Here is a 968,443-nt window from a genome sequence, read left to right as displayed (position 1 = left end):
TGGCTGGCATCACAGACTCAATGGAGATGGGTTTGGGTAGACTCCAGGAGTTGGTGATGGACAGAGAGGCCTGGTTTGCTGTGGTTCATGGGACTGCAAAGATTCAAACATGACTGAGCAACTGAACTGAACTGAACTGAATGTGATTTTCTGGCTTTAAATTAGTCAGGTGCTTTCTTTTCACTAATTTTGATGATGAAGTGCTTAAATGCATTCTTTTGGCATTTGTGAATAACAGATTTTTAGGCAGGCAGGGATTAACCTAAATTTCATGTGAATATCTGAGACTGAATACTACTAATTGGAACTTAAAATGTTGATAACAATATAACAGAATTTTATCTTGTAGATATCAAGTAAATGTATTATAGTATATAGAGCTTGAAACAGATAAAAATGTTGTGACATTTGGGAGACATCCAAGCCCCAGCTTTTATAACTCTTTCAAAGATACCTGCTGACCTATTCAGAAGAGTGAGTATCCTGATTCACAGCCCAAATATCATAAATTCCCTTTCCATGTCCTCAAGCACTAAAGAGAAGCAACATTCGTGTTAATAGAAATTTTCTTTGCCACCTTCCAAACTTTATGACCTCTCCATCCTTGACCTAATTATATAAGACAAACAGTAATTATTTTGCCTGTAGCTTTGCTTATCTCCTGGAATTGCACAGAGAGAATGGGTAATCATAAATGTAAGAATAGAGAGCAGAAGGCATGGGAAGGACACTGAAAGTGGTTATTTGCTTCACAAAAGCATTCGTTAAAAATAATTTTTAAAAGTCTTACCTTATTTTATTCTGAAAAGAATGGTTGAATTTAATCACAGAATTTCTTTTAAACTAGTAAAATGAGGGATATTGGATTTGGAATTACAGTGTGTTTACAATCTATCTGGTCTGCTTATTCAAGAAATATTTATTGAGTTAAGTTGTTTCTTATTTGAGAAATATTTTTATTGCATTATCTTTTATAAACACTTTTAAGCAAGTATGCTGTGCACTTAGTTGCCCAGTCCTGTCTGACTCTTTGTAACCCCCATGGACTGTAGCCTTCAAGGCTACTCTGTCCGTGGGGATTCTCCAGGCAATAATACTGGATTGGGTTGTCATACCTTCCTCCAGGGGATCTTCCCAACTCAGGGATCAAACCCAGGTCTCCCACATTGCATACTGTCTGAGCCACCAGGGAAGCCAAGAATACTGGAGTGGATAGCCATCCCTTCTCCAGGGTATCTTCCTGACCCTGGAATTGAACCAGGGTCTCCTGCATTATCGGTGGATTCTTTACCACCTGAGCTATGGGAGAAGCTCTTAAGCAAATACAGTTGCCTTATTTGCGGCTCAGTTCAGTTCAGTCGCTCAGTCGTGTCTGACTCTTTGCGACCCCATGAGCTGCAGCACACCAGGCCTCCCTGTCCATCACCAACTCCTGGAGTTTACCCAAACCCAGGTCTGTTGGATGGCTTCACCAACTCAGTGGAGTGGAGGCATTGTTTAATACTGGTGGCTCAGATGGTAAAGAATCTGCCTGCAATGCAGGAAACCCAGATTCAATCCCTGGGTCAGGAAGATCCCCTGAAGAAATGAATGGCAACTCATTCCAGTGTTCTTGCCTGGAGAATTCCATGGACAGAGGAGACAGGCAGGCTACAGTCTATGGGGTCCCAAAGAGCTGGATATGACTAACACTTTCACATTCACTTTTCATATCACCATTACTGACAACCAATTGTGGTGAGTTTTGTAGTAAGACTTGTTTCAAAATTGTTCCAGATTTTCTCCTTGGGGCATGGGATTAAGCACTGAGCCAAGGTGGCTGAATTGATATTTTTTTAGACAAAATATTATTGTTTTTTCCCATAGCCCAAGAAATTATCTAGGAAAGTAACATTGTCTAATATGTTCTGAGAAAATATTACTTTATATTTTATTTTTTATTATCTTACTTTGGAGGGTTTAGAAAGAAAAAGTTGAAAATGATCAACTTTTGTGTAGGGATTTCTTTCTCAAGTTTTCTCTCCCTTGGAAAATATAGAAAAGACTGTATCAATATTTAAATAATAAGCATATTTTGAATCAAAATGTGTTCATGATCTGAAGGTAACTTTATGCTGGTTCAAAAGATCCCAGTCAAGAATGTTCTCATATATTAAATCTGTCTCTTGAAGTCACTGAAAAGGTTTTGAACCAACAAGTCTTAGAAGGAAATACATGAAAGAGTAATAAAAACACTTTATCTGCTGCTTCTGAGGTAGTGACATTGAATTGAGAGGCTGATTGAGAAGTTAATTTTGCTTTTATATAGTCTTGAGGGGTTGTAATAGAAGTCAGCTACCTATGAAAACTTTGTTGAAATTAGTTACTAAGTCATTTTATAACAGCCAGATATTCTATAGGACAAAGTCAGCTAAGACTTAGGGAAAGGTCAAATAAGAAATGTTTGTCCTTAAATAGCCTAAATTCTGCAAAGGAAACAAAAAATGATGACCATGATGTCACACAGTACAAAATGTTATGTTATGTTATCTGTCTATCTATTAGTCAATCATTTACCATCATCTATCTATCTATATCAACTTAGAACAATAGACAGAATCCTACTGGGTTGATTTTTAAAAGGCTTTGGGAAGAAGGGTACACTGGTGAGGGGATAAACATAAATAAGCTAAATAAGTAAGAGGGAGAAGCATAAACTTTTCCATAATGCCATGAGAACATGTGTTGGGGATCATGAACCTTTGAAGCTACAAAACTGTGACACAAGATCTCTAAGTAAGTATGAGAGAGAGAGAGGCACTGAAACTGAGAATGGTAGTCAGAAGAACAGATTCTGGAGGAGTATTGCTTATAGATCCAGTAGATCCAATACAGTGACTGACTTTACTTTTGGGGGGCTCCAGAATCATTGCAGATGGTGACTGCGGCCATGAAATTAAGACATTTGCTCCTTGGAAGAAAAGTTATGACCAACCTAGACAACAGATTAAAAAGCAGAGACATTATTTTGCCAACAAAGGTCCATTTAGTCAAAGCTATGGTTTTTCCAGTAGTCATGTATGGATGTGAGAGTTGGACCATAAAGAAAGCTAAGTGCCAAAGAATTGATGCTTTTGAACTGTGGTGTTGGAGAAGATTCTTGAGAGTCCCTTGCACTGCAAGGAGATCCAACCAGTCCATCCTAAAGGAAATCAGTCCTGAATATTCATTGGAAGGATGATGCTGAACCTGAAACTCCAATACTTTGGCCACCTGATGTGAAGAACTGACTCCTTGGAAAAGACTCTGATGCTGGGAGACATTGAAAGCTGGAAGAGAAGGGGATGAAGAGAGGGTGAGATGGTTGGATGGCATCACCAACTCAATGGACATGAGTTAGAGCAAGCTCTGTGAGTTGGTGTTGGACAGGGAGGCCTGGTGTGCTGCAGTCTATCGGGTTGCAAATAGGTGGACACAACTGAGCGACCGAACTGAGTGGTTATAGATAAAGATTTCACATTTTATCCTTACATCTCTAGGAGGGGCTTCCCTGGTGGCTCAGTGGTAAAGAATCTGCCTGCTATGCAGGAGATGCAAATTTGATCCTTGGTTCAGGAAGATCCCGTGGAGTAGGAAATGGCTACCCACTCCAATATTCTTGTCTGGAAAATTTCATGGAAAGAGGAGCCTGGCAGGCTACAGTCCATGGGGTATTCATGAACATTTTCTACATAGTTTTATCTGATTAAGCTGTGTCATTGTGTTGCTTATTGATCTGCCTAGTTTATTTAGTTGAAAATAGCAAAATAGCACTTCAGAAGCAAGCACTGTATATTACAATAAATTTAAATACACCCATGGCTGATTCATGTCAGCGTATGGCAAAAACCACCACAATATTGTGAAGTAATTAGCCTCCAATTATAATAAATAATTAAAAAAATAGGAAAATTTATAGACAATCCATAATATGTATACAGTTTACTGTGCATTTACACACACACCCTATAAATATGTGTACATAATGTTGAATGTTTTCTTTTTTAAACACTTGTTAATTTTTTCCTAATGTGTTTGTTCAAACTCTTAGTAATTTATTCAGTTGCATTTGATAAATGACTCATGAAATTACATTTTTTATCATTTAGATACAGTATTCCCCTAGGTTAATTTACTATATCCAGTAATTTTTAGTAGAACAATGCCTCCTGGCTAACAAATATTTTAGGCTGATTTCCATTTCTGTATAATCTACTCTTCTTTTGAATAGTCATTATATAAGAAATATGTAGTAAATCAGTCTCTGGAAATGGGGAACCAGCAATAAAAATATGATATTTGCAGAGTTTTTTCAATTTGAGAAGTTGTTTCAGTCAGTATTTTATAGAGATTTTTAGTTCATCATTTTAAAATATTTTAAGTAAAAAATAGCTTCCATTTATTGAGTACCTATGTAAAAATCCTTTTTGCACTACTTATTAGCTATATAAACTTGGAAAAATTTCATAATATCTGTATATTTAAATTCCAGTATCTGTAAATCAGGGATGATCATACTAATGATGTCATAGATTTTGTGAAGATTGTATAAATTATACATTGAAAATAATTGTTGATGAATAACAAGCACTTAGTATTTATCATATTGTTATTTTACATGATTAAGTAACTAGGCTTCTGTCTTGTAAGTGTTAGGGCAAGTTAGTTGCATCTAATTCCAACTTCATGTGTGCAATAAATATTATCTGTTTGGATTTTCTGCAAGCTGTAACATTATAACCCTTTTCCCTTGCTTCACTGGTTTTAAATATACTACTAAACTTCCAAGGATTCACATCTGTTAAAGTTTGTCTAAACATCTCCTCCTATGAAGCTCATTCCTTGTAGGCATCTTTCTTTTTAACATATCTTCTCAACAAAAATATTTTAATGTCAGAAAAATTTATAATTACCCAACCCTTTGCAGAGTATGTGCTTGATAATGTGGTTGATAATTCTGTTTCTTCCTCTTCATCATCATTCCATAAATGAAACACTGGATTACTTGGATCATAGACATACTGAGTGAATTATTATTCAAATTATCTTACTCTTTCCAATGTGTCACCTTTGTTAGCCATAACTCACCCATCCTTCCATTTATATTCAGCTTTAATTGTTTTATAAATTTTATATACCTTAGTAGCTAAAGTTATATTGGAAGGATTACTGAAATGCATAATTTTTTAAAAGTGCTACAAATGATTTGCATTAGTCTTTTCCTAAATCACCTACTCGTTCTAGGAAAATTAAAATTTGATTGGCACAATTTTCATCTCTCAGAAAAAAAGCAACTTTCAACTAGGAAAAGTGAAGTTTCATTCTACTGAGTATCATTACAGAACTCTTGCCCAGAACTGAAGCTTCCTAAAATTCTAGGAAAGCTTAACTGAATGTCTGTCCTGCAATGATAATGAGAGAGTTGAGTCTTTCCTGATACTCAAAGTGACTTGGTTTTTTGTCTTAAACATCTTGATAAAGCAATATTTATGCATTCAGAAATGAATTTATACTTTTAAGATATATATTTTGATTCAAAATCAAAATATAGGAACAAAATCCAACTTATTTTATTATAACTATAATGTAAACTTAGTAAAATTTTAATAGATCTTTTAGCATTTCAAAGAGTAACCTTCCTGAATAGAATCAGTTCAGTTCAGTCCAGTCGTTCAGTGGTGTCTGACTCTTTGCGACCCCATGGACTGCAGCACACCAGGCCTCCCTGTCCATCACCAGCTCCTGGAGTTTACTCAAACTCATGTCCATTGAATCGGTGATGCCATACAACCATCTCATCCTCTGTCATCCCCTTCTCCTCCTGCCTTCAGTCTTTCCCAGCATCAGGGTCTTTTCAAATGAGCCAGCTCTTCGCATCAGGTGGCCAAAGTATTGGAGTTTCAGGTTCAGTACCATCCTTCCAATGAATATTCAGGACTGATTTCCTTTAGGATGGGTTGGTTGGCTCTCCTTGCAGTCCAAGGGACTCTTCAGAGTAGTCTTCATCACCACAGTTCAAAAGCATCAATTCTTCGGCACTCAACTTTCTTTATAGTCCAACTCTCAAATCCATATATGACTACTGGAAAAACCATAGCTTTGACTAGATGATCTTTGTTGGCAAAGTAATGTCTCTGCTTTTTAATATGCTGTTTATGTTTGTAATAGATTTTGTTTGCAGAAGCAAGCGTCTTTTAATTTCATGGCTGCAGTCACCATCTGCAGTGATTTTGGAGCCCCCCCAAAATAAAGTCAGCCACTGTTTCCACTGTTTTCCATCTATTTGCCATGAAGTGATGGGACTTGATGCTATGATCTTAGTTTTCTGAATGTTGAGTTTTAAGCCAACTTTTTCCCTCTCCTCGTTCACTTTCATCAAGAGGTTCTTTAATTCTTTGCTTTTTGCAAAGGTGATGTCATCTGCATATCTGACATTATTGATATTTCTCCTGGCAATCTTGATTCCAGCTTGTGCTACATCCAGCCCAGCATTTCTCATGATTTACTCTGCATATAAGTTAAATAAGCAGGGTGACAATATACAGCATTGACGTACTCCTTTCCTGATTTGGAACCAATCTGTTGTTCCATGTCCAGTTCTGTTGCTTCACTACAGCTGATTCTTTTATCTTTCCATTTTGGGAATATAAAAATTTGGATTATTCAGGATAAATGAAGGTGAAAATTACAAAGCACTTTGCATCAGAGAATCTGCCTGCTTCTATGAATAGTTTGTGACACTCCAAATAGTGTATACCGAAGTATCAAGACTTTGGAGTGGCCATGTAGAGGGAAGTTATCTCCATTTTGATCAAAAAAAAAAAAAAAAAAAAGTCAGCTTCAGCATATTTGGAGTCACTGGGATTGCCAGGAATCAGAAAGCTGAAAGCAAAACTCTAAGAGATTTGTTGAATTTTACCTACTTTAATTAAAAAAAAAAATAGTATGCTTTTTACCTAATTGTGGTGCATTAAAGATCTCTCTCTCTCTTTTTACTTCACTCTTCTCTGTACACTTTGGTATACCTTCATGGTGGTTTTCCATCCTGTATCTTATTTTAGAGTTTTTTCTTAAAATAAACTGCCTTTATAAAATTGAGATACCTATGTTCTCTGACTTATGTTCTGACTTGGCACTTATACAGGGGCTATTCATGGACAGTGCTTCATGGATCACAGCCTTATCATGGCAAAGGCCCTACATAACTTGACGAAGCTATGAGTCAGGCCATGCAGAGTCACCCAAGTTGGACAAGTCATAGTGAAGAGTTCTGACAAAACATGGTCCACTGGAGGAGGAAATGACAGCTCTGTATGCTTGCATGGAGAATCTAATGAGCAGTATGAAAAGCAAAACATATGACACTGGGCGATGAGCCCCCCTAGTTGGAAGGTGTCCAATATGCTACTGGGGGAGAGCAAAGGGCAATTACTAATATCTCCAGAAAGAATGAAGTGGCTGAGCTGAAGCAGAAACGTCACTCAGGTGATGCATCCACTCAGGTGTGGACGCATCTGGTGGTGAAAGTGAAGTCTGATGCTGTAAAGAACAATATTGCATAGGTGGAATCTTAGGTCCATGAACCAAGTCAAATTGGATATTTTCAAGCAGGAGATAGCAATATTTTAGGAATCAGTGAACTAAAATGTAAGGGAGTGGGCAAATTTAATGCAGATGACTATTAGTCTTCTACTGTGGACAAGAAACCTTTAGAAAAAAAGAGTAGCCCTCATAGTCAACAGAATAATTGGAAATGCAGTACTTGAGTGCAACCTCAAAAATGACAGAATGATCTCAGGTCATTTCCAAGGCAAACCATTCAACATTATGGTAATCCAAGTCTATGCCCCAACCACTAATACCAAAGAAGCTGAAGTTGATCAGTTCTATGAAGACATGCAACACTTTCTGGAGCTAACACCAAAACAAACAAACAAAAAAAAACATATTTTTTCAGCAAAGGGGATTGGAATGCAAAAGTAGGAAGACAAGTATTACTCAGAATAACTGGTGACTTTGGCCTTGGAGTACAAAATGAAGCAGAACAAAGGCTAACAGTATTTCATCAATGGAAACTGCTGGTCACAGTATGAAAACTACAGGAAAAAACACCTTTTTCAGCAACCCAAGAGATGACTGTATACATGGACATCACCAGACGGTCAATACCAAAATCAGATTGATTATATTCTTTGCAGCCAAAGATGGAGAAGCTCTATGCAGTCAGCAAAAACATGACCTGGAGCTAACTATGTCTCAGATCATGAATTTCTTATTGAAAATTCAGACCTAAATTGAATAAAGGAGGGAAAACCCCTAGGCCATTAAGGTATGACCTAAATAAAATCTCTTATAGTTATACAGTGGAGGTGACAAATAGATTCAAAGGACTAGATCTCATAGACAGAGTGCCTGGAGAACTATGGACAGAGCTTTGTAGCACTAAACAGGGGGCAATGACCCAAATCATCCCAAAGAAAAAGAAATTCTAGAAGGCAAATCGTTGTCTGAGGAGGCTTTACAAATAGCTGAAGAAAGAGAAGTGAAAGGCAGAAAGGAGGAGAAAAATATACCCAACTGAATGTACAGTTCCAGGGAATAGCAAAGAAAGATAAGAAGACTTTCTTTAATGAACAATGCAAAGAAATAGAGGAAAACAATAGAATGGGAAAGACTAGAGATCTCTTCAAGAAAATTGCAGATATTAAGGGAATATTCCATGTGAGCATAGATATAATAAAGGACAGAAACAGTAGGAACCTAACAGAAGCAGAAAAGATTAAAAATGGGTGGCAAGAATACACAGAAGAACTAAACAGAGAAGATCTTAATTACCTGGATAACCATGATGGTGTAGTCAATCATTTAGAGCTGGACATTCCAGAGTATGAAGTCAGATGGGCCTTAGAAAGCAGTACCATGAACAAAGCTAGAAGAGATGACAAAACTCCAGCTGAGCAATTTCAAACACTAAATGATGATGCTGTTAAAGTGCTGTACTCAATATGCCAGCAAATTTACAAAACTCAGCAGTGGCCACATGACTGGAAAAGGTCAGTTTTCATTCCAATTCCAAAGGGCAATGCCAAAGAATGTTCAAAGTACTGTATAATTGCACTCATTTCACATGCTAGCAAGGTAATGCTGAAAATCCTTCAAGCTGGACTTTAGCAATATGTGAACCAGGAACTCCCATATGTTTAGGAAGGTAAGCTGGATTTAGAGAAGGTGGAGCAACAAGAGATCAAATTGCCAACATTCGTTGGATCATAAAGCAAGCGAGCAAACTCAGGAAAAAACATTTACTTCTGCTTCACTAACTGTGCTAAAGCCTTTGACTGTGTGGATCACAACAAACTGTAGAAAATTTTTAAAGAGATGGGAACACCAGGCCACATTGCCTGTCTCCTAAGTATTGTAGGCAGGTCAAGAAGCAACAGTTAGAAATGGACATTGAACAACTGACTATTTCAAAATTGTGAAAGGAGTACAACAGGCTGTATATTTTCACCCTGCTTCTTTCACTTCTATGCAGAGTATATCGTGTGAAACACTAGGCTGGATGAAACAAGCTGGAATCAAGATTGTCTGGAGAAATATTATCAACCTCAGATATGTAGAAGATAACACTCTAATGGCAAAAGTGAAGATAAACTAAAGAGTCTCTTGATGAGGGTGAAAGAGGAGACTGAAAAAGCTGTTTTGGAATTCAACATTCAAAAAAACTAAGATCATAGCACTGGGTCCCATCAATTTATGGCAAATAGAAGGGGAAAAGTGGAAACTGACAGATTTTATTTTCTTGGGTTCTAAAACCACTGTGGATGGTCATTGCAGCCATGAAAATAAAAGAGGTTTGCTCTTTGGAAGGAAAGCTATGATAAACCTAAACAGAGTATTAAAAAGCAGAGTTATCACTTTGCTGGCAAAAGTTTGTATAGCCAAAGCTTTGCTTTTTCCAGTAGTCAGGTACGGATGTGAGAGTTGGATCATAAAGAAAGCTGAGAACTGAAGACTTGATACTTTCAAATTGTGGTGCTTGAGAAGACTCTTGAGAGTCCCTTAGACTGCCAGGAGATCAAACCAGTCAATCCTAAAGTAAATCAACCCTGAACATTTATTGGAAGGACTGATGCTGAAGCTGAAGCTCCAATACTTTGGCCACCTGATAGGAAGGGTCAACTCATTGGAAAAGACACTGATGCTGGGGAAGATTGAAGGCAAAGGAGAATTGGGTGGTAGAGGATGATGGGTAAGATAATGTCACCAACTCAATGGACTTGAATTTGAGTGAACTCTGGGAGTTAGTGAAGGACAAGGGAGCCTGACATGCTGCAGTCCACGGGATTGTAAAGTCAGACACAACTGAGCGACTGAATAACAACAAATTCATGGACAAGTATTTTGACCTATTCCATTATTCCATTTCCTAATCTGTAGAGGAGGCTTCTGAATTAGATAGCATCAGGTGTCTTCAAACTTCCAGATTCTATAACTTTAGCATGTTTTATCAATCTTTCAACATTTCTCCTTCACTGTTTCCCTTCCTTCCTTGCTTCTCTCCTTCGTCTTGATGTCAGAAACTATTCTTGGAGTAAAATATACAACCCCTCTGCTTTTATAGAGTTAATAATAACCATAAGTTGAAGGAAAATAAGTCTATGAGTATATAATGGTGGTGGGAGCATAGGATCAGTGCAGTACCCCAGAGAAGATGCACAGTCTGGCAAAAGACATACCAATTATGGTCAATTAACCATGTGTTCTAAGGAAATAAAATTGACTGTTTCTACTTGATTTAACTAACTAAGACCTACTTAATTTGCAGGAAACTTAAAAATTTCAATCTGAAACAACCAAAGACCTATTTTATTACTGCATACTCATTTTATTACCTAATTTTGTGAGCTGACCATCTCCTTTCTGGAACAAGAAGAAGCTTAATAAAATGATGCTATTATAACACTAAATATATGAGTTTTAAATGTTTTAATCTTTGTTCCAATTGATGGTTTAATTTAGTAAATATATAGAAAAAGATATTTAAAAGATTGGGGGGGATTATTGGATCCTGGCTTGGTGCTTATAATAATTCCTGATGTTACAGAATATCACTGATGTCTACTAATAAAGGGAGGTATTGAGGGTAAGATAATAAATGAAAATTAGCTAAATATGCCTAGAGAGACAACCAATCAGGCTTAAAACTCCTGAATTTCCCAAATTCCTGATTGTATGATTATATAGGTGTGCTGGAGCCAGTTCGCATTTACTTACAGAGTTGATTATATATGTCTCTTTCCAGCTCTGCAATTCTGTGACTTTACATTGGTAGCTCAAAGTTGACCATGGTAGAAATGTTTATAGAAATTTGCAAACATTGTAAGTTAAGACATCTCTCCTACCAGAATGCAGTTTTTAACAATTTACTGTCAAAAGGCAAACAGCAAATCCCTATACTGGTTCCCTTTAATTTTTAATATGAGTTATTAGGTTGGAAAGGCAGTGGGGAAGTTTGGGATATGGCTATAGGAGAAAGAATTCTGGTTGAGTTGCAGGATATAAACTAGAAATTGTGTTCTGGTGGGGAAGAGGAAGTACTTGTGCGTGGGAGAGTTTAGATCTTATTAGATGATGACATTTTGGGATTAAGGAAACAAAAATGTTTGTGTGTGTCTGTGTGTGTGTGCACATGCATGCATGTGTTCATGTCCTCATGTACATGTGTTGAGAATCAACATAAAAAACCAACATAATGGAAAAAGAACATAATGGATTAAAGTAGAGTGACAGTTCATGGGCTCAGTGATGCCCCAGTGATTATTACCAAGCCTTGTTTCTGGCCATGATTGATTAATTCTAGGATAGATACCAGAGACACATTTGAATAATCAAATTTACTATCACTGGATTTGAATGTGAACTGAGACATCTGTAAGATGGAGGTCACCAGGGAGATATATACTCTATGGCAGAATGACATTTTGTTTCTGTAGGGTAATAACACCATCTTGGCCTCACTGGGCTTGGCTTATTTCAACACTAGTAAGATCAAGGATCACATTTTTATTCTTCCCTTGTTCACAAGAATTATCAGCCTAGTAAAGTGTTTTTCAAAAAAACTAGAACTTCCACCACCACTTTGTTCCTAAATTGAAAAGTAGAATGAATAATTGTTTAAACCCTGGCAATGAACGCAGTGAGGGGGATATATGGGTGAAATGTACAAGATGTATCCAATCTAATATCACTTTTTCCTGTAGTCTTTGAATTCTTTCTTTGACATCAACTAAAGGCTTTCTGACTTTTTAATATTACCTAACATGGGTCACCTTTTCATATAGTTTTGCTTTAACTAAACCAACAAATTGTTGGCATAATGGTTATCTGCCTGCAAGCTGCTGAGTTCCAAATTGCTCTGTGCTCACCAATAGCAAAAAATTAAGCCTTATCCAAAATCATACTCTATTCTTCATGATTGAGAGCTACCAAAATACTTCTGTACAAATTTCCATTTTTAATGATATAATATTTTAAATCCATGAAACTTTTTCTGGATTTAATTATTTTATTCTCTACTCTGATTTTGCATTTCAGTGACTGGGGAAATTGAGAGGCTATGAATGTTAATTAGGTAAGTTATTAGATCCATAGAGCAAGAAAGATACAATGGGGACATTGTAGAGCAGTTTTATGGGTTGGGGTTCTCCAAATCCTAAGAATACTCCTGATATGTTAATTTCAATGGATTGTCTAATTTTCTTGTTTCAGAATTCCCTAATTTCCTACGCATAATCATATATTGCATAAAAATTAGTGATGTTGTGAATTTAACTAATTTCTTAGTTAAGCATCCCCTGGAATCAGTTTCTATGACATTTAGCAATTTCATTCTATGGCTACAAGAGATAAAAGATTTTTTTTTAGCATGGTAACATATAGAAACTGAGTATCAGTCATCACATTGAGGTAGGATTTTCAAGAATTGCTTTTTATGGTTCTCTTATTTTAAGCTACACTTTGCTATTAGATGTAACAAAGATCCTACCATAGCCCTGGGCTTTTTCATCCTTGGTTGTTTTTCCAGTAGCCAGAGTTACCAACTTGACTGTCAAATTCACTACTCTGTGCCATGGGCTGGCACTTTCCTAATGGGAAAGTATCCCAGTGGTTTTGTTTGTTTGTTTTATGTCAACCTGATGACAAATTCCCAAAAGATAAATTTATTCGAGGATCTATGGCCCTTCTACTACTCCTAGTTGACAATTCTGTGTTGTTGGGGTGTTTGTGGTTGTAAGTAGTGAACTCAGTTGCTTGCCTCAGACCTGCCAGCATTACATAGTATGATGCATAGAATATTAACACAAAAATATGTTTTTATTACTTTATATCTGCAGAGATAGCTTTGGAGACATAATACAAAATTATATGTAAAACTTGGTTATTAGAATATACATGACCTGGCCTGCTAAATGATTTCACAGTCACAAAAGATCATCATTTACAGTTTCAGGGTTATGAAATGGATGGCATAGGAGGCCTGTAAGCCTGTAGTAAGCTTTCTTATGGCTTCTTATGACTAGTTAGGATCTAGGGCCTGAGTAAAAGAATACCATCCCTACAACCTAAATGTACTGTCTAAGACTACCTGGAGAGTCTTGAAAAACAACACTCACCCCAAAGCTTCTTTGCTCCTTCTTTGTACCTTCTGTAAGAAAAATATATCAGAATTCTTTCTTTCTTCTAAAAGACTAAGCCTCCGACCTAAACTTTTTAGAAGCTTGATTCACAAACTTTGGTAAATATGAGGAAAAGAGAAATGCTTCATAGGAGGAAAGTGGTAGAGTTTACAGACAAAATAGCTGGATAGTTTTGGGTCTCAGGAAGGACAGAAAATTCAACTGAAACTGCCTTAAGGGATGAAAAAAATTCATTAACTATTAGGGCTACTAGTTGACAGTGATTGCAGCCATGAAATTAAAAGATGCTTGCTCCTTGGAAAGAAAGTTATGACCAACCTAGACAGCATATTAAAAAGCAGAGACATTACTTTGCCAACACAGTCCGTCTAGTCAAGGCTATGTTTTTTTCCATTAGTCATGTATGGATGTGAGAGTTGGACTATAAAGAAAGCTGAGTGCAGAAGAATTGATGCTTTTGAACTGTGGTGTTGGAGAAGACTCTTCAGAGTCCCTTGGACTGCAAGGAGATCCAACCAGTCCATCCTAAGGGAGATCAGTCCTGAGTGTTCATTGGAAGGACTGATGTTGAAGCTGAAACTCCAATCCTTTGGCCACCTCATGTGGAGAACTGACTCATTTGAAAAGATCCTGATGCTGGGAAAGATTGAAGGCAAGAGGAGAAGGGGACGACAGAGGATGAGATGGTTGGATTGCATCACTGACATAATGGACATGAGTTTGGGTGGACTCTGGGAGTTGGTGATAGACAGGGAGGCCTGGTGTGCTGCAGCGCATGGGGTCACAGAGTCAGACACGACTGAGCGATGGAACTGAACTGAACTGATAGTGTCAGTTTGACCCAGCAACTCAAAACTTTCAACAAGAAATTAGCTTCTTTCTTTTCTCTTACCTGCTTTTTGTATCCTAAAACTGACTCCTTTGTCATGTCATGTGTGCTTAGTCACTCAGTCATGTCTAACTCTTTGCAACTCCACAGACTGTAGTCCACCAGGCTCCTCTGTCCATGGGGATACTCCAGGTAAGAATTCTGGAGTCGGTTGCCATGCCCTCCTCCAGGTGATCTTCCCAACTCAGGGATTAAACCCAGGTCTCCAGCGTTGCAGGTGGATTCTTTACCATCTGAACCACCAGGGGAGCTCATTTGTAGTGTCATCATACCACAATTATAGGCTCATAAGTCTTCTTTCTTCCTTGTTTATGTTGAGAGTGAGTGATTGTGTATCTGTGTGTGTGGAAGGGAAACAGCTTCAGAGTTTTAGAGAGATAGAAATGTCTGTTTCAGTCATTAAAAAAAATGTCCCAAGCTTCTCTGGGGTTGAACTAATTTGACCCATGTTCATTCATGGAAAGTCATGTACCAACTAGCTGGCTTAGACATGGGTTTCTGGGTAAATGATGAAAATCAGTTCTCTGAAAAAAAATGTAAGCATGTTCTAAATGTACATGAGATTATTATGAACTTTATTTGTGTAAAGGATGTTTAGCACATAATTTATAAATAATAAGCATACAATACTTTTCAATATGAATTTCATATGACCAATTAATTTTCACATAGTACTTCTGTTAACTTTTGCCAGACTCAGGTCTGTAGCCAATGTATAGTTGCAGTCTAGTCATGATTTGAAGATATTCTAGCTGCTCGGAAACCTTACTGATTCATTCATTGATTATGGTAATTATTTGCTCATTTGGACAATACTTTTCAAATACTGGAAGAATATATATTATTTGGCTATTAATGTGCTGTCACTGACTACAGAGTCAGGAAAAGGTATGCACTTGCATGGGCTTTGCTGGCGGCTCAGTCAGTAAAGCATCTGCCGGCAATGCAGGAAACCCAGGTTCTGCCCCTGGGTTTGGAAGATCCCCTGGAGAAGGAAGTGGCAACCCATTTCAGTATTCTTGCCTGGGAAATCCCATGGATGGAGGAGCCTGGCAGGCTATTGTCCATGGGGTTATAAGATTTGAACATGACTTAGCAACTAAACCACCACCACCACCATGCAGTTGCACATCATTATATAGAATTTCCATCTTTACAGTAAATATGAATAATCTCAAGTACATGGATCCTTATAAAGTGTCATAAAATCACACAAAACACTTAGAAATGGATCTGGTTTGAGTATTTATTATATTTTCATGAGTTTATATAATTTACTTTTTAATAATTGTGGTGTTAGTAAATGACTGCACATTTTCAAGAAATTTAGCAGCTGGCTCTTCAGAGCTGGTATGAAACAGCTCCTGCACATCCCAGGCTGAGGTCTAGGCTACACATTCCTAATTCATAAATGGTGACATAGGGATGGATTATGCTAATGGCTTCAGCAAATTAGGACAGATCCTGAATGACGTATCAAATACCACTCAAACTACATAAATGAGGCCTTAGGGTACTGTTACAACTGGGAAAGGGCAAGTGAATGCTAGTATCGTGTGACCAGTGTGTGCATGCATGCTCAGTCATGTCCAACTCTTTGTGAGCCCGTGGACTGTAGCCCACCAGGCTCCTCTGTCCATGGAATTTTCCAGGCAAGAATACTGGAGTGAGTTGCCATTTCCTTCTCTAAGGGATATTCCCAACCCAGGGATTGAACTCACGTCTTCTGCATTTCCTGCATTGGCAGGCGGATTCTTTACCACTGTGCTACTTGGGAAGCCCTGAATGCTAGAAAGGTGACCAAAAATTTGTGCCACCAAGAGCCTGAGCTTCCTGATATCAGCAGCAGCAGGAACAAAGGGACTTTTGCTACAGTGCTGCTCTAGTATGCCCAGCTACTTCACTTTTCAATTCTGTGTGCCTTATCCCAACCTTCTAATTCCTGGGGGAAAAATATGATTGGTCTGCTTAGATCACCAGGAGTCAACATTTCAACTCTGAATAAAATTGCTAGATGCAATGGAAGTAGGCAAATATATATGCCTCTAGTATATACTGCATGAAATGTGAAGTAATTGTCTCATTTTAATTCTCAGAGTTGATAATGGATTCCAGATTTAAATGAAATCTCAAATTATTATATCTTTGGAGGTTTTACAACTAAGTCATGGATAAGAATTTCAGGGACCTTGTATAGCCCTTGCTATTAGATTTACAAAGTTCTTTAAAAAAAAATAAAAAACCAGAATGTAGAAATGAATAACAATCTGATTGCTTATGATCATGTGATAATTGAATATAGATTTGGTTACAGGTAACAGAAAATCCCACACAACACTGGTTTTTATAAATAAGAAGTTTATTTCTTTCTTAAGAGTCTGAAAGTAGTCAGTTAAGAGATGCTGTGACACTCGAGTCTGAAAACCTCATGACTTCCATTTTTGCTTTGCAAAGACCTAGTTTCCATGATGTTATCATGGAATGAGATGAATGCTTTCATTCTAACTTTTATCCTCATCCCATCCAGTAGTAAAAAGGATATGTTCTGAAAGTTTTATATTTGCTGCTGTTTATATTTCTTTATTGAGAACTTGCAGGACTACTTTGTATTGCTGCAATGTATACTGAGAAATGTAGCCTCTATTGTAGGACACCACAGTCCATCAAAATATTGAGAAAAAATAGGTATCAAAGGCCAAGGAGATATTGAGAGTAAAATAACCATTTCTGTCCCAGAATTCTGCTAACCTCTTCTTTTTAGTAACCTGATATTTTTTTCTCCAGTGTTAACACTCTTGTTTATGGTTCCTGAAAAATCCCTTTTGATACAATGTTTCCTTACCTAAAATATTTTTCATGTTATCTTAATTTGCTGAAATTACAGTGAGGCCCCCCCAACACTATTATTTTAGAAAAATACACATGGTTTTACATTTTTACATAATATTATACACACAAGAGGAAATTTTATGTTACAGTCATACATGGAAAATCCATCATCATTTTCCAAAACTAGAAAACAACCATACACACATGTAAAGTGTAAGTAATGTTACACTTATCCAGATGACAGTTGTACTCTGAAGCAGTCTAGACAATTCCCTTTTTGTTATTTGTTTTGTTTTATGCAGCTTTAATTCATTCAATTCTTTTATCTCCTCTTCTTTCTTTCTTTTTAAATGTTACACAATGGTCTTAACTTTCTTTTAAAATATATTTAACATGTATTCAAATGTAATTAATAGATATGTGTATTAAAAGAAGAACATGTAAAGACCTTTGTGAACCTACCATGCAATCTAAGTACTGTAGCATCACCAATAACTTTCACCCCCTTATGATCCTCCCTTCCATTACTCTGCCACTTCCTTAGGGGAACCACTTACCAAATTTTGTGTTTATCCTCTCATGAATTCTTATGGTTCATCACATGTTTATGTTTCCCTGAACAGTCAATTGCTTAATTTTCTTGTTTTTAGTTTTATTAAATGTTATACTTTTCACTCAAGTTATTGTTCATATTTATTGGCTCACCCATTGTTTTTCCACTGTGAACTTAAAAAAAAAAATCAGTAATATACTTGCATGTTTGTGTTGTGGAAAAAAATCATACAGAGGCTATAGTCAAAACAAAAGACAGTTGTAAGAGCTGAATTTCTGTAGCAATATGCATTTTCTGAAAGATTTTTCAGAGATATCTGGCTTTGTCATATATAGATATTAAACATAAATTTTCAATGTGAATTAGGTTTTGTGATTTTAAGCCATTATTTATATCAATCACAATAAAATGAATGAAGCAAGTAGGCATTGGGTCTTAGTTTACCTTATCTTTTTTTTTCATAGAATAATTTAAGAAATTAAAGCCATATATCTTTTGAAATATTAAGAGAATAATATTCTCTTTATAAGTTTTATAAACTCAGCATACAATACTGAAAAGAAGGGATATTTGGACCATTCTAAGGAAAATCCATCAATGGAAAGAACTGTTTGTAGTATATGTAAGATGAAAAGGAAATCTATATTTCAGTAGTAGATATGCATTCATTCATTCATTCATTTACCCATAATGAAATTGTGCATCAATGATATAGAGATACTCTAATCTGAGTGTGCAAGGTAAATAAAACACACATATAGGTATCTGAAATTTTAATGATAGACCCTAAATAGGTTAGTCAACAAAGAAACATTTGCTTATAATTTATGATGAAGACTATGATGAAAATAAGCAGATAGCCATATAAGGGGGAAACTTGTCAGTAAAGTCAATGGTAGAAATTAATTTCCTTAAGAAGCAAAATAAATAAATTTGGGAGAGCTTCCTAGAGAGGCTTTTGATGGAATAATAGAATTTGTAAAGATTAATAAGCTGGCAATAACCTTAGAAAGGGTATTTAAATATATGGAAAATATAAGAAAAATAACAGATATCCAAAAATGTGGGATTTATTCAGAGGATTATACAGTCCTGTTTGTTGAAGTTGCATGTGTGAGTAGTATTAGTTATAAACTAACACTTAAGCAGCATGTTCTCTATTTTGAATGCTGTTATGAGTTTATCTTAATTCATTTACTCTGCACAGCTACCATTTCAGGTAGGTTCTATTATTTTTTCCATTTTCAGATGAGCAAATTGAGGCAGGCAGAGGATAAGTAACTTGCTTACATTCACAGAACTCTGACTTTAGAAGGTCCGTCTCTGGACTCTACTCTTAACCCTTGGACTATATTGCTTTAAAATAGGATAGTTGTCTCTATGAAGGAGGTCCTTGATGGTTGTACTCAATAACTTAGACTTTATTCTGCAGACAGAGGAAGCCACTGAAGACTTTGAGTAGAGATAAATGACATATTTGGACTTGTGTTTGGGAGATATGGGTCTTGTACTTGTGGATAGGACAGATATTAAATAGTCCAAGAAAGAAGTGTTATTTGAGGGGAGTGATATAAATGACCTAAAGAAAATCAGTGTGAACCTTGACTGAATAATAATTAAAGCCTAGGAGAGGCTTTCTGAGGCTGTAGTTTTCTTATCTATTATGCATATTCAGAATAGAATAAAACAGAAGGAAGTTTTGGCTATTTTTCAGCCATGAGGTTTATGGATTATTAATCCTCTCTGCAATGGAAGGGTGAATTCAGAAGGGAGACAGGAATGTTTATCAAATATCTACTTTGTGCCTGGAATCAACTTTGGTTCATATTGTTTTCAGTTCTCACAATGGAATCATATGAAATATGGCTTCTCACTGAGTTTCACTCATCCTGCAGATGAGGATAGCAGTACTAATTTTTGACTAGCTTTGTCAGCAAGTAGTAGAAATGGAATTTGGAGTCAAGTCATTTTTGTCCCTTACACTAGATAGCACTGATGGCTGTGCTCAACTCAGAAGGTAAGTTATCAGTCACACAGCCTCCAAAGACTTGGCTATGTGCTCATCGTGAGAAATGTTTTGAAATAAATGCTCCTTTGAAGTAATCTTCTCTGAGATTGCCTTCATTTTATATATAAAGAACAACAGATTGAGGCACGATTAAAGAAATCTTCATCTATTTCTGAGTTACTCACATGATTAACTTATAGGTGCAAGTTCAAAGACCTCTTTATTAAGAGGAAGATGTTAAATACTTCTTGAGATTACTAAGCTTTCTTGTTTTGTTGAATCTTTAGTGTCTCAAACGTCACCACTATGTCCTATGGCCAAAAGAAAAACTTAAGAGTTCCACTTAAATAACTCAGTAAGCATTTATGTTCTATCACTTAATAGATGTTTGAAGAAAATTATATGCATACATATATTATTTTTAGATAAGCACAATTACTTACTAGTGGAATCTATGCATCAGTTGAGGACTGCACAACTCTCAGATCCTGGAACTAAACTAGATATCACCAGGACCCTCATTTTACTCATTCCACATTGATTTTTGCTTGCTATTTGTTTTTTTTTTTTTTTTTTTTTATCACAGCAGTCACTTCAAAACCAGTTACACAAAGATATGCCATTAAGGGGGAGGTAGCACAATCTACTTCTGAAACTGAACTTCCTCAAGTTAGTAGTTTGCAGTAATCTGACAGATGTTGAGTTTCACTGTCACCCTTAAAATTTAAAGTATCCTGTATTGCCTGGTAAATTTGCCGTGATATCCTCGGGCACAGATGTAGTTTGGGAAACATGGGTATACATTATGTGACACACAACAAGAATGTTAACCTGAACACATTACAATTTGCATTCAAGCATGGTTAATTCAAGATGTGTTTTTCACACTTGATGTTTCTATTACAAATACAAGATTATTTTATAGAAGCATCCAGTTGCTGGGGGTGGGGGGAAAGGCATGGATTTGAAGTCAATGTTTCAAATCCTTGTTTCATTATTAACCAGCAGTTTGTCTTTAATCAAGTTACCTGACAACTGTGAGCCTTTTTTTTTTAATCTTTAACATAGAAATAATAATAATAAGTACTTCTCATGGTGGTTGTCAGAATTTGAGTAAATACTGTATCTGAAATACCTACCACAATATTTGATGCCTCATGGGCTTCAGTGAATATGGTTTTCCTTCTGTCTTCCTCTATACAGGGAGAATATCTCATAAAATTGACCATGTTTCTTTCCTACATAACACATACTTAAAATGAGAAATCCCTCTGTAAAATCTGTGAAGGGCAATGGTTTTTTAAATTAGCATAAGGAAGCTAATACAGAAGAGATCAGATGTTTAATTCTGGAGAATTTTTGCTGCCAGAACCATTAACAATCTCCTTTCCAGGAACAATTATCTCAGCAGCAAAGTAAGCACTGAGTGAATAAGAAGGAAGAAGTAGTCAAGCGAAAGACAGATGAGACAAAGAAGGATGAACAGATAGGTGTTCTGTAACAAAATATGTATGTTTCATGTGCTCCTAAAACATAGCTTTTAGGGAATATTATTCATTTGATTTTTTCCTTTATGTTGTGTGCCATTGATCAACATTCTCATTGAGATGAATAATTCCTAATATATAATTTATCTGTGTGTATGTCATGGCCGACTGTGGTTGAGAGAGACTGAACCACTGAATTTCCTTGTCCCCTCCACCAATCTTTCTTTTGGATCAGCCGCATGCAATTGGGAAAGCTATTTATACTGGAGAGAAATCTCTTACTCATTCAACATTCTTCAGAGCTACATCAGATCATTAACAAGGATTTTCTCAATTAACTACTAAATCAGCAATTAAGGCTTAAGAGATATATACTTCAAATAAAAGGGTTATTGATTTTAATTCAGTCACATTTTATAATTATGGATATTAATCACTCAATATTTAACTGTAAACTATTACTCTTCCCACCAGTTAACATGATAAAAGGAAGAAAAATCAAATGATTCCAAGTGGAAACATAGCCATGATTTAGGAATGAGATTGTACTGTATGACATTAAATTAAAAATAAAAATGTGTATGCCTTACAACATAATTTTTAAATGACTTAGAATTTATATTTAGGTTTAGTTAAAATTTATCAGGCATATAATACATAAGCACATTCATTGAAGGACCATATGCAATTATAACATGATATATGAATAGTTAAAACTACACTCTGTGCTTGTACAGACCAGTACATATGCCAAACCATTTTCATTATATTACATGGAAGTGTAATTTGTTAAGTACAGTAACCTATAATTATTTTATATTTAAATTTATTAAAATGACAGTGCAGGTTTTCTCTATGGATATAATCATTTTAGTCTTTGAGAACATGTAAAGTTTCATAAAAAATAGAAAAAAGTCTGCAGCCCACCTCTCTTTCTCTTTTACCAGATGGCAAGATTTTCTTTAGCATTCTTTCATATTTGTCAAAGCTCCAGCTATCAGCCATGTGTTAAATTTTGGCAACCTGGAAAAGACTATTCTGATTCTAGTGGACAGTGATACAATTATCCACAAAAATTTTCCTTGCCCAAGACCAATTCTATTTAGGCTTTGTTTAAATTAGTAATCCCAAACTTAATGCTAATTTATGTAAGTGACAGCAGACTTTTCACAAAAAGATAGTTTCTGATTATATTTTGTATCAAATGCTGCTTCTTCTAATCTGCCTTTTCATGATTGCAAATTGGAAGTATTTTTTTTTTCCTGTTTGAAAATGTTTCACAAGTGTTAAACAGCTTAGGAAGGCTTTATTCAAGATTTTGTTTATTGAAATAGAATGGGCCAGACTAAAGTCTGAATTGAGTTCCACTGAACAAAGGGTGGGAAGACTTTTTAAGCATTGAGGTGAGATGGAGAGTACAGGATATCTGCATTGACTAACTGGTTTTACCTGAAAGAAAAGTAAACTTTCTCATGTCTTTGTAAAAGGAAACAGTTTCACAACTTGGAGTAAGGCATCCACTGCAGCTAGCCTCTTAACTTCCCACAGAGATTGGGGGATTGGACTACTGTGCCTTCCTTGATGTTGACATATCAAAGCAAGGGCTCCCAGGTCTGGAGAAAGACAGTCCTGGTTTGTCAAACTGACATGATTTTTAAAATTTTACATCACAAATGAGCAGAGAAGGAATTTACATTTTTTTAAAGTAAATGCTCCAAGAAAGGGATATCAAAGGCCTAGAGTCAAGAATAAGCTGTCTAAAGTTTAATCAAGTTGACAAGTACTTTCAGTTCAGTTCAGTTGCTCTGTCGTGTCCGACTCTTTGCGACCCCATGAATCGCAGCATGCCAGGCCTCCCTGTCCATCACCAACTCCCAGAGTTTACTCAAACTCATGTCCATCAAGTCAGTGATGCCATCCAGTCATCTCATCCTCTGTCGGCCTCTTCTCCTCCTGCCCCCAACCCCTCCCAGCATCAGGATCTTTTCCAATGAGTCAACTTTTCGCATGAGGTGGCCAAAGTACTGGAGTTTCAGCTTCAGCATCAGTCCTTCCAATGAACACCCAAGACTGATCTCCTTTAGGATGGACTGGTTGGATCTCCTTGTAGTCCAAGGGACTCTCAAGAGTCTTCTCCAACACTGCAGTTCAAAAGCATCAATCTTCACAGTCCAACTCTCACATCCATACATGACCACTTGAAAAACCATAGCCTTGACTAGACGGACTTTGTTGGCAAAGTAATGTCTCTTCTTTTTAATATGCTGTCTAGAATGGTCATAACTTTCCTTCCAAGGAGTAGGTGTCTTTTAATTTCATGGCTGCAATCACCATCTGCAGTGATTTTGGAGCCCCCAAAAATAAAGTCTGACACTGTTTCCATCCTTTCCCCATCTATTTCCCATGAAGTGATGGGACCAGATGCCATGATCTTAGTTTTCTGGATGTTAAGTTTTAAGCCAACTTTTTCACTCTCCTCTTTCACTTTCATCAAGAGGCTTTTTAGTTCCTCTTCACTTTCTGCCATAAGGGTGGTGTCATCTGCATATCTGAGGTTATTGATATTTCTCCCGGCAACCTTGATTCCAGCTTGTGCTTCTTCCAGCCCAGCGTTTCTCATGATGTACTCTGCATAGAAGTTAAATAAGCAGAGTGACAATATACAGGAACTTCAAGTTCCTTAAATGACAGGAACTTGAAGTCTGTCTTAATCACAGGTATTATTGGGAGTCTATTGTAAGAACTGATGTGAATGATGAAAACCTCAAAATAATGGCAAATGGTTAGATGAATTTCAAATTTTAGTAACTACCATATTCCAGTGTTTATTCCTTGTAGAGTCAGTTATGGTTATGATGATGTACTCATTTAGCACACTTTTCAAATCACTATGAAACCCATTCAGAAGGTGTTGATTTTGTTCCCATTTGTATAAGTCATATTCCTCATTCATTCTCACTCTCTCACAGAAGTGTATATGATTGAAATCCAGAACCTGTCATTATTTCCCCTGAAGTCATGACCTTTCTATGTATTTAACTGATTTTGGCATTTGAAAAAGCAGGTTATATAGTAAGATTCTGACATAGCCATGCGTCAACCATGTGATAGGGTTTATAGTTTCAAAAGTACTTTCTTATTCTTTTTTCATTTGATCTGTACAAGAATATCTTGAAGCGGAAGGGAACAGATATGATGACCGCCTTTTTAAAAGAGACAAAATAAAGATTCCCAGAAGCTAAGCAACTTATCCAAGGATATAGAAAGCAATTAGTAGAGCTACCTTTTACTTTTATATCCAAGTTAAGTCTTCCCAAATACTACTACTTTAATCCTCTACTTGTAACTCAGCCAAAGTGAGATTTTCTGAGGCATATATATTGCTTTTGTTTTGGGGGGTTTTCAGCAAATCTGTCTTACTATTAAAGAGATAATGTCCAAATAATTGAGCAAACATTAGGCTGAATAATGTTGTCATTCCTGTGTCTTTTGGATGCTCCTCCTAATTGCTTTTTCAAAACCTCATCAAATATTAAGATAACAAAAAACATTTAATTTCTTTATTGTAAATAGGTAGACACCTTATATTTCTTGTACATCCATATGTATCTATTTATTTTCATCAGCAAAGCTTTAATTTTATATGTCTCAAATTATTCCTTGATTTCTAATGTTTGTAAAATATTATTTCATCATTAACACTTTCATAGTTTATGTTAGAGTCAGTTTCCTTATTTGGGGTCCAAACTGGCAGTTCTCAAAGTATGTTCTATTATGTTTCCTCTTGAAATAAAGTGCAGAATACAAGTAATATATGAGAATCTGTGGGAGTGGGTGCAAAGAATCTGCATTAAAGAAGGTTCCAGAGGATTCTGTGTACATTGTGGTTTAAGATACAGTGGCTCAGATTTTTAGTTCTTCTATCTCATCTTAACAAGCTCTTTTTTATTCTTATGCAAATCCTCATGAAAAAGCTAGTCTATCAATGCTACCACCACTATAATTTACTATAACTTATGACATTATACCAATAATGTCAGTGATTTTACAGTAGCTTTTCTCAAAATATTTTTATCTTCTTATTAATACCTTATGACAACATTGTATGGCAAAAGAAAATAAGTTCCTCAGAAACTTTCCAAATGAAAATAAAAGTCAAACTAAAATTATAGACACAGAAGAAAGTTTTTGGAAAGTATTTTCTTAACCTTCACTGTGTCAATGCCCTTAAATGAGCTAATTTGTACCCCAAATCCTTCGGACACATAATATTCATTGTGGACACATGTCTTATAGCAGACTTGTGACACTCCATATCATGCTTTGGATTAATTATTTGAATTACTATTGATTCCTGATATAGCCAGAGTGAAAGTGCATACACACTGAGGAAACCAGATCTGAAAGAGACACGTGCACCTCAATGTTCATCGCAGCACTGTTTATAATAGCCAGGACATGGAAGCAACCTAGATGCCCATCAGCAGATGAATGGATAAGGAAGCTGTGGTACATATACACCATGGAATATTACTAGCCATTAAAACGAATTCATTTGAATCAGTTCTAATGAGATGGATGAAACTGGAGCCTATTATACAGAGTGAAGTAAGCCAGAAAGATAAAGAACATTACAGCATACTAACATATATATATGGAATTTATAAAGATGGTAATGATAACCCTATATGCAAAACAGAAGAAGAGACACAGATGTACAGAACAGACTTTTAGACTCTGTGGGAGAAGGCGAGGGTGGGATGTTTCAAGAGAACAGCTTCGAAGCATGTATATTATCTATGGTGAAACAGATCACCAGCCCAGGTTGGATGCATGAGACAAGTGCTTGGGCCTGGTACACTGGGAAGACTCTTAGGGATTGGGTAGAGAGGGAGGTGGGAGTGGGGATCGGGATGGGGAATACATGTAAATCCATGGCTGATTCATGTCAATGTATGACAAAACCCACTACAATATTGTAAAGTAATTAGCCTCCAACTAAAAAAATAAATGAAAAATAAATAAATACTGAAAACTTTTTTTTAAAAAAAAGTGAAAGTGAAAGGAAAGGTTTAGTCTCTCAATCGTGTAAGACTCTGCAAACCCATGGACTATAGCCCGCCAGGCTCCTCTGTCCATGGGATTCTCCAGGCAAGAATCCTGGAGTGGGTTTCCATTCCCTTTTCCAGGGAATCTTCCCAACCCAGAGATCAAACCCAGGTCTCCTGCATTGCAGGCAGATTCTTTACTCTCTGGGCCAACAGGGAAGCCCAATCCAGAATTTAAAGTAAGAAACATAAGGAAGCATTATGAATAGATTTATATCTTTTCCAAAAGACTTTTATAACATTTAGAATGTTCCAAAGATAGAATTTACTGGCATGGGAGGTAGAGAAGTGAAGTGAAATGAAAGTCATTCAGTCATGTCTGACTCTTGCGACCCCATGGAGTGTAGCCCCAAAGGCTCCTTCATCCATGGAATTCTCCAGGTAAGAATACTGGAGTGGGTTGCCATTCCCTTCTCCAAGGGATCTTCACAACCCAGGGATGGAATCGAGATCTCCCGCATTGCAAGTGGGTACTTTACTGTCTGAGCCACCAGGTAGAGAACTCCTTGTTAACTAGTGGAAACTGAAAGGAATCCCTGTACTGGGTGAAAAGGCAGACTATTTGATTTATAAAGCCCTTTTAAATACTCTTCTTAATCTCAGAGTATTTAGCTTTGCCATCTGTCCAGCCAGAGCTATTACTACTATCCCATTTAATTACTATTCCTTGAATGCTAGTTGTAATTGACTTCACTTTCTCATTTTTGTGGGGCGAAATATGTGAGATAATGTTAAATGAAGTATTATGCCCTGAACATCCTTGTCCTGAACATAGCCAAAACAAAAATTGAAATTCTTCTATTTGCCCAACTTTAAAATACAGTTTAGTCAGTTCTCATAATTGATAAGTCATGTAAAACCATAGTAATTCTGAAGGTCTATGGGTTCTTCAAAGAAAATTTAAATTTGAAATTATCATTGGTATATTTCTATATACAAAGTTTTCTCTGATAATTTTCCAGTGATTAGTTTTTTCAATTTGTAAGGAGGTTTTAAGTTGAGTTTTTAATATATTATTTTGTCAAATTTTTTGGGGGCAATTTGGCTGATTTTTTTATTGATAGTAAAATACACAAGTTAAAAATTGTCTGTTTACAGTCAATTGTCTGGTTACCTTGTCCTTGTTTTGAAAAGGACCCTGAAATTTCTAAATGTTTCTAAATTTCTAAATGTCTAAAGGGTGTAAGCACACCCTTTAATTTCCCATGCAACAGTACTGCATGAAAAACTCTCAAAAGACTGGAAGGGAATAGGTATTCCTTCTTTTCTCCTCCCCCCCCCTTATTAAAATTGTATTTTTCCTTTACTAGCCATTTTTGACAGATAAAAAGCATTTGGTATGTTTTTAAGATACTTTGTAGCATTTACTCTCAGCATAGCCATTTCCCCATGGGAAGCTTTCTGAAGACAGCGTTTGGCAGCTACTTAAAAATGATTGAATTATAGTCTAAATGTTTATCTGCTGCTCATCTTATATTTTTACCTAACAGAGAAGTGCATTGAAGATAGGCTAATTTACAGTTCAAAAGAAACTAATAGAAACAGTTGCTTTGGCACAAACACTAAATTTAATTTCCTGAATTAATTGATTTGGGAATTAGCAAACTGGAACTGTAATTCTGACTTCTAAGAAATAATGCATGTAAATTACACAGAGGATCTTGTTCTGAACCGTGTGGCCAATGAAATAAAATAAAAAGAATGCAGTTTTGGAAAATGTGTTAAAGGTGGTATTGTTGTCTAATTCTTTTTGCAAATCTTTTTTACCTTTAGGCAGAGGAGAATGTGCTTAATTTTGCAAGTGTGACTCTGATAGAACAAAATTGCCTTAGTATAGAGGTGATTGTTAAGGGCACACAACTACTAAAGCAAGGAAAAGTGAAAGCTAGTCACTCAGTCATGTCTGACTCTTTGCATTCCCATGAATTGTAGTTTGCCAATCTCCTCTGTCCGTGGAAGTCTCCAGGCAAGAATGCTACAGTGGGTTGCCAATTCCTTCTCCAAGGAGTCTTCCTGACCCAGGGATTGAATCCGAATTTCCCACACTGCAAGCAGATTCTTTACAGTTTGAGCTACCAGAAAAGCCCAGGGAAGCACTAACTAGTTCTAAATGTAGAGCATTTGTATAGTCTATGAAGTTGTGGGGAAATTTCCATAGTAGTCTAGTAAATGTTTTACATGACTCACCATACTTTAAAACTTATAAGTGATTTTTATTGTTAAGCTATATACAGTTTATTCCTAATTTGTTGAAAAGTTTGTGTGGCAAGTTTTAAAGTCAGGTGTTTGGAGTTCAGAATAAGATTTTCTGTAGAAATTACATTATACATGATGGTTAAATCTTTGGGCTAATTCATCATGTGTCAGAGAGATCTGTAGAATTCAACAGGGTATCAAAGAAATCTAGCTACCATCTTAAGGGCAATGATTTACAGTTTTGACCTACAGTTCTGAACTACATTTGCTCCCTTCAGTAGGGTCCTGCATTGCCTATGTGTTCACTTTTCCACTTGAAACACAAGAGGATGAAATGGCAAGGTGGCTGAAGATGCATTCAAAGAAAATAAGTGAGAGATGATAATAGAAGATACAAAATGCAAGAGGAGGAAAATATTTTTGGAATTAGATTACCCAAATAACTAAGTATTGTTTAGGTAATGGCAGCTTATCTTCTATTCTGTCCATTGTTTATGGCATGTAAAGTTTCAGACTATTGGGACAGATAAAATTGTGGTAGCTACTAGACAAATACAGCTATTTAAATTAGATTAATTAAAATTAAATGCAATTAAAATCCATTTCCTCAGTTGTGCTGGCCATATTTGAAATATTCAATAGCTGCATGAGTTTTATGACTACCATTCTGGGACAGCAGAGATACAGAATATTTCCATCATCATAGACAGTTCTACTAGACAGAGGTGCTCTAAAGGAGGGATTGACAAACTTTTTCCAGAGGGTTGTAGAGTGAATATTCTAGGCTTAGTGGTCGTGCATGGTCTATGTCTTATATTTTTATAACCTTTTAAAAACATAAAAAACATTCTTTGCTCATGGATTGTACAATAGTTGGCTTCAGGCAGAACACAGTTGGTTTCTCCCACTCTAGAGCATCCCATTCCTTTCTTCTGATAAATGCAGGTTAGGAGATCAGAAAGAGAGTCGTAGTAAAAAGTTTTGCTCTAAGATGGGTACTTGTGTTTCAGGTGGAAGCTTAAGCAAGAAATGGTTTCTCTGCTAAGGAACATGATGTGGTCTGTAGTTTCTATGCTGTACCCAGATAAGCCAGATCATATCCTTTATTTCAGTGATCCTGGATGATGGAACTTGAAAAAATGTATTACATTATCATAATTTGTTTGCTCTGGAAGCATCAGTCTTTGCATACTTGGCAATTTTATGTCAATAAATTAATGAAAATATGTATTGATGAAATGTTTCTATGCTCTGATGCAATCTCATTGTAATTAGTCTAAAATTTTTTTCTCTGGGCTTTCTATTCTGTTCCATTGATCTATATTTCTGTCTTTGTGCCAGTACCATACTGTCTTGATGACTGTGGCTTTGTAGTAGAGTCTGAAGTCAGGCAGATTGATTCCTCCAGTTCCATTCTTCTTTCTCAGGATTACTTTGGCTATTCGAGGTTTTTTGTATTTCCATACAAATTGTGAAATTATTTGTTCTAGTTCTGTGAAAAATACCGTTGGTAGTTTGATAGGGATTGCACTGAATCTATAGATTGCTTTGGCTCGTATAGCCATTTTGACGATATTGATTCTTCCAATCCATGAACACGGTATATTTCTCCATCTGTTTGTGTCCTCTTTGATTTCTTTCATCAGTGTTTTATAGTTTTCTATGTATAGGTCTTTTGTTTCCTTAGGTAGATATACTCCTAAGTATTTTATTCTTTTTGTTGCAATGGTGAATGGTATTGTTTCCTTAATTTCTCTTTCTGTTTTCTCATTGTTAGTGTATAGGAATGCAAGAGATTTCTCTGTGTTAATTTTATATCCTGCAACTTTACTGTATTCATTGATTAGCTCTAGTAATTTTCTGGTAGAGTCTTTAGGGTTTTCTATGTAGAGGATCATGTCATCTGCAAACAGAGAGAGTTTCACTTCTTCTTTTCCTATCTGGATTCCTTTTAGTTCTTTTTCTGCCCTGATTGCTGTGGCCAAAACTTCCAAAACTATGTTGAATAGTAGTGGTGAGAGTGGGCACCCTGACCCAGCAATCCCACTTCTGGGCATACACACCAAGGAAACCAGATCTGAAAGAGACATGTGCACCCCAATGTTCATTGCAGCACTGTTTATAATAGCCAGGACATGGAAGCAACCCAGATGCCCATCAGCAGACGAATGGATGAGGAAGCTGTGGTACATATACACCATGGAATATTACTCAGCCATTAAAAAGAATTCATTTGAATCAGTTCTAATGAGATGGATGAAACTGGAGCCCATGATACAGAGCAAAGTAAGCCAGAAAGATAAAGACCATTACAGTATACTAACACATATATATGGACTTTAGAAAGATGGTAATGATAACCCTATATACAAAACAGAAAAAGAGACTCAGATGTATAGAACAGACTTGTGGACTCTGGGAGAAGGCGAGGGTGGGATGTTTCAAGAGAACAGCATTGAAACATGTATATTATCTAGGGTGAAACAGATCACCAGCCCAGATTGGGTGCATGAGACAGGTGCTCGGGCCTGGTGCACTGGGAAGACCCAGAAGGATCGGGTGGAGAGGGAGGTGGGAGGGGGGACTGGGATGGGGAATACATGTAAATCCATGGCTGATTCATTTCAATGTATGACAAAAACTACTGTAATGATGTAAAGTAATTAGCCTATTAAAAAAAATAATAATAAAATAAAAAAAATAAAAAAAAAAATAAAAAATTTTTTCTAAATGTTTAATGTGGTAAAGTAGAATCTCATAGAGTATTTAGTATCTTTTAAAAAAATATTTTTTATACTTGCAGTAATGATTGAAGTTTATGTAAATATTTGTGTCATGAAAATGTGAACATCTATTTTTTATTATTACATTTCAAAATATTTTATATTTCTTCCTTAGTCATCACCATTTGTAAAAGTAACCTTAGGTTTTAAATCTTTACCTGCTTTAAAAACAGAAAACTAAAATTTAGGAGTATTATATAAAATATTTATGTCTACAATTTAACAAGATTTTTGAATAACAATTATGTGCCAAATATTATGCTAAGCACTGTGGGTAAAAATCAATTATGTAATTCCTGATCTCAAGGAACTCACATGTAGCAGGAAGGCAGGCACATAAATCTATAAAGTAGTATATGAAATGCAATATAAGTTATTCAAGAAAGAAGTGTGGAGGACTGGAGCAAAGAACTGTACCAGAGTAATGCCTGTAAAATCTTTAGAAGGGACGAGGCATCTCTTTTGGGCTTTTTTGGACTTATGGATGAATGAGATATTTTGGAAATGAGGGAGCCAAGTCCTGCTGTATAAAACAAATAACATGAATACATATATGCATCACAGACACACATACACACACTTGGAATAAGTACTCAGAGAAAGGAGAGTATAATTTTGCTTGAGTAGCGATTGTGAATGTAGGATGGTAATATATGTGTCGAGATTTGTGGTTACTCTGTGTGACTTACTAAAATTACTGAATGCTATAATAAAATAGGCAGAGAGATGAATTTAAGCATAGCCTTGGCTTTATTCAGAAATATGTTTCTGGCAGCATGGTATAAAAATGATTGGATATAAAGATTAAGGGAGGATGATGCCATAAGAAGATTTCTATAGATAAGGTAAATATATGAAATACATAAAATTAAACAAGTAATACAACAATACAAGGGACTCTTAGAATTCTAAAGTAGTTGGGAATAAATTTGGGCAGAATTTGATCATTTGATTTGGGATAAGGAAGAAGTTAAAAAATGAAACCACATTTTATAGCTTGCTATCCAAGCCAGCTTTGAAACTCTTAAAGGAGAAGGATAACGTGAAAGAGAATAGGTTTTAAAAATGGAAATAGAGATTTTAGTTTGAAAAGATTAATTGTGAAGAACCAATGTATCATACAGATAGAAATGTCTAATTGTAGTATAGTTTATTAGTATAGAAAAAGAGAATTCAACCATCATATGCTATCACCTAATCAACACATTATATGTTTGTAAAGTGTTAAGTATTGTGTTAAATGTTTAGCATTCACTGCACAATTTAGTCACAAAAACTTTGTGGGGAGCATTGTTATTATCACTCATTTTAGAATGAAACAGATTTGCTTATTTCTACCAGCAGTATCTTTTGTCCTCTTATATAATTCAGAAAAATGAGACAATATGTTTGAAAACATCTAACAATGTCTGGTTCACAGTTGAAATTCAAGCAATTCAGATATAGTAGAATGTAGTAGTTAAGAGCATGAGTTCTGCAATCAGACTATGGTTTCAAAATGCACTCCAGTGCCAAAACTGGACAAAGATATTATAAGAGAGGAAAACTATAGACCAATATCTCCAATGAGCTTAACATGTCAACACCCCTAACAAAATGTTAGCAAATCAAATCCAGCAATGTGGAAAAAAATTATACATCATGACTGAGTAGATTTATCCTGAGTAGGCAAGGTTGGTTCAAAATTCCAAAATCAATGGCTATAACTTATCACGAGCCTGTGTGCTTAGTAGCTCAGTCATGTTTGACTCTATGACCCCATGAACTGTATCCTGGAGGCTCCTCTATCCAGGGGATTTTCCAGGTAAGAATATTGGAGTGGGATGACATTTCCTCCTCCAGGGGATCTTTCTAACCAAGAAATAGAACATGTGTCTGCTGCATTTCCTGCATTGGCAGGGCTGATTCTTTACCACTGAGCAATCTAGGAAGCCCTTACATAACTCATCACATTAATAGGTTAACAGAGAAAAAACATAACCAATAGTTGTATAAAATGTATTCAAAAGAAGTTTAACACCTATTCATGACCAAAAACTCAGCAAATGAGGAAGATAGGTAAACTTCTTCAACTTGATAGACAAAATCTGCAAAAAACCCTACACCTAACATTATATTTACATTATGAGAAATTAGAAACCTCCCTAAGATCAGGAACATAGCAAGAATGTCCCTTCTCACTACTCCTTCAACATTGTAATGAAAGTCCTAGCTAATGCAATAAGACCAGAAAAGGAATTAAAAATTAGACAAAATGGAAGGAAACAGTAATGTTCTCTTTGTTTATAGATGATGTTTTTATATAGAAATACCAAAGAACCAAGAAAACAGTTCCAGAAACTACTAAGAAATTATAGCAATGTTGCAGGATGCAGCAATAATTATCTTAATATTAAAATATCAGCTGTTTTCTATATAATAGCAGTGAAGAACTGTATTTTAAATTAAAAAGATAATGCTACTTGTATGGAAATAAAAATACAACATCACTTGTGTTTCAAGAAATGAAATATTTAAGTATAATATAACAAAATGATAGATCTGCATAAGAAAACATAGGATAACAAAATTAATGATAGATCTGCATGAGAAAACATAGGAAACTCTGATGAATGAAGTCAAATAAGACATGAGGAAATCGAAAGATATTCTGTGTTCATGCATAGGAAGATTTAAGCTGCTAAAATGTCAATTCTTCTTAACTTTATTTATAGATTCAGTGCAATGCCAATTAAAATCCCAGCAAATTATTCTGTGAATACTATCACACTGATTTGCAAAATATCCAAATTAGCAAAACAGTATTGAAGAAGGATGACGCTGAAAGACTGGCACTATTTGACTTATTATACTTACTACAGAACTAAACAAGAGTGTGTGGTAATGGTAAAACAGTAGACAAATAGATCAATGGAACAGAATTACAGCCTAGAAATAGACTCACAAAAATTAGTCAGCTGATATTTGACAAAGAATCTAAGACAATTAAAAAAAAAATCTACCACCAAGTCATGACAAAAACTCAATAGAGAAAGGATAAATTTTTCAAGAAATGGCCCTGGAACTACTGGACATCCACATCCAAAAATTAGTAAACTAAATAATCCTACACTTTTGGGACTTCCCTTGCAATCCAGTGGGTAAGACTCTGCACTCCCAATGCAGGAAGCTGGGTTCTATCCTTGGTCAGGAAACTAGTTCCCATATGCTGCAACTACGAGTTCTCTTGCTGCAATGAAGATCGAAGATCCTGCATGCCACAACTAAAACCCAGTGCTGTCAAATAAATAAATTAATAACCTTTAAAAAATAATCTTACACTTTTGCAGAAGTTTACTAAAAGTATCTCATAGACCTACACGTAAAACACAAAACTATAAAACTTTGAGAAGATAACAAAGGAAAAAATCTAGGTGACCTTGGATTTAGTGATGACTTCTTATAGACAAATGAAAATCATGACCTAAGAAAGGAAAAAATGATGTTCAACTTCATTAAAGTTATATGCTTTTGCTCTATGAAAGTCACTGTTAAGAGAATTAAAAAACAAGGCATAGACTTAGAGAAAATCTTTGCAACACATGCATCATTTAATAATAAAATAGTGTCTCCAAATATACAAGAAACACTTAAAGCTCAATAATAAAAAAAATACCCAATTTAAATATGAACAAATAACTCCATGAAAAAATATGTAGATAACAAGTAAGCATATAAAATATGTTCAACATCCTATTTCATCAGGGAATTGCAAATTAAAACAAGATACCACTGTACACCAATTCGAATTACTAAAATCCAGGACACTGCCAACACTAAATGCTCATGAGGATCTGAAGCAACAGGAACTCTCATTTATTGCTGGTGGCAATGCAAAAATGGTACAAACGTTATGCAAGAAAGTTTGGTATTTAAAAAAAAAAAGCTAAGCCTAATCTTACAATATGCTCCAGCAATTACCATTGTTGTAGATTGATTTGCATTGCCCAAGAAAGATAAATTGAAATCTTAACTCCTAGTATTTCACAGTGGGATCTTGTTTCAAAACAGAGTGTTGTAGAAAGGTTGTTAAGTTAAAAATGAGTTCCTTGAATTGAGCCCTAATCCAGCATGACCGGTGTGCTTATAAAATGGGGGAAAGAGAACACAGAGAGACACATCACTGTAAATATGAAATGATGGCGTAGAGGAAAACACCACATGCAGAAGGCAGAGATTGGAGTAAATCTTTCCAGGAACACCAAAGATTGCCAGCACCTCACCTAGGAGAGCTGCGTGAAGCAGATCCTTCCTTACAGCTGTCAGAAGGAACCCATCCTGTTCTCATCTTAGTTTCAGACTTCTAGCTTCTAGAACTGTGATAAATTTCTGTTGTTTGTAGGGACCCAGTTTGTGGTACTTTGTTTCAGCAGCCCTAGGAAACTAATACAGAATTCTTCGTAAATATTCAGATGAATAAAAAATTTATGTCCACACAAAAACCTGTATATGAGTGTTTGAATGTGAAAGTCGCTCAGTCGTGTCTGACTCCCTGCGACCCCATGGACTTTATACAGTCCATGGAATTCTCCAGGCAAGAATACTGGAGTGGGTAGACTATCCCTTCTCCAGTGATCTTCCCAACCCAGGAATCAAACCAGGGTCTCCTGCATTGTAGGCATATTCTTTTCCAGCTGAGCTACCAGGGAAGCCCTCATGTGAATGTTTATAGCAGCTTTATCCATGATCTCCAAAATTTGGGAGCATCCAAGATGTACTTCAGTAGGTGAATGAATAAATAAACTTTGATGCATCTAAGCAAAGGAATATTTTTCAGTGATTAAAAAAATGAGCTATCAAACCATGAAGACACATGGAGGAACTTTAAATGCATAGTTGCTAAGTGAGAGAAATCAGTTTGAAAAGACTGCATTCTGTATGATTCCAATGATACGACATTCTGGTAAAGGCACAACTATAGATACAGTAAATGATCAGTGGTTGCTAGGGATCTGGCAAGAGGGAAAAAGGATGAAAATGTGGAGTACAGGTTATTTTTCAGGAAGTGAAACCACTGTCTGATACTGTTATGGGAAATATATGACTTTATGCATTTGTCTCCATGAAATGATATAACACAAACAGTGAACCCTAATGTAAGCTATGATTTTATTAATGTATATGTATCATTATGTAACAAATGTACCATAATAGCAAGGTGTTAATAATAGGGTTATTGTGCAGGATGGTTGTGAGAGAGTATGTGGGAGTTCTCTGTACTTTCTGCTCGGTTTTCTATAGACCTTAAACTGCTCTAAAAATTGGTCTATTAATTAAGAAAAATACACTTTAACCTTTAGTAGTTGTGAGGTCTGTGCCTCAGTTTTCTTTTCTGCAAAAAAGGACTAATAATAGAACTACTTTATAGAGTTGTGAAAATTAAATGTGATAAGACATGTAAATCACTTAGCATAGTGCCTTGTGTGTAGCAGGTAGCCAAGCATGTTCTATCTATTTAAAGAGATGTTGGAGTTTCATAAATATCACATATTTGCATTTGTTTTTAAAATGGAAATTTTTGACATAGCTGGACACTAGCCTGTTAGAAATTTAATATATACATCGGCATAGGGCTTAATTTCATTACATTTGTGATTTGTGACTGGTACATAGTGTTGAGACAATCATCTTAAATGAGAGAATCTTCTGGTAATATGTGTTTTCCAATAAGGGCTAAAGAACTTATGCAGCTTCTTGGCTTTATGCAGCAGATGCAAACATTACATGAAATTTACTAAATGGAGTGAGTTACTGTAACAGATAGCTGTCAACACATCTTAAATGTCTCATCCCTAGTGCTCTGTTAAAACAATCCTTCAGACAAATAAAAAATTAGAACAATATTAGTGCACATATGAGATCCTTAGAGACATTTAATAATGGCTATTTCTTCTTATCTTATTAGAAAATTGCTTTTATTAGCAGGTGAGGTTGAAAATCAGCTTTATGTTGTCTAACTCAATTTTCAATCTCCAGCAACATAAAGCTTACAGGCTGGTAGCATTATTTTTAAATTAAAGATTGCTTTAATCTTCAGTGGCAAAGATTTAAGAAATATTGCTTTAAATTTGTGGCTTCATGTAGTATAGGAAATTGAATTTATTTTATAGACAAAAGCAACTTGAAGAAACCCATAGATTACTTTGGCCACTGAAGAGTATAAATTATGTCTAACTAAATTTTGTCAGTACTGTATGTTGAGCTATTTAGATAAAACATGTTTTTGACATTTATTGCAAAATGATACCTTCCTCTAGACTCTTAAATTCTCTGGAGTATGTGAATCATTAAGGGAATTAGTAATCTTTCTGTTGACATGAATCACATTATACAAGATGTAAAAATTTAAATGCATTTTTCTAAGTAAATTATTGTGAAAAGGTATCCAAACCTATTATGATGAATTTGAGGCATGCCAAAACATTATACAAATCACATGTGTAACTTCTAGGCAAATTCATTGCCATTATTTAGGATTTTTAATGTATATTTATTCCCACAGGGTGTAATCCCACAAAGAGGCATTGTGATGGTAGTACCTGCTTGTTTGAAGTAAAAGCATTCTTACAGAGTGTGAGGCTTTCTAGTGGACACCCCACCACCAATGTTGGTCAATGTTTTATTCTTCGCTAGAAACAGCATAAAGACATCCACTATGAACAAAGCTTTGCACTAGAAAGAAAAAAAACATATATGTTTTAAGACTCCAAGGAACAAAACATTTAATGGGAAAAAGATATATGTATATATGTGTGTAAACATTAAAACACAGACAACCAACCATAGGGCTCAACAACTGGGGGGAATGAAAGATAAAGCATAAGTAGATGGTTTTAAAAAAACCACTGTAACTGGGTCCAGAGAAACTACTATTTGGTAATATTTATAATCAAATTAGTGTTAACACTAAAATTTGTCTGTATGGCAAATGCCACTGAATAGCATTTCAATTCAATAATTTAATTATGAACTATATTGACTGTCATTAATTTGGAAGGAGATAATGAGTCTTTGGTTCACAATTGTTCATCTTTTTCTTGCAAAAAGTGTTTGTCTACACAAACCTAACCCAAAACATTGCAACCTATATTTGTTATTTATATCAAACTCTGGTGGCCCTGACGTGCTTAGTAGGTAGTGCTCTCCCCTACCATTATGTACTGCTCCACAAAGAAAGAACCACTTTGGTGATTCTTCAGTGGACTTCTTTGTATATTAAAGTTGACATATTTCATATTTGGAGATGCTCTTTCAATGCTTTTACTGAGTAAACCAGATTTTGAAAGGAACTCAAAATAAGACAAGGATCTGTAACAGGTAGAGATTTCAGGATAACCTATTTTAAATCCAACAGATCCACTTGCACTTAAAGGATAGAAAGGTTGCTGCATGGAGCCTCTGCTTCATCCCAAAGAGAAGATAATGCAGACACCTAAGGGTTTTGGAGAAAGCTTCTCCTGTGTGCTGTGTTCTGTAGCCTATTGTTTAGTCACTAAGTTGTGTCTGATTATTTTGTGACCCCCATGGACTGTAGCCCACCAGTCTCCTCTGTCCATAGGATTTTCAAGGCAGGAATACTGGAATGAGTTGCCATTTCCTTCTCTAGTCTGTGGCCTATATGGAGCATGATAAAAAAAATTCCATACCAGAAATAGACTATTGTATTTCTGACTCAGTGAAGAGGGTTTTATTTGGATGATAACCTGGGTATTACAGTGGAAAATAGAAAATCATCCCTAAAATAGAACAATATCCCTAAAGCTGGAACTATATTATGGTGTATCTACAATTGCATAGGCACTGCTTCTGCAAATCAGAGGCCCCTGGCCACCCTTTTGAACTAATAATTTAATGACCTTAATCTCATAGGGAGAGGCTGTAGTTTTTAAATCCCTTTTGTCTTCATTTCTGGGAAGTTCTGAGCCCTCTCCTTGTAAGTATTAATTAGTTCAATTCCACACACTTCTTTGTCAATTGAAAGAAGCCCCCATCCCTACCTATCAATACTTTATTTTGTTAATCTAATTTATTGTATTTTTAATTTAATCTATTTCACATAAATTAGAATTGGGAACATCATCATCTTTTTTAGCTTTTTTTTTAATCTATAAGCTATTATACATAGCCTTATAAGAGGAAGATTCTTTAGAAGAATCTATCTAGTGACTCTGTTAGGTTACTTGGTACCCTTGGATGTTACCTGTTTTTCTGGGAGGAGGTGTAGTTACCCAAGCCATGCATTTTAGGCATTTTCTATTTTCATTTCTTTTTACACAGAATAACTAGCACCCTGGAAACACTATCCTGTCTTGGACTAATACACTTAGATTCAGAGGAAAGTGAAAGATGAAAGAATAAAAGCATCATTCCTCCTGAATAGTTTAGCAAGTTGTAACACTTTGCCTGCTCCTCTTCATGGAGCCTGCTTATTTCTGGCAAACTCCCTTAGAGACCATTAATGACAAAGAAAGAATATTATCCTTGGTCTCTGGTTCATGATACAGTCAACACAGGAGATAAGTGGCAATTAGTGACCTGCAATTTGGATCTTTGTCATTGTTGAATCTTACTACTCCCAGAAAAGTACTTTCTTTTTAATTATTTTTTTTAAATGTAAACCTTTTATTTTGTATTGGGCTATAACTGATTAACAATGTTGTGATAGTTTCAGGTAAACAGTAAAGAGACTCAGCCATGCATATACATGTATCCATTTTCCCTCCCAACTCCCTTCCCATCCAGGCTGCCATGTAACGATGAGCAGAGTTCCATGTGTTATACAGTCCTTGTGGATGTGGTCCTTGTTGGTTATTCAGTTTGAAAATAGCAATGCACACATGTCTATCCCAAACATCCTACCTCTCTCTTCTCCCTAGCAACCATAAATTTGTTCTCTATGTCTGTGAGCTTGTTTCTGTTTCCTAAGTAAGTCCATTTGTTTAATTTCTTTTTAGATTTCATATATAAAGGTTATCATACATTTCTCTTTCTCTGTCTCACTTACTGCTCTGTCTTTGACAATCTATAGGTCCATCCATGTTGCTACAAATGACATTATTTCATTTTTTATGGCTGAGTAATATTCCATTGTGTGTGTGTGTGTGTGTGTGTGTGTGTGTGTGTACGACATCTTCTTTACTCATCCTTCTGTTGATGCACATTTAGGTTGCTTCCATGGCTTGGCTATTGTAAATAGTGCTGCTGTGAACCAGTGGCACAGTGGTAAAGAATCCGCCTGCCAATGCAGGAGACACAAGAGACACGAGTTTGATCCCTGGGTTGGGAAAATCCCCTGGAGAAAGATATGGCTACCCACTCTAGCATTCTTGCCTGGAAAATTCCATGGACAGAGGAGCTTGGTGGGCTACAGTCCCTGGGATCACAAAGAATCAGACACAACTCAGCGACTAAGCACACACACATGCTGCAATGAACACTGGGGTGCATGTGTCCTTTCAGAGGATATTTTTCTCCAGATATACACCTAAGGAGTGAGATTGCAGGGTCATATGGTAGCTCTATTTTCAGGTTTTAAGGAACTTTCACACTCTTCTCCATAGTGGCTGTACCAATTTACATTCCCACCAATGGTGTAGGAGGGTTCCCTTCTCTCCACACTCTCTCCAGCATTTTCTGTTTATGCATTTCTTTTATGATAGCCATTCTGGCAGGTGTAAGGTGATACCTCAATGTAGTTTTGATTTTTATTTCTCTAATAATTAGTGATATTGGACATCTTTTCGTGTGCCTCTTGGCCATCTGTATGTCTTCCTTCGAGAAATATTTGTTTAGGTATTCTACCCATTTATTGATTAGCCTTTTTTTTGTTTTTTTTTTAAATGCTGTTAAGCCTCATGTGCTGTGTGTAAATTTTGGAGACTAATCCCTTGCCAGGTACATAATTTGAAAATATTTTCTCCCAATCTGTGGGTTGTTTTTTGTTTTGTTTATTGTTTTCTTTGTTGTGGAAAAGCTTTTGAGTTTAAGTAGGTTCTATTGTTTATTTTTGTTTTTACTTCCCTTATTCTACAATCATCAAAAATGTATGGTACTGGCACAAACATAGAAATATATATCAGTGGAGTAGGATAGAAGACAGAAAAATAAATCCATGCACTTATGGTCAGTTAATCTGTGGCAAAGGAGCTAAGATTACACAGTGTTGGAAAGACAGTTTCTTCAACAAGTGGTGCTGGGAAAACTGGACAGCTACATGTTAAAAAAATGAAACTAGGTCATTCCTTGATGCCATCCACAAAAATAAGCTGTAAGTGATTTAAAGACCTAAATGTGAGATCAGACTTTGTAAAACTCCTAGAGGAAAACATAGGCAGAACACTCTCTGACATAGATTGCAGCAATATTCTTTTTTCAGTACAGACTACTTTCTTAACCTTTCATTGAAATGTTTTTGATCTTTAATTACTAGGCTCCGTTTGAAGGTTATAATGGGTTTGGCTATCTGCACCAAATTGTCAAACAAGTGAGAACAAGTAACCCAATAATACACACATCAGACATGGAGTGATATTTCTAAAGAGAAATTTCTAATATAGGAGAATTAATGGATTTGTAGTTCCTTGTAATGGTAATGGAACAGCACATAGGAATATAAGGCATCTAGATACCATGATCAGAGATGGTCCCCAGACTGAAGAACCATCGCAAGACCTGGACCTTGGGCTGAGGATTGTAGTCACAGCTCTATTAAGTGATAGAGTTTTGCTCATCAGCCCTGCTCTGCCACAGTAATATTTTCCCTTAGGAGAGCACAGTGATCAGAGACCCCATGATCAGAGACTGGGGTCCGTGCTTTGCCGTAGTAAATACAGGATATAACAAACCCCTGGCTTCCAACCCTAATCCACATCACCTCAGCTTTCTCACAGAATTCAGTTCTTTACTGCTTGTCTGTACCTCTTTTCTGTGGAGCAGTTTGAGTTTTTATTAATCCTGCTCTACATTTACCCAACATGCTCAGGAAGACCAGGCTGCATGGAATCAGCCTTGGAAAAGTTAATTCTTTTTACCTCTCATTTAGAATATCTGAAAGAAAATGTTGAGAAAAAAAAATATGTGATTTGAAAGAAACAATAGAGTAAACTTTAGAGATGACATACTCACATGTAGATGAACCCTTTGTAAACAAAATAGCAGCATGTTGAAACACTGCAAAAGTTTGTGTGTTAATGGTGCAGCAGCGATGTGGAAGGTTTATACATTAAGTTCAATTTGAAAACTCTGAAACTGAAGTATTACATTTTTCTTTTCAGAGAATCTCTTATATATAAAGGCTTGCCTGGAGTTCTAAAGTCCACATTAAATAATGTTGTCAAAATGATGAATCTATTAAAATATAAGCTTCAATATTCCAATTCTATCTTCAGCTTTATTTAAAGAAATAGGATCAGAACACCACACTCTACTGCTTCATACTGAAATATGCTGATTATAAAAAGAAAGAAATTTTGTCAAGAGTTTGCAAATTAAAAGAACTGGTATGTGTATATTTGTGGGTGGTGAATGCATCAGTGTGATTTTTACAATATATGATTGAAAGAGAGTTATGGCTTTCAGAAATGACTTACCTAATGAAAAGTTTGTAACATTCAAATAAAATTACAGACAAGTACAAAGATTATACATGTATATTGAAAATTCTTGTGGATTTAGCTTTGGAAAAATGAAGTTTAAAGTGCTTTCTAATAAGATTGAATTTGGATTGGAATTTTTAAATGTTAATTTAAAAACAATTTAGATTTTTGCTCCTGTGGAAGGAAAAAAAAGTAACTTTATCAACTCTGGAATAGTGCTTGTGTACTGTCCATTTTGACTTTAGTCTTACTGCCTCTGCTCATTTGGAAAATTATTCAATACTTAGGTGAGCATAATTTTTCCCAATCCACTTCAGTGAGATTGTTTTGTACTTTTGTGATGGTGTGTGTGTGTGTTGAGTCACTGCAGTCATGTCCGACTCTTTGCAACCCCATGGACTATAGCTCTCCAGATTTCTCTGTTTATGGAGTTCTCCAGGCAAGAGTATTGGAGTGAGTTACCATGCCCTCCTCCAGGGGATCTTCCCAACCCGTGTCCCTTATGTCTCCTGTATTAGCGGGCAGGTTCTTTGCCACTAGTGCCACCTGGGAAACCTCACACTTGTGACATACTTAGATTATTTTGTCACTGTCTGTATTCTCTCCTGGGATTCCCCCAACCTCCTAAATAATTTTTTAAAGTATATATCCATTAGGGTTCACTCTGTGCTGTATGCTGTGAAGTACTATGGGTTTTTCATGAATCCGTGTGTGAAGCTACATTACAGTACCACACAGAAGAGTTTTACCACCTGAAAAAGATCCCGTGTTCCACCTGTTCATCCCTCCTCTCTTCCATTGAACCCCTGCGGTCACTGATTATTCACCATCCCTATTGTTTACTTTTCCCCAAACATCATATGAATGGAGTCACACAGTATGCAACCTTTTCAGACTGGCTTCTTTTACTAGAAATATGCAGCTGAGACTCATCTTTGTTATTTACATGGCTTGATAGCTCATTTATTTTAATTGCTGACTAATATTCTGTATATTCCATTATATGTATGTACCATAATTTGCTTATTCATTCACCCATTAAAGAACATCTTGCCTGCTACTAATTTTTGACAACTATGAATAAAGCTGCTATAAACATTCTAGTGCAGGATTTTGTGTGGAATTAAGTTTTCAGAACAGTAGGGTGAGTAACTAGGAGCACAATTACTTGATCACATGGTAAAATTGTTTGGCTTTGTAAGAAACAGATAAATGATCTTTCAAAGTAGCTATGCACGTTTGCATTCCAACAGCAAGGAATGAGAGTTCTTGTCACTCTACATCATCTGTTGCTCTACACCTTTGACAGTTTAGCATTGTCAAATGTATTTTAGCAAGTGTTAACAGTTTTTAGTGCCATCTTGATATTTTAGTTTTAAGTTTTATGATGACAAATGATATTTTTTAATATCTTTTTTAAGGAGCTGTATTTTTAGACCTTTTGCCTGTTTTTCAATTTGGTTGTTTGCTTTCTTATTGTTGAGTTTCAAGTGTTCTTTTTATAATTTGTATATAAGTTTTTGAAATCAAATTGGTATTTTACAAATATTTTCTCTCAGTCTGTGGCTTACCTTTTCATTTTCTAAGCAGTATCTATTACATAGCAGAAGCTTTAGTTTTAACAAAGTCCAAATTACTAGTTTTTTTCTTAATTGGATTGTGCTTTTGATATTTTACCTAAAAACTCATAATCAAACCCAAGGTAAAAGGTTCTTTCCCAAGTTTCTTCTAGAAGTTTTATAGTTTTTTTTTGTTGTTGTTCATTTGTTTTACATTTTGGTCTAAAATTCATTGTGAGTTAATTTTTGTGTAAGAGGTAAGGGCTGTGTCAAAGGCATGTAAAAGTTGAAAAATTTTGTTTATTTATGGATGTCCAGTTGTTCTAGCATCAGATTTTGAAAAAAGGACTATCCTTTCTCCATTGAATTGCAGTTTTATATCTGGGCTTTCTTTTCTGTTCCATTGATTTTTCTATTTGTTCTTTCTCCAGTGACATGCTGTCTCAATTCCTAGAGCTTTATATTAAGTATTTAAATCAAGTAGTGTTAAGTTCCTCAACTGCATTTTTCTTCAGTATTGTGTTAACGATTCTAGATCCTTTGCTTTTCCATAGAAGTTTTAGAATTACTTTATGAGTATCTACAAAGTACCCAACTAGAATTCTGATTGGGATTCAATTAAATCTATAGATCAAGTTGGGAAAAACTTAGCTGTGTAAGTTATAGCTATGATGTGCTATCTTAATTGATACTGAATCTTCCAATCCATAAATATAGAATATTTTTCCAGCAATATAAATTTCCCTCAACTTCTTTCTTGAACATTTTTCTTTTAGTTTTCTTTACAGACCATGTGCTATTCTATTAGATTTATAACAAAGTACTTCCACTTTTAAATGTTATGGTAAATGGTAAAAAAGTGGAAGTGTTAAATGCTCAGTCATGTCTGACTCTTTGCAACCCCATGGTAAATGGTATTGCTTATTAAACTTCAAATTCCAATTGTTACTGAAATCCAGTAAAGGAATTGAATTTTGTTTGTTCACTTTGTATCATTAGGTTTTGCATTCTTGCTTATTAGTTCCAGGAGTTTTTGGTAGATTCTTAGGGATTGTATCCATAAACAATCGTGCTGTCTTTAAATAAAAATGGTCTAATTTTTTAACTTTCTAAACTGTATAACTTGTACTTCTCTTTGTTGTTTTAGTGGACAAGCTAGGATCATTCAGCCTTTATCAAAATTACTGATATTTGCCTCTGCAGGCATCTGCTTTCAGTAAGCAGATCAAGTCTGTGTTTCTTAGTACACATATCTCTTCAGATATCAGGGTTTTAGTTTGTCTTGTGATATGACGTCATTTCTCTAATGGTCCAAAGCAAGTCGTTCATTTTCGGTGTGCCTAGCTTTCTTGTTGTTACAATGGGAGTGACGATTTCCAATCACATTGCATGTCAGAACTGATCCTGGAAGTCTCTTCATCATTATTTTAAATATTTAATATGAAAAACTTCTCTTGCAATTTAAATCCATTTTGAATTATCTCAAGATTTTCTTCTAATATTTCATGTTTCACTGAAAAACAAGAACTAGAAAAGCTGAAGAATGATCACACTCTGAAATACAATGATAGGAGATAAAATGATCAGAAATCATGTTACTGGAAAAAAAATATTCATCAACAAAGCAGTAAAGCAATAAATACAATTCTGCAATTTGCTATCATGTGTGCAAAAATATCTCATCAGTGTTGACTACAATAAATTAGAAGACATCATCATTAAAATATGTCAATCAGGAATTGTGTGTAGACATTCCAAGCATTAGAAAAAATTATGAATATGAAAACAATCCCAAGTTTCTCCCTTAAATTTGAATTTAAGATTTTGTTTGGAAGTTTTATTTAAATTCAAAGTTTAACTTGTCTATTAATTACTTATCATTTATTTTTATTCTAATTATTTAATATAAAGAACACCTAATGAATTTTTGTACCAAGTTCCTCCTACCTATTCTACAATCCATCCCAATTTGGTTCAGCATATAGTATAGGTATTATCATTTTCTCTGTGTGCCATGGAGTAAAATTGTTTGTGAAGGATGTAAGATGAAGGCTATAAAATGAAGAATCAGGAGCAGAAACAAATGGTCATTATTTATTGCAGTATGCATAGATTCAGAAGTTCATAACTTGTCATTCTGAAAAATGTCTTTCTGTGAGAGAAACTAGCATCAAGAAATAATTTTTCTGGGGTCAATAAAACAGGTCAATTCATCAGTACTGAAACTGAACCTGGGAATGGTATATTTTTTAATTGGGGTAAGAAAGTGATGGATTTTTGTGTTCCTGAGACCATCGTCTTCCTTTCCATTGTTTTATTTTGGTGGCTTGATGGAGGTTTTTACAAAGAGAAACAAAGGTTCTGTCTAATGTCAGTAGTGGGGCCATTATAAGATCTTGAGTAACCTTGAGACTATTTCCTGAGTTAGAAAATTTGAGATCTCTTCATTACACAGAAAACTGGATGTCCCATTCCCCCTCCTTCTGTTCAGTCGCTCAGTCGTGTCCAACTCTTTTTGACCCCATGGACAGCAGCACTCCAGGACTCCCTGTCCTTCACCATCTCCCGGAGTTTACTCAAACTCATGTCCATCTAGTTGGTGATGTGCCCAACCATCTCATCCTCTGTCATCCCCTTCTCCTCCCGCCTTCACTCTTTGCCAGCATCAGGGTCTTTTCAAATGAGTCAGTTCTTCGTATCAGGTGGCTACAGTATTGCAGTTTCAGCTTCAGTATCATCCTTCCAATGAATATTCAGGACTGGACTGATTTCCTTTAAGATTGACGGGTTTGATCTTTTTGCAGTCCAAGGGACACTCCTTGTTAGCTGTCCCATAAACATGGAAAGTAGCATGAAGCTGTGTTCCCCTTATCAGCAGGTCCGGCTCTGCAGCCCAAGCACCTCTGTCTGTGGAATAGCAGAGCAGGACCAGGGAGTCCTTCTGTTATGGTCTTGAGCTGTCGTTGATGACTCTTACCAGGCAATCATGTGCATTGATAGTGGTGTGTGTTACTGGGCATCCTCAACATTTTCTGAACCATAGCTGAGGTTAATTAAGAAGATTCCATTGAAAGGTCTGATTTCCTATTTCTCTCTTTTCACTTGTGTTCCTGGTGTAGTAAAGTGAACAAAATAATTCTGTACCTGATTACTTGTTACATCCTTTATTTTTGTTACCTTGATGGTTAACACCTCAGTGAAAGAACAATCATTTCAGAATCCTAGAAAACCTTGATGAGAATACAAAAGATAACAGATATTACAATGTGAAATATTTAAGTTTGGAATGTTCCTTGGTGAGAGATAATTTAGCACCTGCAGAAGCAGCCTTGATGACAAGTTCTTCATAGGTTGGTCATACTTAATAATGAAAATACATTTCTCCTGGGAAAATAGAACACTTGATTGAATATGGCCTGTGGACATAGTTCACACATAAGAGCCTTATTTGTAGTTCACTCAAAGCCTTTACTATATTCTTATCTTTTAACTATGATGTGACTGTACTTGGAAAGAGCACAGGATTAGGAGTCTCTACAAGGACACCTTTGAGTGACTTTGATCTTTTTCTCCTAGACATTGATGGCCATATCAGCAAATTCCCCAATTTTCTGTTATAGCTTGCTCTGGATGCTTTGAAATATGATACCTGGGTATCACTCTACTGTGAAAATATGTCATTATCTGATGATTAAATATGGTAAAATGCCATGACAGTTTCTTTATTTGATAAGGAGTTTTGAATGACATATGTCTCTCTAAATTGACCTTTGAGACTGTATTCCTAATTAGCAGACTGGATATTAGCATCATTTTATAAAGTGCATACCTTTCTTTTAAAACCCCACATTCTCTGTGTTGCCCTAATGGGAGTCTATTTGTGTTATGAAACGATGTAGTATATAGCTCAAGAAGATATAACAAATTCGTCTTTTCTTGCTTCAACGTTTGTTTGGACAAATCTATCACAAACCTAAACGCCACCCCCCCCACCAAAAAAAAAAAAAAAGTGAAACTCGGAAAAATTGCCCACTGACATACATAAATTTACCAGAAGACATCTTGCCACAAAAAGAAAATGAACATTAGAGTTGGTTTTTAGGTTGCATCAAAAATTGTGTAGGAGACAGACTCTTCTTACTATAGCATATTTGACCAGGAAGAGTTGGCCAGAATGAACTAAAAAGATTATATGATGTGGATGCAAGAGATCCTAACTTTATTTTTTTTAATTTTTAAAAATTAATTTATTGATTTTAATTGGAGGCTAATTACTTTATTTCTTATCACTCCTAGACCTAGTCTTAGCCCTGACATCTCTTCTCCTGGCTGTCTAGAGGCATGCTGTGCTTCCATCCTCCTGGAGGGGCCTTGAGCAGTTTACTTGCAGTCATCTTGTCTAAAAATATAGGCAAGCAGTGGACAGCCTATTGATTGATTCATTCATACATTCACTTATTCATTCATTTATCCATTTCTAACAACTGAAGGGCTAGAAATAAAACTTGCGTATTCATTTTGAAATGAGTTCAAGACACTGAATTTAAAATTCATTTAGTTTCAAATATTCAGGTTCATTAAAAGTATAAGGGCAAGTGATCAGCAGCAGGCCTTCTACACGACTCTTTGAAAACCTCTCGTCCTTTCAGTGCTAATAAGAGTGTGGGCTTTAGAAATAGCAGCAGGAAAACAAGCCCAAATGGTTAGAAACAAAGATTAGAATCTCACAAATGCTTGGGTTGACCCCATGACATTTCTAACTGTTCTATTTATTGTGCTATATGTTAGCCAATTTATTTGAACGGGCTTATTAGTAACAGACTCATGCACAATCACATTGAGTGTATGAAGCTATTAGCGTTGCCAGATCATTTACACGCAGCAAATGCAGCAGGAGGTTTTCATACACTGCTGTCTACTTTTAATTGGAATTTTGTATTGAAAGTTCCCCTATGAAGGAAATATTTAGCTTCAATTGGACAGACAAAAGAAAAATAATCTGATGCCATTTTTATCCTTATGCTCAATTCAACTTATATTTATTTATTCCACAAATACTGATATAAAACTTAAAATCTTCTGTGTGTATATATAGTACACATAAACTTAATATGTTTAAATTTATATGTATAAATATAAATTTAACTATATATGTGTACATATATACACATACAAATAAACTTAATATGAAGGAAGGATTGTAAAAGAGTGTCTATGGCTGCATTTTTTAAGTAAATGATATTGAGAAATTTTGTTCTAGAGAAATTCAAAATAAAATTTCACATCATACCATACTCTAATTTCCAGATGGAGAACTAAAGAAAAATTTTAAATCATAGAATACTGGAGAAAATATAGAAGCATAAAGTGGATTTTACAACACACATTTTAAAAAAAATTTGGTACATTACAAATATAATACATGGTAGCTATGAACAAATGATGTAACTAATTAGAGAAATATTTTTAATAAGTATGTGAAGAGTTAATCTCAATATATATGTTTCTTACAAATGAATAGGTAATGATGAAGGACTTAAATAGATGAATTAAAAAGGAGTGAAAATGGTCAAGAAATCAAGTTATTCAATATCATTTATAATCAAAGAAGTATGTGGAGTAGTATCACTTTTCCCCCATATTTGTAAACATTTGAAATGTACACAAATAATATTGAATTTTACTTTCTTCCCATTCTCAGCTAGCATTTATACATACTAAATATTTGCTAGGCACTTTCCTAAACACTTTGCATGTATTCACTCAATGTAATTTTCATGATACACCTATGGGTTTGGTACCATTATTATCTTCTTTTTATAACTAAAAAAAATTAAAGCATTAAGATATTATGTAAGTTTCCCAAAGTCACAAAGTTAATAAGTGGTGACCTGAGACTTGAATGTGGATGTTCTGGCTTTGACTTTTGAGCTGTCAGCCACTCCTACTACTTTGCCTCTCAATTCTCAGTAAGGTCAAGGTGAGACAGTGTCCATCAAAGTGTATATTGATGGATCACTTCTAGAAAGCAGTTGGTATGGAAGCACTCATACATCCACACATGTATTAGTTTCCAAGAACTTTAAGTATATAACACAAAGGAAAACCTAATAATAGGCAGTGAAATCAGGGCATACAATTTTTCTGTATAGTATGACACTCACATGGAGATGTTAGCCATGGATAAATATAGCTGATTTTTTTAAAGCATTATTTAATGTTTTAAAATTTTTCCTAAAATGATTTGTATAACCTTTTAGTTCAAAATCTCAGTAAAACCCTATTCAAATGTTAAAAGAAAAAATAGTAACACATGGGCTCCTTAAACCTTAGAGGGGTTACAAGTTACACTCACTGACTACAAAAAAGGGTTATCTCATCAATATTTATCCTTTGTTTACTTGTTCACTTAAGTAGGCTAAAAAATAAAATAAAACCTAAGCCCGTATCATCTGCATTTAACTCAGTAATTTAACAAATACTGACTGTGGGCATACTATATGCCAGGCTTTCCTCTAGGGATATTGCAGCAAACAAAATATAACAAATTTCTGCACTTGTGGAATTTTCATTCCAGCAGGGTGAGACAAACAAGAAACAACCATATATGTGATAAACAAAGAAGAAGAAAGCAATAATAGGACTAGAGATTTATGGGGGATGCTATTTTTATAGGATAGTTAGAAAAAGACATCCACATTTAGTGACATTTATGCAAAGACAAAAACATATGAGAGAAGAAGTTATTTAAGGAAGAACATTCCACGCAGAAAGAACAGTAAACATGAAACCCTGGGGTGGGAGTGTGCTTAGTTTGCTGGGGAATGGCAAGGAGGTGATATGATAGATGTAAAGTTGGAATGGGAAATGGGGAGGAAGTAGAGACAAATGTACTCTATGTAGGGCTTTAGAGGGCATTGTTAGAACTTTGCATTATACTCTCAATGAGTGTAGGTTTTGACCAGTAGAGTTAATTCTCACTTAACTTTGGAAGGCTTGTTCTGAATATTGGGTGGAAAATAGATGCTAGGACATCAAAGATGGAGGCAAGAGACCAGTGAGAAGACTGTTACAATAATCCACATGTGAGATTATTGAAACTCAAGCTAGGTTCCTATATAGCCATGGAGAATGTGAGAAAAAAATCCAGTTTGGTACAGGTTGCGAAAGTAGACCCATTAAGATTCTCTCATGGATTGGAAATTAGGTATAATTAAAGAGAGAAGTTTAAAAAAAATGAGTCTAGGGTGAGAGAGAAAGAACGAAGTTAATGTCACTTAAACTATAAGAACATTTTTTATTTTTCCACATCAGAGTCCTGCACACTTTTTGTCTTGCCCAATTCTGAGGTGACATGGGAAAGTGCCTCCTCTTTGTGATTTCCTAGCACCCCAAAGTTACCTTTTTGACCAATCCATGAGCCTCTTGGGGAGGGATATTGTTTTACTTTTATTTCTATCTTCAGTACCTAGTACAATATCTGGCATGCAGTAAATAGCACATGTAATATTTGTTGAATGAATATGCTATTTGCTTAAGTAAGTAAGTAAAGTCACTCAGTCGTGTCTGACTCTTTGTGACCCCGTGGATGGTAGCCTACCAGGCTCCTCTGTCCATGGGATTTTCCAGGCAAGCATACTGGAATGGGTTGCCATTTCCTTCTCCAGGGGATCTTCCCAACCCAGGGATCGAACCCAGGTCTCCGGCATTGTAGGCAGACAGTTTACCATCTGAGCCACCAGGGAAGTGCTTAAATGAGTGATTAATTAGATGAATAAATAATAATTGGATTTTCCGTGTAATTCACTATGACATTTTATTCTCTTTTCCAGGGTAGGTTCAAATTAATAAATTAATTATATTTATGTGTGTGATAAAATTTCTTTCATTCCAGGCAGTCTTGAGTTTATTTTTTAAGTTTGTTTACCTAAATCACATATACTAAGCAACATGTAATTATTAAACTGGTCTCCAGATCCTCTGGCAAAGATCCCAGAATTACAAGCTGAGTCCAGATCAAAATACTAATTCATTTAGAGGGGTATGGAGACTCTCCTGTGGGGATGGTTAAGATGTTATATATCCTGGGACTTCCCTGGTGATGCAGTGGTTAAAACTCTGTGCCTCCACTGAAGGGGGCACAGGTTCAGTTCCTGGTCATTTGGAAACATTTGTTTCCTGGTCAGGAAACCAAGGTCCCACATGCCACACCACCATAAAAAATGTTGTTATATATCCTGAGTGTTGAGAGCTTCATAAATATTTCTGATGACTTAATTTGAAAACCCAAAAGCTACTTTTACATTTTATTTATTTTTTTTTACCAGCCATAAAACCTAATTCTTCCTTTATAGAAAATTTTCCATTTCTTCATTTTCATGTATCTAGGTAGTTATAACCTAAACTCACATTTCTATATTTTTCTCCTAACTGATATCAGCTGTGATATCAGCCCTTCTTTCTAATTATTCCTTCATATTACTTTCTAATTATTTTTCCCCCATAAACCTCAGGATTCATTAGATCATTCCTTGTAGAAAGAACTTAAGATCTTCAGTCAAGGGATACTGCCCATGTTCCTCAGCCTGATTTCTAGGCATCTTCAATTCTGGCCAATATTTACAGAATGGTTCCCTGTGCAAGACATTTTTCCATATTACCTTGCCTTTCTTCTCCAACTGTATTCCTCACATTCTCCTGTTATAGGTAGAGTCCTCTTTGTTGTTTCCCTTCTCTGCACTGCAATTGTATTATTATCATTTCTGTCTTTTATTTGATATCTTTTCCTGATGAGCAAACCTTTGAACTCCTTTTCATCAATCTGAAAGCTGCATAAACTTTCAGACTGTGTTCCACTAGCCATGTCAGTCTATTCCTGCCTCAGCTCTCCTAAAGACATGATATACTGCAGGCACTTCAAAACTTTAACTTTTATGATATTGTAAAGTTCCTACATTTTTTCATTTTTATTTCCAATTAGACTGTAAGTGCCTTGAAGGCAGAGGATACATATCTTCTTTATTTTCTATACACAATTTTTTGTTGGGACCTCACATGGTTTAACATACTATGAACTGTTAATAAATGTATATTGCCTTGATTTAAGAAGTATAATAGTAGATATTAAACAGCTTTTATATCAAATTATGTGTGACACTCAGGAGCAGGGTTGTATATTTTAGGGTTGGTGATTAGCAGCCACTACCCAAGCATCACCTTGTGACCACAAGATTTATTTTTATTGAGCTTCTTGTCAAAGAGTCTATCTTAGTCTGTCACCTCGAATGTTATGAACCAAGTTTTATAAATTATATGGAAATCCAATGATGATACCCATTGTCCATTTATGACTTTTAGTATGATGATTTGCAGAGTCAGTATAGACTGGTAAAGGGAGAATAGAGATTTTAGACAAAGACTGGAAGTAAAATCCAAGATACATGTTTATTTACTCTAAAACAGGTGATATTGTTTCTCTAGTCCACTGTTTTCTTTTCTGTACCATAGTACAGATGATAATACTTGCTACTTTTTAAGATTTAATAAAGTAGGATTGTAATGAAACATGCATGTAAGGCATGTGAAACAATGCTTGACACTTGGGAGTCATCAATAAATTTTAGGAATTATTATTTCTGTCATTGTTATCATCTTTATTATTGTTATTAAGGTACAACAAGGCCTAATTTAGTCAGACTATATTATAATGATGCAAATCACATTAAAAATAATTGTCAACTCACAAGTCAAGAGAATGAGAATTGAGGATGATGGACCTCCAAAAATGTAACTATCAAAAACTTTCTTTATGCCTTATTCCTTTGTAGAGCCAACCTAATTTTGAATGTTGTATGTAAAATAAGGTAGACTAGAACGCACAAGTTCATCCTGTTGGTAATGATACATTACAAAAATTGATTAAAAATAAAGAATTAGAGAAGTAAAAAAAAAACAAGAAAATTAGAAAAATTGGAGATCATTTAGTATAAGTAGCATTGTATATTATGAAATAAAATCTTGAGGATATCATTTCTTATACCAAAACAGTATAATTGATGCATTAAACTACCATGAATTCTCAGGAAAAGTAAAATTATTTATGATAAACACTGCTTAAGAAGATAAAGAAAACATAATAGATATTTCTGCCAAATAGATTAAGAACATTTTATTAACTTGGAAAGCATCTAGCATATCCACCTAAAACTGACACTGAGCACACAAATTTGTATCATCTCCTGAAATGCCACTAAAATAATAATAATGGGATTTTTTAAATGGGTATAACACAAGTGGACAAAAAGCTGGGAGAGGAGAGAGAAAAAATATCAGAATTTTATTAACTGGAAAGTACATAGACAAGTGGTAATGACCTAGCAGACTCAAGAAAGTTGACTTCTATTATCAGTTGTGGTAAAGACAACTGATTTGCAAATAAAATTTCTCCAAAGTGTCAGGTTTTAGATACTTCTTGATATCAACTTGTTATCTCTAGTTGTAGAGGTAACCCCGTTATCTATTTATCTATTTTTATTGGAGTATAATTGCTGTAAAATGTTCTGTTAGTTTCCATTATAGAACGAGGTGAATCAGCTCTATGTGTACATATGTCTTCTCCCTCTCGAACCTCCCTTCAGCCGTCCCCTCCATCCTACCCCTCTAAGTCATCACAGAGCACCGAGTTGAGCTCCCTGTGCTATGCAGCAGCTTCTGGTTATCTATTAATATTTTACACACAGTAGTACAAAAAGATCTTCACAACCCAGATAATCATGATGATGTGATCACTCACCTAGAGCCAGACATCCTGGAATGTGAAGTCAAGTGGGTCTTAGGAACCATCACTACGAACAAAGCTAGTGGATGTGATGGAATTCCAGTTGAGCTATTTCAAATCCTAAAAGATGATGCATGAAAATGCTGCACTGAATATGTCAGCAAATTTGGAAAACTCAGCAGTGGCCACAGGACTGGAAAAGCTCAGTTTTCATTCCACTCCCAAAGAAAGGCAATGCCAAAGAATGCTCAAACTACCGCACACTTGAATTCATCTCACATGCTAGTAAAATAATGCTCAAAATTCTCCAAGCCAGGCTCAACAATATGTGAACCATGAACTTCCAGATGTTCAGGCTGGATTTAGAAAAGGCAGAGGAACCAGAGATCAAATTGCCAACATCTGCTGGATCATCGAAAAAGCAAGAGAGTTACATGAAAACATCTATTTCTTATTTATTGACTATGCCAAAGCCTTTGACTGTGTGGATCACAATAAATTGTGGAAAATTCTAAAAGAGATGGGAAGATCAGACCACCTGACGTGCCTCTTGAGAAATCTGCATGCAGGTCAGGAAGCAACAGTTAGAACTGGACATGGAACAACAGACTGGTTCCAAATAGTAAAAGGAGTACATCAAGGCTGTATATTGTTACCCTGCTTATTTAACTTCTATGCAGAGTACATCATGAGAAACGCTGGGCTGGAAGAAGCACAAGCTAGAATCAAGATTGCCGGGAGAAATATCAATAACCTCAGATATGCAGATAACACCACCCTTACAGCAGAAAGTGAAGAAGAACTAAAGAGCCTCTTGATGAAAGTGAAAGAGGAGAGTGAAAAAGTTGGCTTAAATCTTAAAATTCAGAAAACTAAGATCATGGCTTCTGGTCCCATCATTCATGGCAAATAGATGGGGAAGAGTAGAAACAGTGGCTGACTATTTTGGGGGGCTCCAAAATCACTGGAGATGGTGACTGCAGCCTTGAAATTAAAAGATGCTTACTTATTGGAAGGAAAGTTATGGCCAACCTAGACAGCATATTAAAAAGCAGAGACATTACTTTGTCAACAAATGTCCATCAATTCAAGGCTATGGTTTTTCCAGTAGTCATGTATGGATATGAAAGTTGGACTATAAAGAAAACCGAGCACCAAAGAATTAATGGGTTTGAACTATGGTGTTGGAGAAGACTCTTCAGAGTCCCTCTGACTGCAAGGAGATCCAACCAGTCCATCCTAAAGGAGACCAGTCCTGGTTGTTCATTGGAGGGACTGATGTTGAAGCTGAAACTCCAATACTTTGGCCACCTGAGGCGAAGAACTGACTCATTTGAAAAGACCCTGATGCTGGGATAGATTGAAGGCAGGAGGAGAAGAGGACGACAGAGGATGAGATGGATGAATGGCATCACTGACTCAATGGACATGGGTTTGGGTGGACTCCAGGAGTTGGTGGTAGACAGGGAGGCCTGGCGTGCTCAGTTCATGGGGTCACAAAGAATTGGACACGACTGAGCGACTGAACTGCGCTGAACACAGTAGTGCATATACTGTGTCCCAATTTGTCTCATCCTCCCCTTCCCCTTCTGTGTCCATTCTCCATATCTGTGTCTCTTTTCCAGTTGTTCAATGTTAGCCCTGGAAAGTTAACCCCTCTATTCTGGCCCATATTTGGGAGTAGGCTAAGGTACCAAGTCAGAGGACAGAAAGACATGCAAAGAGAACATGACATGGAATGATATCAGTGCAAGGTAAGTCTGAGATCACAGGCCACATTTTATCCCACTTTAGCTGAAATCAGAGAAGTAGAAAGACTTTGAATTAAGACAGCAGTGGCGGCCACTATAGATTCCTACGGCTCAGGGCTAGAGAGCTCTTACCCGAGATTGTAGCAAGTCATAATTCTTCAGAAGAGTTCTTCAAGAAGATGAAATGGATAGATTATCTTGACTTTTTAACATAACTGAAGACACAACTGATGGGACAGGGTAGGCTTGGAAAATGTATTTATAGATTATATCTGTAAAAAAATAGAAAACTAAGGAAAAATATTAATTCCAAAAATACTATTATTGGGCATTAAATTGAAATTTTCCAAGCTAGAATGTTGGAGTGGGTTGCCATTTCCTTCTCCAGGGGATCTTTCCGACTTAGGGATAGACCCACATCTCTTGCATCTCTTGCATTGGCAGGAAGATTCTTTACCACTAGTGCCATCTGGGAACCCAAAGGATAACCATCATAAACATGCATGCACATGCATGCCTCAATAGTGAGTATTATTTGCATGGTAATAACAGTATACATACTAAATACTGAGCTAACTAAAATTATTATATAACTACATTAAGAGTTGTAGGTAATGGGAGTATTCATTTGGGTGGTGAGTGAAAGAATAAGGTGCCAATAGTAGTAACTAAAATGTTAGAAGTTAGAAGTAGCAGAATAAATACAGCTTCCCTGGTGGCTCAGATAGTAAAGGATCCGCCTGCAATGCAGGAGGCCCAGATTCAATCCCTGGGTCAGGAAGATCCCCTGGAGAAGGAAATGGCAACCCACTCCAATATTCTTGCCTGGAGAATCCCATGGACAGAGGTTGCAAAGAGTCAGACATGAATATTTCAGCTGGGGGGGAGCTGGGGAGAGGTGTTAGAGGTACTTATCCTCCCCACAGTTAAAAGTCATGTATAACTCATAGTCAGTCCCCTGCATCCTTGATTTCTCCACATCCATTCCAGATTTAACCAACTGTGGATCCTGTAAACCCCCATTGTTTAAGGGTCAACTGTATGTCATTTAGAAATATGGGATACATTAGGAAGTAATGTGAATATTTTCATTTGTCTGCATGGCCAAGGCTTTCTGAACAGTGTAACAGAAGATAGAAAATGCTTTTTTCCCAAACTGCTCTCATACCGTTAAGGGTAGAAGCCACTTGTCCTTCATCTTGGAACTCTGCTCCCACTAAAAGGCAATTAGGGCAATAAAACTTTATCTCCCACAAAGACAAGAACCTCTATTTGAGGGTAGATACCTTCCTCTCTTTCCTTATGAAAGGTTCTTTGTCTTTATTACTGTCTCTCCCTCTGTCTCTCGCTGGAGGGGAGGAGGAATATGTGTGTATCTCCTATATAATCTCCCCATTTCATAATTTCTGGAATCAGATATACAGATACCTCCTGCCCCCAACACACACACACACACAGACACACAGACACACACACACACACACACACACACACACGCACGCGCGCAGCAAAGTGATGTCTCCCATCATCTTGTTGCCCTGTGAATGAAAATAGAATGTGGAGAACTGAGGCAAGGTATTCTGTAGGGAAATAATAGGTCTGCCTCTGGTACTAAAACCTAATGTTTACTGTTAGGATAAAATGAATTTGTATAAGTGAAAAAACTTTTAAGAATCATCTAAAATAATTGAATTTGGTTATTTCAAGATTGGTTAATAGAATTGATATCAGTGATATCAAGGCCCTTTTTCTTATTACAAGCCTTTATATCTCTTTGACTCAAAACTGTGTGTGTAATTTTAATAGTGAACTTTGAGTTAAAATTTTAAATGATCACCTATAAACCTCATTGTCACAAAAAAGGGGTAACTAGTTGACATTGACCTTAAAATCAGCACTTGTACAATGTTTACATAGCAGTTTGGTTTTACTTTTACTGAATTGTTTTCTATATCTTACCAAGAATGAATTAACCTGCATTACACACTTGTGGTTCAACACATGAATTCAAGACCTTTATGGTTAAAGGAGCTGAGCTCATACTGTAATTATTTAAGTATGGACACAAATAGCCTTTGAAGAGTGCCTTGGGATTTTTCATTTTCACTGGGTCAAACCTTTCCTCTCCAGGACCTTTTGCTGCAAATGTAATTGCAGTTTATCAAGGCAGGTAGTCATACACAAAGGATTTCTGAGATAACCGTTTGAGAAGGTCTGCACAGTATTTTTCTAGCTGCTATCAGCTATATAACTTGGTGACACAAAGATTTTATCTTTCTCCCACATTTTTTCTTCTTAACCTTGAATAGTACTTCTTTGTGTATTACAGTTATCTCAACAGCTTTCGTTGAAAAATAGATGAAAATTGTCTAAGGAACTGTTAATACATTTTGATATTAACATGAAATCTGCTGTTTCAAAGATGGAGATTGCTAAGTAATGAATAATGTGAATTTCCAAAATTTGCTGCCAATCTGAAGTTATTACATATACAGAACTTATTGCTCTTTGCATAAGTGCTATTTCTTTCTATAACTAAGATATTTGATAGATATTTGACTTTATTTGGGGGAGTCTTGAAGACTAAATTTTGGGGATGTTTTCTTCAGTGATATCCCATTTTCTCTGCAAAATTTAATATTGCTTTTTAAATTTATATTTCCATGTAGTAGCTGTGATTAAAAATATTCTGAGAAAAATTTATTTTAAAATATTGTATCATCATTACCATGATTTATTTGTCAGGTAGAGAGTAGAGATGATAGCTAGGGGTGTAGTAGACTAAAACAAATGTTAAAAAAATTTCTTTTTCTTTTGGGGTAATTTTAGATTTACAGGAAAAATTTAAATAGAGAGCAGAGACTTGTGTTGGCTGAAATAAAAATGTACAACATGAGAGCTATGAGTCTTAGTTTTATGCTGAGGACTACCCCGTGAGTGGCAGCCTCTCAGATAGCTCTGAGGAACTCCTCCAAAAAGGTAAAGGGAAACGGTTGATGTATATATGATTTTGATGAAGGAGTGCATGCAATCAAGCATACATCTCAGTAAAAAAATACTGGTAATCACCAGCAACTCATTTAATGATGTTAGTGCTTTTCTTGTATGGGAAGATACAAGAATCCAGGTTCATAAAAAATTTTCTCCTGAAATATTTCTAGTTATCTAAGGATTTGTTTTAACAAAGCACAGAGTGCCTCATCCTGATCTTTCCCTGAATTCCTTTCAGGGTGTATTGTAGGTCAGTGACAGCTGTGGCTAATGACTTCATTCTTATGGAACCACATTCTTTGTTTTACAGTTGCTATAAACCCTGCATCCCATTTCAGTTTCCCCTACTGTTGGTAGCTTCCGTTGCCATGTACCTTTTTCAAAATAAGAAAATGGTACTGATACTTTGTGCTGTGCTTAGTCGCTCAGTCATGTCTGACTCTTTGCAACCCCATGGACTGTAGCCAGCCAGGCTCCTCTGTCCATGGGGATTCTTCATGAAAGAATACTGGAGGGGGTTACCATGCGCTCCTCCAGGGGATCTTCCAGAACCCAGGGATCGAACCTAAGTCTCCCACACTGCAGGTTGATTCTTTACTATCTGAGCCACCAGGGAAGCCCAGGAATACTGGAGTGGGTAGCCTGTCCCTTCTCCAGGGGATCTTCCTGACCCAGGAATCTAACTGGGGTCTCCTTCATTGCAGGTGGATTCTTTACCAGCTGAGCTACCAGGGAAGCCCACTAATATTTTACTATTAACTAAATACTTCATTTTATTTGGATTTTACCATTTTTTCCATTATATGCTTTTTTCTCTTCCAGAAAGCAATCCAGTCTAACATATGCCATTTAGTAATCTTGTCTCCTTAGTTTCCTCTGATCTTTAATGGTTTCTCAGTCTTTGCTGTATTTGGTGACCTGGACAGTTTTAAAGAGTGCCAGTCAAGTATTTTGTAGAGTTTCCATCAGTTTGGTTTTGTCTGATATATCATTTCTCATGATTAGACTGGAGTTATGTACCGTCAGAAAGAATGCAATAGCGATGATATGTGCTTTTCATCCCTTTGTATTAGGAGTACATGATATCCACATGACATCATTGGTCATGTTTTTTAGGTAGATAGACTTTGCTAGGGTTTTGTGCTATAAAGTTACCAGTCTTCCCTTTCCAGTTTCTATTACTTAGAATTGAGTCATTAAGTCCAGCCCATACTCAATGGAAATACAGGTATGAGAATTAAACTCCACCTCCAATTATGACAACTTTGTTTAAAAGAGACAAAGCTTTTCTAAAAGAAAAGCTTTTTATTTATTTATTCAATAAATGTATTTAATAAATACAGACTCATGTATGTTTATTTTACCATTTAAGTTATAATCCAATACTACATTTCCCCCTAACTTTGTCCATTAAGAGCTCTTTTACGATTTGCTCAGTGTCTTCTTAACATGGACAAATGGAGTTACTTTTTAAGCATTTTCTTACTTTGTGATACTTCAAGGCACCCTAGGCCCTTGTTATATTTTTACTGTTCAACTCTACCCTCAAGCAAGAAGCCCTGGGTTTTTGAAATGGAGAATGGTACTAGAAACCAAAATCTGAGCATTGGGTATAAAATGATTGTCTTAAAAGATATGGACAATAAGTACATTTGGTAAAGAGAGAAAAGTTGCAGTAGAGGAGACTAAAATAATAAAAGAAAATGGTACAACTGAATGTATAAACAATAGGTAATAGGAATTAATAGATAGCAAAAATAGTCGGGGAGACATTAAGTAAAAGGCATCACTCATGTTTCTGGTATTCAAAGAAAGAATGAGTGAGTCAGACATAGCTTGAAATGGAATTGATGGCAAGAAAGAAAACACATATGAAGTTTCCTTATTATTTATTTTATTAATTCATTTCATTTCATTTCATTTCAGAGATTAGATTCTATCCAAAACCACTGAAGTTGAATATGGGATTGAAGGCTTGACTTGATTGGAAAGGATTTTGAACAGTTGATGGAATGATTATGTTAAGTAGCAGGAGTTGTGTCCATTTGAAGTTAGAAAAGCTAGCAGTCAAATTAGTTTGTTTGTTTCTCCGAGAATGCTCTGTAGGATACAAGAAAAAGAAGGTAAAAGGTGAATTTAATGGTGTGATTTTGGTAATGGTAGATGATAAGTATTTGTAAACATAATGAAGTATTTTCCAAAACAGAATTTTTAAACCCTGTCACTTTTACATTTTCAGGAAATTTGCATGCTGGTTTACAACCTCTTGGTAGCTTGGAATCCATCCTGGTGTGGGAGTGTTTATATCACAGGCATTGGAAAAAAATAAATCAGGCCTTTATTTCTCCAGAGATGGTTGTTGAACACATACCACTGCTTTTGCTCCTCTCACCTACTTTTAAAAAGGTTATCTGTATTTTTGCTCAATTTTGCCAACCTGAAGAAACCACCAAGATAGAGTAACGGTATTCCCATGAAACAAACAGGGAATTTACAACTTAATATCATTCTGGGGGGTGGTAGATGGACTTGTTTATAAATCAGTTGTACTTAGAGGATTAGATGAAATAAGACTTTGGGGGAGAAGGGAAAACTCAAGGATCTGGGGAGATTCTAACACTTCTCTGGTCCCAAGTTCAGTGGTCATAGTCCTGAACTGATGGCAGATACTTGAGGTGAAGATAAAAATTGAGGCTCAACACCCATGAAAAAGCAGAAGTTTTACTTTGGGTTAAAATCAGATCAGTAATTGACAATGAATTAAAGTGTGTTAATAATTAACTAAAAACAGGAGCTTTTGTGGTAATAGTTATTCTATGTCTTGGTTGTATTGGTGGCAACATTATTTTATTGTTATTGTTCAGTCACTGAGTTGTGTCTGACTCTTTATGACCCCATGGACTGTAGCACACCAGACTTCCCTGTCCTTCACTATTTCTCGGAGTTTGCTCAAACACATGTCCATTGAGTCCATGATGCTATTTGACCACCTCATCCTCTACTGCCTCCTTCTCCTCCTGCCTTTTCAACCTTTCCCAGCATCAGGGTGTTTTCCAATGAGTCAGTTTTTCACATCAGATGGCCCAAGTATTGGAGTTTCAGCTTCAGCATCAGTCTTTCCAAAGAATATGCAGTGTTGATTTCCTTTAGGATTGACTGGCTTGATATCCTTGCAGTCCAGGGCACTCTTAAGAGTCTTTACCAGCACCACAATTTGAGAACATTTTATAGTGCTCAGCCTTCTTTATGGTCCAACTCTCACATCTGTACAAGACCATTGGAAAAACCATAGCCTTGACTATACAGACATTTGTCAGCAAAGTGATGTCTCTACTTTTTAATATACTGTCTAGATTTGTCATAGCTTTCCTTCCAAGGAGCAAGCCTCTTTTAATTTAATGGCTACAGTCATAATCCTCCATGATTTTGGAGCCCAAGAAAATAAAATCTGTCACTGTTTCTAATTTTTTCCCATCTATTTGCCATGAAGTGATGGGACAGGATGCCATGATCTTAGTTTTTCGAATATTGAGTTTTAAGCCAGCTTTTTCACTCTCCTCTTTCACCCTCACCAAGAGGCTCTTTAATTCCTCTTAACTTTCTGCTATGAGAGTGGTTATCATCTGCATATCTGAGGCTGTTGATATTTCTCCTGGTAATCTTGATTTCAAATTGTGATTCATTCAGACTGGCATTTTGCATGATATACTCTGCATATAAGTTAAAATAAGCAATATGATGATATACAGCCTTGTTCTATGCCTTTCCCAATTTGAAACCAGTCAATTGTTCCATGTCCAAGTCTAACTGTTGCTTCTTAACCTGCATACAGTTTTCTCAGGAGGAAGGTAAGGTGGTCTGGTATTCCCATCTCCTTAAGAATTTTCCAGTTTGTTGTGATCCACAAAGTTATTTTCTTATCTTGATTGTGTCTGTGGCAACATGACTACAGCTGTCCAAATTCATATAACTGTCCAGCTAACAAGGGTGAATTTTACTATATGTGAATTTTTTCTTGAACCTATTTGGAAATAATAAAACATGGGCAAAGGTATACTACTAGGTGATAGCAGATTGAAAGAAAGCAGAGCACATAATCATACCTCTCAAGGCAGAAATCAGATTAAAAATCAAAGAGATAAATAAGCATACTTAAAAATCCTAGAGGCTATATATCACAAACTTTTTAAGAGAGGAATACTTATGTGTAAACTAACATAGCAATAGTTCTCATAAGGCATGAAATAAAAAAATTCAAAGGAAAATACACAGGAATACAACTTATAAACAAAAGAATAATGACACCCCTCCCCCTGAAGATAAGACTCAAATAGAATATTCTAGCAGAAAACAACAACAACAAAATGTTAAGAAATGTTTGGGTGAACATTGAAGAGTAAAATTTTAAAATTCTTTCAAACTAATGATACAGTATGATATATAAAAATCTGTTGGGTAGCAGTAGAACAACCACCAAAAAAATATAAAGACCTATATAAGTAAAACAAACTCCATCAAAAGAATTAAATGCTCCGTGCAATAAGCTAAAAAAAAAAAAGTAAACTTTAAGAAAGTAGAAAGAATTAATAAAGATAAAAGTTAACGAGTTGGAAAACATAAAAGCAATAGAATTAATGAATAAATGTAAAAGCTGGTTTCTTTCAGAAAAGATATACAAAACAGTTAAACCACTAGCTAATTTATCAAAAGAAAAACTGAAACCAAGGGAGGGTAATTCATATTGTGATAAAATCTTCAGGAAAAAATAACTATTTCTACCAACACACAAATAATTGCAAGGAGAAAAAACAAACAAGGGGTACTTAGATGGTTAAAAAGCACCTTTTAACCATTTAAACCAAAGAACTTCATTTGATATCTACCTTAAGCAAGCAGCCAACCAACCAACCAAACAACAAACAAAACTGGAAAAAAATGAGAAAAGTAGGACATTTGTACAAACACTAAATAAATATGAAATTATTTTTAGGTATGATGATAGCATTTAAAATTATATTTCAAGATGAGTCATTGTTTTCTGAGTTCAACACTGAAATATTTATGAGGTGAAGTGATAATCCCACATTGTGGAGTGAAGAGGGAAAGGCAAGTGAAATTGTAGATGAAACAGGAATTCCTGTGTTGATAAAATTATTGACAGTAGATGAGGGCTACATGTAAGTTCATTACATCAGTCTCTCTACTTTTGTATAATATATGCTTGTTGATTTCCATAATAAGTTGACAAGCGTATGGAATTTAAGACTTCACAAGTTTAAGCATGCTACAAAGATGAGGTAGAATTAGGATATCCACACATTTGGGAGGCAGAAAATACAGATTTGTCTATAACTAGTCTCACACCCTAAAAGCTGAGCTGACCATATTCAATAACATAGATAAATCTCATAAGCCTAATATTAAGCAAAATAAATTGTACTGTGACTCCATTTATATTTCAGGCAAAGTGAAGCTGTGGTTTAAAATTGTGCTCTGCTCTGTTTAGTCACTAAGTCACGTCTGACACTTTTGTGACCCTATAGACTGGCCCGCCAGGCTCCTCAGTCCATGGAATTTCTCAGACAAGAATCCTGGGGTGGTTTGCTATTTCCTTTTCCAGGGGATCTTCCCCACCATGGATTGGACCTGCATTTCCTGCATTGGCAGGTGGATTCTTTACCACTGAGCCCCCAGGGAAAGAGAGTGATTGTGCCTTTGGGAGCAGTGACCAGAACGTTAGTTCACAAGGGGCTGTTGACGCACTGGTGATTTTGCCTGTCTTGCTATTGTACAGGCAAATTAAATTTGTGGCAATGCATTGAGTTATATTCTAATCATTTGTATATGTCTCTGTATACATGTTACATGTCTCTGTATACTTCCATATAAAGGTAAGAACAGGGCAAAGGTGGGAACAGGTGTTCTAAGTTTTCTCATAGTGTCCACTGGCATTGATATTATCTAATCATAATTCTGGGCTTCCCTGGTAGCTCAGCTGGTAAAGAATCTGCCTGCAACACAGGAGATTCTGGTTTGATTCCTGGGTTGGGAAGATCCCCTGGAGAAGGGATAGACTACCCACTCCAATATTCTTGGGCTTCCCTGCTGGCTCAGACAGTAAAATCTGCCCACAATGCGGGAGACCTGGGTTCGATCCCTGGGTTGGGAAGATCCTGGGGAGGAGGGCATGGCAACGCACTCCAGAATTCTTGCCTGGAGAATCTCCATGGGCAGAGGAGCCTGGCGGGCTACAATCCGAGGGGTTGCAAAGAGTCAGACACGCCTGAGCAACTCAGCACAGCGCAGTCATAATTCCATCACTTCACGTGAAACAGGCTGAGCAGTCCCACCCTGCTCTGTAAGAACACTGTTTAAAAGCAACTAAGCACTGTTTTTGACAAATTGCTTCTAATTGTAATTTTGTGAACTTGTTGAAATAGCTTAAATTTTATTTTTCTGAGAAATGTATCCTGTCAAAATGGTACATATACTTGAGAGAATGAAAAACACAGTGAATTGGTTATTTCCATCTTCCAACTTACAGAAAAGCAGTGAATGAATTTCTGGGTATTAAGAGGACTTAAAACCTAGAAGGGAAATTGACTAAGAATTGTGCTGAACTGGAGATATGATATAGACGGGAAAAAAAATGTGTGGCACAAAATTCCGATCCTCAACAGAATATCAGTAATCAAGATATCTGTAATCAGATGATAAAGGAGAAGCTTAAAATGTTCTATTTAGACAGCAAAATCTTGACATCAAATAACTAAGGTCAATAGAGTTTTTTATAAGAGACTAATATAAAACAGGGCTTCCCTTTTGTCTCAGCTGGTAAAGAATCCGCCTGCAACACGGGAGATGTGGGTTAGATCCCTGGGTTGGGAAGATCCCTTGGAGAAGGGAAAGGCTACCAACTTCAGTGTTCTGGCCTAGAAATTCCCAAACAGAAAGTCTTAAAAAAGCAATAGTCCCTCTTGAAAAAACAAAAATAAAATATTCAGACCAAATTAGACTTGTACCTCCTCCAAACTTTAAGTTTTATAAAGAAAGCCTGATTTGAAACCAGGCAGATTTGCAACCATGCAGCAATATGAAAATCTACTGATTTATTATAATTAGAAACTTTCTCTCCATCAAATGATGATAGTAATTGCAAACCTGAAAAGTAAAAGGTACGAGTATTATCAGTATTAACAGAAAAGGTCATTAGCCCAGGTTCAGTCATTCAAGAAATCTGAGAGTGAATCATACTCCCCTGAGTTTCCAGCATATTTTCAGATTCAGCACTGCTCAACTAAAATGTAATTTTCACTTTTTGATATCTAATTAATTTCTGTTATTTTATGGAAAGGTTTTGAAATTTATTAATAATTAAAGTCTATTAGCTTATTAAAGCTTTCAAAAATAGGTCTAAAAGACATAGATTTATTTTTATTTTTTGCCCTTTAACCTAGAAACGTGTTTGATCACCCTATGAGATGGTGATACATGTCCTATAACTGAACACTTTCCTGTTTGTTTATATATTTTTATAAACTCGATTTGATTCCTTTCTTTCTCCAGTAATATGTCTGTCATTGCTATTACTTCAGTGAGGAGAAGCAATTTGATTGAACACTTATTTTTCATCTTTTTGCTGATTTGGCAGCTTGCAATACCACAGGGAGCTCTCTCTTAATATTTTTCCTATGTCTGTCATCTTCCGTATTTATGACTGAAGCTGAAAATTACAAGTGATTTTATGTTCTTCCATACTGCTGACTATCCACCTTTGTTCAAAACAATGATATCCCTGTTGTCCCACATTTCACTTCAAAGACTTTCCAGAACCAGGGAAGTATGGGAGGAGTGACTTCAGAAGGATAAGGAACAATATTTGTTGAGTGTCTGTGAGTTGGAGGCTGTGATGAGCATCTTAAATCCAGTATCTCACTTCATCCTCATGGCCTCATTATTTCACAGAAGGCATCACTTTGTGTCAGAGACATTAAGTAAGCCATCCAAGAGCAAACTCAAGTTTATCTCACTCCATAGCTCAGAGGTATAAGGGTTTCGATGAGAAAATGCAAGCAAATTCTAGGCACTCTTCTAAATGATTTCTAAGCTTGGTAAATCCAGCCTTTCCTATCCTAAGGTCATTGTACTCTCTTGCTTTGGGAGAGGGTTGAGGGTGGCAGGGACTGTTTTGTTTAGATTTATCAGATCTACTTGAGGAGTTATAAAATAATGAAGTTGCTAATGACTATGTAGTGAGGGAAGAGAGTCTTTGTGACTGCCCCTTCTTCAGAAATATGGTCTAGCTACACTGAGTTCCCCCTTCCTGACCATCTTTAGCAACTATTATCTGATCTAAAAATCTTAGCACTAGTCTAGTTTGGGTGTATATTTTTGTCTTGTCCCACTGGGGGAAAAAGTCAGTTCTTAAAGGCAGTCTTAGTATCCTCAAATGCCCAAGAAAGAGGGGTAACTGAATACAATTAAGCTTTTTGATCTAAATTGGCCCAGGTCTCAACCTCTGTCTTTTCTGATTTTTACTCGTTCCAAATTCTGTGTTGTAGACTGCAGCAACATTTTATAGTACTGTTCCTTTCTTTGTTGATATTATTTTGGAAGCAGTTGTAATGTTTGCAGGGATAAGGCACCACTCTCCTGCAACTTTTAGAAAAGGCATACACAATTCCAAATGAAGCATTTTAAAATTAAAACCTTTGACTTGCCAGGGAAATTTCTTCACGTTGACTGTTGTGTGTGTGTGTGTGTATGTCTGTGTGTGTGTGTAATATGTGTATTTATGGATTCTGTGTATGTTTACATGAAATACATATATATGAAGTGAAAGTGAGGTGAAAGTGTTAGTTACTCAGTGGTATCTGACTTTTTGCAACCCCATGGACTGTAGTTTGCCAGCCTCTGTCCATAGGATTCTCCAGGCAAGAATACTGGATTGGATTGCCATTCCCTTATCCAGGGGATCTTGCCAACCCAGGGACTGGACCCAGATCTCCCACATTGCAGGCAGATTCTTTAATGTCTTTAAGCTCCTATACACACAGACACACACATAGAAATAGGAATAGGAAGTGTCTGGGTCAGGAAAAAAGAGTTCTGTATTGATACTTACAACTAGATTCACCTTAACATTGCAGCATTGGTTCACCAGAGCTAGTCTACCCACATCTAAATGAGCTCCCATGAAAACCTTCAAGGCTAGTGTTGAGTTTCACTCTGTAGAGAGGAAATGGGGAACAAAGGATTTATTCACCAGAAAGACAGCTGCCCCTCTCCCCTTCTGAAGAGAGAAAAAAAAAATGTTTTTTGATCTTTTGAAATGGGATGGAAATGATCCTAGATTCTCACTCGCTCTAACCTTTGTAATGTAAATACTTCTTTTCAGGAACAAGTTACCCTGGGGTCTATAGCATTTATGACCTGAAGATATAACCAAGGTCTTGGTTTCATCCTTTTGAATTGTAAAGTCCTAGGGAGAAGCACTTTTTGGTAGTAACTTGATAACTTAACCTAGGGCCCTAATTCAGACTGTAGCTGTTTGCTCTCTAGGAGAGATACGAGAGAATTTTTATCATACTTTTGGATCAGAGCAATTAATTCTACAGATAAGTACAGATCTAATCCTTATGAGATGTGGAAATTAAAAATGTTACTAGGGAAAGTGAAAACAAGCATTTTTATATTTCCATGTCTCAGGAAGGCAGGACTTTTTACAGCAACACTGAGAAATCAAGGGAATTTTAATTCACTATGTGCTTTCACTATCCCCCTACTATTATTATCACTCAAGTTTCTCCTTCATATGTAGCATGTTTTGCCAATGGAACTATTTTCTGGACCTGGTATATGTCTCAGACATCTTTTCCTTCTGCAGCTTTGCCTGTGATATTCCCTTGATGGAGAATGTCCTCCTATGCACAACTACTTTTTTTCCCCCTACATGGAATATGGCAAATTTCTTAACTGGATAGTTTCTCTTTCTTCTTATAATCTAGTCCTTTTTCATGGCATTTAATCGTGTTCTATTTTGTATTATAGCTATTTAGATATCAGTGATTTTTTTCTAGTAGACTGTGCACTTGTTGAAGTAAAGCTTATGATTCTGGTTTAAGGTAATTCTGAATGTTAACTTTTTTTTTCCCAAGCTGAAGGCATCTCATTTATTTATTCATTTTTCTCTGATGACCTCTTATGTTTGTCTTCAAGAATAATATTTTTATTGAAAGATAAACTGTTTACTTTTGAAAGATAGGTAACTAATTCCTACTCTATCACAGGCAGTCTAAGAACTAAACTTCATAGAAATAAGCATTTTGAAACCACATTAGAGACTTATTTATTATATAATACTCAATATAATTATTTATTGTATTAATGTGCTTGTGTTTGTGCTAAATAACTTCAGTTGTGTCTGACTCTTTGCGACCTTATGGACTTGCTAGCCTCCTCTGCCCATGGGATTCTCTAGGTAAGAATACTAGATTGCCATTCCCTCCTCCAGGGAATCTTCCTGACCCAGGGATCAAACCCACATCCTTATGTCTCTGGCATTGGCAGGCAGGTTCTTTACCTCTAGTACTGTCTGGGAAGCTCTATTATATTATAGTTAATTATGATTTTATTATATTATTTATTTATAGTAGGGGGGTGCAAACATAATCATGCTTTCAGACTGTAAGTTTTAAATGATTAAAGCTAGGCTCAAACAATTCTTTATTAATCAAAATAGGAACCACTGCAATCAACATATTTTTGCCAATGAGAAATAAGTTTATTCATGTAGTATAAAAATCCACGTTTTCGGATTTGACAAGTTCTTGGAAAGCGCTTTCTGTGTCCTCCTGGTTGTGGAAGCATTTTCCCTGCAAAAAGTTATTGAGATGCTTGAAACAAACGGTAGTCAGTTGGCGAGAGGTCGCGTGAATACGGTGGATGAGGCAAAACTTTGTAACCCAATTCTTTCAACTTTTGAAGCATTGGTTATGCAACATGGGATTGGATGTTGTCATAGAAGAGTTGGGCCCTTTCTATTGACCAATGCCAGATGCAGGCATTGCAGTTTTTAGTGCATCTCATTGATTTGCTGAGCATACCTCTCAGATGTAATGATTTCGTTGGGACTCAGAAAGCTGTAGTAGATCAGATGGGCAGCAGACCACCAAATAGTGACCATGCCTTTTTTTGGTGTCAGATTGTCTTTGGGAAGTGCTTTGGAGCTTCTCAGTCCAGCCGCTGAGCTGGCCATCACCAGTTGTTGTGTATCTTTTGTCACACTTTTTGTCACACATGACAATTCAATGAAGAAATAGTTCATTTTTGTCGCATGTAGTAAGAAAAGACAGCACTTCAAAATGATTTTTTGATTTTTGGTTAGCTCATGAGGCACCCACTTATCAAGCTGCTTCACCTTTCCAATTTGCTTCCAATGCAAAACAACTGTAGAATGATCAACACTGAGTTCTTCAGCAACTTCTCATGTAATTATAAGAGGATCAGCTTCGATGATACTCTTAGTTGTCATCAACTTCCGACGCTGGTCACTATGCTCCTCATCTACAGGGCTGTCGTCTCGTTTGCAAAACTTCTTGAACCACCACTGTGCTGTATGTTTGTTAACAGTTCCTGGGCCAAGTGCATTGTTGATGCTGTGAGTTGTGTCTGCTGCTTTATGACCCATTTTGAACTCAAATAAGAAAACTTGCTTTTTGTCTAACGTCATTTCCATAGCCTAAAATAAATATAAAATAAACAGCAAGTAGTAAGTCATTAGTAAAAAACATAAAGAGAGAAATGCATATTAAAATAATGTATAACATAACCACATTTATTTAAAATACATTCCATATCAAATGGCTAATTTCAACAATGCAAAAACTACAATTACTTTTCAGTTCAATTCAGACTCAGTCATGTCAGACTCTTTGTGACCTCATGGACTGCAGCAAGCCAGGCTTTATTGTCCATCACTAACTCCCAGAGCTTTCTCAAACTCATGTCCATCGAGTCAGTGATGCCATCCAACCACCTCACCCTCTGTAGTCCCTTTCTCCTATCTTCAGTCTTTCCCAGCATCAGGGTCTTTTCCAATTACATTTGCACCGACCTAATGATATTTATTATATTATACCTAATATATTTATATTGATTGATATTAGTTGGTACTTATTAATATGTGTGTGTGCTAGGTCATTTCAGTCGTGTCTGACTCTTTGCGACCTGACCTCATAGATTCTAGGCCACCAGGCTCCTCTGTGCATGGAATTCTCCAGGCAAAAATACTGGAATGGGTTGTCATGCCCTCCTCCAAGGGATATTGCTGACATAGCGGTCAAAGCCTCTTTTTTTGGTCTCCTGCATTAGCATGCAGGTTATTTACCACTAGCACCACCTGGAAAGCCCTTGTATTAACATATTAATGTAACTCTTGTATTTGAATTATGATTTAATAAATATTAAATAAAGTACATTTTAATTTATTGCTAATATTACACCTTCTGAATTACTCTCAATCATTTTTGAAGGAATCATTTTACAGGATCAAACTAAGATAAAAACAAGAATAAGGGTTTGGAAAAAAGAAAACTTTGAATTATTTTGATTCTTAGCTGTTTATTTTAAATATTGCTAAAAGTAGTTGACTAATACTAGCAGCAAATATTTAAACATAGACTACAGGCTGAATTTGAACTTTCCACTTCCATTTAACTACTAGAGACTTGATTTGGCCTAAATTTTGAGGGAGAGTTAGAACTGTACACGATCTTGCTGATATCTATATTTTGTTCTCTGCTTTAATTCTGATCTACCTTTATTGCAATTATAACCCTTAAGTGCTGTATAGTAGACCATTCAAAAAACTGTGAAACTGGATTTTCTAAGTATGTATCGAAGATCAGCATTCTTTGGCAAAACTGTCAGAGGGATGCAAATGGGATTGTGTGAGTGAAGATCATCTGGGGGGTTGTAACACGATTATTTTTATATTGTCTGACTACATGTGTGGTATTAGACAACCTACTTTCCTATTAGGACTTCCAAAGAGAAAATTTCAAGATTCAACCCTAAACATATTTTTGGAAAAGTTTTTGTCTCCCTCTCAGTTGAAGGGAAAAAATTATGCTAGTGAAATCAATTAAAGTTTAAAAATTTGAGCTAGGGTTAAATGCATCAGAAAAACATGAGTCCTTTTCTTTTGAAAAATGTGTTTGAAAATTATAGAATAATGTTTTTTTATTTTTTATTTATTTATTTTTCATTTACTTTTATTAGTTGGAGGCTAATTACTTTACAATATTGTAGTGGGTTTTGTCATACATTGACATAAATCAGCCATGGACTTACATGTATTCCCTATCCCGATTCCCCCTCCCACTTCCCTCTCTACCCAATCCCTCTGAGTCTTCCCAGATGGAGAAACATACCGTGTTCATGGATTGGAAGAATCAATATTGTCAAAATGGCTATTCTACCCAAAGCAATCTATAGATTCAATGCAATCCCTATTAAGCTACCAACGGTATTTTTCACAGAACTAGAACAAATAATTTCTCAATTTGTATGGAAATACAAAAAACCTTGAATAGCCAAAGTAATCTTGAGAAAGAAGAATGGAACTGGAGGAATCAACCTGCCTGACTTCAGGCTCTACTACAAAGCCACAGTCATCAAGACAGTATGGTACTGGCACAAAGACAGAAATATAGATCAATGGAACAGAATAGAAAGCCCAGAGATAAATCCATGAACCTATGGACACCTTATCTTTGACAAAGGAGGCAAGGATATACAATGGAAAAAAGACAACCTCTTTAACAAATGGTTCTGGGAAAACTGGTCAACCACTTGTAAAAGAATGAAACTAGAACACTTTCTAACACCATACACAAAAATAAACTCAAAATGGAGTAAAGATCTAAATGAAAGACCACAAACTATAAAACTCCTAGAGGAGAACATAGGCAAAACCCTCTCTGACAGAATAATGTTTTTTTAAAATTGATTTTCATTGTCAAACCCATCAAATATTTGAAAACCATAAATCACTATATTGTCTCTATGAATTCCAAAATAAGCATATCCATAATACTTATTTTTAATAAAAATAATAAAAATTATTCCTACTCCATATTTTTGATTGCTGTGAAATTTTAAAAAATGTTACATATAATTTCTGATCAATTTGAAAATTCTTTCTGTGTTTGTGAGAGACAAATTTCATTTATATAAATAAAGCTTTTAACTTCATTTTCTTTAATTCTTTTTCTTTGTTGGTTTGTGCATAAGCAGTTGTGACGATAGAGCAACAATAAGAACTAAATATGTACCTGTTCCAGGAGAAATCTTTTGTGATTTACCAATTTGAGTGGGTTGAATTGTATTGTTCTCTTGTATTACATTTAAGAGGAGTGAGTGTTTAGAAGTGTTCTGCTGTGTGTAGCAATCAGAACACTTGAACAACAATCTTAGATAAAACTTATTTACATTGAGACTCTCAAATGCTTGCATGTATATATCTTGTCTTACTTTTAGAATTCCCTTAGAGACAATGTGACTCTTTTTTTGTATGAAGAATATTTGCTGTAGGTTATGATTAAACTTTCTTTTTTTCTGCTTTAAAAATGTAAACAGCAACATTTTTTGTTGTTGTTATTGTTCCTATTATACTCTGCCCTTGAAATGGAAAGCCTTGATGAATTTACAATGAAGTGTTTTCCCCCTTGGAATGTATTTTATACAAAATCGGAGGCAACTGAACCAAACCACTCTGAGGAGAGTATCACAGCTGGACGGTGGTAATAAAGTTAGGCATAGGTCCCCTGTCCCATGACTGTTGTCTTGAAATAGTTTTAGAATCTGTCTCATCTCTATTTCAACTCCATCTATTTCTAGATTGTTCCTATCCTTTCAGCTGGACTCCAAATTATTCTTGATTTATCTCTGAGTTCATGAACCCTTTCATTTACCTCATATTTTCTAATTTACCATCTCAAATATTTCCCCATTTATCCTTTATTTGTTTCATCATAAACTAATTTTTCAAAGTTAAAAGTATTACTCAATACTTTATTCATAACACAAATTCTGTTAGAGAACTGAGATTATAATTCAGTGGCTATTTTCATGGGGCTTAGTAATTCATCTTTCTATATGCATGCTACTTAGTTTTCCTAATGCACAAGGTCAATCCAAACGCTTTCATTTTTCCCAAGTTATCTGCGTCATAGCCCCCATAAGTTAACCAAATCATTCAGTTGTAATACATGTGTTTATTAAACAACTGTGGCACTCAAAGAATTGTGCTCTCTGATATTCTTTCCTAATATGACTTAATATGTTTCCTTTTGGAAAGCCAGATTTAAAAAAAAAAATACAGGCTACCCTGTTAGTCTGAATTTCAGATAAGCAATACCTTTTTCATATAAGAGTATTAATGCAATATTTGGGACATACTTATCCTAAAAGTATTCATTGTTTATATCATAAATTTTGACTGAGCAATATATGTTTTTATTTGCTATATCTGGCAAGGAGCATCTTAGAAACTTCCTTCCCTTTGTGGAGACTGAGTTCTTCACTCTGGATTTCTTGGTGATGATATAATATTCTTAGTGTTTTACATGTCTTAACTCAGGTAATCCTCAGAACTACCCAATGATGTAAGAACCAGATTGTCCCCAGTTTAGTTATGAAGGTGTTGAGAAGCAATAGTCAATAAACTTGCCCAAAGTCACCCAACCCAGCTAATAAATATCATTTCTGACTCTGAGCCAGCAACTCTGGAGCAAGAGCTTGAAATATATATGTGTGTATGTGTGTGTATGTGTGTGTATATAGGTATGTGTATATATATATATATATATATATATATATATATATATGTATATATATAGAGAGAGATAGATATGTATATGTATTCTTTTTCATTATGGTTTATTGCAGGATATTGAATATGGTTCCCTGTACTATACCTATGAGGACCTTGTTTATCCATTCTATACTATATCTTATATATACTATGGAGTCTTAATCATTACATATTACAGCTTCTGTGGAAGAACAGCCTTTTATTGGTGTATAAAGTTGCTCCAGGAAATATACTTGATAGTGACACCTGCTATGACACTTTTATAATCATTCCTTCTTAGAAGTGTTAAGCATATTTTTCAAGTGTCAGTCTATTTATTTTTCCGGGCATTTCTAGACCCTGAGTGCGTAGACACCACTCTTATCTGTTACCTGGTGACTCTGAAAAGAAAGTGATGCTGTAAGGAGCCTATCAAACAGGAGATGGGCTTGTTCCAATGATCACTTCTCCAGGTGCCGAAGTATTAGGACATGAACTCTTTCCGAGTCCTGTAGTTACACATTCTGAAATCTACTGAGAAAAATTCCATTCCCCCTTCCTCTGTAAAATTGGGCTAAATCTCCTGCAGATCCATCCATAGTGAGTCAGTATTTTGGTGTGTGCCAAATTCTTCAGTGATGTTCAGAGACTGTTCCCTATATGCATCATTTTAGCTAAGAATCTTTCCCTTTCTTTTACACTGTGGTCTTGGACTGGGCAATAATAAAGCTTGTAGTACATAATCTGTCTCTGTGAATCTGTGTATTCATGCAAAGGCAATATGGGCAGAATTGTATCATCCCCAAATTCATATGTTGAAGTCTTAACCCCTCATACTTCAGAATGTGATTGTATTTGAAGGTCTTTAAAGAGGTGATTAAATTAAGACAAGGAGTCTAGGGTAGGCCATAATCCAATGTGACTGGAACCCTTATGTGAATAGGAAATTTGGATGTACAGATACTGGACACATGCACACACAGAAACAACCAATTAAACACATAAGGAGGCAATTATCTGCAAGCCAAGGAGAGAAGCCTCAGAAGGAATTAAATCTGCTTACAACTTTATCTTTGAGTGCTACCCACCAGAACTGTGATAAAATACATTTCTGTGTTTGATATCACTGTAGTACTTTGTTATGACAGCCTTAGAAAATAAATACAAAAGGCTACTTCATTTAGGAGAAAAAAGAACTTGATTCTAGCTCTACTTCTGAAAATAGACATCAAACTAATATTGATTAATGCTTCCATGAACATGCACTCCCACTTGACCTTATAGGTTTAAACTACTGAAAATTTAGCTGTCCATACTACATATGCTGCTGTCATTAGCCATATTACTAGTTATTATTTATTGAGCTTGTCTGTGTGCTAATATATGGGACTTCCCTATAGCTCAGATGATAAAGAATTTGCCTGCATGCAGGAGACCTGGGTTCTATCCCTGGGTCAGGAAGATCCCCTGGAGAAGGAAATGGAAATCCACTCCAGTATTCTTGCCTGTAGAATCCAATGGGCAGAGGAGCCTAGTGGGCTACAGTCCATGGGGCCACAAAGAGTCAGACACGACTAAGTGACTAACACAACAAAATGTGCTAGGCAATGCACTAGTGATTTTCATATGATGCCTCAACTAATCCTCACAGATCTGGAGGTTATTATATATTCCTACAGATAAAGGACTTGAGTCCAAGGACCATTATTCATTTAAACAATGTTCATTGTTTCTTGGGCAGACTGTTGGCATTCAATTAAATTGCAAGCTAATTAAGATCAGGTTAAAAAAAAAAAAAATCAGTTTCAATATCATGGATTACCCAGAGACCCAGTACATGATTGGTGCTTAAATACACATTGAGACTCTCCTCTTAAGATGGCAGAGGAATAGGAAGGGGAGACCACTTTCTCCCCCACAGATTCATCAAAAGATCGTTTGAATGCTGAGCAAATACCACAAAACAACTTCTGAATGCTGGCGGAGGACACCAGGCACCCAGAAAGGCAGCGCTTTGTCTTCGAAAGGAGATAGGACAAAATGTAAAAGATAAAAAGAGAGACAAAAGAGTTAGGGATGAAGACCCATCCCGGGGAGGGAGTCGTAAAAGAGGACAAGTTTCCAAACACCAGGAAACCCTCTTACCAGCAGGTTTGTGGGGAGTTTTGGAATCTCAGAGGGCAACATAACCGGGAGGAATAAATTAAATAAAACCCACAGGTTATGCTCCTAACTGCAACTCCCGGCAGAGAAGTAGCCCAGTTGCTTGCGTCAGCCACCAGCAAGCGGGGGCTGAACAGAGAGGACTGGGCTGCATGCTCCGGTGAGGACCGGGCCTGAATGCCCTGAGGGCAATCTGAGGGAGCTAATGTGAGATAGCAGCCCAACCTGTGGGATAGCCAGAGAGAGAAAAAAGAAAAAGAGGAAAAGAGAGAGAACTTTCCCAGGAAAAGCTCTAACCTAAGGCACTGCCAGGCCCACTCACAGAACAAAGGACTGAGAGAATACCAGAAGAGAGCTAGCCAGCTGTGGAAGGCCCATCCTCTGCCAGAGGCAGGGAGGCAGGTGGGCAACAGCCAGAGCCAGAAGGCAGGGGTAAACTTGGCCCCAGAGATGGCATTTTCTACCAAACTGCAAGCAGACTCCCAGTTGCTAACCAAGTCTTCCTGGGATCCTGGACAGTTGACATCCGCCAGAAGGGTCGCATCCAGAGATCAGCTCCCGAGGAGACACACAGCACACCTGTGACTGCGTCCCATTGCTCACCCAGGAAACTGAGCGGTTTGGGTAGAGGAGGGGATAAGATGCTCCGCCCCACCCGGGGAGTGTGAGCTTGCCAAGCACCTGGTTGCCTGAGCTGCTTGGACCTGGGAAGGGCACAAAACACAGGCCCAACTGAGGCTGTGCCTTTGTGGAGTACCCGAGAACCTGAACCCCAGTGGCTTAGACCTGGGAAGTACACGCAACCCAGGGCCTGCCTTAGACATCTCCCCTGCAGAGCAACCTGGAGCCTCAGCAGGATAGACTGGGAAAGCACACACACCATGAGTGGGGGCAAACCCAGTGTGGCCCAGACACTGCAAGCATTCCCCTCACAAGCCAGTGATATTTATTTGCGGTGTTCCTCCCTTCCCTCAGCACAATTGAAGAAGTGAGCCTAAATAAATGACCACCTTCACCCCCTTGTGTCAGGGCAGAAGTTAGATACTGAAGAGATTTGCAAACAGAGGAAGTCAAAATAAACAAAGAAGAGGGAACTGCTTTGGAAGTGACAGGTGCAACAGATTAAAACCCTGTAGTTAGCATTGGCTACATTAGGAAGGGACCTATATAGAGCTTGAGATGAAGTATAAGCTGGAACAAGGAACTATCTGAAACTGAACTGACCCCACACTGCCCTCAGCAGCTCCAGAGAAATTCCTAGATATATTTGACTATTGTCATTTTTAAATTTAAAGATTTAAAAAAAAATTTAAGTTCTGTATTACTCCTTTTTCATTTTTAAAACCTAGTATTACCTTGCAAAAAAAAAAGACCTTTTTTTTAAAAGCAAATTTCATATATTTTTAAATAACTTTTGCCATTTTGCTGTGTTTTTTTAATATAGTATTTTTGAAAGTCTAACCGCTACTTTAGACTTTTAATCTTTGCTTTTTGGTGTTTGTTATCAATTCTGTACCTTTAAGAATTCAATCTGCAGTACCCATTTTTACTTAGAAGTATGATTACTGGCTTGATTGCTTTCTCCCCTTTTGACTCTCATTTCTCTCCCCCAGGTCACCTCTATCTCCTCCCTCCCCCTTCTCTTCTCTGCTTAACTCTATGAATATCTTTGGGTGTTCTGGGCTGTGGAGAATGCTTAGGGAACTGATCACAGGCTAGATTGGTCTCTCTCCTTTTGACTCCCCCTCCTCTCCTCCTGGTCACCTCTATCTTCTTCCTCCCTCTTCTCTTCTCTATGGAACTCTGAACCTTTCTGAGTGTTCCAGATTGTGGACAGCAAATAGGAAATTGATTACTTGCTAGATTGCTCTCTCCCTTTTGATTCCCCCTCTTCTCCGCCTGGTCACCTCCATCTCCCTCCTCCCTCTTCTCCTCTCCATGTAACTCTGCGAACCTCTCTGGCTGTCCTTGACTGTGCTGAACCTTTTCACCATTAACCTAGATGTTTTATCATCAGTGCTGTATGGGTGGGGAAACCTTGAGGCTACTATAAGAGTAAGACTGAAAGTCAGAGGCAGAAGGCTTAAATCCAACACTTGAGAACACCAGAAAACTCCTGATTCCAGGGAACATTAATTGGCAAGACCTCATCCAAAAGCCTCCATACCTACACTGAAACCAAGCCCCACCCAAGAGTCAACAAGTTTCAGAGCAAGACATACCAAGCTAATTCTCCAACAACACAGGAAAATAACCCTGAGCACAAAAATACAGGCGGCCAAAAGTCACACCAAACCCATAGACACCTCAAAACTCACTACTGGACAATTCATTGCACTCCAGAGAGAAGAAATCCAGTTCCACCCACCAGAACACCGATGCAAGCTTCCCTAACTAGGAAACCATGACAAGCCACTCATCCAACCCCACCCACAGGGAAGAACCTCCATAATAAAGAGGAACCACAAACTTCCAGCATACAGAAAGGCTACCCCAAACACAGCAAGCTAAACAAGATGAAAAGGCAGAGAAATATTCAGCAGGTAAAGGAACATGATAAAAGCCCACCAAACCAAACAAAAGAGGAGGAAATAGGGAGTCTACCTGAAAAAGAATTCAGAATAATGATAGTAAAAATCATCCAAAATCTTGAAAACAAAATGGAGCTACAGATAAATAGTCTGGAGACAAGGATTGAGAAGGTGCAAGAAAAGTTTACTAAAGACCTAGAAGAAATAAAAAAGAGCCAATCAGTAATGAATAATGCAATAACTGAGATCCAAAGCACTCTGGAAGGAACCAACAGTAGAATAACTGAGTCAGAAGATAGGATAAGTGAGGTGGAAGATAGAATGGTGTAAATAAATGAAGCAGAGAGGAGAAAAGAAAAAAAGAATTAAAAGAAATGAGGACAACCTCATAGACCTCTGGGACAATGTTAAATGTCCCAACATTCGAATCATAGGAATCCCAGAAGAAGAAGACAAAAAGAAAGGCCATGAGAAAATACTTGAGGAGATAACAGTTGAAAAATTCCCTAAAATGGGGAAGGAAATAGCTACCCAAGTCCAAGAAACACAGAGAGTCCCAAACAGGATAAACCCAAGGCAAAACACCCCAAGACACATAATAATCAAATTAAAAAGATCAAACACAAAGAACAAATATTAAAAGCAGCAAGGGAAAAACAACAAACAACTCACAAGGGGATCCCCATAAGGATAACAGCTGATCTTTCAATAGAAGCTCTTCAAGCCAGAAGGGAATGGCAGGACATAAAGTGATGAAAGAGAACAACCCACAACCCAGCAACCTACAACCCCAGATTACTGTACCCAGCAAGAATCTCACTTAAATATGAAGGAGAAATCAAAAGATTTACAGACAAGCAAAAGCTGAGAGAATTCAGCACCACCAAACCAGCTCTTCAGCAAATTCTAAAGGATATTCTCTAGACAGGAAACACAGAAAAGGTTTATAAACTCGAACCCAAAACAACAAAGTAAATGTTAATGGGATCATACTTATCAATAATAGCCTTAAATGTAATTGGGTTGAATGTCCCAACCAAAAGACAAAGACTGGCTGAATGGATACAAAAAAGACCCCTATATATGCTGCCTACAAGAGACCCAACTCAAACCTAGGGACACATACAGACTGAAAATGAAGGGCTGGAAAAATATATTTCATGCAAATGGAGACCAAAAGAAAGCAGGAGTAGCAATACTCTAATCAGATAAAATAGACTTTGAAATAAAGGCTGTGAAAAGAGACAAAGAAGGACACTACATAATGATCAAAGGATCAATCCAAGAAGAAGATATAACAGTTATATATGCACCCAACATAGGAGCACCACAATATGTAAGACAAATGCTAACAAGTATGAAAGGGGAAATTAACAGTAACACAATAATAGTGGGAGACTATAATACCCCACTCACACCAATAGATAGATCAACTAAACCGAAAATTAGCAAGGAAACACAAACTTTAAGTGATATAATGGACCAGTTAGAACTAATTGATATCTATAGGACATTTCACCCTAAAACAATGAATTTCACCTTTTTCTCAAGTGCACATGGAACCTTCTCCAGGATAGATCACATCCTGGGCCATAAATCCAGCCTTGGTAAATTCAAAAAAATTGAAATCATCTCAAGCATCTTTTCTTATTAGATTAGATGTCAACTACAAGAAAAAAAAAACTATTAAAAATACAAACATATGGAGGCTAAACTTCTGAATAACCAACTTCTGAATAACCAACAAATCACAGAATAAATCAAAAAAGAAATCAAAATATGCATAGAAACAAATGAAAATGAAAACACAACAACCCAAACTTATAGGATTCAATAAAAGCAGTGCTAAAGGGAAGGTTCATAGCAATAAAAGCCTACCTCAAGAAACAGGAGAAAAATCAAATAAATAACTTAACTCTACACCCAAAGCAACTAGAAAAAGAAGAAATGAAGCACCCCAGGGTTAGTAGAAAGAAAAGAAATTTAAGGCAGAAATAAATGCAAAAGAAACAAAGGAGATCAGAGCCAAAATAAACAAAGCTAAAAGCTGGTTCTTTGAGAAGATAAATAATATAGACAAACCATTAGCCAGACTCATCAAGAAAAAAAGGGAGAAGAATCAAATCAACAAAATTAGAAATTAAAATGGAGAAATCACAACAGACAACACAGAAATACAAAGGATCATAAGAGACTACTACCAGCAGATATATGCCAATAAAATGGACAACTTGGAAGAAATGGACAAATTCTTGTAGAAGTATAACTTTCCAAAACTGAACCAGAAAGAAATAGAAAATCTTAACAGACACATCACAAGCACAGAAGTCAAAACTGTAATCAGAAATCTTCCAACAAACAAAAGCCCAGGACCAGATGGCTTCACAGCTGAATTCTACCAAAAATTTAGAGAAGAGTTAACACCTATGTTGCTGAAACTCTTCCAGAAAATTACAGAGGAAGGTAAACTTCCAAACTCATTCTATGAGGCCACCATCACCCTAATACCAAAACCAGACAAAGATGCCACAAAAGAAGAAAACTACAGGCCAATATCACTGATGAACATAGATGCAAAAATCCTTAACAGAATTCTAGCAAACAGAATCCAACAACATATTAAAAAGATCATACATCATGACCAAGTGGGCTTTATCCCAGGGATGCAAGGATTCTTCAATATTCACAATTCAATCAATGTTATACACCACATTAACAAATTGAAAGATAAAAACCATATGATTATCTCAATAGATGCAGGGAAAGCCTTTGACAAAATTCAGAATCCATTTATGATAAAAACCCTCCAGAATGCAGGCATAGGAGGAACATACCTCAACATAATAAAAGCCATATATGATAAACCCACAGTCAACATTATCTTAAATGTTGAGAAATTTAAACCATTTCCTTTAAAGTCAGGAACAAGACAAGGATGTCCACTCTCACCACTACTATTCAACATAGTTTTGGAACTTTTGGCCACCACAGTCAGAGAAGAAAAATAAATAAAAGGAATCCAGATTGGAAAAGAAGAAGTAAAACTCTCACTGTTTGCAGATGATTTAATCCTCTACATAGAAAACCCTAAAGACTCCACCAGAAAATTACTAGAGCTAATCAATGAATATAGTGAAGTTGCAGGATATAAAATTAACACACAGGAATCCCTTGCATTCCTATACACTAACAATGAGAAAACAGAAAGAGAAATTAAGGAAACAATCCCTTTCATCATTGCAACAAAAATAATAAAATACTTAGGAATAAATCTACCTAAAGAAACAAAAGATCTATCTATCTATATATATAAAACTATAAAACACTGATGAAAGAAACCAAGGATGACACAGACAGAAGGAGAATTATACCATGTTCATGGATTAGAAAAATCAGTATAGTCAAAATGAGTATACTACCCAAAGCAATCTATAGATTCAATGCAATCCCTATCAAGCTACCAACAGTATTTTTCAGAGAACTAGAACAAATAATTTCACAATTTGTATGGAAATACAAAAAACCTTAAATAGCCAAAGCAATCTTGAGAAAGAAGAATGGAACTGGAGGAATCAACCTGCCTGACTTTAGCCTCTATTACAAAGCAACTGACAAGGAATTAATCTCAAAAATATACAAGCAACTCCTGAAGCTCAATTCTAGAAAAATAAGTGACCCAATCAAAACATGGGCCAAAGAACTAAGCAGACATTTCTCCAAAGAAGACATACAGATGGCTAACAAACATATTGAAAGATGCTCAACATCACTCATTATCAGGGAAATGCAATCAAAACCAAAATGAGGTATCATCTCACGCCAGTCAGAATGGCCACTATCAAAAAATCTACAAAGAATAAATGCTGGAGAGGGCGTGGAGAAAAGGGAACCCTCTTACACTGTTGGTGAGAATGCCACTATGGAGAAGCGTGGAGATTCCTTAAACAATTGGAAATAGAATTGTCATACGACACAGAAATCCCACTGCTGGGCATATACACCAAGGAAACCAGAATTGAAAGAGATACGTGTACCCCAATGTTCATCGCAGCACTGTTTACAATAGCCAGGACATGGAAGCAACCTAGATGTCCACCGGCAGACAAATGGATAAGAAAGCTGTGGTACATATACACAATGGAATATTACTCAGCTATGAAAAGAGGTGGATGAAACTATAGTCTATTACACAGAGAGAAGTAAGTCAGAAAGAAAAACACCAATACGGTATGTTAACGCACATATACGGAATTTAGAAAGATGGTAATGATGACCCTATATGCAAGACAGCAAAAGAGACACAGATATAAAGAACAGACTTTTGGACTCTGTGGGAGAAGGCGAGGGTGGGATGATTTAAGAGAATAGCATTGAAATATGTGTATTATCATATGTGAACAATATCATCAGTCCAGGTTCTATGCGTGAGATAGGGTGCTCAGGGCTGGTGCACTGGGATAACTCTGAAGGATGGAATGGGGAGGGAGGTGGGAGGGAGGATCAGGATGGGGAATACACGTACACCCATGGCTGATTCATGTGAATGTATCGCAAAACCACCACAATATTGTAAAATAATTAGCTTCCAATTAAATTAAAATAAAATAAAGTGAAATAATCTCGCACCCCCCACCCCCCCCAAAAAAAACCCCACATATTGAAAGAGAGGTTGGAGGAGGTAGTAGTCTGCTATCTTCCTGGAAATACATCTTTTACATCATCCCTCCTGTGTTACTCTGTGCCATTTTGATGGGGAGACTGCCCATCCATGGACTCACATTAATGATACTACATTGACCTCATAGATAATTTAATCTTGACCCAGGAATGGACTTTTTAAGGCTTTGATATAAACCCCTGTGCATATATGAGAACTTTGAGTAGTAGAAAGAACATTTGACAAGAGGCTATAAGGTCTTGTTTCTAGTGTCAGTTCTATTCCATACTGAAAGAAAACCATGAGAAGGATTTAATCTTTTTGAGTCTGAGTCTTCAGCATTCTAATGAGGACAATCATGGAAGCTCTCAGTCAGTTCAGTTCAGTGACTCAGTCGTGTCTGACTCTTTGCAGCACGCCAGGCCTCCCTGTCCATCACCAACTCCCGGAGTCCACCCAAACCCATGTCCATTGAGTCGGTGATGCCATCCAACCATCCATCTTCCATCATCCCCTTCTCCGCCTGCCCTCAATCTTTCCCATCATCAGGGTCTTTTCCAGTGAGTCAGTTCTTCGCATCAGGTGGCCAAAGTATTGGAGTTTCAGCTTCAGCATCAGTCATTCCAACGAACACCCAGGACTGATCTTTAGGATGGACTTTAGAGTCCAAGGAACTCTCAAGAGTCTTCTCCAACACCACAGTTCAAAAGCATCAATTCTTCTGCACTCAGCTTTCTTTATAGTCCAACTGTCACATCCATACATGACCTCTGGAAAAACCATAGCCTTGACTAGATGGACCTTTTTTGGCAAAGAAATGTCTCTGCTTTTTAATATGCTGTCTAGGTTGGTCATAACTTTCCTTCCATGGAAGCTTTACTTTGCTCATAGGAGTGATGGAAGGACCAAATAAAGCAATATGAATATGCTTTGAAACACTTGCTTCCTGGAATATGGGTTATCTTTCAGAAAAATGTGGGTTATCTTCTTTCACTTTCATCCAAATTTTCTATCCTTCACACTCTTCTTCACAGTTATTGATGGATAATGTGAACTAACTTGGTTATTAATGCTGTATTATATTGAACATATAAGAGACAATGTTTTAATTTTTGCAGATTTTTTTTGTTTTGCTGATTTAAAATTTTTTTCTTGTCAAAAATAGTGATTAAATGGGCTTTGCTAATATTCTACAGTCACTGTACTTTGATGGCAGCTGATATATCTTAGCATTTCTTGTCAAAATTCAACTAGTTTTCTAACAGCAGGGCCTAAACATATTGACAATCATAGATGGCACTTATTCAACAGTTTGAAAGAGGAACTCACCTGAGATCTTTTCATATATTATAACACCAACAACTGTATGTGGTAGATATCATTATCTTTCTTACTCTAAATATGAGAAAAATGAAGACTAGTTAAGGAAGACTTGCCCAAAGTCACATAGTAATTGTGAAGTTAGGATTTTAATGTCGGTGGTCTGACTCTGTGTTCTTAACCACAGCTTTGGATTGGAGGAGTAGCATGTAAACAGAAAACCAAAATGATAAAGTATTCCAGGCAGAAGAGACCATGTGGACAACAAGGAGATGCATTTCAAGCACTTGTCCTTCTACTTATATACATTATTCCATCCTCAGTACCTGGCATGCTGTCTGACAAAGAGTAGGTATTTAATAAATATTAACGAATTTAATACCTGAGACTTGGAGTTTCCAGGAACTGCAAGGAGATTTACATACTTGCAAATTAGAATATGATGGGGAAAATAGCAAAAAGTCAGTATATGCAAATAAATGAATAAAGATTTCTGGATAAAATATTGTTTGAAGCAAGTTTAATCATTCATTCATTCATTTGTTCATTCTTTAAAAATGTATTAACCTCTATTATATAAAATATTTAGGAATAAGATATATAAATAATGAAGCTAGAATCCCTGCCTTACAGAGATACACTTTAAATATTTCAAACAAGAGCTTTGAAGAAGACAGACACAGAAATTATCACTTTTATTTGCAGCACTTCTAGAAATAAAAGCTAGTAAACTCATACCTAGATAATACAATCAAGCAATTATCTCTGTTATGTACTAATAGCATTCTACATAAGAACTTTTTATTTCTACCAATCAAATCTCCAGTATTGATTATGATATTTGCATGCCAGGAATCATTCTTTTAAAATAAGTTAGGTAAAAGAATTTACTATCATTTCATAATAAAGTAAAAGACATGTATATGAGTTAATAGATTTTGTAACTGAAATGTGATTTTTGCCCAATCAGTAATAACAACTTGTCATGATAAACTTACTGATGAGATTTAAGCATTTAATATAAAGGAAACATACAACAATAAACAACTAATAATATTTTCTGTATATCCCAAACATGTAATTTCAAGTTTGAAGGTAAATAATAGGTAGAAAGCAGTTTATCCTTGACAAAAATACAAAAATAAAAGAAAAAAGTGGAATAAAATGAAGAGAAAACTATGTTAGTGAATGTGAACTTTATAAACACATATATTTTACTGGCTAATTGTTCATTTATTGTGTATAGCATTGAATAAAACATAACTGGTACTATTCCAGCCTTTAAACCTTGTATTTGTCAATGTAACACCTGTTCACACTGGTTGCCATAGGATGGGTTTCCTGAGAAACATACAACTTAGCATACAACTTGTTTATTACTGAGCATTCTTGAGATTAAGCCTTGTAGAAAGGAATCAAAGGAAAGTCGAAGGAGAAACCAAGCTGTGGTGGAGTTCCAAGGACAGTATCAGCTGACCTCCAGGAGCTAGAATGTCCCTTAAGAGTTATTTGTCCCAAGTTGGGTTGAGATGACCCCGCCCAACTTCAGTCCATCATTAAATGCAGGCTGACTGGGAAGCTACTTTACTTTGGAAGAAACGATTCTTTTCAGCTAAGACCATCGCAGAAAAGCCTGATAGTTGAAGGCAGACTGTCAGCAGCCCTGCTGGCAGCCAGTACTATCTATAGATGGTTCAGAAAGTATTTCAGGAAAAGGACAGTCTCCTCCTGTACCCCCATCCTCTCACTAGTACTACTTCCCTCAGCCAATATTTTTTCTGTGATTTCTGTTTAGGTATTTTCTAGTGATTACTTCTGAGTTCTAGATTATATACTTTTATATACTCTGTTTCTTCAGTCATGGTCAGATGCTATGCTTTTAAGCATGGATTTGTTTTGGAGGGAGAGACATTTGCCAGAAGAGAAAATAATAAAATATTCTAGGCAGAGGAGAAAGGGAAAACAGCAGTGAGATGCCTCTAAAGCATCAGTCTCTTCTTCCCCCTCCCATGTGCAATACTGTGTCCTCAGCACCTGGCATAGTGCCTGGCAATGAATAGGTATTTAAAAAACATAAGGAGAGGGAGGTGGGAGGGGGGACTGGGATGGGGAATACATGTAAATCCATGGCTAATTCATATCAATGTATAACAAAAACTACTGTAATGATGTAAAGTAATTAGCCTCCAACTAATAAAAATTTAAAAAATAAAAAAAAAATAAAAAAAAAAAAAAATAATAAAAAACATTATTGACTCCTTTGCTGAAAGGTGGGGTTTGGCTCACTTTTTCCTCCCTCTCCTCTCAGATGTTTAAAGTTTAATTATTTTAAGTTTTTCTGTTTATCTCCACTGCAATTCTAATGCTATGTTTAGTCTTCTTCTTCGTTTTTTTTTTTTAAATGTACTCTCAACTACCAATACCTCTTAGCTCTCACTAATGAGAAAAGGACTCTAGTGTCCCTACCCTTTCCTTCATCTCTCCCACTTTTTGCTTCCTATTGTCAATCAACTATAGTTTACTTGTGTATTGTTCAGTGTGTTGACATTTTATATTCTTTTTCTGAACCACAATCGTGTTATCTAATGTTTTTCCTCCCTGGCCTGACTCCCAGAATCAAGTGTAATAACAGCTACCAACTGCTCAGATAAATAAAACTTCTGAAAACCTCTGGCTGAAGACCACCATTTTGGAGGTTCTGTCAGCTGATGGTTTCCATATAATGGTTGTCAGCTGGTGCCTATAGCCTGGACTTATGCTGTATGTGTGTTTTATTTGGTCTGTGAATATTTTATATATTTAGGCCAGTGTTTAAAAACCAGATGATTTTAGGTTGACTCTAAAAGTGAAGAATCCGTGAACAGCATTTATATTGCATTCTAGACGAGTGTTCTCTGAGTTGGCTGCATTTAAGCATATTCTCTTATTCAGAGGCTGTATCTCTTGGATTGGCCTTTTATTTTCCTCTTTTCATTCATATTTTATGTCCATATTTTATTCTCTGCACTTTAAGATATTTTATGCTGTTTAATTTCAGCAATTTTAATATAAATCTCTGAGTGCTTTAAAAAATTCTCTAAGTGACACTTTACTCAGAATCCTAGTTTGTCTAATTTCTCTGATCATGTCAGAGGTTTCTCTTCTGATTCCTGAATAATTTTAAATTTTTGTCATTGTCTTTCACAATGTTGGTTCTCCTCTTTTAATTAAGAATTATTGGTTATCATTAATAGTCATCAGGTGAAGGGTTGAGTAGGTGGTGTGGTGTTTCTTACTATTGTGTAAATAGGTGTATTTTCCTTTCAGATCTTTGCTGCAGGTGGTATTCTGACTGTGAACTCTCCATAGCATAAGGCATAGAGCACCAATGTATGTGCAAGGCTCTTGGGAGATGAGTGGTAGATGTGGTCTAATCACTTTCAGCATCAGGATCCACTTCCTTCTAAGTGAACTTTTTTTTTTTCCCACTGTCTGGAAAGCTAGAGACTTTTTATTCCCTAGACTCCCCAGCAACCAGGATTCTGGGAGTGAAGTTGGTTCTACACATTAGGAAAAAGACCTTCTTCCTGCTGTCTTTTGGCTGTTTTCTGCTGGCAATAAAGGCATCAGAAATGTACCTCTGCAGGAAGGTTTCAGTTTCTCATCTCCAGTGTTCTGAAGCTTGTCAGGTTGTAGGCAGCAACTCTTTTCTAATCTCTGTTTTCTAATCTGTATGCTCACAACTTCAGTTGTTTCTGTTTGCAGAAGCAGCAACTGTTTTAGTGATCAGGATCAGTTCTATACTGTTCTGAGAGTCATGTTTAAAACCTGACTGTATATACTACTGCTCCATAACTTCCATTGAGTTTGCTACTACTTTGCTGCTAAGTCACTTCAGTCATGTCCGACTCTGTGCAACCCCATCCCTGGGATTCTCCAGGCAAGAACACTGGAGTGGGTTGCCATTTCCTTCTCCAATGCATAAAAGTGAAAAGTGAAAGTGAAGTCGCTCAGTCATGTCTGACTCTTCGCGACCCATGGACTGCAGCCTACCAGGCTCCTCCATCCATGGGATTTTCCAGGCAAGAGTACTGGAGTGGGGTGCCATTGCCTTCTCCTCCATTGAGTTTAGAATCACCTAATTCCCATTGTTTGATCCTGTCTTGCTTAAAACAAACAAAAGCAAAGAAGATCATAGTGTTTTTATTCCTTTACTGACTCCAGACAGACAGAATAAATAAATGGGGAGCTGGGGATCAGGCTATAGACCCTGAAATGTCAATGGGAAGGAGATTATTCTGGGAAGTTTATACTAGCTTTCTTGATAATTTTTTTTTTTTTTTAAGAGAAGGACCTTTTAGGATTGAAATAAGGCTAGGATAAATGCCACATGTTTGTGCCCTGAGTTGATGTGGGGAGAAGAGCAAGGAAATAACCTGCTCCTATTGTTATGTGGCTAGATACTTAGATCTTCAGCTAATTTCACTATTTTCAGACCCCACCTCAAACCATCCTCCATTACATCTGCTGCCTTTGGGGTTTAAATGGACAGACTGAGAAACTCTGGAGCTGTGATTCCCATGTAATATACTCTCAACCTCTTGTTTTTACCAACAGCGATGTTCCAATATGTTTTCTCTCTTCCAGAAATGTTTTTGATTTCTTGACCTACTGCAGACACCCCACACCTATATTCCTAATGATTACTTCAATACTTTTTACTTCAATACAATATTTCATTAGAATCTCTGAGATAAATGAGAGACTTATGAGATAAATAAATTAGAGATGCATGAGATAAATGAGAACAAACAAGCTTGATTTCAGAGTGGATCTTTAGGCAAGTTCTCATCTGAAGTACCTGCTTCACCAGTTTCAAAAGCAGAGGTTGAAAGAGAAATGCTTTCTATCATATAAGTGATCTATCTGGCCATTTTATATTAGTAGTGACTTTCCTACATTTTCATAACAGTTGTAAAGTTTTGTAAACCAGTATTTATTAAATGTATGACCTCTTTCCGATTAGAAGGAAAATATCTAAAACATTTGAATGTTGTGTTAGTTGCAGCCAAGCAGACATCATCATATTCTATTTAAATCTACTCATCAAAAGTGGGAAAGCATAAGAATCTGAGTTAAAACTAGTATGTAAATTCTGATGTTGCCATTTATAACTTGAAAAGTAGGTCAAATTACTTAATCTCTCTGAGCTTTCAGTTTTTAAAATTTGTCAAAATGTTGATAAGGAGATTTAATGAGGGGTATTCAAGTAGTAGAAAGTGAAGGTGAACTAAAAAGCCTCTTGATGAAAGTGAAAGAGGAGAGCAAAAAAGTTGGCTTAAAGCTAACATTCAGAAAACTAAGATCATGGCATCTGGTCCCATCACTCCATGGGAAATAGATGGGGAGACAGTGGAAACAGTGACAGACTTTATTTTTTGGGGGCTCCAAAATCACTGCGGATGGTGACTGCAGCCATGAAATTAAAAGACGCTTACTCCTTGGAAGGAAAGTTATGAACAACCTAGATAGCATATTGAAAAGCAGAGGCATGCCTTTGCCAACAAAGGTCCATCTGGTCAAGGCTATAGTTTTTCCAGTGGTCATGTATGGATGTGAGAATTGGACTGAGAAGAAAGCTGAGTGCCGAAAAATTGATGCTTTTTAACCATGGTGTTGAAGACTCTTGAGAGTCCCTTGGACTGCAAGGAGATCCAACCAGTCCATCGTAAAGGAGGTCAGTCCTGAGTGTTCATTGGAAGGACTGATGCTGAAGCTGAAACTCCAGTACTTTGGCCACCTCATGCAAAGAGTTGACTCATTGGAAAAAGCCCTGATGCTGGGAGGGATTGGGCACAGGAGGAGAAGGGAACGACAGAGGATGAGATGGCTGGATGGCATCACCAACTCAATGGACATGGGTTTGAGTAAACTCTGGGAGTTGGTGATGGACAGGGAGGCCTGGCGTACTGTGATTCATGGGGTCGCAAAGAGTCGGACACGACTGAGCAACTGAACTGAACTGAACTGAACTGAACTGATTCAAGTGGTAATTAAATAGTATGATGTGAACCAATGAAGATGACATATATAGTTCCTATTGTATAGTATTTGTTCAACTCAAAAAACAAAAGAAAATTTCTCTGGAAAACTGGAAAAATTCCCCGATGTGAATTCCTTAATGTTACCTCATGAATATAAAGATATCAGTGAAGCATCAGGAAAATGTTATAGGAAACATACATAGAAAATTCTGCACAAATCTGCAAAGAGAATAGGGTTCATTGTTTTGCCCCCAAAGTTATAATGACAATAGTAATACAGACAGAAGATAATATGGTTAATGTCTTTAAATTATGCTAGATAATGAAGACAACACTGGTTATGACTTCTGAAGAATATTTCAAACCTCTAGCCTGAATTTTTCAAAAGAATACTGCTAATAAAGGGAATACAATACATTCAATCTGAAAGATATATCTTGATTTTCTTTTAACTCATTACCTTGATCAATTCAAATAGCTTTTGAAACCATGAATAAAGTCCATAATTTTGGAGACAGAATTGAGAAAAGGATGATATAAACAAATATCCTGGGCCTTTATCTAGATAATCATCTTTTTCATTCCTTTCTGTGTTTTCTTTTTAACTCTTTTTGAAATTTCTCTTTGGGACAAGACTCTGAAACTCATCATCAGCATATTGTGATTATGATGATTTTGAAATAGTTTTTTATTGGTTAACATGACTGGTCACTTAAATGAAATATTAGCTTCCAGTATTATAAAGTTTTATGTCTCCAGGGTCTTTTCCTCTGGATTTTAAGATTAAATAAACCAATGAAATGAAGTCCCAACTCCCACAGTTACAGCCCTGTGGGAGGTCAACCCCTGAAGAACAAGCCATGGTTTTGATGGTGAGGAGAATTGGGGCACATTCTAAATGAAGCCCTGACCAGGATGTGTTGCTTCTGAGAATACTGCTTTTCTGGGGTTTATGAGTTGGGTTTTTTTGGTTATGAAATGTTTAAGACATAAATTAACTCCTTTGGTTTCTCTCTTTAAGTACACAAACATTTTGAGAAAGCTGAAAGATATAAAGTCTTCAGCTAGAGAGACACTTGATGTCCTTTTTTTTGTTTGTTTTGTTCCATCTGTCCAAGTGAGAAAACCTGAGCCATGAGGAGGTTGTACAGATTTCCAGAGAAACATACGTTTCCCTCAAGAGATTAAGAATCAGAATAATACTGGACTTCTTAGTAGTGCTGTAAGCTCAAAGACTGTTTAAAAAATTTCCAGTGAAAATTACATCTAATCTAGAATTTTTATACTATCAATAAAATATAGGAATGAAAATATAGTATTCTGGACATGCTGGATAATATATATATATATATATATATATATATATATATATATATACACACACACACACACACATATATATGTGTATATATATATGTATCTTGAGAATTCTCTGGCAATCCAGTGGTTAAAATTCCACACTTCTACTTTAGGGGGCATGGGTGCAGTCCCTGGTTGGGGAGCTAAGATCCCACATACTGGACGGCAGGACAAAAAAAAAAAAATCTCTCATGCATTCTTTTCTAGGAAGCTATTGAAGGATATACTTTCCCTAAACCAGGGAGTAAATAAAAAAAAGAGAATATATGGAACCTAGGAAATGGGAGTCTAATACAAGCAAGAAGTGAAGGGAATCCCAGGATGATGACAAAAGAGTTTATAAAGAAAATAACTACAGAGCAATGTGACTAGACTGAGCAAGTCAGAGATGTCTAGGAAAAATTTATCTGTGAAGATAGATTGTTAGGATTTCTGATGTGTTTAGATACATTGGAGCTTCCTAGGTAGCACAAGTGGTAAAGAATCCACCTGCCAATTCAAGATACTCAAGAGATGCAAGTTCGATACCTGGGTTGAGAAGATCCCCTGGAGTAGGGAATGGCACCCCCTTCCAGTATTCTTGTCTGGAAATTTCTGTGGACCAAGGAGGATGGTGGGCTACAGTCCATGGGGTCACAAACATTTGGACACGACTGAGCAGACACACACATGGATACACTGAGTGAAGGTTTACATAATTGAGGTATTGTTTGGGGATGACAAATGATGAATATATAGAGTATTAGGCCAATAAAGATTGCCAGGAGATATATCAACAACCTCAGATATGCAGATGATGCCACTCTAACAGTAGAAAGTGAAGAGGAACTAAAGAACCTCTTGATGAGAGTAAAGAAGAAGAGTAAAAAAGTCCGCTTAAAGCTAACTATTAAAAAAAAATTAAAATCATGGCATCTGGTCCCATCACTTCATGGCAAGTAGAAGGGGAAAATGTGAAAGCAGTGAAAGATTTCCTCTTCTTGAGCTCTAAAGTCATTGTAGATGGTGAATACAGCCTTAAAATTAGAAGACAATTGCTTCTTGGCAGAAAAGCTATGACAAACCTAAGATAGTGTGTTAAAAAGCCAAGACATCACTTTGCTGACAAGGGTCCATATGGTCAAGGCTATCGTCTTTCCAGTAGTCATGTATGGTCATGAGAGCTGGACCGTAACAGAGTGCTGAAGAATTGATCTTTCAAATTGTGGTCCTGGAGAAGACTCTTGAGAGTCCCTTGGACTCTTGATCTTAGATTGACTGAGATCAAATCAGTCAATCTTAAAGGAAATCAACCCTGAATATTCATTGGAAGGACTGATGCTGAAGCTAAAGCTCCAATATTTGGCCACCTGTTGTGAACAGCCAACTCACTGGAAAAGACCCTGATGCTGGGAAAGATTGAAGGCAAAAGGAGAAGGAGACAGAGGATGAGATGCTTGGATGGCATCAGTGATGCAGTGGACATGAACTTGGGCAACCTCTGGGAGATGGTGGAGGACAGGGAAGCCTCAGTTCAGTTCAGTTCAGTCTCTCAGTCATGTCCGACTCTTTGCGAACCCATGAATCGAGCACACCAGGCTTCCCTGTCCATCACAAACTCCTGGAGTTTACTCAAACTAATGTCCATCGAGTCGGTGATGCCATCCAGCCATCTCATTCTCAGTCGTCCCCTTCTCCTCCTGCCCCTAATCAGTTCCAGCATCATGGCCTTTTCCAATGAGTCAACTATTTGCATGAGGTGGCCAAAGTATTGAAGTTTCAGCTTCAGCATCAGTCCTTCCAATGAACACCCAGGACTGATCTCCTTTAGGATGGACTAGTTGGATCTCCTTGCAGTCCAAGGGACTCTCAAGAGTCTTCTCCAACACCACAGTTCAAAAGCATCAATTTTTCAGTGCTCAGCTTTTTTTCACAGTCCAACTCTCACATCCATACATGACCACTGGAAAAACCATAGCCTTGACTAGACGGACCTTTGTGGGCGAAGCAATGTCTCTGCTTTTTAATATGTTGTCTGCGTTGGTCATAACTTTCCTTCCAAGGAGTAAGCTTCTTTTAATTTTAGTTTCATGGCTGCAATCACCATCTGCAGTGATTTTGGAGACCAAAAAAGTGAAGTCTGACACTGCATCCACTGTTTCCCCATCTATTTACCATGAAGTGATGGGACCAGATGCCATGATCTTAGTTTTCTGAATGTTGAGCTTTAAGCCAACTTTTTCACTCTCCTCTTTCACTTTCATCAAGAGGCTTTTTTCTGCCATAAGGGTGGTACCATCTGCATATCTGAGGTTATTGATATTTCTCCCAGCAATCTTGATTCCAGCTTGTGCTTCCTCCAGCCCAGTGTTTCTCATGATGTACTCTGTATATAAGTTAAATAAGCAGGGTGACAATATACAGCCTTGATGTACTCCTTTTTCTATTTGTAACCAGTCTGTTGGTCCATGTCCAGTTCTTACTGTTGCTTCCTGACCTGCATATAGGTTTCTCAAGAGGTAGGTCAGGTGGTCTGGTATTCCCATCTCTTTCAGAATTTCCTACAGTTTATTGTGATCCACACAGTCAAAGGCTTAGCATGCTGCAATCCATGGGGTTGGATATGACTTGGCTACTGAACAACAACAGGCCAATAAGAACAATATTTTGTTCAAGAAGGAAAAGTAGATGTAGTATACTTTACTACATAGGTCTGTCATAAATAGGATTTGCCTAATTGTTGTACATTTACTAACTAAATGACTCAAGAAATGATGACAGGCATCAATTTGTCATAATCTGGTTTATTAATAGGTCAAACTTCACTACTAATGGTTTGCAAAATGCTGAGCATATTTCCATTGTCTCTATATGTAAAATAATATTTGTATCAATAATTGCTCATTATTTCTCAAGATATAAACATAATTTTTAGAGATATCAAATCAGTGACAATTTTTCAAGAATCTGGGTTACAAAATGAACCTGGAAAATTTCATTGCAAATTATAAAATATAATAAGTAATTGCTAGCAAATAAAAATATGTTTTAAGTGTGTGTTTGCTCAGTCTTGTCTAACTCTTTGCAGCCACATGGACTGTAGCCCGCCAGGCTTCTGTACCCATGGTATTTTCCAGGCAAGAATACTTGAGTGGGGTACCATTTCCTACTCCAGGGTCTCTTCCCTATCCAGGAGTCTGAGTCTCTTGCGTCTATTGCATATACAGGAGGATTCTTTACCTCTAGCACCACCTGGGAAGCCATGTTTTAAGTGGATAGTCCAAAAATAATGTATGCTTGTATTATGCACCTTCATCAAAATGATCTCTCTTTGAAAATAGTCATGGGTTTCAATTATGCACATAGATGAACATTGTCATTTGCTACATCAGATAGAATAAAAAATTGTAAATAGTTTTCATTAAGGAACTGGTTTAAGGAGAAAGTACTATAATGTGATGTTCTACTGACTAGTGAATTAGAGAAGAGCAACCATATACATGGCTGATGGGTATCAAGTAAAGGGGATAAAAATCTCACCTTTATGCCTAAAGTGATCTAATCATTAAGCACAATACTACTACTGTAAGAAAGTTATTTTTTACTGCTATGTTTAACTAGGCTTCTCAGGTGGCTCAGTGGTGAAGAATCACCTACAATGCAGGAGATGTGCTTCAGGAGACACAGGTTTATTTCCTTGGTTAGGAAGATACCCTGGAGAAGGAAATGGCAACCCACTCCAGTATTCTTGCCTGGGAAATCCCATGGACAGAGGAGTCTGGAAGACTAGTCCAAAGTGTTGCAAAGAGTCAGACATGACTTAGCAACTAATCAACAACATTTAACTTTATCTCCTTTGACTATCTATTTTTAAAATGTAGTAAATTAAAGCAATATAAAAAAGTGGATTTAGAATGCCAAAGTATCATAATTAACTTGTAAATCTAACTGGTTTGACCATTTTCATTTTAAGCAAGACTGCATTGGTTAACTTCCTAAAAAAAGACATTTCCATTTTTTATTTTTAATTTTTTCTTCTAATGTTATTGAGCTAAAATTGACATACAATGCTGTATATATTTAACATGTTTAGCATAATTATTTGCTTATGTATATAATGAAATGATTATTACAGTAAGTTTAGTGAGCATCTATTATTTCCTTAGATACAAAATTATAGAAGTCAAACATTTTTTTCCATATGTTGAAACCTCTTAGGATATGTGCTCATAACAGCTTTCATATATAATGTATAGCAGTATTAATTATATTTATCATATTGTACCTTACACTCGAGCACTTATTTATCTTATAACTGGAAATTTGTACCTTTTTACTACCTTCATCCAATCCTCCCCTCCCCCTGCCTGGGTACTCACAAATCAAATATCTTTTTCTATGAATTTGTGTTTGAAATGTAATTGACCTATAACATTATATCAGTTCCTGGTATACAGCATAGTGATTTAATATTTCTATACACTTCACAAGGATCAGCATAATAAGTCTAGTTCCCATCTGTCCCCATACGAACATATTACATAATTATTGACTATATTCTCCACACTGTGCATTTCATACCTATATTTATTTATTTTGTAACTGAAAATTTGCACCTCTTTATCTCCCTCATCTAATTCTCTTGTCATGTTACCCTCTCTGTTGAGAGGGTATATGACTCTGTTTTTGTTCAGTATTTGTATTTCTCTGTCTGACTTATTTCACTTAGCATAGTACCCTCTAGGTCCATTCAGATTAGTTGCAAATAGCAAAATTCCCTTCTTTTTATGGCTGAGTAATATTCTTTTGTTTATATATACCACATCTGCATTTCTATTAATTTACTGATAGTCATCTAGGTTTTTCCATCATTTGGCTATTGCAAATAATGCTGCAATGAATGTAGGATTGCACATATCCTTTTGAAATAGTATTTTCATTTAGATAAACACCCAGAAGAATTGCTGGATTTTATGGTAGTTCTATTTTTAATTTTTTAAGGGAGCTGATACTGTTTTCCATAGAGGCTCCACCAATTTTCACTCCCACCAAGAGTATACAATTCCTTCTTCGACACTTGTCAACACTTGTTATTTGTTATCCTTTTAATAATAGCCATTTTAACAGGTGTGAGATAATATCTCACTGTGGTTTTGATTTGTATTTCCCTGATGATCAGTGAGCAATATTGAACAACTTTTCTTGTTCCAGTTGGCCACCTGTATATCTTTTTTGAGTAAAATTGTCTATTCAGATACTATGCCAATTTTTTAACTGAGTATATATATGTACTGAGCTGCAAGAGTACTGTGAATCTTGGATATTAATTCCTTATCAGATACATCATTTATAAATATCTTTACTAATTCAGTAGGGAGCCTTTTTATTTTGTTGATAGCTTCGTTCAATGTGCAAATGCATTTTAGCTGATGACCTCTGTTTCTTCATTTTTGCTTTTGTTTCCCTTGCCTGAGGAGACATATAAAAAAAAAAATTGCTAAGACCAGTTTCAGCAAGTATACTGCCTATATTTTCATGAAAATTTTATGGTTTTAAGCATTATGCTTATCTAATAAGTTTTTCACTCATTCTGATTGTATTTTTGTATATAGTGTGAGAAAGAAGGCCAGTTTGATTCTTTTGTATGCCACTGCCGTTTCCCCAACACAAATTACTGATGAGTCTTTTTTTCCCAATGATTACTCTTGCCATTTTTGTCATAGATTAATTGCTCACATAAGTGTAGATTAATTTCTGGGTTCTCCATTTGTTACATTGGTCTATGTATCTGTTTTTGTATCTGTACTGTGCTGTTTTGATTACTGCAGTTTTGTAGTATAGTTTGAGATCAGGGAAATTGATACCTCTAGCTTTATTTTTCTTTATCAAGATTGCTTTGGCTACTCAGTTTCTTTTTGCTTCCCATACAAATTTTAGAGTTATTTATTCTAGTTTTGTGAAAAATGTCATTAAATTTTTGATAGGTATTTCATTGATTCTGTAGATTGCCTTGGGTATTACGATCATTTTAACAATATTCTTTATTCCAATCCTTGAACACAGTATTGTCTTTCTATCTGCTTGTGTTGCCTTCAGTTTATTTCATCAGTGTCTTATACTTCTCAGAGTACAAATCTTTTACCTCATCACTTAGATTCATTCCCAGGTATTTTATTCTTTTTGATGCTTTGGTAAATGGAAATGTTTTCTTAGTTTCTCTTTCTGATAGTTCACTGTAAGTGTGTAGAACTGCCACAGGTTTCTATTAATATGGTATCTTGAAACTTTACAAAATTTATTGATGAGCTCCTCTTGTTTTTTAGTGGTGATGTTAGGATTTTCTGTGTATAGTTCATGTCATCAGCAAACATTGACAGTTTTACTTCTTCCTTCCCAACTTGGATTACTTTTATTTCTTTTTCTTGTCTGATTATTGTGGCTAGGACTTCTAATACTATGTTGAATAAAAGTGATGAGAATGCATCTCCTTGTCCTATTCCTGATTTTAGAGGAAGTCAAGAAATGTTTCATGACTGAATATGCTACTGGCTATGGTATATCTCTTTTTGCGTGTGATGTCCTTTATTTTTGGATCAAGGTGATGCTGACCTCATAGAATGAATCCAGAAGCATCCCTTCTTCTGCAGTTTTTTTTGGGAATCATTTGAGAAAGATAGGTGTTAAGTTTTCTATAAATGTTTGGTAGACTTTATACCTGACAACCTGTGAAGTTGTCAGGTTCTAGACTTTTGTTTGTTGGAAGTTTTTCTTTTTGGTTATTATTATTACTGATTTATATCACTGGTAATTAATCTGTAATTTTTAAATTTTTTTTCTGATTCAGTTTAGGAGCTTGCACCTCTCTATGAATATGTCCATTTCTTCTAGGCTGTCCATTTTATTGGTGTATAATTGTTCCTAGTCATCTCTTAGGGTCCTTTGTATTTCTGCGATATTGGCTGTAACTTCTCCTTTCTCATTTCTGATTTTGTTTATTTGGGCCTTATCACTTTTGTCCTGGATGAGTCTGGCTAAATATTTATCACTTTTATTTGTCTTTTTAAAGATATATTTCTTTGAAAAGAACTCCCAAATCTTAAATACCAAAAATGATGTATAGATTTTTAGGAAAATATTGAGAACATTTACTTGAGAATGTGCAATAACAAAGTATTTTGAGTAATTATATAACTAATGCCTCTTGAAGTATTATTTAAGGAAAATATGTGTATTTTCTTTCTCTTAAGGACATATCTATGGTAAGATGTATGGCTTTTTCAAAAAAAAAAGCAGTAGGAACATGGAGAAAAGTGCAATGTTTATGCTGAAATACACATTTTCTTAAGAAAATCCAATGGCTCTAATGCTTTTAGTGGCCTTCTGTTTCACAATTAAAAAAAAAAAAAAGGCAGCTTAGAATGAAGTAACTACTATATACATTTAAGCTCTTTGAAAGCTATGTTTCTCTCTTCTGGGCTATGGTTTCTGCTTCATAATTCACTTTCTGTGTGAAATTTAGACAAGTCATTTAACCCTTCTTCACCTCATTCCTCTGTGCTGTAAATAGCAATTATAAAAACTCTATAGTATTTTTTCTATGAATAAGCCATAATAGGGTAGTGGAAGTAAATTCAGATGCTATAAAGAGCAATACTGCATAGGAACCTGGAATGTTAGGTTCATGAATCAAGGCAAAGTAGAAGTGGTCAAACAGGAGATGGCAAGGGTAAACATCAACATTTTAGGAATCAGTGAACTAAAATGGGCTGGAATGGATGAATTTAACTCAGATGACCATTATATCTACTACCATGGGCAAGAATCCCTTAGAAGAAATGGGGTAGCCATCACAGTAACAACAGTCTGAAATGGAGTACTTGGATGCAATCTCAAAAATGATAGAATGATCTCTGTTTATTTCCAAGGCAAACCATTCAACATCACAGTAATCCAAGTCTATGCCCCGGCCAGTAATGCTGAAGAAACTGAAGTTGAATAGTTGTATAAGGATCTACAAGACCTTCTAGAACTAACACCCAAAAGAGATGTCCTTTTCATTATAGGGGACTGGAATGCAAAGGTAGGAAGTCAAGAGATACCTGGAGTAACAGGAAAATTATGCCTTGGAGTACAGAATGAAGCAGGGTGAAAGCTAATAGAATTTTGCCAAGAGAAAGCACTGGTCATAGCAAGCACCCTCTTCCAACAACATAAGAGAAGACTACACATGGACATCACCAGATGGTCAATACTGAAATCAGACTGAGTATATTCTTTGCAGCCAAAGATGGAGAAGCTCTACATACTCATCAAAAACAAGATTGGGAGCTGACTGTGCCTCAGATCATGAACCCCTTTTGCCAAATTCAGACTGAAATTGAAGAAAGTAGGGAAAACCACTAGACCATTCAGGTATGCCCTAAATCAAATCCCTTACGATTATACAATGGAAGTGAGAAATAGATCCCACGGACTAGATCGGATAGACAGAGTGCCTGAAGAACTATAGATGGAGGTTTGTGACATTGTACAGGAGGCAGTGATCAAGACCATCCCCAAGAAAAAGAAATGCAAAAAGGCAAAATGGTTGTCAGATGAGGCCTTACAAATAGCTGAGTAAAGAAGAGAAGTGAAAGGCAAAGGAGAAAAGAAAAGATACATCAATTTGAATGCAGAGTTCCAAAGACTGGCAAGGAGAGATAATAAAGCCTTCCTCAGTAATCAGTGCAAATAGAGGAAAACAATAGAATGGGAAAGACTAGAGATCTCTTCAAGACAGTTACAGATACCAAGGAAACATTTCATGCAAAGATGAGCACAATAAAGGACAGAAATGATATGGACCTAACAGAAGCAGAAGATATTAAGAAGAGGTGGCAAGAATACACAGAAGAACTATACAAAAGTGATCTTCATGACCCAGATAATCACAGTGGTGTGATCACTCACCTAGAGCCAGACATCCTGGAATGTGAAATAAAATGGGCCTTAGGAAGCATCACTATGAACAAAGCTAGTGGAAGTGATAGAATTCCACTTGAGCTATTTCAAATCCTAAAAGATGATGCCGTGAAAGCGCTGCACTCAATATGCCAGCAAATTTGGAAAATTTAACAGTGACTACAGGACTGGAAAAGGTCAATTTTCATTCCAATCCCTAAGAAAGGCAATCCCAAAGAATGCTCAAACTATGGCACAATTGCACTCATTTCACATCCTAGCAAAGTAATACTCAAAATTCTCCAAGCCAGGCTTCAATAGTATGTAAACCATGAACTTCCAGATATTCAATCTGGATTTTAGAAAAGGCAGAGGAACCAGAGATCAAATTGCCAACATCCGTTGGATCATCGAAGAAGCACAAGAGTTCCAGAAAAATATCTACTTCTACTTTATTGATTATGCCAAAGCCTTTGATTGTGTGGATCATAACAAGCTGTGGAAAATTCTTAAAGAGATGGGAATCCCGGACAACTTTACCTGCCTCCTGAGAAATCTGTATGCAGGTAAAGAAGCAACAGTTAGAACCGGACATGCAACAACAGACTAGTTCCAAATCAGAAAAGGAGTACGTCAAGGCTATATATTGTCACCCTGCTTATTTAACTTATATGCAAAGTCCATCATGAGAAATGCTGGGCTGGATGAAGCACAGGCTGAAATCAAGATTGCTGGGAGAAATATCAACAACCTCAGTTATGCAGATGACACCACACTTATGGCAGAAAGTGACGAAGAATTAAAGAGCCTCTTGATGAAAGTGAGAGAAGAGTGAAAAAGTTGGCTTAAAACTCAGCATTCAGAAAACCAAGATCATGGAGTGCAGTCCCATCACTTCATGGCAAAAAGATGGGGAAACAGTGTAAACTGTTTTTTTTTTTTTTTTTTTTTTTACTTCAAAATCACTGCAGATGGTAACTACAGCCATGAAATTAAAAGACACTTACTACTTGGAAGAAAAGTCACGACCAACCTAGACCGCATATTAAAAAGCAGAGACATTACTTTATCAACAAATGTCCATCTATTCAAAGCTATGGTTTTTCCGTTAGTCATGTATGGATGTGAGAGTTGGACTACAAAAGAAAGTTGAACATGAAAGAACTGATGCTTTTGAACTGTGGTATTGGAGAAGACTCTTGAGAGTCCCTTGGACTGCAAGGACATTCAACCAGTCCCTCCTAAAGGAAATCAGTCTGGAATATTCATTGGAAGGACTGATGCTGAAGCTGAGACTCCAATACTTTGGCCACCTGATGTGAAGAACTGACTCATTGGAAAAGACCCTGATGCTAGGAAAGATTGAAGGCAGGAGAAGGGGACGGCAGGATGAGATGGTTGGATGGCATCACCAACTCAGTGGAAATGAGTTAGAGTAAGCTCTGGGGGTTGGTGATGGACAGGGAGGTCTGGCGTGCTGCAGTCCATGGGGTCGCAAAGAGTCAGACACGACTGAGTGACTGAACTGAACTGAACTGAAGCTATTATATTAGATATGGAAATGCCCCTATTGTTGGCACTACCTGCAGTTCTATGTAAAGTGCTCAGTGATTTACTTATAATCTAGCCTTTTGCTCAGTGAATATCAGTCATAACTATGGAGTCCTTACTAACATGGTACTGATTCTGCCCCTTAGGTTGGCTGATGTTTATAATCAAACATAGCCATTCAATTTATGGTTACTGCTTGTCAGTATGGTCTATTAGTGACACTTTTAAGAAATTTCAAAAACCACCTTAATAGGATCAAGTGATTCTTTTGTAGACTTTTAAGCCCATGTAAAAGTATAAAGTTTTCCCATTGACCATATTTAGGATAATCCTATTTCATTCATCATTGGGCAAGGGAGTATCATCACATTATTGCCCTTTTGCTTGACATTAATATCACTAAGGGATTTTTTTTCTGTAGTTTTGGAACTAATCTGAGGCAGAGAATCACAATGGCTTATGTATATGTTAGATGGAAATCTATTGATTATTTTCAAGGACAGTTTTAAGTTGCCAACTATAGGAGAAATAATAGAAGTCCTGATGACAGAACTGCATTATTTTTTGCTTATAATTACTCACTAAATCATGTATTTTTTCACTGCAAGTTAATAAGCCATTAATACTAATATACTAAAATTAAATATGGTAGAATTATAATTTTTACATTTAATAAATAATCCAAATTCATGAAGAATTTGGCATAGGCTTGATTTTTTACTTGGTCATAGCTAGACGCTGAGTTATTACTGAAGCTAGTATTATTTTACACTTTTATAGCAGGTGATAGTATGCTCAGCACTTTGCCAAACATTGGAATGAAATTTGGCCTATCAGAAAATCAGAATATGACAGGTTGATGTATGTGTTTCTTTTCAGAGGTCTCTCAGAAGTTGCATGTATGTCAGGTAATTATCTTTTCTGTAGAAAAGTAAAGATTGCCTTATGAAAACTTTTAAGTTTCTAGAAACATCAGGAATATTTGTTTAACATGTAAGTCTTAGTTCTTTTCATTAATGCTGAATTTTTATTATTTTACTCAAATGGAATATCAGAAATGACTGTGCAATAGGAATACATGTACTACCTTTTGTTAGCAACATCCTTTTTAGAAAATGCAGTTGTCATATGCACCATCCTTGAAAAGAAAGAAATATTATGAAGATGTGCTATGCTATTCTTGACTGCTAGGAACATTAGACTTCTACCTACTGTTTTCAGGTGGAGGGTCACCCAAGTCAGATATACAGGTATATCAATAATAGGCTCAATTCTCTTTATTGGAAATTTCTTAAATGAACAAAAATAGTACTTGAGAACAAACATGTATTTAGGAATTGAACCATGCATTTTTTTTTAGTATGTATTGATACATTTGAAAACACATGCAATGTTTATATAAATATTGTAAAACACTTTCTGACATCAGTCCTGAGTCTTCTTAGCTTTCAAATGTAGTACTGCCAGAGTTACAGACTCTATATTTATCGACGGCATTTCTCCTTGAGTTAACCTATCCTCCTCATCCCACATGTGTATGCCCCATGTCTTTATTGTACCACAGTTTGATACTGTGATAGTCATTATTTTTGGTTAATTCCTAAAAATTCTCATTTTTGAGTTAATAAGTATTCAAAGTTGACTTTACACATCATTGCTTAGGTAAATTCTACAGTGATTTTGTTCCCTGCCATTATGTTCTACAGAATGCTAGCTGCATTTTGCAGGACTGGCTTCTATCTGTCAGGTTATATAGCTTTCACTTTTTCTTAAATGTGTGTTCTTTTGTTAACTTCTGATAGACAAATGTGACCAAGAGTATCCTTTTCTTGGGAAATTTCCTTTTATCTTGAAATCTCAGTTAAGGAATAGATGCAAAGGGCCATGTAGCTTCTTAACAATACTACTAAAGACTATGGATACCTCTGCCCTAGCAATAGTTTCACCAGTGCTACTGTTTAACATCCTTTTTTTTTTTTTTTTTTTGCCCTGGAACAGTATCTTAGTTCTGAGATCTTAGTTTCCCAACCGGAATCAAATCCAGGCTCCTTGCAGTGAAAGCATGAAGTCCTAACCACGGAACCACGAGAGAATGCCCTAACATGTTATTTACTGTTTTAATAGCCTGAAATTCTCACCTTGATTTAGGCTCTGATTAGAATAGGGGAGAATTCTGACTCAAGAAATATGCTAAGTGTTTCTTAGGTCCCATTGAGGTAACTAGAAGCTATCCTAGGTCTTTCACTTTCATTACTGAAAGTGAATGCGTTAGTTGCTCAGTTGTCTGACCCACTTTGTGACCCCATTAACTGTAGTCCGCCAGGTTCCTCTATCCATGTAATTCTCCAAGCATAAACACTGGAGAGCCATTCCCTTCTCCAGGGGATGTTGGCAACGCAGGGATTGAACTCAGATCTCCTGTATTATAAGCAGATTCTTTACCATCTGAGCCACAAGGGAAGCCTTTCATTATTCGCACTCTTGAAATCTATTCTGATAATATCTGCCTTTTAATTGGCATGTCTAGCTCATTTGTTTCTGTTTGCCCTTATTTTTTTGACCCTCTATTCTTTTCTTGACGTCTCTTGGATTATTTGAGTAATTTTTACATACTTGATTAACTCTTGATTTTTTAAGCTGTAACTTGTACATTATATTTTGTAGTTTCTCTAGAGATTCCCATATGCATTTATGTATAAATACTAATATATCATTTAATATAAGATGTAGTAACTATAAAGACCTTTATAGTTACTTTCTCTTATAGTTGCTTCACCATCTACACTATGGCTGTTATGTTTTATATTTATATCAAATATATGTAATATTTGTTTTAAACAACCCTATGGATTTTAATGTAGAGAAAAGGAAATACAGCCTTTTCTATTTGCCTTGTCCACATTGAAAAAAAAAACAAACAGAAAATCTTTTCTAGGTTTTTCATTCCTTCCTACTTCCCAAAGAACTGAGTTTTCACTTGGTATGATTTGCCTTCAGGCTGAGGACTCCATTTGACATTTCTTATAGTAATGAATTTCAGATAGCAGTGAATTGTCTTGTTTTTAACTTAGAATATTTTGTTTCATTAAATGTTTTTATTAATATAAAATTCAAAGTTGGTAGCTCTTATTTTACTACTTTAATGATGCCATTCCTCTGCTTTTTGGCCACAGTGATTTCTGATGAAGAGTTATTAGTAATTCAACCTGTTGTTTATCATTTTTCATTGGCTGCTTTCAAGATTTCTCTTTCAGAACTTTGGCCGTGATGTGCTTTGACCTGTTTCTACATGAATATTTGTGTTGCTTGGGATTCACATAGCTGCTTGAATCTGTAAATTTCTCTTTTACTAAATTCAGAAAAATTTTAGCTATTATCTCTTTAAATTTTATGTGCTGCTTCTTTTTTTTTTTTTAATCATCTCTTCTCATGGGACTGCAACTGCACATATATTTAGATCTTTTGCTTTCATTCAAGAGTTCTTCAAGGTATGGCTCATTTCATTTTCAATCTTTTTTTATTTATTTACATTAGGTAATTAGATCATATTGATCAATTCTTATATTCAATGACTTTTCTGTCTTCTCTATCCTGCTTTACAGTAAATTTAGTTTTTTTTTAATCTCAAATATTATTCTCTTCAGTTCTAGAATCTCATTTCTTTCATTAAAGAAAAGACATTACTGTGGTAAAATGCACATAATGGAAATTTTACCATTTAAGTATTTTAAAGTGTACCCTTCATCCTAAACAATGACGCTGTTAAAGTGCTGCACTCAATATATCAGCAAATTTGGAAAACTCAGCAGTGGCCACAGGGTGGGAAAAGGTCAGTTTTCATTCCAATACCAAAGAAAGACAATGCCAAAGAATGTACAAACTACCGCATAATTGCACTCTTTTCACATGCTAGCAAGATTATGCTCAAAATCCTTCAAGCTAGGCTTCAGCAGTACATAAACCAAGAATGTCCAGATGTTCAATCTGGATTTAGAAAAGGCAGAGGAACCAGAGATCAAATTGCCAACATCCATTGGATCATAGGAAAAGCAAGAGAATTTTTTTAAAAAATCTATTTCATCTTCACTGACTATGCTAAAACCTTTTACTGTGTGGATCACAACAAACTGTGGAAAATTCTTGAAGAGATGGGAATCCTGGACCACCTTGCCTGCCTCCTGAGAAATCTGTATGCAGGTTAAGAAGCAACAGTTACAATCGGACATGGAACAACAGACTGGTTCCAAATTGAGAAAGGAAAAGGTCAAGGCTATATATTGTCATTCTGCTTATTTAACTTATATGTAGAATACATCATGCAAAATGCGGGGCTGGATGAAGCACAAGTGGGAGTCAAGATTGCCAGGAGAAATATCAATAACCTCAGATATGCAGATGACACCACCCTTATGACAGAAAGTGAAGAGGAACTAAAGAGCCTCTTGATGAAAGTGAAAGAGGAGAGTGAAAAAGGTGGCTTAAAACTCAGCCTTCAAAAAACGGAGATCATGGCATCCGGTCCTATCACTTCATGGCAAATAGATGGGAAACAGTGGAAATTGAGAGACTTTACTTCTTTGGGCTCCAAAATCACTGCAGATGGTGACTGCAGCCATGAAATTAAGACTCTTGTTCTTTGGAAGGAAAGCAGTGACACACCTAGACAGATATATTATTGCTTCTGTTATTGTCTAGCATCCTTTTACTTCCCCTTGCAGGACTCTCTCAAACCATTTTCTGAAGGGCAGTTCTAGTGATAATGGATTCCTTCAGCTTTTGTTTATCTGTAAATATCTTCATTTTACTCTCACTCTTAAGTAGTTTTTCAATATATAGTATTCTTAGTTGGAAGTGTTTGTTTTTCCTTTTAGCGCTTTGAATGTATCAGACTTTGCTTTCTGGCCTCCAAAGTTTCTGATGAGAAATCTGAAACAGTCTGATGACAGTCTTACTGGGGATACCTAAAGCTTGCTCATCCTGTCTCCCGCAAACTATGTGCTGGCTTACTTAGGAATATGTGCACAGCTACCTGTCACCAGGTGTGGAGTGGATTTGAGTAGATGCTACTGTGCTAAGGGCTGAAATTACCTGCAATTTCCTATTCAGGCCTTTCCTTGAAGTTGCAAACCTTCTAGGCACTAAAGTTCCAAAACAGTTATATCAGATTCTTCAAGTGTAATGTTGTCTAGTTGGAGAAACAGATTCCTGATGCTTCCTACTTTACCATCTTTCCAGAATCCTCTCTTATTTGGTTCTTTTTTGTAGCTTTTTATTTCTTCTCCAATATTTGATTTTCTTTTCTCATCGTGATCATATTTTTTATGGAACATAGTTATAGCAGTTATTTTATATCATCTTCTTGTAATTTCAGTACCTGATTTTTCTTGGGATGGATTTTAGTTGATTTTTTTTTTCCCCGCAGAATCTGAGTTATGCATTCCTGATACTTCATGAGTAAAGCAGTTTTTAATTGTTACCTGTGCATCATGGATTTTATCTTATGGAGTCTCTGGACTTTGTTATATTTCTCAGAAGTATGTTGGTGACTTGTTTTAGGTGGTCATTCCTTTGGTTGAAGTCAAATTACACACTTTGTCTCTTGGCTGGCAACTTAGATATCAGTTCGGTTATTTTATCTTTAACTGTATATTCTTGAGTTTTCCCAGTACATGTGTAGTTCAGCGGTCAGTTAAGTATATCAACAGAGTTTAAAAGCATAAATTTGGATTCACAACTATGACTTTGTTATTTCTTTAATTTCACCTTTGCTTTTGAATATCTGTGAGTTTCCTGAACTTTTCTCTCATCTTCTAGTATAGAAAGACAGTGGCTTTTGTATTGAAATCTCAGCCACTTTTATGGTGCTAACTTCAGTCTGCCCTCAGGATAAAAGCTGTAATAACCAAAAACTTACTCCAACCTAACCCCTTCTAGTCCTGTAGAAACTTAGTTATTACGGAAGACTGGTTTTGCAGTATCTCCTAAAATTTTGTGGACTTTAAAATTATTTTAATATCATAATTTAGAGTTTTATATTATCACCTCATTTTATATTCAAATGCTGAATATTTCATGATGATTAAATCTTTCTGAACACTCCTTCACTTTCCAAAATTGAATTTTCCCAAATTATATTCAGATACTGATAGAGTGATTTTACAACTACGAAAATAGAACGTTTTTCACTTTGGGCATTTAAATTAACCAACAATATGATTAAACTCTATTGGGATGCTGAATATTGTGAAGCAAACTAAAAGTCTATGAAGCAGGTATTTCAGTATTCAGAGGGCTTCAGTGGGAATTTTGTCTCTGTAAAGTCCAAAGGTTTGTGACCTATGTTGGTGGTGACCTTAGGAAAAAATCAAGGGAATAAATTACTGTGTCAAAATTACCTTTATAGGCGATGTTTTTTATGTCAGAGGGCAATCTCTGCTTCCCTTTCTTCTTATAATAGTATCAGTTTCTCAATGTTAAAGAATTCCTCATCCCAAGCTACTCTATTATTTCTGGAATTTGTAGAAAGGTCAGTGAGTCTCAGGAGTTGTGATTACTTTTTCTAGCTGACATTTATTGATCTCATTACCTTCATGCTCATATTTCAAAAACTTTTTTTTCATTCTGTTACCATTTCAAAGATGACAGAAATGCTGCAGTGCTCACTGTATTAGAACTGTATGTAATTAAAATTGGTACTCTGTTTCATCATAGCTTCACTGTCAGAACCACAGCATGCATTGTTTATAAATTAGATTGTAATAATTAGAATACATAATGTGCATAAAATCAAGGCTGAACACATATTATAGCATATGTATTTTATTTCTTTTCAAGGAAGTGAATGTTGTAAAATCTTTGGGCATAAACATTTTGTTAACACTGAATAACAAATTCACTTGATTCTTACCTTTACTTGCACTTAGTTTTAAATGACTACTTTCAAAAAAGTTTACTTTTGCATAAGCAGTTATTTCCTATAAAATCCTAAAGACAATGGTAATAAAAAGATGGGAATAGAGATGATTAAATAAAAATAGGCATAAACACCTTTCAAACATCCTTACTAAGACTGAATCATAAATAGATACATTTATTAAATAAATGTATATCTATTTCTAAATAGTTAACAATTCAGCCCAATTCAATTTGTCTACATCAGACATTATTTAAAGCGATGGCAAAAAAATTTTTAATTTACATTTGGATAAGAAGTAATAAGAGTATATATGTAAAAGTAGTCTTATCTTTTGTCTGTTTAAACCTCAGTTATACATACTTAGGGAGTCTGTCCTACCTATTTGCCAGGAGTCCATTCAACCAGAAAGATTTAAGGAGTTTCTCTATGAGAATCAAAAATAGACCCAGGGCATTCAGCTGTCATGATGAATCAGAAATCTAATATATGAATCATTTTCCACAGTTTATGTTTTAGATTGACTCATTAACAAATGGCTCTGATTTACAGAAGTTAATAAATTGTACCTGATATTTGGGACTAAAACCACTCTTGAGTAAGTATGCCATCGTTTATTATGTAATTTTAGTCCTGTTTAGACTTGATTCCTATTAAATCATTTCTGAGAATGACTGATTTCTTTATTCTTCCTACTAACTTGAGGGATAAGTTTCAGAGAAGCAGGGTCTTCCTCTCACTGCCATGCATGATTTTGAGTGATCTATTAAGATTTTTAATTAAAAAATCTTGTCCATGTTTCTTATAAACACACAGTCTCTTGCTTTACTCATATCTATATAATGATCACTGACACACTGTATTTGTCAGGTAAATGTCGATCATAAAGTTTGCCGAAAACAAAGAAATAGTAATTTTGACTTTCCCATTAGGCTCCCCGCCAACAAAAATAAAGAAAGAAAATCTAGATTGAAGTCTTTACTAGCCATAATAGAATATGCTAATTTCAGGAAATAAGTGTTTTGATGGACTATTTTATCAAGTAAGCTTGGCATTTTCTTGGAAAATCTGACTTTTTATTATTTTAATGACAAGTATGTTTTATAATACATGAATTATATATGTAATGTTGAGATAGTCTCTATAATAATTGAATTCAGCTAGGTGGGCCATAAACCAGTTTAAAAAAAAAATGATCTGTTTTAATTATGGGGCTTCCCTTGTGGCTCAGCTGGTAAAGAATCTGCCTGCAGTGCGGGAGACCTGGATTCTATCCCTGGGTTGGGAAGATCCCCTAGAGAAGGGAAAGGCTATCCACTCCAGTATTCTGGTCTAGGGAATTCCATGGACTGTATAGTCCATGGGGTTGCAAAGAGTCGGACACAACTGAGCCACTTTCATTTCATTTTCATTTCATTTTAATTATATCCATGTCTTCAAATGTTGCAGGCCACAATTCTACTTGTCACCATCAAGAAGCTTTTTCTATGAAATTTGTTATGATTAAAGCTGATTATTTGAAATCCAATCAACATATTCATTGAATAGTACATTAGTTAGGATCCATGCTATCTTTAGTAGAAAATATGAGAAAGGTTCTGGTACCAAGTACTGGGTTAGCCAATTACAAACATTATTTTATTTATTCCTAGAAAGATAGAAAATTATATGTTTCATTTTATGGTGATGAAACAGGTTCTTGGTTACTAAGTAGGATAGAAATTATTAGATTTCAGAAATGCAAAAATACAAAGTTCCTTGCTCTATGGTAATGCCTTCAAATTTCTTTGCTCACATAGCCTTTGAATGAATTGTTAAAAATATGCTCCCCATGTAGGTTTAAGCTGATAGGTAAAAATCTTAGTTGAAATTTTCAATAGTCATAAAAGTACCATTTTACATATTATATTTTCACATAAAAATTGATCTCCAGATCACTCTCTTAAAAGTGTGTCTAATTAAACCTAAGTACCACAATGCTTTGGTGCTTTCAGTCTGTTTTTAAAAGCACACAGACATTATGTTTGGTGGTGCTAGTGTTAAAGAACCGCCTGCCAGTCCAGGGAACATAAGAAATGCAGGTCCAATCCCTGAGTTAGGAAGAACCCCTGGGGGAGGAAATGACAACCCACTCCAGTATTCTTGCCTGAAGAATTCCATGGACAGAAGACCCGGGTGGGCCATAGTCCATGGGGTTGCAAAGAGTCAGACATGACTGAGCGTCTGAGTACTTCACATAATACCTTTTTCTCCTCAATCTTTGAGTTTGATTTTACAACCCTCAAAAAATTTTGTCTTTAAGTAATACTTTTACATTTGATATCTTTTATTGATCATCCTATTATATTTCTTTATAATAAAAACATGTATCAGTTCAGTTCAGTCACTCAGTTGTGTCTGACTCTTTGCGACCCCATGAATCACAGCACTCCAGGCCTCCCTGTCCATCACCAATGCCTGGAGTTTACTCAGACTCATGTCCATCAAGTCAGTGATGCCATCCAGCCATCTCATCCTCTGCCATACCCTTCTCCTCCCACCTTCAATCTTTCTCAGCATCAGGGTTTTTTCCAATGAGTCAGTTCTTCGCATCAGGTGGCCAAAGTATTGGAGTTTCAGCTTCAGCATCAGCCCTTCCAATGAACACCCAGGACTTATCTCCTTCAGGATGGACTGGTTGGATCTCCTTGCAGTCCAAGGGACTCTCAAGAGTCTTCTTCCAACACCACATTTCAAAAGCATCAATTCTTCAGCATTCAGCTTTCTTTATAGTCCAAATCTCACATCCATACATGACTACTGGAAAAACCATAGCTTTCACTAGACGGACCTTTGTTGACAAAGTAATGTCTCTGCTTTTTAATATGCTATCTAGGTTGGTCATAACTTTGTATAATTAACAATTAATTTTTAATTTCCTATAATCATAAGGCACTAAGGTACTAAAAATACCTTCATAAATAATCTGTCAATACAATTTTTATTAGTTCTAATGTGATCAGAACAATATATATATAAGATTAATAATTATTGCATGTGAAAATTAAGATTTATTGGTCATACATTTCTAAATGAGAAAGATAAAACTTTTCAATTCCTGTAGCTATGGATGAATATTAAGAATCATTAGAATAAGCTGTAGTTCAATCAAGTTTGTTGGTCTTAATTTCTGCTTTTATGAATGTGATTGCTGAGAATCCATTTCACATAATTAAGTGGATGGGAGTAGAAGTATCAATGTTTTTCAATTTTTTTGAAATTTTTATAGATATGCCAAAAGGCACAAAAATTGTTTTTAATAGCATTGATTGTTGATTTGACAGGACACGCTGTCAATTTTGTTGACAGCAAATAATTTAAATTCAACTGACTTGCAAAACAAGCTGTTAAACAGTCATTAGAGTCATTCACTTGGTCAACATAAGCACCAATATTTTAATCAAACTGGACTTATTGCAGAGAGAAGTCTATTCTGACTCCATGTTGGAACTATTTCTTTGACTTGTTTTCCATTGCTTTTGTTATTATTAATTTAATCATACATAATGACTGGCCTCAGAGAATCCTACTCCTCAGCCTGACAATTAAGCTAAAGTTCAGAATCCTGTCTACCTGTCAATGCCATACTAGGAAATGTTTTCAAGATTGATGGCCTTTTTACTTTGTTTCTTCACTCCCCTCTTCCCCATCTCTGATCCATAAAAGGACCTCGCATCCAGACCCCACAAGATGGTTGTTTTGAGACATTTGTTTGTCATCTTGGTCAGTCAGCTTTCTGAATAGTTACATTCCTTACCTCAACTTCTCTTTCAGATTCATTGGCCTGTCATGTGACAAGCAGAGTGAGCTTGGACTTAGTAACAGTCTTTCATTTAATGCCTGGGCTAGTTTTATTTGCCTGGGTTACACTTCATAGGAAGATTCTGGATGGTAGGAGAGAGTCATTTCTTGTGTAAAGTGGGAGAAAGGATTACAAAAGGGGAGTTGGGAATAAAGAATCTGCAAAATCTATATCTTCCTAAGATCATTATTGGAAGAATTCACACAGAAGCTAAGGATATGAAAAGGATCAATGTTCTTTGAAAAATTTAACCCTTTGGAAAAGCTTTGTGTGTCCTCTGATATATATATATTCATATATATATATATATGTGATATATGTATATATATATATATGAAAACCAGTATGAAAACCTGGTGTGTGTGTGTGTGTGTATATATATATATATATATATATATATATATATATATATATCCTCTGATGTATACACATGTCATATATATATATATATATCTCCAACCAGTATCAAAACCAGTGCTCTACCCCACACTATGGAAGTTGCAGTCTGATTGAAAAGAATGAACAGGTATTTAATTTCAATAAAACTATGCTAAGTCACTCCAGTCATGTGTGATTGTTTGCATCCAGGACTGCAGCCCACCAGGCTTCACTGTCCATGGAGTTCTCCAGGCAAAATTACTGGAGTGGGTTGCCATTCCATCCTCCCTGGGATCTTCCCGCCCCAGGGACTGAATCCACATTTTCTGTGGTTCCTGCATTGCAGGCGGATTCTTTGCCGCTGAGCCACTGGGGAAGCTCCAATAAAACAATACAAATTTTAATTAAAAAAGTTGAAGTACACAATAAACAAATGTCACAAGATTTGTTTCTGATTAGGTTGAAATCACACTGTATGTAATTTTTTTATCCCGAATTTTGTCAGTAATGGTCTTCCAAACACTGACATAACTATGCATAAGCCAGGATACAGTATAAAATTAAGTCAAAGAAATGCACGTTTTTTCTTATTTGGTTAAAACACTCAACTTTTTGTATACCTTATCAAATAAGGGGAAAAGAGCAAGAAATTGTTATTCCTTCAGGCTGTCTCACCTCAAGGCTGCCCTAGAACTAAGGGCAGAACTGAAATGCTATTTCTCAGTTTGTCGATATTGTTTCTTATCTGTTCTTGCTGCCATGGGCCGCCAAGCTCCCTTAAACATAATAAACTCTGTGAGTCCCATCTGAGCTTGACAAAGGGGTACTACCAACTCTCAGAAATCTTTCTATCAATTCTTCTTGTACGCCTCACGTTTGACTTTATGTATTTTATGTAGCAGATACAAATGTATGGCCGCTACAGCTATAGGGTAGATTATAACTCTTTGGTCAATGTAGTTAATCCTAGTTGCCTCTGCAGTTTTAAAATATCTATGCTGTTAATGTTGAGACTTCTGCTTTTTTCTTTCTCACAGGGTCCAGGAGAACAGCATTCAGTAAATGTTAGCTATTTGTATTCTCCTTCAGTTACATTAAAGATACTTATCCTGTTTTAAAACCTACCAGATTTCTATTATACATTGAAACTGTATTTCTCTAATTACATACAATATCTATTTGTATGTAATGTCTAATGATAAGTCTGTCAAGCGAGTATATGCTCCTCGGTTCTTTGTCTCATCACAACAAAGATTTGGAGTGACGGACATTAAATCCCCTCGACGTGTCACAGCTTTCAGGTCTTGGATAAACCATGTCATAGCTCTTAGACAAATCAGTGTTACAGCTCTATTTTATTTAGAAGATAGCTGGAGAATCCATCCTTGAAGAAGAGAAGAGAGTGGAGGAGCGCACCAGTGCATGGGGTGGTGGTGGTGGGGAGCGGGTACAGAGAGAGAGAGAGAAAGAACGTATGCATGTGTGGGACAGAGAGAGAGAAAGAACGTATGCATGTGTGGGGGGAGAGAGAGAGAGAGAGAGAAAGAACGTATGCATGTGTGGGAGAGAGAGAGAGAAAGAACGTATGCATGCGTGGGAGAGAGAGGGAGAGAGAAGAACGTATGCATGCGTGGGAGAGAGAGAGAGAGAGAGAGAGAGAGAGAGAACGTATGCATGCGTGGGAGAGAGAGGGAGAGAGTCCGTTTGGCTCCTCTTTTTATATGATTCCGCCCCACCCACCCACCCACGGCCTGCCCTATGCAACTGGGCTTAGGCAGGAGCGCTGTTCTACCTAAAGTCATCACTCCAGTCCTTGGATCTTCTTTGACCTTCCTCTGTTCTATTTTTTCGGGCTTTTCCCTTCCTTGTCTTTTAGCCACCGCCATTTTGGACTCCTTTTCCCTATTCTAACTACCTAACATTCCCCCCTCAAGAGATGGGAGGCCTAATTCTTTGGGAATAGGGGCGTCGGGGTCTTTCTCGCTACTTTCTGCTAAACTGGGATGGCGAGGGGTATTGGGCCTCCCCTTCTTGCTAGTCTCAGGCCTCAGAGTCCTCATAGCGGTGTCAATCTAAGGGTGAGTGATATTTTCCATGGTTGGCTGTAGTTTTGTATCTTTGTTGAACTGGCACTGCATGTTGTAGCTTGTTGACCTGAGCAGAGACAAAACAGGTTAGTCAACTGATAATACATGGAGCAATCATAAGCAGCATCATATGGTGTAACAGGGACTAGTAGGGGCATTAGCCAATTCTAAATTCACATTGCCAGGATGGCTCATGTCCCCCCTTGTTCAGGGATCAGAAGATCTATCTCCTGTCTGTTTTGGAGTACAATCTCTGTCAAGCTGTGTTGGCTCTTCAGAGCTATCCTGAGAAATCTTATCCCCCAAAACCAGATTTTGGGGGTGTTCATTAGAATGGCACTCATTTGTAGTCCTGAATAGGTATCTGAGATCTCCCAGGGACTCACAGGTGCATTGAGTGTCCTCTTCAGTTTTCTTCCATGGCTTGACTCATGAGTAGTGAATCCAGGAGTCATGTCCTGGTACCTTGACTGCTATGGGGGTGGCAAACATTACAGGGTAGGGGCCCTTCCATGTGGGCTGGAGTTGAGCCTTTGGGGACCCATCTTTTCAGACTTTAACTAGGACCTGAGTCCCTGGAGCACATAGTAGTGACTCCTTAGAGTCTTTTGGGTCCTGGTTCATACCCCACAAGCATATGTCCTGTTGGAATTGCCCAATGGCCGTGGTATAAGACTGGAGGGTCTGAACCTCTGGATTTTTAGGAAGAGGTCATTGACTTAAACAAGAAGTCTCCCATATAGCATCTCATAAGGACTAAGACCAACCTGTTCCTTAGGGGCAATACAGGTGCAGAGGAGAGCTATTGGTAAAGCTTCCTTCCATCTCAGGGAGGTCTCCTGGGTTATCTTTTTTTATTACTGATTTTAAGAATTGATTGGCTCTTTCTATTTTTCCTGAAGACTGAGGCCTCCAGGGCATAATGGAAATAATAAGTAATGCCCAATGCTTTAGAGATTCTTTGGGTGACCCTAGAAGAAAATGATGTCCCATTGTCACTTTGTAATGACCTGGGCAGACCAAATCTTGGAATGATTTCATGGAGTAGTTTTTTTTACTACCTCCTCAGCCTTCTCAGTCCGGGTGGGAAAGCCTTCAATTCATCCTGGGAACGTATCTATCATGACTAATAGGTATTTATACCCTTGAGAAACAGGCATCTGGGTGAAGTCCATCTGCCAGTCCTCTCCTGGATAAGTCCCACTTCGTTGGACGGGCTGGGCCAGCTGGGGTCTTCGAGCTCCTTGGGGGTTGTTTAATTGGCAAGTGGGACAAGAGGAGACCACTTGTCTTATAGTTGTTTGGAGTCCTGTCCTCTGAAGGACCTTTCTAGTAATCTTTGGAGGACCTTTTCTCCTAAATGAGTGGTGGCATGTAAGGAGTAAACCAACTTCCATTGGAGATTCCCAGGCAGAAAAAGGAGTCCCCCCTTTTGCAACCACCCTGTATGATCTTCTTGAAAGCCCTCACTCTTAGCTTTAAGAGTCTCACCTTCAGTATATGAAGAAGTTTCTGGCAAATTAGTCTGTGGAACTAGGGTGGCAATCCCTATTAGGTCATTGTTCTGTAATGCTGCTCTCTTTTAGCTGCCTGATCAGCTGCTTGGTTCCCTCATGCCACTTCCGTGATCCCTGTTTGGTGTCCTTTACAGTAGGAGACTGAAACCTTAGTGGGCAGATGGACTGCCTCCAAGAGTCTAAGGATTTGATCGCCATATTTGATTGGGAACCCTCAGGTGGTCAAGTGGCCCCTTTCTTTCCAAATAGCCACATGTGCTTGTAGCACCAGAAAGGCATACTTAGAGTCAGTGTAAATGTCTATTCTTTTTCCTTTTCCCAGCTCTAGAGCTCGGGTCAGGGCTATGAGATCAGCTAATTGGGCTGAAGTACCTGGTGACAGAGGCTTAGCCTCTATGATCTCAAGATTGGAGACTACTGCATATCCGGCTCTTCTTTTTCCATCTAAGACAAAGCTGCTTCTATCAGTGTACCAGATTTCCTCAGGATTGGTCAGAGAATCTTCTGACAATCCCTCTTGGGGTTTTATCCAGTGGTCCAATGTTTCTAGACAAGAGTGAAAGGGGAGAGAGCCCTCGGGGGTAGTCAGGAGGGTGGCTGGGTTAAGAACCTCACAAGGGGATATAATGAGGCCTGGATTTTCCATCAGCATTATTTGTTATCTGAGGATTCTTTGATCAGATTATCCATAAATTGCCTTTCCCATTTAGGAGTTGTTTTACTTGGTGACTTCTAAAAATAGTTAGTTTGCCCCCAAAGGAGAGTTTTAAAGCATCTTCTATCATGATTGCAATAGCTGCAAGATTTTGAAGGCAGGGGGGCCAGCCTTGGGAGGTTGGATCGAGTTTCTTGGATATTAAGTTACAGGCTGGGTCTCAGATCCCAACCTTTGAGTTAACACTCCCAAGGCTATTCCCTCTCTTTCATAGACATAAAGTTGGAATGCTTTTTCTGGGCCTGGCAGCCTCAAGGCAGGTGCCCGAGTTAAGGCTTGTTTTAGTGTAGCCTCTGCCTTCTTTTGAAGAGTTCCCCACATCAGTGGGATTGAATCATCCTGTCCCTTTAAGCTTTCATATAAGGGCTGGGCAATTAGACCATAGTTGGGTATCCAGATTCTACAATACCCAGTTAGCCCCAGGAAAGCTCGCAATTGTTTTTGAGTCATGGGGGAGGGCAACTGGAGGATTCCTTGTACCCAATCCTAAGACCTGTGTATAATCCTAGGACCTGTGTATCCTCCAAGACCTGTGTGTAATCTGAACTCCTAGGTAAGTGACTTTTGTCTCGACCATCTGTGCCTTAGCATGGGAGACTTTATATCCCCTTTCTGCCGAAAAGTTTAGAACCTGAATTTCATGTGGTTGGGCATTTTCCTTATCTGGAGAGCAGATTAGTAGGTCATCTACATATTGTTATATTTTCCCATTAGGTCCCAGGTCCAGATCTAGGCGATCCTGGCTAAGGGCCTGTCCAAACAAGTGGGGACTGTCTCTGAACCCCTAAGGTAACACTGTCCAAGTCATCTGTTGGTGTTTTTCTCCTGGGGCTTCCCACTCAAAGGCAAAAAGATATTGGGATTCCTTAGCCAGTGGTATGCAAAAAAAAAAAAAAAAAAAAAAATCATCTTTGAAAACCAAGACTGTAAACCACTTGGCACTGGGTGGGATTTCTCCCAAGATTACATAGGTATTGGGTACTGTGGGATGGAGGGTGACTACAGCTTCATTTATGATCTGGAGATCTTGAACCATTCACCAGGTTCCGTCCTTTTTCTTTACTGAGAGGATTGGGGTGTTACATGGCAAACTGGTGGGGACCAATAAGCCCACAAGCAAGGAATTTATTTATTAAAGGCTGTAGTCCCTCCCGAGCCTCTCTTTTACTATTGTGTATGTCCTAGTTTTTATTAATATTCTATATGATGTCTGGTCTCTATGATAAATTACCAGAAAATTGAAGACAGTGAAGAAGACTGCAGTGCTGATTTCCCTAGAAAGAAGATTCATAGGCAAAGAGAACACAGACTCCTGGGATGAATGAGGGCCAGATGTATTCTAGAAAATAGAAAATATGCCACTGTGACTAGAGGTAAGCAGGACGAAATGCTGAGAGATGGAGTCAGAGAGAGATCTTATTGGGCTAGATGGTGAGGAGCTTACAAACCATGGCAAGGACTTAGGCTTTTATTCTGAGCATGTTGGAAAGCCATGGGATGAGGAACATGAACTGACTTTTTTAAAAAAAGGATGGCTTAAAAAAAAAAAAAAGGCTAAGGATACTGTGTGAAGAAGAGACTGCAAGGAGATAAGAAAAAGATAGTGACTTGGACCAGGGTGATAGCCATAGAGGTAATAAGAGTTAGTTTCCCCAGAATTATTAAATTATGGACCAATTTTGAAGAATTGGTTCTATATAGTTATAAGGAAAGGAGAGAACTCAGGTCTGCCTCTAATGTTTTGATCTGAACAACCTGAAAAAGTGGAATTACCATTTTCTGAGAAGTGGAACAGTGGGAGGAAATGCTATGAGGGAGGTCAAGAGTCCACTTTTAAATATGTTAAAGATGCCTCTTCTTTATGTAGCTGGAGAGTTTTAGTAAGCTATTTGAATACATTAATTTAGAGTTCAGGAGTGAGGTTTGGCTTTGAGATGCAAATAAGGAATTTTCAGTCGACTGTATTTAAAGACAAGAATTTGTATAAGATCATTTAGGAAGTGGATATAAATCAAGATTAAAAGAGTACAAGGACAAAGCCCTTGGGCAGGCCCTAGGATAAGAGCCTTACTACTGTCAAATAGCAGGAAGGCTGAGCACACTTATCTTGTTTAATAGGACCTTAACACTCAAAAGAAGAATACCTCAAGGCTTCCCCCATTAAAGTCAAATGTCCAATGTGTTTTCAAGATCATCACATACTTGTCTGAAGTTGTCATCTCATACCAGGGGCCAAATGATATACTTATGAAATTAGATTAGAAATGTTTACTTTTGTTAGTAATATTGTGGATGATTATGGATAGGTCTACCCCACCCTCATTCCAAAATAAAAGAAGAGAAATATAGTTTGTTGGAGAGGAGGTATGTGTTTGACAAATATCATACTCAAATTAGAGTGAAATTACTGACACTAAATACAAACAGAAATATTTATAACTGTTTCTTACTGACAAAAATGTGAATAATTTGATGAGTTGTGGAAGTTTTTAAGTGTAATAAGACAGAAATATCCAAACACATTGCTCTACAGTGACTAAATAACCAATCTTAACCAGGTGGGCTTAACTGACCAAGCAGTACAATTTTGACACTCTACTGGAATATATTAAACTTTACTTGTGTGTTTTTAAGACTGTCTTTCTGGACATTCCCTCTACCTGACCTTAAATTACACATCATTATATGTCAAAGAGAATTTTCAGAGGAAAAAATAAAAAATGGTTGACAATTTATGAAAAGAAATACAATTTGAAATAAAATGAGATAGAATATTTGAGTTCACAAATTGGCAAAAGTTAAAAATATTGACCTTATCTCTCATGGAGAGAGCATGAAGAATAGATACTATCATTTAATCTTCGCTAGCGTTTAAATTGACTCAGCATTTTTGAAGAGTAATGTGGTGCACTGTATGTTAAAACTGTAGGGTCATCAATTCAATTTCTAGGGATTTATCCACACAGAACACTACCACAAGTGTGCAAAGATGAGTGTTCAAGTAAATTGAATAGAGCATTGTTTGTATCCGGGAACATTGGAAATAGCTTAAATATTTATCATGTAGGATTTATTAAATAAGTTACAACGCAACCTATAACCTCTAGACAACAGTTAATATTAATTAGAAAAAAAATCCAACATATGCAGTTATATTTTCCACTTAAGATACAGAATAGGAGACTTCCCGAATGGTCCAGTGATTAAGACTTCACCATATAATCAGGTGATGCAGGTTCAATCCTTGGTTGTAGAGCTAAGACTGTAGGTGCCTCCTGGCCAAAACACCAAAGCATAAAACAGAAGCAATACTGTAACAAATTCAGTAAAGACTGTAAAAATGGTCCACATTTAAAAAAAAAAAAAAAAGATGCAGAAGATAATGCTACACTGGAAGGCAAGCACCGTGATAACGGTCCGAGTGCAGGCAATATGAGCAATAAAAATGATAGAGAATTTCAGTTCAATAGTAAAACCAACTAAAAGTGGTCTGTCTTTAATTGTTACCATGAGCTGGTGATTTACACAATATAAGTAAAAGAATATTCTTTCCTCTGAGTTTGCTGTTTGTAGTTCAGTCACTAAGCTGCGTCTGACTCTTTGTGACCCCATGGACTTCAGTATGACAGTCTCCTCAGTATCTCCCTTGGGGTCATCATTCCAATTCCACTTTTGGAACCCTGCCCTTGGTTGGCTACTGCAGAAGATGAAAAGTGTGAGTAAGAGATGGGGAGGGGAAAGAGAATGTTAACAAGTTGTTAACTGGGGCATGGATTCAAATGTGGACTCTTAATGTATTTGCTGTTTTGTGAAGAGCTTTATATGCCATTACAGGGGATTTAGCAAACATAGTCTTTGTACATAAGTTTTATTGCAACACAAATACATTCTTTTATGCTTGTCTAGATTGCTTTCTTCCTACAATGACGAGATTGAGCAGTTGTAACAGAAACTGTTTAAGAACTGAAAAGCCTAAAATATTAACCATTTGATCATTTACAGAAAAAATCTTATGGACCCTTGTCATAAGCAATGGAATATTTAAATTATATTTAAGAACAATTATTGCTTTTTAGGTTTGAATTACTTTACTCAACTATTGACTTAGATGTTAATGGCTGTTTTGGCTACCAGCAATTTCTTTCACTTTTAATAAATGCTTCATGTCAATTCCTCATTTATATATTTTAGAATTTTTGTGTGATTTATGAGCAATTTATGGAAAAACTGTCAGCCTTTTAACTAAATAATTGAGACCTTTCTGTTCAGTAAGTAGTCCTTGTTTACAGAGCTTTGTTCGAATACTTGGGGTTTTATGTCTCCTGAATCTTTAGAAGTAATATATAAAAATTATATTTTCCTTGCCCCTTTCCCTAAATATATGTAGAATGCATGTGACCAGGTTGCTACATAGTTTTGGTGAATATATCTTCCCTGTGCTCATTAGGTTCCAGGAACAGAACTACTGTGTTTATTCAAAACATAACATAATTTAAATTAGAAAATCATCCTCTGAAAGAGGTCCATGTGATTTATACAGGGCTACTTTTTAAACATATATTCTCATTTGCAAGTCTATTTTTTTTTTTTATGAACCTCTTCCCCCAAGGGTTTAAAGGTATCTTACATATCTTTCTTAACAGAATGTTTGCTGATAGTAGCCATTCTCTAAACCTCAATCAATTGAATTGTGTCTTTTCTTCTGATCCCACATTGAAATGTTTATTGAATGGAGTGATAGGAAACCAAAACTCCTGGAATACAAGGCAAAAAGAGATTGTTGTTATTTGATAGCATGTTATCAGAGAAGACCAAGTTAAGGACTTGGTGGTGGTGGTATTTTTTTTTCTTTTTTACCAAATCTGCCTTGAATTTAGGCCTGTCCAATTTTGATCAACTTTATTTATTAGAGATTTATTTATTTCATAATTTAAACTTATAAATGACACAGCATGCCTTTAGCATGCATGAGGCTGTTTTCTAAACACACAGGAATAATAGTATCTATTCTTTTCAAATTCTTTTCTTATATAGGTTATCACAGAATATTAAACAGAATTCTCTCTGATATAATTAGGTCCTTGTTGGTTATATGTTTTAAATATAGCAGTGTGTACATGTCAATCCCAAGCTCCTAATCTTCCCCTCCCCCAACCTCTTCCTCAGTAACCATAAATTTGTTCTCTAAGCCTATGATTCCATTTCTGTTTTGTAAATAAGTTCATCTGTATCATTTTTTAAAGATTTCACCTATAAACAATAGCATGTAATACTCATCTTTCTCATTTAGTATGATGATCTCCAGGTCCATCCATATTGCTGCAAATGGCATTATTTCACCCTTTTTATGGTTGAATAATATTCCATTGTGTATATGTACCACATCTTTGTTATCCATTCATCTGTCAATGGGCATTTAGGTTGCTTCCATATCTTGTCTATTGTAAACAGTGCTGCAATGAACATTGGGGTGCATTATCATTTTGAATGACATTTTTCTCCAGATATATGTCTAGTAGTATATTGCTGTATTTTTAAGGAACTTCCATACTCTTCTCCATAGTGGCTGTACCAGTTTAAATTCCTATCAACAGTGTAGGAGTGTTTCCTTTTATCCACACCCTTTCCAGCATTTATTGTGTGTAGAATTTTTGATGATGGCCATTCTGACTGGTGTGAGGTGATTGATATATTATTGTAGTTTTGATTTGCATTTCGAGTGACTGAACTGAACTGAACTGAATCATCAGCAATGTTGAGCCTCTCAGTCATCTGTATGTTCCTTTTTGGAGAAATGTCTGTTTTGGTCTTATGCTCATGATATTGAGTCCCATGAGTTGTTTTGGAGATTAGCCCCTTTTAGGCTGTATTGTTTGCAAATATTTTCTCCTATTCTGTAATTTGTCTTTCCATTTTGTTTATGGTTTCCTTTGCTGTGCAAAAGCTTTTGAAAATTAAACTGAATAAAATCTCTGTCCTCAAAGGAGTGTATGTTCTATATTCAAATGTTGATATTCTCATATATATTCTCTTTTTCACCCCTTCCCCTTCTTGTGTCTTCAAACTTTATTTTTACTAAACTAAACCTTTTGCAAAAGGATTCTGAGGAGAACGGCAGCCTGAATGCTCGCCAACACTCCACCTCTCAATTGTTGCTTTGTTGAGGGAGGCAGCAAGAATACTCTACCAGTCCCAGAGAGGTTCAACACTTGATGATCTGTGATATCCCTGGGGGAGAGTAGTGCCCACCTGCCCATGAAGAGTCCTGGGAGTATAGCCACTGTCCTGCTGACCCTCAGGACCTGCAGCAAAATTAAAAGCTGAGAGGGCTGCCTTTTAAGTGTAAGACACTAGAAAGATTCTCAGTAGTTGATATCTGGTCTGTAGTTTTGTTTTGCCATCATTTTGTTTGTTGTTTCTGTTGACTTCAAACAGACTGCCAGATATTTGTCCAACAAAGATGGGTTTATTGAGGACCAGCAGAGAACTGCACTTGGGGATCTGCAAATATGGCAAGCTATGTGCAAATCCCCACATGGCAAGGGAAGGAAAAAGCTTTTATAGAGAGGAAAATAAGGTTGGGAAAACAACAAGTCTTTGGCTTTTCACTAGTTGGGTCCTTGCCAGGAAAGAAGAGGAACTTTCTTCTTCCTGTTGGGCTCTGTAACTGTAGCAGGGTGTGAGAGCACCCTCTTCTGGTCTCCTAACTCTATTTAATTGAGACCTGTTCATTAATTTTTGCATTTCAAAATCACATACCCCAGTAGGTGATGTATGGAAAAAATGAGACAAGAATAGGAACATTGAGTGATAAAGTAGATAGTTTTATTAAGCAGCAAGCACATATAAAAAATATAACTTCAAAGAGTATGTGTAAAGAAGTAATCTAAAAACTTTAGAGTGTTATTGGGAAAAGTTATATGCGGAATAACCAGGTAATGACTTGAGAAGACATATTGGAAAAATAATTGAATTTGACTGAGATTTGGAGATATCAATTTAGTGAGGGATTGTGTTTAGATGAATAGAAACTAAAAAGATAACTTGAGTGAAGCTAAACTAAATTTCATGAAAAATGTTCATGTGTTTTGTACATATAATTTGAACTTGGACAAAATTGTGGTGTTGGCATCTACCAAAATCATTTCTACTTTAGACTGAAATTTAAAATAATTTCAACAATTTTTTTCATTCTACATATCTGATACAAATTGTACTTTTTATGCTTTTTAGAACACAAATCAACTAAAGCAGATTTTGCTCCTATAACTCACACATATACACATATAAATAAATATATATGTGTGTATACACACACACACACATATATATATAATGATGATTTTGCATAGAGTCTAAAAAATTACCTTTTCTTAAATACTCACAAATTAAAGAGATTTGATCACTGTTTTGGAAATGTCCACAAAATAATGAAACCTTCTCTGGGGACGTTATTAATAGGCCAATCTGATGAAAATGAAAAGACACATTGAAATGCAGAACATGTTCTTCTTGAAAAGATTGGTGTATTAAATATTTATGCAAACACATTAAATTGGCAAGTGTATGAAAACATTATTACATATTCATCACCTTCACATCTCATCTTTTTGTAAGAACTTCTTTCCTATAAAACTAAAAGGGATGACTGTAAGTTTTCCAAAGTCACATTTTTCAAATTTTATAACATGGAATAGTTTGTTTTTCAGAGTTTATATTAATTCACATAAATAACAAAATGAATGTTGGAATTAGAAAAGACCAATAATTTACTCAAAACAGGAGTCAAGCGCTATTTCATCCTCAGCTTTCTCCTGCATTGCTCCAACCCTGCCAAAGTGAATATTCACTTTGAGGAAGAAATGAGCTCTTTGAGCTCATGAAGTCATTTAGCAAACACTGGTTCTATGGCAAAAGCTAAACATCAAAAGGGAATTAATGTATTTCCAAAGTACCTAACTTCTCTTAGAGTGTGGTAAGTCCAAAATTCTATGGTCTTTGGAAAGTGGTACTTAAAATTTAAATTGACTACACCTCTCATTAAAAGCCAGAAAGTTGAAATGATTCTATATAGGCTCTAAAAATATTCGAGTTTAATATAAACTGCCATATTCTGCTGATACAATATTCTGTATTCTAAGCCTTCTTTCATCTCCATTTCTACCTTTTTTTTTTTTCATTATGAACTTTCTTTTCATCCCTTACAACTTTTCCTGACTTTTCACTGTTTATTTGATTTTTACCCTACTTTTATTATTATTTCACTCCTATATCATCCTACTTTTTCATCCCTCTACCCATTTCCACAAGCTTCTCTCGCTTTACTGTTCCCTTCTGCTTGTATTTCTTTCCTTTCCTACCTTTTCCCTGATCTTTGATGTTTTTTAAAAATTAATTTATTTTAATTGAAGGCTAATTACATTACAACATGTACACCCATGGCTGATTCATGTCAGTATATGGCAAAAACTGCTCTTTGGTGTTTTAAAGACTTCCATTTTAATTTTTTTTTCCCCCCTCTGAGGTTGAGTCCTCACCATCTCTGTTATTTGATAGTTTGTTTTGGTAACAACCCTCGAGTTGGGTAATAAGTCATTGGTATTGGCCCTATTTAATTTAACTTGACTGTTCCTACCATACATCATAGTAAAAAATAGTCTATATTGTAACATGGAAAAGAAGGAGGAGGAAGAAAAAGGTCAGAGTGTGGCCTTAGTTCGCTAATTTTAAAAGAAACTTGGAACTTAATTCTGGCTGCAATTGACTTCTTGTATAAGCCAAACCTCCATTTGTCTGTGTGTGGCCATTCTGTGGCCAGTTTTCCTTTTTTCTCCAAATGTACTCACTGGAGCCCCATCCTATGTACTATATGAATGGTCCCCTGCCTCCTCCAAATCCCTGAAGATTTCCGGGTTTTTGTTTCTGCTGCTCACTGCCCATGACTATCCACATGCTGCTGCTGAAGCCTGGATTCCTACCCTGTTTCTCCCCTTGCACTGCTTTCTCTTCCCTGTCCTGTCTCTCCACAGACATGAAGTGCACACCATGGTCACGCAATCCCTGAAGCACCATTATTTTAAGAAAAACAAGCAAACAAAAAAAACCACTTACTGAAGAATAAGGGGTAAAAGATAGTGATTAAGCTCAGAACATCACAGCAGCAGATAATAACCTCAAAGTAAAACAAGGTTGTTTAGTTTGACAGCTGCTTGCTCATCCCTGCCTTGGTCTAGCTTGCATTTTGTACTGCATTATTCTCTCCCAAGAGATTGGTTTCCCTCATCCTCCTCTTCCTCCCATTCAGGGACCCCCAAACATGCTTTCCTGTGGTCAGGAAAATATTCTATATTCTTGCTATTTTATTATGCATAGTGATTTATTTCATTTTATATAACCACTATGCATGTATTTCCCATGGATGCTGTACCAATTTACCCCAGACTGTGGCTTAAAACAACAGAAACTGTCTCACAGTTTTCGAGGTCAGAAGTCTGAAATCAAGGTGTCAGCAAGGCCAAGCTCTCTCCCATGTTCTGGGGGAGATTCCTTGCCTCGCCTCTTCCCAGTCTCTGGTGAGGCCAAGCATTCCTTGGTGTTCCTTGGTTTCTGGCTGCATCACTGATTTCTGCCTCTTTCTTCACATGACCTTCTCTGTCTCTTACAAAGATTCTTGTCACTGAATTTAGGGCTCACTTGAGTCATCCAAATGGTTTCATCTCAGGATCCTTAGGGCCTATCTTTTGGCAAGCCATCATTCAGCCCATTACACAGTCTGTCTAAGCAGACTAATTCTCTCAACCCTCACAACAAAAGACAGACTAAATTTCCCAATTTAATTTAAAGAAGAAAAAATAATACTGTTTCTCACAATAATTCTATAGTCCTTCTAGGGCTTTTAGAGTGAATTAATGTTAGATTTTAAGTGATGTTTGTCTTCTCATAAAAATACTCCAACCTTCAAAATATGGTTAAAAGAGCATAATAGTTAAAAATAGGAGAAAATTATTTATAATACCAGAAACTTAAATAAAATTCTGTATATGTATTTATATAAATGCCTTTATAATTTATATTTTTACATGTGCTTGTGTATATATGTATTTGTAAAAATACATACTTGTAATCATGACATATTTACAGCTCTATACTGTTTTTAATCTTAACATATAATAAATCTCTTCAGTATTTTAGCATATTTAATTTACTATTTTTTATTTTTCATTTTAATGAGGAAATATTTAATAATTGTAGAAAATACAAATGGAAAAATTAATCATTTAAAATTATACCCCCAAAAATAATCGATTTGGGGACACGTACATCCTTATTTTTCTCATGCAATTATGTCTCCATAAACATATACCTGTAACAGGTACATGAATCTATACCTGTAATTAAATCTACATTTATTTATAGTTTTAATTAGAACAAAAATCATATCATACTTTTCTAGACTTGATTTTTAAAAAATTTTTCCAGTTAATGTTATGGTACACTTTTTATTTTAAATTACTTTATAATAGTATTATTATTCTATATACTATATATGTATATATATGGTATATCATTTGATGCTCTATTAATTATTTTCATTTGAGATTATTTTCACTATTAAAATGAACACTTAATAAACATACTTTATTACAGTCTTTATAAATATATGTAATTATTGTCTTAAAATTAATTGTGTATAATCTTTATAAATGTATATAATTATTTCTTTAGGATTCTCATAGGTGAATTTGCTGAGTCATAGAGTATGTATGTTGTGGCAGAGACTGGTAGTCAGTCATCCATCCAAATTTCTGTTCTCTGCTGCTTAGGTACCAGGAATTTTATTTCCCAGTTTCATGTACAGTTGCATGTGACCACGTGACTGAGTTCTAACCAATGGATAGAAGAGTGTTATTTCACACCATCTGTGGGCTAACTTCATTACAAGCAGATGTGCTTCCTCTGGGCTCTCTTTCCCCTAGGCTGCCTGTAAGCATCAGAGAAAGAGGTCTGAAGGACAAAAGAAAGCTGTGTCCCTTAGTCACCATGTGGAGAGTGTGACCCTTTTACTGGACCAGGAATGTCTTCCTCAAAGATTACTCAATTGCAAAATTAACTTCTATTGTGGTTGAGCCATTACACATTTTGCCTCTTTTAAAAATTATTGTTCCAGGCTAAGTAATACACTTGGTTTTAGAAGTTTTGATCCTTGATGTTAAGTTGCATTTCCCAAAGTCTAAGCAGTGAGTCTATCCTTGCTGCTTTTCAACAAAGTTATACTCACATGTTTATTATCAATTTTAATATTTATAGAAAAGGCCTGTCAACACTTTCTAGAGATTCTCTTACATTTATTCTTGGACATGACCATTATAATCATGTTGGCAATTTTTTTAAAAAGTCTTAAGAGAGATTTTTAAGGCTGCAGCTGAAGTAAGATTATTAACTCTAGCATTTTTTTTTCAGGGTTAACCCTTATATATTCTTCTAATTATTCATTGCTATGTTGCTGTCATAGAATATTTTCTACATAGAAATTTCTAATGGTAAATTAAATGCTTGTATGAATTTCCCAGAAATGTGGAAATTCAGAAAAATAGTAGGAATAAATCTGCAATTTTTTATATGGGTTGTAGTTTCAGGTACAAGTGATGATAAAAATGATTACAACAATAAGTCCAGTTAGCATTCATCACCCATATAGTTATAGCATTTTTTTTCTTGTGATGAAAACTTTCAAGATCCATTCTCCTAGTTACTTTCAAATATGCAACACAGTATTATTAACTAGAGTCACCATGTTGTACATTATATCCGTATGAGTTATTCACTTTATAACTGGAAATTTGTACATTTTGAACCTCTTCCCACTACCCTACCTCAGGCAACCACTGATCTGTATTCTATATCCATGAGCTCTTTTTTTTTTAATTTGAAAAACAGGTATTTTTGAGAACTAAAAATATGTTATTTATTGCTTAAAATGAAATTAAAATAAATAGTAGTATATGAAGTGTTCTCCTTTATTTTAAATTCAAATATACATGTATATTCCAGGGATTTTGCCTTGAAATATCACCATAACAGAAAAAAAGCTATGTTAAAAAAATTATGACATAAAAGCCCCATCAGGGCTTCCCTGGTGGCTCAGTGGTAAAGAACCAGCCTGCAGGAGTTGCAGGAGACATGTGTTCGGTTCAATCCTTGGGTTGGGAAGATCCCCTGGAAGAGGGCATGGCAACCCATTCCAGTATTCTTGCCAGGGCAATTCCAGGGGCAGAGGAGCCTGGCGGGCTATAGTCCATGTGGTTTCAAAGATTTGGACACAAATGAGCTACTGAGTATGCACACATGCATGCCCATCATCCATGATAACTGCATTGTTCTCACATTCTGCATTTCCTTTAATATGGAAATCTAGAAATCTATAAGGAGATTAGCTGCAATGACTCAGACAGTAGTACACAATCTGCTGCAATGTAGGAGACCTGGGTTCAATCCCTGGGTTGGGAAGATTTCCTGGAGAAGGGAATGGCAACCCACTCCAATATTCTTGCTGGGAGCTTCCCACCAACAGGGGAGCCTGGCGGGGTCGCAAAGAGTCTGACACCACTGAGCAACTAACACTTTCACAGTTCAAGGGTTAAAATGCAATGTTCAATATTGAAGGAAATTCAGAAATAAAGCTCTTTGAGGGGGGAATGGAACTATATTTATATTTAGAAGTTAATTAGATATTATGTCTTATAACTAGTGTAGTTTGATTCATAATGAAAGTATTTCATTAAAAAATGTTTAAATTTTCATTAAGACTTTTGGTGTTGGCATTTTGCCTGTGTAGTTGATTTGCATGAAGTGTGATTAATGATAAGTAAAGAAACAGTCTTACAGGTAGAGGGAGATGAAAAATTACCCTAGTAAAAGAAAATTTTATAGGATAACCATTTCAACAACAACAACAACAACAAAAAACCTCGATTTATTAAAATTTTATGACATAAAAAAGCTATGTGAAATGTTAATGAGATAAACTTATTAGTCAGTGTTAGTTTGAGTTGTTTACCCCAGGAATGAGTTTTCTAGGAGAAAGGCTCACAGTCCCACTCCTTTTTAGAAACTGCACAAAGTCACAAGGCAAATAACCAGTTCAGCACAATTTAACAGCACAAATGGAAACATTACAAACCATTTCATCTGTAAATAATTTAAAATATGAAAATAAACATAGTAAAAACTGAAGTCTTCTGGTATATCATTATTCTGTTGCTAGATTACATTCTCTGTTTCCTTTTGTTTGAAAGCAGGAATACTTTTAAGAAGACAAGATCCCTTTTAAAACTCATACGGGACTTTTTATATAGCTAATGGCATAACTGCTTTTATATGACTTTCATAAAATATAAGATATAAGAGCCCTGGGTCATGTGATATGAATGATAAATATATAAAATTATATTTTAAATATAATATGTGTGTGTGTACCCTAAATTGCTTCAGTTGTCTCCAACTTTTTGCAACCCCATGGACTATAGACTACCAGGCTCCTCTGTTCATGGGATTCTCCAGACAAGAATACTGGAGTGGGTTGCCATGCCCTCCTCCAGGGGATCTTCTTGATCAAGGATTGAAATCTTATTTATGTCTCCTGCATTGGCAGGTGGGTTCTTTACCACTAGTACCATCTGGTTTCCCCAAAGTCCTATATAGATTTTTATAAAACCTAGCTTAAAATGCAGAATTACGATTGGTTCTCATGCTCCAAATTTAGTAAAAACATCCACATTTGCTAATCTTCCTCCAGAGGATTTCCAGCTTGATAAAAGTAGGAGCCCATGGCTTATTCTTCTCTGATCATCCAAAGGCTGAATGATGCAGGATAAAAAGACAGCATAGGTGTAAAGAGCCTAGGCTTTGAGTCAGACACACATGATTTCTTGCTCTATCACTTACTTAACTCTGTGACCTTAGATAAAATCTTTAAATTTTTGGAGCTTCAGTTATGTTACCTGCATTAAAGCAATTGGTGCAGACATGAAATGGCATGATGAATATAAAGTAACTGGCAAATGGATGGCACTCCATAAATATTTTCTCAACTCGCTTTCCTTAATTTATGCTGATACTGAGATTCTGGTATTGTTTCCTTTTTTCAATATGCATAGTGGGATTGAGAAGAAGAAAAAAGGGAAATGTTCTGTATTCTTAAGTATATATATGTCTTGTATCATCTCTAAAGTGATGAGAAGCAATTTTATAACAGAACTGTGGTGTAGGAGAAGACTCTTGAGAGTCCCTTCGATGGCAAGGAGATCCAACCAGTCCCTGATAAAGGAAATCAGTCCTGAATATTCACTGGAAGGACCGATGTTGAAGCTGAAACTCCAATACTGGCCACCTGATGTGAAGAACTGACTCATTGGAAAAGACCCTGATGCTGAGAAAGATTGAAGGTGGGAGGAGAAGGGAATGACAGAGGATGAGATGGTTGGATGGCATCACTGACTCAATGGACAAGAGTTTGAGTAAACTCCAGAAGTTGGTGATGGACAGGGAGGCCTGGTGTGCTGCAGTCCATGGGGTTGCAAAGAGTTGGACATGACTGAGTGACTGAACTGAACTGAACTGATACTAAGATTCATTTTAAATTTGAACAGTACATACAATCAGGTTGTATTTTAGAAATGTGGTCCTGGGAAATCAAGAATGGTCAAGTCTGGAAAAGGCTCCTTGTGTTTAAATGAATTGTTCTTGCCTTTGAATATGAGAGGGCCATGTTCTAGGAAAAGCAAAAGGGGGTCAGAGTTATAATGAATTGCACTACCATCCATCCTTCCAGACCCTACTGGGATTCTGAGCACCAGCAGACAGGATAGTAGCTGTTTTTCTTGGCATTTGCAGGCAGCAGGGCTCATTTCTCTCTCTACAGTGTTGTCAGATTAGTGGCATAGCTTTGGGAAACTGTGAAATGAACAAAATGCTAGGTAAGCAGCAAGGACTCCTGTTTTGTTTGCTTGCTTGCATGTGTGTGTGTGTGTGTGTATGATTCTGTAATCTAAAGTTTTTCTTCCACCTCCTATATACTTCAGAGACTCATCCTTGAGGAGAGGAAAGAGTGTAGAATGAATATGGTGCTCTGCAGTTGGAGAGTTTTGGATAGGTCATATTTGACTGATTGTGTATCTCTGAATTATGGTGGAGCTATTTTGTCCTTCTCTTGATGACTCAGGGCAACATCAGTCAGTATCAATCATTTCTCTATGATGTAGTTTTAATTAATCCAAATGACTAAACTGATTCTTTACTTGAATGCTTGTCTTGGAAAATAATTTTAACGAATTCCATGAAGTCAGTTTGGTTTCATATCCTTTGCCCTGTATTCTTATAGTTCACAGTATAGATTTAGCTGTATGACTTACTGTTGTCTTCTTGCCAGATTAGATGTTGAAGTCTGAAGGAATCTTATCCTGTTTTCTTGACTTTGATTAATTCATCAGCACAGTCTTTGTTATTTGATTTGTTAGGAGATAGTAGTCAAAATGCTATACCTTATGTGTTAATAGAGAAAGGGCCCCTTAATCTCTCTTAACCCAGTTTTAAACTCCTGTAGGTTCATTTCAGAGAGGAAATATCACTATCTCACTATGTTAAGGGTTTTAAAGTTGCTGCAGTAAAAGAAGACTTTCTCATCTTCTCTCCTCACCTTTCTTCCTCTCTTCTTTTCTCCCTGCTCCCCACCTTCCCCTTTTTTTCTTTCTGGCAGTATCTCTTTCTTGGAATGCCTTAAGCATAAATGGGACTTTACCTCTGTAAATTTGTATTTAGTCATATAATCAGAATGATTAATTTTAATGAAAGAATCAAGGGTATCTGTGGTCTTGCATACATGTACATCTGACAAAGCTAAGAAATTCTTTCTTTTTTCCCCCTGGCTCTGTGGTGGCCCAGGTTAGCATTGTTGGGGCAGCAGGGTGCTAGACTTCTGTGCTGCCAGTTCTGTTCCCCCCATGGAAGGGGGCAGCCTAATTCATTTCTGTTGAGTGAAGCCCACAGTGGGTCCCACAGAGCTAAACATCTTAGGAATCTGTGAACTAAAATGGATGGGAATGGGCAAATTTAATTCAGATGGCCATTATATCTACTACTATGGACAAGAATCCCTTAGAAGAAATGGAATAGCAGTCATAGTCAACAATAGAGTTGGAAATACAGTTCTTGGGTACAGTGTCAAAAATGACAGAATGATCTCTGTTCATTTCCATGGCAAACTGTTCAACATTAAAGGAATCCAAGTCTATGCTCCTACCACTGATGCCAAAGAAACTGAAGTTGACCAGTTCCATGAAAACCTACAAGAACTTCTAGAAATGACACCAAAAATAGATGTCATCATAGGGGACTGGAATGCAAAAGTAGGAAGTCAAGAGATACCCTGAATAACAGGTAAATTGGATCTTGGAGTACAAAATGAAGCAGAGCAAAAGCTAACAAAGTGTTTATCAAGAGAATATGCTGGCCATAACAAATACCTCTTACCAACAACCTAAGAGATGGCTCTACACATGGACATCACCAGATGATCAATACTGAAATTAGATTGATTATGTTCTTTACAGCTGAAGATGGAGAAGCTCTGTACAGTCAGTAAAAACAAGACCTGGAGGTGACTGTGGCTCAGATCATGAACTCCTTATTTCAAAATTCAGGCTTAAATTGAAGAAAGTAGGGGAAACCACTAGGCCATTCAGATATGACCTAAATCAAATCCTTTATAATTATATAGTGGAGGTGACAAATAGACTCAAGAGATTAGATCTGGTAGGCGGATTGTATGAAGAACTATGGATGGAGGCTTATAACATTGTATAGGAGATGGTGACCAAAATCATCCCAAAGAAAATGAAATGCAAGAAGGCAAAGTGGTTGTCTAAGGAGGCTTTACAAACAGCTGAGGAAAGAAGAGAAGTGAAGAGCAATGGAGAAAGGGAAAGATACACTCAACAGAATGCAGAATTCCAGAAAATAGCAAGGAGAGATAAGAAGGCCTTCTTAAAGGAACAATGCAAAGAAATAGAGAAAAACAATAGAATGGGAAAGGCTAGAAATCTCTTCAAGAAAATTGGAGATATCAAAGGAACATTTAATGTAAGGATGGGCATTATAAAGAGTATTAAATGGTAAGAACCTAACTGAAGCAGAAAAGGTTAAGAAGAGGTGACAAGAATACACAGAACTAATATACAGAAAGGGCATCATTAAGATGATCCAGATAACCAGGATGGTGTGGTCACTCACCTAGATTTGGATATCCTGGAGTGTGAAGTAAAGTGGGCCTTAGGAACCATTATTATGAGCAAAGCTCCTGGAGGTGATAGAATTCCAGCTGAGCAGTTTAAAATCTTAAAAGTGATCCTGTTAAAGTGCTTCACTTTAACTTTAAATTTGCTGCATGTCAACAAATTTGGAAAACTCAGCAGTGGCCACAGGACTGGAAAAGGTCAGTTTTCAATTCCAATCCCAAAGAAGGGCAATGCCAAAGAATGCTTAAAGTAGCATATAATTGCACTAATGTCACATGCTAGCATGGTTATGCTCAAAATTCTTCAAATGAGGCTTCAGCAGTACATGAACTGAAAACTTCCAGATATACAAACAAGTTGGGTTTATAAAAGGCAGAGAAACCAGAGATCAAATTGCCAACATCTGTTGGATAATAAAGAAAGCAAGAGCATTCCTGAAAAACATCTACTTCTGCTTCACTGACTACACTAAATCCTTTGACTGTGTGGGTCACAACAAATTGTGGGAAATTCTTAGAGATAGGAGAACCAGAGATCAACTTGCCAACATCCATTGGATCATAAAGAAAGCAAGAGAATTGCAGAAAAAAATCTACTTCTGCTTCACTGACTCTGCTAAAGCTTTTGACTGTGTGGATCACAACAAATTGTGGAAAATTCTTAAAGAGATAGGAGTACCAGACCACCTTTCTTGTCTCCTGAGAAACCTTTATGTGGGTCAAGAAGCAACAGGTAGAACTGGAGATGGAACAACTGACTGGTTCAAAATTGGGAAGGATTTTATTGTCATCCTGTTTATTTAACTTATATACAGAGACATCATGCAAAATGCCAGGTTGGATAAATCACAAGTTGTAATCAAGATTGCTGGGAAAAATATCAACTACCTCAGATATGCAGATGACACCACTCTAATGGCAGAAACTGAAGAAGAACTGAAGAGCTTCTTGACCAAGGTGAAAGAGGAGAGTGAAAAAGCTGACCTGAAACTCAACATTCAAAAAACTAAGATCATGGCATCCTGTCCCATCACTTCATGGCAAATAGAAGAGGAAAAAATGGAAACAATGACATATTTTACTTTCTTGGACTCCAAAATCACTACAGATGGTGACTACAGCCATGAAATTAAAAGATACGTGCTCCTTGGAAGAAAATCTATAACAAACCTAGACAGTATATTAAAAAGCAAAGACATCACTTTGCTGAAAAAAGTCCATCTAATCAAAGCTGTGGATTTTCCAGTAGTCATGTATGGCTATGAGAGTTGGACCATAAAGAAGGCTGAGAACAGAAGATTCAATGCTTTCAAATTGTGGTGCTGTTGAAGACTATTAAAAGTTCTTTGGACTGCAAGGAGATCAAATCACTCAATCCTAAAGGAAATCAGTCCTGAATATTCATTGGAAGGACTGATGCTGAAACTGAAGCTCCAATACTTGGGCCACCTGATGTGAAGAGCTGACTCATTGGAAAAGATTCTGATGCTGGAAAAGAATGAGGGCAAATGAAAAGGGATAGTAGAGGATGAGATGGTTAGATAGCATCATAGACTTAATGGACGTGAATTTGAGCAAACTCCATGAGATAGTGAAGGACAGGGGAGCCTGACTTGCTGAAGTCCATGGGATCAGAGTCAGACACAATTTAGAAACTAAAGAAAACAAACTATACTGGATTAAGGCTCACCCTAATGACCCCATCTTAACCTTGTCATCTTCAAAAAATTTATTTCCAGATAAGGTCATGTTCAAAAAGGAGTTAGGACATCAACATTGCGGGGGGGGTGGTTATTGGGGGCACAATTCCATGTAATGAAATACCATAAAACTCTTCCAGCAATAAAAATGAATGTGATATCAAGTCACTGAGAATCATGAAGGAAGTCTAAACTGCATGTTGCTAAATGAAAGAAGCCAATTTGCAGATGACATGATCCTCTACATAGAAAACCCTAAAGACTCTACCAGAAAATTACTAGAGCTAATCAATGAATATAGTAAAGTTGCAGGATATAAAATTAACACACAGAAATCCCTTGCATTCCTATACACTAACAATGAGAAAACAGAAAGAGAAATTAAGGAAACAATACCATTCACCATTGCAACAAAAAGAATAAAATACTTAGGAGTATATCTACCTAAGTAAACAAAAGACCTATACATAGAAAACTATAAAACACTGGTGAAAGAAATCAAAGAGGACACAAACAGATGGAGAAACATACCGTGTTCATGGATTGAAAGAATCAATATTGTCAAAATGGCTATACTACCCAAAGCAATCTATAGATTCAATGCAATCCCTATCAAGCTACCAACGGTATTTTTCACAGAACTAGAACAAATAATTTCACAATTTGTATGGAAATACAAAACACCTCGAATAGCCAAAGTAATCTTGAGAAAGAAGAATGGAACTGGAGGAATCAACCTGCCTGACTTCAGGCTCTACTACAAAGCCACAGTCATCAAGACAGTATGGTACTGGCACAAAGACAGAAATATAGATCAATGGAACAGAGTAGAAAGCCCAGAGATAAATCCACGAACCTATGGACACCTTATCTTTGACAAAGGAGTCAAGGATATACAATGGAAAAAAAGACAACCTCTTTAACAAGTGGTGCTGGGAAAACTGCTCAACCACTTGTAAAAGAATGAAACTAGAACATTTTCTAACACCATACACAAAGATAAACTCAAAATGGATTAAAGATCTAAATGAAAGACCATAAACTATAAAACTCCTAGAGGAGAACATAGGCAAAACACTCTCCGACATAAATCACAGCAGGATCCTCTATGACCCACCTCCCAGAATATTGGAAATAAAAGCAAAAAGAAACAAATGGGGCCTAATGAAATTTAAAAGCTTTTGCACAACGAAGAAAACTATAAGTAAGGTGAAAAGACAGCCCTCAGATTGGGAGAAAATAATAGCAAATGAAGCAACAGACAAAGGATTAATCTAAAAAATGTACAAGCAACTCCTGCAGCTCAATTCCAGAAAAATAAATGACCCAATCAAAAAATGGGCCAAAGAACTAAACAGACTTTTCTCCAAAGAAGACATACAGATGGCTAACAAACACATGAAAAGATGCTCAACACCACTCATTATCAGAGAAATGCAAATCAAAACCTCAATGAGATATCATTACATGCCAGTCAGAATGGCTGCTTTCCAAAAGTCTAGAAGCAATAAATGCTGGAGAGGGTGTGGAGAATAGGGAACCCTCTTACACTGTTGGTGAGAATGCAAACTAGTACAGCCACTATGGAGAACAGTGTGGAGATTTCTTAAAAAGCTGGAAATAGAACTGCCATATGACCCAGCAATCCCACTTCTGGGCATACACACCGAGGAAACCAGATCTGAAAGAGACACGTGCACCCCAATGTTCATCGCAGCATCTTTATAATAGCCAGGACATGGAAACAACCTAGATGCCCATCAGCAGACGAATGGATAAGGAAGCTGTGGTACATACACACCATGGAATATTACTCAGCCATTAAAAAGAATTCATTTGAATCAGTTCTAATGAGATGGATGAAACTGGAGCCCATTATACAGAGTGAAGTAAGCCAGAAAGATAAAGAACATTACAGCATACTAACACATATATATGGAATTTAGAAAGATGGTAATGATAACCCTATATGCGAAACAGAAAAAGAGACACAGATGTACAGAACAGACTTTTGGACTCTGTGGGAGAAGGCGAGGTGGGATGTTTTGAGAGAACAGCATGTATATTATCTATAGTAAAACAGATCACCATCCCAGGTGGGATGCATGAGGCAAGTGCTCGGGCCTGGTGCACTGGGAAGACCCAGAGGGATCGGGTGGAGAGGGAGGTGGGAGGGGGGATCGGGATGGGGAATACATGTAACTCCATGACTGATTCATGTCAATGTATGACAAAACCCACTGCAATGTTGTGAAGTAATTAGCCTCCAACTAATAAAAATAAATGGAAAAAATAAAAAATTAAAAAAAAAGAAGCCAATCTGAAAAACTATTATACAATTCCAAATATATGACATTCTTCAAATGACATGAAAAAGACACAGTAAAAAGATTACTGTTCGATAGGGATTCAGAGGAATTGGAGGAGAGATGAATAGGTGGAACACAGATGATTTTTAGAGCAGTAAAACTATTCTGCATGCAACTATAATGATAGATACATGTCATTATATATTTTTTCAAAACTCATAGAATACACAACTCCAAGAATGAACCCTAATGTAAACTATGGCCTTTAGTTAATAACATGTATTAATACTGACTCATCAATTGTAACAAATGTACCACACAAAAGCAAGACATTGATAAAGGGAAAACTGTGTGGGGAAGGGGGAAAAAAAATATGGGCCCTCTATACTTTCTGCTCAATTTTTCTATAAATCTGATAATATGAAACCAACAGATAATTTAATAGGGATGGATTAAGATATGCTCTATGTTTTTAAAATATCACTCTGGCTGTGAGATACAAAGAATAAATTTTATATGGAGGCAACATTGAAAACAGGAGATTAGCTAAAAAGATAATGCAATGATTCAAGCAAAAAGTAATGGTGGTTTGGGCTAAGGTGGGGGTTTTGGATATGGAGATAAGGGAATCAATTTGGGATATGTTGATAAAGAGTGGGTTTCTCATGATATCAAGCATCTATGACACAGCCATGAACCTGGAATCATGTGAAATATCATTTGGTTATAGGCTGAAATCTATTTTGCCATTCATATCCCTTTCCTTAGAATAAGAATTTATCATATCAGATATTGTTTTTAATAAAAGGGCCTTGTAAAACTGTGCAAGATGTTTGCTTTTCACACTTGTAATAGGATTTGACTTGTATCTATAATTCATTTAATATAGCCTTAAAGTGTTTTCCTTTTCTTTCACCTTTTCTGAAAATTTTTAATTACTGAAATTGGAAGGAATCTCCTTTGATAAGTCAATGCTACTGGTCAAGTTTGTATTTATAGCAACTCTGCAAACAAAAGCACACATTTCTGTTGTTTAGATTGGGCAAGACACATTTAAAGTAGAGGCCAAGAGTGATGGAGAATTGTTGCATATGATGACATCACACTAATAGACATCAGTCACAATCTGTCAAGGAAAAGGGAATTATTCCTTTAAAGACTATTATTTTAAAGACTATTATTAAATTTAAAGACTATTTGTTTTAAAGACTATTATTTGATTCTTTTAAAGACTATTATTAAAATTGGCTGAGAATAACAACTGTGTCAGTTTTTTTTTTTTTTTTTTTTTGCCTAAATATTTTAAGATGGGTGGCAAAAAAATTAGAAAGCCAAGAACAACCATGGTGGTGGTTTAGTCTGAGTTGTGTCTGACTGACTCTTGTGACCCCTATGGCCTGTAGCCCTCCAGGTTCCTCTGTCCGTGAGGTTTCCTAGGTGAATATACTGGAGTGTATTGCCATTTCCTCCTCCAGGGAATCTTCCTGACTCAGGGATTAAACCTGCAGACCTGCATTGCAGGTGGATTCTCTACCTCTGAGATACCAGGAAAGCCTGCCCTAAATGATTTTAAAAAACATGGCAAATTAACAGAATTGGTATCATTCATTTCTAACAGAGAAGGATCTCAAAAAGTAAATAATTTTTAATAAATTAATATTTTTTAAAGAATTATAAAAATGACTCCAGTCTTTGAAACTTACTATAAAAAGGGGTTAGATTACTTTGTTTCCTATGGGAAAACTCAAATGCACATAATAATTAAATGAACAAGACTGTCAGGATAGCTAATGGATACTTTGAATAAAAAATAATAATAATAGGATGGTATATTTGAATTATATACTTTTTCATTACTTAAGTCCCTAATTCTTAAAAAAAATCAAGCATTATTAGGAATCATATTTACTTAATGAAGAAGGCAAAGCATCCTTGGAATTGTTATTCATAGCATGTGACATCATTCATTTTTCTATTCCATTCAAGAATGTATACATTTAGGTCCTGAATGCTGTTTGCTACTTATGTTTATGAAGAGTGAGACTGTAATTATAGACTGAGCCACACGATCTCCTTTTAAAATCCCCCCTTTTTTTATGGCAAAGATTTCACCTGATTTTGAAATTTCACTCTTTATGAACACATTTTCTTTGAATAGAATATGTCTGAAAGTATATGTATGAGCAGCATTACTCACTTTCAGCTTTGGAAACATTTTACAACTCTAAGTCAAATAAATACAACATTATTAAGTAAACACATCTTAGTAGAAAAGGAAAAGTGTTTATATTGTATCTATTGTTTCTGTAATTTTTTTTTTAATTTCAAAAGTTCTTCCCAACAAGATAGTTACAAAATAATTAACCTGCAAGATTTACATTGCAATACCTTATTATCAGTAATTTTCAACTAGAAGTTTGAAAGAAATTGGTATTTTCACATTATATACTAAGTCACTTTCTAGCATGTAAACACTTTTAAAACGCTTGAAAGATATTATATGAAACCTTTAAAATGAGAAATACATCTGTGTGTTTCTTAATAAAACATTAAGTATACTGCAATAATGTAAACAAAAATCAAGCCTTTATTGGGCAGTTACAGAGGTTATATTCATGGGACTATTTTTAAGAGTTTTATGAGTTACCAGAGTGGGAGAATTTTAATTTCCTGCTTGCTTTTTTACCGGCCATTTTTGAGAGGTCTTCAATGTTATCCAGGATGCAGATGGGGATTATGTTAGAAGAGGAGAAAACTGGGGAGTCCTGGGTACATTAGCCTTAATCTTGCGATTAATTCTGCGCTAAGGCAAAAGAGGGAAAACGGATGACCTTTCCTTTTCTCCCAACACAGATCAGAGGCGGATAAGAGAGATCACCTAACTCCGGAAGATCAGCTAGCGGGTGGGGGAGAGGGCGTACTGATACCTGACTCTGCAAGAGCCTCCTTCTCCTTCCAGAGCTCATTTCTGCACGAGTCTTTAATTCTCAGTGCGGCTTCCTGCCTGGTGACTTTATTTGCCCTAAATGATACAACGTCCATTAAAAAAACAAACAACAAAACAAAACACTTTTTAAGGGTGATTGTTCAAGCTTGTGAAGAAACAAACGTCCTATAAAGAGCAAAAATATCTGCCTCTTTAAGGAAACAAGAAAGACTTGTTAAGTGCATGTTTATAACTCTGAAGACAGATAAATAGATGGAAAGAGACACACGTCTGTGTGTTTCGTTTCTATTCCTTATATAAGTTTTCTATCTAAAACTTACTTCCTCCTCCATCCATTACCTACTATAGCGCCTCTAATCTGCCCTATTTGGGGCTGCGTAGCACATCCCTACAGCCGGGTGGGGAGCTGTTGCTTTGGCCAGCGCGGCCGGCAGCCGGAGCGCGGAAGAAATGCTGAAGGCGAGCAGGCGGGGAAGAGTAAAGAAAAGGCTCTCCTCCCGCTCAGGTCCTCCACCGTGCACCGCTCCCCACCCCGCAGGACCCCGCCCCCAACACAGCACAAAGTTGGCCCAGAGACACAGGGCAGAGAGGGACAGGGGCTCTGGGCGGCTGACGGCGGGATGCTGGAGCGGCGCCTCCCGCACCCGGGAGAGCCTCCTGACGCCGCCGCAGCTGTCACCGCCGCGCCGAGCCACTGGCGAGCCCCCCGCCTCCCAGGTGGCTCCCAGCCGTCCCGTTGACAGCCCCCACTCACAAGTCTCCGCGTCCCCAACTCCCAGTTCTCCCCCCAGCCCGCCCGTCCCTCCCCACCCGCTTCCCGCCACTGCAGCGGGGGCAGCGATCTGGCGCTCCGAGGACTCCCCGCCACTGTCCCCGCGAAGGCTGCCGCTGCTGCTGATTCGCGGCGCCGCAGACACAGCCCCGCCGCGGACGCCCGGGCCAGACCGTGGGGACCCGCGCCTGAGCATCCCCTGAGCGCGCACGGAGTGCGAAGGCGGGGGCGGGAGGGAAAGGGAGGAGGAGTTGCTGATCCCCTAGCGGACCCAGGAAGTTGTCCTTAAAAAATATACATCGTCGATCGGCGGTTGAGCAGCCACCTGGCCAGAGCAGCATGTGGACTGGCTCGCCGGGTCCCCTAAGTGCTCTGTGGCTGCCGCTGCCGCCACCGCCGCCGTCAGAGCAGCTGCTGCTGACAGCAGGAGCCCCGCGCGGGGCAAGGAGCCGGGACGCGCCGCCGCAGCGTCCCCTGCTTACTGCTGGCCGCTTCGTCTCGGGAGGTGGCAGTCACTGTTGCTGCTGAGAAACCAGCCCGCATTTCCGAGGCTGGTCGCCTGGTGAGGAGTTGAGACTCTACACCTCCCGCCCGGACCCCACATGGCTTGTTACCTGGTCATCAGTTCAAGACATCTCAGCAATGGTCACTACCGGGGCATTAAAGGAGTCTTCAGAGGGCCCCTCTGCAAGAATGGATCTCCCTCTCCGGTAACCTGCACACACGCGCGCGCAGACACACACACATACCACCATCAGAGTTAATATAAATAGAAATGCTGTCCTGGCACAATGAAGGGGAGATGGGTATCTACCTTGCTCATAAGTATATTGTGTCTGTTTATGCAGTTTGTTGAGAGGCTTGCTCATGGGGGTGTGGGTTCACATGTGTATTTTCAACACAGTCATTAATATCTGTAGTGGTTAGGATGCAACTATTTACAGAATTTAGTGAAGTGCGGGATTGTGAAAGTAGCTCTTGAGTGTTGTGTCAAGTTATGAATCTGCTGATTTGGGCAGTATAGAAAGTTTGAGTGGCACTTTATAGCCATGCTTTGTGAAATTATCAGTTGGGATTAGTTTAACCATGCTGCACTACTTTATAAGAAAATAAACTCTTTGAAGCTTTTTGCATCAGAGTTCTAGCCAAAGGAAAAGTGTTGGATGCCCATATGGTGCAATATAATGTTTCACTATGCAGGTACTTTAAGAAAAGCCAAAGAGTTCTTTGTGGCAATAATTAGTCTTTTTTGTATTATGTATAGATGGATTGATATGCAAATTTGAGTGACTGCTACTTAATTTAGTAAACTATTCAATTTAGTCTCCTATTTGTTTTAGTATTTTTTGTTAAATGATTTTGATTAGAATTTATGGCTTCAGTATATATTTTAGTTCATTCTTAGTACATATTATAGATGAATTTTTTAAGGATTCAAATGTTTTTCAAAAAAGTCATGATTTACTTTTTAAAGTGTTGAATTATTAGTAAGTGACTAAGGATCTAAACTTGAAGAACATTTTTTTTTCCAGTTTAATGTGAAAAGCCAGTACCTTCATGTATAATATAAAGAGGGAAAACTGAAGTGGTTTGATTTTTATTTTCATTTTTTGGTACTTTCTATTGGTTTTTAATTCTTCATTAGCATGAACTATTCAAAACTGCAATATATTATAAAAACCTGTGATTAAAGACAGTGTGTGATTTGCATGAGAAATCTGAAATCAGAAAGTGCAGGTACCAGAGATATCACTAGGACTCCTGACTGTGACAAACTATTTTTTTTCACGCACTGTAAAAAGTAGGTCATTGCAATCCCCCTGCAACTATTTAGCACTGAGTCAAAAGTGTAAGATGGAATATACTGTTCATACTGGCATTTACAATTAAATTCATAGAGTTAAAAGGGTCTTGGAGAGCTTTAGTTGAATAAAGCCCATATTCAGTGTTTCTGAGCAGTTGGTCTGAATCCTTCCTGTTTGTAAAGATTCTCAGAACTAGAGTTTCTGCAGTCTCAGCAAACCACCTTATTATTTAACAACCCATGGTGTCAGAATCTTCCATAGAGCAGACTTAAATCCTTCAAACTTTTCTTTAAGTTCATTTCATCTAGAAAACCTAGAATGTTCCATCTGCCTCACAGGTGTTATTTTTTTTCCACCCTTTGATAATCTCTGTGGCTGTCTTCCCAAACTCTCTGATTGTAGAAATCTGAACTGGATAGTGCATTAGGTGTATGTCCCTTAATCACTCAAGGAATAAAGGGAGAATTACTTCATAGTTCTTTTATTGTTTAGTTCTATTTAAGTTGGTTAGAATATGGAAGTGTTAATCTTCCAAAATCTGAAGGGCTTGCAAAGAAAATTTCTGTTATATGGTCAAAAAGAGTCCTTCCTCTCCCCACACCCCCCATCCCACTTTGCTCATTCATTTTCCTAGGAGCCTGAATGACCCCATAGGGACCAGACATATGAATGTGGATGTAAGAAAATAGCCCATAATCCACATGGCTCTCCTGCTGACCAGAGCTCACACCTACATGACATTATTTATTATTGAGCTGATTTTCACGAAAATACTGATTTGTTTACTTTTACCTAGGTGTCATATTTTGACTCACTGGACTGTTCTCTCCAATGTTTACAGTTTACACGTTTGACTATACTTAAATTACATTTGCATCATTTAAAAATATCTGAATTAGTTTGTGTATTTCCTAAACCTGATATATTTTTTCTTCTTTTGCATTTTACTGTGGGATTCGAATGATTATTTCAAGGTTTGAAAAGTTTCTCACATGAGATGAGCATACGTGAAAACTGGTGTTTATTCATTCTCTGTCACTGGCAGATTGTTGAGACAAGTCAGAATTTCCTTCACCTTGCATAACATTTAATCTTTCTCCTTAAATTGAAATAGGTCACTATCTTCTGGACCCTAGACCCTTGAGAACTTAAGTAACAGTTTCCTGGTCCAGATGAGTTTATATATGCCTTCTTCATTAATGAGTTGTGAAGCATAAAGGTGAAAACAGGTTACACATCTTTTTTTACTTTCAGTTACTTTCAGGTTAGCAGAAGTTTATTGATTTTTTTCATCAGCATATGTAATGAGTATTTGTAAGTATTTATCATCAGCAAACTCATGGTATACAATCACTTATTTTTTATTAAAACATAGCTACTCAGAAGGTATGTTTTTCAAATTTAATGCCCAGAATGGTCTCAAATTGACCTCTGTGTCAATAATTTAGTTATTTCTACTCACTAAAACTCAGCTTATCTGGGACTGTGGATTGGGGTATTTAACTCATTTTCACTTAGTTCTACAATAATTTAAATATTGGTTCTTATTTTCTTAATCTGTCTTTCCTATTTTAATCCATGTTTTTCTGTTTTAGTAGAGCTGTTTGAAAGTAGCACATAACAGAATCATTGAATAAGATTATTTTGTAACTTTGTTTAGAATGGAGAATAGCCACAATTCCTTTTTTGATGTAATAAGAGTTTCTTTCTTTGATAGTTCTGATATAAATTTTCCTGGGTAGTATGAATTTAACATTTCAATGTTTTATAGATATAATTCTTCAGTTATAAATTTAAAGTAGTTGTATAATTTGTCATATTAAAATGACATGTCTATAGAATTTGAACACATGATATATTAAACTGACAGTAAAAAGGGGGTGCTTATATTTATATACATTTTTATTTCAAAAGATTTCATTTAGAAAACATTGAATCATTACATGGAACTCTTGTAATAAATACTTAATGGGATACTTGAGAAATAAATAAAGCATTTTACCCCTAAACATTTTTCACAGATCAGTAAACTAAAAATCCTAGAGTGAAATTCAGTTCCTATCATCAAAGTGAAAACATGAAAATGTCTTATCTGTTGCATCTCTGTTCTTTTTGGTGACTTGGCATGAAGAAATAGCTTCTTGCTTTTTATCCTAATTAAGATGTGAATAATTGATTTGAGAGAGTTTACGTTACTTTAAATAGAGGAATAGATTAGAGAAAAAAATGACAGAGCATCACATAGTGCATATTGGTAAAAGTCTCCAACTTTAGAAAATATTCTAACTCCCACATTTTAGTATATTTATCTCCCACCATATTCCAAATATATAATAAGATTGAATGATGACTTTAAAAATCACAGATGCATACACACACACACACACATGCCCGCACATGCCTGCATATATTTATGCATAAATATATAGATACATGGGCTTCATAGTTGGCGCTAGCTGTGAAGAACCTGCCTGCCAATGTAGGAGACATAAGAGATACAGTTTTATCCCTGTGTCAGTACGATGATCCCCTGGAGGAGGGCATGGCAACCCACTCCAGTATCCTTGCCTGGAGAATCCCATGGACAGAGGAGCCTGGAGGGCTCCAGTCCATAGGGTCCCACAGAGCCGGACACGACTGAAGCAGCTTAGCACACGTGCGTACAGATACACACTAGTTACCAGTGCTCAAGTACAAGAAGCTACCTATATACTAAGTTATAACCTTTACTGTCAGAGCTGTTAAAAGTTCAACTTTCTTACAACTCAGGAACCTGAAAGTTCTTCTACCACCATGTTTGAATTCAAATGAACAAGTAATATCCTCTATGTAGTGTCAAAAATATTTGACTATATTCTTAGCTATCTTAAGTAATGTAAAATATGATATCACATTTAAGAGCTGTGTATAGTTCATTACAGTTTATTTCATCTGTGTGTGAACAATAGTAAGACTGTCATTCAGTTTATCTAGTGATTAAATGTTAACAATAATCATAGTTTTATCTGTGGTACGTGGTCAGCTTATTACCATTCTTTGGAAGCTTAGATAAAATGATACTTCTTCAAAAGTACTTATTCCTAGGAACTCTATAGACACCCAGGAATATCTGTTTCTGGGAATATCTGTTGTCTACCCCTGAAACATTTGATGTGAAGAAAATTCTTGGGATTTTCATCTCAGCAACATATCAGGATCCTTGGATGATGATATTGTTTAATTTAATTCTTGTTTTGTTTAGTGATCTTATTCTAAGTTGTATGACTGACTGCATTACCTAATTGAAAGAGGTGACATATAAATGAGTGAGCATTTTAAATGGACTAAACATTTCTATAAAGTTCTCTTTTAAAAATTATCAATGCATATGTGTAAATGAATGAAGTTCTAGTACAGATTAATTACCTTGAGCATGCATTTATTCAGAGAACCCCTTATGAAGGAATGAGTGCAATTACGACCTTGCTCTTTTTTAAATGACTATAATAAATGTATGTATTTCCATTATGTTTAATAAGTACATGGTTAAACATATCCAAAAATGTTCTCAAATTGTTGCACTTTTCATGTGCCAAGAATAATTATGAGGATATGTTCTCCAATAGAGAAGTCACCTGCCTCTTCTTGAATTCATGAATACATATACTGCCTTTCATATTGAAACTTTCAGATGTTTTCCTAAAGGAAGATGCAGTTACAATTCTTACAGAGCATGTTTTCTTTGCTATGTCAAATATTGTATTAAGCAATCTCCTTTCCTCTCATAACCTTTTCAACCCATTTCTTCTCTTTCCCAACTAAATGATTATAGAAACTTGTAGTTGGCATTTGTGCTTTCCAGAATAACTCTCAACTTTCTAGGACTTAATTCATGTTTCTGTAACTTCAGGAAGTTTTCACAATAAGAAGAACCCAATGAATATTTGAGTGCTATAACTTGTGGCTTTATTAGCTCATACTGCATTTATCTCACAGTTATAATTTAATGGGTCAATTTCTTGATTTGTTTCTTTTAGATTAACAATTAACATAAACTCTATTTTAGGTTTATTTCCCATATTTTGGAAACAGAATAAAAGATACTTTCATCATGTGGCTAAATGGGGATGTTATTTAACATAGAACTTAATCATTTGTACTTTTGTTAAAAAAAAAAAAAACTTATAACTGTGATATCTTTGTTGTGTAAGATTTCACTTAGAGACATAGTTTTCATGTGTTAAATATTAATAGGGCTTGAGATGTCAATAGGATTAAAGCTGTACTGAGAGCAAAGATTGAGAAGAGTAATATGTATTTTGAATAACTTTATGAAGTGCATTTCAGTATGAATTTGGTTTGTTAAACTACGCAATGCTAGAATAATTCTTTAGGATACACATACATATTGTGTAGAAAATAATTTGAATCAAAATTGAGATAAAAATGCTACTTTTCTTAAAAATATCTTTTGGTTTTAACAGAGTTTTCCAGGTAATTCTTATAAAATGACAAGCAGCAGTCTTGTAGATAGATCAGGCTTACTTAGTGGATAAGGTCTAGAGAGAGATATTAAATATTTGATATACTCTCATAAAATGCAGAGTTCTGATGATAATAGGAATATATCAGTCACCAAGTTCCAGAGTCTTTCTTGCATTGGAAATGCTTATTGGATATGAAAAGAAACTGTGGAAAGGTGAACTGTGTAATAGGTAGACAGCATTCTCATTTGTAACTAAGACATTGTTAGCTTATTGAACACAAGAATGCAAGGGAATATTATATACTATTTAAAATGGAAAGGACTTTTAAAAGTAATCACTAATGATCTTGCTTTTCCTGAGATGAATCCCTAATAGCATACATTGAATTAAAAGTGAACACTTCTTTCCTTTAAATTTGATACCTAAAATTTAAACATTACCTTCTAAAAAACTGATAATATAATTTTCCTTGAGAGATAAAGAGAGCTGTATCATGATCTATATTCCCTTTCTTCTTGGACTGTTAGGAAACCTAGAGACCAATCTCTGGCTTCCCAGAGTGATGGGGATTAATGCTGACCTTCAACGCAACATGAGATTCTCACTCCTACTTACCTCTTATTCCTGGTCTAGCTTTTATTTTTAGTTTATTTTCTGTAACTCTCATTCTTTTACATTTATTGTTTTAATGTATAAAGTTTCTTTTAGATGACTTAAGTCTGTTGTGAAAGCAAGTCAGGCTATAAAAAAATAATAAAATATAGACTATCCAACTATCAGGATGCTACTCAGGATTTTAGACTAGACAGCTTTGAATGTGATTCATGGAGAGTATTCATTTTATTCATTTGTAGCAAGTATAATTAGAGCTGCCAATTTTTTGCTTTGACAATTGGCAAATTCCTTTTGGCAAGTTTGATTTCACTTTTGTGTGGGTGTAAGAAGCAGAATATAGTTTATTTTGAAAGGAGTACTGCCAATTAGCTTTTTTTTCTTAACAGTCTTTTACCTCCCTGTTATTCTTCTTGCCATTGATCCTTATTCCTTTCATTAGCATGGTTACTAGTTTCTTCAACATCTTTTTTGGTTCATGACTAAATGTTGGCATATACTTCTAACTTCAGAGACATAGGTCTCTGCAAATTTTAAGAACCATCCCATTCTGTCTGCTCCCCAACCTGAGCATGCATGTTCCTTCTCTGTTCATCAATCATACATATTAATAATTTTCATCTCCAGCTGAAAATTTAGAGCTTCCCCCATATCATCTTTCAGAACCCACATACCATTGCTATTCCCCTGCCTTTTCCCCTGCCTTTTCCCCTGCCATGCTGTGTCAGTTACTCAGTCATGTCTGACTCTTTGTGACCCCGTGGAATATAGCCTGCCAGGCTCCTTTGTCCAAGAGATTCTCTAGGAAGGAATACTGGCTGCTGCTGCTGCTGCTGCTAAGTTGCTTCAGTCATGTCCGACTCTGTGCTACCCCAGAGACGGCAGCCCACCAGGTCCCCTGTCCCTGGGATTCTCCAGGCAAGAACACTGGAGTGGGTTGCCATTTCCTTCTCCAATGCATGAAAGTGAGAAGTGAAAGTGAAGTCGCTCAGTTGTGTCCAACTCTTAGTGACCCCATGGACTGCAGCCCACCAGGCTCCTCTGTCCATGGGATTTTCCAGGCAAGAGTACTGGAGTGGGGCGCCATTGCCTTCTCCAAGGACTACTGGAGTGGGTTGCCTTTCCCTTCTCCAGAGGATCTTTCCGACCCAGGGATCGAACTCAAGTCTTCTGCATCTCCTGCATTGGCAAGCAGATTTTTTACCACTGAGCTATTTGGGAAGCCTTTCCCACAGTTACGCAGCAGTTCATTTGTCTCATATTATCTCCTCAATAGCAGAAAAATACTGTCAGTTTCTCCCTACATATGATATCCTTTTCAGGTCCCCATTTTGCTATGAATAATTTTATTCTGTAACATGTTCCCTGGCAAGCAAAGGTGATAGGCATTTCCTCTTTGTGAATAATATAAATACCATTTGTAAAGAGAAAGTAACTATTGAGCCCCTTACTGAATGATGGAGAGAATGGAGGAGGCTCCATTGAAATCTGACCCTTCTTGTTGATTTGCTTCATCTGAATATGAAGAGACAAGAGGTGTCCATATTACTTACATTCACATTATCTGAACATGTTCATAGTCCTTGGGTGGTATCTAAGAGTTTTCATGATCTAGCCCCTTTGGACATCTTCAGCTTTAACTCTTCTGCCGAATCCTATGGTCCAGTCGTACTGAACTACTCAAAATTCTTTACTGTGACATGTGTTTGTGGACCTTTTTGTCATTGCACATGCTATTCTGTTTGTTACAAATCCTTTTTTCTTGGGATATGTTTAAATTATTCTTTCAAATGGAAACAGTTGTGTTCTCATGTGAATCTACACGAAGTCCCAGGGATCGGTGCTTCTGTTTCAGGCCACAGTCACATCATTGCTCATAATCACTGTGTTTATTTGTCTCCATTTCTCCATGAGTTGTGAGATCCTTGAAGTCATGTTTGTCATTTTCTTTATATTCTCAGAGCTGGGCATAGCTTCTGGTTTATTATTGGTTTCAATAGAAAACAAAAGAATTTCAATAGAAATTTAATTGTTATATATATTCCCTTTGGTCCTTCTGGTAGCTCCAAGAAGAAAATATTTTCTTAGAGAATTGTTTTTCCCCAAGTTAGTTATAATCTGTTAGAATGCAAACTGTTCTACTGGATTTTGTGGTCACTCTTTTCATGGTGATGCTTCTTACTTCAAATTCTACCAAGATGCTTTGGTCAATTGCCTCAAGTATAATATAATACTTCCTATTATTTCAAATTGCAAAGTGCTTTATTCCATGTAACTGTTCCAGAACATCTTTTGTTAAAGGCCACAAGAGGCTGAAGAATGGCTATATATAAATGGATGAAATTCATACCTGAGTTAGTTGAGCCATATTTTTCATTGGCACATATTTAATAGCCTCTGTGAAATGAATTATGTTAGGAACTTGACCGTTCCCTTCCCATTTAGAAGTGTGTAGTAAGAAGGAAAGATAGTTGTTTTCACACCATTTCTCTCTATCTTGTTCTCATTTTCTTTCTTTTGAAAAAGAGACAATCATTTCCTTGTCACTGGCCACTGTAGCCTTTGAGAAAGCACCATCCTGGAGCAGCTGCAAAGTGGTGGTTTCATAATTGCCTGCCCTCTCCAGTGGTTTAAACTTATCAATCACAGTTTCCAATAAGGTTTTGCTAGTACTGATACTTTTTTTTGTCTTGGATAAGTCAGGATGTGGTCACTATCCTCAAAAGAATCTTGGACTTTTTTCTAAATAATGAGTTTTTATTAAAATATCCAGCCATTTCAACTAGACATACAGAAAGACAGTAATACTCTCTGGAGTGGAGAGAATCAGGCCTTTCGTATGGTCAGTTTTTTTTTTTTCTTCTTTTTTCCAGTTGTTAACAAATATTTGACTTATTTATCTTATTTAGAGGATATAAAAATTGGAAGGAATTTTAACAATCTGGTTTAGCCAGCCACTATATACATTTTAAGATATCATTATGATAGAATAATGACTTCTCAAAGATGCCCACATTATAATCCTTAAAACCTTTGGCTTTAACTTAACATAGCAAAAAAGACTATACAGATGTGACTAAATTAAGGATGTTGAGAAAATTTTCCTGGATTATGCAGGTGAACTCAGTAGAATCACAAGGACCTTTATAAGAGGAAGGCAGAAGTGTCAGAGTCAGAGAGAGAGCTTTGAGATGTTATGCTGCTGGCTTTGAAGATAGAGGAAGAGGCCACAAGTCAAGGAATGCATATGACTTCTTGAAGCAAGACAAGGCAAGTAAATAGATTCTCCTGTAGAGTCTCCAGAAAAAATCACAGCCCTGCTAACACATTGATTTTAGCCTAGTAAGACTTCTGAATTAACAGACTGTAAGATAATAAATGTGTTATCTTTTAAGCCAGTAAGTTTGTGGTCATTTGCCAGAATACCCATAGGAAATGAATACAGCTACTCTTAACATGGGCAAACATTTCCAGTGGTAGGGTGCTTCTCTGCTTACCAAAGTGACTGATCCTCTAGTGAGACTGTGTCTCCTTCTGCCCTCCCCCAATGTCTCTGCCTCTATTTACTCAGTTTTCTTCCTCAGTGTGCCCCTTGGAAACAAGAGGATAGATCTACCCTGTCTTCAGTATTATGTCCTTTCAACTATTCAGAGATAGTTGGTGATTTTTCAGTAGAGGACTGAAAAATTTGTGAGAACTAACCTTCTTCATGTATATTACTTACATTATTTTCTTATTTATTAGTTGAATTTTGTGCAACTCAAAATACTTTATTACACTGTTTAATGTAATAGATGTTTTGAAATACAGTATGCTGTTTCTTTTTTTAATGGCTGATATTCTTGAAAGGTGATAATAAACTCAGTAAAATATTATCATATATTTAGAAAAATATCCACACTTTTAAATCATGTCTATTTTTTTAATAGTTCCTTTTCATACTGTATACATCCTTTAAACAGAAAATAAACTTAAGACTACAAACCAGATCACTTTAAAAGCATATTTTTTCTTGGTTTGTTGAGTCTTTGATTTAGATATCTGCAAATTTCCTAGGTTATGAAAAATATTAACTTTAAATAAAAAGTAATGGGATGAGTCAAAATAACAATTATAATTTCATAAAATCTTCAACATTCCTATTCTAGACATAGCAGTATCTAAATAGAAAGTTACTTTTTACATTTTGTATTAAAGAATAACATAATATATAAATTATCACAAATTGTAAATGTATAGCCATTTAATACCCCAGATGTGGATATATTACAATTTCCTGGAAGCACCAGGTGTGCCTCTTATCAAGCATCACCGAAACCAAAAGCGACTATTGTCCTAATCCCAGATCATAAACTGTCTTATTTTTTTAAAAAATGATATTAGAAAGAGTTATAGTAGGAAATACATATTCTTGCAGCTCAGCTGACAGCAAAGTCCTCTTTCTGGGTAGGTGTAGGTAACTAGACAATGTTTTAGCTGCTTACTATCCTACTTCACTTTGACTGACACAGCTAACTTGTTAACTATTTGAAATGAACAAAAGAATACTGATCTGTAAGAATGAATGGATTCATGCTAATACAACACACGGATCATATCCAGGGTGAAATTTGTGAAGTATTTCATTATTGTTCCTTCAATAGTACAAGTTGAAATTCAAAGATCTGACCATCATGTAGATTTCAATATCTTTGGTTAGGAATGGCTCTGTTGAATTCTCATTATTTGAGGATATGTGAATTATGTATTTAGTGGCAAGCTAGTAAATGATTAAAGGAAAGAAACCTCTATCTTGGACTTCTCATAAAAAATGAAATTTATGTGCAAATGATATGTAAACTTTATTACAAAAGTTGTTATAATCTCACACACATGCATAAGGATAAAATACAAGCCTGTGTTGCTATGGAAACAGGATTATTGCCAAGAAGATTATAGATAAAACCCAAACAATGCTCATATTAATCAATCCTAAATTAAATGAATTTAAATATGTTTAAAGAACTGATCATGTGCTTTCAATAAAATGCTCATCTTCCAGTATCCATATGCTACATACTGTGAGTTCAAGAGCTCTGCATGATATTGCTGGAGCAACCTTTAGTGGCAATCACTGATGATTTGTTTTCTTATCTTTATAGATGAAAGATTTGTGAAATTGCATTATAAGGGAAAAGTAATAAACTGCAATAAATTTTCTTTATGTGTTCCTACCAATAGTAAGTCACTTTGCTGTAAACTTTTTAATAATCGTATTCAGTTACATCCTCTGTGATCATCAGGATAGACTCCATCCCTGAAAATTATAGAGAAAATCAGTTTTCTACAAGAAATAGAACAGGTGAGAAAGCATACATGCATGTGTGCTCGATCGCTAAGTCGCATTTGATTCTTTGCAACCTCATGGACTGTAGCCTACCAGGCTCCTCTGTCCATGGGATTTTTCCAAGCAAGAATACTGGAATGGGTTGTCATTTCCTCCTTCAGGGGATATTCCTGACACAGAGATCGAACCCATGTCTCCTGCATTAGCAGGGGGATTCTTTTACCACTGAGCCTCCTGGGAAGTCCTGAGAAGGCATATCTGGAACAAAATTATAATTGACATAAACATATTCATAGGGAATATTAGGTGAACTTATATAAGCATCACTGAATCTGAAGATCATAGAATTAGATCCAATAGACAGTAACTGGAGTACAACTTGTGATCTACTTGTGTGACACCGATTTGGGTACATAAAGTTTTAAATTATTCATTAAGTTGTGAATATAAGGCTAGCTCTAAGATTCAGTTTCTGATTATGATGAGCACTGTGTTTGATGAAATATGGGAGGAACCTACAACCTCACAATTTCTTACCAGCCTGTTCGGAAACAACTCACTAATGTTTGATCAGTGGTTTTCATGTTGTAGTTGTTTTTATTTTTTCGTATATTATTAGTTCAAAGGAAATCTTTGGAGCCAGGCAAAATAGATGGATGCATGCATGTACACTCGGTCACTTCAGTTGTGTCCAACTCTTTGCGACCCTATGGACTGTAGCCTGCCAGACTCCTTTGTCCAGGGAATTCTCCAGGCAAGAAGGCTGGAGTGGGTTGTCATGCTCTCCTCCAGGGGATCTTTCCCACCCAGGGATTGAACCTGCATCTCCTGTGTCTCCTGCATTGCAGGCAGATTCTTTACATCAGAATCACCTGGGAAGCCCAAAATAGATTGACCCTTTGGCTAAAGCTGGGGGGAAGCTTGAATAGTGAAAATCTTCTCTTTTTCCTCTGGGCAGAGATGCTGGGAAGGGAAAATACATCTAGGCATAAGCCCTGGAACTTTATGATTTGAATACCACTTAGATGGACCACAAGGGGCAAGTATCTGCTGTTTCCAAAACATAATTAAAATGCGTATATCTTATCCAGAGTAACTTAATTAACTATTTGACACATTGCCAGTTAATTCCATCACTAGACATTGATTATCTATTACATTCACTCTAAGTTTGAAGTTTTTATAAAAAACAGTAAGGTGACTTTGGGATTTCAGGAACACCTTCATGAATAAACTCAAGGAAGCTCAAGTTTTTTCCTAAACTGAGTCCCTGAGCAGACTTTAGAGTCAGTGGGAAATAACCATTGTGTGGGACAGAAATCTGGATATAGGAACCTGGTCTGGGAGAAGCCTAAGGTTTCTAGAACTGGAGACAGAAGAACATTTTAATTGGGAAGTCAGTGTCATTAATTCATTTATTCGTCCAGTCATGTTTAACAAGTATTGTAAGGGTCTGCTATGTGTCCAACCCTTATTGGCTATGTAGAAAAACTGAAAGATAAATCACACTATGAGAAATGAAGGTATATTTTCCAAATATACCAAACAAGCAGCAAATACACTTGAAAGTAATTCTATCTGCATGCTTTGGTAAGTGACCAAATTCATTTGGATAAAGCAGAAGAAAGAAGGTGAGGGGGGCACCTGAATTGTATGAAGAGAGAGGATGGTTGGTTGGCCCATGGCACTGAGCACTGAGGTCAGAGCTTAAAAGTAATTTTTGCCTAGACAGTTCTAAACTTATCTGTAGATTTTACCATTTTGTTCTTTTTGTTTTGTTTTATTTTGGATCTTAGTACACTTTTTGGTTGTTTTTTGAAACTTTGGCTGCTTACGTGAGACTGAGGGAATGACAGCAATTGAAGGCAGTGTTTCTGTGACCCTGCTGATGTCATTGTGGGATGTAGCCCACTAGACCAGCATTGAAAGTATAACTGGCTGAGGGATGAACGGATGTGGTAGAGAGAGTTCCTAGAGGGGAGACTGCATCAGAGCACTAGACAGGACTTTGTGTGGGGGTGTGGGGATCTGAGTGCTTCCCTTTCCCTTGGGAGAAGGCATGGTTGGCCACCTCCTTAGAGAAGATGCTGTTTCTATTCTGTGGAGAACCTTCTGTTTTCAGTGGCTAATGCCAGACATTCCCATTATACAAATTGGAGTGTGTGTGTGTGTGTGTGTGTGTGTGTTCAGTCATGTCCAACTCTTTGTGACCCCATGGATTATAGCCTGCCAGGCTCATCTGTCCATGGGATTCTCCAAGCAAGAATACTGGAGTGGGTTGCCATTTCTTTCTTCAGGGATCTTCCCAACCCAGGGATTGAACCCAGGTCTTCTGCATTGCAGGAACAACCAGATGCAAATATATATAAGAAATATCCTTTACCCTGCTACTGATGTACTCTTTGATGTAAATGAAGGAGCTGGAAAAAGTTCTTCTCTTAATCCAATAACTCAGGTGTTAGGTACCCAAAAGAAAATGAAGACCAATGTGGAAATGAAAGCGTAAGAAGGGAGCAGTAAAGATGAGTCTTAATTCAAAGTTCTGCTTTGAAAGGTCTTTACATGCCCCTTGAGCATGGAGACCTCTAAGAGGAAGGCCCTAAGAGAAATAAGAAGACTTAACAGGTCCTGGAAGAGCTCTTTGCTATCCTGCATAGACGATAAACTCACCTGTAACCCAGGTTCCCAAAGAAAGATTCTCAGGGCAGTTATAACTGTCTTCAGAGCTATAGCCATAGGGCTGGAAAAGGTCAGTTTTCATTCCAGTCCCAAAGAAACGCAATGCCAACAAATGTTTAACTACCATATGATCGTGCTTATTTCACATGCTAGTAAGGTTATGCTCCAGATCCTTTAATCTAGGCTTCAGCAGTATGTGACCTGAAAACTTCCAGATGTAGAAAGAAGCTGAGTTTAGAAAAGACAGAGGAACCAGAGGTCAAATTGCCAGAATGCATTGGATCATGGAGAAAACAAGGGAATTCCAGAAACACACCTACTTCTGCTTCATTGATTATGCTAAATTAGCTTTTAATTGTGTGGATCACAACAAACTGTGGAAAATTCTTAAAGAAATGGGAGTACCAAACCACTTTTCCTGTCTCCTGAGAAACCTGTATGCAGGTCAAGAAGCAACAGTTAGAACCAGACATGGTACAATGGACTGGTTCAAAATTGGAAAAGATGTAGAAGAAGGCTATATATCATCACCCTGCTTATTTCATTTATATGCAGAGTACATCATGCAAAATGCCAGGTTGGATGAATCACAAGGCGGAATCAAGATGGTCAGGAGAAATATCAGCAGCCTCAGATATGGCAGATAATACCACTCTAATGGCAGAAACTAAAGGGGAACTAAAAAATCTCTTGATGACGGTGAGAGAGGAGAGTGAAAAAGCTTAAAACTCAACATTGAAAAAGATCATGGCATCTGGTCCCATCACAAAGGTCTGTATAGTCAAAACTATGGTTTTTCCAGTAGTCATGCATGGATGTGACAGTTGTTGTTGTTGCCCAGTTCCAAACAGAAGGCTGAGCACCAAAGTATTGATGCTTTCAAACTGTGGTGCTAGAGAAGACTCTTGAGAGGCCCTTGGACTGCAAGAAGATCAAACTAGTCAACCTAAAAGGAAATCAGCCCTGGATATTCATTGGAAGGACTGATGCTGAAGCTGAAGTTCCAATACTTTGGTTACCTGATGCGAAGAGCTGACTCATAGGAAAAGACCCTGATTCAGGGGACAATTGAAGGCAAAAGGAGAAAGGGGTACAGAGGATGAGATGGTTAAATGGCATCACTGACTCAGTGGATATGAATTTGAGCAAACTCTGTGAGATAGTGAATATCAAGGGAGCCTTGCAGGTGCAGTCCATCAAGTCGCAAAGAATCAGACAAGACTGAGCAACTGAGCAACAACAAAACCTCAAAACCCATGAAGTTCAGATCCTGTTTTCACATATCATTTGGGACCCTTACAACATGCTGTGCGGGCACTGTCCAAGGTGCTGATGAGAGTGAGGTAAACACAACAGACGTGGTATCTAAGGGACTTGGAGGTGATTTAGTTGCTCTCATGTCCAATTCTTGTGACCCCCAAGGACTGTAGCCTGCCAGGCTCCTCTGTTCATGGGATTCTCCAGGCAAGAATACTGGAGTGGGTTTCCATTTCTTTCTCTAGAGGATCTTCCCAACCCAGAAATTGAACCCAGGTCTCCTGTATTGCAGGCAGATTCTTTACTAACTGAGCTATGAGGAAAGCCCCATCTAAGGGGCTTAAGGGGTGCAAAATAAGGGAGGACTGGCAGGTAAGGGCCAACCATATAAGCTCCTGTAGGCCGTGTGACAAGGAAATAAAGATACCATCTCAGTTGGAAATATGGTTTTTAATCTTAGTACAGAACCAGACACTCTGTGGTCCTGAGATGGGTACTCCTAATTACTCCTTGTGGGTTTTACCAAATGAGATAGGAACCATGGCTTCTTATGTTGTTACAAATAAAAATCAGAAATGATTTACAAATAAGAAAATGAGAGTATGGGAGTTGGATCATCATTAATCATTTGTGTAAGTCAATTAAAAATAGGCCTTATAAGGGAAGAAGAACTGAGGATTGACTTTATAGATCTATACGGAAAAATGATATCGTGATTTCAGCTTCACCCAAAATACTCTTCTTTGTTGTTTTAGGGTAACCTGGGGTGGTCTGGCCAAATGAACATTTTCTTGTCTTATGGATATATAGCATTTTTCTATCCAGAAAGCAAAGGAAAATAGAAGGTTTTTAGAATGTTTTGAATTAATTATAGAAACTCATTTTGTCTTTTTTAGGAAAATTCAATCAAATGGTATTAGAAACAAGACAATAACATTAAAGACCCAAAGTAATAATCACTGACTTCCTTAGATGAGGTGCCTCTGCATCTCTGAAATACATGTGCGGTCGCTAAAAGAGGAGTTCCTTCCAGTGTTTCTTGGTGACGAAGGTTGCATGTTTTTATATCTATTTAAAATTTTAAAATAAAAACCATGATGTGTGTAGGGTTTTATGGTGTTGTCTGTATACCTATTTTGCCTTGTTTTCTCCATGTCTGTACTCTCCACCCACTAGACTTTTAAGGTGAGAGCATAGACATTTTCCCTTCCTGTATTTAGTATAGAGAAGTAGTTAAACATATAGATGAGTTGGACTGAACTGGTTTGACCTCCAACTCCAGTTCTAACTTGCTATATGACTGCTTCAGCACTAAGAGCCTCAGCTTGTTCACCCGTGATGATAGTCACCTTATGGGGCCTCTGAAAGATGTGAATGAGCTAATGAATGCTAAGTTCTTAGCAAAGTGTTGGGTGTATAGTAAGTGTGCAGTGAAAGGCAGGTGATGGTTACTTCTAGAGCACTTGGCTTGTTCTGTTACAAACAGATTTCCTTGACCTCTTAAACTCTTTTAAGCACAGACTGGGAACTCTGCACTCAAACAACTTGTTGAAACTGTTGCTGTTTTGAATGGTCTTTTAAGATGGCTTTTTACTGTAGCTGTGTTTTCTTGAAGACAAGTGCAGGCTGGTTAGCTTTCTGTTTAAAAGAACTGTTGCAAGTCGAAGTCCTGTGTTTTCACAACTTTTATCATGAAAATGCCCAGTATGCCCTGCTTTCCTGATACAGCTTTAATTCAAGACAATGATACATTTGAAGTTGTTTTTCCATTTTTCTTGTTTTCATCAAAGTGAATTGTGTTAAACATGAATTGTTTTTATGATTTTGCTGCCATGTATAATTTTCCTCTTCTATAGAGATAGATATTTAATCTCAAATTACTAACTCTGTGGTGATAAGCATTTCACACTCTTACTATTTAAATATCTTTATTTTACTTCCTTTGAAAATTCTGATGGGCCAATCATGTGATTTTCCCTTCCATTATTTTCTCTCCCCAGGAACAACCTGCTTTAATAGTAAACTATTTGAAGTGAAGACATATTAGGTAACTAAATGTTATATATGTTATGTCTATGTTCTATGTTGCTTTATCAGTAAATATTAAAGTCCTTGTGTAGGTATAAGCTTTTATGCACATATATTCTCTTCTTAGGGGGAAAAAACATTCTCAGCTTTTCAAACAGAGGGAATACAATGCAAGGAATTGTTTATAAATGTGTTGAAAAGGCTGAGGGAGAGAAAAGGGAAGATGCTATTACCAAGAGGTTAGTAACTACAAGAAATCACTGCAGCTCCTAGGGCTGGAGAAACAAAGGGGAAAGTGGTGCCTAAACTGTACAAGCCTTTCTCTGGTTGTGATTCTGCTTCTGACACCATGTCACCACTGCTCTGGAATCATCCCAGAGCTGACAGCCCCGCTGGTGCTGGTGGGTTTGCTGCCTGAGTGACTTGTATCTACAACTGCTGGCTGCTGGCACCACTGTGCTCCTACTGCAGAGGCTGGCAGTTGTCTGAGGCTGCTGCCACCACTACTAGAACCTCTGAGTGCTAAGTGCTAAGGTCTCAGGAGACAGAGCCAAGGAAGAAAATCATGGCTCCCTTCCTTTTGCCAACTTCCACTCTTATACCTCTCTGATTAGGCTTGCTCTTTCCATTGGTAGACCTAACCAGAAACCAACTGGCAAGGAGTTATGGGATACACAATTTATGTTCCTAGGGAGAGAGGAATGGTTAGGATAGAAAACTGACTGGCAACAGAGAAATACCCAGCATTACATTTACATCACTTACTTCAAGATTGCAGAAAGTAAGAGGGAGGGGCATTAAATAATAGAGGAAATTATACTGTATCTTTTATATAGAAACCTGAAGGATGTATATGTTCAACCCAGACTTTATGTGTATTAGTTTCCTATTGCTGTTGTAATAAATTACCACAAACTTAGTGGTTTCAAACAACAGGAATTTCTTATTCTTCAGTTCTGTAGGTCAGAATTCCCACAGAGGTCTCACTAGGATAAAATCGAGGTGTAGGTAGGGCTGCTTTTCTTTCAGGAGTCTTTAAAGAAGAACCAATTTATTTGTCTCTTCCAGCTTTTAGAATTTTCCTATGTTCCCTGGATCATGGCTTCCCATCTCTATTTTCAAAGCCAGCAAGTTCTTCTCCGGCTGCCATCTCTCTGATTCTCTGTAACTAGAAAAAACTCTGTGCTTTAAAGGATTTATGGAATTATATTGGACCCACCTGGACAACCCAATCTCCTCTCCTCATCTGAAGGCTCTTAGTTTTAAAGTTTTAATCACATCTGCAAAGTCCCTTTTGACATGAAGATAGTATTCACAGGTTCTGAGAATTAAATTATGGGCATCTATGGGACCATTATTCTGTTTACCACAACACATAATTTTAGATTCATAGACATCTGTGGTTATTCATTAGTCATTATCTCCCATAGATATCTTAAATGCATAATATCCAAAACTAAGTTAATCCTCTACTGAATGCATGCTTTCTTGGCTGGGGATATCATTGAACAGTCTAGGCTTGAATTTTGAGAATATTTTTCTTTAATCCCTCAACAGATTAGTACATCTGCTCATTTTAGTTCCTAACTATTTCTCCATTCTATCCCTTCCATCTTTCCTACCACTCCCATTTCCTGGCATGGAAGCATTTTACATTTTCCTGAAAATAATTCTTGATTAACTGTGTCTGGCATTGTGATAGTAAAGTTATTGATATGAATGAGTCCCCATGTTATCTGTTATGGAATTTACATTCTAGAATGGATAGCACACATTAGACAAATAAACTTGTATGATATATGTTTTGGAAGTGGACTTTTCTCATCTTTGATTCATTTTTCAATAATTGGCATTAAAGTATTGTGAGTATTCTAGAGAGAGACCATCATTTTGTCTGATTTAAATGCAGTCAGTAATGAGAACCTTTGGCGTATGTATGTTACTTTGTCCTGATTCTGGAAGATTAAGAGGGAAAATAAATTGCATGTCAAATATGGCAACTGGGTTAATTGTAGTAAAAATCAAGCTTGTCGTTGCTGTTCAGTCACTAAGTCATGTCTGACTCTTTGTAGCCCCATGAACTGCAGCATGCCAGGCTCCTCTCTCCTCCACTATTTCCCAGAGTTTGCTCAGATTCATGTCCAGTGAGTCAGTGATGTTATCTAACCATCTCATCCTCTGCCGCCCACCTTTCCTTTTGCCTTTAATCATTCCCAGCACCAGTGTCTTTCCCGTGAGTTGGCTCTTTGCATCAGGTGGCCAGAGTATTGGAGTTTCAGCTTCAGTAACAGAATGGCCTAGCAAAATCAAGCTAGAATGGCCTTACGAGCTCATCTTAGTTGGTTATTGTCCAAAGGGGATTAAGCTGCAGATTTAAAGAATCACTGTACCTTGAGTCAGGTCTGAATGTATAGTTTAAACAAGCAGCCCATGAGTTTGTTGTATATATTAACATTTTGTAAAATTATTGAACCAATGTGAACTTGCAAATACTCCTGTAGTTTAGAACTTCAGAGGCCAGCACTGAGGAAGGTTTTATGACTTGCTCTTTTTCCTCTTCTCCACTGATAACTCTTAGGGATCCTCTGTAGTGCTTTCCTGGAATTCAAAACACCTCTCTAATGCCCAGTACATCGTCATGGTAACAGATCGGGAGCACTCACTCTACATCAGATGCACTGTTCCCAAATACACCTTTCACACATTGTCTTATTTAATTTTTAAAAGTCTTAAGATGGTGTCACTATTCTATTTGCAAATGAGATGAGGCTCCACATTTTACAGCTACTGAGGGGGAGAGAGTTGTATTAGGACCCTGTATCTTCAGAATCCAAGCTCAAGTGTGAAACCACTTGACTGTCATGCCACCATGACAGTTTTCATATTCCTTTATTAAAAGAGAATCGTGTTTTAATTGTTGGCTCACATGCTTGATTCTCTTTCTTTGAGTCTCCTGGAAGTAGGATATGTGTCTTCTTCATCCAGGTAAATGACAGCACTTGAATGCTGCAGGGTTTGGTGCTTAGTAGGCACTTAATAAACCTGTAACCCCTTGGTCATTTTTTTATGCACTCATTCAATCTTAGTTGATTAGAATGGGTAAAAATGAAAATATTAACATGAGGTAAATGTAAGATTTGAGTATCTACACATACATAAAAATTAAATTTTGACAAAACATTCATTTGAACAGCAATGTGTTCAGTTAAGTTCAGTTCAATCTCTCTGTCATGTCCAACACTTTGTGACCCCATGGACTGCAGCACACCAGACTTTCCTGTCCATCACCAACTCCTGGAGCTTACTCAAACTCATGTCCATAGAGTCGGTGATGCCATCCAACCATTTCATCTTCTGTCGTCCCCTTCTCCTGCCTTCAATCTTTTCCAGCATCAGGGTCTTTTCAAATGAGTCAGTTCTTCACTTCAGGTGGCCAAAGTATTGGAGTTTCAGCTTCAGCATCAGTCCTTCCAATGAATATTCAGGACTGATCTCCCTTAGGATGGACTGGTTGGATCTCCTTGCAGTCCAAGGGACTCTCAAGAGTCTTCTCCAACACCACAGTTCAAAAATATCAATTCTTTGGTGCTCAACTTTCTTTATAGTCCAACTCTCACATCCATACATGACTACTGGAAAAACCATAGCTCTGACTAGATGAATCTTTGTTGACAAAGTAATGTCTCTGCTTTTTAATATGCTGTCTAGGTTGGTCACAGCTTTTCTTCCACGGAGCAAACATCTTTTAATTTCATGGTGGCAGTCACCATCTGCAGTGATTTTGGAGCCCCCCAAAATAATGTATCTCACTGTTTCCATTTTTTCCCCCATTTGCCATGAAGTGATGGGACCGGATGCTGATCTTAGTTTTCTGAATGTTGAGCTTGAAGTCAACTTTTTCACTCTCCTCTTTCACTTTCATCAAGAGGCTCTCTTGTCATCTGCATACCTGAGATTATTGATATTTCTCCTGGTGATCTTGATTCCAGCTTGTGCTTCATCCAGCCCAGCATTTCTCATGATGTACTCTGCATATAAGTTAAATAAGCAGGGTAACAATAACAGCCTTGATGTACTCCTTTTCCTATTTGGGACCAGTCTGATGTTCCATGTCCAGTTCTAACTGTTGCTTCTTGACCTCCACACAAATTTTTCAGGAGACAGGCCAATGTGTAAGTGTAATTAATAAATGTCCTGACTTAAACTCTTGTTATTGTCAATTACACAAAACTATAAAGCACTTTCCAAGAACCCAAAGACACTAAGAATGCATAATAATTCAAAAGTGAAGGAATTTTCAGAAATTTTATCTCATATAAATAATTGAAAATAACACAATTTTTCAAGGTGAAACCCCCAAATTATCTGTCCATAGAAGGAGATTAAAAATGTATGTATTGCTTACACTCCTATTATGTAGTTTTCTAATTTTGTCCCATACTAATTCTGCTCATGTAGTTGTAGTTCAGTTGCCAAGTCCTGTCTGACCCTTTGCCAACTCATGGGCTGTAGCATGCCAGGCCTCCCTGTCCCTCATCATCTCTTGGAGTTTGCCCTGCCCAAGTTCATATCCCTTGAATTAGTGCTGCCATCCAACTATCTCATCCTCTGTCACTTTCCTCTCCTTCTGCCTTCAATTCTGCTCATAGGTGTGAATATTAACTATCAATTTTATATGTCAGGTAACAAGGCACAGTGGGGTTATTACCTTATTTCTATCAGGTACATTAAGTAACCAATTTCTTGTTAGAAACATAATGGAAACAAACCCCCAGAAAACCAACAGAAATTCATTTTCATCTTACTAGAATTTGAGCTTCTTGAAATAAAAAAAAAAATTCCTTTGTATGTATATTAAGCCATTTAATTACAATGGTTTGTGATATTTTTAATGTTCTTATTATTAGTAAAGAATTAAATTGGGTATTCACAACACATATTAATAAAAGTTAATTAACTGATCAGGGCTACAGTTTTCTGAATTGGTATTTGAGCATTTATCAAAGGGTAGTTCAGATTCTTCCCATGGATATGAAAAGCAGCAGCAAAAGCCTGCTAGAGCTCTTACCCTGTGGTTCACCCTGCTGGAAGGTTTTCTAAAGTATGTCTAGACCACCTGACTCTTGCTATGAAAGCATTATATAACAACAGCTTGGCTAATTGGCCCAGCATTCCTGAACTATCCCAAGGCTGTGGGTCAGAATTCAAACCATCTCAAGCCCTTGTCTCAAAGCTTATTGTCATAACTGGCAAATTTGCTGTATGGAAATGGCAAATTTGCAGAGCACTCTCTAAAATAACATTTATTGAGCTGCTGGTTATTTTCACATGCATTTTCTCTCATTGAATATTTGGGTGCTCATTCAATTTATAGGTGACAAAATGAAAACCCAGAGAGGTATAATTTTCTCAAGGTTTCAGTCAGCCAGCAGAAATTAGGAGATTTGAACATGAATCTTCTAACGTGAAACTGAGAACTCCTTGCCCTGTGTATGAGTAGGTTGCTTTGACAAATATTTCTCAGGCTGCTAAGGAATTGTTTGCTTCAAGAGGGAAACAGATATCCGTTCCCCACCCCTACCCCTGATCCCACCAACACCACTTCAGCTGACCTGAGCAAAAGATAAGATTATTGGAAGGATTCAGACATAGCAAATGCCACCAGGCCTCAGCCAGGGCTGGAGAATGAATCAGGAGCTGAAGTGCTTTTGTTTCTCTAATATTCTTAGGCATCTCATCTCTGCTTCTGATTTTAGCTTCATCATTTGCCGCCGTACACATGGGATTTCTGTGCTCCTGGTAGATAGTACTAGTCCAGCCTCTCTGCTGTATGTGTACAGAAGGAGAGAGATTAGAAGGGGAGGATAACAGTCACACAGTTGTGACCCATACTCAGAACATCTCATATGGGAGTCAGTAGAGGTGAGGAGGACATAATTGGTAGAGAAACGATCTGCTTTATTTATTCAAAGCTTTTCTTGTACTGTAGGTATTAAACTTTGATAGTTAAATCTCTGATTCTCCAACTTGATTTGGAGCAATTTTATGAATATTAATAGGTTTCTCTTGTGTGGGTTTGTGTGTGAGTTAAGTCGTTTCAGTTGAGTCTGAGAATCCCATGGACAGAGGAGCTTGTGAGCTACAGTCCATAGGGTCACAAAGAGTTGGACAAGACTGAAGGGGCTTAATATGCATGCATGAATATATACAGTGATGTCTCTATGTCTGTGATTATATTCTGAAAATGCACATAATTCTATTTATGCAAACATTTTATTCCTACTAGTCAACTGAGAGTCATCTTCATTAAAGAGATATTTTGATGTCTCTTAAAAATACAATGGGGAAAACATTGTCTTATTATCATTTGTAGACTAATTACTTGTGCTTATACAACTATCATTTGGTTAATATTAGCAAGAAGAACAAAGTAGTGCCAAAGATAAGAAATGACACTTCTGTTAGTGGAACATGTCCACCTGAAACTGTGGGTTTCCAGCTCCCCTGACATAATAAAATACTCTGAGTACCATCTTTAGCAACAGACATGGGTGAGTGGTCCTCTGAAGAATTATCCTTCAAAGAGGATTTTATGGGCAAGAGGACCCTTGAGGAAACCATCATAACTCTTTTCAAGTTAATGCTGTATGAAAGCCTTAAATTTTCAGTTTCTAGAAACTTGTATTTGTATTTGAAGGTCAAAAGTGAAAATGTCAAACCCATAATTACCTTCCCTTGTATGTGGTGAAAATAATACAGGAACCTCTGAAGTCATCCCTTTATAAAAATCATCTTATCTTTCTAATGAAAGTGAAAGAAAGTGAAAGTGAAAGTCACTAGGTTATGTCCTAATCTTTGCAACCTCATGGATTTCAGTCCACGGAATTCTCCAGGCCAGAATACTGGAGCAGGTAGCCTTTCCCTTCTCAATGGGATCTCTTCTCCTGGGATCTTCCCAACCGAGGGATCAAACCCAGGTCTCCTGCATTTCAGGAATCTTTACCCACTAAGCCATAAGGGAAGCCCAAGGATACTGGAGTGGGTAGCCTGTGCCTCTCCAGTGGATCTTCCTGACCTAGGAATCGAACCAGGGTCTCCTGCATGCAGGTGGATTATTTACCAATCAAGCTATTAGGGAAGCCCATCATTCTAATAAACATAGATATTGAGTACATTCTTGCTTGACATCCTGGTTAAAAAAATATCCAAGGTAAGAACCTTCTTTGTTTCTTACAACTGATCACTGAGCTGTTCACCCCTCAAAATTCAACTCAATGATCATGTGACTAATGTATCAAACTTTAAATACTTTACATTTTTGCATGTTATTTGTGCTTTGTATGACTGTAGAAAGTAACAGCTGTTATTATGTGGATCTGGAGAAATATTGTGTTCCAAGAATAAGGCAGTAGAGCTGTAGTCTTGATTTTACCAGAGGGCGTAAGATAGATGTGGACAATGTCTAGTTCTTGCTTTATTATCAGTCAGTGCTGTGCTTTATTAAGTCCCTACTTGCTCATTTTCCTTACTGAGAGACCTAGGCTGGGATGGACAATATTTAATTAGCTCCTTATAACTCTAGTATTGATATGCATTCTTTTGAGAGGGGGTTGCTTTCTTGATTTTTTTTTTTAAATTTAAGTATAGTTGATTTATAGTGTTGTATTAATTTCAGGTGTGCATCAAAATAATTCAATTATACATACATATATATATATATATATACTTTTTTTCAGATTCTTTTCCTTCATAGGTTATTACAAAGTACTAAGTACAATTCCATGTGCTTATACAGTAGGTTCTTATTGGTTATCGATTTTATATATAGTAGTCACATGTTTTCCTAACATATATTATCTTAGTTAATAGTCATGTTCTTGATAAGCAATAGATTTTGTTTTTCTTTTTTGCTACACTTACATGACTTGTGGGATCTCAACTCTCAGACCAGAGATTGAATCCAGGTCACAGGAGTGAAAGCCCAGAATCCTAACCACTTCACCATCAGGAAACTCCCAACAAACTATAGATTTTAAAGAGGTGTTGGTCTTTGTTGAAGGTGGGTAGTTGATATATGGGTTCATTTTACTTTTTTGAATGATACTTTCTAGAGAGAGAAAGAGGGACATAGCTGTAAAAATAGTGGCAATGATAAGGAAATGCTGCAAGGAGAAGATGAAACATCTTCATCCTAAAAATTGTGGTATGTTCATTTTTATGGGCACCTAAGCATGAGAGGTTATAGAAGTGACAAGATGTAGTAGGAAGCAGAAATAGAGAAATTGGAAAACTTTGCAAGTCTCCTTGAATCATTTCAGTTGAAATGCTTTATCATTTTGTTGTGAATGCCATATGAGATGTACTTAGAGTCAAGTTTAATGAATATACATTACAGAGATAAATGGTTCATGAATTCACCATCATTTTGGATTATGCATTATTGCTCTTTAAAATCATTAGTTTGGAAAATTGAGATTTGATTGTAATTTGCAATTTCTTAGCATGCTCTGACCGGGCAAAAAAGGAAGCAATCTGGATAAGGGCCAGATTTCAGAGCAAAATTTACAGATGCAAAGTGCTTGATCCATAAAGTAGATAAAGCACATAATCTGCAATCAACTATAAAGTTTGACCATGGAAATGGTTGTTGAACCCAAGTCCATGTACCCAAAGTACAGTGAAGCCAGACCAATGGGAATATCAAAGTTTCGAGCAGAAAAAGGTTTATTAATCACAGAGGCACCAGCCTAGAAGGTGGGAGACCCAGATTGATCTCAGATCCATCTTGCTGACTGATTAGGGTGTAAGATTGTTAAAGGCAAATGGGGAGGAGAGGGTCTCTATAATCTTGAGTTCAGATAAGATGCTGCAGGATTTCTGGCACCACTTCTTGGCTTCCTTTGCCCCCAGTGATGGTGGTTATCCTACTTGTTCCTAGTTTGGTCTCGTGATCCTTCAATTTTCCCCTAGAAGAGAGCAGAGACAGTAGTTGAGGCGTTTCACTGTCTGTTCAGGGACTATATGATGGTTCAGGAGTTTCAGTTCTCAAGTGACCCTATTTTTAAGTCTGCTTGGGGCCAGCTGGTTGAAGCCACAGGGTGTTACCTCATCAGTCTGTGGTCATAAATCAAGGCATTGGCTTAAGCTAATAATCATGGAAAAGATTACATTGCACTTGCTTTCTCTTTTAATTTTGAGTTCTCTCACTTCACGGTTTGAATCCATTCTTTGGAACTGAGTGAAGTTCTAGGACTCTTAAGTCTTTTTTCTATAAACAGAAAGGCATATTTACTTGGGACTGTCTCTCAGGGTTCTGCTTGGCTTCAGTCCCCCCTTTGAAACTCATCAATCTTGACAGAAACAGGAGTCGGACAAGAAAGGGAATAGAGATTAATCATAAACGTGGCAAGGGAACTTGATTTAAGGTAGACTTAGTTTCAGAAATACCAATAAAATAACCCAAACTTTGAGTTCTAACATCAGAGCTCACACATATTCTAAAGTTGCTTTCTGTGCATATAGGTTTTTTCTAGAGATTAGTGCAATTCTTTATCTAACCCAAATGTTTATTGAGCAAAATTTCTTGTCCAGAACTGTATAAAGAGTCACTTGAAGACCTTTATGGTACAAGACTGTAATTTTGCATTTTGAAACTGAATAGAGCTTTTTACCCCTTGGGCCATGATTGGATGTTTAATTTCACATAAAATCACAGATTCTTTCCTTGAAACCTGTATAAATCGGTGGTCTTCCTTTTAACAAGGGCTTCCTTGGTAGCTCAGATGGTAAAGCGTCTACCTACAATGTGGGAGACCCAGGTTCGATCCCTGGGGTGGGAAGATCCCCTGGAGAAGGAAATGGCAACTGACTCCAGTATTCTTGCCTGGAAAATCCTATGGACTGAGGATCCTGGTAGGCTACAGTCCATGGGGTCGCAAAGAGTCGGCTACAACCGAGCAACTTCACTTCACTTCACTTCCTTTTAACACAAAGGATTTTTAAAAAGGGCTATTATATTCCCCATTTGATGCTACAAATTCACTAACAACTCAACACCCAAGCCTTTAGAAATGCTGTGTGTAACTTAGTCTATTTTTTCACCTAGTACTCACTCCTGAGCCTGGTACATCATTCTTTTGCCTCCTAAACTATGTACGTCACTCTTTCCAAGTCACCAATGACCTCCTTGTCATAAAATCTACCTTTTTAGTCCATTTCTCACTTGACTTTGGGACAGTAGTTGATGCTGATAAGTACTCTCTTCTTTAGGAAATATTATTTTCCTTTGGCATCCTTGACACTACTGCCCTCTTCTGCTCTTCTTTTGTCTGCTTCTGGGCAATTTAAATAATGAGCTCTTAGGCTTCTTTGTGAGTCCATATTCTTCTCCCCTTTGCCTTCCTTGGGATTTTGAAGTAGGCTGTCTTCTCTTGCACTCTGTATACTTGTCCCGGATGAGAGTATTACTCTTGAAGCATCAGTCATTGTCTTTGTGATTTTCAAATCTCTATCTCCAAGCATGATCTATCTCCTGAGCTTCAGGACAACATATCTACTTCTCTTATTGAGAGTTTCATATTGATGTTTCTCATACACTTCAAATTCAACACAGTCCGAATGGAAAACTTCATCTTACTCCCTGTGCCCCTCCAGCTTGCTTCTCTTCCAGTATTATTGTCTCAGAGCATGGCGCCACCATCCATCAACTGCTTTTTGTCCTTGATGCTTTTCTCTTCACACTTTCCTCTTTCAATCAAATATCAAGATATGATCTCTTGATTTTTGCTTCCTCTTTCTATTCTTGTTGCCATTATCTTTGCATTTCCTATCATTATCTTAGCTTTCCTATCATTCCTTTCCTTAAATACTGTAATGGTCTCCTCATTAGCGTATCTATCCTGGCTAGTTCCCTAGTTCACTTCCAGGCTCTTCTCTCAATTCCAAGTGGTCCTTCTCTAATGCATTTCGAATCAGGGCACTTCCATGATTAAACCGTGTCTGTATCCTGTTTCACTTGAGAAGAAATCATGGTAATTATGTAACTTTAAGTGTCTGTATAATCTGATCCATTGCCCAAATACTAAGGGCTTCCCAGCTGGAGCTAAAGAACCCATCTGTCAATACAGGAGACAGGAGACACGGGTTTGATTCCTGGGTTGGAAAGATCCCCTGGAGAAGGGCATGGCAACCCACTTCAGTGTTCTTGCCTGAAGAATCCCATGGATAGACGGGCTTGGTGCACCACGGTCCATATGGTCGCAGGGTCAGACATGACTGAAGCGACTTGGCACGCACACATGCATGCATGCCTAACTACTATCTAGTCTCATCTCTTGTGATTTCCCTTCATATTTCAGGTCTTCACTTATGGAAATTCTTTCCATTCTCCTAGCACACTATGACTCTTCTTGTCTTTATGTTTTAGAACATCCCTCTGCTAGGATATATATATATATCCTCTGCCAGGAACACTCCTCTCCTACTCCTTGCCTTTTATTTGGCTCACTTCTATTTAACTTTCAGAAATCCTTGTATTTTTTTTCCCCCTCAGAAGTATCCCCTGATCCTTTAAACAAGGTAAAGTTAGGAAAGGAAACCATTGCAATTTGTATACCCACTATGATAACAATTATCATAATTGTTTCATTTTCTTTTATGTGTTTGGGGTAGTGGGAGACAGAGACTGCGTACTCTCTAAGGTAGAAATGATATGTATTTGCTTGTGATTACATTGCACCCCTGAGCCCCCATGACTGACAAACTGTCTGATGCAGCTTTCCAGTTCATACTTGCTGAATGACAAATGCAGAGAGAGAATAAAATTCATTGTATGAGTAAAGCAAGAGGCAAGTCATTTCAATAAAATGCCAAAGGATACATTTTCACTTAAATTTTTATTGCAAATGGAGTAAATGGTATGCCAATGGATCTGGAGGGGGCTCTACCAACCTTTTATGTTTGTGGCTTACATGGCTCCTAACACATGACTGCATCTATAGAAGGCAATAAATAATTAAGGAATTAAACGTTTGCAATGACTTTTATTTGAATAAGGGAAGGAATTAAGCTCAATAAGTGCTGTTTATTTTTGGCTCCACTAAATATAGATATAAGATTCAGGGGAGTTGTGGTGGTGAATATTAGAATGTAGGGTAATTTGGGGGGTAATTTCTTCTTCAGCTTTTTTTTTTTAATTTACCACACTGTTTTCATTCACTTTGCTTTCCTAGAAGTTACTTACTTATATCAGAAAACATACCTTACTATTTAACTATTTAACTATTTCAACAAAGTATCAGATTTAATATAATGCATATGTATCAGATTTAATATAATGCATATGCTCTAAAGTTCATCCAAAGATATTAATAATGGAAATATCAAGCAAAGATTGTTCCAGTCTGATGTGGTTACATGTCATTAATTAAATGAACAATATTTTCCTACAAACTCTATACTCCTTGTATATTTTCTAACTTAGGGATAGTTCTATCCTGTTGAAAAAACTATAAAAACTAATGTATTTGACACTTTTCTCTCCCTCATAACCTATGTTCATTTACCTCTTGATTAGCTCTCAAATTGGTCTCCTAGATCCATTTCACTGTCATTAATCTAGTCCAGGCTATTATCTTCTCCTGCTAGAAGATTTGTTACAACCTGCTAAGGAGTCTATCTGCACCACCATGTCCCCTGCCAGCTCACTCTCTACTCAGCAGCCAAACCAATCTGATTATGCTCTGCTTAATGTCTTCAGTGACTTCTCATCAACCTTAAATAAAAATGTCCCACTCTTCACTGTATCTTCTGACTCCACAATGCTACCACACTTAACATTTAGATGTCATAATCTCATATATCAATTCCTGACTTTTCAAAGTCCCATCCATCTTTTCACTTAAATGAGTGCAATAAGATAGATTTTTTTTTTTTAAAGAAAGATGTTGGTATTTCACCACAAATACTCTCTGATAGAGATAGTATAGCAGCAATAATTCAGAAGACTTGCCAAAATGTGGTTGAGGATCATGTACAATGAAGACAGAAAAGAGTATCTTGAATTCACCAGGATTCACAGAGGAAATAAGATTTAATCAATAAGCAGAATTTTGCTAAGAGAAGTGAGAAAGTTAGACAAAAAGCATAAAAATATTAGGAAATCATTACAGAACAACGTGTGAGAAAGAGGATGGTTACAGATGAGGGTGGGTCACTTAGTAAGCAAGGATCAGAGAATCAAGGCTTTGGAGATCATTTTAGAATTTTGCTATTAATCTTGATGAAATTGAAGAATTTTGATCAGAAAAATAATGTTTATTATTACTTACTGTATGCTAGGATCTTTACACCATTACTTCATGCAGTATCCATAACCAATCTTATAATGTACCAAATTTGCCATGAAGTGATGGGACTGGATGCTGATCTTAGTTTTCTGAATGTTGAGCTTTAAGTCAACTTTTTCACTCTCCTCTTTCACTTTCCTCAAGAGGCTCTTTTGTCATCTGCATACCTGAGATTATTGATATTTCTACTGGTGATCTTGATTCCAGCTTGTGCTTCATCCAGCCCAGCATTTCTCATGATGTACTCTGCATATAAGTTAAATAAGCAGGGTGACAATAACAGCCTTGACGTACTCCTTTTCCTATTTGGAACCAGTCTGATGTTCCATGTCCAGTTCTAACTGTTGCTTCTTGACCTCCACACAAATTTACTGCACTCACTTTGTAGATGAGAAAACTGAGGTGCAAAAAGGTAAAGAAGCAAATTATGGCTCTACAAACTGTCAGACCCAGCCTTCAATACAGCAGTTCAGTGCCATAGGTGGCTTCTCTGCCTCTCCTGCTAACTCCCTTTAACTCTGAGAGACATACTACACAGAGTAGAAAGAGAGAGAGGAGGAAGAAAGATTGGAGTGAGGGAGATCCCTAAGGATGTCACAAAAACAAGGCCAGGCATGAAACACTGTGGAAAAAGTGGGTGGGCCTTGGACTGATTGCCTGTCAGTGAGATAAAAGGAAGGGAGGAGCTTAGGGCAACACTCAAGTTCTGATTTTTTTTTCTTTTTTTGCTTCTCTGATAGCTCAGTTAGTAAAGAATCCACCTACAATGGAAGAGACCCCATTTTGTTTCCTGGGTCCGGAAGAGTCTTTGGTGAAGGGAGAGGCCACAAACTTCTGTATTCTTGGACATTTCCCTGTGGCTCAGCTGGTAAAGAATCTGCCTGCAACACGGGAGACCTGGGTGCGACCCCTGGATTGGGAAGATCCCGTGGAGAAGGAAAAAGCTACCCACTCCAGTATTCTGGCCTGGAGAATTCCATGGACGGTATAGTCCATGGGGTCACAAAGAGTCAGACCCAAATGAGCAACTTTCACTTTCAAGTTCTGATTTAGCAACTGTGTGGAGAGTGTCCATTTTATAGTAATGGGGAATGCAGGGAGCAGACTGAAGGGATAACAGAGACAAGGAATGATGAATTCTATCCAGAACACGTGGAGATGGAGATGTCAGTCAGATGTTTAGAAAAGGCATTATGTGAGGTCTGGAGCACAGAAGGGGTGCGGCATAGTAGTGAAGAGACCTGTGTTTGTGTTAAAATCGCTTCAGTGGTGTCTGACTTTTAGTGATCGTCTGGACTGTAGCCTGCCAGACTCCTCTGTCCGTGGGATTCTCCAGGCAAGAATGCTGGAGTGAGGATCTTCCTGACCCAGGGATCATCGAACACACATCTAAGTCCCTTGCATTGGCACCAGGTTCTTTGCCACTCGCGCCACTAGCACTTAGAGTCAAATCTAGAGCACTAGCCGTGACTACGTGCCTGACTACAGTTAATTACTTAAAGAGATGAAGTGGAGATCGGGGACTAGTGTTACCAACTATTGCTTTTACTGTGGGCAAAATGCTTAATGTCTTTTTCTGCAAAACAGTGAGGGGTTGTGGGGAAGGGTAGAACAGACATTTGACAGACACCTTTGAGGTTTCTCTTTATATTTTCTTGAAAACTATGCACTGTGTTTATTGTATAAATCCTGTCAGCAGGTAATCTGGAAATTTACATAATTGACCACAAGGGGGAGAACTCTAAGTCTACATTAAGTCGCTACAACTGTAAAATAGCCTTAAAGTAGTACTTGCTTTTTTCAGTTGGTGTTAAGCTGTCCCATTTCCACTTCCTCATGGAAGTTTGGGGAGTTCTCTGCTAGAGATAGGTTTCACTGAATTGAAATGTGGTGTTATGGTGTTAAAGTTATGATAAAATCACTGAATGTAAAAATCTCTTTGTATTAAGCAATAATTCTCCAGGAAGGAATCCAGATGCTTCTTTAATTAAAATGAAGACAGTATGAATTTTAAAATTCACCCTGGGAGAGTTTTTCCTTCCAAATAACATTATTTCAGTTGTCCTTCAAGAAAACTATAATCTTTCTGAAAGTCCTCGGTCACATTGAAACAAGAAGAAAGCCAACCTGTCACTCTGTTGTAAAGTTATAGGTATCAAAACAAATGGATTAGAATGGTGCTGGCCATATAAATGTCATATGTTCCTTGACTATATATGAGTACGTGTTACATGGTCATTGTTACATGGACAGTGAACATTGTATGTTCCATATTTAAATGCTCATTTTCTTTTCAGTTTAACTTCTGTGCCCTGGTTTTATGTAAAGTGTGATTGTAAGGAAACTATAATCCCCATTGGGGTGAAAATTACCTTATGAGACTTTCTAATGTTTAATGAGCTACATTTTTGGATTTGATCAAATTAAATCACATTTGTAAGATATGAGTATAGTATTTCTGCATTCTATCATTATACTGAAACAGACACAGCTAAATGAGTGTTGTCCCCTTTAAAGATATGATATGGGTGAGCTCTATAGGACTCTCAATAATGCAGCTGTTATTGGAAACTTATTTGTGCTTCCCCTTGGAGGCAGTGTCACACCCTTTTAATATGTTCAGTGTCAGCAGATTTTCCTTTGAGAGGGAGTTCAATATTTAAAAACAAGTCTTTCTATGAATGAAGGTTGAATATTAAGTGAAAGTGGCTCAGTTGTGTCCGACTCTTTGTGACCCCAAATGGACTATACCCTCCATGGAATTCTCCAGGCCAGAGTACTGGAGTAGGTAGCCATTTCCTTCTCCAGGGGATCTTCCCACTGGAGGGATTGAACCCAGGTCTCCCATGTTGCAGGCAGGTTCTTTACCAGCTGAGCCACAAAGGAAGCCCAAGAATACTGGAGTGGGTAGCCTATCCCCTCTCCAGCGGATCTTCCTGACCCAGGAATCAAACCGGATTCTCCTGCATTGTAGGCAGATTCTTTATCAACTGAACTGTTAGGGAAGCAGGTCACCAGTCAAATTGGAAGATATATTATTTGGGGTCCAAAAAACTAGATATCACTAAGATGTTTTAACTCCCTTTGATTCATGAACCTTCTTATCTGTCATAAAAGAGTCACACAATGTTTTTAGTAATGATGCTGTCACTGAAATGAGTTTAAACTCTACTGAAGGTAACTACTTTCATATGAATAAACTCATTCTAAAATATTCACTTAACAAATAAGTAGTTTTATTTATACTCACTTTGTGCTTATTTTCCAGTTTTCACAACTGATACTTCAAAAATCCTTTAAATGTAAAATGATAGTCTACTAAGTAAATCAGTGTTTTCATTTAGAAATTTTCTATAACTTCTTTCAAAAATGACTCAGGTTTTTTATGTTTTTCTTTGACTAGATGAATTAAGTTTCTGTCAGTATGTTTCACACCAGAAAGTATTATAGATCAATAAAAGGTCTATGCTAGGAAGTCTCAAAAAGTAATTCTCACCCCAATGAAGGTTATAATTTTCTTATGATTACACACATCTTACTTCTGCTTCTATACCCAGTGACTAGCACAGTGCTTGGTCCCCTAGTAAATATTTAAAAAATATTAGTTGCATACATGAGTGAATAAATACATGTGTACATATATAAATAAACAAATATATAAAAATACATATATAAACACATATATATAAATAAAGTATACATATAAAATTATTCCTGTTATATATTGGTGTTCTAGACTGCTATTATAAACATCCACTCAAAAGTTAGTAGCTTGAGTCAACACAAGAATTTCTGCTGTTCACAGATCTACAGCTTAGACAGGGCCCAGTGGGAACAGTCCATCTCTATGCCACTCCTCCACGCAGTGTCAGCTGCTCTGGCTTGAAGTCCAGGGTTGGCTGGGAGCCTAGATTCTGGAATTACCCGAAGGTTCACTCAGTCGCATGTCTAGTGATGATACTGGCTGTTGGCTGGAACCTCAGCTGGGGATGTTATCTAGAAACCTGCTTGGATTGCTCACAGCATATTTTAGGTTCCATTCACGTGATCAAGGCAGAGTGCAAGGTGATTTTTAAGACCTTGGAGGTCACATTGGATCACTTCTGTTGTAGTGTTAGTCTAGGCAGTCACAAACGTCTACCTGATTTCAAGGAGAAGGGACTCAGAACCCACCAGGCGATGAGAAGTGTTTAAGGTCATATTCCAAGAGCATATGGGGTGAGATATATTGCAGTGGTCTTTTTTTTTTTTTTTTTTTGAGAACATAATATGCCATACTTTTATATACTCAGGTAGTTTTACTTGTAAACTACTTCTATTCACTTTAGAAAATATTGTTCCCAAACAAAATTTACCCTGTTAAATGGATTCATCTGCTCTAATGAACATTTATGGTTCATTTTCTCTCTCCTGCTTTTGCTTGTATCTGTTCACTTAAATATGCTCATTTGCCCTTCAAAACCTCTTCCTCACATGCATTCAAAGACTAAGACTGAACCTTACTCGCTTTCTTTTTTTCCTCCCTACCTCTCTTCCTTTCTTCTTCTGGTTTTTTCTTTCTTTCTTTTCTTTCTTTCTTTCTTTCTTTCTTTTTTTTTTTTTGTGGGCTGGAGAGCTTTTACTCTAAACTCATTTTGTCAAGTAAACACTTAGTATCTAATAGGTGACTTCTCATAGTTCAAAGAGTAAAAGCACATTGCTGAATATTAGGTGTTTAATATTTACCAAATTGATAAAATGTTTATAAATTATGTATTCTTTCTAATTGAAAGGGTTTTTTTCTCTAAATACAGTTTTTGTAATTAAATTTAAATGAAAGGAACTTCAAGTTCAGCTTAAAGTGAAAAATGCCATCCTTTTTCTAAACCTATTTTACTAAATTAAAAAATAGGAATGATCTTTCCTGAAATTTGATTCTGATATGGAACAAATCATATTTTCTGCATATGACAAATCTGAGGTGAGTACTGAAATGGCTTTTTTCCCAAAAAGTGACTGAAATAAACAGTAAACTAAAATGATATAACAATATTTCCTCTATTCAGTCCAAAGTCTATTTCATAGGATATTGAAGCAATCTGGGGATACATATCATTGAAGTAGTAAGACATTTGTGTTGTTTAATTGCTTAAACTAGAAAATTTTAAATAGTGCAAAAAAGCATTAACCTTAGTAAAGGAAGGGGGAGACCAACTTGAAATAGGTTGTATAGGAACTGCATATAATTAACTGCTATCCATGGAGAAGGAAATGGCAATCCACTCTAGTATTCTTGCCTGGAAGATCCTATTTACAAAGGAGCTTGGTGGGCTATAGTCCATTGGGTTGCAAAAGAGTTGGACACAACTCTTAACAACTAGAAACAAAGAAAACAAACTTGAACCTAATAAAACCCCTTAACCCTTTGTTGTCTAATTTGTAGTTTGACTTGGGGTTTTGGTTCCAGTTGCCAATACATATTTATTAACTTTCTGACTGTCCCACTTTTACACAAAACTCCTGTGCTGTTCATTTGAGCTATATTAAACAAGTATGTTGACCCTTCTCCAGCTACAATGAAGTTACAATCAATGCTTTAAAAAAATTGTTTTGAACTTAGTTAATGGGGACTTCCCCAGTGGCTCAGGGGTAAAGAATCTGCCTGCCAATGTAGGAGACAAGGGTTTGATCCCTGGTCCTGGAAGATCCCACATGGCACAGGGCAACTTAGCCTGTGTACCAGAACTACGGAGCCCACACTCTACAACCCAGGAACCACAAGTGCAGAAACTCCCATGGGCTAGAGCCTGTGCTCTGCAAAAAGAGAGGCTTCCACCAGGAGAAGCCTGCATATTACAACCAGAGAGCAGCCCCCACTCAGCACAACTAGAGAAAAGCCCGAGCCGCTGTGAAGACCCAGCACAGCCAGAAATAAATAATTAATTTGAAAATTAATTGATATCTAGAAATTAAATGGAAAAATAACCAATTTGTTTATCTTACGAAGACTTTCCAAGGGAGGAATCATCCTCACATATCCCTGTCATAAGTGTCTGTCCTGTGAATGGTGCTCAGTAAATGATTTGCATGAAAGAATTCAGTGCTTTCTGACAGTGTATTTTCTGGTCATTTCCAAAAACTATTGTGTTCTTTAGCTTTATAGTTGCCTCAATATTCTTGATTATGTCATCTAGAATATGAGAGTTTGAAACGATTTTGAAAGTTTAGGTTTTGTTTTCTGAGTTCAGGGATCATACATATAGAGATTATTCCCTCACTTATGCTGTTACAGTCTTTCCTACATACTGCTACTGAAATAGCAATCACATATCATATCATAAACCATATTTAGTTATACACATATTTGCCTCCAACTTTAGGTTGAAATCAACTGAAGGGCTGTATTTTTCCCTGAAAGAGTATACTCTTAGAACACATTACTATGTGGTGACAGCTTCTCATTGATGGTTGAGGGAATGAATGAGAATCTGAATCTAGTGTTTATCCTCTTTCATCTCTATTTTTCATTAAAAAATTAAGTTTTTCCATCAAAATGATACAAGCCTTTGAGAAACATAACCTTAATAAAACCCATCACCTTTGAAAATAATGCGTTAAATTTAATATTAGACCAGATAAATTTTCAAGTTTAATTAAACATATTTTTAAAAGATTAATCTATTACCTTTGTGTAGATATCCATGTTGTTTCTTTTTTAAGGAGAGAACTTTAGGCATATTTTCCTTTTATTTAAGCAGCATACATTCCTTAAGAGATTTGACCACATTGACCACACCATCTCTCTTCATCCTAGAAACGCGAAGGAGCGGGCCATACCACCTCAGAATCCAATGTGACATGTATGGGCTTATTGTACATGTTTATAAAACCTTCTGGGTCCATTAATTCTGCAGAGTTGCACAAGTACTTTATTATTTGTTCTGGGAGGAGTAATTCAGGTGCAGCTTGGTGCAAACTGTCGCCTGGTCCTTTAGGGCTCAATTTCACAGTCTTAAAAAGGTGAAGTGCTAGTTTGTGTGTTTGGATGAGAAATTCTGTCATGACCTCTTCTAGGGACTGTGTCTGTGTCACATCATCTAGATACATGACCGGCGCTTTTACTACTGAAACATGCCACTGCATAAACAGCCTTGTTGGGATATTGTGGGACATGACTATAATCTTCATTCCTTGGATAAAAAATTCCATTTCATCCTTTTTATGGCTCAGGTAATCTAAAAGAATTTGGTATAAAGTACCACTGGAGGACTCCAGGATATGCAGAATGGATGTAGGATATATGAGCAATAATCCTGTCACTGCTTCTCCTAGGTGATATTTCAAAATTGACTGAAACAATTGTTCGTAGTAGTCAGCAATATCTTTTTTTTCTATGTTTGCTGTTATCCTGGCCACTAGGAACATCCTATGAAGAAGGAATTTCTTTAGTTGTAGTCTTTGCTTTTCTTCCTGAAACTGCAAGTAATTGCTACGTGGAACTTGTGGCATTAGAGTTTCCAGTGGCAAATTCTTTTTGTTGGCCTTTCGGGGATGGGCTCCGGAGGACATGATGAGTCTTATTTATTCTGCCAGATGATACCAGTTTTTAGCTTATTACAATAGTTACATTACCAGGCTACTTCTTTGGTGATAAACTCATTTTTGTTTCTTGTGACAAAAAAAAAAAGCTTAGTTGTTCAAATGCTTCCAAGTGTTATCAATAAATAGTGTCTTTGGAATAAAAGAGACTGTTGAAACAAGAATAATATTATAGAATTTTGTTTTAAAATTTACAATGAGATAACTAACACTCATATCCTAGGAAGAAACTTTCCAACAAACTGGGTGGTAGGAAGAAGATAGAGCTTAATCTAGAATAAGTTCACTGTATCATTGTTTACATTATTATTATTACTTTTTAATTTATAGAATTTTTTTCTCCCCATCTTCAGCCATATACACACACACAAAGATGAATGTATACACTCATACTAACAGTAGCCTTGGCATTACATTAAAATGTTTTTTCATTTATGTAATGGTAAATACAGATTCTTTTTGGTCAAAATTTTTAAAGGATATCTTTTATGACAATTCCTCAATTTATACATTTAACTGATCAATAAATTTTTAAAAATCTTGGGATCTCTTAATTACTAATTGGCTTCTTTAACCTTTACTCAGTACAGTGAAAGTTAGTAGTATTGCTTGGATAACTAGAGTGAACTTTTGAAGTAAGTAGTTTGGGTTCTTTTTTTTTTTTAACTCATATCAATAGACCTCAGAAATGGCTCTTTTTCTTTTGTTGTTGTTGTAGGGGTGAGATAAAAAATTCTGTTACTTTTGACTTAGTCTTCTTACCAATCTTTTTCTCTTCCCTGCACGTCAACTTAACATTTCCTTTTTTCTCCGAGTGCCTCTCCCTTTTACCTGTCCTCGAGGTCCCACTGGTCCTCCATCACTCTTGCAACTGCCAGTATCCTGGTGCTCTCAGGTTTCCATGGTGCCCTGGGAAATCAGAATGTCAATGGTATTAAAGGGCCAAAGTACACTGGCAACTCAGCTAGATGGTAGACCTGGAAATCCCAGACATTTTCTCTTCTTTTTGTCCACAATTTATAGAAGAGGAAACCAAAGCATGGATTAGTTATGTACCTTGAGTGCAATTAGCCGAACTTGATTTCTACATGGAATATCAGATTATAGAATTTTGTTTTAAAATTTCTTTCTAACCTTTCACTTTAGAACACTCTAGATTCCTTCTGCTATTTTTCTCAGCATGCACCTTTAGCTCTGGAACCAAATGTTTCTGAAGAAACAATCTCCCAATGTCCTCTTGTCTTTGTAAGACAAGTAGAACAGGTTAAATACCGTTAATTGGTTATTGCCCTGTGCCATGTAAGCATCTAGTCAAGAGCATCTGTGCTGTGCTTTCTAGTTTCAGCCGTGTCTGACTCTGCAACCCCATGGACTGTAGCCCCCCCAGGCTCCTCTGTCCATGGGGAGTCTCCAGGCAAGAATACTGCAGATCCCTCAGGGATCTTCCCAACCCAGGGATTGAACTCAAGTCTCCCCCATTGCAGGCAGATTCTTTACCATCTGAGCTCCTAGGGAATCCCCCCCTAATAGCATACACTGAATTAAAAGTGAACACTTCTTTCATTTAAATTTGATACCTAAAATTTAAATGCTACCCTCTGAAAAACTGATAATGTAATTTTCCTTGAGAGATATAGAGAGCTGTATCATGAACTATATTCCCTTTCTTCTTCGACTGTCAGGAAACCTAGAGACCAATCTCTGGCTTCCCAGAATAGGAGATAAGTAGGGGTGGGAACATCATTCTGCTTTGATGCTGAGTTTCAAAGCAGGATGATGTTCCTACCCCTACTTATCTCCTATTCATGGTCTAGCTTTTATTTTTATTTTATGTAACCCTCACTCTTTTAAATTTATTGTTTTAATTTACAAAATTTTTTTAGATGATTTGAGTCTGTTGTGAAAGCAAGTCAGGCTATAAAAAAATAATAAAATATAGACTATCCAACTATTGGGATGCTACTCAGGATTTTAGACAGCTTTGAATGTGATTCATGAAGAGTATTCATTTTGTTCATTTGTAGCAAGTATAACTAGAGCTGCCAATTTTTTGCTTTGACAATTGGCAAATTCCTTTTGGCAAGTTTGATTTCACTTTTATGTGGGTGTAAGAAGCAGAATATAGTTTATTTTTAAATGAGTACTGCCAATTAGCTTTTTTTTTTCTAAGCAATCTTTTACCTCCCTTTTATTCTTCCTGCCATTGGTCTTTATGTCTTTCATTAGCATGGTTACCATTTCTTCAACATCTTTTTTGGTTCATGACTAAATGTTGGCGTATACTTCTTATTTCAGAGGCACAGGTCTCTGAAAACTGTAAGAACCACTCCATTCTGTCTGCTCCCCAACCCAAGCACACATGTTCCCTCTCTGTCCATCAATCACACATATTAATAAATTTCATCTCTAGCTGAAAATTTAGAGCTTCCCGCATATCTTCTTTCAGACTCCACATACCACTGTTATTCCCCTGCCCTCTTTCCCACAGCTGTGTTATGTGCTGTCATTCAGTGTCCAACTATCTGTGCCCCCAGGGATTGTAGCCCGCCAGGCTCCTCTGTCCAAGAGATTCTCCAGGCAAGAATACAGGAGTTGCCATGTCCTCTTTGAGGGGATCTTCTCAACCCAGGGATCCAACCCAGGTCTCCCACATTGCAGGTGGATTCTTTACCATCTGAACCACCAGGGAAGCCCCCAAGAACATCTAATTTTGCCAGGAATTTGTAGAAGAGGAAACTAAGGTATGGGGTATGCAAGTACCTTGCACACAATTTAACCATGCTCTCAACAGCCTCTCTAATCTGTATACCTGAAGTAAAGAGAAGATGAATTATTCCTTCTTTTCATGATCAGAGGGTCATTCTTTGCTCCTCTATGACATGAAAGTTCCACTGCAAATGGAAGTTAGCATATGGTTTTAATAAAGTAAATTGAAGGGAAAACTATATTGTACCTGTGATCCAAAAAAATTGATGTACTGCCTTTAATTTCTCACTCACTTTGGATTTATCTACACCTTTGATGCACCAGATAATATAATTTTAACTGTAAGAATCACAAATGTGGAAAGCACCTGGTTGCTAATTTTAGGGGTTTAGAGTCCATTGGGGTGGGAGATGTCTATGAAAAACATAATAAAACCAGACAAATGTTTGTGCTTTAGAACACCAAGGTAGAAAGGTGGCTGGGATATCTTAGAAAGTTTAATGAGAGAGTTCATATTTGGGCATGGCCTTCAGGGAAACAACTGGGGAGCGGCTTTGTGTAAGCTTTTTGAATTCATTACTTTATTTTTTTTTAATGTTAAATGTGAGTTTATTTTTTTTCCATTTATTTTTATTAGTTGGAGGCTAATTACTTTACAATATTGTAGAGAACAGCATTGAATTCATTACTTTAGAATGTCAGGATTAGCTGAACTTGATTTCTACCTGGAATATCAGATCCCACTCTAACCTTTCACTTGTGCTCATGTACTTGGGAAATAGAACACTCTAAATGCCTTCTACCGTTTCTCTCAGTGTGTTGACCCATCTATACATTTAGTGCAAGAGAATCAATGGTCATTAAAAAATGGCTAACAACTTGGGTATAACTTTTCACTAAGCATTTTATTACTATTTTTTTTTGATTGAAGTATAGTTAATTTGGGCTTTCCAGGTGGCACTGTGGTAAAGAATCTTCCTGCGAATGTGGGAGACATGGGTTCAGTCCTGGCTTGGGAAGATCCTCTGGAGTAAGAAATGGCAACCCACTCCAGTATTCTTGCCTGGAAAATCCTATGGACAAAGTAGCCTGTAAGGCTACAGTCCATTGGGGTTGCAAAGAGCTGAACAAGACTGAGCAAACATCCATGTGGTACATAGTTGATTTATTTTTACAGTAGTTCAGGTATACCTAAGTTATTAAGTAGACAAAGCATACTTGATTTAGCAGAGCAAACCAGAGTAAGCTTAGTTACCAAGAGAATATTTAGGTGTTTTAAGATTTACAAAAAATAAAAGGAAAACTAGTTTAATTCTCAAGTGTTTTTTCTCTTGGCAAAAACATTATGGAACAGTGTTTGGTAGTTATTTATCAAGGAGATTCAGGCTAGAAATACTTTGTTGTTTAGTATAAACATTTAACAGATGTCTAGTCTTTGTAGAAAAATATGCCAGACAGTGTGGAGGTATTTTTGTGAGTCAGATATTGTACCTGCACATGAAAAACTCAATCCTCTTAGTGGAGCTTAAAGTCTACACAATTACATTTAATACAGGGCTGGAGAGAAGAAATGCTACAGCAAAGACAAACAATGAACATGGAAACACAAATGCCAGGACAATTAAATGCTGCTGGAAGAATAAGCAAAGCCAGGCATGCAAAAAGATGTGATTTGTATGTCTGGTGGGTGGTGGTAGAGTAGAGATGGGGGTCAGGGAGGGTTTGGAAAAGACTGTAAGATTGAAGCATAGAGAGCAGAATACATACATTCACTGCATTAAGAAAATGAGAATAGTCTGGCTTGGCTAGAGTAGTTCTCGACCACAGAATCTGCAGGTTTGTTAAATTGTTGATTCCTGGTCTCTAGCCCTAAAAGGTGTGAGTTAGTCCACTTAAAGTGAGGTCTGCTAAAAGTAAAGTGACTTTCAGACAGGTTCTCCCACTAGCTCTGTCTATTTCACTTTAAGGCAGAATGGTCTGGCTTGAGGTGATTTAAACCTTGGCTATTAGAATCTTCTTGTGGAGAACTTTTTTTTTTTAAAGCTGACTCCTGTTCTTATTTAATTAAGTAGAATGGAACTCTATATATTTGCAAAAGCCTCTCCTGGAGGAGATTTGCTGGCATAGACTTGAGGGTAAGCAGAAGAAGGGAGTGGAAAACAAGAAAGGAATTTGCATCTAGTGTTTGGAGAACCCGGACACATGCTCAGAGGTAGGAGAGAATCGTTGAGCATAATCCTAACTGTGTTTTAGAAAGTTGCCTGTGAAGTACAGAGGAATTAGAGGTGGGGGATACTGGAGGCAGCCAGAGCACTTGTCAGAATTCCGCAGTTGGCAAATTAGTGCCATTACTGTCTGCCAGTTGACAACTTTGGTTTAGCTTTTCTGGAAAGCAATTTGATGGTATAGATCACAAGCTTAAAAACTCATACTCTTTGATTAAGCCTTCCAGATACATGTCATAAAGAAATAAAATTGGCAAAGATTTTAATGTAAAGATGGTTATTATGGAATTAAAAGAAAACTTTGAAAATTGAATAGATGTATTAATTGTGGATTACTATGGTGCCATGAAACCATTTCTGGAGAATATTTTAAATGGAGGGAAAATGGCATTCTCTAAAGTAAATGATATAATATACAAAATTATATGTACTATGTGATCCTAACTTTAGTTTAAAATATAGAAACCAGAGTAGAGAGAAATCTAGCCAAATGTTAAAATTAGTGGAATTTGGTGGTGATATTTGCATTGTATATTCATAATATTCTGTTTGTCTACATTATTGCTCTGTTTAGAAAAAGAAATTAACACTAAAAAAAAAAGGCTGTGGTGATGATTCGATGAAAGGTAATGCATGTTTTTTTCTGCTTGTGACTCTGGGATAGGCTCACTTATCAGCCCACTGATGGACAGAATTTGTAAAATGTTGGATCCTGAATCAGGCTCAACAAGAGGTGTTTGGGTCTAATGATTGAGACAAGATAGGAAGACATAGAGATGAAAGATGGAGTAGTTATCAGGACACAGTGCAGGAATCCAGAAAAACCTTACATGAAGTGAAATGTTTGCATAACTAACCTAAGGCATGCTACTGAGAGAAAGGTAGGACTTTAAAAATTTTAGCCCAGTTGGACAGTTAGAATCTCAACTAAAGGAGTTGCTGAGATGGAGGAAATACACATGTCATCACCAAGGTTTTCATGACTTGACTTGAGACGTGAGAGATGCAAGGATATAAAGATGCTGTGTGGGTTTGAATGTCAGTAAGTACAAAGTCTATGTTTTGTTGTTGTTGGTTTTTTTTTTAATAGAGATGGAGGATAAAGGAGAAAACCTAGATTTTGGAAGAAAAATAGTTCCTATGTATTTGAAATGGAGTTGCCATAGAAAGGTGAAGGTATAAATGCAATTAGAGTCTGGAGAAATGGGGAAGTCTGGATTGTGATGCAAATTAGATAGTCTTCTGCTTTGGGGGGAAGAGTTGAAACCATGGGAACCATAATGATTGTGAGATAATGAAAGGAAATGAGACAGTGTAGGTGGAGAAGAGAACCATGTAAACCTAATTTTAAGAAGTGGGCAAATGGGACTCAGTGAAAGAGGTGGCAGAGCATTACAGGTGCAGAACAAAGGAAACACAGGGCCATGAAGGTCAATATAAGAGAGAGGTATAAAAGTAGATGGTAGAGTAAAATTCTAGAGAGGTCAAAAAACTTGAGGACTGAGGTGACCTACTAATGTTGGCGATTACAGGTTTCCTGGAGCCTTGAAAAAATAGTAAAATGGCTGAGAAAAACCAGTTTGCAATTGATCAGTTAGTCAACGTGGTCAGAGTAGACTACTCTTCAAAACATTTGGCGGTAAAGAATGAAAGTATCTGATAGTAAATTACAGAGGAGGAAGATTATAGGGTAATTATGCTTCAGTGATCCTAGGTTTTTCTCTATTAAAAACTAAAATGCTGTGTTTTACTAAATTGCTGTTGTGTCCAGCCGGTAAAGTGGAGCCTGAGAATGGAATCCATGTGTTGTATGCTTTGAAAATATTTTAGGACACCCCTTCTATACAGAGATGTGGAGACTGTTAAACTAAACTCTGAGCTTTGTCACTTTTCCTCCAAGATATATTTTCTGGTTATTTGACGTTTGGAAGAATTACAAAGATATATGGCTTACTTAAACTTGCTGTGCGCTCTATGTCATGTGACATCAACACAACAAATCACAATTTAGTTTTTCAAAAATCTCTGATAATGGATCTTTGAGTATTAAAAATATATGAGTATCTTTCTGTACACAAAGATAATTATGATTCACTTCAGTTTACTTTCTCAGTCATGTCCAACTCTTTGTGACCCCATTGACTTCAGCACGCCAGGCTTCCCTGTCTATCGCCAACTTCCAGAGCATACTCAATCTCATGTCCATTGCGTCAGTGATGTCATCCAACCATCTCTTCTGCTGTCCCCTTCTCCTCTTGCCTTCAATCTTTCCCAGCATCAGGGCCTTCCAATGAGTCGGTTCTTCGCATCAGGTAGCCAAAGTATTGGATATAATTATGATTGGAGTAATCTTTATAATTTCAGTACAAATATTTACTCTGGTCTATATATATTTACTAGAACACAGCATCAATGAGATAATGTCTACTTTGGTTCTTGCTTTTGGTTTAACTCTGATCAGTGTGCTGTGGGGAATGAACAAAATGAACTCTAAACAAAGTTTAGAGTTGAGAAGGAATTTACAATTGCTGACATAACAAATTCCTCTTGCTGTTAAGGAAGACATAGGACAAAAAGGCTAATTAGTAATATGACACTTCAGTTGCTTATCTTATAGGAAGGATGACAAGAACACGTGTACATGAAATACTGAAAGAGGGAAATGATATTTCTTCCTAGAGTACTTTTGAGGAAATATGATAGATGTTTCAATGAGTAAAGTGGTGCTAGAGCTATTCAAGAAAGTTATAGGAATCTGAATTTAGTGATGCTCAATAGAGAACCATTACATATTTTTACATAGAGAAATAATATGTGGATGCCACATTTAGTGGTGTAAATAACTGTATTCAAGATGTTTGGAAAGGCACAATTTCAGAGTCAGAAATGCCTGCTAAAATATTGTTGTATTCCATAAATGTAATGAAGATTTAGGCTACAATGATACTTTTAAAGGGAGCATTTAAAAAGCACCTGTTTTTAAAGGGAGAGTATTATTATTCCAAGTCTAAGTAATCATATATTTTTAAGTAACCAGAGAAACAAGGTAAATAGTAAAAGAAAGAATAGTGAAATATTTTAAAAAATTGGCTGTCCTAGACATGTAAATGGATTTTTGTTAATTTAGCCAACAAATCTTTATTATTGTGCAACCCTTTCAGCCTATGCTGAATTCACAGCTCTTTTGCTCATTCTAATTCAGGAAAATATAATATTTCTTCAGAAACATATGAACAATAGCAGTTTTGGACATTTCAGAGCCTTATGGGATACTAAATATCGTTGTTTTAATACATGTGATTATAAATGCCACTTTATTTGTGAAGTGAGTTACAGAAAATGAAAGTTTACTAAGGTGACTACTTTGGAGGACAGATTCCCAGAGTCTTCAGTAATATGACAGTGGGGGCAGTGTAGGCATCTGGTTCTCCATCACCATTTTTCAGTGTTGGCATCTGCTGGAGATGCATAAGAGCCATTTTGGTCCATGCCTCACATGTCACTATGCTTCCTTGTTTCTACGACAGAGACCTCTCAGCTATATATATGCCGCTGTTGACCTCATAGGAAAACCATTTCAGTATGGGTACTTATTCTTGGAGGGATCCTAGGCAAATCTGTCCTGGACTTGGTGTGTCGTTGTATGCTGAAATATTGATAAATAATTATATTGTGCCTCTTTCAGCCTTGAGAGGTTCTGAGACTTAACATTTTGTAAGATATTGGCAGAACTAACTAGAAGGTCTTAACTCCTAACCCAATAGGATCTAGTTAGTAGAAACAATTATGATTTTTGTGTGATTATTTTGTATTCTTGTAAAACTTTTCAACTGGCTATGCCATTTTTGTTCATTTGTGATATACTCAGAAAAATCCAGCTATCATTATAAGATGCCTAAAAACATAACTATAAACACAAAACTCTCAGAATCATATCGCAAATTTTAGGATCAAATATTGAGGCCCTTTGGATCACCTACTCCTTAGAATTATCAACTCTTTGGCCAAACAACTTGTTGTTTGTGTTATAATTACTGTGATTATACCTGTTTACAATGATAATTTTTATTAAATTTTATTTTAAAGTCTGCACTTTTTGGATTTGACTTGATGAGAAGGGTAACTTTGTTTTCATCATAAACAGTGCTAAAGGTATAAGATTACTTTCATATCTGGCAGTTTTATAGAGTCTTTCACAAGGTAGAGAAATAGCCTGCCTAGTCATTGCTTGAAAAGTTAAATCTCTATTTATTTCATAAAATATTACACCTAATTACCATGGACACATATTCAATTACCATGGACCCATATCTCATTTGTGTGTGTGTGTGTGTGTGTGTGTGTGTGTGTGTGACTTTTCAGTAAGACAGCACTATGGTAAAAAGAAACCATACTTTTAAGCTTCATCTCTTGACTAAAGGCTCACAGGACTGTGGGGAGTGATATTTAATGAGTTTCCATATGTGAAGACAAGTAGTGTGATGTGTATTCAGTGATCATCCTTAGTTGTTAGAATTTGCTTTCAGTGATATATTTAAGGATCAGAATAGCCTTAGATTTTTTATAAGGTCATTCTCTAAGATCTGTGTCTCATAAAAGGAGGAAAATTGTTCTAGGTCATGTTCTTATTGTATCAAAAAAAATACTGGCTAGTACATATCCTCTTTGCCTTTAACAAACTGAATTAAAGAAATTTAAAAATGTAATAGCCTTTTGGAATGAAGACAACTTTACACTTATAAGGTATACTTTAAAAAAGTGGATCTTTAGAATAAAAATCTTTTCAGAGAAAACTAGAGTGTACTCATGCTCTGCAAAATTTTGAAATTAAATGATCAGATTGTGACTGCTATTTTCTACTTGACTTATTTGTTTTGAGTGGCATACTTTTACTATCATCCTTTATAGTTAAGCCATTTTTCTACAAGGAAATAGAAAGGGAAAAAAAAGAAGTTTATGCTATGAAAAGTTAAAAAAGAGATTTGTATTGGTAGGGGTGATGGTAAAGTGGAAAAAAAAAAGTTTCAACCACATCGTACAGGGAGCTAGATTAAATCTTGAATGCTTTGTGTTTTGTGAGTAGGAAAGAGCCATCCTCTGAATACTAGATAACATCTGAGTGGAGAGAGTGTTGCTACAGCAGTATCTGGGAAATACAATCAGGGTGTCTGAAGCCAGCATCTATTTATCTTAAATTAATCATTTTTCCGAGTAGGCAGATGATAATCCTGGTGCTGGATGCCAGTGTCTTTTTATTCATGACACAGATAAAATGGGAGCTCTTTTTAGATTGGTGAGAACTATATAAGGATTTCCAGCTGTAACTCTTCTGCAAGATCATGAACTGCTTTATTTTTTTTTTACTTTCTGACATTCTTTTGGCATTGAGAATCAGTAAATACTAGTTTCTAGAATAACTTCTTGAGCACAGCTAAGTCTATTGTACCATTTTGACTTCAGGAGATTATAAACAAGGTATTCTAAATATGAGGAGGCAGCAATTTTTTTCCTTCACTTTTAAATTCTATAGTCAATGGTGCTCCTATGGCTGAAGTGAAAATAACTTCACTAGGTGCTAGGTTCTCCAGGTGTTGGGACTCTGCTATCAGTGGGAGCTATAGGGTGAGTTGTAACTGGTGGCCTTGATGCAGCTGAACTCCTATGCCCATGTGACATCACACTGTGGGCCACGCAATTGAGCTTGCGCTTTAAACTCTCTTTTCCAAAGAAGTAGGCTGGAGAAGTGATCTGATTCTTTAGAAATAAATAATAAATTTTTAAGAAGTAGAACTTACTTCCTAAGCTTTGTCAGTTAGACATTATATTATCAACTTGCCTGGATTAGAAAATAAGATAGCAAAAAGACAGCAAAATTTCTTTGCCCCTAAACTGACCAGTTTACCAGCAATTTAACCATCTTTTCACTCCTGCTTTCTCTACAAAATACATGTGCATACATACATATTCATCAGAAGAAAGACTTTATGCATTATGACTGCTTGGTGTGAGAGATCTAACTTGTAATCAAATGTTATAGAATATATGCAAATGTAGGAATTGTAGTCCTAAGGGAAAGAATCTAAAAATAATTCAGAACTGAATGAAGTGGTGACTCACATTGTTGGATTCCATTAAATATCATAGTTAACGGGATGAAAGTTAATCTAACTTAAAAATTTGGGAAGGGTATGAGTAAATCTATAATATGGGCTATGTCACCTTCAAGGCTTTTCAACTCAACTCTCATTAAATCCCTGTAACAGACCATGCTTCCCTTGATTGTGGCTCATTTGGTAAAGAATCTGCCTGCAATGCGGGGTTCGATCCCTGGGTTGGGAAGATCCCCTGGAGAAGGGAAAGGCCACCCACTCTAGTATTCTGGCCTGGAGAATTCCATGGACTGTATAGTCCCTGGGGTCGCAAAGAGTCAGACACGACTGAGCGACTTTCACTTCCCTTCAGTAGACCATGAATAGAGCCTTAGTGGCACTGACCAAAATCCAGTCAGCAGCGTGATTGAAATCTCCAACCAACATACAGCTTCAATTGATTGAGAAGGGAACCTCAAAACTATTTTTAGTGATATCCATTCCTTCATAGATAAAGTGTTTTTAACCCTGGAAGATTTATAATTTACAGTAAAAATATTTAAAATAGTTAAATGTTTTAGCAGTAATATTTTTGTGTAAAGAAGAGATCTGTGTGTATGTGGTATTTAAGAATTTCTAGTGTGTAAGAGAATTTGGCCTACCAAGTAACATCTTAAAATGATTGTCTTAAAATGTGTAATAGAGTAAATGATTTAGATTTTTAGATTGACTCATTTTAAGTTGAAATCTTACCAACTTACATATAGTATTGGATCATTCAAGATTTTATCTTGAGTGCATGCTCCTGCTCAGTCATGTCCAACTCTTTGTGACCCCATGGACTGTATCCTGCCAGGTTCCTCTGTCCATGGGATTTTCTGGCAAGAATACTGGAGTGGGTGGCCATTTCCTCCTCCAGGGTATCTTCCCAACCCAGGGATGGAACTCACATCTCTTGCATCTCCTGTATTAGCAAGCAGATTCTTTACTGCTGTGCCACCTGGGAATCCTTTAAGATTTTATATATGTATCTATATCTATCCATCTGTTTATCTATCTATCTAACCTATTCAGTTTATCAGACAGACAATTTTTAAAGAGATTGCTTTTAAAATAATTATTTTTAAAAACTGGACAAGTGATTAAACAAAATCTTTTAAGTTACTATTAAAATATTTTACACTAATAATTTGTAAATTGGTCTAAAATCGTAAAGGTGAGTTATGCTTTTAGATTTGCACCTTGAATAGATCTAACTTTAAACTTTAAAACCAAAGGAAACCAAGGAATGATCTTTCTGTACATAAAGTCTTCTCTTAAGGACACAGAAACACTCTTCATTGACAACATTGATTTGTCTTCTCCCTTATCAGATTGTGAAGAGGGAGCAGTCAACACTTTCAGTGAATGCTTCCTGCCCAGGTGTTTTCAGCCTCTCAGCTTCGTTGCTTTCTCTGGCAGCAGAAGGTTGCCATTTTTAATAATGGTGATTAGCCCAGAGTCTCAGAGACCAAGGCTAAGCAGGATGAACCAACTTGAGAAATGGCTCACATGCATTCTGGCACGGCTTCCACTTCTTTATTATTTTATATAACCAGGTGGTATACATTTCTTATAGAAAATGTGGAAAACAAAGAAAAGGAAAATGATATTTACCTGAATATCATAATTTAAGAAATTAACAATTATACATATTCTGTGATTCTCTTTTTCTAGTTGCAGTTGCGTGTAGGTATGTTTAGTTTCATATATAATGAGTTTACACAATAAACATCACTGATCTTACACACACACACGCTTTTCACACTATGTTATTATTGTATGGGTTTCTACTTTGTTTTCACCACTCAGCAATATATTATGAATGCCTTTGAGTTAATAAAACATAAATAAGTACAAAGTACAAAAAATATATATTTTAAAAACCTGTGTAAAAGTATACAAAAGCATATAATGTGTTCATAAAATATAAATCAATAAAATTTTGGTTAATGTCTATATAGGCCCTTACTAACCAAACCTCGACTCTTGAGCATTTTGTTTACATCTTTGTTAAAATAAGCAAAACTAAGTATACATCTTGGAATCATGCCAATGGACAGATTTCATTCTTGTTAATTCATTTCATAATTTCATTAAGATACTTACAGATGTGAAATATCTGGAGAAATTATATATTCTTTAAGGATTTAGAATCATATTATCAAGTTCCCCTCCAAAAATATGAACCAGTTACTACCCAGTTATTACTCTAAAGGGCCCTAGTTTCTTTTAGTTAAGAATGATGTTTAGAAATTAATATCTGGGCACTAGATCTACTAGTTACTATTGAAGTAAAACTGAACCCAGGTCATTCTCGGTGAGCAGGGCACACACACACACACACACTTACACTGATATTTTTATGCATATATTGAAAACCATTGTTCACGCTGAAACCTCCAATTCTAATTCATTGCCACAGCATGGTGTTCAAATTTTATTTCTTTCCACATTTGTAACTCTTTAACAGCAGGACATCGGGTGCCTTCTCTCTATGTGATTACCTATTCACCACACTTGAACGTCATCCTTCCTTAACAAGCTGCCCTCTACATAGGCAGTTGGCACTTCCCCATCCAGTGGCTCTATGACTGAAATATCCATGAAGGGGAAGGAATGAAAGGGAAAGGGTACAAAGAATATATTAGGGCCATTTTTTTTCTGTTTAAAAACTTTTATTCATGATTCTATTTATAAAAATAAATATTTAAAATAGTTTTAGGCTTAGTGAAAAATTGCAAAGATAATACAGAGAGTTCTGGTTTACCCCACATCCTTCTTACCTGTTGTTAAGATCATACATTGTATATTTGTCACAACTAATGAACTGACATTGATATATTTTAATTAAATATAATACATACATGATTAACATTTCTAGTAACATTTTTAAAGGAAAAAATGATTTTATCCCTGTATCTCCAATATTCTATTTTCACTGCAATCCCCACCCCGCTCTGAACTTATTGTTATTTAAATAGAGAACACTAAAATTGCTGGTGTGGTAGAAATTCCTAGGAGATCATCCTCCTAATTTATAGATTTTCTGGGGTTTGCTGCAGCAACCTATTGTCTGTAGCTCAGCATGCTTTTTTTTTCTTTTTTTTTTTTTTTGCTGGACAGATAATCTTATGAGGTAAGGTCTGCAAAGTGCCTGGCACAGTGCCCCAGGTCACTTTACTTATCAGACACCAGACACACAGCATTAGGGGGCTACAGGTTTTTCAGTGGTCTGCAAAAAATAGGCTTGAAACCAAGAAAGAAAAGTCTCTGGAGATTATGATAAAAAGGCAAAATCTAAATGAATACATGTTTTATTAAATGTCTATGAAACATAACATTATTGTCAACTTCATATGCATAAAAATGTCATATTTGAAAATAATCTGTAGACTAGATTTTCTACAAAATGATTGCTGAGAAATCAGAGCTTATCCTAATTAAATGAAAGACTTGTAGCCAATAATTTCAAAAGCAAAATGATAATAGTAATTATGTCTTTTTTTCCCAGCTAAAATTATTTTAATGTGGGACAGGAATAAATTTTAATATGCTTGTTAGCTTGTTAGAATATCTATGACAATCATAAAAATGTCCCACCTAGTAAATAGTGAGTCACTAGTGAATGTTATTTTTCTTTCCTGGTTTTTCTCTCTTTGAATGAATAATTTATACTATAGGGAATAATGACTTGATAATGTATAAAATATATTCACTGGCAAATTTCAACAGATTTTAATTCATTTTGAAGAATATAGTAAAAATAGGATACAGTGAGAAGAAACCCAGACTTGTAGGCTGAAGCTTTTGCTGACTTGCTTGCTCTGCCATTTATTTGCCCTAAATATCAATCTGGTTTCCATTGCATCATCTGAAAATGGGGATAATAATTGTACCTGTGTATCTACATGGAAGTAATGCTTGTGAAATCGCTTAGTGTGAACAGTCAGGTAAGCAATTTACCTGACTTACCTGACTATCAAAATGTTAAATGAAATTACTGATCATAATTCTTATTGTTGACCCCACTATGGTGTTGATTGGATATATGTTAGAGATGATAAAGTTGCCATAATCAGAGTATTTTAGGCTCTCCCCATAGTTTTAAATGACAGTTTTTACAAAGTACAGAGTTTGTAAGTAAACAACAGCAGGAAATAGTAGAGTGCTTGGCTATATTCTCTCCACTCACCTTTGTAATTCCCTCTGAAAGTGCATCCCCACCTTCTCTGTGTTCTTGATTTATTCTTGGTTCCAGTGAAAAGTGTGATGCCTGAGGCATTTTAGGACCATCACCCAGTGATAAATTTCATCAACTGTATTAGATGATAAGCACTCACCTAGAATACTTTCTCCATACTGATTTGTCCCAGAGACAACAATAGTGCTATGGCTTTAGCCTTTCTCATAGGTTTTAGAGATCGATAAAGATGGGAAAATAACTGTTAAATTTTCCTTTATGAACAATTATATGAAGAACCTGAATTTTTAGGTTGTGAGTCATTATAAAAACCTATAAACTGAAAAATGACTATTTACCAATAAGTTTAGCAAAATAGTTTTAAAAGACAAAAAAAAGATACAGTTCTCTTGTTTAATTGACAGACTGACATTTATTGAAGATTTTATTCCTCAAAATGGTTGATCCTTATGTCTTGGCAAGCTCAAGAAACTGATCCAAGTTTTGCTCAGGAAGTATAGTTTGTCATGTTAAGCTTTTAAAGGTAACTTTTGAAGATCCTCCACTAATTTTTCATCACTTTTCTGAACTTAGTATCATTTTAAGTCATAATGAAAGCTCTATCCCAAATGTTGTATGGAAGGACAAGTAATAACTCCTTTTTCCTATTTCCTTTAATGGTACAGCCATGACCTTTTCTTTTAGTTCCAAGCTAATTTAAGAGCTCTAAGGTGGGCATATTGATTCTTAATTGGTGATATCTTTTGCAGGATAGATACTTTATTATGGACTTGCTGTCTAGGCTTATCATAGCTTTTCTTGGGAGAAAAGCTTGCTCCTTGAAAGAAAAGCTATGAAAAACCTAGGCAGTGTTTTTAAAAGCAGAGACATCACTCTACTGGTGAAGGTCTGTATAATCAAAGCTATGGCATTCCCCAGTAGTAATGTATGGATGTGACAGTTGGACCATAAAGAATGCTGAATGCTGTAAAGAATTGAGGCTTTTGAACTGTGACATTGGAGAAGACCCTTGAGAGTCCCTTGGACTGCAATGAGATAAAGCCAGTCCATCTGAAAACTTTGAATATTCATTGGAAGGACTCAAGAGCTAAAGAGCCTCTTGATGAAAGTGAAAGAGGACATCTTTCTAAATTCCATATATATGTGTTAGTATACTGTAATGGTCTTTATCTTTCTGGCTTACTTCACTCTGTATAATGGGCTCCGCAGTGAAAAAGCGAGTTTAAAACTCAACATTCAAAAAATTAAGATCATGGCATCTAGTCCCATCACTTCTTAGCAGACAGTTGGGGAAAGAGTGACAGACTTTATTTTCTTGGGCTCCAAAATCACTGCAGATGGTGACTGTAGCCATGAAATTAAAAGATGCTCCTTGGAAGGAAAGCTATGACAAACCTACACAATGTGTTAAAAAGCAGAGACTTCACTGAGCCAACAAAGGTCCATATAGTTCAAGTTATAGTTTTTCCAGTAGTCATATATGGATGTAAGAATTGGACCATAAAGAAGGCTGAGTGCCATAGAATTGGTGCTTTTGAACTGTGGTACTGGAGAGGACTTTTGAGAGTCCCTTGGACTGCATGGAGATCAAACCAGTCAATCCTAGAGGAAATCAATCCTGAGTATTGATTGCAAGAGCTGATGCTGAAGCTGAAACTCCGATACTTTGACCACCTGATGCAAAGAGCCGACTTATTGGAAAAGACCCTAATTCTGGGAAAGATTGAGGGCAGGAGGAGAAGGGGGTGGCAGAGGATGAGATGACTGGACAGCACCACCAACTCCATGGACAAGAGTTTGAGCAAACTCCGGGAGATGGTGAAGGACAGTGTAGCCTGGCGTGCTGCAGTCCATGGGGTCTTAAAGAGTTGGTCATGACTTAGTGATTGAACAACAACATAGTTTAGTATATAATATATTATTGACAAATATATTTGAGAAATTGAATGTTTGAAAAAGAAACAAAATACTTGATTTTTTTAGTGATGTGTGTGTAGTGTTCCATTTTTGGAAAACTAAAAATTAGCACTATTTTGTTAAATACCTTCCCTGCAGGCATTCCAGTGGGTGGGTGTGAACTTTTGCAGGACAAGGGGAAATAGCAGCAGAATGGAATCCTGCCAGCTCCCTCCTAGAAAACAGAGACATCAATCTATGAACCTCCCTTACAGGTCTCCTGCCTCTGTCTGATCTCTTCCATAGAGCCTTAATCTGAATGTTGAGTGGCCTTCAGCCTTTAAATCTAGAGTGAATGTTCACAGTGTTCTGGAGCATGCCTAAGACAGAAGGAATTAGGGAGATAGCTCACACTTGTTCATAGACCCCGGGGTGAGGAGACTCTACAGATGCCCTCCACAGCACCCTCTAGGTGCTTCCTCTTCTTATTGCCACTCTCATAGCCTAGAGTAGAATTAGGACTGAGGAGGCAGAAAGGGTTTGGAAGGAAAGGGGAGATTCAGTGGGGTAAGGGATAATTTTATTTGTGCATGATAAAATGCATTAACTAACTTAAGGTGTACTCTAATGCTAGGAATCTGCATAAGACCCCTCAGTATGGAAGAGAAGGGTGGGATAGAGAAGCCTGCATTGTCCTGTGGTGAACATGGTCAGAAAGCATTTGGATTGCTTGGCTTGGCTGGTGCTGTGACAAATAATAGTCTACAAATGCCACAGTCACATCATGAAGGCTGACCTCCCTTCCCTTTCCAAATCTCCATGGGTTTCTCTAAATCACTCACAATCACTTCTAGGGGGAAATTCTGAATTTGGCCTATAAAAGGTGGTTTAGGGCATGGATTTATAATACACAAAAGTATCTATTGTGTAAATGTCAAGAACCACCTTTGTGATGTGAGTTTACAAAGAAACTACAATAAAACCATAATCCCCTGGTCATGATAAACGCCTAGCCAAGTCAAAATGTCCAGGTCCAGGGGCATAGCTACGTGCTCAGAGTGATCCCAATACTGCAATTTGTATTTGTTGAAATCTTGCTTCAAAAGAAGAATTATTTTTTAAAAGATGACCACATAAAAAGAATTTGTGATTTTACCCAATATTCTCAGTTGTTTTCTGTGTTTTCAACAAACACGAATGGTATTCATAACCCCCCAAAGTTTCCAACACAGATTTAGTTTAAATTTTGAAATATGTGTCTTGTATATGAACCTGGGAATGAAGAAAAGATAGTAGTGACAAAGCAGTAATAGCAAGCATTGAGAAGGAGTAGCATTTTCAAATACAATGACAATTACTCAGGAGTGACTCATATCTATATAATATCCTTTAGTTGCATGAAAGGTTATCAGGCACTTGCAGAAATTAAGAATTACAGCCTCATAACCAGTGGGGGAAGATGAAGTTGTTATAACACATGTAACATAATCCATCCTATTACATATACACAGTTTTTAGATCACAGGTCTATTCCTATTTTTATTCTGCCACAATTTATACTATTTGTGCTTTATTTGAGGCTCTTTACATCATGAAAAGGAATACTGGATCATCATTGGTTTTTGAAAGCATTCTTTTATGATAATGCAATAGGTTGCTATAGATGGACAATCTAAAATTTTCTCTGTGGTGTGGTGATGGTATGAACTGTCCAATATTTGGATATTGATAGATATCCAAAACTAGCTGCAACGTTATTGGAAAAATTACATGAGTATAACACCAACTAGTAATATTACATTTATTCATTTTGTTTTACCATAATGATGTTCTAACCAGAGTTCTCAAGACAATGAAACCGTGCAGAAAAATTGTTTTATTTTTGTGAGTTGAGACTTTTGGATTTGTTGTTTTTATTTTTCTGAAGCAGATTTTATGGATTCTTTATTTTTATATTGAAGTATATTTGATTAATGATGTGTTAGTTTCAGATGTACAAGAAAGTGATTTAATTATGCATATGTATCTATCCTTTTTCAAATTCTTTTCCCATTTAGATTATAATAGAGTCTTGAGCAGAGTTCCTTGTGTTAAATTGTAGGTCCTTTTTGGTTATCTGTTTTAAATAGAGCAGTGTATACATGTCAGTTTTTAAATCACGTTTGATTTGAGACTTTTGAAATATCTCCAGTTTTATGAAATTTTTATATAAAAGTGAAATACCAAAAACAAGCTTTATTTTTATGAGAATAATAACAACAACAAAAGGACACTAAACATTGATCAGATAGCCTTGTGATTTCTATCCACAAATAATCCTGATTTGTTTGGTCATTTTTTTCTGCTTCAAGTTCATTAACACCATTGACACCCCTGTTTATAGTTTTCACTAAATGCAGCAGCCCACAGGCCAGCTGGTAATGAGGGGAAGCTCTTTTCTCCTAGAATGTTTAATTACTTATTTCAGCCTGGGAAAGTATGGGCAAAAAGACAGTGAGCTTTAGTGTAAGAACAATTGAACAAAGTTCTATTTAGTCTGATGCTTTTCCTCAATTGTAAAATTGATCCTCTTAATCAATATTGTAGAGAGAAAAAGAGATAACCCCACAGAGAAGCAGGGTGGAAAATGATAAAAATTCAATGAGGCTTGACAGTAGCGCCAAAAATTTGAAGTAACATAAATTACAAGAATAACTCTGTTCATGACTACTTTAAAATACAAATTAAATTAGCAAACACAATATGAATGATTTTCCATTTTGATTTAGCCACATTCTTGGTTCCATTATCTTAAGTAATCTAGGACCCTCTAATCAAGCATTCACTTGGTAGAAAGATGAACTTATAAACATTCAGTAAAAACATAGTATGTGTACACATAGGGCTGGCATCAGAGTACAAAGCACTCAGAATGAAAACCTCAAAGGCCATCTCCATGATGGCTGTTAACACAGTTACAGCCCACCTGGGCCAGTGGTACTCCTAGCAATGTAAGCATTCAGAGTCTATCCATATTGGAGGTTCATAGGTATTGCTGGCATGTTTGGCAAGTTCAGTATCTCCTGACTAATGCCACAATGATGGGACAAAGAAGTTTCTATGAGTAAAAGGTCACCATGAGAATGTTAGGAGTTGGCAGGGGGCATCAGACTTAGGGTCATGGAAGGCCTAAGTGGTGAGTGTGCAAGTGGGGAGGAGAGTGATCAGGAATGGTATCAATTCCTAGTCCAGTGAGATGAATACACTTGGCCACAGCCCTTCTTAGTCCCCCGGTGCCATGCTGTTGTTCAGTGGCTAATCTGTGTCCAGCTCTTTGTGACCCCATGGATTGCAGCATGCCAGGCTACTCTGTCCTTCACCATCTCCTAAAGTTTGCTCAAACTCATGTCCATTGAGTCGGTGATGCCATCCAACCATATCCTTCTCTGTTGCCCTCTCATCCTCCTGCCCTCAGTCTTTCCCAGCCTCAGAGGTTTTTCCACTGAATTGGCTCTTCGCATCAGGTAGCCAAAGTATTGGAGCCTCAGGATCAGTCCTTCCAATGAACCCTCAAGGACAGCTTCTGGCAAGCTGAAAAGTGCTAGATGGACAGAATAGCTTCTGCTATTTGGGCGGATACATTTGCTAATGGCTGGATGCTAGAAGAGGAAGATGTTTCTTTACTGGTCTGAGATAAACATGAGATGAAAAGATCTGGAAACCAGAAAACTACTGATAAAGGCATTAAGTTCCCAGGGGCAGCGGAGCCAAATGTTCTCATAGTGGTGAAACCAGAAAGAATGGCCAGCAGCCTCAATGCCTAGAAGGGGAAGGGAAGAGAGACAGCTGCGGCCAAGAGACCTCTGTGCTGATTCTGACTCTGGGATTGGGTTTACATGTGACCACCTTCTCCCCAATCCCCATGATTCTGAGAGAATTTGAACAAAGAAAGAAGCTTGAGTATCTGGTAAATGAAGACTTCCAATTCAGTAGAAGACTATGGGTAGGGGCCTAAATTTGTAGAGCACTTTCAAATTAGTGTGGTTTAAACACCACTCCTTGATATGTTCCTGGTTCCTTGCTGAGTCTTTTGCCTAATTCTTTGCAGTATCCTATAAACCTGATGCTGAGTTCAGCCCCTTTTGCATTATCACTGGCTTTCTGGCTCTGTTCTTAATTTTTAAATTACATCTGACACATCCCAGAGCCTGCAACCCTATCCCAGAATTCAAGTTAAATTTGTCCTGTCATTTCAGTGGGTTAATTTGCCAAAATAATATGAGCCAGAGTTTTACAATCAGAAGTAATGATTAACTAGGTCTATGAAGGAAGCTTAGGGCAAATGACTAGTGGATTATAATGCTTCTTAGTAAAGAAGGCAAGATTCATCAACTAAAACTATATAACTGAAGGAAAATTCAATAATCAAAATTTTCACAAAGGCCTTGATAACTCCCAGGCCTAAAAGGCAATGAATGAAAAATTAGAATTTTTCTGGTACTTTTTTGTCCTCATCTAGTTCTGTGTTCAAAGGGTCACCATTTTAAAAAGAAGGATGGCTTTGAGAGAGTAGGATGAACTGAGTAGAATCCTGTGAGGAATGATCCTGGGCAGAAGCAAAGATATTGATTTCATTATTCAGAATCACATTTCTCAGAATGTCAGGTACTTTGTGAGCAGAGTTACAAGCATTGTCGTTGGTGATAGTTTTAATACCACTGTTTATGTGCTATGGAATCTTTCTCAATCATCAACAAAGGAAGAGAAGATTGCATGAGGAAGAAATGAATTATTTATGGAATCCAAAGACTACAAGGTACTAGCCTCTGAGCATCTGGTGTGTGGAAGACCGGAGGTACCAACAAGATACTCTGAGAACCCAGGGGCACTCTCAAATTATAGTGCAACTTGTCACTGTATCCCTGATTTCTGCACACGTGTGATGATCTGCAGAAAACTGGTCTCCACAGAGTGCTAAAGTTAAGTGACATATTCTATTATATCCCAGGAGACCTGGCCTCTAACCCTGACTTATTCCCTTGACTAGTTCAAAACCCAAGTAAGTCACTCTTTTCCTCTGGCCCTCAGTTTCCTCATCTTTTTAAAAAGAATTTGCATTTGCTTATTTCTCATATTTCTTCCAGTACTGGATCTTTCACTTTATCTTTTGAGAAAATCTTGCTCAATACAATTATGCACCAATCTGATGATTCTTTGCACTCATCTCACACGCTAGCAAAGTAATGCTCAAAATTCTCCAAGCCAGGCTTCAACAGTATGCGAACCATGAACTTCTAGATGTTCATGCTTGATTTGGAAAAGGCAGAGGAACCAGATATCAAATTGCCAATATCTGTTGGATCATCAAAAAAGCAAGAGAGTTCCAGAAAAATATATACTTCTACTTTATTGATTATGCCAAAGTCTTTGACTGTGCAGATCACGTCAAATTGTGGAAAATGCTTAAAGAGATGGGAATACCAGACCACCTGACCTGCCTCCTAAGAAATCTGTATGCAGGTCAGGAAGCCGCAGTTAGAACTGGACATGGAACAACAGACTGGTTCCAAATCAGGAAAGGAGTAGGTCAAGGCTGTATATTGTTACCCTGTTATTTAACTTCTATGCAGAGTACATCAGTGAAATGCTGGACTGGATGGAATAAAGATTGCCGGGAGAAATATCCATAACCTCAGATATGCAGATGACACCACACTTATGGCAGAAAGCAAGAAGAACTAAAGAGCCTCTTGATGAAGCTGAAAGAGGAGAGTGAAAAAATTGGCTTAAAACTCATCATTCAAAAAACTAAGAGTATGGCATCTGGTCCCAACACTCCATGTCAAATAGATGGGGAAACAGTGGAAACAGTGAGAGACTTTATTTTGGGGGACTCCAAAATCACTGCAGATGGTGACTGCATGAAGTTAAAAGATGCTGGCTCCTTTGAAGAAAAGTTATGACCAACCTAGACAGCATATTAAAAAGTAGAGACATTACTTTGCCAACAAAGGTACATCTAGTCAAAATGTTTTAAGTAGTCATGTATGGATGTGAGAGTTGGACTATAAAGAAAGCTGAGTGCCAAAGAATTGATGCTTTTGAACTGTGGTGTTGGAGAAAATTCTTGAGAGTCCCTGGACAGCAAGGAGATCCAGCCAGTCCATCCTAAAGGAAATCAGTCCTGAATATTCATTGGAAGAACAGATGCTGAAGCTGAAACTCCAATACTTTGGCCACCTGATGCAAAGAACTAACTCATTTGAAAAGACCCTGATGCTGGGAAAGATTGATGGCAGGAGGAGAAGGGGACAACAGACGATGAGATGGTTGGATGGCATCACTGACTCCATGGACATGAGTTTATGTAAACTCTGGGAGTTGGTGATGGACAGGGAGGCCTGGCATGCTGCAGTCCATGGGGTCACAAAAATTCAGACATGACTGAGGGACTGAACTGAACTGAACTGATGATTCTTTTGTCTTAAGCCCTTCCTGTGTCTCAACCAAGGTTCGTTAAGTTCTGTTTGACTCATCTTTCTGTTTAAATCAGCAATGGCCTGGTCCATTTCTGCCTCATTTAAGACAGGGAAATATAAAATAAGGAGCACTTTCTTTCATGTGTATGTCCTTTTTGAGAATTTAATTTTGAACTACAAAGTCAGCAAATATTTTGTTGAGAACAATCAGCTCATTTTTTTTAATAAATCAGGAAATGTTCTCATAACAGATAATTGAAAATTCCTGCAAGCCTCTGTGCTAAGTCATTTTAGTCATGTCTGACTCTTGGGGACCCCATGAACTGTGCCCTATCAGTCTCTTCTTTCCATGGGATTCGCCAGTCAAGAATACTGGAGCAGGTTGCCATTTCCTACTCTGGGGGATCTTCCTGACCCAGGGATCGAACTCACAGTTTAATGACCATTCACTTTGTCATCATAAGTGAACTATGTGAAAAAATACTTAAAAATGAATGATACGATAGTGTCAGAAAGCACTGTAATCTAGGTGTTCACACTTAAATCCAATGAGTTTAATACTCCTATTTCTTTTATTTTCTACAACTGATTTTATGTTTTTGATTAGAGAAGCTATTTTGCAACATTTCAAAACCTTTTAATTCATACAGTACCCTTCAATACTAGTAACAAATTTTGATTTTGCACATTGTTTCTAAGCAAGTCACTTAACCACACTGAACCTCCTCTTTCTCATCTGTAAATTGGAGAGGTTGAAATAGCTAATCTCAAAGGTGCCTTCCAGTTTGCAAATGTTATAATTTGATGTTGCTTCTCATTTATTGTACACAGTGAGAAAAACTATTTTAGCAGCCAGGCACAATAGGAAAACTAATGATTATGGCTTCAACAGTGGTCTAATTAGGGCGTTTAGATATAAATTCAACTTATGCTAAGGTCTTTCTCATGAGAATTGCTCGAATGGTGGTTTTAAGGGATATTACTAGGCTTGGGTGAATTCCAAAGTATCTTTATTTCATGGCTCCAATATTTTTGCCTTACAATAAAGTCATACTGTTACTGTTGTTCAGTCACTTAGTAGTGTCCTACTGTTTGCGACTCCATTGACTGCAGCATGCCAGGCTTCCCTGTCCTTCACCACCTCCTGGAGCTTACTCAAACTCATGTCCATTGAGTCAGTGATGCCAGCCAACCATCTCATCCTCTGTCATCTCCTTGTCCTCCTGCCTTCAATCTCTCCCAGCATCAGGGTCTTTTCAAATGAGTCAGTTATTTGCATCAGGTGGCCAAAGTATTGGAGCTTCAGCTTCAGCATCATTCCTTCCAGTGATCATTCAGGACTGATTTCCTTCAGGATGGACTGGTTAGATCTCCTTGCAGTCCAAGGGACTCTCAAGAGTCTTCTCCAACACCACAGTCCAAAAGCATCAATTCTTCAGTGCTCAGCCTTTTTTATGATTCAACTCTCACATCCATACATGAATACTTGAAAAACTATGGCTTTGATTATATGACTTTTGTTGGCAAAAGTGACGTGTCTCTCTGCTTTGTAATATGCTGTCTAGGTTGGTCATAGCTTTTATTCCAAGGTGTAAATGTATTTTAATTTCATGTCTGCAGTCACCATCTGCAGTGATTTTGGCGCCCAAGAAAATAAAGTCTGTCACTGTTTCCATTGTTTCCCCATGTATTTGCCATGAAGTAATGGGACCAGATGCCATGATGTTTGTTTTTTGAATGTTGAGTTTTTCACTCTCCTCTTTCACCTTCATCAAGAGGATCTTTAGTTCTCCTTTGCCTTCTGCTTAGTTAAGGATGGTGTCACTTATTGTTAAAAGTTTATGGTGTAAAAAATTTTTAATAATGGGCAATTTTTTTTAAAGGAGGATGCTGAGTGTGTTTTGCATAGAATTACATAATTCCCGAGACAGAAGTGATACTGGAAAATTTATGTAGATTTAACTTGTGTAGGATTCCCTGGTGGCTCAGATGGTAAAGAATCTGCCTGCAACACAGGAGACCTGGGTTTGATCCCTGGGTCATGTAGATCCCCTGGAGAACAGAATGGCAACCCACTCCAGTATTCTTGCTTGGAGAATCCCATTGAAAGAGGGCTACAGTCCATGACATCACAAAGAGTTGGAATAACACTTTCACTTTCAACTTGTATAGGAACAATGCTGAAAACAAGGCCGTAAATATATGGACCTCATTCACTGATTGGAAGATTTTATATAGATAATACACAGTTCTTTTAAATAACCTTTTGAATCAGGGCAACTTTAAGAATTTTGATACATATTAAAATATAGTTTAATAATGAGAAAGGATGTTGGTATAAAATTTAAAATTCTATGTGTTATAAAACATTCAGCTTAAAAATATTTGTGGTTTATGTTGCTTGTGCAAGTGTATGTGTGTGTTAACTAACAATCATTTGGGCAAATATTTAAAAGGACTTGCCTTTGTTCTGATCTGTCTCCCAGAGTTGCATTTTCAGTTTTTCCTCTCATCTCAGCACTAGCTCCACTTTTTAACTTCTTACTTAGTATCTGAACTTTACTGTCTCACTTTGCCCATCTTCCTTTTCATGTGCCTTCTTGAAGAGGAAGATGCCTCATCTCAGTAAACACGACACACCTTGTCTTGTATGTCAAAAATCTGGGGACCGTTCTTCCAATGAATTACTAACAAATAATTACATAATTACTAAGTCTTGTTAATTTGACCTTCCAAGAATCTCTTGAACACACCCCATTCTTTCTATCTCTGCTGCCAACAAATTTAAGCTAAATTTGTTGATCCATGGGATCACAGAGTTGGACATGACTGTGTGACTGAACAATAACATATAACTTACTTTGATGTTCTATGTCCAAAAAACTGCTTCAGAGAAAACCTGTTATACTTCACTTGACAAGCTTTTAAAAAATATAACTTTTCATTTCTGTTCTGGATTACTGATCTCTTTCATATGCACAGGTATAATAGCCTCCTAATTATCTCTCCAGTATACTTTCCCAAGTTCTTTTTTTTTATTGTTGTATTGATAAACACTTGAAATACAAATACCATAATATGTCTCCTTCACACAATAATAAGTTAGTTTGAAGAATAGGATTTTTCTGTAATAAAATTATTGAAAAAATGGATAACAGTTCTGCCAGCTTTTCAAAAGCACATGCACACACAGTAAGATTGTTTTGAAGAGGATCCAGTATTCATTTTGGCAATTTCCTGAAATCAGAAGAACTTATTTTTTCTCTAGCTTTGTTGTTGTTGTTCAGTCACTAAATTGTGTCCGACTCTTTGAGATCTTATGGACTGCAGCACACCAGGCTTCCTTGTCCATCACTGTCTCCCAGAGTTTACTCAAACTCATGTCCATTGAGTTGGTGATATAGTCAGTGAGTTCCCTGAGATCATCAAAGACAGTGAAAGTGAAAGTGTTAGTTGCTCAGTTGGATCTGACTCTCTGCAGGCCTGTGACTGTGGTCCAATAGGCTCCTCTGTCCATGGAATTCTCCAGGGAAGAATAATGGAGTGGGTTGCCACTCCCTTCTGCAGGGGATCTTCCCGACCCAGGGGTTGAACCTGCGCCTCCGGCATTGCAGGCAGATTCTTTACCATCTGGGCCACCGGGGAAGCCCCCCAGTTCAGATTGTCTAACATTAAATACCCTGTGGTTGGAGGAGCACCTGTGTTCTCTTTGCTGCTCCACCAAATTATTTCATCTTTACTCAGTTACTGAGCTGTTTGTTATGAGCATAGAGAGAGGAGGAAGTAGATTGTTTTGCTGGGCTTTTTCATTATCCTTTATCTGTTATCACATATCTATTGTGGAGGCTAGCTGTCTTTTTTTTTTTAATGATCTTTGAGGTTACTGTGAGAGCTCTGACCAGATCATAATGCTGAATTCATTCTACCAAAGCAACATGGACCCAAGGTCTGTTCTCTAATTAAATATCAATCATTGTTTCAGGAATGCCTCCTTGGTGAGACATGTCTTCTGGTGGTAATGAATCTTAAAGCTCAAAGAAGACAATTAAAGGAGTAACCAGTGACTCTTCATGGTCCTCTTCAAGGGAAAGTGGCTAACTCATTTTAGCCAGGATTTAAGGTTAAACATCGCAATTGATAATTTAAATGATTTCCCATACTAAGAGAGACAAGAAAGTTTCATATAACAAAATTATCTAATATCCCATAGTATGTTTTAACTAACAAAAAGAGAAAGTTGGTAATGTGTTATTTTAATAGCTTATGTGACCTTTATTTATGAGTTTCCTGAACCTCTTGTAGTCTGAAAGGAAATCATGATTTGTTTGTTAAAACATTGAAGAGTTAAAGTAGTGATTGTTTTATATAAAATTCTCTTTGAGATGAAAATAAGGTCATATTATTTGTTTAATCATAAGTTGTGCTATATATTCAATATATGCTGTTTCACTAATTTTAGTAGTGTCATCAATTATGTGGTTGCTTATAATCATCTTGAATATCCTTGTATGTTTTGATTTTTGTTCACATATTAAAGGAATTTCTGAACCATATATTTTAGTGGTTTGTAGAAAGTTAAGCTACTGTTCATCACTGATGTATGATTCTGTAATCTCTCATTGGGCCCACTGACATTTTGGCACAGTGCTTCACTGGCATGATTTGCTTAATGAGTATACTCTAATGGGTCTAAGAGGGAAATAAAAAATACTGCAGGTACTTCTGGAGAATTTTTTACAAACCAGCTCATGCTTGATTATTAAAAAGGAATTAGACTGAAGCTTGTATTGCCAAAGGGCATTAGGGAACAAAAATTATGTAATTAAAGTGTTTATGTTGATCAAATTAACCAGAGCACAGAGTAATCTGTAATAAGGATGAAAAGTTATATTTTTAAAAATCTTGTCAAGTTGATTGATGCATGGCAGGTTTTCTCTGAAGAAGTGCTTTGGACATACAACATCAAAGTCAGTTATATGTTATTTTATATGTAAATGTAATTTCATTTGAAAATTCTAAAAGAAAGTGTATTCTCTGATTTATCTGGAAATAATATGTGTCAGAGGTTTATTATAGATTGCAGAATATAGTCTAAAATATAGATTGTGTATTTGTAGAAAAATAAGGAAAATAAATATGCAAAGGCTATTCCCAGCTTGCTTACTTATCTCAGGCAGGTAAAGATATAGCCACAGCATTTACTGGATTTTTTTCCTATTATTTTAATTACAATTTCTCCATACTACAAACGTGTTCAAGTTAGAAATTTTGGAAAATATATAAGTACCCATCCACGTACATACACACACAAAAATATAAATCATTTAAAACTCCTTCTCTTAAAAATAAAATAATTTTTTATTCTGTCTCTTTGCTTTGTTTGAAGTGTGTGTTGTACATGAAACAACAGACTGCTTCCAAATCGGGAAAGGAGTACATCAAGGCTGTATTTTGTTACTCTGCTTATTTAACATATATGCAGAGTACATCATACGAAATGCCAGGCAGGATGAAGCACAAGCTGGAATCAACATTGGTGGGAGAAATATCAGTAATCTCAGATATGCAGATGTTATGCAAACCTTTATGGCAGAAACCAAAGAACTGAAGAGCCTCCTGATGAAAGCGAACCGGGAGAGTGAAAAAGCTGACTTAAAACTCAACATTCAGAACACTAACATTCATGGCATCCAGTCCCATCAGTTCAGTTCAGTTCAGTCACTCAGTTGTGTCTGAGTCTTTGTGACCCCAAGGACTGCAGCACGCCAGGCCTCCCTGTCCATCACCAGCTCCCAGAGTTATTCAAACTCATTTCCATTGAGTCGGTGATGTCATCCAACCATCTCATCTTCTGTTGTCCCTTCTCCTACCTTCAATAATTCCCAACATCAGGATCTTTTCAAATGAGTCAATTCTTCACAGCAGGTGGCCAAAATATTGGAGTTTCAGCTTCAGCATCAGTCCTTCCAATGAATATTCAAGACTGATGTCCTTTAGGATGGATTGGCTGGTTCTCCTTCCTGTCCAGGAACTCTCAAGAGTCTTCTCCAACACCACAGTTCAAAAGCATCAACTCTTCGGCTCTCAGCTTTCTTTGTAGTCCAACTCTCACGTCCGTACATGACCACTGGAAAAACCACAGCTTTGACTGCTTGGACCTTTGTTGGCAAAGTAATGCCTCTGCTTTTTAATATGCTGTCTAGGTTGGTCATAACTTTTCTTCCAAGCAGCAAGCTTCTTTTAATTTCATGGCTTCAGTCACCATCTGCAGCAATTTTGGAGCCCCCCAAAATAAAGTCTGTCACTTATTCCCACTGTTTCCCCATCTATTTACCATGAAGTGATGGGACCAGATGCCATGATCTTAGTTTTCTGAATGAAGAGTTTTAAGCCAACTTTCACTCTTCTCTTTCACTTTTCATCAAGAAGCTCTTCAGTTCTTTGGTTTCTGCCATAAAGGTTTGCATAACATCTGCATATGCAGATGTGCTTCATCTAGTCCAGTGTTTCTCATGATGTACTCTGCATATAAGTTAAATAAGCAGAGTGACAACATACAGCCTTGATGTACTCCTTCCCCTATTTGGAACCAGTCTGTTGTTCCATGTCTAGTTCTAACTGTTGCTTCCTGACCTGCATATAGATTTCTCAGAAGGCAAGTCAGATGGTCTGGTATTACCATCTCTTGAAGAATTTTCCACAGTTTCTTGTGACCCACACAATCAAAGGCTTTGGTTTAGTCGATAAAGCATAAGTAGATGTTTTTCTGGAACTCTGTTGCTTTCTCAGTGATCCAACAGATGTTGGCAATTTGATCTATGGTTTCTCTGCCTTTTCCAAATCGAGATTGAACATCTGGAAGTTCACGGTTCACATTGTGTTGAAGCCTGGCTTGGAGAATTTTGAGCATTACTTTACTAGCATGTGAGATGAGTGCAACTGTGCAGTAGTTTGAGCATTCTTTCACATCGCCTTTTGGGGTCAAACCATGGTGGAGGTAATGAAGATAGTGGTGACCTCCTTCAAAAGGTCCCATGCACACACTGCTACACTCAGTGCCCCAACCCTACAGTAGGCTACCGCAGCACACCTCCGCCAGAGTCTCCTGGACACCCACGAGCAAGTCTGGTTCAGTCTCTTCTGGGGTCACTGCTCCTTTCTCCTGGGTCCTGATACACACAAGGTTCATTTTGTGCCCTCCAAGAGTCTATTTTCCTAGTCTTGTAAGTTCTGGCAGCTCTATGGTGGGGTTAATGGCGACCTCCTCCAAGGGCTCATGCCATACCCAAGTCTGCTGCTCCCAGAGCCTCTGCCTCTGTGGCAGGCCACTGCTGACCCATACCTCCACAGGAGATGCTCAAACAAAACACAGTTCTCTCTCAGTCTCTGTGGGGTCTCTGGGTTCTGGTGTGCACAAGGTTTGTTTGAGCCCCTTGAGTATCTTTGGTGGGTATGGGGTTTGATTCTAAATGTGATTTCACTCCTCCTACCATCTTGCTGGGGCTTCTCCTTTGCCCTTGGATGTGAGGTATCTCCTCACAGCTGCTCCAGTGCGTGTAGCCCATCACTTCATGGCAAATAGATGGGAAACAGTGGAAACAGTGACAGATTTTATTTTTCTTGGGCTCCAAAATCACTGCAGATGGTGACTGCAGCCATGAAATTAAAAGATGCGTGCTCCTTGGAAGAAAAGCTATAACAAACCTAGACAGCATATTAAAAAGCAGATACATTACTTTGCCAACAAAAGTCCATCTAGTAAAACCTATGGTTTTACCAGTAGTCATGTACAGATGTGACAGTTGGACCATAATGGAAGCTGAGCACTGAAAAATTGATGCTTTTAAAGTGTGGTGTTGGAGAAGACTCTTGAGAGCCTCTTGGACTGCAAGGAGATCCAGCCAGTCCATCCTAAATGAAATCAGTCCTGAATGTCATTGGAAGAACTGATGCTGAAGCTGAAACTCCAATACTGTGGCCACATGTTGCGAAGAACTGACTCATTTGAAAAGGCCCTGATGCTGGGAAAGATTGAAGGTGGGAGGAGAAGGAGATGATAGAGGATGAGATGGTTGGATGGCATCACTGACTCAATGGACATGAGTTTGAATAAGCTCCAGGAGTTGATGATGGATAGGGAATCCTGGTGTGCTGAAATCAATGGGGTCACAGAAAGTTTGACATGAATGAGTAACTGAAATGAACTGACACATTCCTTTTTATCTTTCCTTTTAAATTTGACATGTTAATATTTCTTTAGATGTTTACAAAAATGTTTTATTTTGTATTGGTTTTAGATTTACATTAAGTTGTAAAAATAGAAATTTTTCTCTGTGGTCTGTGCCTGGCTTCCCCCAACTGATAACATTTTATATAATCACAGAGTACAGTGATCAAAAGCAGGAATTGCCATTGGCACAATGGTTTTGACTAAAGATCTCATTCAGATTTTGCTAGTTTTTATTTGTACACAAACTCATTGTGTGTATGTATATGTTTTGTAAAATTTTATCTTCAGTGTGCTTATATTTGTATTTCTTTTATGGGGAATGAAATATCTTTTCATAAGGTTAAACATCATTTTCACTTTTTTGTCTGTTTGTGTATTTTACTCACTTTTCTGATTTTCAGATGTTGTTCATTATTAAGTTGTTTTGTCTGACTCTTTGTGACCTCATGAACTGCACCATGCCAGGATTCCCTGTTCTTCACTCTTTCCCAGAGTTTGCCCAAACTCATGTCCACTGAGTTAGTGATGCTATCTAACCGTCTCATTTTCTGCTGCCCCATTCTCCGCTTGCCCTCAGTCTTTCCCAGAATCAGGGTCTTTTCCAATGAGTTGGCTCTTCGCATCAGGTGGCCAAAGTATTGGAGTTTCAGCTTCAGCACCAGTCCTTCCAGTGAGTATTCAGACTTGATTTCCTTTAGGATTTACAGGTTTGATCTCCTTGCAGTCCAAGGAATTCAGCTGTATTTATGGTCCCACTCTCACATCTGTGAATGACTACTGGAGAAACCATAACTTTGACTATACAGACCTTTGATGGCACAGTGATGCCTCTGCTTTTTAATACACTGTCTAGGTCTATCATAGCTTTTCTTCCAAAGAGCAAGCATCTTTTAATTTTGTGGCTGCAATCACCATCTGCAGTGATTTTGGAGCCCAAGAAAATACAATCTGCACTGTTTCCACTTTCCCCCCATCTGTTTGCCATGAAGTGATGGGACTAGGTGCCATGATCTTAGTTTTTTGAATGTTGAGTTTTAAGCCAACTTTTTCATATTCCTCTTTCATGCTCATCCAAAAGCTCTTTAGTGCCTCTTTGCTGTTGGCCATTAGAATGGTATTATCTGCATATATGAGGTTGTTTATTTCTCCTGGCAATTTTGATTTCAGCTTGTGATTCATTCAGCCTGGCATTTTGCATGATGTACTCTGCATAAAAGTTTTCATATGACTTACCACAAATTTTAAGCGTTATTTAAGTCTTAGAGAGTAAACTCTTTATTTGGTAGCCATGCTTCAATAGTTATTTAAGCCACCAATGGTTATTAAATATTAAGATCATATCCAAATTTTCATATTAAAAATGATACAGTTAACATCCTAATGGATTCCTTGTCATGTCCTAAATATAAATCTTAAGGAATCAGGCAGTTTGTTTAAAGTGTAGGCACATTTTTTAATGTTTTTGTCATGTTTTGTCCCTTAATTTTGAGAGATATTTCCAGTTTAAACTGTTTTCAACAGCATACACCTTTACCAAAAACTAGACTCAGAGATTTAAAAAAAAAAAATCTTATTGGAAAGGTGCCTCTAACTCTTTGATTAACAGGTATTCTAAACTTTTCTTCCTCAGATAGTTAAATATTTGTGTTTTTCTTATGATGGAATGCCTATTAATGTTCTTTGCCCCTTTAAAATTGAAATTATTGTTTCTTACTGATTCCTACAAGCTGTTCATATGTAAAATGACAAATTTTCTATCATAAATGTTGCCAGTTTTCTCTGCTCTAGTTGTATCTTTTAATTTTGTTTTTGCTCTTTATGTTGTATAAATCTTAAAATATTTATAATTATTGTTATTAGTCTTTATACACCCAAAGAAATACTCTTTCTAATTAATTTATTTCTTTTACCCATCAGTATATGTAGAATTTACTGGCATTCCATGAATATTAGGTAGAACTCTGTTTCTCCAATTAATTTATGGAGTTTGCCATGTGTTCTCTAGAAGGCAATGGTTTTGTATTTCAGCCCAAATTTACACTATTTCTGCTCAGAATACCCTTCAGTAAAAATTGTTTTGTATATTCGCATCCCATAAATACTGAAATTTATCTTACACATTTGCTATAAAGTTATTTAAATTATTAAATCACTAAACATGCCCTAATTTAGAATTTCCTGTTTTTCTTTTTCCTCTCACTCTCAATCTGTAATTAGAACACGGATGATCTCGGTCTCGCAAAAATTCAAGAGAAGTGTTCATACTAAAAATAGTGTTGTAGTGTTGTCGTTTTCTTCATCAGTCATTTTGTTTTATTTGGAGGATAATTACTTTACAATATTGTGTTGATTTCTGCTGTATAATAGTGGAAGTCTGTCATATATGTGTGTGTATATATATATACACCCCTCCCTCTTGAGCATTTCCTTCCCCTTCCCATCCCACCCCCGAAGACTTTCACAGAGCAGCTTCATGCTAGTTATCTCTCTTATACATGCTAGTGTGGGGTCTCCCAGCTGACGCTAATGGTAAAGAACCCGCCTGCCAGTGCAGGAGGCATAAGAGACTAGGGTTCAATCCCTGGGTCTGGAAGATCCCCTGGAGTAGGAAATGCAACCACTCTAGTACTCTCGCCTGGAGAATCCGATAGAGAAGTCTGGTGGGCTCCAGTCCATGGGGTTGCGTTGCAACCCTTCATGACTTCATGACTTCACTTCGTAACTGAGGTGACTTAGCACATGGAAGTGTGTATATGTCAGTGCTACTTTCTCAATTTATCCTCAGTCATTTTAAGTGTTATTGACTTCAGTCATTGCTGTTGAAATTTCCTCTAGGCTGAAGCCAGCCTAACTTCCACCTGCTTTTTACCTGCGGGGAAAGCAGAACAAAACAATGTGGACAAAAATATTAGCCTTCTCCTACCATCTTGTTCCTAGGAACAGATCTCATAGATTGAAGAAGCAGAGCTGTTCTACATCTGGTCTAGCCATTTATCTTTTCCTTTAATTTTTTTTTTTTAATTTTACTGCAGTAGGATCACCTAACATGAGATCTATACTCGTGTATAGATATGAACTCTGAAGGACTTCAGCTGGACTGTCAGTTTGAAAGTATCTCAGTGTATCTTTCTGGTGCTAAACTCAATTTGTATTTGATGCTTTTATTTAACCTCCTGTGAATTTAGACTCAATTAATGCAAATTTTCAAATCTAAATTTCCTATCCTCCTTTCAGTGTTTCCTTTCTGCTTTCTTTGGATCAGCCGTCTTCCTCTTCTTAAGAAAACATTTTACTGCTAATGTAAAATTAATCCTTTTCAAGGATTTCAAGGAAAAAAGGATCACTTCTGTAATTAGAGTTATCCACCTTTTTTTTTTTTTTAAACTTTAGAAGATCTGACAGTGTAATCTTACTTTTGTCATATATGGGTCCTTGGGATTTCAAGGCAATTACTTAACCTTTCTGATCCTATTTTGTTAATCAATAAAATGGATTGAAAACAGCTTATCTTTTAAGGTGGCAGTGAGGATTAACTGAGGTACTTCAGTTAAATTTTTAAAAAATTAGATGATTACGTGTGCAGGGTATGTTGCTATGGTATTAAAATGAGGACGGTAGGCACTCAGCCCTTAGGTGATTTTAGACAAATAAAGAACATGGAAAGAGTTTGAGGGTTTCAAAAAGACTGGTCTAGGAGGCCAATGTAGTTTCAATTTCATTATTTCTGCTAATAATGTGGAAAAGGTATCTTGCCATTCTATTTAAATGTCTGTTTTATCATTAGTTTAATGGAGAGCTTTAATTCTATTTATCTAATGCAAGAAGGTCAAGTTTCTCAAATAGTCTCTGCTATTTGTAAAATAAGAGCCAAAAAGATAAAAAAAAAAAAAAAAAGAAGTTTGAGAATAGCTGATTCTACATTTGTGAGTTTATCTTGGTTGGGTAAGGAAACAGAACCAGAGATACTCAGAAAACTGAGAGTGTTGGTCACTCTGTCCTAACTCTTTGTGGCCCCACGTACTGTAGGCTTCTCGTCCATGGAATTCTGCAGGCAAGAATGCGAGAGTGGGTAGCCATTTCCTTCTGCATGGATCTTCCCAACCCAGGGAGCAAACCCAGCCCCCCCCCCCCCCCATTTCAGACAGATTCTTTACCATCTTAGCCACCAGGGAACCTCACAGTTTAGTGATTAGAACAGGGCTAGGTCCAGGTTCCTAGTTGCTTTACATTTAAAGCATTTCCACAGTTACATCAAAATTGCTGAATTTTTTTCTTCTAGAAACACTATTAAGAAAATGAGGTCAGACTTTTTCAGGTAAGTAAAACAATTTAAAAAATTACAGTGAAAAAATTCTTTCATAGGGGCTAATTTTTAGCATCTACTTACTTTTTTAACACATACCAGTGAGCTGTAGTCATTTGAAGTTTATCTTTAAATGGGAGGCTATAATCAGAAATAATTTGAGCTTCACATATTATAGATAGTTATTGAGAGTGTCAGTTCTGTGTAAAAAGTCTTTAAATAAAAATCATGCGCAAAATTCTCTTTATAACTATTTTTTAACAAAATGCAATCGTAATAACATAAAAATTACAGAGGAATATAGCTTATATTGTGATCTAGTCTAAAGATTCATATTGCCAAAGCAATATACAAATTCAAGAATGAACATTCCTAAATTTTGTATAAAACCATGAAAGATCCTATATAACAAAGCAATGTTTGGAACGAAGAATAATGCTGGGTGCATCATGCTCTCTGATTTCAAACTATACTACAAAGCTATTAAAACAATATGTTATTGGCATAAAAAAACAGACACATAGATCAACAGACCACAGTAGAGAATCCAGAAGTAAATCTATGCATGTGTGTTAATTAATTCACAACAAAGGAGCAAAGAATATACAATGGTGAAATTATAGTCTCTTCAATAAATGGTATTGGGAAAACTAGACAGTCACATGAAAGAGAATGAAAGTAGATCACTATCTTATGCCATACACAAAAATTATACCATACACAAAAATGTAAAATAGAATTAAGTACTAGAATGCAAAGCCTGAAACTATAAAGCATAGAAGAAAACATAGTCTGTAAAGCCTGAAACCATAAAATATATTAAAAAAAAGCGTAGGCTGTAAGCACTTTAACATTAGTCCTGGACATGAGCTTTTTCTTTTTTGAGTTTGACACCAAAAGCAATGGCAACAAAAGCAAAAATAAAATGAATGAGACTACAGCAAACCAAAATGATTCTGTATAACAAAAGAAACCATCAACAAAATGAAAAGGCAATCTATGAATGAGAAAAAATATTTGTGAATCATGTATCTGAGAAAAAGCTAATATCTGGAATATATGAAGAACTCATAGGACTCAAAGAAGAAACCAAATAATTCAATTTAAAAATGGATAAAAGATCTAACTATATATCTTTTTTTCTGAAGGAGACTTTCACATGGCCAAAAGGCAAGTAACAAGTTGCTCTACATCTTTACTCATCAAGGAAATGCAAATTGGAACCACAATGAGACACCATCTCATACCTGTTAGAGTGGCTATTTTAAAAAACTAAAAATAAAAAATACTCAAAAGAATATGGAGAAAGGGAGCCCTCAAGTACTGTTGGTGGGATTCTAAATTTGTGCAACCACCATGGAAAAAAGTCTAGAGCTTTCTCAATAAAAATATTACAGAACTACCATATGATACAGCAGTTCCTCTTTTGTGTATTTGCCTGAAGAAAACAAAACCACTAATTTAAAAAGCTATTTGCACCCCCATGATGTTCATTAGTCATTATTTACCATAGCCAAGATATGAAAACAAAGTATCTCTCATCAATGGATGAGTAGATGAGGAAACTATAATATACATACATATACCATTATATATATTGTAATATTATTCAGCCATAAAAATAATAAAATCTCGCCATTTGTGACAACATGAATGGATCTTGAGAGCTTTATACTAAGGGAAATAACTCAGAGAAAGACAAATACCCTATCATCTCTCTTTTATATGAAATCTAAATCATAAAGAATAAACAAGCTTATAGATACAGAGAATGGATTAGTGGTTGCCAGAGGCATGGTGTGAAAGGTGAGAGAAATAGGTGAGCTGTCTTTGCTTTTTCTTAGTTTGAATAAGTTTAATTAAAAATTATTAAATTGTACCACAATAAAGTAGATTTAACAAAACATTATGTTGAAATTTGACCTCAGATGTTCTGTTTATCAGTTTGCTTTTCTTTATTTGGTTTCATAGATCCTTGTTCTTTGGGTTACCAGAAATGTAGCTTTGGGGAATAAATATTTTAAAAGTCTTAACAAAATATATGATGGAATGCTAACATGCAGAATGTCCTAGAATAATGTAGAATGAAATGTTGATATCCATGGGAGGCACCTACTTTCCATGAAGTTCCACAGCAATATTTTCTGCACAGAGCTACCTAGGTAGGGGTTCACATAGCATTGTTCTGGGTTCCTCTCATGAATTAAGGGAAGCTTTCACAACGTCCAGAGCCCTTGGTGTCCAACGGATGAAGGAAGGGGATGTCCTCAAATGCCTTGTAGTGGGAATCCTCTGAGCTGGCATGGATCTTGACTTCCATATGGAACACTACATCTACAAAAGGAAAAGAGATGTCTTACACCATAAATCTAAAGAAAATCTGAAGGAAGCTTCTGCTGGAAGCTTATGCCATTGTTCCCATGGAAAACCTGGCTGATGTCAGCGTCATTTCCTCCAGGAATACTGACCAGAGAGTTGGGCTGATGTTTGCTGCTGCCACTAAAGCTACTCATATTTCTGGCTGTTTCACTTCTGGAAACTTCACTCACTGGATCCAGACAGACTTCTGGGAACTGCTAGCCTTCTGAGAACAGCCTTCAGGAGGTTACTGATCCCGTTAGACCACCAGCCTCTCACAGGGATGCCTTATGCTAACCTGCCCACCTTGCTCTGTGTGACGAGACTGTCTTCTGCACTTTGTAGACATTGCCATCCTAGGCAGCAATGAGGGAGCTCACTCGGTGGGTCTGAGTGGTGGATGCTAGCCCAGGAGGTTCTGCACATGTGCAGTACCATTTCCATGGTAATGTCATAGGAGGTCACACCTCATCTCTAGCTCGACAGAGAGCCTGAAGAGATTGAAAAGCAAGAATGAGCCCCTGCTGCAAAGGCAGTGACCAAGTAGGAACCGTTCGGGGTTAATAGGCTGGCCCAGCACCTGAGTTAACTGCTATTCAATTGAGATCACAGAGGTATCTAGAGGTTTAGGTGTTCTGGGGCCTGTTCAGCAGTCCCTATGGCAGGAGGGGTGCTCAGCCCACTGCTGAAGACTGGTCTGCAACTCATACTGCTCAGGTCACTGAATGGATAGGTACAAGCCTCAGTCGCCTGAAGTGGTTCATCCAGACTTTAAAATAGAAAATAGAAATAAGCTTGAGAGGAAGTGTTTCTTTAAAAAAAAGAAAAGGAATTCATGCACATATAGAAAAAACACCCCTGAACTTTCATTGTTCTGTCAGTCCTGAACAAAACTACAGTGCTCATTGTCTTAGTTAATTGATGTTTGTATTACTTTAAAATCAGAAGTGTTAACATCAGAAACTGTTACAGCGTCTCATGTACACCTCCTTATGCCAAGATTATGATTTTTAATCTCAATTGCAAAAAAAAGTGAACTGGTGTCTCTTAGAGAAGATTTTATTCTATTCTTGGACAGAGATAATTCATGGGCATAAAACCTTCTATCATTGCAAAAAGGAGGGAAGTTTAAAAAATATATCAGGACAATTACTAGATAGATGCATAATCTAGCTGAAGGAGTTGGTCATCAGCTAAGAGAAAAAAATGTAAGCTTGAAATCTTAAGTAATGGAAACATTTCAAGTCTATTAAAGGCCATAAGTTAAAAATGAAACTTAAAAAGTTTCATTAAAATTAAAATTTTCATTAAAATACACACTGGAGTAGTTGTAATGCCAAAAATGGAAAACCTTGATAGATGGTAGATGGTTGGTTTTTTATTTTAGTACATTTTTATTGATTTTAATAATTTTAGTACATGTGTATATATATTCTACATATACATATATCTTTGCAATGTTTATGTATAATTATACATATATATATACATTTATATAATTATTACTGATAAGCAAGATAGAAATGTATGCCTAAAAGAGGAAATCAATATAAATATTTTGAGTTTACTTTTTCCTGCATGTACAAATTAAATATGTATATATATATATATATGAATGTCTGTGTATAATCAGAATCTAAAAGAAAGAATGAAGAGGATTAATTTTGAGTAGCCACATATTCTCTAACAGTAAGAATTCTGCTGAGAAGTCTACAAGATAGAACATTATAGCAGATACCTATTTACCAAATAATTTCAGCCAATGATGGCTAGGTGGGAAGGTTATCCATCAGTTGATCAACTCTGGTGGTCATATGCATTATTATAATATCCTATTTCAGGATGCTAATTTAGCCAGATGTTCTAAATGGAAGAATTACTGTATCAGATTCAAACCTTCATTTTCTAGTGGATAAAATGGCTGGATGAGCATTCAAATGATCTTAAATTACAGATAAAGCCAACAGAAGCTTTTGAGTATAATAAAAAATTTGTATAGGTAACTATACAAGTATGATAACCTAGGTAACACTGACCATTTAGAAAATAAATAACAAAAAAAGTAAACCATATTTCCTGGAAATGAAGAGAAAGGATAGGATTTGCTCAGTGCAACAAATCAAGTAATCTGAGTTTTGCCAAGAATCACTTAGTCCTTAATCCAGAACCAGCAATGACATTTATCCTGTGGTAGAATTCTTGCTATTTTGAAGTGGGAAATTTTTTGTTAATCAAGAGACTTCCAAAATAAATATCTAGTTAAAATGCTAAACCTTGGGAGGATATAAAAGTAGGAATAATAATAATATAATAATAACATGAATGAATAAATAGTATAAACACACACATTAAGGATAAGTATATTGCTAATCAGCACCCTAAGGAACACATGAGGGAGACCCTGAAAAGATTTCCAGGGCTCTCTCTCTGTTGTTCACTTTTCTATCCTGTGAACACTTAGCCACTGGGATCCTCAGTCTCCTCATCTCGGAGAGTCCATGAGCCCTTCTGCATTCTCTATCTTTGTACCCTGACCTAGAAACTCTCTTGAAGGAATGAAATAGGGCACTTGTAGGAATGACTTCTTTTATTTTCCATCTGTCAAGAATCAGTGCTTTTTTGGTTGATACCCAGTGTTTTTAAAAACATTTGATTCATATGTTTTGTCTGTTTTTGCCGAGATGGGAGGAGGATCTATTCTGTCCCTTTTATTCCATCTTGTCCACAAGCAAGAGAGCACATGTCTGCTTAATATTTTCTTTGACAAATTGAGAAGTACACAAAAAAGCATTTTTGACTATCATGGCTTTCTTTAGAAAGAACACTTGTCCATTTGAGTTGAGAGTTGTAACAATCTCCTTCTTTTCATGGAATACAATTTTTACTTGAAAACTTAACTGACAGACAAAATATGGCTTTTGAGTATTTGGCACACATTTACTTTAAAATAAAAGAAGTCATCTTGTCACTTCAAAGAAAATCAACTGATAGTATTTGTTGGCAATGAAAAATTCATGCTTTTAAGAGAAAATTAGAATTCAGGAAAAATTGAGATAGTCACCATGAGTTTGAGAGATTCCCAATCCTTACAGAGTTTTCAGATAAAGGTGTTGGTGATATTAACAAATATGTTTTTATAAAATATGTTGATATTTGCAAGAATGGCATGACTCAGTGAGCCAGTATTTTTCAAGTGATCAATGTAGAAAACTCATCCATTTTCTACAAGAAAAGACCCAAGTGCAAAATAGACCATTCAGTGTAACAGAGTATAATGTAAGAGAATGTAGCAATGAGCATTGATTCAGTTTCAGAATGCACACTGCAATGAAGTTTTAGAAGACAATCACTTGTCAAATTTTGGTGTCAGTATCAAGAAGAATGGAAGATCTGTTTTCTGAAAAATCTGTTAAAATAGTCCTCTTTTTTCCAACTACATATCTGTGTGAGTCTGGATTTTCTTCAGATACTTCAACCAAAAGGACATAGTATTACATACTGCATTCAGAAGCAAATATGAGAATCTAATGTCTGACTTCATAGATGTCAGGTAAAGACTTGTGCCAAGATGTAAAATACCACCACTCTTCTCATTATTTCTTGAGAGAAGATGTAGTTATTTTCTACTAAAATATAGTGTTTCTTTGAACATATTTTATTTTTTTAATGAATTAATGTTTTAATTTCAATTTTAATTTCCTACATGGTTATACATAACCAATTAAAACAAAACATCTTGAGATTCTCAATATAGGAATTCAGAGACCAGAAATTTTGAGAACTGCTTCTCTAATTATTGTGATATTTTCAGATATAACTAACACTTTAACTGATGGTATCCCCGATCTTATCAAAGTTCTGCTGATATTCTCACGACTCTCAAAAAATTCTCACAATTGGACAATGAGATAAATATTATAATCTCCTTTTTATAGATGTGAGAAATGAGGCACAATTTACCCAAACTCATATAGATATTAAGTGGGAGAAGTCAGTTTGGATATGGCTGAATTTGGAGCCATATGGTGGTATGACTCCATAGTCCATACTCTGACACATCATTTTATATTCCTATGCTATGTTCTGCCTAAATGTTACAGTGCTCTCAATATTATAAAGAGTTTATATTAGAAGTATTTTCTTCTTATTGTTCAGTCATAAAATATTGTTTGACTCTTGGTGATCCCACGGAGTATATCATACCAGGCTTTCCTGTCCTTCACTGTCTCCCAGAGTTTGCTCAAACTCATGTCCATTGAGTCGATGATGCTATCTAACCATGTTATCCTGTCACCTCCTTCTCCTCTTGCTCTCAATCTTCCTGAGCACCAAAGTCTTTTCCAATGAGTCAGCTGTTTGCATCAGGTGGCCAAAGTATTGGAGATTCAGCTTTAACTTCAGTCTTTCCAATGAATAGTCAGGGTTGTTTTCCTTTTGGATTGACTGGTTTGATCCCCTTGCTGTCCAAGGAACTCTCAAGAGCCTTCTCCAGCACACCACAATTCAAAAGCATCCGTTCTTCAGCACTCGGCCTTCTTTATGGTCCAAGTCTCACATCCATGTATGGTTACTGTAAAAACCATACCTTTGACTATATGGACCTTTGTTGACAAAGTGATGTCTGTGTTTTTGTTTTTTTTTTAATACACTGTCTAGGTTTGTCACAGCTTTCCTTTCAAGGAGCAAGTATCTTTTAATTTCATGGTTGCAGTCACCATTCACAGTGATTTTAGAGGTCAGGAAAATTAAATCTGTCACTATTTCCACCTTTACCCCATCTATTTGCCATGAAGTGATGGGAGCAGATGCCATGATCTTAGATTTTTAATGTTGAGTTCCTAGGCAGCTTTTTCACTCTCCACTTTCACCTTCACCAAGAAGCTCTTTAGTTCCTCTTTACTTTCTGCCACCAGAGTGAGATCATGTGCATATCTGAAGTTGTTGTTTCTCCTGGCAGTCTTGATTCCAGATTGTGAATTATCCCACCCGGCATTTTGCATGATGCACTCTGCATAGATGTTAGATAAGCAAGGTGAGAATATACAGTCTTGTCATATTCTTTCCCAATTTTGAAGCAGTCAGGTGTTCCATGTCCAGTTCTAATTGTTGCTTCTTGACCTGCATACAGGTTTCTCAGGAGACTGGTAAGGTGGTCTGTAATTCCCAACTCTCTAAGAATTTTCCACAGTGTGTGTGATTCACACAATGGCTTTAGCATAGTCAATGAAGCAGAAGTAGATGTTTTTCTCAAACTCCAACATTTATAGTGTTTTATTAAGTTTACAATGTTTTAAATATGTGAGATAATTTACCAAATTCACAATATTTTTGTGTGTGACAGCATTGAGGAATATTCATTGTTTAATGTCTAAAGAATGTTCACTGTTTATTGGAGTTTTAAGACTTGTATGTTGAGTTTTAAACCAAGTAGAGCAAATAGTGAGGGCCCCTTTCCATATACAAAAGTTTTGGGGGATGAGCACCATCTGGACCCAGACATAATTTTAAAAATGATGACAAATCACACGAGAGCCTTGAGCTGTACTTGAATTCAGCATGTAGCAACCCTGTGATTTATACATCTTTTTTATTTGAGGATGATGATAGTACTTGACTGTGACAGGAGCATTTACTAAAGACTTACACATACTTTCACTAGCAATTCCAGACAAAAGTCATTCTATTCATATTCAGACTTTCTGAATCAGTTAAGATGTATAAGACTTGGGTATCTTTTGATTTAGTCTCACTTATAAAGCTGAGATACAGAAAATCAAATGAAGAATATTCCCAATAAAGTACCAAATGAATACTTTGTTCTTGAGGGGTTCATGAGGAAGTATTAAGAAGTGAAATAATAGGTATGCAACTTAGTTTTGAAATATCAACCCACTGTGTGTGTGTGTGTGTGTGTGTGTGTGTGTAAAGGAGCTTCCCAGATGGCACTAGTGGTAAAGAACTTACCTGCCAATTCAGGAGACACAAGAAATGCAGATTTGACCCCTGGGTCAGGAAGATTTAGAGGGGAGAATAACGACCTACTCCAGTGTTCTTGCCTGGAAAATCCCATGGACAAAGGAGCTTCGTAGGCTACAGTCCAAAGGTTTGCAAAGAGTCACACATAACTGATGTGACAGCACACACACATGTGTTTGTAAAGGAAAGGCAAAGTATGAATAGCCAAATGGTACCACTGATGAATCTAGATAGAGTGTGTAGGTGCTTATTGATGGTACTATCATTTCAATATACTTTTCTGTGTAAATGAAAGTTTTTACTGTAAAGTTTAGGAATGAGAGAAAGAACTCCACGTGAAAACTAGGATTGAAAACAGAAGCAAACGTAGTTTTTGAAGTATGCTTCCTTGTATTGTGTTCAAGGCCACAGGGAGTCGCATGGGAGCTCCTTGTTAGAGATTTTAATGTTCCTTTTATATTTATTTGGAAGGGCATTGAAAGTAATTTTCTGTAAACAAAGTGTATGCTTGTTTTTGAATCCTTAGATAGAAATTTTTACCTATACTATCAAGTAGGTGTTAGTACACTTAATGTCTCTTATTTCATAGATTTCAGCCACTTTTGACTTAGAGAGTCAATACAGTGTAGTAGTAAGACATGGGGCTCAAATTTCTTTGGTTCTGATCTGTGAGTCCTTGGGCAAGCCATTTCACCTCTATGTGCCTGTTTCCTAGCCTGTAGAACTGAGATAACAATAGAAGCTACCTCATAAGAAACTTGTGAGAATTCCTTGAATTAACATACCTAGACATCTTAGAACCTTTCTAGCAGCATGGTGACCCTTCAATAGATATTAACTGCTTCTGTTGTAATAAGCAAAGAGTGTTAGGCAGTCACTGATCAGTCACTAATATCACTTATTTAAAAAGAGCTAAAAAGTCTTATGCATAGAATCAGACCTTGAACTCCTTGAATTCAGCATTTCAGTAAATGTAACTAGAACTTGTATGATTTCAGTTCAGATGTTCAGTTAACTATATCTTCCATCTTCATGTATGATCATTGGGCAGTTTTAGCTCTTGTAATTGCAACTCTCAACTTTGTTAGCCTTAAAAAAAAATGATGAGCAGGTCAATGACCTTAGGTATGACTTATCTTCACTCTTTTTTGGCAGTACTGGGTCCAGTTTATGTTTTCCTGGTATTTAAGATGCTTTATCAAAAAACCTGGGTTCCTAGCATCAAATTTTCAATCAGTTTAATGCTGGGGTTCCTTGTGTTTGTCTCCCAGGGAAGCTGCTGAGCTGTCTCACACCTTAGTATCAAGTACTATGCTAAGTGCTTTATTTACATTTTCTTATTTAGTGTGTATAGAAAACTTATGAAGTTGGCTATGTCATACCTAGTTCACATAGGAGGAAAATTTGTGTAGAGATTTGAGTAATGTGCTGAAGGTTGCACGCTAACAAGTGCCAGATAGAGATTTGAAAGCAGGCTGGCCATCTCATTCCCTGAAAGTTATTAGCATCTCTGTCTTTCAAAAAAGCATTGAAACAATCAGATCCATCAATAAGGTTATTCACAATGCTAGATTCAGAGCAACTGGGCCATTTTGGTATGACCTTGCAACAGGTGAGACAAGAGTATGAGAAATAATAGTCTTTGGAAAACTGTAAAATAGGGATTGAATCTTTCACTGGCCACTTTAGCAGCTTCATCTGGGAGAGGTTCTTCAACCCTTGTGCACCTAATTTCTTCCTTGAAAATAAAAATAGAATCATCTGTGCAGGAGGATTGAATTAATAATATATACACTGCACATGATATATAATAAGCATTCGATATATGTCATCTTGTTTTTTAGACTGGGGACTAGTTTTACTTTGGTTAAAAATAGTCATTTTCCACTAGAAAAGAGCTCTTTTTAAAGACATTTGTCCTCAAGATTTCTGTAAGTGTTGGTCATATGTTGGCCTCTTTGTGGTGAATGCCAAATCATTGTAGATGAACCTTAGAGAAGTGTAATATGAATTAATATCCACATAGGAGATATTCTTTAGAGAAGAATATTCCTGCAGACTAATACTAAGTTCTGGCACAGAAGCAGTATCCCTGAACCCTTCCATGGACACAAGGGTGTTTTTCAGCCCCATTCATGGCAAAGCTGTGTTCTGACTCCAACTTTGCAATCAATTGTTCATCTAATGTGTTTCCTTCTTCATGATCATGGCATTAGGGTAATTGATTGTCAGCTTTTTCTGTCCTATTTCTGGGTTCTCTGCTTATAGATATTCTCCATCTGGATAAATAATATTCTAAATGGAAATTTTCATGAAAAAAAATTACACAATTTTTATTTATACAAGTATTTATAAAATCAATATGCCTTGTATTTTGTTCTCAGAGTGGCACCAGATAATCTTATTCACTTTGAAAATGTTAATCCTTATGAATAATTCTCCTTAAAAATGGGGATATTAGTAATCATATGTTAGAACTGATCAGACTCAATAATTAGAATTCCTAAAATATTTAATTCAGGTCTATTTGATGGTCATTAACTCATTTCCATTAACTTAAATTATCTTCCAAGGGATAGTTTTAAACTGAAATGAGACTGAGCTGAATAAATTAGCTGAGAAGTCCCTGAGCTGAACAAAGGGCGAACCAAGAGTTAATATTGTTATAATTATATTTAAGAAGGTGGGAGAAGGTGGCACGTGGTATGATGAAAAGCTTTCTTAGTGAGTCAAAAACAACTGAGAGTAGACATGGATCTATAAAAATGTTTGATGATTAAAATAAAATGACTTGAGATTAAAATGCTTTTGGAAGTCTCAATAGTGGAGAGGTTGGTTATGCATCCAACTACATAAACTGAATACTCATTGACTTCTAGGGAATAGAATGTTTAAGAGTAGATGATTATATTGTCCTAGTTAAGAAAATTCATAGTGAAACCAGAGATTCACAATATACTTATCTATTGATATTACTTATTTTATTTAACTTCACACCTAGGTGTGAAATGATCATTTAATAGTCATTGTGTAGTAAAGACTTTGGCCTTAATCAAAGAAATATCTCGCTTTTGCACTTGGTTTCCGAGATATCTATTTAATACCTGATAGGAGCATCTTTGTTTGAGTCGGGGGCTGGGTACATTGGATGTTGGGGTCAGGTCATATATACCCAGTGGCTTGAGGATGGCGGCTGTCCCCACCATAAGGACCAACAGTGTGACCTAGAGTGGAAGCTTTGGCTCTTGTGATATCAGTTGACCTAGAGACGGTTCAGCCGTGTGAACAATCCACCACTGATACCTGTGTATTAAAGCTATAGTGGAACCTATAGAGACAGAATCTTGGTTGTGCTTCCTTATTTGGCAAAATCTGTGCCCATTGTTACATGTCATTTCCAGGAAAGGAGAATGCAAGTTTCATGTTTGGAATCCTACTAGGCTCTGCTTTATGTTTTTCTTCCTTTGACTGCTTGCAAAATTTGTATTTTTCACTTTAATAAACAGTAGTCATAAATATAAGTTTTCAGGGAGTTTTATGAAAATTCTTGAACCTGAAAGTGGTTTTAGAATGCCCCTGAACTTGTTAGAAATTGGAATAGTGTTGGAAACTATGCTTTCATGCTTCACAATTTGACTATTTCTAGGCATTCTTAATATACATTATAAGCATTGTTAAATCCCAAATTGCATTATGAATTTTTCAGCTCAAATTATATCTAGTGCAGTTTTATTGTTATTTTGGAAATGTTCTATTTCTTAAGAAGAGATAAACATTCAAGTAATAGAATATATATTGGCTACTTACTATATATGTCTGGCTGATATATATGATTATTTTATTACTCCAGGTATTTTATTGTTAGGGATATGTCATAGTTTTAGCCATGCTCTGCATTCTGAATAGACTATTCAATATAAAAGGTACATTATCCGTTTAGTGATGCAACATAAATATTTGGGTATAACAGTTACATTCTAGTCCACATCCATCTCAATTTTTGTATTTTTACCATGAGTCAAATCAAGCACTTTTTGATTGGCACTTTTTCCCCAGTCTAATTTTCCCTAAGACTGTCTTAGTGACTTAAGAATAGTGACTAATTATTTTGCGTGTCCTCATCAATTGTACAAATGAATTGAACCAGCCAAGAAATTTGGTTTCATTTGATTAGTTCCCACTCATTCTGTTTCAGCTGTAATCAGTTCTTGGGAAGTGAGCTCAGAGAGACCACCTCTCCTATGAAGTACAACACTGCCTTCTCTATTGGGGGAACATACATTCTATCACAGTTTTATCTTAAATCTATTATTAACAAAACCTTGCATTGTAGGCTTCAGCCTACAGCAGACATTTATAAACAGGTAAGAAAATTAAGAATGGAAATTGAAACACAGAGCCTTTGATGACAACTGCATCAATGGTAGTACTATAGTTACCAAATTATTAAAATTCAATTAAGGAAGGTGGTCACCTGATCTTTCTGTGCATGATCTATTTAATTAAGGAGTCTGTTTCTGATATCAAATATTTCTAGACTCTGAAACTTTAACAGTGTGCTATTTTATTTAGAAAGTATAATCCAGAGATTTCATGGGCACTGGTGTTTCAAAAGAACATATATAAGAAATAATTGCACTGCTCTGCACCAATTATCCAATCTCTAATGCAAACTTACTGGGTAAATTCATTTGGTATCTTTCAAAATGTAACAAAGTGTTTGCACATTAGTCCCGAAACCTCTTGAGTATTTTATAATTTTTATTTAAAATGCTCACTAACAGAAATAATCTGAATGATTCCACAATACAGGAGAAAAATCTTTCTTTGAAACATGTCCATGCTTATGATTTTTATAATCCTTAAATCATAAGGATAATTTAGGATTTTGGTTCTACTTTTTAAGAAATAGCTAATCTGGCATATGCAATAAAGTTTGCTATAATTCTTCAATAGGAAAACTGCTTAAAAGGAGATGAGGAATGCTCTGAAGCAGGAAAAAAAAACTTTTGGAAAATAATCTACTTTTATAATTATACTTTTAATGTCAGTGACACCACTATTTGTAAAAATGCTACCATCCACTTTGTTACTATTGGATTCTAACACCTTTTACTTAGTAACTTACTTATTCTTCAAAAAATGTGTGTGTGTACTCAGTCATGTCTGTCTCTTTGGGACCCCATGGGCTGTAGCCTGCCAGTCTCCTCTTTCCATGGTATTTTCTAGGCAACAATACTGGAGCAGGTTTCAGGGGATCTTCCTGAACCAAGGGCTGAACCCACATCTTTTGTATCTACTGCATTTGCAAGTAGATTATTCACCAATACATGATCTGCACTTCAGGCAGATTCTTTAAAACTGATCAATCAAGGAAGCCCTATATAATATGACATATTTATTAATATCCTCATTTTATAGCTGATAAAATTTAAATTCAGATGGTTTTAGTAACTTGAGCAAGTAGATCTATGAGATACCAAAATTAAAAATTCAGTGGTTTCTGGAGAATGATGCAACTATATCATTTACTGAATGAGAAGAATAAATGAAGAATGAGTGAACAAATGAAGTTAGTGTCAAACTCATTGTATCTTACATCTAAATCATAATAGCAGTTATGACAATTTTTTGGCTGTTTTAGGAACATTATATATAAAAGATTCCTATTGACATCATTAATCCATTTACACATAAAAAAGTAAAGAAATGTTAACATCAAACTTATTATATGCATTTTTAAAATCCAGTTCTTAATAAAATTTTCAATTATAAGGAAAAATGTAGAATATAAAATGACTCCTGTTTACTCATTACCTTGATTTTAACAAATATCAACATTTTGCCACATTTGCTCTTTTCATTTTCTTGCTGAATAATTTTAAAGTAAATTACATGTATATTAAGAACATCTCAAACCTAAATATTTTTGTACCAATCCAAAAATGGAACATTTTCTACTATTAAAATATCAGACAATATCATGAAATCATTAATATTATCATTAACAAAAGTTCATCAATTGCAATTTAAAATTTCACTAATTAGTCAAAAATGTTTTATAAAGTTCATTTGTTTAAGATCCAGTTAAGGTTGTTTTTAGTTTCTATGTTTCCTTAATCTTGTTAGACTGGGCACCTTTCCTCTTCTACCCTCTCCCCATCTTTTTTGATATTGACTTATTGATGAATGGGTCCCGCTTATTTATCCAGTTGCTTCTTCTACCTCATAGTGTCATCTAACTCGTTTCTGCATACCTCTTACTGGAGAAGGAAATGGCAACCCAATCCAGTATTCTAGCCTGGAGAATTCCATGGATAAGAAGTTAGATTTAGCAGTCTGGTTATAATCATGTTATTGAATCTTAGGAAGAATTCCCTGTAATTGATGCTGTAAACTCATTCCATTCTATCTGAATACACACAAAGTTTACTTGTCCCAAGATTCATTTTTTCTAAGAATGATATATGGGTTCAGGTGGTAACATTTTGGATCCTCCATGGTAGATTCTACTTTACCTTCCTCATCTGAATCTTGCTGTGTAAAATACAACTGGGAGCTATACGGTTTAAATTTTGAGATTCACGCTAGTTGCTCCAAGTTCTAACCATATTCATTCTATTTTACATTTTCCTTTACCTAACATATAATTCTGGGTTTTATAGTGGGAGACAAGGGGAGTTCATCCTTGAATGTTTTGGGCCTTATTCTAATTGGATTAGACTTCAAAAAATATGGAACTTTTCATGTCTGTGGTTTGCAAGCTGGAAATTCTCCCAGTAAAGCAGAACCATCACAGAAATATTCTTCCATAGGTTTATTTTTGAAGGGGCCTAGTTTCCTCCTTCTCTGTAATTCCACAAGGCAAGCAGGAGCACTGTTTGCTTCTGGAAAACTTACAAGGCAAGTTGCTGAATCTGTAGTGAGGTGAATCTGTAGTGAGGTAAGTGGCTGTTCAGTGGAAAATCATACTAGCAAATGGTTCTTTCTTCACCTAGATCACATCACCTTCCTCATCATCTATTTTCTGTTGAGCTTCTGATTCTTTGTAAAATTTTATTTAAGCTTTATGGTATAAAAGGACAAATAAAAGCACTCACGTACATAACAACAAGCATTACACAAAAAAGTTACAATTCTTATCCGTGTGGCTCTTAGTACATGGTGTAGGGGCCTGAGAATCACTCAGATGGCATCACACCTGAGGAAGAAGCTGGCAATCCTGATCACTGCTACCTTCTCAAGGTGAGGGGCATTAGATAGCCATGTAAAGTTTTGCTCATGTTAACCCAGAGGTGTGGTCCATAAAATATTTTTATCAGTTTTCAAATGACACTGTCTATTTCAAGTTAGCTTTTGCTCAGGCTGTTTTTTTGTTTTTTTCCTCCCATGGGACTGTTCTTCCTCCTTTTTTCTGCCAAGACAACTCTTAATTATCCTTTCAAAGCAGTGTACAGGTTGTCTCATCACTAAAGCCTTCCCTGAGCCTCTGTTCTAGCTTCTTAGTATAGAACTTACCAGTTTTCAATTAGATCTGTTGGTGGAACTGTTTTCTTTCTAAACTGAGAGGCCTCAGAGTTAGGTACAATGTCCTTTTCATCTCTGTTAGTGCCTTGAGTTATGTAAAAAATGAATATGTGTTTAATAAATATATGGAAAAAATTGTAAGCCTATGTAACAACTGGAAAAGAGATAAAGAGGAGAAAGCTGGGGGGAGGGGTTGTGGGGAAGGAGAGTAGTAATCAGTATAGTAGCCTGAGGTCTGATTTAAGTCTTTGGCTTTGGAATGTCACCAACTTCTAAAGCAGAAAGGCACCAATGGTCAAAGATATGCTGACTCTGGCATAACATTGTGCTAAGCCAAACATTTAACTATAACGTTAGCTTAATGTCCATAACTGTTGATGTCCAACAACCCCCTTATTGTTTAAATTCTCAAGCAAGCATCCTTTAGAGTCTGATATACTGGAGCTGAGCTTGGTGCATTTTGTATTCATAAAAGCTCCCACAGAATCACTGGTAGGTATTATGTATGCTTATTGAGCTAAGCAGAAATAACTACCTGCCAAAAAATGATAACTGTGAAAGAAGGACCCCAAGAAGAGATCAGAAAGTGTCCAGCTTTCTGATAGTTTACAGAGCCCCACGAAGGATAGGAACCAAGATACAGGTGAAAGAGGCTCCAAAAGACAAATGTTATCTAGTATTTCCTCAGTGTCTTCAGGGATGTGCTAGTCAGAACCTGTGAGCAGACATTTATTTACCCACAGACTCATCTGGATGCCCTGGAGTTTGTCTTTGTCCAGTTATTACCAGACAGTAGGATAACCAGGGATTGGAACTCAGCTGTTCACAACACTTCTTTCCATAGGCACAAGGATCAACAGGAAGGATGGAGGTTCGTTTTGTCTTAGTTTCACATTTGGTTCAATGGGATGATGAAAAAGAGCAAATAGTTCATATGTGTATGTGTGTGTGTATATATATATAATATATGTATGACATATATAAACATATTCATACAACACAGACATGATTATTTAAAGATATGCCACTACCAAATATTGGCCATGAAACTTAGAAGAAAATAGAAATTGATGGAAGGAAAAAAAAAAACAAACAAACTAGAAACAAACTTTCAAATTTTGGCAAAGATTATACCAAAAGTAATGTTTTAAGTTTGAAGATGGATCTGAATGCTTGAAGATGCATTTAGAATAAAGTAGAGTTTATTAAATTTAGCAAAATGACCTATATTTTAGCAAACATAATAAAATAGTCTATACATATGTATATGAAGTAAAAAAGTAAAGCACAGAAAACTCTTCAACAAAATCCTATGCATTGTAATATTACTCAGGCTACTTCTGGTGAGTTAATGTTTTCCTCAATTATGTTACTATCCAATAAAAATATTTCTTCACACAAAAACTGTGTTTCTAATGCTGTATTAAGAAAAAAATGTTTCTTTTCTTCAATAAGATATTTATTTTTATTAAAAAGTTATATAGGTTTTGAAGCTTAACTTTTAAACTCTTTCTTTTTTTAGACACTGACTTTTAAGCTTAATTTTTATCTTATTTATTTATTTTGGACATATCATTGTGGTACAATATTATTTAAATTACAGGTATGCAAAACATGGCTGTGTGGTCGCTAAGTCTTGTCTGACTCTTGCCACTCCGTGGACTATATAGCCCACCAGGCTCCTCTGTCCATGGGATTTCTCAGGCAAGAATACTGGCTTGGGTTGCCTTTTCCTTCTCCAGGGGATCTTCCCACATCTCCTGCATTGCACGTGGTCTTCTGCATTGCAGGCAGATTCTTTAATGCTGTGCCACCAGAGATCCCTTTACAGGATAGTAATTCAAAATTTTTGAATGTTATACTCCATGTATAGCTATTATAAAATATTGGCTCTGTTCTCTGTGTTGTATTAATGCAATATACCCTTGTACAACAAATAAAGCAATTTTTAATCTTCCATGGTTATTAAAACCATAAAATAAATATTAAGAGCTTTTAATACAATTGGATGTGTGTTCAGGTTGTTTAATCAAGATAATCATCAGAAAAGATTATATTGAATGCTTTCTTCAATAACTGTCTGGAACATTCATGCCCGGCCGGGGGCTACAGGAGTCATTTGGGTTCACATTATTTTCACATTCCTTTAGTTGAGATAAATTTTAAGAAAATAAATTCTGAGGAAGTATGATGAAGGCAGCAATGGGAAAATGCACATGATGTACACATGTAGAAGCAGTAAGAAGAAAAAGATAAATTCTGCCTATGGACCTGGTTATGCTTCATCAATGCAGAGATACTTAAATTATTGTGGTCATTGTGGTAGGTTTATGGTAGTTGCTTTATTTCTTTTTTGGTTTGCCTTCTAGCTGTGAACACAATTCTTTAAGTTTTCACTTACAGGAATAGTATAAAGGGGAGAAAGAATCAGCATGTTGATAGAGGCATGGACACATGAATCAGTGTACACTGTTTGGGGAATTATTACTAAGCTGATATGGCTGGAGTAGTGGTTCTTCATCAGGGATCATTTTTGCCTCCACAAGAACATTTGGCAATGGCTGGAGACATTTTTGGCTCTGATGGGATCAGGGGTAATGTAGCATCTAGTGCAAAGAGGGCAGCAATTCTACTAAACATCCCGCAGTATGAATAGGACATGCCCCACAACAAAGAATTACCTAGTGTTAAATGTTGATGATGCTAAGCTTGAGAAGGCCTTGACTAAAACAGGAAAACTGAAGTGATAAGAGGGAGAACTAGAAGGAGATAAGGCAGATAGTACTTATGTTATGGGGATGGTGGGGATGACTTTGAATATCAACCTCAGGAGTAAAAGAATAGCATGAGTATTATCAGTGATGACAAAATAAAAAGATAAAGAGAGATGCTGTCCAAACATAAAACTGTTCAGGTATGCATGGAACCCATATAGGAAGTGCATTACCTAGGCTACAGTGCATATAAATAAAGTTAGTTTCTAAAAAATAAATAAATGGAGGGAGTAGTATGGGAAATACTAAGCCATGAGATAAAAATATATAACAATATTTTATGGAGGGCTGTTTGTTGGAAGTTTAGATTTGATGCAGAGAGTTAGAGTACTTGTTAAGTTCCTGAACAGGAAAGAGATGAATGAAAATGGCCTTTGAGTGATATTGTTTTTCCAGTCCTGTGTTAGATCATAGCATGAAGAAAATGAGGCATATTACAGGGAGACTGTTGAAGTTCTGCCCTCAATTTACAAACAAAATCGCTGGCACCCATAAAATATCCTTTCATATACATGAACCATGCTGGTAAGTTTCCTTTCAATTTTCATGGGTATGTACATTTACTTAGTCTTTTAGCCTTTCCTCTTCAAGTACATTTCCCAATGTTTCAGTGATTTATTTTCCTTTTTTCAATTGTTTTTTCTATAAGATATTTCACTTCATTTACAATAATGATTCAGATTGAATAGTATATGCTAATATGGTTCAGATCAAAACTTTTGAGAAGGAAAGTATATTCAAAAGAGATCATATATATATAGAGAGGTAGATAGATAGATCTGCCTATATACATATATTTAAGGAATTGAAGATATAAAAAGGGAAGGATAGATTCAATCTAATGTTTTATATTTTTTATAAATACTGAATAGGTAACAAGATGTAAATAACTGATTAACAAATGTGAGCATAAGGAAAAGTAATATGTTAAATGTTATTTCTTACAAATATGAATTTGTCTTTATTCAAAGCCATTGCATTAGAGTAACATAATTTTTTAAATAATTGCAGTTAAGGCAAGTTTATTTTAAACATGTAGAGTTAAGTTCTCCTTATATTCTTGATTAGTGAAAAGAATCTGACATCCTCTTGTCTTCCATTATAAATAAAATAAAAATTCATTAGCGAAATAGTTGAATATAAATCAGTCTGGAAATTCTTTCCAAGCTCTACAGATTAAATGATAAAAAAGAAATTTCCACAGCAGACAATAGACTGATTTAGCTATCTGAAACAAGCTTTTCTTTTTAGAAGCAACACTAACAATAATGCATCATAGAGTTTATAACGCATTCTGAAGTTAAGTGTTTAAAAACAAGAGTACAACATTTTGAAGGGGATAAATGGACACACTGCTTTATGGTTCTTCTATGGTATGGGTAGTAGTATTAACATAAGGTGTCTTGATACTGCGCGTGTGTGTGCTCAGTCACTCAGTTGTGTCCAGCTCTTTGAGACCCCACGGACTGTATGTAGCCCACCAGGTTCCTCTGTCCATGGGTTTCTCCAGGTAAGAATACTGGAACAGGTTGCCATTTCCTCCTCCAGGGGATCTTCCTAAATCAGTGATTGATCAAACCCGTGTCTCTTGTGTCTCCTGCATTGCAAATAGATTCTTTACCCACTGAGCATTAGTATAAGGTGTCTTGTTAGTAGATTGTGTTAAATTAAAAATGTATACTATAAGCTTAAAAAACCCGTAAAATATCACAACAAAGAATTGTTGCTAAGGAGGTAAAATAGAATTACAAAGAATTTTCAATCTGAAAGGTAGAAAATGAGGGGAAAAAAGGAACAAAAAAGAGTTGGGACAAATAGAAAAAAAAAAAAATAGCAAGGTGATATTTTAAAGTCCATTCATCCCAATGATACATTAAATACAAAGTTAAAAAATATAAGGAAGATAGTTTTAGGTTGGATAAAAAAGACTCAACTTTATGCTGCCTATAAAAAGTCCACTTTAAAAGTAAGGACACACACAGGTTAGCATTAAAAGGATGAATAATAAAGTAAAAGGATGGTAATAAATGGACTTTACTCACACTAATCAGTGTGACTCCATGTGATATGTAGACTGTGGGTGGGCACTGAGCTTCTATAGGTTGGTTTTGTCTGCATCTCATAACTGGCTTGGACTCCTGTAACAGTGCATTTTTTGACACTTTGCTAAGTACCTTAGAGTAGGGAATCTGCTAGATTATGGCACAAAGGCCAGTAGGTAATTTCTCCACACAGCTATGTCTCTTCGTACTAACTGGTTGCTCTTTAGTCTTTGTGTCCAACTCTTGCAACCCCATGGACTGTAGGCCACCAGGCACCACTGTCCGTGGAATTTCCCAGGCAAGAATACTGGAGTGGATTGCCATTTCCTTCTCCAGGGGCTCTTTCAGCCCAAGGATCGAACCCATGTCTCTTACATCCCCTGTATTGCAGGTGGATTCTTTACCACTGAGCCACCAGGGAAGTCTTATAAACTGGTTTGCATTGAAAAAAAGAGCAGGGATTAAAAGTCTTGAAAAAAAAGCTAATTTTTCATAATTTTCAGAACATATTAGACTCTATTCAACGCAAAAGGAAGGAAGCAGAGGCCAATTAATATATAAAAAAATTGAGGTATTTTCCTTTTCACCTTCACGTATTGGGAAAAGGAATGAGATGCTTTTTGTCCTTTTGTCAGTATACAGTTCTCTCAGAGATATGCTAGGAAATGGATGATAGGAAAACATGGAAGATTGGAGAGTACAAGCAGGAAGCAGGGTCCCTAAGTGATCATGCAGTTTCCTTGGAATGAGCATCATCTAATATAAAAGACCTCAGGATGCAGATGGCTACTCTACATAAAGGAATATCTCTAGTTTTCCACTCATAGCATCTCCAAGTCTAATTAACCTGTGGTGATTACAGAAAGGCAGGAAATTCATTGTAGTAGATGTCATGTTTGAAATGAATCCCACAGTGAAAGAAGTTTGAAAAACTCTTTCTTAAAGAAGGGATGTAAAAGTCAAAAAGAATGATTCAGCATCAGATTCTCCTGTAGACAGGGTAAAACTGAGACTTGGTACCCCAAGAACATGCATCATCAATGTAAAATCTGGAGATCAGTATTGTTTGACATAATGAATGCAAAACCTTGATGGCATCCTCCTTCAGGTATTTGAATAGTTCTGCTGAAATTTCATCGTACTCACTAGCTTCATTAACAGCAGTGCTTCTTAAGGCCCACTTGACATCACACTTCAGAATGTCTGGCTCTGGAAGACTAACCAAACAATCATAGTAATCTGGTTCATTAAGATCTTTTTTATACAGTTCTTCCATGTATTCTTTCCATCTCTTCTTGATCTTTTCAGCATCTACTAGGTCTCTACAGTTTTTATCCTTTATTGTGCTCATCTTTAGGTGAAAAGCTCCCTTAATGCTTCCAATTTTCCCAAGGAGATCTCTGCCATTTCCCAGATGATTCATTGGAAAAGTCCTTGATGCTCAGAAAGATTGGGGGCTGAAGGAGAAGAGGGTGCCAGAGGATGAGATGGCTGGATGGCATTGCCGATGCAATGAACATGAACTTGAGCAAACTCCAGGAGATGGTGAGGGACAGGGAGGCCTGGTGTGCTGCAGTCCATGGGGTCACAAAGACTCGGACACAGCTGGGCAACTGAACAAGAACAACAACTAAGTATTGTTTGATCTCTAACTTTCCAATTAATACATATAGCTTCAGTGCAATACAAAATATATTTCTTATTGTGAATCAGGGCCAAAACAAGTTTGCAAGTGAATGTTCTGAGAAGAGTTAAAGTCTTTGAAGAACTGGTGGAAGTTCATTGCAGTATAGCAATTTGAATTTAGGTAACTAAGCTATGTTTGAAAATACATATTGCAATTCACTTTGAGCTATATTTCAAAAATTTTAGTTACTTTATTTTCTGGGTAAGCATCAAATTGTCAAGCTCTAAAATTTAGAGTTTCTATGTGTGTACAATAAAAATATCCACTCTGACCTTTTTCTACTAGACGTTCAGTTTCCCTTCCTAGAAGCAGCCAGTAAGTAATGTCTTATGTTTCTTTTCAGATATATTCTACTCAGTAGCTATGAGTGTCAAAACAACTTGACACTTTTTTGCCTTGATTAACAAGCTTCTGAATGGTTGACTCCCTTCCTTTGGCTCAGGAGGCCTGACCTCTAGGTACTCGAGACTCACACTGAAATTTTGCTGCTCAATTCCAGCTACCTCCCAGAAAGACTCAGATTAACTCTGGCTGACCCTATGAGAAAAAACAGGCCCACTGGCCAGTTCTTCAAGATACGCATCTAACCATGCTATATTTTTTATTGAGATTCAGAGTAAACTTTTGATAACAAAGGCTGGCATTCAGGTTTACTCTGCTCATCATGATGCTGAGCAGTTTACACATACTACATCACTGATTCTCACACACACACTAAATAATCCCTGTGAAGCCAGTGCTGTCATTATTGTACAGATGAGGTGACTGAAACATTTAAGTCACTGTACAGTCACACAGCTAGCAAATGATGGCACTCAGATTCAAACCAGGCAATATCCAAGGTTATGCTCTTTATTTCTGTGCTGTCCACACTATACTGCCTCTTACCTGCACTGATAAAGCTGTTCTTTTTTCTTGCTAGAATAGAAGCATTGTAGCTTCTTAAGACACATGACTGCCATTAAGCAAGGGTTTTCTTCTCCTCCAACCCCCTTCTGTGCCATAGTAGTGACCAAACCCTGCACTCCTCTTTAACCAAATCTCAGGAGGAATCAAAGACCTACACTACAAAACAGCTGTGTGTGTTTGTCTACATGCATGTACACATGTGTTTTAGACATATTGTACGAATTGGTATCAACTGTCTGGAGAAAAGATAACCTGCTTTAGTATCTGCTAGAATTAGAAATTTACTGTTTCATTAGAGAGACAAACATATGCTGAAACAAGCTAAACTAGTGGCCCTAAGTCTGTTTTACACTTCCCAAGACAAGCGGATGGTGAATAAGGAGGAACACGGTTGAAAGCAGACCCAGCAGAGTTGGCACATGAAATGTGTGAAAGATTTAGTTATATGAGGAGGGTTGTGTGATGTCAAGTCTTTATCAAATCATAAGTAAAATGCATTGCTCTCTAAGAGTTCATGGTAAAGTGGATTTACTGTGGGGAATGCAGAGATTCCAATGTTAAAGAACTCGTGACTAAGAGATATTTGGGTTATGCTATCATTAATTTTTCACATTCTCTCCAAACATTTACTGAGCTAAACAGAGTCCCTATCTATCACTAAAATGCATAATTCAAAATATAGGATAAGTGATATCATATCACAATAAAATTAAATAACCCCCAATATAGAGAAATTGATTCCTCTTAGATATTTCATAAATTTGTATGTGTGTGTGTATGTATATATATATATATATTCACTGAACTAGCAATATGCTATGTTTCTTCAAATTATAAATTTAATTTTTGGCCAAGAATTTAACCAATGTATAGTAACCCTCAAAAAGGTGACTAGGCAAAGAATGATAGCTATTAAGATGATGTGGCCTCTTTGGATATAGACTATTCTCATTTAATTCTAACTTTCAGAGCTTTCAACACACATGAGGACTTTGTAAATGTATGCTTAATGATGATGATAATGAAGATATTTGAATGTTTTGAAAGTTGTTGAAATTGTGCATTTTTTAAAAATATGGAATCCCATGAAGAAAATATTTAGGATATATAGTTGGTAATAATAAGTATGGGGTTTATTCAACTGCTTTTATTTTTAAACAAATGTAAGCTTTAACTTTTGAATATCTTGATAAGCTTTGCAAATCCTCAACCTCAGAACTCTACACCATCTACTATTCTTACTTGCTTTTCTACATAGGCAGCTGAAGTTGCAAGAGGAAATTTCAAAATTCTGCAACAAATTTATGGTTTCCATAGTTCATGGGTAGTCCGGCCTCAGAGTAATAACTTTTTTTTTTTTTAACTTTTCTTCTAAGCCAGGCAATGTGCTAGAGTTTTAACAGGGGTTACCTTGTTTAAAGCTCAGGTAGCTCTGATAAATTAACTGTTTTACCTCCATTTTATATATGCCAAACAAATGCTTAAGTGAAGTTTTCATTTACCCAAGTTTCACACATTTAGGAAATATTGGGACCCACCCTTAAAATCAGGAAGTCTGATTCCAGAAGCTGTACGCTCAAGTAGTGTATGCCTTTACCTATAATTATCTGTTCTCCCTGACACACAATTTCTCTAATTCATAAATAGCAAAGGAGATTTATATATCCCACTCCTCACATTAGAACAATTTCTGGCCTTTCCTAGATGAATATTACCCACATAAGTTCCTTTCTTCAGGGTTTTCTGTTGAGTATAAAACCTCTTGTGGCAGTAAGAGTTAAAATTGATAAATTTTTGATCCTTTCTTGCAAAAGATGGAAAGTAACTTTAGTAAAAACAAAACAAAAAAGAATAAAAGTCAAAACTAAGAACTCACACAACGTGAAGTCAAGGAATAGAGATGGAACTATGATTTCTTCCGTGGAATAAGGCTGACCATTTTATATATAGTTGATAGTAGTTAAGATGAGATGGAGAGAATAGGACATGTAACTGAATTTGATTAATATTTTACAGTAGATGAAAAATACAGAGAATATTCAATAAATGCTGCCAAATTTCATGGTCCCTGAAGAGCTAGGGCACATTGAATATAATTAGTGACTTTGAGGCAAGAACAGACCTGGTAGGAAAATCATGGACAGTAATATCATGATGAATTATATTTATATTAAAATCAGATTAATAATGTTACTATTAATGTTAATGTTTCATAAAGAGTTTTAGAAATATTATAGAATAGAAAAAGGCAATGATATTCCATAATCACTTTGAAAAAGAGCTATTACATTATGAATTTAGGAAGACACAATCAGCAGCAACTGTGGACTTGATGATGCCAATATTTTCCAGCTTTACATTCTGTTTTTCCAGTCCTACAGCTGAAAGATAGAAATATTTTCAATAGTATTTTCAGGAAATACAGAAGCATGAGATAGATTATTGGAGATTCTTATAAACATTTCCTGAATGTTAAGGGATAGATTTATAAATGAACAGTCTTATGAAAGTGTTAAAAATATAGTACATTAAATGACGTATACATTTTGCTTAAAACTGGGCCTCTTTGTCCAGTGAGCCGGTAGACTTTGTTGGGTTGATTTTTCAGGCAACACTCTTCATCAATAAGATGAAGGAAAATGTAGGAATGTTATATCAAGAGCTTTGTGTTTTGGGGGGGATTATGTTTCTGTATAGATTGTACAGGGGGATGTTTTACTAGTAAGTATTTACAAAACAACTCAATGGAATGACTTAAAATCACTTAATTAAACACAAAAATTGGATCAGGTCATTTTTTCATGTGTTTTGCCAAAGTTAATATAAGCCATATGTTAATAAAAGAGTGTAACTTTCTTCTAACTGGTGATATTATCAGGCATTGTTGAATTATAGTTAATTAAGTTTGTTTTTATGAATGTATTTGACCTAGCAAAATTTTATTTGGTTAATAAGAATAAATACACTCTTTGATGCTCTTTCCTACTAATTTAAAAATCTCTAGGGATCACACTTTACAGAGGCATAAATACTGTATTTTGATTTAGATCTTATAATTTTGATCTGATGGCTTGAAAAATAGTTTGTTAATCATCAGACTGCTAAAGTAAAAATATTTTCCACAAGCAACTATGTGTAACTAAGATCCCAAGGGAATATTTGCATAAGGATCCATACACATATATGTAAATACAGTTTTACTTAGGTATAAAATAATATCTAGTAAGTAAACTAAGATTCACTTCAGTTCAGCCTCTCAGTCATGTCCCACTCTGCAACACCATGGACTGCAGCACGCCAGGCTTCCCTGTCACCAACTCCCGGAGTTCACTCAAACTCATGTCTGTTGACTCAGTGATGCCATCCAACCATCTCATCCTCTGTTGTCCCCTTCTCCTCCTGCCTTAAATCTTTCCCAGCATCAAGGTCTTCAGCTTTAGCATCAGTCGTTCCAATGAATATTCAGGACTGATTTCCTTTAGGATGGACTGTTTTGAACTCCTTGCAGTCCAAGGGATTCTCAAGAGTCTTCTCCAGCACCACATTTCAAAAACATCAATTCTTCGGTGCTCAGCTTTCTTTATAGTCTAACTCTCACATCCATACATGACTATTGGAAAAACCATAGCTTTATATGATAGATATTTGGATAATACAATTAAGAAAGTGTGCTTATAGTCAAGAGTATTTTCTAAAATGTATCATGTTCATTTTGAAATAACCAAATGAATATAAATTGACTAGTCAACCTCAAAAAGAATAAAGTCATCAAAGAACTAAGTGTGTAATGATCTCTATTGGGAAAATAAGTAATTTATAATTATAATTATAATTTTATTTTATTTGTTAATTAATTTAATTAAATTTATTTATTTAATTTTATTTTATAATTTTAATTTTCTTATAATTTATAATTATAATTTTAGAAAGGGCAGAGGAACCAGAGATCAAAATGCCAACATCTGCTAGATCATCAAAAAAGCAAGAGAGTTCCAGAAAAATATTTACTTCTGCTTTATTGATTACGCCAAAGCCTTTGATGATGTGGATCACCAGAAACTGTGGAAAATTCTTCAAGAGATTGGAATACCAGACCACCTAACCTGCCCTTGAGACATCTGTATGCAGGTCAGGAAGCAACAGTTAGAACTGGACATGGAACAACAGACTGGTTCCAAATAGGAAAAGGAGTTCGCCAAGGCTGTATATTGTCACCCTACTTATTTAACTTCTATGCAGAGTACATCATGAGAAACGCGGGGCTGGAAGAAGCAAAGCTGGAATCAAGATTGCCAGGAGAAATATCAATAACCTCAGATACGCAGATGACACCACCCTTATGGCAGAAAGTGAAGAAGAACTAAAAAGCTTCTTGATGAAAGTGAAAGAGGAGAATGAAAAAGTTTGCTTAAAGCTCAACATTCAGAAAAACTAAGATCATGCCATCTGATCCCATCACTTCATGGCAAACAGATTGGGAAACAGTGGAAACAGTGGCTGACTTTATTTTTTAGGGCTCCAAAATAACTGCAGATGTTGACTTAGGCCATGAAATTAAAAGATGCTTGCTCTTTGGAAGGAAAGTTCTGACCAAGCTAGACAGCATATTAAAAAACAGAGATATTACTTTCTCAGCAAAGGTCCATCTAGTCAAGGCTATGTTTTTTCCAGTAGTCATGTATGGGTGTGAGAGTTGGACTATAAAGAAAGCTGAGCACTGAAGAATTGATGCTTTTGAGCTGTGGTGTTGGAGAAGACTCTTGAGAGTTCCTTGGACTGCAAGGAGTTCCAACCAGTCCATCCTAAAGGAGATCAGTCCTGGTTGTTCATTGGAAGGACTGATGTTGAAGCTGAACCTCCAATACTTTGGTCACCTGATATGTAGAGCTGACTCATTTTAAAAAACCCTGATGCTGGGAAAGATTGAAGGCGGGAGGAGAGGGGACAACAGAGGATGAGATGGTTGGATGGCGTTACTGACTCAATGGAGATGAGTTTGAGTAAAGTCCAGGAGTTGGTGATGGACAGGGAGACCTCACATGCTGTGGTCCATGGAGTCACAAAGAGTCAGACAGGACTGAGAGACTGAACTGAACTGAACTGAACTGATGGAAGAGCATGAGGCTGGAAACTGAATGGTACAAATCTAATTGCACAGCATTTAGTATATGATACTGAGGATTTTGGACTTTATGCTTAGCAGAAGTGGGAAGCTAATAATATTTTTCTTTGCTTGGATATTACTGATCTAGGTTTCCCTGTCAAGTTTTCTACCCTGGTCCCTAAAATCTTTGATACCCACAGTCTCTAGCCTAAAGTTCACTGCATTAAGAATCCTTTTTATATTTTAAATCTGTATTCATTCTTTACATTTTCAGTATAATTTCAAATAAAAGATCTTATTTTATTATCATTAAAATATAGTGTATACTTTATATCCATTTTGGAAAAGGGAGAGAAAGAGCAAAGTGCCCCAGTGACCACTATAATATCCTTTTGGGTATTTATCAATAGAAAACATCTAGCATCATGTGAACAAGAAAGAGACTCAGCAGTGTGTTTTGGGGGAGAGTCAGTAGTGAGTAGGGAAAGAGAGATGAGAGTAAGGTCAACTAGCAATCACTTCCTTATCTCCCATCAGCCAAATTCACTCAGACACTTAGAACATTGCTTCTATATCAAACTACTATCTGGCATTGTTCGGGTGTTGAATGTTTTTAAAAAATCAAATATTCTATTTAATGTAACATTTAGACTGAATTATGTGCTTTCAAATAAGTGGATAAAAAGACATGTAATATATAAAATTATGCAGCTAATATTTTAAGCATTCTTTGATCATTCAAAATTTACTTTAGGGTTACCAAGTCCTTTTAGATCTTGATAAATTTTTTAAAAAAGTTATTCATAGATTCAAAGCACCATGTCTGGCATTGAGAATGCAAAGACTACAAAGATGCAAGGGCCTTAGGGAACTCACCACTGAGTCAATAATGCAGTCTTTCCACTGATTAGAGAGCATCTAATTATTCATGACAAGGTGAACAACAGACCTAAGGACAGTGGTGGAAAACACAAGAGGATAGATGGGAAAATTCAGCCCAAATACACAGAAAACAATGTTATGAATTGTAGCTGTCACTATAAATATGTAGAAATTGAAAGTCATAGAATGTTCTAGGTGATAATTTGCACCATGTATCTTAAAATAATCCCTTCATAGATTATTTGCTGTATTATTTCTTACTATTCAAAGTTGAACTTGAAAAATTCAGTCTATGAAATGTTACAAAGCTTGTGTGACTTTCATGAAATGCATAATCACCATGTTATGTTTGTGTGGCTTTGACTAGGATAAAAGAATAATTTCCCAATCAAAAAATTTTATTATGTTTATCATTTTATGAATTTTATCCTCTTATCCTGAGTTCATTTTTATAAACTGACCTCCCTCTTGTACTCAGCAAGTGCAAACTATAAAACTTGTGTTGCTATTGATTCTTGGGTATTTATATTTTGATTTTTTTTCATCCTTTCATCCTTGACTCTTAATTAGGTCATTCACTCCTCTGCACTGCTTTTCCCTTAGCCCTCACCTTTGTTCACACTGAGAATCCACCATCTCACACTTGAATGAATGCAGTGGTCTTTCCTTTCACCCTACATTTCACTGTAGTCTCAAGAATCTTTTTGAATGACAAATTGGATCATCACTCCCCTTCATGACACCCATCATTGGCCTTATAGGAGCAAAGCCTCTAATATGCTACAAGGTCCTTCAGTGGTTTGATCCTTGCCTCTGCTTCCAGCCTCTTCTCATACTGAAGAGGAAAAGTTAAAATTTTACATAATCTCCTTCTCCTTCTGCCTCTGTAACTCAGCTTGCCCCTTGCAAAGTCTAGATCAAGTAGGTCATGTAGTCTCAGAAAGTGGGGACTTGTAATACTAGGAACTGGAATTTATCTCACTTACCCTTGTCCTGCTCTTTGCAATCACCCAGCCCCTGCAAACCTGCTTAATCATGCCTGTCCAGGCCAGGTATCCCCCTCCCCATCTTGACTGCTGATCCTGAGCACGAAACCCCTTAGTTTAAACCAGCCTATTAACAGCTAGTGTTGCCCACTGAAGTCTGTTTATAAAGACTCTGTGATCCCTTTGTTCAGGGCTCAGAACTTGGAGTGTTAACTCCTTTGGGCCCGCTGGTGTAATAAACCCATGTTCTCCAACTTTCCAAGTATGGTGCTTGGTTTCTCGACTACTGGTTTCTACAACACTACAACCTTTTCCTTGTTCACAATGTCTCAGTGAAACTGACCAACTTTCAGGTATAGGAATACATTCTACTTCTTCCTGTCTCAGGGCTGTTCACATGTTATTCCCTCTCACTGCAATGCTCTGATACTCTGCCCTTCTGTGTCCCACCTTTCTTTTTTTTTAAACTGGAGGCTAATTACTTTACAATATTGTGGTGTTTTTTTGCCATGCATTCACATGAAGCAGCCATGGGTGTACATGTGTTCCGCATCCTGAAACCCCCTTCCTACCTCCCTCCCTATCCCATCCCTCACTCCCTTAATGCTTGCATATCCTGTTATCAGCTCAAAAAACCCTGCCTTAGGGAAACCTTTCCTTGTCTTTCAGAAAAGGCTAGATGTCTTTCTAGAATTTGCTGTGCCCATTCATAGCTTTAATCTCAATTTGTAAATTTTTTGTAATTTAAAAATACTTTGATTCATTCATTAGCAAGTATTTACAGTATTTACTAAATATTATGGAATTATATTGAAGAGAAAGATGTTATATTGAAGAGAATTATATTGGAATTATGGAATTATATGGAATTATATTATACATAGAATTATATTGAAGAGAAAGATAGACATGTTGTCTTTTACATTGGACTTATGTTTAATATAGGTTTACATAGTCCTAGTTGCTATAGATAAAATAATACCAGGTAATTTGGTAGAAAGTGATATGAGTTCACAGTTCAGTTCAGTTGCTCTTTCATGTCCGACTCTTTGAGACCCCATGAACCACAACACACCAGGCCTCCCTGTCCATCATGAACTCCTGGGGTCTACCCAAACCCACGTCCATTGAGTTGGTGATGCCAGCCAACCATCTCATCCTCTGTTGTCCCCTTTTCCTCCCGCCTTCAATCTTTCCCAGCATCAGGGTCTTTTCAAATGAGTCAGCTCTTTGCATCAGGAGGCCAAAGTATTGGAGTTTCAGCTTCAACATCAGTCCTTGCAATGAACTCCCAGGACTGATCACCTTTGGGATGGACTGGTTGGATCTCCTTGGAGTCTAAGGGACTCTCAAGAATCTTCTCCAACATCACAGTTCAAAAGTATCAATTCTTTGGTGCTCAGATTTCTTTATAGTCCAACTGTCACATCCATACATGACTACTGGAAAAACCATAGCTTTGACTAGATGGACCTTTGTTGGCAAAGTAATGTCTCTGCTTTTTAATATGCTAACTTGGTCATAACTTTCCTTCCAAGGAGCAAGCATCTTTTTAATTTCATGGCTGAAGTCACCATCTGCAGTGATTTTGGAGCCCCCCCCCCAAAATAAAGTCAGTCACTGTTTACACTGTGTCCCCATCTATTTGCCATGAAGTGATGGGACCAGATGCCATGATATAGTTTTTCTGAATGTTGAGCTTTAAGCCAACTTTTTCACTCTCCTCTTTCACTTTCATCAAGAGGCTCTTTAGTTCTTCTTCTCTTTCTGCCATAAGGGTGGTGTCATCTGCGTATCTGAGGTTATTGATATTTCTCCTGGCAATCTTGATTCCAGCTTTGCTTCTTCCAGCCCCGCGTTTCTCATGATGTACTCTGCATAGAAGTTAAATAAGTAGGGTGACAATATACAGCCTTGGCGAACTCCTTTTCCTATTTGCAACCAGTCTGTTCCATGTCCAGTTCTAACTGTTGCTTCCTGACCTGCATACAGATTCTCAAGGGCAGGTTAGGTGGTCTGGTATTCCCATCTCTTGAAGAATTTTCCACAGTTTCTGGTGATCCACATCATCAAAGGCTTTGGCATAATCAATAAAACAGAAGTAAATGTTTTTCTGGAACTCTCTTGCTTTTTTGATGATCCAGCGGATGTTGGCATTTTGATCTCTGGTTCCTCTGCCCTTTCTAAAATTAGCTTGAATATCTGGGAGTTCATGGTTCACATATTGCTGAAGCCTGGCTTGGAGAATTTTAAGCCTCACTTTACTAGCATTGATATGAGTGCAATTGTGCAGTAGTTTGTGATATGAGTAGAGATATTGGGATTAGGCTACAGAATTTCCAAACAAAGGCAAAGACCAGTGCAAATGTTTGGAGGCAGAATCAGGTTTGGCAGTTGGAAAAAGAGGCAGAGTAGATTTAATTCAAATTGTACTGTCTCTTTCTCTAGACTGCAGCTGTCTGAAAGGTGGGTTCCATTTCATTTATCTCTGAGGCTTCCTGTAATGAATCAGATTTTAAAACTTGGCTCAGCAGTTACCTCCTTTGTGGAAATTTTGTGTGCCTACCTCCTACTTCCTGACCATCCCCACCAGATAGCGACACACCTACAATCACCCTAAATAGACCTGCTCCCCCTTCATAAATTCCATGCTACTGCATTCATATTTTGTCCTTAAATCGAAGGGTACTTTCTTGTACTCATGTTTTTATACCTCTCTTTTTTCTCTCAGTGTCTTGAATACAGGGATTCCTTCTGATTCATTTAAATATTTTAATGGATTCAATGCTTAGCATAATAAGTTAATTAGCATTGAATACATTTGTGTTTTGCAGTGAATGAGACAATGACTGTATGCCTTATCTCTGCCATCTGCTCTATTTTGACATTGGTTGAGTTTTCCTGGAAAACAGAATCTGAGGTTGAGACTTAAGTGGTAGTGTACTTATTGAGATGAGCAATCTCAGAGCCTGAAAGTGGGCAGTGAGGCAGGCAGAATGAGAGAGAAATGATGTTGCAGTTGGATCCCAAGGAGACCAACTAGATGTTTTGGCTATGTGAAGTATCAGATGGGCTGTACAGAAAATCCACCCCTGAGGAAATATTCAGCAGAGGGAGTACAGGGGGAATTTATCTGTTGGCATTGCCCTTTCTCTTGTTCTCCATTAGGCAATGCACTGCTATTAGCACCCCTGGATGACCTGGCCTCTGGTGGTCTCTGGGGAAGCTAGATCCCATGCCTGTGTTTCATCTGAGATGCAGTGGGAAGAACCAGACCTCTGGCATTTGTCTTAGACAGTGGGTGCACTGTGGGTCTGTTGTTGCAGTGACAGCTGTGATGGAGCAAATGGCCAAGGGTCTGAGATACAAGTGAAGATGAGAGGCTCTGAGAAGGTGCGAAAGCACTGATTAATGAGATCGTCAAACCTTGCTTTCTCCTAGGCTCCTTCTTCTCAGCCCACAAGAACATGTAAATCAATCTAAAAAGCAACAATAAAAGATGAAACAAACTGCTGGGACCCTAAATTCTTCAATTTTCTACCCTCTTTTTCTCTTTTTTGCCCAAACTTATGTCTCGCTTCTCTGTGTCTTATATGTGACACATTGAAGGCCTGGGTCCCAACACCCTTCAAATCCCTATCTCCCCTGTCCTTTCTCATGACTTCACTCTTTTGATCCTATGGTTGCCTCTACCTTGATGAACTTTTCTGCTTCTTTCTCTCTGTGTGACTCAGTCCAGATGGCATATTTGCCAGGAGACCTTTGCCGATCCCTTCCTCAGCTCAGGCTGAGTGTTGTGCCTCTCAGTAATTCTGGCATCCTGCCCTTACTCAAATCGTATTTATTGCTTTGGTCTAATATGGTATGTTTTATGCAGTCTCATAAAATTGAATTACCTCACTTTTTTCATTCATATTTATATATCAATTGTTAGGTTCAATGTCTGGTCCATAATGAGCAGTTAATAAGTGGTTAAAAAAACATTGTACTAGTTGGGCTAAATGGTCCCAAAATCTTGGTGAACAATGTAGATCTTTTGTCCTATTTTTAATCTGCGGGGACAAAGAACAGTAAATATATTTTCACCTGAACGCTAATAAAGTATTTAATTCAGGCTTTAATTGTTAAAAATAATATTCTAGAAATCTTAGAGTAATGATTATCTATGATAGTCTTTAAAATGGGCCTGATCAGTTATTTCCCTTCCTGCGTTTATTGCTTTTCCATCAAGAGGTAGTGTTGATTTCACATTCCCTTAAATATAAGCTGAGTTGTTGGCTTGTTCTGGTCAACAAAATGTGGAAGAAGTGACTGTGAGAAGTTTAAAGACCTTCATTTTCACTTTGGGAGCATTTGACTGTAATAAATGTGGTTTATCTACTGTGATACCACCATACTGTCAGGACAATCAAATAGTCATGTGGAGGAAGAGAAGCCATGTGAAGGAAAACTGAGGCCCCAGATATATGAGTAAAGCACTTCTGTACATTTTAACCCAGTCCTGCAGCCAAATTAAATGCACCTGTGTGTAAAGCCATGCACTTCCAGCTGGAACAGAATAACCACTCAACTGAGTTAAACAAACCAACAGAAATAACAGATCATTGCTTTAATTCATAAAATTTGGGTGGCTTGGTGTACATCAATGGATTACTGAGTTACCATGTTTAACTTTGTGTTCCCTTTAAAAATCTATCTTGACATTATAACTTTGTACTAAAAAGGTTTTCTAATTATGGCCCTAGCTGTGAAGAAAGTCAAGTGGTCACTGAGTTTATAAGAGCCCATTGAGTGTTTCTGCGGGTGGACCCTTATGGAGTGCACTATGGAATGCACCAGAACTGTGCACCTTGCCCAGTGGTGATAAGCACACAGTAAACCATTGTTAGTTGAACAGTGAGTCCAGAAGACCTAGAAAAAAGAGCAGCTGGTAAGGAGACACTAGGTAAAGGAAAAGCATTGACATAATTAAGAATAAACTTACTAACCTGAAATCATGCAATTCCCTAACAATTTGTCCAATATAATGTAGTAATGACAATAGCCATAAGAAAACTTTTATGGAGTTTTTCTATGTGCCCAGGGAATAGCATCTAATTTAATACTCAGAACAATCATATAAGATAGTTACTATTATGAAATGCACTTTACAGTCAATGAAATTGAAATATAGAGAAGTTAAATAACTTATGCCAAGCCACACAGCAGGAGTTAGAGTCTGAAAAGTTCTCTGATACTGCAGCTTTCAGGGTTAACTACTAGTTGTACTAATATGTAATTTTTGTTTGTGTAATCACCTGTATTATAGATGTATACACATATAACACATACAATGTAACATAATATTCATAAACCTACTATCTACATATGTATATATAAGTATATATTATTTATTTATCTTAATAATGCATACTGCTATTCCAAGATGTGTTGGAACATTGAGGTAGTGATTTGCCTTGATTAGTGGTTTACTGACAGTCTGACCATACCTGCCTCCCCTTCCTTCCTTCCCTTATCTGGACATTGTTCTAAAATTCTCCAGTCCCCCTCACTGCTCTTTGGTCAGCCCATGAACCAACTTGCCATGCATATCCATTACTAAAGAGTGAGAATCTGGTGTTTGAAGAGAATAAATACATTTTGAACATAGTGAAATCTGTTATTTACTCATTATTGTGCTATGCTGTGCTTAGTCACTCAGTCATGTCCAGTTCTTTGCAACCCCACAGACTGTAGCCCACCAGACTCCTCAGTCCATGGAGATTCTTCAGGCAATAATACTGGAGTGGGTTGCCATGCCCTCCTCTGGGGAATCTTCCCAACCCAGGGATCAAATCCAGGTCTTCCATATTGCAGGTGAATTTTTTACCATCTAAGCAACCAGGAAAGCCCAAGAATACTGGAGTGGGTAGCCTATTCCTTCTGCAGGGGACCTTCCCAACCCAGGAATCAAACTGGGGTCTCCTACATTGCACGCAGATTCTTTACCTTTGAGTTACAAGGGAAGGCCTTGCTCATTACTATTACCCCAATTAATTATTATCCCCTAGTTTTACAAGTCAGAAAAATTCTTTGTACCTCCTCTGTGATCACTCTTATAAAATATGCAGTGACCAGAATAGGAGGGTTGGAGAAGTAATTTTAACCATTCAGGCACATACACCCATATACACATTCTGAATGTTATTTCACTCGTCAACACTTTGCCACCAACAATTTATTTGACTCACATCATGGCCAATCACTGCCAGCTGCAGTTGGCTGACAGCCTTTATTGATGTTGTCAGGACCTTTTATTCATATTTCCTATTAATCTCAGATGCTTTACAGCATATCTAAAGACAGGAAAACATATTGGGTCAAATTTAGAACTATCTTTGAACTCAGTGGTTGAATCTCCTAAGCCAAATCTAGATTTCAACCAGCAAAGTAGCTTTGAAATATTAGTTTGAAACAACTCAAAAGCTTTCTTAGATGTCAGTTCCATGTGGGAGAAAAAAGAAGGAAATCTCATTTTAATGATTTAAGTCTAGTTATATCACAAGTACAACATAATCACTTTTTAGTAGAGTGAGAAGAATTACCTATTGAAGATGTTTTGCTATATATATATATATATACACACACACACACACACACACACATATATATATGTGTATATGTATTTAACCTGTTTTTTTTCTTTAAATACAACCCTAACACATATTAGAGAAGCAATACATTTGTAAAAGTCACATATTTTCCTCTTAGATGATATTTTAGTAATAAAATAATTCTTAACCAGAATTATGGGCAAAAGCAGATTAAAGTACTCACACTAGCTTTTTAGTATTTGTAAAAACTTTTCATCATAATTTCTTGGAGAATAGGTCTGGCATCAGCCTCAGCTGTAAAATATGATTTTATTTTTAAGGCGCTTTCACCTTTCTCCCAGTTTCTTTTTTTCCCCATTAGGTAAAACTATCCTAGGGCCCACCTTTCAGTCTTTGAGCTCACAGCTATAACCCACTACTGTTTAAGTCAACAGTTTTTATTGTGGGCAAAACTAAAAATTAATTAATTATCCCTTTTTTGGTCTTTCTGACAGCTTTCAACATTCCATATCTCTCATCACTTCCTCTTCCTTCAGGTGTTAGGAAATCTCGTCTTTCCTTCAACAACCCATAAAGCAAGGAAAACTGATGTTGACAATCATTTTTCATTGTCTAATCATAAGCCAAAAAAAAGTAGCCTTTAAACCAAATATGTACTTTACCAAAGTTTGTTCTTTAAGTTCTCATTTGGCAATGTAAAGTTTTAGCCTCTCTTAAACATATGTTTTGGTATTAATGAATGCGAGGTGAGATGTTTAAGGATAAAGGGCTTCTGAAGTGCATGTTTTATCCAAGGATAGGTCTGAAGGTATTATTGATATGGAGACTGGAGGGGCGTTGTAGGGAAGGCAAACCCCCTCTGTCTTTCTCAGGAGAAGAGATAATTCATAGGATAACAAGTCCTTTCTTGCTAATTGTTTGTCTCCTAGATTTAAGAATGCATCAATAGAGTTTACTCACATCTAGATAATTGAAACCAATTCCAAGAGAAAATCGTTTTAAAGTAGGAAATGCACAGTTATAAAGTATATGGAAGGGCTGAATGACCAGACACTAGGTTGGGTACCATAATCTCAGTATAAAACAGTCTCTCCAAGAATGCTGCTAATAGAAAGTTAGGCAGCTGGAAAATAGACACTTCCTATTGGTCTTAACTGAGATTCAGAGATAAGGAACTGCCTTGTCATCTTTTTAGAACTGTATCAGCTTAATATGGATGCATCAAAGTCATTTCCTCCACCCCCAGCCTTAATTGAAATTCAAAATAAAGTCTTACCAATGATTATGAGAACCTATCACTTTCAGAGATCTAGCTGCAAGGGAATCTTTAAAACGTAGAGTTTAGTTTTCTATATACTGTAGCACAGAAAGATATTGGAAAAGAGGCCAAAATGAGTCATTTTTTGTTGTTTTTCAAAATGTAAAAATTTGTTCAAAATTCAAGTGCTTAAGAACCATTTTTATCTCTTCAATTTAAACAGTTACACCTAACAAAAGAAAGCATTCTATATATAGGTGAAACATTACTGAATCATTTGCTGTAAAGTAGGATACTGTGATGAGGGTCTTTACTTTGTTTATTTTTAGGACTTTTTTCTGTGTGTGTTTATTACTGATGTTAATTAGACATTAACATCTAACATGTTTTCTGTAAGGAAGGATATTAATTTTTAATAAGATTCAGTAATAAGATAATAATTTAATAGCATTTGCTTCTCACTATGTCTAATTCCATATTAATTTCAAAATATATCTTATGAAAGGACTGGTAATTCTAGATCAATTCTATAAGATCAGGGGAATGATATAAACTAATTTTTAAAATAAACCTGGGAATCATTGAGGGATAAATAACTTAATATGGAAATGGTTCCTGCAGTGAGGTAAAGGTGCCTAGAAAATAAAACATACTATTTTTTCATTCTTACTGATGTTATTGAAAAAGATCAAGTATGGTAATATGAACCATCTCTGTGAAATCTAATTAACTATGCAAACACAAGGAAATCTTAACTGAGGCCTATGGCAGGCAGATGAGAAGGTGTCTTGGTCCAGTGCAACTAGAGGGAAACGGGAATAACATATTGTTATTATGAAAGTGAAAGTGTTAGTCACTCGGTCATGTCTGACTCTGCAACCTCATGAACTGTAGTCCACAGGCTCCTCTGTCCATGGGATTTCTCAGGCAAGAATACTAGCAGATAAGTAAAAGCACAATTTACCTTAGTAAAAGAAGGCAATATAAAAATCTTAAAGACAGTAGAGGAAATACAGTCATCCCTTGGTATCCATGGCTTTCATGTTCACAGATACAGAGGGAAGTCTGACTGTATTGCACCATTATTTATAAAGGACTTGAGCATCTGTGAATTTATGGGGTTGCACAGAGTTGGCTACGACTGAAGTGACTTAGCAGCAGCAGCAGCAGAGATTCCTGGGGGCTTCCTTGGTGGCTCAGATGGTAAAGAATCTGTCTGCAATGCCAGGGACCTGGGTTCAAACCCTCAGTTGGGAAGATCCCCTGGAGAAGGGAATGGTAACCCATCAAGTATTCTTGCCTGGAGAATCCTATGGACAGAGGAGCCTGGTGGGGCTTCAGTCCATGGGGTTGCAGCTGATCCCCCACAGATCCCAAGGGACAGCTGTATGCTTTTTAAATTTTTTGATTCATCAATAGCAGTTAAAATGTAGTATAAAATTCATGAATGATATAGAAGAGAAAAATTATACCATATTGAACCTGAAGAAAATACAAATATATAAAATAACATATAAGATATATATATATTTAAACTTAATTGGACAATATGATGTTACTTGTAGGATTTTTTTTTTCAGTTACAAATTTCAAAATTACCATCTGAGAATACCCTGCCTAATTGAGAACTAAAAATGAAAGCTAAATAAAATAAATAATAATATGTAGGAGATTTTTTGGTTTATAAAATGTACATAATAGGTTTCCATGGTGAACAATCTCCATAGGAAAATACATATATATTTTTAACAAAAGCAGCATTTCTTAAGTGTTTTATGGAAACTTAACTAGGAATTTTGCATGTCATCTTTTTTTGAAACACTATGAAATAGGTAAACACATTGAATTAAGATTCATAGAGTTTAAATAGGCAGAGTCAAATACTGTGTTATCTAGATGACAAGTAGTGTATCTAGGAGAAATTGAATTGATGTTTCAAAATCTATGATCTCTCCACCATGCTATGTAATAATTCCTACTAGGAAGAATTGATTTGTATGTTGGCTGATGAAAATTATTTCCCCTTATTTTCCACAAGTCCATATTTTTCTCTTCTTTTCCAGGTTTCCAGGACAGACAGGCTTAGCTTCTCTAACAACATCTTTAACTCAAGGCTTTCTCACTCAATCCAGTTTTTGCAGAACTGCCAGATCCCAGCTTTCTCTGGAACAGGTCTCTTGACTTACTCTTTCCTGTCACATTAGATCTAAACTTCTCTTTCCAAACCCTCTCTAATATGGTTGTGTCTAATTTAGCTGAATCTTATTTCACTACTCATTCTCAATACATTCCTGCCCCCAAATAAGTCTAGGCTTCTTGAATTCAAATGAACCAGAGATTATTATTCCACTGTCTATGCCTTTGTTAACAATTATTGTCCCCTAAGCCATCATAGACATGTGTGTGTGTGGGGTGGGGGTGGGGGTGGGGGGTGGCAATAGAGGACATTTGGGAAAATATAATATTGAAACAAAATCAAATCACTGATTAAATTCTGTGTGGATATTAATTGATGAGAACTAGAAAGTACTTAAAAGTCTTTAAGATTAGTGGTGTAAATAATTCTCCAAATTAATCTTTTGTTTGTACATCTCCTAAATATACCACTTAATTTCCTATCTCCTTATCTCCAGGAAAGCACACTGGAGTGGGTTGCCATTCTCTTTTCCAGGGGATCTTCTTGACTCAAGGATTGAATCTGGGTCTTCTGCATTGCAGGCAGAGTCTTTACCATCTAAGCCACAAGGAAAGCTAAATCATATTCATGCTTCAAATCATTGAGGCCAAAGGCTACCATGCTGGCTCTATAAAGGCAAGAATCTGTTAGGATGGTGGAAAGGGAGATGTAAAAATGTTGGCAGGTGACTGAGATATTCATGAAATGAATTAGAAAAGATTGAGAGACTCGGCACGGGGGTTTAGGGAGCAGGGGATTGCAAAGATGCCTTCTAAGTGTCTGCTTCTATAGCTGATTACATGTTAGTTTCATTTACTGATATAAAAATCCTTGGTGGAATTGTGTTTGAGGTGAAACAATTGCATTTGTTCTGGACATGTACAATTTAAAGTGCCATGGACTATATTATCCATGTAGTCTCAGTGAAGGTGATACCATCTCCAAAGGGGTGAAACTTATTTCTTGAGTGGTGACAAATATCTCACATGTTTATGCACACGCAGAGAAAAGCACATAACCCAAATATATGGGATATAATAGTACTAATGGCAATGGCAATAATGGTATCATGGTATATAAAGTATATAATGATATTAAAATGTAATAGGTGATAAGTAGTTAAAAAGTGTCTAAGACTTATCTAAGACTTGGAAAGGACATATACACACATATAGATGAAAGGTTGTTGCTGAGCTGTCAAAGACACTGAGATTCTTGGCCTCCAGAGGAGAGGAATTCAATCCATGACCAGTGTTGAGGCTTTATCACTCAGAGCTTTTGTGTAATAAAGTTTTATTCAAGTATGAAAGAGATAGAGAAAGCTTCTGACATAGACATCAGAAGGGGGCAGAAAGAGTGCCTCACTGCTAGTCTTTAGCTGTATGTTGTATAGCTACTCAGTTCAGTTCAGTCACTCAGTTGTGTCCAATTCTTTGTGATCCCATGGACTGCAGGATGACAGCACACTGCTACTTAGAGAAAGGAAATGTTTCAGAACTAGAGACTGACACCAAGCCCCTCACCCACAACATGCATTTTGAGATAGCATTGGCACAAGGTGAGTTGTCCCAGAACATAAAATGATTGACATGAATCTTGAAGAAAGGCTGGTTTCTAAGCAAGGCATTGTCTCACTAACATAGCTTAAGAGAACATTTGCATGAGCAAAACATACTGGTTTGTCAAGTTGGTTCTGAGTCTTAGGGGAACTGATGTGAAGACAGAGTCTAGGGTAAATACATAGCTCATTAACATAGCCTAAGAAAAACATTGAAAATATTGAAAAATATTTCCATAAGAAAAAGCATTGGTTAGCTCAAGATTTAAGAAAAGTTTTAAGTTCAGGTGGAACCAGTTGTCATCATGGCAACACAGAACTTAAAAAAAAACCCCTCCTTTTAAATTTGTATAAAGAAGGGGGAATAAAATCTTACACTTGTAGTTCGTTTCCTCCTGCTGCTTAAGAGAGAGAGAGAGAGAAAATGTCTGACACTTGCGGCCTGTTAACTCCATTTGGAGACCCCTAGCCTTCCTGCCTGTTACCCTCTCATAGGTATTGTCATTGTTATTTAGTTGCTAAGTCAGGCCCACCTCTTTGCCACCTTATGGACTGTGGCCTGCTAGGCTCCTCTGTCCATGGGATTTCTCGGGCAATAATAATGGAGTGGGTTGCCATTTCCTTCTCCAGGGGAATCTTCCTGACCTAGTGATTGAACCCGAGTCTCCTCTGTCTCCTGCATTGGCAAGCAGGTTCTTTACCATTAAACCTCCAGGGATGTCCTATATCTATCTATCTATCTGTCTGTCTGTCTGTCTATCTGTCTGTCTATCTATCTATCTATCTACACATATACGGCAGGAGGAGAAGGGGGCGACAGAGGATGAGATGGTTGGATGGCATTACTGACTCAATGGACATGAGTTTCAGCAAACTCCAGAAGATAGGGAAGGACTGCAACTGGCATGTTATAGTCCATGGGGTTGTAAAGAGTCAGGCATGATTTAACAACTGAACAATTATATATATATATAATTTTCTGTGCATAACACTGTGGAAATACCACTATTCATGTCTTCTGAGTTAAGCCTAAAACATAGCCAGGGTTAAACTCTACTGACTAATGAATAGGTGTATATAATGAATAAGGATTCTGTGACTAAGGCTTGTGGAGTTATCTCCCAAAGAGGCCAATTCAGAATACCAACAAATATGATGTTTCCCTAGAAAAAGCATGAAAAAATTCTAATGAGAGACTGAATTTTACATCTATTGATTACGCTGAGAATTTAAAACATTTCATAATAATGTTCATTGGATTTATTACAAGGGAGATCACTGGTTTTCTTAAAGTTGTTTTGGGGAAGCAAAGGAAAGTTGAAGACAAATTATAGTGAGTTGAGGGAATTGTTAGAAACTGGAGACAGTGAATACAGGCAACTCTTGTGAATTGAGACACCCTTTGTAGTGTAATAAAATACAGGAATTTTCTAATGAAGATTTAATGTTTGCTTAGTTTGAGGCAGTACCATTAGGAAGGCTCTGTCTTTCTCCTTTTACACTTTCTGGTTCTACTTAAGAACATAACCTCAACCTTAATTGTACTGAGTGACACAGTGTTTTTCCCTTGGAAGAATGAAGAAAGATGTCTTTAGACATGCTTGGAACTAAAAACCTCTCCCACACACCTATTTTGAGAAAGTTACTTGAAAACATACTCCAGAACAATAAGCAAAGAAAAAGAAAAACAAGCAAAAAATAAAAAATCAAGGAAAAGGAAGACTAGAAACTAGTGAGATTCTTTCCCTTAAATGCAAAATTATGTCGTAGAGTGAAATTATATATTTGAAGATAGATTTAAACTTTTGATAGATGTTAATTGTCTCTCAAGATTATTGTACAAAGTGTCACTCCATCTGATAGTTTGAGATTACATCATATTTGCATATGCTAGACAGACCTAACAGAGACATTTTAGTGTTTGAAAATATATTAGATAACGAGTTTGTCTTGTTTGAAAGTAATTTTGAGTGATGTTAAGCATTTATTTCTATATTGGTTCCCTAGTTTGTATTTTTTTCCTAAAAGGCCATATTTAATTATGATCCTTTGGATTGCCATTTTTTAATTGATACAGAAAAACACTTGTAAATAAAGAAAACATCATTTGGTAACTGTATTTCAGATTTTTTAAAAGTTTGCTTTGTTTTTTTATTGTATTTCTTTTAAACTTAATGTTTTGTTTTTGCCTTTTCAAGGCTAAACTATTATGCACCCTATTATACCAAGTGTGGTAGAACAACCTGAGAGCAGACACTAGGTAGAAATAGATTTTATATGTATATAATGGAATTCCCTAGTGGCTCAGGCAGTAAAGAGTCTGCCCACAATGTGAGAGACCTGAGTTCAGTCCTTGGGTGGGGAAGATCCCCTGAGAAGGAAATGGCAACTCACTCCAGTATTTTTGCCTGGAAAATCCCACGGATAGAGGAGCCTAGTGGGCTACAGTCCATAGGGTCTCAAAGAGTCGGATGTGACTGAGCAACAATGTGTCTGACTCTTTGTGACCCCATGGACTACACAGTCCTTGGAATTCTCCAGACCAGAAAATTGCAGTGGGTAGCCTTTCCCTTCTCCAGGGGATTGTCCGAACCCGAGGATGGAACCCAGGTTTCCCATATTGCAGGCGGATTATTTACCAGCTGAGTCACAAGGCAAGCCCAAGAAGACTGTAATGGGTAGCTTATGCATTCTCTAGCGGGTCTTCCCACCCCAGGAATCAAACCAGGGTCTCCTGCATTGCAGGCGGATTCTTTACCAGATGAGCTATGAGGGCAAATTAAGAAAGAGTGTCTGTGGCTCAGATCATGAACTCCTTATTGCCAAATTCAGACTTAAATTGAAGAAAGTGGGGAAAACCACTAAACCATTCAGGTATGACCTAAATCAAATCCCTTATGATTATACAGTAGAAGTGAGAAATAGATTTAGGGACTAGATCTGATAGAGTGCCTGATGAACTCTGGATGGAGGTTCGTGACATTGTACACGAGACAGGGATCAAGACCATCCCCAAGAAAAAGAAATGCAGAAAAGCAAAATGGCTGCCTGAGGAGGCCTTACAAATAGCTGTGAAAAGAAGAGAAGTGAAAAGCAAAGGAGAAAAGGAAAGATACACCCATCTGAATGAAGAGTTCCAAAGAATAGCAAGGAGAGATAAGAGCCTTCCTCAGCGATCAATGCAAAGAAATAGAGGAAAACAACATAATGGGAAAGACTAGAGATCTCTTCATGAAAATTAGAGATACCAGGGGAACATTTCATGCAAAGATGGGCTCAATAAAGAACAGAAATGGTATGGACCTAACAGAAGCAGAAGATATTAAGAAGAGATGGCAAGAATACACAGAAGAACTGTACAAAAAAGATCTTCACAACCTAGATAATCATGATGGTGTGACATTCACCTAGAGTCAGACATCTTGGAATGTGAAGTCAAGCTAGTGGAGGTGATGGAATTCCAGTTGAGCTATTTCAAATCCTGAAAGATGATGCTGTGAAAGTGCTGCACTCAATATGCCAGCAAATTTGGAAAACTCAGCAGTGGCCACAGGACTGGAAAATGTCAGTGTTCATTCCAATCCCAAAGAAAGGCAATGCCAAAGAATATTCAAACTAGCACACAATTGCACTCATCTCACACGCTAGTAAAGTAATGCTTAAAATTCTCCAAGCCAGGCTTCAGCAATACATGAACTGTGAATTTCCAGATGTTCAAGCTGGTTTTAGAAAAGGCAGAGGAACCAGAGATCAAATTGCCAACATCTGTTGGATCATCGAAAAAGTAAGAGTTCCAAAAAAAACATCTACTTCTGCTCTAATGACTATGCCAAAGCCTTTGACTGTGTGGATCACAATAAACTGTGGAAAATTCTTCAAGAGATGGGAATACCAGACCACCTAACCTGCCTTTTGAGAAACCAGTATGCAGATCAGGAAGCAACAGTTAGAACTGGATGTGGAACAACAGACTGGTTCCAATTAGGAAAAGGAGTATGTCAAGTCTGTATATTGTCACCTTGTTTATTTAACTTATATGCAGAGTACATCGTGAGAAACTCTGGGCTGGAGGAAGCACAAGCTGGAATCAAGATTGCTGGGAGAAATATCAATAACCTCAGATATGCAGATGACACCAACCTTAGGCAGAAAATGAAGTACTAAGGAGCCTCTTGATGAAAGTGAAAGAGGAGAGTGAAAAAGTTGGCTTAAAGCTCAACATTCAGAAAACTAAGATCATGGCATCTGGTCCCATCACTTCATGGCAAATAGATGGGGAAACAGTGGAAACAGTGACTGACTTTATTTTTGGGGGGCTCCAAAATAACTGCAGATGGTGACTTAAGCCATGAAATTAAAAGATGCTTGCTCTTTGGAAGGAAAGTTATGACCAAGCTAGGCAGCATATTAAAAAGCAGAGATATTACTTTGCCAACAAAGGTCCATCTAGTCAAGGCTATGGTTTTTCCAGTTGTCATGTATGGATGTGAGAGTTGGACTATAAAGAAAGCTGAGCACCAAAGAATTGGTACTTTTGAACTGCAGTGTTGGAGAAGACTCTTGAGAGTCCCTTGGACTGGAAGGAGATCCAATCAGTGCATCCTAAAGGAGATCAGTCCTGGGAGTTCATTGGAGGGACTGATGTTGAAGCTGAAACTCCAATATTTTGGCCACCTGGTATGAAGTGTTGACTCATTTGAAAAGACCCTGATGCTGGGAAGGATTGAGGGCAGGAGAAGAAGGGGACGACAGAGGGTGAGATGGTTGGATGGCATCATCCACTCAATGGATATGAGTTGGGTAAACTCCGGGAGCTGGCAATGGACAGGGAGGCCTGGAGTGCTGTGTTTCATGGGGTCCCAAGGAGTCAGACATGACTGAGTGACTGAACTGAACTGAAGAAAGCTTGTCTTAATTATATTTTGGTTAAATTGATAAAGAATCTTGGTTGGAAAGATATCCATTTTTATTATGATGAATAGAAACTTTTCTTCTTTTGTGATCCTTACATGTATTAATACTTGTGTTCTACTATTTACACCATTAATTTAACAGTCAGTGAGGATTATTTTAATTGAAATTTCCTTTAACATCAAAATGTTTATTTAAGGAGATTAGGAGAAACAGATCAACACTATTTCATTAAAGACTTGTATGACCATTATTTCACCATGGAACTAAGGATATCTCATAAATATGTTCTGTCATCATAAAATGTGTATAAGGATCTTTCCATTTTGTAAATAGTGCTTTAAGTGTAAAAGAATATCTTTATCATCACTAATGTATCATAGAGATATTTTAAATTATAACAACAGTCATGGAATGATTCATAATGGAGTATAGGCTGTTTGCAGAAAGGAGTAAATGGCATATAAAGAGAAATTAGAATAAACTATTTTTCATACAACAGCCTTTTGTCATACAAATAATATTTTTTGAACAGGGAAAAACCTATGTCTAAGTGAAGATTTCATTCTGTAATTACAAATGCATCATGAGAATATATTGACTGTTTGGCCCTGTGGGAACTGTGGTTCCATGTATTTTCTCTGTTAGATAACTGGCATAAGGCAGCTTCTCCATCAGTATTTGTTAGAATTTAGATTTAGCCAATCTTTCAACTTTCACAAAGAAAGTTGTTAGGTCTAAAACATCTGAACACGTTTCAGAATATTTATTGGTTATTGAGAGAATATATTAAAATTGTTTAGTTTATAAATACTTTCCTTTTTAACTCATCCTTTTGCTTGGAGAATGCAATTATAGGGCATTTCACAGCAGGACAAAAATTCTAAAAAAAATAAGAAATCAATAAACTTGGGCATTTCCTTTTCTAAAATTATCTTCATAGACTTGCAATTTCCCACTACATATTTATTCTGGTCATTTTTGAAGATATTGGTCTTGACAAGAGGTAATTGAAATTACCACATTATTGTGCAAATCTTGAGTTTCAGGGATCATGAGTGATTAGTAGCTGCTTACCAAATGTATGTCGAATAGCCTAGTAAACAAAAAATTATGGAGTACTTCAACTTAGAATGATTTTAAAAAATAATCCCTCAAAGGAGAACATTAACATTTCTTTTTAAAAAAATTCTTCAATAGAAAAAAAGATAGCTGATGCAGAAGTTAAATTTTTGTTTGTTTCAGTAAAAAGCCACAGATAGCTCTTAATCCTTTCTCCCTTTCGTATGGAGCAAGACTGTTGGAGGAAACAACAAAAGCTTCAGTGATTAGTATCAGCTCACAAACACTTCTTTCTTCACTTGACATTTAAGATTGTCTATAGGCAGATGGTCTTCAATTCAAAAATTAATACTGGTACAATTCTTCATTAAAATATTTCCTCAAAATATTTTTTAAATGGCTTCTGCTTCTAGAAAATCAGGTGCAAAAAAATTTTTTTAAATTACTCTTGAAGGAAAACATGGTAGAGAAAAAGGGAGAAAAAATACCTAGGAATCATTCTCAAATTTCACTGTGTCTAAGAATATCATGAGAAAGTTGTTTAAAATAATTATTTTAGGCCACAATGCTGAGATTCTAATCCAGTCATCCAGGGTGGTGTCTCAGAAACTCCAGAGATTGCATCTACCCCACTTTGAGAAACAAGGAAAAGGAATCTTTTTCCACTGCCTCCGTGGAGTTAGATTTAGTCAGAGACTTTCTGTTTCCTTTTCGTGTGCATACAATTGGATTAGATTTCCAGGACACCCTTTTGTAAGGTGTGGTCCTGTAACTGAATTGTAGCCAATAGAATGTGAATGCAAGGCAGTTACCAGTCTTGGCTGATGAATCTTCAACACACTTGGCTAAAACTCTTTTCCCTTTCCAGGCTAACTTACTTGGAGGTAACCACCATGGTGACCTTGACAGTCAACTGAAAAATATACAGAACTAAGCATTTTCTTCTAAATCAGTGGTTCTCCAATTCCAGTGAACGTATATATCATATTGTGTGCTTATTATATCTGTAGATTCTCAAATCCCATCATCAAAGATTTTGATTCAGTAGGCCCTGGAGGTACTCAGGAATCTGCATTTTAAACAATTACTGGGTGATTTTGAGTCTCAGCTTTAAGAAATACTGAATGTATGTATGTGTGTGTGTAAGGAATATTTAGTGTTCTTAATGTTTGTTGTCACTTCACCTATTGAACTATATCTGTATCTATATCAGTATATATTTACCTTAGAAGAAAGTAGCTTTATATATTACAGAAAAAGGAAAATGGATTTCAATAAGTCATCTAGTTCAATTCATATCCTAATGAAGATAGATGTCTAATCTTCCCCTTTCTTAACCACTTTATCTCAAACTAAATAATACCAGCTATTTCAACCATTCCCTTAAGGTACTATTTTATATCCAAAATAATTTCTTTTTTTTTCTGAATGTTCTCCATACCCTTTACCCCTTTTGAAAAACAGCAAAATACAACATCCTGATAAATATTAACAATGCAGAATATTACAAAAATATAGTTATTGGGGTTTACATAAATATGCTTTATTTATATCACATATCTTAAATATGAAACATTATTCAATTTCCTAAATATATGGAACTTTCAAATGTGAAGTACATGCACCTTATTTATTTACATACCTGACTGAGTTATTCTTGCACTTTAAAAAATAACTTTCAGTTTTTTTCTCTTTAAATTAAAAAAAAGACCCACAATACTATATACATCTTTATGGCCTTTGGCCTTGATTTCCCTCTAGTGGTTTCCTATCTGCATGTTGAGGAATTATTATACATTCAAAACAAAGAGCTTGGCATGTTATAGAAATTTAATATTTGAAATAGCCATTTATGTTTCATTCCATATGAAAGATGAAGAAACAGGGCTTAGATGTAATAACCTACTTGCCCAATATCATTCACCTAGTAAATTGCATTGCAAATTAGCATTCTTTCTTATTCTTTTGTCTACAAAATATTAAAGCTTGTGAGAAAATCTTTTATAATTAACAGTTTTCTATAGATACTTCTTATTTTACTGTGAAATGAATTTTCATCATAATGCTTCTGCTATTGAGTGGAAGTTGCTGAACCGGCAGTCTACAATTATGTATATTAGTTTTATCCATTGAATCATGGTGCACACATTTCCTTCCGAGAAGGATACTAATAATAATTTTCTCTTAATGCTTTTCCACTTTGAGCTCCAAGTGGTCCTGAATACATTACCAAACTAAATCCTCCCATCAACCAGTGGAAAAAAGAAAGCACTTTAATGCATATATAATTGTATCTCTTCTTCAAATGCAATGTTTGATTTTTAGTCACCCCATATTTGGTGACTCTAATTTTTGAGTGAAATCCAGAGTTTATGTACTCAGGATGCTACCGTCAAAGTGAAAATAGTTGGAGATCACATTACATTACCTGCCATCTTTCTCAGGGTGAGAATATTCTATTTTGGATAAAAATTGTCTTTTGTTTTTCTTCAGCAGGGTATTGAACTGTTCATGGTTTAGAATCCAAATCTCTAAATGAGATCACTAGCTTGTGTTCACTATGCTAATTCATCTTTTCTCTTAAAACAATACAGGTTTTTCTCTGTGGCTGTTGCTATTTCAGTTAGGTATTGATCTGATTTTGGCTGAACAATAGAACATTACTAAAGTCTGGTTAAAAAGACTCAGGAGCACATAAGATAATTTAGTACAACTTTATACCATTTCCTATTAGAGAATTTGATTTTCTCCTTTGAATATTCTGTTTTTCCTAAGTCAGACAATATTAAAAATGCAGAAGTGGGAGAAGCAACTATGGACAGTTTTATAGCATACTAGATATAGGCAATCCATTGAAAAAAATAAGTCTATTAGGAATTATATCTCTTGTGTGCCTCTTTCAGAAATTAGATTTTTAATTTTCATAACCTTCCTTTAGATTACCTCCAGAATATCTAAATTATTTTTTCACAGTTAAATCTGTAACACATAAAGCCCTGTTTATACCTGATGAAACATTGTAATGAAATTGGAAATTAATCCCCATATATTGTATGCAATAAAATGATGCTTTATTAATTATATTAGCATTTAGGTCACTGAGAAAGTAAAATGTTCTTTATTGAATTTACAAGTTAACCTTTTGCTCCAAAAATTTATTACTGAAGAAAATTTGTTCAATGGGAGTCTAAATGTAATGGTCTTGTAGCTGTCTTTTTTTTAGGAAACTGAGGTACTTTGTTAGTTGTCCATTAGCAACAAATACAGGTATATCTTAAATTTTACCATAGAGTATTTTAAAAATTTAGCAGATGAGTTAATCCAGAACAATAGAAAATCTATTATAGGCCATTAATACAAATAAAGCAATTATAACATGCATTTATTCCAAAATGATAGTTAAAATCTGGGAGATTTTTTGGTGATGGTAGACGGGGTCAGGGATGGTATTTCTCTTGGTGTTTCTCTGTTGAGAGGGAAAGGAGATTTGTAAGTGTAAGTAGGTGTGGGTGTTAGACACCCTGCTGGCTTACAGATACTTGGTTCTCTGGGCTACTTGGTAAATTAACCCAGATATTTACTATCATCTTCCCTATGAAAAGCCAGGTATTAATGATAATTGCCCTCTCCTCTGATAGTTGAATGCATTTGATTTGAATTATACCCAGTGGTGATCCCCCACTCCTTCTAATATCTCAGAGAGTTCTTAAGAATCATAAATTCCTCCCAGTCTTCTCTGACTAGAACGTAACTCCTTGTCTCTTCCAAGACTCTTGTTTCTGCTCCAAGTAAATTCAGAAAAGGAACATGACTCCTTTATATGAACTGCCCCTAACCTTCTCACACAAGGTGTGCATTTGCATGGGCCTTATTAAACAGTCTGGTTTTTACAGTTTGAGGCTGCCATAGTCTTTCCATTGACATTGCTTTTAGTATCAATTGCTCTTTTTTCCCCACTTTAAGTTGTATTCTTCTTTCTCTTCTTCCTCTTCCATAGCACTTAAGGAGTGCTATGCTCTCCTTACCTATCAATTCTCTCTGATTTTAATCAGAGATGTTTAGCTTTCTCTTTATGTTTCCAAAATTCTATCCTGCAAACCGTAACTTTTAAACTCAGTGAAAGATAGTTTGCCCAACAAAAGTCAATTTTAGTAGAATAAGTCGTTTAAATTAGTTTTGTTAACTGTCAGTAGTTGAATTACTTGGATGTGGCTCTGTCTTCTACTTTCATGAAATTTAAACTGATCTGTAAGATGGATATTATATCTGCTTCCATAGGTTTACAGCATAAGTCCAGGGAACTTACACTCACTTGAAGCCTAGCGCAACTCCTACACAGAAGCATTGCTCAGTAAGGGAGAGTTCTCCTCCCTTTCCCTCAGGTAGGTAACTCCTCCCCGCCTTCTGCTTCTCAGTCTTCTAATTTCCCACTCCCCATTTTCCTGCTAAATCACTCCCCACATGATCTCTGACCCATGCAGGCACAGGTTATAATATACGACTGTAATATGTTGTAATATATGATTCTGTTTTATTTCTTTGTTTATAAATATCCATCATTTACCTGTAAATATGGAGTCCAAATTTCTTAATATGGACTTGAAAATCTCACATGCATAGATTCCACTTTGTTTACATCTTTATTTACCCCCCCCCCCACCGCACACAGCTTACTCTGTAGCCACAGTAAAGTGTCAGTTGATTCTAGAATGTATTATTCACTGTTACATCTCTGGGCTGCTATTTCTGCCATTTCTGTCTTTTCTTGCTATCACTTATTACCTACAAATAGCATCTTCCAACTTTAGCTTTCCTTAAGATCCAGAGCATATTAACTGCTACTTTATAGCACTCACTGTGTTAGGTTTTATTTAGTTGTCTCTTTCTGCACAACCCTTCCTCTACCATTTGTATTAAGCCTTGAAATATATATTTTAATCTTCCTTTTAGCTTGACATTGAACTTCATAGAATCATCTTCCACTATCACTGTTATTATACTAACATAACTTGGGACAAACAGTAAGCCGTGATTTAATAAAATTCCTGGCACCTGTTCTCACAAGGAACCTGTGAGTCCCTCTGTATTGCAGAACTGAGGTAAATTATAAACCTATATCCAGTGTCTCTACCGGAGAAGGCAATGGCAGCCCACTCCAGTACTCTTGCCTGGAAAACCCCATGGACGGAGGAGGCTTGTGGGCTGCAGTCCATGGGGTCGCTAAGAGTCGGACACGACTGAGCGACTTCACTTTCACTTTTCACTTTCATGCACTGGAGAAGGAAATGGCAACCCACTCCAGTGTTCTTGCCTGGAGAGATCCAGGGACGGCGGAGCCTGGTGGGCTGCCGTCTGTGGGGTCGCACAGAGTCGGACACAACTGAAGTGACTTAGCAGCAGCAGCGGTGTCTCTGCCTCCTTTTGTTACTGCTTTCCCAAGTCAGGTAGCATTGGGAGCTCCTGCTCTGAGCTCACTGGAGAATAAACTTCTTTAACTATGTGTCATGAAGTGGGAAGTATTCTCAAGTATAATGTAAGCCACATATCGTATAGTTAAGTGATCAAACTATTCATAGTACCCTATGGTTAATCAACCCTTAAACATATGTCTTTATTTCAAAATGATTTGCTTTTTTTATAACCGATTATTCTCACAATATGTAAATATGATACCAGACAAAATATTTGAACTCACCTTAAAATTGCCATTTCATTACCCACTTAGACACTAAAACTAAAAAAATAAAAAAATCAAAGGTCAGCACATGCACCAGATTTTAAGTCTGTCTTATCCTAGTATCTTCTTGTCCATAGATGAGCACGGTCTGTACCAGCTCCAGGTCCCACTTCTGAGGTTTCTTGGAATTTTATTCATTCCTTGGAATCCCCTGTTGTTTTTGCCATTAGTAGATAGCACTATCATTATGCCACTCCTTAAGAAATTTGAGTGTTCTTCTAATCTTAGCTGTGAATATTGACCATAATGTTATCACATCAAGTTTATGTTTTAAAAAGTATTAAAGTAAGCTCTGTATGTGTCTTTGCAAAAAGAAAAGCTTGGATCCGTATTCACCTCACATACACCGTCTTCCCATTTCATCTCACTATAGTCTTCCCAGTGAATCATACATTAATAATAATTTTATTCTTTGTTTTCTATATTCATATGCACTGCATCTGTAATTTAGCTCTGAAAGATGGTCAGTGCTAGAAACTAGAAGCAACTATCAGCTGAAACATTTCATTTTAGATAGAAATATTATATAAAAATTGATTGCCAGTCATATATGCCATAGGGAAAATTGACATATTTTTCTGTTGCTGCTGCTATTTAAGCATTTTGTAATGAAAAAGATTTTATTGTATTGGCCACACTGCACTATTTCTCTTTTGAATTGTAGTATCATGGAGAGATTGGCTATTGATCCCTGACCATGTCTTTAATTGAAGAAAGGAGGAGAATGCTACTTAAAATACAATGAAAATTATTCATTGGAACTTATTACTATAAACTTTACACAGACAATAGGTTATTTTAGTTAGGAGTAATTTTAAAGAATTCACAATAACACTTTCCCATGGGTGCAGAAGTACTTGTTATAAATAATTACTATACTTTACTATACTTTTATCTCAATTTTTCAGCATTATTTTCTTAATTTTAAATTAGAATGTTAAAATTATTGGTTTGTATGATAGTAAATAGTGTTTTCATTATCTTTATAACTGATTAAATTACATATTTTGCAAAGAATAAAATTTGCAGGTAAAATGTTAACCACATAACTGCCTTTCATTTTTTACATTATATTAACAATAAGTCTAATTAGTTGAGGAAATAAACTTTTGTGTTTTGCAGGGATTATTAATCAAGTAATAGACTTTAACTTATAATAATATGGAAATGTGTTATATATTTCAATTATCTAGTACAAAATTGGTGAAGTGAAGTGAAATTCGCTTAGTCGTGTCCAACTCTTCGCAACCCCATGGACTATGCAGTCCAAGGTATTCTCCAGGCCAGAATACAGGAGTGTATAGCCTTCCCTTCTTCAGTGGATCTTTCTAACCCAGAGATCGAATCGAGGTCTCCCACCTTATGGGCAGATTCTTTACCAGCTGAGTCACAAGGGAAGCCCAAGAATACTGGAGTGGGTAGCCTATCCCTTCTCCAGCAGATCTTCCCAACCCAGGAATCAAACCAGGGTCTCCTGCATTACAGATGGATTCTTTACTGATTGAACTATCAGGAAAGCTCAAAAAATTGGTAATTTACCATTGTTCTTTAGCTGAAATTTTCTTTGTGAGAACTACAAGTACAAAGACCCTATGGCAGTTTTTAAAGACCATCGTAAGAATTTATTAAATTCTGATTTATTAAAGCCTGTAAACTAGAAAGTGAAAGTAGAAGAGACAAAGAAAGAAACCCTTTACGCCTAAAGTTACAAAAAGTGTTATGTGATGTTTTCCCCATGCTTTTCCAGTTAAAATTGTGACATTCATAATGTCGGATTGCTAAAGGGTTTTACATATAAGTCATTTAGATCCATAATTGAGAAATAATATTAAATCTAAAATTGTTTTTTAACATCTCTAAAAGATCCTTTTGTAGAATAGGTAGGTTTGTAGACAGATAGTAGGTAAATAGATAGATAGATGTAGATGCTACTTATTTCAGGGACATGCTAATAGTACATTTATCTGATTTTCTATGCTGTTTCTCTATTTTAAAGGAAATCATCAGATTGTTCTATCCCTTGACCACTATTATTCTTTGGTGGCCACACTTTTAAGTTGGGTTCTGTCAAGTTGAACACTCTATTTTAATAGGTATTCACTGTGTCAATTCCTAGTATATTAATGTATATTCTACTGTATGACGTTTGATATTTTGGAGATATTTTAATGATTGCACTGCTTATATATTGTTTTTTAAAAGCTAGAAATAGACACAATTTGTATTTAGCAAATATATACATCTCATTTTAATATTGTTTAAAATATTATTATTTAATATTTATTATATTAAAGAGTTTCATGTAATAATCAGTTCATCATTTCAAAAATTAATCCACTTCAGATAAGCATACCCCCAAATGATAGATGACATATTTTAAATACCCTTTAAAATTCTTGGCTTAGATGGTGAGAAAGCAACTATATTCTGCAGAAGACCAAAACTGTAATAAAAAAGTAATTCATATGGTAAGCAATCACTAGAATTGGCATTTACCCTGGAGGTATATTTGAGAACTTGTGACCTAGATTCTGAATGTAATGACCAAAGTTCTTGAGGGATATGAAGCAAAACTTGGAATGCAACCAATAGGCCAAATCTGAAACCACCATTAAAACCCCATAGAAACTCCAGAAAGGGCAACCTCCTCTGCAGATAAACTAGTTAAAAAACTTTGAAAAGGAAAACAGTCAGAAAGTATAAAAATTTTTTTTCTAAGAATTTCTGATGAAAATTCTAAATCTGAACAAGTTTAGGCCTAGAAGTGACAATACTTATACAGCTGAAAACAAAAACAAAAACAAAAACCATTTTCTTTGATGTACCCCAGTTAGTGCTCCTACTAATGTGTGTTACCAGGGACAAAGAGACAGAGACAGAAGATAAGAAAGTTTAAGAGACTTACAGGAGAAAGAGATACTATTTTAGAGGGAGACTAAACAAAAAAGTGAATATTGAAATAATAACAGAATTTCCAGAATTAATGAATGATGATATTTTGCCTTTATGAGAAGCCCAGTGGATCCCAAGGAGAATAGTTTTTTTTTAAGTCTACAATAAAATAAATGGCAGTGAAACTGTAGAACTTATAAAGGAGTCAGAGGTAAAAGATGTCTCATACAAAGGATTAAAATGATTTTCCAACTAAAATAATAGGAGGCAGAAGACAATTGAATGAGAAAAATTTGCTATTATGCTAGAGATATACTCCTAACAAAGCAAGTTTTTCATCAATGAAAGTGATATTAAGATCTTTGTATAGACACAAACTGCTTATGAATACATCTTAAAAACTATCACTTCCTAAAGTAGCACATAACGTCTACACTTTAGGGATAATGAAAACTATCTGAGAAGGAAGGCTTAAAACACTACCAAAAAAACAAAAAAGGCTAGAAATCAAGGAAACTAGAAATAATATGTAAATCTAAATAAACACTAACTATATCAAGCAATAATGAAATGAAAGCATTGAAGTTATTAGTAGGGTGGTTGGGTAGAACACATTATCAGGCTCTTTTGTTTTTAAGAAAGATGGTAAAAATAAAATTAACTTTACACATAGGGCTTCTCTACTAGCTCAGATGGTAAATGATCTGCCTGCAATGCAGGAGACTCAAGTTTGATCCCTGGGTTGGGAAGACCCCTGGAGAAGGGAATGGCTACCCACTCCAGTATTCTTGCCTGGACAATTTCATGGACAGAGGAAACTGGCAGGCTTCTGAGCAGCTAATACAATACTATAATTGCATTAATTAAAGAGAATAACTAAATAATGAAAGAATATAACTGTATTAAAATATGTGTAAAACAATCTCATTGAAATGAGGGATTAAGGTTTGTTGAACTTTGTTTTACTTTCTTTTAATCAGTGTAATTTAGGAAATTATTGTAGATTTAAGCCTAATGATAAAAGGAGCTGTACATAGATGCTGTACTCTAGTTGATAAACTTGTTTCCAAAGAAGTTTAATTCTGAAACCATTATATATAAAGATTGAACATGTAAATGGATGGCAGGTGGTGGGAGCCAGATTTCTCACTGAAGTGGGAAGTTACAGATAAGAAAGAGGGAAGGCTAGAATGAACTTTGTGGTATGGATTAGAGTTGGAGGCGTCCATATAACTTGGTGTTTAGCTTAATATAGACACAGATGTATACACAGAGAAATATTTATAGATATGTGTTAATATATGCATGGGTTAGTGTACGGACCTAATTTCCTAGCTCTGTCCTCTGAGAGGACCTAGAAGCTAAAGAGCATATCCAGCACCAAGATCTTGGTTTCTAATATCATTCTCCAATAACACCAGAGCTCCCTGAAGAGATGACTGTTTCTAGGGCTGATGGGAAATAATCAAGATGAGCCTAGAGCATCTGGTAGTGCTAGAAAATAAGGAAGTGCTCCATAAAATGATGGAGTACATCAAAAGGATAAAGGAGCCAACTGCAAAAGCTCCTAGTGCTCAACGCTGAAACAATTTGAGCAACAAAATAAACTATATTGGATTATAATCTGAAGTATAGAATGACTGTCTGGAATCTATGGTGATATAAAACAATGACTGAATAACTAAATGGGGAGAATAGACAAATTGTAGAAGAATGCCAAATAATATACATAGAAATAATTCTATTAAAAGGTAGATCATAATTCCCCACTCCTTATATGTGGGCTGCACATTGCAATTTCATTCCAAAGAGTAGAATATTTAAAGGGTAGAGGGTAGAGAGAGTTAAGTGCAATGGAGAAACTTGACAAGTACTGCCTCAGGGGATGAAGCTTAACATCATTAAAGAAACATCATGTTGACAGAATGTACACTTAGCATAATGTGCTGCGATTATACTGTGGTCTTTCTCCTCCAACCCACTACCCTAGTCTAACCATGAGAAAGACAGCTGCTGCTGCTAAGTCACTTCAGTCGTGTCCGACTCTGTTCGACTCCACAGACGGCAGCCCAGCAGGCTCCCCCATCCCTGGGATTTTCAGGCAAGAACACTGGAGTGGGTTGCCATTTCCTTCTCTAATGCATGAAAGTGAAAAGTGAAAGTGAAGTCGCTCAGACACTTCCAACTCTTAGTGACCTCATGGACTGCAGCCCACCAGGCTCCTCTGTCCATGGGATTTTCCAGGCAAGAGTACTGGAGTGGGGTGCCATTGCCTTCTCTGGAGAAAGACAGCTAAGGGAATCCAAATAAAGTGTGGGGTTTAGTTTATAATAATTATAAGACTGATTCATTAGTTTTGTCAAATAGATGATGCTAATCTAAGATTCTAATAATATGGAACATTTGATATGGGATATATAGGAACTCTGTATTTTCATACACCTTTCCTGTACACTTAAATTTTTCTAAAATAAAAAGCTTATTAAAACACCACAGAAAATCCAAAAAAAATTAAAAGCAAAATTCAAGATAGTGTTTGTCTCTGGCAGGAAAAAAGAGAGAGGAATGAGACACATGGGGGACTAATATTTTATTAAATGGTAATATTTATATTTTTATTGTTCTTAATATTCATGTATACTTCACAAACTATTTTGTATGTATATTTTACAACTTTAAAAAAGGAATGATTACTTGATGGTTAGTGGTACAGAGATGATGGAAGATATTCTAAGGGCTAGGTTACTCAGGTTTTTCTGGAAGACAGTATGTACTCAATTGGGCAATGAATTTAATTGGAATGCTATAGCTATAATTGATTTGAATTTGAAGTTGGACTATGAAACTGCAATTATGTGATGTGCCCAGTACTTTTATAAGAGGAAAGTTAGAAAGGTCATCTTTCCAAAGTGAGAAATTTATTTGGCAGGGCATTTAAAAGGGTATGCTCTGAGAATTATGCATATTAATTCTCTTTAAAAAAGTGAATAATAATGTCCAAAGTGATAATAATAGCTGTACTTTATTTATGCCTATTATGAGCTCAATCACAATTTGACTGCTTTCCAACTTCTGTTGAAGGCTGTGCATAGAGAATTGATAATCAAGAGAGATGTTCAATAAACTTATTTTATTGCTATTTTAGTATTAATTTTATGATTACTCACGTTCTGCTAGCCGCTGTACATACATTGTGGTAGGCTGGATAATGAGAGATATCTAGGTGCTGATTCTCAGAATCTGTGAATAAATGATCTTATATGGCATAAGGAATTTTGCAGATGAGACCCAATGTAAAATCTTAAAACAAAGATATCATCTTGGATTCTGTGGGTGGTCCACTGTAATCACGAGTCCTCCTTAGAAGGGTAAAGGATGAGTCAAGAAAAAGAGATGTGGCAATGGAATCAGAGGTCCAAGTGATGTGGTTCAAAGATTGAGGAAACATCCATTATGCAGATATACAAGGAGCTTCTACAAACTGAAAAAGACAAGATAATAGATTCTGTTCTCAAGCTTCCAGAAGGAGCACAGCCCTAGTGACACTGCTTTGGGACTTCTGATGTCCAACAATTTAAGGAACTGTAATTTTGCTGTGTTATACCACTGAGTTTCTGGTAATTTGTTATAGTAACAATAGGGAACAAATACATTGTGTTATGAAATCCCACCAGATTCTCTAAATTGGGACTCAGATTTTCAATTTATAGATGAAGATTTAATTTTAGCAAATTAAGGAATGTGTTCAGCTTCTCTTCACAAAGTTGTGATTGGAACGTGGGTTCCTCTTCCTCTAAACTTTATACTCTTTCAGCCCTTCCATCACCAGCATAGTGCTGAGGCCCTGGAGCTTAGCTGCCTCAGTTGGAATTCCACTTTATTATTTCCAAGGCAGAGTTATTCAACATTTTCAGAAAGAATCATAACTCCATTTTGCCTAGAATTCTTCATCAACAAAACAGCAGAATAACAGTACTTAATCTATAGTTTTGTCACAGGAAGTAAAGGAAATATAGTATAAGTATTTAGTAACACATCTTCATATCTTTCTATATAGTCTGGAGTCCTTTATAACTAAATACCTCCACAATTTAATTTATTATCTAAACTCTCAAACCTGCCCCACCTCCTATATAGTCTCTGGATTCTTATAGCTTCATCATCTACCTTATCTTTTTTGCACCTGATTTTCTCTTCCAACCTCCAGCTAGAAAACTTGTCACCTGTGACTTTCCCTTCTGTTGTACACATATTCTGAAAATCTAGTTGTTTACATGTCAAATGTATTACTCAGAACCCAGTTATGGGTATTGCATCTCATTTATATGGTCAACTGTCTTCCCCTCTCCCCTCCCACACAATCTAGAAGCTTATCCTCCTGTGATTACCAGTATTTTCTAAGATCTCCCTCTTAGAAATTTTTACCTTCCCTTTACCTTCCCTTAGAAATTATTAAAGAATTCCAGAAACTGATTTCATTCAAAGAGAGTAATTTTTCTTCCAAGTGCTAGATGGAGCTTTACACTGACAAAGAGAGTTGCTGATAAAGAGAAGCCTGGAGGCCTTGTTTAGTCTGCAGCGCTGTCTCCACTGGTTCAGGCCCCAGCACAGGGAACAGGTGCCCATGGGTTTCTGCTTCATGGTTGTGACTCTCTTGGTTTATGTTATCATGTTCAGGTACTGTTTCCTAAAAATGTACACCCAGGCCAGGTTGGTGAGTCCTGAATGCATGCATTCTTAACCATCGTCTTTGCCAGAACCAAGCAAACACAACTCTTTAGTTCCAGTTCTGACACCAAATCAACAACTCAGACACATGTCCTCACTCAACACAACTCACCAATTTATAGTAAGTTCCACTGTGGGGTCCCTTCTTTCCTTCAGACATCTTCCTGGTTCATAGTGGCATAGTTTCTATTATCTGAGCAGTGTGAGAAGAAAAGATTAATATTTTGTTCTTAAAGCATTAATAGTTTTATTCCAAAAAAGTCTGTGTTCTTCATGTGTGGTATTTAAGTTTTTTCTTACACTCTCAGTACACTAAGAGATATTGAAAAAGAACAGCTAAAATAAGTCCAGGAAATGATCCTGTTGAAACTTCCTGACAATGATTACCTAGTCACCTTATGTAACCTCTCATAATAAGAAAATCGGCTCTAACTTACATATGTCTCCATTTATAAACATTCAGATGATATAATTTCTACAACTGTATTTCATTGATCATGCTATTTCTTTTTGATACTGGATGGCATAGCTCTGACCTCTCTCAAAGCAGACCTCTCCTGTTCATATTCAATGCCCTAGTCTTCATTCAAACCTATATCACCTTTCACCTGAGACTTCCTCAGCTTAGAATTAATCTTCTCATCTCAAGATTCTCCCCTTTCTAGTCTGCCCACTACTTTCACTTTTCCTTTCAAACAAAAATAATGGATTATTTGCTCTTTTGCATAAAAATTTTTTAAAAAACATTTCATTGCTTATGGGATCTGTTTCAATATAATGCAACAAATTTTGATATAAAGTTCAGTAGAAATGGACTACAACTTAACTTTCCAGGCTGAAATCCCAGCACTACTACAATCCATAGTTACCCAAATCTTCTATATTCATAAAAACCATTGTTCCAAGATATGTGTATTCTATAGAAACCCATTTTTCAAAAGGAGAAAAAAACTAAGTCCTTACTTTCTACATTGCTAGTGTACATATTTATGTGTTTTAATTGATATCTAACATTCATATGTAGATTAAAATGAATTCAGTTTGAAACACTGATTTATATGACATGAAGTATTATGAATTTGATGTTTTTCAAAATTTAAACTTCATAAATAAATAGTGCAATGAAATAATGAGCTTGTTTTCTAAAACTATGTTTAACATTGTAGGTTGAGAGTTTCAATTTCTTTTGAGATTTCAACAAGATAATATTAATAAATTTTAAAAATTGGTTTTAGGGCAACAATATTAGCTGGCACACACACTCTATGTGTAATCGTTTGGGTTTCTTTTGATTTATGCAATAGAGCAGCAAGATAGTGAGTAAACACAGATACAAATTGAATAGATTTACTGTACAATAGAAAGTAGTCTAGGAAATAACTCAAAATGCCTTCCCTGTGGAATTATTTATTCACCCAAGTAACAATATATGGATTTTAAAGAAATATTGTCTCATGATTGTCTTCAGTGAGAAGGAAATTACTCCAAATTAATTCATTAAAAATAAGTTAAAATCAGATAGATTCTCAGAGTAAATGTGGAGTAAATTCTCAGAGCTAATTAATTGAGCTTTGTTCTCTTATGAAACATTTATGTCTCATTATAAACTCTAAATATCTCAGAGAAAACTTTTCCTATAAAATATGTTACTTAAATATTAGTGACTTATATAAGAAAGATTTATAGTCACTCATGCTAAGGTTAATGAATGTGTACTAAAAGTTTAAAAAAATAGTATATTATTGTCATTCCGTGTTGAGGGGTCTTAGTTGGGGCAATAAATGGCTAAGTATAGGTATTCTTATTTTCATTGTCCACAGGAATTTGACCAGAAATTGTTATTGTTAAAGTGAAAAATTCTGATAAGCCAAATCTCTATTTTAAGTATAAGCTTCCTGTTATTCCCTCTCCACCAGAATTTTTAAGTGAGGAACAAATAAAAGGAAAATTAAATAGCTACAAATTATAGTTTATATATCTCAGTGGCTTTCTCATCTTCAGATGGTAGTATTCATCAACAAAAAAATGGCTGAATGGCTGGCTGCCGTAAGAACTAAAATTGGAAGTTGGAGAGCTAGCTGGATGTCACAGGCTGAATATCAAACCTGAATTCAAATCATGAAAGATAGACTAGAATGCCTAATAAAAATGCAAATAAAAATGTGAAGAATATGTAGTTTTGACACTTCTGTCTTATTTAAATAATATATATGAAAAGCCAGGGCAGCAGTGAAAACATTATGATATTAGGTCAGTTCAAATAATATGCCTGGAAAATAGGGCAAATAGTTTGTACATTGTGGAAATTTATTTCTTCAGACCATTGTACACCTTTTGTGCCTCTGCCTCTCACTTTATCTCAACACTTTGGCTTAATCTTGCTCACATATTATTAAAATACTGGCCCTGCCTCCCACCCCACACACTCCAGTGAAGCCTTGTTTGATTTTTCCAAGTACAGTGACCATGGCTTAACATATCATGTTGGCATTCTGAGCTCATGTTTCTGTCCTTTTTACATAGACTGGACATTTTAGAACTTCAGGAAATGTGTTGGTATTTATTGAATGCAGATATGGATTAATATTCTTGGAGATGAACAGGTAGAAAAAATCTGAGCTCTTAGTGGCACTCTGAAATGGACATGGTGAAGCTTATCAGGTATAGAAAAATTATTTTCACTCATTGTATCATACCCTCTGGGCAGATTGGCCACTCTCCAGTAGCAGCAGGAAGCAGGGTGAGTGACAGATTGTGGCCACAGTGACTAGCGACCTGAACCAGCAGACAGAAAACACCTTGAGAGGAAGCCTTGCTGTCTTTCAGCAGGGATTTCTTGACACAGGTGTCTGGACAAGGACAGTGCTGTCGATGTGGATCTATGAGCACCTGGTTTATTCACTATAGTCACCACCACGTTGCAGGAAAAATGACATGCCAAGTAGTGCAGAAACTCAAGGCTCAGTACAGGCCTTCTCTGCAGAATCCTCATTACTGTCCTTTTCAGAAGTTCCTCCCAAACTCCACTTTCCCTCTTTCTTGCAAACACCTCTGAAACGTGTCTAATTTTATTGGCTCAGTTCAGTATCTTTCTGCCAACAAAATACAAAAATGAAACATACTAGTAGTTAACATGGATGATCACAGATAACCTCTACCAGACACATCCTTATACATGTTAGATTAAGAATGTATTTCAGTCCTTTTTATTTTAAATTTTTTTAGTCCTATCACTCTCTCTCATATGTTGGTTTAATCCACAAAATTTAAGAGTATCCATAATGTGGGGAAGGGGAAAAAGTGGAAGAAGTGACAGATTTTCTTTTCTTGGGCTCCAAAATCATTAGAGACAGTGACTGCAGGGTTGAAATTAAAGGATGCTTGCTCCTTGGAAGGAAAGCTCTGACAAATCTAGCAGCATATTAAAAAGCAGAGACATCACTTGCTGACAAAGGTCTGTATATTCAACACTATGGTTTTTCCAGTTGTCATGTATGGATGTGAGAGTTGGACAATAAATAAGGCTGAGTGCCGGGGTCCAGCCCCAGTGGAGTCCAGGGGTTCCCTTCAGATGAGCGATGTCGGCGAAGAAAAGAATGTCTTGGTTGAGTGCAGGATCAAGACTACTTTATTCTCTTACATCAGTGCTTATATACTCTAAAACCAATAATCCTTTAAAGAGGTTTAAGGAGGGAGGAATGATAAGACTGTACCAGGTGTATAGGGTTACATCATAAATAACTTTCCAGAACAATCAATACCTACACATAACTTTTAAACAATTCAATGGCAGCAGCTAGTCAACTGTGGAAAGCCATCTACAAACCTTATCTTGGGAAGCTCCGTGGTCTTAGCTCTGGTATGTAATCCTAAAGGTCAGAGGTCTCATGAATTCCCTCCTGATCACACCCTAAGGAATCTTCTCAATCTTGTAATGAACTCATCTACTTTTGCTTATGGGATAGATAGGTCTGTTGCTAGCAGATTTGATTTTGTGCTAGAAGGCTTTTGGTGCAATCATGAGCATTCCAGATTCTAAATTGGCCATCGTAATTCCGACAGAGCCAGAAGAGGCAGGATACCTGTGTAATATTTTCCTTACCTCTGGCCTGTTTACTGGGGCCCATGTGCCCTCAGGGACTGTGTTGCTGCCATGCAGAGGTTTCAAGGAGGGATTTTAGGTAAGAGTCAGACTAGTTTCTAGGGAACATAGAAGAATGCCAAGCATCAGAAGATGAAAGGACGAAGGCCTGGGAGTGGATGGTGGGGCGGTCCCGAGAAACCCCTGGAGGTCCGGACGCCTTTGCATGCCAGCTCCTTGGACCCAGACCTTGTCACGGGCAGGGTTTCTCTTCACCGGTTCCACAGCTGAGTGCCAAAGAATTGATGCTTTCAAATTGTGGTGCTAGAGAAGACTCTTAAGAGGTCCTTTGGACTGCAAGGAGATCAAACCAGTCAATCCTAAAGGAAATCAGTCCTGAATATTCATTGGAAGGACTGATGCTGAAGCTGAAGCTTCAGTGCTTTGGCCACTCATGTGAACGGCTGGCTCATTGGAAAAGATCTTGATGCTGGGAAAGACTGAAGACAAAAGAAGGGGGAGGCAGAGGATGAGATGGTTAGATAACATCGCTTATTCAGTGGACTGAGTCAGTGGAATTTGAGCAAACTCCAGAAGATAGTGAAGGACAGAGGAGCCTGGAGTGCTGCAGTCCACGGGGTCACAAAGACTCAAACATGACTTAGCAACTGAGCAATAATGTGGTGATATTTGGACAAACTACAAAAGAATCATTGAGGATAATTCCATAACAATTACATAAAATTTGCTACATATTTAGTGTACAAAGTATAAAACTATCCTTTTTTTTTTTTTTTTAATCTGAGACTCCCAGTAATAATACATTTTGTTCTTTTCAGTTATGGTTTATCACATGATACTGAATATGGTTCCCTGTGCTATCCATCCTATATGTACTAGTTTGCATCTGCAAATCCTAAGCTACCAATCCTTCCCTTTCCCACCCTCATCTTGGTAACCACAAGTCTGAGAAAAAGACTTGTATATATATAAGACATATATATATATATAAGAAAAAGAATATATATATATATATATATATATATATATAGCTAAACAACTTTGATGTACAGCAAAAATTAGCACATTGGAAATCAACATACTTCAATAAAATTTTAAAAATACATTTTATATTTAAAATTGTACATACACCTACCTACATACATATTATATATTATGTAAGTAAAATTATTTCAGGTAGTGTTTAACCTGAATGTACAATAAAATAAAGTCAAATTAATATAAAAGTATTTATTATAATTTAACTACAATTTGGAAAATATACCAGCTTAAATAATTAAAAATATTTCCTATGAACCACTAAATGGATTTTGTGAACTTCTAGTAGGTGAACTGAGTAGGTGATGGACTGTAATTTTAAAAAACACACAGAGTACATTATAATGCATTGCAGTAGAAATACTGTACATTGTTATTTAGTTTTTAAAGAAACCAATTAGAAACCAGTTGATGCCTCCCTTTTAGAATGTGTGTGTATGTGTGTGTGCTCAAGAAAATTGGAAACAATCAAATGATATTCTACCTGTTTACTATGTAAATTGGAGTTTTATCTTTCATTTAAGACCGGGTTCAGTGAATACTTATAAATTCAGTAAAAAAAAAAAAAAAAAATAGTATGTGTGTTAATCATTCTCAATTCCATTTTGAAACCATTCATTTCTGTTCAAATTGATTTTACACATTTTAATAGTTGCTATAAATTTTATAGTCCAAAACTGAGTTCAATTAGATTGACAGATAAAAATTGTTTGCCATCAAGAAATCTGGTTTTGGTTGAAGAAACTAGGGAAAAATCACTGGACCATTCAGGTATGACCTATATCAAATCCCTTATGATTATACAGTGGAAGTGACAAATATATTCAAGGGATTAGATCTGATAGACAGAGTGCCTAAAAAACTATGTATGTTTGTGACATTGTACAGGAGGCAGTGACCAAGAAAAGAAATGCATAAAGGCCTCTGATGAGGTCTTACAAGTAGCTGTGAAAAGAAGAGAAACTAAAGGCAAAGGAGAAAAGGAAAGATATACCCTTCTGAATGCAGAGTTCAAAAGAATAGCAAGGAGAGATAAGAAAGCCTTCCCCAGTGATCAATACAAAGAAATAGAGGAAAACAATAGAATGGTAAAGACTAGAGATCTCTTCAAGAAAATTAGAGATACCAAGGGAACATTTCATGCAAAGATGGGCTCAATAAAGGACAGAAATGGTATGGACATAACAGAAGCAGAAGATATTAAGAAGAGGTGGCAAAAACACACAGAAGAACTGTACAAAAAAGATCTTCATGACCCAGATAACCACGATGGTATGATCACTCACCTAGAGCCAGACATCCTGGAATGTAAAGTCAAGTGGACCTTAGGAAGCATCACTACAAAAAATCTAGTGGAGGTGGGGGAATTCCAATTGAGCTATTTCAAATCCTAAAAGATGATGCTGTGAAAGTGCTGCAGTGAATACGCCAACAAATCTGGAAAACTCAGCAGTGGCCACAGGACTAGCAAAGGTCAGTTTTCATTCTAATGCCTAAGAAAGGCAATGCCAAAGAATGCTCAAACTAATGCACAATTGCATTCATCTCACATGCTGGCAAAGTAATGCTCAAAATTCTCCAAGCTAAGATTCAACAGTATGTGAACTGTGAACTTCCAGATGTTCATGTTGGATTTAGAAAAAGCAGAGGAACCAGAGATCAAATTGCCAATGTGAACTAGATAAGCAGAAAAGAAAGAAAGTTCCAGAAAAACATCTATTTCTGCTTTATTGACTATGCCAAAGCCTTTGACTGTTTGGATCACAACAAACTGGAAAATTCTGAAAGAGATGGGAATACCAGATCACCTGACCTACCTCCTGAGAAATCTGTATGCACAAGAATTAACAGTTAAAACAGGACATGGAACAACAGACTGTTCCAAATAGGGAAAGGAGTAGGTCAAGGCTGTATATTGTCACACTGCTTATTTAACTTCTATGTAGAGTACATCATGGGAGAAGGCAAGGGCAAACCACTCCATTACTCTTGCCTGGAAACTCCCATGGACGGAGGAGCCTGGTGGGCTGCAGTCCATGGGGTCTCTAAGAGTGGGACATGACTGAGCGACTTCACTTTCACTTTTCACTTTCATGCATTGGAGAAGGAAATGGCAACCCACTCCAGTGTTCTTGCCTGGAGAATCCCAGGGACAGCGAAGCCTTGTGGGCTGCCGTCTATGGGGTGGCACAGAGTCGGACACAACTGAAGCGACTCAGCAGCAGCAGCAGAGTACATCATGAGAAATGCTGGGCTGGATGAAGCACAAGCTGGAATCAAGATTGCCAGGAGAAATATCTATAACCTCAGATATGCAGATGATATGACCTTTATGGCAGAAAGCAAAGAGGAACTGAAGAGCCTCTTGATGAAAGTGAACAAGGAGAGTGAAAACTTGGCTTAAAACACAACATTCAGAAAACTAAGATCATGGCATCTGGTCCCATCATTTCATGGCAAATAGATGGGTAAACAGTGCATACAGTGTCAGACTTTATTTTGGGGGGCCTAAAATCACTGCAGATGGTGACTGCAGCCATGAAATTAAAAGACACTTGCTCCTGGGAAGAAAAGTTGTGACCAACCTAGACAGCATATTAAAAAGCAGAGACACTACTTTGCTGACAAAGGTCCATCTAGTGAAAGCTATGGTTTTTCCAGTAGAAATGTATAGATGTGAGAGTTGGACTATAAGGAAAGCTGAATGCTGAAGAATTGATGCTTTTGAACTGTGGTGTTGGAGAAGACTCTTGAGAGTCCCTTGGACAGCAAGGAGATCCAACCAGTCCATCCCAAAGGACATCAGTCCTGAATATTCATTGAAAGGTCTGATGCTGAAGCTGAAACTCTAATATTTCGGCCACTTGATGTGAAGTACCCACTCTTTGGAAAAGTCCGTGATGCTGGGAAAGATTGAAAGTGGGAGGAGAAGGGGATGACAGATGGTGAGATGGTTGGATGGCATCACCAACAAGATGGACATAAATTTGAGATGGTTGGATGGCATCACTAACAAGATGGACATGAATTTGAGTAGACTCCGGGAGTTGGTTATGGACAAGGAAACCAAGAGTGCTGTAGTCCATGGGGTTGCAAAGAGTCAGATACTACTGAGTGAATGAACTGACTGACAGACTGATCAAGAAATCTGATAACTTTTCTCTTCATTTGTAGATGTTGGCTAGCAATGATTTTTTTTTTTTACTCCTATTTAGGAATTAGTATATTGTAACTGCTATGCACATCTATCTGAAAAATAAGAGTTATCTTTGTTTATCAGTGAAGAATTGAAAATGTTTTGAAAAACAGAGATCAAAGTAAGGCAATATGGTGTGTGTGAGAATGCCAAGACATGCATGAATGTGTGCTAAGTCTCTTTAGTCTTGTCCAAATCTTTGAGACCCTATTGACTGTTGCCCACTAGGCTCCTCTGTCCATGGGATTCTCCAGGCAAGAATACTGTACAGGGTTTCCATTCCCTCCTCCAAGGGATGTTCCCAAAGCAGGGATTGCACCCTGCACCTCTTGCATCTCCTGCATCAGCAAGAAGGTTCTTTACCACTGCACCAGTGGGGGGAAAAGCAGATCAAAGGAGTGGAAAAAAAAGAAATCAGAAGAGGTCATCTGGGTTCCATGTACCTCATAGAAATTCTTGCCTCCATTAGTAGAACCAGTTCATCTATTAAAAAGCATTCGCTGAAACCTAGACTGTCATACTCAAGTTCTTCTTTATCTGTAGAAAGAACAAGAAAGGGAAAAGAGAAATTTTGGATAAGGAAGAAAAAAGAGAGAATCATAGGAAGCTAGGAGCAGAATTCAGTTCAATTCAGTCACTCAGTCGTGTCTGACTCTTTGTGACCATATGAACCGCAGCACGCCAGGCCTCCCTGCCCATCACCAACTCCCGGAGCTTACTCAAACTCATGTCCCTCAGTCAGTGGTAAGGGTGGTGTCATCTGCATATCTGAGGTTATTGATATTTCTCTATACAGTCTGTATTCCAGCTTGTGCTTCATCCACTCCAGCATTTTGCCTGATGTAATCTGCATATAAGTTAAATAAGCAAGGTGACAATATACAGCCTTGTCCTATTCCTTTCTCAATTTGGAACCGGTCTGTTTTTCCATGTCTGGTTCTAACTGTTTCTTCTTGACCTCCACACAGATTTTTCAGGAGGCAGGTATGGTGATCTGGTATTCCTATCTCTTTACAAATTTTCCACAGTTTTTTGTGATCCACACAGTCAAATGTTTTAGCATAATCAATGAAGCAGAAGTAGATGCTTTTCTGGAATTCTCTTGCTTTTTCTATGATCCAGTTGATGTTGGCAATTTGATCTCTGGTTCCTCTGCCTTTTCTAAATCCAGTTGAACATATGGAAGTTTTTGATTCATATACTGTTGAAACCTAGGTTGTAGAATTTTGGAGGATATAGATGAAAACAAAAAGAGGCTGAAAGTTGAGATGTAAAAGGACAGAAAAGATAGTGCATTTGACTTAAAATTTAAAAGTAAAAAAAAAGTTAAAAAAACTTAAAAGCAGTATCTATATAAAACCTATTCACAATGTGCATAGAATTCTAGAAGCTCTTCTGCAAATTGACTTCCATTGAGGTGCAGAGGAAAGTATCCAGACATTAGTGATAGACCTGGAACTAGTCTAGTTGTGTAGCCTTAAGTTAACCAGTTATGAACTACAGTGGTCTTTTATAAAGAGAGATTAAAAATACTCAGCATGTACCTTTCATGCAGAGATTCTGTACAGACAAAAGTCACTTGGCATGTCATGGCCTCATAAATGTGAGCCCCCCGTTCTTTTGAGGGGATTTTGTTTAATCTTTTTGGCATGTTAAAATGGACTCAAATTACTGCTTTTATAATCTGAAAATGGAACTCGTTCAGATATGTGTGGACATAGAGTGTTCTCGTTAAATGTTACTTAGATGACATGGCTGCCCAGCAGTTGTTTCAATAATGTGCTCAGCCTTGACTACTTATTTTCAGCCCAATAGAGTGTCTTTCTGAAAGTTGGTTAAAACTTCATTAAAATTTAAAACTGAATGAAAACAGACTGTACATTTTCTCTTAATTATCGTTAGTTGTCATTTTAAAAACTGGGAGTTAGTTAAAGACAGGGAAGCCTGGTGTGCTGCAGTCCATGGGATTGCAAAGAGCTGGACATAGCAACTGAGTAAAAACAACTGTTTTAACTCTTCCCCTCCTAAGGTGTAAAAATGTATTGCTTCTGTATATGAAGTGACAATCTGGCAACAATACAATGTTATAAATTTTTGAAAAATGCAAAACTAGCTGCACGGGATTTGTCATGCTGACTAAGGCCATGCAGAGCCAGGATACTTCTGTTCAGCTTAATACTATGTAACTCTGAGGATGTATATGGAGAAAGCAAAGGTATCTCAGGTTGGCAGAAGGATAATGATATTGAAAAAGTTCCTTCATAGAGTTATGACCTCACATTTCCTTCATTCCTACTTCTCAAGAAAACATTCATCCTAATCTGACTGCTGCATCTGTTTTTTCTTATGTCCCTGGTTTAAAAAAATGGAAAAAAAAAATACCATTCTGGAAGGTGAAACATTAGAGCATACCAATCACTTACTCCTCAGAGTAAAGAAATAAATCAAATTCCTTTATGAAAGCCAAGCTCAAAGGTGAAGTAAGTAGCAGAACAGAAGGTAGAACTCTCATGGGAGGAAGTAAAAGTAAAAAGAAAATGATGCAGAACAGGGAGATTTGGTGAGGGGGGTATTGTATCATTGCGATAATTTAAATCAGTACAATTAATCCATTGAAATATACTATTCCAATAATGAAATGTATATTTTATACATATGAAATATGTATAATCTAAATTCTAAAATAGGAGATATTAATATTATATAACATCATATAGAGATCTGATACAAGAAAAACTTCATGTGACAACTAATTACATGTAATGCTAACACAGAAAAATTCTTGAAAGGTGATAACTCTGATGTGTGAGCTCTTTGCTCTGCTGTTTACCATACAGTCTATTCACACAGAAGCAGATTATCATCTACAACGAAATGTCAGATCCTATTGCCCCTCCTCAGTGGTTTCCCATTTCATTGAGTGCTAAGGTGCACATTCTTATAAGGTTGCCAGGACTGATTCAATCTGGCCCTTGCCTCAGACTTAATTTTCTGTTTTCTCCTTTCATTCTGTTTCTGCCACTCTGGCCTTCTTGGAGTTTCTGGAACACACTAGACCTACTCCTGCCTCTTTGCTGTGTCTTTTGTCTTTTGAAATTCATGCCCCCTCTAGGTACTCATGGCTAATGTTCTCATCTCCTTCCTGTCTTTGCTCCATGAGGCCATCCCTGAGCAAGTAATGTAAATAGAAAACTGCTTTGCTTCATTTGTTTTCCATAGCATTTAACACCTTCTGACATGTTATATACCTTATTGTCTTCTGTTTTCTCCAAAGCTGTATGGCTATCATCTAGAATAGGTCTGGCACACAGTAGGAATTCCATAAATATTATTAGTCGATAAATGGGATAAGTAAAAGAATGAGTATGGCATTCTACTTTTATTTTCATGCTTTCTTTGAACATGCAGGGATCATCTGTATGTTACAAACATTTATATCCACCAAATCACCATGAATATGTCAACTTCCAATACTTAGAATGATACATTATAAGCTTGACTATAAGTCAAATGCTTTTACTGATATTAAAATCCATGTGTTTGGAAATAACTGAATAGCATGTGCAAGCTGATCCATGCTTTTGAAACTTACACAATAATATGTATTCAGGTGTCTAGTCAACTTTCCTTAGTTTTAGTTTACCTTAGTTTAGTTGTATACCTTTTTCTTTAGATCATTTTGTTTGATTCTTCAGTTAAAAAATAATTACACGTGATGAACCATTCATATACTTTAATATATATATGTAAATTTAAATGAATAAAGATATGGATATTGCATTTCTACTAGATTATACTGCCTTTAAAGAAGAATATAGAACAAAATCTATTTGAAAATTTATATAAGCCAGAATACTAATAGTTTGAAATTAAAAGACTATTACAAATGGAGAATTCTTTTTCATTTTCATCTATGAACTTTTTGATAATAAATTTCATTGTGTTAAATGTTGGAGAGGAAAACAAGAAAAATCCCCTTCTTATTGAGACTTGAGTAATATACACAGGTTGAGACAGACATAAGAAATAGTAATTGCAATACTATATAACACTATTTATGCAGTGTCTTTTGTACTTTAGATGATCATCAGATATTTTTTTTTCTTTTTAAGTTAATGATAATAGTTTTAAGTACAAGAGATTAGCTGTATTATCAGATTGACCAGTGGGGATAACTTCATATAAATTTGTTCTACTTTTTGTTTATGTTCAAGGCAAGTAAAGGTAAAATATGTGTTTAAAATAACTATTCTATAAGATAGCTCAAAAAAGTAATTTTAATTTTGTTTATAGAGGTTTGCTACCTCTTATGTCAATTTGTCAAGTATATCCTCTGTTATCTTTTCCTTTTTTCAAGTTGTTAGTGGCCTTTTCCACCTTTATCTTGGTACTCTAAAGTATAATCATACTGAATCAATGAGTTTTTTCTTCAACAGAAATAAAATGAAAGTTTATAAATGAGCTATCTTTCAACATAATTTATTAGAATCAGAGTTCAACATTTTTATCCATTTTCAATAAGTTTCACAGACTTCCCTGGTGGTTTAGATGGTAAAGCATCAGCCTACAATGCAGGAGACCTGGGTTCAATCCCTGGGTTGGGAAGATCTCCTGGAGAAGGAAATGGCAATCCACTCCAGTATTCTTGCCTGGAAAATCCCATGGCTGGAGGAGCCTGGCAGGCTACAGTCCTTGGGGTCACGAAGAGTTGGACACTGCTGAGCGACTTCACTTTCACTTTTCACTTTCAATATGTTTCAGTGTTAACATTTCAATCTAAAATCAAAGAAATAATTATTAAGGACCGAGTGCATTAGTTCTATTTACTTGCCTGAAGTGAAGTGGTATAAACACAAGGCTTAAAAGTCATTTTCCACTCAGCAGATTAACAATTCATTTCTCATCTCAGATAATTACTGAAAGATTTTAATAATCAGTTTCTATAGAATACACCAAATCGTGAAATTAGTATTTGTTTTTCATTCCATAAAATGTATAACATTACCAGTATGAATCAAGCCTGGAAATTATAAACAGAAAAAACAACTTTGGTATTTGCATTCCCTTCTTGTTGGCTTTAGGATTAAGCCAGCACTAGTATAGCATTACTATATACCAATAATTAATTTAATCCTTCAATGAGTTACTATTATTAATGTGCATATTATACATGATGAAGTTGAGGCTCAAATAGATTAAGAGAAGGTCTGCAATTATTGTGGTAATTATTTTTCTCTACTCTCATTCATCTAGATATTTGCTGGTGTTAAAATGGTTATATAGACATGTTAGAGTGGAGACAGAGCTATTCTGGATTAGATTTCAGGGGATAAACTTGGAAGCTATATGCCTTAAATAAATTGACCACTCAGTACACATTTATTGAAATGAGTTAAGCTGCAAAAATTCAGACTTTGAATTCATAAAGTTTTTCTGGTATTGATAATGTAAGTATAAGGAATACTTAGAGATATTTTTTATTCTGGTAAGCTTAATTTGCCTATCTATCTAGAATACTCTTAGTTTAATATTTTACTAATGATGAAAATATCATTTTTAAGCCTATGTTCTCACTGCAATTCTAGAGAAGCTTCATAAAATGTGATCAGAACGCAAAATCATTTAGTTACTGGGCCAAAGGCACCCAAAGCAGGGGATATTAAACAAAGGTATATGCATAGCTTATATATTTTAGCATTAATCATAACTGGATAAATATTTCTACATTCATCATTCTTTTTATTTAGATCTAAGATCTTTCTCTTGAGTTTGCAAGGTCCATACAGACTTTCATGGCTAAGCCATATGCTCATACACTGTATAAAATATTCAACTTTTGTTTCTTTAAACTAGAGTTGGATAAAGTCTTTGAGAAGCAACCTTGAGATATAACTGTAAGTTTTTATAATTTTCAAAGATATCATAATTGCCTAACCCATGTCTATTTTGACTAGTTTTGCTCAGCAATTTAACCTTTGTAGAGTCTTCCCAAAGTATTCAAATTAGTACCATAGTGCTATAACTCCTTTTCTCAGTCTCCTATATGTTTTAATTTTTAAATTTAATTTTATAAATGCAATAAAAGAAGAAATGGTAAATAATTTGAGGAAAGGCTACTGATTTTAGATGAAAATAATTTACATTGTTAGAGCAAAAATGAGTAGGCATTAATCAATAAAAATACCATTTGTCTTCCTTCAGTAAATTGCATTAAATAGAGGTATTTTGATTTTGGGTAGAAGTTAATGTGGTCAGTCCATTAAGGGAAGGATGATTAATGTTTTTCAAGAGCTTACATAAAAATTCTAGGGAAAAAATGATTTCCTTTCTATTTTCTACTTTAAACATCATCATTTCTGAAAGTAAATTTATTTAAATACTCTGTCTTGTGAATGAAAATATATTGTAGTGCATGAGAGTGTGGGTACATTCATTTTAAATACAGGTATGTGTTTATTTCTGAGTTTCAGTCAAATCAACAAAAAAAAGCAGTAAATTCTAAAATGACATTTGCCGTCTTTCGACACAGATCAATGTGAATTTTCTGTTCCCAATGCGGAATACTAGTTTGTGATTGTAAAAGAATCATTTTTGCATATTAATAAACTAATGCTACTATAATAATGATAATAACAAAAGCTACACTAGTATAGCATTACTATATACCAAGAATTGATTTAATCTTTCAATGAGTTACTATTATTAATGTCCATATTATACATGATCAAATTGAGGCTCAAACAGATTAATTAATTAGCCCAAAGTTGTAAGGCCATTAACCTTGTAAGTGGTGGAGACAGCATTTAAAACCAGGCACTTTGGCTCCAGAGTCCATGCCTTAAATCAGTACCTAGTACCACTTTTTTACAAAACCCAAAGCCAACTTCCATGTGCCTGAATTTTAGCCTTCAATTCTCCCCTGACAAAGACATGTATTTACTAAAAAGGTAAATTTTAATCACCTGTCAAATAAATCCATGTTAACTGACTTCATTCAAGAAAAATCAGTCTGCTCAATTAAATAGCTAGTTTACATTTATTTTTTTAAACTGCATTGCCTATATGACTAAATTGGCTGGGAGAATATGCAAAAACTGTCTGACTATGAATTAAAGTGACAGGCTTTATTTTATTGGGCTCCAAAATCACTGTAGATGGTGACTTCAGCCATGAAATTAGAAGCTTACTCCTTGGTAGAAAAGCTATGACCAACCTAGACAATATATTAAAAAGCAGAGACATTACTTTGGCAACAAAGGTCCGTCTAGTCAAAGCTATGGTTTTTCCAGTAGTCATGTATAGATGTGAGATTTGGACCATAAAGAAAGCTGAGTGCCAGAGAATTGATGCTTTTGAACTGTGGTGTTGGAGAAGACTCTTGAGAGTCCCTTGGACTGCAAGGAGATCCAACCAGTCCATCCTAAAGGAAATCAATCCTGATTTTTCATTGAAAGGACTGATGCTGAAACTGAAACTCCATTACTTTGGCCACCTGATACAAAGAACTGACTCTTTGGAAAAGACCCTGAAGCTGGGTAAGATTGAAGGCAGGAGAAGGGGACGACAGAGGATGAAATGGTTGGATGGCATCACTGACTCAATGGACATGAGTTTGAGTAAGCTCTGGGAGTTGGTGATGGACAGGGAAGCCTGGCGTGCTGCAATCCATGGGGTCACAAAGAGTCGGATACCCCTGGGCCACTGAACTGAATTGATATGCAGAAACTGTCTGACTCTGAATTAGAAGCTTAGGCACAAACAATCTTGGTAAGATACCTTAGTTAATAATATTTACTGAATGCACTCTTTGAGAGGGAAACAGATATAATGTTTGGGGTCTGGCTTTTCTTAAGAATTATACTTACTTTAAGAAAATTAATTAATGCCTTTATGTTATAATTTGAAAAGAAATCACAGCTTTTTTGTCACATATGGCTAAAAACAATCATATTAAACTTTGGCAAGCACATCTTTTATTATCTGAATAAACATTGCTGAAAATGTGTTTGAAACAAATTAAAAACACTTCTACCAATGTTCATGTAGTCATTTATCATTTTCAAAGAATATCTGTTCAAACTCAGGGCTTCCCAGGTGATGCTAGTGGTAAAGAACCCACCTGCCAATTCAGGTTAGAGGTAGACACTGGTTCAGTCACAGGGTTGGAAGATCCCCTTGAGGAGGGCATGGCAACCCAGTCCAGTGCTGTCCATATGTCCTGGAGAATCCCACAGACAGAGGAACCTAGAAGGCTGCGACACGACTGAAGCAACTTAGCATGCATGTTAGAACTCAAGAGAATCTTTAAGGCTTTTTTTTTTTTTTTTTTAGGAAATCATTGGATTACAATAGATTTATAACCCATTATACAGAGCGAAGTAAGCCAGAAAGATAAAGACCATTACAGTATACTAACACATATATATGGAATTTAGAAAGATGGTAACGATAACCTTATATGCAAAAAAAGAAAAAAAGAGACTCAGATGTATAGAACAGACTTGTGGACTCTGTGGGAGAAGGTGAGAGTGGGATGTTTCAAGAGAACAGCATTGAATCATGTATATTATCTAGGGTGAAACAGATCACCAGCCCAGGTTGGATGCATGAGACAAGTGCTCGGGCCTGGTCCACTGGGAAGACCCAGAGGGATGGGGTGGAGAGGGAGGTGGGAGGGGGGACCGGGATGGAGAATACATGTAAATCCATGGCTAATTCATTTCAATGTATGACAAAAACCACTGCAATGTTGTAAAGTAATTAGCCTCCAACAAATAAAAATAAATGGAAGAAAAAATAAAAAATAATAAAAAAATAAAAGCATGTGATTAATTGAGCAAAAAAAAAAAAAGAAAATCATTGGATTACAATAGATTTATAGTTTGTTAATTTCAGGTGTATAGCAAAGTAACTCAGTTATATGTCTATATATATGTAATTTCTCAGATTCTCTTCTCATATAGCTGATTGCAGAATATTGAGTGGAGTTCCCTGTGCTAAGACTTCTTATACACATTGAACAAATTTTTCTTTTTATGCTCACTTACACTTTGCCAATCCTCCCCTCCCCCAGTTTATAGAAGATTTTTGAGAAGGGGAGCATTTCACTTACTATGACTGTCATGTGATTATTTATAAAGGTGTGTCCACTGTGATGAGCACAACACTGGTTTGGGGATGAGGAATCTGTCCCATTCTCCATCTGCCACTGTTACAGTTTGATAAAGAGCATTTCTGCTTATCTCTGAACATTTAATTTATTTATCTTAAAAATTATAAGATTGGACCAGATAAAGCATAAAATTTTATCATTTTGTAGTATTTATTGATATATATATATATGTGCATATATATACCACTGCAGGAGAAATTCAAAGATTTAATATGACAAGTGTCCTGACTGCAAAAAAAATTTGCCTTTCAGTGAAAATAGATGAGAAAAAAGAGTTAATATTTATTGTTAAGAAGTTACAGATTTTTTGTTGCGCAGGCTTGGAGTTTGCTTGATTGCCTTGCTCTTATTTCCTAGCAATCAATTTAGTTTGATTGATATTTGTTATGCAGCCTAGTAAGTTCCCTTCACTTGAATTTCATTTACAGAGCTTTTTTCCTACTTTCTAGCAATCAGTTTGACTTGATTGCTGTTTACTTCCTGACCTGTTGATATTGCAAGATTGCTTAAGTGCCCTAATTGCTGCATTGCCCACATGCGAATTTGGTTTTCTCCACATATTTCATGTTTCTATTATTAAATAACTTCATGTAAACAATTGCCACTGTCAATGTGGACAATTTTGGAATTTCTAATGTGTATTTCTAACTCGGAATGTAAAATAGCATATTATATTGTCATGAGATACATTATACTGATTATTTTTTAAAAGTCTCCAGTAGATTAAAAAGCATAACTGGGGAAAGACTGAGTTGGTGGACACAGATAGACTGTGGAGACAGCCTTAGGCTATCTTAGAACACAGCAGGCACACCCTGCACTTCAGGTCTATTTCTTAACCATTGTGAATTTTTAAACTAGGTCACTAAAAATGGTCTCTGTTTCTGAAAGTAATTTCAGACAGCATTGATAAACTGAATAAATTGTTCATGTTTTGGAGAGTTTGAAGCAAAGATCCCTCAATTTAAATTGCATCAAAGTGAAGTAGAAGCTTCTTTGGAATATCATATTTCTAATAGTTTACTGAGAAATTTGATTTCACTTTCTACCTATTAAAGCAATACTTTGCTTGGTCCCATGCACTGCTATACTCACTTTAATAAAGATTTAAACAGTCAACCCTATAATCTCTTAAAAACCTTGAAAATTAATTATCCAAAGGACTTATTCAGTGGCCGGTAAATACTAGATTCTCATTCAAGGTGGAGACACTGCTCTTGGATCTGCTTTATAATCTAAGAGATTCAAGTTGTGAATCTGTGTGTGTGTGTGTGTGTGTGTGTGTGTGTGTGTGTGTGTATACTAGTCATTCAGTCATGTCTGACTCTTTGCAACCCTATGGACTGTAGCCCAACAGTCTCCTCTGTCCACAGAATTCTGCAGACAAGAAGACTGGATTGGGTTGCCATTCCCTTCTCCAAGGAGTCTCCCCAACCCATGGATTGGACCCAGGTCTCCTGCATTGCAGGCAGATTCTTTATCATCTGAGCCCACCAGGAAAGCCCTTTATACTTTCCTTCTTTTTATTCAGCTGAGTGTATATCTCACCTGCTCTCTACCTCTGGCAAACTGCTGTATAATCCTCACATTAGCTCAATATTTGTGAAGACTAGGTCCAAAGCAAGTGCAATTGAAGAATCAAAAGGAAAGAAGTTCTGCAAACTGAGATTAGGCTCTTTCTACTTCCGGTAATCCTATCAATTCTGAAAACACACAATATCCCGTCCTAAGTTTTTTCTGCAATCTTGGGTCTTCCAAGTGTCATAAGAGTTAAGAAGTTTTAAATCTAGAAGAATAATAAATGCTGTATCACAGAAATATGAATGTATGGGGAATCAGAGCAGGAGAGTTTTCAGAGAAAACCAGGTAAAATGAGGTGTATATGTCATCCAGAATTAAGGAGAAGGAGGTTGGACTTTGAGACTTCCAAAGAAAGGAAGGCAATTCACAGGAAGGTAAAAAAGAACAAATGCTTAGTAAACATTTGTTGTAGGGAAATGATGGGACACAGAGCGGAATTTTAAGAAAAATATTTTACTACATTCTCGGCTGTCTACTACATCCAGTTCATATTATACTAGAGTTAACTGGTGATAGCCGCCCTTCCTGGAACAGGTCCTCTATCTAAATTCTTTCAAGAGATCAGGAAGGTAAAAGGTTCTTTCTGAGTCTTTGGGGTCTTGATTGATCTCAGCTTGAAATAATTTAGATGCCAAAGAAACACATATTTGGGGTGTCAGATTTTGCTCCTCTAAAATGCCTTTGACTTTTCTGACATGGTAAACTTTTCAGCATCTGACTATTTCTTACCTCCTTTACCCCTTTGAAGAAGGCTTTCTGTCTGTTTTGTCATTCAAATTCTATTTCTTCTTTAAGACACAACACAAATGTATCTGTGTGTGTGTGTATGCTTAATAATATATATACACATGCTTAATAAATACACACGTGTTTATAAGACTGCATCACCCAAGAGTGTCTCTCTTCTGGTCCACTCACTTAACAATATGTTACTGTTTTGAGGCCAACTTTTGTTTTTGCTATTGTTTTTAATTGAGTACAATTTATGTACAAAAGAAAACAAAAACCTTTGTTTCATAGATTGTTCTTCTGTATTACTAAGTAATATTCTATTGTATGAATATACAAAAATTTACTAACCCATTTTTCTATTACACATTTGTGTTATTTCCAGTTAGAAAATGATTGGTCTATGTTAACTTTGTAAGAAACCACAAAAATAATTCTCCAGGGTGTTATACTAATTTGCACTCCTACCAGAAATGTGTGAGACTTTCAGTTGCTCCAGATACTTGTCAACATTTATTGCTGCATGTCTTCTTGATTTTAGCCATATTAATAGTTATAAAAGAGCATTGTTTAATTGTACCTGCAATTTGTATCTCCCTAATGACTAATTAGGAGAAGCCAATGCAACCCACTCCAGTACTCTTGCCTGGAAAATCCCATGGACGGAGGAGCCTGTTAGGCTACGGTCCATGGGGTCGCTAAGTGTTGGACAGGACTGAGCGACTTCACTTTCACTTTTCACTTTCATGCATTGGAGAAGGAAATGGCAACCCACTCCAGTGTTCTTGCCTGGAGAATCCCAGGGACAGGGGAGCCTGGTGGGCTGCCGTCTATGGGGGTCGCACAGAGTAGGACACGATTGAAGTGACTTAGCAGCAGCAGCAGCAATGAATGATTATGTTGAATACTTTTACATGTGCTTTCTATTGATTGGTATACCTTCTTTTGTGAAGTGTGTGTTCAAGTCTTTAGTCTATTTTGATTGGGTTGCTTGTTTTTTCATTGTTAGTTTTTCAGAACTCTTCATCTATTCCGGATATAATCTTATGTCAGACATATATATGTATGTGTATATATACATACATATACATATATTTGTATATATACAAAATATTTATTTCCCCAGCCTGTGGCATGCCTTTAAGTTTCTGAAGTTCTCAAGTCTTCCTAATGCTGTGTCTTGGTGAGTGGATATTTTAAATTTTGATCAAGTACAGTATACCAGTGTTTTTCCTTTCATGGTTGCTGCCTTGTGTGTACTGCTTAAGGGACCTTTGCTGACAGAAAGACCACACATATATTCTCTTGTGTATTCTTTTGGAAGCATTATGGTTTTAAATTTCACATTTTGTCATATAACCATCCCAGGTTAATTGTTGTGCATGGAATGAGATTAAAAACCAAAGTTCATTTATTTCCATTAAGCCTCGTGGGTTTTAAAACAAATTTATCAATAAGTTCTTTATTCTTTGTATTAGTCAATTTCTTTTCACGTGAAAGCCTAATCTTCATTTAGTTGTAAGTCTGTTGAGAACCAAGCATTTTTTCAATACTTCTTTTTATCTTCCTAGCATAGATTCAGGAGTTTTGCTTTTTTTAAGAATAAAAATTAATGTTGTGCATATTATGATTATAATTATTAGTCTTAAAATGCTTAGTTTTTTTTTTTGTTTAACCTAGATTCATTTAATAAAATGAATCACAACTTGCATAGGACTTGCAGATGAAACAGAAGAAGAAAACTATTAAAAAAAAATTGGTATTTCCAAGACATATTCTCTCAGAAACTATTAGAATAAACTTTTGGAGTTATATTGGTCTTGGTATTTTCAAAACATTAGATAAGGTTGTTTGCCATATCAACAGCATAGGCAATATTTTAGTCAATGAAGGCAGTGATCCTCTTTTATCTAGACAAAATATGTGGCTTCACAGGCATGCAGCAGTATCTGATGGAGTTACCTCAGTGCTTTGAGTGGATTCTTTCTTATTTAATACCATTGTGCTATATGATTCCTTGAGAAGTGAGACTAGAATGTAAAGTGTTAATAAAATATTGAAATATTATACCTCTCTTTATGAAAAAGTTACAGATATAACATATTTAGGTTTCACTGGTGGCTCAGATGGTGAAGAATCTGCCTGCAATGCAGGAGACCGAGGGTTGATCTTGGGTTAGGAAGATCTGTTGGAGAAGGGATGGCTACCCACTCCACTATTCTTGCCTAGGAAATTCCATGGACAGCGGAGCTTAGCAGGCTCCATGGAGTCTCAAAGAGTCGGACATGACTTTTCTTAATGTATTTAGGGAAATGTATTAAATTCATTACTTATGTGAGTTTCTAGAAATGGCACAAGCAGTATTATTTCTAAAGAAGTTTAGAATCTGATGTATTTTTAAGTATCGTCTACATTTTTAAGCAGTCTACTGTCTTTTTGTCTATGTGACACATGGACTTGTTGATGAAATCATTTAGTTACCTGTCAAAATGGTAATAATTTCTAGCAAAAATAGTAAAAGATAACCTGCTTTCCAAGAAACCTTACTTTACTTTGTGAATGCCTGAGGATTGCTAAGAGGCTATGGCTGCTAAAGTGGCAGGCTGTAAATAGAGCAAACTGAGCCAAGTTGCCAAGGGAAATTTGCAGACTTTTCAAAAAGGGAAGCCAAACCCAAAGCACTGATTGTAGTTGAGATGTGAATTCTGGGAAAAAGTCTTACTGATTCCCATTGCCTAAGGGGTTGCTAGATGCCAGGTGGGGTTGTGGGCAGATGTTCTGCTTGTTTCTCTACAACTTCACTTTTACCTCTTTAAATTTAGGACACCAACAACAAATTAAACCTAAATTTGAAGCTGAAAATAAATCTTTTCTTGTGCAAACTTTGGTTTCACTTTTATTCCACTAAAGGAAAATCTAAAATCTTATAGAGGACTTCATAGGACTTTTCATACTAGAAGGGCCATGTCTAGCATGCCCTCACAATTTTCCTTAGTTTTGTTTTCTCTTTCTCTTTTTAACTAATACCCCTGCTAACACTCTTCCTCTAATTACATATGAAATAAGGGTGGCCTCAAAAGATTTTCTTTTCTGGTGACAGATAACCAGTGCCAGACATGGAGCACCCATCTTTTGACCCTAGTTAGGACCTGATCTGTGTCTGAGATACATTCAAGAACTGCCTGCTGAATCACCAATATAGTCTTTAGAATTTTTCACACAAATAATGACCAATAGTGACCTGAAAAAGAAAGCCAATTATTTTACTAGTAAAGTGAGTTTATTCAGGAATAACAGAGAATTGCAACTCAAGACAAGTCAATTATCGTGAACCATTGGTAAGTCCTAAGAACAGAGGAAAGGTATTGGCTTTTACAGAGGAAAGGGGGAAACTGCGAATGATTGTGGGGCTCTATATTGACTGCGGGTGGTGGGCAGATTGTTTATGGATCAGAAGGAAATCTTTTCTCCTGCTGGGGTCTGCAAGCTGCAGTTGTGTAATACTTGCCTGAGAACTCTCTCTTAAGTGCTTCATGATTCTATTTTAAGTGAGGTTTCTTTTACTCCTTTTCACAAGAGAAAGTGTTCAATTTCATTTTCTTTGCACAATTCAGTAATACATATATTAATGGTTATGTTTCATTGTAAATTATATAGAAATATGAGATCCATTAATAAATAAAAATGAAAATAGTGCACTTTGCAAATTGAATATATGGGTTTAATTTTTCAAAAGACATTGTTGACAAATGAATTATATTTTAACTTAAATATGATTTTTATTTTGGTATGTATTTGTTTATTAAACAAATTAAACTGCAGAAGAAAACATAAATCAAGAGATTTATTAGCATATGCAATATTACATTCTTGTGATAAAAATGCTTTACTCTAAATTAGAATTTTAAATGTTTCCAATTGAGAACCTTCTTTCTGAGTTGTATACAGATTTAAATTTAACCCAATTCAGTTTTTAAACGTTGGACTGGCCAATAGCACATTATCTCTCTACCTTCTTTTAGCAATCTGTTACTATTTACTGATCTACTAAGACAAATTGGAGTACATATAATATATGTATATTTTCAGGTAGGTTAGCACCATTTTGATAATAATAATCAAGAATTATAGGAAAATAAATTGTTTATCTTTAACGGAAATTTCTACTACCACTGATTTTTATTTTAATAGTACAATTTCCTAACAATACAAACATTTTCCAGATACACGTCCTTACACTAGACACTGCCAATAATTTTACCTATTCTGACTAGCAATGTTAGTTCATGAATCCTAAATTCCCAAAGTGCACATTGTCACAAACAGAACAGTGATATATTAAAACTCTCTCTGGTTATGCATGACATGCTATTGGACAAATATTCCCAATAGAGATTCTGTTCTACCTGATCCAGAAAGTTAAAAATGAACACACATGATGTACAAATACATAGCTGAATTTAGTGGTGAGATGGCCTATGCCTCATAAATAGAAGGAAGATTAGTGGGGTAACTATTTTAGGTATATACTTGTGAATTATTTAATCTTCAGAAAGAGATTTTTTGTTTCACATTTACCTTTTATGTTTTAGAGTCTTACAGAAATTGAACCACAAAGAAGAGATTAATGGACACTGAATAATTTTCAATAGCTAGAACTTAATATGATCCCCCCAAATCTAGAAGATACTTAAATATAGTGTTATATTGGAAGCAGGAAAGAATTGGCAGGATGTGAATAAAGTTATTAATGTTGATAGTTGAGATTCATTCTTCAAATTAAATAGACACTTGCTGAAACTGTAGGTTCATCATAAAAGTAAGAGTATGTAATAATATCTATGTTGTAGTATATTTAAAACTATATATGAAAAATGTTATGAAAGAATTTGTACCCTGTAGTACAAGAGGTTCACTTAGTTAGTGGTATCAGAAATACTTCAAATGGCTCCAATGAAAAATTTTTGGAATGTATATATTAAGATAAATAGCCATCTTATTTTGCAAAGAAAGAAAAATATCCCTTTGGATTTAAAAACCATATTGGTCATTTAAAATTAAAGCTCTTTTGGGAGAAGTTCTTGAGCTATACTGACTTCCAAGACCCTTTTCACTTTGGTTGGAAGAATATGTGTGGCTAAAGAGTTTATATATTTATTTATTTCCAAATTAATTTGTATAACTGGATCCCATGTTCTTTATGTCACATAAAATTGTGTCACAACTGAGGTTAAGATATAGACAGCTCAGATTTGAAGAGTGTGAATGAATGACAATCACCAATTCTCATAAACACTTGAGAGTTTCTTAAGTAAAATAATATTTATAAGGTATTTTATGAGTCTTGTACTTAATAATCTGTCATAATGATATTGGTAATGAGGCAATGCCAGTGGTTGAAGTTGACCTTAATTGCTCTATCCACTGTATTGTGTTGCTACTGAACTACTTTGGAGATTCTATGCATCTTGGAAGCCTTAGTTTGACAAAGAAAAATTACTTTCAGATAGACATTGTATTACAAATCACCAACGTCCACTTGAATTTTAATAAAATTATGCACTGTGGTTTTAGAAGGAGCACAATATCGCTCATACTAAGGCTATGTGTGTATTTATGAGTTTCAATAATATAGTTTTTAGTGATTTTAGTGAAAGATTATTTGTTCAAATATGCAGAGCTAGGCCTTCCAACTGACAGAAGTAGCTGATATATAAAGTGCTTTAAAAATGAATATTTAAATAATCTGAATACATTGACTACAGTAGTGACATTAAAATCTGCTAAAATGTTGATATTTGTAAACAGTTGTGGTTGTATGTGCTGAAGCTAAAAAAGAAGATAAAGATTCTACAGGAAATACAGCTAAACATTTCTGTTATCAATCTTCTACAGTTGTCTACAACATTTTGGTTTGGTATAGTATTTGATTCAAGTGGTAATAAGAGAGACTCAACATCTTGCTCTTTTTAAGTGTATCTTGAAATCATGAGGCTAAGATTCTGTTCTCAGAATAGGGTGACACCCATGCCAACAAAGGACGGTCTAGTCAAGGCTGTGGTTTTTCCAGTGGTCATGTATGGATGTGAGAGTTGGACTATAAAGAAAGCTGAGCACCGAAGAATTGATGCTTTTGAACTGTGGTGCTGAAGAAGACTCTTGAGAGTCCCTTGGACTGCAAGGAGATCCAACCAGTCCATCCTTAAGCAGATCAGTCCTGGGTGTTCATTGGAAGGACTGATGTTGAAGCTGAAACTCCAATACTTTGGCCACCTGATGCGAAGAGCTGATTCATTTAAAAAGACCCTGATGCTGGGAAAAATTGAGGGCAGGAGGAGAAGAGGACTAGATGGTTGGATGGCATCACCAACTCAATGGACATGAGTTTAAGTAAGCTCCGGGAGTTGGTGATGGACAGGGAGGCCTGGCGTGCTGCGGTTCATGGGGTTGCAAAGAGTCAGACACAACTGAGCAACTGAACTGAACTGAACATTATACAACCTTCATATACACTCAACCATTTCTTTAGTAAAACAATGATTGTAAGGTATTTTCTGAGAATCTTGAAAATGGCATCAAGATTCCAGGCTAAAGGTGATGGCTAAGTACTAAATTTTGATGATGCAATACAAAAAGCTATGAGGGGGTAGGTATTTTCTTGCCACATGATTTTGGAAGATTGCTCTGAAAACCTGATGCCATTTCTTTCATTTTAATTTATTTTTTGGTTAGGAGAAAGTTGTGAACAAATTCATGGAAATGCAGAGGAGCTTTGAATATTGAGTTGGTCAGAATACATAGATAAATCATGAAATAAGAATTCAACATTGGTCAATAACTGAAAGAGCCCAAAGTATCCTTTAAAGAAAGAAATTATTATTTTTGAGATTTATCTAGAAATAATAAAAATAAATTAAGGAATATGTGGAGATTATTATCAGCAAAAACCAACTTAGTAATGAAACGAGTAATAAAAGAGAATGATCTCTTATGGAAAGATTATAGAATTTCTTTTCACTTAGAGCATTTTGAAACTCATCAAGATAAACCATCAGCAGCAGTGCTAATGTCATGCAAAAAAAAAAAAAAAAAGATAAGCAGCTAGTTTTAGTGTCATAGATCAATAAAGTCTTTTAAAGAAATGTGAGAAATTATTGCCATGTGCTTTTAAGAAATTGTAAAATATTCAAATTATTGGCAATATTTGAAGTATACAGGCTATTGAATGTGCTGGTTTTGGGTTCAGTTCAATTATGATTAGGAGATTTTTAGATTTCTTAGCATAAGTTAAAATTCAGGAGCGTCATTGGCTGGTTCATTCAAGGGATGTCTGTTGCATTAAATTTCATAATGGTTTTTTGCATGAGTTATTGCTTTATCTGATAAGCAGAATTGAGATATGTGTCTTATTTCATTAGAATCTTACTTTAATTGTAAACATTTACAGAAAATGTATATATTATAATAAAATCATACATTAAGATTTAAAATTTCACAATGGAAAATGAATTGTAGATTATCATTCATGCCTCTTCATATGAAAAAAATGAATGTAATTAATTGTACCACTCAAACATTATGTAGTAGTTTCTCAAATGGGACTGGAATGGTTGTGTATATTCATAAATCAAGATGAATTTTTATTTCAGCAGAATGCTCTATGGTTTCAATGCCTAAGGCCTTGTGACAAAATATAGATCCTTCTGTAGTAAAATGAGTGTTTCTCAGGGAGCTTGTATGTATGCACATCTATTTTTGTAGTGAATTCTCTGACTATATTTCTTATATACAGAATGAAAAGCATTTGAAACACATCGAAAGAATATATGAGATTAAACAAAAAGAAAACAGAAGGGATGAAAATTTTAGTTGACTTGGGCTAGGAAAATTTTAGTTAAAGAAATGTTTTATTTTGGGACGGAATTTAGTTGCTCAGCTTTTAATCCTGAATGGTATTATTGATTATTTCTGAGTACATTTTATTTCACTTTAGAGCTTCATGTTTAAATATAACTGTGGAAGTATCATCATGCACTGCATATCTAGATCCTTCTTTTTGTGCTTGGAGAGTCTTGTTCTTATAAATTGTTGATGTTTTAAGGCAAATGAGCTCACCAGGAAGTGTAGTGAAACTAAATTTTTAAAAAAAATAATTGGGATTTAGTTAGTGGGTAATGTGAAATGGATCCATTCATTGGTCTAGAGAGGAAAAGGAACTTTAATGATCCAAGAGAAAATGGAAATCAGGCTCAACTGTTAACCAGAAAAAGGTGCTGTACTCTGGACCAACAGTACTGATAACCTGTATGTTGAGAAGGATAGTATTCTTTTTTATCAATTTTTTATTTGAAGTATAGTTTATGTGCTATGTTGTATTAATTTCTGCTACACAGCGAAGTGATTCAGCTTTACATATATGTGATTTTTTAATATTCTTTTCCATTATGGTTTATCATAGGATATTGAATATAGTTTTCTGTGCTGTTTATTCATTCTATGTATAAGAGCTTACATTAGCTAACCTTAACCTCCCACTCCACCCTTCCCCCAAACCTTTCCCCTGGCAACTCCTAGTTTGTTTTCTATATGATTCTATGTGTTTCATAGATAGGTTCACTTGTGTTATATTTTAAATTCCACATATAAGTGATATCATGTGGTACTTGTCTATTTCTTTATGACTTACTTCACTTAGTGTGATAATCTCTAGTTGCATCCATGTTGCTGCAAATGGCATTATTTCATTCTTTTTGATGGCTGAGCAGTATTCATACACACACACACACACACACCCCATATCCTCTTTATGAGAAAGATAATATTCTTAAAGCAAGACATTATAAAATCCATTGGGTCCCTTTCAAAAGAATCACTCTAATAAAACATTTAAGATTTTTCCAAGGAAAATGAGTTCTATTTATTTTAAAAGCCTTGTTATAATTGGCTCATGAGTGGCTGTATTTTAGTAACTGTGATTCCAAAATTTGCAAATTGAATAAAAGTTTAGTCTATTTCCTGTGGTCACATAGATCTGATCCTTGAATGACTCAGAATCTATGATCCAGATACACTTTATCATAGCTCTACTAAAACTGCAAAAATAATAGTTTTCCACAGTGTAATAATTCTGACTAACAGCCTGATTTCTGAGATAAGCCTGATTCTGAATGTCAGACATGATTCCCTATATCCTAATTATTACACAGATCAGTAGAGAAGAACAGTAGTTGAATTTGTATTTATGTGTTAAGTGAAAAACCCATCAGAGGTGAAGGTCTATCTTTCAAAGGAGCTCAAAGAAGAAAATGGCCACGAACTCTGAGCATATTATGAGGTAGGCTTGACAGATGCAGAAAGAAGAATTTTAGGTGAATACAATTCAAGTCTAGCTAAGGAAGGAATTATGTCTTATCACCAAATTACAACCAGATTAAGTCCTGAAGTTAGTACAGAAGGTTTAAAATATATTTTTTTTTTAATTTGGAATGACTTTTAAAAATCAGTTTAAGTCAGGACCCTCTTTAGTGACTGTCTTTAGAAAATTTAGAAAATTACACTTGTAATTTTCTATAAAAGTGTATAATCATTTAAAAACTAACTCTTGTGTTTTTATTTTTAATTGTAGATAGTTGGAGTCATGGATGAGATTTTTTCCACTAATATAACATTGTTACTAACATTCATCTGGTAACTTTTAAGCTAGATGTACCAAATCACTATTACCAGCTTTTGGTCTGGTGAGGATGCGTAGTGTTTCATGGGGTTGGATGACAAATGAACAGATTTGCAGGTCATTGTGAAAACTGAACCAAAAGTTTATTTTCAGATATAGTATCCAATAGACTCTAACAATAAATGCGTGTATGTATCTGGGATTTTATTTATCCTAGTGTGCTTGTGAGCTAAGTTGCTTCAGTCATGTCTGATTCTTTGCAACCCTATGAACTATAGCCCACCAGGTTCCTCTGTCTATTGGATTCTCCAGGCAAGAATATTGGAGAGGGTTACCATGCCCTCCTCCAGGGGATCTTTCCAATTCAGGGATCAAACCAGCATCTCTTATGCCTCCTGCATTGGCAGGCAGGTTCTTTACCACTAGCACCAACTGGGAAGCCCTTATTTATCCTTATACTGTTATAAGAAGTATTTAATGCAGTTTGCAAAACTATGCCCTCTAAGTGAGAAAAGCAAATCCATGAAGAAATCTAGGGGAGATAGGAATATGATTACAACATTTAAAATGAAGCAAGAAGTTGAAGTTAACAAACCAAATGCATGTTGTGAAAGTGCTGTCTTGCTGGAGGTGAGCCTTAAATTTGACTCCTGGGTCTCTAGGGAACAATGGGAATAAGAAACAGGATCAGTTGTCTACTTCTGCCCATAAGATAAAAAAAGAACAGTTGTCTAGAAGTGCTAAAATATAGGAGATATTTCTCTTATGGGTCTAATAAGAAGGAAATGATAATTTTAACAATGTTTTAGTAACATTCTCTAGGAAATATGGTTTGTGTGTTCTGATGTGCAAAAATCAAGTCACTCCTGATTCTACATATAACAGGACACAGTAAAATAGTATAATTCCACATTTTTTAGGAAACATTGTAATCCTTTACCTCAATGTAACATAATAAAGATTTATATTGTTTCTTACCACAAATCTTAGAAAATTATATAAAGATGGTATTTGTAACATATTTCACATAGGATAGACTTACTCAAGAATTTAGTGGAAATCAATGTTGCTTATACCAATTTACCTGAAGATCTTCATTAGTGAAAAAATATTTTATAAAAACATATTAGTAGAATAAACCCCCACATAAGTAAATTATTTTCCCCATAAATAGATTATATAGATCTCAAATCTAGACTTAGAAGTAAGCTTATTGAGTCCTCTAATTCATTTGCTTTCTAACCTGGTTCATCATCAAATGATATCTGTATAATTCATATTTACAATATATATTTATAAAATAACATTTATGTACCAAAGATTCCAAATCTTAACAAAAATTAGTACTTAGAACTAATTAATTCAGACACATTAATTTTTTTATTTGCCTCGTGGATAAGCATATTGTATAGTTGATAAAGGATATGCTATGTGATCTTTACAGCCATTGTTGTGACAGCATTTCATCCATTATGTAATTTTGATTTCCATAATAGTAATGGATTAGTTTAAAAGACTAAGTGCTGCATTAATCTTTGATTTTCAATTATGCTTTGGAGGAAAAATCAATTCATGGCTTTCTAATAAGTTAGACAGATACAAGTTATTCATCTTACATTTCTATAATTGGAAAGAAAAAAAATTGAATATCAAAAAAGGCCATATAGAGCAAAATGATTTTAAACTATATCCAATTCTACTAATAGAGTAAGAACTTACTGAGGACAAAATAACTCACAGGGAAGCATTTTATATCCCATATCTTTCCTGTCTGTCATCATTTTCTGTTCTTAATTATAAGGCTCAGGAAATTAGGATCTCATTACTGATATCTGAAAACAAAGATCGGATGGATGCAGGCTTTCTGTTTCGGTATCATGGATGACAGGAGTTGACTTTGATAATAAAGATATCTAAGAGTGTTCATTACTGAGTTTATACGTACATAAGAGGCCATATAGAATTCTATAATGCTATTTTGTAAGTCTATGCCATAGTACTGCCTCATAATTTCCCATCAGTGGATAAAGATACCATGAAGTTCCTATCCATGTTACAATCTGCTTGTTGTGGAGTTTTATTTTAAAAATGAAGCTCACACTAATCACTTCTGGGCAATTGTCTCCTATCTTTTTGCTGTTGGAATAAATTTTTTAAAAAAAGTCTGTAATGCCTACCTACCTCTTTTTAAAATCTGTAAGACTAAGGTTGTATTTATCAAAGGCAAAGTAACTGATTCAACCTGTTCCACATGGTCAGTTCATTGAAACGTTCAACCTAGTTAGGTGCTACTGCAGAGACAAAAATATGGCCGAAAGTTTGACATACTCAAATATGTATGACATCCTTGACATATTCAAATATCTTGAAAGAATATGATTTAGTGAAAATGTCACTTGAATTCTTGTCTTTCTCTCACTTAAAAAATAATAGTAAAAATAATAATAATTAATTCTAACATCTTCCTCATTTTCCTTCTGAAGCAATGAATATCATTAGATTCGTATATATCTTTCCACAACTTACTCTGTCCTCATATAAATGTACAGAAATAAAATGGAGATATTTTAAGTTTATTTTACAAAAACAGGGCTATAGCAGTTAAGTTTGCATTCTCTGTTTAGCTATTTCTCCAGGTTAATAGAAGCAGTTTAAAAATCATTTAAAATAGTTGTATAATACTTCCTAGGTGTAACATATTTTGATTCATGCAACCCTTCTTCTAGCTACACATATTTATATTGTTTCTAGTTGTGTTTTTTCATAGCTACTACAAATAATGTTTCAACATACCTTCCCAAATGGTATACTTTTCACTTTAGGGTAGATTTCTAAGAGCTGAATTGCTGAGCCAGAAGATGTGTGTGCATTTAAAGGTTACTGCTCGATTGTCCCCAACAATACAAATTACATCCTAAACAGTTGTTTCTGAGATTGTCCATTATGATGTGAATTCTTGGCATTCTAGACTGCCATTTCTAACCTTTTTTCTCATCCTCTTTTAAAAAAATCTAATCAATGAAAGATTATGCATTTATTGTTTGAACTTGAAATTCTCTGCACAATATCTTGAACATGCTTTCATGCTTTCTTTGACCTTATTAGATTTCCATATCTGACTTTCACGTTCTTACGTCTTCATTTGTAATTTTCTCATCAATTATAGGTACTCTTGATATCCATAGACATAAACATATATTCATTGCATGTTTGGCAAATATATTTTCCTTGTAAGTTATTTCAAAATAAGACACTCTTCCACATCATGTCTTACCTCTCTACCTCTAACTCACCTGCAGCCACACTGATTTCCTGAGTATTCTGCAAACAACTGAGCGTTTGTACCGTCTAAACTCTCCACCTGAAGAGCTCTTCCACAAGACATCCACATGGTCCTCTCATTTTATTCAGAAGTGAAATAACACTACTATAACTCTGATTCCATGCTGAGCTTTTTTTTTTTTTTTTGTAGAAGTAACATTTCTCCTTACTATGTATTACATATCTTCCATTTTGTTCATTATCTCCTCTGTGATACAGCAGCCCCAGTGAGGACAGGAGTGACATTGTTTGTTTACTCCTCTGCCCACAGCATCTAAAACTGCCCTTGTTGTTCAGTCACTCAGTCATGTCCAGCTGTTTCCAACCCCATGGTTGGAAATCAGGCTTCCCAGTTGTTCACCATCTCCTGGAGCTTGCTCAAATTCATGCCCATTGATTCATGCCCTGGAGCTTGCTCAAATTCATGCCCATTGATTCGGTGATGCCATACAACCATCTCATCCTCTGTCGTCCCCTTCTTCTCCTGCCTTCACTCTTGCCCAGCATCAGGGTCTTTTCTAATGAGTCAGTTCTTCACATCAGGTGGCCAAAGTATTGGAGCTTCAGCTTCATCATCAGTCCTTCTGATGAATAGTCAGGATTGATTTCCTTTAGGGTGGACTGGTTGGATTTCCTTGCAGTCCAAGGGACTCTCAAGAGTCTTCTCCAACACCACAGTTCAACAGCATCAATCCTTTGGTGCTCAGGCTTCTTTATGGTCCAACTCTCACATCTATACATGACTATTGGAAAAACCACAGCTTTGACTAGATGGACCTTTTTCAGCAAAGTAATGTCTCTGCTTTATAATATGCTATCTAGGTTGGTCATAGCTTTTACTCCAAGGAGCAGGCATCTTTTAGCTTCATGACTGCAGTCACCATCTGCAGTGATTTTGGAGCCCAAGAAAATAAAATCTGCCACCGTTTCCACTGTTTCCCCATCTATTTGCCATGAAATGATGGAACCAGACGCATGATCTTCATTTTTTAAAGTTGAGTTTTAAGCCAGTTTTTTCAGTCTCCTCTTTCTCTTTAATCACAAGGCTCTTTAGTTCCTCTTCACTTTCTGCCATAAGAGTGTTGTCACATGCATATCTGAAGTTACTGATATTTCTCTAGGTAATCTTGATTCCAGCTTGTACTTTATCCACCTCAGCATTTTGCAAGCTGTACTCTGCATGTAAGTAAAATAAGTGGGGTGACAACATACAGCCTTGACATACTCCTTTCCCAATTTGGATCAGCCCATTGTTCTATGTCCAGTTCTAACTATTGCTTCTTGACCTGCATACTTTAGATTTTATAAGTACATTTATTCATTTTAATTTTAATCTCAGTTAATTGTGCCTATAATGGTAAAAAAAAATATTTAGAAGTCATTGAAATCTTTCAAGTAAATTGTAATACAAAATTTTGACCTAGGATTATGTTGTGGGTGTAAGTTTGGTTAAATGACTTCCTTTTCCAAAACTTGTGTATAGCAATATAGGCACCATTTAGTATTAGTTCCTAATGATCTGCCAATGAATTATTTTTTATTTACTGTTCCAGAGTATCACATGAGTGAAGTTTTTGTCAATAATTATGTAGGTAAGCGTATGTACCATTCTAGGGTCTATGCCACCACCAAGGAAATTGGTGCTTCCTACCTTTTAGGGGCTGAGTCATGTCCTTCCTAAATCCATATGTTGAAGTTCTAACTCCCAGCATCTGAGAATGTGACCCTATTTGAAGATAAGGTTTTTGAAAAGGTGACTAAGTTAAAGTTGGGCTCTTATCCATCCTGACTTGTGTCCTTATAAGAAGAGGAAATTGGTGTACATGGAGGGACATAAGGAATGTATGTTTTCAGAAGAAAAGCCATTTGAGGACATAGTGAGAAGATGACCATCTGAAAGGCAAAGAGAAAGACCTCCGGTAGGACCAAAAGTGCCTGAACTTCTAGCCTCCAGAACAATAAAAGCATGGATTTCTATTGTTTAAATCACCTAATCGATGCCATTTTGTTATGGCTACTGTAGCAGAATAATAAACTGCCACATCCTGCTCTTCCAGCGGATGCAAACCATATGCTTGGAGGTATATACAAGCCATGTTCTCAGTGGCTGTGAGTTTCCTGTGGTATCTATGTCCAAAGAGGTTTAGTCCTTCCTAATTATTACTGCTGTGGGGGGAGCAGTAGCATCTGAGGACAGCATAGCATCCACGGGGTCATGAATAAAAAGAAAAGTGAATGTTTGTTTAGACACTAGTGATGTAGCCAGGGATCTATACCTACAATCTAGTTTAATGTTTTGTTTAGTACATGGTAAATTGAAGATATCATATAATACCTAAAGTGTTATTTCTGAGAGGAAAATGACCATTCTGAAAATACACATTTGAATACTGGATTACCTCTATTTTATTGTAATTGATGATAGCTTCTATATGAAGAATAAGAGGGATTGAAAACAACAAGGATAATAGAAAAGAGAAAAAAGTCATCTCTGGACGTCCTTCTCAAAGAAGCTGAGGAAACCAGTCTGTTTGTGGCAGCTGGTCCCTGCAGGCGGAGCTGAGCCATCAAATGCACAGAATAGAAAGGATGGGACTCATTTGTTAAGAGGAGTCTGGTGTCGGTGGCAAGAGTTCTGGTCCAGCAGACAAGGCAAAGTGTAACAGAAGAGAGCCCTGGTGGTGAAAAAGGCTGAAATCAGAGTGAGGGCATAGATTATGACTCTAGGTGATTTTTACAACTGTGGCATGTTTTCTGTGAGGCACAGCCAAATTGGAGGCAAGAGATGAAAAATATGGGCTGGATGCTAAGGGACCCACCTGTAGACTGGGGTTGGGTCCCAGAAAGAAATGGGTTTTCTGGGCCAAAATCTTAAAACAGAACCTCATCCTTTAGACTAGGTTACCACAGCAGGCAGCAAATAGGAAATACTGAGACTATGTCAATATGTGACAATTTAGAAGTCATTACTTCATTCCAGACAGCAAGCTGTAGACCCGGTAAACCTAATGCAAACATGGCTTGAGGAAAAAGTGGCGACCATCTGTGGTTTCAATGAGGAGGGTCTGGGGAAGCTGCAACAGACATATTTAATTCTGCTCTCTTATTTAACATCAAAGAAATTGTCCACATCATATGATTTCTTTACAAAGCCCCAAATGGAGGTACAAGAGAGGGGAGTAATATCACTCCCCACTGTTGGTGTGTAATGTTTCCTAATCCATCTTTTCCCTCATCTACATTGAAACATACATATCATCAGCTACTGGGTGTTTCTCTTAATTCCTGCTACAGAATTACCTGTAGCACTAATCTAAAATAACACCAACTTGCATTTATATAGAATTTGTATATTTGCTGAATGTTTTGTGTCTCTGATCTAATGTTTTTAGCATGCTGCTTTATTCTGATGTCTTAGGTTCTGCTAAATTACAGTGCAGAGCTAGATGTTTTACAGGAAAGCAAAGCAGCAGCTGCTCTGCAGTTTGTTACACAAGTGTAGGTCTTCTCAAAGAATTAAAACGTGAGTGGCAGCTCATATATTCTGGGGATTTAGGGAAGAGGAACTAGGTCCTTCAAGATCTTGTTGGAAATGTTCCTATGTTCCCAGGTGTGCCATGATCATAAAGACAGTGAAAAATTGGTGGATTTTTTTTTTTTTTAAGAATTTTTAGATCTTACAGTTCAGATATGGCAAGTCAGAGGCAACTCTCAAAACTGCCCCATTGAAGAGTATCATTTGGAGCAGCCGTGATTGAGTGAACATTCATTCTGTAGCATCAAAGGCAGTTAGCAACTTTATTAAATGGGATATATTAGAAATAGAAATACAGAAGTAAAGATTTTGAAAAAAGCTTCAGAAAATCAGGTGCTTATCTAAGAAAAGCAGAGTCATCTTGGTAAAGAAACAAATGATTAGTGGCTATACAAGAAAACAATACTGTGACCTTAAACTAAGGGGTTTTTATTTCATTGCTTTCAAGAAGTGAGGAAGAGCATCACTTTGTGGAAGACCAAAGACATCATGCCCACTTGAAGTCATAATTTAAACATTGAGAGAGAGATTAGTGAATTCATGACTCTATTTCCCATCTTATAGGCAGCAGAAAATTGGCCTTATCCCTTTCCTTTAAACAGGTCTTGTCTTAGGACACAAATTTGTTGATGGCAGAATTTCTCTTACTCCTTCTCTCCAGGTTCCTCTCTCTTCTCCTGGATATCTCTCTGATGTAGACAACATAGTTTCTAGTAATTGGTTTCTAGTCTTTTCCCAGGTGATCACCACTTTACTTTCAAATATTCGTATGTCCTGGCAGCTTTTGCCCCTTTGTCAGTTTCACAATTGTATCCTCATTACCTCTTCATTTACAGTAATAGAAAGTGTACCTTGTCTGAAACTTGTCCTTGAATTAACATGCATTTAAATTTTTCTTTTACATGCTTAATTCTTCTTATGACTGAATTATTTTGTAAATCTCCCTTCCATAAGCCTATATTTTGTCTTCCTGAACCCCAGTTTATCCATGACTATATCCTTAATGTCACCTCCAAAACCTCATTAGTGTGATCATTGACGATCTTTACATTTCCAAGCTGTTAGGTTCACTCCAGCTGTGATAGATAGCCCAGTCATTAGAATTCTTGTGGAAATTTAGCTGTAAGTCCCATCTACCTCTTTAGTCTTAAGGAATGCTCTTAAATTTTGATACCTTTGTTTTGACTTCCCTGGTGGTGCAGATGGTAAAGCATCTGCTTACGATGCAGAAGATCCAGGTTCGACCCCAGGGTCGGGAAGATCCCCTGGAGAAGGAAATGGCAACCCACTCCAGTACTCTTGCCTGGAAAATCCCATGGACGGAGGAGCCTGGTGGGCTACAGTCCATGGAGTCGCAAAGAGTCAAACACGACTGAGCAACTTCCCTTTCACTTTTAGATTTATACAATTGTCTATCCCACATTGACATACCATTGACACTACTCCTATGGATAGAGAATTTGAGTTTCTTGAACTAATCTATCCATTCTGAGCCATCCTGCTTCCACCTGAGCTCTAATCATGAAAGCATATTCCAAATAAATGATACTTGGAAAAACAGTCTTTGACTTATAATAAAGTAGCATTATACAGTGTATTTTTAGCTACCAGCTGTGCAAGCAATAAGTAAGAGACTTTGAAGTGCTAAAAATATTTGGGATGTGTCAAGTGGGAGTTGGCAAATACCTTGGGGTGAGAAAAGCCCTAGATAAGATACATCTGGCATACATTTTTAGGATGTCCTATTTTTAGTCTGTATTTTGATTTCTGCAGAGATCCAGGGGTGTTTCCCTAAAAAGGAAGCAAAATGACAAACTGTCTTTAGTGAACAAGATAATCTCTGAACTTTTCTCTCTCCCTTCCTTTTGTCCTTCAAATTAAAATTGTTATGATGCCTGATCTTAGTCTGAAATCATAAATAACAAGAAAACATTGGATAAAAAATGATATTATGAGTGATAAAACACAGACTGTAATATTAAAATGTTTTTTTTTTGTTACAGCTATGAGTGTTATCACTGCCATGATTGCTTTCTAGTTATTTTTATTGACCAATTATTGCATACCTTACAGAAAAAAAATTTTTTTTGGCTCACATCTAGCTCATATATTTCATACAGTATATTTAATTGAATTCTTATCATAAGTAGTTCAGTGAAAGAGAATGAAATCCAAGGAAAAATAAAATTTTGTGATAACATTTATGTTCTAGTCCTAATATTACCAGTTCTCAGCATGTATCCTGACTTCAATTCTCAACTTGAATATAGCATTGAGCCCCTAGATAATGTCCTTCTGTCATGCTCAGAAATCAATGTGAAAATTTTCTGTTCAGTTCAGTTCAGTTCAATCGCTCAGTCATGTTGAACTCTGCGATCCCATGAACTGCAGCACACCAGGCCTCTCGGTTCATCACCAACTCCCTGAGTCCACCCAAACCCATGTCCATCGAGTCGGTGATGCCATCCAACCATCTCGTCCTCTGTCGTTCCCTTCTCCTCCTGCCTTCAATCTTTCCCAGCATCAGGATCTTTGCCAATGAGTCAGCTCTTCTCATCAGGTGGCCAAAGTATTGGAGTTTCAGCTTCAACATCAGCTCCTTCCAATGAACACCCAGGACTGATCTCCTTTAGGATGAACTGGTTGGATCTCCTTGCAGTCCAAGGGACTCTCAAGAGTCTTCTCCAACACCACAGTTCAAAAGCATCAATTCTTCAGCGCTCAGCTTTCTTTATAGTTTAACTCTCACATCCATACATGACTACTAAGAAAATCATAGCTTTGAATAGACAGACCTTTGTCGGCAAAGTAATGTCTCTGCTTTTTAATATGCTATTTAGGTTGGTCATAACTTTCTTTCCAAGGAGTAAGCGTCTTTTAATTTCATGGCTGCAATCACCGTCTGCAGTGATTTTAGAGCCCCACAAAATAAAGTCAGTCACTGTTTCCACTGTTTCCCCGTCTATTTGTCATGAAGTTATGGGACCAGATGCCATGATCTTAGTTTTCTGAATGTTGAGCTTTAAACCAACTTTTTCACTCTCCTCTTTCACTTTCATCAAGGGGCTCTTTAGTTCTTCTTCACTTTCTGCCATAAGGGTGGTGTCATCTGCATATCTGAAGTTGTTGATATTTCTCCCAGTAATCTTGATTCCAGCTTGTGCTTCCTCAAGCCCAGCATTTCTCATGATGTATTCTGCATATAAGTTAAATAAGCAGGGTGACAATATACAGCCTTGATGTACTCCTTTTCTATTTGGAACCGGTCTGTTGTTCCATGTCCAGTTCTAACCGTTGCTTCCTGACCTGCATACAGGTTTCTCAAGAGGCAGGTCAAGTGGTCTGGTATTCCCATCTCTTTCAGAATTTCCCACAGTTTACTGTGATCCACACAGTTAAAGTCTTTGGTATAGTCAATAAAGCAGAAACAGATGTTTTTCTGGAACTCTCTTGCTTTTTCAATGATTGAGTAGATGTTGGCAATTTGATCTCTGGTTCCTCTGCCTTTTCTAAAACCAGGTTGAACATCTGGAAGTTTAAGGGACTAGATCTGATAGATAGAGTGCCTGATGAACTATGGATGGAGGTTCATGACATTGTATAGGAGACAGGGATCAAGACCATCCCCATGGAAAAGAAATGCAAAAAAGCAAAATGGCTGTCTGAGGAGGCCTTACAAATAGCTGTAAAAAGAAGAGAAGCAAAAAGCAAAGGAGAAAAGGAAAGATATACCCTTCTGAATGCAGAGTTCAAAAGAATAGCAAGGAGAGATAAGAAAGCCTTCCTCGGTGATCAATGCAAAGAAATAGAGGAAAACAACAGAATGGGAAAGACTAGAGATCTCTTCAAGAAATTAGAGATACCAAGGGAATATTTCATGCAAAGATGGGCTCCATAAAGGACAGAAATGGTAGGGACCTAACAGAAGCAGAAGATATTAAGAAGAGGTGGAAAGAATACAAAGAAGAACTGTACAAAAAAGATCTTCACAACCCAGATAATCACGATGGTGTGATCACTCACCTAGAGCCAGACATCCTGGAATGTGAAGTCAGGTGGGCCTTAGGAAGCATTACTATAAACAAAGCCAGTGGAGGTGATGGAATTCCAGTTGAGCTATTTCAAATCTTGAAAGATGACGCTGTGAAAGTGCTGCATTCAATATGCCAGCAAATTTGGAAAACTCAGCAGTGGCCTGGAAAAAATTAGTTTTCATTCCAATTCTAAATAAAGGTAATGCAAAGATTGCTCAAACTACCACACAATTGCACTCATCTCACATGCTAGTAAAGTAATGCTTAAAATTCTCCAAGCCAGGCTTCAGCAATATGTGAAAATTTTATGTGGCCATCAGTAAAAATTCAACCCCCAAACCTCCTAATAGGTATGGAAATGGAGGAGGGTGAGAAGGAGGGTATGAGTATGCTCCTGTATAGAAGTGGGATAACCATTCAAGTGTTTCTAGTGAATTCTGCTTTTTACTGATGCTTTTTACTGATGAGAGAGTATGGATGTGAGAGTTGGACTATAAAGAAAGCTGAGAATTGATGCTTTTAAACTGTGGTGTTGTAGAAGACTATTAAGAGTCCCTTGGACTGCAAGGAGATCCAACCAGTCCATCCTAAAGGAGATCAGTCCTGAGTATTCATTGGAAGGACTGATGTTGAAGCTGAAACTCCAATACTTTGGCCACCTGATACAAAGAACAGACTCCTTTGAAAAGATGCTGATTTGTGGGTAAAGTGTCTCAAAGTTACACACTTACCCATAAAGTCAGTTAATTAAATATTTTTAGCTAAAGGTGAGTGTTGATCATCAACAGGTCTTTATCCAGTTTTCACCTCTGTTTTCCTTTTATGCTATGGATTATGAAACCATTGCTTTCTTGTCAGTTCCCTGTTATCTTCCACAGTTTGTAAAAAGTACATTTGATGAACAGGCCTTTCTTTAAAAATCTGCCACTTTCTCCATCTACATGAAACTTTCATTCTTTCTTTGTGATAGCTTTAGGTTTCTGTAAATATTTCCTGAGTCTATTTGTCAAGAGAGTGTATTATTTGATGAAATATAGCTCTGTTTTGGAAACAATATATTAGAAGACTTCTACTGCAATTCCCTTATAATTATAATGGTGATTTTTAAGTATTCTCAAGAGACAATAATTTTTTGACTTGTCTTTTTTCAGTGATTTAAATTTACAAATTTCAATTCACAATTATCATAAATTTATCTTTAGTATATTTGTGTCTCCAAAACCATTTCAACCTTCTGGTGATACAAGATTTTTTTTTTCTCCAACTGAAGAAATGTATTTAATTTAGATTTCTCTTTATAGAGAGAAGGTTCAGGAAAATGTGTTTGGGATAATCAGTGTAGTTGTGAGGTACCTGTGTAAAAATTTACAGAAATCTTAAATTTGTCATATCTGTTAATTCTCTAAGGAACTTAAAATTGTCATAAAACCAAAAGGTTAGGTTTCAGTATTCGCTAGAAGATAAATTGTACACATTTAATATTACTTATATTTTTTAAAGTTTCTATTTTGTCACAATATCTCAAGCTTTAAATTACATTTTAAAATGCAGTGAGAAGAGAAATTTACTTGATTGTCTGCTGGGACACAGTTGTCAGCAGTATTGACATTTGGTAAGTGTTCTATAATATCTTTGAGAAGAGATGAAAAGAGTTTCTGTGTCAGATTTCATCACAAATAGCCAACTAACCTTTTGACAATGTAAAAGGCAACCTGTTTGATCCTGAGACAGAGAGAGAGCTGGCAAGAAAATTATATCTTTAAAAAGTCATATTTCTATTTGAGCAAGTATCTGAATATAAATCTAAACTTATTTTCCAAAACAAGTCTCAGATCGCATTTGAAAAGTGCTTCAATCCATGTCTTGAATTATCTTTATGATTCATGTATTTAACTTTTATAACCATTAAAGGGAATTACTGGAGATATGTATGTCTGAGTGAATTAAGACACTATGTTTTGTGATAGTTGATTTAGAAACTGAGGGAGTGTTAATGGCTTGGCATGCTGACCTTTTATGGATTGCTGAAGAGAGTATTCATCAGGAAAGGGAAAACTTCTGATGCTTCTGATATTAATTCATCAAATAAATTAAGGTTAAAATATCTTCTTCTTACTACCACCCAAAATCAGAAAGGTGGTCCTTTATCATTATACTTGTGAGATGATACTGCAAGTGCTGAAATAAAGTAGAGAGTTATCAAAAACTTTTTTCCTATGAGAAAATGTCATTCTTGTCATCAGTAGATAATACAGTCCAGCCGTCACTGGCCATTACATTGGCTTTCTTTCCTTGGTCAATAGCTTGGGAATTGAACCATAGCATTTATACTTCAGTGGTTTCTACATACTTGTCTTACATTGTCACTGGCTCAAGGTAATTTGATGTATGAGTTTTGCCTCAATGAGTCAGTTTTATTGATGCTCTTATTGTAAAAGTTGCACAAATAGGGCCAACTTTCCTGGGAAAGATGCTTCTTACCATAAGACTTTAAATTGTTCATAAAATAATTCTAATTTTAGTCTAGGAGATCTAAATTTAGACATTAAGCCCATAAAATCAAATTCATGGTTACTTCATGCATGATAATTCAGAGAAGTAAATAACTGAAAATATTATAAGAACAACAAAAGTTGTTTTTTTATCCACTGAGGTGAATTTGACAGAATCAAATATTCCCCAAAGTCCAAAACTAAACAGAGAAATTAAATATAATTATATGCAAAAGCCCATTCTATAATGATTCACTAGAATTCTGTGATAGAAACCATAGGGACTATGGGCTAGATGTCTAATGCCTATTTTTAGATAAAGAAATGCTTCATTTAAAACAATGAACTAGAACCTAGATCTGTGCATTTAAAAGAGTCTGAGATTGTTCTCTGCTCTTACTGAGCAAGAAAACTCTACTCACTCACCTGTTAAAACAGTAAGGAAAATGTTTAATCCAGGAGTTTGAACCACTATTGAGGACTATCACTGGTAATCAGTCAAAACCCCAGTTTCCCTATGAATGGATATAGGGTGAAATCATATAAACTACAGAATGCAGGGATCTACAGGACAAGGAATGTAAAAGCAGGGCCAGTATAATTAATACTATTTAAGCACTAGACAAAAACAAGTCTGAGACTTCCTCATAATGGCATTTTCATAGTTTAGGGCACACTTCTATACATGAATAATCTAACATTTAGATTTAGATTACTATTTAGTTAGTAAGATGTCTAAAAGAAGAAAATAAAAGGAATAAGAACTGAGGGTAAAAGGGAGAGTGGTCAATAATGTTTTCAGAAATGAAAAGTCAATATGTATCTCCATGTTGAAGAACCACAGTATTGAAGAAACAGGATAATCTAAAACCCCACCTAAATTTAACTCCAAAATGCTAAAATGAAACAATCCTAAATCTTTGAGGGAAAAACAAAAAAAGAGAAAAAAACACAACAAATCACACCTGGTTATCTAAAAAAGAATAACGGGTGGAGTAGAAGTCTTGTCAGCAAAGCAGTGAAAAAAATACAAAGTACTGAGAGAAAAAAAATCAACTGAGAGTTTGTACTCAAACATGTTAAGAAGCAACTCAATTTTAAAATGGTAAAAACCCTGGATACTTCACCAAAGAAGATATAGAGAGGGCAAGTAAGCATATGGAAAAGAGCTCAGCATCATGTATCAGTACAAAGGTGTACATTAAAACAGATGTCACTGCACCTTGATTAGAATGGCCAAAATGCAGCACACTGACAAGACCGAATGCTGGTGAGGAAGTGGAGCAGCAGGAACTCTGATTTATTGCTGGTGGGAATGCTAAATGACTTAGTGTATCCTTACCATACTACCCAGCAACCATTCTCCTTGGCATTTGTCACAATGAATTGAAAACTTAGGTCCACATAAAAACCTGCATGCAGGTTTTTTGCCCAAACTTGAAAGTCCCCAAATATCCTTAGGTAGATGAATGGAGAAATAAACTGTGGTACATCTGAACAGTAGAATATTATTTAAAAGGAAATGAACTATCAAACCACAGAAACATGGAGAAAACGTCAACCTGTGTCACTAAGAAAACCAATCTGAAAAGACCATACATGCTGTGTGATTTTTAACTATATAATATTCTAGAAAAGGCAAAACTATGGAGACAGGCGAAAAAGTCAGTGGTTGCCAAGAATTGGGAGAGAGGTGAAGGGTGAATGGCTATAGCATAGAGAATATTTCAGTCTGTAAAATTATTCTGGGTGATACCATTATGGTAGATACATGTCATTATACATTTGTCAAGACCTATAGACTGTGTTACACCAAGAAAGAGCCCTAACATAGACATGAACTTTGCATGATAATGATATTTTAATGTAGATTCATCAGTTGTAACAAATGTACCCCTCTGGTACAGGATGTTGATAATGAGGGAGGCTGTGAATGTGTGAGCATTCAATTCTGCTGTGAACCTGAAACAACTCTTAAAAAATCTATTAAAAGATAGAGCATATCAACAGGCCAATAAAATAGAAAATTTGGAGGATAAGACATGAAAAAATACTTAAAATTTAAGTATAAAATAGGCGACATAATTATAGATTCAGTACTGGTTTTAAAACCATGGAAAGATCATTTGGATAAGGCAAAAATTAGATGAAATTTCTCATGAAGAAATAAAGAACTTTCTAGTTCCATAAGCATTAAGGAGAATAAATTGCTACATAGATATATAATACTTGTTATCACAAAAATATTATAAAAAGAAAAAGCAGATTAATAGCATTTTGAGAAAGAAGCAAAACACCATTTATGATAATAGATATAGTTCAGTTCAGTACAGTTCAGTTCAGTTGCTCAGTCGTGTCCGATTCTTTGAGACTCCATGCAGAAATCCTCAGTAAATATTAACTACCTATAAATCCACAATTTATGTAACTATCAGTACAACTATATTTAACAACAAAACATTATGACCAAGCAGTTTGTTTTCTTTTTCTTCCCAAAAATGACCTTGTAGGATGGCACTTTCAGATATTCTTCCCCCTTCCTCCCTGAAACTCTCATATTTGACTCTCCTCTTACTAAATGATGTCATTGATTTCCCTTTATTTCTCAAAGACTTATTCCTGGTCTCCTATCATTCTCTCTAAAGATACTCGTTTCTGAATTCTTAGATACATGGACATGGAGATGATGCTTCCAATATCCTGGCTGTTCAGATACCCTTAATCTGCTCTCCTAAAGTGATCTTAATTTCTCTCCTGTTTCATCCATTCAATTCTAAGGTCCCATCCAGAGTTTTCTGTATCAGTAACTTAACTCCACTACAATTTTGTTTTACCTAGCTCTCTTTCTGATCTGTGTTTTTGGTGGTGGTGTTTTCTTCCCCCTCTTCCCAACACGCTTTCTGTCTTATCAGCTATGGATAGGCTGGCAACAAAATTCAGTTTTCCTTCATCTGAGAATGTATTTATTTCCCTTTCACTGTGAAGAACATTTTTGTGGAGTAAAGAACTCTGAATGACATTAGCATGTGAAAACTCTCATGACATCTCCATGGTTTCTGCTGAGAAATACATTCTCATTTGAACTGTTTTGTATGTAATGGGCCATTTCTCTCCTGCTGCTCCTAGGGCTTTTCTGTTTTTAGTTTTCAAAGTTTGAATGTGAAGCATTTTGGTATTTGGCCTTTTTAGTTCATTCAGCTTATTGAGTCTTTGTATTATGTCTTAGACAAAACTGAAAAGCTTTTATCCATTTTTTTCAACACTGTCTCATTGTACCCTTGTTCTCATCTCCTTCTAGGATTCTGACATAAATTTAGGTCTTTTGTTACATTCTCTTGTTTCTCATTCCCCCCCCCCCCTTTCTCCTCTCTCTCTCTTTTTTTAGTATGTTTTTTCTCTGTTGTTCAAACTTGGTGCTTTCTACTGTTCTACTTTCCAGTTGAGTGGATCTTTCTTCTCTCTTCATTCTGCTGTTGAACCCCTATACTGTCATTTAAAATTTTGGTTATTGTATCTTTTTAGTTCTAAAATTTTTATTTAATTCTTTTTTTATATCTTCAGTCCCATTGCTGAAACTTTTAATTCTTTGTTTTACACATGCTCACAATTGCTTTTTGAAATATGTTTTTTTTAATGGCTGCTTTAAAATTTTGAAAATAATTCTATTATCTTTGTCATTTTAATGATGTCTTCTATAGATTACCCATTCTCATTCAGTTTGACATCTTCCTGGTTATAGTAAAATAATTGATTTTCAAATGAAACCTAGCCATTTGGAGTATTACGTCATGAGACTCTGGATTTTATTTAAATCTCATATTTTGGCTGGTCTTCCCTGCCACCACTCTGGCAGGAATGAAAGTGTCACTACCTTATTACTGGCAGGTGAGAATACAAGTCCAGATTCTTAAATTGGCATCCACTGAATCCTGGGACTGGGGTTCCTCATCACTGCTGGACAGGGATGAGAGTTATGGCTCCACGTTTGGCTTCCATTGACATCACTCCAGAGGAAGCATAAGATATAAGGCCCGTCTTTCCTCTTTATTGCTTGTGAGTGATGAAAGTCCAGATTTCCCTCTGCATTGACACAGGTGGGGGATGGGGTGGGGTGGAACCTGGATAAAAGTCCCAACTCTCTATATGACCATTTCTGACATTACCTTAGTGGAAAGGTTGGGGTGCCCTGTTATAGGGAAGTTTAGACTTTTCACTCTGCTTTTACTAGTGTCGGTATTAGTATGACCAAAGGTTTTTCCTTAGATTTGGCTGAAATAGAGCAGTTATTGTATAAGATTTCTGCCTTGGTAATCTGCCCCTGCCCCATTTTTCTTCTTTTGCTTGAACAAACAAGCTGTGTTGTGGCTTTCTATTTGTACCCATGGTCGTTTCTGAATCACCAGCTTCCTCAGCTCCAAGTCCAGAATATATAAGGCAAAATAAACAAATAACCCAAGTTACTCTTCCTTATTTCATTCCTTGAGTCCTGAAGTCACTTCTCAGTGTGTTTCTTATCTCTGCTTTCAGTGTCTCCTTATGTTTATTTTATATAGAGTGTCTTAGGTGTCTACTTATAATTAACTGGAGGATGCCCTTCTGTTTCCTCAGAAGTGGAAATCTTCATTTCCACTTCAAAAAGAAAATTGAAATAATCCAAAGAGAACCTCCTAAAACTCCCACAAAATATTTATTCATCTATGATATTTTCACTTGCACACACTTATCCCATATCCTAATTATCTGTGCTTTTCTCTAAAAAATTCTCCCCAACTCTGCATCAGATCCCTTCTAATTTTGCCTATACCAAATTATTGCTTCAACAAATCCTTATTTTTCTTTCATCATCAACATTTCACTTTCTACTTGATATTTTATTTCCACTTCCCATTTTCTACTAGACCATTACTTTCAACATTTTCTTGCCTTAAGTTCTGTTGTCAGATAAACCTTTTGCAGCAAGTAGACAGCTGAGAGTAGTGATCAAAATAGACTGAAGGAGAGCAGGGTAGAGTGAAGAGAGATTTTACTTGGGGATAGATATTTGCACTTTACTTTCTGTAGTTGTTGTTACTGAATTTTGCTGGGTCTTTATCTTAGACACTGGTGTATCTTTTCATCCTGGGAAAGAAGCCTAGCATAATCAACGTGCTCAGTTAAAATTTTGAATGAGTGTATGAATAAACAGAGAATTACAGGAGACAAAAGACCAATGATATTGAGATTAAATGAAGTGCTAATATCCAGTGAAAGCATGAAGAGGTCTTTTCTAGTCTTGAGTTCTTATATGTAAATGTATATTGGTTCTTCTTGACATTTTTCTTAAACATTTCCATTTTCCTTCAAGTGTTTTTTTTTTTTTTCCCACTATCTTTTTGTATTATATATATGTATCTTATTGCACTGACTATAATAGACCTCATTTTTAGGGGCAATATTGAGGTACACTGATTTGAAGTAACATAACAACATTAAGATGCAATAAGGTTCATTGATGGTATTCTTTCCCAGGGACCAGAATGATGATTGTATGCATGAGTGTGTGGATGTGACTTGTCATACATACTGATGCATTTTACCATTATATTTTCCAGCTGAAAATAATCATCATAGAAAATCTCAACAATTCTAATGGAGCAAATAATAAAGAGGAAAAAGCTTCTCTCTGTTTTCACTTAATTTTACTAAATACTGAATATCAAAGGTAATTTATCAGGATTCGGTAGATTTTTGTGGTTTCAGAAGGGATATTTCTCTATTTTATGTAAGTGAAGTTGGAGACAATCTCTGTTGAAGCTCATTACCAGGCAGCCATCCCCTCCACTCCTCTCTGGGTCCAGAAAGTAAAGATGTATAAACTACAGGAGTGTAAATACCAGCATTGAGAGAGAGAGAGAGAAAGAATATGACATTTTCTCCCTAAGACCATGCATTTTCATAACGAGTCAAGAGCATTCATGTCCATGATTTCAAAGTTAGAAAATGTAGGAAAATGCAAAGTGTTTAACATATTTTAGGAAAGATACTAAGAATACTGTGTTCTAGAGTAGTGGTCCCCAACTTTGACACCAGGAACTGATTTCATAGAAAACAATTTTTCCACTGACCAGAGGTTGGAAGTTTGGTTTTGGGATGATTCAAGCGCATTTACATTTATTGTGCACTTTATTTCTAATCTAAGGCCATAGTTGATCTGACAAGAGGTACCAGTCCACAGCCTGGAGGTTGGAGACCCCTATTCTAGACCACACAATCTTACACTACAGCTTCATTTTTCATTGTTTGGTTTGTTTCCATATTGATGGGACTTTTACTTATACCCGAATCAGTCAATGTTTGATGTGTTTCACTATATGATAAGGAACAGAAAAGAAATAGGACTTATTGTCCCTGCCACTAGGAATGCTGCAAGTCCTTGCTATCAAGAATTTATATTTCTGATGATTTTTTATTTATAAGCTACTGTCTAAAATCTTCTTTTAAACAAACAAAAAAAGGCTTAAAGAATCTTGGCATTAGAAGAGAACTTTAAAGGACGTTTAGTTTATCTATCATCTAGAACATGCTCTTTGTGCTACATGATGTTCTTACAATTCCTTTTAGTAATTCCATGTCTCACACACTAAAGGCTCTAATAGAAGAAGGAAATAAGATGTCTATTTGATACTGTTTAAGCCAAGATTTCCCAATATTTTTGACCATTATATTTTTGTATTTTCCATAGCCTTTAAAATGTAGTTTAAGAAACATACCACAATGTCCTCTGTAGGTAATGTACTACATTTGGACTGTGAACAAGTACTTTCTTATGTTGAAATGTTTCTTGTGTTTGTAATTTCTGACTATGTAAAGTCATAAAACAGTGAACTGAATAAACTGAAAAGTTTTGAGCTTTAATGTCTCTTTTACAGAAAAACCAAAGCCTAGGTTTTCATTTGCTTTCTTGGTCTGGTTTATTGTCACGATAAAATTCCCCCTTTCTGGGGTATGTCTATGGTTTCAGCAAATGTAAACAGTGTCACCACTGCCGCAATCAAGATACAGAATATCCCCATGACTCCAAGAGTTTCCTTGGGCTCCTGTGTTGTCAATGTCCTCCCTCTCCCCAGCCCTTGAGAAACAGGTCTAATTTCTGCCCCCATGAGTTTGCATTTAGAATTTCATAGAGATTGAATCATATGATTATGTACCCCTCTGTATCTGACTTCTTTCACTTAAATGCTTTTGAGATTTATCACAATTACTCTTTGTAGCAGTGACTTATGTCTTTTTATGACTAACTAGTAGTCTGATATATGATGTATCAAATATTATCCATTCACCATTTGTTGGACATGTTGATCATTTCCAGTTTGGGGCCATTGCACATGAAGAAACTGTCAGTATTTACCAATAAATATATATTGAAAATGTTTAATTTTACTTGAGTAAAAATCTAGAAGAGATATTGCTGGATTTTGGTAAGTAAATATTTACCTTTATACAAAATACCCCAAGTGTTTCCAAAGTGGGCTGTATTATATCACAGTCTCACTACAACAGTCTTATAAAAACAGACTGTGTTATACTACAGTCTCACTAACAACATACGAGAGCTCAAGATTGCTCTCTTTCTTGCCTTACCAGAGCTTGAAATTGTCATTAAAAAATTAAAAAAGAAAGAAAGAAAACAATGTTAGCCATTCTAGTAGGTGCTTAAAGGTTTCACATTGCAATTTTTGTTTGAGTTTTCCTAGTATATAATGATGATGACTATCTTTATATATGTTTTTTGGCATTTGTATCATTTTCAAAACTATTCAAATATTCTGCCTATTTTTATCATATTTTTTATCTTGCAACATTGAGTCACAGATTAATTTATTTATTCTGGACATGTCTTTATGGATATTTACACATACTTTGTTCTAATCTGTAGCTGTCTTTTAGCTTTTTATGTGTCTTCAAAGAGCCACATTTATGTTTTGTTTTGGTTTTAATTTTGATGAAGTCCTATTTACCAGTTTTTATTTTATGTGGCATTTTTGAATCCCGTTTAACAAATTGTTTAACAAATCTTTAACAGAAGATCAGAGATGTTTTGTTATTTTTTCTCTACAATTCCATAGATTTCTATTTTACATTTTGATATATGATACGTTACTTTTAAGATTAATTTTGTATATTATATTATGAGAAACATGAATCAAGAAGGCCTTAGTTCCTTTTTTTAAAAATTCATTTGTCACAAATATATGCCTTTATTTTTAGATTTTACATTCTATTCTACAACATTTATATCAATATCACACTGGTATTAGGTAATGTGAGCCATCCAGTTGTTTTTTTTCAAAAGCGTTTGGTTGTTCCAGTCCAGGGTGTCTCAGCTGTGGAATTATTGACATTTTGCACCAGATAATTCTTGGTTGTACAGGATGTCATGGTCATCACAGGATCTTTAGCAGCATTTCTGGCTTCTGCCTTACAGCTTGCAGCTAAATATCACCTGTTCTTTTTCAGTCACTCAGTCATGTCCAACACTTTGTGACCCCTTGTATTGCAGCACGCCAGACTTCCCTGTCCTTCATGTCTCCTGGAATTTGCTCAGACTCACGTCCATTGAGTCGGTGATGCCATCCAACCATCTTATCCTCTGTTGCCCCCTTTTCTTCCTGCCCTCAGTCTTTCCCAGCATCAGAGTCTTTTCCATAAGTTGGCTCTTTGCATCAGGTGGCCAAATATTGGAGCTTCAGCTTCAGCATCAGTCCTTCCAATGAATATTCAGGGTTGATTTCCTTTAGGATTGACTGGATGGATCTCCTTGCAGTCCAAGGGACTCTCAAGAGTCTTCTCCAACACCACAGTTTGAAAGCACCAGTTTTTAGACTCTCAGTCTCCTTTATGGTCCAGCTCTCACATCCGTACATGACTACTGGAGGAAACTACAGCTTTGACTACACGGACTATGTCAGAAAAATTATGTCTCTGTTTTTTTAATATGCTGTCTATGTTTGTCACAGCTTTTCTTCTTAAAAGCACGTGTCTTTTATTTTCATGGCTGTAGTCACCATCCACAGTGATTTTGTCTGCTTAATCCTTATCTATAATTTGTTTCCTCCATCAAATGATTTTTGAAAAGAAATTTTGAGTCATAAGCCATTCTATAAAATAATCAAAGTTTCTTTTAAATTACAAAGCTTAAAATGTTTTCTGTCCAACAATTTATTATTTTACTTTGTATCGGGAGTCTAAATAGCAATCACATAACCTTGAGTCTATGGAAACACAGGTAGAATTCTTTATCTCTTCCCAGTGGCTGACATGTAGACCAAAGTTTTACTTTATGGAGCATTTAGCTGTCAGTGCCCTCTCCTTCCATTTGTAAATCTCTGTGCTATTGATAAGTTGTTGGACACCAACAGAAGTTTAGTCAAAGTAGCAAGAGAATTATGTTACATGTGTATAAAAAAAACACATTTTCTTCTCTTTATGTTTTTGCAGGTTTCAAGAAATTGCTAGTTATATTTGAAACCTTTTATTTGTTATAATGGTCAAATTAGATTACACATATGAAATCATATTTTGAGCTATAAGGTGAGAGATAAATATTAGTAATATAGCTTATAAGTCCAATATGCTCCATAAATACTTTTTGAATTGGCAGTGCATTTAGTGATGCAGAAAATTTCTGTAGAACCTTAAAAGCCTTGAGAAAGCAAGCAAGCAAGCTATGTTTTACTGCTTTGATTTTATTCTAGTTATTATTACATAAAATATGTATTTATTATTACATAAAATATGTATTTATTATTACATAAAATACTTTGGAAAAAAATTGCAAGCATTTAGAAAAATGTTGCTCTTGTGTGATTCAGTGTAATCTTTTAAATGCCATTCAACCAATGTACATAGTGCCTAAAGAATGTTTATACTTTGCAGGAATTTTTGCAGGTTATTTTCTACAAGAACTATTTGAAGCACTCCAATATGACAAAAAGATTTCAGTGGCTCTGAAGTGCCTACCGCCACCTGTAGGAAGGATGATGCTTCCTTCCTGTGTTAGTGCTCAGTCTTTGCTCCCTCCTCTGTCTTCTTGCAAATATTTTTGAATAGAAAACTACAGGAACAACTTAGTTATACACTCATCATGTTTCATTATTTAGTATTACAATGGAGTCTTTGGTCAATAATCATGTTAATTTTTATTTGAACAAGAAAATGACTTTGAATCCTACCCATTACATACTGATTCAAAGGGCAATAGATTTTGTAAGCACACATACAGATACACCATCTATATGTGTATATTAATACATATTATGTGTAGTGTCTACTATTACCTTTTGTCATCAATTCTGTCATGACATACTTAATGCCTTTCATGATAGTCTCTTTAAAAATGATTGAAAATTTTAAAATACACTTACTTCTGTGGCAAATTACTTTTGTATTCAAAGAATTCAGGATACCTTTTATATTGCAAAAGGTTTCTTAGGAAATTTAGAACAATATATACCTGAACACAAGAGACTGGCATTTGAAGATAGGCTAAATGACCATCAAGTACTCACCAACTGAACTGAGCTTAAACATTAAAAAAAAAAAAAAAAACAGTTAATGCAAATGTAGGCAAGTCCTTCACATTTTATCATATTTCTGAATATCTTCTAAAAGGACGAGCTAAAAAGAAAAAAATAAAATAAAAACAAATGAATCTTCAAGTTTAAACTATATAAACACTAAAAAAAAAAAAAAAAAAAAAAGTGATTCCTTAGCCAAGGGTAAATTTCTCTTTATTTATATCTACACCCAGCTGGCCGTGGGTGGTATCTCATTCCTGGAAATTCCTATCTTGAAAAGCAAATGCTTAGGGGAATATTCATTTAGCCCTGAACAGTGCTGTCTCCAGCTCTGAAATGTCATTCTGAGAAGTCCCTGACGCAAGAGAGAGAAATGTGGCTATGCTTTGGCAGACTCTGTAATGCTCAGTTCTCAGATTAATGGGTTTTGTCAGGTACTGACGGCTTTGTTGACCATGCTGTATACTGTGATGTGCATGATGTGACTGGGCTTATGCCATATCCGTACTGATGGAATTACTGTCATTAGTATCATTAATATGCATACATTCTCCTTGTTCTCTGGATCTGTTTGGAATTTTCAGAGGAGCTGACTCTTGATAAGGCTTCAAACTGATGAACATGCTTGTTTTTATTTTTAAAGCAAGAGCAATGTATTATTAACAGGCTTGGGAGTGAATTGGACATTAAAATGATGTGGTTCAGAACAAAATGCATAATTTTTGTATGTGCACTTTTGGCTTGTGATATTCATTATCTCATTTGTTATAATTTCTGCTTATGTTTTAGTATTTTGATGTCACTGATTATATTATAATGGTATGTCCAGGCTTTTATGAATCTAGTAATAAACCAGGTTAAAGAAGGAAAAAGCCTTCCTCTATTGATTGATTTTTGAATACCTTTTATTCTTATTTACTACAAGTAAAATATTTTCATATTAGGCAACTTAAAAAACAGTGGAGTAAGAAAGCCCAAACAAAATGATGTACAACCCTTATTCCCACAGATATTTTTTATATTCTGGATCCGTTTGTCTTTCCCAGCTTAGGGAACTCTGTGAAAACAAGGTTGGGTCTCTAAGTATGAGGCCTGGAACTCTCTCCTAGGTTGGTGTTGAACCATGTCCTCACACAGTGAGTCAAAAAGAGTGACAGATACATTAAGAATATACCATTCATAGTTGACTTGGAGATGATATCTCTGAGCACATGCAACGAGAGGTATCCTGTTAAACTATGCAGTAAGTTGTGTTGGTACATTATGCCTGGATCTCAGTTCTTGGAGCTGTCCTCTTGCTTGTGCATGCTTCTGATACCCCTGGCAACACTTGCCTCCTGATCCCGTGGTCCCCTATGCCAAGCCTTCCCACTACCACATGTGAACTCTGTTGGTGTCAGGATTGAGTCACATGTCCAACCTCCCAGGCTTAGCACCTCTTCCCTGATTTTCTCGCATTCCTCTCTTGGACCTTAGATAACCTATAAAGTACAACATGGTTTGGCTCCGGGCTTCCACTCCAAACTTATCTGCTATCATCTTCCCTTTTGTTCAGTGAGAACCAACTGTATATTCTTCTCTCTTTTTTTTTTTCCCCCTTAAAACATATCAAGATCATCTCCTACTCAGGGCTCTGGACTATGTTAAGACATCTGGAATGTTCATATCCTTGATCTTTACTGGTTGCTAGCCTAGATGTAATCTCTCAGATAGGTCTTCCTTGATTGCCTTGTCCAAGTAATTCTTTATTAAGAAAACCTTCCCTTTTCTTGATTCCATTTTTATTTCTTTTTAATTGAAGAATAGTTGATTTACAATGTTGTGTTAGTTTCAGGTATTCAGTGAATCGTATATATATATATATTATTTTTCAGATTCTTTTCTATTATAGGTAATTACAAGATACTGAGTATAGTTCCCAGTGCTATACAGTAGGTCCTTATTGTATATTTATTTTCTGTATAGTAGTATGTATCTGTTAATTCCAAACTCCTCTAATTTATCCCTCCCTACCCCTATCTCCTCTAAAAATACAGTTACTATATGAACCAGCATATCCACTGTTAGGCATATATCCAGAAAAGGTGAAAATCCTAATTCGAAAGATATATGCACCCCAATGTGTGTGTGTGTGTGTGTGTGTGTGTGTGTGTGTGTGTGAGTCGCTTAGTTGTGTCTGACTCTTTGCGACCCCATGGACTGTAGCCTGCCAGGCTCCTCTGTCCATGGGATTTTCCAGGCAAGAATACTGGAGTGGGTTGCCATTTCCTTCTCCACCAGTGTTCATAGAGCACTATTTTCAATAGCCAAGAAATGGAAGAAACCTAAATGTTCATAAACAGATGAGTGGATAATGAACATATAGTACACATATACAGTGGAATATTAGCCATGGAAAAGAATGAAATAATTCTATTTGCAACAACATGGATGGACCTAGAGACTATCATATTAAGTGAAGACAGAGAAAGACAAATATTATATATCACTTATATGTGGAATCTAAAAAAATGATACAAATAAACTTATTTACAAAAGAGAAACTGACTCACAGACATGGAAAACAAACTTATGGATCCCATTTTTTAATATCATACATTGCCTAAAATTGCTTGTGTGTTAATGAATTTATTGTCTATCTTGATTCTTGCCCACTGCCCTCTGCTCATTCTTACACTACATGTAAACTCCATGTATGTTTCATTCACCTCTATAGTTCCCTTGTTAGTCTAGCACAGAGAAAGTATCTGAAATGCTAAATGGATGCTGGTTATTAGAGCTTGGTTATCCCAAAGGGTGAATGTGATTATTGGATAAGTTGTGAGAGTTTTTTTACATTCTTTTGGGACAGTGGAGGGCTCATCCGTAAAAACAAAACAGCTCTCCACTTTCTCCAGAGAAAATGAGAAATAATTTTCATTCCTTCCCAATGTAAATATATGCATACTACAGTATAGCTTTAATGACATTATATTTTATCATATGGATATAACACATTTTAAATCACCAATCCCTTAGTTTTGGTCATCTGGTTTTATTCTTTCTATCTTTTCTGTATTGTCAGTGTCACCTTCATGGATATCTTTGTACATATGTCTTCTGTACACCTTTTATCATTTCCTTCAGCTGCTGCTACTGCTAAGTCACACCAGTCGTGTCCGACTCTGTGTGACCCTATAAACAGCAGCCCACCAGGCTCCCCCATACCTGGGATTCTCCAGGCAAGAACACTGGAGTGGGTTGCCATTTCCTTCTCCAATGCATGAAAGTGAAAAGTGAAAGTGAAGTCGCTCAGTCGTGTCCAACTCCTCGCGACCCCATGGACTGCAGCCCACCAGGCTCCTCCGTCCATGGGATTTCCCAGGCAAGAGTACTGGAGTGGGGTGCCATTGCCTTCTCCTTCCTTCAGCTACATTCCTTAAAATCACACTGCTGTATTAAAATAGATTCCCCTCTTTGAATACTTCCCATAATATTATATGATAATATATCTTTTATATACTAATATTTGGACATTTATTTAAAAATAGATCTTTCCAGAAAAGTTAAGAATTATGGAATCCACTTGTGAGCTTTCTAGTTTTAATTTCAATTTAACTGAATTATTAAAGTGAATAAAGATTGATTTTTTTTTTCCCAGAAGATGAGCCAGAGAAAAGTAATTTCTCTGTATCACTCTATAGCCAGTGCAACCAAAGTAGGAATGTGACTAGCTTCAAGTTGTCACTCTTTCTTTGCTCTTATTTACTACATTACTCTTTAAATAAATGAAGTTCAGAAGAAACTAGGCTCAAGATATACCAAAAAAGGAATAGTATCCATATTGCTCACAGTGTTAATAAATAGAATCCTTTAAGCTTACTTACAGAGATGTGACTCTTCTCAAAAGTTAAACTTTATGTTTTCTCTCGAAAGGATGGAAATTCCTTAATGTAAGACTGTAAGAATGCTTTCTAATGCAAGAGGGTTTTTTTTTTTTCCCTCCACTTGGCATGAGCAAAGAGACATAGTGCACTTGCTGCCTTGTGAAAAACACCAATTATATTGTGTTCCAAAAAATGTCTCACTTAAAAAGAGAGGAAGGCATAATATTTGTCATCTGTGGTCCTATTCTTAACATTACACTTCCCTGGTGGTTCAGACACTAAAGTATCTGCCTAAAATGCGTGAGACCCAGGTTTGATCCCTGGGTTGGGAAGATCCCCCGGAGAAGGAAATGGCAACCCACTCCAGTATTCTTGCCTGGAAAACCCCATGGATGGAGAATCCTAGTAGGCTACAGTTCGTGGGGTCGCAAAGAATTGGACATGACTCAGTGACTTCACTTTTTCCCTTTTTCTTAACATACAGTCTAGAAATCATGCTCAGGTATTTACACAGCTGACTTGAAAACTTCTGTCCAATTTCACAGACATTATTCAATGGAAAAAGCATCTGTGATGAGAGTGGTTATCTCTGGCTAATATGGGGGCAGTGAGGAGAAAGGTCTGGTATACTGACAGGCAATAGGCAAGAAGCAACCTTCTACAGTGACAGAAATGTTCTTCATCTTGATACGATTAGTCTTAATACAGGGGTATACATTTGTAAAACTATATAGCCACACTGTTAAGACATTGAATATTGTGATATGCAATTTGTACTCCAATTAAAATGTTGAAAAAGAAAAAAAAAAGAAAACTTCTGTCCACACAGAAACCTACACAAATATTAATATAAATACAAATATTTATAATTGTCAAAACATGGAAACAAAACAAGATATCCTTAAATAAATGAATGGATAAACAAATTGTGTTGCATGCATACAATGAAATACTACTTAGTGATATAAACAAATGCTCTATCCAGCCACCAAAAGGCATGGAGGAACTATAAATGCATATTATTATAGTAAAAGAAGCCTATGTAAAAAGGCTGTATATTGTGTAATACAAACTATATGACATGCTGAGGCAAACCTATAGAGACAGTAGGAACACAGGGTTTCACAACCACAGATAGTGGTTGCCTGGGACATAGAGGGAGAGAGATAAGGATGAATAGAGATTTTTAGTTTAGTGAAACTATATTGTAGATATTCTAATATTGATACTTGACATTATATATTTGTGAAAATGCACAAAACTGTACACCACAAAGATCGAGCCTTAATATGAACTGTGGACTTCAGTTATAATAAGTGATTGACACTGACTTGTTAATTGTCACAAATGTACCACTAAAGCAATATGTTCATAAAAGGGGAAACTGTATGCTGGGAAATAGTGATATATGGAAACATTTAGTGCTGCCTTCTCTATTTTTCTGTAAATCTAAACTGTTCTAAAAATGATGTCTATTAATTTTAAGAAAGAATGAAAAGTGGCTTTTTCCTCCTATATTTATTTCCAATATGGGCAAAGAGTCAGACATGACTGAGTGACTGAACTGAACTGAACTGATGGTCTAGTGACTGGTTATACCTAATCTTTTCTTTTTTTCCTTTGGATAGAACCATTTAATCAATTTGATACTACAAACCCTCTGACATAGGCTTTTTTAATTAGGTGATTGTGCCAGACCCCCTGACCTGCCTCTTGAGAAACCTGTATGCAGGTCAGGAAGCAACAGTTAGAACTGGACATGGAACAACAGATTGGTTTCAAATAGGAAAAGGAGTCTGTCAAGGCTATATATCGTCACCCTGCTTATTTAACTTATATGCACAGTACATCATGAGAAACGCTGGGCTGGAGGAAGCACAAGTTGGAATCAGGATTACCGGGAGAAATATCAATAACCTCAGATATGCAGATGGCACTACCCTTATGGCAGAAAGTGAAGAAGAAATAAAGAGCCTCTTGATGAAAGGGAAAGAGGAGAGTGAAATAGTTGGTTTAAAGCTCAACATTCAGAAAACTAAGATCATGGTATCTGGTCTCATCACTTCATGGCAAATAGATGGGGAAACAGTGGAAACAGTGAGATAATTTATTTGGGTGGGGGCGGGCTCCAAAGTCACTTCAGATGGTGATTGAAGCCATGAAATTAAAAGACACTTACTCCTTGGAAGGTTTGCCTCAGCATGTCATATAGTTTGTATTAGACAATATACAGCCTTTTTACATAGGCTTCTTTTACTATAATAATATGCATTTATAGTTCCTCCATGCCTTTTGGTGGCTGGATAGAGCTAGACAGCATATTTAAAAGCAGAGACATTACTTTGTCAGCAAAGGTCCATCTAGTCAAGGCTATGGTTTTTCCAGTAGACATGTATAGATGTGAGAGTTGGACTATAAAGAAAGCTGAACGCTGAAGAATTGATGCTTTTGAACTGTGGTGTTGGAGAAGACTCTTGAGAGTTCCTTGAACTGCAAGGAGATCCAACCAGTCCATCCTAAAGCAGATCAGTCCTGGGTATTCATTGGAAGGACCGATGTTGAAGCTGAAACTCCAATACTTTGGCCACCTGATGCGAAGAGCTGACTCATTGGCAAAGATCCTGATGCTGGGAAAGATTGAGGGCAGGAGAAGGGGACGACAGAGGATGAGATGGTTGGATGGCATCACCGACTCAATGGACGTGGGTTTAGGTAGACTCCGGGAGTTGGTGATGGATAGGGAGGCCTGGTATGCTGCATCTCATGGGGTCACAAAGAGTCGGATATGACTGAGTCACTGAACTGAACTGAACTGTATCAGCCAATCATTTTTCTCATTGTCAGGCACTCTACTGGTCTTCTGGAGCCCTATTAAAGCTTCAGAGTGATATTCTGAATCATTATCTTTTTCTTGCTTGTTTGGACTTATGTTTCTGTGGCACAGTTGTATTAGATACAGTTTCATCTGAAATATGGCAGAGAGAATGTTGAGTCTGTAAAACCTTTCATTTTAGGTTGCTAAATAGTCAATATTATATATATATAATGTTGAAGGGAAAGAGTAATAACAATGTCTGTAAGTCTTCTAGATCTCTTTCAAACCTGTTAAAAAATGTCACTGACCTTGATGTTATCCTGCCTAAGAAGTTAAATTAGTAATGTAACAATAACAATTTTCTTGACACTCTATTTCCATATTATGAAAAACTTAACTTCATTTCTAAAGGCAAAGAAGTGATAATATGTTGATTTTTACAGAAATGCTTGCCATCTAAACATTTAATTTTCTAAGCTAAATTAATTTGACAGCAGAATTAATTTGACAGCCCTCAACTGGGCTCCCTTTAACTTGGAAAAAGGTTTGTAATGTGATGGACAGAAGAAGAGAAGGAAAACCATTACATATAGTGATTTCACTTTCCTCTGTAATTCATTACAAACACATTCATATAAAATTGGTGCTGCCCTATAATCATCATAATAATTACAATATGTTATTCATTCATGTTATTCCATAATATGGAAATCATATTTGTACAACTCCACACTGTTCAGTGTTTCTTTTGTATTATCTGTTGCACCTGCTTTTCTCATATCATGAAAGTTCAGTTTAGATACAGCAAACTATATACCCTGTCTTATGCATGCTGCATTAATTAGAGCAGTATTTTTCTTCCTTAGAGGATGAATAGTACCTAAAGATGATAGTTCTGATATTACATGTTGATAACCAAATTCCTGTAGAACACCTTGAACTGCAAGCACATAAAAGCTCAATAGTAGGATTTTGAACCTGTCACCTTGTCTTTTTTCAGTTCTGACTCAGCACCAATGTTGTATATTTATGGAAGGAAGTCCATTTGAAGTAGCAAGCTTTTGGTCCATGTGATGTTTTATGTTTCCTCTCTTTTCAGTTAGATTTGTATTTGTCCAGAAGACCTATTTTTGTGATATAATAAGAGGACACATTCAAAACATTTGTTCATTGAGTTATCCTAAACCTTGTTTCTTCCAATTTAATAATTAAGAAACGTTTGACTAACAACCATGATATCATAATTTGCTAATAGAACAACAGCTTTTGCATCAGTGTCTGCTTATTTATAGGCAGAATAAAGAGATTAGAGTGAATTTATGTAGATCTCCTCAAGCACAGTTGTATACTGATAGAGTGTTACTATATGAAAAGCACCTGAAGAGTGGTATGTATGTGTGTTTCTTTAATGCAGAAGTTATCAAACATATCAGTTAAGTAAGTAGTATTTTCTGATACTCTTATATAACATTTGGAAGACAGTTGTGGCTACTTTTTGCAAGACTTTTAAATCATTCTCACTATTGGAATTTGGCTTTTCTTTAGTTGGGATTTTGAGGAAAAAAAAACCTATTATTTTGAACTAAAGTTTTTTTCTAACAACATTGATAGAGAAATTCAACTCTAAGCTACAATTTCATTGAGTTATTTAATTGTTTTCTTCTTGTCCAGATCTCTAAATTTTTGAAATTCTTTTAAAGGAATTTCTCTAAGCAGAGAACTATACCTGAAATGAAATTATAATTGAAAATTTACTTTTAAAGTATTGAAATAGTCTCTTCATTCATAGAAATATATATGAGTATATGCATATATATACACATATATAAGTGTATGTATATGTGTGTGTGTGTGTATATATATATATATATATATATATATAGAGAGAGAGAGAGAGAGCACTTATATTTTTTAGTTATAGAGTTATTTAATTTATTCCATCTTTCCTGGTGTCTCAGACGGTAAAAGCGTCTGCCTACAATGCAGGAGACCCAGGTTAGATCCCTGGGTCAGGAAGATCCCCTGGAGAAGGAAATGGCAACCCACTCCAGTACTCTTGCCTGGAAAATCCCATGGATGGAGGAACGTGGTAGGCTTCAATCCAGGGGGTCACAAAGAGTCAGACATGACTGAGCGACTTCACTTTCTTTTCTTTCTTTGTTAAATTTGTTTTTTGTTTTTGTTTTTTTTTTTTGTGGAACAATAGCTGACAATATTTTCTTAAAGGCAGATTATGTTCCACAACAGTGAACAATGACATCAGATCATAGCATTCTGGATTTCTTAGCCACGAAAGTAAGGCATCAATTCAAAGGCAAGAACTATGAATATTTATCATGGGCAACACTTGCTAAACATTTGAAACCCACTGGATCCAGAATTTCCCTTAGAAATTCAATTGATGATGACAGTTGGTAATTTGTTTTCATATGTTGTTATTTCTTTTGTATGATTATTTTATTTTGTAAATTTAATAGACCTAAGCACATTTCAATGTATGACAAAAACCACTGCAATGCTGTAAAGTAACTAGCCTCCAACTAATAAAAATAAATGGAAAAGAAAAAAAAAATAAAATATTAATTATCTAAAAATAAAATAAAATATAACCAAAAGTTTTGTCACCCTTAAAATTATTCATAAAATGAATATTCCCTTATACATATGACAAAACATACATTTAAGTGATAATTCCAATACTCATATGTTTTATTCAAAGACCAAAACCTTTTCATATATCTTATTTATGTAACTATTTTTTTCCTTTTTTTCTACATGCTAGAGAAAATAATTCAGTATGAGATACACAGAGTCATCCACAGATGTCACCATGAAATATTACTGGCTTCATAGCATTTGCTCTATTCCATTTATTCTAGTCATTGTAAAGTATATGTAACTTAAAATGACTGGCCACCGTGTGGTTTACCATATCTCTCACCATAATATTTTTGACTTTGAAGTTATAGACATACAGTATGGCTTTCAACTCACCTCTGAAGATTTTCAGATTTAACGCCAAGTCCAACAGTAACCTCTTGTGTTTCAAATGCAGATTCTCATGATGTAGGGTGCCTGTGTTATTCATGATCTTTCCCTTGCTCAAGACAAGTGCAGATTAATGATGGTGTTGGGAAGAATTCTGCACCCATTCCATTCTGCATTAATCTAAAAAATGAAGAGGCATACATGTTTTCTCTTTCACATTGTCTTTCCACAGAGGAATTATGATTTTAAACCTAATCCCCAAAAGTGGACTTGTGATTCCTACAGACACAGTGTCCTCTCAGAGTTTACTTCATCTATGCCTACAAAATAAAGCAAAAAATAGTCAGTCTCTTTTGTACTGAGAATTACTCATCTGCTTGTGTTGAGCTTTGTTCACTGTTTCACACATTCCATCAGTTTCCTTGAGGTTGGCTGCTTCCTGATTTCTCATTTTCATACCAGGATCGTTCTCTGTGAAGTGTTTTTCTTCAATTCCAGTAGGAGGCATAGGTTTTTCTTGTCACCTAGTACACAGTGTTTCACGTATCATCACTGTTTATGGCAAGTTTACCCTTTCAAGTATGATTTGAGATGAGGACAACTCAACTTTGTTACATTACCTTATTAATACATCTTATGCATCAGGTGAGCTCTTACTTTAACAAATATGGGGGTTTAGATTGTTTGCAGCAATGCTTTGTTAATGATAAAGTAGGAGCTTTGTGAAAATACATTGAGTTGAAAAGCTGCCTACCCAAGGTATTGTGTATGCCTGAGTCAATGTCATCATCTTTAGATAAAGTGTAGTTGATTTTTAACAATAAAAAAACTACTAAAACAAGAAAAAAAAAACAGCATTTAATAGGCTGTTAGTTTTCTATTTGCATAAAGCAAAGAAAAATTTTATACTTCTTAATTCACCAGTGATTTTGCCATTTAAAAGTAGACTTAGATGATTAAGATTTATTCAGTATAGTAACTCTGAATAAATAATACCTGTGGAGAGTGTTAGTTTATGAAATATATTTTAGACATTTAAGAACTGTGTGTGAGTCCACCCCCACGCCCATCCAATCACATGTGCGCTAAGGCATAAATAATGAGAAAAGGCTCAATTCTGCTCCAAAGAACTTTGACTTGAAATTTCACTTGTGCTTTAGAGTGCAAAAGAAAGCTTTCTAAATGGAGAATAATTATGCTTAAATACTCATATATGTATATTAAAATGCTGTTAGAATGGTTAGTGTCTTATGATTTTATTTATTTTTTTTATTATTTTTTTTATTTTTATTAGTTGGAGGCTAATTACTTTACATCATTACAGTAGTTTTTGTTATACATTGAAATGAATTAGCCATGGATTTACATGTATTCCCCATCCCAGTCCCCCCTCCCACCTCCCTCTCCACCCGATCCCTCTGGGTCTTCCCAGTGCACCAGGCCCGAGCACTTGACTCATGTACCCAACCTGGGCTGGTTATCTGTTTCACCCTAGATAATATACATGTTTCAATGCTGTTCTCTTGAAACATCCCACCCTCGCCTTCTCCCAGAGTCCACAAGTCTGTTCTATACATCTGAGTCTCTTTTTCTGTTTTGCATATAGGGTTATCGTTACCCTCTTTCTAAAGTCCATATATATGTGTTAGTATACTGTAATGGTCTTTATCTTTCTGGCTTACTTCGCTCTGTATAATGGGCTCCAGTTTCATCCATCTCATTAGAACTGATTCAAATGAATTCTTTTTAATGGCTGAGTAATATTCCATGGTGTATATGTACCACAGCTTCCTCATCCATTCGTCTGCTGATGGGCATATGGGTTGCTTCCATGTCCTGGCTCTTTAACAAGTGGTGCTGGGAAAACTGGTCAACCACCTGTAAAAGAATGAAACTAGAACACTTTCTAACACCATACACAAAAATAAACTCAAAATGGATTAAAGATCTAAATGTAAGACCAGAAACTATCAAACTCCTAGAGGAGAACATAGGCAAAACACTCTCCGACATAAATCACAGCAGGATCCTCTATGACCCACATCCCAGAATTTCAGAAATAAAAGCAAAAATAAACAAATGGGACCTAATGAAACTTAAAAGCTTTTGCACAACAAAGGAAACTATAAGCAAGGTGAAAAGACAGCCCTCAGATTGGGAGAAAATAATAGCAAACGAAGCAACAAAGGATTAATCTCAAAAATATACAAGCAACTCCTCCAGCTCAACTCCAGAAAACTAAATGACCCAATCAAAAAATGGGCCAAAGAACTCAACAGACATTTCTCCAAGGAAGACATACAGATGGCTAACAAACACATGAAAAGATGCTCAATATCACTCATTATCAGAGAAATGCAAATCAAAACCACAATGAGGTACCATTATATGCCAGTCAGGATGGCTGCTATCCAAAAGTCTACAAGCAATAAATGCTGGAGAGGGTGTGGAGAAAAGGGAACCCTCTTACACTGTTGGTGGGAATGCAAATTAGTACAGCCACTATGGAAAACAGTGTGGAGATTCCTTAAAAAGCTGGAAATAGAACTGCCATATGACCCAGCAATCCCACTTCTGGGCATACACACCAAGGAAACCACATCTGAAAGAGACACGTGCACCCCAATGTTCATTGCAGCACTGTGTCTTATGATTTTAAATGGACAATGTATACCTTTGATTGTGTGGGACCATCCTTTACTGAATTTAAGGTGGTTGGTTGCTGATTTTCTACAATTATGTCTCATAAGTAGAGTGATTTGTGAAGGTTCACATGCTAGATGAAAGTTTATTTTTGTCCTGACTGCGTCATTGGTGAAGTCTCTTTTTCTTCATGACTATTCTGCTTTGAAGTTTTCAACAGCATGTAGTCCTGAATGCAGCACTGACTTCTTTATAGCTTTTAAAATGAAAAATAAAAAGAAAGAAAAAATTAAGCACTGGCTTATAAAGTAGACCCTGAAAAGAAATTCTTCAAGAGCTCTAGTGTTTAGTTTATTCCATATCTTCTCACAGAATTTGCCTTCGTGGGCATGAAGTAAAAAACAATGTAAGATCTCAGTGGTTCATAATTAATGTCAGGGAACTATGATCTGGCGCGATGCAAACTATATCACCAAAAGAAAGAGGAAAAGAAAAATGATGATTACTCAGCAATTTACACCAGAGGATGCAAGGGAAAGGCATCTTAAATTAATGGCCCTAAAGCCTTGATGCTGCCCTGGCACATTTCATCAATCTTGTCTAAGTTGTATCTCCTATGAATAGGGGACCTCACAGGCACTTCGGGAATACCAGACAATAAATTTTTCAAAAGAAGGCAGCTTTTACATTTTACTTTTGAATTTTCTCTATAGTCCATAAGCTTTTAGTGTGGAATTTGATTAAAACACACTCTACTGCCTAGAAAAGCTTTTCCTTGTAAAAACTGTCTAGTTTTACAGTCAAAATGGTATCCAGCTGCAATATCTTTAATTGCATTGAAGAAACTTGTAGTTACAATTCATTGTCCTGAGGTTTTTTTTTTTTTTTTTTTTTTGTCCTGAGGTTTTTATAGACCTGAAATGCATTGTCTCTGTACCCACTTTTATTAGGGCCAGAAAGTTGCTTTTGTAGAATTTGTATAGAACATTTTTTGTACTGTCAAAGTGTGGTCTTTTCTTTAATAGCACCTGTAAGTGCTCTTCTGTCCACTCAGTATACTATCTAATGCTTCAATTTATGTAGCAAGCAGATGGCTAGAAGAGGATATGGAGCTGTATCAAAAGAACTAGAAAATCACTAGTCAGGTACCTGGAAAGGAAGAGTAATATATGCTGCGATCTGATTTGAACACTCTCCTCACTGAACTCAATACTGCTCCTTTTTAGGTCACTTTTTTTAAAGACTCAGAAGGAATAGTGTGTAGGAGAATGGCCAGGCATCTACACTTAAGAGGAAGCATAGTTCATGACTGCTCTATTTTACAAATTATATCTAAGCCTTGAGCTAATTATGAAAAAAATATATATATAATATTTTTAAAATTATTTCATTTATGTGCAATTGATGAAAGTGGCTCTATGACATTACCTTATTTTCAGAGAAGAGTGTTGTGAATTATATACACAACACATGTATAATAACACATATATAATACATATAATTTCATTTATCAGTTCAGTTCAGTCGCTCGGTCATGTCCGACTCTTTGCAACCTCATGAATCGCAGCACACCAGGCCTCCCTGTCCATCACCAACTCCCGGAATTTACTCAAACTCATGTCCATCGAGTCAGTGATGCCATCCAGCCATCTCACCCTCTGTCATCCCCTTCTCCTCCTGCCCCCAATCCCTCCCATCATCAGGGTCTTTCCCAATGAGTCAACTCTTTGCATGAGGTGGCCAAAGTACTGGAGTTTCAGCTTCAGCATCAGTCCTTCCAATGAACACCCAGGACTGATCTCCTTTAGGATGGACTGGTTGGATCTCCTTGCAGTCCATACTTGCACATATATTAATACATACTTATATTTGGATAATTCACACCTAGTTAGACCATAGTGAAGTGAAGTTACTCAGTTGAGTCTGACTCTTTGCGACCCCATGGACGGTAGCCTACCAGGCTCCTCTGTCCATGGAATTTTCCAGGCAAGAGTACTGGAGTGGGTTGCCATTTCCTTCTCCAGGGGATCTTCCCAACCCAGGGATCGAACCCAGGTCTCCCTCACTGCAGGCAGATGCTTTAGCATCTGAGATACCAGGGAAGCCCAGTTAGACCATGGTTTGCCTAAATATCTGTTGTGGTTCAGAGAGAACTCCAGTGAGAGCGTTCTCTTTGATATACTGATTTCATAGGATATGAAGATTTGTGACATGCAGGGTATCAATAGTTGAATAGAATCTTGCTTTACAACCCAGGAAAGAATGTAAACACTTGAACTCTTAAATGATAAAGGGGAGAAACAAGATAACAGATAGAGGTATTTTTTTTGACAAGGCTATGTAGTCATTCTACCTTTATCTCATCATGGTATAATCACAAATTTCACCTTGACTCAGCATCTTGTTTTCTTATAGGAAAAACTTTTTTTCTTATATCATAGGCTGAAATTATGTGTTTAGAAGACTTGGAGACATTATTGATCAAGGAAATTCACTACTTCTTTTCTATCTGCTTTAGAAGCTAAATCAGTGGAATATCCTAACACCATTAAGCAAAATTAGTCCTGCATGAATCTGTGTAAGTCCACACCTAAAGTGGATGTATGAGTAGAAACTATTTTCTGCTCTTAGAATGTTGGATGTTCTTCTACAAAAGTTTAACCTTGAAAAGGAGAAATGAGAAATGGCAAACCACATATGAGGAAGGCCATTTCCCCCTTAATGTTTGGCTCTCACAAATATGTCTGAGCTATAAAAAGATGAGAAACTTGAAAACAGATGGCCCATCTATTTCTGTCTATATGAATTATAGAGCATTTGAAAGAAATGTCAATCATATAAATTGAAATCTGAGTACTCTACCATTTCATAAGTTTTTCCTTATAAGCCATTTGTTAATTGCTGCATTATCTTCCCGTTATTCTACTGAATTGGGAGTATTTGCTGCTTATTAGGATAATTTTGGTATCTAATAACATGTCATTTATCTTTAAGTAATACAAAGCAGACAGGGATTGGTATGGCAATCAATTAGAATCATTTGACTTTTTCAAATGTTTATTACAATCGTCTAATCCTAAATATGAAGCACAATTATGAAGTTTGTGGGCATAAGATCACAAACTTAGGAGGCAAAAATTCTGAGTTTAAATTATCTTAAGTTATTTTAATATAGGTTATCTTCTGTTAAGTGGGAATCAAGGAATTCATGTATATATATATTAAACCTCTTCAGAGAAGAAAGTCTTTCACAAATCTTATGTATAGATTGAACTTTGAAGACAACCAAGCAACATTCCAAATCTCTCCACCAAATTCTTTAGATATTTCTTTTTAATATCATATATAACAGTAGCTAGTATTATATGTGTTTGTATATATTTTATATGTGCATATTGATATATAATATAGTGTCATGTATAATTTTATTGGATATATGTTTTTATAATTTTATATATGTTACATAAAACTTCCAGATTTTTGGTGGGGGATGAGAAAAGGTATAGGGAATAACTAAATTGATTCCAACATTCATCTATAACTTCAGTAAACAATCAGAATTGTGCATCAAAACTACAAGAGGAACTAGCTCAAAGACCAAGTGACCTAGACTTCACTTTTTACACTGTTTCAGTGGGTTTGGGATAAAGCTAAGCATCATCTGTATTTTTTTAAACAAACTGATTCTGGAAATTCTCACTTGCTTTCTCTTTATATTTATCTATAGGAGTGAAACCTTAGCATTTCTGTATTAGCTAATTGCCCCCTAAAATATGTGTTATAATTGTAACCCATATGTAGAATAAATGAGACAGGATGGGTTTATTTCTATCCCTCCCTGTCCTCATGGCAAGTGGCTATATTTTCTTAACTGTGTGTGAATTTTGGGTAGTTGGACTTTTAGAGTCATTTTCAAATAATAAAAGTCATCTGGTTATACACAAACATGCATACAGAGTATTCTCACTGCAGTCAATAGTTTTTCTTGACAGGTGTAATATTGTAAACATCTCTGTGAGCCTCTATCAAAGTTAAAACCTCCCCCTACTCCAACACAGCTTTAGTGATTAAACTTGAGTTTGTTGCATTAACAGAGAAGCCTGCCACCCATGGAATCCAGCAATCTACATTTTTCAGGTATAAGTCAGTCTTAGTCCATGGTGTCCTCCAAAGTCTAGGTAGAACACACCTACCAAGCTTCCAAATGGTTAACTTGAAACGTCTTTCATCTAATTTTCATTTAATTTCATTTAATTTACATATAATGTACAGAATAACAGGCTTCCCAGTGGTAAAGAACCCACCTGCCAATGCGGGAGACATAAGAGATGCAGTTTCCATCCTTGGATCGGGAAGATCCCTGGAGGAGGGCATGGAAACCCATTCCAGTATTCTGGCTGGAGAATCCCATGAACAGAGAAGCCAAGCAGGCTACAGCCATAGGGGTCATAAAGAGTTGGATGTGACTGAAACAACTTAGCATGCACCTAGAGAATAACATGTACATTTTTCAGCTTTAGTAGTATAAAAGGAAAGATATAGTTAATAGATTTGGAGGGGAATTCAGGAGATGGTGAGTAAGGGAAAGTCATCTTTATGTAAAGATCTAAGGTTGATGATACAAGAGGCAGAGATTTATGAATACACTTGAAATTGCAAAAGTAACCAATAATATTACTAACAAAAGAATAATAAACAATTTTGAAGAAGAAAGAAAGAGAAAAGTTGATGAGCGATATAAATGGACATGTTCTTTCAGAGTGTGGAGTTCATAAATTACAATTAGAATTGGTAAATTTATTTATTTATTTATTTAGAATTGGTAAATTTAAAAGCTATGTATAAAGAGATTTATAGATAGAAAAAATATCAACAGAAATTTTAAAATATTCTACAACCACCCTCACCCTAAAGTGTCTGTGAAACTGGAGAAGACTGTAATTCAACATTGTAGCCCTTCCCTAATACTAACTTCCTTAGAGTTATTAAAAACATTTAAAAATAATAGGAATTTACTATTCAGACATGTGCTGAGTGTAGGGATCACACAGTGTCTGGAACATGGTGCCTACTGTGAATGAGGTGCCTAAAATGGGCTAGGTTATGAATGAATAAATTTTTAGGAAGAAAAGATTTATAAATTGCTTTAAAAATATAAGCAGATTCTTCAAACCGGAAATGTCGTTCCATAACATTTAATTACTGAAGTAATTAATTCATAGGGTTAAATTATTGATAAAAGCTCAGCTGTTTTCTAGTCCAGAGTGATGACCAGAAGCACCATGCTGCCTTAGATAGTTGACTATATCCTGTTTACATCCTCAATCCACATGGCATTGCTAGGTTTGATTTCTGAATATATACAATTTTATTAGACATATTTATTTATTTTCATATATGTACTCATTATTAAATATACATTTTAGAATTTTATTGTTTTCTATACACACTGTTTATATTAACCCTTTATCAGATTATTTCGTTTTTCATTGTCAATTAGAAATTGGATTGTCATTGAAGTCCTGATCTTTCTCTAACTTCCTTCAGTTAGGTTAAAAAGTGCCTATCTCTTGGTTTTATGGATCAAAGAACCTAAAACCCTATCAAAATTAAGCCTATTTGCTACTAATTACATTTGGTGTACAAGGACATGAAATTCATTTTCCATGAGGACTCTATTACTGAAAATTCATTTAGTTACCAGTAATGAGGATTCTGACTGTCTTAGTCACCCTCTTATTATTATAGCAATGTGTAGCATTTAAAAGTGAATGGCTTGACGTTAAATTCAATTTTCTAAAACATCAAGGTGCATTTGCTTTGCCCTGTATAAGAAACTGATGAGTATGCAAGATGAGGTTAATGCAATGGGTAAAGTAAATCAATTCCATGTCTTAACTAATACCCTTAATAGTTTAGCAAGCCACATAAAAGTTTTCTTTTAAATGGACACTTAGGCTAATTTGACAGCATGTTTGCCATTAGGCAACAATTACTGTCATTAGAGTGACTTTTTTCCCCTTTTATCTCTAGTCAAATCTAGGAAAAAAATAAGAGGGAGGAAGAAAGGAGGACAAATTGTTTACTTTTAACATTAAATTCTGGTGCCTGCAAGTCAAACTCATTATGTAGCTGAAGAAACCAATAAATTTTTGCACACTTTGTGGTTATTAGTTAAAATTATATGCCATATACATGATTGCTTAGAGAGAAGGGAAACTTTTTTTAAAGCTGTATTTTGCATCATAGCATTAGTCACTTTCTTCCAATTTTGGAAACAAGATAGAAACTTTCTGTATAAATTGCATAAATATCAGGGTTGTAAAATTTTTTAGCTTTAGTATGGCAATAGAACATGGAATAGAGTTATTTCTGAAAATGTGAATCTTGCCAGGCAAATACATTTCAGTATGGATATAAAACCTGAAGCAATAACACACAGCTCGTCTCTTCCTTCTCATATTTTTCTTCCTTCCCTTCTTCTCCTTCTCCCCCTTATTTTCCTTCCTCATTTCTGCCCTCTTCTCATCTTTGTTCCACAAAGCAATAATAGTGCAAAGCCTTTGTGGCTTTCAATAAAAACAGATCTTTAAGCAGTATAATTCAGTAGTATATTGCATACTTTTCTTATAGACTCCTCTAGATCAAAGGAGATTAAAAACTTTATATCCTTAATACCTTATAATAAACAAAGTTCTAAAATTTCTTTTTGTAATTTTATATATCTAATATTAGTTTGTTTTTTCTCTAATATCTAACTTTTAATGGTATAAAAATTAAGTCTTTAAAGTTTTATTTCTTATCCATATCTTTAAAAAAGCATACAAAGTAAGTGGGGCTTGGGAATCCTTCTCATTGCCTGTTCTTATAAATAAAGCTTTATTGGAACAAGCCATGTCTATTTATCTATTGCTCCTGGCTGTCACCCTCCCGCTGGTGGCTCAGACAGTAAGGAATCTCTGCAATACAGGAAACCAGGGTTTGATCCCTGGGTCAGGAAGATCCCCTGGAGAAGGGAATGGCAACCCACTCCAACATTCTTGCCTGGAGAATCCCATGGACAGAGGAGCCTGGTGGGCTACAGTCTATGGGGTCTCAAAGAGTCAGACACGACTGAGTGACTAACACTGGCTGTTTCCACACTACAACGAAGGAATTGAAAGGTTGAAACAGCTGCTCTCTGGCCCTAAAAACCTAAAATATTTATTGTCTATCCGTTTACAGCCAAAGTTTACCAACTACTGCACTAGAGCATACATTTCATTTGATATTTTGACCTTGTAGTCAAAGACTGAATAGTCACATATCATTAGTTTGGAAGGCTGCTGCTTCATAATATATAATTCACCATTTAGACATTTATTTCTTTATTCAACCATTATTAAGCATTTCCTGTGGGCTAGGTATTTTTCCATGTGATGAGAAGACAAAACCTGATAAGATAGCCCTTGATGATATGGAAATATACAGTTGTAAATTTTAATATAATATGCCAACCTCTAGTAGAGACATTCATTCTGCCATTCTTACTCACTTTGTGGGCATCCTGTGAAAGTTATATGTGTCCCTCCACCTTTCTGGTTCTTCTAATTAGTAATTCTCTGAAGAGGGAAGCAGTGCCTTTACCTTCTGAAATCACTTTTCTGCAAACCCTTTATGATATGCAGAGAATTCTCATAAATTATAGGCCACATAGCTATAAGGACAGTATTACTGGTTTTACTAGAATAATTATTTTATCTTTTGGATTTGCCTCCTTACTGATTATTCCTTTCATGCATATTTTTAGAATTAAACTCAAGATGCATGCCCTTCTTCCTTTTTTGAACATTACCTTTTTATTTTTCTTTAAACAGAAACTGTTGTGTTGCTCCAGAATTTTCTTCTAGCAGCATGTACTTTTCGAGGACATACTTGCTTGGCATTAATTAAAGGGATACTCTGGGGGCCTAGACTGGAAGACATGAAGCAGAACTTTTTCTCTCTCTAACCTGTTGTAGCTCTTCCCTCTTTCCTAGTATATCAGAGCTATGGATGGAGAGCTGCAGGTGTTTTGTTTTAAGAAGGTCAAACATGCTGAACAGATACAAGTATAGGATGAGTCATCAATAGTTCCTTATCCTGCATCTGCTGGAATCATTCAATCATCTCGTTTACTGAAAAGCTATTACATGTCTACTAAGGTACTAAGTGATGACACAAAGCCTGAAACTTCAGTAAAAATGTATTCTGAATTGTTGTTTTCCTCCATCTTTCAATCATTCATATGCCACAAATATGTTGCAGTCTCCCTTTTCCTCTTTTCTCCCCTTCTTAAAATGTCTTTTCTTTTGAAATTGTTTCCAGTTTATCCAGACAGAGTTAATTGTTCCAATCTCTGTTAAAATAGTCCATTATTCATCCCTTGTAGCAATACCTAATATTTTTTGTGAATTGTGTATTTACTTGTCAGACTCTATTCCCAATTGTCAGCTTTCAGAGGTCAGGAGATGTGTTTCACTAATTTTCCCCCTAGATTCCAACATTGTTCTTGCCTGGCATAGCATCAGTGCTTAATAGATGTTAATAATAGAGTATGATTTAAAAATATCTGCCCTTCATTATCAGTTTTTTCATAAACACACATTCAACCAGAAAATATAACATCCTTTGAGAAATAGAAGAGGGTTCTGATCGAAAAGATTACTTTTAGATCAACATTTAATCATTTTTAAGATTTATTGTCACTTCAACAAATATTTTGTTAGAATTGATAATGTCGACAATATTTGGATACTGCTGAGTCTGAAAAAATTCATAATTCTAATACTTCTATAATTCTCCTTCCTAGTAGTATACCTAACTTTAAATCGAAAAGGGAAGCTGTGTTGGGAAAAGGGACATTTTTGAGTCAATATCGTGTTATGAGTGATAATTAGACTTGCAAATTGAATTTCAACAGCTTCTAGGCTAACAAGGCCTTATTATGGCCTATGAAAATATATTACTATACTTATTTCATATTTTTTAAGAGGCAAATTTTCATATCTTCCAAAGCCAAAGCCTGGTGTATAGATGTCCCCCAGAGATTAATGCAATTATTGATTGAATGTTGATCTAACTATTGGTATTTTAATGCTTTTCTCCTGAAGAAAATTCAGCCACTCTTTACTTCCACAATAATTGCTTCTCATATATGCCACTTTTAAGTGTTCATTGAAATAATGTGGAGGAGTTTTTTCTGTACATACTATAATCCATCATGTCTTCTAAGCAGTGTAAGGGGATCTTTAGGGAGGAAACCTGTATCTTTGTGAATAAAATTTTGTGCATGATACATAATGCCAGATTGGTTCAACTCAGAGCTTATAAGCTCTGAATTAATAGGAAATATTTTGTTTTGAAATAATAGAAATTAAAACCCACAAGAAAGCAGGTAAATTATGGTAAATTTCTTTGTGTGTCTTTTTCTTTTCAAACTTGGAGGTTGATATATTTTGATCAAAACCCAACATACATCAGTAAAACCTACAAACCCATTTAATTGTGATTTTTAATTTCTTAGCAGTCAGTGTTCTCTTCTAGAGCACTTTGAAATGGATTTTTTTTTCTTTTGTAAGAAAAAGTGTTATTGAATCAAAGCTATAGCATGCAGATATGCCATTAACAGGAAACTTCAAAGTAAATAATTTTAACAGACTTTCATTCTATAGTGACATATTCTCTTGATCTTGGTAGAAAATGTGTATTTTAATGACTATTTATGATGCCGTGATAAAATTCAGTGTTAATCCTAGGATCCAGCTTTTCTTTGATTTAATGATCAGTGGTTTCCCTTTTCATCTAACCTTTGCTTATTTGAAGAAAAAAACTAGATAGTGCATATAGGACTTTATACAATACCTAGTCTTTGTGTTGAATAAACAGGACTCACAAGATGCCATTATGACATTGACATGACTATTCATTTTTGGCCTTCCCAAGTGGCGCTAGTGGTAAAGAACCCTCCTGCCAATGCAGATGACTTAAGAGACATGGATTTGATCATTGGGAAGATCCCCTGGAGAAGGAAATGGCAACCTGTTCCACTATTCTTGCCTGGAGAATCCCAAGGACAGAGAGGCTGCTGGGCTACAGTCCATAGGGTTGCTCAGAGTTGGATGCAACTAAAGTGACTTAGCACAGCACAGCCCAACACATTCTTTTAATCTCTACAACGCTTCTACCTTTTCTTTTCTTTTTTTTTTTAGTGAAGCAAGTAAAGTATTTACGAAGAGGAAAAAACATGCAGTATATGTGGATAGACACATGGGCAGAATCTAAAGGAAAGAAGTCCCTGAGTTTTACCCTTATGGCACTTTGAGTTATTTTTATGGGGCATTTCTTCCAGGTTTCCTTTGGCCAGTCATTTTAATTTGCCTGGTTCAGGTCCAGATTTGCTATATCTCAGGAACTGCCGATGCTCATGCACACATCTCTTAGCCAAGATGGATTCTACCAAAAAGCTGTGTGGGTAGAACATCTATTGGCATTACTCCCCGCTTTGACCTCCAAGGAGCCTTTCTGCACATGTGTGGTCAGGGAGGTCTCCTGACTTCAAAGATGAGAAATATGTGTTCTGGGAAAGGCCCACCATCCTCTCTTAGTTGTCTTGCTATTCTTGTCTTAGAGTTTCAGTCCACAGGGGATGAATCTCCAATTACTTTATGCTGAGAGGCAGGGAGTATGGTGGCATCTATCTTCTGGCCTCAAATCCTCCCTGAGAAACATAAAGCCCAGAAAAACTTTATTGGGAAGATGAAGGGCAGAGATCTGTCTTCTGTAACTTCTTCAGCCTGACAAGAGGCTACCTGCTTGGGGTCACTGAGCTCTGGCCCTGTCTCATTAAAGGGTCCCCCGGGGGACTTCTGTTGTTATTGCAGCAGGATCTGTTGTGGGGAGTGACTGGATTCCCTGCATCACCTCTACCCTGTAATGTTCTAGAGAACACACTAATTAGATTAGAGAAGAAGGAGCTAAAGATCAGCAAAAGACTATTATCCTTGTGTTGCTAAGGGGAGGGTTAGGCAAGAGGCATTAGAATTTTCTTCAGTAGAAAAATGAATGCTAATGTTCTCTACATTAATGTTCTGAGTCTTGGGTCTCTGATAGAAGACCCTTTTCCACCAGAAACTTGGCTAAAATTCCTTACGGGATGGACAAAGGCGATCATCAGAAGATCCATAGAGATCATTAGAGATCCTTCCTGGTTTGGAATGCAGGATTTCAGGGCTGTTTATTAGTTGACCTTTCTGGGTATGTAAAAATATTAAAGATAATAAGTTAAAAGTATATAATAATACTTATTTTGTACATATATAAATATGCATCATATATAAATAAAATATGTTATTGTATTTAAAATACTCTTTCCCTCATGTGTGCTCTCACAGATACAAAACAGCCTCCCATGCAGAGCCCCTTTAGCTGTAATTCCCAGAATAGCACTGAGGCTCTCTATCATTTTGTGTGTGTGTGTGTGTGTGTGTGTGTGTGTGTGTGTGTGTGTGTGTGTGTTCTTGAGTATATTTACCTGTACTATACAGTAGGTCATTGTTGGTTATCTATTTTATACAGAGTGTTGCTGTTGTTCATTCACCAAGTCATGGACTCTTTGTAACCTCATGCAGCATGCTAGGCCTCCCTGTACCTCACCGTCTCCCAGAGTTTGCCCTAGTACATGTCCACTGAATCAGTGGTGTCATCCAAGTATCTCTTTATATAAGGTAGTGTGTACCTATTAATCCCAAACTCCTAATTTATCCCTCCTCCACCTTTCCACTTTGGAAACTATAAGTTTGTTTTTTATGTCTGTGGGTATATCTCTGTTTTGTAAATAGGCTTATTCATATATATATATGTATATGTATAAAGATTCAACATATAAGTGATATAATATGATATTTGTTTTTCTCTTTCTGGCTGGGGCTCTTTGTTGACCAACCATCCTGCACCAATTTTCTTTGCTCCATTGAATCCAGGATCTGGCTGTGAAATCCTGTTGTACCTTTCATGTAATCCTCTTGGTCAGGACTAAAGGTGTTTTGAGGTAAGTTTTCATTTCTTCAGGGTTCACATTTGGACCACAGAACATCACAAACATCCAAATGGATGGATTCCCACTTTAAAAGGGAATTTATTCCCAGGTACAGCACAACTCACCTTGGCTCCCCTGCCAGAGTAAACTGGTTGCCATCATTTCTACTACTACAGGTATCATGGGCAGGAACTTGAAGACAGAATACCAAGTCCTCCCAAATCTAGGAGAACTATCACGAATTCTTCAAGAAGCCTCGTTAAAGTTACCCTTACTAAGCTTTAGGTGAAAGAAGTACTAATGACATTATAGCCTGCCAAGGAAGGATGGGACTTGCAGTTCTTTCTCCAATAATCTGCCTTATAAAACTCTCCCTAGACACTTTAAGATTACAGACCTGTATTCTCAACTCTGGGGGTTACACTGGGGTTGAGCACCACTGCTTAGTCCCTGGTTAACTCAAGTATCATCTGCATCAACAGCATCCTCATTACTGGAAGCTTCAGTTCAGTCGCTCAGTCATCTCTGACTCCTTGCAACCCCATGGACTACAGCACGCAAGGCTTCCCTTCCCACCACCAACTCCCAGAGCATCCACAAACTCATGTCCATCACGTCAGTGATACCATCTAATCATCTCATCCTCTGTCATCTCCTTCTCCTCCTACCTTTAATCTTTTCCAGCATCAGGGTCTTTTCCAATGAGTCATTTCTTCACATCAGGTACCCAAAATATTGGAGTTTCAACTTTAGCATCAGTCTTTCCAATGAATATACAGGACTTATTTCCTTTAGGATGGACTGGTTGGATCTCCTTGCAGTCCAAGAGACTCTCAAGAGTCTTCTCCAACACCACAGTTCAAAAGCATCAGTTCTTCGGTACTCAGCTTTCTTTATAGTTCAACTCTCACATCCATATATGACTACTAAAAATCATAGCTTTGACTAGACAGATCTTTGTCAGCAAAGTAATGTCTCTTCCTTTCATTATGCTGTCTAGGTTGGTCATAGCTTTTCTTCCAAGGAGTAAGCATCTTTTAATTTCATGGCTGCAGTCATCACCTGCAGTGATTTTGGAGCCCCCCCAAAATAAAGTCTTTCAGTTTCCATTGTTTCCCCATCTATTTGTCATGAAGTGATGGGACCAGATACCATGATCTTAATTTTTTGAATGTTGAGTTTTAAGCCAGTTTTTTCACTCTCTTCTTTCACTTTCATCAAGAGGCTCTACAGTTCTTCTTAAATTTCTGCCAGTGTGGTGGCATCTACATATCTGAGGTTATTGATATTTCTCTCAGCCATCTTGACTACAGCTTGATTCCATCTTAATTACAATCTTCATCCAGCCCGGCATTTCACCTGATGTACTCTGCATATAAGTTAAATAAGCAGGGTGACAATGTACAGCCTTGATGTACTCCTTTCCTGATTTGGAACCAGTCTGTTGTTCCATGTCTGGTTCTAACTGTTGCTTCTTGACCTGCATACAGATTTCTCAGGAGGCAGGTCAGGTGGTCTGGTATTCCCATCTCTTTAAGAATTTTCCACATTTTGTTGTGATCCACACAGTCAGAGGCTTTGTTAAAGTCAATAAAGCAGAAGCAGATGTTTTTCTGGATGATTTTCTTTTTCAACCATCCAGTGGATGTTGACCATTTGATCTCTGCTTCCTCTGCCTTTTCTAAATCCAGCTTGAACATCTGGAAGTTCACAGTTCATGTGAACCTTTTCCTTCATTTTTCTTCAAAAGGATTTCCTTCATCCTTTTCCTTCATTCATAGTTTTCACTTAACTGTCAAAATGAGTACCAAGAGTTATAGTTTTATCATGTTAAACTTTCCATTTTGCAGACATCAGGATATTTCTATTTTAAACGTTCTATAGTCTGTAGTAGAGGTTTAAAGGTATAAGAATGAATGGACTAACATTTTCCCAAAAATATTGGGAAGCAGGTTTTTATTGTTGCTGTTCTTCAGTTGCCCAGTTTTGTCTGACTCTTTCCAACCTCGTGGACTGCATCACAGTAGGCCTCCCTGTGATCCTCTTCTCCTTCTGCCCTCTTTTTTTCCTAGCATCAGGGACTTTTCCAATGAGTCATCTGTTTGCATCAGATGACCAAAATACTGGAGTCTCAGCTTCAACATCAGTCCTTCCAGTGAATATTCAGGGTTGATATCCCTTATGATTGGCTGGTTTGATCTCCCCGCTGTCCAAGAAACTTTCAGGAGTCTTCTCCAGAACCAGAGTTTGAAGGCATCAATTCTTCAGTGCTCTGCCTTCTTTATGGTCCAACTCTCACAACTGTACGTAACCACTGGGAAGACCATAGCCTTGACTTATACGGACATTTGTTGGCAGACTAATGTCTCTGCTTTTCAACAGACTGTCTAGGTTTCTCATTACTTTCCTGCCAAGAAGCAATTGTCTTCTGATTTCATGTCTTCATCCACAGTGATTTTGGAGCCCAAGAGAGGAAATATGTCACTATTTCCAGCTTTCCCCCTTCTATTTGCCATGCAGTAATGGGGCCAGATGCCATGGTATTAGTTTTTTTAATATATTGTCCTAAGCTGTCTCTTTTACTCTCCTCCTTCACCCTCATCAAGACGCTCTTTAGTTCCTCTTTGCTTTCTGCCATTTGAGTGGCATTATCCACACAAAGAAAGCTGAGCACCAAAGAATTGATGCTTTTCAACTGTGGTGTTGGAGAAGACTCTTGAGAGTCCCTTGCATTGCAAGGAGATAAACCAGTCAGTCCTAAAGGAAATCAGTCCTGAATATTCACTGGAAAGACTGATGCTGAAGCTGAAGCTCCAATACTTTGGCCACCTGATGCAAAGAACTGACTCCTTAGAAAAGACCCTGATTCTGGGAAAGATTGAAGGTGGGAGGAGAAAGGGATAACAGAGGATGAGATGGTTGGATGACATTTATGACTTGATGGACATGAGTTTGAGCAAGCTCTGGGTGTTAATGATGGGCAGGGAAGCCTAGAATATTGCAGTCCATGGGTTCGCAAAGAGTCAGACATGACTGAGCAACTGAACTGACCAATCTGCATATCTTACGTTGTTGATATTTCTCCTTCCTATCTTGATTTCAGCTTGTAACTCATTCAGTCTGGCATTTCTCATGATGTGCTTAGTGTATAAGTTAAACAAACCGGGTGACAGCTGACATCCCTGTCATACTCCTTTCTCCATCTTGAGCCAATCAGTTGTTCTGCAGAGTTCTAACTGTTGTTTCTTGACCTGCATATGGGTTTTCCAGGAGATGGGTAAGATGGTCTGGTATTAACATCTCTCTAAGCACTTTACACAGTTTGTCAGGATAAACACAGTCAAAGGTTTTATAGCATAGTCGATGAAACAGATAGATGTTTTTGAAATTCCCTTGCTTTCTCTATAATCCAGAGAACATTGGCGATTTGATCTCTTGTTCCTCTTCCTTTTTTAAACCCAGCTTGGACATCTGGAAGTTCTTGGTTCATATGATGCTGAAGCCTAGCACGTAAGGTTTTAAACATGACTTTCCTAGCACGGGAGATGAGTGTAATTGTCCGATGGTTAGCACATTCTTTGGTACTACCCTTCTCGGGAATTGGGTATGAGGGTTGATCTTTTCCAGTCCTTTGGCCATTGCTATATTTTCCAGACTTGCTGACATAATGAAGGCAAAATCTTGATGGCATCGTACTTCAGCAATTTGAATAGTTCTGCAATTTCACCACATCTACTAGCTTTATATTGGTATGCAAAACCATTAAATATTTGTGTTTCTTTAAAGAAAAAAATCTACCATCTCACTCATTTTATAAATAAGCTAATTTTTAAAGGATGCAATCTAAATTAAAAACCATTTTTTGAAAATATAAATTTATTTTTATTTAAAAATTTAACTTACTAAAATCATGCTCTTTCCTACATGTACTCTACTTGGCAGTGGTCCATTAACTAGGAGAGGGCAGCTTTTGTGAGATGCAGGCCATCATGTAGATGTATGAAGGGTAGTGAGGGAAATCTGGTGACTCTTCCTTATTTGCAGGGACTTCTGTACACAGCACACAGCAGAAACTCCTCTGTGATAGGTTCAAGTGTCTGAATTCCTTAACCTTGCATCTTTGACTTAATAGGACTGCCATTACAGAAAAAGGAAGAAGCACAAAAATCCATGGTCTAAAATAGTTGAAAAAGTAAAGTCACTCAGTCATGTCCTTTACAACCCCATGAACTGTAATCTGCCAGGCTCCTCTGTCCATGGGATTTTCCAGGCAAGAATACTGGAGTGGGTTGCCATTTCCTTCTCCGTGGATCTGCCTGACCCAGGGATTGAACCCGGGTCTCCTGCATTGCAGGCAAGCTCTTTACCGTCTGAGCCAAGAAAGGTCGTATCCTGTTTTAATAGGAAGATGTGAATCGACATACCTTATATAAAGGGCAAGGATCATAAATACTAGAAGACTGTAACAGGTACAGGAACCACAGACCCTTAAGCATTATAAAATCATTCTGTACCTACCATGGATGATTTATTGATCCTTTCTTGTTGACAAACTGATTGCATACATGCCAAAATGAACAGACTGGAAGCAGAAGCAAATTTAGATGTAAACAAAACCGTAATGGATGATACATTTTCCTTCTAATAGGAGCCAATAAACCTAAGTATTCCTTCAATATAATGCACCCTGTGCCTCAAGTATTCCCATGTAATTGGAAATATAATGTCCAGTATATTTTTCTCTTTGGATGGGTCCTCGATTCATAAAAAGGTAACAGGGCATATCCAAGTTCTGGCAAATAAAGATTCTGTAGTCATAAAATATATTAATGTAATATTAAAGCAATATAGCCAGGCTAGAAGGCCTAATTGTTTAAATTCCTTCTCCCTTTTTCTAGTCCCTATTCCAATAATAAATATTTTCCAACATCCTCATTCAATTTATTTCCTTCTCATACCTCCAATTATCTTATGGCATTAATGACTACTAATGATTTGTGATTTGCCATATTTTTATTAATTGCGGAATTTCCTTCCTGCCCCACAGCACAAATAATCTATTTTTAGAAAATAATACCAGTCTATTTTCTAGCTTTTGCTGTGTTTAGCTTCTTAAGGAGTAAAACCAAATTCCTTTCCAAAGTGCTTAATGCTTACTGCTTACACAAATGATGAGCATTTCAGTGGCTTAGTGCTAAAGAGTCTTCCTGCCCTTGCAGGAGACCCAGGAGACATGGGTTTAGCCCCTGGACTGGAAAGATCCCCTGGAAGAGGAAATGGCAACCCACTTCAGTATCCTTGCTGGGAAACCTCATGGACAGAGGAGACTAGCAGGCTACAGTCCATAGGGTTGCAAAGAGTTGGACACAACTGAGAGTGTGCACACACACACACACACACTCACACTCACACTCTCACACTCACACACACAGTGTACTTAAGAACCATGTAACCAGTAAAATGAAACACCAAGGATCCCAGTACATAAACAAATTCCAGCTCTTGTTTGCCTTGCTCTGCTCTGTAGCTTGCTTTATTCCCTGTTGCTAACATCTTACTATGTTTTTCTTTGTTTGCTCTATATACAGTGTATCCCTTTTACTTGATGTATCTCTCCTGGCATTTACCTCTGACTCACCTTAAATACCAGACTGATTTGCACTCATCACAGTGTACTTCCAGAGCTTGAAACTTCTTTTTTCTTCTCCCCCTAAATCTAGTTCTAGACCTTAAGACCCTATGTTAGGCCTATTTCATTCTACAAAAGAAAAGTAGGCTTAAAGTTGAACAAAGTTGAATAAAGCCAAATGTACTTACTAAATAAACTTAAGTGGTACCTCATTTCCAAGCAAATCATTTCTTAAATAATGGTGATTCTTAACTTGAAATAATTTAAGTCATTTCTTCTCTTTGAGCCTATTATTCAAAGTCCTCCATCAAATAGCTCTATGTAGTACAGCTTGGGATTTTTTCCTATGCTTTTCCCAGAAGATTAGTTATTTACATAATCCTCAAATGCTTGATTTTTACACTTGTGTGTCATTGTCTTCTGTACAATAAACACTTGTAACTATTTCAAAACATCCTTCAGCTCAAGCTCTTTCAATAAGCAATTGAACATACCCTTATGACAGCAGCCCTGTGGCCTCACCTATTTCAGAGTGCACATACAGAAGTTTGATTTTTATAGAATTTATATTATTACATTGTTATAAGGAGAAGTTTCAGGTGTAAGGCTTATCTCCCCAACTGGACTCTAAGCACTAGAAAGAAATCATGTGTCTTGTATATATATCTTTGAGTTGCTTGAAAACCTAACATATTACTGATAGAAACATAATAAACATCAACAGTCTTTGCTATGTAAGGAATTACTATTGTTTAGTTGCTAAGTGGTGTCCAACTCTTTTGCAATCCTATGGACTATAGTCTGCCAGTCTCCTCTGTCCATGGTATTTCCCAAGCAAGAATACTGGAGTGGGTTGCCATTTCCTTCTCCAGGGGATCTTCCCGACCCAGGGATGGAAACTGCAACTCCTACATTGCAGGTGGATTCTCTATTGCTGAACCATTTGGCCTCCTTTTTCATACTTTATTTTGAGAACACATTTCTTATTGGTGTATTAAATAAAACTTCTCTGTAGCTAAAGGAGTAAGAACACACTAAAAACTGGTTTACCACCAGAAAAAAAAAAATAAAATCTCTCTACATTATGAGAGTATGAATTCAAATCACAAAGAAATGAGATGTGGAATGAAAATAAAATTTCACCAGAGAGAGATCAAAGCTTTATTTATTCTTTTGAAAACATGGAGATGTGGATATTCAAAGTTACTGTCTGAATTATTGGTCAACATGAGAGAGATTTATTCTTCTGTTTCACATAGAGTGATACTTGACATGGGAGCATATATTTTAAACACCATTTTCAAATGGGCAAGGAATATATGTGTTCACTGATGTGTGTACAGCATAAATGCTTAATTATAACACTAGTTATTAGAAAGCTTTATATAATAAGAAAAGGAGCAGAGATCAAACCACACATTTCTTTTTTGTATCTGTGAGTCTGTTTCTCTTTTGTATATAAATTCATTTGTATTATTTTTTATATTCCACATGTAAGTGATATTATATAATATTTGTCTTTGACTTACTTCACTAAATATAGTATTCTCTAGGCCCTTCCATTTTGCTGCTAATGGCAATATCTCATTCTTTTTTATGCCTGAGTAATATTCCATTGTATATGTATACCACATCTTAATCCAGTTATCTATTGATAAAAATACGGAGTGCATCACAAATTTGCATGTCATCTTTGCACAGGGGCCAAGCTAATCTTTTCTGTCTATAGTATTCCTATTTTAATATATGTCCTTTCAAAGCAAGCACTAATTAGTGTTTGTTTTTAAATTTTCAGATGGTTTGTGTCAATGCTGCTTTGATTATTTCCTACAAAAGAGGAAAAGCATAGGTTATTGCTAGATATAACTAGAGATACTACTTGCACTGTAGATATGGCAGAATTGCTGTCCTCTTCCAAATTTCTTACCCTAAGCTTTTCATCTAACTCCACCCCAAAAGTGGGCAACAAAGCAATGAGAAATAAGCATCTGCTCATTTCAAACATGCACAAGCTCATTTATATGCTAGGACATCTGTGTAATATATAAATGAAAGTATAGGGTCTTGCTGCTGGGCTTTGAGAAAAGCAATGCCATTATTGTAGTAAAGTTTCATTTCATCATTTTAAGAAAGTTTACTTGATTTTATTCTTATAAAATTAATTAGTCTTTGTTATGAACATTGGAGTAAAATGTAAAGTTTGAAAAAAGAGATTATCCAGGCTCTCTCCCAGAAGCTTTCACTGTCAATATAGTATTAGATATGCTTATTCCAGACTTTCGAAGCAGACTTTTCTTAGTTTTGATCATATATATGTAGTGATTTACTCAATTAATTTTACAACTTGTTTATAAAATCAGTTTTATCTCCTTGATTCTTCATCTTACATAAATTTCATCATAAATAATATTATCTTACATAATTTTCACTGTGCTTGAGTTAATGTTGTTAAATCTGAGTGATTTAATTCTTTCATCATAGGCTAACTCTTCCCTATTAATTTCTTTTATTCAACTGACTTTTGTCTAATGCACTCAGTTGTAGAAAATTTCAAAATATAATATGATGCAGTATTTATATAAAATTCAGCAGCAGTATTATTATAAGAAATTATGTTTCTTATTTCTGTAGCATCTCTTTCATATTCATTAAATGTGCAGAGATGATGACCCATGCATTTATGTAATTTTGACCTATTACAACATGCCAGTGAAATTGTTTTTTAAGATATTTCATGACATCTATAATTAATTTTATTCAAATTTAGGATATTGATTTTGTTAAAGAACATTGTATCTTACTTTATTTGTGCTCCTGTCTGTCTCTCTTTTTTTTTTCCATTTATTTTTATTAGTTGGAGGCTAATTACTTTACATCATTACAGTAGTTTTTGTCATACATTGAAATGAATTAGCCATGGATTTACATGTATTCCCCATCCCGGTCCCCCCTCCCACCTCCCTCTCCACCCAATCCCTCTGGGTCTTCCCAGTGCACCAGGCCCAAGCACTTGTCTCATGCATCCAACCTGGGCTGGTGATCTGTTTCACCCTAGATAATATACATGTTTCAATGCTGTTCTCTTGAAACATCCCACCCTCGCCTTCTCCCAGAGTCCACAAGTCTGTTCTATACTTCTGAGTCTCTTTTTCTGTTTTGCATATAGGGTTATCGTTACCATCTTTCTAAAGTCCATATATATGTGTTAGTATACTGTAATGGTCTTTATCTTTCTGGCTTACTTCGCTCTGTATAATGGGCTCCAGTTTCATCCATCTCATTAGAACTGATTCACATGAATTCTTTTTAATGGCTGAGTAATATTCCATGCTGTATATGTACCACAGCTTCCTTATCCATTCATCTGCTGATGGGCATCTAGGTTGCTTCCATGTCCTGGCTATCATAAACAGTGCTGCGATGAACATTGGGGTGCACGTGTCTCTTTCAGATCTGGTTTCCTTGGTGTGTATGCCCAGAAGTGGGATTGCTGGGTCATATGGCAGTTCTATTTCCAGCTTTTTAAGAAATCTCCACACTGTTTTCCATAGTGGCTGTACTAATTTGCATTGCCACCAACAGTGTAAGAGGGTTCCCTTTTCTCCACACCCTCTCCAGCATTTATTGCTTGTAGACTTTTGGATAGCAGCCATCCTGACTGGTGTGTAATGGTCTCTTAAATGAGATTGCTCATATGTTCTTTCTTGACTGATGTATATCTTAGTTCCCATAACAGATTAGAATAACTAAAGTTTTAGTAAATTAATTAATTAGTGTATTTTTGTAACTTTTATTATGTTTGTTTGAATGTATCTACAAAGCTTCTAAACATCTGATAAATATGTTTGGCTTAAAAAGTAGACAATATTTGTTGGCATGGCAGTTTTCTAAAGATAAGCTAAATGTTGAAGTTTTTTCTTGGATACTTTTAATTTTGCTAGTATAGTTTTCAGCTACTTGTCAGCTAAAATCTTCAACTAAGATAATACTGTATTTATTCAGATTGTTTGACTCAAGTGTGCACTTCAGAAAACTTCCATAGAAATGTTCGTTCTTTAACACCATCCTTCAAGAAAAATGATTCTGTTTAGAGATATTCCCCCACTTTATTGGTTCATCACATATTTATTTGTTGCAACACTTTCTTAAAAATACTCAAATTGTTTTTTGCTTTGTTTTAGTCACATTCATTTATTTTTATCACATTCATTAGTATAATAAGGCTTACATAGGAGATGGTTATAAAAACTTATTCTCTTCATCAGTTTCCTGTGGATCCATTTTCCGTAGAGGAGAAGCAAATTATAAAAATTAATTCCAGGCTATATGCCAGGTTTTGGATTGAAATCAATTAAACACAGAAAGAAACAGCTGATGGTCTGGACTAGATTGTTTGATTTTGTTGTCGATAATGTCATTCATTTTGTTTTGCTTTCTGGAAGAAAACTAAAAGTTAAATGATGACTAGTCCTTCAAGAACTTCAAATTTCCAAAGATCCCGGCATATTGCCTGCTTTTTTATTGCTACAGTTCTATTCTCCCTGTGCCCGCAGGTGTAAATGACATGAAAAATAATGAGAGGGAAGATTAGGTGTCAGAGAAGGAAGAGGTTTGATTTGCACACGGGAAAACAGATGGGCAAAGATGAAATTAAGTGGTTAGAAAATTGAAGCTGTGTTACAAAATATTATAAGGAGTTATGAATTTTAAGTCATGTGAAATACACTATAGGTATAGCACACATAATAGACATACTATCTAGCTAGCAAGGATGATTTTAATTTTATCAAGTTATATCCCAAAGAGAATCTTAGGAAAACTTTAAGAGTGGAAATCACAGCTAAAATAATCCATGGTGCTATTGCAATACCATAAAAACATGCATCTGACTCGATTGATTTTGTACAAGGAACAAACTATTGCACATTTCCTCCTAAATTCTCTCCCTTAATCCCAAACCAGCCCCACCTCCAGTTGGACTGATGGTACCCATTCCAAACTGGAGCCTGGTTTGGTGACTTCTTGGCCCTTTTTCAAATTTTCTTTCTTCCCTCCCAAGAGATCTAATGTAAGGTGTCTCCATCTCATTTTTTTCTGCTGGCATTTCTTATAGTCATGAAGGCATACCTTTGAAAATCCTCTTCTGTAAGCACACATAAATTCTTTGTAACACCTCTGTACCCTTTCTGTTCTCCATCTTCTGGCAGGTATCTTAGGAAATCACTCCCACTATAAATTATTATAAAATACCTGGATTATGATTGAAAGATAAGACTACTTTTCATGTAAATCATGTTACTAAATACTCATTACGCTTTCCTCCAGACTTCTCTTCCTACCACACCCTGTTTCTTGATTAATGGCACCAAGAGATGCCCAATTAATTTCTCCATCTCTCAGACCAGTAAAGGGGAAATCATAAAGGTTCATAGATAATAACTAGTAATTGAAACCAAATGCCTATCTCTTTATCACCTCTCATATCTGACCACTTTTCCCCTTCCTCAGAATACTGGATTATTAACTTAAGTCAGGCTTTCATCTCTTGTTTCCACCATTTCAATATTTTTTCATTGATCCTGCATCTTTTGTCACCCCTTTCTTATCTATCCTTAAGATTGTCATCAGGGTAAGATTTTAAGTTGCTAATCAGATCATGCCATACTTTTACATACAATTTATCATTAACTTCGCTTTCCCCTAAACTTAAACCCCATCTTCTTGGCATAGCACTTGAAGGCTACAATAATTGAGTTTCTGCTTGCCTGTCCAGGCTTATTAGAATCCACTCTACATCACACTCTGTGTGTTGTTGCCATCTCAGAATTCATCATGCCAGTTTACCCCTTCACAGATGTTTTCTCTGCATTAAATAGACTTACTCTCAGGCCTTGCTTTCCTTGCCTAAGCAATTATATCTAAGATTAATATCTAAGATTAATATAACACTACTTCTTATTTGTTTTAATGTTTCCCTTTCTACTTACTAGTGTTACATTCTATCATTTTAATTGCAATTATATACCCTTACAATTATATTCTGGGTTAAATAGGCTGTTGTGAGCTAGCCTAGAAATCTTACTATTATTTGTAAAGTGTTCCAATTAAAACAAAAGCCACAAGTTCCAAATGACTGACTGGAAAGCAAATATTTGGAACATAACCTATTGTAATTTCATTCCCACTGGTTATAACACCAAATGAAGAAACAAGATCAAACCTCAGAGGAAGACTTGCTTGGTTGTTAAAACATGTTTCTAGTGTTGTGGGCATGAGAGAATAAAGAAGGATATGTTTCTATATAACATTAAATGCCAGATGCTATTTATACACAAGAAAAATTCTGGAAACAACAGGGTTTGGCTCTAAGTTTAAAAATGAACTACTAGGGAATTAAGCTCTTAACTGAATAATGGATGGCAAATAGTAGAGTTGAGTTTCTTACTGTTTGAGTGGGAGATTATAGATTAGATTAGTAAGAGGAAAAGCATGTGTAGGAGACCAGTAAACACGCACATATGCATACATGTACACACAGGATAGTATACATAAACATATTATCTTGCTTTGTCAGCTGAGAGAGCCTAGAAGGCAATGACACCCCAGGAGCAATAAGCACAGAATGCACCTGTGTCTTGGTTTCTAATACCCTTCTCCAATTAAGGAAACCAAGGACAATTAGAGAAATGCTTGATGGCCTGATTCTAGGGCTTGGCAGAAAATATACAAGATTATCTTGGAGCATCTTGATATGCTAGAAAGTAAGGAAATACTCAAAAACAAACCAAACACATGTCATTGATGGTTGTATGTCAAAGAGACATATGAGTCAACTGAAAGGTCCAAAACTGGAACAATTTGACCAACAAAATATATAAAGTATAGTGGATTATAACCCAAAATATAAAACAAATGCCAATTAGTCCATGATGATATAAATGATTGAGAAAAGAAAAAAAATGAAAGCATAGATAAATCTCTTGTGCAGTAGAATCCCAAATAACTAGTGTAGATATTTAGCCATCAAGGAAGAGGAACATAATTGCCACTCCTTCATTCCAGGCTGTGCATTGTGACTTTCTTCCAGAGTATAATGTGGAAAGGAGGGGAAAAAAGTAAATCACACAGTAGATAAACCTGACAGATATTCCTTTAGCCAAGTGAGAAGGTTTACACTAGTAATTGTGCTGATCATATATACTTTGTTATGGTGTAATAAGGATAGCTGTTTACCTCTGTGATCTTCCTCCTAAACCCTATAACATTAGCTTGATCATGAGGAAACTTCAGACAATTCCCAATGAAAGACATTCTGCAGCTATCTGACCAATATTCAAAACTGTCAGGGTCATCTAAAACAAGGAACATCTGAGACTGTTACAGTATAGAAGATCTAAAAAAAATATGATGACCAAATATAATGTGGTGTTGGGAATGAGATCCTGGAACAGAAGTGGGCATTCAGTAAAAACTAAGAGAATATGAATTATCTGTGAACTTTAGTAGATCATTTGTATCAATACTGGTTCCCTAATTTTAACAAATATATGATGCCAACAGGGCGTTAATAATACAAGTAATAGTGAAAGTCTCTTGATTGCAAATTCTATGTATTGTCAAAGAAAGTATTTTATACATCCCTCTTGTATTCTTTGCATAAAAATAGTAATTTTATATTGTGTTTTTTCATAAAGGACCTTGTATCATATAAGGTTAAACCTTTCATCCTTTGGGGAATAAAATTGCATTGGTTTCAGCTGGCACATCCCATTGATAGTGTTCACACACAGAATGCTCTTTTATGTGATTCTTTTTTACTGGCTCTTGACCATGATTCTCCTGCATATTTAATGTTCTTGGACTATCCTTCTGATACATTTTAGTGAACAGACACCATTATCTATCTCTCTCAAGTAGTTTTTTTTTTTTTAAATCACATATTAAGATTACCTTTACCATGCCTACCTGAACCAATATGTTGTGCCTTGGGATGACAGCTCTGAATGGGAGGTTGTGAAATAATTCAGTTGAAATATAACAATTTAAATTTTTCAGCATTTATAGTCTTTCCTATATGTAGAGTCTAATCATCACAGGCTATTTACTTTAAAGCAGTAATATGACTTTTTTTCTTGTTACATTATTTAAAACATTTGCAACATAGATTGACAAAGAACAAAACAAATCACTACTCTATTAAGTAGCAAGAGTGTGTGAATGGCCTCAAGGGGAATTTGAAAATCTTGACATAATGAGATATAAAGTATAATTGATTGGTAGGGAGCCAAGACTGATGCCCTCACTACCATGACATTTAGGTTGGGAGACATCTGTAGTTTCCTTCCATCTGACTCAACAGATGGGCATGGTAAAAGATTTGTGCACATGGTGTGTGTGTGTGTGTATGTTTGTATAAACTAGACTGTCTAGCATATTGAATGCAATTCTTTATTAGAAATGTTGTGCATAACATTTTAAAAGCAGTATGTGTTTTACTGATATATATTCAGAATGCTTAAAATGTGAGCTGGGGGCCACCATTCCAAACTGGATTTGAGAGATACTCTTAGAACCATCTAATCAACCTTTAAGTTAGCATCATTTTTTTTTATCCGTCATCACTTGTTTATATTTAGTGAAAGTGTTAGTCGCTCAGTCCTGTCTGACTTTTTGCAACCACCTGGGCTGTAGCCTGCCAGTCTCCTCTGTCCATGGAATTCTCCAGGCAAGAATACTTGAGTGGGTTGCCATTCCCTTCTCCAGGGGAGCTTCCTAACCCAGGGATTGAAACTGGGTCTCTGGCACTGCAGGCAGATTCTTTACTGTGTTTATTTAGAGTGGTCACTCCTTATGGTTATCAGCATATCCAATTAATAAGGGATGTGATTGAAATCCTGTACATGTCTTGCTACCGGTACCCTTTTTAGTCTCTCTCTCCTGGAGAGGACTATCTTCCCCTTTATCACTCTTAGCCTCACCAGGCAGAGGCACTATGCCCTCCAGGTAAGGTCACTGGCCAAAACCTTATGTTTGCACCCTGTTTTTTAAACTTTGCTCCTCCTACTCACATCCATATTCTGCCCTTGGTATGTCATCTCTAGTCCTCCTGTTCTGAGGATCTATTATTTCTAGTATCCTCCTGTCCATTTAATCCTAGCTAGTCCTCTGGTGGTGGTAGTTGATAAGTCATGTCCAGCTCTTGCATCCCATGGACTGTAGCCTGACAGACTCCTCTGTCCATGAGATTTCCCAGGCAAGAATATTGGAGTGGTTGCCATTTCCTTCTCCAAGGGATCTTCCTGACCCAGGGTTTGAACCCAGATCTCCTGCACTGTAGTCAGATTCTTTACTGACTGAGCCACTGTGGAAGCCCTAGTCCTCTGCTCAGTAGAAGCAAGTCCTCTACTCATTTTCTGCTCAGAGACCTCAGAGATTTGGGGGAAGACACTCTAATCCCACAGGATATTGAAGAAGAAAGTGGAAAAGTGGGATTTGCCCTTCAAAACAAAAGCATGTGAGCGTCAACTCCAAGTTTACAAGAAATGGGAGAAAGAAGGCACGCTGGCTGCAGAAATGCAGAGAAAAGACTATTCAGGGACTAGAACCACACTGCATGAGAGAGAGCATCCCTGGGATACAACAAGAGCAGAGGAGTAGATGTTATTTCCAAATTTACTTAATCTTAAAAGGTACCTTGCCCCTTTGTTAAAATGTAGATTCAGACACACTACCCTAAATTCAGCAAATCATAATCCTGTGACGAAGGGGTCTAGAAATCTGATTTTTAAAGTTCCAGAGTGCTACTTAAGATTGGTTAATTTTGAAAAACCCTGGATAAATTGATGGTAAGTTCACAGAGACATAAAATGTCAAGAAGACTAGTGAGCGGGAGCAATGGTCTTCCTCATCCCACAATATGGGATAATTAGGCTAAAAGCAGGGGTGAGTGCAGAGTCCTAATGCGCAGAGTGCTGTGGCTTCCTTAATGAGCCTGCATTAACTCTGCCGGCTGCAAATTCTTCTCAGTAAAATAGAAGTAAAAAGGCTTTTACAGGAAGACTACCAAGATTTTGTTAAATATGTTTAACCATTAAGGAAAACATGTGGGATGTTCACTTCATCTGAAGCAATCATTTGCTATTAGTATTTAGCCATAACTTTTTTCTCTTTTTAGTTCAAAGTTTCTCAACCTGTGGCAGGGGACTTGAAAATATTGTTTGAATGGCATACAGAGCAATCACAAGATTTCCATCAATTTTAGAACAAAGCCAATAATTTATGCTTTACAGATTATCAATATATTTTCAGAGAATCATCCTAGACTCCTCTTCCTTACTGGTAAAATTGAAAGTACAATTTACCTACAAGTGTTTTATAAAAATAATACATATTTCATAATATTAGTACTAAAATGTCTCATACCAATGGTATGTAAAGTTGCTGTCCCTATATTAACCTAAAGACCAGCACTAGAGGAAAATAATTTGCTTATTCATCATGTTTTATTGATTTTTTTCAATTGGATTTATAATTTGAATGATTGAAAGAGAGAAGTGTGGACAAGGGCAATTCATAATTAAAGAACTTTTTATAACTTGTTTTGTAGTGTCTACTAATTTGATTACTGCTTCTCCAATAAAGATTCTACTTCTCATTCAGTGTACACAAAGATTAATTGTAATCAAAGCATTTTTATCATCTTATTCTTTAAAATGTTGATACTTTTCTTAGTAAAAAAAATGAATAGCTGTTTGAAATTTTAAAATAGCATTTTATGGAGAATAGGGGACAAATGAATCAGTATATCAAAATGTTTTTTTTTTTTATGAAAAGATGATTTAATTTTTAACATGCAATTCAGAAAATTCACAAAGGGATAAGCAGAAGGGAGGTTTGTGTCTGTTCTACTGGTTACTAAAAAAATATTTACTTCCACATATTTTCTTTAGGCACATAATTAACATTCTATTTAGTCTAATCCCTTTGAAAATTTGTTAACAACTATATTCTTTGTTTCATCCCTCAGTGATACTTAAAAGTAAAATATCTTTTTAAACTCAATGCATAAATGAGAAATCCCTTGATTATTCAGTACTTTCATCATTTCCTTGAGTAGGACTGAGACATGTTATTTGCTAAGAGAAAATTCAAGGTTCTAGAAGACTCTTGGATTGGAACTGTCTTTTAACACAAACCTGCTGTCCCAAGAAGACTCACAAAGGCATCAACATCTGCAGCAATTGTTATTAAATATTCCTTCACTGATTCTCTCCTAATTCAAGATATTTCTTATTTTATATTAGAGTATAATTAACAATGTGTTAGTTTCAGGTATACAGCAAAATGATTCAGTTATACATACACATGTATCTATTTTTTTTTTCAAATTCTTTTCCTGTTTAGCTTATTACAGAATATTGGGCAGAGTTCCCTGTGCCTATGTCCTTGTTGGTTTTCTATTTTAATCATGGCAATGCATATATGTTGGGCTTCCCTGCTGATTCAGTCTGCAAAGGATCTGCCTGTGATGTAGGAGACTGGGATTTGATCCCTGGGTTAGGAAGCTCCCCTGGAGAAGGGAATGGCAACCCTCTCCAGTATTCTTGCCTGGAGAATTCCATGGCCAGAGGAGCCTAATCAGGTACAGTCCATGGGGTTATGAAGAGTTGGACAGAATTGAGCAACTAACATACACACATACATGTCAGTCCCAAATTCCCAATCTCTCCCTCCTACTGACTTTTTCCCTATGGTAGCCATAAGTTCAGTTCCTAAGTCTTTGAGTCTGTTTCTGTTTTGTAAATAAGTTCATGTGTATCCTTTTTTTTTTTTTAGGTGCTGCATTTAGGTGATGTATTTGTCTGACTCTTTCTGACTTACTTCACTTACCTCTGACTTACTATACTACTTCACTTGGTATAATAATCTCCAGGTCCATCCATATTGCTGCAGATGACACTATTTCAAAATGTTTGTAATGGCCAAGTAATATTCCATTATATATATGTACAACATCTTCTTTATCCATTCATCTGTTGATGGACATCTAGGTTGCTTCCATGTCTTGGCTACTATAAACAACATTACAGTGAATATTTTGGGTGCATGTATCCTATTGAACCATTTTTTTTTTTTTCTGTATGTATGCCCAGAAGTGTGATTGCTGGGTAATATGGTAGCTCAATTTTTATATTTTTAGGGAAATTCCATACTGTTTTCCATAGTGGCTATACCAATTTACATTCCTACCAATAGTGTTAGAGGAAACCCTTTCCTCTACATCATCTCCAGCATTTAGTTTTGGTAGACTTTTTGGTGGTGGACATTCTAACTGGTATGAAATGATATCTCATTGTAGTTTTGAGTTGCATTTTTCTAATAATTAGTGATATTGAACATTTTTTTCATGTGCCTCTTGGCCATCTGTATGTCTTCTTTGAAGAAATATACATGACACAATAAAATGATAGAAACATTTTCCAGATGGTGGTGAAGGCTATCATAACTCAAAATACTCTTGTCTTAAATTGCAATTTTATATGTAATTTTATAATTATACATACTATGATACATTTAAATATCTAAGTAGAGGAACGGTGCATTATTAACAATAAATTTTATGTTTAGGCAAGTTAAACATTTGTGATTTTGATTGATTCATATTTTATGTACAACAAAAATACATCATTAAACAATGGACTGTAGAAGAAAAATGTGAAGATAATTTGATTATTTCAGTAGGTAAGTGCTTTGATCACATGTCTGTAGGGTGATTCCAAGATAAATACCCAGTTTCTTGAAGAAATTCTAAATGAACCTTTAAAGTCTGAAAAGAAAAATAGCATCAAAAGGTATCCAATCCAATAATTTTACTGGTTTCCCATTTATGTTGTGAACTCACTTTTGGGGAAAGAATTTCATACTTCCTGCTTCTTTTGCTCAGGTCATCTCCATACCTCAACCTACTAGGGTGCTAAAACCTATGTAAATTTACATGTATGGCAAATCCACTACAATATTGTAAAGTAATTAGCCTCCAACTAATAAAAATAAATGAAAAAAAAAAGGACTAAAAAAAACAAGTTTGGTAGTAACAAAAGTTAGCTCCTAATTTGCAAAATCCAGTAGGTTCTCTGTGGTCTCATCTCCCTTGTCCTCTGTAGCATTGTTGCTGCTGATTCAGGTCTTCTTGAAATGTTCTCTTCTTTTGTGTACATGATATTAATATTTCCCTCAATCTGATTTCATCTTCTCAGTACTCTCCAGGGTTTTAGTCAAAGTTCTCTTTTCTCCTTATTTGATAATCCTCTTTTTTTAAAAAATGTAGCCTAGATGATTTGCAATATTGTGTTAGTTTAAGGTGTACAGCGAACATATAGTCCCCTTATACAGTCACACGTATGGTCATGGTCCGTATGCTAGGGACCCCTAGAACTCCACCACCAGGCTCCAAACTCTTCCCTGCTTTCTTGGCATTTCATTTCGTTCCCATTCCTGCATGGAACATTCAGGCATTTCAAGTACCAGATGATCCAAATAAATGTGTCACATTACCCTCTATACTCTGCACAGCCACACTATTTCGATTCCTGAATAATTTGTGTCTCTTTAATGGCATCAACATCCATCTATGTCTTTAAGAATTCCCATAATGTTCTTTTAGATTTTCGCCTCCCTTACACTACATTCGATTTGTCATAAATTCCAGTGAATTCCCACTCCAGAATATCTCAAGGTATGCAGACCAAGAGTCAGGGTAAAATATGTCAGTTAGAATGTGTAATAGTGGTGGAAAAAGAAAAGGAGGAGACAGATTAGACTGAATTCTCTTTCTATTCCACCATCCCTCCTTGGTTAAAATTCAAGTATGTCTCCATATTTCTTACTGGATAATATTGAAAACTGTTAATGAGGCATGATCTTATCCAATTATTTTCCTAAATGCCCTACATTTTTCCCCTGTTGAATGTCATTTTATTCATGAGTACATCTTCTACTTTTATACTACGGTGCCTTTGTTAATTCCACTTTCTTTCTCTGCAATGTCTTTCTATTTTATTTTCTTCTGGAAACTCCACCTGTCTCCACTAATTCTTTCCCTGGAGCCTCCTGTGACAGCCCACAAGCACCATTACCTCTTCTGTGCTTTCAGGACTTTTGCTGGTCTCTTGCAGTCCCTTCTTCACTCTACAAAGCTTCCTTCCCCATCTGTCTATCTGCAAGCTTTGACCTCTTCAAGGGTGGAGACTGTTAGACATTTAGCACATATTCATCCAGAAAACTGATACTAAATGATAAGTAAGTGACTGATTTCCTTAAAGAATATTCACATTATGTAATTGTAGGAGATATTAATTGGTTCTTTGAAGTATTTTATATCAATAATGACCACACCAAATTTTCTCATGTTTAGTCCCAGTTACTTATTTTGCTACTTCTTGTAGCATAATCTGAGTGTGACATTTGGTGCTCATTAAATCACACAGGGGCTTCCCCAATAGCTCAGCAGGTAACAAATCCACCTGTGATGCAGGAGACACAGAGAGGCGGGTTCGATTCCTGGGTCTGGAAGATCCTCTGGAGAAGAAAATGGCAGCCTATTCCAGTATCCTTTGCTGAAAAATCCCATGGACATGGGAGCCTGGCAGGCTTCAGTTAAAGTGTCTCAAAGAGTCAGACATGACTTAATGACTAAGCATGCATAGTCACATAGATCATAACAAATAGAAAAGGCTTAATAAGGAAAACTTCACTGGGAATGTGGTCATAAGGGGGACTCTGTGCTTATATTCAGTCAGGCTATTAGAGCTGTAATGCTAACAGTATAAGAGTATTTGCTCATTCAGTCAACAAATATTTACTGAGAACCTGAAACAGGTATCATATGCACAATATAAATTAAAATGATTTATCTTGTAAAAGATCTTTCCTAGTATTTAGTTAATAACTTCTAAACAGGGAACAATCTTCTATTGCTAACACAGGCACGGAGTGAGTGCCAAGCAGGTGAATGGAGAGCAGGACTCCACTGTTGCATGCTCCTGGAGCACTTTATAGGACTCCATGGGCAATTCTGGTCTCCTTTTCTCCTTTGAAGATCCTCTCTATGAATCCAGTCATTTAAATCCAACCCTATAACACTCCTGGGAAGGAAGGGCAAATAGGAAACAAATACCCTTCAAACAGAAGCTCACACCCTCTAGAGACACCTGAGATAGAAAAGAAAGGAGATAATTACCTACTTCTCTGTTCTACCTAAGCCCATTTGAATGAAGTGGGAAGAAAGAATCATTTTTACATTACTATACAAAGATGAATCATTTCCTACTTTCTTTTGTAACTGTGATGGAAGCAGCAAGGAGCTGAGTCTAATGAGAAAGATGGCTGGGCCACATCCCAGAAGATCTCAGTTCCAATACTGTGGCCTTAGGCAAGTCTAAGTCTCTTCTCTAGGATCTGAAGGTTCTCACAGTTTCTTTGTATAATGATGCAATGCATATGGTATCCCAGAAAGCACATCCCTACTCTTATGAGTTTCGTTTGCCAGCTAATTACAAGAAAGATTACCAAGGGTACCATGAAACATCATGGGACAATTTCTACACTGACTCAAAGACGTGGTAGTTTGAAAGGAGATCATTTCATTTGTAGACAAAGAGATGATAGAGGTTTTTTCTCAAAAACACTGTTACTAACTATAGTACTTTAGATAAAGGATTTGCTGTATCACCACGAAACAATGTACTACTTCTTTGGATGCAAATTAGGATTTTTAAATGTAAAACTTTTATAATATATATAAATTTAAAGCACTCTAAGCAACCAGCTTATAAATGATTTTTGAGTGTAATGTATAGATCAGGCCATACTTTTTAAGTGCTTAACTTAATTAAGTTATAAAGTAACCATAGGAAAATATAATAAGCCTCACAATGAACAGTGTACAAATCTTATTTTAGCAATTCATCTTTAGCGATGATACAAAAGATGAAGTCCCTTGTTGTAAATACTCGAGAAGGGACTGGAATCCACAGTTATTTCCCTTCAAGTGCTATATTGTTAAAGTTTTATTGACCCTGCCTTTCATAGACTTAAAAACTCTTGTGCCATATTCAGGGAAGCAATTCAGCTGCAGCCTTCACATCTCATGTTGGAGGATATCTTCAAGCTAGATGTATGAACAATAAACAATTGGCTGAGAAAAAAAGGAAAGTGAACCAAATGTGTTGTTGGGAACAATATATTCATGAAAATGGTAGAGGAGGATAAAGCCAACAACTGTTAAAAAATCAACTGATCACACTGCTTTTTATATGGGCACAGCTGGAGTGCATGCTAAGATAGAAGTCAACTCAATTCTTAAATGTGAATTCAGTCTAATTCTGAAGAAGTCTTCAGTAGTGATTTGAGACATAGTTATTACACAAGATCACCAATTACAATTGCTTTCACACTGCTATCCTGTACTTTTTTTTCCCCCCAAATCCTTACCAATTTCCAGAGGCCAGGGTTGGGATAAGTGGATGTACAACCAGATGCATTTCAATTTCATTTGCAGAGTATTACTGAACTATTTCCTATCTGAGAAGTTTCCTCTAGACTACAAAAGCACAGAAATGGTATATTTAGTGTATTCCAAGGTTCATTTACTTCTTTAGGATGCAGCAATATAACAGAATTCTCCAAAAGAAAAAGACCCATAGTTGAATATGGGGATACGTCACTGCAGAGTTAGCTGAGATGTTTGATTTTGAAAAGCCCATAATACCTCTAGTTGTTGTGCAAATATTTTGGAATAGTAAGCTTCACTTACTATTTGCCAGGTTCAAAATGTTCACTGGCATAATTTGTGATCTGGAGCTTGCTGAATGCATATAAGAGCTGAGACAAATTGGCAGGGAGAAGATATTGGCAAAACTTTGATATGCAATTTCTAGAAACTGAAGAGCTGTGTGACTAGTATACAGAATGATTTTTGATCATAATGTTTTCATACCAGACTGAGTCATTTAGCATCTACTCCCTCAATTTATCCATAAAGAAATTAAGGCTTAAAGAAATTAAGTGACTTGTCTGAAGTCAAATGGGTTCAGAATCAGAATGTAATCCAAATTTTCAGATTAAAAACCAAGTACTATTAATATTTTGAGCATCTTACCTACTGCATGCCAAGTCAGTTCAGTCTTGTCTTCTCTTTCCAATCCTTTGGACTGGAGCCTACCAGGCTCCTCTCTCTATGGGATTCTCCAGGCAAGAATACTGGAGTGAGTTACCATGACCTCCTCCAAGGGATCTTCCCAACCCAGGGATCAAACCCAAGGCTCATATGTCCCTCTTTCATTGGCAGGTGGGTTCTTTACCACTAGCGCCGCCTGGGAAGCCCTATCTTACCCCCTGCTGTCTCATATCCTACCCCTCTACCTCTCTTCCATGAGCTTAATGCAGTTAGTCAATTTATAAATAATGCTCTGTTCTCATAGCCAGGATATAACTAATGTGAATGAAAGCCTATTTGTTGCTGGTGCCAATTCAATTATATCAGTTGTGTTTCAACATGTGGTAGAGTCCACTCTGAATACCATAGTCTCAGGAGGAATACATTTGTGTAGCTATTCTGAAAATGGAGTTTCAGGCATAAATTTGTATGTTCAGTTTATCAAGTAACAAGATGAGAAGGATTTTGCAATATAATGTGAAGATCAGATATTGAATATTTTTTGAAAAAAGGACATTCCAACAATTCAAAATTCATTTCCATGTTAGGCAAGGATTAATGGATTTGTTGCTGATGATGTCTGTTTGGAGATCTTTAAACATATTAATAAAAATAAGTCAATGAAAGTTAAATGATTTTTAGATTTCATTTAGCTGTTATTTTTTAAAACAGTTGATATAAAACTGACCTATTTAAGAAAGGGTGATTTTTGTTTTTCTTCTGAATTTGGTTATATATTTTCAAAATAATACTTTTTAAACTTTGAACTCCCATGAATAATTTAGTCATTTTAATATGAAGCTTTTGGACATGAATTTGGGTAAATTCTAGGAGATAGTGAGGGACAGGGAGACCTGGTGTGCTGCAGTCCACGGGGTCCCAAAGAGTCAGACACAACTTAGTGACTGAACAATAACAATATGGTTTTTTCTGAAGCCTTTGACTGTGTGAATCATAACAAACTAGAAAAATTTTAAAGAGATGGGAATGCTGGATCACCTTACCTGTCCCCTGACAAACCTGTATACAGGTAAAGAAGCAACAGTTAGAAATGGACATGGCACAACTGACTGGTCCCAAATTGGGAAAGCAGTATATCAAGGCTATATATTGTCATCTTGCTTATTTAACTTATATACAGAGTATATCATGTGAAATGTCAGGCTGGATGAATCACAAGCTGAAATCAAGATTGCCTGAAAAATAGCAACAACTTCAGATGTGCAGATGATAACCATGCTAAAGGCAGAAAGTGAAGAGACACTAAGCAGCCTCTTGATGAAGATAAAAGAGGAGAGTGAAAAAGCTGCCTTGAAACTCAACATTCAAAAAACTAAGATCATAGCATCCAGTCCCATCCCTTCATGGCATATAAAAGGGGAATAAGAGGAAGCAGTGACAGATTTCATTTTCTTGTGCTCCAAAAATCAATGCAGCTGGTGACTGCAGCCATGAAATTAAAAGATGCTTGCTCTTTGGAAGGAAAGCTATGACAGACTTAGACAGCATATTAAAAAGCAGAGACATTACTTTGCCCTCAAAATTCTGTGCGCTCAAAGCGATGGTTTTTCTAGTGGTTGTGTATGAATGTGAGATTTGGACCAAAAGCAGGCTGATTGCCAAAACACTGATGCTTTCAAACTGTGGTGCCAGAGAAGACTCTTGAGTGTTCCTTGGACTGCAAGGAGAGCAAACCAGTCAATCCTAAAGGAAATCAACACTTAATATTCATTGGAAGGACTAATGCTGAAGCTGACGCTTCAATCCTTTGCCCACATTATGCAAAGAGTTGACTCACTGGTAAGAGTTGACTCACTGACACTGGGAAAGATTGAAGGCAAAAGGAGAAGGGGCTGGCAGAGAATGAGATGGATAGATAGCATCACAGACTCAATGAACATGAATTTGAGCAAACTCTGGTATAGTGAAGGACAGGGAAGTCTGGCATGTTGCAGTCCATGGGGTCGCAAAGAGTCAGGCATGACTTAATGGCTCAACAAAAAGAACAATATTAAGTGTGATTATAAAATTAAGGGAATACATATAGAACAGTTGAATTACTCACACAAGAAATGCAAATTTATATTTTGAAGCTGTGAGCCTAGTTGATTTAAACAGTTTCTGGTTTGGGTTTTTTTGTATCACTGTTGCAAGATTATTTTGTATTATGTTAGGCTGTGATTGTGTTATTCATAGGAATGAATTGTATAATAATAGTGTGCTGATGCCATGCAGGTAACCATGACTACTACTATTGTTCCATCAGTTTTTGCTCTATGCAGCAGTGGATATTTTTAGTGGTTCTATTATTTTCTCTTTTAAAATTTGGAACCTAAATTATAAGTCACTTCTATTTTTTTAAAATCTTGCATAATTTTATACAGTGTTTCTTCCTTTTAGATATTTAGGTATGGAATACCAGAAAGGAAGCTTGGGCAAGAGTCTTCTAATTTAAACAATAAATGCCTGTCAATGAGGCCACTGTCTTCCTTGTTCCCCAGGGTATATATTTATAGTTCTTCAGATTTCTTTCTACCCTTTCCTCTCACTCTAATCATTAGCTACCTGCTATTGACGTAACTTAGCAGCAGCAGCAGCATTCTTTACTATCAGCTTCCCTGTGACGCAGTGGTAAAGAATCTGCCTGCCACTTCAGGAGATGTGGGTTCAGTCCCTGAGTCAGGAAGATCCGCTGGAGAAGGAAATGACAACTCATGCCAGTATTCTTTCATAGGAAATCCCGTATACAGAGGAACCTGGCAGGCTGCAGTCCATGGGGTTGCAAGAGTCAGAGGGACTTAGCAACTAAACACCAACACCGTTCTTAATTACGAGAGTTCTAAAATCCTCCCCTTCTAGCCCATTCACACAAACATCAAGGCTTCACCATTTATACTGATCATTGAAATACCCTTCTCACTGGGCTTTACACCATTCTTCACATTATTTGTGAATTCATCCCGTCTCACTAACCCTTCTGACTCATTTCTTTCTACCTTATCCTGTTCCAATGCAGCATCTTTTCTATTACAAAATGTTTTCCCAAACTGGGCATTTCTAATGTCAGATTGTGGAACTCGATGTGAATGTAAAATGAATTATCCATTAAGTGGGGAGCACTATGGGTTTTATGGTGTCTTCCCCTGGCTGGATACAAAGTGCTGAATGCCAGGGTATTTGGAAGCTTTGTAGTATACATCACAGTTTTTTGGTTGCTGTTGGCATTCTTTTGATAATTATGAATTTTATCGTAAGCAAAATTACAAGGTTAAGGTCAAGGGGGATTGTATAGCTGAAATACTTCTAAGTATGTAGACTGAAGTGCAAATAAACTATTGCTGTTGATTTAAGTGAGCCAATTTATTTTTCTCAGGTAAAAATAAAATACTCAAATTAATAAAACCCTTCATTAGTGAGATTTTCTACTGAGGAAAAGTTACTTAGTTATTGCAGACATAAAATATGATACTGCTTATATGAAAGTTACTTATAAATTCTAGAGCCACAGATTCAATCTGAAAGCAATGTTATGATCAAAGAAATGGAGTCCAGTAATCAAAAGTTATATCAAATTGTTCAAAGTCTTTACTTGGATGTCTTAAAAAGTGTGAAGTGTTTCAAAACATAACACTAATAAATTTCTCCTTTTTTCCCCAAAACTGCCTTCATTGCAGACCTGCAACACTCCTCAGAAACTCACCCCTCCAACCAGCTTTGAGTCTTTTTTATTTTCTCTTCTGCCCCAGATTTTTTATTATGTAAACACACCTGGCAGTTCTCTACAAGGCATAATTATTCTTCTGTAATTTAGGGAACAAAGGGAAAATTGGACTAGGTATTCTCTTTGGCAGGATAGTGTTCAGTCACAAAAGTAACTGTTTCTGCAACTAGATTTTTGATAGACAATTTTATAGCAACATATACATCATGCTATAATAGAACAGACTGTACTGGAATTTGGCAACAAATCCTTTGGATTTAAAGGGAGTTCAAGAGAAGAGAATTCAGTGCTAGATAAATAATGTTTTTTATTGTTGTTGTTACCACACAATCTTAATCTCCCAGATTACAATCCAAAGAGATCTTGTTTTTTAAATTGTTTTAATCTATTAAACCAACATTTCTTTTCTGTTTAATTCCCTGTATTGAGATGCTTCTCATCGTGGATACATTTCATTTTTAAGACACTTTATATTTTATATGGCCACACATAGGAAAATATCCAGCAGAATGTGCAAAAAATTTATATAAATCAGGTGCAATCTACTCATTTTCATCATTGTGAAGGACCAGTATTTTGCTTATCTGATTTTTCAATCTTCATGGAATAACTTTGAAAAATATAACAAAAATCCATTAAAACAATTAGTGATTATTTTATTTATAATAATTATATAACAAAAATTACATGTGGTTGGATGTCATGGCCATATCAAAATTTCCTGTTACATTCGATGTCTGTACTTACCTTACATAAGATAAGAAGGAACAAAAAGTTCTAAAAACAGTTCTCTACCAGCAAGCTCTGCTGCTAGACTCTGCAAGAGGCATCTTTTTCAGGAGAGGCTTTTCAGCTGTTTGATTCAATTGACCTCCTCCATAAATGTAGGTATTTTAACTATTTTTTTGATCATGTATATCATTTTCTTATGCACTAACAATGTCACCATAGACCATTAAACACTTCTCTGCGACTGACAAAAGGTATCCTTCTTAATTACCGGGATGACCAGACTTGGCCCCCAGTGGGAACTGGTATCTGCCTCCCTTGTTTTCTGGCTGGGACCTCTTGGGCCATAACCAGTTTTCACCCTTAGGTGCAACAGCTCTCATTTGGTTAAACTCATTTTGATTTCATTCCAAGCCCCAAGTTGATTTCTCAGTCTTCACAAGAGGGAGAGGGAAGCTAGGCAGTCTTTGGAGGATGAAGCAGCTTACTGTGGATAGAGCGTGATATTTTACAGTAGGCTTTTATACCTGAGTTGGAAGAGGCAAACCTTAATCTATCATTTATGCTAAATGAGCCTCCATTTCTCACTTACACTTTCCAAAATGTAAAAGGCATTTTACTAAAGGTTTTTTGTTGTTAATTTATGTTTATATTTACTTAAGTCCACAGGTTGGGACGCTTATTTGATTGGGTTTTCCAAGTTCAGGAAACTCGTAAGAGGAACTCTGTCTTTGAATGTTTTATATAAAGCTATCCATGGTGCAATTAATATATATATATATAATAAAATAAAATATTATAGTGTTTTTAAAAACTGCAGGGACATAGACAAACATTTAAAAACATTAAAAATTTAGAAAATGATAGTTGTATAGAAGCAAATAAAAAGAGGCCAGATATTAAGACCAGTTAAAAAGAGAAATTTAAAGAATATAGGCAGTCAGGATGTTGAAGCAAGTTTGCTAATGCATATAAAACTAGTTAATTACATGTAGAGCAATAAAATGTCATGTTTTCTAGAGAAAGGAAATCAATTTTATCTCAAATGAAATTCATTTGCATTGCTATGGACAGTAGTCATTGCTTGTCAGTTCTGTGCAAGGTAACTTCAACTTCTATTGTGGTCTAGTTAATAGAAAATTAATTAAAAGTACATGCCCCTATTGAATGAGAATTTCTTATTAGCTTTCGTCTCACCTACTCTCCAATCTCACCTGTCCCAGATGACCTTAGCCCCCACTTAAGAAATATTGAGACCACCTGGCATGCTTTCCCTCCTGCATTTCTGTCTTAGTACATGCCTCTCAGAATTCCACTTAGCCTGAGGTTTTCTTTCTCTTGCAAGTAAATCTTTCTACTCTTTTCATTCCCATTTCTTTCAGTCCATCCCAGGTTTAACCTCTCATTTTTAAGTGTTTTCAGCTTTCCTATTCCAATGACTATTTCCTTTTCACCTGTGTTAAGTTTCTCTCATATTACATGTTTTCACTGCTCTTAGCTCCCTTTCTTTCTGTGAAGACATTTTTTTCCCTTCATATGCCAGCTGAACTACTAGATAAGGAGTCCTCATCCTTGCTGCTTCCACAAGGTAATTGTTTATTTCATTACTAAACTTTGGGAGTTTGAGGTTCACCTTTGCTGCCATGTTACTAAAAAAATCCTTTCTCAAATGTCATCCTCTAGTGTAACGATTCTTTCATAAATCCTGCAGTATCAGCATCTTGATTTTCACTTTTCTTTCTTACATCTGTGATTCAGCATTCTCCTGAGGCTTCTCCTTGCCGCTCTCTTTGCCTGGTTATTACAGCATTTATTGTCAGGACTCTACCCTTGATTCTCAATCAATCTCTGAATATGAGTCATACTCATAATTTCATTGTTTTAATACTTGAACCAAAAATATACCTCCAGTTTGAACCTCTCAAATTCTAGTCATATAATTCCAGTTGCTCCTAAAAGATAAATATTTCTCATGGAAAATTTAATACATTTCAAATGAAAACATTGTATCTCTTCACAAATGGAGTTCCTTTTAGGCCAAAAAATATTAACACCTTTTTCCAAATCTCATGGGAAGAAAGACTTTCATTTACTTCCATAAACACAATGTAATTACTGAATCTTATGAGTGTTATTGAATGTTATCTCCAAAATTTGTCCTCAGCTTCAAATCCATCACCAAATCCTTATATTAGTGTTATATTTATTATTTTGTGTATGCACTTGTTTTACTTCCCAGCTAAATTATAAGCCACCTAAACAAAAGGATTTTATCTTTTTCTTAAACAGTTCAAGTAACTAACTAGTAATTAAAATATTAATACATTGCATAACTTTATAATCTTCAAAGCATGTTATTTTCTAATGTAATCTAATGACTGAAGCTCAGAGAGGTCAAAGGGTGTTGCTAAGTTTCATAGCCTGTAAAGGACAAACAGAAAAGAAAATTGTGTTGCCTGAACTTGCATTCAATGCTTCTTCATAAATATTCATCAACTCCTTAGTCATCTAGAATGATATAACTTAGAAAAAATTAAGCCCATATTTAACTGTTAATCTAAAGCTGTTGCTACTAATTCTTTCTTAGTATAGACATTATCTTTTTTTCCTTTTTTAGCATTTAGGTAGCAGGAGAATTCCTGGCATGGGTGGTAGGGTTTGTAGAGTAAAAACAGATATGGAAAATTGAAAAGCTTCTCTACAAAATGGGCAACATTCACTAATTGAAAATAGTCTCCACAGAAGCATTTAATAGGATTTTCCACTCTACTCTGGGAAAGCAGAAATTTTGTTAAGTGTTATTTGCTTCGTTTCCCACCCAAAACTTTGAGAGCAGATATCCTTGCTATAAAGGGTTATCTTTACATCTTATAAAACTATTTAAGGGCTGCTTTTTTCACCCACCATTAGGGAGCTAAGGTTACTGTGTGTTTCAAACCAGAGTCTAAGGCTACTGAAAGGTCATAACAAAATTTACAGTTTTTAATCCCACTTTGGAACACATTTCTTCTATAAAATGTTAGATTTTGATTGTTAAGCTTCTTCACAGGAAAAGTCCAGGATGTTCTGTTGTACAGAGATAATTTATTATTGTGTAAAAGGTTTTGACAGAGTAAAAATATAGTTATTTCAGTATTTTATCCTGAGAGTGATAAGATTTTATCACAGAAAGTTAATTTTAAATTAGTCATGCTCCTGAGAGCAATTAAGACAGAAGAAACAGGTGGGAATTAGAAAAGTTAGTACTCACTATTAAAAAAGCTCTAGCTCATGAGCCATTTACTTAAAAGTGAAGCATTGAATCTCCCTCATTTTCTCATGATGGTGGACAGCTGGCATCTGTGCACTGTGAGGGCTCCATTAATGTGGAACTTACTTTCCTTTCTTCACGTAAACCTAAGAATCTTGTCAGACTCCATCTTAGGCTTTTCTTGTTGTTTTGTTTTATTTTATTTTATTTATTTTTTATTTTTTTCCATTTATTTTTATTAGTTGGAGGCTAATTACTTTACATCATTGCAGTGGTTTTTGTCATACATTGACATGAATCAGCCATGGATATACATGTATTCCCCATCCCGATCCCCCCTCCCACCTCCCTCTCCACCCGATCCCTCTGGGTCTTCCCAGTGCACCAGGCCCGAGCACTTGTCTCATGCACCCAACCTGGGCTGGTGATCTGTTTCACCCTAGATAATATACATGTTTCGATGCTGTTCTCTTGAAACATCCCACCCTCGCCTGTTGTTTTGTTTTAAATTACTTTGTTTTCTTAAAATTGCAAGTTTTGATGAAAATCTCATTTAAATGTCTTTGCTTGTTTGTGCTGTGAATGATTACTGAAGGGCATACAGGTGTGTGGGACAGGGTTTCTATAACTTCCTAAAGGGAAGATTTCTTGATCAGCGGTGCCTCTTTTGAAAACAAGCTTGAGAGTTGCTTCCCTAATTGTTAGATAAGGGCATGGTATCACAGAGATACTTAACTATTCTTAACATCCACTTTTTGCTCATCAGTGAAAGAGAACATGGGATACCACATGTGAGTAGAGCAAGGCAAAATTAAGTAGAAGAAAACAGTGGCTGGATAGAGAAAGAAAATAGAAGGGGAATCAAGTGTTTTAAATAATAAGTCATTTTAATGCATATTCATCCATGAGGCAAATTTCACGTACTCTTAAGAAAAAATTAACCTGGTGGGTAAATAAACATACACACCACAAGCACTGACTTCCACAGATTTTTGTCATCAAGGACAATGCGAGAAGTTGGCCATATCCACACATCAGACTTACAAATCCAGAAATATCAACTGTCGATCACAAAAACAATCATGCAAGAATTTGAGGGGAGTATTTGCTCCTTCATGATTGATATTCCTTTGCCAATCCTACCACTTTCTTTAATAGCTGAATAGGTAGGTGGTGGCTGCCTTAGGTTTTTTTTCAAATGCAATTTCCAACAGCGACCCGCATAATATGAAGTTCCCCAGTTGGGTCTGTCTGTCTCACTAGTGAACTTGATTGGCTCAGTTTGTTCAAACACCCAGCTGAGGAATCTAAAGACTTGTGTTTAAGTCCCTAGTGGGAAAATGTGTTAAGATGATAGAGGTGTTTCCTCATTGAACACAGTGGTCAGTATGTCTTGACAGAAACAGATTATCATTCCTCTGCTTTAAGGAAAAATACCCCAAGAATTCTGTTTTATTGACACAGGAATGAAGTAAGATTATACATGAAGTTCAGCTAAACTAATACTTTAAAAGGTGGAATTTTACATTGATCAGTTAATCTCTACTAATCATTTCAAGGGGCTTCCCTGGTAGCTCAGATGTTAAAAAATCTGCCTGCCATGCAGCTGACCCAGGCTTGATCCCTAGATTGGGAAGGTCCCCTGGAGAAAGAAATGGCTACCCACTCCAGTATTCTGGCCTGGAGAATTCCATGGGCAGAGGGCTATAGTCCATGGGATTGAAAAGAACTGGACCTGATTAAGTGACTAACACTTTTCACTTTTTAATCATGTCAGTGTCCTTGGACATTTCATCAAATTTAATAACTTCCCATTAAGAATGTAGTCTTATGCAAGCCTCAGTGTCCCATATCACTAAAGAAAAATACATTTGTTCACAGCCAGCCACATTCAGGATTCACATACATTTGCATGAGGAACACACAGAAAATCAACCCATGGAGGGGTAAAGTCCTGTATAATGCTTTTTCATTAATTCTCTTGTATGACCATTCTTGACCCCCACTTTAGCTGCTCCTTCCTTTCAGGCCTCAGCTAGTATACCTAGACTTTTCTTGACTGCAGCATGGGATTGCTCTTGTGTCATTGTTCATCCCACATTTTCCCATGGAATAAAGAAGTTTGAAATAGTGAATAAAGTATAATGAGACTAAGCTGGCATAGGATTCTTAACTTTGTCAAATTGTAGGCAAGACCCTGCCAAGTGGAAGCTGTCTGGAGCTGCACTTTGACCCTTTCTATATGTCTTATAGCCCATGACATGTCTTTAGATGCTTCATATTTTAGATGAAAATAGTGAAGGCTTCTTTGCCAAGCAGCTGTGATTTTTGCAGAACTCTCATGTCTAATAATATCTCAATTGAGTACATGAGATATAGCTTAGCCCTCGTGAAACTAGAGTATGAATAACTTTTATTTGTAGTTGAGAGAAAGCAGGCATGATTTCTTCTCCTAATAGAGCCTATCCCATAATTTCCTTTACAGTATTTGACAGTCATTTATTTTTGGTGACAATATTGAGTGTGGGAGTTATGTTTCACTGCTTAGCTTTTGATAGTTTATTGTTATGGAGTTTTAGCCTCTCTCTCCCAAATTAACTAATAATTTAGCTCACTAACTTACGGTTACCCTTCCTTTTACATATCTTGACACCGATAGATGATAATATTTATTTTACATATGGAGTAAAAATGTGACTGTCACTAAGGTTCTGTCTACTCCAAAATCTGGACAGTCACTGCCTTCACACATGGTTAGCTGTTCATTTATAAGCAGTGACATAGTCAGTAGGAGGCTCTGTAACTGCTTCTTCTGGGACTTGTTGAAAAAGCTATTGCTTTCTTTATAAACAGTTTCCAGAGTCCTCTCAGAGAAGGGTTTCCTCTTTTTTTCTGAAGAGCAACTAGGACGGTGTTTACTCCTTTGGGTGGTCCTGATTAATACCACTTCCCATGTATCTGCATTTATGCATTCCAGCTGTTATCAACCTAGGGCTCAGAGACAAACATAGTGAGATATACCTGAAGTTGTTGCTGTTCCTTGCAATGTAAATTAAACACACACACACACACACACACACAGTAAATGTCTGAGAGAATTGAAATTTCCTTGAAAGCACTAATAACCAGAAGCATTGCCTTAGCCAGGATTTGAAAAAAAAAAGAAAAAAACCTACATTTGTTTTAGCTTGAATCTCAGAATACCCACTGAAATCTCAGGTATCTTCAGCCTCTGCATTGCAGGATCCATTTAGAGTTGTCTTTAAAAGGAACCCCTAAAGCCTTGATGGCAAGAGAATCTAGGGCATATTCTGAGCTTTGAGATTGTTTCTTGGAGAAAAAAAAAAAAGTGTTTCTTTCAAATCTCTGCACCATAGCCAGGCATGGCTATATAGCACCAAAATGCATTGGTGATTAATGCTAATAGGCCTTAAAGTACATATCTATATGAACACTACCAATATAGAAATGTATCTTAACAGAAGCATATGGTGCCCATTTCAGGCCTGTAGGGAATGGGAAGGGATGAAATTTTCCATGTAGCTAGTTACATCCATTCCTATGGAGACAGTCACACAAGTCACTCTTACGGTACATGATTTGCCCACTTTTACTACTTCTCAACTCTTTTTACTTTTCTTCTTAGTGCTTACTACACAATTTAAAGCAGAGACTTAACAATTAGCCTTAAACATTTTCTTGATTTTCAAGTACTCATAACTGAGTTTGAACTGATTGAACTCAGAGGTATTTTAAACCTTCAGAGGCAACTCAGTCATGGCAGTAGAGATGCTTTAAAATGAAACTGAAGTGGGCGGATGTTGTACTTGATGAGTGATATAGGTCTTGTTATTTATAATTAGTTAACCTAGATATAAAATTAAGCATGCTACAGTTTGAGTCCTTGACTTGTCATTTGTTATGAAAATCAGTGAATTACAAAGTAATTAAGATAACCTGTCTGTTAATTAAAGTCTGTATTGCAAGTGAACGTGTTAATATTTGGATAATCGAGATGCCATGTCTGGATACCATTCCAGAATTAAATATGATTTTATTTAATGCATTATAGAAAATCAAGCTGTTTTGAGGTTATTCACATGTTTAATGAGACAAATTCTTTCTTGAAGCAGTTTCAAACCACGGCTATAAGATGGGAATCACCTTCATTGCTCTGCTTCCTCATATTTTGTCAAAATGAAATTTCATTTTTTTTTTAATTTTCAAAAGCAATTGCATATATGTGGTACATATATGTACCACATTTCTTTACCCATTCATATGTTGATGGACATTTCGGTTGTTTCCATATATTGGCTATTGTAAATAGTGCTGCTATGAACATGGAGGGGCAGATATCTCTCTGAGTTCATGATTTCAACACTTTGGGACATATATCTATAAGTAGGATATATATAAATAGATATATCTAGAAATAGGATTGCTCATATGTTAATTCTATTTCTAATTTTTCTGAAGAAACTTCACAGTGTTTCTCATAGAGGCTATACAATTTAATAATCCTACCAACAGTGCATGAGAGTTCTGGTTTCTCCATATCCTAACTGACACTTGTTATTTTCTTTTTTCCCCTAATAATGGCTATCCTAATATGTATAAAATGATATCTTATTGTGGTTTTGATTTGCATTTCCTGAGTAGTGATGTTGAGCATCTTCTCAAATATGTCTTGGTCATTTGTTTATCTTCTTTTGGAGAAATGTCTGAGTCCTTTCCTGATTTTAAAATCAGACTGTTTTTTGTTTTGTTAGTGAGTTGTAGGAGTTCCTTGATATTTTGGATATTAATAATTATCAGATACATTGTTTGTAAGTATTTCTCATATTCTTTATACTGCCTTTTCATTTTGTTGATTGATTCCTTTGCCATGAAGAAACTTTTTGTTCTGATGTATTCCCATTTGTCTGATTTTGCCTGTATAGATTGTTCTTTCGGTGTTGTAGCCCAAGAAATCACCACCAAGCCCAGTGTTATGAAGATTTTCACCTATATTTTCTTCTAGGAGTTTTATAACTACAGATTTTACATTTAAATCTTCAGTACATTTTGAGTTTATTTTTGTGTATAGTTTAAACTGTTTAACTTTGTAGTATCTTTCAAAATTAGGGAGCATGATGGCTCCAGGTTTGTTCTCATTATTTTAAATGAGAAGCAGTTTCTTGAAGCAGTTTCAAACCACGACTGTAAGATGGGAATGACCTTCATTGCTATGTTTCCTCATTTTATTTTACTTTGGCTATCCAGAGTCTTCTATGGTTCCATGTGAATTTTACAACTGTTTTATCTACTTTTGTAAAAATGCCATTGAACTTCTTATAGGAACTTCGTAGTGTCTGTAGATCACATTGGGTAATGTGACCATTTTAACAATATTAAGTATTCCAGTCCATGAACAAGAAATGTCTTCCCATTTGTTTGTGAGTTCTCTGATTTTGTTTATGAGTAATTTTCAGTTTTCAGTGTACTAACCTTTCACCTTCTTGATTAAGATTATTCCTAAGTATTTTAGTATTTTCAATGAGATTGTGTTAATTTCCTTTTCAGGTAGTTCATCATTAGTATATATAAATGCAACTGATTTTTGTATGTTAATTTGTATCCTGAAACTTTACTATATTCATATAGTAGTTCTAATAATTGTGTGTGTGTGTAGAGTCTTTTGGATGTTCTACATATAAGATTGTGTCACTTAAAATATCAATATTTGAAGTGTCAATAAAGAGGAAAGAATTCACAAGTGAAATAAAACATGACTAGAAAAGCAGGAAGATAATGATGAACATTAAGAAAATTCTTGAGATACAGAGTTTCAAAGAGTGATAGATCAAATAAAGTAAAGCATTGACTGAGAAGTCTCCGTTGGTTTGTGTGAAAAACAAATCATTGTTGGCTTATGATAGTGATAGAGCTTAACATGTTTAAATGCCAGAGAAAAGGAGACAGAAGAGAAAAATATTTGAAGATATGGGGAACAGAAAGAAGAATCTTTAGTGCTAGTTCTCTGAGAATATTGGGTGGGACAACATTCTGCACAAAATTGATCTTAACAAAGGAGAATAATTTCAATGAAGTAAAATATAAGCAAAAACATAGTTAGAATTGTAATTTTAGAGCCTATGGATGAGAAAAGAAACCAACTGTAGATTTCTCAGCACTTCTTCCTGCCATGCAGGAGGCTAATTAAAACTTTGTAATTTTTGACATCCAGTCTCTAAAACTACAAACTAACTTATGAGGATGTAGCGGTCAAAACATGGAATACTATATGTATTGCTATCTTTTTTTTCTTTTCTCTCTTTTTTTCTTTTTGGTTATATATATAGGAAGAGAGGACCTCTTCTAGATGATTCTGCATTGGTACATGCAAAATTTAAATGTAGAAACAGAGAATATTGTGGAAGAATCTGTTCTTAGAGCATGATTTTTTGCATGGCAAGGTCCTAGGGGTTTGTTTAGGGAAGATGCAAATCTTAATCTCATCTCTGAGATAAACACATGACTCTCTAGCCTAATGACCCTACCTGTCTCACTTGACATCCTCAGTGTTCTGCTTCTTGTTACAGGAAAGATTATGCAGTTGGTTAGCTCCTTATTTGGCTTGTCTGCAAATATGGAAGGCTTATCAGACTGGTCAATTGGATAATCCTTTGATTTTTTACCTCTGAATTTTGTTTATTTGTCTAGCAAGGATTTATTTTACATATTTACTGAACCCATGATTCCTGGGCTCATCATGTTTATTCAGCCTGAGACCTCTGGAATATTTAGGTGACACATAATTATATAATAATTTGTTACATGTTACTTATTTTTAAAAATATCAATATATAACATAAATAACATAGAGGGATATTTTCTCTGATCATCTTAGCCCAAACATTTGCAGGAATTTGAGGTGGTTACAAACATTAACTTGACAAGCTCCTGTGAAATAAAAAGAAGAGCCATGTACCAGGAGTGAGCAGGAAGTAGGGTGATTTGTAGGTTTCAGTATGATGAAGAAACATGAAATGGCATTGGAGAGAACACTCTAGCAAGAAAAATAGGATTTCTGGGCAACTTCACAAGCCATTTGAGGTTGGAAACCACAGAGATATAGTGTCCTGATTGCATGCACTGTCAAATGTGTGGTGGTGGTAGTGCATTTATGAAGCATCTCTGTGGCTTTGAATGCCCTTTTCTACTTCTATTAATTTATTAAGAGAAACCTGATCCTTATCAACTCACATGCTTCAATCTCTGTGAGGTGTTTTAAGCAAGAAATGCTATACAAAAATTTTTGTTAGAAAGATGAAAAATTATGCTTCCTTTATGCTTACTCTTCTATGGTCATTTTCTTAAGTTCTTAGTGCTTCAGTTTCTGTACTTGTCAAACATGGATATTAACAATGCCTATTTCTTAGGGCTATTTTGTGGGTTAAACAAGTTCAGACATCAGTTAACACATATAAAGAACGTGAAGCAGTATTTGGCACAGTTTTAATGCTCAATTAAAATTACTCATATATAAAAAAAATAAAAAAATAAAATAAAATTACTCATATATATTATTATTTATCAAGGATATTCTTATTATCGAGCTTACTACAGGCTTAACAGTGTAACAGTTACACACAGTGTAACAGTTCTATGTCAAGTGCTTGTTGAACAAATGAATGACAGTGGATAAGATAATAAATACACTTTTTTTGGAAAAACTGATAGTAACAGTGGAAGGATATTCTGAGATGTAAAATGAAGTAAAAGAAAAGAAGCATACAGACTTTGGAATCATACTGAGTTTGTAGCTGGTTGACCTTGATTGAGCAGGTTGCTACATCTCCTGGAGTTTAAAGTTGTTCGTTTGCAAAATGAATATAATGGTATTCAACTCATGGAGTTGTAGTGATGACTACATACTTTCACTCAAGAAGTGACTGGTGGTGTGGTGGTGGTGTTTTAGTCGCTAAGTTATGTCTGACTCTTTGTGACCACATGGACTATAGATCACCAAACTCTTCTGTCTATGGAATTTCCCAAGCAAGAATACTGGAGTGGGCTGCCATTTCCTTCTCCAGGGGATCTTCCCGACCCAGGAATCAAACCTATGTCTCCTGCATGGCAGGCAGATTCATTACTGACTGACCTACCAGGAGAAGCCAAAGAGCTGACCACCAGCTTCATCCCTGAGGCCGCTGTTGCCTTTCTCATGTCACTTTTTACCTTTCAGTTGTTAGACTTAGAATATTATGACAAAGAACCTCAGTAATAGTAATTTTTCTCCTTCCTAAAATGTAACTTTCATCTTCATTTTGATTAACTTTTCCATCCGGTTATGTAATTATCCTGAGTGGTGAAAGCTGGAGTGATGGGTGCTGCTTACAAATTTCAGGTCATACAATGTTAGTAATATTCTAATGTTTGCCTAAATAGCAGAGCAGCAATGCTGCACAAAAGACAGGGCTCAATTTTGATACAAAATCTGATATACAAAGAGACTTATTTTGGGAACAAAACAACTAAAAATACTGGGGTTGTGTTTAAGTTAACAGCTGCAGACATTAGTCATGAGTGTGTTACAAAAGAGTTAATTAAGTTCTCTGGGTGAAAAAGATGCAGAAAGAAGTCAAACACAGTCTTCTGATGGGATGAGTCACTGTGATTATAGCAGAAAATAACATAGCTGTTGAAAAAAGCTCTGATTCCTAATTGGTTACTACATTGCAAGATCAGCCTCTATAAAAAGTCACAGACCAATAGTAAACTCAGAGAAAAATAGTTTAGTGCCCAGTAGGACCTCACTGATTCATAAACAATTTGAATTTTCCCATTACATTTCTTTTTTAACTGTATTTTCAAGACCAAGGGAAAGTGAACCAGTTCTTTGATTCTTGAGTTTGGTGGAGAGAGACAGGGTTGAGTTTATGCAGTCATTTTCCCCATCTTGAATCCAAGTGTTAGAGAGTATATTTATTTCTTAATTAATATGAAAAGCTGTTTATGACAAAGAAGATGAAAGATAAATAAATCCATTAATACTTCTTTCAGCCTCATGGTTTACTACATTGTTCTCATTTTTCTCTTTGTATCTCACTCACCAGTCTTATATTTTAAGGTTCTACCCTTAAATGCAGTGTGTCCATCCCTATTGATCCAGCTTCATTTTCAATAAATTTTTTGAAAAAATAGTTTCAGTTTCCCTGTGTTTTCTCTGAGTTATTTTTTACAATTGATGAAAAGTATCATTCTCAAAACCAAATCATTCACATCACTTCTCTTCAGTTGCTCCCCTGGGTTTCCACATTCATTTAACATTAATGGTCCTTCGTAAAGACATGTAACCTTGACCCCCTCGCCAGTCTTACTGACTTGTGATTTCTTCTTCTGACATTGTACTGTTGTAGCTATTAAATGCATGTTTCTTTTGTATTTATTCTTGCTGATGTCTGTTTGTTTATATTGTGAGCCTTTCCTGGGCTGTCCTTCCTTTGGCCTTCATCACTTGTCAAATGTTAATTCTTCCTTCAAAACCCCACTCAGTTATTTCTTCTACTGTTCAACTTTCCCTGTGTCTCATGTTGAATCAGATACTCACTCTTGTCCCTGTGCCACCATGTACAGTATTCTTCTATAGCTGCCTCACTCTCTCTTCCCATCATGGTTCCTGTAAGTACCTTCACCACTAGAGCTACTTAAGGGCACAGCACATTCAGCTCCTTCTCTTTAATTTCCAAAAGATTTGATACAGGGTAGAGGATAAAAAAAAAAATTGTTGAACTTCATTCACAAATTATAGATAATGATAAACTTCATCAACAACATAGTATAAACAAAAGCATAAACAGTGAATTCTACTTGTTTTCCTTACTTTGCCATTCAAATTTATAGGATGTAGAAAAGATAGATATACTCTGTAGACTTTGGCTTTTAGCATAGTTATAGAAAGAGTTGAATAGATAATAATCAAGTCCCTTTTCAGTAAAAGTATATCGTAAGCCTATATTGAGACCACTGGAATAAGCTAAGCAAACTCTTTTTGTGTCTGTTATAATGGCTGCATGACCTTATTTTTCAAACAATTTATATCATATTGTTATGTAGTTAGAATAGGAAAAAGGAGTCCAAAATGATGGTGGCTAAAAGACAACGAAAGAGAAAAGCCTGTGAAAATGGAACAAAAGAAGACACTCAGACTGGAGTGAGAACTTCAGGTGAAATTAATACACCCCTTTCTTGGCTAGTCCAATTTGCAAAGGGCAGGCTCAGTAGGGAGATGACAAATGTATAGAAGGTGGAAGCCAAGGCAGATTGAGGCCTCTCCTTTGGGTCACCCTTGGCCCACCCTCACGCCTCAAGGATATACTCTCCTTTGCTTGAGAATAAAACTCTGAGCTGTAACCGAGCTGTAACACTGGTCTGCTGTTTCAAATCTTTGCTGCAGCAAGACAGAACGAAGGAAATTACACACTCCCCTGGCAATATCATGCAAATACCATATTCCAGAGACTAGTAGGTTACTTCCTGGGAAGGACTGTTGAAGGTGAATTTAGATCTTTAGGTGAAATGCAGCCTTTTCAATAATCAACATGGTTCCAAAGCTGAGGTACATAAAGGGAGCAGGTTTGTTTGGCATAGCTGGAATTCATTTTGCATTGGCCAGTACTTTAATATTTCTACACTACTATTTTTTTTTTTTCCTCCTGATACAACATGTTCAATGACTTGGAGGCAAATACTCTGTGTTCTCCTTTGTTTCCAAGCTTTCAATTTTGGGTATGAGTAATATATTACCTAAGTCAGGCCAAGATCACACAAACTATTTTACTTTGAGTTGAAATAAACATCAAACTACTCAATATGATAGGATTAGCTAATCTTGCAGCATTTTCAGGAGGCTGATTTTTTCCCTCAATTTTTATGTCAGAGTGATATGAGTATTTCAAAGAAAGTCAGAAATGATTTCAAACTTTTGTGACTTCAGATGTGGAAAATATATGCCCTGATAGATTTTTGTAATACATTCCAGGTACCTGGAGAATGTGTGTGTGGTGGGAGGGGTGATAGGGAGAAGGAAGGGAATAGAGAGAATGTATATGGGGTAAAGTGACAGTGTTAATCACTTGTTTCCAGCTCTTTGCAACCTCATGAACTGTAGCCCATCAGGCTCCTCTGTCCATTGTATTCTCCAGGCAAGAATTCTGGTGTTAATGGGCATTCCCTTCTCCAGGGGGATCGTCCCAACCCAGGGATCAAATCCTGATTTCTCACATTACCGGCAGATTCTTTACCTTCTGAGCCACTAGAGAAGACTATTTAGGGGGAAAAGTTAGAGTCAGTAAATACCTGGATATTTCTGGAGACAATCTGGCTAAGTTTTACAGTAAGTGTTAAATGTTAGGAACTAATACATGGGAAACAAGGGTAATGAGTTTTTCATTTTATATGAGATAGACAATATAGATTTATTTGCTTACCTTTCCTTATCTTGACTTCAGAATACTTTTATTTTTTCCAGAATACTTTTAAAATCATGAGATCAACCTTACTTTAATAAGGCTTTTTACATGTAAAGAGATGTCAGATTCAGAAACATAATAATATATATAAAACTGGGTATAAGAAGCACTGCATGTGAATATATGGTCAGGAAGAAGGTTTGGGACTTTACAAGTTGAGCATCCTTGAGTATGAATGTCAGTTTGAAAACAGAAGGGACATAAATGAGTAGAGAAAGGAAAGGCTACCCACTCCAGTATTCTGGTCACAAACATACATGATTGAGCAACTTTCATTTCACTTTCAAATGAGCAGAAATTAGATGTGAAATTGTTACAATTTCTGAAGAAGATCTAGTTGAGAATGCAGAAACCTTTACCTTTGGAAAACAAATATATTTCCTTTTAAATTTAAGGTGAAATTTGAAACATGAATTTATAAAATTTCTATGTGAATGCTTTTCTCCATAAATAAAAAATGCCATCTTAGATAAATAACATAATTAAAGATACTGCAAAAGAAATCTCAATTCAAATACTGGGTATGATTAGCCATTATGATATAACTAGGAAATAATGAGAAGTTTATTAATAGGCAGATGAGAAGTACTTTATTTCTGAACTTTCAGATTTTCCAATCATAACATTCATGAAATTAACCACTAGCTAGTTAAGGATTTATGAACATCATTCACTATATCATTTTAAATTTTTTTATCACTAGTATAGTATTAACATTTACAAGTATATATTTCATTATTCTATTTTAAACACAAAACACATTAAAATATGATTTTTTGATATTTATCTGCTTTATTAAAGTATAATTTACATGAAGTAAAATTTAGCATTTAATTGTATAGGTTGTTGAATCTTAACAAATAGTTACATTTGTGCAGGAACTACAGCAATACTGATGTAGAATATTTCCAGCAGCCCCAAAATTCTCTAGTACCCCTTTGCAGTCAATTTCCCCCTCTAAGTTGTTGAGTGCATTGGCCTAAGTTGTTTTCACTTTATTATTTCTTTTAATGTCTAAAATTTCTCGAGTGATACACCTTTCATCATTCCTAATATTGGAGATTTGTATCTTCTCTTTTTTCTTTTTATAAAAAATTGATTTAATCTTTTAATTGAAGGATAATTGCTTTACAGAATTTTGTTGTTTTCTGTCAGACATAAACATGAATCAGCCATAGGTGTATATATGTCCCCTTTCTCTTGGACCTCCCTCCGATTTCCCTCCCCTCCCCACCCTTCTAAGTTGACACAGCCCCTGTCTGAGTTCTCTGAGACGTACACAAAATTCACATTGGCTATCTATTTTACATATGGTAACATAAGTTTTTGTTATACTCTCTCCATACATCTCAAATTCTCCTCCCTCTCCCTGTGTCCATAAGTCTGTTCTCTATGTATGTTTCTCCATTGCTACCTTGCAAATAAATTCATCAGTACCATTATTTTTCTCTTTTTTGAATTACTTCACTCTGCATAATAGGCTCTGGTTTCAGTCACCTCATTAGAACTGACTCAAATGTGTTCCTTTTTATGGCTGAGTAATATTCCATTGTGTATATGTACCACAGCTTCTTTAGCCATTCATATGTTGATGGACATCTAGGTTGCTTCCATGTCCTAGCTATTATAAATAGTGCTGCGATGAACATTGGGGTGCATGTATCTTTTTCATTTTGGTTTCCTCTGTATATGCCTAGGAGTGGGATTGCTGGGTCATATGTTGATTTTATTCCTAGATTTTTAAGGAATCTCCATACTGTCTTCCATAATGGCAATATGATTTGCATTCCCACCAAAAGTAAAATTTCAGTCCAGTTCAGTCACTCAGTCATGTCTGACTCTTTGCGACTCCATGGACTGCAGGACGCCAGGCCTCCTGGTCCATCACCAACTCCCAGAGTTTACTCAAATTTATGTCCATTGAGCCAGTGATGCCATCCAACCACCTCATCCTCTGTCATCCCCTTCTCCTCCCACCTGCAATCTTTCACAGCATCGGGGTCTTTTCTAATGAGTCAGTTCTTCACATCAGGTGGCCAAAGTATTAGAGTTTCAGCTTCAGCATCAATCTTTCCAGTGATCATTCAGGACTGATTTCCTTTAGGATTGACTGGTTTGGTCTCCTTTCAGTCCAAGGGACTCTCAAGAGTCTTCTCCAACACCACAGTTCAAAAGCATCAATTCTTTGGCACTGAGCTTTCTTTATAGTCCAACTCTCACATCCATACATGACTACTGGAAAAACCATAGCCTTGACTAGATGGACCTTTGTTGACAAAGTAATGTCTGCTTTTTAATATGCTGTCTAGCTTGGTCATAACTTTTCTTCCAAGGATCAAGTGTCTCTTAATTTCCTGGCTGCAGTCACCATCTGCAGTGATTTTAGAGCCCCCCAAAATTAAGTCTGACACTGTTTCCACTGTTGCTCCATCTATTTGCCATGAAGTGATGGGACTGGATGCCATGATCTTTGTTTTCTGAATGTTGAGCTTTAAGCCAACTTTTTCACTCTCCTCTTTCACTTTCATCAAGAGGCTCTTTAATAATTCTTCACTTTCTGCCATACGGGTGGTGTCAACTGCATATCTGAGGCTACTGATATTTCTCCCAGCTATCTTGATTCCATCTTGTGTTTCATCTAGTCCAGCATTTCTCATGATGTACTCTGCATATAAATTAAATAAGCAAGGTGACAATATGCAGCCTCGACATACTCCTTTCCCAATTTGGAACCAGTCTGTTGTTCCATGTCCAGTTATAACTGTTGCTTCCTGACCTGCATATAGATTTCTCAAGAGGCAGGTCAGGTGGTCTGATATTCCCATCCCTTGAAGAATTTCCCACAGTTTATTGTGATCTACACAGTCAAAGGCTTTGGCATAGTCAATAAAACAGAAATGTATGTTTTTCTGGAGCTCTCTTGATTTTTCGATGACCCAGCGGATGTTGGCATTGGATCTCGAGTTCCTCTGCCTTTTCTAAAACCAGCTTGAACCTCTTGAATTTCATGGTTCATGTATTGTTGAAGCCTGGCTTGGAGAATTTTGAGCATTACTTGACTAGCATGTGAGATGAGTACAATTGTGCAGTAGTTTGAGCATTCTTTGGGATTGCCTTTCTTAGGGATTGGAATGAAACCTGACCTTTTCCAGTCCTGTGGCCACTGCTGAGTTTTCCAAATTTGTTGGCATATTAAGTGAAACACTTTCATAGCATCCTCCACACGCTCTCCACCATTTATTGTTTGTAGAATTTTTGATGATGGCCATTCTGACTCGTATGAGCTGATACCTCATTGTAGTTTTGATTTGTATTTCTCTAATAATGAGTGATTTTGAGCATTTTTCATCTGTTTGTTAGCCATCTGTATGTCTTCTTTAGAGAAATGTCTGTTTAGGTCTTTTCCCCACTTTTTAATTGGGTTGTTTTTTTTTTTTCTGGCATTGAGGTGTATGAGCTGTGTATATATTTTGGAAATTAATCCTTCATCAGTTGTTTCATTTGGTACTATTTCCTCCCATTCCTTTTCACCTTGTTTATAGTTTCTTTTGCTATGCAAAAACTTTTAAGTTTAAGTAGGCCTAATTTGTTTACTTTTGTTTTCATTTCCATTAATCTAGGAGGTGGGTCATGGAGGATCTTGTTTTGATTTATGTCATTGAGTGTTCTGCCTATGTTTTCCTCTAAGAGTTTTATAGTTTCTGATCTTACATTTAGATCTTTAATCCATTTTGAGTTTATCTTTGTGTATGGTGTTAGGAAGTGTTCTAATTTCACTCTTTTACATATAGCTGTCCAGTTTTCCCAGCACCATTTATAGAAGAGGCTGTGTTTGTCCCGTTGTCCCATTTGTATTTTGTATTTTGACAATTCTTGCCTCCTTTGTCAAAAATAAGGTGCCCATAGGTGTGTGGGTTTATTTCTGGGCTTTCTATCTTGTTCCATTGATCTATATTTCTGTTTTTGTGCCTGTACCATACTGTCCTGATGACTGCAGCTTTGTAGGACAATCTGAATGAATTTTGAAGTATATTCAATCTCTTTCTATGTATTCATATTTATGGTATTATTTGTCATTGAATACCAGTAAATAATTTCAAAATCATTTTATGTATAATACACTCGGTAAGAATCTAGTGAGGATCACATGCATTAATTCTTCAGGAGGTTGGAGATAAATAAAATGCAGTCTCTGCCCTATACTCAAATAGAACAGATTTTTTTTGAAAAATATTGTTAACCATCAAATCACCTCTACTAAACCCAAAGTAGCCCATGCTTAAATATAACTTTTCCTGTCTGATTCAATATATTTTATTAGAAAAATGAAATTTAAAAGTTAGTGCATAATTTCATGATTACTTGCTACTCTCATCATATATGAACTCTTGAGCTAATAGTTTATCACTCAGTTTTCTGTTGAGGGAACAGTAGAGACTGAATTTCTATAGTTGTACACTGTGCATTCACATATCAGCATAGACAGTTGCTTTAAGAAATGATATTAAATGTGCATAAGCATTCTGGAGAAATATAATGGTGAAAGCAGTGATAGCTTACAGTGAAAGATGCTGGATTCCTGATCTCTGAAGAAGATTCAGCTTCAGCACCAGAGACCAGGCTTTACCACTCAGGCCTCTTGTGTAGTAGAAGTTTTATTACAGTGAAGAGGGACAGAGAAAGCTTCTGACATAGGCATCAGCAGGGGGTGGAGAGTGTCCCCCTCACTAGTCTAAACAAGGAAGTTATATATATTTTTAATTAGTCTTTGAAGTGAAGTGAAGTCGCTCAGTCGTGTCCGACTCTTTGTGACCCCATGGATTGTAGCCTACCAGGCTCCTCTGTCCATGGGATTCTCCAGGCAAGAATACTGGAATGGGTTGCCATTTCCTTCTCCAGGGGATCTTCCCGACCCAGGGATCGAACCCTGGTCTCCTACATTGGAGGCAGACGCTTTAACCTCTGAGGCACCAGGGAAGCCCAAAAGTCCACTACTAGTCTAAGCAAGGGAGTTATATATATTTTTAATTAGTCATTACAATAAATCAAAAGAATGTCTCAAGGTTGTAAAAATTTTACCAGACCCACTCCCACAATTTACATTTTAAGGTAACAGGATTAGAACTTAACAATAGAAAGATCTTACCAGACCCACTCGCATAATATACATTTTAAGATAACAGAATTAGTCAGAAGGTTTTCAGGAAGGACAAACTGTCCTCAAGCAGGATACTGTTGTTATATAATCTTTAGTACAATCTTTACACTGAGTTGTTTGTTGTTTGTTGCAGTTCCGGTTTAAAGATAAAAAACCTTTTATGTGACTAAGACTGAGGAATGTAGAAGAAAAAAAGACATTGTCCTTTCCTCCTCCTTGAGAATTACAGACCCCTATCTCCTCAATTGCTCCAGACCCCTTTCTCCTCCTTGGGGGCCCTGGACTTCTTATCAACCTGCTGAGCAGTTGACTCTCTCAACAGTATTTTAAAAAGATAGAATTTTTTAAATTGCTTTACACCAGGTATCACTTTTAAAAATCTTATCTTTTAATATACTGCTGAAAGAGTCGATGAAATTAAAAGATGCTTGCTCCTTGGAAGAAAAGCTATGACCAAACTAGACAGCATATTAAAAAGCAGAGGCATTACTTTGCCAACAAAGGTCCATCTAGTCAAAGCTATGGTTTTTCCAATAGTCATGTAAGGATGTGAGAGTTGGACTATAAAGAAAGCTGAGCACCAAAAAATTGATGCTTTTGAACTGTGGTGTTGGAGAAGACTCTTGAGAGTCCCTTGGACTGCAAGGAGATCAAACCAGTCAATCCTAAAAGAAATCAGTCCTGAATGATCACTGGAAGGATTGATGCTGAAGCTGAAACTCCAATACTAAAAGATGCTTGCTCCTTGGAGTAAAAGCTATGACCAACCTAGACAACATATTAAAAAGTAGAGACATTACTTTGCTGAAAAAGGTCCATCTAGTCAAAGCTGTGGTTTTTCCAATAGTCATGTATGGATGTGAGAGTTGGACCATAAAGAAGCCTGAGCACCAAAGGATTGATGCTTTTGAACTGTGGTGTTGGAGAAGACTCTTGAGAGTCCCTTGGATTGCAAGGAGATCCAACCAGTCCACCCAAAAGGAAATCAATCCTGACTATTCATCAGAAGGACTGATGCTGAAGCTGAAGCTCCAATACTTTGGCCACCTGATGTGAAGAACTGACTCATTAGAAAAGACCCTGATGCTGGGAAAGATTGAAGGTGGGAAGAGAAGGGGATGACAGAGGATGATATGGTTGGATGCATCACCGACTCAATGGACATGAGTTTGAGTAAACTCTGGGAGTTGGTGATGGATAGGGAAGCCTGGAGTGCTGCAGTCCATCGGGTTGCAAAGAGTTGGACATGACTGAGCAACTGAACTGAATTGAACACCAGGTAGCATTTATTTTTTTTTACACAGCTTGTTTGGGAAAGACCTACCTACTCAAAAGAAAGAATAAATATGATTACTGTTGTAATTTTTTTATTCTGAAGGGATGCTATGGGAGCAGGAATATCACAGGCAATTCATTTAAAAAAGGTTCTATCACTAGCAATGAATAGGGTTTAATTTCATTATGGTTCAAAAGTCTCCCAAGGGCATTATTCTGATTTCTTGCTCTGGGAGCCAATTGTGTTATTAGAATAACAGGATGGTATATTTTCTTAATCACCTCCATTGGCTTTTTATTTTGAAGAGACTGTATGTTTCACTTGTGATGGAAGAGATGAGTTGAGTTAGACATAAATCTTTAGAATAAAACCTGGGAATGAAGTGGATATTCTGGGCAAAGCTCTAAGTGACAAGCTTTTGATTAGTCTTTCTTAACCTCAGGCAATTTCTTGATCGGTTAACAATGAATCAGGCTTTAGACATTACTCAGCTAACATGATCCTATTTCAAAAATGTAATGAACAAAGGAAAAAGTTGGCAAAAAATCTATGAAGATACTGATTCAAGCATACTGGACACATTCAAAGGTATTTCTGTTAGGACGTTGAAGGGAAAACAGTACACTGAGAACTTTGTTATCTTTCATATATATATATATATATATATGATTTACTTATGATTTGGAACTCTTTTTGCTACATTTGTTTGATGTGGATTGTAAAACTAAACACAGGATTCTAGTCAAAAGGAATAGAGAAAAACATAATGTGAGGCACCTACAATGCTCACAATAGTTGAGCACCCAGTTTTAACTCTGAATTTCCTGGAAACCAAAGCAGAATGAAACCTATATTAGGATATATAGTTCTTAGATTTGCTGGGTTGCTGGCTTGACTCATCAACTTAATAGCTATAAGTAAATTATTTTTTTCTCTCTCCCTCTCGAATCCTCAGGGCTTCCCTGGGGCTCAGACAGTAAAGAATCTGCCTGCAATTCAGGAGACCTGGGTTCAGTCCCTGGATTGGGAACATCTGCTGGAGGAGGGCATGGCAACCCACTCCAGGATCATTGCCTGGAGAATCCCTGTGGACAGAGGGCTCCCGCCCATGGGGTCACAAAGTTGGACAAGACTGAGCAACAAAGCACACTCATCCTCAAGCACAAGAGGAGATAATAGTACCTACATCATGGGCTGTTTTGGGAACCACTGCTATTACTACATGTAAGACAGGTTAAAGAGTGCTATACACATAGCACATGCTCAGTATAGTTCAATAAGTATTAGCAATGAATATTAATAGTTTTATTGTTGTCTGCTAAATGAGAGTATGATCATTCATATAGGTAGTTTCTTCCTCCCATAGCCTCCCCCAATAACTACATTCAAAAAAGCACATAGGGCCAGGTTAACCTGAAGGGAAATTGCTTAGTAGAATATACTCCTTATTTAAGTGTGACATTCAAAAAGGCACAAGAATATATTCTACAAAAGTATGTTTCTTTTTATCAACTCTACCCAAAAACCAAGAACTGAACATTAATGCATAATGCAGAAAAGGCGTTGTTGCAGCAAAGTGATGAAACAGTATAGTGTGGACACCTAATTTCCTGTTAATCTACTACAGAAGTAAAGGTCTGAGAACTTAGGGTATTGTACACATGAGGCCACCCCTTCAGTTACTAAGAGTCTGAAGTAGCTTTTGTTTGGCTTGAGTCACTTCCAAGCTGAATTCTGTTAAGTGAAGAGGCACTCTTCTGTTTGGTGACTAATGTGAGGACTACACGCTTGAGTTATCAGACATTAAAGAGCCAGACTTGGCATGCTGTTGTGAAGATGTGGAAACCAAAATTGTTTTCTTGCTACAAGGTTTAACTTACTTTCTCACATCAGTTAATCTCCAGAATGCCTGTAGGTAAAATGGATATGTTTCTGCAAAATGAACTTTAAATATATTTAATTACTTGTCACATTACATGTATGAGAAAATTTTAACCTAAAGAAAATTTAAGGACAGAAGTTATCAATATATCATTCTAACCCCCCAAAATCAGAAAAGAAAAATTTGTATGAGTCTTGTGAACAAGGTCCACATTTCAATAGAACTCTTTTCTAATCAGTCTGCCAGATCAACTGGCTCCTAAAAATACAAGTAGGAAGTCAAATTGACAAGTTAAGATTACTAGTATAGACAGTCCTCTAAATAGTGTAATTCTAGTGTTGACATTGTTCTATGATTCCAGATTGTTGCTTCGAGTTATATTTTACCAGAATATGATAAATGCCATCTCACTAGAAAAAAACATTGATTGTGCTATTTTTTGTAACTGAACCAAATCAGTTCAACACATATATAAAAATATTTAAATATAAATTTAAAAATTGTGTGTGCATCTAGGACATAGAAGTGATGAAAGATACTGAAAGTGAAAGCTGTGCTCAGTCATGTCTGACTCTTTGTGACCCCATGGACTATACAGTCCATGGAATTCTCCAGGCCAGAACACTGGAGTGGCTTGCTTTTCCCTTCTCCAGGAGATCTTCCCAACCCAGGGATCGAACTCTGGTCTGCAGCATTGCAGGCAGATTCTTTGCTAACTGATTTATCAGGGAATAGTACAACTTAAACATAGATTCAGAGTTATTTTTTAATAAGCTATTCCTTCTAGTGGAGTAGAAGTATGATAAAAGATCAAAGAAGACTGAGAAATGAGTTACACTTTTTCTAATTCAGCTCAACTACAGATAGTCACAAGGGTACTAGTAAAGAACAAAAATTCTGGTTATGGATTTAGAGAAGGAATTGAACTTTAGTCTCAGATTTAATATTTACTTGCTGTGTACTTACTGTATATAGATATGAGAATATTTCTGAAAGTTTTCTTTGAAGTTCTCTGACTTTGGAAGACAAAAAACCTATTTGAGCAATTTCATGAGGATTTAAAAAATTTTAACAAGAAACTATTGTTAAAATTGTCTCATTTTGGATTAGATATAGGACATGCCTACTTGGTGTTGATTGAGATAGTGATAATGATTGCCTCAAAATGTTTGCTAAATGAGATTTTTCACTACTGACCTTCATATTAAAGGATTTGGATTCTTAGTCATTTTTAAACTTTGCTTTCCTATGTAATTAGCATAAAGTCCCTATAACTTTTGGAGGGGGGAAGATCCCAATATGAAATGAGCTCTAATTTCAGCTATAATAATGTTGGACCAGTGCAGAACTGGTGCTACTCTGAAAGATGGAAAGAAATGTGTTTTACTTAATGAGTTCTTCATCCCCTCTAAGATAACCAAGAGATTCAGTGATAACATTGAAATCTAGAGTTTATGAATGAGTTTTATCCTTTTAGGCTTCTGAGGCAAAATTAGCTGAAAACACTTTTTTTCATAGGCAAGAATATATGATACTAGTATTGTAGAGATATGAGATGGAAGCAGGTTTTTAAAATCTGAATGAGAGGTAACAAAATACTGTATATAATGTACACAAGACGTATAATTAGCAATTCAATTTTTGCTAATAAAATATGAGTGTATATTCATTTCTATGCTTCCTTACATGTTTTATTGACTTCTTATACAGGGATAGTATGTGTAAAACTAATATGGAAATCAAGGATAGCTGTGAAGTAAATCAAAGTCAAAATGCTGAAAGAAGAAATTTGAGATGCTCTTTTTAAAAAAATAAAATGATTCCTAAATCAACTCATGGATGTCTGACATTCCTTCAGATTAATGCCTGGGTTCTCTGAGGCTTACTAATAGGATACAGAAGGAAAATTTTAATTTTTTGACGAAAGATGAGGGCCATTTTAAAGATATGCATTCTCCAGATTTATTATTTAATCACAAATATTTGCAGCCTAAGGTAGAAATTGCTTTGATGTAAGTATTTACAGTTAAACACTGGTCTTAAAATCGTCTTACATCATCAACCTTCATTGTTTCAAATATGGCACAATAAAACTAATTCCTACTTTTAATTACAAACATCTAATTATTTTTTGTTTAATTAAATGGAATATTTTGAGTGGGTTATAGAGTACATTTAGCCATGGAAGTGCCTGAAACGATGTCATTGAGAAAACATAATATAGCATTAGCCATAAAATGTCATGGTTGATGAGAAACTCACTGAAAGCCGTTCAAAGGATTTCTCTATTAACTTTTGCAAATGCACGCTTTGAATCTATAAATCTTTATGGGAAAACATTTTAACAAATGTACTGTGGTTTACATTTAAAAGCGCTATGTGGTTTATAGTTCAAAGCAATTATGATTCACTCTATCGGCTGATCTGGCTAAGGACAAAGTGCTCACAGAACACAAAAACCCCATTTAAGGACAGTAAGGATAATTGTTTAAATTCAGAGCATTAGCCACCCTCCAAAAGGGGTCAGTGACATCCTTGTAATAAGACCAGCTTCACTGAATATATATTAAGAGATATTAGAGGCCAAAATAAGTTTATAGGCGGGAAAAAAAAAAACAAAACAGGAAAAGATTATGGTAGAACTGTCTGTTGCCTCTATGTACCAGGATATTCTCCCAGGTGCCTCAGATTTAGGAAAAACCCATGACCTGACCCTCTCCTCCCTCCTCTGTAAGTTATTTCTTCTTTTCCTTATGCTGAGTTAGTGGTGTCATCTTGTATCCAAGGTTTCAGTTGGAAACCTCAGAGTCATCCTGAATTTACTTCTTTTCTAGCTTCTTCCATATTAAAGCAAATCCAGATCTTAACATTCTCTTTTTATTTGTTGTCATTATTTCTTCTTTTGTTGTTTTCCTGCCTCCATCTCTGTTAACTCTCTCCATTATATCCTCCACTCCATGGTCAAAGAGAACTTAAGAACTACAGCCTCGAATATGGCTGCTTGAACATTTCATTGTTTTGTCCTTTCACAGAAGTAAGTCCAACTGCTCTAGCATGGTGCTTTCAGTTCAGTTCAGGCACTCAGGTGTGTCCAACTCTTTGGGACCCCATGATCTGCAGCACGCTAGGCCTCCCGGTCCATCACCAGCTGCCGGAGTCTACCCAAACCCATGTCCACTGAGTCGGTGATGCCATCCAACCATCTCATCTTCTGTTGTCTCCCTGCTCCTGCTTGAAAAGCATTCTGACATGTGTATTCTAGCCCTATTTGTTGTCTCATTCAGCCCTTTTCTGACTTTCCTTCTATATTTCAGCTATTTGTTGCTTTCCTGGCTTCCAGGTCTTGGTATATCCTGAGTACCTCTTGCTGTGTGTTAATACATCCACTATTTAAATTATTTCAAATTATGATTCTCATCTATTAGTTCTTGTTGTTCAGTTACTTAGTTGTGTATGACTCTTTGTGACCCCATGGACTGCAACACATCAGACTTTCTTGTCCTTCACCATCTCCAGAGCTTGCTCAAATTCATAACCATTGAGTCGATGATGCCATCCAACCATCTCATTCTGTCATCCCCTTCTCTTCCTGCCTTCAATCTTTCCCAGCAATCTTTTCCAATGAGTTGGCTCTTTGCATCAGGTGGCTGAAGTATTGGGCTTCAGTTTCAGCATCAGTCCTAATGAATATTCAGGGTTAATTTCCTTTAGGATTGCCTGGTTTGATCTCAAGAGTCTTCAACACAACAGTTCAAAAGCATCAATTCTTCAGTGCTCAGACTTCTTTGTGGTCCAACTATCACATCCATACATGACTACTGGAAAAACCATAGCTTTGACTAGATGGACCTTTGTCGGGAAAGTAATGTCTCTGCTCTTTAATACGCTGTCTAGGTTTGTCATAGCTTTTCTTCCAAGAGCAAGCATCTTTTAATTTTATGGCTGCAGTCACCATCCACAGTGATTTTATAGCCCAAGAAAATAAAGTCTTTCACTGTCTCTGTTGTTTCCCCATCTATTTGCCATGAAGTGATGGAACAGATGCCATAATCTTATTTTTTTGAATGTTGAATTTTAAGCCAGCTTTTTCACTCTCCTCTTTCACCTTCATCAAGAGGCTCTTTGGTTTCTCTTCACTTTCTGTCATAAGGGTACATATCTGAGGTTATTGATATTTCTCCCAGCAATCTTGATTCCAGCTTGTGCTTCATCCAGTCCAGCATTTTGCATGATGTACTCTGCATATAAGTAAAATAAACAGGGTGACAATATACAGCCTTGATGCATTCCTTTCCCAATTTGGAACCAGGCTGTTGTTACATGTTCGGTTCTAAGTGTTGCTTCTTCTGAAGCTTTTTAAAAACCTTACTTGATCTCTTCCTTGTGTATTTTGTGACTCCCTTTTCACAAGATTTTGGATTAACTGCCCCACTGAATTATGGCTTATTGATTTGCCTTTCTGACTCTCCTGTACTTATTTAACTTTGTATTTCATAGACTAACTTAGATGTTTCCCTGTTTAATACTTATTTACTGATTGAGAAACTGATAATTAGAAGGCCTAGATTGTCATTCTGAGTTTATGCTAATTTACTACTGTGATCTAGGTAGGACACTAAATTTGGCTAAGCATTTATGGAATGAATGGTGGAACAAGATCAGTGCACATAGAGAACATAAACCATATTGTATTGGCTCTCACTGAGCAAAGTGACAATTTTTTCTGCAAAGTTTTCATGTCTCATTGTTTAATCTCATTTCGTTTCATTTCAAGGGACTGGGAATGATTAAAATCAAGGAGTGACTTGGATGCCAATATACAGCCCACAGTTAACATTGTGATGTGCATACTCAGTTGCTCGGTCATGTCCAACTCTTTGTAACCCCATGGACCATAGCCCACCAGGCTCCTCTTTCCATGGGATTTTTCAGGCAAGTGTACTGGAGTAGGTTGTCATTTCCTCCTCCAGGGGATCATCCCAACCCAGAAATTGAACCCACATCTCCTGTGTCTTCTGCATTGCAGGCAGATTCTTTACCACTGAGTCACCTGGGAAGCCCTCACATTATACCTCACATTACTCACCTCACTTCTTTGTGCACACAAATATCAGCAGCCACAGATAATTCCCTAACACCAATAACACATAGGCTTTCATGCCTTGGAGTTTATTGGAAGTAATGTTGACTGCTGGAAACATTTTATTGGAACTGTTGGGAACTATTTATTAAAAGTAATATTGACAATCAAATACCATTAAGCAAAGGCAATTCTCAGTAATGCAAATGCCAGTTCTCTTATTAAAAAATATGGAAAATATAGTATAAATTATCAAAATAGAGCTGAATTCAGATCTTGGCACTGATATTTACTGTTTGTGTTGCTTGTGTGATTTTAAATGTTAATTCTCCCAAACTGTAATTTCCTTTACTTACTCATAGGGAAAATAACAGTTGTTTGACCTTTTTACCAAAAATATTAGATATAGCATATATTAAAAGATCAAGAATAGTGATTGGCAGTTTTTACATAGTGCTGGGCTGGGCTGTGCTGTGGTAGGTTGCTTCAGTTGTGTCCGATTCTTTGCGACCCTAGACTGTAGCCTACCAGACTCCTCTGTCCATGAGATTCTCCAGGCAAAAATACTGGCGTGGGTTGCCATGCACTCCTCCAGGGGATCTTCCTGACCCAGAGATTGAACCCGCATCTCTTATATGTCTCCTCCATTGGCAGGTGGGTTCTTTATCATAACACCACATGGGGAGCTCTTTTACATATTACTATGATGATAATCATTTTGACAATTGATAATACATTATAATTAAAAGTAAGTTTCTTAATTCAATTATGTTAAGAAGGTAACTTAATTAGAATAAACCCTGCTAACTCTGGTACTGCTACTTTTCTTTGTCAGGAAGATCCCCTCAAAGAGGAAATGGCAACCCACTCCAGTATCCTTGCCTAGAGAATCCCATGGAAAGGGGAGACTGGTGGGCTACATAGGGTCGCAGAGAGTTGGACATAACTGAAGTAACTTAGCATGCATGCCAGGTTGAAATATGGTTTTGAAATAAGAGAAGAAATTATGTAATGCAAAGATGTTAAAGAGAAAATTCTAAGCTTTTATTACAAAGTTTTCCTTTACAAAATTTATATAACTGGTTATAGTACATGTCTTACCATTCCCTAAGTACTGCTCTTAATTATTTCCTTTCTTTGGATTAGCTAATGGTTTTGCTTAACCTCTTCTTGTGCATTTTATTAGATAAGTCAAAGCCAAATTCAATGTAGAATAAGGATTTCTTTTAGGTAAAGCAAAGATCTTAAATATGACATTTATATGACAAATTATCTAGACTTTTGCTTCAGTTTCACAATTATGTTTCAGTATAAAACACTTGCTGACAAAGTAAAAATATATTTTTATTTTCCCATTAAATAGCCAAACATGTTTGTAGTCAGATTTCACAAGTGTCTCCTTTTTGGATTGTTAAAACTAATTATTGTCCATCATTATCATATCATTTATAATCAAGTATTGTGAGCATTTAATAATGCTGGCATGTTCTGGGACTTTTTGAGGTATCATGTATACAATAAGAATGGGATATCACCTTGATTAGTGCAAGGTCAATGAGCAGGTTATGTGGGAGATGATAGGAAGAAGCACATTTTCTCACCAAACCCAATATTCCACCAAATGGAGGCTGCCATTTTGCTCCATATCAGCTTGATCATCACTCTTGGAAGATCAGGATAACCTGTGGTTCACTTGGATGATGTGTTGGAGTTGACTTGTACTGGTTTGTAACAGATGACTATAAAATTTTAGAACATTTGCCACCTAGTTTTTAAATATTTAATAGCTTGAGATTGGCCATAGTGTAAATATTTATAGCACATAAATTGCAAAATGCCTCTGCCCTTCTAACCCCTAAAGATCCTGTTGTTCAACATTCATTAGCATATCTGGTTCACTTCCACAACTTCAGGATTCAAAGTGAATGTCACATAACTCTAAATTTAATCATTATGAGGCAGAGATACAGACATCAGGAGTTGATTGAGGAAACCTGAGTTCTGTTTAATTTAGCTATTACCAAAAGCAACAGGATCCTGATGCATATATTCATCCTCTGTTATCAAGTTTCAAGTGAAAAAGATTTAAAATATACATCTGAGTCTATACTACTCTGGATATAGCCTCTTTTGAAAATTTCCATCTAAGTCCAGAAGTAAGTACACACAGAAAAAAATATAATTTTTCATTAATAAACAGGGTACCACAGTTTGGTTGTTCTAGGTTCAAAGTGTTGATGCTTTCAATTTAAAAGCATATTTTAGAACATAGATTAAAGTTTTATAACACTTTTAAATGGAGATGACAGAAAAAGATTATTACCGGATGACTTACATATGAAATTTTATCCACCAGTGCAACATCATGAACCTTTTGTAGGACTTCCTTTCTAGACCCAGATGAAAGGGGGTTATAGTTTATTGCCAAATAAGAAATCATGGAAGAGAATCTTAAATTAATATTCAAATGGTTTTAAGTAATTGTTTCTCTAAAATAAAGTCACACCCTTTTCAATCTATATTATAATTCAAATAGATAATTGGCAAAATTCCAATGCTTGCTCTATAGTTAACGGTTCTACAACTCATTCCTTATAAGTACATGAGCCTTGAAGTTATGTCCTGAGTGATCAGAGTCACTTTATTAATTCACTGTCCATCAGGACTCATTTATTGTACACTTTTTCTTCTCAGAGATGGTTTAATGTTCAATAGAGAATACAATGCTGATCTTTTAAATGTGCATTAAATATCTTTATCTGCTAAAGTATTACTTATTAAAAGACCTTTCAGTAAAATAATTAAGAAATTGTCTTCCTTTTCCAAAACAGGGTTCATTTTTCATTTAACAAAACTTGCTTGTTAAATAAGTGAAATAATAGAGACAAATAGAGAAAAAATCAATCATAACTCTAGTTCTTCTTAATTCTTACCTTCTATAGTAACAATTTTTGACAGTGTGTATGTCATTTCATATTGTTCTCAAAATATATACAAATACATACACAAATTAATATATTTCATTATTGTTTTGTTTGAGATTTTACTATGAAAAAAGAATAGCATGAACTTTGTCCTCCAACTAGGTTTTTACTCAAAAGTTTATTATAGGTATCATTTTTTCAACCATACAGTCACAAACTTTGTGTGCATGCCTGTGTGTATTCATTATCTACTTTTACTGCACTAAAAAATAATTCAAGAAAGGCTATTGCTCTCTGAGTTTTAATTTTAATAAATATTACCAAATTTGTCTTCAAATATATTACTTATACCTAACTGTGCTTAACAGAATCATTCATTTCTTCCATAGAATTAAAACATTTTAAATACTACCAAAAATTCTGTTGATATAAATAAATTTAGATATAAATATAATAGCTTCATAACATTTTATAAAATTGAATAGAATCTGCTTCTTATGGGAGAATTTTGCAAAATACTTTTTGGTTGCGATTTTTACAATACTAGTTGTCAGAAGGATATTCTATCAAATGAATGACTAAGTTACAGTACTTTAGTCAAAACCATGCCCTTATTGCATTTACCTTCTCATTGTCTTTATAACAAAAAGTCATCAATTCTAATCTGACAGACGCTTGGAATCTTGCTGCTGAACTCAGCGATGTTTCTTGTCACTTTTACTTTACCTCAGGTGCTTCTATTTCTGTGTTAACTCCAGTATCTAGAAAACAGTAAAAGTTTATTGGCAGCTTCAGCTGAATAGTAAAGTTGATTTGGATGAATTCTCTCTTCAGCTACTAATATTGAATACCTATTGTAGTAATATTAAAAATAAACTCATTTGTATTTGAACTTTCCTGTGGGGATCAAAGAGTTTTGCATAAATGTTATTATTTTTGACAGAGGCTTATGCCTTGAATTTTTTTGATGTTGGTTTTTCCTATTAAAATTGTTTTTTGCTTTATGATAACAGTCATTCTTTGTAATTTCCTTCTTCCCTTCCTTTCTTCCTCAGTGATTTTCTTCTCTCCTTTTCTCTTTCTGTCTTTTGTTGAATAAAACAGATCAGATGTTCTTACTGATTTTGAAAAAATCCCCAAATCTGTAGAGGGACCCTCTTGTATTGAAGGTAATATTAATAATATGAGAGTAATAAGAGAATTGAAGGTAGAAATTGAAGTTCCAACATAATGCTAGTTACTGGTCTTCTATTGATACAGTAGTGCTATAGAAGGGAGAACATAGGGGATAGGTTCTATCTTGAAGTGTTATCGCCACTGCTTCCTAATGTCAGCCCTCTCATGTGACTTTAATCTCTTCTTACCCTGTAAAATCACATGTTCACAACTGTAGCCATTCTGCTACTTAATATGTAGTGTTTATCTGTAAAACTCTTCTTTATATATATATATATAATGTATATAATTATATAATATTTTATATATATAATAGTGTATATTTATTAATCTCAATCCCCCAGTTTGTCCCTCTCCTACTCCCCTGGTCACTGGTAACCATAGTTCATTTTCTACATCTGTAACTCTATTTCTGTTTTATAGATAAGTCCATTTGTGCCCCTGCTTTTTAGATTCTGCATATAAGTGATACCATATGATATTTGTTGTTCTCTGTCTGATTTATTTCACTCAGTATGACACATACACACTGCTATATATAAAATAGGCAACTAATAAGGACCTGCTGTATAGTGCAGGGAAATCTACTCAGTACACTATAATAGCCTCTATGGAAAAAGAATCTAAAAAGAGTGGATACAGGTACATGTATAACTGGTTCACTTTGCTGTACACTTGAAACTAACACAACATTGTAAATCAACTATACTCTAATAAAAATTAAAAACAACAACAAAAAGCTCTTCTTTATCCACCAAGTTTCATGCAGAGTTCAGAGCCTTAGCTGTCTCTAGGTATGTGAATACCTGGTAGGCAGAGGCTTTCATAGGAGCAATTGTCCTTAATTACACTAGTCCTCTCCCTCAGTGTTCTCCTTCCTGGCCTCCATGCTGTCTTTCAGAAAATTCATTCTTACCTTTTATATGGTCACTATGTAATAATAAAACCATTCAGACCTCCTGGGGTGGAAAAAAAACAGACACCAGTACAGTGCCTAGCACATGATACAGTTTGATAAACATTTGATGAATTGGTTGTGAATATATGAATCATAGCAGAATAGATTTTTTTCCTTGAAGACTAGTGTTTTGAAGAAATTCCTGGAGCATATTGCCACTTAGAAATGGTTGTGGCATAGAAATGAAGAAAACAGAAATGAGACCCAAGAAGGGACAACCAAGCACTTAGAAAATCTGATTTCATTTTTATTTCTCAGTGGACACAAGGTACTAGGAACAGGCACATCTTCTTCCCAAATGTCTCCATCTGCCAACGGGAAAATGCCTTGCCTATTTTAGGAGACAAGTCTGAGTCATTCTTTCTTTCATTTCTACAGTGTGGACTGAAGAGGCAGTCAGATATTTTCTGGGAAGCTGATTTCTACCCCTCTCTGATTATAGACCCTCCCTACTGGCTGGCATCTGTCTTTTTCCTTTCCCTAACTTTTATCTTTTTTCTTCCTTGTTTTCCTCCTTCCTTCAACAAGTATTTCTTGAATGTCTACCATGCTGTAGACTCTGTTCAAGACATTGCGATAGATCTGTAAACACAATGGCCAAGCCTCTTGCTACTGTGAAGCCTTACATTTTAAAACTGGGAGGCAAATAATTAAATACTTAGGTACAAAATTTTAAGATCATTGTGGTTGCTATAAAATGTAGTGAGATGAGCAATGAGAGTATTATTGAGTGTTAGATTGGGTGACCATGGAAGACCTACCTGAGAAGCTGTATGAACAAAAGAGAAAAACCATTCATCTGGAGTTCTAGGACAGAGGGGAAAACACTTCTGAGGAAGGACTGAACTGGTGGAGGAGGCCCTTGTGGATGGAACAAGAGGAGTACAGGACAGATAGTGGAAGATGAGATCCTGGAGGCCACTGTAAGTTCAATGGGAGGAAAATGAGTTGTTATAAGTAGCAAAATGCTAAGATCTGATCGGGAATTGGTTGCTGTATTGAGAAAATATTGTTGGGGATCAGCAGAGAGATCATTTTGGGGACAGAATAAATGAATGAACATCATAATTAGGATGACAAGATCCATCTTTAAGATTTGTGTGTTGTGTACGTTAGTCATTTAGTCATGCCCGACTCTTTGTGAGCCCATGGACTGTAGCTCACCAGGCTCCTCTGTCCATGGAATTCTCCAGGAAAGAAACTAGTCCAAGAACAAATGAAGAATACTGACTAAACAACCTCTCCACCCCACCCCCACCCCCTGCAGAAAGCCTGGTGTGCTGCAGTCCATGGGGTTGCAAAGAGTTGGACACAACTGAGCGACAGAACTGAACCGAACTGAGGACACTCTTAACTCTGTGCATAGCCTCAGGCATACAAGTGAACACCACCGTCACTTGAGCAAGAAATTCCATGAACCCTTGTGTTTGGAAATAGATGTGGAAATGGGATTGTGGAGCGTTGAGAGGTATGAATGCCTTGACTCAACGATCTCTTGCCCTTAGGGAAGGGTGAAGCTGGAGGTGGGCAAGAGTAGGCCTAATAAAGCTTGGAGCGCAGGACAGGCACGCTGGTTGTTTAGCTATAAGGGACGTGCTGATGCCAATTTAAATAAGGAGTAAAGTAGAGATAGCTGCACAATTTGGAAGTAAAATCAAAAGAGTGATCATAGGGTCTTGAGAAAATTAGACAGTGTGTGTCTTCTTTGTCACGGAGAAAGCAGGCAAAAGATCAGGAGGAGACTATGACAAAACTAGAAGCCCACTAATACAGCAAATAAAACACCTCCCATTTGTAAACCTGATGTGTCCTTTGTGTGGAGCAGTTTTGCTGTTATAACACTCAAATAGACAGGATGGAACCATCACAGGAAAAGCGCAACAGCATTCAAGTTTCAGAAAAACAATCAATTAATTACTTTTCTTTAAATGGGATGAAGTAGAAGATTAATTATCTGTCAGAATGGGCTTGAATTTGCCCAGATAGACCTAATTTCCTGAAGCCAACTAGACATCTAAGCAGAGGGTAGTAAGAGGAAAGATTAAAGAGAAAAGGAGGCTATGAAGCAGGTTGTACAGTCCTGGCTGGTGACAGGGGTTCAGAGTGAGGACCACAGCTCCTTCAAGGATTTAGGATACAAAACAGACTCTCTTCATTTAGCTTTTAAAAATTATTAATTAATGAAAAAATATTTATTTCTGGGTACAGAGAAGTGGAAATAAAATTTACATTATCCTTGGCCTCATGAATGTCCAGGTTAATAGTAGGACATTGAGGGGCTGTGGGAGATGGAGAGAGAGAGATCTTGTTAGAGGTGGGAGGAGTCAGATGATAAATAGCCTTTGAGAGCAGCAGTGGTGGGAGTGTGTCTGTGGAGTGGACTTGAAATAAGAGCAAGTGGGGATTATTTTTTATTCAAGTGAGTGAATGAAATACTGATTCTGTAGTTTAATCCTGTGCTATTACATTACCAACTGAAAGCCTCTCAGTTCCCTCCCCAAATTGAAGAGTTTAGTGCTTGATTTGAGAGAAAATTCTGCTTAGAGATTAGGCTAAGGCATCTTGTCCAACATAAAGAAACACACAGATGAGAGGTAAGGTACATCATTATGAAAATCTGTCTAGATGGTGACCTAACCTAAATATAGAGGTGAAGGAGGAAGCTGAACTGTACTCGGTCCCAGGAAAGGAGAGAAGTGTTATAGACTTTCTGGGGGGAGGTCAATTTTCAGGATTGGTAACATCAAAACGTTAATATAACATCCCATTTCATTGACTTGATTACATTTTTCAAGATGCTTACCTGCCCTTATAACTGGTAGTAAGATGATTTCCTTATATTTATTAGAAAAACAACTTTTATATTAAAGATCAGCAAATAAAATGTGTTGAAATATGGCGACATTTTGAAACTGCTTAGGTATGGTAGAGGTTAATGCTTTCAGTTATATCTTAATAATTACTGTCATCAGGTTTCTACCTTTATAGCTTTTTAATTGTTTAAAGATCATAAACCAGAAAATTTAGTACAAGCTTGAGAAAGATCCTTTATGGTATAACATAATTTTATACTGATATTATCACTATAAAATGATTCACCAGAAAAGTGTCTTAATGGATTTTACTTTCCACACTTCTGATTAGTATTTTTACTGTAATACTCTGTGTACTCTGCAGTATGCTACAACATTGCTGCTAAATAAATATTTTTCTTTTATTTAAAGCAAGCATTTTGAAGTTTTACCTTTTATCAGACTTATCATGAGGATGCAGAACAAGGAATAAGCAAGTCTGACAAAAATCAAAGAACAAAAGGAAGACTGTACTCCACTGAGAGAAGCAAAAATTACTCCCTCAAAACTCACAGGTTCTTTTCAGGTCAAATAATCCTCTTTTGAGCAAATTCATTTGCCCTATTCAAATATGTCGAGACTGTACTTATGAATCTCCATGTGTGTGCACTGATATCAGAGGAAAGGACACATCAGAGAGCGTGAATTTCAGCTTGTCTGTGTTCAAAGATTTAACTGCCAACTGTGTATTTAATTCTGAGATGTACATGTCCAAAACTGCTCATGCTCTCTCCCTAGACCCACACTTATTTCTGCAAGGCAGTACAACTGTGGATAGTACAGGGATTTTTTTTAAAAAATAAAGCAAAAGGAAAGGAAATCAGAAATGAATGGGGAGAGACTAAGGTGTATTACATGTAGACTTTGTACCAGGGTCTGTGTTTGGCTCCATATCAAATTCTGTTTGCCCCATTGTGCCAAGTGGCACAACACCTATCACAAATAATCTGTGCCAGTTAGTAGTTGTGTTAACTTTTTAGTTGAAGAAACTATTCTGCTCTTCCCAATATTTCCCAGCTAGCAATAGTCTTCCGTAAAAGCCATCTAAATATAGCACCTCATACATAAAAAGGTTCAATAATCTTCAAAAGTATTTTAGTAAAATGTAAGCTTTGGTCTTAGTTTTGCCTTGTACCAGCTGTGTTAACTTCTGTGAGTTAATTACTTCTACAACTCGCTTCCTTCTTCTTAGATTGCATAATGATCAAAGGGGTTAATATATGTGAAATGCTGAGAACGATGCCACATAAATGATGGTATTTATCATTAATATTACTTCTTCTGCCTCTAGTTCATCTCTGTGGGGATGTCTCACAAACACCTAAGCTCAGTATGTGTCATTTCTCTCCCTTCTGCTTAATCTCCTCTTCCTGTCTACACCAAATGTTGACTATTACCCAGGTCAGGAATCTTGGTTTCCTCAGAATTCCACTGCATCTAGTTAGCTCCTCAATCCAGCAGTTCTGCCTCCTATACCCTCAAAAGTGCCATCACTTTCACTCCAGGTTCCTTCACCTGACTCAACTTACACCAAGTCCAGACTGGACCTCCATAATAACTTTCTGACGAACTTATCTTCCAACCTGTGGGCACTTCTCGTCCATCCTTAACACTGTTGCCAGAGGAATATTTCTGAACTATTGATCCAGAAAATACAATCCTGTCCACCTTCTGCTTGACAATCCTTCCATGGGTTTTCATTCTACAGAGAAGAGCATTTGAACTTCTTGACAAGAAGTGATTGGCACTCGTGGTTACTTTCTTAACAGCTTCTTTCCTTTTGTCCCCTACCTCCTGTTGGACCGTGTCACCTCCCCATTTCTATCCCTTCAAAATACTCTTGCTTTAAGCAATATTGAAATGAATGCTCATATTGTTATATATACTGTATTATAACAGGCTTCATGCCTTCATCTATGTTGACCGCCTGCCAGAAGGTAGTCTCTAGGTACTTTATCCACCTATTTCCTATTTGCCCCTCAGACAGTTGAAGGGAGCCCTATTTGTGACAGCTTCCCTGACTTCAACTCACCGTTCACCCCCCAAAAGTTAGTTGTTTCTCTCTGTGCTCCAGTCAGAGAGGAACAATCAGTCCATCAGATCTGGCATTTGTAATATTATCTTATGATTTCTTACTTATACATTAACTTTTGTCTTTACATGATCATAAGCTCCTTAAGAGCAAATTTATAGCTTGTAATTTTTGCTTCCTTGTACCTAGAGGTATCCCAGAATATAATAGGCATTCAAATAAATATCTGTTGAATTAGTAAATAAGATAATCAGAGATAAGTGTTCACGTATTATTTCCTATTGAGTGGACATAGATCAACTCAATTTCTCAGGTTAACTGAGGTGAATAGAATTAATAACAATTTAAATATATGCATGTAGTTATGTATATATTCAAATTTTATGGTCTTTTTCTACTTGCTGATATTCTAAGGATTCAGTTGTGAAATAGTGCATTTATGGCACATGAAGAAACTTGCTAGAATTATAACTTAAGACAGACTAATGACAGACTTCTTTTGAATGTTTATTTTTCTGTTACTCATTTCTGATCTTAGGTAATATACTTTAACTTTCTCAGATACATCCTTACATTTAATATAATAATAAAATTTTATTTCACATGGATTTTGTGAGGAGATAATCCATTTAAAGTACTTGGTACACTGTTGGACATGAAAATAAATGCTTTGTAACTACTAGCAATAAATATCATTTATACTCAAAAGACACACTCCTCCTCACTGGAAACAAATATTCAGAAGTTCTAGTCAGACTAAGCAACTTTCTCTACTCTTTATCATCATGTTTTTGTGGCTGCTTATTCATGTCTGACTCTTTGTAATACAGGGGATTGTAGCCTGTCAGGCTACTCTGTCCATGAAATTTTCCAGGCAAGAATACTGGTGTGGGTTGCCATTTCCTACTCCAGGGGATATTCCCAACACAGGGATCAAACCTGCATCTCTTGTGTCTCCTGCATTGGGAGGCGGAATCTTTTTTTTTTTTTTTTTCAGTTATTTTTATTAGTTGGAGGCTAATTACTTTACAATATTGTAGTGGTTTTTGCCAGACACTGACATGAATCAGCCATGGATTTACATGTGTTCCCCATCCTGAACCCCCCTCCCACCTCCCTCCCCATCCCATCCCTCTGCGTCATCCCAGTGCACCAGCCCCGAGCACTTGTCTCATGCATCCAACCTGGACTGGCGATCTGTTTCACACTTGATAATATACATGTTTCGATGCTGTTCTCTCAGATCATCCCACCCTCACCTTCTCCCACAGAACCCAAAAATCTGTTCTATACATCTGTGTCTCTTTATCTGTCTTGCATATAGGGTTATCGTTACCATCTTTCTAAATTCCATATATATGCGTTAGTATACTGTATTGGTGTTTATTATTCTGGCTTACTTCACTCTGTATAATGGGCTCCAGTTTCATCCACCTCATTAGAACTGATTCAAATGAATTCTTTTTAATGGCTGAGTAATATTCCATGGTGTATATGTCCCACAGCTTTCTTATCCATTCGTCTGCTGATGGGCATCTAGGTTGCTTCCATGTCCTGGCTATTATAAACAGTGCTGTGATGAATATTGGGGTGCACGTGTCTCTTTCAGATCTGGCTTCCTCAGTGTGTATGCCCAGGAGTGGGATTGCTGGGTCATATGGCAGTTCTATTTCCAGTTTTTTCAGGAAACTCCACACTGTTTTCCATAGTGGCTGTACTAGTTTGCATTCCCACCAACAGTGTAAGAGGGTCCCCTTTTCTCTACACCCTCTCCAGCATTTATTGCTTGTAGACTTTTGGATAGCAGCCATCCTGACTGGCGTGTAATGGTACCTCATTGTGGTTTTGATTCACATTTCTTTGATAATGAGTGATGTTGAGCATCTTTTCATGTGTTTGTTAGCCATCTGGAGGCAGAATCTTTACCACTGCACCACCTGGGAAGCCCTCCTTTATCACCATAGTAGTAGCAGTAGTAGTGGTGTAAGTTGCTCGGTTGTGTCTGACTCTTTGTGACCCCATGGGATTCTCCCAGCAAGAATACTGGAGTCGGTTCTATTCCCTTCTCCAGGGGATATTCCCAACCCAGGAATCGAACCTGGGTCTCCTTATTGCAATGAATTTTTTATCATCTGAACCACTAGAGAAGCCCCTTTACCATCATGAGAGAGGTCAAATTTGGGGCAATTTGGAGACTTTTATATATATATATATATCAGATGCTGTGCTAGACTCAGAGAGTACAAAGCTATGTAAGACTGAATCCTCAGACTAGGATCTCATTGCCTATGTTTCATCCTCTTCAAAATGTTCATCCTGGAATGCAGGATAGAAGCAAAAGAAAAGTAGAGACCTATCTTAAATGTAAATTGAACTGAAATATCAGCAGAACAAATGATCATCAACAAATACGTATTATATTTCATCCCAGTGGGACTCACAGAAGGAAGTTTCATACTATTCATATGATTATTGTAAAGGAATGTTGGTAATGAATAAGGTGGGCCAGTGAATAAGTGATAAGAAAAGTGTATGTAGACCACCCTATACACTATGATTTATAGGAAGTGAAAAAAAAAATGGAGAATTGTTCATTTGGAGAAGGAGAAAGACCATGAAAAAATTTAAAATACCGCCCTTGCTTTCAAATGATTTAGCTAAAGTTGTTTGCATTTGTGGAGGAAGAGCTTACTATCTCACTCAATAATCCATTTGTTTGTTTATTTGTTCATTTAATGTGCTCTAAATATTAACACATATAGCAATTAATTGCAATCTGTTGAGTAAATGAGTGAGTAGCTAGGCATTGTTCTTGGTGTTGATTATAGCTATTGAATAAAAAAAATTCTTGCCCTCAGGAAGATTCTGTTTTAGGACTATTAACACTGTGTATTTCTCTTAATAAACTATCCAGTAATATTTATCAGACAGCTGAGAAAGTCATCATTCTAATCTTTAGCTTTCATCTTTACAGTGCATTCTGTGTTTCTGATTTTTTCTTTCTCTTTATGAGAACACATGACTTCACTGTCCCCATCTCCCAATAATCCAGGATCATCTCACCTGGAGATGTTTACTTTAACACATCTGCAAAGTCTCCTTTGTGTTACATTGACTTTCACAGGCTTGAGGATCAGGAGGTAGCCATGCTGGGCAGCTATGATTCCGTTTACCACAGTATGATCACACGGTTGCATACAATCTGTAAAAGTAAGATAATTCTTACACAGTCAGATAAGGTGGCTATTTCTTTTAACTTCTTTGAATTCAAGTCTGGTCATTCTTGTCAGCATTTGGAGTTCTGATAGTAATTTAGGTTGAGGATACACTTAGCTTGGCTTTAATAGGATGTATTACAAAAGGTGTAGCTGGCTGTTAGATGTGGGAGTGGTTCCCAGGAGTCCTAATGCATTTTGTGCCAACTCACTAAGCATTGTGCACTTAAAGACTGTGCCGAAGGTCATATTGCAATATGGATACATCCTACAGTACCCAGCAATTTAAGTATATGGGTAGTGAGGGAGAATAGGACTCAAAATACATGGAACCTTAAGCCAGTCTGTGAAAATGGGTTGCAACCATCAAACATGTTAAAATTATAGGCAAAGAAATGATTTTTCTTCTGACATCTAGTCAAAATTATTATTCAGTTTAGTTTAGTTGCTCAGTCGTGTTTGACTCTTTGTGACCCCAGGGACTGCAGCATGCCAGGCCTCCCTATCCATCACCAACTCCCGGGGCCTTATTCAAACTCATGTCTATGGTGTCGGTGATGTAATCCAATTATCTCATCCTCTGCCGTCCCCTTCTCCTCACGCTTTCAATCTTCCCCAGCATCAGGATCTTTTCCAATGAGTCGGTTCTTTGTATCAGGTGGCCAAAGTATTGGTGCTTCAGCATCAGCATCAGTCTTTCCAATGAATATTCAGAACTAATTTCCTTTAGGATCAATTGGTTGGATCTCCTTGCAGGGATTCTCAAGAGTCTTGTCCAACACCACACTCAAAAGCATCAATTCTTTGGCACTCATCTTTCTTTACAGATACAAACCCTGCACTGCAGAACAAACTACATTTTTTATTCTCTTTATAGAAAATGCTATTACTAAATTTTTGTTATATGAAGAGACAATGAGTTAAAAATTTTTAGAGAAAAAAAGTATTTTAAACCTGTACCGAACAGTTCATGATAAAAAATATTAGCAAAAATATTAGAAAATAATTTTTTCTGGGTTATGTGATCGTGTGATCCTTGTCAGATTTAAAAATTTTACTTTTTGTGAGTCTTTTCTTATTCTGCATACTTACATTGATACCTAAATGTCGTTTTTTTTTTTTTGGCCTTAAAGAGGATTCCATAGTTCTACATACACCTCAAACTATAAGGTGCAGGCTCCACAGAATCAGAATCTGTCACTGATAACACTTGTATCAGCCAGGCTTTAAACAGAAAAGTAGATTATCTATCTCTATGTGTTTATCTATCTGCCTACCTATCATCTTTCATCTGTCCATCTATCCACACACCTCTCACCTACCTATCTATAGGGAAATGTGTAGTGCAAGAAGCTGGTTTATGTGATTATGTTTGAAGGCTGGTTAAGCAAGTCTAAGATCTATAGCGAAGGTAGTGAAAAAGCGAAAATCCAGGGAAGAGGTAGCAGTTGTAGGCCAAACTGTTGCTGGGGTTATCTTTTGCCAGGAAGCGTTTAGCTCCTTTTAAGGGCTCACTTGGCTAGAGTGGGCCCATTCGAGATAATCTCTCTTCTTTAAAGTCAGCTACTCATATAGATACCCCTTGAACAAGATGATGTGAAGCATGTGGGTCCACTTATACATGGATTTATTTTTTTTTACACTAAGTGTTATAATACTCTACAGTTTTTGGTTGGGACCACAGACAATGAGGGCTTACTATAAATTACATATGGATTTTCAACTATTTGGAAGGTTGGTGCCCTAATCCCTGTGTTGTTCAATGGTTAATTATATCTGCAGAAATACCTTCACAGCAGAACTGAGATTAGTGCTTGTTTGAATAACTGGGAAAAGGTATGTGTCTGGAACAAACTGACTGCTCCTCTCCCTTCCTTTCCCATAGCTAAGTCTAGTAAAAGTGACACATCAAAACTCCATGACAATATTCTTTGTGTTATTAGGGAAAATAACAATGAGAGAAGACTACATTCTTCTGATTATGCTTTGTGCTTATTATCTTATTCGATTCACTAATATCCCAGCCAGTAAACTCTTAGGAACTGAAGCAGGCTAATCCCAGGTGACTCAGTGGTAAAGAATCTGCCTGCTAATGCAGGAGACACAAGTTAGATCCCAGGGTCAGGAATATCCCCTCAAGAAGGAAATGGCAACCCACTCCAGTATTCATGCCTGGAAAATTCCATGGACAGAGGACCCTGGCAGGCTACAGTCCACAGTGTCACAAAGAGTTGGTCACAACTGAGTGACTGAGCATGTATGCAGGCAATAACAGTAATTAACCATAGGAGCTCTGAAGTCACAGGATCTAAGTTTAAGTCCAGTAAATGTGGAGTTCATCACATTCAACCTGTATGACTTTAAGTAAATAACTGAATCATGGTAACTTCTTAGAGAGCTAATGCTTAAAAATAGAAAGTTTAAATGAGATAATCCATGCAAAATGCTGAACACAGTGGGATGACAAAACACTTGAATATTGGTATTCAAGAGTATCTTAAATATCAACTATTTTCTACCAGGTAACATAATTTTTGTTTACACCTTTTCATTTAACCTTTGTAGTTATTGTTGGAAAGTTATAATGACAGGGCTGGGTGATTAGGAAAATACTATGAGCTTTATCTTTTTAAAGTCATAGCAACATACCCCATCTTGTGACTTTTTATATATTATGTAAGTATGACGTGTATGTAAGTAGTCATGTATGGATGAGAGAGTTGGGCCATAAAGAAGGCTGAGCACCAAAGAATTGATGCTTTTGAACTGCAGTGTTGGAGAAGACTCTTGAGAGTCCCTTGGACTGCAAGGAGATCCAACCAGTCCATCCTACAGGAAATCAGTCCTGAATGTTCACTGCAAGGACTGATGCTGAAGCTGAAGCTCCAATACTTTTGGCCATTTGATGCAAAGAACTGACTCATTGGAAAAGACCCTGATGCTGGGAAAGATTGAAGGCAGGACGAGAAGTGGACGACAGAGGATGAGATGGTTGGATGGCATCACCGATGCGAGGACAGGGGTTTGAGTAGGCTCTAAAAGTTGGTGATGGACAGGGAAACCTGGCGTGCTGCAGTCCATGGGGTCTCAAAGAGTCAGACACAACTGAGCGACTGAGCTAAGCTATGACATTTGTATATATTACTGTAGCTTGATACTATTTTTATTATATTCTGCCTAATTATGTACGCTGTTGTGTTGCATGAATATTTTATGAAGTAGAAACAATGTCCCTGAAACCCAAATGTTTGCCTGAGGTTATTACCAACTTATAAATAACTTCTATTCATTGATCTCTTTGCAAGGAGAGTGAATGCAATCAGAAGTATTAGTATATTACTAAAAAGAAACACTTCATTTAAAAGAAAGTTATCCTTACATTTTTCTAAATGAAATCTTATGCTAGGTTTAGTTGCCCTGAGTTGAGAATAGAGAGCAAATTACTAGACAAGAAATAAAGCTACAGACTAGATATATTATAGTCCTGAAGAGGTCTCTCTGGGATCTTTTAAAATTTGTGATTTGCCATTTAAAAAATCCACATCATGACTGAGAATCTCATCATTAACCATCGTGTGAACAAGATTAATTGCAAAATCATCCAAGAATGTGCAATTGAGAAAATAGCCATTGTGCCCAACTAGTCTAGAAAAATTTCCATTGTGAGGAACAAAATGCTGAGAGACACTTAGAAGTCTACAGACCATTGCGGAGGAAGAGCTGAGTTTGTACCCAGGAGAAAAGACTTCTGAGATAACTGAATCAAGTCCAGTGCTCAAAGCTGATGACTGGGTTTCACTGAGCATGATCGGACAGTCAGGCAATTTCCTACATCAACAAAACCAGCATTGACTCACCAGTATCCAGCAGACAGAAGGCAAAAGAAGGGGAATTTCCAGGGTTGACCTATTTATTTATCATGTGTCTGTGCTAATGAAAGAAGGACCATAAGTATCAGGCTTTCCTGCCATAATGACCCTGAACAAGGTAACAAGAAAAATTCTTTAACATCTTTATCCAGAATCATTCAACCGAGTAGACAGAGTGTGAAGGGGTGCAGAGGGTCTAAAGGGCAATCCTTTCCCCAGGAGGGCTCACACACAGACTCTGAATGTCTCTAATGAGACTGTGTATATGAAATGAAAAGTCTATGCCATTGCAGAAGTGTATTTGAAACTCATTAAGGATAGGGAGAACATTTTTTAAAGTAGAAAAAAAGATATTATGCATAGTCTAGTCATCCAAAGACAATCACTGATTCCTTCCCTTCAGTATTTTTAATGCACAATTAGTTTTTTCATTTATGTCATTGATTTTATACTTTTTGAACTTTAATATCTAATAAACATTTTGAGTGTTTTTCTATGATCTTTATATAATAATTTTCCTGACTACACAGTATTCTATTTTGTGATTGTGTTGTATTTGGATCTGATTTGGATCTGTATGCTATGATCTTCACACTATTGAAAATAATCACTATACATCTGTTTTACAGTACTTTTTTTCACTATTTAGTATTGTGCTTGAAAGCATAGATGCTCAAATTGGATAAACTCAATTTTAACCACCTTTAATTTGAATGACCCTGGAAAGTATTTCTCCTCATAAAGTTTCAATATCATCATCTCAAGGTTAAGATAATATGCCTGCTAGTGGCACAGAGAGTTAAATGAGATAATAGACATAAAACAGGAAGAAATTAAAAAAAAAAACCAGGAAGAAATATGCTACTACACATTTAGTGTTTGATAAATGCTAACTTTTATTGAGTTTGTTTTCCTAAAAACAAGCAAATTATTGTTTGTTTGATACCTCCTGCCTAAATATGTTTCCAAACACAGATAATTAAGTATTAAACACATCAGTCAACAAGATATTTTAGATTGTGTTTGGTGCTATGAAGGAAGTGAAACTGTAAGGTGTCCTGGAGATTAATATCACTTGTGGTAATGGGTTGGAGGCAGTTAGAAAGTACTTTTCTTGTGGTCTTAGAATCCAAGTGAAAACATTTTTGAGGAAACAGTAATAACACAAAATCCTGGTTTGTGAAAGAGTTTAGCAAGTTTGAGAAACAGAAAGTTGATGAGCGGCTGAGGCACACTACAAATGAGTGGGTATCGAGGGGAGGGCTCAGCCAGACCCCAAGGTCATGACAGAGACCCCAGTGTGGTGTAGAGTGTACTGTGACGTCATTGGAGGCTGTAAGCCCCGTGGTGAGCTAAACATTAGCATTAGGTTACTAATTTCACCTTAGCTGGGACAGTTTAATTACTTAGTTGGGTGAGCTGGGAGCAGGTTAACTAGCCTCTCTTAAACCATGGTTTCTTCATCTATAAATTGATGGCAATAACAGGATCTACCTCTTTGACTTGTTTTGAGGACTAAATGAGTTACAGCATGTAACAATTCTTAACATTCTGCCTAGCACATAGTAAGAGTTTAATAAAATTTAGTCTCTCTGGCTAATTGTAGGTGCGACTTTGGTAAAGCCAAATAGCCTATTAATAGTACCCTTGCCTCGAACTAAAGGGTATGCTGTTCCTAAATGGGTATTCAAGCCTCCACTTGTAGAGAAAGAGAAAAAATTCCTCCCATAACATTATCCCAATTCCTAGTTATCAAGATTTCAAAACACTATAAAGACTGGCTTAATCAGGAAATTTCAGTGCATAAATAAATCTTTGATAGGAATGTTACATTTTAAACTGCCATCTCTGACTTAAGTATTTTTAAAGTTAAGAATGTTTCTGTAGGGTCGTTTCATGTGATGAAGGGATCAAGGGACTCAGACAAAGGCATGATTTTCTAAGAAATATAGAAATGAAACTGTAGTATCAGAGGAGAGTCCTTCCCATAAAACATTATTCACAGCAATAATCAATAAATGGCAAATTCAGGCACTAGCTTGTAATCTGATTTTTGTCTCATTAGATCAGTTTTCTTATTTTCAATTTCAGGTCCCTTTTGCTCCATTTCCAATTTAAAATATATGACAGGACCACATTTTAACAAGGAAATGTGCTTTTCTAAAACATATTTGCAATTTCTTTAAAAAAAAATTTTCAAGTATGCAGAAGAGATGGTGTGTATGTACACACACACCCAATAGAGTCACAAACATATATTTACCTCCCAAGTGCATCCTTCTGAGAAATGCTTCTCACCCCCACCCCCCCCCATCATGAAATCCTTTTTGTCATTCCTGCAATTTGCTAACAAACTCCATTTGCTCTCTGTCTAATTTATCAGAGTTGGGAAGTGTCCCATGCTGAGTCAATCAAAGACCAATACACCCTGGCAGAAGGTGAATAGAATGGGGAAGAGAGGTTGAACTAACCTAGGGAGGGCAGAGATTTTCCAGAGTTAATCTTGGAAGTAGAAGGGTTAAGTCAGAGCTTCTCTGCAGGTGGAAATCTGAGGCTTTAGAGAAGTGCTTTTCATGAAACAGTCCTAAAAATTTTCACCCACCCTTCTCTGCAGAGAGAAATATGAAGCTTTAGAGGAGCGCTTTCCATGACCCATCCAGCTTGGCTGGATCTATCCACCTTGGGCTTGATGAAGCACAAGCTGGAATCAAGATTGCTAGGAGAAATATCAGTAACCTCAGATATGCAGATGACACCACCTTTACAGCAGAAAATGAAGAAGAACTTAAGAGCCTCTTGATGAAAATGAAAGAGGAAAGGGAAAAAGTTGGCTTAAAACTTAACATTAAGAAAACTAAGACCATGGCATCCAGCCCCACAACGTCATGGCAAATAGATGGGGAAACAGTGGAAACAGTTGCAAACTTTATTTTGGGGGGCCTAAAATCACTGCAGATGGTGACTGCAGCCATGAAATTAAAAGACACTTGCTCCTTGGAAGAAAAGTTATGATCAACCTAGACAGCATATTAAAAAGCAGAGACATTACTTTGCCAACAAAGGTCCATCTAGTCAAAGCTATGGTTTCTCCAGTAGTCATGTATGGATGTGAAAGTTGGACTATGGAGAAAGCTGAGCTCCAAAGAATTGATGCTTTTGAACTGTGGTGTTGGAGAAGACTCTTGAGAGTCCCTTGGACTGCAAGGAGATCCAACCAGTCCATCCTAAAGGAAATCAGTCATGAATATTCATTGGAAGGACTGATGCTGAAGCTGCAACTCCAATACTTTGGCACCTGATGTGAAGAACTGACTTATTGGAAAAGACCATGATGCTGGGAAAGATTGGAGGCAGGAGGAGAAGGGGATGACAGAGGATGAGGTGGTTGGATGGCATCACCTACTCAATAGACATGAGTTTGAGTAAACTCCAGGAGTTGGTGATGGACAGGGAGGCCTGGCATGCTGCAGTCCATGGGGTCCCAAGAAGTTGGACACGGCTGAGTAGCTGAACTGAACTTCCATGACCCAGACTTTCTATTCAGTCTGAAATAGAAAGGAGATCAGTCTACAAAAGACAGAAAGCTGCACAAATGATAGAAGAGGAGCACACTTGTCTCCCATGTTCTTGAGTCCAGTTTTCTCTAAGGCTTTAGGTACATTTCCTCCCCCATGTTTAGAATGACTTGGGCAGCCACCTCTTGAAACTCTAGGGATCCAGGCTTATAGAAAGTATTTCTATATTTCCTTTCCTTTTTTATTTCCTACTGCCCAGCAGATTATATAACTACACCATCAATGCTTTTCAATAAAAGAATGAACACTGGAACTGGACTGTACTTGAAATATTTTTTCAATAATTCTTAAACATGTGGTTATCTGATAGAGTATGAACTTTCTTTAATCCATTTAAACTGACCTTCTCTTCAAAATTATTACCTGAAATCTGGGACACTGCAGCAGTGGGGGCCAAGTATTGTACTGTCCCTTTAAGTGACTCAATATATCTGTGTGAATAAAAACTATACAAAGTGAATAAGGATACTCCCAATAAAAGTGATTTCAAAAGAGTGGCATGAGGATATATAAATATAATCAGAAAGGCAACACAGAATAACCTGTTTTTAAAGAAGAACTCTAGGGACTCTTTTTGTTATATTTTTTCTTGTTTCAACTGTATTCAGAAAATGAAAATACACAAAGAGGAAATAAGGCTCTTTCTTGGGAATCACAGACAAGCTCTTTTATTTTGATCTCCTACTATATATCATTAAGAGGAAACAAACTCAGAGTTGCACTTGGGTAATAAACAATTAGATTTTTGAAATGCATTCAAGTCAGGGTCTTCAAATAATTTGTTCAAGAAATTAGAAAGTAGTTAAAAGTCTTCAACCAGCGCTTATAGAAAACCAAAACTTGAAATGATGACCTATTAAAAAACTGATAAAATAATAAATTCCACATTTTTTAATTAATTTATTTTTTATTGAAGGATAATTGCTTTTCAGAATTTTGCTGTTAAATTTCTGTCAAAACATGCTAAGTGAATTTTAAAAAGATTGGGATTTAGTGACTAAAATAAAATAGTTGCCACTGTAGAACACACTCACACAAAGGAACCCATGAACACTTTTGATTAAGTCCCTTATTGCTCTGTAGAAATTATGTATATATTTTGCAAAATAGTACTTTGTAAGTATAGCTTAGAAAGTATTCAGCTTCTACCTTGAGGAGGTATAAGTTAAAAAGATGAGGCATTCTCTACATTGGGGAAGGGTGTTCAAATGTACGAGTGAAGAAGGTGCTTATTAAAATAGATTTTTAGTAGAAAAAATAATTTCTTATATTGCTATTATACTTTAAGTTTTATTATAAAACACTATTTGTACTTAATTGAGTATACTGACATAATGATATGATCATTTCCTTTATTTTGATAGATTTCTTATGTCAGACCATTCTTGCATTTTTGTATTTGAAATACTGCTAGATTCTTAATGCTTTCTGGACCTTGGCTTTATTCATAAGTGAAGTTAGTCTATTATTTTGTTTTACTCCATTTTGTTGTATTGCTTTTGTTGGATTCATGATAAAGTTTAGAATTTGAATAATATCAGAATTATTTATTTTTCAAAGTTATATGAAAGTCAGTTGTAAAATAACTGTTGCCTGCAGATCTTTAAATATTTTTGATCTATCAATTATTATTAACCACTGGTCATTGAATTATTATTATAAAATTATTATTTGCTTCTAAATTTTAATTTTCTTGACAGAGCTTAACAAAATATTCAAGATGGTGCCAATCTTAAATTCACTCTGTCAGGTTACAGAGATCGATCCTGAGATGATCTCATAATCCCAGTCGGGAATTTAGCATCCACATAGGTCTTTTGCTGCTGTGAATAGGATTATTCACCTGTGATGCCAGGGGACACCACAAGGAAAATATTTGTAGGAAACAGCATAACACAAAACAAAACACCAGGGGAAGTGAAGATGAGAAATGGAGAAAAGTAGAGTATTGATGATATTATTTAGATATGGATACAGCCATTCCTGAAACAAAAGCTACCTCCCTGAGTGTTCATTTATGTGAGTCAATAAATTCCAATTATTTGTTGCCAGTTGGAGTTGGGCATTTTGTAGTCAAAAGGGTTTGGTTAAAACGATCTGTCCTCCCTTTCTAGGAAAAAAAAATGTAGATACATATATTCAGGTCAATGAAAAAATCAGTTATTAAAAATCTTTTTCTCCTTATAAGAAAAAACATTGCTGAGCAATACAATTACTTAAGTCCAAATAACTTTTGGATAATATGATTGTGATATTTAGTAATTATTACTGAAAGATTCTTAGAGGAAATCTTTGTATAAAATGAACTGTAGTAGCTAAGTAGCATGATGGTAATGAGAATTATTAAAAATGGTAGAAGCTTAAGCATGTTTGCACACTTATAGGAAGGATGGAATTGTGGATGTTTGAGAAAAAGAGTTGAAGCTAAGATGGTTTTCTGAGGAAGAAGGAGTTGGGAATGTCAACTGAAAAACATACTCACAATATAAAAGTTGAGAGTTATGTTTTATTTGGCAGGAATTTTTAGGACTTTAAACCCAGGAGGCAGCATCACAAGTAACTCTGAGAGAGTGGGGGTGGGGTGGGGTGGCCAGAGCTAATTGATACATAGAAGCTTTGCACCAAAGGGCAGGTAATGGAAGTAAAAGATTATTATTAATTAAAGAGAACTATTAATATAAATCTCAAGCTAAGGAATTTATTGCTTTTCTATTTATGGAATGATGCAAGAATCTGGACTCATAGAAATCATTCTTTTTAGCATGCACCTCAACTATTTGGGACCAGTATCCCGCTTTTGCACATCCTGAGTTTCCTCAGGGATCGCTGGAGCAAGTGGTGCAGTCTGATTGCTGCTAGAAGGCAGGTATTCTTTTCCTTCCTGAGTTCCCTTGGGGATCACTAGTTTACCATAGGCTGTGACCGCAATCACTGATGACTGTGACATCCTTTGTTTACTGATATGGAAGGCAATATTCCATTTATTAGGAATTAAAATACTGCTGAAAGAAGGAGGTGAAAGCAATAGGAAGAAGAGCCCTTCTGGGGCAGCCCAAAAGGGGCAGTGTGTAGTGTGTTAGGTCAGTGAGAATGGTCCTAATAGCTTCAATTTCCTACAGACTATAGGTGAGATAATCTATAGCCAGCAAGGAAGCCCAGGCTATAGTCAGAGGCTATGTTCAGGGGCCTAGTTAGGAGAACAATGGAGGATATTTGATACAGTGACAGTAAAGAGCCGTCTACACAGGCAGTTTAGAAGACTCCTTTGCTATTGCTTCCTCTGTAAATTCAGACTCGATAATCAGTTCTATTGTGTCACTTTTTTCAAAAGACTTGACCACTTCAGGAAAGCTACAGGGAACTGGTTTCATGGGATGCTTAAGAACTGCAGAGGTTTAAACGGGCAGTGAGGGTAGGAGTAAAAGCAGAAAGGTGGGAGGCTGCAGACTTGACAGGAGAGTTATTGATACAAATAATGGACCACAGAATCATAGCAAATCAGTGAAGAAGGAAGCTTGATAATGTTCTTTAGTTTTATTAATGTATAATTGACAAATAAAATTTTAATATTTAAAGTGTACAATGTGGGATTTGATACATATATACATATTGTGAATTGGTACCCACAATTGAATTAACACATCCATCACCTTACATATTTACCTTTTTTAAATTGTGAATGCTTAAGATCTTAACTAATTTCAGTGATGTAATACAGGATTGTCAACTAGTCACCACATTATGCATTAGATCCTCAGAACTTATTCATCTTATAACTGGAAGTTTGTACCATTTTACCAACTTCTCAACATTTCTCCTATCCTCAAGCCATTCTACTGAACTCTGTTTCTATGAGTTCAATTTTCTTTTTTTTAGGGGAGGAGAGGTTTCTACATACAAGTAATGCCAAATAGTTATTTGTCTTTCTCTGACTTATTTCACTTAATGTTCTCTTGCTTCATCCATGCTATAACAGATGACAGGATTTCCTTCTTTTTTAAGGCTGAATAATATGCCACATTTTCTTGATTCATTCATCTGTCAGTGGAAACTTAGGTTGTCATTAAGGATATTATGAATAATGTTGCAATGAACAAGGGAGTAGTTATTTCTTTGAGATAATGATTTCATTTCCTTTAGATATGTACCCATAAATGATTTTCTAAATCATGATAGGTTTCTCTTTAACTTCTTGAGGTGCCTCCATAGTGTATTCTATAGCGGTTATATCAGTTTACATTCCTACCAACAGTGTGCAAGGAAGAGTTCTCTTTCCTCCACATCCTTGCCAGAACTTATCACTTGTCTCTCTTGATTATAGCCATCCTAACTGGCATGAAAAGTTATTTCTCTGTGGTTTTGATGTGTGATTCGTGACAGTTTTTAATGTAGAAGTTTCTCTAGAAGGTATAAAATTGCTTACAAAAACTAAACATTTAAAAATTGGAATTGTTTCAGTTGGGTATTATTTGGAAGGAGGTAAGTTAATGAAGTTGATTATTCTTCAGTAAGATTTTGAAATAACAGAAAAAGAAAAGCAGAAAACCTAATGGCTCTTGGTGCTATAGCAATTTATATTCTGCTCAAGTTCAAAAAACAACTTTTTAGAAGTCTTGAATTTGAAGATATGATTGATCTTTTGATTAGAAACACTGCTCCTTCCTAATCATTTATTTTTTTCTTTTATGAAAATATTATATTAGATTCCCCCAAAGTTCTGCCTTTCTTAAACTAATCAAGGGAATTCAACATAAGCTAGGTGAATTAACAATGAAAAATATTTAACTATATCAGTATAAATAAAAGCACCTAGAGTGTTATCTAACTTAAAAATATTTCCAGAAAGACCACCAGGAAAACTTTTTATATGACATCTGGTTGAACTTTTATTTTCACGTTTATTCAAGTTAATTAATTGCATATTCTATTAAAGCCTCTTTCATATTTAAATAGTTTTTGTAATAAATAAGGCTAATAAGAACCATACTCAGAAGACATTATTCTTTAATAGAAGCTTCTATGACTATTGAAAGTCAAGAGGACAAGGTTTTATTAACATTAAATATTTACAAACTTACTAGTGGGATAATAAGTTAGAATGTTGCAAGTGTATAGTTTTCTATTAGTATGGTAGATTGTACCATGAAGACAAACTAACTTTTTCAGACTTCCACAGTATTGCAAAGTATATTATTGCTTCAGTGACTTGAGCACTGAGGGCAATAAAGTATAATCAGTATATTCTGTGCTAGGAAAAAAAAATTCCCAAGTTTTTCTCCCTTTAGCATAGCGTGAAGTCATTGGAAACACTCAATTAAGAATTTTAGAAATGGTTGGACTTACTTCTAATTTGTTATATCCTCTAAAGACCAGTATGAAAGTCTTTGGAGTTAATAGATTGTTGTGAAAATAGAATCTTTTTCTTATTTTAGCTAGAAAATGTTTGTTTTCTTACTGTTCTCTACCAGTACGTGAGAGTCCATGGCATTTTATTCCCATGAATGAGGGATATTTACTACAACAGGAAAGCCTACCATAGTAAGGGTTTTCTTCTTCCTAAAATATTATCTAAATATTTTGTAATCTGATGAGTAAAATAAGATGTTAGGGCAATATAAATATGTTTAAAATTATATGTTTTACATTATGTAATTTTTACCACACACACAAACATTTAAAAACAACAATAACAACAAAAGTATTGTGGTTTAAAGGTTTGTCACCTGTCTTAAATATTTTCTTTCTGCCCAAAACCTTTTCAGTTATTTCCAAAAGCATCTACAATTTTGTCTGTTCCTCTATAAAGAAGTAAAATGACAATTGAAGAAGAAATTCGGAAGTCTGAGAAATATAATTTTTCAGTTCTTTCTTAACTTCCTTTTCTTTCAGTCATTACACATTTGAAAAAGTATTTTAAGTTTTCAAAAAACTTTCATTGGCTTTAAAACATAATTTTGTTAATATAAGATAGAACAAGTTTAACTTTACTTCTTCAGGAGACATAAAGAGATGGAGTCTGGAGCTATTTAATATGACAATTAGGAAGTAGCATTTATGGCTCTTGTTCTCTTTCTCCATTTAATTTTTTTTTATTTTTAATTTCTCTTTCATCCATAACTTTTTCAGCTTCGAAAGGCTCAAAGCTGAAAGGCCACATCTCACATTCAAGTGTATCAAATCTCTGTTAATTTTCCAAAATGCACATATCCGTTTAACAAAGAATACATTTTGGCAAAGGCCAAGAACTCTTGGACTTCCCTGGTGGCTCAGAGGGTAAAGCGTCTGCCTACAATGTGGGAGACCTGGATTCGATCCCTGGGTCAGGAAGATCCCCTGGAGAAGGAAATGGCAACCCACTCTAGTACTCTTGCCTGGAAAATCCCATGGACAGGGGAGCCTGGTAGGCTATATAGTCCATGACGTCACAAAGAGTTGGACATAACTGAGTGACTTCACAATCCTCTTCAAGAACTACAAAGATGCCATTTTGGAATGAAAAATAAGGGTATGGAAGTGCAGCCTTGACTGTGATTCTTGAATATAGATATAGATATTTTAGCTCAAGTTGAAAAATTAAATGTTATTTGGTCATTTTTCTAACCAGAGTCAAGTTGTGATGCACAGCCTTTATATCTGGACATTCTCTTTGCAGTTCTATGTTTAGAAGCAAATACAGCTTGAGAAAGTTAGGCAGGTGTCACAAATTAGTAAAATATCATGAAATAAGAAAGACCCAATTTGACTACAGAGTCCTTTACTCTTAGCCATATGGCCTTCAGTCAATTATTCATCTGGGAGCTTCACTTATTTAGAGTCAAATAGTGATTAAACACTTTTCTCTCTTCAAGTACCCTTATGCAAATACTACAGTAAATAAAGCTGTCCTTACAAGACTTACATTCTAGCTGGGGCAGACAGATAACTTAAAAAGATGAAAAAGTAAAATATATATAATTTAGATATTAAGTGAAGGGGAGATACACATACAGAATGGGAACGATGACTGATACATGAGGACTGATATTTCAGATATGGCCCAGAGAAGGCTCCTCTCAGAAGTGACTTCTGAGTGAACTAACCATGCAGATATCTAGTGTAAAAGCTTTCCAAAATGAGGAAATACTTTTCTACAGCTTTGAGATAAGATTCAGACCGGCATGTTAAAGGAACAGCAAGAGGCCTGTATGGCTGTTACATAGTGCACAAGCTTGAGGATGGTGGTAGGAGAGGAGATGAAACCATGAGAACAGAGTTACCCGGGGCATGAGATTGTGAAGCACTCTACAGGTCCTGGGAAACCAGTGAAGGCTTTCACCATAGGCATGATGTGATTTGATGTATAATTTTACAGGATCCCTCTGGCTCCTGTGTTGAGAATAGACAAGATAGGGAAGTCCCGGACACAGGGAAGGCAATTAGGAGATATTGCAGTCATTTAGAAGAAATAAGGTGGCTTGGATCAGGGTGGTGATGGTGGTGGTGAGAAGTAATCAAAGTCTAGATACATTTTGAAGATATTTTAGTTAAATCTCATTAAAATTAATTGAATTTGGGGAAAAAAAGACATTGTGAGAGAAAATGAGAGGAATGTTGCAGCTTTGGTCTATTCATCTGAAAAACAAAACTGACCATCATATTTGCTCTTTTGCTTATAGGATTATTGTAAAATCCATGTTGTAAGAATTAAATAAGTGCCAGTTGCTATTTGGGGCATTTGCAGTATCTAAAATCAGACGTTTTCAGAGCCTGGATGTGCACGATTACATCATTTTCAGGAGGTGCTAAACTTCCTTTTTGAACATAGTAAACTATATAGTAACCTGTTTATGTCCAGTTCCGTTCAGTTCAGTCAGTCAGTCATGTCTGACCCTTTGTAACCCCATGGACTGCAGGAATGCCAGGCCTTCCTGTCCATCACCAACTCCTGGAGCTTACTCAAACTCATGTCCATCGAGTTGGTGATGCCATCCAACCATCTCATCCTCTGTCGTTCCCTTCTCCTCATGCCTTCAATCTTTCCCAGCATTAAGGTCTTTTCCAATGAGTCAGTTCTTCACATCAGGTGGCCAAAATATTGGAGTTTCAGCTTCAACATCAGTCCTTCCCATGAATATTCAGGACTTATCTCCTTTAGGATGGACTGGTTGGATCTCCATGCAGTCCAAGGGACTCTCAAGAGTCTTCTTCAACACCACAGTTCAAAAGCATCAATTCTTTGGTGCTCAGCTTTCTTTATAGTTCAACTCTCACATCCATACATGACTACTGGAAAAACCGTAGTTTTGACTAGATGGACCTTTGTTGGCAAAGTAATGTCTCTGCTTTTTAATATGCTATCTAGACTGGTCATAACTTTTCTTCCAAGGAGCAAGCATCTTTTAATTTCATGGCTTCAGTCAACATCTGCAGTGATTTTGGAGCCCCCCAAAATAAAGTCTGTCACTGTTCCCACTGTTTTCCCATCTATTTGCCATGAAGTGCTGGGCCCAGATGCCATGATCTTAGTTTTCTGAATGTTGAGTTTTAAGCCAATTTTTTACCTCTCCTGTTTCACTTTCATCAAGAGCCTCCTTAGTTCTTCTTTGCTTTCTGTCATAAGGGTCGTGTCATCTGCATATCTGAGGTTATTGATATTTCTCCTAGCAATCTTGGTTTCAGGTTGTGCTTCATCCAGCCCAGTGTTTCTTCAAACTGTACTCTGCATATAAGTTAAATAAGCAGGGTGACAATACACAGCCTTGACATATTCCTTTCCCGCTTTGGAACCAGTCTGTTGTTCCATGTCCAGCTCTAACTGTTGCTTCTTAACCTGCATACAGATTTCTCAAGAGGCAGGTCAGGTTGTCTGGTATTCCCATCTCTTTAAGTATTTTCCACTGTTGTGATCCACAGAATCAAAGGCTTTGGCATAGTCAATAAAGCAGAAGTAGATATTTTCCTGAACTCTCTTGCTTTTTCGATGACCCAGTGGATGTTGGCAATTTGATCTCTTAATGTCCAAAAAAGCTTATTGAATTTGCATTTGTCAGGGATTTGATTAATAAGGATAGTGATTTTCAGAGATCAAAGCAACTCTTGGTAGTTCATCTCTGGCAGCCATGTCATCCAGCCTCAGTCTGTGTCCTGAGGAATATTTCCTTTGATAAGTGGATCAGTTCAGTTCTGCTCCAGTATGCTCCATCTGGAAATCTCCAGAAATGTGAGAGGAGATCTGTGATAAAGAGTGGTTCTCCTGTAAATAATAAGTGCATTTTATAGCAAGTCTAAAACATGATATAGTGTTTTCATTTTTGTTTTTTTTTTATACTAAAGAATCCTCACATAGACACTTTATTGGGAAAAAATAACTAAATCTTAACTACATATTCAAATCCATCCACAGTTATCTATCAAAAAGCAATAAAGTGACAATTTTCCTTACACTGAAGTATGAAAAGTATGATGTGTTCTGAGTGTTTTGGTTTGATAGATAAAAGTTGATGAAGGGCTCTATAAATGCTATAACAGAGTTGGACTTTCAGAGACAAGGGGCAGATAGCCAAAGGGATGTTGGAACAATAGAGATAAGCTGGCTTTTGTTATTTTGCATATAGTAGATCTAACGTTGCTCTCGTAGAAAAAGAAATCATCCTTCATTAGAGGCACTAGTCAATTTCAGGACCAGAAATTTGAAATTTAGTGTTAGGAAAAGAAAATAAGAAATAAAATTGAAAGTAGGATTGAATCAAATTATCAACTAGTCAGGGAAGGAACTGAGCTGGACCACCTGTTCTTTGAAAACACCTTCCTCACTGTTGCAACTTGATATACTTGCCTCATTGGATGTTGTTATACTTGTTGAATGCGTCCTTATCATAGTTATAAATTTACATTTTTATATTTGATCAGTATTGCTCACTGCCAATCCACTATATGCTTGTAAATCCCTCCAGGGCTGGTTTTGTTCACCACTGGGAACATTATGCATAAGCTCAGCATATGGTAAGTAAATGAACTCAATCAGTTGTTGAAGGAAATGAGGGAGAAATGAAGGAAAATAGGTCATCAGAGGATCAAGATTTGAGCAAATTAATTTTAAATTACATGAAGATCATTCTGAGGTATAGCTATAAATTTAAATGATCTCTAAAATACAGTTTTGGAAAATGAATTTTCTTACATTCCTTCACTATTTAAAAAAATCTGTGTTTATTCTTCTCACTTTCCCATCTCTGTTGAGCAAATTGTTCATATATCTCCACTTTAGTCTTATGGATTATTCTGCTGATAACCTGTGAAAAGCAAATTACTTTATACTCAATTTTCTATAGTTTTCTTCTTTGAAATATCCCTTATATTTGAAACAATTTAGTCCTTTTTTTCAAATCTAAAGAGCCATCTTCTCTTCCTTTCAATTCCATAAGTTTAATGAAATGATTTCTAAGTTTCAGGAAGCTCTAACATTGTCCAGTTCTAATAATTATTTCTTTATAGAATACAGAGGGACCATTTTAACCTTTCAGCTTGTACATTTTGAAACATATATTGTGTCAGTTGTTGAAGATCTATATGGTATTTATTTTCCCGTGAGCAATCAAATTAAACAAACTACATATGAAGGGATCTTGGTAAATGTCACTGCATATTATATGTAAATGCCACTAATAATAATAATAATAATATTGAGCTGGTGAAATTGAATAAATGAAAGAGACAACTAGCCACTCATCCTAAATAATTTTGAGACATATCTGTGTCCGTTCAAGAGCAAAATAGATCATTAAAATAATAGAAAATAAGATCCATATTATCTCTTTGTTTTGTCTACATATGTTTCCCAGTTAAGCTTTCTCAAACTCAAAATTGTATATTAGGACAAATGAATTTAAGTATTCCTTATCATTTCTTTTTCTCACAACTACCTACTAGGCTAATACTCACTATATTTTTCCGTTCCAATCCAAAACAAAATAAAAAAATCTTTAAATCTTTCTCTGTTGAAGGAGTAGAAGACTGTACTATACAGTTTGTTTTATGACCCACATGAAGTTAAAAAAAAAAATGAAGAATAAAGAAAAAAAAATTACCTTTGCATGAAAGGCCATTAAAAATCAAGTTAGTGCTTGGAGTGGGAGTGGGTTTGAGATTCATAAACCTGAAATTGTACTCTTACTTTCCTTCTAACTAAGCTAACCTGTAAGGACTAACCTAAGTAGTTAAAAACAAAATAAATCACCAACTTAGATGAAACCCTTATTTGAAAAAATGTGATGTTTTATGGATCTCACAGTATTCAATGGAAAATATTCTTAATGATTTAAATAAGTGTAAAAATCTTATGAAGTGTAAAGGAAATAAATTTGCTGAAGATAATTTCAGTTCTTCAACTAAATTAGTGACAGTTGACAATTCCCTAGATACTCAGTTTTTAGGTGACTACATTTATTGGGAATGTGAGAGTTGATATCTACTATTAACATGAAAAGTGTCTTAATAGCAACCTGTTTACTTTGATGTTCTTTTTAAAAAAATTACTGAAGTATAGTTGATTTACAATATTGTGCCAATCTCTGCTACAGCAAAGTGACTCACTTATACACATGTGTACATTCTTTTTTTATGTTCTTTTCCATTATGGTTGATCACAAAATATCCAATACAGTTCCCTGTGCTATACCAGAGGACCTTGTAGTTTATCTATTCTAAATGTGATAGTTTGTAATATATTCTTATGTTCAATGCTATTTGGAGTTAAGAAGTTTCAAAGGGATTTTATTTTTTGTGAATTCCTGACAAAAAAAAGATCCTCTTTGCATAAAAGGGAATTTTAAACAAAATATTTTAGAATACCATTTAATTGAAATTCTGCAAATTGGCCTAGCAAGGGTAAATATACTATGTTTACTAGAAATAAATATAGTATGAAGCATATTTCTCACACACACACACACACACACACACACACACACACACACACACACAGATTGTTGCTGTTCAGTCACTTAGTCATGTCCAACTCTTTGCGACCCCATGGACTGCAGCATGCCAGGCTTCCCTGTCCATCTCCCAGAGCTTGCTCAAACTCTGCATATCTGAGATTGTTGATATTTCTCCCAGCAATACAGATAAAACATTAATATCACAAAGTTTTCCTGAATAAATATGTGCGATTATTTGAACTTTTTGAAATATTGTGAAATAAGAAACAGTAGGTGTTTACAATCAAATCTGTTAGTAATTTCAGCTCATTGACTCCTTTCCAAACAAACTCTAATTCTGAATCTCTAATCATATGGGGGCAAATCAGGGCAAGGTTACAAAAAATAAATACAAACCAAACTAAGAAGGAATGATCATGATTGTTACTGTATACTTCAGATACTCTTATTCCCCACTTCTTCCCAAATTGTTTATTATGATATCATATTAAGAAATCCATGTATTTAAGGATATACGAATAACTTTTTATGGTTAGATAAGACATGTTCACACATTCCAAGCTTCAGTTCAGTCACTCAGTCATGTCCGACTCTTTGCTACCCCATGGACTGCATCATGCCAGGCTTCACTGTCCGTCACCAATTCCCAGAGCTTGCTCAAACTCATTGCATATACTTTGAAAAGAATTGCAACCATTATAAATACTGTTTCCTCTAACTTAGTCAAGCATCATAAGATATTTTACCTCTGGAGGTATTTTTGTTTCCAAACAGTAACAGCTGTAACCTGTGCAGCAGGTTCATACTGGAGAGAAACTTATTTCTCTTGCTTGTCTTTGAATTGAATCCTAGAGGACGGGAAGATGTGGTGATTAAACATCTCCAGGGGTATTTCAGATGTGGGGTAAGGGCCATTTGCTCATGCCTGAGGCCCAGCTCCAGTACAGGACCACGATTTCAGCCATGTTGTTCTATCTCCTGTGGTTTGGTTATAAAGCCTCATGAGAACAGTTGGGGAAATAGAAGAAGCTGGGCATAGATGAAATAGGACAAAGATTACCAAACAGCTTGTAGGCCAGATGCTCTTGGGGAGTGGTCTAGGTATTCAGGTCCCTGATCAAAATGGCAAAGAAACTTGATCTACAGGTAGTGCTCAGAAGATGAAGAAACTCAACTGTCACAACCCCATCAGTTATGTGAGGAATACTATTCCAGGGGAGTGTCATAGCCAGGGAGAACTTTTGCTAGTCTCACAGAGTGGGGGTGAGAGGGTAGAAGAGGGTTGGAAAGTGGGAGAGAGAATGATAGAACCCTAGCAGGCCGACTGGATTTCAAGAGAAAGCTCAAATCTCAGGAGGACTAACTGTTGTCAAATTGAAGTACTAAAAGGGAGGTTGGATGATACAGAATAAATTATGTCTGTGATATTACCAGAGTCTGGAGATCACAGACCCTTATCTAAGGCATGGAGCCAGCCTTACTGGCCAATGGCTGCTAATAATATGTCCCACCATGGCAAGGACTTGGCATTGCTATGCATGACAGGCCAGTCTCAGTGACACCAGAAATAGGCTTATTCATATTAGCATTGAAAGTCTAACCATTTATTTTAGTACTGCTGAAACTGACATAGATTGTTGTATCACAAAGTTCAAGCAAGAGGCGCACATTACTGAGACTGATTTTGGAATGTCCCTATGCGTGCCTGTGTGTGTGTGTGCCCTCAGCCAGTCAGTCGTGTCTGACTCTTTGTGACTCCATGGACTGTAGTCTGCCAGACTCCTCTGTCCATGGCATTTTTCAGGCAGGAAACTAGAGTGGGTTGCCATATCCATACTTGCCTTGAAATGTTTAGATAGTAGCAAGTAGTTTTATTTAACAAAATAGTTTCCTAAATTAGATGAATTCACTAAAATAACTGCTAATTATTTCTCTGATTTACTTTTACATATTTTTCTTTTTCAAGCCAGATTTTTAGTGCTTATTTCCTAATATTTTTTACTAATGTTTTTTAATGAATAAAATTATCATAGTGAATTCTGAAGTATGGTAATTTCTGTAAATAATCATTTAAGCTATCATTTTATTGTATTAATAATAAAAAAGATGAATACACTCTTTGAAACACATGCACTGTAGCTTTTTTCATTCCAAGGGGATGAATTGATTCTGTATGTAATTTCATTTTCCTTGACCCCTTCTTAGATTAATGTTTCTAAATGTAGAAACCCTGTTCAGCATGCACTCTATAAGCTTAGAATATGCTTGTTCAAATCAAAGTTCTCTTGAAAAATCAATGCTGCCTTTGTTGGTGAGCATTTATAAACGGAGAGGTGTTCTATGTTTGGAAAGTTCTACTCTCATCCCTTTTTTCTGCATGTTTTAAGGTTTACAATAGTTTGCCAGAAGAAATGATTGGATTTTTAGTGTTTATAGAATACAAAGTAGGGAATCATCTATTGTTTTTATTGGTCACCTACAGTTTCTGAAGAGTTTTGAACAGGAACTCTTATTTGCCCATTTAAGGATTGCTTTTCAGTTGTTGAGAAACATTCTTGTAGTTGATGAATTGAACTGTAATTATTTTCTGGCTTTTAATTACTTCCTAAATCTGCTATGTTCATTCTGCAAGAGTGAGTGTTAACCCAATGAAGCATAGTTAATTCTGGGCTTGTAAATTCAATGATGTTGGGATGTTTCACTTGGAAGCATGAATACTCTGTATACCACTCAAATGACCACATTCTGTTTGCCTTACAAGTGTCTCTGTGACACTTTGTAGGATGTTTTGTTTCTGTGAAAAGGAGGCACACAACTGTAAATTGACAAGGTAAGTAATCTTCTGATTCCAGTAGTTAAATGCTGTTCTCTAATGGATTTTACTTGTCGCTTTTCATTCTTTTTAGTCTTTGTCTGCATTTCATTAGAATGACTTTATCATTCAGATTGCCCTCCTGTTGGTTAATTTTAAAGATGTAATGGTTTATCTTCAAACTATGGCAATCGCTCAAAGATAGAAAGATATTCAGATTCTTCAGGGACTTTTTAAACTTGATTGCTTTTCCAACCCATTTTTCCTCTTTACATTTTTGCAAATAAAGTATTTTCCATTTTCTACATGTCCTGAGCAAGCTTCTACTTTAATCTTCCATGACTTAATCTACTAACTAAATATGAGATAGTTGGTGAGGCAGTGAGGGGAGAGTCTGTTATCATTTCCTTTTCTGCTTGCCCGATATGATTTGATTTTTTTTTTTTAATTTACAAGCAATAAGCTTTCACTGTGCAGTTTCCTAAGAGATGATTCAGGTACTGACAAAAGTATTTGTAAGCCTTCTCAGGGTCTAGCAATAGCACTGAAGTGAATTTGTAAAAGATGGCTTATTATGTGTTTCATGATGCAAAAATGTGATATTCAGCTGTTATTTATTCTATTAGAGAATATTTTTATCATGCATATGATCTCCTGTATATGAAAATGACAATTCACATCCAAATATGTATCTTGAGATTGTATCTCATTCTTCTGTAGCTAGTGCATTTACCACATAGCCATTTTGTAAGATATACTCTAATTAGTAATTTATCATGTTTGGTTAGTGGGAACAATTAATTGATATAAGACTAATATGAAAGATAAGAAAATGCAAAAAGTTTTGGCATTAGTGATAAGATAGACTCTCTAGACCTTTTCGTACTTAATAAATTGTGGTAAAATTGCCCTATCTTAGTTGCAAGTACAATGGAATTATTTAACAGTCCTATCTGGCAAAGTTTATATGATGTCAAACCATGCAGCAGATGGTGGAATTACAGAATGCAACATTTCATGGGTGCTTTTGCAAAATTTGCTGAAGTGAGATCTAGTACATGACTTTTATTACAAGTTAGTTCTGCCTGGAAGCTTGTGTATAAGTAATTTGTCAATATAGTTATAATGGAAATCTGTCTTTGTATAAAATGGAATTCATGCCAAATTATACTCTTTAGTGTTCAGAGCATAGATTCTTGAAAATGAAAGGAAGCATAATTTTCAAAAAACTCAGTATATTTATTGATTTTTAGAATGCATCAGTGATGTGACAAGACAAAATTGATGTATGCTCAAAGGTTTAAATGGATTTCATTTTTTTAGTAATGTAACCAAGAGGTTTAACGCATAAGTGTGAAAAGGGATAAGATAGTCATAATTTTCAATTTTTGATTTCCCCTTATTTAAGTTTGCACTTGTGCCAAAATGATACTCATCTCAATTATTGTACGTTTTCTGGTTAAAAAAAAAAAAAAGTCCACATTTTAAGCAGTTAATGAGGTCGTTAAGCCTGAAAATCCCGGAAGTCATCTCAAATCCTTAAAGTGACTAGGTAGATAAGAAACAAAGATCAATATTAATTTTAAAAATACAGCATCAATGTAAAAAGAGTAAATATTAAAATTAATTGAATGTATAAACACAGTTGTTCACTTAAATAGTTTAAGTATATACTTAAAGTTTTGATTCACATATTTCAATGCAAATCATATATTTAATTCTACCTTTAAGCATCTGTTGATTTTTAAATCTTAAAATCTACTTAACTAAAAATTTTTGACTGTGGAACCCATTGGCCATGAGCATTTACCTTAAAGTGTTCCACTTATGTTTGTCTTATATGTAATACAAATAATTCGGTGATTGATTCCATTTCCAATTTTTTCCTTTTACCAAATCTTTTATTGTATTATTCTGATTACTTACTACAAGAAATATATATTGTGTGCTGGGTAGAGTGCTCTCCTCTTGGCCACAACGAAAGAGAGTTTGTAGAGGTGATGGCCATGTTCAGTTAGAAAATATTTCACAGTAAAAATCTCTCAACAATCATATGGCTGTGATCTATACAGCACTTACTTAGATTGTGGCAGGCCCTTTTCTATGTGTTTTTATGTATTAACATTTAATTTCCACCACTACTCTATAAGATAGGCAGGTTTGATACTATAGACAAGAGAATAAGTTTTCCCTGGATTCACCCAGTTTCTAAGAATTAGAGACAGCATTACAATTCAGTCAGGATGACTTGAGAATTTGCTTTTCTATCAGTGTTCTGTGGGTTATGTGTTTTATGTTTTGGTAATTATTAATATTAAAGCATGCTTCTTGAGAAACCTGTATGCAGGTCAGGAAGCAACAGTTAGAACAGGACATGGAACAACAGACTGGTTCCAAATAGGAAAAGGAGTACGTCAAGGTTGTATACTGTCAACCTGCTTATTTAACTTATATGTAGAGTACATCATGAGAAATGCTGGCCTGGAGGAAGCACAAGCTAGAATCAAGATTGCCAGGAGAAATATCAACAACCTCAGATATGCAGATGACACCACCCTTATGGCAGAAAGTGAAGAACTAAAGAGCCTCTTGATGAAAGTGAAAGAGGAGAGTGAAAAAGTTGGCTTAAAGCTCAACATCCAGAAAACTAAGATCATGGCATCCGGTTCCATCACTTCATGGGAAATAGATGGGGAATCAGTGGAAACAGTGACTGACTTTATTTTTGGGGGACTTCAAAATCACTGCAGATGGTGATTGCAGCCATGAAATTAAAAGACAGCTACTCCTTGGAAGGAATGTTATGACCAACCTAGACAGCGTATTAAAAAGCAGAGACATTACTTTGTCAACAAAGGTCCATCTAGTCAAGGCTATGGTTTTTCCAGTCTTTATGTATGGATGTGAGAGTTGGACTATGAAGAAAGCTGAGAGCCAAAAAATTGATGCTTTTGAACTGTGGTGTTGGAGAAGACTCTTGAGAGTCCCTTGGACTGCAAGGAGATCCAATTAGTACATCCTAAGGGAGATCAGTCCTGGGTGTTCATTGGAAGGACTGATGTTGAGGCTGAAACTCCAATACTTTGGCCACCTGATGTGAAGAGCTGACTCATTTGAAAAGACCCTGATGCTGGGAAAGATTGAAGGCAGGAGGAGAAGGGGACGACAGAGGATGAGATGGTTGGATGGCATCACTGACTAAATGGACATGGGTTTCGGTGGACTCCAGGAGTTGGTGATGGACAGGGAGGCCTGACATGCTGCAGTCCATGGGGTCACAAAGAGTCAGACATGACTGAGCAACTGAACTGGACTGAAAGCATGATAAATAAGGTCAAACAGACAGGGGGAGATACCTGAAAACTAGATCAATCAGATACTAAAAGGGAAATATGAAAAGGGAAATAACTAAATACTAAAAGGGAAATAACAAGTAAAATGCAAATACTAAGAGGGAAATAACAAGTAAAATATTTTCCATTCATGAAGACATAAAAAATACAGAATGGCAACAGGAGACCATAATGGATCCTCAACTATTAAAAAGTTTAGATTATATGGTAGTCCCTTACAATTGATTACAAGCTATTGTTTACCTATGACGTATTCTTGCTGGCTTTTAGTAGAGCAAAGAGATACAGTCTGAGTTAGACCCATGGGTAAAGTTCTCAGGCAATGTGAATTCAACTGATACTGTACCTTGGGTCCTACACTTGCCTTTACTTTTTCTTCAGAATGGCTTAGGCAATACTTGCACCACTTTTGCATCCTAGAGACAGGTTAGCTCCTGCCTCAAATGTTGTTTATGATGTTGGGAAGCAAAACCCTACAGTGGCCTATGCCTCCAATTTCTGGGTTTCCTTGTTGCCTTGAACCAGCTCCACTCAATCTGAACATACTGGGATTTAGCATTTGTGGAGGTAAAGCTGAACAATGGAAGGTGGTAGCTGGCAGTTATTTTTCCTCTTCTTTTCCTAAGCTAAACTTTTCAAAAATGCAACTGCTATATATTGCCTCTCTGAAGAGGTCTGGTGGGACTGAGCCATTAGCCTCCTCTAGAGCTATACACATGTAATGCTTTATGCAGTGGCCTTCAAGAATTTTCCTTAACTGATGTTTATTGTTATTTTATATAGTAAAATGTATTTCTCAGCTCAGTGCTAACTCTTGAACAAGGAATTCTACAATGTTAAAATTACTATCCTTTTGATATAACAAGATATAATGCTTTATTGTGATTGTTGTGATTATTAGTTGCCTAAAAATGCACTGTGCTGAGATAGAGGTCACTGTATCTTGGGAAACATTTTCTCATTTCTCTGGATAGGTATCTATGGAATCACACACATAAGTGTGTAGTGTTTTTATTTGTATTCTGCTATGACAGCAAATAATATCTGAAAGATTTCCTAAAAGTAAAAGTGAGTGGTACTTTAAATCAAGTATTTTTATTTTAAAATGCTTTATAAGATGTAGAGGAAAAACTCTTTTTATTTATTGTACATACACAAAACACATGTATACAGAGGCGAATGCACACAAACACACCCAGTACACTTGCCTATTATAAAGGCAGAAACACCTTCAAATAAAACATCTAAATATGTTGCAATATAAATATTCAAATAGAACTAAATTCAATTCATTCTTAGGTCACTGTAATTTTAATTTGATACTGTGTACTTGCAAATGTGCAGGTGGCAAGTGCATATTCAAAATACAGCTGTTTTATTTTCCACTAATTTTACTTTCTAAAGACATTTCATGGACTGATTCTTAAGGAAAATTACACTGAATAATCCTCAGCAAGACAGTATTTACTGCAATGGATTCTAGGCTGAGCTATCTGCAATATATGAAGAACCTTCTAGAGATCTATATATTTGGATTGGTTAGAAAAAAATTATGAGGCCTGAGTTTTTTCTCAGATTTTTAAAGTAGTTGTTAAATTTAGAGAAAGTAAAACAAATGTAGTTAGACATTACAACTGTGAAACACAAAAAGAAATTGAAAGCATATTCTGAGCTTTAAATATCTAGTGGGCAACTGGGCTTTCTCTTCTTGTCATTAATTAGTGGTGGATAATTGATTGCATTCATGCCTTATATATTAACTTTTTCTCATCATAATTTTAATATCCAAGCAGGAAGAGAATGAAAGGTCCACATGATAAAATTTCTGTTTTGTTCATTTCTATAGCTCTAGCTTAAAGAAGGCTTCCTGGCATATAGTAAGTGCTCAATAAAAATTTGTGGCCTGAATAAACATGAAAATAAAAATGTTAGAAAGATATAAGAAGAGATGAAATGTATCAGGGGATAGTGATCGATACTCAGGATGGGTTTTCAAGATGTGATTATTTTCTTTTTCTTTATGTCCTAAATGGATAGTAAAAATGTTTAGCACATAGGAAAGAAGGGTTATCAAAAAAAGCTGACAAAGTAATTTAAACAAAATCATTGTATATAAGTGTAGTTTTAGTTTCTTGACTACTTCTGGATAATCAGCTGCCTCATGATGATTATTAAAGTATAAAGGTAGGAAAATAGAACATTCAGCATTATTGACTGCTTTATCAAGAAAACCTGTCCAGTAATTTGGGAACTTTAGACTGCTCAGTTCCTCATAATACAAAGGCCCTCCATAATATGACCTCTTATAATGTAAATGTTTTTCTATACCTCCTTTACCCTTTATAAAATTCAAAGATATTATACTGATCTTAAAGAGTTTTGTGAATTATCTTGGTAGACTGAATACAAACATATGCATACATGTGTAAGGCAGAGACATGCACACTTATATATGCAGGATATTAAGGCACCAAAAACATTTAATAAGCAATTAATAAGCGCAGACTGATACAGACTGAGTCAAATGCAAAAATGCTGAGGGAACACATATGTCATTCAGAAAAAAAGGCAGCAAGTAACATATTTTGAGGAAAGTTTGGACATGCATTGAGCAACAAAGAGCAGATTTACTTATTACTTTTGTCTAATTTTCATTATATCCTTCATTTTATCTTTTTATGAATTCTACTACATTTTTATCAACACAATTTGATAATTTTATTATTAGATTATATAAAATAACCACTTTAACAATTTGGAGCAAGGCTAAAATTATATGTGTTTAGGGTTGTCAATCACCTTGGGTAATATCAGTAAGGGAAAGTAAAGCAATTAAAATCTTTCAAATTAGCTAACTTAGATGTAAATTAGATGCAAATCATTTTAAGGAGAAACAAGCAATTTTCTTTCAAACATGGTAGGGTAGTTAGAGTTAGTCACTGAGTTGTGTCTGAATGTTTGCAGCTCATGGACTATAGCCCACCAGGCTCCTCTGTCCACGGAATTCTCAAGGCAAGAATACTAGAGTGGGTTGCCATGCTCTCCTCTAGGGGATCTTCCCAACCAGGGATCGAATCCAGGTCTCCTGCATTGCAGGATGATTCTTTACCGACTGAGCCACCAGGAAAGCCAGACATGGTAAGGTCTAACTAAAACAGTAACAGTAGTAATAACAGGTGTCACACTTACCATAAGGCAAATGGTTTATTATATTATAAAATTCTTTCACCAGATTTGCCTTAGTTTGGGGGGATGAATAATCTCACAGCTTTGAGTAAATACATCTGAGTAAAAATAGAGCACAGATAAGAAAGTAGCCTCAGTCAAACTAAAAGTATGTACAAAAAATGAAAACATGGCACAGTATTATTAATTGAAAGAGAATAAACATTTGGTCCCTAGGAATTTTGAATATATTTTGCCAGGAGCAATAGTACATAGAAGTAATGGGTTGGCGTTTGTCTTCACTTCCCCTCCGTAGCCTCTGTCTTTTTTTCATTGAAACCACCCACCAAGATTCTGTGCCTTCCTGTGCCACACTGTCTGCTCAGGGCTTCCCACACAGGGTTTCAGTAAATGAGTGAAACTATGAGTTCCAGGCATTTTGTTTTTATTTTCTTTTCCTTCATCAACATGTGCCTGTTCAGAATCTTATGCTCTACCTGCTTGAGTGGTCAGTCTCTACAAAGAGTATGTAGAATTGTTACAGGCAGAAAAATTCTGTTTTCCCTATTTATTCATGTGTATATGTACTTTAAATATTTATTTTATACTTTGGGTTATATTCCAATATTTATTTTGTTGCTCAGACTGTTCCAGTTTTGACCATTGGGAGCTCTTTCCATTTTTTTGGGGGGCCCCTTTACATACTTCCATTCTTGTCATTATTCTCCCTGCTGTTTCAGTGGAAAGGGCCTGGAAGCAATGGCATATCATTTGTGTATACCTAACATTTGCATAACATTTATTATACCTAACATTTACATCTTGGTTTTTAATATGTGTATACTAACCCATGCAAGGGCTTACCTGGCGGCTCAGAGTGAAAAATCTTGCTGCAATGCAGGAGACCCAGGTTTAATTCCTGGTGTCAGGAACTTCCCCTGGAGAAGGGAATGGCTATCCACTCCACTATTCTTACCTATAAAATTCCACGGGTAGAGGAGCCTCATGGGCTACGGTCCATGGGGTCACAAAGAATCTAGATCTATAAATTTTCAGTATGTAACTACAGATATCTATACGAGGCTAAAAAGGAGTTCATTCTGTTTTCTCCAACTTTGACCCATTACCACATGAATCCTTCTAGCTTTCTCTTATTCGTCTATGATCTGACTGTAAGAAAACTGACTCTAATCCATTTACTTAACTTTCCAGTGTACATGAAAAGTAGTTTCAGAACTATTACCTCTACCACTGTGGGGAATAAGTTCTTCAACTAGAGTACAGTGCTATGTACAATACCCCTTGCCTCTAGCCTTGAAGACCCCTCTCATTTCTAAAGTTAGTTAGGGCAGCACACTTCCCCTCTATTCTTGAAATGAGATTGTTTAATAACTTATAATGTAGTGAAATTCTTTTATCACATTCCATTCTAGAAATCCCTCAAACTTCTAAATGATTTTTTAAGTCTTAAACTTAAAAGTTTTCCTGTTGTGCCTTTAATGTCTATATGAGTATTGACAAATACTTAGCTTTGTTACTGACCCCTACAGTGTCAGACAGAAGAGTTGCAACTGCCCTAAAATTTCCCAGTATTCTATTATATACTTGAATTTGCTAAGAGAGTAAATCTTTAATGCTTTTAGCAAACACACACACACACACACACACACACATAATGTAAAGTGTTGAATGTGTTAACTAAACTTAGTGGTAATGCAAATTCAACTTATACAACCAGGGAAGCCCAAGAATACTGGAGTGGGTAACCTATACTTTGTCCAGCAGATCTTCCTGACCCAGAAGTTGAACCAGGGTGTCCTACATTGCAGGCAGATTCTTTGCCAGCTGAGCTACCTGGTATATTTATATACCAGCTGTATAAGCCCAACTTATACAACATTATGTGTTAATTATATCTCAGTAAAGCTGGGGAAAAAAATAAACCCCAAATATGTCTGAGCTCATTTAAAATATGTCATACTTTAATATCTTGTAACAGCCTACAATGGAGAAGAATCTGAAAATGGATGGTGTGGTTATGTTCAGGTTTATTTTTTTTTTCATTTATTTTTATTAGTTGGAGGCTAATTACTTTACAATATTGTAGTAGTTTTTGTCATACATTGACATGAATCAGCCATGGATTTACATGTATTCCCCATCCCGATCCCCCCTCCCACCTCCCTCTCTACCCCATCCCTCTGGGTCTTCCCAGTGCACCAGCCCCGAGCACTTCTCTCATGCATCCAACCTGGGCTGCTGATCTGTTTCACCCTAGATAATATACATGTTTCTATGCTGAGAAAGCGAGGGTGGGATGTTTTCAGGTGTTTTTTAGAACAAGAAAAAACACTGGAATTTTGATGCATTTGCACCTGAGGCGCAGTCATTTATAGGCTCTGACAATGGGCACATTCCTCCATTCCTATAATGCAGTTCTTATTAATAGCAAAAGCTTGTTTATACATTTTGAATCTATGCCTGTTTTCCAAAACATAAATGATGATTGCACCTTTATATCAATTTCAGTATGAGTTGAGTTCTTTATTTTGCTTATACAAGAATTGGTGCTGTTAAAATTCACATTAAAAAGTCAGTGCATATGACAACAGACCTAAAAAAATAGTTTGACTTATAGTCTCAGGATATGATTCAATTTAATCTGATTGAAAACATTTAAAGGGAAGCAGCAATACTATTTGTTTCAAAGTTAAGTCTCTAGAAATATCTATCATGGACTACATTTTTCATAAATGGAAAAGCTAAAAGATAAGCATTCCAAAAAATAAAAACATGAAAATTCTCATAAAGTTCTATTGTCACAATACAATATGTTCTATTATATATGGTTGTACAAGAGACAGTTGTGCCAAAAAGTGTATGTGGAAAGGTATATGCAGGTCTTGCCTGATGTTAGACCAACGATTATACAGACATGCACAAGTATGAAAGATCAGTGTAAATCATCATTTTTCATAATCAGTGATAAGCTTACAAAAGTTTGAGTATATGCTATGGGAAAGCAAGTAAACTGTTTCAAAATCTGTACAAAATTGAATTACCAGGTAACTACAGAAGTTAGCAAATGGGATTTCCAACAGTTAAAATTTGATACACAATACACTTGCATTTTTTTCCTTCAAATTTTTTGACTCTTTAAAAATATATACAAAAGTGTTTTTGGTTAAACTTCTGCAGCTCCCCTAGAGCTTCCTGTAGAGCTTATTAAAAATCCGTCCCTGCAGAGCCCAGTTTGAAAAATCAATATCCCAGCAAATAAGAAATGTATTAATCTAAGGCATGACCAGAAAAATAAGTATCAAAACTGAATACCAGGAAGAAGTATGACAGGTCTGGTGATACAGGAAAGGATGAGAGACAAGTTTGATAGGCAGAAAGGAACCATGGAGATGACAGTTGTCCAAGGAGCACTCAATGGGAGCACTGACCCTGTGGCAGGTGTTGAACAGTAGCTCTTATCAAATGCTCCTTTTCCTTGGAGTTGCCTAGAGCCTCCTTTGGTTGCCTTTTGTGGTCTTTTTTGACCCAAAGTGACCTATACATTGTAGCCTGAGAAGTAATGTTTGCTGCTATTACTACCCAATTGTTTCTTGGGTGTGTTTGTTGTTTTTTTCGCTTTCAGTTCCTGATTTTAAGATAATTTAGCCTGAAAGATAAGTATGGAGTTTCAGAAAGATGTCTTAATTTTTTCTGTACCCCTTAAAAATGAGATTTTCTATTTCATTTGTATTTTTGAATGCAGGTTTCCTATTGCACTCCTCTTCAAAGTAATTTTTATCATACATGTACTTTTTCTGAGTTGATTAGCTACTTTTAATCTAGATGGCTGCCAAAACAGATCCATTTATAGGGTACAACATGTATATAAAAGGAAATCAAGTTGAAATTATGCCATGAAACTGGGTATTTTTTTCAGCTACGGACATTCCCAGCAGACACTGTCCTCAGATCCTCAAGTCATCCTCATGCGTGCAGTGTTGAATTATTCCCACCTTACATTTCATCCCTGGCATTGTTGATCCTTAATCTTTGCTTATCATGAAAGTCGTTTCAGTTGCAAAGACCAACATCCTCAAAGCCTCACAGATTGCTTCCAGCTAAATCCTATATTCAAGTTCATGCTGAGTTCCCAACCGAAATTAATGGGAAACGTGCAGCTGCATCTCCAGGGGGACCTCATCTTCCCTCGCTCCCTTCAGGCCTCGTTACTTGCCTTCTAACCTCTTGAAGGTTCGTTGTGACTGCTTCAGAGCAAAGCACACATTCTGTTCCAGTGACTTTCTTGCTGCCTTATTTCACTTGAAGGCTGAATTTTCTTGTACTTGGACCACAGATCAATTTCAGCAGTGTGGATGTTTGTAATACACATAAATGAGTTGGATGAAAGCAGTGAAACAAAATTTCTGAGTCTGCAAATGAAGCTGGAATTGGAAGCAGAGGAAATAATGAAGGGCAATGAAACTTGATTCAAGGAGAAGAAAGCTTGAGTATGAGTACTAAGAGGCACTCAATCAACTTAAATGATGACAAATATTAAATAATTTAGGCACAAAGACCCAGCTGGAAACTACCAGTTAAATAGAAGAATGAATCAGCATAAACCAATCAGTATATGGTTTGAAAGTTATTATAGAAAATCACAAAAGCTTTCAACTCAAAACCTAACAAGAAATGAATAGAAACACAATAACGGTTTATATTTTGGAAGCAATAGGATGCCTATCACTGTTGCAGAAATCAGTGATCTAGAAACCAAACACTATACTCGGAGAGTTGGAGAACTCAGGTTTATTACAGCGGTGGGCCCAGAGGAGTTAACACTCCAAGATCTGAGCCCAGAACAAAGGGATTACAAAGTTTTTATAGACCGACTATAATGGGCAACACTTGCTGCTAATAGGCTGGTTTAAACAAAGGGTTTTTTGCGCAGGGGAACAGCAGTCAAGATGGGGAGGGGTATGCCTGACCTTTACACGGACAGGCATGATTAAGCAGGTTTGCAGGGGCTGGGTGATTGCAAAGAGCAGGACAAGGGTGAGTGAGATAAGCTCCAGTTCCTACTATTGTAAGTTCCCACTTTCTGAGACTACAGTGATCTACGTGATCCAGACTTTGCAAGGAGCAAGCTGAGTTACAGAGGCAGAACAAGCAGGAGGTTATGTAAAATTGTAACTTTTCCTCTTCATCACAACAATGAAAAAATTATAATTCAGAACCTTGATTATATCACTGTAGAAACATTCTCATTTACTTAGATTTGTGAAGGACTTTATTGAGTTAGAAGTCTCGTGAACTTGCAAACTCTGATTTATCTTATGATGAAGCTTCTTGAAGGAAATTTTGTTTTACCGCAAATGGACCATCCCCTTTTTGCATAAACTGTTTATAAAACTTTTCAGTAAAATTATCTTCTTTGATAAAGTTGTGATTTTCTCATCATATCATTGAGCTGTCATATATACTTAGCATTTAAAAAAAATTCCAAAGTTCTATAATAATGTAATGATTGTATTTAATGCTGATAGTGTACTAGCTTGGACAATGACTCAAACACTTCACATTTTGCGTATATTATCAAGTATAATCTTTTACTAAAAATCCTTTGAAGTAGGATCAGTGAACAATTTATATCTCAATTTTAAACCTGGGATGGGGGGCATCAAGGGAGGCTAAGTAAGTTGTCTAAGATCACACACAGTAAGAAAGGGAGCCTAGGTTCGAGCCCTGGATTACCTTCAAAAATGCATGTTCTTCATCACCATGCTATCCTATCCTTACAAATTCTGTGCCAAGCAAAAAGTATTGTAGTAAGTTTTGCTAATGAAGAAACTGATGTTATGTTAATGTTCCCATTAATGTGGCCATCTTAATGTGGCCATTCAGTGACTCTGCACTTAAATCCCAGTTGTCTAACTTTGAATTCCATGCTCTTCCCATACCACATATGCTTTCTATACTCCCCAAACTCTTACCTTTCCACCTTTGGGTACAAAACGGAATGAAGGAGAAAAGCCCATGATTCTAGACTAAACTGCCAGGATGTTATAATTTCAATAAATAATTGTTTATTTGCTCAGATACCTGTTCTAAGTCCATTGAAATTTGCATTTTTACCCTTGGCCATAATGAGCATTGATAAACTGATCCTCCTGAAAGCTTTAATCATAAATACCTTAATCAACTTTTCCTTATAGTAAAATTTGACTGTAGCTGAAATATTTTCTTACGTGAAATGCCTAGATTCCATCAGTGCAGTCAGGAACATGTGAGGAAATATAGTAACTGAGACACCTTGTGTTATATCAGTTTTTTTCTAAACTGAGTGCTTTGTTCAGAAATATGCTGAGAACAAAGCAATAGACTGGCTAGATACTGTGATGAACTTTGTGTTGGAAATCCTTGAGGACACTCCCAGAAAGTGAGATTGTAGAGCTAAGACCTGTGGAGTGACTGCTCTTATGCTGTATCATAACTTTACATCCTTTCTTTGAAGTGATGATCTAACGATTGCTGTGCAAGAAAAAAGGTAAAAGGGAAAATACAATGCAAAGGAAATTATTTCCCCCCAAATAAATTAAATTACATGTCCTAATGTCTTATATCTATGGAGATGTGTTTTGAAATCTCCCTGTTCCCTGGGAAAGGAGCAGCCTGGAGGAAATAGACCCAGTCCTAGGGACAAGGCACAGTGAAAGGAAATGGTATTCAGATGTGACAAACACAAAGAACTGGAGGTTTAGGCAGACGATGGGCATCATGGGTATCAAACCTGTGTAATGGAAGTGCTGTGGGTGGTGGGTTGGAGTAGTGATCATGAGTTCAGGGCCAAATCTTGTCCATGATTTTCTTGTGGCGAGATCTCTGCCTGGGGGAAAATGCTCAGTAGAGTTTGGACTGGGATTGTGAGGTAAGACATCATCTCAGCTGCCAAGAATAAGGCGCACCTCTAGTTTTTGAAGTGTTAGTCAAGTCATAAAGACAAGGGTCAGACTCAGATGCAAAGCTGAAGCAGCTTGGGTATAGTAGCTGGGTGATGTGATATCTGAACTGAGCTATCTGCAGAGATGACCCCGTGCCACTCCCCAGACACTTGGACAAAAGCGTTGTTACTCCTTTTTTTTTCAATCTGGGAGAGGCTTCAACCTGTGGATGTTGAGTCATATAGCACAGTTTAAAGAAGGTAAATTTTCAAACCTGGAATTCAGGTGGAGGGTAAAAGTATGCATTTAAATCTCCTCAGATTAATTTAACTAGTGTATGAAGCACATGTATTTTACCAACATATTTTTCTCAGGAAAATGACAACAGTAAACCATATTATCAAGGTGGTTTCAAGGTTATATACCATGTGTATAGTATATGTATATCAGGCTTATATTGATATTAGATACATATTTTACCTCTGTTTCATCAGAAACTTTCAAATGTAATTCATATCAAGCTACTCTCAGAAATAAAGGAACCCATTCTTTTTATTTTAATCATTTTTCTTCAAACCAGAATTCATTAATGGAATACAAAAAGCAATGCAATTTCAGAATGAAATCCTTTAATGTAGCAGTTTTAGTGCATGCAGACCCTCCAAAGCATCTCATTTCCTCACAGTCACTACAGCAAAACTCAATAATCTGTATTCATTATATACACTGGCTCCTCCAGCAGGCAAGCTTAGCTTTGAGCTATTTGCATGGTGTGCAGATTGCCAATTTGGCACGGTTGGCATTCACACAGACAGGTCAGAAGTGAGTATTTTGCATTATCAGATATATTTCATTCATGACAATATTGCTATCCTTCTCAAACTCTCTTCACAGTAATCTGCATTTGTTAAACTTAGTGTAACGTTAGAGGTGAACATAAATAGCTACCCCTCTTAAAATATGCAATCATATCTACTTATAATGATCAAATATCTCAATTGTTTTTCACTTTTAAAACTATAAAGCAAATTAGCTCACACTTATAAAAGGAGTAAAAATTGCAATTTCCTGTAAGAGGAAAGTTGACCATACGGAAAGTTGACTAATTTTGTGTGTAGAATCAGAAGTGATTAATTTGCATAACTAGTGTATACACAATGCAAAAATTATATTGCTTTTCACATTTAATTTGTGGATAATGCTATCAATTTATTTAAAAGAACTTCTAAATGAAATGTAAGTTGCAAGAGGGCAGAAGTGGTGTCAGTCTTAGTGCCAGCTTTACATGGAGTACCTAGCATGGAGTTCAGCATGTGGAGGCCCTCAGGACACACTTGCTGAAGCATGAATTCAAAGCAAATTTAATAGATTTATTAAATATAATTTAACATTATATTTTTGTTTTCTCGATGGACAGCTGTTAAAAATATACCCATTTATCATGAGGTTTCTGTGACACTTTATATACTTATTTAAACTCTTGGGAACTAGTATGTATACTATAGCAGCTCTAAGGATGTTTAGTATTAGGTGCTACTTTTTCAGTGTTTTAAATCAAATGATACAGCAAGATGCTCATGGTCTATGGCTCTATACTACTCAATTTAGCATTCAGAAGTTAGAGAAGTAAAACTCAATCTTTTAGAATACATAGGAATAGAACAAGAAAATGCAAAATGCTTTTAAGGCAAGATATATGACATAAGCTAGAAGGAGGGATGGGCAAGTTACCATGAATGAATGTGTTTGGAGGCTAGCTGGAGGCAGGGAGTTCATGTAGAGAGAAACTGGAGAGTTAGATGAGAGAAGTGGAGACTTAACTGAGAGGTTTGATATCAGACTTCTGAATGAATAATTGGTAATACAATTAAAGCTATTTTGAATCCCAGTGAAGAGAAATGAAATTAGACAAAAAAGTATATTTTAAAGAAGTCCATTACTTCTGCCAAGATGTGCTGTAGAGTGGGAAGACCATGCAGAATGTTACTGTGTCAATGCAGACATGAGGTTTAAAAAAGTCTGGTTTGAGATGTGGTAGGAAAAATTTATGAGTGAAAAGGCAATTCAGTGCTATGTTTTATAAAATGGAAAGAGAATCAGTTAAATATGGAGGAAGGACTAGAATAGGGGGAAACAAAAGATAGATCAGATCTCTAAGCAGGAGATGGTAACATCATTTCAGGTAGGTGATATCATTGAATTTGGACCAGAATTTTTATTTTGGAGGTTAATGCTTTGGTTTGGAGCTGAAGACATTTGATGACTGTGATTCCTACTGGAAGTATTCATCAGAAATTGTAAATATCATTCTGGAACTCAGATAAAGAACATATTCTGAGATGGAGCTATAGTTGTTAAAAGCTTAGTTATTAAAAGTAAAATGGGTGGAGAGGGAGGTGGGAGGGGGGATCGGGATGGGGAATACATGTATATCCATGGCTGATTCATATCAATGTATGACAAAAACCACTACAATATTGTGAAGTAATTAGCCTCCAACTAATAAAAATAAAATAAATAAATAAATAAAAGTAAAATGAAGAAAATGGGTAAGTTTTCAAGAATGAAGTCCAAACGAAACATTAACCTGCTAGTTTTAAATATTAGCTATATTTTTAGTTATAATTTCAGTTATAATTTTTAAGTTATAATTAGTGTCATAAGTTTATGGATTTCACTAGTGCAATAATTTCTAATTCTTTTGATACTGAGGGTCACTTTTTAACATCATGCATGATGAAAGTTATTTTCTTAATGTGTGAAAATATACTGATGAACTATAAATTCAGTGATTTTTTTACATGAAAATTTATATTAATCACTACCACTAAATATATTTACTACTAAGTATATTTGGAATATTTTTGCATACTATGAGATATCTATGGTAGAGTGGCATGTGAAATATAAGTTGATAATAGAGTGGCATGTACAATATAAATTGATAAGCTTTTCCAAGACTTTCTGTTACAGTCACTGAGACTCCCTTGTTAACAGGGGAGGACTCCTAGTACCTTAGGAAGAATCCATAGCTGAAAACGTTTTGCATTTTTAAGATTCTAAGTTTTAAAAGATAGCGATTTTCAATTGATTAAGGGATGTGCATGAATAGATAAGGACTTCCCTTGTGGCTCAGATGGTAAAGAATCTGCCTGCAGTGCAGGAGACCTGGATTTGATCCGTGGATCGGGAAGATCCCTTGGAAAAGGGGATGGCAACCAACTCCAGTATTCTTGACTGGAGATTTCCTCGGACAGAGGAGCCTGGTGGGCTAGAGTCCATGGGGTTGCAATGTGTTAGACATGACTGAGTGACTAACCTTTTGTGTTTGTGTGTGTGTGTGTGTGTGTGTGTGCATAGATAAACCCAGAATTTTTCTTGCTGTTCAACAAGATATTTGACTCTGGCAAATAGATGGGGAAACAATGGAAACAGTAACAGACTTTATTTTCTCTGTGTCTAAGGCAATAAAGAATCTGCCTGCAGTGTAGGAGACCCTAGTTTGATCCCTGGATCAGGAAGATCTTCTGGAGAAGGGAATGGCAATCCACTCCAGTATTTTTGTCTGGAGAATCCCATGGACAGAGGAGCCTCGTAGACCACAGTCCGTGGGGCTGCAAAGAGTTGGACACGACTGAGCGACTAACACTTACACTAAAATCACTGCAGCTGGTGACTGCAGTCATGAAATTAAAAGAAGTTTACTCCTTGGAAGAAAAGCTATGACAAACCTAGACATCAAATTAAAAAGCAGAAACATTACTTTATTGACAAAGGTCTGTCTAGTCAGAGCTATGGTTTCTCCCATAGCCGTGTACAGATGTGGGAGCTGGACCAGAAGGAAGGCTGAGTGCCTAAGAAGTGATGCTTTTGAACTGTGTTGTTGGAGAAGACTCTTGAGAGTCCTTTGGATTGCAAGGAGATCAAACCAGTCAATCCTAAAGGAAATCAGTCCTGAATATTCATTGGAAAGACTGATACTGAAGCTGAAACTCCAATACTTTGGGCACCTGATGTGAAGAACTGACTCATTAGGAAAGACCCTGATGCTGGCAAAGATTGAAGGCAGGAGGAGAAGGGGACAAGATGAGATGAGATGAAATGGATGGATGGCATCACTGACTTGATAGACATGAGTTTGAGCAGGCTCCGGGAGTTGGTGATAGACAGGGAAGCCTGGCGTGCTGTAGTCCATGGAGTTTCAAAGAGTCAGACATCACTGAGTCACTAAACTGAAGCTTCCAGTAATGTGGATGCTGTTGATCCAGATTATACTTGAGTTAACAAGGGACCAGTGTAATCCTCAGGGTTGAGAACACAGGTCTGTAATCCAAAGAGTTGGACATGCCTGCACGGCTGAGCTGAGCTGAGGTTAGAGAGAACTGGGGGTAGAATGGTTAATTTGAGGAAGAAGAAAGGTGCGATGTGTGAATGTGTTCTCATGCACTCTGTTGCCTCTCCCATGAACCTGAGGTGAGGGACTCCCTTGCAAGTGTGAGAACATGGCAGAATTGTGTCCTACATCTCAGACTTAATCTAAACAAAATATACAAGTGGAGCAAGCCATTTGACAACTTCCAAAAGCTCTCAGCAATTACTAAGTGGCACAGGAGGTAACCTGTAAATCTCCTCTGAGCTCTGTGTAGGGTGGTCAATTGAAATGGGATCAAGAGTGGATGCTCCCAGGAGGTCTCCTGATTTAGGTGAAGAGCAAGACTTCAAGTTGTGGCATGGGTCACCTGTCTGGGGCTAGAGAAGGAAACATCTCAATCTTCTAGAACTGTCACAACCAGAAAGTTAGAGTTATCAGAAGGAAAAAAAAAGCAAACATGAGTCATCTGAACAATATACATAATTAATAGTATAATGAATATTTTTTCTTTCAACAGTCTCAGGAAAATCACGTTTATTTCTCTATGATCAACTTCCAACCTACATCCATATGGGTGCACATGTCTTTACATGGCTGTAGCAATGATACGTCTATTTTATGCTTTCTGTTGCTGGCCATATTATAAGCATTTTCAATACAAAAACAAAACCTTTATCATTATGATTTGGTATGGCTGCATGGAACAAATCACAAGTGTCCCAAATAAACAATGAGAGGTGAGGGTGTAACCATAACAACTTGGTGTTTCTTGTTTGCTTGTCTCAACAACTAAAGCAACGTAGAATGTAATTTTTCTATATGAAAAAGAGGAATATAGGCATAAACAATTTGTGATTGAAAGATATTAATCATTTCCTCCCATTCACCTGTTAGTGAACATAAGTTATGATATAATAAAAGTAATTAGTTGCTTTATTTTCTTCTTTTTCCACCCACAGGGAGCTGGTATGGGTGGCTTGTATCTCAAACAGAAAGTGCAGAGAGAAGAGCACTGACTTGACTATTGATCTTTCCAAGGATTCTCAGGGAGAGAGAAGAAATAAAAGTTGTCATGGGGTCAGTGGTGTCTAAAGAAAGATGAGGCATGAGATAAGAGAAAGATGGCTGATCACCTCCACAAACAATAAGGAAGTAAAACATTTCAAGAGAGAAAAATCTTCAATACCTTTTATGTTACAGAAGAGTTTTCAGAACTTACCTCCAAAGGGACTCACATTTAAAAACTTTTCCCTATTCTAGAATGATTTCACTCACTTTAAGTAATCTTACAGGTCCTCTCTGGAATGATGGTCATGCTTACTTGGAAATGCAGGGACACTGCAGCAGATAGGTCAGAGAAGGTCAAGGAGGATGATTCTATCAGATGTGGCAAATTTAGGTCAATAGTGACCTTTTAGAAAACCATGTCTGTAGAAAGGCTGGCAGAAGATAAATTGCAGGGGTTAAGTAAGAAATTCTTGATGAAGGGAGGAGAGAAATGGCTGAAAATCAAGATATGCACCCACAATAAAGTGGTTGGTAAAAGGGCAAATGTTAGGATAACTTATGTAAAATGTACACTGGAAAGGAAGACTCCAATAGAAAGATAGTGCTTGAAAATCCTGGGAGGAGAGAAGAAAAACAGCTCCTGATTTGCTGTTACATTTAAACTGTGGATCTATTTAATAAATAAATGCTTTCCTGCAGAGTTGTGTCATTAGTGTAGGAGAAAAAAATGTCCAGCTAATAGTTATCATCTATTCATAAGCACGAAGTAAATCATGTTGGGGTATAATTAGTAAGAGAGCATCAATAGAGGAAAAAAATATTTTTAATCACTAATAGTCCTGGAATAAATCATGCATTAGGTATAATTACTGGAAGAATACTTAGATCTTTGCAAGTAATTTGACAGCATGATTCTATTTAATTTACTGACATATTTTAAATGAAAACAGGATGCTTGTGATGTATTTTATTGTCTATTTGTTATAATAACACACTGAAGTGAGAATAAGACTATTGCGAGAGAGCAAAGGACTGCCTGTACTCCTAAAGAGTTGTGATAGTAGTTAAAATGTTCTAACTTTATTAAATTTCCTATCATTTTAATTTATTTTAAATTAAACATCTCTTTCTTTAATGGGAAAAGCCATTTCTGCAAGTCATTTTGTAGTCTGTCAGCTGTCCCAGTGTAGGTTGCTGATCTGGTAGAATCTGAGCTATGACACAGTCCCTTGGGCCCCAGTCACCAGGAACCATTGGATTTTGTCATCCTTTTACCTTCTGATTTTATTTTCATTGCCACTTCCCTTCCACAGACTCTTATTGCCACATCTTTGCATCATTGTTGAAGTCAGGGGGTCAATCTTATGACACATCTTTTATTTTTTTATTCTCTCTTTAAATCCAATACCTAGTTGGTCTTAAGCACATCTGTAATCACTTTTACTCTCTTTTTCAAAAAACCAATAGCACCCCCGAACTTCTCCTTTGTTATCAGTTAGTTCATTTTTTCTCATCTAGCAGATGGAAATTATATTTTGCCACTCTGCCCCTAAAGGGAATTATATGTTCACCATTGCAGAAGTCATTCATCTCATGTGTTATGCTTACTTTACATGTGGAAATTAAATGTATACTTATTTGAACAAAATTCTGTTCTGGATCCTAATAATTATAAAGATGGCTCTGCAACAGGGAGAAGACATACATCTATGGCATTTGCCTTTGAGGAGCACAACCATATGGTGTAGCCAGCAGGTGACAAAAACCAGTGAGTTCAACATTAGAATTCAGAAGAAGAGCACAGAACTGCAAAGACAACGTTTCAGAAGAATAAGCTAGTGGGTGAGTTGCTAGGTACAGGTGGGTAGTTGAGTCAGGGGTGTCCCAAGGAAATAACATAGCACAACAGAAATGCCATGCCATGTGGTCCATTCACAAAGTTGTAATTAGTTCCCTATTGCCAGATGATAAAAGACAATATGGGTTAAAATAGTGATCAAGTGGGCAGGACCTAGATGACTTGAAACAGTGAAGTACCATAATACATTTTTCGATGTTGAAGCAAACAGTTGGAAGCAGTGTGGGGGATGTATCCAAGTTGCATGAACTGAAGGCAGGCTGACTAGATAGAGGGCTTAGACAGTGAGATAGCTGAGCTATAATGTGGCTCTGGATGAAGGGGGTACCAGCATGGATGGACACATTCAAGTAAAAACTCAGTGCTTTTCCCTTTAATTGATTGACTTTATATTTTAGAGTAGTTTTAGGTTTGCAGAAAAATTTAAAAGAAAATGCTGAGGTTTCTGTATACTTGCTCCACTGACACTTCAATTTTCTCTATTATAAACATCTTGTATTACCGTGATACATTTGTCACCATTGATGAATAATGTGTTGATGCATTATTAACTCTAGTCCATAGTTTACATTAGTGTTCACTCTTTGTGTTATACAGTTTTATGGGATCAACTGTGAATCAATGTGAATCAACAAGAATTCACAATACCATGTCTACCAATATACTATGATAACAAAATAGTTTCTCTTCCTTAAATATATCCTGTCTTTACAGATTCATCCCCCACCTCACTAAATCCAGGGAAACCACTGATCTTTTTACTTTTTTACCTTTTGTCATACAGTTGAATCATACAATATGTAATCTTTCTGGAATACCTTCTCTAAGTTAGCAATATGCTTTAAGATTTCTCTATGTTTTTTTTGTGGCTTGATAACGCATTTCTTTTTGTTGTGTATAATATTCCATTGTATGAGTGTGCCTTAGTTTGCTATCTATTCACATACAGAAAGACATTTTGGTCGCTTCCAAATTTTGGCAATTATGGATAAAACTGCTGTAAACACCAAAGTATATAGTCTTTTATGTGTGGACATAAGTTTTTAATTCATTTTAATAAATACCAAGAAGTGTAGCTGGATCATTTAGTCAGGGTATGCCTAGCTTGCAAGAAACTACCAATTGTCTTACCAAGTAGCTGTACCATATTTGATTCCCATTAACAATAAATAAGAATTCCTGTTTCTCCATAACTTTGACAGCATTCCGTGTGTGTTTTGGGTTTCTACCATTCTAATAGGTGTATAGTGGCGTCTCATCTTAATTTGTAATTTCCTAATGACATATAATCGGAGAAGGCAATGGCACCCCACTCCAGTACTCTTGCCTGGAAAATCCCTTGGACGGAGGAGCCTGGTGGGCTGCAGTCCATGGGGTCGCTAAGAGTGGGGCACAACTGAGAGACTCCACTTTCCCTTTTCACTTTCATGCATTGGAGAAGGAAATGGCAACCCACTCCAGTATTCTTGCCTGGAGAATCCCAGGGATGGTGGAGCCTGGTGGACTGCCAACTATGGGGTTGCACAGAGTTGGACATGATTGAAGCGACTTAGCAGCAGCAGCAGCAATGGCATATAATATTGAACATATCTTCATATGTGTATTTTCTATCTATGTATCTTTTAAAACAAGCTATCTGTTCAGATTTTTCCATCACTTTTTAATTGGGTTGTTTTTTCCATATTGTTGCCTTTTAGTAGTTATTCATATATTTTGAATGGGTGTGTTTAGTAGATTTGTTTGAAAATATTTTCTCCCAGTTTATATCCTGTCTTCATTTTTTGACACTGTCTTTGCAGAGAACAGATTTTTAATTTTAATAAAATCCTACTTTTCAAGTTTTTCTTTCAAGGATCATCCTTTTAGTATTGTATCTAAAAGCTATTTACCAGTACAACTATGTGAATGTAATTAAACCCACTGAATTGTACACTTAAAAGCAGTTAAAATATTAGGCTTTATATAATGTACATTTTCACACACACACAAGGACACATATACACAAATTCATTTCCATACCCAAGACCACCAAGATTTTCACCTATGTTATCTTCTATAAGTTTGACAGTTTTACGTTTTACACTTCGGTCTATGATCTATTTGAGTTAATGTTTGTGGAAAGGTGTAAAGTCACTGTGCAGTTTTGTTGTCTGTGGATGTCTTGTTTTTCCAGCACCATTTGTTGAGAAGACTATCCTTTCTGTATGAAATTGCCTTTGCCCTTTCACCAAATATTTGTTGGTTCTATTCCTGTAGGTCTATTTCAAGGCTCTCTATTCTGTTCCAGGGATGGTGGAGCCTAGTGGGCTGCCGTCTATGGGGTCACACAGAGTTGGACACGACTGAAGTGACCTAGCAGCAGCATTCTGTTCCACTGTCATATTTATTTATCCTTTGTTCAATACCACACTTTCTTGATCACTCTATCCTTGTGCTTACTCTTAAGGTTGAGTAATGTTAGTCCTCTTTTTTCTTTTCTAAAAAACAAAAGTCCTTCTTTTTCTTTAATAATGCAATGGTTAGTCCAGGTATTCTGCATTTTCATACAATCTTTAGAATCAGTTTATAAATAATCACAAAGTAACCACTAGAATTTTTATTGTAATCATGTTGAAAATATAGGTCAAATTGGAAATAACTGACATCTTAATAAAATTAACAAATTTTTGAATTGCTATGAACACTGCAATTTTAAGTTGTTCAGTGCTTATTTTAAGAGGAGAGTGAAAACACAGGAATTTAGGGATCACTTTCAGATCTTTGATTGGGTCTTGTCGGTGAGTTGGGCATAAGATTTTGATGTGATAATGATTAATTGGATATTGGCTATTTAGAATTTGAATTTCTACATGAAAAACCAGAGAGATACAACCAAGATGCAATTGAACAAAGTAATCTGGAATACTGGGACTGGTTGGGATATAAACATTTGGAAATCTTCAGCATACCTATAACTGAACCCTGGGTATGTATGATATTGCCTAGGGAGAACAGATGATGTGAAAAGAGATATAAAAACATGTTAGAATGTATAAAAATGTATGGGTAGATATAAGAAAAGTTGCTCAGAAAGGAACCACTGTGAAAATGCCAGAGGTGAAATGAAATAAAACAATAAACAGTAGAAAAAATTGCTTTGGAAGCCACAAGAGAAAAGAATTTAAAGAAAGCAACGTCCCAGTAGTGCCAAATGTAATAAAATACCACGAAAAGTAAAAGTGAGAAAGTCATAACTCACGAATATGAATTTAATAGAGCCATGAATGTAGATGACTCATTAAAAAATGCTTATCTTGAGAGAGAGAGAGCACTGTAATTAAGGACGGAGGAGCCTAGGGAGAATTATAGTAATCATCATTACTATTGTCACCATTAGGATCATCGTCATCATCATCGTCATCATAATCATCTAGCCAATATAAATTTACGTGCATTTATATATTGAGGGCAAAGAACTAGCAGAAGCCTAGGGAGTGAGATAGGAGGATGTTTTCCCAAAGTGATTAATAGGAATGTGATTCCAATCACAAATGCAGAAAATAACCTGGACAAGGAATTTTCTTTCAATTAATAAATGAATAAAGAAATGATCGAGTGACAGAAAACTTGTTGTTTGGGCCTTAGAAAAAAATGAATATAAATTCTAAGTGTTTAATAATCATTTTCAAAAGTTAATACAGAATATTTTTCTCTGATCCTGAATACATTTTCAAGAAAATATTAAACTAACTTACCTCAAATGCCCTACTTTAAAAATTGGCATTGATTCGTTGGAAGCAGAAATTTTTGATTCCTTCTCCCTGAATTTGTGCAAAATATGCAGATGAAATTGAGACACTAGTCAAGAAGGCAGCTCCTCAGGCTCTCTCTCATTCCTGAGAGTAAGGACAATGCAGCAATATCAGACATTGTTGCAAATTTGTATTTCCCAGCATACTTTATACAAACCTTGAACATTCCAGTTCTCAGATAGATGGACAGATAAGGCATAGAGTCTGGTTATAAGTTTGTTCCTTGAATGAAATCTGGTGCCACTGTTTTTGGTATTTCTTACTGATGTTCTTTTTTTCTTTGCTCTCTGTCCTTCATAATCCAGTTATAGAGAATTTAATGCAGAGAATTGATTACATAGACGTTGAAAGGCTTGGAAGAGCAGAACAGAGAAACATCTTAGATTTTCACTTCAGAGTTAAATGATCGTAGCTGGGGGAAGAGTAATGAGATATGAGGTTACCAGTGCTCGTAATCCTGAAGTATTTCCTGGATCTAGTGCTGAGAGATGAAGGAAACCCTTGAAGGTGCTGGGAACTCTGAGAGGATCTGAGTACTGAGGCTCGGGCTAAGCGTGGTGTTCTCCCCTGTAGGCATCAGAACTGCCTTTAGCTTTACCGTGTCTGCAGAGACTGGCAGCAAGGGAATATTTTTCCTGTCTTGCTGCCGCCCTTTTTCCTATGAGTTTCTCTAGGGGAAAAAAAATGTGGCCAAGGAATTTGGAAAATGTAGTTTATAGGAAGGGCCTTGGCTTCCTTAAAATGCACAGCAGAACACAGAGAAGTAGGGAAGGGAACCAAGGGCAAAACAAAATTATGACTGGCAAAATGAACTTTCCATTAGAAGCATTTTTTGACAAGATTGTAGGGTAGAAGAGGGTTTTCAGTAAAAACTGCCATCTTTTCTACTAACCTCTCAACCATGTATCTGAATTCAGGACATTCCAAACATGGAGAAAAAGACTCAACATCTGATGCCAAACTAAATTTGTCTTATTATAACAGAAATAAGACATCTGCAGCAAACTTATTATCTGAGGAGAATTCACAGAGACTGATGATTGAAGCTGATGCGTTGTCTGGTGTCCTGGAGATTTCCCACCCCAGAGAGCAACATGATATTAAAATAACACTAGGTGAGATTTACACCCATAATTGTTCAGAGGGAGACAGGATAACATGGTAGAAATGGAGAGCAAGACATCTTGAAGAGCAAGAGGCATCTTCAAGTAGATACATTCTAAATCACTATGGAAGTTGAAGGTCTGAAAATGGATTCTTGTAAAAATGTCATAACTATATTTCTTTGGAATTCTTGTGAACATCTACATGTACTTCACTTTGAAGACTGCTGAAATAGGTAACTTTGAAAAATGTGGTGGGAAGTCAAAATTTATACTCAAAATATGCAAAAGAGAAAAGAAACATTATTTTCTATAATACTTTCACCTTGCTCTGAATTCTTCTGTTAATTACTGTTAATACGACTTGGGTAACATGGAACTTAAATGCTTTATTTAAAGGTCAGTTTAAAATTTGAAGTGATCACTTTGATTCAATTTAATATTTAATTTATCCATCAAGAATGATTTTACTCTTGCAAAGGGTTTCCTTTTATACGCTCTTCCCAAGGGTGCTGTTTGGAGGTTGAGGTGGGTATGTGTATTCAAAGGTTGTTTTCTGCTGCCTTCCCTCAAAATGTCCATCTTCCCCTCTGAGGGGCTCCTGCAGGTTGCTTTTTGACCAGCCCAATCTTTTAGACAGGTTTCTAGCTGCTAAAGTTGGGAGTATTGTCTCTTTTTAGCAGATTCGGTACCTGAGGCCTCCTCCTCTCAACCTCTGGCCACTTTTGATGTTTCACGTTTTCTCATTTTCTTTTATGTCTCTATCTAGATTCCTCTGGCAAATTGCTATATTATTGACATAGGTCAAGAGCAAGTGGAAACACTATCCTAGACCTCCTCAACCTGACATGATGCCTCAAGCATGTAATGGCCCCATCATGACAGTGTAGAGCTAAATATCCCATTGATAAAAATAGATGATCCCCCTATCCCATCCCTGTTTAAAAAACACATCTTCACTCCAGCCTTAGGTCCATAAATAAGAGGCAGTTTGGTCTCAATCCTAATCTCTGACTTTAATAATCTCATTAAAGTACTACTAAGAACAACATAACTAATTTGAGACTCAAAACAAGTCTTGATCCTTTTGTTCCAGGGTTAATCTACTCTATTCCTAAAATTTTTTCAATGGAGAAAATTGCTTTGTATTGTTGTATTGGTTTCTGCCATACAATAGTAAGAATCAGCTGTAACTGTACACATATCCCCCCCCTCCCCTCCCCACCCCTCTAGGTCATCACAGATTGCCAGCCTTGGCTCCCTATGTAATATAGCAGCTTCTCAGCAGATATATATTTTACACATGACAGTGTATATATGTCGATGCTATTTTCCTCATTTGTTCCACTCTCTCCTTCCCTCACTGTGTCCACAAGTCCGTTCTCTACATCTCCATTCCTTTCCTGGATTCATCCATACCAGTTTTATAGATTCCATATATATGTATTAATATAAGCATATTTTTCTCTTTCTGACTTCATTCTGTATAACATGCTCTAGGTTCATCTACCTCACTAGAACTGACTCAAATTCATGCTCTTTTATGGCTGAGTAATATTCCATTATATATATGTACCACATCTTCCTCATGCATTCATCTGTAGATGTACATCTAGGTTGATTCCATGTTCTGCTATTGTAAATAGTACTGCAATGAACATTGGGGAAATTGTGATTTTTTTAGAATTGTGGTTTTCTCAGGGTATATGCTACTACCTCATTATAGTTTTAATTTGCATTTCTTTAGCCATTAATGTTGATGTTGAGCATCTTTTTGTGTGTGTATAGGCCATCTGTATGTCTTTGGAGAAATGTCTGGTTAGGTCTTCTCCCCATTTTTTTGTTTGTTTTGATCGAACAATTTGTTTTTCTGATACTGAGCTGTATGACAGTTATTTCATTTGCAATTATTTTCTCCCTTTCTGAGGGCTGTCTATTAATCTTGTTTATTGTTTCCTTTGCTGTGCAAAAGCTTTTAAGTTTAATTAGGTCCCATTTGTTTGTTTTTATTGCCATTACTTTAAGAATGGACATTACTTTAGGAATGGCTTCTTTAAATCAAAGAAGATCTTGCTGTGATTTATGTCAAAGAGTGCACTGCCTATATTTTCCTTTAAGAGATTCATAGTTTCTGGTCCAGGTGGCACTAGTGGTAAAAAACCTAGCTGCCAATGCAGGAGATGTAAGAGATGTGGGTTCAATCCCTGGGTTGGGAAGATCCCCTGGAGGAGGGTATGGAAACCCACTTCAGTATTCTTGCCTGAAGAATCCTGTGGACAGAATAGCCTAGTAGGCTACATTACATAGGGTTGCACAGAATCAGACATGACTTTACTGACCTAGGATGCATGCATGGCCTTACATTTGAGTCTTTAATCCAGTTTGAGTTTGTTTGTGTGTATGGTGTTAGGAAGTGTTCTAGTTTCATTCTTTTACATGTAACTGTCCAGTTTTCCCAGGACTATTGAAGAAACTGTCTTGGTCCATTGTATATTCTTGCCCCTTTTGTCAAAGATAAGGTGCCTATAGGTGTGGGCATTTATCATTGTGCTTTCTATCATGTTCCACAGGCCTATATTTATATTTTTGTGCCAAACAATACACTTCTCAATAACCTAGAGGTCACTGAAGAAATCAAAGAGGAAATTAAAAAAATACCTAGAAATAAATGACAATGAAAACATGGCAACTCAAAATCTATCGGAGCAGTAAAAGCAATGCTAAGAGGGAAATTTATGGCAACAAAAGCCTACCTCAATAAACAAGACAAACATCAAACAAGCAATCTAATCTTACACCTAAAGCAACTAGGAAAAAGGAACAAAAAAGTCCCAACTTTAGAGGAAGGAAAGAAATCATAGAGAATAGAGGAGAAATAAATGAAAAAGAAATGAAAGAGATATTAGCAAAGATCAATAAAACTAAAAGCTGCTTGTTTGAGAAGATAAACAAAATTGGCAAGCCATTAGCCAGACTCATCAAGAAAAAAGGGAGCATACTCAAATTAATAAAATTAGAAATGAAAAAGAAGTTAAAACAGACAATTCAGAAAAAAGATCTTAAAGATCCTTTAAGAGGCTACACTGAGCAACTATATGTTAATAAAATGGACAACCTGGAAGAAAGGAATAAATTCTTTGAAAAGTATAACCTTCCAAGACTGAACCAGGAAGAAATAGAAAATATGAACAGACCAATCACAAGCATGAAGATTGAAACTATAATAAAAAATCTTCTGACAAACAAAATCCAAAGGCCAGATGGCTTCACAGGTGAATTCTACCAAAAGTTTAGAGAAGAACTAATATATATCCTTCTCATATTCTTCCAGAGAATTTACAGAAGGAAAACTCCCAATCTCATTCTACAAGGCCACCATCACCGTGATACCAAAACCAGACAAAGATAGCACACACACAAAAAAGAAAATTACAGGCCAATATCACTGATGAACAAAGATGCAAAAATCCTCAACAGAATTCTAGCAAACAGAATCAGATAGCACATTAAAAGGATCATACCTCATGATCAAGTGGGCTTTATCCCAGAGATGCAATGATTTTGTAATATAAGCAAACCAATATGATACACCATATTCACAAACTGAAAGATAGAGAGCATTATGATCATCTCAATAGATGCAAAGAAAACATTTGACAAATTTCAATACCCATTTATGATAAAAACTCTCCAGAAAGTAGGCATAGAAGAAAACTACCTCAATATAATAAAGCCATATAAGACAAATCCACAGCAAACATTACTCCCAAAGGTGAAAAACTGAAAGTATTTCCTCTAAGATCAGGAACAAGACAAGGGTACCCACTCTCACCACTGTTATTCAACATAGTTTTGGAAGTCTAACAGCAGCAATCAGAGGAGAAAAATAAATAAAGGAATCCAGATTGGAAAAGAAGTAAAACTCTCACTGATTGCAGATGGCAGAATTCTCTCCATAGAAAACCCTAGAGATGCTACTAGAGAATTACTAGAAATAGCCAATGAATATAGTAAAGTCGCAGGATATAAAATTAATACACAGAAGTCCCTTGAATTCCTATACAGTAACAATGAAAAATCAGAAAAATTAAGGAAACAATCCCATTCACCATTGCAACAAAAAGAATAGAATACCTAGGAATAAACCTACCTATGGAGACAAAAGATCTGTATGCAGAAAACTATATTCCTGAAAATTAATGCTTCACATTGAATGGATGAAACAGCCAGCCAATCAGTGAACATGCTATCTCAAAAAAATGTTTCTGTCTTTATGTGTATTTTATGGGTGTGGGGTTTAGTCGCTAAATCATGTCTGACCCTTGCAACCTCATGGACTGTAACCTGCCAGGCTCCTCTGTCCATGAGATTTTCCACGCAAGAATACTGGAGTGGGTTGTCATTTCCTTCTCCAGTATTTTATGGGTAAAGCTAAAAAAAAATTATTTTTTACATAATCTGGCTTTCCAAATAGCTTATTCTGCCTTATATAAAGTCTAACATCCAAAAAATATGTTGTTTGAGAAAATAAATTATATTGCAGGCATAAAATTGCTTTAAACTCTAATTATAACTTTGTTAAGTACTTAACATATCCATATGTCACATGGATATAGTGACAAATGAAGTTAAATGATCCAAAGGCACTATAAGTATTTTTTTGGCTAGAGGTTTTTTCAAGATGTTTATTTATTTAAGTATAACATGCAAAAGATATATTCATAAATCATAACTCTATAGAACCCCCTAGTAAAGATATAGATTCATTGTTTAAATTCTCAGGAAAAATGATTGAAACCATATTTCTTTTGAAACCGAAACAATTCCCATCTGACCTCTGCTCATACTGTACAGAACTACAAATGTGTGGCTAGTGAAAGCTGCTCAGTCGTGTCCAATGCTTTGCGACCCCATGGACTCTACAGTCTATGGAATTCTCCAGGTCAAAATACTGGAGTGGGTAGCCTTTCCCTTCTCCAGAGGATCTTTCCAACCTAGGGATCAAACTCAGGTCTCCAGCATTGCAGGCGGATTCTTTACCGGCTGAGCTACCATGGACAGAACTACAAGTGTGTGGTTAAGGTGGATTTAAAAAAAAAAAAAAAAAATCTCCATTTTTTTAGTATGTCACCAATTTCCACTTTATTTAGGGTCTTCAAGCTACCAACAGTGATACACTCTCATTACAGCCATATTTTCTTCCTCTATTTAAAGTTTTTTTTTCTCCCCCAATGGTTTTAATATGCTCTTTGTCCTAGGAAACAATAGGTACAGAATTTCTGAACCATGTTTATTTTTCTAAGCTGTTAGTGTTCTGATTGTCTGAACTCTGATAGACTTGAGAATCTTAATAGAAGGTAGAATGCTTGAGTTCTATCTCCCTTAGCTTTTTCATAGTTCTCTGATTAGACATGCTTTTGATTACACTAAGAAATTATGTGTATTTTAGTAATGATAAAGTTTTAAGGAAATTGTACTGTGGCCTTAAATGTGAAACAAAATTTCTAAGGTTTTACCTATTGTGAACATGTCTAATTTCTTAACAAAAGATTGAAATTTTGGCTAATTACAGTCATCATTATTAGTGAATATTAATTAGTCACTTATTTTAAAAAATCAATGAAAGTTTTTTTTTTTTTTTAATTGAGGACAGAAAGAAAAGACCATCAATCCTGAATAAGGTATTTGCATTGTCTGCTCATGCTCAGTTGCTTCAGTCATGTCTGACTCTTTGCAACCCTATGGACTGTAGTCTCCAGGCTCCTCAGTCTATGAGAATTTCCCAGCAAGAATACTGGGGTGGATTTCCATGCCCTCCTCCAGAGGATCTTACCAACCCAGAGATAGAACCTCCATCTCCTGTGTCTCCTGCATTGAAGGTGGATTCTTTACTGCTGAGCCACAGGGGAAGACTGGTTCAGTAGGTGTATAATTTATGACAGACATGGTTATTAAAAACTTCATGTTGCTATCTTAATTAAAAGACTTGAAAATCAAGGTATCTTCATTATAACTGAGGATTCTGCATCTCCAGATCCATGTGAAAAGTCCTCAAAAGAGTGAGTCTCCATTTCTATATTTGGCCCTTAAACACACAAATGGGATATTTTGAGTCTTCATAATCTCTATGATTAAAATAAAATTATAAAAACTTATGTCTTGTATAAAGAATATGAAATAAATTATTCCTAAAATTTATTTTAAGGATTCAAAGACTAAGCTTCAGTTCCAGAGATAATAAAGACTTCTTACCAATTATGCTGATTAATAGTGCATAGACTTCATTTTCATGAAAGTTAGTAACTTACAATCCTCATCTTCATTGTTTATTGATGCACCAGCATAGTTCCTTATATCTTCTCCTTCTGTTGACAAAATTTGGAGGTAATAATTGGAAAAACAACTTTTTTCCATGAGTAGACTCTTCAGTGGGCTTCTCTGGTGGCTCAGCTGGTAAAGAATCTGCCTGCAATGTGGGAGACCTGGGTTCAGCCCCTGGGTTGGAAAGATCCCCTGGAGAAGGGAACAGCTACCCACTCCAGTATTCTGGCCTAGAGAATTCCATGGACTGTAGAGTCCATGGAGTCATGAAGAGACAGACACGACTGAGTCACTTTCACAGACTCTTCAATGGAATGGACTCCATTAGAGCACTGCAGTAGACTGGTGTGTATGGTCCCCAAAATACTGGATCCTGATGCCTAGCACCTGTAAATGCTACCTTATATGGCAAAGACTTTTCAGATATGATTAGGAATACTGAGATAGACATATCCTTGATTACCATAAGTGAGTGAAAGACACTCAGTCATGTCTGACTCTTTGCGACCCCATGGACTATACAGTCCATGGAATTCCCCAGGCCAGAATTCTAGAGTGGGTAGCCTTTTCATTTTCCAGGGAATCTTCCCAACCCAGGGATCTAACCCAGGTATCCCACACTGCAGGTGGATTCTTTACCAGCTGGGCCACATGGGAAGCCCATGATTACCATGATGGACCCTAAATACAATCATGTATGTCTTTATTAAAAGGAGGCAGAGGGAGATGAACTACACAGAAAGAAGAAAGAAATGTAAAGACGGAGCTGAGAGAGGCTTGAAGATGCTGGCCTTGAAGATTGTAGTAATGTGCCATAAACCAAGAACTTCCATTAGTCATCAGAAGCTGGAAGAAGCAAGAGGCAGATTCTCCTCTGCAACCTTCAGAAGGAGTGTGCCCCAGCTGACTACCTGATTTTGGCCTAGTGTTATTGATTTCAGACTTCAGGATTCCCTCATGGCTAAGACAGTAAAGAATCCACCTGCAAGGTGGGAGACCTGGATCCGATCCTTGTGTTGGGAAGATCCCCTGGCGAAGGGCATGGCAATTCACTCCAATATTCTTGCCTGGAGATTGTCCATGGACAGAAGAGCCTGGCAGGCTACAGTCCGTGGGGTCGCAAAGAGTCAAATATGACTGAGCACCTAAGCACAGCATAGCTCTCTAAAGTATGACAGCATAAGTTTCTATCATTTTAAGACAATTTGGTAGTTATATGTTACAGCAGCCATAGAAATTAAATTGGGCACCATGCATTATCTACAGATAATCATGTTTTATGACAATATCTGGTTATACTAGGTCAATATGACTCTAATATGTTTCTTTCAAACTGAATATTACTCAGATAAAAGAATTTTCAAACATTATTTTTTTTAAAAAACTACATTTTATGTTATTATAGCTTATTCACTGTAATCGATTAACTCCCTAGTTACCTTTTAAAATAACTTAAATTGTACTGTGAAGACTTTCTCCAATCATGAATCAAAAGAGCCATTACCCAGTATAATACCCAGCTGAATAAGTTCAAGTAATTTGCTCAGTGGAGTGAAGTCTGAAAAGGTTCAGATTGTGATACTTGTCAGCCATAATGTTGATGCTGTATAGACGGAATTGTAGGTATATTAAACTTATGATATTTTTGGCATTGAGAAAATTTATCATTCATATTCTCATATTCATAAACCATATGACTGTTGAAAAACAAGCTTTAAAAGCCTGTAATCATGATGCTTTCTTTTAGAGTTTGTACATAAATATAAAATCTTACATTGAAGTTTTAAAAATATTCCAGTAAAGTTTTTAGAGTTTGAGTTCTGTGACATTTTCTCAAGGCTGATCATGAATACATTTTCTGCATTTCAAACTACCTTTTAAAAAAGTGATGGAAAGTATACCATTTGTCAGTAGACTTTTAACTGTTGTACACTTTTTTTTTTTTTTGCCATCTACTTTTTTTTTCTTTTCTTTTTTTTCCATTTATTTTTATTAGTTGGAGGCTAATTACTTTACATCATTGTAGTGGTTTTTGTCATACATTGAAATGAATTAGCCATGGATTTACATGTATTCCCCATCCCGGTCCCCCCTCCCACCTCCCTGTCCACCCGATCCCTCTGGGTCTTCCCAGTGCACCAGGCCCGAGCACTTGTCTCATGCACCCAACCTAGGCTGGTGATCTGTTTCACCCTAGATAATATACATGTTTCGATGCTGTTCTCTTGATGTACAATAGGAAAAATTCTTTTGTGCCTAGAAGTTTTTTGTGTTTGAACAAAGAAAATTCAATCAATGAGCAATTAATCTTAACCTAGATCAGAAGCAAAATGAATACATCTTATTTCACAAGTGGACTGAAAAAAATTATTTTGAAAAATGGCATACACATTTGAATGCTACCACATACTGTGCTCTTAATCTTATAATTATTTTATGAAATATTTATTTTTGTTCTCATTTTGCAGCTAAAATAGCTAAGGCTTAGAACAATTAAGTATCTTCTCTTTGGTGTACTGAGTCTGGCCTGGGAGCCAGGTCCAACTGGCTTTTTCCTGCTTCCATTTTAGCATTACCTTAATATTAAAATCATTTGATTAATTATTGTAACAACCCCATGGTTTCTAGACCATTTAACTTTATTTGCATATAGAAAATGGGGTTTTGACTGTCTATACACTTTATAAAATCCATCTTCTTTCAGAAATTACAGAAAAATGTCATTCAGCAAATAATGAAATAGGGCTTAGTTTGATTAAATAAAAACAAAATGTTACCTCTTGAGTTTTATAGCGCAGTGTAATGAATTTTTCAGAAGTGGGAGGGGGAAGCTGTAACATAAAGTGCCCCTGGACCTCATACTTTTAATGTTATGAAATTAAATTCTATCCCCAAATGCACTAACAAGCTAGTTATTACTTTTGGATTATTTCAGTTGTTAACTAAAAGGTAAGCAGGCTCAAATTTATTCAGCAGGAAGTTATAAAATTCTAAGTCCTCATTAAAAGTTGCAAGATTTGTCCTTATCATACTTCTGTCCAACATTCCCTTTTTATTACTCTAGAGTTCTCTCTAGGAAGGCAGGTATAGAGATTAGATGAGGTCAGTGATAATGGTGGTTCAGCTGGTAAAGACTCCAACTGCAATGCAGGAGACCTGGGTTCAATCCCTGGGTAGGGAAGAGCCCATGGCGAAGGGAAAGGCTACCCACTCCAGGATTCTGGCCTGAAGAATTCCAGGGACTGTATAGTCCGTGAGGTCACAAAGAGTTGGACAAGACTGAGCAACTTTCACTTTCTCAAACTATAATACTTTGATGTATATTTTCACCCTGTTTATTTAACTTATATGCAGAGTACATCATGAGAAAAACTGGGCTGGATAAAGCACAAGCTAGAATCAAGATTGCCAGGAGAAATTATCAGTAACCTCAGATATGCAGATGACATCACCCTTATGGCAGAAAGTGAAGAAGAACTAGAGAGCCTCTTGATGAAAGTGAAAGAGGAGAGTGAAAAAGTTGGCTTAAAGCTCAACATTCAGAAAACTAAGATCATGGCATCCGGTCCCATCACTTCATGGCAAATAGATGGGGAAACATGGACACAGTGGAAGACTTTATTTTGTGGGGCTCCAAAATCCCTGCAGATGGTGACTGCAGCCATGAAATTAAAAGACGCTTACTCCTAGGAAGGAAACTTATGACCAACCTAGATAGCATATTAAAAAGCAGAGACATTACTTTGCCAACAAAGGTCCATCGAGTTAAGGCTATGCTTTTTCCAGTAGCCATGTATAGATGTGGGAATTGGACTATAGAGAAAGCTGAGCACAAAAAAATGATGCTTTTGAACTGTGGTGTTGGAGAAGACTCTTGAGAGTCCCTTGGACTACAAGGAGATGCAACCAGTCCATCGTAAAGGAGATCAGTCCTGAGTGTTCATTGGAAGGACTGATGCTGAAGCTGCAACTCCAAATCTTTGGCCACCCGATGCAAAGAGCTGACTCATTTGAAAAACTCTGATGCTGGGAAAGATTGAAGGTGGGAGGAGAAGAGGCCAACAGAGGATGAGATGGTTGGGTGGCATCACATACTCAGTGGACATGAGTTTGGGTAGATTCCAGGAGTTGGTGATAGTCAGGAAAGCATGGCATGCTGAAGCCCATGGAGTCACAAAGCGTAGGACATGACTGAGCAACTGAACTGATGATAATGGTGATGATGATGATGATGAGATGATGGCATATCTCACAAGAAAGAAAGTTCAACCATGAAGAATTCTGTGATCCATTCCCAGTCATGACCAGTTCAACATTAGATTTGTTTCAACATATGCACCCTTTTTAAATTTCATAAATCAGTTGCATCTATAAATGCATCATCTTTAGACTCAATTCAGAAAGAGTAAAGGAATATGGCATTTGAGTACTTACTGACAATATATTCCACACACTAGACTGAACTCTTGTCATACATGACCTCACATGGCCACTGTGGTCTTTAAATCACTAACAGTGATTTCCTACCCTGGCTGCAGGTCAGCAATATCCAGAGACATTGCAAATTATTGAAGCCTGGCCTAGACAGTATTCTAGAAAAATCACATCAGACTCTTTCAAAAGATCTGAGACAAGTATCAGTTTTTGTTTTTTATTTTTTCTAAGTCTCCCATGTGAATTAAAATATGAAGCCTGGGTTATGGAAGGATCATAAGCTTTAAGGTAAAAATGTTATACCTTTTACCTCTATCTGGTCAGTTTATAAAATTTGGGAGGCCTTTCTTCATTGAACAATATTTCTGGCAAAAAACAACCTCTATTATGTATGAGATATTGAAATATTAATTCAGCTTGCTGTCCCTCATTCTTCCTCATAATCAAAATAAATCAATAATAAAATAATTTTCCCAAAGGACTCTTACCTCTAGCTCTGATACAGTTCAGTTTATCTTCTTTATAATTAATTTATTGATTCCTTCTGTAAGTCAAAAACATGTATCTTGTCTGGGAAATTCCAGTGAAGAGAATTAGAAAATGGAGCATGAAACATTTCACCTGGCTGTGTCCAGTTACTTCAGTATAGCAAACTAACCACTCAGGCAGAACCAACCTTGTTTGCTAATTCTAACATGGGAGACTACTAAGGCATAAAAATCAAATAAAAGTATATAATTTTTAAAATATGAGTTTTTATTGATTTTCTCTCTTCATTTTTGTTTGTTTACTCAACATGTTAGATATCTCTAGCAAAGTTTATTTTTTCCAAGTGTGTTGGGTTCCTTTGACCTGTGTAGCATCTTTTTTCATCTCATTGGTTGAAAAAGAGATGGAATAAGGTGTAGAGTTATTAGTAAAATTCAGCTAATGGCCCTCATGAGTCATAGAAGAGTTATCACAAACAGAATATTGTTTCTTAAAATAATACTATTTCAGGTGCAACTTTTCTGATCCTTTAAAAAGCAAAGATTAGATGTATGGAAAGAGTAACATGGAAACTTACATTACCACATGTAAAATAGATAGCCAATGGAAATTTTCTGTATGGCTCAGGAAACTCAAACAGGGACTCTGTATCAATCTAGAAGGGTGGGATGGGGCAGGAGATGGGAGGGAGGTTCAAAAGGGAGGGGATATATGTATACCTATGGCTGATTCATGCTGAGGTTTGATAGAAAGCCACAAAATTCTGTAAAGCAATTATCCTTCAATAAAAAAATAAAAAAGAAAAACACACCACTTTTCCCCAAGTTAAAAAAAAAAGCCCAAAACTATTATTAATCATCAACAGCTAAAGTTTGATGCCTTGGTTTTTAATATTTTTTTAGTATTTTTTATTTGTTTTTTACTTCAATTTTTTTTTTTTGATGTGGCAGAAGACAAAATTTTTTGTCAACTCTTCAAATATTTTCCAAGCAGTAAACAATAATTGTAGTGATTGTTTAAAAGTAGGACTGTGTTAATGCCTAGTGTGTTGAGTTGAAATACTTAGGGAGACTGCATTGCTTTTTCTAATAAAAGTAGAGCTACCATTGATATGGCATGTACTGTACAAGACTTTTTTATTTCCTCATCTTGTAAGGGTAGCTGCTGAGAACCAGGGAGATTAACGAAATTGCCTAAGAGGTGGCAGAGCCAAAATGTGAATTCCCAGCCCTTGCTGAACTTCATACCACCAAGCCCTCTACTCCTCAAGACTTTATGGCCCATCTGTAGAGAGCTAACTGCTTTGTGGTTAGAGTAACAACTTGCTATTTGGCTTGGAATTCACAGAAACCTCTTGATTTCCTATAGGAGTTGGATTGATGTATAAGACCCGTATGAGTCCTACTTATAATTTTACCTGGGAACGTAAACTCTACAAAGTCTCTATATAAAGTGTTAAGGTATCTTCAGTTTGGAGGTATACCTGGCATACTTGAAGCCCATTTTTAACATTTCCTGTCTAGTACAGAAGTAGTAATCATCATGGAATGAAATAAATGGCAAAAATAACTAGAGAATTAATGCAATTTAAAAAGTTTATTGAAATTTTACATAAACATACCTAATTCAAGAAAACAAATAAATGCTATGGTACAAAAAAGTGACCTGTAATACTTTTAAATTACATAAATTTGTTTCTAAAAAACACAGAATACCTACATATGGGTTGTTCATAGTAATGGATCATAAAATTACAAGTTATTTTTCTAGTCTGTCAATTAAAAAAATTTTAATACAGAGATTTCTACAAGTTATACAGAAAGATAGAATAACTTCTTCCTCCATTTTTATAATCATTATGTTATTAATGTCATTAATGGAGATCTAGGTAGTGCCACCAGCCAATGTAGGAAACACAAGAGATGCAGGTTCAATCCCTGGGTTGGGAAGATCCTCTGAAGGAGGAAATGGCAACGCACTCCAGTACTATTTCCTGAAAAATCCCATGGAAGGAGGAGCCTGGAGGGCTATAGTCTATGGGGTTGCAAAGTCAGGCAGGACTGAATGACTGAGCATGCAACAACACAGGTAGTGCCACAGAGACATAACCTGCACAGAAACAAGCTTTAATGATTCCAAACTGCTTTGAACTTATTCTCAAAACAAATTGTGTGTGATTGGGTCTGTGTGTAGAAGGGCAACTGCATAACTAAAAAAAAAATCTGAATTAATATCCATATAAAATATAGGGTTTATTATACTGTAATGGTCTTTATCTTTCTGGCTTACTTCGCTCTGTATAATGGGCTCCAGTTTCATCCATCTCATTAGAACTGATTCAAATGAATTCTTTTTAATGGCTGAGTAATATTCCATGGTGTATATGTACCACAGCTTCCTCATCCATTCGTCTGCTGATGGGCATCTAGGTTGCTCGGGCCTGGTGCACTGGGAAGACCCAGAGGGATCGGGTGGAGAGGGAGGTGGGAGGGGGGACCGGGATGGGGAATACATGTAAATCCATGGCTAATTCATTTCAATGTATGACAAAAACTACTGTAATGATGTAAAGTAATTAGCCTCCAACTAATAAAAATAAATGGAAAAAAAAATAAAATATAGGGTTTATTAAAAGGTAACCAAATGTGCTCATTTCTTTTTGAATTCTGGTTTCCTGAAATGATATTCCATGGTTGTCTCCCATTCATTCTTTGTTCCATTGTAGTCTATATTCTGCAGAACCTCTGGTCATAGCCATTCCAAGGTCCATAGGAAGTCATCCTTGGCCCACTTCCATGCTTCAGCAGCATCAGCGCATACTGTTTTCATACCGCTTTTACAGTGCACTTGACAGGGGGATTTGCTTGTTTCTTGAGCTTGAGAAAATATGAAATCCTAGAATATATTAGAAATGACACATCCAGTTTTGAGCCTTCAGGACTCAGTTCAGGGCTTGTTTGTAGGAGTCACTAAGTAAACATTTGTGGAAGAAAAGAATAAGGAAAAAAGGGAGGGAGTTTTACTATTATTTTGAATAACTTAGTTGTAAGTTCAGAGTAGGGGCAAGAGGACCAGAGTTAAAATGAAGTGCATGTATATCAGATACATTGTCTAGACTATAGAGCACATAAGAAGATTTGTTAATATGGCAAGCAAATTATTTTTGCATGTATCAAAATTCCCCATCATGCTCAAATTATTACAGGTGTAATCAATATTCTGAAATTCCTCATGGCTCTATTCAACTCAGTATAAAACATATAATACAGCGCTTACTTCATGTTAAGCACTATGGTAGATACTGAGGATACTAAGAGGACTAATATATTTTATCTGACCTTAATATGTAAGTTTACTTGTTAGGAATAAGACATAAGAAATTAAAGATAATTATGATGATGGTGACAGCTAATGTCTATGTACCACTCACCATTCTTCAGCCCTAAGGGCTTCTTCTGCATTTCCTCATTCATTTTTTCTAACAGCCTATGAAGTAGGTGGTAACATTATTACCATGTTACAGATGAGGAAACAGACACAAAGAGAGAACAAGTAATTTGCCAAAGGGCACACAGAGAGAAATTGGTGGAGTTGGTATTGTATCTAGGAACAGTATGACAATTTCAGATATTTGTAAGACCTTGTAAGACTGCACGGAGCATAATTACCTATGACCTTCATTTTAACCCAGAAGATGTGATATGGTAAGAGAGAATACAGGCAATCATTGGGGGTTTTAGACACAGCTAGGTGCAGACTCCCCTCGGGTCCTTATTCCCACACAGATGAGCTTTGCCCCCACATTGTGCCACCAAGAGCTTTGTAATAAATTTGGCTTTGGGAAGGTTTAATGTAGAAGTTGCTGGCAGGGTATGTTATACCTTTTAGTTACTAGTCTTACTAGGACTTCCCTGGTGGCTCAGATGATAAAGCGTACTGGAGAATGGCAACCCACTCCAGTACTCTTTCCTGGAAAATTCCATGGACAGAGGAACCTGATAGGCTACAGTCCATGGGGTCACAAAGAGTCGGACACGACTGAGTCACTTCACTTGAGTTACTTGTCAAACCTGGCTGTCAAACAGGTTATGAGCTGTGAAAGGTATCAATAAGCAAATTGATCCTGGAGGTAGCTTGGGGAATCCTGATTTAAACAGCACATCATAAATCCTACATTTTTTAATTGGTGGTGGTGGTGGTGTAATTGCTAAGTTGTGTCCAACTCTCTCAACCATATGGACTATAGCCCACCAGTCTCCTGTCCATGGGGATTCTCCAGGCAAGAGTACTTGAGTGGGTTGCCATTTCCTTCTCCATTTTAAATTGGAGTATAGTTGTTTTCACTGCTGTGTCAGTTTCTGTCATACAGCAAAGTGAATCAGCCATACATATCCCTTCTAGTAAAATTCTATCCGCCTGTTTCAAAAGTCAATGATTATAATTTTACAATGTGGTCTATAGGTAAAGGCCAGTAGCGATTTGTAGTTTAATTCAGGACTAAATACACAAAGGGATCTGGTTGATAATTCCAATGCACAGCTTTCTTGTCCTAGATAAATTCAAGATCCTTGGAGAAAGTGTTAAGTAGTCTCAGTCCAGAAAAACTTGCTGTCATTTAAGCATCCTCTTTTGTTCCACATTTGTAGGACAGTCTAGGATTGGCTGAGTAGGGTTATGTTCTTTATTGTTCTCAGGACCAATGCTTGGCATCACCATTGACCTTCTCTCTTCTCAAGAGGAAAACTCTAGAGACAATGTTTCCTAATGTTTTACAGATGTACTAATTTTGGTGTGTTAAAATAACAGATGTCAGGGAAACTTCTTGGCTTTCTTCTTAATCTCATAAGCTTACATGGTTGTCTATCAGCAGGTCTGATTCTGGTGATGAGCTGGCTGTCTCTTCTGTAAGTAGCACCAAGGAGAAGACCTAAATAGACTTTGAGAACTTAATGGTATACTAGTAAAATTACTGTAAACAGCAGTCTGTTTCCAAAGTGGTCTTATTAATACTCTATTATATTATATATTGCCATGAAAATATATATCTGATATATTTACACAAGCTAATTAACCACACAAAATATACATTGTATACATGATTCATATGAAGAGTACATATGTAATGTATATAATATGTGTGATTAATTAACTTGTCAGAAATATGAGTTATCAAAATAAGTTATCTTTGTACTGACTTCTAAAGTCCTTGCTTTTGTTATTCTTCTTAATTCTTTAGTTCAAGGAAGCTAATTTCTACCAAGATAAATTTTCAGTTTCAATTTAAAATTCCTAACAATCTTAGTAAACACTATAGGTTAATGTCAAGCATTCACAAGTATTCTGTTAAGGAGAAAAGGAATATGGGTATGGATTTTAGCTTAATTTTTTAAATAAAAATTTTTAAATTGAGAATGCTATTTTTTAACTGGAGTATAGTTGCTTTACAGTATGGTTTTAGCTTTTGCTACATAAAGTGAATCAGCTCTATGTATACATATATCTCCTTCCTCTTGAAGCGTCTCACCCCACCCTTATTTCACCCCTCTAGGTCATCACAGAGCACCCAGCTGAGCTTTTTGTTATACAACTACACTCACCTGGAGTGGTGCGGATGCACCTAGTGTCTGTCATACAGAATGAAGTGAGTCAGAAAGAGCAAAGCAAATGTATTAAAGCATATATGTGCAATCTAGAAAAGTGGTACTGATGAACATTTTGCAGGGCAGGAATGGGGATGCAGACGTAGAGAAGGGACAGTGGGGGAAGGGCATAGGTGTGGCAGGGGAAGGGAGGGTGAAATGAATTGAGAGAGTATTACTGACATACATACACCACCATGTATAAAAAGATAGCTAGTGAGGAACACATGCTTTTAAATGCTCAAAGACAAAATTTTTATTAATTCCAGTGCAATGGATATACCTTGTACATATTTTTCCTTTAATTCATACCTCTAGGTCTTTATGCTTTTTTATAGAACAGAGTGAGTACATTATAGCCATCATAGTTTGTATATGCATCCTTTATTCTCAAGCGCCTTCAAACTGCTAATTTCAGAGCACTATGCTAAACTCCAATAATCTAAGATAATTTAAAGTATAACATAATGTTTATGATAAAATAACATATTTTATACCAGATATTTTCTTCAGTTATTTCAAAAGTGGTTTGAGTTCCTGAGCAAAAAAAAAAAATATGACTCCAGTGACCTATTGATATTTTGGTTCCTTGGAATGTTAATTTGTTGTTCAGTCACTCAGTCGTGTCCAACTGTGTGATCCCATGGACTGCAGCACACCAAATTTCCATCTTTTGCCATCCCCTGGAGTTTACTTAAACTCGCATCCATCGAGTCAGTGATGCCATCCAACCATCTCATCCTCTGTCATCCCCTTCTCCTCCTGCCTTCAGTCTTTCCCACATCAGGGTCTTTTCCAATGAGTCGGCTCTTTGCATCAGGTGGTCAAAGTATTGGAGTGTCAGCATCTTTCCTACCATTGAATATTCAGGGTTGATTTCCTTTAGGACTGAATGGTTTGATCTCCTTGCTTTCCAAGGGACTCTCGAGAGTCTTCCACTACGTCAATTCTTTGAGCATCAAATTCTTTGGTGCTCAGCCTTCTTTATGGTCCAACTCTCACATCTGTATGTAACTACTGGAGAAACCATAGATTTGACTCTACACACCTTTGTTGCCAAAGTGATATCTCTGCTTTTTAATATGCTATCAAGTTTTGTCATAGCTTTTCTTCCAAGGAGTGAGCATCTTTTAATATCATGGCTGCAGTCACCATCTGCAGTGATTTTGGAGCCCAAGAAAATAAAATCTGTCACTGTTTCCATTGTTTCTCCATCTATTTGCCATGAAGTGATGGGACCAGATGCCATGAAATTAGTTTTTTGAATTTTAGTTTTAAGCCAGCTATAAAGTTGATTTTGATGGAAATAAATTGAAAAATTCTGGGCAATCCATACTGCATAAAGTTCTTTTATATTAATCTGTACTATGCTAATTTTCTTACATAATATCTAAAAGGGTAGTGGCATATATTGGTTTTTCCAAAAATACTTACCTCCGAATATTTTTTAAAGAGGAACTTCTTGATGATTCCATGGTCATGGATTGTTCTTTGGGAAATACTGGATTAGAAAGTCTTAAAGTCTTAAAGTCTTCTGGGAAATGGACCTGAAGCCAGTTTTGGATTAACACCAATCTTTAGTCAAAATATGAAATAATCCCCACATAGACTGCTGAGTTTATTTTATTCACGATGCCTACTTATCTTACAAATAATAAGTTTTAAAGCTTATTCATGTCAAAAATCAGAATACAAGGACAATATTGTTAGTTATTTAAAAAATGGAGTATCAGAATTTTATATCAAATTTCTAGAATTTAAAGACTCCTGGTTTCTGCAAAATTTAATATTTTTTTTGTTTGTTTTGTCTTGATGACCCAATGGTTTTTGAAATATATGAAAGACTCAAATGCTCATATTTTTCTACATATTCAGGGATCAGGGATTCTTTAGTTTGCAGGATCTTTTGAGATTAAGATCTTCCATTTCTTCTGTAAATTTTACATGATATGATCCTATATGAAGGCCAGTAACCTGTTAAAGTGCCATTAGAATACTGAAATAGTGGCATGATAAATAGATCTTACATAAATAGCTTTACCTTTTATAAAATAGATTTTTCCAAGGAAAATGATACCTGTATTGCCTACTTAAGAGGGTTGTCAGAAAAATCAAAATGAAAATAATACACTGTGTGTGAAAGTCTTTTATAAATTGGAAAGCAGCCTACAAAGACCAGAGAATTCAATAATTATAATGATCATGATTCCTAATTGTACCTGATGATTTCTGAAAGATTTAACAGCTCATAAGCTAGCAAAAGCAAAACATTCTCTGGTTCAAATACAGATTTGTCAAGGCAAACATTTACTTCAAAACATAATTCATTTTGAAAAAATACTAAAAGAGATAAATGTTGATATTGATTGTAAGCACTTTCTAAATATTTAGAAATCAGCTCTTTAAAATCTATGAAAGTGAAAATAATTAAGTGTGGTAATTTTTGTTTTGAAGTGGTTTGTTTTTGACTATTTTTCTTCTTACAACATTGGAAGAGCACACATACCTATAAATATATATTTTTTAAGTGACTGTGTTGTTCAAGGGAGAGTTATTTTAAGTGAAAGTCTCTGAGGCTGTGAAGAAAATATACTGAAAGTGCCTCAATGATCAGAATGTTTTCTTCTTGGAAAAGTTATACAGTAATTTTTAAAGATACAGGTCAGAATGTGTCTTTGCTCTCAATTTTGATTTTTATATACTCCCAGATGTTTCAACAACATTCGGGTCTCTATGGAAATAGTTAAGGAAAGAAAATGTAAACCCAGCAAACATGTAGTTCTTTTTGGTTCCATAGGAAGGCCATACTGTTATTACATTACTGAATAATATATTTTTAGGTTAACACAAATCGCATAGGAATCTGATTTAAACATAATCTTTTAATTTTAAAAAAGTAAAATGAAATTGTACTTGCTGATGGTAAATTCAAGCAAAACAAAGGGAAAGGCAAAGAAATTTATCTAATATCCAATTTTACTTTATCTAAAATATTTATAATTACCATTTTGATATAAAATCCTGAGCATGTTGCTCTACCATGTGGAAGAGATTTTATTTAGACAAATGGGATCATGTCATGTATAAAGTTTCATAAGCTTTTGATACCTAATATTTTTTGTGGACATTATAATTGCACATCTTAATATTTCATACTTTCATAGTATTCCATTTAAATGCATATCATAATTTTTAGCCTGTTTCAATTATTGGACATTTTTTTTTAGTTTATTTTTTTTCCTAGTGTAAAACCTATGATGTCAAAATATTTTAAATTAGCATTTAAATATTGACGTTAGACAATTATTTATTAAGATTCAATTAGATATGTAATTGTTATGCTTAGTCAAATTTAGCACTCCTACAATTTTATACATATGGCTAGATCCCCTTTGGAAAAATGTAGCCATTTTCTCTTCAACAAAATTATATGAAAATGCCCTTTCCCCATATTCTTATTATGACCAAGGTGTTAACGAATGTGTTTTTCCCTTACCCAATCTGATGGATAAATGTGACATCACATTATTTCAGTCTGTATTTATGTATTAGTAATGAGGTCAAGGCTTCCCTAATAGCTAAATTGGTGAATAATCCACATGCAATGCAGGAGACCTTGATTATCTTCCTGGGTTGGGAAGATCCACTGGAGAAGGGATAGGCTACCCACTCCACTATTCTTGGCCTTCCCTTGTGGCTCAGCTGGTAAAGAATCTGCCCAGAACGCGGGAGACCTGGTTCGCGTCCCTGGGTTGAGACCCTCAGTTGGAAAGATCCCCTGGAGAAGGGAATGGTTACCCACTCCACCATTCTGGCCTGGAGAATCCCATGGACTGTAGAGTCCATGGGGTTCAAAGAGTCTGACATGACTGAGTGACTTTCACAATGAGGTCAAACATTTTTCCATATCTATATTGTCCTTTCATTTCCCCTTTGTGGAACTTGCTGATTTTTCTTTCTTCCTTTTGCATATAATTTGCTCATAACTTTTAAATTAGTATTAACACTTTATTTTAAAGATACTTTCTCATTTATCTGTATTTTTCTATTCTTGTAGATAACTGTCTTTGTGTTTGATGCATCATTACAAGTAAATACCTGTTTTTTCCCAATGTATTTTATTGAAGTATATTAAAGTATTGATTTACAATGTTGTGTTAATTTCTACTGCATAGCAAAGTGATTCAGTTATACATATACATACACTCTGTCTCATACTCTTCTCCATTATTATTTATCACAGAATATTGAATTTAGTTCCTTGTACTGTGCAGAATGATTTTGTGGTTCATCCATTCTCTAGCTAATGGTTTGCATCTGCTAATCCCAAGCTCCCAGTCCATCTCTCCTCTAACCCCTACCCTTTTGGCAATCACCAGTCTGTTCTTTGTGAGTCAGTTTCTCTTTCACAGATGTTTATTTTGTCATATTTTAGATTCTATGTATGTGATATCATATGACATTTGTCTTTCTCTCTTTGACTTACTTTGCTTAGTATAATAATCTCTAGGACCAACCATGTTGTTGAAAATGGCATTATTTCATTCTTTTTAAGGCTGAGTAACATCCAAATATATACATATACCACATTTTCTCTACCCATTCATCTGCTAAGGGACACTTAGGTGTTTCCATGTCTTGGCTATTATAATTATCTCTTTTACTCTGAAAATGAGAGGGGAGCTTATGGGCATGAGATCTGGGCCTTCCAAAAGCCTGACCCACTGATGTGAGGTCGTCATAAGCACGCCTTATCTGCGGCTCTTTAATGGCTGGTCTGAGGCAAGAGCAGTCATGCCCATGTTTGGCTGAGGATGTCCTCCTACCGTCCTTGCGTAGAGTTCATCGTGATGCTTGCCCCAAGGCCACTTTTTGCTTCCTCTGAAATCCTGTTACTTCCAGGGCAGACCTAAAAACCTGCATTTAGTTGCTAGGTGTTTCTTACCTACGGTCAATTTTGAGACCCCTGATTTCATTAATACTTGAACATTAATCCCTGTGTATATTCAGGACATCATTATCAAAAGAGCTATTGAAGTTATTTTTTTATCTTTTATCTTACATTTTCAATACTTTAAGAAGCTTAGTAACTGAGTAAGTGATGTTATTTTGTTAGATGAGAATTGCATAGAACCTTTCTTTCCTTTGGTCATTATGGCTTCCACTTAGTCCAAAATTAAAATTAATGCTCAGTTTTAGAAAACTCCATTGATTTACATTTCTGGTATAATTATCTATCTTAATAGGTTATGTGACATTATAGCCTTTAAACTTATCTTAATTCTTCTATTGCATTTCAATCATGTATTATAAATTACCACAAATCATTTGGAAATAAGGAAGGAAAAATAATAAATGTGTATTCAAGTAAGCTAATGTAACAATAGTAGAATGCGATCTTCTCTTGCTAGCTGGGCTTGAGGCCTCCAAGGCTGAGAATAATATAGTAGATTCCAGATTATTATGTAAATGATAACTAAACATTTTGAGTCCTTATTACATTTGAGGAACTGTACTAACACCTTTATGTTTATTGATCCTCTGCCCTGTTGTGTTGTGTGTGTGTGTGTTAGTTGCTCAGTCATGCCTGACTCTGCGACACCATGGACTATAGGCCTGCCAGGCTCCTCTGTCCATGGAATTCTCCAGGCAAGAATACTGGAGTGAGTTGCCATTTCCTTCTCTTGGGTTAAGTAAAATGCTACTACCTACTAGTATCTCCATTCACAGATTAGGACATCAGGCATAAGGAGTTTAAGTAACTTCATTAAGTTTATTTAGCAGGTTGGTGGCAGAGCCAGGGCTTGTACCCAGGTTGCCTGGCTCCAGAATAATGCTTTTAGCTACCAAACCAGACTAGCTACCTTCTACCCTGAGAGATAATGAAATCAGTGGCATTAGCCTGCAAAGAAAAAAGATGAATTTGACAAGATGCAGAGGTTCCCACCACTAACAGTGAGAATATATTTGAAGAAAAATCATTATTCTCTTCAGCCCCTCCTAGAAAAACTGTGTATTCTTCCCCTCTCCCCTTAACTAAGAAAGAGGTTTCAAGGGAACCTTTTGGAGACTTTATTATAGGGATTAGTGTCGATCCTTAACAAGAGAACTTACCAACTAGAAGAGGGTAATGAGAGTAGTGAGTAATAGAGTCATAGTAATGAACCATAGAGTAATGAGAGAGGAGTTGCACTACAAATAAAAAGTAGATGAGGGGGCCTTTATACCTGGGGCAACATGAGGGACTTAACCTTGGGAAGATGTAGGTGGTCCATCTGCCCCTGTGAAGGGACATATCCCAGGAGGCTGGCCAAAGCAGAAAGACCTAGAGAGCAGTGAGCAGCCGAAGTAGAACAAAGCAGATTTCTCGGGAATGTGTTGATCACATAAAGGAAATTTCAATACAGACGACCATGAAAAATGTGTAGCCCACTGCTTGGCACAAAGTAGAATTCAAGCATGGTTGTATTTTCCCTTTAGAAATAGGGTGTTTTCTTACTGAAGAAACATATTTGAGAAAAGTTATGTCAAGTTTCCAGTATTTTAGAAACTTTAAGTTTTATGAAATCTTTTTATTAGCCCAAACTATTAAGAAACTCAGGTATAGCCTATAGTTTTGAAGGACTGTTTCATCAACTACTCTTAAGCTGACTCATTTCTGTTTTCCATTTTGTTTTTGTTGGCCAAAGGGTTTGTTTCAGTTTTTCTGTACCACCTTAGCAAAAGAACAAACAAATTTCTTGGCCATCCCAATATATGAAAACACATCTCACAAACTTCTCCTCCTTTAGATTGTGATGATTCTGGTACCAAAGCCAGATGTGGTATGGCTTTGGATTCCTGTCTACTGTTCTTACAAAGGTTTTAGAGGCAAGTTCATATATTTACAAAGAGCTTTGATTTCAGAGAACATAGAATTAAAATTTAATTTATGCAACACTTTTTAGAGAATTAGGCAAAAGAAACTTAATATCTAAATCTGCTTTGTTCTAATTTAAAAGATAATCACAGTATCTTCACTGTGGGAGGTCTCTCAGTAAACAAGGATTTAAATTTAGCACAATTTATTTGAAAAATAGAAAGGCTGCCAAAATGATCCACACATTAAGTTATTTCAGTTTTACAGGACACATATTAATTAGTGAGAGTAATAAAATATTGCCAGCCTCCATAGGCAGCCGTCATCACTACTGAGACCCAGACAAGATGAAAAGATCCATTATACATAACATGGACAAATGTTGATTAAAGGGTATACTTCAGAACTGCCCTAGCCATGTCTGAAGGTTGTAATCACAGAGGACTTGGGGAGAAAATGCTCAGAAAACAGCAAAAGCTGCAAGGAAGAGTCATCTGATGAAGGGGAAAAGATGGGAAAATTTAAAAGAAAATGTCAGAGGAAATTGCTTGGTAAGAGCTCTACTTAGGTATAACTCTTAAGAAAATTGTCTTCTTAGGAAATTGTAAGTTCTCAAAATGTCTTAAATAAGAAATGGACGTAACTAAGCATCCTATAGACCAAGCTTAGTATTTTCAGACTGTAGAGAAATTGTTTCTACATGTCATAGCTCCCCATTCTTCAGAGAAAGACTCAGGATTTGCCTGAGTTTGAGCTATAAAGTAGTTTCAGAGAGATACTTGATTTTCATTCAAGTTGGGTAACACAAAAATTGAGATAAGACCTCACCAACACTTATTTTAGTCATATCATATGTGAATAATTATACAATTTTGAATGACAGAATCTCATACAGTACTGTATAGGTAAGGTGATATTGTGTATATGTATTGAGTATTTGTTAAAATGAACTCAATACTATACTCTGGATCAGGAGGATAAAGAAATCCTAAAATGAAAGTTGCACAGTCGTGTCTGACTCTTTGCGATCCTATGGACTAAACAGTCCATGGAATTCTCCAGGCCAGATTACTGGAGTAGGTAGCTGTTCCCTTCTCTAGGGGATCTTCCCAACCCAGGTATCAAACTGAAGTCTCCCACATTGCAGGCAGATCCTTTAGCAGGTGAGCTACCAGGAAAGCCCAAGAATAATGGAGTAGGTAGCCTATCCCTTCTCCAGGGGATCTTCCTGACCCAGGAACCAAACTGGGCTCTCTTGCATCAAAGGCAGATATCTTACCACCTGAGCTACCAAGGAAGCCCAAAAGAGGTCCTAGTTTTCTACTTACCTGAAAGCTCTTAGGGAGAAAAAAGCAATATACATGAGAAAAATTTTAAAATACAATATAATGTATTGTGCAATTAAGTACTGTGTTATGGAACATAGGATTATGACACTTCAGAAAAAAATTAATGCAAAGAGACTGAAAGGATGTTCTGGAAAAGGAAGAACTTGAACTGGAGCTTGGACAATGTATAAGCAACAAAAATTCAGATATTGAAAGGAAGGATATTTCAAGAAAGAAATATAGCAACCAAAAGGTTCAAGAAAGGGAGATGTAAGGAGATTGAACTAGGGAACCAGTGTAGCATAGTAACTAAGAACAGTGTCTGGAGCTAGGTTTATCTGGATTTGAGTCCTACCAGGTGTGACCTTAGACATTAAGTGGTCATTCTGTGTCATACTTTGCTTGTCAGTAAAATAGCACTTTCATTTTAAAGGATTATTTTGAGCACTAATGGGTTTATACATGTAAATCACTTATATTAGGACTGAGTACCAAGAAAACAATCAACAAATGCTAGTTATTATTACTTTTTTTATTGTTGTTGTGCACTATTATAATATGTGATTTTCATGGCTAGAATGAAACTGAATTATATAACAACAGGAACTACCCCTTCTTACAGCCTGGTGGACCCTGTGCTCAATAGTTTGCCGGCATTTTCTCTTGTATTCCCAGCCACCACCCCCTGGATAAGGAAGCATAATTCTTATCACTTTACAGATAAAGGGTCTAATATTTAGAGAAGCATTTTTTTTTTCCTCAAGAATTCTGTAGCTAATAAAGAATAGCCAGGAGTTTGAACTCAGGTCTTCTGGTCTTCACCCTGATGTTTTAAACTAATACATTCAGTTCAGTCACTCAGTCGTGTCCGACTCTTTGTGACCCCATGAATCGCAGCATGCCAGGCCTCCCTGTCCATCACCAACTCCTGGAGTTTACTCAAACTCATGCCCATCGAGTCAGTGATGCCATCCAGCCATCTCATCCTCTGTTGGCCCCTTCTCCTCCCACCTTCAATCTTTCCCAGAATCAGAGTCTTTTCAAATGAGTCAACTCTTAGCATGAGGTGGCCAAAGTATTGGAGTTTCAGCTTCAGCATCAGTCCTTCCAATGAACACCCAGGACTGATCTCCTTTAGGATGGACAGGTTGCATCTCCTTGCAGTCCAAGGGACTCTCAAGAGTCTTCTCCAACACCATAGTTCAAAAGCATCAATTTTTCAGTGCTCAGCTTTCTTCACAGTCTAATTCTCACATCCATACATGACTACTGGGAAAACCATAGATTGACCAGATGGACCTTTGTTGGCAAAGTAATGTCTCTGCTTTTTAATATGCTATCTAGTTTGGTCATAACTTTCCTTCCAAGGAGTAAGCATCTTTTAATTTCATGGCTGCAATCACCATCTGCAGTGGTTTTGCAGCCCGAAAAAATAAACTCTGACACTGTTTCCACTGTTTCCCCATCTATTTGCCATGAGGTGATGGGACCAGATGCCATGATCTTAGTTTTCTGAATGTTGAGCTTTAAGCCAACTTTTTCACTCTCCTCTTTCACTTTCATCAAGAAGCTTTTTAATTCCTCTTCACTTTCTGCCATAAGGGTGGTGTCATCTGCATATCTGAGGTTATTGATATTTCTCCCGGCAATCATGATTCCAGCTTGTGCTTCTTCCAGCCCAGTGTTTCTGGTGATGTACTCTGCATATAAGTTAAATAAGCATGGTGACAATATACAGCCTTGAAGTACATTTTTTCCTATTTGGAACCAGTTTGTTGTTCCATGTCCAGTTATAACTGTTGCTTCCTGACCTGCATACAGGTTTTTCAAGAGGCAGGTCAGATGGTCTGGTACTCCCATCTCTTTCAGAATTTCCCACAGTTTCTTTTGATCCACACAGTCGACGGCTTTGGCATAGTCAATGAAGCAGAAATAGATGTTTTTCTGGAACTCTCTTGTTTTTTCACTGATCCAGCAGATATTGGCCATTTGATCTTTGGTTCTTCTGCCTTTTCTAAAACTGGCTTGAACATCTGGAAGTTCTCGATTCACGTATTTCTGAAGCCTGGCTTGGAGAATTTTGAGCATTACTTTACTAGTGTGTGAGATGAGTGCAATTGAGCGATAGTTTGAGCATTCTTTGGGATTGCCTTTCTTAAGGATTTACCTTGCTTTAACTTAAATCTTAGGGAGCACTGAGATTTTGGCAGGGGATCAGACAGAAGTGTGCAAGATGAATTCAATGCAGTAAAGAGTCCAAACTCAAGAACACCAGCCAGGTAGCCACTGGTGTCAATGGCAGTACTCTAGGTAAGGTGAGGTGAAGGAACTAAGATGGTGTCACTGAGACTGAGAAGGCAGAAGCAGGGCACTAGATTCCTTCAGCAGGAAAAAAAGTGGATAGGATGTTATTCTGGGACTTGAACATAAGAGATAGTGACTCTTGGTTATGGAGTCCTAAAGACTGGGAGAATGGTGGCTTCTGAAGGGCTGGCATGGAGTAGTGCGATACCTTTCACATAGGCCCAGAGCTATGGAGCCTGTCATTCATCTCCTTATTTTTTATGATGCTAGCTAGACCCATCCTCCTTGCCTTCATGAGATTTGAAATTAGCTCTCCTGTTAACCTGTGCTGCATTTCACTTATCCCTCACGGGCTCTTGTGGACATGACATTTTCTGAGCAGCTTGCTATACAAAAGTCACTTACAGAAGGACAATGTATTGTCTGGAAGAGACAGACAATATTAACTGCTACTATTGTAGTTGAGTTCTCTGTTTTGTAGCCTCAGATCCGTGATGAGCAAGGAGTAGAAATAGACATGAAGGGCTAATGCACTTCAGCAGTATAAGAGGTTTCTACAAGAAAAATGCTGCTAACAGTAAATGGTTTGTATAAAGTAAGGATAAATCATAATGGAGTGGTAATTTGAGTTAATACTGTACCTCTCCTTGGGGAACTCCAAGTACTCAAAAGACATCATCTCATTACTATCTTGAGTACCTCTGAGAAATACGTAAAAAGCATCATTTTCTCCAATTTTTGTATAAGGACCTAAGTCGCAGGGAATTTAAGTGACTTGTTAGTACATAGAAGTGGATTATTTATTTTCACGGAAAGTATTGTTTTAATGAATTGGTTGAGTGTCTTGTGAAATTAGCGACTCAATTTAAGGGGAAAAAAACACAACTAAAGTTCTCTGTAGAAACCAATAAGCCAGAAAAAACCTCTTTACTTATTTCAATTTTTGGCAACACTTTGTGGACATGTTTGAACTTAATAAATAAAACTAAGTATAGAATAATTCTGTGTCTATTAGAGTAACTAACCATGTGGTTATTTGAAAGTTCTTGGTGAGAAAGATGAAATTTTTCAGAGAACACGTCCAAAACCTGAGGCTTCTGGGCAAATGTGTGACAGCAAGAATGAAGCTGCCATTTTCTGGGCTTCATTGTCTCAGTTAGTCCAACTCTGTTCAGTGACAAATTGACATCCCCACCAGAGCATGATCTTGGCACCCAGAAATGACAAAGGATGAGAGATCACTTCCTTGGCGTTGCTAAGGAAATGGCAGTGACATCCGCTCACTCATTTAGGTGTGCTGCTCGATGGAATACTTACCACTCCCTGCTCAGCGGGAGCATCTGCCCTGCTGCTTCTCTGCACATTGTTCCCACAGCTGCCCCCGTCACTCCAGCTCACCTCAGATGTGCAGATTCAAGAATCACTCAAGTCAGTTCTGAAAGATTCTAATGCTTGTCATCTCTGGTGTTCTTTTTGGGTAACTTCTGTATAAAGCAGTTAAGGTCATTATGCTTGATCTTTATTCCTAGAGATAATATTTCCTATTTCCTTTGCTCTTAATTGTATGTATTGTGAAATATCCTGTTCTGTTAACCCACTTTAACTGCTAATTATAGCCTTCTTTGTGGATGCAGATCTCTGGCCAATAATTAAAATTTGTTATTTTTAAACAATTCTATCCCCTTGGCCTTTTTCCTTTAGATAGGTAGGTTTAGTTGCTCAGTCAGGTGTAACTCTTTGTGACCCCATGGACTGTAGCTGGCCACGCTCCTCTGTCCATGGGATTCTCAGCCAAGAATACTGGAGTGGGTTGCCATCCCCTTCTCCAGAGGATCTACCCAACCCAGGGGCTGAACCGGGATCTTCTGCATTGCACGCAGACTCTTTACCAACAGAGCTGCCAGGGAAGCTACAAGAAGGTTAAAAAGAAAGCGTTTATTTCTTGATGGTGATAAAACCATTCAGATTTACTATTTCTTCTGGAGTCAGTTTGAATGGATTTGTTCATTGTTTCTAAGTTTCCATATGTATAAAGTTTTTTTCCTTTATGTACATATATTTCAATAGTGGGGAAGCAGTATTTGTATTATAAAATCTACATTGATGGTCTGTTAAATCACTCAATATGAACCCTTATTCTCAGCTACAAAATTATTAGAAAACACTGATTGTATTTGGTAATTAATTCCTGATTAGGAAACAATCATTTTATTTGGCAATTATAAAGTTAATGAGGACTGAATTGAAATGCTTATCACCATTCTTTTTCATGTCTGACCTCCAGTAGAAATCTACAAGTGTTAAACCTTAAGTTGTTTATTCTGATTCAAAAAACCTGACAAAATTGGGCATTCTCTGGTACATATTTACATGAGGTATGAAACCACATATAAGCCAAGAAAGTAGCTTAGGTATTCACTGCTCTTGGATATTTTCCAAATGTTGCAAAAACTCTCTGTGCGACTGTCTTTTCTCTAAGCCAGTGGGGAGTCTGTTCCTCCTCTACTCCTCCTCAGTAGCTCTTTATAGTCGCATTTTCTTCTGCGTGTATCAGAGTTTAATTTGATTGGCCACATTTTGACTTTGAAAATGTATAGCGAATAACATTTGCTTCATCTCATGTAGCTATTTCCCATCAGGACTCCTATCATAAAGGTCTTTGTTGGGTGTAAATTCTTTAACTGTGCAAGCCATTAGATATGTTGATATTCTTGTATCTTCCTTGTACTTTCTATAAAACACATACCCTACATGATGCACAGGGACAGTATTCAGATGAAGGCTTTTTCTAAGCTCATTGTCATCTTACTCCTACTATCAGACTTGATTTTAATATTTTGAATATATTTTTGCTCTGAAAAATGGTATTACAAATCTATATACTTTTGCCATCTTTCCGCATATTCTTGTCTGACAGGTAACATGAATGTGCCTCTCACCACATTACATGTGTTTACCCCTAGAGAGAAGACAAGATTGGTGACTTAGATGTTCTAAAATACATTTGAAATTGGCATAAATTAACAGAATGTGAAGCTGTCATTTAGCTTAATATTCTGTAGTGATAGACTATATCACAGTAAAGAGAAAACTGATAAATATCAACTGCATTTTTGTATTGGAATTATTTTTTAACTTTGGAAAGTAGTTCAAAATTTATGAGCTTGGCACTTACTTGTGGCATGCTGATGTCATGTCCTAAAATGATAACAATATAAGCAGTGGATTTTATGTAGAACAAGATGATTTTTTAACATAACTGCTAGGATTCCAGATACTCTTCATTTGTTTTTCCACTGAAGAAGAAATAAGCCCAGGCATTTTGATATTTCCTTTAGGTAAGGGTACTTTGACCTTTTTTTGTATTTTGTGTGGTCTGGTTAATATTTTGCTAAAAGAGTACTTAACCATATTTGTTTCACCAGGTAGGAATGTTATTTTCTTCTGTTTTTCTTTGTACTATTTTTCATTATGATAAAAAAAAAACACCTAGAATAATGTTTATCTTTTTAATACCTTTAATTTTTTGTATAAATTTTAGTCTCTCTGTACCCAAGAGAGATTATGCACTCTATTATGCATTCTTAGCCTATTCTTTTTTACTTTATTGTGAATATAACATGAGAACTAGCCTCTTAATTTTTAAGAGTACATTAGTGTTTTTGATTATCAGCACAATGTTATACAGCAGAGATCTAGAATTTACTCATCATACATAAATGAAATTTTATGCCCTCTGAATAGTAACTCCCTATTTCCACCTTCCCCTAGCCTCTTTTAATGTGTGTGTGTGTGTGTGTGTATAAATATATATATTTACTTATTTGTCTACGCTGGGACTTAGTTGCAGCACACAGGATCTTTGATCTTCTTTGCAGCAACTAAAGCTCCTCTAGCCTCTTGAAATCACCACTTCACTTTGATTCTATGAATATGACTATTTTAGATACCCATATAATGGAAGGACTTCTCTTGTACAGACAGGACTTCTTCTGTCTGCAGTTCAGGATACCTGGGTTTGATCCCTGAGTTGGGAAGATCCCATGGAGAAGGGAATGGCAACCCACTCCAGTATTCTTGCCTGGAGAATTCCCATGGACAGAGGAGCCTGGTGGACTACAGTCCATGGGGTCAGAAAGAGTTGGACATGACTAAGTAACAGTTTCACTTTTATTTCTTCATATAAGGGGAATCAAAGATTTAAATAAAAGTGTTTTTCTTTCTGTGGACTTATTTCACTTAACATAATATCCTTAAAATTCATTCATGTTGTTGCATTTTGCAGAATTATCTTTTTTTCCTAAGACCCAAGAAGAATATCCAACTGTATATAAATACCATATTTTCTTTATCCATGTACCTGTTGAAAGACATTTATGTTGTTTCTGTACCTTAGCTAAAATGAATAATGCTATAATGAGCATATCAATGTGTATATTTCTTCAAGATCCTGATTTCAGTTATTCTGGATAAATACCAGAAGTAGAATTGCTGGATCACATTATAATTCTATTTTTAACTTTTTGAAGAACTTTCATGTTGCTTTCCAGAATGAATGTGCATTTTGCATTCCCACCAACATTGTTCAAGAGTTTCAATTTCTCTACATCCTCACCAGCACTAGTTGTCCTTTTTTTTTTTTTTTTTTGATACTTGCATATAATATTTTTTGGGGTAAAATTAAGTCACGCTAAGTTCATTCACATTGTTGTATGGTCATTAGTACTCATTTCCAGAACTTTATCATCATCATCCCAAACTGAAATGAAAAGCGAAAGTGTTAATCACTCAGTCATGTATGGCCCTTTGAACCCCATGGACTGTAGCCCGCCAGGTTCCTCTGTCCATGGGAATTCTCCAGGCAAGAATACTGGAGTGGGTTGCCATTCTCTTCTCCAGGGCATCTTCCCAATCCAGGGATAGAACCTAAGTCTCGTGTATTGCAGGCAGATTCTTTACCGTCTGAGCCACCAGGGAATCTTGAATCTCAAACTGAAATGATGTGCCCACAAATAATAACTTCTCAGCTACCCTACCTCCAGATTCTGGTAATTACTATTCTATCTTAAGTGTGTATCAATTTGACTATGTAGATAGCTCGTTTCAGTGAAATTATGCAATATTTGTCATTTTGTCTGACTTCTTGTAATGCTTTCAAGGATCATGTGTGTTGTAGCATGTATCATAATTAATTCCTTGTTAAGGCTGAATAATATTACTTGTATGAATATACTACATTTTGTTCATTCATTCATAAATAAACATTTGGGTTGCATCCACCTTTTGGGCTATTGTGAATAAATCCTCTCTCTCTCTGTTTTTTTTTTTTTTTAATTTTCAGTTAGTTCTGTAAAGCTCAGTTTAGGAAATTAAAAAAGAATAAAATCTGTTCCTTAATCTTCTCAATTTAAAGTCACAAAAATTAGACATGTTTTCTATTTACTTCCTGAATTCTGTGCTGCATTAGCCACTCTCAAACAGTTTTTGGCATGATACCAAAATGAACTGGGATCTTCAGTATGCTCTGAATCAGTGTCCAAATAAAGAGACCATTGAGGTTCCAAATGACATATAAACTCATTATCTTCCAACAGGGAAGCATTAAACTATCATCCCCTAGACACATTATTACCATAGAACATCTGTAAACATCAATACGTGGTCAAAGATATTGATGGGATCCGATTTTTGTAAATTTAAACATGACTCAAAAGATGATAGAAAGAAATCAATGAACATTTATCAGTAATGAGACAAAAAAATGGCCTTATAGCATTAGCCCATTTTGTAGGATGTAATAATGTACATATGAAATTACAGAATTACTTATATACATATTAGGATGTAACATTTATCTAAATGTGGAGATAGTGAACATGGCAATAGAAACTGCCAATCAAGAATTTCTAAGAGCGCTTATATTGAGATTATGGGCCTATAAATTGTGTTAAATTTAAAATTCAACAGAGGGCTTAATTGACAATCTGGAGGTAGTTTTCCCATAGATGTCTTGTAGACATATGGAAATAAAGTTATTCAGACATTAACAGACAATAATTTTTTCTTCCTAATATCTTCCATATAAGTAGACAGTTCTCAAAATGGTACACCTTGAAATATTTCAGAAGTAATTCCTGCACATGTTTTAAACTAAGGAAATCAGAATAGCAAACATAACTGTAATTGGGACAAACATGTATTCTGTGGCTCATATGAACCACGATAAAATGAACTGTGTGTAAATTAAAAGTGTTAAAGATAAGTCATATCCTGAAAGTGTTGATACATGAACATGTGAAATATAAAGAAATTCATGACTAAAATGTGATTCTACAAGTAGTCCTAAAAGATATTTTACCATGTTATAGGCAGACCATGTATATGCTTCCATCCTCTGACCAATCACCAGCTGAATCTCTAACCCAGATATTGTGGAAAAGACCATGTTCACTGGTTCCATTATCAATTAGAGAATGATAATGGTTCAATTTCTTATCTTGCACCTGTGTTTGTTTTCCCATTAGCAACTACTAGCAGGTGATATAAAAAATGATCTAATATTCATGAGGGAAAAGTCAAAATAATTGTCATGTTGAATTAAACAGCTTTTTTTTTTTTTAGGTTCTTGAATGTAGTAACTAACACTTATACCATGATTTGCATACATATAATGAGAGGAAATATACCGCAGAAAGCAAGTGTTCAGGAGTGTGGCTGACATGAGTTCATATTGCAGCTCTGATACTTTCAATACCTATAACCTTGAACAAATCACTTAACCTCTGTAAATTTGCATTTTCCAAGCTTCCCAAGTAGGATGTAATGTCTATATCAGAGGATTTTATAAATGGTTAATTAAACTACTTCTTATAAAATACATAGCAGGGCACTTCACAGATAGGACTTTTTCAACAAATTGTTAGTTATTTTACTGTTTGACTATAATTCAGTTGTATTAGTTGCTAGTAAAAGTATTCCCAACATGCATAGTATAAGTAGACGGCTTCCAGATACTTCTAGCATACAAACAGCAAATATGAGTATATGAGCAAGAAAGAGAAAATAAATAGGCAAGATGCTCATTTTCTTGTAAAATTCAATCTTACTTTTACTTCTAACTCTGTCTACTATAAATAAAGAAAAATGAAGATTATATTGCTGAAGCAATTCCAAAATAATGTTATATCTTTTAAAATATTAGTATCAGTATCTTGCTAAGTAAAATAAAAACTAATTTGGAAATTAAATCAGTATTTTCTCTAAAGAAATCAAAAGAACTTGATTTGCCCACTCACCAACCTTCCCAATGCCTGTTGTTGAAATGCTGAAACTCAAGAGGTTTATGAATAGAACTTTTGATAATCACATAACACAGCCCATTTTGTCAGATAGAAAATACTTAGCAGAATCTAATAAATTATGTGGCATTGACTGCATCTGCTCAATAGTCCTTTATGTGGGCTCACTTCAGTTTTTTCTATTCTCTGAAGAATACATATATATATATTTTTAATTTCAGTTTCACTCCCTTTCTCTCTGTTGCTGCCTTTAAAAAAAAGGAACAAGCTAGCCATAAACCATCAAGTCGACGGACGCCTATGAGAATTATGTTGTTCTTTCTGAGTCACTCTCAGGGCTTCTTTAGAAACTCTGAGTTTCTGCCCTGGAGACCTAGGCTGATTTTCTGCTTCTGACTCCTTACCCTGCCACTTAATAGAAGAAGGCACGAGAAGGTTACCACTGAGCTGAAATTGATGTCAGAGCCACTGACCCTACTGCATGAACCTTTCATTTGGTTCCCCAGGATGGGTCATATCTTATTTGTCCATTGTAAAATTTTAGTGTCTTTTCACTGAATTCCCATTCAGTATTTTAAATCAATTTCCCAAAGGCTTCCTAGGAAAACGTATACAAAAGAACAGAATTTGAACTGCCAGTCATGAACTTACCTGTCTTATCTTTGCTAGTGGGATCCATTCTAAATAAAGTTACAAAAGCTTGATAGAGAATTTCAATCATATATATATATATATACAATTTTATATATATATATATATATATATATATATATATATATGTCACAAAGCTGTCATTCCATTCAAGGTAATTATAGTTACCTGGTGTTAGCTAGTACTGTTAATAAATTTTGCTTCTTTGTAAATAATATGTAGTGAATGAATACACAGAGGTGGTAATTTATGTCTTCTCAGCTACTGTAAAAATGGTAAGGCACTTTTCAAATCTTAATGTCAAAATAGTCATTATCTAAAACATGAGATAAGAGTTTTATCACTTAACATGTAGTGAGAAAAATCCTGAATTCTATTTTCATTGTAAGTACTTAATCTTAGAGATTCCATCCTTCTAAAAATTCAAGCAATCCCAGCCCAAGGAAGCAAACAGTAGACCCCTTTTTGAAATATACCCTGGCAGGAGCCAAGGGTTTATTCAGGAGTTGTCAACATCATATGAAGTCAGCACTGATGTTCATCTGCTAAATACCACTTTAAAACATCCATTGTTGACAACTGGACTAGATTTGGCTCCATTCTGAATGGTCCATATCTGTGCCAGAATGGTTATTAAATATTTTGAATACTATAGGTCACTGTCTCCCTGGAAAACCTGATTTGATGATTATGTGGTAGGGCCCAGGAAGCTACAAATGTATATACAAATGAATTTTTATTGAAAAGATCCAGGGAACACAGAAAAGCAAGAGAAGCACACAGCTAGGAATCTGTTGGCCTGACCTCCAATCCCACTTTTTGCAAAAGTTAAATCTCTGCTATTAGGTAGATCACTTAATGTCTCTGTATCTCACTTTATCTGGAAAGTGTGAGGATTTTAAGATTGTTTACAAGATATAAGAGCTATAGAGGTCATGGATCCTTCTAATAGCTCTTTCATTTCTAAAGTGATATTTCTATATTGAGTCATTGCTAAGTAACTGTCAAGAGATGGAGTTGGGAAGTTAAGAGTTTATCCCCACAGACAAAATGGGAAAGCTCAGAGAGTCAAGAAAGTGTAAGTAGTATTCTGGAAAAGGAGGGAGGAAGGAGAACTGGCTCAGGCTTTCTGAGGGGCTAATCTTTCCTAGAGTACATAGTAGGCTGTTTGGATGTTGTCTCAATATTGTGATGTCCTTGAATATTATTCTGTGAGTTTCTACTTATGATGCTAGTACACACTTTAAGCAGGTGAGAAATCGGGACCTTAAGGAGTGTTAGACTAAAGAGAGAAGGATAGGTTATTAAATATTAAACTAAAATTAGTATATTAGAGCTAGAATAACTGTTGCAGAGTATACTAGAGTGGACATTTCAGAAAGAAAAGAAAAAGATAAAGAGATATGGACATAAAATTATTAGATTGTGAAATAATAATGTTTAGTTTGATCCATTTTTCAAAATGATTAAATTAAACACAGAAGACTCAATTGTATGTCTCCCTTCCCAGCCACCATCACATCTGAAATTCGGAACACTACATTTGATGTTTATGTGAGAAGTGGGGGAAAGCAAAAGATGGTATTTTTTTTGACCCTTGAAACTTCTCCATTCCTAGTAAAGACTACATTGAGATTTTGCTGTATTTATTTTATTAATAATTCCTTGATCCAAATATTATTTTATTAATAATAGGCCTTCCCTGGTAGATAAGTAGGTAAAGAATCTGCCTGCAATGCAGGAGACCCAGGTTCTATTCTTGGGTCTGGAAGATCTCCTGGAGAAGGAAATGGCAACCCACTCCAGTATTCTTGCCTGGAGAATCCCATGGACAGAGGAGCCTGGCAGGCTACAATCCATGGGGTCTCAAAGAGTCGGACACGATTTAGTGACTAAACCACCACCAGTCTTATCACTGACATCTTGATCTATTCATTCCTATATGATAGTAAGACACATACTTTGATTTAGAAATGGTTTTAAACATTAAAAACACCTGTGGTCTCTTCTCAAGAAACGAATTAATGCCAAAGTGGAACTGAACTCACAGAAAATAACTTATTTCATTGAGTAGGGAGACCACAGGTGTTTTTCATGATTACTGTCATTAAGCTTCATCATTTAGAATGTGTTTTTGGCTGCAAGATGGTAAATGAATTTTCTACAAAACGTGAAACTCTTTTAAGTATTCTAGAATATAGACCAAGTTGTAATAGAGAATGGGCATCTAAACAAACCTATTAGCTCCTGAAAAAAGCAATTTCCCTCAAAATAAGTGGCACAGTCCCAAAAGGCCTGTCTCAAGACTCTGATTAGAGCTATAAATCCAGAGCACTGTTAGGCAGGGTAGATGGAGGCACAGGAGAATCCACATTCATTGGCCATATTTGCTGTTGAAGACCTACCCCCAGGGAGGAACATTGTGTAAGCGTTACACCACAGGATGCAGATATGGTTTTGTTTGTTGGTTTGTTTGTCTGTTTTTCAGGTACAGGTGTTAGGTATTATTGAAAAATTTGGGGCATTAATTTTGATAATCCTTTTAATTTTCTCTTTTTTAAATGTTAACACGTGAATTACACTAATAGAAATATCAAAGCATCCTGGTGTCCCTGGAATTAACCCAGCTTGGACAATATGCATATGTGTGTGTCTGTGTGCATGCTAAGTCACTTCAGTCATATCCAACTCTTAACGACTGTGTGGACTGTAGCCCACCAGGCTCCACTGTCCATAAGCTTCTCCAGGCTAGAACACTGGAGTGGGTTGCCATGCCCTCCTCTAGGGGATCTTCCTGACCCAGGGGTCAAACCCATGTCTCTTAATTCTCCTGTGTTGTCATGTGGGTTCTTTACCACTAACCTCACCTGGGAAGCCAATGGACAAGGTACACTATTATTTATATTGATTTATAAATAGTTTACATTATTTTTTTATTTATTATATATATTTATATGGATTTGGATATTTTGTTTAGAATTTTCCCATATTTATTTCAGATAAGTGATCTAATTTCTTTGTCTTTCATAGCAAGGAGTCAAATAATACTGTTTCAAATTACAGCACATTTTGAAATTTGGTTTTCCAATTGTCCTTACTTTAGGGAAATATTTTAGGAATTCATAGGTCTTATTAAGAGAATATTTCTGTATGGTTTAGCAGTTTCTTTAGTTTCAATGGACTTCCTTTCCTTCTGCTAAATTTATACAAAATTAAGACATTTTTATTTAAAAATTAACTTGTTTTTTTAGTCTGTTGAACACTCCAGACACATGAAAAAAAGAGGTGTCAAAAATAATGGTCATACATTTTTAAATGATCCTTATTATTGTCACCCTGCTTATTTAACTTATGTGCAGAGAATATCATGTGAAATGCCAGGCTGGAGGAAGCACAAGCTGGAATAAAGATTGCCAGGAGAAATATCAATAATCTGAGATACACAGATGACACCACCCTGATGGTAGAAAGCAAAGAAGAACTAAAGAGCCTCTTGATGAAAGTGAAAGAGAAGAGTGAAAAAGTTGGTTTACAACTCAACATTCGTAAAACTAAGAACATGACATCTGGTCCCATCACTTCACGGCAAAAAGATGGGGAAACAATGGAAAATGTGAGAGGCTTTATTTTTTTGGGCTCCAAGATCACTGCAGATGGTGAACTGCAGCCATGAAATTAAAAGATGTTTGCTCCTTGGAAGAAAAGCTATGACCAACCTAGATAGCAATTAAAAAGAAGAGACATTACTTTGCCGACAAAGGTCCATCTAGTCAAAGCTATGGCTTTCCCAGTAGTCATGTATGGATATGACAGTCGGACTATAAAGAAACCTGAGCACTGAGGAATTGATGCTTTTGCACTGTGGTGTTGGAGAAGACTCTTGAGAGTCCCTTGGACTGCAAGGAGATGCAACCAGTTCATCCTAAAGGAAATCAGTCCTGAATATTCATTGGAAGGACTGATATTGAAACTGAAGTTTCAATACTTTGGCCACCTGATGTGAAGAACTGACTTATTGAAAAAGACCATGATGCTGGGAAAGATTGGAGGCAGGAGGAGAAGGGGATGACAGAGGATGAGGTGGTTGGATGGTATCACTGACTCAGATGTGAGTTTGAGCAAGCTCCGGGATTTGGTGATTGACCAGGAAGCCTGGCATGCTGCAGTCCACGGGGTTGGAAAGAGTCAGACAGGACTGAGTGACTGAACTGAACTGATTTCTAAGTTTTATTTCATTTAAATTTTTATTCTCTGTCTTTTCTGTTGTTTGATTTTTTTCATAAACATGCCTTAATCTTTCAAGAGAGAGAACAATTCTTTATTTAAAAATACAAGATATAGTTACTTATTTTCTTGCTGTTAATATCAACTAAACTAAATTCACCGTGATATTTTCTTGTTCCAAAATTTAGTCTAAATTATTACAGTGTTGCTGATAGACATAATTGTGTATATACTAAATTTATGCCAGCTAACTTTCAGATGACAAGAACCTGTAGGGAATGAAGACTGGGACATGTTCTAGATCATTGACCATCTGTTCTGATTGGCCTTTCCCATGTCCCTTTGTCCTTAAGCATTTTTAGTATCATCCATGGGTATATGCAAAGATATTAACAACAAAAACTAAAATGTCATATTGAGATAGGAGCAAGATCAAAGCCCTTAATTAAAGTAACAACCTTTTGCTTTCACTTCCGTTCTCTTGTTTTAAACAGCTGCTGCTTATTAATCACTGCTTTCCTTTCTATGATCTTGCTTGCTGGTTACATCCATGAGAACTAGGGCTACCTGGAGAGGGGAGGGATCTGAGATTCTTGGGCGGGAAGTTTACCGTTTATAAAAAAACACCCAGAACAAAGTCAGGGTGCTCAGCCTTTGGAGGTGACTCCACTGGGCCCTCACCAGTGCTGAATAAACCCTGTTGTTCTGCATCTTTGAGTTCCACCTGTCTCTTTCTGATGCCCTGGTTTCCATAACAAGATCTTTTTAAAATGGATATTATAAACTATTTTAATATCTTTAGATATCTACCAGGCTTCCCTCATAGCTCAGTTGGTAAAGAATCTGCCTGCAATGCAGAAGACCCCAATATCTACCAGCTTACTCTTTTATTATGAGTCTGATTATACCTCTATCTAACATATAAATCTTATCTACTTCACATATAAATGTTATCACACAATATTTGTCTTTCTGTAACTGGCCTATTTAATTTAGTATAATGCCCTTTAGGCTTAATGGTGGTTACCAGTGCCTGTGGCATGGAGGCAAAGGGGAGGTGAAGGAAGGAAAGGAGGGAAGAAGGAAGTGAAGGAAGAAAGATAAAGGGAGAAAAGGAGGGAAGAGGGAAGGAGGGAGGAAGAAAGAAAAAGAAAAACAAGGAGAGAAAGAGAGCAAAAGAAAAAGTAAGGGATGGGAGGGAGGAAGGATGGGGGAAGGGAGGAAGGAAAAATGAATAGTGGTTGCCAGGGCTGGGAGAGAGGTGTCATGAGGATTGTTTACTAGATAGTATTAGTTTTGCAAAATAAAAAGAGTTCCAGAGATGGATGTTTGTAACGGTTGCACAAAAATATGAATATACTTAATACTACTGATTCTTGTTGTTGTTTAGTCATTTTGTCATGTCTGACTCTTTTGTGACCCCATGGACTGTAACCCACCAGGCTCTTCTGTCCATGGGATTTCTGAAGCAAGAATACCAGAGTCAGTTGCCATTTCCTTCTCCAGGGATCTTTCCAACCCAAGGATTGAAACTGTGTCTCCTGCTTTGGTGGGCAGATTCTTTCCCACTGAGTCACCTGGGAAGCCCTAATACCACTGAACTGTACACTTAAAAATGATTGATAGTAAGTTTCATGTTATGAATATTTTAGCAGAATAAAAAAGTCATGAAGGCAAAAAAAAAAAAAAAAAAAAACACACTTACTAGATGCTATAACTTAGAAAGTATCCTAAAAAGTATACTATTTTGTAAGTATCTTCTTAGTTTTTTATCACCAGCATGAAACTTACATGTGCTCTGTAAATCTTTGTATCATATTACTGTTTAAATCTTGGGGAAGACTCCAATCAGATGACCAGACAACAGCCTGAGTAGAATGACAGTTGGAGGAGAAGTGAGGAAAGAACAGGCAAGACAGCAGACTGAACTTCCAGAAGTGTTTAAACCAACAGGGGTCCCCAAAAGGAAAGAGGGTGGAATTGTTTGACTTTTATTTTGATGTCTCTAACTGGCTGCTCTGCACTTCATGTTGGATGAATCTGACACATCCATGTGATCATCCAACCATAAAGACAAAAGTCAGCCCAGATGTCTCCCTTTGCCAAATGCCCATGTTACTGTCCTCTGTGACTATCTCACCATCTCTCACTCGAATCATTGCAGACTCTTTCCTAGTTGGCCTTCCAGCCTCCAGCCTCATATCCTCTGATCTGCCTTCCAATTTTCTGTCACCAAGGTTTCTAAAATACACACGTATTTTGTTCTCTGCCAGTTCTCTCCTCCCTTTTCTATAAAATCCCTGTGTCATGGCATCATGTCTTGGCATACGAGGGCTTTCTTTATGAGGCTCTTTTTGGTCTCACCAGCCTTCCTCTCCTGTGCTCCCTCCACCTCGCAGTCTTATTATTGCTTCTCCAACCACCTTGCCCATGCCTAAATGTCCATGCACATGCCCAACCACAATGCCTTGCACATGTCTAAACATAACATTCTCTCTTGTGTCTTTATATAATTTTTAATTCTATAGTTTTTCCTAGAATGACTTCTTTGATTATGAACACTTGCTTTCTTTTTCCTTCCCCCTCATCATTTTCTATAAACATTGCACTATCTAAGAAAGTTTCCTGACCTCTTCTTTCACAAGAGGAATTTATTTCCCTGGCATGTGTTCCATTACTGTGGTTTAGTGTTACTTCATTTATAGCATTGACATTGATAACACTTTTGTCTTATCCCCTCTTCTAGATTATATCCCCTTTCAGATAGGAATTATGTCTTCATTTTTATAAATTTCTATTTGCCTGTAAATTAGAGGTAATTAATATAAAATTTGCAATGAATGAATACAAATGAAAAATGACATTTATTTGAAAAGATGCAGTATGGCATCTACAGGAGAACCAGATTTTAATCTCTTGGCAGACCTTTCTGAGTGAGTAAATTTGTCATATTACAGTCCTCTCTGATTATCCACTTCACAGCTGTAAAATGGGAATAATAACTTACCCTTCTGAACATGGCTGTGAGAGTAAAATGAGATAAAGTAGTTAAAAAGTGCCAGGAATGCATAGTAAGTATTCAAAGTGTTGGCTCTTTTTTCTTTATCTCTGTGTCATTGTAGAAACTTGTTTCCTCTGTAGTTTTATTGTTATTATATTGTTAATATATTATATTGTTATTATTATTAATTTAATTAAATGGTTACTTGTGCACCTCTTCCATTAGACAGTGTTAAAATAGATTTCCTTTGGACATTATCTCTAAGTTTGGAAAAGATGAGAGGTGTAAGTGAGGGTATCTGCATACATCAAGGCTGAAGGTCTATACTTGTCAAGGGTAAAATAGGCTCAAGTAATTTAGCGTTACCTTCCTTTTCCCCCAAAGATGGCAATTACTGGGTATTTTATTGTTGTGTGATGTGTGTGTGTTGTCACTTCAGTCAAGTCCAACTCTTTGAGACCCTATGGACTATAGCCAGCCAGGCTCCTCTGTCCATGGGATTCTCCAGGCAAGAATACTGGAGTGGGTTGCCATGCCCTCTTCCAAGAGATCTTTCCAACCCAGGGATGGAACCTGTATCTCTTCTGTCTCCTTGCATTGACAGGAGAATTTTTAACCTCTCGTGCCACCTGCGAAAACCTTTATTGTTGTAGTAAGAGTAATTCAGAGCTTGGTAAACACTGAGAGAGGAAAGAAGAGGAAAGACAGTTGTGGAATTTACCCTTCTTCCTGTTCCCTTTTCCTCTCACACACCAGCCCCTTTAATCACCCTCATGTACTCGAGAACAGCGCAGATGTAGGAGGAGAGGCATAACAAAACCGATGTGTGACAGGCTGTCTGCTAGGGTTGCTCTTTATATTTAAGCCAAGGACACACAAACAGGAAAGATATGACTTGGAGGACCTGGAGTAGCTACCTCTATATATGGGATACAATTAGGTTGAACATAGTTAAGCGCAAAATTCCTCTTATTCATTCAAATCATTTTAAACCCAAATAGTGTTATCTGAAATACAAATTAATTAACACATCCTATGCAATAAAAAGGAAATGCCAAGATATCCTAAACTAACTAGTGGTCTATCTTTCTCAACTATCACTTTTCCTCCACAATTAGCGAGAAAGCTCTTGATTGTTGTAGCTGTCATTTTCTCTTTTTATAAGCTGTAAAACATGTACTCAAACATTTCTTTGATGAACATATTGTCACCTAGTAAAATGTAATGGCACATCATTTTTTTTCCAACAAAATGACAAAGAATAAAGTCTTTGATAATAGTATTCTTTGATGTTATAAAACTTATCAGACTTCCAATCTGGTGCCTGCAATTTTGAAGAGGATTCATTAATCACAGTGGAGTAATTATCTTTGGCAGTCATCTTTGTCTGAGTCATGAAAAGCCCTGAAGGTGAATGTTATTATACAGTGGAGAGGAATAGAATATTCATGGTGTTTGGTGAACAAAGATTTCCAAGTACAATAAGCTATATTTGAAAGAGGGTATGTAGTGTGAAAAGCATAGCTCTATAAACATGTAATGACCTCTAGGGCTTACTCCTGTGTTTACTACAGAATTGACATTGACCTTTCAGCAGGAACAAGTGACAGGGTATCACGCAATAGATTGTGTGTACATGAACATCAAAATTTCCTAGACTTAACCATACTGTGCATCGCTCAACTCCCCAGGTGTGCCTCACTTTACAAATAAGCTCATAAACTAAATCTATGGGAGGCACATAAGGCTAGATTTTTCTCTAGTGTCTGGTTCAAACATTTTCTGTCTTTTCCTTTGTTTGTGCACAGTTATACAGAGAATGTAAAACACAGGTCAGGTGTGAACTTGACTCTGAGCCAGGAAAGTAGATGTAATTTGAAAAATTCCTTTCATAAGAGGCTGAGAATAACTAATTGAAACAAAAGTAGAAAATACACTGAAATTTGATACTGTAAATTAGATGAACTTGCCAAATATACTTAGCTTAATGACTAACAGCACAAAGTACAATTGGTGGAAATTAGCCTATTATTTTAATATTTTGGAATACATGTATTAATTTCTGAAAATGTCATAAGGATGTTCTTATGACAACAGGCCTCATTAAATCCTAACCCCAACTTAAGCATTCGAAAAGGAATACATCTCAACAAAGTTACATGATGAATATATTTTGAATTATTTTCTTTGATCTAGCCTCAAACTCCTTTATAAGATCCAGATGCTGGTTCAAACATCTGTTAAATAACCCAGAGGTGTTCAATTCAAAAATGTTTGTCACTAGATTTCTTATCTCCTTAAAGTAAATCATCTTATTGTTGTTCAGTTTCAAAGTCACATACAACTCTTTGTGACCACATGGACTGCAACACGCCAGGCACCTTGGCCTTTATTATCTCCAGAGTTTGCTCAAATTCATGTCCATTGAGTCAATGATGCTATCTAACCATCTTCTCCTATGCTGTCACCTTTCTTCGCCTTTAATCTTTCCCAGCATCAGGGTCTATACCAATGAGTTGACTCTTTTCATCAAGCGACCAAAACATTGAACAGCTTTAGCATCAGTCCTTCCAATGAATATTCAGGGTTGATCTCACTTAGGATTGACTAGTTTGATAACCTTGAGTCCAGGAAGTCTCAAGAGTCTTCTCCAACACCACAATTTGAGGGCATCCGTTCTTCATATAGTATTAAGTTTAAGTTAAAGGTACTGCCTTCCATAAAATATCCTAAGCTGAAAATCTCCTGTTGTTAAGTCACGCAGTCGTGTCCAACTCTTTGTGACTCCATGGACTGTAGCCCGCCAGGCTCCTCTGTCCATGGGATTCTCCAGGCAAGAATACGTCATGGGTTGCCATTTCCTTCTCCAGGGGATCTTCTGGACCCAGGGAATGAAACCCAGGTCTCCTGTGCTGCGGGCAGTCTCCTGCATTGCACGTGGATTCTTTACCAACTGAGCCACCACGGAAGCCCCAGTCACCTTTTACTATCCTCTCTTCAAACCTCCATCCTCTTCTGTTGCCAAGTTCTGTCAGCTTCATTTCTGAAACACCTCGAGCATTATTTTCTCTCCTTTGCTCAGGACCAGTGCATCAGTTCCTGCTCTCACCTTTCCTAAATTTGATTATAACTCTGACTTTCTAACTGCTGTCTTGGTCCTATTCTCATACGTTCTAATTCTCCTTCTAACTGCCACCAAAATAATTGCATAAATGTAAATCTTCTCCCCTTGCTTAAAATGTCTGTTTTAAAATGAATTACTGTTTATATTTATGTTATCTTCTAACATGACCCTAAACAACTGTCTTAAATTATTCTCTTATAGTTTTTTTCTTCTCTTCTTCAACCCACCTTTTCATCCTCCATATCTTTGAAGAACGTTTTCCTCTACTAAAAGTTCCTGTTCACAACCTTACATATGTCTTTCTCCACCTGACAAATACATAGTGATTCTTTAAGTCTCTGTTCAAATGTCCCTTCTCTGTGACACATTTATCCACAACCCCAACAAAGGCCAACCTCTTCTTGCTATGAACTTCATGAGTACTTTTAGAAAATCCTTATTTATCATATAATGCAGAGCTTGTTCCTATACTTTCTGATTACCAGAGTCTCTTGAGGAACTTTTAAACAAGAGAACTACACAATCTATGGAACTCTACTGCACATTTCTTTTGAGTTATTTCTGGGAATGAAGTCCCAGAAGTTTCCAGGACTTGAATACAATGGATTTGCTTAGTCATCTCTTTATTCCCAACTGCAAGGGCGTTGACTTGTACACGAAAAGACACTAGTGAGTGCTGGCAGAGAAAAGGTGAAGACCATTAGTCAATCTGTCCTCCACTCAGATCTGCAAGTTTACTCTGCCCTCATCTTTGACATTAATCTGGTGATAGCTTGGGCTGCTATTGCTGCTGCTGCTAAGTCACTTCAGTCGTGTCCGACTCTGTGCGACCCCATAGACGGCAGCCCATCAGGCTCCCCAGTCCCTGGGAGTCTCCAGGCAAGAACACTGGAATGGGTTGCCATTTCCTTCTCCAGTGCATGAAAGTGAGAAGTGAAAGTGAAGTTGCTCAGTCCAATCCGACTCTTAGAGACCCCATGGACCACAGCCTACCAGGCTCCTCTGTCCATGGGCTTTTCCAGGCAAGAGTACTGGAGTGGGGTGCCATTGCCTTCTCCAGATAGCTTGGGCTAGTACCTACTAAAGCCCAGAGTAGATAAGCAACTGGATATCTACAGAACTTTGTAGATCAAAGAGCTCATGTTATAGAACAAATTGAGCAAGGGCTTTGAAGGTGGACAGAGTCTGGCTTTACCATTTTCTAGTTCTGTGATCTTGGATATGTTACCTAATTAATCTGAGTCCCAGATTCTTCACATGTAAAATTAGTATAAGATTACATTGCTGTAGAAAGTTGGGAGAATTAAAGGAGCTGGTGAAGATAAAGCAAAGAACAGAATAGGCTTATATTAAATGATGGCTCCTATTATTACAAACCTTTATTGATCTTCTCTAACTTCATGAGTCAACATCTGATAATACTTCATGAATAAGTACTTTCTTCTAACATTTATCTCTGAAATCTCTAACTATCAGTATAGAATTGTGCTCACTGACATGAAATAAAATATTTACATAGTTTCTGCTCAATAATCCTTTAACAGGAAAATATTCAGAGTCAAGTAAGAATCCTTTATCCATGGTTTAAAATCCTGCATCAGTTTAGGGAAGGTTAAGAACCAACTCTAAGTTGGTTAAGAATATAAATTATCTGTAATGTTCCTCAAACAGTCATCCTATCTAAAGGGTCATGGGAACACTCATGAGCACTCAAGTCAAGTCCTAATCAAGCTAATATCTCATATAAAGATAGCTACCCTGCTGAGTGGTGACATAAGAGTATTTGGGTGGCCAAATGATGCTGTGACATTCATATCTACTCATTATTTTCCCTTCATCTTCATACTTTTAAATAACAGTAATTCCAGGGCAGACACTACCCTTTAGAATATCCCATTGTTCAACATATTTCCGAAGGAATTTTTACTTCATAATGAATTATTCTGGCTTAATTTGGCTTAGACAATCTATAATTTTGGCAGCTGCACTTTGGGACAGCACTTCCTGGGATATCTTTGTTTACACTTTGTATGTGTGCACGTGTGCAATAAATCAGGCTCAATAGTGTCTCCCCTGTCATATTCCATCATATAATACTAATAAAATTTGACATGCTCTGGGATCTTGTGATGAATAACCATATGTGGTGACAACTTGGAGAATGCTTAAAAAATATGCTCTGCAGTGATTTTAAAACCTTACATGTACTTCCAAGTTGTTGAAGTAACCTTTATAAAATAAAATTCTCCAGCCAGGAAAAGATCAATTTAGGACTTTAGTACAAAACTCATGGAGAGATATTCACATTAAGCTTATCAATAGCCATTACATAACACAGGGTTATAAAGTGCAACATATCTAATATCGCAAAAAAGATATTCCATATTTTATATGAATACCAGAGCTACAAGACAATGACATGAAAGAATAAAGACATCACAGATTAAAAAAACTTAATTTGTGTGTTTTTTTTTCTTTTGGTTGACTTTTGGATGAGTCTGTCTCCTGAAATAGTCATTTATATACTATTGAGCTAGATTCTGAACTGAATGCTTACCCATGGTAAGCACTTTACAGCACTTAGTTTTGCTGCTTTCCTGTATCAATATTGCCATTTGCTAGTTGAGGAGACTGAGGCTAAGCCAGTGAAATTAACAAAAGTCACATAGCTGATTAGTGGAGAGATGACTAGAATCCAAATATTTTGTTCTGTTTGCAAACACTGCAGTCTCCAGGTTCTGCTGCTCACTTGTCCTCTTAGACAAAACTGAATGTCCTGCCCAGACACCATATCCTTGTGGCATTCAAATCTCCTTTCCTGTAGAGCCTGCCTCATGGCTAGAGTTGTATTCACCAGGAAGGGAAGAGGTGATTTCTGCCTGAGAGCTGAGGGCTGACTCCCACAGCTGTGCAGAGAGACCTTGGTCGCCTGTGAAAGCATATTGTGCAATTCTGCTCTGATTAGCAGCACAGCATGACTTCTGAAATCAAGCAATTTCTAAAACCCAGCAGGATTCATCTAGAGAAAGCCCTGTCAACACTCTTCTTAAACTTATATGTACTAAATTTGGTGCTAAGCTTTGACACTGAAGCCCACAGAATATTTCCTGGGTGTCGTGAACTCAACATTCTACAGTTTTATATTAAAAACAATTCTCCTATTGGAACAAACTGATGTACATAAAACAATGACTAAGGAAATATTAGAATTTTCATAGTTTTATTAGTATTAAAGATAGTAAAATTGGAATTAAAATGATTAAAAAACAAAAGTTTTTCTCTTGCTTTGATTTAAACACTTTTCTTTTTTTCTGAATAGAAAATTCTTCTTTTTTATTTTTTTATTGAAGGATAATTGGTTTACAGAATTTTGTTGTTTTCTGTCAAACCTCAACACGAATCGGCCATAGGTAAACATACATTCTCTCCCTTTTGAACCTCCCTCCCATCTCCCTCCCCATCCTACTCTTCTAGGTTGATACAGAGCCCCTGTTTGAGTTTCCTGAGCCATATAGCAAATTCCTGTTGGCTATCTATTTTACATATAGGGATGTAAGTTTCCATGTTATTCTTTCCATACGTCTCACCCTCTCCTCTCCTCTCCCCATGTCCATAAGTGTATTCTCCATGTCTATTTCTCCACTGTTGCCCTGTAAATAAGCTCTTCAGTACCATTCTTCTAGATTCTGTATATATGTGTTAGAATATGATATTTATCTTTCTCTTCCTGACTCACTTCATTCTGTATAATAGGTTATAGGTTCATCCACCTCATCAGAACTGACTCAAATGTGTTCCTTTTTATGGCTGAGTAATATTCCATTGTGTATATGCACCACAATTTCTTTATCCATTCATCTGTCAATGGACTCTGGGTTGCTTCCATGTTCTAGCTATTGTAAATAGTGCTGCAATGAACAATGGGAAACATCTGTCTTTTTCAATTTTGGTTTCCTCAAAATTCTTAAAGAATGTTTTGCCTATATATGGAGAATTGGCATAATGTCCCTAAACTTGGGTAAAAGTGAATGAACATTGTTAATTCCACTTTGAAGACTTAAATTTTGAAATCATTCCCTCATTTTCTAACCTCGGAAATGTACTATCATAGTGATTTATAAATTATTAACTTCTATACCAATACAAGACAGTGAATTTTATCCCACATTTATTATTTGTATTTCTCATAAGTAACATATTGTAATGGCTTACACAGATAATGATAATGGATAGTGTGATGGCAAAGAAGAACTTATTTAGCATTCAACATATGTATTATTTTGACATTCTAATAATATAAATTCTTCTAGAATCAGCTTAACATCTGTGTACTTTAGTCTGTAGCATGTGTACATCACTACTGGGGGAAAAGAGAAAAGTGTTATTAAATGTGAATATAACTTCCTACAATTGATAACTATTTTGAAAAAGAAATACATACATATATATATATATATATATATATATATATATATATATATTTATCTTCCTAGTCCTCTTCCTTCTATTTTGGTTTTTTTCTTAAGCATTCAGTTTGAAGCTTTATTAGAAATTCATCTTATAATCATATGCAGGACTTTGAAGTTGGAATTGGAAGTGACTGTTGAGATACCATTTAACCCTATTGTTTTTAAACTGCACTTGAGGTATAGTAAAGTAAAGTAAAGTGAAAGTCGCTCAGTCATGTCCTCCTCTTTTTGACTCCATGGACTGAGTCCATGGAATTCTCCAGGCCAGAATATTGGAGTGGGTAGCCTTTCCTTTCTCCAGGGGATCTTGCCAGCCCAGGACTGAACCAAGGTCTCTGGCATTGCAGGCGGATTCTTTACCATATGAGCCTCCAGGGAAGCCCTTAGATATAGAATGAAAATCAAATCCCTAAGTGACTTTTGAGCCAATAATAAAATCCAGGAAAATACAATGTAATTGTTGATTCAATGCACTATAATATAGATAGCAAATAAATTTTCCTTCCAGTTTGGGAAAAAAAAAATGCTCCTTAATTCTTTCAATTTACAAACTCCTTTTATTTTTTCCAGCAGTGAAGCCACAACTGCCAACAGAGGCCGTTAGCAGCTTTAATGACTGTAACACTTGAAGCCTAAGTTAGGAGTTCAGTGTTCCTTAACTTAGAAACTTTAGTGTGTGGCACCTTTTAAATTGAGAAACTCTTTCTTCTTCTTCTTCTTCTTTTTTTTTTTTTGGAAGGAGGAGGCAGCAGAGAATAGGGCTTTAGTGTATCAATTCATTGTCTCTATGGCAGAGAAAACTTCACAAAATCAGCCAATGCAATGCTATTACACAATTCATTTTTGTGAAAGATGATGGGAAAAGTGAGTTAAGTCTAATGCTCTCCTGTCATTTAGTGTTGTCCTTCTTACCTTTGCTTATTTGTCGTATTTCCATCATTCCTGTGTAATCAGTAGAAACTCTAGTCAACAAAAGTCAGTTATAACTGAAAGTTTTATCTAGTAGTGGTAGTGTAGTTACTAAGTCATATCTGACTCTCACAACCCCATGGACTGTGGCTGGCCAGGCCCCTCTGTCTATGGAAAGTCCCGGGCAAGAATACTGGAGTGGGTTGCTATTTCCTTCTCCAAAAGTGTTATCTGCTTCTAAGGTTAAAGATATTTTTATGAATCATATATGTATTTTCAAAATATTATCTAGAATTTGAGTAGGCAGTAGAGAATTGGCTTGAATCTATTATTCTTCGTAAATCTTTTCCACACAGAGCTTCAAATTAAAAAAAAAAAGATTATTCTAAATGCAGATACTGTCCTTTTAATCAGTTAGAATTATTTTCTTCTTTCACTTTTTCGTTTATTCTTTCATTGCCCTTTTCTTCCTTCTTCCCTTCTCACATTCCTTTTCTCCCTCCCTTATTCTATTTCTTCCTTCCATTACTCTTTTCTTACTTCATTTCTTCCCCCTAGATATATTGGCAAATATCACCTCATATTTTAAGACAAATGAATAACCATTTTGTATTTCCTTAGTTTGAAAGGATTTCTTTTAACAATAAAACCATTATCTCTCAAACAATGCTTCCCCAAGGATTCTTTAAGAGCATTAAAATGTGATTCAGCATTAACAATGTTGTACCAAATATTTAAAAGTTTCTAAGAGAGTAAATCAAGTTCTCATCAAAACAAAAAGAGAATTTGTAACTATATGAGGTACTGGATATTAATTAAACTTATTGTAATCATTTCACTTTACATATATATCAAATAATTATGTAATATACTTAAAACTAGTATAATGCTGTATGTAAATTATGCCTAAATATCCTGAAAAAATTAATAAAATGTGCTATCCAAAATACTCATTTTGTAATCAAATGAGATTTTATAACTTTGCTACTCCATGAACTGTAGCATGCCAGGCTTCCCTGTACTTCGCTATCTCCTAGAGTTTGCTCAAACTCATGTCCATTGAGTCAGTGATGCCATCCAACCTTTTCATCCTCTATCACCCTTTTCTCCTACCCTCAATCTTTCCCAGCATCAGGGTCTTTTCCAGTGAGTTGGCTCTTTGCATCAAGTGACCAAATTATTGGAGCTTCAGTTTCAACATCAGTCCTTCAAATGAATATTCATGGTTGCTTTCATTTAAGATTAACTGATTTGATTTCCATGCTACCTAAAAGAATCTTATTGACATTAGTATATAAAGGGATAAGTGAGAATAACTGCAAAAACTTCTGTGTCTCATCCATTAACATTATGTGGCACTGTTTTCCCAGGGACAGCAATTTAAGAAACACTGAACTGAGCTAATTATAGTTGTATAAAACCATTCATGTGATCTCACAAGGGTCCCAGTTCTTTACACCTTTGAGGAAGGTATCATTGGGAAAAATTATGTGGAAATTAACATTAATGGATTGGATATTTTGTAAAGCAAGCATTATGATAAACAATCTTGCTTCTGTTGTCATAGTCTAAGGAAAGCTCCCAGGGAGAAGGTTTTGGGCACTTATGTGACTCCCTTGGTGTGGTTTTTGTTCTTGACATTGGTGTTCCCAGTAACTCTCTATCATGCCTTTAAACAGCACAGAAAAAAATGTCCTCTTTATGTGTTTATTTCAATACCAGACTTATCTTTATCTTTCCTATTTTGATGGAAAGCTTTCTAAAATTTATCACAGGCTTCCATGTTTTCTTAAAGGCTCATATAAGTTTGATGGTTTAGATGTATTGCAAACCCTATTTTACTGTTGTTGGTGTTCAGTCGCTAAGTCATGGCTGGCTCTTTGAGACCCCACGGATTGTAGCATACCAGGCTCCTCTGTCCTCCACTATATCCCAGAGTTTGCTCAGATTAATGTCCACTGAGTCGGTGATGCTACTGAACACTAATGTCTATTAACTATATTCAAGACCATTTGTTTTTATGATAAATAATGAGAATTTAATAGTGACAATTTACAAGTGTTTTCCATGTGACTGACTGTGTACCACATATTTCCCATGTTATGTCATTTAATACTGACAGCAGCGATAAATGACATGTATTTCTACCTTATTTTCAAATATGAGTAAATAGAGTTTTCTTAGTTTACCAAATATTATAAAGCTAATAGGTAGAATATTCAGGATTCAAACCCATATCTGCCAGATTCAGAGTTTGTATTCTAAACTGATTATTCTACCTCATACTACAACTAGAAAGCTACAAATGGAATTAGTTTATTTTTATAGTATTCTCTGTCTTTCCACCAGTGTGGAAATATCTGTATAACTGAGAAAGTCCATCCACCACTGAGCTCTCTCTGAATTCTAGATATGCTGCTAATGAGATATGGACTCTGCAGATAGTGAAGTGTCTGGGGTGTCTACAAGGTATAGAGGATACAGAGAGGAATTTCAGAAGATGATAAATACAAGAGAGTTAGGTTGGATTGATGAATATAATGAAAACATTTTATTTCACAAAAACATAAAAAAATGGCAAAGTAGAATGAGGGAAACAATGAAAAGAAATGAGAAATTTTGGGGCGAGCACATTTGTACAATGATGAATATTTTAATAATTTTTTGAAAGTCATAAACATCCCTGACTTACAGCTTAGGAATAATCCAAGACAGGGGTTTTAGCATGGAAACTGCAGAAAGATTTTTTTTTTATATATATATATTTCTTAAAGAACCCAAAGAAAAGATAATCAAACAAGAACCAAATAAAAGCACTAGAATGCAACATCTGAAATCACCGGTAGAGACATGTTTAAATGCCTATATTATGGGTTAGCCTATATCCAGCTGAAATTAATACAAATTTTTTTGTGTAATAATTTTTCTCTTTATACAGTCTGTAAAGAAAATTTACCCTGTACTCCAAGCAACAGATTCTGTTTAGAACATGTGATTGTGAAGTACTGTGCCAGGCTTAGACTATAGAAGCCCAGACTTTAAAAAAAAAAAAATACATCAATTTGACTTACCTTCTCTGAGGAACTATGAAATTAAACAACCCAAGTATACAATAATGTTATTAGATGATTTTGGAGGAGAAATAAGAGAGTTCCTAAATAGAATCACTGCATATCATTGTGAACCTCCTGCATGGTTTCCCATGCATTTGTTATCAGAATGCGTTTTAGGTAGTTTTATAAAGCATTTCACTTTATGCCTTGAAAATTACATTGTGTTTCCTTATAAAATGACTTTTATGTTACTAGTGATCCTTTTTGGCCTAGAAGTGATTTCAGAATGCCATCATAATTTTCATAATTTTAAGAAGAGTTTCTGGACTGGCATTCCTCCCTCTGGTTCCCATACAGGCAGTGCTTGTGGGCTATACTGCTTAGTAGGCCATTATTTTCTTTAATATGCATTTGTGTACATTGGGATTCCAACATGAAATGAATGCCTATGCATCAGAAAAGCATGGGACTTAATTACCATGTTGGATTTTAAACAAAGCAACTCATTCCTGAAAAAGGAAGTTAGAACATATGCAGAGTGTACTTGCTTCTACAATGCTTTTAAAAGATGGTGAACAGTTGGTTATGAGAGTTGCCAAAATTAAAGAATCACTTTTACGAGGAGAATAAAAGAGAAGTCCTGCTATAAAAATTCTTTAGAGTTCATTGAATGCTGCATATTCCAGCTCAGGTAGGACTGCAAATTATGACATTTATTATGAAACTGGGCTTGAATCTCCAACAGAAAAATGAGAGGCCCAAGTGGTGACCATTAAATTATACAACCTGTCATAAAATATCTTATTATTCTACTATTCTATGTAGCCTCACCTTTTATTACATCTTAAATGCAAACTGAAGAAACCACCAAGAAGAGACCTTTTCTAGCAAGAACAGTGAAGCAAAATAGTCATTAAATCACAGACACAAAGATTTAATAATAACATACAGTACATATTCAAACAAAATCAGTACATTGTTCTTAACTTTGAGCACCATTAATCTATGTTTAAACATGGCATTCAATAAAATGATTAGAGAAATTAATTATTAACAGAGAAAGACTTATCAACTAAAAAATATAACTATCCCATCCAGTTCAGTTCAGCTCAGCTCAGCTCAGTCACTCAGTGGTGTCTGACTCTTTGCAACCCCATGAACCATAGCATGCCAGGCCCCCCTGTCCATCACCAACTGTCAGAGTTTACCCAAACCCATGTCTATCCCATTGCTCTCTCTTAAAAATGGGGATTTTTTTTTTCTTTTATTTCTTCCTTTTATAGTTTTCGTAGTATATACCGATTATAATAAGCTTTTTCAGTAGTAAATCCTGTTAGGAAAACACAAACCTGTGGCATGAAAATGTGTTTACAGGCCTTCTGAAGCTAAATGAAATCCCTATAGTGTTTTGTTTAGTTTTGTCTTTGCAGATACATGGGCAAGCTGTTCTACTACATTATTTTAACACATCTCAAAGCTAAATTGAGGGAGAGAAAAAGTTTGTAAAGAATGAGATGCAGTTGTGCTAATACCTCTGAATTTTTTTATACATTTAAAATGGAATTTGATATTCTTCACTTTGGGCTTCAAAAGTCCTAATGGGCAATTGAAACCTTAGTTAATACTATCGGGACTTGTGGTTGGTGGTTGGTTCATAAAAAGTGAACCAACAAACCCAGAGATTATAAGACATACTATATAGAGAGCTTACAGATTTTAATTTAGAATATTCCTTAATCTTTTTTAGTAGAGTTAAATATTTTCTTTGAGCATGAAAATTCTTATTGAAGTGGGGCTGCATTTTGTGTCTTTTTACTTAAACCATAGCATAATTCATCATCCACAATTTCTTTGGGTTATTCAAAGTAAAATGAAATCTTAATTGATAATTGTGAGTCAATATGAATGCCAAATCTTTCTAGATGTGTTCTATTGTTCCTATTTTTAATGTCATTTATCTCACATGTAATTCAATAACATCAATTCTTGAGTCTTTCCAAAGCATTGAACCTGTTTTTCATAGAAACAGATTTTACATTTAAAACATTTATTTTAACAATATATAAAATATTCCATTAAATATAATTATACAAGAATGTAGTGCCATGAATAGATTGGGGAAGAAATATGAATAATTTATGAAAGCATATGACTTGAGCGTTGGGAAGTCAAGTGCTCAAATTCAGAAGCATGGTATACAGGACAAGCTTTCACCATATCCTAGGATTCAGAGTGTATGGTTAAGAAAGAACAAGAAGTTACAGGTAAACCTTCAAGTCAGTTATTTAGAGATCAGTTCAGAGTGCTTCTACTGAAAAATTTCAAAGGTCTCTGGATAAAATGAAAAACCAACTTATGGGCACTTCAAATCTACTTCAACTTTCTGTTTGTACACTTAGAATCCAGACAGAAAAGATCAGTGAAATAGTTATTTGGAAGATTTTTAGCCTCTGACTTTAAGTGATGTCACTAAACATGTTTTTGTGGAGTTTTGTGTGAAAATAAATACTGAGTTGAATTTGATATGACCAGAATTATAAAATTTTACTCTTTATATCAAAATGGGGGCTTCCCTGGCTTCTTTCAGACTGTAAAGAATCAGCCAGCCATGCAGGAGACCTGGGTTCAGTTCCTGGGTTGGGAAGATCCCCTGGAGGAGGGCATGGCAACCCATTCCAATATTCTTACCTGGAGAATCCCCAAGGACAGAGGAGCCTGGTGGGCTACAGTCCATAGGGTTGCAAAGAGACAAACTGATATCAAGATGGGGAAAAATAGATATTTTTTTCTTTTTCATGATGCAGTAAGATGCTTACTCCTTGGAAGGAAGGTTATGACCAACATAGACAGCATATTAAAACGCAGAGGCATTACTTTGTCAAAGGTCCACCTAGTCATGGCTATGGTTTTCCTAGTAATCATGTATGGATGTGAGAGTTGGACTATAAAGAAAGCTGAGCACAGAAGAATTGATGCTTTTGAACTGTGGTGTTGGAGAAGACTCTTAAGAGTCCCTTGGACTGCAAGGAGATCCAACCAGACCATCCTAAAGGAAATCAGGCCTGGGTGTTCATTGGAAGGACTGATGTTGAAGCTGAAACTCCAATATTTTGGCCACCTGATGCAAAGAACTGACTCATTGGAAAAGACCCTGATGTTGGGAAAGATGAAGGAAGGAGGAAAAGGGGACGACAGAGGATGAGATGGTTAGAAGGCATCACCGACTCAATGGACATGAGTTTGGGTAAACTCTGGGAGTTGGTGCTGGACAGGCAAGCCTGGCATGCTGCGGTTCATGGGGTCGCAAAGAGTCGGACACAACTGAGCGACTGAATGGAACTGAACTGAATACCTGAAGCTTGATGTCATGACCCTGAATCATTTGGCAAATTACTAAATGTGTGCATCTTTTTTTAAATTTAGTAATTAACATATGCATGGAGAAACTATAGCTACACTAATGACTTTGCCCTTCTTCTTTACAGCAGTGAAATGAGAGATTATTTCACTGCTAGGCCTCTCTAAGCACGGGATGATCATTTTACCCTACAGCAGACAATAACACAATGTTATAAAGAAACTATACTCCAATGTGGAGTGTAGTATAGAGTTAGTATAGTCTGTCTGCCCAAATATTTAAATAGATACCCCAGTAAAACTCTTCAGTTAAGCAAAAATCGTGTCTAGAGAGCTTGTGCCAGTGGCAGTCAACTATCTATAAATAGAAGGTCACCTAGCAACAAGGGTTGCTTTTATTCCCTCCAGTGTATTTTTTTTTTCCATTGACTGTAGAGTTACCTTTCCCCCCACCTAATAGAATAAACTTGAGATATCTTACCAGGTAGGTTTTATAGCAATGTAACAAATTTAATGTGCTTAATTTACATATATAGAACTTGGCATTTGAAATATAGGTGTTTATAAATATCCAGGATTTATTGTGGTTATGCAAAACTCAAAGAATTGAATCTCATTCATAGTTTAAAATTTAAAGCAGGCTTATCCTCTCCCACTCCTCCATTCTGGTTTGAAGTAGTAAAACATGATCTTTGGTTCAGAATTGCCCTTTTAATGGGATAAAAGTTTAAGCAAGTATTTTGATGCACCAATAGCATATATTTCATCTTCATTTTCCCTCAAAATGAATAAGCTTTGAAAAACAGAGCTAATTCCATCACAGTATTTGCTTAGAATGCTTAAAACAGAAGGTAATGAGTAATTCTAGTGGTTCCAAAGAGACTCATGGCTTCTAGAAAGAATTCAAGGCACTGATTGCAATTGAAAGCTGCAGCATGAGCCCACCTGGGGCATCAATTAACCCCTTGAACTCTTGCTGTTACACATTATTTAACAAAGGTCCTAATATTAATGGCACTACTTCTTTAATTCAAAAAGTTAATCCTTGACTGTGTGAAACTTGTGTCTGTCTTTCCTTGTAAATTGTGATTCAAAGTTACAGAATTTTACATTAAATCCCACCCTTACCCAGTCAACAATAATCTCTCTTCCCTGTATTTTTTTATTATTATAGTGGTACCTATATTCTGCTTACCTAGTCAAATTTTAACATTTGAGTAATTTGACATAAAGGTATTATAGATTACTGAATATCATGTAAATATGAAAATGGTTACATTAAATCTTTATATAAAATATTGAACAAAGCTGAACATTTGTGTATGTTATGACCCAGCAATTTTACTTTAGAAGATATGTTAAAATATTTATAGCAGTTCCATTCAACATAATCCCAAACTAAAATATTTAGATGTGCTTCAAGAATGGAATGGATAAATAAATGACAATATATCCCTATAAGGGGATATCACATAGCAATGAAAATGAACACAATATCACAAGTAATTACATAAATCTGATAACTATACTTTAAAGCAAAAGAAGCAAGACACAAAAGCACATATGCTAATGAGTCTAATTATCTTCCTACCTACCTACCTTTCTGTTATGAACTGAACATTTACATCCCAGCCTAATTCATATCTTAAGATCTTAATCCACAATGTGATATTATTTGAAGGCAGAGTCAGTGGGAAGTGATTAGGTTATGAGGGTACAGGCCTCAGGAATGGGATTAGTGTCCTTACTAAAGAGACCTCAAAGAGCTCCTTGCTTGTCTTCCCATGTTAAGACAAAACAAGAAATATTCATATAATTGTTATAAATAGCACATTTTGTGAAAAGGAATTGCCCTTTTTTAACTGGAAGTGAGCTCTCACCAGACATTGAATCTGCTGGTTCTTTGATACTGGACTTTCTAGCCTTGAGAACTGTGAGAAATTAATGTTTAAGCCACCCAGTTTATGGTATTTTTGTTATAGCATTATGAATGGACTAAGACAGTCTATCACAGGCAAAACTGATCTGTACTAGAGTTAAAAGTTGGGATAATAATTTTCTCTGAGAGGGTCAAAGTATGAGAAAGGTTGATTATATTATATAGCACTGATGATTTGCTCTTTCTTGATCTGGGTGCTGGCTAAAAAAAGATGTTCACTTTATAAACATTCATTGAGCTTATGGTTCATTCCCTTACTGTATGTAAGTTATGTTTTAATAAAAGTTGTACTTTAAAAAGCATATTTGCTGAGAGAAGCTTCCTAAGAGGCCTGTTATGTGCCAGTTTATTCCCTATTAGCAAACAAATCAATAGGATGCAGTCTTAATATTTCAAACTATAAGCTTTCTGAATTCCAAATTAATTGAAATGGAAACTACAACAAATTAACTTTGAGCAGATGACATTTAATTCAAGTAAGATCAAATAGGAAATTGCCCTTTCCTAAAGATGCTATTACGGTTGTGTACTACCTAATTGCAGATACTAAATCACTTGCTTTTGTTCATTCTACTTTTAGAAGCTTGTAGGGTGGGTAACATTCATGAATCAAAAATTCAAATAACATGTGAGAAGACACCTAGATGTATTGCTAAAGAACATTCTCCAAAGTCAGATGAAGCTAATTTGGGCTTAACCTTATCAGCAATCCAAATTCAGGAAATACAACATCCTGAGATGTTCATAAAAATTATATGTATAGAACAGACTTGTGGACTCTGGGCGAAGGCGAGGGTGGGATGTTTCAAGAGAACAGCATCGAAACATGTATATTATCTAGGGTAAAACAGATCACCAGCCCAGGTTGGATGCATGAGACAAGTGCTCAGGGCTGGTGCACTGGGAAGACCCAGAGGGATCGGGTGGAGAGGGAGGTGGGAGAGGGGACCGGGATGGGGAATACATGTAAATCCATGGCTAATTCATTTCAATGTATGACAAAAACTACTGCAATGATGTAATTAGGCTCCAACTAATAAAAATAAATGGAAAAAAAAAATTATATGTGGCAGTAGAAGACTTTAGATGTCAAGATGAGGTAAGAGAGGGCTAGTATAGTTGTAGTTACTGTCCATAATAAGCATATACTAGGTAAAAACCCAAAGAATAATTTCTTACTATTGTTGATCAATAAACTTGGAGAAATGTACCTTATAACTGGTTATCAGAAACACAGTTTTGAAGTGACATAAAAGAGGGAATGTTAAATTCAGCTTTTCTTGACTACTTTGTAAAAGACAAGCTTGCCTCTCCCTCCAAAAAACTAAGGGAGACAGGGTGAATGCTTCTCTGCTTCAGTTTCCATAATGATGGGTAGTACAGAGAATATGTCGTGACTATGGAAAGTTATTGTCTAGTGGAAATTATCAAAATTGAACTGAATATTTTCATTGCTGACCTATAGCCTCTGATTTGATCTAACAATTATCTGATTCTACTCATGATTGTATTTTGGCTACAACTAGAGCTTCTCTGCCCACACATGAGGAAATTTCCATTTATTTGTTCAAAAACATATACTTTGAATGTCTTGACGTTCCCTACCAGGAAGTGTGTTAAGTTCTAGGAAAATACGGAAATAAGTGCATGATCTTTTTCATGAAATAAACACTAAAGAAGGAAGTAGGAAGGACAAAATTGTTACAGGTGATATAAAAAGAGTAGAGGGCAATGGGAGCTCATGGCAAAATATTACCTTTGGCCACCTTTGATAGAGAAGACTTCTTGATATCAACTTTAAAAAAACATACAGCCTGAGAGCTGTAGTTAAGTTTTATTTGGAGCAAAATGAGGACTACAACCTGGGATATAACACCTCAGCTAGTCTGAAAATCTGCTCCAAAGAGGCAAGGGGGAAGGACAGTAATATGTGATTTTAGTAAAGGGGGAATACATGCAATCAAGTGTATCTCTCTCTCTCTCTCTCTCTCTCTCTCTATATATATATATATATATATATATATATATATATATTTTTTTTTGTAGAAACTTTCTGCTGGTTTCATGAAGCTCCTGCTAGTCATGAGAAAGAGTCATCACCCTGAAGGGTTTTAGTACTTTTCTAGATATGAGGAGATAAATGAGTTGGGCTCATAAAATCAGCTCCTAAGAATATCTGTCTGAAGACCTTTGCTGCCGGTTTTCCCAGAGCAGAGTGCCTCATTTCTGCTCTTCACCTCAAACTCCTCCAAGGGGGTGTTGGAGGTCAGCAGCAGCAGCATATGATTTAATTCTTGTAGATGTAGATTGCTAGCACCCATGGCAAGTGCCAGTTTGTATCTGAAAGTGACATAGGCATAGCAAATGTGTTGAGCTGGCTGAAGCATAAATGTGAGGAGACATGAGAATGGCATTCCAGGAAGAAGAAGGGTTCGAGCAAAGGTACAGAGGAGGAAAAATAATAGTCACTCATAGTAATAGTGAATCATTTACTGTGACAGGAACATGAGACATGTACAGGAACACCATGAGAAATTAGACTGAAATATGTGTTGGAGCCAGATCATGGAGGAATTAAGAATTGGTGTTGTGTTCATTAGGCAAGTGACCCAAATGACATTATTTATTGGGGAACTCTCTGTGTGTGTGTGTGTGTGTGTGTGTGTATGTGTCCTAAGTTGCTTCAGTTGTGCCCAGCTCTTTGCAACCCTATGGACCATAGCCCTCCAGGCTTCTCTGTCAAAGGAATTCTCCGAGGAAGAATACTGGAGTGGGTTGCCCTGCCCTCCTCCAGAGGATCTTCCCTACCCATGAATCAAACCCACATCTCTTTAAGGCCCCTACACTGGCAGGCAGGTTCTCCACCTCTAGTGCCCTCTGGGAAGCCCATTGGGCAACTGTATGTAAGATGCATTGCTGCATATTGTAGGATGCATTGCTGCATACAAAGAACCTCTGAAGGAATATTGTAACTTGGCCTACTCATCTATGCAAGAGAAAAGTCAGGGTAAGCAATGATGAAACTCATTTGCTTTAAAATTGTTTTTTCTTTTATTCTTTAAGGTAGCAAGCTTTCCTCCTGCTAACTTTGTTGTTGTTTTTTGTTCCTTTACCTCTAAACCCTGCATGCCTAAGTACATTTGCAAGCTCAGGTAGAACAAATCTCAGTTGTGAATAGAATACGGAGGAGGAACTGGCAACCCACTGTATTTTGCCTAGAGAATCCCATGGGCAGAGAAGCCTGGCGGGCTACAGTCCATGGGGTCACAAAAAGTCCGACATGACTGAGTGACTAATACTTCCTTATTGGCAAAATGGCTGTGACAAGACTGACCAGGATCATAACACCCATTTTATGAAGAAAAATAAGAAGTCAGTGACAGTCATTTTATTTATACAGCCATCTGCACATTCCTATCTAAATCCTTCTGGGATTTAAATATGCAGCTTCCAAATTAGGGATCTTGTGAGGAGGCCCAAGTCACTCAGAAGTCAGCAGGAATGACAGGCACTAATGAGTCTTTTTTCTGGGCCCTTAATTCCAATCCTTTATACAGTTAGCCTTTTATGAGTGGTTGTCACTGTGGAATCAAGCAAATTCCAGTAAACAGGTACACAGTTTCTTGGCTCTCCGTCATGCAAAGGCTGGTCTGGTTGAAAAGGAGATGTATGGAAGGTGGTTCAGAATAAGATCAGACTCGGATGATGGAATCATCTGAGCTGAGCGTTACAGTATGCAGAGACGCGGTAAAGAACTCTGGACAAGCCCTTGAGTTTCAGGGGCTGCAGCCTACATACACAAACACACGAGCACAGAGACACGCCCATGCACACACACTCCCATCCAAGCAGCACCTCTTTGGTTGCTTTAAAAACAGTACTGAAGTTTTCTCTGATAAAATAGCAGTGGAAACTGCATGCCTAGTACGGCAGCTCATGGAATCCAGTTTAGGGATTCATTTCACAGATGCTATAAACAGTTTAGAAAAGGGTAAATGATTTGTCTTTTTCTTCTCCTTCCCCTAGCCTTCTGTTAGAGAGTGAATGGTTAATAATATAGTCTTTATAAGGTATTTAACATAGATTATGTTAACTTTAAATGTAATTTATTTCTCTTTTAAATTCTTTTAGTGTTCTTTGTTAATGATATTTCATGATTTCAATATTTAGAAACAATGCTTCTTTGGTGCTTATTTCCCCTAGTATTTAAAGAATACTCCTAACGCTCTTCCTTTGCTACAGACATAGATTTCATCATTGAGTTCTATAATTTCTATGACTTTGTGTTATCCTACTTATATAAGCTACTATCCCACCTTTAGAGGCTAAAACCCAAGTTGTTCTAGAGATTCTAGAGAACCATATATGAGACAGCCCATAACTTCTAACCTAGATGCCTATTTGATATCAATATTATAATTAACCTATTTTCCAAACCTAAAATCAGTTGTCCTAGCAACAATCAAACAGGATATTTGGTGTTAGGACTCTTCCAGAAAGTCTGCAAACATTTTTGAGTTTTGAGTTTTCTTTAAAACACTTACTGCATTAAAAATATGGAAGGTATGTGAAAGGATTCTATCATTGTATTAAAATTTATTGTGCCTACACACAAATATTGATCTGTTAAACTGACTATTTGAGTCTTGTACTTTTACAGTAGAAGGTTAGCCATTAAAAGGAAACTATGAAAATTAAACAATCAATAAAAATACACAGATGTTGACATTGTATTAACAAAATAATGTTATAAATAAAAGGTATAAAATACCTTTTGCACATATATAATGAAAGTGCAAGTATTTATGAAATAAATTACCACTGCCACAAGTGAGAATATCTTAAAAATTTTATTCAGTTCAGTTCAGTTCAATCTCTCAGTTGTGTCCGACTCTTTGCAACTGCATGAATCACAACATGCCAGGCCTCCCTGTCCACCAACTCCCAGAGTTTACTCAAACTCATGTCCATAGAGTCAGTGATGTCATCCAACCATCTCATCCTCTGTCATCCCCTTCTCCTCCTGTCCCCATTCCCTCCCAGCATCAGGGTCTTTTCCAATGAGTGAACTCTTTGCATGAGGTGGCCACAGTATTGGAGTTTCAGCTTCAGCATTAGTCCTTCCAGTCAGTGAACACCCAGTATAATGTAATTCCTGTTTTAAAAAATTTGATGAACATTAAAAGCAAGTTTATTTTGTGCCACCTAAAATTTAGTCTTTGAGTGAGTAAGAAGATATCACACTATAAATAGCAACATTTTTATTCTTATATAGAAAAAGTCTTTAATCATTGAATATAGTAATATTTCTATATTATTTTATAAGAGCTACCCCAAAAAATAGGGGCAAAAAAGTGAAAAGAGAAAGAAAACTATTCCTGTCATGAAGTCAAATGCATAAAAACTAACATCTAAATATACTTTCCAAGTTCATTTTCGCCAAGATGTATATTACTTTTAAATATTACATCTCTTGCCCTAACTCTTCATTTGTGCAGAATAAAGCAAAGGACTTTGTCTGTATCTGAAGGATTATTCCTGATATGCCTTATACCAACCATCTGATTTTAAAAAAAAGTAATTCTCTCTCTCCCTGCCAGAGTAATCTTTTCTTAATTAAAAATGACATTTAGAAAAAGGAAACAATATATTTGTTCACCTACATGAGCCAGGAGTGATATGGCTTAGCAGTTGTGTTGCATTTATAAATATATCTTTTGGCAACTGAGAAAATCACTTTTCTTATGCTCACTTAGAAAATGATAAGAGCCCTTCACAATATAATCTCCAAGGAAATAATCATTCTAAGGACCTAGATAGACAAGCCTCTGCCTTTCTACTCTAAATCTTTCTGCCAGGATATCTGATAGATTCTGTCAACCTTGATAACTCTCTTAGGATGTAATTCCAAAGTTACTCTCAGCATTTTGTTAGCAAAAGCACAGATATTAGAGTCCTTTGATTTGTTTTTTGGAAATTCTCTTAATCCTTAGCTCTGCACTTGGAATGTTGCCTTGTGGGGCTCCACATTTGAAATGCAAGGGCGTATCTCCTCTAATCATTGCATTCACCACCATGGGCAGAGAAATAAACTTGGTTCTTAGTGGTTGGGCTTGATCCTCTCAATTTTCCATTTTTTTCTTTTGTTTTCTGACATGAAAACTCATTTAACTAAAAGAGAATATTTTCTACCTGAAAATTTCAATCTATCATATTCTTTCTTATTAATGAATTGCAAATATGGCAGTTCATCAGTAAAAAATTATGTTAATTTCTTTGAGTCATTTATCTTGGGTAAGTAGAAGCTAAGGGAGCACCAAAACAAGCAACTGAAAACAAATAAAAACAAAGTGAAAATCAGGCTAAATAAGTGGTGTCACACATCTAGAGTATAATTGTATAATCAGATGGGTTTTTTTAAAAACATCAATTTTATATCAAAGCATAATTGATTAACAGTGTTGTGTTAGTTTCAGGTGCAGAGCAAAGTGATTCAGTTGTAAGTATACATGTATCTCTTCTTTTTCAAATTATTTTTCCATCTAAGTTTTACAGAATTTTGAGAGAAATTCCTGTGCTGTGCAGTAGGTCCTTATTGGTTATCTATTTTGAATGGGATAGTGTGTGCATGCCAGTCCCAAACACCTAATCTATCCCTCCACTCCCATCCTTCTCCCTAATAAGTTCAGTCTCTAAGTCTGTGAGTCTCTTTCTGTTTTATAAATAAGTTCATTTGCTTCATTTTTTTAGATTCTGCATATAAACAACATTATATGATATTTGTTTTTCTGTCTGACTTACTGACTTAGTATGTACATCTCCAAGTCCATCTGTGTTGCTGCAAATGTAGTATTTCATTCTTCTTTTGATGGCTGAGTAGTATTCCATTATGTATGTGTACTGTGTCTTCTTTATCTAGGTATTTATTGGTGGACATTAAGGTTGCTTCCATGTCTTGGCTATTGTAAGCAGCACTGCAATGAACATTCTGGTGCATGTATCCTTTTGAACCATATGTTTCTCTGGATATAGGCCCAGAAGCAGGATTTCTGGCTCAGATGGTAGCTCTATTTTTAGTATTTTAAGAAACCTCCATACTGTTGTCCATAGTGGCTGTACCAGTTTACATTCCCACCAACAGTGTAGAAGAGTTCCCTTTTCTCTACACCCTCTCTGGCATGTATTGCTTGTAGATTTTTTAAGTGATGGCCATTCTAACTGATGTGAGGAGATACTCCTTGTAGTTTTGACTTGCATTTCTCTAATAATTAATCATGTTGAGCATCTTTTCATGTCTTGGCCATCTGTATGCCTTCTTTGGAGAAATGTTTCTTTAGGTCTTCTGTCCATTTTTTGATTGGGTTGGTTGTTTGTTTTGATAATTGAGCCACTTGAACTGTTTGTAAATTTTTGAGACTAATCTCTTGTTGGTTGCATCTTTTACAGATATTTTCTTCCTCTTTGTGAGTTGTCTTTCTGTTTGGTGTGGTTTCCTTTGCTGTGCACAAGTTTTTGAATTTAATTAGGTTCCATTTGTTTATCTGTGTCTTACTTTCTATTAGTCTTTCATTTTGGCACAAATAAGTTGAATCAAGATATTTGGAAGATTTTGATATGCTGTTAAATCATAGGAAGGTATAACAAATGCCATTTAGTATAGTGTCTTTTTGTGTCTTGGGTTTTGTCTACAGTAGAAAAGGTTTGGAGAAGTAAATGAGCATGCATCCATTCTAAATGAATGAATCCCTGTGGAAACTAGGGAGGCTGAAAAATCCAGCTTCCTCTTCCCAAATTCTTTCCTCACTTTCATATTTTATTGTCAGAAAGATTCTATTAACTCTTTTTCTCCTCAAAAACATATACCCATATTTAAGAATACTGTCCCTAAAAGACAAAAATTAATGGCATAGTCTTGGAGTTCAAAAGAAACTTGACAATTAACCAAACCCCTATTTTAGAAATATGAAAGCTAGAGACAAGACACTAAAGATAGGTAGTCACGCAAATCAATCTGGAAGTAAAGCTAGATATTAACTTACCTAGTTTCCCTGTCTCCTACCTCAAAAGAAGAGTCTTACATCATTTATTGCATTTTCTTTATATGAATGACTTTTTAAAACTCTATGTCCAATTTAGCTAAGATACATGCTTGCTAAACACAGAATTAAAAAAAAAAAAAACATAAATAGAACTAGTTTTTAAGAATAACATAAATTAAAATTTGCATAAAATTTTTAAATATTCTTTTAAATATCAAATTTTCCTATGTATTTCACAAAAGTAAGTTTTAGCTATTTCCATATACATTTGTATCAATGTTTTATTTTTCAATATTTATTATGAATTTACAGAATGTTCAAGTGAGCCATTGATTGCAATATGTAATTCAATATTGATTAGCCATGGTGTTCAGCAACCACTGTCAAGTAGTCATAAGGTACATAAAATTAACTTTTATGACATAAAATTGTCACCTAAATGTTGTTAATGCCTCATAAATACTGATGGAATGCAAAGAATAGCTCACCAAATTATTGAATTTGCTTTCAACTAAATGCTGAATAACTTGTCAGCTGTTATGTTGATGCTTACAGAGTATGAGTTAACTATCTTATCAACTGAATTACTTGTTATCACTTCAGGAATATTTTAATCTCTTTCTAATGAAATCTATATTAAAAAAATTTGAATGATATTCAATTGTATTCTCATTTTGCACTCAAGCATTCTCTACTCCTTCATAAGGTAAAGGTAAAATATACCACCAGACCAAACACATGAAAAAGAGAAAAATACTTGCCTGAGGATATTACATGTAGGGCAGAATGAAAAACAATGTAAAGCAATTTTATTCCAATAAAAAAAATAAATAGATATATACTGAAAAATAATTATTGATGCTGTTCTGTTTGGGATAGTATCTGCCCAGATCTTTTCTCAACAGTGCAAGAATAAAGAATTCCTATCAAGAGTACAGGAAATAAATTAGAAAAACTAATCATTAACTTTTTCATGTACATATTTAAGTGTGCAGTTTAATGAGTTATGCCATATGTTACACAAAGTCACAACTATAATCAGGATGGTTTCACATGTCACCACCAAACATTTCCTAGTTCCCCTTTATGCTTCCTTCCTTCTACCCCTCCCTTTTGTCCCCCAGTTGAGAATACCACTGAAAAGTAACCAAATGCCTATTAAACAGGGGATGGATAACTGTGACAAATCCATATCATAGAATGCCATCCTACAATTAAAATGATCAAGTAATATACACAACATGGATTAATGTCAAAATACTATGCTGAGTGAAAAGTCAGACAAAAAAGAATACATTTTTATAAAATCTTACAAAATACAAGCCCATTGGATTATATATTCTGTAGACAAAAAATAAAACATTAATATTTAATTAGTTTTTGATAAGTGTGTATGTTATTTAATTAAGAATTCAGTTTCATATCCTTCAGTTTCTATGGCCCAAACAAAACAGTACAAAACAAAAAGTCCTCGGTGCCTGACTGTAGCGAGTTTAAGAATTCCTTTGATATTAATACAGGTTTCCACAAAAGTGTGGGGGATAAAAAGCAGATATAAAATATGTAAAAAGTTGTCACAAAACCAACTCTCCATTTGTTGATAGCTTGTTTTTGCAAATTTGTTTTTTACTAAACAGCATATCTATGTGATACTTCTTCCATGTTTTCCTTTTATTCCCTTGCATTGGCTGTATGACTATAATTGTTTTTATATATGTTATGCTTTCATATGTTATTTCCATCTTGTAACTTCTGCATTAATATAAAAAGGGGAGAAATATTTTTGAAATTTTACTTATGAGGAAATGGGAATCTTAGCTATTAATTTATTAATAATATCACTTGATTACTCACTGGAACCCATATGAAGTTCATAAGAACCACTTAGGGTCATGATTTTTCCCCTTATTATAATAGACGGTTTACACATAGGTTGGTGAAGTTTAATTTAGTAAATGGAGACACAAGAAAGTGGATATTTTTCTGCATTTTAAATTTTTAATATTAAGGAAGCATGACTTCATTTTTATTGAATAAGTTATTCTTCAATTGATTAGCAAATTGAATGTTTAGATGTTACTAAACATCTTTTAAAATAATGACTTTTTATGGGTTTATTTTGACGTACAGATAGGGACATTAAAGATTGATGAATGGAACATCGACCTTAGGCCATCCAATTTTTCATGAAAATATTAAGTGGAAAAACAAAAGAAGGACTGGCAAACATCAGCAAATAATTGTTGATGTTCAGTCGCTCAGTCGTGTCTGACTCTTTGCAACCCCGTGGACTGCAGCATGCCAGACCTCCCTGTCCTTCACTGTCTCCAGGAGTTTGCTCAGACTCATATCTATTAAGTCAATGATGTCATCCAACCATCTCATCCTCTGTCATCCTCTTCTCCTCCTGCCCTCAATCTTTCCCAGCATCAGTCCTTTTCCAATGAGTCAACTCTTTGTATCAGGTGGCCAAATTACTGGAGCTTCAGCTTTAGCCTCAGTCCTTCCAATGAATATTCAGGGTTCATTTCCTTTAGGATTGACTAGTTTGATCCTGCTGTTTAAGGGACTCTCAAGAGTATTCTCCAGCACCACAGTTCAAAAGCATCATTCCTTTGGCAGTCTGCCTTCTTTATGGTCCAACTCACACATCCATTTATGACTACTGGGAAAAACAAAACAAAACAAAACACAGCTTTGACTATATGGGCTTTTGTCGGCAAAGTGATGTTTCTGCTTATGAATATGCTTTCTAGGTTTGTCATAGTTTTTCTTCAGGAAGCAAGTGTCTTTAAATTTTTTGACTGCAGTCACTGTCCACAGTGATTTTGGAGGCCAAGAAAATAAAGTCTGTCACTGTTTCCATTTGTTCCCCATGTATTTGCCATGAAGTGATGTGACTGGATGCCATGATCTTAGTTTTTGAATGTTGAGCTTTAAGCCAGCTCTTTTACTCTACTCTTTAACTTTCATCAGGTGGCTCTTCAGATCCTCTTCACTTTCTGCCCTTAGGATGGTGTCATCTCCATATGTGAGGTTATTGATATTTCTCCTGGCAATCTTGATTCCAGCTTGTAATTCAACCAGTCTGGGATTTCACATAATGTACTCTGTATATAAGTTAAATAAGCATAGTAACAATATACAGCCTTGACATACTCCTTTCCCAATTTTGAACCAGTCCATTGTCCAGTTGCAGTATTGCTTCTTGACCTGTATACAGGTTTCTCAGGAAGCAGATAAGGTGGTCTGGTATTCCCATCAGTTTAAGAATTTTCCACAGCTTGTTGTGATCCATACAAATAAAGGGTTTAGTGTAGTCTATGAAGCAGAAGTAGATGTTTTTTGAAATCCCCTTGCTTTTCCTATGATCCAACAGATGTCAGCCATTTGATCTCTGATTCCTCTACTTTTTCTAAATCCAGCTTGTACATCTGCAAGTTCTCGGTTCACATACTGTTGAAGCCTAACTTGAAGGATTTGAGATTACTTTGCTAACATGTGGAATGAGTGAAATTGTGTGGTAATTTGAACATTCCTTGGCATTACCTTCTTTTGCAAATACAATGAAAACTGACCTTTTCCAGCCCTGTGGCCACCGCTGAGTTTTCCAAATTTGTTGGCATATTGAGTGCAGCACTTTCACAGCATCATTTTCAAGGATTTGAAAAGGTCAGCTGGAATTCCATCACCTCCACTAGCTTTTATTATAGTAATGCTTCCTAAGGCTCTCTTGACTTCATATTCCAGGATGTCTGGCTCTAGGTGAGTGAACATTCATCTATCTTGGTTATCTGGGTCATTAAGAATTGTTTTGTACAGTTCTTCTGTGTACTATTGTCACTCTTCTTAATCTCTTCTGCTTCTGTTAAGTCCTTACCATTTCTGTCCTTACAGTTAAACCTTTACAAACTCATGTTTCATTATGATACTATCTTGATAAACTTATGAGTTGATTTAAGGCACATAAGTTAAATGGGAAATCTTTTTGGAAGTACTACCACACAAATGCATATACACACACAAGGCATTTTTAAAGTTTTTACTTGCTAAACAGACAGAATAATTAGTGTGGGTCTAGACAGGCTTTTTAGTTCAAGTCCATAAAATTTTATCTTTGTCATTTTGTTATTAATAATAAAATGCTTAATGTTTAAATCACCTTCTAAATTTGTGGTCACCCTGGGTAAATGTTTATTTCTGTACAATAGTACTATTTGTAAGAATACATTTTTTTCTTCTTTTAATGAAAACATCATAGAATCAATTAGATCATAAGGCTGTTAGTTAAAAACACTAAGTTGGTATATATTTTATACTAAGTAAAAAATTAACCTTGAGGCCCTGAAATTATTTGTCATGTGACATCAGGAATATGGTCACATAAATGCCATGAAAGTAAATACATATCCTTGTAGAATGAGTATATGTTATTTATTGCTAATATCTGAGGTACATTTCTGTATGCTATAAACTGATAGACTTTCAAATCATGATTTTTGTATAGGGTAGTAAAAATGTAACAGAAAATATCCAAAACTTTTAAAAAATCAAAAGCAAAATCCTTAAAACATTTATCTGTCTATACTTCTGCCAAAGGCAGAAATCCAAAAGATACAGTAGCTAAAGGACAGGTCAGGAAGCCAGCTCAGTTCACCATCTATAGTAGAAATCAGAGCCTGTTTATAGAAAGAAAAAAATGTATGTTTAATGCAAGGAACATTATTTCTAACAAGTAACTTATCCAGTATATGGCGCCATGGGGAGTTTAAAAATAAAAGAGTCAGCAATAAAGGGCATTTGTGTCCTCATAGGAACACGATTAAGTGTCTGGCTGAGGTTTCTGCTTGTTTTTGCACTGGATTTCCCCCCCTTTAGTTTGCAACACAAAGACAGATCTCATGAGAAGAAAAACTTGTCATCCACATAGTACATCACTCAGCTGGGAAGATAACTTCATCTCTTCCCTGTGGGTGTGTGTGTGGGGGTGCTTTTTACTGAACTTTGTGGGCCCATTCTTTATACATTGTTTAGGTGTTAGTTATGGGGAGCTAGGCTCCTCTTCCCCAACAGAGCTGGCATTATTTAGTTCAGTCCTCATGGACCACCCTCCACCCAACTCCCATCAAATCTCCATTCCCAATCCAGACACTACTTGTTCTCATGAGCCAGATGTCTGTCTTCAGCTGTCACTGTGTATTGCATTCAAATCTAATGCCATGTTTTTGTCTTTGCTGTTAAACTCTGTAAACACAAAATGGAACAAAACAAAATCAAGCAAGTATAAACAAATAGCAAAACAAATAGCACTATACGGCCAGTACTATGCAAAGTATTTCATTTGATTTGTTTTCACAATCATTGTCACAGTCCTATGAATTAGTTACTGTTATCAAGTACTCCTGATTTAGGATAAAGGCACAGATAAAGATGAAATTTCTGGGTGCCCCTCATGAAGAATAGACCTTTGATTTAAACTCAGTACATCTGATTCAGAACTATATTCCTAACCATGAGGACATATCACCTCATCTATTTTTAATGGACTTCCCTGGTGGTTCAGATGATAAAGAATCCACCTGTGAAGTGGGAGACCTGGGTTCAATCCCTGGGTTGGGAAGATTCCCTGGAGAAGGGAACAGCTACCCACTCAAGTATTCTGGCCTGGAGAATTCCATGGACAGGGGAGCATGATTCTTATTAATTAATTTCAAAACTTAGAACTTCCTGGCATATTTTCATTTTGGCCACTGCTTCAGCATTTAACACTATAGCTTTTTGTTTTTCTTTTTAGTCTATAGCTATAGATGATTAGGTATGTAGGTAAGTCGGTAGGTAGGTCAATAGACAGATAGTGTGACTGCTGAGTGATACCTAGAAGGGTATTGAATGTGAAAGTATTAGTGACTCCATTGTGTCTGACTCTGCCACCTCATGGACTGTAGCCTGCCAGGTTCTTCTGTACATGGAACTTTCCAGGCAAGAGTACTGGAGTGGGTTGCCATTCCCTTCTCCAGGACATCTTCCTGACCCAGGGATCAAACCTGAGTCTTTGAATTACAGACAAATTCTTCAATGTCTGCTCCACCAAGGATGGTATTAGGTGCTTTTTATGTTTGAACTTATTTAATCATTATGCTCATCATGTGAAGGTGACATTATTATCCTTGCTCTACAGAGTTTCCCTGATAGCTCAGTTGATAAAAATCCAACTTCAATGCAGGACCTCAGTTTGATTCCTGGAATTGGAAGATCTGCTGGAGAAGGGATTGGCTATCCACTCCAGTATTCTTGGGTTTCACTTGTGGCTCAGCTGGTAAAGAATCAGCCTGCAATAGAGGAGACCTGGGTTTGATCCCTGTTTTGGGAACATTCCCTGGAAAGGATAAAGGCTACCCACTCCAGTATTCTTGCTTGGAGAATTCCATGGACTAGTCTGCCGGGTCACAAAGAGTCAGACACAATTGAAGGACTTTCACTTTCACTTTTTCACTGTTGAATACCATGGAGTTTGCAAGCAGTTGAGCAAGGATTCAGAGTCTTACCCTGATCCTGTTCGCTCCCTAGGTGGACATCCAAAGTGCCAGCTTATGGTATTTGGGCTCACAGTAGACCAAGAGGACTGCTTCTTGGTGAGTGTTTGCCTCTGCTCCTATGGAGTGCCCTGAGGGTATTTAGAAGTTTAAGGGCATTGTCATTTCTTATCAGTGAAATTTGTATTTTTTAATACCATAATGACTTTTTTCCTACTAAAAGGTTTATATCCATCCCTGCCATCACTGCAGATAGCACAGAACAGAGATTTGCTGAGGAATGGCCACTAGTGAGAACACAGACTCCAGCCCAGAGCTGTAATAGAATATTCAAACAGATAGCAGTCAGTCAAGATTTTCCAGGGCATAATGAGTGAAGGGGAAAAAAAAAAAAAAAAAAAAAAAATATATATATATATATACACACACATATGTGTATATATATATATACATATATATGTATATATATACACACACACACACATATATATAGAAATCAATTTAAAAAATAACTTAATTATGCTTTAGTATTCAAAGTGAATTCAGACTTTGTGTAAACACTCTGAAACACAAGCAGAAAGTCCAAGAGAGATGTCCTGGGAAATAATCACAAGGAGGACACTGAGGAACAATATGGGCAGAATCATAATTCCTGTGTTAACTATTGCTCAGAAATGACACCAGCTGTAATGGAAGAGGAGTCAGAGAATAGGAATTCATCCTCTCTCTAAAGTGTGTATGACTTCCTGTTTATCAATACATAGAGTAAAATCTGTATTACTCTAATTGCAAAATGTGAGTTTATTCATTCTCAGAAATATTTTATGTCACCTTCTTAAACTCCAGAATTAGATCATCAACTGCCATTTATTTTTTGTATGTAAGAGTCAAATACAAGACAACTAATTTAGTCTTTTTGTAAAATTCTCTTAATAGGTTTATTCTGCTTTGATATGTAGGCACATTATAAAGTATCAGATTATTTCCCTTCTTTGAAAATACATAGCACTTTAAATCCCCACCATGTGACTGTATATTCCTTTCTATTGTCACTTGCAATTTGTGAATTAGTTCTATCCCTTCGGGTGGTCTGAGAGCCTCTTGAAAATAAGAGTTATGTGTTATTGTTATCTTGCACAGTAGAATAACACAGCAAATAATCCTAACCTTTATAATAAAACTAAATTCCCACCATACACTAAATTGCTTCAAGGGCAACACAGGAGTTAAAAAAAAAAAATCATTTCAGGAATAAGTTCTTTTTCCTTCCACTTTTCCTTCCTTTTTATCTAAGATATCCCTCCAATATCAGAAAAGAAGGTAGCCTCCCCCTTTCTAAAACCAGTTTTAGTACTGGCTCAGTTCAGTGTTCAATCCTCTGAAACTATCTATAACTAACAATCTATAGACTAGCAAAGCTCTTAGTATTTTTTTAAACCTTAGGAAATAAAAGGAGGAAGAATTCCTCTACAGTGATTCTCTCTCCTTCTGTAAGAGATGTTTTGAAACAAAATATTTTATTTCTGGCATTTCAGGAGTAAGAACATAATTTTTAAATAAGTTCTTAAATAGATTTTGATTGTGTTAAGAAGAGAAAGAGTATATATCAGTATATAATATATCAGCTTAAATACTAGATACTCATTTATATATGTCAAGTTTCAGAGATGCAAAAGCTCATCCTTTAGATCAATCTCCTCTTCCAAGTAAGAAAATAAACTTTGTAGAATTTGTGGCTCTGCTGTTCTCAGAAGTTGAAGTCAAGGACTTGAATTAGTCCAGATCTACTACTTATTAGTCCAGATCATTCTACATCAATCTGGGTAAAACCAAAGAAATTCTGGATTAAATATCTTTTAATTAGAAAAGAATTTCTGAAGTCCCATGCATGCCTACAAGATGATTCTAACTTTCTTATTTCACTTCTTTTACAATGGACCCACAATTTCTGTTCTATGTAGCTGACTTTCTTTTTAGTCTAACTCTATACAGTGCGAACATACACAATAGGTTATGACATGGCTATATGGCTTATTGAATCGGTGCTAATGTTAACAACAAGTACAGATGCTCCAACTGCTCCAGCAGCTGAGAAAATCTGCTTCAACTCTTCACCAAAGTCTAGGTAGGCTGTACTATGAGTTCTGCTATTGTGACACGTATTAACTTTTACTCCAGTTTTCAGCTCATCGGACTTTGACTTCAATTGACAATTGCTTTTGTTTTCAATAAAGCAAAAATGTATCTATAAAACTGGTATGCACAATGTCTTTTGAGGATTTGTGAAGTCAGTGACCCAAGTTTTACAAAGTTCTATGAGAATAATAATTAATAGATAAAATATGTGACAAATATTTCTTCCAAAATAAATGAAAGCAGAGCCAAGCTTTTGTCGATCAGTTCATGATCTGGAAATGAATGTAATGTAGTTTAGAGCATTTCCTTTAGTCCTTGTGAATGACTTCCTCTCAAAGAAAACTAGCATTCTAACAGACTTTCCTCACTTTTGAAATGTTCTTCCCAGCTTGAAGTTAATATTTCAAGATTTGAGACATAGAGCTTTTGTATAGCATACTTCTTTCACAATTGCTAGCTTTCTCTAAGTTTGAAAGTAAATTACCTATTAGAATTTCAATAGATAGAAACCTGCAGCAGGCAGTTTGAAACAATGAAGTGCCTTTGTGAACACAATCACTTTTTAAACATTTCTGGTTACAGAAGTAAACCAAATGTAGCTGACTTTTTATCAAACAAGATAGCAAACATTCAGAAAAACAGAGAGAAAGTCCTTGGAGTTTTGGCATTTATCTGACTCATATGTCCTTTTTTAAAAGCAAAGACTTTGGCTTTATACCATTTTAGCTCATCATTTTAGGAGTTTCTAAGCCTATTTTAGTGAAAGAGGGTGGGAACAGGGCTTTTTAGAAATGTACAGATTGATTCCAGAACCACCTGAGAAGGCCTTAGAACAGGAATTTATTTGACAACCATCTGGATCTTTTTGAAGGGAACATGTTTGCAGTTAATTCTCAAGCAAAAGTGAAACAATGTCTAGGTCAGCATCACTTAATGACCATATCTCCCCTAGACAGCTGTTGCAGATGTTGAATTTTTAAAAAATGATTTGTAATTGAGCAGGTGTCACTAGCAACTTTCCAGAAAACTTAGTTACCTGACAGTTTCCATTGATTTCTCTTATATTAGAAAATGAAATGTCAGACACTATTAATTGCATTTTTACAATAAGTAGTTACAGCAGGAGTAATGGCTAAATGAAAGTATTTCCTGTCTAATGTACAAAAGTTTATTAATTTAAATGTATTCAATTTAGATGAATGCAATATGTCTATGTTCATTACAGTTATACAGATCTGTGGGCTGAATTGATGGGGTAGTAATTACTACATTTATAAATGGGACTCTATTGTCATGCTGGAGGAAGAAAGTACATTTTATTACCATATTCTACACATCTACATAATAGACACATTCCAAAATCTTTCTTTTGAATATAGAAATTTCACCCTTTGAATTTCCAGTGGATCTAGTGATTGTAAATATGATCTGTCAGTAGTTCTGCTTTGCTCAAGGGTTGCTGAGGGTCACTCTCTCGCATGGAAAATAACAGAACAGAAATGGGGATTTCAAGATATCTCCATACAGAGGAGCTCTCTTTGTCATCTGGTCCACCTGGAACTCAGCCATGTACATTACATAACAAGAATTATTTTTATATCATGTATTGTTCTTCCTGAATTCAATGAAGATAGGACTATCAAAATGGGATTTCATTGTACACTTTTATTTTTTTAAGCAATAGACAATTTTTTATCATTTTATGTCTTTATTTTTGACTTTTCTGCGTCTTCATTGCTGCACAGACTTTTCTCTAGTTGTGATGAGCAGGGGCTACTCTAGTAGCTGTGCATAGGCTTCTCATTGCAGTGGCTTCTCTCATTGGGTAGCATGGACTCTAGGGCATGCAGGTCAGGAAGCAACAGTTAGAACTGAACATGGAACAACAGACTGGTTGCAAATAGGAAAAGGAGTACATCGAGGATGTATATTGTCACCATTCTTATTTAACTAATATGCAGAGTGCATCATGAGAAATGCTGGGCTGGAAGAAGCACAAGCTGGAATCAAGATTGCCGGGAGAAATATCAATAACCTCAGATATGCAGATGACACCACCCTTATGGCAGAAAGTGAAGAGAAACTAAAAAGCTTCTTGATGAAAGTGAAAGGAGAGTGAAAAAGTTGGCTTAAAGCTTAACATTCAGAAAACTAAGATCATGGCATCTGGTCCCATCACTTCATGGGAAATAGATGGGGAGACAATGGAAACAGTGTCAGACTTTATTTTTTTGGGCTGCAAAACCACTGCAGATGGTGATTGCAGCCATGAAATTAAAAGACGCTTACTCCTTGGAAGGAAAGTTATGACCAACCTAGATAGCATATTAAAAAGCAGAGACATTACTTTGCCAACAAAGGTCTGTCTAGTCAAGGCTATGGTTTTTCCCATGGTCATGTATGGATGTGAGAGTTGGACTGTGAAGAAAGCTGACCACCAAAAAATTGATGCTTTTGAACTATGGTGTTGGAGAAGACTCTTGAGAGTCCCTTGGACTGCAAGGAGATCCAACCAGTCCATCCTAAAGGAGAGCAGTCCTGGGTGTTCATTGGAAGGACTGATGTTGAAGCTGAAACTCCAGTACTTTGGCCACCTCATGGGAAGAGTTGACTCATTGGAAAAGACCCTGATGCTGGGAGGGATTGGGGGCAGGAGGAGAAGGGGCCAACAGAGGATGAGATGGCTGAATGGCATCACGGACTCAATGGGCATGAGTTTGAGTAAACTCCGGGAGTTGGTGATGGACAGGGAGGCCTGGCGTGCTGCAATTCATGGGGTCGCAGAGCTGGACACGACAGAGAGACTGAACTGAACTAAACTGAGGGCATGCAGGCTTCAGTACTTGCAGCATGTGGGCTCAGTAGTTGGGGCTCCCAGGCCCTAGAGCCCTGGAATAGGCTGAAGAGCTATGGCACACAGGCTTAGTTGCTCCGCAGCATGTGGGATCTTGCCAGACCAGGGATCCCACCCGTGTCTCCTGCACTGGCAGGTGGATCCTTTACCATGAACCACCAAGGTTTTAGGGTCATAGAAATATAGATCAGAAAGTACAGAGAGTACTGATATACTCTTTTCTAATTTTATACATAATTTCCCTTATTATTAACATTTTACATTAGTGTGGTAGATGAATGTGTTACAGTTGATGAATTGATATTGATGTGTTATTATTAGCTAAAGTCTATAGGTCACATTACGGTTCATTCTTTAAAGCGTACAATTATATGCGTTTTGACATCACCATACTCATTTCAGAATTTCTGGTTCTCTCCCTTTTGACCCAATAAATAAATAGGCAAAAAGTCAAAAAGACATTAAATGTATTTATTCCTTTACTCACTACATATATTCATTCATGAATTCATTATGGATTTTGATAGGCATGGACTCCAGGCCAAGGACTGCTATTTAATAGATTCAACTTTGTTTCTGACCTTGGGCAAATTTACATATATTTTCATGCACCCTCTTTTTCAACTCCACCTAAGAATATTGCCTGTTTTTACTGGTGAGGGCTGGGATGTTCTCTGTAAGAGACTGGTGGTCCTTGCATCTTCATGGGCTCATATTACATGGTGTCCAGTTAAGTCTCGTTAGTTTACATGTGTTTTACTATTTCACTGATTGCCAAAAATACTCTGAAAACCAGTTCATAACCCTTATGAACTTGTGCAATGTAGTATCTGTAAGTGATATGGAAATTATACCTCCCCCTTTTTCCTTTATGGCAGACATTCACAGGTAATAAAGCAATAGTTACTCTTGTGATTATTTTAGGGTGCAACTGGAACTGCATTATAAGCTTATGTGTTTTTCTAATAGAAGAACTGTATATTAATTTATGCTGAGAAAGATGAAGTTGGTGGTATAGAATACTGATGGACAAAAAATGTGCTTTTCAAAAATAATCTCTGTTCACATGCAGCCATTAGGAATCTTCTCCAAAATAGGCAGTTTTATAAGCAAGTTTTAAATATTTAATTGCTGTTTTATGAACATAAATGCAATCATCACTCTGGCATCTTGCCAGTGAGTCAGGAATGTATCATTCTTTCCAAATTAGAAATGATACTAAGATGTACCCAAAGCATGCTGCCCAGTGACAAGTTCATGTATTTAATATGGTTGTCTTCTGAGCAGCTTGAATGAATCACTAATAAGAGGGGAAGGCTCTTTTTTTCTTTTAATCCAGGATATGGCTGATGTTATATTTACCTGGCCATTGATGGAAAGGTCTAAAGTTAGTTATGTCTAGTTCAAGTCTGGGAAACCAATACTTGATTCTTAACAAATTGTAAGGAGAACTATTGATTATGGTAAAATGAAAAGAGCATTGGAAACCAGTAATCTATAGTTCTGATTGTGAATCTGTAGGCAGTTGTCGCCCACTATTACTTTAGGATAATTCTTCAGTAGGCTTCTTAGGATCTATAGTTTTTAAAAGGATTGTTCCAAAAGTTCCTTATGTTTAGAGTCATACTAATTTATTTATTCTGCCATAGTTTCAACAGTTTAATTCCCTATGATATGATTTAACACTGCCAAGGTAAGCCAAGCTATCTGTTACATAGTAGGAAAAGTTATACTTTTTATCATTAATTTAATGTATTCAACAAATACTGAGTTTTTGCTAAGTAACAGGCAACAAACTAGATACTGTAGAATACAAGACCTTTTTTAATAATATAAGCCAGCCACATATTTAGGGAAATCAATATTAGTAATATTAATGTTAAGGGCATCCAATGCTCTTTTGCCTATTTGTGGAATTTGTAAACAGTCCAAATGTTAAAAACAAATTGTGAGATAAAAACATCCTGAAAATTCTATTCAAATAAACCAGATTTAAATTTACTATCAGGGATTGTGCTTTCACATGAGATGGTGGGTTGAAGAGGATAAGGACTCCTATCACTTGTTCATATTTTCATCAGAAAATGAAAGTAACTTTGTAGACTCATAGGAGAATGGTATGATATTTTTAAAAAATTAATGTCACATGAATACAGTGATATACACAAAAGAAAGACACATACATGCACAAAATGTCCAAAAACATCAAGTACCCACTTTTAGCATACACTTTACTAAGTACTTCCATGAAATGGATCTCATTTTATACTCTCAACAATCCTGCAAGCTACTCATTATTCCCCTTAATTTCTAATACTGATAAAACTAAAAACTTAAGAATTTAAACTTTTAAGAAAGAGGCTGAGATCCAAGTTGGTCAGTCTTCAAAGATTATTTTTCCCTGTCACAAACATAAAATAAATACATAAAACTGTCTAAAGCGAGTTTTTCATTACCCAAACTGTAACAGAGATGCAGGAAGACAGTGGGGACCAAGAAAGGTTTTTGAATCAGCGTTAGTCACTTGATCAGAGGAGGAAGAAAATTCACTGTCTTTGAAGCAGGATTTTATTTGTTGCCAGTGTAACAGAACAAATTAGAGAATATTAAAATTCTTAAAGCAATCTTTTACACATAACAGTGAAAGGTCAAATGTGAAACTTTCATGGAAAGAATATGAATTCAATCCTCAAATCTCCAATACCATCAAGGAGGTACTAAGAAGAGCAGCTGGTTCCTTCTTTTCCTTTTCAATAATCAGGGCACATATGCACATCCAGTAAAAACAGGGCTTCCACTATGTATTTTCCTAGTGCCTGTCTCTCAGCTTCAAGAACTTTATAGATTTTTAAAATTATAATCAGTCCTCTGACTCGCTCTGAGAACTAGGGCTCTGTATCATTCCAAATCTACCAAAACAGGTAGCAGAGGTAACTCAGAATTATGTAGCATCTGGATAAAGGCTAAGTAATTAGGGAAGCCGTGAGCCTGGTGATTGATAGCTCTGAAGTCAGATGGATCTGAGTCTGAATCCTGTCCCTGCTTATCAACATTGAGTGAATTTCTAGATGTGTTTTTGCCTTGCCTTCTTTGTGTGGGGTAAGAAGAGATGATATTTTATAAAGTTTCTGTGAAGACTAAAGGCATCAACAAGTGTGAAGTGCTTGACAGTTTTCTGTTTATCAAAGAGAGAGCAGTGGGTTTTAGAGTGTAAGCATCATTACAATAATAAGAATAATTTGGTAGAAATCATTCATATTTCTAACTAAGTGCTTTACGCTAGTCAGAACACCTGCTACCTTACAGGTATACCTGTTATATGCATGAATATGAAATTCTTGGTGTGAAAAAGTGTATTTTCTCTTTGCACCCAAAATATGAGTCATGAAAAGTAGTTAATTACTATGAAATTCTTACTGAATTATAACATAAATGCCTACTGGCAATGCCTAATGTTTTAAAATGAGTTTTTCAGACAACTGTTATATTAAATTTATAATATTTTTTCAACATTTAATCAATCATTGAGAATGGTTAACAAGAAGTTTTCTTTTATTTAATAAATGTTATTTTTTGTATTAAATAAGCTTCCAGTCTCCTCTTCTAGGCAGTCTTTGAGAAGGGAACTTTTTATAACTAGCAAATCAATGATGGAATTTTACATCAAATGTTATATATCTAATGTATTATTATGAATTTTATTCATTTTTTATTAAAAAATTTACTGATACTGAGAATAGGGGGGTATTTTTGCTCCTTTTATATTTAATTCATACCTGTGAATATATTTAAAGACTGTGTAATTATTTCAGAGAGTAAATTTCACCTTAATTTGCCTTCAAGTTTATTTGACCAGTAAAAATATCTTGTCATTCAACAAAGAAGGCAAGGAATGCCAAGAATTTACAGTATATCTAATGCTATGTGTGAAAAAGAGAGGAAAAAAACTCTTACATTTTCTTTCAAATATTCTTAGCTAGTGTGAACTAGGTACATTCTATAGCAACTTATGATTATTACTGTACTGAAATTTACAGTGTTCATCTCTTCACATGTAATTCTTCCACTTTGCTGCTGTTTTTGTTTAGGTTCTAAGTTATGTCTGAATCTTTGTGATCCTGTGAACTTTAGCCTACCAGGCTTCTCTGTCCATGGGATTTCCCAGGCAAGAATACTGGTGTTGGTTGCCACTTCCTTCTCCAGGGGATCTTTCCAAACCAGGGATCGAATGAACATCTCCTGCATTGCAGGTGGATCCTTTACCACTGAGATACCAGTTGCTGTTCAGTCGCTCAGTCGTGTCCAACTCTTTGAGACCCCATGGTCTGTAGTACACCAAGCTTCCCTGTCCTTCATGGTCACCTGGAGTTTGCTCAAACTCATGTCCATTGAGTCGATGATGCCTCTAGGGAAGCCTGTAATTCTCCCATGCTAGACTGTTAAAGTCTGAAGAAAGACTTATTAAGAAATGAACAGTTAAAGTTGCTTAACAAGAGATTCTTGCCTGTACAAGCGCTTGATAATAGCAGGATGAAAGTATGGTTAGACGAGTGGAAAAATGAGTGGATGACAGCATGATAGTCTACTTTCACACTTCAGAACTGGTCTACTTTATTCCAAGCAATGCCTTGGACGACTAGGTTGTGGTTCTTTTACTGAAAGTCAACTCTCACGCTAATCTGTTTCAAGTTTTGCCAAAAATCCTTAAGAACTCTTTTTTTTTTTTTTTTCTCTTTTTCCTCTATGATTCTGCTATGCCCACCCAACTCTTGGATTGTAGTTTCCTCTGCCTGAGACTCTCAGGTTTTTTCCCATTTCTATTCCCTAGTCTCTGCTGTTGGGCTTATGCATTTACTTCTGGCTCTGAAGGACAAACTGTATTGTGAACCCTATATAGTTTGCTAATTTATCCACTTATGTATCCTTCCTCTTTCAATCGGGGGACTAGGATATGCCATGGGGAATATCAATAATCCTTTAGAGGAAAGAGAAATGGGTATATCAGCACCATATCCTGACAAGAAAAATGAAGCAAGAAACAGGGTATGTAATTTAGTCAGATGGCTTTGTAAAATGTGAACATTTGTAGGGAATGATATAGACTAAAATGTTGGTGTAACTCTCATAACCTTTTTCATTGAGAGCCATGCAATATCATAATTAAAGGGTGTTTTAGAAATAAAAGATGTTTAGATATAGATGCTGAGACTAACTGGAAAAGCTCTACTCTGGCCATGGAGCTATTGTCATAAAATCCTCTGTATAATACATAATCTAGAATAGTATGAAAATACATTTTTAATGACAAATTCACCCTGAATTCTCAGTTGCCATCCCTACTCCAACTCCAGTTAATGAAGCTGAAGCAGAGTTGCTCAATGTCCAAGCACATGGTCAATTTTCTGAGGCTGTGTCATTGTAAAGTAAGAACCATGGGCAAACCAAAGTAGACACTCGTTCCAATCCAATTGCTAAAATTATACTGAGAAAGACTATAATTTCTAGTGAGACACACTGGATGAAAAAGAACAATTTCCCCTGATTCTGAGTCTACTACTCAATAGTAGCCTACTATTACTGCTCCCGCAGTTATTAAGTAACTGTATAATCTCAATTCCTTCAGCAACTGGATTTTTGGTCTTGAAACTGGTGTCCACATTCTTGTTTCTGAATATATCCTATCAAGTAGCTTTTATATGCCCCATTAACCTAGAATGTAACCAGATGTCTACTTCAACTCTCTTAGCTAGGCACTCCAGATATTTAGTCTAATTTGCTCTTTATTAATGTACTGATGTCCTTCCGGTTTCTTGCCATGTGTGTTAGACTCATATTGCGGCTTGAATCACTATGTTCCCATATCTAAATTAATTGCCTCATCACTTCATCCAACCCTGTGAGAATCTGCCCAGACTGCTTTCTTGTCTGGGCAATGATACCCCTATGATTTAGACTTATGGCCTGGTTTCTTTTCATAGAAGGTTAGTCATTTTGGAGAAACAAAGCTAAAATCCATTCTTTATTTTGTTCACCCATTCTTTATGCATATTTATTTGACATCCTTTATGTGCCAGCCATTCTTTTATCTAGGCACTAGGATAATAGAGCAGAACTTTGCAGAACTTGGAGATAATAGAGCAGAACTTGGTAAGAGGCATGAATATGTAAGCCATCATTACCCATTAATTTATGTCATACATTTTAAATAAGCACCTATTCTGAGCTAGATAATATGTTTGATACTGTTGACACAAAAGCAAATAAAAAATTCTTGCCTTCAAAAGATTTATGGGAACCATAGACATGACAACAATTTTTTTAATATCATATGGCACGTCTGATGATAAAATTAAAGAGGGTAATATGGGAACATGGATTGCTATTAAGGACACTGATGAGGTAAGAAGGAGCTTGTATGGTATATTAAGGGGATTGGCCTTGGAAGGACATGGTAAAGCACAGCTATTTGTTAACAAAAGAGCTAGACATTGGTTATTTGAATTCAAATCCCTTTCCAGTTATTAACTCAGTGATTCCAAGTGTGTGATCTCTCTGGATTCTGGTCAATGCATCTATAGAATGTCCATTAACATAGAAATTATTATTTTTATAGTGTTGTTATGAGGAACTACTGAGATAATTCACATACTTATCCTAATACCTGGCACATAGTTTATGTTCAGTAAGCATTTGTCACTATTATTCAATAGGCAATGAGAGAATTCAAGAGGATTTTAAGTGAAGGAATTATGTGGCCAAAATTCTGTTTGAGATAGAGTATAGTTAAAAGTGTAAACAGTTAACTAATGAGAACTTACTATTTAGCTCAGGGAGATCTCTATTCAATGTTCTCTGTTGACCTAAATAGGAAGGAAATCCAAAAAAGAGGGGATATATGTATACATATAGCTGATTCACTTTGCTGTACAATAGAAACTAACACAACATTTTAAAGCAATAATACCCCAATGAAAATTAATTAAAAATAATTTTGAAAATTGTAACACACTCATTAGCAATGCCTAGCATGAACTAATGTTTTTTTTTTTTTTTTTCATTTATTTTTATTAGTTGGAAACAACATTGCAGTGGTTTTTGTCATACATTGAAATGAATTAGCCATGGATTTACATGTATTCACAATCCCGGTCCCCCCTCCCACCTCCCTCTCCACCCGATCCCTCGGGGTCTTCCCAGTGCACCAGGCCCGAGCACTTGTCTCATGCATCCCACCTGGGCTGGTGATCTGCTTCACCCTAGATAATATAATGTTTGTGGAGGAAGCTTAGGACGAAGTTAGAGATTTTGGATAAAGAAGGCTCTAACTATGGTATGAAGGGGACCACCCTGGGAGAGTGTGTGAAGTGGATAAATCAGTTGGCTGAAGATGGAATTGTGTGGAATACAAAAATATAAGGGGTAATATCAAAGAAAGAAATGTTTGTGAAAAAAACAAAGTAGGAATGATCGTAGATGTGTTTGGTAATAAGCAACATAATGGAGGCTTTCTCCTCCTTGAAATGCCATGGAAAAGGATGCTGTGAGGGCCCAAGAACTGGGTGTTGAGAAAAGGCTCACCAGTTATCAAGGTGGGAAAGGCATGATGTAAAGAGAGAATAGTAAGTCCAGACACTTAAGATCTCAGGTAGGCCAAAGTACATGAAGCAGTAGGTGAATAATACAAAAGAATGCAATCAATGCCTGATAAAATATTATAGTAGAGAGGTCTTACAGTTTTGGGATGGGTCACTGGCTACGTAGAGGACATGGTGGTGATATTATAGTTAGATGGGTCAGCAGTATCACACCTGGAAACAGGTGGCAAGAAAACAAAGAGTAATGACCATACTGAAGCTGAGGGCTCAGCTCCTTTAGGATAAGTCATTATATGTTCATTGATAATTTAGGATTAGGCCAGGCTGAAAGTTTCTTCCATTGTGCTATAGGTTCCTTAAATGTAATGAAGCTAACCATTTCCTTTGAGTCACAGTAAAATTAAATTACCAACTTGATTAATATGAGATCTGGTTATGCTATTAGAGAGAAATATAACCAACATTTTTGCCTTTTTTTTCCAAAGGATTTTCCAGAAAAGGAGAAGTCCACAGCAAAGGCCCTGGAAGATGTAAAGGCAAACTTTTACTGTGAGTTATGTGACAAGCAGTACCACAAACACCAGGAGTTTGACAATCATATTAATTCTTATGACCATGCTCATAAGCAGGTAAGTTGAAGTAGGAAATAACCTTCATATTCCTGGATTTCTACTTTCAGAATACAACATATGCAACTGGCCTTATCCTCATCTAAGTTGCTGAGATGTTATACCAGTTTTTTTCCTCGAAAGTTGTGTTTTTTGTTTAAATATTAAGTGAAATACTTTTTCCCAGAAAGAATATAGGATCCAAGAGTAGATTGACATTTCTTTTAGGATTATATACTCGAGGAAACCAGGACTCAGTAGGGCCAGATTCAAAACCACCTAGCTACTTAGTGGCAGATCTAGAATACTGGATGAGTATTAGGACAAGATGTAGCGTAGAATTTTTTTGAGTTCCAAAGTACAGGGAATACTAAGTTTTGGGGGAAGTTTTTTTCAATAAAATGTTATATTTTTGTAAGAATATCCTCTTAGGAAAATCAAAGTGATTACTTAATAAATGAACCATTGCAGAAAAGCTAACAAAGACAATCTCAGACAAAGGCAAAGTGGAGGTGTAATGGAAGATATAAATATATAAATAAAATCAGTGTTGATATTCTACACATAATGCTAAGATTGATATTCTACACAAAATGCTAAGATTCTCTTTTTCCATTTGTCTGTGAAAGAGCGGGTTATTGTTCTCATCTGTTAAATTTTATCATTGCTGCATGATGTATGAGGATATTAGCATTTTAAGAATTATAGGTGTCAAACACCACTAAGAAAGAAATGCCATATGGTCATAGGATTACTGCTAAGAGCTGAGAAGTTGCACAATCCTAATATCATGGAATATATGGATAAATCTTGTATAATCTAGACCTATAATATTTATTCAGAGTGAAAAGCAATAAATATTTTGAATAATATCACTAATATGTATTGAATACATATAAAATATATGGCTTTGACAGTTTCTATTAATATCTTTAAAGCTAGAGCATGAATATATAATTGACTAGATGTCTCTGACAAGAATAAGAACAATGGGAATCATTGTTCAGGATTGAGATTTCCAAATCTTAGTGTGCGTAATCATCACTTTGGAGCCTGTTAATAATGCAGATTTCTAGGTTCTCCTTTAGCTATTCTAACTCAGTAGTTCTAAGATTGGGCTCAGGGACTTGCATTTTAAAAGGATATAAAATAGAATTTTTCAAATGTATATATAAAAATGAAGTATATGACTGCCATCCAAGCAACAATGATCTGTCTTGTTTCACTCATAGTATCACAATTTACTCTCCACACCTGCCACCACCTTGGATTATTTTGAAGCAAACTCCAGATATTGTATCATTTCATGTGAAAATATTTCAAGAAGTTTAATGAGGCTTAAACAACATAGCCATCATCATACCTAAAAATTAACAGTATAGGTTATTTGTCTCATAAATAATTTGTAAATTTGGGTTTGTTGAAATCCAAATGTATCACAATTTTAGTTGATACATCTTAAAGTTTCTTTTAATATTTATTTAAATTATGGGTTTTCCACTCCCCCTTTAAATTGTGCTCCTTGCAATCTGTTTGTTGAAAAATTGGATTGTTTCACACATTTGAGATTTTGCTGAATACAACTCAGTGTTATCTTTTCACATTTTTTCTGTCTTCTGTATTTCCTTTAAACTGATTGTTACAGATAAAATCTGGTCAAATGCTGGTTCCTTGGCAGAAACATTAGAGATTGTGTTTTATCTTTCCATAAGGAAGTATATGAAATCAAGTTTTCTTTCTTTCTATGACTTGCAGTTTGATCAGTGGGTTTCGGTATGATTGCCTTTATCATTAATTACCCCACCTACATTTTTCCACTAATGGTTCTTGTATCCATAGGTGATCATTTGCTTAAATCTATTACTTCATTTGGAGCTGTAAAATGATTATATTATCTTTGTGTTTTTTATTAGATAAAATATGTCTATAAAGACAAATTTCCCAAAAGCATCACCCAAAGTGAATTTTATGTAGGAGTGCTTCAGCCTGTATATTAAGAAAAATTTATTCTGGAGATTTGGAGAAATAAGTGACCATGGAAGGTCTCATGGGACAGTGATATTTGATTTGTGTTTTAGATGTACACAAGAAAATATAAAAAAAGAGATTCAAGATGGGATAGCATTCTTGAGAGTGAAAACACAAGGAGCTAAGGTGAGGAAATGGAAGAGTACAAGGCCTCTTATGTAGAAACTATTGGACTACAGGAGGGTGAATTCTCCACACTTGATCTGCCTTCTACAGTCTGCCTTTCACTCTGGAATTCTGCCTCATCAGTTCCCTTTTTATCACTTTTCTTTATTTTATTTCTATTGTCTTTCCAACATTTTGATAAAACAACCCTTCTTCAATCCTTATATTCCATCTATTTCCCCATTTCTGCATGTTTTTAGGCTTCCTATCTTTCTAACATTCCTAGGCATGCTCCTTATTCAGTGATTGAGTTTCCATTATTTGCTTTTGTGCTGGTTATAGAAAGTGGAAAATTTTGATCCCTAATTTCAGGATGCCTATTATGTTGCCTGGAAAATTCCATGAACAGAGTAGTTTAGTGGGCTACAGTCCATGTGGTTACAAAGATTCAATATTAGAGAAATTATTATCTAGAATACTAAGAGAACATATAAAAATTATTTAAGAATGAAGAGTTGATAAAAGAAATAGAAATCCTAAAAATGAATTAGAAGTTGGCCATGTTAACCAAGAATGGAAAGTTACCTTTATGGTAGAAAGGCATGGGTGCAGTTACAAAGCACGACCCACATATAAAGAAGCTGCAAAAGGATACATTGTGATCATTAAAGTCATCATCAGTGTCTTGGGGACCTTAAAGCTCTCCTTCATTCCTCGCATTCTTCTTTTGCAATAGACCTCATTCTCCATCTTCCCTTTTCATTCTCTTTTCACCATTTATGTTAATCTCACTCCTGACTCTTTGCTAGTGCCTTCTAACTGGACTCCCTGCTTCTAGTATTTTCCATGTTCTGCACTGACCTATTCATTTACAGCCAGATTGATCTTTCCAAACTCTCACATTTATTCAATCACTCCCGTTGGAAATCTTCAATGACTGCTGGCTGACATTTTTTAAAAGTCTGAATTACTTAGTCTGTCATTCAAAATACCCACAGTTTGGCTCTGGCATCTATTTCCAGATTTATCTCCTCCAAACCCAGAATTTTCCTAATTTCTTAAAAGATTCATTATGCTTTTCCACCTGCTCATATTGGCTCATAAACTTCCCTCTGTCTGGGATCCCCTCCTGTCTTATGGCTGTATTTCAACATATGCTTCAGTAGATTTAATACACAGATTGATAACTTACATCTTGATATGAAAAAAAAACTGAGCTCTCATGGTAAGCTGACTTAACAGCATTTTCTAAATTCCTTTTGATCAAAGGATAATTACTATTGTGCAGAATTTTGTACCCACTTTGGGTAACACTGAAATAATTAAATTTACCATAGACCTCGTTATGACTACTTTCTTAGATCAATATTGAAATACTTCCATCTAAAGATTTATTTTGGCCCAAAATATTCTGAAAATTACCTGAATGAAGCTGAGTTTACAATTTGCCTTTTAAATGAAACAATTTTAGATACAGAAAATATGAAGTATGCACTAAAGTAAAATATGCGAAAACCTTTTCTTTTTTTCAAATTCCAAAGCTAAATACACCTATTTGGATCTTGCTTCAGTGAGGGTCCTTCTTGACTGTGATGCTGATTATAATAACAGTAGTAGGGCTTTGGATGAGAGCGTTTTCTAGTCTAACTAACAGGAACAGTTGCCTTAATTTTATTTTCCATGGGGATTCAGAATACATACCTGGCCTCTTCTGCTGACAGGGTAACCCGCTCTACTTTCCTTCTCTCATTTATAATTACTCAAGATCCTGCAGTTTAATAAGTGATTTCTAAAGCATTTATGTCACCTGATATCTAAATAGCAGTCCTATGTGTTTAATTCATTTTATTGCAAACATCATATTATTCACAGATTTATTGTAATTATAGAGAAGTAAGTTAACACTTATGATTATACAGTGGAAGTGACAAAAAGCTTTAAAGGACTAGATCTGATAGACAGAGTGCCTGAGAGGTTCATGACATTGTTCAGGAGACAGGGATCAAGACCATCCCCAGGAAAAAGAAATGCAAAAATAGCAAAGTGGCTGCCTGTGGAGGCCTTAGGAATAGCTGTGAAAAGAAGAGACGCAAAGGAGAAAAGGACAGATATACCCATTTGAATGCAGAGTTCCAAAGAATAGCAAGGAGAGATAAGAAAGCAATCAATGCAAAGAGATAGAGGAAAACAATAGAATGGGAAAGACTAGAGATCTCTTCAAGAAAATTAGAGGTACTAAGAGAACATTTCATGAAAAGATGGGCTCAATAAAGGACAGAAATGGTATGGACCTGACAGAAGCAGAAGATATTAAGAAGAGTTGGCAAGAATACACAGAAGAACTGTACAAAAAAGATCTTCACACCCCAGTTACTCACGATGGTGTGATCACTCTCGTAGAGCCAGACATCCTGGAATGTGAAGTCAAGTGGGCCTTAGGAAGCATGACTACAAACAAAGCTAGTGGAGGTGATGGAATCCCCGTTGAGCTATTTCAAATCCTAAAAGATGCTGCTGTGAAAGTGCTGCACTCAATATGTCAGCAAATTTGGAAAACTCACCAGTGTCCACAAGACTGGAAAAGGTCAGTTCTCATTCCAGTCCCAAAGAAAGGAAATGCCAAAGAATGTTTCAACTACCACACAATTGCACTTATCTCACATGCTAGTAAAATAATCCTCAAAATTCTCCAAGCCAGACTTCAGCAATACATGAAACGTTCAATTACGGATGTTCAAGCTTGTTTTAGAAAAGGCAGAGGAGCCAGAGATCAAATTGCCAACATCCTCTAGATCATTGAAAAAGCAAGAGAGTTCCAGAAAAACATCTGTTTCTGCTTTATTGACTATGTCAAAGCCTTTGAATGTGTGGACCACAACAAACTGTGGAAAATTCTGAGAGATGGGAACACCAGAGCAGCTGACCTGCCTCTTGAGAAACCTGTATGCACGTCAGGAAGCAACATTTAGAACTGGACATGGAACAACAGACTGGTTCCAAATAGGAAAAGGAGTACGTCAAGGCTGCATATTGTCACCCTGCTTATTTAACTTATATGAAGAGTACATCATGAGAAATGCTGGGCTGGAAGAAACACAAGCTGGAATCAAGATTGCCTGGAGAAATATCAATAACCTCAGATATGCAGATGACACCACCGTTATGACAGAAAGTGAAGACCTAAAGAGCCTCTTGATGAAAGGGAAAGAGGAGAGTAAAATAGTGGTTTAAAGCTCAACATTCAGAAAACTAAGATCATGGCCTCTGGTCCCATCACTTCATGGCAAATAGATGGGGAAACAGTGGAAACAGTGAGATAATTTATTTTGGGGGGGGCTCCAAAATCACTGCAGATGGTGATTGAAGCCATGAAATTAAAAGACACTTACTACTTGGAAGGAAAGTTATGACCAAGCTAGATAACATATTAAAAAGCAGAGACATTACTTTGTCAGCAAAGGTCCATCTAGTCAAGGCTATGGTTTTTCCAGGACACATGTACAGATGTGAGTGTTGGACTATAAAGAAAGCTGAATGCTAAAGAATTGATGCTTTTGAACTGTGGTGTTGGAGAAGACTCTTGAGAGTTCCTTGGACTGGAAGGAGATCCAACCAGTCCATCCTAAAGGAAATCAGTCCTGGGTGTTCATTGGAAGGACTGAGATTGAAGCTGCAACTCCAATACTTTGGCCACCTGATGCGAAGAGCTGACTCATTTGAAAATACCCTGGTGCTGGGAAAGATTGAGGACAGGAGGAAAATGGGATGACAGAGGATGAGATGGTTGGATGGCATCACCAATTCAATGGACATGAGTTTGGGTAGACTCCAGGAGCTGGTGATGGACAGGGAGGCCTGGCATGCTGCAACTCATGGGATCACAAAAAGCCAGACATGACTGAGCGACTGAACTGAACTGAACTGCAGTTAATACGTAACTTTTAAGAATGAAGTAAAATAATCTGGGACTCATAGCTTTGAACTAATTCCATTGGACATTTAATGGTTCCTGCTGCCGCTGCTGCTGCTCCTAAGTCTCTTCAGTAGTGTCCAACTCTGTGCTACCCCACAGACAGCAGCCCACCAGGCTCCCTGTCCCTGGGATTCTTCAGGCAGGAACACTGGAGTGGGTTGCCATTTCCTTTTCCAGTGCATGAAGGTGAAATGTGAAAGTGAAGTTGCTCAGTCATGTTTGACTCTTAGTGACCCCATGGACTGCAGCCTACCAGGCTCCTCTGTCCATGGGATTTTCCAGCAAGAAGACTGGAGTAGGTTGCCATTGCCTTCTCTGAATAATGTTTTCTATAATTTAATAAAAATTGAGATATGCTTCTTGTAGAAAAAGCTTATCAATAATTACAAAGCTATTTTTTTTTCTATTTCTTCAACAATAAAAAATGAATTTTTAGATTTGACAGTGATGTTCTATATGTAACTCAAAATTTTGGAAATGGCAATTTTTTTAGCTATTGCCTTGAACTTCTTAAAATTCTATGTAAATGCTGGGCATTACTACTAAAGCAATTTGAATGTGTATACAAATTACAATTGCTTGGATAAAGAAAGTATTGTAACTATTAATATAGCTAACATGTCAGTAACAATTAATTCCTTCTGAGACTATCAAATTATAATCTCTTTCTCGGGACTGTTAGCTGCAAATGCATAATACTGGAACAAATAATACACATTCTCAGAAGCAATACAAGTTTCTTCTGCCCCAGAGACATTCTGACTCATCTCAGTTTAGAAAAAACAAATGAGCTGGATCTCCATACAATTAACCCATAAATATATCTTCAGTAATAAAAAACAAATCCACTTTTAGATCCTCCACATGTGACATTTAATCCTACTAATCTTCATTTGCTTCACGATAGGATTTATTTTCACTCAGGAGTAGCTGTTCACTTCTCAAGCTTGGATTTGAACTCCAACTGATTCATTCTTAAATTATTGTTTCATATTCTCCTCCATCTTTACCTGCTGAAGATAAAATAAGCAAAACAAAATTATCTCTTTTATTCCTGACTCCAAGTTCAAAAGATTCCCAAAGCTGCTAAATGAATTCAATTTAATTACTCTTGCATTGTGCCCATAATTTGATTTATGTTTTATCTAAATACTGCTCAATGATACATTTCATTATATCATATTTAAACTACTACTCATGTTAATATGGCAACAGCATTTAAAAGTATATTTGATTTGTATAGTTTATAAGATTAAAGAAGAAATACATATTATAGTGTCTAGAGTGAACACTCTCAGAACCATAAGTGTTGGTAAAACAGAATCATCCTTATTTCCTGCTGAATTTTGCATTCTATAAACTCAGCTTTCTGGTAGATTTTAAATTTCTATATCTGACCCACACCCCTCTCACCCAAGAATTACTCACCAGTAATTGGAAACTCTATTAGCAAAAAAGTATAAAAGAACCAAGACTGATCTTATAATAGCTTCTGGATCATAATTCAGCTTTTCCAAAATACTGATTTCACCCTGGTTAGAGGCTTTTTGATCTTAAGGTTACCTCCCAACTGAAAAATCAATTTAAAATCTATGTTCTGGCTTTGTTTTTCAGATGTGCTAAGTGATTTCCTGCCTTAGTGCATTTGTCGCATCTCTTTCTTCCAGAACTTTTCTTTCAGATGATTTTCAACTTTCTGAGTCCTCTCTTCATTCATACATTAGCTCAGTGCCATCTGTTATGCAGGGTCTTTCTTTAACATTGTGACTCAAGTAGTCAGTTGCCAGTTCTCCAAATTCTAATACCTATTGGTATTGTCAATGGGTTGGAATCAACTTATACGGGCTCTCCAGAGCCAACTGTCTAATATTTAAGAATCTTGTGAACTGGTTCTTAAACCATTGGTAGCTTGAAATTATCTATGTTAGGAGATCCACAAACATACAAATAGGGCTTTATATATTTCATTTGATTTTTCCATAAATTTGATATACCAGCACACCATTGTTTAATACTCTTTTAAAAAGAAAAAAAGTTACCTTTTGAAATTTTTGCCCCTTACCCCGCTCCCTTCCATTAACTTCACAAAGAGAAGAACAGGGCATTGTTGCCTCTCTTGGCTATGTAGCCTGGTACTTCTGGAACTTAGAGCAGGTCTAGCACATTGGAAAGACTCAATAAATATTTTTTAAATAAATGAGTAGTTGAATAAGTGAGTTTCTAGAATTTATCATGCTACTCTGTCCTACATCAATATATTTACACATGATTGATTAATCATAGCTTTTTTCTGCTAATTTGATTGAAATATAATTGATGTACATCAATGTGTAAGTTTTAGGTTACAGCATGATTTGATTTACATATATTGTGAAATGATAACCACAATAGATGTTATTGAGCTTTTTACTAAGTTATATGACTTCTTCGTATATTTTGGATATTAATCCCTTATCAGATAGATAACTTGGAAATGTTTCCCCCATTTCATCAGTTATCTTTTCACTTTGTTGCTGGTTGGGATTTCTACTTGGACACTGTAGGTATGAACTCAGTCCGCCACGTCCAAGTGCTGGCTGTTTTAAGATGCTCCACCTCACTTCTCTGTCACAATAAGATTCCTGGTGGTGGAGTCCTACAGATTCCCTTGCAATCTGGGGCAAGATCAAGGAAAGGGCTCCCACAAAGTGACACACAGTATTGGGGGTAGGGGTTGGCTATCCACCCTGGATTCTCCTTGCTCACTGGAGAACCTGGAGACTGAGGGGAGACCCCTCCATGCGGTATTCACTGGCCTTGTGGGGAAGGGACAATGATGTCCATGTGCAACCGCTTCTCACCTTGCAATTCAGTGTCATGGTCTCCATGGTGCAAGGGGTGCTTTAGCCTCACCTCTTTATTCTAGGATTTTCTCAGTGGTGTCTAGTTCTTGAATGGTTATTAGCTGTTCTCACCAGAGGGAAAAAAGTCAGGAATGACCTGTGTCACCATCTTTGTGATGTTACTTTTAATCACTCCTTAGATAAGTAGAGTGAATGTAGTGAGCAAAATCACAAGTTTTTATAATTGTTAAGAAAAGGCTGTCATGAAAATCCATTTTTATAATTTAAGAAAATGCTTGGACCCATATTACTGCTGATGTAGTGTTTTGCTCTAAGACTTTTAGATGTTACTCTGTGGGAAATTATTAGTCTCCAAGGGCTTTTAAGTAAGCAAATGATAGTATCAGATTTGTGATTTAGAAGAAAAAACCTAAAAGCAGTTTAAGGATCACAGGGTAAGAGAGCTCAGTTCTGCAGTCAGAAGGGAGCCTAAGAGAGATGACTGAAGTATTACAGCAGTGACAAGGAGAGGAAGGTAAAAGAGTACATCTAGGGGATTGTCCATGGCTTGCAACATGTGAACACACGATTTTACATCACTTGTAATCAGATAAAAATTTGCAGAGTTTTCAAAAAAATGTGTCAAATATGAAAATAGAATTTTACTACCCACTGTTGACATGAAGTAAGATACTAGAAACTGTAAAACATTGCTGGGTGGATATAAATTGTTTCAATCTTTGATGCTCAGCTTTGGATTCTTTATCCAAAGACTTAAAGTGTAAATTTTTCCTATTGACAGTTCCATCTGGCATATATTCTAGAAAAATAATCACATTAATGCCAGAGACTTATACGCAAGGATATATAAAATAGAAAAACACCAAAAGCAATCTAAACATAGAGTGAAAAGAGAGCAACTAAATTATGATACACATAAACCAAAGTTCTGTGTACAATATAAAATCACATTTTGGATCTATATTTTATACAAAATTAATTCTTAAAAGGAATGCTTAGATACTTGTTTATATTAAAAATTAAGGTATACAGAAGTATGGAACATTGAGTAATAGTACTTAATTGCAATTCAGTCCATAAGTTTCTAAATGCTTATTATCAAATCATAAACTCTTATATAAAAGATAGACATAAAATATGGTTATATTACACATATTAATCTGCCTCATATGTTTTTGTTTATATCTTGTCAATCCATAGGACTTATATTTTATTGTGTTAATTCAGTGCTCAGAATTTATGTCATTGCAACTTGTAAATATTTTTTATTTGATCTTCATAAGGTACTAGGCTTACTTTATAATCATATTTTCTTTCTTTTACATTTATTTTATTGCTGGAGTTGGAAACTGCCTTATTCTTATATGTGCTCCATTATTTAAAGTTGCTGCCTATTTCAAATTCATCTCTGACCTATCCACAATAAATAGGAAAAAATTATCATTACAAAATATCAGATAAATGAAATAATAGGTCAATCAGTCCTAGTCCAGCCCCTCCCCTTTCTGACAAAGTCCTCTGTCTTTCTGCTCCAGTGTTACCAGGTAGCTCTCCAGATCTACACAGATCTTCTTTCAGGACTTCTCTTTGTCACCATCCTATGAATGCTTTTATTTCTGTCCTAGATTATATTCCTTGTTTCCTTGATCACATGACTTTCTATATCATATTTCCTCCTTTTGGTGGAAACTATCTCCAGAAGCTTCCTAAGAGGATACTCACAAGGTAAAATTTTACGGCCCTTGTCTATCAGTAAATACGAATGTGTTTATTCTATGCTTACATTTTATTTATTTTTCAACTGGCTTTTAGTTTTTAGTGTTGCTCCTGAAAAGTTATATGCCATTTGGGGTCCTAATTCTTCCTTTCAGAAACTTATGGACTTTACTCTTCCTCATTTCATTTTATACCAAACATTTTCTTAGTGCCTGCTAGAAGGTACCAGTTCAGATCAGTTCAGGCACTTAGTCGTGTCCGACTTTTTGTGACCCCATGGACTGGAGCATGCCAGGCCTCCCTGTCCATCACTAACTCCCGAAGTTTACTCAAACTCATGTCCATTAGTTGGTGATGCCATCCAACCATCTCATCCTCTGTCGTCCCCTTTTCCTCCTACCTTCATTGTTTCCCAGCATCAAGGTCTTTTCAAATGAGTCAGTTCTTCACATTAGGTGGCCAAAGTATCGGAGGTTCCTTCCAATGAATAATCAGGACTGATCTCCTGGAGGATGGACTGGTTGGATCTCCTTGCAGTCCAAGAGACTCTCAAGAGTCTTTTCCAACACCACAGTTCAAAAGCATCAATTCTTTGGCGCTCAGCTCTCTTTATAGTCCAACTCTCACATCTATACATGAATACTGGAAAAACCATAGCTTTGACTAGATGAACCTTTGTTGGTAAAGTAATGTCTCTGGTTTTTAATATGCTATCTAGGTTGATCATAGTTGGCTTTTCTTCCAAAGAGCAAATGTCTTTTGATTTCATGGCTGCAGTCAACATCTACAGTGATTTTGGAGCCCAGGAAAGTAAAGCCTGCCATTGTTTCACTGTTTCCTCATCTATTTGCCATGAAGTGATGGGACCAGATGCCATGATCTTAATTTTCTGAATGTTGAGCTTTAAGCCAACTTTTTCACTCTCCTCTTTCACTTTCATCAAGAGGCTCTTTAGTTCTTCGCTTTCTGCCATAAGGGTGGTGTCATCTGCATATCTGAGGTTATTGATATTTCTCCAGGCAATCTTGATTCCAACTTGTGCTTCATCCAGCCCAGCATTTCTCATGAGGTACTCTGCATATAAGTTAAATAAGCAGGGTGACTGTATACAGCCTTAATGTACTCCTTTCCCTATTTGGAACCAGTCTGTTGTTCCATGTCCAGTTCTAACTGTTGCTTCCTGACCTGCATACAGGTTTCTCAAGAGGCAGGTCAGCTGGTCTGGTGTTCCCATCTCTTTCAGAATTTTCCACAGTTTCTTGTGATCCACACATTCAAAGGCTTTGGCATAGTCAATAAAGCAGAAATAGATGTTTTTATGACACTCTCTTGCCTTTTCAATGATCCAACGGATGTTAGAAATTTGATCTCTGGTCCCTCTGCCTTTTCTAAAACAAGCTTGAGCATCTAGAATTTCAAGGTTCATGTACTGTTGGAGCCTGGCTTGGAGAATTTAGAACATTACTAGCATATGAGATGAGTGCATTTGTGTGGTACTTTAAGCATTCTTTGGTATTTCCTTTCTTTGGGATTGGAATGAACATGGACCTTTTCCAGTCCTGTGGCCACTGCTGAGTTTTCCAAATTTGCTGGCATATTGAGTGCAGCACTTTCACAGCATCATCTTTTAGGATTTGAGATTGCTCAACTGGAATTCTATCCCTCCACTAGCTTTGTTCATAATGAAGCTTTCTAAGGCCCACTTGACTTCATATTCCAAGATGTCTGGCTCCAGGTGAATGATCACACCATCATCATCAAGATCTTTTTTGTATAGTTCTTCTATGTTTTCTTGACACCTCTTCTTAATATCTTCTGCTTCTATTAGATCCATACCAGTTCTGTCCTTTATTGAGCCCATATTTGCATGAACTATTCCCTTAGTATCTCTCATTTTCTTGAAAAGATCTCTAGTCTTTCACATTCTATTGTTTTCCTCTATTTCTTTGCATTGATTGCTGAGGAAGGCTTTCTTATCTCTCCTTGGCTTTCTTTGGAACTCTGCATTCAAATGGGTATATCTTTCATTTTCGCCTTTGCCTTTCACTTCTTTCCTTTCACAGCTATTTAAGGCCTCCTCAGACAACCATTTTGCCATTTTGCATTTCTTTTTTGTGGGGATGGTCTTGATCACTGCCTCCTATACAATGTCATGAACCTCCATCCATAGTTATTCAGGCACTCTATCAGATCTAATCCCTTGAATCTATTTGTCACTTTCACTATATATTCATAAGGGATTTGACTTAGGTCATACCTGAATGGTCTAGTGGTTTTCCCTACTTTCTTCAATTTAAGTCTGAATTTGGCAATAAGGAGTTCATGATCTGAACCACAGTCAGCTCCCAGTCTTGTTTTTTGCTGGCTATATAGAGCTTCCCCATCTTTGGCTGCAAAGAATATAATCAATCTGATTTTGGTATTGACCATCTGGTGATGTCCATGTGTAGAGTCTTCTCTTGTGTTGTTGGAAGAGTGTGTTTGATATGACCAGTGCATTCTCTTGACAAAACTCAATAAGCCTTTTCCCTGTTTCATTCTGTACTCCAAGGCTAAATATGCCTGTTACTCCTGGTATCTCTTGACTTCCTACTTTTGCATTCCAGTCCCTTGTAATGAAAAGTACATCTCTTTTGGGTGTTAGTTCTAGAAGGTCATGTAAGTCTTCATAGAACAATTCAACTTCTGCTTCTTCAGCATTATTGTTTGGGGTATAGACTTGGATTACTGTGATATTGAATGGTTTGCCTTGGAAGCAAGCAGAGATCATTCTGTTGGTTTTTTTTTTTTTTTTTTTTTCATTCTGTTGTTTTTGAGATTGCATCCAATTACTGTATTTTAAACTCTTGTTGACTATGATGGCTACTCCATTTCTTCCAAGGGATTCTTGCCCACAGTAGTAGATATAATGTTCATCTGAGTTAAATTCACCCATTCCAGTCCATTTTAGTTCACTGATTCCTAAAACGTCCATGTTCACTCTTGCCATCTCCTGCTTGACCACTTCCAGTTTTCCTTGATTCATGGACCTAACATTCCGGGTTCCAATGCAATATTGCTCTTTACAGTATTGGACTTTACTTCCATCACCAGTCACAGAATCAGATATTCCTAAAACTAGATTTCTACCTGGTCCACTTTCTCAAGAGAGCAGGCTTCAGTTTTCTTTCTTTCTTTTCTTTTTTTTTTCATTTATTTGTATTAGTTGGAGGCTAATTACTTTACAATATTGTAGTGTTTTTTGTCATACATTGACATGAATACTAACACATATATATGGAATTTAGAAAGATGGTAATGATAACCCTATATGCAAAACAGGCTTCAGTTTTCTATCAGAACAGGATAGGAGCCTAGTGGCTCATTTATTCTTTTGTGTACTTTAGTCAGTTTTCCTGTTTTTAGTCCCAGTCCCTGCTTTTCCACTTCTACTTCCATAGCAGGAGTTTGCTAGATTAATGTCAACTTATCCTTATCTCAGCAGTCTGGTCTGCCTTGTTGCACATCTTCTTTCCCCTCCCTGCCTGCCTCTGTCCCTTTCACCCTCTTCTTCTCTCCCTCCCTCTTACTCTCCCTGGCATCCTTCCTCTCTCCTTCCTTCCTCCCTTCTTCCCTCTCTTTCATTCTCTTTCTTTAAATGTACCCCACTACCTCCTTTTTTTCTTAGTAAAATAGAACCAATGCTACCTTCCTCAGAGAGGTACTGTGACAATTAAATTTAAAAATGCACAGCAACCCCTAACCCATGTCTAGCATAAGTACACAATAGAGCTGATGGAAGAATATTTTATCATGTATGGTTTCCAAGGGAGATTCATACTCAGTCTTCATGTCTGATTCTTTGTGACCCCATGGACTGTAGCCCACCAGGCTCCTATGTCCATTGGATTTTCCAGGCAAGAATACTGGAGTGGGTTGCCATCTCCTTCACCAGGGATCTTCTCAACCCAGTGATTGAACCCATGTCTCCTGCATCTACTGCGTTGGTAGGAAGATTCTTTACCACTGAGCCACCTGGGCAGCCCCCAACAAAGGGATGCTAGAGGGTGATTTTTTAAGAATAACGTGTAAGAAATTCTTTCATCAAATGGAAACTAAACTGAAAAAAAAAAAAAAAAAACCAATGTATCTTTTATCTCTGAAATTATTATTGTATAAACTTTGTGGTTAAATACAACTTTCTTTCATTTAATTTAATCTTGGACCTGGACTAGGCAGTGAGAAAAAAATACTAATTTGCTATCGCTCTTCAGTCCCTGGAGCCATAACATTTACAGGCCTTTTACTTCATGAACATAATTTAGCAACTTCACTTTGATGTAGGTCAGATTTCAGACAGCATGAAAAACTGTATGGCAGAGTCTTAGTTCTACAACATGCATACGCTTTTTGTATTGGCAGATCCATAGGTTTCATTTTCCTAGCTTATTTTTTTAGTTTTTTCAACTTCCATTATAGCTTCCTGACACAATATTCCAGCATATTATGACAGCTCCATACTAAGTGAGTATTGCATGAAATTAATTCTGCAATGTTTAGTGATAGTATCTATTATCTCATTGTTCAAAATTTACAAGTGACAATATTATTCTTTTTACCTATTGAGTAGTATTATATTTTGAATATCTGGTTCTAGATGAGATCTTCCATATAACAATATACATTAACTGCTGGTAATTTAAGTAATAAAATAATACCCAGTATAATAAAATAGCTAAAATATTCCAGAGTGTAAGTCAGGCATGAGCTCACTGCAAACACATGCTAATGATAAAGCCAGAGGATAGAAAGGGGAGCAATATTTTATGTGTAAATCATTTTTAATTCATTGTTTTCCTCCTATAGTCATGTAATTCTACCAGGCATACATGGCAATCATTTACTAATTCACTATTTTAGGCATTTGTTCAAAATCATTTGTGCTGTGTATATAAAACTGTGTTCTATAAATATAAAAATAAAGAAGCACCTCCAATTTCTAGTCCATTATATATGGGACTTGGAACTTGTCACTCCCATCCATATAACCAGGAAAAAAAATTGAACAACATGAAAATCAGCAACTTTTCTTTGATCCATCAGAGAACTAAGATTCCAGGGAAAATTGCTCCGCTCAAAACTGGAGAGATAGATGAGTGGACAGAGGAATCACAACTTACTGAGGTGTAGGAATTCAGAAGGAATACCGGAATGAGTAGCCATTCCCTTCTCCAGAGGGGGTCTTTCTGATCCAGGGGTCAAATCCAGGGATCAAACCCAGGTCTCCTGCATTGCAGGGGGATTTATTTTAAGAATGTATTTCTAACCTTATGTAACAAGTCTCTAGGAAAACCTAAAGTGTGACCAAGGAAATAAAAACAAGTATACCAGATGAAATTTAGCTCCTTACAGCTGCAATTGTACCAAACAATAAAGACAGAAAAACCACTTGACAAATAACTGCAAAACCTTACTCTAAAGATCTGTTTGTTCCTGTTCCATTTACCCAGTACAGTATGTCTGTCTTTCAAGTAAATAATTGCAAGGCATACTAAAAGACAAAAAGCACAATTCGAAGAAACAGATCCAAAATCAGCACAAGACTCAAATATGCAAAGTTGTTGGAGTTCTAAGATTAGGAATTTAAAACAACTATGATTATTTTACTAATGATTCTAATGGGAAAAGTGGATACATAAAGACAGGTGAGTAATGAAGGCAGATATGGCTAAGGAAATAATCAGTGAACTTGGAGAAAAATGCTAATAGAAGCTCCCAAAACTGAATGGAAAAAAGAAAAAAATGAAAAGAAGACAGGGTATCCAAGACTCAATGGACAATTACAAAAGGAATAATTACAGGAGAAAAAAATAACAAGATATTTGAAGTAATCATGACTGAGAATTTCCCAAAATTAATTACAGACAGTAATCTAAAGATTTAGGTAGCTCAGAAATACCAATAAAATGTTCAACAGATACATATATATATTTATGTCTTAGTAGTAAAAATTCCACCCAATGCAGGAAGTGGGGTTCAATCCTTGGGTTGCGAAGATCCTCTGGGCAAGGAAATGACAACCTACTCCAGTATTCTTGCCTGGGAAATGCCATGGACAGAAGAGCCTGGTAGTATATAGTCCATGAGGTCACAAAAGAGTTGGACATGACTTAGTGACTAAACAACAGCAACACATATTCAAGCATATCATATTCAAACTGCATAAATTTAAGAACAAAGAGAGAACCTTAAAAGAAACCACTGGTCAGTGGAAAACACCTTAGCTATAGAGGAGCAGGAATTACACTACACCTCTCCTTAGAAACCATGCAATCAGGAAGAACAGAGTGAAATATTAAAAGCTGAAAGAAAAAAAATACTAATTTAGAATCCTGTGTCCAGTAAAATTGTCCTTCAAAAGTGATAGCTAAGTAGACACTTTCTCAGGCAAAGAAAAACTGAGGGAATTTGTTGCCAGTAGACTTACCTTATAAGAAGTGTTAAATGTGTCAGAAAAAAGGAAAATATACATCAGAAATTCTATTTACATAATGAAAGGAAGAGCATTTGAGAAGAGATAATGAAAGTAAAATAAATCATATTTTCTTATTCTTAATTGTTTCAACAAAAAACTATTTATTCTAGTATTAATGATAATGACTATTATTATCATAATAATAGTATCAACCATGTATTCAGTAATTATAGCTCATGGATAAGAGCCATGAATGACAGCAGGAAGGAACTGGAAATAAGTGACAGGAGGGAGGAGTTGGAAATATTGTGCTTTAAGATAATTGCATTACCAAGGAAGTAGCTCGAGTGTTATCTGAAAGACTTGGATTTCTTGTAAATTTTTTTTTATAGACTCAAGGGAAACTGTTAAAAGAAGTTAAAGAAGTATAATTGATATGCTAAGAAAGGAAAAAAAAGTAGAATCCCAGTTAAAACTAGAAAAGGCGGAAAAAGAGTTAAAAACAAAAAATAAGAACAATAAGAGCAGTAAATACAAAAGAGTCACAAGTATGATAGATATTAATCCAACTATATAAATAATCACTTTAAATGCTAATGTTCTGAATTTATCAATTAAAAGACAGAGACTGTCAGTGTTCATTAAAAAAGAAAAAAAAAAAGAGAGAGACACAAATATATTTTGTTTGAAAGAAACCCACTTTAAATAGAAAGACACAGATTAAAAGTAAAGTGATGGAGGAGTATATGCCTTGATAACACTAATCAAAAGAAAGTTGGAGTAACTATATTAATTTTAGACAAAGCTACCATTAAAGAAAGGAAAATTATCAGATATAAAGACGGGCATTACATAACAATAAAGAGGTCAGAACATCAAGTGAAAGTGAAAGTCACTCAGTCGTGTCTGACTCTCTGTGACCTCGTGGACTATACAGTCCATGAAATTCTCCAGGCCAGAATACTAGAGTGAGTAGTCTTTCCCTTCTCCAGGGGATCTTCCCAACCCAGGGATTAAACCCAGGTGTCCCACATTGCAGGCAGTTTCTTTGATTCTCTACCAGCTGAGACACCAAGGAAACCCAAGAATACTAGAGAGAATAACCTATTCCTTCTCCAGAGGATCTTTCTGACTCAGGAATCGAACCAGGGTCGCCTGAATTGCAGGCAGATTCTTTACCAGCTGAGCCACAAGGGAAGCCCCAAAACATCAAAGACATAATAATACTTCATGTGTATGTGCCTAACAACAAAGCATCAAAATACATGAGACAGAATCTGATAGAATTACAAGGAGAAACAGATAACCCACTACTAACACTTTTAGCTTTTCTATCAGTAATTGATACATCCAACAGGGAGAAAATCCGTAAATACAAGGCTGAACTGAATACTGACAGGTCCAACTGCCATCTATACATTACTTCATCCAACAGTATCAAAATACATACTCTTCACAAGCTCACATGGAACATTCACCAAGATATTCTAGTCAAAAAACACAAATTAAAAAATTAGAAATCACACAAAATATGCTCTCAGATAAAAATGAAATTAAGCCAGAAATCAATAATGGAAAGATACTGGAACCTCCCCCCAAAATAACTGGAGGCTAAAGCTATTTCTAAATAAATTGAGTCAAAGACGAAAGTCTCAATGAAAAAATTTAAAACATTTTCACGTGTTAAAATAAAAGGTAATTTATCAAAATTTGTGGGCTGCAATCAAAACAGAGCATAGAGAAAATTATAGAATTGAATATTATTTCAGAAAATCTAAAATCAACAATTAAAGCTTTTACCTTAGGAAACTACAGAAAAGAGCAAATTAATTTCAAAGTAAATGAAAGAAAATAAATTAGAAAATTAGAGCAGAAACCAATGAAGTTAAAAACAGGAAAGCACTACATTTAATAAAACCTAAAGCTGGTTCTTGAATAAAAGATCAATCAAATTGGTGCACCTCCAGCCAAGCTAACTGAACAAAAAGAGTCTAGACACAGATTACTAATATTAAAAATGAAATATTAAAATAATATTTAAAAAGAAACAGGAAACATCTCTACTGATCTCATGGACATTGAAAGGATAATAAAGGAGTATTATGAACAACTATATGCCTACAAAATTTATAACCATTTTTTTCTTAAAATGTTTTTCACCAATTCTGAATCTTTAGAGCAAGAGTAGCAATGGCTTTCATAAAGGTGATTCAGTGGGAGAACCAAAGAAATTATGCCCAGGTATAAACATATGCTTCCCTGGTTTTTCACCTGGTAAAGAATCAGCCTGCAATGCTGATTGATCAAACCCAGTTTGATTCCTGGGTTGGGAAGATCCCCTGGAGGAGGGCATGGCAACCCACTCCAGTATTCTTGTCTGGAGAATCCCCAGGGACAGAGGTGCCTGGAGGGTGACAATCCATGGGGTCGCAAAGAGTCAGACATGACTTAGAATTACTAAGCACAGCACACATAAATACATGTGATTGTATGAGTTGCTCAGAAATTAATTCTGAGCAGAACGATAAGTGCATAGTGAAGTTTCCTTTAGATAGCCATAAGTATGAGGCGTTTTTGGTAAGTATGAATATAGTCATTTCATTTGCAGACTAGAGACATACTCCTATGCTTTGGTTCTGTGAGAGAAACAAACTTTAAGTTCATCTCAGTGTGGAAATGGGCTTCTGTTTGAGGACTAGGTTGGAGGAACACTGAAAAACATAGCCAAGATTTTTCTTAAGAAGTAGTTTTATATCTATTCCAGTGCAGAGTAAAATTCTCAATATTTTATGTGAGTTTGACTCAATTTTAGACAGAAAACGGTTAGAAATGAAATCTGAACAACTTGTAAAAAAATGAACTATATTTTCAATGTAGTAATAAACTCATCTCAGTCAATAGCCATTAAAATTTTTAGCTCAATGATATAGCTTTCTGACTTATACCTCAAGATAAACTATGAAATGCATACCTAGTTAATATAATGCGCTTCTTCTCAAAGTGGAGTTATTAAATACAAGCTGATTAATGGTTAAAGTATATAAACTTGCATTTTCTCATTTGATTGGAATTATCATTCTGTAGTAGATTTTCCCCCCTTTATTTTATTTATTTTTTAATTATGGTTAAATCTCTTTTGCATTGTAATAATCAACTAAATGGGAAGAAATGTATTGAATTGACTTTGAGTAAAATAACATTTCATACTGTTCACGGGGTTCTCAAGGCAAGAACACTGAAGTGGTTTGCCATTCCCTTCTTCAGTGGACCATACTTTGTCACAACTCTCCACCATGACCCGTCCGTCTTGGGTGACCCTATATGGCATGGCTCATAGTTTCATTGAGTGAGACAAGGCTGTGATCCCTGTAATCAGTTTGGTTAGTTTTCAGTGATTGTGGTTTTCATTCTCTCTGTCCTCTGATGAAAGAGGAGAGTGAAAAAGTTGGCTTACAATTCAGTGTTGAAAAACCTAAGATCATAGCATCCAGTCCCAACACTTCATGGCAGATAAAGGGGGAAACAATGGAAACAGTGACAGACTTTATTTTCTTGGGCTTCAAAATCACTGCAGATGGTGACTGCAGCCATGAAATTTAAAAATGCTTGCTCCTTGGAAGAAAAGCTCTGACCAGCCTAGACAGCATATTAAAAAGCAGAGACATTACTTTGCTGACAAAGGTCCATCTAGTCAAAGTTATTTTTTTTCCATTAGTCATACATGGATATGAGAGTTGGGTCATAAAGAAAGCTGGGCACTGAAGAACTGATGCTTTGGAACTGTGGTATTGAAGAAGATTCTTGAGAGTCCCTTAGACTGCAAGGAGGTCAAACCAGTCAGTCCTAAAGGAAATCAGTCCTGAATATTCATTGGAAGGACTAATGCTGAAGCTGAAACTCCAATACTTTTGTCACCTGATGCAAAGAACTGACTCATTTGGGAAAGACCCTGATGCTGGGAAAGATCAAAGTCAGGAGGAGAAGGGGACAACAGTAGATGAGATGGTTGGATGGCATAACTGACTTGATGGACATGAGTTTGAGCAAGCTGCAGGAGTTGGTGATGGACAGGGAGACCTGGCCTGCTGCAGTCCATGGGGTTGCAAAGAGTCAAACATGACTGAGCTACTGAAATGAACTGAACCAAACTGAAAAGAACTCTTGCAATCAGACTAGGTTCTAACCCAAGATATAATAATCTGCTCAACTTCTTTGAGCTGTAAATGATACATACTTCATAGAATTTCCCCCCCCCAAAAAAAATCATGATAAAATTGCTCAATGCAGTGCTTGATCCAAATAAATGCTACTTGTATAAAGACACTCTTAAAATTATGTGTATAGTAGGATTTTTATCTTGCTCTTTTCTATCGGGAGTTTCAGTTTTCAATCTCCTAGAATATCATCAAATGCAAGCCTAAAAATTAAAAATATAATCAAATTCTTATTCCAGAGGAATATCAAAGAATCTGAATCTGAAAGACTTTTGAGGTATAAAATCTTCATGAGCATTAGCAGATAGTAGTGTATTGAGCATTCATTTCTTATACCATATCCAAATCCTCTTCATAAATTAAAAAGCTAAAGGGAAACAAAATGAGATTTTTTTTTCCCACAAAGTAATGGTGATAAATATGGGCTTGGTCTATAATAAAGTCTGAATGATCTTCAGACTTTATGGAAGTCCATATGTTCAATGCATCATTAAAGAAACTGAAATCAATTTGAGATTGAATTTTGAATAAGCTAATGTGCATAAAATTTGAAGTGTAAAAATTGCCCTTTGCAAGAAAGTATTCTTAATCCAGACATATAACTGAAAAAATTAATTTAATTGGTCATAATACTAAGAGTCATGGTCACAGTTTTTTTAATGATTGTGGGTAACAAAGTTACTCTTCTTATACAGGAAAAACTTGATGACCATTTTAATTTGAGCCAACATTATTATTTTGAAGAACTGAATAATTGGCAAAACTGAAATAAATTTGCTTTCTTTTAAAATTTTTTTTCTGAAGTAATTACAAAATATTAGCTTTATTGGCTATATATAACATTGGCTATATAAAATGGTCTTCTTATCATTTTCCATAATGTGTACTCAGAACAAATGTTTAGTAATAGGTACTAAGTGAATATTTGTTTAAAACCTAAAATTTTTAAATATTTTGAATCAAAGCTACCTTTGAAAGTCACTTTCATTCTAAGTAATAAATTGAGAACCACATATGTATTCTTAAAGTTGATTGCCAGGTTTATGTAGTTCCTTAAATATAAATAAAAATGTAGTATATGTGAGGTTAATTGCCTTTGCTAATGACTGTAATGGGTAAATTCTTCCTACTCTTATAGTCAACCTTCAAATTCAATTCAACAAACATTTGTTTAGCCCCTGCTATTTGCCAATGCCTCCCCAAATTGATTCATGAGGAAAATCTGAGGGAGACATGTTGCCAGTCTTCAGGAAGGAGATAAACACATGGTAAACAACTATCCAGGTTTTATCTTTGAAGCTGGTGAACAGAAACTGTGAGGTGCCTAGAAAAGTGAGATGAGGAGAGTAAGACAGATATCCACATATTCTAATACGCTAAGTCAAGTATTATGACAGTTACAAACTTTTCCATGGAGATTGAAAGAAGGGAGAATCAACATGCAGATCACTGTGCCTGTGTGCTCAGCCATGTCCGACTCTGTGACCCCACGGACTGTAACCCACCAGACTCCTCTGTCTGTGGAATTTTCCAGATAGGAATACTGGAGTGGGTTGCTATTTCCTACTGCAGGGTATCTTCCCAACCCAGGAATCAAACCTGTGTCTCCTGTGTCTGCAGATGATTTCTTTACCACTGAGCCCCCTGGCAAGCCCAATAATGTACAGCAACGGTCCATTCACACAGGGAGAATTGCTTCCCTCTGAGGATGATTAAAAGTGGAACGTTCCAGTTTATCTGAAGTACATGTAGCATTCAACTCTTCACTTACTATTATTAGAAATTTTTATTTTATTGTATTCAATTTTTTGGAAGCTGTAAGACTTTTATGATCCTAGACTGTCATGAGATTTGAATTTATACTTATTTTATATATTTATTATATATGATGATTTAATTAATTATAAGTGAAATATATATGTGTGTGTGTATATATATACATATATATATAAGCATGTATAATTTTAAGTTTCAGAGTTGGTTCTATTATACAAGGAAATGAGCATGGCTTATGTTAGTAAATTATATCTCACAATATAATTTTTGAATTTCCACTGAAGTGTTCTGATGAGTAAGTTTAGAATCCTGTAATCTTTTTTAGGATTAGGATATTGTTTTCCAATTAATTAAAATTAGATTCAAATTTAATAATTCAAATCTGTTTTTCAGACTTTATATGCTAAACATCAGGAAGGATTTTAACATTGTAAAGGATATAAAGGTAATGTGGAAAGTGGGCAAACTGCCTGGCCAGAGTCTAAATTATGACTCCGCCACTAATGAGCCATGAGAATTTGGGAAAGTCACATAGTTTCTCTTAGTTACAGTTCTTCGTCTGAAAACTATGATAATAATACCTGTATCCCCTACCCCACAGGGAAAGAGTAATTGTGAAAAAGCTTAGGATGGTTCTAAAAATATAAGGTATTTGTAAACCTGAATAACAATAACATTTATAACTCAATATTTGTGTAAAACTAGTAATTTTCAACATGTATTCTTAAAATCCTAGCTGGCTAGTGGAAAACATGCTTACAGCCGACTCGGGAGCATGGAAGAGGCTGACACAGTGAAAAGGCCTTGCTTTCACAGTCAGAAGGCAGGGAGGCCCCCTGGCTCATTCACTTTTTAACTTTATTATTTCAGCCAAGTCTTTCAAGCTTAATGAATCCCTTCAGTTTCCTCAGATGTGAAGTTGGGCTTGAAGACTGGCCCCATCCTTCTGAGAAAGTTGATGTGATGATGATGATAAATTAAGATGGTATGTGTTAAAGTACTCCATCAACTCTGAAACAAAAACAGACTTTATTTTCCTCATCTTAACTTTCAAAACAAATCTAGCTGCATAGTATCTTAACTCAAGGCAGGAAGTACAGAGATGAGAGCAGTCTAGAAAAGCTGAGATGAGGTAGTTAGTGGATCCCAGGCCCAACTCATATCTGCAGAATTTTAGGTTCAAAGCTGGGGATGATCCAGAGAAGCTAGACCATAGGCACTGCCTGTCATGAAGTTCTCCGAATATTCCAGTTATTCAATGCATGCTGACTGCTGCCAGCACTAAGCTATGGGTTTCAGAAACAAGTATGCACCAAAGAGCGATGATAGGCAATTTCTGCTTTCAAAGCACTTACAAGTCCTGGCAGAGAAATAATAAATAAACATAAAACTGTGATAAAAAATAAATTATTTAAATCACTTATCAGGAGTCACAAAGAATATAAATTAATTGGCAAATGAAATTAATAAGGCTGACTCAAGACGAGGCTCTTTTTTTCCCCAAAAATTATGAGCAAACTGACCTGAGTATACCTGTCTATAAAGCGGGAGATCCAAGCTGGGGAAGGTGAGGTTTAAAATGCAGGGGTGGTTGAGGATGAGGGTAGTGGTGATAATCAAACAATAAGTTTTCAGTAGTCAAAACGGGATTGGATCAAAGCATGAACAAAGCAGATTTAGAAAGGAGGAGAGGAGAAGAACACTGCGAACCAAGGCATTAGTAGAAGACTGTTTATAGCAATGCATATTTGACATGTAGAAGAGAAGGATGAAGAAACTTAAATCTTAGCATCTTGACTTTCACAGCCTTTTACTGAGCATACATGCCTAAGTCAAAAAACTAGTAGTTTTCCACACAGAAGGTTATGATCATTTCCTGGGTCATAACTCATTTTCAGATCATAAAATCATTTCAATGAGCTGCAAATGAAATGTTCAAAATTGTATATTCAAAAATAGAATTAAATAAAACAAAAAATATCAGAATACATTTTGTAAGGGTGACTCTAGCAATTTTGTTGCTGTTAAATATATATGTATGGGTATCTGGGATCATGATATAAAATAGATTGTTTTTCTGTGGAGTGTAATAAAAAAATTCAAAAGCCACTGAACTGCAGGATCTCTATGAATGGAATAAAGATGTTGCCAAAGGCAAATGCAGCTGGGATATAGTTTGCTGATATAGATCACTGGGCTAGAGAGTGTGATGCCCTGCCTTTCTGTAGTGATTGCCAGGAAGCCAGAGCACAAATCCAGAAAGAAACTAATGATATTGATCTAAGGTTAGAAATTAGGCCCAGTGGAAGCAAAATTGTTAGTGACAATATCCTGCTGGTTGTTGAGGCCTGATCTAAGGTGGTAGACCTGAGTTTCTAGACTAGCTTAGGGTAATCATCTATTTTAAACAACTTTAGCTATTAGAAAATATCTTTTCCTTTGAGCTTCAAGTTTACCTTCTTTTAAAGTCTACCTGTACTATCTATAGTTCTCTCTTCTGGTGCCACACTATAAATCTAATCACTTCTGTACAATAAGGATTTTTATGTATTTGAAAACAGAGTCTGTCATTTGGATCAATTTGTGTCTAAATGTAGGTGCTCAATCAGAAAGCCTCAGAGGCTCAGATATTCAGAATGGCAGGTACAAGAAGTTGGCTGAAGTTCTAAGCGTGGTAAGGGGTTGGTCTCTGTAGGACAGAGTCTGGTGGGTTTGAAGATTCCCAAAGTGAATGGAATATGTACATGGATCAGTAGAGGCCAGATGTAAAGTTAAATGCAGCTCATGAAATGAAACTGAAGCCACAGCATCACTACCTGAACCCTTCCCTCTCTTTGAAGAGGCCCTGGGTGGAGAGATGACCTAGTGCTTCAGAGATCAGAAGTGTGACCCTTTTATGTCCTAAGTCCTCCTAGTTCTTCAGCTTTTTCTCAAATCATAGTTTTTCAGCCCTTCTCACATTCTCAGAACAACATAGCACTTTAACTTTTCTAAATCCTATTCTCAATCTTATTCTTTCTACAGCACGTCAAGGGTCGTTACTGGCTGATTTATTATGTGTGTGAACATGTAAGGTATTTATCAGCTGAATTTCAGATTAAGCTCTTGAAAAGTATTGAGCTATGTAAGCTTCTTTTTTTAAAAAAATGACTTATTCTGTGTTTGGCAATATTGGTAGCCCATCTAGCCGCAGCGGCTCCTTTACACAGCTCAGTTTATTTATGCCTAGAGACACAGTGACAAGAATAGATGTTTTGCTAATACTTTTACTAAGCTTTTAACAATGTGGAATTTCTTGATATATGTGGAATTTAACTGATTGATTTTTATGCCAATGGTTTCAGAAATATTATTGAAAATATTCAAAGTTTTATGGGGATCACTTTCAATATATATGATTTCTTTTTATTCATGAGTATTCGATATTGGGCAAGCACATTCTCATGTTGGTAAATCAGATCTAAATTCTAAATTAAAATAAATACTTCTCCATCCTTATAACTGTAAATTACTCATTAAATGGGGATTAAACAAGAGTTCATTAATTATTATAAACATGTTGAATAAACTATTCTGGTTTCCAATCACTAATATGTTTAAAAGTTTTCCCTTTTATATATCATTATATTCAAACTATCATTTTGCAAGTGGAAAACAGTTCTTTAGAACTGGGTTCTTTTATTAATTTTCTAAAGTCATTTTGCTTGGGAATACTGACAGAACCTGGCCTTTATTTCTAGTTTGAAAATAATTTCTATCTTCCTCCAGTTTTTATGAGGTATCTCTGAAGTGTTTTTAGAAAGAATATGTCTCTACATCCCCTCATGATTGTGTGAGCTTTGCCTGTGCCGTTTATATAAAGCCTATGATGGGGTGAAAGGCCGCTCCCCTCTTCTTTTTCTATAAAAAGTGTGTTTTGTACCTCTGGCATTGTCTTGTGGTTACTTTTTTAACTGAAAACTCAGTATGCAGTTGACCATATATCTCGTCCCTCCCTAAATAACCGCTGCTATTTATAATTTAGAAATGAATTTTTTCTTCACTGATCTCTTGCTTGGTTTATAATTGACATGGCTCTTATATTTTCTGCTTATACCTTTACTTCATATTAGGTACATCTCTATTTTATTTGGATACATCTCAGCTTTATTTTATTTTGGTACATCTCAGGTTTATTTTTTACTTTACCTTGGATTTTTTTTCTCATTCATATTCATCTTCAATGCTCTCCTCCAAATATTATTATTAAAACATAGTCTCAAACCTTGGGGGCAGAGCATAATTTCTTACTCAGCAGTTAAATTTTTCCTATTAAATTTTAGTCTATAATTACTTTATCCACTGGTTAGTAAGAAGCTAAGACTTGAGTATTTCAAAATGGGCTTAGTACATTGCTTCAAAGACATGATAGAGTCAACTTATTTTAGCCCATTTGTAGTTGTGATTTAGTCTTTATTTAGATTTAATTACTCTTCCAAACTGTACAGTTTCTGTCACAGATGACCACAGTGCCCCATACTCATCATTCAAAATTTCCAGTATTCCCTAGATTCCTCTCAACTGTCAGTACCTACCTCTCTATTTCTGAATTGTTTATTTCTGTTTCTCTACCTGAAACAACAGAAGCCCAATCTTACATATAAAAGAGACTGTGCTAACACTGACCCATCCACAGGAATCCCAAACAAATGACTCTCCTGAGTATAAATATCCCAGTCCCTTTCTCTACATACAGGCGAATTCCCAGGCATGGGTTTCATCTCTTTCCCAGTACAGGTGTCCCCTGCCTTTTGAAAGTTTGCATTGCATCACTTTACTTTTCTGAATCACTTATGTTTATACCTGTTTTATGCTAACTGGAAGAAATCCAAAGAGGTTTTTGCTTTTGTTAAAAACAAAACTGCAAAGTGAAAATAGTGTTTAGCATTGTCTGAGCACTTGTAGAGGCCCTGTGCACCCCAAGCATCAGAATGGCGCCTCCAGGCTTCTTCCTTGGGAACTGCACTCAGCATCAGGCCTGCACGCTTTGGACTCTGTCTGTGGACATCTGTGCTTTATCTTAGTCTCGTATCCATTGGGCTTCTCTGATGGCTCAGTTGGTAAAGAATCTGCCTACAAACTACCCTGGGTCAGGAAGATTCCTGAAGAAGGTAATAGCTACCCACTCCAGTATTCTATCCTGAATTCCATGGACAGAGAAGCCTGGTGAGCTACATACAGTCCATGGCATCGCAAAGAGTCAGACACGACTGAATGACTAACACTTTCACTTTTTACTTGCATCCATTAGCAAGGTGTGTCCTAAGATCGCGCTTTAAACCATTTTAATGTACAAGAGTTTTCATAGGAACAGTCTAATTTCAGATATAGGGGAAACCTGTACTTTCTCTGAAATGAAGCTGCAGCTGTTCACTAGATCAACAGTTAAATAGCATCAGTCAGTCAGTCAGTTCAGTTGCTCAGTTGTGTCCGACTCTTTGTGACCCCATGAACTGCAACATGCCAGGACTCGGGGTCCATCACCAACTCCCAGAGTTTACCCAAACTCATGTCCATCGAGTCGGTGATGCCATCCAACCATCTGATCCTCTGTCATCCCCTTCTCCTCCTGCCTTCAATCTTTCCCAGCATCAGGGTCTTTTCCAATGAGTCAGCTCTTTGCATCAGGTGGCCAAAGTACTGGAGTTTCAGCTTAAACATCAATCCTTCCAATGAATACCCAGGACTGATCCTTTAGGATTGACTGGTTGGATCTCCTTGCAGTCCAAGGGACTCTCAAGAGTCTTCTCCAACACTACAGTTCAAAAGCAACAGTTTTTTGGCACTCAGCTTTCTTTATAATCAACTCTCACATCCATACATGACTACTGGAAAAACCATAGCCTTGACTAGACAGACATATCCTTTATTTATTGGCTTTCTTCTCTCTCTACCACTACACTTATTCCCCGTCAGTTTTCCTGGCTTTCCTAAATAGATTGCTTGCCCTCTAATCCATGTCTTGGCATCTCCTTCAGCATTTTCTTGCAGGCATGGTTTCCTCATCTGTAAGGGGTATATTTGGGGAGAAGTATTGTACAGAGCCTAACTTAATAGTACATGCTCTAAAATCTTGCATCTAGTTAAAATAAGTTTTTTAATCTCTTGCTGCTAAGTATTCTCTCCTAGATATAACTCTGATTCTTCTGTGTCTCAATAGGATGAGTTATTTCACATTGGGTGGATAGGACCATCTCAGTGGTCACCAGTGTGAAAAAACTCATGGTTGCCTACAAGAAGCTTGCACACTGTTATCCATGTCTGTGATTCCATCAACAGTCATATGAGGTCATGTGGTGAGAATAGTCTTTTTCTTGCAGTTCTGTCTGAATCACTACAGACACTAAAGAGACATTCCAGTGAAAGGCTATGAAAGAGCCTATCTTCTTAACTTTCTTTTTTATCCCCATAGAAGAACAATATACTATGATCTTTTACACTTTTCACCAACTTCTCTTCACCAGACTATTTCCTACACATAGTGTAAAACTCAGTTTACAGGTCTTCTACAAACCTTGTCTTACTCTTTCAAATCTTTTGAGTTACTTTTGTTTATAAACTGCCGTAGCTTCCAATATTTATTCCTTTCATATCATATTATCTACTGAATTACTAACTTCCTGTTTATCCCATCAGCAGTGTCCTAAATTGGTTGGACTGGGTTATTTATTATTGCAAATCCAGCACCTATAACAGTTCTTAGCATGTAGAGACACTGAACAGTTAGATAATAAATTATACTTATCAATAGTGTTTAAAAAAATAAGTTATTGCTAGATTTTGAAATGGTTTTAATGAAATCTGTACAGTTACAGAATATTTTTATCCTACTGCCTCAAATGAGAACAGTTAATACTGCCCTTCTCATTTATTGACCTTACTTTTATGGTATCATGCAATTAACCATATCCCTTAATTTCCAATTTGTGACCAACATTAAACTTGCTGGCAGATAATCTCTGAATATTTTTGGTTTTAGATACAAAGAAGGCATTAAGTCATCTCTTACACATAGAAAAAGGTAAAAACATCTTAAAACATTAGAATTTTATTTAATTTCTGCATAAGTGAAAGCAGAGAAAACTAGATGTCAAAATATGTACTATTTCTAAAGCCTATATGACATGAAAATAACATTTAATTATTTTATTTCTTATATTTATATTACCGACTCAATGGACATGAATTTGAGCAAACTCTGGGAGATAGTTAAGGACAGGGAAGCCTGGCATGCTGCAGTCCATGGGGTTGCAAAGAAACATGACTTAGCAAACTGAAAAACAATTATTTATCACTTAAATTTTTACATACTGATCTTCTAAATGCTGGAACATAGAGTTTATCAGTTTGATAAAGGGTTAAATGATGTGCTTTACTTGCTTATTAAATAACTATGTATCAGAGCAGTGCTTCAGGAGAAAAACTTAAATAATCAAATGCCACTGAACACAGGGCAGTGATTACTTTTGCCTTAAGGCAACAAATTTCAGTTTTAAATGTCAGCTTGCACAATTTGTTTTTAATTTTAAATATATGCATTTGTGAAGACAGCTGGGTTTTATTAAGAAATGCTGTACCTGCCACACTGGGAGCATTTTCTTTTATGGCAAAGAAAGCAAATAAATTGGCAATTTTAATATTTGGAAACAGTATGTTTGGAATAAGAAGTTTATTTTAATCATTACTATCTAAGAAATATCTAGCAAACAGAACAGCGATCCCTTTACATTTAATGGCTAGATAAGCTAAGTTTGTCATTAAATGTTGGATACAGAGGAATTAAATTTGCCACATTTTAAAGTGAATACTAATAAACATGCAAATGAGCAATTTAACCCTCTTTAAATTGAGAAAAAACCCTTGGGACAGTTAATTTCATAGTTGTTAGCAACAGCCAAATCACTGTCAGATGATTCTTCATATTTCATTATATAAAAAATTACAGAAGCACATTATCAGACTTCTGTATTTAGAACAGAATGGATGACAGTCCTGCCTGGCAGAAAATGTTTTATTATTTTGTTTGTGTACTGATGTTTAATTCTTCAGGAAGAGTGGAAGCAAAAACATCCAGATGGAAACTGTGGATGTGTTAAGTGGAGATGGTACAAGAGAAAGAGTTGTTGCAATAATGTTCTGCATCATTTGGTGAACTGCTTAAGATTTGAGTAAGTTCTGTAGTTTAGGTAACAACATTACCTAAAGCACTGAAATTTTACCCAAATGTTGTCCTATCCCAGATCCAAAAAGCAGGCCTATTCTGTGCCTTTCTGCTTCTTAGGTCTTGGGGTTCTTGCAGAGAGGATGAACAGAGCCCAAAGAGAAATATTTGAATAAACAATATAACTCCCCTGATGACTAATAAAAAAAGGCACCCAAAACACACTAATTTGAAACACAAAATAGTTACTTCTGGAGATGCTATTTGTATTATATAGCTAATAAAACAATATTATGAAAACTTTATGCATATGGAAACTTAGAAGCAATGAACAAATTCTTATAAGAATCCATTCAAACTGACTCCAGAAGAAATAGTAAATCCGAGTGGTTTTATCACCATCAAGAAATAAACACTAACCCTATATGCAAAACAGAAAAAGAGACTCAGATGTATAGAACAGACTTGTGGACTCTGGGAAAAGGCAAGGGTGGGATGTAAAAAAAAAAAAAAAAAAAAGAAATAAACACTTTCTTTTTAATCTCATCATGATAATGCTAGATCTAGGTAGTTACAAAAGCAAGCTCTTTTATTCAGATAATTTCAATTTACACCATTTCTTCCAGACCATATAAAAAGAAAGATTGACAACAAAGAGTAATGAGTATAAAAAGTTTAAAAAGAAATTACAGGCCAAAATGACTCATAAGCAGAAACAAAAATGTTAAATTTATTATTTGCACCTAAATCCACTTATGAAATAAAAATTTATGATCTAAACTAGATTTTTCCCAGGAATGCAAAATCCATTTACTACTAGAAAATGAATCAACTAATTCATCTCATTATTCCTATAGTCGATGTACAGGGGAGTTTTAACATTCAATGCTACTTCAGGATAAAAACTCTTAGGCCACTAAAAATAGAAGGAAACACTGTTAGAGTGGCAAATGATTCTTATTAAATATATATGTATAATATATACTGTCATGTTAATGGTACATGTTGAAAACTCTTAGTTAAAATAGGAATAAGAAACAAATAAGTTATCCTAGTATCACAGTTTCTATTAAAATTGTATTAACCCAAGTTAATGCAGACAGATTAAACAAAATACAGAAAAATGAATTAGAAAGGATGATACAATGCTGTCATTATATCTAACACATAATTAAATACACTGAAAATAGAATTAATAAAATAATTTAGTCAGGTTATTGTTTAAACATCAATATTCAAAAGGAAGCTACATGTATACAACAGTAAAAATCAATTGTTGCTGTTCAGTTGCTCAGTCGTGTCTGACCCTTTGTAACCCTCATGGACTGCAGCACGCCAGGCTTCCCTGTCATTTACCATCTCTTGGAGCTTGCTCAAATTCATGTCCATTGAGTTGGTGATGCCATCCAACTATCTCATCCTCTGTCATCTCCTTCTTCTCCTGTCTTCAGTCTTTCCCAGCATCAGGGTCTTTTCCAGTGATTTGGCTTTTCACATCAAGTAGCCAAAGTATTGGAGCTTCAGTTTCAGCATCAGTCCTTCCGATGAATATTCAGGGTTGATTTCCTTTAGGATTGTCTGGTTTGATTTCCTTGCAGTCCAAGGGATTCTCAAGAGTCTTCTCCAACACCACAGTTTGAAAGCATTATTTCTTCTGCACTCAGCCTTCTTTGTAATACAACCCTCACATCCACACATGACTACTGGAAAAATCATAGTTTTGACTAGACGGACCTTTGTCGGCAATGTAATGTCTGTGCTTTTTTACATATGCTGTCTTGGTTTGTCATAACTTTTCTTCCAAGAAGCAAGGGTCTTTTAATTTCATGGTGGCTATATCGCCACTATCTGCAGTGATTTCGGAGCCCAAGAAAATTAAGTCTGTCACTGTTTCCATTGTTTCTTCATCTATTTGCCATGAAGTGATGGCACCAGATGCCATGATATTCATTTTTTCAATGTTAAGTTTTATGCCAGCTTTTTCACTCTCCTCTTTCACTTTCATCAAGAGGCTCTTTAGTTCTTCTTCATTTTCTGCCATAAGGGTGGTGTCATCTGCATGTCCCAGGTTATTGATATTTCTCCCAGCAACCTTGATTCCAGCTTATGCTTCATCCAGTCTGGCACTTCACATGATGTACTCTGCATATAATTTAAATAATCAGGGTGACAATATACAGCCTTGATGTACTCCTTTCCCTATCTGGAACCAGTACATTGTTCCATGTCCAGTTCTAACTGTTGCGTCTTGAGCTGCATACAGATTTCTTAGGAGGCACATAAGGTTGTCTGGTATTTCCATCTCTTTAAGAGTTTTCCACAGTTTGTCTTGATCCACATAGTCAAAGGCTTTGGTATCATCAGTAAAGCGGAAGTAGATGTTTTTCTCAGGAGACAGGTAAGGTAGTCTGGTATTTCCATCAACTGGAGAATATAATTATACTAAAAGATACACATGAATGCATGCTCAGTTGTGTCCTACTTTTTGGGAGCCTGCCAGCCTCCTCTATCCAAAGGGTTTTCCAGTCATGAATACTGGAGTGAGTTGCCACGTGCTCCTCCAGGGGATCTTCCTGACCCAAGGATCAAACTCATGTCTCCTGCATCTCCTATATTGGTAGGTAGATTCTTTAGTATCAAGCCACCTGGGAGAAATCCATATGAAAAGATAGTAATTGCAATTATATAAAAAATATAAAATACCTAAAGTGGAAACAATAACAGATTTTATTTTTTTGATCTCCAATATCACTGCGGATGGTGACTACAGCCATGAAATTAAAAGATACTTGCCTCTTGGAAGAAAAATCTAGACAGCATATTAAAAAGTAGAGACATCACATTGCTGACAAAGGTCCATATAATCAAAGCTATGGTTTTTCCAGTAGTCATATATGGATATGAGAGTTGGGTGATAAAGAAGGTTGAGTGCCAAAGAATTGATGCTTTCAAATTGTAGTGCTAGAGTAGGCTCTTGAAATCAACCCTGAATATTCATTGGAAAGACTTGTACTGAAGTTCTAATATTTGGCCATTTGATGGGAAAAACTGACTCACTGGAAAAGACTCTGATGCTGCAAAAAATTGAAGGCTAGAGGAGAAGTAGACCACATAGGATAAGATGGTTGGATGGCATCACAGACTCAGTGGACATGAATTTGAGCAAACTCTGGGAGATAGTGAAAGATAAGGAAGCCTGGCATGTTGCAGTTCATGGAGTCACAAAGACTCAGGCACAACTAAGCTACTGAACAACAATGTTTACTAAACTTCCAAGAAATGAGCAAACTCTGTGGGAAGAAAAATACATATGATTTTATTGAAAGATATTAGAAAAACACCTGAATAAAGGAAACAACATGATTTGATATAAAATTTTGGTATTGTATATGTCAATACTCTGTCAACTCATGATACTCAAAAAACAAAGCAACAACAACTCAACAGTATTTTCTGTGGAATGTGGTAAAGTGATTCTATATAAAAGAGTGAATGCTCGAAAACACCGAGGGAAACCATTTGAGATGAAAAGTAAGGTGAGGGAATTTCCTTTTAGGCAGCAGGTTTTATTAAACACTGCAGTTACTAAGACAGAAAAATGCTGATGAAGAGAGAGGCAAGTAAAAAAATGGAATAAAATAACAAGCCCAGAAACTATCTTTTTCATGAATGTAAATTTGTTTTATATCAGAGTGGGCGTTGCAAATCCATGGGCAACAAAGAGACTATTAAATAAATAATATTGGGAAACTTGGTTATCTATTTTAAGAATAAAATGAAATTATATTTCTCATATTCTATACAAATAAATATTAGATGTATTAAAGATTTATATGTATGCACAATTATATGAAAATATTTTATAATTGTAATGGAGGAAATTTTTAAATCAAATTATGAGAAATATAAAGTCTAAAGGAAGAAATTGATAATTTTAGCTGTATAAGACAGTTTAAAACTTGCATTTATCAAAAGATATTTTATAGATAAACAAAATCAAGTAATAATTTAAAAGATACTTCTGGTATTTACAACTTGCAGAAAATCAATATGCAAAATACAAGCAGTAATAACAGGTGGTTAATAAAAAATGGATGAAAAACTTGGATAGGAATTTTGTAGAAGAAGAAGTATAAATGGGCCATAAGCTTATATTACAAATACTTAAACTTTAGTAGTTGTCAGGAAACTTGACATTAAAATCCCACCCATTTCCAAAACATAGACATCAGATTGCAAAAGTTAATAATTTTTCAATATTTATGTTGAGATGAGTATAGATGATAGAAACCACTTTGGTTATTTTAACTAAAAATAGTTAAGTATGAATATATTTTGTGAACAAGCAAATCTTTTCCCATGCATATATACTAATTCACATTTGCTTCAAGAGATATTTTTCTACTATAAAGGGTGTATTCTTAACAAGATTACTTGTAATGGCAAGAAATTGGAAACAACTCAAATAAACTATCAAAAATGACTGGCAGAAAGTACTGAGGAAGAGTTATACATTGAAATGCTATAAAGTATAGCAAATAAACATTCTATCACTAGTATATCCAGATGGATAAACCTCAAATACATAATATTGATCAAACAAAGTCAATTCATAGGAGAAGGCACACAATATACTTCGATTCACATAAATTTGCAAACTATATGAAGCAATAGCATATTGTCTAGGCTTATATGCCTTGGTGGTAAAATTATAATGCAAGTTAGGTGAATGATTTACACTCTTCAGAAGAATGGTTACCTCTTCTGAATGTTTACCCCATTCAGAAGAATGGGGGTTGGGGGGTGGGTTAGAGGCTCAGTGTTGGTACAACAGAGACATTTATAGTGCTGGCAGCTGATGATACCTTCTTAAATCTGGTAGCGATTACACAGGTCCTTTTAAATTTATTCTCTAAGCTGCATATCTTTAGTTTACTTTTGATTGTGAAAGTTGCTCAGTAGTGATCAACTCTTTGAGACCCCATATATAGTCCATGGAATTCTCCAGGTCAGAATACTGGAGTAACTAGCCTTTCCCTTCTCCAGGGGATCTTCCCAACCCAGGGATCGAACCCAGGACTCCCACATGGCAGGCGGATTCTTCACCACTGAGCCATCTGCTTTTAATTTATGATAAATATTAGAATTACTATTTTTTAGTATAGTATATGCTTATGAAGTATACAATGCCATTGTGGGCCAGACGTTTGAGTTAGACAAGTTGCTACTTTACCTAGTGTGTCAGTACTCTACAAAATGACTCATTAAAGAACAAATTTTAGAATATTTTCTTCTCATCAGTTGTGCTGAGTTTAATTAAAATTGCACATAATTACCTGAACTGGATTCTCTCCTGTAGCAGAAGAAATTTCCCTCAATTACACAACAACATTATACCCTGAAATTAATTCCTAAAAGAAATTATCAAACATCCTTCTATGAATCCTTTTAAAATTTGCTTTGAAATCAGCATATGATATATATAAAGTTCTGTATGGTTGGTCCTAAGCAAAATGCATATCATAATCACCCTATCTAAATGTACCAACCTTGAATGATCCCTCATCAAAATACATTTTTATTCCCCTTAGCTGCTCACTGTCCTGCTCTTCTGGGCTAATAAGTAATGAACATTTAGCCATGTCAGAGAGGTATGAGTAATAATGTTATGTGATGCTTATTAATTTTGATTGTATAGTTGTATTGTAACAAAATAATTTAGAAAAAATCATATAGGATGAATCTTTGTGACCCTATGAATTATAGATTGCCAGGTTCCTCTGACCATGGGATTCTCCACCAAGAATACTGGAATGGGTTACTATGCCCTCCTCTAGGGGAACTTCTCTACCCAGGACCCAGGGATCGAACCTGCATCTCTTGCATCTCCTATATTGCCAGTTGGGTTCTTTGTCACTAGTGCCACCTTGGAAGCCCAAATAAATAGAAAAGACTACACTTTTGTCAGTGGAGAATGAAATACAGGTGTAAATAGTAAGAAAATTTATAGATATACTTACAGTGAGCTAGGGCTTCTCTGCTGCCTCAGACAGTAAAGAATCCACCAGCAATGCAGGAGACCTTGGTTCGATCCCTGGATCAGGAAGATCCCCTGGAGGAGGGCATGGCAACCCACTCCAGTATTCTTGCCAGGAGAATTCCCATGGGCAGAAGAGCCTGGCAGGCTATAGTCCATGGGTCTCAAAGAGCTGGACAGGACTAAGCAACTAAGCACATCACATAATAAGATAGTATCCCATAGCCTAGTCATTTGAATCTTCTTTCCATGTGAATCACTCTTTCTGGGTGTATTTATGTTTTAATGTTGGTTATCTAGAAGTAATATTTTTGGAAAATGCAACTCCAGGTTTTAAGAATCTTTCCCTAATTAATCTTAATTTGAAAGAAGAAAGAGGTTTTTAGTAAATCTTTTAAGGGAATAAAAACACCTTGTGAATTACAGAAACACACATTCTTCCATTGTCAACTTTGTTGATTATCCTGGACCCTACAAAAGAAGATAAAAATAGAATAGAGATGGGGCATTTGTCATTTTGGGTTTTTAAACTTTTTAATCAATTTTGCTCTTAGAGAAGTTCTACGTCTTTCTTTAGTTAAGAGAGTTTCTCTACTATCATTTATTCAATTAGGCCTCCTGTCCAAACTTGTTATTTTCATGCTCTAGCAGTTAAGCATGATGATTAAGTTTGCTATGAGGATGACATCATCCTGTAGTTCTCTGTTACTATTAATATATATTTTAAAACCTCTATTTGAATTGCTCTTAACTCTCTGCACACAGGTAAGTTATCCATTGATTAGATTTCCTGTCTTTCTTTCAGGGTTGTTTAATATTTGTGACTCATTTGTGCACTTATCTCTATAGCTGAAGTGTCCTATAATGACTGTCTCCTCTTTTTTGTTCAAAGAGATGCATGCAGGCTGATTTGTGGCTGTCTTCCTTTTAAGTGACTGAGAGAGTGGCATACCTTGGCAGCTGGTTTTCTGAGGCTGGGTACTGAAAAATATTGTTAGCCATTTGGGATTCGTCTGTGCCTCCCTTTCTCTAATCTCCTTCACTTACCATTTCTGCCTGAAAAACTTTTCTTCGCTGTTGCCAAGGGTAATCTAGCTGGCTGCTTCTGTGATACCATAGCTAATAACTCAGCAGGTTCTTTCTCAGGCCCCTCCTGTTCATGGGCTTCACACCCTCCCAATAGACTATCATGATGTTGTTTCTATATTTTGCCACTATGGTTTGCTCTGTGGCATTTTCCCTGTTTGCTTTCTATTTCTCAGGGATTCTCTAGTTTCTGGTTTATGCAGAGTGACTCTTTTGACTGGTGCTATGTATTTCTTTATTTTGACATATGACAAAAATCGTATCCTGTCCTCCCATATCTTACCATTGTATCTGATTTAAGCAATTATTTTTTTATGATGTAGGGGATGTTCAAATTGGATCTAGAATGATAAATCATTTTTATCTCAAGCGCCATATCCTATTGACTTGTAGAGGCTGCCTAGAGTGAGGGTTGAGAAGGAGAGAGAGGTCACCTCCAGAGTCAGAAGAAAGACTGCTACGATTGATGACAGACAGACAAAATGGCAAGGCAACATCTGGCCCTGAATTTATTTTCCAGGATCATAGATTATAAAAGTCATAGGACAAGTGTGTATTTGTATGTTTGTGATTTATGATAAATTATTACAGCAAATAAATGGATGAGCCCCAAAAGGATGTGTTAGACAGTGGGAAAAAAACCAGAAAGCATTGGAGGCAGGGAAAGGAAACACTAAGGAGAAATTCAGAACTTAATTTGTGTGGAGCCAAAGCTCTTGTTCAAATATAAGTGATAGGAGAAAGTCAGCTTGGGCCCTAACTGGTTAAGGCCACCCATGCTAAGTTACAGAGTTGGTATTTAAAATAATATGAACAGATAGAATCCTGTCCTTTCTTGTATTGCTAAAATTTACTATTTTATTCCACTTGAACTTTACATTTTTAAAAACAATTTTTATAGGATAATTTGAAAGAATAAAATGATACGTTAATAATATCCTAAGAAAATAGAAGTATTTTGTGAAAATGCAGGTGATTTTTCCACATTAATTAAGAACCAAGAGCAACAGGAATAAGGCATTTTCTGTCTGCAGTGTGACCTGCCATCTGTTTGTCCCTTGATCCCTGGCAATAGTTCCAGGCAGAGATGAAAACCAGCCCCTGGAGTGGATGCAGCCACATTAATTTGCATTAAGGGCTCAGAGTAAGTTCCCATATTACAGTCCTTTCAGGGTATGACTTCTAGTCACTCCACTTTGCGACAGACATCTTGACTAGTGGAAGAAGTAAGAATTTTAAGGATTCTTCGTAGCAATGAGCACAAGTAATTGATGCAAGTATTCTACTATTACCTGTATTTGGATTTTTTTTCCTCCCATTACTTGTCAGAGGATTTGAGGTTTACAAATCTCTTCTTGAAGATGTCATTTGGGGCTTTCACTGACCTCTGAAACAGGTTCATTTCTATTCCTCTTCTGAGCCACTTGTCTATTTGTCTTTATTATTTATTTATTTTGTCTATTTGTCTTTAACAAGCCACCAGAATAGCTGCCCTCACAGCCCTGCTGTTGCTATTTCTGATGTTACCAGTCTAGCACCAAGGTTGGCTTCTTTCCTCTTTACCATAATCATTTAGGACAAAAGAAGTGTTCTTCACGACAAAGGTCATATTTACATTTCAGAATTTTGAGTGACTGCATTGCCACATGTTAATGCATACAGTAGATAAGATGGACTCTCACATTTCTGAGTAGCATTGACCATAAATACACCACAGCAAGAATTATAGAAGGGCTACATACTACTGATTCTATCTAGTTACAAAAATGTAGATTTAACCTAGAACATTCTTTTATCTAATATGTAATACAATTCGACATATGCAGCCAAAATGACAAGTGCAGTCCAAATAATCCCAAAGTTCTTCTTATACAAATCACCTTCCTACAGATGTTATCCTAATATTGATCTCTCTTTTAACTTCAAGGTGAGCTAAATTGTCGTTCTGAGGAATCAGACTTTGTACTTCTTTTGCCACTTTAGCCACACAACCTTTTTCATTATGTTCATTATTCATTATCAAATAAGATTCCATAATTATTGTAATTGTGATAAGTATAGTTTTCATTAGGTGTTATAAAAAGATTTATTTCTCCTTTTCCAGAAATAAAGAGGTGGAAAAATGGTTCCAAAAACTTATGAGCAATACAGAGAATTTTACTAAAGTTGCATATAATGAGTTGTATAAGTATCTTGTAAATCAACTGGAATAGATATGTGCTACCTAGATAAATTGGGAAAATGACTTGCTTGAAAGTTTTTTTTTCCCCATAATTAAGAAGTTGATTGGTTGGAGTGATCTGCATTTATGTGTGCTCAGTCACCCAGTTTCAGTTGTATCCAACTCTTTTTGACCCCACGGACTGTAGTCCGCCAAGCTTCTCTATCCATGGAATTTTCCAGGGAAGAATACTGGAGTGTCTTACCATTTCCTCCTCCAGGGTATCCTCTCAACCTAGGGATCAAATCCATGTCTCCTGCATTTCAGGCATTGGCAGGCAGATTCTTTACCACTGCACCACCTAGGAAGTTGGCCAACTGGTTATTTTATCCTTCTTCAGATCTTGATTTAAGTCCTATTTTATATCCTTGCATTCCCTGCCTTGATTTTTTTGATATAGATACTTTGTTTCCTCTTATTGATACCTCTAGACTATGGAATACCCCTACTTCTTTTCAAAGATATACTTCCCACTGCTGGAAATTAGATCCCCCTCCTCCTCTGTGAACTTAATTCTATCCATTAGTAATATTTCTCTTCTGTATATTTGACATTGGCTGATACTGTCAGGATTCTGGTGGTTGCAAATGACAAATCAAAATAGTGTAATTATCTATGAAATTTATTGGTTTACAAATTTGAGAAGCCAAAGAAAGACCTAGTTTTAGACATGACTGCATTCAGAGACTCAAATGATAATATCTTTCTTTTATCTACTCACTCTACTTCTCTCTGTATTTTGATTAAACTTGCTTCCAGCAAATATGGTCTAGTTTGACATGAGTCACTTGTAGGTACCTAGATACCTACAAAGTAGGTAGAAACAAAGCCAGTTTCTCCAAGCCAGTAGCTTAAGAAAAGAGAGAATTTCTAGATGTCTGATGTATTCTTAGGTTGGGGCTTCCCTGGTGGCTCAGATGGTGAAGCATCTGCCCGCAATGCAGGAGATCCAGGTTCGATCCCTGGGGCAGGAAGATCCCCTGGAAAAGGGAATGGCAACCCATTCCATTATTCTTGCCTGGAAAATTCCATGGACAAAGGAGCCTAGAGAGCTACTGTCCATGGGGGTCAGACACGATTGAGTGATTAACACACATTCTTAGGTACCCTGCCAGAATAAAAAAGAATGAATAGTGGGGAAGAAGTTGTTTTCTAATAGAAAGATTTTTTTTTTTTGGAAGAAGAGAGGAAGGAATATGCAAGCAACAGAAATCCTTTAAATATGTTTGTTTCTCAACCCTTCTTCATTATGATTTCATTCTTCCTTTTTCTGCAAATGACTCTCTTTCTCTTGTCATACAAATGGTGCCCACATTTCACCTTACTCTCTCTATTCATTTTGCAGAAATGGACATTTTGACCCAAAATCTACTGAAAGTTTTCTTCCTATATTTTATTAAGGACATCATCTTTCCTAAAATTACTGCCTGCTTTTCTTTTTTACATAGTGCCTGATCACATCATCTTTCTTCGAGACTGAGTCTTAGCCTTTATAATACATCTCTATCCTACAGGATACTTTCTAACTTGTACCTCCTTTTGAATGTCTTTCTTTTCCTCCTCTATCTATTCATTAAATAAGTCTTCCCCTGAGTTCTGTTTTTATTCCAACATGCAATGTCCTTTCATATCTGGTATAATTTTCATAGCTTTTATTATCCCTAAATGACAATAAGCATGAATTCGTTATATGTTTCCCAGGACATTATCCTAAAGTACAAGCCAGTCTTTCCAACTGCGTATTGATGAGTACTAACAAAAAACAATCTATAAAAAAAAAAATCAGACTTTTTGTAATAACGCCTCTCTTTCCCTCTTCTCTGTCTACATGATTGAATGACTACCAAATTCCTAATTAAAGCACCTAAGAATATAAGAATCAATATTGTCTTCATACTTTTTCACCTGCACATGAAAAATGTCAGCAAATCTTATCTGGAGACTATTTCCTATTTCCCATAAGCATTGAAGCAATCTCATCAATGCTGCTGCTGCTAAGTCACTTCAGTTGTGTCCGACTCTGTGCGACCCCATAGACAGCAGCCCACCAGGCTCGCCCGTCCCTGGGATTCTCCAGGCAATAACACTGGAGTGGGTTGCCATTTCCTTCTCCAATGCATCAAAGTGAAAAATGAAAGTGAAGTCGCTCAGTTGTGTCCGACTCTTAGCGACCCCATGGACTGCAGCCTACCAGGCTCCTCCGTCCATGGGATTTTCCAGGCAAGAGTACTGGAGTGGGGTGACATTGCCTTCTCTGCAATCTCATCAATAGAACTTCCTTAAACTATTTCAGTAGCTTTCTATTGTGTGAACAGTTTCCAGTTTTCCCTCATTCTAGGTAGCAGGCATAATGTACCTAAACCAGATGTCTGTCTTTTAGGAAACTGGAGATTATTAAAACATTTCAATGCATCTCTTTGGCTTATAGGGTAGGGTTCAAACTCCTTAACATTAGAATTTTCTTCTAGTGTCTCATTTTCTCAGTCCCACAATTGCTGATTCCATATTTCATCCACCTTAAAATATTTGCCATTTTCCCAGCATGTTATGTTCCTGAACACCTTCATCTCTTTGCTCATACTTTTCTTTCTACCAGGAAACCCTTCCCCACTGAACTCATATTCAAAGGATGTAGAAACGTCCTTAGCACATAGTAGATGCTCAAAAAATTATGTTTTGATGTATGAATAAATGAATTAGATAGTACTTATCTTCATTTTCATATTTTCTAAGTTGGGATTAAAATGTATAAGGTCTTTTTCAAAATTGGTTACAATTTATTAACTAAAATACAAATTTTAATCAGGTGATGATGTGATACCTAACATGGTAAACTTGTCTCTTAAACAAGTGAAACAGGAGCCAAAAAAAAGCTGTGCACATATTTGCAGCTTAATTAATTAGAGAAATGTTCTTAATAATTTTAAATAAAGTTAATGAAAGTCAAAGACAGGGTTCAAAATAAAGATGCCTTCTCAGAGCATTATCCTTTAATATATGCCATAAAATGGCTATTGAGATTTTGTTACTGAACTCGGGTTTAGTTGCTAACTGTTCAGAAGCCAATAATTGAGAGGCAAGAGTCCATAGAAAGGAAAAATGATTTAATCAGAAAACCAGTAATCTTAGCAGTAAATGCACTCGTGTCCCAAGGAGACTAACTCCAAAGATTCTGCTCAGCCATGACAGTTTTTAAAGAGAACAGAGTGTGTAAGAGTCTCAGTAAATCACTGAGGCAGGAGTTTGGATTCTGGATCATTCTCCATTATATGCAGAATGCCTGACTCTCTCTTCAGATGTTATCTTGCTGCATGATCTATGGCATGCAGAATTGCTAAGGGGGCTGTTGGGGCCAGAGAACTGAGGTCTGTCGCTCAGTCATGTCTGACTCTTTGCAACTCCATGGACTGCAGCACACCAGGCTTCTCTGTCCATCACCAACTCCTGGAGCTTATTCAAACTCATGTCTATCAAGTCAGTGATGCGATCCACCCACTTCATCCTCTGTCATCCTCTTCTCTTCCTGCCTTCAATCTTTCTCAGCACCAGGGTCTTTTCTAGTGAGTCAGTTCTTCACATCATTGGCTAAAGTACTGGAGTTTCAGCGTCAGGATTAGTCCTTCCAATGAATATTCAGGACTGATTTCCTTTAGGATGGACTGGTTGGAACTCCTTACAGTCCAAGGGACTCTCAAGAGTCTTCTCCAACACCACATTCAAAAGCATCAATTTCTTCGGCACTCAGCTTTCTTTGTAGTCCAATTGTCACATCCATACATGACCACTGGAAAAACCATAGCTTTGACTAGATGGACCTTTGTTTTGCAAAGTAATGTCTCTGCTTTTCAACCTGCTGTCTAGGTTGATCAGAGGTTTTCTTCCAAGGAAGAACGGTTTTCTTCCAAGTGTCTTTTAATTTCATGGCTGCTTCCACCATCTGGAGTGATTTTGGAGCCCCCCCCCAATAAAGTCTGTCACTGTTTCCATTGTTTCCCCATCTATTTGCCATGAAGTGTTTGGATCGGATGCCATGATCTTAGTTTTCTGAATGTTGAGCTTTAAGCCAACTTTTTCACTCTCCTCTTTCACTTTCATCAAGAGATTTTAGTTCTTCTTCACTTTCTGCCATAAGGGTGTTGTCATCTGCATATCTGAGGTTACTGATATTTCCCCCAACAATCTTGATTCTAGCTTGTGCTTCATCCAGCCTGGCATTTGGCATGATGTACTCTGCATATAAATTAAACAACCTGTGTGACAATATGCAGCTTTGACATACTCCTTTCCCGGTTTGGAAATAGTCTGTTGTTCCACATCCTGTTCTAACTGTTGCTTCTTGACCTGCACATAGATTTCTCAGGGGGCAGGTCAGGTGGTCTGGTATTCCCATCTCTTTAAGAATTTTCCACAGTTTGTTGTGATCCACACAGTCAAAGGCTTTGGCGCAGTCAATAAAGCAGAAGTAGTTGTTTCTTTGGAACTCTCTTGCTTCTTAGATGATCCAGTGGATGTTGGCAATTTGATTTCTGGTTCCTCTGCCTTTTCTAATCCAGCTTCATTCTTTACTTAATTCTTTATTCTTTTAACCCAGGAAAAGAATCAATAGGTTAGGCAAGTCATGATGTGCATTCAGGAGAGCATAAGTCAGAAGTCAGGTTAAATTCCCTACTGATCTCATTCATAAAATTAGGTCTTTGAAGGTTAGAGGGGAGCAGAAATGGGCAAACAGGAAAGGAGCAAAAGAGGTTGCTTTCATTTTGTGGCTGTCTCTTTATTTTTCTGTAACTTCTTAAAATGATCATTTGAACTTTATTTGTAGCATATCAACTCTCTGAGAGTTATAGAAGAAAAGAATTATTTCATCCTCTCTGTTTCTCTCTCTCACATTTATAGATGAAATGTTCTTTTTTTTTTTTTTTTAAGAAACAATATATACACCACCCACCATCAGATCAAGAAAACTAAACAAGCATTTAATTAACTCTCTCAGACAGAACACTGGAAAGGCCAACTCCAATTCTGTTTATCTACTCCTTGGCTTTTGGACAAACATTGCATTTATACTGCCTTCATGTCTTCTGACAGCGTTTGTGAAGCAGAGAAAAACAAATACTATTAAATTGATTTTCAAATGCTTGTGTAGCTTCAGGTTTAAAAACTAAAACAGGTCTTTCCTTTGATTCTAGAAAATGTTTTAACTGATTAAAAGACTGTTTCTCAATTTTTAAAAGAACCCTAAGCACTGGGTCCCTATATGTAGTTTTGGGGCTATTTTACTAAAATCAGAGTTTAAAACAAAAATTCAACTTCAGACAACAGACTAAAGCAATAAGCTTAAGCTACTCACTCAAAGAAGTGACTTCAGATAATAGGGCCATTAAAATGGAAACCATGACATGTCTAATGAAAAGAAGGACTAAATTTCTTTTCACTCTTTCAAAGAATACTTCCATCAGGATTTCAATAGACATATCCTGGGTTGTAGATAAAAGATAAGTGCAAATGCTAGGTGGGGTTCTTGTTAAATGTTTCATTTTATTGCAATTAATTTCTAACTTAAAATTTAAAGTGGTTAGACTTTAACTCAGCATTAAAATTTGTCCACTTTTAGCCAGTTTATAAATATGTACTGTCAGAAGTTCTCAAACAATTTGCTCAGTTTAATATTTTTCATTTGCAAAGTATAATGTGATTAGGAAACTGACAACTAAAAAAGATAAATGAAATTTAATCTATTATTTCTAGGATATCTTTCATATTCATGAAGCTCCCTTAGCAATCTCATCTTGATACCTGTGCTATGCTTAGTTGCTCAGTTGTGTCCAACTCTTTGTGACCCCATAGACTGTAACCTGCCAGGCTCCTCTGTCCATGGGAATTCTCCAGGCAAGAATACTGCAGTTGCCATGCCCTCCTCCAGGGGATCTTCCCAACCCAGGGATTGAACCCAGGTCTCCCATGTTGCAGGTGGATTCTTTATTATCTGGGCCACCAGGGAAGCCCAAGAATACTGTAGTGGGTAGCCTATCCCTTCTCCAGGGGAACTTCCCAACCCAGGAATTGAACCAGGGTCTCCTGCATTGCAGGCAGATTCTGTACCAGCTGAGCTCCCAGGGATATCTAGCACATATTATAAGCTCAAATATGTAATGGTTTATTGACTTACAGATACCTAGTAGGTATTTTGGGTGGTAGGTTTAATATTCCCCAGAACTCCCACTTAATTCTCATTTCATGGGTCATCAGAATTTCTAAGTAAAACATTGAAGAAACAAAACAAAATATGGACATCTCTCTGAACAATGATAAAAATGACATTTGAAGCAGTCATTTTCTATATCAGTAAGTTCAGCTCAGTCACTCAGTCGTGTCCGACTGTTTGTGACCCCATGAACCATAGCATGCCAGGCCTCCCTGTCCATCACCAACTCCCGGAGTTTACCCAAACTCATGTCCATTGAGTCGGTGATGCCATCTAATCATCTCATCCTCTCTCATCTCCTTCTCCTCCCGCCTTCAATCTTTCCCAACATCAGGGTCTTTTCAAATGAGCCAGCTCTTCACATCAGGTGGCCAAAGTATTGGAGTTTCAGCTTCAACATCAGTCCTTCCAATGAACACCCAGGACTGATTTCATTTAGGATGGACTGGTTGGATCTCCTTGCAGTGCAAGGGACTCTCAAGAGTCTTCTCCAACACCACAGTTCAAAAGCATCAATTCTTTGGCATTCAATTTTCTTTATAGTCCAACTCTCACATCCATACATGACTACTGGAGAAACCATAGCCTTGACTAGAAGGACCTTTGATGACAAAGTAATGTCTCTGCATTTTAATATGTTGTCTAGGTTGGTCATAACTTTCCTTCCAAGGAGTAAGCTTCTTTTAATTTCTTGGCTGCAGTCACCATCTGCAGTGATTTTGGGCCCTCCCCCCAAAAAAAGTCAGCCACTGTTTCCCCATCTATTTGCCATGAAGTGATGGGACCAGATACAATGATCTTAGTCTTCTGAATGTATATCAGTAAGATTGCAAGTTAGTTTCAATAAAAGATTTTCCCTCTTTTCTCAAGTCAGTCACCACATTCTGCACAGAAGAGTCCAAATTTGTTGTTTAGTCACGAAGTTATGTTCTTCTGCAACCCCATGGACTATAGCCTCCAAGCTGCTCTGTCCATAGCATTTCTCAGGCAAGAAAACTGCAGTGAGTTACTATTTTCCTTCTCCAGGGGATCTTCACAACCCAGGGATAGAACCCACGTCTCCTGTGTCTCCTGCATTGGCATGTGGATTCTTTACCATTGAGCCACCAGGAAAGCCCAATAGACAAAATAGGGGTCTTCCAAATCTGCATCTTGGTCATAAAAAAGAGTCATACTAAAAGAGCACTCTTTATGTACTCTCCCACTCTGATAGATGGTTCTTTCACATCCTCTTTTCTGCACTAAAATCTCCAGCACTACCTCTCCAGTCACTATTCTTAGCTTGTAATCTTTTTTCCTATTTAAATGAGAAAATCGACACACTTATAAGAGAGATTCCCCAAACTCCCAGTACAAAGCAACCCACCTGTCTGCAACTGTAATCATTTCTTCTCCCTTCAATGCATTTATAAAAAGTGTGTACACACATCCAGAACCTTCTGTCAACTTCTCTATTTGTATGTCTTTCTTTCTCAACTACTTATTCAAGCTTTCCATCCAGGATACTACTCTACCCTGATTCTCCTTAGCTCTCACCGATCACTGTTTTTCAGTCTGTCTGTGTATTTCTTCTTATCTCCCAACTTCTAAATGTTGGAATGTCCTGAGGCTCAAGTCATGGACTCCTCTGTCTTCTGCCTTTATGTAGTCTCCGGGTAATTTCTTCTGGTCTCATTGAAACAAGAGAATAGAAAACTTCAGAATTTTTAGCTCTGGAATGAACCTCTCTCCTGATTCCAGATTTTTATGTGAATTAACCAGCTGACATCAGCTTTTGGATTTCTAACAGACAGCTCAAAATTGAAATGTCCTTAACTGAGACAAAAAATAAAAATAAAGAAAAACTTATTCCTGATCTTTTTTCCCAAAAACCTACTTTTCCTCAAAACTTTCCCTTCTCAGAAAGTGGAAATTCCAGCCTTTCAGTCACTCAAGCTGAAAGCTTTGACTTCTCTTTTCCTCTCTTATTGAATATAAAATCAGGAAAACATGCTGTCACTATAAAAAGGTGGCAACTACTTACCACCTTCTTGGCTATTACCTTGGCCCAACTGTAATAGCATCTCAGCCAGTCCACCTGCTTCTGCTCTTGTTCATTCCCCATTTAGTGTACTCCCAGAAAAACAGTCAAATCATTCTTATCATTGTGTTAAAACCTTTACCTCTTGCATCTGTCTCAAAGTAGAAGCTAAAGCTGACAAGGATTCACCCCCTCTTACTCATTTATTCTATTTCATTGCTCTCTAAGCACTAGCTACTCTGTCCTCAGTACTGCGGCACTTGTAGTTTTATCTGGCAGGAATGTTTTTTCCCCACACAGCAAATTCATCGATTTAGTTCACATCTTTCATTTATTTCCATCTTTTGCAAAAGGGCCTTTTCTGATTGTCTATGACATTTGCAACCCATCCACTTGTTATTTCACATCGCTCATTTCCTACTTTGTTATTTTTTAGAGTTTTCATCATCTGTTACTCTTTATATTTTTCTTATGAATTAATTTTTTGTCTTCCTCCTACAAGAAAGTAAGTGCCACAAGGACAAAGATTATTTCCTGTTGTGATACTGTTTCCCCAGCATCTAGAAAGTTTACCTGTACCTATTAGACTTTCTACAAGTGACCTATTGGCTTTGTATAAATTGCCCAATGCATAGTTATATAAGTAACCTGGCTACAAAAAGTGCTTTTAGATATATGCATATCTAGTATATATCAGCTGTGTGTTATTTCCAAAAGCTCTATTGTGTTTTTATGGGGAAGATTCACTAAAACATAAATACTTAATTTTAAACTTGTAAAAAAAATATGCTTTTTTTGAGAGTACAACAGATTGAAATTTCTGAGATAAACTATAATTATATTTAAAAAGCTATTTTATGCATGTTTAAGGGTGAAATTTTAAATATATTGTGGCAGTCAAACTAAAATCATAAAAATTTAATTCAGGACTTAAGAGTGTGAGGCGCTTTGAAATGATTTTTATTATAATCATAAGACCTCTTTAACTGGACACTTGACCATATTTAGATAAATTTTGAAATTATCTTGTATTGACATATTGGGAGAATTGACAATTTTAAAACTTTCTTTTGTATTTGTAGTTAATAAGAATCTATGGGTGTTGCAATACCCCCAGAGTCTTTTTATCACATCAATCTTTTGAACAGCAGAGATAGAATTCTCTAAATCATAAAAGCTGTGTTAATGAGTTTTTTCTTCCCTTTTCCTGAAAATTATTATGTGTGTTTTACTGTATATATTTTTGTTTGAGGGTTGTGTATATATCCTGAATTTGCTTGCATGGGCAATAGAAATGTACACTCAAATAATTTAATATAATTTTGTTGACTGTCAAATTTAGTTGAATTTTTCAGTTTAGTACTAGTTGTGTGTGTGCTATAATTCATATTTTATGCTAAAGATCCACCATCTACAACATGTAAAAGAATTTTTTTTTATAATAGAGAAAAATCTATTTTGTTTGGATGCAAAACTATAACTTTTGGGTATTCTTATCTTCACAGTTTCATTGGAATTATTTCAACAAATTCAGTTCAGTTCAGTTCAGTCTCTCAATCCTGTCCGACTCTTTGTGACCCCATAGACTGCAGTACGCCAGGTCTCCCTGTCCATCACCAACTCCAGGAGTTTGCTCAAACTCATGTCCATTGAGTCAGTGATGCCATCCAATCATCTCATCCTCTGTCATCCCCTTCTCCTCCTGCCCCCAATCTTTCCCAGCATTGGGGTCTTTTCAAATGAGTCAGCTCTTCGCATCAGGTGGCCAAAGTATTGGAGCTTCAGCTTCAACATCAGTCCTTCCAATGAACACTTAAGGACTGACCTCCTTTAGGATGGACTGGTTGGATCTCTTTGCAATCCAAGGGACTCCTAAGAGTCTTTTCCAACACCACAGTTCAAAAGCATCAGTTCTTCGGCATTCAGCTTTTTTTATAGTCCAACTCTCACATCCATACATGACTACTGGAAAAACCAAAGATTTGGATGGACCTTTGTTGGCAAAGTAATGTCTCTGCTTTTTAATATGCTGTTTAGGCTGGTCATAACTTTCCTGCCAAGGAGTAAGTGTTTTTTAAGATGCTTACATTTTAATGTCTGTGATATGATAGCTAATGTGAATTCAATCATTAGGCTTTATACAGAACTTCAAAAATATCGTGACCACCTGCACCTTTAACTTCATGATTGATGCTAAGATTTTAGCAGCATAATTGTGTCTAGTGGATTTACTCATATATCCTCGTGCTCATGGGTTTGTATTGTAGAATAATTTTTCTTTAAGGGATACTTCTTTAAGGTCTGCATGCTATTATAATAGCTACAGGTGATAGGCTGGCATGGTATTGAATTTATTTTCTAAGTTAGACTGCAAACATTAATTAGTAATCTTTTATTTGGCTCCCAGGGGAGAAAAAACAACAATAGCTCTATATTAATTATCTTATGTGGGAGTCTTAGAAACTTCTGGAGGACTGGATTTCCACCAGTATTCTCTCAAATATTAAGATAGCATTTTAAACACCCATAAGTGAAGTCACTTAGTCATGTCTGACTCTTTGCGACCCCATGCACTGGAGCCAACCAGGCTTCTCCATCCATGGGATTTTCCCAGCAAGAGTCCTGGAGTGGGTTGCTATTTCCTTCTCCAGGGGATATTCCCAACCCAGGAATCAGACCCGAGTTTCCCACATTGCAGGCAGACACTTTACCCTCTGAGCCACCAGGGAAGTCCCTAAATGCCCATAACTAATGCTAAGTTCCAGTGGATCATCTAAGGAATAGATCTTGCACTAGCATGAATGTATTTCAAGCAGGATAATTTGTGATAATTCATGATATTAGCTTTTCTTCAAGTTAATACTGGTAAAGAGCACAAGTTAATAAAAACAGCTAGAATCTCTGGTCCAGATGATGTGACAAGTATAGGTTATGACACAGTTCTCTGCTTCAAACACATGGCAGAGCCAAGTACAGTATGAACATAGACAACAACAACAGGTGATGTAACTGGCTTCCCAGTGAGATAAACATCTCAATAGGTTACAAGTAAATCAGAAACACAAAGCATGACAGAGTCCTGGTAGATTCTGGATCCTAAAGCAAGAAAACATATCCCCAAAATTGCAAAGTAAAGAGAATAAATGTAAAGTGCTCAGACAGAGTCTAAAACTCTGCTGGAAATGTGGCCTTGAGTTAGACTTCGCCATGCTGGAAAGAAAGGAGATACAACATATAACTTCAACAGTTGCAGACCACCAACTGTGGCTACTGCTTTTAACAAGTTGCCAGTCAGGAAGACTAGGAACCATCGATGTCCCAGGGACATTAGACATAACATAAAGGGGTGGAAAGTCCAGTTACAACAAGGAAACCTGATTAACATGAGAACCCTGGGATAGATAACTTAAAAAGTGATAAAAGAAAGAGTTGAAAAAAATAAAGGAACCAATGGAGATAAAAATAAAGACTTTCCACTCAGTGAGCCTCTGAGTGAAATGCCAAAACAATGAAGAAATCAAATGACAAGTGTAGTCAGCTGAATAATAGTCCCCCAAAATATCAGATTCTAATCCCTGCAATCTATACTTGGTATCTTTTATGCTTAAAGGACCATTACAATTGTGATTAAGTTAAGCATCTTGACATGGGGTCTTTATACTCTGTGTGTGTGTGTGTCTGTGTGTCTGTGTGTGTGTGTGTGTGTGTGTGTGTGTGTGTGCATGCTCAGTCATGTACAACTCTTTGCAACCCCATGGACTTTAACCCACAGGCTCCTCTGTCCATGGAATTTTCTAGGAAAGAATGCTAGAGCAGTTTGTCATTTCCTACTCCAGAGGATCTTCCCAACCCAGGGAACTTGCGTCTCATGTCTCCTGCATTGGTAGGCAGATTCTTTACCACTGCACCATGTAGGGGGCAAATGCAATCATCACTTCAGTTCACTTGCTAAGTCGTGTCCAACTCTTTGTGACCCCATGGTATGCAGCACGCCAGGCTTCCCTGTCCATTCCAGACTCCCGGAGCCTACTCAAACACATGTCCATTGAGTCAGTGATGCCATCCAACCATCTCATCCTCTGTCACCCCCTTCTCCTCTTGCCCCCAATCCCTCCCAGCATCACGGTCTTTTCCAATGAGTTGGTTCTTCGCATCAGGTGGCCAAAGTATTGGAGTTTCAGCTTCAGCATCAGTCCTTCCAATGAGTATTCAGGACTGATTTCCTTTAGGATTGAATGGTTGGATCTCTTTGCAGTCCAAGGGACTCTCAAAAATCTTCTCCAACAGCACAGTTCAAAAGCATCAATTCTTTGGCATTGAAAATGCAATCATATGGATCCTTATAAGGAGAGACAGAGAGAAATTTGACCTCACAGAGAAAAGCTTCCTCTCCTGTGTCATCACTGTCATCACTGAGGCAGAGGCTGGATGATGCAGCCACAATCCAGGAAAACTGGTGACCACCAGAAACTGGAAGTAAAAAGGAACACATTCTCCCCAAGGCCCAGTGGAGAATACTTGGGCCTCTCAGCACGTTGGTTTCAGCCCAGTGAAACTGATTACAGACTTTTGGCTGCCAGAAAGGGAGATAGTACATTTCTCTTGTTTTCAAGCCACCAAGTTTGTGGAAGTTTATTACAGTAGCCATAGGAAACTAATATAACAACCAATACAGCTAACAAAAAGAATCAGAGCATGAAATTAAAGGGAATGTATTTCATTGACATTTTCTATCCCTTTCTCCTGGTTGGTGGGAATAATGACATTGTCAGATTTCTACATTTTAAGCAGAAGCCAGTCTATTTTAGGTTTTAATTCCAATATCTTTGAAAATATTTGTATTTGCCCTCAAACATGAATGCTGATTTAATAAAGTACAAAATTCAAGATTCAAAATCATTTTCCCTCAGACCATTAGTGATATTGCTCCATTGTTGCCTAGTAATGAATATTGATAATGATAATTGCGGTTTTTCAGGTTCAGTGCAAAGATTTTCATGGCACTAGTTCTTCTCAATTATGATGATTCTTGACAGGGAGTAATTTTTGTGTTTGCAAGTTCCTGCTGCCTGGTCTTTGGATGGTAGTTCAATGGATCTTATTCTATCTCTGATAGTAATGTAGGAGATCAGGATGTGTCATTATCTGAGATTTCTGACAGGTTTTATTTTGAAGGTGAGGGCTTCTTGCTTCTCCTAAAAGCCAGCAACTAACTGGGCTCATTTTTACAGCTCTCTGCTCTCAATGTCTGTATCCCATCCTAAAGTAGGAGTAAGTATCACTACTGCCCACTGTTCAATACAAGATGCTGTGTCGCATAGTTACTCAAAATGCAATTATGCAGTGATTCACTTTCTGGATTTCTGTGACGCTCTCTTATTGACTCTGACTTTGCTTATTACCTGGAAACTTTCTCACCTTGAAGACTGTATTTTTCTGCAAATGTTTTGTGTTCCAATTTCCTACTGAATGATTTCCCTTAATTTATCATCTTTCTGAAATGGTCAGAATAATCAGTCTCATTTTGGTTTGATTGTTTCCAATGTTTAATTTAATGTATCATAAAGATGTGTTGTTTCATTTCATTGGATTTGGATTAGGATGGAAAATACAGATTATGTTAAATATGCAAATTTGAATTGGTCTCAAGTTCAAATATATTATTTGATTATAATGATATCTGTACATTTCCAAGGCAAACCATTCAATATCACTGTAAACCAAGTTTATGCCCTAACCAGTAATGCTGAAGAAGCTGAAGTTGAATGGTTCTATGAAGACCTACAAGAACTTCTAGAACAAACACCAAAAAAAAAAAAAAATGTACTTTTCATTATAGAGGATCAGAATGCAAAAGGAGGGAGTCAAGAAATACCTGGAGTAACAGGCAAATTTGGCCTTGGAGTACACAATGAAGCAGGGCAAAGGCTTACAGAGTTTTGCCAAGAGAATGCACTGGTCATATCAAACACACTCTTCCAACAACACAAGAGAAGACTCTACACACGGACATCACCAGATGGTCAAAACTGAAATAAGATTGATTATATTCTTTGCACACAAAGATGGATAAGCTCTATACAGTCAGCAAAACAAGACAGGGAGCTGACTATGGCTCAGTTCATGAACTCCTTATTGCCAAAATCAAACTTAAATTGAAGAAAGTAGGGAAAACCACTAGACCATTCAGGTATAACCTAAATCAAACCCCTTATGATTGTATAGTGAAAGTGACAAATAGATTCAAGGGATTAGATCTGATAAAGTGCCTGAAGAACTATGGACAGAGTTTTGTGACATTGCACAGGAGACACGGACCAAGACCATCCCCAAGAAAAAGAAATGCAAAAAGGCAAAATGGTTGTCTGAGGAGGCCTTACAAATAGCTGTGAATAGAAGAGAAGTGAAAAGCAAAGGAGAAAAGGAAACATATTCCCATTTGAATGCAGAGTTCCAAAGAATAGCAAGGAGAGATAAGAAAGCCATCCTCAGAGATCAATGCAAAGAAATAGAGGAAAACAATAGAGTGGGAAAGTCTAGAGATCTCTTCAAGAAAATTAGAGATACCAAGGGAACATTTCATGTAAAGACGGGCACAATAAAGGACAGAAATGGTATGGACCTAAAAGAAGCAGAAGATATTAAGAAGAGGTGGCAAAAATTCACAGAAGAGCTGTACCAAAAAGATTTTCATGACCCAGGTATCAAGATGGTGTAATCACCATCCTAGAACCAGACATCATGGAATGCGAAGTCAAGTGGGCCTTAGGAAGCATAACTATGAACAAAGCTAGTGGAGGGATAGAATTCCAGTTGAGCTATTTTAAATCCTAAAAGATGATGCTGTGAAAGTGCTGCACTGAACATGCCAGCAGATTTGGAAAACTCAGCAGTAGCCACAGGACTGAAAAAGGTCAGTGTTCATTCCAATCCCAAAGAAAGGCAATGCCAAAGAATGCTCAAACTACTGCACAAGTGCACTCATCTCACACACTAGTAAAGTAATGCTCAAAATTCTCATGAAGTATGAACTTCCATGAAGTATGAACTTCCAGAGGTTCAAGCTGGATTAAGAAAAGGCAGAGGAACCAGAGATCAAATTGCCAATATCTGCTGGATCACTGACAAAAGCAAGAAAGTAACAGAAAAACATCCCTTCTGCTTTACTGACTATGCCAAAGTCTTTGATTGTGTGGACCACAACAAACTGTGGAAAATTCTGAAAGAGGTGGGAATACCAGACCATCTGACCTGCCTCTTGAGAAATCTGTGTGCAGCTCAGGAAGCAACTGTACATGGTTAGAACTGGACATGGAAGAACAGACAGGTTCCAAATAGGAAAAGGAGTACATCAAGGCTGTATATCATCAAGGCTGTATATCATCACCCTGCTTATTTAACTTATATGCAGTGTACATCATGAGAAATGCTGGGCTGGATGAAGCACAAGCTGGAATCAAGATTGCCTAGAGAAATATCAATAACCTCAGATATGCAGATGGCACCACCCTTGTGGCAGGAGGTGAAGAAGAACTCAAGAGCCTCTTGATAAAAGTGAAAAAGGAGTGAAAAAGTTGGCTTAAAGCTCAATATTCAGAAAACTAAGATCATGGCATCTCGTCCCATCACTTCATGGCAAATAGATGGGGAAACAGTGATAGACTTTATTTTGGGGGGTTCCCAAATCACTGCAGATGGTGATTGCAGCCATGAAATTGAAAGACATTTGCTCCTTGGAAGAAAAGCTATGACCAACCTAGACAGCATTTTAAAAAACAGAGACGTTACTTTGCCAACAAAAGTCCATCTATAAAAGCTATGGTTTTTCCAGTAGTCATGTATAGATGTGAGAGTTGGACTATAAAGAAAGCTGAGTGCTGAAGAATTGATGCTTTTGAACTGTGGTGTTGGATAAGACTCTTGAGAGTGCCTTGGACTGCAAGGAGATCCAACCAGTCCATCCTAAAGGATATCAGTCCTGAATGTTCATTGGAAGGACTGATGTTGAAGTTGACACTCCAAGACTTTGGCCACCTGATTGGAAGAACTGACTCATTTTAAAAGACCCTGATGCTGGGAAAGATTGAAGACAGGAGGAGAGGGGAAGGACAGAGGATGAGATGGTTGGATGACGTCACCAACTCAATGGACATGAGTTTGAGCAAACTCCAGGAGGTGGCGCTGGATAGAGAGGCCTGGCATGCTGCAGTCTATGGGGTCACAAAGATTTGGACACGACTGAGCAACTGAACAGAACTGATAATAAAAAAAATTGGCCTTTTTAGAGTATGGCAGACTCCCTTTTTCATGAAATTAGTAAACGTTTAAAATTGGACTATTCAAGATAAGGTAAAACTCTTGATCTATTAATATCATCCTCATTGATCTAGATTTACATTGTTTTTCTCTGACCTTTTTCTTTTCATTTAATTTGTAGTATTATGACATTTTATGATGGCTGATAATCAAGGGCTAAAAAAGAAGGTATATTTTAAGATATACTCACCTATGGTGTCTTAGCTAGGGAATATTTGGGTGCACAAAACTCTTTTCAACTTTTTAGAGCCATACAACTTTTCCCTAATGAGATGCTGGCCCATCTCTCCTATCTCCTTCTTTAAATGAGGAGAGCCTGAGTTTCCAAAGAAAGTATTTTAATAATGACTTGTTATGTACTCAGTTTGTTGGAAAATCACTTGAGTCAAGTATGACTACTTGCAGTTTTTGTTGCTCTATATTAGCTAAATAACTGTGAGCATGGAATTGGACTGATTCAAGTGGTATACAGTTAACATATTTCTTAAGGTGTTAACATTCTCATGAAATCTAAAACTTTCAATACCATCTTAACTGGTGTAGGTAAGAAGTGTTGTGGCTGACACAGTCATTATTTCAAATAATGTATGCTAGGACTATGTTTTAATTCCCTTTCTCTATATTTCCTTTTTAACAACCTTATACTAAGTTCAATTAATTGCACATGTGCTAACCTGAAGTAATAAAACTAGAAATAGATGCATTTCTTTGTATTGATGATATGCTTTCTCTTTAGGGATGGCTGGTCATCCCTGGAGGCAACTGGTCTTGTTATCTAAATAGAGAAGAATCACTTACTCTTAAACTAATAAGTTATAACCATCACCTTTGAAAGCTATTTTCCAAAAATGAATTGTCCATTTCAGTATATCCCACTTCCAGAAATATAGCCCTAAGTTTAAGCACAGTTCAGAGAAGCTTGTCTGAGATTCTGTTCTGTCTGTGATACATAAATTATGAAATAGTTTCAGAAAGGAGTTGTGCTCAAATTAACTCTGGTATATATTATATATTCCTTAGAAATTTGAAATTTCAATTTTGTCACTTTTCTTTGGTGTTGTATGTGGATACTTTTAATTTTAATATAGTTTTAAATTTATATTTGAAAGATATATATATGTCTATATATATGCATATATAAAAAGTATATGTATTTATAAGAATAGTACAAAGAACTCTAATATATCCAATTCACCAATTGTTTGTATTTCTATTTTTTTGTTTGTTTTCTTTCTCTAGAAATGTAACTGTATTTTTTTTCTCTAACCATTTAAGAGTAAGTTGGAGACCTCATGTCCCTATAACTCGAGTGTGAATTATCGAAGAACAGGAACATTATCTTTAGTTCAGTTCAGTTCAGTTGCTCAGTCATGTCTAACTCTTTGTGACCCAATGGTCTGCAACACACCAGGCCTCCCTGTCCATCACCAAATCCCAGAGTTTACCCAAACTCATGTCCATTGAGTTGGCAATGCCATCCAACCATCTCATCCTCTGTCCTCCCCTTTTCCTCCTGCCCCCAATCCCTCCCAGCATCAAGCTCTTTTAAAATGAGTCAGTTCTTCCCATCAGGTGCCCAAAGCATTAGAGATTCAGCTTCAACATCAGTCCTTCCAATGAACATTCAGGACTGATCTCCTTTAGGATGGACTGGTTGGATCTCCTTGCAGTCCCATGGACTCTCAAGAATCTTCTCCAATACCTCAGTTCAAAAGCATCAATTCTTCAGCACTCAGCTTTCTTTATAGTTCAACTCTCACATCCATACATGACTACTGGAAAAACCATAACCTTAACTAGACAGACCTTTGTTGGCAAAGTAATGTCTCTGCCTTTTAATATATAAAAGGTTGGTCATAACTTTCCTTCCAAGTAGTAAGTGTCTTTTAATTTCATGGCTGCAATCATCATCTGCAGTGATTTTGGAGCCCAGGAAAATAAAGTGTCACTGTTTCCCCATCTATTTGCCAGGAAGTGATGAGACCAGATGCCATGATCTTAGTTTTCTGAATATTGAGCTTAAGCCAACTTTTTCACTCTCCTCTTTCACTTTCATCAAGAGGTTCTTTAGTTCTTCTCCACTCTCTGTCATAAGGGTGGTGCCATCATCATAAGCTAGTTTTCTCAGTGTACACTGTATAAGTTGAAGAGTTGTGACTATAAGAAAGCTTGAGTCTGAAGCAATTACTCTTTTGAACTGTGGTTGTTCATAGATCTTCGAGATCCTTGAGACTTGAAGGAGATTCCAACAGTCTCATAAAGGATATCAGTCTGAATGTTCATGGAAGGACTGATGTATGACAGTTGACTTTCCAAGACTTTTGCCACCGTATTGGAAGAATGCACACATTTTAAAAGACTGATGTGCAAATTGACAGAAGAGTAGAGGGAAGTACAGAGGTGATGTTGTTGGATGACGTCACAACTCATGACATGAGTTTTGATGCAAACTCCAGGAGTGGCATGGTTGAGAGGCCTGGTCACTGCTGCATTATGGGTCACAAAGATGACACACTTGAGCAATGAACAGAACAGATAATAAGAAACAATAGGCCTTTTTAAGTATGGCAACTCCCTTATTCATGAAATATAAACTTTAAAATTGACTATTCAAGAAAGGTAAAACTTGATCTAGAATAACCTCATGATTAGATTTACATGTTTCTCTGACTTTCATTTTCATTAAATTTCGTTATTAGCATTTGAGGTGATAATCAGCTAAAAAGAAGGTATTTTAAGATATACTCACCTATGTGTCTTAGCTGGGAAATAATTTGGGTGCACAAAACTGCTTTCAACTTTAGAGCCAATACAACTTTTCCTAATGAATCGCCCTCTCCCTATCACTTCTTACAATAGGAGGCTGATTTTTCAAGAAAGTATTTAATAAACTATATGTTACTCATTTGTTGGAAAACACTAGCAATAGACAACTTGCATTTTGTTGCCTAATAGTAATAACTTGAGAGAATGAAGACAATGGATAACAGGTTAAATATTTCTAAGGTGTTAACATTCCATGAATCTATAACTTTCAAACCATCTATGGTTAGGTAAGACAGTTGTATGGGCTGACACAGTCATTATTAAATAATGTATGCTAGGAACTATAAGTTTAAATCCCTTCCTATATTTCCTTTTTAGAAACCTTATACTGAGTTCAACTTACTTGCAAGTGGCTAACGAAGTAATAAAACTGGAAAAAAGATGCAATTTCTTTGTATGATGAACTTTTCTTTAGGGTGGCTGGTCATACCTGGTAAGGCAACTGGTCTTGTTATCTAAATAGAAAGAAACTACTCTTAAACTAATAAGTTATAACCATACACCTTTGAAAGTATTTTCCAAAATGAATTGTAACATTTCAGTAATCCCGACTCAGAAATATAACTCCTAAGGTAAGCATCAGTCAGAGAACTGTCTGAATTCTAGTTCTGCTGTGATCATAAATTATGAATAGCTTTCAGAAGGAGTTTGTCAAATTAAACTGGAAATATAATCGAATATCCTTAAATTGAAATTTCAAATTTTGTCACTTTTCAAATGGGATATGATGTGGAACTTAATTGATATAGCCTCTAAATTATATTGGAGAAGAATATATAGCATATATAAGCATATATAAAAAGTATATTATTTAAAGAATATACAAAGAACTCCTCAGTATCCAATTCACCATTGATTTGTATTTCTATTTAATTTGTTTGTTTTCTTCAAGAAATTAACTGTATTTTTTCTTACCATTTAAGAGTAATTGGAGACTAGATGCCTATAACCATGAGTGAATTACGAAGAACGTAACATATCTTTAGTTCAGTTCAAGTTCAGTTGACTCATCATGTTAACTTTTGTGACCCATGTCTGCAACCGACCAGCTCCTGATGCCATGCTATCCAAAAGTCCAGTATTAAGCCAAATCATGTCATTGAGAGGGTGTGGCAATGCAAGGGAACATCCTCTTGTACACTCCCGTTTTGCCTGCATGCCCAATCCCTCCAGCTATCAAGCTCTTTTAAAATATCAGTTTTCCGAGGTGCCCTATGCTTAGAGATCAGCTTGAACATCAGTACACTGTCCAATGAACCTTCAGACGATCTCCTTTAGGATGACTGGTTGATCTCCTGACAGTCCATGGACTACTCAAGAATCTCAAACTCAGATCAAGTGCACTCCAATTTCTTCAGCACTCACTTGTCTTATAGTTAACTTCAATCCAACCATGACTATGGAAAAACCTAACCTTAATCTAGACAGACTTTGTTGGCAAAGATGAATGTCTTGCCTGTTAAATATAAAAGTTGGTCATAACTTTCCTTCCAATAAGTAATGTCTTTTAATTCATGCTGCAATCATATCTGCAGTGATTTGGAGCAGGAAAATAGGGTCCATGTTTACCCATATATGTAGCCAGGAAGTGATGAACAGACCATGATCTATTTTGAATATGAGCTTAACAAACTTTTCACTTCTCTTCACTTTCAAAAGAGGTTCTTAGTTCTCCACTCTCTGTCAATAAGGGTGTGCATGCATATCTAGGTATTATATTTCTAGCAATCTTGATTCCGACTTGTGTTCCAGCCAGCGTTTCTCCTGGATGTACTCTGCATATAAGTTAAAACAACAGGGTGATAATATACAGCGTTGATGACTCCTCCCATTGGAACCAGTTGGATTGCTATGATCAGTTGAACTTGTGTTTCCTGACCTGCATACAGATTTCTCAGGAGGCAGCTCAGGGGGTCTGGTATTCCCATGTCTTTCAGAATTTTCCACAGTTATTGTGATCCACACAGTCAAAGGCTTTGGCATAGTCAATAGAGCAGAAGTAGATATTTTTTCTGTTACTCTCTTGCTTTTTTGATGATCCAGCAGATGTTGGCAATTTGGTCTCTAGTTCCTCTGCTTTTTCTAAAACCAACTTGAACATCTGAAAGTTCACAGTTCATGCATTGTTGAAGCCTGGCTTGGAGAATTTTGAGCATCTGACATAAACATAAAAGAGTTACTAATGCAGGAAATTAATGATTGAGATAGCACTGCTTTCTAATGCCCGTACTCAAATTTCAGCAACTGTATGAATAATATCCTTTAGAACTGTTTTTTCCTGGAACTAGGATCCAAATAGGGATCAGAGATCACATTTACTGGCATCTTTTCTGGTCCCCTCTAATTTGCAATACTGCTAACCCATGCTTCTTTTGTGTATAGTTCTTTTCTTGGGCGGGGAGGTAAAATTTCTGTATAGTGGACTGCATATATTTAATTTTGATGAATGCCTGTGATCAGCACTACGATCAATACAAAGGATATTCCCATCATCTCAGTTCTCCTTATAGGTGGAAACATATAGTTTTTGATATCTTGTGTTCAGCTTCTTGAGCTCAGCATAATGACTTTGCAATGTGCTCCTGTCTTTGCAGAGAGCAGTTGTTCATACTGTGTGTTATTGTTTTATAATTTGTATATATTGTATGTTTATTTAGCAGTTTTAATTGGTGGTAAGTTGTTACTTTTTTGGATTTATGATAAAGTGACTTTAAATATCTTGTACAAGTTCTTTCTAATTTAATTTTGTGTATGTCTATTTTAATTTATTTTGTGTAAATACTTAGGAACCAATTGCTGTATCATAGGATAAATACTGTTTTACTTTTACAAAAACTTGCCTAAACTGTTTCTGAAGTGGTTGTTTCATTTTTTATTCCTACCAAATATGTGTGAGAGTTGCCAGTTCTAGAATAGGTGAAACTAATTAATGGTTAAAAAAAAAGTTTTTTTATTGTTGGAATAATTCCATAGCAATTACTTCTGTAGCCAATGCCCGTTTTCACAGATAACACCCTTGTACCTCGATAAGATTGCAAGTCAGATTTCTAGAACTCCCTAATAAACATTCAGCCCTTCTTTCCACCTCTGTTTTCTGAATCTTATGATCTGTCAATTATACAATCATACAGATTGCTAAGCTCTTCTCCAAGATCTTAAGAGTTGTCTGCTTTTCAACTTTTATCACAAGTTTAACTGAGGGACTTAATATTCAGGGAAGATAACCTATTCAACAAACTATTCATGCATTATTGTAGGAATTCTATGTTATGTTTGATTATCAAGTTAGACAGCCTATATACAGTTATCTGGAATGTTATTTTGCCACTCACAAATTTCCTTTGCAATTTAAAATAATTTTTTCTTAATGTTGTTATTTTGAAGTTGAAACTTCATTGATTTTTTTCCGACTTTATTGACATATAACTGGCATATAACATGGTATAATCTTAAGGTGAACAATGTGAATTCAATACACATATATGTTTACCACAATAAAATCAGTTACATCCTTCACTTCATGTAATTATAATTTTTTGTTGTTATGGTGGGAACATGAAAACTCTACTCGTAGCAGCTTTCAAGTATATAATATAATAATGCTACTGTAATCACGACATCATATATTATATCCCTGGAATTTATTCAGCTTACAGCTGAAAGTTTTTATACTTTGAGCAACATCTCCTCATTTCAGCGAACTCTCAGTCCTCAGCAGTTACCACTCTATTACTCTGTTTCTATGAGTCTGATGTTTTTAGATTCCATGTATAAGTAGGATCACACAGGATTTGTCTTTCTTTGTCTGACTTGTTTCACTTAACATAGTGCCCTTAAGATCCATTCATGTTGTCACAAATGAACGAATTTCCTATTCCATTGTATATACCATGATTTTTCCCCATTCATTCATTTGTTGAACCCTTAAGTTTCCATGTCATGACTGTTGTGGATAATGTTGCAAAAAATATGGCAGGGCAGATAATTCTTTGAGATAATAATTTCATGTTCTTTGGATAATTACTAAGAAATAATACTGCTGAATCAAATTGCACTTCTATTTTTAATTTTTTGAAAAATCACTATACTGTTTTCCACAAGGGTTGTGTCAGTTTACATTCCCACCAACAGGGCATCAGGATTCCCTTCTCTCTACATCTTCAACAGCATTTCTTTCTTTCTTTTTGACAATACCTATTCTAACAGGTTAGAAGTGATATCTCACTGCATTTTTTATTTGCTTTCAATAATTATTAGTAATTCTAAGTATATTTTCATACCTGTTGAACAGTTGTCTGCTTTCTTTGGGAAAATGTCTATTCAAGTCCTCTACTCATTTTTAAAATCAGGTTGTCCATTTTTTGTTGTTGATGTTTATGGATTTCTTATGCATTTTGCATATTAACCCTTTGTCATATATATGTGTGTGCTAAGTCACTTCAGTCGTGTCTGACTCTTATCGACCCTATGGACTGTAGCCCACCCATCCATTGAATTCTCCAGGTATGAATACTGCAGTGGGTTTCCATGCCCTTCTTCAGAGAATCTTCCCAACCCAGGGATTGAACCTGCATCTCTTGCATTTCCTTCATTGGTTGGTGGGTTCTTTACCACTAGTGCCTCCTGGGAAGCCTATCATATATAGTTTGTCAATAGTTTCTTTCATTTCATACATTGCCTTTTAATTTTGTTGACTGTTTCTTTTGTTGTGGAGAAGATTTTCAGTTTAATGGTTTAGTGTACTACCATTTGTTGATTTTTGCATTGTGGCTTATGTTTTAGATAGCATAGCCATAAAGTCATTGCCAAGACTCTTATCAAGATTATTCTCTCTGCTTTCTTTTGGGAGTTGTGGCTTTAGGTCTTACATTAAATCTTCAATCCATTTTGAGTTAATTTTTATATGTAGTGTAGAATAGGAATCCAACTTCATTATTTTGCCTGTGAATATCTACTTTCTCTAACACCATTTATCAGAGAATCTTATTTCCCAGTAGAGAATTATTGGCTTCCTTATCAAGTATTAGTTGACAATATGTGTGTGAATTTATTTCTGAGGTCTTGAAGCTTTTCCATGGATCTGTATGTCTATTTTTATGTCAGTGTCCATCGGTCTATGTGTTTGCTTTTATGCCACATTTTGATTACTATAATTTTGTAATATAGTTTGAAATCAGGGAGTTTGATACCTCCAACTTTGTTCTAGCTCATGAATACTTTGTCTATTTTGAGTCTGTATATATGTGTTTCATTGCTTTTCTGTTACTATGAAAATGTCATTGGAATTTTTATAGGAATTGCAATTGAATCTATAGATGACTTTGGGTAGTAGGGACATTTTAATGATGTTAATTCTTCTGAATGTGAACATAAGGTATCTTTCCATTTATTTGTATATTCATTTCTTTCTTCAACACCCTGTATTTTTTGTATATAAATATTTTGTTTCCTTGTTTAAATTTATTCATAAGAAGTTTATTATTTCTGATGATATTATAAGCTAGATTGCCTTCTTTATTTCTCTTTTAAATAGTTCATTATCAGTGTATAGCAGTGCAATTGATTTTTGTACATTAATTTAGTGTCCTAAAATTTTACTGAATCCATTTATTATGTCTGACAGGTTTTTGGTAGTCTTTAGGATTTGCTATGTACAGGAATATGTCATCAGCAAAGACAGACACTTATACTTCAACCTCTAGCTAGGGAGTTCAGTTTTCATGCCAAGCAGTGCCAACTTATGGAATAGGGTGCTGCAGGCAAAATGAAGCCAACTTCTTCCCTTGTTTGTGCTGTTATTCTCAAGTCTTTAGCTCTGTCGTGTTGCTGAAACTTCTTACATGGACTGTAGAGCTCTCCCAGAGCTGTTTTGTTCATGGATAGCTGTGTAGTTGTTAAACTTTGTAAGGGACAGAAGGAAATAGAGGCTGAAGTCTCCCACGTCTCCATCTCGGTGATGTCACTCTTGAAATTGAACTTTACAAATGGGAATAGTTGTTTCTTTCTTCTTTCTGGAATTATGATATCTGATTCTGCCTTAAGTTTTATCATGTATGACAACTAAATGCATTTTTAGAGAAGTGAGATATCATATTTTTAAACCTTCAAAAACAAATAAACAAAAATTCCAAGAACAATAACAACAAAACTCAGCTGCTTCATTCTGAATGTCTTCAGCAACATTGTCATTTGGGGAGTATCTAGTTTTCATTGTGGACTAAACACCTCTGACCTGACTTACTGCTCTAAAATTTCCAGTACCTGATAACAAGCTTAGTTTGATTTTCCCTAAGGGTCTGAGGTTTAACTGCTTCCTCACATTTTAGCTCTTAAAAATAAAATACATGTATCTATTTACAATATCTCTTTCTCATTATCAGAGCAAAGTTTCTCGTTTAATTAGACCACTAATGGCCTTAACCAAAGGTAACTATCTTACTGAAACAAAGTATTTGCTTTGAAAATAGTAGTGTCAAGAATACAAATAGATCTTTAATTGATGAGTAATAGCCTAACAATTAGTTCTGCTGCCTAAATATTCCTCCTTTGCTAACCCCTCATCACACTGCTTCTCATCTTAGGTCAGGACCCATCATCTCCTGCTTGGTTAGTTTTATTGGCTCCCATCTTGTGCCCCATTCCCCACCCCTCAGCAGCCAAACTCATCTTTCTAAAATGCTGTTATATCTATATCCCACTTCTCTACTTAGCACATTTCATTACCTTCCTTCCCAAGTACCTCTCTATAATTCAAAATAATGTTTAACCTTATGTTGACCTAAAAAACTCTGTAGATCCCATCTTACCTCTCCTGTCTCCTCTCTTACCTTTGCCTACTTTTCACCCCTAATCTGCTTGCAACTGTACTCTATAGCCTTATAGGTGTACTTTTGTGTATGGAACTTTGTACATGTTCTTTCTTTGATCTGGAAAACTCCACTGTTTTTGCCCTTTACCAGTTAATTATTCTTCCTTGATGTACTAGTGACTAGGGGAAGGAGGTGACAATTATTTTTAATTGGTCATGTGTACATCTCTGACTGCAGGATCTTGTATTCTGAAGATGAGAGTACATTAGCATCTAAGGAGAAATGAAGATATTCCAGAAAGGGCATGATTCCTGAGTTCAAAAAGATTAGGGAGCACTAAAGCAATAGAAAGCCAGCCGAGCTGAAGAGCAATAGAATGGAATAACCAGGGTAGGGAAAATGATAAAATATAAAGCTGGAGAGGGATAGAGTGTTTAAATCAGGTATAGTATCACACACGATTCAAAGGATTTGGATTTTAGTCGATGATCATTTCTAAATCACTGATAAGTTTTAATCAGACAAGAGGCTTAGTCTAAAGATATTTTAAATGATTTCTCTGTTTGCTTTATGAATAGTGGATAAATGTAAGAGAGAATGAAATTGGCAGGTGAGAGCCCAGCTAGAAAGTTTCTATGATATTTGGAAAGGATATGATGATAGCTTGGGTTAGAGTGGAAGCATTGAATTGAAAAAGATATTAATATAAGCTATAATTTAGAAGTAGAGTCAAACAGACGTGCTAATGGATAGGGAGTTGAAGAAAATTGTCTTACATTTAGGTAGAGAATTTAAAGACTAGTGTTTTTCAAGGTTTTTTTTTTTTTCTTTTCTGAAATAACAGCTGATAGACAAGAAACTGTAATAGATGCCTGAAGCTTACACGCTCACTTATTTTGACAACTTTCCACCTTGTTAGACTTTAGCTGATCTCTTGGCTATCCAAGTGCATTCATGTATGACTGCAAGATGCTCATTATTTATATTATCTAATAGAGAGGGCTGCAATAGATTATCTTGTCAGGACAATGCATTACTCTCCTTGCAGAATTGATAAGACATGTTATTCTACGTTCCAACCCAAACTGTAAACCCATCTCACTATCATCACATTCATTTTCCTCGGTAACAAATTCTATTAATGTTCTCTCCTGCTAAACATGGTTTCATGACCCACAATGTTTAGGACAACATTTATCTTTCAGGCTTAGTGTCACTTACACATCCTATGTTTCAGCAGAAAATAACTGCTCGGTCTTCCTTAAGTACTCCAGAATTTTGCTATCCTCTCGCTTTGTTCTGTAGTCTTCAGTAAGACGCATTAGGATCCTGTCTCCCTGATGATATCCTACCATCATCAGGGACTGGAATGATGATACTGCATAGTGAGTAAGAGAATTAATGAAGAAACATGGGTTAGAATCTGCCCCTCTAACTTATTAGTTATGTGGCCTCCAACTAATACTTGTGCTCAGTTTTGTCTGACTCTCTACGACCCCCATGGACTAGTCCACCAGGCTCTTGTGTCTGTGGAGTTTTTCACGGAAGAGCACTGGTGTGGGTTGCCACTTACTCCTCCAAGAAATCTTCCTGACTCAGAGACTGAACCCACATCTCCTGTGTTGCAGGCAGATCAAACCTGCTGAGCCACATTCTTACCTTCTCCTAAGGGCCAATTTCCCTTTTCTCTAAGTTGGGGAAAATAACAGTATCTATCTTATAATCTTGCTTTAAATATTAAGTGGCATATTGTAATAACAGATTTCATGAGAGTGACATAAAAATAAGCATTTAATGATCAGTATTGATAGCTTTATGAAGACTCACTTTAAATGCTATGAAAGTGTTAGTTGCTCAGTTGTGTCCAGCTCTTTGCAATAGCATGGAATGTAACCCACCAGGCTCCTCTGTCCATGGGATTCTCAGGGAAGAATACTGGAGTGGGTTGCCATGCCCTTCTCCAGAGGATCTTCGTGATCCAGGGATTGAACCAGCATCTCCTGTATCTCCTGCATTGCAGGTGGATTCTTTACCACTGAACCACCAGAGAAGCCTTAAATGTTATAACTATATTACAGAAATCTCATGATATTGGTTTGAACTATCAATTTACATGGAATGTTGCATATTACAATTCTTTATATACATCCACATAAACACACACACACACACTCATATATATGTGACCAAAAATAACCTCCTATATTTTCACGATCATAACAATTTATCCTTATCTCTTGCGTATCTATCTTATTCTGATGAACATTGAGTTTGTGTATATACCACTGAATAATTTCATGTGCTGAACATTTTTTTCCTATGCTCTACAGCTAGTTTTTAGAAGACTTGTTTCCTTTTTCCAAATTGCTTGTACTTGCAGCTCCTACTAAATGAGAGGAAGCCACAGCTCTCACTCCTTTGTTATAGGTAACTGGGACTTGGCTAGAACCCTGGCTCTTGTTTTGTGTGGTATATTCTTTCCCTTCTTGACAGAGAAATTACAGTTAGAGAATCTGTCACTTTGAGCCCAGTAAAGCCAGAGCCTAGAGTGGCCATGTTGTAGTCTAATACATTCCAAAATAGACAAAGGCATGATGGAAAGATATAATAGAATGGCATTTGAGTGCCAAAGAAGGAGAGATGGAAATCATCTAAACTACTGACAGATAAAATCATCTAAATGCAAAACTTTCTTTTTTCTAGTGTCAGTCCTTTCTGCAGCCTAACCATACTTCCTGCCAGGTCTTTAAATTGAGATATACTATGCCCTTCCATGAAATCATCTCTACTTTGAGCAAATTTCTGTTACTAACAAGAAAGTCATCCTTGTTGGAGACTACATCCATATCTTCTTTCCTTTTGTGTGCTTGTAGCTATATGAGCATCTTTTTCAGCTTCTCTTATGCATAACTGCTAGCTCAGTGCCTCACACAGAACAGTATTAGCAATCTGGATAACCCTTAATTGTTTTGAAAGGGGAAGTTCTAGTCACTCAGTCATGTTGAATTCTATGATCTCAGAGACTGTAGCCCACCAGGCTCCTCTGACCATGGAATTCTCCAGGCAAGAATACTGGAGTGGGTAGCCATTTCCTTCCTCAATGTACCTTCCCGACCAAGGTATCAAACCTGGGTCTCCTGCATTACAGGCAGATTCTTAACTGTCTGAGGCACCAGGGAAGTCGATTGTTTTTACCATTTATAATCTTGAATTTAATACTGTGTTGCTCAGAATACTGAAACAGACATATTTAACAAGAGAATTTAAATTGATTTTCTTTGAGAACTTTGGTAGCATTTTGTAAAAATCCTTGAGATTTTCTCTAAGCCCATGGATTGGGATAAACCTGTGCTGGGAATTACTAAAGTTGACTGAAGTATAATAAGGAGCATAATTGGCTTTTCTTATTAGTAATTCACATGCATTTGGAAAAAGCAAAGCTATTTCCTGAGTGGAAACCTTAGTAAATAATAATTTTTGTGAAGTAGAGTTGTATTCCAAAGGTTTCACTTGTTAACCAAGAAGAAGGCAGATGTTCTTAGGTTGTCGGCCCAGAAACATTCTAAGTTTCAGATGTTAAATCCCAAGTGAACATTTCAAAGCTTTCACAGATGCATGTTTTTAAAACTACAATTTAAGTGAAATGGAAAATAGAACATGAAATGTAATTTAAAAATCTTGGCCCTGTGAAGATGGCAATGGCATGACTCTAAGGGAAAGTGATGCTGGGTAACAAAGTACATAAAGAATCTAGAAGAGAAAATAGAGTGTAGAGGTTACCAGCCAGATGGAGTCAAGCAGCATGGACTTCAAGTGAATTCTGTAAAAGTGATTTTTAGTTGTATACTTCTGAGCAAGTTACTCAGCATCTCTCAGCCTCAATTTTCTCATCAGAAAAAAGTACATTGTGGGTACAAATAGTAGCTACAGGGCTTCAGGGGAAATTAAACCATATTATTTAAGTAAAGGGCTTAGTGTAATGCCTGACATGTGAAAATCTCATAATTTATGTGGGCGGATGCTGTTCTTATTTTGTTGTAGTCATTATAGGCAGATTTTCATCTGATTTTGTTTTATGACTCATAAATTGCTGGAAAGGACTACAAATCTTCATAATTTATTTATAAATAAATTGTGCTCGAAACTTGAAAGGGCAAACATCAACATGTTAACAGGGATCTTTGCTAATAAATTAGCTAAATAAATATTTTTAATTCTTTCTACTTTGTGCAATCAAAATGGCCATAATGCTCCCCTCAGTTTTTAATGAACTTTAGACAAGTTTCTTCCTCACTATAGACCCTGGACCTTCCTTTCCTTAGAGCATTTATTTCAGAAAATATGCAATTTGTAAATATTTTCTCTGTCAGTTTAAGATGTAAATGTTCTATATTCCAGAAATGTCTTTCTTAAGACCTGAGAGTCAGTCCTTTGAAATACAATCATGAGATGAGAAAGAGTCCCTATCACCCAGTCTCTGGGGGAGGATGGAAGCCTAATTTCAAGAAGGGACAATTGGTAAACACAGATGGCCTACTTCCATTGATGGGCCTCCCTGGAGTATCCTTTAGTATTATTTCATTAGCACATCCTAGCCTTTGAAAATCCTCCTGCTTTTTGTTTCACTGGAGTTACCTTCAGGGTCTCTCCCTTGTTGCAACAGTCCACCTCCTTTATTGAATACAATCTTCCTTGCTTGTTCAGCTTGTCCAGTGCAGTCTTTTCTTTTATATCACAAGCATATTTATGATAAAAATGAAAACACAAGGGGGGCATGTTTGTCTCTGAGTACATAAGAGAATGTTTGCTAGCTAAAATATCTAAAGAAAAACTGAAGTTTGGTCTCTTAAAGCATTTGCCTTCAGACAGACTTCTTTCTTAGCAGATTATAGTAGTTTTATTTCAGCACAACCTGCCAGCTTCTGACACTTATCTCTAGGGATGAGGGAAGTGTCAGCCTCAAAGACCTAGTAACTGATTTTCAATATTTCATCATCATAAGTATGATAAACATAAACATTCTATAACCCCAAGGAAAAAAATGGCTTTGCTAATAAGTTTTCAAGCTCCACCAGATTATTTTATATATTCATATTTTCCCTTTTCTGGTATTATTTTTAAAAAAGAGTTTTTTTTCAGCCCACTTATGTTTGAACTTCATATGAACTTGATTCACTTATGGTTTCATACCTGTTATATTTGAATGTTGATGTATGCTTTTTTATGATCATAGTTATTCTAATAAGTTTGTAAAGCAACTAATGGTCACAAAGAGCCAGATATGACTGAGCACACATGCACACACACACACACACAATGGTTGGATGATTTTGTTTAGGAAAAATGATAAATGTGGCCTTCTGAACTTATCATTTCTAATATATTTAATAATTTTTGCCCAAGTTTTGTATTACCATGGTTAATAAGGTTTAGGAAATTTGATTAAAAATAGACAAAATGAAATAATGGGTAAATAGAGAACACCATTAAATAGCTGTTGATAGCTGAATTATCTAAACAGATTTCATTTTGTGAGACATAATTTATCTCCAAATTTCAGTTCATTGCATAATCAAATTATAGTTGTGTCTTCATATTTTTTGATTTGAATGTGAAAGCAGGTCAAATGCTTAATAAGGAAGAAAATAGAAAAAAAAAAGATAATCTTTGCCAAGGTCAAGAATCTCACTTTGCCTTTCTCTCTTCTTATTTCTGTCAAGTCCTGCAATCTTATTTCCACTGTACTTTTACTCACAACTGTGAATTGTATTTTTTTATTTATTTTGCCTAAAACATCCTCATATCAACTGATGTTCTCTTTTTTATTTTATAGGAGTAGTAAATGCTGTAATATTATGTGATTCTTACATTGAGAAGATAAAATTTTGAGGCACTGAGTTTGATGAATTCATTAGTTTCAAATGTTTCTTAAGACAAAAAAAACAGCAGAAATATTGTGGTAACTTTATCTTTTTCAAGTCAGCTAATTTCAGAACTGATGGTAAAGATAGTAATATGTGAAGGAATTAAAGCAAGACATCTTATGACATGACTATAACTTGCATATCATTCCCAGAAAGAAGCTACCATAGGCAATTTGAGTAGTTGTTAAGAACAAAGACTTGAGAATTAGACTTTTTTTTCCCTAAACTTATTAATAATCCTGGCAATATTATCACAAGGAACAGTTTATGTTCATTTGTACAGTTTTATCTAGGGATGAATTTCTAGATAAGGAACTGCAGAGTCAATGGGATAGTATATATAGAAATATAATTGCTGTTGCCAGATTCCCTTCTGAAAGGATTGCACCCCTTTTGACACACACCAAAAGTGATTGGATGTGCCATTTCCTCATACCTCCAGTACCACTGGGGAAATCCCATGGACAGAGGAGCCTGATGGGTTACAGTTCATGGGCTCGCAAAAAGAGTCACACAACTTGGTGACTAACCAGCAACAGTAATGATAAAACACAATGACAGGTCTGTTCTCTATGTCTGTGCCTACATTGCTGCCCTGCAAATAGGTTCATTAGTGCCATCTTTCTAGATTCCTTGTCAGGGGAAGGAGAGGTTGGGACAAACTGAGAGACTAGCATGTAAACACTTATATTACCATATGTAAAATAGATAGCAAGGGGGAATTTGCCACGTGACACAAGGAGCTCAACCCAGTGCTCTGTGACAGCCTCTGAGGGTGAGATGGGGTGAGAGGTGGGAGCGGGGTTCAGGAGGGAGGGGACATATGTATACCTGTGGCTGATTCTTGGTGATATATGGCAGAGGCCAATGCGATATTGTAAAGCAATTATCCTCCAATTTTAAAAAAAGTTAAAAAAACAAAATGACTGTTGGTTTGAAAAGTGAGAAAAATGGAGTCTCTTTAATGGATATATTTCTTTTTTTTTCATTTATTTTTATTAGTTGGAGGCTAATTACTTTACAAATCAATGAATATAGTAAAGTTGCAGGATATAAAATTAACACACAGAAATCCCTTGCATTCCTATACACTAACAATGAGAAAACAGGAAGAGAAATTAAGGAAACAATACCATTCACCATTGCAACAAAAAGAATAAAATATTTAGGAGTATATCTACCTAAAGAAACAAAAGACCTATACATAGAAAACTATAAAACACTGGTGAAAGAAATCAAAGAGGACACAAACAGGTGGAGAAATATACCGTGTTCATGGATTGGAAGAATCAATATTGTCAAAATGGCTATATTACACAAAGCAATCTATAGATTCAATGCAATCCCTATCAAGCTACCAATGGTATTTTTCACAGAACTGGATATATTTCTTTATGAATATGATTATTTTATTTTTAAAAGTAAAAATGAATCTAAGTCATTTTTCTTAGTGCATCTGCATTTCAACCTAAAAGTTTTAGTAATAAACATATTTGGAGATATTAATACAAAACACACAATGAATAATGCAGTTTTAGAAAAAAAGTATGAATATAACTAACCCTTTGTTTTAATATTTTTAAAACCATAAATAGCATTCCTCAATATTTTAAGTCATTTAAACGCTGGACGAATCTTATACAAATGTCATACATTTGCCTAAAGGCACACTAATGTTTGTATTCTACTTACATATCAAAATTTACTGAAAAACCTGAGAAAACTAATTTTGAAAAAACTTATTTTGACGTTTTAATAGTTTAAGATTTGTAAAGTATCTTGCTCTTTCAAAGTAAAATATAAGTTTGATCTCGGTGGTAATTCATCCACTTGGAATACTTTTCCAAGAAGATTTTGCAATCATTAAGAGAAAAAGAAAGAACATATGAAGTGCTATTTTTATTAGCAATGGCTATGGATGTTGATAAAATTGTGTTCAAGTAATTTCAATTTTGCAAGGAATATGTTGCCAATCAAATTATTTGCTTGTTAAAAAAGTGCCAATTATTGAGAAAATAGCTAATGTGAGCCTAAGTTTCTATTATCTAGAAAATAAAATTTCTGAAAATAAACTCTTCTCTAAAAATAAATAAAATCCAGTTTATTTTAGGAGATAAATCAAGAGTTAATATTAAAAGAGAAGATGTTTGCCCAACCTTGCCTAAAATCCACTTTTAATCAAGTATATACTCAATTACAACTGTGGTTTCCGAGACTCTTAAAATTAGCAACAAAGCATGTGATATAGTTTCTCACAATGCATCTAATAAATGGAGCTATACTTTTGAAAAACAAAAACAGAATAAAAGTATTTTAAAAGACCACATCATTTTCACTTGCAAAAAACCAAGACTTCTGACTTTCTTTCTTTCTTTTTTTTAGTTTTATGCAAAAACAGTGCTTCTTTTTTATTTTTGGCTGGGTTGGAGGTGGGGTGGGATGTCCAAACACTTAACTATATTTCTCTTATTTCTTTTCTCTGCAGTACCTCCAGGCAAAGATAGGCAAAATGTAGAAAAGGCCATGAATCTCATATCTGCCTAATGTTGTTTTGTGTGAACAATGCTGGGGAAACACTTGAAATAAGAGATTTTTTTATCTGTTGATTTCTGAAATTAGTTGTGCATTAATTTACTCTGGGGGATTCTATTCAGAAAGAATATCCAGGGCTTGATTTGTTAACAAAGTCAGGCTTTATTCAGTTAGACTTGCTGTAGGAAAGTTGGGAATGTTATAGGTAAGTCAACATCTTAATAGAAATACAAGCATATCATTTTATTATGCTTTACAGATTTTGTACTTTTTAGAAATTGAAAGTTTGTAAGACCCCCTTAGCTATTAGATAATGTTTAACTGTTTTGCAACAAAGTAGTTTTAACTAACGTATGTGTATTTTTAAAGACATAATGTTATTGCACACTTAATAGAGTTCAGTAGAGTATAAACAGAACTTTTATATGGAATAGGAAACCAAAAAAAAAATTATTATGACTTGCTTTATTTTGCTATCCACCTTATTGTAGTGATCTGGAATTGAACCTGAGGTATCTCCAAGGTATGCCTATTCTACAAGTTTATCCCAGAAGCACTAGAGGTTCTTGAGTTTCGTATTTATTACTATCAGTTAAATGAAACTGGATATTCCTCCAAATACCGTATGTCTTTCTCTCACCACTACTGTCTGCTTCTTTACAGCTTTCCTTGACCATGTTATGTATTTCTCACTGGGAAAATATCTCATGTGGTGTGTAAATATGGAATTAATACTGCCCTTAACCTGAACTTACAAGAACAAGGTGATTTGTCTCTCTGGGGTTGAAAAACTTTCTAGAAAACTTCATGTATTTTGAATTTGTGTGTACATGATTTGTCTCAGGGACTTTACCTCCACCATTATAGCTTGACAGTAACCAAAGATGAGATGTAATCAAGTGGGTGTAGCTATATTCCGGTAATACTTCATTGACAAAAATGGGCTGAAAACCAAATTTGACCCAGGGACCTAACTCTAACACTGTATACCTAAGTAGAAAATCAATTCCAAATCTTCTTGAAAGAATTAGTAATTTTAAATGAAGGCCTTTCTAATGTTGTGGAGTAAAAGGATCTGTAAATTTCTCACTATCCTGCATCGCCGTCCAATGCCTTAGATCTTGTAGAGGAGAATTTTATATTTGAAGGAAGCCATGCTCTTGATTGAACACTAACTGCACTCATCTCTTTTGACAACATTTGGCAACTTCATTTGGGCAGACACTGCTAGTCAGCTACTCACTGGCCGTTCCACCATCTTTCCTTATGACAAAATCCAGGTTTGTATAAGGTATGGCCACACACCTCACTAAAATCTTGAATTTCTCATACCTCTTTCTTAAATGTCAATAGCATGTGACATCCTCTAGCAAAGGATATTGCAATGAAGTCTACTTGGTCCAGTTTCCAAAACGCTGATGTCTTTAAGATAAAAATAGTAGAGTCAGCTTTTATCCTTGGCTCTTCCTTCTTCTTACTTGGAGAGCAATTCTGATAACTCATATTTCTCAAGTATATTGCAACCAGAAGGATAAAGTGGCAAAAAACTGATAGCTGAAAGAAGATTGGGCTGTGGACTTCCTTAAGAAGGCATAATTACCATTGCTTGCTTGACTATAGATTCTTGGTTAAGAGTGAAATAAACTTCATTTGATTATGTCGCTATAGCCAAGTTTCTGATACATATAGCTCAACTCATTATTAATTGGTATCTGGTATCATGAGCTTTAAAACATCAACTCTATTTGTATGAGTCACATGATACAAAATTCAATTTGATACCAGAGTCTAATTTTATTGATTTTTCATGTCTGTTTCTATCTCTATTTTAATAGTTTCTTCTTAAAGACAGTTCTATTTCAGAAAAGCATTTAGACAGGGAATTGAAAAAAATCTCAGAAACACTTTCTCTGTGCTAAGTAAGAAAATCTTAGTTTGCAGGTTTGTTCAGGTTAAATACTTTTGCCTGCAATATTCTCAGCAGGCATTGCTGACCCTAAACTAGGGTATGAAAGAGTGGGAGGATGAAGTGGAAACTGCAAGAGCTTTTAAAAATCAATATAATGCTAGGTTGTATAAGATGCTGAAATACAAGAAATTGCTCTTAAAGAAACAGCTGGAGAGCTGGGTCAGAGTGTATTAGGTCAAGTTTTCTTTATGAACTGAACTAGGAGGAGTTGACCGTGGAGGCATCACACAGCTGGGAAAGAAAGCTACAGAGCAAATAATAACCTGCTAAATAAAGATTGTGTCATGACAGAAACCAAGCAGTCTTCCAGGAGGGCATGGAGGTTGTCCATGGGATTTCTTAAGATTTTCTTTTAAGACTCCTAGAACCTAGTGCAGAAACATTTATTTCCTAAAATGTCCCCACAAGGAATGTGATTAATTCTCTTGATATTTAAAAACAAATAGTTTGTTTTAATGCCTTGGTCTTCTACACATGTAACCGGGAGTGTTAGAAATAAAAATTAGCCTCACAGAAAAATCTCCATAATGATTTTTCTCACAATACCCATTCTAACTCTCCTGATAACCAAAATCTCCTGATACCCATTCTAACTCTTTATTTTGATATTTGAAAGTATTTATAAAAGAAAGGTTTATAAAATATTTGAGCACTTTTTGGCATAAATAAAATTTTTAAGAGAAATTATAGGTAATTTCCAAAATAGACTATAACGTATGAAACATTCTGGCACCTTCCAATATTTTTCTATGGAAATAATTTTGAAACTTTGTTGCATGAAGAAAATTGTGTAGATTTTCCTGGTCTAGAATCGTTCTATTGTTTCTCATATTGATTTTATTCTCCATGGTCTAGGCTGTTATAGAAAGCAAAATGACTTTTTCTGAGGTCTTATTAACTAAGTATTAGTCTAATCCATGTTTACTCAAGACTTAATCTTTAATTAATGAATTTTCATTTGCTCATTTCAGAAATTGTAGATTTCTCTAAACCTGAACATACTATCTGTAGATAGTTCAAGGGAATTAATATTATTCTAACATGGCAGGCGTGTTCTTATCACACTATGAACATGAAGAAGAGCAGAGATTGAAAGCCCTTTGACTTCTCCTACAAAACCAGTATAAAAAGCAATTCAAGTGCCAATCACCAAAGTACTTCCTTTGTATTGCTGTTAATTATTTCACAACAGTAATCACTAGAGATATTTATATAGTATTGGCTATATTCCTATCTGATTTAATGTGGCTTACAAAGGCATTACAAACCTTAGCTTTGGTTATGCCATAGTGCAGAAAATAAACCTTGCAGTTAAACCAAATAAAAGTCTGTGCCTGTATCACTGCTGACTTGGATCCTGACCATAATATCTAAAGGATGGAAGGATCTGGGTAACTTCTCAGAAATAATGGGAACACTGCAACCATCCATTTGCTATTTGAAGACAGGGAATCATGGGCCTTGGAAGGGGATGGTTGGTTGCCTTGCTTGGGGCATATACTTTAATTACCTAGTTATATGCTCCTCTGTAAGCTGTGGAAGTGTTCCAGGCTACTTTGAGTTAGAAAGAATATTATTTTCTGCATGAACCACTCTTTCAGGTTGTCCTAGAATCTAGCAACATCCCCATCCTAGCATTTAGACAATGGTATATTCAGGCTTGGCTCTTTCTCTTTGGAACATCAGGTTCAGCCCATCAAAGAATCCAAATATGAGCCCAATATGGCATCTCCAGGTCCTAATCATTGAAGCACAGTTGACTGACTACCAGCAATTAAATCTAGAGACCAGAAATTCATGTTCCAGCATGTGTAAGAAGAAACTTCCAGATCCTGTTGTTAAGTATTTAACTTAGTGCTGGAGTGTGAAGAAGAAGTTTGAGATAGAGTATCTACCCCAGGTTCATTTCTTCTCAGCTATTTTTAGCTTGCTTGTGGCCTGACTGATCCTTGGAGCAGGGAATCATATTGAGAGATTAGACTCAAATGCATTCATTCCAGGGACCTCCTTCTGGTCAGTAGCCTGAACTGTAGCTTCAAAAATGGGAGGATTGTGAATTCCCCAGGGCTTCCTAGGTGGCCTAGTGGTGAAGAATCTGCCTGCCAGTGCAGGAGATGCAGGTTCCATCCCTTGGTCTGGAAGATCCCCTGGAGGAGGAAATGGCAACCCATTTCATATTCTTGCCTGGGAAATTGCATAGACAGAGGAGCCTGGTCGGCTATAGTCCTTGGGGCCACAGAGTTGGACACGAATGAGCAACTGAGCACAGTGAGTCCCCAGGTGCTCCAGTACTTAGGACTCCACGCTTCCACTGTAGAGGGCACAGGTTCAATCCCTGCTTGGGGAACTAAGATCCTGCATGCTGCATGGGGTGGCCAAATTTTTTTTTAATAAGGACTTTTTAAAACAACAAAGGGATCTATATATATCCCTATATATAGCACAGGAATCTATACTTACTATCCTGTGATAAACCATAATGGAAAAGAACTTGAAAAAGAATTGTACATATATGTACAACTGAATCACTTTGCTGTACAACAGAAATTAACATAACATTATAAATCAACTATATGTCAATAAAAATGTTTTAAAAAATAAAATGAAAGTCTTAAAAATATTTTATTTTATTTCACTATCTGTATTTGTACAGTTTCTAGACTGCAGTAAAAATGATGGCATGCAAAAAAACAGGAAATAAAGAAAGTCCCATTTCAACATGGAGAATTTTTTTGACACATACTACTTTTTATATAATTTAATTCTTAAGTCATGATCATATTGCTGTTCAAATTATATCCACTCCTGTTCTCAATTATTGTTTAACGATCTATAAATGTCTTCCAAATCATTTTGGCACAACACATTTCAAGACAATTAATTAAACATTTCAAGACTTTTAATTTCACAAAGTGGAACTGTTTTCAGTGTCTAGACTTTTACATAAACACTTCTCATTTTTCTTTAATGAAGATTAGACGTCCTGTTTTCAAGTCACAGTTCTTTTCTTGGCCTCTTCTTTGATGTGGATCAAGTCATTTAACCTTCTATGTGTTTGGTTCTTCATATCTAATATGAGGTTAATCATTTTGACCTTTTGCATTGGGGTTTTATTCTGCTGTGAAGAAAAACATTAATGCCTGCAAAGTGCTCTGGGATCTATGGATGAGAGTCTAGAGATGGAAGGAATTATTCTATATCAGAGAGGAAAACGTAAATACGCTTGAGTAAATTCATCTCACATGTGTGTTCTGCTTCAGTGAAGGTGAACGGAGAGTGTTTACTGGAGTGGGATGCTGTTTGCAGGCATGTTCTGACTCAGAAGCAATAATATTGGGAGTACTGCTATTCAAAACACATGGAAACTCACTGCCCTGATCAATTTGCCTCTTTATTTATTCATAGCTGAATTCCAGTTTTGCAATGCATGTGCCAAGCATTCTTGTTGACAGGTAGGGAAGTAAAGATTGCTTAATTTGTGCTGTTAAAATGAACCTGAAAAAAAAATTAAATCCCACATATTTCACAAAGGTATTTAAACAAGTTTACCTCCATAAGCCTTATTTTGTTTATTACTGAGAGAGAATAAAATGCGCTGTGAAAGTTGGAAAAGATACCTAAGAGCTGTTGATACTTTTCTTTCTTTCCCTTGACCTCTGCATTAGTCTTTTACTGCACTGCTTTTAACCTGGGCAAAGACCAAGTTAGGTAGCTGCCATTCAGGACCATGAAGAATATCTCTCTAACATTTCTCTTAAATTTGTTTTACAAATACAAGGATATGAACTGAATGTCCCTGTTTTCCTCTAGAAAATATTAGACATCTGATTTTTACCCTCTTCCCTGATTGAGTTCTATTTTGGATAATATTAATAACCCTATGATGAGATTTTTATGTAGGAGAATAAAAATTCAGACAAAATGATTCTGTTTACAGTGCTTTATTTAAAATGTGTCTGGGACAGAAGCTCATCAAGATTAGGAGACCACCTGAGATGAGATTAAGGGAGTGAAAGCTGTGCACACACCCTAGTCTTGTCAAAGATCCCACCCTTGAACCACTGTTAGAAACCCCCTCATCAATTCTTTAAGCTTGAGACACTTAGTTTTTCAGGCAGGAGCTAGCTATGTCCCCCTTTGCCTGGCAAAGCAATAAAGCTATGCTTTTCTACTTAAAAATATGGAAGGAGCATTCAAATTTTAGCTAATTGGGCAGTGATAAAGGGTAAAGCATATTCGGGGGTGGTTTTTAAGAAAAAATGTTGTTTAGTTGCCAAGTCATGTCCGACTCTTTGTGACCCCATGGTCTCAGCATGCCAGGCTTCCCTGTCTTTCACTGTCCCCTGGAGTTTGCTCATACTCATGTCCATTGAGTCAGTGATGCTATCCAGGTGTCTTTTTCCCAGTCATAAGACATGTCTATTCAGTGACAGCTTCTGAAAGGAGAAATTCAGTAGTGATGTTAAATCTAAGCAGTCCATTTAGCAGAGATGTGAATTTGTGTTTACCCACAGAAAAAGCATTTTCTCTCTTACTTTAGTAGGTGTGACCATGTCTCTTTAGACTCTTGGGCAATAGGTGGAAATTAAAGGCCAAGCTGAAATGTAATATGTACCAATGAACAGTTCAGTGGATTCTGTTGGCAAGAAAACTCATCTTTCTACAAGCCTTCAGTTCAGTTCAGTTCAGTTCAGTCACTCAGCCATATTTGAGTCTTTGCAACCCCATGGACTGCAGCACACCAGGCCTCCCTGTCCATCAACAACTCCCGGAATTTAGTCAAACTCATGTCCATTGAGTTGGTGATACCATCCAACCATCTCATCCTCTGCCGTCCCCTTCTCCTCTCACCTTCAATCTTTCCCAACATCAGGGTTTTTTCAAATGAGTCAGCTCTTTGCATCAGGTGGCCAAAGTATTGGAGTTTCAGCTTTAGCATCAGTCCTTCTAATGAATATTCAGGGTTGATTTCCTTTAGGATGGACTGGTTGGACCTCCTTGCAGTCCAAGGGACTCTCAAGAGTCTTTTCCAACACCACAGTTCAAAAGCATCAATTCTTTGGTGCTCAGCTTTCTTTTTTTTTTTTTTTTTTTTTTTTAATTTTATTTTTTATTTGTTGGAGGCTAATTATTTACAACATTGCAGTGGTTTCTGTCATACATTGAAATGAATTAGCCATGGATTTGCATGTATTCCCCATCCCGGTCCCCCCTCCCACCTCCCTCTCCACCCCATCCCTCTGGGTCTTCCCAGTGCACCAGGCCTGAGCACTTGTCTCATGCATCCAACCTGGGCTGGTGATCAGTTTCACCCTAGATATACATGTTTCGATGCTGTTCTCTTGAAACATCCCGCCCTCGCCTTCTCCCACAGAGTCCACAAGTCTGTTCTATACATCTGAGTCTCTTTTTTCTTTTTTTGCATATAAGGTTATCGTTACCATCTTTCTAGATTCCATATATATGTGTTAGTATACTGTAATGGTCTTTATCTTTCTGGCTTACTTCGCTCTGTATAATGGGTTCCAGTTTCACCCATCTCATTAGAACTGATTCAAATGAATTCTTTTTGATAGCTGAGTAATATTCCATGGTGTATATGTACCACAGCTTCCTCATCCATTCGTCTGCTGATGGGCATCTAGGTTGCTTCCATGACCTGGCTATTATAAACAGTGCTGCGATGAACATTGGGGTGCACGTGTCTCTTTCAGATCTGGTTTCCTCAGTGTGTATGCCTAGAAGTGGTATTGCTGGGTCATATGGCAGATCTATTTCCAGCTTTTTAAGGAATCTCCACACTGTTTTCCATAGTGGCTGTACTAATTTGCATTCCCACCAACAGTGTAAGAGGGTTCCCTTTTCTCCACACCCTCTCCAGCATTTATTGCTTGTAGACTTTTGGATAGCAGCCATCCTGACTGGTGTATAATGGTACCTCATTGTGGTTTTGATTTGCATTTCTCTGATAATGAGTGATGTTGAGCATCTTTTCATGTGTTTTTTTGCCATCCGTATGTCTTCCTTGGAGAAATGTCTGTTTAGTTCTTTGGCCCATTTTTTGATTGGGTCATTTATTTTTCTGGAGTTGAGCTGGAGGAGTTGCTTGTATATATTTGAGATTAATCCTTTGTCTGTTGCTTCATTTGCTCAGCTTTCTTTATAGTCCAACTCTCACACTACTGGAAAAACCAGAGCTTTGACTCAACGAACCTTTGTTGGTAAAGTCAAGTCTCTGCTTTTTAATATACCTACTAGCCTTAGAAAGATCTCAATTGTCTTTTTTGTTTGTTTGTTTCTTCTCTAAGGTTATCCGGCTCTGAGCCAAAGAACCAGGCAGGACTTATCATCTAGCTATAATAAAGGAAGTTCTGTATTCTTTACCCAAAGGGATCTAACTTAATCCCTAGTAGCTGCTATCAGCATAAGGACATTTTCCATAATGCTTATTTATCTCTAAAAACATGCACATAAATGATCTTCTTGATGGTTGCAACAGCCTAGTGAACTTGTTGGGGACCTGCATCATCTCCACTGGGCAAATAAGGAAATTGTAATACAAAGAAACATATCCAATATCATTACTGTTCTATGACACACACATATGTATAAGATACATTTTGTTTTACAGAGAAATTTTGAGGAAAACAAATTTTTATTTTTCATCACAAACAAACAGCTATCTGAAGGTTTAAAAGGAAAATGTTTTGTTTTGGTAGTGCAAATATGATATCCTATATATTGGAAGGCAGTAGGATATCATAGGGCCTTCTTGGTGGCTCAGATGGTAGAGCATCTGCCTGCAATGCAGGAGACCTGGGTTCGATCTCTGGGTTGAGAAGATCCCCTGGAGAAGGAAATGGCAACCCCCTCCAGTACTCTTGCCTGGAAAATCCTATGGACAGAGGAGCCTGGTAGGTTAGAGTCCATGCGGTCTCAAAGAGTTGGACACAATTGAGCTATAGGTTCGATAGGTTCTAATAACCAAGGGCAAAAGTGAAAGAAGTGAAGGTTGCTCAGTCGTGTTCAACTCTTTGTGACCCCATGGACTATAGCCTTCCTGGCTCCTTTGTTCATGGAATTCTTGAGGCAAAAATGCTGGAGTAGGTAGCCATCCCCTTCTCCAGGGGATCTTCCCAACCTAGGGATTGAACTCAGGTCTCATTGCAGGCAGATTCTTTACTGTCTGAGCCACCAGGGAAACCCAAGAATACTGGGGTGGGTAGCCCATCCCTTCTCCAGGGGAACTCGCTGACCCAGGGATCGATCCAGGGTCTCCTGCATTGCAGGGAGATTCTTTACCAGCTTAGCCAGCAGAGAAGCCCAAGGGCCAGCTTCAAATAAAATTTATCAAGGAAAAGTTTGACAACAAATCAATGCTTTAATCCTAAATTTATTATTTTCTTCAGTAGTGACATATGATCTTGGATTCACAGAAAATACAAACATTTCCATAAAACATTATAAATTATTCAACACAAGGTAAGGAATGTACTCAACATGCTTCCCTTTTCTATCCTCTCCTTTAGAAAAGGCTCCACCCACTGACCTTGTAAAACTGTCCAGATGTCTTAGTCATCATTATGGTTACTATTTCTGGTGTCATTGTTTTTTGTAGATATATATGTGTGTGTATATGTATATATATATATATATATATATATATATATATATCCATCTACCTGTTAATACTTTCCTTTTGTCCAATGATATTCTTTAATGTTTCTTATCATGTGGTTTTCTGCTGTTGAATTCTTTCAGATTTTAGTGTTTGCTATTGTCTCTATTTCACCCTTTTTTAAGGATATGTTCACTGGGTCTAGAATTTGATTTTTTTAAGTTTTAAATTTTCTTTCAGAAATTTGAAAATGTTACTCCATTATATCCTCAATTGCTTGTTTCTAGTGAGAATTCTGCCATCCTCATATTCGTTCTTCTGTACAGAAATATGTCTTTTCTCTCTGGATACTTTTTTAAAATTTTCACTTTTTTCCTGGCTTTGAAAAATTTGATTATGCTGAGCCTTGGTGTAGTTGTCTTCACGTCACTTGTGCTTGAAGTTTTTTTTTTTTAGGGGAGAAGGAAGAGAATCGGTATATTTATAGTTTTCAGAAAATTTGAAATATTATCACTGACTACATTTTCAAATATTCCTTTCTTTTTCTTCAGAGACTCCAACCACACATTTGTCCACTGTCTCTTTTCTACATTTTGAATATATGGTATGCAGTTATAATTGTCTTAATATACTTTTCTGCCAATTCTAGCATCAGTGTCAGTTCTGTATTGGTTTTGATTGGTTGACTTCCTATTTTTGGATGTGTTTTCTCATTTCTTTACATGTCTAAAAATCTTTGATTAGGTCTCATTTATTTTTCCTTGTTTGTGAAAGTTTATATTTTTATAAATATTCTTGAGTTTGGTTCTGAAATGCAGTTTAGTTGCTTGGAATCAGATTTATACTTTTAGCTTTGATAAAATGATAAAAATCATTTCTTAGGCAAATGTAAAGTAGTGCTCAATATATGGCTAATTCTTCTCTGCTGAAGCAAGACTCCCTGAATTCTCTACTCAGTGTCCCAAGACCTTTTCCAATTTTGTTGGTAAGCGCAGGCACTATATCTGGTTCTATATGAATGCTAGGCATTGTTTCCTTTAGTTATTTCAGGTGGTTATTTTCTTGGCCTGGAATAGTTGCCTTACACACATGTAGTGCTGATGAGTATGCTGAACTTTGAAGGACCCCCTCTGCAGATCTCTGCAGGGATTTCCTTGTGTAGTCTTGAGCACTCAGCTTTGGCCAAGGCAAGACTGTGACTTCAGGTCATTTTCTAGTTTTCTGTGTTCCTTAAAAATATTTCAGCTTTGCTGATTTCCTCAACACAGCAATTCTCCATCCCCACCCCCAGTCTATCTTAACTTTTTCTGTATGCTTCTAAAGCAGCTTGTCCACTCTTAAGAAACTCAATCCTATATGTTAAAAATATCTGTTCACTTGTTTGTCTCCCTTGAGGGAAAGGTAGTTGATGTGTGCATTTCTATATCTGCAGTACATAGTAGGAATTAACAGTATTTGTTGTAGGATGAATGAGACAAAATTCTCAATCATCTCTGTAACTCAGAAATAGGAGTAAAATATTAAAAAATGAAAGGCTAATGAAAGAACCAGGTATACCTGGAAATTTCAAACAAGATTTGAATAATGAGATTCATCAGATGTTGTGAGTAAATGAGAACAGGTTTCCTCTCGTGGGCTATTCAGGTTTTATATCCTAGTAATATCAAATATTAAATAAATGTATCATAGAATATTTTATGTTCAGTAGTAATTGAGAGTAAAAAATAAAAATAAATCCCTCTCCTCTTTATCAAAGTAGCCATGGTCTCTCTTTCACTCAGTTGAACTGCATTCTCTGTGGGCTCTTGTATTATGTTGGACAATTTCTAAAATGTCTTTGCTCATAAGATAATTAAACCCAGTAACTAGATAATTATGCATATGGGGGATGAGGAAGTGAGAGTAGGAGGGTAAGTAGAAATGGGGATTTTTATAAGCCTCTCAGTCTTCTGACCAAGGATAGCCTTTAAGGTTTAGGTCATGCAGCTCTAGAGAGTTATCAGCTCTAGAGAGTTGTTGATCCTTTTTTTCTTTTTTTTTTCTGATAACACATGGGCCACAGTTTGACTTTTTGAAGTCTCCTGTTTTTTAAAAGGCTCTGAAACATTTGTCAAAAACCAAATTTAGGTTGACTCTACTTTTCTCTCTGTGGTTGTTTCTAGTTCTGTGAAACTCTTGCTCTTTCTGCTCAGAATATTTTCTTTGAAAGAGTATTCTGTTTCCCTCCTTAGATACTTAGCCTGGGAACAGTCATTTGACTACAATCTCCTCTGAACATGTTCCTTTTCAAAAAGGAAACTAATGATCATTAAAGGTCTTGGCCCTTATTCTGTAGGTGAGAAATAGTATACCACAATGTAATTGCCTATTTTGCCTTTCCTGGAAAATGTCTTTTTGTATTTGATTTGGGAAATAAAAGCAGATTAAATGACACAGATTTCAGGTAGTTTAAAATCATTTTATATGGGTTTAGAGGGCTACTCTTCAAATATACTCTTAAATCAGGATTAAGCCCCAAACTTCAAAATGCTCATTTGGTTGTGGCTGTATCTCAATTTGTTCATTATCATTAGGCTTCCCTGGCGGCTCACATGGTAAAAGAATCCGCCTGCAGTGTGGGAGATCTGGGTTGGGAAGATCCCCTAGAGGAGGGCATGTCAACTCACTGCAGTATTCTTGCCTGGAGAATCCCCATGGACAGAGGAGCCTAGCGGGATATAGTCCATGGGGTTGCAAAGAGTTGGACACAACTGAGTGACTAAGCACAATGGCATATTCTGAAGCAGTGATCCAAACAGCTAATGAGTAGCATCCAACCTTCACATAAGCCAATTGTTTTAGAGACAAGATTAATTCAAAGAAGTTGTAGGCCAAACCTCTATCCTGAATTTAAATCCTTGACCCATTCTTTTTCTCCTGAATACAATATAGAAATCAGAGTTGGATAAATATCTCCATGAGAGAAAAAAAATGAATTAAGAATTGCATTTAGAGCTTTGAACTAAATCTTACACAATAACAGATTTCTTTACTGAAATAAACTCATTTTACCCAGTGTATTTCATCATACCAATTTTCAGGAATAAAAGTAGTTATGTTTTTATAAGTGAGAGAGCTGGTGACATTGCATGGAGGGAAGTGCATTGCATAACTTTCTCTCCCTTTATACCCATTCATATATTGCACAGTATCCTCCATTTGTGTTTTCACAGGCACAGAGATTATTGCAATTACATACCCAGGGTGGTCCTGGTAAGGACTGCAGTCCAGCTTTGCAGTACAATTCTGTAGTGATTGTGACAAGCTTTGATAAATAACCCAGTTGACAATTAAATTGATCTTGGAGCAGAGAAGAGCATTGATGGAGAAGGTTCTTCTCTATCCAGAAAGTCACCTCTGTACCCTGGACAGAGTTTAATAATGAAGCTTTTGGATGGAAAAAAGATATATTACTTATTCATCGTGTCCTTTCTGTTTTGCTTCTTTGTCCACAGAGACTGAAAGAATTAAAGCAACGTGAATTTGCTCGAAATGTAGCTTCCAAGTCATGGAAAGATGAAAAGAAACAAGAAAAAGCACTTAAGCGACTTCATCAGCTGGCTGAGTTAAGGCAACAGTCTGAATGGTAAGAATTCAAGGTGCCTCAGGTGGTTCAAAACTCTCTTCAGAGTCTCAGGAAATTTCAATGATATATTTTTTTTGGTTCTCTAAACAATGTAAACAAATTTAATTAATCAACAGATATATCTGAAGGTACATATTCCTAATAGCTAAAGGGTTATAAATTAATGAGTTTGACATCTGAGGTTTTTCTTGCCTAATATTGTTAATGTGTTCTTTAATGAAATGATTCAAGAATAATTCTAATATACAGGCATTTATTCTATCCAGGTGATTTATATGTATCTTATGCATCTCTATAGTGCTTCAACAGTAATTTTGTCTTATAATATTATTTTTTTAAAAAAATCATAAGTAACAATGCATCTTCTGGGAGAGGAAATAAATCTGTGCATTCCTCTGTACACACCTGAAACTAGAATAAATGGCACTATCATTGTCTGGATGACAAACAAGATGTAATTAATGCAGTTAAATTTACCACATGGTGCCATTTAAATTGATAATTGTAACAAGCATTACACTGATACATTCTTGTAGCTGAAAAATAGCAGTTTTACATGGGCTCAGAACTCCTGGATGTTTTGTAGTAAGGAGTTTGTTACCTGGAGCTCAATTACATTTGAGATTGTGATTTGTGTTCATATGAATCATAATGTAGAACACTAATGTAGCTAATTAATGTAGCTGACAGCAAGCTGGTGAATTGTGACATTTGTAGTTCTGTGCCAAAATTTAAACTCTTATTGTTTAAATGAAAAACAATATACAGTAAGCTTGGGAGAGAATGACTCAATTATAGTAGGAGAAGGCAATGGCACCCCACTCCAGTATTCTTGCCTGGAAAATCCCATGGACGAAGGAGCCTGGTGGGCTGCGGTCCATGGGGTCGTGAAGAGTCGGACACGACTGAGCGACTTCACTTTCATTTTTCATTTCCATGCATTGGAGAAGGCAATGGCAACCGACTCCAGTGTCCTTGACTGGAGAATCCCAGGGATGGGGGAGCCTGGTGGGCTGACTTCTATAGGGTCGCACCGAGTAGGACACGACTGAAGCGACGCAGCAGCAGCAGCAACAGAATATTAGACCTCATATTTACTTTAAAAAAAATATTTTTTAGGATCAATTTTGAATTAAGTTGCAGTTAGCAGTCACCTTGCAAGTACTCAAGTATTTTTGTCACTATTTAGAATATTTTAATTTGCTTATAAAGATATAAAAGAGATAATATGAAAAAATAAGTGAGAAATTTGGTATAAAGAAAAAAAATAATAAAGGTTAGAAGACCATGTGTCCAGAGGTAAGATTAATACAAAAATGCATGTTTTTAGGGCACATGCGATCACAGAAACAGGACACATAACTTGTACTGAACTTATTGTCAACACAATAAAGATCAAATTTATTGCCAATAAGATATCAGACAGGATATCTTCTCAAAGCAGGGCTTAGAAGGAAAGGTCTAATGATCATTAGGATGGTACACAGGAGATAATTGGGGGAATGTGTTAATTCCTGGATGATTAATTACAAAAAGTCAAATTAGAAAGGCAGGGCAAGTCTCACTGTAGAGAGACCCTTTATATAGGTTCTTTAAAGTCACACAATAAAAAAAAAAACTGAGTAGTCTTAATATACAGAATTTTGATTCCTTTGTTACTATGAAAGTTGTCACACTTCTACATTTCTCCTCACTCATTCCATATTTTCTTTTGGAAAAAGTAGACAAAGGATCAGAGGAGCCTTGATAGTGAGGACAGTGATGGTGATGATGCTTTCATTTAAAAGTTCTAAGTATACAGAGTTATCTAGGAAGTGGCTTGAATAAAATAAATGATAAACTCTATTAGGGTTGAGCTGCCTTTGGAAATCTTAATAACTAAATGAAAACAAAACTAGGCATTTTCTTCCATAGAGTAGTTATGCTCTCTGGGTCCCAATCCGATCATATTGTTAGGAAATGATAGGTATTCAACTTCCCAGATACAGAACTTGGAACTAGGAAAATTACTTCATTTTTTTTTTTTCTATTACCCACCATCTGCCCTCCAGACAATTGTTCTCTCAGATTAGTAGGCACTTGCCCTAAGGGAAGTCTGTTCATAGCATTATTAAATATTTTCATTTTGGCAACTGAATTGACAAGTGAAAAAAGCCATCTGTGTTACTTCTTCTCGGATAACCCTTCTTTGTCCTTTGTTCTCATAATGAGGGCTTCTGAGTAAGATGACATAGATAACAGAATTCTTCCATGATCCTATGGAGAGGAGAGGTGAATTTGCAGGTAGTAAGAATATTTGAATAAGATTAATTTTAAAAAAATGATGGCAGAAAATTGTTAATGAATCTTATAAAGCTCAGTCAACCTTAGCCACCTCTTAGGTAGATCAACACAACATGATTCTTCAGTAAAACAAATTATCTTATTGGGAAAGGAAAGAGATTCACTCTGTTCATAAATTTCTACTATGTATAAGTTTAATGCATCTTGATATGGACTTTTTTTTTCAAATTTTAAAAGTTGTGACCATTGCTTCTGAGAGTATGACATTCTTTATATAAGAGCTGAATAACGTAGAACATTAGGAAATTACATCACTTAAAGAAATCATGTTATTTTGATATGCTTTAATTCTTATTTGAAAAGTGTACTTTTTGCCCAGGAGAGAATTAAATTATGCAGGTTTTGAGTTACCAAGCATTGGATTTGGAGGAACTATTGAAATGGACAACCCATTAATAAGAGCTAAAGGTTAACTAATGTCATTTCAAAATTATAAATAAAAACAATTAGGTAAAAATACAGAAATAAACTAAAAATTATTCTAGAGGAGAAAGTGAAATTGTAAATGGGAATATAACAGCAAAGATTAAGCCTTTAATTATGTCACAAGGCATAAGCTTGAATTAAAATAATAAAATTTAAAGTATCACAAAAATAAAAATAAATTAGATTTAAGGTATAGGAAATTAAATTTCCTAGGCAATGAGATAAAAAGTTTAAAGCATAAATATAAGAAATAGATATGAATAATAAGGATAAAATGTTAACATTGTAAAAATATAATCATAAATGTATATTGAATTGTAAAGTGAGAACAGAATAAGGAGAAGAAGAGCAGAATGTAACACATAAGAGCAAAGAAGTTTAAACATATTTGGAATACTACAAAAGAAGCTTTTATACATATTAGAAAGATAAATGGTGAAGTGAAACAGCAATATAGAAAATAATATTTAGACTAACATAAAGAAAAAAAATGCACAAAACAATGCCAGAATAATAAGCAAAACCATTATTAAGGAAAAGAGAATATAAAAAATAGCCCAGTATCTACATCATAATGGAATAATTCAAGAAAGGAGATCAATGTGATGAATAAAAGTTTTCATTATGAAATAGTTACTGTAAGGAGCAGACACTTTAAAATTTTTCCAAATTTAGTTTTCCACAATATTCAAGAATACAACTCTAAAATTACAGACGTTATTAGTTCATAGAAAAAGAGCTATCTGAAATTATTAAAGACTGGTGACTAAAATTATTATGTATAAATCAAAATCCATATGGATATAATGAACAGATTGGACATTGAAAAATACTGAATCCATAAAATAGAAATTAAAAACAAATTCTTTTTCTGAACTAGAACAAGAGACTAAAAGAACTAGAGTATTAATATAAGTAATAAGACCAAAGCATATAATCATGAGAGCAAATAAGTTTAATGTATAAACTCTAGGATAAGATACTAGGACTGGGAAGGGCAATAATCAGATAAACCAGAGAAGAAAATGTATCTGAGCAAAGAAAGTTGAACTGAAAGTTCCCAGAAACGCTGGCAAAAATTAACAAAAAAAATCAATTTGTAACTATAGCTTGGTAAAGTGAGATATACACATAATTATTTGTATGTATTAAGTATAACAAAATACATATACATATATGTATATGTGAGTGTGAAAGTGAAAGTCGCTCAGTCGTGTCCAACTCTTTGTGACCCCATGGACTGTAGTCCATGGAATTCTTCAGATCAGAATCCCCTTTCCATTCTCTAGGGGATCTTCCCAACCCAGGGATCAAACCCAAGTCTCCTGCATTGCAGGCAGATTCTTTACCAGCTGAGCCACAAGGGAAGCCCAAGAATACTGGAGTGGGCAGCCTAGCCCTTCTCCAGCGGATCTTCCCAACCTAGGAATCAAACTGGGGTCTCCTGCATTGCAGGTGGATTCTTTACCAACTGAACTATCAAGGAAGCTCCACATATATGTATATGTATACATAATAAAATATATACATGTAAATTATGTATATATACATAGTTCATTGTTTCAAATAAATATAACAAAATATATTATGTATACATAAAAAGGAAAATTTATAAAATCATGCAAATGCACAAGTGGATTTGTTTCAATATGAATAAAAGTAGGCTAATTAAATATGTCTCTGTAATATTAAACATATAAAGAAAGTGAAGGAATGCAATGAAATTTGGTGAACACACGGAATGTCGTGACACCAGAGTTCTATGGCAGTTGATCAAATAGTTAAGTAAAAGCAATAAGAAAGAATTTGTCAGAACAAAGGCTAGGAAAGGATTCTTCCCCATTAGAATTTATGCTACATGTGAAAAGGATATCTGTTATTTTAGTACTATTTGTTCAAGCAATAAATAACTGCATAAAAATGAAGTAAAAATCTAAAATAGGAAAAGGCCAACAAAGCATGTCCAAAAATGTGGAGGGAAAGTAAAAAAGGAAAAGAAAGCCAGCTCGAAATCAACAAGCAAAGCAGCTGAAAGCAAGTCAGCTCAAAGCAAGAAAAATGAAAACAAAGCCAGCTCACAATGATGCAATTTATATTGTTTCCCCCTGCAATAAGATTTGTTTTATAGTATGTGTTTCACAGTACATTAGAGAAAATTTTAATCTAAAGAGTTTCATCTATTGTATATATCATCCTTTCCAGTTTCTGATTGAATTGCTACTCAAGCTCAAAAGAACAATCTTTAAAAATCTGTCAAAAAATCAAACATATATATGCAAAAAAGATAAAAGGAACATATTTTGACAAGTAAGAAGCTAAAAGAAGGGTTTCAGACTAATTGAAGACATTGAGGTGGCATGTAAAAATGTGTGTTACTTTCTTAGAATTGATCAAATTAGTGACAAGTCATAAAGACAGAACTGATCACCCTATTTCCTAAGAAAACAAACATGAAGGGATTTTAAGACTGAGGAAACAAAAATTTTATAGTGCTTGAACTAGGTATCACCAACTCGATGAACATGAGTTTGAGAAGCTCCAGGAGTTGGTGATGGGCGGGGAAGCCTGGCCTGCTGCAGTCCATGGGTCAGAGTCAGACATGACTGAGCGACTGAACTGAAGTTTAAACTAAAAAAGTGAATAAAAGAGATATGTTTATGCTTTCGAAGTGACTTCAGTTCCATTTTTTTTTTCCTATTTAGTTGAAGGCACTGATCAAAAAACTCTTTGCAAAATAAGGTTAAATCTATATTCGTGATGTAAATGCAATGCTTTATTTTCTTTAGCAGCACTAGCATAAGATATTCAATTGCTTTTGCTTTTTGTTAATTTCAAAAAAACCAACTTAAGCAAAGCATTTTAGAAATATCTACTATAAAACATGGAGATACTAAGTTACATAAATGCAGTGAAATTGTTATATTACAATAGATATACTTCAAAAATAGTGTCAGAACCCATCATCATACATTATGAAATGTTCATATATGGATAAGATTTCAAATCTGATGTCTTAATCATTTAAATATTTGTTTTATTTACAGTGTTTCTGGAAATGGGCCAGGCATACAAAGCCCCCAAAGTAGCTATAGAAAAACAACTTCAGCAAGGAATTTTTCCAGTTAAGAATGGCAGAAAGGTGTCATGCATGAAGAATGCTCTTCTCCTTAAAGGAAAGAATCTCTCCAGAAGCATTGCTGATAAGCAGCGGTCCACCACAGCAAATCGACACCAGTTGCAAACAGACCGACGTCGTTTGTTTGGAAATAGGGTACCACAAACATCCTCAGATCTCAGCAATGCAAATCATAGGACAGGAGTGTCATTTTCTTTTTCCAAAAAAGTGCATCTAAAATTAGAATCTTCAGCATCAGTTTTCAGTGAGAACACAGAAGAAACCCACGATTGTAACAAGTCACCCATCTATAAAACAAAATCATCTGCAGAGAAATGCATGTGTTGCAGGTTTGCAAATGAAGATACACATCTCACTAAGGGAAAAGATGTAAACATCTCATCAAACCATCTGGAAAGTATTTTACACAATACCCTCTCCATAAACTCTCAAATTTTGCAAGACAAGGATGACTTTGTTGATGAAATGCTGGAAAATTCAATTGGCATTCATGCTTCATTCAGTAAATCTAACATTCATCTTTCAGATGTGGATTTTACTCCTTCCAGCAGAGCAAAGGAAACTAGGAATACATTGAAGAACACTTCAGAAAACCACATTAATCACTCACGCCAAGCCAATGTTTCCTCTAGCCCAACAAACATTTACAAGCATAGTGATGCCAGGATATTTGAATGTCTGGATGAGTTTCCATCAATAGAGCCAAGCGAACAAAGCAGTTCAGTTCATCTGAATCCCAACTCCAGGAAGGAGGAGAGAGAAAAATCGTTAGATAAAACAGAAAGAGTTAGCAGAAATGCACAAAGTTTTATAAGAGAAGCATATCCCCATGATGTAAAGTCCAAAGCATTGCCTTTTCTCCATGTAAAAAGTAAGGATGGCCATACGACTCTCCAATGGCCAACAGAACTTCTTCTCTTTACAAAAACAGAGCCCTGTATTTCTTATGGCTGCAACCCATTATATTTTGATTTTAAGCTTTCTCGAAACACAAAGGGTGGCTGTGATCCAGAGGAGTTAAAAACAGAATTGCAGAAAGAGCCCTCAGAAATGAAGACTACAATGGAGAATCAAGTCTCAGGTTTAATTAAAGACCAACAAAAATTGATCCAAGAAGATAATCAGTCTCTGAAACCAAAGATGAGGATAACTAATCCAGATTGGGAAAATTTCCAGAGGAAATATAATTTGGGCTGCAACAATTCTGAGTCCAGTATGAGTGAACATAATTTTAGTGCAAATGACTTGGAAATGAAAAATCCTGAAGTGCCTGCTTACCTTGATATCTCTCTAAAGAACTGTGTAGGAAAAAATAAAAATGGTGATAATGAACTTCAAGAACCTTCAAGGGCCCATTGGCAAAGCTGCCAAAGGGTAATTCTAAATGATGCAAATGAGGGTCTATCTTTTTCTCCTTGCATCTCTAGGATGAAAAAGCATAAACTGATTTCTTGTGATCCTCATCTGGATGTTGGAGAAGGGAATCAGTTCACCTGGAAGTCTAGTCCTTACACAGTAAGGGACCACAGTGACCATGGGAAGGATTTCAGTGCAATTTTGAATAGTAACTACATCAATATGACCAGCAGTGTTTCTGGATGCAGAAGAGCAAGTTACAAGATAAGTTCTCCAAAGGTGTCTCTGAATAGATGTTCTAGCCCTTCAGACACATCCCATGCCAGTACAACAAGCTTGAGAAGTTCTTATCCCAATCATGGGTCCAGTGGACATGGCAGAGGTAATTTGCTCCACTTTTGCAAACGAGAACATAACTCAGTTGAAAGGCACAAACGGAAACGCCGAAAGCACAGTTGTCTCTGCTTGTCTGATGAGTTAGCAAAGGGTGACTGTCCACAGTCTGAAACTGAGAGAGGCAGGAGCTGCAAATTGTGGGAATCAATTAAAAATGAAACATATTCAAAACATGCTTATGGTCATTGCAGAGAAGAACATAAACTGGGCAAAAATCAACAATTTTCAGGGCAAAAATCCAAAAGAATCACCCAGTGTGATTCTAGCTCACAAGTTTCTTGTGCTGGAAACAGTGAAAATCCACCTAATTGCCAGGGACCTCAGCACAGCAGATTGGGCTCTCACTCAAGAGAGAAAATATATTACTTAAATACAAGTAAAAGGAATCAACAGTCTTTGGACAGCCCTCATATTTGTGATCTGGGAAAAGTAAAACCCATGCAATGTAACTCTGGGAATATCAGCTACCTTCTAAGGAACTGTCCAAGAAGCCCTTCAGATACCACAGAGTTGAACCCTATAGAAACAGAGAGGACCTCCCTGACAGCCAAAAGCCTTTTAGAAAGAGTACAAGCCAAGAAATATCAGAAACAATCAATTCATTTTGAGATCTCGTCAAACAGCTGTAAAAATGAATCAGAGACTCTTTCACAAATCCAATGTGTAATTCCATTTACACCACCAGGCTGTAACAGACCTTCATTGCCTTTGCCTGGAAAAACACCAAACAAAAGCAGAAGAAGAAAGGATAAAGGCAGTGCAATGCAAAGAACTATTGACAAAAACAAAGTCAAAATTTCCCCGACAAATGATTTTACTGTTTTAGTGGGCACTGATGGTGATAATCATCTTTCTAAAGGTATAATTCATGTAGTAGCAGAATCTCTCTCACCAAACATGAAAAAGGACCCAAAAACAAAAGAACAACAAAAATCATTAATTGGTGAAGCCCAACCTTCTATTCAAAGCTGTGACCCAGTACCAAGTGGTTTCCCTGGTGCTTTTCCATCTAATAGATATAGTGGTATTACTGATTCAATGGACACCAAAGAGAACGATATGAATCTGGACTTACCGGATGAAAGCATGCAAATGAATCAGATAGAGGGGAATATAAACTCTTACTATGACAGAACTATGCAGAAGCATGACAAAGTAGCAGATGACTTAGAAGTGTGTCATAAATCTCTTTCTCCTCCATTAATTCAACAGCCCATAACATTTTCTCCTGATGAAATAGATAAATATAAACTCCTACAGTTACAAGCCCAGCAGCATATGCAGAAACAGCTCCTATCAAAGCATCTTCGAGTTTTGCCTGCTGCAGGGCCCACCACTTTTTCTTCGGCCTCCACTGTACAGACAGTTCCAGGTCACCAGCAGGCTTCTATCACCACCATCCACCACACGTTCCTGCAGCATATTGTTTCTGCTTCCATAAATGCCCATAGCAGTCATCTCCCTATAGCTCATCTACATCCTCTTTCCCAGCCGCGTTTTAATCCATTCACATTTTCACCTTTGACCCCAACCATCATCCCTGCACACCCCACTTTCTTAGCAGGTCACCCCCTGCATTTAATCACCACTGCCCCCTTCCACCCATCTCACATAACATTTCAGCCTTTGCCCCCTGCAGCGTTTATCCCCACCTTGTTTGGCCCTCACTTCAACCCAGCTACAACTTCTATCATCCACTTGAATCCTCTAATTCAACCAGTGTTTCAAGGTCAAGATCTTTGCCATCACTCTTGCTCCAGTCAGATGCAACCATTAAATGGAGTGAAAGAAGCCTTAAATGTGTCAGCTCACTTGAACTAAAGGCCCTTCTTCTGGATAAATAAAACAAATTGTCAGTACCTACAAATTGATGTATTTAAAGTGGTCTGGTTATTATTATATTTAAAAGAGTGGTGCCAATGCAAAATGTGACCAATATAGAAATGTAAACTGAATTGCCAATATTGTAATAGAAGCATTTTAAGAATCTCTTAATTTGCTAAAAATAATTAGACAAATTTAAAGTAATTTGATAGAAAGGCAGAGGGGTATTTTTGGATGAGTTCTCATGTAATGTAAAAAAACAAAAAAATTAGGCATACTAACATTAAAAAAATTAAATGGAACATAATACTCTATCTTCTAGGTATTCACTGAATGAGTGAATGAATGAATGAATGCACATTTGGTTTTATTCACCAGGTAATAATAAAAGGTCAGTGAAACAAACTAATTATGTGGTAAAAATAGTTCCTATGGTTCACTATTTACTAAGCTTTCAATCAATGTAATCTGTTTCAACCAATATAGACTATATTTTCATAGTAAATGAGAGATGGTAAGAAATTTTCTAACTAATTCAGATTAAAAATTACTCTTCAATGTAAAACAATCTTATCCACATTGTATGGCTGAGTTTGCGTGGAAAACTGAGTTATCTTCATTTCACATACTTCTATGTTAAGAGAATTTTGTAATTGTAGGAATCACCAATATCTAAAATTAAGAATATTTAATTTTTGTATAAGAAAACACATATTTGCAAGCTTTAGTATTTGATCATGCAAAATAAAACTAAAATATACTATGAATTATATTTTTTTATTTTTTTTTTTCCATTTATTTTTATTAGTTGGAGGCTAATTACTTTACATCATTACATTAGTTTTTGTCATACATTGAAATGAATTAGCCATGGATTTACATGTATTCCCCATCCCGGTCCCCCCTCCCACCTCCCTCTCCACCTGATCCCTCTGGGTCTTCCCAGTGCACCAGGCCTGAGCACTTGTCTCATGCACCCAACCTGGGCTGGTGATCTGTTTCACCCTAGATGTCTTACCTGATATTTATTGAGAAAACTTTAAAGTATTTGGTGTGTTTTGTTCAATTTTATTAGGAACTGATAAAATGCAGTGAATTATGATTAATAAAATCACCATTCCTGTAATTTTGCAAACAATTTTAAACATTCATTCAAAATACTTTCTGACCACAGAATTTGCATTTCCTACATGTATATTTCTGACTGGCCTTTTAGTTCAGTTTATTACTTTATATTCTTAAAAGCATAGAAAATTTATGTGACTACATAGCCCCCATAAGCACAGGTTTCAGAGAAATTCAAATTAAAAAAAAAAAAATGGAGGTAATTGGCCATCACCACTGTGTGTATGATGATGCAAAATCCTCTGTCACTAAAACATGATAATGATGGCTTATTCAGCCTTGTCTTCACAGGTAAGAGAGCTGTCCTTTCAGTAGTTCTCCTGTGTGTATCAAGAGAGTCAGGATGAGCACTAGACCCTCATTATCTCATTTAATCTTCACGAATGTATTTTAAGATCAATATTATCATTCCTCTGTACAGATGAGGAAAAATGAAGTTGAAGGGTTAAGTCCTTAACACTTGCAAACAATAATTGATGCTGGTAAAGGAGAGATAGAGAATAAATTTGAATTACAAGTTTTAGCATAAAGAAGTGACATAGTTTCTTAGATACCATCAGAAACTTATGGGATGAAAGTTTTGACTGGAGTATGGCAGTGAAAAAGCCTATTTTATATAAAATAAATAGAAGGAAAAAAAGGAAAAAGATCATCAAATAGCAAAAAAATTCTATATTTGTGTGGAACTCCATAAAAGTTATTAAGAGAGACCATTGATAAACATGAATGGTTTCAAAAAAATAGATAACAAATGACCCAGCACATAAAAAGAAAACTAAAGTGAATGACTTATTTCCTAAAACAGATTACAAAGTTGACATAGAGCCAAGACAGAATAATTACAGGAACTCACTAGGAGTCTTATCATGAAAAAGACAGCACCTGATTAATATTTATAATTGTCTTGGTGACAGTTTAATATCTCAGAAGGTTAAAACAGAGAACCTCTACTTGGGCACTTAATTTTGACTAACAAGTGTAGACTGATAAGAACTGATGGCATGGAAATGACTATCTCATATTATCAATTATGAAAATGTTCATTGGATATACTTACTCTCTTGGACTGTGGGAAGACAGACTTTGCAATCTAAATAAAAGATAATTTGTACTCTGGGTAGGAAATTATAAAAGTTGTAGCATCATATGAGCAAATCTACCATTATAAAAGATTTCAATGAAAGAAAAATGTAGTCCTTTAAACATCCCAATATAAACTGAATAAGAAAAACATTCAAAGTAACTGAAAAATTCTTGTATATTCATAAACAGTAAGACAATAGCCATAAATTGAAAATGAACAGAGACTAAGTTAACACCTTTTAGGTAACCCAAATATTGGGAAAATCAAAACAAATTGTTTTTTTAATTTCGATGAAAGAAGAGATGATCTAATAATAATAATGTAACTTCAATCTGATTTTGTTTTGCTGTCCTTATTAAGGAGAAACATTCTTTACAGTGGAAATTGTAGAACCAACATGGATAGGAAATTTGGGACATACAAAGAAAATTATTTCCTGGCCACTTCAAATGAGTTTGAATCTTCACATTTGGGAGAATTTTACAGAGAATATTAAAATTACCTAAAGAAAGTCTAATGATATCAATTGTTCTTGAGGAAATAGGAAGACTAGAAGAGGAATTAGAACAAGCATCTCTACTTTAATAAAAGAAAGAATATTTAATGTAGATATTAGTGATTTAGTTCAGTCATGTCTGACTATTTGCGACCCCATGGACTGCAGCACACCAGACTACCCTATCCATCACCAACTCCCAGAGTTTAATTAACCTCATGTCCAATGAGTCGGTGATGTCATCCAACCATCTCATCCTCTGTCATCCCCTTCTCCCACCTTCAGTCTTTCCCAGCATCAGGGTCTTTTCAAATGAGTCAGTTCTTCGCATCAGGTGACCAAAGTGTTGAAGATTCAGCTTCAGCATCAGCCCTTCCAGTGAATATTCAGGACTGATTTCCCTTAGGATGGACCGGTTGAATCTCCTTGCAGTCCAAGGAACTCTCAAGAGTCTTCTCCAACACCACAGTTCAAAAGCATTAATTCTTCAGTGCTCACCTTTCTTTATGATCCAACTCTCACATCCATACATGTCTACTGGAAAAAATATAGGTTTGACTCAACGGACCTTTGTTGGCAAAATAATGTCTCTGCTTTTTAATATGCTGTCTAGGTTGGTCATAACTTTTCTTCTAAGGTGCATATGTCTTTTTAATTTCATGGCTGCAGTCACCATCTGCAGTGATATTGTATCCCCCAAAAATAAAGTCTGTCACTGTTTCCACTATTTCCCCATCTATTTGCCATGGAGTGATGGGAACAGATGCCATGATATTAATTTTCTGAATGCTGAGTTTTAAGCCAACTTTTAAACTCTCCCCTTTCACTTTCAAGAGGATCTTTAATTCTTCTTCACTTTCTGCCATAAGGGTGGTGTCATTGCATATCTGAGGTTATTGATATTTCTTCTGGCAATCTTGATTCCAGCTTGTGCTTCATCCAGCCCAGCATTTCTCATGATGTACTCTGCATACAAAATAAATAAGCACGGTGACAGTATATAGCCTTGACATACTCCTTTCTCTATTTGGAACCAGTCCCTTGTTCCATGTCCGGTTCTAACTGTTGCTTCCTGAACTGCACATGGATATCTCAGGAGGCAGGTCAGGTGGTCTGGTATTCCCATCTGCTTCAGAATTTTCCACAGTTTGTCAAAGGCTTTGGCATAGTCAATAGAGCAGAAATAGATGTTCTTCTGGAACTCTCTTGCTTTTTCAATAATCCAACAATGTTGGCAATTTGATCTCTGGTTCCTCCACCTTTTCTAAATTTAGTTTGACCCTCTGGAATTTCATGGTTCACGTACTGTTGAAGCCTGGCTTGGAGAATTTTGAGCATTACTTTACTAGCATGTGAGATGAGTGCAATTGTGCAGTGGCTTGATCATTCTTTGGAATTGCCTTTCTTTGGGACTGAAATGAAGACTGATTTTTCCAGGCCTGTGGCCAATGCTGAGTTATCCAAATTTGCTGGCATATTGAGTGCAGCACTTTCACAGCATCATCTTTTAGGATTTGAAATAGCTCAACTGGAATTCACCTCCACTAGCTTTGTTCATAGTGATGCTTCCTAAAGCCCACTTGACTTCACATTCCAGGATGTCTGGCTGTAGGTGAGTGATTACACCATTGTGATTATGTGGGTTGTGAAGATCTTTTTTGTATAGTTCTTCTGTGTATTCTTGCCACCTCTTCTTAATATCTTTTGCTTCAGTTATGTCGATACCATTTCTGTCCTTTATTGAGCCCATCTTTGCATGAAATATTCTCTTGGTATCTCTAATTTTCTTGAGATCTCTAGTCTTTCCATTCTACTGTTTTCCTTTATTTCTTTGCATCAATCACTGAGGAGGGCTCTCTTATCTCTCCTTGCTATTCTTTGGAATTCTGCATTCAAATGGGTATGTATTTCTTTTTCTCCTTCGCTTTTTGCTTCTCTTCTTTTCTCAGCTATTTGTAAGGCCTTCTCAGACAACCATTTTTCTTTTTGCATTTCTTTTTCTTGGGGATGGTCTTGATCCCTGCCTCCTGTACAATGTTACGAACCTCCCTCCATAGTTCTTCAGGCACTCTGTCTACCAGATCTAATCCCTTGAATCTATTTGTCACTTCCACTGTAAGGGATTTGATTTAGGTCATACCTGAATGGTCTAGTGGTTTTCCCTACCATCTTCAACTTCAGCCTGGATTTGGCAGTAAGAAGTTCATGATCTGAGCCACCATCAGCTCCCAGTCTTGTTTTTGCTGACTGTATTGAGCTTCTCCATCTTTGGCTGCAAAGAATGTAATCAGTCTGATTTGGGTATTGACCATCTGGTGATGCCCATGTGTAGAATCTTCTCTTGTGTTGTTGGAAGAGGGTGTTTGCTATGACCAGTATATTCTCTTGACAAAACTCTATTAACCTTTGCTCTGCTTCATTCTGTACTCCAATACCAAATTTGCCTGTTTCTCCAGGTATCTAAAGTTAGCATATTTATAGATAAAATTTTAAGCAGAATATTTAATGATGGTCTTTAGTTAAAAGACAGTCACTAGTAACTCTAACAGGTACACTAAAACCAAATAATATGAAAGCAAAATTATTTTTTCTCATGTATTCACTTTATTTTATTTCTTATTTAGCAAATATGTACTAAGGACCATGTGCTGGGCAGTAATCTGACTGTTGTGGATATAATAATAATAAAAAAATAATGCCATAATGTAATTTAATTCTAATTGAGTTATAGAAATAAAAACCAGAATAGACAACTAAAATAATATAATACTATGCTAAATGATGATAAATACTACTGAGGAAAATAAATAGGGAAAGTAGATAAAGATGCTTGGTCAGGAGTAGTAGCTAAAATACAATTTTAGGTGGGTTAGTTAGAGAAAGCTGTACTGTAACAGTGATATTTCACCAATAACCTGAAGGAAGTGAACATTCTAGGCTAAGATCAACAACTCTTTGTGTGTGCTCATCAAATTTATACTATGAGAACACTGTGACTAGAAAAGAGGATTTCAGAGAATTATGGGAGATAAGATTAGAGAAGTAAATTTAGAGCAAAATCATTAGGAATCACACCAACCATTATAATGACTGGCTTTTACTGTGAAATGAGAAGCTATTGGATAATTTTAGCAGAGGAGCAACATGATTCTTACTAGATTTTACCAGGCTCATTCAGCTATTGCATTGTGAGTAGTTGCTGGAGAAGTGAATTTGGAGAACAGAGGCCAATAATTAAATTGCAGGTCAGGAAGATCCCCTGGAGAAGGAAATAGTAACCCACTCCAGTATTCTTGCCTGGAAAATTCCATGGACTGAGGAGCCTGGAGGTCTACAGTCCATGGGGTCACAGAGAGTTGAATATGACTGAGTGACTAATACTTTCATTTTTTGAGTGTTTCTAGCAAGAGAGTGCAATGGCTTGCTCAGGTTTAATCTAGTGGAAATACGGAAAAGAGGTAAGATTCTGGATATTTTGAGTGTAGGGCTGAGAAAATGTGCTTCCTATTGGGTGTAAAGTATAAGACAAAGAAAGAAATCAGAGGTAATATCATACTTTTTGTACAAATGACTAGAAGGTTGGATTTACTGTTAATTGAAATGCAGAACACTGTGGGAGGATAATTAATTTAACTATTCTGAGATCCCTTTTAAATATTGAAGTAGAAACATTGCATTGGTAGTTGGCAATAAGAATCTAAAGTTTGAGTAGAGGTGTGAAAAGAACAAATAATCTCAGAAATTATTAATTTATAGAAATAGTCTGAAGCCATTACCCTGAGTATACCAACAGGGATAGACAGGATGGATAAGAGGTTCAGAGACTGAGCCCTAGGTCACTCTGACTTTAAGAGTGGAAGTAGAAGGAACCATATATCCATTCTTTTTCAGATTTTTTTTTTCCCCCATAAAAACAAGACCATGATGAACTTTCAAGTTTCATAGAAAAATTCAGAAAAATGTGTGTGCCTGTCAGGCAAGTAAAGAAAGTGACTCAAAGAAGTGAGAGTGATCAACTCTGTCACATGTTGCTGAGTCAGGTAAGAAGACAGAAAATTAAGTATCTCATTAGTCACGTAGTGTTTCTTTGTTATCTTCACCAGAGATGTGGTGAAGTGACTGGGAGCAAAATACGGTAAAATGTACGGGTATTTTATAGAGAGACATTTTATAAATATTCTTATGAATTGTAGTCAGCACTGTATGACAAATGTGCTAATTAAAAAAGATATATTGAGACCTGGACTAATTCCAAACTTGAGAGAGGGTTATAGAGACTGCTTATAAGTCTTTGTGTAGTACTCTGTTAGAGTCAATCTTTTATAAACAGGGACAAAAACATGGAAGACATGTCTATCAAATAGGAAAGTACAAACCCAAGACTAGGAATGTGAAATTGCACACACTGAAGACAATGCAATGTGAAATAAATCCAAAACAATAAAAAATGAGACAAAATTTGGAAGGTGAAATTTAGCATGAATAAATATCAAATTCTACATTTATCTTTAATTAACAGAGCTTTGTACATGTAGATTATTGGGGAGACAGAGCCTAATTCTAGTTCATTAATAAAATGAAGAGTTTAGTAGGTTCAAGCTGCATATGATTCAATGACATTTAAAAAGTTGCAAAAAGTTATGAAATATTAGGTTATATCACAGGAGTTATACAAAATTAGTAAAAACAGTTTCATGTTTTTAAGATTATTTTTATCAATATATAACTTACAAACATTAACTTAAGGTATATACCATAATCATTTGCTATTTTCTATATTACAAAATAGTCATCATAATAAGTCCAGTTACCATTCATCACCATACATCATTACAAATTTTTTCTCATGAGTGCTTTCAAGATCCACTCTCCTAGCTACTTTCACATATGCAATGCAGTATTATTAACTATAGTCACCGTTCTGTACATTATACACCCTTGATTTATTCATTTTATAACTGGAAATCTGTGCTTTTAAACCCCTTTCATTTTGACAACCTCTGAACCCTACCTCCCTGCCTCAGGCAACCATCAATCTGTTCTCTATATCCATGAGTTTAAGGTTTTTGTGTGTTGATGGTTGCTTTGTTTTGATTTTTAGATTTCACTTGTAAGTGCCATCACATGGTATTTACTTTCTCTGAATTATTTTGCTCAGTATAATGCCCTCTAGTTTCACCCCTGTTGTTGCAGATATCAAGATTTCATTCTTTTTTATTGATGAATAATATTCCATTGTATACATATATATATATGTACATTTATATATATATATATATATATCACATTTCCTTATCCATTCATCCGTCAATGGACATTTAGGGTGTTTCCATGTCTTGACTATTGTAAATAATACTGCTATGAACATGGAAGTGCATGTATCTTTTAAAATTAGTGTTTTTGATATTGCTTTTTTAAATACCTAGAGGTAGAATTACTAGATCATATGGTAGTTCTATTTTTACTTTTTGAAGAGCTTCCATATTCTTTTCCATAATGACTACACCAATATTTCCATAATGACTATACTATATTCCCACTATCAGTATATGAGGGATCCACTTTCTTCATCTCTTTTATCTCTTGTCTTTTTAAATAGCAACCATTCTAACAAATGTGAGGTGATATCTCATTGTGGTTTTTATTTTTATTTCTGATGATTAGTGATGTGGAAGTCTTTCCATACACTCGTTGGCTATTTGTATACCTTCTGAAAATTGTTTGTTCAGATCCTCTGCCCATTTTTTAATCATAATTTTAATTTGCTATTAAGTTTTATGAATTCTTTACATATTTTGAATGTTAACATCTTATCAAATATATGACTTACAAATATTTTCTCCAATTCAATAGACTAGACTTTCCATTTTGTCGATGGTTTCCTTTACTGTGCAGAAATTTTTTAGCTTGATGAACTATTGTTTGCTTATTTTTCCTTTTATTTGTCTTAGATTTTGGTGTCATATCCAAAAAATCATTGTTAAGACCTATGTCAAGAAATTTACATTCTATGTTTTCTTCAAGGTGTTGCACATTTTCCAATCTTACATTCAAGTCTCATCCTTTTTGAATTAATATTTTTGTGTAGTATAATATAGCATTTTTTATCCTTTAAGGATTTTTTCTTTTTTGGAACTTGGATAGAATAGACCATTTGTGGAAAACTCTGTGCTATTCCAGGACACAATTTAAGAGAGTTGCTGGCAAACTGAATTGGATCCATAAATGGCAGATGTGACCAGTTAAGAGATCAGATTAATATTATGCTTTTACACTGATGAATAACATCAGCTCTGTGAATTAACAAAAATTATTAACTAAATACAAGTTAAATTTTTAAATATTCTAGAGAAATATTGGGTTAAGTAATTTTACTTCTTTACTTTGGTGTATCTCAGAATGTTTGACAAGCAGCATGCACTAGACATTTCCAGGAGAAGGATAAAATATGTTGAATTTCCAAAAGTAATGAAAACAGATTTTTTTTTTTTTTTGCCTGTGCACTGTCTCATGGAATTAATGCTTTGTAGAACAGACTCTGGTAAATTGCTATAAGAAAAATAAAGAAATCAATATGTGCACTGCAAAGAAAAGAACACTTGCTGTGAAAAGCAATATATGAGAATAACTTTCTAACTTTAAATATCTAAAAGGTAGCATAGAAATGTATACAATGGAAGATCATATTTATTCTCTTTAAGGCAGAAAGGGCAAATACTACAAAAATGTAGATGTTGACTCAACATGAAGAATAACTCAGCAATTTAAGTTATTTGTATAAAGTTGTAAAATCTCCATCCTGAAATATTCAAGAACTTTTGCATATTTGGATGAGCAAAAAAAATTAGAGCTTTTCAGAATACTTTTCCTAGATCTTTGCTTGTAATCAATGATATATCCAGTTATTCTCTAGTATAATTTCCAAATTGTTGATTCATAGGGCTTAGTTTTAAATTAACATTTTTTTCATCTGATTATACTCAAAATACTCCTGCTACAGAGAACATTCTGAGCCATTCTCTTACCTTCCCCAAATTAGTCATGTGGGCTCAATGTTTTTTGTTTTTTATTTCACTTGATGCATACTTCGGAAGAAAATTAAAGTCCTAATTATATATTGAATTATAAAATAGATTATTTTTAAATGATTTCCACTGTGACAGATTTTATTTTCAACTTTGTTTCTTTCACTTGCACAATTATTTAACAGTTGACTTTCTTTTTATGCCTCTTACTTGGTTTTTATGGAATTATTCTCTTTATGGGATTACTCTTTCACACTTGGATCATAGAGACAAATTTTTGTGTGTCTTAAGCTATAAATGCTTAATTAAAAATGAAAATGTTTTAAGAAAGACTATGAAATCTTTACACACACAGATACATTCACACACCTATAAATAAATTTTTCTTGGAAATTGAGAAGGAATCCAGCCTCAATGGATTCAAGGGATCATTAAATAAATTAAATGCTTTGTATAAAGAACTGTAAATTTGGAAAACTTTATCTACATTTTCATTCCCTGTCACATTCAGCAAGAAAAATTAGAGTGGGTTATAAAAAACTATATTTCAGTATTTCCTTTGAGTTCACTTTTATGTATGTTGTAAAATAAAGGAAATAATTAGAACACAGGGAGTAGTTTGGAAAATTCCCAGCTCCCAGGAATTTTTTACTCAGGCAGACATTTCATAGAATAATCCCCTGAAATTTCTATTTCACTTATAGAAAATGGATTTTGACAATAACTCCTTTTCTTCAGTTTCTGCCAGGACTTAATGGAATCTCCCTGTTATTTCTGAATAGAAATATATTCAAAGAAATTAATCCTATACAGCCTTCCCATTAAACAGAATATTTAATAAGCAAAATTACTCAGGATCATATTTCCAGCTCTGGCTATCTCCCTCGTGCATGAAATTTTTGGTTACTTATATAAAGTTCCCAATAATGGCAGCAACACAGCTTCTGAATTTTCCCATAGTACTTTCAAGCTGATCTAAACACTTGTATTTCAAGTATTTGGATCAATAACTGGAGATAGTGAAGGTGGCTCTCCCTCGTGGAGTACCACTCCCAGTGTTCTAGATGTCTATAAATGAGACGTCTAGTGCCCTCCCCAGGCTGTATGGGGAACTCACTGCTATTTTAATAGTGAAATGACATTGCCAAACATTTCAAATCAGTAGCATAGTTTTCTATCTTCCCTAAAAACTTTTCCATGAGTTTTCAGAAAGATGGTTTTCTGAAACATTCTAAAGAAATATATGTAAGTATCAGATCCAAAGAATACAAATCTCACACATCAGTGTATATAGCTAATGTACTTAGGAGCAAAACTGACCAAGTGCTTATCTCTGGCCCAGCAGGGGTCAGGAAGAATTAAATTTTGATTCCTTAAATGAATGAACGCCTGAAAAGAAATGTCCTCTCATTGGAAACTAAAGTATTAAAAAGCACGTATGTGACCACATGCACACAGTAGTTAGGAAAACAGTTGACTGCCCTTGTGTCTCAGACTGAAACTAAATTTACTCCTAAAGCATGTTTTCCTGGGTCTAGAGGATTTTCAAAGGTTACCATTTCATTCCAGCCAAAACATTATCTACTTCTTCTATTAGGTAGACATTTGAAGGTGATTGCTGTGTTGCTTCGGATTAAGCTATATTAAAATGGAAACAGTGGCTGAATCAGTTAGGTTTAGAATAAGCCAATATTAGAAAGATAAGCCAAAGGGTCTTCTTTTCATTTTATGCAGTCTTGAATCAGAGGGAGACCTCTCAATCTTTTTCTTAAATCCTTTTCCAAAGTCAATGCCTCATTTTGCACCCCACCCCCTTTCTTAAATAGCGAGAATAAGAAAAAAAGATAAATCAGACAAATTGGAATCTGTAAAATGTGTGTGTGTGTTTACATATGAGTGTGCATATGTGTGTGTTCTTAAAAATATACTCTTTAGTCTTTAGTTAAATATCTTGACCTTTGTTCAGAATAATGTTTTTCAAAACACATTCACATTTTAAAACAACCAACTTCTAGAAATATTTATTTTCTGCCAACTGAAATTGTCAGTTCCTTCTATTTGTGAGAAATGATAAAATAGCTAATAAAGTAAACTGGTTATGTAGCTTTTTAAAACAAATTCTCACTTTAATTCTATTTAAAGTATTTACTTTGTAACTAAACTGGACAATAATCCAGCAATATCATACACAATCCAATAATTTTACTTTGTATCCTCTGTACAAAACATTTTTTATTATACTGTGGTGAAGTATATTGCACTATTGTACATGAAAAGCAGCTTTTTTAGTTATTCAGTAAATTACCTGGACTGTAGTTCAATGCAATAATATTTTTTTCAATAAAATGCATAATGGTATAAGAATGTTAGTCGTGTATTTCTAACAAAAAGCATACCAAAATAAAAGAACAAAAATCAGAAGCAAAATGATATGGAAATATGCTGTATTTTACATTGCTGAATTTAAAATGCATTTAACATTTTATTTATTATTGTATATATTTATATTATATATTTAAAGACTGGGATTTCTTAGAGTATTTCTTAAAATTTTAGTGTTACAAAATAAAGCTGTTTCCTCAAGCTGAAAATAAATATGAGTTTAAAAGTTACCTAGATGTATTCTTTGTTGAAACCTAATACACTATGTTAAGCCTTGTTTCTGTCTGCTTACTTAAAAAAAAAAAAAAAACTATGATCTAATAATTTGTAATGGTCTGACAAAGCTTTATAAACACTCTCTGGAATATATTCTCTAGCTGATAATACAATATAGACACACTGGCATTCTGCCTGTTACAATAATTTTAATGTAAACTTAGAAAAATAATTAATGGCCCCAATCAACTGTTATCCTCAAAAGGACTCAACTCACTCAGAAATCTCTTTAATCAAGCATGACCAATGATGTGGGATTACGACTTGAGACTTCACTTAACTGTCACTCCTCACTTTATTTTCTTTGCCTTTGTTTTTCCCAAGACAAAAATATTGAGTCCTTATCTGCTAGATTTTAGCATGATTTATTCTGTGCAAAAACTCAGACGAGGTATTTCTAGAAATGAACACTAGTTGCTCTCTTGTTCTTAAATCACGTTGATCCTTACTCTTCCTCCTACCCTCTACCAAGCTTTATCCAAGTCCAAAAGCTTCTTGCTTCTACACTTTAATTGGATGTCCTGTTGCTGCCTGTGTATTAATGGGAAAGAACTCTGCTTTGCGCTCTAACCTGGTGTCAAACCCAAGATATCACTGGAGAAATTCTTCAGCTGCCAATCATCTGTCTCCCCAGACTTCACCCTACTTTCTCTATCTCTATGTTGGATGCTTTTTCAGAAACCTCTTAAGGATTAAGAAGCACCTTTCACACAACACACAAACAGAGACACGCACGCACACATATGTTGGCTATTGACAAGAGTCATGATAGAAACTCTCATTTCTTAGTCAATTTGTCACCATTTATTGATCACCTGTGAGGATCATGTCTTGTTCAGCTATCCTCCCCACTAACTAATTTCTTGAATTTCCTTTGAGTAGGAAAGTCAATTTTGCTTGAAAATAAAAGATTATATTACTAATTGCACAGAGATGTAGAAGCAAATGGTGATGTGTGATCTGTATATTCAGTGTCTTCTCCTGCCTCACGTGTGAAACTTTCTCTGTCTTTGTTCAACATCTGTGTAATTTTCTGTTCATCATGGAAATATTTGACTCTGACATAAAATGGGTATTACATACTCTTGAGGTTGTGTTCTCTTATTACATCTAGTAGAATTGAGTCAATTCCCAAATGTCATTTTTTTTTTAATGGTTTGAATCAGAGAGAGAAAACTATCTGAACTTGTGAATTTGCTAAGCCATAAGTAAATGAGTTACTCCACAGCCTGGCACACTCATGAGAGTGCTATGTTACTTTAAAAAGCCTTAAGGGAAATGATTTATAAATTAAATATTTTCCTCACTTCCATTTTATCAGAGAGATAGTTCAAAGACATCATATTTCAATTATTTGGCATGGTTATAGCATATAACATCTTCAGAGAAGTCTCTTCATGAGACTGTTTCATTCTTTAAGAAAATATTTTAATAGGTTCTCGTCCTTTTTCATTAGTTATTCATAGTTTCTGGGCAAAAAGATTAGTTACATATTTCCAAGACTTTGAGAAACTAAAGATAATTTATTATAGAAATAGTTCATTAGGAAATAACTAATACAGTCTATGAATTACTCATTCCTTATATAGTTGTTAGGATTATTCAACATTGACTAAAACAAAGGCAAAATTAATGTTGAGTGGGAAAAATTATGTGATGAGTCTAGTCACTGTGGATTATTTTTTTATCTGGATGTGCATCCTTATCTGTATACACTGATGTTGACTATCAAACTCTCAACTTAGTTTAATGATATTCCATTATCCAGTTAGAGCTAATGTTTACCTTTAACTTGACTTAATTTTAATCTTAAAACAAGTATTTAATCTTAATATCTATCATAAGTAATAAAATACTTAATATAAGAAATTTCAGTAGGCTTTATGGAGTTTGTAGAATCCTAAAAATTATGTGTGTACAATACATGAAGTATGTAATATTGGAAACACTGCTATATTTGACTTTCAGAAATGAATTCAAATACATTGCGTTTAAAGTACTCAGGACATGAGATGAACTCAAATAGCACATCTTAATCAGCCAGAACATTCCTGAGTAAGGTCCCTTTCAAACCTCATAATAATCTATTCTCAACAGCATTTATTGATCTTCTTATTTGGAACAATTTCTTCATTTTTGACTCTTGAACAGGATATATTTATATTGTGTCCTTAAGCCTGCTTGGTTTCTTATTTGTAGCTTTTTTCTCTTCCAGAGATTCTTTATATCCCCAGTCTTTAAATGTTTGCATAACTCAGGGTTTAGTCTTCAGACATCATCTTGTCTCTATTACACAAACTATGTGATCTTTTTCAGTATCTGGGCTTAAAGAATCCCTTATACACTGCTGGTACTTAACTTTATTTCTTCAGGTATGACTTTCCTTGTGTATTCAACAGCCAATTCAAAACCACTATTGAATATCTCCTAGTAATCAGAAACTTAAGGTCCAAAACGAACTCTCGGTTTGCCTTCACAAATCCATTCCTTCCCCAGTGCTCCACATCTCAGAAAAGAGGTCAGTCAGTCCCTCAAGTTCTCAATTTAAGCTCTTGAGCATCCTCTTGGATCTGCCTCTTACGAATCACACATCCTTATCAGCAACTTATCAGCATGTCCCTCTAATCCTACCTCACAATATATCCCAGGCTTATCTCTTTTCCTCATTTCCATTGCTACCACCATCATCATCTTCTCCCACTTGCTATTGTTAAGATAGAAATAACCTCCTATCTTGTCGCCCTGCATCTCATGGTCCTAGAGCTTAAATTACAGTGAAGAGACAGACTACAATCATAAAAATAGAAATCTTTTGAATTTTCACACTGTTTTGGATTAAAATCCAGTGTTCTCTCAACACCCTTTAAGATTCAGTTTTATCTGCAATCTTTACAACTTCCTCTTCTTCAACTGTCTCTTTTGGTCACAGGGACCTTGCAGTTTCTCAAACAGACCAAGCATTTCCCATGCAGGTACTGTTTTCTCTGACTAGAAGGTTCTTTTCTCAAGTACTCTCATGATTCCTTTCTCTTTTCAATCAAGTATTTTTACAAATATCTCCTCCCCTGAGAGGACTTTTTTAACCACCAGTCTAACAGAATACTTACTTTACTCTTCATACATTTAGCCTTGAATTATTTCTTCCAGCAATTTGTAATCTACTATTTTACCATATGGGTTCCCTCATAGTTCAGTTGGCAAAGAATCTGCCTGTAATGCAGGAGACCCTGGTTCAATTCCTGGGTCAGGAAGCTCCCTTGGAGAAAGGATAGGTTACCTACTCCAGTATTATTGGGCTTCCCTTGTGGCTCAGCTAGTAATACATTTACTTTTGTATTTGTGTTTATATACATTTTTAATTGTCTCATCCTAGAAATACATTTTTGAGAGGAGACATTTTATGAGACCAGGAATTTTTCCTCTCTTGATCAATGTTATTTTTTAATTTCTTAGACTCTTACAGGTAACACAGGAGAGACCTTACTGAACAAATATTTGTTCAGTAATAGAATGAGATGAAAAAGATTCTTAACTTGTCAGTTGATTTGAGGTAATACAAATTTACAGAGCACCAGTGTGCAAAATTTCATGCAATTTATTAAATTATATAATTTATATATTAAAGCCCAGATTTTCAACCAAAGAGTAGATGTGGAAAAAAACCTTCTTGATTAATTGATAAAATATTCAATGGATGTGAGGTGTTGTTTAGTTATTTTAATTTTCAGATTATCCATAGATAATGATGTATTTTCTTGAAGATATAAAATTCACAGGCCTACATAAAGCTTTAATACATACTTGAGAGTTTACATTGATTTGTAAAGATATTTATCACATAATCTCTATAAATTCCGGGATTTTGTTTGATCCTGTTGGTCAGAGACAGTATCACTATTATCATCTGGGTGCATATTTCTACTCCTCCATACATAATACTCCTACTGCTCTCTGCAAGTGGTGAGACAAGCTGGAATTTCTCCCGGGAAATGGTTTCCTCAATTATTCAATAAAAATAGTTATTAGCTACTGTATGTAAGACAGATATAGTGATATATAAACACTCAAAAAGCCTGTTCTTATGGAACTTACATTTTACTGGAGGAGTAAAAAAAATAAGCAAACTACATGTTAAGATAAATGATAGCAAATGCTGAAAAGTTATTGGCAGTCTGTGCACAATGGAAGAGGCTGTATTTGTACCGACATATATGTTTTGTTCCCAAATCCATGTTTCTTCTATTACCTGACATGGTGTAAGATAGACATCTATGTCTGGTTAATAATAATGCTTCTTTGTTTGGTTGCTTCCTTCAAAGAAGGATGATGAGTAGAAGAGAATCCATTTCTTTTGAATATCCTTCAGAGACTCTTTAGAGAATTTACCTGAATGTCATCTACATAATGACTTTGAGATTGTAATTATACTAGTTCAAAATCTGTTGGTACTGAATAACTAAAAATGTGATGGCTATGCATGGGAGAGGTAATAATGAAATATGGACCTATTTATGTAGATAGGGGAATGTGCTATGGTTAGATTCTTCTGCTGTCATTGGCAACTAATGCATTTCCAGAAAGGGGAAATCCAATTTTAGAAAAGGGCTGGTGAAGTCGTCTTTTGAGATCTCTGTTTTAGGAAAGTAGTTTTGTATGAGACAAACTTAAATCTTTTGGAACTTTCCAGAGAAATCTCATTTTATTAAGAGGCTAGGCACTCTAGGATTTGTTGCTACTCAGTTTAACTAGTTGCTATATTTATTCAAGTGTGACCGTTTCTTATGTCTCTGATATGCAGCTTATTGTCTTACATATTTTATAACAGCAGCCCTTTACTAAGTTTTTTTATTATCTATTATCCCAATCATTTTATTTTTTCTCACCAACTTGAATAATAACCAGATTCCTTTTTATCCTAACTTGAGCAGAAGGAAAATAGGGGGAAAAAAAAGGCCATATGAAAACCTGATCTCTTTAGGAAAAAGTCTCTTCCAGATTTCCTAACTTCTGATAGGTTGTCTTTGCCAATGAGAAAGAAATGTGCTGTCAGTAAAGTCTGACTGGTAAAGGAGGCTCTTTTGGCAATACTGTTATAAAGGGAATGGTGTCTTTTGGTCCATATCCATTAAGTCTCCTTGGAAGATCATTCTTTGAATTGCAGCACCAGCCTTTACTTCCTTGTTTCCAAATGAGCTATTTCACCTTGATTGGCAGCATGAGTTCTTTTGCTACTTACTTATAGAGATGTTTCAATGCTTCTAGGTGATTTCTGGCAGAAGCTTGAAACATTACATTGCCCATCCTGGAGGCCTCTTCCATTTCTTAGATATTCTGCTGCCCTCATCAATTTTCTTCACATACAAGTCCTGTCAGAGTTGACTTTTCACAATCACGGTGTCAGCTTGAAGAAGCAAATGCATCCTGAACCCTGACCAGCAGGGATTTTATTCTGCCTGCTGAGGTTGTGTGGATGGTGTTTGACTTAGAATTCAGAAACTGGCTGTGACATGTAGAAAAATTCTCATAAATTGTTTGGGACTGCATAGTCACTTTGTCTCCTTGGTTCTTGATATAAGACACACTGCCAGGGATAGTGTTCCTTAAAAGACAATGGGTTCAGATGCCAATTTGAGGGGACTATCACTAACAAAGATTTCAGAAATAAGGGTATTTACATATTTTTATAGAAGAGTTAGCTAATCCAGAATTTGCCAGTTATATATTTCCTCAGTCAGGATCTGAAGCTCTACTGTAGGAAGAGCATAGCAACCCGAGTTGATGGTTAAAACATAGTTGTCACAGTCTGCTTGTCTCATCTAGACTCGGAGGAATGATAGAAACATTACTGCACTATGCCACAATTCTCAAGCTCTGGAGCAGTGGTGTACTGGTGATATTGTACCCTATTTTTTTTACTTACTATTATAACTTTCATAATACATTATTTCTTAGCCAGCATTCTTAGCTAGCATTTTAAATAACACAGACAATTTCATGGGGTGAGAATATCACAACTTACACAATCATTTCTCATTTTATTGTTATTTAGACTCTCCGTCCAGCTTTTTTGCATCAGTGTCATGTAGTTTTCAGTAAAGAAAGCTTTCACTTCTTTGGTTAAATTTAATCTTCAGCATTATATTGTTTTTATTCTATTATAAATAGGGTTATTTTATTACCTTTTCAGAAAATTTCTAGTTAGTAACACTACTGATTTTTGCATGTCAACTTCTACCTGCAACTTTAGTGAATTTGTTTACTAGCTCTAGCAGTTTTCTGATGAAGTCAGGACTGGAAGGCCTGGTCCAAACAGCCTTCAGGTGTTCCTACTTAGGCTTTCTGGCTGCTAAGGACCTGGAGCTACACTCAGCAGTGGGAGGGGCTATGAATCAGCTCTTCTGCTTGGTGAAGTAAGGGAAAACTCGGAGCCTGGCAAGGTTTTTAATCTTCAGTCTTGACTCAAGCCGACCTGCCCTCCAAGTTCACTGGTTGAGTAGTGTCACTGACTTTGCTCTGTAGACTGCAAGTTCCGCTTGTTGTACCCTGGGCTCAAGCGTTGTTGGGCTATGCAGTGTCCAGGTGTTCCTGATCAGGCTTTCAATTTGGGAAGAAGCCGGGGAGCTTCCTTCAGCAGGGAGCCAGGCTATGACTCAGCAACTTTGCCTGGTGACGCCTGCATCCCACCGCGTTTGCTCCTGAGATTTCCACCATCTTGGCTCTGCAAACAGCAGAGCTAGTGGCTGGGACTACAACTTGGATGCTGCAGGTAGGAGTCCCCAGTTATCAAGATTCTAGTGCTGCTTGTTGCAAACCCCTTCCCCCGTCTCTCACCATAGTTTCCCCTTCAATTCTTGTAGGGGTAAGACCAGAATGGACGCTCCCTGAAAGTGACCCTAGTCTCTTTTCCCACTGGAGGAAAGGTAGGCTTGGGTAGACCTCTGACCATGCTGCTGTGCAGGCCTGGGGGAGAGAGAGTGCTGTCAGCCTGTAACCGCTTTTCTTACCCTTCTAAAGCAGTCGGTCTTGGTCTTTGTGTTACAACTCCTGTGTTCTAGGATTCTCTCAGTGGCGTCGGTAAACAGTTCTTGTAAAAGGATGTTAAGTCAGGAAGGACTGTGTGGCCCTCTCCGCATGTTCACTCCTGTTCCTATAAATGTAAAAAAATTTCCTAGGTGTGGGTCCTACTTAATGTATATATATGTATATGACTTATAGTTGTATAATTTGGGTAGTTCAGACAGTAAAGTGTCTGCCTGCAATGCAGGAGACCTGGGTTCAATCCCTGGGTTGGGAAGATCCCCTTGAGAAGGAAATGGCAACCTACTCCAGTAATCTTGCCTGGAAAATTCCATGGATAGAGAAGCCTGGTAAGCTACAGTCCTTGGAATCACAAAGAGTTGGACACGACTGAGCAACTTCACTGGTTCATTGGTTTGGAATTTACATAAAATGAGAATGCTGGTGAGAGCTTGTGGTTTCTGTTTTTTAATGGACTACAAATCATGCCGTGCCTTAATCATCATGCTCTGTGTTTTTATTCCTTGACTTGCATGCAGGTACTTTATACAACATCCAGATAAGTAATTGCCTGACTAGGAATCAAATATTCTCCTCTAGAGTCTTGTTTCTTGGCATTGCATTTTTCATATTTCCTTTAAGAAGAGAAAATTGCATTGAAAATTGCTCTAAAAATAAGTGTCGACTAGCCGTTTCAGAGCTATTTGCAATGGAAAACTGCTGCACCCATGTAGTGGAGTATCATGTATTCTTACAGTTAAGAGACTTCAGAGCTCATTTAGGCCCAGAACAGTGGCTACAACCTTGTAGACACTAAGTAAAATTTTCTTAACTTAATGAATAAAGTACCAGGTTTAACTTTATACACACTGTTTTTAAAAGTTTGTCCCAGAAGTACAAATGACTTTGCCAAGATGAACTGGTATTCTATAAAAAATAAATTAGTTCTTCATTACAATATTCTGCCATCTATTTATTAATAGATTTGAATGAATGGTTTTATTTGAGTATTAGTAATTAAAGTTCAAAGTGTGGACTTCAGTATCAGATTGTGCAATTTCAAAATTTGGCTCTTTTGCTTACCAGCTGTGTGACCTGAGGTAAGTCCCTTAACCACTTTGAGCCTTAATTTCTTCATTTAAAAGTGTAGATAATGATAGCACCTATCTGTGTAATAGGAAATTTGGCTCAGAGATAGAATCCCAACCCTTAGGAAAAAGAATTTGACTGGTCTTTGACCCGGGTTCCTAGGAAGTAGTATTTGTGGAATTTCCTAAGTAAAAGAAGTGTCTTTGCTATTCATTGTAAGCCCTGATAATTTATCCTAATGAGGTCACTTGGGCCTTCCCTAGAAAGTTTAAGCTCTCAACTCAGGATAGAAGTTAGCTGTGCCAAGAAGACCAGTCATGTTATTAGAAGGCTGGGGCTTTGAGCAACATGATATGGGCTCAACCTCCAGGGAGAAGAAGTAGATTGGAGATTGAGTTACATGGCTAAGATTTCAATCAATCATGCTTATATGAAGATGCCTCACTGTAACTGTGGACAAATAAGCTATGTTCCCTGTTTGGTAACGATCTGTGTCCTGACTCCACAGAGGCGCAGAAGGATAGTGGAAGCATCACAGTTGGAGACCTTCTTGACCTTATTCTATATGCCTCTGTTTCTGGATGGTTCTGATGTGCTTGTTTTTGACTGCAATAAAGCTATGCTCACATATATAATATTTTGTTAAGTTCTATAAGTCATTGAACCTGAGGGGGTAGTAAAAATATCTGAATTTTTAGCCAGTTGAAGCTGGTATCTGAAGTGAGGGCAGTATCGTAGAGGACTGTGCAATTCATCTGTGGTGTCTGTTGTTAACTGTGGGTAGTTGATGTCAAAAGTTACTGCAATATCTCAGAGTTATTGTGAGACTTAAATGGTTCAGAGTATGGCAAATACTTAGAATAGGAACTGGATGCAATGATTGTTATGCCAGTGTTCTCTATAATAATTAAAGGTTCAGGTTCTTCATGATTGATAAACATTATGACAATAAGGGCTAGTCATTTTTTGTTTGTTTTATTTAACCTTTAGGAGCACTATAAGATGTTACTATAAAGCCACTTTTCAAATTGTTTAAGCAAATATATTTAGTAAGTAATAAATGGGCATTAAAAAAAAGTATGATTTTTATTACAGTGTAATGTAGTGTTTCCCACTTATTCTCACCTAAGGCTGGAATCTCCTTTTCCAGAAGAAAATATGTGGGTATAATTACTTAAAATTTTGGCCTGATTTTTCTGTTGGTAAAAGAAGAGGAATGGAAAATTTACCTCTATATTTCCTTATAATTGAACCCCTTATTATTGTACTGTATAGAATGCTTGGTTACCTATCATAACAAATAGACTGCAAAAATTAGAATAATGCAAGCTCAATATGTTTATTTTAATAAATTTTATTAAAGTTATTTTTAGTAAGTATGAGGTATATACATCCATGGGGCTGCTGCCTTGTGGTATACAAAAAACTCAAACAGATAGAGAATCTTGTGTCTTCAGGTAACGGTGCCCAAATCTTCCTTGGGTGTCATCTCCAATTCATCTGAACAGAAGTCATGGAGAAAAAATGAGAAAATAGGAAATGTCTATGTAGTTTAAGCGTAGAAATAATTTTAACTTACATTCTGTTGACTAGATCTTAGTCATATAGACACATCTAACTGCAAGGGAGTCTGGGAAATATAGCATAACTATAGAAGAAGAGGAGAAAATGCAATACTAGCAGTTTAGTATATCACTGTTAATTTTTCATATACTTTCTGTGCATTCCCATTAAGTCCTGGCAGAAAGTAGTCAATTACAATTAAGTTGCCATTGATTATCTCATTAAAGTCCTCCACTTCTGTGAGATACTCTCTTGCCTACCAAAACTGAAAAAAGTGTTATTTTTCACTGGTTGGTCCCTTTGGCCTAAAATTCCCTGATAGACATTTCAAGCTTTTGGTATTCATTGTAGAAACTTACTAGAGGCATTTCTGGTGTAATTCCCTATTAAAATACAAATTACATCATCAGGGGAAAATGTTATCAGCATTTATACCTTGGAAAGAATGACTTTATCACATGCTTTCCAACTGGCTCTAATTCATTGTAAGTCTTTTTATTGATGAGGAGTGAGGAGAAACACAGGCAGGTAGGTCACAACGTGAAACTGGCAAATGCAAAATCTCCATCACATCTATTCTCACAAGATTCTTTTATAGGTGCACCATCATGTGTGATGGATGTCTTTACTTCTTCAAGGAGAGTGAAAAAACAGATCTGTTTCTGATAGTCTTAAATATCCATTTCTTCTCTTGAGTGAAAGAAAAGCAAAATGTTTAAGATTCTTCCTTTTGTTCTTACCTTTTCTACTTTTTATCATAAAGCTGAACGTTTCTTCTCTTCCTCCTTCTCTTGTCCCAAATCTTGTGGCAAGAATAAAAAGAGTGGAGAGATGGTGTTTGCTAGTCCCGTGGATATAGAAATACACAGATGCAGAACCCTGGGGTTTAGTAATGGAAATTGTGCTGTTCTGATAGTCTGATATGGTCCAGGTCAGTTATGCAACCTCTGACTCATACCACCCTTTTCTCCTGACATTTGCTGTCTTTTAGTTACAAAATATTAGATTTTTAAAAAACTTGTATATTTTTGAGATTAATCCTTTGTCTGTTGCTTCATTTGCTATTATTTTCTCCCAATCTGAGGGCTGTCTTTTCACCTTGCTTATAGTTTCCTTTGTTGTGCAAAAGCTTTTAAGTTTCATTAGGTCCCATTCGTTTATTTTTGCTTTTATTTCTAAAATTCTGGGATGTGGGTCATAGAGGATCCTGCTGTGATTTATGTCAGAGAGTGTTTTGCCTATGTTCTCCTCTAGGAGTTTTATAGTTTCTGGTCTTACATTTAGATCTTTAATCCATTTTGAGTTTATTTTTGTGTATGGTGTTAGAAAGTGTTCTAGTTTCATTCTTTTACAGGTGGTTGACCAGTTTTCCCAGCACCACTTGTTAAAGAGGTTGTCTTTTTTCCATTGTATATCCTTGCCTCCTTTGTCAAAGATAAGGTGACCATAGGTTCGTGGATTTATCTCTGGGCTTTCTATTCTGTTCCATTGATCTATATTTCTGTCTTTGTGCCAGTACCATACTGTCTTGATGACTGTGGCTTTGTAGTATAGTCTGAAGTCAGGCAGATTGATTCCTCCAGTTCCATTCTTCTTTCTCAGGATTACTTTGGATATTCGAGGTTTTTTGTATTTCCATACAAATTGTGAAATTATTTGTTCTAGTTCTGTGAAAAATACCATTGGTAGCTTGATAGGGATTGCATTGAATCTATAGATTGCTTTGGGTAGTATAGCCATTTTGACAATATTGATTCTTCCAATCCATGAACACGGTATATTTCTCCATCTGCTTGTGTCCTCTTTGATTTCTTTCATCAGTGTTTTATAGTTTTCTATGTATAGGTCTTTTGTTTCTTTAGGTAGATATACTCCTAAGTATTTTATTCTTTTTGTTGCAATGGTGAATGGTATTGTTTCCTTAATTTCTCTTTCTGTTTTCTCATTGTTAGTGTATAGGAATGCAAGAGATTTCTGTGTGTTAATTTTATATCCTGCAACTTTACTGTATTCGTTGATTAGCTCTAGACTGAAAAGAACTAGCATTTCTCCATTGCAAATATAGTTTTTTAAACATTGCATCTATTACTAAATTTCCCATACCCCACCTTCCAGTTCATTAAGTAATAGAATATTTCACTGCATAATTCCTAATCTTGTAGATCTACTGCAAAAATCTATGCAATAGACAAACCGAGGTTTTATTAAAGTTCTTGCCTGTTTGGAAAACTCAGCAGTGGCCACAGCACTGGAAAAGGTCAGTTTTCATTCCAATCCCAAAGAAAGGCAATGCCAAAGAATGCTCAAACTACCACACAATTGTACTCATCTCACAGGCTAGCAAAGTAATGCTCAAAATTCTCCAAGGCAGGCTTCAACAGTACTTGAACAGGATTTTAGGAGATCCAACCAATCCATCCTAAAGGAAATCAGTCCTGAACGTTCATTGGAAGGAGCCATGCTAAAGCTGAAAACTCCTATCCTTTGGCCACCTGATGTGAAGACCTGACTCATTTGAAAAGACCCTAATGCTGAGAAAGAGTGAAGGTGGGATGAGAAGGGGCTGACAGAGGATGAGATAATTGGATAGCATCACTGACTCAATGGACATGAATGAGTTTGAATAAACTCCGGGAGTTGGTGATGGACAAGGAGGCCTGGCATGCTGCAGTCCATGGGGTCGCAAAGAGTGAGACACGACTGAGCGACTGAACTGAGTTGAACTTCGCCTGCTAGTGCTTGGTGATATCCAACTGATCTATGGAATTATATTATTTATTACTAATAAACATTGCTTATGGTTATAATACTTCTTTTTACTTGGCCAAGTCCCTGGTTAGTGTACAGATAGAGTCAGGCTAAATTCCCTCTCAACAAAAACTTCATCTCTCTTGGATTGAGGTAGGAAAACATTACCAAAATGAGCACTGAGGATGTCACAGCTGCACTAATTCTTCATGGTATATGGCCTAGCCTGGGGATAAGCATATCCTCAGTAGATGTTACTCTGAGTCATCATTTCAGGTCTCTTATACCTGGAACCAATACTTCAGATGGAAAGGAAGGACCCAGAAGGGAGAGAGGGAGGAGGAGGGAGAATCACTTCTCATCTGTGGTTTCTAGGAAGGTGGTGTATACTTAGATGATGAAATTAGACATCACCACCATTTTGTCACGGTAGACTTTAACTGGTGGCTTAAAATTTTCAAACAAATTAACAGAAGGCAGATACATTAAAAATATTTGATGATAGGAATTTAGGTCTGACATTTCATATTGATTTTTTTTTCCTCAAAAAAAAGTGTACATTTGAAATATCTTGATTTGTTACAGATAATCCCTCAATATTTCTTCCACTCTTTATACATTTATTTTGCTTATGTAGGATTCTGTTTCTTCATAGATATTTATAGATACACACAGATATACTATAAGCTGTATTTTCTTTCATAGCAGGTTTGTTTTCAATCAGAAATAAATATGGAACGAAAGTTAAGAACCAATGGGAGAAAAACTGAGACGTTTTCAAAAAATATTTTGAACTGAACAAATTCATGTCAGTTCAGAGAATATTTTGATGGTATGTCTGGTTTTTAACCCATCACTTTTAAATAACCCAGCTTTATTTTGTCTTTATCCTGTTCATTTTTGAGTATTAGTAAAGAAAAGAAAAGCCAAAAAAAAAAAAAATTGTGCCAGATATCAGGAAAAAAACTATTCAAAACCATGCATATTAGCATAATATGCTAATAGCATAAGAGCAACTTAAATATATTCAGATTAAGTCATGGCTGATTTCAAGGCTGAGTGACCTGTACTGGGTAGGTTCTTGTCAGGACCTACACTCCCAGGAGAGTATCTCTGCACTATTTCTGGGGACCAGTGTTACTGTAGGTACTACAAGAAGCTCCAGATAACAATAAATTGTCCTGTATATTTTATATACAATATGACTAAAGTGATATGTGATAGTTAAATTTTAATTTTTTGCCCAATAGTCTGTGTCTTATAAAATATAGCCTCTGAAAGGCATGCTACACACAAGACCTATGCGCTCCTACTGCCTAAATTCAGATTCCAGCTCCATCTTTTGACAGCTATAGAAATGGGAAACTCCTTACCCTTCTGAACCTCAAGTTTCTCCTCCATCAGAATAATAGTGATAATTTCTACTGCATGAGTTTGTAGTTGAAAGCATTTAGAGTCTGGCACAAATAAAGGTTTAGTTTTAGTATCAACTACTGGTAGGATTGTTTACCTTCCATCTAAAAGCAAAGTATTTTACCATGGTAAGGAGAATGGGGTGGGGGAGGACTCAGTTTGAGTTCAGCATAAATTAAAAAGACGAGGTGGGAGGGGGGACCGGGATGGGGAATACATGTAAATCCATGGCTAATTCATTTCAATGTATGACAAAAACCACTGCGATGATGTAAAGTAATTAGCCTCCAACTAATAAAAATAAATGGAAAAAAGAAAAAAGAAAGAAAGCAAAAAAAAAAAAAAAAAGACGATAAACCTCCCTACCCCTTAGATGGACCCAGTCACTCATGCTCATTTATTTCCAGTCTCTGCTTATCTGTGGACTTCAGGGTAGAGAGGAATGGAACCCCTGCTCTCCTCAGTTGCCTCAATTGACTGAACCCTAAACACACCTGATCTTTGAACCATATATCACACTGGTATTAATATATAAAATAGGATTCTGACATACCTATTGAATCAAAGATTCAACTTTGATTATCTTAGAGACAATTCCTCAATAGGCAAACTTACTATCTAAATCATTGATATTAGCAAGAAATCATAACATGATTATGAACAATTTTATTGATCTCCAGCTTTTCACCTGAGTAAGTTAGGGTCTTCTGAGAAGTGGATGCCAAATTGGGATTTTCTGTGCAAGAAAATTATTGGAGAAAATGCCTTTGAGGAAAACTCAGGAAGTTGTCAGCAAAGACTGGCAGAATTCTCAGACCAACATGCAGGTCTAATTCCTCTAAAGAAGAGAAGGAAGCAAGAAAGGTTGTGTAGGAAAAGTTTTTGTAATGCAGTTGAAAGGAAGTTTTAGCAAAGCTAATGAGTATAACTCAAGCTTCCAGTCATAGGAGTCATATCTCCCAGGAAATGGCCTGGCTTCATACATTTGTTTTATTCAGTCAATGGTTGTGAGCAACCTGGTGGGAAGTGTAACCCCTGAGCAGACACATCAGTGGGTTTCAGTATACACCACTGGGTGCCATCAGTCAGTTATTCTCCCTGCCATGAGATAAATGAGAGAATACTTCATGGTCACCAAATCACCTGATTCTTGAACCTCTTCCTCAAAAATCTCCACTCTGCAATGATGAGATTTCACCACCTCTTCTACTCAGACATTGGCTTGGGTCCCCACCCCCTCCCCTCAGCCATTAACTCAAATGATTTCCAGAACATCCCTTATACCTTTGATTGTGAATATCACAGTAAACTCCAAAGACAACTGTGATGTTCAAATTTTTTTGTTTAGATTTAACTATTACCCAACTCTAGAGACATAAATAATTCCCTGAGCAAGCATGATCTCTAGTTGTTATTAATATTTACCATGATAAATTATGATAGAGAACTAATTACATGAAACTTACAGACTCAGGCAGATCAGCATGTTAAAACAGAATATAAGCAACAATCTGCATTAATATTGTGCTTTGTTAATTGATGCTCCTTATGATTTGGAGAAGGAAATGGCAACCCACTCCACTAAAATCCCATGGATGGAGGAGACTTGTAGGCTATAGTCCATGGGATCTCAAAAAGTTGGACATGACTGAGCGACTTCACTTTCACTTTTCATGATTGTACATACAAATGAATATTCAAATATCCTGATGTGTTTCCAAATCTATAAACAGTAACCTTTCCCTTCAGTTTTGTTTTCCTTTCATCAATGTTTACTAGTTTAAACGATATGGAAAATGATAACCAACAACGAGATAACCAATTACAAACCTGACTTTACAGAAAAGAGCATTAAATGTCAAACCAGTGACAATAATCAATTTACCAAGCTTCCAAATATACATGGGTCAGACTTCTCATTAACATTTCAAAATATTCAAATGTGGTGGAATTTTGTAGCAAATTATAAACTATTTATGAAAAGAAAAATTTGTAGTCTATCTCGGGCTCCATAAGCAGAGAAAGAAAGAAACTCAGAGCTAATTTTACTGCACTTTGCAGATAGTTTTGAGAATTCCATATGACCAGAGAAGGTAAAAGAAAAAAAAAAAATCGCTATTTTTTTCTGCTAGTATCTTAGCTCAGGTTTTCACAACAAAATACCACAGATAAGGTGATTTAAACAACAGGAATTTATTTATCATAGTTCTAGAAGCTGGGAGGTTTATCACCAAAATGCCAGAAAGGTAGATTTCATGTTGAGGCCTTTTCTCTTGAGCTCGTAGGTGGCTGCCATCTTGCTGGGTGCTCACATGGCCTCTTTTGTATGCTCTTGGGGAGACAGAGCAAGCTTGTTGGTATCTCTTCTTATAAGGACACACATCCCATCATGAGGACCACCCTATACTCATAATTAAATTCAACCCTCATTACGTCCCCAGAGTCCCATCTCCAAATAATATTGCATTGGGAGTTAGGGCTACACTGTGTGAATTTAGGGAATGGGGGCACAAACATTCAGTCTAAAATATAAAGCCGTTGCTCTAGCTTCAGATCGCACATCTCTCTTCAGCATGGATTCACAGCATGGTCAAATGACAGTACCTCCCAGGTTAGCTGGAGGTCCATTCTTTTCCACCTGTAGTCTCTTTGAAAATTCTCTCATGGATCCCCAGGGTTCTTTACTCAGACCTTTGTGTCATTCCTCTTTTGTATGAAAGTTATCTACTGTGAAATTGAGGTTTCAGGGGCGTTCCTCTGAGCCCACTGCCACAATGGTGACCTCCTGGTCTGCTGTTACTGGTTCCTTCCAGGGTTACCTGAACCACACTGAGATCTTAGAGTTACTGATTAAACCATTACTACATGAAGAAATGCCCCATATGTAGTATACTGTCACTGCTGTTGTAGCGGCATCTCACGGCCTCTGTGGTGCTGAGGTAAGTATCTGCTCTTTCTCCCAGGACTGTGTATACAGCTCAAGTATCCCATAGTAAAGGCCACGTGAGCACCAAGTGTTGGCACTCACTGTCACCCAGATTGTCATGCACATGCAGTGTGCATGCCCACACACAAACACAGAGTTGCTTCCCTAACAAGCTGCCTAGAGTGATATCAGTGGGGACTCAGGACGCAGAGACCAAACTATTCTGTCCCAATACTCAGATAATATAGACTATTAAACACAGATTCAGACTCTTCTCTGCTTATGGTTAAGTTTATCTCAGAGGTCTCATTGGCCTTTTACTTCATATTGCTGTCAGCCATCTTCTGTCTCATTCTGTATGTTTCAGTACACATAATATTTCAGAGAGAAAGATAAGAATCTTTTGACAAAGCTGGTCTGTTGCCATGTTTGGCCTGAAGTTCCTGCTTTTAACTTTCTCATGATGAATTGGGTATATGCTTTATATAGGGGCTTCCCAAGTGGTGCTAGTGGTAAAGAACCCACCTGCCAATGTAGAAGACATGAGAGATGCGAGTTCAATCCCTGGGTTGCAAAGATATGCTAGAGGAAGGCATGGCAACCCACTCCCATATTCTTGCCTGAAGAATTCCATGGACAGAGGAGCCTGCCGAGCTACAGTCCATAGGGTCAAAAAGAATCAGACACGCCTGAAGAGATTTAGCACACACGTACTTATATCATGATAGATAGACAATGGGTTTTTACTCTGAAAATTTCACCTGGTAATAAAAACATTGTAACCTATTCTATAGCACCAGAAACTATAGTCAATATTCTGTAATAACCTACAATAGAAAAGAACATGAAAAAGAATATATGTGTGTATGAATATGTTTATAAATTTAATATATATGTTCTTGTATAATAATATATATGTATAAATGAATCACTTTGCTGTACATCTGAAACATTATAAATCAACTATACTTCAAGGGGGGAAAAAGCATTGTATCTTATGAGCCAAAAACAAAAATGGCAGGGCCCCATTGGGAAACTCAGTGCCCTAGGGAAATAACCCTGACACTCTGGACTGCTTTTCCTCTGACTCCAACTTTCATGCTCTTTTATGAGGTTGAAGAAAAATAAAATAAAAATCATGTCAGTTGTAGTATGGGCTTCCTCAGTTTGCTTTAAATACCTCACTCTTGGGGTGAAATGCTACAACCCTCTAAGTGGTCTTAATCGGTAGGTCTGACTTACAGGAAGCTCTGCAGGTGAAAGATACCTGTGCAGGTATCTGTGCCCCAGAGAAATGTAGTCTTCTGCTTCAATCTTGCCTTGTGTGTTCTCCTAGGGTCTGAGGTTGTGCCACATCCCTGCTCAGGGTAGACTCTGAAGTTCTTTCATGACCCAGAGCCCAACAAGGAACTGGGAGGTGGGAGCTGAAAATAAGTCAAGGTCTGGTAATGAGAGGGAGGAGGCAGTGCACCCTGGAGGCCACTAAACCTTTGGCTCCTGACCTGGGAAGCAGGGTGGTCACAAAGATGGGTCTAGTTGGAGAACCACTCTTCAGTACTGATCACTTAAAACGTGACTGGTTTCCCCAAGCTCTTGTTATAAAGCCGAACGTTGCAATTTCCATCTTTAGCTCTCTTTCTACCTCCTGAACTATTGGCATTTCTTTAACATCAATCATGAAGTTGCTGTGAACCTTCCCTGTTTGAACTCAGTTGATGCTGAATTTATTTTTTAGGTATCTAATTTTATCATCAAGCCTTAGCTCTGAAATTAAAGCTGGGTTATATCAAGTCTCTTGGGATTCTGAAGTTTGTGTCATACTGGCCTTCTCGTTTTATTTCTTAACATGAAAAAAAAAAAAAAAACCCTCCCCTTCAAGTCTTAGGAAAGAGAATACACAGACTTTGGGAACTGAACAGCATCTAATCACAGCAGCAATATCCACAGTAATAGATCTGTAGTCACAACAGCGTGGTAGTTTAGCTGCTTGCTGCTCTCATAAATCTTCATTCTGTCACTCACACTGTCCCTGTGTCTCTGTTATGCCATACTAGGGACTGACTATTCTTTTTGTTTTAATTGGAGGATATTTGCTTTACAATGTTGTATTGATTTCTGCCATGTAAAAATGTGAATCAGTTAAGAAAATATTATCAGAATAAAGTGTATTATTATTACTACCTTATCTATAATAAATTAATTCATGGTAAGGCACTGGAATCTTCTATCACATACTCTAGCAAAGTCTGGTCACAGTGTAAATTGGGCAAGAATTAGAAAATTTTGTATCAAGTTCTGAAATGAATGCACTTTGCATTGGGTTATGTATTGAGATATAGGTACAGGAGGTAATCCCAACAAATGAAGCAGCAGGTGAGAACAGTCTCCAAACTATTTCATTCCAGTTAAGAATATCAATGACTTAAATGAAAAATCCTAACATCTAAAGTGGGGTAACTTACTGCAGGATGACATGGCTTATAAGATCATAAAAATGATAGTTATATTTTGCCTTTACATGTAGTGAGAACAAGAGTTGCAGTAGGGACAGCTCTGGGAATCATACTCCTTGGAAGGATCAGAAGCCCCAAATAATCACAAGTGCCCTAAGCCCTAAAGAAGGGAGTATGTCCTGATATGAAAGATGGAGCAGCCCCTGTAACAGCCCCAGATGGGCTGATGCCTAGGGCAATCCTCCCCTCATCCAGGGCCAGGCTTGGAGAAACTGCTGCTGCTTTTTTTTCTTGCAGTGGAAGTTTCTGGAGGCTCTCTTCCACATCCCTTTACTGCAAGCCTTCAGTAACAGTGTTCAACCTGCCCCCTGTTCACATGCATATTTTTTTTCATGAATAAAAACCTATACTTTGAGATGGGGGGAGGTGGGTTACTCTGCACCAAAGCCTTCTCTGTATTTTTAAGTTGACATAGTTAGTAGAAAATAGTATTAACATATACATGCCGTGCAGAATATCTCAGTTGTGTTGACAAAGAAGGATGCCATGAATTCTTTAGTCTTGTGTGTTAGTCGTTCAGTCATGTCCGACTCTGTGACCCCATGGACTGGAGCCCACCGGGCTCCTCTGTCCATGGGATTCTCCAGGCAAGAATACTGGAGTGGGTTGCCATTTCCTTCTCCAGGGGATCTTCCTGACTCAGAGATTGAACCCGGGTCTCCTGCATTGCAGGCAGACTCTTTACAGACTGAGCCACCAGGGAAAACGAATGAATCCTAGCTTTTTACTTTAAGAGCTGTATAATTTTCTTTAGGGGGGTAGTATTTTTGTACTTAAAATGATGGTAGAATTATGTTAAGTCCCCAGGACTAGAAATCTCAAAATGAAAACAAGGCTTCATAAATTTGCTGGAAGGCATCTTTTTCTAAATTAACCAAATTGCCCAAATGCCTCTTTCTCGGATTGTGAAATCATTCTTCATGAATAAATTCCCACTAGAATCAAAATGTACATCCAGCAAGAGTTTCAACAAGGCATCTAGGAATCTAGGCTTTTGATGTGGGGTTAGTTTTCCATCCTAATGTGTCCTCCCTATGCGTTGAGTTCAGAGATTTTTCCTTGCGCCTGTCCCCGAGTCCCATCACATTTGTCCCGCCTTTCCCTCAACAAGTTCCAGAGCTGTAGCTCTCCCTAGACATTTTATCACATTGAATTTGGGTCCAAGCAAATGTTCATTACTGTTCCATTTTTTTTAAATTCAAGCATTCTCAAAGTATTTATTAGAATCTTGCTGAGTGAAAGTGTGAACCAGTAATGTAGAAGATAACAATGAGGTATACAATTGTATTCTTAAGACCTTTGTCATTCAGAAATAAAGACTGGAGGCAACTGTTTGTTTTACTCACCATCTTATCTCCAAAAAATATAGATTTTTGGCACATAGTGAACCCTCAGTGTTTTTCAAATGAATGAATGAATTAATAATGAATCCTGATGCTAGAAAAGGTAATGGAAATTATCTTAAGAAAAAAATAAAACACTTTGCCTTTTAGGATCTTTGACTATCCTATCATGGGACCAGAGATGACACTTTGGATGAACTCTCTTCAATTAATAACCCCAAACACTGCTGGGAAAATTTACAGCCCTACAACTGTAACTCTTTTATTTGGTTTTCTTTCCGTATGAGTTGATCACTGCAAGTCTAGTTAACATCTGTCACTGCACAGATACATTTTTTTTCTTGTGATGAGAACTTTTAAGATATACTCTGTTAGGAATTTTAAAATATGCAATACAGTACTATTAACTATGGACTTTCCTGGTGTCTCAGACAGTTAAGATTTTGCCTGCAATGTGGGAGACCTGGATTCGATCCCTGGGTTGGGAAGATCCCCTGGAGGAGGGCATGGCAACTCACTCCAGTATTCTTGCCTGGAGAATCCCCATGGACAGAGGAGCCTGGTGGGCTACCATCCATGGGTTTGAAAAGAGTCAGACAGAACTGAGCAACTAAGCACAGCACATTATTAACTATAGTCACCAGGCTTTACTTTACATCCCATGACTTGTTTATTTCATAACTGGAAGTTTGTACCTTTTGGACCCCCGTTATCCATTTCATCCATCCCCTACCTCCCTGTCTCTGGTACCACCAGTCTGTTCTCTGTATCTGTGAGTTCTCAGTTTTTTTTTTTTATTCCACATATTAGTGAGATCATATGATATTAATCTTTCCCTGTCTGACTTATTTCACTTAGCCTAATGCCCGCAGGGCCCCTTACCTTACTGGACTCTCTAGTGGACAGGGCACAGCTTTAGTGTTGGAAAAACCTGGAAGAGTTCACCTCCCTGTTATTTCTCCACTGCTGCCTTTTTTTTTTTTTTTTTGGTGGGGAGTGAATGGGGTGGGGTCTTTTAGCTAAACTCAGTATTTGATATCCAGACACCAGATGAAGTCCAAACATTCCCTAAAGGCATGTGGAATAACTCTTACTGATACCAGGTCCCAGTGGATTCTGAAGACAGGGAAGGCTTTCTTATGCAGAGATAGGATACGTTGTACCTTATGGAAAGATGCTCACAAATAAATTCCCAAGGGGAACAAATACAGAGCACACAGAAAGAAGAGAAACATATTTCAGTTCAATGTTTAGGTTTTCAGTGAAAGAAAAGCTGAGGTCTGGAAGGACAGGTTTGGGCAAAGCAGTCTTCTTTCTGTCCCTTACCTATGGTGAGGTGGTCATGTAAGGTTTTTGTTTCTTCCTTTGGGAAGGTCATTTACCTATATCATTTCATGAATTTTTTATTCACCACATTCAGACACAGGTCAAATTTCCTCTCTGCAGAGATCCTTCCTTGACTACCTAACTAAAGCACTTCCCTGTTGGCCTGTAACATCAGCCTATTTTATACTCTTCATAGCACTGAACAATATTTTACATTTTTTTCATGTTTTCTAGGTATATGACACATTTTACACTCTTTCCAGTCATTCCTTTCCACTTCTATGTCCAAGTGCCTGGCCAAGCGTGTTAAATAACTTGGTGGAGACTTACTGAGGGGTAGTAAGGCTTTGAATTCTAGACTTTTTGAGTGTACAAAAGGGAAATTCATTGGAATTCCTTTAGCTGTGAGAAGGCACGTGTCCAGAATTGTGCCTCAGAGAAATTATATTGGTGGCAACATGAGTCTGGATTAAAGAGAGACCTTGGCACAGGGAGTCCAGGAAAACTAAGGGTGTCAGGTTGCTCTTTCCCTATTTGATGTGGAAAATATTGCTCCAAGTTATATTTCTTTGTACAGTATAGTAGCTATTTAGACCAGAAACAGGTTTTAAACTAAAGGAAATCTATTATTTAAACCTGTTAAATATCATACATTATACATATTTCCCAAAGCAGCTGTTAGTTGCATGTCTGTGTGTTTAACAAAGTCTCATTTGGTTGTTTAAAGTTATCAACATGTCTCTATAAGATGGAGACAACTATTAACCAAAGAACCTAAGCATTTTAACCCAGATGATGCAAAGAGTCTTGGAATTCAGAATTTTCTGTAATTATTGCAGTTAAAAAATAGTGAAAGTTTGAGATGGTATGTCCTTGTATTCCAGCACTTAATGAGGGATAATAATAATGATTATGATAATGATAATCTCATCAAAATCATGCAAGTATGTTTAAAAAGCCTAAAATGAGTTTCCTGCTGAGATGATAAAAAGGATTTTTTTCAGGCCAAGGAGAGAATTTAATTTCTACATAGTCCAATTAACTTCACACAGAGGAAACAAACAAACAAAAAAACCACACAGCTATTACATGACTCCATGATATTTACTCTCAACAATGTGTTCAGTCACTCAGTCGTGTCCCACTCTTTGCGACCCCATGGACGCCTGGCCTCCCTGTCCATCACCAACTCCCGGAGTTTACTCAAACTTACGTCCATTGAGTCGGTGATTCCATCCAACCGTCTTATCCTCTGTCCTCCTCCTTCTCCTCCTGCCTTCAATCTTTCCCAGCATCAGGGTCTTTTCAAATGAGTCAGTTCTTCACATCAGGTGGCCAAAGTCTTGGAGTTTCAGCTTCAGCATCAGTCCTTCCAATGAATACTCAGGACTGATTTCCTTCAGGATGGACTGGTTGGATCTTCTTGCAGTTCAAGGGACTCTCAATTCTCCAACACCACAGTTCAAAAGCATCAATTCTTTGGTGCTCAGCTTTCTTTATAGTCCAATTCTCACATCCATATATGACTATTGGAAAAACCATAACTTTGACTAGATGGACCTTTGTTGGCAACCATGTGTAGCAACAACAGCGAATCAACAGCAAAGTTATTGAGTACTGATGATTGAAAACTATTTACAAATATATGTCACTGGCCAAATAGGAAACTGAATGAAGTATGGCTGAGTTAGAGCAAATCTCACAACTATTGGCCAATGTTAGGAAAATAAGTCATTCAAAGGAAAATCATCTTTTGACGCATTTGAGAGCTGGCTGTTGTGTATATCTATTGATCCCCTATGATTTTTCCATCTTAGCTTATTGTAATTTTTCAGGAAAAAATTTATTCCCATATTCTGTTTTTATCACATTGCTTTCAAACCTCCACTTCAATCCTGCTGCTGCTGCTAAGTCGCTTCAGTCGTGTCCAACCCTGTGTGACCCCATAGTCAGTAGCCTACCAGGTTCCTCTATCCCTGGAATTCTCCAGGCAAAAATACTGAAGTAGATTGCCATTTCCTTCTCCAATGCATGCATGCTGCTAAGTTGCTTCAGTTGTGTCCAACTCTGTGAGACTCCCATGGACAGCAGCCCACCAGGCTCCTCTGTCCACAGGATTCTCTAGGCATGAACACTGGAGTGGGTTGCCATTTCCTTCTCCTAGGTGTCTGTTTAAAAGATATAATGTGTGTGAGTCAAACCAATATGCATGATACACCTTAATCTTATACAGAGAGGTAGGGAAAATATAAATAGGTAAATTTTTTTTGTTAACTAACCAATTCATTAATGACAGATCTGATCATGACTCATCTCTGTTTAAAACCTGTGAACAGATACCCAGAATCAATATGAAAAAAAAAAATAGCAACCACAAACCAGCCCTCTAAATATGGAACATAAAAAAGTTCCTCCTCTGTTGGTGCCTTGCCTGATTCTTCAGCCATGTTTCCTAAACCCCTCCACTTTACACTTAGTGGATTAATCTCAAGCTGATTTTTGTATCTATGCAGTTTCATAACTGCTTGATTCTAATGTGTTGCCTGGAATGCCCACCTTTCCTATCCCACCTTCTTTCTTCCTCTTGTAAGTCTTAATTGAAACTTCAATACCAAATTTAAACATCATTTCCTCAATGATGCTCTCCCTATATCTTCACTTATGGCTTAGTTAGACTTAGGTTTTAACCTAGATTTCCATTGCATTCTGGATATTTCCATTATATACTTATCATTAAACTTATTGGTAACAATTTACATCACTTTACCTAATTTTTCCATAACATCTGTACTCATTTAATTCCAAGAATTCATCATCCTCACTACTTCTTTCAAATAGCTTATGAAATGATCACCAAGGCCATTCTTTATATGAAATATAAAAATTACCATTTAATTTTTACTGTGTTGCTTAACTAGTTGCAATGTTTGATATAGTTGAACATTCCAAGTTTTAATATTTAATGAAGTATATATAAATCCCATAAATTATACAGATATAGGTAATAAATCTTTTTTTACAAATTGAAAATACCCATGTACTTACCACATGTCAAGATATCAAGCTATAGAATATCTCCAGCACCACAGAAGCCCCATCTAGGACCTCCTTGTCATTATCACTAATTTCTATTAAAAGTTAATTATAAAAGATTAATTTTGCCTGATCTTGAACTCCAGCTGAGCCAGCAGGGAAGCCCTTATGTAAGTACAATGACACCATTTGTACTCTTTTGAGTTCAGACATTTCCCTCAAGACAGGGTTTATGAGATTCACCATGACCTCTCATGAAGGAATAACTCTTTATAAAGCCAGGCAGATGGGTGGGTTCCCTTGTATGAATATACCGAGTTGCTCACATATTCTTTGTTTGATGCATATTTATTTTTTTCAAGTTTGTAGCCATTGAGAATAATTCTGCTCTGAACATTGTGTACTTACCTTTTGGTGCAAATATGTATGTGTTTTGATTAATTATATACCAGGTAGTAGAAAGTCAAATCTGGACTTCCCAAGTGGCTCAGCAGTGAAGAATCCACCTGCAATGCAGGAGACATAGGTTTAATCCCTGGGTTGGGAAGATCCAAGGAAGATCCCCTGGAGAAGCAAATGACAACCCATTCCAGTGCTGGGGACAACCTATGGACAGAGGACCTGTTGGGCTACAGTCTGTGGGGTTACAAAAGAGTCAACATAATATAGCAACTAAACAACAACAAGAAAATCAAATCACATGATATGCATGTGTTAATCTTTAGTGAATACTGACAGTTTTTCAAGCTGGTTATATCAAATTCCCATAAATAGTGTATGATATTTCCTCTTGTTCTGTATCATCTCCAATGGTTCTAACTTCAGCTATTTATTTATGTGCGTGTGCTCAGTCATGTCCAACTCTTTGTGACCCTATGGACTATAGCCCACCAGGCTCCTCGGTCCATGGAATTTTCCAGGCAAGAATACTGGAATGGGTTGCCATTTCTTTCTCCAATGGATCTTCCCAACCCATCGATCGAAACTGCATCTCCTGCATTTCCTGCATTGGCAGGTAGATTCTTTACCACTACGCCACCTGGGAATCCCTATTTATTTATATATGCAGTTACATTACTTGTGGCTTTAATTTGCAATTCCCTATTAACAACAGTGAGTTCTGTTTCTCCTTACCTGTACCCAATCCAGTATTCTTGCTTGGAAAATTCCATGGACAGAAGATCCTGGCAGGTTATAGTCCAGGGGGACACAAAGAGTTGGACACGATTGGGCACACCCACATTAATATATAATTGGTATATAACAGGTTGTATCAGTTTAAGATGTGCAATGTGATGATTTGATACATGTAGATATTACAAAATAATAAGATAAAGTTAGCTAAACATATCGATCCCCTTACATGTTCACAATTTTATTTTTTTATGGTGAGAACATTTAAGATTTATTCTTAACAACTTTCAACAATATAATACGTTTTTGTTAAATGTATTTAACAATCTAATATTTGGCATGTAGTCACCATGCCAAATATTAGATCCCCAGAATGTATTCATTTTATAACTGGAAGTGTATACCCTCTGTTTCCTCACATCCCAGGCCCTTTCTTTTTAGATATCACATTTAAGTGAGATTATATAGCATTTGTCTTTCTCTGATTTATTTAGTTTAGCATGATGCCCTCCAGGGCTTCCCTGGTGGCTCAGTGGTAAAGAACCGCCTGCAAATACGAAAGATGCAAGTTCCATCCCTGGGTTGGGAGGCTCCCCTGAAGAAGGAAATAGCAACCCTCTCCAGTATTTCTTTTTAAATTAATTGGAGGGAAATTACAGTATTGTGATGGTTTCTGCCATACATCAGCATGAATCAGCCATAGATATACATGTGTCCCCTCATCCTGAAACCTTACCCCATCTCCCTCCTCACGCTATCCATCTAGGAAACCCCCAAGGACGGAAGAGCCTAGTGGGTTATGGTCCATGGGATTGCAAAAGAGCTGGACATAACAGTGACTAAACAACAGCAGTGCCCTCAAGGTCCATCCATGTTATTCCAAATAGCAGGATTTCCTTTTTTCCCATGACTGAATAATATTAAATTGTATGTATACAACCACACCATCTTAGTTTATTCTTTCATCCACTGACAAATAGATTGTTCCCATATCTTGGTGACTGTAAATAATGCTGCAACAAACATGAGAGTACAGTATCTTTTCAATATCCTGTTTTCATTTGCTTTGATTATATACTGAGAAGTGAAATTACTGGATCTTACGATAATTCTATTTTTAATTTTTCCCCCAAACTTTAAACTTTTTATTTTTTATTGGAGTATAACCAGTTAACAACATTGTGGTAGCTTCAAGTTAACAGTGAAGAGATTCAGCCATATGTATATGTGTATGCCTTCTCCCTCAAACTCCCCTCCCATCCAGGCTGCCACGTTAACATTGAGCAAAGTTCCATACAGTAGGTCCTTGTTGTTTTTTGATGATAGCCATTCTAAAAAGTGTGAGGTGATATCTCACTGAGATTTTGATTTACATTTCTCTGATAATTAGTGATGCCTGTTGACCATTTGTATGTCTTCTTTGGAAAAAAGTCTACTTCAGTCCCCTGCCTAATTTTTAATCAGTCTGAATTTTTCTACTATGAGATACATGAATTCCTTCTTACTTTTAATCATAACTCCATGTCTGATACATGGTTTGCAAATATTTTCTTCCATTGTGTAGTTTGCCTTTTTCTGTTGACTGTAACTTTTGCTGTGCAAAAGCTTTTTAGTTTTATACAGTTCTACTTGGCTATTTTTTTCTAGTGCTTGAAAGTTGTATCCAAAAGCTCATTGCCAAAACCAATGCCAAGATTTATTTTCCCTGTGTTTTCTGTGTGTGTTTTTAATTCATTTTGAGTTAAATTTTATGAGTGGTATATGTCCAACTCCATTCCTTTGTATATGACTATCATGCATATTCTGGTGTGTTGGATGGAATGTTTCGTATGTGTTTGTAAGGTCCATTGGTCTACAGTATTATTCAGGTTCACTCTTTCCTTATTAATCTTTCATCTGAATGAGCTATCCAATATTGAAATAGGATATTGAAGCTGCATATTATTATTTTGTTGCTCTCTATTTTCCCTTAAGTACTATTAATGTTTACTTTATTTACTTGCTCCAGTTTTTACTTGCTCCAATTTTGGATGAATGGACAGAGATGTGTGTGTGTGTGTGTGTGTGTGTGTGTGTGTGTGTGTGTGTGTTACAGTCTCTGTGTAATGACCTGCATAGCTTAGTGACTGAATTTTTCTGAAAGTCTGTTTTTTTTTTTCTGATATAAGTTCGTTCTCTCTCTCTTTTTAACAATTTGCATAGGGTATATATTTCTATCTCTTCATTTAGAGACACTACACATGTCTCTAAAGCTGAAGTGAATCTCTTTTAGGCAGCATATTGTTGGATCTTATTTTTTATCCATTCAGTCACTTTGTATCTTTTGCTTGGAGAATTTGTTAAGTGTGCTTTAATTCCTTTCTGTTTGTGTAATTAGTGCAGGTTTTTCCTTTGTGATTACCCCTAGTCTTCCTTGAAACTTCTTATAGACCTCCCAGTCCATTTTAAGCTCTAACAACTTATCTTCAATTGGGCACAAAAATTCTGTACTTTTACTTCTTTCCCCATATTTTAGGCTACTGAGGCCTTGCTTTGTATCTTTTTGTTTTCTACATCCATTAACAAATTTTGGAGTGGCTCGAGTTGAGTTTTGTTGTTCTTGTAGTCACAAAGTTGTGCCTGACTCTTTGTGAGCCCATGGACTGCAGCACACCAGGCTTCCCTACCCTTCACTAGCTCCCGGAGTTTACTCAACTTCATTTCCATTGAGTTGGGTGATGCCATCCAACCGTCTCATCCTCTGTTGCCCCCTTCTCCTCCTGCCTTCAATCTTTCCCAGCATCAGGGTCTTTTCTAATGAGTTGACGCTTCATGTCAGAAGCGAGTTTAGGGATCTTTTAAGAAATTTCTCAGGTACAGACATGACTGCCTTGCATCTCATCTCTGCCACCAGAACTGTTCATGAACTGGCTGGAAGAGATTGGAATCAACTGTAGGATGCTTTCAAGTTCTCCTGGAATGCAAACATAAGTCTCTCCCACTGCTTCCTTGGCTAGCATTATTGTTCAAAATGAGTAGTGATAATCAAATTTTGGAAATAGACTCTGATGAAGTAGGCTCTGAACAAAAAATTATATATATACACACACACACACACACACACACACATATATATATAAATGCAAGCAGTGTAATAATTACCAGAAATATTCTGAAGTTACAAGTGAAGGAAAATGAGTGAAATATCAGTTTCAGGACAGTGATTGCCTAATGGTAGCAAATGGAAATGTGGAAGACTTTGAGCTGCAAAGCTGATCTGGTTCATAGGGCCTAGAGCAGAGCCAAGTCAGGTGACAGACTCCACCGAAGAGTTTGCAACAACTCTCCCCAGCACAGCTTGCTCCATATACAATGTGTAGAGCCCTTCTTTCTCCTTCACTCTAAAAACACAAGTCCCAAATATTATAATCTATACCTTCACACAGGAAGAACAATGTTTTTGGCTTTCTGCCCATACTTCAGTTAAATACCAAAAGTTGTCAGAACACTCTTTAGTACAATGGTGTATTGTACTACTGCTGTATTCAGAGTCCCTGAAATGGAAACAAGCTTTTTTCTTGAAAAAGAAATTAAGATAAAATTTGAATTTAAAGTGGACTTAAAATTGAGACATCTCTAGAGATGTTTTTGTTATTTCAACTCTGTGAAATACAAATGCTGAAGAAACATCAATAAAATTTAAAGGAACTATGAAATTGATTTGACTTGATACAATTCTAAGTGGCAACTTTAAGTAAGCCTTCTTCTTTCTTGTAAATTACCTTGAACACTGCTCTTTTTGAAATAACTTACCATTTACCAAAATCCTCTCTTGGTATTTTACTGTTAGTGAATATTTTCCATTAAGGTTGGGCCAATTACAGAGCAGAAATGTTACTTAAATGCTTTTCTTCTTGCTGCCACAAAGGTCATATGTCTGAGAAAGCTTTGTTTGAGTGGACTGAGTTTTCCCTTTGTGATGATCCTAATTCTTGGAGAAGGCTTATGAAGCTCCTGATATTCATTCTTACATCACTATTCAGGCTACAGCTAAGCAAATGATGAATTATCTGCAAAGATTTTTTGCACAATGTAGTAATTTCTCATCTACTGGCACAGTGAGTAGTAACAAAGGAATTTCCCAACACAAATTGTTGGTTTGCTTCAATTTGAAAATTAATTTAGGAGAAACAAGAACTAGTTAAGGTCAATTTCTTAACTTACTACAGAGCCAACAACTTAATTGTTATTAGTAGATTTTCATGCAGTTTTACAGTAAATTGCATAAGATTCTGCTGCTTTTGACATCTCTTTGGCTTGAGTCTTGCTCACCAGAATATTTTATAGTATTCTTATCGTATATTTAAATGGTGATTCACTCAAGTGAATCCAGATTTCCTATCTGTTAATAACTTCAACATCTTAAAATGATCAGTCTGTTATAAATCCTATCTGAGAGGAGACAAAAGAAATGATGAATAAAGAATCAATATATTTTTTATCCTTCATTAGAGATTAATATTTCTCTTGGAATATGATCCCAAATAGATTAACATTTCCATCTCCAGAAATATGAACCAGAATAGGCACCATAGGGGCCCAAACTCCTGAAGCTAGTGATTTCCCATGATTGGTATTTTTTTTAATTGAAGAATAATTGCAATATTGTGTTGGGTTTTGCCATACATCAACACGGATCATTCTATTTTCTTACTCATTTGTACATGCTCTGTTTCTGTCAGCAATGGATAGTTAGATTCTTAGTTATATACTTTAACATTTGAGTATAAATGAATGTGCCTGTCAATTTCTAAAGATAACTTAGTGAAGTTTCTTGAGAAATATGATTTTAAATGCTACCTATGGTGAAAATGTGATTTCAGGACTCTCTCCCACACCATTCCTAATGGAATACAGTGATAACAGAGACTGGCCAGAAGGCCAGGGGTAATCCTATGTCATATAGATTCAACTTGAGATTATTGCATTTTTAAAGCACATTTACCTATCTGGTTTAGTTTAGTTGAGGTGAACCATCAAATGTATTGGTTTCTCCTTGGAGAGTGAAACCTGAACATTGTTGAATGCCAGAATAAATGAGAATAAATGCCAAAATAAATGTCATTGCTGTATATGTCAATCACCATCCACAGCACTGATGGACTGTATTTGTTCTTAAATGAGACTAATTATATAGTATGGTTATTCCAGATACATTGTTATTTTTGAGCAGTCACTAAGTCATATCCAACTCTGCCAATGCCTTGGACTGCTGCATGCCAGGCTTCCCTGTCTTTCACTATTTCCTTTAGTTTTCTCAGACTCATATCCATTGAGTCAGTGATGCCATCTAACCATCTCATCCTCTGTCATCCACTTCTCCTCCTGCCCATAATCTTTCCCAGCCTCAGGGTACTTTCCAGTGAGTCAACTCTTTGCACCAAGTGGCCAAAGTATTGGAGTTTGGGCTTCAGCATCAATTCTTCCAATGAATATTCAGGGTTGATTTCTTATAGAATTGACTGGTTTGATCTCCTTGCTGTCCAAAGGACTCTCAAGAGTCTTCTTCAGCATCACAATTCAAAAGCATCAGTTCTTTGGTGCTCAGCCATTTTACAATTCAGCTGTCACATCCATACGTGACTACTGGAAAAGCCATAGCTTTGCTATACAGACCTTTGTCAGCAAAGTGATGTCTCTGATTTTTAATACACTGTCTAGGTTTGTCAAAGCTATTCTTCCAAGGAGCAAGTGTCTTTTGATTTCATGGATGCAGTTACTGACTGCATTTATTTTGGAGCCAATAAGATGAAATCTGACACTATTTTCACATATTTCCCATCTATTTGCCATGAAGCGATGGGACCTGATGCCATGATATTTGTATTTTGAAAGTTGAGTTTTAAGCCAGTTTTTTCATTCTCCTCTTTCACTTTCATCAAGATGCTCTTCAGTTCCTCTTCACTTTCTGCCATTAAAGTGCTATCATCTGCATATCTGAGTTTGTTGATATTTCTCCCAGCCATCTTGATTCCGGCTTATGATTCATCCAGTCTGGCATTTTGTATGATGTATTCAGCATGTAAGTTAAATAAGTGGGGTGTCAATATACAGCCTTGGGGTACTCATTTCCCAATTTGGAACCAGTCCATTGTTCCTGTCCAGTTCTAACTATTGCTTCTTTTCCTGTATACACGTTTCTCAGGAGGCAGGCAATGTGGTCTCATATTCACATCTTATTAAGAATATTCCACAGTTTGTTATGATCCATACAGTCAAAGGACTTAGCATAGTCAATGAAGCAGGATTCAAGTGTTTTTTTTTGGGGGGGGGTGGATTTCCTTGTTTTTTCAGTGAACTAGCATGTGTTGGCAATTTGATCTCTGGTTCTTCTGACTTTTCTAAATTCAGCTTGTACATCTGGAAGTTCTTGGTTCACATACTGCTGAAACCTAGCTTGATTTTTGACCATAATCTTGCTGGCTTGTGAAATGAATGTAATTATATGGTAATTTGAGCATTCTTTGGCATTAGAATGAAAACTGACCTTTTCCAGTCCTGTGGCCAATGCTGAGTTTTCCAATTTTGCTGGCCTAATGAGTGCCACTCTTTAACAGCATCATCTTTCAGGATTTGAAATAGCTCAGCTGGAAATCCATCACTTCCACTAGCTTTGTTCGTTGTAACACTTCCTAAGGCCCACTTGGCTTCACACTCCAGAATGTTTGGCTCTAGGTGAGTGACCACACCATCATGGTTACCCAGGTCATTAAGAGCTTTTTTGTACAGTTTTATGTGTATTCTTGCCACCTTTTCTTAATCTCTTCTGCTTCTTTCAGGTTCTTGCCATTTTTTTTTTTTTCCTTTATTGTGCCTGTCTTGCATGAAATATTTACTTGGTAGCTCCAGTTTTCTTAAAGAGATCTCTAGTCTTTCCCATTGTATTGCTTTCATCTCTTTCTTTGCACTGTTCACCAAAGAAGGCTTTCTTATCTGTCCTGTATTTTGGAACTCTGTATTCTATTGGGCATATCTTTCCCTTTCTCCTTTGCCTTTTGTATCTCTTCTTTTCTCAACTATTTGTAAGGCCTCCTCAGACAAGAGGAGGCCTTGTTGTATTTCTTTTTCTTGGGGATGATTGTGGTCACCACATCCTGTACAATATTATGAACCTCAGTCCTCAGTTCTTCAGGCGCTCTGTCTACCAGATCTAGTCCGTCGAATCTATTCATTAGCTCTACTGTATAATTATAAGGGGTTCGATTTAGGTCATACCTGAATGACCTAGTGATTTTCCATACTTTCTTCAATTTGAGCCTGAATTTTGCAATAAGAGTGTATGATCTGAGCCACAATTGGCTCCAGGTCTTGTTTTCCATGACTGTATATGACTTCTCCATCTTTGGCTGCAAAGAATATTATCAGTTTGGCTTTGGTTACTGACCATCTGGTGATCTCCATGTGTAGAGACATGTCTTGTGTTGTTGGAAGAGAGTGTTTTCTAAGACCAGTGTGTTCCCTTGGCAAACTCTGTTAGCCTTTTTGCCCCGCTTTGTTTTGTACTCCAAGGACAAATTTGCCTGTTATTCCAGGTATCTCTTGATTTCCTACTTTTGTATTCTGGCCTCCTATGATGTTATTTATAGAAGACTTTTAGGCCTTCATAGAGTCATTCAGCTTCAGCTTCTTTGGCATTAGTGGTTGGGCATAGATTTGAATTACTATGATATTGAATGGTTTGACTTTGAAATGAACCAAGATCATTCTGCCATTTTTAGATTTCAACCAAGTACACTATTTGGGACTCTCTTTTTGATTATAAGGGCTGTTCTATTCCTTCTAAGGGATTCTTGCCCACAGTAGTAGATATAATGGTCTTCTGAATTAAATTCACCCACCCGCATCCATTTTAGTTCACTGATTCCTAAAATGTTGATGTTCATTCAAATATATTAGATGGTAATAATTTTGCTAGCCTCATTGTTCTTAAGGTATTTGAAAGCACTTTCAAAATGATTTCAATATTCAATATGTTGATGAGACCTTAAGCTTGTCATTAAAAAAGAAAGAATTTGAAAGAAAATTTACCATAGATTAGTGGCCATAAAAACATCACCTTTTTGTGTGTAATAGTGTCACTTTTTTCCTCTAAAGTGTTATTCTCGGAATGATGCTAGTAATGATAACCAAATTACATAGCTTTTGACATTTCATGCATTATGAGAGTTTGTAATCTTTATATATAACTTTCTTTCAATCTTTTGTTAGGTGTAAACATTATTTTTAAATAAGGAAACATAATTAATTTACATGTGGTCCAATAATTTATGAGCCTATAACCTTCAGTTCCTTGACTTGAGAATTGATGGTGATTTTTCTCAAGGGCCACATTAATACTTAGAATCAAAAAAATGAAAAATAGTCAAGGTGTTAAATATAGACTATTTTAGACACAGCTGGTAGGATGATAAATATAACTTTCTGCAAAGGAAACATTAACACTCTCCTTAAAATTTGTATGTCCTTTGTTTCCCAAGTTCCACTCTTGTATTTCTCTCTTTAATATCCTAGTGTTAGGTGGAAAGCTTATGGACAGAATAACTCACTGAAAAATTATAAATAAAAAATTATTTAATGTAAAATTGCATCCTTGAGTGGAGTATTGTCATCAAAAAGAATAAAATCAAATCATGGGTACAGACAAAATAGTGCTGAAATATATTTTTACAGGAGTGAAATAAGGCAAATTTTCATAGTATATAATAGTTATAGATACACATATAAATTGCAAATATGCCCACTTGTGATTGTTTGTGAATTATGCATACACTATATACTCCATATTAATAGTAGTAGTAATTTCATTAGGGTTTCCATTATTCTAATCCTGCTCTAACACTATTGTTTATTTTAGCTTCATATCTTATTTTTCATATTCAGTGATTTTTGTGTGAACTCAACCTTGTACTTAAAAAAAAAAATTGTCAACAACAATAACAAAAAATTGTCCTGTGTTCCTTAAACACAATTATCCTGTTAATAACTTTTTAACTCAACTGTGAGAGTTTGTAAAACTCTGCTAGGATTTTGAAAGGTATTAATTTGGATTTATTGAGTGTTATAAAAGGAATCTGTATCTACATAAAACTGCCATTGTCACCCTTAACATAGCATGACTCTGGAATTTTAGACTTTTGTCTTTCTATAATTTGTCTTTCTTTGGATTGTCTCCATAAAATTCTTGCACCACTTTTTATAAATTACAAAATTTTCAATTTACATTTTGTAAATGTAAGATAACATTTGTATTGTTGCTGCAATGCATCATTTTTCTATTATAGGTTTTAATTGGTTGTTGCTTGTGTAGAGAACACAAAATAATAAGAAATAATTGAACTCATGCTGATCCTGTATAAAGCAAGCTTGTTGAGTTATATCACTTCTATGCATTTTAAATTTGTTGATTCACTTTGTTTATAGGAAAAAAACCCTATGCTTTCTTCTATCCTTAGGTAATGCCTTGTTAGATCAATTGGTCTATAACTCATCTGGTTCTTTGCTCTAAAACAATTGGTATAAAATGATAATTACATTTTTTCTTGAGTAGTATATGAGCTTGGGTAATTTTGTGTATGTCTGTGTATGTTTTAATTATATCTTAAATTTGTTTTTAATAATATTTGCATCACTAGAAACTCATTTTATCTAGATTTTTCAATCTTGCTGGTATAAATTTGCCAACATTACTCACTAATTTTTCATTCTTTTTTCTACTGGCACTTAATTACTATTTGTTTTTCTTCATTAATGCCTCCCAGTGTCTTTTCTCTCCCTCATTGAGTAAGTTGTGTTTTGGTTTTTTTTTTCAGTGTTTATTCTTATTTTTTAGTGATTGTTCTTTAGTAAGCAACAATCTTTCATTTTGCCTATAATTTTCTGCTCTTTTGGTTTTTATTTTATGTTTAGATTATTTCTTTGTTTTGGAGTGGTATGGTTGGGTTTTTTGTTGTTTGTTTTGCTTGATTCTGAAATGGCTTCTAAATCTGATCTTTCAGTTCACTGTGTTGTTGTTCAGTTGTTAAGCCATGTCTGACTCTCTGTGACCACATGAACTGCAGCACACCAGTTTGCTCAGACTCATGTCTACTGAGTCAGTGATGCCATATAACCATCTCATCCTCTGTTGTCCCCTTCTCCTGCCCTCAACCTTTCTCAGCATCAGGGTTTTTTCCAATGAGTCAGCACTTCGCATCAGGCGGCCAAAGTATTGGAGCTTCAGCATCAATCCTTCTAATATATATTTAGGGTTGATTTCTTTTAGGATTGATGGGTTTGATCTTGCTGTGCAAGGGACTCTCAGGAATCTTCTGAAAAGTTCATTGTACAGTTATCAACTATGTATAATCTGCTCTTTATCCATATATTTTGTCTCATCCCAATAACTAAATTTATTAAATATCTTTTTCTTGTCCTCTTTTTTGTTTTATACTATACTGTTTTAATTTTAACAATGATTCCTTTCATTGTCTCATAGACTCATTTTTAAAGCTCTTTTCTGATTTTTTAGTAACTAATTTCTTTTAATATGAGATCTCTATTGTATCTCTATCAAAATATTAGCCTTTTTTGGATTTTCCCCCTCACTCTCTGAATCCTCACCAGCTTGGTATCTGCAGCTGTCTGCTCTGTGGATCCAGTAAAGTGAACAGCTACTAAAATGATGGACTAAGAGTTTTTAGTTGGAACTGTGCCATCTTTGGGGATGCCCTTGCCTATGGCAAGAACTAGCTTTACCCTGAGACATCACTTCTCAGGCATGCCATTATAGCTCCTGTCTACTGTGAATTCCTTTTCCTCTTTAGGAGTTTGCATTTGTAATATTATACTAAGTTTAATTTTCATATATTTTCTGTCATTTTTTCAGGTTATGTGTAGATGAGGGAAATTTAAACATGATTTCATTATCTAGATGTATAAAATACTATGTTACTCTTACAATGGAAACTTTAAAGTGTCTACAGAGTCCTTGGAATGTATTACTATCCTTGCTTATATTGAATTTTATAGTTTCATGTAATTAAAATAAGCATAAATCTTGATACTTTAACTATCTTTTTCAAAATCAAGCAATCCTTCATTGCTATTCATTTTCAGATAATACACACTCTTATAATAATACCAAGCCATTTATTTACTGAATCACAGAATATGCCACAGTACAACTCCTCAGCACAGAATCCAGATCTATTACATGGCTGCTCTTTATATGAAAATTCTAACTAGTCGTCCTTCATTTGCACTTCCTTAAGTCATCTATCTTTTACACTGAAAAATGCATAATTTTATAGAATGTCTTCATTAACTTACTAAAAAATCATAATTAGATCATGTAAATTAAAAACTGTCATTCACTTGACATAGGGGGCAGGATTTTCTTTTCTAATATTTATGGTATAACCTGAAATGTTACAGATGCTTATGCTCAGAAACTCTAACTTGGCACCTTTTTCTGATAATTTACTTTATTTGCCTTTTGCTCCTGAAATTCTATAATAGATTTTGTCCAAAAGTAATAGAATTTGACCTAAAGATAAACAAAAGTTTGCTTTAGAGATGAACTCTGAAGTTAACCTTATTTAAAAATAACCATTTCTTAAACTATCTGAGCAATTTAGTATTATTATATAAGTATTAGGCTTTTTCAGAAAAAGGCAGGTATTAATATATCTATCTTGCATAGAAAAGTCTTTCCTCTAATCTTGAACCACACAGAGAGATCATGTGATGAGAAAATGTTAATGTAGAATGAGAACCTTGAAATAATGCTTTACAAACCTGGTTATTTACTTCTTCCAGTGTTTAAGCTAGTTGCATTCTTAGATTTCAGGCCTCCTTCCCTGGTGGCTCAGACGGTAAAGCATCCGCCTGCAATGCAGGAGACCCGGGGTTGATCCCTGAGTCAGGAAGATCTCCTGGAGAAGGAAATGGCAACTCACTCCAGTATTCTTGCTTGGAAAATCCCATGGATGGGGGAACATGGTAGGCTATAGTCCATGGGGTCACAAAGAGTTGGACATGACTGAGCAGCTTCACTCTTCCTCTAAATACTGTGCATTTTCTATAATACTGGCAGGAGGCTCATGGCCATTATGCCCGTAGAATGATTTTAGATAATATGATAGCTTCTTAAAACTATGTCTTACTTCAATATGACATAGAACAGCTTGGAGAAAGTGAGTAATATTGCAGTTAAGTGTCAAATAGTGTGTCATTTTATTTCCATTTTATACTAGATAAACCACATTACAGTGATATTGGTACAATTTTAGATTTACATCTCTTTTCCTTTCCTCCACTTTGATTTCTGTGGGGAATTTATTGATTATGGAAGACTTTACTACTGAGAAGATTTATTTATTTAGTTTTGGTCAGTTTTATTTCAAAATAACTAAGAGCATTTTATTGGAATGAAAATTGATGAGCCCAGTATTACCATACTGATAAAGTCTCCACTGTTCATTATGGGGGAGTGGGTATTTGCTCCTTTTAATCCCCACAGTCAGTGAGGGAGGTGATTTGGGAGCCAGGAGAGATTCTTTTGCAGTAAGAATGGTCTCTTATTGAAAGCATGCTCATTTCTTAGTTTTGGTCAGCTCTATGAAAAAATATTCACATGGGATCACCTTATGCTAGTTTGTGGTATAGTTATATAACATTAAACACTTTCGAAATCCATCTGAGGAAAGTAGAGCCTTTTTCCTGCCCTAATGTCATGTTTAAGGTCAGTTTTGCTTTCATGTGATGAGTATCCAATAGGGAGGAAATCATCCACATGACTTTCTCCAAAGGCAAGATCTGAAGGCCAGGATCCAAAAGAGTGGGATTGCCAAGGTGATAGAGTTGAACCCATACTTTCACCCTTCACTAGGATATAGCTTATTGCAATTGATCAGATATTTAAAAGTAAAAAATTAAACCATAAAATTATTGAAGAAAGTATTAATATTTTAAAAAATCTTGGAAAAGTCTGAGTGTTAAAAGCTGATTTATGTTAAAATGCTGTTTTTGTATAAATGTTAAAAAGTCTCATTAGAAATGTGAGATATTTAGATGATGCACAGAAAATCAAAAGGTAATCAACAAACAGGAAAAAATAGTTGTAACACAAACAGTGTCATATATATTTCTAATAGAAAGAGGAACAAAGACTATCAGAATACCCATGGAAAGTTCGTTAAAATATGCAAATGGTCTTTTTTTTAAAAAACAAAATGAATTCAACCTCATTTAACTAGAAATTCATTCTGAAACTTCAAAAACAAAATAAAAAAGACAGTGTGATACATTCAACTGTCAGGGGAGTTTGTAATTTCCTCGGTTCTGTCTCGTTGCAACAAAAATTTGAAGCAATGGATGGACCAGTGTTACAGCTCCATGTTACAGCTCAGTTTTTTTAGAAAGCAAAGGAAAATACATCCTTGAGACTTGAGGGCGGGACAACCCAAAGGATGAGAAGAGAAGCCCCCAGCTCAATTTTGGCTCCTCTTCTTATATGTTTTTTCCTCCTCCCCCGAGCCTGCCCTATGTAAATTGAGCTAGCCAGGAAGGCTGTTTGTTTTACATGAGGTCCTCATTTCCATCTTTGGACCTTTATTTGTTCTATTTTCATGGGCTTTTCCCTTCTTTGTCTTTTAGCCACCGCCACTTTGGACTCCTTTTTGCTATGCAGACTACCTAACACAACCAATATAATTCTATATATAACATGAAAAAGTGAATTACCAATATTTGAAGGGACATCATGTTGCATAAAAAAATCAAAAACAAAAATATTCATAAAAGGACAGGGAAGCCTAGTGTGCGGCTGAGCAAAAGCAACATATTTTAATTTATATTCATGAATAAGCATGACTTCTATTGTGATAAAATTCTGAATGGTGTTTGTCTCTTGGTAGGTTGGATATTGACTTGAAAAACATCAAGAGAGGTTCTGGGATACTGGTTATGTGTCTTGATTTTTGAGTAGAGATTGCACAGGCAGCAGTTCAGTCGCTCAGTCGTGTCCGACTCTTTGTGACCCAATGATTTGCAACACGCCAGGCCTCCATGCCCATCACCAACTCCGGGAGTTTACTCAAACTCATGTCCATCAAGTCGGTGATGACATCCAGCCATCTCATCCTCTATTGTCCTCTTCTCCTCCTGCCCCCAATCCCTCCCAGCATTAGGGTCTTTTCAAATGAGTCAACTCTTCACACGAGGTGGCCAAAGTATTGGAGTTTCAGCTTCAACATCAGTCCTTCCAATGAACACCCAGGACTGATCTCTTTTAGGATGGACTGGTTGGATCTCCTTGCAGTCCAAGGGACTCACAAGAGTCTTCTCCAACACCACAGTTCAAAAGCATCAATTCTTCAGTGCTCAGCTTTCTCCACAGTCCAACTCTCACATCCATACATGACCACTGGAAAAACCATAGCCTTGACCAGATGGACCTTTGTTGGCAAAGTAATGTCTCTGCTTTTTAATATGCTATCTAGGTTGGTCATAAGTTTCCTTCCAAGGAGTAAGCATCTTTTAATTTCATGGCTGCAATCACCATCTGCAGTGATTTTGGAGCCCAATAAAATAAAGTCTGACACTGTTCCATTGTCTCCCCATCTATTTCCCATGAAGTGATGGGACCAGATGCCATGATCTTAGTTTTCTGAATGTTGAGCTTTAAGCCAACTTTTTCACTCTCCTCTTTCACTTTTATCAAGAGGCTCTTTAGTTCCACTTCACTCTCTGCCATAAGCTTGGTGCCATCTGCATATCTGAGGTTATTGATATTTCTCCCAGCAATCTTGATTCCAGCTTGTGCTTCCTCCAGCCCAGCGTTTCTCGTGATGTACTCTGCATATAAGTTAAATAGGCAGGGTGACAATATACAGCCTTGACGTACTCCTTTTCCTATTTGGGACCAGTTGTTGTTAAACCATTATAAAAGCCAAGGACATTGTTAATTTGTGGATAAACAAGAATCTGACAGTAGTAATTGCCTCTTGAGTAAATACATAATAGTGGTCATAGAATAGGGGTGTGAAGGAGATTGTTTATATCACAGTTTTTCCTTGACATCCACAGTATATTAATTTGAAGACCCCACCCTTATTCCCCACCTGCCCACAGGATACCAAAATCTACAGATGCTCAAGTGCCTTATATAAAATTAAGTAGTATTTACATGCAGTCTAAGCACATTCTCTTGTATGTTTTAGATCATCTCTAGATTATACTAATAATACCTAATGAATGTTAATGTTATGTAAATAATTGTAAATACATGTGAGCAGTCTTTAAATAGTTGCCCAGTGTGTGGCAAATTCAAGTTTTGCTTTTCTGAACTCCCTAAAACTCTTTTTCCCAATACTTTTAATCTGTGGTTGGTTGAATTTACTGTTGCAGAACTCACAAATATAGAAGTTCATTGTAGGCATGTTGATATACTTTGATATTTGTCTATATATCATACTGTTATATTTCCTGTTAATAATCAATGACAGATATTTTGCAGAACAATGGAGGAAGTAAATGATTTTGGAAAGACAAGTAATGAGGGTGATGGCTACATGTGTTTAAAGCAAGTTACTATGGAGACATAGGTAAAGACTCTGATAGAAGAATGTCAACTTCTCAAGAGAGATAAGAATGACATAAGTCATGTATAAGTCACCTAAAAGAAAGTTAAGGCAGCTTGAGCAAGAAGATGAGGAACTGAGACATTTTCTAAAAAGACACAGATAAATTAAAATTGTTTTCACAGTAAACAGATGCTGGGAAATACTAGCTAATGCTCCCAATAGAAAATTAGTTTGTCTTTTTTTATTTTTATTTATTTTATTTTATTTTATTTTAGTTTGTCTTTTTTTTTAAAGAAGTTTTTAAAAAGGGGACAAAACTTGAGTTTTAGGGCAATAACTAATTCTTGATCAAGTAAATAAAAGGAACAAAATGTTTAATGTAGGGAAATTAGGCTTTAAAAAATGATGGTTGGGATTGACATTTTGTTCCTCTCTTACTGGATCTGAAAGAATTTCTTTCTCAGCTTCTCTGATTTCCCTCTCCTCTTTTCTGTCCAGGTCTGCCTTTTCCCATTTAAAGTACTCTATGCCTTCTCATGCTCAAGACAATACCACTGCCAGTCTTTGGGTCTACATGACCCTAGTTTCTTAGCTTAGCTGCCCATTGAAAACTGACTGAATCTATCTGTGTTCTAGCTTATGGACCTTTGAGGGGAAGGAATCTTACTACTTCAGTTCACTTGATGATTACCCTTGGATTTGGGGATCTATTCAAGTCCTTGTAACCATGACCAACACCTGTAAGATGTGAAGATTACTTTGTTCATACATCAGAAAGAGCAAAGGAATATTACTTTGTAATGACAATGCCTTGTATTCTAATAGATCTGTATATTTTGTGATGAAGCTGACTGTATGTTACATGGAAATAATTCTCATTCCAATAGGTAATTTATTTATTTTGTAACTTATTTTTTCTCCATAAAAATATGAATTTTGAAAACAACAGCAGTAGAGCAAACCCTTCTATATCCTGTTACAGAAATATTTGTCTGGATGGACTCTACCTGTCTTGTAGTCAAGATATCTGTCCTTCAAATAAGTCATAAAATATCTCTCACACAACAAGAATATTGTCATTTGGTCCTGTTCTAGGGCAATGTGACATGCAGTCAGTGTACACATGTAGCTTTGAGAACAGAGAATACATATTTGTAAGAACTCTTCCTAATGCTGCACCACTTAAAATACACTAGACTGAAAACTATACAAATGAAGTCTATCTGTTCTTTTAGCAGCTTATATCAGTTTATATTAACTAATCTTAAATAATAATATGAGTGAGATTTATCAGCTCATTTATATTCAGATGGTACAGTTATAAATGTCTTTCTACATGACTATGAGTACTAGGCGAGGGTTGACACAGTGAGTGATATTTCAAAGATCAATGAAGAGTTTACTTTTCTTGGGTCTTTTGTGTTACACGGGCTTCCCTGGTGGCTCAGATAGTAAAGAATTCGCCTGCAAAGTGGGAGAACTGGGTTCAATCCCTGGGTTGGGAAGATCCCCTGGAAAAGGTAATGGCTACCCATTCCAGTATTTTGGCCAGGAGAATTCCGTGAACAGAGGAGCCTAGCAGGCTACAGTCCATTGGGTTGCAAAGAGTTGGACATGACTGAGTGATTTTCACTTTTGTGTTACTGAGGGTCATGCTGATGATAAGCTCAGTTTATGAAAGGCTCAGATTATAATAACCACACATACGTGTGGCAATGCATGGACATTTAGTCAATATCCAGTAGAGGACTTAACAAGTGGGCATGATGACTAAGTATTGTAGTAATGCCCCTAAACTTGTCTTGCTTAAGGAATGTTATCAAAAAGTGTCTGGTCTTGGGCAATGGACCATCTGCAAATAGTCAAAATATATATCCAAAATGGCTCTTCTGCCAAAGGCACAGTATAGATTCACTCAACAGCAGAAAGAAAGCAGCCAATAGTGAAAACACTAATAGCAGCAGACAACAAAAATGAAAAGAATAAAACATAAGAAAGCAATTCCAGGTTAACAAGAAAAAAACAGATAACAAATATTTGATGTAATTACTGGAAGTAGCATATTTTTTATCTAAATTGATGAAAAATGAAAGACTATAGAAAAGTTTACAAAAGAAATTTACAAAAAGTACCCTTGGTCATAATGTTTCTGTAAGTCAGTAATACTACAAAGGACACACAGGAGATCAATAGATCTTTGATAATGCCAGGTGTCTAACTAGGCTATGCATTTGGAAACAGACCAGCATTGTTTGGGATTTTTATAAGATTATAAATGCTTGTATTACTTAGTTTTTGTTGCTGTTCACTTGCTAAGTTATGTCTTACTCTTTGTGACCCCCATGGACTGCAGCATGCCAAGCTGCCCTGTCCATCACCAACTTGTGGAGTTTGTTCAAACTCATGTCCATTCAGTTGGTGATGCCATCCAACCATCTCATCCTCTGTCTTTCCCTTTTCCTCCTGCCCTCAATCTTCCCTGGCAACAGGGTCTTTTCCAAGGAGTCAGGCTCATTACATCAGATGGCCAAAGTATTGGAGTTTCAACTTTAGCATCAGTCTTTTCAGTGATTATTCAGGACTGATCTCCTTTAGGATGAACTGGTTGGATCTCCTAGCTGACCAAGGGACTCTCAAGACTTCTCCAACCCGACAGTTCAAAAGCATCAATTGTTCAGCATTCAGCTTTCTTTATAGTCTAATTCTCACATCCGTACATGACTACTAGAAAAACCATAGCTTTGACTAGACGGACCTTTGTCAGCAAAGTAATGTCTCTGCTTTTTAATATGTCATCTAGGTTGATCATAACTTTCCTTCCAAGGAGCAAGCATCTTTTAATTTCATGGCTGCAGTTGCCATCTGCAGTGATTTTGGAACCCAAGAAAATAAAGTCTGTCACTGTTTACATATTCTCTCCATCTGTTTTGCCATGAAGTGATGGGACTGGATGCCATAATCATAGTTTTTTAAATGCTGAGTTTTAAGCCAGCTTTTTCACTCTCTTCTTTCATCCTCATCAAGGTTCTCTTTAGTTCCTCTTTATTTTCTGCCATTAGAGTGGCATAATTTGCATATCTGAGTTTATTTAGGTTTATTAATATTATTGGTAATACACACCCAGTTTTTCATGGAACATGACAATGAAACTGGCTATTCATATTGATTTTTCTAAAGGATGAAAATTACTATTTTTCTCTACATTTTAAAATTTTCTTCTAGCATTATTACAAGATGCTTATGTAACTAACAGTCATCACTAAGTAATATATTCAATATTTTGCTTTGATCTTGAGAACAGATTTTATTGAGCAAGGATCATAAGTGGGGTGTCTAATAAGCTGTTGAACTAAGGATTGTGTTGATTAGCCAATGAAATTTTTCATTTCTAGCATATTACATTAACTCCTCTGTAAGATATTAATAATAATAGATATACCTCATACTTAGTACACAATTGTCAGGGTCTATCATAAATGTTTATATCATTTTACTAACCCTCAGGACAATCCTATAAAGCAAATACTATGTTTTCATAATTTTACAGATCAGAAACCTATGGCTTAGAAAAGGTATAGGAAACAATACTGTTGAAATAAGTAACAAAACAGACTATTTACAGATGTGTAGAAAGGATTGGAGAAAGCAACAAGGTATAAGACATTGAAAAAAAGAACAGTAAAAACCCATTATACCTCTAAATTTCAGTGGCAAGAAGAACAAGAGATGAAACAGCAGTACTGAAAATATGCAAGAGCTGAAGTAGAAGAAGAAGGGCCAGTATGGAGCATCCTTAAAAAGCTAAAAATAGTTACTATACAATCCAGCAATCCCTATTCTAGGCATATATCCAGAAGAGGTACAAACTGTAATTTGAAAAGACGCACCCCAGTGTTCATAGCAGCACTATTTACAATAGCCAAGACCCAGAAGCATCCTAAATGTCCATCCACAGATGAATGAATAAAGAATAAATGAATGTGTGTGTGTGTGTGTGTGTGTGTGTGTGTGTGTGTGTGTTGGCTATTGGTAAAAAATCTCCCTGACAATGCGGAGACGCAAGAAACACAAGTTTGATCCCTGAGTTGGGAAGACCCTAAGAGGAAGAAATGGAGCCCCACTCTAATATTCTTGCCTGGAAAATTCCATGGACAGAGGAACCTGGCAGGCTACAGTCCATGGGGCCACAAATAGTCAGATATGACTGACAGCATTATGTGTATACACACACACACACATATAATGGAATATTGTTCAGCCTAAAAGAGAATGTGATCCATTCCATTTGTAGCAACATGGATGGACCTAGAGATTATTATATTAAGTAAAGTAGGTCAGACAGGAGAAAGACAAATACCATATGATACCACTTATATGTAGACTCTAAAAAGTTGATGCAAATGACCTTATTTACAAAAAAAAGAGACTCACAGACAAAAGGCAAATTTAGGGCTACCAAAGGTGAAAAACGGAAGGATGGAATAAATTAGGAGTTTGGGACTAACAGATGCAAACTACTATATGTAAAATAGATAAACAACAGGGACCTACTGAATAGCTGAGGGAACTACATTCAGTATCTTGTAATAACCTACAATGGAAATGAATCTGATTATATGTATTAAAGGGCTTCTCTGGTGGATCAGATGGTAAAGAATCTGCCTGCAGTGCAGGAGACCTGGGTTCAATCCCTGGGTTGGGAAGATCCCCTGGAGGAGGGCATGGCAACCCACTCCAGCATTCTTGCCTGGACAATCCCTATGGACAGAAGAGCCTGGTGGGCTATAGTCCATGGGATTGCAAAGAGTTGGAAATGACTGTACAACTAAGCACAGCAGAGCACTTGTGTATCAAAAGAAGGACCAGATTCTGTCAAACAGAACTCTGGGTACTTGATTCCCAGTCTTGTTGTCTTTCCTGATAGCATGCAGTTGAGCAGATGACGATCTTCAGATATCCGCAGTGTCATATCTTCAACCAAGAGGCAAAATACAATATCCAGTTTAGTTATGGTTAATTTTCTCTGGGTTCAAGATCTCATTCCTACTGTTGAAAAGTGGGGTCTGGAGCACTAAAGGCAGTTACTGCTGATGTAGTAACAAATATTATAAGGGCACGAATATCATCAAGGCAATTAGGTAAATCATCCCAGTGGTCTTTCATCAGTAGGGGTTGAAGGACAGGCAGTGAAACGCAAATCAAGGAAAAGTCTAAGACAGTTTGAAATCAGGAATAGGAAACAGAGACTGGTAATGTTCTAAGATAATCCTATAGCAATTGTTTAATGAATGCTTTTTAACTTGTTTTTCTGAAAACGCATTATGTGAAAATGAAAGTCGCTCAATTGTGTCCGACTTTTTGCAACCCCATGACTGTATAGTCTCTGGAATTCTCCAGGCCTGAATACAAGAGTGGGTAGCCTTTCCCTTCTCCAGGGGATCTTCCCAACCCAGGTATCCTGCATTGCAGGCTGATTCTTTCCCAGATGAGCCACCAGGGAAGCCCAAGAAAACTGGAGTGGGTAGCTTATCCCTTCTCCAGGGGATCTTCCCAACCCAGGAATTGAACTGGGGTCTCTGGCATTGCACGTAGATTCTTTACCAACTGAGCTCTCAGAGAAGCCCTTCATATCATACCAGGAAAACCCATCATACTTGGCATATACTGTGGATCATTTTGGAGTATTTCCTAGAGTCCATATTTTTAGTTGTCCAACATGCATGTGTAGAAGAAAGCAAGGTAGAAAATGTGAGATTCTGGAAAGCCTATGTTCCAGTGATGAAAGAAATGGAGATATTTATCCTGGAAAAGGAAAAATATCTTAGTGAAGTCTGGTGTTAGATGAAAAGTTAACCTGTCTAGTTACAATGAACAGAACTGGGACTAGTAAGAAAAAAAGAATGATCAAAAAAGAAACTTGATTTTGATGTAAAAAAAAAACAAGGTTCTATTTATAGTTCTAACTGCTAAATTATATCTAAGGTGGTATGCCTTGAAAGGTGGTGAGTTCCTTGTCACAGATGATATCAAAGATACTTTTGAAGTTTAAGATTCTGTGAAATGCCATTAAACAAAAATATCACATTTAGCAACATTTCTGGCCTCTCTATGGTTTCTTGTCTTACAGAGAGACATTACAGACAGTTCAACAGGTTGAAAGTGAGTTACCAAAAGTTTCCAGAAAAACAATTTTTTAAATGCTTTTTTCTAAATTGCTTTTTTATGAATTCAAAATAAATTTTAACACTCAACAGGATGTTGTCAAAATTTATAGAGCTTTTATTGCTCTATCTTCATTTGATTAGATCTTTGCAGTATACATCAACTCTTTAGCCAAAAATCAAAAGAGAATGAGAATTTTAATGTATAACTCCCATTAGTATTCTACCATTAGTGAGCTAAAGCAAATTAAATGTCTGCTGGTACAATGTTCTCTTCCTAAGACAAGAGCATATTTTGCATTAAAGAAATTCTTCAAGGTACAGGATATCATATCACTAATTCATCGCCATCTTGTGACTAGATTTCTCATATTAGAGTGTAATGAGAGAATCAACAATTATGTGAGCTTGGAGCAGACAGCATAGGAGACTTTATGTGAACCCAACGAATCACACAAAGGATGGCAAGATTCTGAAAATCAACAGATCTTATGTGTTTTTAATAGGGATTACTAAAAAGCCTCTTGACGAAAGTGAAAGAGGAGATGAAAAAGTTGGCTTAAAGCTTAACATTCAGAAAACTAAGATCATGGCATCTGGCCCCATCACCTCATGGAAAATAGATGGGGAGACAGTGGAAATAGTGTCAGGCTTTATTTTGTGGGGCTCCAAAATCCCTGCAGATGGTGACGGCAGCCATGAAATTAAAAAACGCTTACTCCTTGGAAGGAAAGCTATGACCAACCTAGATAGCATATTAAAAAGAAGAGACATTACTTTGCCAACAAAGGTCCGTCTAGTCAAGGCTATGGTTTTTCCAGTGGTCATGTATGGATGTGAGAGTTGGACTGTGAAGAAAGCTGAGTGCCGAAAAATTGATGCTTTTGAACTGTGGTATTGGAGAAGACTCTTGAGAGTCCCTTGGACTGCAAGGAGATGCAACCAGTCCATCCTAAAGGAGATCAGCTCTGGGTGTTCATTGGAAGGACTGATGTTGAAGCTGAAACTCCAGTACTTTGGCCACCTCATGAGAAGAGTTGGCTCATTGGAAAAGACCCTGATGCTGGGAGGGATTGGGGATAGGAAGAGAAGGCGATGACAGAGGATGAGATGGCTGGATGGCATCACCGACTCAATGGGCATGAGTTTGAGTAAACTCCAGGCATTGGTGATGGACAGGGAGGCCTGGCATGCTGCGATTCATGGGGTCGCAAAGAGTCAGACACGACTGAATGACTGAAATGAACACTGAATCTGTAGACTGCATTTGATAGTATAGTCATTTTCACAATATTGATTCTTCCTACCCAAGAGCAAGGAACATCTCTCTGTTTATGTCGTCTTTGATTTCTTTCAACAGTATCTTATAATTTTCCGTGTATGTTTCTTTTGTCTCCTTAGGTAAGTTTGTTCCAGGATGTTTAATTTTTTTGTTGCAATGGTGAATGGGACTGATTCCTTAATTTATTTCTGATTTTTCATTGTGAGTATATAGAAATGCAAGTGATTTCTGTGTATTGATTTTGTATGCTGCAACTTTGCTAAATTCACTGACTAGCTCTAGTAATTTTCTGATACTGTCTTTCGGGTTTTCTATGTACAATGTCATGTCATCTGCAAACAGTGAGAGCTTTGCTTCTTCTTTTCCAATCTGGATTCCTTTTATTTCTTTTTCTTCTCTGATTGCTCTAGCTAGGACTTCCAGAACTATGTTAACTAATAGTGGTGAAAGTAGACACACTTGTCTTGTTCCTGATCTTAGAGGGGATGCTTTCAGTTTTTCACCATTGAGAATAATGTTTGCTGTTGGCTTACCATATATGACCTTTACTATGTTGAGGTCGGTTCCTTCTATGCCCATTTTTTGAAGAGTTTTAATCATAAATGGATGCTGAATTTTGTCAAAGGCTTTTTCTGAATCTATTGAGATCATCACATGGTTTTTATCTTACAATTTGCTAATATGGTGTATCACATTGATTTACATATATTGAAGAATCCTTGCATTCTTGAAATAAACCCAATTTGATCATAAGCTTTTTGATGTGTTGCTGAATTCTGTTTGCTAATATTTGTTGAAGATTTTTGCATCTAAGTTCATCAGTGATATTGGCCTGTAGTTTTCTTTTTTTGTATTGTCTTTGTCTGGTTTTAGTATCAAAGTGATGGTGGCCTCGTAGAATGAGTTTGCAAATGTTCCTTCCTCTGCAATTTTTTGAAAGAGTTTTAGAAGGACAGGCATTAGCTCTTCTCTAAATGTTTGATATAATTCTCCTGTGATGTCATCTGGTCCTGGCCTTTTGTTTTCTCGGAGATTTTTGATCACCATCTCAATTTCAGTGCTTGTAATTGGATTGTTCATAATTTCTATTTCCTCCTGGTTCAGTCTTGGAAGATTGAACTAATCTAAGAATCTGTCCATTTCTTCCAGGCTATCCATTTTATTGCCATATAGTTGTTCATAATAGTCTCTTAACAATCCTTTGTATTTCTGCATTGTCTCCTTTTTCATTTCTAATTTTGTTGATTTGATTCTTATCTCTTTTGTTCTTGATGAGTCTGGCTAAAGGTTTGTCCATTTTGTTTATCTTCTCAAAGAACCATATTTTAATTTTATAATCTTTACTATTGTTTCTTTCATTTTCATTTATTTCTGCTCTGATCTTTATGATTTCTTTTCTTCTACTAATTTTGGGGGCTTTTTTGTTCTTTTTTTCCATTTGTTTTAGGTGTAAAGTTAGGTTGTCTATTTGATATTCTTGTTTCTTGAGGTAGGATTGCATTTCTGTAAACTTCCCTCTTAGAACTGCTTTTGCTGTATCCCATAGGTTTTGAGTTGTAATGTTTTCATTGCCATTTGTTTCTAGAAATTTTTTGATTTCCCTTTTGATTTCTTCAGTAACCTGTTGGTTATTTAGAAACATGTTGTTTAATCTCCATGTGTTTGTGTTTCTTACAGTTTTTTTTCTTATAATTGATATCTAGTCTCATAGCATTGTGGTCAGAGAGGATGCTTGATATGATTTCAATTTTCTTAAATTTACTGAAGTTTGATTTGTGACCCAAGATGTGGTCTATCCTGGAGAATATTCCATGTATACTTGAGAAGAAGGTGTATTCTTCTGCATTTTGTTGAAATGCCCTAAAGATATCAATGAGATCCATCTCATCTCATGTATCATTTAAGACTTGTGTTTCCTTTAGTTTTCTATTTTGATAATTCATCCATTGGTGTGAGTGAAGTGTTAAAGTCTCCTACTATTATTGTTTTACTGTCAATTTCTCCTTTTATGTCTGTTGGTGTTTGTCTTATGTTAATGTATGTCTGTTAGTGTATGTCTTAATATTGAGGTGCTCCTATGTTGGATGCATAGATATTTACAATTGTTATGTCTTCCTCTTGGATTGATCCCTTGATCATTATGTAGTGTCCTTCCTTATCTCCTGTAATCTTCTTTATTTTAAGGTCTGTTTTATCTGATATGAGGATTGCTACTCCATCTTTCTTTTACTTCCCATTTTCACAGAATATATTTTTCCATCCTCTCACTTTCAGTCTATATGTGTCTTGAGGTCTAAAGTGGGTTTCTTATAGACAGCATATATACAGGTCTTGTTTTTGTATCCCTTCAGCCAGCCTGTGTCTTTTGGTTGGAGCATTTAATCAATTTACATTTAAGGAAATTATTGATATATATGTTCCTATGGCCATTTTCTTAATCATTTGGGGTTGATTTTTAGATCTTTTTGCTTCTCTTTTATTTCTTGACTAAATAAGTCCCTTTAACATTTGTTGTACAGCTGATTTGGTGGTACTGAATTCTCTTAACTTTTGCTTGTCTGAAAAGCTTTTTATTTCTCCATCAGTTTTGAATGAGATCCTTGCCAGGTACAGTAATCTTCACTGTAGATTTTTCCCTTTCAGTACTTTAAATATATCCTGCCTTTCCCTTCTGGCCTGTAGAGTTTCTGCTGAAAGATCAGCTGTTAAGTGTATGGGCTTTCCCTTGTATAATACTCGTTGCTTCTCCCTTGCTTCTTTTAATATTCTTTCTTTGTGTTTATTCTTTGTTAGCTTGATTAGTATGTGTATTGGTGTGTCTCTCCTTAGGTTTATCCTGTATGGGACTCTTTCCTGCCTCTTGGATTTAATTGACTATTTCCTTTCCCATGTTGGGGAAATTTTCAACTATACTCTCTTCAAAAATTTCTCATATCCTTTTTCTCTTCTTCTTCTGGGATCCTTATAATTTGAATGTTGGTGTGTTTGATATTGTCCCAGAGGTCTCTGAGATTAGCCTCAATTCTTTTCATTCTTTTTACTTTATTCTGCTCTTCAGAAGTTATTTCCACCATTTTATCTTCCAGCTTACTCATTTGTTCTTCTGCTTCAGATATTCTGCTATTGATTCCTTCTAGAGTATTTTTAATTTCAGTAACTGTCTTCCTTGTCTCTGTATGTTTATTCTTTAATTCTTCTAGGTCTTTGTTAATTGATTCCTTCATTTTCTCCATTTTGTTTCCAAGGTTTTTGATCATTTATACTATCATTATTCTCAATTCTTTTTCAAGGTTTTTTTTTTTTTTTTATCATCTTTACTATCATTATTCTGTATTATTCTTCAAGTAGCTTGCCTATTTCCTCTTCATTTATTTGGACTTCTGTGTTTCTAGTTTGTTCCTTCATTTATGTAATATGTCTCTGCCTTTTTATTATTCTTTTTAAACTTACTGTGTTTGATCTTTTCCCAGGCTTCAAGGCTGAATTCTTTCTTCTTTTGGTTTCTGCCTTCCTAAAGTTGGTCAGGACTTCCCTGGTGGCTCAGATGATAAAGTGTCTGCCTACAATGTGGGAGACCCAGGTTCAATCCCTGGGTCAGGGGAGCTCTCCTGGAGAAGGAAATGGCAACCCACTCCAGTAGTATTCTTGCCTGGAAACTCCCAGGGATGGAGGAACTGGTAGGCTACAATCCATGGGCTCACAAAGAGTTGAACATGATTGAGTGACTTCACTTCCACTTAAGGTTTGTTTGTTTGTTTTTCTTCTGATGGGCAAGGCTGAGTGAGGTGGTAATCCTGTCTGCTGATGATTTGGTTTGTATTTTTGTTTTGTTTCTTGTTTAGATGAGGTGTCCTGCACAGGGTGCTACTGGTGGTAGGGTGATGCTGGGTCTTGTATTCAAGCAGTTTCATTTGTGTGAGTTCTTACTGTTTGATACTCCCTAGGGTTAGTTCTTCTTAATATCTTCTGCTTCTGTTAGGTCCATACCATTTCTGTCCTTTATCAAACCCATCTTTGCATGAAATGTTCCCTTGGTATCTCTAATTTTCTTGAAGAGATCTCTAGACTTTCCCATTCTGTTGTTTTCCTCTACTTCTGATGCTGAAGCTGAAACTCCAATGATTTGGCCTCCTCATGTGATGAGTTGACTCACTGGAAAAGACTCTGATGCTGGAAGGGGTTGGGGGCAGGAGAAAGGGACGACAGAGGATGAGATGGCTGGATGGCATCACTGACTCGATGGACATGAGTTTGAGTAAACTCCGGGAGTTGGTAATGGACAGGGAGGCCTGGCGTGCTGCGATTCAGGGGGTCGCAAAGAGTCGGACACGACTGAGCGATGGGACTGACTGAGGGTTAGTTCTCGGGTAGTCTAGGGCCTTGGAGTCAGTGCTCCCACTGTAAAGGCTCAGGGCTTGATCTCGAGTTTTGCATGTCTGTATATTCTTTTCTGCTGGTCAGGTACTGACTGTCTGCTCTCAACTGGTATTCTGCACGCCTTTCTGTGTCTGAAGGTGTTTGCCTCATGTATTCATGGAGAGAGATGCACTCCAAGTCTACCTACTCCTTCATCATCTTGTTCTCCAGGATTAGTTTTTAAAGAGAGAAACTTTGAATGACTGGTTACACATAGGACATCTAAAATAGAATGGTGTGCTCTCTCTCTCACACACACACAGACACAAACACACTCACATGCACATTTTATAAATATAATAACAATGAATAGATCCTTAATCTACAGTAGAAAATGGATGGGGCAGCGCTGAGGAAATTAAGAAAGTTCAGGAAGCAATCAAGGAATTTCAGGGAAGTAAAGCCATCAGAAATTCATAAAAAGTAGGCTCCACCGGGTACAGAAGCCTTGAAAAGTTAAAATTGTTTTAATAAGTCACACAACAGCACTAATCAGTCGTGATGACTTGGTAAAATGTCACTGGCAAAATACCAACTGGTTGTATTCTCAGTATGGTTCTGTGCCTAAATATTGATCGCACATTTACTCAAAAGCTTTTATTTTTAAAAAGAAAACACTACAGCATTTGACTCAGATGTGGTTGGCTCATCGTACATGGATCAGGGGGAAATAGTGCTTATAGTAAAAACAGTAAAATACTTAGCCTCTAACAGTTCATTTACATTATCTCTTTTCTTCTTGATTCTAATCCTTTCCTCCCCTGAAGCATACACATTGGAGATAAAATAGACTGTCCTAAATGCAAATTGCCCTCTTCACTGTGGGTTCATGCCCTACATTGATCTTAATGTTTTGGCATAAACATGATAGCATGATACCCATTGGGGATGAGGAATTTTCTCGAGTACATGCAATTTCTCTTCTAATTATAATAGCTGCCATGCTGAGTCTTGTCTGCAGCCTCCAGATCTTTTTGAAAAGAATGAAGTCACTTTTGCCTGTCAGCTAAAGCCAGCAATTCCCAAAGATTGGTCCTACTGTTAAAATAAGAGAACTCTCTTTTAAAGGGAGATCTCAAAGGAAAGCCTAACAAGACATTTTTTCTTCTTACTCCCTAACTCTGCTTGTTATACCTTCAAAATTAGAAACAGCTAATCAGCAAATTTAGCAGTAGGCATTTGTAATTTCACATATTCTCATATATCTAGAGAATTCTTTAAATCTAATTAGCAGTGTTATTAAAGTGAATGTTAAAATGATCTCCTGATACCTGATCCTGAGTAAACACAGAATGATGGGTTCCACCAACCTAGGGAACAGTATGGGAGAAAACGCTAAAGGAAAATATGTGGTTAGTGTTTGTAGCCAGTTTTCACTTTATTATCTGCCATGTGTCCAAGCTAAAAATCTTGGAATCACTCTTAATTCCTTTTTCCTTTACATACCAAATCTATTTTTCAAAATTGGGTCACATCTCCATGGCTTTCATTCGCTACAACATTAGTGTCAGCATCTCCTGACTGGTGGCATTACTTCTGCCCTGACTTTATCCTAGACTTCATGCTCAGAGGAGCAACCAGCCCGCTTGTTCTTAGAAAGCATATGTCAGGCTATACCATGCCTCTGTTTATATTTTTTAGTGGGTAAAGCCCAAGTTTTCTCAATCCCCAGTAGCACCCTATTATATCTTATCTTCTATGGTCCCAATTCATTCTGATCATTTCACTCTTCCTGGAAAGAACAGACCCACCACAGCTTCAATGACTTTGCCTTGGCTATTTGTTTGGTCTTCCCCAAAACTTCTTTCATGTCTTGACTCAAATGCCACCTACCTGGAAACACCTTACTGAGACACTCTACTGAACTCTGGAGTTTTCTTTCCAACTTAATTTTGCCAGCTCATAGTTTGTCTTATATTTAAAATGGAGGCAACTGATAGCACTGAGTTGTTGTTGCCAAAGAAAAGAAGCTAATACGTGAACACATGTGGCTTATTGTACAGACCAGTGAGTGACTATCTTTTATTATGAAATATATACATCTAAGAGAGTATATGTATCATGTAGGTCTCTGAAGAGACTATACCAGTATTCACTTCCACAATTAGTAGATTGAATTCTCAATATTCCATATCCTGACCACAACTTTGTATAGATAGTTTTATGTTTTCCAATTTAGTAATATAAAAGGATAGTTCATTATAAAATTAATTTCCCTGATTACTAATGAGTTTGTACATCTTTTAGTATTTTGATTGATTATTCATACTTCCTCTCATCAAATACCTCTTTGTGGTTTGTATTTTGTTTCCTCCTGTGTCTTTACTGAGTGGTCTCAGTCAGTTCAGTTCAGTTGCTCAGTCGTGTCTGACTCTTTGTGATCCCATGGGCTGCAGCACGCCAGGCCTCCCTGTCCATCACCAACTCCCAGAGTTTACTGAAGCTCATGACCATTGAGTCAGTGATGCCATCCAATCATCTCATCCTCTGTTGTCCCCTTCTCCTCCTGCCTTCAATCTTTCCCTGCATCAGGGTCTTTTCAATGTTTAAGTTCTTTGCATCAGGTAGCCAAGGTGTTGAAGTTTCAGCTTCAGCATCAGTCCTTCCATTTCCTCTGGGATGGACTGGTTGGATCTCCTTCCAGTCCAAGAGACTCTCAAGAGTCTTCTCCAACACCACAGTTCAGAAGCATCAATTCTTCAGCGCTCAGCTTTCTTTATAGTCCAATTCTCACATCCGTGCATGACTATTGGAAAAACCATAGCTTTGACTGGACAGACCTTTGTTGACAAAGTAATGTCTCTTCTTAATATGCTGTCTAGGTTGGTCATAACTTTTCTACCAAGGAACAAGCATCTTTTCATTTCATGGCTGCAGTCACCATCTGCAGTGATTTTGAAAACCAAAAAAAATAGTCTGTCACTGTTTCCACTGTTTCCCCATCTATATGCCATGAAGTGATGGGACCAGAAGCCATGATCTTAGTTTTCTCAATGTTGAGTTTTAAGCCAACTTTTTCAGTCTCCTTTCACTTTTATCAAGAGGCTCTTTAATTCTTCTTCACTTACTGCCATAGATGTCATCTGCATATCTGAGGTTATTGATATTTCTCCCAGCAATCTTGATTCTAGCTTATGCTTCATCCAGCCCAGGATTTCTCATGATATACTCTTCATATAAGTTAAATAAGCAGGGAGACAATATACAGCCTTGATGTACTCCTTTCCCTATTTGGAACCAGTCTGTTGTTCCATGCCCAGTTCTAACTTTGCTTCCTGACCTACATACAGATTTCTCCAAAGGTAGGTCAGGTGGTCTGGTATTCCTATCTCTTTCAGGATTTTCCACAGTTTGTTGTGATCCACACAGTCAAAAGCTTTGGCATAGTCAATAGAGCAGAAGTAGATGTTTGTCTGGAACTCTCTTGCTTTTTTGATGATCCAACAGATGTTCGCAATTTTATCTCTTGTGTATTCTAATTATATTCTAATTGAATATTTTCTATTCAATGCCGGTTTCTTATTAATTTGTAAAGCTATTAACACATTTTGGGTATGAATTCTATATTATAACTGTTTTAAAGTATCTTCTCCAAGTTTGAAGCTTATAATATCTTTTGAGTCATTTTAACATAGTCAAATATGTATTTTCCATTATGATTTGATTTCTTGGGATCTTATTTTTAAAACCCTCCCTATTCCACTGCCCAAATACATATTTTAACATTTTCTAAATACTTTTGAGATTTGGTCACTCATACTTGTCTATTTTTTTTTTAAGTATAGTTGACTCACAATGTTCTGTTTGTTCCAGGTATACAACATAATAGTTCAGTATTTTATGGTTTATACTCTATACAAAGTTATTATAAAATAATGACAATGTACACTATATCTGGATAACTCTTATACCTAGTAGTTTGTACCTCTTAATCCTCTTCACCTATTTTTCCCTCTCCCCTCTTATCTCCCCTCTGGCAACCACTAGTTTATTCTTTGTATCTGTGATTCTCTTTTTATTTTGTTATATTTTGTTTATTTTTTAGATTTTACATATAAGTTAAAACACAGTATTTGTCTTTCTCTGTCTGATTTGTTTCACTAAGGATAAGTCCAGGTGCATTAATGTTGTGGCAAATGATGAAATTTCATTGTAATATTCCATCATATGTGTGTATGTGTCTGTCTGTCTGTCTGTCTGTCTGCCTTCTCTGGTGGCTCTTCCCTGGGGGCTTCCCAGTAGGCTCAGATGGTAAAGAACCCATCTGCAATGTGGGAAACCTGGGCTCAACCCCTGGTTGGGAAGATTCCCCTGGAGAAGGAAATGGCAACTCACTCCAGTATTCTTGCCTGAAGAATCCCCATAGGCAGAGGAGCCTTGTGGAGTACAATCCACAGGGTCGCAAAGAGTTGGACATGACTGAGCAACTAAGCACATGTGTGTGTCTACCATACATTTAACTGAATTTTCAAAAATATTAATATTTTAAGATTATAGACATTTTACTTTCATTTGTATTGTTAACTAATTGTCTCATAATCATTCGCTAAATAATACTTCTCTATTGATGTCCATTGTAATACCTCTGAGTTGTTTTTTTTTTTTTTTTTTTGGTCATTTATCATTTTTTATTTATTTTTGACCCCTTTGCAACCTTCCTATGAGGATTTCTTGGATTTCCTTATTTAAGTTGAATCTCATCTGCTCCTTCATAACCACACACATTTTACACTCTTTGTACTTTGTACTGCCTTCCTTGCTTAATATTTCTTCATAGCATCTATCACTATCTGAGGTATTATATTTTACTTATTCATCTCATATATTGCTTTCCTTTCAATTATAGAAACTCCACAGAATTTTAGTTTTATTTGCTCTATCGTTACTGTATCACCAAAATTTAACAAATCAGTATATATAACAGGGGTTGAAAAAATAGTTAAGTTATATTGAGTTGATAGTCTACATGCTTATTGCCATTCTGATGCAAACTGTACTTTATAAGAAACATATTTTGCATCTTGATCCTTTCACCTGGTCTTCATTAAGAGTATCTTGGACCTGAGTCTTTGATCTTTCAGGAACATTTGAGAGTTAGCTTTCAAAACTATAAAGAGAAAATTCTTTTGGGAAGGTTGGTATTAAATCTGCATGCTAACTTGGAAGGAACTGAATTTTTTTATATAGAGCTTTCCTCTCCACAAATATTATCTCTGTGTAAAATTTAGATCTTATTTAATTGCCTTCAGAAACATTTTATAATTTTGTACATAGAGTTCTTACATACATTTTGCTAGTTTAATTTCATTATATATTTGTTGCTACAATGAATAATAATTTTTAAAATTAGAAGTTGCCATGATGGGAAATTAAAGGGAAACATGTACTCACTTTCTTATTATTTTTAAATATATATATTGAAGTATAGTTGAGTTACAGTGTTACAGGTGCATAACAAGGTGTTTCATTTATAAACATATACATATATTAATTTTGAAATTGTTTTCCCTCATAGATTATTACATGATATTGACTATAGCTCCCTATATTCTACAATAAACCTTTTTTGCTTGTTGCATATCTGTTTTTTTTAATTAGAAACCTATCATTCTATTCATACTAAGTCAAATAAATGAGACCAAAATGTTATAAATTTTTAGTTAGGCAAAATTCATAATTTTCTAAAATATATATATTGTATATATATGTATAAAAAAGTTTTTCTACTACACTTGGTAAAGGCCTGAGAACAAACAACAATAACAGCAAAAAAGAAAAGGAGATGGAGAAATGTGAGAACATAAACTAACTGAAGTGGAAGCACTGAATATGAAATAGAAAACGTGAAACTAACTAGATAAAAGAAAAAACCTATCATAGTCCAGTTGTTTTTAAACATGACTGCTCATTAGAAATACATCTGGAGCTCTGAGGAAAAAAAGGAATACCTGAGAATTTGTATTTTTCAAAAAAATTTAAGATAGTTCTGATAAGCATCTGGATTTTAAAAAGTGATTACAGGTTTTTCTATTAGATCCTAGTTTTGTTGATATGGAATTCTGTTATTTATGTTGACCAATGATGATACAATGGTATTGAGTAATAGTAGCATAATCACAATAGTTTTCACTATCAATAGCCAGACAATAAAAGACAATTGCAATTACATAATGGGAACATGATTAACTTAACAATATAATATAATTACAATTCATGGAGGTGATGGAGCTTGTGGAGGTGATGGAGCTTGTGGAGGTGATGGAATTCCAATTGAGATATTTCAAATCATAAAAGATGATGCTGTTAAAATGCTGCACTCAATATACCAGCAAATTTGGAAAACTCAGCAGCGGCCACAGGATGGGAAAAGGTCAGTTTTCATTCCAATCCCAAAGAAAGGCAATGCCAAAGGATGTTCAAACTACCACACAATTGCACTTATCTCACATGATAGCAAAATAATGCTCAAAATACTCCAAACTAGGCTTCAATGTATGTGAACTGACTTCCAATTGTTCAAGCTGGATTTCAAAAAGGCAGAGGAACCAGAGGTCAAATTGCCAACATCTGTTGGATCACAGAAAAAGCAAGACAGTTCCAGAAAAACATCTACTTCTGCTTTATTGACTACATCAAACCTTTGATTGTGTGGATCACAACAAACTATGGAATATTCTTCAAGAGATAGGAACACCAGCTTACCTGCCTCCCGAGAAATCGGTATGGAGGTCAACAAGCATCAGTTAGAACTGGGCATGGAACAAGAAACTGGTTCTAAGTTGGGAAAGGAGTAGGTCAAGACTGTATATTGTTCACCCTGCTTGTTTATACACAGAGAACATCATGCGAAATGCCAGGCTGGATGAATCATAAGCTGGAATCAAGATTCCAGGGAGAAATTGAGAATAGGACATATTCTCAATTTTGGGAGAAATATCAATAACCTCAGATATGCAGATGACACCACCCTGTGGCAGAAAGTGAAGAGGAACTGAAGAGCCTCTTGATAAAAGTGAAAGAGGAGAGTGAAAATGCTGGTTTAAAGCTCATCATTCAGAAAACTAAGGTCATAGCATCCAGTTCCCATCACTTCATGGCAAATAGTTGGAGAAACAATGGAAACAGTGAGAGACTTTATTTTCTTGAGCTCCAAAATCACTGCAGATGGTGACTGCAGCCATGAAATTAAAAGATGCTTACTCCTTGGAAGAAAAGCTATGACCAACCTCGAGAGCATACTAAAAAGCTGAGACATTACTTTGCCAACAAAGGTCCATCTAGCCAAAGCTATGGTTTTTTCAGTAGTCATGTATAGATGTGAGAGTTGGACTATAAAGAAAGCTGAGCGCCAAAGAATTGATGCTTTTGAACTGTGGTGTTGGAGAAGACTCTTGAGAGTCCCTTGGACTGCATGGAGATCCAACCAGTCAATCCTAAAGGAAATCAGTCCTGAATATTCATTGGAAGGACTAACACTGAAGCTGAAACTCCAATACTTTTGTCACCTGATGCAAAGAACTGACTCATTTGGGAAAGACCCTGATACTGGGAAAGATCAAAGTCAGGAGGAGAAGAGGATGACAGTGGATGAGATGGTTGTATGGCATCATCAACTTGATTGACATGAGTTTAAGCAAGTTCTGGGAGTTGGTGATGGATAGGGAGGCCTGGTGTGCTGCTGTCCGTGGGATCACAAAGAGTCGGACATGGCTGACTGACTGAACTGCCTGACTGACAATTTGTGGGTATCAAGCAGAGGGATGTGGTAAGTGGAAGTGCATACAGGCACACGTTTTCATCGACCCAGACAGTCTGTGTCTTTTGGTTGGTGCTTTTAATCCATTTACATTTAAGGCAGTTATTGATATGTATGGTCCTATTACTGTTTTCTTAATTATTTGGGGTTTATATTCTTTAAGTCTTTTCCTTTTCTTGTGTTTCCTACCTAGAGGAGTTCCATTAGCATTTGTTGTAAAGCTGGTTTGCTGTTGCTGAATTCTCTTAACTTTTCCTTTTCTGGGAAACTTTCGACTTCTCCATAAAATCTGAAGGAGTGTTGCTGGGTAGAGTATTCTTGGTTGTAGGTTCTTCCCTTCACCACTTTAAATATATCATGCCATTCCCTTCTGGCTTGTAAAGTTCTGTTGAGAAATCAGCTGATAGCCTGATGGGAGTTACCTTGTAATGTTATTTTTTTTTCTCTTGTTTTTAATATCTTATCTTTCTTTAATTTTTGTCATTTTAATTATTATGCGTCTTGGTGTGTTCCTCCTCCAGTTTATCCTTCCTGGGACTCTTTGTACTTCCTGGACTTGGTTGACTATTTCCTCCCCATGTTTTGGAAGTTTTCAGCTATTATCTTTTCAAATATTTTTTTCTGGTCCTTTCTCTCTCTCTCTCTTCCTTCTGGAACCCCTACAATGTGAATATTGGTGCATTTAATGTTGTTCCAGAGGTCTCTTAGGCTACCTTTATTTCTTTTCATTCTTTTTTCTGTATTCTGTGGTGTAGCAGTAATTTCCACCATCTGTCCTTCAGGTCATTTATCCATTCTTCTGCCTCATTTATTCTGCTATTGATTCCTTCTAGTGTATTATTCATCTCTGTTGTTTGTTCTTTAGTTCTTCTAGGTCTTTGGTAAACATTTCTTGCATCTTTTCAATTTTTGACTCCATTCTTTTCCTAAGATTTTGGATCATCTTCACTATCATTATTCTGAGTTCCTTTTCTGGAAGGTTGCCTATCTCCACTTCATTTAATTGTTTTTCTGGGATATTATCTTGTCTCCTCATCTGAGATATATGTTTTTTTTTTTCTGTAATATAGTTTTTGTTTTAGCTGCTATGAGATTGTGCAGCTTCTTGATTCTTCTCTCTGCCCTCTGATAGATGAGGCTAAGAGGCTTGTGTAAGCTTCTTGATGGGAATGATTGGCAATGGGAAAAACTGGGTCTTGCTCTGGTCAGCAGGGCCTTGCTCAGTAAAGCTTTAATCCAATTGTCTGCTGATGGGTGGGGTTGCACCCCTTCCCTAGTAGTTGTTTGGCCTGAGGGTTAATAGCAATCTCTAAGAGGGTTTATGCCAAGAGCCCCCACCCCTGTGGTGAGCCCCTGCTGACCCACACTTCTACAGAAGGCCCTCTACAGCGGGTAGTTTTGGTTAAGTCTCCCATGTTGGTATCTGCCCAATTGTGTGTGTGCCTCCAAGACTGGAGCCTCTGTTACCCTCAGTCCTCTGGAAATTCTATAATCAAATACCACTGGCCCTAAAGGCCAGATTCCCTGAGGATTCCCAGTCCCATTGTCAGATCCCCAGGCTGGAGGCCTGACATGGGGTTCAGAACCTTCACAACAGTGTGAGAACTTGTTTGATATTATTGTTCTCCAGTCTGTGAGTCACCCAACCAATGATTCCAGTAACAGCCAGTGTTGAAATACACTGTTCTAGGAGAGTACATTCCAGGAAATCAAACTGTAAAGATATAATAAGATTAATATTATTAGATAGCATGATTAGATAATAATATATTGAATGCCCAAACTTTAATTTTTATATCTTCTTTGACTTAGACTCTCCATATCCCATGGCTAATTAAAAGATCAAACATTGTATTTCAATATTAATGTCCCATAACAGATCCTTAAATGTGTATAAAGTAACAAAATATTTTAGTTTTCAATGTTTAAAAGTGGAAAAAGTATTTTGAGATGAAAGGATGTATAGTCAGGATCACTAGATAGTATACAAGCTAAGAAAACTAAATTTAACAAACACTTCAGTATTTATCAATGGAAACTTTTTTCCCCCATGGATTTAATAATATAAAAAAATCAAACTTCTTAGAAAATTTATTAAAATAATCCACATAACACAACATTTATATTATTCTAAAGACAGCAATATGGGACTATTCTCTGAACAATAGGGTCTGTTGCATTTCAGCTACAGAGCAAAGACATGAAGAGTCCTGAGCAGGAAAAGGAAGGAAAAATAGGGAGACTGATATTGAGCATAATATTCTAACAGAATATACTTGTGTAAGAATTGCTCTTAGGAAAGCAATTCTTTTTATTTAGGAAAATTGGTGGAAGATATTTTTTGAGGGTTAAATGTGTTATGGGTCCTTCTCCATAATCAGAATGGGGATAAATAAATAATTAGTATGATTAAAGTTGAGAAATTTTTTCAGCTTCCTGATAAAACCTGAGTGAATCAGGAAGGGAAAACACTTAGCAACATAACTGAATGCCAGAAGTCTGGGGGAGGAGGCAAAGTTTGCTTTGCCTGAAAGAGAAATCATGCTTACAGAGAGTGGAGAAAGGATACCATACTAGGAAGGAATCTACACTTTGGAGTCCTTATCTATTTCATTTCATTCTAAATTTTAAGAAGAATGTGACTTTATGTGACCAGAGGACTTGAGTCTTTCTAGGCACAGAACACCTGGGTTATGCACACATTTCAAGCCCTATTAGGTATCCTGGAAATACAGTTCACTGATACCAAAAATCTAAATCTAGGACTCTCAAATCAGGGCACTTGAGAGTTGGCTTTTGTGTGGGAAAGGAGAGATTACGATGTGGGATGGTCATCCTAGAGTTTGGTCCTTAAATTAGGATATACATACTGGGGCTTACATAAAAACTTACAAGGGTCAGCACAGGCATAAATATTAAGATAGTTAATATTCAAATTTTAAGTTTACATATTTACTCCTTAAAAACACAACTGCAGTCTAGGTCTCTTGTTGGGTCTCTATTCCCATTCTTCCTTTCAAAATGTCCCCTCTCAGTCTACAAAAGAAAAGCACTTTCCTCAAATCTTGGCAGAATGTCTCCATGCTGTATTTTGATGGAGTAAACATACTTCTAGGGGGAAAAGTGGCAATTATAATTATTAGTGTTGAGAGGCTTCCTTTAATCAAGACATTTCTCCATATTTTTTTCACAATAGTGTCCATGATATTGGATATTAGAAACAGGATATGTTGTTCTGTGTTGAGATATTCTGAATTTGAGTATATCATAGAGCATGGTGGTGGGATGGATGACAATTTTCCCTTAACTGCTTTTCTTTTCCTTTCCAATGACCATTGCCAAAGAATTCATTACTCTTGAGGAAGGATTCTTTGAGATGTTTGGCAAAAGTTTACATATATGAAAGATTTGAATTAATTTGTCCTCTAAAAATATAACTTATAAGATTTCTGAACCTATTAACAAACTGTTAAAAATTAACTTTTAATTAGAAAAGATGAATATTAGTGAAATGTAAATAAAACTAAAAGTATCTTGCAGTTAGCATTACTGTGAAAGCCTCCTCCAAAATAGCATTGCTCCATGTGAAAGCTAGAAATTATTCATGATTTCAGAATACATTGTAATATCTGTGGCACATATTCATAGTTTAAAAATATTAGATATCAAACCTATTGTTGCAATTAAATTGGTTTCTCCTATTCAAATAACACTATACTTTGTAAAGATCAGATAGGAACATCTGAAATTAGATAGAAACAACAGGGAACATTGTTCAATATTTTGACAGAAATTGTTGTAAACAAAACTTATATTCCTTGGGTACTGAAGACCTAGGGATAGCTCTAGTTATTGTCAGTAAATAATGTATGTTCAAATATGAAGGGAAGGAAATAAGCATTGGTAATTATGGTGTGGTATGCAATTCTTTCCAAATAATCACTTAGTAGAGAGGTTTTCTGAACATTAGACAGTGATTTTGAGTTATTTCTGGTTAAATGGACAATGATCAGGTACAAGAATGGTTTATTGCTTATTCCTGCATCTTGAAATCTTATTTTGAGAAGACTATTTTTTTTAACAGCCTGTTTAAATTATGAATCAGCTGGGGACTTTAGTAAGTATTGAAAAAAAATAAATTCAAATACAATTTTAAAATGACAAATAGAGTGAGGTAATATGAGATTCTAAGTATACAGATCAGAAAAAATCAAGTTGTTAATAATGTCAATGAGACACTCACCAGGGCTTGGGAAGTAGACTGAACTACTCAGTCTGAAATGGTAGAACATAGAGGCTTTAGTAAAGCATGAGTTTTATGTTTATGGAGAAGAAGATAGTCTAGGAAATATAAATTTACCCATTTTCTTCTAGGCTGAATATTCTTAATCAAAAGGCAAAAAAGTGAATGTCTTTAGTTTCCATGTCAGGATCAGAGCACTAAAAATAAATTGAACAGTTAAATGAATGTTGACCACAGAAACAGTAAATATGCTAATGTCTTCATTTATACTTGATTCATTTACAGGTCTATAATCTCTTATCCTCAATTTCAAAATTAGTTATGTAGCTAATTATAAGATAATTAAATAGCTTATTTGGGAACAAAAAACTCATGTGAGGCTATTTTTAGTCTTTATGTTACTTTACCTTACTAAGTATGTGTTATTATATGTTTCAGTACAGAAATAGTAATAGATTTGATTATAGGGTTCTGTCCTCACATCAACTGAGAATGTTATGTTGTATATGATATATATACTTAAAAACATTACACCAAAACACTGGAAAAGAACTGTTGATGCATGCTAATGCTAATTTGTACAAATAGAGCTTTCAAAATATTCTAACCCCTCATTGTTCAGTCGCTCAGTTGTGTCTGGCTCTTTGAGACCCCATGGACTGCAGCACGCCAGGCCTCCCTGTCCCTCACCATCTCCCAAAGTTTGCCCAGTTCATGTCCATTGTATATGTGATACCATTCAGCCATCTCATTCTCTTCTCCTTCCACCCTCAATCTTTCCCAGCATCAAGGATTTCTCCAATGAGTCAGCTGTTCACACCTGGTGAGCAAAATACTGGAGTTTCAGCATCAGTCTTTCCAATCAGTATTCAGAGTTCATTTCCCTTAAGATTTATTGGCTTGATCTCTTGAACATGAGCATAATATGTTACTCATCTACTTAGCAACTTTTACAGAGTACTCCAAGTGTGCCTGACACTGTTCTAGGTGCTGGGAATTCGTGGTCACGCACATTTGCTTTTTTTTTTCTTTTTTTGGCCATGTAGCACATTTTGAGCAGTTTTCTTATATATAGGGGATTTTCTATGTTACGAACCACAGTTCTCAAATGAGAAAGCTGAAACTAAGTTTTATTGCCTCTACCCTTGATCGAGAGCTCAACTTTGTGACCTAGACTTTGCTAATCACATGCACGTACTCCAGACTTTGATCCTGAAAGCTCAACTTTGTGACCTAGACTTTGCTAATCACATGCACGTACTCCAGACTTTGATCCTGAAAGGAAAAACTATAGGAAGCAGATACCAAAGTGGGTACTTTTCTAAATGCTTCTCCTGATAGGTTAGAGACCCCATAGCTGAAAAATTGGACTTCCAAGATAGGATGTTGTCAGCATGTGGACAGTGGTATCTGGCTCTGGTGGTAACTGTGATGGAGTGCACTGAACCATCCCCACTGTGAGCCTTCCACACTTTTTCTGGTGGCTTATCCTCCCAGCCTGGGTAATCTTGCCTCCTGGAGGGTCCGTGAGCAACTACTAGCTTTTAATAAATGTATTGCTGTTTATGATAACTATGGGTTAGGTATTTTTGCAATTAACAACCATGATTCATATAAACAATGAAAAAAGTCCCTGACCACATAGGGCTTGAAGGGGAAACAGATAAGTTAATATGCTGATCAGCACAAAATAGAATATAAAGCTGTTTTTTTTTTTTTTTAAGCACATGAACGGAAGAAGAGGATTATTTTAGAGGCATGGTAAGGGCAGAACTCTCAGAAAATAAGGCACTGAAGTAAAATCTAACTGAAGAGTGGAAGTGAGCCATGTAAATATCAGGTGGAGAAACCATAAATGTATGTGCTATGGAAGCTTGATTTAAATATTTGACAAACAGCAACAAGGTTTGTGACTGAACTGAATCGAGAGAAATTTAGAGGAAATACGGTCTGAGGATAGCCGGGGCAAGCATGTTTAAGTCTTTGTAGTCTACCATTAGTGTGTTTAGGACTGAGAGGAATGTCTATTTGTCTATCTGAAATGGAGAAATACTGAGTCTTTAATTTACAAAATCCTTGGAATAAATCTTATTACATAGTGTCTGCTAGTCAATGTGACAAGTTAGAAAAGTTAGTTTTTGTGGTTTTTTATGAGTTAATAGAATTAAAAATAGTTTTTATGCTAAAATTACATGGTAAGATGCAAATTTTGCATGAGTTTTAAGGTTGTAACAAGAGGGCCCTAAAATAGTTTAAATCTGTGAACAATTTATGGTAAATTTCTCAACCTCTTTTTGGTATGGGTTTCATGTTTTATCTTGTACAACAAGGTATTTTTATTTATTTTTTTTGTACTTTTATTTTTTATTTTTTTCATTTATTTTTATTAGTTGGAGGCTAATTACTTTACAATATTGTAGTGGTTTTTGTCATACATTTTTAGTAGCAGAAGTTTGAGAAGAACTACATTGATAAGCAGTGTACAATGAGAAGAGTGAAATATGAATTAAATGGATAGTAACAAAATTTTGCTCATTTATATAAGATAACGTGATTTAGTGAAAGAGCATGGAATTTCAAGTCACTCAATATTGGATACAAAGTTTGTTCTGTTCAGCCATTTACCACCCAGATGACCACGAGAAAGACACTTTAATGCTCAGGACTTGAATTTCCTTATCTGTAAAATTAAGGACATAAAACATATCATACAAATTTTTATAAATATTAAATAATGTAGCATCTGTAAAGAACAAACTAAGGTGCTTCCCGTAAATGACAATATTGTGTATGTTTTTATTTATTTTTTTAAGTTTTATTCTTTAGCCTGTTTCATAGCCACAGCTCAAGAGCTCAAAGGAAAGCAGAAGGAAAAAAGGATGCTTGGAATAGTATTTTATCCTCACAACAGCAATAAAAACAAAAGAGTTGTTTAAGAAGAAATCTTTTTGTGGGTTTTCACAATAGGGCTTGGGAGCTTCATGCCTATTGATAAAATCCATAGGTTTTAGGTGTGTTGAACTTACCATCATCATCTTTATTGCTCCCTATCTCTCCAAAGCACCTGGAGATATAAAAGCTGATAAGAATAAATCAGCAGGCTTCCCACACCTGAAAGTAGAATGGGAATAAACTCAAGATACTGACTTTTAAAACAACTGTTAGGGAAGTTTAGCAAACATTGTAAATCTTACCAGTGAGGGAAAAGCTCAAAAGCTAACACTGAAGACATGTCCTAGAACAAATTAGGACATATATATATATAGATATTTGTTGGTCATCCAGAACTAGAGCCAACTCAAAACCAGTACAAAGATACAACCATTAATAGTCTAAGACATTCTGAAAGATGTGTACTGAGAAGAGGTTACAATCAGAAATGTAAAAAAAGTAAAATTTAATAATATAATAAATTAATGGATATGTAAAATAGCCCAACACCATTTATGAAACTGTGAGGGACTATGAATAAAGGGATGTGGCAAAACAGTATGATAAGTAGATTTTTCACAGTTAAACATGCATCAAATGGAGAATGTTACTAGCATAAGAAAGACTAGGGGAAAGACATGGAATTTGTTAAGGGACCAAAAGGGCTCAAATTGCAAATAGCAATTCCTTAGTACACAGAGTTACTGGTGGTGCGCTTGGGGGCATGCATATATGAGCATCCAGCTGGCACGGAAAATGTGTGTTGTGTCCTACTCTTTGTGACCCCATGGACTGCAGCACCCCTGTCCTTCACTATCTCCTGGAGTTTGCTCAAACTCATGTCCATTGAGTTGGTGATGCAATCCAACCATCTCATCTTCTATCATTAATGAAGTTCAGTTAATAAAGTTCAAATAATGACCTTGTGTTACAATGCAGGATTTACAGTTTATTGGCATCATTCCATGTATGGCTTCAAATCTTCCTCTTTCATGTAACTGTGAATGTAGCCTTGGGCAAAGATTCCCATCTGTAAAGCAGAAATAGTGTCTTCTATCTCAATAGCATATATGAAACAACTGATACATATTTTGGTACCTAGCAGGTTCAGTTCAGTTCAGTCGCTCAGTCGTGTCTGACTCTTTGTGACCCCATCAACTGCAGCATGCCAGGCCTCCCTGTCCATCACCAACTCCCAGAGTTTACCCAAAGTCATGTCCATTGAATCAGTGATGCCATCTAACCATTTCATCCTCTGTCATCCCCTTCTCCTCCCGCCTTCAATCTTTCCCAACATCAGGGTCTTTTCAAATGAGCCAGCTCTTCGCATCAGGTGGCCAAAGTATTGGAGTTTCAGCTTCAACATCAGTCCTACCAGTGAACACCCAGGACTGATTTCATTTAGGATGGACTGGTTGGATCTCCTTACAGTTCAAGGGACTCTTAAGAGTCTTCCCCAACACCACAGTTCAAAAGCATCAGTTCTGTGCTCAGCTTTCTTTATAGTCCAATTCTCACATCCATACATGACTACTGAAAAAACCATAGCTTTGACTAGATGTACCTTTTTTGGTAAAGTAATGCCTCAGCTTTTTAATATGCTGTCTAGGTTGGTCATAACTTTTCTTCCAAGGAGCAAGTGTCTTTTAATTTCATGGCTGCAGTCACCATCTGCAGTAATTTTGGAGCCCCCAAAAATAAAGTCTGTCACTGTCTCTACTGTTTCCCCATCTATTTGCCATGAAGTGATGGGACTAGATGCCATGATCTTAGCTTTCTGAAGATCAGGTACCTAACAGGTTCTTGAAGTAATATTGTTAGTATTAATAATTTGTTATTGGTATTATTATTAAAAGTTGTTATGAATGTCTGTTTTCATAATTCTTTTTACAGTCAATTGCAACTATCTCTGCATCTCTTTCTAAAACTTAAAAATAATATATACTATAGATGATACTATATTTTTATACTCACTTTTCAAGAATAAGCAAGATGGTCAAGATCAAGATGTCATATTAGCACACTATTAGCTCTCGTTATTTCTGACTAAAACATAAGCATCAAGAATATCAAACTAAAATGCCTAAGGGAAGGATGTAGTCTTTAGTCAAAAGGAAAAAAAAAAAAAAACACACTGCTAATGCTTCTGCATGATATGACTGAGACCTTAGTATATTGTTTCAAATCTTTCTATATAAGTTTGAAGATAGATTTTTTTTCTTTCTTTTCCATAAACAGATGTAAGCTATCTGGTGCCCTAATTCCCTACCAGTACCCAGAGATTCCAGGAGCTATTCTGGACTCAAGATTCTAAGAGAGGTTTAGCTGTTCTCAGTTAGAAGAATTATTTCAAAAATACCAAGTTCAGGGAATAATTTCCCTCTGGAGGGAATTTAAAAGATGGTGGTGCTAAAATACGCAGCATCTAGAAGTTTTCAGCCCCACACATTTTTCATCAGCTTTCTCTGAGCCCAGTAGGATTTTATCATTTCATACCTCTTGCTCAACCTGTCTCTGTAATAAGTATTGTGGGCCATATTTTTGATCAATCAACCTCTCTATCAGTTTGTGCCCATATACTGAGGATAGTTACTAGATTGACAAATCTTGGGTTGTGAGTTTGGTGAATACTTCCTCTCTAACACAAGAGCTAGAACCAGCTCCCGTTTCCAACTCTTTATTAAAATGCTAGGAAATACTTTTTAGCTTCTGAATTTATATGATGAATTAAATATTTTCCCACTAACTTGACTGATAATCTGGGGGAATGCTTCTTTGGGGTTTGATTTTTGACTAACCTGTGAGCCCAGATGTAAAATTGGAGTCATCCTCCACATCAGTTTACTGAATATGCTACAGGTTTGGTGCCCCGTGTGGAAGTTGATGAACAAACAGTGCAGTTGGTCAGCTTAATACCTCTGCTCATTACTTTGTGAATCAGTGAGAGAACTGAAATTAATTTTGCCAAGATTGTAGTGACAATAGTAACTGGCTTAGGTTCTCCTCTGTGGAATTAAAGACAGTGTTTTTCCTTTTGAAAACTTACTTGCGTTTATATATTTATTGAAAACCATTTCACTTTTTCATCAACTGAAATTTCTTTGTAGAGCTACAAATGACCCAACATTAGACAAAGTCTTTTGTCCTAAAGAGTTATTACCCCCAAGTAGAGAAATAACTCTCATTTCAAGGACCGGTGCCAGAGGAGCAGTTTTCTTGCTGGGGAAGAAATTGAATACAGCTTCAGGTGAAGAAAAACACTCAAGGCAGCAGCATTTGGCTTTGTTGACACAGCTAGCACAAAGCAATTGTTTTAAAGGTGTTTTCTAAACATATTCAGATAATCATCTCAGTTTGTCCATTTTGCAGAATGGATAGATTTCATAACAAATTGTTGTTTGGATAGCATGGTTCATGGGAAGAATATAGTCTAGATGCCATGGAATGGGTGGAAAGCCAGTTGTCAAAATTATTTCTTCACCTGCCTTTCTCAGGGTATGTGTTATGATGTCCTCTGCATTCTGAAAGCTGCTTGTTGGGCAAAAGTCCCAGTGCATACTGCATGGATTTTAAATTAGGATAAAATGTTAGATGCTCCCTCAGCTTCATGGCCAGGAGAGAATGAACTTGCCCATGGCAGACTGAGATGACATTTTTTGAATAAGCAGCTTTAAAAATTTAGGCAAAGTATCAAAAATTCACAAATCACTGACCTCAAGGGAATTTCATAGCAGTGCTCATGAAAAGAAAAGAATATAATGTGAAACACTTTGCAGAGCTTTTCACTATGCTTTGACATTATCATTCACATGCTAATCTACTTCAGAAAACAAATGGGGAAAAATGAGAGAGGGTACTTGACAAAACAGCCCTAAAAATATTGTCAGTAACTGCCTAAAGAGTCTACACTCTTTGAAAAATCTAAAGATTCTTGGTTTTAGAGTTGGGCAATGCTCTTATCTGATGAACAGACAAATATTGATGTGCCTAATGGCTGAAAACTGTTACTCAATTATCAAACGATCGGTAGTACACAGTAAATGCAAGGGCTATTTTTGTGTTAGCTAGAAGCACTCTTTACATCTCCACATGTTTCTAAGAATCCCCTATTAAGTTGCCCCTTTGAATTAGTATTTATTCAGAATATTTCAATAAAAGGCAACCACATAAGAAAAGCTGTTGACTTCAGTTTTACCCTAAAGGTGACTGTTCTACCAAAGCCAGATCAGTCCAATTTCTCAGTCTCGGACATCTATGAAAAAGCCTCTTGATTCTTCCTATCTCATTTTTAAATAAAGAATAGAAATGAGAATGTATGAGTGTAAGTTGGACTAAGGCAATAAGTGGAAAAAGTGCACTAACTAGAAGTGCTGAACTCTACTTCTGACTCTTCATATTTCTGAGTCTCATTATTCTTTTACATAAAATAATCTAGATTAAAGTGGCATCTGCTATAAATACCATTTGTAAATTTTCTTGGCTATAAAGTATCATGAATCTTTTACTGTATGTCCATGACGTGTATATGCATAAGAAACAATAATGCCTTGCATTTTGTAAGGGCTATAATTTTCAAAATTTTAATAATCATTATCCATCCATCTTTATCTTTCAAAATCCATTTTTTCAATATATTTAATTTTTATAGAATTTTTAAATGTTTCTGCTGCTGCTACTGCTGCTAAGTCACTTCAGTTGTGTCCAACTCTGTGCGACCCCATAGATGGCAGCCCACCGGGCTCCTCTCTCCCTGGGATTCTCCAGGCAAGAATACTGGAGTAGGCTGCCATTTCCTTCTCCAATGCATGCATGCATGCTAAGTCACTTCAATCGTGTCCAACTCTGTGCTACCCTATGGACAGCAGCCCACCAGGTTCCTCTGTCCATGGGGATTCTCCAGGCAAGAATACTGGAGTGGGTTGCCATTTCCTTCTAAGTGTTACTTTTCATTTACAGTTATTACAAAATATTGGTTATATTCCCTGTGTTGTACAACATGTTACTGAACCTATCTTACATACTCTATTTTGTGCCTCCCACCTCCCTTACCCCTGTGTTGCTTATCCCCTGCTACACCCCCACTGGCAACCACTAATTTCTTCTCTATATAGGTGAGCCTGCTTCTTTTCTGTAATATTCCCAATTTGTTATATTTATTAGATTCCTTGTATAAGTTATTTCATATAGTATCTGTCTCTAACTCATTTCACAAAGCATGGTACCCTCCAAGTTCATCCATGTTGCTGCAAATGGCAAAATTTTATTATTTTTTATGGCTGAGTAATATTCTATTTGTGTGTGCGTGCACACACACCATATTCATCTGTTGATGAACATGTTGCTGCCATATCTTGACTGTTGTCAAGAATCATGCTGTGAACACTGGGATGCTTGCATCTTTCCAAATTAATATTTTTGGCTTTTCCAAATATAAACCCAAGAGCAGAATTTCTGGGTCATATGATAGTTCTATTTTTAGCTTTTTGAGAAAGGTCCATACAGTGTTTAACAGTGGCTGCACCTGTTAACATTCCCATAAAGAGTGTGCAAGAGTTCCGTTTTTTCCACACGCTCTCCAACATTTGCTATACCTGTTCTTTTTGAAGATAGCCATTCTGACAGGTGTAAGGTGATATCTCAGTTTGGTTTTGATTTGTATTAGTTTGATGATTAGTGATGTTGAACATCTTTTCATGTGCCTAAAAAGCAACCAGTGTAATTGAGGAGTTTCTCATTTGTGGCTCTTCTGCATTTAGGCTCCAGAGGTTTCTGAAAATTACCACTGAAATGTTCCTACAAGTTTATGTTTTGGGGAATTTTTATCTCAGGTAAACATTTCTCTCCTGTGACTCTAAATTTGGCTGTCTTTCCATATTTTGTGGTGACAGTTGGTCCTATAGGTTCAATTCTCTGAGTCCAAGAAAAGTTTTTCATTTTAAGAATTTTGACTGTTTCTTGTAGTAAAAACAGGAGTGACAGATTTCAACTCTTTATCTTTTAGTTTAAATTTGCAAATAGAGTTCATAGTCTGTTTATATTCCATTCACTGTTGAAAATATAATTTTCCCTTGATGCTTATACAAAATAGAAGCAGTAGTCGGTGGTGTGTCACTCATTTTTTGATGCTTAGGTCAAACTGAGAAAAGTAGTATCAAAGCTTCCTTTGCTTTTTCCGTTTTTGCTCTACTTGGTGGAGCAAGGAGATTAGCCATGAAAGGCCAGGGTGTGACTGGAGTAGAACTTCAGCTGACTCACAACTTGGCTTCTACACACTCCCAGCATAGATTATTCTCCTCTATAAGAAGTAGCATTAATTTCTACAAAAAAAGCAAACTCAAATATGGTCCCAGAGTCAGCACCTTTTCAGTTATTCTCAGGCCTAAATACACTACTATTAAATATGACAATTATAGCTTTTGCTTTTCCTTTTTCTTATCATTTTTGTTGCTCTCTTCATTTCCCCACCTGTTTTTATTTATAGAAAGCATTTTTTTAACATAAACTAGGATAACTAGAAAGTTAGTAGTAATTATCAAGAGTATAGCTCCTTCTTCTTTAAAGTATAAAGCTGGTAGAACAAAATGTATAATATTAATCTCAGTTAAATTGGTTATTTTAATATAGACAGATGGAAAAAGGAATCATTTTTCATCACTTTAGTAAATTTGACCCACAAACTGTTACAGCCAGGAAAGGATAGTCTCTCGAGGGAAACATTTCCTCTTTCCTTCAAAAGCCCAGAGTTTTCATTTTTAATGCTTTGGTGTCCTCATTTCCCCTCTGTCTGGGTTATACAGTATCAATATACATTGATATTTAAGCATAATAAAAGAAAACAGTAAAATTTGAACATGAATATTAAAGCACAAGGATTCCTGTGAATGGCTAGGGAGTTTCTGGAGAAGATTTACTTGTCAGTGTTAAGCCCAACATATTGACAGAATGAAAATAACACCACCTACCTTATTGGTATAATAAGAACTTTCAGTGAGGAAGAATAACCTTGTCCTCTATTTATTGAGGAAAGGTAGCTAAAATTCTAAAGCATAAAAAGTGTAGTTTTTAGGCAAGAAATACCTCAATTTTAATCCTGCTCTAGCTGAGTAGCATCAATGAGTCTCACAATCTTTTTAATCTGTTCCTTTACTCTTAAAATGGATGTTCAAATACTTAATTGGCAGGGATTTTGAAATATTTAATATTAATTATTAATTAAATAATAATATATATTTAATTTTGTTTCACCAATATAAAATGTAGAATGGTAGATACTCAATAAGTTATAATTATGATTTTTTAGTATTTTGAAATACTAAAAGTCTCACAGGCATATATTTCTTTAAAAATAATCATCACAAATTGCAATTTGAAATGGAGAGGGATCTGTTACTCTGTTTATAATTTTATGAATCTGGATGACTTGATTTTTTTGCCTGTAAGAAAAGGAAAAAAATCAGGGAGAGGAGAAAGAAGAAAGAATAAGATGAAGATGGCTCCACTCCAGAATATTTTTATGTAATATGGTATTTAGGCACTTCATCCAACCCCTTTAAAAGACAGTAGGATAGGCACTTCATCCAACCCCTTTGAAAGACAGTTCAGTTCAGTCATTCAGTCGTGTCCGACTCTTTGCAACCCCATGAATCGCAGCACGCCAGGCCTCCCTGTCCATCACAAACTCCCGGAGTTTACTCAAACTCATGTCGGTCGAGTCGGTGATGTCATCCAACCATCTCATCCTCTGTCGGCCCCTTCTCCTCCTGCCCCCAATCCCTCCCAGCATCAGGTCTTTTCCAATGAGTCAACTGTTCACATGAGGTGGTGAAGTATTGCAGTTTCAGCTTCAGCATCAGTCCTTCCAATGAACACCCAGGACTGATCTCCTTTAGGATGGACTGGTTGGATCTCCTTGCAGTCCAAGGGACTCTCAAGAGTCTTCTCCAACACCACAGTTCAAAAGCATCCATTCTTTGATCCTCAGCTTTCTTCACAGTCCAACTCTCACATCCATACATGACCACTGGAAAAACCATAGCCTTGACTAGACGGACCTTTGTTGGCAAAGTAATGTCTCTGCTTTTTAATATGCTATCTAGGTTGATCATAATTTTCCTTCCAAGGAGTAAACATCTTTTAATTTCATGGCTGCAATCACCATCTGCAGTGATTTTGGAGAACAACAACAAAAAAAAGTCTGACACTGTTTCCACTGTCTCCCCATCTGTTTGCCATGAAATGATGGGACCAGATGCCACGATCTTAGTTTTCTGAATATTGAGCTTTAAGCCAACTTTTTCACTTTCCTCTTTCACTTTCATCAAGAGGCTTTTTAGTTCCTCTTCACTTTCTGCCATAAGGGTGGTGCCGTCTGCATATCTGAGGTATTGATATTTCTCCTGGCAATCTAGATTCCAGCTTGTGCTTCCTCCAGCCCAGTGTTTCTCATGGTGTACTCTGCATATAAGTTAAATAGGCAGGGTGACAATATACAGCCTTGACATACTCCTTTTCCTATTTGGAACCAGTCTATTGTTCCATGTCTAGTTCTAATTGTTGCTTCCTGACTTGCATATAGATTTCTCAGGAGGCAGGTCAGGTGGTCTGGTATTCTCATCTCTTTCAGAATTTTCCACAGTTTATTGTGATCCACACAGTCAAAGGCTTTGGCATAGTCAATAAAGCAGAAATAGATGTTTTTCTGGAACTCTCTTGCTTTTTCGATGACCCAGCACATGTTAGCAATTTAATCTCTGGTTCCTCTGCCTCTTCTAAAACTAGCTTGAATATCTGGAAGTTCATAGTTCACATATTGCTGAAGCCTGGCTTGGAGAATTTTGAGCATTACTTTACTAGTGTGTGAGATGAGTGCAATTGTGCACTTGAAAGACAGTAGGTTGCCTCTACTACTTTTACTCATGCCAAGGGAAGTCTGTCTCTTGACCAAATTTGATAGTAATTAAAGTTTGTTTTCAGGTTCCCCAACACTCTATTTTAATGCTATCCTCAACTCAAGATTAGACCCTGCCACCTACTCTCAGAAGTTTTAGGTCTTCTTCACTCAGTTCTGTTCTTCATAAAGACTGATAACCTTAATATATATTACTTTTCATATATGCATTGATATTTGAGGTGTTATTTTTAATTAGGGGATTATAGTTAGGGATATTGTAAGGAATAGGATAAGGATATTGCTGCAAGGATAGCATAAACCATTCCTAGGTAAGGGGTCTCAGGCATCAGTCAGAAGGAAAGAATAATATGCTTGTGTGTGTATGTCCCAACTTATGACCCTGTGGACTTTTGTATAGAACATGGAGGATAGCAATGTCGAGCAGCCTGAGAATGTAGATATTGTTACACTTGGCCTTGCAAAAGTGTCTTTTTTTGCAATACTTGTTTTCAGAAATCCTTACAAAATTAAAGAAACTTCAATAGAGAAAGAAATATCACTTTTTCAGTTTGTTTACTTCATAAATGTGAAACAACTTGTGAATGTTTGGAAGGAATATTAAGATGTGTTACTTATTCCAAAGAAAATCATAAAACATTGAGAACATGAAAAAAATGTTCTATGCATAAAATATCTTCATAAAAACAAACCACAAATGTTGAATAAGCAAATTCATTTCAGTAAACCTGAGATTTTGGTTGTTGTTTGTGATGGTGCTGGTGGTAATAAAGTATGTGTTTGTGTGTATGTGTGTGTGTGTGTTATAAATAACTCTGAAACCCATGGATCTTTAATGCTGGAACCACAGTTTTCATGTGGAGTTTAACCAACCTATGTGTGAAAGACTACTGAGAGGGTAAAATACTTCACATGTTCCTAAGAAAAAGAAATCATGAAGTAAATCCATTATTTAGATCTGAGTGTTATTGCACCCTCATTAAAATAACAAGGAAATTATAACTTTTTCAAATAACAAAAAATTTAAGTGGTTTAAAATAGCCTTAAGCGAACACACGGCAACCAAAAATAGAGGTGAAGAATAGAAATTCAGCTCCTACCTTAAGTCTGAGGAAACTTAAGTCATCAGAACTTACAAATTGACACTTTGTTTCTATCATGGTACCATGGAATTTAATGCTACTTCCAAAGTACCTGCAGTTCTCACTTACAACGAAGTCTCCATCTAAAAGAAACAGTCATCCTCCTTTCTTAGCAAAATTGTAAAACCACTTATAAGCATAAGCAATCATTTGAGGAGAAAAAGATGGTTTTCACTTTGTAATGGGTGAATTTAGGTAGAAGTTGCTGGAACTCCAAGTCCATTAAGCTAATGTCTATAGAATAAATGGCAGGCTGAAAACCAAACAAATGAAACCCTGCCCATAAACAAACAAAAATTTTTTTTAATTAAATCGAATTAAAAAGTGCCAATTGAGAGAAATTTTCAAAGGAAATGGTATCTTTTTCTTGGTACTGCAGGAGAAGCAGAGAAGGAAACCAACATTTGGAAAGAATATTCCATATCAGAGACCAGGGAATACTGTAGAACATCCAGTTAATGGTACAAATTGGGGAAAGGAAAAAGCAAAAAGATAGTTTCCAGTCTCCTATCCACAAACCCACATCTACATTGTTTGTGTCTCTCTCCTTTTCTCTTGTCTTTAATGCTATTGCTTTGGAATTCACCAAGTGATATTTAAAGACATAATTACCTTCCCCATTGTATTTGTTAGTAATGTAAGCTTCAGAATATACTCCCTAACTGCATACTGGATCTGGGAGCCTACTGTGAGATAAAGGGCATCTATCCTAAGAGATTGTTTTAAATGGTAATTCTTTCTTAATTTTGTTGCCAATCTGATACAACTTCAGATTTGTTTCTATTATAAAGACCATTTTACATATCAATATATTCTAAAAGTCTACATGAAAATATTTTTATAAAGCCAAATTTAATTTCTAATTAATCCACATTATAGTTTTTGAGGTGCTATAACTTCATTCTTTAAATCTTTCTTTGAATCAGCTTTATTGTGGTATAGTTTATATGTAATTAAATGCACCTGTTTTAAGTATAAGTTTCAATAAATCTTGACAAAGTTATATACACATGTAGCCACTACCATAATCAAGATAGAGAACTCTTCCATGATCACAGAAAGTTCTCTGATATTTCATTCTAGTAACTCCTGCTCCACTGAAGTCCCAGAGAATATCTGATCTACTAACATAATATATTAGCTTTGCCTATTTATAGGTGGAATCATAAAGTATGTATGCTCTTGTATCTGGCTAATTTGATTCAGCACAATGATTTTGGGATTCATCCATGTTGTTAAATATATTAAGACTTTATTTCTTCTCATTGCTAAGTAATATTTCCATTGCACTGCTTATATATTTGCCAGTTAATGGACATTGTTTATTCTCAAATTTTGCTACATAAATAAAGCTGCTAGGAATCTATGAACATATAAGGACATATCTTTGAGAAGACATTATGTTTTCACTTATTTCAGATAAATAATTTCCCTGATGATTTACATTGTAACCTTGACAAATATTTTAAAATTTCCCAGGTATTGTTTCTGATTTATAGTTGAATTCATTTGTATTAATAACACATGCACTTGCAATTTTTAACACTTTTGAGGCTTATTTTATAGCAGCATATATTTTGAAAGCTCTATGTGTACTTGAAAAGAGTATATATTCTGCTTTTGAAAATAGATTTCTATAAATCTCAACTTGAATAATTTGTTTTATATTGTTTTAAGTCTTCATACTGTTGGAAATTTTGTGTTTGTTTTTCCTATCCTTTATCAATTATAGTAAAAGGATGTTGAATTCTTCATATGTAACTATAAATCTATCAAATTCTTTTTCTATAAGATTTTAATGTACTTTGAAGCTCTATTAGTTTCATACATCTTTGATATTTTAAAATTTCTTTCTATTGTGGTACATTGTTTAATAACATTAAGTTTCATATGTAGAACAGTATATTTCTATTTCTATACACACTGCAATTGTTATCACCACCATAAATTTAGTATTTGATATTTTATATATTCTCCAAATGGACTTATTATTATAAAATCTCTCTTTATCCCTTACAATATTCTATTTTGAAGTATGCTTTTTCTGATACTGATACAGTCCTCTAGCTCTCTCTATTTAGTCTATGCAAGATACATCATTTTCTGTTATTTTACTTTTAATCTTTCTAAACATTTAATACCTTTAGAAACCTTTCTAAAGCAAGCATTTCCTATACATAGTGTATTTTTAGTCTTACTTATTTAAATTCAGTATAACCATCTCTACCATATAATGGAATATTTAGACCATATAAAATTAAGGTAAAATGATAATGTGTGTGGTAGGAAAAAAAATGGTCCACTAAAGATGTCCATATCCTAACCCAGAAGACCTGTGATGTTAGGTTATGTGGTAAAGGAGATTAAGGTTGCAGATGAAGTTGAGGTTACTAATCAACTAATTTTAAAATAAGAAGAATAATGTAGTTTATGTGAGTGAGTTCTATATTATCCTAGTGCTTAAAACTGGAAGAAGGAGGCAGAAGAAAGAGATGGTGGCATGAGCACTTGCCCCGATGTTGAAGGAAATGTACCATAAGCCAGGAAATGTGGGTAGGCTCTGCAGGCTAAGAAAGTGAAAGTGAAAGTCTCTCAGTCATATCTGACTTTTTGTGACCCCATCGAATATACAGTTCATGGAATTTTCCAGGCCAGAATACTGGAATGGGTAAGCCTTTCCCTTCTCCAGGGAATCTTTCCAACCCAGGGATCAAACCCAGGTCTCCCCCATTGCAGGCAGATTCTTTACCAGCTGAACCACCAGGGAAGCCCAAGAATACTGGAGTGGGTAGCCCATCCCTTCTCCAGGGGATCTACCTGACCCAAGAATCCAACCAGTGTCTCCTGCATTGCAGGCAGGAGCTATGAATTACAGGCAGCCAGCTGAGCTATGAATTCTTTTCCTGGGCATCTAGAAGGAATATAGCCCTACTGACCCCTTTATTTTAGCTCACTGAAACTCATTTAAGAGTTTCATTGTCTGGAATTTTAAGATAAATTTATATTGTTTAGAGCACTAAGCTTATGATGATGTATTACAGAGGTCATAAGAAAATAATGCAGATGTCATAATAATGCTAGTTGTTCAGTCGTGTCTGACTCTTTGTGAGCTCATGGATTGTAGGTTCTCATGGGCTCCTCTGTCCATAGCATTCTCCAGGCAAGAACACTGGAGTTGGTAGCCATTCCCCTCTCTAGGGCATCTTCCCGTTTAATGGTGTCACAGAGCTTACCAAATAAAACTTGTCATAACCAGAGGTATTTGGGAGAAAGTAATGTAAGCCACTTCCAAGTCTAGCCATCTAAAACATCTCATGACATCTTCTACTCTTTCTTTTTCTCTGTGACCTTTATGACCCTGTATTCCAGGTAAAGTAACTAGATGGGAGAGGCTTGACTTCATGAACCACTTGTAGAACTACTTACATTATGAGAGCTACTGGATCCATATTAAATGAAATAAGAGCTAGAAATAAACCTTTATTTAGTAAGTTATTGACATTTTAGAGTTTCATTGTTGCTGCATCATATAGATATTGAAATAGATTCTTTAATATACCTTACTTATGGAAACTCTTTTTTTTTTCATTTATTTTTATTAGTTGGAGGCTAATTACTTTACAGTATTGTAGTGGTTTTTGCCATACATTGACATGAATCAGCCATGGAGTTACATGTGTTCCCCATCCCGATCCCCCTCCCACCTCCCTCCCCATTCCATCCCTCTGGGTCTTCCCAGTGTACTAGCCCTGAGCACTTGTCTCATGCATCCAACCTGGGCTGGTGGTCTGTTTCACCCTTGATAGTATACTTGTTTCAATGCTTTTCTTTCAGAACATCCCACCCTCACCTTCTCCCACAGAGTCCCAAAATCTATTCTGTACATCTGTGTCTCTTTTTCTGTTTTGCATATAGGACTATCATTACCATCTTTTAAAATTCCATATATATGCATTAGTATATTGTATTGGTCTTTATCTTTCTGGCTTACTTCACTCTGTATAAGGGGCTCCAGTTTCATCCATCTCATTAGAACTTATTCAAATGAATTCTTTTTAATGGCTGAGTAATATTCCATGGTGTATAGGTACCATAGCTTCCTTATCCTTTTGTCTGCTGATGGACATGGAAATTCTGATAATTTTGTGTTGTGTACTAATAAATTACCCTTAGATTGGCAGCCAGAGGAATTAAACTCTTCACTGTTGACACATTGTGATCCCTTACAAATAAATCCCTACTTTCTCTATTGAAGATCTGATGGAACAAATAAGATGTCTTTCTTTGATATAATCTAGAAGAAATGCTACCTATGACAAGGTATAAATATCAGTTTGTTATAGTCTTAAAGAAGAAATATCACTCAGGGTATCATGATTTTCATTGGCTTTAGTCTTTTGTCAAATAATAAAATCTAACATTAAGTCATTAAACCTTTAAGTTATTAAGTCCCTGGAGGCTCAGACAATAAAGAGTCTGCCTGCAGTGTGGGAGACCCAGGTTTGATCCCTGGGTCAGGAAGATCCCCTGGAGAAGGGAACGGCTACCCACACCAGTATTCTTGCCTAGAGAATATCATGGACAGAGGAGCCGGATGGGCTACAGTCTATGAGGTCTCCCAGAGTTGGACACGACTAAGCAACTAATACTTTATGCAATTATTACCTAAACTAAACACGAACATTTATGATTGATAACTGGATCTAATCATGGGAAGTAATATAGAAAAATGAAAATTGGATGAAAATTTTCATTGTATTAGCTGCAATGCACATATTTCCCTTGAAGTGAAGTCGCTCAGTCGTGTCCGACTCTTTGCAACCCCATGGACTGTAGCCTACCAGGTTCCTCAGTCCATGGGATTTTCCAGGCAAGAACACTGGAGTGGGTTGCCATTTCCTTCTCCAGGGGATCTTCCTAACCCAAGGATCAAAGCTGGGTCTCCTGCATTGTAGGCAGATGGTTTACCGTCTGAGCTACCAGGGAAGCCCATATTTCCCTTATACACACACAATTCAATAGTATTTTAGTGCCTTCATTATGTAATTTGTGAGTTTCTGAAATATCCGTCCCTAAACAGGTTATATCTACTGGACATGGCATGTAATAATTGAAGAGGTTATAATGCAAAGTGTTCTGTGATATTTAACAAAAGTCAAGCACAAATTAAATAAAAATGCTAAAGGATAAAATTGCTAATCTATTACAACAAGTGAAGGCTGCAAAAGTCTTTATGGAAACCTTTCCACTAATATACAATTAAGAGATGAATATAAGTAGGAAGACTACTGTATTTGATCTTTGAAAACCTTCACAACTGGGACTTTTGTTGACTTGAACTTAAGATTTTAAAATAACAAGAATGAGAACTTAGAAAATGCTTGATTTCTCACTCCATGGACTTGTAACAATAGGTTCTTATTTATGCAAAAGCATGAAATTATTCTTTAATGTCTATCCATTTGTGATGTCTCACTTAGAAATTATGCCCCAGCTTAAGGAAAAATATTAGAATATTCACAGACATGTATATATTTTTTAAAGACTATACTCATTATAACAACATAATTCTACTTTATAAAGCAATTAAACATTGCCTATTTAATGTATTCTATAGACACAGCCTAGCAACTAAACAACAACAACATAGAGCTTGTCATTTTTCATTTTCCCTAATATATTAATGTAATGTCATAAAATAATTTGTTTGAAAAACACTGTTACTTTTAGGTATAATATAAAAATTAAGTCAGTAGTTTAGCAATACTTGGCACCAAACTTCTTAGAGATACGTCTACCTAACTTACAGAATTTTTGGTCCTTGTAGATAAATGGCAAAAAGACCTTCATAAAGGATGATTCCATTAGCTCTCCGGGTTATGACAATGTTAATGGGGCAGAGGATATAATACTGGTTTCATAAGCTCTTCCTTCATGGATTTTTGCCCTTGCCTTGCAAACTACCACCTATTGAATTAAAAGTCTTTATTACTTCAGAAGTGCATATTTGCCCCAGGGAGAGGAAGATATAAAATAATCAAATAAAAATAAGAAAGTTAGCTGAGAACCTAAATAGATTTCTTATAATTCATAGAAAGATACAATGCTTAAAATCTTTTTTGATTTTTTCAATCATATATGGTTTTTTTTGGGGGGGGGAAGAATTTTCTGAGTTCAAAGAGCTTGGCTTACAATATTAAAAGATGTGAGCCAGTAGGTAATCCTTAGATGACAAAATAAAGATGTTTAATGATAGAAAATCTGGCTCTTCTTCCCCAAAAGCAATGAAATAGACTGGTTGGTAGAATAAGGGACAGCTAAGAGCCGAAGAATAAGAGTGAAAGATTATATGTTAGAATTTGAGATATAGCCTCATCACTACTTCCTCCCACCACTTGAATCTGTGGCCAGCTGTTTGGAATATCTTGTTCCAAAAACATGTAGGAAAGTGTTACCTGTATTGCATACTGTGAAAGATAATAAATTCTGAAAAATTAATTTCTAATAACACATAGAAATAAGATTTTAAAGTGTAGCTATGTTTAGACTTTTATGTCGATAGACCTCATCAAAATTTATTAATCAAGTTATTAGCAAAATTTAAAAATAAGAAAATGACTTACAGCTGATGATTTCATTGGCAGAAGGACTCCTGTTTGGGAGAAAAGAGAAAATCACTTGTCAACTATTTCTGTAACTTATATCAACAGTAAACCACAAAGTTATCAACCCCCAACCTTCCAAAGGGAAGACTAAACCAAACGATACATGGTGCGCATTTGGGAGACTGACAAGGAGACTAACAAAAAGCAGTTACAGGGCAAAGTTGACATTTCTTCCTTCCTATTGAAATTTATTCCCGGATGTTGTTGCCAAATGTGGGGTTTTAGCTGCAGAAAGACGATAAACAGTTTTAGAACAAATATATAGCTGTAGAATCACTACCAAAAATGATCCAGAACTTCAAGTCAGGGTGGAAAATAGAGCAGTAATTATTGTCCTCACTTTCCCCACAATCTCTGAATAACACATGCAGTTTTGTGTTTGAGGAGTAAGAAAAGGGGAATAAGTTAATTGTGTAAAGAGCAGAACTAAAAGGGAAAAAGGGAAAAGAAACATGCAAAAATCAGGAAATGTGAGTGTGAGGCCACATTTTATGGCTGCCTCTGCTTCTCTGGTTGCACACACCCATCTCTTTCCTGGTCTCAAGAGTTCTAAAGATGCTGTGAACAAGCAGCCATCAGTGGTGCCAGAAGATAATTTCTGTAATGTATTAGGTCTATAACAATTCTCATTATCATCATATTACCTTTTACTTTCCCTGTTCCCAACACAGAGTGCAAAACGCAGATGGCAAGTTCCTCTGAGAAGGCACATTGTTTTGCTGCTTAATGTTTCCAAATGAAGATGTATAATGAATTGTGCATAGCACATAATTACAGCTTATTTACTGTATTTAGCATTGAATAGTTCAGAACCGATGCAAGTGTCTGAAGAAAACCAGGAGAGTCTCTTACTAGGCACATGGCACAACATGTGTAGACCTAAATTTATAAATCAGAAGCATAGTGCTTTTGAACAGATATTTGACTACAGTGACAAATCATAGCTCTAGTGATGATTTTCAAAAGTCCCATCAGGTTGAAGGCTGAAGTTAGGACACAGAATTTTGCAGCCTCTTCTGTTTTGCTTGTTTAATTCTGTAATTATTTATTTGTCATTAGGAAAAGAAGGAGAAACTATAGTATCTAGCCTCAGGGAACTCATTTCTGAAAGCTGTTCATAAAGAATATATCAGCAAGAGCACTAATATTCTACTTACATTGTAAAACATCAGAGATTTATATTTTATTCAACTTTTGAGTGTAAAACACTGTTCATAGTCAAAAGAAAAGTCATCCTTAAGCCTTTTATCAGAATTTCTCATAATGTTATTTAGACACACTGCCAGCATGCCTTTTTAAGATTTCCTTACAAAGCAGGTGTAAAATTCTAGGCTGTCTTTGAAATAGGGTTAAAAGTGATTTGGGTTTTATTCCAGTAATATATATCTCATGGAAATGGACTCCTGAGTTTTGCCTGTATGTTTGAAAATAAGTGAACATGAGAATAATCCCATCACTTTCATCCCTGTCATATTCATAAGAAAAAGAACAAATATTTCTAATTATCTGATGTTTGGTCAGAGTGCAGAGTGGACTCTCTTATTTTGTGGATATGAAATTTGAGTCATTTCATAGATAAAACATTTGAGCAAGTTTGTTCTATGTAAAAAAATTCTTTAAATGAGATTCACAGTGTTTGCATTGCCATACATCTACTTTTTATTAAGATATTAATGCTTAATCTTATTTTTTATTTAAGTATAATTGACAAAGGTAGTGGAGTTGATGGAATTCTAGCTGAGCTATTTAAAATCCTAAAAGATGATGCTATTAAAGTGTTGCACTCAATATGTCAGCAAATTTCAAAACCTCTGCATTGACGTGGTTGGGAAAAAGGTCAGTTTTCATTCTAATCCCAAAGAAGGCAATGCCAAAGAATGTTCAAACTACCATTCAATTAAACTCATTTTGCATACTAGCAAGGTTGTACTCAAAAAACATCAAGCTAGGCTTCAGCAATATGTGAACCAAGAACTTCAGATACACAGTCTGGGTTTAGGAAAGTCAGAGGAACCAGAGATCAAATGGCCAACATGTGTTGGATCATGGCAAAAGCAAGGGATTTCTAGGAAAAAACAAAACAAAACATCTACTTCTACTTCATTGACTATGCTATGACATAGCATAGTCATAGGTGAATGACAACAAATGGTGCAAAATCCTTAAAGAGATGGAAATACCAGACCATCTTACCTGTTTCTTAAGAAGTCTGTATGCAGGTCAAGAAGCAATGGTTAGAACCTTACATAGAACTGACTGGTTCAAAACTGGGAAAGGGAGAATGACAAGGCTGTATATTGTCACCCTGTTTATTTAACTTCTATGTTCAGTTCAGTTCAGTTGCTCAGTCATGTCTGACTCTGAGACCCCATGGAATGCATCATACAAGGCTTCCCTGTCCTTCACAAACACCCAGAGCTTGCTCAAATTCATGTCCATTGAGTCAGTGATGTCATCCAACCATCTCATCCTCTGTCATCCCCTTCTCCTCCTGCCTTCATTCTTTCCTAGCATCAGGGTCTTTTCAAATGATTCAGTTCTTCACATCAGGTGGCCAAAGTATTGGAGCTTCAGCATCAATATCAGTCCTTCCAATGAATGAATATTGGGGACTGATTTCCTTTACAATTGACTGGTGGGATCTCCTTGAAGTCCAAGGGACTCTCAAGAGTCTTCTCCAACACCACAGTTCAATTCTTCGGTGCTCAGCTTTCTTTATAGTCGAACTCACACATCCATACATGACTACTAGAAAAACCATAGCCTTGGCTAGATGGACGTTTGCTGACAAAGTAATGTCTCTGCTTTTTAATATGCTCTATAGGTTGGCCATAGATCGATGCAGGCGTAGGTCTCTGCATACATCTATGCAGAGTACATCATACAAAATGCTGGGCTAGATGAATCACAAACTAGACTCAAGATTGGCAGCAGAAATATCAACAACCTCAGATGTGCAGATAATACCACTCTAATGGCAGAAAGTGTGGATCACAATAAACTGTGGAAAATTCTGAAAGAGATGGGAATACCAGACCACCTGACTTGCCTTTTGAGAAACCTATATGTAGGTCAGGAAGCAACAGTTAGAACTGGACATGGAACAACACACTGGTTCCAAATAGGAAAAGGAGTATGTCAAGGTGGTATATTGTCACCCTGCTTATTTAACTTATATGCAGAGTATATCATGAGAAACACTGGGCTGGAGGAAGCATAAGCTGAAATCGAGATTGCCAGGAGAAATATCAATAACCTCAGCTATGCAGATGATACCACCCTTATGGCAGAAAGTGAAGAAGAACTAAAGAGCCTCTTGATGAAAGTGAAAGAGGAGAGTGAAAAAGTTGGCTTAAAGCTCAACATTCAGAAAATTAAGATCATAGCATCTGGTCCCATTACTTCATGGAAAATAGATGGGAAAACAATGGCTGACTATTTTTTGGTACTCCAAAATCACTGCAGATGGTGACTTCAGCCATGAAATTAAAAGACACTTACTCCTTTGAAGGAAAGTTATGACCAACCTAGACAGCATATTAAAAAACAGAGACATTACTTTGTCAATAAAGGTCCATCTAGTCAAGGCTATGGTTTTTTCAGTAGCCATGTATGGATGTGAGAGTTGGACTATAAAGAAAGCTGAGCACCAAAGAATTGATGCTTTTGAACTGTGATATTGGAGAAGACTCTTGAAAGCCCGTTGGACTGCAAGGAGATCCAACCAGTCCATCCTAAAGGAGATCAGTCCTGGGTGTTCACTGGAAGGACTGATGTTGAAGCTGAAATTCCAATACTTTGGCCACCTGATGAAAAGAACTGACTCACTGCAAAAGACCCTGATGCTGGGGAAGATTGAGGGCGGAGGATAAGGGGATGACAGAGGATGAGATGGTTGGATGCCATCACCGACTCAACCAACATGAGTTTGGGTAAACTCCAGGAGTTGGTGATGGGCAGGGAGGCCTGGCGTGCTACGGCTCATGGGGTTGCAAAGAGTTGGACACGACTGAGAAACTGAACTGAACTGAATGGCTGAAAGTGAAGAGGAACTAAAGAGCCTCTTAATGAGGGTACAAAAGGAGAGTAAAGAAGTGACTTAAAACTCAACATTAAAAAAGCCAAGGTCCTATCACTTTATAGCAAATAGAAAGGGAAAGGTGGAAGCAGTGACAAATATTGTTTCCTTGGGCTCCAGAATCACTGCAAATGGTGAATGTAGCTGTGAAATTAAAGACACTTGTTCCTTTGAAAGCTATAACAAACCCAGACAGTGTATTAAAAAGCAGAGACATGGCTTTGCCAACAAAGGTCCGTCTAGTCAAAGCTATGGTTTTTCCAGTACTCATATACAGATTGAGAGTTGGACCATAGAGAGAAGGCTGAGTGCAGAAGAATTGATGCTTTCGAATTGAGGTACTGGACAAGACTCTTGAGAGTTCCCTGGACTGCAAGGACATTGAACCAGTCTATACTAAATGAAATCAATCCTGAATATTCTTTGGAAGGACTGATGCTGAAGCTGAAGCTCCAATCCTTTGGCCACATGTTGTGAAGAGCTGACTCATTGGAAAAGACCCTGATGCTTAAAAGATTGAAAGCTAAAGGAGCGGTGGGGGCAGAGTATGATATGGTTAGATAGGCATTCTAGATAGAAAAATCAGTGAACATGAATTTTCAGCAAATTCTGGGAGATAGTGAAGGATGGGGAAGGCTGGTGTGATGTGATCTAGGGGGTCACAAAGAGTTGGACGTGAATTATCAACTGAACACCAACAAAAAATAATTGATTTGCAATATTAGTGATTCTATATTTCTATATATTATGAAATGATCACCTTGCTATGTCTAAATACCCTTTGTCACCACACAGAGTACTTGCAGTATTATTGACTATATTCCCTATGCTATACATTACAACTCTGTGATATTATTTTTAATAATTGCAAATTAGTACTTATTGAAGGACTTTCCAAATTTCTCCACCTCTTCACTGTCTTCCCTGCTGCCAGTCACTAGTTTGTTCTCTGTATCTATGAGTCTGTTTCTGTTTTGTACTGTTGATTCATTTGTTATGATTTTTAGATGTGACATATAATTGAAAACATACAGTATTTGTCATTCTCTTATTGATTTCACTTAGATTCCTCTAGCTCCACCTTGTTTCAAGTGACAAGATTTCATTTTATTTTTTAGTGGCTGGGTAATATTCTGTTGTGTATGTATATATGTATGTCTCTGTGTGTATGTTCAGTTCAGTTGCTCAGTCGTGTCTGACTCTTTGCCACCCCACTGACTGCAGCACGCCAGGCCAGCCTGTCCATCACCAATTCCCGGAGCTTACTCAAACTCATGTCCATCAAGTTGGTGATGTCATCCAACCATCTGATCTTCTGTCGTCCCCTTCTCCTCCTGCTTTCAGTCTTTCACAATCTCAGGGTCTTTTCCAGTGAGTCATTTCTTCGCATGAGGTGGCCAAAGTACTGGAGTTTCAGCTTCAGCATCAGTCCTTCCAATGAACACCCTGTACTATTTTCCTTTAGGATGGACTGGCTAGATCTCCTTGCAGTCCAATGGACTCTCAAGAGTCTTCTCCAACACCACAGTTCAAAAGCATCAATTTTTCTGTGCTCAGCTTTCTTTATAGTCCAATTCTCACATCCATACATGATGACTGGAAAAACCATAGCTTTGACTAGATGGACTTTGGTTGGCAAAGTAATGTCTATGCTTTTTTTTTTTTTTCTGTTCTTTTTTTTTTCTTTTCTTTTTTTTTTTTCCATTTATTTATATTAGTTGGAGGCTAATTACTTTACATCATTGCAGTGGTTTTTGTCATACATTGAAATGAATTAGCCATGGATTTACATGTATTCCCTATATGCAAAACAGAAAAAGAGACTCAGATGTATAGAACAGACTTGTGGACTCTGGGAGAAGGCGAGGGTGGGATGTTTCAAGAGAACATCATCGAAACATATATCTAGGGTGAAACAGATGTCTATGCTTTTTAATATGCTGTCTAGGTTGGTCATAACTTTCCTTCCAAGGAGCAAGTGTCTTTTAATTTCATGGCTGCAGTCACTATGTGTAGTAATTTTGAAGCCCCCCACAAAATAAAGTCTCTCACCGTTTCTGTCGTTTCCCCATGTATTTGCCATGAAGTGATGGGACTGGATGCCATGATGTTAGTTTTCTGAATGTTGAGTTTTAAGCCAAATTTTTCACTCTCCTCTTTCACTCTCATCAAGAGGATCTTTAGTTCTTCTTTGCTTTCTGCCATAGGGTGGTGTCATCTGCATATCTGAGGTTATTGATATTTCTCCCTGCAATCTTCTTATATATTTACATCTTCTTTATACACATATGTGTATGTGTATATATGTATATAAAGCATAAATATATGATATGTATATTTGTGTATAAATATATATAATAACTTTCTCTTTATAAAATCATCTATCAGTGGACCCTTAGATAAATTTCATATCTTAGCTACTGTAAATAATGCTGCAGTGAACATGAGTATACATGTATTTTTTCTATCATTAAATAGAATATATATCATTATATTTTCTAATGCTAAATGTTCAGAAGTTTAATCACTGGATTGTATGGTAGTAGTATTTTTATTTTTTAAGGGATCTACATAATGTTTTTTATATTGGTGTACCAATTTATATTCCCACCAATGATGGGTTCTCTTTCCTCCACATCTTTGCCAATTTTTGTGTTTTCTTTATAGTCATTCTGACTGGTGTGAGGTGATATTTCATTGTGATTTTGATTTATATTCCCTTGATGGTTAGAGATGTTGAGCATCTTTTTATTCACTTATTTATTTGATTGTGTTAGCTCTTAGTTTTGGCACATGGAATCTACAGTCTTTGTTGCAGTGTGCAGTATCTTTAGTTGTGGCATCTGGGATCTGAGCATCTTTTCAAGTGCCTATTGGCCATCTGTATGTCCTCTTTTGAAAAATGTTTATGTCCTATACTAATCTTTTAATCATATTGGTTTGCTATTGAATTTTATCCTTTATATGTTTTGGATATCAACCCCTTATCAGGTATATCATTTGCAAATATCTTCTCCCATTCAGTAGGTTATCATTGTGTTTCGTAGATGGCTTCCTTCACTATGAAAAGTCTTTTAGTTCAATGTTCTCACATTTGTTTATTTTTACTTTTGTTGCCCTTGCTTGTGTAGACAGATTTTAAAAAAGTAGTGCTTAGACCAGCGTGAAAGAGCATACCACCTACATTGTTTCCAGAAGTTTTATTCTTTTAGGTATTACATTTAAGTCTGTAGTCCACTTTGAATTTATTTTTCTATATTATATAAGAAAGGGGTAAGTTTCCCTCTTTCACATATATCTGTCCAGTTTTCCCAACACCATTAATTGATGAGACTTTCTTTTCCCCATTTTATATTACTACCTCCTTTGACATAATCTCATTGACCATATAAGTGTGAGTACATTTCTGAACTCTTCATTCTGTTTCATTGATCAATGTGTCTGTTTTTTGTGCCAGCACTATACTGTTTTGATGACTAGTTTTGTAGTATAGTTTGAAATCAAGACACATGATACCTCCAGCTTTGTTCTTTTTTCTCAGTATTCCTTTGGCTATTTGGAGTTTGTGAGTCTATACAAATTTTAGAATTATTGGTCCTAGTTCTGTGAAAACTATCATGGATATTTGCAGTATTTAAACTTAAAAAACATATTTTTTATCCTCATTGTAAACTTTGTTTCCATTCCCATACTGGTATGTTAATAGGTATATCAAACTTTAACATGAAAGTGAAATTTGCTCAGTTGTGTCTGACTTTTTGTGACCCCCATGGACTGTAGCCTGCCAGGCTCCACTGTCCATGGAGTTCTCCAGGCAAGAATACTGGAGAGGATAGCTTTATCTTCTCCAGGGGATCTTCCCAATGCAGGAATCAAACACAGGTCCCCCATATTGCAGGTGGATTCTTTACCATCTGAGACACCAGGAAAGCCCAAGAATACTGGAGTGGGTAGCCTATCCCTCCTCAGGGAATCTTCCTGACCCAGGAGTCGAACAAAGGTTTGCTGCATGACATGCAGATTCTTTACCAGCTGATTTATCCTAACATACCGAGACAGAAATCCTGATGACTACCTTCTTCCTCCCCAGATTTGCTTTTTTTGAATTCCCTCCTCTTTTTCAGTTCATGGTTCCTCTTTCTCTTTCTTTTTCTCTTTATTTCTTTCATGATTTTCTTCCTCCTTCCCTCCCTCCATCCTTCTCTCTGTCTCTTGCTCTCTCTTTTATTTTTATTTTTTTTGGAGGGAGGGTGTAATTACAACCAGAGACACAATATAAAATTTTATATGTCTATATCTACCAATACACACACATTAGAGTTTCTTTAGGATTTAAATCAGGGCTGTCCAATAAAAGCTTCCTGTGATAATAGAATTATTCTATAATCTGTACTGTCAAATAATGTATTCACTAGCAGTTGAAATATATCTAGGGAAACTGAGGAATTAAACTTTCAATTTTATTGATGTTATATAAGTTTAAATAATTTAAATAGTTACATGCGGCTAGTATTGGAGAGTTCCAGTCTATCCCAAGGAATGGAGTTGCTTGGGAATCACTTATGCACATTTAAATGTGAGCTAAAGTCAACTTGCTCTCTAGAACAGACTTTAGTATCTGTATGCAATTACATATCAATTTCTTATGCATGCAACTATTCCTTTAACTCCTTGATTATATTTAGTATTAATAGGTTTTAGCACTTTTTGTGTAGTTCAATGGGTGACATTATTATCTCATTAATCATTTAACCTGTATTTGCCTTCATCTTCTTATATTACTCATACCTTTATTTGCCAGTCCTGTTTTTTCTTTCCATTACTTTCTTATTTTTCTGTTGAAGTATTTATTTACTAGCTTCTGATTAAAAGGTATGCTCATATTATGTTCTTCCAAAGAGGAAGTAGGTTTCTGTTAGTTTAAGTCCAGTCTTTAATGATATTTGAAATTGAGCAATAAAAACTGATGTACTTGACTTGTCTTTAATTTTAACGAATTTGAAATTTAATTCTAAATGAATCTGAAAATATTTTTTTCATGTCCATGAAAAACTGAAGGTTGATCCTAGTTTCATAAAAATATAAATAATTTGACACAGAGCCATCTTATCTACAAAAATGATATATGTCTCAAATGATTGATTTTTTATGTTTGTAAATAGCTTTTTGTACATTTCTCCAGGTTAATTTCCCAGTTAATAAATATATTTGCTAAGTAAATCATACATTTTTACTTACTTATATTTTTAATTAATTATTATTGGTGGATAGAATGATGTTCACTTTTAAAATATAGATATTCAGATCAGTAAACACAGTGAGTTGCAAAATTATGAGCTAATGCAGGATTATTGTTTTGAGCCACTGAGTTAAGAACAATTTGTTATGTAGCAATAGAAAACTAATATGATTGAGATGTATTTAATTCTAATATAATATTTTTAAAGCTCTACAGTTACATAAACTGTTTTCTTTATGGTCTTAACAAATGTATTTCATAAAATTAAAGAATTTCCTTTCTTCTCATTTATAATTGCTTAAATTAAAAATGAATGTAGAAATATTTTTTATTTTTTATTTTTTAATAAAATATTTTAATAAAATATTTTTATTTATTTATATTTATAAAAATGATTTTTCTGTGACTAATATAATCATAAGGTGTTTCTCTACTATAGTAAAATTACTCTGTAACTTTGGATGTTAGTATTGTTATATTTTCTAATACTGAATCTCCCTTGCATTTCTGAATTATAACTACTTGTTTTATTATTATTTTATACTAAGACAATTTGTACTTGTAACTAATCTGTGAAATCTATGGTGTCTGTTTTTTCTCATTTTTATGTTCTACTGGATATGCTTTGAATCATTTTAAGGTGATGGGCAGAGGTGCTTAAACAAGTATGCTTATGTTAATTTCCTATCTGGAAGCTGTAACTAAATGGCTTTGAAAGCACATTGTTGCCCAAGGAGCTTGAGATAAATTAAAAATGGAGAGGTATAGTCATGAGCAGGTCTCCCCAGGAAGCAGATTTGGAGAGAGTTGAGCATGTAGCTAAGGATTCACTAACATCCCTGGAAGGAAAAGGAAGAAGGCAGGAGTGGGCTGTGGGCAATGTGAAGCTACTGTACAATGTCAGCCTGGGGAGTTCTAGACTAGGAATGTTTCTTTGGAGCTGTCCTGTGTTGGCCTGAGGTGACCCCACTTTTATGTATCCACGTTGTGTAGTCCTAGCTCGTGGGTTACCCAGGACAGAGTATGAGATTGAATAGGATAGCTCTCTGCAGGAGACTGTCCCTGAAGGAGCTGACCATAGCAAACTGTCTACTGGCAGCACTCCGAGAAGCTGATGCAGTGTGCTCATTCTTAAAGTGAGAGTTTGTTACACCCCTCAGCCTCTGCCATGGATATGTATGAATAATGAGAAAACTGTTAGGCCTGAATTATCTTTTTAGATAGGCTCAGCACTGATTTTAGCTGACTTATATGGGATAGTTAGGTACTCCAGAATATTCCCAGGTACACTCAAAGGGACCTTGTATATATTGCAGCTTTTAGCTCATGTCGCTAAATTAATTAGTGGAAGTACTTGCAGAATGACTGTTGAACATTTTCAGTGTTTGTAGTTTCTCACTTCTCTAAAGCCTATGAGTCACAGTGATGGTCAAAATAATCTTCTAGTTAGTGAGAATTGGGAAATTGGCAGATATCCTGAGCCATAGTTACTCAAACTGCAAATTTGTGAAAACAAAATAAGCATTTGGTGTCTGAGGTTTTAGCTGCAACAGTGCCTGCCCTCCAACTTTGTGCCACATGGGTGGTATAGACAGGACAATGTCAAGTTTTGTTTTCTTACCTCTTTCCTAAACTTCACTTTCTCTTTGTTCCAGCCTCCCTCAAATGCCTAGTTGATAAAGAGATTGTTTTATTCTGCTCAGCCTAAGAATTTAATTTCAAAAGAAGATCAGAAACCAGGGAATATTTGATTTATGCTAGTACTACACCCAAAGACTCTATAGAAGAATAATATGCTTTTTTTATGAGACAGTAGAGATAAAAGTTGGGACTAAATGGGAATGGTTTATGGTTTGGCTATAGGCTTGTAGTCCAGAGACCAAAGCCTTAAGTCTCTGCTCATTTGTTAGCAGACTTCACACCAACTCGTTTCACTCGTATTGCATTTATTTTTCCAGTCTCCCCAAATGAAAATGATAAACTATATTCTGGAGATTTATATCACAGTTTCACAGTTTCTTCCATTTATTTTATTCAAAGAACTTCCCATGTACTGTTTCACTCATTTGTATCTCTGTAAAAGCAGCATGTCTTGCATTAAAACCCTTCTGCAGAGTAGGAGGTAGATGAATGACCTACGGTCAGTATTTTAATGGATGATACAGTGTGTATTGAAAACCCAGTATTTTGAAGTAAGATACAAAAATGTTTGCCACACTGCAAACATTTATGTTATGTTGTGGCTGGCAAATGATGATATCCTTAATAGGCAGTCCAATTCTAAGATAAAATCTGACTTATTTCATCTCTTTTTTTTTTTTTCATAGTTTTCTTATCAGTGTCAAATATTTTTGATTTGGTAATAGATAATTTATCCCTTCAAGGAAGCGTTAATCCTTGTTTAGTTCTCAAATTTCAATATTAAGCACACTGAGTGCGAATTTTACCTAAAGTTCATCTTGTTGAAAAGACATTCTCTTTACTCACATACAATCACTCCTGTAAACATCTGAAGCTATCAAGAGCCCCATAAATGTTATCTTTCAAATAGACTTTATGTGAATTAGATTTACTAAATTTGTAAATAAGCAGTAAGTTAAAAGAGACCAAGTTGTTACTGATGTGCATAGCTTCATATAAATACAACAACAAATGATTTCTCTTGTATTTCCTTTTTGAAGAGAAATAAGATATACAGAGACTCAATATTTTTAGCAATCAGAACAGCCCTGGGCAAGATTTTTTAAAAGATAAAAATAAGATTCTAAGAAGACCACTGATCTGAGAGTCTGAAGACTCTCAGAATAAGCAGGACTTTAAGTCATTATATTTGCCTTTAGGTAAGTACACTGACGTACTGTATATTGAGAGGATGTTGTGATCTTACATGGATGAGAGTTAAAATACTCTCAGTCCCAGGTATTTGGAATAGATTAGATTCTTAGTTCCTACTTGACTAAATCATAAATCTTATCACTCTCTCTGGATTTTATTTGGCTTAAACTTTAAGGTATATGCACCTCTTTCTAGTGTCACTTCTTTAAAGTGTGGCCTCAACCTTTAGACTCAAATGAGAGAATGTATATGAAAAACTTTGTGTGTAAATCCACCAATTATTTTTATTATTTTTATTGTCTTCGCATATAATGCAACCCTGATAAACCCCTTTAGAGGGGAACATTCATTAATAAAACATAATTCTAGAGATAAAGATATAAGTCTTATTCCTGCCTTAGAGAATTTCTTTGATGGTCAGCTGCTCACCTAGTTTTGCCTTCCTAGAAGTTAAAATTCTGAATTTTAGAGAGAAAAACAGTGCTGTTATTTCTTAATGAGTACTCACTGAGCATTAAATTAAGGGCAATAATTACAACAACAGCAAAAATCTAAGAAAATATGACAATCCCTGCTTGAATTCTAAGACGATATGTCATCTTCTCTTTATTTTGATTGTTACTTCTGTGTCAGTTAACTGTTTCCCCCTTGGCACTTGATATTTTCCCTTACTTCATTGTAGGATATATTTTGATTTGTGGAATTTTCTAAATGATATGGAGGAAGTCTTTCTGTAGCTTTGTCAGAATCCTTCCCTAACCTATTAAAATGGATTAAAATTGGAGTTTGAAATATCTACTGGTGGGAACTGGCTATCCATTTTTCTTAGTGTGACCTAATAATGAAATTAAAATTCCTAAGCTGGAGTACCCACCAGCATACATGAAAAGCCTCTAGCCTACTATTCCAAGCATAAACTATTTCAGCTTGGTTTTCCAATCTGTAGTATCAAGATATGAACCAAGTCCTATGCGCATTTCTTTCTCCAATAATAACTGATTTCTAGTATCAGTTGCCATTTTGGTTAGTTTATTTGATTTTTATTTTTCTATGTTTATTCTTCATACCTCTCACCTCTGATTCCAATTTTTTACCATTTAGCAATTCAGTTTTAAATATTTAAAGCTAAAATATTTCATAGTTAAATATTTAAAAGAGAAATTAAATCACACTTTTTATTCCAAATATATAAACATACACTTAAGCTGAAAACATGGCCTGGCTCCCAGTTCAAACCATCTGACTTTGGGGACATAATTACAGGCAGAAACTGTGACTTAGGTCCAATTATGTGCTGGGCCTGAGTTGGATGCCTCCTGTTTTTCAAAGATGAGTAGCCAGAATTAGAATTTAAATTGTCAGCTCAAAGAAATTCAGGGTATGTTTTGTTTCTGCTAGTTAAAGTGTCATATGGGAATCCAGAGGGGCAGTCTTCTATGTCATTCACATCCTTCCCCGACTTGACCCAAGCATAGGTTTCTCAGAAACTGATAATTAAACGCAGTTCTTCTCAATTACTTATCTTTGTTCTTTATGAAAACACTTTATTGCTGGAATGTATTTGTGCTCAGTTTAAATGAACATAACTCTATTCTCCCACCCTGCATATATGGTTGGGAGTGGAGGCGGAAGGGAAATGGAGGGGAAATGAAAAGCTCTTGAAATCATATAGTAATTAGTTTCTCTATTTAAAAGCTCGAAGTTTAATTAAACAGCAGTGATAGCCAGCAGTAAACTGCTACCCCTGGGAGAGGGGGGAAATGTCAAATTTCATTCTGAAAAGACTTTTACAAAAACACAGACACCAAGTTGATTCAGTTTTATTTTGAAGATTTATTTCATACCAGTTCAAGCTACTCAAGACTAATTCAAACCTGTCTCCCAGATGCAATAAGTGTGAAGAACTAAACTTGCTGTCAGATGCTTTTTGTAACATCTCACCATCTCTAAATATTGTATACTGATATTAGAAATACTACTACCCAAAATCTTTGTTAAGAAATTTTTAGCTCAAGAAAATACATATGCAGTTATGACATCGTATGGGTATATTGTGTGTGTGTATGTGTGTGTGTGTGTGTATGTGTGTGTGTGTGTGTGTGTGACAGAGAGAGGTTTTTCTTTAGAATGATCCATTTGCATATATAGGCTTCCCAGGTGGCTCAGTGGTCAAGGTGGCCTGCCAATGTAGGAGACATGGGTCAGGAAGATCCCTTGGAGGAGTAAATGGCAACCCACTCCATTATTCTTCCCTGGGAAATCCATGGACAGAGGAGCCTGGAGGGCTACATGACCATGGGGTCACCAAGAGCCGGACACAACTTAGTGACTGAACGCAAGCAATGACTCCTTACTGCTCAGTGCATATTTGTGAGTACATAGATCTCCTTTTCTTATCACATAAATGTAACACAATGGGGAAAATTATTTTAGCTTTCTTAAAGTCTTGCTGATAAATGCTATGTTAAATGTTTTCACTCACTACAAGAGGAGAAGCAGCATGTTTGAAAAACAGTACAGCAGTTCCTCTGAAACTATACTAAGAGTTCCAGAATTAATTTAGGGGATAAATAACTGGTTATAAGGCCAAACAACAACCCACATGTTGCAACTAAAAAGTAAACAATCACTTCATTTACTATCTAACTTTTCCTTGTGAACTGACAAAAATCCATTGTAGAATGTAGTATCAGGGAACCTATTACATACATACTTAAAAATATTTATAACCTTTGTTTCCTTTCAAGGTGAATTTGAATCAAAATTTTTTAAACTAAAGGCAGTATATCTCAAAGAAAATATACAGATGACAAATAAATATATAAAAGATGGCCCACATCATATGTCATTAGGGAATTGCATATTAAAACAACTGTGAGGTGTCACTATACATCTGTTTGGTCAAAATTCAAAAGACTGACACCACTAGATACTCATAGGAATGTGGAGTAACAGAAACTCTGATTCAGTGCTCCTGGGAATGCAAAATGGTCCAGCCACTTTGGAAGATAGTTTAGTATTTTCTTACAAAGAAAAACATGCACTTACCATATGATCCAGCAAACACTCTCCTTGGTATTTGCTCAAAGAAATTGAAAACTATCATCCACACACAAACATGTACACAGATTTTTATACAAGATTTATTCATGGCTTCCAAAGCGTATAAGCAACCAGGATGTCCTTCAATAGCTGAATGGATAATTGAACTGTGATACAGTCTAGACCATAGAATATTGTTCAGCAGTAAATATGAATGTGCTACCAAGGCATGAAAAGACATGGAGGAACATTAAATGCATATTACTAAGTGAAAAAGGCCAATCAGAAAGAATTACATACTGGAGGATTCCATCTGTATGACATTCAGGAAAAGGCTGAAGACTGTTGAAATAAAGCCTATGGCTGCCAGAGGTTTTATGCATGGAGAGAGGTTGGAGGGGAGAGGCTAGTAAGGGATGACTAGGCAGAGCACAGCAGATTTTTAGGGCATGAAAATGCTTCATGTGATACTATAATGATGAATATAGAGAATTATACATTTATCCAAACCCATAGAATGGATAACACCAAGAGTGAATCGTAATGTAAACTGTGAACTTTGAGTGATTATCATGTTTCTGTGTAGGTTCATCCTTACTAATCTGTTAAGTGATTTTGGCAATGGAAGAAGTTATATATGTGTAAAGGCCTAGAGTATATGGGACATTTCTGTGCTTCCCCCTCAATTTTGCTATGAATCTAAAGCTGCTGTAAAAAATTTAAGTGTGTTTTAGCAAAAATTCAGTATCTTGCCTTTGGTAAGGCAGGTACCTCTAACTGTGCTACCTAAAGTTGATATAATATAAAATAGGAGCAAATACCAAAATTATGAAATGGTATGATTCACATAATAAACAATAATGTTAATGACATCAAAAGCATATGTCTGCTAATCACATGAATTGATTTCCTTCTTTTGCTTGCCACTCACCCAGTAACAGCAACCAAAATCAAATTTACCAGAATCAAAAAACCAAAATTAAAACAACAGCAAGCAAATTTTCTAGTGTTATTCATTATACTAAAGGAGTATCTGGTGAAAACACAGATCTTCTTTCAACTGAGTGTGAATTACCCTTGTTTGAGGACCCCAAACATCCAGTCTGACAAGTTGGCAACATTTGACCTTTAAGAATGCATACTAAAATGTTAATTTCTTTTTACCCATTTATATGGCAGCCACTTCTTTCTACCTTCCTCTGCCAAAGTTGCAACATATTACATGTCCTGTCTTTCCTTGGGAGGTCTTGTGCATCTTTGAAATCAGTAAACACAAGTTTTCTAGCCTCAGTTCTCTCATGGGTTCAGTGAAGTCATGATTCTACAGATTATCTGTATTTTTCTTGGTACAAGTAAAGAAGACATCTTCAGTTTCCTACAAATTATGCAGCAGAGGAAGTGACTTCAAATATATTTGTTCAAGTTTTTAATATGTGTGTAATATTCATTGCAAATATTTTACCATAATTTACTAACAATACTGTTGAATATTTTGTCTTTTTCCAAAAAGTTTTTTTTTTACCATTAATAAACAATATTATAATAAGCACATTTATGTACACAGCTTATTTTTTTATTTAGAATTGTTTCCTGAACAAAATTACTTGGTTAAAAGAGAGTAGGGTCAAACTGTAGGCTGCTGGGTTTGAATTATGTTCTGCCATTGATTGTCTACATTACTTTTAGGTACTTATTAAGCTCACAAAGCATTTTTTGCAAAATATTTTCATATTTTTTGGAAAACAGGGGTAATGATATCTATGTTATAAAATTCTGTGATATGTAAATGAGATAATTCACATGTAGTGCCTGAGAGTAGATCATCATAAGCTAAACATGCAATTATGGTTAGTTATTATAAACCAATGATGAATCTTTTTGCAGACTCTGCAAATGACTTTCCAAAATGATTGTGGCAATTCTACTAACAATGCATAACAATAAAGTCCTGCACATTTAAGTGGTTGATTTTTTATTTTATCTAGGAAACACAGTTTTCCTATATGTATTGTATAGTATGACATGAGCAAAACACCAGAGTTTGTATGAAGACAGATATGAAATACTTGGGTTCAGATCCTGATCCTATATTTGCTACCAATGTGGACTTGGAAATTTTTCTTAATTTCACTTTTCACATTTCTCAGTCTTAAAAATGAGAAGAATAATCATACTTTCAGTCATAGCAGGCCTTAGAAATAATATAGGCAAATTACTTAGCCCGGATTGCATACTCAAAATGAGATTCTCACCTTTAATCATACATTAGCATAACTGGGAGATCTGAGGGTGTTCAGTTGCATCACAAACTAATCTCATCAGGATTTCTGGAGGTGGGTTGCAAGTATCAGTATTTTTCCACAGCTCCCCACTGGGTGTTACGTCCTTACCCATGTTATAACAACTAATATGTATAAATGATTTCACAATTTATAAATAATTTCATTACCATAATTTGATTTGATTACTATAAAAGCTTTGTATTGAGAATTCCTACATATTTTAAAAAGTAAGTAGATTCTGAGCTATGATAGCTAGCAAATTCGACACAAAGTCCCCTGCCTTGCTCTGCCTTAGACTTAGTGTATTGCATATATTGGCTTATATGATGGTCCTGAATCTGTATGTATCTCTTGCTACATTTGTGTGTGACAGAATCTGTAGCACAAATTCTCCATACCAGAGCCAGTCAAATCCTTTTACAAAATCTTTGAAGGTAATGCTCAGGATTTTATTTCCTTCCTAGTTGGTACCATGATCTCATATACTCAGCATATCAGCACATTGCTCATAACCCTGCTTTGTCTGTAAAAGCATCCCATTCTTTGTTTATGAACACCGGGAAGCTAAGTCCATAGACACTGAAAAAAGCTAAGTCCATAGGGTCGCAAAAAGTTGGACACAACTGAAGCAACTTGGCATGTATGCAAGAGGAAAATAATTGGATGTGGTTTTGGAACGGGAGACCTTTACACAGAATCCAAGAGAATAGGTTTGTTGATGAGTAAAGTGGTGATTTTCTGGATTCTGCCTTAATGCAGGGACCAGACTAACAGGCACTTGGACATAATTCCAAAACCAAATAAATATTTTTTCTGCATAGGTGAATAAGCTAAATTTCTCTTTTTCTGTAAGCTACGGTGTGCTAGTCTGTGCACCATTAAGGTAGCATATAGGAAGGATTTTTTTAAAGCTGTGTCATATGCCACTTGCCAACACTACCTAAAAAGCTATAGTATGCTTTTCCTGGCCCCTCTATATATTCTTGATTGAAACTTGCTCTTGTGGTCCAATAAGTTTTTGCAGCTCGGTTCTGAAATTGATTTTGTATCATAACCTCTCTTAAATTAAAAAAAAGGTCTTTTTCTGGGCTGCTGAAAAATTGTATTTGGGGCTCTTTCAAAGATATATGGGGTTCCAATGTACTGGTTAAAATAAGAATATTGGTGATATAATGATATAGCTTGAAAGGAAAATAATATACACTTAAAAGAAATAATATATCTTTAATAGAAAGTCATACATCAATACCACTAACCAAGTTAGCATATGTAATGTAGAAGCTCTTACTGAATTTATGACCAACCTATACAGCATATTAAAAAGCAGAGACATTACTTTGCCAACAAAGGTCCATCTAGTCAAAGCTATGGTTTTTCCAGTAGTCATGTATGGATTTGAGAGTTGGACTATAAAGAAAGCTGAACACAGAAGAATTAATGCTTTTGAACTGTGGTGTTGGAGAAGACTCTTGAGAGTCCCTTGGACTGCAAGGAGCTCCAACCAGTCCATCCTAAAGGAAATCAGTCCTGAATATTCATTGGATGGACTGATGTTGAAGCTAAAACTCCAATACTTTGGCCACCTGATGTGTAGAGCTGACTCATTTGAAAAGACCCTGATGCTTGGAAAGATTGAGGGCAGGAGAAGAAGGGGATGACAGAGGATGAGATGGTTGGATGGCATCACTGACTCAATGGACATGAGTTTGAGTAAACTCTGGGAGCTGGTGATGGACAGGGAGCCCTGGCGTGCTGCAGTCCATGGGGTCACAAAGAGTCAGACATGACTGAGTGACTGAACTGAACTGATATCTATTTTGATAGTCAGCTACCCTTAGGTGTCTTTATATCCTTTTTGGAGATGTGATAATATTATGAAACATCAAAGACACAGGCAAATAAAAAATTCTGCTGTTGATTCAGTTTCTTTCACATTGAAAAGAAGACTCTGTGTGCTATAGTGTATGTTTTAATTACACTTTTATAAACCTGAGTGAAATACAATTAAAATTCACTTATTATAGAACTATAATATGAAAAGTCTATTATATTCAGGCACACATTATAGAAAATGTAATTGATTTCTTAACCAAATGAGGAACTCTTCTACAAAACCAAGAAAATAATTTATTTGTTGGGTAGATTTGTTAGCAGTTATTCTTATCCTAGCTTAAACAGTTAAAAAAAGTAAAAGTTTTATAAGATAGTATTAATAAACATGCAGCGATTCTGCTTCCTACCCCCAGAATTGTTTTTGCCCACAGTTCAATTAAGGAAAAGCAGGTTGACCGTACTGTTTATTTTAATAGTTCTCACTCAATATATGTCTTAAATGTACCTTGTGGGTATTGGCTCTGATATTTCATGCTGGTACACTGTAGTACGATTATCACTATAGACCAAAAAAAAAAACCAAAAAACCACAAGACAGAATTCAAGATGTTGCTCCATGACATGTCACTTCCAAAAACATAAAGTTTCTTTTAGAAGGAACATAATATACTTATTATTGTGGCTAAATTCTCATTGAATAAGATAAGAACAGTCTGCATTCAACACCATCTGCAATTAGTTATTTAAGTTGTACCTAGACAAGGCAATTATTTAATACTAATACAAACAGAAAGATCTTTTTCTTCTCTTTCACTCTACCATTAAAAATCCAGAGACAGATTAATAGTCCTTCAGCAAAAGTGTTCTAAATGAGTCAGAACCTCTTGGTTAAAAGTGTTTTGATGAAATATTTAAGTATAATTCAATAATAATAATAAAAGCTAGAGTGTATTCATGTGTGTGTGTGTGCGTATATATATATATAGAGAGAGCACACATGTATATATGCTTCCCAGGTGACGTTAGTGGTAATGAATCAACCTGCCAAAGCAGGAGATGCCAGAGACGGGGTTTTAATCGCTGGGTTGGGAAGATCCCCTGGAGTAGGTAATGGCACCCCACTCCAGTATTCTTGCCTGGAAAATTCCAAGGGCAGAGGAGCCTGGTGTGTATAGTCCATGGGGCCCCAAAGAGTTGAATATGACTGAGCAACCACGCATACCTTGTTAAATATGTAGAGTATATATGCGGTTTTCCTTAAGTAGACCGATCATTTGATATAAAAATCTGAGTAACTACTTTCATTTGAGAACAAAGTAAGATGAAACTAATTCCATGCTCAAAATAGATTCAATGATGAGGTTAGGTTTCTCAGGAGTGATATTTATTTATCAGTATTATAACTTCTAAATCTATAATCTTTGCATAAATACATTAATCAAATAGGTAGGCTCCCTGTATTTTTCAGCATAGATGTGATATTTCACACTTGAAATTTTCAAGTTAGTATCAAGCAAAATATTGCTGGTCCGAAGTCTCTAGGAATAATTTCAGTTCAAGTTTTTACTTTCCTTTCTAATATCTGACAATTTATGATATGGACTTTACTCTGGAAATTTCCTCATTATCTCTAGAATGTCTGCCTCAGGGAGCATGGAGTGGCTAACTTAGTCTAGTGTCAGTAAATTTCCAGGATTTGGTTGTTTTCAGAACAATGTTTTGTGTGTGATTTAGTCAGTGATGATAAGCATGCTAATTCAACATCCCCAACCTTTGTGGCACCAGGGACCAATTTTGTGGAAGACAATGTTTCCACTGAGCAAGGGTCTAAGAGAGAGTTTCAGGATGATGTAAGTGCATTACACTTACTGTACACTTCATTTCTAATCTAATGCTGCCACTGACCTGACAGGACAGACATAACAGTCTGTAGTACGGAGGTTGGGGACCCCCACACTAATTGGTCGCTTTGAGGTCAGAACACTACAAATGTGGTCAGGTTCCAAAATTGATATTACAATCTCAGAGAAAGGTTGCTATATTCATAGAATCTGGTCATCTCTGAAGAGACGATGGCATCTTTGAAACCAGTGAGGGGACTGCTAAGATCTCAGAAGTGAGTTGATAATTCCCAGGGATTCCACAGGAAGTTTTCTCTTCCCTCCAGAGACTCATAGACAGAGGAAGAATATTATTTGTAAAAACTATCAGTTTTTCCTCAGCCAAGGTCATCATGAGCATTTCAGCAATAAAACACCAAACAGATGTACTGTATTCTGCACATTTTCATGTGCTAGAGACATAGACATAATTTACTTGGCAATAATAGCAAATATCACAGACAGGGCAGAAGTGCTTTCAAGGAGATTGAATCCATGCTCTGCACAATTAAGCAGTGCTACCCACCCAGTGAGGATGCTTTATAGTATCTCATATTTTCATAACAGCCAGACTGTTGGTAAATTTAAATAAAAAGTTTAGTGCATACAACAGTGACTGAGCCAGCTAATGAGATGTTCAATCAAAAAAAAAAAAAAAAAAAGAAGAAGGAAAGAGAGAAGGAAAAGAGAAAGAAAGGGAAAGGTAAAGGAAGAGAAGAAAGAAAAAAAGATAAACACAAATCACAATTACAATAAGACATAGAGCTAGATACATAGTGGTTTAGACTATTCCAAAGCTCTGCTTCGATTTACAAAAAAGGGAACAAAATCTGTAAGATAATCAGCAATAAATGTGTCCTGTGACTCTTAGGATATAATTTTACAGTAGCTTTGCTATAGGGCTTTCCAGGTAGCTCAGTGGTAAAGAATCCACCTGTCAACTCAGGAAATGTGAGTTCAATTCCTGGGCCGGGAAGATCCCCTGGAGAAGGAAATGGCAACCCACTCCAGTATTCTTGCCTGGAGAATTCCATGGGCCAAGGAGCCTGGGGGGCTACAGTCCATGTGGCTGCAAAGAGTTCTACACAACTTAGCAGTCAAACAGCAGCAGCAACAGCTTTGCTACTGTTTCAGATAAAATGCACACTATTTTTTACCATATTGTTCCCATAGAAATTTAGCCAAAAGCAAGTTGAAACTATTTCAGTAGTAATGGCTAGAATTGCCATGATGAACCCAAGTTTGAAAACCATGGTGTAATGTTAAACAAAACCTAGCATTTTAATATTATGATTAAAGACTTTTGCCAAAAAAATGTATTTTTAATTTTCTGGTTAGAGGGTAGAAGGAAGGGAGTGAAGGCAGTAATATTTTTTGGGTACCTAGTATGTGTCTTGGTGCATTCTGTTTTTATCTACACTAAACATCCCCTAGACAGCATACTAAAAAAACAGAGACATTACTTTGTCAACAAAGGTCTGTCTAGTCAAAGCTATGGTTTTTCCAGCAGTCATGTATGGATGTAAGAGTTGGACTATAAAGAAAGCTTAGCACAGAAGAATTGATGCCTTTGAACTGTGGTATTGGAGAAGACTCTAGAGAGTCCCTTGGACTTCAAGGAGATCCAACCAGTCCCTCCCAAAGGAAATCAGTCCTGAATATTCATTGGAAGGACTGATGCTGAAGCTGAAACTCCAGCACTTTGGCCACCTGATGTGAAGAACTGACTCATTTGAAAAGACCCTAACACTGGGAAAGATTTAAGGCAGAAGGAGAAGGGAATGACAGAAATGAGATGGTTGGATGGGTCACCAATTCAATGGACATGAGTTTGAGTAAACTCCAGGAGTTGGTGATGGACAGGGAGGCCTGGTGCGCTGCAGTCCATGGGGTTGCAAAGAGTCGGACATGACTAAGCAACTGAACTGAACTTAATGAACATCATAGTGATTTTGCTAGATAGGCCAGTTGATAAAAACTGAGATTCAGAGAAGTTGTCTAACTTTTTGCTACTAGATGAGATAAGTGGGATTTAACTTTAATTTAATTTTTCCCAGATATATTGAATTATTATGAATGGAACTGACATCTGGTCACTAAACCAATATTAACCAACAATATTTTAATTCATGTGAAGTATTTAGTGCAATAGCTAACACAAAGGAAGTTCTCTATAATGTTTAATGATGATAATGATCATATCAGAATTTTCCTTTGTATCCAAGTAGTCCTACACATTTATCCATATTATCTGCCTAACATTCTCTATTAGTTCCTTTCTTCAGCTCTGTATTCTAAAGCCTTGATTCAAGCTCATGCCATCTCTTTGTTTGATCATAGTATTTTCAAATGATTTCTTATTTCCAGTCTTGCCACCTCTTCCCAAATCTATGTCCATTCTTCATATTGTTGTTACCATGGTTTTTCTAAAATGAAATTTATATTATTGCCTATTGCTTAAAATCCCACAGTCATTCTCAGTAGAAGGTATGGATCCTTCTTTTCAGGGTATATAAAATGTTCTATCATATATCTAAAATATAAAAGCTAACATTTACTTACTTAAAACATTATGTATTATCTCTCAACATTTCTATTTTCCAATAGCCAAGTTAAAATTCTTAAATGGTACAAATAATTCTGTGCTATCTGACAACCTGCCTTATTTTTTTATGATTTTTATGATTTATTTGGTTACACAGATAATTAGGGTATTCTTTTAGGTGATGGAGAGTCTAGGTATGAGCCCTGGGGCTCTTCCATCCAGGGGGGCCTGGTTTTCTAGTTGGTATGTCGTTTCCATAGATACTGGGCATCCTGCCTTATTTTTAATTATTAAGCATTAGCTCTCACCACATCCATTTAGCTCGTATTTTAGGACCCTAAAATTCAACTATCAGTTTCTTAGGTCTCCCAGAATATATAATGGCTTCATGCTTTACACTGATACCTTTGACAATTAATTTATTGAAGGAAATGTATACTTACATATAAATATTATTGTTGTTCTGTTGCTAAGTCATCTCTGACTCTTGGACTGAACCCTATGTCTGAACTCCATGGACTGTAGCACACCGGATCCTCTGTCTTCCACTATCTCTTGGAGAGTGCTCAGATTCATGTCCACTGAGTCAGTAATGCTGCCTAACCATCTCATTCTCTGCTGGCCCCCTTCTCCTTTTGCCTTTAATCATTGCCAGCATCAGGGTCTTTTACAAAGAGTCAGCTCTTTGCCTAAGGTATTGGAGCTTCAGCATAAGTCCATCCAATGAATATTCAGGGTTGATTTCCTCTAGGACTGTCTGGGTTGATCTCCTTGCAGTCCAAGGGGCTCTCAGGAGTCTTCTCCAACACCACAGTTCAAAAGCATCAATTCTTCGGTGCTCAACCTTCTTTATGGTCCAGCTTTCAAATCTGTACATAACTACTAGAAAAGCTATGATTTTGACTATACGGACTTTGCTTAGCAAAATTATGTCATTGCTTTTTAATATGCTGTCTAGGTTTGTCACAGCTTTTCTTCCAAGGAGCAAGCATCTTTTTTTCATGGCTGCAGTCACCAATCAGGGATTTTAGAGCCCACGAAAATAAAATCTGTCACTGCTTCCAGTTTTTTCCTTTCTATTTGCCATGAAGTGATGGGAACTAAGATGCCATGATATTAGTTTTTTGAATGTTGAGTTTTAAGCCAGCTTTTTCACTCTCCTCTTTCACCCTCATCAAAAGCTCTTTAGTTCCTCCTCAGATCCAGCCCAGCATTTCACATGATGTACTCTGCATAGAAGTTAAATAAACAAGGTGACAATATACAGCCTTGTCATACTCCTTTCCCAATTTTGAACTAGTCAGCTGTTCCATGTGCGGTTCTAACTGTTGCTTATTGACCTGCCTAAAGGCTTCTCAGGAGACAGGTAAGGTGGTATGGTACTCCCATCTCTTTAAGAATTTTGCACAGTTTGTTGTGATCCACACAGTAAAAGGCTTCCACGTAGTCAATAAAGCAGAAGCAGATAATTTTTTTTTCTGGAACTCACTTGCTTTCTCCATGATTCAGTATATGTTGGCCATTTGATCTCTTGTTCCTATGCCTTTTCTAAACCCAGCTTGTACATCTGAAAGTTCTTGTTTCATAAATTGCTGAAGCCTAGCTTGAAGGATTTTGAGCATAATCTTGCTAGCATGTGAAATGAGCTCAATTGTATCACAGTATGAGCACTTCCAAAGAGTTATAAAGGGGTAGAAGGGAACGAAGACCATGAGGGTGAAGTTCATGATACTTTAGTATCTGAGTTGTTCTTTCACATTCTTTGATGATAGAAACAGGTTCTATGCCAAATTTCAGGCTTTACCCTATGCAGGCTGCCAATGTTAAATAGTATCTGGAGAGGAAATAAATGCAATAGCACTCAGGATCCTCCAATAAACAAAAAGCCAATTTCTGAAGAGGCAGACAAACTGATTCTGGTATAGACCATCTCTTGTGGCTTTCAGATCATCTTGCAGATAATAATGATATCTGGCTCTCATGTGACAGAATAGGATATCTTTGTACCTTTTCTAACAGGGACTGCACAGGTTATATCTCTAAAGATAATAGCAAACTTTAGCAAGATGAAACTATAGTCTACAAAGCTGCAGGGAGCCCCAGAACCAAGACTGATTATCATCTCCCTCTTCCACCACCCATTCAAGATTTCTCTCTTCCTTGGACATTCCTTTCTCTCATCTTGTTTGCTTGTTTGCTGAAATGACCTAGATATTAAATTCAAACTGAGTATCTAGTTTCTCAGTTGGGCAAATATCATAGTGGTCATGGAAATACCAAATGATGTCCTATTGAATCACCTGGGTTCCTGTTCTACTTTTCCTTCCTCCAGTGAATAGTTTTAACTATAGGTCTCTCTGGTAATCAAAGTCAGTTTCCATTTCTAGTAAAGTAACTCCATTTTTGTCTACTAGTATCTCCATATGAGAAGCCAAAAGTAATCAAGTGATAGTTTCAGCTATCAGCAGAGTAAAACCTTCATTGTATTATCTGGTGGAAGTACTTCCCCTGTGCCTTACAGAGAATCAAGGCCTTTATCCAAGGTGAAATGGAAGATTTGGGAATAAAAAGTTTAAAATCCATGAATAAGGTTATTAACTATGATAGAGAGGTCAGTCATTCCTCTTGTACCCATAGGTTTTATTTTTATTTATTTTATTTATTTTTTTTCCATAGGTTTTAGACTCGTCTATTCTAGTTGTCCAAGACACAGATCCATATATAGGTCATTGATTTAGATCATATACCACATCCTAGAAGATAATATCCAAGATCTTATTTTCAAGTTAAGCTGATACAATTGTACCTTCAAAAAGCAGCTCAAAGCATCTATCTATCTGGTTGCTTCTCCAGTAGATCTTATGGTCATATATCTGTTAATATAACATCTTTCTTATTTAATATTCCTTAACCTGAACCAGTATTATAGAATATTAAGACTAAAAAAATCTGACATTTTGTATAATCTTAGGTTTAGGTGTGGGTGCTGGCACTGAAAATAGAAAAGACAAAGGTTTATATGGAGTATGTATCTGGTGTAATAAAGAAATAGTGCTCTCTCCACCATGGTGGAAATGGTCCCGTGTAATCAGCCTGCCACCCCAGTGGTATGGCTTTATGGAGGAATTGCACCAAATCAAGGGTTCAACATCAATCTCTGCTGCTAGAGGTTTGGGTATTCATCAGTGGCGGTGGCTACATCACAGTAGGTAGGGGAGCTCATGTTGCTAGATTCATGCATAGATTCCAACTATGCCACTGTGATCAGTCTCTTCACAGATCCATTCACACTAAAGTGTCAGGGAGTAGCTTCCGGAGTTTCTGTCCATCTGATTATTGAGAGTTTACTCTATGGTGGCTACTTTCTGGTAGTCATTTACTCAGGATACAAAGATCTGAAGTCTTTCTGCATATTTATGTAGGTTTATCCACATACTTTCCCCTTCTTTAATACTTTCCTCTTATTTAATACTTCATTAATTTTTTTCATACTTCTGGCCAACTAGCCAAGGTATTAATTTTTATCCAGAAGTTAGTGCATTATCTTTATCTATTATTTTCCTTCAGTATGAAGTGGATGTTCAAGCATCCAGCTCATGGATCTAGCCACTGGAAAATTATTTCTTTACCTGTGGTTTATGAAATCACTCTTTAATGGGATTATAATCTAGCAACAGATTAATTCCGGCTAGTATCATCATATTATGTGAAATTTCTCAGTGTCCCATTGTCATATCTGTACTAGAGCACAGGATCTGTAGCTTAATACATTTAATTTAATGAGCATTTTTAGTTAACAAAACACTACTAAATAATCTCCAGTTAAAAGGTAAGTCCCAGACAAAATATTAAAGATACATCATAAAAAGGAAAATGCAACATATCAAAATTTATGGGCTGCATCACAATCAATGACAAGAAGGAAACTTATTGTCCCAAATATACAAATTGTAAACCAGGAAATAATCTATAAAATCCTACATCATGGACATAGAGAAGAAGAGCAAAATAAAAGTAAGCCAAGCAGAAAGGTAAAAATGACCAAGATAAGAACAAAAGTCAATTAATTTAAAAATAAAAAACAGTAGAGAAAACCAATACAGCAAAGATCTGTTTTTTTCAATCAATAAAAGTGACAAATGTCTAGCAATACTGAACAAAAAAGAGAAGGAGAAACACAGTGTACCAGTATTATGACTGAAACAGAGGCTATCACTACAGAACTGCAAGACATCAAAAAGATGAAGACTTCCCTGGTGGTTCAGTGGTTAAGAATCCACCTGCCAATGCAGGGAATCTGGGTTCCATCCTTGATCTGAGAAAAGTCCACATGCTCCAGAGCAGCTAAGCCCGTATGCCACAACTACTTAGGGCCATGTGCTCTAGAACCTGTGAGCCACAGCTGTTGGTCCCAAGTGCCACAACTACTGAGGGCCATGTGCTCTAGAACCTGTGAGCCACAGCTATTGAGCCCCAGTGCCACAACTACTGAAGCCTGTGCACCTAGAACCTAAGCTCCTTGACAAAGATACCAACACAATGAGAAGCTCACGCACCACAATGAAGAGTAGCTCCTGCTCATCACAACTAGAGAAAGCCTGCAAGCAACACTGAAGACCACGCACAGCCAAAAATAAATAATTTTTAAAAAGATATGAAAAGTTCTATACATGTAAATTTGACAACTTAGATTGAATAAGCCTTTCATTGAAATACACAAATTACTATAACTTACTTAATATGATTGAGTAAATTTAATTCATATAGCTATCATTTATTCCCCTAGAAAAAATCTCTAGACCCTAGATAGTTTCACTGGAGACTTCCTCCAAACTTTGATGAGATTTTTAATACTAGTGCTACACATAGAAATGTTCTAAACCCAAGAGATTCTCTACAATTTAAAAAAGATCCCAAATGAAAAAAAAAAATCCCAGTATGATGTAGACTCACAGATTATGATGAAATTCAGGTCTAGGTGTACGATCATAACATTATCAAACCTCCATGGATATTAAATTAGCAGCCACTAAAGGTTTTTGTTGTTGGTGCTAGCATCATGATAGAAAAATTGATTAGATTGGGAAAATGCAAGTGGGTAAACCTGAGACTCTTCAAATTCTTCTTACCCCTCCTGCCTAGTACAGACAGTCTCTTGCCATTTACCATAGCTTCCCCTTTGCATGGAGATCCTGCAAAGACCTCACCTAAGCACACGTCCAGTAAAATACTCTTCTCCTGAAATCCATCACCACCTATTGCCTCCAGCCCAATAACCAGAATCAGCTTTCAGCACATTCTAAATGGACTGGAAAGCAATCCTATAAATGTAAAGCAGGACACCTCAAAATATGAGCCACCAGCCACTGAGCACATATGTGTGGTCATGGATCATAAAGAGCAGCAGATGCAAGAGATAAAGCTAAGCAGAAGAAAATTTATTCAGGAGGGTATTTAGCCATGACTCAGGATATGAAATATTGGCAAAAATACCTGTAAATTTACCTAATAATTTTATGGAATGGCTCCTTAAAGCCTGAGCATGACAACAGTCAACAGAAAATGAGATTGAGATGTTGTATATTTATTTGACAGAGTATTGAAGAAGGACTCAGAAGCCTTAGGAGTTGGTAAAGTTAGAATGAATTGATTCTGTAATGCCTAGGAAAAAACAATCTTTCTATTTTTATGAAATAAGCCCAGAAGACATTTTAAAATTATTATTGATATGGTAAAGATTGCCTTCATAAGTGAAACATCTGAACTTTGTAAAAAGAAGTGATGGCTAGTGACTGCAGTCCAGAGGCAGTAAGAAGTGCTGCTATGTAACTAGAGTGCTGACCTTCGATGGTAAGGATAGGAATCCAGAATGGCATAGCCTAGAGAGCAGAACTTAGCTGTGAGAAGTAAGGGAGGCATAATTACTGTACCAGGCAACAGTGCTTCTTCCTTTTGGAGACTAAGATAATAGCTAGTAAATCATGTCATTCTTAGGGATTTGACTGATGAGTACCTGATGAGGATATTCCTCCATTTATATAACAAAACAATTAAATGCTGGTGAACAGAGTGGAAATTAAAATAATCTCAGAGTACATGAAATGTTAAAAGCACTATGCATTTTGATAATCATTAGTAGAATCCTCCTTCGGATGACTCCTTGGGGAAAAGTGTGTCATTTTATATAGAAAGTTGATTTTTTATGGTCATTAATGAATAATAAAAATTTCTCTAATTTTTTTTTAATGGTAAAGTTTAAGGTTTCACCAATTTATTGAGTCAACTGAAATCATTTTGAAAGTGCTTTCAGTATATTAAGAATAATGGGATTAATAAAAAATTGTTATTGTTTAATATATTTAGGACAGCCCTACTGTACAGTTAGCTCTCATTTGAGAACAAATACATCAGTGCTGTGGACAGTGATCCACAGAAACAGCGATAAAAGGTTCATTTATCCTGGCATCCAAAAAAGTTCAGGTTTCAATCTCCAAGGGGAAACCAACACATTTGACTGTTCACCTCAACTAAACTGAACCAGAAAAGTAAATCTGCTTTGAAAATACAGTGTCCTCAAGTTGAGTCTATGTGACATAGGATTATTCTTGCTCTTCTGGACAATCTCTGCTGTCACTGGACTCCCATTAGCAAGAGGAAGGGAGAGTGGCCTGAAATCACATCTTATTCATAGACAGGCTTTTAAATCATATTTGTCAAGGGCTTCACTAAGTTGGGCTTCTCTGGTGGCTCAGACGGTGAAGCGTCTGCCTGCAATGCAGGAGACCTGGGTTTGATCCTTGGGTTGGGAAGATCCCCTGGAGAAGGAAATGACAACCCACTCTAGCACTCTTGCCTGGAAAATCCCAAGGACAGAGGAGCCTGGTGGGCTACAGTCCATGTGTTTGCAAAGAGTCAGACATGACTGAGTGACTTCACTTTACTAAGTTACCTTTAGAAATTGTCAGGCATATTACTTTATCCTCACATATGAAGCTGAATTGAATAACAATCTAACTATCCGTTGCTGACAGGAACACTGAGTTTGTACACAAATGAGACCGATGTACACAAAATAGCCCAATTATGGGAAATCCCTAGGTGCTGGAGTTTGTGTCCCTACTCTCGCTGCTCTAGTTCACATTTATGGGAATGGAATGTTAATCTACTTGGGGTTATGTCTCAGTAGAAATGTTCATCTCTAATCAAGAGTATAAAATGTATTGATGCTTTTCTTTATTTTCTTTGTCTACTCTCAGATAGGATTTATAACTGGTTGATCATTCCAAAATGTTGAAGTTAGTATCCAGATAGGAAATAGAAATCTGATATACACTAGAACACATGAAATCAACATGTAAAAATATGATCAGAATACTCTATTCAAAAAAAAATATGATCAGAATACTGTAAAATAAATTCTGGTCAGAAAGACTCTAGTCAAAGAGATGTCAAAAGCAACAGAATCCTATGCAATTAAATGTAAACTGCATGAAAATCTATTAATAAAAATTAAATTATTAGCTCTGTAGTAAGTTGAGAGATTGACTTTAGTTACTGTTTATCTTAAATTAATTTTGCAAATTGAAGCAAAACCAACAATTTGTGCTGGGAAATTCCTTTGTTACTATGCACTGTGCCACTAGATAGAGAAATACTACACCATGCGAAAAATCCTTGAAGTTAATTTATTACTCGCTCAGCTGTAGCCTGAAGAGGGATGTAAGGATGAGCATCAGGGGCTTCAAAAGTCCTCTCCAAGAATTCGAGCATCACAAGACAAAAACTCAGTCAACCCAAACAAAGTTCTCTCAGACATTTGGACTTTGTGGCAGCAAGAAGCAAAACATTTTAAACAACATCTGTGCTCTGTAATTGGCTCAACCTTAATGGAAGATATTCACTAACAGAGTAAAACATCAAGGCAGGATTTCAGCAAATGGCAAGTTATTTCATAAAGAGCTCTGCTCACGATAATTTATAAGAAAGAGGAAGGCTTACTTAAAGCTGCCACTTAGGATTGAATGAAGTCAAATCAATTTCATAGTTCCTTTAAATTTTATTGATGTTTCTTCAACTTTTGTATTTCACAGAGTTGAAATAACAAAAACATCTCCAAAGGTGCCTCAATTTTAAATCCACTTTAAACTCAATTTTTATCTTAATTTCTTTTTTAAGAGAAAAGATTTGTTTCCATTTCAGGGACTCTGAATAAGCAGTAGAAACCATTGTACTAGAGTGTTCTGACAACTTTTGGTATTTAACTGAAGTGTGGGCAGAAAGCCAAAGAACCTGTTCTTCCTCTGTGAAGGTAGAGACTATAGTATTTGGCGCTTGTGTTTAGGGGGGAAGAAGAAAGGCAAACTCTACATATTATGTATAAAGCAAGCTGTGCTGGAGAGTATTGTAGCAAGTTGTATGGTGGAGTCTGTCACCTGACTTGGCTCTGCTCTAGGCCCTGAGCAGCAGATCAGCTTTGCAGCCCAAAGTTTTCCACATTTCCATTTGTCACCATTAGGCAATCACTGTCCTGCAACTGATAAATTCTACTCATTTTCCTTTACTTGTAGCTTCAGAATATTTTCAAGCAATAATTGTATTTATGCAACTGTAAAATAGCATCTTGCTTTTTAAAAAACTTTAATTGGAGAATAGTTGCTTTACAGTATTGTGCTCATTTCTGCTGTGCAAAAATGTGAATCAGCCATAATATCCCCTCTCTCTCTGAGTCTCCCACCCACCGATCCCCCACTACCCTACACTTCCATATAAGCACAGAGCCCTGGGCTGAGCTTCCATGTTTTACAGCAATTTCCCACTATCTAGCTCTTTTACACATGGTCGTGTATATATTTCAGAGTTTTGTCAGAGTCTCCCTCACCAAAAAACAGCTTTGAGAGCCTTGTTGCTCTCCTGCTAGAATTAAAACTCAGAGAAGAAATGTAACAAAGTCCAAAATTTGATCTTCACTTCTCAGAAGCAACACCATATTATTATATTGTAGTATTGATGTTTTAATATGTATCTACATTTTAATTTCCCCTCTCCCTTGAGTTCAGTTCAGTTTCATGGCTCAATTGTGTCCAACTCTTTGTGACCCCATGGACTGCAGCACACCAGGCCTCCCTGTCCATCACCAACTCCCAGAGTTTACTCAAATTCATATCCATTGAATTGGTGATCCATCCAATCACCTCATCTGTCTCGTCCCCTTCTCCTCCTGCCCTCGATCTTTCCCAGCATCAGGGTTTTTTCAAATGAGTCAATTCTTCATATCAGGTGGCCAAAGTACTGGAGTTTCAGCTTCAGCATCAGTCCTTCCAATAAATATTCAGGACTGATTTCCTTTAGGATGGACTAGTTGGATCTCCTTGCTGTCCAAAGGGCTCTCAAGAGTCTTCTCCAACACCACAGTTCAAAAGCATCAATTCTCTGGCTCAGCTTTCTTTATAGTCCAACTCTCACATCCATACATGACTACTGGAAAAACCAGAGTTTTGAATAGACAGACCTTTGTTGGCAAAGTAATGTCTCTGCTTTTTAATATGCTATCTAGGTTGGTCATAGCTTTTCTTCCAAGGAACAAGTGTCTTAATTTCGTGGCTGCAGTCACCATCTGCAGTGATTTTGGAGCCCCCAAAAATAAGGTCTCTCACTATTTCCACTGTTTCCCCAGCTATTTGCTGTGAGGAGATTGGACCAGATGCCATGACCTAGTTTTCTGAATGTTGAGTTTTAAGCCAGCTTCTTCACTGTCCTCTTTCACTTTCATCAAGATGATCTTTAGTTCTTTGCTTTTTGACATAAGTGTGGTGTCATCTGCATATCTGAGGTTATTGATATTTATCCCGGAAGTATTGATTCCAGCTTGTGCTTCATCCAGTCCAGCATTTCTCATGATAAACAGTGCAAATAAGTTAAATGAGCAGGGTGACAGTATACAACCTTGAAGTACTCCTTCCCCAATTTGGAACGAGTCTGTTCATCCATGTCCAGGTCTAACTGTTGCCTCTTGACCTGCATACAGATTTCTCAGGAGGCAGGTCAGGTGGTCTGGTATTCCCATCTCTTTCAAAATTTTCCACAGTTTATTGTGATCCACACAGTCAAAGGCTTTGGCATAGTCAATAAAGCATAACTAGATATTTCTCTGGAACTCTCTTGCTTTTTCAATGATCCAACAGATGTTGGCAATTTGATCTCTGGTTTCTCTGCCTTCTTGAAATCCAGCTTGAACCTCTGGAAGTTCAGGGTTCAGGTACTGTAGAAGCCTGGCTTCAAGAATTTGGAGCATTATTTTGCTAGCATGTGAGATGAGTGCAATTGTGTGGTAGTTTGAGCATTCTTTGGCATTGCCTTTCTTTGGGATTGGAATGAAACCTGACCTTGTCCAGTCCTGTGGCCACTGCTGAGTTTTCCAAATCTGCTGGCATACTGAGTGCAGCACTTTCACAGCATCATCTTTTAGGATTTGAAATAATTCAACAGAAATTCCATCACTTCCACTAGCTTTGTTCATAGTGATGCTTCCTAAAGCCCACTTGACTTCACATTCCAGGATATCTAGGTGAGTGATCACATCATCGTGATTATATGAGTCATGAAGATCTTTTCTGTATAGTTCTTATGTGTATTCTTGCCACCTCTTCTTAATATCTTCTGCTTCAGTTAGGTCCATACCATTTTGTCCTTTATTGTGCCCATCTTTTCATGAAAAGTTCTCTTGGTATCTCTGATTATCTTGAAGAGATCTGTAGTCTTTCCCATTGTATTGTTTTCCTCTATTTCTTTGCATTGATCACTGAGGAAGGCTTTCTTATCTCTCCTTGCTATTCTTTGGAACTCTGCATTCAAATGGGAATACCTTTCCATTTCTGCTTTGCCTTTTGCTTCTCCTCTTTCCTCAGGTATTTGTAAGTCCTCCTCAGACAATGATTTTGCCTTTTTGCATTTCTTTTTCTTGGGGATGGTCTTGGTCTGTGTCTCCTGTAGAATGTTATGAACCTCCGTCCATAGTTGTTCAGGCACTCTGTCTATCAGATCTAATCTCTTGAATCTATTCATCACTTCCACTGTATAATTGTAAGGGATTTGATTTAGGTCATACCTGAATGATCTAGCAGTTTTCCCTACTTTCCTCAATTTCAGTCTGAATTTGGCAATAAGGAGTTCATGATCTGAGCCACAGTCAGCTCCCGGTCTTGTTTTTGCTGACTGTGTAAAGGTTCTCCATCTTTGGCTGCAAAGAATATAATCAATCTGATTTTGGTATTGACTATCTGTTGATGTCCAGGTGTAGAGTCTTCTCTTGTGTTGTTGGAAGAGGCTGTTTGCTTTGAGCAGTGCATTCTCTTGGTGAAACTCTATTAACCTTTGACCTGCTTCGTTCTCTACTCCAAGGCAAATTTGCCTGTTACTCCAGGTATCTCTTGACTTCCTACTTTTGCCTTCCAGTCCTCTATAATGAAAAGGACATCTTTCTTTGGTGTTAGTTCTAGATGGTCTGACTGTAGGTCTTCATAGAACTGTACAACTTCTGCTTCTTTGGCATTACTGATTGGGGCATAGACCTGGATTACTGTGATATTGAATGGTTTCCCTTGAGTGTTAGTGTTCAAATTATTTCTATGTATTGTTTCCTGATTAAACCACAGTTGTTTCATTTTTTTTTTCTGCATGGATTTAGTTTCATATAATTACAATATAATTTTGTTTTCTTTTTTTTTAGTTTAATAAGATTGTATTTTAAGTATTTTCCAATGTTTTTACATCATTTTAACAAAGCATAGTGTCTAGTGGAATTTTTTTCTTCCTACTTGTTTTTTTCTTGTTGTAGCCTTTTCTTTTTCACTTAAGGAGAGTCTTCAACACTTATAAGGCTAGCTTAGAATTAATATTGATGAACTCTTTCACGTTTTGTTTGTCTTAGGAGCTCTTTATTTCTCCAAGTCTGAAAGATAACCTTGCTGGATAGAATATTCAAATTGTAGGTTTTTCCTTTTCAGGACTTTAAACATATCATGTCACTCTGCCAGACTGCAAAGTTTCTGCAGAAAAATCAGCAGTCAGTCATTTAGTGGTTCCCTTGTATGTCTCTCTGTTTTTCTCTTGTTGCCTTTAGAATTCTCTGTGCTTTGATGCTTGCCATTTAATTATGATATGTCTTGGTTTTGTCTCTGGGTTAATCTTGTTTTGGACTCGCTGTGCTTCATGTATCTGGACATCTGTTTCCTTCTTCAGGTAGGGGTAAGCTTCCAGCCATGATTTCATCAGATATATTTTCTAAGCCTTTTTATGTTTCTTCTCTTTCTGGGACACTTATAATGCAAATGTTAGTATACTTGATGTTGTCTCAAGGTCCCTTAAACTATTTTTATTTTTAATAGCTTGCTTCTTTTTGATATTCTGATTGAGTGATTTGATTTCAGGGATTTTATATTCCAGATCATTCATGCATTCTTCTATATCAGCTAATATTCATTTCACTAGATAGAGTAGAAAAAGGAGTCTACAGTGGAACTTGGAGGAAGTGGCAACTAGAAAAAACCCACAAAAGGGACAAAGAAAGAAAGCCTGTGAAAAACCGCAGCTCAGAATGAGCCTTTGAAGTGAAAACACACCCAAACACACCCCTTTCCCTGATTGGCCATGAGCATACAAACTATTTGCATTCCCTCCCCTGATTGGTGATGGGTACAAGCCTCAATTTGCATGGGTAATAGCCAGTCAAGCCCCAGGAATGGCCAAAAGGAAGAGACAAAAAGTATAAAGAGGGAAGTCAAATGAGTTGAGACCACTCCTATAGGGTTTAGTCTGCCCTCATATCTTGAGAGTGCGTTGCATGCTGCCTGCTTAATAAATCTTGCCTGCTGGAACTGTAACTAGTCTGTTGTTTCAGTTCTTTGCTTTGATTACACAGGAACCAAGGGAGAAAAACGGACCTGACAATTCACTTTAGTGTACTTTTTATTATAATTACTGTATTCTTTTTCATATATTCTAGCTTTTGTTAAAATTATCACTAGGTTCATCTTTTCTCCTGTGTTTAGTTAGCATTCTTATTACTATTACTTTCTATCAGTTAAATTATTTATCTCTATTTCATTAGGGCTTTTCCCCAAGTTTTTCCCTTATTCTTTCATATGGAATATATTCCTCTGACTTCTCAGTTTGACTTTTTCTGTCTCTGTGGAATTATGTGAAACAATTTTCTATCCTGGTCTTGAAGTCGTGTACACGAGTGGAAGTGTCCCTATGCAATCTGAGTAAGCCCAGTGGCGTTGGTGGGAAAGCTGGATCTGAAGTAAGTGCAGGTTGCATCTTCCCTGGAGGTGTGCTGGCAGCTCTAGCCTTGGTGGGAGGTAGGACTGAAGCTGGAGAGGATAGATCTAGAAGAGGGTGTCTAGAACCATAGGCTTCCTTTATGCTCAATGGCCTTATCAAGGACAGAGGTGAGTCCAAGGACATGAAGTAGAAATCTTGAGAGAATTGGGTTTCTCCCAGTTGTGATGGAAGTCTCTGCCTTGAATTGGGGCATGACCGGGTTGGGAGGGCTTGGGGCTGCCCTTCTGTGCTGTTTCACTTTTCCCCCTAGCATGCATGTCTTGGTTAGAGGCTGTGTTGTGGCAAGAAGAGTTGGTGTCACACTACTGAACTGGTTTTACATCCACCCAAGTGTGTGCAGGGACTAACTGATGCTCCTGCTGTGGTGTTTATTCTTTTTTCATATGATCATTTAAGATCAAAGGGTTTGATGAAACTACAGCTTTACCTATATTTAAAAAGCACAAACATATTGTATTTTCATTATTAAATTAGTTCTTAATATATTTCAATCTCTATTATAGCTTATTTGGGATCATGACTTATTTGCAGGATTCTGCATGATTGTTTTTAGCTAGATATTTTTGGATGTGGATATTCATTTTCTACTGTTTCCCAGCTTTTAAATTTAGCTGACTTTTGCTCAGTTCTGTGTAATTTAGTTCTGTGTAATTCCTTATGATATGTTGTATAATCTATTAATTGGTAACTTTTTAGAATGTTTCTTTTATATGCAGTAGTCAGTAGTGCTATTTAACAAAATACTTCCAATTTTTTCTAGTTGTTATGAAGCTTGTATTGTATTGCTAAGTGTCTAATAATCACCGTGACTCAATGCTTAATTGCACTGTTATGTTGTACCAGCATGAAATACATTTTTGTTGTGTTAACCCACTGAGATTTGATTCTTTTTGTTACTGCAGGATTATAAACCAATCCTGATTTGTGGATAGATGATGTTAGCAGCCTGGCAGTGAAAAAAGGTGGTAATCCATGTTATACATTATCAAAATACTTAATAAAACTACCACTTGTTATAACTTGGATGTCCAATCATGCATTTAATGATTGTGTAGCATAGGAGATGTGGTTGAAAATCCAAACAATATTGGCATGTATCAGTTGGCAGTAGCTGTTTTTATGAAGATATTATGAAAGAGACTCAAAGAATATATGCTTATAAAACATATTTTATCTCATCATCTGGCACAGGGTTTCTTTCTAGTCTATCAGATCAACTTGTTAATTGCTGTTGAAATCTACTATATTAAATTCTGTCTAGCTACTACTTTTTGAGATTATTTTAAAATCCTTTATCATGTGAAAGGTAAACATTTCTTGAACAGAGCCTAAAAAATATTAAGCAAAACATTCTTGTCAGATTAGTTGATAATAGAATTACAAACTTCTGTTGCTCAAAAGACACCAGTAAAATAATGAAAAGGCAAGCCAGGAAATAGAAGAAGATATTTTCAGTAAAAACAGCAAATAGCTTAAATCTATAGTACCCAGAACTTCCTGCAAATCAATTAGAATAACAAAAAGTTCAAACCAAGAGAAAAAAAAAAAAATATATATATATATATACACACAAAAGAAGTATGGACACTTCATCAAAAAGCTAATAAACCTTTGAAAAGATTTTTAAGGAAATACAGATCAAAATCTCAATAAGAAACTGCTATATACCTAAAACTGTTCAATATGAAATATTGAAAACTGAAAAAATAAAAAATACTCTCATACACTGCTGCTGGGAGTGTAAATTTCTACAACCTCTTTGCAAAAGTGTTTTGCAGTATCAGTTAAAGCTCAAATTGATAGCTATGTCCTAGCTATCCCAGTTACACAATAAAGATCTTTGAGGATCCCAGCTTTATGTAAAGGAAACCCACTAGTCATAGGACTCACTTTTTTGCCTTCTCTCAGAAAGAACTGTTCTGTGCTGCCTATTGCCCAATATCTTAAAATCATTGTTTCAAATATTTAACTGGTTTTTAGTATTTCAGGGCAGGAGGTTAAACTGATTCATACTGCTCATCCATCTTGGCTGGAAGCTGCTGTTGTGTGGCTTTTTGTTGACTTTCTGCTCTGGCCATTTTATCCCCCTGCTGGGCCACAGAACATGCAGCTGCAGTGGCCCTAGTGGCATACCTGTGCTGTGATGTCTGTCTCAATTCCAAAGATGTTTGCCAATAACCTGAAACACTTTAAACTCATGCATAGTTAGTTTGTGATTTTTATTTTGAACTTTTCTACCCCTTTTCCAGGAATTTAACAGGAAATTATTTTTTTTTCTTCCACATACTTTGATTTTTAAAAAAATCTCTTTATTACAAATATATGTTCACATTTTCCCAAAAGGAAATGTAAATCCTAGCTGATAATTGTATTTCAGTTTGGGGGTTTGCAATGAGACCACCTATCTGAACTTGCTTTTCTGTGTTTTCATATGTTGATGATGGCAAAAAATGCTATTTTTATGTATTATTAAATTTTATGATAAAACTCTCTAAAATGCTTGGAATTGCTTATTAAGATGCTATAAAACTTAAACTATTCTTGAACTTAAAATTTCTATGAAAATGGATAAGCTACTAAAATGTGTGATGGCCCAAGTATAAAACAACAGTAGTTTAATTTCTCTTTAAGTTCCTTTTTTTGTGTCTTATTTTATTCAGCAGAGAATGAAAAGGTGTATTCTTTTTGATGTTTTATTGTTGTTTCTCTTGATGTGGAAGAAGTATGCACGTATTCAGGGTATCATTAAATAACCATAGTAATTAACAGTGACTCAGAAACTTAATAAAGAACCTGTATTTATTTTTTAAAGTTTTTATATAATTTTAAAGGTTACTTTCCATTTACAGTTATTGCAAAATATTGGCTATATTCCCTGTTTTGTATAATATATATTTGAGCCTATCTTACGTCAGTAGTCTGTACCTCCTACTCCCCCACTTTTTAACTTCACTCTTTTGTTTAGCAAGGCACTGATTGGCAAAATGATTAAATATCTAAAGTTGACTTTTTTTGGTGTGAAAAGTGAAAGTGAAAGTCTCTCAGTCATGTCCTACTCTTTGTGACCTCATGGACTATACAGTCCATGGGATTTTCCAGGCCAGAACACTGGAGCGGATAGCCTTTCCCTTCTCCAGGGGATCCTCCCAACCCAGGGATGGAACCCAGGTCTCCAGCATTGCAGATGGATTCTTTACCAGCTGAGCCACAAAGGAAGCCCAAGCATACTGGAGTGGGTAGCCTATCCTTTCTCCCAAACAAGGGATCGAACTGGAGTCTCCTGCATTGCAAGCAAATTCTTAACCAACTGAGTTATCAGGGAATTCCCCTCCTCCCCGTTTTTTTGGTTACTTCCATTGAATTTACCTCGACTTCCTCATTTTACTCTGGGGTAGCCTGCAGCTCGTAAGCCTTTCCAGGATGTTAGTACCTACGGCCATGGATGTCAATATTGTCCTTTTAGGTTCTCTTGCCTGCTTCTCTGTAAAGTAGTATATATTGAATCTCATAAGCATAGTTGAAATTAGTTGTTACTAACGGTTTAATACAGAGTCAGCGACTTTCTCTCAGTAAGGGGCCAGACAGATAGTAACTATTTTTCAATTTTAGGCCCTTCAGACTCTGTTGCACCTGCTCAACTCTGTCACTGTGATACAAAAACAGCTCTAGGCACGATGTAAATGAATAGGTGAGGATGTTTACCATAAAACTTTAGGTACAAAAGTAGGCAGTGGGCCAGATTTGGCCTGTGGCCATAATTTGCTGAATTCTAATTGAATATCTTCCCAAAGCAGTATGTTAGAATTTTGACAGAAACCTCTGGGAAACCCTGTAACTGAAGTTTTAAAAGTGGGCTTTCATATGGCAATAGAGCTATAAGTCATACATTTTTAAGCCATCCAGCATCCGGAGCAAATCGTGTTACTAAATAGATATATATGCATATGAAGAGTGCCTCGTGAAAAAGCTTTTCACAGTTTTTCATATTTACATTACTATAGGCACTATATTAGAGTTTACTGTACACTGCAATTAAAGCAATACAAAAAAAAAAGCAAGGCTGATTTTTATTAACTTTCAAAAGCATTGTCAACTGATGATTATAGTACTTGAGAAACATTTCAAATAACAGAAATTTGTATCTGCAGTGGTCAGATATGGAGTTTGATAAATTACTTAGTAGTCCATTTAAAAGAAGCCTCATTGTTTTTCAAAATGATTTTCCAATATGGATATATACTTGTTTTTCAAAATTATTTTCTAATGTGGATATATACTCATTTTCTAATATGGTTATTTTAAGAGTGGAGGTCTACCTTTAAAATATCCAAATGAAGATCCATACATAAGCTATAAGTCTCAGTGGGGTGAAAGAACATAAACATGATTTTCTGTTAACTAACTTTGAAAAATATCATCAATGTAATTTCTCCCTAGCAAAGGAGCAGTTCTCGACTGGTTAATGTTCCTCTACTGCTATATGTAGACTGTAGAGTTGCATTTCTTTGCTTTAAAAAAAAATCTAGTTTGAACAAATTTTTCTTTGGAACTTGTCAGAAATACCATAGGTTTTCAAAGAAGACTTAAATGATTTTACTAAAAAGTTGTGTGATAGCTTTGAAGACTGCATCCATGGTTTCAGGTGATTTGGGGGAAAAAATTAGTCAACCAGTGTTTTCTGCCATACTGTCACTTCTAGCTCTTTAGGTGTCTTTTGTGTTGGTAGCTTTGCTGTAAAATATTCCAGCTGAGATATATTTGGCCATTGTAATGACATTCGTTTCTAGGCTAAATCCAGGTGACTTAATAAATTTCTTGAAACTACATACAAGAATAGAAAGCATTATTAAACCATTTAGAACATTTTTAAAAAGCTTATTCAAAGATTACAGTGGTCACTAGGCAGGAACATTCCATTTCTTGTGCCAGTAAGAATTCGATGAGCTTTTATAGTAACAGGTAGGTCAGGATCTCAAGTAGTTTTTCAAGTCATTTCACAGTAATTCCAAAGTTATACATTTATTCTTGAAATTAATAGTGTGCCATGAATCTTGACTTTCATTTTTACTTAAAAACCCATGCCTTCATTTGTTCAACAGATGCATCTTGAACCTACTATGTGCTAAGATTTAGGAAGTGAAAGATGAAAAAATTAGGTGTAATTTCTGCCCTGATAAAATAAACAGTCAAGCTGGACAAATCAGATAGTAAACAAGTAGAAATCTATGTATAATAATTTCATTATATACTAAACAGATTCATATGCATATAAGTGCTTCATGAAAGAAACTGTCTTTTCACATATTTACCATGAATACTGTATGGGGATTTAATGAAGGAAACATCCCTGTGACATTAAAGATTGACAAATTATTGTACCCTGTACCAACCAACTAATGAGGATCCCAGCAATTCCTCTGCCAAGGAAAAGTGCAAAAGAAGCAGTATGCCACTGTTACTCTATTTTCTAAGGAGTTTTCCTAAGGAACAGAAATGCCCTAATAAATCAGGGCTACTTTATGATCGTAGTAATCTGTAGAATGGAAAAAATACTTCAAGTTTGTTAGTGCACATTAAAATGATTTATGATTTCCTTTAACTTTAGGTTCTTAAACTTCTCAGCTCTCTAATCCCATGGACATGCCCATGATAACCCTTTATTCTTATCATTTCAACTTTGAGAAACCCTTAGGCCCTCACTCCAGTGCTGTTCTGAGTGGAAGGCTGCAAGTCAGGGGAGAGAAGCCCCATGACATCTTCTTCCCCTGACACCCTGGTTTGGTTCCGATTGACAGGTGGTAAATTCTTGGTCAGTCTGACATCACAAGATGGTGCCTAAGCTCCAACAGAATTGTTTCTTTTGAAATATCAGGCTTCTGTGCATATAGTCACAAACCTTTGTAAAATCCAGGTAACTACAGGGAGCAGATAGAAAGAAGGTCTTCTTTGTTTATACTTGACATCAGTGTTGTCTGGAACCTGACAAAGCGTAGCAGCAGCTTCTGCGGAATCAAAGGGCAAAGGCTTGGAAGCTTGCAGGACTAGAGATGAAGGAGAGAGAGGCAATGTGAGACAAATGCTGCCCTTAAAAGCTTTTGGTGAAAAACCAGGGAGGGCAAATGGCTGTGGCATTTTAGGATCCTTGTATGACTGATACACTGTGTGTGGTGGGGGAGCCTCATCTTATGGAAGGAAGGAAAATCCTTTGTCTCTACTTAATTTTCCCTAACACCAACTCAGGGGCTTGGGAGGCACATTTTACAACTCCATGGGGGTGGAGATCTAGGCTCACTACTTAGTCTCTGCTGGGGTGAGTAGGGGTGGGAGTCCACAGGTTTCTTCTGCAGTGTTTGGTCGGAGTAAAGTGGCTATTGTCTTAAAGTTTTCTTTGGCTTGACTGCCCTAGACTGTTCCTTCGGCTACATGGAGCAGACTTCCCTGGTGCTTTTGTAGTGTGTACTGTTAACATTTCCAGATTGTGACTTCTTCAGCTACCAGTCTGAGATTGTTGTTGTTATTCCATTGCTCAGACATGTTTGATCATTTGTAACTCCATGAACTGCAGCATGCTAGGTTTTCCTATCCTTCACCATCTCTCGGAACTTGCTCAAACTCATGTCCATTGAGACAGTGACACCATCCAACCATCTCATCCTCTGTTGTCCCCTTCTTCTCCTGCCTTCACTCTTTCCCAGCATCGGTGTCTTTTCTTATGAGTCAGTTCTTCACATCAGGTGGCCAAAGTATTGGAGTTTCAGCTTCAGCATATGTCCTTTGAATGAATATTTAGGACTGATTTCCTTTAGAATTGACTGGTTTGATTTTCTTGCAGTGCCAGGGACTATCAAGAGTCTTCTCCAACACCACAGTTCAAAAATATCAATTCTTTGGCACTGAGCCGCCTTTATGGTCCCATTCTCACATCCATACATGACTATTGGAAAAACCATAGCTGTGACTATAAGGACCTTTGTTGACAAAGTGATGTCTCTGCTTTTTAATATGCTCTCTAGGTTGGTCATAGCTTTTCTTCCAAGGAGCAAGCATCTTTTAAGTTCATGGCTGCAGTTAACATTTGCAGTGTGGGATATGTGAAGCAAAAGGAAAGTCCAAGGAACACATCACTACATCGTTCCTCAGGTTAGAATCATCCTAGCCAATCTGGCTTGTTTCTACTAATTGTTAGCATCTTCTCATGACTGTTTTATATATAATGTCCAGGATTGCCTGATATAATTACTGGGAGAAAGAAAAGTATGTTTACCACATTTTCTTGGAAACAGAAGTTGACTAGAGCCAAGTGCAATTTTTTATTTCTATGAAGTAGATTTACTGAATGTCGAAAAAATTTAAGTGAAATCCCTTTTATTTAACCCAATATATTAAAAAAAGGCCTCAGCAATTCAAAATGTTAATTTTGATGTACTGTAACTTGTATTTTATGTAAGCTGAAAAACTTATCTCTAAACATATTCCAACTTCAAAAGAATTTCCTCCACCCCCAGAGCTAAAGCCAAATCCTGGAGATAAATAGGTTATTTGAAACAGACTATTTATATTTAAATAAAGTAGCCATTTAACATTTAGTATTTCTTACAGAATATCTTTTGTTTTGCCTCCAAGTTGACTCCCCAAAAGAGAAGTTCTTTGTCATTAGGCAGAGGATTGAAGAGATGAGGATAAGTTCAATAAAGGAAGGTCTTCCTTTTTGGCTCAGATGGTAAAAAATCTGCCTGTGATGCAGAAGACCCAGGTTCGATCTCCGGGTCAGGAAGATCCCCTGAAGAAGGGAATGGCTACCCACTCCAGTATTCTTGCCTGGAGAATTCCATGGACAGAGGAGCCTTGCAGGCTACAGTCCATGGGGTCACCAAGAGTCAGACACAACTGAGTGACTAACACTTTCACTTCACTAAAGGAAATTTGCTGTCATTTCTTTGCACACTTGCTGATTTCAGAATGTTTCATCAAAGGTTAAAATGTTCTCATTCTAATGCCATGCTTGACCTTTTAAAGGAATGATGTGCTTTATTTGTTCTGGGTGCATTTTTCCTCCGTGTATTACCATCTCTTGAAATCCAAAGCCTCTTGAGAGTGTGATGGGATGATTGTCCTTGCTGCCTGCATGCAACGCAAGATCAAAAGGTGCAGAGGGGTACCAGTGGCTTAGAGGAGAATCTCAAAGATGATACTGCAGTCTTCTTTTGTTTCCTAGGAAGCAAATGGCTTTGAGATGGTGGGATGTGGTCAAGCAGAGGACTTGTGCTTTATTCCTAAACCCAGAAAGCAAGCAGACTGACTATATTCAGTTACAAGTCTCCTCAGGAATTATCTCTAATGACTTAGAGCTTGTTAGATTATTTTAAGAAATCCTGTGCCACCAACACTTTGATGGAACAAAGGTTACTATTTTGCAGAAAAATATGGATATTCATGACTCAAATAGAAAAGTGCTTCCAAATTCCAAACTCTAAACATGAAAAATGTTTTAGGAAAATGTTAGCCATTTATTCACTTATATTTTTATACATGCACAGAAGTAGTATGTGATAAATTTCCATGAAAACATATCTTTCTGTAAATTTTTTGTGTTAAGAAAACATGTCATGGTTTACTTGGCAGTGGGTTTCTTTCGTAGTTCTTAATAATGGACATGTTTCTTTAAAGCCTTTTGAAAAAATTTTTATTACAATATAGTTGCTTTACAATGTTGTGAGCAATATAGCAAAGTTATTCAGTTAAATGTGTGTGTGTGGATACATCTGTTTTGGATTTCCTGCCCTTTCAGGTCACCCAGAGCATTGAGTAGAGGTCTGTGTGCTATACTATAGGTTCTCATTAGTTTTCTATTTTACTAACAGTGTATATATGTCAGTCTGTCTCCCAATTCACCCCACCTCCCACTTTCCCCTTTGTTATCCATATGGTTGTTCTCTGCCTTTGTTTGTTCTCATCTTCTGCCTTGTAAATAAAATTGTCTATGCCACTTTTTTCAGATTCCCCATATATGCATTAATATACAGTATTCATTCTTCTCTTTCCAACCTACTTCACTTTGTATGGCAGTCTCTGGGTCTATCCCCAACTCCACACATGACCCAATTTCATTCCTTTTTATGGCTGAGTAATATTCCCTTGTGCATATGTACCACATCTTCTTTATCCATGCCTCTGTTGATGGACATTTAGGTTGCTTCTATATCCTGGTGATTGTAAATAGTGCTGTAATGAACATTGAGGTGCATGTATCTTTTTAAATTAAGTTCTTCTCTGGATATATGCCCAGCAATGGGATTGCTGTATCATGTGGTAGTTCTATTTTTAGTTTTTTAAGGAAAGTCCATACTATTTTCCGTAGTGTTTGTATCAATTTACATTCCTGTCAACAGTGTAAGAAGATTCCCTTTTCTCCACACCCTCTTCAGCATTTATTTTTTGTACATTTTTTGTTGATGGCCGTTCTTACCATGTGAAGTATAGTCTTGATTTGCATTTGTCTAATTAGAGATGTTGAGAATCATTTCATGTGCTTCTTGGCCTTCTTATGTCTTCTATGGAGAAATGTCTATTTAGGTCTTAAGCACTTTTTTTTTTTTTTAACTGGGTTGTTATTTTTTTTTTTTATGAGATGCATGAGCTGCTTTTGTATATTTTGGAGATTAATTATTTGTTAGTTTCTTCCTTTGCAAATGTTTTGTCTTCCATCTGTCTTTTCATTTTTTTTATGGTTTCCTTTGCTGTGTAGAAGCCTTGAAGTTTGATTAGGTTCCATTTGTTTATTTTTGTTTTCATATTCATTATTTTAGGAGGTTGGTCAAAAAAAGAAAATGCTGTGACTTATATGCCTGCCTGTGTTTCTCTCTAAGAGATTTTATAGTGTCTTGCCATACATTTAGATCTTGAATCCATTTGCCATTTATTTTTGTGTATGGTGTTAGATAATGTTATAATTTCATTATTTTACATATAGCTATCCAGTTTTCCCAGCACCACTTATTGAAGAGGCTGTCTTTGCTGCCTTTTGTACATTCTGGGCTCTTTTGTCAAAAGTGCCTGAGTTTATCTCTGGGCTTTCTATCCTGTTGCATTGGTCTATATTTCTGTTTTTGTGCCAACACCATCCTGTCTTGATCACTGTAGCCCTGTAGTATAGTCTGAAGCCAGGGAAACATATATATTTTATGTATAAACACTAAAATATATATTATGTAGAGAGAGTAATATATGTGTAAATTATTATATGGGCTTCCCTTGTGGTTCTGCTGGTAAAGAATCCACCTGCAATGTGAGGGACCTGGGTCCAATCCCTGGATCAGGAAGATCCCCTGGAGAAGGGAAAGGCTACCCACTCTAGTATTCTGGCCTGGAGAATTATAGTCTATATATATATAGAACTATATAGTCCATGGGGTCACAGAGAGTCATAATATTATATAGTGCAAGCATATGCACTTTAGATACCAGTAGTTACAAATATTAAATATTAATCAGAAACCATTTTCAAAGACTTTACTATACAAATGAATATGTTGACTTTTTAAAATAATGTTATAGTATCCAGATTTTTCACTCATTTAGTCATAGGATATTTTTTTCTCATATATCCTCTTACTCAGACACCTGGGAATATGGTTTGGATAACATCTGTCTAGCTTCTTTTATGTCACAGTGCTCCAATGTATATTCTAATTTTCTACACAATATACTATTTTACATAATAAAGTCATATTACTTAACAGCTGCTACAAATATACTGTTACTTTTATGTTAGAAATATTTTTTAAACATATTAACTTATAAGACCTAAGTGTGCCTAGATACATAGTAATTGTTCAATAAATGCCCATGAAATAGAATCACACACAACAGTTTCATTTCCACAGTTCTTAAGAGAGGAACCTATGAAGGGAAGGTTCATGGGGGGAAGGGTCATTACTGGGACTGTTACCCATATCATATTATATATATATCACCCTTCTATATTTATCACTTCATTAAGTGATATTAAGTCTGTGAAAAATCAATCCTGTATCTACAATAATTAGTAAAATAAGAAATCAAATCTAGGCCCTTTGAGTGCATATCTGAATCAACTGCCTACTCTTTCATCTTCATGCACAGCCAAAAATCCATTTTCTTTCCAAATTATATTGATTATCATTATTTTAATCTAGCACTTTTTTCATGTTGCTAAAATATTCTGAATCATGTGTATTTATTTTCTTCTGGCATTTCTTAGTCATTTTGTGGGTGAGTGTTTCTTTTAGTCACATGTCTATTTCCCTTGGACCCAAATTCCCAGACATTGGAATCTGTGGTTTATTATTGCAGCACATAACAAATACTCACTGCATGCATATATTCAACATACTACATGCATGTTGAATGGCAAAATGCAAATCTGACACACTTGTCAAAGAATCATGAGAAGAGCAATAAAAAAAGAAAAACTTTGTTTGCATAAGATAGATGTCAGATGCTCTCCAGACTCATGATTAAATTTTTCATATTCAAAGAAGGTGGAAAGGGACTAGACAAATATTTTGTACAAGGAAGTAGCCACCTCTTTGAAGCATTTTAAAATGAAAATTCTTTTCAAAACATCTTTTAAAACATTTCATAGAAAATACAAAATTTTAAGTGATTGACTTTTTGTTGTTATCCTCATTGTGCTGAGATGCTCAGTCGTATCTGACTCTTTGTTACCCCATGGACTGTAGCCTGCCAGCCTCCTCTGTCCATGGGTTTCTCCAGGCAAGCATACTGGAGCGAGTAGCAATTTCCTTCTCCAGAGGATCTTCCTGACCCAGGATTATACCTGTCTGTCTTGTGTCTCCTGGTGGATTCTTTACTATTAGCACCACCTGAGGAGCTCTTTTGTTGTTATAAGCAGTACATTTTAGTCAATAGTAAAAGTATTGAGATTCTATCCCCTCAAATGATAAATTAATCATATAAAGTATTTGGTTTATTCACAGTGGCTTATTATGGGACTCAAGTTATCCAGCTATTTTTCCAGAAAAAGTCACCAATCATTTATTTAAAACACGGGGTTGAATAGATTAAGCATGAAAAATAAGGAAATTATAGGCAGCGAAGCCCTCAACTTTTAAAGCACCGGATTTTTTCTTTCATTTCCCTCTCTTTCTCTCTGTCTCCTTGTCCCCTCCCCCTTGGTATTTCTGCTCTCTACCATTCATTCTGAGGAGTGCTCATTATTCTTTTTTAAATGACAAGGGCCATTCCAATCTTATTAAGTGGAAACTTGACCGATGGCAATGAAAAGGTCACTTGTGATTCAGGCTACAAGTGATAAAAATTTAGGAGTTAAGATCAACAGAGACTGGGAGGAAAATTGAAAAAAAAAAAGAAAAAAGATTTATAGACATGAGGCTATTCAAAGAAGACCAAGCCCTGCCGGTTGCTGAGAAATCAAATTGATGACCAGAAAATAATATCAGATTAAGAAATATGAGATTGGTAGGGCCTCCTGAAGCACAGGCAGGGGACACTGAGATATATTTTTAGCCGATTATGAAGGATCTGGGAATGGATAACTGAAATCCTTTTACACTACATCACAATGTGTCACATATTCCTTGAGAAACTCAATTACCAAGCATCCCAGACAACATGAGTGGCTCTTGTTGAAGTGAGAAAAACTTTGAAAGTGACATGAAATGCTAAATTGACTTTCAGAATTCAAGAAAGTATTTTATAAGTAACCTAAACCCTGATTTTATTCAGCCCAAGAATCTCATATCTATAGGTAACTACTCATGACCTGTGAAAGGTAGCTAAGTAGATTTTTAGAAATTTTAAGATTGTTCTGAGCCCTTAAAATGAACACAGACATGCTTTTTTATTTATAATTATTTAAGGTCTCCTCCTTTTTAGTTTATCTTTCCTCAGCTTCAGTTCACCCAAGAGAAGTGCTTAAGAATTATTCAAAAGTAAACAAATACAGGAAGTTGTTTTATATGTAGAAGGATTGCTTATGAAGGAAAGTGGGGAAAAGGTGGATTTTATGTTGTTTTTTAGTTTTGTTTTTGTTTTCAGGGATGGAGCAAAATAGAATTTTTGAAATAAATACTACAGAAAAGAAATGAACTCTAAGAGCAATAATGTACTTAAATAAATTAGCACATTAACAAATTCTTCTCCCCCAAGCCAAATTAATTGATGGGGTAATAATGGTAGGTAGCATTTAAATTCAATTCTTGGTATGGGATAGTAACTAGTCTAACTTTTGATGTAGGGTCTTTCATTAGTATAACTACTTTACATGTGAGATAACAGGACTGAGAGAGAATAACCCCTAGATCTGAGTTGACCCAGGCTTTGAGTTCAGGCTATTTTGGTCCTGGGCCTTGAACAACTATGTTGCACTGCCTTATAAGCAAACAGTTCCTTCTCTTAATAAAAATAGACTGGAAACTACTAACTGTAGTAAATAGCTGCTGGAATGTGTTATTGCCATTTTCTAATCTTTACCTTTGTCACAGTAACTCTCCAAATGACTATAAAAGGTACTTAGAGTCATTATTTCTGTTTGACAGAGGATGGACCTGAGTTTCTTTATAAGGTTAAATAATTTAACCTAGGACAGTGGTTTTCAATGTTAAATGTACATAATCATCACCTTCAAAGTTTATTAAAGCACAGTTTCCTGGACCCCAGTTCTGGAGCTTCTGATTCATGAGGCCCAGGGTATGGCCAAGATTTAGTGATACTCCTGGTCAGAGGACCACATGTTGAGAACTACTGCTCTACATGATAATGTTAGCAATTGAACTCAAACAGTTTATGTTCTAAACCCTTACTTTTATCAACACATGAGTCTATAGAAGTGATGTTTATCAAGCACATAGTCAGAAGTGATGTTTATCAAGCACATAGTGACTAATACATACCTTTTGGATGAGAGCATCTGCCAATTGACCCCTGGATTATATTCCATATACCAGTAGGGCTTCCCTGATAGCTCAGTTGATAAAGAAACTGCCTGCAAGGCAGGAGACCCCAGTTTGATTCCTGGGTTGGGAAGATCTGCTGGAGAAGGGATAGTCAACCCACTCCATTATTCTTGTATTTCCCTTGTGGCTCAGCTGGTAAATAATTGGAAAGTAATGAAAGGGACCCAGGTTCAATCCCTGCATCAGGAAGATCCCCTGGAGAAGGGAAAGGCTACCCACTCCAATATTCTGGCCTAGAAAATTCTGTGGGTTGTATGGTCCATGGTATTGCAAAGAGTCAGATGCAACAGAGTGACTTTCATTACCACTACTACCATTGAGGCTAGGCTTCAATAGTATGTTTAAACTATGCTTCAATAGTAAGTGAACCAAAAACTTCCAGATGTACAAGCTGGATTTAGAAAAGGCAGAGGAACCAGAGACCAAATTACCAGCATCTGTTGGATCATAGAAAAAGCAAGAGGATTCCAGAAAAAAATTAAAAAAACATCTACTTTATTGACTACACTAAAACCTTTGACTGTGTGGATCACAACAAACTGTGGAAAATTCTTAAAGAAAAGCGAGTACCAGACCACCTTACCTGTCTCCTGAGAAACCCGTATGAAGGTCAAGAGGCAAGAGTTAGAACTGGACACAAAACAACAGACTGGTTCAAAACTGGGAAAGGAATATGTTGAGACTGTATATCATCATCCTGCTTTTATAATTTATATGCAGAATACATCATGAGAAATGCCAGACTGGATGCAACACAAGCTGGAATCACAATTGCCAGGAGAAATAGCAATAACATCTGCATCAAATTGCAGATGACACCACCCTAATGGCAGAAATTGAAGAGGAACTAAAGAGCTCCTTGATGAAAGTGAAAGAGGAGAGTGAAAAAACTGGCTTAAAACTCAACATTAAAAAAATAATAATAATAATAACATCATGACATCTAGTCCCATCACTTTATGGCAGATAGATGTGGAAAAAAATGGAAGCAGTGACAGACTTTATTTCCTTGGGCTCCAAAATCATGGTGACTGCAGTCATGAAATTGAAAGACACTTGCTTCTTGGAAGAAAAGCTTTGACAAACCTAGATATCATATTGCAGAGGCATTACTTTGCTGACAAAAGTCCATCTAGTCAAAGCTATGGTTTTTCCAGTAGCCATGCATGGATGTGAGAGTTGGACCATAAAGAAGGCTGAGCACTGAAGAATTGATGCTTCTAAACTGTGGTGCCAGAGAAGACTCTTGAGGGTTCCTTAGACTGCAAGGAGATCCAACCAGTCCATCCTAAAGGAAATCTGTCCTGAATATTCATTGGAAGGACTGATGTTGAACTTGAAACTTCAATACTTTAGCCACCTGATTCCAAGAGTCAGATCATTTGGAAAGACCCTAATGATGGGAAAGATTGAAGGCAGGAGGAGAAGGAGTGACAGAGGATGAGATGGTTGGATGGCATCACCGACTCAAGGGACATGAGTTTGAGCAAGCTCCGGGAGATGGTGAAAGACATGGAAGCCTGGTGTGCTGCAGTCCATGGGGTCACAAAGAGTCAGACATGACTAAGCGACTGAACAACAACCACCACTGGGGCTCTAGCTCTTTCTGGCTTCATAACATACCTTCATTTCTAGTCCATTTGCCTCTAGAAATGGCAAATCTTACCATCTCAGGTTAATTGTGCATGTTGATATTGTTTCTTTGTTATTGCTTTGCATTAACATATCTTAGTTAGAGCCATCCTGATGCTGAATCTGGCCTTTGTACCTTGACATCAAATTAAATCTCAGAGACAGAGTTTTGGATGAAGCAGAAAAGAGAAGTTTTATATCTTTGCTTGGTAGAGGAGAGTAGAGTAAGCTAGTGCCCTAAAAATTCTGTGTCCTGACCTGGAGGCTGTTGTGAGAAGTTTTATAGTAATGGGTCAAAGAGGAGGGCATGATCATCTCATGAACATTCTTCTCATTGGTTTGTGCTGAGGAGATTGGGAGTCAGCATGTCAACTTTCTGATTCCAGCTGGTCTGGGGTCTGAGTGCTTGCAAGCAGTGTACAATTAAGTTCGCACCTGGTGGGGGTTTCAGCATCAACAAAACTGCTCAAAGATATTGTTATTTATATCCTTTGAAGGACAATCAGGACCCTGCCCAAAGGCTGCAGTATTGTTTCTTAACTGCTCCTCCCTTACCATCACTTAGCCTCCCTTCCCTAATTAGCAGCTCTTTGAACCTGCCCTGTGAAACTCGGGGGAAGGTTTTAGAGGCTGAGTGAAGTCAATTTCCTATAATCAAGAAATGAGAGACACAAACACTTTTCTGTCCAGGAGTCCCACAGGGTCCTGCTTAGTTTCAATCCTTTTTCTGCAGAGACCTTAATAGACAAAAATAATTCCTGCTTTATAAGTTTTTTGTAAAGTTTAACTGAGTTGATAAATAGAAAATGTGTAGTATATAGTGCCTAGTTTATAGTAAACTTTCAATAAATCACAGTAATTTCTCCATCCAGAACATGTAAATAGTAAGGCATTATTCATAAGGATCTTCTGTGGACTAAAGAAGCAATAGTTGTAAAATATTTTTGCTGGTATACAGTTGATATTCTGTGCTTTAACTTTTACCAAAGGGTTAAATTGAATACACATACAGGGGGATTGGAGAAGGAAATGCCAACCCACTCCAGTATTCTTACCTGGAGAATTCCTTGGACAGAGGAGCCTGGTGGGCCACAATCCACAGGGTCGCAAAGAGTCAGACATGACTGAAGCAACTTAGCACGCATACGCAGGGGGTTCCTTTGTGTGAGCTTTTTAGCAAAATAAATTCAAATCACAACGATGAAGCATATGTTTCACCAAGCAAATAGATATTGTTTCCTGAAACTGGCAGGTGAGTGAACTTGGTTTGGCTCCCAGTGGGTACCTGAGAACTTTCTGGTGTGGCAGTAAAAGGACTGACCCTGCTCACTAAATGGCAGACTTGTTCACATGGGGGCAGGAAGGAGGGATGCTGCATAAGGAAGAGCACGGAGCAACCCTGATCAAAGTGCAGAGAACAGAGAAACTGTCAACCCGCCCTCCTTACCAGAGGTAACTGGAAGGGAGGGAAATGAGAGTTTGACATAGTTCCTCCTTGGCAGGTAGGATTGATTTCCTAGCATGTTCATTTTAACGTGATACAAAGGCAGTTGCTTGACTCCAAAGCAGAGTAGCTGCCTCAGGAAGCCCCGCCTCCTGAGGTTCACTGAAGAATGAGATCCAAAGCTAATGAAGGTTAACATGCTGCCTGGAACTGATGAAGTCAGGAGAACCCAGTCTCAGCAGCAAGAAGCAAAGGAGTGAGAGGACCCAATTTGGCGATGAGACCCAGAGAAGGCAAAATAAAGGCCAAGGAGGGAATTCTTGGAATAACAGGGTCAGTTATTGTCAAATGTGAGTCAGAATTGGTAAATCAGAATTCTGTCTTACATCTGAGTTTTGAAAGGCTCTAAATTTCCCTTCTTTGAAGATTAGAAGTGTTAAAGGGCACAGATCGGTTGAATCTTAAATCAGAATATGCTATGGGTTGAATCATGTCCTTCTGTGAAATCCTAAGCTCCACAATCTCAGAATGTGACAAGTATGTGATCGGGTCTTTTATAGAGGAAATCAAATTAATGAGAAGTTATTAGATATTATTAGATATTGATATTATCAATCCCAAACTATTTCATTCAGTAATTTCTTTATGAATAGAAGAACATATAATTAAACATTTCCTACTTTTTAAAAGTATAATTGATTTACATTGTTGTGTTAGTTTCAGATGTACAGCAAAATGATTTCTCAATGGAAAAATCATTTAATATTTTTTGTACTCATTTTACTCATCTGTTAGAAAAGCCTTATGATCTTAATAAATTATGATTTCTGTGATTTATATAGTAAAGGATCCCATGTATGTGACACTCATAATTTTTGGTCATGTGTAGGTTAGCCTTCTTTCTTAATAACTTCCTTATTTAAATTTTAAGTTAAGAATTATTCATTTAAAAATACATTGATCATAAAAGCCTTGTATACTTATTGTTAAGCATTTTTATGCAGAAATTATGGGGAGGAAAGGTAAAATTGTTGACATAACTATGATTCAGAGATAACTATTATCAATATTTCTATGTACTTTATTCAATCTATTTTTTTAGAACATAAGCAATTTAATAAGAAGTTACAATATTGGTTTATTGTTTAACCCTTGTTTAATATCTCTCTTATTGTGTCTTTGAAGTTGCAACATGCTTGTAAGAAAGCAGAGATTTAATAATTAATGCATAAAGAGAATTCATTTGGAAAATGTCTTTTGCAACTGCTTTATCAGATTCAATTAAATGCACAAGTCACCTTCCTTTAAATTAGAGTTGCTTATCTAATGTATTTCCATAAGAAAGTCATTCATGCAAATTAAATTATTTCTTTCTAAAGGTCTTAGGGGTAAAAAAAAAAAGTAACATATCTTATCAGTCACACAAAGATGCTGGGAAACAAAGAAAAATTGTATTCTTCAAACAGAGAAGAATGACTGGGCATAAGTGTTTTGTACAAAGACAAGCAGATAGTTTGATAAACATTCCAGACACCTGATAAAATAAATGGCTGATGACATGACATAGTAGCTTCTCCCTATAGACACTGCTTGCTCTCTTAGGTGAATAATACTCTAGCTCTTTGAACATGACACATGTACCTATTTATGAAAAAATATAATTCTAATATAAATTGCATTTAATATTGAAAATATCATTGTTTTCTTGAAAAGTGAAAGTGAAGCTTGCTCAGTATTGTCCTACTCTTTGTGACCCCATGGACTGTAGAGACTGAATTCTCCAGGCCAGAATACTGGAGTGGGTAACCTATCCCTTCTCCAGCAGTTCTTGCCAACACAGGGATTGAACCCAGGTCTCCCACATTGCAGGTGGATTCTTTACCAGCTGAGCTTTGATTCTTTACCACCTGTATATGAAAGCAGTGGCTAAATGATACTTCTTTCAAAGAGCACGTACAGACACACATATCCACAAACACACTCTTCCAGAATGCTGAAACACATGAAGCAACTGAAATTTAATGTAAGTGAACTGGGAAAATTCTGTAGCACAATCATAGACTCCAATGGAAGATCATTTATATGCAAGAATATTCATACATGTGGATAATCCTTAATAGCTAAACCCTATTCTGATTACTTTTCAATGTATAAGAGTTTGTATATGCTATTCAGACTACCACGGGAACCTGTATTGAACTTGTATAGTAGACATCCAAAGGAAAATTGCTCTGTGGCCACTCACCAGTCCAGTAATGAAATTAAGTTCTGATGACAAAGCAAGATATTACTGGAACTTTTCTAGGCAAATATAATCTATCTAAAACTCACCCAACTCATAATGAAAAAGCATTTGGCATGGCCATAGGGATGTGGATTGAAACATATTAGAATAAGAATAGAAAATTATGGGAAAATAGCAGCTTCCTGGATACTACTTACAGGAAATGGATTAAAAGCTTCAGTGAAAGCAATATAAGCAAGCTTGAGTCTTTAAGAGAAACCATAAAAAGAGAAATTGGCCTTCAGGCTTGAGTAAAAGCAGATTGACCTTTGTGTAAAAGAACTAGGTTATTTCGAGATTTTAAAATAAGGAAAAGCATTTCACTGTTCACTAAACAACTTTACCCACATCACTTCTAGCATCCATCTGGGATATGTTTAATAGAGAAGGAGAGCACTCAGTAATTTTCCCAGTAGCCAAGAAGGTACACTACTTTCATTTATCCACTGTGCCAAATCCAATTCAAAAAGATTGAGAACATGGGCGCAAAAATAAGATAAGAGTAGTCCTTATTCATTTCAACTTAATCTTTTAGGTAAAAAATGAATTTTTCTAATTTAAAACAGGAATTAATAACAGTGCTTCAGAAACTTGGCCTTCTCTCCTCATTCCCATAGGTCTCAGTCCATCATAATGATAGCAGAAGACCTGCCACCTAAAGATAAAAGTTTCAAAAGAAATACTACATACAAGAGTGTTCAAGAAATAAAACGGTGATATTGGCTTGAGTGGCTTGTTCTTGAGTGAGAAGTTGTAAGTGATAGAGATGGAAAACTTGTCTATAAATTGTTTAACAGTTATTAAAAAATAAAAAATTTAAAAAACACAGTTATTAAAGCATTTTCAATGAATTACTTTATAACATCCTGAAAACTGTGCTGAGCTAGTGAAATAGGTGTTATCAGCATTTCAACGGCAAGGGAACTAAGACTGTGAGGTTAGTGAAATAACCAAGGGCAAAGTTTCTTTTTGTTTTTTTCCTTAATACTGTGACATCAACTAAGATTCAGTACTCGAGTACTTCTACTGTGCATTTTATATATAACTATACAAAATAGCCATGAATCTGAGTCTACCTCTTTTGTCAAATGAAATCACCAAGGCTACATTGTATTGGTGTATAATCCTTTTCTATTAAAACTCAGAAGTTAATCCTCCTTTATTTTCGAACATTGATCACTTGCATGTTTACTGGAGTCATACTTCTCCGGAAACATTTTACAGTCTTCTCTTTTTTCCTTACCTTTGTGCTCTGAAAGTTCAGAAGCTTTTATCAACAGGCAGGATTGACTGTTCTACAGATAGCTGGAGGGCCATCTAATCTAAAGAGTTTTGTGTTCTTTATCTAAGATTGTTTATTTTTATTTTGGGGCTGTGGTGGGTCCTTGTGGCTGCACACAGACCTTCTCTAGTTGCTGCAAGCAGGGACTACCCTCTAGTTGTGGTGTTCAGGCTTCTTAGCGCTGTGGCTTCTCTTGCTGCGGAACACGGGTTCTCGGCAGGCTGGTTTCAGTGGTTGTAGCTTGTGGACTCAGTAGTTACGGCTCGTGGGCTCTAGGGTGCGGGCTCAGTAGTTGCGGCGCATGGGCTTAGTTGCTCTGCAGCATGTGGGATCTTCCCACACCAGGGATTGAACCTGTGTCCCCTGCATTGCAAGACAGATTCTTAAACTCTGGACCATCAGGGAAGCCCCTAGTGTTTCTTAAACTATGGGAAATTGATTCAACTGTTTCTTATAAAATACTCCCCTCAATTTTTTTCTGATATTTTATCTTCTATAACAATTATTTTATCCCCTTTTTATTCAGTCTTTGCATTCTGCCAAGTCTCTCTGTTTCTCCCTTCCCCTACCTTCTCCTTCCCTTTTCTCCCTCTTTGCCTTTCTACCTCTCTGTGTGTGGTTTAATTGCAAAGGACTCTTTCCTGGTTTCTGAATTTTACCTTTCCAGAGCATTTGCTTCTGATTTTATGCATTTGTCTGTGTACAACATGCAGAATTCTAAAAATCTTTTACTTCCTCAATTACCTCTATAATTTTGGTCTTTGGGTCAGTAGTTCTGTTATTCATTCTTTATGATGTTGAAATCAACATTTCATTTGTCTAATTATCATTGACCATTTATTTATATCTAAAGCATTAGAAATTGGTTTAATCTAAACAGCAGGCATGCATTTCCTCCATTGTGTGTTTTGGTCTCTTTCCCTCATCAGCTACACACAAAAACGGAAAGATCGGCCCGATATGCTATAAAAAAGTAGTTTGTAGTAGGTGTAGGTTGTAAGTTACTAGTTTCTGCCTCAGGTCTGAGTGGTGAGAATATTAGTTGGAAAGCCACAAATGCCAGAATGTGAAGGATTTTAATTAAGGATGGTTACAGCCACAGGCCTATTTCTCCTTTAAATAAGCGTCAGTACCTCAGTTAACACTCCAATCAACTGTAAAGAGAGAAATAAATGCCTACAGCTATAATATTTAGACTTCCCATGGCTATAATTCTGTATCTTCAAATATTGGCTGGTAAACATCTTAGAAATCAGTAATCCTTTTGAAGTCCATTGTTACTCTGTTTTTGTGTATAATAATTTGTGGTTGGGAGTATTAGGGTGGGAGGGGTACAGGAAATGCAATAGGGTTTTATAACAAAATATATCTATTAGCCACATGATACTATTTGCTTTGTGAAGGTGAATCAAAGAAATTTCCAAATAAAACAAATGTGAGGCTCCATCATTGATGAAAGAATTTTCTCAAAACAATATTCTAAAAACAGGGGATGTATAGTTCACTATTTATAAGACTTATAAGCCACAAGTGGGCAAAAAGCTGGATTTTTAGTTTTACCCCCATGGTGTGAAAAAGTTGTTAGTCAATTCATAGCACAGAGCAAATGCATGCTGAAGTCAGTGTGGAACAGTAAATAAATAAAAATGGACAGCTTGAAAGAATCTCATTCAGAAGTGAAATCGTAGGATAGGCTTTCATCCTGAATCAACACAACAGTCCTCACAGTCCAAATTGCCAGGTAATAGCCTGAGCAGATGATCACCAGAAATAACGCATGAAGTCCCAGCCACCCTTCCTGAATGGCAATCACAGGATCCAGATGCCAACCTTTGAAAGACCTCTCACTAGCAGCAGGATTTGACACGTTGGCAGGCTTTTCAAATAGTTTCCCTGGCAACTTTGAAGTTGCCTCTAAGTCAGTTATGTGATTAGATTCTTCAGGAAGCCTGGATTTGTTTATCTTCCTCTGTGCTGTATCTTTGGACACTGCAGCTTCTTATAAAGACAGGTAACTGTGCAGTTCCCATCAGTTTGGGCTGCTGGTTTTCCAAAAGTGAATATTTTGTTAAACTAAGTGCATAGTCAAACCAATTTTCCAGAATATACTAAGCAAAAATTCCTGAGAGGCCAGAGAGAAAATATGTTTATTGTGTTTTTGATCTGGGTGCTGGTCTTTCTTTCTTCCTGGTCCCCATTCCTGTTTGAGTTGCCAAAGATTGCTCTTCATCTTCTCTTACTATAATAACCAACCTCTTCCTCTTGGATCACTCTAAAATTTTATTTTAGGGCAAAGTTAGAGAAAATAGGAAGATTAAGAATGGTCATTGGAAATGTCTTCCTGGTTTATATCATCATTATGTGTTTTGCCAATGCATGGAACCTGAAGACAGATAAATTTCTTTAATTAAATCACATAAAATTAAGGAAATAACATAAACTTTCTCAGTAAGCATGTCAACCAGTGAAATGAGGTACCTTGGGCACTCGTACCTGTACACGTGGGAAATAAAGGCATCTTCTTCAAAAAGTGAAGTGCATCACAAGAGAATTTGATCTTCTTTGTATTTTGTTAGGACTGAAAATGACAATGTTTGAGTTATGCTCTAGTAACTTTCAAGGTGGAATCAAGACTGCAAGGATAATTATCAGCAGCCTCAGACATGCACTCTAGTGGCAGGAAATGAAGAGAAACTAAAGAGCCTCTTGATGAGGGTGAATGAGGAGAGTGGAAAAGCTGCTTTGAAACTCAACATTCAAAAAACTAAGATCATGGTGTCCAGGACCATCCCTCCATGGCAAATAGATGGGAAAAAAGTGTAAACGGTGACAGATTTTATTTTCTTGGGCTCCAAGACCACTGTGGTCTTAATGAAATTTAAAGACATTTACTTGCTCCTTGGAAGGAATGTCAAGACAAACCTAGACAGTGCATTGAAAAGCAGAGATATCATTTTGCTGGCAAAGATCCATATAGTCAAAGCTATGGTTTTTCCAATAGTCATATATGGATGTGAGAGTTGGACCATAAAGAAAGACGAGCACTGAAGTATTAATGCTTTTGAACTGTGGTGTTGGAGAAGATTATTGAAAGTCCCTTGGACACAAGGAGATCAAATCAGTCAATCCTAAAGGAAATCAACCCTGCATATTCACTGGAAGGACTGATGCTGAAGCTGAAGCTCAATACTTTGACCACCTGATGCAAAGAGCTGACTCTGGGAAAGACCCTGATGCTGGGAAAGATTGAAGGCAGGAGGAAAAGGAAGTAATAGAGGAAGAGATGGTTGGATGGCATTGGTGACTCAATGGACATAAGTTTGAGCAAGCTTCAGGAGTTGGCGAAGGACTGGGAAGCCTGGCATGCTGCAGTCCATGGGGTCACAAAAAGTCAGACACAACTGAGCGACTGAACAACGGGGCCCTGAGCTGACCAAACTTATACATGTATTATTCTAGTGATGTTCAGTGGAACTCTGATGCACCTTATTTTCAAGAACATAAAAGCAATGCCAAATAATATATTTAGGATAAAATAGTATTCCTTATTTTTTTCCATTTTGCCAAATTCTAAAGAATATACTAAGGCTGCATATGATAAAATACCTCCTTAAAGTTTCACTTTGATAACATAATTAATATATCATGTCTTTTACTAGTAAAAGTGATTTTCCCTGCCTCCAAAGAATCTTTCTACATTTTAATGACTGTGCATATTTGATTTATTAAAGTATGGGTCACTGTGAAGTTAGAAATGAAATAATAATAGCATGTCATCTCTCCTCAGCTGTCTCTACCACAGCACTCAGTGACTTTCATTTTTTCTATATATTTTGCTCTCTATTCCCATCTGTCAAAGAAGGTCTGACTAGTTAGAGTATAGGTTATTCTCACCGGGTCTGAGGGTGGAGGCAGCTGTGTTCAGAACCTTCTTCCTTAGCCACAGTTACCAAGAAAATTACAAATGAGATAGGCTTGATCTTCAGCCAGGGGAAATGGTGCTCATCCATCTTATCCATCAGACCATCCCCTGCTTGAGTTTTCAGGCAGCTTGAGAGAAGGTTAAACAGAGTTTTTTCCCATTTTCTTCTTTTCCCTCCTCTAATTATTTTTGCTGGTATTATAAGATGAAGGAGGGAGGAGATTTAAATAAACCTTTCATTCAACAAATCTATTTTATGACTCCCAAAGCTTTCAGCACTGTAATTGGCTGGGGAAATTAACAGAGTAATATTTAACATGTGAACTATAAGTTTAACTTGTTTCTTAAAAAAACCTTGTTTTATCCTCTGACTGAAGAGGATATTTGGAAGCTATCCTTTGAAGAGTACATAATACAGATACTGACCCAACATTTCAAATAGTATATTCTGGATTGACATTTAAAGACCTAAATATTTAAAGATAAGGTAGTAAAATAAAAGCAGCAATATTATATTATGGAAATGTGGAGAAGTAATTTTCTTTCATTTTTAAAAGCAAAATTCCATCTCATTTGGGTGGTGGCAATGTTAATGGCAAATGTGTGAATAAAATGATGTTCATTTTCTTCCATTTCCATTTTGTTCAACCTGCTTTTACCACTTTCCATTATAGAATTTCTTTATTTTTTATTAAAGTTAGGGCTGCAAGTTGCTCAGTTGCATCCAAACTTTGATGAATATATAAAAACTCAAATTACTTTGGTATTAATATCAAAAATGTATGTTATGCTTTACATTTTCATATATTACATACACCATGTGTCGTTTGAACCTCATGTAGTGTATCTAGGGGAAAGATTGTTATCTGAGTCTTACAGATGAAGCAACACTGATTCAGAGAGGTTAGGTGACATTACCAAACTAGTAAGTGATGCAGTCAGAATGTGGTTTTTTAGATCTAAAGCCAGAGATCTCTAAGCTGTGCATTCCACTATTTTGATCTCCTTAGCCTCACCTCACCCAAGCAGTTTAGGTACCACTAATCACCTAACCAGTTGCCTCCACCTATTAAAAAGAACCTCATCTTTACACCCATGGGAGATAGACCCATTTTCCTTTTTATCTGCCCTATGATATTAATATAGTACGGAAATATTGCTACACACTATTAGTGTTCCCTAAAACATTTACCACCATAGTTTAACTTTTATTCTAGATACATTTCTAAAATTGGATTAATATAGCTTTTGTTCTCATGTTTAAGCTACTGTTGTGTTTGTTTCAGTCAGCAAAAATGGTCATAATTAATACAGTGATTTTATCCATCCCAAACTTTTAATTCAGTAATTTGTTTCTGAAAGAGAATGTGTAATTAAATATTCCCTACTTTTTAAAGAATAATGAATTTACCCTGCTGTGTTAGTTTTTGGTATAAAGCAAAGTGATTCAGTTATATATATATATATATATATATATATATATATATTCTTTCTCAGATTCTTTTCCTTTTTAGGTTATGACAAAATGTTGTCCAGAGTTCCCTATGCTATATAGTAGGTCCTTGTTGGTTATCTATTTTATATATAGTAGTGTTTACATGTTCATCTCAAACTCCTGATATATCTCCCCCCTTCTTATCATGTGGGTTCATGTCAATTTCTTTCTTCACACTACATACCAATCCCTAACCAGAAAATATCTTATTATTTTTCAAGAAGAGAACAAAAGAATACATGTGTGTAAACATTAGGGGAAGGGAGAGAATGAGAGAGAGAGAAAGAGAGAGAGGGAGATAGTTCAGGTACACTACATACCTCATTTTATTGTGCTTTATTGCATTCTTCAGATATTGTAAGTTGTTTATATTTTATTTTGTTTTACAAATTGAAGGCTTCTGGCAACCCTACATCAAACAAGTCTATCGGTACCATTTTTCCAGCAGCATTTTCTCACTTCATATCTCTTTGTCACATTTTGTTTATTATTACAGAATTTTGAGCTTTTTCATTATTATTATATTTGTTATGGTGATCTGTGATCAGTGATCTTCAATATTACTATAACACAAAAATTATGACTCTCTGAAAGCTCAGATTAAGGTTAGCATTTTTTAGCAAGAAAATATTTTTTAATTAAGGTTCATATATTATTTTGTAGATATAATGTTATGTCACACTTTATACCTTACCATATAGTGTAAACCTAAATTTTTTATACACTGGAAAACAAAACATTTGTGTTGACTCACTTTATTGTAATATTTGTTTTATTTTAGTGGTCTATAACTGAACCCACTGTATCTCTGAAGTATGCATATAAATATAAACTGTATTTGTTTCTCTAAATCTGATTAATTCATCATTTTCTTCTCAAGGTGAAGTCCCACTTATCTCTGGAAGCCATAACATTAATGGAAGCTCATCCCCATTCAGTAAAAGTAACCAAAAAGTACTTTAGAATGTTGTTTTGCTATTCACAATTTACCAGGTGCTTTTATGTGTGTTTTCTGTTTTGATTTCTCAAAACAAGTATGTGAATCAGCTATTATTATCCCTGAATTTCAAGTCAAAGTATTTGTGAGAAATAATTTCTCCTCCAATTGCTTTAATCTGATGTTTCCATCTAGCACTTCCTAGGAGTTCTGAGTAGTGATTCTGACTCACCGTGTCTTATCTGTCAAACTGATGCTTCTGCTAATGTTTATCACTCGGTACCCCTTGTAATAACCCATGAAATTCTTCAGGTATTGCTTGTTTCCTCTTTGCCTGAGGTACCCTGCATCTGAACAAGCTGCCCAGTTCTCCCTAGCAAGGTCATTAATTCCAACCATCTCCTCACACCTTCAGGATCTTCATACCCATCTAAGATAAACTGTTTAAAGTGAACTACAAATTTCAGTGTAAAGGTAGCTTAATATCACTGAACCATTAAGAGACATAATTTCCACCAAGGGAAGAAGATGGCCATTTCATCACAGAAAGTCTTCATAATTGGCATCTCCTGACTTACAGCACACTTGCTAGTGGTTGCCCTTAATACTAGAGGATAATCAGCTCACAGCAGCGGAGGAGGAGCACACAGCATCAAGTGGGAGCTATGAAGCCAGAAAATCACATGACCAGTACAGATTCAGGATCTCAGATGCCTTTATCTGCTGCCAGAACATTCTGACTCTCAGCAAAAATAGTACCATCGTTTGCTTCACAGCCCCAAAGTCACACTCAGTCTCCATCCTCACATAAATATTTCACATTATAAAGCCCCTTCAGAGCCCCGTAACTCACGCAAGCTTCTTTCAAAATGACAAATGACCCTCTGCCCTAGAGAGACAGATTTCACTGACTTCCTCAATGTATGTTTTGGACAGAATGGTCTATGATGAATTTCAGTAACAACAGTTATTCTGCTGCTCACAAGCCTAACAGCCAGACAGCAGTGAGGAGCCTTGACACCAAATTCCTAGTCTTAGGTTCAGCAGTCCAGACAACAATCTACTTGGCTGCCTGGTAGACAGTGTCTCCCCCTTGGTGTTTGATATGCGGCAGATAATTAACTTCAAAATGCTCAGACTGACAGACTAGGGAAACTGTTATCTGAAGAGAGCCTGAGATTTGGAGTAACTTGTTTTTTTAATATTAGCTAAGGACTCATAAGAATATATATTCTAATTGATCATTATATAAAGATGCTAGTAACACTGACCTAAAAGCAACAGTCTCAAGAAAGTTATTTAACTAAAATGCCTCTATTCTTGGACAAAAACCAAATGATTTTCATCTTCATCAGCCTATAAGCTTCTTCAGTGTTCCCAGACTCAGTGTCAGACACACTTTCACTCTGAATTCCACCAGACCAAACATGATAATAAGTTAGTGACAAGACAGGGGTTCAATGTTGACAAACCATTTTCCTGTTTTATGCATCATTTCCATTCATTCATTTATTCATTCAGTCGTCTACTATGTTAACACAGTATCTACTATGTCCTGGTCAGTGTTCCAGACACTGTTTATAGAGTGGCAAGTAAGATAAAAAATCAAGTTCCTGTAGCAGTCATGAACTATGAATCTTATATTTTAGTGTAGTCATAGAATGTATGTGGGTATATGTGTGTGTGCATACATAAAAAAGTGCTAGGAAGTAATACTAATAGGAACCCATGGGCCAGATAATATAGGACTTTGTAGGCCACAGAAGAGAAAGTTTTGTATCTTTCTAAGTTTAATTAGAAGCAAATAAAGGGATTTGAGCAGGAGAAGGACATAATGAAATTTACTTTGTAAGAATATCCTTTTGGCTACATGGTGGGGAATTTGAGAAACTGTAGAAGTAGAAAGATCAGTTAAGGGTCTAAGACATCAGAGCTTGATAAAGCTGAAGGTGTTTGGGTGAAACTAACAAGGGGGAGAAAATGTTGACCAATTGTGGACCAGTTTTAAAGTTTGACCTAATAGGAGTGAATAGAAAGGTCTGAGAAAACACCCATGAGAGGCTCTTAACTGTTCCTATAAGCTGCTGGATTTTAATCATGGGAGACTGGAATGCAAAAGTAGGAAGAGATACCTGGAGTAATGGGCAAGTTTGACCTAGGAGTTCAAAATGAAGCAGGACAAAAGCTAAGAGCTTTGCCAAGAGAACACACTGGTCACAGCAAACACCCTCTTCTAATAATGCAAGAGACGACTCTACACATGGACTCTACACATGACCATATACAGATGGTCAATACCAAAATCAGATTGATTATATTCTTCACAGCTGAAGATGGAGAAGCTCTATACAGTCAGCAAAAACAAAACTGTATTTGCTTGTTATACAAAGCCAGGAGCTGACTGTGGTTCAGATCATGAACTCCTTATTGCCAAATTCAGATTTAAATTGAAGAAAGTAGGGAAAACATTACACCATTGAGATATGACCTAAATCAAATCCCTTACAATGATACAGTGGAAGTTACAAATAGATTCATGGGCTTAGATCTGATAGAGTGCCTGAATAAATATGGACAGAGGTTTGTAGCATTGTATAGAGATGGCAATCAAAACCATCCCCAAGAACAAGAAATGCAAAAAGGCAAGATGGTTGTCTGAGGAGGCCTTACAAATAGCTGAGAAAAAAAAGAGAAGCTAAAAGCAAAGGAGAAAAAGAAAGATATAGCCATCTGAATGCAGAGTTCCAAAGAATAGCAAGGAGCGATAAGAAAACTTCCTCAGTGATCAATGCAAAGAAATAGAGAAAAACAATAGAATAGGAAAGACTAGAGACCTCTTCAAGAAAAGTAGAGATAACCAAGGGAACATTTAATGCAAAATGGGCTCAATAAGGGACAGAAATGGAATGGATTTAATAGAAGCAGAAGATATTAAGAAGAGATGGCAAGAATACACAGAAGATCTCTACAAAAAAATATCTTCATGACCTAGATAACCACGATGGTGTGATTACTCACCTAGAGCCAGACATCCTGGAGTGAGAAGTCAAGTGGTCCTTAGAAAGCATCACTATGAACAAAGCTAGTGGAGGTGATGGAATTCCAGTTGAGCTATTTCAAATCCTAAAAGATGATGCTGTGAAAGTGCTGCACTCAGTATGTCAGCAAATTTGGAAAACTCAGCAGTAGCCACAGGACTGGAAAAGGTCAGGTTTCATTCCAATCCCAAAGAAAAGCAAACCAAAGAATGTTTAAACTACTGCACAATTGCACTCATCTCACATGCTAGTAAAGTAATGCTCACAATTCTCCAAGTGCTTCAACAGTACATGAACTGAGAACTTCCAGATGTTCGAGCAGAGGAACCAGATTTCAAATTACTGACATCCATTGAATCATCGAAAAACAAGAGAGCCTCAGAAAAACTTCTGCTTTATTGACTATGCCAAAGCCTTTGACTGTGTAGATCACAGCAAACTTTGGGAAATTCTTAAAGAGATGGGATTACCAGACCACCTGACATGCCTCCTGAGAAACCTGTATGCATGTCAAGAAACAACAGTTAGAACCAGACATGGAACAATGGACTGGTTCCAAATTGGGAAAGGAGTATATCAAGGCTGTATATTGTCACCCTGCCTATTTAACTTCTATGCAGAGTACATCATGTGAAATGCTAGGCTGGATGAAGCACAAGCTGGTATCAAGATTTCCAGGAGAAATTTCAATAACCTCAGATACGAAGATGACACCAGCCTTATGGCAGAAAGCAAAGGGGAACTAAAGTGCCTCTTGATTAAAGTGAAAGAAGAGAGAAAAAAACTGGCTTAAAATGTAACATTTAAAAAATGAATATCATGGCATCTGGTCCCATCACTTCATGGCAAACAGATGGTGAAACTAGGTAACCGTGACAGACTTTATTTTCTTGTGCTCCAAAATCACTGCTGATGGTGACTGCAGCCTTGAAACTAAAAGATGCTTGCTCTTTGGAAGAAAAGCTATAACCAACCTAGACAGCATATTAAAAAGTAGAGATATTGCTTTACCAACAAAGGTCCATAAAATCAAAGCTATGGGTTTTCCAGTAGCATGCATGGATGTGATAGTTGGACCATAAAGAAAGGTGAGCACCAAAGAATTGATGCTTTTGAACTGTGGTGTTGGAGAAGACTCTTGAGAGTCCCTTGAACTTCAAGGATATCAAATCAGTCCATCCTAAAGGAAATCAGTCCTGAATATTCATTGAAAGGACTGATGCTGAAGCTCCAATACTTTGGCCACCTGATGTGAAGAACTGATTCATTGGAAAATACCCTGATGCTGGGAAATATTGAAGACAGGAGGAGAAGGGGAGGACAGAGGATGTATGGTTAGATGGCTTCACCAACTTGATGGATATGAGTTTGTGCAAGCTCTGGGAGTTGGTGATGGACAGGGAAGCATGGTGTGCTGCACTGCATGGGGTGGCAAAGAGTTGGATACAACTGAGTTACCTAACTGAACTGAAACTGCTGGATATCCAGTGCCATTTACTGAAGATAGCAAGATTTCTGTAGTAGATTTAGAATTTGAGATGTCTTTTAGATAACCGATGGAATTACTACATTGGCAGTTGGAACACATGTCAGGGAGAGGTTAGAAATGAAGTTAAAATTGAAGATTGATCCACCCACCACATAGGTGATATTTAAAGAGAAAGGAGTAGAGAAGAGTGGTCTGAGGACTGAAGTTTGGCAGACTTTATCATTCAGAAGTAACGGACGGAATGATGCACCATAGGAGACTGAGCCATGAATGAAATAAGAGGAAAGGAAAGTCCAGGTAGCACATTACTTGTTTGCATTATTACTGGCCACAGGAATCATTGTGGGAAGAGCACAATTTTGTTACTAGAAAGAAGTTTCATAGTTCATCCAGGGTTTCTTTTTCACATTGTACAACTCTGAAATAAGAGTTCATCTGGTAATTGATGGTATCTTAGGACTGTGTAACAGTTAAAATGGCAGACTTTTTCTTTAACATTGGCACATAAAATAGTACTGTATCTTAAAATATTGATGTTGTTTTAATAATGAAATTTAGTGTCATGACTATATTACATAGCATACACACAGGCAAATTAGCTGACATTCATATTCTCTCTCTGTCTCTCTCTCACATTATTAAGTATTTGAACATTCTTTTTTGAGGAGGTTTGAGGATGACATAAGGGAAATTTCATTTTCTCCTTATAAAATAGCAGAAAACAAATTAATAATTCCCTACATATAATATTCGAGAAGGGTATTCTAAAGTCACATGCTATATTATTTATGTTTCTTATTGTATATAAGCTTTTTTATTTTGTGATGAATATATTACTCTCATGCTCTAAACCCTTCCAATTACAATTCAATCCTCTATCAAGCAAATAATTTTACAACTAAGTGAATTACTCTAAATTTTCTAGAAATGAAGGAATATCATGTCCATAAAAGAACACTAACAAGTTTTTGTTCACGCTAATATTGCAACTGAATTTCACCTTCAAACATACAAAAATTGCTTTTTATAATAAAAATTGATACTGAAAGTGATTTTCAACTATACTGCTATCAAAGGCCTTATATAACTTGAAGTAGCAAACAAATCACTGTTTTACCAAAGAGTAGTGCTTCCCTGCTGGCTCAGAGAGTAAAGAATCTGCCTGCAATGCAGGAGACCTGTGTTGGATCCCTGGGTCTGGAAGATCCCCTGGAGAAGGGAATGGTTACCTACACCAGTATTCTTGCCTGGAGAATTCCATGGATGGAGTAGACTGAGGAGCCGGGTGGGCTATAGTCCATGGGATGGGAAAGAGTCGGACATGACTGAACGACTAACACACACACACAGTGAGTTAAACAGTACATATAGTCACTATACGTTGGTCATGTTCAGGAATTGGTTCTGCATCATAGAAAACTGATATTAAATATTGAAAATAATATTGAGATTAAATAGTAAATATATCAGCAAATATGCTATATGTATGGATATAGGATATAACCAATTTATGCAGCTTATTACTGCTATCAGTGATTTTTAAATAATAATTGAATAGGATACTGCTTGATTGAGGCTGTTTTAAAATTTCCATGGTTATTCTGTTTCAAAGCTGGAGATGTGCAATTATCCTGGGTTACCATTTTGTAACCAACTATCATGTCTGTCTATGTCCCTAAGTTGTTCAGCTGAAGTAATGAGTCAAAGATCAATTAACCACAAGCCCCATAATGGATCAAGTCACATTTTTTTTTTTTCCAATTCATTTGAATTTAGAAAGAGACAGCCTGGTTTAATCTGTCTTCTGAAACGCAAGGCTAGCAGACTGGAGGATATCGGCTGTCACTCTTTTTGACACTTCCAATCAGTCAACCTTGATTGGTCATGCAGTTGGACTTTGGAGTTAAGAAAATGATGTTTCTTGCCTCCTCTACTAATGCTTGATATGAAAGTAAAATGCATCTTGATTTCAAATTTTAAAGAAGTGGTGAATTTTAGTTTTCCTGTATTCAAGTCTGGTCTGTAAGACGTAAAAACTTATGAAGCTAAAGTATATTTCCATGAAGAGCCAGGTTGCTGTATTTTCATTTGAAAACAGAACTAAATTGAAAAATAACCATAACATAAAATAACCATAAAGCAAAATTCACTTCCAAATATATATCTTATAGAATCCTTCATTTTTTACTCACACATCATATTTCTATCTAAAAGGAAGAGGAATTCTTCTAATGAGATGGAATAGAAAAAGAACTTGTAGTTTCCATTTTCCTAATGATCATGAAAATGATTTGCATTTAAGAGACTGGAATGAACATGTTTATTAGAAGAACTATAGGTTCAAATGGGACCCAGATAATCTATTTACAAAGCTAAGTAGAACAGTGGAAGCAGTATGATCCAGAAGATGTAGGGTCATGCTAATATAATATCCAAAATTAGAAATCAGTTACTTTATTTGTTGCGGAGAATTAAAAAGGATTCTTTCTTTTATTTATTTATTTTTTGGTGATGCTTTCCTCATATGACTTAATTTATCCTATGAAATGTTTGTATAAAAATCTCTCTCCAAAATAATAGCAAACGAAGCAACAGACAGAGGATTAATCTCAAAAATATACAAGCAACTCCTCCAGCTCAACTCCAGAAAAATAAATGATCCAATCAAAAAATGGGCCAAAGAACTAAACAGACATTTCTCCAAGGAAGACATACAGATGGCACAAAAACACATGAAAAGATGCTCAATATCACTCATTATCAGAGAAATGCAAATCAAAACCACAATGAGGTACCATTACACGCCAGTCAGGATGGCTGCTATCCAAAAGTCTACAAGCAATAAGTGCTGGAGAGGGTGTGGAGAAAAGGGAACCCTCTTACACTGTTGGTGGGAATGCAGACTAGTACAGCCGCTATGGAAAACAGTGTGGAGATTTCTTAAAAAGCTGGAAATAGAACTGCCATATGACCCAGCAATCCCACTTCTGGGCATACACACTGAGGAAACCAGATCTGAAAGAGACACGTGCACCCCAATGTTCATCGCAGCACTGTTTATAATAGCCAGGACATGGAAGCAACCTCGATGCCCATCAGCAGACGAATGGATGAGGAAGCTGTGGTACATATACACCATGGAATATTACTCAGCCATTAAAAAGAATTCATTTGAATCAGTTCTAATGAGATGGATGAAACTGGAGCCCATTATACAGAGCGAAGGAAGCCAGAAAGATAAAGACCATTACAGTATACTAACACATATATATGGAATTTAGAAAGATGGTAACGATAACCCTATATGCAATACAGAAGAGACTCAGATGTATAGAACAGACTTGTGGACTCTGGGAGAAGGCGAGGGTGGGATGTTTCAAGAGAACAGCATCGAAACATGTATATTATCTAGGGTGAAACGGATCACCAGCCCAGGTTGGGTGCATGAGACAAGTGCTCGGGCCTGGTGCACTGGGAAGACCCAGAGGGATCGGGTGGAGAGGGAGGTGGGAGGGGGGACTGGGATGGGAAATACATGTAAATCCATGGCTAATTCATTTCAATGTATGACAAAAACCACTGCAATGATGTAAAGTAATTAGCCTCCAACTAATAAAAATAAATGGAAAAAAAAAATAAAAAAATAAAAATCTCTCTCCCCACCCCTGTTGTTCTTTCCATGAGCATGGCTGTAATCTTGGCCTTGGCATAGATGTTTGCATAGATCAACTATTTGTGACCCCATGAACTAAAAAGCCTCTTGATGAACGTGAAAGAGGAGAGTGAAAAAGTTGGCTTAAAACTCAACATTCAGAAAACTAAGATCATGGCATCTGGCCCCATCACTTTATGGGAAATAGATGGAGAAACAGTGGAAACAGTGTCAGACTTTATTTTGGGGGGCTGCAAAACCACTGCAGATGGTGATTACAGCCATGAAATTAAAAGATGCTTACTCCTTGGAAGGAAAGTTATGAATAACCTAGATAGCATATTAAAAAGCAGAGACATTACTTTGCCAACAAAGGTCTGTCTAGGCAATGCTATGGTTTTTCCAGTGGTTATGTATGGATGTGAGAGTTAGACTGTGAAGAAAGCTGAGTGCCAAAAAATTGATGCTTTTGAACTGTAATGTTGGGGAAGACTCTTGAGAGTCCCTTGGACTGCAAGGAGATCAAACTAGTCCATCCTAAAGGAGATCAGTCCTGGGTGTTCATTGGAAGGACTGATGCTCAAGCTGAAACTCCAATACTTTGGCCACCTCATACAAAGAGCTGACTCATTGGAAAAGACCCTGATGCTGAGAGGGATTGGAGGCAGGAGGGGAAGGGGACAATTGAGGATGAGATGGCTGGATGGCATCACCGAATCGATGGACACAAGTTTGAGTACACTCCGGGAGCTGCTGATGAACAGGGAGGCCTGGCGTTCTGCGACTCATGGGGTCGCAAAGAGTCAGACATGACTAAGCGACTGAACTGAACTCAACTTAGCCTTTCAGGCTCGTCTGGCCATGGAATTCTCCAGGCCAGAATACTGGAGTGGGTAGCCTTTCCCTTTTCCAGAGAACCAGTCCAACCCAGGGACTAAACTCAGGTCTCTCACACTGCAGGCAGATCCTTTACCATCTGAGCCACCACGGAAGCCCAAGAATGTTAGAGTGGGCAGCCTATCTGTTCTCCAGGGGATCATCCCAATCCAGGAATTGAACCAGCATCTCCTGCATTGCAGGTGGATTCTTTACCAGCTGAGCTACCAGGGAAATGCCATGTTATCATCACCCAGCAACACATTCTCTTTGAGCAGATGAATTTGCTTTTTCTTGAAACATCTGGTTGAAGGAACTCTTTACTTATCCTTGTGAAAAGCTGTTTCCAGCATATTCTCCAGTAGTGTGATACATTGTCTTTTGCAGTCCATGTGTGAGAGTCACAGTGGAAATATACCACTGAAGTGGAATATAGAACTAAACAGACAATGGAGAGGAATAGACAGAGAAATTGAATGTATATCATAAGTTTAAGAGCTTATGATATAGTGTTGAAGACAGTTTTTATAGTTGTGCTGTTTAGTATGCTATTTCTTGTGATAATTTCATCTGGGACATATGCAAAAGGCACCTACTGTCAGTAGAATGAAACATTGCACTTAATTACATTGAAGAAATAATCTTTGCTATAATAATGGCAAAGTGGGCTCAATGATATGAGCAACATATCCTTGGACATTCATAGGAAGAATAAAAATTTCTTCATTAGAGAATCAGGGAAGCTAGTTTGTAACTGATAGTCCTAAAAGTATGAGGTATAAAGAGATACAAGGGTTAAATAATGCAGAATTTGTTTACAGATCATAGTAGTTGGTCTGGAGCACTGAATATGTGTCAATAAAATGAAGGAGATATGAATAAAATTAAAAGTAAGAGAAATTAATTTTGTGAACCTGTGATATTTTGGCCATGGTGTATTGAAATTTATATATAGTATTATGTCCATAACGACATCATCAAAGTGAGCCCTATTGTCAATTTAGTGATAAAGATGTCTGTGTGTGTGTGTCTTAGTTGCTTAGTCATGTCCAACTCTTTGTGACCCCATGGACTATAGCCCACCAGGCTCTTCTGTCCATGGAATTTCTCCAGGCAAGAAAACTGGAATGGGTTGCCATTTCCTTTTCCAGGGGATCTTCCTGACCCAGGGATCGAACCAGGGTTTCCTGCATTGCAGGCAGATTCTTTACTGCTGAGACACTGGGGAAGCTTCAATTAATGAAATGTAAATAAATTCTATCCATGAATGAATAAGTGAATTAATATGCACTTAATAATCTAAATATGTCAGATACTTGGCTAGCCACTTTCTGAAATATCATTCATTAAATCTATTTAATCCTTATGACTAAGGACTCCAAGTAAGTTTTTAGAAAAAATATATTCTTTGTATTTTTAAAAGAATAAATATTCTTAGTAAAGAGCACAAACCCAGGTAGTATTGCTGTTTTGTCAGTAATATAACATTAAGTGATTTTAATGAATTAATATATGATTGAAGAAGATTGAATGTCATGCCTACAACTGATTTTGGCAACACACTGCAGAATGCAGGACTACCTCTTTCTCATCCTATTCCAAACTTTTGAACATAATTTATTACATTTAATTCTCACACTGGAAGGAAAAAGGACAAAGTGTTTTGGGTACTTTCTTATCAAAAGCCATAAGATGAATGAGATGGAATAGTGTGAAAAAAAATGAGAAAATGCTTCGTAAGTTACTATTGAGGACAATTCATGCAGTGAATTCAGGCAGTTCATGTACCAACCCAGGAGGATCCCAGGCCTTAGTTTAAGAGAGAGTTTTGATCTCATCTGAACTTCTTTTTAATGCAACATGTATAATGGCAAGAATCCAATATAACTGATTCAAATTCTGGTCCCCCCCCCTTTTTATTCTATTTGATCTAACTTAAGTTATAATTATCTGGGTCCAGATGTCTTTGGGTTTCCCAGGTGTCTCATATGGTAAAGAATTAGCCTGTAATGCAGGAGACCCAGGTTTGATCCCTAGGTTGGGAAGATCCCCTGGAGAAGGGAAAGGCAACCCACTCCAGTATTCTTGCCTGGAGAATTCCATGGACAGTGGACTGGTGACCTATAGTGCACAGGGTCACAAAAAGAGACAGACATGACGTAGCAACTAAACAAAGCAATGCCAATGCATTAATTGAAATAAATCAGCTGTGGGGAGTTAGTTTAGATATCAAAATGTTGGTCATAATACTCATTGTATGAATTCATCTCTTTGCAAAAATGTAAATTTGCATTTAGACAGTACCTTGTAGTGTAAAGTATCAGAAGGCAGTATCATGTCTTTATTTTGCCTTGTGAGAGCAATGTAAGCAAGAGGTAAACTGGATGCTCCTAACAAGGATAACTAACTAATGCCCTCTCTGTTTTCTATTCTCCAAATAATTACCATTATTTTTCCTCTATTTATGCTTCCTACCCTTCTGAGCATTTTGATTACTACTGACCACTCTCAAATCCATTGCTATGTTTGAGAATCAACAGGAATATTAAGAGTAAATAAAACTTTAAGATGTCAGAAAGAATTCTTGGATGTAGATTTGGTAATAAAAAGATACTTTTGGTCAAAATATGTTATTTTCTTAGGCTGAGTTTCCTAACAACAAAAACTGAGTGGTGTGGATTATGCAAGTGGTTTACTAGGCAGAAATCTGTAGGAAGTGAGGGAGGCAGCACTGGGGAGGGGAAAAACCTTGGTGAAAAGAGAATGTCAGCCAAAGCCTCACCACAGCCTCCTCTCCTGTGGATCTCAGGAGAATGGGTGCCACCACACAACTGTCATGATTTTCAGCAAGGTGCCTGGATTTTCACACCCCCGTTTCAGTCGGTCAGTGACTCTGGAGGGTAAAACCTGCCAGGAACCCCTGGGGCAGGTGATGCTTGTCAGTCTAGACAGTTGTTCTCAATGTATGGTCCCCAGATCAGCATCACCTGGGGAACTTGTTAGCAGTGATAGTTTCTTGGACCTTAGCCCAGACTTGCTGAATCAGAACTTCTGGGGTTGGGGCCCAGCAGCCTCTGGTTTAACAAGCTCTCCAGGTGATTGTGATGCACTGAAGTTTGAGAAACATTGGCTGAGGGCAGTTCTCCAAAGGAGAAAGCTATGAGCCCTTAGCTGCTGATCCTCACTGCATTGTTGGTTCAATTGCCCTGCAGTACCCACACACATGCTAAATGCTTCAGTTGTATTATAATAAGTCTTCCTTGTATTACTCACCACTGTAGTCTCTGTAAGCATCACAGTTTAATATCTGCCCTACACGAATATGCTAGTTATACCCCAATCTGAAGAACATGATAGTGTACCCTAAATCACTTTTCCTTGGCATCCTGCTGTCCTCATCACCCCACTCTCCTCAGGAAGAGCTTCTTCTTTGGGACTATTTATCAAATATAACATCCCCCCCCCCAATCCAGAGCCCATTTCCCCAATTTATTGGACTATGTCCCTCCTGGACATGATATGCCTGCCCTGATGACATCCCCAGAGCCAAGTATAAGATAGCCCCTTTGCCCCAGAGCCCACTGAAATTATTCAAACTAGCCAATCCTGAGCCTGTATATTTGTCTTGCCTGTTTCTTCCAGAATCAAGACCCTTGCTGCTGCCTCCAGACCAGCCTGGTGCTTGGAGCTTTCCTCCTGTGGCCTGCCATGCCTCCTCTTCCTGGGAAGAGTGAGTAACATTTTATTATTATTTTACGTGGCTATCACTTTTCTGACCTGTTGGCATTGCTATAACTCGCATTTCCATTAATGTACTCTACTTGAAATCACATCTCCATCACAATCTACTCATAAAAGGTGCACAGGAGATTCAAAGGTGGATTGAAGAGTCATACCACAGTTTGTGTGAAACCAACTGGTAAGCCACTCCCATGGATTTGAATTAAAATTTCAAGTTTGGTGGTTAAAGGGAAAAAAGATTCCAAAGAGATGCCATATAAAATTCTGTCTCACATAATTCTCACAATGTGAAAGCAAACGACTCAAAGTTCACTACAGAGCTTGGGCAAATATTTGAGTCTCCCACATAGACTTTGCCTGGAAAAGAAATCCAACTTGCCCCCGTGCAAGGATTTAAATTATCTTTTCCTTGGAACTCACACTTTGATTGCAAGCATCCCTTTCATGCTCACATGCAAAACGCAGTAAAGATTTTTATTATAAAAACTCTGGTATGTATACTTTTGGTCAAAAGAAAATAAAAAGTTCACTGTTTGCTTTCACAGTGAGTATATATGCGCCAAGGTTGAAACTCAAGGTGACAAATAAACATTAAAAATACTGAATGTAAAACAAATGTAATTATATTACAAAGCAATTTTCCTGCAATAAGTAATGTGACATGTATTTTCTGTCATTGATTTGCATTGATTACTTTATGAATTGTTCAGTCAGAAGCAGTGATTTATGATGTGTTGATTCTTGTTCACGAATGTATGTTCCGCTTTTGAGTGAAGGTATTTTATTTATCAAGGACTGAAATTCTAAAGCACACAGTCCTCGTGCTGGTGACCTTGTCTTTTAGGTATTCTCTGGTGTGCCAAACTGTGAAAATTGCAGAAGATACATTTATCTTCATCATGTGTGTTTGATAGCAGTTATTGAGTTTTTAAAATTAAATAGTTTTCGGGCTATTTTAGGTCCAAAATTTGCTGCAAAATTTTCTATCTTATGAGTGATTTATTTGTGGGTCCAAAGCACCAGAGGCTATAAAGCTATGGGCCAAAATATTCTGCCCTGTATATAGGTTAAAAGGTTTATCTCACTGGACGTGTGGCTAACTCTTTGTACAGATGCCAAAACACAATGATGTTCGACATAAACAAGTTGTATAACCTCCAATGGTCAGAGCTGGGCTGGACATTGGTATCTTTGTCCCTTGTGAAATACTTCATGGCTAACAGAGTTTTCAGTTACTTGAGGATTATGAATCATTGCTGGCATAATTCAAGACTTAATTCTGCTTCTGATGTTAGCAGAACAATGGAAGGAATAATGTCAGATTGTTTAAAGGATGGTTATCTTAACTTTTAAAATGGCAAAATGTTATGCAGCTTATCATTCTCGGGCAAGCTAAAACACACTGTGATTATACAACAGAAGGCTGTATTCCAAGACACAGAGATTTGTTTATACGATTTAGTTTATACTTGGGGGAAAAAAAGATTAAGAATTACTATTTGAAATGCACAGAATTTGAAATGCATTATTTTCTCCAGCTGGTAAATTTTTAAGCACAGAAAATTGCTTTACTGTATTAGCACCTCCTGGTTGACTGTTTCAGCACTGCTAACAAATTCAATTAAGCATGATGATTGTGGCAAAATAAAGATAATGGTAATGACAATATTAGTAATACTGGCTATACTTTCACAAATGTTTGTAGTTGTCTAGGTGCTTTGGATGTGTATTTACTTACTTAATCATCAGAACAACCCCATTAGGTCCATTTCCCGGGTGAGCAGGAGTTGTGCTCCTAACCTATGTATGGGTAACTGGAATTGGGCAGACCGGGTTCAAATCCAAGCTCTTCCACTGGCAAGGTGGGTGACCATGGGCGAATTACTTGACCTCTGACACACATTATTTGACCTTTAATTTGTTGACTATGTAAAGGATCCTTAGTGAGAATACTGTTTTTAATGTGAATAATACCTCTGATATGGATTGATAGCTTTCCTTCTATACTGTCACATGATTGAATTCTTTCCTATCCACAACCACAGTGACTTTATTAGTCCATATCCTCATTTATCTCATCTAGACAAATTCCATTCTTTGCCCTTGCCTCCAATGATATTCTGGATCAAACTGTATTGACTCATGAGAACACACGGTTACATTTCCAGGACTTCTGAAATCCTGCTATTAAACCATTGGCAGCTTAAAATCAGCCACAGTCGGGAGCGTTAACACCAGGAAAATCTGTAAGCTCTACAAATCAGGGCTTTCTCCATGGACGTCCTGCAAGAGATCCAGTTTGCCAGCACATATCCTTTTTACTGTCAGCAGAGGAATATTCAAAAACATGCATTGCATCACTTTTTGGTACACTTCTATTGACTTCCCAATTCCTAGAGTCCAGACTACTTAGGCATTGTGTACAATTATTTTTATACCTGAATGCAATCCAGTCTTTCCAGCCACTCCAGCTCTCATCTTTTCTTACATGCTAATACTATACTAGAGCAACTCTTGACCTCTTACTCCTTAAACATATTATGAATGTCCTGCCTCTATATTGTCATTTATGCCTTTTTTTGTCTACCTAGAATCCCCTTCATATTATATATACTTAGCAAACTTATTTTTTGAATTTTCCTTGTTTAATTTTGTCTTCCAATTTGTCTAACTTCTTAAAGCCCCTCAGACTCCTGGGGATAAGGAGGAGGACAAAATCTCCCTTACCTGTTCTTTATAGCATATGTGTAAACATGAACATTGTGCTTATCACACTCATTTATATTTGTTAGCTAGTGGAGTATATCCAAGGTTCAAGTTGATAGTTTATTACCTAGAGTACAGTAGGCATTAGTCAAAGAAAAATTGCACCAAGGTAGGCAAGGAAGATTTTGGTCAATACTACTGCAATAGGGGAGAGATATTGAACTCAACTGAAACAAAAGTTAAAAGAGTTCTTAAGCACAGGGGCGAATGAGTGGCAACGTAGTAGATAATGTTGGAGAAGTAAGTTGGTCAATGTGATTACTGCCTTCTCTGTAACTAGAATGATCAAAATTGGGCTTCTGCACTCCCCAGAGACTGGGATATAAGAGCTCTGCTTTTGTGGTGTTTACATTTCAAAGAGTTTTCAGGTCTTTTTTCCCCATAGTTTTATTGAGATTATTGACACAAAACATTGTTTAATGTATATAAATAAAGTCTTGATAAACACATATGTTGTAAAATGATTACCATCTGTTTAGTTAAAATACATTAGCTCATATAATGTTACAGTGTTTTTCCCAGTGATACCTTTTAAGATAACTTTCAAGTATACAATATTATTCACTATAGTCACCATGATGTAAATTATATGCTCAAACTTATTTACCCTAAAACTGTAAGTAACTTTCGACAGTCTTCACCCATTTCACCCACTCCCCCATCCCTACTGTATCCCCCATCTCTGGCCACCATCAATCTATTCTCTGTATCTATATGCTATGAGGTTTTCTTTGTTTGTTTGTCTTTTGCTTTTAACATTCCATATGTAGGAAGTGGTATCACACGGTATTTGTCTTGCACTTTCTTTTTTTTTTTAATTATTATTATTATTATTTTCCATTTATTTTTATTAGTTGGAGGCTAATTATTTTACATCATTGCAGTGGTTTTTGTCATACATTGAAATGAATTAGCCATGGATTTACATGTATTCCCCATCCCGGTCCCCCCTCCCACCTCCCTCTCCACCCGATCCCTCTGGGTCTTCCTAGTGTACCAGGTCCGAGCACTTGTCTCATGCACCCAACCTGGGCTGATCTGTTTCACCCTAGATAATATACATGTTTCTATGCTGTTCTCTTGAAACATCCCACCCTCGCCTTCTCCCAGAGTCCACAAGTCTGTTCTATACATGTGAGTCTCTTTTTCTGTATTGCATATAGGGTTATCGTTACCATCTTTCTAAATTCCATATATATGTGTTAGTATACTGTAATGGTCTTTATCTTTCTGGCTTACTTTGCTCTGTATAATGGGCTCCAGTTTCATCCATCTCATTAGAACTGATTCAAATGAATTCTTTTTAATGGCTGAGTAATATTCCGTGGTGTATATGTACCACAGCTTCCTCTTCCATTCGTCTGCTGATGGGCATCTAGGCTGCTTCCATGTCCTGGCTGTTATTAACAGTGCTGCGATGAATATTGGGGTGCACGTGTCTCTTTCAGATCTGGTTTCCTCAGTGTGTGTGCCCAGAAGTGGGATTTCTGGGTCATATGGCAGTTCTATTTTCAGCTTTTTAAGAAATCTCCACACTGTTTTCCATAGTGGCTGTACTAATTTGCATTCCCACCAACAGTGTAAGAGGGTTCCCTTTTCTCCACACCCTCTCCAGCATTTAGTGCTTGTAGACTTTTGGATAGCAGCCATCCTGACTGGCGTGTAATGGTACCTCATTGTGGTTTTGATTTGCATTTCTCTGATAATGAGTGATGTTGAGCATCTTTTCATGTGTTTTTGTGCCATCTGTATGTCTTCCTTGGAGAAATGTCTGTTTAGTTCTTTGGCCCATTTTTTGATTGGGTCATTTATTTTTCTGGAGTTGAGCTGGAGGAGTTGCTTGTATATTTTTGAGATTAATCCTTTGTTGCTTTGTTTGCTATTATTTTCTCCCAATCTGAGGGCTGTCTTTTCACCTTGCTTATAGTTTCCTTTGTTGTGCAAAAGCTTTTGAGTTTCATTAGGTCCCATTTGTTTATCTTTGCTTTTGTTTATGAAATTCTGGGATGTGGGTCATAGAGGATCCTGCTGTGATTTATGTCGGAGAGTGTTTTGCCTATGTTCTCCTCTAGGAGTTTTACAGTTTCTGGTTTTACATTTAGATCTTTAATCCATTTTGAGTTTATTTTTGTGTATGGTGTTAGAAAGTGTTCTAGTTTCATTCTTTTACAGGTGGTTGACCAGTTTTCCCAGCACCACTTGTTAAAGAGGTTGTCTTTTTTTCCATTGTATATCCTTGCCTCCTTTGTCGAAGATAAGGTGACCATAGGTTCGTGGATTTATCTCTGGGCTTTCTATTCTGTTCCATTGATCTATGTTTCTGTTTTTGTGCCAGTACCGTACTGTCTTGATGACTGTGGCTTTGTAGTATAGTCTGAAGTCAGGCAGGTTGATTCCTCCAGTTCCATTCTTCTTTCTCAAGGTTACTTTGGCTATTCGAGGTTTTTTGTATTTCCATACAAATTGTGAAATTATTTGTTCTAGTTCTGTGAGAAATACCGTTGGTAGTTTGATAGGGATTGCATTGAATCTATAGATTGCTTTGGGTAGTAGAGCCAGTTTCCCAATATTGATTCTTCCAATCCATGAACACGGTATATTTCTCCATCTGTTTGTGTCCTCTTTGATTTCTTTCATCAGTGTTTTATAGTTTTCTATGTATAGGTCTTTTGTTTCTTTAGGTAGATATACTCCTAAGTATTTTATTCTTTTTGTTGCAATGGTGAATGGTATCATTTCCTTAATTTCTCTTTCTGTTTTCTCATTGTTAGTGTATAGGAATGCAAGAGATTTCTGTGTGTTAATTTTATATCCTGCAACTTTACTGTATTCGTTGATTAGCTCTAGTAATTTTCTGGTAGAGTCTTTAGGGTTTTCTATGTAGAGGATCATGTCATCTGCAAACAGAGAGAGTTTCACTTCTTCTTTTCCTATCTGGATTCCTTTTGCTTCTTTTTCTGCCCTGATTGCTGTGGCCAACACTTCCAAAACTATGTTGAATAGTAGTGGTGAGAGTGGGCACCCTTGTCTTGTTCCTGATTTCAGGGGAAATGCTTTCAATTTTTCACCATTGAGGGTGATGCTTGCTGTGGGTTTGTCATATATAGCTTTTATTATGTTGAGGTATGTTCCTTCTATTCCTGCTTTCTGGAGAGTTTTAATCATAAATGGATGTTGAATTTTGTCAAAGGCTTTTTCTACATCTATTGAGATAACCATATGGTTTTTATCTTTCAATTTGTTAATGTGGTGTATTACATTGATTGTTTTGTGGATATTAAAGAATCCTTGCATTCCTGGGATAAAGCCCACTTGGTCATGGTGTATGATTTTTTTAATATGTTGTTGGATTCTGTTTGCTAGAATTTTGTTAAGGATTTTTGCATCTATGTTCATCAGTGATATTGGCCTGTAGTTTTCTTTTTTTGTGGCATCTTTGTCTGGTTTTGGAATTAGGGTGATGGTGGCCTCATAGAATGAGTTTGGAAGTTTACCTTCTTCTGCAATTTTCTGGAAGAGTTTGAGTAAGATAGGTGTTAGCTGTTCTCTAAATTTTTGGTAGAATTCAGCTGTGAAGCCATCTGGTCCTGGGCTTTTGTTTGCTGGAAGATTTCTGATTACAGTTTCGATTTCCTTGCTTGTGATGGGTTTGTTAAGATCTATTTCTTCCTGGTTCAGTTTTGGAAAGTTGTACTTCTCTAAGAACTTGTCCATTTCTTCCAAGTTGTCCATTTTATTGGCATAGAGCTGCTGGTAGTAGTCTCTTATGATCCTTTGTATTTCAGTGTTGTCTGTTGTGATCTGTCCATTTTCGTTTCTAATTTTGTTAATTTGGTTCTTCTCCCTTTGTTTCTTAATGAGTCTTGCTAATGGTTTGTCAATTTTGTTTATTTTTTCAAAAAACCAGCCTTTAGCTTTGTTGATTTTTGCTATGGTCTCTTTAGTTTCTTTTGCATTTATTTCTTCCCTAATTTTTAAGATTTCTTTCCTTCTACTAGCCCTGGGGTTCTTCATTTCTTCCTTCTCTAGTTGCTTTAGGTGTAGAGTTAGGTTATTTATTTGGCTTTTTTCTTGTTTCTTGAGGTAGGCCTGTAATGCTATGAATCTTCCCCTTAGCACTGCTTTTACAGTGTCCCATAGGTTTTGGGTTGTAGTGTTTTCATTTTCATTCATTTCTATGCATATTTTGATTTCTTTTTTGATTTCTTCTATGATTTGTTGGTTATTCAGAAGCGTGTTGTTTAGCCTCCATATGTTTGAATTTTTAATAATTTTTTTCCTGTAATTGAGATCTAATCTTACTGCACTGTGGTCAGAAAAGATGACTGGAATGATTTCAATCTTTTTGAATTTACCAAGACTAGATTTATGGCCCAGGGTGTGATCTATTCTGGAGAAGGTTCCGTGTGCACTTGAGAAAAAGGTGAAGTTGATTGTTTTGGGGTGAAATGTCATATAGATGTCAATTAGGTCTAGCTGGTCCATTGTGTCCTTTAAAGTTTGTGTTTCCTTGTTCATATTCTGTTTAGTTGATCTATCCATAGCTGTGAGTGGGGTATTAAAGTCTCCTACTATTATTGTGTTACTATTAATTTCCTCTTTCATACTCGTTAGCGTTTGCCTTACATATTGTGGTGCTCCTATGTTGGGTGCATATATATTTATAATTGTTATATCTTCTTCTTGGATTGATCCTTTGATCATTATGTAGTGTCCATCTTTGTCTCTTTTCACAGCCTTTATTTGAAAGTCTATTTTATCTGATATGAGTATTGTGACTCCTGCTTTCTTTTGGTCTCCGTTTGCGTGGAATATTTTTTTTCCAGCCCTTCACTTTTAGTCTGTATGTGTCCCTTGTTTTGAGGTGGGTCTCTTGTAGACAGCATATATAGGGGTCTTGCTTTTGTATCCATTCAGCCAGGCTTTGTCTTTTGGTTGGGGCATTCAACCCATTTACATTTAAGGTAATTATTGATAGGTATGGTCCCGTTGCCATTTATTTTGTTGTTTGGGGTTCACGTTTATACCACCTTTCTGTGTTTCCTGTCTAGAGAAGATCCTTTAGTATTTGTTGAAGAGCTGGTTTGGTGGTGCTGAATTCTCTCAGCTTTTGCTTGTCTGTAAAGCTTTTGAGTTCTCCTTCATATCTGAATGAGATCCTTGCTGGGTAGAGTAATCTAGGTTGTAGGTTATTCTCTTTCATTGCTTTAAGTATGTCCTGCCATTCCCTTCTGGCCTGAAGGGTTTCTATTGATAGATCAGCTGTTATCCTTATGGGAATCCCTTTGTGTGTTATTTGTTGTTTCTCTCTGCTGCTTTTAATATTTGTTCTTTGTGTTTGATCTTTGTTAATTTGATTAATATGTGTCTTGGGGTGTTTTGCCTTGGGTTTATCCTGTTTGGGACTCTCTGGGTTTCTTGGACTTGGGTGGCTATTTCCTTCCCCATTTTAGGGAAGTTTTCAGCTATTATCTCCTCGAGTAACTTCTCATGGCCTTTCTTTTTGTCTTCTTTTTCTGGCACTCCTATGATTCGAATGTTGGAGTGTTTCACATTGTCCCAGACGTCCCTGAGGTTGTCCTCATTTCTTTTGATTCTTTTTTCTTTTTTCCTCTCTGCTTATTTCCACCATTTTATCTTCTAACTCACTTATCCTATCTTCTGTCTCTGTTACTCTACTCATGGTTCCCTCCAGAGTGTTTTTGATCTCATTTATTTCATTATTAATTTTTAATTGACTTTTTTTTTATTTCTTCTAGGTCCTTGTTAAACATTTCTTGCATCTTCTCAATCTTTGTCTCTAGGCTATTTATTTGTAGCTCCATTTTGATTTCAAGATTTTGGATCATTTTTATTATCATTATTCTAAATTCTTTTTCAGGTAGATTCCCTATTTCCTCCTCTTTTGTTTGACTTGGTGGGCTTTTTTCATGTTCCTTTACCTGTTGGGTATTTCTCTGCCTTTTCATCTTGTTTAGATTGCTGTGTCTGGAGTGGGCTTTCTGTATTCTTGTGGTCAGTGGTTCCTTTTTATTGTGGAGGTTTCACCCAATGGGTGGGGTTGGACGATTGGTTTGTCAAGGTTTCCTGGTGAGGGAAGCTTGTGTCAGCGTTCTGGTGTGTGGAATTGGATTTCTTCTCTCTGGAGTGCAATGGAGTGTCCAGTAATGAGTTTTGCAATGGGTCTATGTGTTAGATGTGACTTTGGAGAGCCTGTATGTTGACACTCAGGTCTATGTTCCTGCGTTGCTAAAGAATTTGCGTGGTATGTCTTGTACTGGAGCTTATTGGCTCTTGGGTGGTGGTTGGTTTTGGTGTAGGTATGGAGGCTTTTGGATGGTCTCTTATTCCTTAATGTTCCATGTAGTCAGGAGTTTTCTGGTTTTCTCAGGTTTTGGGCTTAAGTCTCCTGCCTCTGGATTTCAGTTTTATTCTTCCAGTAGTCTCAAGACTTCTCCAACTATACAGCACTGATAATAAAACTTCTAGGTTAATGGTGAAAAGATTCTCCACCATGAGAGACAACCAGAGAGGTTCACAGAGTTACATGAAGAATAGGAGAGGGAGGAAGGAGATAGAGGTGAGCAGGAGGAGAAAAAGGGGACTCAAGAGGAGAGAGACAGATCTACGCAGTTATCTGTTCCCAAAGTGTTCTCTGTAGCCCAGACACCCACAAAGATTCACAGAGTTGGATTGGGAAGAGAAGGGTAAAGGAGGAAATAGAGGTGTTCTGAGGTAGAAAACAGAGAGTCAAAAGTGAGAGAGTAATCACCACACTCCTGAATAGAAATGGGAACCGAATATTGGATTCTTAAATGTCCAAAATTTATATCACATACTGAAAAACAAAGATTAAAAATCTAGTGTAGAGGTTAGAGTCTTTGAAATACAATATTTAAAAACAAAAACACACAAAAAAATTTAGAAATGGATATGAAGTTCGGTTTAAAAATAGGGTTTTTCTCTCTCTCTCTCTTTTTTTTTTTGGCAAGGTTATAGTGAAATGAAAATGAAAATTAAGGAATAATAGCGGAGTATTAGAGGACTTTAAAAGGAAATAGGAGAGAAAACAAAAAGAAAAAAAAAGAAAAAAATTTTTTTCCCTAATTAAAAAAATCGTAAAAATATATGAAAATGAAAGGAGTAATGGGGGAGTAATAGGGAATTTTAAAAGAAAATAAAAGAGAAAAAATAAAAAATAAAAAAAGGAAAGGAAAAAAAAATTTTTTTAATTAAAAAAATATATATACATATATATCTAGGAATTTTTCTGGAGTTGTTGCAGTCAGCGTAGGTTCAGTTCAATTTCAGATAGCTCCTCTTTCCAGCTTACACTTCTCGATATCTATAGGCCCCTTCCGGTGTAGTTGGTGTTACCTTCAGGGATTTTAATCTGTTGCACCGGTCCTTTCTGAAGCGGTTCCCTTTGTTTATTTGGCTTCTATTTGCTGTCTCTTCAGTGTCGAATTTCCTCCCTGACACAGGCGGGCGGAGGTGATATCTTATTTAGGTTCTCTAGTTCAGTTCAGTCCTGCTACGGGGAGGGCGGGGCGCTGCAGACAGATACCGCTCTGTGTGGATAGCGCTCACCGTGTTCCGGCCACACTGGGTTTGCCCCGCTCACGGGTGTCAGTGCTTTCCCCGTCTACACTGCTCAGGCTCCCAGCTGCTCTATATGGAGCGGGCCCTGCGTTGAGTGCGGTTCCAGTTTTCAGGTACTCCACAAAAGCGCGGATTCGGTTGCGCCTGCGTTTTGTGCCTTCCCCGGCCTGAGCGGTTCAGGCAGCCAGAGGCTTGGGCGCACTCTCCCCGGATGCGGCCCGCCTTTTCCCTCCGCCTTCAGCAGCCCAGGCAGCCAGAGGCTTGGGCGCACTCTCCCCTGGTGGGGCACGCCTTTTCCCTCCGTGGCCCCAGCGCGCTCCGCCAGTTGGGTCTCAGGAAGTCTTCAGATAGGAACCGGGGGCCTGTTTGCAGTGTGGGAGGGGGTGGCTTCTCAGGGGCTGAGTTTGCCCTTTTCCCCACCCCCCTGCCTCCTACCTCCAGCGGGCATGGGCCGGCTCTTCTCTGGAGTTTCTCAGTCCCTTTGTTTTGCGAACCGCCGGCAGTGTGTTCCAGCGGGTTAATTTTGACCCTTGCTATCCCACAGTTTTGTCTTGCACTTTCTGACTTAATTTTACTTAGCATTAATGCTTTCAAGGTTCATTCATATTGTTGCAAATGGCAGGAGTTTCTTTTTATTGCTGAATAGTATTCCTGTGTGTGTGTCTGTAGTGTGTACATATTCACATTTCCCATGTTCATTCATCTGTTGATGGAAACTTAGGTTGTTTTCATGTCTTGACTTTTATAAATAATTCTGCAATAAACATAGGAATGCAATTGTTTTTGGAAGATAATGATTTTGGGGTTTTTTTTTTGGATGTATACCCAGAAGTAGAATTGCTGAATCGTATCTCCACCCTATTTTCCAAAGGGGCTATATAAATTTAAATTTCTACCAACAGTGTACATGAGCTCCCTTTTCTCCACATCCTCATCAGCATCTTTTATATTTTTGTGGCTAGCCATTCTCATAGGCATGAGAAAGTTCATATTATGATTTTGGTTTGCATTTCCCTGATGATTAGTAATGTTGAGTCCCTTTTCATGCACCTGGTGCCTATTTACATATCTTGGGGAAACTGTCTACTCAATCCTTTGCCAATTTTTAATTGGACTTGTTTTTGTTATTCAGTTGTATGACTTCCTTATAAAATTTGGGTACTAACCTCTTACCAGATGTGTAGTTCAAAAATATTTTCTTCCATTCCAAAATAAAAAAGGTTTGCAAAATGAAAAGTAACCTTTTTCATTTTGTTGATCATTTCTTTCACTGTGCAGAAGACTTTTAGTATGATGTAACCCTACTTGCTTAGTTTTGCTTTTGGTGATTGTGCTTTAGGTATCATATCAAAAAGTTCATTTGTAAGACATGTCAAAAAGCTTTTCTCCTATGTTTTCTTCTATAAAGTATATGAATTCAGATCTTACATTTAAAGTTTTGATCCATTTTGAGTAAAGTTTTCTTCATGTTCTAAGATAAAAGGTCTATGTTCATTCTTATGCCTGTGAATATCCAATATTCCCAGCTCTACTTATTAAAGAGAGTGTCTTTTCCTGATGAGGTTTTTTGGTTCCCTTTTCAAATATTAGTTGACCTTATATGCATGACATGAGTTTATGGGCTTAGTTCTACAGTCAAGAATACACCTGTCTAAAGTCCAGTGAAGCTGAAGGAAATATCAAGTTCATCTTTTTTTTTTAATTTTTAGTTTTTAAATTGAAGTATGAATACCAGACCACCTGACCTGTTTCTTGAGAAACCTATATGCCAGTCAGGAAGCAACAGTTAGAACTGGACATGGAACAACAGACTGGTTCCAAATAGGAAAAGGAGTACGTCAAGGCTGCATATTGTCACCTTGCTTATTTAACTTATATGCAGAGTACATCATGAGAAACGCTGGGCTGGAAGAAGCACAAACTGGAATCAAGATTGCTGGGAGAAATATCAATAACCTCAGATATGCAGATGACACCACCCTCATGGCAGAAAGTGAAGAAGAACTAAAAAGCCTCTTGATGAAAGTGAAAGAGGAGAGTGAAAAAGTTGGCTTAAAGCTCAAGATTCAGAAAACTAAGATCATGGCATCTGGTCCCATCACTTCATGGCAAATAGATGGGGAATCAGTGGAAACAGTGTCAGACTTTATTTTTGGGGGCTCCAAAATCACTAAAGATGCTGATTGCAGCCATGAAATTAAAAGACATTTACTCCTTGGAAGGAAAGTTATGACCAACCTAGATAAGCATATTAAAAAGCAGAGACATTACTTTGCCCACAAAGGTCTGTCTAATCAAGGCTATGGTTTTTCCAGTGGTCATGTATGGATGTGAGAGTAGGACTGTGAAGAAAGCTGAGTGTCGAAGAATTGATGCTTTTGAACTGTGGTGTTGGAGAAGACTCTTGAGAGTCCCTTGGACTGCAAGGAGATCCAGTCATTCCATCCTAAAGAAGATCAGTTTTGGGTATTCATTGGAAGGACTGATCCTGAAGCTGAAACTCCAGTACTTCTGCCACCTCATGTGAAGAGTTGTCTCATTGGAAAAGACCCTGATGCTGGGAGGGATTGGGGGCAGGAAGAAAAGGGGATGACAGAGGATGAGATGGTTGGATGGCATCACCAACTCGATGGACATGAGTTTGAGTAAACTCCGGCAGTTGGTGATGGACAGGGAGGCCTGGCGTGCTGCAGTTCATAGGGTCGCAAAGAGTCGAACATGACTGAGCGACTGAACTGAACTGAACATATGGCACTGTAAAGTATACAAGTAATATGTACCTTAAAGTACTGTTAATTTGATACATTACTATTTTCATTTGATTTCTCTCTCTCTCTCTATATATATATATAGAGAGAGAGAGATGGATAGATAGATAGATAGAGTTTCCCTGGGTTTCCCAGGTGGCTCAGTGGGTAAAGAATCCACCTGCAATGTAGGAGACACAGGAGACGTGGGTTTGACCCCTGGGTTGGGAAGATCCCCTGGAGAAGGTGAGGGCAACCCGGTATTCTTGTCTGGAGAATCCCATGGACAGAGGAGCCTGTAGGGCTGTAGTCCATAGTGTCACAGAGTCAGACACAACTGAAGTGACTGAGCAAACAGTGTACGCACACACACACACACACACACACACACGCATATGTTTATATGTCATATGATTACTATCACCATTGTACCTCCATGTCACATGATTATAATTTCTCCTTAACGGTTGGAATAATTAAGATCTCATATCTTAGCAAGTTTGATGTTTATAATGCAATATTGTCTGTTTTCACTATACTGTATATTTGTTTCTAGGACTTATTTACTACTTCTTGCAAGTGGTATGCCTGTAAACATCTCTTCCCTCTACCCCCTACCTAGCATCTGGGAACCACTGTTTAATACCCTGTTTTTATGAGTTTGGGTTTTTTAGATTCCACATATAAGTGATATACGCTATTTGTCTTTCTCTACTTAATTTATCTCACTTAGCATAATGTCTTCAAGATCCAACCATGTTGGTTTTTTTCTTAAAATTTTAAAGTAGAATATAATGAACCCCCAAATATTTACCACCCAGGTTCAAAAATTAACTCACGACCAATCTTATTTTATCTCTATTCCTACCTACCTACTTTGTCTCCAGTTTTTTTTTTCTTCAGAAATTTATGTTTTTGAATTTTTATTTTGTATTGGAATAGATTTGATTAGGGGCCTCTCTGGTGGCTCAGTGGGAAAGATTCTGCCTGCCAGTGCAGGAGATGCAAGAGACACATTTGATCCCTCGGTCAGAAAGATTCCCCTGGAGAAGGAAATGGCAACCCATTCTAGTATTTTTGTCTTGGAAATCTCATGGACAGTGGAGCCTGGTGGGCTACAGTCCATGGAGTCACAGGAGAGTCGGACAGCACTTAGCAACTAAACAACAAAAGATTTGATAAACGATGTATGCTGTGTTAGTTTTAGGTGTATAACAAAGTGATTCACTTATATATGTATCTATTCTTTTAAAATTATTTTCCCATTTGACTTATTACAGAGTATTGAGCAGCATTCCCTGTGCTATACAGTAGTTCCTTTTTGGTTATCTATTTTAAACATAGCAGTGTATACATATCCATCCCAAACTCCCAATCTGTCCCTTCCCCCTCCCACAACCTTCCCCCCATAACCATATGTTGTTTTCTAAGTCTGTTGGTCTGTCTCTGTTTTGTAAATAAGTTTGTTTGTATCTTTTTTTTTAGGTTCTACATTTAAGTGACATCATATGATACTAGTCTTTCTCTCTGTGACCTACTTTACTCAATATGATATCTCTAGGTTCATCCATGTTGTGCAAATGGCATTATTTCCTTCTTTTAATGGCTGAGTAATATCCCACTGTACATATATACCATATCTTCATTATCCATTCATCTGTTAATGGACATGTCTTGGCTATTTTGAACAGCACTTCAGGGTACATTCATCCTTTGAAATTATGGTTTTCTCCGGATACATGCCCAGGAGTGGGATTTCTGGATCATATAGTAGCTATATTTTTAATAGTTTCTTAAGGAACCTCCATACTGTTCTCCATACTGGCTATACCAACTTAGATTCTCACCAACAGTGTAGGAGGGATCCCTTTCCTCCACACCCTCTCCAGTGTTTGTTTATCTTTTGATGATAGCCATCTAACAGGTATGAGGTTGATACCTTATTGTAGTTTTGATTTGCATTTCTCTAATAATTAGAAATGTTGAGCATCTTTTCTTGTGCTTCTTGGCCATTTGTATATCCTCTTCAGAGAAATGTCTTTTTAGGCCTTCTGCCCATTATTAAATTAGTTTGTTTGTTTTTATGATATGAAGCTGCATGAGCTGTTTGTAAATTTTGGAGATTAATCCTTTATCAGTGGCATTGTTTGCAGAAATTTTCTCCCAATCTGTGTGTTGTCTTCTTGTTTATGGTTCCCTTTGCTGTGCAGAAGTTTCTGAGTATGATTAGGTCCCATTTTTTATTTTTCGTTTCCTTCATGAGATCGATTGAAAATGATATTGCTGCAGTTTAGGTCAAAGAGTGTTCTGTTTATATTTTCCTGTAGAAGTATTATAGTATCTGGCCTTACATTTAGGTCTTTAATCCATTTTGAATTTATTTTTTATTGATCATGCATAATAATGTCTTAAGACTTGTTTTAACTGATAATGTGCATCCCATTAGTCAATGCATTCTAACCACATTTATGACTAAGAGCAAATAATATCTTAACTTTTTTATATAGACTTTTAGTAATTTTCTAAATGATGATCACCAATTGATGTTATTTGGGGTTATTTTCCTATCAGTCTATTTAAATAAATGTTCCTAAAGAGCTGTGCAAAACTTTTTGTTTTAACAAATAGCATCATATTTTGAATATGGTAAAATAGTTGACTATTCAAAGGACCCTTCAAGGGAAGGTTATTTATATTGGTGATAATTACCACGGAATTAAAATATTTTATAAAAATATATCTCTTATACTGATCACCCTTGAAAAGAACTGAGGTAGTTTTGGTGTTCTGTTTCTTGATTGCAATGCAGGTTATACAGGTGTTCATGAAAATCCCTTAAATTTTACCTCTGTATGTGCTTTTCTGAGTATAATATTTTTATGCACATTTTTCTGATTATTATGCTTCAACATAAAAGATACAGAAATATTACAGGAAATTTGAAATTCAGGCATTGGCTTAACATACCTGAGACAAGTCTCTTAACTTCTGTATGTGTCTGTTTCTGCATGTGTAATATAATATCACTTACCTGATATACTCATTATTTAGATCAAAAAGAATCATGTATATGAAGTACAGTGTATTAACTATAAGTTATGTGAAAATAGGAGTTATTATGAATATATTAATATTCCTAATATTCCATCTTATTTAGAGTCTTACTTGTAACCCTGTAGTGGAAAATGATTGACATGCTATGCAATTCGTTTATGCTAAATTTATTTATAAATTTTTCCTTTATATTTTAATTGAAGTCTATTTGATTTACAATGATGTGTTAGTTTCAGGTGTATAGCAAAGTTATTCAGTTATACATAGATATCTATTTTTTTTTCATATTATTTTCCCTTATAGGTTATTACAAAATATAGAGCATAGTTCCCTGGTCTGTATAGTAGGTCTTGCTGAGTATCTGTTTATATATATGTGTGTGTGTATATATTAATGCCAAACTCCTAATTTATTCTTCCCCATTGGTAACCATAGCTTTGCTTTTTACATCTGTGACTATGTTTCTGTTTTGAAGATAAGATCATTTGTACCTTTTTTAAAGATCCCACATATAAGTGATATTATATATGCCTTTCTTTGACTTCATTTAGTATGATAACTTCTAGATCCATCCATATTGCTGCAAAAGACATTATTTCACTTTTTAATAGCTGATTAAAAATCCATTGATACATATATTACATCTTCTTTAACCATTCATCTGTTGATGAACATTTAGGTTGCTTCCATATCCTTGCAATTGTAAATAGTGCTACTGTGGACACTGGGGTGCATGTATCTTTTAAAATTACGGTTTACTCTGGCTATATGCCCAGGAGTGGGATTGCATAATCATCTGGTAGGCCTATATTTAGTTTCTTTAGGTACCTCCATACTGTACTTCTTCTGCTTTATTGACTACGCCAAAGCCTTTGACTGTGTGGATCACAACAAACTGTGGGAAATTCTTCAAGAGATGGGAATACCAGACCACCTAACATGCCTTCTGAGAAATCTGTATACAGCTCAAGACACAACAGTTAGAACTGGACATGGAAAAACAGACTGCTCCAAATTGGGAAAGGAGTACCTCAAAACTGTATATTGTCACCCTGCTTATTTAACTTATATGCAGAGTACATCATGAGAAATGCTGAGCTGGATGAACTACAAGCTGGAATCAAGATTGCCAGGAGAAATATCAATAATCACCGATATCCAGATGACACCACACTATGGCAGAAAGCGAAGAAGAAATAAAGAGCCTCTTGGTGAAAAATAAAGAAGAGAGTGAAAAAGTTGGCTTAAAACTCAACATTGAGAAAACTAAGATCATGGTATCTGGTTCCATCAGTTCATAGCAAATAGATGGGGAATCAGTGGAAACAGTGACAGACTTTGTTTTTTTTGGTCTTCAAAATCACTGCAAATGGTGACTGCAGCCATGAAATTAAAAGATGCTTGCTCCTTGGAAGAAAAGCTATGACCAACCTAGACGGCATATTAAAAAGCAGAGACATTACTTTGCCAACAAAGGTCCGTCTAGTCAAGGCTATGGTTTTTCCAGTGGTCATGTATGGATGTGAGAGTTGGACTGTGAAGAAAACTGAGTGCTGAAGAATTGATGCTTTTGAACTATGGTGTTGGAGAAGACTCTTGAGAGTCCCTTGGACTGCAAGGAGATCCAACCAGTCCATCCTAAAGGAAATCAGTCCTGAATATTCATTAGAAGAACTGATGCTGAAGCTGAAGCTCCAGTACTTTGGCCACTTGATGCAAAGAACTGACTCATTTGAAAAGACCCTGATGCTTGAAAAGATTGAAGACAGGAGGAGAAGGGCATGACAGAGGATGAGATTGTTGGATGGCATCACCGACTTGATGGACATGAGGTTGAGCAGACTCCAGGAGTTGGTGATGGACAGGGAGGCCTGGCATGCTGCAGTCCATGGGGTAACAAAGAGTTGGACATGACTGAGCGACTGAAATGATACTGTTCTCCATAGTGGCTGTACCAATTTACCTTCCAAATGACTGAGTAGAAGGGTTCCTTTATCTCTATACCTTCTCCATAATTTGTTATTTGTAAACACTTTAATGATGATAGTTCTGACAGGTGTGAGGTGATATATCATTTTAGTTTTGATTTGCATACCTTTATTTTTGCTTTCAATAGCAACTTTTTATCTCCTGATCTTATTATAAGGATTTAATTTTGACAGGGATATCTTGCTTCCAGTTTTTTTAACAGTTTATAGAAAAACTTCATAATAGAACAAAGTTTTTAAAAAGTATGGTAAAACTCGTACACCTACCCCCACCTAGGTTTTCCTACTTCCTCCTTTTTCATATATAATTTTTTACTTCAAGTAAAATTAACCTATATTTTGTTGTTTTCTGTCGCTAAGTTGTGTCTCACTTTTTGTGACCCCATGGACTGTAGCATGCCAGGCTCTTCTGTCCTTCACTATCTCCCAGAATTTTCTCAGATTTATGCCCATTTAGTCAGTGATGCTGTCTAACCAACTTACCCTCTGCTCCCACTTCTCTTGTCTTCAGTCTTTCCCAGCATCAGGATCTTTCAAATGAATTGGCTCTTCACATTAGGCAGCCAAAGTATTGCAGCTTCAGCAACAGTTTTTTTCAGTGAGTATTCAGGGTTGATTTCCTTTAGGATTGACTGGTTTGACCTCTGAGGGACTCTAAAGAGTTTTCTCCAGCGCCACAATTTGAAAGCATCAGTTCTTCAGTGCTCAGCCTTCTTTATGGTCCAACACTGAGGTCTGTTCATGACTACTGGAAAAACCATAACTTTGATTATATGGACATTTGTGGGCAAAGTTTTGTCTGCTTTTTAATATGCTATCTATCTTTGTCATAGCTTTTCTTCCAAGAAGCAAGTATCTTTCAATTTCATGGTTGAAGTCACCATCTGCAGTGATTTTGGAACCCAAGAAGATAAAATCTGTTGCTGCTTCCACTTTTTCTCCTTCTGTTTGCCATAAAGTGATGAGGCCAGATATCATGATCTTAGTTTCCCTAATAACATATTAGACACCTTCTGATTTGGGGAGCTTATCTTCTGTTTTCATACCTTTGCCTTTTCATGGTGTCCATAGGGTGTCTTGGCAAAATTACTGGTGTCTGTTGCCATTTCCTCCTCCAGTGGACTATGGTTTGTCTGAGCTCTTCACTATAACCTGTCCATCTTGGGTGGCCCTGCCTGGCAGGGCTCATAACTTCACTAAGTTACACAAGCCTCTTTGCCACAACAAGGCTGTGATCCAGGAAGGGGTAACCTATATAAGTGCACAGCATTGTGAGTTTTGACAAATTCATGTAACCACCACCATATGAGGATATATAATATTTCCATTATCCCAAAGGTTCCTGAGTGTCAGTCTATGGTTATTCTCTGTACTCTCATCCACCCCCCCCCACCAATATCTAGAAACAACGGATACAATTTCTGTCCCAATAGTTTCACATTTTACAGAATGTTATAGAAATGGATTCTTTTGAACTGGATTTTGTTTTCATTTAAAATAATGCCATCAAGGTTCATCAATGCTACTGCTTTTCTTAGTAGTTATTTATTTTTACTTGCTGAAATTTATACCATTATTTAGCTGTACCATAATTTATCTAATCACTAGGTGGTTAACATTTTAATTACCTCCCACTTTTTTCAGTTATGAATAAAGTTGCTAAAAAGTTTAACCAGTATTTTTTGTGTGGAAGAAACATTATAGTCCTAAGAGTGAAATTGCTGAATCATATGATAATCTGTATATACGTTCAAATGTCATTGCAAAAGTATTTTCTGAGGTGGTTGTATCACCTTGCATTCTCATGACAGTGTATATGAGGACCCTGATTAACACCTCATCTTTGCCAAAACCTGGAATTTTCAGGTGTTTGGCAGTTTTCATAATTTTTTTGATGATAGATATATATATCTCATTATGATTTTAGTTTTCATTTCCATAATGATTAATGACATTGGGTAACTTCATGCTCACATGTTTGTTTGTTATCTATGTCTTTCCAAGTATGTCTGTGCAAAGTTCCTCTTTTAAGAAAAAAAAAAACTGAATGTTTCTGTTCTACTGGGAAAATTGTGAGTTCTTTATATTTTCTGTTTGTGTTTTCCTAATCAGTATTCCTTACAAATATTGCTCTATTTTCATATTTGCATTCATATTCATTTTCAATTCCAATTTATTTTTCCTTCATTCTTCCTTTGGGTTTAGTTTTTTCCTCTCTAAAATGCAAGATTAGATTCACTTTGAGATTTTTATTTTATTTTCCAATGTAAATATATGATGGATAAACTCTTATTTAGGCACTTATAGCTGCATCTCACACATTTTTGTATGTATTTTTTATTCAATTCATAATATTTCATTCCCTTTGTGACTTTTTACCTGACACAATGTTATTATCAAGTAAGTTTCTAATATTCAAGTGTTTGTGGGCATTTTCCAGGTATGTTTTTTATATTTAGTCTATTTAGTTTGTTTCCAACTCTTAGTCCAAAATATGGTCATGTGGTGAATCTTTAATGAGAGCTTGAAAGCATGTATTCTGTTGTTGTTTTTTTTTGTTGCAGGGTTCAATTAAACCAAGTTGATTGATGGTATTGTTAAAGTCTTATATATCCTTGGAGTTCTCTTGTCTCTGGGATAAGAAGTGAAGTCTCTATCTGTAATTGAAATCTTGTCAGTTCTTCAGTTCTATTAGTTCTTCATAAGTTTAAAGAAAATATGTGTGTACCTATATAATTGTTATATCTTAATGAATTGGTGTTATCATCTTTATGAAGTTTTTGTCATAAAGATAATATTTTTTATTCAGAAAGCTAGGCCATCTGATTTTGGTGTACCCAATCCATTTCTCTTCTAATTACTGTTAAACATTAAACATCTTTCTGTTTTAATTTTGGCATATCAGTTTTCATATATTGAAAGTAGATTTCTCTTAGGTTTTTCAAAACCTAGAAATTGCATGCTGTCTACCAATCTGTTTTTTATTGGGTGTTTAGCACAACTGTTATAACCCAGTTGATGATGGAATTTAAATCTGCCATCCTGATAATTTGTTTTGTTTGTCCCATCTATTCTTTCCTCCTTTTTATTCCTTGTTCTGCAAAACAGAACAGTGATTTTATTTTTTAATGACTGTATTGTTTCCACTATTGTATTCTTAGTTTTTTTTTTTAATTTTAGTGACTTAATTTACACTTAAACTAAAAATTAATATATCAGAGTCTACTTTTATACAATATTATTTCACTTTACATTGTATTTAAATCTTGCAGCAATATATTCTTATTCTTCTATGCCATCCTTTATGCTATGTTTATCTTACCTTTGAATTTTGAATATAAATATCAAAAGACTATTACTTTGTTTTAGATGGTTTTTTAAGTGAGTAAAATTAGAAAAAAATAAAGATACTCTATATTTACTGTTGTCATTTTGGTGTTATTAAGCACTCTACTCTTTGTGTGGATTCAAGTTTTTATCTGGGATCCTACATTTTCTTTGAAGAACCACTTTTAACATTTCTTGTAGTACAGTCATTCTGACAATAAACCATCTTAGCTTTTGTCTGTCTTGTAGCAAAGTCTTCATTTTGTCCTTATTTTTAAATATTTTTTTCTGGGATAGAAGTTTAGGTAGAAATTTTGTTTTTCTTTAAGTGCATTCTGTGTGGCTTATGTATCTTCTGATAAGTCTGGTGTTAAATTTTGTTTACCTGTCTTCTCCTTTTACCATCTGAGCACCAGGCTCAGTCCCTGGGTTAGGAAGATCCCCTGGAGAAGAGTATGGGAACCCACTCCAGTATTTTGCCTGGAAAATTCCATGAACACAGGAGGCTGGGGGATTACAGTCCATTGGGTCACAGAGAGTTGGACACAACTGAACAACTAAAACACTTCTTCGTGGTGTCTGATTTGTACATGTTACATTTAAGTGGCCTGACAGTATATCATGACCCTTGGATACTCTCGTATTTTATTTTCACTCGTTTTCTTTGTTTCATTTTGGATAATTTTTATTAATGTGCATTCGAGTTCACTGATTCTTAACTTTAGTCTTCTGTTAATCTTATTCAAGAAGAAGGAATTCCTAATGAAAACGGGGGAATTTTTTGTCAATGATAGTTTTCTTTTATTTCCATCATCTTAATTTAACATGTTTTATGGTTTTAATCTCTGTGCAGAAATTGCCTATATTTGTTATGGTGGTCATCTTTTCCCTTGAGTCCTTTAACATATAAATCATAGTTATTCCAAAATCACTGAGGTACTTTTATTAAGTAATTAAATTTCAATATAAACTTTTTAATTATAAGGCATCCGGGCATAATAAACAAGTCACAAAAGAGAAAAGTCAGGGGGTCTCAGACTTATCAACATCATCATACAATGTCCTAAAACAATTTGGTACTGTTCAATAAAATTTTATATACTCAAACGTACTTAAACATCAACACAAATAGGCATTCACAAGCATGAAGGAACTCAAGGAATTTACTAGCATTTATTAACTAAATTTTGAGGAAAATCAGTCTTAATTATTCACTGAGCATTTAATTGATTAAAATATAAAATTATGCTGTCCTATAAGGAAAACTGCAATCTATGGTCAATTTTCTTTATCTCTAATTGTTTTTCGTATAAATGCACAGAAAAATGTGTGCAGTCACCTAATGCCAAGTATAACTGTTATGATATAAATGGGATAAACTCAGTAATAATATGTACTTTTGAGTAGTTCTATAAAGTAAAAAATGATCACATGTTATTTTACAAATTGTTTTTCTTTCCAAGGAATTTTATCAAATTAACTACGCAATTCCAGTTTAAAAACATTCTGCCTGTAGGGTTCTCTTCAGCTGATTTTGTGGCTGATGATTTCTTTGAGTTTTTTTTTTTTGTTTGTTTGTTTCTTTTTTAAATCACTCTTGATAGGAAATGTTTCTTGATTTATATCTGGCAGGAATTTTGCTAGGTTTTAAAGGATTTGCTTTAAAAACAAGTATCTATACTTTTCCTAGAAAAAAGGCTATTATGTATATTTTTCTCTTTGGATTATTTTAAATTGAGTCAGTTTATTTTCAGTATTCTGAGTCTGCGTTTTTCATTTTAGCTGAGAAAGTTTATCTAGAAACCATACCAATTCTGATTTTATTTTTCTGTCTTGCTTAACTCACCCTCATACATTTCTGCCTACCTACGTTCCTATCAATTTTGTATATATTTTACTCTGAGAACTAGATACTAGTCAGTTTGCTAGTACTATTTGGGAAACTTTGTAGTAGCTTAAATTATCCTGGATAAGTTTCTCTTTTTATGTCTACTGCTTTGCCCTTTCTTACCCCAGGGCAGTTTTTTATCAAAGTGCCCTCATTAGGTTTGTTGCTGTTGCTTATTCACTATCATGTCCAACACTTTTTTGACCCAAAGAACTATAGCCCACCAGGCTCCTCTGTCCATGGGACAAAAATATTGTCGTGGGTTGCCATTTCCTTCTCCAGGGGATCTTCCCAACCCGGGGATCAAACCCACATTTCCTGCATTGATAGGACGATTCTTTACCACTGAGCCACCTGGGAAGCCTGCCCTCATTAGAATATCTGTCCAAAAACAGAAAAGTTCTTATGATTTAGCAACACAGAAGTATGTTGAAATACATGAGTACATGTATGTAGGATGAGTTTTTAAAGCATTCTCTATTTTAAAGAACTATTTTTATAACTTCCACCATCTATTTTCAGGTAAGCACTTTTACAAGATGAAATTGACCCCATAATAATAGAAAAATAGTAACTATTTTCAGGCACTATGCTAATGTTTTATATATATTAACTCATTTAAAATAACCTATTTTATTTATTTATATTTTTATTTATTTATTTATATATTTAAAAACCCTGTGAATTAGGTAGTATTATCTCCACTTTGAATATAAAGAAACTGAAGCAGAGAAAGCTTAGAACACTTAAGTAACTAGCCTAAAGTCCTAGAGTATGATATGGTACCACTAGGAAGACAGATTTTGGTTAAAATTTTACATTATAGTCATATTATCTTAACTTCATGAATAGTTTTTATTTACCCTTGGTTTTATAAATAATGTCATGGAAATTTTGCACATAATATGTTGAAGGAAATGGCAACCCACGCCAGTATTCTTGCCTGAAAAATTCCATGGGTAAAGCAGCCTGATGGGCCTCAATCCAAGGGGCTGCAAAGAGTTGGACACGACTGAGCAACTAGCACACATGTTGAAACATATAAAATGTTTACTGTCTAATAACTAAATTTTTTAAACTGCCTTGCTATCAAATAAGACAAAATTTATTTTTAAAAATTTGGATTTTAGAATAACATGTTGTTGTTTAGTCGCTCAGTGGTGTCTGACTATTTGCAACCCCTTGGACTGCGGCATGCCAGGCTTTCCTGTCCTTCATCATCTCCTGGAGCTTGCTCAAACTCATTTCCATTGAGTCAGTGATGTCATCCAACTATCTCATCCTCTGTCATCCTCTTCTCCTCCTGCCTTTGATCTTTCCAAGCATCAGGGTCTTTTCTAATGAGTCGACTCTTTGCATCAGGTGGCCAAAGTACTGGAGATTCAGCTTCAGCATCAGTCTTTCTAATGAATATTCAGGATTATTTTCCTTTAAGATTGACTGGTTTGATCTCCTTGTGGTCCAAGGGACTCCCAAGAGTCTTCTCCAACACCACAGTTTAAAAGCCTCAATTCTTTGGTGTTCAGCATTCTTTAAGGTCCAATTCTCACATCCATACATGACTACTGGAAAAACTATAGCTTTGACTAGACAGACTTTGTTGGCTTTTTAATATGCTGTCTAGGTTTGTCATAACTTTTCTTCCAAGGAGCAAGCGTCTTTTAATTTCATGGCTGCAGTCACCATCTGTGGTGATTTTGGAGCCCCCCAAAATAAAGTCTGTCACTGTTTCCATTATTTCCCCATCTATTTGCCATGACCAGATCACCAGATCACAAAGCCAGGTTAGTTTTTTGAATGTTAAGTTTTGAACCAGCTTTTTCACCCTCCTCTTTCACTTTTATCAAGAGGCTCTTTAGTTCCTCTTCACTTTCTACCATAAGGCTGGTATCATCTGCATATCTGAGGTTATTAATATTTCTCCCAGCAATCTTGATTCCAGCTTGTGCTTCATCCAGCCTGGCATTTGGCATGATGTACTCTGCATATAAGTTAAATAAGCAGGGTGACAATATACAGCCTTGAAGTACTCCTTTCCCAATTTTGAACCAGTCTGTTTTTCCCTGTCTGGTTCTAACTGTTGTTTCTTTACCTGCATACAGATTTCTCAGGAGGCTGGTAAGGTCGTCTGCTATTCCCATCTCTCTAAGAATTTCCCACAGTTTGTTGTGATCCACACAAAGACATTAGCATAGTCAATGAAGCAGAAGTAGATGTTTTTCTGGAATTCTCTTGCTTTTTCTATGATACAATGGATGTTGGCAATTTGATCTCTGATTCGTCAGCATTTTCGAAATCCAGCTTGAACATCTGGAATATTTTGGTTCACATACTGTTGAAACCTGGCTTGGAGAATTTAAAATATTACTTTGCTAGCATGTGAAATAAGTGAGAATAACATGAGGATTGTTTAAAAAGAATCTATGTTCCCCACTTTTGAAAAATCAGTGACAGCTACTGGTAAATGCTTTCCTGAGAGCTCAGTTGGTAAAGAACCTGCCTACAATGCAGGTGACCCCAGTTCAATTCCTGGGTCAGGAAGATCCCCTGGAGAAGGGATAGGCTACCCACTCCAGTATACTTGGACTTCTCTTGTGGCTCAGCTGGTAAAGAATCCACCTGCAATGTGGGAGACCTAGGTTCAATCCATGGGGTGGGAAGATCCCCTGGAGAAGGGAAAGGCTACCCACCTCAGTTTTCTAGCCTGAAGAATTCCGTGGACTGTATAGTCCATGGGGCCACAAAGAGTAGGACAGGACTGAGTGACTTTCAGTTTCACTGGTAAATGCTGTTGCTTTAAGAACTTTAAAATATGCATGGATAACATATTTAAAAGAAATAATAAGAGCACTGTGATTGTTGTGAGCTAGAGATAATTTTCTCATTATTTTATTCAATGTCTCTAAATGATCATAGTTCAACAAAGAAAAAAAGATTTAATTTCCTGTATATTTTTTAACTGTTAGTATTAATGAGAGCAGTGCTTGTATTAAAAGCTTGTCTTATATAGAAACAGAAAGAATGCTTTTTAAAATACTTAACTCTAGGATACAAGAGTACTATTATAAGAATAATGTTATCATGTAATCAAATGCATAATCATGACTAATTTAATTTATCATCTTGTCATAATTTTGCAAGACAATAGGACCTATGGTATGAGTTTTTTTCCTTTAAAACAAATGAATATGAAAGAGATCAAACAAGCCAGCATGTGTGAAAATGACACATTAAATTCTTGTATTCAAATGGTGTCTACCACATATTAATGGTTACAATTGCAAAATGCCATGCCATTTACTGATCATGTATTTCTTTTTATTTCAGTTCAATATAAATCTGGAATGCAAAGACTACTTTAGATGTGATTTTCAAAGATTTAATCAGACTTAGAGAAATGAAGTCCTGGGGGGAAATATCAACCTATTCTTAGAGGACATGAAAGATGGAGTTTTTAATAATTCTGAAAACTGAGTAAAGTCAAGTATTATCTTTGATTCTTGATGGAAATTTTGCCAATCATTTGACTTTTTTATTCTTATGCCATCAGGAATGTCAGGACAAGTCAAGACCATTTTACTAGTCAGTCACTGTGTCCTATTGATTCCTATCAGCACTTCTCTCATCTTCAATGACACTGCCTAAGGTCAAAACTGTCTTTTTGATATAAATAATCCCTTCGCTGGTATCTGACTTCATTCTTCCGTTCCATATCACAACCTCTCTCCCCTAAAACTGGTCCATTTTCAGTGCTGTCATAAGGACTTTTTCTAAAATTCATGTCTGATGTAGTCACTCTAAAATCTTGAACAGGAAGCCAGGTTGCCTGGATTGAATGCTGCATCTTTTATCTAGTAGATTTGAAACTTTGAGAAAGTCATTTAATTTCTTAGTGCCTCGGGTTTTTTGTTTCCATCTATAAAATAAGGATAATAATGGTAGGCAACACAGTATGGTTGTTGTAGAACTTGAATTAATGTGTATAAATGAAGAGTAGGACCTAATACAGAGTAAGCAATATAGGCACTAGTTTATGGAAGAAGAAAAGAAGAAAAAAGTAGTACACACTATAATTGAGGGCAGGCAGCCATCACATTAGTTATATATATGTAAATATATAGGGCTTCCCAGGGGGCTCAGTGGTGAAGAATCCATCTGCCTGCCAATGCAGGAGACATGGGTTTGATCCTTGGGCTGGGAAGATGCCCTGGAGGAGGAAATGGTGCCCCAATCCAGTATTCTTGCTTGAGAAACCCCATGGACAGAAGAGTCTGGAGGGCTACAGTCCATGGTGTTACAAAGAGTCGGGTACTACTTATCAAATAAACAACAAAAACAGCAAAAAAATATATACAACTAAATATGTGTTTATATATGTATACAACTAAATATAATGACTTCCTATGCTTGTTTAAAGATGTGTACCTGTGTATACATGTAATATGGAAGCTCCTATAAAAAAGTATATATTATAGACACATGTATTCTTATAAAAGTAAGTTTAGTGGCAGGCCCATCCTTATTTGACATCAGAAATTTTTATTCACTTCCAAAATCCAGGATTAGAAAAAATATAAAATTGTCAGAGGAGTAGTTCAAAGAAACTTGAATAGCTTGTTCTAGATAACAGGATGAGAAAGCAAGCAAAGTAGACATGGACCCAAGTTATGTTGGCGGCAGGAATCCCCCTTCTCTGGGATATAGAGAATGGAGGTGATCTATCCCTTGGAAATAATAAATCAATAGCAGCATGCAGGTTAGGTTCAGATTCTGAGAACCATATAGACTGTAATATAGCCAAATGAGATAGAACATGTCTACATCTGAGGTAGCTGGGCAGGACATAGAGAGTATGGGAGTCTAACAAGGATTTATAGGGATCTACTGGCAACCCACTCCAGTGTTCTTGCCTGGAGAATCCCAGGGACAGGGGAGCCTGGTGGGCTGCCATCTATGGGGTCGCACAGAGTCAGACACGACTGAGGCAACTTAGCAGCAGCAGCAACCATGAGCAGGAACCTATCCAGCATCTTTGGAGCTTGATGTCTGCCTGTGATTTCAAATTTTACTCCTATAAAACTGTTAGAGGAAACTTTTACCAGGAAGTTTGACTCTTTCTTCATAGTTACTCTCCAGTGGTTTTGAAGCAATCAGAAGCAACCCTGAACACATTGCTTCAGACCTAGTTCTCAGATGGTTAAAAAACAGAAGGTAGATGGAATCAAGCAGCAAACTGCCAACCAATCTGGTGATCCCCTTGGCTACTGGGACTATGTCCTGGACCACTGACCTCAGACCACTTTATCTGCAGTCACTTAATCTTGCTCTAGTTTTTCAGTTATTGTATAATATTATATAATTGCCAGCCATCAGTAGAGACAGCAGACATCTCAACATGTTTTGATCTCTAGTTTTTGTAGTTCAGTTCCTTAGTTTTCCTGCATGTTCTTGTTACCCAGTCTTTGCATTAAATGATCGCCAGTCCTTTCAAATAAGTCTGCACTGGAGCAGGCAAGACTCATTTTCAGGGGTGGTTGGCTATAGGTATGAGCAGATTCTGGGACTCTCCCCTGAATACTTCAGGCAGACTAGAACATGCCATATATGTACATTCCCATTGTAGCAATAACGATATCCTTGTGCAGTGTTTAGTCTATTTGTGAATCTCTCTACTAGATTTTAAAGTACTTTTTGGCTAGAACAATAATTTTTTAACTTGGGTATTTATCCCCTGTACCTGTGTCAGTGCCTAATTTATAATGAATAATATAGAAAAAAAATAGTTAATAGATCAAGGAATTGGATGACAAAGGTATGAACTAACGCTTGACAGAAGAGCTGAATCCATTGCTAGACAAATATTGATAGGGAAGCTGTCCAAGTATCTTTTACAAAATGAGGGCTTTTCTTAAAATAGTCTAACTTTCCAAGACTTCTTTATTTTTTATACTAACGTAGTCAAGTCTCCCCTAGGTATGGCAAGAGTATGTGTATCTCTACTGTTCTGAAGGCTAGAAATCAAAGAAGTTATGGAGAATATATTTTCACTTTACAACAGAGCCTCATCTTATATATCTATTTTAAATAAACTTAGAATTAAATGATTCATACCTCAAATGTGTGCTAACTCATTTGTAGAGGAAAGTTCTCAGATTGAAATTATGATTATATCATCCTGGTGCTTTATAGTCCCTGTTAGGAACTGAGCTATTTAAATTGCTGGAAAGGGATGATAAGACATTTAGAAGCTTAAGTGGAATACATCCATGGATGAACATAATGTGTGCTATAGAGGAATCAAAGTAGGGACATTTAAAAAAATAGCTTGAAGATAACACAGCATCTATCTCCAGTCTTTAAGTGACATAATTTAATAATGTCAAAGTTTGCTATTAGAAGATTTTCTGAAATCCTTATTTAGTTATATTTCATGATTGGCGGCTCTTTTTACTCCTTTCCCTAAACTTAACTTTCTTTCAACAAGGATATCAGTAAATTTCTAGATCAACAAGGCAAAATTTCCCTTTTTTTCCCTAGATGGTTCCTCCAATTAGCTTGAGCTACAATAGAAGTAGAACATATTAATAGTATGTTTGCACTAATTGGAAAAGTCTATTTTTAAGCCTTTTCACTTTTTCATTGGTGTTAGCAGAGATTAGTCCCAATATTATAGAAAAGTAAGGGAAAATACCTGTAATTTATTAAATTCAGAATTTGTGGGATTTTCCTATAAATAATAGTTATAAAAATACAAATGCATGTATCTATATGTATGAAACTTCTCAAAGATAATGTATTCTTAATTAAGTACCATAACTCCTAGTAATAATGACAGTATTAGGAGTAAGTGAAACATGAAAATTACAGAATTTACCACTTAAAATTGCTACTTTTGCCAACACAAAACTAGAATGTGCAAAAATCTCAAAATTATTACTTTGTTATTGAAATAAAGATCATGATAAGAATCTCTTCTTTCATTGATTGTGCATGTTTCATACTCATTCCTACCATTCATTCAACTAATTTTTATTAAGGTATGTAGTAGCTTCTGATATTGTCAGTGCTCAAGGTAGAATTAAGAAACAGACAAGGTCCTTGTTCATCTGACATTCATATACTGGGGTAGGAGGGGATGAGTAGAAAAATGCCAAATGGACAAATATATAAAAAGATCATTTTAGGTTTTGCAAAGTGACATAAACAAAATCTGGGCAATAAAACAGGACATGGGGAGGCAACAGAGTTATACTTGTCAGTTAGGCTGTGACATGAATGGTAAGAAGGAGAAGGCCAAGCGGCAAGTCTTGGGGGAGGAGTATTGCAGGCAGCTGTTGTTCAGTCACTAAGTTATGTTTGACTCTTTTCGACCTCATGAACTGCAGCATGCCAGTCTTTTCTGTCCTTCACCATCTCCCAGAGTTTGCTCAAAGTCATATCCATTGAGTCAGTGATGCCATCCAACCATCTCATCCTCTGTTATGCCCTTCTCCTCCTGCCCTCAATCTTTCCCAGCATTAGGCTCTTTTCCAGTGAGTGGGATTTTCATATCAGGTAGCCCAACAAAATGCAAGGGTGGGTATGAGTCTGGGACAAAGGGGCTGGTTTGGAGGAAACAATAAGACACTAAGTGGTTAACAATCAAGTGGCAGTGTTTGGCAGGGATCAAGTTATAGAACAAAATGATGTTTAGAACGTGATAAGGATCTGAATTTTCAAAGTGCTCTGAAAAACTATAGAAAGATTTTCAGCAAGGCTGAAAACGTCTAATTTTCATCTACATTTAAAAGATGTATTGGCTGCCATCAATGAATGAATTTTACCTGACCAAATTTACTTACGTGGAAAACTCGGTGTAGATGTCAGTGTCATAGCCTAATGAGTGATGATAGTGTCTTAGACTAGCAATGAAGAATCAAGCATGATCGAATTTGGTGTGTATATTAGAGGCAAACATGACATGATTTAATACTGAAGTATACATCTCATGTGTATGTGTGTGTCGAGGCAAGTGGTGGTGAGGGGAAAAAAGGCATTAAGACTGACCTCAGGATTTTTTGTTTTGCACAACTGAGTGAATGATCGTGTTCTTTATTGAGATAGGAAAGATTGATGGAAAATCTTGTTGTAGGGAGGGAGACACAAATCAAAAAGTTCTATTTTAGACATGTTTAATTTGAGATGCCTATTAGTCATTGCAGTGACAGTTGGGATTATGAATTTGGAGCTCAGAGGAAAAATTAGATGCAAGGACATATGTTTGGAACTTATTGCCCAGTTCATATTATTTCAAGCAGTGCAACTAGGTGAGATTATATTGAAAGACTTTTTAGAGAAAGAATGAAGCTTAAAATCAAATTCTGGGGTCCTTCAATATCCAAAGTTTGGGTAGATACCAAATCAGATAGATGTCACTTGTGTTAAAATTCTGCTGGGAAGCATGAGATTGTTAGTAGAAATTAATGAGAGCAGTTTTAGCAAAGTGGAGGACAAAAGCCTGATGAAAGAAAACTTGAAAGAAAATGGGAGAATGGGAGATGAGGACAAGGAGAAAACCAGTATAACTTAAATTTAAGTATTCTGTGAAAGGGTCAGTCAGTTCAGTTGCTCAGTTGTGTCCAACTCTTTGTGACCCCATGGACTGCAGCATGCCAGGCCTCCCTGTACAGGCCTCCCTGACCAGCACCATCTCCCTGAGTTTATACAAACTCATATCCATTGAGTCGATGATACATTCCGATCATCTCATCCTCTGTCCACTCCTTCTCCTCACACCAATCTTTCCCAGCATCAGGGTCTTTACCAATGAGTCAGCACTTTGCATCAGGTGGCCAAAGTATTAGAGTTTCAGCTTCAGCATCACTTCTTCCAATGAATATTCAGGACTGATTTCCTTTAGGATGGACTGGTTGGATCTCCTTGCAGTCCAAGGGGCTCTCATGAATCTTTTCCAACAGCACAGTTCAAAAGCATCAATTCTTTGGCACTCAGCTTTCCTTATAGTCCAACTCACACATCCATACATGACTTCTGGAAAAACCATAGCTTTGACTAGACAGACCTCTGGTATCTGGTAGTAAAGTAATGTCACTGCTTTTTAATATACTGTCTAAGTTGATCATAGTTGGCTTTTCTTCCAAGCAGTAAGCGTCTTTTAATTTCATGGCTGCAGTCAACATCTGCAGTGATTTTGGAGCCCAAGAAAATAAAGTCTGTAACTGTTTCCTCTGTTTCCCCATCTATTTGCCATGAAGTGATGGGACCAGATGCCACAATCTTAGTTTTCTGAATGTTGAGCTTTAAGCCAACTTTTTCCCTTTCTTTCACTTTCATCAAGAGGCTTTTTAGTTATTTTTGGCTTTCTGCTATAAGGGTGGTATCATCTGCATATCTGAGGTTATTGATATTTCTCCCAGCAATCTTGATTCCAGTTTGTGCTTCATCCATCCCAGGATTTTGCATAATGTCCTCTGCATAGAAGTTAAATAAGCAGGGTGACAATATACAGCCTTGACGTACTCCTTTCCTGATTTGGAACCAGTCCATTGTTCCATGTCCAGTTCTAAATGTTTTTTCTTGAGCTGCATACAGATTTCTCAGGAGGCACTTAAGGTGGTCTGGTATTCCCATGTCTTTAAGAATTTTCCACAGTATATTGTGATCCACATAGTCATAGGCTTTTGCATAGTCATTAAAGCAGAAATAGATGTTTTTCTGGAACTCTCTTGCTTTTTCCATGATCCAGCAGATAATGGCAATTTGATCTCTGGTTCCTCTGTCTTTTCTAAATCCAGCTTGAACAGTGGGAAGTTCACAGTTCACATACTATTGAAGCCTGTCTTGGAGAATTTTGAGTATTACTTTACTAGTGTGTGAGATGAGTGCAATTGTATGGTAGTTGAACATTTTTTGGCATTGCCTTTCTTTAGGACTGGAAAGAAAACTGACCATTTCCAGTCTTGTGGCCACTGCTGAGTTTTCCAAATTTGCTGACATATTGATTGCAGCACTTTCACAGCATCATCTTTCAGGATTTGAAATAGCTCAACTGGTATTCCCTCACCTCCACTAGCTTTGTTTGTAGTGATGCTTCCTAAAGCCCACTTGAATTTGCATTCCAGGATGTCTGGCTCTAGGTGAGTGATTACACCATCATGATTATCTGGGTTGTGAAGATCTTTTTTGTATAGTTCTGTGTATTCTTGCCACCACTTCTTAAATCTTCTGCTTCTATTAGGTCCATACCATTTCAGTCCTTTATTGAGCCCATCTTTGCATGAAATGTTCCCTTGGTGTATCTAATTTTCTTGAAGAGATCTCTAGTCTTTCCCATTCTGTTGTTTTCCTCTATTTCTTTGCATTGATCGCTGAGGAAGCCTTTCTTATCTCTCCTGGCTATTCTTTGGAACTCTGCATTCAAATGGGTGTATCTTTCCTTTTTCCTTTGCCTTTAGCTTCTCTTCTTTTCTCAGCTATTTGTAATGCCTCCTCAGAGAACCATTTTGCCTTTTTGCATTTCTTTTTTGGGGGGATCATCTCAATCACTGCCTCCTGTACAATGTCACAAACCTTGGTTCATAGTTCTTCAGGTACTCTGTTTATTAATCTAATCTCTTGAATCTATTTGTCACTTCCATTGTATAATCATAAGGGATGTGATTTAGGTCATACCTAAATCTAGTGGTTTTCCCTACATTCTTTAAGTCTGAATTTGACAATAAGGAATTCATGATCTGAGCTACAGTCAGCTCCCAGTCTTGTTTTTGCTGACTGGATAGAGCTTCTCCCTCTTTGGATGCAAAGAATATAATCAATCTGAATTCAGTATTGGCCATCTGGTGATGTCCTTGTGTAGAGTCTTCTCTTTTGATGTTGGAAGAGGGTATTTGCTATGATCAATTCATTCTCTTGGCAAAACTCTGTTAGCATTTGCCCTGCTTCATTCTGTACTCCAAGGCCAAATTTGCCTGTTACTCCAGGTATTTCTTGACTTCCTACTTTTGCATTCCAGTCCCCTATAGTGAAAAGGACATCATCTTTTTCAGGTGTTAGTTCTAGAAGGTCTTGTAGGTCTTCATAGAACCGTTCAAATTCAGCTTCTTCAGCATTATTGTTAGGGGCATAGACTTGGATTACTGTGATATTGAATGGTTTGCCTTGGAAACAAACAGAGATCATTCTGTCGTTTGGAGATTGCATCCAAGCACTGCATTTCGGAATCTTTCGTTCACTCTGATGGCTACTCCATTTCTTCTAAGGGATTCTTGCCCACAGTAGTATGTATAATGATCATCTAAGTTAAATTTACCCATTCCAATCATTTTAGTCCACTGATTCCTAAAGTGTTGATGTTTACTCTTGCCATGTTCTGTTTGACCACTTCCAATTTGACTTGATTCATGGACCTAACATTCCAGGTTCCTACGCAATATTGCTTTATACAGCATTAGACTTTACATCCTTTATCAGTTACAGTGAAAGGTATGAAAAAGAATCAAATGCTGTTATGTAATATAAGTGCAGAATGTAATTTAAAATGCGAGACTTTTAAATAATATTTTTCTTGTAAGATTAGAAATACCAGAGCACATTAGTGTAAATTATTCAATAGAACAGAAAAAAAAGTGTTGGTGTTAGATAACAAGAAAGGGTAACAAAAGAGTGAAATGTTTAGGAGGAAAAAAAGGGGTACAGTACAAGTCAGAAGCACAGAACTAGCCCTTAGTGAGACCACAGGCACATCTTCATAGTGTCAGGAGGAAACACAGATTAGAGAAAGCTAGAGATCAGAAAGGGTATAGTTGTTTACAGGAAGATTAAATAATCCCTCTCTGTGTTTACAAAAAACATTATCATCTTCTACAGATCATTTTGTTTTATGACTTGATCCCTGCCAAACTCTGCCATCTGACTGTTAATCACTTAGTGTCTTATTGTTCCCTCTAAGCCAACACCTTTGTCCCAGACTCATACCCTTGCATTTGCTGGGCCACCTGAGGGGAAAAGCCCACTCACTGGAAAAGAGCCTAATGCTGGGAAAGATTGCAGGCAGGAGGAGAAGGGGGTAACAGGATGAGATGGTTGGATGGCATCACTGACTCAATGGATATGACTTTGAGCAAACTCTAGGAGATAGTGAGGGACAGAGAAGACTGGTGTGCTACAGTCCATGAGGTCGCAGAGTCAGACATAACTTAGTGACTGAACAACAGCTGCCTGCAATACTCCTCCCCCAAGACTTTCCCTTGGCCTACTCTTCGTGTCACAGGTATCCCACATTGCAGGTGGATTCTTTACTGTCTGAACTACCAGAGAAGTCCAAAGCAATATAAGGTGAGGTCATAATCTGAAATCGGAATGTTGGAGGTATCCTGCTACTGATCATGTCAGCACAAAGGGTACAAGCACAGTAGGGGATGGCTGTAAGATACAGTGCATTTGCATTAGTGATGAGCAGGTCAAATAGCTCAGAGTAAAATTTTTGTATTGGAATGAATCTGAGTATCTTTGTAGTTTCACAACTTCTTTCCCACATTCATAACTCTGATAAGAAAACCAGCAGGGAACCTATGTATTGAATTAGCCAGAAAGTTCACTAGGCTTTTTCCATAAAATCTCAGTAGAAAAACACAAACAAACTTTTTGGCCAACTCAGTGTTTTACTTACTATATTTTGCATTCTTTTGTCACGTCAGAATTGTACAAAAGGAACTCAATGTATTTCCTCAGAATAAATATACTTTTCAGTAAATTGAGGTAATCCATTTTGTGTAAATGTTGAAAGAATCCTTCAGGCTGTGATTATTTAAATTACATACCTTTTTTTTTTTAATGGTAATACAATAAAAGATACCTTTGACTTATACTGTACAGATAAAACTCTATATGCATTTTGGTTTAACAAAAAGATTGCAGATTCTTTTGTAAGACAGTGGTATTTAAAGCTGGGTTATTTTTTAGATTTTTTAAATATAATCACCAGTTGCACTGAAAACCTAAAATTCAGAACTCTGAATAAGTCATTAGAAGGGTGCTAACAAACAAAAGATTTTGCATTCTTTGCCTCCCTTGTTCAACGAAGTGAAATTTTTAGCCCTTTCCTCCTAGGCTCTCATTTGACCACAATCCCTCTGCACTTGGCCCAGGTACCACTGAGCGGATACTGTTAAGCGGAATAACTATGTGTTGGGACCAAAAGTCCATTTATTCATGTAACTACTGGAATGGGAAACCCCAGATCCATTAGGTGCTGCCATTTTTGTTTTGTCTCCCCCCCCACCCCCGTTTATCACTTTTCACAAACCTGGGCATTGTGGAATATGTTTGCCATGACTACATTCCTTTATGTATCTTGTCATTCTTATTCCCTAAACTCCTGTAATGAAACTTCTTAACTATTAAAATAGACAAAAATGCATAATTTTGACCATATGGAGTTAAAGGATTTCTTTAAACTTTCAATTATCCAACATGTAGACTTTTTTAAATGTCTTTTTTATTGTGATACAAGTCACATATAAAGCACACTATTTTAACCATATTTAACTATACAGTTCAGTGCCATTAAGTACATTTGCATTGTCATGCAGCTCTCACTATCATCCATCTCCTGAATTGTTCACCTTTCTAAACTGAAACTCTGTCCCCATTAAACACTAACTCCTCATTCCCCTCCCTCCACCCCAGTTCCAGCCTCTGGCATCTACCAATGTACTTTCTGACTATGAATTTGACCTAGATATCTCATATAAGTGAACTCAAACAATATTTGTCTGTACCTAATATATATTGGAATACATTTTAGGATTAACTTAATGGATGTCCTACAAACACATTGTACCTTCTTTCATTTTCCACTGTGCTATATATTAATCCTTATTAGTTTTCTATCTCACACATAGTAATATATGTATGTCAATCCTAACCTCCCGATCCATCTCCCATCCCTTTCCCTCCCCTTGGTGTCCATATGTTTCTTCTCTACCTCTGTGTCTCTATTTATACTTTGCAGATAAGTTTATCTGTACTACTTTTCTATATTCCACATATATGGATAAATGTATTTGTTCTTTTTTTCTTCTAACTTAACTTTGATGACAGTCTCTTAAGTTCATCCATATCTACATAGATGGCACAATTTTGTTCCTTTTTATGGCTGTGATATTCCATTGTATATATGTAACCATATCTTTTTTTTATCAATTCCTCTGTTGAACATTTAGGTTGCTTCCATATCCTGGCTATTATAAATAGTGCTTCTGTGAACATTGTGGAGCATATATCTGTTTGAATTATGGTTTTCCCTGTGTATATGCCCTGTAGTGGGATTGCTGGCTTATATGATAGTTCTATTTTTAGCTTACAGAACTTTCATACTGTTCTCCATAGTGGCTATATCAATTTATATTCCCACCTGCAGTGTAAGAGGGCTCCCTTTTCTCCACACCCTCTGCAGCATTTATTGTTTATAGATTTTTTTATGATGGCTATTCTCACTGGTGTAAGGTGGTACCTCACTGTACTTTTGATTTGCGTTTGTCTAAAAACGCAAATGTGATGTTGGGCATCATTTCATGTGCCTCTTGATTATCTGTATGTCTTTGGAAAATGTCTATTTAGGTCTTCTGGCCATTTTTTGATTGGGCTGTTCGGTTGTTTAAATATTGAACTGCATGACTTGTTTCTAAATTTTGGAGATTAATCTTTCATCACTTGTTTCATTTGCAAATATTTTCTCCCATTCTGAGGGTTATTTTTTTGTCTTGTTTATGGTTTTCTTTGCTGTGCAAAAGCTGTGAAGTTTAACTAGGTCCCATTTGTTACATTTTGTTTTTATATTCATTAGGAAGTGGGTCAGAAAAAATCCTGCCGGGATTTATGTCAAAGAGTGTTCTGCCTATGTTTTTCTCTAAGAATTTTATAGTGCCTGGCCTTACATTCAGTTCTTTAAGCCATTTTCAGTTTATTTTTGTGTATAGTGTTAGAGGCTTGTTGTGGTGGTGGTGGTTTCGTAGGTAAGTTGTGTCTGCTCTTGTGACATTATGGACTGTAGCCTGCCAGGCTTCTTTGTCCATGGGATTTTCCAGGCAAGAATACTGGAGTGGGTTGCCATTTCCTTCTCCAGGGAATCTTCCCAACCCAGGTATCAAACCTGGGTTCCTGCACTTCAGGTAGATTCTTTACCAACTGGGCTACCAGGCAAGCCCCAGAGACTGTTGTAGTTTCATTCTTTTACATGTAGCTGTCCAGTTTTCTCAGCCCTACTTAATTTTTTTTTCCATTTATTTTTATTAGTTGGAGGCTACTTACTTTACAATATTGTAGTGGTTTTTGCCATACATTGACATGAATCAGCCATGGATTTACATGTATTCCCCATCCCGATCCCCCCTCCCACCTCCCTCTCTACCCGATCCCTCTGGGTCTTCCCAGTGCACCAGCCCTGAGCACTTGTCTCATGCATCCAACCTGGGCTGGTGATCTGTTTCACCCTTGATAATATACATGTTTCGGTGCTGTTCTCTCTAAACATCCCACCCTCGCCTTCTCCCACAGAGTACAAAAGTCTGTTCTGTACATCCATGTCTCTTTTTCTGTTTTGCATATAGGGTTATTGTTACCATCTTTCTAAATTCCATATATATGCATTAGTATACTGTATTGGTGTTCATCTTTCTGGCTTACTTCGCTCTGTGTAATGGGCTCCAGTTTCATCCATCTCATTAGAACTGATTGAAATGAATTCTTTTTAATGGCTGAGTAATATTCCATGGTGTATATGTACCACAGCTTCCTTATCCATTCATCTTCACCCTACTTATTGAAGAGGCTTTTCTCCATTGTACGTTCTGCCCTCCTTTGTGTTAGTTTAAGTAACCATATGTGTGTGGTTTTATCTCTGGGCTTTCCAACATGTTCTACTGGTCTCTCTTTTTGTGCCAGGACCATGCTGTTTTGATTACTGTAGATTTGTTGTTTAGTCTGAAGTTAGGGAGCCTGATTGTTCTACTCCATTTTTCTTTCTCAAGATTGCTTTGGCTCTTCAGGGTCTTTTGTGTTTCCATACAAATTGTAAACATTTTTAGTCTAATTCCATGAAAATTGCCATTGGTAATTTGATAGGGATTGCACTGAATCTGTAGATCGCTTTTGGTAGTATAGTCATTTCCATGATATTGATTCTTCCAGCCCAAGAACATAGCACATGTTTTCATGTGTTTATGTCATCTTTCATTTCTTTCTTTAGTATCTTATACTTTTCTGAGTACAGGTCTTTTGCCTCCTTAGGTCAGTTTATTCCTGGGTATTTTATTATTTTTGTTGCAATGGTAAATAGGATTGTTTCCTTAATTCTTTTCTAATTTTTTGTTGCTAGTGTTTAGGAATGCAAGAGATTTCTGTACATTAATTTGTATCCTGCAACTTTACCAAAGCCATTGATTAACACCAGTTGGCATCTTTAGGATTTTCTATGTATAATATTATGTCATCTGCAAACAGTGATAGTTTTACTATTTCTTTTCCAATTTGTATTTCTTTCATTTCTTTTTCTTTAATTGCTTCAGCTAGGACTTTCAAAATGATGTTGAATAATAGTGGTGAGAGTGGACCTCCTTGTCTTGTTTCTGATCTTAAAGGAAATGCTTTCAGCTTTTCATAATTGAGAATGATGTTTACTATGGGCTTTTCATATATGATCATTATTATGTTGAGATATGCTCCCTCTATGCCCACTGTCTGGAGCACTTTTATCCAAGTTTATATACTTTTAAAACAATTTGGGATAACTAATTTCTTTTTATCAGTTTAAATATCAAGATGTCTACTGTATGCTGGACATTGTGTTAGATGCTCAAGATGCATCCACTGAAAAAGACTGGTACAACCCCTGCCTTTGTGCCTTGTTCTTTATTGAAAATGATATTTTTTTACATCTGCAGATGGCACAATAATCCTTGATGATTATTTGGGTTGGGGCATGAAAAAAATGGGCTTTGAATAAGTTGGTGGATTCAGGACACATGAAAATAGGAACAAATTTAAGGTTGTGTAGATGATGAGTTCAGTTTTGGACATGTTTCATTTAAACCTTCCGTGGTGGATCAGATGGTAAAGAATCTGCCCGCAATGCAGGAGACCCAGGTTCGATCACTGGATTAGGAAAATCCCCTGAAGAAGGAAAGGCAACTCACTCCAGTATTCTTGTCTGGGAAATCCTATGGACAGAGCCGCCTGGAAAGCTCCAGTACATGGGGTCTCGAAGAGATAGATGTGACTAAATGACTAAATGCTCAAGATGTCTAAAAAGCAAGAGGCTTAATGAGTCTAGACCTGTAAGAGATCTAAGACAGAGTTAGGGGTCACCAAGTACTAGATAGTCACAGAAGTCTTTGGAGATAGATGAGCTTACACAAGAAAGATGTGTAGATGAGAGAACAAAAGGGGCCTAAGATAGCTCTGTATGAAACATAACATGCAGAGAATAAATGTGGGAGGTTGTCTATAAAGGAGAAGGGAAGAAAAGATCATGCAATTTAGGGTAAAATCTCCAGCTATGTGTCCAATAACCCTAGGAAAGCCAGCATTCCAAGGTGATGACTGAGTGATAAAAATACATGAATAATATTCCATTTTGTGTATGTACCACAGCTTCCTTATCCATTTGTCTGCTGATGGGCATCTAGGTTGCTTCCATATGCTGGCTATTATAAACAGTGCTGCGATGAACATTGGGGTACACGTGTCTCTTTCAGATCTGGTTTCCTCAGTGTGTATGCCCAGAAGTGGGATTGCTGGGTCATATGGCAGTTCTATTTCCTGTTTTTTAAGGAGTCTCCACACTGTTCTCCATAGTGGCTGTACTAGTTTGCATTCCCACCAACAGTGTAAAAGGGTTACCTTTTCTCCACACCCTCTCCAGCATTTATTGCTTATAGACTTTTGGATAGCAGCCATTCTGACTGATATGTAATGGTACCTCATTGAGGTTTTGATTTGTATTTCTTTGATAATGAGTGATTTGAATCAGTTCTAATGAGAAGGATAAAACTGGATCCCATTATACAGAGTGAAGTAAGCCAGAAAGATGAAGACCAATACAGTACACTCAGACATATATATGGAATTTAGAAAGATGGTAATGATAACCATATATGCAAGACAGAAAAAGACACAGGTGTATAGAACAGACTTTTGGACTCTATGGGAGAAGGTGAGGGTGGAATGATCTGAGAGAACAGCATCGAAACTTGTATACTATCAAGTATGAAACAGATCACTAGTCTGGGTTGGATGCATGAGACAAGTACTTGGGGCTGGTGCACTGGGATGACCCAGAGGGATGGGATGGGGAGGGATGTGGGAGGGGTGTTCAGGTTGCGGAACACATGTAAATCCATGGCTGATTCATGTCAGTGTATGGCAAAAACCACTACAATATTGTAATTAGCCTCCAACTAATAAAAATAAATGGAAAAAAAAATACACGAAACCTCTTTACCTCTACCATTATCAACAACAAGACAAATGAAAAATAAGAAAGCACTAGCGGAAATAGTCTGAAAGGATTCTTTTAATCTATTTCACTGAACTCTTACTTGAGGATGATTAGAAACCCTTGTTTTTCCCCAAGCATACCAATCTTCACTATTTTATTAAAAATGCAATATTGTCTGTTTTATTCAGCAAGATTTTAATGGAATGGAAAATGTTTCAATCATCCAACTTGAGAGAGACTACAATTGATGTCTCTCTCCCCATTTATTTTTTCCTTTTTATAATTTTTTCCTATAAACAACTAAAACTTTATTTAGATAAATTAAACATAAAAGTAATTTATTGGAAAGGTATCAACTAGCTCAAAGAATTTTTAAAAAGGCAGTGGGTGGGGGAAATGGATATAGAACCAGACTCAGAAAACAGTAGGAACCAGGCTCAAAAAACAACAGGAAGCTTCAGGGTTCTAGTTATAGAAACTCATTTGCAGTTTTGTTTTATTTTGCTTTAAGTCTTTACAGCCAAGATTAATAAACTCTAACTGCTTTAGTCCCCTTAAATCTCTTCACTTAAAAATCAATGCCTGGGGAGATACAGAATCCACTAATTCTATTTTGGTTATATGTCTCCTCCTTAATGAAGAGGGTCAGGGAAATTTATTGAGGGTCTCTTTGGGACTGCACACAACGAGGAAGAGTAAATTACCCACATAGGAATAAGTATGCCATTATCAAAACAGGAAAGGATGACCACTGGGTGGCTACAAAACTGTACTTTATTCTTAAACAAACATTCTTATACTAAATTCTTAAAGTAAGCAAACTGCAAGCAATTTAAACTTCAAATTGAAAAAACTCCAATTTTCCAGATTTATTCTGCTGTATCCTCTGAGTTTTAAAAAGCAGGTTTATTGGAACATATGGCACTGTTCAGCTGGTAAAGAATCTGCCTGTCAATGCAGGGGACACAAGAGACGTGAGTTCTATCCCCTGGATGGGAAGATTCCCTGGAGAAGGAAATGGCAACTCACTCCAGTATTCTTGCTTGGAAAATTCCATGGAGGGAGGACCCTGGAGGCTACAATCCATGTGGTTGCAAAAAGTCAGACATGACTGAGCACACATGCTTCATGGCACTGTAACAAACTGAACATATCAATTTCTCAGGTTAAGTTTTGCATTTGCATATACCCTGAAATCATCTGCATTATCAAGAAAAGGAAAACATACCCAAACTTCAAAATGTCTTTATGCCCATTTGCAGTCCCTACCTCCTGCACCTCTCTGCTCCATCTCCTGCCAGCCCAAGGCAACTGCTGATCTGTTGTCTGCTAATACTCATTTCCATTCCCTAGAATTTTATGTAAGAGGAATCATGCAGTATGTACTCTGTTTTGCTGGTATTTCACTCAGCGTAATTATTTTGACCTTCATCCATATGATTACCAGAATAACAGTTCATTTTCTTCCCACTGTTTAGTTAGTATTTTAGTGTATGGCTTTAGCATAGTTTCTTTATCAATTACCTATTATGATTCAGTTTTTGTTGCAAATAAAGTTGCTATGAACATTCATGTACAATTCTTTGTATGGACATGTGCATTTATTTCTCTTAATACCTATAACTAGCATGGCAAAGTGCTAAAATAGGTGTGCATTTCACTTTAAGCATGGCAAAACTATTTTCCAAAGGACTGCTTCATTTTACATTCTTACCAGCAGTGCATATGGCTTTCAGGTACACTAAATCCTGGCAAATAGTTCTGGGATAGTCCTTTTTAAAAATATTAGAGAGCCTACTTGATGTATAGTAAATCTCATAGTGGTTTTGATTTTCTCTAATGACTGATGTTAGATATCATTTTCTTTTTATATTTGCCATTTATGTAGATTCTCTAAGTATTCAAAACATTGCCTTTTTTTCTTAAATTGTTACTTTGTTGAATTTTGAGACACTGCAGTCTAGATGCAAGTCTTTACCAGATATGTGATTTGCAAATTTTTTCTCTCTGTCAGTGGCTTGGAGTTTTATTCTCAATGATAAAGTGCTATTTATTATCTTTCAAAAAGCAAAATGTTTTTGATAAGTCAAATTTATTGTTATTGCCTTTAAGTTTACCATACTTTTAGTGTCGTAATTAAGAAATATTTGCTTAAACCAAAGTCAAAATATTTTATCCCATCAAGTTTTCTTTTTAGAAATTTTACAGTTTAAGGTGTTATATTTGGAATTCCCTGGTATTTTCCATTTGAAGTTTCTCTTTTCACTTTTTAAAGTTTTACAGGCTTCCCTGATAGCTCAGTTGGTAAAGAATTCAGCTGCAGTGCAGGAGTCCCCAGTTCAATTCCTGGGTCGGGAAGATCCCCTGCAGAAGGGATAGACTACCCACTCCAGTATGCTTGGGCTTCTCTGTGGCTCAGCTGGTAAAGAATTTGCCTTCAATGCAGGAGACCTAGGTTCAGTCCCTGGGTTGGGAAGATCCCTGGGATAAGGGAAATGTGACCTACTCCAGTAATCTGGCCTGGAGAATCCCATGGATCATATAGTCCATGAGGTCACAGGGTCAGACACAACTGAGACTTTCACTTACTCACTCATTTTGGAGAATATTGAACATATATGAAAGTGAACAGGATAGTATAATGAAACCCTATTACTTAGTCCTAAGAATCATTAACTCACTGCCAATTAGGCTTTATTCACACCCTAATTATTTCCCTTTCTTAGTATTACTTTAAAGGAAAATTGACATCATATAATTCTATCTATAAAAATTTCAGTATGTATCTCTAAAAAAGTTCTTATTTTAAATCACAATACCATTATATCATAAATATTTAAATATAATGTCTTCATAGTATCAAATATCCATAGTATTCAAATTTCCACATGTCTCAAAAATCTCCTTTCAATTGATGCAGTGTATAGAGCTATAGCTCCATTTTATTACTATTATTATTGTTTTTTACTATTTTAATTTTATGTATTTATTAACTTTGAAGTATAATTAGCATATAATATCATGTTATAGGTACATAATATAGTGATTCACAATTTTTAAAGGCTATATTCCATTTATAATTATTATAAAATAATAACTATATTTATTGTAGCATATATCCTCATAGCTTATTTCATGCCTATAATTCCCTACCAACATTGCTCCTCCCCACCTTCCCTCTCCCCACTAGTCACCAGTAGTTTGCTTCTTTTTTATTATACTCACTCAATTCAGTTCAGTTCAGTCGCTCAGTCGTGTCCAACTTTTTGCAACCCCATGAATTGCAGCACGCCAGGCCTCCCTGTCCATCACAAACTCCCAGAGTTTACTCAAACTCATGCCCATGGAGTCAGTGATGCCATCCAGCCATCTCATCCTCTGTCGTCCCCTTCTCCTCCTGCCCCCCATCCCTCCCAGCATCAGAGTCTTTTCCAATGAGTCAACTCTTCGCATGAGGTGGCCAAAGTATTGGAGTTTCAGCTTCAGCATCAGTCCTTCCAATGAACACCCAGGACTTATCTCCTTCAGGATGGACTGGTTGGATCTCCTTGCTCCAAGGGACTCTCAAGAGTCTTCTCCTACACCACAGTTCAAAAGCATCAATTCTTCGGTGCTCAGCTTTCTTCACAGTCCAACTCTCACATCCATACATGACCACTGGAAAAACCATAGCCTTGACCAGATGACCTTTGTTGGCAAAGTAATGTCTCTGCTTTCTAATATGCTATCTAGGTTGGTCATAACTTTCCTTCCAAGGAGTAAGCATCTTTTAATTTCATGGCTGCAGTCACCATCTGCAGTGGTTTTGCAGCCCAAAAAAATAAAGTCTGACACTGTTTCCACTGTCTCCCCATCTATTTCCCATGAGGTGTTGTTGGCTGTATTTTTTAGATTCCACATGTATGTGATATCATACAGCATTTGTTTTTCTGTGTCTGACATACTTCACTCTACAACAGTTTTGTTTTCTTCAACTTATCGCCTGTGAATTTAACGTGAAAGATGGTGAGCTCCCTATTAGTTTTAGACACTGCAACTCTACAACATCTGGAGCTGCCCTCACAGCAAAATAACACACACATAAAACATTACTTTGTTTTTTCTAAAAATTTGTTTTCATACACTATGAGAAGATTCCCACCATCTAGTTAATTGATATCTTCACATCATCTCACATTTTGCTTTTGTTTTGGTGAGAACATTTACTTCTACTTGTAGCAAATTTCAAATCCAGTGGACCATTGAACAATGCCAGAGTTAAGAATACTGATCCTCTGCACAGTCAAAAATCCCAGTGCAATTTATAATCTGCCCTCCAGATCTTCAGTTGCTCTGGATCCTGAAATTCAGCCAACCACAGATCATGAAGTACTGCAGTGTTTACTACTGAAAAAATTCTATATGTAAGGGGACCCAGACATTTCAAACCTATGTTGTTCAAGAGTCAGTTTTGTATAATATGGTGCCATTAAGTATAGTCACCATATTTCAGATCCTCAGACTGCTAATCCTACACCTGAAAGTTTATATCCTTTAACCAACCTCCCCCTGTCCCCCACCTCCAGCTGCCAACAACCACTTTTATATTCTATGATTTTTTTTAACTTTCCTCATATAAGTGGTTCTGTGCAGTATTTGTCTTTCTCTGATTGGTTTATTTTCCTTAAAATGGTTGCCCTCAAGGTCTATCCATGTTGTCCCAAATAATAGGATTTTTTTCTTTTTTATGACTGAGTAATGTGTGAGTGTAATGTATTTTCTTTATCCATTTATTCATTGATGAATACCTAGGTATTTCTCATGTCTTATCTATTGTAAATAATGCTGTGATGGATATAGGCGTGCAAATATTTTTTCTTTTCCTTCAGATAAATACCCAGAATTAGAATTGCTGGATTACATGGTAGTTCCTTTTATTTTTTTGTGGAAACTCCATACAGTTTTCTACAGCGGTTGTACCAATTTACATTTCCTCTGATAATAAACAGGTTTTTTTCTTTCTCTAAGTCCTCATGAGTATTTGTTATCTCTTGTCTTCTTGATGAATCCATTCTGATAAAAGATGATATCTCATTGTGGCTTCGATGTTCATTTCTTTGATTAGAGACATCGAACACATGTATATATAAACATGTTGGCCATTTGTATGCCATCTTTGGAAAAAATGTCTATTCAGTTCCTTTGCCTAATTATAAAAGCATAAAACATTCCATTGCTTCCTCTAAATTGATTGTTATTTATAGTAGAATCACTTGAATTTTTTTTGTCTTTTTGTTTGTTTGATTTTGGATTACATCTTTGTACCTGAAGCTGGATTGTTAGAAGTATAAATACAGTTGTCCCCAGGTATCCATTGGGGATTGCTTTCAGGACTTCCACAGATAATAAAATCCATGGATTCTCAAGGCTGTTTTTAAAAATGGCATAGTATTTGCATATAACCTACTGCACATAATCCCATGTACTATAAATTATCTCTATATTATTATAATACCTAATGGAATGTAAATGCTATGTGAATAGTTGCTAGGTACATGGAAAATTCAAGTTTTGTTCTTTGGAACTTAATGGAATTTTTTCCCAATATTTTCCATCTGAAGTTAGTTGAATCTGCAGATGTGCAACCTATTGAAATGATAGGCCAACTGTATATGTAATATATATCTGTTATGATGGTTTTAGCTATTTTTATCAAAACTCAAAAACAGGTAAATTCCAGATTGGTATATAATGTATTGAGCATCTCCCATTAGGTTCATCAGTTCTCCTGTCTAGTTAGGGGTGGGGATTACTGGCTTTACACAGGTGCAGCCTGATATCCCCTTGCTTTGAACCCATGCAATGAACCCTTCACATCCCACTCTGAGACTTCAGTTATGTTGTTAAATGCCTATGAAAATGGATCAATACTCATCTATGACTAATACAGTTTTAAAATGTAATGCCCCAGTTCAGTTCAGTCGCTCAGTTGTGTCCGAGTCTTTGCAACTCCATGGACTGCAGTACACCAGGCCTCCCTGTCCATCACCATCTCCCAGAGTTTACTCAAACTCATGTCCATTGAGTCAGAGATGCCATCCAACCATCTCATTCTCTGTCACCCTCTTCTCCTCTCACCTTCAATCTTTGCCAGCATCAGGATCTTTTCAAGTGAGTCAGCTCTTCGCATCAGGTGGCCAAAATATTGGAGTTTCAGCTTCAACATCAGTCCTTCCAATGCATATTCAAGGTTGATTTCCTTTACAATGGACTGGTTGTATCTCCTTGCAGTCCAAGGGACTCTCAAGAGTCTTCTCCAACACCACAGTTCAAAAGCATCAATTCTTCAGTGCTAGGCTTTCTTTATAGTCCAACTCTCACATCTATTCATGACTACTGGAAAAACCATAGCCTTGACCAGATGGCCCTTTGTTGGCAAAGTAATGTCTCTGCTTTTTAATATGCTGTCTGGGTTGGTCATAACTTTTCTTCCAAGGAGTAAGCATCTTTTAATTTCATGGCTGCAGTCACCATATTTATTGAAAAAGATCCATGTGTAACTAGACCCCCACAATTCAAATTTGTGATGTTCAGAGTCAACTGTATTTAATATCAGTTAAATCAATGAAAAGGATTTAATGTGCTGTGCTTAGTCATTCAGTTGTGTCCAACTTTTTGTGACTATAGCCCGCCAGGCTCCTCTGTCCATGGGGATTCTCTAGGCAAGAGTACTGGAGTGGGTTGCCATGCCCTCCTGGAGGGGATCTTCCCAACCCAGGGATCAAACCTCTGTCTCCTGCACTGCAGGCAGATTCTTTACCAGCTGAGCCGCCAGGGCAGCCTGAAAAGGACTTAATAGAATTGCTCTAATATGGCACCTTCCACATTGAGAAAAGTTGCACACTGCAACAGCTACTTTTCATAAGCCACATCACTTGATGTTTTGTTTTGTTTTCCAATGTTGGACACATATACTACATCTATGAAAATCTCCCTCTCTCCCATTGATTATTCTAGAAGTTAACACACTTTTTCTCTGAAAATAAGATTAGTAAATATTTAAGCTTTGCAAACCAAATGCTTTCTGTTGCCACTGGTCAACTCTGCTGTTGAGAGCACAAACGGAGCAATAGATGGGACATAAACAAATGGGTGTGCTACTGTTGCAATAGGAATTTTTTTTTTTTTAAGTATCAGATTGCATTTGGCCCATGAGCCAGATTTGGCAGACTTTTATATTAATGGGTGACTTAACGAACTCTACTAATCTAAGTGGGGTCCAGAGAAAGAAGCTGCTTTGTAATTCCAGGTCCAAGTTACAGGTCCAGACTATGGACAGGATTCTCAATTATGCAGGCCATATGACCCAGCAGATCCAACGGTACTAACCTTATTTATTATGTAACAAATGCTAACTGTAGCCTCTGGCAAACTGCTAGAAGGCTTGTATTACACAGACCTAATGCAGATCCTCACCTCAAAACACACTGAATACTTCTTGATTTCCGCTATGGTACTTCTTTGACACCACTGTATATGAAACCCTGCCACATCCTAATCAGAATTCATGCTTGTGTACCCAGGAAGTCCAGAGTGATTAATAGTTCCTGAGCCTATCTTAATAAGTGGTACAGGCACTAACGGTCAAAGCCTCTTGCCTTTCATCACCTGGGTAGGCAGTTCTAAGATGTATTTTATTAGACTTCCCAGGGGCAACTGTGGAAGAGTACTAGTTGTCCTTAGCGATGGTCAACTCACTCATGCAGCCTTCTGTTTGCCTTCCCTTTTGCATTTTACTTTCCTCATCTATCAGTTTTGCTTCCTGGGATTACCTTCCCCCAAAACAACACCTGTATCCAAATATTTGTCTCAGATGCATTTTAGCAAAACCCAATGTTAGATATTCTGTTAAAACTCATTTTAAATACCCCAAGACAAAATTGCATTATTCTAATGTTCCAAGATAAGAATAAGGGGGTTTTTATTCATGCATTTATTTATGAGGAAACAAAATATCTCCCCAAACCTAAATTAAAACACAACAACAACAATAACAAAATAAAGGAGTCTGAATCTTCTTTTCTTCCTCACAGGAAGGAATAATATATTTGAATATAGATTTAGAAATCAGACCTAACTAAACAAGTCGGTAACCTGAGCTTGCCAGCCGTGTTTGATATAATTTCAGGTTTCATACGTGATGTTTTTGTAGTTCTGCGTAAAGAAGTTAAATTTTAAAAAAAAGTTAAATTCAGAGGCACTTGGCTTTTTACAGGTGGAAATATAAATCAGTTATCCCTTTGAGAATTTTTCTACTTCCTCTAATCTTTTGTATGGCTTCTTTTGCTTAGCTTTTGGCAGGGAAAGTTAGGCAACATTGAGGTAGAATATTCAGGAAAGAGACAACAGGAATAAACACAGGAGCTTCTAACCCAGTTCATTTATTTTGAATCATAAGTGGTGTCATAGCATGTAGGTTTACTTTTAACTTAGATGTAGAGGGGGAAAAAAATCAAGATAAATGATATTTCTCCCTCCTCTGTTTGCATATTTTTTTTGTTCTTTAATTCCCCAAACTAGAGATGTGCTGAGTATAACACAATGTGTCACTCTTAAATGGGTTGCTACTTCTAGCTGTCACATTTGATCAGAAGGCACACAGGTCTGGGGCATGAAACTTGCAAATAAAAATCAGGGAAATAAAAACAATTTCCATTTCCACTTAAAAATTCACAAACTGCAGTGCTCTGAACAGTATGGGGTAGTTAAAAACATGTCTTTCATTTGTCTTGCTTCTACAGAAAATACAATTTGGAGAAGGAACAAATGTCGAAAATATATTTTTCGCCTTCTTGAATATTTGGGAATGCTGTGAAGAAATCACTTAATTTAAAAAGGACTATGAAATCTTGTTTCTCTCCTGTCTTAGACCTAATGTGGCCAAAAAGACAATTATGTAAAATTTTAACACACTGGTTGATAGAAACATTTTGCATTATCTGCCCAAATAGGCAGAATTTTCAAAATGAAACACAACTTTTGAGTTCCCTGTTGGTTATTGACTCTATAAATTAAGTGCTTTCTTACAACAGCTGTGACAGTGTTTGATATAATTGAAGCTGAAACAATACTTAGAATAAACAAATAATCAACATCAAATTTCATGACTAGTCAAATCTCAGTTTGCTTCCTCTGTCTTTAGAATCTTGTCTGCCACAATGACTTCTGTTACAAATTGTCAAATTATTAATTTTTAGTTTTTCTCTCTGGATCATGGCTTTTCACCCCTTCTTTTACTCCGGGAAACAAATTTTTCATATTTGATGACTAAGAAGCCCCATGAGATAAAATATACTTTATTATGTATGAATAATCATGGGCCTACTGATTCTACTTGTTTTAGAAAAAAAAAAAGATTTTTTTAAATGTAATTCTCTTAATGCTTTAATATCACTTTGATCAGTTTCGAGTGACTTGTGTGTCAAATCTGGTCAACTGAACCCAACTAAAAGTTTAAAATGATTTCCTAAAAAGTGGTTGTGTAACTATCATAATGGTCAAAACCTAGAACGCTGAACCTGGTGACAACACCAAATGCTGGTGATAATAATGAGCAACACCAAGTCCCACCCACTGCTGGTAGAACTGCAAAATGGTGCAGTCACTTTGGAAGACTCTGGTGATTTCTTACAAAATTAAATGTTCTCCTGTCTTACCTGACAGTAGTGCTCCTTGATATTTACTCAAAGGAGCTGAAAACTTATGTGTATCCTAAAACCTTCACACAGATGTTTATAGAAACTATTCATAATTGACAAAACCTAGAAGCAGCCAATGCACCCCTTAGTAGGTGAAAGGATAATAAACTGTGAAACATCCAGACAGTGAACTGTTAATCAGTGCTGAAAAGGAATGAACTATCAAGTTATAAAAAGAGAAAGAGAAACTTAAATGCATATTACTAAGAAGCCAATCTGAGAAGGCTATACTGTATGAGTACAGCTATTTGATGCTCTGGAGAAGACCAGCTATGAAGATGATGAAAAGATCAAACCTATTAAATGTATATCATGTATGCATGCTCAATCACTTCAGTCATGTCCAACTCTTTGCAGTCCCCATGGACTGTAGCCCACCAGGCTCCTCTGACCATGGGATTATCCCAGCACAAAGACTGGAATGGATTGCCATTTCCTCTTCCAGGAGATCTTCCTGACCCAGGGATCTAACCCGTGTTTCCTATGCTTCTGCATTGGCAGGCGGATTCTTTACCACTGAGCCATCTTGGAAGCCTAAATGTACAGCACTGAGTGAATTCTAAGGTAAACCATGAAACTATGGGTTATTGTGATGTGTCAATGAAGGTTCATCCTTGTTTTTTAAAAAGTGAACCATTCCAGTGGGGTTATATTTGGAATGGAGGAGGCTATGCTTATATGGTGGCAGAAAGTATATAGGAATGGCTGTATTTTCCTCTTAATTTTGTTGTCAATGTAAAAAACTGCCCTAAAAAAATAGTCTTTAAAAAATTTTTGACTGGGAAAAAAGTAAAGGTTGGGGAGACGGTATGTAGAGATGATTATAAGAGAAGTAAGAAATTGTAATTAGAAGATACTGCATTACCAGTTAGCAGCTTGGCAATCGTGGCGGATCTCTTAAACTTTCTGGATTCCACTTCTACATCTGTCATATGAGACTAGTAATACTTGCCTCACTAGGTTTCTCAAGGAGAATGCAAGACAATATATATATGAATACATATTTTATCTATTATTAGTCAGATTATATAATCGTTATTATAAAGTATATCTAATTGTAGGATGGTTGGTGATTTTAGTCGCTAAATTGTGTCTGACTCTTGCGACGCCATAGACTGCAACCTGCCAGGCTCCTCTGTCCATGGGATTCTCTGGGTAAGAATACTGGAGTAGGTTGCCATTTCTTTCTCCAGGGGTTCTTCCTGACCCTGGGATCGAACCCAGGTCTCCTGTGTTACAGGCAGATTCTTTACCAACTGAGCTACAGGGAAGCCCCAATTATAGGATAGCTTATAAAATAATAGTGATGTATTACAGATTGATTATGCATTGGAATCAACTGAGATTTTCCTTCTGTTTTTAGAAAGCTGTTCAATGATTACTTGTTTACTTATAATTCAGGCTGTGATACATTTTAGAACTGAAAAATTTTATTCAATATCATCTATTGATTTTGCTATAAGTGAGAAGGCTTTCCAACCTGTGCCTGAGGTCATGTTTAAGCATATAAATAGGAAGCCAGTTTCTTTTGTTTGGATCAATGGAGAGTGCAGAGACTAAATATATCTGTGTTTCATCCTCTCATGTTTAGGGATCCTTACTTTAGTTTTGTTTTAGCCCAACAGTTTCCCCTGAGATCCAGAGATCTGTAATAGCAATGACTATAGGTCAAGAGTTCTCGGAAACAAAATGTCTTGGTAATATTAAAGGAAAAGAAAAATAAAACTTTTTTCAAAAGGGGATTCTGAGAAGGACTTTGGAATGAATGTAAAATGCACTGTATTTAATCTTCTTTAGTCTTTTCCTTGAAAGACTATACTTGGATTATGATTTCAGTTTCCACTTCCACCTAGAATTTGTTTCTACAAGTTTTTCAGGAAAAAAAAAATCTGTGTCTTTTGCCTAAAACAAACGAGTGTTTCTGGTGTCACTTCTGTATGGAAAGGAGCATGGCTGTAACAGGAGAAAAAAAAAAGAGGAACTCAGAATATCTTGGGCTATAAAGTAAAGAAAAAGTGATGAAGACATGTCAAAAGGATATAAGAGCCAGCCTGAAGTATCTACCACAGGCCAAATGTAGGACAATTTAAAATCAAACTAAATATCATTAATGGGTTATAAGTCATGGAATAAAATAAGAATGAACAATAAAACCAGAATCCATGTGTCTATGCTCTCATATATAACGGAAAAATTGGAAGTTTAATGAAATAGGGATATGTGCATAGTTTCAAAGTACTCCTCAATCTACTAAAATCCAAAATCTGGCTTCTGTCTCCACTATTCTATTGAAATGGAATGATAGACCAATACTATGGTGCATCAGTTCAGTTCAGTCGCTCAGTCATGTCCGACTCTTTGCGACCCCATGAATTGCAGTACACCAGGCCTCCCTGTCCATCACAAACTCCCGGACTTTACTCAGATTCATGCCCATCGAGTCGGTGTTGCCATCCAGCCATCTCATCCTCTGTCATCCCCTTCTCCTGCCCCCAATCCCTCCCAGCATCACAGTCTTTTTCAATGAGTCAACTCTTCACATGGGGTGGCCAAAGTACTGGAGTTTCAGCTTCTGCACCAGTCCTTCCAATGAACACCCATGACTTATCTCCTTCAGGATGGACTGGTTGGATCTCCTTGCTGTCCAAGGGACTCTCAAGAGTCTTCTCCAACACCACAGTTCAAAAGCATCAATTCTTTAGTGCTCAGCTTTCTTCACAGTCCAACTCTCACATGCATACATGACCACTGGAAAAACCATAGCCTTGACCAGACAGACCTTTGTTGGCAAAGTAATGCCTCTGCTTTTTAATATGCTATCTAGGTTGGTCATAACTTTCCTTCCAAGGAGTAAGCGTCTTTTAATTTCATGGCTGCAGTCAGCATCTGCAGTGATTTTGGAGCCCCCCAAAAAATAAAGTCTAACACTTTTTCCACTGTCTCCCCATCTATTTCCCATGAGGTGATGGGACCAGATGCCATGATCTTAGTTTTCTGAATGCTGAGCTTTAAGCCAACTTTTTCACTCTCCTCTTTCACTTTCATCAAGAGGCTTTTTAGTTCCTCTTCACTTTCAGCCATAAAGGTGGTGTCATCTGCATATCTGAGGTTATTGATATTTCTCCCGGTGATCTTAATTCCAGCTTGTGCTTCTTCCAGCCCAGCATTTCTCATGATGTACTCTGCATATAAGTAAAATAATCAGGGTGACAATATACAGCCTTGATGTACTCCTTTTCCTATTTGGAACCAGTCTGTTGTTCCATGTCCAGTTCTAACTGTTGCTTCCTGACCTGCATATAGGTTTCTCAAGAGGTGCGTCAGATGGTCTGGTATTCCCATCTCCTTCAGAATTTTTCACAGTTTATTGTGAATGCATGTTAGTCCCAAGTAAATAACGAGTAACTTTATAGTGATGGTGGACACAATCAGGTGATCAAAGTAACCATCATCAATAACTAGGTAAGTTAAAATATTTTGCCATGCTGTAGCCTGTAATCAAGAAAACAGTATCCTATGTAAATACTTCATGAGGGATATGAGCCCATTCTAAGTAGAAGGATATGCTACAAAATAACTAGTCAGTAACGTTCAAAGATGTCAAGATCATAAATGCCAAGACCAAGGAATTGTTAAAGATTGAATGAAACTAAAGAGAAACAATACTTAAATGTATTGTGGTTTTCTGTGTGATCCTTCTGCTATAAGATATTATTGGGTGACAAAGCCCAAATGACTACTCAGACTTAGATAGCAGTAATGTACCAGTGGTCATATTTTGGTTTTGATGGTGATATTCTGGTTACTTAGGAGGATGTGTTGTTTGTAAAGAAGACACACTAAAATATTCAAGGGTTGTAGAGCCATAGAATCTCAAATATCATCAGGGCAAAATGTCTTTGCACTGCCCTTGTGACTTGTATGTAAATTTGAGATTGTCATTTATCTATGACTCTATCAAAAACCAGTCCTTAAAGTCAGTAGGAATTATACCAAAGAAAGGACTTTGCTAATTTTAATGACTCTTTCTTGAGCTACATAAATGAAAATAATGAAGAATTATAGAAGGGAAAGTAAAGTTTTTCTCACATCTTTCCTCCCTCCTAATCCACTCTCCAGGAATGAACACTACTGATGCCCTGGAATGTATCTTTCCTGATCTTTTCCTTTACATTTACTGGTAAGAGAGTGGGCAATATATTAATAGTTAAGACCATACTATTCAGCAAACCAGACTGCCTGAATTCAAATTCCTTTGCTTATTAGCATTTCTGCAAATATGAGCACATTTCTTAACTTCTTCTTGCAGAAATGTGTTTCTGAAGCAGGCTGATAACTGTTTCTCCCTAACTCATTGGATATAAAGATTAAGTCATATAATACATGTGAAGACTCTAGAACTATGCTTGGCTATAACAATCTTGCTTGGTTTTTACCTTAGGCAAATGTGTCTACTTTTTTATACACACATACACACAAAAATGATGTCTAGATACTGTGATTTTATTTTTTTATAGTCAATTTTCACATTGTTATTTATTTCAATACAAATTATGGTAATTTCCTAATTAGAAGTATAATCACATCTTTTCATTGTGATTCCAGAGGAGAGCTGATTAGATTGTCACACTCAGTTCAAAATTCTGTAATTTTACTGGTTATTCATTTTTTTTCCACCAGGGATCCAAGGTTTTTCAAACTAATAGCAGCTTCATTCACATTCATCTTTGGGGTAGTCCAGACAGCACCAGATGTTCAATAATTTGACAGTACAGTTACTCCGTTGGTGCCAGGCCATGGGCAACAGCTTATGTGCTCAGATGTCAGGAGGTGTAACAGGGGAGCTGGCATTAGGAGAAGGAACCAAAAAGATGGGGACAGGCTCCCCTTGAGTATGAAAGTTGGTGATAGTGGTTGAGTTGAGGATCAAGTACCCAAAGAATCAGACTTGGAATATGAGTATATGCTTATGATATCAGAAGTCACTGATGCTCAGGGCAGCCTACAAAGCTAACAGGAACCAGAGAACCTCACAGGCTTAAGAAGGAAGGCAGCAGGCCTCAGAATCTTAGCCTAGAAGGAGCAGAATCCAGCCTGGAAAAGTGGGCAGTGAACACAAGTAGGCACAAGCAGCAGCTAGAAAATGTATCCTTTGAATACTGCACCAAAACTCTGCTTTACTTCAGGACATTTTCTTTGAAGGTGAGAACCAAATCCCAGCTTGTATGAACCACCTGGAGTGAGAGAAAATGGCCACATTCAGTTGGACTTGAGGTACAAAGAGCAAGCAGGTCCTGAGAGCAGGAAGTCTAGAGCCTATTATTTTAAAAAATCCAGCTATAACCACAATGAAACTCAATGATTTCCAAATACAATTGATTTTTTTTTAACAATACATAGCTTGCAAGACAGAAATAAACTTTTTTGAAACATCATTTGGTCAGGGATTTTTATTTATTATTATTATTTATTATTAGTCTTTTTTGATCACAAAATCTTTGGTGGTCAGAATCTTTGGAGCACCAAAATCTTTGCCATAATAATAAGGAAGTACTCTGTCTTCTAGGAAATAAATTTGGACAATACAATAGGGAGTATTTAATTTTAAATTTAGTTAAAAAATAATAGAAAAATAACTTTGGTATATTGACTGTAAGCACATAAAGAAAAGAGGGAACTTCACTTTAAACTTTTATTGCAGTATAGTTGATTTACCATGTGGTGTTAGTTTCAGATGTACAGCAAAGTGAATCATTTATACATATACAAATATCTAGTCTTGTTTTTTAGAGTGTTTTCCCATATAGGTCATTACAGAGTATTGAATAGAGTTCCTGGTGGTATACACTAGGTCCTTATTAGTTATATGTTTTATACATAGTAGTGTGTATATGTCAATTCCAGTTTCCCAATGTATCGCTTCCACTCTGAGTAACCATTTTGTTTTGTTTTGGAGACAGTGAAGCAAGTAGGAGGGAAATATAACTGGGAGGCAGGATTACTAAGGATAGCTTTAACTAAGGTTTCTCCCTTCCTTGCTTCAGCTTCATGGCAAACGAAGTCAATAGTTGGCCCCTGTATTCTCTGCTCAAGAGATTACTGGGGTTACCACCATCACCCCCCATAGAAGCCCTCTACTCCTCTCTCTCCCCCATAGAGCAGGCACTTTACTTTTGATAAGTTTCCAGTCCTTTCACATTAGCAAATTCAGTCATCTCCAAGCTCCAAGCATACTTTTGCACTAGCAGAGGGGTGATCATTGCAACAGAAATAAAAATGTATATGATTCCAGTTACAACTGAACGGATACTGCCCTGTGAGATTGCTGCCTATAAATGCTATTTTGCAGTTTCATGACCTGTGTCTGTAATCAGCAGCTCTGATAAGCGTTGCCTTCCTTATTGCTCTCCATTTCAATGTTCACATCTTTGTCATTCTTCTTAGGTATGACTTTTAACAGAGCACATTTTACACCTCATTTCACCCACATTTGCCCAAGTGCAGGTAACTATTTCATTGTCTTGAACAGCAACACTCTGAACCTAGTCAGGTGCTGCTTTAATATGAGCAAAATCATGTCCATCCTTTGTCTGCATCATGTGTCAGTATTTCACTTAAGACACAATTTTCAACATGTGCTGCTTGATCTTGAACCTTCTTGATGAAGGAAATTTCATGCTGAAGTTCAGTCTTATAGGTTAACAAAGTTTTCTAATTATCAAAATAAGCCCTAAGTAACTAACTATGCTAACACTCAACTTGTTTTCTTAGCAAACTTGGATAACCTTAGAACAGAGAGGTGAGTTATATTAACTGTAATGCATCAATTGATGTTTCATGCCAGTTGCCCCCCACCCCACCCACCAACAAAGGAACCAAGGAAGCAGGGATATTCAACACTTTTCATACAGCATTTTTCCTCCAGAATTTTTGTTCTGAGCTGGAGGTAAAACTTAACAGTCAGGTCTCACAAAACTGGGCAGTTTGGGACAAATTTTTTCTGTGAACAGAATCCTTCATTAAAAAAAGATTCTAAGAATAGCTTATTTATAAAAGAATGCCAGCAAAAAATTAGAATTTTAATTGGAATTGGAATTCCACCCAAATTATAGGTCAGTGAAATTAAAATGTGTATCTATGTATATATATATATTTACAGATGCATATGTTTGTTCTATATATACATAAAGCCATAAATGTAGATATATAAAACTCTATAAGCCTCTCTGTAAAACTATACATATATATATACATATATAACTTCATTGACTCTTTCCCTCTAAAAATATCACATATCACTCCATTTAGCTGTTTTAAAATCTTTCAATAATTTTTTAATTAAAATAATAGTGCCCATAATCAGATATAGGTAGAAGTATGAGAAGACCCAAGAACTGGCAGACATTTCAAGCAAAGTTCCTCACAGGATTTTTGTGGGGAATCTAATGCTTGTGCCTATCCATACATCTTACTGGACTCCTGCAGAAGCATCATTTTGTTCCTCACATACTCAATGGGGCATGAGTCATAGACTCATAGTTTCGGTTATAGTAACTGAGGACAGTCCTGAAAGATTAAGACCTTTAATTAGAAACAAAGTTAGACAGCAGAACTCCTGTGATTTTAATAAGCAACTCCAATAACCAAGTCACTTATACTTAATAAATGCATAGATATGTATTGGTGATTGATTGGATTAGTGAATCTAAATTTGTTACACAACTCAATTCATTTTTAGCATGGGTTTTAAGATGCATACCCTCGCTATGTTAAAATTCCTTTGGTCAAAAAAGCTAAGCCGCAAAATGACATAGATCTAGTGACTTAAAAATAAGTCTAGTCCATACTAGTGACATGTTTAGGTAACTTTGCTTAGATGCAAGGCCCTTAAACCTACCAATTATTCTGAGTTTTTTGGTCAATAAGGAAAAAGAACTTTTCCTCCAAAGGCTTAGCCCATTTTAATAACTTTAATCAAACTCAATCTATTCTATTATTCTTATCCAAATTGAATTATCCTAACTATTTTTAAAAACACTAAGCAGGGAATTAGATTCAGGATTAGGAGAGCCAGAACATGCTATCATATCTTTGCAATGTACTTGTATATTTCTTTAAGGAAGTAAAGAAACTACAAAGGATAAAATCTTGATTCCCGGATATGTCAAGAGAAGCACAGTTACATTTGTGTTTTTAACCTTTTATTCACATCATTGAGATTTTCACTTTGCCACAACCCTCTGCTCAGTAGCTCTAGAACAGGTCGATTTGATTACATGATTGGAAATAATGATTTAGGGAAGTCAGCAGTTTGAAGGAGGCAAGAAAACCAGAAACTGTAGCTGTTTTAAGGGTCATGGAAATAATACAGAATTTGAAGTTGGAAAAATTTTGCTTCAAATCACATCTCTTTTACTTATTTGCTGACAGATCATGGAACAACTACTTAATCTTTTTAGGATGCAAAGTGTTCATTGTAATGGAGACACATTCTGTGAGGACTAAATTAACACTTTATATATTTATAAACAGGTATATTTTAATACCACCTGAGTATTCAATATAGCAGCCAACAGCTATGTGCCCTTATTGAACACTTGAAATGTAACTAGTCTGAATTACCATATGCTATAAATATCAAAAACACTCTGTATATTGGGAGTGAAGTGAAGTAAAAGTCTCTCAGTCATGTCCGACTCTTTGTGACCCTATGGACTATACAGTCCATGGAATTCTCTAGGTCAGAATACTGGAGTGGGTAGCCTTTTCCTTCTCCAGGGGATCTTCCCAACCTAGGGATCAAGCCCAGCTCTCCCGGGTTGCAGGCGGATTCTTTACCAGCTGAGTATATTGGGAGACTTAGTACTAAAAAAAGCAAAATGTCTCATTCGTAATGTTATATTGATTGCATTTTGAAATGACATTTTAATAATATTTGACATATATCTAAACTTAATTTTACTTTTATTTACTTTATTAATGTAGCTACTAAAAATTAAAAATACAAATATTTCTATTGTAAAGCATTGCCCTATATGACTATTTTGCCTTTTTTCTCCCCCCAGACTAAAATAGGAGAAGGCAATGGCACCCCACTCCAGTGCTCTTGCCTGGAAAATCCCATGGATGGAGGAGCCTGGTAGGCTGCGGTCTATGGGGTCACTAAGAGTCAGACTCGACTGAGCGACTTCACTTTCACTTTTCACTTTCACGCATTGGAGAAGGAAATGGCAACCCACTCCAGTGTCCTTGCCTTGAGAATCCCAGGGATGGGGGAGCCTGGTGGGCTACCGTCTATGGGGTCGCACAGAGTCGGACATGACTGAAGCAACTTCACAGCAGCAGCAGCAGACTAAAATAACCTTGAGAGGAGGAATTCTCTCTTATTTATTTTGTTTAATATCTAGTGTAAATTCTGACATGAATATATGTAAAATTTGTGTTGAGTAAAAATAATTTTAATCAGAAGTATTTAATACAGTTTCCTAAAAAAGCATTGTTGTATCTTTTAATAGGCAAATTCAAACCAATCTTTCATGATTTTCTATCTCATTTATTACCTATAGTTCCAAATAACATTTGTTTTTGTCTCACTGTATCATATAACCCATGAGTTGAAAGGGAAATTACAAGAAAAATTAGAAGATATATTGAACTAAATGAAAGTTTAAAAAAAGCATGTATTCACATCTGAAGAATGTATTTTATTTAGCTCCTAGAAGAATATTTATAGCATTACATGGAATAGAAATTCTGAAATAATCTAAATCTGTACCTCAAAAATCACAAAAGGGCAATTAAAGTCAAAGGAAGCAGAAGAAAGGGGATAAAAAATTTTAAGTGAATAGATATCAGTTAAGTAAAGGAGAAAAATAGAGGCAAATAAATGTACCTAAAATCTTATTTTTTGAAAGATAAAAATGTATAAACCCCTAGACAGCTCAGAAAAAAAGACCCTATAAGTCATAACAGGAAACTATTATAACTTATTGCCAACAAATTCAACATATATGGAATAGACAATTTTCAAACTAGCAAAACACTTAAAAAAGAAAAGAAAATACATACCCTGAATCATTTACATTTATTATGTTAGTTGGATTTGTAGTTTAAAACTTCCCACAAAGAAAATTCCAGACCCATGTGGCTCCAATGCCTAATTTCATCAAAGAAGAAATATCAATTTTGTGCATAGTTTTACAAAAACTAGAAGAGGAAATATGTGAAGTGATAGTTATGTTAACTAACTCAGTGGGGGAAGTTCTTTCACAATGTATACACATATCAAATTATCATGTTGTACACTTTAAATAGCTTACAGCTTTATGTTAATTACACTTCAGTAAAGCTAGAAAAAAATCAAAAGCACAAACCAATATCCTTTATGAACATAGAAATAATATTTGCTAGCTAACTGGGTCCAACAATATTAAAGGAGTAACTTATGACTAAGTATCAAGTTAAAAGATTTTTGACCAGTTTCCAGGAATTCAAGGTTAATTTAACATCATAAGTAATTAGTATAATTCACAATATTAATAGAAAAAGAAACTAAAACCATTAAATTGTAACAACAGAGCCAGAAAATACTTTGTCAAAATCTAACTCCCACTGATGATAAACAACAAGCACAATACAATAACTCCTGGCAAACTAGCTAACACTGTACTTAATGTTGAAAGACTAAATGTATTTACCCAGGATAGAGGAAAAGTCAAGTGTATTCCACTCTCAGCATTTGTATTCAATGTTGTATTGAGGACCTAACCAGTGCAATGATATAAGGAAAAAAAAAAGTGTGTAGGTAGAAAAGAAGCAGAAAATTTATCTTTATTCATAAACAACATAATTCTAAGGAATTCTTAAAAAGAAACAGTAAAAATTTATATATGACTTGAACAGAGACTTCACTAAATGTGGCATATTAATTACTTAAAAAAATTAATTACAGATCTCATGGACTGTAGCCTGCCAGTCTCCTCTGTCCATTGACTCCTGCAGGCCAGAATACTGGAGTGGGTAGCTATTCCCTTCTCCAGGGGATCTTCCCAACCCAGGGATCAAACCCAGGTCTCCTGCATGGCAGGTGCATTCTTTACCATCTGAGCCCCCAGGGAAGCCCAAATATGACATATTAATCACTTAAAAAAACACATGAAAAGATGCTCAGCATTATTAGGCTCAGATGGTAGAGTCTGCCTGCAATGAGGGAGAGGAGACTTGGGTTTGATTCCTGGGCTGGGACGATCCCCTGGAGAGGAGGGCATAGCAATCCACTCCAGTATTCTTGCCTGGAGAATCCCATGGACAGAGGGATGCCTGGTGGGCTACAGTCGATGGGGTTGAATAGATTTGGACACAACTGAGCACCTAACACATATATGATGCACATAAAATCTACCATGCTATACCCACATACCACATAAGCATCCTTTAGAATGGTTAAAATAAGAAAGAGTGACTATACCAAGTATTGGTGAATATGTATAGTAATTGAGAAACATTTCTGATAGAAGTTTAAGGGATAAAACCAGTTGGAGAAATATTTTTGCAAATTCTTAATAACTTAAATATTGTTGCTCATCAATCCTGGGACTTCCCTGATAGTTCAGTTGGTAAGAATCCACCTGCAATGCAGGAGACCCCAGTTTGATCCCTGGGGTCGGGAAGATCCACTGGAGAAGGAATAGGCTACCCATTCCAGTATTCTTGGGCTTCTCTTGTGGCTCAGCTGGTAAAGAATCTGCCTGCAATGCAGGAGAACTGGGTTCAGATCCCTGGGTTGGGAAGATCAATCTCATCAATCCTAATCCTAGGCATTATCAAAGAGAAACAGGCATATAGGCAGACAGAAACTTACACATATATTCATAAGTTTGATTTATAATATTCAAAAACTGGAAATAACCAAATGTTCCACAGTAGATGGAGAAGCAAATTTTGGTAATGTTTGTACAATAGTTTATTACTTAGCAATAATCACATAGATGAAACTTAAAAAAAAAACAGTATGCTGAGTGATAGAAATCAGTAAAAAGGGTAAGTACTATATCAATCCATGTATATGGAGTTCTAGAAAAGTCAAAACTGTAGTGTTAGAAGACAGATAAGTCTTTGCCTCATTTTAGGGTGTATGTGAAGGGGTATAGAGGTAACAGCAAATTTGATAGTAAAGATTCATTAATAATATCATGTGGACACATTCTGTATTTTGAATGTAGTGATAATTTGTCAAAATTCACTGAAACATTTAAAATGTGTGCATCTACTTGCTTGTAAGGACTTCCCAGATGCCACTAGTGATAAAGAACATGCCTGCCAATGCAGGAGACATAAGAGACACAAGCTCCATCCCCGTGTCAGAAGAAGATCCCCAGAGGAGGTCACAGCAACCCACTCCAGTATTTTTCCTGGAGAATCCCATGGATAGAGAAGTCTGGCCAGCTACATACAGTCCTTAGGGTTGCAAAGAGTTGGACACAATTGAAGCAACATAGTATACACATACCCTTGCTTGTAAATCACACTTCAATCATATGAATTTAAATAGTGAAAATGAACTGGTTACTAGGGAGAGGGAATAGATTTGAATAAGGTTAGAGAAAGGCACCTAGAGAGGAAAGCATGTGACATGGGTGGGGAGCAGTAATGAGTTCCATTTAAGTAGAACAAAAGAGAAATGTATAGGAATTGTTGTGACAAAAACTAGAAAGTTAGAACATGCAAGATCATAGATACCAGAATAAATATTTCCAACATTATTTGTGAAACAATGAATGATGGGGCATCAATTTGTTTGCCTTTCCCTTCCCTTCCCTTTCTTAACCTTTGGAGTGACATCGCTCAGACATGTGGATGGACAAGGCTTGAGCAAACTATGGGAGGAAGAATGCCATGTTTCCCCCTTAAATGGTAGGATCTCTGGGTTGTCTGATTTGCATAAGCTCCCTGTCCATCAGTGGCAATGTTCATTTGTTTCTATCATGTCAGCCTTTCTCACAGTTACCATCAGCAGAGCTCTTAAACACATATGTTCACGCAACCAAAATTGAACTACAGTCGTGGGCTCTCAGCCTTTCTTGAAATTTTTTAAAAAGCACTGGGTAAAAATCAAGCATTTTCAAATATATATATTTTAGGTCCTATTATTTTAGTCTTTCTTTCCAAAATAAGTGCCCTGAGATTTGGATGGAAATATGAAGGCTATGTCCACTATTTATTCCCAACTCTCAAGCTTAATTTCCATGTGAAGAATCATAAGGATTGATCACGTATACTGGAATACTGCAAAAGCTAAAAGATTCTTTATAAATCTATAAATCTGTTAAGCTCAATATTAAGTAAAACAATATTTTTCAATCCAGATGGCTAATTTGCATGGCTTTATTTAACACCTGACTTTTCCACACACATTTGCTTATTATAAAGATGGTTATAAAAAATATGTTACCTAAAATTTTGACAGAAAAAAAAAGTAACCTGCAAAAAAACTGCTTGCCGGATTTGAGTCATGCTATTCATGTTTCTAAAATGAAGGAGAAAAGAGGTTTAAAGGATTTGGGGCTTTGAAAAGGCAGTAGCCTCTTCTGCACCCTCCAATGAATTAGTCTTCTCTTGGATTAACAAGCTATTAAAGTTTCAGATAGGAACATTTTAATATAAAGTCTTACCAGAGAAGTATAGAGTCAAAATTCAAGTAGAATTCTCAGCACTACTGTTATTTAATAGTTAAAACTATAAGACAACATTTTTCAAAGGTTTTACAAGAAATAATAAACACATATAATAAATGAAATAATGTTTATATTGCTATGATATAGAATCTTGACATCACTCATTTCTTTTAATGTATCATCAAGTGGGCATTCAAAATCCTTGCCTTCAAGACTAAACCCTACCAATGTTATTTCCTATTTATATGTGGCACTCCTGAAATTTATTTACCAATGATTATTTTAGCACATTTTTATAATCCCATATATTGCATCCAGCACTGAGTACTGGACTTTAACAGTAAAGTACCTTAGAAGCATTTTCTGAAGTAGTTCAGTTCAGCCACTAGTTATGTCTGACTCTTTGTGACCCCATGGACTGCAGCACTCTAGGCTTCCCTATCCATCACCAATTCCCAGAGCTTGCTCAAACTCATGTCCATTGAGTCAGTGATGCCATCTAACCATCGCATCCTCTGTCATCCCATTCTCCTCCTGCCTTCAATCTTTTCCAGCATCAGGGTCTTTTCCAGTGAGTCAGTTCTTCACATTAGGTGGCCAAACTATTGGAGTTTCAGCTTCAGTCCTTATGAAGTCGAGGTGATGAGATATTAGGACTAGTCATTTCCATTCCTTCTATCTGAAATTTTCATTCTGCATTGCAGTGAATTTGTACAGTCATTTCAGAGTTATCACAATTGCTTTCTCCTGGGCAACTCAAGGTAGAAAAAAAACAGGAATTATCAAATAAAGGACAACATTTGAAATTATAGAGATTTGCAAAGGACATTTGGGAAGAAATAGATCCTCAACTTTGATTTTGTCATTATTCAGAATGAAGCCAGAGAGATAGAGGCTGAGATTTGAATTCTACTTCTCCAACTGGGTGTTGCTTAGGAGAACTGCAGTCTCTTGACCTCAGTCTTGTCACCTATAAAATGATAAAAGCCTACTATACATAATAGGGTCTTGTACAATAGATAAAGATAAGTTGTAAAATTCTCAAGCAAATTAAACATCATATATATTCAATTCAGTTCAATCGCTCAGTCGTGTCCAACTCTTTGTGACCCCATGGACTGTAGCACGCCAGGTTTCCCTGTCCATCACCAACTCTCAGAGCTTACTCAAACTCATGTCCATTGAGTTGGTGATACCATCCAACCATCTCATCCTCTGTCATCCCCTTCTCCTCCTGCCTTCAATCTTTCCCAGCATCAGGGTCTTTTCAAATGAGTCAGTTCTTTGCATCAGGTGGCCAAAGTATTAGAGTTTCAGCTTCAACATCACTCCCTCCAATGAATACTCAGGATTGATCTCCTTCAAGATGGACTGGTTGGATCTCCTTGCATTCCAAGGAACTCTCAAGAGTCTTCTCCAACACCACAGTTCAAAAGCATCAATTCTTCGGTGCTCAGCTTTCTTTATAAGTCCAACACTCACATCCATACATGACCACTGGAAAAACCATAGCCTTGACTAGATGGACCTTAGTTGGCAAAGTAATGTCTCTGCTTTTTAATATGCTGTCTGGGTTGGTCATAACTTTTCTCTTTCATAGAGTGTGTGCTGCGTGCTGTCGCTTCCGTTGTGTCTAGCTCTTTGAGATGCTATGGACTATAGCCTTCCAGGCTTCTCTGTTCCTGGGGTTTTCCAGGCAAGAATACTGGAGGGGGTCACCTTTTCCTCCTCCAGGTAGTCTTCGTGACTCAGGGATCAAACCTGTTTCTCTTAACATCTTCTGTATTGGCCTTGGAGAATAGCTGAGGGAATTAAGTGTTGCTCTGCTTATAGAAACATATAAAATGGCTAGTTTTTTCTATAATAGTGATTAAATTTTGAACAACAGCCCAACAAATGAAGTGGTTCTCTCATCTCTTAGTTCAAAAGAAAGGCAAATTCTTCAAACATATCTAAGGGAGAAAATATAGTCAAAGTTCTTTATACTACTCTAATAATTACTACTTCTAGTTTTGGGGTTTGTTTTTTTCCTTTTAGGATAAGAATGAATGCTTTATCAATGGTCAGGCTGGTGTTTTTCTTTATAATAACCCATAATAAATGCTATCCAAGTAGGCTGAAGTATCACTACACAAATTTAATCCTATATTCTGTCTTTCCCTAACTACTTTTTAAAAACTAATTTCCATAATATGGCTGAGTAATATTCCATGGTGTAAAGAATTCATTTGAATCAGTTCTAATGAGATGGATGAAACTGGAGCCCATTATACAGAGTGAAGTAAGCCAGAAAGATAAAGACCATTACAGTATACTAACACATATATATGAAATTTAGAAAGATGGTAACAATAACCCTATATGCAAATCAGAAAAAGAGACACAGATGTACAGAACAGACTTTTGGACTCTGTGGGAGAAGGCGAGGGTGGGATGGTTTGAGAGAACAGCATCGAAACATGTATATTATCTAGGGTGAAACAGATCACCAGCCCAGGTTGGATGCATGAAACAAGTGCTCGGGGCTGGTGCACTGGGAAAACCCAGAGGGATCAGGTAGAGAGGGAGATGGGAGGGGGGATCGGGATGGGGAATACATGTAAATCCATGGCTGATTCATGTAAATATATGACAAAACCACTACAGTACTGTAAAGTAATTAGCCTCCAACTAATAAAAATAAATGAAAAAAAAAAAAGAATGGGGGGGAAATCATATACATCTAGAGAGTTTCTGCAAATGAGATTATTTTAAAAATGACTTAATTTCTTGTTGTACTTTATAGAAACTGAATCTGGAAATTGGGGGGTGGGGGAATGAATTTCCATGAGTGTGGTTTGTACAAGAAAAGAAAGCAGACTGCATTAGGGCAAGTATATTAAAAGAGAAGAGCTAGGATCAACATCAAAATAATAGAGACTAAATGTATATTTGTGTGCTTTAGTTAAAATGTGTAAGATATGTTTTCTTAACATTTTTGGGAAAGCTTCACAGCACAAATAAACTTTCTCACTAACCATTAAAAAAAAAACTAATTTCCATAATATATCTGTGTCCCTTGGTTGATCATTTCTTTTCCCCATTTTCTCTGTTTCTTCTGTTTTGTATGCTTAGCAACCTAAACTGTTTTTTTTCCTTAGGTTAAAATTATCATTTTCTATACAAATTAAAAAACAACTAAAAGATCAGCAGAACACATTTTTTAAAATTCTATTTCAATTAACCAACTTTTCAGTTGGTTAAACAGTTGGTTAACTAACCAATAGTCAGTTAGTTCTAGAAGATGTTGTGCTAAGCTTCCAAGGTAAAATTTTAAAGTATAGACCTCAATATATCTAATTGCAGATTTGGGGTGGGGGGGGCAAGCATGTACCCATATCCTGGAAATTGTTAGATACACTATATTTTGCTTATTTAGTTCTCACAATAATCCTCTAGAGTGTGCATTATTATCATACAGATGGGGAAACCAATGCTTAGAGAGATTCCACAGCTTGCCCAGGGTCACATTACTAGGAAGTATATAATGCCATTTGAATAGAACCCAATTTGGCTTCATATCCTTTATTCTTTTAATTGTGCCTCCTAACACATGGCTTGGTTATTTTTTTTTAAACACCCTATTGCTGCATTTTATTTGCTAAATATTTTTCAGAGACATTTTATAAAGGATATTGGTCTCTAGCATTCTGATGGTTTTGGTCTGCTTTTAGTATCAAATTTAATGCTGTCCTCATAAAATGAGTTGAAACATGTTTTGCTTCTTTTATTACCTTGAAAATCTGTGTATAATATCTATTATTTATTCATTTTTGGGGGGGTAGAATTCATAGATAAAGCTACCTGGACCTGGAGTTTTCTTTGTGGGAAGTTTTTAAACTGTGATTTGAACTTCTGAACAGATAAAAGGAAATTTTGGTCATATATATTTTTTCCCTTGAATGAACTGTGGTATTTTGTGCCTTTCAGAACATTGGTCCACCATAAATTGGCACATTTATTGAAAAAAAAAAAGTAATTCCTGATATTTTCTTATTTCACTTTCTATGTCTATAGAATCCAAGGTAACATGCCCTTCTTTCTGATACTGGCAATTATTTTTTCTCCTCTCTTTCACTGTCAGTCATTCATTTTGGTTACTATATACTAATATTTTCTGAGGTCTTCCCAGGTACCTTGTTGGTAAAGAATCTGCCTGCTGATGCAGAGCATGCAGGTTTAATCCCTGGGTCAGGAAAATCTCCTGGGGGATGAAATGGACACCCCCTGCAGTATTCTTGCCTGGAAAATCCCATGGACAGAGGAGCCCCTATCAACAGGTTATAAGATTTTAAAAGTTGTTCAGGTCATCAATATCCTGATAGATTTCTACCTACTTGTTATATCAATTATTGAAAGCAAAGTGTTAAAATCTTCAATTACAGCTGTAGTTGAGCTGTTTATATATTTAGGAAATTAATACCTTGTTGGTCACATTGTTTGCAAATATTTTCTCCCATTCCATATGGTTGTTTTTTCATTTTGTTTATGGTTTCCTTTGTTGTACAAAAGCATTTAACTTTATTTGGGTCCCATTCATTTATTTTCATTTCTATTTCCAGTACTCTGGAAGACAGATCTAAATAACTATTACTGCAATTTATGTCATAGAGTGTTTTGCCTGTGTATTCCTCTCATTTTATACTATTCAGACCTAGATTTAGGTCTTTAATTCATTTTGAGTTTACTTTTATATATGGTGTTAGTGAATGTTTAAATTCAATTGTTTTATAAAACAATTTATAAAAATTTTCCAATATTCCAAGTTCTGTTTACTGAAGAGAATATCTTTTCTCCGTTGTATATTCTTACCTCCTTTGTCAAAGAATAATTGACTGTAGGTGTATGGGTTTATTTCTGGACTCTCTTTTCTAAAGTTCCATTGATACATGTGTATATTTTTATGCCAATGCTAGGCTATTTTGATTATGGTAGCTTTGTAGTATTTTCTGAAGTTGAGAGGGTTATGCCTCCAGCTTTGTTCTTTTTCCTCAGGATTGCTATGGCAATTGTGGGTCTTTTGTGGTTCCAAACAAATTTAAGGATTTGCTCCAGTTCTGTGAAAAATATCATGGGTAATTTGATAAAGATTGCATTAAAACTGTCAATTGCTTTATGTAGTAAGGCCATTTTAACTATATTCTTTCAATTTAAGAGCACAGGGTACCTTTCCATTTCTTTGAATCATCTTCAATTTCATTTGTCAATATTTTATATTTCCCAGCATATGTCTTTCATGTCCTTGATCAGGTTTATTCCTAGATTTTTTTTCTTTTTGACACAAATTTGAAAGGGATTGTATATTCCTGCCTCCTTTGTTGAAGATTAAGGTGTCCATAGGTACGTGTATTTATCTCTGGGCTTTCTATTCTGTTCCATTGATCTATATTTCTGTTTTGTGCCAGTACCATACAGTAAAACCACTGCAATATTGTAAAGTAATTAGCCTCCAACTAATAAAAATAAATGGGGAGAAAGAAAAGAAAGGGATTGATATTTTTTTAACTTTCTGATATTTCATTTTAGGGTAAAAAATAATGCAGCCAATTTCTGTATGTTGATCTGGTATCCTGCTACCTTGCTGAATTTTTTCATCAGCTCTAATAGTGTTTATGAGGAGTCTTTAGGGTTTCTATATATGTATCATGTAATCTGCATAAAATAATTTTACCCTCTTATCATTTTCATACTTTTATTTCTTTTTATTGTCTGATTGCTGGTGACTAAGTCTTACACCAGTATGTTGAATAGAAGTGGTGAAAGTGGATGTCCTTTTTTAGCTTAAGATTTTAGTGGAAAGGTTTTCAGCTTTTAACCTTTGAGTATTATGTAGGTTTGTCATAAATAGTTTTTATTGTGTTAAGATATGTCCCCTCTACACTCACATTGGTGAGAGTTTTTATCATGAATAGATGTTGAATTTTATCAAGTGCTTCTTGTGCATCTATTGAAATGATTCTTATAATTCAGGTCTCTGCAGTCATTCATCTGAAAATATGTTTACTTCTCCTTCACTTTTGAAAGATATTTGCCCGTTGTATATAATCTTGGATTGACAGGGTTTTGTTTTGTTTTAATGTGTATGTGTCATGCTACACAACTTGTGGTATCTTAGTTTCTCAACCAGAGATCAAACTTGGTCCCTGGAAGTAAAAACATAGAGTGCTAACCACTAGAATACCAAGGAATTCCTCTTTCCCCCCACCTCCCATTTTTAAGAATCCCATACTTTTGTCTTTAAAAATGGGGGAAAAAAGAGGAATTTTACTTCTTTTGTCTTCTGGTTCAAATTGTCTCATAGTGCTTCTGTTGAAATTGTTACATTTGTTTTTTATTCACAGTATACCCTCAAGATTTTTCTTTATCATTCTGTTTTCCACAATTCTACTATGATATGCCTAAGTAGAATTTTTCTTTATATTTGGGAAAGGGTACTTAACTTTTGGTTTGTTGAAATCCATTAATTTGAAAAATTCTGGACTATTATCTCTAACACATTATTGCCTGGGGGATTTTTGAAGACACTAATACATATGGCTATAATGTCTCCAGTCAATAATATATTAAAATAGTTTCATCTTGTTCTCTCATTACTAAGATACCAATTCTACACGTGGTAGATGGTCTGACAGTATCCCAGTGTTTTGGATGTTCTATTAAATTATGTTTTTCATTGTGTCTTTCAGTTTGGATATATTAAACTATCTTAAAGATCAGCGATTCTTCCTGGAACATGTTCATTTTATGCCTGCCAGGCTCGTTTGTACATGGGATTTTCCAGGCTAGAATACTGGAGTGGGTTGCCATTTGCTTCTCTAATGGATCTTCCTGACCCAAAGATCAAACCTGGCTCTCCCACATTGCAGGCTGATTCTTTACCACTGAGCCAAGGTACATTATTTTAGTGTCTGATATGTCAAGTATCAAGATAATTTCTAGGTATGGTTTTGTGGATTGAGTGTTTCTTGACAATGGATCTTTCTTTTCCCCCATGCAATGTTATGTTTCAAATTTTGGAATAAATTCTGGACACTGTGTTTAAAAGAAAAGTGGAAACTGAGTTATATAATATTTACACACAGAAATAGATTAACCCCTTCTTTTATAGACCAATACTGTAGTTGTTATTCAGTGGCTAAGTCATGTCAGACTCTTTGGGACCCCATGGACTACAGCATGCCTGGCTTCCCTGCCCTTCACTATCTCCCTGAGTTTACTCAAACTCATGTCCATCAAGTCATTGATGCCATCGAACTATCTTATCCTCTGTTGCCATCTTCTCCTGCCCTCAATCTTTCACAGCATCAGGATCTTTACCATGAGTCAGCTCTTCACATCAGGTGGCCAAAGTATTAGAGTTTCAGCTTCAACATCAGTCCTTCCAATGAATATTCCGGGTTGATTTCCTTTAGGATGGACTGGTTGGATCTCCTTGCAGTCCAAGGGACTCTCAAGAGTCTTCTCCAACACTATAGTCCAAAAGCACCAATTCTTCAGTGCTCAGCCTTCTTTGTGGTCCAACTCTCACATCCACACATGACTACTAGAACAACCATAGTTTTGAATATATGGACATTCATCCAAGTACTGTTAATAAACTGTTTAGGTTTGTCATAGCTTTCCTTCCAAGTATCAAGTGTCTTTTAATTTCATGGCTGCAGACACCATCCACAATGAGTTTTGAGCCCAAGGAAATAAATAAAACTCATCACTGTTTCTACTTTTCCCCCATCTACTTGTAATGAAGTGATGGGAGTAGATGCCATGATTTTAGTTTTGCGAATGTGGAATTTTAAGCCATCTTTTTCACTCTCTTCTTTCACCTTCATCAAGAGGCTCTTTATTTCCTCTTCACTTTCTATCATTAGAGTGGTATCATCCACACATCTGAGGTTGTTGGTTTTTCTTCCAGAAATCTTGATTCCAGCTTGTGATTCATTCAGCCCAACATTTTGCATGATGTACTCTACATATAAGTTAAGGATAACAATACACAGCCTTGTCATACTTCTTTCCCAGTTTTGAACCAGTCCCTGTTCCATGTCTGGTTCTAACCATCACTTCTTGACCTGCATACAGGTTTCTCAGGAGGCAGTTTAGATGGTCTGGTATTCCTATCTCCTTAAGCAATTTCCACAGTTTGTTGTGATTAACACAGTCAAAGGCTTTGGCATAGTCAGTAAAGCAGAAGTAGATGTTTTTCTGGAATTCTCCTGCTTTTCTTATGATTCAGTGGATGCTGGCAATTTGGTCTCTGGTTCCTCTGTCTTTTCTAAATCCAGCTTGTGTATCTGGAATTCTTGGTTCACGTACTGCTATAGCCCAGCTTGAAGGATTTTGAGCAGCAAAATTCTGAATTATGTCACTAACTTATAAAATGACTGCATTTGTATGGTAGTTTGAACATTTTTTTGGCATTGCCCTTCTTTGGAATTGGAATGAAAACTGATCTTTTCTGGTACTGTGGCAATTGCTGAGTTTTCCAAATTTGCTGGCATATTGAGTACAGAATTTTAAGAGAATCATCATTTTTAGGATTTTAAATAGCTCTGGAATTCTATCACCTCCACTAGCCTTGTTCTTAACAATGCTTCTGAAGGCCCATCTGACTTCACACTTCAGGAAGTCTGACTCTAGTTAGGTCACCACACCATCATGGTTATCTGGACCATTAAGGTTTTTTTGTACAGTTCTGTGTTTTATTGACATCTCTTCTTTATCTCTCCCATGTCTGTTAGGTCCTTACCATTTCTGTCCTTTATTGTGCCCATCCTTGCATGAAATATTCCCTTGATATCTCCAATTTTCTTGAAGAGATATCTAAGTCTTTCCCATTACATTGTTTTCCTACATTGTTCATTGAAGAAGGCCTTCTTATCTCTTCTTCCTATTCTGTGTAACTCTGCACTCAGTTGACTATATCTGCCCCTTTCTCCTTTACCCTTCTCTTCTCTTCTTTCCCTCGGCTATTTGTAAAGCCTCATAAGATAATCACTTTGCCTTCTTGCATTACTTTTTCTTTGGAATGATTTTGGTCATTGCCTCCTCTACAGTGTTATGAAATTCTGTCCATTGATCATCAGGTAACTCTGTTCTACCAGGTCAAATCCCTTGAATCTATTTGTTGCCTCCACTGTATAATCTTAGGGATTTGATTTAGGTCATACCTGAATGCCCTAGTGGTCTTCCCCGCTTTCGTCAATTTGTCTGAATTTTGCAATAAGGAGCTCAGCCATAGTCAGCTCCAGGTCTTAATTTTGCTCATTTTATAGAGCTTGTCTATCTTTGTTGCTAAGAATATAATCAATCTGATTTCAGTATTGACCATCAGGTGATGTTCATGTCTAGAGTTGTCTCTTGTGTTGTTGGAAAGGGGTGTCTGCTATGAGCAGCATGTTCTCTTGACCAAACTCTGTTAGCCTTTGCCTTGCTTCATTTTGTACTTCAAGGCCTAACTTACCTTCTACTTTTGCATTCTAATCTCCTATGATGAAAAGGACATTTTTTTTTTTTTTTCTGTGTGTTAGTACTAGGTGTTGTAGGTCTTCATAGAACCAGTCAACTTCAGCTTCTTTGGCATCTGTGGTTGGGACATAGACTTGGATTACTGTGATGTTGAATGATTTGTTTTGGAAACAAATTGGTGTTACTCTGTTGTTTTTTAAGTTGCACCCAAGTACTGCATTTTGGACTCTTGTTTACCATGAGGGGTACTCCTATACATGTCTTTAAAGCTGACGTAGTTTACTAGGCAGCATATATTTGGGTATTATGTGATCATTTTATCTCCAGACAGTCTATACCTTTTGATTGTAGAATTGAGTTCAATTTACATTTAGAGTATAAATGCTATTTAAGGACTTACAAATGACACCTTATTCTGTTTTCTGGCTATTTTGTATTTAACTTTTTCTTTCTTTTTTCTTGCTGCCTGTCTTTGTAAAGTACTAATTTTTATCAGTCATATGCTTTGATCCACTTCTATTCACCTTTTGCTTATCTATTGTAGATTTTGCTTTGTGGTTTTCATGAGGCTTAGATAAAAACTATACATATACACACATACATACACAAAAAGGTGTATTTTATACTCATAAAATTTTAATTTTAATCACATATATAACTATTCTTTTACTCCACCTTTTATGTTTTTGCTGTCACCATTTATATCTTTTTTTTACTTTGTATCTATTAGCATATTTGGAAAAGAAAATGGCAACCCACTCCAGTATTTCTTGCCTGGAGAATCCCAGGAATGGGGGAGCCTGGTGGGCTGCCATCTATGGGGTTGCACAGAGTCAGACATTACTGAAGCAATGCGGCAGCAGCAGCATTAGCATATTGTTTATGCTAAATCTACTTTTAATACTTTTGTCCTTTAATCTTTATTCTAGAATTAAGTTAGCATCTCAGTTTGTGATAACATACAATGCAGTTCAGTCAGTATTGTATGTTTTCACCAACTAACCGAGATCTGTTGCTTCAGCTTAAAAACTCCTTTCAACTTTTTTTTTTTTTTTGGTAAGTTATATTTAATACTGATGAGTTTCCTCAGTTTTTTTAAATTAGGGGAAGTCTTATTACTCCTTTATTTCTGAAGGACAACTTTCATGGTTAAAGTATTTTTGGTTGGTAATTTCTTTTTTCTATCACTTTGAATATATCATCCCATTCTCTCCAGGCCTGCAGTGTCTGAGGAACCTGCTGACAGTGTTATTGCAGTGCCCTTGTATGAGAAAAATCATTTGTTTCTCTTGGAGATTTTAAAATTCTCTCTTTGTCTTTAGACAGTTTTATTATATGTCTTGGAGAAGAACCTTTTGGATTGAAATTTTAAGGTGGCCTCTCAGTTCACAAACTTAGATGTTCAAATCTCTCCCCAGGTTTGAGAAGTTCTCAGTCATTATTTCTTTAAAAAGCTTTCTTCATTTTTTTCCCCCTGTCCTTTCCTTTGAGACTCCAGTAGTTCATAGACTATGCCCTGTCCTTAACTCTCATAGGTTTCTTCATTCTTTTCTCTCCACAGGTTGGATCATTTCAAACTCTTCTTGCTTGCTGATTTCTCTCTTCTGCCTGTTCAAGACTGCTATTGAAGCTTTCTATTGATTTCTTCAGTTCAGTCATTGTATTCTTCATCTCCAAAGTTTCCATTGGGTTCTTTTATGTTTTTTCTATGAACTGCTGTTTTATTCCTGTATTGTATTCTGATGTTAGGTTGTTTATCTGTGTTCTCTTGCAGCTCTTCAAGCATATAAACCGTTGATTTCTTTGATCTCCGTTTCTTTGTGGTCAGTTACTACAGGTTTGTTATGTTTCTTTTGTAGATATATTTCCCTGATGCTTTGTGATCCCTGTAGCCTTGTGTAGATGTCTGCATATTTGAAGAAGCAGCCACCTCTTCAAGAGTTAATGGATTGATTTCAAAAAGGGAAAATTTTACCTGTGAATAGGAGCTCACTACATCGTGCTGTGACCTTGGGTCTGTTAGTATAGGGTGTCAAGCTCAGGAGCACATGAAAACACCTACTCTGGGCAGAGTATTATGTCTCTGAGCTCACTAGTGTCCACAATGTCAACAACTGTGTTGTCCTTGGTGAGCACTGTGGTGGGTCCACAGGGTCTTTAAGTGACTCGTCTCATTTCAGTAGCTAAGAACCAGGGATGACTAAAGACAGTGGTTTTCACACACTTGGCTCTGTGGGTCAACTGCCATTGCCTACATAGTGGCAGAAGCAGGGGCAGGCACACTGATAGTGACTGGGCTTGAGGCAGGTGGCAAGGCCAGAAGCAACTATAGGCTCACTTGCAGCCATCAAGGCCTTGGCTGTCAGAGGGCTCTCCTGTGGCTGCACATTCTATGCCTGTGTGTGCACAATGCCGTGGAGACTGGTGTCAGGGATCAGGTGGGTGGGCATGCAGGCACACATATGGAAGGGCTAGTTACAAGTTGGAACAGTGGTGTCAGCTGTGACAGAAGGCTGGGCCTGCAAGCAACTGCATGGACCCTGGGATCAGTGCAGTCACATGGAGCCCCACAGTCTCCCCCTGAGCCTACACACTGCACTTGAGGCCAGAGATAGGGGTTTGGCTGGGAACACACAGGTGCACTGCTGGAGAGGCTGTCTCATCTTAGACATGGTGGCGGCCAGCAAGCATTGAGTGTGATCTGGACCCATGAGGAGGGACCCTGATGTTGGTGTGCACACTGCTATGCAGGCTGGTGATGGTGTACAGCTGGCAAGGCAGAGAGGGAGTGTGATGGTTGGCATTAGCAAATGCAAACATCTGTGTGGTGATAACCTGCAGGGGGTTTGCGGTCGTTGTGCTATCAGAGAGAAGCTGCTGGGTTTGGTTAGACTGTCTCTCTGAACCACAATCATGCCCCATATGTGACTGCTAATAGTAGTCTCTGCTTGTTTTCCTCATTCCTGCCAACTCTAGATTTCTCAGCTTTGCCAGTCTAGGTAGAGTAAAACCCTAGTAGGAGCTTTGCACAGTGCTTGAAGAGGCTGGTTTCTCACACTATGCTTCTTTTCCTGGTGAGAGAAACTTTCTAGCTAGGAAATTCCTTCTTGCCACTGAAAAATGCTGACTTGCCAGATATGATGATACAGGTGAAATGAAGCTTCTTCTCTTATTGTGTGATTATTCTGACTTTTTGTTCCATGATATTGCTAAAATTTCCTAGGTGATCTACCAGATCCTTTTCTGTGAATAGCTGTCCAGTCATTGATCTTTGTGGGAGGATGGGGAAGCTGGGATCTTATATATTGCTATTTGTGTGTTTGTGTGCAACCAATTTCTTTGGTGTCTTGATGAAACTATTATATATTACCCTGTAATAAAAAGAACCATGACTTGAACACTTACACATTCATTCATGTTTCATGAAAATTTTGCATATTTGTTACAATTTCCATCCTACAAATTATCTTCCTATTTTTACAGTGAAAATAATTCTTGTACATAAAAAGTAGAATCATCTGATCTCATGCAAGCTTTATACGTTTTTCCTAGTATGATGTAGAAGTTTCCTTGTACAATTAATACATGATGTAGATTTAATTCAGTCATGAAGAACCAAACACCTGTGTTTCCATATGTTCTCACTTGTTTCACTAAGTTGAAAGCTCATGTATAAATTTCTGTATAATTAGATGAACATGATAACTTCCCAGAAAGACAGGCTTGCCTGGGATACACTATTGTCCAAGTGCATGTGAATCTAGAGAGGAGTAAGGGTGGATGTCTACAGAGTCACATGTGTATACTAACCAGTCAGTAAACTTGAAACAACCAATCATTTCAGAGATATCAAGATAATAATGAATGTGAAAAAATGTGATCTGCTAATGTTTTGGAAAAATGCTTTTTGTATAACAATAGATCAGAATAAATAAATGGGGTTATGCAGTACAGGCTGAATAAATCTGTGTCTCTCTGTATTAGGTCAGTATTTAGGTTCTTTAGAGAAATGATTTGCCACAGTGACTAGACTTAACATGATGACCATTTTGAAATGCATAGAAATTTTGAAGTACCATGTAGTGTAGTAGTAACTGACATAGTGCTGTAGGTCAATTATACTTCAGGAATAAAGTCATAGAAAAAGAGATCAGATTTATGGCTACCAGAAGCAGGGGTTTGGGAATGGGGTGAAGGTAGTCAAAAGGTAATAACTCCCAGTTATAAGTAAGTACTAGGGATGTAATGTACAATATGATAAATATAATTAACACTGCTATGAGTTATATATGAAAGTTATTGAGAGTAAATCATGAGTTCTCACAAGTGAAAATATTTTTTCTATTTCTTGAATTTTGAATCTGTATGAATGATGGATATTTGCTGAACATATTGTGGTAAATATTTCATGGTATAGTGAGTCAAATAATTATGCTGTATATCTTAAACTTATCCAGTACTGTATGTCAATTATATTTCAAGAAAACTGGAAGACAAAAGTATATGCAGCTCCTCAGAAACAATACATGTTTTAAGAAAATCATTCTCAGTCTTTTAAAAAATCAAAAAGACATAGACATGCATATAGTTTGATTTTTTTAACCAAAAGTCAGAGTAAAATTTTATATTTATTATGAACTCATAGAAAACTCAGTTGGTGAACTTGATATTAAAAAGAATTATATTTATGGCAAATCTGAACAGACACTTTATTGTAACTGCCAATATTATTTTCATCTAATTAGATTTCACTCTTAATTAGTTATTTTCAGAATAATTAGAACCATACAGACTTGTGAAATAAAAATGAACTCTCACATTCTAAACCATGAGATATGAAAAGTATATAAATTATAATTGGAAAGTCAAAAGAACATATTCCTTTGAAAAAATAAAAGAAGCCTAAAGAAAAATGATTTAATGGAAAAATAAATGAATTAGAGAAATGTCATAAACCAAATATGTATTATAGATCTAACATTTTCAAGTCTGTTGATAAAACCTAAATATCAACACAATGTTTTTGTGAGAAATCAAATGGAATTTTCAATGACAAGTGTAAGGGTTCTGTGCTACAATGTCAACAGAGAATTGAAGTATTTTGTTAACTCCCAATTTAGACAAATTTAAGAAAATCCTTCTGTTAGAATCTGTTTTATAAACTATTGATGCTCTAAAGAAATGAAGTCTTTGGAGATACAAAACTCTTTCGCTACATTAATATGATGGTTACTGTCAGTCACCTCAATGGTGTCCAACTCTTTGCGAGTCCATGGTCTGTAGCCGACCAGGCTCCTCTGTCCATGAAATTCTCCAGACAAGAAAACTGGCATGGGTAGCGATTCTCTTGTTCAGGGGATCTTCCCAACCCAGGGAACGAACCCGGGTCTCCTGCATTTCAGGCAGATTCTTTACCGTCTGAGCCACCAGGGAAGCCCATTAATATAATTAAGGACTGTTCTTATTAATTCTTATTGGGATTAAGAATGTAATAAAACAATTATGTATTAACAGATCATTCTAAGAATATAACTCAAAGAGCAGCTTAGATTCCTACAGATTAGCAGAATATAGATTCCAATTTATGTAAGTGAAGAGCTCATTAAGTAGTTCTAAAATTCACAATAGAAAGTAGTAGAGGAGAAAACAAGAAAGAAGTAGGTTTAAGGCTGCCTGGTGGAAACAAATGATTCAGGTTTTATAGACAGGATAGAATTTGTAATTATTAATAGTGAAGCTCATGGATAAAGTTAATTTTTAAAAATCTTGTGAAAACAAACACCATACACATATCAATGAAATGTATACAGATGCCTGGGGGGGTGGAAATTAGTGGCTATTCAGAATATCACTTTTCCCTAGATCATTGATTAATTACTGTAACTGAATGATAATACAAAATTCTTGGGTCTTTGGATATCAAAAATGCTAGCATTTGTGACAAAAATGAAAGCAAAATATAAATTAACCTGTCTCTTATCATATGTATTGATCCTTTTCTAAAACTGCAAAAGTTACTCACGTTATGTTTCCTTCAAAAACCATGCTGTTTTCATCCAAATTTTATATTAAGAGATTCTATGTATTTTTATATCTGTCAGCTACCTAAATTGTGGAAATGAGAGAAATCAACTATTTATTGCTATTTACTTCTCTTTACTAAATACCTAAAATCTAAAATTAAAATATCATCCTTAGTTTCATTAGCCAAAATTCACTAGTGAATTCACTTTTTAAATTGAAGTATAGTTGATTTACATTTTATTTGTTTCAGATGTACAACATAGTGATTCATTACTTTTATAGATTATACTCAATTTAACATTATAGGTGTTTCCCTGCGATGTATGTTTTTATAGTTTATTTTATACATAGTATCTTGCATCTCTTCATCCTCTATCCCCCATCTTGACCTTCCCCATTGCCCCCACCCCACTGGGAACCCCTAGTTTGTTCTCTATAACTGTGAGTCCATTTTGCTTTATTCCTTTGTTTTATTGTTTAGATTCCACATATAAGTGATAATATACACTTTTTAGGACTCCTCTGGTGGCCCAGACAGTAAAGAATCCACCTGCATTGTGGGAGACCTAGGTTTGATCCCTGGGTTGGGAAGATCACTTGGAGGAGGGCACGGCAACCCACTCCAGTATTCTTGCCTGGAGAATCCCCATGGACAGAAGTGCCTAGCAGGTTACAGTCCATGGGGGTACAGAGTCAGACATGAGGGAACAACTAAGCACATACACTTTTTATGACTGTCTGACATGTTTCATTAAGCATAATAATCTCCAGGTCCATCCATGTTGTTGCAAATGGCAGAATTTGATTGTTTTCTTATGGCTCACATTTCATTATATATGCATATAATATCTTCTTTATCCATTCAAGTATTGATGAATACTTAGATTGCTTCCATATCTTGGCTATTGTAAACAATGCTGCTATGAGTATTGGGGTGTACTTCTTGGCTACCATTGCAGGTCTTGCAGATCAAGAACATTTCTGTCCACATAGAAATTTATATTAAACAGGCTGGTCTAGAGTACACAGTGCTTATATCATTTATCCATGATAATGTTTTTAATGTTTTCTTTTTTTAATTGAGACAAAACTGATGTACCACATCCTATAAGTTTAAGGGATACAATGTGCTTATTGATACATTTATACACTGCAAGATGATAACACCACTATCAGATCACATAATTATTATTTTTTTATGGTGGGAATAATTAAGATCTAGCCTCTTAGCAACTGGAAGACAGTATTATTATCTATAATCTATAATTATAATATCTACAATATTATCTATAATCTATATCTATGTTGTGCATTAGATATCCAGGACTTATTTATCTGTTGGTGGCAAATTTGTACCTTAAACAGTATCTTCCCAATTCTCCCACCCCCAGAACCTAGCAGTCACCTTTCTACTCTGTTTTTATGTTTGGCTTTTTCAGATTCCACACATAATTGAGATCACACAGTGTTTGATTTTCTGTGTCTGACTTATCTCACTTAGCATAATGTGCTCAAGGTCCATTCCTGTTGCAAATGGCAGGATGTTCTTTCTCATGGCTGAATATTTGTGTGTTTGTATTCTACATTTTATTTATCTTTCCATGTATTGATGAATACTCATGTCGTTTCCATATCTTAGCTTTTGAGAATAATGCTGCAATAAACATGGGAGTGCATATATCTCTTCAATATCTATTTTCATTTCCTTTCAGTATATACTCTGAAATACAATTGCTGGATCATATAGTAATTCTATTTTCAATTTTTTGCAGAACCTCCACATTTTCCGTAGTGTTTGAACCAATTTACATTCCCACCAAGAGTGTAGAAGGGTTCCTTTTTCTCCACATCCTCACCAACATTAGTTATCTCTTGTCTCCTTGATAGCTTTTCTAAGAGGTGTTTGGTTGTAGTTCACTGTGGGTTTGATTTCTATTTCCCCGATTATTTATAATTGAGCATCTCTTCATGTAGATGTTAATCACTTGGATGTTGTTACTGAAAAAAATGTCTAATACCTCTGCCCTTTTTATTGTATTGGTTTTTTTTTCCCCCCATCCAACTGTATAGGGTCCTTGTATATTTTAGATATTAAGCCCCATCCTATATCTATCTATCTATATATATATATATATAGCAAATATTTTCTTCCATCACATAATTTGCCTTTTTTGGTTGTTTATTTTGCTTTGTAGTTTGATGTATTCCTACTTGTTGATTCTTGCTTTTGCTGCTTATACTTTTAGTGTCCTATCTAAAAAATCATTGCCATGATTAACATCAAGGACATTTTTGCCTATGAATTTTTCTAATACATTTATGGTAATATGTCTTATGTTAAAACCTTGTATATATTTTAGTTCAGTTTTGTGAGTAAGATCCAGTCTAATTTCATTTTTCTGCATGAAGCTGTTCACTTTTTCCAGCACCATTTGTTGAAGAGATTATTATTTTTACAATTGAGTGGTCTTGGCTTTCTTCTCAAATATTAGTTGACTGGAGGGTATTTCTGGACTCTCATTTTTGTTGTTTATGTATGTATTTTCATGTCAGCACCATACTGTTTGGATTACTATATCTTCATAGTATGCTTTGAAATCAGGAAGTGTAATACCTCCTTCTGTGTTCTTCTTTCTAAGAATATCTGTGTTTTCTTAAGTATTTAGGATTTTTAAAAGTTATATGATTCATCCAGTACTGTTGGAATTTTGATAGGGATTACACTTGATCCATAGATGGCTTTGGATACTAAATATATTTTAAAAATAACCCTTCTAACTCAAGAACAAAGGATATCTTTTTGTGTCTTCTTTAATTTCTTCACAAAAGTCTCATAGTTTTTAGAGTATAGATCTTTGATTTTCCTGGTTACATTTATTCCTAGTTATTGTTTTTGGTGCTATACTGAATGAGATAGTTTTGTCTAATTCTTTTTCAGATGTTGATGTTTTGTTTTAGGATATATAAATGCAACTAATTTTTGCAAGTTGACTTTGTATCTTGCAACTTTGCTGAATTAATTGACTAATTTCAGCAGTTATTTGGTTGTGTCTTTAGGAGTTCAAATCATATTATCTGCAAATAAAGACAATTTTACTTCTTTTGTTTCAGTTTGAATGCCTTTTATTGTCTTTGTCTAGCTTAATTTCTATAGCTAGGACTATCAGTATTGTGGAGAAGGACATGGCAATCCACTCCAGTACTCTTTCCTGGAAAATTCCATGGACAGAGGAGCCTGGTGGGCTGCTGTATATGGGGTTGCACAGAGTTGGACACGACTGAAGTGACTTAGCAGCAGTATTGTGATGAATGAGAGCGTGAGATTGAGTACCCTGTCTTATTTCTCATCTTAAATAAAAATCTTTCAGTTTTTCACCATTGAGTATTATTTTAAGCTGTGGGTTTGCCATATATGTCCTTTTATATTATATTCTCCTTATACTCAGTTTTATTAGGAAAAGATATTGTATATTGTCAAACATTTTTTTCTGCATCAGTTGATACTATCATGATTTTTATCTTGAGTTCTTTTATTGTGGTGTGTCACATCTATTGATTTGTTTTTGATGAACCATCCTTGGGATCAATCCCACTTGATCCTAGTGAAGGACTCTTTTTTACTGTGCTGTTGAATTTGGTTTGCTAATAGTTTGTTGAGAATTTTACATCTGTGTTCATCAGGGATAGTAATTTCTAGTTTTCTTTTTTTTTTTTTTTGTAGTGTCATTTTATAGATTTGGTAAAAGAGTAACCCTGGCCTTAAGTTTGCAAATATAGAGGACTTTGAGAAGGATAAGAAAAAATTCTCCTTTAAAAGTTTGATAGAATTTGCCAGTGAAACCTCTGATCTAGGGCTCCTCAGTGTGGGTAGGTTTTTGATTATTGATTCAACCCCTTTATTCATTAGCTGTCTACTCACATTTTATGTTTCTTCCCAATTCAGATGAGTAGGTTGTGTGTTTCTAGGATTCTATTTCTTTTAAGTTATTCAATTTATTGACATAATGCTGTTTACAGTAGTCTCATTATCTTTTGTATTTCTGCGGTGTCAGTCATAACATCTCCTCTTTCTTTTGTGATATTTGGGCCTTCTCTTATTTCTTCGTTTATCTGAGTATATTCTGTCTATTGGAGCTTGGTCTCATTACTACATCAGGAGCTGACTGCAGAGTGGTGCATAATGCTCAGGGTACCCAGGGTGACTGCTGACTCCAGTAGGGAGCACTCCTTCTGTGTGACAGGTGTGATGCTCTCCGTGCTCATGAGTGGACTTAGTGCTGAGCACAGGCATCAGGGCCTGCTTCCCTTTAATGTTATTTAAACTTTTCTCTTTCCTGATCTCCCTCTTTGAGTCATGGACTGGACTCCCCAGGACTCAGTGCTGCTAGAGAGAAACAGGGTAGTTGGGTCATCATTCATTGCTCTCCTTTTCTCCTATGAGAGGTCACCACTCCCTGATAGGTCATCATTGTATAGTCTTTCTTTGGGAGAGGGCAGCTCTGTTGAAGTTGTTCTTACCATCTCCATAGCACCAATGGCATGCTGGAATCTCCCTTCAGGAAGGTTGGACTTCATAAATGTCTCTCTCATCTGTGGGAATCTGCCCAGGTCAGCAGTTCAGGTTTTTCCCCAACTGTAGCAAAAGAGGTTGTAAGTTTGCTTCTTGTTTGGTTCCACAGTCCACACCCAAGATCTGTCTACTTATTGCTAGATGCCCAGATGGGCAAGACTCCTCAGAGGTCCCTTGGCCTATGATGCTGGATCCCACAACTTTTACACAAGTACTTTTGTTCATGAGTAAATGTCTAACTTTTCATTGAAAAGGAGGAACCATGTAAATATCACCATTTTGTAATCATTACCTTTAATTTGCCAACTTGACAACATATTATACTACTGAAACTTTCTTCTATACATGTTTTTTTAGTTGTGTTTCTAATGTCTTTCTAACAGAAACAAATAATACAATTTTTTTCCTGATAACTCTTCAATCTTCAAGTATCATTACATCAAAATATCCTCCTGGATTTTATGTGCACAGGTAGTGTTAGTTTGTATTCCATAAACAATAATTTCCCTTTGTTTTCCTGCTCTAATGATCTCTTATTTGGTCTCATATTTAGTAAACATTTAAAATGTTTACCATAATCATAGCTAACATCCACTAAGCCTTTAATATGCTATTATAACAAGTCCTTTACATTGAGTCCAATTCTAAATTCTCAGAATAAAATATATAATTATTCCACTTTACAGGTAAGGGAAATGACTGCAGTGAAAGAGTAGATGATTTGCCTAAGGAAACACAGCTAGTTTTTTCAAAATTCAATGATAAAATATCATAATCTGCCCTCTGACCTACTGTGATATTTCCTTTGTGCCAGCTGCCTTAATACCATTACCCTGACTGTGTGGAGAAGGGAAGAGGAGAAAAGAAAGTAGCTACAAGTTTAAGAGGCATTAAATATGTCAGAATAACAGACAAGCTCACATCTGCTACACAAACAGGTGTGAAAACTACTAAATATGTCTACATATGCTGTGTAGAGACTTGCAACATGCATGTGATTATGGCTTAAGTCATATGGCTTGGGTCACTAGCATAAGAGGAATCAAGGGACAAATTATGTTCATTTGCAGATAAAACAGTGGCTGCTGCAAACAAAAATTGAAACATTTTGTAGTAACCATTTAGGTAGGCCAAAACTGGATCAAAAAACTTAAAACTAAGATCTTTTCAACTTGGTCAGAAACAGGCAGATGAGAGCAGGCTGGGAAAATGGACCCAATTTGTAGGATTAGCTCTTTGGAAAACAAGATGGGAAGGGAGAGCCCTGCTATTCAATGCTTAGTGACTCAAGAGACAAAGCCTTCCCTAATTTGATCAAGTCGGAAGTTGAAATTCAAACCAAAACATATATCATAAGCACAGAGCCCAGAAAGTAGGTAACAGGAAAAAATAGGTCTGAGGTTGAAAGCTTATCTCTATAAGCTTTTAGTTAGTACTGAAGATGCAGAAAAGGATTCATCACCCAGAGGACAGGGCTTCACACAGTCTTAAAGTATCGGAGCTGCAAACAATAGATCTGAAGTTCCAGATAAGACTTCAGCTATAGCAGACAACTGTAGTACCAGGCAGAGTCACAGAGGAAGAACCCCAGGCCAAGGCAGTGGGTGGTACAAGTTTGATTCTCAGGGGACAAGGGGCTATTCACAGTTCACACTGTAATATAACAGACAATATATAATAGATCTTTGGCAGGAAGATGTATTCTATACTCACCATCTGGTAGACCTGGAGCTCTTTGTAAAATACTCTTTGATTAAAGCAGAGATTAGTCTATATAGGAGATGAAAGGGTCTGGAAAAAGGCAAAAGTTGGCCTTCTCCATTGAACAAAGGTTGTTCTGACCTCTAATTCTGGAGTCAAAAAAACAGTCTTCTGACTTGCAAAGTACTTGTCAGTCACTGATAAACTACCTTAGCTGTCTTTCTTGCATAAGCCTGTCAAAGGCAAATTTGTATTCATCTATATATTTTCTAGTACGTTTCTTCGCCCTCCTTCATAACCATAGAAAATATATTCTTGGTATATAGATCACTCACATCATGAAGGATATCTACATGGAATTTTAAAATACTCATTGCATATTCTTAGTGGAGCCCACGTGGCTTAGGTTATATGGTTTTATAGCAGTATATAAGCAATATCCATTTGCAACACTTGATTAATGCTATTCTAAAAGATTAATTTAGGTTGTTAACATTAACATATTTTCTTTCCCCTTTTCACACGTGGATTTTTATATTCATTTACAAAATGTTCTCAAACTTCCTGAGAACTATTTCTAAGGTCTCTCTGTAAGAATCAAAGAAAAACACATAAGAGATTTTTGGGTTTTTGCTTTTTCTTAAAACATTAATAAATCAAGTACCCAGATAGTTAGAATTCAATCCCACAACTATTTTATTTGTGTACATACACTGGAGACAAAAAGATGGATAAGATGCTCTAACTACTATCAAGAATTTCAGTCTATCCTGGGTGAAGGGAAAGAGATACATTCACAAGTAACTACAATGCAAGTCTGCAGTGATAAATGCTATAAAACAAATATAAACATCCTGTGGGAGCAAAAAGGAAATGGTGATTGATTGAGATTATGGGTATTAAGAAAGGGAAACCTTGCAAAATGTATAACATTTGAGTTATACCTTTCAGTTCAGTTCAGTCGCTCAGTCATGTCCGACTCTTTGCGACCCCATGAATCACAGCACACCAGGCCTCCCTGTCCATCACCAACTCCTGGAGTTTCAGCTTCAGGATCAGTCCTTCCAATGAATACCCAGGACTGATCTCCTTTAGGATGGACTGCTTGGAGCTCTTTGCAGTTCAAGGGACTCTCAAGAGTCTTTTCCAACACCACAGTTCAAAAGCATCAATTTTTTGGTGCTCAGCTTTCATCACAGTCCAACTCTCACATCCATACATGACCACTGGAAAAACCATAGCCTTGACCAGACGGACCTTTGTTGGCAAAGTAATGTCTCTGCTTTTTAATATGCTATCTAGGTTGGTCATAACTTTCCTTCCAAGGAGTAAGCGTCTTTTAATTTCATGGCTGCAATCACCATCTGCAGTGATTTTGGAGCCCCAAAAAATAAAGTCTGACACTGTTTCCACTGTTTCCCCATCTATTTTGCCATAAAGTGATGGGTCCAGATGACATGATCTCAGTTTTCTGAATGTTAAGCTTTAAGCCAACTTTTTCACTCTCCTGTTTCACTTTCATCAAGAGGCTCTTTAGTTCCTCTTCACTTTCTGCCATAAGGGTGGTGTCATCTGCATATCTGAGGTTATTGATATTTCTCCCAGCAAACTTGATTACAGCTTGTGCTTTTTCCAGCCCAGCGTTTCTCATGATGTACTCTGCATATAAGTTAAATAAGCAGGATGACAATATACAGCCTTGACGTTCTCCTTTTCCTATTTGGAACCAGTCTGTTGTTCTATGTCCAGTTCTAACTGTTGCTTCGTGACCTGCATATAGGTTTCTCAAGAGGTGCATCAGGTGGTCTGGTATTCCCATCTCTTTCAGAATTTTCCACAGTTTATTGTCATCCACACAGTCAAAGGCTTTGGCATAGTCAATAAAGCAGAAATAGATGTTTTTCTGGCACTCTCTTGCTTTTTCGATGATCCAACGGATGTTGGCAATTTGATCTCTGGTTCCTCTGCCTTTTCTAAAACCAACTTGAACATCTGGAAGCTCACAGTTCACATATTGCTGAAGCCTGGCTTGGAGAATTTTGAGCATTACTTTACTAGCGTGTGAGATGAGTGCAATTGTGCAGTAGTTTGAGCATTCTTTATGATTTCCTTTCTTAGGTATTGGAATGAAAACTGACCTTTTCCAGTCCTGTGGCCACTGCTGAGTTTTCCAAATTCCCTGGCATATTGAGTGTAGCACTTTCACAGCATCATCTTTCAGGATTTGAAATAGCTCAAATGCAATTCCATCACCTCCACTAGCTTTGTTCATAGTGATACTTTCTAAGGCCCACCTGACTTCATATTCCAGGATGTCTGTCTCTAGGTGAGTGATCACACTATCGTGATTATCTGGGTTGTGAAGATCTTTTTTGTACAGTTCTGTGTATTCTTGCCACCTCTTCTTAATCTCTTCTGCTTCTGTTAGGTCCATACCGTTTCTGTCCTTTATCGAACCCATCTTTGCATGAAATGTTCCCTTGGTATCTCTAATTTTCTTGAAGAGACCTCTAGTCTTTCCCATTCTATTGTTTTCCTCTATTTCTTTGCATTGATCACTGAGGAAGGCTTTCTTATCTCTCCTTGCTATTCTTTGGAACTCTGCATTCAAATGGGCCTATCTTTCCTTTTCTCCTTTGCTTTTTGCTTCTCTTCTTTTCACAGCTATTTATAAGGCCTCCTCAGACATCCAGTTTGCCTTTCTTTTCCAATTTTCATTTTCATTTTCTTTTTCATTCCATACTCCAAGGCCAAATTTGCCTGTTACTCCAGGTGTTTCTTGACTTCCTACTTTTGCATTCCAGTCCCCTATTATGAAAAGGATGTCTTTTTTGGGTGTTAGTTTTAAAAGGTCTTGAAGGTCTTCATAGAACTGTTCAGCTTCTTCAGCGTTACTGGTTAGGGCATAGGCTTGGGTTACCATGATGTTGAATGGTTTGCCTTGGAAATGAACAGAGATCATTCTGTCATTTTCGAGATTGCATCCAAGTACTGCATTTCAGACTCTTTTGTTGACCATGATGGCTATCCATTTCTTCTAAGGGATTCCTGCCCACAGTAGTAGATATAATGGTCATCTGAGTTAAATTCACCCATTCCTGTCCATTTTAGTTCACTGATTCCTAGAATGTCAACATTCACTCTTGCCATCTCCTGTTTGATCACTTCCAATTTGCCTTGATTCATGGACCTAACATTCCAGGTTCCTACACAATATTGCTCTTTACAGCATTGGACCTTGCTTCTATCACCAGTCCCATCCACAACTGTGTGTTGTTTTTGCTTTGGCTCCATCCCTTCATTCTTCCTGGAGTTATTTCTCCACTGACCTCCAGTAGCATATTGGGCACTTACCGACCTGGGGAGTTCCTCTTTCAGTATCCTATCATTTTGCCTTTTCATACTATTCATGGGGTTCTCAAGGCAAGAATACTGAAGTGGTTTGCCATTCCCTTCTCCAGTGGACCACATTCTGTCAGACCTCTCCACCATGACCCGACCATCTTGGGTGGCCCCACACAGCATGGCTTAGTTTCATTGAGTTAGACAAGGCTGTGGTCCTGTGATCAGATTGGCTAGTTTTCTGTGATTATGGTTTTAGTGTGTCTGCCCTCTGATGCCCTCTCGCAGCACCTTCCGTCTTACGTGGGTTTCTCTTACCTTGGACATGGGGTATCTCTTCACGGCTGCTCCAGCAAAGCGCAACCGCTGCTCCTTACCTTGGACGAGGGGTATCTCCTCACAGCTGCCCCTCTTGACTTTGTTTTTTTTTTTTTTTTTTTTTTTTTTTTTTTCAGATAATGAACTCTTTATTGCCAAACTGAGACTTAAATTGAAGAAAGTAGGGAAAACCACTCGACCATTCACATATGATCTAAATCAAATTCCTTATGATAATACAGTGGAAATGAAAAATAGATTCAAGGGATTAGATCTAATAGAGTCCCTGAAGCACTATGGACAGCGGTTCATGAGATTGTACAGAAGGCAGTAATCAAGACCATCCCCAAGAAAAAGAAATATAAAAAGTCAAAATAGTTTTCGGGGAGGCCTTACTAATAGCTGAGAAAAGAATAGAAGCCATCAGTCTTTCCCAGCATCAGGATTTTTTCCAGTGAATTGGCTCTTTGTTCAGGTGGCCAAAGTATTGGAGTTTCAGCTTCAGCATCAGTCCTTCCAATGAATATTCAGGATTGATTTCCTTTAGTATTGACTAGTTTGATATCCTTGCTGTCCAAGGGACTCTCAAGAGTCTTCTTCAGCACCACAGTTCAAAAGGATCAATTCCTTGGCACTCAGCCTTCTTTATAGTCCAACTCTAAAGTCTGTGCATGACCACTGGGAAAACTGTAGCTTTGACTATTCAGACCTTTGTTGCCAAAGTGATGTTTCTGCTTTTTATTATGCTGTCTAGGTTTGTCACAGCTTTTCTTCCAAGTGTCTTTTTTTTTTTTTTTTTTTTTTTTTTTTTTTTTTTTTAATTTTTATTAGTTGGAGGCTAATTACTTTGAGTAGCTCCTCTTGGCCACCGCCCCTGCACCATCGCAGCCTTGAGTTATACCTTTAAGGACAGCTATATCAAGAAGGCAGAGAAGGGGTAAGGGAAAAGGCTATTTTTGGCAGAGGAAGGAAAGAATGACACTGAAAATTGCATATTTTATTCAAGGGCAGGGAACAGTATCCTGTGTCTGAAGTACAGAGGAGAGGGAAGGCTGTTGGAGATAGCAATCCCAATTATGAAAGGCATTGAACACCATATTGGGGTTTCATTTTCAACCCCTAGGAAATGGGAGCCTCTAAAAAAGACTCATATTGGAGACTCAATTAAGAGAATATCAATAGCATATTTATAAATTTTTAAAACTCATTGCTTAGATTTTGGAAAGTGTTTTAATAAAGAAGCATAATGTGGTGGTAAGTGTGACTTTCAAAATCAATTATGTAAAAGATACTGTTATCTAGACGAGGGCAATGACTTAAAAACAATGCAGTTGAGTGGAGCAAGGTCCATTTGCATATTGCTGAGCTAGTACCCTCAAAGAGCTGAATGATCTTCCTTTGACTCCATAATCAAATGAGTAAAATGAAGATTCTTCATGTTACAGATTCAGAGAATGAATGAAATGAAATATAATGACACACATTAGGACTATAATGAAATATAACTAAGCACATTTCTGATTATTCATTGTCATCAAGAAACAATGAATGTGTTTGAACTTTATGTTAGAGGCTTTTAATATTCCTGGGTATGGCACATGCCTCTTGGAGGAGGTCACCATTAACCCCAAAATGTAAAGCCACCAGGACCCAGGAGAAAGGTGCAGTGACCACACCAGAGACTAACCCAGACTTGCCCATGAGTGTCCAAGAGTCTCCGGTAGAGGTGTGGGTCAGCGGTAGGCTATTGTAGGGTCGAGGGCACTGAGTGAGGCCTCCAGGTTAAACAACAGGGAGGAAACACAGCCCTGCCCATCAACAAAAAATTGGATTAAAGATTTCCTGAGCATGGCCACTCATCAGAACAAGCCCATTTCCCTCTCAGTCGGTCTCTCCTACCAGGAAGTTTCCATAAGCCTCTTAGCCTTTCAATCAGAGGGCAGACAGAATGAAAACCACAATCACAGAAAGCTAACCAAACTGATCACATGGACCACAGCCTTATCTAATTCAATGAAACTATAAACCATGCCATGTAGGGCCACACAAGACGGATGGGTCACAGTGGAGAATTCTGACAAAATGTGGTGCACTGAAGAAGGGAAGGGCAAACCATTTCAGTATTTTTGCCTTGAGAATCCCATGAACAGTATGAAAAGGCAAAAAGATAGGACATGAAAGATGAACTCCCCAGGTCGATAAGTGCCCAAAATGCTACTGGAGAAGAGTGGAGAAATAACTTCAGAAAGAAGGAAGAGATGGAGCCAAAGCAAATGTCCAGTTGTGAATGTGACTGGTGATGGAAGTAGTGTGCAATGCTACAAAGAACAATATCGCATAGCAACCTGGAATGTTAGATCCATGAATCAAGGTAGATTGCACGTGATCAAACAGAAGATGGAAAGAGCGAACATCAACATTTTAGGAACCAGTAAACTAAAATGGACTGGATTGGGTGAATTTAACTCACATGACCATTATATCTACTACTGTGGGCAAGAATCCCTAAAAAGAAATAGACTAGCCCTCATAAAGAGTCCAAAATGCAATACTTGGTTGCAGTCTCAAAAATGACGGAATGATGTTTCTTTCCAAGGCAAACCATTCAGTAAAACAGTAATCCAAGTCTATGCCCCAACCAGTAATGCTGAAGAAGCTAAAGTTGAACGGCTCTATGAAGACCTACAAGACAATCTGGAACTAACACCCCAAAAAATAGGTCCTTTTCATTACAGGAGACTGGAATGCAAAAGAAGGAAGTCAAGAGATACCTGGAATAACAGGTAAATTTGGCCTTGGAGTACAAAATGAAGCAGGGCAAAGGCTAACACAGTTTTGCCAAGAGAGCACACTGGTCATAAAAACACGCTCATCCAACAACACAAGAGAAGACTCTACACATGGACATCACCAGGCAGTCAATACTGAAATCAGATTGACTATATTCTTTGAAGCCAAAGATGGAGAAGCTCTATACAGTCAGCAAAAAAAAGACCAGGAGCTGACTGTGGCTCACGTCATAAACTCCTTATTGGCAAATTCAGACTGAAATTGAAGAAAGTAGGGAAAACCACTAGACCATTCAGGTATGACCTAAATCAAATTCCTTATGACTAGATTATACAATGGAAGTGACAAATAGATTCAAGAGATAGATCTGATAGAGTGCCTGAAGAACTACGAATGCAGGTTCGTGACATTGTACAGGAGGCAATGACCAAGACCACCCTGAAGAAAAATAAATGACAAAAGGCAAAATGGTTGTCTGAGGAGGCCTTACAAATAGCTGAGAAAAAAAGAGAAGCTAAAGGCAAAGGAGAAAAGGAAAGATATACCCATCTGAATGCAGAGTTCCAAAGAATGCCAAGGAGAAATAAGAAAGCCATCCTCAGTGATCAATGCAAAAAAATAGAGGAAAACAGTAGAATGGGAAAGACTAGAGATCTATTCAAGAAAATTAGAGATACCAAGGGAACATTTCATGCAAAGATGGGCTCGATAAAGGACAGAAATGGTATGGACCTAACAGAAGCAGAAGAGATTAAGAAGAGATGGCAGGAACACAGAAGAACTATACAAAAAAAGATTTTCATGAACCAGATAGCCATGATGGTGTGATCACTCATCTAGAGCCAGATATCCTGGAATGCGAAATCAAGAGGGCCTTAGGAAGCATCACTACAAACAAAGCTAGTGGAGGTGATGCTAGCAAATCGGGAGAACCCAGTAGTAGCCACAGGACTTGAAAAGGTCAGTTTTCACTCCAATTCCAAAGAAAGGCAGTGCCAAAGAATGCTCAATCTACCGCACAATTGCACTCATCTCACATGCTAGCAAAGTAATGCTCAAAATTCTCCACGCCAGGCTTCAACAGTACGTGAACTGTGAACTTCCAGATGCACAAGCTGGTTTTAGAAAAGGCAGAGGAACCAGAGATCAAATTGCCAATATCCGCTGGATCATTGAAAAAGCAAGAGAGTTCCAGAAAAAATTCTGCTTCTGTTTTATTGACTATGACAAAGTTTGGTGTGGATCACAACAAACTGTGGAAATTCTTAAAGAGATGGGAAACCAGCACAACATTGTAAAGAAATTATTCTCCAATTAAAAAAAAAAAGCATTCTTCTCTATTTTCGACTGATCTTGAAGCCTGGAGGGCTGCAGTCCATGGGGTCACAGAGAGTTGGAGACGACTGAGTGACTGAACTGAACATAAACCCCCTGGCTGGCCACATAGCCAATCTATATTTCCCAGATACACTGTAGTTAAATGAACCACTTAACTGAGCTCTGCACAAGGGAATATAGCCAGAGTGATGTGTAGCACTTCCACACCTAGACAAGAAATTCCTCTGTATATATTGCTTGTTTTATTGCCTCCTGCCACTGAGTGCAAGCCACTGTCCTGTCCTAGAAAAAGCAGATGATGCCTCAGTTCATGGATGAGATGCCTCAGAGCTAGACACACTCTCCTTGAACTGTTAACTTGAGTGATCAGTAAACTGCTGCTGTTTTTGAGACATTGTATTGGTTTTGAGATACTTGGGCCTGTTTTATTCTGAAGCTTAGCTGAACTGAATACAAATATATTGCATTTGAAATTTCTGTAACACAACATTTACACTACAATGATCCATGAGAGATAAATAAGCAGCATCCCTAGATTACACAGAGGAGAAGCACCTGATTTAGAATGAGAAGGCTGAAAAAGCTTTGCAGAAATTTATCTTAAGACCAGGAGTTTGATGAGATAGACAATTGTTGGGAAAGGCATACTGAGAGTAAGAGTCATATATGAATAGAAGATTAAAGTCCAGACTTTGTAAATTTTGTTTATTGCCATTTGGATTCTTGGAAGCAGAGATATCAATTAGTTGGTCTTACTGAGATGTATTGATATTAGTCCTATTAAAGGTTATTTTGTTAAAGGTATAACTCTAAGAAGGTTCTTTTGTCTACTGGATCAAAGGAGGTCTTTATTTAATACATACAGGCTTTAATGATGTGAGAAAACATTAAGCAAGCTTTAATTCAGCTACCCATGCCTTCTACACTACATTTGAAGCAACTAAAAGTCCCTAGGCCAAGAAAAGAAAGGTTTCTTAGCATTACAGTAAGGGGACTGCAGAGACTGTCAACAGAGAAGGGGAGATAAAGGTATTTTGAAAAATTGTGATGACAAAGAGAATTGGATTTTCCCTCATTTTGTCAGAGGAGGAAAAGCACTTCCTTGGGAGTGTGAGAATAACAGCACAGACCAAATCCACCTTCTGTTACCTAAATGATTCTCCTTTGCATTTCATATAAATTTTAAAGCCAACCAGTTAATTTCCAAAAAGGCAAAACAGGTAGACATTTTATTGGGATGACTGTAAAGCTACATATCAATTTACATAGGACTGACATCTTTATAGTACTGAACGTTGTAATCAGGAAACATCATAAATCCCTATATTTAGGCCTACTTTACTTTTTCTTCTTGATGGTATGCCACTTCTTTCTGCATAGAGTAGTAGCACTCGCAATTCTATAATGCTGCTGTTGAAAAATTACGATGTGCAGATATCATGTACATTTTATTAGATTTGTTCCTAGAAATTTGCTGGCTTTTATCTATTATAAAGTGGTAACATTTTCCCTACTTAGTTGATAACTTTTAAAAATGTCATTTCTAGTTGTTTATTGCTGCTGTAGGTGGGCAGTTGATTTTATATATTGATCTTATAGTCAGTGACCATGCTAAATTTAAGTCATTTGTTCATTCTTTGGATTTTCTCTAATCAGAGTCATGTTGTCTTAATAATGGCAGATCTGTCTCTCATTCCTTTTCATGACTTACAACACTGTTAAGATCTTTAATACAATGTTTAATAGAAATGTCATAAGCTTGCATCATCCTCTTATTCCTAATCTCAAGCAGAAAGTTTTCAGTATTTCATTAATAATAATATCTACCAAATATTTTCTTAGATACCATCTATTAGGTAAAGGAAACTACCTATATTCCTAGTTGAGTTTCTTCTACTACAGAGTGCTGAACTTTATCAAATATTATTTACACATGTAGCAATGTTATCATATGATGTTCCCCCTTTAGTACCTTAATTTCCTTAGTGAATGCATATATACCTTCTCTTACATAAATTAGTTTTTTTCAAACAATCAGTTGTTACAGATATTTTAATTAAATACAAAACCCACTGAAACTCTTTGTATGGAAGACTTTAATCTTTGCTGGAAAATTCTATTTCTATGTATCTATATAACTTTATAGAAGATAAAATTTTTTATAATACATATTTGTATTTGCTTCAGAATCACATAGAACTATTTTAGACAACAGTTTACACAATGCTTTCTCCAAGGTATGAGTTTGTTTCATAAACATTAATATTTTTGCTCACTTTCAAAATGTTTGCTTTCCAGATTCACCATATTAAACATATTACCAAAACTTTCCTGTCAAGTGTTAATAAATAAGCATCTCATAAACACCTAGTAAACAAAAAGTGATAATTCCACTTTTGAGAATTTAAACTTCAGGTCCCTTGACACATTTTCAGAATGATGTATGTTAGTCATTGTAGTTTTATTTGATAGAGCAAAAGGCTGGAGAAAGCTTATACATCAGAGTAGGCTACATTAGGCTGAAGTAACAGACAACACCAGGACTTTAATGGTTTAAAGCAGTAAAGTATTATGTGGATTCTGCTTAAAGAATATATCCATCTACTTATGGAACAGGAATTGTCTGGAAATGGTGAAGGCTGCAGTGATGGAAAAAAAAATGACAAAATATAACCCATGCTATAAAAATTCTGACCACATAAGTTCTAGGTATTTTTAGGTGTTTTTTTTTGTTGTTGTTTTGTTTTTTGGTGGGGGGGTGGTGGGAAGCAAGGCACTTGGCCAATTTTGGCCAATGCGAGAAGGAATTTGATTATGATTCTCTTCCATGGTAGGAGATTAAATATTGATGAACTATAATTTAGACTGACCAGTCTTCTTGTAAGATCACAAATCTTTGGTTTCATTTCTCAGATACTCACTGCTCCCCCTCCAATTGCAACTACTAGAACACCTCATCAATTTACCTCTTTGCTATTAAAGCCCTAGGTCTCAGTCATTCCAATTTACCACGTGCAGATGGACACTCTCTACCAGAAACACAGTAGTGAAATAAGGACAGCAACTCTGCTATGAGCACCTTCATTTAGATGGAGAAATATCAAGAAATATACAACAATTACTCATATTTAGCAAGGCCAATTCATGCTGGTCATATACAGATAAGAGCATTTGTCCTGAAACGGGAATAAACCTTTGATTTGCCTTCCTAAGAGCAGTCCCCATGCCAGTTATCCATGATCCTTAAGTCCACCCTCTGGGAGCAATTCTTTTTCCATTATCTTCCTAGGCTACGACTGAAGAAGATATGTGACAACTTTTTAAGTGGTGAAAAGCTTTCTCAGCCCATTTTCTGCCCACAGAGTGTTCAAAACACAATAGTCTACTTCAGTTCAGGTTAGCATTTGTCTTGATAGGATAACTCTCTGAAATAATTTGTTGACCTCTTATTTATTTGATTTCAACCAGCATTATGTAAATACAAATAGCCAAAGTCACAACTCTTCCTAAGACACTCCCCTCTATGTGTACGTAACAGTGCATACCTTGAGCTATCAGAGTTTTAAAGAAAAGTATACTTAGTCTTTTCTTTTCTATCTTTTCTTTTTTTTTTTTTTTAAATAAACTGTCTTTCTAACATGCTGAATCTACTGCTAGCCACTTAATCTGTTCCCAGGTCTTGTTTTATGGTCCATAGGTTTTATATGGTCTTTTCACAGGCTTTTTCTCTTAATTTTGCCTTTTATTGTTAGAAATCAAGACACAATTTCCACTTACAAACCACAAGTCCTAACTTTCAGGACTATCTTCCTTTCCATTTTCCCTTTCAAACTGGCAATTTCTGCTCTGAGCTTTTTTCTTCTAGTTAACAGACAACCCACACTATTTGTATTCTTTTTCCCAACATTTTCACCAAAGTATGAAGGATGTTAGTGACTTGTCAAGTTATTGCAGACTACCATTTTATCACTCTTTCTCCAAAACTTAATGTAGACCTCTATTCTTCCAACTTAAAAAAATTCTTGCAATTTATTTCCTAACCAGGATGATGATGACACATAGGTCTATGTTGTGGTAGTGCACAAATTCTGGTATCATTTTTCATATCAGTTATTATTATCTAGGTAATGCTATGGCAACAAATGAAAAAATATATGCTTTGTGCATTTTAGCAATTGTATTTCTCATTCACACATAGCGTTTAGCACAGGTCCTAATTATTATACTCACAAGGAAGGAGTACCTTTATCCAGGTTGAAAAGGAATTGTACTGGTTCTCATGTCTGGTTGAGAGAGAAGGGGAAGAAGACAGAATACGACAAAAAATATTCACTGTCCCTTAAAGTTTTTACTGTAAGTGATACATCATTGTCACTCATATTTCACTGGTCAAGGCAAGACATGTGGCTGGAAAGGAATAGAGAAATGTGATCTCAGAAGTCAGGAAATGGATATTGGAGTGAACAATGACATAGCCTACCAGAAATATTCACCAGTGGGGGGGTTGTAAATTAACTGTGTGAAATCCATATAAAGAATCACAAGCTGTTGTTTTAAAAATAAGAATGATGACTTATTGTATGTATCAATATGGAAAGACCTACAAGACCAGTGTTTTTTAAAAGAAATTTGAGTTTTAAATAGCTTGTATAATATGCTAAATTCTGTGTGAAAAGAGAGAGGCATAAAATCTGCAAGAATATCTAAGAGACTTGCCAGAGAGAGTAGACTACTCATTATGTAGTACTTTTTATTCTCACATTTTGAACTACATAAATGTATTTCCTCTTTAGAAGTTCTGTTAGACAGATACATTTTTAAGGGACAAATTGTTTTTAAGTTGAGAACAATCTGATAGATAGCACATGACTGACAACTGTATCACAGAAAGTGTCAAGTACTATAAAACTGCTGGCTTGGTAAAAAGAAAATGTTCAATTTATGTCTAACTCTGTTAGTTATTTTTGTTCTTTACCCTAATATCCAGGTAACCTTTTTAATATAGAAATATAAAAGCCATACCCATGTCATTACTTAATATTCAGGGATTTTACTATTAAAGGTCCTGTTTTTATAAAAATAACCACACTGATGATACACCATAGTATTTTGTTCACTTTGGGTTTCCATGTCTTTGTTTCTGAACTGTTTTCTCTGAATGATGTAAGGAATGCATTACAGGTATGTAGTTATAGCTGGAAACCTACATTAAATTCTTTTTAAAATCTCAGATAAACTAGTTTCAGCACTGATAATGACATTTTCAATTTTTACCTTAAAATGTTTTGTTATGAAAGAAAACCTGTATTGTCAATACTGTTTTTTCATAAAATGCTAATGTACCAGAAATGATAAGTTTCATTACTAGAAAGTCTGTGTCAAGCAATCTGAGACTGGTTTTTGAAATCTATCTTTAACCTACCATATAGCAAAACTTCTAAACTCAATACATTGTTCTCAAATGCATTCAATACACTTTGTTTTCTAAATTTTAGGAACTGTTTTCCAACACGAGATCCTGACCAAGGTATGTGACTAATAAGTATTATACTGTTCTTTCTACAATGGTATTTGATGTTTTAACATTTACTACTAAGTAGAAATTTCAAAATCACCTGCTTGACATTTATAAGTTTAGTGAAAATTCTAAAACACACATTTTTTTTGTACTGAATTTCAGATATTCCAACTGAAATAAATAATAGTTTTTACTTCTATTTTTGGTGCTCAGATTTTGAAAACTTCCCTAATCATGATGGCTTCATGTTGTCATTAGCTCAATACTGTATATACGTAGACAAGTTTCATCATTAATTTTGCTTGTTTTTATTCACTAAGTCATGTCTGACTCTTTGTGACCCCATGGACTGTAGCCTTCCAGGCTCCTCTGTCCATGAGATTTCCCCGGTGAGAATATTGGGGTAAATTGTCACTTCCTTTCCCAGGAAATCTTCCTGACCCAGGGATTGAACCCACATCTCCTGTTTGGCACCAGATTCTTTACCGAGCCACTTGGAGTAGACTGCTAAAGAATCTTGTTAATTTAAAATTTAAACAGGTTTCTTGTTACATGTACCACTTTAACCTCATCATATACCCAAGAAAGAGACTTCTCCATGTAGAATAGTCTATTCTGTAAACATGTAAACTATTACAGTTTACATGTAGAAATGAATCAACATTTCAGTCAAGGCTTGGTACATCACTGATGTTTACATTATTCATATCACATGTAATATGAGGGTGAATTTAGTTAATGAAATCATGGATGAGATGATAGAAACTACAAAGCATTGTAGTGAAAGCTGCTCTTCTGTATAATGAGAAACCCAGTTTTTCCTTATAACAGCTCAGGAGCTGTAGGAGGCATAGGAAAATCTCATCTGTGGAATAAAGGAGGATACCCTTGTTAATCTATACAAAAGATTTTAATTCTTAACTTTATTTTTATAATAAATACAAATAATATTCATCTCCCTTTATAGTAACTCTTAGTGTCTACTAATTGCACTGGTCCATGCACCCCTATGGGCTTCCCAGGTGGCACCAGTGGTAATGCAGGAGATGTAAGACGTGTGGGTTTGATCCGTGGGATGGGAAGATCCCACCAGGAAGGAAATGGCAACCAACTCCAGTATTCTTGCCTGGGAAATCCCATGGACAGAGGAGCCTGGTGAACTACAGTCTATGGGGTTGCAAAGAGTCAAATATGAGTTAGGGACCGAACATGCACTCAGGCACACATTATCAACTAATAGTAGAACAGAGAAGCTCTCATCACTAAAGATGGTGAAGTGAAACAATGTTTTCATATAAAAATAAAAACTCACCTGCAAAGAACATCTGAGCTTTCACTTGCAGTAAACTTCCTATACACAGAAATTAGGTCTCTTCTCAGAGTGTGTTTCAACTATAGTTGACCCTTGAACAACACAGGTGTTAGGGATGACCACCCTCTATAACTGTGGCTCTGTATTTGCTAATTATGTAGTACTGTACTACTTACTATTGAAAAAAGCTACATGTAAGTGAACCCCTATTGTTCAAAGCCACGTCACATCGTTCAAGGGAGAAGTGACTATATCTTGCCACAACACTAACCCCATTGTATATTTAGTTCAGCTTGCAGTGAACTTTAAAAAATGAAATCAGATTGCAAGTAATCTTCTATAAGTTTATTTTTCTGTTCAATATTATTTAACATATTTTTTACATATGGCTCTCATTTATTTTCAGTGCTTTAAAGAGTGTACTATAATTTATTAATGATCAACCTTATTTTTGATGACTATTTTTTTTCCTCCACTTTTTTTCTTTTCAATTACAGCAATGCTGCTAAGAACAGTCTTTTCCATATGCACTAATACATTAGTGATTTTTCTCTATGGGTGGTGGTAATTCTGCACATACACATTCCAGTTTACTAGCTTGTTCTTGTTTTTCAGGACTCCCATTAGCATGTTATGAGTTTGCATTACACTATATTGTCTAAGCACTTAGTATTTTCAGACTTTAATTTTCGCTAACCTGGAGTATTTGAAATAAGATCTCATTGAGTAATGATATCTATCTAATAATCAAGCTTCTTATATGCTAAAAAAATTTAAAAGGCATTATCTAATACTGGAAAAAATGGTTGGCACTGTCAGAGAATACTGTATTAAAAGTGAATTTACCAAAATAAATAGATTAACCTTTTTTTTGTTTAAAACAAAGTTTTTACTATTATGCACTTGCCTATTAGCTCAGATGGTAAGGAATTTGCCTGTGATGCAGTAGACCTGGGTTTGATCCCTGGGTCGGGAAGATCCTATGAAGGTAATGGCAATCCACTCCAGTATCCATGCCTGGAGAATTCCAACAGAGAAGACTGGTGGGCCCCAGTCCATGGGGTCGCAGGGTTGGACACGACTGAGCAACTAACACCTTCACTTTCCTACTAGATGTTCTCAGGGCTGCCTGGGACTATTACTGGGCTCACCAGAAAGTTCGTTGTGGTTTTTCCATAGGATGTGATGGGAAAACCCCATAGAACCTTTGGACCCATCCTTAGATTGTTTATCCTTATACTACACAGTCTCCAGCTGCCTGAAACACTTTTTCCTCCTCCTTGACAGCATCTATTCAGGTTTTTCACTCTCTTTGTATCATATCATTGCCCCTAGTGGTGTCAGCACCCTCTTAGCGATGATTTCTAGTAGGCAATCAACTGGGGAACAAAATAACCAACCTCACTTTAAAATATAGATAGAGGGATGTAGATATTTGCCTTGTAGTTATTATGCCTCCTCCTTCTAATTATTAAGTTCCTGGATTTCTGTTTATGAGTAAGTGTCAGTTCTCTTACACTCTAAGATAACTATTTTAGTTGCCTAGAGATGTTACTCTCATCTTATTTCAGACTTTAAAATATCTCCTATAGATCTTAGTTATTAGTGACTCAACTCCGGGAGAATTGCTTAAAAAAATTAATGCTTTAAAAAAAAAAACACTTTTTTCATGACTAATTAAAAATACTATTTTGATTATATCTTAAGTGGTCCTTTTTCTTCAAAAAGTCAAAAACTATTTACTTTTACATTCTTGCTAAGGTATCAGTGAGCTTTCTTTTAGCATTTGTAATATGCCTGTTTTTATTTTTTAAAAAGAGCAAGTACTTAATCAGAAAATAAGTTGGTTTCATCTATCCTAAACATGAAAGAGATACCATTTCAGAGCGAGTTATTAAAGTGTTAGCAGTAAAATAGCAAAGAACTGGCCCGAGTTCTAAATACAGATTTTCTTCTTTATGCTACAGCTTTGCAACCCTAGCAAGTACTATAGAATGCACCAACAAAGGAAGTGACTATCTACTTAGAAATTTCTCTCATAGCCAGATACATTAGTACCTGATTTCCCCTGCATAAATTCATAATTAATTGTGTATATGTAAACATTATCCAGAATCCTCAAAGAACTCCATTTAGGAAGTAGATTATGCATGAAATTAGTTGATGCATTAATCAATGCATCAATCCCCAAACATGCAAAAGTAGTTATCTTCCATGTTGCTTCATTCATTGTGAGTTTTCAGTAACAATTTTTGAATTCTACAGAGATTGATCTAATTTCAATTGCTAGGCCCACCTCCCATGGTAAATATTAGAAGCAACAAATTTTAATTTTACAGTAAGAAACATGTAACTAAAAGTAAGCTATTCTATGTAAAACAATATTTGGCATCATATCCTTATTTGGGTTACAATAATCCTCAATCATGCTGATCAAAATATAAATGCTTTAATTTCCCCTAAGAATGTGAATGAAAACTTCTTAGGGGATTATGAAACACAGGAGCAAAACCAAGCTTTTCTGAAGCATGATGAATAATAAAAATGAGTAATATAATACATTTGAAATTAAGGAAATTTAAGTGCACATTAATATAATATCTTTTAAAAATCTTTCTTGTGGAAATGAAAATTTATCTACTTCCACAGGTGGTAAATTGAGAGATTTTCAAACTGGATAAAACATTATAAAGAGTTTCAATCTTTATACAAAAGAGTTGTTTCATACAAGCATTTATTTCTTTACATCCACAAGACTGTAACATTTCCTGAAATATGGAGTTTAAAATTGGAAAATAAACTCCTATAAGCCAAGTGATTTCTTTAGTTATATTTTGGGTTTAAAAGATAAAAAGCTCTGTTTTAGCCCCCAAAAGATTGTCTTTTCTCATATTCTTCTTGGGCATATTATTGTAATTTGAAAAGAGATCCTGAAAATAGAGGCAATAAAACTGTTTCTGCTTGCATGCTGTGAAATTCTCCCCATAAGGTTTTAAATTGAACTTGCTCAACAGGCAGGGAGAACCACCTTCTTTCTTCAAAGACATAAGAGGATTTGCTCAGTAAAAGGAAAAGGTCTAGCAGCATTCTCTGAAAGGGACATGTTGAGTGAGTATGTGATTGCCACTCCTATCAACTTTCCTCCTATCATCAGAACACGCCAAGGAAGCCAAACTGTGCATGCGACATGGGAGTCAGTTAAAACACAAGCTAACCTAACTAGCTACAAAAAGACATCTCAAAAAGACAAGATGATTTGATTTATACATTGTGTGGTCTGAAAGTCCAAAAGAACCATGGCTTAGCATATCAATAGATTCCATAGTCTGCTACAGGTAAAACTGGAAATAAATTCCTTTCTCCTTAATACAAGGAAGCATAAGATTTACTTTGACTCTAGGTTGAGGGGAGGGAGGAGGTAATAGAAGGATAAGGAAATATTTTATTGTTCTTTTTCAAGTTTTCTATAATAATAATGCACTCATTCTAGTCAGTCCTTCAATAAAGGCAGAAGTGATTTTAACTGGAAATATATATTTTGAAATTCTCCTGAGTTTCAAATTATAAGCCTTTTATATATTTGGTAAGCATTCTGTAAAAATGCAGTATACCATTTCCATTTTTAGACTTTCCAGTGTGGGGGTAACTGAAAAGATCAATTAGCTCAAACTGAGTGTTTGTTACAGACTGAGTGCTTATGTCTCCCTAAAATTCATATGTTGAAACCTAATTCCCATTATGATGTTATTTTTATGTGATCAGGTGATCTTACAAGAAAAGGCCACACACATAGGTCGATCACTTTCTGCCACCTGAACACAAGACCTCAACAGTCTGCAACAATGAAGAGGGCCCTCACCATAACCCAGCCATACTGACAACCTGATCTGAATTCCAGTCCCTGAACTCTAAGAAGTAATTTCTGTATATGAGACCCACCCCCCGCCACACACACAAGTCTATGGTGTTTTGTTAAAGCAGCCAGAACTGATTAAGATACTATTTGACTCTATCCAGAAACTCTTTGCTTGGACTCTGCAAGGTGAGAAGGTGTTAATGAACACATGAGGAGAGAAAGTTCCATTGAAGCATTTAGATAAATGATTAGACAGGGAAATCTGAATGTGAGGCACCTCTAGAAAGGAGTGGGAAGCAGCGTCACAATGCTTTGAACTACTCCAGAATATAAAACTAACCCTCAGAAAAGTGTTTTGAGTAGATAAAAACCAATGAAAAATGGAAGACACTCTTAGACCCCACATAGAGAGGCAGGTTGGTTCAGTCTTCAATGGAGAAAAGCATGTAGAACTCTGAGTTCGTCATCACAAGTGATGGGGGACCATTCTGCAGCTCAACTGGCTTCTCCCCATCCATTCCTCTCAAGCCAAGCAAAGCACGGCCTGTCCTCAATATTAATTGTGCACACTGCCAGCTTGCCACTCTGGAGCTTTCCTGTTGTCTCTGATGATGAGATGTGCAGAACCCCCTTCATACCCAACCTACAGGCAGACAGAGCTGCTCGTTCATACCTGTCTGCTAGCCCACCATGGTTGCTAGAATCATAGGGAACCTGACTTCTGCCATGACTGTTTGGAAGAGCCAGATGACATCACGTGAAAATGTTAATGCCCTGTAGAATGAATTTTCACCAACAATGGATAGGAAATGAAAAGAAGCCAGATAAATTCTTCTCCCCTAGCAGATTCATCACCCTTGTAACCAGCTGTACTTTCCAGTAAAACTGTCAACTCCAGCACACTGCTTTCTCTGCCCTGGTTGCCTTTTATCCTCACATTTGTTTCTGTAAAATGGCACCCACACACTCACTGAATAAAATTAGTATGTAAGTCTTACCTCGTGCTCTTCGTTTTGGAAACCTGAATAATTGAAAAGTGGATTGTTGGGGAAAATAGAAAATAATCCTTTTCTTGCAGCTATTTCTCTCAACTATGTACAGATGAAAGAGGTGAAATTACAAAACAGAACAAGTAAGCAATTATACAAACAGGAAGAGAAAGAAAGCAAGACGTGAAAACACTTTACCTAGTCATAAAACTCAACAGTTGAGGCAAGAATAAATATATTAGCTAAGCTGCTTTACTTTGGACCAGAGCTTCATAGCATAAGTTGACAAATTTTAAAGTGAATTCACTAAGATTTTTTATAAAGGTAGTCCATGTTTCTAGGACTTTTGTGCATTATATATTTTTGAGAGTAACTGTCAAGTAAATAAGATCTGGTGATGACTTTCAATTATATTGCATAATCCTGGGAAAACTAATGAGAAAAGATATAAGCTTTAAAAGAAATAACCGAAAGAATACCTTAATTCTCTCAGACAACATAGCCCAGTGATATAACAATATTGGTGGGGATTATATGGGTATGGTGACTTTAAAAGCTATTTCTAACTTCAAATTTAAAGCAGGCACTGTATGCCCATGATATATTTAAAAGTGAACCAGGATGTCTAGATTGCTTACTATCTCTACCCAGGTAGTCATGTATGATATGGATTTCAGCTTCATTTTCTTCCCTTATCACTTTTTTTAAACAAAATCCCTGATAGGTGGCTCAAAAGCAGGCTCATATAATTTCTATGCCAAAATATAATGTACTTTTTGCCTGGAAAATACCAAAATTGAAAATAATAGTTGGGTGAAGTCATACACATTAAAAGGCAGCTGATTTCCATCAGGCAAGTAAAATCATGTAGGCAAAGGATAAGAAAATACAATTGTATAAGAAAATACAAACTGCTTTATGCAAATACAAGGCCAACCTTCATGATCACCTCTCAAGTTAAAATATATCTCTAAGACTTCATTCCAGCTTGGTTGCATGCCAGTGACTAAGGCATCCACCACAGAACTGAAGAAAAAAAGCAATATAATTGTTGTTTGGTTGGAAAACATCCGACACAGAGCTGTAACTGAGCACACCAGAAGTCCAAGGGAAGAAAGAGCCACACAATAGCTAGAAATCATCCGCTCCTCTCACTATGGAGCAGTGGCAGAAGTACAACACAAATTGAAAAATGTGCAGCATGGAAGACACTGTTATTATCAGAAGTAGTGGGTGATGGCAGACCTCATTCTGTTACCAAAATAGATTCTGGAAGAGACTTGTAATAAAAGAGAATAATATATAAATTTTTCAAAAAGAAATAGCCATGCTTTTCTTTAAACCTAGGTTGAGTTGAATCTATTCATAATATATATGAAAAGTAAGAGTTAACAAAATCTTAACTTCTTTGTACTGCTATAAAAAAGTAAAAATTCAGAATGTTTTAAAATCCTTTGAGAAAACTATGTAAGAGCACCAGGAGAGTGTTACATCTCCTATTCCTAGAAGAATAGTGGTCCATGAGATTATTTATGAAGATGAGGAAAGTTAGCCTCACCCAAATATGATGTGCTATTTAAGATTTGTTACTCTTAAGTAAGCAAACTTCTCTCTAAAATGCAAGTCCCCCAACAGGATTAAATGCATGATAGTTATTAAAAATTCATGTAAATCCACTGAATTAAATGCTTTCTATAAGGCCAGAATTTCCATCAAAAATACAAGGAACTTAGACTTAGCTAACGAGGAGGAAGTATGTGCCAGGCTGGATAACCACACTGGGGAAATGGCTAGGATTCTGGAAGCCACTTGGGGATGCAAATAGAAAAATAACATTGGGTCCTTCAAAATGTTGTACATGTCTGACTTTTCCTACTTTTATTTTTCCCTACCAATAGCAACTTCAAGCTCCCTCTAAAAAAATCATCACTAAAAAGACTGTAAGTGAATCAGAAATTTTATGCCATTTAAGAACTAACCAAGATACAGCAGAATAGGTATAGAGCAATGGCCTCAAATGAACTCTACTTTTTTTTTGTCTCACCCCATTATTCTCCTTTCTTCTGTTTTCTATTTTCTATCTCACTTTTCCCATTTTACTTAGACTTTTTATTTCCAAAACCCAGCAGCTCTGACATCACCTAGGGAGTTTGTTAGAAATTCAAAATCTTTAGTCTCTCCTCAGATACTAAATTCTGCAGTTAAAATTCCCCAGATAATTCATAAAATTCCTTCTCAAATTTTATTTATAAATTCAAACCTTTTCTCCATTATTTTATTTTTCTCCCTTCTCACCTCTATTTTTCTTGAATATCTTCATCACATTCTTTATGTGATGTACTTTTGCTCTCTTTCCATTACATTTTGAGATGATATTTCTTCATTAAGTCTCTAATACCACTTTCCCAACTTCAGTCATGAAACTCCTGTCAAGAATGGCCTTCTGCTTTATGTGTTGGTATTAGAGCTAGATAAAAAAAGTTATCATCTCAATGACCCTTTCCCAATGAAGTCAGTGATAACTCACTTTTGCAACTCTCATATCAGAGTTTCCACAAATCCTGCATTGCTACATTTTTTATTATTAGATTTTAAATTATTGGAGGGATTTAAATGAAGTTCCTAAAGGTCAACATGCTCTTAGTAAGTCCTACCCAAGTCTTAGCTTAAACGCACCCTTTAATATGTTTCAAAAGAAGCTGGTGAGCTGCCCTGGCTTATGAACACCTTACTCCAAATGAGACATCATCTGCTGAAGTTTTTAAAGAAAGCCTGTCCACTTCCACAGTCCATGCAAAGTGGTCCTTCCCTAGCCGTGATATCAAATATCTGACTAACTGCCTAAGTGAAATCTCCAGAGGATATTGTTTTTCTGTCTCCTGAAAGACCAACCAAACTAACCTCATTATATTACATTGCTGCACATATCAGTCACTGCCAAAAACTCAAGCCTCCCAGAAAGGTGATCACAATCTAGATATAAAACCGAGCATACATCTGTTCATCTATCATCAGCACCATTTTCCACCAGGCTGTGATTCCCTAACCACCATTTCCTTTGTAATTCATGTTCTGATATGACTACAATTTTAGTCATCTATCTCTTCTCTGAAAGCTACTCATATTGTTCTCTCTAATCAAAACCTTCTGTAACCCCAAGACCATGCTAAAACAAGATGGCAGAGTAAAAGAATGTGCGCTCATCTTCTCTGGCAAGAACTCCAAAATTACAACTCACTGCTGAACAACAATGGACAGCAGAATGTTGGATCACACCATTAAAATATACCCCACATCCAAGGGCAAAGGAGAAGCCCCAGCAAAATGATAGGAGAGGCAAAATTGCATATAGAATCAAATCCCACACCTGCCAGAGATGCTGGGAGGGCTCAAATAAACCATTCTGCACACCAGGAGATCCCACAGAGACTGAGTCAGACCTGCCTTTGAGTGTTTGGGTGCCTCCTGCAGAGGTACAGGTTAGCAGTGGCCTGCCACAGGGGCAAGGGCTCTGGGTGCAGCACACCTACATGTGGCATAAGCCTTCTTGGAGGAGGTCACCATTAACCCCACTGTAGAGCTGCCAGAACCTACACAGGACTGGGGAAACAGACTCTTGGAGGGTGCAAACAAAACCTTGTGCACACCAGGGCCCAGGAAAAAGGTGCATTGACCACACAAGAGACTAAGCCAGACTTGCCCACGAGTGTCCATGAGTCTCCGCCAGGGGTGTGGGTCAGTGGTAGGCTATTGCAGGGTTAGGGGCACTGAGTAAGGCCTCCAGGTTAAACAACAGGGAGGAAACACAGCCCTGCCCATCAACAGAAAATTGGATTAAAGATTTACTGAGCATGGACCTGCCCATCAGAACAAGACCCAGTTTCCCCCACAGTCAGTCTCTCCCATAAGGAAGTTTCCATAAGCCTCTTATCCATCAGAGGGCAGACAGAATGGAAACCACAATCACAGAAAACTGATCACATGTACCACAGCCTTGTCTAACTCAATGAAACTATGAGCCATGCCATATAGGGCCACCCAAGACGGATGGGTCATGGTGGAGAATTCTGACAAAATGTGGTCCACTAGAGAAGGGAAGGGCAAACCACTTCAGTATTTTTGCCTTGAGAATCCCATGAACAGTATTAAAAGGCAAAAAGAAGGACAGTGAAATATGGACTCCCCAGGTCGGTAAGTGCCCAAAATGCTACTGAAGACGAGTGAAGAAATAACTTCAGAAAGAATGAAGAGATGGAGCCAAAGCAAAAACAACACCCAGCTGTGGATATGACTGGTGATGGAAGCAGTTACCGATGCTGTAAAGAACAATATTGTGCAGCAACCCGGAATGTTAGGTCCATGAATTGAGGCAAATTGAAAGTGGTAAAACAGGAGATGGCAAGAGTAAACGTCGATATTTTAGGAATCAGTGAACTAAAATGGACTGAAATGGGTGAATTTAACCCACATGACCATTTTTCTACCACTGTGGCCAAGAATCACTTAGAAGAAATGGAGCAGCCCTCACAGTCAACAAAAGAGTCCAAAATGCAGTATTTGGGTGCAATCTCAAAAACAACAGAATGATATCTGTTCATATCCAAGGCAAACCATTCGGTATCACAGTAATCCAAGTCTATGCCCTGACCAGTAATGCTAAAGAAGCTGAAGTTGAATGGTTCCATGAAGATCTACGAGACCTTCCAGATCTAATACCCAAAAAAAGAGGTCCTTTTCATTACAGGGGACTGGAATGCAAAAGTGGAAATCAAGAGATACCTGGAGTAACAGTCAAATTTTGCCTTGGAGTACAAAATGAAGCAGGGCAAAGGCTAACACAGTTTTGCCAAGAAAAAGCTCTGCTCATAGAAAATACCCTCTTCCAACAACACAAGAGAAGGCTGTACACATGGACATCACCAGACAATCAATACTGAAATCAGATTGACTATATTCTTTGCAGCCAAAGATGGAGAAGCTCTATACAGTTAGCAAAAACAAGACTGGGAGCTGACTCTGGCTCAGATCATGAACTCCTTACTGCCAAATTCAGACTGAAATTGAAGAAAGTAGGGGAAATCACTAGACCATTCAGGTATGACATAAATACCTTATGATTATACAGTGGAAGTGACAAATAGATTCAAAGGACTAGATCTGATAGACAGAGTGCCTAAAGAATTATGGATGGAGGTTCATGACATTGTACAGACAGTAATGATCAAGACCATCCCCAAGAAAAAGAAATGCAAAAAGGCAAAATGGTTGTCTGAGGAGGCATTACAAATAGATGAGAAAAGAAAAGAAGCTAAAGGCAAAGGAGAAAAGGAAAGATATACTCATTTGAATGCAGAGTTCCAAAGAATAGCAAGGAGAGATAAGAAAGCCTTCCTCAGTGATCAATGCAAAGAAATAGAGGAAAACAATGGAATGTGAAAGACCAGAGATCTCTTCAAGAAAATTAGAGACACCAAGGGAACATTTCATGCAAAGATGGGACAATAAAGGAACAGAAACAGTATGGACAACAGAAGCAGAAGATATTAAGAAGCCATGGCCAGAATACACAGAAGAAGAATACAAAAAAATATTTTCAAGACCCAGATAATCACAATGGTGTAATCTTGTGCCAGACATCCTAGAATGTGAAATAAAGTGGGCCTTAAGAATCATCACTACAAACAAAGCTAGTGGAGGTGATGGAATTCCATGAACTTCCAGATGCTCAACCTGGGTTTAGAAAAGGCGGAGGAACCAGAGATCAACTTGCCAACATTTGTTGGATCACTGAAAAAGCAAAAGAGTTCCAGAGAAACATCTACTTCTGCTTTACTTACTATGCAAAGCCTTGGACTGTGTGGATCACAATAAACTGTGGAAAAATCTTAAAGAGATGGGAATATCAGGCCACCTAACCTGCCTCCTGCGAAATCTGTATCCAGGTCAAGAAGCAACAGTTAGAACTGGACATGGAACAACAGATTGGTTCCAGATTGAGAAAGGAGTATGTCAAGGCTGTATTTTGTCACCCTGCTTATTTAACTTCTATGCAGAATACATCATGTGAAATTCTGGGCTGGATGAAGCACAAGCTGGAATCAAGATTGCTGGGAGAAATATCAATAATCTCAGATATGCAAATGACACCACCCTTATGGCAGAAAGGAAGAAGAACTGAAGAGCCTCTTGATGAAAATGAAAGAGAAGAGTGAAAAGGGTGGTTTAAAATTCGTCAGTCAGAAAACCTAAGATCCTGGCATCTGGTCCCATGACTTCATGGCAAATAGGTGAGGAAACAATGGAAACAGTGAGAGGAATTTATTTTCTTGACTCCAAAGTCACTGCAGATGGTGACTGCAGCCATGAAATTAAAAGATGCTTGCTCCTTGGAAGAAAAGCTATGACAAACCTAGACAGCATATTAAAAAACAGAGACATTACTTTGCCAACAAAAGTCTGTCTAGTCAAAGCTATGGTTTTTCCAGTAGTTATGTATGGATGTGAGAATTGGACAATAAAGAAAAATGAGCACCAAATAATTGATACTTTTGAACTGTGGTGTTGGAGAAGACTCTTGAGAGTCCCTTGGTCTGTTAGGAGATTAAACCAGTCCATTGTAAAGGAAATCAGTCCTGAATATTCATTGGAAGGGCTGATGCTGAAGTTGAAACTCCAATACTTTGGCCACTTGATGTGTAGAGGTGACTCATTGGAAAACACCCTGATTTGGGGAAAGATTGAAGGCAGGAGAAGGGGATGACAGAGGATGAGATAGTTGGATGGTATTGCCAACTCAATGGACATGAGTTTGAGCAAGCTCCAGGAGTTGGTGATGGACAGGGAAGCCTGGTATGCTGCAGTTGATGGGGTCACAAAGAGTCGGACACAACTGAGTGACTGAACTGAAAACCTTGCTGTAACCCAAAGACATTGCTAAAACAGTTCGAACAGAAGCATTCTTCTTAAAGATGTGTGAACACAGTGGGCGAAGGAAAGGATAAGACAATCTGTGAAAGCAGCATTGACATATAGTCTATCATGTGTAAAATAGATAACTAGTGGGAAGCTGCTATAATATGATACAGGGAGCCCAGCTTAGTGTTTTGTGACATCCTGGAGGGGTGGGATGATATGGGGGAGGGAGGCTTAAGAAGGAGGGGATTTTTATATATATATGTATTTTATATACATGTATTATATATATATATATATATATATAATTATGATTCATTTGCTTTGCTGTATGGCAGAAACCAGCACAATATTGTAAAGAAATTATTCTGATTTTTAAAAAATAAAGCATTCGTCATTCTTCTCTATTCTTGACAGATCTCAGAGTGAGTGGATTAGTTGCCCTTTTGACACTCACAGTTGATGTTTCTTGTATATTTCCTCAAAAATACTATTCTACTGAAGCTCTTCTAGATTGAGCCATCATCTGTATTTATTTGTTGAATATTTTAGCCTTCCTCTCCATGAATGCACCAAAATTTCATGGAAATATCAACACCCATATATACTATTTTATAGTACCTCTGCCTTCACTTCTTTAAACTTAGATATTTAGCTAAGGAGATTTCCAAGCAAAGTATTGAAATATAGTATGGCCTAATTTCTTCTTGCACTTTTAGTAAACTGCAATTTTAAGGAGAGAAATTAAAGGACAATTTTTAAAATCATAACATGTATTTTTTATTTGTAAAGTTGAAATTCAAAGTAGGTATAAGCACTCCCAGAATTTAGATAGCTAAGAGAAAAAAGAAAGAAAGAAAACTACTCTTCTCCAGTTTCAGAGTTGGATAGGAAAGATGTGGTTAAGAATTTGAAAGTAATAGTCACTCAGTCATGACCAACTATTTGCACCCCCATGGAGTATAGCCTGCCAGGCTCCTCTGTCCATGGGATTGTCCAGGCAAGAATACTAGAGTGGGTAGCCATTCCCTTCTCCAAGGGGACAAATTTTTAAACATAAAGAAACTGGAGCATGACCTCCTTATAGCCTACATCAACATCTCAGTCATCTTTGGTCATAAGGAAATATTTGAGCTCATAAAATTATTGTGCTATATCTAAAATCTCTAATCACCTCTTCCTATGCCTCCAGTTAATAGACACTAGGAACAATACTTTGATCAGGGCCAAGTAGAAAAACAGACCTTTCCTTTTTTCATCCAATAATCAGTTCAGTTCAGTCACTCAGTCGTGTCCGACTCTGCAACCCCATGAATTGCAGCACGCCAGGCCTCCCTGTCCATCACCAACTCCCGGAGTTTACTCAAACTCATGCCCATCGAGTCTGTGATGCCATCCAGCCATCTCATCCTCTGTCATCATCCAATAATAAGGTGTCCCTATTTGTGGTGTCAGTGATGACTATGTGAATAGCTGGAACTCCCACTCCTATCCAGCAGTAATGAGAATGTTCCCGTGGGTTTCAGTAAGAGCCAAATGGTGAAAGCATGTTCTGTATTCACCTGCCAGTGATGAGATAACATCCCTCATCCCTGGCAGGAACAGTACCAGAGAAAAACAACCATATAGGATTAAATAAGATTCATAGTCTCATAAAAAAGTACGCCAAATGTCCAAGTTCCAATTTAAAAAAAAAATCTATCACTCATCATATCAAGAACCACAAAGATCTCAAAGAACCACAAATATCTCAGTAGAAGACAACAAAGGTGACAAACATGTTAGAATTATCTGACAAAGACATTAAGCTGACATCATTTAAATAAATGTTCAACAAGTACCTGTTAACATGCTAAAATCAAACAGCAAAATATAACAACTCAGCAAAAATACAGAAAATATAACCCCCCCAAAAAAAATGTAAAGAAGAAACAAAACATTTTAGGATTGAAAAAAAAGTAGATATTTAAGCAGATTTCCAAACAGTGTTGAAACATAATACTGGCCTTATTTCTTCTTGAGCTTTTAGTAAAATACAATAAGAAACAGATAAAATAAGAGACAGATTTTTAAACATAAAGGAACCAAGGCATGATGATTTTGGAAACCCTCATCTTTCACAAATGGCAAAAGATGCTGAAATTAAGAGATTTACTGTCAAAGTATTCTATAGAGAAAAATCTGAGATTTGGGCTTTTTAGGTTTTTTTTCTAATACTTTCAAAGGATCAAAAGTTCACAGTATGTCATTAAAGAAGTCTTTTTAAAGAAATTAGGGATTAAATAAGGATTTACTAAATAACTCATAGAACTATATTCAGTATCTTATACTAATCAATAATGGAAAAGAATTGGGAAAAAATGTATGTATAACTTCACTTTTTATAATAAACTAATACAATATTGTAAAAATCAACTATACTTCAATAAAAAAAGAAATTAAAGGTTGACTTAATTCCCTCTGCTATGTCAGTAAAAATAAAAAATAGAGAAGATTGTTTCAAGAAAGACCTGTACACAAATCTCATGATAATGGAGTAAATCCCTTAAGCATATGTGGGAGATCTACAAGGCGCCTCAGAATGTTTTAAGAGTAGAAACTCTACCAGTTTGGTTTGAAAGAGAAGGAAGGAAAATGATAGCTGGCTACTGAACCTGCAACATTTTATAAGCAGGATAATAGGTTGATAACACTATTCAGCTATAGACATATTCTATTGTCCATGAAAAGGGACAAATGACTCAGAAGATGAAGTCAAAAGTCCATGACAGAGTTGTGATTTCAAAGAGTGAATCTGTGAACCTCATAAGATTATTCCCAGGCCCTGATGACAAAAAGTGTCTGCCCAACTACATCTGAAAGTTGCTTGGGGCCAGCAACTGTGCTTTCCCTTTATTTTCCTCTTTTTGAATGTGAATATTTATAACTACGATCCTATGTCTCTCTCAGTATATTTTTGAACAGAGGATTTAATTTTTTGAGTTTCAGAGGTTCACAAATGAAGATGCATTGTGCTTCCTTGGTAGTTCAGACAGTAAAGAATCTGCCTGCCAAGAGGGAGACCTGGGTTCAATCCCTGGGTTGGGAAGATCCCCTGAGGAAGGGAATGGCTACCCACTCTAGTATTTTGGCCTGGAGATTCCATGAACTGTATAGTACATGGGGTTGCAAAGAGTCAAACACGACTGAGCAACTTTCACTTTCAGGATGAATACTCAGAGACTCACTCTATCCTTATGTTTATTATTTAGATAATGAGATTTGGGACTCCTCAGATTCTATGATTTAGATGATAAAGATTTTGAAATTGAGCTGACGTAGTAAGTTGAGATTTAGGAGAATATTTGAATGGAATGAAGGTATTTTGTGTGTGATAGGGTGGTACATCTCTGGGGGCTATAATGTAATAGAATAATGCCCCTTGCCAAAGATGTCTACATCCAGAACTTGTGGATATGTTTGGTTAAATGGAAAAAAAAAATTAACATAAAAGATAGAATTAGGATTGCTAATTACCTGGCTTTAAGCTAGATGGGCTCAAAGTAAGCACAGGTTTCCTTAAATATATAAGACAAATGAACAAGCATCAGTGACAGAAAGATACAACTGAAGATTTGACCAGACATTATTGGCTTTGAAAATGGAAGGGAGTTACAATTCAAGAATGCAGGAAATGTCTATAAGCTTGAAAAGATAAGGAAAAAAAGTTTTCCCTAGAGCCTCTAGAAAGGAATACAGCCTTGCCAATACAGTGACATTCAACTAGAGAGACCAATAAAAATATAAGATAGCAAAGTTATATTGCTTTAGGCCACTAGAGTTGTGGTAATTTGCTGTAACAATCATAAGGAAAATAAAGATTTCAATATGAACACAACAATTTGTTAGAATTATGTCACAAAGGTTTTAAAGCAGCTGTCATAAAGAAGTTCTAAAATCAATTACGCACATGCTTGAGAATGATGAAAGAATTAAAAGCCTCAAATATTTCAAAGAAATAGAAAGTTTTAGGAAAGAAAAAGAAGTAGAGATAAATGGAAATTTTAGAAGATTAAAGTGTAATACTACCTAAGACACCCAGTGGATAGACTCTGAAGCAGAGTGGAGGAGATAGAGAAAAAAATTTGAAATTGAAAGATTAAAAAATAGAAGTTCTTCAATTTAAACAGAGAATTAGACTTAAAAAAAAAAAAGTACAGTGACATGGAGATTTATAATAAAAGTCCTAACATTTATGTCATTGAAGAAGACAGAGGGGAGGAATGAAAAAGTACTGAAGAAATAATGACTAAAACCTTTTCAAATATGGCAGGAAATACAAAACTACAGCTTAAAGGGGCTAACAAGGCATAAATGAGATAAATCAATGCAAAGACACAAAAAATTAAAATTCTGCCAGCTAAATATAAAATGTTACAAGGCACCAGAGAGAAAAGAAACCATATCTACAGGGAAAAGAAAATTCAAATAGCAATGGATTTTACATCAAAAACTATGGAAATAAAAAGGAAATGGCACTGTGTTTTGCAAATAATGCAAGAAAAGATCCATTAACCAAAAGTCTTAGCTCCAATAAAAATACCCTATAGAAAGGAAAGAGAAATTAAGGCATTCTAGAATTAAAGATCACTAAGAGATTTTTCACCAGCAAACTTCCCCTAAAAGAACAGCTAAAGGACATTTCATAAACAAAAAGAAAATTATAAAAGAAGGAACTTTAGAACATCACAAAGAAAAAGCTGGCAAGTAAAAATATGGTAAATACAATAGACTCTCTCTATTTTCTAAATTGCTTTACAATTGAAGCAAAATTATAACACATTCTGTAGTGGCTCTAAATGTACCACTTCTAAATGTAGATAAAAGGTTATGACAATTTATTATAAATGTAGGAGGATAAAAATGTTAATGTGAAGAACTTTTTCTACACTTCACTTTTTCTAGCAAAATGAATACAAAACTGAGGCAAGGTATGGGTAGAAAAAATTTTAACTCAGTAAAAATAAAAATTATTTTCATAATTTGTGAGCTATAACTTAAGCAATGCTCAGAGAAGGGTAATAGCTCTAAATACATATATTGAAAGAACTACTAACACAAGTTTTTACCATATAAAACTAGAAAAACTAATAACAAAAGCTCTAAAAGTAATAACACAAGCTTTTACCATATAAAACTAGAAAACAGAAAATAAACCTGAAGCATACACAAGAAAAATGAAACAAAAATTAGAATAGAAACCAATGAAAACAATAGAGAATAACAACTAAACAAAAAGATGGTTCCTGGAGAGGTGCAAGGGAGAATACATTCATGAACATCTAACCAGAAGCAGAAGACATTAAGAAGGGGTGGTGAGAATATATACAGAAGAACTATACAAAAAAGGTCTTAATGACCCGGATAACCACAGCAGTGTGGTCACTTACCTAGAACCAGACATCCTAAAATGGGAAGCCACATGGGCCTTAGGAAGCATTGGTAGGAACAAAGCTAGCAGAAGTGATGGGATTCCACTGAGCTATTTCAGATCCTAAAAGATGATGCTGTTAAAGTGCTTCACTCAATGTGCCAGCAAATTTAGAAAACTCGGCAGTGGCCACAGGACTGGAAAAGGTCAGGTTTCATCCCAATCCCAAAGAAAGGCAATGCCAAAAAATGTTCAGACTACCATACAATCACGCTCATTCACATGCAAGCAAGGTAACGCTGAAAATCTTTCAAGCTAGGCTTCAACAGTACATGAACCAAGTATTTCCAAACATACAAGCTAGATTTAGAAAAATCTGAGGAAACAGAGATCAAATTATCAATATCTGTTGGATCATAGGAAAAGCAAGGGAATTAAAAAAAAAATCTACTTCTGCTTCACTGACTATGATAAAGCCTTTGACTGTGTGGATCACAGCAAACTGTGGAAAATTCCTTAAAGAGATAGGAATACCAGACCACCTTATCTATCTTCTGAGAAACCTATATGCAAGACAAGAAGCAACAGTTAGAAATGGACATGGAACAAGAGAGTGATTCAAAATTGGGAAAGGAGTACTTCAAGGTTGTATATTGTGTCACCCTGCTTAATTAATGTCTGTGCAGAGTACGTATGCTGATGATACCACTCTAAAGGCACAAAGCCGAGAGGAACAAAAAAACCTCTTGGGGAAAAAAGAAAAGCCTCTTGATGAGGGTGAAAGAGGAGAGTGATAAACCTTGCTTACAATAACATTCAAAAATCTAAGATAATGCCATCTGGTTCCTTCACCTCATGGAAAATAGATGGGGGAAAAGTGGAAACAGTGGCAGATTTTATTTTCTTGGGCTCCAAAATCACTGCAGACAGAGACTGCAGTCATGAAATTAAAAGACACTTGTTCTTTGGTGGGATTCCCTAGTAGATCAGATGGTAAAGAATCTGCCTGCAATGCAGGAGACCTGGGTTCAATCCCTGGGTTGGGAAGATCCCCTGGAGAAGGAATGGCAACTCACTCCAGTATTCCTGCCTGGAGAATTCCATGGACAGACCATGGGGTTGCAAAGAGTCAGACCTAACTGTTCCTTGGAAGAAAAGCTATGACAAACCTAGACAGCATATGGAAAAAGCAGAGACATCCCTTTGCCAACAAAGGTCCACATAGTCAAAGCTATGGTTTTTCCATTAGTCATGTACAGATGTGATAGTTGGACCATAAAGAAGGCTGAATGCCAAAGAATCAATGCTTTTGTATTGTGGTGCTGGAAAAGGCTCTTCAGAGTCTCTTGGGCAGCAAGGAGATCAAACCAGTAAATCCTAAAGGAAATCAAGAAAAAAAATAAGACTCGAATAAATCAGGAATAAAAGAGAAGTGACAACTGATACCAGAGAAATACAAAGAATCATGAGAAAATTATACACCAACAAATTGAACAACATAGAAGGAATAGATAAATTCCTATACACCAACAAATTGAACAACATAGAAGGAATAGATAAATTCCTAGAAATATACAACCTACCAAGACTGAATCATGAAGAACTAAAAAATCCAAATACAGTGATTCCCAGTAAGAAATTGAATCAGTAATTTTAAAAAACTCCAACAAAAGCTCAGGACACAATGTCTTCAGACATGTGAAAAAGAATTAACACCAGTCCTTCTCAAAATCTTCCAAAACACAGAAGAGGGGGGGAATGTTTCTGAACTTATTATATACAAATATAAAATGCAAAAGTATCGAAATTTTAGAAGAAAACAGGAGAAATCTATGTGACCTTGGTAAAAGTGTTTTTAGATACAATACCAAAAACACAATCAGTGAATGAAAATATTGATAGTTTGGACTTTTTTAAATTTAAAATCTCTGTGAAAATCATTGATAAGAGAATGTAAAGATAAGTCACAGACTGGGAGAAAATGTTGCATAATACATGTGTGATAATGAATTTGTATCTAAAATACACAAGAACACTTAAAGCAGCCCATTTTAAAAAATAGGCAAAAGATAAGAACACAGACATGACACCAAAGAATATATAGAAATAATCAACAGATGAAAATATACATAATATCATTTTTCAAACCTAAGTGCCAAGGTATTGATGCTTTTGAACTGTGGTGTTGGAGAAGACTCTTGAGAGTCCCTTGGACTGCAAGGAGATCCAACCAGTCCATCCTAAAGGAAATCAGTCCTGAATATTCATTGGAAGGACTGATGCTAAAGCTGAAGCTCCAATATTTTGGCCACCTGATGTGAAGAACTGACTCATTAGAAAAGACCCCGATGCTGGGAAAGATTGAAGGCAGGAGGAGAAGGGGACGACAGAGGATGAGATAGTTGAATGACATCACCGACTCGATGGACATGAGTTTGAGCAAGCTCTGAGAGTTGGTGATGGACAGGGAAGCCTGGTGTGCTGCAGTCACAAAGAGTTGGACACGACTGAGTGAGTGAACTGAACTGATCATTTGTCATTAGGAAAAGGCTGCATAAAAATACCATGAAATACCACAACATACCTACTAGAATATCCAAAATCCTCAAACCTAACAATAACAATAGATGTTAACTTTCAGTGCTAGGTGAGAATGCAAAATGTTCTGTCACTTAGGCAGACAGTTTGGCAGTTCTTACAAAAGTAACTATAGTCTTGCCATATGATCTAGCATACACATTCCAAGGTATATACCCAGATGACTTGAAAACTTAAGTTCAGTCAAAAACCTACACATGAACACTTACAGGACCTTTACTCATAACCACCAAAAACAGGAAACAATGAAGTACATAGATATATGAAATGTTGCATATTTATAAAATGTAATACTATTCAGCAATAAGAAGGCATGAACTCTCAAGCCATATAAAGACACATGAATCTCCATTACTTACTGAAAAGTGAAGTAAGGCTACATACTACATGATTTCACTTATATGGTATTTGCAAAAAGTAATTATGGAGACAATAACTAGATTGTAGCCAGGCTCCTCTGTCCATGAGGATTCTCCAGGCAAGAATACTGGAGTGGGTTACCATGCCCTCTTCCAGGGGTTCTTCCCAACCCAGGGATAGAACCCAGGTAGCCTGCATTGCAGGCGGATTCTTTATTGATGGAGCCACCAGGGAAACCCAGTAAATAGATCTGTGTTTGCCAAAGGTTTAGGGATAGGAGAGATCTGGAGGGTGAGACAGACAAGGTACAAGGAATTTTTTAGGGTTGTTATTTTTATGTGATACTTAAATAGTAGATATATAAACTATGTTTTTGTCAAAACAATTAAAACTTAACACTCTTATTTAAGAATGAGCCTTAAAGATGAAAATAATTAGGAAGCTGAGGACCCCAGGATGAAATATAGGCTGTGACACAAAAACCTAACTATAGTACAAATACATGAAACAATCTAGAGAAACAAGTAGGCTAAGCTAAATAACTTCAGAAATGCGTGGTTTCTGTAAGACTAAAGGCAAAAGGAACTACACATAAACATTGTGCTATAACTGATAAAGTTGTTTACCAAAAGGGTATGAGTAAACAATTCTGAAATCACTACAAATTTATACTATAATTAAATAATTAAGCAAATGAATAATGCATGATGGGAACTGAGTTTCACACTGTTGACATTCACTGTTACAGCAAAGCTAGGGAAGAGGCCAGAATGATTCTTGTGGTAAAGGGAACACCAACACAGAATCAAGTTTAGCTTAATAGCTATAGGTATGTGTGTACCTTAATATTTAATAAATATCTTAATATTTAAAGGTATGTGTATATATATATATATATATATATATATATACCCAATTAAAAATGCAAATATATTTCTTTGATCTGCCAGCTGAGAGGGCCTAGAAATAAATAATGGCACCCCAGTAGTAACAATCAAAACTTGAATTACCACTCATCTTCAACTATTTACATAGCACTTACATTATATTTGGGCTTCCCTGGTGACCCAGACCGTAAAGAACCTGCCTGCAATGCAGGAGACACAGGTTTGATTCCTGAGTCGGGAAGATTGCCTAGAGAAGGAAATGGCAGCCCACACCAGTATTCTTGTCTGGAGAATTCCATGGACAGAGGAGCCTGGCAGGCTATAGTCCATGGGGCTGCAAACAGTCAGGCATGACTGAGCAGCTAACACTGCTGGGAACAATCATACCTAGCACTCATCTTTATTTCTAATATTATCCTCTGACACAGGAATTAAGGCTTCTTGGAAAAATGGCTTATTTTTCTGCTGGGGCAGGAAACATATAAGATGAGCATGGTGCACCTTATAATGCCAGAAAGTACTCTGGAAAAAACCCACAGTGATTGGGGGTATGTCAAGAGACACAGGACCACTTTAAAAAGCTTACTACTGTCAAAGCTGGAACAACGTGATCAAAAAAGTGGCATTGGATTATAACTCAACTTGAAGTATAAAATAATTAGAATCTATACTGATACAGATAGGAGACTGACTATGTAACTAGAGGGCAAACAAATCTGCCTTGCAGAAGAATACTACATAATTAATGTAGATAATTCATTTTCAAGGAGGTGGAGCATAACTCTCCAATATGTAAGTTTGTGTTGCACAATAGTGAAATCCTTCCAAAGAGTACATGGAGCAAAAAAAGTGTAACTTTACAGTAGTGAATCCTGACAAGCACTACTTCAGCCTTGGTGATAAAGGACCAACATCAACAGTCATAAATCATGTTGGTAGTATTTATCTTTGATGTGATGTGACAAGAATGGTATTTAAGCTCTGTGGTTCCTACTCCCAAAAACCCATAACCCAAGTCTAATCATGAAAAACACATCAGACAAATCCCAATTCAGAGACATTCTACAAAATATCTGACCGGTACTCACCAAAACTATCAAAGGCATCAAAATTGAGGAATGTCAGAGAAACTGTCAAAGTCAAGTGGGACCTAAGGAAACGCATGTAATGCAATATCCTGGATGGGATTATATTGGAACCGAACTAGGTAATAGCTAAGGAAATCTGAATAAGATATGGACTTTAGGATAATGTAAAACTACTGTTTCATTCACTGGGAAAATGTGTCATAACATTTTAATGAGAAGAGAAACTGGCCATGTGTTTATCTGAACTCTGTTACCTTCACAACTTTTTTATAAATCCACACCTATTCTGAAATAGGTTTGTTGTATGGGTCAAAAAGCACATGTTTATCAAACTTTTACAATGGTTCTGTTGCTGGTGGATTTAAGGTTCTTTCTTCTTTGTGAAACAATTTGGAGACAAAGTAATATGTAAAGAGAAACATACTCCACAGAGTGTGAGCTATCTCGGAAGGTGAGAGGGAGTCTCAAAATACAGCATGGTTAGTTTTTATGGACTGAGTAATTTCATAGGCTAATGAATGAGAGGATTATTCCAATTATTTGGGGGGAGGGGCATGGTTTCCAGGAATTGAGTCACCACCCACTTTTTGACCTTTTATGCTTAGCCTCAGAACTGTCATAGTGCTGATGAGTGTTTCATTTAGCATGCTAATATATTACAAAGAGCATATGATGAAGCTCAAGGTCTACTGGATGCCACATCTGCCATCTTGGACCTCATTGGCTCTAACTAGTTTTTGTCATGTCCTATGGCTATGTCTTTCTTTTAAAGGTTGTGCCCGCTTCCCTCCTACTTCAGTTTTACATTTAACTAAAAATGTATGTTCTTACTTCTAAACACAGATAATCCAATGTTACACCACAATTGTAATACATAAGGATCACTGACTCGATGGACTTGAGTTTGAGCAAGCTCCAGGAGTTGGTGATGGACAGGGAAGCCTGGCATGCTTCAAGGGGTAGCAAAGAGTTGGACATGACTAGGGGTACTGAACTGAACTGAAGGATTTTAGAGCCAACTTCTTTGTGCATATGTGGCAAACTTTGGATGAATCAGAGCTTCCTAGTCTAGGTGATGACACTATCTGAAAAGTGTTTTAAAAACACAATTTCTAGAATCAAATCACTCATTGTAGATAACAGACTCAAGATAACAGAGTCAAGATAACTTGACTCATGTGGGATAAGGATAGAAGATTACTTTACAGGTATTGTTATAGGGCATGAACAATAACAAACCCTTTTTATGTTAATTTCTTTTCAATACCACTCCCTTCAGAGTTGAGTAGAGCTTGGGGTGGTTGCATTTGGTCCACCACAAAGGCCTTATTGAATCAGGATTTTTTAATCTATAGCTTACTCTGATATTGTTACTGTTAGCAACAGGCTTTGGTGTTCTTGCCACCTCACCAGCCTACCTGTCTCCCCAATCAAGAACTCATCTTAATGTTTTCAGTCTTGGTTTCTAACGAAGTTTAAAGCATAGTAGCCTAGGATGTGTAGTTAGGTTCTCTCCCTTACCCCAAACCTAGATCTCTTCAGACACTCCTAGTAACCTCTGCAGTTCTCAAATTGTAACAAGGACTATGTCACAAAGGAAGACTGAGAGGTATCTGGTAGACAGAACAGTAAATTGAATGGTTGCTTATAAATCACTGAATCAATTACTTATAAATTATTGAATCAATTACAGCACTCAAGAGGAAGTAAGGTCCTAAAGGACCAGGCCTGCATCAGGGCACCATCATAAAGCAGGATTCAGACAGCCACATCCCACTACCAGGTCCTTGCCTTATTATCTAAAGTTTTATTCAATAAAATATGAAATCCAAGCCTCAGCATCTTCATGCCTATTCTTTTGGGAAGCAAGTACTGAGATGCCACCTGCATCTGTTTACTATGCTCAAGCGTATGCTACTATCATATATATGAAAATAATCATTTGTTCACACTATTCCACTGACTCCCAGGGACAATATGAAAACTCATTTAGCTGTGAATCGCATGCAGTGTTTATGAGGGCAGTGTGATTTAAGTGTAAACCACAGTGTTATTCTTATTAAATAATTGGTATGACCTGTGATTCTGAAAATTTCCACTTCTTCCTCTTTAATGATAAAACATTATTCAAATGGCAATTGAAAAAAAGATTTAAAGCAGATGTTAAAATAATCGGTAACACTGACTTTCTGAAGTAACTGATAGAAAAAAAAGAACAATGAAAATAATTCTAGTGTAGAACAAAAAAGCATTGATATAAATTTGTAAAAGAAATAATTTTTCAATAAAAATTGTAAAGTAGAAATATGTGTATTTTCACACATAGCTCAGAGATCACATAAATGCCAAAAGAAGTGACGGTTGCTGAAATAAATGTGTTTTTTATGAAAAGCAAAGTAGTAAAACAAGCAAAATAGATGCATAAAATGGGTAAATTTTCAGTGTATTAGTTATCGCTGCCTCAGGGCAGCTATAAATTACAATCTTGTTTTTAACTTTTTTTTGGGGGGCTTTCATAAATATATTTCAGATCAGTACTTTCTTTCATAGCCCTTGTGATTTGACCCTTTCCTGATTTATAATCTTTTTTAAAGTTTATAAATCAAAGAGTACCAGATAGTTGGAAGAAAGATTAATGTGAAAAAAAACTAAAATGTGATGCTAGATAAAATACTGACTTTAGAAGTATCAATTGTTAAAGTAAGTTTTAAAGTTAAAACAAGTGCAACATTTCATCTCCCTTTATTAAAAACATGTTATTTTTAATGAATGTAAAACCTGTTATTTTGCTTTATTCTTTCAGAAAACAAGCAGTGCGACACACAGTGACTATGAAATGTTTAAATGACAAATTCTTATTCTTATGGTCATACCTTCCTTATAAGTCAAGGTGATTATCTCTGTGGTGAAAACATTTGTCATGAAAGAGAACAATTATATATTAAAAATGCTTTTATGGAATGGCAATGAACCCTTCAGAGAGAAAAGTCATTTTATTTTCTTATATGATTGGCTAAAAAATTCACCCTAGCACCTAGAGCCACAGAGAACAGAACAGAGAATATGCACCTCTGATTAGCATGGTCTTCAAATAACTACACACCCTGAAGTGCACACTTGGCATTTATCTATACAATCATAATTAAGAGTTGCAACAAAAAAGCAAGAGTTATTAAAAATGTTTGGTTCTCCATCTTATAAGGGGAATATCAGGCCTAGGACTGAATTTTCAGTTCAGTCAGTCAGTCATGTCCGACTCTATGACCCCATGGATTGCAGCACACCAGGCTTCCCAATCCATCACCAACTCCTGGAGCCTACTCAAACTCATGTCCATTGAGTTGGTGATGCCATTCAACCATCTCATTCTCTGTCATCCCTTCTCCCACCGCCTTCAATCTTTCCCAGAATCAGGGCCTTTTCAAATGAGTCAGTTCTTTGAATCAGGTGGCCAAAGTATTGGAGCTTCAGCTTCAGACCCGCCAATGAATATTCAGGATTGATTTCCTTTAGGAAGGACTGGTTGGATCTCCTTGCTGTACACGGGACTCTCAAGAGTTTTTACCAATACCACAGTTCAAAAGCATCAGTTCTTTGGCACTCAGCTTTCTTTATATTCCAACTCTCACATCCATACATGACTACTAGAAAAATCATAGCTTTGACTAGATGGACCTTTGTCAGCAATGGAATGTCTCTGTATTTTAATATGCTGTCAAGGCTGGTCATAGATTTTCTTCCAAGGAGCAAGCATCTTTTAATTTCATGCCTGCAGCCATCATCTGCAGTGATTTTGGAGACCTAAAAAACAAACTCTCTCACTGTTTCCATTGTTTCCCCTACCTACTTGCCATGAAGTGGTGGGATCAGATGCCATGATCTTAGTTTTCTGAATATTGAGTATTAAGCCACCTTTTTCACTCTCCTCTTTTACTTTCATCAAGAGGATCTTTAGTTCTTCTTCACTTTCTGCCATAAGGGTGGTATCATTTGCATATCTGAGGTTGTTGATATTTCTCCCAGCAATCTTGATTCCAGCTTGTGCTTCATCCAGTCCAGAATTTCACATGATGTACTCTGCATAGAAGTTAAATAAGCAGGGTTACAAAACACAGCCTTGATGTACTCCTTTCTCAATCTGGAACCAGTCTGTTGTTCCATGTCCAGTTCTAACTGTTGCCTCTTGACCTGGATACAGATTTCACAGGAAGCAGGTTAGGTGGCCTGGTATTCCCATCTCTTTAAGAATTTTCCACAGTTTGTTGTGATCTACACAGTCAAAGGCTTTAGAATAGTCAGTGAAGCAGAAGTAGCATGTTTTTCTGGAATCGTCTTGCTTTTTCTATGACCCAGCAGTTGTTGGCTGTTTGATCTCTGGTTCCTCTGCCTTTTCTAAATCCAGCTTGTATACCTGGATGTTCTTGGTTCACATACTGTTGAAGCCTCCTAGCTTGAAGGGTTTTGAGCATTACTTTGCCAGCATGTGAGATGAGCGCAATTGTGCGGTAGTCTGAACATTCTTTGGCATTGCCTTTCTTTGGGATTGGAATGAAAACTGACCTTTTCCAATTCTGTGGCCACTGCTGAGTTTTCCAAATTTGCTGGCATATTGAGTGCAGCACTTTAAGAGTATCATCTTTTAGGATTTGAAATAGTTCATTGGAATTCTATCACCTCCACTAGCTTTGTTCATAATGATGCTTCCTTCCTAAGGCCCACTTGACTTCACACTCCAGATGTCTGGGTCTAGGTGAGTGATCACACTATCATGGTTATCTGTGTTATTAAGATATTTTTTGTATAATTCTTCTGTGTATTCTTGCCACCTCTTCTTAATATCTTCTTCTTCTGTTAGGTCCACATCATTTCTGCCCTTTATTGTGCCCATCTTTGCATGAAATATTCCCTTGATATCACTGATTTTCTTGAAGAGGTCTCTAGTCTTTCCCATTCTATTGCTTTCCTCTATTTCTTTGCATTGTTCACTTAAAAAGGCTTTCTTATCTCTCCTTGCTATTCTCTCGAACTCTGCATTCAGATGTGCATATCTTTCTTTTTCTCCGTTTCCTTTGGCTTCTCTTTTTTTCTCAACTAGGCCTTACAAGGCCTCCTAAGACAACCATTTGCCTTTTTGTATTTCTTTTTCTTGAGATGGTTTTGATCACCCCCAAAGATTTCTTCTGATCTTTTGTGTTTCTGTACTATCAGTTGTAATAGTTTTTCTTTATCTGGTCCTAAGGTAGCAAGTCCCATTGAGATTTTCTACAAACATGTAGGCTCTTAAAGATATTTAATACCTATTTTCCATGCTGGATGAACATAATAATTCTTGACTGAAATTTCTGATTCATTATCTTTTACAAAGCACTTCTGATCTCTAAGCATGGATTCAAACACTTTTCAACATTCCATGATGAAAGCTTTTGTTTCTCTTTGGACATGACATGTCACAGCTTATATTGGAAAGTTATTCATTATTATGTTTAAATGCTGATTTTTTTTAACTAGATTTTTTATTTGTTTGTTTTCTTAGTTAGAATGTTGATCCAAGCCACAATCATCAAACTTCTTATATTGGTCCTCTCCTAATGGTTTCCTCTCTCTACCATTAATCCTTCTGTTCCAACCTGTTTATGAGTGACTGAGTGCTTAGTCATTCAGTCATGTCTGAAACTCTTTGTGACTCCACGAACTGCAGCCTGCCAGGATCTTCTGTCCATGGGATTTTCCAGGCAAGAATACTGGAATGGGTAGCCATTCCCTTCTCCAGGGGCTCTTTCAGACCTGGGATCAAACCCGGGTCTCCTACATTGCAGGCAGATTTTTACCTTGTGAGCCACCTGTTTATAGAGGCAGAATAATCTTTGTAAAACAATCAGATCATCCTTTCCCTGGTTTCTGTTTCGTTGCTAAGGCCTACAGATACTAAAGTATTTTGTCCTGCTGTTTACTTCCCTCTTTTCAACCCTGTGGCTCCCTCATTCACTGCTATCACATTGACCTTCTAGCTGTCCCTCTAACAGGCCAACCCTGATACTACCTCAGGAACTTTGCATTTGCTCCTTCCATTACATAACTCTTTTCACTGAAATTTTACTGTGACATTTTCTTTATTATTATTCATGTCTCAACTTTGAGTTGGCTCTTCAAAGTAGACTTCTTTACCCACATTGCTAAAGCAGTGTCCCTAAAGCTATTCCCTCATTTTATCTGTTTAAAAGCACCTGACAAGTCTAGAAAATTTCCTAGTTAGTTTAGTTAGCTAATTAGTTCAAGTGAGTCAAGAATAGAGGTGGGTCTGAAATTTTACTTTACCTGCAACTTAATGCATGAGTCTGTCATGTATTTATGGTTGCTTGCAAAAGACAAGAGACTCCTAGACCAAAGGCAACTTCTGTTAGTACTCACAGCAGTAGCATTTGTCTACTTAAAGTCCAGTTCCCTTAGCGTGACTCAGAGTCAGAAAGTGAACACAGAATGAGTTGTGTTATAGGTGAGAAATTCTAACCCTAAGAAACTCTAAATTCTTATACTGGATTTAAGCAAACCTCTGCTGCAAAGGAATACACTATATATATGCTATATGTTTGCAGGATGTTCACTTTACAGAATGCCATCTTATGCTTCACCATCATGTATATGCTACTGATTAATTTATCACCTCTTACCTTGGAATTCAGCATTTGATATTTGTTCTATGCTAATAGAACAGGACTATTAAGCAGGACTGTAAGTTCTCTTTGTACAGAGTGCTGGAGGGAAATAGTCAGGTGGAAGAGGCCCTTCACTATCTTCCAGTTGTAGCACAAAGTAGAAGTGTCAGCATTATGGCTGTGAAGACGATGGGTAGAGTTCTGCTGTAGCCGCTGCCCCAGAATGCAAGAGTCTTTGGCAGCCTTACAGTCCTACCCTAGAAATAAACTCTCTGTGGCTCACCTGACCCAGACAGCTGTTGCCCTAAAGGTGTCTCACCCCCATCAGCACCCTGATTTCCTCTATGGTTCCCTGAGCAGCGTGCCTGCAACCTGAGGATCCTGCGCGCTTGCTGTCCTCTCTGCAGTTCTATGCAGCCCACCCACACCCCAGGGGATTCTCACTGAGCCTCTACTAACTCTCACAGCTCTCCTTCAGCCCAAAGAATTCTCACCTCTCTGTGCACTTCGGCTACCACTTGCTGAATTCTACCATTCCTCGCCTGCATTCTAGAGGGCTGCTTCCTACTGGCCCAGTGATGGCCCAGCTTGTCTCTACTATCCAGTAAGCTCAATCATCCTTTCTTCAAATGTATTTGTTATGTTAGTCAGCTGTGTAGGGGTGTGTGTGTGTGTGTGTATTAGTTACTTTCTTTATAAGAGTTTAATGATACTATTGTAAACCTCCCCTGTATGTTTCTGTCTCCTGATTGGATCCAGATGGATACAATACAACTGACCAGTTCAGATTAAACCTCTTTACTGTTCATAATTTCACTATCATTAATAAAACAACCCGAAGTGAAGTGAAGTCACTCAGTCGTGTCTGACTCTTTGCAACCCCATGGACTGTAGCCTACAAGGCTCCTCTGTCCATGGAATTTTCCAAGCAAGAGTACTAGAGTGGGATGCCATTTCCTTCTCCAGGGGATCTTCCTGACCCAGGGATGAAACCTGGGTCTCCCACATTGCAGGCAGACACTTTACCGTCTGAGCCACTAGGGAAACCCAATATCTTTAATCATAAATCTTTTACATGTGTCTGTGATTATTTCCTTAGACAAAATTCCTAGGAGAAGAATTTCTATTTCAAAAGTTATACACATTTTTGAGACCTTGATATATTGTCCAAAATACCCTCCAGAAAGGATGTAATAAAAGTATACTTCTAGGAAAGTGTAGAATGCCCAAGTCCCATTACCTTATAATATGCATGGTTTATGGAAAAAGAAATGTACTAAGAGTGCCAAGAGCATCCCATAGCCTACAAAACTTCTACCAAAGGTGAGTAAACCCACTTATCATAGCTTGTGTTGGACTCTCAGGGGTTACACTTAAAGAAATAAAAGTAGTATTGAATGGAAAATTATTTCCAGGTCCCTCTTGACTTGTAAACCCTCCACATCCCAGGGCCCTCTCCACTGTCACTTCCACCAGAAACCAAAACCTCTTACCTCATCTCAACATTAATTAAAAACCTCAAAGAAACTCAGAAGGCTTATAGATAAGCCAAGTATGAATTTAAAAAGGTAATCAATCAGTCACTTTAGCCATCATTTACTGTTTCCGTGGAAAAAAGCATTCTGATTTCCAAACATATTACAGTGTTAAAAATAAAAACAGAAACATTTTTTTTTAACTAATGAACTATTAGACTTTATTTCCTCAATGAGGAGCATGATTAAATTCTGAGAACTGAAGGACATTTGCCATGGACACTCAAAATCTGAAATTTCTAAACACTAATCTGGCTTAAATCAATAGACATCACTTTAAATTGATAATAATAGCCCACTAAATTATAAAGACAATTGGTCAAATTTTAACAAGCTGGTAGTAAAATTTTAAGTTAAGCTAACTAGGAAAAGGCAGTGTCAAGATGACTACAGACTTGGAAATAAGTTGACTCACCTCCCAGTAAACCCTGAGAAATTCACTTCAGCTTCTGTCCCTCGCTCAATCTTTAACTAGTAAGTCCAGAACCAACTTATATATATGTATATATATATATTCAGAACCACCTGTATTTAACAGGTATATTTATAAAGAGATAAATGTCTATGCTCCAGAGCACTTCACTGTTTCTAAATATTTGCTGTTTATTCACTTACCTAGATTCGGGCCTTAACTCTTTAAAAACTCAGCAAGTTTGGCAGCCTTCATTTATTTCACACACATCAACCGCTTTGCTCAGGTACCTGGGCTCTCACAGGTCATGCCACAGTGACTTGATGACTAGGCTGAACTCCTCAGTGAATCCCTATTTTGCAAATATTTTCCAGACATGATACTATATGATCACTCATATGAACATGAAAAAGGGACTAAATCCTCAGGCTGCTTGATTTGGTTACTTCTACAGATGTAGCCTTCATTTTTTGAAATAAGGCCATAGTTTTTTCTTTGTTTTTTGTTTTTTTTTACATTCCTGCTAATTAGTGTGTGAAGATCAGTGACTTCATGTCTTTAAAAACCTTTTGGTGTCCTCATGAGTAAGATCTCGCTAATAGGCAAGTGGTCATTAATGTCTCCATTGTGTTGTTTCATAACTGCACAAAGAGATGAAAAATCTAGTAACCTAATTCCATTCTCATTAGTCCCATGAATCTACTATAAACTCCTGGTCAGAACCTTGGCACTGTCCTATTAATAGACATATGAAAA

At 36.3% G+C, this 968,443-nt stretch overlaps 2 protein-coding genes, 1 non-coding gene and 1 pseudogene across 6 annotated transcripts; 2 read left to right on the top strand and 2 right to left on the bottom strand.

Annotated features, from left to right (window-relative positions):
* Positions 1-144,979: 144,979 nt before the first annotated feature.
* On the top strand, positions 144,980-667,942 carry ZNF804B (zinc finger protein 804B). The gene is given in 5 exon segments (XM_070467413.1): positions 144,980-145,840; positions 562,753-562,896; positions 651,239-651,369; positions 657,183-657,201; positions 657,203-667,942. Coding segments are annotated over 5 exon segments (4,047 nt in total). The 5' UTR covers positions 144,980-145,732; the 3' UTR covers positions 660,848-667,942.
* TEX47 (testis expressed 47) lies at positions 172,006-185,147 on the bottom strand. Of its 4 annotated transcripts, none has more exons than XM_020897511.2 (4): positions 184,990-185,084; positions 183,314-184,376; positions 175,253-175,296; positions 172,006-172,269 (listed from the first exon to the last, which is right to left on the bottom strand). In XM_020897511.2, exon 2 carries the CDS (start codon positions 184,195-184,197, stop codon positions 183,439-183,441), a length of 759 nt encoding a protein of 252 aa, XP_020753170.2. In that variant the 5' UTR covers positions 184,198-184,376; positions 184,990-185,084; the 3' UTR covers positions 172,006-172,269; positions 175,253-175,296; positions 183,314-183,438. The 4 variants fall into 4 exon arrangements, with proteins under 4 accessions (XP_020753170.2, XP_020753173.2, XP_020753172.2 ...); XM_020897514.2 differs by lacking the exon at positions 175,253-175,296 and adding an exon at positions 172,596-172,653; XM_020897513.2 differs by lacking the exon at positions 175,253-175,296 and having other exon boundaries at positions 185,059-185,147.
* On the top strand, positions 220,370-223,815 carry LOC110139564 (small ribosomal subunit protein uS2 pseudogene; annotated as a pseudogene).
* Positions 366,619-366,729, bottom strand: LOC139036608 (U6 spliceosomal RNA). Its single transcript, XR_011489428.1, has one exon. It is a non-coding gene; the product is annotated as a U6 spliceosomal RNA (small nuclear RNA).
* Positions 667,943-968,443: the final 300,501 nt, after the last annotated feature.

The sequence above is a fragment of the Odocoileus virginianus genome, chromosome 1, assembly GCF_023699985.2.
Source record: "Odocoileus virginianus isolate 20LAN1187 ecotype Illinois chromosome 1, Ovbor_1.2, whole genome shotgun sequence".
NCBI classification, from domain to species: Eukaryota; Metazoa; Chordata; class Mammalia; order Artiodactyla; family Cervidae; genus Odocoileus; species Odocoileus virginianus.
Note: the sequence above shows the minus strand (reverse complement) of the source record. Positions and strands in the feature narration are given on the sequence as shown.

Bases quoted from the DNA above. Each gene is read 5' to 3' on its own strand.
- TEX47 (XM_020897513.2), bottom strand. From the start codon at position 184,197: ATGTCCTCCGGAGCCCATCCCCGAAAGGCCAACAAAAAGAATTTGCCA.